Raw genomic sequence first — 1153433 nt, 5'->3', positions numbered from 1 at the left:
TTGATAAATTGTGATGACTACAAAATTACAGTACAGCAAAGATGAGGGTGGGCCCCGTTGTCAGACTGATTTAGGTTCAAACATACTCTCTAGCTGGGTGCTTTGGGCAAGCTCCTTAATTCTCTCTGTGCTTCTATTTCTTCAACCATAAGAAGGCATAAAATAAAAGTGTTTTCCTAAGTAAAGGAATTGGAAAAGTTACTGATGGATATTAAATATGCAATACGTTTTAGTTGCACATTGTATTATTAACAGTAGTAGTGGTGTTAGTATATAGTATATTAATTCTTCTTCTTATTTTTTAAATATTTACTTATTTGGCTGTGCCAAGTCTTAGTTGCAGCAAGCAGGATCTAGTTCCCTGACTAGGGATCGAACCTGGGCCCCCTGCATTGGGAGTGTGGAGTCTTAACTGCTGGACCACCAGAGGAGTGGGTCCCTACTTCTTATTATCAGTGTTTATACTTCTCTTCCCTGGACTAATTGTTCCTGTGGTGTTTAGGGTATATGGTATCCTACAATTGAGTTCATTTCAACTGAAGGTTAAGATTGGGTGGGTCCTTGAGACTGATGAAAATTGAGGGCAATCCAGAAGCGTGTGCTCACTATAGAAGCAGCCCTGGGAGAGATCTTCGCTACCCGACACGACTTTAGACATTTTTAGGCCATGCATACACACATTCATATATCCATTAGCCCAGTAAATTGTTACTGGGTGAGTTCTATGTACCAGCCTCCAAATTCATGATCGAGAAAGAACTCTTAAGTGGTAGAGGAATACTTGCCACTATCATTAGCATCTTCCATTACTTTTTGGCCTCTAATGGGAATGAGGAGACTTGTTGTTGGTTATAGGAAAGTGTCTATAAGAGGGTTTGTGTTTGGATTATAGGAAATGGGTTGTAACACCAGGCCTAGCTCAGAAAGGAATATTTTGTGCCACGATTGACCCAGAAGGAAGACATATCTTGATAGCACTATGCCACATATTTACAAACCAATTCAATTGATACAGAAAATAGACAAAATATTTTGTATATATTCCAAAGGCATTGACTTTGACTCTTTAGTCTATTGAAGTTATCCGGAGCGGTGATGCAAAGAATGCTGGGAAAATCTGCAGCACTACCAAACTGTAAATTTTTCTGAACTGCAACCTTATTTTTAATGTTTCTCCCACCCTCCCTTCCTCCCTTTCTACAAAGATATATACATGCTTAATCCCAGCGAGAAACTGGGATCAGAGCTTTCTACTCTACCACCTGCCATACGTCAGACACTGTTGAGCTCTTTGGGTGCCTGGTAACCCATGGGTGAAACATGATTACAAGAAACTACCATTTAGAGAATTGAACAGAAAAGGAGGATTTGGGTCTCCTTGAGTCCAAGTCTGTGAACGCATCCACTGCTTAAGAAGAAAGAGAAGGAAAAACGTCATAGAAGATGAATAGACAATTGCCTGGAATTCCCCCAAGAAAGAGTGAATATTTTTGCACCCTGGGCCTGTTGTAAGACTACCTGGGGTTACAGTTTATCATAAGTTTTGATTTCTGATGAGACAGTAAGTTATAAAAGTGGTCAGGGACTTCCCTAATGGTCCAGTGGTTAAGACTCTGCACTTCCACTGCAGGGAGCACAGGTTTGATCCCTGGTGGAGGCACTAAGATCCCACATGCTGGGGGTTGGGAACAAAGAGTTAAAAAAAAAAAAAGAAAGAAAAAAGTGGTTAGAGAGGGCTACTTAGTGAAGGCAGCAGCCTGTACCATTCTGCCCATAAAGCTGAATGATGTTGTGTTCCCTGCAAGACTCTGCAGACCCAGAAACTTTTTAAGGAGGTTTCCTGAGGAGGATATTTTAGAATACAAATTGCTAAGAGGCATTCCCTTTTCAGCTATCACCATTATCCAAGCTATAATCCTGGATGTGCAGCATCAGTTCTCCAAGGTGATAACTCTGAACAGGAGCTAAGAAAAAGAGGAGGGAGGGTAAAAGGAACTTGTAAGCTCACCAGGAGTTATGATACCATTCAAGTCACCGGTGAGAGGTGTATCTCAAAAATAAAGGGATGTCCAATATACTTCCCTTCCTTGTTCAAACATTGGAGCATGGCAAAAATGGCTAAGGTTTATTGTGTCACAAGAAGCAGTTTCTCTTAACTGTTTTTAAGTGGAGAGTACCCGAGTCACCTTCATGTTTGGATTTTCACATGTAGATCCTAACTAAAAAATAAATGACTAGAGAACCAACACATATTCTTTTGTACATTGTATTGATTGAAGATTTGTTAGATGCTGTTTAGAGTTTGAAAAAGGATGTGCGTCAAGAGGAAAAAGCTTTTATCAATACCTGTCTTTCTTTTCATTCAAGTATAGTTGATTTACAGTGCTGTGCTAGTCTCAGGTGCACAGCAAAGTTATTCAGTTGTACATGTATATTATATGTATTTATATATATTTTTTCTTCTTCTGATTCTTTTCCCAGATAGGTTATTACAAAATATTGAGTATAGTTGCCTTTACTGTACAGTAAGTTCTTGTTGTTTGTATATTTAGTATACAGTAGTGTGTATCTGTTAATCCCAAACTCCTAATTTATCCTCCCCCACCCCCTTTCCCCTTTGGCCACCCTAAATTTGTTTTCTAAGTCTGTGAGTCTATTTCTGTTTTGTAAATAATCTCACTTGTATAATTTTATATTAGATTCCACATGCAGTGATATCCTATGATATTTGTCTTTCTCTGTCTGACTTTACTTAGTATGATCATCTCTAGGTCCATCCACGTTGCTGCAAATGGCATAATTTCATTGTTTTTTTATGGTTGAGTCGTATTCCATTGTGTGGGTATATATATATATATATGTTCTTTATCCATTCCTATGTCGAATGGACAGGTTGTTTCCATATCTTGGCTATTGTAAATAGTGCTGCAATGAACATTGGGGTATCTTTTTGAATTACAGTTTCCTCTGGACATATGCCTAGGAATGGGATTGTTAGATCATACAGTAGCTGTATTTTTAGCTTTTTAAGGAGGTTCCTCCATACTGTTCTCCATAGTGGCTGTACCGATTCAGCTGCAGTGATCGAAACAGTATGGTACTGGCACAAAAATAGAAATATAAATCAATGGAACAGGGTAGAAAGCCCAGCAATAAACCCATACATCTATGGTCAATTAATCTATGACAAAGCAGGCAAGACTATACAGTGGAGAAAAGACAGTCTCTTCAATAAGTGGTGCTGGAAAATTGGACCGCTACATGTAAAAGAATGAAATTAGAATATTCTCTAATACTATACAAACAAAAATAAACTCAAAATGGATTAAAGACCTAAAGTAAGGCCAGATACTATAAAACTTCTAGAGGAAAACATAGGCAGAACACTGACATAAATCGCAGGAATATCTTTTTGGATCCATCTCCTAGAGTAATGGAAATAAAAACAAAACAAACAAATGGGACCTAATTAAACTTAAAAGCTTTTGCACAGCAAAGGAAACCATAAACAAAACGAAGAGACAACCTACAGAATGGGATAAAATATTTGCAAATGATGCAACTGACAAAAGATTAATCTCCAAAATATACAAACAGCTCTTGCAACTCAATATACCGGTCTTGATTCTCATCTAACTCAGAGAGCATCCCGTGTGCCTGGATCTATACTGCCAGCTGTGCTAGACTTGAGATGCCAAGGAGAGTTACTGTGACAATCCTGCCAGGAGAGCATATCTTGATACTGAGCCCACAGCCCCAAACTGTGTGAGCTGTCCCATTGTCCACTTATGCACACCTCATGTTTTTCTCCCTTTGGAGATCGCATTCTCAAGATATGCGAGAATATAATACCTGGTTGCAGGCCTTGGAACTTGGTTATCTTGTTGTTTGAATGTGACCACGCACACCTAAGCAGGATCAATCTGATTTTTTTTCTCTCTGTTCACTACAGTTCGTTTTTTTAAGTGGAAATAGCATTGAGCCTGTATTTCAGGGTTTGAACTTCTGTCTCACAGTGTTGTTGTAAGGAGCAAACAAAATAAAATATGGGGAAGATACTTAAAACTGTAAAGAAAAGGCAAATTCTGGGAAGATGACAGCCCCTTTGCTTTCAGTTATATTTCCAATCTGTCTTTCTCACATGAACCAAATGACTGCTAGGGTTGGAGGAAGCTGATTGTAAGTGAGGCTTTGGTTCTGCAGGAGTTATGGTGCGTCAAAGGAGTATGAAGCTTTTTGCCTTCACTGGTGGATAAGATCCTGAAGACCAGAATCAGAGGGAACTGCAATGAGGATCAGAAATGTCAAGTCTTGAGAAAACCATGACCCCACCTACGTGTGGGCGTGCTGATAGAAGGTCAGCATCTCTGTGTGTGGGACTGGTCTCATGGTGCTCGAGAGGCCAAGAAGAATTGACCGGTTGGATGGTCCTCCTTGCCCCTGAGGCTGAAAGAGGGAGAGCAGCCAGAGATGGGGCAAAGGATCCCTTGTGATGCCTTCAGAGACTCATGGCGTAGACAGCACTTAGTGCTCCACTGCTTACTGGGCTTCAGAAACTCCAGTAATTACACTTTAGACGCTATGGAAAACTAAAATGAAAGGTGCCCAGAAACTAGAAAGATGAAGCTCAGTGAGAACAACCCAGAAGGCACATCCAGTGAAATAAGAGACTAGAGGAGCCAAATAACAGATTGAATAACATAAAGCATTCAAGGCAATAGAAGAGTAAATTTTCTGGAGGTAAGAACAATTTCTGTACAGAAGTTTTGGGCTTAATTGAAGGAAAGGATGGTCAAAGTCGGGACTGAATTTGTAGTCCAGGAAATCAATTGGAATAAATATCTTAAAGCATAGAGCAAGAACACGAAGAAAGAGAAATTATGATGAGAGAGATAAGACACATGGAGGACAGACATCTAAATGCACAGAAAACTTAAGAAGAATATTTCTCTGAAAGGCCTGAGTTGCAGAATGAAAGAGCATATTTAGGTCCAGGGAGTACTGATGAAAAAAGACAGGTGCATAAGCACATGTGGAAATTCTGAGAACCTTCCTGTGGGAAAGTTCAAGTTACACATAGGGGAAAAGATTCATGCTGTTATGCTATTTCCAATCCACATACTGAAATCTAGGAAACAGTAGTACAGTTTCTAGAGACAACAGAGGATGTAAGACTTCAATCTGAGAATCTCTTACCCAGCAAACTGCTGAAAAAATATTTAATATCCATCAGCCATTCCTACTGTAATTAAGTAAAAAAGTATTAGAAGGAAACCAAATGTAATGAAAATCTATTTACCAAAAGATAATGGCAAATATTATCCTAAATGTTGAAACAATTACACTGAACATTAAAATAATTAAAGTCAGGATTAGATAGAAAAACCTTTTCATTATTCTTCTGCAATATTAATTTAGAGGTACAAGAAAAATGAAAGAACACTGAAAAAGAAAAGATAATGTTATGTTTTTGCCAAGATTGGATTGATATAACACTATCTCATCTGCCAAGATTTGACTGCAGGTCTAGAAACCCAAAGATTAAAAAGCCACTAAAACAAATAAGTGAATTTGGTAAGGTAACAAAAAGCACATTTTCTCTTTCTAGTAATTAGCATTTAGAAATGGTCTTGGAATATTTTCTTTATAATAGTGATAAAATCATATTAGGAATTAGCAGGAAAGACCCAGGACTTACATGAAGAAAATTATAAAAACTAATGTAAGGATGAAATCAAGAGCTAAATGGTAAAATATTATATTTTCTTGGATGATAAAAATAGAATAATATGAACATTTTAATTCATTCAAAACGGAATACACAAATGCATTTCAGATTAGCATTACAAGGTTATTTTGAGGAAATGTCCAAGTATACCAACACACATACATACACATTTTCACAAAAGCCATATGTGTATATGAAAATGTATATACAAAATATGCATATACACATACAAATGTACATACACATATAAGTACAAACACACTTGAATAGACACACGTATATACATATTAATAGGTACACGCATAAACAAGTGTACATACATATGTATTTCATGTATTAGGGATATATGTGTGTATATATGTGTACATTTTATATATATGAAAAGATATATGGAAAAGAAAGTGAGCTATCTTGCTTTCTGAGATACTAAATCATACTATAAAGTCACATTGCTATGATATTGACATAGGAATGGAAAGTAGATGCATGGAGCAAAATACACATTCCAGAAGTAGATCTTAATTATATATGAGAATATGTGACAAAGGCAATATTTTAATTTAGTGGGAAAGGATGAATTATTAATAAACTGTGCTGATTCAATGTTCTATGCATATGGAAGAAATGATATTAGACTCCTGTCTTATATTGTGTACAAAAATAAATTCCAAATGGATTAAATATCTTTTTTTTCTAAACAATTTGAGAGAAACTAAATGTCTTTTTACCCCTAAATACTTCAGTATGTATTTCCTAAAAACATTTGCAGTACAATCAAAATCAGGAAATTCCATTTGATAGCATATTGTTACCCCATAGTATTAGATAATCGCCAGTTGTTCCACTGATGTCTTATTAAGCAAAAGAGGAATAGTAATTTCCTTTTCTGGTTAAGGATTCATTTCAGGATATCATGTCACCCTTGACTGTCATGTCTTTTTAGTCTCCTTTAATCTGGAAGAGTTCCTCAGTCTTTCCTCAATTTTTGTAAAGTTCTTCAGCAGGATAGGCCAGTTATTTTGTAGGCTGTCCCTCAGTTTGGTTTACTTCCTCTAACTGAAGGCATCCTTAACCATGCTTTTGACTGATCTGTTATTTTCTATAGTTACTTTCAAGCAGTGGCCTATACACCGATTTGAGGGCTCTCAGTGGCAGAAATGGATGGAGCCCTGGGTCAGGGGCTTTCCTTTCAAGGCCACCTGAGGACAATCAGAAGACCTCCTGCTATCAGTCACAGCCAACACAAGAAAATCCATTATTTCCATATTACCTGGAAATCTTAGACTCCCTGTAGTCTTCTTAGATTCACATTGTTTATAAACAACTAGAAAAACTTTTGACCTCTTATTGGCCATAAAGGAAATTATTTTTGAGGCAACACCCTTGTGAAAACCTTAGTCAATGAGTCACAAAACCAAATTTTACACTCAGCTAAATCAGGCCCTCATGACAAATCCACCAAGAAAGGAAAAGTATCAATACTTTGCTTCATAATTCTTTTTAATTATGCTGTTTCTTTCTTGAATTGACAGGTAATAGTTGTCTTTGTTGCAAATACTAATGTTTTTTGGCCAGCTGGCAATATCCTTTGTTTTGCATAAACTTTTTTGGCTTTCTGCCCCTCTTCCAACACCTCAAAGATTTATGGAGCCAGATCTTCTACTGGTCTAAACCAGCCTTTCCTTTAATGGGTGTAATTTAATTTCCTGCCTGTTTCTTTGCACAAATGCCAACCTTGTAACATTCGTCAAAAGGGTTGTTGCCTGGTTGCTGTGAACTGGCTCACTGAAAAAAAGCACTGCCTTGGGAAACCAAAGCTCTGGGTTTTTCTGCAACTTTTCACTACTGTGGTTAGAGATCAGGACTGGTGATACTTCCTAGATAAGACCTTGTTTCCACTACTTTACTAGCATCTGACTTTGGGCAATTTAATTAATATCACTATGTCCGAACATTCTCACTTATCAGAAGGCAATAGCTATGTTACATATTTCATAGGTGCTTATATTAATGTGAAGAAGAAATTAAATAATGCTACATGCTGCATAGCATACATGTAACAACATTTAGTAAATGTTTTACTGAACCAAACTTGGGTCCACTTGCCCACACACAGTAAAGCCAATCTACTGACACCAGGTTGTGGTGAAGGAAAGTGCATCGTTTATTGCAGGGCACCAAGCAAGGAGTCCAGGCAGCTAGTGCTTAAAAGACCTGTACTACTGAGTGGCTTTTAGGGAAAGGTTTTTAAAGACAGGGTAAGGAAAATGGGCTAAGGGGGCATGATCATCTCACGGACATTCTTCTGGTTGGTTGGTGGTGAGGCTATAGGTAGTCAACATCCTCAGCCTTCTGGGTCCAAATGACCTGGGGCCTATGTGCTTGTGGGCAGCATACAGTTAACTTCTTCCACATGGTGGGGGTTTCAGTATCTGCAAAACTGCTCAAAGGACATGACTTCAGATATTATCTATAGCCCTTGAGGAGGAACTAAAGTTCTTTGACTTTGTTTAATGGCTGAACTATTATTATTTTGTCTTGCTTGGCTGTTTTCCTTTCTTTCTACATTTTTCTAACTTCTCTGATGAAATTTTCTCTCTGGAACTCAGGGAGAGTCTAGGAGGCAAAGGATTTTCTACAGACAAGAGGCAGGTGAAGGACCTGAGGGGGAGTGGTCTGTCCTGGGAAGGGCCTATAGGGTCCTGCCTAGTTACAAATCTTGATGATTTTTATGACTAGTTATTATGTCACTTGGGTAAATCATGTAAATGAATGTTTTGGGTATCAATTGATGTATAATAAACTACTCCAAACCTTCTGGTTTAAAACAAAAACAATTTTATTGTGCTCACAATCTGTAAGTCAAGAATTGAGCAGGACTTGACTGGGTATGGCAACCCCTGGTGTCACGCAGTCATTTGCAGCTGGTAGCTGGGATGGCCTTGGATAGTCCAAGAAAGCTTCACTTGTTTGGGGTCTCTCTTGTCTGGTGGCTTGGGAGGGACATCTGGAAGACTTGGTCCCTGTCTTCCATGAGTTCCAGGTCTTCCCAATATGATTTTTCTAGCAGGAGCATCATACTGCTTACATAGTAATTCAGAACTCTAGAGTGAGTGTTCTAAGAATCTGAAGAAGAGCTACAAAGCTTCTTGTAACGTAGTTTCAGACGTCACCAAGTGTAACTGTGTGCTGCATTCTGTCAGTTTCACAGGACTAGCTCATATTCAATGTGGAAAGGAACTACACCAGTGTATGACTACGAGGCATGGTTCATTGTGGGAGGTGGGGAGAGGGTGGTCGAGGTCGGATCTTGAAGACAAGCTACTGCAATGAATAGTAGTGTTTCTTCCAGGAGTATTCATTTATATCTGTGTGCAGACTAATGGTTATTCATTAGTTGGGTATGTGTCCAAGATGTTTTGTTGCAAAAATGCTTGAACAGAAGACTACAGGCTCATCACATGGGGTGGCTTGAAATTTTCTGAGACTGAGGTTTTGGGAAGGAGATTGGCTGGGGAGATCAGAGGAAAGTATAACTAGGAGCAGACTCCTCTTTAGAGGCAATATTTCCTAATGTTTCATTTCTTCTCATTGAAATTGTTTGAGGATTTGGGAATGTATTACTTGGTCATTGCTCCAACTACACGATGTTAAAAGCTACCCCTTAATCTCAGTGGCTTATAATAATAAACGTTTATTTTCTGCTCTCCTGTCTATAAGCCAGCTGTGGCTCTACTGGGCTTCGCTGAGATCATTTTGGGTGAGCTAAATTAGGATTCAGGCTTTGGGTGGGTCCAGGTGTGTCTCCTCACTCCGGAACCATGATAGAGTTCTGAACTTATGGTGAATTTCAGGAGCGCTAGAGGCTAAAGCAAAACATGCAAGCACACGTAAGACCTCGGTTCATGCCATGTCCACTTACTTTCCACTAGCCAAATCAAATCATGTGGGTAAGCCCAAAGTCAGCAGAGCTGGAAAGTCTATTCTACCCACAGGAAGGCCATGGGAAAAGGACTAATCGTGAACAGCTACTGTTCTTTACCATGGAGAGTGCAGGCATGGTAGAATACAGAGTCAGTTCCCTCAACACTCATATTATGCTGAAAGGATCTGCAGTTTTCCATTTGTAAGGCTCTACCTCCCACATAGTAGAATAGAGCATCACCTTCTGATAAATTTTTAGGAGTACTCAGAATTCACGCCAAAGCATTAGATTTTAATTATATAATATACAGAAATTACTACCCTATCTTAGAACTTCCTGTTATTTATATTCATACTGTGTTTATGAAACAGCAACACCATATTTAGCTATTGACAATGCATAAGGAATTGGGCTCTGCCCTGAGGAATTTATTTCAGTGCAATTCAAGCTGTTTAAATCAGGGTCAGGCTCTCAACTTTGAACAGACAGCTGTGGAGAGGAGATAAGCTTTTGAACATGCAGCAGAAATGGTGTTTATAGAGGGAATGAAAGTGGGAGAGATGATAGGCAACCGAGAAAAGGAGAGTTTATCCAAACTTGCAAAATGAATGGTAGGAGAGGAAAAAGACCAACAGTTCAGATGATGGAACAGACATAGGGGAGGCTCCAGCTCAGCTTTATCCTTTGCATTTTCAGAAATCCCAAGAAATTTAGACATTAACTGGATTTATCATTTGACAGACATACCTCTTGAAGTTTTGACTTCAGGTTTATCATGTCTCCATCTCATACTTGCTCTGTGCTGATAACACAGAGTAGTTCTCTTTGAGGATGGTGAATTTCTCTCATTCTCTGTGGGTATGTTGCTAATAGAAAGACTGATACCCTTCAGTGATTTTCTAACTCAAGGTAGCACTTGACCAGAGGCTAAAACAGTAACTTCTAAAATGTTATAATTTGAGGGTTCCCATAGGCATCTATGCCTTCAAAATAATTTCTGCAACTAAACTCACCATGTGCCTGATAATCCTAAATTACTTACTATCTGAGAGCTTCTCTGCTTTAAGGAATTAAATATAAGTAAGATGATGATGCCTCATAGATATATAGAGTAGCTCATTGGATGGACATATGCCAAGGGAAGTTCGATAGAAAGATCCAGGCTGGTAAAGACCCCCCTTGCTGCCATGAGCTGTCCACTCACTCTATACAACCCTCTCCAGCCTCTATAGGAGGTGTTTGTTTTTGGTTCTTCAGAATCCATGGACTTTTTCCAGCATAATGCCATCATTGTCTTTTGGTAAATGATCTTTCCCACATTGTGGGTAATATTTGGTGAGTCTGTAAACTGAGGTGCCCTGTTTGGCTCCACCTCTTTTGTGATGGTCTTTTGATGTGTCAACGTTACCCTACCGTCCCCAGTTATTTAATCAAATGCTAATCTCGGTGTTTCTGTGAACATCTTTTGCAGGTATTAGGGAAGTAGAAAATTAGTGGAATTTAAGTAAGGATTAGCTTCAATAATCTGGGTGGGCCTGATTCAATCAGTGGAAAGATCTAATAAGAAGAACTGAGGCTTCCCTCGGGAAGAAAACAATTCCGTATGTGGGCTGTAGCTTGGAACTGTGCCCAAGAGTTTCAGCCTGCCCTTCCTGATGGCTTAAAGAATCTGGATTTACCTAGCCAGCCCCCTCAATCATGTAAGCCAATTCTTTGCTATAAATCTCTTAATATATATCTCCTATTGGTTCTGCTTCTCTAGTTGAACCTCAGCTGATTCTGTACCTGCTTTCTCACAAATGAAACTAAAGGGATGCCCCCTAACCCTTAGTTTCCTTCTACCAGATCTTTGCTTTCACTGCCATAGTAGAGCCAGGGCTGGGCGTGAAGCTAAGCGTGGCCAGCTGGCAACTTTCACAGACTTTTCCTTGAGAATAACACAAAGGAATACAAACAAGACAAACAAAAACCCTGGCATTTTGAAGTCTTTTTCTTTCCAATGAAAGTGTCCTGACGAGATCCTCTGACCATTCCTTTTTACCTTATTTTTGCTCTATTTCCAATCCTGGTTCATAGCTATCATATTCTCTTAGTAAATTTTCCTTTTGCTTGGCCACAGTAAAAAAAATAGCTGACAAGCGCATTTGTGTCACTTGCCACAAGAACAAAAAACCTTAACTGATATAGCCTGCAAGCATTTTGACAGACAAAACTTGGATTCCTTGCAAAGCCGAGATCCTAGAATATATCCAAACAAACAGATAAACCCCTGCAATGCCCCATAATCAGATTGAATCTACTTTTTCTTTTGCTTTAAGGCATAGGGTGGGGAGTCTATTAAAATGTCAATGTTTTCTGGCAGGAGTAACACTTTATAAAGTTTTGTCATCCCATGCATTTTATTTTTATTTATTTTAGCTTATTATTTTATATTGGAATAGAGTTGATTAACAATGTTGTGTTAGTTTCAGGTGTGCAGCAAAGCTGTACATACACAGGCATCTATTCTTTTTCAAATTCTTTTTCCACTTAGATTGTTACATAGTATTGAGCAGCGTTCCCTGTGCTATACAATAGGTCCTTGTTTTTATCCATTTGAAATATAGCAACGAGCACATGTGGACACATGCATTATAGTTTAACTTAGCCTTTCCATGGAGCCAGGATGTATGGAAACTGACATGAAACAGGGAGACAGCATGTGAACTGTGATGAGAGGGTTGACAGGGAAAGGGCTGGAACATGAAGAAATCCATGAAAGATAGAACCTGTTGGAGGATGAGGGTGTGGGAGTAGGTAAGAGACAGGATGGAAGAATAAGGAAGGCTGGGGGAAGGGAATTGGGATTGCCGCACTGTTACAGTGACTAGCCAGGCTCACTCTACGTGGTAGGAAGGGTAATGGCCCCAAAGATGTCCATATCATAATCTCCAGAGCCTGTGAATATGCCAACCTTACAAGGCAAGAAGGAATTAGGTTAATAGTGGAATCAAGCTTGCTAATAAACTGACTTTAGTGTAGGGAGATTAAGCCTGGATTATCCAGCTGGGCCCAGTGTCATGAAATGGGTCTTTAAAAGTAGAAGAGGGAGACAGAAATGGAGCCAGCGTCAGAGGGATGCTATGGAAGGAAGACTCAACTAGCCATGAGCACAAAAGGGGGCTGTAAGCCAAGGAACGCAATGCGGTCTCAAGAAGCTTAAAAGGCAAGGGACCGGACTCTCCTCTAAACCTCCAAGAAGGAGTGCAGCCTTCAACACCTTAAGTGAACCCAGTATGACCTGCAGCAGTGTTCTGACCTACAGAGCTATAAGATAATTTGTGTTGTGTTAAGCCAAGAAGTTTGTGGATAATTTGTTATCGTAGCAAGAGAAAACTATTAGACTCTATAACCCATGAGTATAGTAGAAAGAATAAAGGATTTGAGCCATAAGACCTGGAGGTGGTCTGTACAGTAGGAAGGTACAGATCATTTCCCTCTCTACCATTTACTGGCAAGGTACTTAGTCTCTCTAAACTTCAATGTTCTTATCTCCAAAATGGGCAGAAGATGCCTGCCTTTCAGGTTTTTTTTCCCCTGTAAATTAGAGTTAATACAGGGCTTAGTTCTTAACATCTAACTGTCTTCCTGGCTCTGACTAAGGCTGGGATTCAGGAGGTGGCACCTGGGTCCACCAGGGAGCAAGGAATTGATTCCAGGAGGCAGGAAAATGTAGAACAAAGGGGAAACTGATGTTTGTAGGTTGCCAGGTCAATATGGGCTCAGGAAGAGAGCAGGTGACAAGAAACCCAAAGTGACGGGGCAGATAGGCAGTGACTGTCTTTGAGCAGGAAACCAGCAGTCTTGCCTGGTGGGATTGAGGGAATGAGTTCAAGAATGGAGGTGCTAGAGAGGGTTCCAGGGGCAAGAATGGCAGCAGGACCCAAGGACTGTGGAGGGGTCACTAAGGAGGCTAGATAGTTTAGACATCCAATGCTAATGCAGTAAATATAGATTCTAGCTATTATATTTTGAATATTTTTTCCCCTTCTTTCTCTTTTCCCATTACACATATGTTGATTTGTGTGTATGGGGTCCCATACTTCTTTGACACTTTTGATTTTTTGTCAAACATTTTCGTTCTTTTCTTCAGATCACATCATCTCTATTGATCTATTTTCAAATTTGCTGATTCTTCTGCCAACTGATTTTTACTGCTGAGCCCCTCCAGTAAATTGTTAATTTTGGTTCTGTATTTTTCCATCTGGCTTTTTTAGTATTGTTTATCTTTTCATTGACCATCTTTATTTGAAGAGACATTGTCACAATACCTTTATTTCTTTAGGCATGGTTTCATTTTGTTCTCAACATCATTTTAATAGCTGCTTTGACGTCTCTGGCTGCTGAGTCCATCTTCTGGGCCTGTTCAAAAGCAGATCTTGCTGTCTGCAATTTTTTTCCCTGTATATGGGTCACAGTTTTCTTTTTCTTTACATGTCTCATAATTTTTGGTTGAAAACTAGACATTTTAGATACTATATTGCAGCATCTCTGGATACCAATTGCCCCTCACCAGGAATTATTATTTTATTTGCTTATTTGTTTATTTGTTTGGTGACTTGGCTTTGGTTGTACCTGCCTGGAGTAAAGTGTCTGGTGGAGAGGTTTATACACAGAGCTATAAGAAGGGTATGTACGAGACTGAGTCAAAGACAATATTCTTACCAAGATTTAGTAGATTTTCACGAATGAATGTTTCTCCATTTGATGTATTCTCTTAGGACACTTTCTAGAGACTTTAAATGGTTAAAATTTTTTTTTTCCTCAGTTAAATTTTTATTTTGTTGGGTAGAGTTTTCACTGAGCTCCTTGTTCTGCCGTTCTGGAAGAGATGTTGGTCAAAGGGTACAAACTTTCAGTTATAAGATGAATAAGTTCTAGGGGTCTAATGTATAGCATGGTGACTAGAGTTAACAATACTGTAATGTATACTTGAAATTTGCTAAAAGAGTAGATTTTAAATGTTTTCACCACACACACACACTAAATGGCAACTGTGTGAGGTGACAGATGTGCTAACTTTGTTGTGCTGATTATTTCACAATGTATACATATGTCAAATCATGTTATGTACCTTAACTGGCAAATAATATTGTACAAACTTATACCTCATTAGAGCTGGGGGGGTGGGAAAGACCAATTCATTGCTGCATCAGTCATTGACCAGTAATGGAGACAGAAACCATACTAGTTATTTTAACAGAGAAAAGTTAATATAAATAATTGGCTAAATTCATGGTACCAAGTTCTCATGTGTAAGTCCATGCAGGATTCCTTTATTGTTGATGTCTATTGTAGTCAGTTGAACAGGGTCCCTCAAAGAGTATGTCCATGCCCTAGTCCTCAGAACCTGTGAATGTGATCTTAATTGGAAAAGGGGTCTTTGCAGATGTAATTAGGAATCTTGAGATATGACCATCCTGGGTTGTCCAATGGCAGGTGTCCCAAAGAGAAACAGAGAGGAGAGGACAGCTGGATGCAGCAGAGAGGGCCATGTGAAGAAGGAGACAGGCACTGGAGTACTGCAACCACAAGCCAACAACACCTGGTGCCACTGGGAGCTGGAGAGATAAGGAAGGATTCTCCTCTAGAGGCTTCGGAGAGATGTGGCTGTGGTGACACCTTGGTTTCCCACTTCTGATACCCAGAAGTGTGAGAGAATAAACTTCTGTTGCTATGAGCCACTAGTTTGTGGTAACTTCTTATGGCAGCTTTTGGAAGCAAGTATTTATGAGTACTTACATCTCATGATCACATTTTAGTGTACTTAATGTATATCTTTACAATCTGATGTCCATATGTTTTATGTGGATATACAGACACCCTTGATAAATGTCTAGGCTTATTAGCAATAAAAGAAATTCAAGTTTTAAATGGCTATAAAGCAACTAAATCTACCAATAAAATACCAATGTACTTTCAATGTGCCAGATCAATTCTGAGGGTAAATAATCTGTCCCAATTGCCCTAGAAGTCCACTTAGAAATTATTCTCCCAAACTTGGTTATTGTCACTGCATCTATTGTATTAGCAAAATAATAAAAATCATTCCACTGTTGACAAGAGAAGCGGGCATGAGCGTGTATTCCTGGAGGTGCTATAAATGGTCCCAATGGTTTTAGAAAGTAATTTGACAATATGAGGTAAGAGTCATAAAGATGGCACCATTTGCCTTGGTAATACTACTTTCAGGAATATGTTCCAGAGAAGAAGTATAAAAGCCAAAAAATTCTGTGAAGGCATTTCTATACCTAAACAAAATAAAACAAACAAAAATTCCTGGAATAGTTCAAAGGCCAGACTGTGGACTAGTAGCTAAACCCTCATTCATACAGTAAATTTTTATTTTACACTCTTCTGAGTACTAAGGATAACAGTATGTAAAGCAAAATCATATCCTCAAGAATTGTGTGTATATATATATCATATATGTATGTTTCTTTATAGCTCATAAAGTGCTTTTGATTGGGATTATCTCATTTAACATTTACAGTAATCCAGTGAGAAAGGGGGATGGCCCCTCAGTTTAAGATAAAGAAGCTAATTGTAGGAGAGGCCAAGTAATTTTCATAGCATTCTGCAATTAAGTAATGGACAGAAATTGGATGTAATCTGTTAACATTTTATGTTGTTTCTAACTAAACTATACTCACTTTAGGGCTTTTTATGTGTTTTTTTGGTCAAATAACCACATAGTCAGGGGGAAAAAGTAGTTAAAACCTAATCCATATTCTTTCCTGCAACAGAAAGCACTCTGAAGAGTGACAGGTTCAGTCTAGTGATGATTTTCAAGGGGGTGAGGAGTGTGTTTGTGCTGGGAGTTGATGGTGGGGTAAAGGGTAGCTGTGTTCTCCATGGGGACTTCTCGGAATTCCTAAGGAGTAGGTTTTTAATTTCGAATAGACTTCAGTTTGAAAAAATCTCTTCTGGTAATGTCTACACACTCTCATGAGGAGAGAGATTAAGACTATGCTCTGATAATGTTAAGAGTTAATAGGAACTGAGCACTTTGTGTGAGCTACTGTGAGGTAGGAAGCCAGGCAGACTAGCTCTGGAGCCAATGTTCATAAACCCTGCACTGACTGCCTCTTCTTCCCTGACCAAGTCAAGATGAATGGATTATTAAGCTAAATTTAGAAATCATATTGAGTAGAAAGGACAATCTGGAATAGAAAGTAGTAGATCTTGCAATGTGGCCTGTATGAGAGCAATGTCATAATTATATTATTGGAAATAGAATACTTCCAAAACAGCTGCAGCAAAAGTTGTGTTTTGTTGGAGTTAAGCACAGCTCTGTTGCAAGCTCCTTGGTGCCTTCATCCTGGTAGACCTCAAATCACCAACCTGTATGGTTTGGTGACTACTTTCTCATTTATTGATTACTTTGATCTTTGCTATTTTGGGTAACTGTATTTGGTTATTGGTTCACTCTTCAGCTGAATAAAATTAAAAATCATCAAAGAAAGGGAAACAAGCTTAATTAACATCCAAACTTACATGCATTATTACCTTATTTTTCTTCATGTACATATGAAATTTACTAGCGTTATTAATAGGATATTGGCCTATTTATAACCAAAGGGATGGGATCCCATGTTATCTAAATATAGTCCTGTGGTCAAGTATAAAGCTGCATACTACAGTATATCCTCAAATATCTCCTATACTCTGAAAGCCTATCTTTTTAAGCTTAGAATTTTAATTATGGGCGTTTCATACATTTTCTCCAGTCTTTGCTTCAAAATTTCACAGAAAATGCATGTCAGCCTTTCACTTTACCTTCCTCATGATAAAAAGGCAGAGTATTTTAGTAATTATCACCCTTCACCATGTAATTGGTTGTTTAGATAACCATAGTAGATGGAATAGTACATTTTGGTGTCCAGACAAGAGAGAAAACATAAAAGCTTCCAATGAGCTAATTGGTGTATATATGATTTTTGTCTAGCATGGAATGCTAGCAGCTTCCCTACATGGTTTGTGAACTACCATCACCTCATTTTATAATAAATGCAGCCGAGACAAAAAGGTGCAAGTGATTTGCTCATGGTCACCAAACATTAACTGCCATTTGGGGACTAGTTCCTCTAGGTCACCCGGTAAGCATATCATGAAGTTTTCTATTGAAAATAATCTAGAAATTGTTTCTAGATTGCATAAAATAAAAGCCCCTCGTCATCACTAGCAAGGGGAGTAGGATATTTGTGCTAGATTTGGAAGGATTAAGATTTACCTCTGAGATCACGGACATGAGAACAGACTGGTGGTTGCCAAGTGTGGGGGGGGGGGTGGGGGAGGGAAGGACTGGGAGGTTGGGGTTAGCAGATGCCAACTATTATATATAGGATGGATAAACAACAAGGTCCTACTGTATAGCACAGGGAACTATATTCAATATCCTGTGATAAACCATAATGGAAAAGGATATATATATAAAAGAATGTGTGAGTGTGTGTGTGTGTATGTGTGTGTATATAACTGAATCACTTTGCTGTAAAGCAGTAATTAACACAACATTGGAAATCAACTATACTTCAATAAAAAATACTGATAAAAAGATTTACCTCTGAGCAGAAGTTGGGTCACCTTAGTAGGCACATTGCCCAGTGGAGGAAAGTGAATACCCCAAACATAAACGTGACTTGATCCGCAAGAAAGACCTGCGTAAAGAGTTTTGCACAGGCAACCAGTAGCATCCAATCTATAGACATTTAATATCTTATACAGCTTAGATTGATGAGAATGTAGATGCAATAATAGGAAAGAAGACCCTAGGTGCTTCTATCTGCTACCTAACAAGGGTCCTAGTTAGTAGAGTATTCCATCCTGGATGGCTTAGTGTAAGTAGGCTACTCTTAGAATAGCATAACTTCCTCCAGAGAAGTAGGGTGATTTCCCTTAGGTGGAAATGGATTGTATTTGACATATTTAAAATAACATCTAACCTAATTTGTTAGGAATATGGCTTCACAGTTTTAATTTTCTTGCCAAAATAAAATTAAAAGAGGTGCTGCATGCTTCACAAATAGGGTGAGAATGCAACTTCTCAGAAGGGCTGCGGGAGGGTGACGTGACCAGGAATTGTGGTCCACAGAGGCACGATTTTCTGTTCCACATCCTTCCCTCACCCCCTTTGTTCTTTCCCTTGCCTCCTTTGTGTTTCTCCAAAATATGATAACAGAAACACTGGAAATTTGGAAGAGAGGAAAATTTCAGAACTACTTTGAAGGGGGAAATTACAGATGAATTCAATATATCTCTCACAGACCCATCTATTTATGAATTTCTAAGGCTGCCTTTGACAGACATGAGAACTGGTTTCTGCCTCCCTGTGTAAGGTAATGTGAGGCCCATAGTGGTGAGATCAAATAACTTCTGGGCCTTTAGAGATGATATCTTAGCATTGATGATCTAGTAAGTTGTAATAAAATAATCAGGAAATGATCAGTTTTGAGTAGTTATTAACTTTGTTTTTAATTTTTTTATTGAAGTATGGTTGATTTACAATTATGTGTTAATTTTTGCTGTACAGAAAAGTGACTTGGTTATATACATAAATACATTCTTTTTTATATTCTTTTCCATTATGGTTTACCCCAAGATACTGAATACAGTAGGACCTTGTTGTTTATCCATTCTATATGTAATAGTGTGCATCTACCAATCCCAAACTCCCAGTTACCTTTGTTTTGTTTTCTTAAATTGTATTTATTTTTTTATTTATTTGTTTATTTTTATTGGCTGTGTTGGGTCTTCATTGCTGCATACAGGCTTTCTCTAGTTGTGGCAAGTTGGGGCTACTCTTTGTTGTGGTGTGCAGGCTTCTCATTGTGGTGGCTTCTCTTGTTGCGGAGCATGGGCTCTAGGTGCGGGGGCTTCAGTAGTTGCAGCACACGGGCTCAATAGCTGTGGTTCACGGGCTCTAAAGCACAGGCTCTGTTGTGGTGCATGGGCTTAGTTGCTCCTCAGCATGTTGGATCTTCCTGGGGCAGGGATCGAACCCATGCCCCCTCCATTGGCAGGCAGATTCTTAACCACTGCACTACCAGGGAAGTCCCTACCTTTGTTTTTTTTGTTTTGTTTGTTTTTGTTTTTATAAATTTATTTATTTATTTATTGGCTGTGTTGGGTCTTCGTTGCTGCACGTGGGCTTTTTTTAGTTGCGGTGAGCGGCGGCTACTCTTTGTTGTGGTGCATGGGCTCCTCATTGCCATGGCTTCTCTTGTTGTGGAGCATAGGCTCTAGGCACGTGGGCTTCAGTAGTTGCAGCACATGGGCTCAATAGTTGTGGCTCACGGGCTCTAAAGCACAGGCTCTGTTGTGGTGCATGGGCTTAGTTGCTCCGTGGTATGTGGGATCTTCCTGGAGCAGGGATTGAACCTGTGTCCCCTGCATTGGCAGGTGGATTCTTAACCACTGCACCACCTAGGAAGCCCCCTACCTTTGTTTTTAATATAATTTATTGCATGCTTATATAAGTTGGTTTTTAGTATAGTTCATTTAACTGGCTCACAAATTTCCTCAAAATTTATGAGCTGGTATGAGCCAGCTCCGGTACACCACTGGATATATTATACACAGGGAGGCAGATTAGACCTGTTTCAGCCAAGGCCAGTGGTATAATTGCTTCTAGAGGATCTCCACTTCATTCGAGATTCTGCTGCTGAAATGAATTGGCATTCTAAATGTATGCCAGTTCTAATAGCTGGAGCCCATTCAGGTCTGCATGACCCCATGGTGACCCTGTCTTCCCATGGCTCTGAGTATCCTAAGTGATAATCAACCATAACTCAAGTCATAAAATTCCAGGACAGCTGACAATATCATACCCTACTTAACATGTGTAAAACTCCTCTGACCCCCAGCTGTACCCCTCAGTATTGTGGTCCAGCTTTGTGGGTCCTCAGTCATCATTTGATTCAAGCCCAAGCTTCTCTCTTCATGTAACAGTGAAAGCAGGAAGAGAGGTGAAGTCATTCGTTGGATTAAGGGAGATCAGAGATTACACACGGAACCATATTTTTTCTTAGCCTGATCTCAAAATAACTTTGTGGAAACTTATAAGACAAAATTGTTACTGGCAACCAGCTTAAAGAAAAAGGACTTCAGATTTTATCTCTTCATGCATCAGTTATCGTAGTTCTGTATCTTGGGCGACAAATTCAGAAGGTATCTTGAGATTTGACTTCTCATTATTTGATCTCTAAAGAAAGTCAGCATGACTCTTGTCTGCTTCCTGTTGAGCTTCTAATGTGTATAAATTGTGCAGATAATGGAGCATCACAGATGAGCTGGAGCACAAACTTGAAGTCAGCATGCGTAGTTTGGTAACAATATATGTACATGTGTGTGTGTGTGTATGTGTGTATACACACATACAATGGTTAGTAAAACCTAACCATTAGTTAGAAGGAAATTTGGCATGGTGGTTTATACTCAGGTCAAGGAGGAGCAGTGCTTCTAAAATAGAGCAGGACCCTATGGTCCTTGTCCCCCATGTCCTCTGCCTGCCTTTTGTCTGTGGAAAAACTTTAGCCATAGAATAAGTTTAATCAAAGAAGTGAGAAAATGCAGATACAAAGGAAAACAGTCAAAGGAGACCAAATAATAATAATGCAGTCATTAAGCAAAGTCAAGGCCCTTTAGTTCATCCTCAAGGGCTATAGATAATATTCTGAGCCATGTGCTGTGAGCTGTCTTATAGATACTGAAACCCCCACCAGGTGGAAGAAGTTAGCTAGTGATGACCAGACTGTAGCGGTGACATAAGCTGCCACAGTTCCGAGAATTGGCCTCAAAGAAATGGGAACAAACTGACCCTGGAACTAAAGACTAACTGCACCTAAATCAATCAAGATGATGCTGATCAGACCACTGATGACCCATTTCAACATGACTGTCAGAGCTGACTACTGTTTCTGCACATAGACCCTCCCTCCGTCTATAAAAACTCTTGCCCACTGATCGACAGTAGAGTTGGGGGAGTTGGCCTTTGGACAGGAATCCACCCTCCCCACCAGGTTGCTGGCATCTAAAATAAAGCAGACTTTCCTTTCCACCAACCTGGCCTCTTTATTGGCTTCTGAGTGGCAAGTAGCCAGACCCCCACTTGCGATTACACTTCCAAGGAGCCCTGGCTCTGTGGTCCACGTGCCTCTGTGTTCTGTGAGGAAGAGGGATGCACATACAATGACAAAAGTGTATCACAAGTCTCCAGGAAACCCTGTCACACCCTTAGAGGTTCACAGTGTGTTGAATAGTACCCGTCCCTGCCCCCCAACCAAGGATCTGCCTACCAGGTCCTGGAACCTGTGATTTGATGTTATTTGGAAAAAAGGGTCTTTGCAGATGTAATTATGTTAAAGATCTTGGGATGAGATCATCCTGGATTATCCAGATAGGTCCTAACAAATGTTTTGACAAGTAACACACAGGGGAGAGACCCACAAATAAGATGGCAGTGGTGACTGAAGTGATGCTCCAATCCAGTTACAAGCCAAGGAACAGTGGGAGCCACCGGAAGCTGGAAGTGGCCCGGAAGGACTCTTCCCAAGCGCCTTCGGGGAGGGAGCATGGCCCTGCTCATTCCTTGATTCTGGGCTTCTGGCCTCTCGACTGTTGTGAATCACCCAGTTTGTGGTAATCTGTTACTGTGATCCTAGGAGGCTAATACAAATAACAAAACTGAGTGACAAAACAAATGGCTCTGGGTTACGAGGGAACCATCCAGCTCTGCTATGGGATATCTTCTAAATACGGGCCACAAGAAGGGAGCACTAGCTTTTCACCTGGAGAAGGAGACAGTGGAAATTCAGAGACAAATAAGGATGCAGCTCTGTCTGCAGCGGTGGAAAATGTCAGCGCTTGAAAGGTACAGCCAGCTAAGTGTAGGTGGTGCTACGGTTGCCTGGCTTGGTTGGAGCTGCAGCAGTGTGATGTGCAGAGCCACTGCAGACATCAGAGGTGATGGCCGGCCAGAGCATTGGTGAGCTAGGCCAGGGCTGGGCTTATCTGTAAAACGTGCTCCTCCCTATGACAACCAAAACCACACCGCCAGGGGAATGGCCAGGGTTCTGCGTGTTACCAAGTAGAGACAATTGATCCAACTCACTTGGGAACAAAATATTAAAGTAAACTTCCTAGGACCTATATGTTGGAGGATTCAAAGGGATGATTGGGTCACATCTATTTTATTTAATGTTGAGTAGAAACAATCACGGTGCTACATTTTCCATGTTCCTATGGGGATAAACTATGAGGGTGAGTCAAAAATTATCCGCACTCTGGTTATATTAAAACTTCTGTTGGCTGCAAGGTCTTATCAGCACTTTCCGCAGGTGTGAACGTGTTACATCAGTTCATTTGTAACTGCGGTGCGAGCAAAAATGGATGCCCTACTTGTAATTTGCACAAAAGGAGAGCAGCGTGCAGTGATTCGTTTTTTGTGATCTGAGGGTGTACCTGGTACTGTTATTTGCCAAAGACTTTGTGCGCAGTGTGGAGCAAGTGTTTTGTTGCAAAGAAGTGTACATGAGTGGATACAGAAGTTCAAGGAATGTCACACAAGTGTTAGCCATCAAGAAGCAGCTGGTCTCCCATCCACATCCACGGCTGATGACAACATCGAGTGTACATGTGAAATGATTCTGTTGAATAGACGAGTGACAGTGGATTATGTAGCAAGTCATTTGCAAATCAGCATGACTCTGCCTATGCAATAATCCATGACAGCCTTTGGTTTTGAAAAGTTTGTGCTGAAGGCTAAACTTCAGGTTAAACCCAGAGGACTGCTGTCCAAGGGCGTTGTGATCTTGCATGACAATGCACGTCTGCACACCTCTGCCCACACTGTCGACACTCTGCAGAAACTTCACTTTGAGGGGTTAAAGCATCCTCCCTATAGTCCTGACCTTCCTCCATCGGACTTCCACCTGTTTGGTCCCCTGAAAGCAGCCCTACGAGGACGAAGATTCACTTCTGATGAAGAAGTGAAGACAGCGGTGCATTTGTGGCTCGCAGCTCTGCCTACAACATTTTTTAACTAGGGAATATGAAAGCTTGTTGACAGATGGACAAAGTGTATTGAAAAGCAAGGAGATTATGTTGAAAAATAATGTATTTGTCTTTTCTAAAAGTTAATTAAAATAAATTCTACAGCCAGAGTGCGGATAATTTTTGACTCACCCTCTTATTTATTACTACCATGTCTTTAGATTTCTGTTGCCCCTGTGGACAGAACCGCTATATTGGTACAGGTGCTAGGAACACATTTTCAAGGCAAAAAGCTGAAAATATCTCTGACAGTCATGTTGTGCCACTTTAAGCAGTAAATGACAGTCGGAGAGATAGTGTTTGGATGATAAAATGCTAGAAATTTCAAGTCATGATGGGAATGGGCGATTCAATCTAAACCATAACATTGGCATTGACCCAGAAAGCCCAGATGGTGGAGACAAGGCGTTAGCAGCTCCTATTTTCTTAGCTTTGGATAACTGAGACTAGAGAAAAACCAACAATGCATTTGTTGTTACCAAAATATAACTTTAGGAAAAATGAGTGCTATTAATTATATCTCTAATTAATGATACTCAGAGTGCTGTGGTTTCTCAGTGAGAAAGCACCTGGATTAAACATGGTACATTCACCACTCAGGGTTTATGGATTCAGAGCCGCATGAAGCTTGACGGGGGTCAAGGGCTATATGATTCAATCCCCTCATTGGATGTGGAAACTGAGGCAAGTGAAATATCATCCTAGGGATGGGTGCCTGAGGCTGGAATTGAACCCAGACCATTGAATTCCCATCTGCCGTCCTTCTCACCCAGCCATACTCTTCAAGGGCTCTTACCCAACACTGACTTCCCTCTGCTGACAGCATTGTCCTTGGACACTTCTGTAGCTCTGGCTGCTTATCATTGGTTTCAGCCTTTTCCCAGCTTCTTATCAGAGGCAAAGCTTTAATTGCCTCAATGCACAGTCAAGACAAGACCGGGCAGGGAACTCAATTCTTCAGTGTCCTCAGACATCATGAGCTGTCTTCCTCGGAGAATCTCCAGCTCCAAATCAGCCCCTTTCATTACAAACTTTCCTTTCTCTAGAATCATTTACCTAAGACTTAATTTAAACACCTTTTGGTCCTAAAACCCAAAACAAAATCAAAAAATAAACCCCACAAAGAAGGCTTTAAATAGAAGCCCACAGATTCTTTTCATAATAACTAATGCTAGGCAGGATCTGAATTTTCAGACACATTGTGGCAGAAAGCCTGGCGTATGCGGGGGATGTAGGATCTTGGAATTAAGAAGATGTTAATTCAAATCCCAAATCAACCACTCGGTCTGGGCTACAGTTTGTGTCAGTAAGCTGGGAAACATTTTTTTTCTCTAACAGGATAATGCAATGGAGTAATTAACTCTAATTTTCCTGTGGGTTCATCAACATAAAATGAGAGCGGGGTGGCGGGGGGGAGGAACGTTGGGCAGGAAAAAAATGTGGCCCTCACACCGTGGTTTCCATCTTTCTTTCTTTCCTGCAACTCCTGGGGCCAATAACAGCAGAAAGCCACTAAGGAGGTAATTTCTGGCCTGGGAGTAACATGAAGACACTCTTTCCTGTCTGATGATTTATATAGTTTGGGGGCCTGGGGACATCCCTGGCTCTCTTCCAATTATGTACATGCTCGCAGCCAGGGCCGAAACCAGGAGGATGCTCTTCAATGTTCATAATCCAAAGGGCTTTGGAATCCTGTTGCTTCCTCTTTGGGGATTTATCCCATCGTTCACTGCCAGAGCCAGACTCATGCTCTGCCTCCCAGCGATTACTCCAGGAATGTAAAAATTGGGAACCAGAAAAGATGATCAGAAGACGCTGGATTCCTGGCCAAGATTCAGCCGCAAATTTATTGGGAAAAATACAAGCCCAAAGGGCTGCCTGTGGGAGACTATTTTCCATTCATCAGTGGGACCTCATGGTTTCCACGAAGCACGTTACCCCTGGGAAATGGATGTGGGTGAAGAGGGTGGCTGGCATGGCGAATAACCCCTCTGATTTCCTTCTCAAAGTCTTCATGAACTTCCACGTTATCTATACAAACCCCAATGTTTTCATTCTAGAACTTGGGTAATAATTCCACACTCTACTTCCTACCTAGTAATCATTTATCTTAAACATATTTGACGGGTACTTCCTATGTGCCAGGGCATCTGTAACATCTGACTTCCGTGTTTCCAGTTACCATCCTATTGCCTCTATGCCTCTTTCAACATCATCACCATCAGCATCTAACATATCTAGTTAGCGCCTTCAGATCTGACTTTTGGTTCTGAACTCAGCCTCACTTCTTTGTTCAGTTAAACTCAGAGGTTTCAATCTCAGCTGGAGCCTGAACTCCCCAAACTTTAACCAATAGAGGAGTGAATTTTTGGTAACTCTGTGTATGGACACAAGCCAAACACATTAGAAATTCTTGTAACTGTGGTAGGTTTGAGATTCATTCAGAGCAAGTCAGCAGACTCCCTCTCTCCTTTCCTCTAATAAAATAAATCTCAGCTTTTAAATATTCTCTAGTATTTCTTCTGAAACCCCCATCTCTGCTTATAAGCAAGAAATACAGCAGCACCAGCACAGCAAAAACAATACATTGTAAGCTTGTTCATTAAAGGTATATTCATGTCTTCCAGGTTAAAATTGTTTCTTTTGGATAAACCTTGTTTCTTTCAGTTTAGGAGGCTTCATTTATAAGCTCAATTTCTTTTTGCATAACATCTAAGTCTTTCAAGACCTTTTTCTCTCTCCATTTTCTTTCCTTTTTTCTTATGTCACCGAAGTGTAGGAGAGATTTTACCCTACCTCACCCTGTGGGCTGTAGGGGCCTCTGGTTGAGGTATAGCTCACGTAAGCTGAGCCTTTCGGTGTTGGTATCTGACCCTGCTGCATCTTTAGATGTCAGGGTGTCAGGGCTGAATGAACACATGGCCTGAAGTTCACCATGACTGCACCTGGGGAACTTTGGCATCTTCCCCTGGTGCCTGGCTTCAGTCTCAGCAGGTGCTATGGACCCTCTTGTGACTTGAGTGCTTCACGTCCCTCCTGGTTCTGAGCTGCCCAGCTGTCAGCCTGGACTGTCGGAACCCCTTGCCCTGGACCACTGCGATCCTTCAGTAGGCACGCTGATTCTCAAATTTCCAGCTACCTCCTCCATCCTTTCCTACAGTCATGTGGGTACTTCTGAATCTTTACCATGCTCTGAGCAAGCAGTAGGGAAAGAGGGATGCAGTATTTCTGGACCATAATCTAGACACTTCATAAAAATTCCAATACGCAGCCAGAAACCACTATTCTATCAATTAGGGCATTCTTATCTCATCGAAGGACACAGAAATTAAGTTGTTAAGGAGTGCCACGAGGAAACCATTCTTTAAAGTCCTATTCAGTTTACTTGGTTAGGAAAGATGAAACATATTTGGCTCTGGTCACAGTTCCCCATGAAGGATGCTCTGTTCCATTCTCACAATGCGTGGGATGTGATAGAAAGGAAGCGGAACACCAACTTAATTTGCTCTTGGATTCTCCTTTGAGCTGTAAAAGATTTTTGTTGTTGAGCTTCTATCATCAGGAATCTGTTGCCTCTCTGAGCCCACGTTCAGGGCGTTAGGACACTGAGTTCCAGAGAAACAATGACTTTACCCTGGTCTTACCTTGTCGAGATTTCTCTCTATAATTAATTGTATCCTCCCAGAGATTCATATTTTTCCTTGCTCTGTGACAGGAACCACACATCCATCAAATTCTCCCCATTCTGTAGAAGAAAACTCTATGCTCAGACCTCCAAGCTTTGGTCTCAATGTATAAAAGCAAAGCTTTGGGATAGAGCAAAATATTTTTGTCTCTAAACAAAGCCTGGACTTTTCAACACTGTTCTCACACTCTGGACGCAAGAAAAAATTTTTTTGAAATTTAAAGCTGAACAATGATTTTTCTAGGCAGCATCTGACATCGCGCAGAAATGAAGTCATTAAATTGAAAGCCAGGGGCAACATGATTTATGCAGATTAAAAAAATCATTGTTTTATACATCTACAAATAGAATGCTCTATAAAGGGCAGGGATCGTGTTCTATTTCTGAATGCCTAGTGCCTAGCTCGGCATCTGCCCCACAGTACGCACACAACAAATGTGTCTTGGATGAAAGGATAGTCTCGTTAACTTCTATTCAGATTACTCTTTACAGCACCCCTCTGGATATCCTCGTTTATGTGAAATGCACTGGAGGAGGTATATGAATGAATGAAGTGTTCTGTACTGGACCTGAATGATGTGTCTCCCCATATTTACTCAGTCCCACCTAAGCCCATGTGCTTACACGGCTGTCACCTCACTCCCCACACAAGAATTCTTCATATATGGTACCTGAATAAGTGGTGTCAGCATCACCAGAGTTCCTGTAATAAATGCAAAATTTTATGCCTCTCCTAGACCTGCTAAATCAAAAATTCTGAAGTGAGGTCCAGCAATTTATGTTTTTAATAAGCCCTTTAGGTGATCTTGATGTGCACTGGAATTTGAGAACATAAATTCATCTAACACTTCCATCAAGCTCAGCTTCCCTACGGATGAGGACCAGGATTTATCAGGGCTTCCACGGAACCCTTATGGGAGGAGCCTCAGCCTTTCCCATATATAGGTTCTATTGGATCAGCTGCTCAGAGGTTCTGGCTTCCCAGAAAAACCAGGGAACACAACCCAAAAGTGTCCAGGGGGTTATGCCTTGTACAGATATCTACGTTGAGGTGATAATGACAGTCTATGTGAAAACTCAAGTCAATGAGCTTGCAGTTGACTTTAAGTCTCTGTGAGGGTGAACATATGGCTGAGACCAACCTCAGTGTTCAGACCTCAGTAGGACATGATTCTGAGATAGGGACTGTCTATCTGGCCTCCTGTCCTTCATGACCAAAGTCTTACTGCTTTCGTTCAAGTCGATACATTTCTGAAATACATCATTAACATCTTAAACCAAGGCTTTTTAAAGACAATAAGAGGACTTGGAGTAAAGTTTTAGGTGGAATGTATAAGGTAGCAGTTCCAGTAAGCATGATTGTAAATTATATACAAGAAACTCCTCCAACGTATAGTGTGATGCTGATGTTATTTTCAGTGCATTTTCCATAAAGACTTAGATATCTCTGTCCTGCTATTTTTCTCTTGTTCTGGTTTTCAGTCATTCAGTGAGTCTCTTCTAAGCCCCATCGGTTGCCAGTCCCAAGATGTCTGTGTTTGAATGGTTGCCCTCTTCATCCTAATGGCAGAGACCTTTCAGTTCTTTGTTAGCAGTGTTCAAAGTTCATGTTGATAATATAGCAACTTCATTAGCTGTATGTGCGCAGCTTTCTCCTTTGATTAATACCTACTATAAATTTCACTTCCGTTCTGTAATTTAAGGAAGTTTGCTTTTCTGATGGCTGCTTATCTGTTCCTCTGAGGACTTTCCTCTCTGAGGATTTTATCATAGCTTGTTCTTTGTCTATGTTCTCAGTGCTTGCAACTCTGAAATCCGTCCATCTGTGTTGAAAACCAGTGGTTTTTCCTTTGATGGAAAAACACTTTCCAATAGGATATGATTAAGAAAGGGCTTCTCTCTGCCTCCCTGCATAGAAATTATTTCTTGATAATTCTTAGGCTGTTGTCATATATTTCCCACCTTATGCATACATATATTGCCCACCTCATGTATACATACATTTTTGTTTAACTCTTCTTATGTATAATTATGTAAAATCACCGAGGAGTAATTTCATTAGTAACAAAGGAAGATATCTGCTGAAAACAGAACTGTAAAGAGGATTATGGGCCTTTAGCGGGAGAAAATATGAAGTAGCAGGTTTGGGTAGCAAGCCAAGCAATTCATGTGTGCTTGCTAAGAAGATCAAGGTCTGGGTTAAGATGAAATGACATGGATAGAATGGACTTTGGGTGCATGCTTTAATCAACCCATTTAGTAAAACTGTGATCCCTAGGAGCTGAGACCAAGACTCAGAAGTCAGATGCCTGGTGGAAGATATAGAGAATTCTGAAGATCATAGTGACTGAGTTGGTGCTTGTGGAGCACAGAATGGGGAAGAAGTTAGGGAGAGTTAAGAAGAGAACACTTGGGTAGGAGAGTTGACTGAGCAGAGGCCAAAGTGAGAATTAAAAATTAGCTCATGTTACCATAAACCCCTTCAAAACCCTTTGATGTTACCTTGTTACTACATATAGGCCGCTCAAACTTTAGAAAATCACTGCTGTTCAAAATTCCTAGTCTGTGCCACAGAGATTCTGATTAAGTATTAGTAAGGGCTGGCCCAGATGTTTCATGTTTATCTAGTAGCCCAAGTGATTTGCCCACATTATCAGAAATGTTGAACTTCAGGATAAAATCCAAATTCCTGACCATAAAAATCAGTGTCCTCTAGATTTTTCAAGGCTGTTTAAATATTTGTTCTTTTCTGTGAAGTAATTCTTGTTATCATTGAGATTGAACCTTTCCCTTTATAAAACGTTATATCCCACAACATTATGGTAGAGCTTTTGGAAAATAAGAGCAGCTAGTCAATTACATGTCTGTCCTCTTCTACAAGATAGTGATCAATGTAAAGACAGGGACTAGCACTTGCATGTGATTCCCCAATGCTCAACATGGTGCTTAGTATAGAATAAGCTCTCCAAAATCAGTTCTATCGTAACCCTTCTACACTGTTGGTGGGAATGTAAATTGGTGCAGCCACTATGGAGAATGGTATGGAGGTTCCTCAAACAACTAAAAATGGGACTTCTCTGATGGAGCAGTGGTTAAGAATCCACCTGCCAATGCAAGGGACATAGGTTCGAGCCCTGGTCTGGGAAGATCCCACATGCCATGGAGCAACTAAGCCCATGTGCCACAATTACTGAGCCTGCACTCTAGAGCCCAAAAGCTACAGCTACTGAACCTGTGTGCCACAACTACTGAAGCCTGCATGCCTAGAGCTCATGCTCCACAATAAGGGAAGCCACCACAATGAGAAGCCTGTACACTGAAACAAAGAGTAGCCCCTGCTTGCCACAACCAGAGAAAGCCCTCAAGCAGCAATGAAGACCCAACACAGTCAATAAATAAGTAAAATAAATAAATAAATTTATTTTTTAAAAATACTAAAAATAGAGCTACCATATGATCTAGCAATCCCAGTACTGGGCATATATGCAGAGAAAAATCATAATTTGACAAGATACATACACCCCAATGATCATAGCAGCACTATTCACGACAGACAAGACATGGAAGCAATCTGAGTGTCCAATCGACAGATGAATGGATAAAGAAGATGTGGTACACATATACAATGGAATACTACTCAACCATTAAAAAGAATGAGATAATGCAATTGGCAGCAACATGGATGGACCTGGAGATTATCATATTAAGTGAAATAAGTCAGAAAAATATCATATGATATCACTTATATGTGGAATCTAAAATATGATACAAATGAACATATTTACAAAACAGAAACAGACTCACAGACTTAAAAAACAAATTCATGGTTACCAATGGAGAAAGGGAAGGGGGAGGGATAAATTGGGAGCTTGGGACTGACATATACACACTACTGTATTTAAAATAGATAAAGACCTACTGTATAGCACTGGGAACTCTACTCAGTATTCTGTAATAATGTAAACAGGAAAAGATTTTGAAAACGAGTAGATATATATATGTCTATAAGTGAATCACTTTGCTGCACAGCAGAAATTAACACAACATTGTAAATCAACTATACTCCAACATAAAATAAAAATTAAAAAAAATCAGTTCTATTTTATCCATAAAGGCAGCCAAGTGAAGTTATTCCCATTGTTTTGGGGGAACAGATATTGCTAACTAATATGAAAAGATACAGTATCCCCCCCCCCCTCAAATCACCAAATTATACTGTGTTACCACCATTGCTTTCCTTTCTTATGATGCTGTTGTCTGGCTTTGGAATCAGGGTAATCTTGGCCTCACAAATTTAATTGGGAATTTAATTTTCTCTATTTTCTCAGAGTTTTTTTGGATTGGTATTATTTTCTACTTCAATGTTTGTTAGAATTCACCAGTGAAATCATCTGGGTCTTGAGTAATACAATATTCATTTTTCAAAACTAAGTTTTTAAATTATAAGACTATTCATATATTCTGTTTCTTCTTGAGTCAGTTTTAGTAATTTGTGTCTTTCTAAAAATTTCTCTATTTTATCTAATGTACTGTTATAAAGTTTTTCATGATATTCCCATTTAATCTTTTTTTTTAATTTAAATAAATTTATTTGCAGGAGAAAAACATCTGAACATCAGGTACAGTCTGATCCACAATGATCCAAGAGTCGTGACTCATCCTGGGAGGACTCTTACACAGTGTGCAGGAGAAAGTCCACGTGGAGCATCAGCTGAACATTTATCAGAATTCAAAAAGCCATCTAACCTGAGTATTACACAATACATAATGACCATGATACAATAATAAAAATACAATATCAAATACTCACTACTTTGTGAGCTACAGCTAAAATATAAACAATTAGGCTCTTTTTTAAAAAATGAAAAAAATATTTCTGTTATAGCTTTCTTTCAAGCATTTTCAGTTAGATACAGCTTTATATATTTTCACTCACAATAGACAGCAAAAGAATGCCTTCTTAAGTATCTGTAGACAAAATATATTACTCGTTTAAATGTCTGCGCTCTGAAGCATACTTTGCCAGGGATGAGTTAGATAAGAGTATGAAACTGTGCTGTGGCCAAATCTTGGCTGATGATCAAGACTTGGATACTTTTCCTATTTGTTTAAAAAAATTTACATCAGGGAAAAAAGAAGTGAGGACATAAAAAGTACCAACATTATTCTTTTTCGGTGAAGCAGTCTAATTCCAGAGAATGGGCTTTCCATTTTGAATTCAAAGTGTGTGGTCCCAAAGTTGAATTCTTTCCAGTCCAAGGAGCTGCCTGAGGCTGAGGCAACACACAGTGATGAAGCAAGTTGAGAGGAAAGTGTTAACTGAGCTACAGAGATGGTCACTGATAAAAACAAGTTCCTAGAGGTTCCCTGGCCCACACAGAGGCCAAGGGCAACCAGAACTATCAATACAAAAGACAAATGCACTCACTGAACTGCACACATAGAGCTTCTAGGAGGATTAACAGTTCTTGACATAGGTTCCTGGTTGGAGTTTACAATATCTGCCTTCACCACCCTCTGTGACTGTTCTATTTCTGCTTTGTTTAACTTGATTCCAAGGATTTCAGCAGCAACTTTCTGAAAACACAGGAAGACAGAGTCTCCTGTCTTTGCTGAGACAAAGTGGCTACTAAAACCATTTTCCTGGCAAAACCTTAAGTGTTTTTCAGGTTTTACAGTTCGCATATGCTCCAAATCAATTTTATTGCCCACCAAGGCAATCAGCGGCTGAGTTTCTGACTCCTCACTCACTTTCTTCACCACAGAATACCAATCTTCTAAATTCTCAAAGCTTTGATAATTTGTAATATCATATACCAAGAGGATTCCCTGAGCTCCATAGATATATTTATCCAACATCTTGCCTCCTATTGTCTGCCCTCCTATGTCCCAAACTTGAAGAGTAACATTCAAGTTTCCTGGCAACGTTATTCTTCTCAAAAAGAAATCCAGTCCTATAGTTTGTTTGTACTGCTTCGCAAAAGTTTCTTGAGCAAAATACATAGTTAAGGAGGTCTTCCCAGAGGTGCCATCCCCCAGCACGACGATTTTCAGTTGCCGGTCCTGGCTCTCCTCCTCAGAGTCCGACATGATGTCCCAGGAACCAGGCCCGCCTCCCCCCGCCACCCACTGCCCCCGCGAGGCAGAAGGAGGAAGGGAAGGAGGAGGTCTCTGGGGGCGGGGGAGAGGAGGAAAGGCGGCAGTGGGGGCAGCACCCCCCACACCGATGTCTCAGCGGCCGCTGGAGCTGTCCGGGGAGGATCACTCGCCGGGCGCCATCCCACCCACCTCCCCGCCCCCTCCCATTTAATCTTTTTAATTTCTCTATGTTCAACAGTGATATACCTTTTTTTATTCCTAATTTTGGTAATTTCTCTTTTTCTTGGTCAGTGTAGGTAACATTTTATTAATTTTGCTTTTCAGAGCACTAAATTTTGGTTTGATTTTCTTTATTGTTTTCTTTATTGTTTTCTCTTTTGTATCTTATTGATTTCTATTCTGATCTTTATTTTTTTATCTTGGCTTCGATTTTCTTTTCTCTTGGCTTCTTAAGAAGCAAATCTAGATTATATTCTTCCATTCTAAGTATTTAAAGATATAACATTACCTCTAAACACTGATTTAATTGCATCTCATAAACTTGTTTTTGTTCAGTTGTGTTTTATTTAGTTTGGCATTTTAAAACTTCCCTTGTGATTTATTCCTTGATATATTAGTAATTTACATCTATAGTTTCTAATTTCCAAATAGTTGAGGATTTCCCAGATTTCTTTCATTGTTGATTCATAATTTTATTCCATGTTAGTCAAAGAACATTCTTTGCATGATTTAAATCCTCTTTAAAAATATTGTGATTTGTTTTATTACCTAGTCTCTGGTCTACTCTAAAGAATATTCGATACAAGCTTGAAATAGTATGCATTATATGTTCTGCTGTGTTAGTGGAGGGTTCTGTGTATGTCAATTAGGTCAAGTTGATTGACAGTGGTACTCAAGTCTTCTGTAGCCTCAAGGATTTTTGTCTAGTTGTTCAGAGTAGGTGTTTTGTTTTTATTTTTGTTTTTTGAGTAGTAGCTCACAGAAATATCAATTAGACTGTTTTTCTATAGGAAACCAGGATCTCTATGATGATTCAGGATATAGCCTAATAGAAAAGGAAAGAAATCTTTGTTAAAAGTTAGCTAAACCTCACATAAAATTATAGTTGGATAAAAATAGCTTTTAAGTGGATCATTTTAAACTGACTTGTTAGTAAGGGCAACAAGATAATTTTGACTTTACGTAAAAGGGAAGTATTAATGTGTACATGTTACAGGCGTGCACCTTGTGATGTGTCCACTTGGCTGGTTATGTTAATCAAAGACTAATCTAGGTATTGCTGTAGTTAACATCTACAATCAGTTCACTGTAGCAAAGTGAACTTCACAATGTGGGTGGACCTCATCCAATTAGGTGAAGGTCTTTAGAGCAAAAGCAGAAGTTTCCCAGAGAAAAAGAACTTTTACCTCAAAACTACAGCATCACCTGCCTGAGTTTCCAGTCTGCCAGTCTGTCCCACAGATTTCAAACTTACTAGCTTCCACAATTACATGAGCCAATTTCTTAAAATAAATCTTTCTTTATGTTAGTGTATACACACACACACACAAATATAAGTATATGTATATTATGTGATACATAATATGTATATAAATAACACACTTATATATAATCTCCTATTCTGTTTCCCTGGAGAACCCTGACTGATACATTCGGACATTTCTTAGCTTTCTAGTCCCATGGTCCTATTATATTTTATTGAAGTATAATTTAATTATATTAAATGCATGCATTTTAAGTGTACAGCTTGATGAATTTTGACAAACTATACACTGGTATAATTATACCCCCATCAAGATACAGGCGTTTTACTCTTGAATGTGGCAGATGGTTAAAATAATAAAAATGCAACATATCAAAATTTATGGGATGCAACAAAAACAGCACTTGCAGGGTAATATAGCAGTGCAAAGGGGCATGGACACAGTATTGCCAGTCTTCCCATTAACTAATAAAAGTTTATTTGTCCACCTTTTTGAATCTGGGCTGGTCTTGAGTCTTACCCTAATAGAAGTGATGAAAGTGTGGGGTGAGTTCTGAAGCTTATTGCAACTTCTGCCTTCACGGTCTTGAAATCCTGAGACCACTGTGTTCTGCGGAAGCCTAGTCTAACCTACTGAGTGATGAAAGTGATGAAGGAGAAAAGGGAGGCAACCCAACTGATACCCAGACGGACTGCCAGGCACGTGAGTGAGGCTGTTTGAACTTTAGCCTTGGCAACCCTCTAGCTCAGGGGTTGGCAGACTTTCTCTGCAAACAGTCTGATAGTAAATACTTTAGCTTTAATGTCCCTCCACTAAACCTAATACTATGATGTGTTTTAAGTGCCTGTCCTAGATGCTCCAACAGATGCTGCTCGTATCTGTTGCTACTCTGTGCCCAGATAGGCACCCAGGAACCTCCTGTATTTCTTAGTGAATGGCGGGGTCCATGGGGCCAGTGATCATATTTCTTTTGTTTACAGTTGCACTCGAGTGTCTAGCATACTGCCTGGCAAATAGTCTTCAAACAATAAATGTTTGTGAATGAATGAATGAATCCTTTTTTAAAAAAGCTAAGGATGCTGTAGGGGAAAAATGTATTCACACTCTGATTCGTGAGATATTTAGAAAGAAATTTTTAAAACTTCTTAACTTGGCCTTTTGTTAGGTTATAAGGTTACGAAAGGAAAAAATTTTCTGCCTTTAAGAATGTTAAGAAGAAAATAGACCTATAAACAGACATTACAACTAGCAGTAACAAAAAATAGGAACACCACTAACCATCACGACTACCACGGCAACAACTATTGCTGAAATTGGTTTATCCAATTCAATAGACATAGAATTTGAATGGTACGAATAGAAAATGGCTTTATTTTCCTCCAAAAAGGCCTTCAAACACAATTCATTGAATCATATTTCCCAGTCGCTGAGTGATTTTTTTTTTTGTAGATCCCATAGCTACTAAAAATGCTTAAGGCAGTCAGAATAGAGTCCAATATGGATTTTAACTGCTAAATGAGAGATTTTTACTGCATTTTGTACTAGATGTCAATATTTCTAAAGTTCCACTCAACATAAATTTAGTGGGAAACCAACTAAAATATGAGTATACAAAGGTTTAAAAAAAAGTTAACCTGTGGTCAAGACAATGCAGAGTGTTACAATATGTGTGTGTACCTGTTGCCATGACAACAGAGAAATGGGATCACCCATCTGGACCTGGGTTGTGGTTAGCAATGATGCCTAATCTGACTCTTGAAGGTTACTAAGGAGAGAAGGTGTGAAGAGGCGTTGCCAGTATAAAAACACAGCCCAAAGGACTAAAATGTGACATAGCAGCTTCATGTGTGGATGCATGAATTTTTTTATTATTTAAGAAAGTGAAAAGAGAAAGTATAATAAAATTTTAGAGTTGGAAGAGATCCTACAGTTCACTTAGTGTAATTTTTCCATCCAACTCAAGAATTCTGACTCCAGCATCCTAGCATATTACTCCGTGTAGTGTGCTCCCTCTTGCTTCTCTATGTGTATGAATGCTACTGACATTCTAAAAACCACGTGAATCAGGTATGAAAAGAGAAACTTCAGTCCCAGAAAATATTGCTCAGGACTGTGCCTTCCTTTCTTTGGATTCCCTATGGTGCATAAAACTTTCCTGGGGGCAAAGTAGGTATTCACTCTATAGGAGCCTACTTTAAGACTGGCACCCTGAAAGCAGTTCAATATAAAAAGCCATCATTTCAGTGACTATATGGAATTCCAGCCTTGTTTAATTTTTCTAAAAATTGCTGATGCTGAAGGACACGCTAACTGAATGCACAAGTGAGTTCAGTGGTCAGGACCCTCTATAGCTTGTGTAAAGTGAAGAAATGCCATAGGCTTCTTATCAGGGTGGCTGTATCATGACTGGCTTTTAGTGCAAGTAATTCTTCCACCCTTAATCAGGGTAAAGGATCATTTCAAAGCAGGTACGTGCTCAAAGTGCAAGACACAACTAACAAATTATACAAAGAATCTCGTTGTACATACACTGAAATGCTGGCAAGTAGCTTAGAACTATGGAAATTTTAGAACTGAAAAGGTCTTTATGAAGTATTTATTCCAATTCTTTTTTTTATTACTGCTGAGGACACTACAGCTCAGAACATTTTATTCTTCCCTGAGGTTGTTCTAGGAGTTGGTTCATGTCATTAATTTTAGTAGTTAGCAGGCAGTCCTTCCAAATTGATCAAGCAGATAGGCCTAGTCACAACACAGATTTGAGTCAGTGCTTCCGTACACATAGAAAAATCCACTGTCCTTCATTAAAACAACAGAGGAAAAAAATAAACTTTGAAGGGCTCATGTTATCTAATTCTGAAATATTTGCCTATAAAATACATATGTTCTACCCAATAAATTTTATTGGTTTAATTCACACTATGTTTTGCAGGAAGAGGACCGAGGTGTTTTGAGAATGGTATCACCATTTTAAAAGAGAGGTTAAGAAATAAGGGAGCCTTTACAGATACCAGCATAAACAGATCTTAAGCAGTATAAAGCAATTTTCATTTTCGTTTCCTCATGAATCCACACCTCAAACTCAACAAAACTATGATACTACCATATATGTTTGAATATAATGATATCCTAAGCGTAAGGAAATTCACTCTATTCCAAGTGAGAGAGTAAAGGAGAGTTTCAAGCTAATTATATTTACTCATTCAATAAACATTTATTGAATGCCCAGTATATACCAACCACTGTCTGATGCACATAGTATCCAACAGCAAACAAAACATATAAATATATCTGCTCTCATGGAAATATAAATTTATAAAGTAATGTAGATGGACTCATTACGTTAGTACAATAGTGAGTCAAAAATTATCTGAGCCCTGGCTGTAGAATTTATTTTAATTAACCTTTGGAAAAGGCAAATACATCATTTTTTAACATAATCTCCTTGCTTTTCAATACACTTTATCTGTCAACAAGTTTTCATATTCCCTCATTAAAAAATGTTTTAGGCTGAGCTGCAAGCCACAAATGCTCTGCTGTCTTCACTTTATCAGAAGTGAATTTTTGTCCTCGTGGGACTGCTTTCAAGGGACCAAACTGGTGAAAGTCTGATGGAGAAAGATCAGGACTATAGGTGACCTTCTTTGCAACAAAACACTTTCTCCATATTGTGCACAAAGTCTTTGATAAATAACAGCACCAGGTACACCCTCAGAGCACAAAAAACGAATTGCTGCACACTGCTCTTCTTTCATGCAAATCACAAGTGGGGCATCCATTTTTGCTCGCACCGCAGTTACAAATGAACTGATATAACACATTCACACCTGCACAGCAGTGACTGGGGAGACAGTAGCCTTGAGTGGAAAGTGCTGATGAGACAGTGTGGCCAACAGAAGTTTTAATATAACCGGAGTGCAGATAATTTTTGACTCACCTTCATATAATACTTAATTTTCTTAGTAACACATGCATATTTAATATTACATACATTAATAGCAATTTTGAATATTCCTTTTTTCCAATCTCAAATTTCAAAAACAATTTTATTCCAACTTTTACATGCAATTTTTAAAGCAATTTTTAAAGTTAAAAAATCATTACATTCAACCAGCAGTTTTACAAAGTAAGAATATGGTTTTCATATTTTTTTTTACATTCCCTTGACTTATTTATTTTATAACTGGGAGTCTGTATCTCTTGACCCCATCACCCATTTCACTCATCCACCCCTGTCCCCAGCAGCCATCATTCTGTACTCTGTATCTCTGATTTTGGTCTTATTTTGTTTTGCTCTTTTTTTTTTATATTCCACATGTGAGTGAAATCATATAGTATTTGTCTTTTACTGACTTATTTTGCTCAGCATAATACTCTTTAGATTCACTCATTTGGTTCAGCAAGATTTAATTCTTTTTTATAACCAAGTAATATTCCCCTGTGTGTGTGTGTGTGTGTGTGTATAACACTTCTTTATCCATTCATCCATTAATTGACACAGATTGTTTCCATATTTTGGCTACTATAAATGATGCTATAATGAACATGTGGGAGTGGATACCTTTTTGAATTAGTGTTTTCATTCTATTTGGATAAATATCCAGAAGTAGAATTGCTGGACCATATGGTGGTTCTATTTTTAATTTTTTGAGGAACCTCCATTCTGTTTTCCATGGTGGCCACACAAATTTACATTCTCACCAACAGTATGCTAGGGTTCCCTTTTCTCCATATCTGTGCCAACATTTGTTATTTCTTGTCTTTTTGATAATAGCCATTCTAACAGGTATGAGGTGATATCTCATTGTGGCTTTGATTTGCATTTCCCAGATAATTAGTGATGTTAAGCATATTTTCATGTGTCTCTTGGCCATCTGTATGTCTTCTCTGGAAAAATATCTACTTAGATTCCCCTGTTCATTTTTTAATTGGATTGTTTGTGAGATCCTAGTTTTATGCTAGTGTTTTTTGAATTCTTTATGTATCTTGGATATTAATTCCTTATCAGATATATGATTTGCAAATATTTTATGCCATTCAATGGGTTTTCTTTTTATTTTGTTGACGGTTTCCTTTGCTGTGCAGATCTTTTTTAGTTTTATGTAACCCTGCTTGTTTGCTTTTGCTTTTGTTGCCTTTCCTTTTGTATACAGATTCAAAAATTCATTGTCATGACCTATGTCAAGTAGCTTACTGCTTATGTTTTCTTCTAGGAGTTTTATGGTATTAGGTCTTACATTCACTCTTTAATCCATTTTCAGTTGATTTTTATGTATGGTGTGAAAGAGTGATCTTGTTTTACTGTTTTGCATGTGGCCATCAACTTTTCTCAACAGTATTTATTAAGAGACAATCCATTCCCCACTGTATATTCTTGCCTCCTTTGTGGTAAATTAATTGACCATATATGAGTGGGTTTGTGGGTTCTCTATTCTGTTCCATTGATCTATGTATCTGTTTTTATGCCAGTACCATACTGTTTTGATTTCTATAGCTTTGGTGGTTCATACAAATTTTAGGATTGTGTTCTATTTCTGTAAAAAATGTTGTTGAAATTTTGATAGAGATTATGTTGAATGAATATATTCTTTCAGTAATATGGATATTTTACCAGTATTTATTCTTCCAATCCATGAGCACAGAATATTTTTCCATTTCATTATGTCTCCTTAAATTTCCTTCATCAATGACTTATAGTTTTCAGTGTACAGGTCTTTCACCTCCTTGGTTAAGTTTCTCCCTAGGAGGTTTTTGTTTTTGTTTTGTTTTGATTGTTTGTTTGATTCCATTTAAATGGGATTGTTTTTTTATTTTATCTTTCTGATAGTTAGCTGTTTGTGTACAGAAATACTATTGACTTTTGTATATTGATTTTGTACCCTACCACTTTACTGAATTTGCTTAGTTCTAACAGTTTTTGGTGGCATCTTTTAGGGGTTTCTATACATAAAATCATGTCATCTGCAAATAGTGACAGTTTTACTTCTTTTTTTTTTTTTCCAATTTGGATGACTTTTATTTCTTTTTCTTGCCTAATTGCTCTGTCAAGGATTACCAGTATTATGTTAAATAAAGGTTGGTGGAATGGGCATTCTTGTTTTGTTTCTGATCTTATAGGAAATGTTTCCACTTTTCATCAGTTAGAATGATATTAGCTGTGGGTTTGTCAAATATAGCCTATATTATGTTGAGGTACCTTCTCTCTATATCTGCCCACTTTGTTGAGAGTTTTTACCACAGATGGATGTTGAATTTTGTCAAATATTTTCCTGCATCTATCAACATGATCATGATTTTCACCCTTCATTTTGTTAATATGGTGTATCAGGTTGGTTGATTTGCATATGTTGAACAATTTTTGCATCTTTTGAGTAAATCCCACTTGATCATAGTGTGTGATGCTTTTAATGTATTGTTGAATTCAGTTTGCTAATATATTGTTGAGGATTTTTGCATCTATGTTCATTAGGGATATCAGCCTGTTAGTTTCTTTCTTTCGTGTGTGTGTGTGTGTGTGTGTGTGTCCTTATTTGCTTTTGGTATCAGGGTTATGTTGGCCTCATAAAACTTGTTGGGAAGCATTCACTCCTCTTCAATTTTTTGGAAAATTTTGAGAAGGATAGGTATCAAATATTTCAGGGTTTGGTAGAATTCACCAATGAAGCTATCTTGTCCTGAACTTTTGTTTGTTGGAAGGTTTATGATTATTGATTAAATTTCCTTACTAGTAGTTGATCTATTTAGATATTTTATTTTTTCTCAATTCAGTCTTGGAAGATTGTATAATTTTAAGAATTTGTCCATTTTTTTCTAGGTTGTCCAATTTGTTGGCATATAACTGTTCATAGTAGTCTTTTATGATCCTTTGTGTTTCTGTGGTATCACTTGTAACTTCTCTTTCATTTCTGATTTTTATTTGAGCCCTTTTCTTTTTTTTTTTTTTTTTTGGTGAGTCTAGCTAAAAGCTTGTCAATTTTGTTCATCTTTTCCAAGAACCAGCTTTTAGTTTCATTGATCTCTTCTATTGTATTTTTATTCTCTATTTCATTTATTACTGCTCTAATCTTTAGTATTTCCTTTCCTTCTGCTAACTTTGGGCTTTGTTTGTTCCTCCTTTTCTAGGTTCTTTAGGTGTAAAGTTTGATTACTTATTTGAGATTTTTCTTTTTTCTTGATGTCTACCTGTATTGCTATGAACTTTCCTCTTAGAACTACTCTTGCTGCATCTCATAGATTTTGGCATGTCATATTTCCATTTTTACTTGTCTCTAGATATTTTTTAATCTATTCTTTGATTTCTTTGTTCAACCAATGGTTGTTCAGTAGCATGTTGTTTAATCGCCACATATTGTAATTTTTTTCAGTTTTTTCTTGCAGCTAATTTCAAGTTTCATTGTGGGTGGTTAGCAAAAATACTTGATATGATTTCAGTCTTCTTAAATTTATTGAGATTTGTTTTGTGGCCTAACATGTGACCTATCCTGGAGAATGTTCCATGTTCACTTGAGAAAAATGGATATTCTGCTCCTTTTGAATGGACTGTTCTATATATATCTATTAAGTATATCTGATCTAATGTGTTACTTAATTGAGTGTTAAAGTCCCCTACTAGTATTGTATTTCTGTCAATTTCTTCCTCTAGATCTGTTAATATTTGCTTTATATATGTTGGAGCTCCTATAGTAGGTGGATATATATTTACAAATGTTGTATCTTCTTATTGGATTATTATTTCATGCACTTCTTTGTCTTTTATCATGGTCTGTGTTTTATGTGAGTCGATATGAGTATTGCTCATATCAGATATCAGTATTGCTACTGATATGAGTCTGATATGAGTACTGCTACTCCAGCTTTCTTTTTGTTTGGCCAGGTGGTAGCCAGCCAAAAATGGTCTTTCCAATTGTTACAGTTCTTTGGAGCCCCCAAACTCAAGCCCCTTTGGCCACCAGGGCCAGGTGATCAAGAGGCATCCTCTATGTGGTTTGCACATACCCACTAGCTACAGTAAGGCAGCTGGGGAGAAGCTTAGGTAAGGCACACCTGCCAGCTTTATCAAGGCAGCAGGAGAATGCCTTGACCACACACACCTACCAGCTTTAGCACACAGATTCTGTGTGCATGTGTCAGCTTTAGCAAGGGACCAGTAGAATGGTGTGACTTCTTGCGCTTGCTGGCCCTGGCCACAGAGTGGTTGAGTGCTGCAGCAGCTGGCCTTAGCAAGGCAGTGGGAGCATTCTGCATCTGTGTATAACCACCTGTGCTAGCAGGTAGAGGGGGAGTGCAATAATGTCATCCTCCAGCACTCTGTCTCCAGGGAGAGTCTCAACTGTCCCCTGCCCCACTAGCAGATTCTTTAAGATTAGCAAATGAACCTCCTTCACATAGACCAGGTGTTTTACAAACTGCTGTTTTTGCACTGGGTCCTGGAGAAATTGTGACCACAACAAGCCCTTTAAAAGGAGAATCTCAGTTCCCTACAGACCTCTGGGCCCCTTGGACATAAGCCCTAGTGGTTTTCTAAGCCATACTTAAGGAGGCCCCTTAGGAGGCCCATCTCTCTGGTGCAGGTCCCAAAAGTTGAAATGCATGATACAGGGCACAAAGCCCTCTCTCCTCTGGGAGAAGCTCAGACCTATGAGATCCCTCCCTATTGTGGGTCACCACATGGGAGTGGGGTTTTGTGAGTCCATGTATCTGCCTCTCCTACTCATCTCAGTGTGGTCCTTTTATCCTTTGTTGTACAGGAGCAGTAAAGCCTGACTTCAGTCCTTTTTCAGAGCATATTTTCCCATACACAGCTGTAGATTTGGTGTGTCTGTGGGAAACAGTGAGTTCAGGATCTTTCCATGCCACCATCCTGGACTGTCCTCTGGTTTTCACTTTTCTTTAAATTGAGATAATGATGCTATGCTACAAGAATCCACATGTATATCAGTATCATTATTATTTACCCATTTTTAATGTGAGTAGATATACATGGTTTCCACAAAGTAACTGTTTATTATTATAATACCTTTTAAAGTGATTGTTCAAAGAATTCTTTACAATTATATCCAATGAAGAAAACATACTACTAATTACTAATATTATAATTACTAAATTTATGCTAAATTTTAAAATCTTTTTTACTGATTCTGTCAAGTGACCTCTACAAACATTAAAATTACATCGATTGGTATTAATTTATGGCAATGAATCTTCCCCAAAGTTTTGTTCTTTAAAAATAAAGCAATTAAGAAAGTTTGCTCAAATATTATTACAACTTCATAAAGACCTACATAAAGATAACTCATCTGCTAGGGAAGAATTTTTGAGGAAAAATAATTCCCCCTATGTTTACATATACCTGGTAAAAATACCCATTGTTAGGATTTTACCTTCTCTGTGAATTTTCTATTTCTCCCACACTCTTTCTTTGGGACACTTTTTTTTTTACAAAAGAGATTTTAAAAGGTGATTCTTTGCTGGTTTCTATGGCTTTATTGTAATTCCCTTTGCTTCGTAGGGCAGTTTAGGACTATCTTCATCAGTCCATAGGTTGAGTCATCCCTTAAAACACTCAGACAGTTGGACGGGAAACTTCACTAGGCCTCCTTGTGCATTTGACAGAGAGATGGCTAGAGGCAAGAAGAGCCATGCAGCAGTGAGGACCTGGCTTATGTACAGTTGCTGGAGACACTGTTTTCAGTATAAAGCTGGCATAGGGTTGTTCCAGCAACAGATGTTTATGGAGCATCTACTGAGAATGACAGAATTTCTGAGCACTTTGAGTGTTCTGAGCTGAGTTGTTTGTTTGTTTGTTTTTAAGCTCCTCAGCATTGGCAAAAGCTCTTTCCATCTTTTTTTTTTTTTTAAGGATGTTAAAGCATGTAAGCTAAGTGTCCATCACAATGATAAGTTGTCTCAGGACTCAGTTCCAAAGCCAAAGTATGAATGACATTTTTTTGTGAACCATCAATATGATGATTTACCCATTATATGCGATGGAATTTGTCTTCAAACTGCTATTCTTTTTGACAGGTGACTTTGCTTGATTAACATATGGTTATAGCAAAATCCCATGATCAACACTGTCAAAATCAAACATCATAATATGTCTATGATTTGGAACACTCTAAATATGATTAATTTTGGAAGAGAATGGGGACATTGCTTTTGGAAATGTGTGCCTTCTGTTTTATCTCAATGTATTGGTGAACCGTAAATAACCATTGTCAAAATATATTGTCTTGTTGCTGAGATATTTTGACATCTGGCCCTTCTGCAAGAAAAATTTTGCACATATTTTCCTCCATAAATATATGTTGCTTAATGCACAAAAACATACAATTCTGTATTTCATATAGCTGTTAATGGCCCATTTTTAGAATTATGCAGATTTAGATGCATAATATAGAGTAAAAGTAACATTTTTTTTCTCCAAGTCATAAAACTGGTAAATTGTTTCCTAATTTGGCCTTCCTAGAATACCTTCCTTTGAACTGAGAAATGATATTCAAGGCTTCTTGTGAAAGTAAAATTATGAGTCAAAATGGTTTGCACAAATTAGATTTGTTTGTTTTGCATATTTTGAATTATCCTAGAAATAATCTTATATTATTCTCTCATAGTCTTTTGCAACAGAATCAAAAATAATGCCATAATTCAATAGAGCAATACAAGGTGACTGCAATCCCTATATAGTACATTACAACTTTGCCTCATATCAATTCACTAAAAAGACTAAACAAACTAAAATATTTAGGATTACAGGATATGTAATTAAAAATTATACTTCTTAGAGGGATGATGTCAGCAGATGAAGATTAGACAGCAGAAAAACGAGTGTTAAGTGAGCATTCTGAAATTATATTCATTCAACAGTGATCCCCTCAGGGTCCCCAAAAGACTCTCTGGTCAGTCTCGAGGAGAAACTTGAGGTTTATTTTCTAAACTCACAACCTGGGGCTATGATTAAACAAAACCTTTGCCAACACCCCAGTTGCCTGAGAACGAGCTCAGGGTCCTGTGGCTTTGACAGTTGGGCCCTGGTTTCCTTCTCTGATGTAGTGGTGAGTCAGACAGACCTGGGTTCAAATCTTGTGTCCTGCCCTACACTGCAATCAGAAATAATTTCTCTTCCCTCTCAATCCCCGCAACCATAGCACTCGTGTTTCTGTTGCAATGACATAACATCTTACCTTGCATTAAGGTATCCCAGGCCATATCTTGTTTCTCCTACCAGACTGCATTTGCTTTGAAGGGTAAGGATTGTGCCTTGTTTATTGTTGTGACTCCCAATACTGTTTAGTCTAGGACCTTCCACATGGTATGTACTCAATACATGTGGACACAAGGACACTAAGAAATAAAGGTGCCTTTTGAGAATTAAACAAAAAGAACAACAAAATTCAACAATCAACCAAACAGAGAAAAATGGTCATGCTACATAGTCTGTAGAAGTTATAGAAGGCTATGGAAATAGGAAATGGTGGTCAGATTGTATTGAGTTCTACCATGACGGCTTGGGTGTACAGAACAGCAACACAGCAGGTTAAGATGGTCCTTCCTCCTAAATCTTTTCTTTTTTAACCAGCTCCTGTACTTTGACTCCACAGTATCTAAGCAAGCTAATGTCTGATGCTTTGGGACTCCCATCAGGTCTGATGGTGACAGTCAGCGAGGTCTTAGCCACTCAAAGTGTGGCTCTTTCACCAGTGTCTTCAGTATCCCATGGGTGCTTGCTGGAAGTGAAGGCTTTCAGGTGCAATCACAGATCTACTGAGTCAGAATCTGTATCCCAACAATTTCCCCAGGTGGTTAGTTTGTGTATTAAAGTTTGAGAGGTACAGACCTCAGACATTTGTCCAAAATACTAATTCTGAGGCCCTCTCTCCCATAGATTCTGATGTACTGATGAGTTCCCACAAATTTATTTTGTTAGCATCAGTGATTTTTTTTTTTTTTTTACCATAAAGCAAATTTACAAAGGACCAAACTTTTTCAATCAGGGACAAAATGTTTTAAATGATGCCCTAACAAGTTTACTTCTCCTTAGGCAGTTCTGGATATTCTATTGGTAGAAGGGAAGGAATTAAGAAAAAGAACAAATATCTGTTATGGGCCTCTTGGGCCCACGTGGATATTTACAGTTGGGCTGGTCCATATTTCTGAGAAGTAAACCTGTGCTTAGGTGAAAACTTTTTTTTTTTTAAGTTTTAGCTCTTTTTGATGGAAATATTCTAACACTGCATTTTATGTTCCCTTACTTTGGCACTATAATTCATTCTTTAAGGATGATGTTATCAGTCTGACGTGTATATTTGTGCTATGATGTTATAAAACAGCATCCTGGGGCACCTCAGGTGTGTACTGATAGCTCATAAGGAATGAGCCACACGGGTGGAAAATCTATGGTATGTATATGGTGTGTGTGTGTGTGTATGTGTGTGTTTAACTTAATAGATGAATATATATTCACAAACAAAAATTCACATGTACACTTTGACATACTTGTGAGTGTACAGCACTAGAAAACACAAAATGGTTTTCTAAGTGATTGTTTTATCCAAAGCCTTGGAGCAAGGAGTGGCTTTCAAGCCAGTTTTTTCCTTTCAGATTCTAAAAGTATTTTAAAAACTATAAGGATAAATGTATTTAGTCAGACCTACTGCCAAAATAATGAACGATAGTCCTGAATCAAATACAGTATACATTTTCTTCCAGCACTTGCCACAGTGGGAATGATTTGTTTCAAAGCAATTCAGTGGCACTGAGGTGAATCGGAAGTTTGGTGACCCAGGGCCTTCCTGGGAAGGATGTTTGGAACTCAAAAGCAGTTAGTACAGAGAATATGCTGGAAGGTTTGCTCGTGTGAAAATAATGACCTGACAAACAAGACTATGTGCTGAAAATGAAGCCCTTTAAGCTCGGCAACAAAGGCTCCGTGGAATCAATGCCAAATTGTGACTGTAAACAGAATGTTTCCCTTCACGTCGTCCTCCGTGAAACATGTTTGTGTTCTCCAGCCTGCAGTTGTCATGTTGCCAGCGGTGGCCTCAGCATAATGTTAGGAGTCTTTTGTTTGAGTTTACAGTTTTGAATACTCATGATTTAAGGCTCTTGTTTCTTATAAAACACTTCCCCTTTTATCTATACCCGGTACCGTTTGTCTGTGTGATACAGTGTCCTCCTGCTAGAAAATATGATTTCATTGTTCTGTAATTGTCTTTCATATATACACCTTAATACTTCAACTCCTTTGAGTAGGGACCATATCACTTAAATCCCACATATTTTGCTTATGAAGCATTCAGTGTCACTTTATCTAGATGTAGCAAAATGGAGAGATGCCATTGGGCAGGTTAAAGTTCATCCTGCAAATGTAACTGCTGTATAATGTGAATGGAGTTAAGTGGTGGAGATACAGATAGATGTGATCCCTTTTCTTAGAAAGCTTTATTATTTTAATTGGACTATAGTTGATTTACATTGTTGCGTTAGTTCCTGGGGTACAGCAAAGTGATTCCGGTATATACATATATGTGTGTGTTCTTTTTCATATTCTTTTCCATTACGGTTTATTACAGGATATTTAGTATAGCTCCCTGTGCTCTACAGTAGGTCCTTGTTGTTTATCCATTTTATATGTAGTGGTGTGTGTCTGTTAATCCCAAACTTCTAATTTATCCATCCCCCGCTTTCCCCTTTGGTAACCACAAGTCTGTTCTCTGTGTCTGTGAGTCTGCTTCTATTTCATAGATAGGCTTATTTGTGTGATATTTTAGATTCCACATATGAGTGATATCATATGGTATTGGTCTGGAAAGCTTAAGCTAATGTTGGGATGGACAAGTAGGGAGACTACAGAGAGAAATATTCTGATGGAAGAAGGGGACGACCAGCTGAGAACTGGGAACAGAGGAACATTTCTAGAGGAAGTGCTCTCTAAGCAGGTCTCAGGGACAGAGGGAGGGAGAGAACAGAAGGCAGTGGGGATGGAGCCCATGGCCCAGGAAAGAGCATGCGTGGGGTCTCCTGTGTTGGAGGGAATGCATAAAGTTTAGGGACCCAAAGGAAGTGGACTGTGCTGGAGTGAGCATCCCAGTGTGTAACACCTGGCACTTGTATTGTGTTTAAATTTTACCAAGAGCTTTCTCACATGTTATCTAGCTTATGACTCACAACATCCTCAGCTGACGTAATGAGTAGGGTCCATAAGGATGAAGTAAGTTCTGGCTCGAAATTACAATTGAGCCTCAACCTTCTCATGCTGAGTCCACATTCTCTTCTATTGTGCATTTATGTGTTCTGATGTTGACAGTCAGTGTATATAAACCCTTAATCATCCTCAGAGTTTAGAGAAATCCAGTTCTTTCTTTAGCTGTGACCTACTTTATCTAAGGAAACACCTCTGTCTCTCTCCCTCTCCCTCTCTCTCTCTCTCTCTCTATATATATATATACATACATATATATATGATTGTTTTTTACAGAAAGAGTGTTTCCAGAGGCTTTGAGACATGCAAACCTCAGGGGGGCACCTGGGGAGGTTAATTAACTCAGAATTGACAATAATTAAAACTAAATGATAGGATGCTTTCTTGAACCGTAAATCTCACAGAAAAGTACCAATGTCAGGAAAGAGCAGCATTTTAGCAATTATTTAAGTGGGGAGCTCTTGCCCTAAGTATAATTTTAAAGAACTATCCGTTATAGAGCTTTATCTAGCAAATGATTTTGAACTCTCTTCAATTTCTTTTAAAAAGCACAGATTGAAACTACAGACAGATTACCTAAATGGAAAACGTCAGTCCTAACGTTTGAAAAATAATAGCTTAAGGCAGCGAAGCCAGCGGAAAATACAGAGGCCTTGAAACCCTTCTGCACATGTGACACAGGGAAATGACCTCTGAGCCTCAGTTTCCTGATCTGGAACAAAATCTATCAACTAAGGTTTTTGTGAGGCTCAAATGAGTAAAATAAATAATATTTTACATTCATATAAAATCTAGTCACTGAGTAATAATTTTTTGAATTTGTTCAGTTCTTCTTGAATTGCCCTGTATCTCCTTAAAAATATTAAAGAAAAATGACACTGTTGCTATCAAGGCATTTTGTGATATGTAAACTGTTATTGAAATCTATCTAGAACATGGCCTCACAAATGGAAGATACTAAAAAATTGTTAGGTGAATGAGTTTCCCATTAACTGAAAGGCAGATCGAAGATGTAGAAACGTAAAACATTAATTGGGAATGAGTGCTTCCTGGGGAAAAGAGTGAAGAGGAGAGCCCCTACCTAATTGTGAAAAGAAAAATCACCAAAAACTTGGAAACAAAACAAAAAGAAGAAGGCATATATTCTTAGTGCATTGTTTAACAAACCCAGCCAAAGATTATTTAATTTTCTAGGGAAATGAAGCTTTGTTTTACTGTCTACTGTTGATCATGGCCAGCCCAGACTCTTGTGAACTTACACGTTAACTTGTAGATTTGTGTCTCCCAGAGACACAGATTTCAGGTTCAGGTTCAAATGAATAGAGAACCACAATGGTTACAGTTTTATTGCCCAGTAGAACATTAACCTGTCCTTTCTCTAACTTAGCAAATCTATTTCAGCAGATTTTCTTGGACAGACTATATAAATCTGTTTCTCAAATGCTGTTTGAACCAGCTTTACCATCCTGCAGGTTCCCTCACTTGTGAATAAATAAATCTTTGACATATATATTCTACATTTGAGGAATGCCTTTAGCTTTTTGAAATTAAGCTTGACAATTTTAAAGAAAATTTACTTACAGTTGTGGGTTTTGTGGACTGAAAAAAAAACCCCACAACCTATAAGTTGAGAATTATATTTTATTTGGTGGACCTACTGAGGACTTAAGGCTGGGATACAGCCTCTCAGATAGCTCTGAGGGACTGCTCCAAAGAGCTAAGGGAGAAGCCAAGATATATACGAGTTTTCAAAAACAAAACAAAATAACAGGTAGTTGAAGATCAAAACCTTAATGGTAATTTTATAACCAACCCAGACATCTCAAGTAAATGAATTTAGCGCTTTTCTATATATGGGAATATGCAAGAGTCTGGGCATATTGAAATCATTCCTTAAATATTCACTTTAGCTATCTGGGGCCAGTATCCTGTTTTTCTCCATCCCGAATCCCCTCAGGGTGGCTGCAGAGGCTGATGGCTTGATGACCACAACATCTTTTGTTTACTGAAATGGTGGACATTCTTTGTCCACAGTTTCCAAGGACAGGGTGGGAAAAAGAGAAAAGACCATATTTAAAGTCTCAACTATTACACCCTCTTTCCTTCATGAGCAGGGTGAGTAAAGACAGGAAGCTTTGCCTTATTTGTGAAACTTCTTGGGTCTTATATACCCAGCAGAGTGAGGAAATTAAAAATTTCTATTAAAAGAAAAAGGTAACATACACAATTGCTTTGAGATAATAGTACAAACTAGGCAAGTGCGGATATAAGAATTGTCTTTTAAAATAACATACATATTCTAGTTATTATGTGTAAGGGGATGCCCTCTGGAGAGTTACCTTTTGCTTTTATTTGTCCATTTTGTTTTCCTTTGCTGTAGGGAAAGGGGCCAGAAAAATCCCTACCTAAAGGGAGTCAGGCGATTCTGGATGGAAGAGAATCCTGGAAGCATTTAGAATCCCTACTATTAGAGGTGGCCAGAAAGTCATTGCTCAGGAAGGAACAGTTACCTGATATTTCGAATACATAATGTCTGAAAGGAGAAGTCAAGGAGGAGACTGGGAGAAGGAAGGTGTATGTGGTCCTGGGCTCCGGATTTGTGGCTACGTGACTTCTAAGCTCACTCTTACCAAGAATTCTGCAGGAGACTGCAGCCGAAGCTGGGATGGTACGTAGAAAACCATCCAACATGGTGGACCTGTGTGAGTGGTGTTGTGTCAGAGCCCGTGGTTCCAACAGGAATTAAGGAATCAAAGCTCCACTTCGTTCCTGGCGCCATCTTTGAGACCAAGCACTGCTACTCTGTGGACAGTGCACCGCCTTGTGGTTGCAGAAGGAGATGCATCCAGATTCCTCGAATGGCCTTGTTTTTTAAGTGAGTGAGAATCTGGGGTCAGGAACTCCTTCTCTGGTCAGGCTTAGTATTAACAAGCACTGGGAAGATGATATGGGGAGTGCAGGGGAGGTTAGAGAAGTGTCCTTGTTTAATTTATTCTTTAAGAGGTCAGAATGTTGGGGATGAATGAAAAATTTTAAGATAATATAAAAATTTGTTCAAAACATAAAGGTATGAGTGTGTGTGTGTGCGTGTGTGTGTATGTGAGTGTGTCTACAGATTTCCAGGTAAAATGACTTGTAATAATATAAAGGGTAGCTCCTTGATCCAAGGACGTGTTTTATATTTATAACAATAATGTATTAGTATTAATTAGTATTAAAAGAGGAGCAAAACCTTTACATTTAACTTCAAAATCATATGAAAATATTAAGGCCCGTGTTAGTTTCCTATGACTACAAATTACCACCAAATGGGTGGCTTAAAGCAACACAAATGTATTTAGTATCTCACAGTGTTTGACATTAGAAGTCTGAAGTGGGTCTCCCTAGGCTAACATCAAGGTTTTGGCAGGACTGCATTCCTCTTAGAGGCTCCAGGGGAAAACCTGTTTCCCTCCTTGCCTTTTCCAGCCCCTAGCAGCTGTCTGTATTCCTCCGCTTGTGCCCCATCTTTAAAGCCACAGTGGCTGGTCTGGTCTTTCTCACTGTGCATCCTTCTGACACTGACCTTCTACCTCCCTCTTCCACACTTAAAAGGCCCTTGGGAACACATTGGGTCACCTGAATGATCCCAGGTAATCTCACGTATTAAGGTCAGCTGATTTATCAACCCTAGTTTATTTGCAACCTTGATTGTCTTCTGCCATGTGACATACACATGTCCTGGTTCTAGGCATTAAGATATGGACATCTTAACCTTGAAAACATGCTAAACAAAATATGCCAGACACAAGAGGACAAGTATTGTGTGATTCCACTTGTATGAAGTATCTAGAGTAGGCAAATTCATAGAGACAGAAAATAGATTAGAAGTTTAAGGGGGCTGGGGAGAGGGAGGAATAGGCAGTTATTGTTTAATAGGTACAGAACTTTGGTTTGGGATGATGAAAAAGTTTGGGAAATAGGTAGCAGTGATAGATACACAATATTGTGGTTGTAATAATGCCACTGAGTTGTACACGTGAAAGTGATTAAAATGGCTAGTTTTATGTTATATATATATCAAAATTTTTTAAATTTAATGTAATATACAGAAAGCATTGAATTATACACTTTAATGTGTGAATTGTATGTTACATAAATTTTATCTCAAAAAAAAAAAAGATATGGCGTCTTGGAATGGGGAGTATTATTCTTTCCACCACAGGTCCCAAAAGCAAGGGAAACAAGATAAAAGTCAGAGAAATATGGAAAACATTTCAGTGGATCAAAAGGTATATAAAAACCTTTAACTATATTGATTAATTTCATTGATTTTGTTTTTTTGTTAGTGCTTCATAAATGTTTGTAAAAATCCGTGATTATTACTGGGGTTTTTCAAGCCCAGTTCATTATGATTTGATATTATGGTAAGTTAATTTTGGACAGATTTTTAAGTAGTTAATTTTTTCTAGACAGAAATATCTTAATTGTCCTTTTAGTGATTATAAAATATTACCTTCTCTTTATAAAAATTGTATGAAGACCATATATATGTGAAAGTATAACTAATTTGTGTTTCTGTCATATAGAGACCAACTGCATTTTAGAATATCCTTCCAGGTATTTGATAAGCCAGTGTATAGCAATATTTGTTTGTTTAGATAAATGCAACCATCATTTTATCCATGCAATAAATATAGGTCTGCATCATAATTTTAAATTGCTTTTCCAAATTCCTTTGTATGATGTATCATTTAAATAACCTCTATTTAAGTGAGAGGGTAGCACTGACATATATACACTACCAAATGTAAACTAGAAGGCTAGCGGTAAGCTGCTGAATAGCATAGGGAGATCAACTTGATGACTGGTGATGACCTAGAGGAGTTGGATAGGGAGGGTGGGAGCGAGGCCCAAGAGGTAGGGGATATGCGGATATATGTATAAATACAGCTGATTCACTTTGTTGTACAGTGGAAACTGGCACAACATTGTAAAGCGGTTATACTCCAATAAAGATCTAAAGAAAAAAAAACCTCTTATTGCTGGACATTTCACACAATTCCCATTTTCTTTTTATAAAAAAACATACTGCATTTAAAAAACAATACTCTTATTAACATTTCTGTACACAGTTATTTCATACATTTCCTGTTGATTTCTTTAGGATAAATTCTAGAAGTCAGTTAAATAGTAACAGGTATCAATTTAGTTTATTTTTTTCTCAAAGATATAAATGAATAAAACAGCTAACAAGCCTGGAGAATAGAGCTCTTATTATAACAGTGGATAATTTAAAATAAACTGTACTGGAGACTAGTAAGAATGACTTTCGTATGTGAAGTTTGAATGTTTACTATTCATATAGTTGCATTGCACTCTAGTACAAATGGATTTTATTAATATGTTTAAAACTCACTTGCATTCTTTCCTTGGGAGTTCATGGATCCTGAGACTAATAGGCAGTGAGATCCTTGCCCAGGAATTAAAAATGAGCTGTAAGAGATTATTGTCCTTTATTTTGAAAAAGAAGGTGGAAATGTAGCTAAGGGCCAGCTGTATGTCTCAGGTCATTGAGATCACCTCCCTGGGCCTTGCTTGTCAAAGGATGGGACTGATTATTTCCTTCTGGATCTAATGTTCCTCCAGCCTTCAGTGTTCAGCACTAAATAAAATGACGTTTTGACATTGAAATTACTGGTTTACATTATTTATTTATGTATCCCCTTTACTTCCAAAAAGGCTTGTTGCAACTTAGAAGCAAAACTTGAATACAATAAGGCCAAGAATCACTATCTGACACAATTAAGTTACTCAAACTCTTGTGCATCAGTTTTATTGGTAGAAAGGGAATCTGGACCTTACATTACACAGCAGATTATATGAAATAAAAAATATAAAATATTCCCTGTACCACTCATGGTCTATAGGTTCCATCCCTATGCTCTCAAGTAAAAGAGGAAGAGTAGAGAAACATTGCAACAAAACTCTGGGTAAAGAACACTGCATAAAAATAGGCCCAGACTTCCCAGCGTCTAGAGCAAAGTGAAAAATACGGTGATAGATGTAGCTGACTCTGCCTGGTGGCAAAATTGAAAAGGGGACAGATAATGTTTTGATCATGACTTTGGAGTAGATCCCATCACAAGTGTCTTTATAAATGGCCTTAAATATCCTAATGTGCACCTATGATAACAATCCTGTAAATATGTTTTTCTTCAGTATAAAAGCCTCATTGCAGATTTTAAAGTTCAAAATATAGTATTTTCCAGGAGTAATGGAAAACTTTTAGAAGCATATTTATCTAAAATTTTGAGACTATCTGTAACCAATAAGTCCTGGCAAATTTCCTAGACCACTGACATTAATTTAATACATTTAAAGGTAAATTCTTATGAGTAAAGAATATTAAATAGGTTGATAACCTATGACCTACTATTTTGGCTCCTAAGAACCTAGTCTAAGGTTAAACCAAATACAAAACACAGAGAATAGCTTAAGGTGTTAAAATTTTTACTGCAGCTTTATTTTTATTAGGCAAACATTAGATTGGTCAACGCAAACCAAAAGTCCAATAACAGGTAATGGATAAATACAGATATATATATATATCTGACAAAATTAAAAAAAAATTTTAATTGTAGTAAAATACACATAATGAAAATTTCCATCTTAACCATTTTTGTGTGTACATTTTAGTAGTGTTAAGTACATTCACATTGTTGTGCAACAAATCTGTAGAACTTTTCCTGCAAAACTGAAACTCTAGATCCATTAAACAGCTCCCCATTTCTCTCTTTCCCCAGCTTCTGGCAACCACCTTTCTACTTTCTGTCTCTCTGAATTTTACTTCTGTGGGAGGTACCTCCTATGAGTAGAGTTGTACCATATTTGTCTTTTTGTGACAGGCTTATTTCACATTACGTACATAATGTACCTACTCAGGGTTCATCCACGTTGTATCACGTGTCAGAATTTCCTTCCATGTTAAGGCCAAGTAATACTCTGTTGCTTGTACACAGCACATTTTGTTTATCCATTCATCCACTGATAGAGTCTTAGGTTGCTTCCACCTTTTGTCTGTTGTGAATAGTGCTGCTGTGAACATGAGTGTACAAATATCTCTTCAAGACCCTGCTTTCAATTCTTTTGGGTATAGACTCAGAAGCGGACTTGCTGGATTGTGTGGTAAATCTACTTTTAATTGTTTAAGGAACTGCCATACTGTTTCCATAGTAGCTGCACCATTTTACATTTTCACTAACAGTGCACAAGAGATCCCATTTTTCTACATCCTTATCAACACTTGTTATTTTCTTTTTATGATGGTAGCTATCGTAATTGGTGTGGGGTAGATGCAACTGTGATTTTGATTTGCTTTTCCATAATTAGTGATATCAAGCACCTTTTCATGTGCTTATTGGCCATTGGATTTCTTTGGAGAAATGTCTATGCATGTGCTTTGCCAATTTTTTAATCAGGTTGTTTTTGTTGTTGAGTTGTAGGTGTTCTTTACTTACTTGGTGATTTTCAGATATGTAATTTGCAAATATTTTTTCCTACTATGCAGGTTGCCTTTTCACTCTGCTGATTGTGTCTTTTCATGCACAGAAGTTTTCAACTTTGATGTAGTCTAATCTACCCATTTTTACTTTTGTTGTTACCTGACATCATTTGTTACAGTTTCAGTGTTACTTTATGTGATGCAAAGTCTTTAAAATCCTGACCAAATTCAGGGCAGAGTTTCTTCCAAATTCCATTGTTATAGATCTATGACTGAACTATAATGCCAGGCCCACCAAGTTTCTTGTTCAGCTAAAAACTTCGTGGAGTTGGTGTCACCAAGCCTGTTTAATTTTCTAGTTTAGAGGAATATTAAATCACATCATCTGACACACTACTGTATATAAAACAGATAAAAAACAAGGACCTTCTGTATAGCACAGGGAACTATGCTTTTGCATTATAGGTATATTTAATAACCTATAATGCAAAAGAATCTGAAAAAGAATATATATATAAGAAAAAATATATATATATATACATAACTGAATCACTTTGCTGTACACCTGACACTAATACAACATTGTTAATCAATTATACTTCAAGTTTTTTAAAATAATAATATAAATTACATCATCTGATTATACAAAAATAGAATAAAAATTTTCCCATCAGCATGACATCTTATCTCAGTCACTGTACTGGCCTTCATTTGCTCCCATTGTCTTTTTCCTCTCTTTGGAGGAGGTTCTCCCTGTGGAATGGGACGATTTAATCTCATAGGAAGGTGGATTCATTATCTTTCATTCTTGATTCATGTTGACTCAAATCATCAGGCATTAATTTCACAAATAAAAGGTTTCATTGACTTCTGTGGGGAGGGGGTCAGTTTTGTGAGCCATGCATTGTTACCCATTTCAAACATAGTTTACTGCAAAGGAAATTCAAACACTGAAGAAAATCTACAAAAATAAAAATGAATTATGAAATAAGTATTTTCACTGTGCATATATGCTGTAGATGAGCTTTCTGTCTCATATGGAATGTGTCCTTAGGTAGCCATCTCTCAGCAATGATAAATGTGAGCTTTGATCAGTATTGCAATTCTAAGTTAGAAAAAGCTATAAATCTAGGGGTCACAAATGAAGCTGTCTTAAGGAAGATACCCTCAATATGATGTAAACATCAGCTTAAGAAATCTGCACACATAAAATATTTATAGTTTCAGATTCCTAAGTGAAAAGGTGATGTCTTTTGATTCTCCCCACATCCAACACAGCTTCTTAAAGAAGACACACACTTAGTCATTAAAAATGTAAATACTGTAAAGTATGTTCTGTAAAACACATGTAAATGCTGTAAAGCACACTAGAAACTGCAAATTCAGAAGAAATATCTTTAGGTCCTGAATTATATGGAAGTATCAATAGATTGAAAATATATTATTGGAAAAGCCAGGAGCAGGAAGAAAGGGCAAAGTTCTATTTGATTTTTTTACTTTGAATGTAAGTAATTCATGTTTTACTTCTCATTCAAAGGGGGGAAAATTATCATTTTATCCCTTAGGATTTCCTGTAGGTTGTAAAAAACAAACTACCAGAGTGTTAGAATGGACAGGAACCACAGAGCTCCTCCCCATTTCAGATGGGAACAGAGAGGCTGAGCCAAGAAGACTCGCCCTGGGTCCCACAGCCAGCTTGGCTTTGATCCACATCTCCCGCTGCCCCCTCCCTGGGTTTGTGGGCTTGGGGGGAATTCAGTCTGGGCACTGGGAACCCACTTTTCCACTTTCCAGCCTGTACTGAGGAGGGCAGAGGTGGAGATGACTCTATCTCTGATTCAAATGTTGTCTTTTCACTGCCTGTGTAGAACTGAGCTATTTTCATTTGTTCCCAATGTCCTTGATTTTAATGTAAAATGAATAATACCTTGAAAACTCTTTTATATTTTGGGTTTCCAGTCCACTCTAACTAGTATATACAAATCGTAATCATTCTCAAAGCATCTAAAGCTCTCCATGCTATCACAAAAATGGAGGCTGAGAGGCAGTTTAAATCTGTTTTTTTTTTTTTTTTTTTTGTGAGCAACTTATCGCATTACAAGTTGATTGTCAGGAACATTTCCGTAGCTAAGGTTAACTTTCTGGGCTGACCAACACAAAAATGGTTGATTGAAAAGTCAGTGCACGTGAGTTCAGCACTGGGCAGTCAGCAGGGTGGTCAAAGACACGGGAGTGTTTTTTCCAGGTTCAGATCGCATCTTGCCTGTGTGTGTGTGTGATCCTCAGTATTTGTAGTTTAAATACTGTTGGGCCCATAAGGCCACACAAACATTACCTGAGCCCCGAATGCCACCAAATCAGAGGCAAAACAGCTTGTCTAAAGATGTTAGAGTGAACCTTGATGTTTTTGGTGGCTTGGGAGGTTTGTAGAAGGTTGATGAGTGCCAATACATCTTGGAGTCTAACTCAGAATCCTAAGGAATGAATGAATGCACAGATGTACTGCTGTTTACGTTTCCTTGTAGTGAAAATACTGAGCAAAACCAGCAGTGCCTTGGGCTCAGAGAAGGTAGAGGGGGAAACACAAGTATCTTGTGAGTCATAGTTGAAATCCAGGAGCAGAATGTAATTTACTTCCTCACCTTTTCTGACCTTGTTGTTGGAGGTTGGTGGGTTGAGGTTGTTGGCCAGTGCACAGACTTGTTTCCTCAGGCTACAGGGCAATAAAACTCATTTCATCATCATCATTTGCACCACCAAAATCACCACTGCCACGCTGTCCCCAGACATCAGGGGTTTATTTGAGAACCCACTGAACTGGGCGCAGCATAAGCAGTGTGAGCTGGTAGAAAGGGCTTGTCTTTCTTTAGGCTCTGATGGCTGCACAACTGGCTAAAGTTGCAGTAGTCTAGTGTGACTGAATTGGGGGGGGTGCGGTGAGGCGACTGGAAGTGGGACCTCAGTCATTGTCTTCGTTGAAGAAAGACTTCAGCAAAGAGACCAAGACTATGAAACAGATAAAGGTTTATTAGAAGCAGAGTACATGTGGAAAAGCACATGGGTAAACTCAGAGTGAGTTGCGCCCAGTGGGGGTGGCTTAGATCGCTTAGATGGGGGCAGTCTTCGGGGTTGTCTCTGGCCAGTCATCTTGCTTGTGCCCATATTTGACCTGACAGAGGGTCCTTCCTGGGGGCACACACATCTCTCAGCCAGCATAGATTCCAGCACAGAGGTTTCCGGGAGGTTGGCAGGACCGTTATGGGCTGACATCTCTTTCTCCCTTTGACCTCTTCCCTAGACTGAGGACCTTCTTTGTGCATGTGTGGCCTGGGAAATCCCCTCGACTACAGCAATGAGAAAAATGTGTCGCTTTGTCTTTCACCCAGTCAGGACCAAAAGGCTCCTGCTAGTATTTTATCTTTCAGTGTCAGGCAGAGACTGGTTGCAGCGACTCAGCCTGGGGCCCATGGATCTCCGGCCTCATGACCATCTCCCACTAAACCAGACACACACACACACACACACACACACCCCATGTGGCCATTTAACAATCAGTTTCTCTGCACAGCCACTATCTATCAAGCACTCATAGACACTGAGCATATATACTGTTGAATGTTCTCATCACTGTTACTGCTTTCATAGAGCTCAGAGGATATAAACTAATAGTTTCGAAGTGATTAAACCATCTGAATTAGTGCAGTTCAGAAAGCATCCCCAAGGAGAAGACATTTGCACTGAGCCTGCAGGGCCTAGGGAGCTGTCCTGTGACTATCTGGGAGATGTCTTGTCATGAAGATGAGAACAAGGAAACAGCTCCAAAACAGGAATCAGCTTGAAGTGTTTGGGGGATATAAAAGCCAGGGTGGTAGGACTAATGGAAGCAAGTAAATGGGTGGAGGAAAGTGAAGTCAGAGAGGGTCAGAGGGGTGTGGTGGGGTTGGGCTTGTAGGGCGTAATGTGGATGAAAAATGTCACCTGCCGTATAGGAAATAAAGGATGTTGTGGCCATCAAGCCATCAGCCACTACAGCCACCCATGACTGCCCCTTGAGGGGATTCAGGATGGAGAAAAACAGGATACTGGCCCCAAATAGCTGAGGTGCATATCAAATGAACGAGCCAGACTCTTGCATCTTCCCTTGTATAGAAAAGCATGAAATTCATTAACTTGAGATGTCTGGTTTTCTTTAATTAATCTTTAAGTAATCTTTTGATGTTCCCATTATTAGGTTTTTGTTGCAAAAACTCCTATATATGCTGGCTTCTCCCTTACCTCTTCAGAGCAGTCCCTCAGAGCTGTCTGAGAGGCTGTGTCACAGGCTAAAGTTCTCAATAAGTCCACTGAATGAAACATAATTCTCAGCTTTTAGATTGTGAATTTTTTTCCCAGCTGACGATACTAAGGGAGGAAGACATTTCCCTCTACCCTTCTAGATTGCTCTGGCTGGTCTAAGAAATAAATTGCCATGAGATAGATTAACGAGAGAAAATCAAAGAAAGTTTAATAACATGCATACACGGGAAAGAAAACTGAGTAACTCACCAAAATGGCTGAAACCCTCGGCTTAAATAGCATCTTCAGCTAAAGACAAACGAGGATGTTGGGGGTAGTGGTTTGAGACTTCAAAGGGCTAGGAAGGCAATTCACACAGATGGAAAAGCAAATGTTTGCTGGATCAGCAGAGACAGTAGGGCACAGAGTTTCCCCCTTCACACCCAGGCCATATTCGTTGCAGAATATCTCTGGTGACAGCTCTGTTCCTGTAATAGGCCCTCTCTCTAAATTCTTCAGGAAGTTAGGGAGAGAGTCAAAGATTTTTCCTAAGTCTTTTGGGCCTCGATTGTTTATAGCTGGAAATAGTCTATGTTATAATTTTGGGGTGACAAATTTTTTTCCACTAAAAAATTCATTCTTGGCTCACCACTGGGGGGATAAAGCAAGGGAAGTGAGACAGGATTTGTGTTTTAGAACACTAAAGAAAAGATGGATTGTAAAGAGAATGCGAATGATTATTTCATGAGGGTAGGGCACTCATCGCTTATCTCCACTCTTAGAAGGTGCTCAATAAATATCTGTGGAATATACAGTGTGTGTGTGTGTGTGTGTGTGTTCCTATGACTGTTAAGATTTTTTTAGGCATCCTTTTTGCCTAGAGTTCCTCCATCTACTTGTTAATTTTCTCCTTAGAAGATAGCTTTATTTATTGGAAGTTTAACTTTTTTTTCCACAAGGAAATTGATTTTTTTTTTTTGGTTGCTATGTAGTCTGCATATTTTATACATACAAATCAGACCTCTCTGAAATTCGGGGCAAGCACCTGTGCTTTGTGTACTCTTCAATCTGCCCTAAACGATTTTTCATACCCGTCTTTCTTTTGTAAAACAAAGCAAAACTGTGCATCAAGTGACTTTTCCCTCACAAGAGCTGGATTTCCTTTTTTGTTAATTTAATAGCTTAGCCAATAGAAACATCCTTATCAATTCTTTACACATTCACCTCTATTGTATTTGCTCATTTTCCCTTTTACTGTTTTACTTGATTTTGTAACAGGGTGTTTAAATTGTGCTCCTTTGCCTTGTCTCACCTCTGTAGATATATTTCAGATTTCTAGAGAGGGCTATTTCTTCCTTCATTTGTATAACAAGGGTGCGTATTTCTTCATCAGCTCCTCTTAGGCCTGTCCGGGGCCATGACTACACATCTAGTGGGGAAACTTAAACATTTATAGAGATAAGAGGTCTAAACCCTCCTAAATACACACCTTTATCGTCTTCCCTGGAAGCATTTCAATGGCTCCTCAACTGACCTCACTGTCTGTAGTTTCTTCTCACTCCAATTATCTTCCACTTAAAGTCCTGACTTTCTTAAAACGCTGATTTGTGGATGTCATTTCCTCACTTAAAAACCTTTTCTGGATTCTTTATCTACAGAATAAACTTTAGTCACAAGAGTGCACAATTTGAGGTCCCTTACCATCTGACACAACCTACCATATCAGCTCATTACTTTTTCCCCACCACCTAGAGTCTGACCTTCCTCCACTATGTCCTACTTTCCTGATTGTGCCATGAAGCCTCATGCTTTTGTTTTCATTTATCTCTTCTTTGCTTTTTCATCACATCAAAATCCTACTCCTGCTTTACTTTTTATTTTTTTTAAATTTATTTTATTAAAGTATAGGTGATTTATAATGTGTTAATTCCTGATGTACAGCAAAGTGATTCAGTTATACATATATATACATTCTTTTTCATATTCTTTTCCATTATAGCTTATCACAGGATACTGACTATATTTCCCTGTGCTATACAGTAGGACCTTGTTGTTTATCCTTCTTATGTATAATAGTTTGCATCTGCTAATCCGAAACTCCCAGTCCATCCCTCTCCAACACCTTCTCCCGTGGCAACCACCAGTCTGTTCTCTATGTGTGTGAGTTTGTTTCATAGATAAGTTCATTTGTGTCATATTTTAGGTTCCACATATAAGCGATATCGTATGCTATTTGTCTTTCTCTGTCTGGCTTACTTTGCTTAGTATGATCATCGCTAGGTCCATTTATGTTGCTGCAAATGGTATTATTTCATTCTCTACTGTAGCTGAGTAGTATTCCATTGTATACCTGTACCACATCTTTATCCATCATCTTTATTGATTCATGGACATTTAGGTTGTTTCCACATCTTGGCTATTGTGAATAGAGCTTCTGTGAACATAGGGGTGCATGTATCTTTTTGAATTATAGTTTGTCTGGATGTGTGCCTAGGAGTGGGATTGCTGGATCATATGGCAGTTCTAAGTTTAGTTTTTTGAGGAACCTCTATACTATTTTCCATAGTGATTGCCGCAATTTACATTCCCACAACAGTGTAGGAGGGTTACCTTTTCTCCACACCCTCTCCAGCATTTGTTGTTTGTAGACTTTTTAATGATGGCCATTCTGGCTGGTATGACGTGGTACCTCATTGTAGTTTGATTTGTATTTCTCTAATAATTAGTGATGTTGAGCATCTTTTCATGTGCCTGTTCGTCACCTGTATGTCTTCTTTAGAGAAATGTCTGTTTAGGTCTTCTGCCCATTTTTTTGATTGGGTTGTTTGTTTTTTGTTGTAGACTTGTAGGAGCTGTTTGAATATTTTGGAAAATTAAGCCCTTGTTGGTCACATCATTTGCAGATATTTTCTCCCATTCTGTAGGTTGTCTTTTCATTTTGTTTATGGTTTCACTTGCTATACAAAAAGCTTGTAAGTTTGATTAGGTCCCATTTGAAAGAACATGCAGCATTTATTGCAGGACACTAAGTAAGGAATCCAGGGCAGCTAGTGCTCAAAACCCTGAACTCCCCAATGGTTTTGAGGGAAGAGTTTTTAATAGGCAAAATTTGGCGTGAGGGTTGTAGGGTGTGTGACTTCTGATTGGTTGGTAATGAAGTAACAGGACAGAGCTCCAGGATCTTGTGCTCAGCCTGAAGGTACCATCCTCCCCCTGGGTGGGGGGCCTTGATTCTGCAGAAGAGCTCAAAGATATTGTTATGCGCATCCCTTGGGAGGAACTAGGACCCTGTCCCTAGCCTGCACTGTTGTTTCTTGACTTCTCCCCTGTCTGCCCTGGTTAGCAACTGTTTAAATCTGCCCTTTGGAACTCAGGGAAGCTCAAGGAGGCTGAATGTAGCCTATTTCCTACAAACGAGAAAAGGGAGACACAGAAAGGGTCCTGCTCAGTTTCAATATTATCAGGTAGAGTTTATCCCACAATTACAAAGATGACCCACATTAAAAATTAATCTATTCATTAATATATAAAGGAAATATATATGATCACCAAAGTAGATACAGAAAATCATTTAGTATAATTCAATAATATACCTGTTAAAAGTCTCTTATCAAATTAGCAATAGACAGTGATTTCCATAATCTGATGCATGGTATATATCAATATCATAGTTAGTGGTCTAAATTTAGAATCAGAAACAATACAATGATACTGGCTATCACCTCTACTATTCAATCTATTGGTAATCACAGCCAATACAATAAGAGAAAAAATGAAAAGCTTATTTAAAAGAAAACGATACAATTATTATTATGTATACATAAAAAGGTCTACAACATAATCCAAGAAACTTACTAGTCAAGTTACTAGATAAAGAATCAATATACAAACTAGAATAATGTTCACATCTACCAAGAACAGCCAGTTCCAAAGAGTAATGAGGAAAATCAATTACAATAGCATCCAAATTGCAACATATCAAGGAACCAATCTGTTATATTCATAAGGCCTTTGCAAAGAAAATTTTAAAGTTTATTGAAAGATATATAAGAAGAGATAAGTGGAGAGATTAGTTGTGTTTATGAATGGAGTGACTTGATTTTGTCACTTTGTCAAGCTAATTTCACTTCAAGCTAATCTATAAACTCATTGTAATTCCAGTGAAGTTGTAACAGTGTTTGCACAAAACATGACAAAGTAATTTTAAAATTAACATGGATAGTGGAATTTCCTATAATAGATGAGATAATTCTTATGGAGAAAAACAGAAAGAAGAGAGAAGTGCTACCATAATAAAGTCATTTTTTGTAAAGATAAAGTGATTAATATAGTGCAGTGTCAGTTAAGTATTAACAAGATCAACAGAACATTATGTAGAAATGCACAACAGATCCAAGCATATGTGCCAAATTGCACAGAACAGAGGTGGCACACAAACCACTGCAGTGACGCTGATCTGGTGAAATGGTAATGGAAAATTTGGCTGGTTGCCTAGCGAAAATAAAATTAGGTCACTATTCAGCATCGTATAAAAAAATGATCATTATAATTTTTAAAACAAAAAGACTCCTCAATTTTCCAAAGGCAACATAGGAAAATATTTTATGATGAAGGTAGAAAGGATTTGTTAAAGAAAATACACAAAGCATATATTATAGGGGAAAATGTTGAAATTTTTGATCAATTTAATGTTTAAAATTCTGTTATAAAGTATCATAGACAAAGTTAAAAGTGAACATATAGACTAAAAAGTGATATCTGCAACATATCTAACAGGATGAGTTCAATTTTAAGAACATATAAAGAATACATATAACTTGATAACTAAAAGATGAACAGTTCAAGAGAAAAGTGGGCAAAGGACAGGACCAAGGCACCCAAATGACCATTGGACATCAGAGAAAATTCACCCTCACTAGCAGTCAGAGAAATGTGAATCAAGTCATAGATTCCCGTTAAATGAGCACAAAACCATTAAAATCCATCATTTTCCTTAGTCGTGGTGTTTATGTAACAAGTCCACAGAGTTTTGTCTACTGCACGAATCATTCTTTCCACTCTGTAAATTGTTTTTCTCCTAAACTCATGTGCAATTTTAATTAATAAGAACAGATTTAAAATGGACTTTGCTTGGTTGGTGCCTGTGGGAGACAGAATAATGGCCCATTGAAGATGTGCACATCCGAACCCCGGGGATCCGAGACTGTACTTCCGTACATGGTAGCAGGGACTTTGCAGATATGATGAAGGATCTTGAGATAGGATGTTATCTTGGATTTTCCTGGATTAACCTGAAGAGTCCTGACAAGAAGGAGACAGGAGGGATGCACAAAGAGTGGAGGTGATCTGAGGATGGTAGCAGGGGGAGGAAAGGCGATATGATGCCAGGAAAGGAGGACAGCCTCTAGAAGCTGGTAAATGTCAGGAAGGATCCTCCTGCCTCCCAGGGCCTCCAGGAGGAACGCAGCTCAGCTGACACCTCGATTTTAGCCCCCTGAGACTGATTTTGGACTTCTGTCTTTCAGAACTGCAAGATGAGGACTTCCCTGGAGGTCCAGGTGTTAAGACTCCGAGCTCCCAATGCAGGGGACCAAGGTTTGATCCCTGGTCAGGGAACTAGATTCTAAGTGCCACGACTGAAGATCCCACATTCCGCAACCAAACCCAGCATAGCCAAATAAATAAATATATATAAAAAATAGAGCTGCAAGGTCATATATTTGTGTTGTTTAAAACACTAAATTTATGATAACTTTTTACAGCAGCAGTAGGAAACGAATCCAACGACCTGTGTGGAGTATAGGATTTCTCTTCCACTGTCTTGTGAGATGATATCAGAACATTCCTGATCCATCTGAGACCTCCATGCAGTTCTCCCACCGCCTGTTCCCTAAGTGACTAGTGAGAAGGATCAGGTCACTACCAGAAATGCTGAGTGTCTCAGATGAAGTCAACCAAACATATGCTGCTTAGTTATTTCCCAGTGACTCATACCGTCAAGCAGTTTACCCCCACTGGCCTGCTTACATGATGTGTGTTCTTGGGCCATCATGAGAATTAATAAATAAAGATGCAAACCAGTCATCAGAGAGGTGAGAGCTATATTCTTCGCATCTGTAGAGCAGCAGTGGCCGTGGTGGCAAATACGAAAGAATTGTTACCTGTGTTTCATCAAGTTTATATTATTTCTGTTCATGTGAATAGGATGATGACATTTGGAAAGCACCCTGACATTCACAGCTGCAGTAACCTGTGTTCCCCCAGCCCAGCCTCTGCAAGTCGGGGCTCTGTTCAGAGGGAGAGGAGAGCTGAGGCCTGGCTTCAGTCTGTCCTTCAATAGCCGTTGATCTGTGAGTGACTGAAAGTGCCACATGGCCTGAGAATGAATGGCTGCAACTTGCAGTGTTCTTGCTAGCACACACTCTGTTCCTCTACATTGGAGGAGCCAGGCCAGCTCGATACAGCCGACTTAGTTTAACGTCTGTTTGTCTTCGTGTGGGTGGCTGCCTGTGTCTGCAGAAGGTGGTGCATTTGTGTATAGATACAGGCGTTCTCACGTAATCACGTGTGTTGATCACATAGGAGGGAGTAAAGAGACCGTCCCCCCCTGCCAAGGAGGACACAACCCCACAGTGGCCCACGGATAGGAAAGGTGTTTAATAGTAACTGCCACAGATGGGGAGAAAAAAAGAAGACCAGATAATAGTAAAATACCATTTGTTATTAACCAGTGGACACCCTGTGTTTTATCTAGGCATACTGAGCAGGCTAGATTTCTCTAGAATTTTTGGAAGAACAGGCTCTTGATAGGATCTAGGAAGCCTGCAATTTTCCTCATCAGATTCTAGCCAGCTATGATAACGTCCGTTCAAAATATGGTACAAGAAAATGTGATTAAAATTCCAAGTGGAAGGTCACAGTGTGAAAGACAGATTTGTAATTTATTTGAATCTCTTGGTTTGTTTTTAAGGGTAGGTGGTCCCTTGTTTTGCTCATTTTCCTAAAGTGATCAATGCCTGGAACTTCAAAGATAAGCTGGTCCTGGGAGATGAAGGTTCTACTCAGGAAAAGGAAAAGTTGTTTTGCCTCAGGTGCAAAAGTGCCCCAACCCACTCGCCAGGGAGCTGATTTCAGTATTTTGTGCTCCAAATGACATCCTCAGCTTTTGGCAAAACAAAGCAGTTTTTTTTTTCTTAGCAGCCCATAGCTGTAACATCCTGTTTTATTTATATCGGGCTGTATTTAATTCCTTTCATCCTTACTATTACTTTTGTTAGGTAGATAAGAAAATGGAGCCTTTAATAGGTTAAGAGATTTGCCCAAGGTCACAAATCTTGTAAATGCCAGAGCTAGCTCTTGAGCTGGTTTTTTTGGGAGCAGCTCATACTTTTTTTTTTTTTTTGAGAAAAATCTACAGAAGTTAGTTACACAGCATTTCCAAAAAATGATTCGAATCTATGTTTTATTATTTGATGTGCATGAATTTGTCTGTCTGATGAGAGGATTTATTAATCAACTTTTCTTAGATGTGTTTGGTGCATAATCATAATTTTAGTCTATAGGAATTGTAGTGATATAAAATCATGGTGGTCTAGTCGTTTGCGTGGGGCTTTTGGTATGCTTTCGTGTGTTTTGTGATTGTAGTTGTGCTTTTTTAAGCCACAAGAAGTTGTTAGCACTCAATTTCGGTTCCTCATTACCACTGGGTTTTGCTAAGCATCAGATAATAACCAAGAGATTGGAAACCTTACTTTAAAAATTCAAGCCTTTTATTAAACATTTTCCAGCACTTACATTTCAGCAGCCCTGGTGTATTCAAATTACAGTGGGTACTCAGCATGTTTTGCTTTTATTATTTTTCTCTGTGTTTATAATTATACCAAACCTCAATATATTTTGAATAATAACCTTTAAAAAGTTGTTGCAAAGGCACAAAGAGAAGAATGACAGAGATTTGCAGCAAAATAGCATTAATTTCAGGGTCCTTTTCATATGGTTCGTAACGGTCGCCAGGTTTAATCACAGCTATCCATCCCCAAGGAACTATTTGTTTTGAAACAATTTTAGACATGAAAGTTCCTTGACCCAAATGCTTGGCAGCCTGCAGTGGAGAAAAATGAGAATTATAGTTAGAAACAGTGTTGTCATATTTTTTAAGAAAAATTGCATATCCTATGAAGCCACCAAGAAGCACCTTCATAAAGATTGTAATTTGTACTTGTGTGTGTGTGTGTTCACGCTTTGTTGCCCATTTTCCCATGAACAGGTGTGAAGACCATGCCTTGCCAGCAGGAGCCTGGGTGATTCATTAGTTTCTCCTCACGCATGCAAGGGAGCTGTGTTTCACACCTGAGGTGCTTACGCTCTGACCCACTCACACCTGATGTAGGACAGGTGAAGCCGGCCTCAAAATAGCAAAAGGGAAGATGTATAGATATTTCCCCTGGCAGGTTAGGTGGCCTCTAGTACTTCTCCTGGGTTCAGGGGAAGGGTGCACTAAAAAGGTCAGGAGTTCATATCCAAACAAAGCTCTATTTGAATCCCAGGTCTTACAACTTAGTAGCTATATTCAACGGGGAAGGTTACTTAACCACTGTGAGCAACAGTTTTTTCATCCAGAAAATGCAGTTAACAGTACCTGCCTTGTAAGTACCTCATCCTTGTATGAATGAGAAACCATGATATACACAGTGTGTGGTGCATAGAAAGTGTTTGATACATGGAAACTGTTCGTATAGATGGTATTGCCTTTGACCTCTCTGTTAAATTGCAGTCATTCTGGACTGTGGCTGTTCTTTTATGTAAGGTGGAGCTAATGGGTCCAACTTGCTTGGGAATATTGCTTCCAGAAAAGCAGCATGTCCAGGGTACATGAGAAACAAATCTAGCCTCTTCTTACCCTATTGAGAAAAGATTTTTAAAAGGAGGTATAATTTACATGGAAGAAATTGCGCAAATCAAAAGTGTATACAGCTCAGTGGATATTTTTGTCTTTATCTTTTAATTGAAGTATAGTTGATTTACAACGTTGTGTTAGTTTCAGGTGTACAGCAAAGTGGTTCAGTTATACATATGTGTATATATATATATATCATACATAGTTATACGAGGGTGAGTCAAAAATTATCCGCACTCTGGCCGTAGAATTTATTCTAATTAACTTTTAGAAAAGACAAATACATCATTTTTTGACATAATCTCCTTGCTTTTTAATACACTTTGTCCATCTGTCAACAAGCTTTCATATTCCCTCATTTAAAAATGTTTTAGGCTGAGCTGCAAGCCACGAACGCACTGCTGTCTTCACTTCTTCATCAGAAGTGAACCTTCATCCTCGTAGGGCTGCTTTCAGGGGACCAAACAGGTGAAAACCCAATGGAGGAAGATATAGGGAGGATGCTTTTACACCTCAAAACGAAGTAACCAACAGCAGACTTAGGTTTCAAAAAGTTTGTGTGAGATGGGTACTGAAACAACTCACAGAAGAGCATATACAAAAGCATTTGGATATCTGCAAACAAAATTTGGACCGATACTCTAAGGAAGGTGAAAGTTTCTTTAAAAGAATCATTACTGGTGACGAGACATGGATTCCTCACTATGAGCCTGAGAGTAAACAGCAGAGTATGGAATGGAAACATCCTCAATCGCCAGCCAATGAAAAGTTCAGAAGTCCACCATCAGCTGGAAAAGTGATGCTTACAGTTTTCTAGGATTCTCGAGGGCCAGTATTGGAACATTATCAGGAAAATGTTTAACAATCAACAGTGCTCGTTACAGTGAGATGCTTATTGAAGAGCTGAAGCCTAAACTTTGGATTAAACGCAGAGGACTGCTATCCAAGGGCATTGTGATCTTGCATGACAATGCACTTCCGCACACTTCTGCTCACACTGTTGACACTGCAAAAACTTCATTGTGAGGTGTTAAAGCACCCTCCCTATAGTCCTCATCTTCCTCCATCGGGTTTTCACCTGTTTGGTCCCCTGAAAGCAGCCCTACGAGGTCGAAGATTCACTTCTGATGAAGAAATGAAGACAGCGGTGCATTTGTGGCTCGCAGCTCAGCCTAAAACATTTTTAAACGAGGGAATATGAAAGCTTGTTGACAGATAGACAAAGTGTATTGAAAAGCAAGGAGATTATGTTGAAAAATGATGTATTTGTCTTTTCTAAAAGTTAATTAAAATAAATTCTACAGCCAGAATGTGGATAATTTTTGACTCACCCTCATATATATATATATATATGTGTATATGTATATATGTAAATCTATACTTTTCCAGATTGTTTTCTATTACAGGTCATTGCAAGATATTGAGTAGAGTTCCCTGTGCTATACGGTAGGTCCTTGTTGGTTATCTATTTTAAAAATGGTTGTGTGTATATGGCAATCCCAAACTCCTAATTTATCCTCCCCCTCACCTTTCTCCTTTGATAACTATAAGTTTGTCTTAGATGTCTGAGTCTATTTCTGTTTTGTAAATAAGAGTTTATTTGTATCTTTTTTTTAGATTCCACGTATAAATGATATCATATGGTACTTGTCTTTCTCTGTCTGACTCACTTCACTTAGTGTGATAATATCCAGGTCCATCCGTGTTGCTGCAAATTGGCATTATTTTGTTCTTTTTTATGACTGAGTACTACTCCATTGTATATATGCACCACATCTTCTTTATCCGTTTCTCTGCTGATGGATATTTAGGTTGCTTCCATGTCTTGGCTATTGTGAATATTGGGGTGTATGTACTTTTTCTAATTAGAGTTTTGCCCAGGAGTGGGATCCCTGGATCATACTGTAACTCTATTTTTAGTTTTTTGAGGAATCTCCCTGCTGTTTTCCAAAGTGGCTGCACCAATTTACATTCCCACCAACAGCGTAGGAGGGTTCCTTTTTCTTCACACCCTCTCTAGAATTTATTGTTTGTAGACTTTTTGATGATGGCCATTCTGACTTGGGTGAGGTGATTTGCATTTCTGCTCGGTGGATATTTGCATATGTATGTACCTGTGTAATAACCACCCAGATCAAGGTATAGAATGTTTCCAGGCAGATTCCTCATGTCTCTTTCCAATCAGTGTCTCCCATCCTACCCAGAGTCACTATTCTAACTTTTGTAACAATAGATTGAGTCTGTTCTTGAACATTATACACAGATAATCATACACTATGTCTTTTGGGTCTGACTTTTTTTTTGCTCAACATAATGTTTTTGAGTTTACCCAGGTATCAGTACTTCATTTCTTTTTCCTCCTAATAGACATTTGGGTTGTTTTCAGCTCTCGGATATTGTGAACAAATCTACTGTCAACTTCTTTTACAAATCTTTTTGTGGACATATCCTCCCATTTCTCTTGAATATATACCCAGGATCAGAATTGCTGAGTCATAAGGGACGCATGTGTCAGCGAGCCGCAACTAAGGAGCCCTCGAGCCGCAACCAAGACCCGGCACAACCAAATGAATGAATGAATGAATAAATAAATAAATAAAAATAAAATAAAGTGCCAACCTGTTTTCCAAAGTGACTGTTCCAGCGTTCACTCCCACCAGCAGTGTCTGAGAGTTCTAGTGCCCTACTTCTTCCCTAAGACTTGCATTTTTCAATCTTTCTAATTTTAGCCATTTTTAAACATTGTGTGGTGGCATCGTACTGTGCATTTAGTTTGCATCTCCCTGAGTATTCACAAAATTGAGTATCTTGGTCATCCAGACAGCTTCTTTTGTGAGTTGCCTATTGCTAGAACCAAAGACTCATGGACAAATTGCACTTTTTGGGGGGCATAGGTGTTGTGGATGGGTAAGAGTTTCCCTTGAAAGTAATTAATTAAAAAATCAAATCAATACAAAAAGACTTTTATTTCCTAGATAAAGGCTAATTGGCTGTAAAGAACTATGGCTTCCTTTAAAAGAAAGTACCCAGGAGTCTCCTGCAGTTGGTTCCCAAAACGTCCCATAATAAGATGTTCCTTCTGCTCCCAGCCTGTGGGGACACAGACATCACTGGGGAAAGCTTTATCACTCGCCTCTGCTTTGTGCCTGGGGCTGGATGGCTGCTTGCACAGAGCAGATATGGTTAGGCACTTTAGCCGACGACAGCTAGAAGGGATCCGTCAGACAGATTCTCTGGAGTCTGTTGCTCCACTGCGGTGTTTAGAGGCCCTCAGGGTGACATCCGCTGAAAGGGAAGGTTTAAGCAGAAAATGTCTGGATAGTTCTTATTTGATGGCTGTTACTGAAAATGTACTTCAGGAAACAGAAAGTCATAAGCAGAAATGAACACATGGCTTACAGAATTGTAGGATTTTAATGTTAGAAGGGGCCCTAGAGATGACCCAGCCTAAACATCTCATTTTCTGATTGAGGAAAGGGAGGCTTAGTGAGATTCTGAACTTGCTGAAGTTTGCGATGCTAGTTAATGAAGGAAGAGGAGGAGCCAGACTTTGAACATTATTTATTAGAATTAGATTAGCCGGTGAGTAAAATTAAATCCCATGCAGGGAGATGGGGACACACACTTTGCCTCATTTAAAAGGTACTAATAACCCCAGGCACTTCTATCAATATTTATTGAATGAGTAATAACAGATTTCTCCTTCTGCCCCTGAGCTCCTGCAGGTGGGAATTTGCCCTGTTCTTCTCTTCCCCAGCACACACATAAAGCCTGGCAAGGGATCTGGGCCCCTCCTCCAAGGAAGAAAACTGCAAAAGCATGCAGCATCTCAGACACAGCAAGCACAATTGAAGAGCAAATCCTAGAATTACACCTGAAGAGTTCAAGGTCAGGCTAAGGAAGTTTGACCTGAAGTCGGTAAAAGCCAAGAGCCTTGATATACATCTCAATGTAATGAGTAAGACACTGCCTGCTGCAGGTAATGGAAATTGTAACAACATGTGACCCTTTATGATCTCATACAACAATAAGCGTGGGGGCAGGGACTTGCCAGGATTGGTTAATTTAGTGAATCAATGGCATCCATAAGGACCCAGACGTCTTTGGTCATTCCAGGGAAATCCTCAGGGGACTGGCTTGTCCTCTGAAGTGGACAGGGAGACATGCTACCCAGATGACCGTCCAAGGAAGGGCTTGATCCAGCTGTGAGAAGGGAGGTCAACAGGAGCCGCCAGCTGTCAGCGCCTTTAGAAACATTGTGCCTTGGTCAAAAAGAGCTGCCTCAGGTCATGCCCTTTCTTCAAGTGATTGAGTAAAGTGGGGGTGGAAAGATGCAACCCCAAACAGCACAACCTCTGTGGCTGATACGGGTCCAGAGCTCCCTGTGGGGTTGATTGAAGCTTTATTCAGCCTGCTTCACAGCAGAAGTTCTCCCTTGTTCTAATCCTGCTTCTTCCTACTTCCTCTCACAGGTGTTAACCCCTAATAAACACACTGCCCCCCAACCTGTGACTTTTTGTGTGTGTGCATACAGAGTTTTATGTATTATAAATTATTTTCTTAGGATAGATTCTCAGATGTAGAATTACTGGGATAAAGAGTATGCCATTTTAAAAGCTCTTTTTGTTTTTATGGCTTTATTGCATTATAATTGATGTACAAAAAAATTACACAAGTTTACTGTGTACATTTCGATGAGTTTGGATGAATGCATACACTCCTGATGTCATCACCACCATCAAGGTAATAAACATATCCATTACTCTCCAGAGATTCTGTGTGTCCCTTCACTTTTTGTGTATGTGTGTGTGGTTAGAACACTTAACATGAGATATACCCACTTAACAAATTTTTAAGTGCACAACATTGTACTGTTAACTACAGGCACCATGTTATAGAGGAGATCTCTGGAACTTACTAATCTTGTATAACTTTAACTTTATAACATTAAACAACTCCCCATTTACCCCTTCCCCATCTTCTCTGTTTCTGTAAATCTATTTTAGATATCTCATGGAAGTGGAATCATGTAGTTTTTGTACTTCTGTAACTGACTTCACATAATGTTTTTCAGGTTCATCCACGTTGTTAAAAATGTAGGATTTTCTTCTTTTTCTAAGGCTGAATAATAACCCAACCTCTGTCTTAACCTCTGCCTCTGGCATATCTAACCTGCCACAGCCTCTAAGCCACAGGTCTCCTTCCCAAGATTGCTGTCCCAATGGCAGGCGGCATAAGCAGACAATTTAAAGGTAGAAAAGAGAACACCCATCTCTTCTGTGCCATTTGAAGAATGAGGAAATCCCTCCCAGAACCACTCAACAGCTTTCCTCTCATTTGTATTGCCTGTAGTTGTGTTAGATGACGTTGCCAGAACCAGTGGCTTGGAAAGGTGAAGGGCGCCACCACGATTGGCTTGGACCAGTCAAGACTCACTCCTTTGGGTTTGGGTTGTGGCTGGGCTTCCTCTTAAGAACGAAACATACTGAGGACAATGAATGAAACTGAGGCTTTGGAAGAAAAAATTCAGGGAGTGGGTGAGAGGATGAGGATGGGGAGTAAGGCTAGCCTTGGTACACAATCAGCTGGGCCCGCCACATCAGGAGTCTTGGGGCCAGAAGTGACATGAGAGCCAGGAAAGGCAAAGGGAGGGGCAGTTTTATTGGAACATGCAAACCACATGGCCAGAAAAGCATGGACACAAAATAACTGACCAATAAATATTAATGAGAACAGGTTTTATGTTTTATCGGTCCCTTTTAAACTTTCTAAATCCCTTTTTTTTTTCACTGTAAAATCACACATACCACACTCTATTGCACATGTACAGATTTTAATAACGCCACTTCAGAATTTGCAGGTGAATAGTGCAGATACCTATGCACGTTTTCCCCTATTTGCCTGGTATGTATAAGCAACACATGCAAGCACATGGATCAAAATTATCCATTCAAGATTTCAAAATAGAAGTTGACATGCAAAAATAAATATAGCTATACTAATTTAAAATAAAGTATAGGACTTGACTTTCTTTTGATAAAACTCAATGTTCTTCTTCAATAACATTAATGAGACAACTGTGTGTAAAACAATAAGCAAAATAGCTGAATTTTTGTAGTTAAAATTAGAGAATATATTAAACTTACAGATTCCAACACCATGTTTAAAATGAATAACAGCATTGTCCATTTCACCCACATCATTAATTTGCCTACTTTTGATATATAAAATTGTTTGGTCTTTAGCATTAGTCTTCCTGAAAGGCAATGTGAATGAACATACATGCTCTAATCACTCTGCCTTCATTGATTTCTGCCTTCTTCCTTATTAGTTGCCTATCCATGGGTAGAATGAGAATGAATTCGGAAATAAATATAAGACCAAAGCTAAAAGGCATAGTGACAGTTTGCAAACATCCTACTGTGAGGTATGCCTGCAGATGTCTAACCCTAAGGTGGTTGGGTGACAAAGACCGGCTGCATCTATGTGCAACTGTCGCTGGTCACTGCTGTAACTCTACCCTTGCTCCACCAGTTGAGAAAGCATATAAAGATGCGAGAGTGTGAGAGTGATGTTATTTAAAGACTAATCTTGAATCAGTACTAGTTCATACAAACATCAATCTTCACAAATTTTATACTTTGACGACTATTGATTACACACTATTAGTGACATACCTCTCAATATTTATATAGGGATTGAGAGCTAAAGTTGTGATTAGAATGCAAAATAGTTTGTCTGGGGCACATCATGTTTTAGTTTAGTTTATTTTTTTTTTAATTCAGGTGAAATTCACCTAAGATAAACTTCAACCATTCTAAAGTGCACAATTTAGTGCCATTAGTTCATTTACGATGTTGTGAAACCACTGTCTCTATTAAATTCATTTTCCTTACCCGTAAGTTTTAGTGTGTTTTTGATCTGTTATGCTAAATTTTACGTCTTGTATTAGATGAAGGAGGGGAAGTATGCAGATACTGTTTAGGGATGTCACTTCAGTAGAAAGTGGGTATATCCATCCTCTAGGAAAGCGGAGGACTTGGAGAAAGGCCACCCCGTCACTCCACTTATTTGGCAAATTGATCATCACTATTAATCGATTGATTAATCTACATTGACTATTCAGACAACTGAAGTTAATATGTCTCAATACACACACACACACACACACACACCCCTACAGATATGTCTCCTGCTGCTACAATGTGGAGATATTAGCTCTGATAAGAGGAGTAGCAAGTAGCAAGAAGGATGGACATTTGTATGATTTGTATGCAGCCCTAACATAAAAGACTATTTTATTCTGTTGTGCTCTAGCCTCACAAAAATGGCTTCTCCATAGGTTAAGTTGCCAATCATTGATCCAGAATGACTGCTCACATATATGTATACACATATGAATATTACTTAGCCATAAAAAAAGAATGAAATATTGCTATTTTCAGCAACACAGCTGGACCTAGAGAATATTATACTTAGTGAAGTAAGTCAGAAAGAGAAAGACAAACATGATATCACTTATGGAATCTAAAAAATAATACAAATGAACCTACATACAAAACGGAAACAGACTCAGAGACGTAAAAAACAAACTTCTGGTTACCAAAGGGAAAAGGGGTGGGGGGAGGGACAAATGGGAGTATGGGATTGACAGATACAAACTACTGTACATAAAGTAATAAACAACAAGGATTTATTGCATAGCACAAGGAATTATATTCAATATCTTGTAATAACTTATAATGGAATATAATCCAAAAATATATATATAACTGAATCCCTTTGCTGTACACCTGAAACTAACACAATATTATAAATCAATTATACTTCAATAAAAAAAATGAGGACTCCATTATCTTTAAGAGGATGCAAAGGCAAGCAGCAGACAGAAGAATATATCCTAGACACATATGATTCACAATGTACTTATATCCAGAATATGTAAGTAACTCTTACAAATTAACAAGAAAAAGACAACTCAAAAGAATAATGGGCAAGAGACTTGAACAAAAGTTTGCAAAAGAGTATATCCAAATAACCAACAAATGTAAGATGTTCAATTAAAGTCAAATGAGATATCACTGAACACTTGCCAGGACAAGTTAAAAAAAAAAATACTACGTAGTGACAAGAAAGTGATGTAACTGGATTCTCATATGTTGCTTGGTGTAAAAACTGGTATTACTGTTTTGGAAAAACTATTTGGCAGTATCTTCAGAAGCTTAACATAGGGGACTTCCCTGCTGGTCTAGTGGATTAGGCTCCGTGCTCCCAATGCATGACGCCCGGGTTCGATCCCTGGTCAGAGAACTAGATCCCACATGCTGCAACTAAAGAAGTCTGCATGCCACAACAAAGATCCTACGTGCCACAACTAAGACCCAGAACAGCCTAAATAAATAAATATATTTTTTAAAAAGCTTAACATAGGAATATCTTATATCTAGCAATTCCACTCCTATATACCCATGAAAAATGTGTGCGTATGTTCACCACAGGACATGCACAAGAAAGTTCATTGTAGAATTATTCATAATAGTTAACTGGACATAATTAAATGTAATCAACAGCACACTGAATAAAAATTGTTATATTCACAACACGGAATACTATACAGAAATGAAAATGAATGAACTACTGTGTCAGGCAAAAGCTTGTACGAATTTTACTTACACAATAATCCAGGTACAAAAATATTCCATGCATACAAAGTTTAAAACACTCAAAAACCTACAATATCAGAAGGATAGTGGTTGCCATGGTGAAGGAATATGTGTAGTGAGTGGGGATACACCCAGCCAGTGGTTCTGGGTACCGATGGCTCAAATTCTTGAATTTGGTGGTGGTTACGTGGGTATGTTCATTTTATGGGATGTCATTTAGCTATATGTTTTTGATCAATACACTTTTCTTTTTGTATGCTATGCTTCAATAGAAGATTATTTTAAATTGTGGTTAATTGATCTTAACATTCATCATATATGTCTGCCTGGTACATAAGGAAGTGCATGTCTTGCTATCCTCTGTAATTTTCTCTATCTCTAGAATAATTCTTAATTTGAAAATAAAGACATAAAATAAACCATTAATAAGCAATCATTTTCTTGAAAGGATTGAGCCTTAGAGTACAGATATTCCTAGAAGGTGTCAGTGATCAATTAATTTGTTCAATTGATGAGTGAATTTAACAATTTAACCTAATCCTCCATTATCCTGCCCTGCTCATTGCCTCTATTACCCTGGTAAAAATATCCATCACATTAATTTTTGAGAATGTATGTATCTATATATGTACCTATATCAATATCCATATATTTTCCCCCATAAAGTTATATCCTCTGTGGTGTGTTTATGCTCAGGACTTCCTGGGAAATATATTATTCTCAGAGCCAAAGAAGATTCAGAGCTTATTAACTCTGCACCACCCCCCCAAGAGAGCGATCTAATAGTTAAGAATTAAAAGAACAATGTCAGGCCATAGGAAGATAACATTTGTTGCTTTTTCTTAAGATTATAAGGGATTTATTATTTATTATATAAAAGATAACCATCCGTATTCCCAGATATTCTACCAATCTTTTTTTTGATAGAATGATTTTTAAAGAAAAATAAGTAATTATGAAACAAAGCTGTGTTTCAATAGTCGTATAACCTGCTTTTTTTCACTTACCTCAGCGTGAACTTTTTCATAAAATTAAGCTATATTCGATGAAATTCCTTAGTCTAAGCTTTTAAAAGCTTTAGTCAAAAGGTACAAACTTCCAGTTTTAAGACAAATTAGTACTAGGAATGGAATGTACAGCATGATAAATACAATAAACAATGTTGTATGTTATATATTAAGTTAAGAGAATAAATCCTGAGTTCTCACCACAATGAAAAAAATTTTTTTCTTTAATTTTGTGTCTGTATGAGATGATGAATGTTCATTACATCTATTGCAATTATTTCATGATGTATGTCATTATGCTGTACACCTGAAACTTATGCAGTGTTGTCTGTCAATTATATCTCAAGAAAACTGGGAGAAAACATTTTTAAAAATATGACACCTGTATAGGATATCAAGGCAATATCATCCTCACCTTGCAGTCATTCACCTGGACTCATGCGTGTTTGTCTACTTGGGTGGCAGTGTAGAGTGTTGACTATTAAATTCTGTTTTCATTTTTCGTGTAAAATAGGCCTGACTCTAGAACAAAACTTGGATCTACACTCCATTTTATTTCCTTATTTATTTAAAAAAATTTTTTTATACTGGAACATAGTTGATTAGCAACGTTGTCTCAGGTGTACAGCAAAGTGATTCAGTTATACATATACATGCATCTATTCTTTTTCAAGTTTTTTTTCTCATTTAGGTTATTACAGAGTATCGAGCAGAGTTCCCTGTGCTGTATGGTACATCCTTGCTGGTTATTGGGATAGATTTGGAGTTTGGGATCTGCTCTATTTTTAAGAAATGCCCCTTAACTTCTGAAACACAAAGTGAAACTACTCAATCCAGAGGACTGGTGCCTCCTCTTAGAAGCTGCAGAACAAGTGACTCTCCAGGGAATCTCCTGTCTCACCAGCCAGGGGTTCTGTCCCATTTCTGTTTCCTAAATTACATTTTCCCCTCTGAACTCAGCGTAGTTTTTTCCCTTTCACCTCTCAACACATAAAAGTGTGATCAGAATTACTCTAAGATTTACATATATGGGTTTGGGAAAACTGAGCTCACTTCTTTCCAAAACTAACCACAGGAATCAACAGGATTCCAAGGCCCTTCTTTGTCTGTTTTTTTGCTTAGCTTCTCTATTTAAATTTTAGTTTAATTTTAGAAACCTTTAGAAATGCTGATTACATTCCTTACGCTTAGTTTGACAGGATGGATAAACTGTTTTATTAAAACCACATTATTTTACAGTTATAATAAACACACTTAAATTGTAATTTTCAGCCAGTTTGTGAGTCAACCCAAGGATCTTAATGTGCTACTTCAAAGTATATCATCTGCTTCAAAAGAAACTGTAAGTTGGCATCCCCCTGTGGTAAATGTACAAAAAGCTAGTTCAAGGACTGCAGCCAGGAAAGTTCATTGTGATCCAACCACAAAAAAAAAAAGAAAGAAAGAAAAAAGAAAAAGAAAATTATCTATGGGCTTACACTCTTAATATACTTGAATCCTCTTAATGGATTGAACCCAAAGGTACTCTAAATGAAAATAATCAGAAATTAAATACATATAAAGAAAGCTTTGGCCCAACATGTAGAATCCATAATAAGTCACCAGAACACAATGGAGTTGACCTACTATTATAGATTATATTATAGTTTATAATGCTCTCTGTAAGAAATGACGTGTATTTTTATAAGAAGTTAGAAATTCAAAATAATCTAAAATGCCACTATTCCTTTCTTGGCAAAGATGAGGTGTCTAAGTGAATTGCAGCAATTGGTTTTAGGGACTTCAAAGCTTCATATTGTCTACCGAATGCTTCATTATTAATGCCCTGATGTAGCTGGTAATGTTTAGTCTAATTGGATTTCAATGCTTATTATAAGAAATTTTCATTTGAGGTTCTTTTTGCAGCCTCACTGATAATATCCTAAATCACTAAAAGTTTGTCCTAAGAATCTTTGCCAAGAGATGAACATTGTCAGCTGAATAGTTGTATTAGCTCACCATGTCTATAATGGGATAGATCAGTAACTTTACTACTAATAAAGATCCTCATTTTTCCTAAGTATATAGACATTAGAGAGATCTGGTTTGTATTAATCATTGTGTCATAAGATGTTTATGTTAGACTTGTGTGGTTGGGATTGCTAGGAAATATATCTACCTACGTCTGTACAAGAAACGTCAATACCCTTAAGCCTACTCCACTAAGAGAAGAAAAAAGAGGGGGAACTGCTGGAAAAGTTTGTATGATTGGGGCAGAATCACAGTGTTCCACAACCTACAGTCATCATTCACAAGAAATGAACTTATATTTGCCTTCATCTATCATCTGTCTATCATCTATCTATCTATCTATCTATCTATCTATCTATCTATCATCTATCTATCTATCTATATCTATCATCTATCTATCATCTATCTCTATTTATCTCTATCCATCATCTATCTATATCTATCTATTATCTATCTCTATTTATTTATATCTATCTGTCTATCTATCATCTATCTATCTTCTTACACTATGGGCAAATCACTGTTCTAAGTGCTTCGAAATGTTAGCTGATGGGTGAGGAAGGGGCATTCATAATGGGGTAAACTCTGCTTTGTATTTATGGCTTTAAAAAAAGACCAATGGTAATAACATCATTAAACAAAATAAAACCCAGCTGTAGTCACCGCATCATGAATCATGAAAGGCAGGAAGATGTGAGTTTAGACCTGGGTAGAGAGTCAACCCAGGGTCAACCAATCTTGAAATAATTGGGAGGTCCAGCTTTCTGTGTATGAGCTTGATACATTGCTTGTGTCTGTCAAAGGACCAGAGAGTCTCAGAATAGCTGACCAGGAACAACTAGGGAAGTCAGGAATGAATGAAAGCTAAGTTTTGCTATTTGGCTATATTGATCAAATCTTCTTACAGCAAGACAGCTAGTTGGCCTTGGAATGGGAGAAAATATTTGCAAGTGAAGCAAATGACAAGGGATTAATCTCCAAAATATACAAATAGCTCATGCAGCTCAATATCAAAAAAACAATCAAAGCAATCCAAAAATGGGTGGAAGACCTAAATAGACTTTTCTCCAAAGAAGACATACAGATTGCCAACAAACACATAAAAAGACACTCAACATCACTTATCGTTAGAGAAATGCAAGTCAAAGCCACAATGAGGTATCACTTCACACTGGTCAGAATGGTCATCATCAAAAAATCTAGAAACAATAAATGCTGGAGAGGCTGTGGAGGAAAGGGAACCCTCCTACACTGTTGGTGGGAATGTAAATTGATACAGCCACTATGAAGAACAGTATGGAGGTTCCTTAAAAAACTAAACATGGAACTACCATATGACCCAGCAATCCCACTCCTGGGCATATACCCTGAGAAAACCATAATTCAAAAATATACATATACCACAATGTTCACTGCAGCATTATTTACAATAGCCAGGATATAGAGGCAATTGAAATGCCCACCAACAAATGAATGGATAAAGAAGATGTGGCACATATATACAATGGAATATTATTCAGCCATAAAATGGAACAAAATTGAGCTATTCATAGTGAGGTGGATGGACCTAGAGTCTGTAATACAGAGTGAAGTAAGTCAGAACGAGAAAAATAAATATGGTATGCTAACGCACATATATGGATTCTAGAAAAATGGTACTGATGAACTTAGTGGCAGGGCAGGAATAAAGATGCAGACCTAGAGAACGGACTTGAGGACACAGCAGGGGAAGGGGAGGCTGGGACATAGTGAGAGAGTAGCATTGACAAATACATACAACCAAATGTAAAATAGATAGCTAGTGGGAAGCTGCTGCATAACACAGGGAGATCAGCTTGGTGCTTTGTGACAACCTAAAGGGGTGGGATAGGGAGTGTGGGAGGGAGGCTCAAGAGGGTGGAGATGTAGGGATATATGTATACATATAGCTGATTCACTTTGCTGTACAGCAGAAACTAACACAACATTGTAAAGCAATCATACTCCAATAAAGATGTATTAAAAAAAAAGACAGCTAGTTGGAAAAGTAAGCATTTCATGCAACATTAGAAGTAAAATGCTCGACTCGTTAGGACTTATCTAGTGTTATGTGATCCCAAAAGAGAGACTGGTTAACTGGCTTCTGCTTACAGAAATTACTGAATTCTGTCACTTGAGTTGTTTATGTGCCCAAAGGTACCTACCGTGTTAACAACACTATATAAGTTGTATAAAAAATTACTCATTTCCATCACTGGACACCATGAAAAAAGAGAAAGCTAAAGAGTATGGAATTTCTTGAAAAGCTGTTTAAGTCAGTATTTTTAAAAAATTAAAGGATCTTACAGAAATCCAGAATTACAGAAGAAAAAGAAAATCTCTTCTTTCAACACCCATAGAATGTAGCAGAAATAATTCCTGCCTTGCAGGCTTTTTAGACTTCTGGAATATTAGATGTTAGATTTTATCCACTATCCTTCAGTTTGTTTTGGCCTCTAATTCTGCAGTATGGACAGATGTGACCAGCATACAAGAGATGACTGTTTTGGGGCCAGGACAAGGTGGAGTGCTGGCTGTTCTGGGCTGTGGCTTCACGGGGAACTAAGCATGCTGATTTCAGGACAGACAGGCTTAGTTCTGTTTCAGAAATTTACTGTTTCCCAGACTAGTGTGCTGTAAGTATTACCCTACTTTTTCCTTTCTCCTCTCACGTCCTTTGTCCTAAAATCATAAAGAATGTATCTGGAGACTCTTCTAACTACAACTGCTCAAGATGACAAGAGACTTAAGCCTTCCTGAGTTCCTTTGGTTCCTTATTTTTCAACTCTACAGAGGCGTACGGAGTTTAGAAATGGTTGGAAACAGAAAGAGCGTTATTAAAACAGGTGAGAGCAATCATGGATTTTTTGACACTGAGGGAAACAGGGGAAAAGTGTTTCTAGACCTTGGAATCACACATCCTTGATCTGAGAGGAGGAACCACAGGTGTTTTTAGGAGAATCCTGGTGCTCTTGCAGGAGCTGTGGGCCAGTACGCAGCGTAAGGTTCTATTATAGTCTATGAATTCTCATATGGCCATGTTTTTAACCTGGTGAATAGTCTCCTTTCCCTGTGGCTTTGGGTGAATTCCAGCTGCAAGCAAGAATACGGCCTCTCTTGATCCATGATTACAGGTTTGGGAGGCCACATTAGTATCCTGACAGGCAGTGGAAATTTGAAAAGACACTTTTAGTGTCCTGAAGGAAATTATGGGCTGACAGGAGAAATTTCCAGGCAAACAATCACAACGTGACATTATATGTAGCAATGGAGAAAGTGTGGATTCTGGAGGCAGCCTCGTAAAGAATGCAACTACTTCAGTTTGGGGAGCGTGAAAGGCGTAACTCAATAGTGACACTTGGCCTGAGTATTGAGGGATGAGTTTTCCAGGTAACAAAGAACAGAAAGGGAATAGAGCTGTTGAAATAATACCTTGGGAGAAAGGTATGCACAAAAGCAAGCAGGCTTTCCATTTTCATATGCCTTGGCTCTATTAGACCTTGAAATGTAAGAGCCCTCTTTGGTTATTTTCTTTTTTTCCCCCTTAATTTTAGTGAAATATAGTTGGTTTATAGTGTTGTGTTAATTTCTTCTGTATATCAAAGTGACTCAGTTTTATATACATACATATATATATATATATATATATATATATATAGATGCACACCTATATGCATATATTCTTTTTCATATTCTTTTCCATTACGGTAATTCTGTAAGTTGATGTATGTGAAGTGCGAAATGGAATTTGTGCTCAAAATTACCTAATCCATTCATGTTCAGGTATTTTTTTCACATTTTCCATTTGAGTGACCTCTGGAAAGTTTGGAAAACCAAAGAGAAAACAGTAGCAGGCTCCCCGAAGGATGAGTATTCATAGAAAAGAGTTCCCTTAGAGTAATTACTCAGGGAAATTAGGGGAAAAGTATGGGCTGGATGTCCATCATTTATTACTTAGAATCAAACCAAGTGTAATCTATGGATAATGCATGGAGACGCCTTTTAAAAGTGAAACCTTTTGCCCTAGTGATGCACACTTGCGACACCAGGGCCGGCTTGCGTGCTGCATCACTCAAAGCGTGGCTCGATGCCCCAAACTCAATTTCTATTGTGCAGTGCCCTCTAAAGCATGCTCTCTCTGAGACTCAGCTTGTTCTGGCAGAACTTGACCTTATCGAATTTTGCTTGATTTGCTCTTCCTTTTGGGTCTGATTAAAGTTTCCTACTCTTTTCAGCACCCATTTATTTCTGCTTCCAGCAAAGAGTTTGCTTAGTTAGCTCAGTTTGATTTCCCCTGTGGGTTTTCTTTAGTGCAGAAGCCCTTGCAGATAGAAATGTGGCCTCCTGAGCAGATAATAACAACAGCCCTTGGTAACTGACTCATGGTACCAACCCTTCAATAACTCTTCCTGTTTGCCAGACACTGTTCTAAATGCTTTCCTTGAATTGACTCAGTCATCTTCACAAAAACGAAGGAGGCCAGTATTATTATTATTCCCATATTGTAGATAAAGAAAGGGGGGTGCAGAGAGCATAAAGAGCTGGCCAACGCTCCAGAATTAGACAGTCGCAGAGTTCTGGTTCCACCCGAGTGGTCTGTGCTTCCAGCCGCTATCCTCTGCTGCCTGTCAATGTCAGCCAGGGACTGGATGTGAATTAGCCCTCCTCCTGCTGGCACCCTCCCTCTATGGAAGGTGGGTACTTTCATCTCAATTGACACATGGGAAAGCTGAGGTCCAAAAGGCTCACGTAACCAGCCGAGGTGCCTGGTAACTCGTAATTGACTGAGATGGCTTTCAATGGCTAGTGCCTCTAGCGTCAAAACCTTTGCTCTCAATCTGCATTTAACATCAAGTTTCTCCCCACGTTGTGATCCAAAGCTCAGATCCCAGACAAGGGGAGAGAAGATGAAGAGGAAAGTTAGAAATTTACACTCAGCTAAAAACAACTTCATGTTTGTTTTGCTTTTGTGAAATACGTTTGCTGCGCGTGGAGAAAAACAGAAAAACAGGATGACCTAAGAATTCAATGTAACTTTAAGATGTTTTGCTAAAAAATGGAATGTTCTGCACCTGCTCTTGTAAGTTTCTGTTTGGAAACTTCCATGCTCTGTAAACATGTGCACTATAAAAGTAAAGCTCACCCTGAACTCGCGGCCCAGAATTTTGGAGCATTAGCTCGTCTGGGGCCGCCGGATTAATAAACCTGAGATCTCCAACCCTCCGAGTGTGGTGCTTGGTTTCTCGACAGACCGATTTCTGCAACAAAGACACTGTGAATTCTACTCCAGCTGCTCAGTTAAAAAACATGGCTTAACATTCTAGAGGATGAAAATAAGACTTCTAGTAATAGGATCTTCTAGAAGGCTCCCTTCCTTCTAGAAAATGATCCATTATTTTCTTATATTAAACAGTTAGAGAGGGGTGACATAGGGTGCTGAGGAAGATATTTCTCCTCTGCATCCCCAGTGCCAAGCACAGTGCCTGGCATATACGACGTGTTCAATAAAACAGGGTGAAAGAATAGAAACTGCTCAGCACAGCACATGAATGGGAAAGAGGATTGTAGTAATATTTGTTGGCTCTCTTCTCCCCTCTACATTGCATGTTTAAGTTCATTACCCACAACTAATTCACAGAAAAAGAAAAATAACCATTTCAGCATCACTTTTCCCACAGCACAAAGCCCAAAGAGCTATTGATGAAGTTTTAAGTAGATCACCTTACCAAGCCTTACCAGGAGCATAACCATAGCTGAAATAAATATCTTGTTAGAACCACTGATTCTTACTAGGTCTAAAGTTTCATTTGGAAGCAGCATGGTTTCTTTTAAGCCCTAATGGTAAAGGCTAATTCTGTACAAATGAATGCTGCTCAAATTTGAATGTACAGAAGAATCACCTGGGAACTGGGAATCTTGTGAAAAGGCCAAGTCTGATTCCAGAGGTCTAGGGTGGGACCCAAGACTCTGCATTTCTTACAAGCTCCCAAATGACATTGATTCTATTGCTTCATGGACCACATTTTGGAACATCAAGGTCTTGACCACCATCAGTTAATTTCTCATGAAGTCTTTAAGTCTATGGAAAAGTGCTACAAAGTGAAGGCAAACCTCAGGGTTTCCTGCATTTGAGAAGGGCTTTTGTGCCCTCCCGGATAATATTCTGTTTGCATGGGGTTTGACCACATCAATATCATAATTGCTCATTACAGATCAAAATCCCCCTGGGAATGATGACAGATGGCTTGGAAACAATAAGTAGCCTCCCAATTCTTATCAGACCTTACACAGCCAACTCAGCCACAAAGAGGTCAAAGATAATCCTGTAATATTTTCATATCACACAGAGAATGAGTGTTACATAAGAAAAACGAATGCGTTATAAAGCGGTGGCTATTAAATCATGTCTGAGTCCATGTGCATTTATAATGCAATTTTCAACTTGTTTTCATGAATACTTCTCTGGCTATAAGCTAGCCAATTTTTTCTCCTAAATTTTCAGTGAGTCTTGGCATAGGATTGAAAATACAAATATTTGTAAACAGTAGCAATTCACAGAAATCCACTTGCATTTTTAATCCAAATAAATTGTATGTTGGGGTTTACCCAGTTTTAGTCACCATTTCCCTTGGGATTTCCCTTCCCATCGCAGATATACTGTGTCGCTATTGTGAACATTTTGTCACTTGACAAAGTGATGACAGTTTTTAGGAAATAATTCTAATGCACAGTGCCAAGCATTTTCTATTGCTTGAAATAGCTAGCAACATAAAATACTGACACAAAAAGTTATTTAACCATTGTTTAAAAAGAAATAGAAAATTTTCAGGGAAGTATATGGTCAAGATGTTTTGAAAAAGATACATGTAGATTTGAGTATGTGTGTCCCATAATTTCTTTTATAGTCTAACAATGACATTTTCTTCCCAAATGAGAATTTTAACAAAGAATTTGTTGCCAGATTTAACTAGAAAGACAATTAACCTCAGAAAAGGATCCAAAACGTTGGGTTCTTTCAAACCCAAAAGATCTCAAGTCACTAACGGCCTGAGGGAAAGACAAAAATCTGTTATATCAATAAAATTGCCAGGCCCAACTTTGAACTTTAAAGAAATTAGAAAAGAAAATGAAGCATGAAAATCAGCTCTCTCTTTTTCTTTCTTTCTCAGGAGTTACTTGATCTGATCCAAGAAATGTTTAAAGACTGCCTTACTTCAGAAATGAGAGATATCTAGAGAAACATACTACATGATGTTAAAACATCTGGTATTTACAGAGGTTTATTTTACCTAGGGCGTTGAAAAAACAACAAAACAAACAAACAAACAAACAAAAACCCATGTCCTGGCTTTCTAAGAAGAAACAGGGAATGACTGAGCAGTTTGAGAGATTGCCTGGCAGTCAAGAGGGGTCACATTTCTACTCCAGGTCATACTTGCCAAGAAGTAAAATAATTTTGATGAAATATGCATTTTACAGGATAGGCTAGGTTATGCTTTCAGAAACCATCTCTTCCCCCTCCAACTCCCCCTGAAAAAGTGCTTTAGCACAATACACACTGTTTTTCTGGGTGTCTGAGTGCCTCTCCAGGGAAATTCTGATGGAGACCCAGTAATTCCAAGCTGTCCTGCTCCCACGGCTCCTGCAAACAGCAAATGCCTCCAGGTTTCTGAGGGCAGAGAGGATGTGGAGAACCTCCCAGCAGCTCTGAATGTTTTCACCTGGATGTTACAAAATCATTTCTACCCACGTTTCTTTAGTTGAAAAAAATAGTATGGTCCATTTACCTTCAAAGGGCAGTGCAGTACAACTGTCTTGTGTGCTGGAAAGTAATCTCACTGCAAAGTTCTCTGTATTCATATATCTCCTGATTCATTCTTTTTTCCTTTCCACATGTCACTTTGTTGGCTTCTTAACCTCTCACCTACAAAATTCTTTTTTTTTAAAGAGTTTTATTGAGATATAATTGACATACAATAAACTGCAAATATTTAAGGTGCACACTTTGATATTTTTTCTTATTAGTCATCTCTTTTGTACATAACTTAAATATGTCAACCTAAATCTCCCAGTTCATCCCACCCCACCCCCCGACCCCACTTTCTGAAATTCTCTTCTTTCCCACCTCCTAGCTCTTGTCTATCTCATACACAGTCACAAAGCAAGTTTCCCTAAACCAAAGAGTTTCTGATTTGACCTCTGCTCCAAATCATCCATTATTTCCCTACTGGCCCATTTCTGAATGTGTCATGACGCTGCGGGGTTAAATGTGGTTGGGACCACACAGCTGGGATCACCAGTAGAGAAGCAGACATCCTAAACCAACCTCATCCACCATAGCTGAGAAAACCCTGCAGAGGAAGGTCCAGGAACAAGCTTAACCTGAGAGAGTAGAATGACAGACAGAATCTGTCATCCATCCAGACAAGCAGTGGGCATTGAAAAGGCCCAACCAAGAGAGACATGGGTCTCATTTCAGTTAAGCCAAGAATTTAGGCACATTGACTTTGCACACATTCATGCAGGCAGATCCAGCAGGAAGCAGAATCTCAAATAGAAAAGTGGGATCTAGGAGTAGACTCATCAGTGGACCATGCTGAAGGGTAAGGATCTATGCTGGAGCACAGAAGTACAGCAAGTTATGAAGATAGGAACTCATATTAGAGAAGTCAACTAGGACTTAGAGACACCCAGTCATCTATAAGGCACTAGCTTTTAAATCTTTCACTGCTACGTCAAATGAAATATTCAGAACCCTACTATAGAAGTTAGATGACAGTAGAGATGCTCTGGTTGAAGTCATTGTGGTCTCCACCCCTTCTCCCTATAGCCTAGCTATACCCCAAAAGTAATGTCTCCAACATCCCTAGGATTCCACCAACCAACTATAGAAAGCCTTAGTTGGAAGGAACATGGCAGATGTACAGGTGCCAAAGCAGAAAGTCAAACTTCAGAAGTATTAGCAGTAAGAGCACCTGAGCAGTTGCTCTGAGAGCCCTGTGTGACGAAACAGGTAGGCATCTGAACCCCATCGGACTGAAGCACATTAGGCCTAGATCTGGGAGCACAGGGAGCCTACAGAGAGGTGCTAAGGGACCCTGAATGTGTCTTCTGGTTTCCATGGAAGAAATGTCCCTATGATGATCAAAGACATTTGTGTTTTCTGGGTTTTTTTTTTTTTTTTTTTTGGATCCAAGACCATCACACATTTTCAAGAACTTTACTACCGAAGTGCTTTCTCTCTTACATCCCCAATGTCTTTCTCCACACAGAACCATTTTCTGCAAGCACATATGTTCTCTAGAGCAGTGATTCTCAAAGTGTGGTCAATCCGCAGTATCAGTATCACCTGGGAAAAACAGAATGCAAATTCTCGCGCTCCATCCCAGAACTATTGAGTCAGAAACTCTGGGGCCCAGCAATTGTTTGGGTTTTTTTTTGTTGTTGTTGTTGTTTTTAATGAGCCCATCAGATAATTCTTATGTAAGGTAAGGATTGAGAACCAGTACTCCAGTGACCCCACTTAAAAAACAAACAAACAAACAAAAATCCATACTTCACCTTGGCCCTTTATTCTCCTATAACCACTGTCCAGTCTTCTGTTCTCATCCACGATCAAACTCCTTAAACATCTTATCCACACTTGTCCTCACCTCCCACATAGCTTTTAATCGTCTTCAGTCCCTGCCATGCCATAGAAACTGTCCTTTTCAAGGTCACCCAGAATCTCAGTTCCAAGATCAGCAGGCACTTCTCTTTCCAAATCTAACTCAGTCTCTTGTCAGCATGTTTTGGTCAATCTCACCCTTTCTAGAGACATTTTACCATCTTGATTTCCACAACACCACCTTGTTCTTTTTGCTTTCTTTGCTGGCTTTTCCTTCTCTACATAATCTCTAAAGATGAATATTCTCTGCCAGTTCCTTTCCATCTGTCCACTCTCTCCTCTCTGGTGTTTTCGTCCAGTTTCATAGTTTAAATGTCGGCTCTACCTGATAACCCCAAATTTAGATCTCTAGTATGGGTTTCTCTGAGCTACAGATCTTCAAATTCAATATTTCTGCCTTTGTATCTTCAGTATCACATGTTTAAAACAGAAATACTAAATCACACCCCCTGATACACACAGCTTGGTCTCTCTGCTCCAACTTTCCTCATATCATTCCTTAGTACCACCATCACCCTCTACGTGCAAGCAAACACTTTGAAGCATTATCTTAAACTCCCTTTTCTTCTTCCCTCCTTCCACCCATGTGATTCAGTAGTAAATATTACTGATTTTATTGCTAAAATAGATCTCAAATTTGTGTATTTCTCCGTATGTCCACTGCTATCATCTTGGTCAGGACTCTCATGGTTTCTCATCAGCATAAAAGTTAGCTCCCTGGCCTCTCAACCTCCATTCTTGCTCTATGCAAATCCATTCCCTACACAGTACTGAGAAATCTTAAAATATAAATAAAAATCACACATTCATTCTTTGCTTAGAAGCCCAGATTTCTTTCTATGGGCAAAGGTCCTGACCTGATTGACCTCTTGCCAATCTGAAGTGTCATGGGTGACCCTCTCCTCTTTACTCCCTGTACCCTGATCATCTTCACCTTCAGACAGTATCGAAAACTCTCCCGGTTCTCTCCTGCCTCAGACTTTGACATTGCTTTTTTCTCACCTGGAGTGCTTTTACCCCAGCTCGTCCCATGGCTGCCTTCTTCTCGTGATTCAGCCAAAACGTCCCTCTCATTGGGACCAAGATAATCATGTCATCTAAAATAAATTCCCACCCATTCTTCTCTATCCCTGAATCCTATGAATGTCCTTCACAGCACTTAATACCATCTATAGTTATGTGATGTGTCTGTCTGTTTGTCTGCATGTCTCCCCACCAGAATAAACTTTCCATGAGGGCTGTGTGTATCATTTTTCATTATATTCTCAGGATCTAAATAAATCCTGCCAATCGATAAATATATTTTGAATAAGTCAACCAATGAATGAATACAGAGGCATGAAGAACAAACATAACACAGGTCTTGAAATGCATTGTTTTCAGGATAAAATTCCAAAGCCTGTCATTAAATAGCTCCTCCCACAGGAATCCTGTTTCCTTTCCTTCCTGTGTTTACTCGTGTCCCTCTTCTCTATGAAGATGTCTTTAAACTCTACCTTCTTCTAGCTCTAGTCACTTTCACACATCTTGCACGTATGCTATAGAATTGTTATTTATTTTGCATGGGTACATCTTATCCCAGCAACCCTCATTTATAGAGCAGCTTCCACAATCCCCCGGTGTATCTGAAGTTTCCAGTATGTATTGTAGTGATCTTGAGAGGAGTGATAGATCTTCAGAACCTCACAGCATTGAGCGGTGGCGGGGGGGAGGGGAGCTTTGCACATGGGATGCATTCAACAAATGACTGATGATTAATTGAATCCATCCTTGACATGTGTGGCTATTATCCAGTGGTATAAATCTTAGGGCAAGTGTTTGTTTTAAAAATCAAAATTGCCACTGCCAAATTTTTTTTGCTTCTGAAACTCAGTGTGATCCTATACTTTAAAAGGATTTCGAAAATCTCAGACAGATCTTCCTTTTAATCAAATATCTATTTACTTTCCAGGTCCATGTCCTGACTACCACTTACTAGGTGTAAGATCTTAAACAAGTTTCATAACAGCGTTTCACCTTAGTTGTATCATCTCTGAAATGTGTATATGCAGGGGATAGAACAATATCTACTTCACAGAATTGTTATGCTTTAAAATATGTTTGTTTCTTAGTATAGTTCCTGGCATAGAGTATTAGCATAGTATTATTTTTATTTTGAACATCTGCTATATGCCAGGCATTTGTGAGGAACAGGATACAATATAGTCTTTGACTAACAGCCGATTACAGTGTGTTGAATCTGCTGGTAACTGTACAGGTGATTCTCATCATGGACCACCTCCAGGTTGTGAAGACATTTACTCCTGTCTGCTGTCTAGTTCTTAGAGATGGTTAGGATGCCAACACCGTCACGACTATGTTCATCAATAAGTACATTTCTGTTGTCTTTGGGACGCTGCGGTAGAATTCATTGATCTGAATTAATCACCCTCCTTGCTTCCACACCCCTTCCATATAACTGTATTGCTCTCCCTCTCTGATACTGGCATGGCCATAGGAGTGGATTTAGCCATTTCTATATTAAAAGATGCTGTGTGAGTGAGTGGGTTTACTCTCTCTCACTCCTCTGCCGTGGCGAGACAGAATACTTAGGTGTGGTAGGTAGAACTGCCCCCATAGAGGTCCACACCCTAATCTCTGGAAGCCATGGAGATGTTTATGATACAAAAGATGTCGCAAGAAACAAGACTTATTACCTGACTTAACTGCTGTTCAATCCCCCAGAAATGTGACCTTGAACCCGTCAACCTGGAATTATTTGGTTATTCCTAGTGAGATGAGCCTCCCATTCCACTTAAGAAGGTGACCTTACTTGAAGCAACGCCTTCTTTGCTAATAATTTCCTTTTTCAATCCCCTTTCTGCCTTTAAAAACCATTCCTTTTCTACAGCTTAGGGGAGCTCCTTTCTATTGCTAGATGGGTTGCTGCCTGATTCATGAATTGTTGAATAAAGCCAATTTGACTTAAAAAAAAAAAAGATGTTGCAAGATTTTGTCATTAGGGTTACATACCTTACAATGGGAGAATTTCCTGGATTATCTGTGTGGGACCAATAAAGAAAGAGATTCTGCCAACAGCCTGAATGAGCTTCGGAACAGATTCTTCCGAGAGCCTTGCAATAGAACCTAGGTGGCTGGCCGCTTGATTTCAATGATGGGAAACTGGGAACAGAAAAAGCAGCTATGAAAACCCATACTTCCAACCCATGCGATTGTGAGATAAGAAATTTGTGTTGTTTTAAGATGTTAAGTTTGATAATAGAAAAGGAATACAATTTATGTCAGAGTGTTCTACCTATGGTTTCCTCTAAGAGTTTTATCGTGTCCGGCCTTACATTTAGGTTTTTCATCTGTTTTGAGTTTATTTTTGTGTATGGTGTTAGCGAATGTTCTAGTTTCATTCTTTTATATGTAGCTGCACCACTTATTGGAGAGACTGTCTTCTCTCCATTGTATATTCTCACCTCCTTTGTCATAGATTAATTGACCCAGGAACTTGAGAGAAACATACACAAACTACTATATATAAGATAGATAACCAACAAGAACCTACTGCATAGAACAGGGAACTCAATATTCTGTGATAACCTATATGAGAAAAGAGTCTGAAAAAGAATATATATGTATATGTATAACTGAATCACTTTGCTGTACACCTGAAACTAACACAACACTGGTAATCAACTATAATCCAATAAAATTTTCAAAAGAAGAAATACACAGGGCTCGGGTAGAACAGAGCTGAGCTGCCCCACCCTTCCCAGCAGAAGTCACTTATAGGAGTTGACAGCTAGCCAACCTAAGACAAGTGAATGTGCCCAGACAAGGTCACAGGACCCCAGCCAACCACCCTGACGAATGAGCAATATACAATCCTTACACGCCTCTGATGTGTTAACAGTTGTTTGTTAGGCACCATTGTTGTGGCAATGGATATCTGACATGGAGGACAAGGAACCGTTGGGCGGATGTTCTACTTTTTTCTTGTGAAATGCTCTCTAAGAACAGTGAGCAAAATCTCCCGCTGATTAGTTCTGAAGTTCAATCATGGAGCGAGATTCCAGTGTGGCTTCTGACAGAAATATCCTATTAAGGAAAGGAGATGGAAGAATTGGATTGTTTATCTGTAGTATTGATTAGATATTTATGAGAATTCTTTGCATTCAAGGGGAAATGGAAGTTACTAGAACTTCACTTCATATTCTATAAGCTCTTTTCTTTCTTCTTTAGCCCAAATGACCTTCACATTTCGGAAGGTTTGAATTCATAAAAAGGAAACAAAAATTACTAGCCAAACTGCTTCTTTGCCAAATGAGTAAGGAAACAAACAAAAACATCCAAATGAAGCAGTTGAATACTTAGACTTAAATGAGTGAGAAACTCTGCAGAGTTAAATAAAGCATAAAATGGATATTTCCACTAAGGCTATCTTAACTGAGGCAGCTATTTTTTTTTAAACAAAATTAATGTAATTCTGGCTCAATTTAGTTTTGTTTTATCCAGTCAGCAGAGTTAATTCTATGTCAATAAAAAAAGAAACTCAAGCTGTGTGAATCATTTTACACTCTATGTGAATTTCTGGAGGAAATACTGGAAACATATTTAAGTTGCACCCCAGGAACTGTGAGTACATTTCATTTTACATTAAAAAAATGTGTTGTTTGTGTTTTTGGAGAATAAAACAGAGCCAAAGAAAAAAACTTCTATAATTCAGCGCTGGGACACAGTAGGGTACCAACTGAAGAAATTCCCTTCCAGGCCCAGAACAAACATTTCCTAATGCATTGTTCTTCAAATCAATACCAGACTCAGCAAGGCTGGGGTTTGTGGCTGCCGCTTTCTCTCTCTAGTGGTTTAAGAGAAGTATCCACAGTGTTTTATGAATGAAGGAGATTTGGTTCCCAGTTGGGTGACAGCAGGGAAATTTTTGTGCAAGGCTCAGAGTGTTAGCTTTGACCCCCAGCGATGTTATCTGCTCTTAGAGTTGCAGGTGTTTACCATATAGGTAAATAATAACTGTTTAAGGAAACTGTGAAAGAGAAGGAAATAAACCAGCTACGTGATCTGTATACAGGGCAATTTCACCTCTGCAGTTGTCTCTAAAAAGAAGACAAAGCAATGAAATTGTATACACCATGTGCTTCGAGAAGATGAAATGGAAGCCAGCCAGTCATTTGCTTTACAGATTGTTTTAATTGATTCAAGTTTATCCTGGAGTGTATGTATGAGGAGATGGGGAAGCAGGAGATTTGAAGTCTGTTTAATCTATCTATGCTAGCGCAATTTTCCTCCATATTTTGAGAAGAATGGACCCACGCATTCCCAGGAAAAGATAACCTCATTGTTCTCTTCAAGCTGGAAAACAGAATTGGTATTAGAACATCAATTCTGTCAGCTGAAGGGGACTGGAACCTTGGCAGAAAAGTTGTGTGTGTGTGTGTGCGCGCGTGTTCCTTAGTAGAGAGACGTGAAGGAGGATTCATAAACACGGCTCATACTGCAGAACATATATTACCTGATGACGGAAAAGAAAAAATTCTTCAAATGCTACTACCCTGTGGTGTTTGTGCCTGTGGGGTCTGCTCCTACAGCTCCAGAGGTCTTATCTGCTAGAATCTCTGAATTTTTTAAAAATATGTTCCTCCGAAAGTACATGATTTATTTAATTGGAGAGTAGATTATATACTTTTGACAATATTATTTGCATTTTGAGTTTATTATTCATCGATTCATTGCATTTATGAGAGATTTGTTAAGGCATTGCTCTAATGTATTTGATATCTGGATGCAGACCATTTTTCCACTCCATTCACCCCTCCCTATTACAATAGCATTTTCAGTAATAATGGTGAAATAAAACAGGCAGACATACATAGACAGCGAAGTTTGCACTTACCAAACTAAAATGTTACACCTTGTAGTTTACATTCTGTTCCAGTTTTAAAACTTGAACATAAATAAAAACTCCAAGTGGTCATGTGGAATGATAGGATTGAACTAACCCAAGTTCCATTTCTTTGTTTTCACAATCATTATGTTATTACTGTTAATTTCAAATCTAACATTTAAATGCAGAAATCTTAGTACCCCGGGGGAGGTGGGGGAGATGTGAACTGTGCCTGAAGTGTGTTTGGATGATTCCTGACTGTATGAACTTTTGAAAAATTTTTTTATTTTTTAAAATTTATTTATATTTATTTATTTATTTACTGGCTGTGTTGGATCTTCATTGCTGCACACGGGCTTTCTCTATTTGTGGTGAGCAGGGGCTACTCTTCATTGCAGTGCACCGGCTTCTCATTGTGGTGGCTTCTCTTGTTGTAGAGCACAGGCTTTAGGCACAAGGGCTTCAGTAGTTGCAGCACACAGGCTCAATAGTTGTGGTTCATGGGCTCTAGAGCACACGCTCAGTAGTTGTGTCGCATGGGCTTAGTTGCTCCATGCCATGCAGGATCTTCCCAGAGCAGGGCTCGAACCCGTGTCCCCTGCATTGGCAGGCGGACTCTTAACCACTGCGCCACCTAGGAAGTCCCTGAACATTTAGAATGAACAGGCATAGCTGAGTCCACATATGTTGGAGGCTATGTGACCAAGAGTTCCCCAAATTAACTTCCATGTAGCATATAAGGCTTATTAAAATATCACAATAAAAATGTGCTAATTTGAAAGCATACACATGTGTATATTTATAGATTATATGTAAATATAACTACATAATTTATATCTGTGCTTATGTATATACATCTGTCTATCATCTATTCATTTGACGCTCAGCAGCAACTGTAGATTAGAATTTAAAGGAAAGATTTGGGGGGGGATGGAGTATTTTCCTGACATTGTTGAAAATTGCTGAAGTGTGGTGATAATAAAAAACAGAGAGCAATAGTTCCTTTTTTATTGTGGCAAAATAAACATAAAATTTATCATCTTAATGTTTTAAGCTTACAGTTCTTGGCATTAAGTACAACCACACTTTCGTGCAACCATCACTACCATCGATCTCCAGAAATTTTTTATCCTCCCAAACTGAAGCATTGTACCCATTAAACAATAATTCCCCTTCCCTCTCTCCCCACAGCCCTGGGCAATCATCATTCGATTTTCTGTCTCTGTGAATTTGACTATACCAGGTACCTCCATAAGTGGAATAATATAATACTTGTTCTTTTGTGTCTGGCTTATTTCACTTAGCAAAATGTCTTCAAGTTTTATCCATGTTGCATATGCATGTATCAGAATTTCATTCCTTTTTAAGGCTGAATAATATTCCATTGTAGTATATACCATAATTTGTTTATCCATTCATCTGCTGATGGATATTTGGGTTATTTCCACCTTGTGGCTATTGTGAAAATCCTGCTATGAACACTGTGGTGAAAATGTGTCCATAAAGCACCCCAATTTTTAGTTGGCTTTATTACCTTTAAATCTCCACAGATGCCCCTCAGTTATCATCTTCATCTGCCCAGCATCCCACACTTGGTACCCTACTGCATTGAGGCACTGTGATGTTGGAGAAAGAGAACTATTGTTGTAGGTAGGATTTTTGCATCAATTTTTACATCAACTCTGTGGCTGTGTGACTGTGAATTTCACTGTTTCCTCATTGCTAGAATAAGATTGCTTGATGAAGTCTCATGTACTATGCACTCCAGCTTATGATTCTATGAATTCAGGCAACTATAACATCAGTGGAACACAACTCTATTTTTAAAGCACTTTCACCTTTAAGCCTCTCTCTTAAACTTCACAATGATGCTGTGAGGTCGACTTTATGGTCATTTCCATCCTATGAGGACAGAGATGCTTTCTGGTTTTGTTTATTAACATCTCCCAAGACTAGAACACTGCCTGGTCTCATAGAAGGTTCACAATAATAATTTGCTATATAAATGAATTTTTCAGGTGACATAAATGGAATTCAGAAAAAATGAATTACATACCTTGAATTCTTTAAGTTAGTAAATAGTACATGTTCTGGAACCTTGTCTTCCAATTCCAATTTCTATGCAATTTTTATCATTCCATTTTGACAGATTGTCCTTCCAGCTGCAGGAACAAATATTTATGAGTGATGTGCCTTGCTGAGGACTTTCACATTCATTATCTCATTAATTTTTACAACCCCTTTGAAGTAGCAAGGATTGTTCCCATTTTATAGAGGAGGAAACTGAGCTCAGAGAGTGGGAGTGACTTGTCCAAATTGATAAGTGAGGAGCTGGGATTTAGACCCCAGTCTTCCAACTCTGAAAGGAGATTCTATAAATAAGTGATAAGAATTAGCAGACTCTGCTACTTGAATAAAATGAGTTTGAACTTAGTCTCCAAAGAATTGTAGGATAACTTTAGCAAAGTTTCAGAAACAGTAAAATAAGCAAGATTTGGGCAGGAAAAGAATGGGTCTAGCTGTTCAGAGGGGGCTTGTTGGGAAATAGTGACAAGGGAAACTGGACCTTCTCCAAAAGCATGGGGCTGATGCAGTAGGTATTGAAAGAAGGTCAGCATGGGAGATTTTTCTTTATTTCAGGGCAGATTTGTAGTTGCTATTTCATTCAGCTGCCTGTTACTCAGGTTTACAGAATGACATTCAATTCCATGAATTCATGCAGATGTAATCAGTCTCTGGCAAGCTATTCATACTAGCCAAATTATTAGAGAATGACTCATAAATTAGAGTTATTTTACAGTAGGAAATTTGCTACACCTGAGACCTGGTAGGATCTGAAAGGTGATGGGAACACAGTGGTAGCTGTGGTAGGGGGTTGGCGAGCTTCAATGCTAGGAGTTATTTTAGCTCAAGAGATAAAATAAAGCAAACGATTTCTTCCCACATATTAAATCACATCAAAGAGAGTTGATATCCTTTCTTGCTAAACTAAGCTGATGAAATGCTATTCTAAACTCTAGAACTAACTATCTAAAGACCTGAAGTTGGTTCTTTAGAAAGATCATCTCCTATAGCTGCTACAGGAAAAGCACTCTTCATTCTTACCATCTACACTCCTTTTTAACACCAGGATAACTTTCTCACTTGGACATAGTTTCTCATGTTACCATCTTGAAGTTGATAGCTGCAAAGCTGCTCCAGAGCCCTGGGTTGGGAGCTGAGACCCATACTTTGTCAATGATTAGACAGTGGACTTGAGCCAGGCACTTTGAGAAATAGGCATAAATTTCCTCATCCTTGTACAGAAGTGCTGGTGTAGTTGATAATAAAGATTCCATTCTGCTCCAGTGGACTGTAATATATTTAAAAACCACTAAGGGTACATATTTATTATTAAAGTGAGTTTTCCATAGTGGAGCTCTGCTGGTTTCTGACTGCTTATCTATTCACAGTCCCTGGGCTTAGCTAGATGAGGAAAAGAGACCTAAGGCAATTCCTTATGTAGATTTTTATAAGTCTTTGCTATGGATTGAATGTGTGTGTCCCCTACAAACTCATGTGTTGAAATCCTAACCCCCAAGGTGAGGATATTAGGAGGTAAGTCCTTTGGGAGGTGATTAGGTCATGAGGATGGAGCCCTCATGAATGGGATTAGCGCCCTTATAAAAGGGACCCCAGAGAGCTCTGGTGCCCTGTCCACCATGTGGGAACCCAGGGAGAAGACAGCCATCTATAAACTAGGAAGCAGGCTCTCACCAGACACTGAAATTTTGGACTTCACAGCTTTCAGAAGTTGTGAGAAATAAATGTTTAAACCACCCAGTCTATGGTATTTTTGTTATAGCCACTGGAACAGACTAAGACAGTCCTCTTTTTTTCAGTTTAACGACCTATTCCTATGTGGTTCCCAATCCACCCATTTCTTCTTCCTGAAGGTTAACCTAAGGCAGACTCTCTGGGGTTTTGAATGGTCTCTGTCTCCCACAACCCTCAGGGGCTCCTATGTATTCAAGGCTCTGCTAATAAGATGCCACTCCTCCTCCTGCTGCCCAGTTTCCCTGCCCTGGTGGGCAACCCTCCTCTGCTCTGTTTTTCCTCCTATTTTCATTGTCCTTGCTGGTTATATTTTTTTGAAATGTCTGTACTGTCATTTTCATGGGGTTTCAGGAAGTAATGGACATAAACACATGTATTCCATTTGCCAGTTTTAATCAGAGAAATCACCTTGTAATATTTGATTCAAGGGATGAAATGGAAAATTGGGAAAAAATTATTCTGGCAGCCATGTGTGAATAATGGAGAGGAATAGATCAGGAACCAGAGACAGTGAATCCAAGAAGGCTGTTTCCCTAAGGACTATGGAAAAGTATGAAATGGGGGTTTCCTGATGAGAACAGCTTGAATCAGAAAGTTATATTTGGAGGAAGAGTAAGTAGGGTGTAATAACTTTTAGGGTACTGAATATCCGTGGTCAAAGGGGAAAGAAATGGAAGAAAACACCATGATTTGGAGCTGGTTGAGTGCTGTTGATCAGAGTCAGGAAGACAGTGTTAAAATGGAGCTGGGTTTATATGAATTGCTGAAAAGTTTAACTCTGAAAGGAAAAAGCACTAGGGCAGGAATTAAAGGCACAAGATTTGAGAGAAGGATTTTACTTTTATTTTGAGGTGGGTGAGACCTGACCTGAGCATAAAAGCCATGAAGAGATTTAAGATGTTGGTGTGTGAGAGGAAGGGGTATTTGGTGGGAGGGCTCCTTGTTATGTCACCCAGAGCTCTTCCCAAAGCATGTACTTTAGTGATGCCATGAAGGCTGCTTTGCCTACAAGGTATTTTCTGAGTTTGATGGTTGCATGCTAACAATGGCCTGGATGCAAAAGCTGCTACAAATTATGAGTTTGGGATTAATATACATTGTGAGTTCAATGTATGGATACCAAGGGGGAAAGAGGTGGGGCGGGAGGAATTGGGAGATTGAGATTGACACATGTACACTATTGATACGATGTATGAAATAGACAACTGATGGGAACATACTATATAGCACAGGGAACTCTTTTTAATGCACTGTGGTGTCCTAAATAGGCGACAAATCCAAAAGGAAGGGGATATATGTATATGTATAGCTGATTCATTTTGTTGTGCAGTAGAAGCTAACACAACATTATGAAGCAACTGTACCCCAATAAAATTAATTTTAAAAAACTAAATTAAAAAATATATACATTGTGTATTGAGTTTTGGGGGGGCTGGCAGAATGAGGACTATAGCTCAGGAGACAGCATTTCAGATAGCTCTGAGAAACTGCTCCAAAGAAGTAGGGGGCGAGGTCAGTATATATGTGATTTTGGTGAAGGAGGAATACATGTAATCAAGCGAGTATACATATTTTTTTTTTAAAGAACTTTGTTTATTATTTTTTGCTGTGTTGGGTCTTCATTGCTGCATGCGGGCTTCCTCTAGTTGCAGAGAGTGGGGGCTATTCTTCATTGCTGTTCTTGGGCTTCTCATTGCAGTGGCTTCTCTTGGTGCAGAGAACAGGCTTTAGGCGCATGGCCTTCAGTAGTTGTGGCACAAGGGCTCAGTAGTTGTGGCTCGCGGGCTCTATAGCACAGGCTCAGTAGTTGTGGTGCACAGGCTTAGTTGTTCCACGACATGTGGGATCTTCCCGGACCAGGCATTGAACCCTCATCCCTTGCACTGGCATGGACTCCTAACTACTGAGTCACCAAGGAAGTCTCAAGCACACATTTTTTTTTTTAATTGATCGCTAAGATTTTTTTTTTATTATTTTTTTGGGGGTACACCAAGTTCAATCATCTGTTTTTATACACATATCCCCGTATTCCCTCCCTTCCTTGACTCCCCCCTCTTGAGTCCCCCTCACCCTCCCTGCCCCAGTCCTCTAAGGCATCTTCCATCCTTGAGTTGGACTCCCTTTGTTATACAACAACTTCCCACTGACTATCTATTTTACAGTTGATATATATATATGTCTGTGCTACTCTCGCTTCTTCTCAGTTTCCCCTTCACCCCCCGCCCCCTCCCATACCTCGAGTTCTCCAGTCCATTCGCTGTATCTGCGTCCTTGTTCTTGTCACTGAGTTCATCAGTACCATTTTTAAATTCCATATATGTGAGTTAGCATACAATATTTGTCCTTCTCTTTCTGACTTATTTCACTCTGTATGACAGATTGTAGTTATATCCACCTCATTACATATAGCTCCATCTCATCCCTTTTCATAGCTGAGTAATATTCCATTGTGTATATATGCCACATCTTCTTTATCCATTCATTTGTTGATGGGCATTTAGGTTGCTTCCATGTCCTGGCTATTGTAAATAGTGCTGCAATAAACATTATGGTACAAGTTTCTTTTGGGATTATGGTTTTCTTTGGGTATATGCCCAGGAGTGGGATTACTGGATCATATGGTAGTTCTATTTGTAGTTTTTTAAGGAACCTCCAAATTGTTTTCCATAGTGGCTGTACCAACTTACAGTCCCACCAACAGTGCAGGAGAGTTCCCTTTTCTCCACACCCTCTCCAACATTTGTGGTTTCCAGACTTTGTGATGATGACCATTCTGATTGGTGTGAGGTGATACCTCATTGTGGCTTTGACTTGCATTTCTCTGATGATTAGTGATGTTGAGTATCTTTTCATGTGTTTGTTGGCCATCTGTATGTCTTCTTTGGAGAAATGTCTGTTTAGGTCTTCTGCCCATTTGTGGATTGGGTTATTTGCTTTTTTGGTGTTAAGCTTCATGAGCTGCTTGTATATTTTGGAGGTTAATCCTTTGTCCGTTGTTTCATAGGCAATTATTTTTTCCCATTCTGAGGGTTGCCTTTTAGTCTTGTTTATGGTTTCTTTTGCTGTGCAAAAGCTTTTAAGTTTCATGAGGTCCCATTTGTTTATTCGTGATTTTATTTCCATGATTCTAGGAGGTGGGTCCAAAAGGATCTTGCTTTGATGTATGTCATAGAGTGTTCTGCCTATGTTTTCCTCTAGGAGTTTTATAGTGTCTGGCCTTACATGTAGGTCTTTAATCCATTTGGAGTTTCTTTTTGTGTATGGTGTTAGGAAGTGTTCTAATTTCATTCTTTTACATGTTGCTGTCCAATTTTCCCGGCACCACTTATTGAAGAGGCTGTCTTTTTTCCATTGTATACTCGTCAAGCACATATTTTTGAAGAAGGTTTCTGCTAGTCTCGTGAAGGTTACTGCTGGTCATGAGGAGCAGAGGTTACCATGAAGGATTTTAGTGCTTTTCTAGGTATGGGGAGATGCAACAATTGGGCTCATAAAATACTCTCCTGGAAATATCTAACTCTCTGAAGACCTGTTCTGCCAGTTTTTCCCAGAGCACAGAGGGCCTCATTCCTGGTCTCCACCCTGAGCTCCTTTCAGGGGGCCTTGAAGGTCAGCAGCTACAGTGGCTCATAATTTGATCCTTGCAGAGGTAGATGACAAGTGTCAATTTGTAGGTGACATATATATAAAATAGATAACCAACAAGGACCAACTGTATAGCACAGGGAATTCTACTCAACATTTTGTAATAACCTATACATATTCTTTTTCAGATTATTTTATATATATATATATATATATATATATATATGTCTGATTCACTTTGCTGTACACTTGAAACTAACACAACATTGTAAATTAACTCTTCTTCAATCAAAAAAAAAAGCTGTTGCAAACACTTGGAATCATCTCCCTTCTTCCTGACTGGTCACCTTTCGGTTTGCCAACAACCAGTATCTACTGATAAAATGATCAGAGCTACCTAACTAGATGCTTCCCACCAGTAGTTATTCATTATCTAACCTGCATTCCTTGCACTTTTCCTTTCCTCTGTATAGATTTTTGAGGGGACATTTAGTAGTTTTCCTTAATTCCTAATGAATCCAATTTCAGAATCTGAACCATGTGTAACATCTGCTAACTCACCCCTGGACACACTGGTTCTAAGGTTATAAGCTCCAACTGTGTGAAATCCCTGTCTTTTACCCTCTGAGTAGTTGACTGACTGCTCTCACTAGGTTTTTATGATTTAGCATCTGCATATATTTGACACTTCACTGTGTCTATATGTTTCATTCACATCTCAGGTCTTGCTTTATCATTTTAAAAACCACTTGGAAGCTTTTTTTAAAATTACAGCATTTTTGATGTGGTTACAGTTCCATTCTGCCTACTCCAGCTTCTGGGATTCATCTCTTGCCTTTTTTTCTGATCGCTGTGAAAGAATATCTTTCTCTTGAGGATGCGTTCTAACTTTAGAGGTGGATTTTTTTTTCTTGGCTGTGTCTCAGATGTGTCAGTGGGAGCAAGGTGTTTGGGGTAGTGTCATTCTTATTATTTTAGGATTCCTCACACTTTGCAGAATCTTGCTTTGTCAGCTGCTGCTGTGTGTATGTTCACAAGTGCAAAGTATAGGCAGGGTCAGAAAACTGGCACAAAAATTAAGAAATTATAACTTCCAAGTGGAGATTTTGGGAAACTTGGGACCCTCAAATAGGAAGTTACTTTTTGTGATCCTAGAGAGAAAAAATTGAGTACTGTGTATAGATTAGTAAAAGGTGTTTATGATGCTGAGAGGCAAGAGTGTACAGTTTGTGATGGAGAGGCTGGAAAGAAGGACAGAAAAAAAAAAAAAAACACATTTCAGCCAAGGAACTGATTCGGGACAATAAATTCAGAAAATATAGGAGAGTGTGTGTTGTGGTTTGAACTGAATAGATTATTAATACAGATAGAAGGTAGACGTGGTGAGTCAGAATCCACTAGCATGGGGTGAAATAGCTAGCGCATTGATTCATATACTGTTACTCTTTTTTTTCTTGGAATGTTAAAGAAATGAATGTGTTTTTATTGATGGGTAGTTACAGTTCGAGAATATTGAACTCTAGGCTGTTTATGTAAGGACAAAAAAGGGATATTAATATATTGTATTAAGAATATACCTGGTGTGATTGTGGAGCAAACCAAGAGTCTCCTGGAATACATTTTAAATGTGTATCATTAAAGGAATTTTGAAGTAAGCCTAAATGACCAGACCCATAGGGATTCATCATTTTCCAAGTTTTCTATCAGTGAAGAAGTCTTGAATTACATGTTTCTGAATGGACATGACATGTTGAGAAATGGCCCTATGAAGCAAAAAAATGTTATAAAGTAAAAATTCATTTTTCTCCTCCTTATGTTAAATCTGCAGATACATAATAGCAGTCAGAGTTTCTAATGACCATGAAGGAAAATGAATACTTACCTTAGGTTAATATACTGCAGCCGTGGCAGTTTAATCAGTCTTCCCATCCTCGGTTTGGAAAAAAGAAAATTAGCAATTTTTATTACATTCTCTGAAATATTGAAAATAAATTTTCTGACCCCTCTGCTTCCCTAGAAAACCACCTGGATATCTGAATTCCCAGACTTCTCCACATTGCACTGGATGGGGCAGGTGCTTTGAGAATGATATGGAATTTAAAGATGAAAATGAAGAATCTCTTCTTCTTCTGCATTTCTCATCATAACAGAGTTTTTAAGTGAAGTCTTTCAAACAGAAGCTCAGAAGAAATCCAGGTTGTTGGCTATGTTGTTGCTAAGAACTTGTAGTTTTCATTGTTTTTCTCTTAACCTAATTTTGAGAGTATGTATGTTCTGACAAGTTTTTGGAGTCCCTCGTTCTTCTTGACAGGTTCATGTTTATAAAGTATCCTGTCAGTTAAGCTAGAAGTACCAAAGAAAAGAGGTGGAGAAATCCTATTTTTGCCCGATAATAAAATTTCTCTGTTGGGTATATTAAGTTGAAAAAGGTAGAGGAAAGCCAGTAGATCAGAAATGAGATATACAATGAGGAATCAAGGGAAAGAAACCATCCAGTGTAACTTAAAAAGGAATTGGATTATCAAATGAAAGTCAGTGCCTGAAAGGATGTGGTTTAAAAAACTTCCTGCTATAGATAGACCCCTGAAATATCTTATTTTAGTCCTGCCATGATACAATGAGTACATAGGTATGTGGGTCTGTGTGTGGGTCTGTGTATGTGTTTAAAGTTATGAAACAGGTGGATAAAACAGGCTTGATTATAATGTAAGAAAGCCAAATAGTAATAGTATGTGATCTTTCAAGTGAAAAATTATTTTAAACCTGCAAATGGATAAAAGAATTATGCAAAAATTAGGCTTAATATAAGTACTCCAGAAGAAAGAAACTTGTAACACTTATAATTGAGGACGTATCTCCTTAGCTAAGTTTTAGTAGTGTAAATCAGTTAGGACAACTGTTTATAAATTTCTGCTTTTGATGCTAAGGCTATAGGTTTCACTTCCCACCTGGGCCAGATAGCTACAACACATGGACTGCATAGTAAAGAGGTTTGTAGCATGGCTCCATACTATAGCCAGATGTGAGCTCTGAGTAACCAAGATGTGGCCATTCTTGCACAAACAACCCAGAATGTCTGCCCTGCTGATGCATCCTGGCACAATAGAAGCTGTAGAGTATAGACAATGATGTTGCCATAACTTTTGAGTATAAGGTCCTGACTTTGGGTAGTAGTCCAGATAAAATTCCATTGCCATCTGCATATGATTTGGTCAAGAAATTACTTTCCACAAAGTCTATATAACTTGTAGCAGAAGCAGGCTTGCTAACCTTTGGTAAAACCCCATTCTGTAATCGGTGCTGCTTACTTGTACAATGTGTCTGGCAACTCCATCTGTCAATTGGAATTCAAATTATGCACATATGTCTCTCAATCTCTTATCAGCTCAGGAATGAGTCACTAAACCCCACTAAGGATCGAGAGCTATTGAAGCTTCCTGTACATTCAATGTATCCATACACCAAGATGCTTGGTATCAGTACCAGAGAATCACCAGTCTCTGAAAATCTAGTGTTAAACCCAGAGTCCTCAATAACTGCATTTTTACCATTCCAGTTATTGTGTAGATGTGTATTTGCAGAGTTTCAGATGATTTCATCTTCAACTTGCTGTTGAAAATGCCCGCTGTGGTTGGTAAAGTCCTTGTGAAGAGCCTGATTCTTCGTGCGGCTTCTCTGTCATTTGACCCTCTCTCATCTGGGCAATATCTCTATTTCACCTCTCTGATTTGGGGTGGGGGTAGCTTTGGGAAGCTTGAATTTTACCCAAGAAAAGACTCCAGATTGAACTACATGAATGACCCTGTACCTCCTGTCTCTTCCTGGCCCATCCCCTTTCCCGAATGGAAACATCAGTGCATCTCTCCAGGAGAAGCCCATGCTCTCAGCCAGGAGCTCTCAGTACCTTACTTAATCATCCCAACCTGGGTGGCATCCAGGTGTGTAAGGACCGTTCATTCACTTCCCTTTGTCTTTTCAGCAGCAAAGATGCCCAAAAGCCTTGTAAGGAAGCCTGTTTCTGGAAAAAAAAAAAATGGAAAAGAGATAGAAAAAAATAGTCATCCCTAATACTTGTAGTGTACTTTATGGCTTACAAGATTGATTTCTTGTGAGTTTCTCCACAGTGTTATGAAATTAACAGACAATTGTTGCCACTATTTTATTTAATAAAAATTCTAAGGCTCAGAGACCCAAATACATTAGTAAGTAATGAAAGCAAGAACTTTAAAGCCCATTTCTCCTTCCATGCTATCTTTATAAACTGTGTTTCCAAAGGTTTCTTCCCCAGGAAACTTCTTCTGTGACACCTGCCAGCTCCACTGATAGGAAATTGTCGTCACTTGAAGACAGGCGAAGAGCTGTTGCCCATAATCTTCTATTAGGGATCATGCAGGGCTGCAAAGGTGAGGGCTGCAATTACACCTCTGCAGGGATTTTCAAGTGTTAATTACCTCAATGTTCCTGAAGCCCTGAGTTATTGCTTAGCACAACTAAAGCTGTAGGGTGTAGAAAATTATGTTGCCATAAGTTTAAGAGTATAAGGTCCTATCTCTGGATAGTGATGCAGATAAAATCCCAGTGCAGTTGCTACATTGTATAGATTGTTAAGAAATTAGTTTCTATGTAGTGCAATTTTCTGTTTTTCTACTAGCAGCAGCAGAAAAATATCTATGATAAGTTTCTTAGGCTCCCAAAAAAGGATGTGGGTTGGGGAAAGGTAGGAGGGACGTGGAAAGAAAGTATATACATATTCCCCTATAATAAATAAATGCCTAGCAAGTAAATAAAGCCTTGAATATAAGCAATGACAAGAAGATCTCAGACTTACGACATAGACTTGGCTATGTCTGAGCATTTAAAAATCAAAATATTGCCAACTCTGTGCTTTGCCCTCCATTGTGGGACATAAAAGCAGGACCTTTCAATGAGACAGCTCAGTACAAAAAAGCTTCACTTGGTGCAGGGACTGATCATACAGAATGTATTCTAGGGAGTGGTCAACTCAAAGACATGATGGTCATTCATCTCAGGAATCTGAAACCCCAGAGAGCTTCATACTTCTTGTTACACTAGCTGATTTTTAAATTTTGTAGGTTTCTATGGACTAAAATGTGTCCCCTCTAAGTTCCTAAGTTAAATCCTAATGCTCAGTGTGATAGTATTGGGAGGTGGGGCTTTCGGGAGGGGATTAGGGTGGAGCCCTCATGAATGGGATTAGTGCCCTTATGAAAGAGATTTTAGAGAGTTCTCCTGCCCCTTCCATCATGTGAGAACACAGTGAAAAGATGGCCATCTATAAACCAGGAGCAGATCTTCACTAGACACAGGTGCCTTGATCTTGGACTTCTCTGCTTCCAGAACTGCAAGAAGTATGTCTGCTGTTCATAAGCCACCCAGTGTATTGTATTCTGTTCTAGTAGCCCAAACAGACTACGATTTGGGCTGATATTAACTGGTGAGCTTCATACCCAAATAAGAGAAAATTGTCCCTAAAATTATGATAAATGCACATTCATGTTTAGGTGTAAAGCTAACATAATACATTGGCCATATGTAGACATCAGTCATAATTATTGACCATCACCCATTCTTTGTGTTACGTCACTGTTCTCACTCACTACCTCATCCCTTATCTGGTATCTTCAACTATCACCTTGGTGAAGAGAATATTCAAAGAATGCAAAATGGGCTCTAGACAACTATCTCAGGCACCCACCCATGTGCTGTCAGCAGTGCTATTGGCTGATAGCTTAGCAAGGAAAGAGCAGCATTGAAATCAAATTGATTTTTTGAAATCACGAGTTATTCATTGGAAAATGGGGAATGAAGATAACCAGTGTCTTTATCTTTTATTAAGGTAGATAGTATCATTCTGTTCTAGAAATGGTTTGTTTGAAGATAACACCCCAGTAGTGGCTTAAGAACTATCTATTGGTTAGGAAAACAGGTGGCATAATCTTTCTTATTGTTGCCTTAGTAAAAGTAATTATTTGCTAAAAGGCTTGAGCACATTTTTCCCTTCGTTACTTATTTATCACCAAATGCTTTTCAAAATACTTCCACCGTGGCTTTTCATTTGATCCAAAGGGATGCTTTCCAGCTCTCAAAAGAACAGCAGTAACAACAAAAACCTTTCATAATAAAAAGATAAATAAATAAAATACTCTGGAAATAAAAGCACTACTCAATATAGCTGAAACTATCAAGAAGGAATAGGACTGCAAGCCCTCTGCCCCATGGGGTAGGACGGTTCTCTAGGTCAGGGCTGCTGTAATTCACAAATAGCTTTGTTTTAGACCCGAAGTACTGTACATGAGCTTTAAGTCATTTCATCATCAAAACAGCATCATTATCTTTATTTTACAGACAAAGAAACTGAGGCACAGAGACGTTAAGTAATTTGCCCAAGTTACATAACTCATAAGCTAGAATTTGAACCCAAGGACTCTGCCACAAGAGTCTGCTTGTTCACACGTAGCCTATCAACAGAATTTGGTTTGGAGTAGAGGGCAAATTCATCCTTGAAAAACGCAAATCAAATGCTGAAAATAGGCTTCTCACCTAATCTTTCTTTCCCAACCTCTCCTCTCTAAGCAGCATGGTTGAATGTTAATGAGCCTGTATTTATTCAACCGCAGCCAGTCACTTGGGGGTAATTAATCTGAGTTTTACACATCTAGCCTTTCTTTTAATGAGTAAACTCAGAGCAAAGCATGCTTCCACCAGTGGGTATTTGCTTCTACTTGTAGACGCAAATGAGCAGCATATATTTGGCTCCTGTTTTGCTGTTCTCGTTATTGGATTTGGTAGTAAAATGGAATGGGGAAATCGTTAATCAGAGTATAACAATTTGTTTTAGCAGCGGATTGTGGGAACCCTAACACCCATAGACAACTAAACCCATCAACAAAAGACAAACAGAGCCCATATTTGCACGACTGACACATAGGCCCTAGTCATTTCAAGGCAGTCAGTGGTGTTCAAATAGAAAACAGTCAGCAAGCCATGTTTGCTGTTTCTGGAACGACCAGCATAAATAATAAGAATAAAAACAGAACCACGTTGCTTTCCCAGAGCCCATCAATTTTGCTTCCCTTCTTACTTTTTACCATGCTTGAGGATTGGGGGCATCTTTGAATTTTGTTTCATGACATATCTGGTCGTAGTTCCCCCAGATTCTGCAAGTTCCTGAGATATTCTTAACATCCTTGGAGGTGTTGAAAGGAGATGAAGGTGGGAAGAATGCTCTGCTTCAGAGTATAAGACCTAAGAGTCATTTGGGCTACAAGATTGCTCAAGGGACTAGGGCTTGGGCTTAGGGAAGAGATGGGCTAAGCCTTTGACTAAGCTTGTGGAAAGATTTACACTGGAAGGCTCAGTGCTTCCAGCCCCTTTTGTGATGTGCTGTGTTTTGAGTCAGGGTGGACATATCAGAATCCCCTGGAGGTTAAATGTGTGTGTGTTTGACTGTGTGTGTGTACGTGTGTGTGTGTGTGTGTGTGTGTGTGTGTATTGGGTTGGCCAAAAAATTCATTTGGGTGTTTCCATAAAGATCTTACAAAAACCTAAGCAAACAACCCAATATTTTTGGCCAACCCAATATAGATAGATAGATGATCGATAGATAGATGACAGATAGATAGATGATAAGTAGATAGATGATAGATAGATAGATAGATGATAGACAGAAAAAGAAGGATGGATGGATGGATGGGAAAAAGAAAGATGGATGGGTGGATGGATGGATAGATAGATAGATGATAGATGATAGATAGATAGTGTGTGTGTGCTCGCGCACTCAGCTTTGCCTCCAACTCTCCGTCTTCAGCCTGCTTTTGGGAGACTGTGAGGGTGGCACTGAGTTTAGGGAGAGTCAGACCTGCCAGGGTGCTTGACTTTTATACTCTTGTTCTAATCCTTGCACATTACATGTAAAAGAATGCAACAGGTGAAAAAGAAAATGGCAAAAACTTTGGAGCCTGACAGCCGAAGGCTTGAACCACAGCTCAGGCATTTGCTGTCATCACGGGGCAAGCTTCTCTTCCTTTCTAAGTCTCATTTGTGAAATGGGATTGTCATCCTCTAATTTGCAATACTGTTGAGGGGATTTAAGAAGATTGCGTAGTTAAAGAACGAAGCCAGAGCCTGGTGTGTGGCAGTCATAAAATTAATGAAAACAAATATTAGCATTTTTAAGTTTTGCCCATTAAACTATCTCTATGAAGCAGTAATGTACCACATTGACTACTTTGACAGGATTAACTGAATAATTAACTCAAAGGACTGAACCTGATTGATTGTAACCAAATTTAACTAATTCCTCCCACCACAGACTAGAATTGTTTATTTGACTGGTAGTGATTTTTTTTTCTTTTTGTTTCTTATTGATTCAGCCTTGACACAGTACAAATATTCTGATAGTTACCAAGTCACAGGGGTATAGCAACATGCAAAAACCTGGTTTCAAAAAAGTGGCTGAAAGTTTTATTTCTCCATATGTTTTTATAAATAGTACACGTTAAGGAACCTTCTGAATAAGAAAAGGAGGACATATCCTGGGCAGTTTATAAGTCAATGTCAAGAACTAAACACAGGATAAACTCTGCCTCCTTGCCTTTGATCTCTCCTGAAGCAAACCAATGTAGGAAAATTGGCAAAAATTATGGAAAGAAATGCTTAGAAAAAGACAATGAGTGTATTTTTCCGCCCATGCAGGATTATTTGGAAATAGGAGATGTACTTCTCATTTGCAGCATGCATATGTGTTTTTAATTACAAAATAAAGATGGAAGCATATGAAACACTCAAAAAACTCGTTTATGAGTAACTCAAAAGGACCAGACAGGGGTGGTACATGTGTTACTGTCATTCACTGCATAGGTAATGACTGCTCCAAGTGGCAGCCTGTTAAGAAACATCTGCCTTCCGAACAGCCACCACGCTAAATTATGTTTGTGCCTTTGAGGATGTCTTCAGTGTCGATAAATAATATATGTGAAGACATTTTATGGATGAACTTGAAATATGTGGTATTCTTCACTTTTATTGGAAAGCCCCTCATTGTTGAAGAACATTTGATTCAATGTCTGCTTATCATCATTATCCTGTTTCTGATGTTAAAGTCTCAGCCCTAAAACCAGTTAAAACCATTTTTTATTAGCATGTCCTAAAAATAATTATTAAAAAAATTAATATTCAGCCTCCTCTAAATTCATTTTCTCAGTGCTTTTGTTGGTCTTTGAGAACTATTTTAATCTAAAGTTTAGAGCGTTACTTATCAAAATTTATAAAATGCTCAGAAAAAGCATCTCCAAAACCTTCTAACTATCATGTTGGTTGTGACTAGTGGGGGCTCACAATTAAACTGAAGTAGTACTCTGTGAACCAGGCAAGCTATTTTCCTTTATTCTTTGCTCTAAAGACTATACTAATAAATCTGTACATGAAGAGATTGTCTTAAACTCACTGCATTTGTCTATAACTTTGTTACCATTGTTAGGGCTCATATAGAATGCAAATGGATTTATTAAAAGCACATGCGTAAGAGTATTATGGTATCATGTATTATTTAATAATAGCTAAAGTTATTCCAGCTAGCATGGGAGAAATGTATATCTTGGAGAAACTCCCAGATGGGAATTTTATAAAGGGATGCTAGAGAAAAGAGGACCTGCCTGGGCTCAGGCAGAGACCATAGAGTAATTGATGGGAATACAGAGAAGGAGGGGGAAGGGTTTTCTTGCGTAGACCAAAACATGCTCTGAGACAGGAGCATGTGGGTGAGTCAAGGTGAAATGGGGAGGAGAGTTGAAAAGAGCTGCTTTTGAGGATGGGCTCTGTCTCTTACTGATTGTCTAAGTGTGGACAAGTAATTTAGTTCTACTGGCTCTCAGTTTATTTATTGATAAAGAAAGAAGATTTAATATGGTGATCTCCAACGCTCTTTCCTGTGCTACAGTTCCTATGATGTTATTCGAACATCCAAGGTGAAGTCACACCCTATCCTTGCTCTTGTGGTCTTGTTAAGACACAATCTGGGACTGTATCCTGACGCCCTCTTCTTCAGTTGCAGTGTGCATGTTGCCACTTGAATCGTTTGTTTCACGCTACCACTGCTCTGCATAATTTTCGAAGTGTTGTTTTCAAGGGCATTTATGGTCTTTAAGTGACCTTATTTCCCAGAGAATGTATTATTCAGATGTTAAAATCATCAAAATTACAGAATCATGGGATATTTGAGTGTAACGGGCCTTTGCAGGAAACTGTTGTTTAGGGTGATTATTTTTTTTTAATTGTTGATCAATACTTAGTCAATGTGATAAAAGCTCTGAAACAGAAATGGCTACACAAAGGATCACTGAGTTGAACATGGAAGTGTCAGTTTAGATACAATCTAGTAATTAAGCTGATTGCTAGTCATAATTGTCCTACTTTTAATATGAAATTTCTCCTATACTGTTAGAGAATATAATTTAAGGAAATAGTTTCTGTACATGTTTCTCTGTATGTTTAATGGGTGACTTTATCAAAACAAAGCAGTCAGGTTCATGTTTCTACATCCCTTCAGCTTCATCACCATCATCATCATCTAAACTAATACTGTTAGAGCCTTTTCTGTGTAATGATGTCTTGGATCAGCTTTCCCCAGAAATACTCTAAGATGAGCAGGAAGAGTCCTGTGCAGGAAGTTTATTGGGAAATGGTCTTGTGACAACACCTATAAGAGAATGACCAAAGCAGGATGAGACAGAAGGAGAAGCTGGGTTCGATGTCATCATAGGAGAGGTCTTTTTTGCTCCCAAAGGCAGATCTGGATCTGGCCTTTCAGATGTTGTCCTGAAATGATACAAGCGTGTCTTGACTGTGTGAGGTCTCCTTGATCAAGCATTAGATGTAGGAAACCCCCAGGAAGAGACAGCTTCCTGGCTGCAGGCAATTTCCAGAGAGTGACTCAATTGACAGCCAACACCAGTGCAGGGAAACACAGGTGCCTCAGACCAGACGAGAGGATCCCCACAATGAGGCACATAAGGGGCGTATGAGGTGTGTTTTATATAATCACAGCAATAACTCTATATGATTATCCCATTATTACCATGAGGAGATAGAGGCTTAGAGAACTAACTTGCTCAAGATCACAGAGCAGTATGTGGGTGTGGCCAGATGCTTAGATCTTTCTGACCAAAGTCTGCTCTTTTCCTTTTCTCTGTCTTCTAAGGATTTGGCCATCCAGATAAAGCCCACTGAAATCATCATGTAATCTTGAACCAGGGTTTATAATTTATTCCAAACTCATGACAAATACCATAGCAGATTTATACCAATATCAGATACAATTCCATCACCTTAAACTACTTCATTGTATCCATATGAGGGATCTGAAAAACTTGGCACATTATTTACACTAAGTAGTGGTCTTAACCTGTAAGGTAAATTATTTCACATCTAACATTCGGTTTGTGTGCCCATTTTGCTAAAATATTGTTCTTCTATTGAACTCCGTAACTCCTGAATATCATTGTCTGTAGATACACAAGTTGGGAAGGAGTGCTTGGGTAGATGGGGGGTGGAATTTGATGTAGAGTGTATGTAATATCTATCTCCTATTTTTAAAAGATAAGTCTCAATGTAACATATGTAAAATAACTTGATAAATACTAGCTGGCTCTCAGGTGTAATATGTAATTATGATGTATAAAAAGAAAAATTATGAGAGAGACAGTGTTTGAAAGTTGACCCTAGCCCAACTCTTCTTTTGATTGTGGGTAAAATCTTTAAATAAAATGACTTTTTTGTAAATAAGTTCATTTGTATCATTTTTTCAGATTCCATGTATAAGTGAAATCATATGATATTTGTCTTTCTCTGTCTGACTTATTTCACTTAATAGGATAGTGTCTTATTTACAAAACAGAAATAGACTCACAGACATAGAAAACAAACTTATGGTTACCAAAAGGGATGGGGGAGAGGAAGGGTAAATTAGGAGTTTGGGATTAATAGATACACACCACTACATATAAAAAAGAAAAACAACAAGGACCTACTGTATCACACAAGGAATGATATTCAATATCTTGTAATAATCTATAATGGAAAAGAACCTGAAAAAGAATATACAGGTATATCTGAATCACTTTGCTGTACCTCTGAAACTAACACAACATTACAAATTAAATACTTCAATTTTAAAAACAGTTAAAAAAAATTCTCCCCATCCCAAATGTGATGGTAGGCACAAAAGGAAAAAGAAATGACATTTTTAAGTTGTAATTTTCCTCCAGACATACGTTTTTCTAGTCTGTGTTGATGTGACTTCTACACAATTTGTTTTCATAACTAACATGTGTATGCCTAAATGACACCAAATAAATTAGCTTGCCTTTTAAATAAGTAATTGAAAAACCCTTTGGCTAATAGAGATAAAATTGTAAAAAGGAAGAATATTCAAATGTAATTTTATTATTTTTCTGTGTTCTCTACATACTGGCAATTAAGGATTTTGTCTGAGTTTTTTTTTACATTATGGAAAGCATTGTATTTCTTGTGTGTTCTCAATCTCTCCATTCTAGCCTCACTTAACCTACTGCATTAATTAGTATTCCTCTTCGGCAGAAAACTCAACTCAAGCCGGCTTAAACAAAAATGGAATTTATTGATCCAGGTAATGAAAAAATTGGCAATAGGTCTTGCCTGAGGCCAGGAAGTCAGGCAACTCTCAAGCTTCCTCTCCCCCTCTCACTTCTCTGGCTGTCTTGGTTGAATTGTCAGATTTGCCCATCCTCCCTGATGGCAAGATGGCTAAAGCAGTTTCAGCGTATAGCCTCTCTTGTCTGAGATAAGGAAAGCACACCTGCCTCTCTCCCCCTGGTCCCGCACAAGCAGCATTTACCCCTCATTTGCTCTGGACCCATCACTGTGGCCGGGTCAAGCCAGAACCAAATGCAACCAGGGGTAGAGTTGACAGCAGCCAGGCTCCAAAGATGTCTCCCCAGATGGGGTCAGAGGCAGCCCACTCTCAGAGTATAATTGGGATTTTTTCCCAAGGGACTATGAGGAAATAAATGCTAAATAGCTAAAATCCATGTACAGCCATCACTACTCCTTGAATCTATAAAGCTGACTTCTCAAAAAGTTACCAACAAACTTATAGCCTACATCATGTGATATTTTGTGTGCCTTATGGGTCTAAAATGAAAATAAAGGAAGCACAAAAACTAAGAAATAAACTCTTTCTAACAGTAAAATAAAGCTTCATGAGAGAGGAAATATATGCACAGAATAAGTCCTAGGTGCAGGTGTGAGTTAAATGCAAAGGCACTTTATTCACGAACGTAGAATTTCTGTGAACCTTGAGATACTGTTTTTATTGGGATGAGAAACTTCCCTTCAAGTTCACTGTCAGTGGATAATTTTGCAAACTGTCTTTTAATGTTGCAGGAAAGATGTGGAATTCCCCAATCAGTTTAGAAAGTGTTGATGGGTGGCAGCTTGTCAAGGTCACTCCTGTCAAATGGAAGAGTCATGTTTAAACATGAGTGCATTATTCTCAATATTCTCAATGTTTGATTTTTGTTGTGATTTTTAATAGTATTTGTGATTGTTCCTGGGGAGATGGAAAACATATATGCTACATACATATATATACATATATATGTGTATATATAGCAGATGACTCGTTCCATTAACCCTGCCAGAATATAATCTTCTAATCTAATACAAGTAACAGAACTGATGGGTCTCTTTGCCTAGCAAGTTTTCAGAATTTATACGTCCAGTTCATCTGAAAGTTACAAGGCTGACTATAATTGGTGGACTAGAAAAATAATTCTAAGCCTTATTCTAGAGTTTTGCGTAAACTGGTTACAGGAGTTTCCTGTTCATATCTTGAAGATTGCTTTCAAATAAGGCATCAGCTTATGAATAAACACATCACTGAATGTATACCTTTGTTGGGGTTAAGTGCCTTCCTCCTCTTCCAGTATCGAAATGGGTATCTTGCCACAGACAGGGGGTGGAGGGAAGCACAGGTTGCCAGAAAGTGTTGGTGGGGAAGGGATTACAGGAAAGAATCTGGATGTAAAACTGACCCCTGGGGTTAAGAAGCACTTAAGGGACAAATCCAGATGCGGGCAATTGAAAGATGTTCCACTAGGCAGGTCTGTGCCAAGACAATCAGCTCCAGGGAAGTGTTGGTGCCCAGTTTAGTCTAAGAAAGAAAGGAGCAGTAGGGTCACAAGACAATGAGAAGAAACACAGCAACAGTGGATTTAGAAGCACAAATTTAGAAGCAACATAGATGAACCTGGAGATTATCACACTATCATACTAAACGAAGTAAGACAAAGACAAATACCATATGATATCACTTATATGTTGGATCTAAAAAAATGATACAAATGAGTTTATTTACAAAACAGAAATAGAATCACAAACATAGAAAACAAACTTACGTTTACCAAAGGGGATGGGGGGGCAATAAATAGGAGTTTGGGATTGACAGATACACACTATTATATACAAAATAGATGATAAGGACCTGCTATATAGCACAGGAGAATTTATTCAATATTTTGTAATAATGTATAATGGAAAAGAATCTGAAAAAAGAATATATATAACTGAATCACTTTGCTGTACACCTGAAACGAACACAACATTGTAAGTTAATTATACTTCAAATTCAAAAGAAAAAAAGAGGCACCAATTTCCTCGGGGGTCCATGAAGGAAATCAGAGTCTGGGGCATGGTTGTCAGGAAGATAACTTCCACTCCTAAGCTTAGGAATGAGATTTCAGACTCAGGATATGTTAGCATGTATCCGGGACCTTAGTCCTGGAGGGATTAGAATTCAGGGGAGTTTTCTAGCCAGAGGCTTGGAGGAGAAGAATAGGACAGAAATACAGCAATCAGAAGAGGGTACAATTGGAAACTTAGTCTTAGAAATAAAGCAGAAATCAGGACTGGCTTCACAAAGTGTGGTCTGTGGTCCAGTAGCTCCAGCACCACTGGGAAGCTTGTTAGAAACGCAGCATTTGGGGCCTCCCCAAGATCAGCTGAATTAAAAATCTGTACTGTAACAAGATCTTCAGGTGTTCATTAAGGTTAGGGAGGTTCTAGGACCCAGGGCAAGGCTAGCAGACAGAAAGGTTGACCTTGTTGCTGGGTCTTTAAAGGCTGAGCTGTAGGGGCTCTGGTGTCTTAGAGCATCCTGTGCCCAGTTCTTTTCCTCCATCTTTTCATTTCATCTTTACATCCATTCTGTGAGATGGGCACACCCCTCATTTGTAAATCAAGGAACTGAGATCCGGAAGAGTTAACTAACTTGTTGTAGACTAAACTGCTTATAAGTTATGTAACCTGGATTTCTAAAACTCTTTTTATTATGGAAATTGTCAAGGACTCAAAAGTAGAGAGAATAATATAAAGAACCGTGTGTCCTCATCGCTTCAGTAATTGTCAACATTGTGCCACTTTGGTTTCATCTTCCCCCGTCACAACACATGTCCTCTCTTTCTCTTTTTTCCTCCCTTTGAGCCTTGATTGAATGTGGGCCTGGCTGACTCCAGAGACTGTGTTATTTCTACCACACTCATCACCTACTTGAATCGCGCTGATTGTTAGAAAGAACAGAGCCCAGAGCCAGAGTAACTGGAGCAAACAGGCAACAGGGAGAGGAGAATCAGACGGACCCAAAGACAGTTACCGAAAAGGGGTTCTTTTGCTAGTGCATCCCTCTGTAAGTGACAGATTTCTTGCTTCCAGAAGTAGTTCATTCCTCAGTCGATAAACATTTGAGAGCATCTTCAGTACACTGGGCGCTATGCCAAGGGTGACCCGGTGTGCAAGGCTTTGCATGGCATGACCCTCGCTCACCTCCCCAGCTCACCTCCCACCCTTGTGCTCACTCTCCAGGTCTCATTCACATGACGGACAGCTCCTCCAAGGTCATCTTGAAAGGTCACTACACGTGGTGTTTCTTCTGGAATATTTTGCACCTCATCATCCAATGTCAACTTCTCTTTTAAACCCCAACATACATCTTACTCAGAACAGCTTTCCCTGAGCATCTTCCCCCACACCCTCCCACTACCAGACACAAAGATGGACTAAGTTGTGCTTCATGCTATGAACTCACCATACAGAGTGTCACAGCCTGGAATCTGAGCTCTGATGAACAGTGACAGGTTTGTCTTTTTCTTCATGTTGCTACGGCCCCCGGAAGATCAGCTCTTCACAGGGACAGGACAGACAAGATGTATGAGCGTGCTTGGGTATTCCCATTCTTGCTTTTATCCACCCACAAAAGAGGATTCTGGCATTGTTGGCTCATTTTCTTCTCCTTTGCTGACCGCAACTTGGTGATACAGAATTCTTAGACAAATGGTGGGTTTCACAGGGAAATGGAAGGTACTTTTACAGGAAATTTTGGAGGAGCTGTGGAATGTGAGGAAAACGAAGAGTTGCTCCAACTTAATGATTGCTTACTAAATGTCTAATTCAATGCTGAAGTAATCAATATGCTAAATTAAATTAATGCTAAATTAAATTAATAAATTAATGCTATTCATTTGATTCTCACATCAATCCCATACAGTAACTATAATCACCCTGCAGTGAATTGAGTGTATCTTTACTGATAAAATGGCAATATATCTTTGCTTCCACCCACTTCTTACCAAAGCCTTTCTGGTTAAAACCTGATCTTCAAATGATGGAGGTATGGAAAAATAGTAGAAGAGGTTCTGGGAACAGATATTTAGGGAAAGTGGATTTCTGCTCAGATACTACAAGAATTCTGCATGGACACAGCTAGCCCTAGGTAGTAATCACAATATTGAGTATAGAGTGGATGCCAGCCATGCAGTGAGCTCCTGTATTGGCATAGAGGTTTGTACAGTATATAATTTAGGAAGATTGGATGATTAATTTTCAACTTAATTTTAGACAGGAAGTACCATGGTTCTTCAGTCCTAGAAATACCTTAGATACCTGTAAACAGTTCTGATGTTAGGATGAATCCCATATTATGTGCAAATGTACGGTGGCAAGTGTCCTCCCCTCACCCAGCCAAATAAACAAATACAAAAGCAAAACACCACTATTAACTTTGTGGTGAATTTTAAATTGATAGCATCCTAGAGTGGAAAAATAGCAACTTTTTCTAACCAACTTTAACATATCCCTGCTATGGATATAGAATGCTCAGGTTAGATGGGAGTAGAGGCCCACATCATAACAGTCATTGCTAGGCTGAGCCAATCTGTCCTTCAACAAGTACTTTAATCTTTCCTTGGAACTCCACTAAATCAAGACTTAAGATCTCAGTTATGAGCACAGAAACACCTTAAAGTAACCAAATTTTTATTCTTTTAGGCATGTCGTGAAGGGGACAGACAGTTCTTTAGTCAAGAACTAGAAACTGATGTCAAACCTATTTTTCTAAGTTCCTTTTATATAGTCGTGTGTATAATAAACTGCCTCACAGTTCTTGTTTCAAAGGGTAGGTGGGTCATTTTCAACATGTGCTATTGCCATCTTCAGAATTTTCCTCGCACATGTATCATTATGTATGACATATATGGGTTATATAGGATGCTGCCTGAATTGACTGGCTACTTCTTGGCAATTAGTCAATATGATGATGCCTAGATTTGGAAAGACATCTGACTGTGCTTTTTTATTGTATTTGGTTTTCAGAATAAAATGTCACTATCTTGTAAAAATTCCCTTCCTATAAAGTATTTCTGTTGGAATGACTGATCACGATAGTTACAAGCATTTGCAACTGATTTGAATGCTGTGAACATGCACACAGCTGCCGTGCTGTGTTCCCAGATCCACTGAGAACACAGAGAACAGGGTCAGTGCTACTAACTTGTTTCGTGTAGGCTTATCTTATGTGCGTGTGCACGGAAAGGAATTCGTGCAGATCCTACAAGTTCTTGTTGGTTTCTGGTTAGTTTTTGAGACTTCTGGAAACTCTGAATGAACGTGTCTGTATGCAGAGCAGAGTGACCAGACTTTAGTGTGACTCAAAAAAGGCTCCATTCCATTCAGACTGAAGTGTCCTTTAGAGATGATGGAGGTGAACCATCATGGGGTAGAGTTACTGAATGCATCCTTTTGACTTTGGAGTCTATTTTACCTGAACTGGCTGCACTTGCTACCCAGTCTTTAAAAATCTCTCAGGAATAGATTGGCATAAACCACCTCATAATACAGGCACCTGGTAATCTTATTCTAGGATATTCTTAGCAATCCAACACGACCCCATCTTCTGATATACCTTACCTATTTGTCTTAAATTTTGAACAGAAAAAACTGCGTGTTGTTAATGATGACAAGTCCTTGCTTGGTCTCTTGCCCACAAGGCTAACATGTCCCAAAAAGTCAGTTTCAGGGTGTATCTTACTAGTATGTATTTCTCAAATATATATATCATTTTGTTTTCCAGACCACTTCCAACTTTCCTCCTTCTCTCAGAAGAGAATACAGTCTTCTTTAAGAGAATGATTATCCCTAAGCAGAAGACATGATTGCCCCTGGGAACTGATTTGTCTGTGTGTAAGAGGGCTGGGATCCCCGTTACATAATAGGGTTTCTAGGGCTAGTTCCCCATTGATTTGCTTGGCCTGGAGCGAGTCTCCTAATAATCTCTTGTGGAAGTAGTTTCCTCAGTGGCAAATGGGAATTGCTATTCCCTCCATGGCTACTTAGCAACGATGGTGTAAGGAAAGATACACTGTTAGGTGGAAGTTATGAAAGTGCCTTGGAAAAGTTAAAATGCCTGCACAAATGTGAACTACTATTAATGAAAGAAGTTTTAAAAGTTCAGGTCATTTGCCTAACCGTTTCTCCAGGGCTAAGAATGCATTTTAAAATTACACTTGTAGCTTATTTCATAGGATCCTTTTAATCATCACATTAAAGGATTTCATTAGGGCTGTCACTATTAATTTTATAACAGCTCACTGTACCAGGTCAGCCTTTAAATTTTTGATTACCCCCTTTTGCCTAAAGACGGCTGGAGGAGTTTACAGTTCCTTCTTCCATATTCGTAAAGCACAGACCAAAGCATGTCAGAAAGTCACACACTTCATTAAAAGACTTCTATTGGGTCTAATACATCCTTATGATTTAATTACTGGAAGAAATTATGTGTGAATATTACATTTAGGGACTTATGCTTTTGTGCACAGCCTAAGTCTATGTCATCAAGTCAAACATATGGAAGTTTGTGCTAACTGATTTCCAAGATCCTTCACAGCTCAAAATTTGGTAAATAATTTGTGACTATGTAAGTTGGGTATTATTATTGTTATTATTATTTTAAGACAAAAATGCATACAATTTTAAACTATTTTCTTATTAACCCTTAACATGAATGGCTGACAGCTCCTAACAGATAACATTTTGAACAAAGGCACCAGATGTTTTAAGGGGTTCATTTTAAATACTATTCAGTCATGTATCAGTAGATAATTGGGAGGTCTCTTAAAAATTAAGTATGATAAAAATATGAGATTCTGATATATAAATCAATATACAAATCTATGTAGTTCATAATAGTTTTCATTAAAGCATCTTTAAGAAAGCATTCTATAACATGAAGCTGAGAGCTTGAATTAGATGTAATGAAAAGGCATGAGGTTCTATTAGAATTGTGTAATTCACATACCAAATATTTACATAAAAGTAAATACAAAGTTGCAAAACATATTTGTTTGATCCTCGAAGTCATCAACTTCAGAAAATTACTTACTGTAATATTTGCTATTATTCGAAGATTAAATTCCCAATTCTGAACATTCATCAGGAAACACATATTGGAACAATTTGAGAAACTTAATTCTTCCTCCTGAGAAGCAGCGATGAAGTAACATAACTGCCCCTTGAGGATTGTCAAAGCTTCCCTAGGACTGCCAGGGAGTTGATTCTTTTGTAAAACACCAGCACACAAACCTGGGAGAAGCCTTTTTCTCCCCCATTTTCACAGATTTTCACAACTCTGAACTACAGGTTAGTGAACTGTTCCTAAATGTCCTCACACTCCATTCCTGCCCCCCCAAAAAGGCAGCAATATTTTAAGTTCTATTAAAGAATATATGTTCTTCTGAGAGTATGTATTCCATCATGTTTCATCAAGCTTGCTTATGTGTAAGATGATTATTCTTCTCTTTAATTTCATAGTAGATGTTTTATGGAAGCTATTCAAGTGAGAAAAGTTGATGAAATTTTTTTCCTGTGGAGCCAGTATTATTATTACTGAAATATGTTTCCTAAGGTCTTTTTTCCTAATTCAAACTTTTTCCTTTGCCTCCATGCTTTTTAAAAAAAACATCTAACTGATGTATAATCCACATACAATCAGATTCACCCTTCCTAGCTGTCGACTGAAAAAAAATGCACAGTGTGAGAATTTTGAATTAAGTTTTATTTGGAGCAGAATGAGGACTATAGCCCTGGAGACAGCATCTCAGATAGCTCAGAGGAACTGCTCTGAAGAGGTAGGGGGGAAGGTCAGTGTTATATATGATTTTAGTCAAGCACACATTTTGGCAGAAGGTTGCTGCTATTCAGGAAGAGCAGATATCACTGTTAATGATTTTAGTGCTTTTTTAGATACAAGAAGATGCAAGAACTGGGCTCATAAAATCTTCTCCTGAAAATATCAAACTATCTGAAGACCTGTTCTGCCAGTTTTTTCTAGAGCACAGAGTGCCTCATTCCTGGTCTCCATCCTGAACTCCCTTCAGGGGGTGTTGAAGGCCAGCAGCTCAGTGGCTCATGATTTAATCCCTGTAGAGGTAGACAGGAAATGCCAATTTGTAGTTGTCATAGTGAACAGCTCAAGGAGTTTTCTCTCTTCCTTTTCTTTTATGCATTTCACTGCCAGCCATTGCTCTACCTCAAGGAACATGGGACCAAACACAAGCCCAGTATTTTTGTCTTTTCCCCAATACCACCACAACAAAGGGGATTGATTTTCTATCAATTAACAGTTGGTTTAGTTCCCGTCCTTCACCAAAGATTCTAAACAAACTTAAATAAAGGGTATGGTTGAGGCATCTGTCTTTAACTGAAACACTGTCAGAGGGATGGTCTTCCTTTCTTGCCGTTGATGGAAATGGGTTATCTCATCACATGTTCTGCTTCAAAACTATTCAGAGTGGAGAACTCTGGAGACATGCTTTGATCTGTGCTATCCTCAACTTTTACTGAAGACTTTCTACTTTAAAACACTTGATGCCCAGAGTATTACCACGATTGCATTAAATGCTTTAAAATTAGTCATTTAAAATTCATCATTAAGCCTTTATAGCAATCAGGTTCCATTACATTATGGTATGGTTACAATCAACCCCCAAATCTCAGTGACCAAACACCAAAAATCACTAATTTCTAACTCATGCTTTATGTCTATTAATGGAGTTCTATTCATTGTTAATTCACAGGAACCAGGGATGATGGAGTTTCCATCTCATGGATGCCTCTGTGATCACCTTGAGGGAGTAAAGGGGACGTGAAAACCCTGTGGTGGCTTTTAAAACGTCTCAGAAGTGACACATGTCACTTTCACTAATTGATTGAAAAGTCCAAGAACCATGCCTAACTTCAAGAGGGTCAAGAAAATACAGTCCCCCACCTCCCACCATGTGTCTGGAAAGAAGGTGAACCAAAAAATGTATAAAAAGTTTCTTAAAAGGCATGATAAAAACAAAGAATTAAAGGTATACAAATAGTCATCAGCTTATTATATTAGCTACACAGTATGATTCTGTTCATTTGAAAACTCTGATAGTCAAAAAAAAATACAATCAAAATTACAGCCTCAGTTCTGGAAAAGAAAGACACTTTTAAAGTGACGATATGTCCTATAGTGATTTTTTTCCCAGTGTGTTTTCTTGTTGCAGGCTTTGCTTAGCCAAAAATTTTTCTTGCCCTGTCCATGCTGTTTCCTTTCAATTACATGGTGATGAAGCTACTTGTACTGTAAGTTCTAGTCCATTATTGGGTACGTTACACAGCTGTGACTCGACTGTGAAGATGACAAACTGTTATTAACTTCCATAGCATATCTTTATTTTCTGATAGACTTGCCAGCAGCAGTTAGCTGTAACAGAAATTGCAACAGTAAGGATAGTGAAGGTGGTTCACAGGCACATAAAGTCACGAGGCAGCATCTGAGCGGCAGAGAAAGAAGAACCCCTGGGCCAGTTTACCAGAAAGAATGGGAGAGTGAGCTGTTTTGCAGATGCAGAAACCCCCACCAGGTGGAAGAAGTTAGCAGTATGCTTCCCACAAGCACATGGACCCCAGACTGGTTGGAACCAGAAGGTTGATGATGCTGGCACCCAATTACCTCACCACCAACCAATCAGAAGAATGTCTATGAGCTGATCACACACCCCACAACACCCATCCCTCATCCTGTCTTTAAAAACCTTTCCCTAAAAGCCTTTGGGAGTTTGGGGTCTTTTAAGCACTAGCTACCTGGAACCCTTGCTTGGCTCCTGCAATAAATGCTGCACTTTCCTTCAACACAACCAGGCGGCAGTAGATTCACTTATAGCACACAGGTAAGTGGACCCAAGTTTGGTTCAATAACAAAACTTTGCTAGGCAGGCAGGTTAGCACCCCATGGTGTCCTAGAACCTAACTTTGGTTTAAGGAAAAGCTTTGGCCAGAGGCCATTCATCATATGCCTTTTCCTTGTGCTGAAACTTACCCTGCAACTTGATATCCACTCATTCCAGCAACGGAGACATCTTTTAAAGCCTTACCTAAGAGACTTCTTTTAAGAATCACTGTCATCCCAGAGAAGACGAGGGGACTATTAATCTTCCTTTCTCTATAGAGAATAAACTTCAGCTATTTATCAGAAGACTACTCTCCAGTCAAATCCAATACAGTCACAATCTTTACTGACTCAATTTGGAAGACATTTATTGAGCATCTACATTGCACAACAGAGTGTTAATGCCTTAACTGGTTTTATCAGTTTGTTAAGTATTTATTAGAAATTTCTCATTTTACCAATTGAGAAATTTGAAGCCCAGATTTGGGACTGGGATGTATATGTCTTCTATCTTTATGAATTCAGGATTCCTACTTCTAGGGGCTGCTGCAGTAGTGATAGCCATGTTCTCAGGAACTCTGTGGATCTTCAAGAGGAGGAAAAGACAGGTGGACACATAATTATAATTGCAGAATACCTTGTATGTTGAATACAATATTAATTACCATTTGTGTAGTTCTTAATATGTCCAGGCATTAATTTAGGTACCAATTCCAAAAAATTCCTTTACTCTTCACAAAACCCATAAAAGACTGATGGAAACTAAGGATGAGAAATGTTAAATAACTTGCCCAATTTATTAGTCCAAGAATTAGATCTTAGGTGCGACTCCCAATTCAGGTACTTAGGTACTATGCTAAACTGTCTTAATAAACATTTTTGATAGGAAAGAGTACAAGGTAGGTAAAAATAAGAAATGCAGGGTAAAAGCCTCCAAAGGAAAGCTAAGTTCCCACAATCTGCTTTCAGCACTCTCCGTCCCCCGACTGTGGTCTGGTTTAATGATGGAGACAAAAGTATAAAAGGTATGAGAACACTGCCCAAGATAAATAACCTTCAGAACCTGGGTGTAACCAGGAATACATATGTTACATGTTGCTAGTGACTGACGTAGCTGGCCGTGGTATCCTTATTGATGGAAGAAGACAGCTGTTCAGCTTATGTTTTCTTTTATATAACTTAAATTGTGAATAAGACTTTCATTTTTTTTTAGTGAAATCTGAAAGATACGAGGAGAGTTCACCTTGGCCTTGCCTTTCCCATCTGCCCTTTGAGCCATCTGGATCTGGTGACACATCATTTCCTCTATCTTTATGTCCCAGTCCCAGCAGAGTCCCTGGCTTTCACTGCGGGTGACTAGATACACTCAGGGAACTTTCTTTGCTGGGTGAGTTTAGCCAGGTGTCCTGACTTTTAACCTGTATTTCTGTGCAGATCTGCAAAGAAGCCAGAGGTTGGCTCTAACTCCTGTTTAGGTTTCAGCACCATAGACCCAAACATGCCAAAGAAGTTATGAAAGACAGCATACATCTGAATATAGAAACTACCCAGTTCTGCCAGGATTGTGTAAAATCCTGAAATGCTTTTCATTCCTGTTGGAAATGAAAGTGTCAAAAGCCTTCTGGGCTCCATGTCAGTGGTGCTGATGCTCTGGGCTCAGCCATGAGCTACTGGGCATCACAACCCTTTGTGGGTTTCCATTCTCTGTCTCTTATCATCTAGTGATTAAGAGACTAGGAGTGAAGTTCAGGTGATGACTTTTTAGCTTAGGTTTGGGGACTTGAGCTGTTGAGGGAACATAAGAAATCATTTCCTGAAGAATAACTGTTGAAGCAACAATAGGCAGCTCCAAACTGGATATGTCACAATATCAAGAGGCTAGACAGGAAGTGGTGACCTAAGCACAGAACCAAAACTGGGTGAACATTTAGGAACCGTATCAACAAGCCTGAGCTGAGCTAACACACAGGGCCAGAGGAGAACTAGCTGACTGCAGTTTTGAGGCAAAGGCAAAAAGGCACTTTTCTGTGATTCCTGTATAATCTTGTACATGCACATCAGGTGTGTGTACATCAACATTCCAGGATAGACCTATCTGTCTTGACTAGCAGAAAAAAAATGAATGTCATGCTCTCTGAAGTGACAGTCAAGACAGACATCCTAGTTGCTGCATCCCCTGCAAAAGCCCCAGGATGTTATCCTTTAGCCAAACCCAAACTTTTCTCATGCACCCTTTTCCCATTCCTTTCCACCACTAATGGTAAACAGTTCACTAAATGAGCTTATGAGTTCAGACACACAAGAAAAAAGAGCCCAGCTTCCTTACATCAAAGCTATATATGTTGGTATCAGTAATTTTTTGACTAAATGCCAAGAAACCTGTCAGTACTTTTTTGACTCAATGCTGAGATTATTTGGGCAATACACACCTTAACAGAACCTAAAGAGTCATTGCAAAAATTAGGTTTTTGTACATAACTATACTTTTGGAATAGGCCCTACTTATTGCTGTTCAGTGAACATTAGGCCATGCAACCTAGAATTGGCAATTGCTGAAAGCTGGGCACCACTGGACCCCAGGGAGCCCAGGGCAGGGCTTCCTGGGGAAGCTGAGTCACCCTTCAATTGGTTATTGAGATGTACGATGCTGTATGGGCTCCTTCAGTGTCGCATGTTGATCACTGACACAGAGGATGGGAGAGCCGATACTGCAGTCAGATTCACAGTCCTAAGTGCCCTACAGCATTGTCTGCTCTTAGCACTAAGCACCACGCTTGGTGAAGTGTGTGGTCTACAGCCCAAGGAGCGCTGCATGCTCCCTCCTGAATGTCTCTGTAGTCTGAGAGTTCTGTTCGGGCTCAGGGGGTATGTGCTGGGATAGATCAGCACTGTTTGCCCAGGATGTGGGCAGGAAAGTGAAAATTCAGGAGCCCCTAAAAAGAATTTCCAGAGTTAAACAACAACTGCCAGTACTTCCCCTGAACTTGAACATTTGGGGCCTGGCATTAATGAAGTTGCAGAATACTTCTTGCCAAATTATAAATTTTTCAGCTGTAATATTGAACCAAATTTTAAGCATTGATCTTTAACATCTTTCTTCTACTCAAGAGAGTGGTTTGTAAACAAACCCTCCTTATCATAGCATGTTGCACTGAGTCCAGTAATTTGCTCCCTGTGATAGAGAAAGGATTTCCTTTTGATCCGTGACACTTGTTTCCTCTGAGTGTCAAGGGGGTACCATTCATTTCTGCCAAATGAAATGTGATAATTAAAATCTGTGGGATCTTGGCCTTTCTCTTAAGAATCTTAGAAATGTATCCTGTTGCCTCTTGGCCTCACCAGACCACAGCCTTGGCCAGGGTTAGAGCCACAGTGACAAGGAGACTTCTGTCTCTGCAGAAGGAACACCACAGTGGCTTCTGTATCCTGTTCCAGAATGGCATCTCTTAGCTCTCAGACTCTCACTTTTAAAGTATAATTTATATTGTTGACCTCTGAGCAAATGATAGCCTATGAGCCAAATCTTGTCCCTTGCCAGTTTTCATATGACCAAGAACTAAGTATAATTTTTACATTTTGATGATAGGGAATACTAAATTTGGACACAAAATAAATGATGTGTTCTCTTGGCCCATAAAGCCTAAAATATTTACTATCTGGCCCTTTACAGGAAAGAGTAGCAAATGTCTCATTTAAATGCGTGCATAATTAAATCAAAATAAATTTAAGTAACTTTGTGGCACACCTAGTTACTGTTTTTTTCCCCATAAATACTGGCTTATGAGATGAATGGAATGTGAAAATTTCTTTTTAGTAAAATTAAGTCAAAGAATTTCAAAATCAGAATCAGACTGGATAATTAAATGGCGGAGTAATTCTAAGAAGTGCATCACAAGAAAGTCATTTTTGTATTGGATTATGTCAGAGAGATGAATCTGAGAGAGGCTGGGACCTGGGACAAACATCTCCTTGAGCAACAAAGCACAAAGAAACTATAAGGGACTAAAAATAACTGCCTGCATGCACAATAGGGGTAAATTACAGACAACAAGATACAAAAAGAACAAAAACCGAACTGCCAGTTCTGAAGAGCCTGGAGCAAAAACAGTATACTGCACCTGTCCCCTGCACACAGCACCACCAAAGGGGTGGGCAGACCGCCTAAGCCACCCCTCCAGCCTGACCCCTGGACCCGCTCCTACCCTCACCCCCTATAAGGAACCAGCTTGCGCCACCTTGAGGGGTGAGTAAGGGAATCTGTTACTTGTTCTCACTCCCCCCTGCTGCAGCACGGGCCCCAGCAAAGCCTTACCTGAATTTCTTGTCTGGTCCCTTATCAATTTCTATTGGTTAAGGAAGGCCAAGAACCCTGGTCAGTAACAAATCCATCAATACAAATGACATAGTTAAAGCAACCTAGGATTCAGGTTGGTCAGAGGCATTCTTGAAATCCACCTAAAGATGAGCTGCTGGAATATATTGTAGGCTTGGGGTCAACCTTTCTAGCACACCTTTCAAACTTTAAAGTGAGCCCCAAATCCCTGGGAATTGCTAAAATGGTGATTCCGAAGAGACAGGTCTGGGGCTAGGCCTGAGATGCTACATGTCTTGCAAGGATGCGAGGCTGTTGCTCTGTGGTTTGTGAATCAAGAAGAAAGACTCTGGTAGCTTCCTTGCCTCAAAACTTCACTACTTTCCCCTTGAGCTGTAATGTAGCCTGACTGCAGAGGTAGTGCTTTGCCCTTGAAAGCCAAGATCATAAAAATCACAAAACACCTGGCCTAAGTTTTTGTTTTACTGACAACATTTTATAGCTTTGGCATTCCATCAATCAGAGGCTGGTATGGAAATCATAAAGAACAATCGCCTCAGACTGTGTACGTCGACCTGGAGGCAAAAGTGACAGTCTGATAGCTGTCCCTGTGAAATACAAATGCCGTCTATTAACAGGGCCGTGGAAATAGCCGACAAATGCTGATGAAGGAAAAAAAAAAAAAAGTAGTAATCTATAATAACCATAGATAACTCACATATTCTAACAGAAGCTAATTGTTATCAGGGTTATACTAAAATTCATCCTATCTGGGCCTGTAAGTACTGCTGTGCGCTGACTTTCCATGATGGGAAATAATACAAAATCATAAAGCTTTGGGCTTTAAGATTATTCTGACTTCTAAATTATGCATTATTGGTACTAAAAGTAGCTTGTAAATAAACTAACAGATTGAATTAACAACTTCCTTCTTGAGAATTGAGTCAGTCTTTTGACAGACATTTCTAACACTTCTTTTATAGGTTTAGATTTATTGATGGAGAGGGCTTCCCTCTGTCCCTTCCTTCCTCCCTTTGTTCCTCCTTCTTCCTTTCTCTTTTTCTTTTTTGCTTTCTTTCTTTTTTCTTTCTTCTTCTTCTTTTTTTTTTTTTTTTTTTTTTGCATAGATTTCCTGGTATTTAAGGCAGAAAGACCTTGCTATACCTTATATTTATGTAACTCACGGTGACAGAGGAAAAAAACAATTCAGTCTTTTTCTTCTTCCCTTTTTTTAGATCCACAGTCACATAAAGAAATGATTTGTGGAACCAAGAAGGATATGTCTATAAAGCAAACCAAGAAAAAAGAACTTGATGTTATTATTAATGAAGCAGGTGGCCCTCTTTTCAAAATCCCATTTTAGCTGGGCAGTGATTTGCAATGAAAGCTGACATGTTCATTTTTGCCAGCCTAACAAATCCAAGGCCTGCTGAAAGTCAAGGCAAAGGGAAAAAAAGCAAGAAAGCAAGCAAGAAAGAAAGAAAGCAAAAAAAAAGGGAAAATCCTTTAATAGGCCTGAGCTCTTATTGCAGAATTTTGGTTGTTTTCCCTTTAGAAAGCTAATTCTTAGCCCTATTTGTAACCACAATCTTGCTGATATGATGGTGATCAAACAGAGGCTATGCAGTTATTTCTAAGAATCTTCCCACAAACTAATGGTAAATCATTCTTAATTTGGGAGTGGGAAAGTTTGAGGCACTCTTCTCTCCACGGTTGTTTTGTAAGTTCTTTTTTTTTTTTTCCAGACAAAAATGTAATTGCTTGGAGTAATTTGTGCTCAAGATTTCTGGGTTAAGCTGTAAAATATTTAGCTGTCACAAAATAATAAACACATTTAGTCTATGAATTACGTGTCCTATCACACAGTCTCTCTACTTGGATTAAGTCATGTGACTAATCAGGGCACACAGGAGATAACTGACCTTTAAAAATAGTTTCACACTAGATCTGTCTGGGCTATAATTCTTTCTCCTTTTAACAGAACAGATTTTAATACTTATGAATATTTTAGAGTTCTGCTTAGATTTTTTTCCCCCTTCAGTGAAAGAGCTATTATGAAATTGAATTTTTTTTTTTCTTAACAAGCATGGTCCATGCACTGGCTGGAAACCCTCTTTTCTTGCTGGAGGCAGTCACACAGTAACTAATTCTAATTCATCTATTGGTAGGAAACATTTATAACATTAGACTCATCAAGAACACTTAAGTAATAAGAGTGTGTATCTGATTTGGGGATGAGATGCTAAGACCCTTGTCTAGTAGGACAGCTGCTTCCATGGCATCTGAGTGTGAGACTGACATTGAGGTAGTATTCTGATTTCCAGGAGACATACATAATTCTTTGGGGGAATTGTTTCATTTCCGTGTTTTAGAAAATCAGATGACACCCTAGACCCTTAACATGTTCTTTTACACTGTATTTTTAAAAATTAAGTGCTAGAAAATAACAAATGAGTGTTACGTCAGTTTATCCTGTAGAATGTGGTTGACTCAGACTTCCAGAGCCCAACTTAAAGAGGGAGGTCAAATTTATGAGTCAGCTAGTTTTATCATATGAAGCCTGTCATATGTACCAACATTTCAAATTAAAGATCTCCTGTATCTGTGAATTTGACTTGATGATAATTATTGCCCCTTGTTTCTATTTAATAACTTTTTCCAGAAATTAATGTTTCTATTCTCTATGGCTTTTCATAGGTAAACTGGTGCAGCCACTATGAAGAACAGTATGGAGATTCCTCAAAAAATTAAAAATAGAGTCGCCGTATGATTCAGCAATCCCACTCCTGGATATATCCCCAGACACAACTATAATTTGAAAAGATACATGCACCCTGTGTTCACAGAAGCACTATTCACAATAGCCAAGACATGGAAACAACATAAATGTCCATTGACAGATGAATGAATAAAGAAGATGTGGTATATGTGTGTGTGTGTGTGTGTGTGTGTGTGTGTGTATAGTGAAGTACTACTCAACCATAAAAAGAGTAAAATAACGCCATTTGTAGCAACATGGATAGACATAGAAATGATCATACTAAGTGTAGTAAGTCAGAAAGAGAAAGACAAATACCATATGATATCACTTCTACATGAAATCTAAAATATGACACAAATGAACTTATCTATGAAACAGAAACAGAGTCACAGACATAGAGAACAGAGTTGTGACTGCCAAGGGGAAAGGCTGTGGGGGAGGGATGGACTGGGAGTTTGGGATTAGCAGATGCAAACTCTTATATATATGTATAACTGAATCACCTTGCTGTATACCAGAAACTAACACAACATTGTAAATCACCTATACTTCAATAAAATAAATTTAAAAAAAGAAAAGAAACAATCACTCTTGAAAGGGAAATTATGTTGCTGATAGAAAATGTGTAGATAGGACATTCATTTATGGTGGCCTGGCAGTTCTAGAACCCACTTTTTTAAACCTGTGGATCCTGGATTCCTGCACTCACGTACGTAAACATGGGGACCTCAGTCTGCAGAGCTAGGGTTCCATCTAAAAGCTGTCATGCAAAGTAAAGATACGTAACCCCTAGTGAGGCAAAGATCCTCAACTTACTTTTCATTTCATCACCGTATCTTCTCTCCAAATAGTTACCACCTGATGCTCTGTTAATGGTGGGAAGAGTACCATTTTTGTAGTTTAATTATGAACTGAACTTTTGCACAGATTATTTTGTATGTGCTATAGCTGTTTCTAGAAGTGAGCCTGTCTCTTTAACACAATCCTAAATTCCCCAAGGGTCTGACCTGCCTTGTGCTCCTCTGTTTTCCTTATACTACCCTGAAGTATTTGTTTTATAATGTTAAATTATATTTTTGTGCACCTCCTTTTCTATACCAGGCTCACTCCTGATTTCAGCTGCTCCTAAATTAGCTCATGGAACAACCGACAATCTCTATAGAAGATATCATGGGCTCTAGCTAATGTTTACTGTTACTTGTCATTTACTCTCTTCTATGGAGTGAGTTTTCTCACTGTTTTCTTATTTCCAGAATTATGGTCTGCTAAAAATTTTACCTTCTGCATATGAACTTTTGCATGCTCCTAGGAAAAAGTGGCAGGCGGGTTTTACAGGTAAACATTATGAATGGAATTCAGTGCTTTGGAATTCAATTCCAATTGAATTCAATCCCCATGCCAGTTCTGGCATGAGAATCCCAGAGCGAGCAAACGGGTGTGCATTGGGTCCTCTGTTGTTCTTTGTCAATTACAGCATAGTTCTGATGGAAATCGACTCTTTAGCAAGACTCAGACACTGACCTAATAGGATCAAATGCCTAAGGAAAATTAATTCACCTGTAGGAAATGGTCTCGACCACTTACCTCTTTCTGTGATTTAAAGTGGGGCAATTGGAGAAATAAGGTGGAGAAAACATCATCTTCCTTGAAGAGCAATGACCCAATTACCATTACATTATCATAGCCTACTACAGTTTCTTAATACCGAATTAAATATACTTTATCTAATGATGTTTTTGAATCTAAAGATGGCATCTCATTTACTATTTAATACTTAAAGAAATACCAAAAGAATATGCGACTCAACACATAATTCTCTGACTTTTCTTTTTTTTTTTTTGCGTTTGTCGTGAAATGGGATGACTGTGTTCAGTTGTTCTAACCCTGGTGCAATGCCACATTATTTTCTTCCAAAGATATGCTTTTCTTATTCATCTACTCTTTCACATGCTGTTGCCAGCTGATGAAACTGCTGTTTAAAGGAGTCAATCTGAACTCCATTACTTCTGTAGCTTTGTACTTACAGAGCTCATAAATTAAGCTTCCTACTAGTTTGCATTCTTCTTGAAGCTGACCTCCACACACTTGAAGGAGAATCATTCGATCCTGTGGCTCCACAAACACATTTCTTCCCAGTTTGCCTGATGCTCAGAATAATAACAACTCTATTTGTGGCATCACCAGTACTAAGATGCTACTAAATTGCCGGCACTTTTCCCATTGTGACTGCCGACAGCTCCTAACTCCAGAACTAACAGTGAAGTGTATAAACAGGATTAAACAACCAAACCCTGCCATGTCAGAGAAGATACAGTTGTTTGGAAAACAAAGTAGTTCATGAAAAATGCCCATTTTAATGTGAACCATTTCAGAAATAGGCCCTAAATTGTTTAGAATATAGGCTATGATACAAATGCATATGAAAATTTCCTCTGGATAATTCTCAAGGATGAAAGATAAAAGAATAATTATAAAAAGATGATGAAATGGATAGCTTGTGATCAATGAATTTGATCAATGAACCTCATTCTGTTTAGAAAATACAACTTCCATTTTCATATTTGGGTAGGAAAACTTTTCTCCCCGACGAAACATCTAATATCTTACATTTGCTTTAGGATTCATGGCACATTTCTTTGTCCACCAGCTATTCTGAGAATAACGGACTCTTGCTTTCGTGGGCTGGTTTTGAACACAGTTGACCCTTAAACAGCATAGGTTTGAATTTCACAGGTCCACTTACATGCAGACATTTTCCAATAGTGAATACTACAGTGCTATAATAATAGTGTAAAATAGGAGTTATGATGTGCTATTTGCAGGCAAGGAAGCGAAGACTGAGAATCTTATGTAACTTGTATAAAATTTCACAGCCATTTAGTGATAGCACTGAAATTCCAGTCAACATGGTCTCACTTCATAGATAATTAATAGGGAACTCTACGCAGTGCTTTGTAATAACCTATATGGGAAAAAATCTGAAAAAGAATGGACATATATATATGTATAACTGATTCACTTTGCTATACACCTGAAATTAACATAACATTGTAAATTAAATATACTCCAATTAAAAAAAAAAAAGATTGTCTCACTTCAAAGCTTGTGGCCTAGCTTAATGCTTTTGAACTTGGAAATAAAATCAAATGATGAGATGGTTCACTCTTCTCCTTCTTGAAACTGAAATTCTGCTTTGCTTCATGAGTTCGAGTCCTCCCTTGGTAATTTGCTGTGTAGTCCAGACGCTCTAGACCTAGATTCTAAAATCATCACTGCTAAGTTTACCTTCTCATACATCTTGTTCAGGAGCTGGATTCCTTGCCCTTAATCCCCACCACGAGGGTCTTGCTGCCAAATTTCTTGAAGCTTCCAAGTTATGTATCCAAGTATCACTCTCTTCCCACATGGAATTCCAATGACTCTGTTCTGGTTATTCACTGGGAAGATGGTAAAAGTGGGAATATAGTATACTGCTTAGGAGCAAAGACTATAAGATCTTATTGTCAAGATTCAAAATTCAACCGTGACAATCCACTGCATAATGGGATAATAATATCCACATCAAAGAGTTTTTATGAGGCTATAAGAAGCTAATCGATGCAAAGAGATATGCAAAGCACCTGGCCCAGGTAATATGCCCAGTAAATGGGAAATAATGTTGTCGTTCCCCCTATTATTAGATCATTTCTTTAGACATCCATGTGCGGTCTTTCAGAAATAATAGTGTCAGCATGCCAAGCTGAGACTGGATCACAGAGACGTGTAAATGACTGAATCCTAGACACCCTGGGGATGTGTACTAAGGCATGCTTAGCTGTGTGCCAAAGTAAAACCAATTACTTTAATGTGTTTTTAAAATGTAATTTAATATTTTTTCTCCTTGGGAAAAAGATTTTATCCTTTCACTTTCTTTTCTTCTAAAACATGCTTGTTTTTCCTCTCTAAGTTACTTATACTCTTAGCAAGCTAAGGTAAACACAGGGAAATACTTAGGATGAGAAAATAAGAACCAATATTCAAATCCCAGGCACTTTACTTTCTTTACCCAATTTCATCCTCTTAGTAATGTTAAGAAGTTGATGTTGATGTTGGTGTTTACCCCCATTGTAAAGATGGAGAAAGCAAGGCCCAGAGAGAAGTAACTTTCTAATGAGTTATTTTTGTCCAACAGTGAAGCGTGTGTGTTCTGTCCTTATATCATTTTGCATACTACCATTCTAGAACATCCTTGCAAATACATTTAAGTGTTTCCAGACTCAGTCAGGAGGTGAAAAACATAATGTTTTTGCTACAAACACAGAGCCTTCATTCAGTGATGAGTTTCCTGGGCCCCTGACAATTGGTCATGAAAAGCCTTCTAATTAATTTTTTAAAAATTTTTATTGGAGTATAGTTGATTTACCATGTAGTGTTAGTTTCAGGTGTACAGCAAAGTGAATCAGTTAATCATATACATATATCCACTCTTTTTTAGATTCTTTTCCCATATAGGTCATTACGGAGTATTGAGTAGAGTTTTCTGTGTGATACATATTTAAAGGTTTTTTTGTCTGCTTATTTTGGTAATCTTTGAGTCTGGAATAATTCCAAAGTTACTGAACAGTTTCAAGAATAATTCAAAGAGATGTCAGCAGGATGGTGAACTAGGATGTCCCAATTCTCATCTCCCACTCTGCAAGAAAAAACAACTAAAACAATGAGTAAACAACTACATTACACTGAAAACAGCTGTGGGAGAGCTCTGGAGTACAATGAAGAACTTACAAGAACCCAAAGGAGCAAAAATAGAGAGAACAGCTACAGAGAAAAGTGAAAGAAGCATCGTGCCTGTGTCCCCCCATCCCCCAACCGGAAACAACTTGGCATTTGATGTGGTACATGTATATAATGGATTATTACTCAGCCATAGAAAGGAATGAAATAGTGCCATTTGCAGAGACATGGATGGACCTATAGACTGTCATACAGAGTAAAGTAAGTCAGAATGAGAAAAACAAAGATCATACAGTAATGCTTACATGTGGAATCTAGAAAAATGGTATAGATTAACCTATTTGCAAAGCAGAAATGGAGACACAGATATAGAGAACAAACACATGGATACCAAGGTGGGAAGGGGAGGTGGGATGAATTGGGAGATTGTGATTGACATATATACACTACTATGCGTAAAATAGATAACTAATGAGAACATGCTGTATAGCACAGGGAACTCTACTCAGCGTTCTGTGGTGACCTAAATGGGAAAGAAATCTAAAAAAGAGGGAATATGTCTTTATGCATAGCTGATTCACTTTGATGTACAGCAGAAACAAACACAACATTGTAAAGTATCTATACTCCAATAAAAATTAATTAAAAAAAAAGAGGGAGCCTCATGGTGTTCCTTCCCCACATGGGGGAAAAGGAGTTTAGCAGGACCCCAGAAGCACCCACTGTGGACACCATAGCTTTGACCACTGAGGATCCCCTAGTTCCCCTCATCACCTCGGTGATGATCCCAGCTGACAGAGTTGCCCAGAGTCCACACTGCTGCGCTCCCCTGGAGAAGGAGCCAGAACTGCACCACCACCCCCAGGACAAGAGCCACAATCCCCTCCCACCCCTACACAAATGTGCACATGCCCTGGACACCATATCTGCAGCCATTCTGCACGTGCCTGTGTTTTGGAGCCTAGTGTCACTGTCTGCATCCCTGTGTGCCTGACTGAGTGCCGAGATAGGTCTTCTTGCCTATGACTTCCAAACCCGTGAGGGTGGGAAAGAGGACAGGAGGACCTAGAAGCCTTCACTACCAAGCATCCCAACAGCTGTCCCTGTTGTCACAAACACCTTGACTACTAAGGACCCCCACAGTCTTGTCAACACTGCTCTCAGCTGGCAGAGCCTCAAAAGACGGTATGCTCTCCTTGGAGCTGGGCAGATGCTGTGTCCCACCAGAGCCAGAGCCACTGCACCTTAACCAGCAGTACCTTCGGACTAATGCATAGATGAAGGTCTTTCCACACTGAAGCTAGACTATAAAGTCTAGAAAGTTCACTGCTACCTCAAATGCACAGACATCAACACAAGGCTAAAAGAAACACAAAAAATTAAAGAAACATGACACTATCAAAGGAAGAAAATAATTTTCCTGTAATCAACTCCGAAAAGTCAGAAATAATTGTTTTCATAAACTCAGTAAGCTACAAGAGAACACAGAGAGACAACTCAATAAAATCAGAAAAAGTGTATGAACAAAATGAAAAGTTCTACCAAGAAATAAAAATCATAACAAAAGAACCAGAAATTCTCGACCTGAAGAGTACAGTGAATGGAAAGAGAAAATGCAATAACGAGCTTCAACAACATTCAAGCAGAAGAAGGAATCTGTGAACACGCAGTATAAAAAGTATTGTGTGAACACAATATGAAAAGAAGCAAACTTTGATAAGAACTCCAAGTATGTATGGGGGAGGGGAATAAAATGTAGTGGCTTTTTTTATGTGATTGAAGCTAAGTTTTTATCAACTTAAAATAGAAGGGTTAGCTATAAGATATTTCATGCAGGTCTGAAGCTAGTCATAAAGAAAAAACTTATTATAGACGAAAGAGAGAAGACTCAAAGCAAATCACGGTACAGAATGAAATAAGTCAGAAAGAGAAAAACAATCAAATAATATCAGTTGTGTGTGGAATCTAGAAAAATGGTGCAGATAAACTTATTTGCAAAGCAGGAATAGAGACAGAGATGTAGAGAGCAAGAGTATGGATACCAAGGAGAGAAGGGGAGGTGGGATGAATTGGGAGATTGGGATTGACATATATATGCTATTGATACCATGTATAAAGTATATAACTAATGAGAACCTGCTATACAGCACAGGGAACTCTACTAAATGGTCTGGAATAACCTATATGGGAAAAGAATCTAAGAAAGAGTGAATGTATGTATATGTATAACAGAATCACTTTGCTGTACACCCGAAACTAAGACAACATAGTAAGTCAACTATACTCCAATAAAAATTAACAAAAAAAGCAAAGCACTACAAAAATCATCCAATAATAAAGGAAGATAGAAAGAGAGGAAGAGAGGGAGGAAACAACTGCAAAACAGACAGAAATCAAATAGCGAAATGGCAATCGTAAGTCCTCATTTATCAGTAATTGCTTTAAAACATGGGTTAAACGCACCAATCAAAAGGGATAAAGTGGACAAAAAAAAAGAATTCCAACAATATGCTGCCTATGAGAGACTCACTTTAGATTTAACAATATACATAGGCTGAAAGTGAAGGATTGGAAAAGATAGTTCAAGCAAATGGTAACAAAAAGACACCAGGATTGTCTCTACTCATATTACACACAACAGACTTCAAGTCTAAAACTGGCTTCAGAGACAAGGAAATCTTTATATAACGATTTTCTAATTAACTCCACATTTCCTTCTATACTTATTAGTTGACATTCTAACTATGTGAAAAATATGGGTACCAGTTGGGACTCCTGAATTCTTCTTCTGTTCAATGGGTTATACTCTCTTACTGTCATTATTCATTTCGATTCTCAACATGTTTCATACGTGGCTGGTGGAGCTCCTTCGAGCTAACTTTTGGGTCTTTTGATGACATACCCTATCATTCTTCAAGCCTGTCTTCCTCTTTGGCTAACAATATACTTACGGTCCATCTTATTATTTTCCTGCATCATGCTTGGAACCAGCAACTCCCCTCTGGCTCCCTTTAGTAGAGAGTCGTATAGGAAACCACGATTTGGCCACTAGATCTGTACACATTTTAAAGTTCTCTTGAATGATGATAAAACCAGATCATGAAGGTTTGAGTGGCTTGTTCATAATGGCCAGATAACGAGACCAAAGGGGATAATGGGAAAATGCCTGGATGGGTCTTAAATCAGTCTTAATGTTTGGAGGAAAGAAATTCAACATGGAAACTTCCCAACATATAAATGTCTTATTTTTTTGTATGTTTTATAGGTACTTGTATGTACCTATATCATGGCCAAAGCTTTGAAACCTCAGATTCCCTGTTTTACTCCTGTCTGCTTACACAAGTCCTCCAGCAGCAATTCACTTCATTTTTCTGTGCTTCCTCATCTGTAAAGAGGAGATAATAAACCCTGGCCTCACAGAAGATAATAAACCCTGCTGTGAGCATCCAACTGTCTATCAAATCTCCTATTTACCAATCATATATCAATATCATGCATCTCTATCTATGTACCTGTAACTATCTGTCTCTATCTTTGGTCATATTCTTATTTGTATATCTTTTGATATGAGAAATGTTCAATTGATGGTTTTATAATAACATAATAATAATAGTGGATAACCAGCATTTGATATAACCATATAAGCAATACTCTTTTTCTCATGCTCTCCTTTTTAGAAAACATGACTGAATTGGCTCCTAAAAAAGAAAAACAGAAATCTGCATTTTATTTCAAAAGTTCTTAAGTATATTCTCCTCCATATTTTCTGAAAGTCTTTGGCACCTTTTTGTTACATTAGTAGAAGTACACCACGAGTAGAAATGCAAACACTTGGTTAAAAACGTATCTTCAAAAACAAGTACCGTATGCTAACACATACATATGGGATCTAGAAAACTGGTACTGATGAACAGAGTGGCAGAGCAGGAATAAAGATGCAGATGTAGAGAACAGACTAGAGGACACAGAGGGGGAAGGGGAATTAGGACTTAGTGAGAGAGTAGCATTGACATATATTCACTACCAAAGGTAAAATAGATAGTGGGAAGCTGCTGCATAACACAGGAAGATAAGCTGGGTCCTTTGTGATGAGCTGGAGGGGTGGGATGGGGAGGGTGGGAGGGAGGCTCAAAAGGAAGAGATAGGATATATGCATACGCATAGCTGAGTCATTTTCTTGTACAGCAGAAACTAGCACAATATTGCAAAGCAATTATACCCCAATAAAGCTGTATTAAAAAAAATTCCACACATTTTGCAAATCATATATATATATATATATATCTTCATACTAGCAAAAAATTGTCTGAATCAGTATTTCTAGAAACTTCTTAAATTAAAATTCAGTAGAAACAAAGCCATGTTGCCTTTAGTGGGGTTATAGAATTTCTTCTTTTGCTATGTAAGATTTTGTTTGAATCGCTTTAGAGTCTTCTCTCAGTGGTAGGTTCTCTGAACATTTGCAAACCGTTCTGGGTATTACTTAAGTATACTGCATGGGTTACGGGTACCAATACTTGAATCTGATTGCCCAGATTTGAATCCTGGCTCTAAAGTCACTTGATGTAACCTTGAGTACTTCACTTAACCTCTTATTCAGTTTCCTCATCTGTAAAACAGAGTAAGTAATTATATCTATCTCAAGATTTTTGTGAAGATTAAGTTAATATATGTAAAGCGCTTAAAATATAGGAAATACTCATTCCTGATAGTTACTATTAGTTCTAACTTATTTATTTAGAGAATTTTTGTTAGACAGAGAAGTAAAACTTTATGCTAATAGTAATGGCATTTGTATATATTTATAATATATTAATTTTATTTGAAATAAATACTGGATATTAACTCACAGAAATAAAATTGGGAACATTTTTTCCTCTTTTTCTGTGCTGGCTACAGGAACATTATGAATAAGAGAGAAAAGCAAATTTCTCCTGTATATTTTTGGATAAAAATTGAACTAATTCTGAGACTACTAGATCTCTTTGGATAATCAGTACCCAAGAAGAACTTCTGTGATGTCTTTGACTAACCTGCTTTTAATTATTCCAACTGTGAGACATTTCCCTACTCTATGAGTCAACATGTATTTGATGAATCAATGAAAGCCTCATGCAAAATATTTGTAAATATCAGAAAGTGCTGGATAAACACCCAATGTGACAGATACAATATAGCTAAATAGAATAAAAATTAGTGGGATTGATGTCAAAAGAGAAGGCAAAACTGCGACAGGATTAGTGTTTCTTATCAATGTTGTATAAAATTTATACATGCCTCATGCAAAATAAAGAACATAGCTTTTTTTCCTCCTCTTCTCAGCTTAAACAAAAGTGTCTGCTATTCACTTTATATTCAGGACATGAATTTTTGTACCTGGGAAAATCCATTACAGTGCCATAGTTGATTCTGTGAGAAGAGTACTAGTCACCTGAGATGAGAATGTGGATCAGGAATGCTTTTATGATGTTGGACAGATTATTTTCTTCCATTATCATACTCTTATATGTTCTGCGGTCTTGCTTTCTTAGCATCTGTGAGTAAATGTCAGTGGATATCCGTGGAACTTGTGGACAGTCTTTGTGCTATTTCCTATAGAAAGGGTCTCTTCTAGTGCCTGAAACTGACAGAAGTTACACGGTTCTCTAGCAAGGGATTATTTAAATAATGTTCCTATCAAATGTAGACTACCTAGAGTCAACGATTGAGCAACATTGAAAAATTATTTTAAATTTGCTTTATTAAAAGAAAATAATACTATGATATACTTAGCGTATGGAATTACATGTGGGGGGTCTTCTCTCTGTATTTTTAAAAATTAATATACTTTATGTTTTAAAGAAGTTTTAAGTTTTCAGAAAAATATGTGGAATGTACAGCAAATTCCCTTATACCCTTCATCCTCCCTCCCATTTTTCCTTATTAACATTTTGCAACAGTGTGATGCATTTGTTATAATTAATGAGCCAATATTGATACACTGTTAGTAACTAAAGCTCATAGTTTACATTTGGGTTCACTTTGTGTGGTACATTCTGTGGGTTTTAACAAATACATAATGGCATGTATCTACCAATATAGTATCATACAGAACAGTTTCACTGCCATAAAAATCCCCTGTGTTTTACATGTTCAATCCTCCCTCCTTCCCCATAAACTCCTGGAAACCACACTTCTACTGTCTATAGTTTTTCCTTTTCCAGGCTGTCATATAGTTGGAATCACACAGCACACAGCCTTTTCAGATTGGCTTCTTTCCCTTAGCAATAGATATTTAAGTGTCCTCAATGTCTTTTCATGGTTTGATATCTCATTTCCTTTTAGTGCTGATTAATATTCCGATATGTGGATATACCACAATTTGTGTATCCATTTACCTGTTGAAACAGATCTTGGTTGATCTCCAAGTTTTGGAAATTATTACTAAAGCTGCTATAAATATTCATGAGCAGGTTTTTGTGTGGACATAAGTTCTCACCTCCTCTGGGTTGATACCAAGGAGTGTGATTGCTGGATCATACGGTAAGAGTAGCTTTAGAAACCACCAAACTGTCCTCTAAAGTGACTGTACTGTTGTGCATTCCCACTAGCAATGAATGATGAGTTTTCATTCATCCACACCCTCGCCAGCATTTGGTGTTGTCAGTGTTCTGTATTTTGGCCATTCTAATAGGTGTGTAGGGGTTCCTCATTGTTGTGTCAATTTTCCTTTGTATTTTTTTTTTTTACAAAAAAATATTTTTTGCAAAAAATTATGAAAGGCAACAGTTTAATTCAGATGTCAATGAAGCAGCGTTATGTAAAAGCCATGTGTAGTGATGACCTACAGATATTGATACAAGACAATGCTAGCGGAGGAAAGTTATGAAAATAAACATCCCCCTAAATCTTGGTTCAATAGATATAAAAGGCTAGGGAAGGAGATAGTCTGATTTCAAAGAAGCTTAGTCTGAGATAAGGGGGATTTTTTAAATTGTTCTTTTGAGAGTCATTCACATTTAGTACATGGATGCTGAAATAGCTTGTGTGATGTTAACACCCGGTTCGTTTTAAATTTCTTATGGTCCTAATGTCATTCTCTTTTCATCAGAAAGTGTCACTGGAATTCAGAATAGATTTGAACAGACAAGTAGGAGACAGTAGCCAAATCATCAAACTGAGAAAACAACAAACCAAAACCTCCAATAAGACTGTTTAGAATTTTAATACCCAACAATTAGAGTAACAGAATACTGAATGACAGGAAACTTCTGCCTTCGGTTGGGTACTGCCTGGATCTGGAAAATTAAAACAAAGCAACTTGCTGCGAGTCAAAATGTTGGTGAAATCTGACTGGATAATCTCAGGCAGGACCGGGAATCCAGGCTCCTCTTGACCTGTTAATCATTGATGGGGGGAAAAAAAGGAAAAAACAAAAAACAGAACGAAACAAAAACCTGAAGTTAAGCTCCACTCACAGAATTTCTTTAAGGTAAAAGTTTGGAAATGATAATATAAATAGCTTAAAGTTAACCATCCCCATAACATTTTCTATACCCCTTCACATTAACCTTTAAAAATTTCCCTTTTTAGCATTTCCTGCATACATTTTCTGGGCAGTATTACCCACCAGGTCTTTAAGAATCAGGCACCAAACCTGTGCTGAAGGTCCTCTCTACTGAGCTCCAGACACATGTGGCTTTCATTCATTCATCAATCTGCTGATTGACTCATTGAGAAACTCATTCATGAACACGTCCAATTATGGTTCAGGCAGATCAATGTATCGACTACAAGGTCTTGCACAGTCTACTGTCTCTCGTCTCTCTAATCCTATTTTGCTTTTGTTTTTTTAATTTATTTTTTCATCTTTATTAGAGTATAATTGCTTTACGGTATTGTAAACAAATTGTAGTCTAGTATTGCTGTACAACGAAGTGAATCAGCTATATGTATATGTATATCCACCTAACCCCTCCCTCTTAAGCCTCCCTCCCACCCTCCCTATCCCACCCCTTTAGGTCATCACAAAGCATCTAGCTGGTCTTCCTGTGTTATGCAGCAGCTTCCCACTAGCCATCTATTTTACATTTGGTGGTGTGTATATGTCAATGCTACTCTCTCACTATGTCCCAGCTTCCCCTTCACCACTGCATCTTCAAGTCCGTTCTCTACATCTGCATCTCTATTCCTGCCCTGCCACTAGGTTCATCAGTACCATTTTTCTAGATTCCATGGGTATGTATAACAGTACCTACCACTTAGAGTCATAGACTCAGAGAATTAAATAAAACAATATTGATAACTTTTGTATTTGTATTGCTGCTGCTACTTCCTTAGCACAGAGTATCTTCATTTCTTTCCCGGACACTTACAATAGACATCGGATGAGTTTCTTTGCCTTTTGTCTACTTTTCCCACCTATATAGATTCTCTGCCTGTTGATACACAGTCTCCACGCTTTGAGGTGGTTGGATTGGGGTTAGGGAAGCAGAGGCCAAGAGACAAAGACAAAGTTCACCCATGGAGGTAGACAGGAGACACTGCAAAGGACCTGGATGAAAAATGTGCAGATCTAAGATGCTGCTCCTGCTCCAGAAGTGTGTAATAAGCCCTCTCACCCCAACGCACCCCTGCATGTACACATTAAGGAAACATGTAGTTGACCTATATTTGCCACCAAGGAAAGGAAATTGGAGGGAAGGGACCTTTGAAAATCGATAGTGTTTTCCTGAAAGGAAACTTTTAAGCTAAGAGAACACCATTTAATTGGGATAAGGTAGACATATCATTAATTGAAAGGCTTATGTTTCCCCGCTACTTAATAAAGCATTGAAAAGAAGATAAAGTTTAGTTAAGAAGATGAAAAGAAATACATTTTGTCTTCACTTTGAATGTAAAGCGTGTAACCCTGAAGCCCTAAAATATAGACACAGAGGGTCTTCTGGAATCATGGTCCTGCTCTTTTCTAGGTAGTGGAGCTTGGCTAAAAATCTCTTCTGACTGATAATTGTTTTTTTTTCTTTTAAATCTTTATCTTTTACTCACTATTTTATTAAAACTATATTATTAATAACTTTGAGGTCTAATGGTATGACGAGAGTTTCCCCTGATATTAGGTACAAAATTTCATAAGACCAACATAGGAGGAGACACGTATCTGTCTGCCGTTCAAGCTTCTCTAGGCAAGAAGACAGTGGTAAAATGCCTTCAAAATCTTTAGGGGAACGAAACATGACATGTTCCAGAGTCTGTCATTAACCAAATGGACATTCAAGTATGAAGGCAACAGTTTTGATCATGCAAAGCCTTCTCAAAGAAAGCAGATGATAAACTTCACCCACCCAAGGATGAATGAAGAAACTATGGCTACAGGACTTACGGTGGCCAAAGAACCCATTTAACTATAGGTCGAAGATTAAATAACGATATGGGAATTATGATAGGAGAAGAGAATTGTGAATGTTATAAACCTAGTCCCAGCATTAGCTCTATTTCCTGCCACATCCTAACCACACTCAAGGCTCTTCCCATACTAAAATTCTTGAAATCTGTTGTCATGGTCTTACCATGGAGCCTTTACACAAACCCTTTATTCTGCCTGGGAGAAGTTCACCCAGTCCCATCACTTGTCCATACCTATTCAGACACTCACTTTTTCCCTGTCCATCACCTATTCCTCCTAAGAGTTCAGCTTCATCATTTTCTTCAAGAGTTTACCCATCACTTTCCTCTTTTGTGTTCCTGTACTCTGTCACTCACCACACCTAACAAACTGCCTTAGAAATATCCTGTTTCTAGCCATTCTCCCTAGTCACTGTACTCTCTAAGATTGTTAGTTCTGTGCTTGCAGAAACAGGATTTGTTACACTCATTTCTTTTTAAATTCTCAGCATCTTTCACAGTGCCTAATGTATGGTAGACTCTCAATAAACAAATTGATGCATATCAAATTGTGAATATGGTTTTAAGTTCTTTTTACTTCTCCTTGTAATTACACACACACACACACATATACACACACAATGGACATACTGACTTTTTTTAATTGCTTAAAAAAAGGTGTATTTTTAAAATATTTATTTATTTATTTATTGGTTGCTTTGGGTCTTCATTGCTGGTATAGGCTTTCCGTAGCTGCGGAGAGCAGGGGCTACTCTTTGCTGTGGTGCATGGGATTCTCATTGCAGTGGCTTCTCCTGTTGCAGAGCATGGGCTCTAGGCCTGTGGGCTTAGTAGATGTGGCGCAGGGGCTTAGTTGCTCTGTGGCATGTAGGACCACCCGGCCCAGGGATCGAACCCATGTCCCCTGCATTGGCAGGCAGATTCTCAACCACTGAGCCACCAGGGAAGCCCGAGATGTATTTTTTTAAATGCAAGTAACACAATTCACAATCTGTTTTGACTTGCCCATATCAAGGTTTTAGGTAAAATCACTGAATACTTTTTGGGTCATTAAACTATGTCACTTCAAGTAATGGTTTTATACCATTGAAAGATTAATTTTAACACTTTGATTTGCAAAACAAACCATTAACTAAATTTATTATGAAACAGCAAACTTATTTAATCTGACCAGACACCATGCTGTCAGCAATTTGACAGTAATGATATTGTTTTCCTCCTAGTGACTGAAATTAACAATAGCAATCTGTTAAGTTAATGCTTGTGTGGATATTGTCAATAAGTAATTGAATAACTAACTTGGATAAATAAAAAGCAGATTTTGATATCAGGGCTACTGAACTGAAGAGTTCAGTCAGTTTGGCCAAATAAGCTACATTTCCAAACTAAATATGTGTGAAATAAATTTTATTTGTTGTTTTATTAAATAAATATATTTTAATGCATATTGAGAAAACATTACTTATGAGACCAGATTATTAAAATAAAAGATGAAATCATATTATAAATGATCATTTTCCAAATGACTCTTTCAGGAGGCAATAGTCATCTCTCTGAAATAGTTGTTACAAAAGTTTTCACTTGAAGAAACTCCTGGTGTTATATCTTAATCTGCTAAAATTCACTTTAATGAATTCTTTCTGAAATATGCAGTAATGCAGTTAAACATATTTTATCATCTCTTGAAGTCTAAAAACATGTGTGAAGAGACTAATACATCTTTCAGGGGCAGTTAATTGTCATTAGAAGTAAATTTAGATATAAGATTTCTCTTTTCTATTTCTCTCCCATTTTTCTTTCACTATAAAGAAAAAAGAAAACTAGCTTAAATGGCATGTGTTAAAAGTAAATAAGAGAACAATTTGCTTCAGATTGGAAGTATGATTTTCCAACCCAACGTTCTTATATATACCAACTGCACACCAAATTTGGACAAGAAATTGTTCTTTTGGGGGGCATTATCTCCTTGTATTGGGAAAAAAGGCATTAGACAATCAGTTATATTAGTCACTTAATCAATATTTAAATAAAGGCAATATGTCTTTAATTTAGTTTCATTTTGAGAAAAGTATACCAAAATCGAAGACATATTTTTAAGATAGAAACGTGTAAGTTTGTTTAAATGAGATATCCCCAAACTTTTCTCTCTTCTCTTGTAATTTGAACTGAGAATCAGGGGTTTCACCTGTATCATCGGGTATTCTAATCAAGTCCAAATGGACAAACAGCCTGGCGCTTAACTCTCCCATGGGGAGTATGTGTGATGTGGAAGAATAAATGGGTAATCTTTTCACGCCTGGGAGTAGATGAAACAGGACTAAAAGTGTAACTAAAAGTGTTCTACAACAAGATGGTCAAGATTCCACAATTTACAAGTTAATTGAAACCATGCACAGGTGCACCTTGATGCTGGGCTTTTTGAGTGAATTTAACAAGAATTAACCCCTACCTCTCCCCCTCCCCACCACCAAATGTGTAGCAGGGCAGCTATTTAACTGTGGATATCTATAAACAGTGAATCCTGCATGCCAGTGTCAGTGGAAATTTACATGACTAACACATGGGGTTATTTATTGACATTGCATATAATGGCTTCAGGAGATCTCTCAAGGAGAGACTTGCTTGGGGTTAGAAGGAATACTTTGGTAAGTCATTTGGGGTAGGAGGTGAAACTCCCGTAGAGCATGATCACTCAACAATAGGCAATCTTTGGAGGAGGAAGAGCTACTCGATGAAGTAGAGGGCACGTGTTTTGCTAGCCAGTGAGATGGATGTTGTATGGAAGCATGGGACCAAGTTGAAGCACAAGACACTAGAATGGCAGAGAAGGAGTATGGTAGGTGTCAGAGTATGTGCGAAAAAGACTTTGGATACCTTCCTTATCTGATGGTGACTACAGAGGTGGATTTGGTATGGGATTTGCTCTGTTCAGGTAAATTCTCTCCTATGTCTCTCTATGAAATCTGTGATAGCTTCTTCAGTACTCGGTCACGATTTTCTGCATGGATTGCGTGGAGGATTTGTGAAGAAGTGCTTCAAGGCTGGGGATAAATGTCAAAAGAATGCAAATGGAAACTGCTGGGTGTCTGGATCATACCTGCAGAGACAGTCTCGCTCAACAACAGGATTGTTGGCCATACAACATATCTTAGAGGGAAGTCTTTTTCTATCAGTAACTGTTCCGGGGGGCATATTCTACTTCTACCTATGCTTGCTACCTGCGTGCATGTATGTGTGTATGCACATAAATTTCTGTAAAACACACATATGCAATGTGTCTTGATTCTCTTACTCTTGACTAAGACAACCCATACTCTCTGAAAAAGAAAATCCTCCATCTTTATTTTTTTAAATTAATTAATTTATTTATTTTTGGTTGCGTTGGATCTTTGTCACTGCGTGCAGGCTTTCTCTAATTGGGGCTACTCTTCATTGAGATGGGCAGGCTCTCATTGTGGTGGCTTCTCTTGTTGCAGAGCACAGGCTCCAGGCTTCCGTAGTTGTGACTGGCAGGCTCTAGAGCACAGGCTCAGTAGTTGTGGTGCCCTGGCTTAGTTGCTCCATGGCATGTGGGATCTTCTGGGACCAGGGATCGAACCTGTGTCCCCTGCATTGACAGGTGGATTCTTAACCACTGCGCCACCAGGGAAGTCCAAAAAACACCTGCATATTTAAGTCCTTCAGATTTGTTCCTTTGGGTGGGCAAAAGGAACCAGAAATCAGAAACATCCTCCTCTTCTACTCAGCATATGAAAAATACGTATTACATGGAACCAGCGTTTAAACTTTAAAGATTCCTGACTCCACACACACTTTATATTTGAAAAGTCTGCTGCAATTTTGATTGGGATTGCATTGAATCTATAAATCAGATCAAGTAGAACTGATATCTTAATATTGAATCTTCTTTTTTTTGCTAATAAATAAATTTATTTTAAAAATAATTAAATAAATAAAGTGCGTATTGATATTTAAACAAGCCAACTTGAGAAGTCCATGCATTATACGATTCCAATTGTATGCTGTGTGGAAAAGATAAAACTCTAGGAACTCTAAAAGTTCATTTGTTGTCAGAGGCCCAGAGGCAGGCAAGGAGTGCTGAATAGATGAAGCACAGGGATTTTTGTTATTTAGAGTGATTAAACTATTCTGCATGATACTGTAATGGTGAATGCATGGCATAATGCATTTATCAAAACCCACAGAACTTGGACACTTAAGTTGCTTCCATATTTGGTTTATTGCAAATAGTTCTGCACACACACGCACAATGGAATATCATTCAGCCACAAAAAAGAATGAAATTCTGCCATTTGTGGCAACATGGTTGAACCTAGAGGAAGTTATTACAGGAGAATAATCTATTTTAGGAAAAATACTAAATCATAACACTGTACATCTGAAACTAATACTATAAATCAACTATATGTCAATAAAAATGACAGTAAAACAACACATGATACTTGGCGAAAAACAAAACAAACAAAAAATCCATAGGACTTTATAATACAGCTGTTTCTTTTAATTCTATGAGGTTTTATGTACTTTCATAGTTATGTACGTGTTCATAATTATTACATGTCCTATAAAAGAAGATGATAGAATACAAATCTGTCCGTAGTCATAAGAAATGTAATCTTATCAATCTGCAAAGGGTCTAGAGTCTAAAACTGGATGTTAAAAATATCCAGCTAGCACTAGTCTAAAAGGCACAAATGAAACATAATTATATTAAAAAGTTAAAAAAAGTTTTACCAGTTACTTAGTAACCAAAAGAAATCTGGCAAAGTGATAGTAATATCATATACTTTAGATAAACAGGTAATAATAGGGCTAAGACAAAGATCCCTACAAAAGTGATAAAAGAGATATTCTGAACTATTTTGAACACTATAATTTTACTGGGTTTTTGTGTCATTAAAAATTTGTGTGTTGAAAACCTAATCCCAATATGAGAGTATTTGGAGGTTGATTCTTTGGGAGGTAGTTAGGTCATGAGAGTGGAGCCCTCATGAATGGAATAAGTGACCTTATAAGAAGAGGCCAGAGAGCTAGCGACTTCAGTTTCTACCATATGAACATACAACCAGAAGACACCCCTCCCGGTAAACCAGGGAGAGGGCACTCACTTAATATTGAATCTTCTAACCCCTTCTCTTGTAATGTTTTACAGTTTTTAGTACATAGATCTTTCACATATTTTATCAGATTTATCTTTTAAATTGGAATTTTATTGTTTATTGCAATATACAAAAATAGTTCATCTTTTGTATTTAGTAGGTTTTTTTTGGCTGATTCCATCAGATTTTCTATATAGATGATCATACCTGTGAAGAAAGCCTGTTTTATGTTTTCTTTTCCAGTCTGGATGACTGTTCTTTTTTTCTCTTTTTATTTTCTTTATATTATTTTTATTTTTTATCTGAATATACTGGCTGGAACCTGTGATTCAATGTTGAATAGAAATAATGAATGCAGAAATTCTGTTGTGCCTGATCATAGGGGAAAACAGAGTTTTGTAGATTCCTTTTTCAGGCTGAGAAATTTTCTGTGCCTAGTTTACTGAGTTTTTTTTTTTTTTTTAATTAGAAATGGATTTTAGATTTTTGTGAAGTGCTTTTCCTGTGCCTGTAGAGATGATCACACATTTTGTGTTGATTTCTTTTATTTGTTTTAATTGAGTTTGTTAATATGGTAAATTACATTCATTGATTTCCAAATGTTAACTTAATGTGCATTCTTGGAATAAATACCCCTTGGTTAGGATATATTATACTTTTTATATATTGTTGCATTCAAAATGCTAATATTTTGGTTAGGATTCTTATGTCTGTGTTCAATAGCGATATTGGTCTACAGTTTTATTTCCAAAGTCTTTGATTTGGGTATCCGGGCAATGCTGGTCTTATAGGATACATTAGGAATTATCTTCTTCTCTTCAACTTTCTGGAAGAATTTGTATAGACTTCATAATATTTCTGCCTTAGATAAACAAGCAAAGACATATTAACCTGGAGTTGTATGTCAGAGAAGGTTTTTAAATTACAAATTGAATTTCTTTAATAGATATAGGGCTACTTAGGTTATCTATTTATCCTTGAAAGAGCATTTATAACTTGAATTTTTAAAAAATATGTCAAGTTTATGTAAGTTGTCAAATTTATGGGCATAGAATTGTTACTAATACTTATTATTCTTTTAATGTCTTTAGAATCTGAGAGATGTCACTTTTCTCATTTCAGTTACTCAAAACTTGTTCCTGACCTTTTTTTTTTTCTGATCAGTCTATCTAGAAGTTTATCAATGTTCCTGCTCTTCTTAAAGAACCAGCTTTTAATTTCATTGATTTTTCCCCCCTAGTGTTTTTCTGTTTTTTTACTTCATTGATTTCCATGTCAATATTTATTATTTTCTTTCTTCTGCTTACTCAGGGCCTCATTTGCTCTTATTTTTATAGTACCTTAAGGTAAATGAGGTCACTGGTCTGAGACTTTTTTCTCTGTGAACATAGGAATGTTTTGCTATGACATTTCTTCTATGTACAGCTTTAGTGGCATTCCACAAACTAACATATTGTGCTTTATTTTTATTCAGTTCAAAATATTTTCTAATTTGCCTTTTGACTACCTTTTTGACCTATTGATTATTTGAAGTGTGTTATTTAATTTCCAAATATTTTTATATTTTCCTGACAACTTTCTGTTATTGGTAACTCGCTTGTTCCATTTGGTCAAAGAACATGCCTTTTATGACTTGAACCATTTACAATTTATTGAGATTTGTGCAAAGATTCAGAATATGTTGGTAAATATTCCATGTGTACTTAAAAAGAATGTGTATTCTACTGTTCTCGGATTGAAAGTTTATTTAAAGTCAATTAGGTCAATTTGGTTGATAATGTTATTCAAGTTTAGTATAACTGCTGATGTTTTTCCTATTTATCCTACCAATTATGGAGTGTGAGTGTTGAAATAACTGACTAAGTGTGCATTTATTTACTCCATCTTGCAGTTCAATCCATTTGCTTCAAGTATTTTGAAGCTCTGCTCTAAGTACAAAAATATTCAGGATTGCTATGACCTTCTGATGAACTGATCTTCTAATATCTCTAGTAATACCCTTTGCTGCAAAATCTTATGTCTATAAACATAGCCACTCCAGCTTTCTTTTGACTAATGTTAGCATGGTGTTATAGATTGTTTTTTCTTTTTTCTATTAGTATTTTAAAATTGTTTCCCCACAGTCATCTTGTCATTGTTCTGATGACAGATCTGCTATCATCTCTGTCTCTTTCTCTGCACATAACATTGTTTTACTCTGGTTGTTTGTAAGATTTTCTCTTTGTCACTGGTCTTGAATAGTTCGATTATGATGTGTTTTTTAGTGTTTCCTTTGCTTGGGATATGCTGCACTCCTTAGATCTTCACATTTATAATTTTCATCAATTTTGAAAATTTTTCAGCCATTGTTTCCTCAAATATTTTTTCTGTCCTTCCTTTTCTTCTTGGTGGAAGCCCAATTACGTACACATGAACCTGCTTGAAGATTTAAAATGTTCTTTTTTCCCCCTGCTTCAATTTAAATAGTTTTATTATTATATTTCCAAATTCACTGCCGCTTTCTTCAGGAATGTTTAATCCACTGTTTATCCTCCTCAGTATATATTTTACCTCCAATATTGTCATTTGCACTTTTAGAAGTTCAATTTGTTGTTTAAAATATCTTGCATTTCTCTATTTAGTGCTTTGAGCATATGGAATACAACTGCAATGTTTAAATTTCCTTCTCAGTCAATTATAACATCTGTGACAAGACTGAGTCATTTTTATTTGATTATTTTCCTCATAATGGCCATGTTCTCCAGCTTTTTTGCATGCCTCTTCATCTTTGATTAGATGGCTGATGCCGTGAGTTTCACTTTGTTGAGTATTAAGTGTTTTTACATTCCTATAAATATCTGTGTGCTTTTTTCTGGGGTGAGTTAAATTACTTGGAAACAGTCTTACCCTTTCAGGTCTTGCTTTATGGTTTGTTAGGTGTATCTGAATTAATGCTCTGTCCAAAGCTCGTTATTTCCATTGCTGAGGCAAGACTTTCCTGAATGCACTACCCACCAGTGATGAGTTTTTCCAATCTGGCTGGTGGAAGCGGGAGCAGGCACTGTTCCTAGCCCTGTGTGAGTGCCAGACACTGTTCCTTTTAATCCTTCCAGATGATTCTTTTCCAGGCCTCCACTCATTTCCTCCCATACATGTGCTGATTAGTACTTTCTAAGTAGTCAAGTCTTTCAGCAGTCCCCTTCTGTGCAACGCACCTCTCTGGAACTCTAGCTGCCTTGGTTTCCCCAGACATGGAATTCCAGCTCTGTAACTCACTGAGATCTCCAGGTTCTGCCTGGTGCCCCGGCATTGGACCGCCACCGCCTTGGACCATCCTGAAGCTGGGGCGGTTACAGGACTCAATTTGTTGGTTTCTCATTTCTCAGGAAACACCATCCTTCAATATCTGAGATCTATTTTGAAAATCCTGTTTTCAAATATTTTAACCTTTTGTGGGGGGGTGTTTTAGATGAGACCATACATTGAGTTATTGTTAATCCATCTTTGTTGGAAACAGAAGGCCACATTTGGATTTTATATTTTAGATCTTTTATAGAGGTAGAGATAGTCTACAAAATAGACCTTACAGGATTGGTCAGGTGACGTGAGTGCTCCTGACATTATATAAGCTAAGAGTATAATAGGTTGGTTTATTAACCTTGAAAATCTACCCTTCCCCTCTGAAATCTTTATTAGATTGCATCCCACCCAAACCCACTGAGCTTGCCTGTGGCATGGTTTACTGATGTCACCAAAGGGATTAGAATGGGAAGGAATTTTCTTTCTTACTCTGTAGCCCTGGGAAGTTAGTTGGACCCCCTTTGTTCCTTTTGGGTAAATCATCAGATGCACTGCATTTTAACAGTCTTCAGAGTATATAGGGAAGAACCTTACATCAATCAAATACTCGTAAGACTCGCTGGATTCTCCTGAGTTTTATTCATTTATTTTGGGAGGTGCTTTGCTTTTTCTGTAAGCCCTTGGCCTCTAGGGAAACAAGTACTCATAGACCTCTCTCTTTCAGATACTTGAGATGGCACCATTCTAAGTATCCAGCCGTCAGTCATTAATAACATAACAAACAGGAATTTATTATTAACTAACAACAAAACAACAAAAACACTGTGGATTTTTTTTTTTTTTTTTTTGCTTATACCTATGTTCTTTTACAGCAATTTCCAGCCATGGCACTTTCCTAACTATTCTCATGTCAATAATCCAATAAATGTGTCCACTTCTACAAAATGTGGGAACAGGTACACATGCTTAGGGAGCGGGACCACACCCTCTATCACCTGGCATTCTATTGTCCCATTAAAGCAATTTTAGGGGACGTTCTGCTTCCAACATATAAAAACCTTCTAATTGTGTGTTATAACCTAAATGGTTATAATCTAATTTTCATTAATATTTTTGGTTTCATTGTTTCCTATTAGTAATTCAGGCTGCAGAAGATTTTATTCCTTAGTGTCTAAGCTATTTGATTTTATATCTTATCTGGGCAAAGAAAGTTGTTTGTACAGGTTTAAATTATATTTTCTCTTCTATGTTTTTACCATAACAAACCCCAAAAGCTTATGCTACATTCAAGATACCATATGTTAACTGTACTCTTAAAATATATTTCACATTTTCATTGCTTTTTAATGGGGGTCCTATTTTCCTATCAAATATATTCTGAAAGAATCATGATTAAGGGAAGTGTGTGGACACTTTTTCCCTATGAATATTAAATTTTAAATGGATTTATCTTTGAGGTTTTTAATATGTATTACAAATTTTATATGAATGGTAGATATCGAAAAACATCTTTCTTCTATCAAATTGTCTCTCCTTTAGAGGTTTTTATTTTCTTCCACAAGATTTCAGGAAGACTACCAAAGACTTTTTAATGAGAAGCAAGATTCAGATATTCTCAAGGGGGAGATGTAAAACAGTTTTAGCTATTAAAAGATAATATTAGAGTGAGCACAAATGCATAACCTGAAAAATGGATCAATTAGGAATCTACTGTATCTTAGGGAGCAGAAGCACTGAAATTAAAAAATTCAGACCAGGGCTATTAATATTATTAAATGAAGACAACTAACGCTGTGATACATTTTCATTTACTACTGTAATACCCAAGAGCCAACTGCAGGAACATCTAAGGTTAAAATGTTCATTTCCTCATGACTGCATGAATCCGCTAAAAGTCGCTTTAGTCGCAAAAGAGCTTCATCCTTTTGAAGAGTTGTTTTTTTTTGTTGTTGTTGTTAATTTTTATTTTATGTTGTAGTATAGTTGATTAACAATGTTGTGTTAGTTTCAGCTGTATGGCAGAGTGACTCAGTTATACATGTATATGTATCTATTCTTTTTCAAATTCTTTTCCCATTTAGGATATCACAGAATATTTGAGCAGAGTTCCCTGTGCTATATAATAGGTCCTTGTTGGTTATCTGTTTTAAATATAGCAGTGTATATATGTCAATCCCAAACTCCCAATCTATCTCTCCCCCACCCTTCCTCTCTGGTAACCATAAGTTCATTGAAGAGTTTTCTTGACCAGTTTAAAGCTTGAACCTCACTCTTGCAAGGCGGAGAGGATTTATGGACAGTTTGCTGGAGAGGAATAGAACCATCTTTTCTAAGTATTATCATTGGGATGCGATATCAGGATATCTATCATGAATATATATATATGTATGTATATATAGATGTGTGTATATATGTATATATGTACACATATATGTGTGTATGTGTGTATATACATGTGTGTGTATGTGCATATTTTTTCCTAAGAATTTATTAGCTTACGAGACATCATTAAACTTGACATCAGAAAATTCTATTAACTCTATTTTCCAAATAGATGGATCATCTGACCACTATTCATCATATCTAATATTCCCAAACCAATCCCAGCCATCACCATCTCTCCCTTGGGTTGTGCCAATCACATTCTAGCGGGCCTCCCTGCTGCGGACCTTGGCCCTTTGCAGTCTACTCTCAACAAAGAAGCCAGAGTGATCATTTTCAAGGTATGTCCGATAATGTCCCTCTTTGCTTAAACCTGCAATACCTCCCCATTTTACCCTGAATAAAAGCAAAGTTCCTTAGGATGACCCATATGTCTTTATTTGGTCTGTCATCCCATTACTGGTCTGCTTCTTCTAAAATCTCTTTCTCATCCTCATTTGATGCCACCCATGCTGGTTTCCTCGCTCTTTCATGCACCAGACGTGCTCCCATCTTGAGGCCTTTGCACTGGCTTTTCCTTCTCCCTGGGGCACTCTCCCCAAAGATCCTCACTGCTAGCACGTTCACCTTTTACATTTGAATTTTCGCTCAAATGTCCACCTTCCAGTGGAGATTTTCCTTTGCCACCCTATTTAAAATCACCTACCTTATCCCCTAGTACTTTAAATTCTGTCTCTTGAACTGCTTTTCAAAAATTTGCCATGGCGAATATGAGGTACCTAATTCATATTTGTTAAATGAATGAAGTGAATGCATTCATCGATCGTGGTGACACTGAAATCAATGTTTTGTATTTGGGAGAAGGCAAGCCAGGACAAAAGCTTTACTTTATATAGAGCAGATAGTTCTTTCTCTAAATCTAATTTCCACATACTGAGAGAGGAACTCCTTCATTAGCATCATTTTAACCAAATGCATTTATGAAAAATGAATGCTTTGGTTGGGCATCTCAGATGAGGTCATGCCTACACTGTATTTGTATTTGTAAGTAAGTAAATTTATTTCATTCACTGGGGCAGGTATGGAGTAATTAATAAAAAGTATATTTCCACATCTTACATCTAGTTTTAATTATTTATCTCTCCTTGGGTCAGGGTGTGAATTCTATTTCAGCTGACTTGAATGAGATGTCCTTCCAGTCTAGATGATCTAGAGAAAGTTTTAATATCATGTCTTCTCTAACTACTACTTTTGTGTAGAAATGTTGAATGCAATAGCTCCAAAGGAAATAAAAAATGGATTATATATAAGGTGCCTACTAACATGTTTCTTTTAGCCTATACATGTGTTTTAATTGAACTAGGTATCAGCATTAGAAATACATCTAAAGCTTTGTTTGACTATTATTTATTTGAATTGGTTTCTGTTGCTTGATTTTTTTTCCTAAAATGCTGTTTGATGCATAATGAAACCAGTGATTCCACGTTCATAAACTAATATTAAGTTTTAATTATATTTCCTGTGTAAAATAATTTTTAAAACAAACCTGATGTTTACTAGGATAGAACACTGATCCTATTCATCTAATCTGAAGGTTAGAAACGTTTCCCACTTGTAAAAATATTCACTGACTCTGAAGGTGAGTGAACCCATAATGTTTGTCTTATAAGGCTTATTAATACACGTTTAGCTTTCACGGCCCAAATCTGGGAAGGAGGGTGGAAGGGCCTGAAAACTATTGCCAGGATGCTCCTGAAGCCCATTTGGGAATTGCTTTATTTTTTTTTCTCCATTCCAAATTGTAATGGTGATTGCAGCATGCAGTCATATATGATAAGAAGGTACAAACAGTTTTTAGAAACCACACAGGTATGGTGGCACCTGATTCTAACTGGAAATACAACCGTGTGAACATGTGTGATTTTACTCTATCATCATTATTCTTGTTACAAGGGCATCTGGATATCATCATCATCTGGTTGGCGCATTCCAGGCTCTTACCTGAAGGGTCACCTTATCAGTAACGTTTCAGTGCCTCACAGGTCCTGTTCTCATTTGTTTGAATAGTAGGAATGTAGCTGAAAGTGGGGTCCAGCTCCTCGCCACTCAAAAGCCGATTAAGAGACAAGCCTGGTGGAAAGGAATGTTCGCTTTACTGGAGGCTGGCAACCTGGGATGGGGGGCAGGGTGCTGTCTACAGGCTGACTCCCCCCACTGACAACCAGTGGGCAAGAGCTGTTATAGGCAGAGGGAGGGGGTTACATGCAGACACAGCACAGGCAGCTCTGACAGTCATCTTGAAAATGGTCATGACACGTCATCTTGATTATTTTAAGTATAGCTAGTCTTTATTTCCAGCGCCGGTTTGTTCCCATTTCTTTGAGGCCAGTTCTTGGAATTGTGGCAGCTCATGTCATGGCTACAGTCTGGTTATCGTGTAGTTCCCTTCTTGCTCCTGGTGGGGGTTTCAGTATCTCCAGGACAGCTCACAATATTATCAGGGCTCAGAATATTATCTGCAGCCCTTGAGGAGCAACTAAATATCCTTGACTTTGCTTAATGACTAAACTATTATTATTTGGTCTCCTTTGATTGCTTTCCTTTGTTTCTGCATTTTATCACAAACTTATCCTTTGGCCAAAGTTTTTCTACAGACAAAAGGCAGGCTGAGGACATAGAGGGCAAGGACCATAGTGTCCTGCTCCATTTCAGGAATTCTAGTATTTTTGATGCTTTTATGAATTTTCATTTATTCAGCAGTTTTTTAGCATACACTCAATTTAGGTATCACCTAAAATAAAATTCTTCCGTGTTGTCCTCCACGGTTGGTCATAAGTAAGGTGACTTTTAGATGGTGATGGTCAGTAGAACTTTTTTGTGATGATAGGATGGTTTTATATCTGTATTGTCACATACGATAGCCCCTAGCCCCGTGTGGTTATTGAGTGCTTGAGATGTGGTTAGTGGGAACGAGGACCTGAACTTTTCATTTAAATTTAAACAAACTCAGTTTAAATGTAAATAACCAGATGTGGCTAGTGGCTGCCATATTGGATCTCTCAAGCCCCGATATTCTTGTCTCTACGGGGTTAACAAAACCTACGGGGTATTTGGACAAGCATGGCTGTGTGCTCTCTCCTTCAACACTTGAGCTCTCTGGGATTTGGGCCATTGTCTGTCTCCTTTTAAGCTTCTCTGTACCACTCATGCTAACACTAACTGTGGACCACCACTTGCTGCATTGTTACGGAGCATCTGAATCTCCAGGGCTGCACACGTACTATTGCTAATGCTTTTTTGACCCCTGGGGTGACCTTGGAGAACTTGGTCTCTGAACACCCACTGCCATTACTTAGTATTTATTGCTACCTCTTGTCTTCCTAAAGCTGTGGGATTTCTCTGGTCCACTTGGAGAGCTCTATCTCCAACCACTGAGGCAGATTCTATGGAAATGTTTAAAGGTATCTGCTATTTCACCCACCATGTCCCTAAAACCAAGAAGGAAACCAGTTGGATGAGTTGCATGCTGGGCTTCATTAAAAAAAATTACAAAATTTATTGAAAAGATGCACAAGGTGTTGCCTGAAGCCAGCTGTCCTCCACACTGATTCCTGAACACTGGACTTTATCCACACTTACTTGTTACACTAGTAACAAGTTACGTGAGTGTATAGCTGTCTTCATCCAAGCCGAAGTTGCTTATGGGTGGGAGGCCTGTCTTGACACCAAATTTAAAAGCTCCTTCTTCACTTCCCTTTTTCCTGTAGTTTGCTAGTAGAATAATGGATGTTTGTAGAAACAGGAACATAAATATGTGGGTTTTGTGAGGAGGAACTGGCTAGATTCTATGGTCTTGTGAGCTTTAACTGTGTACATGAGCTGTCGTGTCAGGTTTTTTGGGAGAGAATCTGTTCTTGAAGCTGAAGTGCTGACCTCTTTTCCTAGCCAACAAGAAAAATCAACAACAACCACCAATGACGATAAAAACATCTTTCCTACCCTGTATCGAGCCCCGGGAGAGGGTGGTCTCCCAGCCCTGCTGGCTGTGTTCCTGAGGGTTCAGCTCTTTCATTTCTACCACAGTTGCCCACTTTCCAAGGCTGCACAGAAGTTTGGTAGGAAAAGCTAGTTTGAAGCCTGGTTGTACTACCCTCATGTTGTACTTGGAATCACTTCCCTCAGAAACCCAGCTGCCTCTAATCCATGCTGTCAGATTTCCTCTTCATCCGCAGGGATTTTCCTTTTCAGGACCTCTGTGGTCCTCTGAGTGGCTGCCTTTGGTAACTAAGTCTCCCAAAGCCCCAATCAATCTGTTTGGATATGTCTGAATCTTAATTGTGGACAAAGTTCAAGAGCTTTCCCACAGGACTTGTGGGCCCCATATCAATCACTGCATCTCAACGGGGTTTAAATATTCCTGAATCTGTTGCAGAGCGCTGTCTGTTTAATGTATCCATCGACCTCTGACTGCAGTTGTATTTAACTCTACATAATAGGATGACAGGCTTGTCTGAATTTCACATTTAACTGAACCAAGATACTCCACTGATAAAATTTTAAAATAAAATCCAAGTTATACCCAAAACTTTAAAGTCAACATATGTCCCTGTCAAAACATAAATGTTTTCTTAAAAAAGATTATGATGTATCCTATGACTGCACACCCAATATATGTTCCTTCTTCTTGTGAAAAGGCAGTAGAGTGAAAGCAGGTACATCTCAAAGATGCTTTTACCTACCTTGACTTAATTCTCATGGAAACTCATTGAAATGCACAGGGATGAGGAGACTGGGATGCAGAGAGGTCAGGTGACTTCCTCGATTAAATTGTGTTAAAAATAAATTTTCCTAACGGAAAACGTACAAAAAAATCATTCCAAAGAAGGCAACTTTGTCTTTTGGGACTCATTAGCTTCTTATCCTGAACATAAAACTCCTAATTGGGTTTCTTTGTCATATTGTTGTTTAATGAGTTCCTTCATTTGCTTCTAAGACCCCTTCAGGAACGTTCTCATTGTACAGCTTGGAAGTCTGTTTTTTGTGTTTTGTTTTTGTTTTTGTTTTTTAATGGTGAAGTATTTTTTTTCTTCATTTTTTATTGAGAATTTAAAATAAAGGTAACAATAAACAGCTAGATCCTACTGTATAGCACAGGGAACTATATTCAATATCCTGTGTCAAACCATAATGGAAAAGAATATGAAAAAGAATGTGTGTATATATGTATAAGTGAATCACTTTGCTATACAGCAGAAACTAACACAAGATTGTAAATCAGCTACGCGTCAATAAAATTTAAAAAAGAAATGTACTTTTAAAAATATAAATTAAAAAAAAAGGTAACAAAAAAAGAGAACACAATTCTATGATATCAGGACTCAAATTGTTAGTTAAAAAACAGATCCCTGACAGTCCCTACCCCTTCAGCCTCAGAATATAATTGTCACATTTGTTCTGCCACTTATTTTTAACTTTATTGGGAAATATTGGTCTGACAGTGATTGCAAGAGGCAAATTCAAATTAAGTTCTGTTGAACTGCCTTTGTCCTTCATAGTTGTTGTGAACACAGACAAGACATGAGCCAGTGACAGAGCAAGCTTTGGGTCCCCACTCCTGTCTAGCTTTTCACCCTTGCAGTTCTGGAGGGCAGTGATGTCCTCCCCCCTTTAGCTCATTTGCAAACATGCTGGCTGCTGGTGACCAGTGCTGACTTGTTTTCTCAGGCCCTAAGGCATCAGCAATGCAGTGGAGAAAAGGGGGAGTGAAGAGCGTCCTTAAAACAGGTGGAAGAGTTTCTCTCCATCCTCCTGCCAGTTCCATCCCCTGCTCAGCCAGGCATCCTTAAAAGTGTGCCGCAGTAGGAGAAATACATGCAATAGACGCAGGTGGTTTTCCTTGCCATAGAAAGAGACTTGTAAAGTAATGGCATGCCATTAGCCTGTGACCGAAGTATGTGTGGGGGCCTGGGCTCATGTGGAGTATATTAAAATCACAAAAAATATAGATGGGAGGAAGGCCTGCTGGGACATTGGGAAGAGCATCAGAAGAGATGACAGCTTTGCCTCTGATTAGTGATGTGACCTTAGAAAAAAATCGCTTTATTTCTCCAAGTCACCATTCTTTATACTGTCAGATAAAGGGGAAAAAACTGGGTCTGATTGGCTCCCAGGACTTATATGTGGAAATCCTTTAAATGTGGAAGTCCTTTAAAGACGATAAAACACTGTAGAAAAATATTAAACTAATTACAGTCATATTTGGTGCATCTCATCTGGAGAACAAAGAGATATTGAGTGTGCAGTAGCCTTTATTTTAAAATCATCTTTTAATTTGAAGGAAAGTAAATTTAATATGATAGATTCTTCCAGGGAGTAAATTAGATCTTGAGAATTAATTGGGCATTTTGGAAGCTACATAAATTTGAACAGTAATTTCCTAGATGAGATTCTGGTGTCCTACTCAACTGGATGCAGCTTGTGAATTGGTCAACTTATGACCGAGTAATAATTTATGGATGAGAAAATCTGGTGCAATAATTCAAAATCTTAGTCAATTAGTCAGCAAAATGAGTGCAGTGCTCTTGAGGTGCTGAGGACTGCATTAGGCAGTAACTGAGCGCAAAAGTATAGAGTTTATATCTAATGAAAAAGACATTCTCTCAGAAAAGGTTTAAGTCGTTTAAAAAAAAAACCAGAAGAGGAAATGTCAACTGATTTAATGTTGAAGATATAAGGAAATAAGTAAAAATCAAGGTAAGCAGAGGCTTGTCAAAAAAAGCTTTTGAGAAATGCAAATAAAAACTACAATGAGGTATCACCTCACACCAGTCAGAATGGCCATCATCAAAAAGTCTACAAATAATAAATCCTGGAGAGGATGTGGAGAAAAGGGAACCCCCCTACACTGTTGGTAGGAATGTAAATTGGTTTGACCATTACAGAGAAAAGCATAGAGGTTCCTTAGGAAACTAAAAATTGAGTTACCATGTGATCTGCAATCCCACTCCTGGGTGTATATCCAGAGAAAACCATAATTAGAAAAGATACATACACCCCAATGTTCATTGCATCACTATTTACCACAGATAAGAAATGTAAGAAACCTAAATGTCCATCAACAGATGAATGGATAAAGAAGTTGTAGTACATATATACAAGGGAATATTACTCAGCCGTAAAAAAGAATGAAATGATGCCATTTGCAGCAACAGGGATGGAACTAGAGATTATCATACTAAGTAGAGTAAGTCAGACAGAGACAAATATCATATGATATCACTTATATGTGGAATTTAAAAAATGACATAAATGAACTTATTTACAAAACAGAAACAGACTCACAGACATAGAAAACAAACTTCTGGCTACCAAAGGGGAAAGGAGTGGCAGGGAGAGGGATAAATTAGGAGGTTGAGGTTAACATATACACACTACTACATATAAAATAGATAAACAACAAGGACCTGCTGTACAGAACAGGTAACTCTACTCAATATTCTGTAATAACCTATATGGGAAAAGAATTTGAAAAACAATGGAAATATATATCTGTATAACTGAATCACTTTGCTGTACACCTGAAACTAACACATTTTAAATCAACTATAATATAAAATAAAAATGAAATTTAAAAAAGCTTTTGAGGAGTAGCTTTTCAAAAAGATTGTATTCTTTGATCTGAACTGTTACCACAAAGCAAGTTCACATGTAAATGAGAACATTCCATACTTTGTGTGATTTTGGACATCTATTTATCCACTTTCTAAATACAAAATTATCAAAAAATCTAAATCTAAACCATATCAACTGTGATATCCTTAGCAAACATCTTTCCTTGAATTTTCCCCTTCTTTCATTGAAGGAGGACGAGTATTGGGTAAATTTTAAGTTGTACAAAATCCTTCCACAATGAAGCCTGAGGGTAATGTACATATCACAAGGAGTGGGGGAAAAAAAGACAACATTCCCTGGTTAAAGTTGCTTCCTACATGTAAGTTATTCACTTTTTGCTTTACTATACTTTTGTAAGCATAAGTATGTGTACTACCTAGGCAGCCTTTGGCTGAAACTGACAATTTTTTAGGAACTACCAATGGCAGTGAGGCAGTCTGTCCATCTGTCCTGCCACCCTTGGGGAGTGTCTGCTGTCCAGAGTATAGAGCAGTGAGCACCAGCACAGTAGTCATGGAGGTAGGTCCCAGGGTCCACAATGGTTAATTACATCCTGTGTCAGATGTAAGCTGAGTTCAAGTACAAAGTCTCACCCTCCTTATGTTCATCCACTTTGTACGACAGACAATGCCATTAACATCGACATTTGTGAAACAAAGGGAGTTCAACTCGAGGATGGATGATGCCTTAGAGGACTGGGACAGGGAGGGCGTGGGGGAGCCGAGAGAGGGAGGGAATACGGGAATATCTGTATAAATACAGATGATTGAACTTGGTGTACCTCAAAAAAATAATAAATAAATTTAAAAAAATAGATAGGTGAAGGAAGGAAGGAAGGAAAGAAGAGAGGGAGGGAGGGAGGGAGGAAGGAACGGATGAAAGGAGGGGGCAGAAGGGAGACAGCAAGAGAGAATATTAAAGCAAAAATGGCAAAATATTAACATTTGGGGAATCTGGATGAAGGGTACATGGGTATTCTTTGCATCAATCTTGGAACTTCCCTGTAAGTCTGAAATTATTTCAAAATAAAAAGTAAACTAAAAAAGAAAAAAGAAAACTTAAGGAGTTTTGCCATATTCTAAATGTGTATTCCAAGTGGTGTTTTGGAGTTCTGAAATAACCATACCTGCATTTCTGACCCATAGAAGCTGACCGAACGTTGGGATAATTTGTTATGCTGCAACAGATAACTAATACAGATATTAAGGGGCATCTCAGAATACTTCATTTTTTGCTCTTTACACTGATAAAATTTAGGATGAATTCATGACTATCATTTTACATTACTTTCATCAATTATGCCAAATATACACATGTGTGCTAACACTCCTTGGCACTCTTTTCAATATCCAAATCAGGTACAACTCAAAGAAAATAATTTTTATTTAAAAATGTCTGGATATGCTCCATAGAGTAAGGCTAGGTCCATATGATAATTGCTCTCTTGAAAAACATTCATTTTTTTCTATCATTTTTGGACAGATAACTTATATTTGTTTTACAAAAAATCTTAATTCTTTAGCTACTCTGCCATTCACTTCTGCATACTATATCTTTGATTTCCTTCGACCATGCTACCAAGCACCATTATCCTGCCTACTTAGACATAAAAAAGGGTGTCCAAAGACTTAATTCTCTTAACAGACTCACACAGCTAAGTGTTAGCAGAGAGAGGATCTGAACCCACATATAACTGGTTTTCAAGCATGTTAAACTATTTGTATTGCCCAAGGACATCATACTTTTGTGGCCTTTATAAAGCCCACATTAGCAGAGCATTCAAAATGGAGAGAATTTGGGGGACACGGGCTAGTGAATTTCCACATATAATTGATTCAACAGTGCCTTCTTTGATTAGAGGCTCAAAGTAGTTCTCAGTTTTATTCCTTTAAGTATCACATGTGCTATTAGATTTCAAGTAAATGAGTGCAAAGCCTGGATCCAGATAGAATCATGCAGGATTCCTTGTCTAACTAAAGTCCTCAGTTCTTCTGAGAGTAATTTTAAGAAATCTATTGACAGTTTCCTTCAGTGTGGCTGTTTTAATGGTAAAATGCTTGGTACTCTGAACTTTCTTCCCGATGTGAACTATTTTTTCCCCTCCTTTTGTGCTTCCCTTTGCTGTGATTAGTGAAATCTTCCCTGTGAAGAAGTTCTGCCTCAGAGTCATGACAACACCCAGCTACAGCATCATCTTGATCGTGGACACATTCAAGAACACACCCTGTATCCAATCACTTTGGTAAAGACCTTTTTTGAGAAAATACAGAAGTTGTGTTAAACACAGCATGGGCCAATATCCACATTACACACACAGTCTTATATATTCCAGAATCTCGTATTTTCAGAATTTATAAAATTTCTGTTGTTACCATGCAAATCATCAAATCACAAAATGTGATATGAAACTGCTGCTTTCTAAGAATTTTGAATGAAGTTTGAAAGGTCTGGTATCTGAAAGCACCCCTTCCTTATGCAGAGTCTGTATTTTTCCTTTTAGAAACTGTAAGGCAGGCTCAGGGCTGGTGTATCCGGTACATATGATAGAAGACATATTTCTAATGTTCTGATCTTTACTTTCCTTCCTTCAAGTATAAAGCACATTTTAGATGATCTGTTTGCAAGCTTGTTTATTGTCCGAGTGTAGTATAAGCTACTTTTAAAATCTGACTGGCGTATAAAGACACAGCCTTATTGCCTGGTGCTTTCTATGAAACAACAGAAATGCATTTATTTCAGTCAAGATGCATCACTAGACTGCTGCATTGTCAATTCCACATGCAAGATGAGCCTGTAGTTTATCAAGGATCCCTAAATTTCAGGGTTTATACAGATGGTATGACTGAGTACTAGCAAGATAAGATGAGAATTGTGGGTCCAGAGCCCTAATATTAATCACAAGAAAATCTTTATATTCAAACACAATGGGAAAACTGGGATGAATTCACACAGCCAAAAAGCTTACATCTACGTTCTCTCCCATTTTTTGATATTTTCTAAAGCTACAATGCCCTTTCTTACAAAATAAACTTTCTATTCTTACTTTCCCCTGCAGATAATCGCTTTAGAATATCTGTTATTAAAGTGACTACTCACTGATGTCTCATGAGACAGATAAGGGTTCTAAAAGATGAGAGGATTCTATGTACAATTTGAGGGAGGGGTTAAAAAGAATCTAAGTAAGCATGTTGTAAATATTTTTATTTTGGTATAAAGTTTTTAAGAGGATTTAGTTTTTTTTTAAGCATTATATCAGAAATGTCAATATGAATTTATCACCTTTAAAAATATTTTCTAGCTGTATTACTAAATGGACTTATAAGAGGTGTCACTTTTTAAAAAACTACCATTAATCATGTCGAACAACTTATTTGTATTCAGATTTTGGTCTCTAATACAGTCCTTTAACAAAAAGGAACTAGAGCTCCTTGTAACAGGGAATTCTGGATGACCCAGGACCTTCTTGTTTCCAGAGAGAAATATTTTTTTTAAAGTGGGGAGGATATTGTTAAAATGATGAAAAAGTCCGGTTAAAATGGATCCTACAGACGATGATACATCTTGAGCATCGTAAAGAAAACAATAATTCCTCAAAGCTCTGAGTCCTTAATATGGCTCAAAATGGGCAAATAATATGAGGCACTTTAAAGGGAAGGTGGTCATAAATTTCTAATAAGTTATCAAGAAAAAAGTTTATATTAAGCGGCTTGAACTGTGTGATGCTACGTTCAAGTCTGGCTAAATATCTGAAGTGAAAATTGCTTTGTGAAATTCCATAGCTTTCCATTGCACCTCATTATTAAAACAAAGCAATATCTCATATCCAGAGGTAGAGGAAGCTCCAACACCCATATCGCCAAGGCCCCCTGTTTCTTCTGTGTCATTAGGCCATGCACAGAGTTGGCCTCCCTAGAAGGCTGGTTGTCTCCTGATCCTAAGTGATCACAAGAACGGCTCCTAGCAGAAAGCAGGAGTTATCCCTGCTCTTCGATCTGCCTGGGAGCGTGTTAGTCCCAGGATAGCTTCCAGGTGGCCAGCAAGAGCCTCTACGTGTCTCTGCTCTGTTTGACTTAGATTCGTTAGGAAACCCCCTTGAATCTAAGGATGGGGGCAGATTCCTCCAGTTACATGGAATGGATTCCTGAAAGAAATCAGGTTCTATTAGAAATGAGGAGGGGTGAAAAGGAAGGGTGATGGGCAACTGTGATCCCTACCGGATGTAAAGTGTTGTAACACAAGTTTGCAGTACAAAAGGCTTGGGAGAGTCAAGTCACATTAAACGGCGATAGAGCTTGAAGGATAAGGTTGTAAAAATTATCATCAAAGGCACACTAATGATTATGTAAGATAAAAACTTAAGACCATCTAAGGGGTGTATGATGCATTATTTGCAGGAAAAACAAATACACAAACATGGACCTGGATAAACCAAGTATAAGGGTGTTAGCCCTCACATGCCAGCTCTACCCAAATTATCCTGGAACGTGTTTGCGGTCCCAGCTAACAGCTCTTTGATTTAACAGCCAAAAGTTTTAATTGTACCCTAGTCTTAAATTTTCTACTGATTAGACTTGGTTGAAATTGATACTGTTAGTTCTACTCTTCATGAGTATTAAGTGACTTAACAAACCCAGGGCAAGTAAGAAAGTAAGTATAGAGAGGATAAATAAATGAGCCCGATCTAATGTGATTCAACTACAATTATATTAATAATTTTTGTAAACGTTTCATAATCTGTGTTGATTTGTTTTTCTCTGCTTCTTACGGGGTTTGTCATTCCTAGGAAAACCATGATTCATACTGTAGGTGTTTGAATTGCTTAGGAAAATTGTGATTCACATTTAAATTATTTAAAGGAATTCAGTCAACTAAATATGATATTGGTTACCAATGCTTAGGGAACATAAAACTGTCAGCTTTATAAAGTAAAAATGAGTCTTTTTAATTTAAATTTCCAAATGACTAGATTTATGAGTAAAATGGGAACATTTGTGATTTGAGTGTACAGAATTTAAGGAAAATATTGTATTTATAGTGTTAAGAGAAATTAAGTGTAGGGCTTATAAAGATTATGCTCCACGCACCAAGTTCCCCTTCAAAGGGCACACAGGACCAGCTTTGGTGTGCTGTGAGCAAGGATGTGATCGGGGAAGGTGAAGGATGTATGCCTCCCCCAGGTGGTGAATATCATACCATCTCTGCAACTTAGGCCTTTGGATTTATCACCTGAAGGGATGAGGATTCTGGCTATGACTCTATGGTGGTGTAAATTATGGAATTCAGTAAAGCCCCTGAGTAAGATAAATATCCAAAAAAACACTTCCTCCCTTTTTATTATATATGTGGCGATAAGGTCAAAAGGAAGGAATTGGGAGGAGGCTGAAGACTATTTTTCAAAAACGGAGCTTCTAAAATCTTTCATGTCTTTTATTCACCTTTGCACCAGCGTTGTGTTTGGGTTCACAATGTGAATGTAAGAGATAATGTGTGGTTGAGAAATGAATCAAGTGTCTGTGAGTCATCTGACCTCTCCTTTCTCTCAATGGCCCCTGAATCATTAAGGGCTCCACGTTTGATGGATGAGTCCAGGAGGCCACAATGGCGGGTCCTGATACCAGTTCTTGCTGGCCTGACACTGTATCTATGTTCACAGCATCTATGTTCGTAGCAGGTTATGGGTTTTCCTTGTGGCGTTTAAAATTTATAGCAGATGCTGTTAGTAAAGAGATTATCTAGAATCCCACAAGGCTATCAAATAGCTTCTCTCTAGGGGAAGGGTAGATGGCAAATACAATGGTGATGTGATGGACAGACATTTGAAGGTTCTGCTCTAATAAAGGATGATCTTCTTAGCAATCACATGAGCTTAGAATGGACCAAAGGCCTTGAAGTAGTACTTAAAGTGGTTCCACTGCAGAGCTTAAGAAGGTTTTATACTGGCCCCAGCTCCGTTGAGTTTTAACATGATCCTTCCTCATTTACTGTAGGTATGATTATACTGCTAACCAGACCAACATGGGTTGTCAAGCTTTCACCAAAACAGTGTTTTTTTGGTTTTGGTTTTTTGTCTGTAGCAACATCAGAATTAATTCCTTCCTTTACCTCAAGCCCTACCAACCATGACAATACACATTTTATTTTAATGAAAGAAAAAGAGAAATTATCCACAGGAATGCCAAAATTCAGAAAGATTCCATATGAGTCACTCTGGTAGTTGCATAAACCTGCCAGTGGAAAGAATTAGGATGCTGAAAGCAAGTGAAAGAATGTGGAGGAGTAGGCTAGTTAGAACAATGCTTCTCAAACTTGAATGTGCGTCCGTGTCATCTGAGAAGTTCTCTTAAAATGCAAATACTGGGAATCGGCATTTTTCACAAGCTCCCAGGTGATATTTATATATAGTGTCTAAAGGGTGAGGTGAATTAGAACTTGGCTGAGGTCAAAAAAGACATGATTAGATATTACCTGGGGAATAGGTCACTGTAGCAGGAGACTCCAGGTACTGACCTCAGATGGGTAAATGGCAACTGGTTCAGGACATGGAATCTGGTGCCCCAAGGGAGTGGGTGGCTGTGGGCCAGACAAGACACTGGGAATCAGTGTTGGCCTGTAGGCCAGAGGAGAACAAGATCAATTTGATTAATACACCTTATTTTAGACTTAACTATAGGGAGGGGGTAAGAGCACAGTGGAATCCTCTACAAGTCTAACTTTGCTTATGTAGCTTCTAAAGCCCTTCTCCAAATTCAAGAATTTAAGGCCAGTCATTTGTGAGTCATTCCTGATAAAGGCAGAGACTATTTCTTTATCTATTATCTATCCCTCTACCTTTGTATCCATCCATCCATCTGTCTATCCATCATCCACCAGGAATTTTGTAAATGCTAGTTTCTTTGGATAGAATGCTCTTTCATTCACCTTTAATTTTTAAAAATTCTTAAAAAATTTTTATTTTGTATTGGACTACAGTTGATTTACAATGTTGTGTTAGTTTCAGGTGTACAGCAGAGTGTTCGGTTATACATATACCTATATCTATTCTTTTTCAAATTCTTTTCCCATTTAGGTTATTACGGAATAGTGAGCTGAGTTCCCTTTGCTATACAGTAGGTCCCTGTTGGTTATCTATTTTAAATATAGTAGTGTGTGTATGTTAATCCCAAACTCCCAATTTATCCTTCACTTTTTAAATGGCGTTTAGTTCTTAGTTTAAATGGCACGTTCCCTAACAGGCTTTATCTCTTCTCTCTTTAGGTTTCCCTGTCATTGTTTCTCATACTATCTCCTTAGTCTCCTTCTCAGTTCTTTGCTCCTTTCTGAGTTCCATTTTATTTAATCAATAAATATTTATTGCACTCCTGCTATATGGCAGGATTATCCTCAGTGCCAGAAATATAACACTGAGCTAAACAGAAAAAAAAAATTTGTTTTCAGTTCTAATAAGTGGTAGTAACCTTTTCTCTGTAGATTTCATTAAATTTTTCAATCATTTTTGATTGTTTAAATTATAAACCTATTAAGATAATAAACACTGTAAGTCTAAAGCCTATGAATGTCTTATTCATCCATATATCTACTATACATGTTGAATAATTTGATGATGAAAGTAGAATAATAGTGAGCAATGGGGCTAAAATTTTTCCGCAGAGGACAGATGATTTCACACAGAAACATTAGGAAGAATAAGGTTTTTCTTTAGTAGGAGATTTGTGATGTGATAGGAACAGGATTTCTTATTTTCAAGGCTAATGGTTGATTAGTGAAAACTATATTTGAGCAGAGTGAAAAATAAGAAAATATAGCAGGTGAAGAGGAAGAAAAAATCCAGTGCTCTAAAGAGAGGGAAGTTCTGGGGGCGGGGAAGAGAGCATGATATGTTCGTGGTTCTGAAACAAAATCAGTATGGCTGGTGCATTGAGTTCTAGGAAGGGAAAGCCTGGGACATAAAGAGAAGATAGAGCATAAAAACTATGTACAGATTCCAAACCTGATACATCATATTGAGAAATTCTGACTTTATCCTAAGGTCAATGGAGAGCAACTGAAGACTTCTAAATGGGGTGCTATAAGTTCAGACACATATTTTTTGATCACTGTAGGCATATATCCAGAGAAAACCATAATTCAAAAAGACACATGCACTCCAATGTTCATTGAAGTACTATTTACAATAGCCAGGACATGGAAGCAACCTAAATGTCCATCAACAGATAAATGGATAAAGAAGATGTGGTACATATATATAATGGAATATTACTCAGCTGTAAAAAGGAACGAAATTGGGACATTTGTAGAGACATGAATGGACATAGAGACTGTCATACAAAGCGAAGTAAGTCAGAAAGAGAAAAACAAATATCGTATGGTAACATACATGCGGAATCTAGAAAAATGGTACAGATCAACTGGTTTACAAGGCAGAAATAGAGACACAGATGTAGAGAACAAACATATGGGCACCAAGGGGGGAGGTGTGTGTGTGGGGGGGGTTGGGGTGGGATGAATTGGGAGATTGAGATTGCCATATATATATTACTAATAAGAAAGATATGAAATTGTACACTTTAAATATATGCAGTTTATTGTATGTCAATTACCTCAGTACAAGTTCTTAAAAAAAAAAAGACACTGGATACACTGAACAATGGATTGGAGAGATGCCCAACTGTAGACAACATTAAAGCCTATTGCAACAAATCTAGGCCAAATGTACTAAAAATTTATTAGAATGAATAAATGAGATCAGCAAGGTTATAGGATATAAGATCATTATACAAAAATTAAGTGTATTTCCACTAGCAATGAACAATTCAAAAATAAAGTTAAGAAAACAATTCTACTAACAGTAGCATCAAAGAATACTTAGGAATAAATTTAACTAAAAACATTTAAAATATCCTAAACACTATAAAATATTGCTGAAAGTAATTCCAAAAGTCCTAAATAAATGGAAAGATATTGCATATTTACATATTGGGAGACAGTATAATGAAGATGGTAGTACATCTCAAATTCATTTACAAGTTCAATACAGTCATTACAATCTGAGACAGTTTCTTTGCATACATTGGAGCTGAAACTAAAATTCATATAGAAATTCGAGGGACACAGAATAGCCCAAACAAACTTTTTTTTAAAGAACAGATTTGAAGGATTCACATTTTCTGATTTCAAAACTTAATAGAAAATTAGAGTAATCAAGACAGTGTGGAACTCGCATAAGCCCCCAAATAAACCATCACATTTATGATCTATTGGTTTTTGATGAGGATGCCAAGACAATTTAATGGGGCAAAAAATAGTCTTTTCAACAAATGGTGCCAAGGTTACTGGATATTCACATGCAGATGAATGAAGTTGGATGCCTTCCTGACACCATATACAAAAATTAACTCAAAATAAAATAAGGACTAAATGTAAAAGCTAAAACTCTAAAAGGCTTAGAAGAAAACATAGGTTTAAATCTTTTTGACCTTGGATTAGCGGTAGTTTCTTAATATAGCAGCAAAAGGACAGACAACAAAGAAAAGGATAAGTAAATTGGACTTTATCAAAATTTAAAACTTTTGTGCCTCAAAAGACCCCACCAAGAAAATGAAAAGACAGTCAACAGATTGAGAGAAAAATTGCAAATCATATCTCTGATAAGTGACTTGTATCTAGAATATATAAAGAAACTCTGACAAATAGATAATATATAGACAAAAAACCCTATGAAAATGGAGAAGGGTCTTGTGACTAGACATTTCTCCAAAGAAGATACACAATTAGCCAACAAGCACATGCAAAGATGCTCAATGTCACTATCCACTGAGAAAATGCAAATCAAAATTATGAGATACCAGTTTATATCCACTAGGATAGGTATAATCAAAAAGACCTGCGATCATAACTGTTGGTGAGTATATGGGGAAGTTGGAACCATTATACACTGCTGGTACAAATGTAATATTGTACAGCCATTATGGAAAGCGGTTCCTGAAAATGTTAAGCAAAAGAGCTGCCAGTGATATACCAATTCAATTTCTAGGTATACATTCAAGAGAAATGAAAAGATATGTCCACATGATAACTTGAAGGTGAATATTTATAGCAGCATTATTCATAACAGTCCCTAAAATGGAACCAATCCAAAGTTCCAGCAATTTACAAATGGGTAAATAAAATGTAGCATATCTATAAAATAAAAAATTATTTAGCAGTAAAAAAAAAAAGAGTATTGTAGTCGTATTGGTGCTGCAAGATATGTGAACTTTGAAAACATGATGCAAAGTGAAAGTACTCACAAACGATCACATATCGTTTGATTCCATTTATATGAAATGTCCAGAACAGGCAAATGTATGGAAATAGAAACTAGATTAGTGATTGCCTGGGGTTGAGTGTATGAGGAGGAAACGGAGAGTGTCTGCTAACCAAGTACGGGGTTTCTTTTGGGGATGAAGAAAATGTTCTACAATTGATTGTGGTGAGAGCAGCACAATTCTGTGAATATACTAAAACTCACTGACTTGTGCGCTTTAAATAGATGATTAGTATCGCATGTTAATTATATCTCAATAAAGCTGTTATATTAAAAAAGAAACTAGACAAAAGCTGCTACTGGCCTGGTCTGCTATGTTAACGGCAATGAGAATATATTCAGGGCATGTTTAGGAAAAGGATAAACTAGACTTAGATAAGAGGGAGAAGATAGTGCATTAGGGCAGATATTCCAAGAGCAGTAGCAAGCACGGGCTTGAACCTGAAAGAATGTTATTAGAGGAAGTACCTACGTAAGAGAAGATGGGGATGCAGCTGGCTAAGATGGGCAGAGCCAGCACATCGTGATGCAATTTGACAACCGCAAGTGAAGGAGAGAGAAAGTTAGGTGGAGGTGTCTAAGATCACCCTAGGGTCTAGTAAAGTTTCTGCAAAGAAGGTGGGGAGTCCTCAAGCTAAAGCTGGCTCTCTGAAGAGTCTCACAACTCCAGGAGTGGTTCTACCACGGCACCCCTGATACACACTATCATTGGCTCTTGAGAATGATGGGCTCAGGACAAACATGGGGATGGATTTCAAAGTGCATTGCCTGTAGTTCTCTTAGCATCACCTGTAGTTGGTGATCTGAGTGCATTTTCATGGTCACTGTGGATGATGTCAAGGATGACCACCCCCCCCACTCCCAGTTTTTCTCGCTTGAGTATCTGAGATATTTATTAGAATAGTGAATAGCTGGGAAGGAGCTGGTTCAGCTCCTGGGAAGATACTTGGGGACCAGAGGAGTTCAGGCTTGTACATCAGCAGTCCCCAACCTTTTTGGCATCAGGGACCGGTTTCATGGAAGACAAGTTTTCTGTGGACAGGGGCTGGGAGGGGTTATTCCGGTGGTAATGTGAGTGATGGGAAGTGATGGGGAGCGATGGGGAGTGGCAGATGAAGCTTCGCTCCCTGGCCCATAGCTCACCTCCTGCTCTGTGGCCCAGTTCCTGACAGGTTGTGGACCAGTATCCATGGCCCAGGGGTTGGGGACCCCTGCATCTGACTGAAGTCAATCCAAATAGGGGAATCAGAACTATGACATAGAAGTTACAAATATGGATCTAGGGCATCAGTGGTAAACAAATAAGCAATGTGGGTTGGAGATAAAGATTTGGGTAAAATGATCAAACAGGTGATAATTGTAGGTGTTAAGACTGCCATTACATAGAAAAGCACAAGACCAGGGTAATGGAGGGATTCCTGGGGAAGATGATTTCTGAGCTTGAAGGATGTGAAGGAGTTAGGCCAAAAGTGTTCAAAATGGAAGGAACGTCCAGTGTAAACGTGTACAGGCAGCACTGTACTTTCAAGGCTCTGTAAGTAACTCCTTTCGGTGAAGGTGCTTAAGGAAAAGTAGACAGAAATAACACTAGAGAAGTCAGTGGTGTCAGGCCACCAAAGGTTTCTAGCATCTCACTAGAATTTGGATTTTGAATGATTTCAGCTATAAGGCTGACAAAGAATATATGTTTTAGAAGCTCACACTGGCATTGGTGCTGACCTAGGAAACGTGTATTCTAGGAGGCTAAAGAGGCCTGGGGTTGCCCAAAATTATGATTAAAAACAAAACAAAACATAAATCTAGATTTTTCATGTGAGATTCCTAATTATAAAATTACAAGTCGCTCAAAGTCACAAACTCGTGCATTTTGTGCAGGTCAATTTTCTATGCTTTTCTTCAGTATTTTTTCTGGTAGGATGCAAGCCACAGCTGCCACCCTGCAGGCTCTGGAACCACAGTTCTGAGCATCACCATTGCTTTTGTGTGAGTGGAATGCAGTGTTATCTCTACACTCTGTCCCTCCCCTCATCCTGCTGCCCAGAAATCTACATGTTCCCTGCCTGCCTATCATGGATCACGTCCCTGCAGAAATATTTGTCTTTTTCTGAATTCTCACTCTCTGTTTCTCTTGCTGCAGGGTCCGTTGCTCATGGTCTTGAGCTGCTTCTAACCTCCCCTCTGTGCTCACTCTCTCTGAGACTTCTGATTTTTTACCCACCACCTCTGCTACTTCTAGTCCTGTCACTGTTTCAGTCTCTCTCCCTCACTTCTCTCATGCTGTGTCTGCATTTCTTTTTTTTCCTTCCTCTTCTCAGTCTCCCAGCAATCTGAGTTTTCATGCTGACCACCTTATGATGGGCAGTGGCAATGGTTCTGGACCTCCCGTAATTTCCAGTTGGTAAACGACTCACTCGTGGTATATAATGGGATGTTTTTAGCAAACCGTCTTTGCTTTGCAAGAAATAGAGCGTGGTTATTAAGAGTACACGCTCTGCAGTCTTGAATTCAGATCCTGTATCTACCACTTTCTAATTATTTAACTTGTACGTACTTTTATTTAAATCTTCATAGTTTCAATTTTCTCCACTTGCAAAAATGGGGATTTTTAAAAATTAATTAATTAATTTATGGCTGCATTGGGTTTTTGTTGCTGTGCGTGGGCTTTCTCTAGTTGTGGCGAGCAGGGGCTACTCTTCCTTGAGGTATGCGGGCTTCTCATTGCAGTGGCTGCTCTTGTGGAGCACTGGCTCTAGGCACGTGAGCTTCAGTAGTTGCGGTGCATGGGCTCAACAGTAGTGGCTCTTGGGCTCTAGAGTGCAAGCTCAGTATTTGTGGTGCACAGGCTTAGCTGCTCCGCGGCATGTGGGCTCTTCCCAGACCAGGTTTCGAACCCGCGTCACCTGCATTGGCAGGTGGATTCTTAACCACTGCACCACCAGGGAAGTCCCACAAATGGGGATGTTGATAATAATGGCCTTATATAGTTAGGGTGAGAACCAAGGAAATTAATCCTTGTAAAAGATTTATCAGAGTGTCTTGGAAAGGGATAAAGTTTCAATAAATGATAGTCTGTATTTTCATTATCAAAGATTTTCTTCTTTCCTCCCAATTATTGTAGTATATCTTCTCTCCCTTTTCTATTGTTTATTTTTTAGATTTAGAAACGTTCCAGCAGTTTGGAGGCACTAGGTAACTATTTAGGATACATATGATTTCCCTGCTTGTGCATTTTTTTTTGTTCTTTACGGGAAGGATATTGATGGGATTAATTTTAACTTATATAATATCTAGATTTGTTTAACAGCAAGCTGTGCTATAAACAGGTTTCCATGTAAAAAGGGATGTAGTATCCATAGTTCCTGAATGGTAGCCACAGATACTGTGGAGACGAAGTACAATTTAAAAAAGAAATAGACTGGGAATCAAGAAGCAGAGTTCTTGCCTTAGAGCGACCATTGTGTAGCTGTTGACCTTGGTCAGGTTCATCTTAACCTGGCTGAGTCTAGGTGGAGATTGGACCAAATCTATGTTTTTGTTCAGGGATACCTATATGCCAGGACTTTGGCGTGCTATGACTACAAGAGTTTAAACAAATCCAGAGTGTTATATGGGCACACCTTCTAGAGCACATTTTTACTCAAAGATTTTGGGAAAGACACATTACCTGAATAGTAATAGTAAGATAAATATATTACCAGATTTAAAAACAAAATATGAACTTCAAATAAATTTGGAATTAATGTTCCTTTGAATTAGTTCCTCAGATATTCTGGAGTACTTTTTAAACTTTTAGATATATTTGGATGGAGGAAATTTGAGAAGCCTCAAGCCTCTAGGGCTAAAATTCATTGATTTTACAATGCCTGTTTTTATCACTATCTGTCTTTGTACATCCTCAATAATGTCTTTCATCTATGATTCCTGGTTATCAAAAAATGAGTGTAATATTTCTTATTATCATTTATAAAATATATCCCTCTAAAATGGTTTAGTGTAAATTATATTTCAAAATTTAAAAATAAAATAAGCATTTATGATATATTACTTATATGCATTTTGTATTTCAGGACATTAAAGATGTGATATTATCTAGATGTGTTGCATCACTTCTTAAGACTCATTCCTTTCAGATGTTTTAAAATGCAATTAAACAAAACTTACTCATAAAAATAATAATTATCTTGACTATACCATTGTATACTTTTAATGATGAAATAGTACTCATTTTTCATTAATACTTTAGGGAAATACTAGTGTCATTATTTTCTATAATTGCAGCTTAAATTGTCAAATTTTGCTTTAAGCTATTAATAAACCAAGATAGGTGAACAATTATAATTTTCTTTTTTGAAGAGTATTTGAATGTTTATAGTCAATTCTCAGGAAAATTTATGCAGGTCAAATTCTGGACTCTGACCTTATCATCTACATTATTTTAATTACTTCTGGGATCAAAAGAAAATTTCCAGCACATTCCCATACAGTGAGTAACACTTTTATGTTCTTTGTAAACTGTCATACTGAACTGAATCTGTAGGAATATTGGTAAGGGTTTAAACTTCCACAGCTGTGGGAAGACATTCAGGAGCCTTTCTGAAACCTTGAAAATGTTAAAGTATGTGGGCCGAGCGATGGGATTCAGAATGTCCTGCTTGAGCAGTGGAAGAACTGAGGGTGTGGGGCGTGGAGACTAATATCACCCTGTTTGGCCCTGAAGGATGGCTGGTTAGCCAAAGACGGGTAAGATTCCTCAGAGGAGGAACAACCTAAGACAGCCACAGCCGCAGAGGGGCCAACAGGGGTGGTGCATAGAGCCTTCCTTGTATCACCCTGTTTGGCCCTAGAGGATGACTGGTTAGCCAGAGACGGGTAAGATTCCTCAAGGGAGGAACAACCTAAGACAGGCACAGTCGCAGAGGGGCCAACACGGGTGGGGCACAGACCCCTAATATCTGAGAGAGGTCTCCTGCCCCCAGGGCTGTTTTGCTCTCCACCCCCAGCTCAAATCCACACCTGCTCAACTCGGACCCAGGAAGTAAACAAAGATAATTGCCTCAGTCATGTGAGGCCTTTGATTGTTTATGAGTGTAACCTGAGAATGTTAGCCCACGAACTCAATAAAAGCAGCCTGGGATGAGTCAGCGGGGCTCTTGATCCGAGAGGTCTTGAGCCCCCCGGTCCCACTTTTCTCTTCAGTCTGTGTCTGTGTCTTCTTCAAGCTTGCGGCACCCGTCACTCACCTCGAGTCGCCGAGTTGTTCTCGGCACACAGCAATGTTTATCCTGTAAATTTGCTTTCTTTTCAAGTAGAAGATATCAGGATAATGATGGTAGCATCATTAAAAAATCATAAACAACTATGCAAAGAGTTGTATAGATAACACTAATTCTTTTGTTTTCAAAGAGATTAGTATTTTAGCCTGACTTAATTGTTTTATAAAATATACACCGGCATAGAGAGAACAAAAATTTAAGTCCTTACCCAGTGGCCATTTATATTAACAGTCACTGTTAATTTGGGAAAGATTATTTTCTGACCACAAAATTTACCTGACAAAATTTGTTAAACCATAACACAATTCTGAAGCCATCAATTTCTTCAAATATTATACTATTATTTTGTACCATCTCTGCAGACTCCACATGATGTTCGGGTCTTTATATGCAAAGTAGTACTTTGGGTACTTTTGGATATTTCAGTTCTACAAAAATGTCTTCTGAAGTATATAGATTATTGGTACACATTTTTGAGTAGATCTTTGTTTTATAAATCGCTACCTACCAGAATATAATATCTACCACTTAAGAGGTGAAGATGAAATGAGAAAATATATTTGTAATAAAATAATTTGTAACCTGGTGTGTGAGCATATAGTTATCTTTGTCTTAACCCTGCCCTAGGTCTATGTGTGCCTATGGGCACGAAGACGTAAACTTCAAGTTCTTAAAAATGTTTCCTGTGAAGTACACCAATTTTATTTTCATAAAATGTATTCTTACATGGTAAAGAAATAGTATACACACACACACACACACACACACACATACACACATATCACAAAGGACTTTCATGTATACAGTGCCTTCCTCTTCTGGTTAATAATTACATGCTTAAGAATGAGGATAGCACTTTATTTTTCCCCAGCAGTAAGTTTTTCTACATGACCTGGACACTTGAAAATTGGTGTTTCAATGTCAATATTTGAATGATTTGCCTATTTGTCTGAAAAATGTGGCTGGAGCATTTTAGTATGAACACACTGGTTTTGTGGATACGCTTATCTTTTTTATCTCCAACTGGGGTTTCTGATTGTTAAAAATACCAAAATGTTGATTTCCTAAACAGGAATCCATGGGAATATATGCATGTCTGTCAAGCTTTTAATACTTGTGTTGATTACTGATAGGCTCTTGAATCAACTGTTCCAATCTGAAAAATACTGGAAGGTAAGAAGATTAATTTTTACAAATAAGATAATATGCAGGCAGGCAGAACGTGATTGGAGATAAAGGTCAGTAGCCATCTGTTCCTCAGTCTTATTTAGAGGAGCAGAAGGTGTAGTATGTCATGCCCAAGCTGTTTTCAAATGCATCATAACAAAAAATGTGAAATCACTCAGGAGGTGAATCTTTTGAAATTTCACCTTGAAACAAATTGCTTCCTAAGATAAACAAAATAGTATGCTTAGTTTCTGCTAAGAATTTCTTCTACAGAATTTGAAAAGCTACATAGCTCCCTAATACAGATGTATGTACCCTAGGCTTTGTCTTGTGAAACCAATTATAGCAAACACAAAGATGAAGGAATAGAGGTTAGAACTCTGTATGGTAAATATGACACAGATTTGCCAGTGATTGGCTAGTTTCTCACTTAGAAAATCTGTCCCTCTGTTCTTTAAATGGGTTAATAATTTCATGATATTATTATCGTTATTATCACCTTTACTTGCTCTGGGTATACATGCATCTTTCCAGAATTTTTGTGAGGACTCATGTGGACAATAATTTTGAGCTCTGATAGCAGAAAGGCAACCTTACTAAAGGTTGTAGGTGGGTATGGGCACTTAGGCAATAAAACATGTAAACATGACAATTCTTTTTAGCTGCATCAACCCTTTTTGGTATTCCCACAGCCAATCTCAATTTTCTCTTTTTATAACAACTCAGTAAGGGGTTTTACCAGAGCAGACAAGCATGAAATTAATTTTCCATAGAAGTTTTACTGATGCTGGGAAACTTGCTGGTCAGTAATATTGGTATAAGTCCTATGCTGGCTTGGTTGTTTCATTTTCTTCTTTCTAATTTTATCAACATCAATTCTACAAACTATATACTCTGCAAAATCTTTAAGGGAAGGAACATAGGTATTTTTCATATATAATCTCTTAAATTTTAGCTAGATTTATAGTAGCACATCACTGCTTTTTCTTGCCAATAGCAAGATAACTTAATGATTTGTCTTGGTACTTGTGGCACGTGACTTACAGAAAGTTAGAAAGAAAATGCCCCATGCTCCACAGAGTAACTAAAGCCCCGAGACTCCTCTCAGTTTCAGCAGTGACAAGACTGTTTTAGAATGAGCAACACCTGGATATGTAAACTCTATCTTGGATAATTTCTTTCCCTATGTCCTTAAGCCTTAAACACCTCTGTTGCCTTGGCAATCTAATCGATATCTCTGTTGTAATTGTGGCTTCCAATTCTTTAGGAATTATGTCCTACCTATTTTAAGGATATAGATTTTTGATTCATAGAAATCATCATCCCTAATTCTATGCATATAAATTTTTTAGTTATTAGCTCCTCTCAATTCTCAATAGTAAAGCATGACACAATCTCGGGTATTGTATTGAGAGAAGTTTGCTCTTCAGCATACTGGTCTGGTGAGAAACTTCCAGAGACTGGTCATCCGGGCAGCTCTTTACTGCCTTGCTCTTCAGGTGACCTCCCTTATAAACCTCTGCCCAATGCATCACTTTCTTGTCTTGAAAAGCTCAGCTTGGTTCTCCCCTTTGCACCGGAGCATCACCAGGGCTGTGAGTTCCTGCTGAGTTTCTCATTCCCTGCTGGCAACATTTAAAGGAAAAAAATCCTCCCTTAGTTTCCGAGTCTAGTGTGTGTTTTGTAAATGGTGTTCCTGTGTGATTCCTGCGTTGTGTGAAGCTTTCACAGATGCAGCAAATCTCCTTACCTGCCCACTCCCCGCGAGAGGTAAATGGGGTATATTGTGTGATTTTTTTTGCTACTGATATATTTTGGGGAGCTGAGAGACTAGATGTGTAAGAAGAGAAAAGTCAGCTCCCAAAAAGGATGGTGACAAGTAGAAAGTGAGGGGGAAGCAGAACGTTTCCTGACCTCCAACCTCTCTGCCCCACCCTCTGCTGGGATTGGAATAGATTTGTATCTTTTAACACATTTTTATAGAACATTTATTAGGTGCTAGGCAAAATGCTCAGTGAAAGGGCTGCTAAACAAACAACAGGCTGTGGTCTTTATCTTCGAAGAGCCTGTGGGCACACTCAACAAATGTGCAGAGGCATTTAAGCCAAAAGTGGGAGACAATGTGAAGTTGTAATAGTAACCTTTACTGAATGTTAACTGCATCAGCTCATTAAATGCTGACAACTATCCCCTTGAGTAGGTACCTTTTTTTCTGCATTTTGTAAGGATGAAGCTGAAGATCAGGGAGGTTGAGTGACTTGCTGAGGAGTAGAGCTCTTAGGAGAAGAGCTGGGATTGGAACCAATGAAAATCTGGCTCAAGCATCAGTGCGCTTGACGGTTAGTACTGTAACTGCCCCTCCTCCCCACACCACGCAGAACAGCAGCATGTGTGTGTTCTTAAAGAAGAGGAACTGATTGATTCTGTCTGACTGAGCTGTAGAGAAGGATTCACCGTAGTGTGAGTGGAGTTTTGGAGAGTGAATAGAGTTCTCCCAAGAAGATGAGAAAAACAAAGGCGGATGGAGATGGTGGTGGTGGTGGTGGTGACATCTTCCAGGATGAGAAGCCGTGCGATGATTTTAGAAAGAATAAGAAGCAAATGAAGTTTGGCTGGTCTACATTACACACTTTAAGGACAGGAAGAAGCAGGGAATAAAGTTGAGGAGTGAAACGGGGCTGAGGTCTAAAGGGGCTTAGGAGCACTGCAAGAAGATTAGAATGTGGATTCTGGGGAGAGCATCATTTGGGGTCTAAACTCTGAAAACAGAAGAGGCTAAGCATTTCCATCAGGAAGAACTTAATTTCCACTGCTAATGGAGCAGCTGAAAGCCAAACAAAGGATAGTGAGATGACCGGGATCATCTCACAGCATCAATCACAGCAGAAGTCAGGAGTCCCCCAGGGCCTGGGCGCAAAGGAGGGTGGGGATGTTACTGAACCTCAGGATCCAGAATTGCTGGTGGCAACTGGATCCATTTGAGCTTGACCTGTCTGGGAAGGAACGCAGCTGTTGCCAGAGATGCTGCTGAGTCATTAGGACAAGGGATTGGGCAGGGGGTTGGGGGCAGGGGGAACAGTCCTCCACTTTCTGGTCAATGTCTCCCAAAGGACAAACAGCAGAAGTCTGGGAAACGCTTGTAAGCACTCAGCCCTCACCCCCTACCTGACAGAGAGAGGAGGGGAGGGAAGGCGTGAATCTGAGAGGGTAAGAGACCCAGATCAGCAAGATGGGAAGGGTTTCACTGCAGGATTGCATCACGGTGGACGTGCAGTTGGCTACAATCTGGAGTTTAGATGTAAGAAGACAGAACAGTGGAGTCGCAGAGGTCACCTGGAATGCTGTTGCATTTTGTAGGGCTTCATAAGGATTAGATTAAATTAGGGTCTGAAAGAATGAATGGCCCTCTCTCCTCATGACTGCACTGTGGGGAAAGATTACACAAACAAGACACAAAAGTCACTAACCCTAAGTGAAAAGACGATAAATATAATTGCATTCAAATTGAACATTCCATTTCTCAAAAGACAGTGTGAAAAAACTGCAAATGCAAGTTATAATCTGGGAGAAGATATTTCCAGCACATGACAACCAATGAGTCATTAATTTTGAGAATAACATTGCCACAAATCAGTAAAAAGATGAAAAACAACTAAATAGAAAAATGGGCAAAAGGCATGAACTTGCATGTCATAGAAGAGAAAATTTGAATGGCTAATAAACATGTAAAAAAATGCTCAATATCAGTAAACAGGGAAATGCAAATGAAAGCCACACTGTGATACAATTCACACAAAGCAGACGGACAAAATTTTAAAAGTCAGATGACACCAAGTGCAGCGAGGATGCTGAGAGAAGGAAACTCCTAATTCCTGATTCTAGGAGGCTACATGGGCATAACAACAGAGAAAAAGACTGTGGTATTACCGTGCACATGCCCGAAAAATATTCCTGTATATTGGAAACAACAGATCTGTAAAACAGTGACCATTGTTTGTAACTGTAAAGTTAAAAGCAGTAAAACAATAAAACAATCCCAAGCGATTTGAAGACCTATTCTTAGATGAACAATACATGTGTCATCTGCATATGATGTAATCAAATACAACAGGGAAAACGAGCTGGAATTCACCTGCAAACACGGTTGAATCTTGAAAATATAAAGTTGGATGTGTATGCTAATCACAGACATATATACCTGTATATAATACGTTATCATTTATAAAGTCCAAGCTATATAAATCAATATGCTGTGTACATATCTGTATGTGTGTGTGTGTGTGTGTATGTAACTATGGCAAAAAGTTGTATCCAAACCCTGTGGGAAGGAACATAGGATGCACTTCAGAATTTTCTGTTTCTTAAGATGCATGGTGGAAATATAGATGTCTGCTATAAAATTATCTCTTATTCTTTTGTACATCATAACAAAAGTGAGCTATAAAAATAAAGAAGGGTTAAAGCAGGAGTGACAATAGAATCAGTGTCATAGAGGACCAGGAGTAATAGGAAACTTGATATAAGAAGTCCCCTACATACAAACAAGTTCTGTTCCGAGAGTGGGTTTGTAAGTCCAATTTGTTTGTAAGTCCAACAAAGTTAGCCTAGGAACCCAACTAACACAATTGGCTATATGATACTGTACTGTAATAGGTTTATAATACTTTTCACACAAAAAACAAACACAAAAAATAAAGAAAACGTTTCTAATCGTACTCACGCCACCCTCGCAATTGTTTCCACTTTTGTTTTCATCGTTATTGCTTGACGCTTCTTAGCAGTATCACAGCTATATCACTGGATTTTATGCTTGCTTCTGGACATCCTAGTTTTAAAATAGAGATACTGTACTACTGTACTATATACAGTACTGTACAGTAAAGTATACAGAAGCACAACCACTTGCAGAGGATGCACGCATGTGACAATGTACGCCAGACATCAACTAACGTAGGTGATGGGACATGCGACACAGGTTCACATCTTTGAAAGTTCACAGCTTGAAGGTTCACATGTAGGGGACTCACTGTATCTTAGGGTGTTCCATGCTGACAGAGAGAGCAGTATTCTAGTCTATAAGAAAGCAATATTTTGCCTGCACTGAGTCATAAACTTCCCAATTAGAATATAAGGTTCTTGAGGAGAGGGATTACACCTTTCACCTTTTTATGTTCCTTTACATAGCAAAGCATAGGTGTATGTGTGTGATGTACAATGATGGTGTGCTGAAGGGGAGTTAATTAGACCCTCCTACCTGCCTCCTTTCCCATTTTGTGACTGTGGGGAAAAAAATCTTCCTAATGGATAGAAAGAAGATAGGAAAATTGTACTGGATCTCTTTTTAGATGGCTAACAAATAATTCACTCAGCTTCTTTGGATAACCAGTTTCCCTAATTGCTGAATGAAGAATTTGTACCTTCAAAAGTTTCTTTTCAGCTTTAAAATTCTAAAGTCCATGATGTTGCTATAGAGGAGGATTCATCATCTGCAGACCTTTCCATTTTTCTGTGCATAAATAGTTGTTTCTGTGCCTGAAATCCCTAGTTACGACTTGTCTTTTATGCATAACTGATGGCAGAGAATTTTTATTTTATGTGAAACACCTTATTTCTGATTGCTATAGATCAAAATGATGGGTCTGCCATAATTTCTCAGCTGTCAACTTGACTGTTTTTAGGACTCTGCATGTCCTTGAAGGGCTTCATGTACCTTATTGGTGTTGTACACAGAAAATAGAGAACGTATGGTCCTTGCTTAAGAGTTTAAGGCACTCGATTTTGGTTGGCATTTAAGCATTGACTTTGAAACCACATCATCAGTTGGCAAAGTTATTTTTTAAATGCATTTTATTGGAATCTTGCAGAAATAACCTACAAATCCAGTTCATTTTTTTGTTTCTGTTTGATGCCAAAAGGCAGCATGATCCAATAACTATATTTTTGTGCGTTCACATTGGTCTTCATTTCTAAATACCACTATCTATAATTTTTACCTTATCTATTTTAGGGATGTGATTTTGACATCTCTAATTGTTGCTGTAAGTCATAAGGATAAGCTTCCTCTTGCACAAATCTATTTTGTCTTTCAGAATATTTTCAAAAATATGCTAATTTAATAGTGAAATATATGTGTCCTAATGGGATATCAGCAGCATCAGTGTTAGGAGAGGGTCTTCATGCAAAGGAAACCATAAACAAAACGAAAAGACAACCTATGTACTGGAAGAAAATATTTGCAAATGATACTACCAACAAGGGATTAATTTCTAAAATACACAAACAGCTCATACAGCTTAATATCAAAACAAACAAACAACCCAATCAAAAAATGGGCAGAACACCTAAATAGACATTTCTCCAAAGAAGACACACAGATGGCCAACAGGCACATGAAAATATGCTCAACCTCACTAATTATTAGAGAAATGCAAATCAAAATTACAATGAGGTATCACCTCCCACCAGTCAGAATGGCCATCATCAAAAAGTCTACAAATAACAAATGCTGGAGAGGGTTTGGAGAAAAGGGAACCTTCCTCCATTGTTGGTGGGAATGTAAGTTGGTGCAGCCACTATGGATAACAGTATGGAGGGTCCTCAAAAAACTAAAAATAGAGCTACCATATGATCCAGCAAGCCCACTCCTGGACATATATCTGGACAAAATTATAATTCAAAAATATATATGCACCCAAATGTTCATAGCAGCACTATTTACAATAGCCAAGACAATGGAAACAACCTAAATGTCCATTAACAGAAGAATGAATAAAGAAGATGTGATACATAAACACAATGGAATATTACTCAGCCATAAAAAAGAATGAAATAATGCCATTTGCAGCAACATGGATGGACCTAGAGATTATCATACTAAGTCAGACAGAGAAAGACAAATATCATATGATATCACTTATATGTGGAATCTAAAGAAATGATACAAATGAACTTAATTACAAAACAGAAATAGACTCACAGACATAGAAAACAAACTTATGGATACCAAAGAGGATAGCGAGGGGAGAGGGGGAGGGATAAATTAAGAGTTTGGGATTAAGCAGATTACACACTACTGTATATAAAACAGATAAACAACAAGGCCTTACTGTGAGCACTGGGAACTGTATTCTATATTCAATATCTGATAATAACCTGTAATGGAAAAGAATCTGAAAAAGAATATATATGTTTGTATGTATGCATGTATAACCAAGCTGCTTTCTTTACACCTGAAACTAACACAACACTGTAAATTAACTATACTTCAATTTTAAAAAACAGTTAAAAGAAAAAGAAGAGGTACCTCATTAGCACAAAATACCACTGAGTGCAAGAGATTGTATGGATGGGATGCTGTTGCTATGGCTCCCGTGTGAGGCATTTAGTCGACCTCTTACATTTTGGGACTGCCAATCTCTATTCTTGCTTACCTCTTCTGTTAAGCTTAGGGTTTCTGTTCTTCACTGTCTTAATTTTAACCTTTACCCTTTATTTAGAAATTAGTACAACTATGTTCACCTCTTAGTTTCTTAATATGGAGTTCCTTTAACATTTGTGGGTGTGGTTCTGGAAGATTGGGTCCAGCATTTAGGATAGAGTCCATTTCCAGGTATGCATCTTCACATTATCTATTACACTTACATGATCCCAATATGGTAACTCTTGTTGTAGATATATTTCTTATTGGTAGTACATAATTCGCCTTTTTGTACGAAAACAAACACTTTTGCTTTGTTTTTACCAAAGATGTGTGCAGAATGGCCTGGCATTATTACTAGACCAGTGTACAGCCACGACAAATGATCAGAAGATTTATATGTGTGTTGTTTCAAAAAGCAGTTGTGATTAAGATCTATGAATGCATTCCTTCATTCAATGAACTTTCAATCAATATCAACCTTATGTCAGGCACTATGAGCATTTGAAAACTGGGAGTAGGAATAAACAAGTTGCCAAAACTATTCTCAGATTAGTCCAGGAGTCAGAAATAAAGATGTATTCTCGGTAGTCAGGGTTTTTACTCCAAAGTAAGTACATAGAAATGCTTAGGGAGAATCACTCTCATGGGACAATTTTCTAGAAGAAAAATATCAAGAAAAAGTCAAGTTAACCTAGGACAGATTCTCTAGTGTTTGAACTAGGTTCTACAAGAGGGATCATCTAAGTGGGAGCTGTGGAAAGGAAGCCATGGGAATATTAGCACTGCAGAAAGGAGAATTCAAAGACTTGGTTTCTTTACTGTGAGTCCCTAGAAGGGAATGAAGTACAGAACTGCACTTAACAGCTAAATGAGGAATTTACATTTTATTCCTTAAATTTTCAAAATTGTGGGGTTGCTTTAAATCCAGGTGATGGTAGTAAGAGTAAGGAGGATGGCTTCTGAAGTCATAGTACCTGGACTCACACCTCAAGTCCATGACCTTGAGCAAAGTATATGACTTCTTTACGTCTCAGTTTCTTTAAATGGGAGTAAAGGTCGTGCTCATCTCATAGGATCCTTGAGGTAGAAAATGAGATAATGCTTGTAAAGCACTTAATATAATGTCAAGGATAGAGAAATGTGCCTCAAGTGCTGGGCATTATTATTACCCATGATGTGATTTAATTTTAGTCAGAACATACAGTCTTAGACTTGGAAGAGACCCACTATAGGGATTCTCTCCGCTGTATTTCTGGGAAATGTTTATAAGATGATAGTGTGCTCACTACTTCATAAGCCTCTGCTTTCCTTTTGAATGGTTTTAATCATTCTTTCTCGTGGAGCCAACATCTGTGATGTCTAACTTGCACATATTGATTCTGCTTCGTGGAGCTTCATATAATATTTGAGCTTCCTTTCACATGGCAGACCTTCAAACACAGTCCTTAAAGACAGATATCTCATTCTCCATGTGTTTTCTCATTTCTGGGAAAAAATCTTCTAAATTGTTGGGTTGATGTCATAATCCTCCATTTTTATGAGGACGCTGTTGGCTAGCCAACTAAATGCCATTTCTCAACTCCTTTCTTCCTTACCTGCCTGCAATGTAAAGTTTGGAAAGCAGCTAAGGGTAGCCATGAGACCCAATTCTGGCCAATGAGATGTAAAGATAACTCAGCTGGAGACTTTTTAGGAAAGCATTTTGTTTCCTAGTAAAAGCAATCTTTGCAAGTGGCATTTCCCTTCGCCTGTTACATTCTTCCTTCCTGGCTGGAATGAGGATATGATGACTGGGGCAGCCATATTGCCACCTTGAGATGATGAGTCTAATAGAAAAATCCAGGAAACCAAGGCCACAGAAGTGGGATATTCTGGAAAAGCCTACAACAATGTTCAGCAGCTGAACCGGTGCTTACCACCAATTATCTCAATCTTTTCGTGCATCAAATAATAACTGTTTATATTCTTGAACCCAGTGACTCTCAAACTTTAGCATGCATCAGAATCTTATTAAAACACAGATTTCTGGGCTCTAATTCTGGAGCTTCTGATTCTGTAGGTCTGGGAAGGGGCTTGAGAATTTGCACTTCTAGGAAGTTCTCAGGTGATGCTACTGTGGTAATGGAGGTGGTGGGAGCACACTTTGAGAACTCTTGGTTTAAACCATGGTTCATTTGATTTTCATTTCTTTTGCAGCTTATGACCTCTGTTAATTAATAGAAGCAAAAATCACGATTTGATTTTGAATTGCTCTTAAAGTGTTTCATCAGCTTTCAAAACAGGACTTCTAAAACTCTTTTCCACTCTAGAGAGTTCTTATATCAGATTGCCACACTTTCATTCCAGCTAGCATAGTTACCTGAGTTGCTCTTCAGTGAATCAATCAGGCTATGGGACTTTTAGTGAGATTTTATTCTGTGCATAGCACTGTGGGAATTCAAGAAAGGGTGGGATACTGTCACTGACCCCAAGGAGTTTACAATCTAGACAGGAGGTGGCAGGCAAATATACAAGAGACATCACTTTCCATCCTTATCAGATATTACCATTTCCAAAGAGTTTTCGAATACATTAGCATAGTCAATACTTCAGATAATGTGAAGTAGATACATTATTATCCATTTTACAGAAAAACAAAAGTTCAATTGGTCAAGTAATGAATCTAAAGAAAGCCAGAACTAATAAAGAGTAAAATCAGATCTTGGAATTTAACTCCTAGTTCAATGCACAACACATCAGACAAATGCATGTAATTAACATTTACCATTTCCATCTCCTCCCTTTTCAGGGCAGTGTAGAAATAAAATTAGCTTTACTGTTTTGTAATACTTTGTGCTTATAAATTGCCTTTCATCCAGCTTAAATGACAACTGGCGGTTGGAAAATTATCTCTAAGAACCTCTTTTTAAAAGTAATTTTTCAAGTGATGAGAGGTGTTCAGGACTGCTGTGCACCACTGTAAATTTGCACTAAGGTGGCCAGTGGAGACTGAAATTCCAGACATGCCCTCCACCCCCCAGCCCAGCAAGATTACCTCCATCCACAAAAAGGAGGATATTTTTCATCAACTTCAGGGGAGAGGGAGTCAGACCTGCTAGCTACTCACAGTGCCATGAAAATTTCAAAATTTTCCCCCAGAGCCAGATGCCATTTGGAAGGAATATGTAGCAAGTAGAGAGTTTGAGAGGGAAATTAACCTCAAAGAAAATTTGAACTTTGAACTGACTGAATATTTACTCAAAAGAGACTATTTGAAACTAGAAGAGACTGAGTTAACTTCGATTTTAAATTTAAGTCTTCTTTTCTGCCCACCTCCCCCACATTCTAGAAGCAGGGATGGACACTCATCAACAATTTGTGGGATTTTAGGCAAATAGATGAGCTACTTCTTCGTGTCTGTTTTTACACATCTTAATTGCAGGGTATGAATTTTGATCTCATCACATATGTGAAATTTGCCATCTATTTCAAAGGGCAAGAATTAATCCTAGTAGGAATTTATACATGATACCACACAACAAGTAGAGAGTAAAGTATAAGTTCTTGCCCTGGAATTGCTTGCAATCTAAAACAGAGCAAACAAACATTGATCAAAACATTTTTGTTTTTTTTGTTTTTTTTTTGGCGCATGGGCTTAGTTGCTCCACGGCATGTGGGATCTTCCTGGAGCAGGGATCAAACCCCTGTCCTCTGCATTGGCAGGCGGATTCTTAACCACTGCACCACCTAGGAAGCCTGAAACATTTTTGATATAAGTAAAGCAATTCTGAATTCATTACACAGCTAGGGAATATTGTTCATTTGCACAATTAGATTGTGTGCAATCTTTTCCTTAATTATCTTTATTTTAGACATTTTAAAATTCATGAGATATAACAATAAATACAATAAAACTTTCCAGTTTTAAAGAATTTTAGTTAGTATACTATAAAAAAGTGTGGATTGAGAACGCTGTAGAGAAGAGATGTAAATAAGAACAACTGCTTTTTAAAAAATATGTTACTTTAGAAAAAAAGGAAAAAAATGTAAACAATCTCTATTCAGGGCTGGAATTCTAATTGAAGTAGGCTATTGCCTATATGGTATAATTTGCATAGGAATATTTTTTTCTCTTTTTGATTATTGAAATTCAACCATTAGTGATTCATTCTCTAGGTACAGGCATTGTGGTCTTTTTGTTGTAGGCCTTTTAAAATGCAAATGCACATGGAAGAGTGCAACCAAATCAGGTTCTTTACAATTTAGAGTGGTTGCAAATATCAGAGGGATTCTTTTCTCAGCATAGCAACATATATGTTTTTAAGTGTTTGGAGTGAAATTCACAAAGTAAGAGATTAAGAGCTGGAGAGGGAAGGCCAGTTTTCAGAAGAGTGAGTGGAGAGACATATGCTAAAAGCCAGTGTCCTGGACTTCACAGTTAAGGCTACAGCCATTCCTATTTTATTATTTTATTCCTATTTCATTATTCTATCCCTGCTAACTGCTATAACGACTACACCATCTCCTGAACTTAATAAAAGAGCACATTCCAATAGAATGTTTGGCTTGTGGTGACTGTCAGACCCTTGGACTTTGGACTCCTCCACTGTTCCTTTGTTTCAAATCTACAGATGACAAGGGGAGACAAAAGGAGTGAGCAGGTGTTTGCATGAAAATCCTAGAAGATTTTTGAGGCCAAGACTTGGGACCGGTGTTTTCTGTTGGTATTTCATCGGCCAAAAATAACAATAAGCCTTCTAGATGCCAGGGGTCTGGAAAAAATAGTTTTTCCATGTTCCCAGGAGGAAAAGTAGATGGTTTGGTAAACATACAACACTTCTTTTTTTTTTTTTTTTTTTTTTTTTTTTTTGCCATCATAAGCTTTCAAGGTTAGTAATAGGAATAACCATCTTAAAGGCAAAAAGGATTTAACATTTGAAGTAGAACAGACATTTCCTTGGCACTCAGTATGATTTCCCAGGTGGGAGAACGCCACTTAATAGTAATATATAACACTCCTCATCTATCAATCAGCACTGATTGAGTTCCTGTTATATCAAATATGTAAAATCATCACTGTGGTTAACCACTATTAACTACATACTGTGTTGCCTATAATAAAAAATACAATTAAGTACAGTAAATGTATTAGGAACTGTTTTATCTGGTGTGATCAGGAGCAATAGGTTAGTAAAAGTCAGTTAAAATAAAGCATATACATCTTAAACAGTTTGAAACTTAACACATGTGAATGCACCTTCATTCACCAACTATTTTACACAGGGCAATGATCTTCCTTTCAGTGTGGGTGTTCATTTTCACCTGTTCTGCATAACCCATGATGCATACCTACCTGGCACACACAGTATTGGTTTCCTGTCTAACAGCTACTCCCTTCTTCTATGCTGTCAAGAGTTTTTTTACCCTAGTTTCTTCCTCTTTGGGTGGATTGGGTGATTCTCTACCTTTTCTGCAAATGATGTTAGGTATATAACCCACCCCTGGTCAATGAAATACAAGAGAAAAAAATCTAGAGGGCTTCTTTGAAAGTCATCTTTGCTCTTAAAACGCAATGCACGAGTGATTCAAAAGTCCCTTTTGGTCCATTGGTTATTGACTTATAAGGATGAGATGCCTGGAACTGCTGCTGCCATCTTGATTCCCGGAAGGAAGGTTGTCAATAAAGTATTTAAATAGTTGGACAGAAAGGGGGAAATGAAATAGGATGCTTTGATTAAGTTGCTGTGTGAAACAACGCTGAAACTTTTCTACCTCGAGACTTCTGGCTAACTGAAATAATAATTCCACTATTCTTTTGCCTTTCAAGTAGAATTTCTGTTATTTTCAGCCAAAAACATCTTACTTAAAACTCCAGATTCCTAGTTTGAGTTTCTCTATCTTACAATGAGACATTAAAGACACTTATTATGACATTCCGTGGGAGCAGTCCCTCCAGATTGCTGTCATTTTTCAATCTTTTACAACTGTGTCACTGACATCTCATTCAAGAGCAGTTTTCTGGGTTTGTTTTTAAGCAATTCAGTTTTTTTTTAATTTGCAAAGCATCACATTTAATTTTCATAGGGGCAACATGTCTTTTTCACACTCGTATTTCATTGGCTTGTGAAATTTTTTCACTAAAATGCACAACTAAAACAGTTGACTCTTGAACAATGAGGAGATTAGGGACTGTGACCCTCCACAAAGTCGAGGGTCAATTACAGTTGGCCTTCCACATACGTAGTCCCTCCACCTTGCTGGTTTCTCAGTATCCGCTGTTCCCCATCTGTGGGTTCAACAAACCCCTGGATTCTGTAGTGCTGTAAGGCTCACTATGGAAAAAAGTCCACATATAAATAGACCCACACAGTTCAAACTTGTGTTGTTCAAGGGTCAACTGTAATTAAGTGTAACAAAACTGGCTGAACCCTAGTAAACAGTCAACACAATTCACAGGAATAGTAATTACAGGCCACACTAAAAAGTAGCCTTTGGTCAGTTGAGAGCTTTCGGAGATGGGGGCCTCTGACAGGGTTGGGGACTAAAGACTATTGATTAATCTATCAATCCCATTGATTGAATGACCATCAGTTAAGAGCTATGTATTAAGTTGAGTAATATGTAATTACCAATTTTATTTCTCAAAGTGGTCAAATATTGGCAATTGCATATGGTTCAACCTAAAAAAACATAAAGCACAGCCTTCAGTCTCTGGGAGTTTAAAATCCAATTAGAGAGCTAAGATCTACCCATGGAAAAAAAATCACCATGTCTATATGAGTGTTTCACTCATATTCTCTCGAATCCTCTTTACCAAGTTCATATTTGCACTTTCAGCCAGCACCTGTGGCTCCTTTTTGGAGGACTGTCCTTGGGCTACTTGAGTCAGTTTGCCCACCTATGCAGAGAGCTGGAAGTGCTTGGAAAATGTGCATCTTTTTGGGAAGCCAGGAAGAATGCTGAGTGATGGACATGGGATTAAGAAGACCCTGATCCCTGTCCAGAGCCACCCGCAGGATGAGGCTGAAGCCACCTTCTGCGGGACTTCGCCCAACATCACACACTTGCGTGGCTTCCTTGTCTTTCTTGCTTCTCCCACCCTATTACTGGTGTCTCCTGGAAAGTCGCCTTACTAAACTATCTGCACACAAGCCCTCCACTCAAGGTGTGCTTCTGGGAGACTTATCACAGGAATGGTAAGGGCAGATCTAGTGGTGTAGACAATGTGTGTTAGAAAGTTTCAGAGGCAGGGCTGTCACTGTGCTGAGTAGGAAAGGCTTTAGAACATAGCAGAAACTGTGGGTTTCATAGATACTCATCTTTTCAACAGATAGTAATGGAGCCACTACAATGTGCCAATACACAGTGACAGCAGTGGAGGGACTTGCTTGGCCAGTGGTTCTCAAACTGTGACCTCTGGACCAATAGAGGCAGCACCTGGGAATCTGTTAGAAATGCAAAATTTTTAAGCCCCACCCCATGCTTACGTTTTCAAAAACTCTGAGCTGGGGCCCAGTGGTCTGTGTTTTTACCATCCCTTGTGTGCTGAAGTTTGAAAACACTGTACCAGGGAAAGATCTGGTTTGAATCCTTGCTCTGCTGATTTTTACCTGGAGGTTACGGTGATGACACCTGCCTCTGGGTGCCAACTGGATGTTAATTTTCTGCCTTTGTGTTCCTCCATGTTGCTTTTTTTCCTTCCTATTTTCCTTCTCCTTTTCTCTTCTTCCTTCTCTACCTTTTCCTTCCCTTCCTCCCCTTTTTTCTTTCTTCATGTCTTTCCTTCCTGCCTGCCTGCCTGCCTGCCCGATGTTTTCAATCTGGCTATGAAAGATAGGTTGAATTTCACTAGGTGGAGAAAGAGGACTATACGTCCCAGGCACCAGGAGCAGCTTTCAAAGCACACCTGAGTCACAGGGAAGGGACCGTTTGACCACAGGGAAGTCATGGTGGACCGACAGGAATGGCAGGTTGGGATGAGGACATGGGGACTTCAGATGCTGAGCTGTGGTCTGAACTCGGTGGTGAAGACAGTGGCGACGCATGTGACATGGAGGGCTGGGAGTGACATGGAGACAAGCATGATCGGGGCAGATTTATCTGACACTAATCTACCTCAATTAGAGATAGAGCAAGATTTCTGGCTGGGAATTCAGTTAGTAAAGATTTATAAATCAATCCAGGCAATTAATGCAAGTAAGAGACGAATCAGCGTCCTGGTACTCTAACTATGAGGGAGATGTAGAAAAGAACCTGAGACCTATTGCAAGGGGAAAATCCACTTGGCTGGAGGTTAAGGTGAAAGAAAGTGATTAAAAATGCCTTTGAGATTCTAAGTCTGACAGAATGGGGATACTACTGTCAGCAGAAGAGGCGCCAATGGGAGGGGATGTTGTTGAAGGAGACGGAGTTTGAGGCAAGGTGGGGTGTATGGGTTCCCATATTCACCCTTTTAGACACCCAAGATAGCACTGTTCTCAAAAAACCAAAAATGGAAATTTCCATAATTCTCCCCGGGAAGACAGCTCGATGGGCAGGCTGAAATATACATAATTTATGCTTACATATTTAAGACAGCCTTCAGTCTCCACTAACTTATATAATGACACAGTAATCAGTACATTAGTTTGGGGAGAGATTTGTACTTAGATAGCAAAATAAAAATGTTTATATACCTCACACATTGTACTCATGTATGATTTTGTGTGTGTGTCTGCAAAACGTGTTGTTAATTGCAGCCACACCACTCCACACGGTTGCCTTGCATAGTTCAAGGCGGTTTCCCCCACAAGACTGGATGCACAACTGCTAAATTGTTGGTTTGCAAACTCACTCAGGAGTTCCCCAGGTGAAATCTGAAACGCGCCTCCATACAGGGAGGGCAGGGAGAGAGGAAGAAAGAGGCAACCTCCTCCAGACTGGGAGGTGGCACGTGTAATAAGCAAAAGACCGTACATGGGGGCTTGTCTGGGGTGCCACAGGATGAGTGGATTCTGCATCCACCTGCCAGAATCTTAAAGGTTTGTACAGAGAACTTCACTGGGTTGGGTCACGAGTTTGATCCAGATGGTTTCAACATCACCGTGCTCTTTCAAGGCTGCATCCTTGCAAATGGCTCCCACTGCAGGAAGGTTTGACAGGTATACATTTCAAGGACAGGGGAGGGGATGAGGAGCCTTTGATTTTGAGGGTCCAGCTCTGGTCAAGCAGTGGTCACATCCTCTCCATGACCTCCCCCTAAGTGAGTTCACTTCCTTGTCAGTCCCCTCTCTTTCTCTCAACTTCCCATCCATTGGTTTTAAAAGATCCAGGATACCCAGACACTCACAAATATGTTCTGTATGCACATGCATATGTCTTTCTTATTTAACATGTATTCAGAACCATTTTCTATTGACCATGGACCCCTCCTCAATATCCAAGCTCTAATTATTTGGAACTATTTCTTTTTCCTGTAATTTAATATAGATTTTCATTAGTCATTCCAGAGTTTTACTAGTGATGGAAAATGACTTTGAATTTTTGTTTGTTTTTTATGATGAAAAAATACACTAATCAGTGGCCCCTTTCTGATACCCTGTGAGGTTTTTTTCCTGGGGATTTTTTCTAACATCCTACTTCTATTAAAATAGACATTTGGAGGGGTTGAGGAATTCCACATCCAAATCAAGTGGAAGGGAATTTGTATTAACGATTTATTCTGAAAACCTGTTTAAAAACAATCTGATCTGATTCACTTTGGTGTACCTCAAAAGCTGGTACAAGAGTGTAAAGCAATTATATTCCAATAAAGAGCTTAAAAAAAAAGAAAAAAACAATCTGATCCACATATCAGCATGGTGCTGAGTCATTTGGTCACAGACAGTCTGGAAAGATTTTAGGAGACAGCGATCGTATTCTCTAGAGAGTTGGAGAAGAAGATTGCTTCAGGATACTCCAGAGGACATTTGCTCCAGGAGAAAAATGTGCTACAGGAACATTTGGAGCACAGATTCTCAAACCTGGGCGTGTATCAGCATCACCTGGAGGGCTTGTTAAAACAGACTGCATGAACCCTCACGTAGAATTTCTGCTTCAGTAGGTCAGGGGTGAAGCCAGAGAATCTGCATTTCTTATAAGTCCCCAGGTGCTGCTGGTGCTGGTCCAGGGACCACACTTTGAGAACTGCTGCCTCAGAGAAAAAACATCCTCCAGAAAGATGGGTTAGCGTAAGGCAGGAACTAGACACAGACATTTTTTCTTCCAATTTTTTTCAGTTTCAATTGTGCACATCTTAATTTTCCTAAAACACAACTTTGTTTGTACTCCTAATCTGCTCAAAATTTTCATTCTTCATTTCCTTCTAAGTACAGTCACAACAATTAAGCAGAAATTGAAAATCATCAGCAGTGTCCCGTACCTTTCCTTTACGTTCCTGACAGGCTGGTCCTTTTGCTGGCCCTCAAAAAATTCTGAGCCTTCATGCTCTACACATTTGTTCATCCTATTTGTTCTCCCTGGAGTACATTCTTATCCTCATCCTTTCTGTTTGCCTTTCAAAGTCCAGCCCATTCTTGAAGACTCAGCTAAATGCCTTCTCCTTCAATAAATGTTCTCAGATAAAATAATTTCTTACCCTAAACTTGTTACATAATTTTTTTTAACTTTGTTATTTTTATTTCGCAAAACACTTCATGTCCACCTATTGCAGTTAGGAAAAAAAAAAAAAAGCCTAAAATACTTTGATAGCACTTACTTCTGTGGCAGTCTTTCAAATCCTCAGATCTACCCTATGAGACAGATACTATCATTATATTCATTTTACAGACAATTTACCTCTGTATAGCTCACTGTACAGCTGGTCCTTGAACAAATTAGGGGTTAGGGAAGCCCACCCTCCAGGGAGTAGAAAATCCACATATCTGATAGCTGTCCCTCCACATATGTAGTTCTATATCCACGGATTCAACCAACAACAGATGGTGTAGTACTGTAAGTATTTACTACCAAAAAAAAATCCAAATATAAGTGGACCAGCGAAGTTCAAATCCGTGTTGTTCAAAGGTCAAGTGTACTTCTAAATTCAAGTATTCAAGTTACATGACATTGAACATGTGATTTCAATACATTTCTGTTCTCCCAAAGTACTCATCACGGTACTTTGCAAATAATACTGTTTATTAAAATAATTGTTACATTCAAGATAACCAGTCTTCTTTGCGTTGCTATTAAGCAGTAATGATTAAATATTCAAATACTTGAGAAGGTTAGTTCTACAGGCTTTTCTGTGAACTAAACTGTGATTACTGAAAGTAACTGGTTGATTCGAGGGTCCTTGGTTCTCTGTCCTCAGTTCAGGACGATTCTGAAGGGCCCATTTCGTCCAGAGCTCCCACGGAATGGAATGAAGCCTTTGTTGAGACTGCATTAAAGTTCAACTTCCCCAACCCAACCTGGCTTCCTTTAGTCTCTGTCAAGTCTTACTCTTAAGGAGCACAAAGATTTCCATGTCTCCAGTCTACTTCCTGAAAAACCCAACCCAAGACAAAAAAGGGTAGGACAGAAACGGATGACACTTACTAATTTTGTTTTACTTTTTTTAGAAGCAACATTATAGAGTGGAAATTACATATGATTTATAATCAGATTGGAGCTTATCTGGTATCATCTCAGGGAAGTTACGTAATCTCTCTGAGCCTGTTTTCTGATCTCCGAAGAGTGATTTTATTCAGATTAAGGACAATCCTACCAGAGAATGAGACAAAAAGCAGGTGCCCAGTACGTGGAGGCCTATGTCTGGGTAAAGTTAAATTACTAGAAGCTCTCAACATTGAGGGCACATCTTCTGAACCCCTCCCAGATGTGCTTGTTATTGATTACATTGTAATGCTAAGTCTTAATTTGTATTGAAGTTTCCTCTTAAAGAAACCACATGAATTCCAAGTTATCAGTGTTTCTGGGGTGAGATTTTCTTTTGAGTTTGAGAGGAGGGACAATTTTTCCAGCATGAGAGGCCGGGATTTGCACATCTTCGCCTCAGACAATGACAGTTATGTGACATCACTGACTCCTGCTTCTTGCCTGCTTCCAAAGCCAAGAGACTTGCTCTGTGTGCAGTCACAGCAACGGTGCTGACACGCTCTGCTGACAGCTCTGCTAGCCATCCTGGGCCCAGCTCTCTCTTTCTATGATCTGAGTTAATTGTTACGGCCTTGGCATTTTCTTATAAGCCACCATTTTGGAAAGTGTTGGGCTAAACATAAATTGATCTCCACGATTTTGAACTCTTGAATTTTCTCCCTGGCCGAAACCTCCTGATCTTGAATCTTTCCTGTAACTTACCTCACACTAAATATGATCTTCACTTGGATGACCTTAAATTCTCAATATCTCCCCCAAACCTCTATCCATCACTCACTTTTGTGTGTCCTTTATAGCATTTTCGGCTCCACCTCTATCTTCAGCTCTCATTCCATGAGTTGACCATTGACCCTAAACACTAAGCTCCCCTGTATTTAGTACTTAGCTATGTACCAGGCATTATGTTAAATGCTTTACAACAGGAGTCCACAAAGGGTGGTTCTCCAGACCAAGAGCATCAGCATTATTGCGAAACTTGTTCAGAGCACAAATGCCTGAAACCCGTCCCAAGATCTAATAAATCAGTAACTCTAAAGGTAGGGCTCAGCAACCTCTGTTTTGACAAGTCCCCCAGGTGATTCTGATGAGTGCTCTAGTTTGAGAACTACTATTTTGACAATGTCATCTTATTTTATTACAAAAGCTAAGACTGAAGGGTAAATAGTCTTATCCCAGTTTTATGATGAGGAAAGGAAAGCTCACAGAGGTAAGTTGTGCAAGATCTCACATGTTGCAGTTGGCAACGTGGCAAACCAAACCCAGGTCTGAAAGATCTGAGAGTCCCTTCTCTCAAGTTCAAATCTATGACATCTCTCACTTCTTTGATCCTTCATCATTTCTACTTTGTTGATTACTAAACGTGGGTCAACCCTGCTGCACGCTGTGTCTCTGTACTTCTGTCTTTGACTATTGCTGGAAGATTAACAAATAAAAACGCCAATCGTCTTCATTATAACACGTGTACGTTTTTACCCCTGAGGCAAGTTCGCACGTGGTGGGATCAGTTCGTGGTTTTTCTTCACACCTCTTGTGGATTCACCATGATATCCCTTTTAAAACTCATTCCAAATATTCTCTAGATACTTCTAGCTCACAGTGTTTTTTGTTTTTTTTTTTTTCTGATTGATCACAGGGTCTCAGTGGAAGGTTCATCTCTGTTTTCCTGGAGACATAGGGGCAAGCTAATGTGAGCTTTTCTCAGTTCCTGCCGCTGCACTTTAGAATCTTGGTACATTTTGTTCCCTCCTTTGTTCTTGCTTCTAAGGACCAGGTGACCCTTTCCTCTGCGGAGATTGATTACCTACACCAGTCGCTTCTCTTTTCAGGTATTGCTCAATCAATTCTTCCTCTCTGTCACCTGCGACTTCTCTCCCACACTTGTGACCCCTTAACCCCATCAACAAAGTTTGTTTGGACTTTCCTTTTGCTAAAGAGGAACAGCCTTCCTCAATTCTGTTACAACCCCTCTACAGCCAATCTCTCTTTTCAATCTTCAGTTGATAGATTATTCTTTAAAAATATTTGACTAACATTCTTCTTTCATTTCTTTGCTACTCACAATAGTGATACCTTTCTAGTATAACAATTCTCTTGAATGTAATCAATGAACTCTTTTAAACCCGGGTCCTTTTCCAAAACTAAAACAAAAGCTTTTCCAATGTGTATTAATGTTTCCCCTTTAATCTCTCTGCCCATCTGTTACCAGTATCCATCTCTGCTAGAAAGCTTTGTCCTGGTTTCGTTCCTACAACATTGAAATAACAGAACCCACTTAGCCATCTCTTCCCATCTTTTGGGTTGTGATTTGGTTGTACTCTTCTTTCTACTGAATTATTAATTTACTCATTCAATGAACACTTTTAGAGCCTGTGTGTCAAACACTATGTTAGGGGTTGAGGCTGCAACGGTGAAAGTGATACGTACGTATCTTCTGCCCTCTCAGATCCTACAGGTTAGTGCAAAAAAATATAAATGAGAAAACAGTGCACTATCTCAATCCTCACAATCGCTTTATGCAGAGCTCCAGCCATCACCTGTGTAACACCATGTGTTACAGCTGATGACACTGAGAAACAGGGAGGTCACAGAGCTCCAAGCTTCTGTCCTAAGCACTTTGTGTTTCTCTCTTCTACCTCACTAACTGCACATTCTCCCAACAATTTAACTCCATATACACACCCTGGGCTTTCAAACAGGGGAGTGAACACATCTTACCCAGAACGCATTTCCTCAGAGCAAGGCTTGAATTTCTAACTGTAGAGACATCCCTACCTGAAGATCTGCCTCAAACTGCTGACTAAAAATGTCCAAAGAGAACTCACTCACTGATAGCCTTTCCCAAATAAACATAAAAATAAAACCAAACAATTGGAGGTTCCCCTCTTGACGTCTCAGTTCTTAACGGTATCCCCATTTTTCTCATCCTCCAGACACAGAACCACAGAGTGATCTGGAATAAATCCCTCTTCGCCACATAATGGCTGCATCCTAAGTATGTTTTAGAAATGTCTCCTTTGAAACATCTTCGTATATCATTTCCCACAAGTGTGACCATTGGTTCTACCTCATGACCCCTGACCTATGGCTTCCACTGCCTCCTAAGTGCTTCCTACAGCTCCACCATCTTCTGACTTTAGGTCTTGTTCACTTGTTACATCAGATCGATCTTGCTACATTTCTGATCACAGTGGTCCCCTGCTCAACACTTTTGAAGTGAAGTACCAGCTGCTCAGGAGAGCAAGGCTAGACCCTGCCAACCTCCCAAACCAGTTCCTCTCCCTTCTCCCACGCACTGTATGTTCTGGGCCAAAGGGCTCAATACTTCCCACCCTTTCCTGCCTTCACTCTTTCACCTTAAATGTCCCTCCTTTTTACCTCTGCCTGGTTGGAATCATAGCACAAAGTTTTATCTAGAATGACCTCCCTTCCACGAAGTCTCTCCAGACCTCCTTGCCTTCTGAACTCTGTGGTAAGGTGTGTGGTGGTCTCCTCTGACACCACAGCCTGCCTAACACGGTCTGTATTGATAGCTTGTCAAACTGCTTTTTCAAAGCAGGAAATGTGTCAGATTCTGTTCACCCCCAGGAAAGACCTTTCGCATGGGAAAGGCTTATTTAACACTGGCTGAATTGAGATGGTGGGATGAGGGTTTAAATCCAGGTGGAAATATAATATGTAAAGAGTGAGCAGGTCAAACCAAGATAACAGTCATGCTCAGTTGAAACATGACCTATCCTTTGGTGCACTGGCTATATTTCTCTATTTATTTCCTTGTTTGTGGCATTTGCTCCTCTTGGTTTGCTTTACCTAGTAGCTTGATAAGTAATTTAAGTACTTGGTAGCACACGTTGCACAGCACTGCATATCTGGGAAAGTTAACAGCTGGCTTGGAGGAGGATTAGACTGCCCCTTGGAGGTTGTTACTTAGCATTTTCTTTCTAAATGACAGTGCACTTGTAGGGTGGTCACTGTTGGTTGTTTTTTAAAGCTTCTCTTGAGAACACACAGAGTGGTAAATCACCAGTCTTTCTCTACACTTTCATCTGCATTAGCATTCCTAATGATTTTATCAATAGTAATTATTAATGACAATAATGATAGCCGTGTATCCGTGGGGGCATTTTATCCTTTTGCACTGTGCTCATAAGTTATTTGGCCTCCGTTGCATCCTAAAACCCCATGACCAACACTGAGCGCCTTAGCGACCTGTTATTCCAGACCATCTTATAAATAGTGGCTCAGCTGATGTCAGAAAGCTGGTTTATTTTGTTTGTTCTTTGTGTTTCTCCATTTAAAATGTGGTCCTTGGCCCAAGAGCCTCTGACTCACAATTAGAAACGCAGAATCACAGGCCCCAATCCTAGACCTATAGGATCTGAATTTGAACTTTAGCAAGATCCCCGGGCGATTCCCCTGCACAATAAAGTTTGCGAAATACCCCTCTGGGTCCTAGACCAGGACAATCTAGGGTGTGTTCTCACCCCCAGGGTATTCTACCTCTTGGGAGAGAGGGGGAGGGAGAGGACCAGAAGATCTGGGAGGGAAGAAAAATCTCTGGTCCTTCAAGAGGGACGATCACTCAGGTTTTGTGGAGGTGGGGCTTCCCTGTACATTTGCAGTAGCTTCACCTCATCACTTTGTATCTGCACTGAGCTTGGAGGTGAACTGTTTTAAAAAAAAAAGAGAGAGAGGAGTGTGTCGGTGGGGTGGGGGGAGCGGTTGTCAGGTACCAGCACGCAACCCCGGAGGATAAAGGACCTGAGCACGGATGGAAAGCCTCTCCCGAGCCTCCTGGAGCAGCTCACAGGAGCTCATTCCCAATATCTCTAGTTTCTGAATGCATTTCTCTGCCTCGCGTTTCCCTTAACACCACGAGCCACTCACTCCGTGAAAGCCAGCTCCCGGGCCTCGCGCTTTCTTTCTTCCTTCTCCGCATCTCCCGCCCTCTCCCCCGGCCCCCGGCCCCTCCCTCGGCGCCGGCTCGCACCTCTCGCCAGCCTGGTGCACCTGAGCCGGGCGCGGGCGCGGGCCGCGTGTTGAGTGCCAGGGGCGCGCCGGCGGCGGAGAGAGGCGCGCTGACGGCCACCTCCAGCCCGCGCCCGGGGACCGCACGTCCAGCGTTCAGGGACAGTCCGCCGCCGCCGCCGCCGCCGAAGCTACGGGCGGGCAGCGGTGCACCCCGGGGACCGCCAGCCCCGGCGGCCGCTCCTCGCGATGCCAGGGCCGGGGCGCCGGGCGGCCGCCGGCAGGAAGATGAAGGGCTCGGCGGGAGGAAGGAGAGAAAAGCTGCTGGGCTCTCCGAAAGCTCAGCCCGGCCACGGTAAGTTGGGCGCAAAAGAGGTGGCTGGGCTCCGGTGGCGGAGTTGGCGGGGGTGCTGGGCACGGCGCTGGGGGTGCGCCCTGGCTGGATGCGAGGCGCGCGGGATGGGCATTGGCAAGGGCTGGACCCGGGACCTCCCGCCCCCTCGGGACCTCCCGCCCTCACGCTCTCCCCTCCCGCGTGCCCTGCTCCATCTGTCCGCACCCCTGCCTCTTGCCTCCTCTGCTCTGCGCCCAGCGGAGAGGTTGCGGGGCGGGAGTGGAGAGCACGGAGCTTCAGGGTCTTCGGACACAAAGGCTGCCGGAGACTAAGGGGTTGGGGAAGCATCGGAGGGGCGAAGGGGTCAGCCTGGCTCTGGGCATCGCAGTCGAGGGCTGGGCTACCGAGTCTGGACACCCCGCCGCCCGTCTCCTATTGGGTGTGTGCGGGGCGCGTTCCCTCCTCCGGAAACCGGGCGAAGTTGTTGGGATAAGAAAGCAGAGCGGGCCGCTTCCTGATTGTCTTTTCTTTTCATTTTCTTCCTTTCCCCGTGAGAAGCTATTGAGCTGTGGGAAGCTTCTCTCCAGGGGAATGATTTTGACTTTTAGGGTGGGGTTGGGGGGCTGAAGATAAACCAGCGCCACGGGGACCGGGTTAGAAGTGAGAGTGCAGGGTCTACCCTGCGACTTCTTGCATTTTGGGAGAAGTTGTGTGTGCAGATTGGGGTCCCGGGAAAACGGTGGCGCCCAATATGGTGTCACCCCTTGTGAAATGCCCAGTTCCTCATTTGTGCCCCTTACAATTCGGACTTGGCCGCCTCACGTGTTTCTGGAGGCTGTGTTTATGTCTGCTTTAGCCTGAGCTGCGGGTAAAGTGAGGAGTAATGAGCTGTTCCTGGGTGTTTGAGTGTTTCCAAATTCTGGAACCTTCAGCTGACTTCGGAAACTGTCCTACATTCTGTAGGTGTAACTGAGGACCCTCGAGCTGGCGCTTTTCTATTACACATTCCTGTGGTGCTTTCCGGAAATGTGATGGGGAAATTTCTCTCTCTTCTTTTTTATTTTTATTTTTATTTTTTTATCCCCGTATTCCCTCCCTCCCTCGACTCCCCCACCACCCTCCTTCGAGTCCCCCCCATCCTCCCCCTCCCAGTCCTCTAAGGCATCTTCTCTCTCTTCTTTTGAGGCAGTTTGCTAGTTGGTGGGTTAAACGTGGCTTTCTCGTGTCCACTTAATTCTGATTCACCCTGTCCCCTGCAATCAACTGAAGGGTGTCTCTTCCTCTGGGTTTTCATGCCACCCTTGCCCTGTGCTGGATAATTCAGTCACTATTCTCTGGTCTTTAAGCATGAAAGGCAAATATGGGTCACTTCAAATTATGTAGATTGATGCAGCGCGGCGTGGCTGGGGTTTGCTGAAATTTCCTCACGTTTCCTTCCAGATGTTCCTCAGAAATGAACTTGAGCCCTTTGGTCCTGGAGCTAAAATACAGATGGGGGAAGAGACAAATATCTTGAGTTAAGGTATTATCTTAGATTTAAATACATAAAGTTTAGAAGCTCTCTGGATTAGGAGAAAGTGACCTGAGCCAAAAGTTAGGGCTTTGGGACTATTTTTGCTCTATGACAAAGTGGCTGAAGGACCTTTGGGGTCACATAATAATAATAATTAATAATAATAATAATAATAATAATAACTAATATTTGCTTCCCACTCACTGCACACCAAGCAGGGCTTTATTGGCCCTGCAAATACTTAACAACCCCAGGAAGGCAGCACCTTTACGGAGATCTCCACTTTGTGGATGGGGAAAGGGAAGCTTCAGAGATGTTACATTTGGAAAAGTTGTGGGTCAGTATTTTGAAACCCCAGACTGCTGGACTCCAAAGTCAGTTCCGTTAACCACAACACGACCTCTTCGAGACTCATTTACAAAGTGGAAGGACACCCTCTCTAAATTCTAAATCCCATGAAAAGTTAGTACGGTGACGACAACATCACAGATTGATTCCTCCATAGCTATTTCAAAAGTGTTTTTAATGTAGCAGGAATGTGGAACCCCTGACTTGAAATCAACTGAAAATTGCCTGGCGTTTGTTTAATTCGGCCTGCCAGCTCTAGAGAGGGCTGAATGCTGAGGTCTTGGTGTTTACCTTGACAACGTTACTTCTTTGAGCCAGTTGTTAGAAATCAGTAATACAACTAAATATATTATAGCCCTGCTGTTAGAAGTATATAATTTATGACATCAAGCATACCTTTAAATGAATCTGTGGAGTTATGCTGAGGTCTACCTGGACACTCTCATATTTCAGCCAGCCTGTAATTAATGCTCAGATCTTACCAGGATGTTGAATTTCTGTTAAGAGGTGCTAGAAGCTTGTTTTTAAAAATTCCTCTTTATTTCCAGCAGTATTTCCAAAACAATTACACCCCCTGCTGTGATTTGCTATTTACTAGATGCATCAAAGGTTCAATATTGAAACATGTTTGCAATTCAACAAAACAGAGCATTTCATCTATAATAACAACTCTGGCTAAAAGATTCACATCTAAATTAGGGCTTATTTTATTTGAAATTTAATGAAGACGTGGAGTTTCTTATTGCATTGCAAAGTATATGCAGGTAGCTGAGTACACATCTTCCATTATTTTCTCATCATCTCCAACTTTATAAATTCATCCCTTGTGAGGTTCCTCAGGTAAGTTACATTGGTGCCTGCCTAAAGATTTTGAAAACGAAGAGCAAGAACAACAGATAAGATATATTTGTCAGGTTTCTTCACGAGCTGTTATTACGCTTGCTTGGGGAATAGTGATAAATCACAGATCTGAATTGCCTGCACATATGGAATTACCAAATAAAAGTGTATAATTCCATTGGGATGCTATGATATTAATATCTCAGAAGTGGGAGCAGCTTTGGGAAATAGAGAACCTTTGAGGAAGGTCTTTTACTATGTTTCATTGTATTGTACTTGCATGGTATCTTATTGTTTTCAAATAAAACTACATTTCTCTCTTCCAGTAAACTAATGGTTATTGCCATGGTTTCTCTTTTATTTTAGGATTAAATTGTGTTTTCTAGTAGTAACGTAACATTGCATGAAATATACATTTTTCTCTTTTGATATAGTTGAAGTCTTAAAAAACATATTTTGCCAACTGGAAACAGTACATTTCTGAATATGTAAGGGTTTTAGCAGGAGTATAAAAATAGCATAGTAATAACTTGCCTAGAGGTTTTGTTTACTTTTTGAAATAATGAGGTTGTTATAGAGGCTAAGATATTTAACCTTAGTAGTAAAATATTGAAACTAATTATAAACTTGAATTGTTGAATTGCAAAGTATTTTATGACGGTGGGAGTCATAAATGAGTTAACCTTATAATTACATGAACATATGTCCTCCCGTGTTTTACAATATTTTAAGTTCAATATTTGCACAGTGAGACTAATAGCTGTTTGATATTATTTGGTGATTTGAAAATCGGATATCTGAAAAGTGATTTAAATTCCATAAGCATCTGAGTCACACTGACATCACAGTTTGAAGAAACTAATATTGGGGAAGGATTTGTAATTTTGAATGTTTCAAGAGCTGAGAACTCAAGGTGGATGACAGTTCTTAGTTTTTGGACAAGGGCTCTAAAGTGAGAGTTTGAAGAAAATGAAGCCTGTGCGTTGACAGTCAAGCACTTAAATAGCCTCTTAGGAAACCTAGATCAGCGCAAATAGACTGCAAGCTGAAAATTCGCAAGTATAATTCATCTTTTGAACCAGTGGATAACGCATTGGAGATCAATTTTAAAATTCCAGTACATTAAAAATGTATTAATTTATATCTTCTAGGGCCTGCTAAAATTAGCAATCACTCCCCTTTCTGGAATAACCCAGCCTCAACTTAAAAAGAAATTTTGCCATGCGAAAGAAGTTTAAGGATATTAAGAGGCAGAGATGAATCAAATTCCTTCACCAAGTCTTTATTCCATTTTAAATGTGATTTTCATTCTATCTAGATAACTCTAGACCACTTTTAGCATTTTGTCTAGACTGAGGATGAGTTTTAAAGAGTATCTTACTTCTAACCTACTGAGGAACTAGGAGAGGATTCTAGACCACTTAATGGCCTGAATTACTTTGCCTGTAGTGTCATCCAAACAAGCAAGCCTGCAGCACTTCTAAACAGGTCCTTTAAATGAGGGGTTTATAGTGGAAGAGAGTTCTTATTTTCCTTCTGTATAGTTCTGTAGCCCATCTTTCAACAAGCAGTACCAGCCTTGGAATATCTTGAGTTTAGATCTGTCTGTCTCCAGGAGAGGAAAAATTATTGCTACAGTCCAGCCTTAAGGATGTACATTTGAGGATTTTCCTAAGGATTTCTCACAATGTGGGGTCAGATGTTCTCAATTTAGTTTTTTTGTGATCTTGTCGTGTTTTCTGTTTTTGTATCTAAGGAGTTATTCACTGCTCTTTTTATAATATAGTATTAAAAATTACCAGAGATTTCTTTCTCCTTGAACAATCTCTCATTTACCCTGATGAACTGAAAGAAAAATGAATGAATGTTTCTATGCTACTATCTTTACTTTCACTTAAACAGAAGAATACACACGAAACTGCAGAAGGCTTTGTGAAAAATTGAGATTTTTTTTAGAATGGCATTTTGTTGAAAACAATTTCTGAGAATTAGTATCCATGTACCAGATCTAACCAGATCCCCTAGAATTTAATAATAAAGATTTCAAGTGCTGGACTGAGTTCTCAGGTGGTTACATGTTTCACATTCATAATAAAATATGACATTAAAGTCACAGAGGCAAAATAGTCAGTTAACATGGTGTAACGTTTAAGAGCCGGAACTCAAGACCTAGAATTCCTGGGTTTATCTCCTTGTCTGTTCCTTAAAAGCTGTGAGAATTTCATGAACTTATTGTTTGCCTCTTTGCCTCAGGGTCCTCATCTATATAATGGTGATAGTAAACAATCGATCACATAAGTTGATTGAAGACTCCATAAGATATATATGGTGCTTTATGTATTTGAAGCACATATGAAGTGCTTCAAATAGTGTCTAATACAAAGTGAATACACTGTAGATGTTAACTGTTTTTGGGTATCATCATGCATTAGTTTCCTGTGGCTACAGAACCAAATTACCACAAACTTGGTGGCTTAAAACAGCAGAAATGTATTTTCTCACAGTTCTGCAGGTCAGAAGCCAGGAATTGGTATCACGGGGCTGAGATCAAGGTGTTGGCAAGGCTGTGCTCCATCAGGATGCTCGAGGAGAAAATCTGTACCTCTCCTCCTGCAGCTTCTGGTGGCTATTGGCATTCCGGGGTTAGTGGTCCTCTCACTGCCCTCTCTGTCTCTGTCTTCCGTTTGCCTTCTCCTCTGTGAGTCTAAACTCCCTCTGCTTTTCCTGAAGGACATCTGGGATTGCATTTAGGACCTATGCTGATAAACCAGGATAATTTCCCATTTAAGATCCTTAACAATCACATCTGCAAAGACCCTTTACCCCAAGAGGGTGACATTTACGGGTTCCAAGGATTAGGATCTGATGTAATTGAGGGAAATGCCTACTGTTTTGCCTACCACAATCCTCCCCCTCCTATTTTTATTTTTATTTTTTTATTTTTTTTAATTAATTTTATTTATTTATTATTTTTTTGGGGGTACACCAAGTTCAATCATCTGTTTTTATACACATATCCCCGTATTCCCTCCCTCCCTCGACTCCCCCCCCACCGTCCCAGCCCCCTCCTATTTTTAGATGGTGTAAATGTATGGTAAGATAGCAGAACAGACATAACTCGATTATGAAAAGTGCGGAAAGAACTAGAAATTTCATATATTTTTAAAAGTATATTGTCTTAATTTATGTTCAAATTTTGACCAGATTTTGGCTCACAGACTTCAGGGCAATTAATTATTTGCTGTTCATTGTACTTGAACATAATGCAGCCAATAACTATTTGATACATGGTTACCATGTGCTTATAGAATGCTGGTGCTGGGGATATTATTGATACCAACACTAGCAGGAAAACAAGACCCTGGGCTCCTGGAGTGTCTGTAACTGACCAGGACCCTACAGGGCCTTCCTGAGACTGATCCCTTCCCCATATCCTCTGCTGCAGCTCCTCTCGAAGTACCCACATCATAGTATCTCACGCATGTTTCCTGAGTTTTTCAGATGCTAAAAACTACCACCAAAGGGAAGAAATGAACTATGTGATGTTCCTGAGCAGTAGTCCCCAGACCTTCTGGTACCTAAGGGTCGATCACCATCAACCAATCAGAGAACTGAGCGTGATCTGATCACATCCTCTGGGATGCCCCTCCCTCACTGAGCCTTTAAAAATGCTTTGCTGAAACCCTTTGGGGAGTTTGGGGTGTTGGGGGCGTGAGCCACCCTTTCTCCTTGCTTGGTCCTGCAATAAACCTTTCTCTGCTCCAAACTCCGAAGGTTTGGTTTGTTTGGCCTCACTCAGCATCAGGCACAGGACTTGCTTTCAGTAGCATGTCTAGGGTATAAACAAGAGCTCTATTCCAGATAACTATTACCTTTTAATGAACACTTTTATTAAGTATGTTGGCTCTTTATGTTAGCCCTTGAAATTTTAGGAGCAAAGAATTACTATTAAAGTCACTTTGGAGATAAGGAACTGGGCCAAAGAATATCACACACACAGCCAGGAAGGGACGGATTTTGAACTCTGTTCCTGGTTGTGCTGTATGTGCCTGGAAATAAAAGGAAGAATCAGGAGCAAATTTAACAAAAGAAATAAAAGTAAACTTTTAGAAAGACAAACAGAATTTCATCAGCTACATGAGGTAATTAACTAGAAATATCAATTAATAAGGTGTTCTGGTTAATTGGACTTTTGGTTTAGCTGAGCATTAAGAACATTTCTTTGGAATTACTTTTTACATTTTTTAAAACAAGCATTAGTTAATTTTATGATCTTAGTGAATAAATACAATTTAATTATTTATTCTTTACCTTTTTTCAACATTTTAAAATTGTAGTAAAATCCACATAACGTGAAATTTACCATGTTAACCATTTTAAAGTGTGCAATTCAGTGGTGTTAAGTACATACATATAGTTGTGCAACCATCACCACCACCACACACCTCCAGTGCTACTTTCTTCTTGCAAAACTAAAACTCTATACCCAATTAAACCATAATTCCTCAGTCCCCTTTCTCTCTAGCCCCCAGTAACCACCATTCTGCTTTCTGTCTCTATGGTTTTGACAACTCTAATACTTTATCTAAGTGGGATAATACAGGATTTGTCTTTTTGTAACCAGCTTTTTTCACGTAGCATAATATGGTAAGGTTCATCTAGTAGCATATGTCAGAATTTCTTCCTTTTAAGGAAGCAAATATTCCATTGTGTGTATATATGTCACTTTGCAGGAAATATTCCATTATATTTCTATACTCCATTTTGCTTATCCATTCTTCTGTTGATGGACACTTGTGTTGCTTCCATGTTTAACCTGTTGTGAGTAAGGCTGCTGCATACAAGGGTGTACAAACATCTCTTTGAGGCTGCTTTCAGTCCTTTTGGAATATATCCAGAAGTGGAATTGCTGGATCATATGGTCTTTCTATTTTAAATTTTTTGAGGAACCACCATAATATTTTCCTCAGTGGCTCTACCATTTTACATCCCTTGTACACAAAGGTTCTAGTTTCTCCAAACCATGCCAACACTCACTTTCTGTTTTCTTTTTTCAATATAGTAGCCTATATTAAAGCCTATCAAGGGTGCGAGGTGGTGTCTCACTGTAGCTTTAATTTGCATTTCCCTGATGATTAGCGTGTTGAACATCTTTTCATGTGCTTATTGACCGTTTGTGTATCTTCTTTGGAGAAATGTGGGTTCAAGTCCTTTGCCTGTTTTTAAATTGTGTTGTTTACTTTATGGTTGTTGAGTTTTAGGAGTTCTCTATATATTCTGGATCTTAATACCTTATTGGGTATATTTGCAAATACTCCCCATACTGTATGTTGCCTTTTTACTCTGGTGATAGTGTGTTTTGATGGACAATTTAAAATTTTTTTCGAGAAAGTCCAATTTGTCTATTTTTTTCTTTTGTTGCCTGTGCCTTTGGTATCATATCACAGAAACCATTGCCTATTTTTTTTACCTTTTTTGTTAATGTGTTTAAGATGTTTTAAAAACAAAGTAAAACATTGCTAAATTAAATTAAAAAATAAAAGAGTAGCATGAGAATGAATAAACAATTACAGATTAAAATATGAATGACCTCCCAAGCATAATGTGGACCAAGAAAGCCAGAAGCCCCCCAAAGCAGGATTCCATTACGTAAAGTTCAAAATTAAGCAAAACTAACTTAATGACACATCATAGTTATTGGCGAGGGAGGGGCAAGGTGCTGAAAATATTGTTTCCTGATCTGGGTGGTGATTACATGGGTCTCTTCACTTGTAAAAATTCATCAGGTTGAGCATACAACTTATGCACTTCTCTATATTTGAATTATACTTCAAAAAAGTTAAAAATCAATTAGTCATTGAGAAGCTCACGATAAGAAGACGTTTCATTAAGAGTAGGAAAGGTAAATGCGGAAGTACTCCAGCCATGTTCTAAGGGAGTATCTACTGGGAAAACATAGTCCATAAATTTGACCATCAAACCCATAGAAGTAGATATCATCAGAACTCTATTGTTCAGAAAGGAAGACTATTCCTCCTACTGAGACTGAAGATGGAAAGGGAGCTTAATGGTGCTGTGAGTAACATCCTTGTTCTTTAAGTATCGGAGACTTTCATAGGAATCTTTCTTACAAAGTACTGAGCACTTTAGTTACTGGGATGCCTTCTGGTCTGGCTTAACTTAAAACATTTCAGTTTCCAGAAGGATGGGAGGACTATGTGCCCCTTAGACAATGCTTTACAAATTTTCCTCCTTTTAATGACGCTTTGGCCATGCTTGTTTGGTGGTGAGTCGAGCCCACTTACTTTGACAAATTCCCAATACCGATATTCTTTGTGATGAGTTGAAAGCTGGAGTCAACTGAAGGCTTTTGGGAACCTGAGAAAATGGATACCTTCCAGGAATGGTAAGGATATCTCTGGGGTAGGAGTAGTGGGCAAGTCGATATTTGCCTTAAGAATTAATGAGTAGGGTACAACAAATGAACTTGAATTTTTCTGGATAATTCAGTTCTTCACAGGTTGCCCTGAGCATCAAAAATTGGGATTAATATTAACAAACAAGGACCTACTGTATAGAAAAAAAAATCAAGATAATAATAGAAGTTATACCATAGATAATAATCCTGTTATGGTGGAGGCTGTGTTTTATCAATCTTTCTACTTCCTGCAATGCTTGTCAGTGCCTTGAACAAAACAGGTGTCCCAAAACATTTGTTGAATGAATAAACAATTACATTCTATTATGTGGTAGGCATAGAATGTGTAAAAAAATTGGGGTAAATAGCCTAAAATACTCTGAAAATTGCCTTGAATACAACACAACAATTTCTCAGATTTTGGTATGCTTTGTCATTTTCTCTCTCCTGAGTAAAGGAGACACAGCTCAGTTACTGGTTAACTGATGGCTTTCAGTAGGTTGAGTAAAGTTTTTTAGCATCTCATAAAGAAGAGTTTGACCTGAGGAAATTACTTTCAAAAGACCATTTTTCAGTTTTCATGAACTTTGGTGGACACTTGGTATTTATAAAAATTCCTTTCTAATTAGTGGCATGATTCTTATTTATTAATCATAATTATGTCTGATGCCAGCGTATCCTTCTTTGACTCTTCATAAATAAAAAATCAGAACAAGTTAACCTGAAGAGATGATACTGAGGGAAAAAAATAATTTTCTCTTTTAGATCATAAAGTAGAACATCTTCTTAATTTAAATTTTCAAAGTTGAAGAGAAACTGTTCAGAATTCTGAAGAAGTTAGAAGAAATAATTCCTTTCTTAAAAGAGTGCCTACTTTAACAAAGAGTAGAAGTTTTTCCTAATTAGGATAATTTAGCATACATAAGAAAATTTGAGAAAAATTAAATAATAATCAGGATAGAAAAGGCTGCCATTACAAGTGAAGGGGTTCACATTTCTATGTCCATTTAGAGCAAAAGGTATTTCATCTTTTTCTACTAATGCACATATTAAAATCTTGTATTGAAATAGTGTTTCACAGAACACAAGAATGACATGGGAAATTTCTCATTGATTTCTTCCCATAATTAGGTGAGTAGGTGTTACCATTAGCCTTATTTACAATTTTTTTTAAAGGTAAGGAAACGAAAGATCGTGTGATTTTGCAAGGCGTGATACCTTGCAGGTGATAGAGCGGAATTGTGAACTAACCATGTCTGACTCAAAGCCTGAGCTTCCCTGTACTACCCTGAAAAGCTTCCCTAATTTTTGCCACATATACAGGGAAATAGCTTCTGTTAAGTCTATCACACATTGGAATGATTTGCTGGAGGACAATGATAGTATATGAATGGAATGGAGATGGGAACAATCAATAAATGACAGTATTAAGGGAACACTAATGAAACTTTAATTTGAAAATTGCTCTGAAATGTACCCCAAGATAGGCTTTATAACCATACTCAGATTTGATGTGAAAATAAACTAATTTTATGCAAATGCTAAAGCGACTTTAACTGTTATTTTCTGTACCTGATGTGGTCCTTAAGGAAAATTGTCAGGCCCATTAATAAGTTTCTAAATTGATTAGGCTAATTTGGTACTCCAAAAGGCATCTTTCTATAAATTAATGCTGCCTATTACATCCTGATTACAGCAAATTGCTTGCTTGCCATGCCCAAGTTTCAAAGTTTTGTTTCTGTATTTTTGTGCTTTCCCAGCCACTGGCTTTCCATTTCGTCTTGCCACATGAGAACAATGAATCATCTTGTCCATTAAGCTGAGTTTGGAAATTCTGTGTTAGTCAATGAATTTGTTTTTACCCCACCCCTGCGATAATTTGAAACCTGGCAACTTAACTACTTTCCCAAATGTGTTCGTGATGCACAATCAGCTAGTTCTGTTTGGAGCAGCAAAGGGCCGCACTGGTTTTTTCTCCTTATACATCAAATGGACTATTTTAGTAATCGACACCGTGTGTTTCAGAATAGTAAAAGGTTTAAGATGATAACTGCTAGTGATCTCCAGAGGGGCAGCATAATCAAATAATATTAGAAGGCTCTCAGTTTTTCTAATCTGAAGGAAACAGATATGGGCCAGCTGAGTGATGATCCTGATTTTCAGCATCTCCCAGGAATACACAGTTATTCATCTCTATTTCATGAATTCCCACTCAAAGAGAGTCAAAACATTAAAGTTGAAGTGTTCTTTGTTTCTAACAGTGAGAGCACGAGGTGAACAGAGGGACACACAGCCAGACAAATGTATGCCAACGCAGTGGGCCTCTCACACCCCTACAGTAAACAGGGCAGACCATGGCATTGGTATTTGTTCCACTTTGAAAGGATTTTTGAGTTTTCATGTCATTGGTTTGTCATTAAAATAATAGCAATGAATCTTGGAAGCTGGCTTTCACTGAGGGGTCAATAAATAGAGTTTAATAAATGATGATGGTGGTAAGTTATAGAAATTTGGCAGACTGCCATAATGCGTATAGAGAACGTGGTGAGGTGTGACCTTCAGGAGACTGCCAAGCGCTGTGTAACACCTCTTGTGCCTGAATCCAGAACTGTGGAACTGATTCCGTGAATACGACTCTGTGTGTGTGTATGTGTGTGTATGTGATGTGTGTCTACAAACTACAGTCGTTTAGAAGGCATTGAAAGGCTACTCTGAGGATCGCTTGGCATACTTCTGTGGAAAATCATAAAAGGAGTTTGGTCTAGAAGAATAAAATGACCAAGCACGTGTTTTAAACAAAGAAATTATGCTCTTAAAATAGTCTAGCAAAGGTTTACTTGACTCTTGCTTTATTAGTTCCTGAAAGTGAAACAAGTTGTAAGACTTCAACTGTGAATGCTTTCCAAGATAACATTGGGAATGTCCCTAAAGAGGATATTGTTGAAGGTGGTCAAGTGCTATGACTTTAATAATCATGGCAATCCCAACCTCAGTTTTGTCATGTTGCTTGCACCTCTTCTTTTGCCTTCCATTCAAGTAAAAAAAGTGGTTCCATAAACAATTTTGAGAATTGAAATCTACTTTAAAAATACCTTTTTATTGAATGTGATGCTGCCTTTAATATATGTAGCTAATCCTCATTTATAACCCATGTAAACAGATAAGTCATATGGCCAAGCACCATAAATGATATTATACTGTCTCTCTAGGGCATCATCTCCTGTCATTTCTACTGGAATTCCTGCTGTCCTCTCAAACTGAGTTGATCATTTTGCTCCTAAATGCAGCTCCATTCTTTTGGACTTGACTCTTTTAATACCAATACTGTTCTCTCAAAATTTAACTATTTCTATACATTGAAACAGCAAATACCAGCCTTATACGTTGAAACAGCATATACTAACCTTAACTTCAGATGACTTGTAATGGTTGCTTTGTTGTCATAGATTAAGAACCATTGGAACCTAAAAAAAGGTCCTGGGACTTCCCTGGTGGCACAGTGGTTAAGAATCCGCCTGCCAATGCAGGGGACATGGGTTCGATCCCTGGTTCAGAAAGATCCCACATGCCATGGAGCAACTAAGCCCATGCACCACAACTATTGAGCCTGGGCTCTAGAGCCTGAAAGCCACAACTACTGAGCCTGCGTGCTGCAGCTACTGAAGCTCGAGCCTAGAGCCCATGCTCCACAATAAGAGAAGCCACAGCAATGAGAAGACCACACACTGTAACGAAAAGTAGCCTCTGCTCGCCGCATCTAAAGAAAGCCTGTGTGCAGCAATGAAGACCCAACCAAAATCAATGGTAAAAGAAAATCTTAAAAAAAAAAGTCCTGTAGTTAGTATCATTACATTTGTTTTTCATATCTCACTGCTGCTGAGACCAATACTAAATTCCATCAATATGCCCAAGGTAGCAGAACACCTGCAAATATTCAAGGAATATTTAGCTTCATTTTTGAGAAAAATGCAAAAGCTGTCTATTTTATTTTTCCTTCCTTTAAAAGGCTAATACCAGTGCATTTTAAAAGAGGTATTGAATTCCACAAGACAGAAAAATCTCTCGGAAGTCGCATAATAATACTTCTGTGTATGTTTTAAGTAAGTTAAATCAGTTCCAGCCTGCTTGTAGCATTACCCAATAAGAGAAGATTAAAAATGGCCACTTTAAGAAGTCATTCCACCATCATGTTTCTATTTTGTTCCCAATTTTTGAGTCAAAACGGCCAACCATAGTTTTAGATCTTTTTATCCAGGAAGTTAAAGCATCACATCTTTTGCCGAATGTTAGGAAGGGATCATCCGCTTGCATTTTCTGGGTCTGGACCTGGATTGTAACCAGCTGGTTTCGAGGATCATGCCATTGAGTCACTGAATTATATAGATGCTTCTAATAACTGAGGAGATGAGTGTTTGCTTTGCCATTTAAAATTTCATTCCAACCAGACATCCATTTTCCTTGCTGTTCAGGTATTCTTCCAGTTCCCAGTAGGTCCTTCCATAAAGACCATTCTAATTTGGTCCTGCATGTCAAGTATTTTGTCCAATGCCTGCTCTTACATTCAAAACATGATCTGGATTCAGCTTCTCAGATGAAATAAAGACCGTTAGACAAGCATATCTTCATATGTTCCTTCTTTCATTACCTGTCACAGCTTTATTTACAACCATCCAGATCACATCCCTATTGCAGAAGGATTGCTGTCCCAATGCCTGCTCACCTATTTTATGGTCACACTTCCTCCTGGTGCCTCTTAAACACTTCATCTATCACTCACCCTCTCTCTTAAACTTTTCTCTCTCTTTCGATCTGCTATCCCCCCAGACCTGTTCAACTCTCCTTTTTTAGGCAGCATAGCTTCCTTTGCACTGCTGTCCTAAATGTCTCCTTGAAATCATGGTCAAACTTTGGAAAGGGCAGCCTCCATGCTTTCTCTTCATTTTCTTACCTCAATCTGTCATGCTCTGAGACACTAATCAATGACTGCACATGAACTTTGTGTCAAATCCAAAGGTCTCTTTTCAGTATCGTTTCTTATTGAACATACTGAAATATTTGATGCTGCTAACTGTCCTTGTTTTTCATTCAGCAATGCTTTTTGAGTACCCAGTACTGTATAAGGTATAAATCTTGGAAATATGGATGTTTCAGCATTTTATTTTTAGGAACTCAAAGTTAACTGGGAAATGAGAAAAGAAACCATTTAGAATAGGGCATATCCAATGTGGTAGTGATTCAATCTATCTCCTAATATTTCTTCTCTTCTTTCCAATCATCTGGAAGGACTGCAGTTCTCCACCCCCTGAAGTTAGGTTATGACATGTTATTTGCTGTGGCTGAGAACATGTAACTGGAAGTGATGTCTCACTTTCTGACAGAAGACATTAAAAGCTGGTGTGTGGTTTGCTAGGTTCTCTCCCCCATCATGGAGACCATCGGTGTTTCAGATGGTATAGGCTTTGATAGCTGTGACCCTGAGCCAGTATACATTGGAATGGAGGGCCCACTGACCTAAGATGAACATATTGTATGAGCAAGAAGTAAGTTGTTGCTTCTCTGAGTCACTGAGATTTTAGGGTTTTGTTACTGCAGCACAACTGAGCATATCCTAACTGATACAGTGCTCTTTGGTAATATAAGGACTGTGAAAATATAGCTTTATGATTTCAAGCATTGATATCTGCACTTCCAAAGCTTCCTACTAAATTTTTAAAACTGGGTGTTCCAAAGTCACCTTAAAACTCACCATATTAAAAAAAGTTATTAAAAATATGAAAGTAATTGCTAGGCAATAAGTGATTGAATTTATCTGTCTTGCATCTAACTGAAAGGCAGTAGAGGTCTGTGAGGAAGTCAATTCACAACCAACAATATATATTTCTTAACATACTTGTTATTGTAATTCAGGGCGACTCCAAAGTTTGTATTTCCTCCTTTGCAAACTTCTTGAAATTTAAAAACATTTGAAGTCCACTTAGAGATTTGGGGATAATGATATGCTTTGGTCTATTTTTCTTCCTATGTGAAAGCTTCATTGTGTTAAGACTGGAAAAGTACTCTGTAATTATGTGTGTGAACTTCCTGATAATCTCAACGATGGAATTTTCTTTTTATGTGCTAATGCTTATTCCTGCACTTTTCATGTAATTAATATCTTCACAATAATATAGGTCCTATTATAACTTGCTATCTCACTTCCTATACATACTGAAGAGAGGGTATTGTCTGGATAGTAAATGTTTTGCTCACTTAATGGTGGACTCTGATTTTCTTACCACTGTTGCCTCTCTTTCTTGACATTTTATATCATTTTTCTCTCTTTTACATATTTTACCAAAGACTTACTTTGTAATATATATTATTATATATAAGTGAGGCTAACTTTGAATTGACTAGACTCAGAAATAATATCCCATTGGAATGGCCTTATTTCTGATTTGTGCTCATAGATGTCATATATTCCTCTGTCCCTACATATTAAGGAGTTAAGCCATAATAATTCCCTATCTGTCTATCTATCCATCTACTGATCTTTTTCCTATCCATCCATCCATCCATCCATCCATCCATCCATCCATCCAGCTAGCCAGCCAGCCATCCTTCTTTTCCTATCTATCTATCTATCTATCTATCTATCTATCTATCTATCTATCATCTATCTATCTATCTATCTATCTATCTATCTATCTATCTATCATCTGTCTATCTAATCACCTATCTTTCTATCTATCTATCTATCTATCTATCTATCTATCTATCTAATCTTATTTTGTTACTTGCTACCGTATCTTTAAATTTCCCTGGGCTCTTAGCTTTATAATCAGTTGGCAAACAGAATTCTAGCATAGAAGGCCTGCTGAATTCTCATTAAGAAAGTAGCTTCTGTGGCCACAAGGGAAGGACACCATTGTGTTTGGCCTCTTTTTTCTTCACCTCTTCTGCCTTCCCTTTCTGGTGCCCCACCTCCAAGTACCCCATATAAAACTCTTTCTTTGAGAAATAAAGGTGATCCTATAAGAAAAATCACACAAAAATAACACTCAAAGCAGCAATATATATAAAATTTTACATGCCATACTCATCAAACTATACCTCTTGTGCAGTTGCTGTTTCATGTGTGGACCATCTTACAAAGGCCCAATAGTCAAGGAAAACAGGACATGTATGATACTTTGGTTACATAGCATTTCATGGTTTTGGTCACTTGATTTCCATTTCCAGCTAGTCCTTGGGATGCAAAGTAATTAAATCTCAAACTGCTTAGAACATGCATCTGTGCTCACACAGATGCATGTGTTATACATCCACAAATTAAAAGTTTTTATTTGTCCACTATAATTTTTACATGTTTGTTTTTGGAAAAGAAGTCAGAAGTATTTGCAGCCTATATGCAGAAAAGATAAATACTGTTGAAAGGATAAGACAAGGCATTTACTGAGATGTGTCTATTTGTCGAAGTATAGTTTTTCATGTGTTGTAGCTTCTGTACTTTGTGATTTGGAAATATATTTTTCTTTTTCAACAGGCTCTATGGTTAAATTTGTGATATACACTTGTATACAGTGTATACTAAACATTTTTTATTCTCTCCTCAGGTTAAGGTCTTAATGAACATTCTTTTCTTATACTCTACAAAGGAGGCAAATTCATAATACATTTTAGCTTGCTTCATATTTGATTTTGATATTCTTGTGGTTTTTGAAAAGTTTTCCTTGAAATTTTCTTTATTTTTTAAATAGAGGATCTTTTTCTTCATCAGGTTGCTAATATTGTCCAGTTTTTCCTTAATTTGTTAGAATTCGTTTAATATTCCTTCTTTAAGTTTTCATGAAACTGATTTCTTGGTCTTGGTTGCTTGCTAGGGCTTTTAAACAGCTGCCACTCTGAGATTTTATTTCTTTTTTGTATTTTTATTTTCTATTCTATTTCTTATACCCCATATCATCATTTTCGTAGATCTTATTGTCATTTTACTGGAATATGCAACAAGTAACTATGTTAGAAAGGATGTTTATGATGTAAAATAGATCTGAGTCTTTGCAAGACTCGACAGCATATATCCAAAGTTTAAAAAATATGTTTGTCATTAGAACTATACTTCAATTAAAAAGAAAAAGAAAAATATGTATGTCATTAGAGATAGCAAGCATATGGGAATCTCTTCTGAAATGCATTTATTTAATGAAAATATTACAGTGCCTGTACAAACTTAATAATAAATTCACAGATGCAACTTTTTTGTAAGACAATTGGAAACTATATAGTGGACCTCAGAATACAACATGATAGGATACATGAGGTTGCTGCAATGTAGCTATTGACATTGAATTACATTTACTGTATTGTAAGGAAATAAAAGGAATCACAAACAAATGTAGATTAGTTTCTATTCAATTTTATAATTATATGTGTGTAATAAAAAGGGTATAGACAGTGCTGTTCAGTAGAATTTTTTGTAATGAGGGTAATGTATATTTGTTTTGTCCAATATGGTAGCCACTAATCACATGTGGCTACTGAACATTTGAAATGTTCTTAGTGTGACCAAGAAACTGAATTTTTAATTTTGTTAATTTAAATAACCACAATACCATATAGGACTGCATAGGTACAGAAGACTATTATATTCCAAGATGTTAGTGGTGATTGTTTAGAGAATCATTGATTATAGATTTTCCTTATTTGTTCTCATCTATAATTTTAAAGTGATGTTTATAATAAAAATAATGAAGGAAGTTTTATTTTGAATAAAACATGTCTGATGGATATTGTCATATTATCAAAACCATGGTATCTAAATCACTATGTAACATTTTAATAATATATTAAAGGGTGCTAATTTCCTTCATATCAACATTTCTGTCCTATTTCAGAATTAATTAAATTTTTAAAAGTGATTTGCCTCTGTCTCCTGGGTCAAATTTGTGGTTTTAAAGGACAGAAAAATATTTTTTCATAATAACAACAAAACTGCCAACATGTGTTAAGATTTAGTGCCAGGCACTGCCTTACATGTATTAACTCTTTTAATCATTATTGTACATATTTGAAATATGTACTAATACTTTCTCCATCTTACAGAAGAAGAAACTGAGGCCCAGAGAATTTAAATAGGTTGCCCAAGATCACTTAGCCAGAAAATAGGGGTGTGGGGGGAGAGAATCTGGCTTTCAAACCCAGGCAATATAAAAGCCCTATAATGAGCATAGCTGTTTCTCCACCCACGTTCAGCAGAGAGGGGCTAGTGAGAAGCAGGTGGGACATTAGATTTAAACGGAGTTATGGTTTGGCCAATTAAGAAAGAAGAAAAAGCAAGAGAAAGGTAGAGGAATTGAAAGTTCATGTGTGTTTGTGATTAGAGTGATTGTTCATGGAAATTATATTCAGTAAGATGGAAAAGGAGAACAGAAAGAAGTGGAACACAAAAATGTAAGTGGGGATAAAAAATTGTTTCCGTCCTAGTAGTAAAACATCTGAGCAGGAAAGGTAGGAGGTGGTAGTCAGCTAGTTAGAAGTCTGAGATCTGGGAGAGCGTTCACTTCTTTGCACAGTTAAGATTAGGGTATAAATGTGAGACTGTCTGGCTGAGCTAGGGTGGGAGAGTAAGATCCCTCCAGGGTAAAGGAGTGAGAGAACAAGGCTTTGCAAGGGCCATCTATGAGCAGCAAATCACGAAGAGTAGTTTTTACGAGAGTGGTTTTGGAGAGAGTGATCATGCCCTGGGAGGTGACATCTTGCAGTGGGTGACTGCAACAAGGAGGGGCATGGGTGCTACTGTCTGATGACATATGATGTTACAATGTGTTGCCATGTTCTAATGTTTATTGTAACAGTAGGATCTAGCAGGTAGTAGGCAACTGTACCAGGATGTCATGAGTTCCAATTGGGCGTATTTCCTGCACTTGGAGGGCTGGGGGTAGCTACCAAATAGCACAGAGACTGCAACTGTTACCGAGTCCAAGCTTGTACTGCTCAACATACAGCAGACCAATAAATCGAGAGATGAGGAGTTGGGGCAAGGAACAGCAACGTTATTTGGAAAGCCAGCAGACCAAGAAGATGATGGACAAGTGTTCCAAAGAACCATCTTCCCCGAATTAGAATTCAGGCTTCTTTTAAACTAAAAGGGGAGGTGATGTGGTTGGTTGTTGCAGACTTCTTGATGCTGGAATCCTTTGTTCTTGCAGCTGTCCATGTAGGTCCAGTCTCAATGTTCCTGTCCAACAAGACAAATATTATTCTCTGTCCTGCAACTTTTTATCTCTATATGAATAGAAAGTGTTATACCTTTAAAAGTCAGAAGCTTGAGAATGGGCTCTCCTGTATATCTCAGGCTTTGGGCAACATTCTTAATTTGCAGCAAAAGCAATAGAATACAAAAGTTAAAGTAAAAGAAACACCCATAACGGAGTCAAATTTGTTCTTCCCTATTGCACAACAATACATCGGGGAGGAGTGATTGGATCTTGTATGTAAGTCTCTGAGCCACTGACCTGGAGGAGAGCTTGATGCTGTTTGGGCATGGATATGGTCCAGGAGACCTGGTGGAACTCAGAGCAAGGTGTCGAGGTAACAGCCTGTGTCTCCATCACTGGTGTAGCACAGGTAAGCGCATCACCATGGAGAGAGGACCATCCACTGGGTGGGGCGATCCCAGCAGCAAGAGGCCCTGGCGGGGCTGAAGGCTGAGGGTTTATGTGAGACCAGACCACCACACCAGGAAATAGCTTGAGAGAGTGAGGGTGGGTGTCGCAAATGCTGCCCCCCCTTGGCTGCTCCCCACACAGAGGGCATCACAGGAAAGAATCTATAACTTCACTATTGGTTTGTGAGGTTTTTCAAATAAGCAACAAACAGTCACAGGAGAAGACAGCCAAATATCCAGGGGCAAGCACAACAGGAAACATCTTTTCTTCCTCTTCTTCCTTCCTACCTCATCTCCAGTGGAATAAGAAGCTTTCTGGGGGAAGAAAAATATTGTGACATCAGCTGAGGCCTCATGTCACTCCACACAAAACTCCAGAGCTTGGAACGAAGGAGGAAAGATTTTAACCAAATATGAGACCGAAATCTGAAAATGGGTCTGAGTGACTCGATGACTGAAAAGTACTCACACATCATAGGATTAGGCTGAAATGTTGTTAGGGGAGCCTGTTACCTAATGGAAAAGGAGACGTCAACAGAAAATATTTGGTAGCAGTTTTTAGAAAACTATGTCTGCCCCCCAGTTTTTACTGGCTGAATACCTGTGGAGTGAATGAATAACTGTGATTCGATAACAATTTGATGTTGCATCCTTAAGATCTGAAACATGGGTACATAAATCTTTAGTGACAGGAACTTTTATAGACCTGGATGATGGCTGTGTCCTCCGGAAGTCAAGATGAAGCTGCTCCTCTCAATATTTGTTAGGAAATAATTATGTTGCAGGAATCAAAGATGCGAAGAAAGCTTTTAATTTAGTATCCGAGAGTCTTAAGACAATGCTGCCATTTGGGCTGTGAATTACACTTCTCGCCTCGGAAAATGCAAGCCTCGGTCACACCATGTCATGTGCAGGGGTAGCGTCACATGTCGTTGTGAAAGTGGGGCCCTCACCACCTCAGTGGACACAGGCTCTGTCGCAAATGCTTAGCAATACTTTGGTGTACTCTGATCATGTACATAATTGAATATTTTCCTAAGCTTTTTAAATGAGGAATAAAAGGGACTTTCATCATAGATTTTTAAGCAGGAAGCTGGTAACTTTTGTCTTACTTCTTTTTCCTTCAGTTTTTATTTTACACAGGCCAGGAAAAGTAAGGATCATAAATTCCTACTTATTTGAAGTTATTACATATAGATTTCTCAGCCTTGCAGGGAGAAAGCAAGTCTGTGATATCCATTGTGCTGTGAAGGTTTCTTCCTGCTTCTGTGGAAAGGTCTGTGGCTGGATCAGAGAAGGAAACGTGCACAGATTCCTTTTATTTGGCTACATGAAAAATATAAGATAATGATACAGAATACATATAAAAGCCCCACATAAGGGTCAGGGAGAAGAGGACGAGTGATTCTTTCTCTTCCAGTTGGCACAAGCTTCATTCCATATTTGGAAGGAAAACTAGCTTAAACTTCCCACTCATACTTAACCTGATTTTTGAATTGCCTTTTTTTTTCTTTTTTGATAAGGAGGGAAGCAATTTAGATCGTTAAGCTATGAGTTCTGTGAATCCCATAATTGTACCATTACTTGGAGTCTATTTTGAAGATATGAATTGATCTTAAATGTGTCTTGTGCGGGTGGATATTTATTTAGTCTTAAACTACTACCATTTTTCACTGCTGGCTTGTTTGCATTGGATTTTCATCTTCCTCTCATTCTACAGAGTTCTTGAATGTATTTGTATTTGAAGCAACTTAGTTAAGGCAAACATACTACTTATACTGCAGCTTGGTATATAGGAATCTAATTCAGAGTTTTGAAATACAGCATCGAGGAAATATTAAAATATTTTCCAGCCAGTTTGGCCAACTGTTTTAGCAGTTATGCTTGCTAACTTTTAGTAATTATATTTCTTGTGTCTAGACATCTCTTGTCTTTGAACAAACTGCTCATTTCTGAAACGTGGAATCTTCCTATATTCTAAAAAAGAGTGGCCCAAGGACACACCATAGGTGAGCATTACCTCGTTGTGCTTTTTAGGTGAGGATTTTGGTAGAATCTCAGGGACTTTAAAATGCAGTGTATTCGTTTAGCTAAACTAAAGTTGCTATTTTTGTGCCAGATGAACAGTTCTGGATACTTTGCATTCCTCTTTTATAACCTGGGTGTTTATTTTATCAGGCTAATTGCTTTTTTTAATTAAACTTTTTGTTTTCAGATAATTGTAGCTACACATGCACTTGGAAGAAATAATTACCTTTTGCTGGTGCCAATATAGCATTGTGGGAAAGGGTAGGTGCTGAGTCAGAGAGAAGCAGGTCTGTTGAATCTGGTCTGACACCTGGTTGTGGGACCTTGTGCAGCCTCACAGAGAATGAAATATGAAAAATAAGTTAGACCTCTCAGCACAATTTCAGATACACTCAGGACGCAGAGCACAACAGCCACTCATTAAGCAGTGATTATTATTTACAGTATCTTTAAAGGGCTGTTGTGATGAATTCTAGGTTTGTTGTTGTTTGTTTGTTTTTTTTGTTTGTTTTTAACCACAGCAGAACACATCTCCCACATGGCACACACAATGGAAAATATCTAATATTTATACATTTAAAATAGGTGTTCTTTCAAGAAATGTATCCATTTCCATAAAGGAAGCTCTAATTACATATGAAAAAAACTCAAGACGCTTATCTTCTTTATAAGAGCTATTATCTCTAGGAATATTGTTACTTGAGTATATGGTTGTCTTCTCCCCTAAATTATAAGTTCTGTGGAGATAATGACTGAATAGTATTTTGCACAGTGTGTCCTCAACAAATATTAGCTGAATTAAGGTTTAGCCAAGGTTTGCCAAACCCGAGATCAGTCGCTTACACAAATAGATTTGTCTTGGGCTAGTGCTCTGAATGCTCATCGTTTGAACTTTGATTAATAATGAGGAGTATTTTTCCCGGTTGACATTTTACTAAGATTTCATCAACACTTGAGTTCAAGGGTATGTAAACACATGAGTAGTGCCACCTAAAGGGTTAGTTGCATGCACAAAAAATCACTGAGATATTTCCCAACTGTACACCTTTCTTTTCTTTTTTAAAAAAAATACTGAATTTCAAGCAAAAAGACACATAAATTAATGCAAAATATAGACACAATTATAAATAAAAATTGACATAAATGTGTTGAAACAGTTGTGTATGTGTGTTTCCTAGTCTCAACTGTAAGAAAAAAATAGTTTGCATATAAACAGCTTGGCCTTAAGTCATAGGTAAAATGTACTGGACATCCAGAACTTAAGCATTGTGAATTCACATGATGAGAGAGAATTTTTATCCAAAGCAATTGAACTGAACTCAAGTGTATACACTTTTGCTTAACATAGCCAAGTTTTATTTCACATGTTGCACAATTGCATTGTCTTTATTTTTGTCACTCTTGTTTGGTAATCTTTTGCCTCTCTCTTACAATGTCATGGGTGGTTACATCTTATATTATTAATTGGTTAAAGTGCTACTCCACAATTCAGAAAATTAAAAGAAAAATATAGCCATGCCTAGAAGTTTATAGAAATTTGTGGTTTTGAACCCATGATTCTCATCTTTATTTTATTCTCACAATAAGTGTGGTTAGATTAGACTGTAAATATTACTTTGGAAACTGCATAAGAACTCAGGTGTCCTCTTGACTTATGGTCCAATGAGTTGACTATCTTTTACCCATCCCTGGTCATGTATGGCTTCCATTTTTTAAGATGAGGGATGCAAGCAACAGTAAAACATTGGGTTTGGTCCCAGAAATGTCAAACGTCATAAAAGATGTTTTACAAAATATGTCCAGTTGGGTTATCTTGTTTGCTTCTCATCCTTGAAGGATAATAGCTCAGGGTAAGTCAGGTAAGAATGGTCGATGTCACCAGTGTACAATGATGCACTCAGAGGATGGCACTGCCACTAGAATGCCTAATTTCTAGCTCCACGTTGAGCAGTCTTTCTGCTAAATCACAGTTTTTCTAAACAGGCAATCCCAGCACCACTGTTTATTTGCACCGACAGTGAATACGGTGAATGGGTAACCAGGTAATTATCCTGGTTCAGCTTGAGGCTCTTCTACTGTTACCCTTGTTCAGTCCAAGAGCATTTGTTCACTCACTCCTTTATGGACCCCCTCCATTCTTTTTTTTTTTATATATAAATTTATTTATTTATTTATTTATTGGCTGCATTGGGTCTTCATTGCTGCACAAGGCCTTTCTCTAGTTGCGACGAGCAGGGGCTACTCTTCATTGCAGTGCATGGGCTTCTTATTGTGGTGGCTTCTCTTGTTGTGGAGCACAGGCTCTAGGTGCACGGGCTTCAATAGTTGCAGCACATGGGCTCAGTAGTTGCGGCTTGCTGGCTCTAGAGCTCAGGCTCAGTAGTTGTGGCGCACAGCCTTAGTTGCTCTATGGCATGTGGGATCTTCCCAGACCAGGGATCGAACCCGTGTCCCCTGCATTGGCAGTTGGATTCTTAACCACTGCGCCACCAGGGAAGTCCCTCTCTCCATTCTTGAAGCCTTTAATGCATGTTCTTGAACTCCATTTTTGTTCTCTGCCTACTGAGATTAGTTAATACTGTTTTTATGCCCTTGAGAAGTCTACAATATGGTGGAGGAGTCACAAACTTCTGAAGTTTAAGTTTAAGCTGAAAGTATTAACCTAAAAGAAGACTAATTAGATAAGTAAGATAGCAAGGTTGACTAATTGCTTGAGTCATACACATAACAATTAGCATTTACTCTGGTTGGAATCATTTGCTCTCAGATCAATACCAGAGTAAACAACTTCATGTAGTTATGGTGTGTGATGACCAGCTTTGTCTACATGCCTGTCTTAGTTTGCTAGGGCTACCATAACAAAGTACCATAGACTGAGTGGCTTAAACGACAGAAATTTATTTTCTCACGGTTCTAGAAGCAGAGATCTGAGATCAAGGTGTTGTCAGGGTTGGTCTCTGTGAGGCCTCTTTCCCTGGCTTGTAGATGTCGGCTTTCTCCCTGTGTCTTCACATGGTCTTCCCTCTGTGTCCTAATTTCCTTTCCTTAGAAGCTACACCAGTAATATTGAATTAGGGCCCACCCTCATGATCTCATTTTATCTTGATTACTTCTTAAGTGCCTCTTTCTCCTAATTTAATCATATTTTGAGGCAATGGGGCTTAAAGCTCCAACATAAGATTTTTTTTTTGAGGGGGAGTGATAACTTACCCCATAACAATGTCTTTCTAACAGTGACCTTATATTATTTTTTAAAAAGCCCATTAAACAACTTACTAGTTTGCCCGTTTTCTCCTATCTATGTAGGCTCCATAAAAAATATGCACCAGGTAAAGAGCATATCATATATTATTAATGCTCTCAGTGTAGACCTTATTTAGATTTCATACATGCTGCAGTTGTCACACCCAGAAATGGAGATACTGCAATTTTCTCTGGAATTTATTCTTATTTTAGGTAAAATGAGACACAGCAGTCACATTATAGGCAAGCTCTCGATTTGTACATTCCATTGTACCCAATCTAGTTATTTGAGTGGTGGGTGAGTTCACAAAAATAAGAAACTTAGAATTTTCTTTATATGCAAAATTTAAGTCTATAATCTGAGAGACTATATACTCTGATATGAATGTGGTTTTAGAAATATTTGTTTCTAAGGTTTTATGGACTTTCTTCCATTCTCATCCTTCTGTGAATTCTGTGCTTTTATGTCACACGTAAAATTACGTGGCCTCATCATCATTTGATAAACTTAGCAACGAGTTAACCTAACCTTTCTAATGATACCACCAAATACAACGATCAGTTTTCATTTGGCTTCCAACTCAGCTTTTGATTTTGTTGAGCAGTAGATGGTCTAAACTTCTACAGCTATGTCTGATTGATTTGAAACTGCAGCTTTTTCTAATGTCAGCTAGCCCTTCCTGAAACTGATTCAACTTCAACTTTACTTTTTCTTCTTGGAGGGCTGCTGATCAAATACAATTTATTATGGTGATTCTAGGAGAGACATTTTGACTTCAATTCAGAATTGCACAGATCAAAACTTGGGGAGATAAGTCTTTCTACCCTGAAGTGATTTGACCTAAAATAACTGTGTTCCAGTGCTACAATGATATAGTTTCCTGTAAATTGTAGTTTTTCCCAACCTATTTTTAAAAAATCTATGATAAATTTACTTAAATGCATCATTCAAACATGAGTGACTTTTTTAAAAAAATTATTGGAGTATAGTTGATTTACAATGATGTGTTAGTTTCAGGTATAAATCAAAGTGAATCAATTACACATATATAGTCATTGCTTTTTAGTTTCTTTTCCCAGATAGGTCATTACAGAGTACTGAGTAGAGTTCCCTGTGCTGTACAATAGGTCCTCATTAGTTAACTATTTTATATATAGTAGGATGTATATGTCAATCCCAATCTCCCAATTTATCCCTCCACCCCGCCCACTTTCTCCCCTGGTAACCATAGATTTGTTTTCTACATCTGTGACTCTATTTCTATTTTGTACATAAGTTCATTTGTACCATTTTTTTTTAGATTCCATATACAAGCAATGTGGAATCTATGCATATCTACATATCGTATATTTGTCTTTCTCTGTCTGACTTACTTCACTCAGTTTGACAATCTCTAGGCCCATCCATGTTGCTTCAAGTGGCTTTATTTCATTCTTTTTTTATGGCTGAGTAATATCCCATTGCATATATGTACCACGTCTTCTTTATCCATTCTTCCGTTGATGGACATTTAGGTTGCTTCCATGTCTTGGTTATTACAAATAGTGCTGCAGTGAACATTGGGGTGCATGTATCTTTTTGAATTATGGCTTTCTGTAGATATATGTCCAGGAATGGGGTTGCTGGATCATATGGTAGTTCTATTTTGAGGTTTTTAAGGAACCTCCATACGATTCTCTATAATGGTTGTACCAATTTACATTCCTGCCAACAGTGTAGGAGGGTTCCCTTTTCTCCACACCCTCTCCAGCATTTATTTTTTGTAGATTTTTGTTTTAATTAATTCATTATTTACTTATTTATTTTACTTATTGGCTGTGTTGGGTCTTCATTGCTGTGCACGGGCCTTCTCTAATTGAGGTGAGCAGGGGCTACTCTTTGTTGTTGTGTGTGGGCTTCTCAGTGCAGTGACTTCTCTTGTTGCAGAGCATGGGTTCTAGGTGTGCGGGCTCAGTAGTTGTGGCACACGGGCTCAGTAGTTGTGGTGCACAGGCTTAGTTGCTCTGCAGCATGTGGGATCTGCCAGGCCCAGGGATTGAGCCTGTGTCCCTTGCACTGGCAGGTGGATTCTTAACTACTGCACCACCAGGGAAGTGCCTGTTTGTACATTTTTTGATGATGGCCATTCTAACCAGTGTGAGGTGATACCTCATTGTAGCTTTGATTTGCATTTCTCTAATAATTAATGATGTTGGGTATATGAAGAAAAATATTGTGGACCAAACCACATGATTTTGCCCTGTAGCTAAAAATGAAATAGATTTTGGAAAGGGTAATAAAAAAATGCCAAGTAGTATATAATATACTCTGTCTCTCTTTTGTATCACTTTGCTTTTGGCAATATCTTACTAAGATAATAGAAATTTTACTCCCTTCTCAACATTATACTAGGTGGTATTAAAAGCCTCAAGTGGTCAATGCCTCAGGTGGCTACTTGGTTTTTGCATTGCCCCACTAGCATATTAATAACATCTGAGGGACCATAACCAGGGCAGAATGAGAAAGAGCATTATGATAGGGGATTGGAGCACTCTGTAGAAAAAAAAGGAAATTTCCTTTTTCTTTTTAAAGTAATAAAAAGTGTTGGGTAGAATTTGAAACTTACACATTGGAAAACTACCTGGTTGTCTTTATTTTCACCTGTAGTGTAAAATGCACTGGGTTCCTTTTGAGATGGGGTTAGAGAATGGGATTTTTTTAAAAATTTATTTTATTGAAATATAGTTGATTTACAATGTAATTTCTGCTGTATAGCAAAGTGATTCCATTTATATATATATACACACAGAGACACACACACATTCTTTTTCATATTTTTTCTATTATGGTTTACTACAGGAAATTGAATGTAGTTTCCTGTGCTATATGGTAGGACCTTGTTGTCTTCCAGAGAATGGGATTTTTAAAATAAGTATATAAAATGGCACCTAACTCTTAGAAGAGTTCCTAAAAGGTTTAAGAGGTGACTCTAAATGGTGGCTAAGTGTCAATGCCACTGCCTGGATTTAAATTATAGTTAAAATTTCATCACCTAGTGGATTTGGTTCATTGGACATATTTGTTTACACCCATTAAACCTCAGTTTTCTCCTCAGTATAATGGGATAATAATAATTTGTAACTCATAAAGGTGTTCTTGGGATAAAATAAGATAATGACTGTATTTGGTCCTTAGCAAATGCTCTATAAATGTAACTTGCTAGGTTTGGTATGAAAACCTTCAGAATAGAGTGAAGGAAGATATTTCTCGGTATAGTGCCTCAAATAAACCAGATTCTCTTTTCTTCTAACCAAGACTTAATTATTGCTATTTCAGCAAATATTTTTGGAAAAAGTAATGAGTATTTCTTTGAGGCAAAAAGTGGATGCTAGTCTTTTGAGCTGGAGAAAGTGGCAGACATGAATTTATAGAGAGCCTGGCTTATAAATTAGGTCATTCCATAAGCATAGAGGCTAATGGGAGTAGGAAATATGAAATAAATTCTGGTAGGCAAGAGGATGCCAAGGGAGGCAAGCAGGCATTCAATTTCCACTGCCAGCCCATTGCAGTTGGGTCCCTTGGGAAGCAGACTCTAGGAGGAGATTAGTGTGTGAGGGTTTACTAGGGTCCAACACGTGTAGGGGAAAGGAAGAAAGCAGGACTGGGATAAGGAAGAAGCTGGACTGTGAGGCAGTCAGACAAAGAGCTCAGCCAGACCACGAGCTTCTAGAACTGGGATGACCCCGTAGACATATGCCAAGTTGGTGCAGGAGTCCAACATTTCTATCGCCACATTGACCAGTCTTTGGATGCTAGCTGTCTTGGAGAGGGGACATGACCTTGGGCGAGGTGGCTCTCTTCACCTAAGCGAAATAACAAGAGGTATGACAGCTGCGTGTCAACCAGTAGCATTTGTAGAAGCTGAAAAATGAAATCCTTTAATCCTACAGGGGGATCTGAATGGTACAGCACAGAACCCACGACACAGCCACTCTCTCGTACATGATTGTTTTATTTCCCCCATATATAAGTAATATTAAGTATCTTTTTATTTATTTGGTTACAGTCTGTCTTTCCACGAGAATGAAAACCCCATGACAGTAGGAATGTGCCTGTCTTGTGTGTCTTCATTGGCTAAAATGATGCTTGGGACATTGTGGTCGCTTGAAATCATAAAAAGGGGTCCAAAACATTTGTTTAATGAAAGGATTTGAAGCCTTCATATTGTAAAAATAAGCATTTTACTTCATGTGTGATGAGGCAAGTAATTACATAGCTTTTAATCATTGGACAAATAGGTGCTTTTATTTTTGAAGTCCAAACAAGGAAATTTATTCTTATAAAGCTAATGGAGGAGAACTTTCTGCTCTGTAGCTAGTATGATCTAGTAATGAAATTACCTGGATAGTAAAATAATTGGGTTAATAGAGAAATACAACAAATGCAGTTTCATAATAAAAACAATAATGCCATCACTCATTATTAATATGGTTTGAATTTTTACTATGATTGCTGTTGTTGTTACTTTTATAGCTAATAATGCATCACATAGCCAGTTATCTTTTGAATACCACTGCGTGGGAAATGTTAAAATAGGACCTGTGGTGATCATAAACGATTACAACACCTTGTAGGAACTTAGAGCTAATGCTTTTCAAAATAAGGTCCCTGGACCACCATAATGGAATCATATGGAAACCATGTAAAAGTAGGAGTTATGGGCCCAAAGCATCTCACTAGGATAGGGCGGGCAACTACATTGTTCACAATTGCCCTAGATCACATTAATGCACAGTACAGTTTTGATCACTTGGTTAGTTGATGAATTGATGCATAGACCGTAAAGGAGAAAGAAGGGGAATATTATCAGTATTTATTCATTACCTGTTTTGTACCAGGACTATATTAGGTGTTACCTTCATTAATTTTTATTCATCCTAACTAAAAAAAGGCAGAAAGGTGGATACTATTCTCCTTGCTTTAAAAATGGGACTGAGCTCAGAGGAATTAGTAGCTCTGGCGTTAGAAGTGAGTGGAGAGAAAGTTCCAATCCATCTCTGACTCCAAAGCTCATTTGCATATAAATATTCAGCAAAACTTGATAGACAATGGTACTCATCTTCATAGGAATAGCATACGTTACGTGCAATAAGGTCACTGCAAAGAGAAATCTCTTTTTAGGCAAGGCGTCATGAGGAAGGAGAGCTGGGTTGGATCTTGAATAGGTGGAAAGTGGATAACAGGAGAGAATTAGAAAGAATCTTCTCAGTTATTCAGCTTAAAAAAAAAAGTAGAGGTGGTAAAATGGTGCACATGCTGTGTAATCTTGCAACTCAGTGTTTGGCCCATAGACCAGCAATATCGGCATCACCTGCAAGCTTGTTAGCACAGAATCTCAGGCCCCATCCCACATCTGCTGAGTCAGAACCTGCATTTCAACAAGACCCCTGGGTGATGCGTATTAAAGCTTGAGGAGCGCAGCGCTGAAGGACAGTAGTGGATTGATGTTGCTGGAACCAGAAGTACAAGTGAATTGTCAGCACATAGACATCTGAGCCAGACCCTGGAGTCCCTCTTCTTCAACACTAAGACATTAAGATTTTAACTGTCTAATACCCTATCAAAACCCTAAAACATAGAGATTAAATAAGTTGGAGAAAGTGGGAGAGAAAATGCTATTTATTGAGAAGACCATTTAAAGGAAGCGGCAGAAACAGTAATTACTAGGACTGTGGTTCTCAAAGTGTGATCCCAAGACCAGCAGCAGCATCACATGGAACTTGTTAAAATGCAGATTCCTGGGCCCCACCCACACCTACTGCATCAGAAACTGTAGGAGTGGGGCCCAGCAATCTGGGTTTTAACAATCCCACCCGATGATCTTGATACAGTCCATTCAAAACCAGTGTACTAGGGGCACTGAATGTGACATTATTTCCTAATGAGAAGAACAGTAGTAAAATATTCTAAGTATCATATTTAATGTTCTTCGATGCAAGCATAGGTGCTGACTTTAGTTAAGCTGCATCAGAATTTATTAGAAGTTAGCATTTGATTGAATACCTGGGGGGACAGTAGCCTCTCCAAGCTGACACAAAAAAACAGGGGAAGAAAAAAAATGTCCTCATAGGAGAGCTGCTATCTGTCAGAATATCTGTGAGGCATCAGATTAAGGTTATTTTAAAAAATTAAGAAATTCTCTTTTCATACCTTTCAATATATCATAACTTTTTTCTTGGGAAAATATGTAGGGACTCTAGATATTTCAGGCACAAAGGGAATTAATACAGAAAAAATAGAAGTTTTCAAAATAATTGGAAGGACTCAAAGAGAAAAATATCAGGAATAAATAGCTCCTAGTTCTTCAGGTTGCATGGCAGCAAAATGCAATCAAGAGGTCAGGAAACTACCACAGTTCACAAAGCCACAGTTGTTCTCAACCCCCAAGCAAAAAAAAGAAGAAAAAAAAGAGAGAGAGAGAATTTATTAGATTAGAAGGATATTGAGGAGCTTACAGAATCAATGAGATCACTGGGGAGTTATCTGAAGGAAATATACAGAAACCAAGGGTGTCAGAGGAACAGAGAATCTGGCCAAGGTCAAGTCACAGGTACAATCACCAGCATGCTTCACTGGTACTACCACAGACGCCGTTGCCAGTGGCCTTGTTCAGCTGCCCCAACAGGATCGTCTGTAACTACTTAGGTACCTGGTAGGTCTGTTTGTCCCTTCAGTTCCAAAGTCCTGGGCAGGAACCTGATTGGTGGAACTAAAGTCTCATGTTCAACTCTAGATCCAGAGGAAAAAGAGAGGATACATCTGGACCACTTTGGTTTTCGCAGTGAAAAATTCCCTAAAATGAGACAGTAGATATGCCAAAATAATTGCTGGGTTGTATTGTTGTTGTTTTGTTTTTCTGTTTAGTGAATGATTTTAAAGATGTGGAATTTTCCCTCCAACTTTATTGAGGTATAATTGACAAATACAAATTCTGTATACTTGAGGTGTACAGATTGATGTTCTGATATCCATTGTGAAATAATCCCCACAATTGAGCTAATTAACATATCTACCACTTCACATATTTACCATTTTCTTCTTTTTTTTGTGTGGTAAGAACACTGGAATTCTACCCATTTAGTAAATATCAAGTATACAGCACAATATTGTTAACTATATTCCGGTTGCTGAAACATTAGATCTCTAGAAATATTCACCTTGTGTGACTGAAACTTTGTACCCTTGATAAACATCTCCCCAGTTCCTCTTCCCCCCAGACAAATAAATAAAAGGTATCCAAATGCTAAAGGAAGAAATAAAAGTATCTCTGTGTTTCATATGACTTGATCATACATGTAGAAAACTCTAAAGACTTAAAAATACGTAAAACCAATACATTCAGTGAAGTTGTAGGATACAAATTCAGTATACGAAAATCATTTGTGTTTCTATACACAAACAGTAAACTATTCAAAAAGGAAATTAAGAAAACACTCCCATTTACAATAGCAACAAAAATAATGAAATACTCAAGAATAAACATAAACAAAGAAGCGAAAGACTTGTACTGATGGTTCTATTGATGGGTCATAGAATCACTTCTTTATACCAATGCTGTCAAATAGAAATACAGGGCAAGCTATGTGTATTTTAAATTTTCTATTTGCCACATTTAAAAAACAGTAAAAAGGGGTGGGAAAATGTTAATAGTTGATCAAATATATCTAAAAATGTATTATTGCAACGTATAACCCGTATAAAATTGTTAATGGTATATATGCCTTATTTTCTCATTATGTCTTTGAAATCAGGTGTATTTTGCACTGAATAGCACATTTCAACGTGGACTAGTCATATTTCAAGTTCTCAATAGCTATGTGGAGCTAGTTGCTACCATTAGACAGAAATTTTAGATTACTAGGTATCTTCTATTGTGATTTGGAATATTCAGGAGGCTTTTCAGACAGAAGTCTCTTGGACAAGTTCTTTACAAAAACATTTAGAGCATATGACTAAATTATAACCCAATGAAGACATTTATACAAGGGTTAGGGTGTTACATGTTCTATATTCTTTGTTGTTCATCTAACTTAATTCATGGAAAATCATGCTAGAGGATACAGGAGACTCAGCAGTTCAGCACTACTTCTCTTTTCCCTTTCTATTTTAAAGTCTCCAGCAACCCACATATAGGTTAAAATCTGTCCTGCTACAGAGATTTATTCTTCAGGTAGATGTCGTGGAATTCTATCACAAAGAAATGTGGAAATCATAGGTTATATATGAATCTCTAATGGACTTGTTCAGATAGAAGGAAAGGAAGACAATTCTACATGCAGGGATAAAAGTCTGGAGACTCAGATTCGTGAAGTTTACCAGCAAATAATCCATAGAATTTGATTGTGGGTATATAGGAGATATTGAAGCCAAAGGTAGGACTGAGGTAGCCTGAGTCATTGGTAAAATGAAATTATCAGTAGTATTAACTTATTTGATCTTTTAATTCATTCATTTTAGACAAAGGTTTATTAAGTGTTTACGATTTTAGAAGGATATTACCGTAATTAATAGTCATAGCTGAAATTTATGGAGTACTTACTATGTGTCTTAAATCAATATATGTGCTTTACACAAAATAGTGTTGTTTTAAGGGTTATATGGAATAATGAATGATAAGTGTAAGAACTCAGAGTATAACTTAGGAAGTTTGCTTCCATTGGCAGTTGTGAGTTTGATATTCATAATCGCAATGGTTTACAGCCTTTAAAAGATATGATTCTAGTTCTGTATAATGTTGACTTTTGTGGCAGTTACCTCTTCAAATGAATAGTAAAAGAGGAGGAAGAAAAAAATGCCACTTTGCCATCCAGATAATGGATATATATTTTTGGTTCATTTTGGGTGTATGGTGATGGTGGCACATCCAAATGTTGCTTTAGGGACTTCCCAGGTGGCGCAATGGTTAAGAATCTACCTGCCATTGCAGGGACATGGGTCCTGTCCCTGGTCTGGGAAGATCCCACATGCCTCAGAACAGCTAAGCCTGAGCACCACAATGATGGAGCCCAGGAGCCACAACTACTGATCCTGAGTGCTGCAACTACTGAAGTCTGCACGCCTAGAGCCCATGCTCCACAACAAGAGAAGCCACCACACTGAGAAGCCTGAACACAGCAACAAAGAGTGGCCCCCGCTTGCCCCAACTAGAGAAAGCCCGTACACAGCAACGAAGACCCAATGCAGACAAAAAAAAAAAAAAAATGTTGCTTTAACTCAGTGTGTTGAGGATATGGGGTTGACAAGTCATCAGAGGAGGACTTAGAGATTTATTGGTCAGCAAAGTTTTTCTGTAAAAGGCCAGATTGCAAATATTTGGGGCTTTCTGGGCTCTATGGTCTCTGTTGTGATGACTCAACATTGTCCTTGCAATAAAAGAAGCCATAGACTACATGGCATAGATGGGTATAATTGTGTTCCGGAACAAACTGACTTACAAAATCAGGTGGCCAGCCAGATGTGGCCTGCTGTTGTAGATAAGTGTTTCCATATTACTCAAATGAGTGAGTTTGAAGACAAATCAGTAATCATGAGGTTCAGTTTCATTTTTGTAGGTGATGAGAAAACAGAAGTGTAAAGAAAGTCAAAGACTTTCTCAAAATCATGAATCTTGCTAGAACTGGAAGGAGACACCATGTTTCCTCGAGTCTTATTCTAGGTCTCTAACCACTGTACCTTGATATTCTATTTTGAAAGACCTCAGTTGTCACCTTAGTGCTGGTAGGGTTACACAGTGTGACAGGCCATGGCCTGGACCTGCCATTGACCTGAGAACATGGGAGGAAATAGAATACGGAAGAGAAGTAAGTCTTGGTAGCACAGCAAAAATTCCCTACCACGATAATAGATCCACATGAAGGCCCATAGGGCTTCTCCCTTAGCCTAAGGGCATAAAAAACATGGCTCCAGATTCCTTTTTCCTGGTAGGTCCTTCATTCCATGTGGGTGCAATTGATCACTCACATTGGTAGCACATTTTGTGGATCTAGGGAGACCCTGGGAAGGTGAGACCTATCATGCCCTTGACTCTGCATCTCATGTCCTATTCACATTGTGTTTTTCAGTAGGAAACAACAGCAGATTTGACCTGGGTATAAATCTTCATTCGTTTCAGTTTTAGAGCCCAGACCTGCTCTTTCTAGAAGGTCTAACATAGCTCAAACATTTGTTGTCCAAGTAGCCATTTAACATGCTTGATTATAATTTATATTTAATTTAAATCCATCCTTCATAAGAATAATCTTGAGATAAGCAAAATTCTGAATGTCTCCCCAATCAGGTAGCGTTCTATTTCCATTCACAGATAGTATTTAAATTATAGTTTACTTTTTAAAATATAATTTTCAATGGAGCCCTGAAAATGACTGATTTTTATGAAGTAGAGAGGGAAGGAGTATTGGTATGACACTGATAAATCAACTTTGAGAAATGTTCCCAGAAAGAAGACACAAAGAGAGCAACAAATGGTGTCGAGAAGTGCTCGGAGAGCCAGGAGGAGAAACTCAGGGAACCAGAGATTCAGAGGGGAGAGTTAACCAAAAAAGGTCAATGTTGAAAAGTATCAGAAGTGGCAGAAATTTTCACTAGATTGACCTTTTTTGGTGATGTTTCACTACGCTAAGTCCAGAAACCAGTACACAGGTGTCTAGGGAGTGAGTGAACAGAGCAGGTGAGCATTCATTCCGGAAACCTGGGAAAGGAAAACGGATCTTAGGAGAGTGTAATGGATACACATCTTTCTTTTTTAGCGAGAGACATTTATTTGTATCTGAACACTAAATGAAAGGGGCCAGTAGAAAAGTGGCATATTCATACCTAACATGTATGGAGTATATTGGGAACTTTCAGCTCAAATTTCTATCTTACATGCTTTATTACATGTTTTGCTCGTAACAGCCCCTTGAGGGGAGAGATGTGGGTAAATAATCTTCAGGAATTCAGCACATACCATAGTAGAAGTCACAGAGTATGTATTTGATAAACATTAGTTAAGCTACAAAGAGCAGGCCCTGTTTACAAAGAAAGTGAGGGAATGATGTGGACCAGAGTGAGTTATACCAATATAACCATGACTAATTTCCAAGTATTCTAGCTCTGTGTGTTGGCTATTCCAATGTCTTTGTTTTGTGGCATTAAGCTTTTACAGTATTTAGTTACTGGGCTTCAGCAAAAGCTACTCAACTTTACAAATGATGGAAAGATGACAAAACAGGGATGGGCAGTTTCTTTTTTTAATTTAAAAAATATTTTATTTATTTATTTATTTATGGCTGCATTGGGTCTTCGTTGCTGTGCGTGGTCTTTCTCTAGTTGTGGTGAATGGGGGCTACTCTTCGCTGTAGTGCATGTGCTTCTCAGTGGTGGCTTCTTTTGTTGTGTAGCACAGGCTCTAGGCATGAGGGCTTCAGTAGTTGTGGCGTGTGGGCTCAGTAGTTGTGGTGCATGGGCTTAGCTGCTCTGTGGCATGTGGGATCTTCCTGGACCAGGGCTCGAATCTGTGTCTCCTGCATTGGCAGGCGAATTCTTAACCACTGGGAAGTCCCAGAAGGGGCAGTTTCTAAGCAAGGCAGCATACAGCAGCACGTACCTTATTATTTTTTTTATTGGAGTTTAGTTGATTTACAATGTTGTGTTAGTTTCAGGTGTACAGCAAAGTGATTCAGTTACATTTATATTTATATATGTATATTCTTTTCCAGATTCTTATCCCATTTAAGTTATTACAAAATATGAGTATATTTCCCTGTGCTATACAGTAATTCCTTGTCATTTTTCTATACACATACTTTAAAACACATAAAAATACTTAATGCATGTACGTGTGGGGGCACATATTTATGTGTGTCTATATATCTATCTGTATCTACACACATATTCAAACATTGCCAATATTTCTTTTTTAAAAGCCTGGTAAACATTGTTTTGCTGCCTACTATCTTTGTTTCCTTTACTTTCTTTTCCTATTGCTTCGTAATGAATTTCGGGACTAAAAATATTGCTACGTCTGTACTCTGAAAGCAGTTCTCAAAGTAGAAAAGACAAGTAACTAGAGCCATTTGTATGCAACTTATTCTTGAGTTAGCATCAATTTCCATTCACTCTACATTGATATTTCTGTAATTTCTATGTTTATCCGTTTAAAAATCACGTCTCACACTTCTTTCCATTCAGTGAAAGTTCAATCTGCATGTATACAGATTTTGAATTACTAAACTGCTGTGAAATTCTAAGTTATCAAAACTAAGAGATTTTCTCTTATTTATGTATGTCTCTCTTGGAATTACTAAACTGGAAATTTCTGTAGAAATCATATATTCACCAAAGTTTTTCTCAGAAAATAGAATGTTCAAAGTGTCACTTGCTTTCATCATATTTTATACTATATGTAAAATCAAGCATGCACTAATTGGTAATTACTTAAGATTATTATTTAAAAAGGACCTGCTACAGTCTTTTTGGTGTTAATAGTTAACTTTTGCCTGCCTTCTCCAGGTTTCCAACTTACTAGAAAAACATTTCAACCAAATTTGAGTAAGAAGTTTCCATGCTTTCAACATTTGATTAAAGGTTCTGAGACAAACGATGTGTGGGTGAGACAGAATTCCTATCTGCCGGCAGCTCCAACTCGTGTTTAGAAAGAGGCTGTGTCTTTTCTTTATTCAGTCAACTTGCTGTATGAAAAGTTATTTGGAAAGTCAGAGGATCTACTCGCTGCTTCCAAGAGGCCAGGTCACCTCTGAGTTCATGTTCATTATTAACTGGATGTGAACGTGTGATAGCTGTGGTCATTTCCAGGGCTCTCCTATCACGGTGTAGATATGAAGCTAGTGTGGGGCCATTCCTCTCCTGCCCTTTTGAAATGCTATGAATCTCTGCAAATATAAAAGGGAAGAAGAAGTTTGAGAAAATAGAATCTTTTCATTATTTCTGCTGCTTAATTTCCATCAGCATCGGTCTCATCTTAAAATCAACAAACTTTTTTTTTTTTTTTTTTTTGCTGAGCATGGGATCTTAGTTCCCCAATCAGAGCTCGAAGCCACGCCCCCTGCAGTGGAAACACAGAGTCTTAACCACTGGACCAGGACTTCCCTGGTGGCGCAGTGGTTAAGAATCCGCCTGCCAATGCAGAGGACACAGGTTCGATCCCTGGTCCAGGAAGATCCCACATGCCGCGGAACAGTTAAGCCTGTGCGCCACAACTACTGAAGTCCGTGTGCCTAGAGCCTGTGCTCCACAACAAGAGAAGCCACTGCTCTGAGAAGCCTGTCCACTGCAACGAAGAGTAGCCCTCCTTTGCCGCAGCTAAAGCTCGCTTCCAGCAAAGAAGACCTAACGCAACCAAAAAAAACCCAAAAGAAGGAATTGTCCCTGCCTTTGCTAAGCACGTTACCATGTAAATATATTAAAAACAAACAAACAACAACAACAAAAACATGGGACTACCAGGGAGATGCCCAAATCACCGCACATTTTAATGTCCATGTCACATCTGTCCACTTTTCTGTAACCATTGAGTGAATTGGTCATTGAGGGTAGGTTTGTAACACCAAGCAAGCATCTTAACTGTATTGGTTCTGATAAAATGTGGAACTACTCATTTTTACAATAAGCACAGCACATTAGGGAAAAAATGCCATGGAAAAAGTTAAGTTTTATTTCCAAATGTTGAAGTGCTTCAGAAAACATCATTAGAATGATTTACAAAGTGTTCCTAAATGTATAATTCTTAATGACTTTCCACTCTTTAGCAGCAAGCAAATGAATGGGCTTCTAAGATGCTTTATTTGAATTATTATAGGCAAAGAAAGCTACTAGGGGTGTTCATTAAAGGTGCATAAAATATCCCCTCCCCACTAACGCTAAGGGTTTTGCCACAGGAAAATAAAGCACTGTTTGCACAGTGGTTTCAAGGCTGTCACTCATCACCACTGTGTCGGTAATAAACCATTTTAGGCACACATGTTACTTCCTTTGAGCAGTCTGGTCCCACATATTCAAGCTTAGTGTTTCAAGATTACTAAACCACATTATGTTAAGATTTGGGGTAAAACATGGCTCTGTTTTTAGGAATGCTGTAATAAAATAGTTTCCTTTTCATAATAAGAATAATACAGAAAAAATTTTAGCCTAGTTTGGTATTTAACCTTACCAGTTGTAAATATGAACTTTGATACGTAGTGAAATACTTGATAATATGCTGTGGAAAATAGCCATCGTTATGTGATGAGATAAAAATACCGAATTTCCTCTCTAGGTCACCAGCTTAACTTTTGAAAATAGTAACTTTGAGATTTCTTCAGCAGGTCACATGTTGTATATAAATAACCTGTGTGTAATTGAGACCAAAAAAAAAAAAAGAAATCAGAAGGCACACAATGATTTAGAGTTGCTGCTGAATAAGTCAGTGCCAGAGAACTCTGATACAGTTGGATGGCTTTTTAGTTCCAATGGATAAAAACAAAATTAAGTTTGGTGTTATGCAAGTTTCAGTGCTATTTCACTTATTACCCTAGGAGGACAGCTCTACTTTACATATTTTACTTCAAGTTCTATGTTACATTATAATGGAGTATACCCTTTTAAAAAGGTTTAAATTTTTCTGGATTTTATTTAATTTCTTATTGTAGCTTTCCACTTCAAGTCAACAATTTTACTGTGTAAACCTTATCCAGTGAGGAGACAGACCCATTGGCTAGGTTCCTTTGCAGAGGAAGATTAGTTGTATGTATTCCTATGATTTAATTTAATCTAGGTCTGTAACTTAGTATTTAATCTGTAATAGTGCCAGCTAGTTTTTTAAATAGAATTGAATTGTTTTCGTGGACTCTCAATGCTAAGTACATATACATTTTAGAAAATTCAGAAAAGCCCAAAGTGAAAATATAAATTATCCAAAAATTCACCACTCAGATATACTTAGTAGTTTCATTTTGGCAGACAACACAAGGTTACTGCATTCCAGGTAAAATATGTGAAAAGAGATTGTATACACATTTACATAATAATATTTACTAAAGGTTCACCAATTAACAAATTTAAATCATTTTTAAAAATTTTCAAAGACATACATGTTTAATTGAAATCTGGAAAATGAAAGTAGAAAAAAATCTCCCTCAGAAATAACTACAACACACTTTTGGGTTCATTTTCTTATGGTTTTACTTCTACACATATGTTTATATATGTCAGTGCCCTCCAGTCAAAGACTCTCAGGAACACACCTGTGGTTGGACAAGTTGGGTTTATGACCTGGTGTAGTCAGGAAGAATATGTTACTTGGGGAACTGTTGAGTAAGACAGCATTAGAAAGGAGTAGAGAAGTGTATTAGAAAGGACTGACTATAGGGTTTAGGCTTTGGTTACATGATTTGGAGGAGGGTTTCAAGAATTAAGGCTTTGCTTTGAATTGGGTGCTGTCAGGAAGCAGAGCTACTTCTATGATTATCTTAAGAAATGTTTCTAGAAGGAGGGAAGACTAGACGGAGACCGATGCTATAATTGGTGAAGAAGCAACAGTCACTCACATAAGCCGGAATAGTGGGACGTTTGGCCATTTTTGTAGTTTGACACTATTGATAATTTGTCTGTGTTCAGACATTATGGAGTCACCATATTTTAGTTTGGAGCCATTCATAGTCTGGAACCCATGGTTGTTGAGCGGCCTCATACGATAATTGATGGTCTGTGAAATCACTTACATTCCACTGGAGAACAAGCCCTACCTGTGAGAGCCAGGTCAATGCGTAGCCATGCCAGGGCCCAGCTCCCAGATCACAGGGCTCTTTCTCATATATTATGCTCATATTTTATATTCAGTATAAAGCATAATCCCCTATGAGAGCAGGAAACTTTTTAAATTGCCAGTGTCTAGAAATCTGCCTGGCTCATAGAAGCTGCTTAATATTTGTTGACTGGATATATTGGTTATTTAAAAAAAATATGTGCTCACTATAGAAAATTTGATTAATGCAGAAAAGAATCATGAAGAAAATAAAACTTATGAGAATTCTACCTCCCACATGGTGGACTAGATAGTTCGGATCCATCCTCCTAGGACAAATATAAAACTGGAAAAAATCTAAGGGATTCAAGAATAATCAAAGAATGAAACAATTATGAAACCTGGAGCAAAAGAAAGCCCAGAGGAGCAAGTCTAGCCCTGGGACCCCTTTTCCTAAGAAACATTTGATGATTCCAAAAGAGAAAGCTGAGGAGATGAGAGGTAAACATAGCTTTAAACAAAAAAAAGGTGATTAGGGTAACAGCAATTGGAGTCCTAGAGCTTTTATTTGAGTCCTCAAGGACTAGACCCTCGAAGTAAAGGCAAATCCAAAATTGAGCAGTCTCCACGAGTGCTAAAGACCAGCTTTGAATCATCTCAGTCCCTGATTGGACTAAGGTGATCTAGGGTGGCTAGGACTCTTGCCACCAGCCAGAGATAAAAGTAAAGTCTCTCTGTAGAATGATAACATCCTAGACTTCAGATAATGGCTACAGTTTTCCATATCCAATGCTCTGCAGTCAATCTAAAAATAGCCAGACAATGTGAAGAAGAGCCAGGAGGAAACACAGCCAAGAGGAATCCAGATAATGTAATTATCAGGCACAACTCTAAAACAATTTAATCTATTTAAAGACGTAAAACATAAGGCTGTGAATTTTGGTTAACAGAAAATCATGAAAGAAATCCAAATAAAAATTCTAACTGATATTTATGATGCAATTAATGACTAAGAGCGATCAGACACTTGGGAGAGGAGAGTTAGTGAACTGGAAGATTGTTTAGAATGTATCCAGAATGAAGCACAAGAAGAGAAATGGATACCAAAGAGAGAAAAGAGAATAATAAATTTGTGAAATACAGTAAATAGGTCCAACAAATATGTAATTGGAGTCTTAGTGGGAAAGGGGTGACAGAATAGAGCAGAAGCAATATTTGAAGAAATAGTCACTAAGAATTTTCCAAAATTTATAAAATACGTTAAGCCATAGATTCAAGTAGCACTACAAAAATTAACCAGGAATTACAAAGGAAAACCCATAGATGCACGTTATAATAAACCTGCTAAAAAGCAAATATGAACACAAATACCTTAAAAGCAGCCAGAGTTAAAAAGATGACCTTTAAAGGAGTAATAATAAACTTTCACCTGACTTCTCAACAATGAAATTGAAAACAGTGAAATAACATCTTTAATATTGTGAAATAAACTAGAAATATATTCTTGAGAAGGTTTCGATTATTGTCAAATAATGACAGTTTTTAGACAAGAAGGTTGGGAGATTTCATCACCAGAACACTCACACTGAAAAGATACTAGGGATTGTTTTTCAGGCAGGAGTAAAATGATACTAGGTACAGGATCTTTGGAGATACAGGAGAATAAGCATGAAATAAAGGAGAAATGAACAACAGTGAGAAAAGTGTGAGTAAATTCAACTGACTTTTTATAATAATAATGTATTTAGGATTTCAATTATACACATAATTTAAAGATATGATTTGTCAAGAGAATGAGAACAGCCAAAATATTTGCAAAAGACGTATCTGATAAAGGACAGTTATCCAAAATATGCAAAGAACTCTTCAAACTCAACCGTTAAAAAAAATCAAACCATTCTATTAGAAAATGAGCTAAAGACCTTAATAGACACCGCACCAAGGAAGATATACAGGTGGCAAAACAGCTGTTCTACATCATGTGTCATCAATGAAATGCAAACTAAAACAATGAGATACACCTATGAGAATGTCCAGAATGCAGAACACTGACAACACCAAGTGCTGGCAAGCACGTGGAGCAACAGGAACTCTCACTCACTCCTGATGGAATTGTAAGATGGTGCAGCCACTTTGCATGACACTTGGGCAGTTTCTTACAAAACCAAACATACTCTTACCACGTGATCCAGCAATGGTGCTCCTTGGTGTCTACCCAAAGGAGTTGAAAACCTATGTCCACACAAAAACCTGCACAAGGATATTTATAACAACTTAATTCATAATTTCCAAAACTTGGAAGCAGCCAAGATGTCCTTCGGTAGGTGAATTGATGAGCAAACTGCTATTTTGGGGTAGATACCAAAGAGCATGATTATATACATATTTATATATAAATAATTTGGAATCTTAATGGAGTGTAAATGTTCTAAAGTCTTTTCATTCTTAGGCTTTGTTAAGTAAATAATACTTCACTAATCTCTACGATAGCCACTAATCACATAATAAAAAATATTGAACTATAGAGCCAGTAGAAGTGAAAATAAAATTATTAAAAAGAATGAATTTGGACTTCCTAGGTGGCACAGTGGGTAAGAATCCGCTTGCCAATTCAGAGGACACAGGTTCACGCCCTGCTCTGGGAAGATTCTACATGCCACAGAGCAGCTAAGCCCGTGTGCCACAACTGTTGAGCCTGTGCTCTAGAGCCCATGAGCCACAACTGTTGAGCCCATGTGCCGCAACTATTGAAGCCCATGCACCTACAATAAGAGAAACCACTACAATGAGGAGCCTGTGCACCACAATGAAGAGTAGCCCCTGCTCGCAGCAACTAGGGAAAGCCCGTGTGCAGCAACAAAGACTCAACACAGCCAATAAATAAATTAAATAAATACCTAAATATATTAATAAATAAATAAATAAAAAGAATGAATTCAAAGAAAGCAAGTAAAGGGGAAAAAAGTAACACAGGACAGGCAGAATAAATAGAAATTAATAGTTTTAAGGTTCCTTTAACACCAAATATATCGGTGATAACAATAAGTGTAAGATAACTAACTACCATAGTAAATAGAAATTGTCCATCTGCATTTACCTTAAATATATTGATGCAAAAAGTTTAAAAGTATGTGTAGAGTACCTATTGCAGACAAGATGAAATAAGCATTGTCTACTCTGCCCCTTCCACTGAAGGTAGCTGTAAAACCAGGGGAGAATAACTATTTGAGGACTATGAAAAGTCTCGTAGTGGACAGACTGGGGTAAGAGCAGAATTTCCTTCTCTCTAGGATCTATCAGGCTGCACCCAAGGCCATCTGAAACCTGGGTGTCTGCATCAGCACAGATGGAGAGAGTGCCAGGAGAAATCATCGGACTAGCACTGAGGAGTGTGGAAGGACAGGGTTCTCTTTTCAGTGACAGAATGGCTCCTGTTATCAAAATGCTCCAGTGAGTAAGACTGTAAAGTATTGAAATGAATGGAAATGTAGAAAGTCTCAGGAAAGAAAATAGAAGGTGTCTAAAGAGAACCGAATTGGAAATTTCAGAACTAAAGCATAAAATAACCAATTTAAAACTCTCTGGATGGGCTAAATATCAGAATGGAGGTGACAGAAGAAATTGTAAAGTAAAATTAAAGATAGATTGATAAGAATTATACAATTCAATTAACATTGAGAAAAAAATGAACAGACCATTAGGGATGTTTGGAACAATACAGAAAGTCTAATATTTATGTCATAAAAGTTCCAAGAGGAAAAGAGAGAGTACAGTGAAATACAAATGTGAAGAAATAATGGTGGAAAACAAACTAAATTTGGTGAATGGCTTAAACTTACATATGTAAGCAGCTGGGTAAAACGCAAACAGAAGAAATCCAAAGAAATCCATGCGCTTACGTACATACTGCTGGAAAGTAGAGGCAAAGAAAAATCTTAAAAGCAGCCAGAGAAAAACCTATTAGGGTATTATGATTCAAATTACAGTAAGTTCTGAATCAGAAATCAGGGAGTCGGAACGAAATGGCACATGTTTTAACAAATTGAAAGAAAAGACCTGCTGACCTAGAATTCTGTATCTAGCAAATATATCATACAAGAATGAAGGTGAAAGTGTATACAAATATTGAGTCATTACATTGTACACCTGAAATTAATATAATTTTACATGTCAGTTATACCTCAATAAAAAAGAGAATGAAGGTGAAATAGACATCCTTTTATGAAGATCGAAGAGAATCTGTTTCCAGCCGACAAAAGAACTGATAAAGGAAGTTCTTTCCATAGAAGGGGAATGTTATCAGAGAGAAACTACTTCTCTCATAGGCTGGTTAATTTCTCAGAAACCTCTAAATTCCTAGTCTGAATCCTATTCTTAGCCCTTTGTAGTAGTGAAATTGTTTTTCTCATTGTTTTTATTTCATAACTATTTGTTTCCATAGGGCTGAGTCAAATTCTCATCTTAGTTTTCCATATAAATTACATTCACAGTCTGAAAAATGAATGAAGTTCTTCTTTTTACCTTTAATTTACTTTGTAATTCTGCTATTGCATCTTTGGTCCCTTTCTAATCCATTTTTATCTTATGACTCTTCAATTTTTAAAATTCATTCTGTTATCTTTTAATGTCTGTTTTCCCCTTATTAACTTCAACTCATAATTTATAGCAGCCATGCCTTCTTTTTCCTTTGACTAACATCAAATAGTCTTCAAAAGATTTTGTTTCTATAGAAATCATTTTCTTAACTCATTTCTTCAATCCATTTTCAGGCTAATATTCCTTGTGTGTAGGAAAAAAAGTTCACATCAACCTACGAGGCCATACTAGATGAAAACCTGTTAGTCTCTGGGAACTGAAATACTTGATTTACAGATAAACTTGGCATTATACTTGTAGTTCTGAAATGGAATTTGCCTAGTCCTCAGATCAACTTGTAGTCATGGAGGCAAGTATTGGGGTCCTGGGCAAAAATAATCAACATATCCTGCGTATTAGTACAAGAAGGCGTAGATGGCTTTTTTAGTCAATAACGGATAAATACAACGGTAAAGATTAGAACAGATATATTTCAGCAGGAATGGATAGGACTACTAGCCTGATGACTAGTAAAATGTTAACAAATGGGTTAACTTGGTGAAGGTTTCATGAGTAATCACTGTGTTATTCTTTGCAGGCGTAAAATTTTTCAAGCTAATAAGTTCAAATAAAAATGTAATAATTGGTATTTAGAAAAACAAGGCCACAAACTTTAAATCAAGAGCACGGACCAGGAAGGGTCAGAAAATATTTTCTTTGTTTACTTTAGAAGTTACAGAATCCCAAATGATATGATTTTTGAATCTGATAATTGCAAATTTAGTCATTATATTACTATATTAATGATGTTCCTTTCTTAGGAGAATTTTGAAAAACTGAGGGGGATCAGTAGTGTTTCCTAGCAAACATATAGAGCAACATATTTTGATAGTGTTTGGCTGATACAAATTGCATTCTGAGTTCTAGATAAAAGTACCCTTCCCAAAGCTTATTCTTTCTCCTTTCTAGAGGCCATCTTCTAATCTGTTTTGGAAAGAGGTATGTCTGAAATTTTGTGATGTGATTGAAAACTCCATGAGTATTAATGACAAAACTGGTGCTTTACAGATATATTTTATATAACTTAAGTTCATGAAATAATAGTAGTAAGCTCTCATTCATGTTATAATTATATGTAGCTATTAATGAAAATATCTCATTATAAAGGTTTCTTTACTTCATTTACATTATATGCAGAACAGAGTTCTATAATCTATTTATATGAATTGCTAAAATAAAGGTAGGTTATTAAATGAATGTTTGAAAATAAACACGTCTCATAAATTATTTATTCTGATTAGTGAGTTTTCAGGACAGTCCTACATAAACACAGCTTGACGGCCACTCATACTGCATAACCTAAGTGAACCTTTTCATCATAAAGCCTGCCATGAACTAAAAAATAATAAATGACCAGCACTACTGAAGTCCAGAATAAACACATTGAAATATTTGTCATAGAGAGACTTAATGCATAGTTTGCTCTTAAATCAACTTATAGTAAAGTTGGCACACGGAGTTTAAGCTTCAATAAATCTTCTCTGCTGCAAATACAAAGCAGTGATAAATAAACACACTAAACCAAAGAAATGCTATTTATAGAGAGAGCAAATATACATATAACATGTGTAGCAACACAATAAGGTAAACATGACCACAGACCAGAAAAAGAAACAGACTTTGGGCCTTCTGACTTCTGCATCTAAATCTGGGAGTGGTTGTCTAGAGTTGAACCTATGGGGTTTTAGGGACAAAAAGTGCAGAGTGTAGGCAGGCTTGCTATCCAAAGCAAGAATTTGATTGGGCTCTCCATTTATTCAATAATTAATTCAATAAAGACTCAAGCCCCTATCATATGTCAGGCACTATTCTTGTGCAGGGTATACATTTGTGTAGACACATTATAGTGAAAAGAAGCTCATGGGCTAGCTAGGAGAACCAGGGTGAAAGGGAGAGGGGGAAGAGAACCTCGGGAAGAAAAATTGAGACATTTTAGCAGCTGATCTGTTCTATCCTAGCAGAAGAGGAGCTGTTGACTGATCCTATAAGACTTGAAATTCAGCTAAGGATCTCAGGGACGGAGACAAAGTCAAAACTGTTATAGGAATGAGGAAGTCACCAATGAATTAAACAGCCACAAATAAACTCCAGCCTAAATGATCTGCAAAACAAACTAACCTCAACAGTCAATACATGAATTCACTCCAGATAAAATTAATTTTATGGACCAGTCTGATGAAGATTTTACATTGACATGTTTGGTGGCTCAAATGGATAAATGCAGGCTTAATTTTCCTTGAAAATTAAAAGTGAAAGTAGGAAGTAAAAGCAGGCAGAAACAGTGTAAGAGTAGTTCCTATACAAATGAATTGATTAGAAATTTTGGAAGTAAAACACACTGTCATTGGGAAAAAAAAAGCTCAATAGGTGGAATAAATACTAAACTAAGCTTAATTTAGAGGAGAATCAGTCAATTTGCCATACAGATAGGGAGATAAACATACAAAAGAGCAGTTAAGAGACGCACAGGGTAGTTTAGGGTTTATAACCTGTGCTGACTAATGTGGTAACTCTTAGCCACTAGTGACTTGTGAGTGTTTGAAATGTGTCTAGGCCAAATTGAGATGTGCTGTAAGTGTAAAATACACACCAGATTCCAAGAAAGAATGTAAGATATCTTATTCCTATTAATTACGTGTTGAAACTATAATATTTTGGACATGTATAAAAGAGTATTATTAAAATTTACATTATTTCCTTTTACTTTGTAATGTGACTGCATAAGAAAAAAATTAAGCATGGCTTGCATTACGTTTTTAGTGGACAGTGTAGGTTTATATAATATTTACTCTTATCTAAGAGTTCCAGGAAACAACATCACAGGGAATGGTAGAGAAAATATTTGAAGAGCTGTTAGCAACATATTTTTCTACAGTTGAAAAAGAGATAGGTGCCATCACATCAATAGTGCATTTGGTAAGGTTCAAGATAAATAAGGTGAGGACATACTTAGGAACTTTACAATGAAATTGAAGAACCTCAATTATGCAGAGAATAATTTAAAAACTGCTAGATTGCACCCACAAGTTAACTATGAAATAACAGTTAGATTGACAGTAGATTACTCTGGAGGGCACAGACGATGGAATAACATTTAAATTAGTGAGCAAAAATAATAGTCAAAGCATTGTATCACACTACACCATTATTCACATATGAGGGAAGAATAAGGAAAAAGATACTGCCAAATAAACAACATCTAATTAGTTTACCATCCAGAGATCCCCCCTAAGAGTTCTGGAAGGATGTACATCAGCATGGGCAGTGGACCAGAGGAAGGCATGGTTTATGAGAAATAGCAAGTACAGAAAGTGATAAAATATGAGTAATTTTCATTCATTTTATTGAGATATATTTTACATATCACATGATATTCATTTCATAATGATTCAACATTTGTATAAATTGTGAAATGATCCCATCATAAGTCTAGATGACATCCATCACCACACATAGTATCATTTTTTTTTCTTGGGATGAGAATTGTTAAGATCTACTCTCTTAGCAACCTTTAAACATACAACACAGTGCTGTTAACGACAGTCACCGTGCTGCAAATGACATCTCCATGGCATCTATTTCAAAACTGGAAGTTGGCCTGGCTCTTCTTTATTAACTTTAAAAAAAAATTACAGAGCAGGTAAGGTTGAGTAAAAGCAATAAAGTGGGTCGGGCAGGTGTTCAGTGTATAGTTAGTGCATGCTAACACCCAGAGTATAGAAATACTGAATGCAGTTAAATACTGCATTAGACGCATGTAGAGCTAAGAATATGAATTCTAAAATTAATGATAATCCCTAAAAGAACAGACATGTAATATAGATTTTCCAAGGTAGAAAAGAAGGAAAAAGGATTACATAAATATGTATCAATCCGACAGAAGCGTGAAGTCAGGGAGGAAAAAACATGAGGTAGAGAAAATGGATGTAGTAGGCAAGAAACACAGAATTATAAAATATATATATTTTAAAGTCCAAATGGATCAGTAATCACATAGGATGTAAGTGTATGAAACACATTTAAAGTCAGAAATTATCAGGTGAAAAGGAACATAACCTACACCAAAGGCATTTGTAAAAGACTCAGATAATGGAAATCAAACAAACAAACAAAAGAAATAGAAAAGAAATGTATTTAGAAGAGTGGGACTTCCCTGGTGGCGCAGTGGTTAAGAATCTGCCTGACAGTGTAGGGCACAGGGTTCAATCCCTGGTCTGGGAAGATCCCACATGCCGTGGAGCAGCTAAGCCCATGCACCACAACTACTGAGCCTGCACTCTAGGACCCACGAGCCACAACTACTGAGCCTGCGTGCTGCAACTACTGAAGCCCGCATGCCTAGAGCCCGTGCTCCACAAGAGAAGCCACCACAAATGAGAAGCCCATGCACTGCAACTAGAGAAAGCCTGTGTGCAGCCAGGAAGACCCAACACAGCCAAAATAAGTAAATAAATAGTTTACAAAAATAAAATAAAAAAGAGTTTTCCCTTTAAAAAAAAAGTGCTCACCACATACTAGTAGTTCAATAAATGTTTCTTGCCTTTTCAGAGTTTTTTCCCAGATGATGGATGTTTTCATATTAAAGTGATTAGGTTCTTTATTTTATCCCTTAAACTGTTGAAACAGACAAAATGAAGAGAAATGCCTGAAGACAGCAATGTTCTTTTCTGTCCAAGGACAGCATTTACAAAGCATAGGGGCTAAGGCGGTACATCACTTCTGTGTAGCATCACTGAACTATGGCTTCTTTACCCCAGCCTCCAGTCCAGTTTAAACACACAGCAAATTGGATGGACCTAGAGATCATCCTACTAAGTGATGTGAGTCAGACAGAGAAAGACAAGTATCACGACATCACTCATATGTGGAATCTAATTCCAAAAAAATGATGCAAGTGAACTTATTTACAAAACAGAAACAGACTCACAGTTTTCGAAAACAAACCTGTGGTCACCAAAGGAGATACGTGGTGGGGAGGGATAAACTAGAAGTTTGGGGTTCGCGTGCGCACATGCTATATATAAAATAGATAACCAACAACCTGTGTGTATAGCCCAGGGAACTCTACTCAGTATTCTGTAATAACATATGTGGGTAGGGAATCTGAAAAAGAATGGATATATGTGTATTTATAACTGAATCACTTTGCTGTACAACTGAAACTAACACAACATTGTAAATCAACTCTACTCCAATTTAAAAAAAACAAAAACAAAACAACCACATCAGGTTCTCCCCATCTGCCAGGCAGCGGGCAGTCCGCCTCTGCGTGAGCAAAATTAGGCGTGCATACCTCCTCGTAGAGAAAAAAATTCTTCACTGGGTGGGTGGGTTTCCATGCAGATTTGTGTTTAGGCTTCAGGAAGTCCTTTGGAGTCCCTGAAATGGAGCACAAAAATGTGGCTCTGTGCGTTTTTCAGTGCTGGCCCATCACTGTCGCTGTGTTCTGAAAGGCGTGTACCACCACCCCAGGCCTGGGTAGCTAATGTGTGCCCGTAAGCTCCAAGAGGAAACTGGAGGCAAGCTTTCTTTTTTTTTTTTCCGTTGGTTTTCCCTACTGATAATTTAACTTAGGAAATTAGGTTTCTCCTTTTCCAATAATTGTCCTCTGAAAGATGCTTCTCTCCCCCACTCTCTGTGGGTAAAGCTGTCCTTACATTATTCAACTTGGGAGATTTAACACTCCCACAACCAGTTTTCAAATCGACTTTTGTGGCCCGTTCTCAATTAGACTTGCAAATTAGGGTGGATGAGTGATAAGAAGAAACTCTCAGATATTCTCCAAACTTCATTTTAGCCAATAATTTCTACACTTTCCTCATTCATTTTTTTTTTTTTTTACAAGAAGTTAAAATAGGTTTCAAAAATAAATCATCTGGATTTCACTTCCAGCTACAGTCCCTCTGGTCCCTATAAGTGAAGGTGTTAATGAGCCAAAGCAAAAGACCTGGAACCTTGTAAATGGTGCAGGCAGTTTACACATGAGGTACTTGCCTATTTTCTGGCACCCCAGCTGCTTTTATCAAGTTCCTTTCAGCTTTATGATAAATGCAGGCATAGGTATGAATATTAATAATATAAAATACTTCATGTGTTTTATTCTCCTGTTTCCTTTTTTCCTCAGGCACAATCTCCATAAAAGTTAAATAATAAAAACCAATGTGTAATGTTTCATTGGAATTTTATGATATTATTTTTATGTGATATGATAAAATCATATCATTATATGTGACTGCTTTTCTAATAAGCCCAAAGCTTGATTTTAGGTGGCCCTTTTGTATTTAGTAACCAAGCTGCCCTGAGATCAGCCCATCCTATGCAGCTTATCTCTGAGGAATAATTTCATATTATCTTTGAGAGTATAATACAGTTCATTACAAGCAGAGTTGTTTTTAGTGAGGACTCAGAGAGTAGGTTACCAAAATTTGAATCTCAACTCTACTGCTGCTTGTAACTAGTGTAACCTTGGGCAGTTGACTTGACTTTCCTAAGCCTCAATTTTCTAATCTCTAAAATGGGTGGTGGCGTCATAATCATCATCATTTGTAGGATTATTGTGAGGACAAAATGAGATAATTCATGTAACACCGTTAACACAGTCACTGGCTCCTTTTCAAGGAGGGAATATTTAATGAAAGATGTAATTTTCCCCTTAAGTAGCCAAGTAACATCAGTCCTTCCTTTTTCTCACTTTACGATAACAAATGCAATACTTTATCACTTTCCTCTTCTCGGATATCTCTGAGTATTCCTAAAGGATGTTTTCTTGATGCTATAAAACAGTAAGCATGTGCTGTGGACAACTGCATACAAACTAGGAAAGAATCTCAAATACTGATTCAGAGCCAGACACAAAAGATTACACACAGTCTCATCCCGTTTGTCCCTTGGATGGTACAGATAGTGATTGCAAGAGAGCAGAAGGGGAACCTCTGGGGTGCTGGGAGTATTCCATTTCTTAAACTGGGTGCTCCTTCCGTGGCTGTGTTTAGTCTGTGAAAATTTATCAAGCTGAACACTTATACACTGATCCATACACTTTTACAGGTGGATTTATTCATGGAATAGGCTAGAAACAGAAATGCTGTTGTTTGTTTTTATTATTTTTTTCTTTTTTAAAAACATTTTATTGGAGTACAGTTGATTTCCAATGTTGTGTTAGTTTCAGGTGTATAACAAGGTGATTCACTTTTACATATATATATATATATATCCATTCTTTTTCAGATTCTTTTCCCATATAGGTTATTACTGAATATTGAGTAGTGTTCCCTGTGCTGTACAGGAGGTTCTTGTTGGTTATCTATATTATATACAGTAGTGTGTGTATTTTAATCCCAAGCTCTTGCTGTTGTCTTTTGTTTCTGAAACCAGTCCATCTAAATATCTTGACCATCCATCTGGTACTGATGCTCCATTTTTGGCTGGTTTCTTCTTGCTTTTTTAACTTTCCCCTACTCTCTGGTCACCATAATCTAATCTATCTTGTGGATTCAGACTTCTCCCTTTAGTGTCCAAAGTGTAAAGGAGAACAGACTTTAATCAAACTTTCCTCGTGAATAACAGGAAAGAATTAAACCACATGCAGAAAAAACCTAGGAGACAGGTAAGAGCTCGATCCCAGGGCCACAGCCTCTGCACACGGCTCTTGGCTGGCTCTCTGGTGGCCCATGGAGTGACACTACCTGGAACCCAGGGACCCCTCCCCTTTCCCTGACCACAGGAGTTTCTTTCTTTCTTTTTTTTTTTTTTTTGGCCATGCCATGCAGCATGCGGGATCTTAGTTCCCAGGCCAGGGATCGAACCTGTGCCCCCTGCATTGGGAGTGCAGGGTTTTAACCACTGGACCACCAGGGAAGTCCCCGCAGGAGTTTCTTTGACAGAGCATTCTCTCCTCTAGCCAGGATTCTGAGCCCCTGAATTTCTCTAGGACCTGGGAAAAGGAGATTCCCCCTCACTTCTCAGACTCGTCTACTGCCAAATCAGCATAATCAATGCAGACAGGTAATTTGACCACGATAGACACACTCTCTCGTATAAGTCAGAGGAACAATCATGAGAGTCTAAGTATCCATGGCCTTTCCCTTGTCATGTGATGAATGGAGATATAGACCTAAGTCCAGATTCAAAGAGGCAAATTGGAGCCACGCACTTTGGGAACTAAGTGGAGAGGGACAAACAGAAGGGATGGGTCATGGGGGTGGACCTCCCTTTGCAGGTGGCAACTAGAGGCTGAGAAGAAGGGGAACCTGAGTGATGGGCTGTGTATGAGAATGAGATCGTGGAGCCACTGTGAGGGGTGGTGCTTTAGGGAAAGAGATGGATAATGAGGACTGTTGGGAAATTCTGCCCTGTGTTATGTGGTGAGTTTCCTCTGGATCACCTCTTGATGATGCGGAAAGCTCAGCTTCTCCGTATGCCAGTGCTGAATCAAATCCTGGAGACAGAGTTTTGTGTGAAATAGAAAAGAATAGCTTTATTACTTTGCCAGGCAACGGGGGGGAGGGGGGGTCACAGTGGGTTAATGCCCTGAAGACTGTGTGTCCTGCCCTGGAGGGGGTAAAGAGACGTTTTATAGCAATGGTTCAAAGAGGGCGTGGTCAGCTCATGGACATTCTTCTGATTGGTCGGTGGGGAGGTAAGTGGGCGTCAGCATCGTCAACCTCTGGTTCCAACCAATCTGGGGTCTACATCCTTGTGGGCAGCTTACAGCTAACTTCTCCCACCTGGTGGGGGTTTCAGTACTGTTCTGCAAAACAGCTCAAAGATGTTGTTATGTGTATCCCTTGAGGGGGAACCGGGACCCTGTCCCCAAGGCTGCACTGTTGTTTCTTGACTCCTCCTCCCTTGTCTTACATCCCCTCCCTTCCTTAATTAGCAACTGTTTGAATCTGCCCTTTGAAACTCAGGGAAGGTCATGGAGGCTGAATGAAGCCTATTTCTTGTAACCAAGAAACAGGGGACACAGGAAGGCTTTTGTGCCCTGGAGCCCCATAGGGCCCTTCTTGGTATCATCAACAGCATTTTCAGGTAAGAACTACTAGGCTTTAGAGAAAAAAAATGTGATTCTTTTTCGATCCCTCATGATACCAAGACTGGCCTTAAGAGAGGGTGAGATGGCCCAGTTTTATCAGATTACAAGTATCGATCCATATGTAAACATTTATAGCAAACTTTTCCAGAACTTGTCACTTAGGAGAGATTTTTTACTTTGTTCTTATATAACTGAAGTTCAGGGTCCTATTCCACCTGCCGCCTTTCCCCTCTAAAATAAGAACAAAGTTACATTCAAGACCTCGACATCTGTAAACATATTTAAAAGTGCTCAAGCTGGAGTTTCTAAATAGTTTATTTTTTCATCTCAAACTTTAACAAATTCTGAAACAATTTTCTAAAAAAACTCAAGACCAAAATTACTGGACTTCCTTTTCTTCAGAATTTATTATAGTAATAATTGTAATTAACAATTATATAGCTCTCTGTGGCATGCACTATTCTGAGAACTTTGCATTTTCACCTAGTTCATCCTCACAACAAATCTACAAAGTGGTTTTTTATCATTATAACTCATCTCCACTTTACTCCAGAAGAAACTGATGCACAGAAAGGTTAAGTGATTTGCCCAAGGTCACACAGCTGGTACATGGTAGAGGTCAGATTCAAACCCAGGCAGTTTGAGATCTCTGCTTTTAACTCACTATGTTTTACTGTCTCTAAAAGGACCACTTTGTCAATCTCAGCATAGATAATGGTGCTAAGAAATCAAAGGGGAGGCAGTATTGAAGGGGAGACACATATGATGAGTGGAGGTCAAGACATGCAGGGGGCAGTAAAAGATCTGTCTTTCCAAAACGTTCTTGCTATATCTTATATTTCCTTTTCCAAGTGCACTTTGGAATTAGCTTGTCAAATTCCATTAAAACATGCTGTTGGGGTTTTGATTGGGGTTTTACTGAATATATAGGTAATATGGGAAGAGCTGAAATCTTTAGAATTCTGAGACTACTCATAGGATCATGAGATTTTTTTTCATTTTATTTTCTTCTTTTGTGTTAGTCAGCAAATTTGTATATTTCTTCACCTGAGTTGTGCATATTTCTGTTATTTATTCCTGCCTTTATTTGTGTTGCTACTGTGAATGGACTTCCATTAGGTTATAAATCCTGTTCTTAGTACACAGAAGAGTCATTACCTTCTGTGTATTTATTTCACAAAGGGACACTTTACTGAAATATCTTATTAGCTCTAGACAGTTGGGGGCAGTGATTCATAGTCATCACTTAGCACATTGCCCGACTCATTATAAGGACACAATGAAGGTCAACTGCTGTAATTTTTATTATGAAACAACAGATTCAGCGTATTCTTTTGTGTATGATTTTGCATCGTTATGCATAAGTGATATTATTTTGTAGATTTTTCTGTTAGCTTTTCTCTTTAAAAATCTATTTTTTATCATCTTTAAGAATAAAAAGTATTTAGTGCTTCCTCCCTCGAAAAGAAGTAATTGACCATCTTTAGCTGAACTCCACATTCAGCCCCCCCCGCCCCCTCCCAGCTTTGTATTCTTGAAGTTTCACATGTTATAACCAAGTGGGTAAGCCTTGTGAGCAATCAGCTAGGGAGCAGGAGCTGAGGAGGGTGGGGGGAGCCTGGCAGGTCCAGTATTTCACCCACTTTCTGCTCTGTTCTTTAGTTGTGGCATGTGGGCTCTTACTTGCAGCATGAGGGATCTGGTTCCCTGGCCAGGGATTAAACCCAGGCCCCCTGCATTGGGAGCATGGAGTCTTACCCACTGGACCAGCAGGGAAGTCCCTACTTGTTTTCTTGAACCCTGTGGGGCCCTGTGACTATCAGAGATAATGGGAGGTTTTCTCAGTTATGAAGCAGGTGTATCTCTGTCACCAACAACAGAGAGCCCTGGTCAAGGGCTGGGAAGGGATACATCCCAGGAAAAACTTGACCCAAGGAAACCCGAGGGCCCTGACATGGGAATGATTGGTATTAACGCCAGATGTCTGTGCCAGTTCTTCTGTGAGCCATGAAGAGGCTGGGCACGTTTTTCCTGCCCCTAAGAGTTCAGGAGGACCAGGAACCCAGAGGATTTGTCTGCTGAGGCCTCTTGCACATCTCCTGGCCCTGAGGGTAGAGACTGCCTGCTTCCACCAGCTTTAGGAGGGTTGTCACCTACAGTCCTACAGGTCCCATCAGAGTAAAAAGTCCCTTTAAGGTGCCCCAGCAATGAGAAGGGAAGACAGGGCTGCTAGGGGAGGCAGGTGACAACCCGATTAAAAAGAATGAAACATTCTTAAGTGAAGACTATCTAGAGCTTAGAAAATATTTTTGAGCTTAATAATTCAGGAGAAAAGTTGAAGAAGAAAGCCACTGAATGATTGGGCAAATGAAAGGCCCAACACAAGATGGATAGCATGTGAGGAAGTACTTGTAAGAGACTTGGAGGATCATGTAACACAGTAGATGTTTTAGGCGAAGAATGGTATCCCAGTGGGACAGAAAAAAAATAGATGAAAGTGATGAAAATTAAATAATCAACTAACGCAAAGTAATAGCAGAGTGGGACGATTAAAAGGGCTGCTTTGGTGAGAAAAAGCTGGGAGAGACTGTAAAATTCCTCATGTCTGAAGTTAAGGGAGAAACCTTATAAAATTCTGCAAAGTCCAGTCAAGTTTTCCCAAAAAGTCAGACTTATTATGCTGCTTCTTTACAGTCTTGGGAGACACAGTAGAGTGAAATCCAGACTTTAGAGGGAAACGTCCTACAGTGAAGTAAGACTATATTCAGTCAAGGTATCCTTCCCCTATTTAGATGAAAGGAAACATTTGAGGATATAAATAATTCAAAGGATATATGCCATGTCCCTTTCTGAAGAAAGAGTTTAAGAAAAGACTATAAAAACAAACAACAGGTAGCACAAGTTAGGGAAAGAAGAGAGTAAAAAAATAGTGGCGAGAAATTGTATAGAGATATGGTAAAGATATATTGCCTGGAAATACATGGTATGTCACTGTGAGTGAAGGACTCTAGAAAAGATATATGATAACCAAGTTTAGTAATAGCTCAGACTTAGACGAACTAAATAATCTCAGGAAAAACAACCTATGCATTGGAAGAGGAAGAAAGTTTTCTAAAACTCTCATTTTATGGGGGGAATGTGAGGGGAATGAAGGTGAGGAAAATAAGTGATGAGTAACAGTGGGATAAACAGCTTGTATAAGTCGGAGAAATAACACTCTTAACAAATAACAAAGGAATAGCAGTTGTATCAAGAAACTCAGTAAGAGAAGGATAGCTATTAACAGAATGGAGACCATTACAGGGATAGAAAAGTCCTTTTTCTATAGATCTTCCATTTAGCAAGGGAACTAAAGAACAGTAAATTGTTAACACTAGGAAATGAAAGTAAAAGATATAATTAGGAAACAGCATTTGAAATAAGTAATAAAGTAAGTTGAAAGGAGTAAAATAAAGTCTCAAGTCATTGCATTAAATATAAATAGCCTGATTTCCTATGGAAAGGGTTAAAAATGAAAGGAATATGTGTTATTTACATGGAACATGCTTAAAATAAAATGGAAATGAAATGATAATAAATTGATGGCAAAGATACCAGAAAAGTGGCAAAAAACCCCCAAAACCCAAAAAGAGTGAAGGAAGGTCAGCAGTGTTAGTAAGAGAAAGGGTGAAATTTAGGGTTAAAAAAATCCAAACAGGATGAAATATGATGTTAAATAATGACAAAATTTGGATAATTTGTGAAACTTGTGAAAATCAGGAGCTTATACGCCAAATCATATGGCGTGATTTATTAATTATACTTTTCCATAAATTGATTTCTCTTGCTTTAATTTCAACAGAATGCTTCATTATATTATTATAATCAATTCTGTTGTGGTAAGAGACATAATCTAAACAATTAAAATAAATATCCTCAAAGTGTACAAAATTTCTATTCTCATCAAAAATAGAAATAAATGCAAATGTTAAAAAGTGAAAAATTAATTTATATATGATCATCATAGTTCTCTTCCTTTAAAAGTATTTACAATTATCTATTAAAATTAAAAGACAAAATCATAATATTCTTTAAGGAAAGCTGACATATAAAAATCAACTTTTGAAAATTTTGTTTTATTAACTATTTTAATAAAGTAAAACTTCTCATTCTAATATATCCTAGTATTCTGGGAATACTAGAGAAATGATCCTTTATGTAATAATTTGTTGCATTCATAGCAAGTGAGAGGAAGGATTTAGGACAGCTACTTATAAAAATCAGGAGCTTATGCACTAAATCACATGGCATGGTTTATTCATTATATCTTTCCATAAATTGATTTTTCTTGCTTTAATTTCAACAAAATAATTATATTATTATATTATAGTACCATTAGCGTACTAATCCCATTCATATCCTCTTTGAGCTTTAAAGCAGTATCCACCTCTGATATTAGCTGTAGAAGCACCCATACACCTCGATGACATTTAGAACAAGTTACTTTTAGTTTTGAGGACATAGGTTAGGAGAGGGGGAGAAATGTTTTCCCTGGGATGTTGGTGTGTAGACCATCAGATCCCATGTGAAGCACACATATACTCTTCCAAAAACATTTGAGTGCATGTGCTTTGTGGTATGAAAGGTCCTCCGAAACAGTCGCTTTTTGCCTGTGTTGAAGGCAGGTCTGATGATAAAATATGTAGAAATAATAAACAGGAAGGTAAATGTTTTCTGTTAAAATTTATGGGACCAGCAGGGGATGCACTCAAAGGAAAATGTATAAAATCTGTTAGACATTTAAATCACTTTAAGATCATCAATCTCCCTGATCTCCACATTATGGAAAGTTGTCTGCAATGTCAGCTTTGTGCTTGTCCTGGCCTTTTGATTCCCACTGTGTCCTTGTCCTTTTGAATTAGAGAATGTCGCTGATATTTTCAGAGGGCATCATCCAATGACTTCTTGGGAGCAGAGCTTTTCACAAGACGAGATTCTGAGTCAGGGTTCAGGAGTCACAAATCAGAGTTCACGAGCTCACGGAAATCTAGGGATCCCTGACGTTGTAAGAAAAAAATGTGCATTTGTGCTTAATTGCTAATTTTCTGAGTGGAAGATTTGGGGCTTCTTATCATATTCTCAAACAGATCTATGAAGGAAAATGCTACTGTAAGCCTCTGAGTGGTTTTTGTTGAGATATTCCTTGTTCCTGCCATTTGAAGTACCTGTTTTCTAGTGTCCACTGTGGTCATTTACCAACTCCCCACCCCCAATTTTTTTTTCTTTAATTAAAGTAATTTATCTTAATCTTGTCCAAATTTTGAATTCTAGCAAGTTCCTGTCATGAAAACCCACTTTAATATTGCATGTTATTCTACAGATGTTATTTGTTGTGACCTTTTTAGATATGAATATCCACTCAAAAGAGCTTTAAAAATCAGTACTTAATTAATGTTAATTTAATTGAGGAACATTCCAGATAATATTTAACACAAACTTTGTAAAGGTCTTTATTGATAGTAAAGATTAGGTTCAAATGTAGCTTTAGTCTTTTATATTTTCCACATCCCTTTCAAAAACGATTTATCATCTCCTGGTCTGCAGGCTTTTACAGTAGGCAGCTGCATGAGAGTAATAAACTTAGCTTTTGCATTGTGCTAATTTTTGGCATATTTTCTGAAATGGAACAATTTCTAAAAGCCTGCACTGCAGGCATTTTAGGTAACCTCTTTGGTCATTTATGGGGAAAATATTCGTGCTTTTAGAAAGCAAGGTATTCTACCTTTCTCAAAAAATGCATTCTGGAGAACTTAACCACTGAATATTTCTTCTCTGACTACAGCTACCAAATTTCCATTTCCCATATTTCTAATGATATTTCTCTTTATTCTCACCAGGGCCTCCAGTTCCCTAGTCATTGTCTCTTTTCATAGTACATCTTCATCTCATAGATTGTATGTATACTTCAACAATGTTCAGTCCAGTAGGCTACGATTCCTATCTCTCAAAAACGTGGGATTCCGGATCCTTTCCTTTTAGTTTTGTGTTGCTGATCCTCAATCTTGGATAATTCCCGCCACTGAATGTCTGTTTCTCTGCTTGCTGTTTCCAAAATATTGCTGAAAATGTCAGGCAGTGGGCCAGTTTATTCGCCCACCAATTCACTTAGTGCTAATTCATCTTGGCTCCCCTCTCCATCAGAAACACTTATACTCCACTTTAATTTTTCTCCTAGTTTCTTCTCCCCAACTCTAGCTCCATAATTTTCCATTTTCCTCAAGCCTCTGACCTAACTCTCTTCGTTCTGGAGACAACTTGTCTGATTCTTTATTAATTTATCAAGGTTATCTGAGGTTTGTGTTCTTCCTGGTTCTCCTTTCCACATCAGATTTTCCCTGCATCTTCATTCATTTTCTGTCTTGCCTTTTCTGTTTGATAAAGAATTTTATTTGGTTTCACTACGAGCTTGCTTTCCCCTTGGGCACTCAGTCCAATCTTTGTCTGCTTCCCTCTGTACCAGTCTGCCCCACCCCTGGCATTTTCAGTATTGTAACTTTCTCAGAATTCTTCCTTGCAGTTAAATAAATAATAACCAAAGTATACTGAATACTCCCATTGTACTGACACGCTACTGCACATTTTAATTATTTACTTTGATTATTAGGATACTTCTGTGTGGCAAATACTATTATTAGTTCCATTTATGGATGAGCAAACTGAATCTTACTGAGATATCAAAAATGGGACTCAAATCTACACCTGTAAGACTCCAGAGCAAATATTCTTAAGAATCAACTTCCTATACTGTCCCTCTTCTTTTTTTATTATCAAACTTATTGGGGGAAAAATCTACCTTTGGTTTCTTAAATGTTTTATTCTCAGTGTATTAATGTGTATAACACATTGACATAGACCTCCTTCATGTGAAGCTTTGTCTTAGCTCAGACTTCTGTGGTGTTTGACACTGTTGTCATTGAGACAGTGTATTCTATTTTGAAATTCCCTTCTCCCTAATATTGTGGCCTCCTCCAGTATTGTGATCTATTGACACCCCTCCTCTCATTCATCTTTCCTTGGTATTTTTTCTCTCCCCAGATATTATGTTCCCTAAGGTTCTGTCTCTGGGTTCTGTCTGCTCTGTAATCTATCTTCTGGGTATCTCATCCTCTCCCTAAGGTTTCAAATACCATCTATAGGTCAATGTCTCCCTATTGTAAACATTGACTTTGAAGTCTCTCTCAATAGCCAGATGCCAAATTCCAACTGCCTCATGGTCATCTCTAAGGGCAATCAATATATCCATAAAACAAATCATTAATTCTCTGAAGGCTTCATCCACTCAGCCTGACTTGTTTTCATCAAGGACATTGCCAGCTACTCATTTGGCTAAGAAGCTTTGGCCTCAACCTTTTCTTTATCCACCATAATCAACTGGTCATCAGATCCTATTGGTGCTGTTTCTGTGAGGTTCTGCTTCCTTCTCCTTTCCTTTATCTCTTGCCTGTGTCCCTGAGTTCACCATCTCTCTGTGAACATCACCTATCCCAATATCCTGGATTGCTTGCCTCTCATTTATTCAGTTCAGTCTTCGGCCCGGTAGCTTTGCATAAAGAGAGGAGGAGGAGAAGGTGGAGGAGGGAGAGGAGGAGGGGGAGGAGGAGGAGGAGGGGAAGATATGGTGAACCTAGATAGGGTGAAGCTTTGTTTTTTGTTTTTAACCCTTACTCTACATCAGTTAACCTTTCTCATGATCCTAGTTTTGTACATTTCCCTCTGTTACCCAGTCCTTCCAACACCTGTTTGTTTATGCAGCGCTGACTCCATTCTCACCTGGAGGAGAGCACGTGATCCAAGCCTGGCTAGTCAGCAAATGGCCATGACAATTGGTTTAGGTCACTCAGCTTCAACTAGAGCATGCTTTTTCCATGGGGGTGGTAGTGCCCCAAGCAGGTGAAAATGGGTTCTGATGAGAAAATCTTGAATATGACAGTGGTTTGTGGCCCTCCAGAGCTCAACCCTACTGTTCAACATTACCTGACAAAACTCTTGTTCCTTAGTTTCCTGAGAAGGGGACAGCTAGGAAAAACTATGATAGAAGTCTCTTTAGGGGAAAGATAATGAGAGAAGCTTGAGAAACAGTGAGCTATTGTGACTGAAAGAGGGAGGTACTTTTACTTCCTGCAGGCCAGGGATCTGAAAAAAAGGTCCAGGTTTGTATTTCTGCAGCCGTCTAATACCACAAAGCAATAGTATGTCTGAAAGCAGAGCCAGAATAAGGAAGCAAAACCCAGGATGAATGGGAGAGGCTTGGTCCTGACCACATCCTTGCACCTCTGAATTTAGCTTTTTCTCAAATAAAAACTAATGGGAGCCTTCTGAATTATGTAGGCAAATTTCTATTTTTGCTTATGCCATTGAGGTTATTTTTATTTTATTTTACTTTATTTTTTTAATTGAAGTTTAGTTGATTTACAATGTTGTGTTAGTTTCAGGTGTACAGAAAAGTGATTCAGTTACACATGTACCTAAATATATATATCTATATTTCAGATTCTTTTCCCTTACAGATTATTGTAAAATACTGAGTATAGTTCCCTGTGCTGTACAGTAGGTCCTTGTTGGTTGTCTATTTTGAATATTGCAGTGCGTATATGTTAATTCTAAACACCTAATTTATCCCTCTCCCCTCCTCTTTCCCCTTTGGTAACCATAAGTTTGTTTTCTGTGTCTGTGAATCTGTTATTGTATTTGTTTAATCACTGTCCACCTTAACAACCCTTAAGGATATTCTGACTCTGCCGGTGTTTATACATACTTCTCTACTACTCATCTTCTTTTTCAATTTTATCATGTTATACATTCGTACCTCATTGTCTTAGCTTGATTTTTGTTTCCTTAGCAATAATATTCTTGAGTTTCTACATTTTAAACTCCTCTTTTCAAGACATGTTAAATATGACATGTATACCATAGTCTTCAATGAATTTCTCCCACATCATACTGCAATAGAAATTTATCCATAGGTTAATAATCTTAGTATTTTTCGTGATGTATTTTTTAAAATTGTTGATCTGTCTACATCTTAGTGAGATGGTGAGATTTTGGAGTTTTTATGAACACTTTTATTCAATTTTGTATCTCCAGGTTCAAGTAGAGTGCTTCCAAAATAAGAACTGCTCAAGAAAATAGATTTAATTGCATTTTCACTAGCAAATTATGGTGCATATCTAATGTTCCCTCAATGTTTCTAAAGAGAAGAGGGAAGCTGATTATCAGAATAGTATCTACACAAATCAGAGAATTAAAACCTAACCTAAAGGAAAGACTCAGGATTCCATCAAGGATGAATTGAGTCCCTACACACTTAGGCACTTTTGCCATTTGAGTGCGTGGAGTGTGAGTGGGTGATGTGAAGACTTCCACCACAGTGGTCCAAAACGGTGGTCGATACTGAGAAAAGGATCATTGTAGGTCTCGTGTCCTCAAGGGATGTCCTGTTGCATAATGCATAAATCGAGGCTAATTTGTGTTGGAGCTAACATCCTTCGTCAGACTAAAGGCAAGTATGCCACTTGAGAAGATTGTAGGTGTATAGCACTGCTGTTGGGAATACTGATTTCATAACCTGCCAGGGATTATAATTGTAAAAATGGACACATTTCATTGTAGCAAAGCTGACTTTCTGAAGCTTTAAAAAGTACTAGATTTTTACCATATTATGAAACAGCAAGGCTTTAATATGGGCTTATTTTCCTCCTATCTTTTCATCATATCTTCAACCAGAATGTTTTTCCAGCTTTATTGAGATATAATTGACATTTAACATTGTGTAAATTTAAGGTGTAATATGTAATGATTTCATATATGTATTTATCACAAAAGGATTACCACACTAAGGTAATCCATCACCATACACAGTTCAGTTTTCTTTGGTGTGGCAAGCACTTTATAATTCTACATTTTTTTAAAAATAAATTTTATTTATTTATTTATCTATTGGCTGTGTTGGTCTTCATGGCTGCGCTCAGGCTTTCTCTAGTTGCAGCCAGCAGGGGCTACTCTTCATTGCAGTGCACTGGCTTCTCATTGCTGTGGCTTCTCTTGTTGCAGAGCATGGGCTCTAGGCACGAGGGCTTCAGTAGTTGTGGCATGTGAGCTCATTAGTTGTGGCTTCCAGGCTCAGTTGCTCTGTGGCATGTGGGATCTTCCTGGACCAGGGCTTGAACCCGTGTTCCCTGCATTATAAGGTGGATTCTTAACCACTGCTCCACCAGGGAAGCCCTCTACTCTTTTTTTGTCAGAATTAATATTGCAAGTTTCTACATGCACACGAAGTACAAATTCTGTGGACTGTAAATCTATACATTTGGGGTTTTTTTCCCTTGATTTTTCCATTTTTTCTCTGTCTTTGCCTACATTTAACTTAAAAACAAAATTTAAGTGAAAGAATAAACGGGTAGATATGTATTTACTATTCTTAAAAATAAAAATAAAAACAAAGGAAAACTTATCCTACCAGAAATAAAACACATTATGAACTTACATTTACTATTAAAGTGATTGAATGTTAGAAATATTAACATATAAAGCAACATAATACAGAGTTTTTAAACATCCTATGTCAGGGCGAGGAAAAAAATCACATTCACATAAAATCAAGTTATCTTTTTGTTTTTCACTATATGTAATTTTACTCAAGTTGAAGTAAAGTATTTAAAGTAAAATAAAAGTATTAATATTCATGTAATCACATATCTGGATACAGATACTTTCTAAGCATAAAATCATTGTATGATACGAGAAAGGAAATGACTGATAATTTTGACTTCACAGAATTTAACAACTCTTCAACATTAAAAATTTCATATATAAATAATTGTATCTAACTAATATGGCAAATAGAACAAAAACCTTTATATAAAAATTGTACTTCCAAATCAATAAGGAAACTGTTAATTAAAGTAGATGAACAACATTTACATAAGTCCAAAGAGGGGAGTAAAACTATGAAAGACTTGTTGAACTTCGAAAGTCTTGAAAGTGAAACAAAAGAAAACAGCATATATAACCTTCACTTGTAAATTTTGAGAACATTAGAGAAAATGTTCCTCATGGTGAGATTCAAAGGTAAATGTAGATTGTATGTAGGTAGACGCATACAATCGTTTTTCCTTTCAAGCAAGCAATTTGACAATAAATATCAAAATATTTAAAGTTGTTTATGTTTATTTTCTTTGAGTCGGTTATTCTGCTTCTAGGAATTTGCTATAAGCACTAATCATTGATGCAACTGTGGGTTAATTGCAGTAATATTTATAACAGCGAAAGCCTGGAATAGCACAAATATTCGAAATGTAATAGTGGATCAAATGTGTTATGTATGGAATAGCACAAAATATAAGCATTAAATTATGCTGTCAAAAATTGTAGTTATGTAACATTGATGAAGGTTACCAGGTAGAAGTCGCTTATCATGTGCCAGGCGCTATGCTAGAGACTTTGGTGTAATATCTCATATCATTTTCACAACCACCCAGGAAAGATACCTTTTCTGTTTTAAGCAGAGTAAAATGAAGCTCAGGGAAGTTAAATGACTTGCCTTTGTTCACACAGCAAGTAATTTATAAAGCCTGGATATAAATCCAGGAAATTGTCTCTGGAGCCCACTTTTAACTTCTGTACTACACTGTCACCAGAATGGTCGGTGATCACAATCTAATATGGTGAAAATAAACATGACACTGTACTTAATACAGTGTGAGATCCAGACAAGAAGTGTTTATTGGGGGTCTTAGTTCTCCTTGGATCAACCCCTATTCTGGTGCAAGTAACTCTGACCTCTCAGTGCGGTACTATTTGTTCAATTGAATGGGACATTAAGCCTCCAGGCCTTTACTGGGGATTGGCAGGGCTTCTCTTATTTATTTTGGGCCTTGGAATGCCTGTTCCTGCTGGGGTGTAAAATTCCACCCTATTGGCCATTGGTACCTTTTTCTCTTGGATATCAAGTTTGGTTTAAAATAAGGTGGTAGAAAGAATGGAAAGCTGAAGTGTGAAAAGAGTGAGTGTTGAAAGGCTAAAATAGATTAATCGATGACAAAGACAGAACAATACTCTTTCCAAAGACTGACTAACCTTTGAGATTTATCAAAAACAGGACATTTAATTAGGTCCTGTGACTTTGGTCAGCATAATTGTCAACTATTGCCATTGACCTTTTAATTATTTTAAAATACAAGAAAACCATCTAGATGCATTTTAGTTTATTCTAGACCTGGCCACAATTTATCTGGGAGCCTGTCTTTTACATTTAAACATTACTTGTATATTTTAACTCTTAAATAAAATGTATGTTTGACCTTATAATCATATTAATACTCTTTCTACAAACAGCCTAGACCAAAATAGTTTGATGTCCTTATTTTCACCTTCAGAAGTGAGAAACTAGGACAAGGTCAGGCCCTCTTAAATCCAAGAGGTGTTTTATTTATACTTGCTTTTCCCCTTCCTTTGGATGCTTTATTATAGGAAGGATTACCACATGAATAATTAAAGTTTTCAATGTACAGGGCAGAGATAAGTAAATAATTACAATCAGAAACTCATTTTTATTTAAAGTAAAAGCAGCTGCAGAGGAGAATTGAAGATGGTGCTGACTTTCTCAAGAAAGAACAGGTTCCTTCTACCTTCCCACATTTTAGCACACATTCGAAATGGTGAATTGCCTGGGGATTCACACAAGGGCTGCTTTTCCTTTTTCGTTTCAGATCCATTAGTAGAATATTTTGGCACCCTTAGAGCTGCGCTGTGTGGTTTTCTGGGTTATTATTTCCTTTCCGGCAGAATTTTAATACAAGTACAGAAAATGGAAAAATTATCTTTATAGCCTCCATTTTATTGCAGAAGCAATGCAAGGATTAATCAGTTTGCAGCTAGAAAAAATTCCCTAAATTATTAAGCAAACTTAAAATTTATTAATTTTCAATCTGCAGAAGGATTTTAGCTATCTTTGTTTTCTCTGTTGCTGAGAGAAAATTGGAAACTTACATGAAAAATTGATTCACTGCAAATTCATATCCTGCATGGTAGTATTTTTGTAAGCCCTGTTAAAATCCCTGTTTTGATTCTTCAGTGTGACCTCTTTTTGTCACTGTGCTGTATTTTTAGAACATTTGTAGTTTGTCTTGAGCTCCCCTCTTAATAAATTCCCATATCCATAAATTCCAGTCTCCATGCCTTTTTCCCATGCTGCCTGTGTTAGACCTCCTCATGTGTTTCTCTGTCCCATCTGAAAGTGCCCAGTGAGCAATGATCAAAGGTCAGGGACCTTTCTACCTTTTCCATCACTAAATTTCCCTCTTTTTTTCACTAGAAATTATTTAATGGAATTCAAGGCAATGGTGCCATCTTTCTCTCTTAAGAAAAGGCAAGTTGTAATTTAAAAATATTTTTTAATATTTTTTTGTTATAAGAATGTTTTAACAAAATAATTTATTTAGCAAGGATGACAAACTAAGCTCTTCATGGTTTGGAATTTACATGAAGAAAGTATAGAATATAAATGAAGGAAAGAAAAAAATGATCTCTTTTTTTTCTTAAACTGTAAAGTTTCATTCAGAGGAGTGACTAAATAACCTGAAATAGAGAATAAAAGTCAATTTGGAGTAAATTCTTTTCTAATATAATAATTATTTCAGCATTTTTTGCACCTAAAAGTAGATTTTCTTTGTGCTTTAAATAATGTGCACTCTTTTAGAAGTTGCAGGAACTCTTAAGGTCACCAGAGCGCTCTTTACTTACTATTTCAGTAGTTTAAACCATGCTACCTCCTGCTCTATTCTTCTGACCTAAAAGTAAAGGAAGCTTTAAAGAGGCCTAAAATATAGTATGGAATTTGATTACACATTGAAGAAAATCTGATTCAACTAGTTAAAAAATTAAGGGTTATTTTAATTTTGTTTGGCTTTAAAGAGCCTCACAGATGTTTGATAATATTCCCCTTAGAAACATATTCCCAGTTGGGGGATGTTATGAACCTTCCCTGCAAATAAGTAGCATTACTTCTTTGCATACGTGTCCTATGTATTTGCCTTAAGAGTTGCCTAGTTTAAATTACCTTAAGAAAACAAATTGTTTTAAAAAAGCAAAGAGAGTAAATTCTAGAGATGCTGAGAATATGACTTTTAAACAAATATCTCTAATCTCTAAATCAACACACACACACTTACACACACCCCATTTCTTGAGAAGCTGAAGAGTCCCCCACAGTCCATTTGTGTTATGATTTCCCCCAAAATACTGCATGTATTACATGCACGTGGTTGAAAGAACAGCACATGTCCACATCACACAGATACACACACACACACATACACAGCACTTATGTATTCTCCAAATAATCTCATCTTTTCCCATGTCTTCGATTCTCATTTCCAGATGGTTGACTTTTAACTGTTGCTGTCATGAGGTTTCCAAAATCTACATCTGTAGTCCAGTTGGGCTCCCCAAGTTTAATGCTGTGATCAAAAACTCTTTATTAGGACTTTCCTGGTGGTGCAGTGGTTAGGAATCTGCCTGCCAACGCAGGGGACACGGGTTCGATCCCTGTTCTGAAAAGGTCCCGCATGTCGTGAAGCAACTAAGGTGGTGTGCCACAACTACTGAACCTGCGCTCTAGAGCCTGCAAGCCAAAACTACTGAGCCCGAGTGCCACAACTACTGAAGCCTGTGCGCCTAGAGCCCGTGCTCGGCAAAGAGAAGCCTCCGCAATGAGAAGCCTGTGCACCGCAAAAAAGAGTAGCCCCAGCTCCCCGCAACTGGAGAAAGCCTGTGCGCAGTAATGGAGACCCAATGCAGCCGTTAAAAAAATAAATTAATTAATTAAATTAAAAAAAAAAACAACCCCCCCCCAAAAAAAAACTCTTTATTAGCTACATTTTTATGTTTAATACCTTTATTGTGGCATCGAAGGCTTTTTGTATTGTAGCTGCAATCTTTTATTACAGACTCATCTTCATTCTTCTTTCTTCTTCTGCCTGATTGAATTAAACCAACCCTCAAACCCAGCTCACTGCCTCAGGAGGACTTTCTCTGGCACTTAATTTATCTCTCACTTATTTTCCAGTTCCCCCCTTCAGGGCTCAGCTCCCATTCTCAGAAACCATAGGTCTATCCCTATAGTTTAAACCCTAGGCTCTAAAAGGGGTTTGGTTGTTTTATTTGACTTTCAGCCATCAGTGGGATATCATCTTTGCCTCCTTGGAGCTCTAATGCATATTTATACAGAACCTCTGACGACACTTCAAACGGACCTGTATTTGTTTCTGGCGTTGTGTTTTTCCCTGATCAAAGTGAAGATGCCTGGATTTCAGGGGTAGTTCTTATGAAATATAATATTTAACATTTTCTCATTGTCTTTGCATGTAAACTTGCTCTTCTCTATTTCTATAAATCCAGTAGGCTCAGCCTAGAAAGCTGAGGTCCATTCTTCCCTCATCCCGGCAGCCACTTATTAGCAAATCCCATCTCTCTGGTCATCTGAAATATCACTTGCCCAGTCACCTCGCACTGCAGCCACAGCAGACCAAGGAACATACCAAGGCTTTCCCTCCAGTTAAGCTGCTGATCCCCCACCTGCTGGAGCAGCTTCTAATCAGCCCAACATCAGTGTCCTCCTCCTCCCTCCATACGGATGGGCATCTTCTTCTTTCTTGGTTCTGAGGGTAGTTATTTCATGGAGCTATAGTTTCCGCTCTGTTATTTCAGAGACTTTAATGGACAGATAAAACTGAAGATAAGAAGACAGACCAGTCTTGGTAAATACAATAAGAATATCAACTTAATAATATGCCACTCTCCTGGAGGAACTTTGACATATAAAGTGTGTTCCAGGCCCTGAAACAAGACAGCAGGCACTGAAGAAAGAACTTTTTTTAAATGTGAGAAGGAGAAAAGGTGGCCACACTTTATCTCCATAAATAAAAGATACAGACTTATCACTTGCCAGAAAATGGGAAAAGAAGAGTTCTCTTTGCTAAATTCACGTACATGAAAATTGCTTTCAAATTTTAGATACAACACCAAAGGCACACTCTACGAAGAAATAATTGAGAAGCTGGACTTCATTAAAACTGAAAACTTGTGTTCTGCAAAAGACAATGCCAAGAGTATGAGAAGACAAGGCACAGACTGGAAGAAAATATTTGCAAAAGACATGTGTGATCAAGAACTGTTATCCAAGGTATACAAAGAACTTTAAAGACTCAACAATAAGAAAATAAATGACCTGATTAAAAAATGGTCCAAAGACCTTAGCAGACACCTCATCAAAGAAGATAGACAAATGACAAATAAGCGTAGGAAAAGAAGCTCCACGTACGATGTCATCAGAGAAATGCAAATTTAAACAATAATATCACTATACACCTGTTAGGATGGCCAGAATCCGGAACTCTGACAATGCCAAATGCTGGTTAGGATGTGGAGTAACAGGAATGCAAAACACAGCGTCCACTTTGGAAGACAGTTTGGCAGTTTCTTACAAAACTAAATATATTCTTACCATTTGACCCAGCAATCAAGCTCCTTGGTATCTATCCAAAGGAGTTGAAAACTTATGTCCACACAAACACCTGTACAGAGGTGTTTAGAGCATCTAAACATACTCATAAGTATCCAAACATGGAAGCAACCAAACTATCCTTTAGTACATGAATGTGTAAATAAATAAGCTGTGGTACATCCAGACAATGAAATATTATTTAGTGCTAAAAAGATATGAGCTATTAAGCTATGCAAGACATGAAGGAACCTTAAATACATATTAACCAAGTGAAAGAAGCCAGTCTGAAAAGTCTACATAATGTATGATTCCAACTTATGATAGTCTGGAAAAAAGCAAAAGTATTGAGATGGTAAAAAGTCCAGTGGTTGCCAGGGGTTGGAGAGGGGCATGAGGGAGAGCACAGAGGACTTTCAGGCCAGTAAAAATACTCTGGATGACATTGTAATGATGGATATATATCATAATGCATTTGTCCAAATCCATAGAATGTTCAACACCAAGATTGAACCCTGCGGTCAGTGTGGGTTCATCAGTTGTAACCAATGTCCCACTGTGGCAGGGGATGTTGACAATGGGGGAAGCTTTACCTGGGTGGGGGCAGGGAGTACATGGGAAATTTCTGTACCTTCTGCTCAATTTTGCTATGAATCTAAAACTGCTTTAAAAAAATAATGTCTTGAAACAATTCCTTAATGAGGTAACCAGGAGCAATTTATCTGTACTTCCTACTTTATTCTCATCCTCATCACTAAGTAAGAATAACTCAAATTAAGAAGGAGAAAATATGAAGGAGTGTTGGGGAACTCTGATGGTTAAAATTTCCTCACTCTACTTTTACAAGATTAAAAATTGCAGACTTTTTCAAAATTTTGCGGGGAGAATTTGTCCCCTCTAGAAAGAGATCTAGCTAACAGGAATAAGATAGAAATCCTTATTCATTGTCATGGAACCAGGCTAGAAAAATCGCTAAGGCAGGCAGTGAGTACTAAATATAATGTAGAAACTATATTTGAAAATTTCCCACCATTTTAAGATTCAAGAAAAGGATTGTTACAATACACAGAGGGACCGGTGACAAAACCAAAGAAAGGACACCTGCCCTATCTACTGGTATGGCAGTCATTGGTTGTTCTTGGATATTTTCAGTTCTCTACTCTTTCTAGGCAGGTGGTAGAATGTACTTCTAAGCCTCCTTGAAGTTAAGTGTGGTCACATGCCTTTGTTTAGGCCAATGACATGTAAGCAGGACATATGCATCTCTTCTGGGGACAAGTATCTAAGAGCTTGGTGCATCCATTCACCACATTTTCCTCCCTGTGGGATGATGCTTGGTGATGCTCCAGGAGGTGGAGGCTGCATGGGCCTGAGATTCCCTGTGATAATAACAGGAAGCCGAGCCTGGTGCTGACTGTCATGTGAACACGTGGTGTGAGCAAGGTGCTTACTGTATGAGAACCTGAGATAATTGGCAAACTCAAGAACTGTTAAGTCCAGTATTCAAGCAGAAATTAATGAATTGGAAGAAAAAAGAAAAAGGGGAAAAACTCTAGAACCTGTGAGACATTATCTGAAACAACAGCACAAAGGGTAGCATAACACTCTAGGAGCAGATAAGTGATACCATAGTTTAGGAGAAAAGAATATAATTATATGCTTATTTAGGAAACATATGCTCTGTGTTCTTAATAAAATGTAATAAACCAGTGATTCATGAATGAAGAAAATGCAAAGAAGAAAGTGATAAAAAAGATGAAGCTGCCAGAGATGAGAGCGGAGATACAAAGAGAGCTGGATGAGATAATGAAAATTCTTTGGAGATTAAAAATGCAAAAGGGAAATGGAAGTTTTTATTGGATATAATAATGAGCCAAATTGACACTATTATAGAAAAAGAGAAAAAATACTGCACTAGGGAGTCAATGCTTTCATTATAAAAAGAAAGATTGCAATAAGTAAACTAATGATTTTACTGAAACAAAGAAGGCTTAAATTTGATAACTGTTGGGGCAGATTTCAGTTGAAATACAGGGAAACAAAGAGTAGCAATGACAAATAAAATACCTAGCTACTTAAAAATCAAAACTAGTTCTTGCATGCCTAATTATGTAAAGAGAGAGAATAGGAAATATTCAAAATAACAAGGAAAATATTTTAGGCATAAATGTGAAAAAAAAGTTTGAAAAGAGAATCTTAAGTGTGGTTGGAAATCTCATTATGGTAATCATTGTTCAAGAAAAGATACATTATCAAAATTCGTGCCTGAAGAAGTAGTTAGCATGATTATATCACTAACCTTGAGAGATACTAAAAATTTATCAAAGAATTATCTCCATGAGAACCCTGGCCTTAGATGTATTCAAAGGTTATTTCAAAATTTCTGGCACGTAAAGAAAGAAAGTCTTTAGTGCATTTTACGATGTTCACACAGCATTGAAATTAATAGCAGAAAACTAACAGAAAAGAACATTGCACATCAATGTCATCGAAAATAAATGTATCCAGGAATCTTAAATAAAATGCAAATAACTTGAATTCACAGGATATAAATGAGGAACAAAATGAATTTGACTTTTAAAATATTATATCTATTAAATCACAAAGTATAATGTTTGTTACATTCAAAACACATTGCTGATAAAAAGTCATACTTAGTAAGAAAATGCATGATAGGAATATTCATTTGAGAAGAAAAGAAAAGCCTGCTCTTGGCATTTTTATTGAAGATTATACTTGAAGATCTATGCAACAAAAAGGAAATAGAAGTTAGTGGCAAAAAAATTGTAAAAGAGGAAACAAACTGATTTTTCATTGAGGTTATGTTTTCGACATTAAAAATGTACCATTAACTTACATAAAACATAAGAAGATAAAATCAATGGTTGAATTTAATTATTACCCATGGTTTAGAAGGTAAACTGTAAACTCTTCTGGGACAGAAAAGCTAAAAATACTGTATAGACTATGCTTTAAAAATCACTCTAGGGCATCCTAGGAGGCCCAGTGGTTAAGAATCCGCCTGCCAATTCAGGGGACACAGGTTTGATTCCTGCTCCAGGAAGATCCTACATGCCGTGGAGCAACTAAGCCTGTGCGCCACGACTATTGAGCCTGCGCTTTAGAGACCATGAGCCACAACTATTGAGCCCATGTGCCACAACTACTGAAGCCTACGTGCCTAGAGCCCATGCTCCACAACAAGAGAAGCCAAGGCAATAAGGAGCCCATGCACCACAACGAAGAATAGCCCCCACTCCCCACAACTGGAGAAAGCCCGCATGCAGCAACGAAGACCCAACACAGCCAATAAATAAATAAATTTATGTAAAAAATAAATAAAAATAATTAAAAATTACTCTAAATTTGTAGACAAACTGATCAAAGTCAAAGCAAATCATCATAAACTAAAATGGATGAGTCAAGGTAATTGAAAGAGCTGTAGAGCTAACAGCTGTCCTGGGCACATCAGCAGATCTGTGGTGGCTGGAACTTTTGCTTTCAGTGGGTATATGACGAGAGTAGGGGCAGGAGACAAAACCCGATCATGTGCAAGGTGGCCATGCTGAAAACTCGGCCTCTGTGCACTGGTGCTGAATCAAAGACAGAGTTTTGGGTGAAGAAGAAAAGCATGACTTCATTGCTTTGCCAGTCAAAGGGGGACACAGTGGGTTCGTGCCTCTCAAAAACTGTGTGTCGCAACCAGGGGAGATTTGGTGAGGAGTTTTATAGCAATGGTTCAAGGGAGGGGGTTGCTGATAAGGATCAGGGTGTGTGCAGGGCCTGTGCTCCCTTCATCTCTTCTCAGGTGGCCTCCTGAGGAGCTTCTCTGGTTATCAAACTGTGACCTTGTCTGGAATGCAGAATGCTAACATCTTCCATTTGTTGGGGGTTTTACTTCTGCAGGAGAGTTCAAAGATACTGTTATGTGTATCCCTTGGGGAGGATCCAGGACCCTGCCCCAAGGCGGCACTGTTGTATCTTGGCTGCTCCTCCCTTGTCTCTGCATCCCCTCCCTTCCCTGAGTAGCAACTGATGGAAAGGCTTCTGTGCCAAGGAGCCCCACAGGGTCCTGCTGGGTTTCACTGGGCGATCCCACTGGTAGTCCACATATACCAGTCTGCTGCAGGCAGTGCATGTAAGGAGGACTGGAGAAAGTGGCCATCACCCTAGCAACAAGCATGGCCAACGATCTTATTACTACTGAAGAAGGGAGTGAGTATGGCAGTTGTTCGTGTGTGGAACAAATCCTGACAACTATCAGAGAACTATTAGTGTGCATTAACCACGTTCTCTTAGAATACAATTCAATTAGCAATGGGAACAAGAAAGTTTACCTGTCACCTTTCAAATCTGGAAGAAAGAGAATTCATTAAAACTTTTCACCTTTTCATGAAAACCCATAAAACTAAGAGTAGAAGGAAACTTGTTATCATAGCTACTACAAGACATTTTTTTTTAAATATGTTATTTATTTTATTTTTTTAATTATTTGGTTGCACTGGGTCTTCGTTGTGGCAAGCGGGCTCCTTAGTTGTGGCAGGTGAACCCTCAGTTGTGGCATGCCAGTTTCATCTAGTTCCCTGATGAGGGATTGAACCCAGGCACCCTGCATGGGTAGCGTGGAGTCTAAGCACTGCACCACCCAGGAAGTCCCTACCAAGAGACATCTAACTAGTTCCCTTAGCTAGAAAAATAAGACAAAAGTGTAAATATTGCATTTAAAATAAAAACAGAAATAGTAAGTAACTGAGAATAAGTTTAAGGAAAGACATGTGAAGCCTTTATGGGCAAAATATTTGAACTATTTAGAAACATGTTAGAAAACATGTAAACCAGCAGGGATAGATAAATGGGCAAGGATACAATGGTAAGGACCTTAAATGTCTCCAGTCTACACCCTCAGTGTAATCCAATCAAAAGCCCAACAGACATGTGCTGTCTGAATTGAAAATTTCATTCCGAATGTTAATGGAAGAGCAAAGGACAAAAAAGTAGCCAGAACCATTTGGAAGGATAGACTAGGTGTGATCATAAAAAAGAGTATTGACTCTGGGGACAGAGTCAATTATACATCTCACAAGGGAGGATTCAGGACAATGAGTGTGAGCAGGGCAGTCCCAGAGGTTGGGAACGAATGGTGTGTTACAGAATTTTACTCCTAATTGATAGATATACAAACTAGAGTCACACTGAGAAACCAACTCGTGCACAGAAATTGGAATCAGAAATTTGAAACCTGTGGCAATATTAAGGGTTGGTGAGGATGTGGAGTAGTGGGACTTTTCCCCGGACACCTGGTAGTAGTGAGAATTGGGAAAGCAGTTTTGGGGATGAATTTGTCAAGAGAGAGTAAAATTGAAAATCTACATCCGTATGTTCTGTGACTGTGAATCAATTGTACAGTTTAGAAAAACTCCTCTACTACATGGACAAGGAGACATGAGCGACAGTGCTCACATCAGTGTTGTCTGTAAAATGTAGTCATGTAAACAACATCAATATCCACATTTAGGAGAATGAATGTGTAATAAATTGTGCACTCTGGATAATTAATGATATATATACAGTAGTGAAACAAATTGAAGAGTCTACCTGCATCAGCACAGCAAAGAATCTCAAAAACACAATATAGAGCAAAGAAAAGCAAATTGCAGAGAATACCGACCGCATGATACCCATTATGTATGTTTTAAAATGTACAAGAAAATAGTGTATCTGCTAAATAATATATATTTCTATATAATGCCAAGTTCATATGCAATGGTTTGAAATGATAAACCCTAAATTCATTATAATGGCATCATCTGGACACAGGGGTAAAGAGTAAGTTAGGGTAGAGGATTCAACTATATTTTCTATATTTCACATATTAAGCATATTGGTTAATGCATTGGGCTTTTTTTTCTTTATTGTACATCTAAATTTTTTACAACAGAAAATAATTTCTTTTTATTGGTATTCTAATAGAATGTTTTACTTGTGCTATTTGTCAGAGTATGGTTTGTTCAGTGTTACTTATACATTCCCCAGGCCCTGTCTGGAGTATAATCCACCTTTGGGTAGGAAATATTTCCAGCATTTGAGTTCCTGAGGCCCTGCAGTAGAGACCTAAAGAGTTATTCAGCCATAAAAAAGAATTAAATAATGCCGTTTGCAGCAACATGGATGGACCTAGAGATTATCATACTAAGTGAAGTCAGTCAGACAGAGACAAATATCATATGATATCACTTATATGTGGAATCTAAAAAAATGATAGAAATAAACTTATTTACACAACATAAATAGAGTCAGAGACATAAAAAACAATCTCATGGTTACCAAAGGGGAAAGGCAGGGAAGGGATAAATTAGGAGTCTGGGATTAACAAACACACACTACTGTATATAAAATAGATAAACAACAAGGCCCTACTGTATAGCACAGGGAACTGTATTCAATATCCTGAGATAAGCCATAATGCAGAAGAATATAAAAAAGAATGTGTATATGTATATATGTACAACTGAATCACTTTGCTGTACAGCAGAAATTAACACAACATTGTAAATCAACTATTCTTGAATTTAAATAAGTTATTTTGACAGTGGACTTGTTCAAGTCTGCTTTTTTGTTTTTTGTCAGCTCTTGTCGATATATTCAAGTTATAATCATCACATAGATGATAATCTTAAGAAAACACAGACATGTGCAGGTGTTAGTCATTTTATTGGTTATTAAAGTCACCATCAGCCTCGTTAATTTCCACAGACCCAGTGAACCCTGAAAGCAATTCGAGAAGAGATGCCGGTTCATTATTGATGGAAGCCTATTCTCCTCCCGACACAAGCTCACAAAATTTGAGTTATGGTGGAAACTGCTCTATAATATGTTTTAATCTAAAAAGGGCCTTGGCTCTGCCTATGTCCCCTCCGCCAAATCATGTGTTCTTAGAATTAAATGGAATCAAAAGAATGTTGCAAGTCTTTATTTGAGAACAGTCTAACATAATATAGTTGTAATTGCCTGGGTTTGGTGGAAAAATAAAATGAGAGGTCCTGAGTCCATGCCCAAATACTTTCAGGAAACTTTTAAATAGAGTTGAAAATGGATTTACTGTTTCTCAGAGCATTGTGTTGTTTTGATGCTTTAAAAATTGAATCCCCCAGATGGAAATGTGATCATTTACAATCTTTCGTTGTGTTTTGTGCCTAATTTTTTTTGTTTGTTTTGTTTAAATTTTAGGCATGCTCATTAGCGCTAGTCACAGAATTCAGCTGGAGAGGCACTGATGTAACACACTCAGGAGGCCACGGGGACAGTCACAGGGCTCCTTTCTCCTCACTCCCCATGTGCCTTTTTAAGTCCCTGTCAACTTCCCACCTCCACTACTTTGTTTAAATGATGCTTCGCACAGTGACCTTTAAGTCACCAAATCGGATGACCTTTCCCAAGCCTTTATTCTCCTTGACTGCTGTGTCTGAAAATCTGAACAACCTTCTAAAAAATTCCATCTTTAATAGCTTCCATGTTCCTTAACTTGAAATTATCTGACTACATTTTTTTAAAGCAAGGAAAAGTATATGCCTGTTTTAATAAATCAAGTGATAGAGACACATCTGGGAAGAAACTCAGAAATTCCCTCTTTCCAATCCTGTACCTCCACCAACCCATTCCCCAAAAGTGATCAATGTTAATAGGCTGGTAACTACTTAATGTCCTCTGTGCTCAAAGCGATTGAAACATATTTATAGATGCATAGGTTATTTTTTGGTTTGGTTTCCTTATCTATAAATATTGAACAAAAACACATATTGCACATTTAAACGTGCTTTTGAAATGCAAAGGCAATCATGTACCATGTGCTTCTAGATCTATAGATATAGATATACATATATATGAAAACTCATAAAACTGAGTAGAAGGAAACTTGCTGTCATAGCTACTATGAGACATTTAACTAGTTCCCTTAGCTAGAGAAATAAGACAAAGTGTAACTATTCTACTTAAAGTGAAAATAGAAATATTAAGTAACAAAGAACAAGTTTAATGAAAGACATGTGAAGCTTTTATGGACAAAATATTTGAACTATTTGAAAAGATGTCATTAAAGATGTAAACCAACAGGGATATATCTGTATTGATGTATAAGTATATATATATATATCCTTTTTAATATTATATGGTAAATATCCACTTGTACATTCTCATATGTGTGTTTCCTGTTTCAAAGAACGATATGAGAAGGGGAGAGGAACATTAGGTCACCCAGTGCCCCATTCCGCTTGACAATTCCAAGTTCATTAGCCAGTATTGCCCAGACAAAGATGAATTTCTGCTCCAGGTTTTGCAATTTGCAGAGCCCTCCTCTGGTCCTCCTCTGGCCATGCCCACAACCTCTGCAAGGTAAGAAGTTTGCAGATCAAGCAATTTGCCCTTTTAGAGCCCAGGTCTGTCCCTCTAGACTTTGCTCTGGGTACGCAGGATCCTGGAATCCCTCCAGGGTCTGTATGCACCTCTTCCCCAGGCCATCCTTCCAAAGGTAGGCTGTGCCAGAGATTGGCCAAAAGACAGCTTTTCTTGGCGGGGGAGGATGGATGGGGCGAACGGATCAGGGCTGTGTTATCTGGAGTGTGTAGACATACATGTGATGGGCCTTACTGGAGGGAGTTCAGGCTGGGAATAAAGGTGGGTGAGCCTAGTGTGGGAGCTGGGATCGGAAACCAGCTATCTCCCTATAGCAGCGTATTCTAGTGTAAAAACCTAAGAAATGCAGGAATTCTAAATTTGAACCTGGCCCTTCAGGCCCTTAGGAGATTATATTTAAGATCAGAGAATAGAAATATTTGAATAGTTTACTAGTTCACTATAGAACAGAAATACAAACTATACCATAAATGATTGGGGGGAGGGCTGTTAAAGGGCCCCCATTAATACTTGTGCCTCAGCATTAACGCCAATGGCTCTGCCAGTGTGAGGATGGTCCTGTCAATGCTTCCATGCAGATGGGTATTTTGGAGACCCTCTGTGGACTCTATGTCCCCGGATTTTCATTTCCGGACTATCTCCTCCCCTTAAACCCCTTGGCTTGCTTTCACCGATAGAACACAGCAGAGGTGGCACTCGGGGGAAGCCAGCCACCATGCCTGGGACCAGTGTGCTGGGGGAAAGGTCAAGATAGCTACCCAGAGAGGCCGCATGGGAGCTCCTGTGGCAGCCATGGAAGTGTGCCCCCTTTGAGAAGGAATGTTCCCTCAGTAAGGGGTGCAGGTAGCTGCGAGCCACTGGCTGAAGCTTCTTTGGGCTCCACCTCAGTGCTCAAGATGAGACCATGTTTTGGCCAGTCACAGCCCCCAGCCAATGGCGCGCAGAGCGGGAATGCTAGGTGCTGCCCACGGCTGCCCGCCATGACAAGCTTAGCTGTGGGGCCCCACGCTGCGTTGACAGAGGCGTTGTCAGCTCTGTACTGAAGTCAAGAGTTCTTCCTGCCCCATTCACTTTCCTACCTTCTTCTCTGCTAGAGCTGCCAAATCTGCATCCTGATCTGAAGGCATTCTCTGCTCAATCCGGCTTCCTCCCCCTTTAACTTCCATAGGGGAAAAGTCTCAGTCCTGCTCCCGCAAAACTACTTGCAATCTCCCTATCTCCCTGTCTTCTTCCTGGGGGACCCTACTGACATGGAAACCGAGACATCAGCCAGAAGCAAGAATCTAGGACTTGGGCCTTCCCTGGTTGTCCAGTGGTTAGGACTTTACCTTCTAGTGCAGGGGTTGCAGGTTCGATCCCTGGTCAAGAGCTAGGATCCCACATGCATCTTGGCCAAAAAACCAACTCATACAACAGAAGCAATATTGTAACAAATTCAATAAAGACTTTTAAAAAAAGAAGGTCCACATCAAAAAAAAATCTTAAAAATAACCCAAAAAACCTAGGACTCAAGTAGGTGACACTCATGGGATCATTTCCCACCAGCCCCCAGCCATTCAAATCTCCCCAGCTGAAGCCACAGAGAGCAGTGATGAGCAAGTTTTAACACAGTGGTTTGAGACCCATGTGTTTGGGGGATGGTTTGTAGTAGCAGATACAACTGAGACAGAAATTGTTACCCAGAGCGGGTGACATCCTAACAAAAAGCCTAAAACATATAGGTTAGCCTTGATTTGTAACCTTTAAATGTTTAGATATTTAGATATCTGGTATGTGGACCTCCATGTGTGCTTTCCCCCCAGGCTTAGCAAATGTTATAGCTGAGCCTGACATTGGTTCCTGTGAAACTTTGCTATCTCTTCTGTTCTCCTTTGCCTTGAATATTTTTGTGCACTTTCTCCCATTTCTTTTTCCATCTTCTAAATGTCAGTCTCCTTCAAAGATTACCCCTTGATCAGAAACTCCTTTGGGAGAGACCATAGGACAGGGGTGGTAGCCTCCTCTGATCACATCTTCCAAAGGTGGTGGTTTTCAGTGGTTACCATGAGGGTGATGGAAAATGTTAAATGAAAAATTGTTAAATGTGAGCCAGAAACAGCAGGAAGTTAGCTGTGTGATGTGCAAGGTAATCAAAAAAGGTGGTGCATTTTCTTTTCTGTTCAATTAGTTTTCTGTCTACCAAGGGTTCAGGTCCACCCCTTCGTCTGCTTCAGCCCTGGGATCATCGCACTGATGATAGAAACTTCCTTTATTAAGTTACAACACTTTCTTCTGACTGTTTTTATTGTGACTTTTTGGTGATTCAAGCCATACACAATATATGTCTAATTTGCTTTGCAAAAGTTTATTTTCCTGTATTTTATTTTCCTTTACTTCCGTATTTCTTCTATGGGGCCTGGAGACAGATCACAGCCTTTGGGCACAGGGAAGGTAGACTCAGTCACCAATTTCTCTCCCCAGTGTGTCACTGCTGCTTATCTGCTCTAAATCCCATGTGTTTGCTTCACACTTCAAACTTTTTCTAGAATACCACCTTTATTTTGTGCAAAAATTACACCCAAACATACTGGGGATGTTTTAAGGGCGATTTTGCTATAATGTACCCAGCCTCTGAAAGACTGCTGATTTTAGTTTAGGCATTTTTACAGCTTACTATTCAAGGGTGGAGAAAGAATTTATGGTTATCCATGGTGTGTAAGTCCAAACACATGTTGCTATTATTACCAGCATGATAACTTTTCCATTACTAGGAACACTGGAGTTTTCCCACTAATAATAATAGAAATTAATGGGCCGTAAGCAAACATTTTGAAACCAATTATCGTCCTATAGTGAAGATGTGTGTGAGTGTGTATATAAATAGATAGACAGAGATAGACAGTTATTCCTCTGGTCCTGTAATGGAAACCAGGTATCTAATTTTTCCACTCCTTTGGATTAATATGTTGAATGCTTCTTTCAAACACAAAGGATATCTAGTAGTGGTAATAGACTAAAACTTTACTATTTAGTAACTTGGTAATAAAAGCAAAAATGCCCCGAATTCATACTGTCTTGATAGTTTACTTACTTGTTTTGAATCCTTACAACAATCTAGAATTTTGTGTCAGCTTTTTTTTTTTTTTTTTTCAGTTGATAAACTAGAGACTTACGGATGTTATGTAGCTCAGTCATCAACACACAGCTGGTAATTGCCAGCACTAGTTATCAAATCCTGCTCCCTCTGATCCTGAATTTCATGTTTCCTTTTGTATGATTTATTTTAGCCTTGAAGTATTAAACTAAATCAATGTATCTATTTAGCTAGTCAGTTAGGCTCATGAAGAAATGGAAATATATTCATTAATAATAGAATAAGGAATAGGTTCACAAACAGGTTTTCCTACCAGGAGAGATCCTGATGGCAAATAGGATAAAAAGGTCACTCAATACTGGAGGCTGACCAAGGAGAGAAGAAATTGTCCAAAAAGGCACCAGTAGGAGTGTTAGTTGTGGGGAAGCTAAAACTGCATCCACCTCCTATTAGAGCTACTTTTCTAGGGTTTCTTGCCATGACTTTATTCTCATACCTACCCAGCAGAAGTACATAATATAGTATCAAGCTTACCTTTATGATGACTTCAAGGGATCTTGAGTATATGTAACCAACACTCTTCCTCCAAATACACAAGAGAATATTATAAATTAGGGGAAAAAGTACCAGTAAGTGCTACAGTCTAGGGAAGGATAGAATTACCAATGTCTGAAGGAAAAATTGCTCACTCAAAATTTAATATAGGTGAAATGAACAAATATTTAAAGAACACAGTTGAATCCTTAGACTGGCGTTTGTAAGCTTTAGCATTTGTTGGAAATATCTGGAACAGATTTCTGAGCCTCACCCTCAAGTTTTGTTTTTTGTTTTGTTTTTTAATTTTTAATTTAATTTTTATTTTATATTAGGGTATTAGTTGATTTACAATGTTGTGTTAGTTTCAGGTGTACAGCAAAGTGATTCAGTCATATATACACATATATCCATTCTTTTTCAGATTCTTTTCCTATACTGGTTATTACAGATTATTGAGTAGAGGTCCCTATGCTATACAGTAGGTCCTTCTTGATTATCTGTTTTATATAGAGTAGTATGTACGTGTCAGTCTCAAACTCTTAATTTATTCTTCCCCCACCTTTTCCATTTGGTAACCATAAGTTTGTTTTCTAAGTCTGTGAGTCTGTTTTGCTTTGTCAATGAGTTCATTTGTATCATTTTTTTCTAGATTCTATATATAAGTGAAATCATATGGTATTTGTCTTTCTCTGTGTGACTTACTTCACTTAGTATAATAATCTCTAGGTCCATTCATGTTGCTGCAAATGGCATTATTTCATTCTTTTTTATAGCTGAGTAATATTCCATTGTGTATATATCTCTATCTATCTATCTATCTATCTATCTATCTATCTATCTATCATCTATCATCTGTCTACCTATGTCACATCTTCTTTATCCATTCAAAAGCATATTGTAACTTACCAAGAAATGAAGAGAGAAAATAATGGAGGTGGTAGAAAGTATATTAGATACTGCAGACTTAGTCGGTTTGAAACTGTCTTAATCCATTTGGGCTGCTAGAACCAAAATACCATGGACTGGGTGGATTGAATAACATTTATTTCTAACAGTTCAGGGTCAAGGCACTGCCAGATTCAGTGTCTGGTGAGAGCCTACTTCCTGGTTCACAAAAGGCTGTCTTTTCTCTGTGACCTCACATGTCACAAGGGGCAAGGGAGCTTTCAGAGGCTCTTTGTAAGGGCACTCATCTCAATCATGGGGGCTCCACCCTCATGACCTAATCCCCTGCCACAGGCCCCATCTCCTAATGCCATCACATTGGAGGTTAGGATTTCAATGTATAAATTAGGGGGACACAAATATTTAGTCTATAGCAGAAACCAATGTTAGAAATTTACCCAAAACTCAAGGAAAAATCCAATATCTAATATTCTCAGGGAGATAACAGAACACAGAGTGATTATCTTGTGTGAAGATTAACCAATTCTTAATCCATCTTATAAATTCAGCACAATTAAGATACCAAAATCTGAGAACAATAATGAAGGAAAAGGAAATTCCTGACCAATTCTACATGTGAAAATTGAAATAAATATTACATATGTAAATAAAATATTAAAATTCAATTTTTGCATATTGAATAGTAGTGCACAAACAATAGGGTTAATTCTAAGAATGCAAACATTTTTTCAACATTACAAAATCTGTTATAAAGCATCCCATCGTTCAGTAAAAAGTATTCCTAATAAAGTGAAAAAAAGAGCAAAGATCCCATTATCACGAACTCCCCAATATTTAAAACAGCTCGAAATGTTCTTGGTAATGCAATAAGACAGTAAAAAGGTATAATCATTTTCACTACTGCAATGAATAGTATAAAACTATCATTATTTGCAAATAATATACTTAATCAACTAAAATCTATTGGAAATAAAGTTCAGTGGGATACTCAATTATAGAAGCTATATAGAGACAGTATTGATGTTTACATATGGTAGGATATAAAATTGAATAGAAAATTATTCCATTTAATAATATACTATTAAATTAATGCACCTTGAAATAAGATTATCAGGAAACATGTGGGACCCAAATGATTTTAAAAAACACACAAACAACTCAAAAGGGTAGATAATAAGCCTTGATGAAAATGTATAACAGTGTAAATTTTTTCTCCAATTCAGCGTACATTTTTAGCAAATTACAATGAACAGTTCAATATTTTCTTGAAGGAAGTTTTTCAAAATGAATTTGTTTTGTTTGAAGAAAAGAAATCAGATAATGGTGAAGACCATTTTGACAAAGAAGCATAAGGGTGAGTAGAAGGAGGGGAGGAAGTAAGGATTGCGTTAACAAAAATGTAATAAAGCTAAAATCATCAAAACATGGATAATCTGAATTCAGTAACAAAATATTGAGAATATAGAAGGAGGGTTTGGATAGCAGACTGAGTTCAAATTGTCATGGTCTGATATTTAATATGGTTGGGACTTTGTCACCTACAAACTTAGTTACATTTTATTTTTGTCCTTCCCCTTTCAACCTACCCACTGGGAATTGATTGAGGGTCTTCAGGTTGGTGTAACAGTCAGACATGGTTGATGCAACAGCAAAATTCTATATGCGTTGCCCAGACCTGAAATATCTATGGAACACTGCGAACAACACCCAGAGTTACTAGCAGATTTCTGGAAGAAACGTCAGTAGGAAATAGAAGAAGGAGAAGAAAGAAAATAAAGACAGGAGGAGGAAGTGCACAAAAGACAGAGAAGGGAGAAAAAGAAAAGAGGGGAAGGAATAATGAAGGGAAGGAAAAAAGGGAGGGAGTAAGAGAAAAAAAGGAGGCAGAAGAGAAGGAAGGAAGGAAGGGGGAAGGAGAAAAAAATAATAAAGTAAACTATCAATATGGAGAGAACTGTGCAGATGAATACCAGAAAAAAAGACCCTGGAAACTATTAGAGTTTAGAATATGATAGAGCTGCTATTGAAAAGAATAACTATGTAGAAAATGGAATATGCATAATTCATTATTATTGGGGAGACAGAGTTGGGTTATTTTTTCAAATTATATAGCCAAAATGGAAAATAATAAGTTTGTAAAACTTGGAAAATGTATGACAAAAATGAAAATCTTTTAGTGTATGAAGTCATATTTTATAAATTAAAGGGAAAAAATTAAAACACCCAATAGAAAAATTGGGCAAAGGTGATTAGTGCATGATTTGTGAAGGTTAAATATAGTCAGTATTCACATATATGAAAACTATTTAGGCTCAGTGGTAGTAAATGCAAAGTGAAGTATAAGTGAGTGATCATGTACTAACTTAGATTTTGGTAGGATGAAAGCATACAGAAATACACACCAATTTTGGTAAAGATGCAAGGAAATGGGCTTTCATGCATTCTTGCTATTGGTGTATTTCTGGAAGGCAGTTGGGAAAGGTATAAAAACTTCAACTTGATGTTATTTCTCCTTTAGAAACTTATACAAAGGCCACAGTTACCAGAGCAAACAAAAATATACATATCGATTAGTGGAAATGATTAAGAAAATCTTGACAAATCCATGAGATGCAGTGCTATAGAATCATTAAAAACTGTCAAAGATCTCAAGATATGAAATGCTCAGAACATATTTGTAAAGAGAATGGAAATATACTTTAAATTCTCACATGTGGTATGTGCTATAGTTTTATTTAGTATTCTGCACATTGCTATTTTCACTTAAGAATGCACCTTAGAAGTGTCTTCACTAATGATGAAGGCTTAATTAACTTTGCTTCTTTTTAGTTTGATACATCTTTGAAAAATCTTCTCAAAGCCAATGTAGGCGCTTGTCATGTTGGGTATGTCATGATGGGAATATGGGGCTGACCTGAGGCTGCTGGAAAGCCTATTGATGTTTCTCTGGTGCGAAGAAAGACTTAGAAGTATGTGCAGGTCACGTAGCAATACTGTTACTGACCGGAGTTCTTGGCCTCCTTAATCAATGGAAATTGATAAGTGGCTAGGCGAGGAATTCAGGCAAGGTTTTAAATTGGGGCCCTGATGCAGCAGTGGGGAAGAAGAACAAGTAACAGGTTTCCTTGCTCATTTGCTCCCTGATTGGTGGGGGTGAGCTGGTTCCTTATATGGGGTGAGGGTAGGGGTGTGTCCAGGGGTCAGGCGGGAGGGGTGGCTTAGGTGGTCTGCCCACCCCTTTGGTGGTATTGAGTGCAGGGGGCATGTCCAGTACCCATACCCTGCTTTTGGTCTTGGCTCTTCAGAAGTGGCAGTTGGGTTTTTGTCTTTTTGTATCTTATTGTCCGTAATTTGCCCCAACTGCATGTACACACAGTTATTTTTAGTCCCTTATAGTTTCTGTGTTTTTCGCTGCTGGAGGAGATATTTGTCCAGGTGCAGGCACTGCAGCAAAGGGTCCCAGGTCCCAGCCCATCTCAATATTATGTATTATGACTGTACCTTTAAAATTAGGTTAAATCAGCTTATCTCTGAGGCTCCTGATGACTGCAAAATTCTGTGATTCTCTTACATCTTCATCTTCTCCTAGCCCTTCTTGTGTTCTCCGTAGCACTGTGAACAAGAATGGTATAAAACAGAAGTGCTGCTACATGTCCCCTCGCACCTGGGAGGGACTAAGTGGCTTAGCTGATGGGACACACTTTCTCCCCTGAGCATCTGTTCAGCTGTATTGATCAGATAGCTGGTCTCTCACAGCTATCTGCCTGTGAATCCTTGTTCATTTCCTTTGTTGAGAATCTATATGTTCATAAAATTGCTCTCATAAGAGTCTTAGGAAAGAGTTTCAAAATTAGAAAGCCACTGTGTGGGGGATAGTGGGTAAGTTGTGGAATGTAATCTCGTGGCCAATTAAATGTATGACATTCAGCGTGAAAATTTTAAACTAGTGATTTTAACAGATCCCTTAAAGAACTTTAAAGTTAATAAAAACAGAAGCAATAAATATTCACTTTTTTTTTAATAAATGGAAGGGAATATTTTCATTTTTAAAATTTCATGCTTTGCTGATATAATATAAATTATGCATTGTATGAGATTATAAATAAGTTTCTAAAGATTTTTCTGTGGCTTTTTGAATAGGTAATACTGTCAGAAAAGAAAGAAAATGAAGACCTCTCCCTTTTTAATTCCCTTTGATTAGAGATTTTTCTGATATATTTATTGGTCAGGTGATTTCAATGTGCGTCCAAGGTTGAAAAACCCAAAAAAAGAGTTGCTTCTTAATTCTTCCTTCTAAGCCTCATGGTACTCCTGAAAATTCAATTGCATTCCCTAATAAAGTTCCAAATTGCTTGGAACCTCCAGTTAGCAAGAATTTTTCTACTCTCCTCTTTTATGACAGAGGTAAATCAGCAGAAAATAAGCATACGCGTGCACACACGTGTGTGTGTGTGTGTGTGTGTGTGTGTGTGTGTGTATGAAAATCAACTTTTCAGTTCTGCAACAGTTTATTGATACCAAATTTCTATACTTATTAGATCCACATTTTCAATGATCCCTGATGTTTACTTGTATAATACTGAGGGTGTACAAATACTGTCAATCAACAAAACAACAATCCCGATAAAAACTTCATTTATAGCGAACATATTCTTTTTTTTTAATTTATGTATGTATGTATGTATGTATTTATTTATTAGCTGTGTTGGGTCTTTGTTGCTGCACACGGGCTTTCTCTAGTTGTGGCGAGCAGGGGCTACTCTTCATTGTGGTGTGCAGGCTTCTCATTGCCGTGGCTTCTCTTGCTGTAGAGCACGGGCTCTAGGCACGTGGGCTTCAGTATTGTGGCACATGGGCTCAATAGTTGTGGCTTATGGGCTCTAGAGCGCAGGCTCAATAGTTGTGGCGCACGGGCTTATTTGCTCCGCGGCATATGGTATCTTCCTGGGGCAGGGATCGAACCCATGTCCCCTGCATTGGCAGGTGGATTCTTACCCACTGCGCAACCTAGGAAGTCCCGAATATATTCTTTTTGTGCATGAGAATCTACTGTTATATTTTGAAATGATGTTGATTGCGATGATTGAAACAAAATGAGTATTTCCAGAAAATGTAAGAATTCAAAGCTCCCCTTAATGTGAGTATTTTTTTAGGAACAAGATTTCGTTGTTTTGTTCATTATGCTTTGTACAAGAGTGCAGGTGTTAGTACTTTATACATCATAGAAGAATGAGGAAAATGTCAATTAGCTGATGTTAAAGTTAGACCCAAAATATGTCTGCCAGCTTTTATATGTAAGTTGATAAATAATAATGCTGAAAGTGCCCTACACATTATAAAAAATCAATACATTGAATAAAGATTAGAATGTTACCTGTACACTCCTGTAGCTTCTTGTTTCAAACCTTCTCTGCATGGCCTTACTTTATCTGTTTACAAAGGAGATGAATTTTAAAAGAAGTGCCCTGGGGAGGTATTAAGACCTATTTGATTCCTAGGTGACCGGGCCACCTGAATTTATGTGTAGCTTCTGTTTGCTGGAATGTGGTTTGCAATAAGATTTACAGCCAATACTTCTTTAAAGATTAAATGATGCTATTAATACTAGACATGTATTTTAGGGACATTGTCACTTGGATGAGAGCAAATTCCCATAAACTGACAATCCAATCTTTGCATGAAAGCAAAGCAAGTATCACTTTGCAATTAGAACCTTTCTTGCTACTCCATTCTCAGTTCTGCCATAGGGGAAACAGTGATATAAAATAAACCTTCAAATTTCAGATAAATCCAGTATTTTTCCATCAGCTAAATGGAAAATAGATGTTTTTCATTTGTGATAGTCAAGTGTCTCTACTTAGATACATGAAGTTGTAGACAGAGGGGGCAGGTTGGAGGATGAGATTTGGGTGAGTCTCTTATCATCTGAATAAGTGCTGCTTATTCAGAAGCGCTCACAAAGTAGTCTATTTGAAGATACCTTCTCTAAAGATACTAATCTTACTTTATCACCAAATTGATGATTCAGTTGGTTTGCCAAGGATACACGCCTCTAATCACTGTTGAAAAATTCCTTTTTCTATCTTTTGAGTTTGTGTGAGGCCAGTTTGCAAGGGATTATTCAGCAACATTTAACTCATTATTCAGCAACCTAAACATTTACTCTGTAACCTTTTCTCCTCTTCGCTTATTTTCCTCTGCATCTTGTTCCTTCCATATTCACTACTTTGTCAAATTTTTTTCCTGTCTGCCTTTTTCATGTAATAAAATATTCTTTTCTCTAAAATGATTTTGCTCTGTCAAAATAGACTCAGAAAAAAAGATTTTCTTTTTTAAGCCAACCAAATTCATATTCTTCTTCCCGGCCCTGACAGTCTTAAATTATGACTGAATTTTCTCTCATTTCTTTCCACAAGAATGAAAGATTCATAGAGTGAGAATGCTCTAGTGGAAAGTAGTTATGTATGGATAATGTAGTTGGTTCCCACTTGCTTTTTCTTTATTTCACATGTAATAAAAAGGTTTTTCAATTTTTGGCTGTGCCTTTGAGATTAAAATCAGCCATAGTGTCTAAAAGCTGTAAAAGGATCACTCTTTTTTGTGGATTGCCATACAATTTAGAATCGATGCATGGCAGGCAAAAGGTTTAGGGCTTTTAAAAGATGCCTGTGCTTATTGATAATCTTTGAGTAAAGAAGAGAATTCCTTTCACTGATGGATGTAAAATGGCAGTTGAAGTATCTTAGTGTCAGAGGAGGTCAGATGTTAATTTTCCCATCGTCCTAAAATTATAGGCAAGTATCCACCCATAATGAAGAGAAAGAGACACAGCATGAATGGACTCATTAAAGAGCATTAGACCCAGTTATGGGAACCCAACCATCACTTCCTACCCTCTGCCTAAAGATCTACATGAATTGGAGAGTCAGAAGAGACTGGAAATGTATGGGGTTGGCCAAAAAGTTCGTTCAGTTTTCCATAAGATGTTAACGCAAAAGCCCGAATGAACTTTTTGGCCAACCCAATGTTATTCCTGTTAAGATGTTTCTCTCTTCTTTTCTTGTGGGGGAAAAACTGGTATAAGATACCTTCCCATGGAATACAGGGAATCCAAGAGAAATCTGATCGTAGCTGACATTATTAAGTGCTCACACATTCTGTGCCAGGGAGTGGAAGTAAGCACATCACACTGACTGTGAACTCCTGTGAGGAAGGAGCTGCTATTATCCCAAATTTACAGATGAGGAAGCAGAGGAACAGAGAAATATCTTGCTCAACGTTGCACACAATGTCCCTTGTCAGATTCTGGCTTCAACCACAAATTTTTTGGATCCAGATGATTTACTCATCGGAAGTTATATGGCCTTTCACTATTTGCGATGTGGCTTGTGGTGAGAAAGGAAGACTAGGACATTGTTTCCAGATGGGAATCTGCTTACACATCAGACTTGTAGATATGTGCTCTGTGACTATTTACAAAGGAAAAAAAGAATTAGAAAGAAATATCAGAGAGGATGGCTCAGCACTGCATTTCCACTGCTTGTTATTGCGGGATACACTGTGTTCCAGGGCATTAAGTGGACACCATAGGAAGTCCACAGTCCAGGCTGGTATGTCTAATGACCTGCCGAAGACAGCTGCCTCTCAGGCAGGGGTTCCAGAGAGTCACAGCCATTGGGGATGCCTGTGCAGGGAGCAAGTGGAGGGAGGGTGTGGAGAAGTCACACACCCAGCCCATTTCCATTCCTGGTGCAGGAGAAGGACCCTGCAGGGCTTCTCAAAGAGCCCACAGGAGAGGGAGCGTTTTGGTTCCTGGCTAAAGGAGAGAATTGTGAACCAAGAGAAGATTATTATTGCATCTTTATTTTTTAATTTATTTTTATTAACATTATTTTATTATTTATTTTCATTTTATATTGGAGTGTAGTTGATTTACAATGTTGTGTTAGTTTCAGGTGTATAGCAAAATGCTTCAGTTATACATAACCTGTATCTATTCTTTTCCAAATAGTTTTCCCATTTAGGTCATTACAGAATATTAGGTAGAGTTCCCTGTGCTATACAGTAGGTCCTTGTTGGTTATCTATTTTATGGATAGCAGTGTATATATGTTCATCCCAAACCCCAATTTATCCCTCCCCGCTACCTCTACCCATTGGTAACCATAAATTATTTTTCGAAGTCTGATTCTGTGTCTGTTTCTGTTTTGTAAATAAATTCACTTGTATCATTTTTTTAAAAATTCTGCATATAAGCAATATCATATATGTGTTTTTCTCTGTTTGACTTACTTCAGTTAGTGTGATCATCTCTAGGTCCATCCATGTTGCTGCAAATGGCATTATTTCATTCTTTTTTTAGTGATTGAGTAATATTTCAATTGTACAATATATATGTGCCTCATCTTCTTTATCTATTCTTCTGTTGATGGACATTTAGGTTGCTTCCACGTCTTGGCTATTGTAATATCTGCAATGAACAGGGGTGCATGCATCCTTTCAAACCATGGTTTTCTCCAGATATATACCCAGGAGTGGGATTGTTGGATCATATATATAATTACATCTTTAAATGAAAATAAATTTTGTCATTTTCTCTGATCCTTTCTCAAACCCCACCCTCCGAAAGAACCAGAGGAGAAGCAGAAGGAGACTTGGAGGAAAACTGAAGAGCACAGATTTGCCTTCTGCAGCCTTTGGCCTTAGTAGAGGACTGGTTACTGCAAGAGTGTGAGGGGGAGAATTAGTGAACTAAATTGAGAAGGAGATCACAGTTTAAACTAGATGAGGGGAACTGGATTGTTCAGTACTTGAATTATTGGAAAGTCATTGGATCTGTCCAAGGTAATTTTAGGGTACAAAAAAGGGGAATGAACAGAATATGATTAGAAGTGGAAAAATGGAGAAAAACATTACAACCTTTCCTGAGGTATATCCCTAGCTTCAGAGACTTCAATAGATTAGCCACCTAAGACTCTCACTCCCTGTAGCAGATGAAGCAATACTGTCTTCAGATTAGAAACATAGTCACAAGAATGATGTACTCAGGACAATGCAAAATGGGAAGGTTTATGCATTTTCTATGACTGTGTTTTTTGATTTCCCTTTTGTGTGCTTAATGACTCCATTTATAACTGCATTAATTTCTTCTTTCCAATAGTATTTCATTGATATTATTGTAGGTCACAGGTATGTTTAACATGAATAGGATATGTTTGGTAATTCAAGGATACAGTGCAGAAAATGTAATTTAAGTAGATAATTATCACAAAATCTAAAGTAAGTGCAGAGGTGGAGACACATACAGTATTAGGGAGCGCAGTCAGGAGAAATCAGGAAGGCTTCCTGGAGGAGGTCTGGATTAAAATATTTAGAGGTACTATTCTTCATTTTCTGTACTTTATCCACACTGTGTTTTGAACACTTTTAGCCTTTAGCCTTACCTGGGCCTGCCCCCATGCCTCAACATCCTCACTCTTCCAGCATCTAACACCTAGGCATTCTTTAAGATTCAGCAAAAACATCATTTCTTCAGAATGAGGTAACCTGAGCTATACATCTAAAATTGCCTCCCTACTACTTCATCAGAGCCTGCTATTTCCTTCACACCTACCCATTAGTAACTTCTATGTTCATATTGATATTGTTTTTATATCCCAGGAAGTTAGAAGCTTCATGAGACTGAGAATCCTGTTTTCACTGTTGCACTTCTAGAATATTGTAGGTGCACAGTAAATATTTGCTGCACTAATTTGATTGGTATTATTTGGCAAATCATTCATCAGTGTGTGGTTATTTTGGCTTTTGACACTCATTTCTTCCCCCTGCTTTCATGAATTTGATGATTTTTTTTGTGTTCGTGAGCTTTTTAGGGCCAGTCTCAGTGGACCTGTTGTTTTTAACTACAGTTGTCCAAGCTGCAGGTCCTGGCTTTCCACAAAGATTCCTTTCTCTGTGTGGATTACATCCAGGGATTCTTCTAGGTTCAACCTCTTGGGGCTCCTTGAATCTACTCATTCTAAACCTTCTCTTTTTTAAAAAAAATTAATTAAATTTTTTTTTATTTCATACTGGAGTATAGTTGATTTATGATGCTGTGTTAGTTTCAGGTGTACAGCAATGTGAATCAGTTATATATACACATATGTCTGTTCTTTTTTCAGATTCTCTTCCCATATAGGTTATTACAGAGTATTGGGCAGAGTTCCCTGTGCTATACAGCAGGTCCTTGTTAGTTATCTATTTTATATATAGTAGTGAGTATATGTTAATCCCAGACTCCCAATTTATCTCCCCCCTTCCCCTTTGGTAACCATGTTTATTTTCTAAGTCTGTAAGTCTGTTTCTATTTTGTAAATAAGTTAATTTGTGTTATTTATTTTTAGATTCCACATATAATTGATACCAGATGATATTTGTCTTTCCTTGTCTCACTTCACTTAGTATGACAGTCTCTAGGTCCATGCATCTTGCTGCAAATGGCATTATTTCATGGACATTTAGGTTGCTTCTGTTGTCCTGGCTACTGAAATATTGCTGCAGTGAACATTGGTGTGCATGTATTTTTTCGAAGTATGGTTTTCTCCAGATATATCCCCAGGGGTGGGATTGCAGGATCATATCACACCTTCTCTTTATATTCATTTCTCTTTCTCCTCTGATTCTCTTGGACCCACAGCCCTGCCTCTACTCTCATCACTACTAACTTTGCTGTCCTCACATGCTCTCCTTCCCCCAGCTCTGACTTCACTTTATTTTTTACTTCTTTTTTGAGAAGATTTAAGATAGTTTTGATATGGAAAAAGTAAAATCTGTTGCTTAGAATTAGAATTTTGAGCTGTCTCATACTTTGTAAAGATAGAAAAAATAAGCACAAATAAATGCAATGCAATGAAATATGGCATTGTGTTTAAATAATTAGTGCTTCTATGTTCTATTTTTCATTACCAACTACGTAAAATAAAGTATTAAGTGAACACCTGGTTGAAATAACAGTGATTGCTTGTTATTTCTGATCATTGATTCATACAATGCATTTTCAGGTGCAGAGTCTGAGGACAGAAAAAGAGGCTAAAGTTTCACCCTTTATTATATGATGCCATTCTATATTTCTTGCCCCTGACATACTCATAGTGATAATATTTGGTTTTCATGGGACTACCAGCAAAGGCCAGTACTCTGGTTTAATGGACAGCAACAAAACAACAAAAAATGGAGATGCATTTGTGTCACCCATAGAGAAACACAGGGTAAAGATAGGGACAATCACAAATCTTTACTGTGATTTTTTTCCAACATTTCCCAGATGCATTTTCCCATTTGAGCCATAAAGTAGCACTTACATAAGCAAGGAGTGTACCACCATCATCAGTTTTAAAATATAATATTTGTCTTAATGTCCTTGATTGGCTCAATTGGGCTTACATGGCTGAAGAGTTGATAGAACTGGGTCTCAAATGTAGGTTTTATGATCGCCGGTCCAGGCCTGTGTCTGCTAAACTCTTCTACCCCTTTGTAAGGTCTTTATGCCAAGAAGAATATTGTCAAAGCATTCACTGAGTGTATAAATCATGAGTGGCTGCCACAAATTATAATGTCTAGGCAATTAAAGTACACACTAATAGGAGGATAAATCTTCCTAATTTAAATTTTGAACTTTCATGGAAGACATTGACTTTTTTTTTTTAAGCACTTTACTGGGGTATAATTGCTTTACATTGTTGTGCCAGTTTCTGCTGTACAACAGTGAATCGGCTGCGTTTATACATCTATCCCCATATCCCCTCCCTCCCACGACTCCTTCCCACCCTCCCTATCCCAAAACGTCTAAGTCCTCACCCATCATCCAGTCTATCTCCCTGTGTTATGCAGCAGCTTCCCACCAGCTATCTGCTTTACATTTGGTGGTGTATATATGTCAATGCTACTCTCTCAGTTTGTCCCAGCTTCCCCTTTGCCCTCTCCCAGCCCTGTGTCCTCAAGTCCGTTCTCTACATCTGCATGTTTATTCTTGCCCTGCCGCTGGGTTCATCGGTACCAGTTTTTTAGATTCCATGTATATGAGTTAGCAGACGGTATTTGTTTCTTTTTCTCTTTCTGGCTCCCTTCGCTGTTAGTGCTTCCTCCACTGATATCCCGGAAGCACGGAAATGCCTGTTACGAACAAAATTAAATTTATTCATGAAGCATCGATTTTTCTTTTTCTTTTCTTTTCTTTTTCTTGGGCAATGCCCATCATGACTGCCACCGTTTCCATTCTCTTAATTCTTGAAAGAAAATTAATACGTGGATTTATTGAAAGGTGCCCACATTGGCTTTCTGCCAGGAGAATCTTTTGATATCATGTAAGGCTATGGATTTTCTGTGATTTTCTAAAAATTTTTTGTTAGAGTATAGTTGATTTACAATGTTGTGTTAGTTTCGGGTGTACAGCAAAGTGAATCAGTTATACATGTACATGCATCCACTTTCTTTTTTTAGATTCTTGTTGCATATATACCATTACAGAGTATTGAGTAGAGGTCCCTGTGTGATTTTTTGTGATTTTTAAAGTTGATCAAAATATCATTATTGGGCTTCCCTGGTGGCACAGTGGTTAAGAATCTACCTGCCAGTGCAGGGGACATGGGTTTGAGCCCTGATCTGGGAAGATCCCACATGCCCCAGAGCAATTAAGCCCGTGAGCCACAACTACTGAAACCCAGGCGCCTAGAGCCCATGCTCTGCAACAAGAGAAGCCACTGCAATAAGAAGCCTATACATTGCAATGAAGAGTAGCCCTGGCTCTCTGCAACTACAGAAAGCCCGCACACAACAACCAAGACCCAAAGCAGCCAATAAATAAAAATAAATAAATAAATAAATAAATAAATAAATATTTTTAAAAAATAAAGTCAATCTTTAAAAAAAAATCATTATTGCTTTATCCCAGCCCCAAACATTCATACAGTCAAAGGGGAAATAGGATATTTTAGATAAGAGTATTCATCTGGCTTTTAACTTTTCGAAATGGCAAAAAAATGTCTACAACCCTAGGACTGGTAGAGAGATGTTGCATTCTTTTAACCTCGGCATAAGTGAACTGTATCTTAAAAATACCTCAATCGTACCTTGATAAATACAGTGTAAGCCTCAAAGAACCATTGTGCTCTGTAATTACCTTGATTAAAAAAGAATAAAAAAGGTTTCACAGCAATCAAAGGGCTCTCAGACTCTCCTGTGTTACTAAACAGTATCTCCCTGCTTCCAGCCTGCAGGTGTGGGTTGAAGTAGGGGACTAGTTATGCCCTCCTGACAGTCTTTGATTAATACCTTTTCATTTTCATTCTGCAAGAACTAATCAAAGTTTTAATTTGCTAATCAGGTTTCCTTTTGATTAATGCCATAGTAATTATTTAAGGAAATAGAATACAATGTTAAATGTCTCTTGCTGAAAGTATGCACTCACTGCTATATACTGTAGAGGAAGCTTTTCTCTTTGCTATATAGTCCCACTAGGTATTTGTGGGATAGAATATTCTCAGGTAATTAAGAAATGACAATAGCGTGATGATAAAACCCAGCTGACAAATGTGGCATATCTGATACTGATATTTAGATTAGTGATGATCGTGGGTTCATGGGATTCAGACTCAATAAGAGGACCTAGCAGGAAAGCTATCCACTGGGTTTGTCTTCTTCTCTAATGGTGTACACACTTGTTTTGTTTCCTTACCCAGTCAAATTTAGTTGTAATTTATTATGTTGATCATAAATGTTTTCCATTTTGTTTATATTTTCAGTAGCTCCATCATTCTGACATCTAGCTAAAATATTCTTGACAATTTCAGTATTTTAACAAAAGAGAATAAGAAAGACTTTAAAAAATTTTATTTTATATTGAACTATAGTTGATTAAAAATGTCTTGTTAGTTTCAGATATCCAGCAAAGTGATTCAGCTTTTTTTTCTTTTAATTTATTTATTTTTATTTATTGACTGTATTGCATCTTCATTGCTGCATCCGGGCCTTCTGTAGTTGCAGTGAGTGGGGGCCACTCTTAGTTGCTGTACGCAGGCTTCTCTTTGCGGTGGCTTCTCTTATTGCAGAGTGTGGCCTCCAGGTGCGTGGGCTTCAGTAGCTGTGGCATGTGGGCTCAGTAGTTGTGGCTCACAGGCTTAGTTGCTCCGTGGCATGTGAAATCTTCCTGCACTAGGAATCAAACTCGTGTCCTCTGCATTGGCAGGTGGATTCTTAACTGCTACCAGGGAAGCCCAGAGTGATTCAGTTATACATATACATATATTTATTCTTTTTCAGACTCTTTTCCCATACAGGTCATTACAGAATATAGAAAGAAGACTTTTAAAAATATGCAAATTAACTGTGTTCGAATACCAGCCAACATTTTCCTTTCTACTGGATGATTAAATAGAAAAGATTAAGTGTAGAGAGTTTCATTCATACAGAGTTCCATTTTTTTTTCAAATTTAGTACAACGGACATCTTTGGTATCATTGACTGGAGATATTATTTTCCTGTTCAGTCATTCATACTGTTAGAAAGCCAAAGGAATTTAACATCTTGATTGCAATGCACTCCTGGCCAACCTTGGTGAAACAGTCCACACATAATGAAGTTAAGATGGTGAGCCTTTAAAAATCATCAACGACTTATAAGAGCTTGAATTATCCATGCTTCCTTAGGGGCCTATACTGGACATTCTGTATAGTCTTTAATAAACTTATTGTCTCAATCATTATTTCCAGGCCTATAGTTTTCTACGAATCATTAATTTGTCTTCCATATAGGTTATTATGAGATAATACATTGTCCTCATGGTTCTATTGCAATGAAAAATGTCTTCTTCCATAATATCCATTTAAAAAGACAAAAAATTTGATTCTAGTTTTAGTATCTAGGAAGACAAAGACAAGAATACATTATCACATATTTTTTTTCTTTCTCATGTGTGCTAGTCTGATGGAGTGTAAATTTTATTGAGATGGAGGTGGAGAAATTGAATAAAAAAATCCATTTTAGGTGTGCATCTTCCAGGATAAGGGGATAAAGCTGAGGACACTCTTGAATTAGAATCAGTGAATCTGAGATATTTGTTAAAAAAATATTGTTTATAAGCTGACTAAACTCATTCTCTGATGAATATTACCCAAAAGCCAAGAATATACTTGGCCAGTGATAGCATTTATGGTGACCAATGTCTCTAACCTCTCCTTTTTCCTGTAGAAAAAAAACGTGTACTTAAGTGATAAACTATCCATTATCCATAGAACACCCTTCTGTCTCACCTGATTCTGACTCAGCTTGAGCTCTTCTGCAATTCTGTAAATTGTAGATAACCTATCCTGGCACAATAGAGGTTCTGCTGAATTCCTTCCTTATCCTGTGGAAAAGATAGTGTTGCCTCTATTTGCACATTCATTTCAAATTCCTCATCTATAAATGTGTCTTTCTCAGATTCTCTTTTAAACCACTCCTAATATCTTCTTGGTTCCCTTACTGATTGGCTGAAATAAAATTTTTAAACCAGATTCATTTTACATCTGTGTGAGAATCATGATTTTATCCTGTTTTGAAAATTATCTTTTATCATTTCTCTCTCCAGGACAGGTGTTATCTTCAGTACTGTTAGCATTTTGGACCAGATAATTCCTGTTGTGGGGGGCTGTTGTGTGCATTGTAGGATGTTTAGCAGCTTTCTGGCCTCTACCTGCTGGATACACGACCTCAGTTGTGGCAACTAGAGATGTCTCCAGGCCCTACCCAAGGTCCGCATTGAGAATATTTTAAATAACCCCTGGTTAGGAGCCCTGCTCTAGGGTAAAATATATATATGCCATAATTTCCTACAAAAAATCAATGCCCTCTGCTCATGTATTCATTTAACCAATGTTTATTGAGCAGCATAGACACACACACACACACACACACACACACACACACACACACACACACACAGAGTTGTCTGTGAATAAGACCAATCACAAATTTGCTTTTAGGAAACGCAGCTCATTCCATTTAGGATCATATACTCTTCATGCAGATTCTTGTTTACCTTTCGGTCCTTGAAAACATTCTTTGCTACTTTAGGAAATTTGTATTTTCATTGGTTGACATGTTTTTTCTTTTTATCTTCTCTCTTTCCTTGATTTTCTTCATTTATGAGTTAAATGATGACCCTAATCCTAGCATAAGAGTGAACTATATATCTAAGCAATGTCTGCGATAGATGTGTAAGTGAAAATAATCATCATTAATATGACCCTCGGTCCTCCCTGAAAATTCCTGGAAGCTGTCCATGGAGGCAGCCCACAAGTGAAGGATTAAGTGCAAAACTATATGAGCACTTAGAATATATTTTTGGATGTAGTGTGTTATTTGTGTTAGAAAAGATACAGATATTTAAGACTTGTCCAAGATACCATAGTTGAGCTTCCTGATGACAAAGCCAGATGAGGAAAAACATAATTCACCTCTGGTCCACAGAAAACAAATACACCAGATCCTCAAAACAATAAATTGTTAACAATTATCCCAAAAGGAAATACAAAACAATGTTTTGTGAGTAGAGGGTCATGGTGATGATATAGTGGTAGATACCAGAATATCCTACCTAAACTCAATCACTGGCTTTACAAGGGTGCTTCCATCAGTAAACAGCACAGGTCGCTGCACCCTGAGTACCCAAGGAACACACTTAGGCAGGGGTGGCAGTAAGGGTGGTGTAATCGTTAAGTCTTGGTCAGTAGGATATATTTGTTGAGTGTATGTTGAGTACTGTCTTAGGAGGTGGGGATATAGAATTAAATTCTAAGACAAATGCCCTACCCTCAAGGACCTTTAAGTCCCCAGGAGGGAAGAAACAAAGTTATAAGATGAAGGATAAGACAGTTTCAGTTACTGAAAATATAAAACAGGATAAAATGGTTAAGCCTGACTGGTGGTTTGGTGGGTGAAGCTAGGGAGAGCAGAGAGGCCTCTTGGAGGATAAACATTTGAAAAAAAGCTTACATGATGAGGAGGCAGCAGATTTGGAAGGTCTGGGGGGAAAGTCTTTGGAGATGAAAGATCAGGTGCATGATTTGAGATGGGAATGAAGTTGTGATTCAGGAAATGCAAACCTAGCATATGGCTGGGGGCATCTCACGGGCTTCAGGGGAAACTGGTGATGGATTTGGTGATGATTTGTAGGCTGGGGCCAGATGACTTAGGGCCTTGAAAGCTGTGGTAGGGAATCTCTGTTTTGTTTCAAGGGTAATTTCTTTTTCTCTATGCAGTCAGGTTTCTTTTCCTTGTTTTTGTCTTGAAACTATTTGTCTGAGAAGATCTTTGAAAACTTTGAAGGAAATGTTTGCATGATAAGAAGACCTTTTTGAATAAAAAGAAATGGCCCTGTAGAAGGATTGTGTGGAAAATGAACAGCAATTAGTCTTCTCCAATGTCTTTTTAAAATTTTACCTTTTCCTTTTTTTTCTCTTTCCTCCTCTTTCTTCCTTCCCTCCTGTAAAAGGAAGCTGTTATAGCAGTCACCTGCTGATAATAGCCCACAAGACAATGCTCAGTGTATTACTACGTTGGTTTCTAATACTTCAATCAGTGGGTATAAAGAAATGAGTGAGCAGGAGACTGACTAGATGGATAGGTGCCAGGATCTCTGGTTCAAGACGGGAACTGTCCCAGAAACAGTTTTGCAAGGATGTGGGGCCAAAGAGATTTGTTGGTTAAAGACATCTAAAAGTGTTACATGATAACACCAAGAATGCAAACTGTGAAGAAGCAGAACCAAACTCTTGGAGATTGAATGAGAAATGGGTCCAAGGTAAACACAATAAGATGTTGGTGTGATATGGGTTCTTGACTGCAGAAATTTCAAAGAGCATTTCTGGCTAGAAAAAGAAGACAGGAATATTATGTAAATGAACGCAATACATTTATTGAAAGGTGTTGACATTTAAAATAATTAAAATCGGGTTAAGATTCAATATGCCTTATTCAAGAGGTATATTTCATTGTTCAACTCAGTGGAAAAAATACCACAAACAATATTGGTTATTATTGCAGGTAATGCAGTAATAACCAAGGGTTTCATGTCCTATAACTTTATTGTTTCTATATGCTTCCTTACTGTGGCAACATAGTATTTAAATTTTATTATACATAGGCAGGTATTTATCTTACACTGTCATTCATTCTGTGTAACAATAATAACATAATTTAAGGAGTAGGCGCTCCTTTTTGATTTAAATATAGGTATAGCCAACAGGGAATAAGCTCACATAGACATTTGCAAGTATATTAAAAGAAAGAAACACAGAGAATTGAAAAGGTTGGGTAGTAGATTTTAACAGAGGAGGCGCAAACAGCCTTCTCAGTCTCAAAGTGCAGATCAAAAGCTGTACAGGAAAGCCCTGTTCCATAGCTTCAATTTTTGAAAACTCTAAGCTACTGTCCTAAAATCCCTCACTGTACAAATCCATTTAGGGGATTCAGAGAAATTGTGGATATTTTTACCAAGTGAAAGTAGAGCGATGAAGGGACCACTTGTGTGCCATTTGAGCTGTGAGTCAGAGAGGAGCTTTTATCCAGGGTTAAGAATAGAATGACATGAGACACAAAATAAGAATTCAGTGCTCTCTGCACCTTTGCTCCTCCATGTGGGGCTCACGGGTCAGCAGCTGGTGAGAGATGCAGACTCAGAACCCACCCGGACCTTCTGAGCTGGAATCTGCCCTTGACTGGTGCGTAGATGGGACACTGCAGCCACGTCCAGCCTGAGAGGCACTGCTACACTTACTAAGGGGAGTGAGGGATGAGTGGGCGGAGTGGCCAGCACAGGATAGGATAGTGATCACCAGATCCTAAGGAAGTGACCCAAGGGAGATTTGACACTGAAGGGTCATTAGGATTTGGGGTTATTTAGCCTTGAGCTTTAGACCAGGAGCAAGATGATCCTAGAACGTGGTGTTTCGAGGTCATATCAACAGTTTGGCACTTCCAAAAAGAAAAGAAAATATTCACTTGCATTTTCTTTTTGGAGACCTTAAAGAAACTGAGAACATCCTTCTCCCCACTTGGTCGTTATTCTGGTTTCACCCTGTGACCTGTGCCTCTTCTGGGAATATCTTTTTGTGTCTCAAATCGCCAGTGCTCTCTCCACCATCATTCAGTGTTCCTGACTTTCCGCACCCTCTAGAACGTGCTTCTGAAGTCACTGGATGGAGCCTGAAATTCCATGGCTGTATCCTAGTCCTGGCATTGAATTCCTTACAAGATATGTATTCATCCTTGCCCTCAAGACCCGTGATTGCTTTAGTCTTGATGTGTCTGCTTGCAGCACCTCACTGTCTAATCCTGCCTCCAACCTTCAGTTAACTCTTGGGGCCTGGTTGTCCTCGTGGCATAGCCACCACGGATGCCCTGTTCATTCTTCGACTCATGGATTCATTCAGACCCTTCTTCCCTCATTCATTTCACATTTCCCTGCTCTATGTCAGACAGTCACTTTGTGCTGGGAATCCAGGGATGAAGAAGCCTCAGGCATGGCTGTTGGAGAGCTTAAATGATTTAAGCACACAGGACCTTTATATACTAGCAGTGCACACACACCTATTGTTTTTTGTTTGTTTGTTTGTTTTGTTATTTACTGATGACAAGGGAAAGCTGGAAAATATGACTGGATCTTTTTCTCTCTTACGGGCTATATGTGTGAAAATGAACTTTTATCATAATAGATGATTGATATGACTTAGTTCTAACTATTTATTAGGGATGGTTCTGAGCAAATACCTGAATAAATTCATTTCATCCTCACGAAAACCCTGTTTGCACCCCCATTTTCCAGATAAGGAAGATGAGAAGACAGAGGTAAGTAGCTGGCATAGATCATGTAGCTGATAAGCAGAAGAGCTTGGATGCAGATGGAGGTGGTTTGGCATCAGAATCCTCACCTTATAAGATTCACTTTGAAGCACATTGTTACCTATAACATAAAGCACCTCTCAATATCTTTTTGGTAGATGACGGCAATACCTCCCTCATTTTACATTCCAGTACCACCCCTTTCTTCCCTACTGGAGGTCTAGAAGCTACAGCCAATGCCAATTTTATAAGTTTTTTTGGCCACTCTGTGCGGCTTGTGGGATCTTAGTTCCCAGACCGGGGATTAAACCTGGGCCTCTAGCATTGAAAGAGGCGAGTCTTAACCTCTGGACTGCCAGGGAAGTCCCCAAATTTATTTATAGATAAAATTTATTGGAACACAGCCATGCCCATGTATTTCCATTTTCCCCGTGGTTGCTTATGTGCAAAAATGACACGGGGTGAGTCATCGTGGCAGTGACCTCCCAACCCAAAAAGCCTAAAATATTTCTCATTTGGTTCGATGTAAAATATGCCAGCCTCTGTACAAACAAAAGTACAAACATCAACTCATAGCTTCTGTGTTACATAAAAAGATTGGAGCAATGATGCTTTCATGTACTGAAGATAACATTTGCTATGAAACCTAATGGAAGAAAATAAAGAAACCACATTTATTTGTCATATAATTTTAAAATGGCCTCTGTCAGAATTAGAAGATAAATAGTTGTATCTTTCAAGGAGTGCGGCTGGTTTTCGCCGTTGCTGAGTGCCGTGGTGATGGCTTCAGTGGTCCTGATGTTGGAAAACTGGGGCCGACATCCATGAAGTTGTGATAGTTACTGTTTCCTTCTTTTGTTGTTTTGTGTCCCCAAGATGAATAATACATTTTCGTTAGTAATTATTTAGCATAACCTGAAACCGCGAAATAAATTTGCATAGTAATTTGTCTCTCGTAGTACATACCTGCACTATAATTGGAAAAGAGGAGAGAGAATATTTGCCTTGTTTCAATTATTGGGATGCCAAGACTCGAAAAAACAAAATATTAGCAGATCAGGTTTGTTTGTTTTTTCACTACAAGTGGGTATACATTCAATATTTATCCTGTCCCATCAATGGTTTTTACTGCCTTCTATTTTGTTTCACATAAAATATGAAAAGTATATTTTACACCTGTATTTTTTACTAGTTTAATTACTTAGAGATTCATTTTTTTTTCAGTTTTGTATCTTTCTTTCTTTCTTTTTTTTTTTTTAACATACAATAAACTGCATATAGTTACAGTGTGCAGTTTGGTATCCCCATCTCCCAATTCATTCCCCCCCCCCAGAGATTAATTTGTTTTTAATAATTTAATAGATGAAATGAAAGTAGAGCATTTGATTGTGTATTGTGCTTCTAATCTGGGAGTGCATTTGGGGAAAGCAATGAATCATTTGTACAAAATCCTCTTATGTAACAAATAAAGTGTAATTAAAATAAAAATAATGGTGTTTTAATAAAGTTAAAAACAGTATTTTTTTCTTAATCATTCTGTTATTGCCCATCTGGGGTTGTGAGGCCGTCTTTCTTACTGAGAAATATTGATTTGAGTATTGGCCTTATTTTCACTGAAATTATAATTTTTGAAAGTGGAAAAATCAAATGTTTTCAAATAAGATTTATAATTACTGTTAATTTTGCAGATTTTTCTTTACCTACTGTTTCTTATGAAAAAAAATAGTATCTAAATATGCAGTTTTAAAAATCATACTCTTTGGTAAAATGTATAGAAAAAGTTTGGTTAGAATTAGGAATTGAGATTGATTCTTTTAGATGATGACAAAGAAAGAATCTGAGGACATAAACCTATATAACTTTTACTTAAAGTAGTTTAGACTATGTGTATCCTTTGAAATTTACCTATTTAGCTAATTCGAACACATAGTAACTACTTCTCAATACTTTTTCCCATGGAAGTTTGTTGCAAGTTCAGCTCTCTTTTTGAGTTCTCTGAAGAAAGCCATGACTTAGCTTAGTTCATTTATGAAGTATTTGAATAATTACATTGACTACTTTATGTTTTACAAATTAAAACTCAGAAGAAAGTAGCTTAATTTGCATTTTGCTTTAAATGATGCATGTAAGCCCTGGATGTTTAGAATATTGTGTCAAAGCATTGGGTATTATCGTTACTGTCATTATGTAACCTTGGTAGGAAAGTTTTTTTGTTTTGTTTTGCTTCGTTTTGTGAATGGGATGAAAGTGATGAATGACACTGTCTTTCCCAGAAAAGAGAAACTGACTCCACTTGGCATCTGTGCATCGTCATATACTCAGGAGCTTACTCCCTGATAATATTTGAACAGCCTTATCGAATAAAGTTGAGAGCAGTGGCTAAGGAGAGTGCTGCTTTGGGACATGAAATATAAATATGTATCAAATTATAGAAGTAGCACTTTGGTAGCTGGAAGGAAAAATTTCCATTGCATACTGCTTACCTGTCCTAACTGTTCAATTGAATCTTTGATTGGCAAACTTTCCTAAGATGGGTGCTCTTAAAATGGCCTGTTGAATTTCTAAATGTGCTTTCTCAGGATTCTCAGTTATCTTCCCAGGTATTTTTATTAATTAGAATCATCCTAGTAACCTCTTCAATATAATGCTTCAATGCAAGACGGCAGTCCTAGCCAATACACGGAAACAATTCTAATCCACACACGTCTTCTTAACCTCCTAAGCTCTAGTACCTAGGGAAAAAAAAGGAGTTAATTTTACTCTTACATTCTAATCAAGAGGAGGGCATTAAGAAGTATTATGAGCCTGAGTGAAGGTGAGTATCTGGCTTTTATTATTGTTTCCTGCAACGTGCACCATTTGGGAGAGAAGAGATGGTAAATACTGTGACTAAAGTATATCCCCAGACCCAGCTCTCTTCCAAGGAAAAGAAGCATTGCCATTCATTAAGGACCAGGGAAGAACATGTTTGTAAATTGTAGAATTATGAAGATATCAAATGTGCTGAGGGAAACCTGAGCCACTGACAGAAATCCAGAGCTGTGAGATTTATTTGAGTGATCTAAGCTAGCTCACTCATTTGGCAGATGGGAAAGCAGAGGCCAGGATGGGCTTTAAAGTTAGCTTGTTCAGAATAAGGGAACAGCGGAACAGAGGAAACAGCGTATTCAAATCAAAGGAAACAAGTTTTGGAGCTGTATAGAGCTGGGTTTGAATCGTAACTTACTTATTATCTGATGCCAAGGTAAATGGTTTAACCTCTGCGCGACCCTTTTCTCCACCTATAAAAATGGTACCTACTACACACAGTCCTAAAATGAGAAGGCACATGTGAAAACAGTGAAGTGCCTTATGTATTCTAGGTGCTGGGTCGGTGAAACTTTCCCTTCTTGCAGTGGCCCGAGAATGTTGATAAACAAGCCAGTCCTTTTTGATTGCATCTTCCTTTCATGCCCATAATTCTATCATTTGCTCAATTCAGACTGTTGACTCACAGGCCCTGTGTCATAATCCTTCTGTGACAAAAATTGATTTGATGGTGGTGTGTTAGGCTGTTGGTGACAAGGTCAATTGAGTTCTATTTGCTTTCCTCTCTAAGTAATCAACTCTTTTCCTCTGGTGGGTGGAGACCTTAAGAGACCTGGAGATTTTTAAATGTTTCTACTCTACAAATGTTTATTATTCAGATACAGAAGAGTTCCTTTAAACTCATTCGCCAATAATGTTTCACAAAAAGATTTTGTAATTTCACGATGAAAGCTTAAGCGTTTTCATTCGCTTAAAAAATGATTCCAACACTGACTCTTTTTATCCCTAAATATTCTAAGCTTAGACATTACCTCCTCTGAGAAGCCTTTGCTAATTATATTATCTGAATAGGTCACCCTGCAGTTCTCTGTCTTTGGCTGTAGTTTTTGTTTATCTTTCCACGGCAAATATCACAATTTGTATCTCCATTTGTTAAGGCTTGCTTCCTTCAATAGTCTGTATATTCCATGAGGATTGGGGTCAGGTCTCTTTCACTCACCATTCTCTCCAAAGCTCCTAGTTCTATTCGTGGCATATAAAATCCATGTTGAAAGAAAAAATATGTCCATTTTCTGAGGCGTTTGGAATAGAAGGTGACAAGGACAACCTGAGGTTACTGCAGACCTGGCTTGGAAGGGGCTCAGTGCAATTATTTGAATCCTTTTCTCTTCTCCTGGGATGGAGAGTGGAATTTTAGACACATTTTTTATAATGAATCTTTTTTTCTTTTCACTGCAGTGCAATTCATTGCTGAATATACCTTTCTCCATTAGGTCATTTAGCAAATAGTCATCAAGCAGACCAGTAGACCTTGGAATGCAATGGGGAAACCAGCATCAAACAAGTAAACATATACATGAATATATCACTACACCCGATGCTAAGTGTAATGAAGAAAGCAAATGGAAAACCTAATGTAAACTGTGGGGAGAAGAGTCTCTCAGAAGCTCTAAGGAAGAGACCTTAGAGTCTTCATCCCACCACGTCATCTGCACTTAACCACTCTGCTCTGACCCTGGTGGTCCTGGCACTCTCACCCCCACGTTACTGGGTGTAGATGCTGCCTCATCTATGCAGTATGAACACGGATCTGTCACTGACTCATTTTATTCACCTCTTCCAGTGGGACTGGTGTCCTGTCCTGAGTCCCTTCCCTTTTCCTTAGGATCCTGCCAACTTCCTCTCTGCCAATCCTTTATTCAAGGAGAAGCACAGTTTCCTGTTTAGCAACTGCTGGCTCACTTCCTGTTCCGGATTCACTGAGGAACACTTCCTCTCTCCTACCAGCCTCACATAGTCACACACTTTCTGGATTTCTGTGGGGAATTCGCCGACGTGCACGCAACTTGAATTTCAGTTGGAGTCAGATTCCTCCAGCCTTCTTCCCCTTTGAGTCTGTCTTCTTTCTCTCTCCCTCGTCCCTCCATTCTATTCCCTTCTGGGTTCCATATTTCTAGGTTCACCTTGCCAATGATTGATGATTGTGGAATATGACAACAAGACACATTTAGATTTTTTTAGCCTCTTCGGTCAGAGTTTCTCAACGTCAACACTATTGGCATTTTATGTCTATTAGCTCCGTGTTGTGGGGCTGTCCTGTGCACTGTCAGGTATTTAACAGCATGCCTGGCCAGCACCCACTAGGTGCCAGGCGTACCCCTCACTCAGTTGCAACAATCAAAAATGTGTCCAGACATTGCCACATGTCCTCTGGTGTCAGAAACTCCCCAGTTGAGAACCAAGGATACCAAGCTTTCAAGTAGCCAAGGATTATGTTACTTACTCATTTATTCTTTCCTTCACTCTTTCATATGCATTCAATACCTACTTGGTGTCAGAAGCTATTCAAGGCAATGGGATTATAACGATACTCAACACAGACAAAACTTTTGCCTTTATTAAGCTCACAGTTTTGTAGTGGGAGAATATAATCAGTATGAAAATATAATCAATATAAGCAATGTAGTCACTGCAGGAAAAGTACAATAAAGTAAACGAAAGAAAGCAAGGAGAAAGGACTATTTCAGAGGGAATGGTTGGAGACAGTCTCTCAGAGGAGAGAACTTTTGAGCAGCTTCATAAAAAAAGAGAAGTTGAGAGTTTTGTGAAGATCTTGGACAAAATCATTGCAGAAAGGAGGAAGTAGAAAGTGAAAAGTCTTCCTTAAGTGGGAACAAGTGCGCTGTGATTTAAACAGCAAGGCAGCCAGTATGGCTGGGGTGGAGGGAAGGACATCTGGGTGTGATGAAAATCATGGAAGAACTTTAAGCTGGGCAGTAATGGAATCTGTTTTCTAATCAGGAAGAGACATTCTGACTTCTCTGGACAGAACTGACCATAGTAAAGGAGCCAAGAATGGTCTTAAAGAGACCCATTATGAGGTTCCTGTGGGAGGATGAAAGAGAAGATGCTGCTTGGAAGTGGGTGCTAGTACTGGAGGAGGTCAGATGCTGTTGAATTAAGAGATGCTTTTTGAGGAAGGCCTGGCTGTACCTCCTGATGGATTGGATGTTGGATATAAGTAAAAGAAAGGCCCTAGAGGGACTCACAGGCTGCAAACCTAGGTGACTCTTGATGCCAATTTTTGAGATGGACAAGATTTTTTAAAAAATTTTATTGAAGTATAGTCGGCTTACAATGTTGTGTTAATTTCTGCTGTATAGCAAAGTGATTAATTCTACATATATATTCTTTCTCATATTCTTTTCCATTATAGTTTATTACAGGATATTGAATATAGTTCCCTGTGCTATACAGTAGGACCTTATTGTTTATCCATTCTATATATAATAGTTTGCATCTGCTCATCCCAAACTCCCAATCCATCCCTCCCCACCCCCTCCCTCTTGGCAACCACAAGTCTGTTCTCAGTGTCTGTGAGTCTATTTCTGTTTCATAGATATGTTCATTTGTGTCATATTTTAGATTCCACAAAGTGATGTCATATGATATTTGTCTTTCTCTGTCTGACTTATTTCACTTAGTATGATAATCTCTAGGTCCATCCATGTTGTTGCAAATGGCTTTATTTCATTCTTTGTTTTTATGGCTGAGTAATATTCCAGTGTATATATGTACTACTCTTCTTTATCCATTCATCTGTTGATGGACATTTGGGTTGTTTCCATGTCTTGGCTATTGTAAGAAATGGATAAGATTAAGAGAGGAGTATGCTGGAGGTGGACAGGTAAGAGCTCAGTTTTAGATATTTTAAATATGAAATGGGAATTAGTGGGGATGTTAACACAATTTTACCTCAATTACCTATTTTTATTCTCATGTCAAAGTGTGTAGAGGTAGTTGGTAAAACAATTTCTTTTTCTTTAATAAGGAAACAAAAACTGAGAAATCATGAGTAAAACAGGATTTGTGCTCAAAAATTTAGATTCTAAATTGAAACTTTGTAGTAGTATTTTTAGTCACAGCTGCCAAATAATTTTCTGTTGTTTTTAATGTTAAAACTGGAAAACAGAAAGCATTTGCTATGGTACTTTGCAGCAGATAGAAAATAAGTACAAATCTGAAACCAAAAACACATGTCTCTAAGGCACTTTTATCTTTTTAAAAAATCTCTATCTCTATTATTTTAAAATAAAGGATGAAATTTTGAAAAAAATATTTGAACAATCAGATTTACCACAACATAATTTGATCAACTTCTTCCCAATACCATTTTTTTTTCTTTTTTCTTGCCCATTCCTCTGTATGAGTTAGTTAACCCATGGATCACTTAGAAGATTTTTCTAAATGTTCCCCTCATAGTTAATGCCTGCAGGCCCCGGAGCCTCTAGCAATGCAGAGATCTCCTTCCTCATAATATCTCATTGTATTGCTACTAAAATCTCAATGTTTTCCATTCTGCCTTTGCTAGATCCTAGGCCAGGAAAAAAAAAAAAAAGATAACATTAAAAATAATATTTTGAAGATATATAACATTGAAAAAGCCACTATTTATGGCTTTCAGAATATTGTTTAAATGCTTTATGTGATTATACATCAGGATTTTTAAAAATGAAACATATTAATGGATCGATCTTTTCTATCAGTCAGGGTTCTTATAGGAAATAGGTGATACATTCAAATAGAGTAATTGAGGAGAATTTAATGAAAAGAGCAAGGTTAAGAAAAATCCACAAGGAGGGGGCTAAAAGCACTTTGCCACCCTAAGCCTGAGGGGAAGTCCAGGGATGGGTTTCCGAAACTCAGAGAGAACCCCTGTTGAAGAGGCCAGTAGATGGGCACGGTGGTCCGTGAATGCAGCAAACTTGAGACAACACAGCAGGGGCAGAGGAAGAGTTCAGTCTCACTATTGCCCATCCTCATGTCTCTTTGACACCCACCACCCCCCATACCCCTTTTCCCTGCATTTGCACAGTCCAGTCAAAAAACAAGAGGCCCATTGGGGCATATCAAAAAGGCCAAGCTTCCGGGCACAGAATAGGGTGGGGAGGGGTGAGGAGGGGTGGGGTGGGGTGGGGTGGGGCAAATTAAGCACACTCATTGACACTAATTTCATTTGGATTTTTTTGTTTTTGTTTTTGTTTTTGTTTTTTACAATATATTAGCTCCTGGAACACCTTTGATCAGACATCCTTCTCTGTCCCTCTGAAACTATTCTTAATGCTTACTGCACAGGCCTTACTAAGCTAACTTAACCACATCGTCTCAAATCAAATGCCACTCAATCCATCCGCATACCACTTTGCATTGTAAGCCCATGTCCAGAATGCACCCTTTTCTACCCAGTCTTTAAATGGGCTGTTGCAGTCTCTCTGGCTGTTTTCTCTCTCTTTTCTAACTACTTAATTATATCGCAAGATCTTGTCTTACCCCTTTACTGTACTTTGTTTTGTAGAAGTGTAGAAGAGCAGGGAGTTGGGGATAATATAGATATATAGGTAGGAAGGTAGGCAGGTAGATATATAGACAGATACATAATAATTCTGGGAGAAACACTGTTGGTTAAATTAATTTCAGTGCATTTCTTGTACATAGTCAAATAATTATCCTCATCTAAATAATATTAAAATGCCAATTTTAATTTTTTTCAGTTTTTGAAGGATTCCATGATAAATATATTTAATGTAATTGTGACATCATAGCATAATAACTAGTTTTCTTAAACATATTGCTTCACTAAAACTTATTTCCCTAGAAAAGTTGGTAAAAACACATTTCTTCCAAATTGAAAGTCTGGCTACAATTTTTGTTTGATAAATTTTACATTCAATGTTTAAAATTAAAACCATAACCAAAATTTATGGTTGAATTAGCATTTTTATATAGGGTAAAAGGAGGATATATTTATTACGTTAGGTAAAAATGCTTCCTTTCTGAGCACATGCAGATTTATAACCACTTTACTAATGAAGCCTTGTTTGGTATTAAATAGAAAACCTAAAATATCTAACTATTCAATTCATACTGATTTTATTCTTCTCAGAGGGGATTACAAAGTGATTTACAACCTGTCAGAATCAATTCTAATGTAATTTTAATTTATTGAATGCAATAATCACAACTTTTAATTAGAATATAATTTAATCTTTCTTAAAGTCTGTATTAGCACAAAAACCCTGAATGAAATGTGTTTGAGTAACTTACTACCTATAGTGGAGCATACTGAGAATAACCCAATTAATTGGGTTTTACATGATTAATTGTACACACTAGATGCCTATCTCTTTCACACACTGAATTCCTCTGTTTTCTTTATTTCCAATTTATATCACAACACTCCTTTTCTCTTTTATGTGGATTTTGAGGTTCCTGAAAGTAGGGAAGCACAAGGTTGGTAATTCTTTTTTTGAGAGCCTGAGAAAGACAAACTATTTTCATAATAAAACCATGATTTTTGTTTGCTTTTTTTCGCTGTGTTGACATTTCCTCTGGTGGTGAACAAAACAAGAGTGGTAAAAAATACCAGTGCTGAGCACAATGAAGCTGGTGGCCCCAGCTCTACTACTGGTTACTGGATTCTTCACACTGAGTGCAAACATTTTTTTTTTTTTAAGTTTACAGAAAAATTGAAGGGAAGATACAGAGATTTCCCATATACCTCCTGCCAGCACCTCCATAGGCACAGCCACCATCATCATCAACATTCTCCACCAGAGTGGGACATTGGTGATAATTAGCGAACCTTCATTGACTCATCATAATTACCCAAAGTCCATAGTTTACATGATGGTTCATTATTGGTTTTGTACATGTTATGAGTCTGGACACATGTGCAATGACATGTATGCATTATTATGGTATCAGACAGAGTATTTCATGGCCCTAAAAAATCCTCTGCTTTTATTTAAGAATTCCTCCTATGCAGCAGTAAAACATAGTATTTTCATTAAATCTTAGACCTTAAGTAGACACTTATTTATTATTCTAGTGATGAAAACAGGAAGTATGCATGAAGTACTCTTGCTACATTCTAAAATATGAATCCAACAGCCACCTTTGACAGAACATTTCTATTGCTGAATTTTTTTCTGAAATAATTGAGAAGTTTACAAAGAGATATATCCAATATTTATCCAGTCTTAAGAATAGAAAAAAGATATGCCCCAAATGCTAACTTAAAGAAAGTGTTTAGACAAATTATTTCATATCTATAGGATGAAACACATCCAGAAGTGAAACAATGATATACATCGCTATTTATTGATGTCTGCATTACATAAAAGGAGGAGAGAGTGTAGGTTTTAAAAAAATTAGCATTATAATATCCCATTTGTGGGAGAAAATGTTATATGAATATAAAATCAGTGTCAGCATTGATTGTGTAAGGGTGGTGGTGATTACAAAATTTGTTTTTGCTTATCAATACCTTCAAAAGTTTATATAATAAATGAAATTTACTTGTGTATTAACATGTAGAAGGAAATGGAAAAATAAATGACCTTAATATAAACACAGAAGAGATTTGCTAGGTCAAAGAAAATGCAGAGATGAAATACTCCTGGTAGAGATCGTCAAACACTTCAGAAAGCAGCTGTTAGTGGAAGGCACAAACAGCATGACACAAATGTCTTCTGCCTACACTTAGAGAAGAAATTAAATATGTACGTAGAGATTGGCCAGTTTAATAAGCAGATTATTCATTACTTCTTTAATTTGCATAATTATGATTGTTAGTAAGACGCAAACTTTCTTTTTTAATTAATTAATTAATTTATTTATTATTTTTTGGGGGGTACACCAAGTTCAATCATCTGTTTTTATACACATATCCCCGTATTCCCTCTCTCCCTTGACTCCCCCCCCACCCTCCCTCGAGTCCCCCCCACCCTCCCCTTCCCAGTCCTCTAAGGCATCTTCCATCCTCGAGTTGAACTCCCTTTGTTATACAACAACTTCCCACTGGCTATCTATTTTACAGTTGGTAGTATATATATGTCTGTGTAAAATATTTATTTCTCATTTCCATTCCTTTTTTTTTAAAGCTCTTTATTGGAAAATAATTGCTTTATACTCTTGTATCAGCTTTTGAGGTACACCAGAGTGAATCAGCTGTATTTATACATGTATCCCCATATCCCCTCCCTCCCGCGACTCCCTCCCATCCTCCCTATCCCACCCCTCTAAGTCATCACCAATTATCGAGTTGATCTCCCTGTGTTATACAGCAGCTTCCCACTAGCTATCTATTTTACAGTTGGTAGTGTATATATGTCTATGCTACTCTCTCACTTAATCTCAGCTTCCCCTTCGCCCCCCGCCCCTCCAACTCCTTGTCCTCCAGTCCATTCTCTGCATCTGCATCCTTATTCTTGCCCTGTCACTGGGTTCATCAGTACCGTATTTTTTTTTTTTTTTTTTTTTTTTTAGATTCCATATATATGAGTTAGCATACAGTATCTGTTTTTCTCTTTCTGGCTTACTTCACTCTGTATGACAGTCTCTAGGTCTATCCACCTCGTTACATATAGCTCCATTTCATTCCTTTTTATGGCCACATCTTCTTTATCCATTCATCTGTTGGTGGGCATTTAGGTTGCTTCCATGTCCTGGCTATTGTAAATAGTGCTGCCATTCCTTTTTAAATAAATTGTTTAGGTATGCTTCACATTGCATTTGCCTCTATAAGAGATTCTCTCTCACTCTCTCTAAGTGATCATAAGGGAACTTGGTACATTAAGGTCCTCAAATGCTTTTTAGATTATATATATATTAATATTTTTCCAGTTAATTATGTGGGTTTTGTTTATGGTGTTTTTTAAAACATACAGAAAAAAAATAGCTTTTAGGTAGTCATAACTACCAAAATTCCTTTTTTGTTTGTTTGTTTTTTTTGTTTTTTTGGCTTAGGAAAGGATTTTTTAAAATTTGGTGTGTTGGATGAGAGGGGAATCTCATTTTACTTTAATTTCCTAATAGTTAAACCAGTACAAATTGAATAATTTTTTTCCCTACCAGTTTGAAATGCTTCTCTTACCATGTTTATATCTGTTTCTAGATTTTCTCTCACATTCTGGCAGTCTCTTTGGCCACTCTTCTGGCAGTGCGGTACTGTTTCAGTAATTATTCTTCTAATGTGTTCACTCGTGCAGTATTTTCTTTGTTATTATTTTCTAGTTATTTTTTCAGATTAAACTTGAATGACTGACAGAAATCCCAAAATAATCTCATTTGCGACGTCAAACTAAATTGCATTAAACATATAAAATCTCAAATACAAGAAAACTGGAATCTTGTCATTGGTGAGTGTCCCCCTGTCATGGGAAAGTGAGAAGTCTTACCTTTAGGCAGATTTTTATTTATCACCCTCAGCACTATTCAAAGGAGAACTACTATTATTGTGCTGGTTGAAAACTCTCTAGTCTTTATATCTGAATATATGGCTGGCTAATGAGAAATGCTTTTATAACTTACAATTGCTAAGAGGTTGCAGTCAAAGTTGAAATTCAAAATCGGTGAACTGGTCAACATAATTGCTCTTCTGATTACCTCTAACTATGTGGTTTTAATGACAGTAAATTCTACAAGTGTTTTTTTTCCAGTATCTTTGTCCTAATTCCACTCCATCATGAAGATTCAACAATGATTTCCAACAACCTAATGAACAGCCCTTCACAGATGTCTCCTCAACACTGAAACTTAACATTTTCCTGTCCTCAAATGTGGTTTTTTTTGGTGTGTTTTTTATCTCGGTTACTGTCATCACAGTCTATCCATTCCTTCATGGTAGGAGATGAATATTTGTCCAGAATGCTTCCTTCTTCTTCATCTTCTCACATCCTGCCAATTATCAAATCCCCTTGTTCTTCAATCCAGGTTCACACTGGGCCACCACAATCATCTCCCTGAGAATAGATTGGGAGTTTGGGATTAACATGTACACACTGCTGTATTTAAAATGGATAACCAACAAGGACCTACTGTATAGCACAGGAACCTCTGCTCAATATTATGTAATAACCTAAATGGGAAAAGAACTTGGAAAAAAAATAGATACATGTATATGTATAACTAGATAACTTAGCTGTATACCTGAAACTAACACAATATTGTTAACCAACTATTGTCCAATATAAAATAAAAATTAAAAATAGAATGAAGTTTACTCTGTCATGCTGGGAGTTGAAACAATTATTTGTCTCAACTCCCAGCATGCCTAGAGATAAAACATAACCTCTTTAGTCTGGAGTAAGAGACATTTTTACAATTTTGGCCGCTATGCCTCTTAATTTTCATTTCTATCTTTTCAACTCAGAAATATACCTCTGCTTCAATCAACTTGTTCAACTTAATCAAACATGCCACACATTTTAGTATCTACATGCAAATGCTATTTCTTTTTCCTTTAATGCTCTTCTCCATTTTTATATCTCTATTGGATTCACATGAATCATTCTTAAATATCAAGGGCCAGCTTCTGCTGCTCTTCCTCAGCTACCCAGACAGTGTTAGTTATATGAGATAATATGTAAAGTACTTAGCACGATGCTTAGTTATATCTAATAATCACTAAATAAATGGTAATTACTTTTTTAAAAAATTTTATTGAAATATAGTTGACTTACAATGTTAGTTTCAGGTGTACAGTTGATTCAATTATACATATATATATATATATATAAATGTATATATTCTTTTTGTTACATTGTCTTCCATTATAGGTTATTACAAGGTATTGAGTAAAGTTCCCTGTGCTATATAGTAGGTCCTTGTTGGTCATCCATTTTAAATATAGTAGTGTGTATATTTTAATCCCAAACTCCTAATTTATCCCTCTCCCTCCCCTTCACTTTGGTAACCATGTTTGTTTTCTATGTAATTACCTTTAATAATACTGGCTTTCTTATCTTTGCTGCCATGGATTCTGTTTATACCTGTATCATGTCATTTGCTTTGTGATGTAATGATACACTTAAACACATCTATCCCACTGCAAGACTAGGATTTATAAGAAGGTATATCTGCATCTTAAGCTTCTTTCCATTGGGTTTATTTCCCCACAGCACAGTGACTACTTACTATTTTCTGATTAAATAAATGAATATCAAACAATTTTCAAATTGAGGAAAACTCAGTATATTGTTATCAAATCTAATCACCAGTGTTCTTCTCTCCAATTTACCTTTACAAGGGTACACTAAAACGTGCTAAGAAAGCATACCATTGTTTAAAGCTTCCTAAATTATTATTTTTTTAAAATTCTGAAGCGACTAATATCATAGTCTAAAGTTCACATTCAAATTGAGGAAAACAAAAGTCTTTAGTCTTGGAAATGTATCAGTCTCTCTTTTTTTCCTCCCTGAGTTCTTTATTCTCATTTTATTGATTTGAATTAGGTTGCATTTCAATTGCAGTTTTTAAATAACATTTATTGAATATTTTATAGGTGCCAGATACTAAGCTCAGCACTTTGCAAGCATTATTCATTGAGTGTTGGCCACAGTCCTATGAAGTAAATGTCACAAACTCTATTTTACCAGGAAGACATTGGATTTTAAAGGGGCCATGTGAATTTCCCGGGTCCATACAACATCCGAGTGATAAACATGGAACTAAACATGGTATTTACAGGATCCCAGGCCCAAACTCTGAGCCATTGTTCTATTCACTTCATTGTCTAAGTCAAAGGCACTTGTTCTCAAAGGAGACAGCATACGATTTTGCCCCTTGGGGGGCATTTAGCAATGTCTGGACACATTTTTGGTTCTTACAACTGCGAGGAGGGATGCTACTTACATCTAATGGGTAGAGGCCAGAAATTCTGATCTGGGACAGGATTGAGGCAGCCCTCCACAACCGAGTATTATCTGGTGCAAAATGTCAATAGTGCTGAAGTTGAGAAACCCTGGTCTAAGCTAAAGGCAGAGAAACTTCTAGATGTGAGGCAGAGACTCACTCAGGATATTCCCAAATAGAGAACTGGTTGGGGAAAGGGTTGCACACAACCAAGTTTTGAAGTATATGGTGCTTGACTTTGTTTTTTTTGTGGAATACATCTATTATCATAGCTCTATGTCTCTCATAGAACTTAAAACAAGAGATGCTCATCTTAAATTGTCCAGTGAAGAATGATTGCAGTTGACACTTCTGTGAGGTTGATAGTTAAGCAGGGATGCTAATTTTATGTATCTACTTCAAAATCTCAGGCTTTCAGAGCTAAATAATTGTGGTCTTGATTATTTCAGCAAACCAGATATCAGCTAAATCTTAAATGTGGTGAATTTTTCTTATCCTAAATTATGCTGAAATTACAAGTGGCTCAGTAGTCTAATGCATTTTGGGGGTTGGACGTTTTCATTTTGCTGAGACAAGAGTGGTTGATTACTTGGCCTTGCCCTGATCTCAAGATTGATGCACTGAGGGTCTTCCAATGGGCAAATGGGTATGGAAACCCATTTTGCTGAAGAGCTTGGTAGATTCTCAAACTTCAATTAGTGAAGTTCTTGATGGATTCTTGGATCCCATGGTTGAAGGTTTTCTTGGCAAGAAGGATTCAATTTAAGAACCACTGACATACCCACAGATTTGGTCTCACTCACTCTCTACTGACAGAACATTTTGCCTTTTGCTCAGTTGGTCACTGCTCTGTTTGTGCTGTATTCTTTAGATTTTTTTTTAAGTATAGTTGATTTATAATGTGTTCATTTCTGCTGTACAGCAAAGTGATTCAGTTATACATATATATATATATTCTTTTTCATATTCTTTTCCATTATGGTTTATCACAGGATTCTGAATATAGTTCCCTGTGCTGTACAGTAGGTCCTTGTTGTTTATCCATTCTCTATATAATAGCTTACATCTATGCAGTATTCTTTAAATATTTTGCAGCCAGGGCTGGCTTCGTGCATGCATGACCTTTCCAGCGGTACAGGGCCCCGTGCTTTGTTTAGTCCTTTCCTCATAAACTTGACATGCTTAACTTTGGAACCAGGAGCCCATATTTTCATTTTGCCCTGGGTTTCCAAATTGTATAGGATTCTTCTGCAGCACAAACACTTTGCTTACGTATTGTCAGGTTGAGCAGGCAGAGTATTGGGAGCAATATTCACATGCTTTCCTAATGAATCAGTTGAAAGCAAAATCATTCCAACCTGAAAGAATGGCATTTTTTTTTCTAGAAAAATAAAAAATGGAGGAGACGGGGAAGCCTAGCGAGGGAAATAACCATGAATATACTTGTCTGCAAAAAATCATCATTTCATAAAGCCATTTGCAACAACATGAATGGACCTAGAGGTGATCATACTAAGTGAAGTATGCCAGACAGAGAAAGACAAATATCATATGATACCACTTATATGTGGCATCTAAAAATATGGTACAAATAAACTTATTTACAACATAGGAAGAGACTCACAGACATAGAAAACAAACTTATAGTTACTAAAGGGGAAAAGGAGGTGGGGGAGGGATAAATCAGGAGATTGGGGTTAACATTTACACACTACTGTGTATAAAATAAACAACAGGGTCCTACTGTATAGCAAAGGGAACTATACTCAATATTTTGTAATAACCTATAAGGGAAGAGAATTGCTTTGGTATACACTTGAAACTAACACGATATTGTAAATCAACTATACTTCAATAAAAAAAAATCATCATTTCACTCAGTGTTTGTTGAAATCTGTATTGATAAATCTGTTTCAACACCCCTATTAAAATAAGAATAAAAAAATTAAAGGCTTTTTGCAATTAAAAAGAAAAACCAGGATCTAAGCCACTTAGAGAATACTAGAAATTTCTTTATAAAGATATTTTCATTGTTTTCATTGTATCTTATATGATTGTACCACACTGTACTTTGCTATATATAAATAACATTAAGGGAACTGCTTTATCACATCCTTGCCTTGTTCTTTCCCAAATGACAAATTCGAGAGTGAATAACTGTAAGTACTTAGAAAATAGCCTTCATTTAACTGTGCTGTATGACAGTCAAGATTTGTTTTTTGGCAGAAGTGAGTTTCCATTTTATGTACTTGCTTTGGGTAATGTGGGTAATAGAAAAAGTGTGGTGCCCAGTTAGCCTGGAAGGGGTGATCAATATCCTTGTAGGCACGTGATGGAGAGGCGTCTCTGCAGAATGGAAAAGCTGACATGGCATACACTCCCCTCTCATGTTTCAGGTGGACTCTTGTGGACCTAAATATAAATAGAAGCAATGCTATTTTAGCTTCCAACATTCAGAAGTTGAAGCTCAGCGTAATTTCAAATAATGCACACGTGCACATTTCTCTGAGCTTTGAAAGGGTTTGTCAAAAACTATTGCTGTTGCTCTTCAGTTATTTATGGATGTATCAATAGTATGTCAATCTCTATCCTTAGTAATTTCCAGCATAACAAATCAGCCTGCTGATTTCATCTGTACAGAAGAGTGAAGCGTAGTAGGATGCGCATTGCGTCCTCCTATTCACACACTTTGAAAACAATATTTCACATTATTAGATTCCTTAAATACAGATCAGAATTATGATGGTGGAATGCCCTGGGGGTTGAAAATTGTTAGCTCAATGCTTAGGAGACTCTCTTGCTCTCATGTATATGGTACTTCTTTTGAGTTTCTGAAAAGACATATAATGAAAATGTTTCCCTTTACTTAGTGCCTGTATGTTCAGGACACTATACTGACTGCTTTAAGTTTATTATCACAGTTGCTACTATGGAGAATGGGATTCTGATTATCTATTGTTATGTGAGAAGCCAACCCAACACTTACTGGCATAAAACAGCAGCCATTGTATTATGTTTATAGATTAGAAGTTTAGGGGATTCAGAATGGACATGGCTTGTCTGTTCCACAAGTCTGGGCTCTCAACTGGGGAGACTGGAATGACTGGGAGTGAATGGAATGTCTGGAGTAAAACTATCAGGGCAAGCAATCTTGAGAAACAAAGCTGGAGGAGTAATACTTCCTGATCTCAGACTATATTACAAAGTAGTTAACAAAACAGTATGGTACTGGCATAAAAACAGACATGTAGATCAATGGAATAAAATAATGAGCCTTGAAATAAACCCATCCATCTACAGTCAACTCATCTTTGACAAGGGCATCCAGCCTGCACTGGGGAAATGATCATCTCTTCAATAAAGGGTGCCAGGAAAAGTGTAAATCCACATGCAAAATAATGAAATTGGACCCTTCTCTTATGCCATACACAAAAATTAACTTGCAGTTGATTAAAGGGTTAAATATAAGACCTGAAACCATCAAACTCCTAGAAGAAAACAAGGGAAAAGCTTCTTAGCAATGTCTTTTTTTTTTTTTTTTTTTTTTTTGGGGGGGGGGGATGTGACACCAAAAGCATAGGCAACAAAAGCAAAAATAAACAAGTAGGGAGTACCTTGAACTAAAAATCTGCTGGGATATCTACTTCTAAATGGCTTCTCCACTTACATGGAGGTGGCTAGGTTGGAACATCAACCAGAGAATGTACAGACAACCTCCCCCTATAGCTTGGGCTCCTTTCCACCTGATGGATACCTTCTAAGAAGGAGCATCCAAGAGAGAAAGGTGTAGTTTCATGACCTTACTGACCTCACCTGAAGAGAAAAGCATCACTTCTACTGTGCTGGATTGGTCCCTTCAGTCACTGCCTAGCTTCAGGTGAGGAGACCTCGCTGCACCTTTTTATGGGAGGCCTGGCAAACAATCTGCAGCCTCTCTTGAAAACCTCTGCAGCTAGGAAGTAATTCCCATTGCAGAATTGAAGATGAGGAGACTGAAGGAGGTTGAACAATTTGCCCAAGTTCACAGAGCAACTAAATGACAAAACCAGAATCCAGATCCAAAAGCCTGGGTCTCCTGAAGAGTAGTTCCAGTCAGTTTAGAGAGGCTTTTATTTCTCCTTTATAATCTTGATCTTAATTGTCTATGTGTAATACTCATGAGATTTTCTTTCATGTTCGGTCTCCCCCTTTAGCACTTCATGAAAGGCTAAAAACTGTGTTCTTTTTCTTCCTTATGTCCCCAAAGCAGAAATTAAGAGCTCAATAAATATTTATTGAATGAAGGAAGGAATGAAAGTTTAATGTCATCAAGCTTGGTTAGGACTTAGACTGATTGGTCCTGGAGAGTTCGTGTGGTCATTATACCTTTTGCAGGTGATTGGTGATTGTTGGATTTCTCCTCCATTAGCAAAGTGAATGATTGACTAGAATAACCTTGATTACATTGGAATGCTAAATGTTGAGATTTGCCTGATTCTGGGAAACAGAATCTTCAGAGAGCAAGTCTGTGTAGTTAATGAACTATTGCATCAGCTTGATGGAGGACTACCAAACAGTGTTGTCACATTTTTTGTAGACTTAAAACTTTATTATATGCTTTTCGCTAACTTATTTGTCTAGAGTACACAGTCAAATTGTTGTTTTGTTGCATATGCTCTTGAATTCATGGGAACTCTGCCTTGCAAGTTTTCATATAAGAAAATTGTGAGAATTTTGATGTACAAATAGCAATGTGTTAAATATTGAAAAACAAATTATAGTCAGTTTAATTTGTGTGATTTTCAGGAATAACACTGGTTTCCAAAACAACTCTAACAAATCTTCATCAAAATATGCATGTTCAAGATCTCATACTTTTCATTAACGTAATTGTAGGTATAGGTTGGATGGAGCTTAAATTAGTCATCAGCAACAATTTTTCATATAATTCAAAAATCTAATTTGAATTTTGTTGTATTTATATGTTGAATATGCACATTTAAGTTTTTAGACTTAATTTAGGAAAAATATTTATTGTTTTCCAATTGGCCAAAAGATACTATTTTTTTCTACTAGTAAATCAGCTTAATATAGTAAAAAATTAGCACCCTAAAGGACATGGTTAACAAAAAGAAAAGGGGAAATAAAGCTGCATTTTTGATGGCCCAAGATAATTGAATGAAATAACCAATAGAGTTCAACTTCCTGATACCTAGAATTTTAATAGAAAAGGCAAATGGAACTCTGGGCGTGTATTAAGTAAAACTTTGTAAGTATATAAATGAAATTGTGTGTGTGTATAGTTTAAGTGTGTATGAAAATTGAACAATGTGAGTGCTGTGTATATGCATATAATTGACAAAAAGGTGCAGTGATATATGCTCCCAATATATCTAAACAGTTAGTTGGTTTTGAAAAAATTTTTTTGAGAAAAATATTTAAACCCAATAATTAGAATCACAGGATTTCTAAAGAAACATAGACATCATTTATCAGAAAAAGTGAAAAAAGCCTTGGGAATAGGAGTGTTTAAACAAATTGAGAGAATTAATTGGTAGAGTATCTCTCAAAGTCATTTCTGAAAGTGTATCCTTTTTTCAGAGCTTCATCATAGGATTAAAAACATGTAATACTCTTTTTCCCCCCGCTTTCATCACAGACTAGGGAAATGAATGCTCCTCAAAGTTTTCTCTCTGCTTGAATGATTTAGTATGCATGTCAGGCAATACAGATACCAACCTCAAATCCTAATATCATAAAGTTAACAACGCTCCGGAACTTTTCTGTTAGTTTTATAACAAACTTGGTCGTAGGATTTGGAAAGAGAGAAGATCTGTCTTTGAAGTTCATCCTTGTGGTTGAACTTATTTAGCTGCTCACTGAGTTTCCTTTGGCCCATGTGGCTGTGTGGTTTTTGAGGGCCACCTACAAGGAGTCACTTAATTCATGTTTTTTGGTATCGAGGAAGGTGTTTTTAACATCCAAGGTAAATCATCTTGGCTGTAGCAGGCAACATGCTTAAAAGCAGACAGAGGAAGTAAAAACACATTTAGTCTTTCTGTATGGAAGTCAAGAACTGAAAAATCATTTTGCTATTAGCCATAGAAAGGCACAGATCCTATTGAGAGAGATTCTGGAGAAGGACAGAGAGATTTGAAAAGAAATATATTTCATCTGTGTGAACCATTAAAATAACTGTGATCACATGCTTGAATAAAACTTTACATTTAAAACATTCTTTCATCATCCATGGTTTCATGGGTCTGATCCCAGCTTCTATTATGATGTTGAAATTCCCTGGCCAAATGTCATGTCAGTGAGTAAAAGTAGTGATGGACTGTCTCCTAACACTGTCACTGTCACTGAGATTGGTTGAGATGGAGACTTCTCCTTTCATAAAGAGCCCAGATTGAACCATGACACTTAAATCCAAACCACTTTGCAGATTTTCCTGGATATGATTTAGAGTGATTATTACTTGATTAAAGTGGTTCTTCGTGGCAACTTCAATCACATTTCCTTCCAATTTGTGGCAGACTCGGAAAGTTTATCATCCTTCTATTAAGGCAGGTGCAACTAAATATTTTCCACACAGAATGAAAAAAAATTTTTTTAAAGAGAAAATGGTCAATTTACTAAACCACTTTCCTCTCTGCAGTTTCATTAAACCCTTCAAAGTTGCTGTACGGTACCTATCCAGCTTCGTGCATGGTGAAGAGCTGCTAAATCTTAAACAAATTTGCCATTTAAAAATTAAAATGCTTTTGTTATACAACAATTTCAAAGGGAGTCCAACTCGAGGATGGAAGATGCCTTAGAGGACTGGGGCGGGGAGGGTGGGGGGGACTGGAGGAGGGGGGGAGTCAAGGAAGGGAGGGAATACGGGGATATGTGTATAAAAACAGATGATTGAACTTGGTGTACCCCCCAAAAAATAATAAATAAATAAATAAAAAATTAAAATGCTTTCACCAGGTGACTTTAAAATGCCAGGTAAGGAGAACAGAAGCAGACATGTGCTCTCTAATTTTTTCCTGATTTTTTTTTTTTTTTTTTTTGCTTATCCTGTCCTTGCAAAGTCAAAAAGCTGAGTCATATTGCACTGCTTCTAAATACTTGGGAACACACTGGTTTATATGGAATTTGCTGCAGTGAAACCAGCAGTCTGCTTCCCTTGGAAAGCAGAGATCACAGCTGGACTGGCCCCAGGACACTTGTGTCATGCGGAAGGAATGTTGAGGCCAGGATGCTGGTGAAAAAAATCAAGATAGAAATACCATCTCTCTGTTTACTGTGACACCTCCTTTAAGTGAAAATTTTATATCAAGAATAACCTAAAAGTTACTGAAATTAATCTATTTGTTATTTTGACTTTCTTCTCAAACTCTGGAACCTCACAGTTTCCTTGACTGCAATATGCAGTAGTGTGTCAGTCAGCTTAGCTGTTTAAATAACAGATATTTATTCTCACAATCTTGGAGGCTAGGAAGTCCAAGGTTAAGGTGCTGGCAGATCTGGGGTCTGGTGCAGGCTGCTTCCTGGCTTGTAGATGGCTGGCTTCTTTGTGTACCCTGTTACTGAGTCTAAGCACGTAGTGCTCACCACGTCAGGCCAATAATCGAGAGATGAGTTGGTGGGGCAAGGGATAGCGACTTTATTTGGAAAGCCAGCAAACTGAGAAGATGGTTGTCTAATGTCCCAAAGAACAGTCTTGCCTGAGTTAGAATTCAGGCTCCTTTTATACTAATAGGGGAGGGAGTCAAGTCAAGCACTTCCTGGTTCCCATCAGTCTCCAGAGGGAATGTGTTGATTTCTTTCTCCCTGCAGTCATTCACAGGTGAGCCTGGTCAGGATGTTTCCTGTGGGCTAAACAAAGGTGCTTTAGCTTCATGCTCATTACCTGGGAAGCAGGGTTCCCAGAGGTGGGCTGTTATGTATAATTTAAGTTTATAGGTAACATCCCTTTAGTGATTAACTTGTAATAGAATACAAAATGTTCTTCCCTATTACAGTGCTACATTCGGAGAGCAGATAGAGTGCGAGTAAATCATCATTTCCTTCTTTATCCCATCATGAGGGCTCCATCCTCATGACTTAATTACCTCCCAAAGTCCTCACCTCCTAATACCATCACATTAGGGGCTAAGATTTCAACATATGATTTGGGGCGGGGTGGGGGGCACTTAGTGCATAACACAGTATTTCTAGTTTGCCATTGAGTTCAAACTCATAGAACATAGATCTATTCACTTGGAAGTCATTTCCTCATTCCTTTGGCAATTTTGATGCAAGTGCAGACAACTTAAAAAAAATAAGGTAGACCATTTTGCATCTGGGATATGCCAAGGTCACAGTTCCTCAAGCATAAATTTTGGAAATCACAGCTGGTATTAGACCTTGGAAGACTCAATGATCTGATGTCTGTTTGGATACATGCCAGATCAAGTTGTATAGCGGAAGAGCTAAAAAAATTATCCAAAAAATTTTACCTAAAAAAATAGCTGCACCTAGCATGTTTTTAGTACCTGCTCTTACTCTTGAATATGCCTGTGAGGCATGAGATACCTGCATTTGGAAAGTTCCATGATATAGTAAATTCAGTGTATAGACTGTGAAGTTACAGAGTTGAGTCATTTGTATTTAAGGGATATTAAACACACTTTGAAACGCATCCTGTTTCAAACTTATCAGTTGTCCTTTGGGAAGTGGCGTGCCTGAAAGGGACATTAAGTATTAATCATTTTCAGCTTCTCTTTTTAGGTGTGATGATCCTGATTCAAAGTACTTAAGGGTTTCGCTTTGATTGGAGTATTTGTTAAGAGGCAAAAGATAAAGAAGTTCCACTGGCTGGAATGATGATGAGAATATAACTCATATTTATTATACTCTATTTCTCAGTTTTCGATATTTTCAATGTCTTTTCATGTTTAGTTGCCTGGTATTACTTTGCTTCAAAACTAAGGAAGGAATATCTCTTGAAACTCTCCAAGGACTAACACAATTTCAAGATAAATCACTTCACAAGTCTTAGGAAGTTATAACAAAGCAACACATTGTGGCAAACTGCAGGTATTCTAAACCCTGGAGCAAAAAGTTTAATAATGACTCTTTTTTTTTTTTTTTTTTTCCCTTAGGAAGGTGCTTGCACAAGGTACTAACACTTCTTGGAACTGTAGATTTTGTAGAGGCTTGTTTGCTAAGGGAAAATTAAAAAAAAAAATCTCAAGAGGTTTTACAGTCACTTTATTCTGGTGGAGGAGTGCTAAGTTAAGGAAGAGATTTACTAAATGAAAGATTGGCTGTTGTCATGGACGGTAAACTTGTAGTCATTATTGTAAGAAATATTTAATGGATAAATCCCAAAGGTACTCTTACCTTCTCCTGAGCTGAAGCCCCATATTTTCAGCTGTGGATCAAATGCCCCATTGGATGGAATTCTGAGCTCCAGGCATGCCATGCGCAAAGTCTGAACATCTTCTCTCAAACCTAAACCAAGTTTGTCACCTGATCTTCCCCTTCTTGGTAACAGTGCCATTGTTATCCAAGAGTTTGTGAGCCAGACGTACAGTGAGGCCAAACAAACCGAAATGTCAGAGTTGGAAGCAAAGAAAGGTTTGTGGCAGGGCCATGCAAGGAGATGGGTGGCTCACACCCCCAAAGAACCCCAAACTCCTCGAAAGGTTTCAGCAAAAAGCACTTTTGAAGGCAAGGTGAGGGAGGGGTGTGGTTGGTTGTTGCAAACTTCTTGGTGTCGGAATCCTTTGTTCTTGCAGATGTCCATGTATGTCGTCACCACGTTCCTGTAAACCTCCAGTAAAACAAATGTTATTCTCTGTTCTGCAACTTTTTATCTCTACGTGAATGGACTCTTAAAGGTCAGAGCCCTGAGAATAGGCTCTCCTGCATGTTTCAGGTTATAGGCAACGTTCTTTTACAGAAGGTGCAGAGCCTGCGTGACTAAGCACAGGAAAAGGAACAGATCTAATATGGAGTCATATTTGTTCTTGACTGTTACCAGGCTCAAAACCTAAGAGCTGCCTGTCCCACTTCCCTTTCAATCTATCCAGTTAGCCGCTATGCTTAGGCCTGTTCTTGCCTTTCAAATATTCTGGAACCTTTTGACCTTCATTCTCATTGCCCCAAAATAACTGGGACAAGAATTCATGTCATTTCCATCATAGTAGACAGATTTCTCTGTTTTCTGACTCAACCCACCTTTCCATACACACCTTTTAAGATCTCATTCTTTTGTTCAGAAATCTTCAATGACTCCCCATTGCTAAGGATATAACTATGCATTTTTAGTCTGGAATTCAGGGCCTGGTTACTTTCTTAGCATAATATCAAAATATTCAGATCTAACCCTTGACAACTCCCTGTTCCTCCCTTCAATATTCAGCTTTCGTGCTTCAGCATATTGTGTGGCCATGAGGTCTAGAGGCACAGGCAACATTTGGCATATTTGACCATGTTTGGTGACAACTTAACGCCTCTCTTTGATGGTCTACTGAGGGGAAGGTCACTTTGAGTGATTCAGACAGTTTGACACACCACCCAATTTTCATTGATGAGAGGCTCTTTGGATGATAATTTCCAAGACTGGATTGAATGATGTGGCCACAAAGAGTGGGCTGTTGGCCGGTCAGATCTGAAGGAAGCCTCTTGTTTACTTCCACACAGTAATGCTGTAGGCCCAAGTTTATCCACTGAAGAAATTCAGATCACAGATGCATATACTGGGACTGATGGAAATGTACTAACACACCTGTTACTGCAGTTTTCCATTGCACAGCAACGCACTATGCACATGGCTTATGAGGGACCGCGTATTGAGCATGGCATTGTTACTGACCAAGGTTCTTGGCCTCCTTAATGGATAGAAATTGGTAAGAGGTCAAACAAAAAATTCAGGCAAGGCTTTATTGGGGCCCCACTGCAGCAGTGGGGAGCAAAAACAAGCAACAGGTTCCCTTGCTTATTTCCTGAGGCTCGGTGGGGAGCTTGTTCCTTATATGGGCTGAGGATAGGGATGGGTTCAGGGGTTGGACTGGAGGAGTGGCTTAGGTGGTTGGCCCACCTCTTAGGTGGTATTGAGTGCAGGGAGCATGCACAGTACTCTGCTTTTACTCTCAACAGCCTGCTTTTGCTCCTGGATCTTCCAAAGTGGCAGTTGGGTTTTTTTGGTCTTTTTGTATCTTGTCCATAATTTGCCCCTACTGCACATACATGTAGTTATTCTTAGTCCTTTATAGTTCCCTTGTATTTTGCTGTCTGAGGAGACATTTGTCCAGGTGCAAGCACTGCAGGAAAGAGTCCCAGGTCCCAGCCTGTCTCAGGATGAATTGATTACATATTGTCATGTAACATAGATAAATCATCTTTACATATATTTTCTTAATTTCCCAGATATTTTGGCAACCCTGAAGAATGTTCTTTCCTTCTTACACAATTATCAAGTTTCTTTTTTTTTTTTTTCTCTATCTCCATGCTAGTTTCTTCTATGGCATCTTTCTTGGTAGCTCAGCCTGAAATGATTTGCTGAACCTACACAGAAATTATTGTTTTGTTTGTGGTGGAATATTTCTGAGTATTAATAAAGTGATGTCCTTCCTATCAACTTCAATTATTTTCTTCATTTGTACCCCCAAACAATCCCCACTCTGCGCCCTGCTTAGAGAATTAAGTGGAAGTCTTCAAGTACTTTTCCAGACAGTAAGTCATGGGAGAGGCACAGAATTTAAAGCACTTAATATAGAAAGGAATGGGTAGACATTTGGAACCTAAGTTTTCTTTTTCTCAAGACTGGCTAATAATCTGTGGGCTGGAGAAGGGAAAGAAGGGCATCATGTGGACAAAAGAGTAATTAGAAACTTCACTCAAGTTTTACCTCATGGCTGGCCCTCCTTTGAAAGTAGCTGGCTTGTTACCTACTGATCACAAGGACACGTGAGGCTGCTTTGTGCCTTAAGATTTTTCTCAGCAGCCTGTTCTTCGAGAACCTCCCTCTTCCAATGTCCAAGAACTCTAGTAGGACCCGTTTCAAACTGGCTGTAGGAAAGGAACAGTTATATATATTTTTTAAAGTTTTTTTTTTTATTTCCAACTGGCTGCAGACTGATACTTCATTATTAAGCAGAATAAAAAGGAATTTCTGGAAAAATGGAATGAATAATACAAAGGCATTAAAAAGTCAAGTCCAAAAATCTCAGAGTCAACAGTCATATTATTCTGTCACATCACTATAGAAGTTTTTAGGCAGTAACTTGCCACGTCCAAATTGATTTCACTTTGACAAGTTGTGTCCAGGCTGGCATTCTGCCGTGGAACACACTGCTCTAGGTAGTCCCTGAAGTCAAGTGTGGAGCGGGGACAATCAGAGGTGGTGAAGGACTGAAAACGCTCTCACCCAGCATGTGTCACTGCCTCCACATTGGGGAGTGGCTGGGCCCGTTCATAGTTCAGACAACTTGCCTGACTCCACGGCCAGGGAAATGCTGGTAGTGGCCCTGCAAGTGCTCTGCTCATTCATTTAACACTTAATTGTGAATTAATGGGCAGTTCATTTAATACTTCATCATGAATTAATCTCTTCTTAGGAGAATTATCATATACTGGTTTTAAAATTGTTTTAAAACTATTAATCTTTATTCTCCTCTGTTTTGACTTCATTTCCCCCTCAAAGATGTTAAGGTTCATGGGGTTCAACAGTAAATTTTATTTTTCTTTGCATTTCCCACATTTTCTAGTACAACGCCTTCCATAACTGCTGGAAATCATTTATTTGTTTAGATTAAGCAAAAAAGCCAATCAGTTCTGAAGAACACATAGCAAACTTTAAATTGTGCACATAAACTGTAATAGTCCTTCAGGTTATGTTTGGTATTCTGCATTGTCTTCTGCCTACCCAGGTACAGAATATTTATTTAGGCAAGTAAAGAAAAGTGCAGTCAAGAGGGACCTTGATTTTCTAAAGTTTAGTTTGTTTCCTCATCTGTAAAGTAAACATAAGAGCCCTTCTAGGTTATTTTGAAGGTTAAATAAAATACTAATTATAAAACACCTAAAATATGCTCTGCACACAGTCGTAGCCCAACAAGTACTAGTTGCCCTCTTCTCAGCAGTACTATTTTGAATATTTTGCTCTTACTGCAACCAGTATGCGATATAGGACTGTTAGTAAAATGACATTTTTTTCTTTTACATATTGATTACATCCACACAAATATAGTTACTTAATAGAAGAAAATAGTTCTTAAACTCTAAATTCTAGCTTTAAGGGAGAGACAAAACTACTTAATGGCGATGATAAAATACACTTCCTCCCTTTGTTTTTAGTGCCAGGTTTATGAGACTTTCCCTACACATATATTCCCCAAAGAAACTTGTATCCCTCAGGAAATCATCTGATGGAGATACAAATATCAATTTTGCCTTTGGGGACACCAGGAATGTGGACCGACATCTTCCCCAGAAGATTGTTAATGGTGACTTACATCATTAAGTTAGCCAAGATCTCAGACTCTTACGATGTAATTTCCCATTATGACTTACTCGTTTTTCATAAATAATGGAACTTGGCATCTTCACTTTAACCATACTGTGAATTTGCAATTCTCATTCAAGGCTATAGTAGTGACCGGGAAAAATGGGTGTGTTTGTTTTCATGTCTTAGCTTTAAATTTGCTCTTAGGAGCAAATAAAACACCAACTCAAGGATGTTAACTTCTTTTGTGTCATTTTCCTTTGTTTCTAATAGTTCCTTGTGTTTCAGTGTCACCCTTGAGTTTGCCAATTTATAGGTGGTGCTTTTAAGGCTAGAAAATAGAACGTATGAATGGGGCTTCTTAAGCAAGATAGATACTCATCTAGGTGTAGCCTAGGATATTTTTCACTCCTTTTAAACTGCCTAGTCCCAGGGTAAGTGTCTCTGTGTTCATGTTCTAACTGGACTCTGTATTCTAAACACTGAGAGCTCCTTTTCCTTCCAAATCTGTCATTGGCTCCAGCAACACAAACCAATCACTTTCAAGTCTACAACGATATCCCTTCTCTTATGTTTTTGAACTTTGACTTGCAAAGTTTCTTATCCTGTAAATTTTTTCTCCTTCAACTAACGACCCATGACTTATTCCTTTGGATGAGGAAGCAGCTCACTTTATAGGGGTTGGCAGAATCCAGAGGTTGGGGAAATTAGAGTTTAGCTGTTTGCATAGATTCATGCCATGGAAACATAAGATGATTATGTTTTAAACTGAGGAATAGCCTGTTTCTCTCTCAGTGCAGGGGACTAGCCCACGGCTTTAGGACATGGTACTACTCGCTATGCATTGATTACTTGCCCTGGTCTGTACGATCACTCACCTTATGAACTGTATTTTAAAATATATTTACACAGTGTACAGCTAAACTTTCAATCAGCTATATGAAGTGATTTCCTGACATTCTTGTGAACACACACTGCTCCTAGGAGAAATCCTGGATTTCTTTCTCTTTTAAATAGTATTTGGAAGTAATTTTAGATATATAGAATAGTTGTGTAGTCAGAACAGAAAGTTCCTGTGTATGTTCCTCCCAGTTTCTGATACGTGAACATCTTACATAACCTTGACACGTTTTTCAAACCTAAGGCATTAAAATTGGTATAGTACTATTAACTAAATTATAGGCTTTTTTCAGATCTTACTTATTTTTTTTCCAGTGATATCCTTTCATGTCCCAGGATCTAGTCCAGGATACTGTGTTGTATTTAATTGTGATGTCTCTTTAATCTCTTCCAATCTGTAAAAGTTCTTCCATCTTTCCTTGTTTTCATGACCTTGACATTTTTCAAGAGTACTGTTCAGGTGTTCTTGTAGACTGTCCCTTGTTTTGAGTTTGTTGTTTTCTCCTAATTATGCTGCAGTTATTGATTTGGGCAAAGAAGACCACAGAGGCCAAGTTGACTTTTAATGCCTTCATAGCAGGGTTTACATAATATCAGCATAACTTGTTATTGGTGATGTGAATCTTGGTCATCTGGTTAAGGTGGTGTTTGGCAGGTTCTGCACTGTAAGGTTACCCTTCCCTCCCCACTTTCATACTCTGTTCATTGGAGGTGAGTCGCTAAGTCCAGCTCACGTTCAAGGGTAGGAATATTAACCTCTACCTTCTGGAGCGAAACAACAAAGAATTTATAGACCAGTGTTAAAGACACCACAGTAATTACTATACTTTAAGGATTAGCAAATATTTCATTTCTTCTTAGAGTTTTGTCCACTGTTTTTTTTTCATTCACTCATGGCTTTTGCCTGCAGCAATTATCCCTATGGTGTTCCAATGGCATGATTTTCTATTTCTCTCATTCCTTTTGCATTTATTATTTGAAATTCTTCTTTAGAGAAGATCCAGCCCTTTTACATTTACTTATGAATTCAATCATTTATTGAGTATGGAAATATGGGTATTACTTTATTCTTTGAGTTATAGACAATGCTATCTTTATTAGTTTGTTGCTTAAATTAGTCTAGTTTTGGCCATTGAGAGATTTTTCACGTTGGCCTCTGTCCCCTTTTGGTGCAGCCCTATCCTTTTTTATTTGTTTGTTTAAGCACCTCCTTACTTTCTGACTATAAAATACCCCTTGCTATCCTATCTTTCCCCTGCCCTATCCCTAGAGTCAGCTATCTCTCTAAAGGGTCTGCTATGGACTAAATGTTGTGTCCCTCCAAAAACTCATATGGTGGAATCTAATCCCCAATGTGATGTTATTTGGAGGTGGGGCTTTTGGGAGAAAATTAGGTGATGAGAGTGGATCCCTCATGAATACAATATACACCCTTGTAAGAAGAGTTCAGAAAGCTAGCTTGTTGTCTTTCTTTGCTGTCTGTCTTCCCGTATGAGGATACATTGAGAAGTCAGCAGTCTACACCAGGAAGAGGCTCTTACCAGAACCAAATGCTGGCACCCTGATTTTGGATTTCCAGCCTCCAGCACTGTGAGAAAAAAAATTCTATTGTTTACAAGCCACCCAGGCTACGGTACTTTATTACAGTCCACACTCACTAAGACAGAGCCCCAGAACCCTTTATCAGAGAATGATACTTAGAAACCAAACTCTGGTGCTGGGTGTGCTGCAGTGTCATTGCTTTTCATCCTGCTCAGTGCATGGAGCTCAATTTCCTGAGCTAAAAAATATATTCATATATACTTGTGCACATGTGTGTATAACATCACTATTTATCTATTAAAGTAAGCATAATTTTATATTTATATATCTGAGTCTAGTTTAGCACCACAAGGTTCATTCCAGTCTTGCTTCTTGGCTTACTTGTGAGTTTTTTCTCTGACAGTGTGAAACATCCGTCCCGCTAACTACAATGTATATAATTATCTGTTCATCCCTAAACTACATGAAAAGCAGTTTCAGAATTACGAATCCATACAGTGTTTATGTATAATTCATTTTATGTTTAGCCTTACAGTGTTTGGTCAAGATACCATTTCCCAGAACAACTTAGATCTGCACCTTTTTCCCCACCCCCTACAGGGAGGTCAAGTTAGCCAATTGCAGTACATTTAGATACATTTTAAAAATCTGCATTCTGTTCTAGGATCCCCTGCCACTGCTTCATTTTGTTTTATAAAATTGCATATCAGATTCACTCTTTGTGGTGTACAGTTGTATGGGGTTTGACAAATTCATAGTCACATGTCCACCACCAGGATAGCATACAGAAAGTTTCCATCACCTTAAAAGTTCCTTGGTGTGGCCATTTTGTAGTCAACTCCCCTCTCCCAACTGCTGCCAACTACTGATCTGTTTTCACTGTAATTTTGCCTTTTTCAGAATGCCATGTAAGTGATTGCATGCAGCACCCTTTTGAGTTTGGCTTCTTTCATTTAGCAAAATGCATTTAAGATTCATCCATGTTGTTACATGAATAAATAGGAGAAGGATTGCTAGGTCATATGGTAAATACATGTCTAACTTTATTAAAAAAAATAAAACACCAAATTAGTTTTGAAAGCAGTTGTTCCAGCAATCCCACTACTGGGCATATACCCAGAGAAAACCATAATTCAAAAAGACACCTGCACCCCAATGTTCATTGCAGCACTATTTACAGTAGGCAGGTCATGGAAGTAACCTAAATGTCCATCAACAGATGAATGGATAAAGAAGATGTGGTGCATATATACAATGGAATATTATTCAGCTGTAAAAAGGAACAAAATTAGGACATTTGTAGAGACATGGATGGGCCTAGAGACTGTCATATAGAATGAAGTAACACAAAGCGAAAACAAATATTGTATAGTAACACATGTATGTGGAATCTGGAAAAATGGTACAGACCAACTGGCTTGCAAGGCAGAAATAGAGACACTGGTGTAGAGAACAAACATATGGACAAAAAACATATGGGAAAGAGGGGGCAGAGGTTGGGGTGGGATGAATCGGGAGATTGAGGTTGCCATACATTCATTACTAATAAGAAAAAAAATTAAATTGTACACTTTAAATATATGCAGTTTATTGTATGTCAATTATATCTCAATAAATGTCCCTAAAAAAAAAAAAGAAAAGAAATCAGTTGTGCCATTTTGCATTCCCATCAGAAATGAATGAGAGGCCTAGTTGTTCTGCAGTGTTGTCAGCATGTCATATTGTCAGTTTTTACTTGGTTGTTTTTAGCCATTCTAATAGGTGTGCAGTTGTATCTCATTGTGGTTTAAATTTGCATTTTCCTAAGAACTAATGATACCATGCTACTTTTTATATGCTTATTTGTCATTAATTTATTATCTTTGATGAAGTGTCTGTTCAGATCATTTCCATTTTTTAAAAATTTAAGTTGTCTGTTTTCTCGTTGTAGAGTTTTAAATGTTCTTTATGTGTTCTTCCTTTGCCTGCATAAAATTTGCAACTATTTTCTTGTAGTCTGTAGCTTATTTTCCATTCACTTAACAGTATCTTTCATAGAGCTGTTACAAAAAGGGTTTAATTCTGACAGAGTCTGATTTATCTTTTTTTTTCTTAGGGATCATGCTTTTGGTGTCTTATCTAAAAACACAAGGTCACAAAGACATTCTGTTTCCTCCTCAAAGTTCTGTATTTTTACATTTGACATGTAAGTCTATTTTTAATTTTCAGCTAATTTTTAAAATAAAATGCATGGAATGTGTTAGGGTTCATTTTCTTACCTATGGGTGTCTAGTTGTTCTAGACTATTTGTTGAAATGACTATCCTTTCTCCACTGAATTTATAGCTGTTTTGATATCTGAGAAACAGTCTCTTAACTACAGAGTAAATTGTTATGATTTCCATCCTAAGTTTAAACTTCTCCCTTAATGCAATCCACAAACAATATTCAACTTCTTAGGATGTAAATATTTAGACTATTTGTCTCTCTTCTTAAAAGAAGCTCTTTACAATAAATAGTACTGTGATAAAATAGGAGAATAAGTCTTATATTCAGAATATTTGAGTTATCTATACATTGTATCTGAGATTGCAAATGATGGACATTGCCTTGCAAAATAGATGTTAAGCACCATGAAGCTTTTTTCTAGAGAAAAAAAGATTGTCTTAAGTAGTCCCAACTTCAGCCTCAAATAACGTAAAACAATATAAAAGCATTCTTGCCTCCCTTCCAGGAAAGAATGGATGTGGAAGGTAGTATTTTTTCCCATGCCAAAGAAGCCAAGTGAATTCATTAAGGGCCAAAGGGCTGCAGCCTTAGAAACAATAAATCTCAAACCTAAAGCAGACAAATTCAAATGTCTACAAGTGTGTAAACACAACATGCAAAATAAATCTTATCCATGATTTGGAAACTGAGTTGGGAATGGAAAAACTGAATCATTCAGACAAGTGATAAGTCCAAGTAAAAAGGTGAACAAAGAGACTGTGAACAGATCAAATTCAAGAGATCACATCCAAGAGAGAACAGATAAGGAGATAAGAGAAATAAATTTGGAGTCAGGGAGGATGAGTGAGTGGGGACAATGCCCTCTAGAAATTGGTTTTATTTATAAGACCAAAGCCCTGCCAACTTCCCCACCATACTCAAGTTTTCTTTCACTTTCAGTGTTGTGGTTGGTTTTCTGAGAACACTTACTTTGGGGAAAGAGCAGTTGGGCTAGTTGAGTTTCTCAGAATACAACAAGGAGAGTTTATTTATTTAATCATCCAACAAACACCTACTGAGTATCTGCTACTTATGAGCTCCTCATTGGGTGTTCAGGATTCAAAATGCATAAATTTACTTAGTTGAACAGGCATTCCCAGATGGTCTAAAATATGTATAGGGTTAGTGGAATGTATTTATAATCTAATGAAAACAGTGGTTGAGGAAGCAAACTAATTATACTTCACTTTGATATACAATGATAGAAGCACACACTTAAAATGGAGGTACTACAGACAAGAAAATGATTAAATCTGTAGAGACAAAGTTAGGGGGGATTGGTCAAGGAAGGCTTCTGGGAGGAGGTGGCATGTGTGCTGATTGTTGATAGAATTCTCTCCCTACAGCTTCATAGTCTGGAGACAGATGATCTAGTATTTATTGTTTAGGTGTGGTAATAGGAGCATCCTCAGGAACTAAGTGGAAATTCAGAAGGATAAGGAAAAGAAGGAAGAGAAGGGAGAAGGTAGGGAAAGAGGGGAAGAGGGAGGGAGAGAAAAAGGAAGGAAAACAAGGGAGCAATTGAAAAGAAATACATTGCAATTTGAAAATTATTACTCCAGGTTTCTGGATTGTAGAAGATTTTGAATCTCTTCTTTATACTTTTCTATATTTTTCTCATTTTTTGGATAATGTGTATATTCAATTTTGAATTGGAACACTATTAAAATTAATTTCTTTAAAGTTCTGCCCAAAAATGTAAGAAAAGGCAGTAGAATCCTTTTAAGATAGCAGAGCAAAAGAGAATGCTTGTTTCTGCGATGGAACTCCTGGATAATTTTTGGAGCCTAACAGCAAGAAAGCAGTTGGTACTGTAATAGTTCCTTAAAAAAATCATTCATGAACCCACATGCACGAACTCTACTGCTACACATACAGCCATAAACTTTACGGCTATGCCAACCCTCAAACTCATTTTCATGATGAGGGAGATGATAGAAGAGTCTTTTTTTAATCTATTGAAATATTTGTTAAATTAGAGACTATGACTTGAGAGTTAAATAGAAATGATGCAATATGATTTAAATGGCTTTTAAAATTCCTCTCTAAAGGACTAGTGTTGACTGAGAAATTAAAAGGCAGTGAATGTTTCCACTTTGGAGTTCGGGAAGCCTGAAACTGGACAAGGTAAGTGTCATTCTGCAAATCACTTGGTATATATTGAAAATCAGGAAGTTTGCCAAACGCGTAACGCTGTGTAATTTGGGCCAGACATCATTGTTCAGGCTCAGGTTTTTTTCCTTTGGATCAGTCTTCCTTGTGCTTCTTGCTGATGTGTGTGTGTGTGTGTGTGTGTGTGTGTGTGTGTGTGTGTGTGTGTTTGATACACTATCTATACATTTGAAAGGGAACAAAATTATCTAGCAAGCAAAACAAAGTATCCTGAAAATACAGTGATTTGTGAATCTGCTATTTTCTCTTGTTTTGATACATTTTCCTGTTTTTTTTTCCTTTAAGTAAGTGTTAATGATGTGTTGCTTTATTTGTTGCATTTTTTCATCACAATGTATGGAAAGTAATCCTAGTAGCTTTTTTTTTTAACACAGACAAAAGTTAAGGCATGTGACATATATGTAAAGTTGAATATAGTAAACTGTGAAACTTTGAGTACAAGAGATGATTACAACAGGAAAATAAAATTATTCAAATTGTATAACCAAATGTACTTCTCAAATGACTTAAAGACATTAGAAGTAACTAGTTATAAACTTTTGCCATTTGGTGGGGAGGGTCCAAGTGCTTTATCATTTGAAGTCAAATGCCCTAGGTAAAATATCGATTGCAATGTTGTAAAGATCTAGATATTAATTAGTTATCATTTCATAAAACTGGAAACTCCAGAAGTGTATTGAGAAGAATGTAAATATTTGCCATCATTCTAATACTACTGTTAATGATTCTGCTTAATAGTTATTGAGGACTTAGCACCACCAGGCACTGTTTCACATAGTCTCCATGGACTATCTCATTTAATTCTTCCAATAACCTCACAAGCATAAAGTTACTATCATACACCTCATTTATAGGTTAGGAAACGGAAGCATGAAAATGAAGCCAGTTGCTTAAGATGGCTCAACTCAGTTGGTAAAGAAATTCAAATTGTAGGGAACTGAACTCCAGAGTCCCGGTAATTAACCATCATATGTATCTTGCCCCAGCTGCCACCACTCTTAAGGCCTTTCTATTCCCTTCCAAGTTTCTCTTTGCATACATACATTTATTTAAACAAGTGGCATTGTAATATATATGTACATATATATATATAATTTTGTTTGTAGTTTTATTTAACTTAATATTTATCCTGAAATCCTTTCCATGTTATTAAACAATCATTTAAAATATATCATTTTTAGAGTCTGTATTCTATCATATGGCTGAACCGCAATGTAAGTCATCATTCTAACTTAGGTAGGCATTTAGACAACTTCGTATTTTTGTTAATATATGTAACCCTGAATTTGTAATCCTTGTGCCTAAATCTTTGCTCACTTCTCTTATCGGTAAGGAATTACTTGGTTAAGAACAAAAGCATTTTTCAGTGAAGACCTTGCTGGCTTATTGTCAGATTGTCCTCTGGAATGAGTACGCTTTCCCCCCGGCAGCATGTAAGAATGTCTCTCCTGCAGCTTTGCCCCATCACCACATCTTCAACGCTTTTCAGTTCAATACATAGAAACTGGTTTACAATTTGGTTTACAATTTATAAAATATATTTGATGCTAGTGAGATATTATTTTATAGATTTTTTGGCTAATGCAGATCCTATTTTGCTTTTTAAGGTACATTTCTTTTTTCCCATTTTTCTATGCCCTGTTCATTCTTTCTGTTTTACATATAGTAAAACATCATATATTAATTATGTTCCAAATGCTTTTTTCCAGTTGCCATCAGACTTTTAATCTTTTTTTTTTTTGAAGTATAGTTAATTTACAATGTTGTGTTAGTTTCTGGTGTGTGACAAAATGATTTATATTCATATATATTCTTTTCCATTTTCTTTTCCATTGAGGTTTATCACAGGATATTGAGTATAGTCCTGTAGGACCTTGTTGTTTATCTGTTTTTTATATAGTAGTGTGTATCTGTTAATCCCAAACTCCTAATTTATCCCTCCCCTCCCCTTTCGCCTTTGGTAACCATACGTTTGTTTGCTGTCTGTGAGTTTGTTTCTGTTTTGCAAATTATTTCATTTGTGTCATATTTTAGAGTCCAGACTTTAAATTTTTTAATGGATTTTTGTTTTACAAAGTTTAAGTTGGATGAAGCTCTGTTCTCTATTCCTAAAAAAATTCATTTGTGCTGAAATTTTAAATGCACAGTGCCAGCCCAACGTTAAATTCTATCTTTAGGATTCTTCAACCCCCTCTTATAGCATCCTGCTTACTTCTTTGACAATCTGTCTCTTGTGTTGCTGTGAAAGCCCGTATCCTCACACTTCTCTCAGGACAAGCTCCCATGATAAAGTATAGATGGAACCATTCAACAGTCCCTCTTTAATGATGTTTGGCTTGTACCCGTCAATATGTGTCGCTCAGGTCACTGAATGTTTAGCAGGAACGACCAAAGAAACACTTTACATTACTGAAACCACAGAGAGCTGTCTTTGCGGTAGTAATTTTTTTTTCTTTCTTCAGATCTTTATTGGAGTATAATTGCTTTACAATGTCATGTTAGTTTCTGCTGTACAACAAAGTGAATCACCTGTGTTTATATATATATCCCCTCCCTCTTGAGCCTCCCTCCCATCCTCCCTATCCCACACCCCTAGGTCATCACCCATCATGGAGTAGATCTCCCTGTGTTATGCAGCAGCTTCCCACTAGCTATCTATTTTACATTTGGTAGTGTATATATGTCAGTGCTACTCTCTCACTTTGTCCCAGCTTCCCCTTCCCCCTTTGTCCTCAAGTCCGTTCTCTATGTCTGCATCTTTATTCTTGCCCCACCACTAAGTTTATCAGTACCTTTTTTTAAAGATATGCGTTAGCATACAGCATTTGTTTTTGCCTTTCTGACGTACTTCGCTCTATATGACAGACTCTATTTCCATCTCATGACAGATCTTGTTGAAATCTATTCTACTGTAAGCTCTTTAATGACCATCTACATAAACTCCTCAAAACTGAGGTCTTTAAATCAGTTATGATTTCCTATCCAGTGCTTGCATTTCACACTGTCCAGGTTTACAAGCTTCTGTGAGACCTCCTTCCTGTTTTTAATTGCTTCATACACTCTCATCTTCTCAGGTATTTAGGTATTCATTTGCTTTCTTGAAGCTGTGCCTTACATTTTGAGACAATTTTTTTTTTGTCCATGAAGAGAACCAATCTCTTCTGCAAATACATGACCTACATTTGATGAAACAAAACTTTATACGTATTTATCTAGAAATTACCAGCATTGATCCAACCCTGAGGTTCCAAGCATCCCGTTTTTGTGACTTTTCTCTAGTTTCCCAAGCAATTTTATCATAATTTGTATGTTCACCCATTCAACAAACTTTTAAAGAAATTTAGAAAATAATGAGGTAGAGGAACACTACAAAAAAGTCACAGGTATGATTAGCCTCAAATGGAACGAGATGCTTAGATAAGCACAGGAGAAGGAACTGTGACTCAGCTTGAGGAAGCAGGTGTTCAGATTTCTACTGCTGTTTAACAAAATATATTTAACAATGTATCGCAATCATCATTTTATTTTTTTCCTCACAATTTTTGGGTCAGGAATTGGAGAATGGCTTTGTTGGGCAGTTCTTTTGTGGCCCTGTGTGAAATTGTAGTCACCAGTTTGTTGGGGATAAGTCACCTGAAGCAGGTTCAACTACCTATTTGGGGGAGCCCAGCATAAAATGAAGGAGTGGGACTCCCCTTATCACAAAGAAGAAAAAAGTGCTGTGTTAAAGGTAAAAAAAAAAGCTTTCCATTCTTACACAGTCTCTCTCAACTTGTAATGGTTTATTTCATTTGCTATTTGAAGCCTAAGTAAAGAAAAAATTTAAATTTTTGATTATCGGCGTGAATTGTACCATTCATCTTTATATTACGCAATACTAGTATGAAATGCAAATATCAGAATATTTAACTCATGTGTGAATCATTGAAATTAAACACAGTGTTCAGGTCCATGTCAGCTCTCTTTTGTAGAGATATATTTCATAGTATATTCATTTAGGAGAATATGGCCTAAAAAATTAAAGCATATTCATTCAAATCACTACAATATACACTACCAAATGTAAAATAGATAGCTAGTGGGAAGCTGTTGCATAACACAGGGAGATCAACTCGATGATGGGTGATGACCTAGAGGGCTGGGATAGGGAGGGTGGGAGGGAGGCTCAAGAGGTAGGGGATACGGGGATATATGTATAAATACAGCTGATTTACTTTGTTGTACAGTGGAAACTGGCATACAGTATAAAGCAATTTTACACCAATAAAGTTCTGGAAAAAATTTAAAAAATCACTGCAATGCAGAGCAATGTATAATTGGCAAATATTTGGGATACACAAAATAATAACTTAGGAACACGTAGAAGACATATCCCTTAACCGACCATAAATACAATAATTCTAAAGGGGTTGACACCCTCTGTGTCATCAAGGTGTTGCTAGTCATCGCAAGACGTGTATAGGCTGAGATTATGGTAGGATACTTTTCCATCAAAGAGAAGAATAAAACAGAAGTTCAGGAGTGACAAAATCTAGGGCATTCTGAGGAATAGTGACTCTTTCAGACAGGATGAAATGTGTGATGTGGATTTGAAGATACAATTTTGCAATGAAACTGGGACATTTGTAGAGACATGGATGGATCTAGAGACTGTCATACAGAGTGAAGTGAGTCAGAAAGAGAAAGACAAATATCATATATTAACACATGCGGAATCTAGAAAAATGGTACAAATCAACCGGTTTGCAAGGCAGAAATAGAAACACAGATGTGGAGAACAAACATATGGACACCAAGGGGGGAAAGTGGGAAGAGTTGGGGGGGGAATGAATTGGGAGATTGGGATACCAAATTGTACACTCTAAACATATGCAGTTTATTGTATGTTAATTGTATCTCAATAAAAGTTCTTAAAAAAAGACATAAGATAAAATAGAAAAAAAAGAAAGAAAGAAAACAGCAAGTCCTAACTACTGGGGGAAAAATGAATTTTATAGGGCTACAGGGGAACACATTGCCATGGGCTCAGGATTTGAGACAGTCTTCGAAAGGCATTGGGGTGATCTTTCTGGTTTATTGAGCTGCTGAGTGGAACAACCACCACAGTGCATTTTAGGCAATAAATCTGATGGCAGTAAATAGAATGCATTGAGGAGATAAAGTTTAAAATGGGAGTTTTATAGGGAAGGAAACCAGTTGTATTGATAAGACAGCAGAAAAAGACCTGAGTGCAGATAGATGTAATGGAGATGGAGAGTAGAATCCAAATGTGAAAGTCAATACATATAATGCATTTACATACCTGGTAGATGTTCGGTGTGCATAGGTGCAGATAAAATTATTTTGAAATTTTTAATTTGAATGATTGAAAAATTGTCAGAGAAGTTAGGAGTAGTGGCTCGCTGTAGATTGGAGAGTGGATTTGTTTTCAAATACGTGAACCTGCAGGTGGAGCTGTAAGGGGCAGATTAGGACACAGGAGAGTGGAAAGTGTAATATTCTCACAAAGGAGAGAATAACTTTAGCTTTAGGAAATCATGGTAAATCATGAGCAAGTCAATGGATTTATTATATGTTTTAATTTAACTATAGTTGCTTTACATATGGTGTTAGTTTCAGATGTACAACTTCAGATTCTTTTCCATTATTGGTTATTACAAAATATTGAGTATGGTTGCCTGTGCTATACAGTAGGTCCTTGTCGGTTTATCTATTTTATATACAGTTCTGTATGTATGTTAATCCCAAACTCCTCATTTATCGCTCTCTACCCCTTTGCCCTTTAGTAACTCTGAGTTTGTTTTCTAGTCTATGAATAGGTTTATATTTTGTAAATAAGTTGATTTGTATTATTTGTGTTAGATTCCACATATACATGATATATTTTTCTTTCTCTGACTTACTTTACTTAGTAAAATAATCTCTAGGACCATCCATGTTGCTGCAAATGGCATTATTTCATTCATTTTTATGGCTGAATAATATTCCATTGTATATATGTACTACATCTTCTTTATCCATTCATCTGTCGATGGACATTTAGGTTGCTTCCATGTCTTGGCTATTGTGAATAGTGTTGCTATGAACATTGAGGTTTGAGGTGCATGTATCTTTTTGAATTAGAGTTTCCATCTTTTCCAGATACATGCCGGGAGTGGGATTGCTTGTCATATGGTAACTCCCTCTTTGGTTTTTTAAGGAAACTCCAGACTGCAGCCCATTTAACTGCTTCCAAATAACAGAATAAGAGTAGAGGAGAAAGATTTAGGGGAAGACACGTACAAGAAATATTCAAATAAGTAGGAGAGTAACTAAGCCATTTCAGGGTAGAAGTCAAAATAAGAGAAAATTTCAAGAAGGTAGAGACTCCTAGGACTGTATTTGTGACACTCACTGGAATAGTTTCAGTGAAGTGGGTTGTGCAGAACCCAGATGCTGTGGGAGTTATTAATCTAATTTTGAGGTTATATACACGATATTTTAAAAATCAACTTTCTTGAAGTATGAATTACATGCAGTCATATGCATCAGTTCTGTGTGCATTTCAGTGAGTTTTGATGAATTTATACATACCACCATAATCAAGATATAGAATATTTTCATTACTCCAAAAAAGTTCTCTTATGACCCTCTTAATTCAATTCCCTAATGTGTTGCCCTGGGCAACCACTGCTTGGCTTTTCTTCACTACAGATTACATTCTTTTTTTCTAGAATTTCTGTAAGTGTAGTCATATAGTACTAAAGGAGGTATTTTTTTTTTGTGCCTAGCTTTTTGTACTCAGTATGATTTTGAGATTGATTCACATTGTTGTATATGTCAATAATATGTTTTCTGTTATTGCTGAGTGTGTAGAATATGGTTTTGAGCAGTGTTATTAGTGAAGTTAGATACAGGCTATAAGAGAAAAATACAAACAGATTTTTTGCTTTTTTGTTTTGAGGTAGCAGAACTCTAACGGTGTTTACAAGTGAATAAAAGGGTTCGGTAGGGAAACTAAATAGATGATACTGGGCTTCCCCAGTGGAGCAGTGGTTAAGAATCTGTCTGCCAATTCAGAGGACATGGGTACAGTCCCTGACCCTGAAAGATCCCATATGCCGCAGAGCAACTAAGTCCATGCGCCACTGAGCCTGCGCTCTAGAGCCCGCGAGCCACAACTATTTAGCCCATGTGCCACAACTACTGAAGTCCATGAGCCTAGAGCCCGCGCTCTGCAACAATTGAAGCCACCGCAATGAGAAGCCCACGCACCAGAGCAAAGAGTAGCCCTCACTCTGTGCAACTAGAGAAAGCCTGCTTGCAGCCATGAAGATCCAATGCAGCCAATAAATAAGTAAATAAATAAAAAAATATTAAAAAATAAATGATACTAAAAAGGAAAGAATTTATTTTAAATAATCCCAGAGGATAAAAAAAATAAAATATTCAAGTTTTAAATAGGTAGATAAAATATTTTCAAAGGATCATGGGTTATAAGAGGGAAAAGGCCATAAGTAAGAGTACAAATGGGGAATTTACTTTTAGAATTGAACAAGCAAACAAAACCAAAATACAGGGGAAAAAAAGGTTTCTTTAACAAGACTGAAAAAGGTAAGAAGAGTGTCTAGTTAAAGTAAAAATTTCAGGATGTAAAGAATTTGTTGGGAATTGTGGAATAGAGAGAATATCATGGAGAAAATGTATATCAATGGCCTAATTTTTTTAATAAAATGAAGCCTTTTTCTGAGAGTGAGAAATGTAGAGTTTGAGTTAGAAATTTAAGGAAAAGGGATAATGCCATTTTATTCATATAGCACATGGAATCAGCTGGTGACTTCTTAGTATAATCAGCCCATTTCTTATTTATTCTAGCGACATTTGGAAAGTAGGGAGGTTATCATCACAGATGATCTTGTATTTGGGGATTGCACAATGAGTAGAGTATGAGGTCAAGAATGTGAAGGATGTCAGCGTGCCACAGGAAGCATCATTTAATACCTAATTTTGGCACCTAAATTGAGAGGGAGGAAAAGCCCAGGAAATTGATGGTTGATGAGAATAAGAAGGGAAATGGAGTGAGGGGAAAGGGAAAAACATGGAGAATTGGAAAACATCCAATTCATTGACTTGGGTGAATTGAATTGTCCGTAAGTTAGATACCAGTATGTCCTCTGTGAGATGGGTCCTTAGGCTGCTGATGCTTCCTGGTGATTGATGAAGTTTGACAGCCCTTTGGGTTAAGTGATTGGAACCACATATACTTTCTCAGAAAACTCAGTGCTGCCTTGCATTCTGTGTCCTCTCTTTTCTTTCTTTACTTTTTAAAATTTTTTATTGGAGTATAGTTGACTTATAATGTTGTATTAGTTTTAGGTGTATAGCAAAGTGAATCATACACACACACACACACACATATCCACTCTTATTTATATTCTTTTCCCATTTAGGCCATTACAGAGTATTGAGTACAGTTCCCTGTGCTATACAGTAGGTCCTTATTAGTTATCTATTTTATATATAATAGTGTGTATATGTCAATCCCAATCTTCCAATTTATCCTTCCCTCCCTTACTCCCTGGTAACCGTAGTTTGTTTTCTACATCTGTAACTCTATTTCTGTTTTGTAGATAAGTTCATCTGTACCCTTTTTTTTAGATTCCACATATAAGTGAGATCATGTGGTATTTGTCTTTCTCCGTCTGACTTACTTCACTTAGTATGATAATCTCTAGGTCCATCCATGTTGCTGCAGATGGCATTATTTCGTTCTTTTTTATGGCTGAGTACTATTCCATTGTACATATACCATGCCTTCTTTATCCATTCCTCTGGTGATGCATATGTCCTGGCTATTGTACGTGGTGCTGCCATGAAAATAAAAAAAAAATAAGCAAATGGCACCTCCATTGTCTTTAATTGGGGACTCCCAGAATGCCCTGTGATTCAGTGCTTCTCATGCCTTCTATATGCAGTCCTTGAAATTCCTGCTGTACCACCCGACCTTTATCCAGTGATGAATACTCTTAAGATGAACATTTACCATCATCAAAAAGTCTACAAAATTTTTGATGCTGGAGAGGATGTGGAGAAAAGGGAACTCTCTTACACTGTTGGTGGGAATGTAAATTGCTGCAACCACTATGGAGAACAGTATGGAGGTTTCTTTAAAAAAACTAAAAATAGAGCTACCATATGATCCAGCAATCCCACTCCTGGGCATATATCCAGAGAAACCCATAATTCAAAAAGATACCTGCACCTGAATGTTCATTGCAGCACTATTTACAAGAGCTGAGGCATGGAATCAACCTAAACGTACATCAGCAGAAGAACAGACAAAGAAGATGTAGTATATATATACAATGGAATATTAGTCAGCCATAAAAGACAATGAAACAATGCCATTTGCAGCAACATGGATGGACCTAGAGATTATCATACTAAGTGAAGTAAGTCAGACAAAGACAAATACCAGACATCTGGTATCACTTCTATGTGAAATCTAGAAAAAAAATGATGCAAATGAACTTATTTACAAAACAGGAACATACTCATAGACATGGAGAATGAATTTATGATTACCAAAGGGGAAAGGTGGTGGGGAGGGATAAATTAGGAAGCTGGGATTAACATGTACACACTGCTATATATAAAATAGATAATCAATGAGACCCTACTGTATAGCACAGGGAACTCTACTCAATATTCTGTAATAACTTATATGGGAAAAGAATCTGAAAAAGAATGGAGATATATATATATAAAATGGACTCAGCTGTACACCTGAAACTAACACAAGTCAAGTATATTCTAATATAAAATAAAAATTAAAGTAAATAAATAAATATAAGTAGGGAGAAAAAGATGAACATTGAAAAAAGTATGAGTTCTATACATTACCATCTGCATTACCTATATTAAAGCTCCTGGAGCTTTCCAATTTACAGATTCAATGCAATCCCGATCAAATTACCAATGGCATTTTTCACAGAACTAGAACAAGAAATTTTACAATTTGTATGGAAACGCAAAAGACCCCAAATAGCCAAAGCAATCTTGAGAAGGAAAGACGGAGTTGGTGGAATCAGGCTTCCTGACTTCAGGCTATACTACAAGGCTACAGTGATCAAGACAGTATGGTACTGGCACAAAAACAGAAATATAGATCAATGGAACAGGATAGAAAGCCCAGAGATAAACTATGGTCAACTAATCTATGCCAAAGGAGCCAAGGATATACATTGGAGAAAAGGCAGCCTCTTCAATAAGTGGTGCTGGGAAAACTGGACAGCTGCATGTAAAAGAATGAGATTAGAACACTCCCTAATGCCATACACAAAAATAAAGCTCCTGGAGCTTTCATGTACATATGAAGAATGAATAATGGTCTTATTAAATGCAGGTTCTGATTAATTGGGTCTGGGCTGGGGCCTGAGAGTCTATATTTCTAGGAAGCCATGAGAATATGCTGATGTGTTTGAATCACACAGTGAGTAGCAAGGGTCTAGCCTATACTTCTTCATCTTGGCCTTTGCAAGCAGAAATATGTCAAAGGAGACTGAGCTCAAAGATGTGATTAAACATGCGGGGAGATTGAATGGAGAGAATATTAAGGTCATTGGACTTGTCAGCATTGCACTACAAAACCAACACAGATGCTAACTTATGCCACTTAATAAAATGACAGATGATGAGGAAGAGGAAAAAGCAAGACAAGGGAAGAGGGTAAAAAATGTGATGAAAATAAAAATGTGACTGACAAGTACGTCGAGAGGATGCTATAAATCGATGACCTAGACTTCAAAAGAGGTAACTGCTGAAAGCTTGCCGCGGGAAAGAAAGTCATAGCAAAACACATCATAAACAAATGAAATTCATGTTCTGCTCCGTAACTTTAATAACAAATTGCCAAACAAACACAAAGTAATTATGCCTTGTGTTGCCCAGTTTACTGTTTTCACAAATTAGAAGTGTTTTCTCACCTATAGATAGGAGAAGAAAACAGCTGAGCTTTGGAAGATAATTTTTGAAAGCTGGATAAAACCATAATCTTCTAGGGATCAGGGGATCCTCAGCTATTTTCTGCTGAGCTCTCTTTGCTTGTGCTGTGTAGCTTTCTCCAATGTCATTCCTTTCCATTGTCTGTTTATGAGTCTAAGATTTCAGTGGCCTGTCATGCTGAGACCCCATGCTTCTAAGCACCTTGATCACTGCTGAGAGCTTGCTTATAATTTTTGTGCCCAGCTGTGGTAAAAGCAAATGCTCTTGAAAAAGGAATTGAGTGCTTTTTTCTTTCTATAGGATAAAACTTGGAAAAGGAACCATCAATATAAAATGAGCAGTATTTAGGTAACTTTTTTTTTTCACTTCTATTTCCTTGGAGAGATAAGATTCCTTTCCACGTATGGTTTCTTCCCCCATTGGATCCTGCAGTGAAGGTACAGTAACTGTGCATTTGAACGTCGTCTGCAGGGTTTTAATTTCAATGGGAATCAGTGGTAGGTCAAGGCAGAGGGAGTGGTTTCAAGAACCCTTCTCAAGCTCTTTCAGTTACAGTATAAGCTACTGAAAAGAGGTGTATGTGCAAAAGTGATTACAGTGAAACTAAACACACTGAATGTGTTGGCATCACAGGCAAAGATTATTCGATAGATATTAACAAGATCACATTTGTATTAGTCTCAAAGAAATGCTTCCTTACGTTTGAGATGAATGTGAAAATTTGCTATTATTCTGTCTTAGTTGGGGTACCATCAGAGTTAGACATGTGACAAGGATTTGAAGTTAAATAACTTCTTTGGGTGTTGAACCCAGCAAATACTGATGGAGAAATGGAAAAGTGGGGCAGAGAGGCAAACGCAGCCTTTGTGGCATGTTATCATGCAACTCCATGGTTGGCAAATATTACTTAAGACCTCTGAGGAAGCCCTGAAAGCTCACATCTCTCAGTGCTATCTCCCCAATTTCTAACCCACACTGAGGGGCAGGGGAACTTGGTATTTATATACCAGCTTCCATAAGCTATTAGTTGAAAGCTGCTTCCACCTGAGAGGGGAATTTACTTCTCTGGCCTGCCATATGGGTGCAGGGTGGGCTTGGGGTGCAAGAGAGACTCAGGCAAAGGAAAACACCAGCTGGTCCTTGGACATCAGGCTAGTGTACAGTGAAGGAGTAAGAGTGGAAGGATCCGAGTAGGGCACCAACAGCATCTATACCTGCTACATGCTATAATATCAAATTCCAGTTCATGTGTGTCATCTTTCCCTCCAAGCATATGCTACTCTACCAGAATTAGTTTTGAATGTAAGAAGGAAAGGAAAGGAAGCAGGTGATTACTATGTGGAGTCAGGAATTTAGAGATGTGAAAATGTGACAGAAACTTTCAGAATATAATTTTAGTTGTAATTGTAAATAGACATCCATTGTCAATTAGAAATCTATCACACATTTTTTTCTGGAGATTAAGATATACTAAGGAACATGGTATGTTTTCAGGGATCAGATATCCTGATGATTTCATTTATTCTTTGAGAACAATGACAGAGAAATGTTTATTCCAGTATGGTGATGAACAAAGTTTATAGCCCAAGTGTTGTAGCAGAAGTGCACTGGTGGCTTGCAGGGTGGGTCTCTGGTGCCCTGCTGTGGGTGAAGTGCTCAGTAGGTTGGGTTGGGCTGGTGACTTGGTAGGTCTTAAACCTACTGAGCAGATTGTCCCAAGCTTCACTTGTCTGTGGACAGATTAGGTTACTAGGAAGGCTTAACTTTGATTGGATCTTGCCATGACTTGCTTGCAGTGTTCTTCCACGTCTGTTTGCCTCTGCTGTAGTGTTTCTCTGGGTTCCCAGCTTGGGCCTCACTGTATCTCAGCTGTGTTCTCCATGAGTCTGCTACCACTCAGTTATCCTTTGCCGGTCACTGCAAAGCTTTGTTTAATTGAATTTGTAGGCTGTCTACCAGGGCTTCAGGTCAGAAAGGCAGTCAGCGCATTTGAAGATATACCAGTAGAGAGAGGTAGAATGGAGAATATATGCCTCAGTTAAAGATATTTTAGATATTTTAAACACTCACCCAAATAAAATATATACGTGGGTACGCTAAACTGGTCAGTGGCAGGTCTGTGACTATGACTCCAGTGAAGATTAAAAATATAAATAAATAAAAGCTCCAGTTTAATGATTTCTCTGTGATGATTGAAATAAGATTTCCCTTCTCTGAAATCTAACTAGATTGAATTTATTTATATCTATATCTTATTGTCTCATTATGAATACCCTTTCTCCTTTTTCTTTCGTGGAGGGTCAAGTTCATGACCAATTTATCAAAATAGGCCAGTCCCTTGCATATACTTGCAATAGGCAGGATTTTATTCATCTTTAAAATGCATCCCTCCTTTGTGCAACTGTTTGGGGGGTTATTATATCAACCAAGTATCAGGTGCTGGGGATAGGCAGTATATAATGTTGAGTAAAGAAAGCAAGGTCCTCATTCTAGTGAAGTTGGCTTATGGTAAAAAACAACAAAAAAAATCAATCAAACAGTAAAAATATTAGGACACTTCAGATTACATGAAATTATGTAGCATCTCTTACAATTTTACAAATAATAATGATTTTTCCAAAATCATTAAGCCATACACACTCAATTTAACATTCAAATTTTCCATCCACCTTATTTTCTATTGACACATTCCTAGACATCTTTGTTTCTTTGTCTTGTGCATTTGACATGTTTAAAATTATTAAAGTATATTTAGTGCTAAGCCCAGTGGCTGGCATGTAGTATGCTTTCCATAAACAGTATTTATTGTATTTAATATTAGATACATTATGTTCTGCCTGCTAGTGGTCAGCAACCCAGCCACATACTTTCCAATCATCCCTATTTAACCTTCATAACAATCCTATGATACAGCTACTATTATCATCCCCAGTTTACAGGTAAGGCATTCAAGGCACAGGAAAATTTAAAAATGTGTTCAATGCCACACAATTCAGCAAGTAAGTGTACACAAAGATTTGCTCCATTTCAGAGCCTGCATTCTTAAACACTATACCTAGTAGCTCTTATTAGGTCAGTTTGGCAGAAGCCATAACTACACCTATGAAAATTATCAGCAATTTCTACAACAAACAATCCAGATATAGAAAACATGAGGGGAAAAAAAGCACAGTATATTAAATTTCTCATTAGTTGTTTTATCTGCTGAACATTTATCATTAAAGCCTAAATATTTGCTTCAGAAAATTGAAGGAGGTCTAATAAGAAACCAGAGAAATGAAATACAATTTATTGTAAATCTTATATTCAAAACTTTAAATGATATTATACTAGAAATTATAAGTTGGTAAAACTAAACTCTTAATATCTTTTAAAAAATGGAAATAATGGTATATCTATGTTACCTAACTGAACTTGGATCTCTTCACTGGACATACAGCAAAGCCAATCTACTGATACCCAGTTGTAGTGAAGGAAAGCACAGTGTTTACTGCAGGGCCAAGCAAGGTGAATGGGCATCTCAAGCTCAAAAGACCCGAACTCCCTGATGGCTTTCAGGGAAAGGTTTTTAAAGACAATGTGAAAGAGAGGGTCACAGGGTGTGTGGTCAGCTCGTGCACAGGTCTCTGATTTGTTGATGGTGATGTAACTGGGTGATGTTTCAGGAATCTAAGTCATCAACCTTCTGGTTCCAACTGGTCTGGGCTCTATGTGCTGGTGGTCAGCATGCAGTTAACTTCTACTTGCTTGGGGTTTTAATATCTGCAAAACAACTTAAGGATATGACTTGGGATGTTACCTATAGCCCTTGAGAAGGAATGAAAGATCCTTGACTTTTTTTATGGCTGAAGTATTATTCTTTCCTCTTGCTTAATTGTTTTACTTTTGTTTCTGCATTTTCTCACCTCTCTGATTAAATTTGTTCTTTGGATCTTGGGGAGGGCATAAGAGGCTAAAGGTTTTCTACAGACAAGAGGCAGGAGATGCATTGTGAGTGGGCTTTGCCCCCAAGAAGGTCCCTGCAGGGTCCTGCTTGGTTTCAGCTGGGTGAACTGAATTTGGAAAAAGGATGATTGCATGAGGGGAAACTTCAGGGATAATTATCAGATGATTAAAAGAAAGCCACAGGAAATGGACAAAGTGTGCTCTATTACCTGAGTTATATATTATTAACAGTGAATATTTAGATGAGCACTATCAGCAAAAAAAAGGGCTTTAACAGTCTCAAAATTTTCATTCTTACTTTAAAAAAGTCTCCTGTTCTTATTTTGCTACTAATACAGAGCAATAATTCCATCCTCTAAATTTCTGAATATTCTAACTTGCCTAATAATAAATAAAAACTCACACATTACTTAGAGTTTTATAATTTACAAAAGCACTTTGACACATATTTTTTCATTTGGTTTTTACAGCAGCCATGTTTTGAATCCCATTTTATAGATGGAAATACTGAGGCTTAGAACAGTAACTGAGTTGCCCGAGTCCATATAGCTAATCCATTGCCCTGCCAATCTTTGGTTATGCAAGCCCAGTGCAATTCCAGCTATACTAAAAACCAAGTTCAAAATGAAGTTGCCCGTTGCACTTATTGTCATTGACCTTATAGACGTATATGAAGACATAACCTTTACCTTTGAGGACACTTAATTTGAATATATTTGACCTCATGATTTCTATATTTTTATGATAATTTTCTAAATAAGTAGACACAAATTCTGTTGACACACCAAGCTGCCACCCTGAATTTTTTCTTTTTTAAATTTGAGCCTGGCTGGTGAAGACTATGTGGCATTTATGGTCAGCAGAATTGAGGGTGGTTAATGAAATCTTTGGTATAAATAGTTCTGAAAAAGATCCTAGAAAACTTATGGTTTCTCTGTGCATTCATTGAAGGCACTGACATCCCTACTCAGTCATAGAGACATTTATTTCATGGCTATCTTATAGCCTTTGAAGAATAAAGAAGACAAAGCTTACACTGAATCCATCATACAAAGATGAATTTAATTTATATTTAAAGTCATTTTTTTTTTTTAGTCTTTACCCCAGCTTTTTGTGCATGTAGTCTGTAATTTATTTATTGTCAGCCATGCAGACTAAACACCATTGGGATGTCTCTAATGAGAAGTTAAAAAGAACAAATGAGTTGTCTTTTTTATTTTTTAAGCTCTTTATTGGAAAATAATTGCTTTACACGCTTGTACCAGCTTTTGAGGTACACCAAAGTGAATAAGCTATAATTATACATATATCCCCATATCCCCTTCCTCCCGTGACTCCCTCCTGCTCTCCTGTCCTGGCCCTCTAAGGCACCACCCATCATGGAGCTGATCTCCCTGTGTTATGCAGCAACTTCCCACTGGCTATCTATTTTACAGTTGGTAGTATATATATGTCTATGCTACTCTCCCACTTCGTCCCAGCTTCCCCTTCGCCCCCTGCCCCTCAGACTCCGTGTCCTCCAGTCCATTTTCTGCATCTGCATCCTTATTCTTGCCCTGCCACTGGGTCCATCAGTACCATTTTTTTTTTTTTTTAAGATTCTGTATATATGAGTTAGCATACAATATTTGTCTTTCTCTTTCTGGCTTACTTCACTCTGTATGACAGACTCTAGGTCTATCCACCTCATGACATATAGCTCCATTTCATTCCTTTTTGTGGCTGATTAATATTCCATTGTATATATGTGCCACATCTTCTTTATCCATTCATCTGTGGATGGGCATTTAGATTGCTTCCATGTCCTGGCTACTGTAAATAGTGCTGCAGTGAACATTATGGTATGTTTCTTTTTGCATTATGGTTTTCTCTGGGTATATGCCCAGTAGTGGGATTACTGGGTCATATGGTAGTTCTATTTTTAGTTTTTTAAGGAACCTCCAAACTGTTTTCCATAGTGGCTGTACCAACTTACATTCTCACCAACAGTGAAGGAGAGTTCCCTTTTCTCCACACCCTCTCCAGCATTTTCTCCAGCATTTACTGTTTCTACATTTTTCGATGATGGCCATTCTGACCGGTGTGGGATGATACCTCATTGTCGCTTTGACTTGCAATTCTCTAATGATTAGTGATGTTGAGCATCTTTTCATGTGTTTGTTGGCCATCTGTATGTCTTTTTTGGAGAAATGTCTATTTAGGTCTTCCCCCCATTTGTGGATTGGGTTATTTGCTTTTTTGGTATTAAGCTGCATGAGCTGCTTGTATATTTTGGAGATTAATCCTTTGGCCATTGCTTCGTTGGCAAGTATTTTCTCCCATTCTGAGGATTGTCTTCTTGTCTTGTTTATGGTTTCTTTCACTGTGCAAAAGCTTTTAAGTTTCATAAGGTCCCATTTGTTTATTCTTGATTTTATTTCCATGATTCTAGGAGGTGAGTCAAAAAGGATCTTGCTTTGACCTATGTCATAGAGTGTCTGCCTGTGTTTTCCTCTAGGAGTTTTATAGTGTCTGGACTTACATTTAGGTCTTTAATCCATTTGGAGTTTATTTTTGTGTATGGTGTTAGGAAGTGTTCTAACTTCATTCTTTTACATGTTGCTGTCCAATTTTCCGAGCACCACTTCTTGAAGAGGCTGTCTTTTTTCCATTGTATAGTCTTGCCTCCTTTGTCAAAGATAAGGTGTCCATATGTGTGTGGGTTTACCTCTGAGTTCTGTATTCTGTTCCATTGATCTTTCTTTCTATTTTTGTGCCAGCACCATACTGTCTTGATCACTGTGGCCTTGTAGTATAGTTTGAAGTCAAGAAGCCTAATTCTACCAACTCCATCTTTCCTTCTAAAGATTGCTTTGGCTATTCGGGGTCTTTTGCATTTCCATACACATCATAAGATTTCTTCTTCTAGTTCTGTGAAAAATGCTGTTGGTAATTTGATCGGGATTGTGTTGAATTTGTAAATTGCTTTGGGTAGTACTGTCATTTTCACAATGTTGATTCTTCCAGTCCAAGAACATGGTATGTCTCTCCATCTGTTTGTATCACCTTTGATTTCTTTCATCAGTGTCTTAGAGTTTTCTGCATACAGATCTTTTGCCTCCGTAGGCAGATTTATTCCTAGGTATTTTATTCTTTTTGTTGCAATGGTGAATGGGAGAGTTTCCTTAATTTCTCTTTCTGCTTTTTTGCTGTTAGTGTATAGGAGTGCAAGAGATTTCTGTGTATTAATTTTGTATCCTGCTACTTTACTAAATTCATCGATTAGTGCTAGCAGTTTTCTGGTAGAGTCTTTTGGGTTTTCTAAGTATAATATCATGTCATCTGCGAAGAGTGACAATTTTACTTCTTCTTTTCCAAATTGGATTCCTTTTATTTCATTTTCTTCTCTGGTTGCTGTGGCTAAAACTTCCAAATCTATGTTCAATAATATTGGTGAGAGTGGACACCCTTGTCTTGTTCCTATTCTTAGAGGGAATTCTTTCAGTTTCTCACCATTTAGAATAATGTTGGCTTTTGGTTTCTCATATACGGCTTTTATTATGTTGAGGTAATTTCCTTCTATGCCCATTTTCTGGAGAGTTTTTATCATAAATGGATGTTGAATTTTGTCAAAAGTGTTTTCCACACCTATTGAGATTATCGTATGGTTTTATCCTTCAATTTTTTGATATGATGTATCACATTGATTGATTTGCATATATTGAAGAATCCTTGCATCCCAGGGATAAACCCCACTTGATCATGGTGTATGATTTTTTTAATGTGCTGTTGGATTCTGTTAGCTAGTATTTTGTTGAGGATTTCTGCATCTATATTCATCAGTGATATTGGCCTGTCATTTTCTTTTTTTGTGACATCTTTGCCTGGTTTTGGTATCAGGGTGATGGTGGCCTTGTAGAATGAGTTTGGGAGTGTTCCTCCTTCTGCAATATTTTGGAAGAGTTTGAGAAGGATAGGTGTTAACTCTTCTCTAAATCTTTGATAGAATTTGCCTCTGACTCCATCTGGTCCTGGGCTTTTGTGTGTTGGGAGATTTTTAATCAGTGTCTCAATTTCTGTACTTGTGATTGGTCTGTTCATAGTTTCTGTTTCTTGCTGGTTCAGTCTTGGAAGATTGTATTTTTCTAAGAACTTATCCATTTCTTCCAGGTTATCCAATTGATTGGCATATAGTTGCTTGTAGTAGTCTCTCATGATCTTTTGTATTTCTGAGGTGTCCGTTGTTACTTCTCCTTTTTCATTTCTAATTCTGTTGATTTGCATCTTCTCCCTTTTTTTCCTGATGAGTCTGGATAATGGTTTATCAATTTTGTTTATCTTCTCATAGAACCAGCTTTTAGTTTCATTGATCTTTGCTATTGTTTCCTTCCTTTCTTTTTCATTTATTTCTGATCTGATTTTTATGATTTCTTTCTTTCTGCTCACTGTGGGGTTTCTTTGTTCTTCTTTCTCTAATTGTTTTAGGTGTAAGGTTAGGTTCTTTCTTTGATATTTTTCTTGTTTCTTGAGGTAGGACTGTATTGCTATAAACTTCCCTCTTCAAACTATTTTTGTTGCATCCCATAGGTTTTGGGTTGTTGTGTTTTTATTGTCATTTGTTTCTAGAAAGTTTTTATTTTCCTCTTTGATTTCTTTAGTGATTTGTTGGTTGTATAATAGTATATAGTTTAGCCTCCATGTATTTGTATTTTTTACAGGTTTTTCCCTGTAATTGATATCTAGTCTCATGGTGTTGTGGTCAGAGAAGATGTTTGATACGATTTCAATTTTGTTGAATTTACCAAGGCTTGAGTTATGACCCAAGATGTGATCTATCCTGGAAAATGTTCCGTGTGCACTTGAGAAGAAAGTGTAGTCTGTCATTTTTGGGTGAAATGTCCTATAAATATCAATTAAGTCGAGATGGTCTAATGTGTCATTTAAAGCTTGTGTGTCTTTATTTATTTTCTGTTTGCGTGATCTGTCCATTGATGTAAGTGGGGTGTTCAAGTCTCCTACCATTATTGTGTTACTGTTGATTTCCCCTTTTATGGCTGTTAGCATTTGCCTTATGTATTGAGGTGCTCCTATGTTGGGTGCATAGATATTTACAGTTGTTATATGTTCTTGAATGGATCCCTTGATCATTATGTAGTGTCCTTCCTTGTCTCTTGTAATAGTCTTTACTTTCAAGTCTAATTTGTCTGATATGAGTATTGCTACTCCAGCTTTCTTTTGACTTCCATTTGCATGGAATATCTTTTTCCATCCCTTTACTTTCAGTGTATATGTGTCCCTTGGTCTGAAATGGGTTTCTTGTAGGCAGCATATAGAAGGGTCTTGTTCTTGTATCCATTCAGCCTGTCTGTGTCTTTTTGTTGGAGCATTTAATCCATTTAAATTTAAGGTGATTATTGACATATGTGTTCCAATTACCATTTTCTTAATTGTTTTGGGTTTGTTTTTGTAGGTCTTTTCCTTCTCTTTTCCTTCTACTTAGAGAAGTTCCTTTAGCACTTGTTGTAAGGCTGGTTTGGTGGTGCTGAATTCTCTTCACTTTTGCTTGTCTGGAAAGCTTTTGATTTCTCCCTCAAATCTGGATGAGATTCTTGCTGGGTAGAGTATTCTTGGCTGTAGGTTTCTCTCTTTCAGGACTTTCAGTATATCCTGCCATTCCCTTCTGGCCTGCAGAGTTTCTGCAGAAAGATCAGCTGTTATCCTTATGGGTTTCCCCTTATATGTTATTTGTTGCTTTTCTCTTGCTGCTTTTAATATGTTTTCTTTGTGTTTAATTGTCATTAGTTTGATTAATATGTGCTTCAGTGTATTTCTCCTTGGGTTTATTTTGTGTGGGACTTTCTGCCCTTCTTGGACTTGATAAATGATTTCCTTTCCCATGTTGGGGAAGTTTTCCACTATACCCTCTTCAAATATTTTCTCAGACCCTTTTTTTTTTCTTCTTCTTCTTCTGGGATGCCTATGATTCGAATGTTGTTGTGCTTAATGTTGTCACCAAGGTCTCTGAGACTGTCTTCCATTCTTTTCATTCTTTTGTCTCTTTCCTGCTCTGTGGCAGTTATTTCCCGCATTCTGTCTTCCAACTCACTTATTCATTCTTCTGCCTCAGTTATTCTGCTGTTTATATCATCTAGAGTATTTTATTTTCGGTTATTTTGTTGTCCATTACTATTTGTTTACTCTTTAGTTCTTCTGACTCCTTATTAACTGTTTCTTGTATTTCCTCTATTTTGTTATCAAGATTTTGGATGATCTTTACATCATTACTCTGAATTCTTTTCCAGGCAATTTTCCTATTTCCTCTTCATTTGTTTGGTCTTGTGGGGTTTTTCCTGCTCCTTTGCCTGCATGGTGTTTCTTTGTTTTCTCATTTTTTCCAGTTTATAGGATTTGCTGTCTTCTTTCCCTATGCTGCCTCATAGCAATTCCTCTTGTTTCTGCCCTCTGCCTCCTGTGGTGGGGTTTGTCCAGTGTCTTGAATAGGCTTCCTGGTGGGGGGGGGTCTGGTGTCTGCTTTCTGGTATGTGGCTCTGTGTCTTTTCTCCCTGATGAGCAGGGCCATGTCAGGTGGTGTGTTTTAGGGTATCTGTGAGGTTAATATGACTTTAGGTAGTCTGCTGATGGGTGGGTTTGTGTTGCTGTCTTGCTTGTAGTTTGGTGTGAGGTGTCCAGCACTGGTAGTTAGGGAGAGTCAGATGAAGCCAAGTCTTAGACTCTGATACAGGGATCTGTAAGAGTTCTCTGCAGTTAATCTTCCCTGTGTCTGAGGACTCTCTAGTAGTCTAGCATCCTGGATTCAGTGCTCCCTCCCCAAAGCCTCTTAGTTGACTTCCGATGGAGTAGTCCAGACTTCAGAGGTTGTTTGTCCTGGCAATAAGGGGGTTTAAAGAAGACTGTCCAAGCCGCAGTCTAATGGCAGAGTGTTGAGTCAAACAAATACTAACTCAAGGAAACATACATGTATAAGACACACAAATACTGAATCCAATAGAACATAAGGCACTAGAAAGACCTGACAGAAGAACCCCAGTATGCCATCAGACAACCAAAGAGAAAACCAACAGAAATTCAAAACCAAAAAAAAAAAAAAAAACTAAAAAAAACAAAACGCACACAAACACAAATCCAGGGAGATTTTGAAAGGTAGGATCAAATATAATAAAGAGCAAGAGTACCACCAGACAGACTGAAGATTCTCAGAATGAAATCAGACAATTATACTTAGAACAAAGATAAAGACAAAACCTAATAATAAATACCAAAGCAGTGTGTCATCTGGAGAATAAAGCAAGGAAACAGAGCAGACCGATAATATTGCATATAAGTATATTAAGTTAAAATGAACTAAAAAAGGATAGAAGACAGGGCAACAGAAGAGCATAGTGTGACTGGAAAAATGAAAAGAAAAAGAAAGAAATAGAAATGTATAAAAGATAGAGATGAAAAGAAGGTAACAGTCAGCACTACAAAAAACTTAGCTAGAAATAGAAATATATAAAAAGGCTAAAAATAAAAAAAGAATAAAAAATAGAATAAAAAATGTTATAAAATGTGTAGATCCCTTAGGACTAAGATCTTAATTAATAAAATAAAAAACAAAGTCAAACAAACAAACAAACAAACAAAAAGTAGAACTGACCCCAGAATGGACCAGATGAATAGAATTAATAATAATATTTCTGTTTCCTTGGGGTCTCAGCTGTAAGTGTCCTTCTAAGTGTATTACTCTGTGCCCAGCAGAGCTTCCTTTCTTGTTCATCTGTAAGCACCAGTGTGTGGGGAGTGAGAGGGTACAGTAGTGTCTCCTTCCCTTGGGAATGAGTGAGCAGCGGTTCCTGCCTGGGTCACAGAGGCTTGGGCAGCTCAGGCCGAGAGAGCGACTCCAACTGTGGCTCCTCCCCCTTGCTACGACTCTGCCAGGCCACCCTGCCTGCGTCATGGTGGCTCAGTCAGCCGTGCTGGTGCCTGTTGCAGAGGGATGCTGGTGGCTCAGGTGTAAACAGAATGTCTCCAGAGCTGGGCCACTCTGCGGACTTTTGGCTCTCAGCTGCAGGCAGTATAGGCCAGCCCCGCCTGGGGGCCTTTGTTATCCCTGAGTGTGTTAGCCAGGCCCAGAAGTGTCCTTCTTTTGTCCGTCGCAGGCGCTGAGAGAGAGGCTACACCTGCGGCTCCTCCCCACTGCTTATGAGTCAGTGGTATGGAGCCACCACCATGGCTGCCCAGATTTCCGCTGTAGGCATTCTCCACTGTGGATTTCTTCCCTTCTGTCCTCTCAGTCCGTCTCCCCACTGCCAGCAATGTTTCTCATCCTGAACCAGTTCTCCAGTTCCCATGTTCCAGCTCCCAGACCCCCTGTTCAGCTGTGAACTGATGTCTCAGTCTGGACACGCTGAGCTGTGGTGCAGACCCTCTGTGTATTTCTCACTCTTTTCCGATTGTCACAGCTCAGCTGCTTCACCCTCTTTGAACAGTCCCAAATGCCTCCCTTCTGACCCAGGGAAATTCCCCGTTGGAGAAGGGGTTTCCCCGTCAGATAAGGGACATTTCCCCGAATTTGGCAATCTGTTTCATATTCCCCCGCCTTAGGGTGTGGGACCCATCCCTTTCCTTTCTTCTCCTCCTCTTTCTCCTTTTTTTCCCCCTCTGTCCTACCCAGTTATGGTGGGATCTCTGCAGTCCTTTCTGGTGTCTGAGGTTGTTTGCTGGTGTTCAGCTGGTTCTCTGTGAGAATTATTGCATCTTTTGGTGTATTCCTGATGCATCTGTGGAGAGGGATGCATTCCACGTCCTTCTACTTTGCTGCCATCTTTCTTCTCCATAACCTATTTTTGTTGTTAGAATCGAGAGGCCATATCTTTAAGCAGCAACTCTGAATATTGTATCAAATTACCATGGCTCTTATAGAAAAGAGTTTTGCACTGAGTGAAGGAGAGCAACTGTAAGTGCAAGTAGACAATAGCCAAACCTGTCTTTTTTATTAAAAAGATCAAATTACAGCTACAAAGAAATCTATTTTCTCATAAGCCCTGAAGTGATTAGAAATCTCAGTAAAATAAAGCAAAGTGAAATTAAACCATCATTTATCAAAATTGCCTCTGTGAATTTGAAAATTAGTGAATATTTTCAGTGTTCAGAACACTCAAAGCAATGCTTATCCGACTTTAATGTGTGTACACATTACCATATTTATGAATGAAATGTTGTGATGTTTGGGATTTGCTTAAAAAGAAATGAGAATGGAGGTGAGGAATGGGAGTGTAAATCCAATATGATTAGCCATGAATTGATAATTGCTGAAGCCAGACAATGAATACATAAAATTCCTCATAATTTTACTACTTCTATAAAATAAGTAAAAATAAGAAAAATGTTTATCATTGTAATATCCCATATATTCATTAAGTGCATATATGTGCATACATATTTATATGTGTGTGCATGTGTCTGTGGGGGTACATATGCATGTTTATTTTCCTGTGCTTGCATGTGTGTGTGTATACTATACAACATGGAAGTAATACATGTTTCTTCCAGCTAGAAAGCATGGTGAATAAATATTTTGGACCTGATTACATGCTATTGCTGCAGTGTTCTTGAAGAAATTAATCTACCATATCCAGAGATGAAAGGAGGCTTTTATTTTTATGTTCTCTAGAGATTATTTCAATTGTCTATGTGAGAATCAGTTTTTCCCTAAGGAAAAATGAAAAAAAATGCATTTTCCAAGTAATGTCTTTATGGAATATAAATACACCATACTTATGGTAGTGGGACAAAAATTATTAAAAATTAAATTCTGTGAACAACATGTCCACGTTTCTATGGTAGCATAGTAGAAATAATAGTTAGTGAAAATCATGAGGGTGGTGGTGGTTTGTGATGGGAAGGAGATGGTTAAGGACTTCAAGGCTTTAACATTGAATGAGTCCGTAAGAGTTTATATGATTGAGAGGTAACATAGAATTCCATAGAGAGGCAACCACACATGTGAACACCCAGAAGTATGAAGAATGATGGTGTATATGGAAAAATTCTAAGATTAATGTGACTTGGGAATAGTCTGTATATTACAAATATTTTTAAAAATCTAGAAAAGGAGAGAGATCCAGATGAACAAAGATTTTTACCTACAGGAGATTGGTTCTATTGATGGTACTGCATTGAAAGGCAATATTTCTAGTTGAGTTTGTAATATTTGCAATTGTTGCTATAAAATTCTGATTGAAATTGAAGAGATTACAGTCAGAGATAAATATTGGGAAATAATCCTACCTGGCCATGTCTAAATTAAGGCAGTGACAGTAGAGAATAAGTTGAAAGATAATTAGAATGTGGAACTAACCCATCACATTGAATATAGTGAGAAAAGAGGAAGAAGGTATTAAAACATTGACTCTTGGATTTCTAACTTGGGAAAAGTGCTAAGACTTCAGGCCCATAATCATTTATCTACAATTCCAAATCTGTAAATCTCTGAAACTGGAAAATGTTTTATGTTCATTACCAAAACTCATTTAGTGGAAAACCATTTCTTGAATTGATCCCAGACTACTCAAAAATCTTTATTCCACTTAGTATAAATATTCATACACTTGATGCAGAAATATTAATGTGTTTAATTATGAGTGATTTCCCTAAAAGAGCTGAGTGTTGTATAATACATAATGTATATACCTCTTTATCATTATAAAATCCTGAACATTCTGTATACTAAAATATCAAAATATCTGGTCCTAAAGATTTCTGATAGGAATTATGGATATATAGTACTATTCAATAGGATGTCGTTTATTAATAAGATGCCACCTAGTCTCTTAAAAGGTAAAATAGCTCTATAGAATTCAAGTGTGACCTTATTGGGCATTACTTGGAGAATAGATCTTAAAATGAATGACGTCAGCGCAAAACGATCAATGATTGAGTCACATGTAGACTAGGAAGAATATACTTTGAATTTTCCTATTTCTAGATGTCTGGTGTTTGGCTTGTTTGTATTCCCCTGACTAGAATACACACAAAAACATTGAAGAGGCAACTCTGAGGTAGAAATATAAAGACTAAAAATATTAGAGACAACTAGGAGAGCACCGAAAGAGTTCTCTGGTGAGTGCAGTGTTTCGGATTCGCCTTTGTAGGAATTGTCTACCAAATGTACTGCAAATTTTAAAGAACATATCTCTTCAGAGTCAGTTCCAGGATACATAAAACGGAAAAAAAAAATCTATCTCAGCTGAAAAAAGAGCTGCAGTAAGTACCAGCTCATTGCCATATATTTTGCTCGAGTTATGTAAGTTGATTTGCCTTGCTTGTAGCTTAAGCTTTAAGAATCTTCATTTGAAATGCCCCTCAGAAGAGGAATTATTAAATTATGATACCCTTGTTCCAGGTAATTTTCAGTAGTAAATAAATTACCTGGAAGAGTGAGGTCAATTTTTTTTTATAAAGCTCTTTATTGGAATATATTTGCTTTACACTCTTGTTCCAGTTTTTGAGGTACACCAAAGTGAATCAGCTGTATTTATACATGTATCCCCATATCCCCTCCCTCCCGTGACTCCCTCCCTCCTGTGACTCCCTGCCTCCCTCCCTGTCCTGGCCCTCTAAGGCATCTCACATCATCAAGTTGATCTCCTTTTGTTATACAGTAACTTCCCACTAGCTATCTATTTACAGCTGGTAGTGTAAATATGTCTATGCTACTCTCTCACTTCGTCCCAGCTTCCCCTTCGCCCCACACCCCAGCCCCGTGTCCTCAAGTCCATTCTCTACTTCTGTATCTCCACTCTTGCCCTGTTACTGGGTTCATCAATACCATTTCTTCAGATTCCATATATATGAGTTAGCACATGGTATTTGTTTTTCTCTTTCTGGCTTACTTCACTCTGTATGACAGTCTCTAAGTCTATCCACCTCATTACATATAGTTCAATTTCATTCCTTTTTATGGCTGAATAATATTCCATTGTATATGTGTGCCACATCTTCTTTATCCTTATAATGTATCAAAGAATAATTGTGCCATACAGAGTTGAACAGCCAAAGAAGATTTTATTCAAGACTATTGAAATAGATGTTTCAACTTGCTATTGAAACAAAAGGTAAGAGGGTTTTGAAGCCCTGGGATCATCTAGTGAAAATAGTCTGGAGCATATTGTGGGGAGAGATTGGTCAGTGTGACTAGGCCATCTGTGTTTGCTAACTGGTACTTGCCTAAGTTAGACTCCTACCATTCCATGCAGTCTTGGAGGTAGGGGTGCTATCTTTTTTTTTTTGTTTGCTTGAATTATTTTAAACTTTTAAATAATTCAGTTATAGTCATACAATATTATATGTTTCAGATGTACAGCATTGTGACTCACAATTTTTAAGTTATGCTCCATTTAATAGTAATTATCAAATATTGGCTATATTCCCTGTGTTGTATAATATATCTTTGTAACATTTATTTTATACATAGTAGTTAATACCTTTTTATCCCCTACCTCTATCTTGCCCCGCCCACCTTCCCTCTCCCTACTGATAACCTCTAGTTGATTTTCTATATCTGTGAGTGTGCTTCTTTTTGTTACAGTCACTCATTTGTTTTATTTTTTGGATTCCACAGATAGGGTGCTTTCTTGATGGTTACACTTTAAAGGGGACATGCTCTAAGAAAAGTGAGGTTGGGGACCTATAGGCAGGAAGAAACTTGTCTAAAATTTAGTTCAGGTGGGGAGAACATTAGTGTTGGTTATTGGGAATTATACTCAAGAGGTATTTTTTAGTGGAACAAAGTGAGGCTTCTAGTAATGGCTGACTAGACAATTCAGATGAGCCCTTGCTCTAAGGACAAACAGAAATCTGGACAAAAATCTATACTTAAAAAATCTTTTTGAAAGCAGTAGGAAACTAGAAGTCAATAAAAACAGGACGTTGAGAGCCAGCATCTAATATAGAAATATAAAATTTTAATCATTTGAAGAGTTAGAAGTGAAAAAGGAAAACAATGGAATAAATCATGGGAGAAAATATGGGCAAATATTAAATTTTGAAGTAGAGAGGACTTTTTAACATGGAAGCAATAAAATGTCATAATAAATTAATCACTTAAGGTTTGACTACTTAGATACAAAATGTTTCTGAACCATAAAAGTATAAAAATTAGGCAAGGGACAACTCTGAAAAGATATTTAAATAAACATAAAAGGTAACAATATTGCTGATATCTGAAAAGTTTTTGGAAATAAATATGAGCAAAACAGTCCAGTAAAAAAATAGGCAAATAATGTGAACAGGCAATGCACAAAATAAGAGCCATAAATGACAGAGAAGCAAGAAAAAAAAAAAAAAACAGATTCCCTTGAAATCAAATCTTTGCATATTAAAGCAAAATACCGCTTATCAATTTGGTCCCCATATACTGAACACTGAAGAAATATTGGTAATATTTTTACATTTATAGAGTATCTCAGTATTGCAAATTGGTGCACACTATTGGAAAACAGTTTGGGAAAATGATTCAGTCCTTGACCTAGTATTTTTTCTAAGACTGTATCCTTAGGAAATAACAAAAGTGGATGTACGAAGGTGAGTTAAAAATTACCCTCACTCTGGCTGTAAAATTTATTTTAAGTAACTTTTAGAAAAGACAAATACATAATTTTTCAACATAATTTCCTTACTTCTCAATACACTTTGTCCATTGGTCAACACGCTTTCGTATTCCCTCATTAAAAACTGTTTTAGGCTGAGCTGTGAGCCACAAATGCACTGCTGTCTTCACTTCTTCATCAGAAGTGAATCTTCTTCCCCCTAGGGCCGCTTTCTGGGGACCAAACAGGTGAAAGTCCCGTGGAGCAAGATCAGGAGTATAGGGAGGATGCTTTAACACCTCAAAACAAAGTTTCTTCAGAGTGTGGACAGTGTGTCAGAAATGTGTGGATGTGCATTGTCATGCAAGATCACAACGCCCTTGGATAGCAGTCCTCTGCGTTTAATCTGAAGTTTAGGCTGCAGCTCTTCAATAAACATCTCACTGTAACAAGCACTGTTGATTGTTGAACCTCTGAGCCATGGCTGATTTGCAAATGATTTGCCACATAATCCACTGTCACTTGTCTATTCAACAGAATCATTGCACGTGTACATTCAATGTTGTCATCAGACATGGACGTGGATGGCCATCTTGCTGCTTCTTGATGGTTAACACTTGTGCGACCTTCCTTGAACTTCTCTATCCATTCATGCAATTCATGCACAGTGCTTCGCGACAAAACACTTTCTCCATACTGCGCACTACAAAGTCTTTGGTAAATAACGGCACCAGGTACACCCTCAGACCACAAAAAATGAATCACTGCATGCTGCTCTTCTTTCATGCAGATCATAAGTGGGGCATCCATTTTTGCTCGCACCACAGTTACAAATGAACTGATGTAACACATTCACACCTGCACAGCAGTGATGGGGGAGACAATAGCCTTGAACGGAAAGTGCCGATAAGACAGTGTGGCCAACAGAAGTTTTAATATAACCTGAATGTGGATAATTTTTGACTCACCCTTGTATGTACATATGAAATAAACACCTAGTCAAGGAATTTTAAAATCAATTATGAAACATTTATTTTGTTTGGCTATTACATACTCAAAATATGAAATTGTGTTAAAACTGAAATGATGTTACTTACCCAGTATGAGCCTATGTATAAATAATAGAACATAAACCAAAATCGGTTTATTTAAATTTCCTTCCCTATACCATTTTTAATTTTCTTAATTTTTTTACAATAAGCATTCTAATGTTAAAGAATAGGTACTTAAAAATTCAACATTTTTCCCTTCTCTGTGGAGCTTTCAACATTCATTCATTCCCATGCCATTTTCTTCTTTCTCTGAAAATTTCTATAAATATTTATATATGAATATAATTGAATGAATATATACAAATATAACATACATTATGTATACACATATTATAAACATTATGTATGTGTATGTGTGTGTGTGTGCACGCGTGTATCTTGGAGATACTGCAGGTTTGGTTCCAGACAACCCCAATACAGCAAGGCACACGAGTTGTTTTGGTTTCCCAGTCCATAAAGAAATTATGTTTACACTACATTGTAGTCTATTAAGTATGCAATCAAAGTATGTCTTAAAAAATGAATATACCTTAATTAAACAATACTTTATTGCTAAAAATTGCTGTCATCTGAGCCTTTAGCAAGTCATAGTAGGTCACAGATCACTGATCCCAGATCACCATAGCAAATAAAATAATAATGAAAAAGTTTGAAATATTGCAGGAATTACCAATACGTGACACAGAGACATGAAGTGAGCACATGCTGTTGGAAAAGTGTTGCTAGACTTGCTCAATGCAGGGTTGCCACGACCCTTACTGTGTTAAAAATGCAGTATCTGTGAAGCACAATAAAGTGAAATGCAATAAAACGAGGCATGCCTGTATACACACACAGAGACAGACATATATAGACAGTCACAGACATAGATCTTCATTTATATCGATATTGATTGGATTACATTGCTCCTTGAATGAAGTCATGATTTTATGGCGTAAATATAAGTATCCATTAACATAGAACTGATTACTTTAGAATTTAGAATCAATACTCAGTAAATATATTCTTGTTCATTGGTTAGTAGAAAAGTGGGCCACGATAAATTCAAAGATTTATTGTCCTATGACAAAACTCCAATTCATCCAGAAAAGGCAAAGTAATTATCCCCTTTTTATGTCTATCTTAGTCTTGTTTTCTTCACAAGTTAAAAGAATTATGGAATGTCTGGTTTCATAGCATTAAAGCAATACTCACCTGACTCTCATCTGTCACTCTCATGTACTTTAGTACCTAAAATTGTTTCTGTCTGAAACCATTGATAATCATTTTGGGGTTGCAGTAGGAAGTTATTAAGCATTCCACAGGAGAAGAAAAAAGAATATACAAAAAAAAAGAAACAGACAGGTCTCCAGGTACCACAAAGCATTTTCAAATAGCTTGACTGATGGTCCTTTGGTAAACTACAGCACCTTCAATTCTATCAGTTTGGTGACTGTGTCTGTTTTGTTTACCATTTGACCTCAGTGCCTAGTACAGTGTCTGGGAAACAACAGTCAGTTCATAAATACTGCTCTTCAATGAATGAAATTTTGCAGACTACAGATGTTATGCCTGGATGAGACGGGATAAATGTTGACTTGTCATGTAAGATTATTTGAAATTCCATGTGGTCTCCATCTTTTTTTTTGGCTCTGGAGGTAGAGTTTCCCCCAGCTGCTGCTTCATAGCTACAGGATCACTTATCAACTCCCTTGGGTCACTGCCAATTGCCTTAACTTAAGCGGTACTCCAAAGAAGGGTCTCTCCCTTTGTTAAAGTTTTTGGGAGTTATAGTTGCACCCACAGTGAGCCTAAAATGAAAGCCAGTCCTCCACTTTGTAATACGCATATATGTGTGGTAGGGTTTTGATGCTCCTCTAAAAAAAAATGCATTTTCCCAGTGGTCAGATACACAGGTAAGACATCGAATTGATCCACCGTGGCTGAGCTACAGAGAGGAAACCCTGCCTGCACTGGTTGTCACATATTTAAAATGTCACTTCTTTTGAATGTCAATTTTTTATTCAAATATTTGAATATTTCCATCCTTGGTTGAGGACTTGCTATGGGCCAGGCACTGTTCTAGGCTCTGTGCACACCATTCCTTCATTTCATCATCATAGCAATGCTAAGCCCCAGGTTTCACTCTTACCTGTAATATATGAAAGACCAAGGGCGATCTCAGAGTTCCGTCAAAGCCATGTGGCTAGAAAATGGCCGAGTTAAGCCCAGGGCCCCTCAGATTTCACACCACGCTACTGCACACCAGGGTTTGGGCCACAGGGTAGCATGTGCTCCTGACCATCAGCAACCAGCATGCGACAGATAGCTTCACAAAGGTCACCAGATGTCGTACTTCCTTTGTTACATTTTCCTATCATTCAAGTCTATTCAGTATTTAAATACAGTAGATAACCATAACATAGACAGGTATATATGTTACAGGTAAAATACTCTCAAGAAAGCTATGTCCGAAGATGTCTCTAAGGTATGTGTCATTTAAAGTTAGGTGATTCATAAAAACTTAGCAGCTATGCCTGCCATGTCACCATGATGTTTTTTAACAAATATGCGAGAACTGACACTTCAGAAAACAAGTGTCATATTATGGTACAAACATTCCTGGAGATGGCTAAAAATGCCTAATGTGAACAGGGTGTTATCTAGATTTCAAAGCACTCTGAGTGGATTTCCCTGAGTATACTGAAATGGTAACATCAAGTCCCTATGATTGTGGATGAGGAAACTGAGGCTCAGAAGTCACAGAGTTCACAATTCCAGAGCTCGAGATGCAGTCATCTTATGTGGGGCCCCAATCCCAATCATCACATGATTGCAGGGACACAGCCATTCTTAAAAAAGTGTTTAAAGTTTAATTTTTGAAATTGTACTCAGAACCAATGTTCCTCAAAAAAAAAGCCCCACAATTTTTGAACTCTATCTCACATTGAATCAGAAAAGTCATGTATTTGATCTGGTTATTTACTTTTCACGCTGAAGTATAGTTAATTTACAATGTTATGTTAGTTTCAAGTGTACAGCAAAGTGTTACACACACACACACACATATAAATTCTTTTTCAGATTCTTTTCTGTTATAGGTTATTACAAGATACTGAGTAGAGTTCCCTGTAGTATACAGTAGGACCTTGATGTTTATTTTAAATATAGTAGTGTGTATCTGTTAATCCCAAACTCCTAATTTATCCCTCCCCCCTTTCCTCTTTGGTAACTGTAAGTTTATTTTCTATGTTTGTAGGTCAATTTCTGTTTTGTATATAAGTTCATTTGTATCTTTTCAAGATTCCACATATAAGCAATGTCGTATGACATTTGTCTTTCTCTGACTGGCTTATTTCACTTGGTGTGATGATCTCTAGATCCATCTATGTTGCTGCAAGTGGCATTATTTCATTCATTTGTTGATGGACATTTAGGTTGTTTCTATATCTTGGCTATTATGAATAGTGCTGCTGTGAACATTGGGATGCATGTATATTTTCTTGATTATCTACTTTAATAGAAAAAATTCCTGTAGCAATTGTTTTGGCCTTCTGACTTTGACCCTGTATCCTTTTTCTCCCCTCCCAGACTGTAAACTTCATGAGGGCAGGGACTCTAGAACCCATTTATTTCTCCTACAGAAGCTTACATGGTGTCTCCTTTGGATGGAGTAGGAGTGAAATAAACTTTTGTTGGGTGGCAACTTCAGGTGAACACATTAGAGTTTGTAATTGTTTGCTAGAACTGGCATAACAAAGTATCACAATTTGAGTGGTTAGACAACAGAAATTTATTGTCTCTCCTTTCTGGAGGCTAGAGGTTGGGGATTCAGGTGTTAGCAAGGTTGCTTCCAGTGAGAGCTGTGAAAAAGAATCTGTTTCGTGCTTCTTGCCTAGCTTCTGGCAGTTTGTTGGCAGTTTTTGACATCCCTGGACTTGTAGAAGCTTCACCCAGTTCTCTGCCTTCATCCTCACACTGTGTTCTCCCTGACTGTGTGCCTCTGTCCACAGTTCCTCTATGAGAATAAAATCATAACATCAGCCATAGTTGATTAGAGTCTGTGTTAATCATGTTTTTTTTTTTTTTTTTTTTTTCTTTTCTGTATTTTATGAGGACATCTTGGGGCATTGCTAATCCTGGAGAGAACACCCCCACCCCCACCTCCCTTTCCACATACACCCAGGGTTAGAGACAGTAAATGGCTTGCCTGCCAGCACATCTTTGATATGCGAACCAATCAATACAGAGCCCCCACCCTGAATCACCTCCTCTACCTGGCTTTTCCACACCAGGAGGTAATATTCTTCTGCTCTAATCATCCCAGGAGCAGGCATTGGACAACTAGGGGCAGCTTCTGTAGCCGAAATCTCAGCCTCTGTACACCAGTGCCAAACAGAAATACAGAGTTTTGGAGGAAAGAGACAGAGTAGCTTTATTTCTTTGCCAGGCAAAGAGGAGACACAGCAGGCTAGCGCCTCAGAAACTGTCGCCCCTTTTGGGGAGTGGGGAGAGGTCTTATAGTCAGGGCTCATAGTCTGGGGTAGGCGATGAGGATTAAAGTAGTGATGGACTTGCAGTCTTCTTTCTGTTGCAAAATTTCAAAATGGCCACAGCTGGTGTCAAGCAGCTCTTGGTAACTGGGTCTGGTCATCTCTGAGTTTATCGGCTGGTAACCTTCCCTCTGAAATGAAGAATGCTACAAGGGGATATGGGGGAAAGGATGCCAGGTGCAGGATATAATTCACATAGAGTCAGAGAGTGATTAAGGAATTGGCTTAAAAAAACAAAAGGAATTAGCTTTGTGAAGGACAAGTCTAGCTGCATGTAATACAGATTAGTAACAGAGTAAAACTAGGATCGCTTAGCTTTTATAGGCCTCTTTTTGCTGTCTGTATAGCCACTTACCCACTCCTCTGTTTTTCCCTGCTTGTTAGTAGGGGAAAAAAAAACCCATTTGCCATTTCTGCTGTAACACTGCTAGATCCCAAAGCCTGTTGCAATATTCAAACCAACCAATCCCAACGTGGTCATCCTGTTCCCCCTGCCTTGTGTGTTCCTTCCCACCAAACCACAATTAAGGCTCCATCTATGCTTCCTCCTTACTCTGTCTGCCTCCTGACTGACCCGGTGCTTCTCCCAGGGATTCCATGTGGTGTGCTGTACTGTACCTCCCATTTCTAGTGAACCATGAGAAATCGTCCCACATGACAGTCGTCTTCTGATTGGTTGACCTCAAGTCCCACCTACGGTAGTTCAGAGGCCCAGTCTATTCCAGTGTGACTTCCTCTTAACTAATTACCTCTGCAATGACCCTATTCCAAACAAGGTCACATTCTGTGGCCCTGGGAGTTAGGACTTCAACTGAAGAATGTTGGGAACACAATTCAATTCATAATAGAGGTCAGTTGCACGTATTTATTTGTAGATTTCTGTTGTAAAAAATTCTGAAAACTTTCTAACATAGGCCATTATAGAGCATATCATGTTAGGACAAATATATAGAGTATGAACGGGGGAGAAAAATCCAGGACTGGAAAGAGGGAGTGGAGAGTAGACTAAACATGGCAGAGGGCTGGAGGGATGATTTAAAGCCAGTTTCTATGTGAATGTTGAAGAATTTCTAATGATACTGCCTGTGCAATATTTGGTAAATTTTCTCCACCTAATTTCACCATCTCTGGTCTAATTTGTAGAGAGTAGTGTGTACTCTTATCGGGAATATTGCAATAGCTCTCTAACCGGCCTCTCCCGCTCTTTCAAATGCATTGTCTTAATGTCTGTCTTCCACTTTTAGATTAATACCCAGAGTTTAAGGTAATTCTAGCTGCTCCAACAGATGCATAGCAAAATCAAAGTGGTTTCAACAAAATTGAAGTTTAATTCTTATTTATGAAAATTCAAGGTAGATGCTTCTACGTGGCAGGTGCTTCTCATCCCTGTGGGTATTTTGTGGCTCACCTGTCTTCAGCTAGGGCTTGCAGATTAGCCACAGAAGACAGAAAAGAAGGAAGCAGCAGGATGGGGAGGCTTTTATGGGCCATCAGTCCTGGCGTTGCTGGAGTTCCAGTCAGTCTTCGTTGGCCAGACCTTAGTCAGGTGACCACATGGACTAGTGAAGGAGGCTGGGAAATGTCCACCATCTGTTGCCTTGAAGGAGAAAAGGGGTGGTGAGCTGCAAGCTGTGTCCACTGCACGATACTCAGTCTTTTCCATAATACAGTCCAGTCAGTTTTCCCATTCCCGCTGCACACTCATCCCCTCTGTGAACTCTGAGCCCCAATGAAATCTTGTTTAATCTCCACATATTTTCCTTGTGTTTTCACATCTGAGTAAATGCTCAAGGTTTCCTTCTACCTGAAACTCTTACATCCTCACTTCTAGGTCTCTATGAAGAATGTGACATCTTTAAAGACCTAGTTTCAGTATCGCTGCCATCATGAAATGTCCCCTCTACCTTTCCGGACTTAAGATGAGAGGACGTTCCCCCTTTTAGAGTCCCACAGCACTTTATCCTCAACGGCAGTGTTGTGGACGAGATAGCCGTGAAAATCAGATAAAAATTGTAAACTAAATGGATTTTTTTCTTTTTCTTTTTTTTGTTTTTTTTAAAGCTTTTTATTGGCAAAGTGAATCAGCTGCATTTATATGTATATCCCCATATCCCCTCCCTCCCTATGCCAGCCCCCTAAGTCATCACCCATCCTCCAGTTGATCTCCCTGTGTTATGCAGCTGCTTCCCACTAGCTATCTGTTTTACATTTGGTCGTGTATATATGTCAGTGCTACTAAATGAATGTTTATATTTATGGAACTGTGAACATTTTTACCATATTTTAAATCAAATTATCAAATTTGATACATATAAAAATACTCTTTTAATGTAAGAAGAAAATGATTCTGGCAAAAAGAGTGATCAAAGGTAGATTCTACTTAAATATCAAACCTGTTTCAGAAGAAATGATCTAACTTGAAGGGCTGGGGGTGTAAGTGATTTAGAGATAAAACGAGAAGAGGGAGTCAATCAGAAGGAATGTATTGATATTTTGCTTGAGACATAGAACATTGCAAGGTCATAGAAGCTGAACCGTCAGCCACTCCTCAGCACTGTGCGAGAGAAAGTTGCTCTGACCTACAGAGCTGTCCAATCTTCACCTATGGCAGATATTCCCTGAGTTTGATGGATTGGTTCTTAATAATAGAAAAATCTGACTCAAAAATCTAATTTCTCTTGCTCTAATTCCACAGTAACCAGGCAACTTTTGCTTTATAAATTGGCTTCCCATGTAAATCTGCCTGAGGATAGGAGGCTACTCAGGCCACAAAAATATAAGCAGTTGACATTTGGGATTTTAATCAGTGTCTTATGATTTGACTGGATATATGCTGAGGTGTCTCACCTCTGGTGTGCTGGTGAGATTGCCTTTTTTACTGAGTACCATAATCTGGTCCATGGGAAAAATTGTCTTCTGAAACCCTTGGAGTCATAGTGACTCCTAGTAAGTAATCTTTTCCAACATCGATGGCCTGAGGCTTCCCTATGGTGTTCATCACTTTCTACCTTGCGTCATAGTTGGAGAGGAATGGTGAAATAACTTTGCCATAGTAACTTTGAATATTGGATCTGACTGGTTCATCATGATAGCTGTGGTGCATACCCAGTGCTTTGTCAGTGACAGGTCATTAATTAATATTTTTTTTTTCCAATTAGGAGCCAACATGAATGCAAGATACACACAATATTCTACTTCCAGAAGGAAATTATATCTGGTCACGTGACAACCCAATCACCCTTTGCTTTAGAGCAACACACCTTAGCCCATGGAGCAGATATGGTCTGTGCTTGTTTTTGTCCTGCCCATGAGCTAAGGATGGTTTTAACATTTTCAACAGCTTGTAAATTCAAACAAACAAATAAAAAAAAACAAAAAAGCAAAAAAGAGAAGATATGAAACAGACAGTATATATCTCACAAAGCCTAAAAATATTTACAACCTAGCCTTTTATTGGAAATATTTCCCAACCCCTGTCTTAGATTACCAAGCCAAATGATGACATTATTTTGATTTACCAGTGTCATTTGACTAACTGCCCGTAATTATCTCTGTTCCTTGAGAAATGTTCTTTCCATATGAAAGAAATTTTCTGTAAAGAATGTGATTTGCAGGGCTTCCCTGGTGGTGCAGTGGTTAAGAATATGCCTGCCAATGCAGGGGACACAGGTTCGAGCCCTAGTCCAGGAAGATCCCATATGCCTCGGAACAACTAAGCCCATGTGCCACAACTACTGAGCCTGCGCTTTAGAGCCCACGGGCCACAACTACTGAGCCCACATGCCTCAACTACTGAAACCCGAGCCTAGAGCCCGTGCTCCACAAAAAGAAAAGCCACCGCTGTAAGAAGCCCGTGCATTGCAATGAAGAGGAGCCCCCGCTCTCCGCAACTACAGAAAGCCCAAGTGTAGCAATGAAGACCCAACGCAGCCAATAAATAAAAAATAAATAAAATTATAAAAAAACAAGAATGTGATTTGCAAACTTCTCCAGATTAACTTGCATTTTATTCAGCAGTGGCTGAAAAAAAAAATGATTTTAGTTAGAATATTACTCAGTACCTCCAAATAAATGCAATCTAACCATTATGTTTAAACAATCTTTCATTGGTTCCAAGTGAATACATTTTATGTTCTTTTCACCCTAGTTAATGTAATTAATTTGGGTGTGCATCTTAGCCTAGTAGCTTACAATTAAGTATTACTTAGTGGTTTATTTTCAGAAAGGCTATAAATAAGAGAACAATTTAGTGCTTTTAGTTTAAATAGTTCTATACTCACTACGACTATACTATTAGCTTTGCCCTAATTTTACTTTTATAATTATAAAAAACTAAGCATTACACATTACTTAACCCTAAGATGAGCTCTCATTTGTCTTTACATTTTCTCACCGAAATCATCTTTATACTGACATTAGGAATGGCCTTTTTGACTTATTTAAAATAGTCACTTGAAAGGGGAAAAATATTAAGGTTGATTTCTTTAATGATGAGGGAATAAAGCCTGACATTTTAGACATATTAGTTCTAAGAAAAGAGAATCTCTTAAGTGAAACATCACTAATGTGTTTCTGAAAGGTCAAGGATTTATTCCCTTGTAACAGGTGGATCAGAGCCACGTGTTCTGGGCTAATCAATTTCTTTTTTTCCTCCAATCTTCTTGATTTAAACATCATTACAGGAAGACATAAGCATATGGGAATGTAGCTAGATGGCGTGAAGAGATGGAGGCATAAAGTTTTGTGTTCTTTTCGTCCTTTTGTGGAGCAGGGATTGCTAGGTGGTGGAGGAGGGGCTGAGCAGTGGTAGGCAGTGGGATGATGCAGGTATTTGGTGGTCCAGCGCTTTCTTCTGCTCACCTTGTCTTCCTCTTCTGTGTTTTGCTGTCCGCTGAGAATAACTGAGCAAGAGCCTGCCAGGCCTGTTTTAAATTTGCAGAAGAAAATCGGGGTTTGTGGAGAAGCAAGGTAGATACAGCGATGCTGCAAAAACATTACTTCTCTGTTGCCTCCACGTCTTAGAAAATTGCCGGTTGTGTGGCTATAATCACCTCCTGTCTACGGAGGATTTGCAAGGAAGAGAAAATTGGAGAAGAATTCTAGATGGAACACATGGCTGAGGTATCTGCTGCCAGAGCCAGGGTTCATTTAGTTGAATTAAAAACACAAACTAGATTTAGAAAGGAAAAAGGGATGAAAGAATGTACTGGAAGTATACAGAATGATCTCAAAGACTCTGGCACAAGAAATTCTGTAAGGTCTCAAAAAAGGGGATACCCCCCAAATATAAGGCACTTAGGAGCCACAGAACCTTTCCTCCCTACTCCCAATCTCTGCCCCACTATCCTCCATCACCCTCCTGTTTTCCTGCCACCTCTCCTGATCTTTCTGCCCCAAAGCAGCAGTCTACTTTCTTTGTAGATCTGATTTCTCAATGTCGTGTACAGCAAGAACACACACAATGGCTCCTACTCTGTATCCCCTCCAAGGTCAACCACCCAAAGGAAGCACTCGTCTTGTCTCTGAATCTAAATTCCAGTCTTGTCTCTGAATCTAAATTATCCAGTTGCAGAGAATCAGATTGTCCTTGTTTGGGTTAGCTGCCCACAGGTGACACAAATGAACTGCAATCTCTGGGGTGAAGTTACAGTCACGTGACCGATTGACTAATGCAAGGGGGTTCAGGAAACCAGATTGTCTGAAAAAGTGGGAGACCAAGGTGAGAAAAGTGGCCAGTGACATTTATATGTTCAGGACATTTATTTGGTTGTCCAGTCATTGTGAACTTTGAGGAATATTCATTCATTTACCAAATGCTTTATCGAGCATCTGATACGTGCTAGAAATATAATGATGGATAACATATTGTTCTTTATTTTAAGGAATTTCTAATCTACTGAGACTGACAAACAACTCTGCAAACACTTTCATTCTATTTAAATCAGTTCTTCAGCTGGGTAAGCACAAGATGCCCATAAGAGGAGTTTGTGGAGAACTCAAAGATTTCCTGGAAAAGCAAGTGAGAGAGAAGCCATCTATTAAAAGATAAGTAGAAGTGAGCAAGATGGATAAAGTTGGGGAAAACCACATAGGGTGCTATAAAATTCAGGATCTGAGTCCATTTTTGTTGACGATCAGTTGTCAAAAAGAACAGTTTGTGAAAAAGCCAATTCACTAAAAAATCAATTTTCCAAACTTACCTATTATCAAAACTTGTTTTAAGGGATATCATCCTTTCAGTACCACTCATACGAATCCATGATGGTTGTGGATGCACACTTGGTGAGTTTTATAATTTTACTGAATTGATTCTTTGATGAAATTGATGTATAGTAAATTTTGTGTTTCAGTGCATTGACTTTGGGTGTATGGGCCTGCTTTCAAGTAAACAGGTCCGGAGGTGTGAAGGGACAAATTCTTGTTCCTTATGGCTAGAGCATTATGTCCAGAATATAAAGTGCGAATGGAGCAGAGGAAAATGGGTTGGCTGGGTGGGGCAGGGGGGAATTACCTTTTAGCAGCCTATTGTGTATTGACAGCAGTTAATTTCTGAAAAATATGCATAATAAAAATAAAATGCCAGATATTATATTTATATATATATTTTATGTCCATATTTGTTTCATTCCAGTGGATTGTAGGCTTCCTGAGTTCAAGAATCATATGTTTTCTTAACCTAAATTGGCCCTTTCTTGGTATTTTAAGATACACATACATTCTTCTCATGTAGCTTTATGGCTTCTTTGAGTGATCAGTAAATATGTTTTAACTGACTAAGCCTATATGCTCATTAATGTTGAGTATAATTAGACTTCTCTAAGTCCCAGTTAACTTGTGAATGCCTCTTTAGCTTCAGAGATATAAGTGTAGGATTATTATACACATTTTATTATTTTTCATGCTTTCTGGAATAGAAAAAAAATTCCTGTTAAAAAATTAGCTGCTTAAATTATTACTGTAAAAGCAAATGTGTTTAACATTTGAAGATACATATTACTGATTATTAAGGCAACTCTGTAAATAAATATTAAGCACAGCAGTGCAATTACCGCTCAATGATTCCCTCCACAGAATTTTTTCCTGGGGGTGGGCTGATACAAATGCTTCCACATTAGTGCTTTAGTTTCCTATGGATTTCTTTCACTCAAGACGTCTTAGTAGAGAGAGAAATATGACCCCAAATATAATACTCTTAATTGAATATAACACAACATAATTATGGACAAAGGAGTTGTCAAGGAATCTAGGATTTAAGATCAGAAATTATGTCCCATTTCTATGGTAAACATTTGACCTTTTGACATGAATATCTATACTTATACCCTCTCAATGGTGAGGCTGAATATATAATTGCCTTATAATTTCCATACATATATCCTGAGTTGACTTTTATGTGTATTTGTACCATTGCTCAGTTAGGGAAAAAAAGAAGAGAGAGAAATGATTGTTCTACTAAAGATTAAATCACAAATGAAAACCAAGTATATGAGTTTACTTAGAAGGATGATGGTAGGGCCAGCAGTAACGTGATTTTTTTTTTTTTTGCTAGAGTTCTCAAAAGTAAATGGAAAAAAAAGGAAGAAGATTATTTTAGGAATACTTATAATAAATAGTCATGGAAAACCAAAAAGAAAAAAAATTGCCAGTACACAGAAAAGAAAATGGTTTGCTTATAGTTCATGTTTTTATTTTCCCTCCCCAAACCTAATTTATTATAAAAATATACTAATAGCAATAACATAATACCAGATATAGAACAGAGGAATTTAAAAGCATTAATAATGAAATATATGCAATGCTTTTACAAAATATGAGAGCCTTCAAAGCGCTGGTAAACTCTAGATTTGAATCACCTCCTACTGTATTCACCAGTCTGTTTAATTAGCTTCTACTAGTAAGTTTATTTTAATGACTTATTTAACTTGTATTTATAGGACAAAACATGAGTGGGAGCCTTTGTGACATGTCTCTAAGAAGCTTTCTGTTTTGTAACTTTAAGCTTTTCAAGGGAATGTGTCATATCGGCTCTTGTTTTTGTAACTCTCCCAAGATGTATATAGCACAATGCTTTATTCACAGTGTGCCTTGAGTAAATATTACGGGCTGCCTGAATGGATCTGAGAAGCAGGATGCTTTTATGGCCTGCCCTTCTCCACTGTGGTACCATTGTCAATGACTCCAGGTGGCCATATCAAAGACCAAGATACTTAACATTTATGGTCTCATAAAGTGGGGATCACCTTGAAATCTGCAAGTGGAACTATAAACTGGCAACAAACATTACAGAACTGGCAACAGAGATTCCCTGATACCTCATCACCTGCTTCTCTGGAGCCTTTTCAGCTTTAAGGACCATGATTCAACTCTCCTCTTTCCTGGGTATTGCCAGCTTGTGCATTTTGGAAACCGCTGACCACTCGTCGTCCGATGGCTGACAACACCTGTCAGAAAGCTGTCATGCACAAGAGGCAACTTCAAGGCCCCAGAGCCCTCGCTGAAACTCGCCCTCACCCAGACACATCTTCCTGGGCGGCACCAGGAGATTATGTGACCATTTTCTGTCATCTCTTTGAAAAGTCCTTCCACCTGTTTCTGACACAAAGGAGACATGGCTGAATCTTCCCTAAAGATGCCCTACCAACTTTTTCCAAAGACCTTTCATGAGATTACAGTATCAGAAGCCAGGAATAATGCTTCCCATAAAGTCTATTGACAGGCTCTGCCGTGAGCTTTCTTCTGTGTTGTATTTTCAATTAGTTATTCTTCTATCAACCCAGTTAACTGTTCTTGTCTATATTAAATAACATAAAATAAAACTAGAAGGGAAGATATATCACCAGTCTGAAGTCATTCTAGGTTTCCAGCTTGCTGACTCGAATAGGAAAGAAAAACTTTTGATGCAAAAGTCATCAATAGAACATTTAGATGAATTTTGTAAAGCCTCATTTAATATCTCAATTTGTCTAACACAAGCCCACTTTGTTGTTGTTGTTTATTTGTGGGTTTTTGTTATGTTTTCTCTCCAGTTAGCAACTGATTTTCTTTATATTGAAGTTCAAAGGGGAACAGCAGAAATAATTCTATGTTGTCAAAATTATCAATTTAAGATGACTTTTATGTTTCTTTTATCAGGATAGCTGGTTTCGCTTTTTTCTTTTTCAGAAATAAGTAAAGACTATTTTTATGACTAGAAAAGTAAAAAAAAATAGTACTTGAATGTTATTTAAACTTTAAGAATTAAAACAGGAATGAAGCAAAATGTATTTTTTAAGCATCTTCTCTCAGTTGACTGTATCATCTTGCCAAGACTGAAATGGAATAAAAAATGAGTTGACCTCTTTCTATTCCTTCCCTAATCAATCTCCTCCTGAATAAAATCTCCAGGGCTGTGTGCTGTAAGGGCCATGGTGGTCAGTCATGGGTTCTGGAGGTTTCAGCTCCCTCCTTTGACAGCTTCTAGTTACATATGATCTTGACCATTCTATGACCTCCTGGTACACAGTCTCCACCTATGCAATCATAAAAACACTAGTACCTATTCCATAGGGTTTCATTGATGAGTAAGTGCAGCATGGCAGGGAATGTCTTAAAAACATTTCTCATATAAAATAAACATCCATAATGCTAAATATTCATTGTTACTGTAACTGAGTCTCTTTCCATAAAATTCCACATTTTATCCTGCTTCCTAATTAAACTATAATTTGTCAGTTCTGCCTACACATCAGATATTTGCATCTGTTTGGTTAAGTGTGTATTCATCCTCTGCAGTTCTTGGCCTTGCTGTTAACCATGCCTCATTTAAATCAGAACTCTGGTTTAGCTAATGAGCACCTACTGTATAGCACCGGGAACTCTACTCAGTGCTCTGTGGTGACCTAAATGGGAAGGAAATCTAAAAAAGAGGGGATATGTGTATATGTACAACTGATTCACTTACTGCACAGCAGAAACTAACACAACATTGTATAAAGCAAGTATTCTCCAACAAAAATTATTTTTTAAAAAACCTGTCTTCAGAAAATCTGCTTCACGTGCATGACTTCAGTTTTCCCACCTGAATAAAGAGGATGACAGCAGGACGTGGTTTCCAGGATAAGCATAGTTCCTGCCTATGTAGTAAGAATGTGGACATGCTAGTTCCCTTCCTTCCCTTTCTTGTGGTACATCATAGGCTTGTGTAGTAACGCTAAACTTGGAGTCCGCAAGTCTCATTCCTTGACTATATGGAAGCCGCCAATGGCTCTTTAAACTCTGACTATTTCCCTACCTAGCATCTTATTCCTTTGCCCCGACAAGCACTCCTTTTTGGATAGCTCTCGTGTCCAGCCGCGTGGTCAGTCAGTGTTGTTGCTGATGCTGCCTATTTAAGTATGCACTGAATAAAACATTCCAATCATGTTATTTATAACATCTGCATTTCCTTCCACACAGTTCTCTAGATGTAAAATGTAATTTACATTGGGCAGACAATTATAGCTCAGTGAAACAAAGGGAAAGAAAAGCTCAGGGGTGTGGGGGGCACTTCATGCCATAAGATGGCAAAAATAACGTGGAGATGGGATTGTGGGATTGTGTCTTTGGTTTGTTTGGTTGTTTTCCCCACAAATCAGAACTAAGGAATACTGGGAATTTAAGAAATGTCAGAAGGGAAGCAAGGTCAATGATTATGAGATGCATTGAAGAGCAGTAGATGGTGCGGAGTCCATAATTTTGCAGATGTTAAAGAAGACAGATTTAATGAAACTTACAGCAACAAGGAAGTTGCCACTCTGTCTTTCCTTCAATTAATATATAGCCTATGGACAATGTGGTAAATTTGAAAACCACCATTGTCTGTTTAAAGGAAATGGTGAAATCTAAATTAAGATAAGGAAGTTAATGATGGGGCAAGTTCTCTTATATGAAGACTGAGAAAAAGTTATTTGTTGAGTTGTTTACTTTTGTATTAAATGTATGCCTTACTGCTGTGCTTGCCTGCTGTGTACATATTTTAATAATAGCAATACAAGTATGTGGTTATTTGTTTAAATTTCGTGTTAGCATGACATACAAGAGAGAAAAACAATGTAAAGTTTCTAAAAGGAGATTTTAAACATGCCAAAGCCATATTTTTGTTGAAATAAACTTTCTTTTTATTTCCTTGCTTTACAAATACTTACCATTCAATAATACAGCAAAACCTTACTTCTCTCTCATTTTCAATACTTACTTTCTGAAAGCTTATTTACGCAAACAGGGACTCATCAATTGTCTCCTATGTATTCAAGACTTAGAGCTGTCTTTCACATTACGGTTAGTATCAGAACATCAGTTACCCTGAAGCTGTCTCTCATTGAACATCCTTTCACAAATCAAACTTCATATGTCTCTGCTGCAAATATCAGTAGTCCCCTCAACACCACACATTGAGAATACCATTGTCCTCTTCCTTCTAACTGTGAAATCAGTAGAAGTCCTTTTTCTATCTTTAAACTTTAAACTTTAATCTCACCTTTTAAACTTACCAGGTGAACTTGTCAGATCCAGGTATTAGGAGTTCTTCGTTCATTTTGGTTCCCTTTTCTGTATCATTGCTTAAATTTTCTCATCTCTTTATGATTCTATACAGAATTTCTGGATTTGTTCCCCAGTCTTTTAATTTGGATTCTTAAAACATTTTACTTTCTTTTACATTTTGTATATAAGTAATTCATGAATACATCCTTGTTGAATGGCAACACATACATGTAGAAGGTAGAAAGTAAAAGAGAATGTCCATTTCCAACTATGACGGAGTGGTTTGTATCAAGCCAACCCTTTTCTCTTCGAAGACAATTATGAAACATGACATAAAATAACAACAGACGGCTCTTCCAAATCTGAACACAACAAAGGAAGGCAAGATGCCAGAGAAAAGGAAATCAGAAAGAAGTGAGATGGATATTTTAAGCAGCTTTTGTTCATCAAGGCATTTCTCTAATCCTAAACCGCAGGGGTCATGAGTCACAAAGACTGAACAGAAAGAAAGTATAAAAAGGATGCAATTCTAAGAGGAGCTTCTGGGAGATGCACAGAACTGGAGAAACAAACACTGACTTCATGATCTGGGGGAAAAGCTGAGGGAGATTCCTCAACTTCCATCTGACACTCCAGAAGCCTCATGCCCTAGGATGAAGAACCAAAAGCCCAGACTCTAAACATCTCACTCTCTGATTGAATCAATATGCTCTGCCTTAATTCTAGCAGAAGGCCAGAAGAAAAGTAATCCTCTCTGGAGGAAGACAAATATCTTCTGCAACCCTTCTAAATTTTTATACACATTTCCCAACATTCAATAAAATTTTTCAAGCGAATCAGGAAAACTTGCCAAAATCCAAGAGAAAAAGTAGGGCTATTGACCAGAGATTATTCAAATATTGAAGATATAAAATATGACTGAAATTAATGTTGACAAAAATAATGATATGGTGTAGAATTTCACCAGAGGACTGGAATCTATAAAAATAAGTCAAACTCAAATTTCAGAATGGAAATACATAATCTTGAATTAAGAGCTCTGTAGGTAAATTGACCAACCAATTAGTCAAAACTGAACAGAGGTCTTTTGAACTATTATACATCTCAGTCGAAACATCTGGAATGAAGCAATGGTAGGGGGCAACAAAATTGTTAAAATACAGAAATAAAAAAAGATGGAGATACATGGTTCCTTGAGAAAAGTTCTCACGTTGGTATAAGTTCCAGAAGAAGAGGATAGAGTCTTGAGTAGAAATAATATAGATGAAAAACATAAGTTACTCATAGTGTTTGGGTTATAGATCTCTAAATAAATGTAAAATGTAGATCTATAAAACTTTTAGTAGAAAATATAAGAGAAACTCTCTATGAACTGGGTCAGGATAAGTGTTCTTATACATGCCGCCAGAAGCATAATCTATTGAAGAAAACACTGATAAATTCCATTTCATCAAAATTTAAAAGTTTTGGTCTGCAACCACCCTGTTAAGAGAATGAAAAGACGTGATACTTAGTGGGATACTTATGCAGAGCTCATATCGAACAGTTCTGTCTACATGGTATGAGGGCACAGTACAAACTAAAAATGCAGGGTCTCTTGTTCAAAAAGCAGGAAAATTGGGTCATTTAGTGTTCTAAAATGTAAAACTTGTCCCTAACTTTCAGTTTCTCTCTGAATCTTCATAGTATGTTTTAAAAAGATGATTTTTTAGAGCAGTTTTAGATTCATAGCAAAATTGTGAGGCAGGTGAAGAGATTTTCCATATGCTCACTGCCCCTCATGGGCATGGCCTTCCCTATTATCAGCACCACCTCACCTCCCCACCTAAGTGGTACACTTGTTATAATCTATGGACCAACACTGACACATCGTAATCACCCAAAGTCCTTAGGGTTCACTCTTGGTGTTGTACATTCTTTGGGTTTGGACAAATGTACAATGGCATGTATCCATCACACTGTATCACACAGAGTGTTTTCTGGCCCTGCTCTGCTTAGTTATCTCTCCACTCCCCCTCCAACTCCTGGCAATCACTGATATTTTTCCTGTCTCCATAATTCTGCCTTTATCCAGAGTGTCTTCTAGCTGGAATCACACAGTATGTAGCCTTCTCAGTTTGGCTGTTTTCACTTAGTAATAATATGCATCGAAGTTTCCTCCCTGTATTTTCATGAATTGATAGCTCATTTCCTGAGCTATTAACACTGAATAATATTCCATTATCTGGATGTAGCATTGTTTGTTTATTTACCCATTCACCTATTGAAGGGCATCTTGGTTGCTTCCAAGTTTTGGAAATCATGAGTAAAGCTGCTATAGATGTCCGTGTGCAGATTTTCGTGTGGATGTAAGTTTTCAACTCCTTTGGGTAGATACTAAGGAGCTTCATTGGTGGATTATATGGTAAGAGTGTGTTTAATTTTGTAAAACAAAACAAAACAAACAGAAGAAAACAACTGTCAAACGATCTTTCAATGGGGCTGGACCCTTTTGCATTCCCACCAGCAATGAATGAGAGTTCCTGTTGCTCCACATCCTCACTAGCATTGGGCATCGTCAGTGTTCGACATTCTGGCCATTCTAATAGCTAAATGGTGATGTCTCGTTGTTTGAATGTGCGTTTGCCTGATGACATGTGAGGTGGAGCTTCTTTTCATATGCGTATTTGTCATCTGTCTGTTTTCTTTGGTGTGGTGTCTGTTCAAGCCTTTGGATCATTTTTAAATCAGATTGTGTTCTGATTTTTGGGTTTTAAGGGTTCTTTGTGTGTGTGTATTTCTCTGTGTGTGTGTATATATATATATTTATCTTTCACTTCTTTTATCTATTTTAGCAGTAATTGAAGGACTTGTATATAAACAGTGGGGTAATTGACAATTGTCAGCACAAGTAGTCAGGCTTATCATTTTAGAAAAGGATATTGTGTTTCTGTATATTTTGGATAACAGTCTTTTTCAGAAGCGTCTCTTGCAAATATGTTCTCCCAGTCTGTGGTTTGTCTTTTCACTCTCTTGACTTGTCTTTCACAGAACAGTATTTTTTAATTTTAATGAAGTCTGGCTTATCAGTTATTTCTTTCATAAATCATGCCTTTGGCGTTGTAGCTAAAAATCATAAGGCGATTTTCATATATGTAGGTTTGACAGGGTGAAGAAGAGAGAGGCCTTCTTTTCCAGTTTGCTGGCAAGTGACACTTCTGAATCTCTTATTTATGAATATAAAGTGTGGTAAACTTTTCTCCTCCTTTTGGTTAAAAAAAAGCTCTTTCTTCAGCACCTTTTGTCCTGTTTCCGCACCTAGAACACACTCTATATATGAAAATTCCTCCAGGAGGATGGCATATTATTAAGTTGATATTCTTGTTTATTAAGGCTGATCTGTCTTCATATCTTCAGTTTTATCTGTTGATCAATATTTCTAAGATAATGGAGCAGAAACTCCAGCTCCATTAAATAACTACCCTTAGAAACAAGTAAGAAGAAGCTGCCTGTCTGTATGGAGGAAGGAGGAGGAAGAGGACACTGATGTTGGGCTGATTAGAAGCTGCTCAGGACTTCCCAGGTGGAGCAGTCATTAAGAATCCGCCTGTCAATGCATGGGACACGGGTTTGATTCCTGCCCCAGGAAGATCCGACATGCCGAGGAGCATCTAAGCCCATGCACCACAACTATGGAGCCTGCTCTCTAGAGCACATGAGCCATAACTATTGAGCCCATGTGCCGCAACTGTTGAAGCCTGCACGTGCCTAGAGCCCATGCTCTGCAACAACACATGCAACAAGAGAAGCCACCGCAATGAGAAACCTGCGCACCGCAAGGAAGAGTGGCCCCTGCTCACCACAACTAGAGAAAGCCTGTGTGCAGCAACGAGGACCCAATGCAACCAATAAATTAATTAATTAATTAATTAATTTTAAAAAAAGAAGCTTCTCCAGTAGGTCGGGGATCAGCAGCTTAACTGGAGGGAAAGCCTTGGTATGTCCCTTGGTCTGCTGTGGCTGCAGTGTGAGTGTAGTGGGCATAAAAATGGGATAAAAATCCTCTGAGCTCCACCTATTCATCCCCCCCGCCCCCCACTTTTATGGTGGTTTTTATTTGTTATAACGTCTTACACCCTCAGGGACTGACTGGGGTGCAGGCAGGGGAGTCAGTTTCTACTTTCCCACTCCCACCAACCCAACCTGTGACAGTGGGGTGACATTCAACAGATGGCAACCTCTGCTGGGGACCCAGATCAGGGACCAGTGAGAATCACAGAACACGCGGTGGCCCTGGGAGCCCAGAGCAAGGATGGCCTTCAGCACCCCCTGCCCAAGACACGCAGAGCGTGCGCCCAGCCAAGCCCAGCCCAGCCCAACCCAGCCCTGCCTGTGCCCGGGCCCCCACCGGGGTGGAGGGAAAATGCAGTCTTCTCCTGCCAACAGGATCCAGTGGCTGCTCTTGGCAGAGGGTGGTGGTGGCTGCAGGGTAGGGTCAAGGAGGGAAGTTGGGCGGGGCCTGGGACACGAAGAGCAGGGACCCACCCTGGGGAGACCCCAGGGTGGGCCTAAGCTGAAGTGCTAAGCCCCAGACATGCACTTCGTTATCATTTTCTGCTCATTTTAGTAGCAAAATTAAGGAAAAATGTAATACCTGATGCTGACAGGAGTTCAATGAAACTGACGTTCTCACACCTTCATTGTAGCGTAAAAATGGATATAATCATTTTGGAAGGCCATTTAACAATGTAGGTGAAAATCCTAAGTTGCTCATAACCTTTGCAACAATACTTACATCTCTGAGACTCTAAGGAAATTATTCAGAAGATACCAGTATTAAAAAAAGTAAGTGTACAAAGATTTTTATCCTGGACCTATTTAGAAAAGTGAAAAAACTGAAAGAGACTAAATGTGTAACAGAATATTGCACTTATTCTCAAAGTTCCATGGAACCCTCGTCCAAAAGCTTTGTGATAAAAGGGGCAAATAAATTAGGAAAATCCTGCATAGTATATTCCTCTTTTATAAAATCACAATAAAAATCTCTGTATTAAGGATTTTAAGATGTCTGTCCTGCTGGAAAGAACTCCACCTAGCTTTGTTTAACCCAGATTTTTTCAAATCAATTTGTTTTCAGATCTCATGTTTCCCATGTAGTGTCTGTTAATATCTCACATAATGAATTTTAGTAAAATGTGTTAGAATAATTGCATTAATATTTTAATCTTTCTTCTCTGTTTCAAAATTGGTATGAATATATTGTTTTATTATAGAAAAATACACAAGGAAAAAACAACTAAGCTCAAACTACTACCCTCAAAAAGTTCATACTCTGTTGGAGAGAGGAAGATATTTCTAATTAACAGAGGCTATATTCTAAAAGGGTTATGTTAGCCTTATGAATGAACTTCTAAAGGAGCAAAGTGATGGGAAGCTGAATTCTGCCTGGAGGGGAAGAGTTTGGAAGATGACATTAGATAAAGTAAAGGACTTCCTCAAACTGGTTGAGACGCAGACTATTCATAAGGACTCATTATTACTTTTCTAACAATTTACATTTGTGATAACTACTAATTTCTTGTCGAGATACTTATAAACAGTTCTCCTGCCTTATCTGAGATTAAACCCTCTTTAGATAAATGGAAATATGAACTACAGAGTCATAGTGATAAAACCTTAGGCTTTGGTACTAAGTAGAGCTTGTGTCTAAAACCCAGTTTTCTTTCTTGTACAACGTACCTAAGCACTCAGTTGTGATTTGACCATACTAATGACAACTTAGAAGAGTTGTTAAAGGATTAGAGAGAATTGTTAAGTCTCTCTAGGTGCCCAGTTCATTGGAGGTGTCACTGAACGGCAGCTATTATCAACAGCCCTATTAATACTCTTTAACTTGCAAGTGACCAAAAACCAAATCAAGTAACTGAGCAAGAAAAATAATAGGAAATTTATCAACACTTATAAATGGGAAGTTTCTGAGTAACTTAAAGAGTGGAAGGACAAGTTAAGTAAAGCAGGGCTCAAGGTTGAATTCTGCTAGAATTTTCTCTCCATTTCTGCTTCTCATTTCTTCATGACTCCACTAAACTTCAGTATTAGTTATCAATCTCTGTCCAACAGGTTATTCCAAACCTTAGCTGCATGAGACAATAAACATTTATTATCACACATATTTTCTGTAAGTTTGGAATGCAGAAGCACCTTTGCTGGATGATTCTGGGTCAGGGTTTCTCACGAGGCTGCAGTCAAGACATTGGTCATCTCTTGGCGGCCATTGGGGCTGGAGGATCCACTTACAAGGTGGTTCACACACCTGGCTGATGAGTTGGGGCTGGCTCTTGTCAGGAGGCCTCAGTTCCTTACCATAGTACCTCTTCCAAAGGCTGCTTGAGAGTCCTCACAATGTAACCACTGATTTCCCTCCAAACAGATGATCCAAGGGGGTGCAGGGCAGAGCCTTATGAACACACCTGAGGAGTGACACACCATCATTTCTCCAATATTTCCTTTGTGGGAAATATGTTAGCCTTATTCATTGTGGAGGGGAGTCCACAACAGCATGAACACCAGGAGGGGAGGATCATTGGGAACCATCTTGGAATCTGGCTGGCACAAATTCATTTTCTCAGGCTTTTGAAACATTTCTTCACTTAGAGGGACGTAATGCTATAACATCCAACTCTGACATCACAGTTTGTAAACTAGATAAAGAAAATCTCTCTTAGCATCTGAACATCAAATCTCACGGAAGTTCTCTGATTGTCCCAGTGTTGGGTCATATGTCCTCTTGTGGAAGAAGTCACCGTGATTTGGTAGCCCTGGGGTCATGGCCGTAACCCTGAGGTCAGGGGCAGGGATCTATGGTTGGTAGCCCTACTCGAAGCATGTAAGTGGGGGGAGAAGGAGAAGAATCAGATCTATCTTTTGAGGGTAGCTGGGCAAAAAATTTGCATCTTCTTTGCCCTTTTCATCCTACCAATGTCTATATGGGAGAAAGTTCTCTATGGGAAGAATCTTCCTTTGTTAAATGGATCTAGACATTGCCACTAATTTTTTTAGAGGTTGGCACTTCAGGGTAATTCTATAGGCATCAGTGGTAAGACATTGGTATATTTTTCTTGTATTTCTTATATAAAGTATGTTTTTTTAAAAGCTTGCATTACTAACACCTGGGCCTTTTTTCTCCTTCACTGAAATATTCTAAATTCTAGTCTTTATTTTAATTATATTTCTTTAGACTGTGCATCAAAAACATTTATTCAAGCAGAAATAGAGACACAGATGTAGAGAACAAACATATGGATACCAAGGGGGGAAGGGGGAAGGGAGGTGGGATGAATTAGGAGATTGGGATTCACATATATACACTACTGATGCTATGTGTAAAATAAGTATCTCATGAGAACATACTGTAGAGCACAGGGAACTCTACTTAATGCTCTGTGGTGACCTAAATGACAAGGAAATCCAAAAAAGAGGGGATATAGGTATATGTATAGCTGATTCACTTTGCTGAACAGTAGAAGCTAACACAACATTATAAAGCAACTATACTCCGATAAAAATTTTAAAAAAAATATTCACTAATTACTGTTTTGCCAGTACTACACATTTTATTAGTCTCTTGATTTTTTTGGAAAGTTTTATTTTTTGTCAGCTTAAAGGCTTAAAAACCAATAGAGAGCTGTATAAAAACCAAATGTTCATATTTTACCATAACATTCTCCAACTCTTGAATAACAATATGCTCGAGGGACACCTCTAAGTGATTATGTTAGACAAAATAGTCCTAAAAAGTCAATATAATACACTACTTAAAAATATACTTAACTAGACCAATAATAATTATCTAGCCCAATTAAGAATACAGAAGGTAATTTCTGCTTTACAATCCCTATGTTTATAAAGAAAATAAAGAGAACACTGCACTTAATTTTCTATGGTAAATCAACAATTGAAATAAAGATACTGCCAATTTCATTAAAATTGGGCATATTTCTTAGAGGTGAATCCCAAGGGTCTTGTAACTGGAGGAAAAGACTTGTTTGAATATGAGTTTTAGATATTTTTCAGGCATTTTAAAGTAAATTTTAGCATTTCATAGAACATCATTTTAAAATAGTAATTGTAAAGTGGTAGGTCATGCTGTTGTTATTTAAAACTAGCTTAAAAGACACCCCAAATTATAAGAATGGAAGCTATCTCTGTGAAGAGAAAAAAGTGCGTATCTATATCATATTTCTTATTTTGTATGGATGGACATGTTTAAAGGGTTGCAACTTCATGGAGAAATTGTAGAGGAGCATAAGGAAATTGCTAGCGATCAGTTTTATACATATATCAGCATTTAATTTTACCTCAGTAACAAGTTCCTCCAACTAGTTCTAGTGGGCCTGGTCCACACTGCTGTGGTACTGTTTATGTAACCTTGACCCCTTAGAGCTCATGATATTAGCAGTTCCTTACGGAACTTGTAGCTGCTAGGCGTTAGGGTCAGTGACTACAGCAAAACCCCAACACATGTATTGATATTTGGAGAAATTCCCTCTAGATACTGTTCATTTCTTTAAAATGAAATCAAGGTTACCAACATACGAACTAAAAAAGAAGTTAATCGGACTTCCCTGGTGGCGCAGTGGTTAAGAATCCACCTGCCAATGCAAGGTTTGATCCCTGGTCTGGGAAGATCCCACATGCTGCGGAGTAACTAAATCTGTGCGCCACAACTACTGAGCCTGTGCTCTAGAGCCTGCAAGCTACAACTATTGAGCCCACGCGCTGCAGCTATTGAAGCCTGCATGCCAAGAGCCCGTGCTCCACAAGAGAAGACGCTAAAATGAGAAGCCCATGCACCATAACAAAAGAGTAGCCCCCGCTCGCCACAACTAGAGAAAGCCCACGTGCAGCAACAAAGACTCAATGCAACCAATAAATAAATACATACTACATATTAAAAAATAAAAATAAAGCACTGATTTAAAAAAAAAAGTTAATAGCAGAAAAGAAATATGCTCAAAAAATCTATTTGCTCTACCTGGTAAATATAGCTACCATCGCAGAAGGCACAAGTCAGAATAAAATTAACACATGCTGAGGGATCTGAGCCCAGGGGATGGGACTTTTGTGAACAGAATGTCAGTCTGAGCTTTAAATGTCCCATCTTGTAGATTTGCTTTTCAACTTTGACTGTATTTGAATATTATTAATATATTTGCCCACAAGTAATTGTTTTAGAAATTACTCCTCGGCAGCCATATAAAGTCTCAAACTATGATGGTAACACTTACCAAGAATACTGTTTTTATTGCTTCATTACACCCACTGGGCCATTTTTTATTGTTGAATTTAATGGGTAAGTGTTCATTTTTCAAACACTGCAAACACATCAGGGTAAAAGTGTGTTAGAATTAGTAAAGAATAACAGATGATGTATGAGGGGTCGCATATACATAGCTCTGTAAGTAGAGCTCCCTTTCTAGGATATCCTAATATCATTTGGAAGGCAGTGTTTGTGCTTAGTGAACAACAGGACACTTTCCACAGGACATAAGACAGTGTAAAATCGGCCATGCAGGTCCCCTGTTTGTCTTTTAACTGCTGCTTTTGTAAATACTACATGAGACTACCTCGAGCTATTTAACTCTGGCTTATTGTCATCACTTAAAGAGAGACACAGAAGACAAGTCTAAAAATGTAATATTTCTGAGGGTGAGGAGGAGGAGGATAAAGACTTGTAGTCCTGTGATGCCTTTCTCCACATAATGTGAATCTATTTATTAAAGCAAATCTACAAACCTGTCCAGATCTGCCCAATATTATCACAACTCCCTCCCTCCATTTCTGTCTTTCTCTTTTGGGTCCCACTGTTCCTGATTCAAAAATCCCCTCAGTTTTAATTCCCCCATTTTTTATTGAAGTGTAGTTGATTTACAATGTTGTATTAGTTTCTGGTGTACAGCAAAGTGATTCAGTTAAATATATATAAGAATACATATACAATCATTAGAGACATGCAAGTCAAAGCGACAATGAGGTATCACCTCACACCAGTCAGAATGGCCATCATCAAAAAATCTAGAAACAATAAATGCTGGAGAGGGTGAGGAGAAAAGGGAATTCTCCTGCACTGTTGGTGAGAATGTACGTTGGTACAGCCACTATGGAAAACAGTTTGGAGGTTCCTTAAAAAACTAAAAATGGAACTACCATATGACCCAGCAATCCCACTACTGGGTATATACCTAGAGAAAACCAAAATCCAAAAAGAAACATGTACCATAATGTTTATTGCGGCACTGTTTACAATAGCCAGGATGTGGAAGTAACCTAAATGCCCATCCACAGATGAATGGATAAAGAAGATGTGGCACATATATACAATGCAATGTTACTCAGCCATAAAAAGGAATGAAACTGAGTTATTTGTAGTGAGGTGGATGGACCTAGAGTCTGTCATACAGAGCGAAGTAAGCCAGAAAGAGAAAAACAAATACCGTACACTGACTCATATATATGGAATCTAAAAAAAAATGGTACTGATGAACCCAGTGACAGGCCAAGAATAAAGATGCAGATGTAGAGAATGGACTTGAAGATACAGGATGCGGGGGAGCAAAGGGGAAGCTGGGACAAAGTGAGAGAGTAGCATTGACATATATACACTATCAAATGTAAAATAGATAGCTCATGGGAAGTTCCTGCATAACAGGGAGATAAACTCGATGATGGGTGATGACTTAGAGGGCCAGTATAGGGATGGTGGGAGGGAGTTGCAGGAGGGAGGGTATATGGGGATATATGTATAAATACAGCTGATTCACTTTGGTGTACCTCAAAAACTGGCATAACAGTGTAAAGCAATTATATTCCAATAAAGAACTTAAAAAAATAGAAAAAACAGTAAAAAAGAAAAGTATCTACAAGACAAAAAAAAGAAGAATGTATACACATAAGAATATACAAGGGTGAGTCAAAAATTATCTGCACTCTGGCTGTAGAATTTAATTAACTTTTAGAAAAGACAAATACTTCATTTTTCAACACAATCTCCTTGCTTTTCATCTGTCAACAAGCTTTCGTATTCCCTCATTAAAAAATGTCTTAGGCTGAACTGAGAGCCACGAATGCACCACTGTCTTCACTTCATCAGAAGGGAAACTTTGTCTTTGTAGGGCTTCTTTCAGGGGACCAAACAGGTGAAAGTCCGATGGAGCAAGATCAGGACTATAGGGAATCTGCTTTAACAACTCAAAACGAAGTAATCCATGACAGACTTAGGTTTCGAAAAAATTGTACTAGATGGATGCCACAATACCTCATGGAAGAGCATAAGCAGAGGCGTTTGGATATCTGAAAACAAAATTTGGACTGATACTCTAAGGAAGGTGAAAGTTTCTTAAAGAGTATCAATACTGATTATGAGACATGGATTCATCACTATGAGCCTGAGAGTAAATGTCAGAGTGTGGAATGGCTACATTCCCCAGTTGCTGAACAAGAAGAAGTTCAAAAGTCAACCATCAGCTGGAAAAATGATGCTGACAGTTTTCTGGGATTCTCAAGGGCCGGTATTGGAACATTATCAGGAAAAATGTTCAACAATCAACAGTGCTTGTTACAGTGAGATGTTTATTGAAGAGCTGAAGCCTAAACTTTGGATTAAACACAGAGGACTGCTATCCAAGGGCATTGTGATCTTGTATGACAATGTACGTCTGCACACTTGTGCTCACACTGTCAACACTGCAGAAAACTTGGTTTTGAGATGTTAAAGCATCCTCCCTATAGAGCTGATCTTGCTCCATTGGACTTTCACATGTTTGGTCCCCTGAAAGCAGGCCTACGAGGAAAAAGATTCACTTCTGATGAAGAAGTGAAGACAACGGTGAATTTGAGGCTTGCAACTCAGCCTAAAACATTTTTTAATGAGGGAATATGAAAGCTCATGACAGATGGACAAAGTGTATTGAAAAACAAGAATATTATATCATAAAATGATGTATTTGTCTTCTCTAAAGGTTAATTAAATTGTACAGCCAGAGTGCAGATAATTTTTGACTCACCCTTGTATATATAGCTTTTTTCAGATTCTTTTCATTATAGGTTATTACAAGATATTGAACATAGCCCTGTACTATACAGTAGGTCTTTGTTGTTTATTTTATATATAGTAGTGTGTATATGAACATCCCAACTCCTAATTCATCCCTATGTTTTCTCTTTGGTAGCCATGAGCTTGTTTTCTGTGTCTGTGAGTCTGTTTCTATTTTGTAAATAAGTTTATTTGTATCATTTTTTTTAGATTCCACATGTAAGTGATATCATGTGAATTCGTGTTTCTCTGTCTGACTTACATCACTTAGTATGATAATCTCTAGGTTCATCCATGTCGCTGCAAATGGATTATTCCATTATATTTTATGGCTGAGTAGTATTCCACTGTATATATGTACCACATCTTCTTTATCTGTTCAACTGTCGATGGACGTTTATGTATAACTTCCCTCTTTAAACAAAGTTTGAATATTATGAATTGACACTGGTCTAATAAATTAAATATTATTGTTATTTAGAATATCTAAATATTCCTCAAGAGAGCAGATTTATTCCCTCCTATTTCATTACAAACTCTATTCTCCCTACAAAATGAATTAAATTAAAAATCTGTGTAGAATTTTAAAAGTATGCATAGGTGAGTGTGTGTGTGTGTGTGTGTGTGTATTTAGGAAGAGAGAAGAGGAGGGAGAAATTAGTCACCACAGGAGAGCCTTCATATTTTAAAAATTGATTTTTGTAAATTAATTATATTCCTAAATAGTTCTAAACCACCCCAAGTGCTCCATTAGTTAGTATGAGCTTGAGAAATAGATATGTATTACCAGTTAATTGAAAAACATATGGTGTTGATTTGTTGATTAGTGCCTAGCTATCATATTTTAGTAGATCTCAATTAAGTAAATGACTGCAGTGCTTCCAGACTACAGGATGACAAAGTTTGCTGCTAGAAAAAGGTACTGAGCCAAGACATGAAGAAATTTCAGGAAAAAATGACCATATACTTTCTTAAGAATTTACACATGCATTTTCATGTATGAGGTGATTTTTAGGCTGAGAATCTCCTTGTTGGTTACAATCCAGATTGCAGATATCCTCAGACTCTGATTCTCGAGCCAGGACCTGAGTTCAAAACTCAGCTAGCCGTCAATTTCTTCATCTGTAAATTTGGGTTAATTATAGGATCTACCTCATTGTTTATGTTTTGAGGATTAGATGAATGAACATTTGTAAACTGTTTCAATAGTGCGTGGCACCTAATAGATACTGTAATAAATGCTTCTAAATTATTAGTTTTTTAGAAAACAAACAAAAAGCTTGACATTTTCATTCGTGTTATTCATTTCAAAAACAGTAAGTGTGAACACATTTCAAATATGAAATTGTTGCCCATTACTCTGGACACTGGTTATGAACAAGACTATGTTACGCATGTGGGGGTGTAGTCCATCCAGTAAGAGCATGAAATGAAGAGAGATGCCAGGATTTCAGCAGGAAATTACTACTGAGGACCAAGAACATATCAAGTTTCTATGATTAGCTCATTCTACCCTTGCAGACATATAAGTAAAGCCAGATCAAAGTCAAAAGGTCACTTGGTGGTCTTGTCATCAGAACAGGGAGCGTTGAATGAACCGGGAGTTTTAGGATATCAGGACATTGAAGCCTGCAGCATCTCCCTCACCAGGGATTGTCACACCAACAGCCAATTCTTGTCTACAGGGCTGGTATCCCCTGCACAGTGTTTTAATAAATCCAGGTCACACCACCTGGTGGATTCTTTCATGTGCTTTCTTGGTTGACCAATCCCTTGAAATCAATATTTCTTCATATATCTGGATGTCTTCGTTCAAGTCACTTGAAGTTTCCTCTGAACTTTTATTGGCCTGGGAACATTCTTTCTCTCCACTGGAACTTTGCAAAGCTCTTTTCTGACCAGTTATGCATTTATTTCAAAGTTTAATTCTTCAGAGGCTTTTCTTATTTTCAAGAGCCTGAAAAAGAAGCTTTTTCTAATGCCTATTTTTCTGAAAAAGAAGCGCTTTCTAATGCCTATTTAACATTGAGTAAACTTGCTTAATTAAGCAATAGGAATATAAAACCTACTTGAATTTTGAAATATTTAAAAGAATGTGACTGACCAGGAGAGTCTCAAATTATGCCTGTTCCCAATTTAGCAAAGTATTATTATTAAAAGTTGCGTTTAAACAAGTCAGCAGGAATTTGGTACTAATATACTCTTTCATGCCAGTTTCTTCCATTGTCCTGTCTTGATGCAAAAGATTCCATTCTCAGTAATAACTTGCTTTTTTGGACAGATTTCAGACACAGCATAGCTAACATCTCCCTTTCCAGTGGGCTTTTCCAAGGTGGGACAGGAATCCTTTCCCCAAAAAATGGAGCTCAGTGGTTTGCATCATATTTTCATATCTGCAAATTGTTTTGAGAAAAAGGATTGTTGATATGCATGCTTTTTGCACACAGAATTGTCTAGTCTGCACTAAGTCTGCAATAAAAATTGTTTAACTGATAAGCATCATTGAGTTAGAAATGAGTATGATACTGAGAATACTCTATATAAACATTTGTCTACTGTGCCATTTCATTTGGCTTAAATGTTCTCTTAGTATTCTGTTTCTCTCCTAGTTCGTTGTTGGTCTATACATCATTCCCCAAAATTCACGATTTTAAAGTTTCCACAGCTTTTTCCATTTTCATCCCTGGCACTTTGGATCAGAAAAAGTAGATCACTCTCTCATCTGGTAAATTATAGATTTAATGAACTGAGGTTGACAGTAAATAATTTTCAGTGTACAGCAACATATCTGCTGATTTCAGAATTTCTGGAAGGAAAGCAATGTTTTTTAAAGGAAAACATACCTCAAAAATTAGAATAAAGCCAGATAAAAGAAAGGACTTTTTTCTTTCTTTCTTTTTTTTTTAAATAGCCACATAGCAGTGCCATAAATGTTAAAATTGGAGATACATGGAATCACAAATCTATAAAATCTTGGAGTGTGAAGAGACTTTATGGCAATCTGGTCTCTGGTCTACTTTCACATTTTTGATTCTTGGGCCATCAAGGCTTTGCTTGAGTATTTCACTTCTGAGAGTTTAATCCTGAAATCTGTCAATAAAATGCAAGTCTTATCAATTAATATATTGCTGAAGATTTGAGATCTGGCATCATTTTAGAGCAAAAATTAAGTGAGAAAATGTCTGTGAAAATGGCTTATCAACCTTTAAAATCCAAACACGTATCAGATTTTAAAAATTATTCTAAGGGCAAAATGCCATGTTGCACCATCAATAATGGTAGCATCAACGTAAGTGTAAGATGTCACTTCCTCAACTAGGCTACAGTTTGTGGTATTAGAAGGGAACCTCCCTCATTTTGCAAGTAAGGAAACAGAGCCACAGGGGTGAAGGATTTTCTGGAGACCAAACACCTGGAAAATGTTAGGATTAACACACGTCGATGAGCCTTGCTCTTTATACGACTACTATAAATTCATGATCAGAACTCCTTCAAATAATCTTTGGATTTGCCAGAGAACCGGAGTTGATATTTAGATAAATTCTAAGTATTGAAAAGAGAAACTTAGAGTTTTTGTACCCCACATCTTTTAAACAAAACCTTAGCCTAATTAAAAATTAGAATGTCTTTTAAATAACATTTTTAATTTAAAAGCTAAATATAAAAATGTGAAATATGTACATTGTTGAAAACTGAGTTAAAATAAAAAACAACTACAAAGAAGGTGAAAACAATAATAATAGCCCTAAGACCCAATACTTTGCTGAATTCCATTTCAATTTAAAAGCAACATTTTAAGGGGGAATTATAGTTTATTTGCCTGCAAAACTATTTTTAAAGAAAATATATCAATGTGGAATACAAATATATTTTTATAAGAATTTTAATTTTAGGAAGATTCCTTGTTATTAAAACACCTCATTCTCTGGAGATCAAAGCACTTGAAAAGAGCAGAACCCATTCTCTTAACTTTAACAGGATTTAATTTTAACTACCCTGGATTAATGAAAATCAAAAAGCCAACCAAGACTAGCATTGACATATACACACTACCAAACGTAAAATAGATAGCTATTGGGAAGCTGCTGCATAACACAGGGAGATCAACTTGATGATGGGTGATGACTTAGAGCGCTGAGATAGGGAAGGTGGGAAGGAGTCACGGGAGGGAGGGGATATGGGGATATATGTATAAATACAGCAGATTCACTTTGTTGTACAGCAAACACTGGTACAACAGTGTAAAGCAATTACATTCCAATAAAGGGCTTAAAAAAAAAAGCCAACCGATAAGCTTCCTTTTTAAAGGAGTAAATACTGTGTCGCCTAAATTTTTCATGCTGTAGTTTAAACTCATGTATCATTGTTCTTTCATTAGTAGAAATAGACAGAATTTTCATTTTAATAGTAGTATTTTATTGGGTGGGCGAAAAGTTTCCTGCAGTTTTTTCCTTAAGATGGCTCTAGTAGCACTTAGTAGTCTTTAACTTTATTTGAAACGATTTTGTTAGAGCGTATGTGACAGCTGTCATATCAGCGTGCATTTAAAAAAAGACATCAAAATTGGTGAATTTCTATGTAGCCATTTTAACATTGAAGATGGAAGACAAAAAGCAATGTTTTTGGCATATTATGCTTTACTATTTTAAGAAAGGTAAAACACAACTGAAATGCACAAAAAGATTTGTGCAGTGTATGGAGAAGGTGCTGTGAATGACTGAATGTGTCACAGTGGTTTGTGAAGTTTCATGCTAGAGATTTCTCACTGGACGATGCTCCACGGTCAAGCAGACCAGTTGAAGTTGATAGTGATCAAATAGAGACATTAATAGAGAACAATCAATGTTATACCATGTGGGAGATAGCCGACACACTCAAAATGTCCAAATCAAGTGTTGAAAATCATCTGCACCAGCTTGGTTATGTGAATCGCTTTGATGTTTGAGTTCCACATAAGTCAAACCAAAGAAACCTTCTTGACCATATTTCTGCATGGGATTCTCTACTGAAACTAATGAAAACATCCCGTTTTTAAAACAAACTGTGACAGGTGACAAAAAGTGGATACTGCACAACAACGTGGAATGGAAGAGATCAAGAGATTGTGGAGCAAGTGAAATGAACCACCACCAACCACATCAAAGGCCGGTCTTCATTCAGAGAAGGTGATGTTTTGTATATAGTGAGATTGGAAGGGAGTCCTCTCTTATGAACTGCTTCCGGAAAACGGAACGATTAATTCCAACAGGTACTGCTCCTAACCAGACCAACTGAAAACAGTACTCTACGAAAAGCGTCCAGAATTAGTAAACTGAAAACACATAATCTTCCATCAGGAAAATGCAAGACTGCATGTTTCTTTGATGACCAGGCAAAAACTGTTACACATTGGCTGGGAAGTTCTGATTCATCTGCCGTATTCACCAGATATTGCACCTTCAGATTTCCATTTATTTCGGTCTTTACAAAATTCTCTTAATGGAAAAAATTTTAATTCCCTGGAAGACTGTAAAAGACACCTGAAACAGTTCTTTGCTCAAAAAAGATAAAATGTTTTGGGAAGATGGAATTATGAAGTTGCCTGAAAAATGGCAGAAGATAGTAGAATGAAAGGGTGAATACACAGTTCAATAAAGTTCTTGAAGAGTGTAAAGCAATTATATTCCAATAAAGAGCTTCAAAAAATAAAGTTCTTGGTGAAAATGAAAAGTGTGTCTTTTACTTTTACTTAAAAAACTGAAGGCACTTTTTGGCCCACTATATATATATATATATATATATATGTAAAGAATGTTATATATATATATATATATATATATATAAAGAATGTTATTAACTTTCTTCTTAGGCTTCTTTTTAGATCTAAGAAACTTAATTTCTTGTTGTTTAAATTTATAATCTACTGTCTACCATTTAATGATATTTCACGTTTCTTCTAAGACGTATCTTTCATGTATCTATTTGTTTAAATATGAATTTAAATATGAATACAATGTATTTGAGAAACAATTTGAGTATAAGGAAATCTTAACTAAACTCTTCTACATATAAAAAAAACCCTCTATTATATAGTTATTTTCTGTCTTAAATTTACCACCCTGTATTACTTTTTAATTTATAGTAACTGCTATAATTTAACAATGTCTTTTTAAATTTTGATTCTTTTCACAGGGTCTAGGATTAGTGAGTTCTGCAAACAAGTAACCATCTTCAAGCTTATAATTCAGGTGATAGAAAAATATGTTAAATGGTACTATAGTGAAAACTGCTTACTGCATAGTTCCTTTTCTTTCTTTTTTTTTCCTTTTTTTTCTTTTTCTTTTTTTTGGGGGGGGGATGGGTTTCTACTTTTCTCTAAGTCAAATCTGATATATTGGTCAATGTATCTAGTATCTAGTATAGAAAATGGCAAATCTGAACAACTGGGAAATTTGAACAATTCTTGGATTCCTACAGTGATGTGTTGAGGATGTGAAACCAAAGCCAGTCTTTGAAGGAAAGGATGTTGTCATTGATTAGTGATGTCTGGCAGGGATGTACATCAGGTGATCTAGATCTTCACGAGGGAAATCATTAATTTCTTTGTCTATCTGTTTTTTACTCTACTATGCTTTATATGTTTGAGGTTTGATACAGCTGAGATGTTTCAAACCATTTAAGAAAAAGAGACAAACCATTTTTAAAAAGCTTAGGTGGTAAGCTGTCGTGGAACTTTTCCTTGATGAACAAATAGATTTCCTTGGAAATTTGGGTCAATTCCCGATTTTACTATTAATACCGAAGAGTTCACTGGTGTATTAGGTTTTTTTAATTGCTGCATGACATTATACATTATCACAGCAAACTTAATGGCTAAAAAGAACACATCAGGAGTCCAGACATTGCTTATCTGGGCCCTCTGCCAGCTTGCAGCTGATGAACAAAAAGGGAAAAGTTAAACAAAATATCATCTAAGTGGCTAGTTAAAATGCTCTGACTCAAAGTGAGATTACTCAGTGACTTACTAGTTACTTTGTGTGGGTTTAAGAATTTTGGAGCAAAATGGCTCCAAAGAAAATACATCATCTGAGAGCTTAGGGCAAATAGGTATATGAAATACTGAATAAGAAAGCTGATGAAGGGAGGTTGTGGCAAAGCTATTAATTCTTTTAGTCTTCTAGAAATTGGTTACCAAGATATCTGCCTGAGCTCTGGTGTCATCTAAGTTTTGACTGCGGAAGGAAGCACTTCCTCACTCATAAGGCTGTTGGTAACATTCAGCTGCATGTGCTCAGTTCCTCCTTGGGTGTTGGCCAGAGACTGCCCTAAGCTCCCTGACAGGTGGTCTTCTCTGTAAGGAAGCTCATAACATGGCAGCTTGCTTTTTCAAAGCTAGTGATGGAGAGTCTCTCCTCACGAAATAGGCACTACAGTCTTATGTAACATAAGCCTCTGTAAGTACCTGCATCCCATCATCTATTCTATATTCTCTTTGTAGATGCAAGTTACAGGTTCTTCAGGGGAATGGACTCTGCAAAGATTTGACTACCACGAAGTGGAAATACTAGGGATCATCATACACTATGTCTGCCCCAGCTCGAATAAATACAGTTTTCACAGCGCTTTCTCTTGATATGAGAAGATATTCTCAAGCAGCCTAAGATGTTCTATACCATCAATAGTATCTGCTCTACTCCTCTGATACTGAGAGGGGGAAAAAATACAAAAGGAAACATGGAACTTAATTATGTTGTTCTTAAGAATGCTCATGGGAAAAACTGGATGCAGGTAATATCATGAGTAAATGTATATATGAGAAAAAGAGTAGGCAGGGACGAAAGCTGAAATCACTAAAATATCAAAATATATTTTAAGAAGACAGAGTCCATGAGAAAAAAAAAAAAAAAAAAGAAGAAGAAGAAGAAATCCTGGGGCTCTAGGCACCAAGAATGAGAGAGAAAGCAAAGCTGTTTCTTAAAAGAAGTGAACAACTTAGTCATTCACATGCTGAATTGGCAACCCCAAATATTAATCATAATAAGCATCACAGTTTTACTCTTCCTTGGCGGGTAACTGATTATCAAAAGTCTTTCCAAAGTCAGTATAGCCTAAATTTTCACCCTCTTCTCAAACTCCATGGAGAACTAGGATTTTGCTTGCGGGGTGTGTTAATATCCTAAGTGCCTACAAGAGTGCTAGACAGAAAAGATGCTTAAACTATGTCTGTCCAATCACTTTTCAGTGACTCCTTGATATAACTTTTCACCAGATATAAGCCAAAACAATCTCTCTCTAATTTAGGTCTTCAGAAGTTTTTCTGGGGCAAACTACTCTTATGTTTTATATAAGCTGTTTTAGTTGCAAAGTAGGGTACAGATGAAAGCAAAAAGAAACTTGGTGCATTCTGAAGGGAACAGGATTAATATTTAAAGTAGCTTTGGAAAAAATATGTCCTGAGAACGCAAGAGCTCATAATTCATTCTCAATATCCCTGCTAGGATGACAGGGACACTGGGTGGCAGAAATTCCAGGGGGTCATGTTTTGCCAAGCAGGCCCTGAGAACATGATCAATTCAAGAAGAGATTCTCCAAAATAAGAAAAACAACTATTTGCACCTTGTTTGTAGCAAATAATAATACAGTTTTTTTCTTCATAGGATTGGAAACTTTGAAAGATAACATCAATTACACTGAAATGTAAGATATATCTGATTATTGAATATAGGTTCTAATTGAAGAATGACCTTAAAAAAAAGAATTGCCTTTGTTTTTAAGATTAAACTATGAGCCCCTGTTTTTTCTCAAAGATATACTAGCCATGATTTTATGATGGGTCTCTTAAAGAGTAAGGTTAAAATTTTCTTTATCTGAGGTTTCAAAATAGAAATTCTGATTCTGAGTTTACAATATTAAAAGCGTGCAGCTTAAATAAGGGAAAGGAATACATTTAAAAGTTTCATTCTGTATTTATTCCTGCCACTCCTGGTTTAATTTTGTATGTGAATCTTTGACTATTTAGTAAGAGTTCCATCACCTTTTGAAAACTATAATCTTAGTGAGACTGACAAATTTGGTTTGATGCCATGATGTAATAAAAACTAGTTGAAATACCAACCTATTAATCTTGATTTGTCTCATGTAATTTTCCATAATATTATTTTCCTATTATAAAAGGTAGATATTACTAATTTAAATATCCTCATTTTTAAAGTTTCAAAATGGTATTTGTCAGGAGACTACATAAAACAACTACTGCTTATTAAAAAATTTGATAACTTATGATGATTGATTTAGTTTGTCAGCTTTTCTGTGATTTTCCTCCAATTTATCTGGACATTTTTGTAGGTATATTTTGGTGAGTTAACACAGAATTCATTAGATATACTGTATCTACATGCCACTAAAGCTGAATATTTTATATATCTATGTGTGTGTATGTATCACATATTTACAAAATCACACTAATGCTATTTTTATGCCTACTGTTATGGGAATCTCCTGATACTGTGGTTTTAATTTTTAATTCACACTGCACTCTAGTGGGGAGTGAGATCAATGCAAAATTTTTCTTACTTTCCTGGTATCGATACTTTATAGCATTAACTATGGATTATTTACACTTTTAAAAGTGAAGTGTGAAAGAGTGCTGTGATCTATAATTTTCTCAAAGATGAGATGGTATAAATATAATTTATATATACCATATAATATATATTTAGTATTTGACCATTATAGTGAAATATGATTTTTTTCTCTAATTTGTCTTAAAAATAGAGGAAAATTGACTAATGAAACATTTTGATTTCTCACAGCATATTTGGCATATATATATTTGTATTATATGCTAAATATGCTGTGAGAAATCAAAATGTTACATATATATACATATATATATTTATATGTGCATATGTGAACGTGATTTATACTATGTGAATCCTAATACAATGAAATATAAAATAAAAGTTAATCCCTCCTTTTTTCTAACAAGAAGACAAAAGAATGGCCAATTTTCTTCTCTAAGTTTGAAAAATGTGGATCAGATTTTAAAATATTGGTTTGTAACATTTCATTTTTCATTTTAATTTCCTGCAGCAAGTTTATTTAAACTCTGCAGAGACACCTTTGGCAATAATGTCTTTACCATTACTAGAACCACCTTGAAAATACCTAGCAGTTATATCATTTTTTTGCTAAATAATTTCAAATTAAATTAGTGCTTTTAAAATCCATTTATGGTGTTGTCTCTAGAAATTTTGTTCCAAGTAACCAGTATCCAATCACATAACAGTAGTACATATTTTTTTCACTCCAAAAATGCTTATTAAGGATCTCCACAGCCTTTTTCTAATTTTTAAGATCCCCTTTGAAAGGTTTCTTCAAAATGACTTCTTACAGTGGCAGTTGTGAGATCATAGCTTCATAAAAAATGACTAAATCTTTTACATTCTCTACCTTCATTTTATTGAGTCAGTTGAGAAAAGTTGCATAAGAAATACAAACTTTATAAGAATTTCTACAGATTATACAAAGTACAACTTCCCTTTGTTGAAATGGTATAGATTGATGTGTACTCCCCAAACATATTTTCATAATAAATTAATTGTGAAAGCTCTTAATATTAGACTCTATAAGGCATTCAATATCAGTAGATTCCTCTTTTCAGAGAGATAATTTTTGAGAAAAAATTTTGTCATGCATTTGGGCAATATTTGGACTTTGACTTTCATTTTCTCAAAGAAACTGACTTTGAAAGAAATAGGCAAAATTTATCACTTACCACCCTCTGTATAAATACTATTAAAACTCAAAGTATTAAAGTATCTTATCAAATGAACTTATAAATTGTATCTCTTACTAAATAGTTAGTTGCCATCTACCTAGTCATTTTTTTCACCTGTATCACCATGAAGTATCTATAGTTCGAGTTTTTATTTTATTTTCATCTGGATGAAAAATATTGTTAGATGTACTGTTAGACCAAGATTCCTCAGGGGGGTTTTTGTTTAGTATTGGTTCTGCCACCGTTTATGGAGCAAGCCTGTGCTAAATGTGTTCTACACTTATAAATCCCTATTTACCTCATTTAAAAATATTCAATAACAAGAGAAACCATTGCAAAAACAAGAAATTTTAGTTTACTTATGCTATTTACAGTTGTATGCCTTTATAGGTCATGTGTAAAATGCTTTTTAAAATATGGTTTGTTGTGCTCTAAACTGCCTGTTGGCCAATGTCATTTATTGTCATTTCATTGTCAGTACAAATTATGGTAGAACCTCAAGATTCTTGGAGATCTCGGAGCCTTGCCATTTTGACAAGGGAGCAAATCTGAGAACGAGGGATAAAACCAATCATGGGCAAAACAATGGAACCTGGCTTGCTAGTTTTGAAATAAAACATCAAAATTATGTGTAAGGAAAAGGGAACTCTCTTGTACTGTTGGTGGGAATGTAAATTGATACAGCCACTATGGAGAACAGTATGGAGGTTCCTTGCAAAACTAAAAATAGAGTTACCATATGACCCAGCAATCCCACTACTGGGCATATACCCAGAGAACACCATAATGCAAAAAGACACTTGCACCCCAATGTTCATTGCAACACCATTTACAATAGCAAGGACATGGAAGCAACCTAAATGTCCATCAACAGATGAATGGATAAAGAAGATGTGGTACATATATACACTGGAATATTACTCAGCTGTAAAAAGGAATGAAATTGGGACATTTGTAGACATGGATGGACCTAGAGACTGTCATGCAGAGTGAAGTGAGTCAGAAAGAGAAAAACAAATATCATATATTAACACATATATGCGGAATATAGAAAAATGGTACAAATCAACCGGTTTGCAAGGCAGAAATAGAGACACAGATGTAGAGAACAAACATATGGACACCAAGTGGGGAAAGCAGGGGCGTTGGGGGGGATGAGATGGGATTGCCATATATACATTACTAATAATAAAAAAAAAATTTTACACTTTAAATATATGCAGCTTATTGTATGTCAATTGTATCTTAATAAAAGTTCTTAAACAAAACAAAACAAAAAAATTATGTGTAAGGAAACTTTTCCATTCAATAAAATTGGGTTTGGTTTTTAGTTAATATGTACACCTTTAAACACTTTAAATTTTATATTAATGGTTGTTGATTGTTGTGATAGAGTTGAAATACTAAACAAAAATGAAGTTTATGGATTCTTCATTACATGGAAACTGGTTGAATAACACTGTGTGTGTGTGTATGTGTGTGTGTGTGAATAGCTCATCCTTCATCTTCATTGGAACCAATCGTTACTAGACACGAGGACACAGTGGAGGTGTGTTAGATTTTTGTTGAGTTGGCAGGTTAGTTATTTTGTTGGCAAAGTTGATTTAGATAAAATGACTTGAAGCTATGGTCCATATTGGATTTCCCACCCTTTCCCCTCTGCGTTGAATTTCCTTCCAAGTCACATGCAGGGCAGCTGGAGAATCCAGGGATGTGAGACCTGTACACTTTATGTTTGTATACAGCTACCAAGAAGGTAAGAGAATGTACTTCTCAGCCAACTTGAAGTACAGAGTCAAGATGGCAGGCCCCACGTGAGGCAGTGATCCTTCCCCTCACCCTGCCTGTACACGCTTTACTTTTCCTGCTGTGGAGATGCATGAGCAAAGGATGAAGAGAAGAGAAGCTTTCGTCTTCGTTCTTTCCCAGAGTACAGAAGCTCTAAAGAAATTTCTGTTGCATTGGTCAAGGAGAGAGAGAGAGAATCGTCCTCAACTAGTCCCTCACTTTTTGATTCAATTTAAATAAACTTGCTATTTTAGAATAGTTTTAGATTTGCAGAAAAGTTGCCAAGTTAGCAGAGTTCCACAAACCCCATCCACTTACTTTTCTCTACTATTGACAGATTACCTGGTGCATTTGTCACCAGCAATGAAATAGTAATGTTACTGAAACTCTATATTTGGACTTTATTAGGTTTTTTAAACCAATTGTTTTGTTCTTTTCCAGAATCTCATCTAGGATACCACATTTTTTTTTTCTATTTGTGCAGTCAGTTGTTTTTTTAAATTTAATTGAAATATATTCGATTTACAATATTGTGTTAATTTCAGGTGTACAGCAAAGTGATTCAGTTATACATACATATTACATATACATATATATAGACATATATAGATACAGATATATTCTATTTTGGATTCTTTTCCATTATAGATTATTACAAGATAATGAGTAGAGTTCCCTGTGCGCAATAGGTCCTTGTTGGTTATCTATTTTATATATAATAGTGTGTATATTTTAACCCCAAGCTCCTAATTTATCCTTCCTACTTCCTTTCTGCTTTGGTAACCATAAGTTTGTTTTCTGTGCAGGACACCACTTTTTATTTAGTCCTAATATTTCCTCAGGCTCCTCTGGGCTGTGATAATTTCTGTCTTTCCTTGTTTTTAATGACCTTGATGGTTTTCAGGAGAAATGGTCAAATCTCTTGTAGAATGTTCCGCATTTGGGGTTTGTCTGATGTTTTTCTCAGGGCTTGACTTGGGTTGTGTGTTTTTGTGAGAAGACCGCAGAGGTGAAAATAACTGTCTCAACACATCGTATCGAGGATACAGGTCATCAACATGACATATCGCTGTTGTTAGCCTTGGTTACACATCTTAGGCAGTGTTGGTCAGGTTTCTCCATTGTAGAGTGATTTTTTCTTCTCTTTCTATACTGCACTATTTGGAAGCAAGCCACCAGGCATATAGCCTACACTTAAGAGATAGGGAGTCAAGCTCCATCCCTCCCTGAGGGAAGAGCATCTCTTTAATTATTTGGAATACTCCTGTATAGGAGGTTTGTATCTTCTTCCCCATTTCCTTTTTTTTTTTAATCAGTATGTGCTCACTGATATGTATTTTATACTTTGGGTTATAATCCAATAATATATTTAGTTATTTAGCCATAGTTATGGAGAGCTCCTTCAGTTGGCTCTTGTGTCTATTCCCCAGCTTTTAGTTATTAATCAGTTGGGTTACACCAAACTTAGGGCCCACCAGGGATATGGCCTGTTAACCTGGGATGGGACAGGGAAGAGAAAATCAACACTTTTTAGGACAGTCTTGATACCAAAACCTGATGCTTTGGTACAAGTGATGATGGTTCAGTTTTTATCTCGGAAGCCTGTAAAGTGAGTCAGAGCAATGTACTAGAAATCAAATTCAAGAACCGTGTTGCTTCCTAGGAAAAAAATATTGTCTCCAGTGTTATTTTTCTCAAGTTATGCTCAGAGACATTGTTTAATATAGGTTGTTACAGGCAAGTTCTCAATAGATGCCGCCTTTGAATTATTTCTGTGAATCTGTAGGATTAAATTAAGCTCCACATCCACAAAATTAAAAAAAAAGATACATACAAACACCTGATTCCTACAATAATCATTCCCAGGATAATTCTAGTCCTTAAATCTTTTACATGATACACACTGGGGAATGTTACATAGTCTGGATCCAGTTGTTGTATTAAGCCACACACTTTCATTGCATCTTAGTGTTTCTGGGCATGGAGGTTTGGTGGGGGGAGAAAAGGATAAATTAATAAAATATTTTGGGTTTCAAGCCAGTTGCCAAGAGCCTGTGGATGATGACCTTAAATGTTTTCTCGATACAACTTAAATGAGCAAAATTTCCCTTTCAGCATTTAAATGATACTTAAACCATATCAGGGGTAAACATTGCTCAGACATATTGCTTCCCGCTTCAGAGAGTACCATTTGAAACACTGCAGTTTTCTTGCAAAATCTATACATGCTTTGTGATGTCACATCCCAGTTACAAGAATTAATTGGAGGGACTTCCTAGGTGGTGCAGTGGTTAAGAATCTGCCTGCCAATGCAGGGGACACAGGTTCAATTCCTGCTCCAGGAAGATCCCACATGCTGCGGAGCAACTAAGCCCATGAGCCACAACTATTGAGCCCATGTGCTGCAATTATTGAAGCCCACGCGCCTAGAGCCTGTGCTCCACAACAAGAGAAGCCACCACAATAAGCCCGTGCACCACAGTGAAAGCAGCCCCCGCCCTGTGTGCAGCAGGGAAGAGCCAACGCAGCCAATAAATAAATGTGTAAAAATAAATTAATTTAAAAAAAGAATTAATTTGAGATTCCCTTTTTCCCCACAGTTAATACCACATAGTTTATGAACATATCTTACTTTCTATTTCCTTTGATAAGAGTTTTTAACCTTGCCCCTCCCCCTCCCAATGCAAAATTAATTCTGACTCAGGTGGCATAGTTTTCATTTTCTTTCATGATCAGGGAACTCCTCACATGTAAGCAAATAAATCTTATAGCCTTGGAAGGAAATGTCTTCAGTATTTTCCCTGCTAAACTGTTGGCAGACATTCTTATTTTATAGGTCAAGGTGGAAATAATCAAGGAAGGAACTATTTCTTTCTAAACATATGCATATATTTTGCAAAAATGATGTGTCATGAGGGCTTGTATACTGGGACTGTCTGTGTAGTTTGGCTTAGTTCCGATAAACAAAAAACATTCATTCAGTAGGTTAGTACAAGCTCTTTTTTTGGCTTATTTCTTTCAAATATATTGATTTATCTTTTCATAATACATGTAATGAGTGGTTATTAGGTACAATTTTGAAAATATGGAAAAAATGAAGGGGGAGGAAAGCCAACGCTAAATCTCATCACTCAGAACCAACTACTACTAATATTTTTCTTAAGTCTTATTTGTGTTTTACATAGTTGGAAACATATTATATGTAAATTTGTATGTTGTTTTTCTTTTTTAAACTTGTATAGAAATAATTTTTCATGTTATAAAATTTTCCCAACCTGTTTTTATTGGCTATAGAATATCACAGTGATTAAATGCATCTTCATGTACTTAATCTTTTTCATTACTTAATGATATCTGAGACAAAAGGCTTTAAAAATACAAATTAACTCTGGAATAAAAAAGTTTTGAAACATTCTGAATACAATCTGTAGTATTATATCTAAATTTATTTATATGAAATAGGAAAAGCTAATAAATGTAGTTATATAGTTTCCTTTAACTAAAAATTATGTGATAATTTGACAAGGCCTATAAATTTTCTCTTAACTCTCAGCACTTAAATTGTATATTTAATATTATTCTATTAATGGCTACCTGAGTAAGAAAGATAGTTTCCTTTTTAAAAAGACGTTAGCATATTTTAAATAAATGAGTCCACCAGAAAGCATGAATTATATATTTAAAAGCTTTTACTCTCTTTGCAAATTGGATACTTCAATATCCTTTAAGAGATTCAAGTATTAGGTGTTTGGCTTGAGTTAATAGTTACATTATCTTTAAACTTTTACTGACAAACTAATCCTTATATGTTGTCAAAATTATTTTATTTGTTATCTCGTTTGTCTGATACCAAGTCCCGTGTTCATTGTCAGTAAGTTGCATAATGGCAGGACCACTCTTCTCTTGCTCATCAGCTTTTGTCCAGCACCAAGGAGAGTGCCTGCCATCCAGTAGGCGATTAATAAACACATGCTAAAATAACGAAATAATAATTGTTTTCCTCTGCCGATATTTCCAAAGACTACGAAAAGGTCTTTGAAGAATCTGGAAAAATGGAATGGAGAAATCATATCTAGACTGTAAAAATTATGCAGAGTCCTTTGTCCTGAAAGCACAGAAAAATTTTAGAAAGGAGCCAGTATTCTTTTAAGTGATTTATAAATAAACAGTAAAATATATATTGCAATAGTTACTTTAATTATTACCTTCTTAAGGTCAGAGATTCTGCAGTTGTCAGTTGCCCTTTTCTCTTAGATTTGAGCATACCAAGCTTATGTTTATCCAAAAATAATGTATTCCAAAATAATCCTTAGATCTGTCATACTTTCTTGCACCCTGATTATGAAGCTCTCTTGGGTATTCAGAGCCTCTTTTGTATTTGAGGTATAAAACATTTTTAGTTATTGAAACAATGGTAGCTTTTTTGCATGTGTAGGATGTGTCCATCCAAATGTAAGTGATTTTACTTAATTGGTAAGGAATATGAAAATAAGAGAATTTTATTCAATTGTTGAAATCAAAAAGGAAATATCTAATACATTAATACTTAGTAAAGAGCATGGCAAGAGCTTGTGATGTGAAGATAAATAAAACCAAATGCTGATCCCAAAGGTACCATTTATTAGGTGCATGACCCTAGGTGAGCTATTTAAGTTTTCTAAACCTTAGCTTCCTTAGTTATGAAACGGGAAAAACTATAGTTTTTCTCATTGTTTCTTTTTCTATTGTTATGATGGTTAAATAAGATAATATGTGTTAACCGTTGGTCATTTAACATGACATTTAACACAGTATTTGACATAGAAGAAGCATAGTGAAACATTTGCCATTTGTATCCCGTGAAAGATATAAAGATGTAATGTACAGAATGAAAGCAACCTACTAAAATGGGAGGAAATGGAAATTTTGAATTTGAGTGTCTAGGACAATGCTTATTTGCTACCTGATTTAATAATATGAAGGAATCCAGGAATCTTTTATTTTATCCTATTATTTTTTATATTTACTTACTGATTTTTATTGAAGTATAGTTGATTTATAATGTTGTGTTAGTTTCAGGCGTACAGCAAAGCACTGTTTATGTCAGAGTCTTTTTCAGATTCTTTTCTGTTATAGTTTGTCACAAGATATTGCACATAGTTCCCTGTGCTATACAGTAGGACCTTGTTGTTTATTTTGTATGTAGTAGTGTGTATCTGTTAATCCCAGACTCCTAATTTATCCCTCCGGCCATTTCTCTTTTGGTAACTAGATTGTTTTCTATGTCTGTGAGTCTTATTTCTGTTTTGTAAATAAGTTCATTTAGATCAGTTTTTAGATTATACCTATAAATGATATCATATGATATTTGTCTTTCTCTGTCTGACTGACTTAGTATGATAATCTGTAGGTCCATCCATGTTGCTGCAAATGGCAGTATTTCATTGTTGTTTATGGCTGAATAATATTCCATTGTATATGTATATATAGTGCTTCTAAACTGTTGGTGGAAGTGTAAATTGGTGCAGCTACTAAGGAGAACAGTATGAAGCTTCCTTTAAAAACAAAAAAATAGAGTTACCTTATAATCCAGCAATCCCACTCCTGGGCATATATCAAGAAAAGATCAAAACTCTATTTCAAAAAGGTACATCCCTAATGGTCATATGAATCCAGGAGTCTTGACTGGCTTGTTTATAACTTTCTTTGCCCCCCTAGATTCTGCATGTGCACAAGATGGAGAGAGTGAGGCTGAGTTTTTACCTGATGACTTTGAAGAAAAACCAGAACGAGAAAAGAAACATAACAATTTCACTTTGTGCAACGTGTGTAACATTCAGCTGAATTCGGCTGCTCAAGCCCAAATCCACTACAATGGCAAATCACATCAAAAGAGATTAAAACAGCTCACCAATGGAATGGTGAAAAATGACAGTGGTAAGTATTTCTAAAGATATAGTCTCAATTTTACATCATCAAGTTGTTTGTGTACCTGCAGATGTGGAAATAAAAGAATAGACTGATCTCTATTTTTAAAACCAGGAAAAACAGTAAATAAAAACTTTATCAGCATAGTACATTAAAATAAAGAATATCTCCCAGCTTTTTGAGAGAAAAGGGGAAATTTTGTTTGTCTCTGCTTAAATTTTAATAAATTTAAAATTTATGATCATGACCCACCGGGATGTTTAGGATGATTTGAAAAAGATGACAGATTTTCTTGATGTCTGACTTTAATATAGTTATTTGGAAATGGGCATTCTTTTACATTTTATATAAAACAATTTTTTTAATGTTCGTTTTGTGCGTGTTGGGGCTTCAATTGGTTAGTAACATTGCAATTCGTTTTAAAAAAATACCTATCTTTTCAAGTAGGTGATTTAACCAATAACATATGATCTATTAGTATGTACAGATTGTTTAAATTTGCTGGTGAAAATTCATGGTTTGTTTAATCACTTTAGACTGCTTTTTTTTTTTATTTATTTAATTGGCTGTGTTGGGTCTTCGTTGCTGCACATGGGCTTTCTCTAGTTGTGGTGAGTGGGGGCTACTCTTCGTTGTGGTGCGTAGGCTTCTCATTGAGGTGGCCTTTCTTGTTGCAGAGCATGGGCTCTAGGCACATGGGCTTCAGTAGTTGCAGCACATGGGCTCAATAGTTGTGGCTCACAGGCTCTAGAGCACAGGCTCAGTAGTTGTGGCACACAGGCTTAGTTGCTCCGCAGCATGTGGTATCTTCCTGGGGCAGGGCTTGAACCCATGTCCCCTGCATTGGCAGGTGGATTCTTACCCACCGCGCCACCTAGGAAGTCCTAGACTGCTTTTTAAAAGTATAAGTTGAATTTAGAAGTAAGCAGATTTTAAAAATAGCACATATATACTTTTGGAAAAAAATGAAAGGTTATTAGAAAAATCGTGGAGTGGTGAGGGAGGGAAAGGTGGAATACTGCTTCAGGATTTAGAAGAGCTGAAAAACAACAGCAATTCCAAAGAGTTACAGTATTGTGGTCTGGCTGGATGTTTCATGTTTCATCCATAAGATATATTTTATATAAATTTTAATGACATTTAAAAATGAGACTGAATTTTGATCTGTTCTAGTAATCGGGATTGAAGACAAATATAATTTTGTAATTTGCTTCAAGTCTACCATAATGAGAAGGGGAAAAACAGTATTTTTTAACTGGGAATTATTTCTATCTTGCTTTGTATGTTTTAGCATCAATGAGCTGGAATATTCTAACAGAAGGGACTCCTTATTTCTCTTTCTTTTTTATGACAAATAGTTAATCATGGATCTTATCAGTCAAAGAGATGTAAAAAAACAAAAATAGTCATCAGAAAGTAAAGAAGAACTACTAAATTCCATAGACCCAAGATGGACTTGTGAGGCAAATGTATTAATACTTATTAAGTCATGTTTAAAAATATGGATTTTACAGTCTCTGTTTTGAATCTCCTAAGGAAAATCTTTTCCCTATTGTTGACATTTAGGTAAAATCATCTTAAGTTACAGCATGATTCAATTTCAAGTTGATTTTCTTTAAGCTGGTGCTGAAGCAGAATCCGTCTCTGTACCCCAACACAGAATTAAATCTCGGAGACAGAGTTTTGGGTAAAGCAGAAAAGAATAGCTGTATTGCTTTACCAGGACAAGGGGACACAGTGGGCTAATGCCCTCAAGACTGTGTGTCTCAACTTGGAGGGGGTGGTGAGGAGTTTTATTTTTTATTTTTTTAAGAACTTTTATTGAGATATACTTGACATACAATAAATTGCAAATATTTAAAATGTGCAATTGGATACATTTTTTTCTTATTAGTAATGTATATATGGCAATCTCAACCTTCCAGTTCATAGGAATTTTATATTAATGGTTCAGAGAGGGTGTGGTCAGCTCAGGGACATTCTTCTGATTGGTTGGTGATGAGGTAAGTGGGCATCAGCATCATCAACCTTCTGGTTCCAACGGGTCTGGGGAGTAAGCTTGTGGGCAGCATGCAGTTAACTTCTCCCACTTTGGTCACAAAACAATGCCAAGGGAACAAAAAGTGAACCAGTATTTATCGTTCCAGGTGTTTTATATACATCATCTGTTGAACCCCAATCAACAGTTCTGCAAAGCAATGGTTATTGCATCTATTTTACAAATAAGTTAGCCAAGAATCAAAAGGAGTAAAAGACTTGCCAAATAACTCAGTTTATTTGTAAAGTTTTCCGTGTCTACGCTATCAGCAACACACTCATCTCCATGGTTGACTTACATTCTACGGTTAGCAAAATTATGCCATATATTTGGGTATTTTCTTATGTGATTGAGTTTATGTCATGTTTAAAGCACTTAACTTACATTATTACAATAAAACTGATGTTTCCTTAAATTTTCTTCACTAGCATAACTGCTGAGGATATTTTGTGCAGTGTAATTTATCACTGTATATTTTCTATTATTCTAGAAATACTTTTATGTTTGAAGATGAGGTGAGGTATAGAAGTGAAAGAAGGGTATTCTATAATTTAAAGTTGCTTAAATGTGTGGAATTTATCATATTCCAGGGATTCCATGCTTCATCCTTTCACAAAAACTATAAACCTAAGAAATTCCAACACAAACTGCAAAGGTCTTTGAATTTATATTTATGAGGACTGTAAATTTTGCAAATGATGATTATTTTCTGATGATAAAAATAGTGTCCTGTCTGAGCTGTTCATAAATGTACAAAAACGAAACAAAAATCAACAAGAGTCCTACAAAGGTAATTACTTCTAATCATTTTGTCACCATTCTACCAGGTATGCAAATAAATATGAATAAACAATATTGTATGTACAATATTACATGTGTTATGGCATAAGAGTGCTTATAGATGATCACCTTTTCATGACCGCATGTTTTTATACTACCATAAAGGAATTAATGCTGGAGTTGAGATTTCTGGCTGAATGTTGGGATTGCACTCACATTCGCCATTGTGCTTTCCAACGGTGCGATATATTCTGAAGTGGAAAAACCTTAACGTTATCATGAAGTGTAAAATGAAATGTGAAAATGAAGTATTGCAAGGGGTTTTATCAGAAAGCAGACATTTGAACATTAGAATAAGATGCTTCTTTTATTCATAAGAGCATTTTCAATACATATTAAAAAGGGTATAACTTTCAGGGTGTTTAAAGCGTCTGTGGCCAACTAATTTAATTCAGTTTCGGTGCTCACCGTGGTTAAGCTGTTGTTAACGCTTGTTGAAGGATTGAGTTGACCTATTGTGGCAGCTTTATTTTATACACAATGTCGTTGTCATATTTGAGTTATTTTATTAAGCCTGGTTTTCTAGTTTTGTTGGGCTGAAACTGCTCTAAAATAATTCAGTTTTATCTCACAGTATCCTAGACTCTTTGGGTGCTTATTGTTCTGTAGCACATAAATCTAGAGTATTGTCACCCTTATCTATCCTCTTAGCATTAAATGTTCTCTCATTTAACAGAGAAGCTAAATAAAATTTTACTTTCTAGCTTTCGCTGATCTATTCTCTTTTCTCTTCCATTGATTATCCCAGATGAGGGTTAAAAGCGTCAGTAGATTTTCAATTTACAAGATGTTCCTTCTCCTGCAACATTGGTAGTTAATAAAAACAAAGTAGCTTCATAGAATTTTCTGATGCCTCAAGCCTTGATATATATATGTAAATGAGATATATATATATTTCATTTACGTATAAGTTTGTCTCATCTTTTAATCTCTAAGTACCATTCATGCTTTTGTAGAACGTCAGTACACTAATTAGTATTTGCCAGTACATTTGTGGATTTTGAGATCATTTTATTTAGTAATGAAAACTGCTTTCTCAATCATATTGTGTCCATATTAGTATATGACATACTGCAATTTGGCAGTAAGGAATATTGCTTTGCCCATACTTCTGTCTTATTGACCACATCCTTTAGAAGGTTCAGCCAAGGGGAGGCGATAAAAAATGCTGATGCTAAATTGCCCAACATTATGTAATAAGATATTTTGTTCTTGTTTGAGTCTTCTAAGTTTCTTTTTATCCCTGAGGGATAAAAATATGGGAAGAAATAACAAATGCTGATTTTACCATGTTTGAATTTTGAGTAGGTATCTGGCTTTGGTTATTGATTATCTTTCTCCCTAAGAGAAAACACATTGATTATTCCCAAAGGGATAGATATCTAATCACTAGCTAGTTGTTTCACCTGGACTTAATATTAATTCCTTTGAAGGATACCATCTTTTTCAACACAGAGATTTCTTTATCTAGTCTATGGCCTGAAGAAACCCCTCTTTCCTGGGATAATGGTGAAGTTTTACAAACCGAGGTTTATAATCTAGGCTGACCCCTGTCTGGAGACCATGCCACTGTGTCCAAGAAAAGTGTACTCTGGTTCTTCATGACCACAGTTATCCAGAAAAATTAGATGAAATGACCATTAAGGGAAACTCAAAGAGAAAAAAGCATAAATTAAATGCATGCCTTTTGGTTTGAGGACAGAATTTATTTGAGGTAGAAGAGATTTCCAGTTGTGATGCCCTATGTGTATAATGGGGGTGTATATTTGGGAACATGTGAAGAATTGCAGGAATTGGGAGCTCGTAGCAATGGTGGTATAAACTGGGAGGGCAGAATAATTTTTATTTTGTCCATCTGAACTTCAGATCTGTTTAGCACGGGTAGAACGACCTCTTCTTTACTCACCTTTTGCCTTTTTCAGTCACTACCCCACTTCCAATAGCAACATCTTCCAGTCCTCGTGTCTCTCTATGTGCCAATCTTAGAAAAATAAACATCTTCCCACTTTTCTAAGTTTGAAAGTATGTCTTTTTCACCTTTCTTCTGTTTCCATTCTATTTCCCCTAAAAGTAATTTGCCCATGGTGACAGTGCTATTACGTAATAGAGACAGGATTACTTTAGGTATGAATTTAACTTTCCTGAAAAGGTTATTTTGCATTTGGAGGCCAATCCTTTCTAAATTTGCTTCATGGTTTCTATAGCCCCACCCCAGGTGGGTCATGCTTCAAATTTTGTACATGTTCCTCAAAAACACTAAGCAGTGCATGTGTGTGTGTGTGTGCACGCGTGTGTGTGTGTTTAAGATGGTACAATAGAGTAATCATTAAATAGACCTTTAAAATGTTAATTTTAAGTCTTTAAATAAGGGAGAAGTAAGTAATTTTCATAAATAGCAGCCCAGATATATATATTTCTTCTCCTTGTTTTCAAAATTGCAATGGCAGGACACACAGAAATTTGAGAACAAAAGTAAATAAATCCGTAACAGCATTGCACACTTGAGAAGAGTAAAATGGTGGGGGATATCTAGAAGATGTAAAGGAAATGGGATGAAAATGTGGTAAAACACGAAATCTAAACACAAAGAAGGAAACTTACAGAGGTAGGAAAAAAGGGCCCCATCACTTAGGTTTCCAACAAAATTTGAGAATATCTCTAAGGTTGGTCCGCGGTAGCCTTAAATGTAGGGCTCACTGTTTGATGGCCATCCTGATGAATTTACATGTATTGATTTGCAGTTAGAAGCTGGGACGTAACTGACCGGCTCAGCCTAATCCTAGAAAAGTGAGGAGCAAGTGGATGTGGGGATTACAAACCAAAAGGGTCGAAAGTGAATGGTTGGCTGGGGGTCAAGGATAAGAGAGATAGAGGAAATAGATGTGTCTGATATGAATTTTTAATTTGTTACCTTTGTAATATGTGCTGTAATTCCCTCTTATATCTCACCTCTGGAATCTTTAGTATAGACAACTTTGCTTACTGACATTTTATTTGAGGTTAGATTCCTTCTTGGGGACCGAAATGGTGCCAAGACTATATCCGGTTGAGGAAGATACCATCATGCAGATAGAGGGACAAAGGACATATTTTGTACGTGCTCCTCATTTGCAACCACCTGTATCAGGTACAAGGTTGAAGTCAAAGATAAGAGCAAGACATAGTAACTGGTTACTTGAAATTTGCCAACCTTGGGAGGAGAACATGCATGAACATCAATTTCAATTCAAGATGTTGCTTGAGAGAAGACAGGTATTGAAAAAACACATATGGTTTTATTTCAAGATTTTATTTCAGTGGCTCAGTAGAAGCACAGCAATACAGAGGATTGTGTGAACTCATCGATGAGTGAGAAGACTATGGTTTCGAAAGGAGAAGAATCAAAGCAGAATTAATAAAAGAATATTTAACTTCCTTAACACATTTTGAAAAACACTTGTGTATGCGATAGTAACTCTAATGGGTAATTAATATTTTCCAGTTCCAAAGAAGGTCTTCTAACAAAGACAATTGGTGCAAAGTATGTCACTAGCAGGAAGAATACAATAGTGAATACAGCCTGAATGAGGAATTAACAAGGTTCTTGATGAGAACCCTGTTTGTACCCTGTTTGTTTAGAATAGTGTGGTTGATGTTAAGAAATTGAACAGAGGAAAAGCTGAGTGGAGGGTAACAAAGCTGATAGTTTGACTTAGGTACAGATTCAATTTGTACTACTACGACCTGGGTTTTACCCTCACTGGTAGAATAGCTACAGTTGAGGGAGTTATAAAATAGGCAAAAGAAAGGGGAAAGTGGGAAGCCACCTTAAAATTTAATTCGTGTAGGAGTAAGAGAAAGGGTATCTTAAAGGGTTAATGAAGGTGTCAGAAATATAAACGATGGGTTACGTGTGTCATGTATTTAATATTTCCAGTCCTATTTCCAGTGCACTCCAATGGTGCCCCAGCCCAATGAAATTGCCAATTGTGCCAATGACTGATTGATGCCCTTGTCATATTTTCCGTAGTGTAGGGTTAAGAAATAAAAATTAGATGTTATATTGTTTTTCAATTCACATCTTCTTTCTCTAGAAAGAAGTCCATGTGTGCTGGGGCCTATCTAAGAATTGCTCTTTTCTTTGAAGACAATTTTATTGAGATATCTTTGATGGATAGAAGTTTTATATTTATGGTGTACAATTTGATGTTTTTGTGTATTGTATAAATGTGTGAAAAGGTTACCAGAATCAAGCTAAATAACTTATTCATCACTTCTACATAGTTATCCTGGTGTGTGTGTATGTATGTGTGTATGTGTGTGTGTGTGTGTGTGTGTGTGTGTTAAGATTTAATAAGAGCCATCTTCTTAGATGATTTCATGTGTGCAATATTGTTAATTATAGTCACCATGTTGTATCAGATGCCCAGAATTTATCCATCCCACATAACTAAACCTTTGTACTCTTTGACCAACATCTCTCCATCATTTCCTCCATCCCCCAGCCCCTAGCAACCACAATTCTACTCTCTGCTTTCATGAGTTCTACCTTTTTAGATTCTTCGTTATCAGTGAGATCTACAGTGTTTATCTTTCTGTGTCTGGCTTATTTCCCTTAGTGTTATATCCTCCAGCTTCATCCGTGTTGTCTTAAATATCAGGATTTTCTTCTTTTTCAAGGCAGAATAATTTCCTATTGTATATGTGTATGTGTGTATATACATACACACACAGCTGATACTTGAAACACGAGGGTGTTAGGGGTGCTGACCTCCCAGGAAGTTGAAAATCCTAACTAAATAACTAAAATAAATAACTAAAATCCTTGTATTACCCTCGATATCTGTGGTTCCATATCTGCAGATTCAACCAATTGTGGATCCTGTAGTACTATAGTATGTATTTATTGAAAAAGAAATCCACGTATAAGAGAATCCACTCAGTTCAAACCTGTTTTGTTCAAGGGTCAACTTATACACACACTCACACACACACACACACACACACACACACACACACACACACACACAGATGCCACATCTTCTTTATCTAGTCATCTGTGGACAGACACTTAAGATGTTTCCATATCTTGGCTGTTATGAATAATGCTTCAGTGAACAGGGGAGTGTAGGTATTTGTTTGAGATACTGACTTCATTTCCTTTGGATCTATACTCAGAGGTGGAATTGCTGGATTATAGAGTAGAGGAATCTAAAGAGACCCACATGGAGACCCATTATAATCAAATTGTTAAAAGTTAAGGAGAATTTTGAAAGCAGCAAGAGAAGAGTGACTTGTCATATACAAGGTTTGAACAGGAACCTTAAAGGCAGAAGAGCGTGGGATGGTATCTTCAGAATACTAAAAAGAAAAAAAAACCTCCATCCAAACCACTGAACCTGGAAAAAGTATCCTTCAAAAATTAAGGGGAGATAAAGGTATTCTTAGACAAATAAAAGCTGAAGGAGTTCATCACCGTTAGACCCTCCTTACAAGAAGTGCTAAAGAGAGCTCTTCACTTTGAGTCAGAAGGATTCATAAGAGAGCATAAGAAAGTATGAAACTTATTGCTAACAGTAACCTAGAGATAAAACCATTGTATTACCTTAGCAGAGGTGGGTAAGCACTTTTAATTCTAGTTTGAAAGTTGAAAGACAAAAGTGTTAAAAGTAACTGTAACTAAATTGTGTTAGTGGATAGCCACGTAAATAGATGTAAACTTCAAATAGCTCTTTCCCTTCAGTGCCCCCAGAGGGCTGACTTTCGTCCCTGTGAGATAAGCCTTCCCAGGAGGCTCAGTGTTCAGTGGAATTGTCTCCTGAGGGAGCCCAGCCCCAGATGCACTTTACACGTGATCAGCTAGGTCTGCATATTCACATGACTGGAGCACAGAGGATGCTAAAGCCTCTGCTAGTTATATTTTATTCACATTTTATTCCAGATGATCCTCTTTGCATATTAAATATATTTTAAAAACTAATATGTGGATTCACAGCAAGCTTGTTGAGGCATGTCTTCACCACTGGCTCTACCCTTGTGTAATTAAGTGTGTTATCAGACTAATTGGGTTAGCGGCCTGAAGGAAGAAATTAAAAATATTTATCTTTTACTTAATACTCAATACCTAATACTCAAAGATATGTCTTCTATGGAAAGAATTCCTATTCAGACCCTAGAGGAGAAGAAAATTAAGCATGAATTCTTACGATTAATTGTTGACTTAAGAAAATTTTTTTTTGCCTATTTCATATTTCTGGGGATGTTACTTCAAGCATCTAACACTTGATTTCTTTACATAAAATCCGGTATGAACATAACTCTTTTCTACTGAGGAATATTTATGTAAATAAAGCAATAAAATTATATGTATATGTGTGTATATAATAGACACACACACAAATAACTAACAATTACTGTCTAGCTTTGAGATGTGTGTAAGGCCCTGTTTGAACTTGTAGGAAGATGGAAATATGGCTCCTCTATAAGGAGAATATTCCTAAACCAAGACTAATTTTTCTATTGCTACTTTGTTTCCAGTTCCTTCTAATTATTTATGGCATTATGTTATTAATCTTACCTATTCGATAAGCTTCTTGAAGGAAGCAAATGAGGCAATGTACGTGAAAGTATTTCACCAATCCCTTTTTCATACAAAAATGTGAATTTTAATTAGTTTTTTTTCCCTCTGAAGTGACTCTGAGTTATTTGAACATAAAGGGCTCCAAGAATTTAAGAGGAATTTAATTCCATATTAAAACTTAGACTAAAAGTCAAGGGAATACACTGTGAGGATGTGTGAGATTTCTGGAATGTTTCTTACACACAGATTACCCATCACTCTGCAGTACTTAGCTCTGATACCATCAAAGCCAAAAGATGTAAGACTTAGGGATATCAAGGAGGAGAGGTGGGGCAAGTGTGTTGTCTTTTACACGTGACCTTAGATAGGAGGAGAAAATGAACAGTGACCACTGTGGGGAAGACAGGAGCACAGACAGAACCCCTAGAACTGCCCAGAAAAAGATGTAAAAGAGCCTGAAGAATTAGCCTGCATCTGAGATGTGGGCCCAGGTAGTGCAGTTGCCAGACACTTCTTTTTGGGGTCTCTCTGTTAGTGCTTCCAGTCAGAATCACCTGAATACTTGGTAAATCCAGTTCTTGGGAGCCTACCTCAAATTTCTTGAATCAGAAACGCGAAGGTTAGGCCAAGCAATCTGTGTCTTAATGAGTCCTTCAGGGCTTCTGTTGCAGGCCGCGTTTGAGAATCACTGACCTGTATAATAGATACCATCTCAGAAGCAATAATTTTAAGATTAAATAATGTAGGTAATGTGTTTATTGCAAACAGGCAGTAAACTTCAATAAAATAAGCCTTTAGCTATAACCATGGTTAGTCCTTGTTAAACACTGCAATCAGCCAGCAGAAAAGTCAAGGTTGGGAAACTAACATGTACAGTCATAGGTTTTAGGATGTATAGTGTCCTTAGAAAAATAGTTCAGAGACCCTCACATTTTGACCTACATACAAATCCCATGGGAACTGAGGAGGGCCTGAGATTCAATACTTATAATTAGCTCTTAGGTAATGACGTTTCTGTTGATCTTGTGACCACAGTGTGAGTAGCAAGGATCCGATCCACGGCCCCTTTTACTTCCATTTCACAGTTCTTTGCAGCCCCCAATGTCATCTGAAACAGAAGTTTGAGTATTCATAGAAAAGCCAAAGCACAGAAGGTGGGTAGCAAGTTGGGACTCTGGAGTTCATGGGCTCTACTCCCTTGAATTACAGCTTTTGTCCATCTGTCTTTAGGAAGCCATTCATCACTGCTCAAAAGAGAGAGCTGAGAAAGTAGCCATACATTACTGAAGTTTTATGGTCATTTTCTGTTAATTACATAGCTTCATAGGGAGACACATGGTACTGCTGGACTAGATAAAAAGTGAGACAAATGCATTCGACAAGGCGTATATAACCATCACCATGTAGGTCTTACTTTGCAGAGCCATCCAGAAGAGTCCAGCCCCTGCGTTGCTTAGGAAACCTCTCGTTTTAATTTTATTTTGCACATTAGAGCAGCTTCTTTTAGAAGCTAAACTTAGTTTTAACTGTTGACTCACATGTATAGATTCTTGGTGTGTGGCCACAAGGATGCCACACCGAGGGAGCGTTTTCAATAATTACGTTATGTTTAATTGCGGTCAGCCCATCCTTCTGCAGTTTGGAGGGTTTTCCAAGAAATGATTGAAAATGTGGTCTCCACTTTAAGAAAGGAAGCTTGGGGGTGTTGAGTAAGTGGTTGTGTCCGTTAAGCAACGCAGTTGAGTGTTTAAACGTGTGGTATGATAGACTACGAATAAAACAACTTAAGTGGAACCCATTTAAGCGTCAGACTTTTCACTGCTTCTGACTCTCTTCGTTTAGGGCTGGTGAATTTGTCCTTAATTGGATCTGATCCCTCCATCATGCATGGCTGAAGACAAATTTAAAAAGCACATATTTTTAACTCAGTAGTGTTTCCTTGAATTATATGGTTTTATAGGAAGGTTGTTACACAGATTTTACACAATCGGAATTCTATTCATGCACTTCTTAAAGTGGTATTGAATCATAAGAATAAGCTATCATCAAACTCCATTTTGTATAATAAGCAGTCCTAAAAACAATGATCAGAGAAATGAAATATTTCCTCGATGTTAGCCTCAGAAACATTGTTTTTAATGCCCATTCCTCGGGTCAGCCTTCTTCTGTGTTGAAGCCACCATTGCCAGCAGCTCTAGGCTTCCATTTTCCCAACTTCGTGTTCAGTAAAAAGAGATTTTCTCTTTCCCAGTTATTGCAGAAAAAGCCTCCTTTATCACTGAATTCTATGGCAAATGCAGGACTAGGGAAACTGGGTGGTAGGTTCTAGAGTCAATCCTGACTCTCTCACTGTGGAGGAGATATTTCTTGAGCAGAGTTGCCTTGAAAATGATGGTTATAAAGTCTCTCCAAGGTTTTACAGAAATTTAAAGGATAATAAACATCAACTGCGCTCTCGTATGGACCAAGAATAGAATCTCCTTTTCACAACATTTCTCAGGGAAAATCACATATTCTTTGCAAACTCAAAAAGGGCCCTTTGGCCTGTAATGGATTTTAAAAGTGTATCTAAGAAACATCAGGTTGTAGCCTCAGTTTTATTCCCTTGTGGGCAGGATTTGGCTGATTTTGAGGTTTCAAAATAATGTGAACGTTCGCTGAGAAAATTAATTTTTGAAAGTGGAAACATTTTATTGCCTGCTGTCCTTTTGTAAGTTTAGGTTTTAATATTTAGCACTTAGAAGGATTTTTTTTATGTTATAAAAGAACGCTCTACTAGTAGGTAGCCTTGGTTTGAAATTTCATATTATCCCTCACCAAAGAAAAAATAATTTTATCAAGATGTATCGCATACTGACCCCTTCAAAAATTCCATCCAAAACTCTTATTAAGAGTACCCAAGGGCTTCCCTGGTGGCGCAGTGGTTAAGAATCCACCTGCTAATGCAGGGGACACGGGTTCAAGGCCTGGTCCAGGAAGATCCCACATGGTGTGGAACAACTAAGCCCATGCACCACAACTACTGAGCCTGCGCCCTACAGCCTGCGAGCCACAACTATTGAGCATACGCACCGCAACTACTGAAGCCCAGGCTCCTAGAGCCCGTGCTCCACAATAAGCAAAGCCACCGCAATAAGAAGCCCGCACAGCAACAAAGACCTTAATGCAGCCAATAAATTAAAAATAAAATAAATTAATTAAAAAAAGAGTACTTGAATAATGAGTTTTTTTGTTGTTAGTGTAAACATTAGTTTACTTTCAATAACAGCCTTTCTTAGTTTCATTGTTGTCAATATGAGTTTATCTTAGAACGAGAACTTTTAAAAAACATATATTATTTGAAAATAAAGTTAATTTCATTTTATGGGATATCCTAAGAGGGGTATTGTAGCATTTTAAAGAATAATCATATATAAAAAAGTTTTTTAAAGACTTGATAGGAAATATGAGTTCCAAATAAAATTACATTCCTCATGAGTGAAATAGCTTTGAAGAAGTTTTCTTTTTATTAAAACACACACACACATAGCATCTATCTTATGTTATTTTGGGGGGTGAAGGGGCAATTAGATAGTTGCTCTCTGCTACTTCTGTATACTTATTATTGTTTTTATTAGGATGGTGCTGTATTATCAGAACTTTTAGTTGCAAATGTCAAAAACCAAACCAAAACAAAACTGAATTAACTTAAAAATCGAGTTTATTGGCTCTTTAATGAAAAGTTGTGAGTGGAGATCAGAGAGTGGACTATGCCTGGCTTTAAGCAGAGCCATGTTTAAAAGTACGGCCCCTGTTGTCACACTGTCCTGGTTTCATTACTCACTAACCCTGTGATATTTTGCTCACAATACTTAGTCCTTATTTAGCCTCAGTTTCCTCAACTGTGTAATGTGTATAATGCATTAATAGAATGAGACGTGATGTGTAGAGAGCATAGAGTATTACCATACATTTTCCATTTCCAAATCCCTACTCCTCAGGTGAGCTTTCCTCTGTATTGATGCCATTTTTACCAGGAGCTCTAGGCTTTCATTTTCCCAACTCTAAGGTCAGCAAAAGAAAGACGTTTTTCCTAGTTATTACAGCAAAATGTTCGGGATAACATTCACCAAACCAGTCGGGTTATGGTCAGTTCCTGCGGCCAGGAACCATAGGTCCTATTCTGATAAGTCAAGTGTGGGTCACATGCTTACCTAAAGAGCATCAACCCTACTCATTCTTAGAATGAGAAGGGGTGGTTTTCCAAGAAAAATTGAGGTCGTTTTACCAGAAGACATGGAATTAGACTTGGGAAGGCAAGGGCAATGGCTATTTATTTTTAAAGTTCGTTGATTTTAAAACATTGGCTACCTTCTTATGTTTGTTCTAAGTTCTTTGGTGTTTTTCTAATTACAAGCATTTATAGCATGGCAATAGGAATATTTAGTACTAAACCTTTATATGGTTTGTAAGATCGTAACTATAGCCCTAAATGCAATATAAAATTCACTAACAAGTAGCATGTAGCTTTTGGTTACCAAAATTTATGTCTCATCTGAAGGGCTTATTCTATATTTTTCTGTTTTATCTTGCATTAATAGTGAAAACAAAAGTCTCTTGAAAAAACAAACCACCACGAAAAAAAAAAAGACAAAAATTTTCACATAATATGCTTCAAAATTTAGAAGAAATTCCAGACATATTGGATGACATGTCCATTGACTTTATAAGATAATCATTGAAGTGTATTATTTTGATTTGCTCTGCAATCTAGTGTTTTAATAATGTAAATTGTTCTATGAAGATTTTTTTAAAGATGCACAGATTTTTAGCTTTACTGTCTCAGGAGAATCAGAATGTCAGAATCAACATGTTCAAAGGTAATCATAAAAAATACCTTGTGTAATGTGCTAATTCATTTATTCAACAAATATTACAGAGAACTCCTTTTTTTTTGGCCAGGCAAAACTCTTTGCTTTTAGGAGTTTATAACTCAGCAAGTAGATACAGACAATACAAATGGACAACATAAAAAAGTAAATTACGTTGTAATATTATAGTGCTAGTATAGCAAAATATGATATGGGGACTATGTGGATTTTATTTTAAGTGCTCAACTTGATTTATTTCAGTCTCAAGCTTTAGGACAAAGGGGAAAGAGATACAAAAAATGTTATTCTGTTCAACCTATGGTTGTAGCCTTTGGTTCACAAAAGGTAATGATATTAATGGAGAACACCTATGGAGTGCTCGTACTTTTAGCAGGCGTAATTAAGTCGTAGGAATAAAATCATTCTAACTGGAACTATTCATCAAATATTATTGTACAAGTAGGTTTCTATTAAATGAAACATTGTAGAAGTGTTAGGTCATATTGTATAAGTAAAAATGTGTCTTTCCTACTATTTTAGTAGACCAGATGATTCCCCCCTCAGGCTAATCAATCTTTCCTTTGAATGCTTACAGGACTCCCTTTTTCGTTGTGCGAGTTGCAGCCCACAGTTCCTCTGTTTAGGGTCGCATGTATGTGTCATAGTCATTAGTCCTGCAGATCACTGTTCCATTCTCCCTTCACTGAACTGTCAGGCAGGGGCTTTTATCATTGCACCCTTTTGCTCTAAGATCCGCAGTCACTCTGTCTGTTGTTTACTCCAGCTGGGACGGGGGAAACCATGCTCTTACTGCTTTATGGGGAAGAAAGTTTCCTTCTCTCTAATCTACAACTACCTGGAGGGTTTATCCCTCTCCAACTCCCATGTTAACTTGGACTTGTTAGTGGCCATTGTGGTCAGTGTCTATCGCACAGTGTTCCTTGTTGGGGAACCACTGGTCTCCAGACTCTGCTTTTAGACTCTTGAACACTCTGGATCATTATTACCTGATCGAAATGAAGAATGACTGAATCTTTATTCCTATATATGCGTTCTTCAGGTCTGAGCTCTTCTCTGCCCGCTCCATCCCCACTCAGTCAAGCCTAATTTCTGAAACTCAAAACCCAGAAATTGCATTTATTTATTCTTTGGGCTATCCCTTCCTGTAGACACAAATCTGAGGATGCCACATAAGAGGAGAGCTAGAATAGTGTTTCAAAACAGTATTCTGCCTTGTGTTTTTGACCAGCTTCCCAAACTAGGGACTGAGCTCCCTTTATAGGTGAAGAGTCTGTCTAGTGAGAAGAGAGAGATTGGGTAGTTCACAGGGCAGGGGCTTGAAGACAGGGGGACTTGCATTCAAATAAGTGTCTGCATGTAAGCTGTGTAGGCTTGGGCATTTTAATTTCTTAGACTCTGTGTGTTCAACATTAGATTCACACAATTATAGTTATAGTTTATGGTGGTTGTGAAGAGTAGAGAAAATATTTAAAGAATGAAATGCAATATTCACTCAGTTAAAATATGTTATAGTTACTAATATTAAAAGAAAATTTTCTAGTAATAGCTCAGGAGATCTATCTCTCTCTCTATATGTGTGTGTGTGTATATATATATATATATATATATATACACACACACACGTGTGTGTGTGTGTGTATCAACACTGCATTTTTAGTTATTTTTTTAATAAGGAAGTATTTACATTTCTCCCACTTATAGTTATTTTTTAAAATAACGATATGTTTACATTTCTAAACATTTTACATTTTTTATCAAGCAGTCAATTCAACTGAAATTTCATGAACCAAAGTTATAAATGATCATTGACTTTAATTATTTAAGCATAACCAAGTAGAATAACTATATTTTATTAATTTTCGAATCCTCTTCTTGTGGTTATTAACTTCTCTCCTTTTTTTTGCTTGAATGATATACATATGATAAAAACCCAGAAATTATTTTGAGTACTGTTGATATATGAAGTATTGGTGATACTAAGTAAGAATATCTTTAATTCACTATCATATTCACTAAAAATATAGATGCATGGTCCCTATTTTTGAAATCTTGGTTCTATAGTTATTCTTTGTGAAACTACAATTGCTCAATTTTAACTAAAAATTGAACCTTGTATAATTGTTAAAGTCCAAGCAGGGACTTCCTAGGTGGCTCAGTGGTTAAGAATCTGCCTGCCAATTCAGAGGACATGGGTTTGATCCCTTCTCTAGGAAGATCCCACATGCTGTGGAGCAGCTAAGCCCGTGTGCCACAACTATTGAGCCTGCTCTGTAGAGCCCGTGAGCCACAACTATTGAGCCCGTGTGCCACAACTACTGAAGCCGATGTGCCTAGAGCCCATGCTCCGCAGCAAGAGAAACCATGGCAATGAGGAGCCCGTGCACCACAATGGAGTGTCACCCTTGCTCGCCACAACTAGACAAAGCCTGTGTGTAGCAATGAAGACCTGACACAGCAAATAAATAAATAAATTAATTAATTAAAAAAAAGTCCAAGCAGATGTTTTTTATCATTCTCCCATAATTAAAAAAACTTATATAATGATGATCTACCAAGCAGTGTTTTACTTTTCAAATAGTCTTTCTGGAGGGAGGCTCAAGAGAGAGGGGATATGGGACTATATGTATAAATACAGCTGATTTGCTTTGATGTACAGCAGAAACTGACACAGCAGTGTAAAGCTGTTATACTCCAATAAAGATCAAAGAAAAAAGAAAGAAAAAAAAGTAGTCTTTCTATGAAATGCTAATGTTAGAAAAACATGAAGGATAAAATAACACTAAACATAACTGATCATATTTATTTTGGGTCCCTGTTATTAAAAAAAAGTCTTTTGAAAAAATTCCTGAGAAATTACTAATATTAAAAATTAAAAAAAAATTCATGAGTATGGTATTATTTGTAGAGAAGTGAAGAGTTTAGTAGCTAAAATATTATGTGAACTTAAGGGCCGAAAGTTTTACTGACCTGGAAGATAAATTCCAAATGAAATTCAATGACTAGACCATAACTTAAATAAAATTGTTTAATGATCTTGGATAAGAATTTTTGAGGAAGTAACATTAATCACACATATGGATGTTCATTACATTATTGTTAGTGTAAAAGCTTAATATGTCTAAAAACCCATAATGAGAGAAATTTTTAAAGACAAGTCACAGAAGAATGTGTATTATGTGATCCCAGTATACCAAAGAGAACAAATTATCTTCCAGTATGTGTGTGTAAAGGGGTAGAAATAGATCTGATGCACGCATAAGAAATAGTTCAGTTGCTGCTTTTGGGGAGCACAGAGGTTTGGGGTATGACAAAGATCTTTACTTTGTACTTATTGTTTTAACTTGCATGCATAATACACATGCATGATTTAATAGAATATGTCAAATGGAAATCTCTCTCCACACATATTTCATTATCAGCGTCATCATTCACGACCTGAGAGGAAACAAGTGACACACTCAAAAGGGTGGACAGTAAAAAGGGAAACCTTGGGCTGCTAATAGTGTGCGATTACCACTGCCATTCCCCAGGGAGTGAGGGCAGAGAGCTCTTTGGAACCCAGAGCAGGGAAAATCCTGTGAAGAAGGCTTTTGTGTGTGTGTGTGTGTGTGGCGGGGTGAAGGGTGGTGGTGGTGGATATTTTTGTATTCTTACAAATATTTTGTTTCAAGTTGGTTATAATTAATTTTTTAGATTTCTACGTTATAATACAGTATAGTTGATTAACAGTATTGTGTTAGCTTCAGGTGTACAGCAAAGCGATTCAGTTATACATATACATATATCTATTCTTTTTCAAGTTCTTTTCCAACTTAGTTTATTACAGAGTATCGAGCAGTGTTCCCTGCACTATACAGTAGGTCCTTGTTGGTTATCTATTTTATATATAGTAGTGTGTATAATGTCAGTCTCAAATTCCCACTCTATCCCTCCCCGACACCGACCCCTCCCCCAGTAACAATAAGTTTTTTCTCTAAGCTTGTGAGTCTGTTTCTATTTTGTAAATAAGTGCATTGTATCTGTTTTTTTATATTCTGCAAGTAAGTGATATCATATGATATTGTTCTTCCTTTGTCTGACTTCACTTCGTATGATACTCTCTAGGTCCAGCCATGTTGCTGCAAATGGCATTATTTCATTCTTTTTATGGCTGAATAGTATTCCATTGTATGTATGTACCACATCTTCTTTATCCATTCATCTGTTGATGGACATTTAGGTTGCTTCTGTGTCTTGGCTACTGTAAACAGTGCTGCAATGAACATTGTGGCACATGTATCCTTTCAGACTGTGGTTTTCTCTGTATATATACCCAGGAATGGGATTGCTGGATAGCATCGTGTCCTTAGGCCTGGAGACACAGTGAGACGTGTAACCCACAGGGTGGGAACTGGGAAATGAAACATCACAATGCTGTCAAGCTCAATGACCTCATTCATCTTTCCTGTTCCCATCTCCTTTGGGGGTTCACCATTGGCTGAAACTGCCAGGAAGCAAGGAAGGCCACTGATAAAGTCTTTACAGATGAGTTTCTCAGGTTGGAGACCACGATAGAGAGGGATGGAGAGAAGGACTACAGGATCAAACGCTATAAATAAAATTCAAATAAATTAATTAATTTTATATGTACATTTTATTCATAACTTCAGCATACCTGCCCCATTTTGTGGTTTGATTTGGTTTTCCACATTAGACTTTATTATATACCACCAATTTAAAGTTGGCCTTTCTCAGACTTTAAGGAAGATAGCTATGGCAATTTAAGCAAAAACAAAACAAAACAAAAAATAAGGAAACAAAAAAAAAAAGAAAAAAACAACCGAATCTGAAATGAAACCCAGAGCATCAAATTCATTATACATGTAAATAACCAATAAAAACCTAGTTAAAACAAAACAAAATTAGTGGAAACTTCTAATGAAAAAACAAAAGTTTGTTTAGTTAAAAAGCTAGTAAAAAGAACCCCAAAATAAAAACATTGCATGAAAACAAAACAAAAAGAGGACCAGAGAATTCCCACAATAATACTGTGGGCTAAACATTTTATCCAAAATAGAGACATCTTCTAGGGTAGGCTTGGTTGTTTTCCAGGTTTCCTTCAAACCCCAAGTCTTTTCATGCCTGAGAATTTTCAGTTGTTCTGAGTAAGCTGTCAACCTAATGATGCTTTTTAACTATCTGTAAAATTGACTGTCACCCAACCAGGAGTTACGTGGATAAATGCTGACATGCAGTCACCCAGTGTCTCATGACCTGTACATGTTTGAGAGGCAGTAAAATATCACAACATGAAGAGGACGGGCTTTGGGGATAAAGAGACCTGAATTTGACTTGGCTAATTGTGTTCTTGGTCAAGGTATTTATTTATTATGTCTAAGTCTTAGTTTACTCAACTATAAAAGTGGGAATGAATAACACCTTCTTGGGTCAGTATCAGTTCACTGAGACAGCACGTAATAAGTGTTGGTGCCTCATGTTTGTTCAACACAGGTAACATCTCTTCCCTTGATGTGTTGACCCTCCAGTCTTCCCCGGGCAATACTATCAGTTCTTAACCTGATCCTTGCCTCCAGGAGGTGAACAGCAGACCATAGCCTATTGCTGGCCTCACCAGAGAGGCTCTGGAGGTCTCAGATTCACCAGACTGAGTTGAGCATTTTCTACTTTCCATGACAATGCTCTCCTCCATTGGTGCAAGTAATTGAGAATTGGTCTCCTTAATCTCATAAAGTTCAACAAACTGAGAAAAATAGCTAGGATTCCTGCTCTGTCTTTAACCAAGATATAAACAAATCAAGGCTAAGAACAGGTGGGTGGGTAATGAATTCAAAGTATGTATTTTTAAATAATAAAATTATTCTTTTTCGGTGTCTTTTGGCTCTGTGAGTGAGATGATTTCAAGAGAAAGGAAATATATTCTTTCAGAACTAGTTGTGCCAGTGGAATTTTTTAAATGAGGAAATATTGCTTTGGGATTCTTCCTGTGCTACCTCAGGAAGTACTGTTGACTCTTTACATTTGTATATAAAGCATCCAAAGAAATTTTTTATTTCTTTGTGAAGTATTTTTTAAATTTCTTTAGGAGCTGTATAAACCTCTCTCATATTTTTAAATAATTAAATGTGTTGCTCTTTAAATAGTTGGCTTCTAAATATGTTTCAGTAAATCTTTTAATCTCTGAGTAATTATTGTACTCGAAATTGATCAGGACTTGAATCCCAGTGGCCTTGTATAATTTGTATTTAAGTTCAGCAATTATATGAGCTTCAGTGTACATTACTTCATATTAATCAAGGGTCAGCAGCCCCAAAATATGAATAATTAAAGAAATAGAGTATTGCGTCATTAGTTCTTGGATAAAAATGTAACCAAATCTAGTACACCCTTCTGCCTTTAGCCTTCAAGAAAATAATTTTAGAAATGGCAGTGTCCTGAGGGTATATATTGACTCAAATGCCCTGCAAATGTATCAACTTTATTTTATTTTTCCATATATATTTTAATTTTTTTGTTTTGAAGTAATTTAAGACAAAATAGTTGCAAAAATAGTACAGAGAATTTTTATGCACCTTTAACACAACTTTTCCCGATGATAATATCTTATACAACCATAGTACTTTATCAAACCTGGAAATTGGCATTGGTTTACTACTAGTCAACTACAGACTTATTTGGATTATACCGGTTTTTATATACACTTTTTTGTTGTTTTGCTTTACATAGTTCTGTGAAATTGTATTACTTGGATATATATACAGCTTGATAAAGAATTGTTCTATCACCATAAAGAAACTCCCAACCTACCTATAACGCTCATTCCTACTTCCCTTTCCCCAACCACTGATCTATTCTCCATTACTATAATTTTATTTTGAGAATGTTATATCAATGGAATAACATAGTATATAATCTTTTTAGATATTTTTTAAAATAGAAGCATTGTTGATTTACAGTGTTGTGCTAGTGTCAGGTATACAGCAAAGTAATTCAGACTTTTTCAGATTTTTTTTATGCAGCGTAAGGAATTTGAGATTGTGTGTTTCACTAACTGAGTTCTGTTTCAATAACCTATTCTCTTTTATTGCTGAATAGTATTCCACTGTGTTGGTGCACTCCTGTTTGTTTATTCTTTCACCAGTTGAAAGACATTTGGCTGTTACAAATGACGCTTCTATGAATATTCATGTACAGATTTTTGCATGGACATAATTTTTCAATTCTTGAAAAATTCTTGAGGATAAATACCCAGGAGTGCAAATGCTGAGCTGTTTGCTAGTACAGTTGACCCTTGAACAACAATGCTTTAAACTTCAAGGGTATGTATGTAGATTTTTTCAATAAATATACAGTTAGTCCTCCATTCCTATAATGCGGGTCCTTGGGTATGGAAGGCCCAGTGTAAGGGACTTGAGTATCCATGGAATCCTGTATCCATAGGGGTCCGAGAACCCATCCCCTGCAGATACTGAGGGATGATTGTAAATGTTTAATTTTATAGGAAACTGCTACATTAATTTCCAGAGTAGCTGTACCCATTACACATTCCAGCTAGCAACTCAAGAGAAATACAGTTTCCCCACATCCTCCACAGCACTTGATTGCACCTGTTAGTAATTTTTTTTTTTTTACTTTGTCCATCCTAGCAGGAGCATAGAAGCATTTCGTTGTGGCTCTTTCTTGCATTTCTCAAACAACAAGTGGTCCTCAGCATCTTTTTGCATGCTTGTTATCCATATATCCTCCTTGCTCAAATGTCTGTTCAAGTCTTTTGCCCATGTATTAATTAAAATTTTCCCATATGATGATTTTAGAGAGTTCTTTATGTATTCTGAAAATAGATCCTTTATTGAATATATCATTTGGAAATGTTTTCTCCCACTCCATGATTTTTTCATTACCTTAACAATGCGTTTCACTGAGAAAACGGTTTTAATTCTGATAACGTCCAGATTACACTTATTTTTCTTTTATCCTGGATTGTGCTTTTGGTGCCATGCCTAAGAACTCTTCACTAACTGTAAGTCACAAAGATTTTCTCCTATTTTTTTCTATTCATTAGAAAACATTTCTGTTCATTTCTATTCATAATATTTTGTAGTGTTATGCTTTGCGTTAAGAGTTTTGATCCATTTTCAGTTGATTTTTGCATAAGGTGTTAGATTGAGTTTGAGATTATTATCGTTATTATTTTGCCAATGGATGTCCAATTGTTCCAACACTATGAATTGAGCAGTTAACCTTTATTTTTTTTTAATCTTTATTGGAGTATAATTGCTTTACAGTATTGTGTCAGTTTCTGCTGTACAACAAAGTGAAAGAGCCACATGTATACATATATCCCCATATCCCCTGCCTCTTGAGGCTCTCTCCCAACTTCCCTATCCCACCCCTTTAAGTCCCACTACTGGGCATATACCTGGAAAAAACCATAATTCAAAAAGATTCATGTACCACAATGTTCATTGGTTACTTCCATGTCCTGGCATTATTTACAATAGCCAGGACATGGAAGTAACCTAAATGTCCATCGACAGATGAATGGATAAAGAAGATGTGGCACGTATATGTAATGGAATATTACTCTGCCGTAAAAAGGAATGAAATTGAGCTATTCGTCATGAGGTGGATGGACCTAGAGTCTGTCATACAGAGTGAAGTAAGCCAGAAAGAGAAAAAGAAATACCGTATGCTAACACATATATATGGAATCTAGAAAAATGGTACTGATGAACCTAGTGGCAGGGTAGGAATTGAGATGCAGATGTAGAGAATGGACTTGAGGACACCAGGGGCAGGGAAGCTGGGACATAGTGAGAGAGTAGCATGAACATATACACAGTACCAAATGTAAAATAGATGGCTAGTGGGAAGCTGCACCTTTGTCGAATATCAGTTGGCCGCCCTCTTGTGGGTCTACTTCTTGACTCTCTAGTTTGCTCTATTTTGATCTATGTTTGTACTCTTTTGCCAATACCACACTGTCCCAATCACTGTAGCTCTATAGTTGTCTTAGTATCACATAATGTAGTGACACAAATTTTATTCTTTTTCACAATAACTTTAGTGAAGATAGCTCATAAGTTCCTTTCCCTTTATATGGTAGAGTCAAGTTATCTGTATCTGCAAAAATCTTGCTAGGATTTTGATAGGAATGCTTTAAATCTATAGATCAACTTGGAGAGATTTGACATTTTTACTATGTTGAGTCTTCCATTCCATTCTATGGAACTACATCTTTATAGTTTTGTAACTGCAAGTGTGGTCCGGCTGCTCGCCACTCCAAAGGCAATAAAGAGGTCAGGTTGGCAGAAAGGAAAGTTTGCTTTATTTTGGATGCCAGCAACCGGGCAAGGGGGAGACTGGACTCCTGTCCAAAGGTCGTCTCCTCCCCCACCCCTGACAATCAGGGGGCAAGAGCTTTTGTAGACAGAGGGAGGGGGCTACATGCAAAAACAGCACAGTTAGCTCTGACAGTCATCTTGAAATTTATCATGAGGTGATCTGACCAGCATCATTAAGTACAGTTAGTCTTTATGTCCAGGGCTGGTTTGTTCCCATTTCTTTGAGGCCTATTCTCAGAACTGTGGCTGTTTATGTCATGGCTACAGCCTGCTCATCATGTTGTTAACTTCTTCCACCTGGTAGGGCTTTCAGTATCTATAAGACAGCTCATGGAATATGGCTCAGAATATTATCTGTAGCCTTTAAGGAGGAACTAAAGGTCCTTGACTTTGCTTAATGAATAAATTATTATTATTTGGTTGCCTTTGACTGTTTTCTCTTGTTTCTGCATTTTCTAACTTCTGTGATTAAAATCATCCTTTGGCTAAAGTTTTTTTCACAGACAAAAGTCAGGCAGAGGACAGGGAGGAGAAAGACCATAGGGTCCTGCCCTCTTCAGTTTCAGTACACAAATTCTGTATACATTTCATTAGATTTATACTTAATTGTTATAATTTTTGGAAATATTATAGACTGCATTTAAAATTTCTGTGTTCTTTTTTTTTTTTTGCTTGTATATAGAAATAAGATTGGTGTGTGTGTGTGTGTGTGTGTGTGTGTGTGTGTGTGTGTGTGTTGACTTTACTAAACTCTCTTATTAGTTCTAGGAGTCTTCTGGTGTATTACTTGCAAATTTCTATGTAGCTAATTATGTCATCTGCAGATAGGCAAGATCTCATTCTTCCTTTTGAATCCATATGCCTTTTATTTGTTTTTCTTGCTTTATTGCTCTGGCTAAGACTCACAGGATGATATTGAATAGGAATGGAAAGCATGACTACACAAATGTTTTCTTTCTGTTTAAGATTTTTAGTATGATTCTCTTATGATCAGACTTTGCATTATTTTTTAATTATTTTCCATTTGTTGAGGTTTGTTTTATAGACCAAGACATGGGCTCTCTTGACGAATGTTCCATGTGCACTTAAAAAGAATGTGTATTCTGCTGCTCTTTGGTGGTGTGTTCTGTAATTGTAAATTAGATTTTGTGGGCTTATGGTGTTGTTTAGATCTTCTTAATCTTCACTAGTTTTCTGTATAGTAGTTTTAGTGATTACTGAAAAGTTTTGAAGTCCCTAATGACATTTCTCCCTTCAATTCTGCCATTTTGTTTTACGTATATTGAAGCTACTGTTCAATGCATACACATCTAGCATTGTTATAGCTTCTTGATGACTTGACCTTTGGTGATTTTCTTTGTTCTGGATTCTACACTGTTTAATACTAATATGGCACTCCAGCTTTCATTGATCAGTGTTTATATGCAATTTCTTTCCTATCCTTTTTTTCTTTTTCCAGATTTAATGAGATATAATTGACATATAATATTCTGTTATTAATTATCATATTATTAATTGTAATATGTGATAATTTGGTACACATATATATTGCAAAATTATTATCACAAAAAGGTTAATTAACAATTTTATCATCTCATATAATTACTTTTTTTGTGTGTGGTGAGAACATTGAGGATCTACTCTCTTGGCAACTGTCATGTGTGTCATGGTGACCATAATCACCAAGCTGTATATTAGATCCTCAGAACTTATTCATCTTATAACTGGAAGCTTCAGCCTTTTAACCAGCATTTCCACATTTCCCCCATACTCCAGCCCCTGGCAACCATCACTGTACTCTCTATCTATGAGTCTGACTTTTTTAGAGTTTTCAATAAATAACTTAGACTAGTTAATCTCTTCTTTTTTTGTTTGTTTTTGTTTTTGTTTTTTTTAATTTAATTTTATTTTTTTTATTTATTTTTTTTGGGGGGGTACACCAGGTTCAATCATCTGTTTTTATACACATATCCCCATATTCCCTCCCTTCCTTGACTCCCCCCACCTCGAGTCCCCCCCACCCTCCCCGCCCCAGTCCTCTAAGGCATCTTCCATCCTCGAGTTGGGCTCCCTTTGTTATTCAACAACTTCCCACCGATTATTTTACAGTTGGTAGTATATATATGTCTGTGCTACTCTCTCGCTTCATCTCAGTTTCCCCTTCACCCCCCGCCCCCTCCCATACCTCGAGTTCTCCAGTCCATTCTCTGTATCTGCATCCTTGTTCTTGTCACTGAGTTCATCAGTACCATTTTTAGATTCCGTATATGTGAGTTAGCATACAATATTTGTCCTTCTCTTTCTGACTTACTTCACTCTGTATGACAGATTGTATTTCTCTCCACCTCATTACGTGTAGCTCCATCTCATCCCTTTTTATAGCTGAGTAATATTCCATTGTATATATATGCCACATCTTCTGTATCCATTCATTTGTTGATGGGCATTTAGGTTGCTTCCATGTCCTGGCTATTGTAAAGAGTGCTGCAATAAACATGATGGTACAAGTTTCTTTTGGGATTATGGATTTCTTTGGGTATATGCCCAGTAGTGGGAAGAAGACCTAAATAGACATTTCTCCAAAGAAGACATACAGATGGCCAACAAACACATGAAAAGATGCTCAACATCACTCATCATCAGAGAAATGCAAGTCAAAGCCACAATGAGGTATCACCTCACACCAGTCAGAATGGCCATCATCACAAAGTCTGGAAACCACAGATGTTGGAGAGGGTGTGGAGAAAAGGGAACTCTCCTGCACTGTTGGTGGGAATGTAAGTTGGTACAGCCACTATGGAAAACAGTTTGGAGGTTCCTTAAAAAACTACAAATAGAACTACCATATGACCCAGTAATCTCTTCTTTAAGTGTTGAAATATCTTTAGCATTTTATACAAAGTACTTTTTCTGGAATTTCAGAATAGGAAGAAATCACTACTAATTTATTATAAGTATTCTTTTACTGACTTTTAGATAAGTTACTATTAAAGACCTAATGGTACATTATTACATTTTTTTCAGTATTGATATTTCCAAGGTACTAAATCATTAGGCAATAAGTTTCTGCAGTGTCATTAAGTTAAAGACCATTTATTCATATTACTAATCAGTGATGTTTCTGCAATTCATCCACAGGAATGTTTTTACAAAACGTATTTAATGGAACACTGGTTGTATAGTATACTGAGGTGTATTTTGAAGTAAATTTGGATTAGTCTCTTGTGTTGATTTTACCATGTAGCCACTGAAATTTTCCCTCATCTTGTTCTTAGTTCTGTCCTTGTGTAGCTTAAATTACACAGTTTACCTTTATAATTACTCCCTTGTTTATACCTTAAACTGCTTTCCTCCTTTCTCACTTGGAGGATGAGACATTGACTCTAGTTCAAACACCTCTCTACTTCAAACCTGCACTCACACAGATGAAAGTATTTGACACACAGAGACCCACGCCGGCTTGTTTCATGATCGTTGACTTCCGGTGGGCTTCCGTTGCTGCCGAGGGGTCATATTGTGTTTCCCTGGTTTATTTCTTCTCCCGATCCACTTGATGGCTTTCATACTTTCCCTCATTCTTCAAACCCTCATGGCCTTCTCCCCATCTTTGTTCTCTGCTAATGAATTAGCTTCCTCTTTCACTATGAAAACAGAAGGGATCAGCCAAGAACTCCCATGAGCCTCCCCATAGCACCATCCTGCCCACCTGCATCTCTTCCCACTCTTCTCTGGATAAACATCCATTCTCTTGACTCCATCCCCCCTCCTGTTCTTTCCTGGTCCCAGTCTGCCCTGCATTCGTTCACTCCAATCTCTCCTAACACATCAGTTTTTCCTTCTCTGCTGGCTGTTTCCCATCACCATCCAAACATCCTATTATTCCTTCATCTTAAAATTATTCTCTTCACTTAATTTTCCCCTCACCCTTCAACCCCACTTATCTCTTTCCCTTTATAGAAAAGTTCCCTGGAAGAGCTATGTACACTAGCGATGGCTAGTTTCTCTTCCTGGTTTTTCCTTTGCAGCAGCTATTGTTTCCTTCACCATGTCACTAAAAATGTCCTTTTCAAGGTCACCAATGACTTCATGCTGGAAAACCTGAAGGTCAACTCTCAGTCTTCATCTTACCTGGCTTATTAGAAACAGATCACTCCCTTCTCATTGAAAGATGATCTTCACTAGCCTCTAATCTGCTTTTTCTCCTACCCTCCCAATCACATCTTCTCTGTTTGCTGGTTCCTCATGTCCCTGGCCTCTGTTAGAGGGCTATAAGGCTTAGCCCTTGTATCTATTGTTCTATCCATTTTATTTCCTTGACGATTTCATCCAATGTTCTAAGTGCTCTCTAAACACTGGTGATTCCCAAATTCTATTTCTTAGCCCGGATTTCTCCCCTGAACTCATATAGTCATATGAGACTCACAGAGCTGATTGTTACTTAATGCCTGTATTATATAATCAACCAATCAATCTCTCACATGTAGCATGTGGAAAACTGAGCTCCTAATCTTCCCCCTTTAAGATCTGCTGTTGTTATCTTTGTGACAATTTGGTGCTCTCTTCTTTTCCATCCCATTCTATTCCATTCCATCCCATTCCATTCTATTCTATTCTGTCTCATCTCATCCCATCATACCTATTCTATACTATTCTAATAACTCCCAACAATCTGTCTTCTATAGATCAGCCAGAGTGTTTCTATCAAACCAGAAGTCAGATTCTGTTCCTTCTGTGCTTAAAATTCTCCAGTATCTTTTTACTGCACTTGAAATAAAAGTAAAATCCACATAGTAGCCTTCAAAGTTCTATATAATCTGACTCCCTAACTCTTTCTTATCTCATTTCTTGCTCCTTTCCCTTTCACTTATAGCAGACCAGCCATACCAGCCTGCTTGCTCTTTCTCTGATTGCGAATTAAGCTTGATTTAACCCCAGGGCTTTTGCACTTGCTGTTGCCTCTGTTTAAGATACTTTGACCCAGAAAATTGCATGACTCATTTCCTTCCCAACTTAGCTCTTTACTGAAACATCATCATTTCACTAGACCTTTCTTGACACTTTGTGTGTCCACATTGTGACCCCTCCATACACATGCTTCCTTTTCCCCTTCCCTCCATAGGACTTATCATTCAACAAACCATTTATTGTGCTTATTTATTTTATTTATTTTCTCTCTTCCCCACTTGAATCTAAGCTCCATGAATGAAATCAGGGAGTATTGTCAGTTTAGTTTATTGCTGCATCTTCAGTACCTAGAGGACACTGACATATATTGGATGCTCAATGATATTTGGTGAGTGATTAGAGTGAATGACTACATTTTTCATGCAGGAAAATAATCCATTTGCTATAATTGTTATAACTTAATTAGAGAATACTACTGGGAAATGACATACACAACTATAGTTCCTCTGTAAAATTCAGAATCAATCATAGTAGAAAAAAAAATTCTTTAGGGTAAAAATCAAATCCTGTATAGGTCTTTAGGGATTACATTTTTCAGGTTATCTATCTCATTTTTCATTAAAAATACAGGTCACACCATTCAACAACTTCCTCTAAGTATTTTAAAGTCGATGAACAGGACGACCAGAGGTCTTTCTGCTGCTTGCTCTGCTTCTGTGCCCTGGAAATCCTTTGCTCACCAACTCAAGGCATTTTCCTTTCTCATCTGAACAGGTTCCCATTTTAAGATTCTTTAATCAATACATTTTCCCATTTACATCATATTAAGAGGCAATTTAAAAGTTTAATCAAAGACTTCAGCAATTGTTGCTGATTACACATGCTGAATTAAATCTGGGGGCTGCAGACTGTGAATTGATTCATGGATGAGGTCCTCAGGGGTAGGAAATGAAGGGAAGTAGGGTTTCTCTCCGTGCTGTGCGCGGGAGGAGTATTGATCTATTTGCCTTTGTGCTTCAGTGCTTGCCTGGTCAATTATTTACAGATCACTGAGACAGGGGATGTTCAGGAGCCAGTGAAAGAAGGGGGTTGAATTTCCTGTGCTTAGAGGTTGGCATTAATGATGAGGTTATAAAATGAAAGTACATTGTTTTAAAGAAACAGATACATCACAGTGAGGGGGCTTAATGAGGGTTTCTTTATTTTATTTTTATTTATAATTAACTTTTGTTGGAGTATACTTGATTTACAGTGTTGTGTTAGTTTCTGCTGTACAGCAAAGTAAGTCAGTTATACATATACATATATTCCTTCTTTTTTAGATTCCCTTCCCATATAGGGCATTTCAGAGTATTGAGTAGAATTCCCTGTGCAATACACTGGGTTCTTATTAGCTATCTCTTTTATAAATAGGAGTGGGTATATGTCAATCCCAATCTCCTAATTTATTCCTCCCCCCTCTTTCCCCCTTGGTAACCATAAGTTTGTTTTCTATATATGTGACTCAATTTCTGTTTTGTAAATAAGTTCATTTGTACCATTTTTTCAAGATTCCACATATAAGTGATATCATATGATATTTGTCTTTCTCTGTCTGACTTACTTCACTCAATATAACAGTCTCTAGGTCCATCCAATTTTTTTTAAATTTTATTTTACATAGTTCCCTGTGCTATACAAAAAAGGTCACTTTAAATAAAATAATCTTGATATAAAGCAATTATGTGCAAAAATTATGTGCAATTTTCAGTGGCCTTCCAGAATATGTCCCCATCAGAAGAAAAACACAAACTTGGTGATTCATTTTGGTTTATGGGTGTAAAAATAGATGGTCTCAAATTCCCTTCTACCTTTAAGAGTCATTGCTTCTAATATGGTACTCGTTTTGTAATAAGTATTTTTTGAGAGCCTGTTGGTTTCAAGTCCTACATAATGTCCTGGGCATGTAAAAAGTGAATAAGAAGGTATTTTAAAACTTCCTTTTTTTAGGAACTAATTATGAATATTAAATAAGATAAGCAATAGTACTGTGAACTAGATTATATTAGTATTCACAAAATATAGATGAAGTTAAGACAGCTTAGTTTTCTTTTGAATGATACGTGCTGTATCAGCCAGCTATTAAGAGGTGGAGATAGAATTCAAACCATGGTGGCCTGGATTCAGAGCTGGAACGTTTGTGTGCTGTGCTATAGGTTATGGGCTGAGTCGTACTCCCACCAATTCATATGTTGACACCCTAACCCCCAACGTGACTGTATTTGGAGACAGGGCCTTTAAAGAGGTGATTAAGGTTAAATGAGGTCGTTCAGGGCAGGGCCTCATCTGACAGGACTGATGCCTTCATAAGAGGAAGAGGCAACGGAGACGTGGCACAGGGAGCGAAGGCCATGTGAGGACACAGGGAGGAGGCGGCCATCTGCCAAGGAGGGCTGCCAGGGAAGAAGCCAGTCTCCAACACCTTGATCTTGAACTTCCAGCCTCCGGAAAGAACTGTGAGAAATACATTTCTATCAAGTCAACCCGTCTGTGATACTTTGTTATGGCAACCCTCGCCAACTAAGATGCTATACCTTTGTCCCAAGTGTCTGAAGTCCCTTTTTTAATTTGCCATAGTACCTTGTATGCAATAGATGTTGAATAAATATTCACTCATAGAGGCTCATCAAACACATCCTAGAACAGTTCAGCAGAGAGATCCCAACCTATCCTATGACAGCAAATCCATTGGATTGATAAAAAGCAGCCTAGTTTTGAATCCACCTCTGCGGGAGAGGCCCCAGCTTCGGATTTGCTTGGTGGCTGAAGGACTTATAAGAGGTCCCTGGAAGCAGACTAAATTACCAGAAGCTACTGAAGGAGACACAGTAGCTCAAGGGTGAGAAACAGATCTGAAAACGCAGTAGATGAGGAGCCTGCTGTGGAAGCAGAACTAATTAAAGAAATAGAGAACAGATCAATAAAATATGATTAACACAAAATTATTTGAGCGTGTGCATACACAAGCCTACTCCATGCCCTCAAAGAATTTCTAAATGAAACATGTTTTCAGCTGAAAATGGAAGCAAATTACTCTAGAATGAGTTCCAGTTCATATGCCAAGGAAGTATGATTTTTCTTAGAGCAGATGTGTTAAAATTAGTCATAAGTCAGTGCCTTCTTTTGTGTTTGTTTAGTATTTCTCCTGACGTAGTTTTACTGCAATGAAGATGTTGACTTGTATCCTTAATCCACGTTGAGTAACTGACTCGTTATTTATCTTATATTAAGTTCCAAGTAAATCCCTTCTGAAGGCAGAGCCAGTGGCAGAGTTCCTTTGGCAGGTGGCATTCCTGGCAGCCCACATGGACCTCTCATTGGTGGGTTCTGTAGCTCCTCTAGAACAGTTAATCTGGACTTGATTCTTCTCTTATATAAGAGAATTAATGTTCTGTTTTTTTTAGAATTAGATCATGCCTGAAGAAGCAATCCAAACAGCAGGTGACAGTTGCCTATATACACTAAACAACTAAAAGCATTTTCCATTTGGTTGACAATGTTATAAGACTCATGACTGTTTCTAAAAATGTTTCTCCAAAAAATAGCGGTGGAAAGTACATGTGGAATGCTCATATTTCTACATTTGGAATGAACCAAGAGACAGTGCTAAAATAGTGCTTACATCATGTTCTTAGGCCTGTGAAATTCTAAACCCGGAACTGTTACTATTAGAGGAGTATGTGCTAAGTCAGGTCAAGGATATTATGCTTCAGAGATACTGTACCTATCAGGGCTTTGCTTGCCTTAATGGTACATAAGCTGCACGTCTACTCCAGTACCAATGGGTTTTTTAACCTCCCGATGACATTATTGGAAAAAAAATGTTTAATTTCTTAATTCACAATACGAGAAGTCCCAGTGGCATCATTTACTTGTGTGCTCTCATTTAAAAATATTTTATGTATACAGCATCCTTTGGAGATGCACAGTCTACAACCTGTGCAACTGTATGTAGCCACCTCCCTCTCACCCCCTCCACCTCCATAACCACAGTCTTTTACTCTGAGCACCATGTTTGTATTACTACTTGTATTGCAATTTCCTAACAGTTGTTACCTCTTGCTCCATGAAGGAATTTATCAATTATGGCAAAACCATTTATTGTTTGGAGTGATTACCAACTTAAAGTCATTTGCTCTCTGCTAGTCATCTGAGATTACCAAGCTTGTGAAAATAATAGCATACTTTAGAATTATAGTTCATAATACCATAAGTAAAGCGTACCACATTTATTTTACTTTACAATGATTGAAAGTGCCTGTATCTAAATATTTGGTGACATTTATTATAAATCTAATATTCTTCATGCCTAAAACAACATTGATTTTTATTTCATGGTGGTACTGTTACTTGTCACAGGCTTCATTTAAACAAAATTCATTTTGTCGATCCTTTTTAGGTGGTGTATTTATTCTTCATGCTACTTATATAATATCCATGAGAGGGCAGTAGAGTACCTGGTTCAGATGTTACGAAATTGTGCCACATGAAATTCTTTTTTAAAAAGTCCCAAACTTCAAGTTACTATTCTGATTGCGTTAAAGGGATTGTCACCTTTGTCAGCTAAATGCTATTATATGGAAAGGTGAAACTTTTTTCTTAATTTCTTCTTTTATTGGCAATAGTGGACATCATCTCATATAAATATTTTTTATGTGTTAAAAATACTCAATGGTAATATTACTAGTAATCTTGATCAAGTTAGAGGTTTATGATCATTAAGTGTATTTATAAGTAAATATCTAAAATATTCAATGTGGGTCTTTTTTTTTAACTGAGAAAGTATCAAGTATTTGTAAAAATAATCCACTTGGATAAATTAGTGTGAATTCAGATGGCTTTTCTATTTGTCCTGTTACTTAGTAGTTTGATGCTAATTTTGGCTGAGCAAGAAGACTGTGCCTCATCCCTTCCTCCTAAGACCCGAGAGAGAGCATTTTCTTAATTTCAGGATCATCATTTGTGTAACCATCTCCCATATAAGTTAGCTCGTAGCTAATACTTCCACATATCAAGTTAACTCAGTTACAAGAAACCCGTTCTGCGGCCTGCTTATCTGGGAGGGACCATTATGAAGTTGTATCTCTCAAAGGATGGCTTATGAATGGTTACTAAGTTCCTATTAAATCTCCAGGAGAGCATAGACCTCATAATGAATGCATACCTCTACTTAATAATTTAAGACCTTTCCATGAGCTCCATATTGCTGGATTTTTCTGTTCATAACCATTTAGATATCATGGCATTGGACCTACCCAATGGGAACTCCTAAAGCCTAGCATCTTAGAGCCTGAGTTTGGAATCATCAACTTGAATTCTGGCCATGCTGCTGATGGAGAAGTGATCCTGGGTGATTTATATCACTTTTCTGAGCCTTTTCCCTGAGCTGTTGAAAGAAGATAATAATTTTGTCCATTATATAGGGTGGTTATGATGGGTAGATGATCTAGCACTTAATATAGGGACTAGCACACAGGAACAACTCAATAAATGCTTATATTTATTAGTTTTAGTGTTTCATATAGTTTCTGTAAAAGGGCTATTAGAAATAGCTTTATAGAACCTAATGTCCTATTTATAGAAAATATATTTTTGAGGATATAGTCACTATATTACTAGGCCCCATGGAAGAAATGTGTCTCTAATTTTAGCACTATCAGGCCTTAGGTTATGTTGGCAATTAATTGGCTTTATCTGATGATCACTTTGAATCAAATCTCTGTCATTGTTCTGTCTTTACGTTAGTTGTTAGAAAGCTTACATTCAAAATTTTGCCTCGTTTCTAGCAAATTTCATTTTGCTTAATTTTACCTCTCATATTTCTTTATGTCTATTCCTTTATACACTTTTCCCCCTTTTTTCTGTTTTCTTAATCCACTTCCATTACATTTTAATATGAATATTTTTGTAACAGGTCTTAAATTTCTTCTTGGACTAGTTATGAAGTGCAATCATCCATGCAGGAAATGAACAAATGAATTTGAGTAGTTCTTGAGCAGCAAACTTTCTAAGTTATTGAAAAGAAGGTGGTATACATTAACCACTGAATCTTTCATTCTGTGGGTTCTACTAATTATGACCTCAGTAAAAAGTATTATTTGACATTAAACACCAAACGTAGATATACAAGGAGGCTATATGTAACACATCTAGGAGATCATTCAGAGGAAAGCTTGTAATTTGAGAGACTGATTCTCTCAGCTCTCTCATTCTAAATATCTGTTTATTATAAAAATTCACTAGTTCACAAGGATTATCATTCTGTCCCAGCATGGTTGAAATCATATTCATGTGTAAATGCTAAATTCCCAATGCATGCATCCTTTATATGGACACAGGAAAATACAGAACTTAGTCTTGCTTCTGAGATAGGAAAGTTTACCCCAAATAGGCCCTTGTAACCATCCAGTTTTCATCTGGAAGTGGTCAGGACTGCAGCCTCAGAAAGTTTTAGACATGGAATCCGCTCGCTTTATGGTACCATCAAGATCATATGTTGTCAAACATCTGTGTTTCATAATTAGGAAAAAATAAATTTTAAGTTTTCTTCTGTAAGCCGGTATATAAAAGTGTGGGATTCTATAGAATCTTAATTATGTTTTAAACGATATAGAAATAGCATAAATTAAACAAAATATTAACAGTGGAAAAAAAGATCATATGTTGTGAAGATCATTTTATTTTGAAAAGGCAAAAGCCTCTTGCCTTAGGAGGTTGTAACCTTGCCTCTGGAGGTTTTTCCTGATAATTACTCAGATCACTCGTGTTTCAGAGGTCATATGACTAAAGCTGCCCTGCACCTATCTTTCCTTAAATTAGGAAAACTACAGCCAGATTACATTTGGAGCTTTGCAACAGAGTTTTCCCTCAGAGTTCTCATTGTGGTTGATAGAAGTGGCCCAGTCTCCTTAATTTTCTTTGATGTTATTGGCAACCTGTCACTAATTCTCTTTGTCCTTGTTAATGATGGCTGCCATAGAGCAGTAGCATCTCATCCTGTGAAATACATTGGCAATGCCTATTCTCCTTCCATTCACAACGAAGTGAAGGATGGGAGGCAGCAAATAACGTGGGCTCAGCTATCTGGGAGAATGTTTTAGGACATCTGAGGACACCGATGTTCCCTTTTTACCTTGTGCATAAACTTGATCTTTGTTCATTTTTTTACTGTATTATGATCACTGATTTCCAAGGTTTACCCATTTTACTGGAAACTCCATGAGGGTAGAGTCTGTTGCTTCCTTTTTACCTCTGCAGTGTTTAGCATTCTCCATGGACATTGCAAGTATTGTCAGTGCCCTGACCAAACCTGCTAGGTTCTCACCTTCCACCGATGACTTCCTGCTGCTGGCCCTACAGTGGCTTGCCTGATGGATTCTTCTGGCCATGGGACAAGAGCCTCAAGCAGTCTAGAGGTGCCAGAGGGTTAACACCCCAGTATGGGAGTGGGTAGGAAAATATCCCAGATTTCTTATCCCTTAGGTGGGAGAACTCTTAGGTTTGTTCTACTGTCTTCCAATGGCCACCAGTGGGATTGAGCCCAGGCTTCCTCAAATCAGTGATCTACTCATGAATGTACCTTCTGTTGGCTTCCTCTCTTTTCCTTTTTCTCTTCCCCAACCCCTTAGTGTTCCCTGGGATCACCTCCCAAATAAACTTGCCTTCAAGTCTCTGTTTCAGGATCTACTTCTGGGAAAACACAAAGTAAAACATTGTACATACCAGGACAACCAGATGTACTTGGTGAAGGATGGATGGATGGGTGGATGCTTGGAGTGGGGTGGGCGGATGCATGGGTAGATGAGTAGGTGTGGGTAAATTATGCCTTATTTTGGTTATCAAGTACAGTATTCTTTTTTGAAGAAAAATTTAACTAGGTAGTCGCCAATCGGCTAGGGTATCAGCCTAAACATTTTATTTTTCTTTCCTCAAAGTTATCTCTTTGCTTCATATAATATCAACATAAGGTAATTTAATAGCTAGGTAAACTGTCCTTTGTCACAATAACTGACAGGAGGAGAAACAAGCATTGTCTTTCCTGTGTGGAGAGACCAGTATAGCTATTTTGCACAGATATTTATTGAGAACTGATACTGCACTTTGAGTTGAATTCAGCGCAAAAGCTCAATCTGTCAAGATGTCACTTTCAACTATAAGCATAATCAATGCAATGTAATTGCTATGGTAAGAAGGGAAATCAGGTATTGATGAAGGGAAAAGGGTGTCCCTGTTATTTCCATATGTACTGTGTTTTATTTTTAAATTTTAAATGGAGTCATTTGTGAACACTTTCTCATTAAAAGGCACACACTATTTTGCAGTTTACAATAAGTCATGTGCTCTGTTATCTATGGATCATGGAAAATATTACTATTATCAAGTTAATGTTTTCAGAAAATCCTATAAAATAATTTCATCTGAACAAATTCCAATTGTTATATGTTCACTGTGAGTTAAAATGAAACATAACATTTTAGTGTAACATAAAGAGTACTTGCCCTGTTATACTTTAAAATAACCTTTTAATATTAAATTCTTGACACCATAGCTGCTGAATAGACTTGAACTTTAAGAACAACATAACATTGAAAATTTTGAGTTATTTTTTCAAGTGAGGTAAGAATATTAGCCGCATTTCTAGAAAAGCTTGTTTCATAATTTTACAGCCATTGTTTCTTCATCTCTCTGATACTATGTTATGATGGCTATAACACAACCCTACCACTTGATTCCAGAAATTTTGTAGCTTTTATGATTTTGTATTACTTAACAATACAATGTAATTATTCTGAGAGTTATTACTGAAGTTTTTATTTCCTTAGGTATTTGAAGGTTTTTTTATTCCCTTGTGTTTTTGCCACTTTCTCAACTGATGATTTTTTATTCATCCTGGTCCAAGCATTAAAATATAATTTGAAAAACTGAAAACGTTTATTGAGTCATGGTTTTCCCCTACCTTAGTACACAGAAGAGGAATATCAAATACATGAAATGAGTATTTATACTGGACTGCCGTGCCTGTGGCAGACATCAGTTATCAATCAGAGTGTTCATTCCTACAGAGAACAAACATTCTTAAAATTCTTCTCACTATATGTCTCCTGGAAGCTCCTACCAATGAGACTGGGTTGACAAAAGAGATTAATTCTATTTGCTATTTCAAATGTAGAAATAACCGAATATAATTGGTTAAAACTGCATATTTATGTGCAAATGTGTAAATTGTATATTCACATACATGTACATACATACATATATGGTCTGTGTATCACATATAACTACTCACCTTTTATATAAGAAAATATTTGAAGTCATAAATATTTATATTTCTGTCAATATAAATACTTATTGTTATGTAAATATCTATAGAAAATATTTTCTAGGGAGAAATAAATATGCAACAAATCGAAATAATTATTTTCACTTGGCCTCTAGCAGTAATTTGAAATTTACACAGTTTTACATTTTCAGCCAATTGCTCTAAACACTTGATTTTAAATGTTTATAAAGAATGTGATTCATGTTTTCTCATTTCCCTTGTTAAAGATGTATTACTTCATTTATAATACTGTTAATGATTATAACATTCACATCATCACATTCAGCACTTCTCAGCTGGAATATGTGAAGGGCAAATTATCACCTAACCAATGCCATGGCTGGGATTGGTGACTCTTGATCTGATGAATGGACTCTAGTATTTCCATTTAATTTTTTTGACCTAGATTAGCGCAATGGAACTGTGCACTTTCATCCTGGGCAGTAGATATGATCTCTATTGATATACTCATTCTTGAATAAGAGCCAAGTTTTTTTCACTCGCTTTAGCAGAGCAGGCTCTGAGTGACACTGCAGCAGTAGACACACTTTCTTTTGTATCTGGGCATCATGTGGTCAATCTCCCATCACCCCCGTCACCCACATCCCTGACCTGGACACACACTGCTCGTATTTGGCAATAAGACGAGACTTCTGATCTCCTGGCTCCTGGGTTGCCCCTCGTCTGCTTCAGTTGGCACAAACTTTACGACAGTAATGTTCCATACGTAAGAGCTTTCTCCTTTTTACTTATATGTACATATTCATCACAGACGTCTTTTTTTTCCAAGGTCTTCTATCATCATAGGTTAGCTGTGTCCATCAATTAATTTGAACCATGGTGTATATGATTAGTAATACTTCAATCTGATAGTACCTTGTCATCACCTTAACCAAAGGGATGAACAACTAGAGAAATTTGAACAATTACATGTAAAGCAGTGCAATTGAAGGTGATATTTTTAAGCACTACAACCTTTCCTAAAGTCTGTCAAAAGACTGCCTGCTTTCCCTATGTGCGCCAGCATTACCTGTTATCTTGATGTTAAATTATAGAGGCAGAGAGATTTAGAAATAGGAGTTAGCCAGTGATAAACCAATTCAGCGGTAACAAATAAGCAACACTTGAATTGCCAAAGCCCTTCCCCCGCTGCATTCTTACTTGCTAAGCCATGACATAGACTCACAACCTGTTTCAATACAGAGCACCAGGCAGCTTCCTCCAGCCCAGCATTATTGGCACTGATGTGAAAAATGGTTTGTCAGTCTGGGCCTAATCTACTCCCTCATTTTTACACACGAGACAAAAAGAAAGTAACGGGATTGACCAAGGCCACAGAGCTGGTTAGTTGAAGAAGAGAATAAAATTCCATACTTTCTAGGCCTCTTCACATTCACTACCATGGATGTTGTATCACTCTATCAGTGATTCATCTCTGGATTCACTCAAAAGGACTTGAACTTGGTAGAAAATTGCTTCTATATTTTTTCCCCATCGGAAAAGTGACAGTTCAGCCCCTGAGTAAAACAAAGCCTTAGCCCAGAATGGAACCTTCATGGCTTGACATTACATCAAACCTTTTGCCCTTTTCTTGAGAATGGAACTCATATCTCTTGATTCTCTGTGCGTAGCTTTCTCAATATGCCACCTAGGATCACTGGTCCAAACTGCAGCTATATATATCTAGCCCTTTTTTATTTATAAAGAGTAAACACAAAGTTAGATCTGCAATAGTGTGATATATTAATAAAAGTGCAATATATTAATAAAATAAAATATATTCATAGATGATTTATGTAAATTGATAACCATGAAAAATATAATTTTATCAACAAGAAAAAAAGAAGTGAGCAGTGTAATTAGTAAAGTCCTCAGCAACCACTGTCATTCTATTCATGTCCTCTAAAACTTCTGTGCCATGTAATATTTTTGTGCATTATTTCCTCTGGTTTCTGATGGTCAGAGGAAAATGATCAGTCTAAACATATGAATTACTGAAACGATTTCTTGTGGTTATCCATTAATTATTTTAATTTCCCAGACTATGAACTCAGAAATCATTGTACTTACTATTTATGCCAAAAAGAAACTTAATTTTGTAGTTAAGGTAATCAGATATAGGGCTGATACAGAATACCCTATTAATCAACAGCCTTAACCATTTCTCAGTTCAGGAAACTGCCACATTGGTGGCATTTACATGTTAATTTATTGGCTTTTAATGCATCATCTTGACTTTATTAGTATTCAGGTGAAGTAAAAGGGGCGTTTAAAGAAGTCTGAGTAATTTAGGTATATTATTGCAGCCAGCTTTTCTACTTTTTAATGACTGGGATGCCTTTGATGGAAGTAGACAAGCCATAATTAATACCGAAAATAGCGGGACTTCTCTGGTGGCACAGTGGTTAAGAATCTGTCTGCCAATGCAGGGGACACGAGTTTGATCCCTGGTCTGGAAAGATCCCACATGCTGCAGAGCAATTAAGCTTGTGTGCCACAACTACTGAGCCTGCGCTCGAGACCCCACGAGCCACAGCTACTGAGCTCACCCGCCGCAACTACTGAAAGCCCGGGAGCCTAGAGCCTGTGCTCCGCAACAAAAGAAGCCACTGCAATGAGAAGCCTGTGCACCACAACAAATTGTGGCCCCTCCCCTGCTCACTGTAACTAGAGAAAGCCTGTGCACAGCAACAAAGACCCAACACAGCCAAAAATAAATAAAATAAAAATTAAATAAATAAAAATTAAAAACAAAACCCAGAAAATGAACGTAACCTCTTCTGTGTGGTAGTATGCTCTCTGTCCTGGAAACCCAGACTGTGTCTCTATTCTTAATAAAACCAACAGAATAATGAGTTAAGTCCGTGTTTCACTGTTCAGATTTTCATGAGAGTCTTGAGCAAAAACATTTAGAAAATGGTCAGAAGAAATACAAGAGAAAACAGATAAAAGTTTGATCTTGATGCCTTCTACTTTTTAATGGGTTTCAGCCTACCATCTACTTACTACTGTAAGTCAAACAACAAAACCATGAGCTCAATTCACTGAATAACTAAAGGTAGATGTATAGGGAATCAGCAGTGGGTGAACAAAATGCCAAGATGGTAAATTAGGAAAAGGTCAAATAGTGTCTAATCCAACAGTTTGCAATCACTTCCATGTGGCTTTTTCAGTCTGAGCTTAATGACCTTTGCTGACTGCATCATTCTATGGGCTTCCCAGGAGTCTGCCGGACCCTGCAGTGGGGACCTCTTTCTGCCGTGTCCAATCCAGTGTCCTTTGCTTGATTACTACTCTGCTTGCTTCTGCTTGAGTTTACTAAATTGAAGCTCTCATACATATTTAGTAAATTTACATTTACCAAGTTCACAGTCAGGGCAGATTTCTACCTTCTAGATGTTCCTCTTCTTTTCTCAAGTTATTACTAAGTGAATAGAGATGTCTACAGACTCCTTTCCACATTCAGAAAGTGTAAAACAGTCTCCTGAGAGTATAAAACATCAACATGGAGCCCTGATATGTCACTGCCTTCGTGGATTAAATACTCATCCACTTAAGGCTAAATTCTTATAATAGTCTTAGTCCCAGTCTCTGAATGTACATGGTTTTAATCTGCTTTAACAGCCATACCAGAGGGGCCTTTCCCAAACCACCAATGACACCACACTCCAAAGCCCCAAAAGTCTTCAGCACATCACTTTTTAAAATCATCTATAGAGGGACTTCCCAGGTGGTCCAGTGGTTAAGACTCTAAGCTTCCACTGCAGGGGGCACGGGTTCCATCCCTGGTCAGAGAACTACGATCCCACATTTCATGCAGTGCAGCCCCCCAAAAAGACATCTATAAACTCCATTTTACATTGCTGGGCCTTACAGGCAAGACTCTCAGCTCATTCAGGCCTCTCCTGACAGCTGCATCCTCTGCTTTACTCCCCTTGATGGTAGCCCCCTACCTTGTGCTGCACCCGTAGTTCTCGACATTTTTCGTAAATCCGTCACCTTCACTTTTTCCACTGGGAAAAATCCTATTATTCGACCTCCAGCCACATCTATCTGACATATATCTATTCCTTTCCAAAATTTGGTTCAAAAATTATTTACTATAAAAAGTTTCTCTCCATTTCCCATAATGCCATCCTTAAATAGCTCAAGCTTTACTGTGTACACACTTCTGTCATGGTAGCCATGACACATTAGGGGCTTATATTACATGTCTGTACACAGGGCAATTTCTTCTACTTATTCTTATATGTCTAGATACCTGTAGTGCCTGGGACATACTAGAAGATTAAGAAATCATTACTGAGTGAATGAATGAATGTGTAGGGTTTGACCTCTGGCTGAGGCATCCTTCCGAAGGGGCCTGCCATCACCAAGAGTTCACTTTCATTATCTGTAACTTCAAGTCAAGTAGAGTTTCCTTCCCTGATGGGTACACCTTAAGGAAACAGTGGTATTATGGTAGGAGAAAAATAATAGCTACTATATGTTAAGTCTTTACCCCGTGTAAGCACTATTGCCTAATGTTTTCCATACCAACCCTGTTTAGACTTTATAACAACTTTGTGAAATAATTATATCCATTTCACAGCTGAGGGAACTGAGCCCAAAGTGGTGAAGGGACTTTCCTAAGGCCACTCTGATAATGCGTTGCAAAGCCTGAATTTGAACTCAAACTTGTCCAAATGCAGAAGGTTTATTCCTTTATACACAAGGCACTAACTTGGCCCTCATGTCATGGGGGCAGGGATGAAACAATGTGTCCCATCATTCAAATCTTCCTCTCTCTCCCCCCATCAAACTGTAGTTTCATTTCACCCATTTCTTTCCTCTTAAGAATTGTTGTGCCCTAACAGACCATGCAAAAGAAGCTCCATTATATGTAGAGCCTCTGTGTTGAAAAATTACCTCTTGGGAGAAAAGCACACACTTGACAGCTCTTCTGACCCAATCTGTGGATTAAAATGAAAGGGAAATTGCTACGGAAAATAAAGCAAGGTGAAAAAAAATATCTTCTGTGATTTAAGTTTGCTTATGGATGCAAACATACAAAATTTTGTATGTAAATATCTACATAAACCAACATTAATAAAATTATACTATATATGTATCTAAAATAACATACATTCATACAGTTGCCATCATGCAACATGTGCACAGAATAAAGGAGACTAGAGGAGGAATTAGATCAAAAAACCATTAGCAATTAGCTATGGATATTACTCAATAGTTTTATTGTAGATTGTTTTGCAATAAGCATATGTTGTTTTCATAATTTAAATAAAGTTATGAAGTGTATAGTCATTAGAAAAAGTCACCTAATGTTAGGTTCCTATTTGCATATATAGCATTTCATTGTTAACTGGCCCCATTCTATTTCAGAAAAATTAAGTATTTTTTAAAAGTTTGACAGTGAAATCAACTGTATCTCAATAAAAGAAAGATGGAAGGAGAGAGAGAAAGGAAGAGAAAGAAAGAAAGAAAGAAAGAAAGAAAGAAAGAAAGAAAGAAAGAAAGAAAGAGAGAAAGGAAAAACAATCCGACAATAAAGTATATTACAAAAAATTTTTAAAAGTTTAACAGTTTGTATTTTCATGTATAACCTCCACTTTCTATACATCAGTTCATTTTACAATCCCCACTCTCAGAAAGAATCTCCAAAGTTTAACAGAATTTTCTGTCAAGAGGGAAACTGTCTTTTAAAAACTGTAATTACACATTTAGCATAATTAGATAAGGTGGCCATATCAGATGAGGCTTCCTGGGAGCGCCTATGAGGGAGCAGTTTGAAGGGGAGCAGCCAGCATCCAGGACTGGATGGAGTGGAAAAAAGGTGAGCTGACCCCTCCAGTGAAGAAAGAAGTTCCAAATCATCAACTTAAGGGATCGTAGTGAATCGGAGTTGCATCTTTGTTGATATGGATCCAAACTGGTCAAGCTTCTCAGCTTTATGTAAAGAGAGTATTCTAGAGGCAGGTGGGCCATGGCGGCGATTTCAGGGAACTCCAGAAGACAGGGCAGCTGCAAGGATTTGGACCAACAAGCACTAAACAAGAGGGCAGGCCTTCTGCCAGCTGGGCTCAGGCCCAGGGCTAGGCTTGCAGGGCCTGCTACTGAACCAGGGAAGCAGGAACTGGTGAGAGAGAGATGCAAGTTGACTCATAGGGGCCTCAGAGCAGACACCCACAAACTAAACTCACACCAGGAGAGAGGACAGCAAACACTATCCAGACACTCCGAGAAATTTAAAGCAGAAGATCCTAAAATGCTGTCCATTCAGGTCCTCTCTGTTGTGTGGGGCAGAGCCTATGAGATGCAGATGTATATTCCCTGCAGCTGAACCTAGAACCAATCTCAGTTTCCTCATCTGTCAAATGGGAGAAATGATTGCCTTCAACACACACAATTGTCTGTGGAAGAATTAATGTGTTTTAAGTGCTAGGTTTGTTGTTAGGAAAACTTAGTTCTTTTTGATGACCTGTTCTCTTCTAACCTGATGTTTATACCAGTAGTTTTCAACTCTGGTAGCAAGCGAGGCTAGCCCATAGAATATTTTGTAGCTGCAGAAACCTGGACTCTACTCCAATCCTATTAAATTAGAATGTCTTGGACTGAAGGGTGAGGATCTCTAATTTTCATAGAATTCCAGGGGTGGTGTATCCTGTAAAGAATAACTAAGCATGTGATAGTGACACTGTTTCATTTACTAAAAATTATTTGTGATTATTTACAGTCACACGAACATTATTGATGATTACTTAAAGTAACACAACAGTAACAGATTTATGCTGTTAGCTCACTTCCCAGGTTTAAAGCTGAAATAACTAATAAATTATTCTCTGAAGAAAAAAGAAGAGGTGGTATATAGTAATCACTATGCTTCATTGTCTCAGGTGTGCTAAAATGAACTATTTGGTACTTGTACTCACAGTAGAGAAAAGTGTCATTCTAATGGTGCTGTTTCCTGATTCTGATACACAGAAGATCCTACTTTCTTCTGCCTATGAATGAATGAATGAGTGAATGAATGGACAGTGTCTCTGAATAGACAGAAAAAGTGAATACTTATCCTAGTTCCCAAATCTCTTTATAAAGGGGTTTCATTTCTTTTTATTGTGCCAACAGAGTTCAATTTCAAACATGTCAGCAGTTTTAATCTTCTGAATCCCTTTCATTCTCTAATAATACTGCGTTGGTGTAATGATGTCATGACACGCAGCAACAGATTTCAGTAAAACATGGGCCATTCTTCCGAACTCTCTTCAGGTACAGCAGCCGTCACTGGATTCCCTGGAGAAAATCTCCTTTTAGTTAATTCACTCAAGTTCATAGACTCTCTTTTTTTTTTGATTTCAGACTTTACACTTTCAGGCACTGTGCTTTGTGGCACAGAATATGATGCATGCTTGCTAGATGGTGCAATTCATCTCCCATAACAATTCTTTATTTTCTCATGCTTTTGATTGGAACCATTTTTCTTTCTAGTGTGGGCAGAAAGAGACTAACAACTTTGGGCTCATTTTTATGCCACTGTTTCATGTTGTAGTTTTTATGTAGAGTGTGCTAGAAATTCATAATTCTAAAAAATGAAGCAAGGGAAACACCACTAAGAAGTACACATCCCAACAGGAACTGCCTGCCAGACTCTGGGGGTTGTAAAGTATTGAATGAAACATTTACAGTCAGGGAAATAGAAGAAATGGCTGTGTTAAAAAAATGAGTCCAAGTATCATAATACTACCTGCAGAAGAACGGCATTATTCTTCCCCTAAAGCAGGGCGATGACAAGAATCAACAAAGTAGATTATAGTGAACAAGTAATAAAACATCTTCTTTTTTTTAAGCAGTCTTTGATAGCAGGAGGCACACTCAGTGAATTTTAGTGCACATGAAACCTGAGAGTGATGGCCCTCTACAGAGGATGCCATATGTAGGGAGAGGGAAGTTTTCTGCAGAGGCACTTGCCAGAATCCATCATGGCAGTGATGGCAACTGCATTGGCAGAAATGCATTTTCCATAAAAGCTGGACCAGTTTGTTTCCAAATTGAATAATACATGGATATCTTTTAAAGGAGAAAAGGAAAGACTCTCGCAGGCCTCCATCCATCCCCAAGGTAGGCAAATTATTTTTAGAGTGTGATTTTTATCTAATGTATTTTAATATTTTATATGTTTATTTATACATATATATTTTATGTATTATATATATGTATTGTTAGATATATAATTATAAGTGAAGAGCAAATCCCTATTGCTGCTAGATTTTATGTAACTAAAGTCAAAATTGATTTACATATTAAATTCAAATAAAATTTTAAAGCCATACAATTCAGGTTAATAGCATGTTAGTGTTTTCTCAAAATGTGATTACCCCTTCCAGTGTGAAATTACCCCTCACGACTACTCAAACAGCATAGTTCGCTGTTCTGACATGAACCGCACAAGGGCTGAATTCTCCTGCTCCTGGTTTCTGGTTGTAGTATCGTGAGATTTTTATCTCATCCGTGGTGTTGCCTGATCTTCCCATGGTACCAATGTGACCACAGGCACCAACCCAAACGTGGGCACTCAAGTTGCAAAACAAGATTCAGTTTTACTTTTGTGGATCACCCAGATGATCCAACATGTTCTGTTGGTTTCCAGATCATCAAAATGCAAAAATAAATTATCGAAGAGAATTTCTCGATACCCCGAGATCATGTCCTCAGACTCAATTTGGGAAACAAAGAGGTAGACTGAAAGCACAAGCTTATCAAAATCACCAAGTCATTCACATCACCTCTAGGGCAGCCCAGGGCAGTCTGGGAGTCTTGGGCACTAGGTGGGGCAAATACTTATTTTGTAATCATGTGATTTAATTTTTACTTTCCCCCCAATATTTATTGAATGCTTACTGTTCCAGTCAAAATGGTAGACACGGGTGAGCTAATGATAATTTAGATATGGCCCTTACCTTTAAGAAACTCAGAGTTTATCAGAAGTGACAAACACATATTTTGAAAAATGGTCCCAGGGCAAGGTATCAGTTCTATCACGTGACCACAGAAGTAAATACAAAGTGCTGTGAGCAAATATAGAAAAGCATGTGACTGGGTTTTTTTTCTTTGTTTTTTTAAATCTTAGAACTAGCCAGGGCTTGGAAAGCAATCAAAACATCCTCTTAGTTTAAAGATGATGCAACGTCTTTTCCTCTTCTCTTCATCCCAGGTTTCCTTTTGTCAGTGTATATGTTTCTCATCTCTACCTATACCGTGTTTGGCCACTGACACCAAGGAAGTTGCTAACTTTCTTAGGAGGTCTTCAGTACTCAAGAACCAGCCTCCTGTGGTTTTAAAATATATTTTGAGTAGACATAAACTACAGGATTCTTGACTCAAACTGCTAGGATTCAGATCTTACTCAACTGTCTGAGCAAACTTGGACACAGAGCTTCATTCTATTTTGGTCTCTTCACCTTTCAGATGGGAATAAAAATAACTGTCCTGCTTCATATAGTAATGAGAAGAATGAAATGGAATCATGAATGTAAAGCATTGAGCACAGTATCTGGCAAATATCCGGTGTTTCAGTAAACACTGGCAAGGGTTAGGAGTAACGGCAGCCCTCAATGGATAAAGGTATTCTCACGGGAAAAAATAACAGACAATTCAGTGGTCTTGACTACCATTCCTGGGGTATTTTGAGTTCTAAAGGAGAAGTGATCATGGTTGATGCTTTTCTTTCACATCAGGACTACACTTTCCCACATAAACAGTTTTTAAGTTTTATTCTATTTAGAAAAAAAACACTGATGTGGTGCATTAAAAAGGTCACAAGATACTAAATCCCATAAAACTTGATCTCTATAGAAGCTCAATTCGTCCACTTACTCATTCTGTTCCTCGGAGTAAATCATTTTGCCTTTCTAGGCTTCAGCTTACTCGTTTGTAAAATTTAGAAGTCTACCGTCACCAGATGATTTAAAGTGTGTACTTGGGTTCATTTTAAGATTTCCAAGATGTGGACTTTTTTTTTTTCTGATAATTGATTTCATCTTCTTTTGGGTCCATGATTTTTGGGCCACAAGAACACTGCTGACTTGGTATTATTTTTGCCAGAGAATCCTTTCCGTGGTTTGTAGCCGAACTGAAACTTTGCAAAACTTACATAGCCTTATTGTTTTTTATAGAAGCTATAGTTGTCAAAATTAAATGTGTCAGTTTCTATTCTGATGTTGCCAGTCTTTGCACTTTATAAATAGAACTCATAGGAAAATGGTTCAGTATGGGAGTAATAATATGCTATTTTTCAGTCGTTTAGATTAAATTTTAAACTCCATCTCTGCTGCTTACTACCAGGCTGACAGCAGACATGTTATTTCACCTCTTTGAGGACACTTAGCACACAGACTGGCGCATGGCACCTGCTCAGGGAACGGACATCCCTTTATTTTGCTTTTTTACCAGCATCTTACATACACACTCATGGAAGTCCAGATAGATAAATAGATCTCTTCATATAGTTTATTGTTTTGTACATTGCTATAAATTAAATCTTTTTATTCGTTACTTCATGGTAAATTTTGGTGCTTTTTAACTCCTAAATGCTTGTTGAGTACAGCTAAAAAAGACGGTAGATTATTGATTTTTCTACAAATTGTAGCCCAAATAGAACCTGATTACTTGTGAGCATTTGGATTCAAAAAAAAAAAATCTCATTTTCTCTAAGCTTCTATTAACATCAAGCTAATGCACTTCAGAAAGCATTGTATTGAATGCTTTTGGGGGTGGCCGATTTATAATAGGCCCCATGGATTGCATTGCAGACCTGAGTATATGCATTCCCTACAAGGTTGCCTGACTTCACATTTACCATTCTATTTATTCCTAAAATCTTTAGCACAACACTCAGAGTCTTATCATTTCTGACAATAGCTTAATGACTGACATTTCATATTGGAAAATTTTGATAAAGGACATTTACCAGACTCTCTGTTCTTTGACCTTGCATTTTAAGGATTCTACAACCAGACCCCTATCTGTTTATTCTTCTTCTCATAGTAGATCTCACCCATTGCCAGGTTGAATACTGGGCTTCCAGCTTTCCCACGGACCCCAGTCAGGACACCTTGACCTTCACTGGTATCTGGTACTGGATGTCCTTTCACTCCATCCATCTACTGGTATCCCTCCTATGCTTTAAGGTCCACTGCAAATCCAGTGTCTTCCATAAAGCCCAAGATGACTGCTTACCTTAGCATCTATTCTGTGTGGACACCTGAGGGTTTATTTCCATTTCTACTCAGGTTTATCACGTAAATTATTTTGTCAGTCCTTTTAAGCACCTGTCTTCTACTCCTACTTTTCCTATAAATCCCACTCTCTCTGGATAAATTCAGTCATTGCCAGGCAGTAAGGGCATAGGACCTACCTCTCAAAGGGAAGAACATCAAAGAATTGTGGACCTAATTGTAAAACCCCACAGATATCAATGTCTGTTATTTTCTTTTTCCAGTTAAGCCATCCTGTTCCGTGTCCCAGACAGCATGGACAGGGTGGAGTGGGGGGGGCGGAATGGCTAGAAGTATCCCTTCATTCTGACTGCCTTAAAAAGAGGAGATCGTGCAGTACAGGGATGTTTTCTTTTATGTATGTATTTATTTATTATTTTTATTTTGTATTGAAGTATAGTTGATTAGCAATGCTGTGTTAGTTTTAGGTGTACAGCAAGGTGATTCAGTTACACATATGCATGTATCTATTCTTTTTTGGATTCTCTTCCCATTTAGGTTATTACAGGGATGTTTTCTCAATTTTATTTTAGGCAAAGAGTCAGTGGCTTTAATGTCAAGGGGGCAGGGCATCAAAGAGGAACAAAATTTCTCCTCAATTCTTTTTGAGTGGTAAGTTCATTGTCTTTGTACTTGGGGAGCACTTGTCAACAGTATTCTGTGATAGGAAGAACTCTTTGTAGAATTCTCTAGGTCTCTTCCTTTTTTTTTTTTATCAGATTTTGGCTATAATTTGTCAGCTGTTATTTTTCTATTTTTATAAGAAATTTTATGATAATTCAAGAAGCCCATATTACTTCAATAGTAAATCTCAAAGATTCTTCAAATGTGTATTTTCTGGCCCGATATCAATTACCAGTTCTCAATTTATTCCTCCTTGAGGACTGGTTGAACTTCTGCATAAATTTTCTACCATCTACTCTATTTCCAATTCTCCACTTTCAAAACTAACCTCAAACTTTCAGCTTTTATTATTAAAGACGTCACATTATTTAGTCACTTAAAGAAGCATTCTCAAAATAAATTCCACACCAAGGGTCCAATGTGGCATTAGTATGTATAATATGGTGAATATCAGCTCCACGATTCAATAATTTTGAAATACAGTTTGCAGTATTTTTTAAATGAAAAATTGCCTATTTCTTTCATAATTAATTAGTGTTTAAAATTAATTTATAGTGAATTTTTATTGAACAGTAAGGATGTTAACTAATGCTAGGCAATGGACTCTTTTTTTTCTTTCAAAACCGAATAAAATAAATAATAGTTTTATTTTTAAAACAATTATTCAGCAGTGTTTAATTATTCAGAGTGTTTAATTTCATGCCATAGTTCTTCCTATGCTGGACTCTGCAAAAGTCAGAGAGAGGAGAAGATTCTGTGTATCAGAGCAGTATTTTTAGAGGAAGGAATTTCATCCAAGGCTCACAGTATCCAGAGTTCTGTACTGGTCAGGAGGTAGAGGAATAAATCTAGAGTCTTACCCTATAGAAGTGGGATATACTGTAGGATATATTCTCCAGAGTCAAACTAGGTAGAAAATATTTAAGAAAATCCTCAAAGGAAAGGTCAGTACCCATGTCATTTTATGAAAGAGAAAGAGAAAAAAATGATGGCGTGCGTGGGCGCGCGCACACACACACACACACACACACAACACATCCTTGAATAAAGAAACAAATGGATGTGGAGAAATAAGATACAGCGTGGTCCAGAAAAAAAACAAAATGATAAAATGAAAGTATTTGATTTCAATGTTGATTTCAAGGATTAAGAAAGAATTTCCAAGCATCTGGAAAGGGAAAGAGATAACGCCCTGGAAGACATGAAGGTGTGCCTTCAGGAACGAGTGTGCCAGTCAGCCATGGGACGTGTAGTAGATGAGAACCTACAATTACACCATCTTCAAGATCTGCCTGTGGCATTTGATCTGAAATCACATATTTCCTGGTGTGGAAATGTAAACTGCTGAGCATGGTAGGGATGCTTGGTTGTAGCTGTTTTCCCCCAGCCCAGGACTTGTCAGAGCTCTTCATTGGATGGCTGAGATGTTCTCAAAGCCATACCTCAGCCTGAGGCTCTTTCTTCCTTCCCCTCTCTTCATGGGTGTCAGACCTGTGTCTCTGAAAGAAGTTTTCCCTGCATACTTCTTATCTCCCTCTTCTCTTTCCCTCTTATAGAAGTTACCTCCAATAACTGTCTGGCACTTCTAGGTCTGTCTTGTTGTCTTTTTCTTGGGGGACTCATCTGATACAGTGCCTTTTTATTCCTATTAAGCAAGATTAAATACAGAAGGCAGTAGTGCAATGTCTACACATTTCTTCAATTTTAAAAAATGTAAAACTCAGAACAAAATACCTAGCCAAGTTATTTAAGTATAAAGGCAAGATACATGCATTCTCAAATATTCCAGAACTCAAAGAGCCATGAGACTTTTTGAAAAAAATGATACTACTTGCTATTGAAATGATTATGAATGAGGTAATTCTTAAAAAGGAAAATAATCAATAAAATTCTTGATGCCAGAATACAGTATAGTAATGACTATTAATGTAAAGAAAACAGATGTAACAGATACATATTTAAATATGAAGGAACTTGCAGAATTCAATAGCAATGTCTTTCATTTAAAAAATTGACAATAAAATCCAGTTTTTAACTCATTTTTTAAAAACTGAATGCATTAAACTGTTATTAGTTTAGAAATCAAGGTACTAGTTTCCCTGAGATAGGTATGACTAGTTAATGGGAAAAAAGCAAATAGGCTTGGAGGCATTTGGAGTGATAGTAAAAGTCCTCTTTCTTGATCTGGATAGGTTTGTATGGGTTTTCTTAGTTTATAAAACCTTAGTATTAGTATATGTGCACTTTTCTGTGTATATATTATACCTGCATATAAAATTTGATTAGAACCTATATTAATAATAGAACTAAAGCCTGAAGTTGTGGGAATTATAGAACATAATCCAAATGTTACTAAGCCTTGGGAAAAAACAAAAAACCAACCAAGCCATGAGTAACATGAGTAATAAAAATGGGAATTTGGAAAAGAGTAGGTAGCAGGACTTTCGGATTGTTTTCCATAATGGAGTGTCACGATATAATAGATGAGAATAAAATTTACTGTTAAAATCACAAAGCTTTTCAACCTCAACATTTTTCAAAATGTTTTTACTCATGAATGGACTTTTTAATAATATCCTGGGAAAGAAATGTTGATATTTATCTCAAGTTCAGTCATTCTATTTATTTTACTTTGATTTCTTTTACTTTTGGTGAACATCAAGTACAATAAATTTAATGTATTTTATTCAAATTGCATTTTTATCAAATTATTTATAATTCTGTATGTTTCTGACAGTAATATTTCCTAGATTGATGGCTAGGTTGATTTACATGTATTAAAAGAGTGTTTTCTGAGTTTTAAATGGTGGGTGGTTTGCTCTTTTTTAAAGAAGTACATTTCATTTTTATAAAGAATAGTAGAATAGTAAAGTCATTAGTCTTTAAACTCAGTAAATGATTCAGACACAATTTAATGACATTTTTCCAGGCGAATTTTTCTAATTTTATATTACGTGGGATAGATTGTATCACGTGGCTTCACTTCTCCCAGTGTCCACTCTCCTCATCATGTGACTTTACATCCTCCTCCCACTTGAGGGATGGGAAAGCTATGATCTGCCTGCCCCTAGACACTGGACTCAACTGTGTGACATGCTTTCAGCAGTACAGTGTTAACAGGTGTGACCCACTCAGACACATGATTTGAGCTTGTGCGTGAGTGTTGCCACGACTAGCAGAAGCTGCCAAACCCTCGGCTGACTCTAGACAAGAGAAAAATAAGTGCCTTTTTTTTTGGTTTCTTAATTTAATTAATTTATTTAAATTTTATTGGAGTATAGTTGATTTACAATGTTGTGTTAGTATCAGGTGTGGAACAAAGTGATTCACTTTTACATATACATATATTCATTATTTTCCAGATTCTTTTCTCATATAGGTTATCACAGAATACTGAGTAGAGTTCCCTGTGCTATACAGTAGGTCCTTGTTGGTTATCTATTTTATGTATAGTAGTGTGTATGTATTCATCCCAAGCTCCTGATTTATCCCTCTCCTCCACATTTCCCCTTTGGTAACCATAGGTTTGTATTTGAATATCTGTAAGTCTGTTTCTGTTTTGTAAATAAGTTCATTTGTATCACTTTTTAAAAATTAGGTTCCACTTATGAGTGATATTTGTCTTTCTCGGTCTGACTTACTTTACTTAGTATAATAATCTCTAGGTCCATCCATGTTGCTGCAAATGGCATTATTTCATTCTTTTTTTATGGCTGAGTAATAGTCCACTGTATATATGTACCACATCTTTATCCATTCATCTGTTGATGGACATTTAAGTTGCTTCTATGTCCTGGCTATTGTGAATAGTGCTGCAGTGAACATTGGGGTGCGTGTATCTTTTTGAATTATGGTTTTCTCTGGATATATGCCCAGTACTGGGATTGCTGGATCATATGGTAGCTCTATTTTTAGTTTTGTAAGGAACCTCCAAACTGTCCTCCATAATGGTTATACAGATTTACATTCCCACCAACAGTGTAGGAGGGTTCCCTTTTCTCCAGCATTTATTGTTTGTAGACATTTCGATGATGGCCATTCTGACCAGTATGTGAGATGGTACCTCATTGTAGTTTTGGTTTGCAGTGCTTATGTTTTATACCACTCAAGTTTTTGTTTGTTTATTATGCAGCATTGTTGGGGGCAATAATAGCCGATATGCTATGCTATTATGCATTTGTATTTATCAACTACATGTTAACATTTGACTCCTTTTTGGTTGGGGTAAATCGTTAAAATATGCCTGAATATATCAGACTAGAAAACGCTGGCCTGTTAGTCAAAGTCCAATTTCCTTGGGAAATGATACAGGCTCTTTGATGCCCATGACCTTTCTAATTTTCCAGCTTCACCTCCTATGTGACTTCCCAAGTGCTCTCCTTGCATATCCAAAATATGGTACATCCAGCACTTCAACGCTTTCTTCCACTATTATTTCTTCACTGTCTACTGATATCCTACTTGTTCTTCAGGACTTAGCTCAAACGGAACCTCATTCAGGGGTATCTGTACCTTTCCTACTCTTCCTAACAGAATCAGGCCATTTCTTTTCCTCAAAATTTCCAAACACATTTGACATTTCATTTGGAACCCTTATAATTACAATTTCGTATTTATTTTTGTTTTCACGTGAAATTTTTTTCTCACTAAAATGTAAGCATTTTGGAATACCAGGATTCTAAGATCATCTTGTGAACCCCTGGACCTTGGATAGAATGGACCCTTGATAACCCACAGAGAGTGGGTACATGAGTGAGTGAACAGATAAATAAATGAAGCCATGTTGAACAGCATTTTTATTCAGTTGTATTAACATTTTAATTACAGAAACAAGTGAAGACACACCTATGATTAAATATATAAAATTAAGTTATAAATTAGTAAAATTCAAGGTATTTACTACTTCTTTGCTGATTTTTCCTTCTGTTTCAAGTATTTGAAAAAGTAACTTGTACTTGATATCAGAGATAATGATATTTGGAAAGACAGGCAAATAACAAAGTGCTTTGATTCATGCTTCTCTAGCCAGGCAGCAATCAAGAAGGAGAGAGTAATATAATGTACTTTAATTCATATTTTCATGTACCTACAGATTTTCTCTGTAAGTTTCTCATGTTTGGCTTCTACAAAACAATGCCTCTGACAAATTTCCTTAAAATTCTATAGTCAGGGTTTTGCTCCATTTTTTAGGCTAAGAATAAGGATGCCCATAACTAATTGAACTTTGCAATATTCCTTATTTCCTTAAGATTCAATGTAGAGATGCCTTACAGAGTAGTCTTTGTACTTTTAATCTGTTCTTTCTCCCTGAAGAATACATTTTATTTGATGAACATAAAACTTCACTCTAATTGAAAACAAAACAAAAACAAACAAAACATGGAGTAATTAAATCTCTTCATTTAAAAAATACAGATTTTCTGTCTTTCTTTTTCCTGAACACACATTAAATTGGTATAAATAATATATTTTAAAGTGAATAATAAGCATTACAATTGCTTACATGAAATTAAAATACATTGTTCAAATGTTTTAAATGTTGATTTATATAGGAAGATAAAAAATAAGCCTATAAAAGTCAAAATGGTTTTGAATTCAGAAGTAGAAATTATACAAGGAAATTATCAAGATGTAATTTGATAAAATATTAACTAAGTCTGAGTTTTAAATTTACATTTAGCATGATTACCTGTGGAGACTTTTAGAGCATGACAAATTAGCCAGTTGGTAAAACAACAAATGTGTCAAAGATTGAAAATGATTTTGCAGAAGAAAAAATAAATAAGAAGCAATTAAAAAGCCTTCCTACCTTTCCCACTACAAAAGATTTTTTGATATGAAACTTCCAGTAATTTGAAATTTCTGTCAAATTAATTTAGTTTATCAGTCAAATGTTATATTTTATTAAATAAAATACTAAATATATATATATAGTATAACTATATATGTTCATAGGTATATATGCATATAATATTAAATTTGCCATTTCAAGCAAGGCACCAAGATGCAACAGAAGATGCATATACAAAAATGAGCTATCAGACCAAAATATGAACTTATCAAACTATTATATCTAGTTTCACTACCCTTGCACCCCTCATCCAATAATCCTAAACGAGACAAAAGAAATAAGAATGTCACAAGAATAACCAGAAATAAAAAAAGAAGACTTTTTGAGAGCAAGTTTTCTAAGAGTCACTAGAGTAATGTGAATTCCATCTTCTTCCTAAGGGGAGCTGTAGCGGGTGAAACTTCAGTTCTTGAAGACTTCTCAATTGACCCTGTGTTTATAATTAACATTGATGAGAGAATTTTTTACTTTTAAAATATCAGCCAATAAGTCAAGAGATGTAGTGGATTGCAAGATTTCTTCCTGGATTGAGAGAAAAATGAGCTTCCCCTGAAGTTTAAGAGATTATTGGTAGGCAAAGCTAAAGTTATATTTCAGTTATATCCCATTTGTTATGTTTGTTTAATCTTTCCTTCAGAATTACATGTATAAAATATTTCCTATTAATTTTAACAGATCTTTCCAAGATTTTGGTTTCACTAAACTCTTAATATGTTCAGTATTTTTATCAATAAATAGGGCCAAATTGAATGCACATTCTTCTCATACAGGCTTTTTTTGTAATACTAAGTTTTGATAGGTTTACTAATTTTAACTTTACTTAGGTAGTGTTCCAAATAATTATTTCATTATACCTAATTCACTTTAGATAATTTCAGGAATAGATGAAACAGTAAAGACCTTAAATGTAATGATTCAGAACTTGAAAAACAATGATTCCTGGGAGATTACGATTAAATCAGATCTTAGCTTACATGCTTTCTTTATTCCCTGACTAAAATATTGAAATTTTAAGAGGTATATGGGTTAGGATTCGGGAGAAGATGAAAACACACAGAAATCTGAACATCGGAAATTATTAGCTATGACAGGGGACTGGCTAGCAGTACATAAACAGTGAAGAGGATAGTAATAACATATACAGGAGTAGGACCACGGCCCTAGGACTTCACTAGTGCGCAATGGATGGAAAAGGATCTGGTAGATGCTCCCATGCCATAGACTAAGATGCAAACTTCACTGGAGAAGGCACAGTCATGACTATCTGGATGGCAGAGTTTTGTGAGGCTGCAGCGCTGCTTAAGGGGGTGCCAGCAGAAGCCGTCCACGAGAGATGTCCTGCCGGCGGTAGTCTGCCCTGAGGAGACTCCGGATAAGCACTTCCTGAATGCCTGGAGCTGGCCCTGCAAAGCTGTGGGCATAGCTGGAGCAGGACATTGCACAAATTGGAAGGGCTTCTGGGCCGCCTCAAGGAGCATACCAGGACCCAGAAGAGAAACCCATTCCTCCTCCAGTGTCCCTTAGTGCTGGCAAAGCTTAACATTGTGCCAGCTGGCAAAGGAGAAATGTTAACGGGGCCCAGCTCCACTGTGGTAGAGAAGGCAGTGAACTGTGGATTTGCCACTGTTGCTGGCATTTAGCAACTCACACAGTTAAATACCGAGTTTGGTTTTTAGTACTATCAGCCCTCCGGCTACAATAAATCAGATAATGTTTCCTGGCTCCTTAGGCTGTGACTGGAGCTGAGAGCTTGTTATTTTTATCCTGTAAGTGCTCAAGTGCACTTAGGAGAGTCTCTCCTACACCGTAGTCATTGTGTCATCATCATGCCGTAACGGTCAAGTGCAGGAGCCACCTGGGCTCTCAAGACACTTGCTTCAGTTGGCACTTGGTCACAGTCCACCACAGGTGCTGGTGTGATTAAGTGCGATTGCATTGCATGCCCTGGGCTCCTAGAATACTAAGTGCCATTAGCAGAGAGTTCAGTACTGCAATCAAGCCCGAGGCTGCAACTAAACTTTTCCCGAAGCCCATCTCTGCAGGTCTATCACCTGGGACCACTTCCAGGGCAGAACATCTCATAGTGATTTGAACAGGAAAGGCTTGATATAAAAACTATTGTTACAACAGAGGGTCAAGGTAATGGGAGAAAGGCTAGTAATGATTAATAAGGACTCTAAAAGATAAAGGAAGAACACATACAGGGAGCCCCCATTACCTCTTGGGTCCAGTGCAGCCAAGGAATCATCAGGAACTGGAAGAACCCCCTTTCCCAGGGCTGAAATTATAACCTCACTGGAGAGGGTGCATCTGAGGCTCACGGGAGAGCAAACGTTCACGGAGGTCCTGACCCCTTGGGGCAGTGGCGAGGGACGCTGCCCCCAGACAATTACTATATGCCGGTAGCCACCAGGAGCTTCTGGGAGTAGAAGCCAGGCGCTGCTTGTACTGCAAGAGCCTAGCCCAGAGTTCACCGGAACCAAGAAAATTTCCTCTTCTTGGGTCCCTTTAGCGCCCTCTGCTGACAAGGTTTAGCATCACGTCACTGACAAGTGACAAGTATTTAGAGGGTCCATCAACGTTATTACAGAATAGGCAATGCAGGGTGGATTTACAGTAGAAAGATAAAATTTGTTGGCTCTCACAGAACACTAATGATAGCCATTAGGATTATATTTGCAGATAACATGACCCAGCAAGTATGAACATATGCTCTAATATGACGTGGAGAATGTAGAAGACTGAGCCGTATTTTTTTTTTTTTTTTGAAGCTAAATGAGTGAAAAAATCTATATATTTGTATTGGAGCCATGTAGGAGCAATATAATAATAATAATAATAATAATAATAATAATAATAATAATAACAACAACAACAGCAGCAGCAACAATAGCAATAACACAAGAAGAGAGAGAGAATCTGAGGAAAACCACTTATTCAATGCACTGGTGGCCACCCAACATGACATTCTAGCAGATGTTTACAGAATAAAAGGAAAACATGGATAATCTGAACTTGGAATAAATTGATAGATTTTCCATTAATGTTACCTAAAGGAAGTTTCCAATAATTTATTCAGTTTCATTCTTATGTTTCATTTTGATAGAGGTGTCTGGCATGCCTTCTCTTTAAACATTGTAAATATAGTGATCTAGCAAATTAACTCATACAACAGTTAGTGGTATAAAGAAAATGTACATTGCTATTGGTTCTTTTGGCTGATCTAATCTTTCTCATGGTAACTACCCACTGGGTAAAGGAAAAATAGCACAATGCAAAGTTTTTTCTTTTACACTATAGTTCATTACAAGATATGGAATAGAGTTCCCTAGGCTTTATAGCAGGACTTTGCTATTTATTTTATACATAGTAGTTTGTATCTGCTAATCCCAAACTCCTGATTTACCCTTCCCCACGCTTCCACTTTGTTAACCATAAATTTGTTTCCTTTGTGAGTCTTTTTCTGTTTTGTAAATAAGTTCATTTGTATCCTTTTTAAGATTCCACATATAAGTGGTATCATATGATATCTGTCTTTCTCTGTCTGAGTTAGTTCACTTAGTATGATAATCTCTAGGTCTGTCCATGTTACTGCGAATGGCATTATTTCATTCTTTTTTTATGGTTGAGTAATATTCCATTATGTGTATATATATATATATATCACATCTTTATTCATTCATCTGAACATTTACATTGCTTCCATGTCTTGGCTACTGTAAACAGTGCTGCTATGAACATTGGGAGTGTATGTATCTTTTCGAATTAGAGTTTCCTCTGGATTTATGCCCAGGAATGGGATTGCTAGATCGTACCTTAGCTGTACTTTCAGTTTGTTAAGGAACCTCCATACTGTTCTCCATAGTGGCTGCACCAATTTACATTCCAACCCACAGTTTAGGAGGGTTCCCTTTTCTCCACACCCTCTCCAGAATTTATTATTTGTAGACTTTTTAATGATAGCCAACTGACAGGTGTGAGGTGATACCTCATAATACAATGTAAATTTTATAATTTATATCTTTAATGATATCTTTTTAAAATATCCTTTTAGATGAACTAGGCCTTTTCAATACAGTGCTCAGTCTCCTTGAGCCCTTCTGCCTTCCTTTGTTCTTCTCTTGATGGTTTCTAGGTGTAAAGCGAGGCAACTTAGTTACAGACAGGAAGAATGAATCTCAATTCTCACTGGTCACTGTTTTCTGAATTCTCATTGGAGCTTGCTGTGATGCTGTTTGGTTTTCTCCTTTCCCTGGTAAGGTTTCAGCTTGGGTGTTTTTGGTGAAGGGGTGATTTCACCACTGGAGCCCACAGTCCCAGACAAAACCTCCTCTTGAGACACCCACTGGTTCCTGTACGGCTCTACCTCTCCAGGCAGAGGGCAGGAGGGGACTCCTTCGGACCTCTTACCATTGGTGCCCATACTCATGCCCAGGAGCATTTTTAAGTCTCTTCCACAATCATTTCAGACCACAGGAAACTAGGAGCCACGCACATCTTTACTCTGGCACCGTGTTGGGTGGTGCAGAGCTGAGGTGGGACCTGAAAGTCTCCCAGCAACAGAGGAAGTGGTTCCCCAGACTCAGTGCTTTCAGGATGTTTCCAGTTCTGTCACCAATAAAGATCAGGATGGGAAATAAATTATCCAGAGTCCCCTGTGGTATCTCATATTTTGTCTTCCATCTTCCTCTCACAGAAACTTTGGATTGTCTCCTCCTTTACAGCCTATGTACATTGTACCCATGTTTACATGCCTGGTAGCCCAACATTATGGGCAAAAGGGTATTATTTTGAATTACAGATGGAGAACATCGATGATTTCTACCCTTCCTTCCATGCTTGATTCTAGTTTATTAAGTTAATTAAGTTTGTAAAATATTCTTATTCTAGACAAAGCCCTACTTCAGTATTAGCTACAGAATTCTCTTTTGAGTGTCAGAAGCTGATTATTTACATTCTTTCTTTTTGCATTCCTGCTGAAACCCCCCTAAACCTTTCCAGTCCAATCCACGCTACTGGCAGAATAGCAGGAGTGTTGATTAATAGGATATAGGAGAGAAAAGGGCCATTCATGTATTCAAAAACATTATCCCTCTGATACAGGCTTTTGGCTAATCACTCCTATTCTCTGCTATTTTTTTTTGTTATTTTCAAATTATCTCACTATTCTAGTTTCTTTTTTTCATTATTAATGTCATTAATTTCTAGCTCACTTACCTATTTTATAAATAGGGTTAAGTTTGGCCTCAAGTGACAAGACTCAAAATTAAACTAGTTTTTAAAATTGATATTTATTTCTGTCTCATGTGAAAGTAGGAGGTCCTTGGCTGGTATAATGGCTCAAAAATCACCAGGGATTCTCTCTTGTTGAAGCATCATCCTCAATAACTAAATCCTCCCTTGAGGTCCTACAGCTCCCTAGCTCCAGCCATCATGTTACATTTCAGAAAACAGGAGAGAAGCCAAGGAAGGAGAAAGCATCTCCCTTGCACTCCTGGAATTTGTACACCTCATTTTCACTTACTTCCTTTGGCTAGATCATAGACACATAACACAGCTATTTGCAAGAGGGACTGGGTACCGTAATCTTTTTTGTTTCTTCTGAGTACCCTTGTGTTTAGCTAAAACAATGAAGGGCTCAGGATAAATGGATACTGGCAGACAATTAGCACTCTCTGCTACATTGCATATTTTAAGGATGGTGGCCGTAGTAAGTGAGAAAAGAGTACATGGTTAATTTTGCTACCTTTCTTGAAATACAAGACATTATTTTCAAGAGTAATGTGTGATATTCAAATAAACATTGCTGTTCGGAGAATATCTCACAACATAGGCTCCTTTGATAAACATCCTCCAATCAGAACATTCCTAACTATAGTTCCAAACCATTTATTTGGCTTGTTAGATTAAACTATGAAAAGAAACAACCACAAAGCAAGTCACTGCCTTTGGGACTACTAAAGGGAGAAACAGAGAGTAGCTTTAAGAGAATGTCCTTGTGTTAGCTGTGGTAATACTATATGCTCTAATAAGTAAATCTAACAATTTCAATGGATCTGTAGAGGAATAGTTTGTGCTGAAGTAGTGGACGGCACCTTTTTTTCAAAGGGCCAGATAGTAAATATTTTAAGGTTTTCTGCCCCCATATAGTCTTTGTCACAGCTACTCAGCTCTGCTGTTTTAGTCTGAAAGCAACCGTGAGTAATACATGCATGAGTGGGTGTGCTTATATTTACTTATCAAAACAGGTAACTGTCAGGAGTTGGCCCTGACTTAATGTGGGTGTTTCTGGCCAACAAGAGGCTAAGATATGCAATCTTCTAGAACACCAGTCTGCTAGGAGAGCGCAGGCTCGCGGTGTGCTTAGTGGGAAGTGGAAACTGCTCTGGTGAATGGCTAGCTCATCTGTGCCTCAACCATTATTGTAACAACTCATAACTTTTACATTATTTCACAGTTTTAAAAGCATGTGCACGTATCTGTATGTTTCACTAGAAAGTTATGAATTAGAGAATTTGGATATGAATACAATGTTTTGTAGGAGATGGAGATTAAGTAGCTTGATCAAAGGAATGGCTGTTAAATGTGAGAATAAGAAGTTAAACTCATGTTCCCAAACCAGTCTGTAGCACACTACTTCCGGTATCTTAAATTAGAACCTGCAGGTGGATGGAATATAAGAAGACGGTAGGAAGAATTTTGTGCAAATAAATTAATAAGCTACCCTAAATTAACAATAAGCACTTAATAAAAATCATTGATTGAGCATCTTCTACATTTTAATTGGTAATGTAGATATAAAGGGATTTAGGGTATGCTTCTTAGTCTTCAGAGATTTATAATATAGTTGAAGATATATAATACATATATATTTTATATATACATATATAGATTGCATACCTATAATCTATACTTATTGATACATCTATATAAGCTAGAGCTATTATAGCTGTATAGGTGTATGCATACAAATATATAAAAATAACTGTGATAAACATATTGAGGGGCAAATAACTTACAGCTTTGAATTACATGATGAATTTCATCTTTCTTTAAAGTTTATAAGTTTCTATCAAGATACAGGGTGAACGCAGATCTTCATTTCTTAACTTGTTATTTATTGGTCATGGACATTGGGTTCTGTAAAGGCAAAAGTAGAATGAGTGTTCTCAGCACTAAAGCACCCGTGTCAGCTGCATGGATAACTGTATCAACTGTCTATTCATTAAAGTCCCCCGGGGTTGTGGACACACGGTCCTCACATCTTTGGAGCCATTAGGACCTACAGCATCAGTAACAGTCTAACTTGTGTGATAAAACAGAATGGGTTTTCAGGACCCATTAGCCGTAAAGAGATAGACAAGGAACATATATAACTTCCTAAGTAATTACGTGACAAACTACGATGGCAAAAACATCTTATGAAACGATCTCTGAACATTCTGCCTTCACTCACATAGCTATGGGTAGGCTGTCTGCCAGATAAGTACTTTATCAGCTTTGATATTCTTCCCGTATGCATATGTTTAAAATGAGTGCTCTGTGACTTTTTGATGCTATGATATTTTAGGACCCTAAATTTAAGCACATGCAAAGATTAGAATCAGCCTTGTACATTTCACACAAGTAACTTTTTAAAGCCCATTATTCCTAAGTCTTTATTTTCTCACTTGAAATACTATTTGCTGTAATTTTAAAAATCAAAGGCAAAAAACATCCTCCAAAGAGATGCTGATACAATAAAGGCATACAGTAATCTGGTTTCAGGTAACCTATGCTATCAATGAAGACTGAAATTATCTTCCTTAGGGCAATATCTCCCTATTGTAGTAGAATGCTGGCACTCCCAGTAATGAAAAACGCTCTTACCTGCCTTGCACAACTGTGAGGAACACTCATTACTAGTTGGTGATTACCAATAATTCACTTCTGAAATCTCTCCCATCCCAGTTTCCAAGCACAGCTCCTATTGAATTCTCACACTCAGGAATATTACAAAGACGGTCAAAAGAATGTTTCCTCATTAAATATCATTGTTAGTCAATTTGTACTCGGTTGGTAGTTTTATATTAAAATGTTTTAACCATATAATTTATTTGTTAGATTCTTATATGATGTTGTTGCAGTACCACTTTTTAGTCTGAAGGCTCTTTTATAAGATCAATGCATAATCTGATCAATTTTGTGAGTTGCTGTGACTATTTTTCTTTTATCAGCTCATTTCATTTTAATGGTGAAAGAAAAGGTCACAGCTATGTGTGTGCTGTGGCACTCAAGTTTAGGGTTGACTAAACTAGGTTACCACTAACCCTGCAGAACCGTGGCCATTGGGTTTATTCCTGTTTCTACAGATTTCTGCTCACGTATCTTGACTAATTTTGATTCCTCTTCTGTCTCCCACATCCTCCACTTAAGTTCTGGTTATTCTAAAGACAAGAGCTTTAGCTATTTAAAACTTACGATATGCATAAAGAATATTAGAGAATACACTTGAAATAAAGGAAAATAGGTTAATTCGCACATATCTTTTTGACACAATATGCTTTTTCAGAAATAACGTGATTGTGTTCAGATTTTTCGTCTCAAGATTCCACAGTTTCAGCTTTGTGGCTCTCATCCTTGCCTGTCTGTCCATATTATTTTGAAACCATACCCTATATACAAAATTTACTTCCTAATTCCTTCCTCAAATTTGTTCCATTTACTCCCACAACCTGCCACTGTTTATGATACAAGTTCCTGACAGCTGTGCCTGAGAAGTAGCTTGAAAATACACTGATTGCCCTCTCCTGTCACTATTAGAGATTTTTGTTTGAAGATAATGTCAACAAGGTGACCAGGCACTATTGCTTTTGTTGCCGACATTTCTTGCCTTGCTAAACACTGTGCCTTCTATGATTTTCTTTATAAAGTGCTGCAAAATCCTTATCTGTGAACTTGGAGACAAAACATCTCAGTACTGTATCCACTCATCTTTTGACAGGAAGAAAAGTAAGAAGTAAATAAGGGCACACATGCACTTGATGGTAGCCCTCACAGTTGGATTATTTTCTCAGTTTTTGAGCCCTGTCAACATCACGTATTATGATCACCAAATGATCACCCCTTGTGGTCACATTGCAAAACGTATGTCATCATTCAGGTTTTTGAGTTGTCAACATTTCCTAAAATATAGACACCAAGCTGCTGGAAACTCTTCCCATGATATAACAACCATATCAATTATAACTTTTGAAAGAGGTCTATGTCACAATTTCTTTTAAAGGGGATTTGCTAAACATTCTGGACGTGGCCGACCCAGCTGGACATCTCAGATAATGAGCCTGGGAAATTCTCCTATGATTGAAGCCGGCATGAAAAGGAATCCAGAGAAACGAAACTAGTGTTCCTAAATTTAAGGGCTATTTAAGATAGATCATCTTCAGTATTGAAGTCTAACAAGAAGACATGATCTTGTTTGGCCAAACCTATTTTTTTCTTTTGTCATAAACTTTCCTTTCCATGTAGTTGTTTCCCCTGCCCCACCCCTACCCCCCAGCCAGGATTCAGGTATCAGAAGTGGAGTTAGTGAACATTTTCTGTAGAAAAGGGTATCTTACTTGGAAAGTGAAGAAATAGCAACATATCACTAATGCATCTATTAACTGAGATGATGCTTTGGAAGACATTCTGTTCCCCCTGTTTCTTTTGTTTCTTTCTTTCTTTTTTTTTTTTTTTTTTTTGTCGTTAGCAATAGCTCCTAAGGCAGAAATTATGTAGGTGGCTAGGACTGCACTTTGAAATATCTGTGGAGAATTACTTTATGAAAGGATCACTCATACTAAACAAGACAAGAGCAGTTGTGTGAAAACAGAAAACAGAAAATGTCCATTTGATTCTTTGCATGAAGAAGCGTTAAATAGAAAGTTTTCTTTGTTTAGGTGTGAGACCCTCAGTGGGTCTTTGCTAAGACAAAAGATAGCCAACTTCTAGAGTAATCTGTTGACAAGGAACCTTCACTTTTTCAGTCATGGCTGAACTGGACAAATTCACTTTTAGCATAGATGGTGTATTCAGTTGACTACCAATATTGCACAATTTCAGTTTTATCTTCTCTAGGATTGTTTGAAAATTGTTCCACTTATAATACCATATATGCTCTTTTGAGGTTATGCTCAGGGAGAGGGCAGAGTTTAAGCAAAAATTTTAATGGGGATGGAATCTACTCCAAGTGAACTTATGTTTCATCCATGCAGCATACAATGATGAAGTAGAGAAGTAAAAGACTCTTACAGTTTTCACAGAAAGCAGACACTCGTTCTGAACTATAATGCATGAAGATGGTGATATCTGTGAGAATTACAAGAGGAAATGGGAAATACAGTTAGGTATTTGAATCTAAAACTCAGATAAAAATCTGGGGTAGATAAAAGGTTTTTACTTAGGTGCTTTTCAAATCCAAGGGAATGGATCAAAATTTCTTTGGAAAGAGTACGCCAGAAAGAAGAAAAACCCAGGATTAAGCCCTAGGGATCTCCAAGCTACAGCAGTTGGATAGAGAAAGACAGGCTCACCAGAGAGTGGTCATTCTGGAGGAGGAAACACAAGGGCATGGAGTATGACAAAATCCAAGAAAGAAGATTTGTTCAAGAGAGACAGGAAAAGTGTAGCGGGGATAATGAGGGCAGAGGAGCAACATTTGAGTTTGGCAACATCAAGTTCACTGGCAACTTTTGTCAGAGCACTTTGAATGGTGTTGAGAATAGAATTCAGGTACTTCCCTGGTTGTTCAGTGGTTAAGACTCTGCGCTTCCACTACAGGGGGCATGGGTTCCATCCCTGGTTGGGGAACTAAGATCCCACATGCTGCGTGGAGCAGCAGAAAAATAAATAATAAAATTCAGATTGGAGTGCAAGGAAGAGTGAGTGGGGGATGAGGAGAGAGCAGAGACTGTGTATGGTTTCAAATACATTGCATCTGGAGGGGAATCTTCAAAGAATCTGGAGGAGAAAAAAATTTAAGTGATTAGGGTATTCATATGTGTTGATGGGAATAGTCCAGTGGTAGGAATGAGGTTGACAATATAGGAGAGAGAAAGGCTTCAACTTGCAGTGGTTTCAACTCTGGTGTCATGCTAGAAATCACTTGGGAAGATTTTAAAAATATCGATGGTTGGGCCAATCCCAGACAAAGCTAACCAGAACCTCTGGGAGTGGGACCCTGGAATTGGTATTTTAAAAAATCCCCCACATAATTCAAACATGTAGTTAGTGTTGAGGGCCACTGATTGGTTTCTCAAATTTTTCAAGACTTCAGAATGACCCTCCAGAGCTTCTGATTCAATTCCTAAGTGATGCTAATGATGCTGTTCTGAGGACCACATTTTGAGACCATTGAACTAACAGAGCTTGTATACCTCATATAAAGATGTGAAAGGAAGGAGGTCCAGAGTACCAGCAGAAGGACCACCCTGGATAGTCAGAGGCTCCCTTCCCCCGTTATCACAGGAGGGGATGGTGATGGGAAAGGGATGGTTGATCTGAGATGGAAAGGTAAGGACAGGGCTATCTCAATGAAGTATATGTAAGGTAATCAGATGAGAGCTGGGTAGAGAATGGGAGTGTAACAGTTTGAAGAAAGAGGAAGGTTATTTTCTTATACTGTGTATATTAAACAAACTATAGAAATATAGTATCAATAGTAATACTAAGCAGTCCCAATTTGAGGTTTGAATCAGGAATTTAAAAGGGGGAAATAGTCTGCTTGTATAATTTTCACTTACAGCAGTCAGAAGTGACCAATATGTAAGATTCTTGTTCAACTACCATTTATTAGTAATCTGCTAGTATCAGGCAATGGACAAAATCCTTTTTGCTTAGATCCATCCATAGAAAAATTGAGAGTTGGCTTCTCTGCTAAGAGCTAGATGGTAGCAATGGATGAAATTATAGCTATTGAAACACTTCAAAGGCTGTTCATGGTGACTGTGTATCTAATTATTCTTGCATTGACATAATCAATGCCTTCATTCCATCTGATCATTGTAGGATCAGCTTGTCTTTGCCTTTTCTGTTTGGAGCAAATGGGCTGGCACAGGCAAACAAATCACACAGCTGTTGACACTTATTTCTGTAAATCCTTTGGGAATTTCACTCTAGATGTCTTCATCTTGTAGGTACACAGAAACAGAAAAAAATTATCCTAGAAAAAAATTAATGTCTACTACGTATTACTTAGGGTACCAGAATACTCAGGAACTAAATTTGAAGATCCCTGGAAACATTCAGGGAACACTAAATCAATGTACTTTAGGATAAGCAGAAAAAAATTAAAGTAACAGATTTTTAATAAGTATGTTCCTTTTAACACATAAGAATAAGCTGCACTTTTAAAGGCTGCAATCCATTTGTGAATTATATAAAATAACCTTGCTTGTAAAAAAGTTACTTCATGAAAGATAAATGTTTTGCTCATTAGAAATGGGTATATTAGGAGATGAGGTAAGAAAAAGACTCTGAAGCATCCCTTGGGTTTAGCTCTTGTGACATTGACAAGAGTTGCCTTTGACGTGGTGGAGGCAGAAACCCAATTGTCAAGGTTTGCGAAATGAGTGGACTAGAGGGCAGATCAAAACCCATCAATGGATCATGAAATCAGTTCAGAGTGCAGATAGTGGCATTTTGAAGTAGAATGAAATAAAATGAAAAAGGATGGGAATCAAGATGGCGGAGTAGGAGGTGTGCTCCCTCCCTCTTGCAAGAGCACTGGAATTACAACTAACTGCCAAACAACCATCAACAGAAAGACACTGGAACTCACCAAAAAAAAAACCACCCCACATCCAGAGACAAAGGAGAAACCGCAATGAGACAATAGGAGGGGCGCAATGGCATTAAAATCAAATCCCATAAATGCTGGGTGGGTGACTCACAAGCTGGAGAACAGTTATACCGCAGAAGTCCTGAGGGTTCTGAGCGCCACATCAGGCTTCCTAACCTGGCGGTCCAGCAACAGGAGGAGGAATCCCCAGAGAATCAGACTTTGAAAGCCAGTGGGATTTGATTGCAGGACCTCCACAGGACTGGGGGAAATGGAGACTCCACTCTTGGAGGGCACACAAAAAACTGTGCTCACCAGGACCCGGGGGAAGGAGCAGTGACCCCACAGGAGACTGAACCAGACCTACCTGCTGGTGTTAGAGGGTTGCCTGCAGAGGTGGGGGGCAGCTGTGGCTCACCGAGGAGACAGGGGCACTGACAGCAGGGGTTCTGAGAAGTGCTCATTGGCATCAGCCCATCCAGAGTCCACCATTAGGTCCACCAAAGAGCCTGTAAGCTCCAGGGCTGGGTCGCCTCAGGCCAAAGTACCACCAGGGTGGGAACACAACCCCACCCATTGGCAGACAAGCAGATTAAAGTGTCACTGAGCTCCACCCACCAAATTGGATTAAAGTTTTACTGAGCTCCACCCACTCAGCCCAACCCACCACCAGTCCCTCCCATCAGGAAGCACCCAGGAGCCTCCTAGATAGCTTCCTCCACAAGAGGGCAGACAGCAGAATCAAGCAGTATCAGCACTATTTCATCTTGTGGAACTGAAAATCACAGCCACAGGAAGACAGAGAAAATGAAAAGGCAAAAGACTTTGTACCAGATGAAGGGACAAGATAAAACACCAGAAAAACAACTAAACGAAGAGGAGATAGGCACTCTTCCAGAAAAAGAATTCAGAATAATGATGGTGAAGATGATCCAGGACTTTGAAAAAAGACTGGATGCAAAGATCAAAAAGTTGCAAGAAAAGTTTACCAAAGACCTAGATTAAAGAACAAACAAATAGAAATATGCAACACAATAACTGAAATGAAAATACACTAGAAGGAACCAATAGCAGATTAACTGAGGCAGAAGGGTGAATAAGTGACCTGGAAGACAGAATGGTGATCATCACTGATGTGGAAAAGAATAAAGAAAAAAGAATGAAAAGAACTGAAGACAGCCTAAGAGACCTCTGGGACAATGTTAAACACACCAACATTCGCATTATAGGGGTCCCAGAAGGAGAGGAGAGAGAGAAAGGACCCAAGAAAATACTGGAAGAGATTATAGTTGAAAACTTCCCTAACATGGGAAAGGAAATAGCTACCCAAGTCCAGGAAGTGCAGAGAGTCCCAGGAAGGATAAACCCAAGGAGAAACACGCCAAGACATACAGTAGTCAAACTGACAAAAATTAAAGGCAGAGAAAAGTTATTAAAAGCAACAAGGGAAAAATGACAAATAACATACAAGGGAACTCCCGTCAGGTTAACAGCTGATTTCTCAGCAGAAACTCTACAAGCCAGAAGAGAGTGGCACGATATATTTAAAGTGATGACCGAGAAGAACCTACAACCAAGAATACTCTACCCAGCAAGGATCTCATTCAGATTCGAGGGAGAAATCAAAAGCTTTACAGACAAGCAACAGCTAAGAGAATTCAGCACCACCAAATCGGCCTTACAACAAATGCTAAAGGAACTTCTCTAAGCAGGAAACATAAGAGAAGAAAAGGACCTACAAAAACAAACCCAAAACAATTAAGAACATGGTAATAGGAACATACATATCGATAATGACCTTGAATGTAAATGGACTAAATGCACCAACCAAAAGACACAGACTGGCTGAATGGATACAAAAACAAGACCCACATATATGCTGTCTCCAAGAGACCCACTTCAGACCTAGCGACACATACAGAGTGAAAGTGAGGGATTGGAAAAAGATATTCCATGCAACTGGAAATCAAAAGAAAGCTGGAGTAGCGATACTCATATCAGATAAAATAGACTTTAAAATAAAAAATATTACAAGACACAAGAAAGGACACTACATAAAGATTGAGGGATCAATCCAAGAAGAAGAGATAATGGTTATAAATATATATGCACCCAATATAGGAGCACCTCAATACATAAGGCAAATGCTAACAGCTATGAAAGAGGAAATCGACAGTAACACAATCATAGTGGGGGACTTTAACACCCCAGTGACACCAATGGACAGATCATCCAGACAGAAAATTAATAAGGAAACACAAGCTTTAAATGACACAATAAATCAGCTGGATTTAATAGATATCTATAGGACATTACATCCAAAAACAGCAGATTACACATTCTTCTCAAGTGCACATGGGACATTCTCCAGGATAGATCACATTTTGGGTCATAAATCAAGCCTTGGTAAATTCAAGAAAATTGAAATTGTATCAAGCATCTTTCCTGACCACAATGCTATGAGATTAGAAATCAATTACAGGAAAAACACTGTAAAAAACACAAACACATAGAGGCTAAACAATACGCTACTAAATAACCAAGAGATCACTGAAGAAATCAAATTAGAAATCAAAAAATACCTAGAGACAAATGACAATGAAAACACAATGATACAAAACCTATGGGATGCAGCAAAGGCAGTTCTAAGAGGGAAGTTTATAGTGATACAATCCTACATCAAGAAACAAGAAAAATCCCAAATAAACAATCTAACCTTACATCTAAAGAAACTAGAGAAAGAAGAGCAAACAAAACCCCAAGTTAGTAGACAGAGAGAAATCATAAAGATCAGAGCAGAAATAAATGAAATAGAGACAAAGAAAACAATAGCAAAAATCAATAAAACTAAAAGCTGGTTCTTTGAGAAGATAAATAAAATCGATAAACCTCTAGCAAGACTCATCAAGAAAAAAAGGGAGAGGACTCAAATCAATAAAATTAGAAAGGAAACAGGAGAAGTTACAACAGACACCACAGAAATAAAAAGCACCATAAGAGATTACTACAAGCAACTATATGCCAATAAAATGGACAACCTGGATGAAATGGACAGATTCTTAGAAAAGTATAACCTTCCAAGACTGAATCAAGAAGAAATAGAAAATATGAACAGACCAATCATGAGTAATGAAATTGAAACTGTGATTAAGAATCTCCCAACAAACAAAAGTCCAGGACCAGATGGATTCACAGGTGAATTCTATCAAACATTTAGAGACGAGCTAACACCCATCCTTCTCAACTCTTCCAAAAAATTGCTGAGGAAGGAACAATCCCAAACTCATTTTATGAAGCCACCATCACCCTGATACCAAAACCAGACAAAGATACTACCAAAAAACTATAGACCAATATCACTGATGAATTTAGATGCAAAAATCCTCAACAAAATACTAGCCAACAGAATTCAACAACACATTAAAAGGATCATACACCATGATCAAGTGGGGTTTATCCCTGGAATGCAAGGATTCTTCAATATACGCAAATCAATCAATGTGATACACCACATTAACAAACTGAAGGATAAAAACCACATGATCATCTCAATAGATGCAGAAAACGCTTTTGACAAAATTCAACACCAATTTATGATAAAAAACTCTCCAGAAGGTGGGCATAGAGGGAACGTACCTCAACATAATAAAGGCCATATATGACAAACCCACAGCAAACATCATTCTCAATGGTGAAAAACTGGAAGCATTCCCTCTACAATCAGGAACAAGGCAAGGATGTCCACTCTTGCCACTACTATTCAACATAGTTTTGGAAGTCCTTGCCACAGCAATCAGAGAAGAAAAAGAAATCAAAGGAATCCAAATTGGAAAAGAAGTCAAACTGTCACTGTTAGCAGATGACATGATACTATACATAGAAAATCCTATAGATGCCACCAGAAAACTACCTGAGCTAATCAACGAATTTGGTAAAGTTGCAGGATACAAAATTAACACACAGAAATCTCTTGCATTTCTATATACCAACAATGAAAGATCAGAAAGAGAAATTAAGGAAACAGTCCCATTCACCATTGCAACAGAAAGAATAAAATACCTAGGAACAAACCTAACCAAGGAGGTAAAAGACCTGTACTCAGAAATCTATAAGACACTAATGAAAGAAATCAAAGAAGACACAAACAGATGGAGGGACATACCATGTTCTTGGATTGGAAGAATCAACATTGTGAAAATGGCTATACTACTGAAAGCAATTTACAGATTCAATGCAATCCCGGTCAAATTACCAATGGCATTTTTCACAGAACTAGAACAAGAAATTTTATGATTTGTATGGAAATGCAAAAGACCCTGAATAGCCAAAGCAATCTTGAGAAGGAAAGACAGAGTTGGTGGAATCAGGCTTCCTGACTTCAGGCTATACTACAAGCCTACAGTGATCAAGACAGTATGGTACTGGCACAAAAACAGAAATATAGATCAGTGGAACAGGATAGAAAGCCCAGAGATAAACTATGGTCAACTAATCTATGACAAAGGAGGCAAGGATATACAATGGAGAAAAGGCAGCCTCTTCAATAAGTGGTGCTGGGAAAACTGGACAGCTACATGTAAAAGAATGAAATTAGAACACTGCCTAACACCATACACAAAACTAAACTCAAAATGGATTACAGACCTAAATGTAAGGCCAGACACTATAAAATTCCTGGAGGAAAACATAGGAAGAACATTCTTCGATGTAAATAACAGCAAGATCTTTTTTAATCCACCCCGTAGAATAATGGAAATAAAAACAAAAATAAATAAGTGGGACCTAATGAAACTTCAAAGCTTCTGCACAGCAAAGGAAACTATAAGCAAGATGAAAAGACAACCCTCAGAATGGGAGAAAATATTTGCAAATGAATCAACAGACAAAGGATTAATCTCCAAAATATATAAACAGTTCATCCAGCTCAACATCAAAAAATAAACAACCCAATAAAAAAATGGGCAGAAGACCTAAATAGGCATTTCTCCAAAGAAGACATACAGATGGCCAAGAAGCACCTGAAAAGCTGCTCAACATCACTAATTATTAGAGAAATGCAAATCAAAACTACAATGAGGTATCACCTCACACCGGTTAGAATGGGCATCATCAGAAAATTTACAAACAGTAAATGCTGGAGAGGGTGTGGAGAAAAAGGAACGCTCTTGCATTGCTGGTGGGAATGTAAATTGGTATAGCCACTATGGAAAACAGTATGGAAAACTAAAAATAGAACTACCATATGACCCAGCAATCCCACTACCTGACATATACCCAGAGAACATTATCATTCAAAAAGACACATGCACTCCAATGTTCATTGCAGCACTATTTACAATAGCCAGGACATGGAAACAACCTAAATGTCCATCAACAGATGAATGGATAAAGAAGATGTGGTACATACATGCAATGGAATATTACTCAGCTGTAAAAAGCAATGAAACTGGGACATTTGTAGAGACCTGGATGGACCTAGAGACTGTCATACAGAGTGAAGTGAGTCAGAAAGAGAAAAACAAATATTGTGTATTAACACATATATGTGGATTATAGAAAAATGGTACAAATCAACTGGTTTGCAAGGCAGAAATAGAGACACAGATGTAGAGAACAAACATATGGACACCAAGTGGAGAAAGTGGGGAGGGTTGGGGGAGGAACGAATTGGGAGACTGGGATACCAAATTGTACACTCTAAATATATGCAGTTTATTGTAAAAAATAAAAAAATAAAAAGTTAAAAAAAAAAAAAAAGAAATGGGTATATTGCCGTGGAGAAGTCAATGGGATTGGTATTTAACCTCTTTCTACATTTTTAATGACATTAAAAGGTGTGTTTCTGCCAATTCAGAGAGCTTCCAAATGTATCCTTTAATTCAGCAAACAGCTCACAATCCCTGCTGTAGAACCCCCCCCCCTTTTTTAATGCCCACCACCAACTTGAAAGGTAAGGAAGCTAATACAGGCATCCCCCGCTTTTTGAAAGTTCGCTTTCTTTAAACCATTTTGCTTTAATGAAGACTTACATGACTTTATTACATGTTTTTGTGAACTGAAAGAAACTCCAAGAGGATTTTTTGCTTTTAAAAAAGAAAAAAATGTTGAAAAGCAGAAATAGCATTCAGCTTTTGTTTTGCAGCAGCTGCCATAGAGGCAATGCCCCCACCTCCCTGCCACCGCCTCCCCACCCCCACCTCTAAGAGTGGCACTGCCTCCAAGTCCTTCCCCTTCCCCCAGAACTACACTCAGCATCTCAGCATCAAGGCACCATGGCTTTGAACTGTGTCTGTAAGCATCTATGCTTTATCTTATTTTATTTTGTGCATTTGTGAGCAAATGTGTCTTAAGGTCATGGCGTCTTCACTTTACGGCATTTCCAAGTAGGAAGGTTTCACTGGAACACGCTACTTTCAGATAGCGGGGAAACCTGTATTATGCTTCTTTTACAGGTGAAGAAAAATTAAAAGCCCAAACTATTGGCATAGTCTTGTAATTGCTGCCATAAATGGGACTAGGATCCATGCTTTTTTATTCTTTGCCAATGTGTTTCTCCCCAAGAAAGGTCATTGAGTATGGCTTTTTATACTCCTTAAAAATAAAGCAATTATTAAATTTCAGGAAAGGTTGAGTTTCTGGAAATTTAAACTCCTTATACCGTAAGGAGTAAAACATTAACAGCAGAGAAAGCACAGCATTTTACCCTTCTCACCCCAACCTCCTTCAGGGGAAATTAGGCTCATTTCTCCTCCCCTCTCTACCAACCTCCTCTTCACATAAAACTAGTTTTAAATTAATTTAGAAAATGAAAAGCAGGCACCAGAAGGAGAATATGATGGGATTTGTCTCCAAATTATCATTTTAATGAATAATTTGGGATGTAAAGATGACCAAAGTTCTGAATTTTGACAAGAACCTAGCTTTGTCTCCAGCAGGTGTATTCTAAAGGTGCTTTCAGCTTACCAAGTCCACGCATCTCTGCCTTGAGGGAAGCTGCTTTTTTTAATGACTGAAGATCTTTCTAGTTCCATGGTGAGCTGAGGTGCTTGGAGCTAGAAGTCTGCACTTCTGAAAAGAATAAAAGTGCCTTGAAACGTAATGAGAGGTGAGCCAGCTTCTGTGTGTACTGAGAGTAGAAGCTTTTAACTTGGCCAGTCTTCCAGGGAACTTCAATTAGAATCAAACAGCACAGCCTCAAGGGAAGCATCTGTATTCCAGGGCACTAGGAATCAAATCTAGATCTTTTCTTTTGTTCTTAGTTTCCTTCGTTCCTCTCCTCCACTCCACCCTTTCTCCAACCTTGAGTATTTTCTCTGTAATTTTGTCACTGAGTCCATACTGCTTGCTGAATGACAGGCCAGTAAATCAAGAGACATGGTTTTGGGTCAAGGAACAGTGATTTTATTCAGAAAGCCAGCAGATCGAGAAGATGGTGGACTAGTGTCCCAGAGAAACATCTTGCTTGGGTTTGGGTGCTAGTTTCTTTTATAGAGCAAAGAGGGGGAGGTGAAGAGGTAAAGTAAAAAAAGGCAATAAGTTGTTGAAGATATCAATATTTTCTGGTTTCTCTCAGCCTGAGGGGGGATGTGTGAATTTCTTTCCTCCTGCAGCCATTCACAGGTAGGCCTGGTCAGGATGTTTCCTGTGAGCTAAATAAAGGTATTTTAGCTTAATGTTCAAGCATGGGAGGCAGGGTTCGGGGAGATGGGCCATTATGTATAATTTAAGCTATAGGCAACATCCCTTTAGTGATTAACCTGTAGCAAAAGCAATAGAATACAAAGGTTAAAGTAAAAGAGGTGAATCCAATGTGGAGTCAGATCTGTTCTTCCCTGTTACATTTTCTACTTGTCTCACTTTTCTCGTCTCTGTCTTTCCCTCCATCCTTCCTCACCCTCTGTCCTTCCCTTCTTCTCCTCCACCCTTCCTTCCTTCCTGCCTTCAATCTAATTTCCACTCCTTGAACTTATTTAATTCAATTTTGCCTACTTTATATAACAGTATATCATAGATTTAAAAATCATTTACTTTTTAAAAAATTTTTACTCTGTAACTGAAGCCATAGAGCGAAATTTGAGAAGTATAATACTTTTTTCATGTATCAGCTTTTCAGCATGGAGCTGTTCTTGAGTTCTAGTGATCCTTGATGGCATTCTTCAGAGGATGCTTGGTTCTGCTTGAAGGAAGAGAATAAGCCTCTTATATGACCAAAATTTTGAGTAGTTTATTAAGATGGTCACATTCCTTGTTATTTTTCAATTCACAAGTAATGTCTAGGGTATATATATATTTGGCCCTCTGTATCCGTGTTTCTACCTCCAGCCAATCGCAGTGTGGAACCCATGAATACAGAGGACTGACGGTACCAGGCCATTTTATATAAGGGGCTTGAGCATCTGTGGATTTTGATATCTGGGGTGGGGGCGGGGTGGGATGGTCCTGGGACCAATTCCCTACAGATACTGAGGGATGCATGTAATGCCAAAATTTAGTCACAGTAGTCTGTTACACATGGCTTTTGCCCATGTTAGTTAAGGGATTTCCATGTGCGATTAAGAAATTCTACCCTTTCTCAGACCTCTTTACTGCAAGGTAGCTTCAGTTATTATCTATAACACTAAATTGGAATAAAAGAGTCTAACTTACGGCCCTATGATTTAGTTTCCCCAGTGCTTAAAGTCATCACTGCCACTAAGATGCAGAAATGAAAATAATAATATAATAATTTACCTTCCGTGGGCATTACGGGTATACATTATTGTCCTTCTCAAGTAAAAAATTTTACATCGTATTTTTCTTCTAAATTCGATAGAGTCCTACAGCTCACTTGATAAACTGAATCAGTTACTGAAGGAAGCCTTTGCAGGGCTGGTGCATTACAGGTTACTTCAAAGGAGTCTCAAGGAGGCCATCACCAAATGTACCACCAGGAAGTGGAAATGGCAGAGTGAAAACACCGTAAGCATGTGTATTCAGCATTTAACTGCACAGCCAGAAAGTAAAACTTAGATTTAGAGATTTTAGTTACCTTCTTTGAGTGTTGGCATAAAAGATAAGTTCCATACATCAGCTTCCTCATCTGTCAACCAAAGAGAATGTGAGCAAACTTAAAAGTAACCAGGGATATTTTCGAAGTACATTGAAATATTGAGCTAGTGTTTATTATCTGGAAAATGAGTGACATATAGAGGAATGGTAAAATTAACTTCAAATGTGGCTCCAGAGAATGGCGGGAGGACAGTGGTGGCAGATGTGCAGTGGGATTTAATAATTAATGTTATGATTGGGGGGCTAATGGCAGTGCTTTCCCTCAGTTACTCAGTCACCTCTAGTATGAAGCCGGATGAAATTTTTCTCAGATTTGCATCTAAACTACTGCTTCTTTGAGAGAAGGATGCAGCTGCCCACTGTTTAGATAGGTTGCCATCTGCCTCAAATATTCCTGAGATTCTGTGTTGGTAGGGGTTTGATTAAGATGATCTTGAGACATGAAGAATGGGATGGAAACAGAAATATTATTTATATGTCAAATATTATAGATTTAGTTCTTATGGTGAGTAAAAGAGGAGGTGAGTTTCAAAGCAGAAACATGCATTGTTTAAACCTGTGTGAGGCCAACATTCAGCATTCAGGATTGAGCTACTACGTGAATATCACCCTGCCTATCTCTTTCGGCAGTCTTCAGTCCATGGCCATTTTGTAGTCTATTCATAGATTTGGTAAATGAATAGGTAAAACATTTAAAATTTTGGCCATATGAAGGCATATGAAAAGAGAGCTTAATAAAAGTGATTGAATTGAATCCAGTTGAAATTGTAAGTTGTTACAAACAACATAATTGTTTTTTATTAATTTTTAATATATCATATACATAATATATATATCATTGAAATAGAGTTGATTTTCAATATTATATGAGTTTCAGGTGTACAGAATGTTGATTCAATATTTTACAGTTTATACTCCATTTAAAGTTATTACAAAGTAATGGCTCTATTCGCCTGTGCTGTGCAATATATCCTGTTGCTTATTTATTTTGTATTAATATATAGTAGTTCCTCTTAATCCCATACCCCTTTCATGCCCCTCTTATTTGCCTCCCCCCACTGGTATCCACCAGTTTGTTGTCTATATCTGTGAGTCTCTTTCTGTTTTGTTATATACATTCATTTCTTTCAATTTTTAGATTTCATGTGTAAGAGTATAGAGTATTTGTCTTTGTCTGAATTATTTCACTAAGTATAATACTCTCTGGGTTCATTCATGCTGTTTCAAATCAAAGAATTCATTTTTTATGGCTGAGTAATATTAGTGTGTGCGTGTGTGTACGCACTCATGTGTGCACGTTTAATATATAAAACATCATTATCCATTCATCTGTTGATGGGCACTTGGGTTGCTTCCATATCTTGGCTATTGTAAATAATGATGCTGTGAACATTGGGTGCATGTATCTTTTCAAATTAATGTTTTCTCTCTTCTTTTGGGGAGGGGGATATATATCCAGGAGTGGAATTGCTAGATCATATGGTAGTTTTATTATTAATTTTTTGAGGAACCTCCATTCTGTTTTCCACAGTGGCTATATTAATTTACATTCCCACTAACAGGGCACAAGGGTTCCCTTTTCTCTACATCCTTGACAACATTTGTTATTTGTAGACTTTTGATGGTAGCCATTCTGACAGTTGTGAGGTGATATCTCATTGTGGTTTTGATTTGCATTTCTCTGATGATTAGTGATGTTGAGCATCTTTTCATTGCCTATTGGCCATCTGTTTGTCTTCTGTTTTTTTAAAATAATTAACTTATTTTATTTTTGGCTGTGTTGGGTCTTCATTGCTGCATGCAGGCTTTCTCTAGTTCTGGCAAGTAGGGACTTCTCACTGTGGTGACTTCTTTTGTGGAGCACGGGTTCTAGGTGTGTGGGCTTCAGTAGTTGTGGTGAATGGGCTCAGTAGTTGTGGCTCAGGGGCTTAGTTGCTCCACAGCATGTGGGATCTTCCTGGACCAGGGATAGAACCCATGTCCCCTGCATTAGCAGGTGGATTCTTAACCACTGCACCACCAAAGAAGCCCCTGTATGTCTTCTTTGGAAAAATGTCTATTGAGGTTTTCTGCCCATTTTTAATTTTTAAATTTTTTACTTTTTCTTTTTTATGTTGAGTTGTATGAGCTGTTTGTATATTTTCTTTTGCATGTAACTTCCCAGTTTTCCCAGCACTGCTTATTGAAGAGACTGTCTTTTCTCCATTGTATATTTTTGCCTCCTCTTTTGCCTCTTTGTATGTTGTTGTATATTAAAATTGACCACAGGTTCTTGGGTTTATTTCTGAGCTCTCTATTCTGTTCCATTGAGCTATGTGTCTGTTTTTATGCCAGTACCATGCTGTTTTGATTACTGTGGCTTTGTAGCATAGTCTGAAGTCAGGAAGCATGATTCCTCCAGCTTTGTTCCTTTTTCTCAAGTTTGCTTTGGCAAATAAGGGTCTTTTGTGTTTCAGCGTACATCTTAGGATTATTTGTTCTAGTTCTCTGAAAAGTATCATGGGTAGTTATTAGGGTAGGCATTAAATATGTGGATTGCTTTCAGTGATATGTCCATTTTAGCAATATTAATTCTTCCAATCTGTCAACCCAGGATATCTTTCCTTTCTTTTTTTTTTTTTTTTTTTTGGTGTACAACAAAGTGAATCAGCTGTATTTATAAATATATCCCCATATCCTCACCCTCCTGTAACTCCCTCCCACTCTCCCTTCCATTTCTTTTTATCTTGTTCAGTTTTCTTCCTCAGTGTTTCATAGTTGTCAGAGTGTAGGTCTTTCACCTCCTTGGTTAAGTTTACTCCTAGGTATTTTATTCTCTTTGATACAGTTTTAATTGGATTTTCTCTATTTCTGATAGTTCAATATTAGTGTATAGAAAAGCAACACATTTCTATTTATTAATCTTGCATCACACAACTTTGCTTAATTCATTTATTAGTTCTAACAGTTTTTTGGTAGAGGCTTTAGGGTTTTCTGTATATAGTATCATGTCATCTGTAAATAGTGACAGTTTTACTTCTTCCTTTCAATTTGAATGCCTTTTGTCTCTTTTTTCTTGTCTAATTGCTCTGGCTAAGATATCCTATGCTATGTTAAATAGAAGTGTTGAGAGGTTACTTCCCTCGTGGTCCACTGGTTAAGAATCTGCCTTGCAAAGCAGGGGATGCTGGTTTGATCCCTGGTCAGGGAAATAAGATCCCACATGCTGTGGGGCAACTAAGCCCATGCACCACAACTAGAGAGCCCACATGCTGCAACTACAGACCCCACATGCTCTGGAGCCTGCATAACACAACTAGAAAGCCTACACACCACAACTGCTGAGCCTGTGCACTCTGGAGCCAGCGTGCCTCAGCAAAAGATCCTGTGTGCCGTAAGTACGACCCAATGCAGCAAAAAAAAAAAAAAAAGAAGTGTTATGAGTGGGCATCCTTGTCTTGTTACTGATTTTATAGGAAAGGCTTTCAGCATTTCACCTTGAGTATGATGTTATCTGTGGGTTTGTCATAAACGATCTTTATTTTATTGAGATATGTTCCCTCTGTACCAACTTTGATGAAGATTTTTATGTTGAATAGATATTGAATTTTGTCAAATGTTTACAAAAAGCATAATTGGAAGTGACCTTGTTTGTTAATGTTTATGCTTCTGTGATTTCCTGGATTACCTATAAACCTGGGGATTCTGTAATGATTTGCTTTGGTAACATCATTTATCTAGATTCCCTGGACCCTTATACCATTATAAATATTCTGATTTTACTTGAAAATTTTGTTTATTTTTTCATCATCTTTATTTGGTATTTTCTCATGCCATTTATCCTTGAGTGACTATAGGACTTCCTGTGACTAAAACAGCTATTTATCTATTTGAAAATAGTTTCATCCTCCTATGTCCCTTCATTATATTGTCCAAGGATGGGAGGAAACCTCATAGACATTCATTTCATTTTTCTAAGTTTAAATTTGAAATATTGAATAAAGTGCCCAACTAATGCCCTCTTATAAGTTATAACAGAAACAATTATCAATGTGTGTGCCACCCAATGACATGCTAAATGTAAAGTTTTAAAGTTTAGGAAAAGTGTATCTAGAAAGCAGTTACTTCACAGGCATCAGCTTCTCTGTAGGATGTATTGCTTGTCTTGTCTTTTTAGAAAAATAATTTCAGATGGTACCGTTTAAAAATAAATGAACCCCTTTCTTTTTCCAGAGCATAGACTGTGCTTTAAATGGATAAAACCACTGATTTTTCAAAAATGTGAATACTGTTTATAAAATATAAGTTAGCTTATCTTTAAAGTTCTAAGTGAAACATTTGTGGAAAATCATCAAACCAAGAAGGAAATTAATGTGTTTTCAATCCTAGCAAGGCACCATTATCAATGGGAGGACACAATACAGAACTCAGCCAATTTGTGACACAAAAATTAAAGCAATAAGCATAGCAGAACAGCAAAGTTTCATTTGCCCTAGCTTGTTCTTTTCTCTAAGTGCAGCCAAGAGTTTAGCACTCTGAAACCCATCCTGTATCAGACAGGAGCAACAGAAGAGCAAGAGGGGATATGGAGGGACAAAGGAAGGTACCTGCCCTTAGTTGGGGTTCCCTAGGCTGCTGGCTTGATCTGGGCTGTTTCAGGGGACACAGGAGGGAAAGAGGGCGATGTAGAGGAGCCCCAGTTTATCAACCCTGTGGCACCTAGAAAAGTGGTCTGGAATTCTGGGGTTTCATCTTCATGCCTCCTTAGGGGAAGATTATGGGAAGAGGGAGTCATTGTGGAGATATTTCACTTCTCCTTAAAGACCAAAAAATTCTAGTAGATTCCATTCTAAAACACTGGTATGTCTGTGCCATTTTTTTGTTTCAAACTTTTCTATGAACTTCAATATTCTAGAGTCAAATCCATCATGTTTAGCACACCGTTTTTGTTGTTTCTCTTACTTTCGTATCACCTACTTACTATATAATCTGTCCCCTTTGGGGTCTTGCCATGTCCTGAATATAATGTTTCTCCTCCCCCCACCCCAAGCTTGACAGTGGTTTTTGCCTACCCAATAAACAGCCTGATTTCCCCCCATATATTGCTTTCCTGCTATAAGAACCTTGATTTGTTGGCCAGTGGCTAGAGATCCTATGTTGTGAGGCTATGTAGACCCTTCTGCCGTATTCAAGAGATTATTCATATTAGCCTGAGTCACTGTGATCCCATTGTTCCTTTGACTCAATACTGACCAATGAGATATAATGAGAGGTCAGATGGGGAGAATTTGTTAAAACATTGGATTTTCTAACACAAGGGACACCTGCCGCTAACTTTGAACTTTATATCTTCTTACTAGTTGAACACAGATGTAATTTCTGGAGACATGGCTGCCCTCTTGTGACAATGAAACACCAAATATAAAAACAAGATTAAAGCTGAGGGTAATGGAGATTAAATTAGAGCCTGGGTACATAATAATATCTTGAAGTGTCTGTACCAATTCTGAGATACCTTCTTTTATATTTATTGCTAAGTTAGCTTTACATGCCATTTTGATCTAAGCTACTATTAACAGACTCTCTTACTTGTAGCTGGAAGCATTTCTTCATGGCTGTGCATTTGCCAACAGCTCTATAGCATCCTTCCTCACATACCAGTTGTAGAAATTCAATTATCTTAGTATAAGAGTTCAATTAGGGTTCAACTAGGAGTATGTGGAATGAAAATTTTATTATAGGAATTAAATCTTAAACATATATGCAAAAAGAAGATGCAAAAAGGATCAAAGAAAAATCACCAACCAGACAGGGTGTGAGCGAATGATATTGAACTGGTAGGAAACCAGGCACATCCAACTGCTAGAGTAGATCTTCCAAAGAATATAATGAAAGTTAGAGCTCAAGAATAAGTAAGGGATTGGGAGTGAGGGAGAAAATCGAGAATTATTTAGCTCTCAGATCAGTACACACAGATGTAAGTTCAAAGAGTTTCATCTTGTGTTTTAATGCCAAAGAGGGATCAGGATTTGTTGTATTACTAAAAGTGTAGAGCTGGAACTAAACTGCCAAAGAGTACTCTGATTCCTATGAAGAGGCAGTGTCATTAGTGCAAAAAAATGAGTAGAATTAGCACCAAGATATCTAGAAATTTTACAACTGTCTGAAACAGCCTCTAAAGCAACTATGCTTAAACTATTAAATAGATAAAATGGAGATAAGCCATAATTAAAGCAGACAACCTTGTTAAATTTGACAGATTTTACATTTTATGACATTTCAATTAATTTATATTTTTATTTCAATAGTCACAGAGGCCAGTGGTTGTTACTATATTAGAGACGTCTTAGATAATTTTGTATTCCTAATACATTTCTTTGCTTCTTTCATTTTTTTTCATTAAACATTTGCTGAAGTTCTCTTTTTTTTAAAGAACTTTTATTGAGATACAGTTGACACAATAAACTGCATATATTTAAAGTTGTACAATTTGATAATTTTTTTCTTATTAGTAATGTATATATGGCACTTCCAATCACCCAATTCATTTCTCCCCCAACCCTCCCCGCTTTCCCTACTTGATGTCCATATGTTTGTTCTCTACATCTGTGTCTCTATTTCTGTCTTGCAAACCAGTTGATTTGTACCATTTTTCTATATTCTGCATATATGTGTTAATATATAGATATTTGTTTTTCTCTTTCTGACTCACTTCACTCTGCATGACAGTCTCTAGGCCCATCCAGGTATCTAAAAATGTCCCAATTTCATTCCTTTTTACAGCTGAGTAATATTCCATTGTATATATATACCACATCTTCTTTATCCATTCATCTGTTGATGGACATTTAGGTTGTTTCCATGTCCTGGCTATTGTAAATAGTGCTGCAATGAACATTGGAGTGCATGTGTCTTTTTGAATTATGGTGTTCTCTGGGTATATGCCCGGGAGTGGGATTGCTGGGTCATATGGTAACTCTATTTTTAGTTTTGCAAGGAACCTCCATACTGTTCTCCATAGTGGCTGTATCAATTTACATTCCCACCAACAGTGCAAGAGGGTTCCCTTTTCTCCACACCCTCTCCAGCATTTACTGTTTGTAGATATTCTGATGATGCCCATTCTAACCAGTGTGAGGTGATACCTCACCGTAGTTTTGATTTGCATTTCTCTAATAATTAGTGATGTTGAGCAGCTTTTCATATGCCTCTTGGCCATCTGTATGTCTTCTTTGGAGAAATGTCTATTTAGATCTTCTGCCCATTTTTTGAATGGGTTGTTTGTTTTTTTTTTTTTTTTTGATATTGAGCTGGATGAACAATTTATATATTTGGAGATTAATCCTTTGTTGATTCGTTGGCAAATATTTTCTCCCATTCTGAGGGCTGTCTTTTCGTCTTGCTTATAGTTTCCTTTGCTGTGCAGAAGCTTTGAAGTTTCATTAGGTCCCTCTTATTTATTTTTGTCTTTATTTCCATTACTCTAGGGAGTGGATCAAAAACGATCTTGCTGTGATTTATGCTGAAGAGTGTTCTTCCTTTGTTTTCCTCTAGGAGTTGTATAGTGTCTGCCCTTACATGTAGGTCTTTAATCCATTTTGAGTTTATTTTTGTGTATGGTGTTAGGCAGTGTTCTTATTTCATTCTTTTCCATGTAGCTGTCCAGTTTTCCCAGCACCACTTATTGAAGAGGCTGCCTTTTCTCCATTGTATATCCTTGCCTCCTTTGTCATAGATTAGTTGAGCTTCTTTCATTTTTGTCATTTGAAGTTCTGGGAGAAAGACATCCTTCCCCATTAAAAAGTTGATTTGTTTACATAATAATAGACATCAAGTTTTGAAAATTGAAGTGCAGCATCTGAGGTTGACTCTCATATTATGAGTCATTAGAAAGAGAGAAAATGGCAAATGCACTTCTGTTTTGTTATAGCTCAAAAGAAGATTTTCTAAGGCTTTTCTGAAGCTGTTGCCAACCCAGAAACTATGTTCTACAAATCTGTAGTGACTTCATTATCTGCTACCTGTTATTGCCATGTTGAACTAAAATAAACTGTTGTGTTATGTGACCTGTAAAATGGTATTAAGCATTTTATTACTTGCTTGCTGTCAACTTGAAGGTAAGACAGTTATTAAAGATTACACAGAGAAGATTTAGAGGACTACAAATGTTATTTTACAGAGCTGACAGGTTGCCCTTAATGTTTCCAGTCATAAAAGACAAGGAACAGGATAAATCTGAAGCCAGTGTTATAAACTCAACAGGCAGTGTGATGAAGAGAACAGACACAAGCAATCTTCTTTTCCATATTCCCTTTCATTTTTCTAATGCCTATGCCGTTACTTTAACAGCTTATAACCGATGTAAATTGGAAAGCAGGAACATTAAAAGAGTAATTCCACTGAGGGAAAGAATGCCTCTTTGTAGTTGCATTAGATGCCCGAGTGTGATGTAGCCTTTCATCATCCATTGCTGAATTTATGGATATTAGAAAGTGGGGAAAGTACACAGGAGTGGGGCACTTGATTATAGGCATTCTTGATTGTGTGAAATTTATCATCCAGCAGAGGTGAAATTTATTTAGCGACCTGGATTGTTTCCAAAGAGATGTATTTTCAGTTCCTTGTTCATGTGACTATTATGCTCAATCTCAGGTCCTGAGCAACCAACTAGGAAACGATGAGGTAAACATAAATATCTAAGTGCACACCGCTTACCTTCTTAGGTGTTCCTCCCTACCTGCATTTCCCTTTCTGGTCTAGTTACTGCTCTCAACACAGCTGCACTGGTACTACAGCACCCCCGGGTGCACAGATAGGGAATCACCTCACCCAGCATCTTTTCAACCTCTTTTCCCCACCTTAGGAACACAGAAGACTATATCATTTTTGTCCTTTCTTTCATATTTGATTTTTCAAAACTATAATTGTCTCATAAATGGTCTATTTTTACTCCTACCTGGAAATATCTTTTAACTCTAGCCCAACATATTGAATGGGCTGAACATAACATGCCACAAAAACAGACTATTTTTTTCTCCCATCACTCCTTTCAACCTTCCTCTGTTAGCTCTCCTTTCCCTGGCACTGAAGGCATCTCAGCAAGATACACTAGCTCTCTTGTCACTTTCAATTATAAGAACAATCTTATTTTTTGATAATCCTCACTTTCAGGGATAAACAATCCTCAGGTGATCTGATTTTGAAATTGAGCCTTGAATATTATTCAGATTTCTCCCAGTCCACTTAGCTTGGGCATTTTAGACAAGGCTGTGATCTGTGTTTTATTTTTTATCTCTCTCCCTTCTGACTTTTCCAGAAACAACATAGCGAGCGTAGAAATTAGAAGAGAAAGGACAAAATGTCTTTTATTCCTGGTACAGTTTATGCCTGCTGGTCAGAATAGGTATTTTGTGTTGGTTCTCTCTTGCAGTGTGTTTTATGTTCTTTGGAAACAACCCTCTTTGCCAGATTTCTGGTCTTGGGAATTTGCCTAATTGGAGCAAAATATGCTCCAACTTCCCACTTGCTTAAGCTCCCCCCCCACTCCTTTCCTCAACCAATTGATCTGTTTGCTTTGCCGAAGCAAGCAAGCCCCTCCTGGGTGGAGGTTCCATCAGGTTGGCTCACACCTGGATGCTGTCACACACTCGCCTGGCACAGGGCACCCTCAGGCTTCCCTGCCACACCAACATCGGAGTGCAGACCATAAACTCTTGTTGCCCTACTCTTTACTCTGCCCTTGGAGAATGTTCCAGAGGCTTCCCACCTTCAGAACTTTCTGGAGAAGCAGACACCAGTCTTTACAGTCAAGCAGAGACAAGCTCTCCCAAGCACTCTGTAGACATGTGAGTCGGTTTGACTGTTTCTGCAGCTTTGCAGGCATCTATCTAGCTGGCGTCTGGGGTATTTATTTCACCCTCTTAAAGGTTCTCATTCTCTATCAGTGCTTCTTCTGGTAGATCTCTATGAGTAGGCAAGAGAAAAGCCAGATAATTTCCTTACTTATTAATTCCAGAACACTAAACTCCTCTTTTGTATATATTTAAGTTAACATTTCTATTTCTATTTCTATCGACTCTTGCTTTATATTATTTATGTTTGTATTATATTTGTACTTATTGAGTAAATATAGGATAAGGGCAGAAAGGCCAGTCTGGTCACCTCTTGGGGAAACTTGTGGGGTTTATCTGTCTCTCATGGTGCTTCCATCCATTGTTCTCATGTTTGGGGGCTTCAACCAGATTTCTGAGATATGGGGCAAGGCCATACAACATTATTATATGTCTTCTTTGCCCTGTCTTTTAAGATGACCCACTGCAAACATCAGAAAAGTCTCTTTCAGTACTTTTGCTTTCTGTGTTTACAATAAAAACAGAAACAATTATCAAATAATGAGGTTTTAAGACATGAAGCAAGAACTAAATGGTTTACAGGTATCCTCTCGTGATCACAGTAATTTTAAGAGGTAGGTCTTATATTCCCCATTCTGTGGCTGTGAAAGCTGGGAAAGGTTAACTATTTATTTAAGAATTTACAGACATTAAGTAGCTTAACTAGGATTTGAACTCACATTTCTAAGATTCTAAAGGCCACGACCTTAATTCGGACACTATACTGTCAAAACATGATCTGTGCATGCCTAGGTGAGTTACACTATTGATACACTAGCATTAAGATACATAAGACTATTGAAGAAAATTTTACATTAATCAACAAATGCTCTACCTTTTAATAGCTCTTGAAATTGTCCTTGAGTTACCGTGCAACTTATCTACAAAATCTCTGTCCCTCTGAGCTCATCGAATTAAAACTCCTGTTCCTTAAATAATAGCACTTAGGTTAGAAAACAGGCTCTTTCCACTCCCCTCTGAGGGGATTAACCCTACATTGTCTGAGGCACCCGAAATGACCTCCCTTAAGACTCCATGCTACATGTCCTCGCCACCCCTCTGTGCCTCAAGACCCACAACTAGACTCAAATCCCCACAGACCCCTGAAGGTGAGGTGCACCACTTTCTAAAATGTCACAACTTGAGTTCCCCGGGAAGCCGATTCTGGGATGGAGATTTGCTTATAGGAAGTTTCTTGGGGCATGCTCGCAGGATTAATAAATGTTAGAGGGAAAAATTGGGCTGTCCTACATCACAGCAAAGGCCTCAGCCACCCCAAGGGGAGCATTAGAGTGGGCCTGTCTCTTCACAGTTTCACTGATTTGGAGTGGGGAACTGGGCACTTAGCACCAGGTGAACCTGTCATTGGACACTGGTTGTCGCAGGAAAGGGGGTGTGATGTGGGCAGGGTAGCTGTCTTCAACTGAGCATAATTCCTGGACGAGGCTGAGCTCAGAGTTGTCAGCAGGTGCATGCCCAGCAGGTGGCCACAATTCCTTCAGCCTCCAAGGGACATCTGAGGACAGAATCCTCTACAAATATAGGTTCATTCTATTGTTATTTTCAATGTAATTACTTTGAGGGAATTTATAAGTTTTCATAGGCTTTAGTGGGCTTTCCAAGTATTATACTCTTTTTCCTAGAAGTTTTTATGAGAAAATCTATTTCAAATACACAGTTTATGCACTAAATTTTGTATCACGACACATTTAGAAATCAAGCTCTTTCTAACTGTGAGGTCTCACTCCATTTTTATCAATCTTTTAAGACAAGTGTAAACAAAATGTCATAATATGTTTGCAGGCCCCTCACTGAAGAAAAAAGTAAGTAAATAAAAATTAATTAGACAGTGTTCTAGGCATTGTGTACACATGATAAATTGTTTAATCTTCACAGTAAATCGGTGTGAAAAATATATCGTCCCCATTATTCAGATGAAGAAACTGAGGTTCAGAAAAGTTAAATAGTCAAAATTTCATATCAATGACTGATTCAGAAATTCCTTCTTTCAGTGAAAAAGGAATATTATATGTCTGTGTTAGTTATACACGATTGTATAAAAATCACCCCTATATTAATGGATAAATAATAAGCAGTTATCTTCTCATGTAATTTCAGTGGGTCATGGGAGTGGCTTAGTTGGGTGCTTCTGGCACAGAGTTCCTCATTAGGTTGGAGTCCAGATGTCCAAGGAACAATATGGAGGCTAGGATGGCTAAAATGTTGGAAGGGAGTGATAAGAAGTGAGGCTGCAATCATTGAAAGGCTTGACCAGGGCTGGAAGATCCACTTCACCTGTTGGCTGGAAGCCTCAGTTATTTGCTACATGGACGTGCCCGTGTAGCTGCTTCTGTGTCCTCATCTGATGCAGCAGGAGAAAGCTGCAGTGTCTTCAAGGACCTAGTCTCACCCGCTACACACCGTCTATTAGGGGCAGCAGGAATGGGCTGGACTTTGGGGGTGGGAGGCAGTTGAGTAATTTAAGAACTTGTAGACATATTTTAAAACCATCACAGTGTTAAATATGTCCAAGTAGCATATATGCTTTATTTTCAAAATTTTCATCACAAATGGGGCCCATTATAATTGAACCAACTTTTTTTTTTTTTTTTTATTGAAGTTGAGTTGACTTACAATGTTGTGTTAGTTTCTGGTGTACAGCAAAGTGATTCAGTTACATATTCTTTTTCATATTCTTTTCCATTATGGTTTATTACAGGATATTGAATATAGCTCCCTGTGCTATACAATAGGACCTTGTTTATCTGTTCTATTATGGTATTTTGTATCTGCTAATCCCAAACTCCTAATTTATCCCTCCCTCACCTGCTTTCTGTTTTGGTAACCGTGAGTTTGTTTTCTAAGTCTGTGAGTCTGTTTCTGTTTTGTAAATAATTTCACGTGTATTATGTTATAGATTCCACATATAAGTAATATTATATGGTATTTGTCTTTCTCTGTCTGACTGACTTCACTTAGTATGATAAACTCTAGTTGCATCCATGTTGCTGCAAATGGCATTATTTCATTCTTTTTTATTGTTGAGTAATATTCCATTGTGTGCGTGCATGTGTGTGTGCGTATCTCACATATTCTTTATGCATTTATCCGTTGATGGACTCTTAGGATGCTTCCATGTCTTGGCTATTGTGAATAGTGCTGCTATGAATGTAGGGGTGCATGTATATTTTCAATTTTCTTCACATACATGCCCAGAAGTGGGATTGCTGGATCACATGGCAACTCTGTTTTTAGTTTTCTAAGGAACCTCTATACTGTTTTCCATAGTGGCTGCACCAATTTTCATTCCCGTCAATGGTGTGTGAGGTTGAACTGATTTTCTTGATTGCTACAGGAAGCATACACTTTATAGGGCAATAATTTCTTAGTCATAAATATCGATTTTCTCATGTACAATGTTATGAAGTGGAGTGAATGTTAATTCTTTATGGTAATTTTGAATAGTCTAAGTAAAAGATGCCTTAATGAAGCAATAATGAAGCAATAAATATTTTCATATTTAAAATGACATTATTCATGAATGTATCCAGTGATTATTTATTGAGTCAGTGCTATCCACCAATACTGTTCTAGGTGCTAGAGATAAAGTAACAGACAAAACAAGGATCATGATATGCCTTCATATATCTTGCATTTTAGTGGCAGAGTTCAATAATAAGCAAGTAACCAGATGAATAAAAAACATAACCTAGATTGTGAGCTGTGAGTCAAGAGGTAATTGTCAGCTAAGGTAATAGCTGGTGGAGTGTCTGTGGGCAGGGACAGTGGTGGGATGTGGAGGGGGAAGAAAAAGGGAGGCATATTTTTGGTTACCAAAGGCCCCCGCCCCCCCATAGGCTAACACTTGATATGCTCAAGAAACAATATGGAGGCTAGCGTGGCTGAAATGTTGGAAGGGAGTGATAAGAAATGAGGTTGGAAATGTGTCCAGGGACCAGATCCCAAGAGTCTTAGAGTCTATAGGAATTAAAGACTTTGGGCTTTACTTTAAGTGTTATATAAGCCAAGAGAGGCTTGAGAACAAGAGAATGATATAGTCTAATGTACACTTTAAAGCCAGATTCTAGCTGCTTTTTAAAGAAGAAACTCTAGTAGGATAGAAGTTCAAGCAGGACTCCCAGCTGGGAGATGACCCAGAATCCAGAGATGACAGTGTCTTAGAATAGGTGGGATCAGGACAGGGGAAGGAAATGGTCAGACTCAGGTACATTCGTACAGGAAAGAGAGAAAGGGGTAAAGGGTAACCCAAAGGCTTGGACCTCATGGCACTATTCAGTTAATATATAAATGACTACTTTTCTCTATAATTTATGGTCACTGCTGAAATGTTTTCAGACATTGTTTTTCCCCTTGAAGAGATTTCAGAAAACAGCTTAGTTGGGGAAAACATTCTTTACAGCTACCAATTCATTAAATTAACTTTCCCCCTGTTACCCAAGCTATAGCTACATTAATACTGCACTCAGAAAATGAGAAATCAATAAAGCCGTTAAAAACCTATGATTATTAGTTCATATACATTTATATAAAAGCTATTTAATAGAAATATCACTAATTTTAATTTGGTATGAAATTTTTTATCAATTTTAATTTTTTTGATTACTTTCTTTATACTGTAGTAGCCAAAGTATTCTATGTCTGGTAATTAAGTAATGAAGCAATTAGAAATGAACCTCAAAACTCTCTTCTTTAATTAATAGTTACTATTTTTGTAAAATTTCTCAAGTGAGTTGCTTTTCTTATTAATCTCTTATTTTCTGATTGAGCAGTGCTAACCAAATAATAATCTACTATGTTATATCTAACTTAATTTAAATATTCCAGACTTTATTTCTTCAGACTCTAAGATCAGTAGTTTCCATGGATGTTAAAATGTTTTAAACAAGAATTAAAATGGATTCATTGTTCAAATAAGTTTTAGAAATATAAACAAAGTTTAAAAAATTTCCCAGAATTTTCAGTGCTCAGTATATTAATGTGCATTTTCTCTGTCCAAAAAGGAAGTACAATTTACATAATTAAAACTTTATTGACTAAGTAATGGTTTACTTTTCCCTTTAATAAAAGGCTTGCTTACCATTTCCCGTCATTAATATTCCTGTATTCACTTAGTTATGAAAAACAGAGTATATATTGATAGTACCTTGAAATTCACTTTGAATTTTTTCAGTATCATTCATTTTTTCAATAAATATTTGTTGAGCACCTATTATGGGTGCCTTTGGCCAGTGATACAGCAGTGAACAAAACTGACATAATCTCTGATATTGAGAATTTATATATGTCCTTCAAACTGACTCTTATCTTCATACCTGTTGGAAGAGAAAAAGACATTCCCAGAAACTGATGAATGGTTTTTAGGGAATACAGTTCCAGATTTTCAACTCTATACATAATCTTTCCTAAAATGAATGTACCTGAGAAAACTCTGGCAAGTGGTTGCAGCCCACCCCCTCTCCCCCAACCCCACAGACCTATCACAAAGGACATTTCTCTAGCTTTGCAAAAGAAAAGGATACCATTACCCATCTCTTCTCTTACTTCTCTTACTTCAGCGCCTTGTTTCACAGAGGAAAATCCTCCCAGCACCAACCCCAAGTTGCTGTTGCTGTTAAGAAAGCAAAATAACCCTAAATTTCAGTAAGATCTTTTTTGACCCACCTCCTAGAGTAATGAAAATAAAAATAAAAATCAACAAATGTTATGTTTAACAAATTAAACTGAAAAGCTTTTGCACAGCAAAGGAAGCCATAAACAAGGTGAAAAGACAACACTCAGAAAGGGAGAAAATATTTGCAAACAAAGCAACTGACAAGGGATTAATCTCCAAAATATACAAACAGCTCATGCAGCTCAATATCAAAAAAACAAACAACTCAGTCAAAAAATGGGCAGAAGACCTAAATAGACATTTCTCCAAAGAAGACATACAGATGGCCAACAAACACATGAAAAGATGCTCAACATCACTAATTATTAGAGAAATGCAAATCAAAACTACAGTGAGGTATCACCTCACACCGGTCAGAATGGCTATCATCAAAAGGCCTACAAACAATACATGCTGGAGAGGGTGGAGAAAAGGCAACCCTCTTGCACTGTTGGTGGGAATGTAAATTGATACAGCCACTATGGAGAACAGTATGGAGGTTCCTTAAAAAACTAAAAACAAAACTACCATATGACCCAGCAACCCCACTCCTGAGCATATACCCAGAGAAAACCATAATGCAAAAATGTATATGCACCCCAATGTTCATTGCAGCACTATTTACAATAGCCAGGACATGGAAACAACCTAAATGTCCATCAATAGAAGAATGGACGAAGAAGATGTGGCACATATATACAATGGAATACTACTCAGCCATAAAAAGGAATGAAATTGTGTCATTTGCAGAGACGTGGATGGACCTAGAGACTGTCATACAGAGTAAAGTGAGTCAGAAAGAGCAAAACAAATATCGTATATTAACACATATATGTGGAATCTAGAAAAATGGTATAGATGACCTTAGTTTCAAAGCAGAAATAGAGACATAGATGTAGAGAACAAATGTATAGATACCAAGGATGAAAGGGGAGGTACGATGAATTAGGAGATTGGGATTGACATATATACATCATTGATACTATGTGTAAAATAGATAACTGATGAGCACCTATTGTATAGCACAGGGAACTCCACCCACTGCTCTGTGGTGACCTAGATGGGAAGGAAGTCCAAAAAAGAGGGGATGTATGGATGAGTATGGATGATTCATTTTGCTGTATAGCAGAAACTGACACAGCAGTGGAAGGCAACTATAATCCAATTAAACAAAACAAAACAAAACAAAAAATAGAAAGCAAATAACCCTAATCTACTGGTTCTTGTTCACATCCCCAACTTCACACTCATACACACACCATGTCTGTTGTGTCTGTTGTTGTGTCTCCCTCTTCGTCTCCCTCCCTTCCTCCCCCTTTTCCTCCCACTCTTCCACACACACACACACACCTTTTACTTAAGTGAGAAGTTTTGTTGTTGTTCTACTAACTCTCAGTGCTGACCAGAAGGGCAGTCACCTCCAGGATTTCCAGAGTGCTATTGGGAGACCTGATTCCTGATAGGTTAGTTCCTAAGCCAGGTCAGCAAGTGACTTCCTGGCTGCATGGCTGTCCCCAAAGTGATATGTCACATGGATGTTCTTTTCCTTCTCCTCAAATCAGAGCTAGTAGGAGGTACGAGTGATTAAAATAAAACTCCTGTAAGCTCAACTACAGTCTTGGCTAATAAGTATCCCTGAAAGAGATGTTCAAAGGAAAAGGTTGGCTTTAAGGGGAGGTACCAAACTTTTTGCTCTGGAGGTGGACAGTGGTCCAACAATCACCTGGCAACAGTCATAGGGCAACCCTCAGGGCCTTAACCAAATATAGGAAACAAATTAAAAATGAAAGTTAAAATTTCAGGCTGGCTTTCAGAAGCTAATATAACATCATAAATTTGAAATAGTGTAGATTGTAATAAAAGTATTAAGAATCATTTAAAGTATTTAAAAAGGTAAAGAAAATACCTGGTAAATGTCCCTATATTTTACATGGCATCACTAAATTACTTAATTCTAAGAACTCTCAAATGAGTTCACAGTCCTGGAATATTCTTTGGCAGCACTCATTTGCCTGCACCCCACCATAAACTCCCTACCTCCCATGCCCTGTGACCAATCAGGGTTGGAATTGCACCCTCACTTTCTGGCACATCCATTTTCCAGTTCTGTGAAGAGGCCACAGTTGTGTGAGGAGTGGGGAGAGCCAAGCCCTTTCAGGAGTGTTGCTGCCTTAGCTTGAATCCTGGAGGCTTGGGTCCCAGGCAGCTGTTGGTAATCCAAGGCAGCTTGTTGGAAGGAGCTCATATCAAATTCTCTTCCCCATTTCTTATTCTTCAGTTATGCTTCATCGAGTCCTGTATCTTGAAATGAAAAGTGTGCTGATGAATACAGTTTTGTCCAACGAGAATGTGGATGATAGTGTGCTATATTGTTGAATTATCAAAAAGTGAATTACAGGAATTTTAAGAAACTATCTCTCTTTCAACCAAAGTACAATTTCTTCCTGCCCTCTGTCAGCTCCTGTAGCATTGTCTAAGGGTCCTGCATGATCCTTTGGAATTATTTAGTCTTGGTCTCTCTCTCTCCCTCCCTTTCTCCCTCCCTTCCTTCCTTCCTCCCTTCCTTGCTTCCCTTCTTCATTTATTTTCAATGATACTGCTTGACTGGAATAAACAAGAATATGGCCTAAATTCCTGGCATGGCAGAGGGAAACCATGAATTGTAATGATTTTTTCCACCAGTCTTTATTTCAGTGGATCTGATTATCTGCCAGTTTGGTGTTCCAGTGTGTGGAGGTCAGAAAAAGTAAATTGGGCTTAAAAAATGCTTTGGAGTAATTTGCATATGATTTTAAGTAATGAGATTGCAATATCAGTTGATATAATAAAAACAAAATACTGATTTCCCTATTCCAAGTCCTTTTCTGAAGCAATTTATAATGATGTGATCTAACATCATTTTGAATGCTTTACTGTGTTCCAGGAACAGTGCTAGTCACTTTAAAATGATTATCTGATTTACTGCATAGAAACTATCAGATAGGTATTATTCCTATTTTATTTCTATTTTAAGAAGAATAAGACATGGCTGGGAAGCAAATGTCTTTAAATATTGAACACCTATAACTATGAAATACACATTGGATTCCAAAAACTTGGCACCCCCCAAAAAGTAAAATATTTTATCAATATTTTATAGAGATTCCATGTTGAAATGATAGTGTTTTCAATATGATGGGTAAAATAAAATGTATAACTAAAGTTAGAAAAAATAAAAAATAAGCTGCTGTTGAGAGAATTGAATGAACTTGCCCAGGGTCACGCAGCTAGCGAATGGCTTAGCTAGAATTCAGATCAGGTCTATGTATCTCCAGAGCCTGAGATTTTACCACAGATATCTTGCACAGGGTCACACAGCAAATACTCAGATGTGGTTGGTTAAATTATTAGTTTCAGGATGTCATTTCTCGGTGTTTCACTTCACATCTCTGCCTTAGCTTCATGATAGATAGAGGATCCTTCCTCATTTGCCTTCTCATTCTGAGTGGCCATTGCCCATTCTGCCTGGGCTCTACCATGAGACCCACGGAGCTGATTTGAATGCAACCTTCAGGCTGCAGATGAGCCCAGCCAAAGCACCTGAGATCAGCTAATTCCAATCTATTCAAACCTGTGAGCTTAAGGAGACACGACAGTTGTTTTAACCCAATGAGGTGTTTTTTTTTTTTTTAATTGAAGTATAGTTGATTTACAATGTTGTGTTAGTTTCAGGTGTACAGCAAAGAGATTCAGTTATACAAATATATTTTTTCCAGATTTTTTCCCTTATGGGTTATCCTGAAATATTGAGTATAATTCCCTGTGCTATACAGTAGGTCCTTTTTGGTTATCTATCTTATATATAGTAGTGTGTATATGTTAATCCCAAACTCTAATTTATCCTTCCCCTCCTTCCCCTTTGGTAACCATAAGTTGATTTTCTATGTCTGTGGGTCTACTTCTGTTTTGTATATAAATTCATTTGTATCATTTTTTTTAGGTTCCACATATAAGTGATATATGGTATTTGTCTCTGTCTGGCTTACTTCGCTTAATGTGATCATCTCTAGGTCTATCCATGTTGCTGCAAATGGCATTATTTCATTCCTTTTATGGCTGCGTAATATTCAGTTGTACATATGTACCATGTCTTCTTTATCCATTCAGTCCACTGATTTTTGCTGTGGTTTGTTACACAGCATTATGATGGCAGTAGGTGATGTGTTGCAGAACAGGAATTTGAATTAAGATTTGCAAAATTCACTGGCTGAATTCAGTCTGTAGACTTGGGTTTTTTGTTTATGTTGTGGTTTTGTTGTTTTGGTCAGAATTATTTTAAACTTCTTTCTAATCTGGATGTCCTCAAGGTACCCTCAGTGTGCCATGGTTCCCAAAACTCAAACCAGTCCTACCTAGGGCTTCTGTCACCCACTTACATTCCCACCTACCTGGCCCTTGACAGATTTCAGCTTGTGGTCTTTGCCATAGTCTGTAATGGAGAGCCCCTAAGTTATCATCTGGTGTATATTTTGTCTCCTCCTTCATTTAAATTTAAATTTACTCTCTAGAGGTCTGTATCACATATTGAAGTCAGAAACCTGGATAGGTTGTGAAAGTGAGTAGGAAATAGTCACTGTTTTGGGTTTTTTTTACTTAGTTTATTTTATATAAATGTATATTATGTATTATATTACATTACACTATATTATATTACTTTGTAATGGATTAATAGAACTTTAGAATTTTATATAGACATATATTAAATATATGTAATATTCAATGGAATAATAGAATTTTAAATTAGATTTGACCTGAGAATATAAGGCATTAAAAACTGCTTAGTTTACTTGGAAAAATTATGTGGCTTATATCTGTTTAATGATTTAATCAAAAGTCAGAAGCCTTTACTATTGACATAGAGAAATCAGGTGAACTGCTAATTTATAGTTCAGTTACCAGTATAATGTATCCTTCAAATTCTTCACTTTTGGTCACATAAAAAGTAATATAAATCTTAGGGATTGTTCTGTGTTTATTCAAAGTGGATGTAATCAAATATTTATATATATTTTCCAATTACCTGTTGGATATATGCAATATAATCTATAGTAAAATTTTCCTTAGTTCAACTTTTCCTTTGTTTTTATGGGATAAGCCCTAAAACTTTTCCATAAAATAAATTACTTCTCCTAATACAATTTAATTTAGAGAATAACCTGTTGTTGACTATTTTACAATGTGCTCCAAAGAAAATACTGACCTGAGGACATCTCAATTCTATCCATCACAACTGGAATGTAACTTGTCTTGAATGAATTAATCAAGAGATGATGGATTTCTTAGACCTTAAAAGTACCTCATTCAGTAAATCTCAAGGTATTTGCCATCACTTATGTGAATGAAAATGAGAGAAGAAAATGCAAGAAGAAAGCATCACCGGAAGAAGAGCAGGAAATTGCTTTCCTTCCCTGATAGTTCTCTGAGTATTCCAGATAGCAAACTTGGATGAATTGGCTGGTGGGTTGTCCACTTTGAGTAAATGCGAATGAACTACCTTAAAAGGGATTTTAGTCAATGCACAATGTCCTTTTTATATGAACATACGTAGCAATGGGCTGTCAAGACATTGTTTTTAAGAGAATATCTCTATTGAGTATTCTAGAACAGAGAGAGAGAGAGTGAGGAATAATAGTCCTGAAAACATATGGTTAATGAAATTGCGGCCAAAGTGAGCAGTTTTAGAAAAGTTTGTCTGGTCTGCAAAAAATGCGTGTTGGTGCTTTGAATTGAAACCCTAAGTGAATATTTTCCTTTGACTTTTTCCTCTTAGTGGCCATTTGTTTATCCCACTTAGCAGATCCCCTGCTGGCCGCTCCACTGTCATTTTGGTTGGAACAGTTGTGCTGAGCTACGATCATCAATTTTCCTCCCAGTTGAATCTGCCAAGGCTGACAATTATTATACTAACAAGTGCTTGTTCAGTAATGTTCAGTCATTCAGATTGCCTTCCTCATTATTTTTCTTCCCTGGAGGCAGTTGATATGAACAGTCTCCAGCCCTTCACCTGGGGCTTAGAGATAGAGAAATTTGTTTAGATCTCAGTTATAATTCTATCTCTGATTAATGGCAAACAGATTTGAGTCCCATTTCTCAGGAGCAGCTGGGGTCCCAAGTAGCCACATATAGACAACCTGGATATGACTTCAGTGTCTCCAAGCTTCACTGGCTTGAGGGAAAGTTATAGAAACCAAAATTCAGAGGGGAAAAAATATAGAAGCAGGGTATTCTGAAAAAATTTTCAAAAGTGATTGCAGCACTTTATACATAAAAACTATTTTCAAATATCAACTTCTCTCAGCATTAGAAATGATCATGAAACTTGTAGAGAAGTTCCCACATTGTGGGGTGGGGTCAGAATGAAAAGCTCTTCGTGAAGAGCTGGTCTCTCTGAATCTCTAACTTTCCAGCACCTGGAATGGAAAATTGAAAGGGAGGTAGGAGCTTGTCGCTTTCGCTTCCCAGCTTGACAGTGGAAGGGTTCCAAACACTGTGGAAGATGAAATGTGGTTTTGTGTTCTGGATCACACCTGCTTCCCCATTTCTCAAAAACCCCTCTCCTTTAATTGCCTCTTTTTTTTTCTCTACTAGATTTCCGCGTGTGTGTCTGTGTGCGCGCGCCCTATATTAAATCACGCAAAGTGAACAGACTTTCCTTGCACCTTCTCCTCCCCCGCCCCCACCACCATTCGGCATCATACATCTAATCCCCTTTACAGTAAATCACGACAAGGAACTTTCTGCGTTTAGCATCTCTTTCCATCATCAAAAGGAATAGTTCATTTCCTCTCTGACTCTCATTCTTTACATTCAGCTGAAGTCCACATCTTTTATATTTTTAAAGACTATTTTTTTTAGAAGAACTTTAGGTTCATAGTGAAATTGAGAGGAAATTACATATTTCCCATATACTTCCTGCTCCTGCATATGCATTTGGGATATATAACCCCAAAGCTTTCTGCTTTGTCCTGTTTAAGCTAAATGACAGTGGCTTCTGTTCTCTGAGTGGCAAATATGTCAAGGAGATAATTGTAGGGCAGAGTCAGCCACAATGGACTCCTCAGTTTGAAGTTTTGTTCAGCTCTGGAATATTTCAAACTATAGCCTGTTAATAAGGTCCAGGAAATTGGAGAACCGCAACCAATCCTAGTTGTGAGAATTAGAATTTTAAGTTAGTCCCTTGATTTGGTGATTGCAAAGCTCAAGCCTCTTATATAATGTAGCATAAAAAAAAAAGAGAGAGAGAGATTGAATATTTGACACAAGTCTGTGATCTTTCAACGAATGAAACAAGTCAAATCTCAAACATGAGAGTTCATTTTGATTCTGAAGCTATACTAATGTCTAGATGTACTTTCTTAAATAGGGTCTTTACAGTAACTTCTAAGGATGCTTATATTGACTTGTGGAAAATGTCTTTTTTTTTAGTGAAAAGATTTAGACTTTTGATTCTTTAGAGGAGTGAAATGCTGGAAAACAGACTATGGCTCTTTTATGGGGTTTCCCAGCAGAGAAATGCATCACTAATGCTTCATAGCAGTGTCAAGAACTGGACCTGAATGACTCCACACTCAAGGGAATAGCCTGTTACAAAAAGATTACGCGAATCCCTTATAGTCTCTTTTGCTGTAGAATGATAATTTAAGACCCTCAACTAACTACATGTTTAGTAACACAAAAGAACAACTTCTTAAAAAAAAAAAAAAAAACCTCTCTTACACCTAGATAGCAACCCAACTGCATTGCAAAGAAAGTTAGGTACCCATGACCTACTAGATAGTAATAGTAATGACTAATTTGAACATACACAAATCTACACACCCTGTGGAAATTAATAATTTAATACAATAGCTCTAAATGCGTAGACCATTATCCTCATTTCCAGATGGAGAACTGAGGTTTGTAGAGAAGTAAATTGCCCACAGTCTCATAACTCTCAAACAGTGAAAGATGAGTTTGGGTCCAGCCAGAAGCATTCCTTCTAGAATGCCCAAGCTGGAAGTACCTAAGGCCAGTTCTTGCTCAGTGTTTTAATGCATTTGATAAATCTTTTGGTAGCACATCTGAGAGGTGGTTACCTAATTCCTGCTTAGCACCAACAAAGGTGAGAGAGTGGGGAGGGTCTCCATGTTTCTCTTCTTTAAAACACACTTCTTTTTCTTAATTTTTATTTTATATTGGAGTAGAGATGATTTACAATGTTGTGTTAGTTTCAGGTTACAGCAAAGTGATTCAGTTGTACATATATGTGTCTCTATTCTTTTTCAAATTCTTTTCTCATTTAGGTTATTACAAAATACTAAGCAGAGTTCTCTGTGGAATACAGTAGGTCCTTGTTGGTTATCTATTTTATATGTAGTAGTGTGTACATGTCAATTCCAATTTCCTAATTTATTTTTCACTTTATAAGTGCTTTTATTTTTTAATTTTTATTTTATATTGGAGTAGAGTTTAATAATGTTGTGTTAGTCTCAGGTGTACAGGAAAGGGATTCAGTTGTACATATACATGTCTCTATTCTTTTTCAAATTCTTTTCCCATTTAGGTTATTACAGAATACTGAGCAGAGTTCCCTGTGCGATACAGTAGGTCCTTGTTGGTTAATTATTTTATATATAGTATTATCAATCCCATGTCAATCTAAATCTCCCAATCTGTCCCTCCCTGAGTCACACTTCTCACTTCAATAAAACACTGAAATACAGCTGAAAGTTTATATTTACTGCTCTTAATTCTGCCACCAAAGAATATATTTTATTTCCCACATGGAAGTTCTTCAATACTGGAAGACGGATCCCATAACCTCATGAAAATGTTCATTTTCCCAGATAAATATTACTGTTTCTTCAACCTTTCCTCAAAGACTATGGCTTCTCATTCATAAATCTCAATTAATTGGACACCCACTTTTCAATCTCTTTCATAAAATGTGTGTTGAACACCTAAAATGATATTCCAGGTGTAATGTGGTAAGTGCAGCTGAATATAAATGTCTCTTGCTCTCTTGCTGTGAACCATGTATGTTGATTATTTCAGTCTGAGCCCATATTAAGTATCCAACTCACCCTGTTGGTTCACAGTGAACTTCATGTCATCTGAAAACCTCAAGGCCTTTTTAATATTAATAATACTGCAGTTAAGCTATGTCTTCCGCATTCTGTATTTTTGAAATTGTTTTGAATTTTGTTATTATCAGTTATCATGGTGTTTTTGCCTAATCTAACCGTCACTCACTGTTCTGTTAATCACAGCTTCCTGGTTTTCTTTGTGTATCACACTTCTCTAACTTGTGTGCATGTATTTATGAGGATTCATCTCCCTCCCTGGAGTGAGCATGGGATTTGAGCCAAGCCAGTCAGACACCACTGTCCTCAGGCTACAGTCCAGTAATGTGCAATTTCAGATCTGATGATATACAGTTCTACGTCATTTGTAGAGATGTTTCAAAGAGAGGTTTTCTCTTCTACCAGACCTGAACCTGAGAGACAAAATATCAACCCTCATAGTGACAGGGATCTTCTCAAGAATAAACATAGAGGAGAGCAGAGAAGAAATCTACAGAAGAGATCTCATCTGATGACATCTTTTGAGACCCTTCTTTCATTTTTATTTAATGTTCACCTCAAGAATAGTTACCCTAACCAGTAAATGCTATTCTGCTCTGCGAGAGCCTGTTTGAGTTGAATCTCTGCCTCTAGCGAGCAAGAGAGTTGGCTCATACACACATGGCTCAATGCAATAGTTATTGCCATTCAACATCATTTGCCTTCTCTAGTTTTTCCAGCCCATCAGTACTTTTGGATTCCTGATTATATCCTAGCTTTGCATCATCAGCAAATTTAATGTCTGTCTTCTCTGTGTTTCATCTTAGGATGTTGACACAAATCTGGAACATCAAATGGCAAACCTCCCAGTGTCTAATTAAGACCTTATTCCCGTAATTGTTTACCATGCCCCCAAAACATACCATATGAGACAATCTAGTCAGTGAATAATCTGCCCTACACAGCATTATTTTTTTGTATCAGCATATGCTTTACTTTTCATCATTTTAGAACATCAGGATAGCAAATCCCCATCACCCATCAAAACCATAGTATCTGGAGTCAGGCTATTGATATGCCAACACTAAATCTGCAACCTGTTGTTTGATCCTGGGCAAGTTAATTAGCCTCTCTGAGCTTCAGTTACCTTACCCAAGAAAATGAGGATGAGAATCAAACCTTCCTCAAAGGGCTGTAAGGATTAAATGTGAGTAACACCCATTGGTTCACAGTGGTTTAATACAGAGACCATTTACAAAGATGTGGGCAGCATGTAGGAGCACCATGAGGATAACGGTGGAGGTGATCACACCACAGGTTAAAACAGCAAGAGGAGGCGGCTGTTGCAAGAGCTCCGAAGTGCAGTCAGGTCAACACAGAAACCTTGAGAAGAGCAGTGACCATCAGTGGGAACCAGGATGGCTGCATAGCCAGCCTCAGGCAACCTCACAGGGAGGGAGCAGGAGGCCAAATCCCACCTTCCTCCTCCTCCTCCTCCTCTCTGATCTCCTTCCAGGAATCCCCAGTGGCTAAATCTGAATCCAGTTAAGCGCCAGAGGACAAGGAAGACAGTGATGTAGTCAATACAGATGAGTCTCGGGAAAGGATGGAAAAAAATGGAGAGTACTGAAGGAGCCAATGGAATACAGCAAAAGCTCAATTCCTAGAACAGTACACTCTAATAAAAATGTTTTTTTTAATCAAAATCATTTATTAACCTATTCATTTTCCCTAACAATCTTGGAATATAATTATCTTAGATTTGCAGAAAATTTAACATATAAAGTCCCCCTTTTATGTTATGTGTTAGGTTGAACCACATGAAATTGTCATTTTGTGAATCAAAGATACCTTACTGCCTATACTTTTATGTGATTCAAAATAATGTACTAAAGGTGAATCTTCTCTAGTCTGATGGGACAAGGATTTATGGTATACTTTGAATTAATGGAGAATGATAGAAAATTTGGCTGGAATGGTAGACTGGAGACAAGTAGATAAGGACATTGAATGCCATGGTCAGAAGTTCTAAACTTAGCGTATACTAGGTAAGAAGCTACTGAGGATGTTAAAACTAGGATGTGATGCTTGCAGGGTTAGGAAGATAACATTTTCTAGGGCTAGCATGCCATCTACCTCTGACAGTGAGCCCGCTTATTTCGTGTATCTTACATATTCTTTCTGTTGCTTGGATCATAGCCAAAGAGAACGTTTATATTGTTATTAATCATTTTAGAAGGCTCCATTCATGAATGACATCAGTCATATCGACATCCTTACAGGTTTTTAGCTACTTTAAGCAATAGCTTTCCACTTTGGGCTCAGTTCCATGCTCTGCATAGGCATCTTTTATAATCATTTTGTTAGTATTTCATTGTGAGAGCCCCAAACCTCTTTAGACCTCTACATAAGTTGCGAGGCATTTTCGAAATGAAAGGTAAGATAATTTGATTCTAATTTGGAGTCTCCTTTCATAGGATCATGCCTGATCATAAGTATCATAACTATCTTTCATATGATAGGCCCAATAATGATACTATCCATCACTGCAGTGTACATTTAAGAAACATGCTTAACTATAGAGTCTTGGGTGTATATTTCTTTGCTTAGCATGTAGGAATCTATGACAATAATCATTTAATATGAAGATCTGAAGTTCTTGATGTCCGAAGATGAACTATTTCTTTTTTGGCTATAACCAAAAGATTTAGAATGAAACTCCCCAAATAAGGCTAGTTTCACCAAACTTGCGATCGATTAAGCTGTCAGGAATGTAAATAGAGAATGTGTTTAGAACTCTGCATTAGTGGAATAAAGTTTACTTCAGTCTGTAGATTATGACAGTAATGACAGCAACTAACATTTGTCAACGGTAATTCTGCTCCAGGCTCCATCCCAGCTGTTCGACATGTATTATCTCATTTAATCTCCTTGAACAACTCTGTGAAACAGGTGCTACTCTTATCCCCGTTTTCATGATAAAGAAAAAATGGGTAGCAAGTCCAAGGGCAGGCAGACAGTAAGTGGGACAGCCAGGATTCTAAGGAAGGCCATTTGATTCCAGGGTTCATGAGTTTAGCCAATAATTTATAAAGTCTCCCCAGTAATTTAGGGAGCCTACCACTGACACATTTTGTCTCCTTTGGATGCTTGTTTTCAGTCGAGAAAACGTCTTCTTTCATGTGCATTCGTCATCCTGTTGTCTTTACAAATCCTTGTCGAGCACTTTACTCTTGGTTAGTGCTTAATAAGTACAGATGGAATTCAGTTTCCTATACCACACACCCCGATATTCATAGCACTACTGCTTTTTCTTCTCTCATTCAAATATTTCCCACTATTCCATCCTCCCTGGGTTTGTGATTTTCTCACAATACTTTTGTCGCTCGATGTAATTCTCTTGCTTTTCCTCCTAGATCATTTCAAATATAGAAGACATTCCAATTGTTACTCTCATCGGACCCAAACTTGGTGATCTCTGTGTGTCTCAGTTGACAGCATGTTTTAAAATATACTCATTTGGTCAATTAACTGTGCTCTGCTGTGGGGAAAATGATTCTTATCTGTATTCTTCCCCATTGTTTACTCCTGAGTACAACTGAATACTTTCTCCTCCATGAATCCGCTCCCTTTTACCCATGGTCCTCAATTGATTTAGTTCCTATCGTTTATCTGAATCCTTTTCTCTAACCCCCGAACATCATTAAATTTCATGCATGCTGTTTTAAATGCTCATGATGGAGGTGAGACTCCTGCCAGAACATACTCGTTTTCATGGTAGGCACCCGACCACTTGGTGGCAATGTATCTTTTGAATCCTAGGTGTCAAAGCCTAGGGAAGTGAATAGATTTTACTTTGACTCTTTACTTTCTATTTGTGCTTTTTCTCTTTTAGCTATACCTTTTCCCTTAGACCGTTCGTGTTCACTGTCCCTAATCATTCATCAGTGAGCCACCAGGACACTGCGTGTCTTTACTGCCTGGGACTCCTGACAAGAACCATAGCATTTCTGGATGCTAGAATTCTCTTCATTTTTCTGTGGAGTGGTCAGAATTTTGTAGCCTACATTCTGCGTCTTAGAATGAAACACAACCACTTGTTTCTTCCAGAAACTCCCCTTGAAAATAGCCCTGGTCCATTGCTTCTTTTATAAAGTCTCCTTGATTAGGTGGGAGTTTGGAAGAATGTTTCCTTTAGGCTAATCTGGCCACTTCTTTCTCCTTCTTTTTTTTGCCATATTTTCACTATTAGCACAACTTATCAAAGACGATTACTTTAACAAGTACTCATGGCCTAGCTCACAGTATTTTAAAACAAAGAACACTTGTAAAACTCAGTTGAAAACGTTGTTTTCAAGAAACCACTCTTTTTGTGCATGTTTGGTCATGCTCTGGGTTTAAATGATAAGTAATTGGTTTTTCTTTTTAACTGAAAGTGTATTATGCTTGGATTTAGTGCAGCATTTTGCTGAAAACAAAGGGCTAGGGGAGATTTTGCTGGATGAGCACTGGGAACCAGGCTGAATGGCTCTATATCTCATGAGAATTTAAATGGCATTATTTGGCCCTATGAAGACAGGGTTGGAAAGTTTTGTCAATTCTTCTAGTATTTCTTCTTAACTCTACTGGTTGTTTTGAATCTGATTGCTTTTTAATGGAGATCAGATTAAATGTTATAAGAGATTTAACACACTTCATCCAGAACATTTTCTGTTCGCTATACAGTTCATTGATACCCAGATGCAAGCTAACATTAAATTACTCAACGTTCAGTGATTTTCTTGCACAGACAGCAGTACATAAATTTGCAGTGTTGACTTTATGTGCAAGTCTTTCGGGTAACCTAAAAAACCATGTAAAATTATTAAGTGGTACCATTTTTAAAATTTTCCTATTAAACACATGTTTAAAAGTATTTGACATCTACATCCTGAAATACTTTCATACTAAAAGATAAATTCAACACATCTCTGCACTGATTTTAGAGATTTTTATTCAATTATTATATCAATTTCTTTTGCTGTGAATATCAAGGAAAGCTTTAAAATGTGCAATATTTTATTGCCCTGATTGTTGCTTTTACCACATTTAATGATACCTTTAAAAAAATACTTATTGATTTATTTTTAAAAACTTTTATTCAGATATAATTGACAATTGATTTATTTTTGAATTAAAACGTTTGTGATAATTACAGTCTTGAAAATAGCATGCCAGTAAGAAATCTGGTGTGAATTAGCATTTCATGATACTACTTATGAGATCATTTGATAGCTCTAACATCTATTTATTTATTTACATTTGTTGCACAATGTGTCAAATCTATGATACATATTTTTACAGTGTACTATCTTCAACTTGACTTCTTTCTCACTCATTTTAAATGTCTGTCAAAAATTTTATCCATGTAAATTCTCTCTTTGAGGTTCAATTCATGATAATTATGATAGAACTTTAATGTAATATATTATCCTGATAAGACGACCAACCATCTGCTTTGCCCAGGACTGTTAGGTTCTCTGGAAGCAGGGCTTTCAGTTTTAAAACTGGGACTACCTGCCCTAGGAAAATCATTCAGTTTGCTTGGACTCATGGGTTTCCCAGGATGCAGCATTTTTGTGTTAAAATGAGGAAAGTTCTAGGTGAACCAGGATAACTGGTGACCCTACAGCCTGATTATTACTCTAGTTTTAGTCATCGTACTTGGTATCAAAGTAAATATAAAGGTAATCTGGTGTAACCTAATACAAGCTGCTCAAATAAGTTTTACTGGGAATTGCTTTTATGTTTGTAATTTTTATGGTTTTAATTTCTTCTCAATCACAGACTGTTCAAGGAAGTTATTCCTGGTATAATCCCTTTGCTTTCCATGATGATAGCCATGGAGTGATTTTAGTTTGCATTTGGCTCTCAGGATGCATTCCTGCTGGTGGAGTAACACTTTGAACACTGACAGATAACATCTCCTTCTGCTGTGTACTTATGACTTCTGGGAAACTTGAGGTCGTTAAAAAATAGTCCATCCCCTTTCCTCCCAGGATTTCGCTGCTTCCCTGGGTCTTCAACACATCACACTGTTCCTCTTCCACTCTAGGACCTCACCCAGTGTAATTGCAATGTTCAGATAAGAACTCCATCTCTGGATTTCAACTCAGTCTTCCTCACTTGGTGCAGTGACTGAGAGCAAGGACTTCAGAACTGGGTGGTGTAGCTCAAACGTTGCTCCACTCTTTGCCAGACATGGGACATTGGACAAGTTACCTCACCTCTCTGTGCCTCTGTGTTACTGAACACAAGTTCATGTGCCTAACACACAGTGAGGCTATGCAAAGAGACAGGTTGCTTTCAGCAAAGCATTTTTAAAGGCAAGATGAGGGAGGGGCATGGTTGGTTGCTGCAAACTTCGTGGTGTGGGGATCGTTTGTTCTTGCAGCTGTCCACGTAGGTCAGGTCAGGGTGTTCCTGTAAACCTCCAATAAGACAAGTGTTATTATCTGTTCTGTAACTTTTTATATGAATGGAAACATTTTATACTGCTAAAGGTCAGCGCCTTGTGAATAGGCCATTCTATTTTTCAGGCTATAGGCAACATTCTTTTACAAAAGATGCAGAGACAGCACAACTAAGCACAGGCAACAGAGCACAAAGGGTGAAGTATAAGAAAGAGATTCAATATGGAGTCAGATTTGCTCTTCCCTAGTACATCTGTACTCTTCACCTGCTTAATTAGGGCAGTATCAGGACCTCTACTTCTTAGGGGCTATTGTGAAGATTCAAATTAATGCATCTAAAGCACTTAAGTCAATCCATCGTGTATAGTAGGTATTTGGTAAACATTGATATTATTACTTTTTTTTATCTGACCATTTGTAGTAAGTTCCCACTTGCCTGGGTGCCCTTACCCTCACCCCCTGATTTTACTAAATCGGTTAATTTGTAAGTTAATTTGGTAGATCTTTGTTAGCATCTAAGCATCTAGAACTAAGAGAATCACCTCCTTAATCAATTCTGAACAGTGTTTGGACCTTACATATACTGAGTCCTTTAATGAACCCAGTATCACTGGCCCCATCCAGCCAACTCGCCCCTGCCAGCTGCAGGGTACTCTTACAAATTCTTACTTAGGGCCTTTGTCTATAATAAAGTGTTCTTTTCAGCAATATGGGATTCATGACTCAACCTGCAGTGTATTGGAATCCATAACAGAATAAAGTAATTTCTCCTGAAATTCACTGAATTTGCATTTTGATATAAAATGCATTTCTTTCAAAGCATATTTAGAATGCCTTTTTGTTTGTTTCGATCAACTTCTCTTCATTTGCCTTTGGCCTGAATCAGCTTTGTAATTTATCTAAACATGCAAAGGGAAGAAACATTGTCAAAATGACTCCATTTTTTTCTCAGTGAAGATGGGTTTTGATGTAAAACTTTAATTTGAAAGGAGAAATCAGATGTCTTTTCTCAGTAGGATCCTTTTTAGTGTCCTATGCCGCTGGGCTTTCAAATGTTAATATAAAAGTGATATGTGCCTGATAATAACATTATGAGGATGTTCCTGCCAATACTGGTCTTTAAGTTTAAAGCATATGGTCTCTAAGTCTTCTGAGCTACTTGGTGGCACTAAAGGTAAATGAGTCCAAGTTGTTCCTGACCTGGCTCAGCTGCCACAGTGCTTCCTCCTGTTCTCACTTTTGTCTTATCCCTCACACTCTCTTTCTGCTACTCCTCTACCAGTGTTATTCCAATGTAACCATGTTAATTGAAAGGTTCATGATACCATGCCCTAGACAGAGCATGGGTAGGGAAGATAAAAGCAAGAAAAGCCTCAGCGAGGGGGGAAATGCTTGTAAAGAGCAGGCTGAAATACATGCTATTTTTGAGGTATAAAGAACTGTGTACTTTTATTTTCTCTTTATCTCCCTCCTCCAGACTCCCCATTTTCATCTTCAGTTCTTTGCCTCTTTCTTGATCCTCACAGTGTGATCCATTACTGCCTTCCATGTGAAACAAACAAACTGGCCACAGTGGCCTTTTGACCCTTAAGAAATATCCACTTTCTCTTCCTGGTAAGTATTTTGCATATGTTATTTGAGAGAATAGATGCTATTTCGGAATAGCAATTTTTTTTTAATTTTAAATGTTTTCATTGAAATTTTTCTTTTCCAATTTGTTTTCTATTCCTTTTTCATTCTTAAAAAATAATTTACTACATAATGTTGAGTTTGCTTAGAATTTATTATTTTCTTTCTAGAATCATAGATTTCTGACAAGATCCAGGGTATGCTGTCATGGTGTGCGTGCGGTTTATTTGCTGATTTTAGGAGTTTTTGATGTGTCATTTCTTTTTTATTGATTTTTGGGGGGGTTGTATTTGTTTTAGGTACAAAAAGCTGAGCTAAGATCGTAGAGTGATGTGTTACTTCTTGATGCTATTAGTTTTCTCTGAAGTTCTGAGATGCTAAGAGTAGAAAATTCATGGACTAACCCCAAGTTGAGAACATTGGAATTTGGGGAGGGCCTATTTAATAAAATTAATATCGAAGTCAACAAATCAATACAGAAATGGGAGTGCAAAATTAGCAATTCAATAATTAATGTGTGAAATGCTTGTGAGTTAAAAAAATAACAATAATAATAATGAATATTAATAGTAATAATGGCTAACATTCTTTAGAAGATTAACAATGTGCTAGTGTCTGTATTTTATGTACTTTATGTGGGTTATCTTACATAGATATTATAATAACCTGGTGAGTTGTATAGTTCTGGGTCCCTTATTTATAGATGAGAAAACTGAAGTGCAGAGAAATTAAGTTGCTTTAATTACAGAGCTAGTCAGTGACTAAAACCTTATTCACACTCACTTAGTTCTGCCTTCCAGTCTGGTGCTATTAACCAAACACAGAGTCCTTATTCTTAACTGCTCTCTGCCCCTGCATGTCATAGATAGGGAAACTGAGGCTAAGTGAGATTTCATGCATTTCATCACTTCACAGAACAAATTAGAGCGGGGTTTCCAGAACTTGTCTGTGCATTAGAACCAGCTGAGGATTCTTTTAAATATTCCAAGTGCAGTCCACACCCTTGACTAGTTAAATCACAATCTCAGGGAGAAGCACACAGGTATTAGTAATTTCAGGGGATGGGATTCCAATTTGCATGCAAATATGAGAAATACTGAGTTAGAGGAAATGCTTGAAAAGAGCCAAACTGTACTCATTCCTAAGCCATTTTTATTATGTTAGGCACCCCTGTTAGTTGTGGATTCACAAAAGAATCTTTCTGCTTTGACTCTTACTGAGTACTTAACTATGGACCTGGCACAGACCTGAGAACTTTACTTGGGTTAACTTAGTCCTCCCACAAAGTACATGAGAAAACTGAAACTGAGACAATTAAATCAACGTGTTCAAAGGCACAGACCGAGTTAGTGATGCAGACAGGATTCAAAACGCTAGTTGGCTTGACTTAGAACCCAAGACAGTGGAATCTGGGCATACTGTTGATTGTTTCTATTTTAAAATCACTTTTCTACGTTTCCATCCTTGAATACCTGGGAGCCTGTCTGTGTCGTGGGTTTCTGACATTTCTGTGTGCTGACCCTGCCTCCTCCCGAAGCTCTGAGGTTTGGAGCGTCCGCATTTAGCATGAGTCTGGTTGCTCCCATGTCGAGAGTCTTAATCATGCTAACTGCTGTGTTTAGAGCCTTATCTATATTTAGGTTCCAGCTGTTCTTGCTGATGAAACTGCTGGAGCAGAGACACTATCTCCATCTTGAGTTCCCCATGTGGTTCAACTGGAAAAAAAAAGAAAAAGAAAAAGAAAAAGAAAAAGAAATCTATGCATCCAGCATTGCCCCTCCCGCCTGGGTCTCCTTTTAGGGGAAACCTTGCTGGCTGTCCTCTTCTGTGATGGTTTTAACCCCCAGTCATAGCTGTGTAACTCTACACCTTATCCTATGTTGTGTGACAGATCATGGAGGAGTTGCACAGAATCCAGACTTTCCCAAGCACCCACGAGTGAACATTCTTAGAGAAGAGTGCAAATTAAAAATTTGCATTGCATTTTTGAAATTGTGTACATTTTGTTTGAAAATCAACAGTTGCTCATTTTAACTTAATTAGTGACAGTTACACGATACTTATGCAGTCATTTAATTACAAGTATTTCCTTTTGTTCATTTTCTATCACAGCACTGAGACATAGAAAATTCATACAAGCACATTGAACAAAGGAGTGAATTAGGTTTACTGAATCTAGAAGTAGTAGAGAGGGAAGCAAGGCCTGCTTCCTGGACCTATGACTTGTACAGTCACGTGGAGCTCCATGCTTAGAAGGCAGCTTAATGCTCTGCTTTCTATCTTGAAATTCTTATTAATTTGTAAAACGGGCCTCCCATTTTCACTTTTCACTGGTTGCCACAGAGTGTGTATAGGAGCACAGGCTCGTGTAGCTAGTCCTGCATGGAGGGTGTATGCAGAACTGTGAGGGGTACATAGACTCCTTTGTGAACATATTGGTCACACATACCTAAGAAATCTTTTGGTTATTGTAATGAGTGTAGAAATTAATACATAAATAAAAAGATACCCTTTCGAATTAAACTGAATAATCATGTTTTGTATATCCATGCCCACATTTCTCATGTATATAGTGGTGACTAATAAAACACAACTTCATTTAGTATCTTTACTGAATTCATAAATGCTAGATGTTTAGCCATTACTGTGTGAGGGGGGATCAGACATCTATTTTGACGTTAAAGTTGTCCTGGACATAATTGATGCCCTGTCCTGAACCTATCTGAATGAATTAAAATGAGTTTTCCCATCTCTGCCCATAGAGATAAAAATATGTGAAAATGAAACAGTAATTTGAAAAGTATACATATTTGAGCGTAAACAAATTCTTTCTCCAGAAACAAAGTGCAAATGCCTTGCTCTGGAGAGTTTCAGATCAGATACAGGTCCTGTGTGCTAGGGCCTCAGTTTATTACCCATCCGTGGATAGGAGACTGGAGTAGAGGCTCCTGCGTGAAGCCAGGACCCTACAGTGATAGTTCCTCCATAAAAAAGGAATTGTAATGACTCTATCCATGAAACTGGAAGGGGCAAGGAGGTTCTCTGTCTATCCGGACTGTAAGTGTGTGTGTGGGTAGAGAAGGGGGCTGTGGAAATTACACTTCCAGACCGGGGTTCAATAGGGAAAGAGTCCAAATTTACACAGCCTATGTATTGTGAATGTTATTTCAAAAATGAACACTTAAACTCCACCAGATTCTGTGAAAATAACTGATCACTCTGTGAAAGCAAAGGTCATGTATATATGGGCACCCCCCCCGCCCCACTCCAACCCAGTGCACACAGGATACTAATGGAATCTATCAAACTAAGGATAAGACATGATGGACACGTGAATAGATCACAAGGAGGGAGAGAAAGCAAACACAAGGAAGAGGAGGATTCACACTTGATAACCGGATAAAAGGGAATCCTCTCAAAGAAACTCTAAAGAATAATTTCTAAAATTATGAGAGTGATAGAGAACTAACGTATGTCACTGAAGAAGAAATGACAATGAGAGAATTAGAAACTAATCAGATATAATTACAAATGAAAAATATAGTAGAGGTATTGAAAACTCAATAGGTACATTAATAAGCAGATTTTGTAATTTTCAAGGAGGGATTCTTTGTGTGTTGGGAGGTACACAAGAGAAAATTACTAGAAAAGCTATAAAAATAAGACAATTATAAAAGGGAAGTGAATAGAAATGGAGTTTAGAGTGATAAAGCACAATCTGTGTGGTGATAGAATATCCAGAGTGAAATAGAAGGAAAAAGAGACAATAAAGGAAAAAGAAACTAACCAATGATTTTCTGAAATTATTTAAAGAAAGGCATATATCCTTAACAGGCAATAATTACGCATAGTTCTAAACAGAGTGATTGATAGTGCAAAACATCTTAAAAATAAAATCAAAAGGAAGAGAACATTTTAAAGGAAACCAGAAGAAAAAGATAGTTTACCTACAAAAAAAATTAATTTGATTAGTTGAATTCAGATCAAGTAGAAGTTAACAAAATATTATCTCAGAGTACTAATAGGAAATAAATATTGTAAAATTCTATACCCAGGCTAATATCATTTAATAGAAAATTTGAAATGAAGACAAGATAAAATCTGAATTTTCCATTCCTAGAACTCTGCTGAAACAAATATCAAAGTTGTAGTTCGGTAAGAAATAAGTTGAATCTGTAACAAACAAATTAAATGCAAGGAGAAATTCAGTACAAATATATAGGTGAACATATTAATAAATCCAAATATAGATGGTTCAACAATAAAAAACGTTTTAATTTGGGTAGAACAAGGCATGCTAAAATACTAGAAAGCCATAAAAATGAAAATGGGAGGAGACTTGTTATAAATTTAGACTTTTTTGCCAAGTTTGCAACTTAACAACTAAATGTAATTACTGAAAGCATTTAAAAAATAGTGGATTCGCTTACTGCAAATGAGTAACGAGGGGAAAGTTGAATAAATTAAAATATATGAATCTAATAGATTACCAGAAAGGGGAAAAAGGGAAAGAGGCAATGATAACACAAAAAAATGGTAGAAATAAACCTAAATCAATCACAGTAAATACAAACATATTAATTTTCCAGTTATAATACAGAAATTATTGACAAAATTAGATACAAAGAAGTAATAGAACTTTGATTTCTTTACAAGAGATATAGTGAAAATATTAACCACACAGAAAAGTTGAAACAGAACTGAGAAGAGATCTGCTAAACAAAAGACCACTGTACAGCAATACTAATATATGACAAAATGGACCTTCACAAAAGTATTACCCAAGATGAAGAGTTATTTCATCCTAAAAAGAAGCAATAATTCATTTTGTCTTCATGTAATCCCAAACTGATATACAGTTAACGACGTAGCCTAAAACTATGTACAACAAAAATTCACAGAAGAAAAATGAGCTTCAATTTTATCTGTGATGTTATTTCTGAAGACAATAATACCTGTAAAGTATATAACAAAATATTAACCTGTATTAAATCCGAATGGCAGATACACTGGATCTTTTACATTACTCTTTGGACTTTTAAATGTTCGAAAGATTTTCTAATAACATTTATAAAGTTTAGTGGCTTTTGCACGTTAAAGATAGGAAATTATTGTTCCAATTAAGTCATTTGAACTAAGGCAGAGTTTTGTGTATGTGTGTGTGTGTACATTTATGCATATATGAATAAATTTATGAATTCAATAAGCATTTATTAAATGCCTACTGTTTTCCAGCCATGAAGGCAGGTTAGGAGCTTGGCATGTAAAGATAAATGCCAGAAGGATGGGTTAGGTTATGCTGCAGAAACAACCTCAAAATCTCCAGCTCTTTAACACAAAAGGTTATTCTGAACTTATGCAAAGCCCATTGCAAGGTCACATGTCTCTCAGCCTGATATGGGTGAAAAGAACCTCTACAGTTTTTGGAACACAGCCTTTTGGTCTTTGCAGAAAAGAAAATGAGAAGATGAAAAATTACAAGGCAGTTCTTATATGTTCTCACTCCTGAATGTCATCAGTCATTCTTGTTTTCCATTGATGAAAGAAATTCAGATGGCCCTGCCTGAGTTCAAATAGACAGTGAAGTGGCAAGAAGGAAAAAATTAGAAAGGTCTGTTTAGTTTAATGTGCAAGAACAAAATTCTGCCATCGTGGAGCTAGCAGTTAAGTATAGTGTCTAGACCAAGATTTTGTAATCTCATCACTGTTGACATTTTGGACTGGATAATTCTTTGTTGGGGGGACAGTCTTCTCACTGTAGAATGTTTACAAGCATCCTTGGCCTCTACTCACTAAATGCCAGTGGCATCTCCCAGATATGACAACCCCAAATATCTCCAGACATTGTCGTGTTCCCTAAGTGGGGGGCAGGGGGAGAATTGTTTCAGATTGAGAAACACTGTTTTAAAAGAAATAAAAGAACTGTTTTGTAGAGTAGGTAGCAAATCTATGAGGTTTCATAATAAGAAGTAGCAGGTGCTGAAACTATAAATAAGTTTATCTCCAAAGTTACGTTGGTTCACCCATGACCTTTACAAAGCCCTTCTTAACAATATGAGAAACTCTCCCTTATCTTTCTGACTTGATCCCAAAAGGGTAACAATCATATGCTCCTATAGAAGGGCCATCATTTCTCATGTCAGTGGAAAAGATCCATTTTTCACAGGTACGTGGGCATGTCCATCAAGGTGCCAGTCAGAAAATGAAGGCTTGGAATGTTTCCTAGAACCCTGGCACAGACTCAAACATCAAAAACACAAGGGTGATTCAAGCAGGTCTTCATAGGGAAGCCAGGAGATGGAGATCAATTTCCAGAGGTAATGCGGCAAGAACATACGGGGACAGTGAAAACAGGAGAAAGACCTAGAGAACCAGGAGCTGGATGCTTTCTGCAGTTAAGCACTTGTCGCTGGAAACAAACAAGAAGTGTTGATGTTGGTGTTTGCTCCTGGATGAGTGTTCAGAGCTCAGATTTCCAGGCTGAGAGATGTAAGTACAAGGGTGCCTGACTGGATGAATGTGGAATGGAGCAGGACCTTACAGTCCTTCCCCCGCCCCCCTCGCCCACCGCCATGTCCTCTGCCTGCCTTTCATCTGTGGAAAAACTGTAGTCAAAGAATAAGTTTAATCAGAGAAATGTGAAAATGCAGAAACAAAGGAAAACAGTCAAAGGAGACCAAATAGTAATAGTTTAGTCATTAAGCATAGTCAAGAACTTTTAGTTTCTTCTCAATGTCTGTAGATAATATTCTGAACAATATCCAGTGAGCTGTCTTATAGATACTGAAACCCCCACCAGGTGGAAGACGTTAACAACCTGACAACCAGGCTGTAGCCAGGACATCAACTGCCACAATTCTGAGAACTGCCCTCAAAGAAATGGAAACAAACTGACCCTGGAACTGAAGACGAACTGTACCTAAAACAATCAAGATGACGCTGGTCAGACCACCGATGACCCATTTCAAGATGCCTGTCAGAGCTGCCTGTGCTGCTTCTGCATGGAGCCCCCTCTCTCTGTCTATGAAAGCTCTTGCCCCCTGGTTGTCAGGGGTGGGGAAGTCGGCCTTTGGACAGACATCCGTCCTCCTCCCCCGGTTGCCGGCATCCAAAATAAAGCAAACTGTCCTTTCCACCAACCTGGCCTCTTTATTGGCTTGTGAGTGGCGAGCTGCCAGACCCCACTGGGAAAACCAAGTTGATCAGAGGACTGGAAATGAATTCCAGTGAGCAGTGGGGCTATCTAAGGAGGTGGAGACAAAATTCTTCAGCATGATTGTTACAGAGAGAGAAAGGAAATAACCAGGTGAACATTGTGACAAACCTATATATTTTCTTTCCGGTTGCCTTCGGTGTCAACGATGAGTTTGTATCTTTGCGTGATGCCTTATGGAGCATAGGGAAGTAAAAGTTATAGTGCAATGTGTGTGCTTGCAATCTATTTAGGTGTTATCAATATTTATATGCTAATTTGTGGTATAATAAATTGATCTAGTGGTCCTATAAAATGGATCCACTGGCATTTTGTGTAATGCTTGACACTAAACCTATTTGCTTTAAAGCAAATCTTGTAATCGGCAAGGAAGTAATTATTTAGCATCTTTCTCTATAAATTATTTGCTTAAGTAAATAGCAAATAGACCCATCCTATGGCCACAGCTATGTTTAATGTTTATATAAAAGAATGATATATGTTTATTATAAACAATTCAAATGATAAAGACATATATAAAAAATAAGAATTCCATCTTCTTCTGCCTCTAATTCAATCCCGGGACCTTTGTAAGAGCCACTTTAAACTGTAAAAACTTTTCAGATTATTTTGTAGTCTTTACTTATAGGATTTTGTGTGTGTGTGTGTGTAAAGTCTATTTCCAAACAGTTAGTTTTGTCAACCATTTATTAATTTCTATTTTTATTGCACTCTGCATTTCTGTTTTGTGAATATTTACATAGAAAGTCCATTATTAACAAATTTATTAAGTTAATCACTATTCTCAGCAGCTTTGCTCATTATTTCTCGTATATCTGTCTTCATTTTTCCCTTCAATTCAGTTATCCAAAAGACCTATCATATGTCTTTTAAAAAGTTCCATGAATGGTAACTTTTCTGAGTATTATATTTATATATATAAAAATTTCTCTGGGGACTTCCCTGGCAGTCCAATGGTTAAGACTGCGTGCTTCTACTGCAGGGAACTTGTCCGGGAACTAAGATCCTACATGCCATGCAGTGCAGTGAAAAGAAATAATAAAATAAAATGTCAAAAAAATAAAAGCAACTTAAAAAATTCTCTTTTTGGAGGGTGCATGTACATTTCAGTTTCAAAACATCCTTAGCACATTTTACATATTGCTCTACTGGTCATTTATATTTTGTTTTGGTTTGTTTTATTAGCATGTCTTGTTGCAAATGAGTTTGGTTCATATTTTTTCCTAGGTATCCTCTTTCTTCTCTCTGGCAGCTCTAGGATTGTAGTGTTTATCCTTGAAGGTTGCATTCTCCAGGAGTGAGGGGTATGAGGATGTTTTGATACTTCTGTACTCTGTGTTCTGGAAGAATCCCTTTCCTTGCCTTAAACTGTTAGTGCACCGATTTAATCTGTTGCCAGTGGTAATTCTATACTTCTGTTGAGATTTCCTTTCTCTCTTTCTCCTACCCCCACCCTCCATTTTAAATTGCAGCAGCCATGCTTTTAATTTCGGAGCAAGGTAAATTGGGTTTTGGTTTTGAAATAACAGACCTATTTTTACTGCTGTGGTAGCATCTTGAAAATCTTTGAAGATACAAATTATACATTTATTTTTCTCCAAAATTTCTTCTCATTCTTAGCCCCATTTCTCAGGGTTACTCCTTGTTTTTGGAGTCTTTCTTGCCAATGATTTTCCTCAAGCGTTTGATGATTTGGGCAGTTTGCTTAGATATGTAAATAAGGGTTGTGATTGACCAAAGCTATTGATGGAGAGTTTTAACTCAGTTAAAAAAAGATCTGTGTGGTTAATTAGAGGATGCTGCTGTTAATCTGAGTCCACTTGTCTTATGTGTCTGTGACTGTAGAACATTTGTGTGCTAAGAGTGGCGTCTCCTCTGCCAGCCTGGGGTCCAGATGCAGGTCCAGATGCTCCTTGGGGTCTGACCCAGCTTCATCCTCTAGCCCCGTCATCCACTTTGTGTCTCCTAAGGGGAATGCCCACTTTATTTAGCAAGATGTACTTAAAGCTTTAGCCTGGCTGGATCTTCTCAGCTAATCAGCTCCTTTAGTTTTCTACCTGTCAACACACAGGTGATTTTGCTTCCAGTCCTACTACCTGAGCTATTGGAGCTATCTCAAGGGTCTATTGGGAAAATTCACTTTTTTTCAGTTATTTTTTGGGAGGCCCCAACACAGATATCGAACACATTAAAGTGTTCCCACATCAATAATAAATGCAAATATTTTAGCAGTACAAAAAAAATAAAATATTAATTTTAATAATTATGTGGCCTCAAGTAACTAATGTAATACTATTGGCTCTGGTTTCTCAGTAATCATCATACTAGGAGTTCTTGCAAGCTAAGAATATCTAACTTCTTTAACAAACATAGTGGAATTTTTATATATGCTGTGTATATTGAGATAGTTATTAAAATTTTTAAGTTCAGAGACATTTAAGCAAGTGTTTTTTGTTTTCATTTGAAGTTTGTACTTTATTTTGAAACCAATATGTGTTTTCAATCATCAAACAAATTTGTAGATCTTAAGCACTGATCCTCTTTTTAACATGTGCGGATTGCACATTTCTTCGCTCTTTTGGGTTTTACCTTCTGTTCGAGCTTATCTACTTTAAATCTTCCATGAATTCCTCAAATTTGTGTTCTGCTAATGCTCCTCCTCTGCTTTCCAGTGCTAATATTGATTTATTTTTAATTTTCAATTTTTTTTCTATTATTCTAATGGGAGTTGGGGAGAGAGAAAAAACTAAATACTGTTTTGAGTTGACAATCTATGACTAGGAGCCTGTAATCTCTTTTGATTGAGAAACACTGAATTTCCTACATACATTTTAAATAAATATAATCTATTGCCAGTACTTAAATGTAGACAGAAGCTGATTCCCAGTTCCTAAGAATTCTATGTCCAGCAGCTCATGGAGAATGTTCTTAACCCAATATTGTAACACGATGGGTGGACCCCTCTGGAGGAGCCAAAATGTATCCGAAGACCAGAATAAGTCATTGTACATTTTTGTTGAGTGAGAGTGAAAGTGTTGGCAGCTCTGGAAAGTGTCCCCCAGGCTGCTGTGTCACATCAGTATTGAAGTCTTATGGTAATTATTTTAACCTCTGGTGTCCTTGTTAGACTACAATCTAGGGGTCATAACTTATTCACTTTTATAATTCTTATTTGTGGGACATTTTCTGGAGCACATGCATTTCCTGGGAGAGAGAATTTAGGAGGGAAGTGAGGGACATAGGGAAGGGGAGGGAGACAGAGGGAGGGGGAGGGAGGGAGAGAAAGAGAGTTTATGAGCAATGTTTTATAACTGCAAATGCATATATGCATAGTTTATTCACTACTTTGGTTTTTGGTGTGAAAACAGATTTATAGAATATATTTAGTGTGTTATCTCCTTAGGAGTCACCAAATCTTCGAACATCGTTAATGGAACTAATACTTTGGATAATGTTCAGAAAGTGCAGTGCATTTCAAGCTTAGCTTGGTGAATGTGAAGACTTTAGAACAATAACCCCTAAGATGTCTAGGAGGAAGTGGGTCTTATACCCTTTCAAGAGCCTAGCGTTGAAAAAAGGTGCTTCTTCTCTCCAGAAAAAGGGAGTTCTTATTGTAGAAAGTTAATATCGATACAATTCACTGTTTGATAGTACCATGCACACATATTGATTATATTCTGTGTATCTTGAACTACAATATTTGAAAGAAATAGAAGAAGAAAGGAAGAGAGGGAGGAAGTAGAAGGCTGCTACCTGCTTGGATCCTTTTTAAAATGTTTTGTTTGTCCTGCAAGATAAAAAATGTTTTGTAGTAGCATAACCATAGTCTTGAAGACTTGAATTTCTGCTCTGCAACTTTTAGCAAAAGTGTGATTTTAGGTAAATTACTGTGTCCTTGTGTGTGTCAGTAACTCCCTCCTTGAAATGGAATCATAATCCTTTCCTACCTTCTACAAAGGATTGTTGTAAATGATTATTTTCTAAATTAGAGATTTTGTTATTACATCATTAGATGTTTACAGCCATGCTAGTTAATACAATCACTTCCCTAATTTACTATTATTTAGATTCCAAACATTTCCTCTGATCATCAAAGATTTTATTTTATGTGTCAACATTTAAAAGTTTCTAAGAAATATCAAATTGTAGTATTTTGTGAATTAAATCCCACGATAGTAAGAGTTGTTCTCTTCTTGTCTTGAGCTGACCCTTCCAAGCTCATCAGTGTGAAGAAATGTAGTCAGATGGGTAATAACCCAGTTTTGGGTTTGTTCTTGGGCAGTTTGCTTCTATTTTAATGATAGATATATTTGGAAAGCGATAATCAAACTCTGATGAAGTATAGACAGGAGTGTTTTATTTTAAGAATGAGTATAACGTTCTTCAATATTTCAGGTGCTTTAAAATAGCCATCTAGTCACACTTTGTATTTATCTCCATAAAAGGCTTTCTTGTTAGGGACGTTTTTGCTTACATATTCTTATTTTAGAAATAATAAATGGTGGAATTTACTCATAAATTACTGCCATTATATACAAAAATAAATCAAGCTCTGAGTATTTATTATGCTTCTGGGAACAATTTAGGGAAGATTCATTAACAAAACTTGTAGAAAGCCACGTATCATGTCTTCAATGAGTTATATTAGTAGTGAAACCTTTTCAAGTATGATCTGGTGAAATATCCTGTCTAGGATTCTGCCATGCACATTAAGTTCTAAATAGATAATATTTTCACTGGGGTGGGGGGGGGAGGGGTGGTGGTGGTGATAGAGGGACAGGAGAAAGGAAGGAATAAAAAGAAATCAGGCAAGACTTATTGAAATAGCTCTCCTTACATTATTTCCCCTGTTCCAAATGTAAACAACATCTGTCCAAATAATTATTCCTACAGAAGCACAGAAATTGTTCAGTTCTTTTGAGGAGATAGTGATGCACGTGGAAAAATGTCCAGCTGGCTTTCTCCTGCCTATATGGTCAGGTGAATTTGTAGAAGCCAGTTTGGCCCCCAAATGTTTTTGTAGTATTGGGTCCTTGGGAGCCTCATGTCCAGCTAGAGCCCATCAGAGAGTCTTAGATTGTGGATTTCTAGGCTTGAAATGTAGTTATCCCAACTACATCATATTGGGCTCCTAGTCTCTAGACTGACAAGGATGCAGGAATGAGCCTAAGCAGAGCAAACTCAATAGATGTCTTTTATCCTCTCAACAAACTCAAGGACTGGTTTAGAAGTGAACTGAAATAATGCTCCCTGATACTAATATTTCTTTCCTTGCTGAGACAGAGAGAATTTTGTTTGCAAATTATGAGTATGAAACTCCTGTGAATTTTGCTCTGCCCCAGATTTAACTTTCTAAATATTCTGAGTCTTGTGACATACGTGAACTGTATATTTATGGTGACAACAGCTAAAATGGCTCCCCACATTTTATTATTCTGCCTTCCATGTGCACACTGTTTTTTCGTACATGCTGATTTTTAAAATACATAATTGTTCTTCGTATTTTATTAATTGTAGTCTTCTAATCTTGAAATCTCTTAGAGGTTTTTTTTGCTTGTTGGTTTTCGTTTTGTTTGTTTGTTTTTATGCAATAAGCTACTAAGGGCAAACAAAGTTAGGAAGATGATTAGACTAATTGTGGGACTTTGATACCAAGTCAGAAGGGAATTTGTTCCTGCATTCTCCCCATTTGCCTTGTTTCCCTTTTATCTCCATTCTACTGTTATTTCTACTTATATCCTGTTCCTTTATCATTTCTTTTTTATTTTGCTTGTTTTGTAATATTTTGATGTTACACTACTTATAAAACTATAGATTCAATATAATAAAAATCTGTATTACCAAACTTAAGAAATAAGACATGACAGTGCAACCATTTGCAGCAACATGGATGGACCTAGAGATGATCATACTAAGTGAAGTAAGTCAGACAGAGAAAGACAAATATCATATGATATCATTTTTTCATGGAATCTAAAATATGATACAAATGAACTTATTTACAAAACGGAAACAGAGGGACTTCCCTGGTGGTGCAGTGGTGAAGAATCCACCTGCCAGTGCAGGGGACATGGGGTTGATCCCTGGTCTGGGAAGATCTCATATGCTGCGTAGCAACTAAACCCATGTGCCACAACTACTGAGCCTGTGCTCTAGAGCCCACGAGTTGCAACTACTGAAGCCTGCGCACCTAGAGCCTGCTCTCCAAAACAAGAGAAGCCACTGCAATGAGAAGCCTGTGCACCACAATAAAGAGTAGCCCCCGCTCAACGCAACTAGAAAAAGCCCACATGCGGCAGTGAAGACCCAACTCAGCCAATAAATAAATAAATAAATAAATTTATAAAAATGCAAAACAAAACAAAACAGAAACAGACTTAAAGACATAGAAAAAAAGCTTATGGTTACCAAAGGGGAAAGGGGAGAGGGAGGGATAAATTAGGAATCTGGGATTAACAAATACACACTACTGCATATAAAAAAGATAATCAATGAGAACCTACTGTATAGAGCAGGGAACTATTTTCAATACCTTATAATTACCTATAATGAAAAAGAATATGGAAAAAATATATGTATAACTGAATCACTTTGCTGTACACCTGAAACTAACACAACATTGTAAATCAGCTATACTTCAATTAAAAAAGAAAATAAAAACATAACAATACAGTTGATGACCCCTCAGTACCACTTTAAAATTCCCTGACTTGTTCAACTAGAAGTAACTGCTATCCAGATTTTGGCATTTAAAAATCCCATATTTTAGTATGTAATTTTATATTTAAATATTTGACATAACCTCCTGCAACTTAATTTCTCATTGACATTATTTTTTAAAGATTCCTTTATATCATATAATTCTCCATAGTATGGATATGCTACAATTTATTTGTTCATTCTCTGGTTAGTGGATGTGGATATTTACAATTTTTCCTATTCCAAACATTACTGGAATCAACATTTTCATATATATTTTACCACACCCTACACCCAATAATAGGATTTCTGGGTATTGCTTGGCTTAGGATACATTGGGTTTTTAATTTTAATTTTTATTTATTTTTGTTTTTTTCTTTAAAATTTTTATCTTAGTGTATAGTTGATTAACAATGTTGTGTTAGTTTCAGGTGTACAGCAAAGTGAATCAGTTATGCATATACATATATCCATTCTTTCTCAGATTCTTTTCCCATTTAAGTTATTACAGAATTTTGAGCAGAGTTGCCTGTGCTACACAGTGGGTTTTAAATAGATATTACAAAGTCTTCTCTAAAGCTGTTTGACCAAGTTGCCCTCCTAGTCTCCATGTATGAGAATTCGATTCCTTTACATTTTTCCTAATATTAGGATTTGCACAACTTTGTAATATTTTGATTTCTGTACTTCTTATTGTTTCTTATTTCCTTCCTTGCAACTTTTTAAAATGTATTTTGGTTTTAATTCTAGTCTCCTAGTTTAGGCGTCTCAATTTTCAGACTTTCTTCTTTTCTAACATAAGAATTTTAATTTACAATTTTTATCACGCACACTGATTTAGCTAATCATTACTTGTCTTGATTTGTGGTAGTTTTATAATTATTTGAGTTTAAGCATTTCCTGATTTTAAATCTTGTTACTCAAAGTGTGTGCAAAAATTTCCACACACCTTTTAGTTGTTTTTGTTGCATTTTCAGTTGTGTGGAACCTAAAAAATTGCTTTCCAGCTTGATTGCATTGTAGTTAAAAAAAGAAAGTCCATATGAAAGTGATTCCATCTGTTGAGCTTTGCTTTATGTTCTAGAAAGTATTTTCCCTAAAATCCAGACTAATAAAAGCAAGTTTCCTTGTCCTCTCCCTTTGTGTCCAAGTGGATATTTTTCCAGTCTACCTTATTTTGAAAGCATAGCATTCTGAAGACCTGAATTTTATGAGGAGTCTCAGTTCCAATATCCATCTAAATAAAGGCAGTTTTTGAAAAATAATGATACACCAACTAAATATCCATTAAAAAAAAAAAAAAACGGAACCCTACTTCACACCAAACACCAGAATGAACTCCAAATTCATCAAAGATTCAAATGTAAGGAGATAAACTATACAAAGAAGACTAGAGGAAAAGATAGCTCAGTTTCTTTATAAGCTGGATGTGGGAAAGCCTAAACAGGACTCAAAATTCAGATGTGATAAAGAAAAGATTGAAATATTTGACCCTATAAAATTATGAAAAGAAACTTTTTGTATGAAGAAAAAGAAAACTCTATAAACTAAAAATAACATAAATGACAAACTGGGAGAAAATGTCACATATCTATCTTATATATATACATATGTATGTATAATCACATGACAATTTATATATTTTTATCCGATAAAGGATGAATATCCCCAATATGTAAATTTGTAAAAAAAACAAAAATTGCTGAAAACCCAAGAGAAAAGTAGACAAAATATTGAGCAGTTCAGATTAAACATATACAAATGGGCCTTACACAATGATGATTATTAAATTTTCCTCTAAATTTAAAATGTAAACTAAAACTACACCAAACTCTTATTTCTTACCTATCAGATTGGCAAGAATTCAAGAGCTAGGAAGTACACTCCACTGATGAAACTGTGAAGAATTTCTGCTCTCATGCATTGCTGATAGGCATACACAACCCTTCTGGGGAAGAATGTGCAACATTTATCAAAACTGCAGAAGCACATTTCCTATTGAACCTGCAGGGGACGCCATTTGTCACTATATACACCGAGGATAAAAGCTCCGCATATGAAACAGCTCATACACAAGGTGGTCATTCAGTGTTGTTTGTAATAACAGAGTTTTGGAAATGACATAAATAAATATTCATAAGAGCCTGATTTGAATCAACTATGGTAGACTTACACAAAAGACATTATTCAATGATTAAAACTGAAGTCAAGCTCTATGAACATTTATGGAATGATTTCCAGAATACACTGATTAGTGAAAAAAGTCAAGATGTGGTAGAATGTTGCTAGTTTTGCCTAAAGAAGCGTAAGAATGATGGGCAGACAAGTAAGGACAATGGTTGTTAACAGGAGTGGGTGAAAAGAGGATAGAAGGGGTAGCGATGAGATGGAAACTATTATGGGTATACCTTTTGATTCAGTGTTTTTCTTAAACAACCTACCTTTTCAAAAGATAGCTAGTGAATTAGGATTAAAAAAAAAAAACTGAAATTGAGTCTAACTCTGTCTAATTGACACAAAAACAACTTCAGACTTCACCTGAGCTCAGGGTCTTGGTGCCTGCCTTGCAGAACTATTAAAACCCAGTCCACTATTTTTACCATCTCTGTGTGAGCACTGTACCAGTTTCTACTTACTGCCTTTTTTCTTTCCTTGATTTTTCTTGTTGTTTTTGGTATTATTAACTTAATTTACATATTTCAAAGGATGTTTATTATATTTTATCTAACGTTTTTGTGTTTTTGCAAAAGAGGTTTTTCAGCAAATTGAATTAGCTGTGTTGCCAAAAATAAAAGGCATTCTTTCTTGATGTCTTTTTATTTTCCTCTTCTTTACCTTCTGTCCCACTTCTCTCTTCATCCTATAAGTATCTTTTTAATGTTATTGACATTTTATTTCTCATTTTCCATCTGTGATTCAGCTTCCTTTCTCTCATGTCTATCCCTATTTAGCATTTGTTACTGTAGCCAATGAGAGATAATTAGCCGGTTGTTTTTACATAATCGTAAAAGATCATATAAAAAATCATCTCTGAAAATGTCTGTATTTGCCTAGAGTTATAAATTTGAAATAGTGTGTCATAAGCATTTCATAAGTAAAAATAAAAAAAAGAAAGAAACACAACCTCAATTATCTTGCGACTGCGAAACACCCAAACCATTTGCAATATACTTTTTTGAAGTGGATTATCAACAAGGATGCTGTTTTGCCTTATCACAGAAGCACCGCTTAGTTCTTTTCTCTCTTCTTCTCAAAAGTTAAGCTACACGTCAGTGTACCTAAATTGTGTTAATTTTGCCTCTGCTTTTTTAAAAAAATTGTACCTAAAGATCTAAGAATGATCTGAGCCCAGACCATCTTGCGGAATTAGAACCAGAGGGTGTGTCTCTTGGGCTGTATTAAATACATAAAAGTGCTATTCTTTTCCTTTACATTTACAGTTAAAGCTCAAAAAGGCACATTCAAGAGGGGGAAAAAAGCTTTGAAACTTTAAATATCTGTGAATAGTCAGTTGAGATAGACCCCCAAATAATGGCCTTTTGTGTATTTCCGTTTCTGCTTTTAAATACTCTAAGGCTCATTCCCATTTCTACAAATGTCTGTTGGAACAAAGACATGGGCATTTTCAGTAAAATAGAAGCACTTTGATATCTCACATTTAGTGTTCAAAAAATTGTCTAATGGCTCCTTCCTTATTTTAGATTTTCAGAGGGTCTTATAGTGGACCATTCCTTAAGTGGACGGCGGTGTGGGGGTGGCGGGAGGGGTTTGGAGGGGAAGAGTGTTGAACCTTGAATTGAAAATGCTGAAATTCACATTTTAGGCAAATGTATCATTTTCAAAGCTTAAGCAATTAGTTTAAGGAGTGGACTCTCGCTAACACACATTTACTTCCCAAGTGTGTTTTTAGCTCATTAATATAAATATATAATATATGAATAACTATCTTACTTCCCAAGTGTGTTTTTAGCTCATTAATATAAATATATAATATATGAATAACTATCTTCCTTCCCAAGTGTGTTTTTAGCTCATTAATATAAATATATAATATATGAATAACTATCCTTGAAGAAGAAACCTTATGAAAGGAAAGGGAACAGAGAGAGGATGTGACTCTGGCAGGCAAAAAGGAAAAGGAAAAAAAGCCAAAAAGAAAATAATATAATGTTTTTGGCAACACGATGTAAAACCTAAAGCATGACAACAAAATGCTACTAGCTTCTTTACACTGCTACTAGACCCTAAAGATCAATGAAGAATGGCTGATCTACTAAATATCTTAACTATTTCATTTCCAAACTTGACGTTCAGTTAATTTCCATATGTACAAGAATGATTCATGTGTTTGAGTTATTTCTTCCTGTTTTATTGAGTTAAAATTGAGATACAGCACTGTTTAAGTTTAAGGTGTACAACATAATGACTGGACTTACTATATTGTGACGTGATTACCACAATACGTTTAGTGAACATCCGTCATCTTACATAGGTACCAAAAAAAGAGTTGTGTTTTGTTTTGTTTTCTTGTGATGGTGTGTTTGCTTTTCTTAATTTCTCTCTCAGCTTTTCTCTCTTTCAAGTGGTCAGAGTTTTGTTCACTTGAAGTCCCAGTGATACCGACCAGGGTTCTTGGCCTTCCTGAATAGATAGAAATTGACTAGAGGCCAGACAAGAGATTCAGGCAAGGCTTTATCAGGGCCCCTGCTACAGAAGAGAGGAGAGAGAACAAAGAACAGCTTCCCTTGCTCATTTGCTCCCAGACAGGAGGTGAGCTGGTTCCTTACACGGGGTGATGGTAGAGGTGTGTCCAGGGCTCTGGCCGAGGGGCGGCTTAAGTGCTCTGCCCACCCGTTTGGTGGTGGTGTGTGCAGAGAGCATGGCAGCATCGTGTTTCTGCCCCAGCAACCCTGCTTTTGCTCCCGACTCTTCAGAAGTGGCATTTGGGTTTTTGGATGTTTTTGTCTATAATTTGCCCCAACTGCACATGCACGCAGTTATTCTTAGTCCCTTATGGTTTCTTTGTATTTTGTAGCTTGAGGAGATGTTTGTCCAGGTGCAAGCACTGCAGGAAAGGGCCCCAGGTCCCAGCCTGTCTCACCAGCAGGATAATTTAATTTGCTTTACCTTTTAAGGAGAGGGGCAAGTTGTATATTACAATAGAAGGATGTTAATAGGAATTCTTAACTTGGGATCTTTGGAGAGACTCCAGGAGCATTTTTGATGATGTTGTGGGTATTATTTGGTGTGTATGTGGGTGTGGGGGTGAGTGTAATAAGAAATTGTTTAAAAAATCACATCTTTATTTTCAGTGCCTCTAAGGGAAATATAGCATTCCTTCCAATTATGAGTATTGATGACAAGCCATATATTATTGGCAATTCCTGTGACTTTGTCACCAATAGACATAACAGGAATCTGTTGTTGCAGATATCTTGATGTAACGCTTATACTTATCACCACCTTGAAATAATGATCGTTATTAGACCTGCCAAAGAATCTGTTATTTACTGTGTCAATAAACAAGTGTATACATGACCATATCACATTTTAAAAATATTTTGATAATGGTATTTAAGTGTAGTTGCTTTGCTTTGTAATTATTTGTATTTTAATATTTTACCTAGATATTTAAAACCATCATTATTAGAAGTGCCAAAGGGTCCCACTGCATGTGTATACACACACACACACACACACACACACACACTCTGAAGAGTTTTTACATTAATTTATACAATTATATTAAAGTGGAAACTGTCTTTTGCAGTGCATGCTCCTTGGGAGAGAATAATACAGAATTCACTCCCCGGGTTCCCTGGGTTTAGATTTCTAAAAGGCCTTGCCAGACCTCCTAAGTCCAACCCACTGTTAACAAACATTCTCATTTTGAGTTTTATATTAGCAAGGCAGCCATACACATCAGTCAGGCTCCCTGAGATGCAGCATTTCTCTTGCGGTTTTGCTGTTGTTTTTCTCTATAAAAAGCCAAGGGCATTCCACTGCATTAAAATACCACATAGAAAAGATACTTTCTAAGGGTTTCACTGACAAACAGTTTCTATGAAATTAGCTCAGTATCTTCACTACTCTTGCTTCCGTCTGAAAGGACACCTAAGACAAAACAGTTTTTTCTTCTTTCTGCCGTGCCTGACATTGACATGAACAGGTTTAATACAATCTAAGTGCACGAAATGAGAATGTTGAATATTGCTGGTGGATTTCAATACTTTGTGAGTACAGTTCTTCAAAATGAGGAGAAACAATTTAGCCATCATCAACCTCCTTGAGCCTCCCATCTTCCATCAATATTCCCATCAAATTCTTTAACTTCATCGCATTATTAGAAGGCAGTAGCACAGTTTGTGGAGTCAGCCTGACTAATATTCAAATATGATTCTACCATTACTTTTGACCTTGAACCTAAGTAATATCTCTTACACTATTCTTGTTTATTAAATGAAAATTATAGCAGCTATACCACATGACTGTTTAAGGAGTCAATGAAATTATATATACATGTGTATATATATATGTATATATATGTGTGTGTGTGAATGAAATGTGTGTCAATGAAGCTATATATACATGGGTATATATATGTATATGTGTGTGTGTGTGTGTGTGTATCTTGCAAATATTCTGGCACAGAGCAAGTGTACACAGTGAGTGCAAGATAAAGACTAGACATTACTATTATAATTTCTAAATTCTTGACTCCAACCTCGTTCTCACTCAGGAACTAGAATTCTGCATTTCTAGCCACCAACTGAACAGAAGAATGAGAAAGTCTTAATGGCACTCAAACAAAATAAGCCTAACACTGAACTATTTTTTCCTCAAAAGCTCTCCTACTTCCCCATTTATGATAAGGGCATGAGCATTTTGACAAGGTTTTCAGGCTTGAAAGTTGGGAATAGTCTCCATTTATCGATCAAATATCTAATCAGTTGGTGAATGCTTTTGATGTAAAAAATTATGTAGGTCTGTATGCATGTAGTGATGTAAGAAACACCAACACTCACCAGCTAGAGATAAGTGGAACTCACATCCAGTCAAAGTAGGATTTACTTAACTTGGGAAGCCATACTCCAGGAAGATATCTTGGGAGTCTCAGTAAGACGGTGTGCGGAGGGGCTTTCACAGGGTTGGGATTGTGTTGCATGGTTCTCAGGAGGATCTGGGAACACAGCACCCAAGTCCAGAGTGGGTGTTGTCAAGGCGTGGGCCAGCACAGCTGTTGGGTGCCTAACTGTTGGGTGACTTCATGGAAGAGACAAGATGAATGAGACGGAGCTGCAATAGGCATCAGTATAGAGCAAAAATTACCTGAAAAGGAGGTGTTGTTAGTCATTCTGCAGCTGTGATATGACTTTGGGAGAAACACTGAAACCTTTTGTATGTGGTCTTATCAATGTCCCATTGGAAACATTATTATTTGTTCCCATAGGAACTTCACATTCTGATTACCAGCAAGGCTGATTTTTCTTTTCTCACATTACAGTACTTTTAGAACAAGATAATTCCACTATATCTTTATGCCATTTTTAAAGTATACCATAGAACCTAATCAAGGACATTATTGATGAACAATGAATAAGTCCATAATTTAGTCAGTGAAAAATTGGTTGAAATCCAGAGTCTGCATGTTTTTGAGGGAAGTGCTAATTCAATTTGTTTATGAGACTTTTCACTATCTGTTGGGTCCTAAAAATCCAACAAGCCATGAGAGCATGTGCTCTCTGGTAGCTCATAATCTGGAAGAGACAAGAGAGATGTAAACAGTAATTCCACTATGATGGATAAATGAGGACATAATGGCATGTGCGCAAACAACCTTTTTTTAGAAAAGTTGGGAAAAACTTCCCAAATATTGTAACAATTGGGACTTGGAGATTAATAAAATTCTGTTAAGGGAAAAGAAAAGTTTGAATGCAAGGAGAAGGCTGAGGGATAGAGATAGATATGAATGTTAAAAGTGTCATCCACATATTTTCTTTTCAATAAGTGATAATTTTCTCCCAAAGCACCCCAGTGGAAAATAAACTACAAATTAAATCAATAAGGGACTTTTGAAAAATCTGGCACATTGATAAGAAACTTTTTAAAATATATATATAGATAACATTCAAGATTGGCAAGGATGCAATGAAATGAACAAGCTCAAAAATTGCGAGAGGAAGAACAAATCGCTCCAACATTCCTGGTGGATGATTTGGCAATTTGCATGATAGGTTTTAGAAACGTTCAAATCCTTTGGCTTCCTGACTCCACTTCTTGGAGTTTATACAAAGAAACTATGTATACAAAGGCTTATACATGAAGATTTTTATTGCAAGTCATTTACAATAGCTAAGAGACTAGAAACAATCTAAACATTTGTCAGGACAAAAAAGGGTAAATATGTTATGGTACAGCTATGCACTAGAACGCTTTGCGGTCATTAGAAAACATGTTTGTTAAGAACGCTTAATGACACAGGCAATATGCTCATAATATCATAAGGACTTCAGTAGAGTATAATAACATGCAGTTTAGCCTCAGAGAGACCTAAGTTCTTGACATATCTTTGCTAACTATCCATATAGCCCGGAAAAAGTTACCTGTTATCTGAGCTTCAGCCCCTTCATCTATAAATAGGTAAAATAATAGTACTCACTCCATATGGTTGCTGTGAGCATTGACTGAAATGACATTTAAAGAGTTTAGTGCCTGACACTATGGTAAGGGCTGAATAAATGACATGATGGATGATGATGCTATTCTTTCAAATTGCTCTTTTTCTTCTGTCTCATAGAAACAGTTATACTGCCTCCTGCTGCTGTCAGCTGTTATTTGTATGTCTTCTATTATGTTTAATATGAACTTGTTTGGGTAATAGCCTTGCATGTCCTTATATGCTATGTGCAGAGCAAATAGTAAAGGCTTCAGGTACCCACAACTATTAGATACCTTCCAGAGGCTTTTCTGATCTTTGACTTTTGCTGGATATCTACCCTCTGTAAAATTAGGTATTATGTTATCTGGTAGGCAATATTATAGTACTGCTGGGTTGGGGTGGAAGTAAAAATAATAGCAAATAACCTATGTAATACTGAGTGCCAGGCATTACACCTTATACACAGGCTAACTCATTTAATTCTTATAGCAACTACATGCGATAGGACTGTTATTATTCTCATTCCACAGATGAGCTACTGGAGAGATGAGATCATTTGCCCAATATCACACAGATAATTAGTGGACAAGCCAGGATTCAAGCCCATGTGGTCTGGTCCTGGAATCCACAATTCATTAACACACTAAACTAGCTTCTAGGGAAACTGGACTGTAAAATCCATTTAGGCAGACCCTATATCAGACACATATACTACTAAAGCTCCACTTGCTACCACTGAGATTGATACAAAGTCACAAGTCAATAAATCTTGCTCAAAGCTTGACTGACTGTCCAAAGTGAAGAGGGTGGACATTGCACGTTCCAAAATCAGCCTGTTGCCAGCAGCACTTCTGATAATCATTCCACAGCTGCCCTTTACCTTCTGGGCTCTCAGGTCGAGCACCTATGTGGAGACAGCACCATAATACGGGTCCTCCTTGTAATAGCTGTCATGCTAGAGCATCCTTGTTTATAGTGGGACATTATGTGCCAGCTGTGTGGCCAATCATTTCTAAATCTTGGAAACAATCCACCTAAACCAATATGATGACTTACAAATGAGTTTTCTTATTTTCACTGTATAAATACTATAGTTTTATCTCCTCTTGCTCCAAATGTTTGCTAACAAAATAAATGTGGTTTTTGTCTCACTTCATACTTAGAAAATTCACGGCTTTGTGCTGGCATGTGGCTACAGATCTCAAAGCTGAGAGCATGATTTTGGCTCTTGTTTTCTGTTTGCTTGACTGAATAGTTTATTACAACTACAATTTTAAAATTCCTTAGAAGCATGAAACCGTCGTTGCCAGGAGTACAACTGCTTTCCATCTAAAATGCCAGCATTTCAGTGTGTCTTGCAACATTTTAATTACTTTGCTTATGGAACCAAACACATGCATAAAATATTGAAGGCAAAGGAAAGTCTCCCTCACCATAATTACGTTTTGCAAAGGCTTACTTACATTTTCATAATCATTCAAGTGTTTTTGTACAGGGAATTTTACATTTTAAATGGAAAATTATACCTCCATAAAAGCCACTGCAAATTAGCAGCTTTAATGTAGCATTCGAATTCTTGGTACAGTGTACTGTTGATTCTTCCATCAGATCACCCACTGGTTGTTTAGAAAGATAGATTTGCTGCAGCAGCCTGTTAACTTTGAGTTATTGCCAGAAGATTTGTTGTCCTTTAATGTAGCATTCTGTTTTCAAAGCAAGTCCAAGCTCTACAAACTATTTGTCAATAGTTTTAAGAAGCTCAGAATTTCCCCCTGTGGGTAGCAATAGTTGTTTCAGCTCATAATCTTTTGTTCCATGGAGGACTTAGAGATAGGCCTATATCTCTATAAAAAGAAAAGAAGGAAAATGTTCAATAAGATTCCTGAATGTACATTTGAGTCAATTGATAAATTTATATATTACCTCTGATATCAATGTGCCAGATAGAGTTACTATGTTTACACAAAAATATGATTTGTAATATATAAATTATATAAGTACAAATATGATTACTAAGAATTACATATTTATAGAATAGAATAGAATAGAAATACATATTAGCTCTTCAAATTAATGTTAAGGAATAGAAATGAGCAGAAATTAAAGATCAATTCTAATCTCAGTACCGAGAAAAAGGCACAGTTAACATTATAAGCTCTTAATAGGAAGTTAGGTAAGTTCATGCTCTGATAATATATAGAATGGAACATGATTTCTAACTTTAAATTTGTGAATAGTTCCTGTTGCTTCCAGTTAATCACTGGTATGAGAAGAAGTAAATACCACACTTGTTCCACTGTCACTAGATTCCCTAAGATGACAGAGTTGTTTAAATAGAAAACCAGGGATTTTAGCTTAGGGATTCTTTTCTCAAAGAAAATAAGCATCCAATAACAGTTATTCATATGTGACACATCCCTGCAAAATTGTTAAGAAAGATCATTGATGAAAACCCTTTAAGATAATAGCAGAATACTGCACTTGGGGTCAAAGTAAAATGCACCAATTTTTGTACCTTCCCATTTAAGATTTGTCTCAATTAAAGCTCAAAATGAGGAAGTATGAAATTGTTGTGATCTTGTGCTAGAAAGTTTACGCAGAAAGCTTTGCGCTAAATCAAGCACACACATGAAAGCTCCAGGGAGACTGGAAGAATAAATAAATTTTCACTCAACAGCTTGACATATACCATCAATAGAAATGGGGAAATGGCAAAGGTTGTGCCCGCAAAGATACTAAGTTATCAAGCAGCCAATTTTGTGTTACCTGGGCCAGCTAAGGCATTTAATGGGATTAAAATGAGGAGAGCATTCAAAGGTAATTAATTACATACTTACAGACTAGATGCTTTGTGTGTGTGTGTGTGTGTATGTGTGTGTGTGTGTGTAATGCAGAGAAAATATGATGTCCTAAGAACATTCACGCAGTGCTTTTAAGGATCTGAAGAAAATAACTTTCTGTAGGTAGGATTGTGTAAAAAAATTGAAGCATATTTCATCATTTATTCAAATATTTGTTCCAAACCCAAAATACCTTTGGAAAGAGAGAACTATCATCATTTGCTAATAATTATTTTTTTACATGTCTAAACCAAGAGGTAGTCTACAAGTAATCGGTTTCCAACTATTGCCTCAGAACATTATGTCAGAAAATAATGACTATATCGCCATGTGATTATAATTTGGAAAATGGCAAACACATTGAACAGATGCATCCTGGGAGACCAAAGTCCCATCTAAATCAGGAATGAAACCAGTTGGTAGAGCTCCTGTACACTAGGTTGAACCATATGGAATGGCTGTTTTGTGACCTACAAAAAGAGTAATTTCAGCTGGTTCACCCCAATAGTAGCTGTGTTTTGTAATATGACACTGCTCTTTACTTCAACATTACATTATTAGTTATCTATTGCTGGGTAATAAATTATCCTGAAATTTAATCATTTAAAACCAAATATGTTTATTATGTCACAATTTCTATGAGTCAGGAATTCAAAATTGGCTTTGTCGAGTGGTTCCAGTTCAAGATCTCTTACGAGGTTACGGTCAAGATATTGGCCAGGGTTGCAGTTATCTGAAAGCTTGACTGGAGCTAGTAGACCCATTTCCAAAGTGGCTTCCTTACATGCCTGGCCAGTTACTGTTGGTTGTTTTCAGGGGGTCTTAGCTCTTTGCCACAATGGCCTTTCTGCAAGGCTGCTTTAGTAGTGTCCCCACAATATGGCAGCTGGGTTAACCCAGAGCAAGACATCCAGGGGAAAGAAAAGAAGTCACAATGCTTCTTATGACCTGCTCTGGTGAATTCAGGCACCATAATTTCTACCATTTATTCATTAGAAATGAATCACTAAGTCCAGCCTGAAGTCAAGAAGGGGAGAATTAGGTTCTGCCTTTGAAAGCGAGGAGTATCAAAGAATATGTAGACCTATTTTTAAACCATCACAGTGGCAATGGTTATTCTCCATGCAAACATATATGATTGATACTCATAGGAGATTTCCAATACAAGTTCCTTTGTTCTAAGGCTTGACACACATTTTTCTACTCCAGTGCTCTCTGTCTCTGATTACGTATCTCCTCTTCATCTGGAATCTTCCTACAAAGACTTCACTCTTCTCTCTTTCTCTTCTAAGCATGTCTGCTGAGATGGAGCATCTGAAAAATAGTAGTTGTTTCAGGGGCCTAAGAGACAAGTATTATTGAACTTTCTAAATTAGAAAGTACACTTTTTACTGGAGGAGGGCAAGAGGTTTATTCCTTCAATATTTATTTCAAACCTCAAAATCGCACGTTTTGAAAAGAGCTACTCCAACATCTTGTTACAGGAAAACCTCCTTGTTGTTGACCAGAGTTAACAAAGTTGTTCAGTCTAGTTACTAATTAGCTGTCAAGTGTTGGGTAAGGAGTTCAGTCTCTAGACCTCAGGGTTCCTCACCTCTATGGTAGGAGTGTCTAAGGTGTTATTTAATAGTAAAAATATTATATGGTTATGATTAATAGTGATCTGTGGAATTAAATGTATATAGTGTAAGAACAGAGAATTTTGTTTTTATTTTTTTCCTTCTGGTTGGTGCAGTTGTACAGGGCAGTTACAAAATAAGTCTTGTACCCCATTTTTATAATTTTTGAACCTTGTCCAGAAAATTCTCCAGGCAAACGAATTATGAACTATGTATCATTTGGTCAAAGTGACCACTGGAAAAGAAGATCAGCATATACTAGAGGTAGTCAGGACTATTTTCTATTGTTCTCTGAGTCATCTTGTCCGATGGCAGGCTCTCGGAGCTAGTGAACCTGGATTCTTGGAAGCTGTATCCATAGCAAATAAGCTTTTAAACCTCAAGTTCTGATCTTGATATTAACTTGAAGCAAATGTGTTTTGTTTCTTCATAGATTGTATGCTCTTCCAGGCTATAGAAGAACTGAGGTCAGTTGTGCAGGATACTGTTGTTGTAATACTGAACACCTTAAGACAGCCTTTCACATGCCAGCTAGCCTCTCTGCCCAGGAAGGCTTTTTAAAGCGTTAATTTGCCAATTTGTGATTTTCTTACTGATTACACATGCAGGGAACCATCTAGAGGCATAATTAGTGGAAATGCCTTATACTCACAAAAGAGTAATCAGATAAAAAGGTATATGGAAAGTTTTACTAACATTCAGCCTGGTCTAGAGACAAAGGCAAAATCTCATTATAAACATATGTGTCAGGTCATAGACACAATCTCTAATCTCAGAGAAAATTTAGCATGAGTTTAAGTCACACCAGGACAAACACATTATACTGTTTGCCAATGATGGCATAGTTCCTGGGTTATTTTCCTCTCTCTTTTCAGGAAAAAAAAAAAATAAGAAAAGGAAAAGTATGTACTGTGTATAAAATACTGCAATATTAGCCCTAATTTAAATCCCGCTGATAACAGAAAACACATATTTCTTTACGACTTATTCTTTGACAGTTGCTTGAGTAGGGAATGCATATACATAACTAAGAAAGGGACCCTGCTTTCTAGGATATCAGCATCTAGAAACAAGAAAACCTATCAAAAGAGTATAAAGCAGTGAAAGAGGCTCCAAATATGTTTGGGACATCTTATGTCTGGAAATGATGAAACAAATAAACAAGCAAGCAAACCAAAAAAATACAGAAGAAAAAATAGTTTATGTCTTCATCTGGAAAAGAGGACTGGAAACACTTTGAATTATTGTTTGTTTGTAAATTCTATAGTGGTGACATTATTAATATCTGTTATTTCTGATTCTTGCCTTTGGCTACCTTAACTACTAAAGGCGGAAGAATTGGTGGATAGTTTGCTTGTTCTTCAGCAACATCCATTCTGCTCATTGCTTCAAAGATGTACATGGCTGTTGAGTAATCTTTCAGTTATACACACATCCCACATCCAACCTCCTATTTTCTCCCCCATTTTTGACATTCTCTCTGCTGATTAATTCTTCCCATTCCTTGAAAACCAAAAGTAATCAATGTCCAAAGGGACTTTATTAGCAGTGGGAAAATGTAAGTGACTGATATTATCCCACAAAACTTTATTTTTAACTTTAACATACTCCGGCTTTGTTTAAAATCTTTTTTTAATTGAAGTTTAGCATATATACACAAAATCACACAAATCGTAAGTATAAAATTCAGTGGATTTTCACAAAGCAAATATACTTGTTGCAAACCACCACTGAGTTAAGTAGTAGAATACTAACAGCACCCAGAGCAGCCCCAGTAAATTAATTCCTCTCTAACAATAATGATAATGGATTGATTCTACCCATTTTTGAATTGTGTGTAAATAGCATGATGTGGCCTGTACTATTTTGTATATTGCTTCTATTTTATCATAGTATGTTTGAGGGACTCATTGATGTTCTTGTGTGTAGCAGTGGTTCAATATTTCTCAATATTAAATAATCTTCATCATATGAACCTACCAAATTTTCCATTCTACTGTTGAGGGAAAATTTGAAATTATTATAAGTAATACAGATATGAACAATGTAGTAAATACATCGCATATAATACATCTCTTTTGCTTCTTCCTGTACTTTCCATCTGTTTTGCTCTCTGTGCTTTAGTCTAGATATTTTCTATTGATCCATCTTCCAGTTCACTCATCCTATCTTCACCTCTGTCCCATCTCTCATGATATGATTTTAGTTGTTTTATTTTTCAACTCAAAAGTTTTCATTTGCTCCTTTTCATATTTTCTGTTAAAATTCTCCATCTGGTCATCTATTTGCTTAAAGATATTGATTGCAGTTATTTAAAAATTTCATCTAACTGTATTTTTTGTGTCACTTTGTATTTCCTGGTTTTTTTTTTCCTTCTGGTTCTATTTCTTAATATTTTAAACAAGTTTGGTTTCACTGCCAGTCTTGCATATGAAAAATTTTAATGATTATTTACCCAATCCTCTGGCAGGTGAAAAAGAGACATATCACCTAAATCCAATCAGATCTTGAACTAACTTGGTGCTCCTTTGCAGTCTTGATAAAGTCCAGTTAACCTCTGGTTTACCCCCACACCTATGTTGTATCACTCCAGGAGTCACGATTAGAGCCTGGAGAGTTTATTAGTGCCATTCCTCTTTGGAGGTCTTGAAGCACAGTTTTGGTTTTCCTAGTACTACGGGAATGCTGAAAACTCCACGCTACCCTTTAGTCAACTTTGCTTCTTTTCATATGTTTTCTGCTTGGCTCCTTTGCATCTCTCCTAAATAGCTTAATCAGATAATGGCTCAGTGGGACAACAGGTCTTGAGTGCTAGTCACTTCTGTAACCCTCATTCATCATTAGAAATATGGTCAATCAAGTCCTAGATGCCTTGTCATACCAGAACTCCAAGTTTTGCTTCCCCAATCCTGTGAAATCATCAAAAACTCTTTCATGTTTTAAGACTCTCAGCAGCTTCTCTACCCATCTGAGTCACATCTTTGGTGTAAGTCAAGAATGTCCCAAGGAGAAAGCCAATATATAGAAAATTTAGCTCACCTTGATAACATTTCCTTCTTTCCAAGATCTTGCACTTCAAAACTGGCCATTTCAGCAGCTCTCTTTTTGTTTCAGATCCAGTGTTTAAAATTTTATCATTTTTTAAAATTTTTAGCAGGATTATTTGTCTCCTAGAAAATATCTGAGCATTGCTGGAAGTGGAAGTTCCAAGCTTTACTTTTTACTTAACGTATATTTTAGAATAAATAGTCACACGGTAATAAGATAAAGCTGTTGCCAACATTTAAGACAGTAAATTGGAGAGAAATGAATTGTCTTCACATTATGGACTTTAAAGGAATTTGAGTAAAATAGACCAGATGTGATTTCCTTGCCAAAGACTGAAATAGATCAAAAGAGGCCAGAAATGCCAAAACTAAAAACTTAAAATAATGACTATTACAGTACTTTCAGATTTTAGATGTTCACAAGTACCCATTTTTCACAAGTCAAAGATAAAAATTCTTTGGAGGACCTATGATGCATAGGACTTTTCACAAGTATTGGACCTTATTTTTTACCACCCTATAAACATTTTTATCTGTTTACATGCGTTCGTTTAGGTGTGTATCCATAGTTTTCTGTTCAAAAACACACTGGCAAACCCATACATTCACTTGTATATACTTGCACACTTTTATTATAAAACATCGGAAGGAAATCTGCTAGTTGACACCAATGGGTTTATGTGTGATACTATTCATTAGAGCCATTGAAAAATCAATATAATGAGTAGCTCTGATTAGGGAGTGTGTGCTGCATGTTATATATCTGACCCAGTCCATGAAATGCTGCAATAATTCAACTGAAAGCCACAGATGCATCTTTACTAACCTAAAGTTCTTCATTTCCCTGACTTGTTATTGGGAAACGAAGGTGAAGTCAGTTCCTTAGCTTTGAAATGTCAATATGCTTTTGAAATATGCTACAGATTGAGTTTGTTTTCCAAATAAAAACACCAGATTTAGAAGCTGTGACAAATGTCTAGGGATGCTCTTTAATTCATTCAAGTCAGTAATATAATTCTACCTAAAGTCGTGTACTATAAATTATTGATTTCATCAAATCCACCGAGGTAGAACTGTACTACTCAACATGGAGGAAATATAAAAGTGTAAGCCTCTATTTCTACCGCTGAAATGCTGCATGAGATTAGTAAAATTTACTCCAGAAAGGCAGATTCCATAAGAAGGAAAAAGGGAAAGCATACTTGTTGAAAAACTCTCTACCTTGTCTCCATCAAAGCACCTTTTGTTTTTACCTAATTTGAAACTGACAGAAAATTGGCAAGAATAGTGCAAGGACCACTCAGGTAGACTTAACCCAGATTCACTAATGATTTACATTTTTCCCATTTGCTTTCTTGTGATCCCTCCTTCTTGCAATCTCCCTCTCTTCCCTCCATGTTTTTGAGCCTTTTGAGGGTTGTTGGAACCATTTTGCTCCTCTACCCCTAGACACTTCAATGTGCCTTTCGTAAGAGAAAGGATATCCTCTTGCAACAGAACAGTTATCAAGATCGGGAAAGTTACTGTTGTTATACTATTACCAAATCCAGCGTTTGTACGCCAGTGTGTCGATGAATCCAGTGATGTCCTCCGTAGCCATTTATCCCCTATCCAGGATCCAATCTCGGGTCATGCACTGCATTCGTTTGCATGTTATTTTAGACTTTTATTGTGAAACAGTTCTGCAACCTTCCTTTATCTTTCTTTTCTTGACGTTTGTGAAGAGTACCAGCCAGTTATTCTGAAGAATATCCCTCAATTTGTATTTCTGGCCCAAAACTTGGTTACTTTCCTTATGCCCTGGTAGAATATGTCTAGAAAAATGTATCTGTCCTGTTCACTTGTGTTTCCTCATCTTTAGGACTGTGTCTTACTGTGTCTTGGTGCATAATAAGTGCTCAGTAATTAATTTTTGAATAAATGAGTGCTTACAGGTGGCATGTACTTTAGGCATATTATTTCATCTTGAATTCTTGCTATGACTTTTAAATCTGATTATCTTTAAACCCACATTGCAGGTAAGGAAACCTAGGATCAGAGACCGTAATGACCAAAATTATACAAGCTGTTAATGTGAAGTATTGAGATGGGAAGTAACATCTCTCTAGGTCAAAAACCACTTCACATTGTCCACACTCTCTTTTTCCTTCTTCTTCTTTCTTTTTTTTTAACATTTCAGTTTTGTTTGTTTGTTTTGTTTTTGCCACAGTATATGGCTTGTGGGATCTCAGTTCCCCAACCAGGGATTGAACCTGGGCCATGGCAGTGAAAGTGCCAACACTCTCTTTGAGTACAGATTTTTCCATCTTCTGAGCATACTCCTTCCCAGTTCTGGTGTCAACTTCAGAATTCATTATGCTGGAAATCTTTTAAGGGTTAACTGTAGCTGAGTGGAATGAAATAAACCTAAGGGTTAACATTATTTTTATCAGCTTGATACATGGACATGCTCATCTTCCTAAATTCAGTAGCTTCTAAGGATGTTTCAGTTTCACTTTGCTTGTCTCCAAATATAGTCCATGCTAAGAGAAGAAATTATCTTTGAACATGAAACAAGATATTCTGTTGCTTCAAAATCTTTGAAATTGGAGTTTCATCTTCTTTTCTTTTCCTTTCTTTTCTTTTCTTTCTTTCTTTCTTTCTTTTTTTTTTTTTTTGAAGGACCAACTGTAGAGCAAGTACTTAAGAAGAATTCTTGGAAGCAAATGTTTATGAAGAGCCCCAGGGATTTTTTTTTTCCATTTGTGAAAATGTTTTCACTTTGTTGCACATAGAATGATGTCAACTCCAGGTTTTAGTGGAGAAAAAATACAGAAAGATATAGAAAATTATGTTTCATATTTGAAAGTGTTTAAAGGTACTAATCTTGGTTATTTTATCCTGGCTAACAATACTTGGTTCATTTGTTACTCAAGATTACAAATTCATTTGTGGACCAAGTGGACTATTGTACAATATTGAATTGGAAGATTTAGATAAGAATGGTGATAATAACTCACAGTTATATACCATTTATTGTATTTCAGGCACTGCATTGAATGCCTTGTTCAATTTGATGGGTATGGCTTGTTTATTTAAAATCTCTCAAGAAATACGTGTCCTTTTTGCATTAATGCCTTTATGATACTTTGTATTCAGAATAATATGTGACATAACATTAATATTAGCAACCATTCTAAAATTGCTCAGCTTATTGTTTTTCTGCTCTGAATTTGTCCTTTCGTTTTTATCTGCATCATTGCCAGACTACCATTTTCATTTATACTTCATTACTTTTCATGTATATCTTTGGAATCCTGGATATACATACCTTTTTTAATTACCAAAGAGAAGAAATAGATAAAAACCTCATAAAGAGATCTTTTGTCTATGCACTGTGTTATACCTCAAAGGCAGATGAATGAAGATATTAGTTGAACACCAGGGGCATCAATTACAAAAAATAAAAAGTGTTTCTGGAAGTGGAATTCAGTATTTTGATTGGTATAGAATGTAGATTCTGCTTACAAAGTTTTATGTAAGTGATATTTTGCTCTGATTCTTAGGCAATAAGGATATTAATTTGGATACAGATGGGAAGCAGTGACTAGAAAAAGCAGTAGAAACTTTCCACTCCTAATCTTTTGTTTCCTTTTTTAAAATTAATTTTTATAGAGTATAGCTGCTTATGTTAGTTTCTTGCTGTACAGCAAAATGAATCAGTTATACATATACATATATCCACTCTTTTTAGATTCTTTTCCCATATAGGTCATTAAAGAGCGTTGAGTAGATTTCCCCGTGCTATACAATAGGTTCTTGTTAGTTATCTATTTTGTATATAGTAGTGTGTATATGTCAATCCCAGTCTCCTAATTCATCCCACTCCTCTTCCCGCTTGGTAACCATCTACATCTGTGACTCTATTTCTGCTTTGCGAATACGTTCTTCTCTACCATTTTCTAGATTCCACACATAAGCAATATTATGTGATATTTGTTTTTCTCTTTCTGACTTACTTCATTCTGTATGACCCCCCTTCCTGTCCTTAACTACTTTTCCACAAACTACAATGTCTAGATCGCTGATTGTAATCTGAAAAACTGTCTTGAGTACTGCTCACCCTCCTTCCTGCCCACAGCCTCCACCCCAACTCCAAACACACGGCACACAGAGCCAATGCCACCCCAGGTGTGAAAGGCGACCTCCTGACCAGATGATAAACCTCTTCTTCCAAATGATCACTGCAACTGAGTTATAAGTAGCACCGCCCAATTTGTTCAAGCTTTAACAACCAGAAAAGCAAATGAACATTTTAAAGGATTTCAAATCCTACTGAATCTCTTGGGAGATAACTATTGTGGCTGTTTTGGTTTTTTAAGCCAGGATGGGACTATTGAAGGAAAGATACTGCTTGGGGCAAGAGACTGCTGTTTAACAAAGAGTTGCCCAAAATATAATGTATAAAACACTAGTTGTAAGAGAAGATCTTGGAAAAAAATGTTTTGTGTTCAGATAATTAAAGAAATGGGTCATTATTCTACCTCCTTCACACATTAGACTACTAGTGACTCTAAGACATCTTGCAAAATCAAATTCAATTTAACTTTGTTTAATGAGACATTTCCCTGGTTCATATCAATATTCCTTCATCAGAAAGCACACTTTTAAAACCACAAAACTATGAGAATATATGCGAGGCAAAGAAGGTATAACACAATAAAACAAAATGATCATCAGACACACAAAAAAATACGTTTCGACAGAGGGCTGGATACATCACCAGCTAACAGGAATGGGTGGCAGCCAGTGTCAATACTGTCCCACATTTCCCTTCTAGGAGCTAAATTGTTGGATTCTATCTGAAAGAAATCAGTACTTCCAAGTTTTACTTTCTTAAAAAAAGAGATAAGGAACCCAGTTTTCTCTACCATTTATTTAAAATCCAGACTAAACCTCTTTCTCAACATCATGTTGCTTACCTTTGAAATCCCTGCTTATCTGCTTCCCTTTTTGTCTGCCACCAGGAGTTAATTGAATACATATCATCTCTTTCCAGCGATAGCCTCTTAAACAGTTTCTGCCTGTTTTTATGTTGCCCATCATCTGCCCTCCCCACTTCAGTAAAAAGGATCTTTGGGGGGGGGGGTGTTTGTTTGTTTTTTCAGTTTTCCAAAGAGTTTTTTTTTTCCACGAGCTTTTTTTTTCCACGTTCTTTTCCATTATGGTTTATTACAGAATATTGGATATAGTTCTCTGTGCTATACAGTACGACCTTGTTGTTCATCCATCCTATATATACTAGTTTTCATCTGCTAATCCCAAGCTCCCAATCCATCCCTCTCTGACCTCCCTCCCCCTTGGCAACCACTGTTCTCTATGTCTGTAAGTCTGTTTCTGTTTAGTAGATATGTTTATTTGTGTCATATTTTAGATTCTACATCTACGTGATATCATATATGATATTTGTCTTTCTCTGTCTGACTTACTCCACTTAGTATGATCATCTCTGGGTCCATCCATGTTGCTGCAAATAGCATTATTTCATACTTTTTTACGGCTGAGTAATATTGCATTGTGCATATGTACCACGTGTTCTTTGAGAAGGATCTTTGAAAGACACTCCTATGACCCTGTCTTACCCTGCTTTCCATTCTTTGATGTCTTCCTATTGCTTTAGGATTAAGACCCCATTCCCTAAGCTGGCTCACAGGACCCAGGGAGGTCTCCTGACAACCCAACCCACCTCTCTTCAGCGTGATCTGTGCTCTTACTCTCTTCCTTTTACTCTCATTCCTCATCTTTCAATTTTTCATAGGCGCAGGGTCCTCTTCATTTCAGAGTCCTGCAGATGTTGCTCCTCTTTTGAAGTTGCTCCCCATCCAGTCCACCATGCTCTCCCACTAATAATGGTTTTGTATATATTCTTCAGAATGAATGTCTCCAAGAAAACCTCTCCTGCCCCCTGCCATACGCAGTCACAGTACTGTCTGTTTCTACACTGTATTTGTCACAATTTTCATCTAATAACAAATTGGCTAACTCGTTATTGAATGCTTGTCTCTCTAAAATTAAAGAAAGACAGGGATAATGTTTTTCATCAGTAAATCCACAAGGCTTAGCCCTTGTGAATGAAGAACAAAAGCTTGAATGAATGGGTGGATAGATGGGCAGGCAGATGCATGGATGGATAACAGCTGGATAAATGGATGAGTAAATTAAAAAAAAAAATGAATGTATACATGCATGAATCCTCATTCTATAAAACAGATGAACATGCTTGCACTCTGAAAGATGACTGAAGTTTTTTATTATTGAATATGTTTGTTATTCAACAATAATTTCAAAGATGAGCTCTCTTTACCTCTCTTTATTCAATTCACTGAGAAATGTTATCTTTCTAGGCTTTAGAACTATCACCTGAAGCTCTCCTTTTTTTTCACTATTTTTATTTGTGTCTCTCTTGTATTCTAGTATAAGGAGGAGTTATCTTCTGTTGCTCTCACACAATTCGAGTTTCCATGCCACACTGAATTTGGAGTAACTTTTATGGGGGGTCATGAATATTTTTGTTTGTTTTTAATTATTACCCATTGTCTGGAAGTTGTAATCAGTACACTTCCAAATTACTAGGGAATCAATTATGCATCAATTGAAATATAAAAATGTAATGATATAACATATATAGCCCTACTTTAGACATCTAATAGTTCTATACAAATGAAAGGCATTATAATTCAAATGCCAAATACACTCATTTAATTTACCCTGTAGTTTCTTCTCCCAGAAAATTTTGCAGCGTTGGAAAGGAAGGAAATTTTTGCAAGGAAATTACAAAAAAATGCAAGGAAATTTTTGCAGCATTGCCATAAAATATTTCATTGTAATTGAACCAATTCTACAGTTATTTAGTGTTTATAGTAAACTGGCTTCTTTTTTTAAAGGATTTTTGACAGAATACCTGTTGTAAATCAAAAGAAAAAGAAAAAAACGTTAACTTAAAATTTTGTGACATGATATGAAACTGGTCAAATTAATGGCAGGAAAAATTATCCCTTAAGTAAGTTCTTGTTCGTTCATTCATTTAAAAACTAGTTACTAAGACCTTTGACATGTGGGCCCCACCTCTAGGGCCTGGCAAACCAGAAATGAATAAGAGGAGAAAATGCCCTTTGCCGAGCTCATGTCCACTCTGTAAGTCATGTGCTCCTTCTGGGTCTGATTCTCTATTTTGTCCTGGGGTGAGGGAAGCAGTTAGATAAGCTGCTTTTCAGGGTCCCCCTGTCCCAGGCTGCCACACTGGCCCAAGGCTCCTTTTCCCTGGGACCCATCATGGGGCCAGACCCCATCCTTCATGGGAGGAGACTGGGCAACACAGTCCCCTGTATCACACTGATGGGCTTTGAGTACTTCAACTCCTGTGACTCAAGTCAGGGAAAAATCCTTAGATGGTTGTTTCCAGGGCTCTGAACATATCCCATTGAAATGAGTGCCTTAATTACCTGCATTCTGAGCTGCAGGGGAAAGAGAGAGATTAAATTTTGACTCTCACTCTTTCATCAGAAACACTGTGATATTTTATAACTTTATGAATTATTTTCTCTTATCATTTTGGCCTGGCTGGTGGAAAAAAAATTTGAAGGAGCCATTACATGTCTTTAACTGCATTCAGCATGTTCATTTGTTGTTGACTCTTCATTTTGTCCTATTTGAAGTGTTTTTCCTATCTATTGGAAGCACTAAGCTTAATTCTGATTTGCTAATTTAAATACATTTCTGAGTGATGAAAAGCACAGAAAGTTCACATTGTTAAAATGAAATTTCCGACTTGGATGTCATGTGTTATTTGTGATACTGTAAGAGAAAAGGCATATATGTAGCTGTTGCAAAAATCACTTTAAAAGTGACTTTATTAACTACATGAAATAAAAACAGCAAATACTAGGAACCTATATTTTATGTTAGAATCTCAGTAGTTATCCTGTAATGTTGCATTATGAAATCTCAGGGCTTTAAAAGGAGAGCATTATGGTTTCCATTTTTTTTCCTCTTATAGAAAATGTAGCACAGTGTTTCATTTACCTTACATGGTTTCTTTTCCTTGGATTATTTATAATGAAAAAATATACTGCAGGTTGCTGTAGTAAGAGAGAAAAATAATATTGTAAATGTTCATGGTTTATATTTAGTGCATTTTCTGATTGCTAAACCCCAAGCCATTTCTCTCTGGCTTAATATTTATTTGGATTTGTATTTCAAATATGAAACTTTTGCAGTAATTTAGAAAAATAGGTTATACAGTTATATAAATTGCTAACAGACTCAACTTCTACCCTGAGATTACATTACAGGTGAAAATGTTCGTTTTCACTGACTGAGAGGAATTGATTTTTTATTAGGTATACAGCTCCTTGTCATTGACACTAATGGTAATAACAATAAAATAAGAGCTCTCATTTGTTAGTTATATTACACGTGCCCAGCAAGGTGACACTATATAAATAATGTCTCACTTGTTCTCACAGCAAATTTGTGGAGAAGCACTGTTATTCCCATTTTAGAGATGAAGGTACTGAGGTTTTGAGATATGAAATCTACACAAATGCCTACAATTGGAAAGCAATAACATTTGAGTTCTCATCTGTCTGTCAGCAGAGCCCATGTTCCTGACCTCTGTAGTCACAATCCAATGTCCCTAACTACAAAATATAGGTCTTCTGACTGTGATCAGCTAAGAAAGTGATTTTGCCAGTCATTTGTGCAAACTGGTATTCTTAGGTAAGGAAGATGAAATAGGATCCACAAGGCTTAGTTGCATTACTTTTGAAAACTACTAAGGAGAATTTTCGGAGAGGAGAGATAAGCCTTGTCCTTGTTCATTGTCCATTTCAATGAATTAGAACAGTTTTATTAAAGGAGGATGTCTCCATAGCGACCTGGCTCCCCCAACCTCCTTCTCCTCCTGTGTGCGTGAGTCTGTGCCTGAGTGCCGGTGTCGGAGTAGCCCTTGGGCATACCAGGGGTGATCTGGAAAATCAGGGTGCTGATTGAAAGCGAACTGTTTCATCAAGTACTGTCTGCTACCTGCATCCACAAACTGTTGGTCAGTTAGTACACTGAATGGAACTACTACGTTTATTATTGGGACATTTTATTTTACCAGTAATGTGATGGCGGTGAGGGCTGGGAGGAGTCCTATGGGCTACAGAATGGGGAATGGGAGTGGAAAATGCCAAAGCAAAGTATTGAGCAGGCAGAGTAAAATGCGTTGTCTGCTAGAAGCTTCTGGGCTGTGAGGGAAAATCCAGGTAGGAGGAAATGGGTGGAAATAAGGGGATGCCAGATGGTGATGGTCAGAGGCAGAGGGCTGGAGACCAACCCAGCTGTGATTCCCTAAGCCAAGCAGCACACCATTTCAACAATATCTTTTTGTTTGTTTGTTTGTTTTGATCATACCACGAGGCTGGTGGGATCTACGTTCCCCAATAGGAATCAATGCCCGCCCTGGCCGTGGAAGCGCTAAGTCCTAACCACTGGGCATCCAGGGAATTCGCCATGCATCATCCTCTGGGCCCTGCGCGAGCTTGTGCCATGTGAGTTTGTGGAGGTAGAAAAGAGCGTAATTTTACTTGGAAGATGGTTCAACAGGACTGCAACAGAGAGCTTTTCCTGCTCCAAGAACGTCCTCCTCTTCGTGGATGAGAGCTATAATAGCCCCCTAGGTTGCCATTGTTTATAAGGTAGGAAGATTCATGAAGCTTAGTAATGGGGTAGGACCTGGGGCTTTAGAACCAGGAAAAAATAAACTTGTCTTGGAGTCATTACCAGAACAACGTTGTCAAATAGGAGTGGGATTTTAAGGGAAGAGTAGCGTTGGTAACTACAATTACTGAATTAGGTCACTTGCAGCGTAAGGACAGCCTTAATGCAAGAAGCAATTAGAGTATCGAGGCTAAGGATACAGAATATCCGGAGATAATAAACCTTAAGTCAAGGTTGAATTGGATCACCCGTTGAGGAGAGACTGCAGATCACAGGATAAAATAGGACAGGTTGCTTTCTGTTTGAGGTGTGCTTTCATTGGAGTTCTGGCATTAGCCCCTGCAGCTGGGCATCCCTCTTTCTGAAAGCAACTCATTGCATGATTATTTTGAAAGAGGATACTTAGCATAACACCCCCTCAAATGCCCAGAATGCTGATCCACTCTTGCACATGTTTATTACAAGTGGAAGTTTCCTCCATCACTGGGAACAGGTTTCTCGGACATGTTAATTGCTTTAACTGTGCCACCCTGTTGGTCAGAAACTCTGTCCTAATTATTGAAAAGCTAAATAAAATGGAAAGTATTTTTAGGGTATCTTCGTAGTTATCTAAATGCTTTTAAATGGTTATATTTAGATCACTGTAGAGGGTCTCCCTCTCTTCCCCGCATCCAAACGTCATCATTTTTGAAATTTCCTCCATCTTCTTTTTATTACTATGATACAATTTAAAAGTGAGTAAGAATATCACACTTGTAAAACAAAGCCCAAATCACAGTTTCCTTCTACATCTAGGAAGTCAGCGTTTAGGAAGTGAGTAAGTCAAGCTGGATGAGCACACTGTTGTATCAATGTTTTAATTATCTTTCAGAAATATTATTCAACTGTGGTTTACATCCTTAATTCTCACCTGTAAGTTGGAAGAAGTTTGAACAAAATGTTGTTAACTGACAATAACAAAACTGAAAGATGTCTGAAGCCAGATGTAGTTTCAGATATTGGGGGAAAAATAGAAAAAAAACTCGAAAAATATTCCATGTGGGACCTAAATGCTTTTATAAATGTGCGGCAATGATTATTAAAAGATTTAAAGCTTTTGGACCCATTGATCTTTTCAGAGCTGCTATAATATTTTTCTTGAGCCCTGGCAATCTGCTGCCTACTTAACTATGACTATAAACTATTCCCACCATTCACTTTAATTTGTCTGTGACAGATAGGCACTAATAAAGGTCTGTGTTATTTAAATAAGTGGGATACTTCATCACTTCCTTTAAACAGTTTCTGCCACCCCTCATATCAGCACAGTGGACAAGTAACAAAATTAAATGAGTTGAGTCTCAGCTCTTTCATGTAGTCTGCACACCATCTGGTAGGTTTTCAAAGCTCTGATGTCTGTATTTTGACCGTGTTTGCTACTTGCTTTGATTTCAACAGAGAAAAATCAAAATATTCAACTTAAATAGTCTAATACTCCTTATTACCACAAACATTACTGCTTATTGACTTTTTAAATCAGCTCATTTAAATAAAAGCTTCAGTGGTTGGTTCAAGTGTGACGTTTTGGCTCTAACTAGTCAGTGCTGGGTCATGAATTCCAATGTTGACTCTTAGAAAAATAAAAGGTAATAAATGCATGGACAAGTCCTGAGGAATGCCACTTATTACTATTGTTGTTTTAATAAAGGCAATAAAGTACTATTAATAGAATCTGTTTCCTGTTGTGACCTTTTTTTTAATGGAATGGAATGTGCTTTAGTGAAAAATTAACCTGTTTCATAGTCATGCTGACAAAAAATGCATATTTATATGACAGCAAATGAAAGGGAAATATAAAATATTTAATATTGCATAATTTCTTAATTGCCACATGTTGCCAGAAATATATTTAATAATACAGTGCTGAAAAGAATTCCATTAAAGTCAGGAGTAGATCTGGATTTGCTATCAGTAATATTATTTAAAAGTATTCTAAATGTTCTAAACAATTCAATTAGGAAAGAGAGAAAATAAGTATAAATATTACAAAAAAGGAACACAAATTGAACAATAACCAAATATGCTTTGGTGATAACCAAAGCACTACTAAGGAACATTACAGATTCAATAAAATGACTGGTTGTAGAATAAATATTGAAAAACTGATGATATTCCCTATACATACTCCAAATAGGCTCAAGTATATTTTACAGAAAGATGGTACACTTCCTACTCTTGGTGGAGACCTGTCCTGTGGTATGACTGGAAGACTCCACCAGGTTTTCTTTTTTTTTCTTTTAATAAACTTTCAGGGTATGTATTACTTCTTCTTTTCTTTCTTTCTTCTTTTTTTTTTTGGGGGGGGGGGACTGTGTTGGGTCTTCATTGCTTGCAGGCTTCTCATTGTGGTGGCTTCGGCTTCTCTTGTTGTGGAGCATGTGCTCTAGGCACATGGGCTTCAATAGTTGCACCACTTGGGCTCAGTATTTGTGGCACACAGGCTTAGTTGCTCCCTGGCATGTGAGACCCTCCGGGACCAGGGATGGAGCCCACATCCCCTGCACTGGCAGGCAAACTCTCAACCACTGTGCCCCCAGGAAAGTCCCATCCACCAGGCTTTCTTATTCTACAAGTTCTGCCCTCTTGGCAGAAGTTTGGATGCTTCATCTCTGGGCCATGTTGGAACAGGAGACCAGGATGTGGCTCATGACTAGGGCTCAGGATGAATAAAGTTAGGTACTTAGCTACTAGTGAAAACCTCTAGAAGATATTGTCTTCTCTGAATTACAGAAGAATTAATTTTCTGTGTCATTCTTGGAGCACTTAGCATATGCTAGTACAGAACTAACCTGCAGTAGATATCTAAGACACCATCACTGGAAGAGTGGGTCCAGAATATTCGATTCTGTAAAATGTGAGTTAACAAAATGTCCAAGGTGAGCCTACACAGCTGGCTGACTAGGAATTTGGGAATAGATTGAAAATTTTAGACAAATCTAAGTTCTAATTTGGTTTAGCACCAATTAGGGATGCTTGTTTACCCTAACTTGAGTATTGCTAGAGATGATTATGGATCTAGTGGCTAGCTGGGGCTTCCTGGCCACCATCAGAGCCTTAAGGAATCACCTGTTTGGTTGGTACATATTGGCTAGATTTGGGGAGAAGGGTATAGGAGAATGCTGGAGATGAGAGGACTCGTCCTCCCTCTCCCCTTTTCTTCAGCAGAGTTACTTGCATTTCCATCCAGCCTTGTTCTCCCTTCCATCTTTTATCCCACACCCAGAAGAAAATAGGACTTTAAGCTGCCACCTCCTTTACCACCCTCTCCCTCCAGTCATTTTGAGAATAGGGTTAGGAAGAAGGATAAGAAGCCAGTCACTAACAGCAATGCATCCAAAAGTGTGTTATTGTGCCATGTGTGATGGGGAGAAGGAAGGATTTCATCTAGTCATTTTCCTTCGTTTGAGAAAAGAACTTGGCATAGATTTCCACAGTGACACTCCACTCATAGTGTCATCAAACACAGGTTCAGCAGCTCATAGCTCAAGAATCCAATACTGAGAAACAAATGTTGGGTAAAAGGAAAGATAGCTTTCTTGAGGAAGCCTGCAGACGTGGGGAGAAGGTGGACTCATGTCCCAAAGAACCAACTCCCAGTTGCCCATCAGGAAGAAGAGTTTTTAAAGGGGAGTTTCAGCAGTGCACAGAAGGGTGGGGACTACATGCAGAACAACACAGTCAGCTCCAAAAACCATCTTGAAATTGGTCACACAGTGGCCTGATCTGTGTCATCTTGATTGTTTTAGGTAGAGTTAATCTTCAGTTCCAGGGTTGGCTTGTTCCCATTTCATTGAGTCCAGTTCTTGGAATTGTGTAAGACAGAATAGTTTATGTCATGGCTACAGTCTGATCATCATGTAGTTAACTTCTTCCAGCTGGTGGGGGTTTCAGTATCAACAAAACAGCTCAAAGGATGTGTCTCAGGATATTATCTATAGCCCTTGAGGAGGAACTAAACAGCCTTGACTCTGTTTAGTGCCCAACACAATACTTTGTGTTGTCTGACTGCTTTCCTTTGTTTCTGCATTTTCTCATTTCTTTTTCTGGCAGAGGACATGATCTGTCCAGGGAAGGCCCCATAGCGTCCTGCTCCCTTATAGTATAGGACACGAAAACCTCACTTGATAATAATAAAATAGCTTGCATTTTCATGATGAAAAACAATTGTGTAAAGTCATGGTTCCCAAATTATATGCAAAGGTAGTTCAGAGCACTTTGGTAAACTCAAAGGGATGTCACCAGATATTTTAAATTTTTTTAAAGGCAACGCAACCTGTCAGACACTGCACATACCAGTTGATGGAGGCTGTTCTAGTTTCAATACTAGATCCCATAATCACTTTTTGTGATGTCATAGTTTTGCAAAACTTAGTTTTTGGTAGTTGCTGTGATTAAAAGTGAGTACAACACAAAAGTAAATGAGGAACAGGAAATGATCGTGAAGGTGTTCAACCAATCTTATCCCAAAGTTTGTGAAAATGTTTCAGACTTAGGCACGTGATCCCATTATTAAGTAATTGTAGTAATTTAAGAATGAAGTAAAAATAGTGTTTTGTTTTCATTAATATCTATTATTTAGTCATTTGGCTGCTAACTTGTTAGGACATAAATATGTAAGTTGTTTGGACCCAACTGCTTAATAAATAGGACTCACATATTTCTTTTGACTTGGGAATATCGTGTAAAAATTAATAAGACACTAAAAATACCACAAAATGAAAACGTTTTGAGTTGAGGAGTTACTCTAATTGTTCTTTAGATCCCTTGTGAGTCAATGAAATAACTGAGAAATCTCCATTATGAGAATGTATCAAAAACTGCAATTTTGAGCAAATGGATCCCTATGTAGTTACTTGAAGAAAAGAAAAAGCCAAAAAAAGAAAAAAAAAAGAAATGGTTTACTTAAAGACAAATTCCAACTGTTATGAGTCTGTCTGGGAGGAAGAAATTTTTCTCTACCTTCTAGGTTCTTCTAGCTGGTCTAAGAATTAAATTGACATGAAACAGATTAACTGGAGAAAAATCACACAACAATTTAATAATATATATCCCTGGAAGAGACCCAGAAAACTAACTCACCAAAATGGCTGAAAACCTTTACCTTAAATACCATCTTCTACTAAAGACAAAAGAGAATGTCCTGTTGGTAGTTTGGGACTTCAAAAGGGAGGAAGGAAATTGACATGAGATGGAGAAGCAAATGTTTGGTAAACAAAAGTTTTCTGGGACACAGAGAGGAATTTTAAGAAAGAGACTTTGCTCAGTTCCTCCCTGTCTGCACACCTGGTTCATACTGTAGTTACCTACGGTGACAGCTCCCTTCCTGGAGCAGGACCTCTGCTTACACTCTTTTAGACAGTTAAAGGGAAGGTCAGTGTTTCTTCCTGAGTCTTTTGGGTCTTGAATGTTTTCTGCTCAAATTAATCAGCGTGCAAAAAAAGACCTTTGGAGTGAAAAATTTTGTTCCTTTACAGGTCAAACATCACCCAATAAAAATGTGTTAGCATTGAATATTCAGCCTTTGAAATCTTCATGATAATCACAAGATCCTTGTCACAACAAATAAACTGAGGCACAGAGTTTTATTTACACAGCAAAGCAGTGAGAAGATAGTGACTCAAAATTCTGCATGTGTCCTGGTTTTATTATTTTCTATATGGTGAGGGAGGGTAGGTCTAATCCTGTAATTAAGTAAGCTAACCTTCAGTCTGACTTTTTACCTCAAGGAATTCAACTAGAAATAACTTAAGAGTAGACTTCTGTCCTTGTTTCACATTTGCAGCCAGTTCACAGTTGTTCATCATATTATAAATATGGTTCAGCAAAGCAAGTTCTAAAAGTTCTCATTTTAAAACAAATCTCCAGCAGAGTTTTGTTGCACACTATGCAGACTAAGTGCACCTTCGTTGTGTGTGTGTGTGTGTGCATGTTTACTGTTTTAATTGAAATCACTTGCTCTAATTTCCTCTAATTGCCAAATACTGCAGAGCTACCTTTGTGAAAGCGTAAATAAATTGCTCTCTCAGCCCCCATACTCATTTTAGTTAAATGAACATTTAACAATATGGATGGCTGGGCATATTATGTGCTAAAATTAAATGAAACTGCAAAAAATCCTCTGTATACCTTGGATGCTTAGAAAATACAGGATTTGTGGCAAATCAAAATTATGAGTTCCTGACATTTTCCTGGAAGCTGTATGATTTGAAAACATTCACTAATAACCAAAGCTATTTCATATATTGTATTTCAGCCATTTGGTGAAATATTTTAAAAAGTTTTACTTGGAGGTAACTATTTAATCTTACTGAAGTTATATTTCTTCAGGAGGCTTCAAGTATTTCATAATGAATACAGTCATGAAAAGTGGGTCTCAGGATCATGATGCTAGGAAAAATCAGAACAGAGCTCACATAGCCAGTCAATACCACTTTTTCGCAGATGTTTTACTGCCACTTGAAAACTAAACAGCTACCCATTGAGCTTGATGTGACTTCTGAGAGGAAAAAGTGTATATTCTGAACATCTAGTTGTTAATGCTGCTACTTGAAATGTGCACTTCCCACATGACCTTTACAAATGTTTTATTGCATTTCATTAGACAGAGATGGGCGTAAGGAGACACTTGAGGGAAATCCAGACAGCAGAGGAGATAGCATTGCAGGGTATTCAGGTTTGATAATTGTGGTAGTTTGTAACCCAGTGAAGAACATAAAGTTAGAAAATAAAGAAGCTGGCCACCCGTAATCTTAATTTTGTGCTTGTTGAATGTGTTCACTGGGTGGAGAGAAAAAGAATGTGTGTAAGGCACCATGGAAAATTTTTCTGGAGGTCTCAGAAATGAGCTCCTAGATCACTGACATGTTTCATGTGTCCTAGCAATTCTACCTCTAGCACCTAAACTTTTCCTTGACTTTAGTTTATCTATGGAAATGCAAGATAAACAGTTATGCTTATTTTTAGGACATTTTTGAAAACATCATAAAAGATGGTAAGAATTGTTACTGAACTCAGGTTTGCCTGCTCATGGATCAAAAATTCAATGCTCAAGAGACAAATGTTGGTTGGAAAAGGAAAGTTTGCTTTAATCAGGGAGGAGCCTACCTGGGGAGAAGGTGAACTCATGTCCCAAAACCAACTCTGAGGATTCTGCTGGGCCTCGAATGTTCTTAAAAGGGAAAAGGGGAAGAAGTCTCAGTTAATCATTAAAGTAGGGGGTCAGATTCTTCATCATTTTCCATTGCGTGCAGACCTGCTGACTTCTCCTGATCTTTCTTTGGATGCTTTCTTGTCCACATGGTCCATCTGCAAATTTGCTAAGGAAGGCACTGGGGTAGAGTTACTCATTCTTTAACTACTTCATTCTTCATTCTTACCCCCCTTTTAATCTAGGAAAGGAATCAACAGGTTAGGCAAGGCATTGTGTACATTTATTAAAGCTGAAATCAGGAGCTAGTTTAAATGTTACCTAGTAATCTCATTTTTTATAATCAAGGTCTGAGGGAGAAACAGAGATGGATAAACAGAAAAAGCGCAAAAGAGCTGCTTACAGAATCAGGTCCATTTTATTATCCTATTGTATTACAAAACCTTGATACCTATCTTCAAGATTTAATTTACACTTACATTGATTGTATCAATAATTATAAATAACATTTACTGAGTGATTCAGCCCAGGTTCTTGATTGGACAGTAAGTCATGGAATCAGAACTTGAACCCAAACCATTTGACCTTACAGCCCAAGTTTATTTTTTCCCACATTTCAACAATTGTGAAATCAGACTGTGTCTTAAAAGTAATGTAAATAATTTTACTTTATGCCATGTTTCTTAATGCCTTCCACCAATAAAGTGTGTTATTAAATTCATGATGTGTCTTTAAAATGTACAATGTCAGATCAAAGAAATGGGGAGTTAGAAATTAAAGCAAAGAACGGAAGGTCTTGGAGGTGGGGAAACTGCTAGGTAAGGGAACACAGATCAGTGAAAAGAATCACTGAGTATTTTGCTCCAAGGTCAAGTCAGGATTTGAGTCCTAGGAAGGAAGAAGGCACCATCGTCTTATGCTATCCAAGGACTGAAAGCAGCTTTCTGGGACAGGCAGGAAGAGATCACTGGTTGGTTAAAACAAGTTCGGTTCATTACTTTAAAAAAAATTTTCAGTTCAGTCCAATGAGGGTCCAGGATACTGAGGCCCCCCAGAGTTCAAGGTTTTTTAACAACCTCAGCTGGTTAGAACTAGTTTTGGGGAAGTAGAGCATTCAGTTTTGATATCTCATAGGCAAATGCTACAGAAGTAAAGTTTTTCTTTCTTTTCTTTTTACAAGAGATAAATAAGGACTATAAACCTTAAAGGGGTAAAAACCGTGCACTAGCCAAGAATTTGGGAAAGACATTATAGTAAAAAATAATTAAAATTCTGGAGGGCTTCTTTTAAGATATAATAAAAATAGGTCCAGTATAAAGATCCTCTGGGTACACCCACAGAGGAGCATATTTGTGGAAAGCAAATAGTAGCAATAGTGGCAGAAGCCCTAATTCAGACTGGAGGTGAGGGCCAGACTTGCAGGAGAAGGTCGTCATTTAGTTTAAAAGCTCTTCAACTATTTGCGATCAATAGCGTTCAAATATGGCCACACTAAACATAGGTACCCTGATAAAATGTATTAATATAATTAAGAAATGAGACGAGTCAAGCCAGTTTTGAAAAAGAAGAGCAACACAAATGGGTTGAAAGATCAGATGCTATAAAAAACACTAGTACACTAGTAATTATAATAGTGTGATACTGACAGAATAAGGTAGGTATTAAGTAGTGGAGTGTATTAGAAAGTTCAGAATCAGGCACAAATTTATATGAAAATTAATTATAATTTAACAGCAACATTTCAAATCAGTAGATAAAGAGTGCTTTTTTCAAATGGTATCAGGACAAAAACCTAATTATATTGAAAATTAAAAAGCAATAATTGGATATCCACTTTGTATGATATAATAAAATGAAACCTGTCTGAAATACTGGCTCAAAAGCAACAGATAACATAAGATTCTGAAGCTAAATATTGACAAATACATAATTCTGGCTTGGGAAAGGCTTTCTAAGCTAACGACTGAACTGGCAAAGGAAAAGATTGATAAACTTTGTGTAGCAGTAGAAACATAGATGATAGAAAGATGACAGATACATAAATAGATAATAGATAGTCACAAAGATATGTCATTAAGCCCCTCAAAATTCATGGAAATGGCCATCTGAAAATAATTTGAAAAATGCATGAAAAACCTCTTTTAATAATGGACTTGAGAACCTGGGGTGGAGGGCGAAGGGGAAGCCGGGACGAAGTGAGAAAGTAGCATTGACATATATACACTACCAAATATAAAACAGCTAGCTAGTGGGAAGCTGCTGCATAACACAGGGAGATCAACTCGATAACTGGTGATGACTTAGAGGGCTGGGATAGGGAGGGTGGGAAGGAGCCAAAGGAGGGAGGGGATATGGGGATATATGTATAAATACAGCTGATTCAGTTTGTTGTACAGCAGAAACTGGGACAACAGTGTAAAACAATTGTATTCCAATAAAGAGCTAAAAAATAAAAATAAATAAATTAAATAAATAATAAAAAGAATGAAAGTAAAACCACGTAAATTCATTAGAGAGTGGCCAATATAACGTAAATTTGCCAACATTTATAAACAAGCAATTCAAAAATACATTTAAATTATAAATGTAATATTTTTTATCTGTGTACTTGACATCACATGTAGAGTTATATGTAAAATATCCAGGCATTTTTTTTAAAAAGGTTGTGTACGAACTATTACAGTTTCATGAGGGCAAATTAAAATAGTCACATCACATTTGGCCCCAAAATTCCATTTTGCAAACTGTATGCTAAGGACTGAATCACAGATTTATAAAGATTTCTCAGGAATACGCAAACTGATGTTTTGTCAAGAGGGTCAAACTGGCAGTCGTATATCCAAGACAGACGATTATTTAAAGAATCATGATAGATTTTCCCATTGCAATTCCATATGGCCTCTTGAAAAATTGCTTTCAAGAAGGCTATTTACAAAGTCAAATATCATTCTTAACATAGTATAAGTTAAAAAAAACTTTTAGGGAATTCTATTTAAACTACATGTAAGAGAAAATAAAGAAAAATTCAAAGCAGGTCTTTTTAGAATATAACAAATGCAGCTTCGATTTTAGGATCCCTGGAAAGTAACAGGTGGGTATGTAGGCTGATTTATATATTGGTTTTCTCTGTACATAATGCAACACATTTGGTAGATATAAAAAATATTTTGTATATAGAAATAAGGTAAAACAACTAGTAAGCTATACATTATTCACTTTCTCCAATTGTTTCATTTTAAATAAAGGATGGAAATGGTTAAGTTAAAAGAGAAAAGTTGGAAAATTAAGAAACCAGTGCATCCTCTAAAGAAGAGATCCTAATTTTGTGGTTCACCAGTGTATGACTTTGGAGAAATATATAAATACATTTGGTGAACTGATCCATGAACTGAGCAGGGGTCAGCTCAGTCAGCTAATTTGCCATGCGACTATACACACTGCATTAAGTAACATTAAGAGATGATTACTGGGTTCAGCTTAAATTCATATTACTGTGAACTGATTTCTTAATTCTTGGAGAGCTATGAAATTGAGCAGCATCAAGCAGAATGTGGAATTTATCCTTATTAGTGTGAGTTCCTTAAAGAGGAAATGAAGCATAGTTACTAATGTTTCTGGAATAAACACAGAGTACCAGGTCATAAACTTGATATATCAGTGCACATATTTAAGTATCTTTTCTTCTAAGATATTTCACCAAGTTTAGCAATTTGACGATATAGGTTAATATGAGAATTCTAGTTAAGGATATGATGAAGATGGTATTATCAGTTAGGCCTGGGGTCATTGAGCAAACAATGTAATACTTCTACTACAAGTATAAAATATGATTTTGAAGATACATTTTTGCCATCATGTAAAATTCTTAGTTCAAGAAAACCAACATTTGTGCAAACTACTTTGTCATATCTTTGACATGAGCAAAATAATTTAATCTTGACAGTCTTCTAATTAGATATTATTTCTATTTTATACAAGTTGAAGTTAAGTTTTTAAATGAGTTGACAGTTCACACAGCTAATAAATAGAAGAACGAGGCTTAAAATTTTTTCTCTTCTGTGCAGAAACCACACAACTAACACGAACCTCCCCATAAACGTGTGCTGTACATACATGAACATCCACGTAGATTATAAAAAATTCTGTCGAGGTCCAGACAACATTGGAGAATAGAACTATATTAATAAATTCTGTTGAGTCAGATACCAGTTTCCTGTCGCAGCCAGTGCTTACTTAGCACAGGAAAATCTCTCTCTCTCTCTCTCTCTCTCCCCGTTAAACTGTACATATATGTACATTCATATACAGAGTCAGGGAATGTATGCATTCAGTATTTGAGAAATCTTAACATTAGTATGTATATTTTCTAAGAGTTTATCCATGCGTAAACTGAAAATAAACAAGAATTTCAAATTATTCATATCTATAGTACATTTGTAATATTTTCTGTATAAATAAGATTTCCCAAACTCACTATGAACTACTCAACTCTACTTAGCTGTAAAATAAAGATGAAGGTCTTGACCTTCAAAAGCTTCCATATGTATCTATATTCCTGTAATTCTGATTATCAGTGAGTTTACTTATTCTGAAAATAAATGTGTTCAGAAGATATAAAATAATAATCTGAATTGGACTTTCAAATAATTTCCTAGAAGTAGCTTGGAAGCCATCCCCCTACCTCACCCCATAAAGCTTAATGAGCATTTTCTCATCAAAGATGGGAGTTAAGAAATTTCACATTTCTAAATGATTCTGTAAACCCAGTTGTTCTCCCACTCTGCAGCTGAGCAGCTTTGAAAATACAATGTGCAAAGCTGCAGATTAACAGTACTTAGATGTCCGGGGTTGATGTAATTTCAGGCTGCTTGAATTAACTCTCTCTGACAAGCCCTCCCTTGCAAACCACCAGCAGCAAAGTGCCTCTTTGTCTACAGTTAGAAACCAGGCTCCGGTCTCTGGGAGTTTTCACATTGTTTCTAATATATTGGTGCTTGGACAAAGTCGAATCATCCCCGATGAAAGCCTGACTGCCCAAAGGGTATAAACCCAATTGCCAGTGGTTTATTCAGCTTTGACAGTTCTCAGTGTGATCCTAACAGCCTTTGGTAAAACAAGAAGGCAGGGGAAAAGCTCCAGAGACTTCCTTCTATTCATTTCTGTAATAGTTTTCTTGCCACAGGAGACTTAAGAAGATTTGTACAGCCTGCTCTCTTTTCATTAGCAGCAAGTGCAATGCTGTTGGGTGAGTTAATGTATAAGACTATAAAAAAGCAGAGTGCTATATATATGAATTTTTCTTCCATTTGAAAAAAAAAATCCTTTTACTTAAGTATGAAACAGCTGAAAACATAAAGAAATAGTAAATATACTTTTTTGTTTTCTAAATCATAGACTTAGTGTCTGGCTTCGTTCTGTTTGTTGAATGCAATATCATGGTTCACTGGGTTTTTGGTATGAACGTGTGAAAATTATCGTTATAGGACTGGCAAGAAAACCTGATTTTATTTTCAGCACAATCATAGTTCTTGTCATGGAATGTAACAATATTTAATGATTTCCTTGTATTTCCGTATGTGATAGAAGGCATCAGTATTTTCAAGCTTAGTTTGGTCATTACATTAAACCACCAGAACTAAATTACTGTTGGTGTAGCATCCTTATTTCCTTCTTTGCTAGAAAAAGTATATCTGGTTGGTAAAATCTCTGACTCTGGTTGAGAAAAATACACACGTTTATATTGGGTACAGCAGAGTGTACTAAACTATGAATGTATTTATATATTAAATACGTATATGAAGAAGATATTCCTTATAATTTTAATGGCTATATAATTTGTTGGTTACATGTTCTTCACTTCTCTTTTAGAATTTGTCTACATTTTATCATGTGGACTAATTTCTGAATTAAAGGAGTGATGAAATATTCTGAATATGTTATAAAGTCAGTAGATATATCATTTGTGTACTTGAAGTTATTACTGCACAAGTCATTAACACTTTAAAGTTCAATATTTGATAAATTGGAGCACAGAGAAAGAGACTAGCAAAACAGAATGAATCAAATAAAGAAGACTTACTAGTTTCTTTAAGATACTTTTTTTTTCCTTGTAGGATAGACAGAACCAAAATGTGGAATGGGTGGACTAAATTAATTCTTCCCTCATTTTTAGGTCTTTAGAAATAAAATACGAAATTCAGTGTAAAGTTAAGACTTTTTTTCTGGCTTCTCTGATACAATTTTTATTATTAGAAATATGCTTTTATGTGTAGTATTATGACGGATATAAGTATAAAGTATTGTCAAGAAGATTCCAAAAAAAAAAAAAAGAAGATTCCAATACAAACCTAGAGGGGTTAAGTTGTAAAGTCTCAGAAGGTGAAATAAATGATGACTTTAAAATAAGACAGATGAACTTGACATTCAGCTTTTGGTGAAATCCTCATTTTTTTAGAGAAGCAGCAGAACTGCATGTGTTATATACCTGTGATTAGAAACATCTCAAACAATGACTTGATTAAAGAACTGCAGATAGAAGTGCTCTTTCCTCTCTCTGCATCCTTAAATTTTTTTCCCCTGACAGTTTGTGATGGTGCGTTGACATTTTGAAATATCAAAGCAGAGAATAACCATTGATACAGCTGTCTGCTTTACCATGGTTCCTTATTATAGCAATCATGTTACCACGGGCCATACTTCTGTCAACAGCACTTCATCACAGACGCCCCAATTGCCCATATATGCATGGAAGCTTGGAGCACTGCCTGCCAAAGAGGTAATAAATCAAGGAGCAAATGATGTGGTTGCTTCTGCAGTGCTTAGATTTTCTTGTGTTCTCATGGCCATGTGCTCTGATCCAAAGTTAGTAAGTCCCTAAACAATGCGTTAGCTGGCAGATGCATCTCTGCATTCTGTTTGTATCATATTTTATAGGACAGACGGGTGACTCACTAGAAATTAGAATGTGGAGCAAATACTGGTGCACGCTTTTAGGAAAAGGATTTGAAACAATGGTTATTTGTTTATTCTTCTCTAACTGCTCAAAATAAGTATCATTTTATTTCAAATACAAGCTGCTTGAGTACCACATGGGCATGAATTATCTGAAAATGAGAATTTATTAGCATATCAGTATTTTTTTTAATTACCACATAAAATTGTTGACAAATTATCAGTTGCTTGAAACAACAGCAACACATCAAGTCACAGTGTTATTGTTTTGTATGCTTTTAGCTGTAATGTACACACGTGGATACTTAGGCACATGTTGTATACATTTTCTTTATTAAAGAAAGACAAAGTTTAATCAAGTAAAACTTTCCAAAACCAAAGAGGATAATTGTCTGCAACCTCATGATATCTAGTTATGCCACTTGGTAAAAGTACTTGAGTCTATAAAAGAGAAAGAACACGATCTTTTTTATTTCATATTTCTTCCCAATCACAAGGCTTAATGATTTAGTTGCCCCAAATTAATTGTAGAGTGAGGTGGGCCATAATATATAAAGTAAAAGTCATGGAATTAAAATTGGAAAAGCCTACAGAAAATATCCAGCCTAATCACTGCATTTTATAGACCGTTATTTTTTTTTCACTTGTTTTAGTTAAGCAGGAAACTCTATTATAGATGACACTTGATTCAGCTTTTTATATACAGATAACACTTCTTTATTTCCAAAGACATCACATTTTTGCCATAGAGTATGTTGCTTTTTTCATAAAAATGAGTTTTCCACAAAGTTGGCATCATCAAAATAATAACACAAGAGTTATATATGCAAGCTCACACAACTAAGAAAAATCAGAGCATGAGGACCCAGATATTTTGTTTCCTGAACCTTTTCTTTTAACCTCCACACAATAGAGACAGTATTCAGGTCATTTTATTTCATAGTTTGTTCTTGAAATAACATAAAGTAGGTACTTAAAAGGAAATATATCACAATTTTCCACTGGCAGAAATCACACTTTCAAAGACGATTCGTTTTTGTTTCTCATTGATTGTGATCAACAGGTTTGTTTCAAACCCTTTAGATTTAATGTTATTTTGTCTTTCAGCCATTGATAAAATACTAATTACTCAAAAGTGTTTGGATGGACCCTCTGTGAAGCATCTCTATTTGAAGTAAATTCTTATACAGTTGATAATATTTTTGCAGTATTCACCTAAATAGGAACTTTTCTGAATCATCTCCTTGTTGACATATATTTTATATAACATATTTTAACATGTGGTATTTGCTTCATCAAGAACAAATCCGTCTATTGGGATGTCCCTGGCCACCTTGTCGGAACTGTTCATACCCCTAACCCCACTCATATCCTCTAAGCCCGTGGCATTGGTGCTTCACAGCACTTAACTATAGCTTAAATTATATCACAAATTTATAACCTGACTGTTCTCTTTCTCCCTAACTAGAACATAAGTTCCTTGACTGCACATAGACTGTGTTGTTTTGTTTTCTGTTTGTTTTGCTGCACTACAATAAGAAAAGGGCATTTCCAGCATAAAATATAAGCCTTCTAACATGGATGTTGAATGAATTGATAACTAACCAAAGCTAATATTGTAAATAATATTTATTATGCTATAAAAATGGTGCTTTGCGTATACCATTTTCAATTTTCACATCAAACTTGTCAAGTAGTTATGATTTTCCCCATTTTCTACACTAAGACTCTGAGATTTATAGGGAGTAAGCAATTTGCCACTAAGTGGCTGAACTGGAGTCAAATCCATCTCTGTCTGCCTTCAAAACTTGTGAACACCCGTTTGCTACATCACGTTGTCTAATAATATATTGCACTTGAAACATTTGTCTTTCACACCTTGGAAAAAAAAGGAAGTGGAGGGGAGTAAAGAAATATTGGCAAAGAAAGGTCACAGTTCATGACTGACCAGGAACTTAGAAAAAAACATTAAAAAAAACGAGAATCTGCAAAGACCTAAAAGACAAAGGCCCCGGGGAAGAAAAGAGGAAAGGAAAGAATTGGAAACACATGAGGTAGGCACAGAGAAAATTCTTTCTACCTTTCAACTTTCCTACCACACTAGTCCCGAAGGGCTGGCCTTTCTCTTTCCTTAGGGCCACTTTTCAGCCTTCCATCCATCACTCCCTGTGTGGACTCTTCCTGTGTCAGATGAGTTTACTCGATGTCATCTGAACCAGAATGTGCTTTCCTTAAGCACATCTCTGAGCTCTGAGGCCTTCCCTTTTCATGATTCAAATGCTTTCCTTTCCTTTTCCAAAGTCTTCCTTCACTTCATCTAGTTTTCGAAGACTTCAGCCCATGAAGACTATTGTCCCCTGTAAAATCTCTTGACACCAGTTACTAGACACATCACATTCTGCTTTTAAGACATTTCTTATTTTACTAAATTTTTATGTAACTCTTGATTTCTTGACATTCATGTAAATTTTATTCTTTCCATATTGAAGTATAGTTGATTTACAATATTGTATTAGTTTCAGATGTACAGCAAAGTGATTCATTTATATACATTTTTTTCTGATTATTTTCCATTATAGGTTATAATAAGTTATTGGATATTGTTCCCTCTGTTACACAGTAAATCCTTTTTGCTGATCTAAATTTTATCCTTAATTATATAAGGACTCTATATTTAATTCCTTGTATATTTTACAATATCAAGGCATTCAATGAGGCTTGACCAAATGATTATTGTTTTTAAATAATGTTTACCTAATAAATTACTTACAGGTAATTTTGGTGAATGATTAATGTTTTAGTAAACAAGTACATGGTTTTTAAGAGGTCTAAAGTCTTCCTGGAGTTCTGTGGTAAAAAGCTTTAGAGTCACACTGAACTAAGTTTTAATGCAAAGTTCACTACTCTTTTTAAAAATATGTATTTTATATATAATAGTGTGTATATGTTAATCCCAAACTCCTAATTTAGCCCTTCCCACCTCCCTTCCCCTTTGGTAACCATGATTTGTTTTCTATGTCCGTGAGTCTATTTCTGTTTTGTAAATAAGTTCATTTGTATCATATTTTAGATTCCACATGTGTTATCATATATTTGTCTTTGTTTGACTTACTCCACTTAGTATGCTAATCTTTAGGTCCAACCATATTCCTGCAAGTGGCATTTATTCCATTACTTTTTATGGCTGAGTAATATTCTATTGTATATATGTGCCACATCTTCTTTATCCATTCATTTGTTGATGGACATTTAGGGTGCTTCCATGTCTTGACTATTGTAAATGTTGCTACTATGAACAATGGGATGCATGTATCTTTTCAACTGAGATGCTTTCTCTGGGTATATGCCCAGTAGTGGAATTTCTAGGTCATATGGTAGTTCTATTTTTAGTTTTTTAAGAAACCTCCATACTATTCTGCATAGTGACTGCACCAACTTACATTCCTATCAATAGTGAAAGAGTGTTCCCTTTCCTCCACACCCTCTCCATTCTGACTGGTGTGAGGTGATATCTCGTTGCAGTTTTGATTTGCATTTCTCTTATAATGTGATGTTGGCCATCTTTTCATGTGCCTGTCAGCCATCTGTATGTTGTTTTTGGAGAAATGTCTATTTAGGTCTTCTGCCCTTTTTTTGGGTTGTCGTTTTGGTTTTTTGTTTTGTTTTGTTTTGTTTTGCTTTTTTGATATTGAGCTCTATGTGCTATTGATATTTGTATATTTTGGAAATTAAGACCTTGTCGGTTGCAACATTTGCAAATATTTTCTTCCATTCTTTAGGCTGTCTTTTTATTTTGTTTATGAATTTCTTTGCTGTGCAAAAGCTTATAATTTGATTAGGTCCATTTGTTTATTTTTGTTTTTATTTATTTTACTTGGAAGACTGAGATAAGAAAACATTGATACAATTTATGTCAGAGAATGCTTTGCCTATGTTCTCTTCTAGGAGTTTTATGGTATCATGTCTTCTATTGAAGTCTTTAAGCCATTTTGAGTTTTTACTTTTGGGTATGATGTGAGAGAGTGTTCTAACTTCATTGGTTTACATGCAGCTGGCCAGCTTTCCCAATGCAACTTCTAAAGAGACTGTCTTTTCTCCATTGTATATTCTTGCCTCCTTTGTCAAGGATTAAAGCTTTCTCTACGCTTATCTGCTAAAGGGTCTTTAACGAGTCCCATGCTCTAAAACTCCCTTTCCTCTTCCATAATTCAGAGATAAGAATACCTGCTCGATAGTGTTGTTATTCAGTAAACAAATGTAGGGATTTCACCACTACTGTACCATGGCAATGACAGCCCAAAGTGACTATCCATTTCTCCTTGCCTTTACTGAGTGAATTTCTACTGCCTGTTCAGCTGACAGAGTGGAAAACCAGTTCAGTGAAAAGTCTGTCTCATCAGTATGACACCCAGCACTGCTAGAAACCAAAGTATATATGCCAAGAAGCACAAAATATGGGCCCTGGCCTGGGAGATATCACAGTCCAATTAGATGACTACCCAATGAACTTGAAATAACTTAAAGAAAATAAGTATACATTTCAAAATAATGACTCAAAGTAGAATGCAAATAATTGAGATGGACTGAAATTGGATAAAGAATGGTAAAAGAAGTGAGCTTGATCTTGGTTTGAGGTATGAAGGACTTTCTTTGTACTGCATAAAGGTAGAAAGATGGACATTTCAGATTGGGGTGTTGGGATGGACATTAATTTTCTGGCAAAGTGCACTTAAAACACAATGAGGAAAAGAAAACACAGTGAGGAATAAATGAGTTTAGTGTGTGTTATGGGTGAGGGGTATTGTGTGACTGACATGGCAGGTGTCTGACATAGTTGGAGAGGAAGAACATGCCAAATTATAGACATGCTTGAAATGTAAACAAAGGTTTATTGTGAGGTAGCAGAGAGTAGCTAAAGAAATCACTCAGTCATCTGGGACTGTGTGTGATGAATGAAGGTCCAACAAAGGACTACTTCATATGTGGGAGGTGGGCTGGCAATAATTGACTTGAAACATTCTGCCTGCTTTCCTTCTTTGGTCACTGCCCTCCTCACACTTGCAGTACAGGTACCTTGGACATTCTTTCAGGTTTGGACCTGATACACTTGGGTGATAACAGACAGACTGCCCTGAGGCACCCTCATCTGCCAGGCTCACCAGTGTCAGTGCATGAAAATTTTCTTGCTGTTCATTATTCAGAACTTGGCCTGATTGGGAGAAAGGCCTTGCCAGCTATGAAGTCAACACCTTCTTAAATGTCACAGTGAGTTCTTCAACTTAAATGAGTACATTTTAAAATAGTCAGTGGATAGGACTTCCTTGGCAGTCCAGTGATTAAGACTCTGTGCTTCCAATGCAGGGGGCATGGGTTCAATCCCTGGTCAGGGAACTAAGATCCCACATGCCACATGGCCAAAAAAAAAAAAAAGAAAACAGTGGATAAATGGAATTATATTAAAAAATGAAGCTGTCTATAATATTCTATGCATTGGGGTTTTGTTGTGCTGAGTATTCCTTGAAGCAAATAAAGGAACTTCGACTTTTTTACATGGAGATTTGACACTGTGTTAAGATTTTTGTAAATTATGTGTCTGGCATATGGAAAAGTTTGGACACTTGTGGCAAAGAGAGTTTTTTTTTTTTATAATATTGTTTTCTACTTGTTTTGTTAAGTCTTTGGTGAAAATATATATGTTTTAGAGACCACTTTAAGCTTTTTATACAGTTTATATTGAATATGTTTTAAGAGTGTTGGGATGATAAGAACTTAGAATATGTATAAAACAATGAAACTTAGTGATGAATATTACATTTATCATCTAAAGGAACCTACTAGTTTTCTTGTTAATATCAAACGGTAAGGACACTTACGGGAGAATTTTTCCATTAATTCCAAGAAAAAAGAACATAATAAAGTACAAATGTCCTTTGATGTTTTTATTTCTGAATGTAAATGTAAAGATAAATAAATTTTTGAATTCAAGCAACAGTGAAAAATTCAATATAGCTGAAGATGCTCCATCATCAATAACACAAAACATCTTTTACGTTTCTTGATTAGATTTTACAAAGACTTATTAGTGCGGCTAAAATACCTCTAGCATAAACAATTATTAATACAATGTCAAATAGGTCCTTGGGTGAACTCAATTACAGTGGCACAATAGGGCAAATAACTGTAAAAGTCACTGGCATTATTGTTCTCCGAAGGTCAAAGGCACTGGAGTGGAGAATGGTGAAATTAGATGACAGAGCAGAATAAGAGGCTGTGATTGAAGATGTTCTGGATCACAGACCTTTATTGTACTTTGATTTTTTTTAAAGCTTACTTTATTTGGGTCTTCCATCTGTGAAAAAAATTAGTGTATGCCGTACTATACTTTGATTGAAGTATTTGAACTTTTATGAACACTTTTTTTCTCCCATTTCAAGAAATACTTTTTCTTTCTTGTAGCACCCCAGCAGTGAGGCTAACTTCTATTAGTTATAATGTAAATCTCTCTGATCCAGAGCACTGCTTTTCTCTCTGCTTATTACAATGTTGCATTACAAACCTTTTGTATTCATAAATATTTCACATCCAAGAACCTAAACAGTTGAAATGTTAATAGGGTTTAACCACTTGGAAGAAGAGCGTTTAAGTGTGGCAATTCAACTATTACTAATCTTTGATTTCTAATCAAAGCCCAGGGAGTTTATAGATTTTGATTTCATTTTTCAATATAGCAAAATGGATAGCATTTCTTAGGTATTAACTTAGTTTTTTAGTTTGTAAAGTTTTAAAAATCTTGGATTTTAGTAAGGAGAGGAAACCTGGATCATTTATTTATTTACCTTGTGCCCAAAACTATGCTAATAACTGGGTATCCATTGCTGTAAAATGAGATAAAGTGCATGGCTTCATGAAGATTTCAGTCTAGTGGAGGAAACAGACATTCAACAAGCTAATGTGTTATGAGTAAATAATTACAAATTATGGTAAATGCTACGAAGGAAAACTTATGGGTTCCATGAGAAAGTAATAGGAGGTACCAGTTTAGATTGATTACCTCCCAGATAGGGCTAGTGACAGGGAGGGATTTATAGTATTGGCCAAAAGCTTTTCTACACAGAGCAGTGCTGGCATAGCCCAAAACATTCTACATCTCAACTAAGTTCTTTTTTACAAAGCTTCAGAATTTTTGGCCTCGTTATGCTAAAGTGATGATTGAAATAAGCCTTGAGTGTGTTATTCAAAAGTCACATTTTTCTTCTTTCTTTCAACTCTGTGCCGACTTCCCTGTCCCTCTCCTCTCCTCCCAAAGAAGATTCTTCTAGTTTCCCCCACTTGAAGCTCTGGAATCACCTTGAATCTCTTTTTATCTTGTCCTCCCTCTCTGGCCTCCTCACCCAAGTTACCTGAGTCATTCATTTCTCTAGCCCTTCAATGCCCTCCTCCAAATCACTCTGCTTCTTTCCACAAACTAGTCCTCAGGCATGGTTTCCAGCTGTCATTTCTCTCTCCAAGAACCTTCAGTGGCCCCTCTTCTTTTGCATTTAGACTGAACGCCTGAAACTCAACATTCAAGATCCTTTCACACCTGACTCAACTCAAATCAACCAAATTCTGTTGACACTATGTTGTGACAATTTCCAAAACATCACATGGTGTGGGCTCCTAGGACACTTATATGTCAGGGGCCAACAAGAGCAGCTACTCCTGTGAGGTGTGCCCAGCTGAAAAAAAGTGGTAAAGTAAAGCTGAGACTCCAGTGTTCAATCCACTCTGTGCTCTCCTTGGGCGGACCTCTTAGGGAACCTGAGTCAGCCCATGTAGTCTTCATTCTATGTGCTAAGAAAGGCCATTACCAAGCACACAAGCAACGTTTAGTCTGTCCAAGAAAGCAGACTGATAGGAAATTGTATGTGGTCAACAAAACTCTCCAGTGTACAGTTGTGAAATGAACTCTGAGGGGACAGGGCTGAAAACACCAGCAGATGTTAGAAACTGTGTCCTGTGACATGACTACCCAGGCTTAAATCCACTTTCTAGCTTTGTGACCTCTGCGAAGTACTTCATTTTATATCCAGTTCCTGGTTTCTTCATCATATGGGGTTAGTACCTAATCCTATGGTTATGCTGAGGAAGAAATGAGTTCATAAAATAATTAAAACAATGTGTGTTGCTTGGTAAGTGCTGTGTGTTTGCTGTATAAAATAAGTGAATTGGTGTTTTATTAAAATGGTATTCTCATGAAGATTATTTTAAGGCATGTGTAGGGCTAGAAATTGACGTATTAATCACGAACACCAACAGTGTATACGTTCCACCATCAGAGGGCAGATACTCCTCCCCCACCTTTTCCTTCTGAACAATTTATTACTAGATAATTGCACATTTAACTACATAAATCATCTATAAGGAGGACTTATTAGACATATCAGGTAAATTGATTGTGATGTCGGTTTAAGGACCATCCTTCATAATGACACTACAACTAGGAACAAAAATGTGCCAAATAGCATGCACAGTGAAGTAAAACGTTTCACTCAACTTCTTATTCACATCATTTAAGCCGTAGCTAATATTTGTGTAATCAGTCCTCTGTATTTAAGTGGAGACGAGAAATATTTGGTAAATAAAAAAGTGGAGGAACAATGTGCATAAACCAAATTAATTATATTTAACAGATTTGTTTACTCATTTGCTTGCAAAACAAGTGCATCTGTTAGTACAGCCAAACTGCCAACCAAAGCAGCCTTCCTCCAGGCTGAAATTGTTTAATTATCTCTTAACTGGAGCAATTTGGCCCCCAAATCTGAACTCTTTTACTGTATCACTGGGATTCCCTCATGCTGTGTTATCAATCTGGAGCCAAGTTTCGATCATGAATATGTTTTAATGTCTTTATGATGGAGTCAGTAAATAGTTTAGGTCTTAGGAGTTAAATCTACATCTATTCTCTGTGTATGTGATTACAAGAAGGGGTGATCTGGTTAAAAAAACCCTTTTCCAGATCTTTACCTGTTGCTGAATATTTAAGAATTTATTACAAATTTAAGCATAAATAATTGGTGGGTGCTAGTAACTTAAAAAGCAGCAACATAGATTTTTTTTTGGAACTCTGATAGTCTTTTAACAGTTATTTCTAACCAACTCTTAATTATTTGGAGGGAATACATAAAGCATAGAGAATATTTCAACCAAATACAGCCCCTGGTATTCCAGGTTTTGTATACTTTCCATAACTCTAAATACATTCCTATCAAAAAAGAAATATGACACAGCAATAATTGTTTTCAAATGATTTTCAAAATAAGAACAAACAAAACTAGTAACATTTGCCTCTCAGAGCTAAGAAAAAAATTATAGGATATGTTGAATATTGGTTCTTTTCTTTGTCTGAAAAACATACCCAGGTTTCTTTAATATTGAAAAACAACTTTCTCTCTAAATTTTCATTTCCAATACTTTTTCTGTCAAATTTAGTTTTATTATTACCAATGAATTACTAATAATTCTTTTTTTTTAGTGATGGAGGTAAAGTTTATTCCTTTAAACACTTCAACACGCCCTGCATAAATCTTAGGACAAGCAGAATCCACTGCAATTAGTATCTAGGGATAAACTTTCAGTGTTAAAAAAAATATTGAGCCCTTATTTGTTCCTTACAAACATAAAAATCAGCTATTATAATTAACATGGACACTCGAATAATATACCACTAGTGGGAATAAGAATTTTTTATAATCTTTTGGTTTTTTGGTGTTTCATTTTCTTTAACTGAAGTATAGTTGATTTATAATCTATTAGTTTCCGATGATAGTAATTAATTTAGAGCCATCAATACACTAGCCAACTTTGCAACATACCTTATATACACTGTCTCATTAAAAATTTCTGGCCATCCTACGATGTAAGTGGAATTAAAATTAACTCCTTTTTAGACTTGGAACAGAAGCTAAGGGAGCATCGGTGCTATATTTAAGAGACCAGGAATGAAAGTTGTACACATTTTACTGTTTTAGGCTTCTTTGACTTGACTGTGGAAATATTTTGACTTTCTCAATAAGATTTAATTTATTTGAAGATTCACTGATAGAGTGGGACCCATTTATCAGAGCTGTTTATCGATATTTGTCACATATAGCGAAATTAATAAAGGTTCTCCACCTCTTCTCCTCTCAAATAAAAAGTAAATACTATGTTTTTGTTTTCCCTGTTAAATACCAGGTTAGTCCCAATAGATACAAAACAGATCTAGTAGTTTTAGTCCGAGATACTAAGGAAATTATAGCTATGATGCATTGGCCTTTCAGTAAATGGGTAAAAATTCTATATATTAATATCTTCTTTAATTACTGTTGGTACCGACCAGGGTTCTTGGCCTCCTTAATCAATAGAAATTAATCAGAGGCCAGATGAGGAATCCAGGCAAGGCTTTATCGGGGCCCCTGCTGCAGCAGGAGGGAGTGAGAGCTAGTAGCAGGTTCTCTCCCTCCCTCACTCCCCAAGGGGTGGAGAGCTTGTTCCTTATATGGGGTGAGGGTAGGGATGTGTCCTGGGGGCAGGCCAGAGGGATGGCTTAGGTGGTCTGCCCACCCCTTTGGTGGTGTTGTGTGCAGGGGGCATGCAAAGTACCCTGCTTTTGCTCTGGGCTCTTCAGGAGTGGCAGTTGGGATTTTGGTCTTTTTGTATTTTGTGGTCCATAATTTGCCCCAACTGGGCATGGGTGCAGTTACTTTTAGTCTGTTATAGTTTCTTTGTATTTTGTTGCTAGCAGAAATGTTTGTCCAGGTGCAAGCCCTGCAGCAAAGGGCCCCAGGTCCCAGGTCCCAGCCTGTCTCAACTATCATTACTCCCATTATATATTTATAAACCAGCTCACTGTTACATGAGCTGCACCGTGAATTAAAGTACACGTGTTCAATAGCAAAATCTATACAAATTCAAAGAAATTTCTTTTGGGGGCAGAGAAGCAAAAAAAGCTGTCATGAATTTTTTCAATCCTTCAGGTCATAGATCAAGAAGACCACGGTGCAGAGGGAGAGAAGGAAAGCAACATAAAATATTTTTGGGTATTTAAGTTCCCAAGTCAAGGCAAGTGTCAATATTATAAGACCCAAATTGTCTTAATAGCACCTGCAGTAAGTGGCCAACAGGAATCAGTCCAGAGCTGAAGAAGTTCAGGAAGTTTCCCTTCATTTCCCTTGGGTTCAGAACCTGGTCTCCTGAGGGAAAGTTCTCCCAGCCTGGTTTGGAAAAAGCCATACGGCTGCTACAGTGCTGTGACCTACTGTCCATACTACCAATTTCAGAAAATACTTCACCAGAGGTCCAGGTAACCATCCACAAGTGTTTATTATTGTCATAGTCAATATAAAATAAAATCCTAACCAGGCCCCTGAAAAGGAGCCAGGATGCTTGTAAAATTGTTTTATATACTGTTTTTATTCTGCGGTATATTCTAGGGTAGATATGACTGTGTGTGGCTGATTTTAAGACATTGTTCACCTATTCTTTTTGAGAAACCAGAAAGTCAAGAAATAAGGTTTGGGATGGTTTTTGATTTTTTTTTTTTCAAGCTACTTAACTTTCTCAAGAAAAGAGTAATCCGGACTCCAACTCAATTGACTGTTAAAGCTGATGGCTCCCCTACCTAATCAGCCTCACAGAATAACTGCTCTCCAGATACTTGTCAAGGATTATAGCATCAACTCACTGCTATTCAACATTTAATCAAAAGCTAGGTAGAGAGAGAGAATACCTATGGCAGATAGCCTGAAGGAGATGCTGCCTGCAGCTTCAATGTAAAAAAAAAAAAAAAAATCCTGGTATTAAGCCACAATCAGAGTGCTGCATCATAACATGAAAACTTGCTTCCACTAATTTCATATTTCACTGTTTTCATAGCCCTAGATTTAGAAACATTAACAAAGCCAGCTAAATCTGGTATGGTAAGGATGACATTCAGGGTGTCGTTTCCTGTATCCCAAAGGGCCTTTTTCTCTTTTGCTTTGATCAACTCACACTCAACATTTTAACACCTTTATTGAGGTATCATTTACATATCATAAAATTCACACTCAAGTATTCAATCCCATGACGCTTTAGTACGTTTATGCAATTGTGCAAACATCAACACAGTGCAGTTTGAACATTTCCATCATCCCAAAATATCCCTCGTCTGTTGCAGTCAATTCCTGCTCGCACTCCCAGCCCAAGATAATGACTAATATGTTATCTGTCTCTATAGATTTTCATATAAATGAAGTCATACAATGCATGCACCTATCCATCCGGCATCTTTCAGCAGCACAGTGTTTTGGAGGTTCATCCAATCTGTAGCATATTTTTCTTTATTGCTGAATCATAGTCCACTGTATGCATAGAATAAAAGCATTTTGTTTGTCCATTCACCAGTTGATGGAAGTGTTGGATTGTTTCAACTTTGAGTTATTGCATACAATACTATGGCGTGCATTTGCTTTCACATCTTTGTGTGGACATATGTTTTGCATTTCTCTTAGCTAGATACGTAGGAATGCAATTGCTGGGCCATCTGATAACTTTAACTTTTTAAGCTGCCAAATGGTTTTCTAATGTGACTGTGTCATTTACATTCCCACCAGCTATGCGTGAAGCTTCTACTGCCTCTGCAATCTCTGCAGCACTTGTTGCTGTCTGTCTTTTTCTATTATAGCTGTTCTGTTGGGTGAAAAATCATCTCGTTGGAGTTTTAATTTGCCTCTCCCTAATTACTAATGATGTTAAGCATCCTTCATGTGGTTATTAATTAGCCATGTGTATATCTTCTTTTGATATTCAGATCCTTTGACCGTATTTTAAAATGGTTTGTCTTTTTATAATTGAGTTGTAATAGTTCTTTACATATTCTAGATACAAGTCCTTTACCAAACATGATTTATGTATAGTTTCTCCCCTCCTGTGGCTTGGCTTTTCATTATCTTAATGTGGTCATGTATAGCACAAATGTTTTATATTTTGATGAAGTCAAAATTATAATTTTTTAATTGATCGTGCTTCTTATGTTACATCAAAGAAATCTTTGCCTAGCCAAAAGTCCTGAAGATTTTCTCCTACATTTTCTGCTATATGTTTTGTGGTAAGAACCTTTAGGCCTGTGGTAAATTTGGGAGGTAGGGGTATGTGTGTATGTGTGTGTGTGTGTGTGTGTATGGTATGATGTAAGCATTAAAATTTATGCTTTGCATCTGGATATCTGATTTTCCTAGTACACATTTTGGAAAGATTATCCTTGGTCACACTGAATTGCCTTGGCGTCACTGCTGAAAATCAATTGGCTATAAATACAAGGATTAATTTCTGGTCTCAATTCTGTCTGCTGCCTCTCCTTATGCCAGCATCACACTGTCTGTATTAACAAGGCTAATCTCAAGTCTTCTGGCAGCATTTATGAGACTTTAATATTCATGTGCGTTATGCAATCTCCAAGAGGAAAGATGGGTATGGAAAGAAATAGTTTCCAAATTCTTTAACGAAGGCCATCGCTTCCCCACATACCGTTTTTTTTTTTCCCTTGAGAACCTTTTTTATGGAGATGCAATTACATACAAGAAATTGAGTCTTAAATGTACAGTTCAGTAAGTATTGGCAAATGCCTATATTCATATAGCCCACAGTAGAAGCAAGATTTAGAATATTCATTCTAGAAAGGGAGACAGATCCTTTTTATTTTCTTCAACGTTTTGCTTTATATTGGAGTACAGTTGATTAACAGCGTTGTGTTAGTTTCAGGGGTACAGCAAAGTGATTCGTTTATACATATACATGTATCTATTCATTTCTAAATTTGTTTTCATTTGGGTTGTTACATAATATTGATCAGAGTTCCCTGTGGTATACAGTAGGTCCTTGTTCATTATCCATTTTGAATATAGCAGTGTGTACATGTCAATCCCCAACTCCCTAACTATCCCTTTCTCCCACCCTTCCCCGCTGGTAAACATAAGTCCGTTCTCTAAGTCTGAGTCTGTTTTCGTTTTATAAGCTCATTTGTAACATTTCTTTTCAGTTTCTGCATATTTCTATTTCTGTATGTTAGTTCACTCAGTATGACAATCTCTAGGTCCAAGGAAAGCAGATTCTATGGGTCATTTTATTGGCTACACTGGGAGCACCATGCCTCTAGAGGCAGGTAATATTCTGGTCCAAATCTGGCTCTGCAGAGTCTCTCATAATCTTCAAGAGAATAACCATTTCTCTCAACAGTAGCTGTATAATTAATCACTTCTAGCTGTATGAAGTAAGGTTATCCTTGGTTTGTTAGAAAATCAGTATTTTTACGGGAAAGAGGAACCACTGGACCTGAGGACTTTGAGCTGATTCCATGACATTTGCGTGAAGAAGTGAGATATCCTTATAGTGTCTTCAGTGAATCCCACTTATGTATTCTTATACAGTTTAGTTGGAAAATTCAAGTGCTCATTACTAAAAGAGTGACATGGCATCAAAGGTTTAAGGCCCCTGGAATCAGAGTACCCATAATCTTGGGACTGAATAACAAACAATGCAATCAGAATGACTTTTGAAAATGGTCCATTCTTTCTCTTGGGCAAAAATGCAGATTAAGGACCATCTGTCAGAGCCCAGCTGATTTTGATTCTTTACCAGGGAAATGTCTATAGAAAAGTAGAGAAATTTCATATTTGTGTATTGTGTTATGTAGGGGTCTAAGAATATTTTCCAAGATGAATCATCGAATAGTTTTTTTTTAGTTTTATTTATTTTTTATTTGTTTTAATTTTTTTTAATTTTTAAAATTTTTATTGGAGTATAGTTGATTTACAGTGTTGTGTTAGTTTCAAGTGTAAAGCAAAATGAATCAGTTATACACATACATATATCCACGCTTTTTTTAGATTCTTTTCCTGTATAGGCCATTACAGAATACCAGGTAGAGTTCCCTGTACTATACAGTAGGTCCTTATTCGTTATGTATTCTATGTAGAGTAGTGTGTATGTGTCAATCCCAATCTTCCAATTTATCCCTCCCCTTCTTACCTGCCTTGTAACCATCCCTGTATCTCTATTTCTGTTTTGTAGATAAGTTCACTTGTAACCTTTTCTTAGATTCCACAAATTAGCTATATCATATGATATCTGTCTTTCTCTGTCTTACTTCACTTAGTATGAGAATCTCTAGGTCCATCCATGTTGCTGCCAATGGCATTATTTTGTTCTTTTTATGGCTGAGTAATATTCCATTGTATCTATGTACCACATCTTCTTTATCCATTCCTCTGTTAATGGACATTTAGGTTGCTTCCATGTCCTGGCTGTTGTAAGTAGTGCTGCAGTCTCTACCATAAGTGGTGCTGGGAAAACTGGGCAGCTACAGGTAAAGGAATGAAATTAGAACACACCCTAACACCATACACAGAAATAAACTCAAAGTGGATTAAAGACCTAAATGTAAGGCCAGGTACTATAAACCTTTTAGAGGAAAACAGGCAGAACATTCTCTGACATAAACTGCAGCAAGATCTTTTCTGACCCACCTCCTAGAATGATGAAAATAAAAACAAACAAATGGGACCTAATTAAACTTAAAACTTTGCACAGCAAAGGGAACCAGAAACAAAACGAAAAGACAACCCTCAGAATGGGAGAAAAGATTTGCAAACGAAGCAACCGGCAAGGGATTAATCTCTAAAATATACAAACAGCTCATGCAGCTCAATATCAAAAAACAAACAACCCAATCAAAAAATGGGCAGAAGATCTAAATAAATATTTCTCCAAAGAAGACATACAGATGGCTAAAAAGCACAGGAAAAGATGCTCAACATCACCAATTATTAGAGAAATGCAAATCAAAACTTCAGTGAGGTATCTGCTCACAACACTCAGAATGGCCATCATCAAAAAATCTACAAACAATAAATGCTGGATAGGGTGCGGAGAGAAGGGAACCCTCCTGCACTGTTGGTGGGAATGCAAATTGGTACAGCCACTATGGAAAACAGTATGGAGGTTCATTAAAAAACTGAAAATAAAGCTACCATATGACTCAGCAATCCCACTCCTGGGCATATATCTGGAAAAAACCATAATTCAAAATAATACGTGCACCCCAGTGTTCATTGCAGCACTATTTACAGTAGCCAGGACATGGAAGCAAACTAAATGTTGAATAGCTTTTTAAGCACTAATGAACATAGTATATTTCTGGGCTCCCCATTCTGTTCTACAACTGTTAATCTATTTTATACTAATACCAATGCTACATACTCTAAATTACTGTAACTTTACAATAACACATTGTCCGATAGGGCAAGTCTTTTCATTTTGTTCATCTGCAAAATTGTCTTGGTTATTATTTGCCCTTTTCTCTTCCATACAAATTTTATCATCATCCTCTCAAAGACCACACAATACCTTTTGAGATTTAGTTGACTGTTTATAGTTTAATTGTAAGGAAACTAACAATTTATGACATAGATTGCCCTTACTTATTTAGATCTTTTTCAATGTCTTTTAATATTGTTTTCTCTAAAAAAATCCTGCATAGTTTTTGTTATGGCTTCATAGATAGGTTCCTTATATTTAAATTGCTGTTGTAACGCTATCTTCCTTTTCTCATTTTATTTTCAACTCTTTACTGTTGTCATAGAGGAATAGATTGGTTTTTATATTGATCATGAATTGTTAAATATTGCTATTATTTTTAATAATGTATATAGATTCTTATGGTTTTCTAGAATACCTTGGCAAGCAGTGATATTTGTATTTTTTCTTTTGCAAACTTTTGGGCTTCTGGAGTCACTGTTCTTCCTGCTGTTATTGTCCCAATCAAGATGTTCCTATTGACCACACGTGTTGCTGGTGGGGATACTTGTGTCAGTGCTGATTTACAGGGAAGGTTTCCCCATTAAGTATGATGATTGTCTCAATGTTATCTTCAGTGATTACAAAAATGAGTATTTGGAAATAAATCTGAAATTGATTTTGTTTCTCAGGAAGTACCGTATTCATTTTTAATAATTCTATTTCCGAAGAGTTTGTCTATTTTTGGTACCTTAAGACGGAATAACCAAAATTATTTCCTCCCAAATGTTATGCTTACCTAAAAACCTGTTCCTTCCCCCCCTTGTTTTTCCTTTGGTTTCTCATTGATTCGCATCTACTCCTACTCTCCATGAGCAAATGGCAATAATGTCCAAGACTGATTGCCACTACCTGATATTCCTCTCCCAGAATAATTGTGCATGTGAGCACAAATTGCGACTTGAAAGGAAAAGAAGTATTAAACCTTAACACAGATTTTGTATACAAGTTCTCAAACTCACCTTTGACCAGTCATTTTTTTTTTTACTCTATGCAGCTTAAAATGGTAAAAGGAATTGTAAAAGAAATAAAAATTTGGGGGGTTTAGATTTTTATTTTGACATGAATTATTTGAATTTTATTTCAAATAGACATATCCTGAAAACACATTGGACCACTCATCAGTTAACTTTGAATACATACGAATAGATAAAAGCTATATTTTCTAATTTTAAAATTAATTTATGCCCAATCTAGAAAATTTGGAGGGAATAAAAAGTATAACCACTATAATGCAATAAAATCTATAACACTGAGAATCAGCTACTGTAGAGTTTTTGGTGCGTTCGCTCTCAGTCTTTTCTTCATGCTTACGAACAGGAAGCAAGTACATTTTGGTATACTGTTAAGGATGTTTCTAAATCAATACAGTATTTTTAATTGCTGCACAATACTCCACCAGATAGAGATTGACGAACAAGGATCTGCAGTCCAAATCCAGCTCACAGCCTGTTTTTTCACACAGCCCATCAGCAAAAGAAAAAAAAAAAAGAAAAGAAAAAGGGCAGATCTACACTTTTAAATATGTGCAAATATCCACATAAGAGTAATAGTATACTATTTTATGACATGAAAACGTAGGAAATTCAAAGTTGAGTTTCTGTAAGCAACGATTTGTTGGAACACAGTCGTGTTCCTTTGTTTCTGTGCTGTCTGTGGCTGCTTTGCCACCACCAGGGCAGAGGTGTGAACTCGTGACACAAACGGTTTGACTCCCAAAGACTGAACTATATTGTATCTCACACTTTACAGAAAAATTTGTCAACCCCTGATATAGGCTCACAGTACTTTACATAACCATCCCCATTTTGTTCAGCAGTGATTGGTTCCTATTTTTTAAAATTTATTTTATTGAAGTATAGTTGATTTACAACATTGTGTTAATTTCTGTTGTACAGCAAAGTGATACAGTTTTGTATACATATATGTGTATATATATATACATATATATATATTCTTTTTCACATCCTTTTCCATTATGGTTTATCACAGGATATTGAATATACTTCCCTGTGATATACAGGAGGACCTTGTTGTTTATTTATTCTATATATAGTAGTTTGCATCTGCTAATCCCAAACTCCCAATCCTTCCCCCTCTTACCCTCCCTCCCCTTAAGGAGGGGTTGCCAAGTTTCCTGTTTTTGATTATTCACAGATGATTCTGCTGTGCTCTCTCATCTTTCCATGCTTTTGTTGTAGGGGTACCCTCTGTCTAAAAACCCTCTCTCCCATTCTCTGCTTTAAGGTGAACTCCTTCTTATCCCTAAAGACACAGCCTTCGCCATATCAAGAGACAGTGTAAGCCCCTCAAGGTCCAATATTTCCCAAGGCTGTATATTTCACCCTGTCATCAACGGTGGCAATATTAGTAATGAGAAAAATGTATGCATATTGAACGTTTACTGTGTGCCCAAGGTTGTGCTGAATCCTTTACGTAAATATGTTATTTAACCCTCTGGACAACTTCGCAGGTTGTGTACAGTTATAATTATCATTTTATATGTTTGACCACTGACAGGCAAATTAATTCGCCCCTCATTACACAGCTAGTAAATAGAGGAGGAGCTCCTGGATGGCTAAGTCTGGCACCTAGGTTTGAACCTTTCAAAATGCATTATAATTCTAATTGCCTGTGTCTGCAGCTAGAGTACCCAGCTCCTTGATGCCAGGCAACATGCACATTACATCTTTTAACTGCTGGTGCCAAGCCTAGTTCCTGATAATGGTTGACCATCATCCATGCTTGCTGAATAATGAATGAATGAAGACTGAATCCTGACATTAGTCTTCAACATTCTTTAAATCCCTCGGCAATTTTTCAATGAAACGATCAAAGACAAGATATGAGGGACAACTGTTCAAACAGATGTTATTACAGAAGACCATGTTCCTGATACCTTTTAATACATTATGAAACCATCTGCTGGCAAGTGAAGAGATCTTTCAATTAAGGCTGTCTTTATTTGATAGGGGTAGGAAGGATTTGAATATTTCCTCTTAGATGTTGGGATCTAGGGCAAGCATTTGAAATAATCTTGGAGCTAATAAATAACAAAGGCTGGCCCTGAAGATAAAGACATTGATTAATATCACAAGCTCTCCCTGTCAAGAGTCATTGCTAGCTGGCAATTTAGCTTAAATGATTAAAAATTAAAGGGAGATAAAATGACTTAAACATCACACACTTCAGCCAATAAGAAGATAAACACACTATATTGTAGAATTATAAAATGATATTGGCATAAAGAAGAGAGGGAAAATATCAAAAGAAATGAATGGTTTTTTTAACCACAAACTATCTAATCCCCTATGTTATTATTTTATCTTTTGTGTCAGATATGCTGTTTACCTAAACTATTTTATATCAGTGTCAAAATGACAATTATGAATGTTTCACAAATAATTCTCCAATTTGAGGAATAAAACTATTTATATCATTCAGACAAACCACCTACAATTTTCTGAAATATCAAGGAAGGAAATTTTAGACTTACAAACTCCACTGAAAAAGTCACCAATTCTGAGTGCTGCATTCTTCAACAAAAGCACCAAAATAATAAAGACAATAATAACTTCCTACAATACTCAAATATCACACAATAAAGGGCTGAATAGACAAGTTGTTGTAGATTAGTATGAATTAAGTGAAGTTGCTTTGGCAGAGAATGTTTATTTGAAAAGACTAACAGTAAAGTGTTAAAATTAAAAATAAAGTGACAAAGAAGTATACATGCTATACTGGTAAAAACCATGTCTAAAGATCTATGACTGACTATACAGAAGCATATTATCAGCAGTTAAAATAGGTACTTTGGGATTTAGGCATGTCATTTTTGATCTTCTTTTTGCTTATTCTATTTTCTTAAGTCTGTAATAAGTATTATTTGTTTAAAGATGATATTTTAAACAAAAATACACAATTAAAACTATGCATCAGAAGCAGCCAAACACAAAATCAAAACCCAAGAGAAAATTAAGTAAACGATGTAGAAGATCAGCTTGAAGAGCTGACGAAAAATAAAATAAGAAATGATTCAAATACTACAAAAATATGTATGCAATATTCATTACTTAAGTTGATAACCTCTAGTCTCTAACTTTTAGGACTTCCCAAAATTCTAATTTTCTTAATCCTTGACTATAGTTTTCAAGTTCTGTTGCCTTCAAGTAGCAGAACATGACTTACAGAGTTCTTACCTTTTGTTGTATATTAAGCTTTGGTGTGGCCTGGAATACCTTCAATATTCATGGACATTTAGAAAGAATCAGTTCTGATATTAAAGTAAGAAATTTGAAAAACAAAGTCCAGTATATACCTGGGTGTTAGTGGTTATCTTTTTTGGTTTTAGGTTAGAATTTTATGGAGCCAGTTTAGCTTTTAAGCTGCCACTGGTCAGTAAAATAAGCTCAACATCACTAACTATTAGAAAAATGCAAATCAAAACTACAATGGGGTATCACCTCACACCGGTTAGAATGGGCATCATCAAAAAATTTACAAACAGTAAATGCTAGAGAGGGTGTGTAGAAAAGGGAACTTTCCTACACTGTAGGTGGGAATGTAAATTCGTACAGCCACTGTGGAAAACAGTATGGAGTTTCCTTAAGAAAGTAAAAATAGAGCTGCCATATGGCCCAGCAATCCACTTCTGGGCATATATCTGGAGAAAACCATAATCTGAAAGGATACATGCACCCCAGTGTTCGCTGTGGCACTATTTTACAATAGCCAAGACATGGAAGCATGTCCATTGACAGATCAATGGATAAAGAAGATGTGGTACATATATACAGTGGAATATTACTCAGCCAAAAAAATGACAGGATAATGCCATTTGCAGCAACATGGATGGACCTAGAGATTATCATACTGAGGGAAGTCAGACAAAGAAAGATAAATATCATATGATAGCACTTATATGTGGAATATAAAAAAAAAAGCTACAAATGAACTTATCTACAAAACAGAAGTAGAGTTGCAGATGCAGAAAATAAACTTATGGTTACCAGAGCATAAGAGAGGGGAGGGATAAATTGGGAGATTGGGATTGACATATACACACTACTATGTATAAAATAGATAACTAATAAGGACCTACTATATAGTACAGGGAACTCTACTCAATACTCTGTAATGGCCTATATGAGAAAAGAATCTAAAAAAGAGTGGGTATATGTATATGTATAACAATAACAGATTCATCTTGCTGTACACCTGAAACTAACACAACATTGCAAATCAACTATACCCCAACAAAAATTAACAATAAATACATAAATAAATTATAAAAAAGTAAATTAAATAAAACAACAGCAACAAAAATAAGAGCTATAGCCATGGTAGTTCCAGCAGGAAGATCTCATTTTTAAACCATCTCTTGATGTATATGTTGATACTCACACACTAGTGACAACATTTTTCCAGATAGCCCTCCATTTACCCTGAGTCCCATAAAAGGTAGGAGGTGTGAACAGTATCTTTGGTTTCTGCTGATTCAACCTACCCTGGCTATTCTACCTTCTTAAAGCTGTATTCAACTGGCCCCCTGGTTGTTTGTGTACAGGAATATATACCACTTTTGTTGTTTGTTTTGTCATCGTCTCCTTTTATGGTGGGAGGGAGGGGATTCATTTCATTTCTCTTGAATAAACCAATTGCTTTACTGTAACCACCAATGTAAACTACCAATACAGCCAGTACGTAGAAAGAAATTCAAAGCTGTTCTATGTTTATTCTTAGAATTTTTTTGCATGGTCTCCGCCCAGCAAATACCTGCAATAGTAATAATACCAATCTTAAACAAAGAAAAATAACCTCAAGCCAACATGCCTTTTGGGAAATGAAAAGCAGAGTGTCAGCGGTTCTACAGTGGGTGGAATTTTAATGACCTATAAACCTTTTTTCTGAGACTCTGAAGGTATTTATCTTATTCCCAAATAACTACAGTACTGTCAAGGCAACCACCCCGGGTCCCTGGGTGCTAAGAGAAATATGCCATATGAATGGAATGACAGAGAAATATGCAGGGTATTGAGAAGCATGCAACCATCTTTTTTGTTTTGTTTTTACTAATTCTTAAAGTAATTTTCACACTTTGGGTTTCTATTGATGATGGTTGTTTTGGCTCCCATGAACCAAGTCTCAGACTTCTCCCTGTGTTTGTGATATATGCACACAAACTAATTTTGAAATTACTTTTTATTGGCTTTTTCGCCTTTTTTTTTTTTTTTTTTTTAATGTTCAAAGCTATTTGTCCTAAGCCTCCGGGTAATTTATCACAACATTGTTAGATCTGGATAGCAACTCTTCGTGAAAGAAGGGCTTTATCTTCCTTTCAATACAAATGAAGCAAAGGGCATCTAAGATATTTTAAATAAACCTCTTTTGTTTTAGAGATGCTATAGACATAATTTTATATTTCACTTCTTTTTAGCAACAGTACACAGTTTTTAATTGTAACTTCCAACAGAATGGAGTGATGTAATGTAAATAGGTGCCTTTCATCATAATCTTCTGTTTCTAGAAATGTTCCTAATTTAAATAATTATGTATCTTGACTTCATGCCAATTAAGTTTGCTCATCTAGGGACTGAATTTTAATGAGGCCATTTGAATGAGTTTTCATTGATATGATCTTTTGTCCGGGACACAATCAAATGAGGAAAGGTTTAATCTCATATATTTTCGTTTCTTCAATATTTGAAAAATACAGATAAGACTCTTCTCCCCCCAGAAAACATCAAATAGAAGCACTGAAGAGAAGACCAGCTTAAACACACTCAGAGATCATTTACTTCCTAACACTTGAAGTCAGTGCGATTCAGCTCAAAATTATAAACTGTTCACCCACCTTCTTCAAGAAAATTAAAAAACACAATAGCTAAGTTTGGTCATGCTTGAATTAGTTAGCTAGTTTTAGAGAGGCTGTCCACAAAAATCTGGAGCTGGCTTCATTAAACAAAAAAGGAAGACCAGTGATTTAAAATGCTTCCAGTGTTAAACTGTGGGCTACATGTATCTCCCTGGGACTGGACAAAGCACAGTTCCCTGGAGGAAGAGGATTTTATTAACTGAATGCCTAACAGCTGCCTTGCAAGCATGAGCCTAGATAAACTAAACAAGCTGCAAATCTGTGCGCCCTGCATGAAAGGCCACATAATACAAGCTGATTACTTTACGGCTTGTATTAATGTGGCTGTGAATAAAAATAACCAACCAACAAATCCTTGCCTCATTTTAACTACTACTGATGAGGAAAAGTAAACAGATGGATCATTATGAGGTGTGGGTTTCTGATGAACTAGCATTGTGATCAAAGGCCACGGTGGGGAGGGAGCTGGGATTACTGATCCTCAGCAAGGAAGAGTTCTAATCTCTCTGGGGAAAGCCAAGTCTTTGGTACTTTCATCCCAAATTGATAGAAACACAGTAACCTTTGTATGAACAAAAGGAATGGCAAACGACTTTGGATTTAAGGTTTAATAAAGATTAGGCTTTTGATGCAGAAGCTTTCCAAAGACAAACAAAATAAATGAAATGATATGAGTACCTGTTTGGAGCAATTCACCTCTTCTACAGGAATATGAGAAGCCATGTCTTTAAGGATGGCAATAACACCTGGAATGTAGTTGTCATTTAGTAAATGCTTTTGAATGAATTAGCCATACAAAACACAGAAATTCATGCAGGTGGTTTTCTTCTAACATGAGTTCGCTAAATGAAATGTGCTGAATTTTTCTAGTGGGTTGCTTCATACAACAGCAGACTTGTAACCTGAGGAAACAGTTATGTATGTGGAAGACAGAGCTACAAGAATTGTATCGTGTAGGTCAAGTTACCAGTTATAGCTAAGACATATTGCAGCACTGCTTGGTGCCTCTCCTCACCCAGACCTCCCTTTTCCCGTGGCACCTACATCTGTGGTCATAAGGATTCATTCTCCTGGCGAGAAGGTAGAAAATTAATCACATTTGGAGGAACATGGACTCTTCAGCCAGAAGATTCCGTCTGGTTCAGTCACTTTTCCAGAGTATTTTTCTAGAAACCTGGTCCAGAGCGATTATCCACTGGTCCAAAAAAGTGAACGATTCACTTTTTCTTTTTTTTTTTAATCATCAGTGTAATTCTGCTTGTCTCAAAAAGCAGTAAGCTTGCCAGTACTATTTCGATTTCTTACACGTAGACACCTAGATAGTTTAAGATTTTTCTTGGTAGGGAGCCAAATGCTATTTCAGAGAAGTGTTCAAGAGTAAAGGGGCAAATAACAGACTAGGAATGCTGATTCACTTTATAACAGTTTTTTCTGAAGAGGCCCAAGGATAGCAGGGTTCCTGTTGGGATATTGTGGAATAGAATATAATTAATTGGATTTTTTTCTTATTTAAGTTCTAAAAGGGTGGAGGAAGTGCTAATGGTATCCGTTTCCTACTGATGCACAATTAGACAACTGTCTCCTGATTTTCGTGCACTAGGGAACGATCCCCTGGATTGCTTTGAATGGCATGTGACTCTTAATCAAAGCATGACTGTTTAGCTTCTTCTGCACATATTCAGATTTATCTGTACAACCAACAGGAAAAGCACTTTACCTTTTAACATCAAGAGGATATAAGATATTCAGGTATCTCTCTAGATACCGTAAGAGTTGTCTTAAAAATTGATGTCTACTGTTAACTCTCTAAAAGTCCACTAGAGAAATCTGTCAGTGAAGCAAAGCTAAGTTTCTTAGACCTACGGCAGCCAGGAAGTACATCACTTACAGCTAATAATGTCTCAGAACAGGAAATTAGGGCAGGCATTTAAGCAATGGTAAGACAAGGCTGGATAATTTTGACAGGTCCTGCAAAGCAGAGAAATGGGTTACTATGGACAGCAAAACAAGGGTCCTGAAGTGAGTCTTCATAGACAAACTGTGAGTCTTAATACATAAGCTCTTTAGTTGATTTATAGTCTTAGATTCCAGGAGCAAATATTCCTTGGAGCAAGAAACTAGGTTAATTTTGTTTAGTCCGAGTATTGTTTAACACACAGGTAAGACTTTATTTTGGCTTCAGTTCTCACTGATTTTATTTTCAGAGTCCTAAATCACTCTCAAGTTTATTTTTAGTTTGATATATTGATAAATGTTCATTTTACTGTCTTCTATGATTTCTAAGAAACTTTACAGAAGTGATCATATTGTAATTTTTTAGAAATCTCTTATAAAATACAATTCTCTCTGAATTGACATGATTTCCAGGTATGATAAATACCTACATATAAAGACACGGTAAGTCCATCCTCTCTCTCCAATTTTAATAGAATAACTTGTTGGCCAATAGTTAAATAGGGAAATATTTAATGACTTTTAATGGAAATAAAAACTGGACAATGCTAAGAGAGTCGATCTTAAGTGTTCTTACCACACACACACACACACACACAAAGTAATTTTGTGAATTATTGGAAATGTTAACTAACCCTTTTGTGGTTATCATTTCACAGTATATACTTGCGTCAAATCATCATGTTATACACCTCAAACTTACACAATGTCAGTTGTCAATTATTATATCTCAATAAAGCTGAAAAATAAGTAATTAAAATTCAGTCAAAATATAAAAAAAAAAACTATACAACTTCTGCAATGTAGCTTTTAGTTTTCAACAAGAAGTTAACATATTTGAGCATTTCCAATCTGTCGTGTTGAATGATTTGTGAGTAACGTTTTAGATCCTTTGATTCTCAAAAAAATGTTTATGAGGTTAATGTTAGGAATATACCATATTACCAACACAAAACCATAAGAATCTATGTAACTTTCCTGCCATCCTGTAGCTCATAGATGGCAAAGTAAGAACATGAACTTAAGTGTCCAGTCCCTCATAGCATGACCTGTCACAGTGAGCAGATTGTCACCATGAAACCAGTGATCTCCAAAACACTTTATATTTTCTTTGATTTCACTTAGGATCTTAACAATAAGCATCACTAACATTTCTTACAACATGTATAACCTGTAAGTATGAGAGCTAATGTGCTCACATAAAATCTTTTTTTTTTTTTTAATTTATTTAAAAATAGCAACTCTGTTAAGGTTGATCATTGCCTAAATATTTCCAGTTTTAGGAGGCATATTTACAAATTCAGTTGGAGTTTTAGAATGTTTCCAATATTATGTGTGAGATAGTTAAACTCTACTATTTTAAAAAACACTGAGATAATCCCTTTCTCCTCCTCAGTATCCTCCCCTAGCGCATAGCATAGTACAAACACACACATTTCACTCTTTTAAGAATTTTAGAAAATATGATGTAGTTCTTCAAATACTAATTAAAGACTATTATGTTTATTTTTTATTTCAAACCAATGTATATAAACACAGTCATCAAATATGATGAAATTCTACGAAATTTAATTTAAAGCCTATTTACTCTACATTCTGCAATTATGAGTCATATTTATTTTGTTCCTCAAATGCCATCATTTTATATTCAGGGCGTGTATGTAGTGTTCTGTGCATTCTCTCATGCTTTCTCCAGTAAAAGCCTTCTTTGCTTCCCCTCCCCAAGCCCGTGTCACTTCCCACATTTCCGCATTCAAATTTTGACCTGTCAGTCATATCTGTACATGAATATTATCGGATGTGAGATGCAGTGATTACTGGTCTCTGTGTTATTGGACTGCTGGTTAGACTTTAAAAATCTCTTAACTCATTGCACTAGAGCAGCTAGATATTATATTTTAATTAAAATTTTAATAATTTCCTGAAAGTAGTAAGTTCTTTTTTAGTATTTTTAGCAGCAAGCAGAGGAGATCCTATTTAAAAGAGTTTAAAGAAAGTGCAAAAACTCTCTGTATTTTGACATTTTAAAAGGTTGTTGAGCTGAGAAATTTCAAGATGCTTATTTTAACAGTTTTTAATAAGCCACTGTCTCTTACCTATTTCAGACATCTGGAAACTACATGAAACAGATGGAACCTATATGATAAACATATGGAACAGATATAATGCCTGGCAAATCTTATTATTTCCAACAATGACCTAAATGGCTGAATAAAACCTTAGTGCCACATAGCTCTTGGGTGGCAGAGCAGTCCTATTGGAGAGGGAGGGAAATAGGACAATGCTGGTTTAGGAAGAAGAAAGACAATTGGCAATGTGTGTGTGTGTGTTAAATATATGTTTAACCGATAACTAGTTGTCTCTATACACACTTTGAAATGCAGCAGTTACCTAAATAGTATTAGTATCTGAAAAGCAGTTTAGTACATTTTCTCCAGCCATCTTTAGTTTTGTGTGTTAATTGTCAATGGCTCAAAATCAATTTGTTGTAAATTTTTATCCCATATAAGATATGTATATTCTTATCCCATATATCCCAATGATGCATTATTTATAAAGATAGGTTTTTAATACTTTATGGTTTATAAGAGATTTGTCCCATATATATTCTCATGTTCTCCTTTTGCATAATATGGTGTCATCAGTGGTCCCCTTTGGCATTCAAAGAAACTGAAAGCTATTAAATTTTAGTAATTTTTTTAAAAAAGCATTTTGAGGATTGTGTTTGGAATGCGTCTTCCTACTCTACATACAGTGTTCTTTCACCCTGACAATAACCAGCAGACCTATGCTATCCTGCAGCATTTACCCATGGAAAATTGGGTAGAAATTATAGGACACTTCATTCAAAGCCTTGACCAGGTATATGCCAAGGAGTAGGATTGCTGGATCATATGGTGTTTCTATTTTCAGTTTTTTAAGGAACCTCCATACCGTTCTCCATGCTGGCTGCACCAATTTACATTCCCACCAACAGTGTAGGTGGGTTCCCTTTTCTCCACACCCTCTCCAGGATTTATTGTTTGTAGATTTTTTTGATGATGGCCATTCTGACTGGTGTGAGGTGATACTTCACTGTAGTTTTGATTTGCATTTCTCTAATAATTACTGATGTTGAGCATCTTTTCATATGCTTTTTGGCCATCTTCTTTGGAGAAATATCTATTTAGATCTTCCACTCATTTTTTGATTGGGTTATTATTTTTTTTAATATTGAGCTGCATGAGCTGTTTGTATATTTTAGAGATTAATCCCTTGTAGGTTGCCTCGTTTGCAAATATTTTCTCCCATTCTTAGGGTTGCCTTTTTGTTGTGTTTATGGTATAATTTGCTGTGCAAGAGCTTTTAAGTTTAATTAGGTCCCATTTGTTTATTTTCATTTTTATTTTCATTACTCTAGGAGGTGGATCAGCATAGATCTTGCTGTGATGTATGTCAAAGAGTGTTCTTCCTATGTTTTCCTCTAAGAGTATTATAGTGTCCGCCCTTACATTTAGGTCTTTAATCCATTTTGGATTTATTTTTGTGTATGGTGTTAGGAAGTGTTCTAATTTCATTCTTTTACATGTAGCTGTTCAGTTTTCACAGCACAAACTACCATGTGACCCAGCAATCCCACTCCTAGGCATATACCTGGAGAAAACCATAATTCAAAAATGTACATGCACCCCAATGTTCACTGCAGCACTATTTACAATAGCCAGGACATGGAAGCAACCTAAATGTCCATCAACAGAGGAATGAATAAAGAAAATGTGGTACATATATACAATGGAATATTAGCCATCAAAAAAAAAACAACAAAATAATGCCATTGGCAACAATATGGATGGCATATTGTCATACTGAGTGAAGTATGTCAGACACAGAAAGACAAATATCATACGATATTGCTTATATGTGGCATTTTTTTAAAAAAGGGTAAAAATGAACTTATTTACAAAACAAAAGTAGAGTCATGGATGTGGAAAACAAACTTATGGTTACCAGGGGATAAGGGAAATTGGGATTGACATATACACACTACTATATATAAAATAGGTAACTAGGGACTTCCTAGGTGGCACAGTGGTTAAGAATCCACCTGCCAAGGCAGGGGACATGGGTTTGATCCCTGCCCCAGGAAGATACCACATGCTGCAGAGCAGCTAAGCCCATGCACCACAACTATTGAGCCTGCGCTCTAGAACCCATGAGCCATAACTATTGAGCCCACATGCCGCAACTACTGAAGCCCGCATGCCTAGGGCCTGTGCTCCACCACAAGAGAAGCCACCACAATGAGGAGACCGCACGCCACAATAAAGTGTAGCTCCCACTCGCCACAACTAGAGAAAGCCAGTGTGCAGCAATAAAGACCCAACACAGCCAATAAATAAATAAATTAACTAATTAATTAATTTTAAAAAATAGGTAACTAATAAGGACCTACTGTATAGCACAGGGAGCTCTACTCAATACTCTGTAATGACCTAAATGGAAAAGAAACTTAAATTTTAAGAGTGGATATATGTATATGTATAACTGAATCACTTTGCTGTGTACTTGAAACTAACACAACATTGTAAATCAACTAGACTCCAATAAAAATTAAAAAAAAAAAAAAAGCCTTGCTTGGGGGATTCCAAGAATGAAATAGTTTGAATGCCCATCTATCAACCTTCTCTCTTTTTATATTTGACTATGGAACTCAATGTTCAGCTATATTTAGAGATAAAATGATCGTTGCAAAGATTTTGTTACCAGTAATGCCTCCCACCTGCATATAAGCCAAGAGGACAAGCTTTTCTAATGTTATTATCAGTAATATTCAATCCCTTTTCATTCCCACCTGATGTAATGGAAAATGAAATGTTGCCAAATTCTCAGAACATCAGAGTTATTTTGTGTTGTTAAACTGAATACTTGCTGCATACAAACAAAACAAAACAAAACAAAAAACTTGGGGGCAGGGGGAAGGTTGCAATTTGTGCGGTGACAGAATTCTGTCAAGTGGTTCCAAAAAATAAGTTGTGATTGCTTCCATATGCAATCCATATTCTATTCAGATGAACTTACATCTCACAGGACGTGGCCATTCTGTAGGAAAAGAAGTTATTTAAAGAAATGGAACATCTGTGTTTTCTATACTTGAACTATCAATGGGCAATTAACTCTTTGTTTAGACACTGAGACCTTGAGAGAAAAAAGGTAATTTAAATATTGGGAACTGCACTTTGGCTTTGTCTGAGCATATTTTAACAATACTAATGTGAGTTTTCTGTAACTTTTTAATAGGCTAAAAGATATGCTATTATTTACCATGTGAACTAGAGCTAGCCCATGGAAAACATAAGACCCGCATTCTGTAGTAATACAACCCTTTTTTAACGGCTGAGATTGTCATAACATTGACAGGTAGGTGCCGAGACCAGCTTGGGGACTCGAGGTGAGTGACGGGTGCCGCAAGCTTAAAGAAAACACAGACACAGATTTAAGAGAAAGATGGGACCGGGGGACTCAAGACCTCTAGGATCTAGAGCCTTGCTGATTGATCCCAGGTTGCTTTTATTGAGTTCTTGGCATAGCCTAAGGGTCTAACACTTCCAGTTTAGTCCCATAAACAAGGCTATCTTTGAAATGAACAAACAAAGGCCTCACATGACTGGGGCAATGATCTTTGTTTGCCTCCTGGGTCCGATTTGAGCAGGGTGTGGATCTGAGCAGGGTGCGGATTTGAGCTGGGCCTGGAGAGCAAAGCAGCCCTGGGGGCAGGAGACCTCTCTCAGAAGGATTAAGGGTCTGTGCCCCACCCCTGTTGGCCCCTCTGCGACTGTGCCTGTCTTAGATTGTTCCTCCCCTGAGGAATCTTACCCGTCTCTGGCTAACCAGCCATCCTCCAGGGCCAAACAGGGTGATATGAGGTGTGCAAGTGAGAAAGGGGCTGCGCCCCCAGAGAGGGTCAATTTTATGTTTCCACAGTAGCCTATGCCCCCATAGTCTCCACGCCCAGCACCCTTAGCTCCTCCACTGCTCAAGCAGGACATTCTGCATCCAGTCCCTCGGCCCACATACTTTAATTACTTTTAGTAACATTTTCAAGGTTTCAGAAAGACTTCTGAATGTCTTCCCACAGGTAGGTGTGTGTGTTTCTCAGGCAGATATTATTTTAAGGAGCTAAAATGACCCCTCACGATGTTAATAACCGGTATACTAAGAGCTACTAAATCTAGGTGGAGATGGGTTTGAGAACTTTGCCTATGCTCTTTCCTTGCCCTGGAATCTTTCCTGTGCCTCCAGAGTCTGGCCAAATCTGTCTCATTCACAAGCGCTGATTTACAGGTTGGGTCCTGCGTGGAGACCTTCTTCACTCTTTGGGTGGTTTCATCCACCCTTTGCTGTGTTCCAACAGCTGGGAACCAGCCTCAGTTTGAGACCTCAGCCTGTTACAATGTTTCTCGTCCTCCTCCCCTTCTGCAGATGATCTCTTTACAAACTGGGATTCTCAGCATGTATCCTCAAATGTTGACATTCACAGTAGGTGTCTGGAATTGTCTGTTAGAATAAATAAATGAATGATATACAACATAACACTATTTTCAACAGGAAACATGCATGCTTCTCAGGCATTATCAATAGGGCAGGCTCTTTCCTATTTCCAGGGCAACTTTGTATCCTGAGATGACAGCTTTCTTTTCCTCACAATTTTTCATAATCCACCCGTCTAATTTTCAACTCATTCACTTGCATCTTGGCCTTGTCTTTCTTTTCCTGTTTCTGAAAGTCTTTGTTTTCATAAAATACATTTAAAAAGTAAATAATTACTTTTCCCCCAGTTTTTATCAGTCATGTTTTAAACATACTTTTTCCTCTTTATGTTGAATATAATGTCCTCTGTTCTTTAAATGTTTCACCCTTTCACAGGCTCCTGTTGTTTTTATTTCCACTGTTTGTTTATCCTTTCATGAGAAAAGGTCTTTACGGGCCTGCTGTTTCTAGGCAAGTTTGTGGATTCCCCTTCCTTAGGTTCTATTAGGATTCCTGTCTCAGAGTGTAAGCTGGAGGGAAAAATGATAAGCACAGCCTGTAGCATCATCTTCTATTCCTGGGGATGATAGTCCTTTCGTATACTTTACTGAATTTTTTCTGATCTGACTAGTACACATTTATGATCAAAATTTCCATCGCAGTGCTGCTTGTAATGGTGAAAAAATGAAAACTACCTAAATTCCAATCTTAAGGAATTATTCACATAACACTGGTCAGCTCTACAATGAAATGCAGTTTAGTTATTTAAAAGTATACATATTGACATGGAAATATATTTTCTTATATGAAAAAAAGAGATTTCAAAGGGTATTAAAATGCCATATTTCGTAATAATTTATATCTATGTACTCTAGAGGTAAAAGTAAGAAGTGTACACCATGCTGTTAGCAGTGTTTATCTCTGAAGGGCAGATTATGGCTATTCTCTTTTTTTATCTTATTGCATATGTATATATATATGCAATATATTTATATATACACATGCATATAAATTTCATTGTCAGCTTTTTTATATATCTAATGAAAAGTAGAAGAAAAATTAAGGTTAAGAGACCACTGGGTTGCCTAAGGAGGTGGTGTGAGCTCTGACAAATGTTCTTGATGGCAAGTGGAAGGTGTATTTTCCAGCAGTCTGGTGCAAGGGGCCTAATTAGCTGAACTAGAGATTGATGTCAAATGGATCATGGGTTGATGCAGTGTGATGTGGCATCCCTCTAAAGAGAATGACTGCATTGCTAGCTCTTGAGCAGCGGGAAACAGGGAAGCAGAGCTCTAGAATTAATACAGATCTCAAGTTGACCTGCTGTGACCATTTTAGGTCCAGCTGCCCAGGGCTCAAAAGCCAATACTCAAGAGACAAGCATTGGTAGGAAGGAGAGGAGGCTGGCAACCAGGGAGAAGGTGGACTTGTGGGCAAAGGCCAAGTTCCCCCTGCCAATTAGGGAGCAAGAGCTTTTCAAAGGGAGTTTCCGAGGTGTATAGGCAGAGGGAGGGGGCTACACGCAGAACAGCACAGTCAGCTCTGACAGTCATCTTGAAATTGGTCATGCAGTGGTCTGATCAGTGTCATCTTGATTGTTTTAAGTATAGTTAATCTTCAGTTCCAGGGTCGGTGTGTTTCCATTTCCTTGAGGCCAGTTCTTGGAACTGTGTAAGATGGAGCAGCTTATGTCAGGGCTACAGCCTGGTCATCATGTCGTTCACTTCTTCCACCTGGTGGGGATTTCAGTATCTGCAAAATAGCTCTAAGGACATGGCTCAGAATATTATCTGTAGCCCTTGAGGAGGAACTAAAGTTCTTTGACTTTGTTTAATGGCTAAAGTATTATTATTTTGTCCTCTTTGACTGCTTTTTTTTTGCTTCTGCATTGTCTCGCTTCTCTGATTAAATTTATTCTTTGGCTACAGTTTTTCTACAGATAAAAGGCAGGCAGAGGACATGATGTGTGTGTGTATGGGGGGGTCTGTCCTTGGAAGGTCTCATAGGGTCCTACTCTGTTTCACTGCCAATGGACTTTGAAGGGTGCAGAGGCTAAAGACTGAAGACTGTAAATGCAGGGACTTAGGGATGTGTCCTCTCGATCCCACAGTAATATCTCTCAGCTGTTCAGACCGCTGGCAGCTGGGGGACAAGGTAGTGTGGCAGATACACAAGGGTTCAGGATGTGAGAACAATAATAGCCTCTGGAAGCCAAACCCAGTGAACAACTTTTAAACAGCCTAAGTTTCCGGCCAAACCTGTGGGTTTAGAGTCAAAGGTGGGCATGTGAATAAAGTGGTGCTGGCCCAGGGCTGTAGGAAAGGAGTCCACAGAAACCACAGAGAGCATACTGAGTGAAGGCAATGTTGCATCAGAAATCAGAAGTGAAAGAAGAGGGACTTCCCTGGTGGCGCAGTGGTTGAGAATCTGCCTGCCAATGCAGGGGACGTGGGTTCGATCCCTGGTCCGAGAAGATCCCACATGCCATGGAACAACTAAGCCCGTGTGCCACAACTACTGAAGCATGTGTGCTGAAAGTACTGAAGCCCGTGTGCCTAGAGCCTATACTCTGCAACAATAGAAGCCACCACAATGAGAAGCAGAAGCCCACGCACCACAGTGAAGAAGAATAGCCCCTGTTTGCTGCAACTAGAGAAAGGCTGAGAGCAGCAACAAAGACGCAAAATAGCCAAAACCCACACCAAACCAAACAAAAAGAAGTGAAAGAAGAAAGCAAGGTGAGAACTGGATCCAGCCCTGAAAGTTCTACAGTAAATGTTCTTCAGGTCATAGGTGGTGGTGAAAGCTGGGGGGGTGGGGTGGGCAAGGACGTGGGTCCTGTGATGTTCGTTTCTTTAAGGCTTTGCCCTCCCTCTAGAGAGCAGAGCTTAAACCAGCCAAGATAAAGCTCCACTGGGGTGCCACCATCTAAGAAACTGTAAGTCGAGGAGCAACACTGTGCAGTTTTCAGTGTTCACCTTCTGCCCATGATGGACCAGTCAACACTGGGCTTGCATGTACAGCAGCTCACAGGGGGTATGAAGCTGAGAAGGAGCCGGTAGTGACATTTCAGCAGATGGATGACAATACAAAATAAAGAAGGATGAACCAAATGACTTGAAGGAAATAACTTTTCTTGGGGAAATTCCAGCAGCCTTGCAAAAGCAATGGTCGTTTGTTGGATTATGAGAGCTGAGCCTGTGAAGGGGAGGTGATTTCCAAGGAGAAGGAAATACACGGACAGTGCTGCATCCCTTTATGGAGCTTGAATCTGTTTTCACATTTCTTTGCACGTTTTTGTCCCAAGTACCCATGTTTCATCGAACCCTCCAGTTACATGGCTCAGCCCTTTCATTTTAACTTTCTTTTCTTTTAAACAGCAATTTGCAGTTTCCATTTAACATATTGATCCTCTTGTTAAATATAATTTTCAAAAAGTAAAATCATGATTGTTCAGGCAGGTATAGGATGAACATGTGGAATCTTTTATTTCATTTAACTCATTCATTAATGACACAAAAAGTAAGATGTTATGACCAATTCAGAGGGCATTTGAAAAATTAGGTATATATAGACCTTTTAACAGAGAAATATTAGATTAAGATAATTTAATTAAATTTTTAAAAATTATAGGTAAGTGTCCAAAAGGCCATACATTTTGGAGTTATCTGTTTCTCAAAAAAAAATATTTGCACCTCTAGCAGATAAAAATAATTAATGTAACAAGTGAACAAGTAACTTTACTAATCTGAGACCTTTAATCAGTAATCAATGTGCTGAACTGAGTGTATTCCTATAGATAATCCTTGAGTGGTCTTTGCCTCTGAATGACATTGAAATGACGAGCTACCACTTTTGTACCTTGTATCCAAGTTTTTGATGATTTTTCTGATACTTTGGACTTCTATCATTTGTTTTCCTTACTTTACCGTTGAATCCTCCAGCCTCCTAGGGGTTTAGAGTCCCTGGGCAAATCCATTATTCTATCAGCTTTTCTTAGGTTGAGAAGTGTTCCCTGATTTGAAATTGAGAGAGATTGCCTGATGCTGACAAGTTAAAGTATGTGGATAAATGCAACCTTGGATAGAATTTAGCCATTACATGATAAGAGAAAGCCCTGCTGCTCTCTGTGAATATTTACCTCTAAAACATTAATCACAGCTTGGCTTAGACATGCAGAGTAACAGCTACATGAAATGTTTTGTTTTGCTTTGCTTTTGCTTTTACAAAAGCAATATAATCAAGACAGTTTAGTTATTTTTGTATTTTATGTTAAAATACTGGGCCATTCTCACACCCTGAGGGGGGAAACTGGTATTGATGATTAAGTTTCTTTGTAAATCTAAATTGTCTAATGTCCTAATTTCTGAAAGGTGTGATTATTTCCACAGAAGTCAAAGGTGGTTCAACTTCTTCCAATGAAAGACACTTTAGTGTAGATCTTTTGTTAAAATATTACTGAGGTGATGAACATACCTTCATTTCTTTTTTATTTTTCCCTCCTCAAAAATATTCCTTTTCTTTCTAATGTTATCCTGACAACCCCAACTTTTAGAACATTCTTTCCATCAAATCCAATCTACTGAAAAGAAATTAGTGTCTGCTCTGCTGCTCTGTGTCTCACTGAGATAACTAATTTTTTTTTTTCTCATTGTCTCATTAGCACCTTTACCTTTTCTCTAAATCTAGTATGACAAAAGAAAAGAAAGTTTTAGGTCATAATAAAAAGATAAAATTTTCAGTTAATAACGATAGAGCTTCTAATACATGAGCTAAGTATGATATCTGTTGTTCTGTGTCCTCGGTCATTATCTGGCCTAGCCCCTTCATTTTACAGAAGCAAAGTTAGAGATTGCTCCAGAGAGATGATAGGACTTTGCCAAGGTCACACAATCAAGGTGGTGTCTAGGACCATGTGTTGTCTCTTAGTATATACAATATTACATATTTAGGAAATTTGCCTTCCTAATGATACATCTCAGGTGTATTTTCAATAATCCCAGAGAAATGTGATACATTTTATTTTCCTGAAATAACAAGAAGATGCACTCTTCCTAGTTAATGTGCATATATGGGGATATAAATTTTGGAAACCACTGAGCATGCTAACACACTCTGATTGGTTTGATAAAGGAAAAAGCAAATTCCAAAGGCTCGTGTTGAGTGACAGCTTTTGTCTCTGAGTGTAAGATGTAGCTCCCAATAGAGCTTTAATTACCATCCCCAGTTTCTCACTAGGAAGTCCTTTTGCTCATGACTGCACAAGTCTTAAATGCTATATTTCATCTTTATTCATGTGCACCCAGAGCTGACTTCATGGTCTTTATTGCTTTTGCCGGAGAGACATGTGTTCATGGTCAACACAGACAGCTGTCATTTTTTAAATCATCTTTATTGAGGTATGATTTCCATACAATGAAACATACTCCTTTCAACTGTATGGTTCAGTGAATTTTGAGAAATGTTTACAACCACATAACCACCTCCACAATCAAATACAGAAAAATTCCATCGACCCATAAAGCTCTGGGACAGCCATCAATTTTGATTTTCATAGAAGGCTGGCTTAGACACTTGGCCTATTGCCTGCCTGAGATGGTGCTGTTAAGCCAGCCTCGCAGACTCTGAGGATCTTTTTAAAATAGAGCACAGGTGTGAATGTGACACAATAGACCTTGGGTCCTATTTTAAATGACTGAATCATTGCATCAAATATTGTATTTTGCCCCTGGCAGTGGTTCTTATTTGAAGTGAGCCCTCTCACGTACACATCTAATTCTGTGATGCTGTGTTTGAAAGAGGAGGAAGTGCCTTCCCAGATCCTTCTAATGATGAGTTTCTGCCCGAAGGCTAAAGAGCTGGTGCATATCACTAGTTATTAAAATGGATCATCCCTTTTTAGAAGATGACGATGGTTTGGTTTATCTTATGGTCTCAAGACCTCATGTCATGGTGTGACAGGTGCAATCACTTTATAGGTATAGGCTTGCAAAGCTAGCATGGCAAGGCTGTTTACTTACAAATCATCATGCCAGAAACTAAGTTACTCTTCCGCTAGGCCAGTGGTGAAGTTTGAGTCATGGTCTCAAAGGCTAAATAAACAGGCTTGTACTGATGAAGCTAATTAAAGGACAGATAGCATTATAATTCTATAAAAATAAAGCAGCTAGTTATCCCTATTAATAACTGTAGCACAAATCTTTTTTAAAAAATGTCATTTTCTCTGAGACACCTTTGCCTTGCTTCCTAGAAAATAAAACTATTAAACGTAAAAACGTATCGTAACCCAAGGAAAAATGATCTTCAGTGATATCATTCTATTGATTACTGAATAAGCGCCACTAATTCCTACTCCCAAACTCCATTCATTTCTGCTTCTTTTCATTTCTTTCTCATTGAAAATGATTTTATTCTCTAAAATGAGGAAGGAACAGAACATAAACTCAGATAACGGCATCTATTCCCATCAAATAAAAAGCTATTTCATGTTGAGTGATCAATAGTTTGAGTCCTCTATGAGTCGTTGTGACCTATACACAAAATTGTGTAGCCTTGAAAGTTTTGCACTAATTTAAAATGAACTTGGAATGAATAGAATAAAGTTTTGAAGGCAGATAGGTAATATGTACTTCTACTAACATTTTGACATGGAGAAAAGCAACTTTGGGTCTAACTATGTAGGTCCAGCGTTGGATTTGACTTGGACACCCTGCTACTGAAGGGTGGAACTTGAAGTTTAGAATAAAGCCTGTCCCCCAGTGGAGGATGGGGGAGACACCCTGCCTCTGACAGACACCTCTGAACATGCTGCCATTCTCTGAAGCTGACCCCGGCCAACAAACTACACGTGGCACTTTTAACACCAGCTGTAGGCTCATCGGGGCCTTCGTTCCTTCTGCAAAGATCCTTCGCCCATGATCTGTCTTCCTACCTTCCTTTTTACCTTTAAAATAGCCCATCCAGCTGGGCCTTTCTCTACTAACTTGTGTCCTAATGCTTTTCACTCTGACCACTTTCTACAAAGCTGTCTGTTGCGCAGTTTAATAAGCTGGGTGAGCACATATGCTTTCCAAAGCATATTTAGCTCCAACTAAATAGTGAGGGGATAAAATCCTGACTGTACCAGTCAACGGGTCACCTAACCATTCTAGACCATCCCATTACGTAACTATCACTTAATTGTCCTTAACCATCACTTCCTTTATCTGTGAGATGGAGATAATGATGTACCTTAAAGGAAGGCTGTGAAACTAAAGGGCAATATGTTTTTTTTATTTTATTTTATTTATTTAAATATTTATTTTTGACTGTGTTGGGTCTTCGTTGCTACGAGCGGGCTTTCTCTAGTTGCAGCGAGTGGGGGCTACTATTTGTTGTGGTGTGCGGGCTTCTCAGTGTGGTGGCTTCTCTTGTTGCGAAGCTCTGGCTCTAGGTGCGAGGGCTTCTGTAGCTGTGGCGCATGGGCTTACTTGCTCTGTGGCATGTGGGGTCTTCTGGGACCAGGTATCGAACCCACATCCCCTGCATTGGCAGGTGGATTCTTAACCACTGCACCACCAGGGAAGCCCAAGGGCAATATGTTTTTAAAGTTGGTAGCACAGGGCATGGCATCTGGGGTGCACGTAATCCATGCCAGCCACTGGTATCACTCTGCAATTATCTTCCCTGCACTGTTAGCACATTACTACCTAACATATATTCTGCCAGCTATTTAGTGTCCTTTTTGAGAGAACATACATGAGAGTTGTGAATATTCAGATCTGATTATCTTTTCCTGTCCAAATGCTTATTGCAGGGAGATAGTGAACAAATGATTATATTATCTTTTTTTTAATTTATAAGGTCTGATGTAACATCACTGCTTGCAACTTTTTAAATCTGTAAGTTGCCTGTTTAATATGTCTTTTAAAGTTTAAAAGGGTTTTCTATCCACTTTTAATTTCAATTGGATAACATTTTTATTGAGTTTTTTTTTTTCTGATTGTTATTTGTTGCTAGCTGGAATTCAAGAAGCGACGTTGACCTTATTCACATAAAGAAATATTTTAGTAATAAAAAAATCCATTTTAATTCCCACCTTTCACACTCTTCCAAACTTCAAGAGTAAACCATTGATACATTTAGTAATGAAGATTTTAATGTAAACCAGAGTTTAGGATTTGGAGGTAACGGTAGAAATTAAGAGCTAAATCAAGGTCGATAGGACCTTCCCACGGGGTCCTTAAACCCTAATAAAGTGACAAATCCCTCTTGCACAGATGATCATCAGTGGAGAATTTGTTTCTCCTTCTGGATTTTCTCCCCCTTTCTTTCCTCATATTAAAAAACACTGAAAGTTACTTTAAGAAAAGAAAATAGGAGATAAGTGGTTTATGGCTTTGAAGTCATGCAGACCTGGTTGTAAGAGTTCTATGACCTTGAACATATCCTCTTGATTTTATCATCTACAAATGGAATGGATAACAGGATTATATGGAGAATTAAATGGGATAATGCAGGCAATTTGCTTAGCACAGCACTTGCTACTCAATGAATGTTAGTCATTAATGACATGATGTTTATTATCACCATCCAAGGGCAACTCCAAAATTATAGTAGAAAGGCATATAGGAGAGAGTGAGAGAGAGCAAGAGAGAGTGAGCAAGAGAGAGAGATAGGTGTGCAGATCAAAGCATCATTGTGGCCCCTTACAAGATCAAGAAAGAATGTTGTCTTAAGAAGTTGTATTGTAGGAAAATGTTGCTTTTTATGATTAAGCAGGTATTTCTGCTGATGGGGAGGTTTGGTCCCTGCATAAGGCAGGTTCACAACACACAGTAGGCGGGAGAGAGGAAACCAAAGGGCAGAGAAAAAATTTTATGTTTAAATTTTTTTGTCTTGCCGTAAAGTATATATTTTATTTCATAGTACCTAAATATATCAACCACAACCTAATACCAGTGGGTTTTTTTTTTTCCAGTTTACTTTCTTGGTTTAGTTCCATATTATGTTTCATCTTGAGTGACTTGTCAGTTATTACTTTTCTATCTGTTGTTTGGTTATTTTTCCTTTACACCTCAATGAGAACTCATGAAGTATGCATATGACCCACTTTCTCGATATATTTAAATGAATGTTTTTCTAATATCGCTTCCTTTTTCTTTCAGTGTGTTGATACACAAAGGTATACCATCATCAGCACCAACATCATCATGATGCAATACCCAAAGTTTCTCGTTTTGCAGCTGGTTACCGTTCTTCCATAAATCTAGTAACTATCCATTTTATTTCCTGTTTGGTTCTTTCCGTAATTTGATTTGTCTTTCTTTTTTGATTCTGTCATCCTTCTGGAGTGAAATTGGCCAAGTGGCGTCAGGCGTGGGTCCAATTATTTTTCCCTGATCACCAATATCCAATGTTTCCTTTTTGTCAAAACATAATATATCTCATGGTCCTTTCCCCTGGCACGTCTTTGTTGGTTAGGTTGAACATTTTCTCATCAGCAACGTGCATTTCTTGTTTTGTAAATATCCTGTTCAGTCCCCTGGTGCAGTTTTTCAAATGTTATATCTGAGCAAAGGGCTGGGAGAAGAGCCTTACCAGTAGCCCAACCCTTTAAGTTCAACTGCTTCACCTGTTAATTGAGGCTGTGACGTTCTACTTAGAACTTCAACGGGTGTGTTTTTTTCTTTAATAGTGTTCAAACGTTACTATGTTTTAAACACAACCTTCACTTTTTTGATTTTCCGTTATGCAGAACCAGTACCATGAGGGGTGCAGCAAGTGATTTCAGTGGGAAATTTGGTTACAGAGGAGTCCAATTTCACCAAATATAAAATAATGTACCTTTAGTTAGTTGCCTGTTTTACCAGTGAGAAAGCAGAAACCCTGAGAGGTTAAGGTAGTTGCCCAGTGTCACAATGTGATGAACGCTTGTTCCTGATCTCCGGGGTCCTATCTAATACGAAGGTTCTCAACATATTGTATAGGGCCCAACAGCTAAACATCACCTGGAAACTTGTTAGAAAAGCAAATTTTGAGCCTCCCCCTCAGAACTACTGAGTCATTATGTCTGGGATTGGGGTCCAGCAATCTGGGTTTAACAAGCCCTCCAGGTAACTCTGATGTGTTCTAAAGTTTGAGAACCACTTATCGAATAGATTCTTTTCCCTTGTAGAACAGGCTATTGATTTATTGCTAAAGAAAATGATTTTTTTCACTTACCGAAACACCAACTAAGCAAGGAGCTGAGGGAAATCATGAGACCTGGTTTCTCAACCTTGTCACTATTGATATTTCGGGCCTGATAATTTTTTTGTTGTGATTGGTTGTCCGGTGCATTGTAGGATGTATGCCTGCCCTCTATTCACTAGATTCTGGTTACACCCCCCATACACACCAACCTGCCCCCAAGTGGTGACAACTGGAAATGTTTCTGGGCAGTGGCTGTTATCCCCTGGGGGTCAAAACCCCCCTTCTCCTGGTGGGAATCACTGCCCTAGAGGAAGAGGCATATGTGTTCTAATCTGAGCATCGTCATCTCATTCCTGATGGGATTAGAGCCATGGGACTTAGTTCGGTCAATGAGACCCGAGGAGACGTCTTTTGAGAGGTTCCCAGAAAGGCTTTCCCATCTAGTGCAGCTGGAGATGCACAGAAGTCAGGTGTCCTTTCTTCCATCTCTTTGGATGTTATCTTTTGCATCTGGGGTGCTTGGAGTTGTGGCAGCCCCCACACCATGGGCGGAATGCCTGTAAGATCAGAGGGAACTTGACAGACCTGAGCTCCTACATCAGTTAGTCCCGAAAACAACCACCATCAGGCCCCCTGTTACGTGATAAAAATCACCTATTGTTTTTGCCATCGGTAGTTGGTTTGTGTTACTTGGCGCTAAAATATCCTAAATGATGTATGCTCTGCTTTTGGAGAGATTGCAATTACAAATTCCAAACTATGCAGAAAAGATAATCTGGAAGTAGTTTAGGCATGAACAACATTTTCTTATGCATTTATGGATGAAGTTTGTCTTCCAATAGCAATGAAAATGAAACTCTCCAGAAATCACATTCAGATATCTATATTAGGAAAATTCCATTACCATGAGCTATTTGAGTAGAAACGAGTGCCATTAGGCTAGATCTCAGGGGGGTGTTTATTAGTGAATATGTGCCCAGGTGTCTTTGCTGTTCAGTGATAATGACATTTTTTTGTGGGACTGCACAGCATTGAAATGTAACTTTGCTCTTCATTGCTCATTGTTGCCTGTTTTAGTTTTAAAATAATTGGCCTCAAAAGTAATACTTAAATACTAGAGGAATGGAAAGTTGTACATTTTGGTGCATATACTTCACAGTCTAAAACTTCAGTGAACAAGAATGTCATTCCAGTGCTTCTGCTTTAGCCGTCTATGTTCTGAAAAGAAACTTTAGGTGGGTGAAAATGAGGAGTAAGTTTTGGTTGATACGAAGACAGAAGCTAGATGGTAGATGGTATAGCTTCTTTAAAACTAGCAAGTAATAGCAACAAAAACGTTAAAAATCCATGGTGGATTTATATATATATATATATATTTATTTATTTATTTGTTGGCTGTGTTGGGTCTTCATTGCTGCATGTGGGCTTTCTCTAGTTGCAGCGAATGGGGGCTACTACTCATTGCGGTGCACAGGCTTCTCACCATGGTGGCTTCTCTTTTTGCAGAGCACGGGCTCTAGGCATGCAGGCTTCAGTAGTTGTGGTACTTAGGCTCAGTAGTTGTGGCTCACAGGCTCTAGAGAGCAGGCTCAGTAGTTGTGGTGCACAGGCTTAGTTGCTCTGTAACATGTGGGATCCTCCCGGCCCAGGGATTGAACCCTTGTCCCCTACGTTGGCAGGCGGATTCCTAATCGCTGCACCACCAGGGAAGTCCCCCATGTTGGATTTTGATTACGATTTAGCTCACGCCCTTACTGCACACCCAGCGATCAGATTCAACTCTCAGATCTAGTTAAATTAACATGATGGTCACAGATGAAGTGGTACACACATAATTCCAAATTGAGAATCTCTGGTTCATATTCATTTCTCCTGCTCAGTCACAATCCTACCTCAATATTCTGGAAACTAGGACGTAAGTTATAAAGTTAGCCACAACCAGCCTACCTTATATACAATAATAAGGGGAAGGGAGGTAGGAAAATGATAATTAACTAGCATATGTCAATAAATACATGACACAGGAGGGAGGAAAATTAGGATAGCTGCTACAGTCCTGATTTCTGAACGTGAAACTATAAATACTCAAAAGAATCACATTGGATCACCTGGGTTCAATATATCTTTTTCTTTCCTAAGTGTGGTTAAACACTCTATTTTCAGTTGCTAATCAACACCCAGGCAATGTATCAATCCCCTTTTGCCTTCCTTTCAATAGCATGAGTCATCTCCAATGACCATGTGGCTGTCCCAAGAGAACCATTGTTATATTCATTAGTCTAAGCATTCTTATTCAGGTATTTTTAAAACCTCTAAACCAGCAAAGCTGAAAGTGGCAAGTGTACGGAAGCCTCTATGTAATCAGTCAAAGTCTTGCCTTCTGTGCCCTTGGATGGTCATGGCAAGAGCTGTTTCATGACTCCTTTTTATGGATACCAGTACTCCACTCTCTGATGATAGCTGTTTCCTTACTGTCTATCAACCCGATCATTAGAAAACTCATCCCAGTGTATTGTTCCCTTAAGATTCCGCTGCTTTCAATGACTCCTAATACTTCATGTATTGGTCAACATCCTTAGTTGCAGACAGCAGATTCACCTCTGTCTAGATTAAACAGAAATTTATTAAGAATGCATTGGAAAGGGGAATCTAGGATGAAGTGAGCGAGTAGCACAGACATATACACACTACACACTGTAAAATAGGTAGCTAGTGGGAAGTTGATGTATGATAAAGGGAGATCAACTAGATGATGGGTGATGTCTTAGAGGGCCAGGTCAGGGAGGGCGAGAGGGAGTTGCAGGAGGGAGGGGGTATGAGGATGTATGTATAAATACAGCTGAGTCACTTTGGTGTACCTCAAAAGCTGGTACAAGAGCGTAAAACAATTATTTTCCAATAAAGAGCTTGGGGAAAAAAATAAATAAATTGAATAAAAATGTAAAAAAAAAAAAAAAGAATGCATTGGAGACATAAAAGAAACCGACTCTAGGGTGTCAAGACCTTTTTCTTATTTCACGTCACTCACCTCCCCAACCCTCACCACTCCCATGAAGGAACTACTGTCTCGGTCACAATCATGCATTATTGATCACATCAGAAGACTGCTACACAATTGTTGGCTTTAAAACCGCTCAGCCTCTACCCCAATCAAGGGGCCCCCAAAGGGCACCTGCTTCCATAGCCCTTGGTTTCGAAGACATGCTGTCTGTTCGTATCTCAGTTTAAAATCAGAGTTTCCCACAGATGACATCTGATTGTAGAACCCAACCCACATGTCTGTGTCTTAGTATTAGGGGAGGCTGTGAAAAGTAGATTTTGTGTTTTTTTCATTCTGCTTTGGGAAGATGTCATCTACACTGTGAGGACCATCAAATTATGGCGTTTGGGGGTCAGCCATGAGTGACATATATCCAAGCACTGGTGCTTAGCAAAGATCGGCTGTTGTCTGCTCAAGCTTCACATGTTTGTAGAATAAACCACTCAGGAGCTAGAACCGCAGGCTTCCCAAGCTTCCCTTTTCCTGATTTCCATCAACTTTCTAGTAGATGCAAAATGTCACAGAATTTGTTTTATCCACATGCAAACAGAGATATCTCAGGAACATTATAGATTCCCAGTGTCAAAGAGAGGATCCCTTAATCATGCCCCCAATTTAATTTTAATATGGTCCAAATAACTCTTTCTCTTGTTAATGTAATTGTCATTGATGATATTACATACATTTCCAATGACATAATTTTTAATTTTAGAAATTCTACAGATTGGATATTAGTTTGAATGTAATGTAAAACAGACTTCTATGAGACACATTTTCCTTTCTCTGCCATAACCTAAAATCTTAACATCCCTTGATTCTGTCTGCTTATTTCCATCCTGCAATCTCTGGCATTCACTTCCTTCTTACCACTTGTTTGTTTTTCCTAAAAATGGCCGAACTGAATTCCCTGAACTTATTCACTCTCTGTTCCAATCTGCCCATCACATCACCGCTACACTTCTCTTTTTCCACATGGAAATCTGTCCATCCCACTCCCTTTTTAAAAACACTTCAGTTGTTCATCTATATCAAGAAAGTATCTTCCAGTTACATCATGGGAATCCTATGTCCTCTGTATTCTGATCTGCATCTTCCTGTAAGTCTTAGCTCTTACGAGTTACCAAGCGACTTCTCTAATCAGTCAAACAGAAATACTTAATTTTCCCTATATTCTCAACTATCGTATACATCTGGGTCTTTGAACAAGCTGTTTGTTCTCTTTGCCTGGAATGTCCTCCCTTCCAAACCACATATCCATTGAGAAGCATTCCCTTTTCTCCCTGCCTGGGATTATTCACTTCCTGCCTGGAGTCTCCGCTCCACTCTGTACATGCCAGGCCGTGGTTGTCGCTGTTTATACACATCTGTGTCACCCCTTTAAATTGAGCTTCTAGAGAGACATTGCTTCATATCTTGAATCTCCAGAGGGTGGAAAGATGCCTGGCATGTGTTAGTATTTTAAGCTCTGTCATTTTTTGTTAAATTAATAAACAGAGGAACAGTTTATGACTACCTGCTCACCTGATACTTACCATTCCAAGATTTCAACTCAAAGATTTTGAAACGATGACTGATCATTGCTTAAATTAGCTTAGTGGTTTAAAATGACCATTTCAAGAGATTTGTGGATGCTAAATTAGCCACTGGAGGGAGCCCATATACCATGGATTTAGAGAATTATTACCATTCACAAGCTATATTTTTAAAAATAATTCTAAAGTAGAACCTTATGTTTAAAATAAAGTGAGTTTGGCAGTTCTAAAGTAATAACTGAACTACTCGGTAATCCTAAAAGAAATCAGATAAACTTCTGCATTTGTTTTTACCAAAAAGACACATTATGATATAGAAAAGGGAGAGAACAAATGAGAAATAAGAAATCCAAAACTCATGGGTGTTTTGGGGCTGGAAACATTGGTTCAACAACTTTTCTATGCATTTAAAAGCAGTATAATCTTTCAACTTATTTATTAAAAGCATGTTTTCCAAGCCATAATATTGGATGAATAGACCAACTATGACATACTAGTTCTTAAGACATTACTAATGATATTTGGAATGGTTCATTATTAGCTTAGCGGCCTAAATTTTTTCATTTTAATTAATTATTATGGATATAAAGCTGTTGTCTTTTTTGTTATATTGTTCCAATGGAAATAAATCAGAAATTATCTAGATTAAGGCAATTTTAAAATATGATTTGACATACATGAATATAAGTTCAAAAATGTTAGAGGTTTTAAGAAATGTGAAACATATGTCTAATTGCCTAGAGACACACATACGAATATTCTACCATTGGAGCTTTCAGAACTAAGTCCAGAACTAAGTCCAGCTGAAAGTTTCAAATATGTTAAAAAGTTGCTTTTGTAAATTATCTGAGGCAGTGATTATCTTTAGATTTATCTACAGCCTGTACAATCAAAATAATTTTTTTTGGATGATAAAATTAAAAAAATAAATTCAGTCTCAAGTCTTATTGAAAATCTGCATGGAGTAGAAACTGATGATTACTTAACACAGGTTCTAAAACTTATAACAGTGGCTTTGATAAAATGTAGAAAGTCTCTTTATTAATTCTTTAAGTTCTAGACCTAAAAACTGGAATTCTAATTGTTCTCAACTCTCAATATCAAATTTCTTTTTATAAAGCAACTTTCAACCTTCGGGACATCACTGATGCTCTCTCTCTGGGCACATTATAATTTCAGATGGAATTCCCAAGATAACTAATTTGAATGCGCTCGGTGGAAAAATTTTCAAGGAGCTAAATTATCTGAGGCCCCATTAAAACATTTAAAGGGTTTTATATTTCACATAAATGCTAAGTTATTTATTGTTTAGCCTTTTAAAATGTTATTCATGGAGATCATGACTCACTGGTGTATATCTCATGTGTCAGCTCCCAGACCACGGTCCAGCACAGTAAAACAGGTTGATGACTTGGGTACCGATTAAGAGTCAGTTGGCTGGCTGCCGTAATGCAAGACACCTTTTTTGTTTGTTGGTATTTTTACCAGCATTTTAAATTTTGTGCCAGATCTCCCTCGCTTCCATAGATATGCAATTCACATTTGGAATGAGGTATCTCTGTGATAAAAGCAGATGTGGATGAGATACAGTGTCAATTGAATTTGCTCTGTCTCATGTTCAAGGTGGTTCTAAATCTACCAATATTTTTCCATTTCACCACATGAAATGATCACCATCATTTTTGATGAGAAATTTGAGGCTCCCAGAGGTTACTTACCCAAGGTCAAACAAGGAGTGTTAGAGCCTGCATTCAGGCTAGGCCTGTATGCCTCTAAATTCCATTCTCTGCTCCGTTCCAGTGTTTTTCATTCTTTTATGATTGGAATCTCTTCTAAAAGCACATTTTACAGAAGACCACACGTAGATACACACAATGAAAACATTTTCAAAAAGTACGTATCTTTATAACGTATAATTATCTGATCTTTTGCATTCGATTCTACTCTATTTCATCTTGTAAGGCATGAGATACTAAATTGATTTCATGATCCACAAGTTGGTCACAACCTGTAGTTAGAAAAACACTGATTTCCACTTCTAGACTTTATCTTGCCGTGCAAATAAATACTTTTTGGAAATTAACTTCAGAGGGTCATGGACCCTCGAGGTAAAAAGGAGTAGGAAAGATGATGGAAAGAATCAGTGTCTTTTAAATTAAATAAAACTTACATTTAAAATCCATTAAAGACCTATGTTTAGCTCCTTAGAATAGAAATGGGGCTTGTGGAAGAAAACCAATACACCTTAATCTTGATATGTCTTCAAGTGTATTTTGAAAGTTGTGCTTATATTGACATTACCAAAGTAAGTCAGTAAAGATAATAATGGTTTTAAATCTAATGAGAGCAAGGCACAAATAAGTCTATGTGGTGAAGCAATACTGAGTGAAGGATAGGAGTGCATTTTGAGAATGCTTTTTCTGGATTGCTACATCCTTAGAGATTCCTTGAGGAATGTATTTGGCAACCCCGAAGCAGTCATTTACTATTGTTTTCCCCCTGAGGTTTCTATGCTGAACCAGCATATCCCTGACGCTGTAGGTTTTCAAGGCTGTAAACTCCAGGGTCTGAGAAATTCAGGCAGGCATCGCTCTCACTCTCTAAAAACTTAGCTTCTTCTATTTCCATTCTTAAAATAAAGTGCCCTCCTATGTGTTTTAATTTCCACTACTTTTAGTCATATTTTCATTCAGAAGGCCTCCTACCCCATGAAACAGGTATCGGTACTTAATTTTTAAAGTAAATTTCAGTCGCCCTTGAAATGAATAGATACCACATATGCTACAGTTGAATTGAAATGGATATTTTGCATATATATTTGGAGACCGGTATCTCTGTTGCTGTTGATAGTATTCTTTTGATTTAGTATGCTGTGATCAGCTTCGATCTCGATTTCAAAAGGCAATTAAGCCAAAAGAGTGGACCTTTGCTAAATCACATCAATGACAGATAATCCTCCTGTGAATTGCTGAATTTGGGGAATTAGTATAAATTTAAAGTTAACAGAAACTTACTGTGTCTTCAGAATTTTACACATATACCATTTCGCAATACTGATAGTAGAATACAACCTCATTAATTTGTATCTCAGATAATTAGGACATTTCAAGGCCTCTCAACTTGGTTTCGAACTGATTCAGCCACTTGGGTAGAACATTAACTGGATATTTGCTGTTGCTATGAAGTCATAGAATGCATTTTTCAGTGAACATTTATGTTTTCTCTGTGCTAGATTCTGTTCTAAGCACTAGATACCTATAAGTGAAACAGACAAAAGCCATGCTTGTATCATTTACCTTCTAGTTTAAAAGAAAGGTAATAAACAACCACATAATACAGTGTCTGGTCATGATAAGGACTTTCAGGAAAAATAAGGTAAGGGGTTGAAACAGGAAAGGAGAGGAGGTATTTTAATCAGGGTGCTTGGGGAGACCCTCCTGAGGAAAGGATATTTGAACCAGTCATACCCTTTCTTAGAATTTGTGTTTCAAGGTCTCGGAATGGATTTTTCTCTTCCTTCCCTACCCACGTCTCCAATTCACTGCCCTGTGCTTTCTGTGCAGGAGAGTTAGAATACCATACACTTAATGCCGGCAAAGGGCTTGCCCTTAGAGTTTCCTAATCGGAGATTTCCATTTAATGTTCATCGTTGCCTACGAACAAGGCTGAAGAACTTTCTCCGGAAACTGCCTAAGATGATAGGATTAAATAAGAGACCACTAATGTTTGGCAGGCTTTCGATTTTAACTGCATACTGGCCCCATTGATGCCTAATTTTTATTCTTTGAAGACAATTAGATTTTTGTTTCGGAATGGACTTTTTATTTGACTTACGAGCATACCTTGATGGACCGTTCCGTGTTTGGTTAGTTTTGGTTTTGTTTTTAATGGAAGGTTGCAACAAGTGCCATTTAAACCATGTTTTTCGTTCCCACCTTGACAAGTACAGCTACTGTGACTGGTGGTCAACAGTAAGTGCAGATATTGATTAATAATTATAGAAGAATGAGGGAAGAGACAAATCAAGCCAGTGTTATGAACAGGTATTCACTGAGGACTCCCTGAGGCAGCTGTGGCAGACGGGCCTTAATGTGACCTCCAACTATTCTTTTCTCCGGGTGTCCTCACCATGGAGTAAGCCCTTCCACTGGGGTGTGACTAGGACCTGTGACTTGCTCCTAACAGTAGAATGTGACTAAGGAAGTGAGCTGTCACTCTTGGGAATATATTATATTCTCTAAGACTCTATCTTGGCAGAATGAAGCTAGAGATTCCCCTTATGGGCTTGATGAAGTAAGTGGCCATGCTGGGGAGGGCTGTGTGGTTAAAGAGCTCTGGGTGGTCTCTAGGACCAGTGGGAGGCCAGGGCTCCAGGCCATGCATCCTCAAGGAAGTGAATTCTGCAAACAGCTTGCTTGAGCTTGGAAGTGGCTTCTTCCCCAGTTGAGCCTCCAGATGAGAATGCATCCCAGCCAACATCTTGATTGCAGCCTTCTGAGACCCCAAGCAGAAGATTCAGTAGGCACACCTGGACTCTGGACCCATGGACACACTGAGGTAATAAACATGGGCAGTTTCAAGCAGCTAAGGCTTTGGTAATTTGTTGTAATAACAATAAACTAATAAAAACATACTGAGGGACTTCCCTGATGGTCCAGTGGTTAAGAATCTGCCATACAATACAGGGGACATGGGTTTGATCCCTGATCAGGGAACTAAGATCCCACATGCTTTGAGGAAACTAAGCCCACGCACTGCAACTACTGAGCCTGTGCCGTGCTCTGGAGCACATATGGCACAACTAGAGAGAAGCCCCAGTGAAGAGCATGCACACTGCAACAAAAGATCCCACATGCCACAGCGGAGATCCCACACATCCAAAAATAAATAAGTAAATATTTTTTTTTAAAAACATACTGAACTTCTTCACATCCTTTTACCCCAACCACCCACCAAACTTCCAAACCTGAAAAGTGGTGATGATGATGATGAGAACCTTAACACTGAAAACAGAATGGTAATAATAATAAAAATATCGACTATTAATTGAGTGCCTACTGTGTGCCAAGGAATAGAACAAATCAATGCTTTCCTCTATTATTTTATTTATTTTTCAGAAAACTTTGTAAAGAAAGTATTTGTTTAACCACTTTTTAGAAAGTCTACAAACTGGATGCATGATGAGTGTCAGAGACAAAATTCATACCTATATCTGTTCAACTGCAGGTTGGTTTGCAGCTCTGCTCTGCTGCTTCAACAGTTCACTTTCTCTTCTCCCCCATTCAAACACTTAAGTGCTTCTGGGGACAAAAACTAAACAGGAAGACAAAAATCACACAACCAGTGTGGTTTGAGGCCACTGCAAGTTCATGGTTGCTCTTCTCTTTTGGCCTCTGGATACCAAGGGTCAATCTTGATTTTGCTTTCCCTTCCTTGTTACTCTTCCAGTCAGCAACTCTCCTGCTGCTCCCCGCCCCCTCCTCCGCCTCTATCCCTCTTCTCCTCTAAGATGACAGCAAACGATGTTTTTTAGATTTGCTTGTAACCCGCCAACTTTTCTTATGCTCACCTGAGCCTGTCACCATTCTTTCTTCCCTACTTCTACCTAGTCTTAAAGATTGTTTTTTCCTAGTTTGAGGCTTATCTATGAACTTTAAATCCTTTCTTTTCTGCTACATATCAATTATTCCCTCTCTTGCTTACGTAATCTGTATATTCAAAATTCAGAACTCGCTAGGTATTAGGGGTTGACTCTGTCCCCCCACCCCCAAAAATACATTGGTGATCTAACCCCCAGCACATCAGAATGTGACCTTATTTGGAGATAGAGTCTTTAAAGAGGTAATCAAGTTAAAATGAAGTCATTATGGTGGGCCCTAATCCAACATGACTCGTGTCTTTATTATAAAAGGGGAAAACAAGCTTATGGTTAGCAAAAGGAGGGGGTATTAGAAGTTTGGGATTAACATATACACACTACTATATATGAAATAGATAAGCAACAAGTTCCTACTGTATAGCACGGGGAACTCTATTCACTATCTTGTAATAACCTATAATACAAAAGAATCTAAAAAAGTGTATGTATAGAATATATATACTTTTATATAAAAGTATTTATACATAAAAAACTGAATCACTTTGCTGTACACCTGGAACTAAGACAACATTGTAAATCAACTATATTTCAATAAAATTTTTTTAAAAACCAAACAAAAAAAAAACAAACCCCGAAAAACAAAAACCAATAAAGGGGGGTAGGATTCAGACACACACACACAGAGTTGCCACACGAGAATTGTCCTACTACACACCAGAGTATCCCCACAAGAGCTAGGAGAGAGGCCTGGAACAGATCTTTCCCTGGTGTCCTCAGAGGACACCTGGATCGCAGACTTCTAGCCTCCAGAACTGTGAGACAGTAAACGTCTGTTGTTTTAGCCACTCAGTTTGTGGCACTTTGTTATAGCAGCCCTGGGAAATGCACACACAAGGTGACATGAGAAAAAAAAAAAATCTTCATTCTTTACCCCATACCCACTTGCTCTTCTGTACATTTCCACTTGGAGCCTCTCCCTTTCTCCCCCGAGAATTTCTCTTCCCAGTAGAGGTAAGTTAAGAACCAAGTCCTATTTGATTGTCGGCATTGTAAAATGCGTTTCTGTTGGCCTGGCAGACATGACAAGCTGTCTCTTGCTTTTGTGCGGGCGCGAGGGTAGGACAGTAAACGTCCACGACCTGAGTGGTGAGAGTTCTGATTCACGCCAGGCTGTCTGGCCTCACTTCCGTCGTCTTGCTGCTGAGGGTTGCTTGACTTTCCAGATGCGCCTTTCCACCTGATCCACGGGAAACATGCCTTTCACCCAGTATTCGCGGGGCTGCAGGTATTTCACACACTCTGCTTGGTGCCTCAGCTACTGGCGTCTCTGTAGGCTGCTTTCAGTGTCAGGTACTTGTCTACTGGGTCCCCTCTGCTGCTCTTATCAAGGTCTCCGAGACGTGTGCTTACTGTGTCTCTCACCCAATATCAAGGGGACTCTCGCTATCTACTCCCGTGGAAGAAATCATCTGTTTCCTAAGTTACTCTAGGCCCCCAGCCTCTTTTACTGGCATGGGAGGGGAGGGGAGTGTTATTTTTCCGACCCCATCCTGCAAGTGCTTCTTTATGAACAGGTACTTAGCTGAGGTGGGCGATCAGGTAAGAGCCGCAGACCTGACCCTCTGCCCCCGCCGTGGTACCCCCAACTTAGGGAACTGGCATCTCACTTTAGGAAAACTCACCCGCTATTATTTTGCTATCAGTTTGAGGTCTTGGATGATATTGAAAACAAGTCCAGTTTTAACATCCTGTTATCATTGATATTCAGCCTCCACCTTACCCACCTGCCCTTGCGTGTTATTTCATTTTCCATTTCAGCCAACCTTCCTGAAAAAAAGTAGTTAGACATGTTGTTTCCATTGTTCTCCACTTACTCCTCAGCTCTATCTTCTGGTTCCACAGCAACACTAAGTGTTTTGAAGAAATTATTACTAAACTCTTGTTTGCTTTATCAGTACTGATCACTCTGTGGCCTTTTTGAGCCTCAGTGAACCACTGTGAACATCCGCTTCCTTCTAAAACTTTCCCCCCCGTGTTCTCTGTCCCCTTATCTTCTCTCCCCTCTTATCTTCTCCCTCTCCTTCCAAAAGCTCTTCTTCCTCTATCCTTCATTAAATGTTTGTGGTCCGCAGGTTTCTTTCTTGACACCTTTTTATTTTTCTCTCTTTTGACAATCTAACCCAAAATAAAAGTTATTTTCTTTAATCACTTCCAAACCTAAGGGTCCACACTGGCTCACTTTCTTCAGTTCCAGATTGTTATTTTACTACATAACATTTTTGAAGTTAGACAATTTTGAACTATTATTAGTGATACAAAAATTTTACAACCTAGACAATGGAGGAAGAATTACCTGGAATGAAAGACATTGAGGAGATGATCTCTCCAAACAGAGAAGGAATTATTACTGAGTTTGAATAATGGGAAAAGATGAAGGGGAAGTAAATTCTTAACCATTTCATCATTTTGTTTTAAGAGCAATTTTATTCTTTGTGATATAATTTTCTTCACTAAATGCCTGTTATTTTATAATATATTAATATGCTTTCGGTTGAAATATGTCATCCATCTGGAAGCATTCTATTATAATTTTTTAAAAGCAACAATTTAAATCATCTTACCAATTTATTCTTTATGCTTTTTTTCCCTCTCTTCAATTCCTTACATTGTCCTCAGTGATAAAGCAAAAGGACTAAGCACCTTAGAAGTATCTTCTCTATACATTGGTTATTTAGAAATCATCAGAGCCCAGACCAAGTTTTAACCGCTTTGTTAGGTGATTTAAAACATAATTTTGCTGTTCCCTTTGCTGAATGTTGTTATTCGTATTACCTATTTTATTTTTGCTCTTATCACACTGTTTTGCCCCTAAACAATTTGCAGGAGGGCAAATACCATCTCTGTTGTCACTTTTTGTCTCCTCAACATGCAGCAGCAGATATATAACTGCTACAAAAATGTTTCCTAGAAACTTAAACAAAATTCTTTTTTATGTTTATTTCTAAAGCATTTATCAATCTGCTCGACTTCTAAGACTTTATGGTTTCAGCTGTTTCTGTTGGGTTTTGCTCTTCCAAATTCTCCATCCACAAGTATTGTCTCTTCATTTCACAAAATCATTTTTATAACGTATGCCATTAAACATCACAGTTATGTTTCCTTGAATGATTTCCAAAATGTTAGAATCAATTATTGGTAGTAAATAGCTAAAGGGCACACTCAGAAACAAATTCTGATATGTAAGACTAAATCCACAGAAGTTAAATATCTTTCATGACATTTCAATACATGAAAGAGATTGTCACTCCACAGTTGAGAATCTACAAACTACAACAACCCAAGTTAAACTATTGTCCTCGTAAAAGTTTCCCCAAATATGGTTTCTATGTGAGCCCCCCAGAGGGCAGGGACCATTTCTTTCCTCCAGTGGGGAGCACAGTGGAGCAACTTGAAACATCCACAGTAAAAAAAAAAAATCAATAAATGCCGCATCCAGAGGGACATCCTTGGAGAGGTGAGGAGGAGAAGGAACCCTTGCCAAGTCTTTTGAAAAAGTCTGGCATGGAATTGGGTGACAGACGTTCTAGCCAGGTGGCCCACACATACGAATGAAAGGCTATGCTGGAAGGGGACCCGTAGGGACACTGTGGATCCAATCATGACCACAGCTCAAGATTAAGTTCATGCCATTATGTAGGAAGAACTCTTAAAAAATACCTACACAACTCATTGTTAGATTTGCTTATTCAGGGCCAGTGCTAATCATGCATTTGAACTCAGATCTTATCAACTATGGTCTTTGCCAAATGTAAACCAGAGGGAATTCCATAAATATATATCAGCTGTCCATGTTTCTATTTCTTTGTATAGAGGCATGCTCATTTGATACAGACAAGGAAGCATTCTATGATTTAGCAAGACTAGGCTCACAATTGGAAACATTGCTGTGGTTTTTCTGAGCCATCGATCACACTTCCACCAGAGGCCCTATTTCTTCAGGAAGGATAAAGGCCAGAGCTAATCACAGGGACATCATGAGAAAGAGTGATGCTCAGAAAAGAGGGTAAAAGGATGCCAAATGCAGGCAGCTCCCTTCAAAAGGGTGCTCAGCTCTGCATAAGGTTTCTTCCTCTTTCCTCCATGCATTTCAATCCCACCCAGACCCAGCTACTATATCTATAACTGTGGTGCAGTGAATTGAATGTGGCCCCACATGTACCATGACTGCTGGGAGGGAGGAACTTCATCCATCCTCCAGCCGTGCCTTTGAAGTAGAAGCAGGAAGCAGAACAGTATGATGAAATAGGGGGACAACCAGAGAATACAAGTGGCAGTCAGTATGTGCTGGTTGATCTTTAAATGGCACTTCAAGGAGAAATAAACGTGTATATATGTATGTGATGGTTAGTTTTATGTGTCTTGTCTGGGCCATGTCAGCCAGGTAGTTCATCATTTTTCTGGGTATTTCTTTGGAGATGTGTTTTGGATGAGATGATCGTTTAAATCAGTAGACTCTGAGTAAAGCAGGTTACCCTCTGTAATGTGGAAAGGCCTCATTCAATTAGTTGAAGGCCTCATTCAATTAGTTAACAGAAACAAAGACAGAGCTTCCCAAGCAAGGAGGAATCCTGCCAGCCTGCTTCTTTTGGACTCTTCCTTTGGTCTCCAGGCTACCCACCTGCTGTGCAGATTTTGGGCTCACCAAGCCTCCACACTCATGTAAACTAATTCTTTACAGTCTCAATCTCTCTCTCTCTCTCTCTTTCTCCTCTAACAATCAACAATCAAAGAAACCAATCCTCAACTTGTAGTGTTTGCTGATGTCCATGGTGTACATTTCCCCTTGATTTCAAGCTGGCCCTGGAATTGGAGAGAGATGTGCAGGACCACACCATTGTATGTTATTTGCACTATGCAGACACAATACACATCGACAACCTCAAGACAGTGGACACTAGTAAAATGTAGTAAAACAATTAAGAAACAATGAGTTCCAACCATTTATTACCTTTTCTTTTAATATCATTTAATTGTAAGCATCTCTAATCTAATTTTTGATAGTGGCTATGTAGAACAACTGGAATGCAAAAATTCCTGAAAATTTAAAAGTTAGCTCTTGTGAACCAGTACTAGCTGGTTCCAATACACCACAAGCCAGAAATAAGAACCAGCTTAATATCCAGGTCAAGGCCATGAAACTATTCCAGGGGATAACTATGGGTTAGAAACAGAGATATAAAATGAAGACATTAGAAGGGAAACTCGGATACCAATAGCAATAAAGGATTTTTTTTGCTTTTGGCAAAGCTACTTTCAGAGTCATATACTGATTTTCAAGACACACTCTGCACCAAATACCTGATAATTTCAGTTTAGCAACGTTCTGGGTCTGAAAAGATTTTTCTGACATGACAAGATAATATAATTTTCATGGAAAACACTATTTCTATGGGAAAATAAATCTCAGGGTCCAAACAAACAACTTCAAAATGTTGTTTTTAGAACACTGTGCTCATAATTTATAGACTGCCTGTACATATACAAATGACTGCGTCAGTTTTGCACGGGTAAATTGTATTTTGCCCAAGTAATACTAAATAGAATGTATGGTAGTGGTTATACTAAGTGTTTAATTTAGCAATCTTAATTTTTTTTTCTTGCAAAATGGTAACAAGCAGTGAGGTGACCAGCCCTCAGTCTTCCTTACTCCTCTGCATCATGACCTTGTGTCCAGTGTTACACACCAACATTAGCAGTCTCGGCATTCTTCCATTAACATGCACTAAGGATACCATTAAATGCTACATGAATTGATTCCCTTTGAAAGACAAGAAATTTGACTGCTTAGCTATGCTTTCCTGCTGAGGATAGGGAAATGGATGAGATGGTATAGAATGTCTCAATCTGAGATCAATTGTTCTTACCTGTGGTTCAGCCTACATTAACTGCTGAGAGCACCTCAAAGATGGTGCTACAAATGCATTGCTTCAATAAACTATTGCGTTTTCCATATATATAAATTCTACCTTTATAGGTGCAACAGTTGATGAAATACAATCAAGACGAAATGACCTTCATTTTTGTAGTCCATATGCTTAATTTTGCTCTGCAGAAAGCATCAGGTATCACCACAACCCATTTCTCATCATTTCCAGTAAATTTATTTAAACTGGCACCATTTCAGGTTTCAGGAATCTTGGCAAAGTCTGCTAAACTGTATGTGTTCCTTCATATCATTAAATTTCATGAGTGAAAAATAAATGGTAGAATCATATAATCATAATTTTTTTTAGTATCTGAATGTATACTATAAAACCTCATGGTCAGGTAAAACCTTCTTGTTTTATAGATGGGAAAATGAAGATTTAAAGTACGCAAGTGACCTGGTCAATTTGACTAGGTACTGTCTCATTAGAAAAAAAAATAATTTTCCTTTTTATGGAGGAAAAAAGGAGTTTGTTAGTATATTTTTTTAACTTTTTATTTTATATTGGAGTATTGTTGATTTACAATGTTGTATTAGTTTCAGGTGTACAGCAAAGTGATTCAGTTACACATATACATGTATCTATTCTTTTTCAGATTCTTCTCCCATTTAGGTTGTTACATAATGTTGAGTTGTGTTCCCTGTGCTATACAGTAGGTCCTTGTTGCTTATTTTTATATATGGGAGTATATACACGTCAATCCCAAAGTCAATTAATGTATTTTTAAAGATAAATTATTTTAAATGATGCTAATACATGTTTCTAACTTTAAAATTAATTTGACTTTTCTCCCATGGATTAATTCTTGTAGAACAAAAGATAATAAAATAAAAAAAAGTAGAGTTCTTGATGGGAAGACAAACTGCTAAGGCATTGTCATAAATCTAGACAAAGGGGTGAGATAATGATCTTTTATACATACAAACTAACCCGTAAATGATGTATGGTGTTTTCTCATGACATTTTTTAATGTGGAAGAAGACAAAGCATAAATCTATCACCTCTAAATAACCATAAATACTATTTTTTTCAGAAGAATCTTAAAATGAGTATTTTGTTAAATAATGAGAACTGCTCAATTGTACTCCAGAGTAAATATTCTAAATGTCAACACTATAAGCATGGCTTTCCTAATCACTTTTTACCTTCACCTAAAGGCTTCTGCACACTTTTTTGAGGACAAAAATGGAGAAACTGGGAAGGTTTCCAAGTAGCTGTGCTTTTATTTAAAAAGTCCACATAATTAGTTAAGCAAAACACACTGTTGCAACTGCTCATGTACTTGGTCTAATAAAAATTAAAAACAAAATTATTACTAACTCCATGATATAGAGCAATGCTTCTCAGACTTTAATATATGAGAATCAGGGGATCTTGTTAGAGTGCAAATCCTGATTTACGAATTCTGGAATGGGGCCAGAGCTTCTGCAGGTCTAACAAGCCCACAGGTGAGGCTGATGCTCTGACCCTGACCACATATGAAGTAGCAAAATCCCTCGCTTATAGTCATCTTTAGGCTTCTGGAGCCTTGAAAGAAGGCTGGGGTGGAAAGCCACACGCCCATTTGAAGCACTTTCCATGGCTTGATTTACATGCCATTTGCATACCCCTCACATTTTTACATTTTTAAAGATTATTCATTAGGTTTATTTTATTTATTTACTTATTTTTGCCTGCACCACACAATTTGCAGGGTCTTAGTTCCCTGACCAGGGATCAAACCCGGACCCTGGCCGTGAAAGCACCATGTCCTAACCACTGGACCGCGAGGAAATTCCCTGTTTATTGTCTTTATTACTGCCAATTTGGCCAGAGCAAAGTAGACTGGGAATATGGGAAAGGGTTTGCTTGCCTATTTCTACTTTGTTTCCCTTGAAAGTTGAAAACATTAAAAAGGAAGACAGACTGTCCACTCACATCCCCTCTGTCCATTTTAAGAGCAAAGGGATCTGATTATGAAACCAATTAAATGCTCCTGTATTCATGCATTCTCTGATGCTGAAGTCTGTAAGCAAATTTCCAAATGAGGATCCTCTGGGGCCCTTTTAAATGTAGCACCCAGTAGCTCAGAGACAGCTCTTTGTATTATGTTTAGTGATTCCTAAACCATGTGGCTATTTTTTCATTGGAGTGCTTCTGTGTGTTACAGCAGCTGTGAGCCAAGTGTTGTATTTAGAGAGTGTGTGAAGGACTTGATACTTCAGTTAATAAATTCATCTTAATAGCTTCCTGCCTCTGAAGCAAGGTTGGTTTACAGCCGATCAGCTGACGCACAGAAGCCTGCACCGTTTCAAGATCACAGTCCTGCTCTTCATAGGAGGTGTTAATGATGACATAACTTTGCTTAATGCTAAACAACTAGATTAAGAACAGAGACAAGAAGCATCTGTAAAGGTAGCGGGAAGCGAGCATCTAACCCCAGAGATGGCCATAAACAGGACCGTGCACGGCCTCTCCTGAGCACACATTCTGTCATTCAGATGACACTGCAGTTTGGCAGAAAATCAGTCACAGAAACCAACACGTTGGAGTCAACAGGACTAAACTCCTTGTGCTGAAAGAATATGACAAACAGAATTTTTTCCCCCATTTATGATTTTTTTGATCCAACAAGAGATAAACTATTATATCATTTGATTTTTGTTAGAGTCATTTGTGACAAGCAAAATGTCACTGTTGACGTGTTTTACACATTTGAGAGGACTTAGAATGATGACAGATAACAGGGCCTCCTGTTTTGATTCTGGTAGTATATCACAGGAGAACAACCCTCCAAATCGACAAAGTTCTTTATACAGAATAACTTTACGGTGTGTGTGAACCTAAATAAATATGGTATTCTAAAGAATTCTCCGCCTAACACAGAGAGGCACTTCAAAGGAGTTTAAGAAATAACTGCTTTAATATATAGCTGCAAATAACTTACTGATCTTAGGAACAAAATGCTATGTAACAGATTTGCTATATTATAGCTAAAATATTTAAATCTCCAAAAAACAAATAGAAGAGTATCCATGGCCCAGTAATTACAATTCTTGGTATCTATTTAAACAATTTGTTTAAATGAGAACATTGAAATGTTCATTATAAGGCTGTTTATAATCATGTAAACATGGAAATCACTTACACGTCCATTTATGTAATGCAATATTGTACAGCAGTTAAAAGGAATTTAATAAGTTAAAAGGACCCCGTGCAAAAACTGTTATTGGACCATGAAAGCAAAATAGAAATATTTGCACAGTGTGATACATTCTTCTGTAAAAACACACAGAATACTCTGTATTGTCTATTTTATACATATTAATGCCTTCTTCATACTGATGGGATATACATGAAACATAGTGGTGGCTTCTTACGAAATGGTCTTGTTCAAATGGCCCTTGAATCATATCCAAATGGGTCCATGAGACAACATCTCAGCATCTCATAGTAATTAAGAACTGAGTCTGGAACAGGATTGTTTACATTTGAATCACAGCTCTGCTATTTACTAGATAGGTCACATTGAATAAGTTACTTAAGATCTCCTTTTGCTTCAGTTTCCTTGAATATGAGATGGGACTAAATACAGTACCTCCTTTAGAAAGTTTCTTAGAAGATGACATCAGTTGCCATATTTTACTGAACCTAAGATTTTATTGATTCTAAGATGTGCTATTAACTTCAAAGATACCAAAATGGGGAAAGATGAACATCTTAAAATGGAAAAATATACTTAAAGCATTTATAAGAAGCACTTTCTATATGTTGCTTTTCATTATATTCTGCAATCTTCATTTATTGCTGTTATAATTAAATTCCATAAAATAAAGAAAAGGCGGATAGACTTTAATGAGTCTATCTATGACTTCAAAAGTAGGTTTATTTTGGGAAACCATGAAACAGGCCACAACTACCTCCATTAAATAGCTCCACAAGCAGGGACACCAATGCCTCCGCTCTAAAAATCAGGCGGCATTAGCGGAGTTAATTTTCTTAGGTTCATCCATTGCAAATCCCAATGCCAACAGCATCTGACACGGCAGCTCATGCATTCCACTGCAGGCCCCTTAAGAAAATCAGCTTTATTAACTAGGTACTAAAAATAGTTTATAATCCAGAGCAAACAAGAACTGTTACACAGCACAGCTGTGTTTTCCTTGAACCATTTCGGAGGCTCTCCAGAATCAATTATCACTAGCAGTCTATTGTGCCTTCTAGTTCTAGGGAAAGGTCAGGTTAAATTAATTAACTTTCAATAACTATCAAAGTCTGCGACGCCACTGTCATCCTTCTAATCTAACACGTTTCTGGGAATGTGTGTGCTACCTAGAATCACAGGTTCAGAGAATGGGTCATAGATTGAGGGCATCTGCTCTTGAATTGAGTTCCTTAGTAGATCACAATTCTGAGCCACTGTGCTTTTGAGACTCGATTGCAGGCTGCAATAGATATTTGGGTACAGAGTTTGCTGGGTTGCTTCTCAGCTTCACAGAGGGTAGTTATTATAATACTTATTCCTATGCAAACAGAACATCCAAAATGACCTCGCTTATGGAATCTGAGTGCTCTAGTGTCCCACAAGATAAGCCTTGCCTTCTTGCTGTACAGGTCACACAGGACAGGATAACAAACCTGATCCCATGGCATCTAAACCTCCCAGAAGTCCACAGTCATGGTGTTTTATTGCAAATGCAAACGGATCGTAGAAATTAAACTGAGCTTTAATTGTGTTAACAGTTGCTCTGAATCCTTCCTTAGAGTGGGGAAAGTGTGGGAAAAATTGCTCCTCTGGTTGATGGGGAAAGGCATAATGTAAACAATGATTCTTTGGAAGATTAGCAATCCTGAAGAAAGCAATTAGAGAAAGGAAGAACATTAAGACAAAAGCTAATGCTTAGTAGCTTGCAGCAGGATGTAGCTGTGCAGAATTTTATTTCCACATTAGATGGAATGCTTTCAGAGCTTTTGGTACTACAAAACAGGGAAATTGAGTTTCCAGTGATTCCAAATGATACCAAGAATTTCACGAAATACGAGAAAACCTTTCAAACTCCTAATGTTCTTTTCTACCCATGACTCACTGTAGAACAGCTATTTTGTTCTTCGTGTATACCCAGCTGCACACAATGCCTGGGGCATAGGAGGTGTTCAATAAATGTAATAAGTGGTACTTAATTGAAAGGATAAATGAATGAGAAAGATAACTCTTAGTAGAAAGAATAAAGATATACTTTACTCTTTCATTTTTCTTGAAGACCAATGCTTGATTAATTTGTATTGATAGATGAAACTTATTTAGGTGTCCAGGGGCTCTTCAGTGGTCCATAGTAAATTACTTTGTCTATCCCATTTCGTGCAGCCAGCAGGGGACAATCACTGTGCTGTGTCCCTAGAAAATAGTAACAGAACAAAGAGGAGGGATCACCAAATTTAAAATAAAAAGTTTTACCACTAACAAGATATGCATTTTGGCAAATCACATACATTTTCTGCCCCTCGGTTTTTTTGCTTTTTTCACGTGCATAAGATAAAAACAGTATGTATTCTTGATATCTCAGCATAAATTGAATACTATGTTATGTGTGAAAATGTTTTGAAAGACTATGAAACAACACTTAAACCATGTATGATGAAGAATCTGCTTTCTTTTCTTGGTTTTTCATTTCCAGTCCATGGAGAATGGATACTTTTAAATCTCCACGTTTTCATGTCTGAGGAACGTTAAGTGGATGTCAGGGTTTTAAGTGTTTTCTTTCAGTTTCAATCCTTATCTTATTCTAGAACAGTAGGAAATGATTAGCTAACTGGCCAGGGTCTTCCAGGATTTACTCTTTGAGCAGTGATGCTATTATTGTCTGTGCAAATGGATAATGACAATGATGACAGGATAGTACAACAGTGATGATGACATTGCTGCTGGTACTCAGAGTGGACCCAGAGTTGGGGACTAAAGGCTGGACCAGATTTGAGCTGGTTGATGGGGAAGGGAGAAGGCAATGCATGTATGAGGAAGACTGAGCAAAGGTGAGATGTGAATCATAGGGTGCCATCAAGACCATTTCACAATGGAGCAGATCAAATATCAGCAGAAAATAAGATTGGAAAGTGAGATCTCGAAGGACCTGGGGGTTTTAGCAGGTGAGCAACAGGCTTCAAGGGGTATTGAGAGATGCTAGGTTTGGCAACTTCAGAAGGGATACATTGAAGCAAGGATACGGGTTAATATTCAAGCTGTGAAGTGAAAAGAGTCTAAACCAGAGTGACTAAAGTGGGATCACTAAGGAATGAACAGATGCGAGAAGGATAATGAAGGAAGAAATGATGGAAAAGCTGTGATCTCTCTGGAGGATGAGGACAAGAAAAGATTGAAAGGTTATGCAACCGTGAAACCACGGTTTACTTCATGGGTAGAAATAAGTAATAAACATGGTATATTTCATTAGTAGAAATATATGGAGCAGGATAATATATGTGAGAAAAAGCAAATGACTCTGCCACTTGCTAGCTGTGTGCCTTTGGATCGTTCAACTTTAGGAGATTAGTTCATCAGTAAACTAAGTGTAAAAACGTATGCCTCATGGGCTCACTGTGACTTTGAGTGTTACAACATATGTAATATGCATAACATAGGTAAAGTACACATGTGTTGCATGAACACACAAATGCACACATTTCTGCGTTCATAAACCACAGAATTATCTTTCCATCATCTAGCTGTTGACCTAGATATATGTACTTTTTCATTCCAGAATATATTTAAAGTTATCAAGATCCATTAGATATGAATACAGAAAATTTTAAAAGAGGGGATGAGACCAAATTGTGTGATGCGGTGACCTTGATTTGACCTGGATCTGTGTTCTCCTTTTACACAAATCTACTGGTAGAACATAGCAGTAACAATTGTGTCATCCTGTCCTTAATGCACAGGATAGCCATTCAACTGTAAATAGAAGTGAAAACTGTTCTGTGGGCATCCTCTGTTATCAATATCGACAATATCATCTGTATACCTTCAGTATTCTGAATAATATGGATCCAATTACATCTTTAGAGAAACTGTGTTATCAAGGAAGGATGGTCATGGCTGTAGAATTTGCTAAAGATAGACTATGTTTAGTGATGCTTCTACTCCTTCAAAGCTTTAGATTTGCGAGCTCTGCACACTCTTCCTCTCAGGCCATTTTGCTACCCACCGAAAGCAACCACTTCATCATGGCCTCAGGGGCTGGTTAGTAATGCTTCACTGTGGCATGGGAACCATTCTAAGTGTACAAGGGTGGTATGGAAAATCATGTAATTAGATGAATTCTAGATTAAGTGCTGTAATTTTTAAACTCCTGTCCCTATGGATGTGTTATTGCATAAGACCAATATATTCTTATTTGCTTATCTACAATGCCATCAGTATTTTCAATTCAATAGACTTTCATGCTTTCACAAAAACATATATATTGAATTCTAGTCATGCGTGATGTCAAGAATATACATGTAATGAAAGATAATTCTTGCCCTCACAGAGTTTACAACCTAGGATAGCAGACACTACAGGAAAATGCAGCTTCAAACACAGTTATATCAAAATAAACCTTGTTAAGGCTGTATTGGGAAAGGCCATTCTCTCCAAATATATTTAATCATGCAACAATACCAGTAAATTTATATATTGTTTTTATTATGTGCACATCTATGTATTTGTAACATAAATAATCTCCCACTCTGATAACAATGTACATAAACATCTTCAAAGGCAGACATTAAATAGGATGATGTAAAAAAGCATTTTAATGTATGTGTTGTATTTATGTTATATAAGAAAAATATTTTATCAAAAAATTACCATTAATGAAAATGATGGCATAATTTCAAAATCTATGCCTAAGTTTAGTTTAAAAAATACTTGGTTGCAATTGCTACTTTAATCAAATTAAATATCTCACAAAGATACATAGATCTAATAGAAGATATAAATTTACTAGATTACTAATCATGATACTTATTCACTTCTTCACACATTGATCTGTTCGACAAGTATTTGTTGAGTACCTACTACATGGAAGGCATTGTTTAAAATTATGAGATTAGAGCAAGGAATACAACAGGCAAAGGCATTGCCCTCAAGGATGGGAAAGAAAGAGCAGACATAAGGACTACTCTAAAAAATAGTGTGCCAGTGAATGCTAATATGTAGCTCACAGTGGGAAAAAGTGGTATATATATTCGTGGTATATAGGTATAATCATAGTATGTATGTATGAATATGCAGTTAACCCTTGAAAAACATAGGTTTGAACTGCAAGGGTCCACTAATATGTGGGTTTTCAATAAATACATACTATGCTACTACATGTTTCATAGTTGGTTGAATCCACAGATGTGTAACCACGGATGTGGAGGGACAACTGTTCAGTTATAACGGGGATTTTAGGCAGCTTGGAGGATAGACACCCTTAACTCCCTGTGCTGTCCAAGGGTCAATGATATAACAGTGTGTGTGTGTGCGTGTGTATGTGTGCATGAACCTTTAATGTATAAGTAAATCTTTATATATAAATCATTTAGCAATATATAAAACTAAAAGATTTTTAATGGGGTTATTAGCAGCCATTTTTAAGTTGACAATAATTAATAGAAAAATTTTAATTAGTAGACTTTACTTTCTTGAAGTTTTAGATTTGTAAACCATTGAGCAGATAGTACAGCAAACCCCCAAAAATATCCTCCTCCTACACACACACACAGTTTCCCCTATTATTCACACATTGTATCAATATAATACTTTGTTACAGCTAATGAGCCAATTACTATTAACTGACGTCCACAGTGTACATTAAGGTTCGCTCTGTGACCCACAGTTCTATGGCTGTTGACAAATACATGACATGTATCCACCACTACAGTATCACATACATGGTTTCATCACCTTAAAATTCCTTGCGCTTCACTTATTCATCTATCCTCACCTACCTGTGAATTCGAGTGACCACTTTTCTTTTCACTGCATTTACAGTTTTTGCCTTTTTTCAAAGAATGCCATATAGTCTGTATTATACAATATGTAGAATTTTCAGACTGGCTTCTTTCACTTAGCAATATGCATGTATGTTTCCTCTATATTTTTAATGGCTTCATGGCTCATTTCTTTTATTTACTGAGTAATATTCCATTGTATGGGTACACCACAGTTGAAGAATTCACCTCTTGAAGGACATCTTTGTTAGTCATAGATTTTTGGAGTTATTAATAAAGCTGTGTACAGTTTTTTAATGGACATAAGTTTTCAATTAAACTGGGCCAATTCAACTGGAATTCAATTACATTCCAATAGGACTGTAATTACTGGATCATATGGCAAAGACTATTTAGCTTTGTAAGAAACTACCAAATTTTGTTACAATGTGACTGTAGTATTCCACATTCCCACCAGCAATGAATACTTTTTTTTTGGGGGGGGGGGACGGGGTACACCAAGTTCAATCATCTGTTTTTATACACATATCCCCGTATTCCCTCCCTCCCTCAACTCCCCCCCCTCGAGTCCCCCCCACCCTCCCTGCCCCAGTCCTCTAGGGCATCTTCCATCCTCGAGTTGGACTCCCTTTGTTATACAACCACTTCCCACTGACTATCAATTTTTCAGTTGGTAGTATATATATGTCTGTACTACTCTCTCACTTCATCTCAGCTTCCCCTTCACCCCCTGCCCCCTCCCAAACCTCGAGTTCTCCAGTCCATTCTCTGTATCTGCATCCTTGTTCTTGTCACTGAGTTCATCAGTACCATTTTTAGATTCCGTATATGTGAGTTAGCATACAATATTTGTCTTTCTCTTTCTGACTTACTTCACTCTGTATGACAGACTGTAGTTCTATCCACCTCATTACATATAGCTCCATTTCATCCCTTTTTATAGCTGAGTAATATTCCATTGTATATATATGCCGCATCTTCTGTATCCATTCATTTGTTGATGGGCATTTCGGTTGCTTCCATGTCCTGGCTATTGTAAATAGTGCTGCAATAAACATGATGGTACAAGTTTCTTTTGGGATTATGGTTTTCTTTGGGTATATGCCCAGTAATGGGATTACTGGATCATATGGTAGTTCTATTTGTAGTTTTTTAAGGAACCTCCAAATTGTTTTCCATAGTAGCTGTACCAACCTACATTCCCACCAACAGTGCAGAAGAGTTCCCTTTTCTCCACACCCTCTCCAACATTTGTGGTTTCCAGATTTTGTGATGATGGCCATTCTGATAGGTGTGAGATGATACCTCATTGTGGCTTTGACTTGCATTTCTCTGATGATTAGTGATGTTGAGCATCTTTTCATGTGTTTGTTGGCCATCTGTATGTCTTCTTTGGAGAAATGTCTATTTAGGTCTTCCACCCATTTGTGGATTGGGTTATTTGCTTTTTTGGTGTGAAGCTGCATGAGCTGCTTGTATATTTTGGAGGTTAATCCTTTGTCCGTTGTTTCATAGGCAATTATTTTTTCCCATTCTGAGGGTTGCCTTTTAGTCTTGTTTATGGTTTCTTTTGCTGTGCAAAAGCTTTTAAGTTTCATGAGGTCCCATTTGTTTATTCTTGATTTTATTTCCATGATTCTAGGAGGTGGGTCCAAAAGGATCTTGCTTTGATGGATGTCATAGAGTGTTCTGCCTATGTTTTCCTCCAGGAGTTTGATAGTGTCTGGCCTTACATGTAGGTCTTTAATCCATTTTGACTTTATTTTTGTGTATGGTGTTAGGAAGTGTTCTAATTTCATTCTTTGACATGTTGCTGTCCAATATTCCCAGCACCACTTATTGAAGAGGCTGTCTTTTTTCCATTGTATACTCGTGCTTCCTTTGTCAAAGATAAGGTGCCCATATGTGTTTGGGCTTACTTCTGAGTTCTCTATTCTATTCCATTGATCTTCCTTTCTCTTTTTGTGCCAGTACCATACTGTCTTGATCACTATGGCCTTGTAGTATAGTTTGAAGTCAGGAAGCCTGATTCCACCAACTCCATTTTTCCTTCTCAAGATTGCTTTGGCTATTCGGGGTCTTTTGCGTTTCCATACAAATCATAAGATTTCTTGCTCTAGTTCTATGAAAAATGCCATTGGTAATTTGATCGGGATTGCATTGAATCTGTAAATTGCTTTGGGTAGTACAGTCATTTTCACGATGTTGATTCTTCCAATCCAGGAACATGGTATGTCCCTCCATCTGTTTGTGTTGTCTTTGATTTCTTTCATCAATGTCTTCAAGTTTTCTGCATACAGATCTTTTGCCTCCTTAGGCAGGTTTATTCCTAGGTATTTTATTCTTTTTGTTGCAATGGTGAATGGGAGAGTTTCCTGAATTTCTCTTTCTGCTCTTCCATTGTTAGTGTATAGGAATGCAAGAGATTTCTGTGCATTAATTTTGTATCCTGCTACTTGACTAAACTCATCAATTAGTGCTAGCAGTTTTCTGGTAGAGTCTTTAGGGTTTTCTATATATAATATGTCATCTGCAAAGAGTGACAATTTGACTTCTTCTTTTCCAATTTGGATTCCTTTGATTTCTTTTTCTTCTCTGATTGCTGTGGCTAAAACTTCCAAAACTATGTTGAATAATAGTGGTAAGAGTGGACACCCTTGTCTTGTTCCTGTTCTTAGAGGGAATTCTTCCAGTTTTTCCCCATTGAGAACGATGTTGGCTTTTGGTTTTTCATATATGGCTTTTATTATGTTGAGGTAATTTCCTTCTATGCCCATTTTCTGGAGAGCTTTTATCATAAATGGATGTTGAACTTTGTCAAAAGCTTTTTCTGCATCTATTGAAATGATCATATGGTTTTTATCCTTCAATTTGTTGATATGATGTATCACGTTGATTGATTTGCGTATATTGAAGAATCCTTGCATCCCAGGGATAAACCCCACTTGATCATGGTGTATGATTTTTTTAATGTGCTGTTGCAGTCTGTTAGCTAGTATTTTGTTGAGGATTTTTGCATCTATATTCATCAGTGATATTGGTCTGTAGTTTTCTTTTCTTGTGACATCTTTGCCTGGTTTTGGTATCAGGGTGATGGTGGCCTCATAGAATGAGTTTGGGAGTGCTCCACCTTCTGCAATATTTTGGAAGAGTTTGAGAAGGATAGGTGTTAACTCTTCTCGAAATGTTTGATAGAATTCGCCCGTGAACCCATCTGGTCCTGGGCTTTTGTGTGTTGGGAGATTTTTAATCACTGCCTCAATTTCTGTACTTGTGATTGGTCTGTTCATGGTTTCTATTTCTTCCTGGTTCAGTCTTGGAAGATTGTATTTTTCTAAGAATGTATCCATTTCTTCCAGGTTATCCAATTGATTGGCATATAGTTGCTTGTAGTAGTCTCTCATGATGTTTTGTATTTCTGAGGTGTCTGTTGTTACTTCTCCTTTTTCATTTCTAATTCTGTTGATTTGCATCTTCTCCCTTTTTTTCTTGATGAGTCTGGCTAATGGTTTATCAATTTTGTTAATCTTCTCAAAGAACCAGCTTTTAGTTTTATTTATTTTTGCTATGGTTTCTTTCCTTTCTTTTTCATTTATTTCTGCTCTGATCTTTATGATTTCTTTCCTTCTGCTCACTTTGGGGTTTCTTTGTTCTTCTTTCTCTAGTTGTTTTAGGTGTAAGGTTAGGTTGTTTATTCGATCATTTTCTTGTTTCTTAAGGTAGGACTGTATTGCTCTAAACTTCCCTCTTAGAACTGCTTTTGCTGCGTCCCATAGGTTTTGGGTTGTTGTGTTTTCATTGTCATTTGTTTCTAGATATTTTTTGATTTCCTCTTTGATTTCTTTAGTGATTCCCTGGTTGTTTAAGAGTGAATTGTTTAGCCTCCATGTGTTTGTCTTTTTTGCAGTTTTTTTCCTGTAATTGATACTTAGTCTCATGGCGTTGTGGTCTGAGAAGATGCTTGATATGATTTCAATTTTCTTGAATTTGTTGAGGTTTGATTTGTGACCCAAGATGTGATCTATCCTGGAAAATGTTCCGTGTGCACTTGAGAAGAAAGTGCAGTCTGTCGTTTTTGGATGGAATGTCCTATAGTTATCAATTAAGTCGAGATGGTCTAATGTGTCATTTAAAGCTTGTGTGTCTTTATTTATTTTCTGTTTGGATGATCTGTCCATTGATGTAAGTGGGGTGTTCAAGTCTCCCACTATTATTGTGTTCCTGTCGATGTCCCCTTTTATAGCTGTTAGCATTTGCCTTATGTATTGAGGTGCTCCTATATTGGGGGCATAGATGTTTACCATTGTGATATGTTCTTCTTGAATGGATCCCTTGATCATTATGTAGTGTCCTTCCTTGTCTCTTGTAATAGTCTTTACTTTCAAGTCTAATTTGTCTGATATGAGTATTGCTACTCCAGCTTTCTTTCGACTTCCATTTGCATGGAATATCTTTTTCCATCCCTTTACTTTCAGTCTATATGTATCCCTTGGTCTGAAGTGGGTTTCTTGTAGGCAGCATATAGAAGGGTCTTGTTTTTGTATCCATTCAGCCAGTCTGTGTCTTTTGGTTGGAGCATTGAATCCATTTACATTTAAAGTGATTTTTGAGATGTGTGTTCCAATTACCATTTTCTTAATTGTTTTGTGTTTGTATTTGTAGGTGTTTTCCTTTTCTTGTGTTTCCTATTTAGAGAAGTTCCTTTATCACTTGTTGTAAGGCTGGTTTGGTGGTGCTGAATTCTCTTCACTTTTGCTTGTCTGGAAAGCTTTTGATTTCTCCCTCAAATCTGAATGAGATTCTTGCTGGGTAGAGTATTCTTGGCTGTAGGTTTCTCTCTTTCAGGACTTTCAGTATATCCTGCCATTCCCTTCTGGCCTGCAGAGTTTCTGTAGAAAGGTCAGCTGTTATCCTGATGGGTTTTCCCTTATATGTTGTTTGTTGCTTTTCTCTTGCTGCTTTTAATATTTTTTCTTTGTGTTGAATTGTCGTTAGTTTGATTAATATGTGTCTTGGTGTATTTCTCCTTGGGTTTATTCTGTATGGGACTCTCTGTGCTTCTTGGACTTGGTGAATTATTTCCTTTCCCATGTTGGGGAAGTTTTCCACTAGAACCTCTTCAAATATTTTCTCAGACCCTTTCTTGTTTTCTTCTTCTCCTGGGATGCCTATAATTCGAATGTTGGTACACTTCATGTTATCACTGAGGTCTCTGAGACTGTCTTCTAATCTTTTTATTCTTTTTTCTTTTTCCTGCTCTGTGGTGTTTATTTCCCCCATTCTATCTTCCAACTCACTTATTCGTTCTTCTGCCTCAGTCATTCTGCTGGTTATAGCATCTAGAGTATTTTTAATTTCAGTTATTTTGTTATCCATTGATGTTTGTTTTTCTGAGTTCTTATGAACTGTTTCTTGTACTTTCTCTATTTTGTTATTGAGATTTTGTATCATTTTTACTATCATTACTCTAAATTCTTTTTCAGGCATTTTTCCTATTTCCTCCTCATTTATTTGGTCTTGTGGGGTTTTTTCCTGCTCCTTTGCCTGCATGGTGTTTCTTTGTTTCCTCATGGTTGTCCAAACTTTTGGGGTTGCTTGTCCTGGCGATAGAGGTGTTTATAGAAGACTGTCCAAGCCTCAGACTAATGTCCAAGTATTGGATTAAACAAATATTAAGTTGGTTATGTCGGGCTCCTTGTGGTCCTTTCTGGTGTCCGAGGCCGTCTGCTGGTGTTCAGCTGGTTCTCCGTGGGAATTATTGCGTCCTTCCGTGCATTCCCAATGCATCTGTGGAGAGGGATGCATTCCATGTCCCTCTACTTCGCCGCCATCTTTTTTCTCCTCCAGCAATGAATTCTTGTTGCTTCACATTCTCACTGGCATTTGGTATTGTCAGATTTTGGGATTTTTAGCTATGATAATAGGTGTGTAGTGGTATCTTGCTGTTTGTTTGTTTGTTTTTTAATAAACTTTATTTATTTATTTACTCATTGGCTGTGTTGGGTCTTTGTTGCTGCACACGGGTTTTCTTTATTTGCAGTGAGCAGGGGCTACTCTTCGCTGTGGTGCGCGGGCTCCTCTTTGCCGTGGCTTCTCTTGTTATGGAGCACGGGCTCTAGGTGCGTGGGCTTCAGTAGTTGTGGAACATGAGCTCAATAGTTGTGGCTTACAGGCTCTAAAACTCAGGCTCAATAGTTGTGGCGCACGGGCTTAGTTGCTCTGTGGCATGTGGGATCTTCCCGGAGTAGGGATTGAGCCCATGTCTTCTGCATTGGCAGGTGGATTCTCAACCACTGCGCCACCTAGGAAGCCCTCACTGTGGTTTTAATTTGCAGTTACCTAATGACGTGATATTCAGTGCTTTTCATACACTTATGTAACATCTGTCTACCTTCTCTATTGGGATATCTGTTCAGATCTTTGTCCATTTTTAATCAGGTTGTGTGTTTTCTTATTGTTGAATTTTAAAAGTTCTTTGTGTATTTGGATACAAATCCTTTAGCTGATAGGTGCTTTGCAAATATCTTCTCCCAGTTTGTGGCTTGTCTTTTAATTCTCTCAATAGTATATTTTAAGCAGCAGACATGTTTAATTTTAACAAGGTCCAATTATTTTTTCTTTCATTAATTATGCTTTTGGTACCTAAAATTTAATCTCCAAATCTACAATCACCTACATTTTCTCCTATGTTATCTTTGGTGGCACGGCCAAGGAGGGAAGGAAGGAAGGAAGGAAGAAATGACATCTTATCAATTTTGAGTCTTCCTGTAAATGAACATGAAATATCTCTCCAAATATGTAGATATTCTTTCTTTTCTTTCATCAGATCCTGTAGTTTTATACTTCTGTATTTCTTTGGTGGTGTTGTTCTTGTTGCTAATGTAAATGGTACTGTGTTTTAATTTAAAATTCCAACTGCTACTTGCTGGTGTATAGGAAAGCTAATGACTTTTGTATCAATATATTACCCTTGTATCCTGTAACCTTAGTGTAATTGCTAAGTAGTTCTAAGAATTTGTTGTTGTTTTCTTTTGTTTGTGTCAATTCCTTGGGACTTTCTACATATACAGTTATGTCATCTGCAAATTAAGACAGCTTTGTTTCTTCCCTCCCAATTTGTATACATTTTATTTCCTTTTCTTGTCTCATTGCATTAGCTAGGCTTCCTAGTACTTACCAATTGAATAGAAGTGGGAAAAAGGGATATACTTGCCCTATTCCTGGTCTTAGTGGAAAGGCTACCCATTAAACTTACCATCCTTTCTCACCATTAAGTCTGCTGTTAACTGCATGGTTTGTTTTTTCATAGATTTTATCAAGTTGAGGAAGTTCCTCTCTATTTCTAGTTTGTTGAGAGTTTTTATGAATGTATGTTATATTTTTTCAAATGCTTTTCTGCATTTTTTGATATGATCATGTGATTTTTTTTCTATGGCCTGCTGATGCAATAGATAATATACATTGATTTTGAATGTCAAACCAGCCTTGTATACCTGGACCAAATCTGATTTGGTCATGACATACAATTCTCTTTACACATTGTTGGATTCAATTTGCTAATTTTTGGAGAATTTTTGCAGCTAATTTTATATGAGATGTTTATCTGTTGTTTTTCTTTCTTATAATGTCTTTGGTTTTGGTGTTAGGAAAATGTTTATCATATAGAATGAATTAAGATTTTTCCTTCTGTTTCTATTCTTCAGAAGAAATTATAGAGAACTGGAAGTGTTTCTTTCTTAAATGTTTGGTAGACTTCACCAGTGAACTCCTCTGAGCATGGTGCTTTCTTTTTGGAAAGTTAATTATTTATTCAATTTCTTTAATTTATATAGCCTTGGTTAGCTGATCCATTTCTCTTTGTGGAAGTTTTGGTCATGTATGTCTATCAGTAAATTGGTACGTTTCATCTAAGTTATCAAATCTGTGGTCACAGCGTTGTTCATCCTATTCCTTTATTTTTACCTTAATCTCTGTGGGATCCATAGTGACAACCCTCTTTTACTTCTGATAGTAGTAATTTTTGTCTTCTCTCTTTTTTTCCTGATTAGCCTGACTAGAGGTTCATCAGTTTTACCAATGTTTTCCAAGAACAAAATTTCAGTTTTGCTGATTTTCTTTATTGATTACCTGTTTTCAATATCATTGATTTTTCTTCTAATGTTTATTGTTTCTTTTTTTCTCCTTGATTTAGGGTTACATTGCCTTTCCTTCCTAGTTTCCTATGGTGGAAGATTAGATTATTAAATTTGGATTTTTCTTCTTTTCTAATATATGCATTCAGTGCTATAAATTTCCCTCTGAGCACTCCTTTTGCTGTATCTCACATTGTGATCAATTTATTTTTATTTATTTCACAATTTAATTTTTTCCCTTAAGACTTCTTGTTCTTTGACCCATGTGTTGTTTAGAAGCATGTGACTTAATCCTCAACTATTTTAAGATTTTTCATCTGTGTTCCTGCTATTGATATCTAGTTTAATTCCATTTTGGTCTGAAAGCATGCTTTATATGATGTTTATTCACTTAAGTTTGGTTAAGCTGTGTTTTATAGCCCAAAATATGGTTTCTTGGTGAATATTCCACAAGAACTTGAGAATAGTGTGTACTCTACTGTTATAGGGTGAAGTATCTTCTAAATATCAGTTAGACCCAATTGAATGATGGTGCTGTTCTGTTACTCACTGATTTCTGTCTGCTGGATCTGTCAATCACTTATAGAGGAGAGTTCATGTCTCCAACTATAATAGTGGGTGATTCTGTTTCTCCTTGAAGTTTTAACAGTTTTTGTCTCACATATTTTGATGCTCTGTTGTTAGTCACATAAACATGAAGGGTTGCTATTTCTTCTTGGAGGGTTGACCCTTTTATCATAATGTAACACCCCTGATAATTTTTTGCTCTGAAGTCTGCTCTGTCTGAAGCTAATAAAGGTATTTCAGCTTTCTTTTGATTAGTGTTGGTATGGTATATGTTTCTACATCCCTTTACTTTTAATTTTTCAGTGTCTTTATATTTAAAATGGTTTTATTGAAGACAAAATATAATTGGGTCTTCCTTTATCCACTGACAGTTTTTATCTTTTAATTTGTCTATTTAGGTGATGTGCATTCAAAGTAGCTATAGTTTACTGATGTAGTTGGATTATGTCTACCATATTTGTAACATTTTTTCTGTTCATTGAATTTGTTCTTTTTTTATTTTGTGCCTCCCACTCTTTTCTGACTTTTCTGGCTTTAACTGAGCCTTCTATATCATCTTATATGATATCCTCTCTTTGCTTATCAATTACACTTCATTTTACAATTTCTTCCTGCAATACACATATACATTAAAAATAAATCCAAGTCCACTTTCAAGTAACACTATACCATTTCACAGTAGTGTAAGTACGTATAACATTCCCAGATCTTCCCTCTAATCTCAGATAACACAGCTATTATTTATTTCAGTTATTCTTAAGCAAAACTCACCAAATACATTCTTACTGTTATTACTCTGAACAAATTATTATCTGTTAGAGTAACTGAGAATAAGTAATTTATTTTACTTTCATTTATTCCTTTTCTAATACTCTTCCTTTCTTCATGTAGATCTGAATTTCTGACCTATATCATTTTCCTTCAATCTGAAGAACTTCTTTTAACATTTCTTGAATGGCATGTGTGTTAGCAAAAAAACTCCTTTAGGGACTTCCCTGGTAGTGCAGTGGTTAAGAACCCACCTGCCAATGCAGGGGACACAGTCTCAATCCCTGGTCTGGGAAGATCCCACATGCCACAGAGCAACTAAGCCTGTGTGCCACAACTACTGAGCCCATGTGCCACAACTACTGAAGTCGACGCACCTAGAGCCCATGCTCCACAACAAGAGAAACTACTATGATGAGAAGCTACCACGATGAGAAGCCCAGGCATGGCAAAGAAGATTAGCCCCTACTTGCTGCAAGTAGAGAAAGCCCACATGCAGAAAGGAAGACACAAATGCAGCCAAAAGTAAATAAATAAATAAATAAATAAATAAATAAATAAATAAATAAAAATAATTTTTAAAATTCTTTTAGTTTTTGTTTGTTTCTGCATATATTTTGAAAGATTATTTCAGTATACAAAAGTCTATGTTGGATTTTCTTGTTTTATTTCAACACTTAAAATTTTTACTCCCCACTTTTCTTGCTTATGTGAGGTTTATGATGAGAATCCAATGAAATAATTATCTGTTCCTCTGCAAGTAAGGTGTACTCTCCACCCCAGGTTCTTCAGTATTTTCTTTGTCTTTAATTTTTTGTAGATCGAACATGGTATACCTAAAGGCAATTTTCCCCCCTTTTTTTTTTGCTAAATATGCTGCTTGGTGTTTTCTGAGCTTCCTAGATCTATATTTTGGTGTTTTTCATTAATTTTGGAAAATGCCTAGCTATTATTAATTCAAATATTTTTTATTCTTCGTTCTTTCTTCTCCTTCTGTTATTTGCATTATATATATGACCTTTTGTAATTTTTCCATGGTTTTTGGATATTCCACCCCCTTTTTTCATTCCCTTTTTTCTCTTCATATTTGACATTAGCAATTTCTGACACATCTTTCAGTTTGCCCATCCTACTTACAATCCCTGTACAGGTATTCTTATTTTCTGTTTTTTCTTTCTAACAGATTTTTAACTCTGTCTCAGAGTTTTCATTCACTGCTCACATTATCCACCTACGCTTGCATGTTGTCTGCTCTTCCAAGTATAACCCTTAAGATATTAACCATAATTTTTTAAATTCCCTGTATGATAATTCCAAAATAGGTGTTATATATGAATCTGGCTCTGACACTTGCTTTGTTACTTCAGACTGTTTTTTTCTCCTGTCTTTTAATGTTTTGTAATTTTTTTCTTGAAACCTGCACATGATGTTTCTGGTTGTAGTTACTGAGGTAATGAGGCATTTAGTGTGAGGTTTTATGTTCCTTTGGCTAAAAGCTGAACTATGTTTAATATTTGCCATAGCTGTGGGCTTCATTTCCTTTTTTTTTTTTTTTTCCTTTCTATCTTCAGGTTCCCTAAGTACTCCTTCTTAAATAGAGTGTGTATCTTGCAGCTCTTCCCTTGTACTTCCCTGTTATGCTGAAGCCCAGTTGATATAGTGTGTAATATGGGGAAGGAGAAGCATTCTTTAATCTTCTGATTAAATCTGTTTTTTTAATTGTCCTGAGTCCCTGGGCTGTGACCTTCAGAAGAATTCCTTAGCCCTTTTATTTTTCCTTCTGTTGGGTGGAACAGGAAGGCTAGAGTGGCCTGGAGTTATCTTATTCTCACTTTCTCTAGCCAGATAAGGCCCTGATATAATAACTAGAATGGTAGTTGTTTTTACTGGAGAATACCCTAAGAGTATTTCAAAGTTGATATTTTTCACTTCCATCTACCTAACACAAGAATAGATTTTTCTCCAATCTTCATTTTTTTGAGAACCCAATGAAATTCTTAGAAGTAAAACTCATGAGTATGGGAGTTCTCTCTTAAGACTCAGTCCCCCAAACTCTTTAACTTCCTAACTAGTCCACACTAAGCCTCCAGCAATTCATCAAATTACCATTTATATGCTCTTTTATCAGTTAATGGTTGTAGGACACCTTCAGATAAGGTGTCCTCAGGTGTCAGTCTCTGTATTTACCTGTCTCTCTAGATTTAAGGGTGGTGGTTTTCCCTATAACCTAAATTCTGAGGTGGACCTAAGAAAAGTCATTGAGTTTCAGTTTGCTCAGCTTTTTTCTTATTGTGAGGTTGGGGGTGATGACTTCCAGGATTTTCACCTGTTGGAGCTGATGTCAGACATCAATCTGTTAAGTTTTATCTTTCCACACGTGGCTACACTGCTACTCTTGTACAGATTTTGAGTATAATTACCCATTCAATAATAATGGTGAAGCATCCATATATCTTAAAAAAAAGTATCAATATTGTATATTAACCAAGTTATTGTACACGTTATGGAAAAAGGTTTTTGGTTTATTAATGTTGTCTGTCATTTTGTTAGCAAGTCCTATGACAACATCAAGAGTTTCATCAAAATTTGGAGAGTTTATTTGAAGTACCATGAATGTGAATGCAGCTTCCATCGTGTGAATGATATTTATTTGGGGAGCCCTTGGCACTCTTCAATGAGAAAATACTGTATACCTTCAAAGGGATAGACAGTCACCCTCCAGATATACATACATCCTCTAGCTCTGTTTCTCAAAGTGGGCTCTCTGGAACAGCAGCAGCATCTGTGAACTTGTTAGAAATACAGACTAAGGGCCCCACTTGTTGAACCAGAATCTCTAGAGGTGTGGCCCAAGATTTTGTTTTTGGCAGGTGTTTCAATTGATTCCAACATGCGCTAAAGTTTGAAACCAGTAACTGTATATTGAACAAGATGTTCATGAGGCAAATGATTCTCTACAAAATAAGATACCACAGAAAAATATATCATTGGTTGTAAATACAAACCCCATGTTGCAAGTTTTAAAGTCAGACATAGGTTTATAATAGTACTAGTGTTATCTGAAAACTGGGTTCACCTCTTGGTGGGTGTCAAGCCAGTAGACACAACCAAGTCAAAGACTGGGAGAAGGAAGGAGTTATTATTACTTGCAGCAAGTAAGAAGAACATTGGGGCTCTTCCCCAGAGCAGTGTCTCTTGAACAGCAAAATTGGGGAAGTTTTAAGCTAAAGGTACATACATATTCATGAGGGAGCTTGAGCACAGGAGAATGCAGCATAGAACTGGGGCAAAGGCAGACAGAGTCCAAGCTGTAGTTGATGGAAGTCAGGAGGGTCAAGCTCATCACTCCATTTTCCATCTGGGTGGGGGCCTTAGTTCCTGCAGGACTCAAAGATACATTATTATATATAACCCTGAGGAACCAGGACCCTGCCCCAAGGCTGCATTGTTTTTTGCCTTCTCCTCCCTTGTTTCTGCATCCATCCCTTAAAATCATTAATTACTGAGACCTTTTCAAGGGCAAGCATCATGGCCAGGCTTAGATCACAAAATGGCTTAGGCCAAAATGGATTCTCTAACATCAAGAAAGCGATTCCTGGTTCTCTTTCTCTGGAGACCCACGAACCTATCTGCTTACACTACTTTTTACATGAATCACATATACAGACACTTTGTAGTTTTATTTAACTGTGCTAGCAGTAAGAATGTATGTCTTTAATGGTAAATTAATTTATTTACTGGATAGAAAGACACTCACAGCTTGAAGCCAGTCTCACTGTTACCATGATGAAACCAGAGCTGGGTTTTGCCCTTTGTTCTAGGACTAACATCTAAATAAAGGGATATTTTAGGGAGGGATTACTAAGTCTCTGATTATCCTGCCCAGCATGCATGGGTATTTTAATTTATATCTGATGAAAAGGGTAAGAGTATTCACCCATGCTTGTTGAAAATTGTGATTTGGTCAGGAATGATGCTGAAAGCTCAACCTCTGTGCACTGGTGCTGAATCAAATCTTAGAGATGGGTATCGGGTGAAGCAGAAAATAATAGCTTTATTACTTTGCCAGGCAAAGGGGGACACAGCAGGCTCCTGCCTCAAAAACTATGTGTCCCAACCCAGAAGGATTTGATGAGGAGTTTTACAGCAATGGTTTAAGGGTGGGATTGTGGATAAGATTGCAGGTGTATGCAGGGCCTCCTCTCCTCTAATCTGGTCTCAGGTAATCTTCTTGATGAGCTACTCTTGTTCCTTTAATGTAGCCTCATGTGGTCTTTCTCTGGTATGAAGAATACTGACATCTTAAAGAGCTTAAAGATATTGTTATATGTATCCCTTGAGATGGAACCAGGACCTTGCCCCAAGGCTGCACTATTGTTTCCTGGCTACCCTTCCCTTGTCTCTGCATCCCTTCCCTTCCTGGATTGATAACTGCTTGAATCTGCCCTTTGGAACTCAGGGCAGGTCATGGAGGCTGGAGTCAATTCCCTACAAACAAGAAATGGGAACAGAAATCCTTCCTTGCCCAGGAGCCCCACAGAGTCCTGCTCAGTTTCAGGAAGACTATAAACTTCCTATGTGGGGAAAACATTACCAAAATATTTAGCTCTCTACTACTGAAATGTTCTTTAAATTTGCAACTGTGAATTATTTAGGGAATATTTTTGGACTGACTGTTCAAATTTAAAGTTGGGGATGTATATTCTGTACACTTGACTTTGTTTTAATTCCACAACAGCATATAAAAGGAATGTCTTTTTTGTTTTATCATCTATACTTACCTTCTTTTACCAATTTTGAGCTATCTGTTTTCATCTACGGTAAAGAAAAATTTGCCCTAATACTAAGTTTCAAGAAGCCCACAACTACTTTATTGAACAGCTTTTAACACTGTTCTGGCAAGAAATGTATTTAAATAATGTGTTAGATTGGTTCTGATGCTGAAAACTCAGCCTCTGTGCACTGGTGCCAAATCGCACCTCACAGACAGAGTTTGGGGTGAAGTAGAAAACAGTAGCTTTATTGCTTTGCCAGGCAAAGGGGGAACACAGCAGGCTCCTGCCCTCAAAAACTATGTGTTCCAACCCAGGAGGATTTGATGAGGGGCTTTATAACAATGGTTCAAGGGTGCGGTTCCTGGTAAGATTAGGCTGTGTGCAGTGCCTGCCCTCACTCAATCTCTTCTCAGGTGGTCTTTCTCCTAATCTTGATGAGCTTCTCTGGTCCCTTTAATCTTGCCTCGGGTGGTTTCTCAGCTGCTCCTCCCTTGATTAGCAACTGTTTGAATCTGCCCTTTGGAACTCAGGGAAGGTCATGGAGACTGGAGTCTTGCCTACAAGAAAAGGGGGACAAAAAGGCTTCCATGCCCAGGAGCCCCACTGGGTCCTCCTCGGTTTCACTTCTAGGCTTAATTTTCTGTTTTATGGTAAGAATCTAATCTGAACTCAAATTAGGTGACATTAATAAATTACTATGATGCATAAAATATTTATTTTTCTTCTTATATAGTATTAAAAGCTAAGAATATTATGCAATCTCTTTCACTTAAGAGTGCATCTGAACTGCATCATTAATACTTCTTAAGCCTGTATTTATGTCAATTATTCATTATTAACTTCTCAGAATATAGCTAATGGCACTTGTTCAAGTTAGTGGATTTTGCTGACCTTCAAATCTGACAAAATCAGGCTTGCTCTTCAAATGTAATACACACTCCTACTTTGGAAAAGACACCTTTGTGGGAGGTGGGGATGTCACCTCTTGATGAGATATTTGAAGTGAAGGTTTGTGATAGTTTCTATGGACATTATAGTTAATAACAATAACTATAATAATAATGAAAAATAAGTTGATGACTACGTGTTAAGGAAGTTGACAATAGAATGTGTGCATATTGCCTCTGGAAATGGTTTCGAGTCTCATCTGAATGTTATACTCTTTGACAATGCACCTCTGCCCTGTCAAAATATACCTACCCGTTAGCACGGGAATGATAGTCTTTAAATGAGACGATCAAGTCATCTCTTTCTGTTGCCTTAATCTATGTGCTAATGAGTTTGTATAATGTTGTTTCTGGGCCTTTCAAAGCATTGTTATGCAGCACATAACTTTTGTAGGAGGGAAAACAAGCACTTTCAATTTAAAAAATATAACAATAAACTCCCACTGAAACAGAGATAACATGAATCTTGTTTTTTTCATAATTCTTGCGAGCGGATGTGGCATTTTAATGTTTCATGTTTTAGGTAATCTGTGTACTCTGAGAGAACCTAAATTTTCACCTCTGAGCATAAAGTTTTATTCAGAAAGGCATGGTTTGCCTCGAGTGCCCATGTAACAGATGGATAACATGTCCACAGTGAAATAAGATGGGAGTTAAATAAAGTATCACTATGATTGAGAATACTATGCTCTATTTAGGTAAAACTACACCATCTCCATCCTCTATTAACCTATTCAGATGCTGGGAAAATAGTTTTACTTGCCATCTGATTCACATGTGTGAAATGATGTGCTTTACCTCACCATGATACATTAAATAACACATTTTGGATGAATGGCAGTATATTTAGAATTAATTTAAATGGCAACACAAGACAGAATGTCTAATAAAGTTACCAAGCAATTCCTGAAAACGGCAACATGGCTCATTTAAAAGGAATGGTAAGAAGAAGGAAAATGATGAGGAGGAAGAGAAACAGGGAATAAATATATTGTTAATATACTGAAATAACAAAAATACACTGAAGGCCATTTTTTTCAATGTGGATGGAAGATTAGTGTGTGCATGATGGGTTTCTAATTGTTGTTACTGTTCCCATTCCTGTTAGTAGATTGTTTCTGCTGTATTGAATCCCATATGCTTTGGAGCAGGTATGTACCTAATTGTCTTTTGTCCCAGGAATAATCACTTGCAGAAGACATACCCCCTCCTTCATCTATTCACGGTTACCACAAACGTCTCCACCCCATGCATCATACAGTTCTACCTTAAGAGTTCTAAGATATCTATGTTGACTCTACACATTTTTTTTTTCAATCAACTGTTTTTATACACATATCCCCGTATTCCCTCCCTTCCTTGACGCCCCCCCCTCAAGTCCCCCCCACCCTCCCTGTCCCAGTCCTCTAAGGCATCTTCCATCCTCGAGTTGGACTCCCTTTGTTATACAACAACTTCCCACTGACTATTTTACAGTTGGTAGTATATATATGTCTGTGCTACTCTCTCGCTTCTTCTCAGTTTCCCCTTCACCCCGCCGCCCCCTCCCATACCTCGAGTTCTCCAGTCCATTCTCTGTATCTGCTTCCTTGTTCTTGTCACTGAGTTCATCAGTACCATTTTTAGATTCCATATATGTGAGTTAGCATACAATATTTGTCCTTCTCTTTCTGACTTACTTCACTCTGTATGACAGATTGTAGTTCTATCCACCTCATTACATATAGCTCCATCTCATCCCTTTTTATAGCTGAGTAATATTCCATTGTATATATATGCCACATCTTCTTTATCCATTCATCTGTTGATGGGCATTTCGGTTGCTTCCATGTCCTGGCTATTGTAAATAGTGCTGCAATAAACATTATGGTACAAGTTTCTTTTGGGATTATGGTTTTCTTTGGGTATATGCCCAGAAATGGGATTACTGGATCATATGGTAGTTCTATTTGTAGTTTTTGAAGGAACCTCCAAATTGTTTTCCATAGTGGCTGTACCAACTTACAGTCCCACCAACAGTGCAGGAGAGTTCCCTTTTCTCCACACCCTCTCCAACATTTGTTGTTTCCAGATTTTATGATGATGGCCATTCTGATTGGTGTGAGGTGATACCTCATTGTGGCTTTGACTTGCATTTCTCTGATGATTAGTGATGTTGAGCATCTTTTCATGTGTTTGTTGGCCATCTGTATGTCTTCTTTGGAGAAATGTCTATTTAGGTCTTCTGCCCATTTGTGGATTGGGTTATTTGCTTTTTTGGTATGAAGCTGCATGAGCTGCTTGTATATTTTGGAGGTTAATCCTTTGTCCGTTGTTTCATAGGCAATTATTTTTTCCCATTCTGAGGGTTGCCTTTTAGTCTTGTTTATGGTTTCTTTTGCTGTGCAAAAGCTTTTAAGTTTCATGAGGTCCCATTCGTTTATTCTTGATTTTATTTCCATGATTCTAGGGAGGTGGGTCAAAAAGGATGTTGCTTTGATGTATGTCAAGACTCTACACATTTTGACATAGTTTGTTTTAGATAATACAATGTCAAGACTTGAAGGTCTTTAACCCTATTGATTGATTGCTGGGCAATGGTTACAGCTCTTTGACCTAAAACTCTATTATACTGTAAACCATGATAGCCATGTGATAATAAATCATGACATTGCTTCTTGCGTAAACACAAACTTTTTAGCCCTATTGATCGGTCCTTCCATAGAGTGTGAGTCTTTATATTACATTATGCAATTTTCTTCCTTACTTTTAATTCCCTTGACTAGCTATGTTTTTATACAGTAGAGAATACTTTTGAAACTAGGCCCCTGGAATATCTTTCTGTTGTTTAGAGAGTATGTTAATGCATTTCCTACTTAATATCTTAAATTAAAGAAGCAAAATAAGCAAAATATCCTTTTTTCTTTTTGTTTGTTTGTATTCTGCCAGTAGCCTAGCAAAATTCTGGGCAAAGTAGACATTTAGTAGTAGGTCAATATATTGAGTGAAACGGAATGGAGTGGAGTGGAGTGGAATTCTAGTGAAAGCTGATCTCTAGCTTCTCTGAAATACATAGCCTCCTATTCTCTTCAATCAATTTATGGTAATTTATGAGCATTGCATTTCCCAGCTCAAATTCTAGGTTTCCTGGAAAGAATCATGCCGTATTCTCCTGAATCCCACAGTGGCACCAGAACTATACCTTGAACGTGATAAGCATTTAATGCCTGTTAAATACATTGATAAACATATGTGGCAAGTCAGTATCCGATAGCTGACTTGAACAGTAATGTACATATGCTCACATAAATGTTTCACTGCTGTGCAGTAACTCTCCCTTCTGGCCAGTAGCTGGAACCAAGAATTGCCCCATAAAGTCCCAGTTTACAAGAACCTTACAATATTGGACCTAATAATAACATAAGCACATTTGTCTCTGAGCAGATAACCAGGAAAGAATGTGTGGGGAGGAGTTCCTTATTACAGATAATTCATGTCAAGAAGTTGCCTCTTTTGGTTCCAACAAAATAATAATCAGAAATAGGGAGGGGAAAATTGAAGTAAGTGTGAAATGAAGTAGAAATAAAACCCTTGTTTGGAGTGGCTAGGTACTCACTTTCTGCTATGAATTCTTTACCTATAAAATTATAGAATTATCACGAACAGGGGTCTACAAATTATGCCCCATGTGCCAAAGCTCGCCTGCTGCCTATTTTATAAATAAAATGTATTGGTACACAACCACACTCACATATGTAAACTGTCTCGGTATGCTTCACTATAGCAGCACAGTTGAAAATTTGCAACAGAGATTGCATAGCTCAAAAGCTTAAAATATTCTCTGAATCTACAGAAAAAATGTACCAACTACTTGTCATAAGAATCAAATGAAATAATGTGTGTTCATTGCTTAATAGAGTCTGGCACATAGTATATCTTTAACAATCATTATAAACATGTTATGTATGTATGTATATAGATATACATATATATATACCAGAAGTTTAACACATATATGTAATATTAGAAGTTTAGAAAATATTTCCTAATATTCGTTACAGTCTGGTTTTGTACTAGATTAAGTTCATTGTTTAAGGCTGTAGTATTTAAATACACAGGTTTTTATTTTAAATTAATTTATTTTAAATTAATTAAATAAAACTTAAAGTTCAGGCACTTAGGTGCACAAGCCAAACTTTCAGTGCTCAAAAGCCACATGTGGCTGGTGGCTACTTATTGGACAGAGCAGATATAGAAAATTTCTGTCAACTCAGAAAGTTCCATTGGCCAGCTCTGTTCTAAGCTCTCAAAACTAACTAAAAAAGTCTGTTGAGATTTTTTTTCCTATTGAAATTTAGTTCCTCTTGGCATTATGTGAGGGATTTCAAAGCATTGCAATAAACTAATAAAATAGCATGACTTATTTTAAAAAAGACATTGAAATATATGCCTTTCCAGTGGAACATTTACAAATACCTAAAAACTAGAGATTTAAACGTACATAGAGAAAATACCAATACATGATCGAGAGCTACTGGTCTCTTTCTGAAAGAGAGAGGTTGGTTGCGCTATGATTATAGTCCTCCTGGGTAGACAGCGATAGGGTGCACGTTGGAATACAGACCCTGACGCAGCTGTTCTCAAGCGTGATGCTTGGTCTCACCTTTGGCCACACCCAGGAATCACCTGGAGCTCTAGTGAGGCCTGCCTTCTACCCCAGAGATTCTGACTTAATTGGCTTGGGGTACAGCCAGGGCATCAGGACTTTTAATAGCTCCCCGGTTGTTTCTCATAGGTAGCAAAGTTTTAGAATCACTGATGTAGAATCTGGGGCCCCGAACCTACAGATGTGAGGCCCAGGTATTCATATTTTTTTTAAATACTCTGATGATTCTGATGATCGATTTAAAGTATGTGATGGTAAAAGCATAGTAGCAAATTCTATGAATCTTTGTTACAATGGGGAAAAATAAGAATCAAAAGAGAACCGCTAGCTACTGTGTACACCAAATAAAAACAGGGTCTTCTCGAGCAGTGGATCTGGAAGGGTGGTTACCAGGATCAGAACCTCTTAGAAATGCAGGGTCGTGGGTGGCACATCAGGCCCTACTGAATCAGAAGCTCTTTCAACAAGCCTGCCAGTGGTGGAGTCTGACACCAGCCCCAGTTTGAGAACCAGTACCTCAGATGCAAAGTGGTGTACTCAGGATGCCTGAACAGTATTTTACTTTTAAATCCCGGATTATAAAATCAAAATAAAACTATTTCTATATTGCTATCATTTTAAACTTAAAAATGTGTATATTTACATGCACACACACTAATACAGACTAATATTATACCAGCATATTATACTTATACATGATAATATAATCTAGTATCATTTCCCAAGCTAGGGTTTAGTCATTTGAAGCCCAATGATGTAAATTTTGGGAGTGTCCTCTGTACTGTCAGAGCATCTGGTAGCTCAAACAGGATAAATTATAGCTCTAAGCTTAAAATGAAATATTTATTTTTGCACTTAAAATGTTCTTGGTGGTATTGAAGTAGTCAAGTGTACACATTTGAATAAAATGACAAGATCAATTATGCAATATTTGAATTTCAGGTACCGTGGTATTAAGCAAAGTCATTTTAATGGGAAAGAAATTCAGTCTTTGTAAGTGAAAGCTCAAGTTTTTCCCCAAAGTAAGTTCCTCAAACTGTAAGCTTCTAATTTCCCAGTGTACCCAGTAGTGTTCAGCTCTCTACCCGACATTAGCAAGTTCTCAATACAAATATTCTGCGTCATTTCTAAAAGATTATTTTGTAATATTCAAGATCATAAATGAACAGTATCATCAAGGAAGATTTGAAGATTCTGCTTTAATGAACTGAAAGCAAGGTTAGTGTTTGTCGCACTGTATCCATTGGATCCATTAGGATACGCTAATAATAAAATATTCTCTAGGAAAGGTAAATGACCTTGTTAATCGCTTAGCAAAATTTGTTTTCTCCTTGCACAGATAATGCAAAAGCACATTCAGTCAGACCTATGTCCAATAAATCACAAATTCTAAACTAGCATGGAATGAGTTTCTGAGGTCTCGCTGTGTATTGATTCCATCCATTTATAAGTTTGTATAGCAGATTCATGGTATTTCTTAAGGGCTCTGGAAGCCCATAATGTGTAGCAAATACTCCAATTACTTGCATTTCTATCTAATCTTATAAACAATGACTTGAAGAAAAACAACTGTATTATACCAAATGAAAGTAGATAGAGCAAGGGGTGGGCTCTGCTGAAAGTAAAAAATGCCCTCCCTTGGCCCCCGAGTATTTGCTGCAAAAGAGAAGAAAAGCATTGTTCTGCAAAGGTAGGACAGCTCCTCCAGGCCTTACTAATCACCTTAACAATGTTTGACTACTTGGTCAGTAGCACTATTAACTCTGAAGGCTTCATTTCACATATCGCTTGTATTTACTTGACCTACATTTCTGAGTTATTGGCTTAATAAAGAATGATATGTTATGAGGACATTTTTTAGGCTTGAATACCAAGCTTCTTCGTGAGAAGATACAATGAACAGAATTAAACATGGTGACAGAAGAGAATAAATAATAGAATGGAAAGCTTTATAGTTATCTTCAGACACACCCACAGCCAAAAGACTAATTTTAGAGTCTTAACTGTAATAATAAACCTGCGTAGTCCTTTAGCAAATGATAATAGAACTGGATTCTTTTACTAGTATTTATAACAGTCATTTAATGAGCAGTCACGATGTGCTATTCACAATGCTCGCTTTAAATATGTTAGCCTGTTTGATCTTCAAAAGTATATATTTTATCCATCATTGAAAAATAGTGAGACTGAGACTCGTGAGGATTAAGCAACTTTTCCAGCCACTCAGCTAGAATTAGAGGAGCAAGGACTCAGAAAGACAAGGCAAACAGTCCACATCATAGATGATGGAATTTCTGCTCAGAGAATTTGTAACTGTCTTAAGCCTTTTTATCTGATGCATTCCCTTTCTATCATAAATGGGATTTATATGAAGAGCATGCTTACCTGGCCAACCCATTAGACCTCATGATAAGGGTCAAATATCATGTACCTTTCCTTTAAAGATCTGGGTTGTTGAACTCTAGGTTTTCAAAATAGCAACAAAAGGACTGGTTGAGAACTAAACTATGAAAGAAAAGTAGTGTGTGTGTGTGTGTGTGTGTGTGTGTGTGTGTGTGTGTGTGTTAGCGCACACATGCACACACACATGAGCAAATTATATACACAACACATGTATTGCTGAGTCATAGTCATTGTCTAGATCTCCTGTATTCATTGTGAGGGTCCTGTTTCTTTGCTACAAAATGTATGGTCCAGGAACCAGCAGCATGGGCATCATTTGGTAGCTCCTTGGAAAGGTAGAACCTCCCCCAGACACTATGAATCAGCATCTGCATTTTGAACAAGATTTCCAGGTGATTCACACACACGTGGTATTTGAGAAACACTGTTAACTCACTATGTTCATATCCTATTGATGTCTGGATCCAGCTGCCCACTTCCTTGAGTCCACACAGATACACTTTGTTACTTTCTCAGCTGGTAAGGTGAGTCCAGTCTGAAATTCTGGACTTCCTGCATCAATCATACTGATATATATTGACTGTCTTCCTTTGCAAGTCCTTGTCGTGTTCTGAGTTACATCCTTGCTGAACTACTGTCTTCCAGGATTCAGTAGAACCTCCTGAGCTTCTTACCTTACCTCCACTATTTTTTTAAGCTCTTTATTGGAATATAATTGCTTTACACGGTTGTGCCAGTTTTTGCTGTACATCAAAGTGAATCAGCTGTATTTATACACATATCCCCATATCCACTCCCTCCCCCCCTCCCTATCCCAGCCCTCTAAGTCATCACCCATCATGGAGTTGATCTCCCTGTGTTATGCAGCAACTTCCCACTAGCTATCTATTTTACAGTTGGTAGTGTATATATGTCAGTGCCCCTCTCTTACTTCGTCCCAGCTTCCCCTTCAGCGCCCCCACCCCATGTCCTCAAGTCCATTCTCTACATCTGCATCTTTATTCTTGCCCTGTCACTGGGTACATCAGTACCATTTTTTTAGATTCCATATATATGAGTTAGCATACGGTATTTGTTTTTCTCTTTCTGGCTTACTTCATTCTGTATGACAGTCTCTAGGTCCATCCACCTCACTATAAATAACTCAATTTCATTCCTTTTTATGGCTGAGTAATATTCCATTGTATAAATGAGCCACATCTTCTTTATCCATTCATCTGTTGATGGGCATTTAGGCTGCTTCCATGCCCTGGCTATTGTAAATAGTGCTTCAATTAACATTGTGGTACATGTTTCCTTTTGGATTATTTACCTCCACTATTAAATTTTCCCAACTCTTGCATTAAATGCTATTTGGTTAAACACTGTTTTGCTCTGGGAAACAAGTTTAAAGCCTACAATTTGATGACTATTCTATGTGTATTCAATATGAATACTCTTTTTATTTCTCATAGCCAAGAATGTTACTCAAAGAATGCAAAGGTTTAATATGAGCATTTTGACATTTGTTAACTTATTCATCCATCCAAACATTTAACCAATAATGAGCATCATGAGGTCTAGAAAAGAGAAGACATATTATAAAATATAATCAAATGCTGACATTTATCTTAAAAAGAATGTCAACAATTTTGAACATTTTGTTTGATAAAATTGAAAGAAAAAGGACATGTCATGAAGTATAGAAAGAAAAGAAATTAAACTACCAGTGTATTGTTATACTTCTAACTCAATATCAGTAAGTTATTTTGCTTAGATATCAGCTCTAATGTGGTTTCCCAACATGATTTTATGCTACTGGCATCTAGCATTTTGAGGACAGTGGACTCTGAATATTTATGTGTGTGTTTTCAAATATGGATACCTCTTTGCAAGCATATTATTTGCATATATTTTCACATATTTGTCCATAAAATGAGATAAAGTCAGGGAAGGAAGGGAAAGTGGATTTTTCAGACTCAACTAAGTGGAGTGGAGCGTATTGAGAGGATGACATTAGTCTATCTTCATTAGGCTCCAGAAATTCTGGAAACAACCGAGACCAGTTGTAATTGAACTAATAGTTGAGTTCGACTTGAAGTCAGGTGTGTCTTAGGTCATCAGAGCTGTCGTCACAGCACTGTCGAATCTGTAGTAGCACATGTGACAAGGCCCATGCAAATAGGAACAGGACCTATAGAGGGAGGCACAGATGCTTTCCTGCACACTTCATCTGGGCTGCAGCGTGTTGTTCTCCAAGGTCTTTTGGTTCCTTCTACTTATTACCTCTCTTTAGCCTCAGTCCTTGTGCTGGAATTCCATACACACAGCACAATGAGAGTGAGAGAAGGCAACTTCTCATTAAAATGTGCCGTATCATGAGTCAATGGTAGAAGTTACCTGTGGCCTCCTCATCAAAGTATTGGCATATCTTTGGCCCGCAGCAATGAAAAAGGAAAATATTTTTTCTGTTCCTGTCACTCATTTTCCAGTCTCATAATCCTAATGCTGGAGAAGGATCTCAAATGGGTCCACATTTTGGGCTGATTTGTATCACTTTGATCATGTTTTTGGTATGAAATCTGTTGTATTTACTGCATATTTTTAGGCCTTTAACCTGAATTTGCTAATAAATAGACATCCTCCCTCTAGGACACAGAATTCGTCAATAATTCTTCCCTGGTGAAGCTATTTCTGTGTCTAACTACTTGAGTGCAGAACTGTGAGTTAAGACATTCTACCACATTTTAAACTCTTTTTTTTAAACAGCAATTAAATATCAATATAGAAAAGTATTCACATGCCTAATCTAAGTGAGATACTTGGGTGTTTGTCCTAGTACTTATCTACCTTTCCGTATGTTTGAAAAACTTTATAATCTAAATATATAAATTACACTTATAAAACAATAAAAAGATTATTTAGGTCATATAACCAGATGGTTTAGTTTTAGAGTTGCTTTAATTTAACCATGCCATGTGTCTTCAAGGCACGGCATGGCTTTCCTGATGTGTGATAACCTCTTTTTCTTCGAGCTGCTAGAACTTTTCTTCCTGTCTCACTGTTCCCTGGATTATGTAGGAGGTACTCAGGGAGTTCTATGGGTTGATAAGCACAGGTTACCTCAACTAACGACTGTGGCAAGGGGATTGGATGGTCTTGATAGTGTTAGACATAAAAGATCCTAAATTCACCCATTTCATAAAACGAGAGAAGGAGAGGATTTTGAGGAGATAACACGCATTCACTACCTTCTCCTGTTCTACTGAAGCCACATCCACATACGGCTATTGGATAGATTCTCCCACCATGGGCCATCTGGCTTTCCCAGCAAGAGTTTGGAAAACAATGCTGCCGGGTCAGTGATTTTGGTGTAAAGCTCTTTCAAATCAATTATAATTGGTCACATTCTCCCCAGACTCATTTTAATTAATTGCATTTATCTAAATGTCCACTCCACACATGAGAAAGAGTTTACCTGTCTTCCAGGTCCTGTTATAAATGTCACCAAAGTACAGCACATTGAGTGATACACCTGAAGGCAATTAGATAAGTGTGTTTTCATAAGCAGCGACCAATGCCCCTAAATGAAAATTTTCATTTACTTTTGAACACAGAAAAATTGCAATTATTCTAAATTTTGCAGTTTATGATGGCAGACTCTGTTGATACAGTTGAAACACCTGTACTGTGGTGTGACAAAAAAAAAAAAATAGAGCTTATTTTGAAAGCAGTCTGTTTCCTTGGGTTTCACAGATGTATCAGAGCTGGTTCTGTGAATAGGCTAGTGAGCTGGTCAACCTCATTGGCTTGGCTGCATGAACTCAAATATTTTAGTTTGACCTTGAGCTGACAGTTTAAACTCTGCTCTTTGCCTGCTCCATGCTGTGTATTTTAAGCCTTGTAAGACATGGAGGTATCTTAATCAAACCTTTACCATAAATCAGCCATGAAAATAATACTGGCAGATGTGCCTAGAGACTAAAAGAAATCAAGTCAACTAAATGAGAATCAAGCAGTGAATCTAAAGGGATGTTATTACATTCTGCCCCTTTTCATTTGGTTTGACAGGAATATCCGAATAGAGACTGAGAAAAGTTGCCAGAGACAGATGTTCAAATTCCCTTAGGCTGGCCTTCCCTGGAGCAGCTGAAAGCTGTTGCGATGGAATTGCCTTGGGTACCAATGGCTGAAATTAATATATGATTTTGAGGCAGAAGTTAGAGAAAATATTTGTGAGCCTGGCATTGGAAACTATTAAGATTTTATTAAACCTGACGATGGAAATGTTAAATCTAATACAGAAAGGGTGCTTGATCTGTCCCCAGGAGCACTTTGATGTTGACAATGTAAATGTCTCCCTTCTTAATTGATGTTGATGGGAGAAAATCTGTACTCGTCCAGTTGATGAAAGCAGCCAGGAATTTATTAGGGGAATAATCAACTTACAAAAGTAGGCAATATTGTATGCTTTTAAAGATTGAACTTGCCTGGTAAAAATCTTAATTAATCTGTAAAAGTATATTTTACATCAGGGGTTGTCAAACTGCAGCCTGCAGACGAACTCCATTTGACACCTGTCCTTGTAAATACAGTTTAATTGGGACATGGTTCCACCCTTTGTTTACACATGGCAGATTTTGCATTGTAAGGACAGAGTTGGGTATTTGTAATGAAGATTATGTCACCACAGAGCCTAAAAAATTTAGTATCTGGCGCTTTACAGAAAAAGAACGCTGAAGCTTGGTCAATAGCAACCTCTTTCAGAAAGACAAATACCATGTGATACCGCTTATATCTGAAACCTAAGATATGACACAAATGAATGTATCTAAGAAACAGAAACAGACTCACAGAGAACAGACTTGTGGTTGCCAAGGGGTGGGGCAGGGATGGACTGGGAGTTTGGGATTAGCAGATGCAAACTAGTATATATATGATGGGTAAACACAAGGTCCCACTGTATAACACAGGGAACTATATTCAGTATCCTGGGAGAAACCATAATGGGAAAGAATATGAAAAATAATGTATATATATGTACAAGTGAATCATTACTGTATAGCAGAAATTAACACAGCATTGCCAATAAACTATACTTCAATAAAATAAATTTTTAAAATAACCTCTTTCAGAAATACTTCCTTTTGCAGAAAAGAATGCCCTTCTGTAGTTGTTAATGTGCTATTTCAATATTCATAATGATTAATATTCATTTCATATTTTTTTACCCAGAAGCAAGCCTATTTGTAAAGTTTCTGAGTCCCAAAAAAGTGGGTGCCAAGTTTTCTTCTTTTCTCTTCTTTTCTGAGTTTTGATACTTTTTCAAGTCAAACTCTGTCTAAAATGATTTCCCCATTTCAGCAGGCTGCGGAGCGTGACATCCGCCGTGTCCCAGGGAAGTGTGGCATACATAATGTATGAATCTTCGGGAAGATCTGAGCCCTTGAATACGCAATTACACTTTGGGCTTAAAATGGAAAGCGCCACGTTTGGAAGCAACTCGAAGTTTCCCAAAATATTTGTTTGCAGTTTTAATTTCAATAATTAACATACGGATTAAAACATTTTTCTTATCTTCCAGTTCCAGCAGTGAGGTCAGCACCTCATAGCTACAGGGGGAAAAAAAAATACCTTTAGAGCTTCCAGAGTCAGAGCCAGCAATAATGTTGTTTCAGAGGCAGGCGCCCTGCAGGGAGAGCTCCACAGGCCGCTGAATAGATGGGCCTGCACCTTGACGTGGCCTGAGATTGCTGTTTCATCTCTTTTTTCCTGAATGCCCTATTCAGTGGGCCTCTAAGGAGAGCAAAGGAAGGAAAAGTAGGATGTTCTTTTCATCTCCATGACCATAAAGTGAACAACTCTATTCCTCCCTTTATGTTGATCTACCCTTTTCTATTTCTTTCTTTCTAAACCCAGCCACTTAAGAGGAAAGATCAGTCCACACATGCACAGCCCCTGACCCTCCAACTTCTGGGCTTTCCAGGGGCTGTGTTTGCCCCTAACTTTCTTCCAGAAGCAAAAGGAAACCTACAAACAGAGTATAAAGTGCAGTTTTGCTGAGAGAAGTTCTTTGAGCTTCCTGGATCGCTTGGAACAGAAAGGCTCACTTGTTGCTTTGTGATTTTCATCTCTTACCTGTGTTTCCTCACTATTTACAGAAATCATCAATTCTAGGTCCAGGCGGTATTGCTACTGAAAAGAATCCCTTCCTCAAACCTCGATAGGAAAGTTGAGGTTTACCTTTTCTTCCGTATCGTACGCAGGGGTGATGGCTGTGATGTCTGCTATTCTGGATTTCTGATAGCCAGTCAGTTCCTGGATCTCTTGACATAAAGTAGAGCTCACGAAAAGTGGGGTAGAGGATCAAGGAGAACAGGAACCACGTGGCATTCAGAGCGTGGCCCTGTTGTTGGATCGGTGGTCACCGTGAAGCCCTCTGCTTTGCCTGTGTGCCAGAGGGGCACCATGACAGGAAGCTGGGTTAATGAGGCAATCCATGAATGCCACCCAGTTAAGAGGAGGACTTAGAACTATGACACTGGGGGACATGTATATCTACCTATTCGTGTGAACATTTTAACGTGACCAAAGTGTCCACTGTGTAAATAACCCTTCCTCAGTGGCTCACATTAGAACATTTGAAGCTGACACCTTACCTGAACCCCTCTCAGACTTGCCTCGTCTGAGTTTTATTTGGATTTTATGCCCTTGGCATTTAAAAAAAATTATCAAGGTATAGTTGATTTACAATGTTTCAAGTGTACAGCAAAAGGATTCAATTTCATATATTTTATATACATATGTGTATATATATATTTTTTTTTCTTTTTCAGATTCTTTTCCATTATTGGTTATTACAAAGTATTGTATGTAATTCCCTGTGTTATACAGTAGGTCTTGAGGTCCTTTGCTTATCTATTTTTTATATAGTAGTATATATTCATTAATCCCAAATTCCCAATTTATTCCTCCCCCTCCCCTTTCCCCTTTGGTAACCGTAAGTTTGTTTTTCTACGTCTGTGGATCTATTTCTGTTTTGTAGATAAATTCATTTATATATTTTTTTAGATTCCACATATAAATGATATCATATGATATTTGTCGTTCTCTGTCTAACTTCCCTTAGTATGATCATCTCTAGGTCCATCTATGTTGCTGCAAATGGCAAAATTTCATTCTTTTTAATGTCTGAGTACTATTTCTTTATATATATGTACCATATTTTCTTTATCCATTCCTCTGTCAGTGGACATTTAGGTTGCTTCCATGTCTTGGCTTTCGTAAATAGGGCTGCTGTGAACATTGGGAGGCATGTATCTTTTTGAATTAGAGTTTGAACTAGAAACTCCATTTTTAGTTTTTTAAGGAACCTCTATGCCCTTGGCATTTTTTAAGTTCTCTGAGATAAGCAATCATTTGGATTTAATTTCTAGGTTTCTTTTAAAATCATATTTTAAGGCCACTGGCTTGCGTTTGTTCCATGGCTCTATGTTAAGTTTCTACATGCTGGTTGTTTTCCACTTACCTCTCAGATCCATTCCCGTCCTTCTCTGCCTGGTGCTATGCCCTCGGAGGTGGACCTCTGGCCTGAATTGCTGGGCTCCATTGACCTTGGCTTTCCATGACTTGGCCAGTAGATGATGTCAGCAGGAGACTCAAGGCAGGAGAGGACAGAGGTCAGCGCACGTGTGCCCTGCTCCCTCCTGCTTCCCGCTGTGTGACTGGGGCCGTTCCCTTTCCCACCAGGACTGCAACTCCTGCCAGGCCATCCGCGCCATGGCTTCAGCTCTCCTAGAGCCCCTGGACCTCTTTAGCCTCCCTGCTTCCTCTTGGGGCCTCAGGATTATAAGTACTTCTCATGGTTGCTGATTCTGGGTGCTCCAAATCCCTTGTCAATTTCCTCTCACAACTCCCTTCAACGTGATTGTATTCTACTTTAAAAGTTGTTTTGTTTCTTCATATATAATTTGCCTTGGATTTATTGTGCACGGTTTATTTAGTTCTATGTTTTCATGTATTATCAAGAGCAAATTTGATAAGTACATGTGAATAACCTCCAGCAAATGAGTTTTATAACAAAATTGTACTAAACTATTTCCTAAAGTTTAAAAAAAAAAAAACCAACCCAGGCAGCCTTCCCCCGGAAGGTTTGGTGACTCTAGATAACCCTGTATTCTCAAAATAAATAAATAAATAAATAAATAAATAAATAAATAAATAAAAACCATCAAAACTTGCTATTTGAGTCAAATTCTATTTTCTGCTGGGACCTGAACCATACAACTTACTATGTGCTAGGAACTGAAACAGATCTGGGGATACAGAGTGAGCAAGACCTCAAAGAACCCTGCCCTCATGTCATCATTCTTTAATAGGGGAAAACAACAATAAAGACATAGAAGTAGACAAATAACTAAATATACAATATGTCAGTGGTGCTATGAAAGGATGTAAAAAAGGATCAAGGAAAGAGGGAGAGCTGCTAAGGGATGAGATCAGGTTCTTAGAGTTTTAAATATAGCGATAAGCAAAGGTCTCAGTGAGAAACGGACATGTTAATTGTATTTCTGCTATAAATGGTACTCTTCTTAGGTGGTGTCAGGTAGAATGTGTGAAGACTACCTACTTCCCTTAGTCCCATTTAGAATTTCTCCCTTGAGTTTTATTTTGATTTTATGTCTGTGATTTTTGTTTTTAAGATTTCTGCTATAGTCAGTTGGAATCTATTTCTAACCTTCCTCTGAAACCATCTTTTAAGAACATTGCCTCGCATTTGTTCAAAATCTTTTTACCTTGAGCATCTGTGAGCACACTGTTCCTCATCTGTCTTCACAGAGGTACAAGGGCAAGAGGAGAAATTTGCAATAATCTGGGCAAAAGATGATGGTGGCTTGGACTGGGTGGCAATGGTGGAAGGGACGAGACATGGTCAGATCCTGAATTTATTCTGAATGTGGAGCCAACAGAATTCCTGATGAATTTATATGTGGTGTGTGAAAAAAATATTAGGAGAAAAAACTCCTCCAAGACGTCTTGCCTGAGCAGTTGAAAGGATGGCACAGACTGTAATTAGAGCAGATTTTGAAAGGAAGAGCTGGAGTTTCCCACTGACTTTGATATTCAAGTGGAGATGCCCCAAAGGTAATTGAGTTTGATGTTCACAGAAGGGGTCCAAAAAGAAGATAAAAAATTGAGAATGTTACTTAAAACCAAGGAACTAAATGACAGGGAGAACGAAGGCCTGTAGAGAAGTAGACGGGTCCATGGAAATAACCCTGGGTACTCCAATGTCTAAAATTCAGTTATTGAAACACAGCCATCAGAAAAGGCTGCGAAGAAATAATCAATGAGAGAGGAAGAAAACTAGGAGAGTTTGATGTCAACCACAGCTATAAAATACCTTGTTTGAATAATTTCTCTTGGAGATTGTAGCAAGAAAAAATTTACCCGTGATGAGCATTTTGTAACTTCTACTCTTCCACTTATGCTTCAACTAGTAGGACTCTTAAAACCAGATTTTACACACACACACACACACACATGCACACTCTCTCTATATGTACATACATAAACATAAACATATACATACACACATATACTATAATTCACATAATATAGTCTATGTATGTGTATATGAAGATAGCTTGATTTCATCCAGTCCTTTGTTTGCTGATATATTTTTATTAGCTATCTCTTCTGAAAATCTTTGGCAAAATGTAAATAAACTGAATTAACATCACTGTATATTAGAGTTCTCACTACAACTCATTATTAGAAAGGCTCAAACATGATCTAGATCAGCTCATAGGCCTTCAAGCATATTTACATTCAATAGAAGTCTACAAAAGTTATCACTTCAAGTTTACTCTAAAAACAAGTTCTCATTCTCTATGCCTTGCACAAAAGGTTAAGAAAAAGTCTTTGGGGAGAGACTAAATGGCAGTTTTGAAAGTAGAAGGGCCTCCAGGTCTATATTGGCCTATAATTCATTTGGATGACTTTTGCTGCTATGTGTGGGAAGGCAGAAAACTAGAAAAGGTGTTTTCAATGGACTTTGATTAATGCAGTGATTCTAATTTTCTACAAACATAGGAAAGAAATGAAATCCAGACTCACAGGATTAAAGCACTAGAAATGACAGGGAAGGCCTTAGTTCCACAGAGGGCAAATGACACTGAGCCTATAGTACCTTATCTTCATGAAAAAAGGGCCACTTCTGAGAGTCTGTGGAGAGCATGCATCTTATTATATACCACGCTGTGATTAATCCCCTGGGTGGTGAAGACGCAATCTCAGCTTGAGCAGGGCGGTGTGCAATGCCAAAGAGTGCAATTTTTCATCAACTAAAAGATTACGGAAGGAAAACAAGTTATTCTAAGCCACTATGTAAGGACTAGATTGCAAGCAAATTCTTAGAAAAAATAACAATATTGTAAGTTACTTTCCAGGATAGGTATGGGACTGGGTTCGGGAAGTGGTAATATGGCTATTGACAACAGCATCGCTCATTTATTAAAAGGCTTAGAATACTCAAAACTCTGTAATGGCCTATAAAAAAGAGTGGATATGTGTATACATATAATTGACACTTTGCTGTACACCTGAAACTAACACAACATTGTAAATCAATTATACTCCAATAAAATTTTAAAATAAAATAAATTGCAAACTAAAAAAAAAAAGATCTAGAAGCTGTTGAGAAAGTCTCAGCGAAAACTCTGCTGGAGTTTGCACATGGCAAAAATCATGGTGTCTCCAACAGTTGCCTTATAGAGGGCTTACCTCTGAAACAAAATGGATATTGCAATGTATTCAGTATCATTTCGGGAGCTATTTTCCCCTTCCCTCTGTTTCTCACTCCACTGGCAAGGAGTAAATTGCCAAATGAGTTGCCAAGGAATGATTTGATGAGGTTATACGATGAGTAGTGTTTAAAAGAAAATTAGAAAGTAAGCTTGGAAACGATATGGCAACATGCCTAAAATTTACTTATTCTGCCCAGCTTCCCCTTCAGCTTCTGCTGCGGTCTTCAGGGACAGATGAGCTGTACGGATGCAGTGGTCTCTCTTACTTTGGTCCAGGCATATGGGGAAGAGGACAGTCACATCAGGCTGTCAAGGAGGGAGGACGCTGGATGTGATTGCCAGCCAATTAAGTCTTCCGGCACAGAGTAGGCACCTAATGTTTGTTGATGAATATATAGATCTGATTAATGAATGATTACAGTTTTCAGTTTACTCCTCAACTCTGTTATCATTTCTTAGTTTGCCCATATCACTTCTTTGCCCAATAACATTAATTCACTCTGTTATTAGGTCACTCATCCAGTTAGTGGATCAGTTATTTAATCTATCAACCAGCAAATACTCATTGACTGCCAGTTAAATACTAAGAGTTGTGCAGGTTCTGGGAATAGAATGGAAAAGCCATAGTCACAATTTAAGGGATTCTTGGTAGGTCAGGGAATCAGAGAAGTAAATAGTAATTCTCAACAACAAAGAAAGATGCTGGTACAGGTACAGAAAAAGGTCAGAAGAGCAGGACCTGGTACGTAATTTCAGGACCCAGTGCAAGATGAAAATGTATGTTCCCTTGTTGAAAAATTAAGAATTTCAAGTTGGCTATAGCAGAGTGTTAATCAAGTACAAAGTCTTTCCAGGCATGGGACTCTGTGCTGCCTCTGAGGTTGCGTGCCCATGAAGCAGTCCCTGCAAAAGAGGATTCTCTGATTGTGTAGAATATTTCTGGAAGGTTTTTGAAAGAAGTGCTAAAGGAGCTCTCTTTTTAGAGAGGGCTTGGAGTTTGCTTGGTAAAGTTGGGGTAGGATGTAAATAAATAAAGAGATGGACCTTTTACATTTCTTTTCAACTGTAAAGAGGCAAAAGTTGTGGCCAGGAAATAATTGGTTCAAAAGTTGATTGAGAAAGAAAATAAAGTGGTCAGACTTGAATACAGAAAAGTAGATAAGGAGCAGGTCAAGACTGCCCTTGTGGCCATACTAAGGAATGTGGATATATTCCCTCTATTATATCGAGGTAATTTACCACAAAATGGACAAATCTTAAGTGCACATTACTGTGACTTTTTATATTGTATATAACACTTTTACCACCACCTACATACGCGTATAGAATACTTTGTCATCCTAGATTGTTCCTTTGTGTTTCTTTCCAGTCAATAGCCCAATCCCTCATCATCACTCTTGTGATCTCTATCCTTTTCCTTTGTTTGACCTTCCTTAAATTCATGTAAATGGGATTATATAGTACATACTCTTCCTTTTGTTTTGCAGCTTTAGATTTTAATGAATGACTTCACAGCCAATTTTTCAATTAATCCTCACAGCAATACTGTGAAGAAATTATTTTTGGTCCTTCTTTTTAGGGAGGAGGGAATTAAAACTCATAGTTACAAAATAACATGTCACGTCATGTCACACAGCTTAACAAGTAATAAAATCAAGGCTCCATTCTTCCAACTCTAGACTAAATTTCCCTTCCACTTTTCTTTTTCTTTTTTCTTTTACAACTGCCTACTTGGGCACTTATAACTGAAAAAGCAACATAACAGAACTCAAAAAGCAGGACTGCAAATGTTGAAAAATTAAATTTTAAAACACTTGAAAATTTTAGCTTTTTCATTACCAATGATAATGGCTTTTATTATCATCATTACACAAATTATGAAAGTGGATTTGGCTTACCAAATGTATGATTTCTGAGCTAATAGAGATGGCCACCTTTTTTCTTCAAAACAATATTTTTAAACCACCAAAAAGAAAAGAGATAGTTAAAAAAAAATTCAGATGTAGTCTTCTAGACATTTTTTTTTTTTAACTCTCCTTTCACTGAAATAAAACTGTAGGAATTTCTTACCAACAAGAAAAATTTCATCTCCTTAAGTGGGTAAGTCTGTATAACTTCAGTGACATCTAATTTTAACATACTTGCTAGGTTTTAAAAACATTAGTCTGAGTATATCTTTTTGTTGTTTGGTTTTATCACAAAGCACTTTCAATTTCTTTGGAAGTACGATTTTTAAAATGTGTGCAGAACTTTAATTGGCTTTGACCACTGGGGAAGGAAATTAAGAAATAGATACAAACGAATTTTGCGTTAGTATGTGGTGGGAACAAATACAAGAAATTAAAGCTAAATTCAGGGGTCCCCTAATATCTCTGAACATGGATATTTAACTTATTTTCCTCATGGGATTATCTCATCATATTTCGTGATGACTTTATCAGGGGCTTGAGGGGGGAATATTTTCTCTTTGGATACAATTTCCTTCAGGTCTTATCTTTCAATATCCTAACCTCTGCTCTAATCCCTTTTCCATTAAGGTTCGATTATTTCACACTGACCTTGATCCCTTGAAAGAGTTCCTCAGTTCATAACTTCTCATCTCATCCACCATTTGATTCTTAGTCAATTCTTAGTAATTATAGCACCCTCTTGTCCTAAATACCTGGGTAGAAATAATAGAACCTACTGCTCAGCTCAAGACACTAATTACCACCTAATCTTACCCTATTCAGAATCGCAACATTTCTTCAGAATTCTTCTGAGAAAATCATCCCCTCTATAATCAACCATTTAGTATGATATTCATTTTGTTTCTGACATTGATGTCTCAAAAGCAAAAGCAGTGTAGAAATCAATAAAGCTACAGGTCTAGAGGTGACAGTTTTCAAACGAATACTGTCTATTACCGTCACTTAGGGAAGCTCTTTTATGAAGAAGACCTAGGAGCAGTGTTGGAAATGTCCTAAGGGAAACTACTATGCAATTAACTGAACTTGCTGAAATTTCTACCTTCTCTGCATTGTCCTGCAGTCAAAGTTTCCTTAGAGATGTACAGCCAAATGAGAGACATACGACATATGGTGTACATCCTATAGCTTTAGGAAACAATAAATTCACGTTGGGAAATCAAGCAATTTTTTGGTGTTCAGCAACGCCGAAATGTCTTTTAAACACGAATGCCTGTGGAAATGACTTCATATTCATTGATTGGCTCACCCACCAATTCATAAAGTGCGTTTTGAGAGTCTACCAGGCACAGTTCTAGGCAATGGAGAGAAATGAAAATAAAATACAGGGAAGGTTTTGATTGTGCTGTCATAAAACATATTAGAAGAGGGAAACGGGCAACAGTGACAAATGGTGGGAAGTGCAACGGAGCAATAAGACAAGGAGTGTCTACTGGGACTGCTGGAGGTTGTGTGAATAACCAGCGGACAAAGGCACATGTAGGAATGAACTTGATATGTTTGAGAAACAGGAGAGTGTGTCTATCTGGAACCCAGAAATGGGGAGAAGGGTCAAGTGAGAGAGGAGAGAGTGGCCGGCTTCAGAGTTGAGGAGGTTGCACTTTATTCTAATGGCAGTGGGCACATATAGGAGGGTTTTGAAGGAATAGCGATGGAGAAATTTTTTAACCTGATTTTCATTGCCAAAAATATAACTTAGGCTCGCTGCTGTCGGGAGTGGATTGCAGGAGCCATGTGGTACTGATGAAAAGCTGTGTGGGCACTGGTCTTCAGCCAGGGATGCTACCCCCGGGGGGAGTCATTCTAAATGGTACCTGCTGCATGAATTATTACAAGGAAATCAGTTTACAACTCTTCAGCTTTCAGATGTGCTCTTCTCCAAAACTGACCTTCCTGAAAGTATTCTATGCATGTTCTACTTTCTTACCTCCCCATTCAAAATTTATAAAAGAAAGTTTCACCTCTTATCCATCTGACATGGTGTCTAGCCCTGGTAAAACTCTTTAGGACACCAGACTGCGGGAAGGATTAGAAATATTGGGTTTGGTACTGAAAACGTGAATGATCTAGTCATGGAATAACATATCCTTTTGCAAATCAGGTGATTCTCAATTCTTCATTTTAACAAGATTGTTGAAAACAATTTTTGGTACGTCACAATTGCTGGTGTATAGAGAGCTCCAATAATTCGGTAATATTGCTGTAACAAAAATTCCACTGTTCATTTACTTGTGCAAGTGAATAGAATACTTAGTGCTGACAGCTATAAATACATAAAAAATAGAAAGACCATTGATGCTGAACCCTGTATCATTGTTAATATTTGTAAAATTTATTTTATGTTCCTTCAATCAGCTGTTAATAATAATCACAAGAGATTTTTAACGCATGGAGTTTTATTATCACAAGAAATTATCCTTTTTGCTTTTTATGCTGCTTAGCATTGCTTTAGGTGAACATGCCACAAATTATTTATCCATTAGCTGTTTAAACATACGTGGAAGATTTCTAGTTTTTAGTATTTTAAATAAAGGTTCTATGAACATTCAGATACAAGTGTTTTTGTGGCAAAGTGTTTTCATTTCTCTTGCGTTAAATACGTAGGAGTGGAATCTCTGAGTCATATGTTAAATGTATAATTAACTTTAAAATAAGCTGCCAAACCAAAGTGGTTGTGCATTTTACACTCTTACCAGCCAAGTGTTACAGTTCTGGCTGATCTACATCCAGTAATTCTCGATGCTTTTTAGAATTTTTCATTTTAGCCATTCTAGTTGAGTGGTGCCAGTATCTCATTGCAATTTTAATTGCATTTTCATGATGGCTACTGATATTGATAATCTCTTCATGTGGTATCTGTATACCTTCTTTTGTGAAGTATGTGTTCAAATATTTTATCATTTTCTAAAATGGGTCATTTTTCTTTTTATTGTTGAGTTGTAAGTTTCTTTATAAATTTTGGATAAAAGTTCTTTTTAGGTATATGTATTAGAAATATTTTCTTCCACTCTGTGACTTGCTTTCCATTTTCTTAAGGAGAAATTTTGAAAACCAGACAATTTAAAATAAAATCCAATTTATCTTTTTTTTTCTTCTATCTAAGGAATCTTTGCCTAACCAAAAGACATAAAAATATCTCTCCCGTTTTCCTCTAGAAATTTTGTAAATTTTTTTAAGCATAGGTCTTTGATACATTTAAGTTTAATTTTGTGCATGGTGCAAAGTAGGCATCAAGGCCGATGTTTTCCCCCTATTTTTCCTATTGAGTAACATTGGCATATTGAAATTTAATTGATCATTTGTGTGTCGGTCTGTTTCTACACTCTCCACTTGCACCCATTAACCTATATATCTACATTTTTTGTCCAAATACCACATTTTCTTCATCAATGTAGCTTTACAATATGTGTAAGTCCCTCAACTTTGTTCTGATTTTTCAAAAATTTTTCATTAATCGGTGTTCTTTGCATCTCTACATAATTTTTAGAAATAGATTGTCAATTTCTACAAGGAAGTATGCATGGATTTTGAATGTGGTAGTATTGAATGTACAGATCACTTCTAGGAGAATTTCATTTGAACAATACTGAGTCTTCTAATCCATGAACATGATATAGCTCCCTATTTATTTTGGTTTCTTTAGTATTTATGAGAAATATTTTATTCTTTTCAACATGCAGGTCTTGTGTATCTTTGTTAAATTTATCCCATTGGATTTTAAGCTTTTTAATGCCTTGAAATGGTAGTTTTAAAATGATTGTCATACAGAGTGAAGTGAGTCAGAAAGAGAAAAACAAATATCATATATTAACACATATATGCGGACTATAGAAAAATGGTAAAAATCAACCCGTTTGCAAGGCAGAAATAGAGACACAGATGTAAAGAACAAACATATGGATACCAAGTGGGGAAAGCGGGGAGGGTTGGGGGGGAATGAATTGGGAGACTGGGATACCAAATTGTACACTCTAAATATATGCAGTTTATTGTCTGTTAAAAAATTTTTTTAAAAAAAGATTGTTCATCATATATAGAAATATAATTCTTTTTATATTGATCTTACATCTTCTAATATTGCTAAACTGCCTCTTTCTTGTATGTTTCCAGTATACTTGAAATGAGCGTATATTCCACACTTGTTGATAGGTTTGTACAAATGTCTTTAAGGGAATTTTAGTAATTCTAGTCTTAATCGTAATGTTTATCATCACGAATGTCCATCTTTATCTCTGGTAATATTACTTGCCAAAAATACTTATCTGATACTATTATAGTCACTGCAACTTTCTCATGTTTATTAGCTTTTCCATCATATGCCTTTTATCTTCTTCAGTCTTTACATTTAAAGTGCTACTTTTTAAGTACTGTTCTTACAGTAGCTGCATTTTATGTGGTATATTTAGACAATTTGCATTACTCTGATATCTGGATTTAAGTCTACCACTTTGCTTTTGGTTTTCTCTTTGTTTCATTTCTTCTTTGTTCCTTTTCTACTATTTTTATTTTTGTAATTTTTGGAGTATCTGTTAGTATTTCACTTTATATCCTCTATTGCCTGACAGGCTAAACTTTTATGTTTAATTTTGTGGGTTTCACTCTAGAATTTAGAATTTTTACTTTTAAATGGTCACAACCTACCTTCACATAATTTCATACCATTTGATCTAATGAGAAACTGGTGGTATTATTATCTTTGTTTCTTTATATTTAATATACTTTTAATAGTTGTTCTATATTCTTTTAATTATCTGTTTTCAACAATTTTCTTATAATGCATCTTGGTGTTCTATTTGGTTTATTTATTTTTCTCAGGTTCTTTGAGCTTCTTAGATATGTGGTTCCATGTTTCTCATCAAATCTGAAACATCTTTTGGCTACTATTTTCTTAAATTACTTGTCTTTCCTCCTTTCTGAAACTCCAGTTACATCTATGCTGGGAATTTTGATCTTGTCCCACAAGTTCCTGAGTATTTCTTTTTTATTTCAACTTTTTTCACCTCTCTTCTTCTGTTCAAATAGCACATTAGGCCCTTTCATCAAGTTCACAAATCTTTTCTTTAGTTCCTAACCAGCTGCCAGGCCCATTCAGTAAAGTTTTCATTTCACACATTGTCTTTTTCGCCACTACAATTTCATTTTGTTCACTTTTTATAGTTTCTATTTATCTTTTCATTTTGTTCACGTTTTCCTTTAACTCTTTAACATAGTAATAATGAAAACTATTTTTAAATCCTTATCCTCTAATTAGCTTTTTTAACTTCTATGTTTGTTTCTATTGGCTAGTTATAGGTTGTATTTTACTACTTCTTTACATGTTAATTATTTTTTATTGGATCTTGGATATTTGAATGATACATTGTTGTTTATGTGGATTTTGTTACTTTCCTCTAGGGAATATTACATTCTGTTCTGGTAAACAATGCATCTATTATACTTTCAGGTCGGTGTTTTCATTTTTAGCATGTTTTAAAGTTTTTGTTGTTTTTTTGTTTTTTGTTTTGTTCTTAAGGGTAGATGAAGAATAGCCTTTATTGTAGGGCCAGTTTATCCTTCCTTTTAAGGAATGGCCTTTCTGGAATCTCAGCTGAGCATCTTGAGTGTTCAGCAAGGTCTCTTTACTTTGGCTGGTGAGAACTTTTTTTTTTTTAAGCTCTTTATTGGAATATAATTGCTTTACACGGTTGTGCCAGTTTTTTTCTGAACATCAAAGTGAATCAGCTGTATTTATACATATATCCCCATATCCCCTCCCTCCTGTGACTCCCTCCCCTGCTCCCTATCCCAGCCCTCTAAGTCATCACCCATCATGGAGTTGATCTCCCTGTGTTATGCAGCAACTTCCCACTAGCTATCTATTTTACATTTGGTGATGTATATAGGTCAATGCTACTCTCTCACTTCATCCCAGCTTCCCCATATCTTCAAGTCCATTCTCTACATCTCCATCTTTATTCTTGCCCTGTTACTGGGTTCATCAGAACCATTATTTTTAGATTTCATATATATGAGTTAGCATATGGTATTTGTTTTTCTCTTTCTGGCTTACTTCATTCTGTATAACAGTCTCTAGTTCCATCCACCTCACTACAAATAACTCAGTTTCATTCCTCTTTATGGCTGAGTAATATTCCATTGTATATATGTGCCACATCTTCTTTATCCATTCATCTGTTGATGGGCATTTAGGTTGCTTCCATGTCCTGGCTATTGTAAATAGGGCTGCAATGAATATTGTGGTACATTTTTCTTTTTGGATTATGGTTTTCTCAGGGTATATGCCTAAGAGTGGGATTGCTGGGTCATATGGTAGTTCCAGTTTTAGTTTTTTAAGGAAACTCCGTACTGTTTTCCATAGTGGATGTACCAATTTACATTCCCACCAGCAGTGCAGGAGGTTTCCCTTTTCTGGTGAGAACTTTAAAATTTTCCAACCATGTTGTGAAATCTGTCAGTTTCCTAAATTTTAGCTCCCCATACTTGTTCTACCTCCTAGTCATCCTTTACCCTGTTTTGTGAATTCTTACCTTAATGCTATGTTTCTGTGCAGTGTTAGAAAATAACTATTTTTTAAGAATTCTCTGATTCTCTAGTTCTTTATGAAAGAGTCTGGAGTAAATTATTCTGTTGTGTGGAGAAGCTTGATATCATGACTATCAAAGTTTTATATTTATCATCCATTGAACCTTTGAAGAATAGATGTAACAGATTATTTTTACATGCCAATGTTTATAAGCAATCACAAATTACCATCCTTTGCAACTGTTTAAGCTCATAATAAAAAAATTTAGATCTCCATTTAATATTATGCAAAGAGAACAAACATAGATTTCTTGAATCTATGTAAACAAAAAATTTAGAAGACATCTGTATTAGGAGATGTTAGAGCAGTTCAGGCAAAAAATGATGGGTGATGTTAGTGGTGAAGATGGAAATGGTATGAGTTTAACACATAGTTTGGAAATGCAACTTCCATTTAGAGCATAAATGGAAGAAAATAATTAGGAGAACTATTGTTTCATTATTTTAATATCCCATTTTAGGATTTGTGCTGCATATTTTATCCTTTAAGTACAAAATTTAAAAAAAAAGGTGTTGGAGAAAGGGCAATTTGGGTATTTAGATTTCATATTCTCTTGTGTTACAAAAGAAATAGAAAGTCATGTTATTAATAATTTGTAAACATTTAAACACATAATTCAAAAAATAGGTAATAATATTTAACTATTAGCTCACTCTTTAGCATTAATTTACAATTCTCTTTCTCATCATACAAGAAGTTGCACTATTTTACTGAATATGTAAAATGCATAGAGTTAGATATTCTGAAAAGAAATTACTTTGCTATTGATGCTTTTAAGACTTACAATATGTAAAAATAGTAAAATATGTTGAATTTAAAAATCCACATCGAACAGGTACATGCATATGTATAATTCCCAAGTACCAAAAATATAGGCAACTGATATCATGTAGAGTTTGAGTCTGTTATAAAATGCAGACATGATGAGAGTGATTATAGACAAGTATTTTTACACTGTTAATAAAACCTTAAGACAAGAGTCGTAAATGAGTTTATAATGAAAATTTTCATGGAGGATAATGTTGATGTCTCTGCAATAATGGCTATATTTTAAAATAGAAAAACATGATCTCTATTCACCAAGAATATGTGATGTCTCTTGGCATTTTTAGAGTCCATTTCAGGCCAGAGAAAATGATCATAATTTTGCTAAATGCAATATTATTAGTTATGTTCTGTTTTCTGATGGAAAAAAAGAAGCTATATGATGATAAAGAGAGCTTTGAAATTTCTAGGCTAACCAACTAGTCCGTTTTCAAGGTTTCTAACTTATTTAGTGATTGAATGTATGTGACTTTGGAACATTTTTATCCAGCTACTCTAGAGCTTAATTAAAATACAATACTCTGAGTAACCAGTGTGGAAACAGATCCTTAAAATAAGGTAGCAACATCTTGTTGGTATTTTAAATGCAAATCCCTACTGATAAGTCCAAAAGAAATCCACTTTACATTGACTTCAATGCTTTAAAAAATTTTTTTTCCCCATGAGATTTTATGGGCAATAACTAGAATTCAAAAAAGAAAAAAAATAACATTTAAAATGATACTTGAAAAACCATTTGAAAGGTCTTTTCATCTTTTAAATGTCAAATAATTATTCTCAAATTTATTTTTATGTCAGATAAGGTCATGGAGAAAAGCAGCCAAAAAGAAAACAAAGCTAATGTCAATTGATTTTTGTTTGCTGTTAAGCAGGACTGATCTGGATCAGAACCATTCATGACTGTAATAATCTGTCCAGATCTCTCATATTCACATTGGACACAGGGATCAGGAAAGCCTGATGTATAAGCATCTCTCAGAAGGCATAATCAAATAGACTTCTAGTCCAAGACTCCTACTTCACACGTGGCAGGGATTTCCCCCTAGAATCCAAATCCAATGCGTGAGAAATGTGTCTTTGCTTTTACTGCAGGATTCTAATAGTTGTGCACAAATATAAGGAAAAACTGTAGAAGGAAGAGAGAAGTCAGGTGAAAATTTATTCATTATGTAGGACCACAAGGTGAATCAAACTGTATGGCAACTCTAAGAATCAAATTCAGCCTTTAGTAGAATTTCCCTAAATTTCACCTGCCAGAGTCCATTTTCTTTATCCTCTCCACTATTTACATGGACCAATGTTTTTAAAAAGCTAATCTTTGCTTTTTCATTTTCTTAACAGTTCCTTTTGAAGAAACAAACTTTTAACTTTTACGAAGTCCATTATATTAAATTTTTCTATAGTTTGTGCTTTCTGTATTCTATTTAAAAAATCTTTGCCTAATCTTATGTCACTAATATCTTCTCCTATTTTATATTACAGAAGTTTTATATATCTCTTACCTTTAAACCTATAATTCTTTGTCAGTGTTTGTGTATGGTGTGATGTAAGGGTTGAGTTTCATTTTTATTATATATATATATAATAAATATATATATATATTTACACAGTTACTCCAGCACCATTAGTTGAAATGATTATCTTTTATCTGTTGAATTGCCTTGGCACCTTGACAAAAATTAATTGGCCATGTATGTATGGGTGTATTTTAGAATTGTTTATAATGTTCCAGTCATCCATGTGTCTATTTCAACCCAGTATCACAGTGTCTTTATTTCTATAGCTTTACAATAATCCTGAAACCGTGAAATATGAGTCCTATGACATTATTTTTCTTTTTTACCAATTGTTTTGATTATGCTAGGTCCTTTCCACTTATATATGATATATCTATTTTAATTTATATGTTATATATTACTGTATTTATATATTAATTCATATATATATATCTTGTATGTCTAAAAATGCCTACTGGGATGTTAATTTGGGTTGTTTTGAGTCTATAGGGTATTGCGAGGAGAATTGACATCTTAACAATTTTGAGTCTTATCTCCAGAGGCAAGTAGATCTCTTTATTAACTTATGTATTAAAAATATTCTCTCAAAAACATTTTGTAGCTTTTAGTGTATGGGTATTGTGTATATTTTGTTAATTTTATACATAATTATTTTTAATTATAACCTTAGTAAATGATAGTTTTTGCATTATTACCAATTTATTTGTTCATATTCATAGACAGAAATGTAACTGATTATTGTACGTCAACAAAATCCTACAATTTTGCTAAATTCTCTTATTAGTTCTAGGAGTTTATTTAAATAATTCTTTAGTGTTTTCTACATAGGTGATCAGATTATCTTAGAATGAAAACAGTATTACTCATTTCCTCCCAATCTATATGGCATGAAAGGTGCCTTTCAGCCTTTCACAACTTCATAATAAGAAGGCAAACAACCCATTTAAAAAATGAGCAAACTATTTGAGCAGACATTTTAATGGATATATGAATGGCTAGTTACATAAAAAATGTTCAATGTCATTAATCTCTAGGTATAAACAAATTATAAAATTATGAGATAAAAATCAGATACCATTATCCACACTCTAGAATAATTATAATTAAGAAAATGATAATACAAAGCATTTGCAAATATGTGGAGCAACCAGAACTCTCATATATTGCTTCTGGAATTGTAAAGATGTACAGTCACTTCAATTTTTTTGTTCCTTCTGAGTTTAAACTTATACTTATTATATGGCACAGCAATATCACTTTTGGTCATTTAAGAGAAGTGAATACCTGTGTCTACACAAAATTTTGTATATTTGTATATTCATAAAAGTCATATTCATAATAATACTAATTTGGAAATGACCCAAACATCTAATGGATTAAAAAAAACAAATATCTAATGGATAAAAAAATTTAGTATATTCTTTCAATGGAATTGTATTCAGTCATAAAAAAGTACAAACAATGCATACTTGGAACAACATGAGTGACTATCAAAAGCATTACACTGAGCGAAAGAATTCAGACACAGTAAAAGTGAACTGTGTATTATTCTGTTTATAATGAAATTATAGACAGAAATGGCAAAATAGGAGTCATAGAAAACAAATCACTTGTCTATCTTTGCTTTTGTTGCTTGTGCTATTCATATTATATTCAAGAAATCTTTGCCAAGACCAGTGTCCTGAAGATTTTTGCCTATGATTTTTTCTAAGTGTTTTATAGTTTCAACCCGTATGTCTAAGTCTTTATTTGTGATTTGATTTTTGTGTATAGTGTTAAGATGAGGGTCCAATTTCATTATTTTGAGAGTAGATACACAGTTTTCCCAACACTATTTGTTGAAGGACTATCCTTTTCCTGTTGTGTATTCGTCACATACTTGTTGAAGATCAGTTGACTGTGTATGCATGGATTTATTTCTGAACTCTATTCTGTTCCATTTGTCTACATATTTTTCTTTCTGCCATTATAATGTTTAGATTATTGTAGCTTTGTAATATGTTTTGAAGTCATAAAGTATAAGGCCTTTAGCTGTGTTCTTTCTCAAGATTGTTTTCACTCCTCAGGATCTTTTGTGATTCCATAGAAATTTTAAGATTTTTTTTTTTGTAAAAAAAATGCTGCTGATGTTTTGATAAAAATAACATTGAATCTGTAGGTAGCTTTGGGTAGTGTGAACAAATTAACAATATTAACTATACTAAGTCTTCCAATCCATGAACACAGCATATCTTTCCATTTGGTTGCATCTTTAATTTCTTTCAAAAAGTATTTTGGAAAAAAATTTATTTTATATTTTTCAATGCATGAGTGTTTCATATCCATAAGTTTATTTCTAAGTATTTTATTCTCTTTATGCTATTGTACATGAGAGTTTTTTCTTGATTTCATTTTCAGATAGTTTGTTTTTAGTGCATAGAACACAAATGATTTCTGTATGTGGATCTTGTATACTGCAATTTTACTGAATTCTTTTATTAGTCTAACAGAGGTTTGTGTATGTGTGTGTGATTGTGGAGTCCTTAGGGTTTTCTCTATATAAGAGCATGTCATATGCAAAAAGAAATAATTTTTTTTCTTTCTCTCTGATTTGGATGCCTTTTATTTATTTTTCTTGCCTAATTACTCATGCTAGGACTTCCAATACTATGTTGAATACAAGTACCAGCAATGAACATCCTTGCATTTTTCCTCATCTTAGAGGAAAAGTTTTGTTTTTCACCATTGAGTATGATATTAGTTGTGGGCTTTTTAAACATGACTTTTATCATATTGAAGTCATTTTCCTCTAATCTTAGTTTGTTAAGAGTTTCATTAAGAAAAGATGTTGAACAATATCAAATGACTTTTCTGCATCTCAAGATGATCATGTGATTATTCTCGTCTCTATTTATTATATCTCTGATCTTCATTATTTTCTACCAAAGGCTCTAAAAATCCCACTTCTGTGTATCTTTCCAAAACTGTATAGTTTCCAAAAGGAACACTCCCATGTTCATTGCAGCTCTATTCACAATAGTCCAGATGCAGAAGCAATCTAAATGCCTATCAACAGATGAACGGATAAAGAAAATGTGGTACATACATACAATACAATATAATTCAGCTTTAAAAAAAAGAAATCTTTCAATATCTGACAGAATGGATGAACCTTGAAGACATTATGCTAAGTGAAATAAGCCCATCACAGAAAGACTGCAAGATTCCATGTATATGAGTTATCTAAAACAGTCAAACTCATGGGAGCAGAGAATATAGTAGTGATTGCCAGAGACTGAGGGGAGGGGAAAGGGGGGGTTCATAATCAATAGGCATGAAGCTTCAGTGATGCAAGATAAGTAAATTCTAGAGATCTGCTATATAACATTATGTTTACAGTCTGTAATATACACTTAAGAACCTGGTGAGAGGATATATCTCATGTTAAGTCTTCTTATCAAAATGAAATGAAGATAAAGAAAGGAAAAATAGTCATTGGTTGTCAAGGCCAAGGGTAGGAAAGAAGACTGACTGCAAAGGAGCAATAGGGAACTTACTCTGGGTGATAGAAATGTTCTATATCTTCAGTCCCCAACCTTTTTTGGCACCAGGGACTGGTTTTGTGGAAGACAATATTTCCATGGACTGGGGGGGGGGGGTGGGTAGTGCAGGTGGGGTATGGTTCAGGCAGTAATGGGAGCTATGGGGAGCAGCAGATGAAGCTGGGCTTGCTGGCCCGCCGTTCACCTCCTGCTGTGTGGCCCAGTTCCTAACAGCTGGTCTGCGGCGCAGGGGTTGGGGACCTCTGTTCTATATCATGACTGGAGTGGTACTTATAAGACTTTATGCATTTAACAAAACTCATAACATATACACTTAAAATGAGTGAATTTTATTGTCTGTGTCAATAAAGAATACTTCAATAAAATTGACACTTACAAACCCAAATGAGGGGGAAAACTGCAAAAGTATAACTATATTCAAACTATATTCATTATGTAACGCTTTCTTTTTTCCTTGTTATCTAAAATATGTTGAGCTTAAGAAAGATCCAGATCAGTATAAAACAGTTAAATTATTAAAATGTTTGCTATCATTCCTATTGGAAGCAAGAGAGATGCAATATTTTACTTAATCAACTCAGCATTATCAATGGATACCTTTATTATTTCATTGTTTTTTTGAAATTGTGATTATAAGTCATAGATGTCTTCTTACCTGACTCTCAATCCCCTAAAAGCCAAAGAACCTCAGCAGCAACTGTTTTGAATATAGATAATGGAATGCCTCCAAAAAACTAAAAAACCCTTCGCATGTATAGCTTTTTTATTCTTTCAGGGTCTCTGGGAAATGAGTCATAAAAATATAAATTCTCCCACGTTTCTACTGGTGAAATTAGCTTTAGCGGGTGGATTTCCAGAGGTGAAATCTTTGGCAGCTGATGTGAGATTAGAATTTATAATTAGCTTCATCTGAAAAGTTGAGATTGGAGCCTATAAGAGAAAGGAATCTGGATAGGGCTTGAGATCTGGGTTCTGGCTTTTGCTTTACATTCAGTTAGTCATATGATCTTTAAGTCATAAGTCCATAGGGTTGTGAAAACCAAGTACAGCCATAATAGCCATCAATATGATGGGTTTCTATCAGGACAGCCGCTATTTCAGTGTGCAGTGTGTGTGGCTTTGAGATGTGATTGGGATACCACTCAGCCACTCCTTGGTGCCTTTCCATTCTTATTCTCCCAACTTGAAGTGTGTGTTGGGGATGGATAAGGCCTGGTAGTCAGACTCTGGACCCAGAGAAATCTCAGTCACTCTCCATTCTCTTAGATCTCCCCTACATCACAAGGGTACTCTTGCTGCTTCTTGCCCTTCCAAAAACATGTCATAAATTTCTCAATGATTTCCTGCAAGGGAAAGCCTGCTTCAGCTTTCCACCACGGCAGAAAGCCCTAAAGCAATACATTGCAAACTTGCTACCTGTTTGAATTCAAAGACAAAAGTCCAAGAGACCATAGACAATTTAATGTCAGTAATTTTCTCACTATACTGGTTTATGCGAAAGTGCTTTTTAGATCTGGAAAACCCTACCCGAACATGAGAAACATTTTTTTTAAGTTCTTTATTGGAATATAATTGCTCTACACTGTTGTGCTAGTTTCTGCTGTACAACAGTGAATCAGCTGTATTTATACATATATCCCCATATCCCCTCCCTCCCATGACTCCCTCCCACCCTCCCTATCCCAGCCCTCTAAGTCATCACCCATCATGGAGTTGATCTCCCTGTGTAATGCAGCTGCTTCCCACTAGCTATCTATTTTACAGTTGGTAGTGTATATATGTCAGTAAATAATTTGGGTATTCCTTCTTCTAGGATTGGGCAGAAATGTACGGGTGAAAAGCTATAGGATGTCTTAATTAGACTGAAGGCTTTAGAGATCTCCAAAACTGAGAATCACTTCTCAAATACTTTTCCCAGATCCTCCACTCTACCATCCTTGGCCTATTTGCCCAGCTGCACAGTTTTAACTAGGAAGCCATTCCCTAACAAAGAGCAATGTGCAGTTTTTCTCCCAACTCCCATGGCCCGGGTTGAAGCGGCCTACATGTTCATTCTGACTTTGGAGCAGAATTTTTCTCTCTGTGTTCCTAGTGGGCTCCCCAGAAATCAGAACTGCAGTAGAGCTGTCAGCTCTGGCATGCTTTGGCGACTTTATGCATTGTATAGCATTATTTCATGGTCATTATCAATACAATTAATTAATTTTTGCTCTGGTGGTCTGTTTTTGTGTGAATCTTCAGATATTTGCCTATATTCCGGTATATTTTCTTAACCTGACATTGATGTAGAAATTGCAGTCAAGCTCTCCTTTCAAAGTCAAAGATGCTGATTCTTAGGAGCACTCTATTAACCACAAAAATCTTATCTCTAACAATCAAGTCTTTTAAGCCCTCCCACTGATCATCCTGGTGTTATAATATGGCAAATGCGGCTGAGGTTATTCGGTGTCTTTTCAGGGGGCATATTTATACATCAGAAGGCACTTACAGGACTGTAAAAAAAATGGCCTTCCTTGGGAGAGACTGTAATGCTAAAAGCTTTACTGAATTAATGGAAACTGGCATGGTTGTTCATTTCACCTTTCTAAAATTTGACTCTGAACAGAGTTATTTTTGCTTAGAAAGATCTCCATATCAGTTCAGAGAGTAGATTTCCCAACCGAACAGGAATTTACAGAGGAAGGAGTAGAAGATGGAGAAGAAAGACAGACTATCACAGCACTGTTTGTAGGAGTTACCATGTACTTGGTGCTTTTATGCATGAATTTAGGCCACAACCAAAATTATCATCCCTATTATATTCCTTTACACCAGAAGTCACATCCGTGCGGAAAATATTGCCACTAAGCAAATTTAAATCTCCACACTCTGTTTCCGCTCTATTTTTAATCTCAGGAAGCTCTATTCTATTACAGACAGAAAAAGTGCAGCATATATATGCAACCCGTGATCTGACATTCATAGAACTAGACTGGAGAGTAAATAACTAATAAAGGCTCCAACTGTGTTAACTCAGTGATTCTCTGGGAGAAAGGAGTTGCAAAGTCACATGAAAGCCTGTGTCAGAGATTAGCAAATTCTGTTTCTTTTTCATTGTTGTTTTTTGCCTCTGCTCGTGGTTTAGCAGTACATCAACATGTGTTTTAAAGCAGGGGTCCCCAACCCCCGGGTCACAGATGGGTACAGTCCATGGCCTGTTAGGAACTGGGCCGCACAGCAGGAGGTGAGCAGCTGGCAAGCAAGTGATGCTTCATCTGTATTTACAGCCGCTCCCCATCGCTCGCGTTACCGCCTGAGCGCCACCTCCTGTCAGCATTATGGTGAGTTGCATAATTATTTCATTATATATTACAATGTAATAATAATAGAAATAAAGTGCGCAATAAGTGTAATGCACTTGAATCATCCCGAAATCATTCCCCACCCTCCTGGTCCATGGAAAAATTGTCTTCCACGAAACCGGTCCCTGGTGCCAAAAAGGTTGAGGACCACTGTTTTAAAGTGTCAGAGGGCTTCCTAGGTGGCGCAGTGGTTGAGAATCTGCCTGCCAATGCAGGGGACACGGGTTCGATCCCTGCTGCAGGAAGATCCCACATGCCGCGGAGCAACTGAGCTCGTGCACCACAACTGTTGAGCCTGTGCTCTAAAGCCCGTGAGCCACAACTGTTGAGCCCATGTGCTGCAACTACTGAAGCCCACATGCCTAGAGCCCATGCTCCACAGCAAGACAAGCCACGGCAATGAGAGGCCCATGCACCACAACGAAGAGTAGCCCTCACTCACCGCAACTAAAAGAAAGCCCCCACACAGCAACAAAGACCCAACACAGCCAATAAAATAAATAAATAAATTTATTAAAAAAAAGAAAGTGTCAGAAATACAGTAATGCTGTGAGTGAAACCAATATCTGTAAAACCAATTCTAAAGTCCATCAGGATCTCTTAAATTATCTCAGGGTAGTCACAGGGGTGCTGTACGCTGATGTTTGTGCGTGAGGCTGAACAAGGCAGCTCTGTAAAATTACAGTAAAATTGATCCTTTTTGCCTTTCAAAGCTTAATGAAAATACCAGCTCCAAGTAGAAGGTGAACAATTTAGCGAACAACTTTGCTGATTGTGACTAATTCCTCATAGACCTCAACATTTCAGACTTTTAGCATCTTTCACTGAGATGAATTTTTAAAATGATACGACGGCCCTGAAAAAGTGGACTGAAAGTTCACCATGCAGAATTTAACATCTTATATTGTGTGGTAACTTTTCATTTTTAAAGGGTTTTCCCGTTTGATTTTGTGAGTAGGGTAAGCTTTATTACCCACCCCTCCCCCCACTTCAGGCAAATTCAGCATCCAGGTTGCCAACCAAAAATGCCAGGAAAGCCAAGAAAGCATCATCCAGAACGTCCCATCAGCTGGTGAAGTAGAATAAAGTAAGTCCCAACTCAAGATGAATTCCCTTTAGCAAGAACACTTTTCAGAAACTGCATGTTGAGAAGTGAAACAAAACTACAACAAAAAAGCAAAACAAAAAACCCCCCTCTCTTTTCTAAAAAACATTTACCTTATATTGGAATATATTTGATTAACAATGCTGTGTTAGTGTCAGGTGTACAGCAAAGTGATTCAGTTACACATACACATCTATCTATGGTTTTCAGATTCTTTTCCCATTTAGGTTATTACAGAATATTGAGTAGAGTTCCCTGTGCTATAGAGTAACTCCCTGTTGGTTATCTCTTTAAATATAGTAGTGTGTATATGTCAATCCCAAACAAAACCCTCCTCTCTTGACTCAAGTTTCCTCATCTGTAAAACAAGAATAATGAATCTTAGCCTCTCATGGTTCTTTTCAGATTACAATCAGATAACACAGTGAAAATGCTATAACATGTACCTGTTTCTCCAAATCCCCAGTCTCTGGCCTCCTGTTATGCTGAGTATTATCTCTCTAAATTCCAACACAATTCCCAGAACAATGATCTGTACTTCCTGTGTAATGCATTTCTTTCAGTACTGTATCATATTTATTTATGAGTATATCTTACCTCGCTAACTGCTGGAGTTCATTCCTGCACAGTCCATGTCTGTTTCCAGTTTGTCCCCCAGCAAGAAGCATAGTGCTATGAATGGAGTTGGTTCTCACTAGGGCAAAAGTTAGAATGAATATGATCCTTGAATCTTGGAGGGACCAGTCCTCCTGTCTCCACTGCGGACCCTTGGGATTGTTTCTGCTTGTCAAAGGGTATATCAGATAACTCTTTCATTAAGAAATCACCAGCCACTGGGATTTATTTCCTTTGCAAAATTGCCAATTCTTTGATTATTCCTCTTTACCACAGTCTGACTTTAGTGTGTGTCCACTACTAGGGAACTTCTTGGTTTTCCCTGCAGTGCCTAGTACAATGCCCTGTATATTTTAAGGGTTCAATCAATTTTAGTTGAATTAACAAATTACTATTGTCAATTGTTACCACCCTTGAGTCAGACTCTACTTCTCACTTGCTTGGGTCACAAAATGTAAGAAATATAAATGGCTTTGTATCCTCGAACCTGCTTTTCCAAAAGAGACAATAGTCTGGTGTTTTTCCTGGGCTGAAACATAGCCTCAGGGGTAACTCAAATGGCCAGGATAACTCCTGGGCCACTAATGCCACATTGGTGACCTTTCTGACTAGGCCTATTTTAAGACCCCCAGCAAAGGGCACAGGGATAAAGGAACTGAGGCTGATCTCCCGAGCACTTCTACCTGCTGGTTCTGAAACCCTCTTACCCACACCCAAGAGCTCAGTATCTTTACCCCATCTTTCTAACTGTTCAGAGCTCCACACAGGGATGGTCCTATTCAGCTTGTTCTGAAATAGGACCATGATCATTCTCTAGCAATTATCCGGGAACTACTTTCTAGGATAAACCACAGCTTCCAATAAAAGCCAACCCAGCTTCTAAAGAAATTGGTCTTAAAAGCTTTTACTCTAAACTATTTCGAACAAGGACCAAGCATCCTTCGGAAAATAGAATGCAGTGCAATTTGAAAGGGAATAGATTTTCCGAAGTGCCCCAACCATGTCTGGCAGAATACCATTTATTTGACATTGATGGGGAGGACCATAATGTTCTTGTTTTGAATCCTGTCTTTAGAAATGGCCTTATCAAAATAATCCTCTTGCATCAGCTTAACCGCTGTTTGACAGCAGATCAAATGTGGAAGTAACCAAAGCTGAAGAGTACTTTACTTCTGCACCATTTTGGCATTCAACATATGATGGATTGACTATGGGGCTGAATTAAGCAAGAAAAGACTTTCATTCCACTTTCAAAGTTTTGCCATTGTAAAACAACCCTTTGGATGTAAATTCACATCCTCAGACTAATAATATACAAGCAACCATTCCAAAGACCTAATTACAGCATCAATATAAAGAAGCATCACCACAATCATCCACCAAGGCTCCAAAGAGGTTGACCAAATTGAGCTTGAACTTGTCTTTTGTGCCTACCAGTCACTGCCTGGCTTTTCAAAAATGGGTCCAATTCAATTCAAGCTGCTGAAAATAATGTGGGGGGAAATTCACAAAAGCAAGACGAATCAGATCTGATAAGGATCAGACTTTGGGATGAAATTTATTCTCCTTTCTGTTTCACTCTGTCTCCCAACTCCCTATTTGCACATGCATCCAAAATGAGTGGTATTCCAGATTCCAGTCCTGTCGTTCCAGAGAGAGGTTATGTCGTCAGCCTGGGGGTAGAACAAAGTAGAAGGGAGTCCCAGCTGACTTCTACTGGTGAGAAAGGTTATTTATTTAATTATTATTCATATCAAAACCATTTATCTCTCTGTGTTTTTTTTTAATCTGACAGAGGATATATTTTTTTTTTGAGGATATATATTTTTAAGGTGTACGGAATATCTAAATTTTAGAAATAGTGAAAGTATTAGAGTAATTTTTCAATTGATATTTGTGTATCATCAAGGTATGGGATAGTTTCTCGAAGAAGATCAGAAACTGGAAAATGTATAAAAGCAAAGAAAAATGCATAGGAATTTACAAAAATTAAAAAGAATATTATAACAAAATACATCATAAAGGAAGTCAACAAAGGCAAAGTCATTATACAAAAGTTGAAAGACACAACCCAAAACCTATGGGATGCAGCAAAAGCAGTTCTAAGAGGGAAATTTATAGCAATACAGTCCTACCTTAAGAAACAAGAAAATGATCGAATAAACAACCTAACCTTACACCTAAAACAACTAGAGAAAGAAGAACAAAGAAACCCCAAAGTGAGCAGAAGGAAAGAAATCATAAAGATCAGAGCAGAAATAAATGAAAAAGAAAGGAAAGAAACCATAAGAAAAATCAATAAAATTAAAAGTTGGTTCTTTGAGAAGATTAACAAAATTGATAAACCATTAGCCAGACTCATCAAGAAAAAAAGGGAGAAGATGCAAATCAACAGAATTAGAAATGAAAAAGGAGAAGTCACAACAGACACCTCAGAAATACAAAACATCATGAGAGACTACTACAAGCAACTATATGCCAATCAATTGGATAACCTGGAAGAAATGGATACATTCTTAGAAACATACAATCTTCCAAGACTGAACCAGGAAGAAATAGAAACCATGAACAGACCAATCACAAGTACGGAAATTGAGGCAATGATTAAAACTCTCCCAACACACAAAAGCCCAGGACCAGATGGGTTCACGGGCGAATTCTATCAAACATTTCGAGAAGAGTTAACACCTATCCTTCTCAAACTCTTCCAAAATATTGCAGAAGGCGGAGCACTCCCAAACTCATTCTACGAGGCCACCATCACCCTGATACCAAAACCAGGCAAAGATGTCACAAAAAAAGAAAACTACAGACCAATATCACTGATGAATATAGATGCAAAAATCCTCAACAAAATACTAGCTAACAGACTGCAACAGCACATTAAAAAAATCATACACCATGATCAAGTGGGGTTTATCCCTGGGATGCAAGGATTCTTCAATATACGCAAATCAATCAACGTGATACATCATATCAACAAATTGAAGGATAAAAACCATATGATCATTTCAATAGATGCAGAAAAAGCTTTTGACAAAGTTCAACATCCATTTATGATAAAAGCTCTCCAGAATATGGGCATAGAAGGAAATTACCTCAACATAATAAAAGCCATATATGAAAAACCAAAAGCCAACATCGTTCTCAATGGGGAAAAACTGGAAGAATTCCCTCTAAGAACAGGAACAAGACAAGGGTGTCCACTCTCACCACTATTATTCAACATAGTTTTGGAAGTTTTAGCCACAGCAATCAGAGAAGAAAAAGAAATCAAAGGAATACAAATTGGAAAAGAAGAAGTAAATTGTCCCTCTTTGCAGATGACATGATATTATATATAGAAAACCCTAAAGACTCTACCAGAAAACTGCTAGCACTAATTGATGAGTTTAGTCAAGTAGCAGGATACAAAATTAATGCACAGAAATCTCTTGCATTCCTATACACTAACAACGGAAGAGCAGAAAGAGAAATTAAGGAAACTCTCCCATTCACCATTGCAACAAGAAGAATAAAATACCTAGGAATAAACCTGCCTAAGGAGGCAAAAGATCTGTATGCAGAAAACTTTAAGACATTGCTGAAAGAAATCAAAGATGACACAAACAGATGGAGGGACATACCATGTTCCTGGATTGGAAGAATCAACATCGTGAAAATGACTGTACTACCCAAAGCAATTTACAGATTCAATGCAATCCCGATCAAATTACCAATGGCATTTTTCACAGAACTAGAGCAAGAAATCTTACGATTTGTATGGAAACGCAAAAGACCCCGAATAGCCAAAGCAATCTTGAGAAGGAAAAATGGAGTTGGTGGAATCAGGCTTCCTGACTTCAAACTATACTACAAGGCCATAGTGATCAAGACAGTATGGTACTGGCACAAAAAGAGAAAGGAAGATCAATGGAATAGAATAGAGAACTCAGAAGTAAGCCCAAACACATATGGGCACCTTATCTTTGACAAAGGAGGCACGAGTATACAATGGAAAAAAGACAGCCTCTTCAATAAGTGGTGCTGGGAAAATTGGACAGCAACATGTCAAAGAATGAAATTAGAACACTTCCTAACACCATACACAAAAATAAACTCCAAATGGATTAAAGACCTACATGTAAGGCCAGACACTATCAAACTCCTTGAGGAAAACATAGGCAGAACACTCTATGACATCCATCAAAGCAAGATCCTTTTGGACCCACCTCCTAGAATCATGGAAATCAAATCAAGAATAAACTAATGGGACCTCATGAAACTTAAAAGCTTTTGCACAGCAAAAGAAACCATAAACAAGACTAAAAGGCAACCCTCAGAATGGGAAAAAATAATTGCCTATGAAACAACGGACAAAGGATTAACCTCCAAAATATACAAGCAGCTCATGAAGCTTAACACCAAAAAAGCAAATAACCCAATCCACAAATGGGCAGAAGACCTAAATAGACATTTCTCCAAAGAAGACATACAGATGGCCAACAAACACATGAAAAGATGCTCAACATCACTAATCATCAGAGAAATGCAAGTCAAAGCCACAATGAGGTATCACCTCACACCAATCAGAATGGCCATCATCACAAAGTCTGGAAACCACAAATGTTGGAGAGGCTGTGGAGAAAAGGGAACTCTCCTGCACTGTTGGTGGGACTGTAAGTTGGTACAGCCACTATGGAAAACAATTTGGAGGTTCCTTAAAAAACTACAAATAGAACTACCATATGATCCAGTAATCCCACTCCTGGGCATATATCCAAAGAAAACCATAATCCCAAAAGAAACATGTACCATAATGTTTATTGCAGCACTCTTTACAATAGCCAGGACATGGAAGCAACCTAAATGCCCATCAACAAATGAATGGATACAGAAGATGTGGCATATATATACAATGGAATATTACTCAGCTATAAAAAGGGATGAGATGGAGCTATATGTAATGAGGTGGATAGAACTACAATCTGTCATACATAGTGAAGTAAGTCAGAAAGAGAAGGACAAATATTGTATGCTAACTCACATATACGGAATCTAAAAATGGTACTGATGAACTCAGTGACAAGAACAAGGATGCAGATACAGAGAATGGACTGGAGAACTCGAGGTATGGGAGGGGGCGGGGGGTGAAGGGGAAGCTGAGACGAAGCGAGAGAGTAGCACAGACATATATATACTACCAACTGTAAAATAATCAGTGGGAAGTTGTATAACAAAGGGAGTCCAACTCGAAGATGGAAGATGCCTTAGAGGACTGGGGCAGGGAGGGTGGTGGGGACTTGAGGGGGGGGGCGTCAAGGAAGGGAGGGAATATGGGGATATGTGTATAAAAACAGATGATTGAACCTGATGTACCCCCCCAAAAAACAAAATAAATAAATAAAATTAAATTAAAAAAAAAAAAGTTGAAAGACAAACTGGAGGAAAAGTGCATAATTTGAATGAAAAAAGATTAATAACATAAGTAGCCAAAAGAACCCCTCAAGGACTTCCTAGGTGGTGCAATGGTTAAGAATCCACCTGCCAGTGCAGGGGACACGGGTTCGATCCCTGCCCCAGGAAGATCCCACATGCCACGGAGCAACAAAGCCCGTGCGCCACAACTACTGAGCCTGTGCTCTAGAGCCTGTGAGCCACAACTATTGAGCCCATGTGCTGCAACTACTGAAGCCCACACACCTAGAGCCTGTGCTCCGCAACAAGAGAAACCACAACAATGAGGAGTCCACGCACCACAATGAAGAGTAGCCCCCGCTCACGGCAACTAGGGAAAGCCCGTGTGCAGCAATGAAGACCAAACACAGCCAATAAAAAATAAATACATAAATTAATTAATTAATTAATTTAAAAAAAAAAGAACTCCTAAAAATGACAAGAAAAACTGTGGAAAATGTTCAGTGGATTTAAATAGGATAATCACAGAAAAGAAAATTTTCAACCTCATCGGTGGTCAGGATAGTACAAATTACAATGAAGAGTTATTACTGTGCTTATAAAATTAGCAAAAATTATTAAGATTTGTAACCTATACAGCTAGGTGAGAAAATAAATCGATACAGTAGTCTGGCATTTTTTAAAAAATGTAATATCCTCCAGTTCAACAATATCAGATTTGGGAATTGACCTTGGGAGAAATCAAGCACCTCAGCCAGCAGTTATACATAAATGAATGTTTACGGCCACACTGTTTGTAGTAGCAAAACCCTGGAGGTAATCTGAATTCGCCAGCAGAGAAATGGTTGACTAAATATGTGGGATTCCTATGTAGCTAGTCCTAGGATTCCCATGTAGCTACTGAAAAGAGTAAATTAGGGCTGTTATCCCTGATCTGTAGGCTGTACATTGATGTGTGGTGGAAAACACAAGCTGCCTAGTAACAGGAAGAGATGGTACCATCCTTGCTCTTGAATGTACTTGCCTCCTTGCCTTTGACTTACTTTTCCTCTCTTCCTTGCAAGCCATCATCTATCTTGTCTAATTCTGACATTTTAAAAATATTCAGCAGGAGCCTCAGCTTATCAGGAAAGTTAAATTGGTTGGCCCAGGTGTGCTATGTGTCCATCACCTGGGCTGCCGAGTTATCCTGAATAGACCTCAGCCACAGCCACTTATTCAGCTCTTGGTTTCTTGTAGACCACGAACTCTTTGAAAAGAGGGACTATATATTATCTTAGCATCTCCAGCATGTATGTAGATGTAATATCTGACATAAGGGGTGATTTATCAAACTTTGTTGAATAGATGAAAAAGTAGTGGGTCCAATCACATTCCTCAAATTAATATCTAAATAAGTAATGGTAGAGTATCAGAATTGGATGGAACATCACCGAATGCTGAAGAGTATCATCTGCTAGTACTTTCTTGCTTAAGCAAGAGCTTAAAAGAGCTGGAAATCCCCAATGCATTTGTGAATGAGCATTGGCTGAAGACAAAACTTTTCTTGAAAGTTCCCAAAGTTGCTCTTAAAGGACAAAACTTTCAGGATTTCGTATACAGTGATTCATACACTTGCTAAAGTTTGAGCACTACCTACTAAAGGGCCGTGCTTACACATCAGCACACATGAGAAAAGTATAAAAAAAAGGAATGAGATATCCATATGAAGATGTCTGGGAACAGAGAGTACACTGCCTTCTATGTACTGATCAAATTCTTCACCCCGACCTCTGATAGATGGAAAAGTGAAAGTGATCCCAGTGGCCTGTGGCATTTCTCCATTCTGTTTTAATTTTAGGTCTTTGAAGTCTTAATTTGTTTTACCTTGTTTGTTTTTATGAGGGTTAACTGAGCCGCATCTTCCTAAATGTCCGTGACCAATTTGCAGAAAAAGCCTTAGAGCTTCGTGATTAAGAGACCGGCTTTTGGAGTTAGAAAGACCAAGGATAGCATCTTGGCTTTGCATTTAATGGCCATCTGACCTTGAATAAGGTGACCTAATCCCTTTAGCTTCAATTGCCTTGTCCATACACTCGGAATTAGAATAATAGAAAGTCCCTCATTGACTGTTAAGCATGGATAGAAAAGATATGAAAAGTGCTTAGCAGGTTCCTATGCTTATTATTTAGCCCATGTTTTTGTTAGTTTTCTGAGCAAATTCCATCAGCTTGAAAAATCACGTTTACTCACAGCTTATCTCTGAAATCAATCAGGATGAATCTTACAATTGGTTCACCTTATAGTTACTGAGTGGGATATAAATCAGGATGCAACTTACAATAAATGGCATCTCAGGTTTGAAGAAACAGGTTATTATTAGTACTGTTGACAGGTTTCTGGGTGGGGCTGACTTGAGCATCGGGTCATGACGGCTAGGGTCAGTTTGCCATCCTGCAGCAGTACCGTCCTTTGTTCCATCTCTCCTCCCCATCACTCAAACTGTGGAAACTCAGAGCTCCAGTGGTTTTCCTGTGACCTTTGAAACATGTTTGAAAATGTGTTTTCTGATATCATATAAAGAGCTGGTGTGATGTTCTCGACAAAGATCTGAACTGAACTAAAAACACTCTAATGAGGAAGGCTGGTCACTTTATTACTGACTCGTGCTTAATTAAGTTCACTAGGACAATTCTGGGAGCTCTTTGTGACCCACAGTTCCAACTGTGACCATGACCAAAGCAATCCCATGTTCTCTGTTTCTACAATCTCTACCATGTATGGCTTCCTTTCTCCCCAGTTCTTCAAGTACCTGTCCGGAAGCCTTTCCCTGACATGATTGAGGTTTCCGCTAGCATTTCCTTTGTGCTAATCCTCTGCATTGTCTCAGAAGGTGGTCTTTCTGAGTTTTGCTTATTACCAAAATGACAAGAATCAAGACAAACCAATTTTATGACAACATCTAGTCTTGCAAATGGTCTTCAGGTATGTTCCTCTTGAAGGCTCATCGCAAAGCTTTGTTAACTGTGCAATTAAATTGTTTCTCTTAATATGGCAGTTATAAAAATCAAAATGATTCAACATAAAAGGCATAATTTGCACCCAGAGCTTCCACAAGCCCTGAGATAATTGTGATATGGTAGATTGTTCGGTGGCCACAGATTACCTGTTGAATCTAGGCTGGTATTCTGACTTGCTTTGAACAATAGAATGTGTAGAACGTGGAAGCATGTCATGAAAATTCTGGAACTTGCGCTTCAAGAGGCTTTGCAGCTTCCACCTGGGCTCACCTGGAATGCTTCCCTGAGCCTGCCCCACCGTGAAGAAGCCTGGGATGGGGAGAGAGAGACCTAGCCACCCCAGCCATCCCAGGTACACCCAGGCCGCTATTCACCCACCAGCTGAACACAGTGACACGAGTGAGTTCAGGAGAGACCAGCAGAAGAACCCCACAGCCAACTTGCCATATTGTAGACATCATAAATTGTTGTTGTTTGAAGACATTACATTTAGAGTTGTTTTTACACTCCAGTAGGTGACTTAAAGCCTTTGGCTTCTAATAGCTAGAACATATGTCTCTAAATTAGAGACTGAAAGAAGGCCTGCAGGAAGAAATCTGACAATAAAACATGAAAAAAACTTCACTTCAGTTTTTGAATTTTTGTTTCTGTCATCTAGTGTTTGTGAAATAGAAAGACTTTATAGAGCTATAAAGATGAATACTGTGAATTTTTATACCCATTTCATAAAATTATGACAATGTGCTTTTCAGACAAGTTTCATGTCCATATATAAGATTTCTCTTATTGCAACGTACAAAAGTGATGTGATCAACTCAAAAAGTGGGAAGTGGAAGAATCTTAGAATAAGTTGGGTGATGCTTCCTGGTTTTGACCATCTAAGATATTTGAGATGGGGTAGATCTAGAACAGGGTCAGCAAACTATGGCCCAGGGGCCAAATCTGCCCATCATAAGTTTTTATATACCTGTGAGCTAAGAATATTTTTTCCTCTACAGTTTTTTTTAGATGGTTGAAAGACAAAATAATCATAATATTTCATGATATGTGGAAATTATATACAATTCAGATTTCAGTGTCCATAAGTAAAGTTTTATGGGGACCCAGCAATGCGCCTTCATTTACATATTGTCTAAGGCTACATGTTCGCTGTAACAGCAGAGTTGAGTAGATAGGATGGAGGTTGTATGAAAAATCTAAAAGGTTTCCTATCTGGCTCTTTACAGAATAGGTTTGCCAACTCTTGGTCTAGAATGCAGATCTGAGCATTTTCTTTTTAGGTTGCTGTCATGTGTTACATTCCATGAATCCATACATAAACACACCCAGCTGACTTTCCCCACCTCATCCTCACAGTCCTCACAGCTTGTTGGTCTAATATGGAGAAGTGTAAAGGTGATTAAGTCCTAAAATTGGCTAGGGGAAGAGATGAGGGTGGGGAGAGAGAGCAAGAGAGCAGTAAATCACAGAGTTGGGTGATAAAAATTGAAGAAGTGACTTGAAAAACATCTTCTATGTGTTTTTCTCTTGGTACTTCTTCTACATACTGTTTTTGTTTATGGATCAGAGCTTCCTTTTTTCTTTTAATACCATTTACAATAGCTTCTTTTTTTTATGAGTTTGACTATTTATTTATTTATTATACATTTTTATTGGAGTATAATGAGCTGGAATAGTAAACAACTAACAACATTAGCCTTAAAGAATAAGTTTTTCTTTCCTATTAGTTTCCATCATCAGCAATTAAAAGTTATTCAAAAGATCTTATTTTTGCAGTGTCATTGACAGTAGATCAATAAATACATAAACAAAAAGACTAGACACATCTTTCCTTACCTGCCTGGCCTTCCCAGGCTCCAAACTCCCTCTTCCCACCCTAACTTAAAAGGTGCTCCCAAAGCATCCTTTGAGTTATTTTAAAGTCATATTCAGAATCCATTCATATACTTTGCTTCTACAACAGTCTAAGTTATTATGGAATGTAATCTCAGGATACCAAAGAGATACTGAAAGACACATTTGGTTTGAGGAACAATCATTGTTAGACCTGGAAGAATTTTTAGTTGTTTTCTGGAAATGACACACCATTACTTGCAATGGAAGAAGAGAAAATAAGTCTTCTCTCCCTGTAACAATATAGTTTCAAGTATAATTTCTGGTTACCAAGAACCTTTCCAAATAACAAATAAAACCTTCCCTCTTCTGGGCTACATGCCTCTTTCCGCATGTTCTGTTTTTTGGGTTTTTTTTGGGGGGGGGGGTGGGATTAGCTTTTCCTATTAGACTATATGCTATTATTTATTACTTGTGTATTTTACCTTAGTAAATATATGTATTGCTTTAGGTATTTTTTTGAAGATAGTTTTGCTTTGATCTGCCCTCCAAATCACATTGTGTTTACCGCATTCCTGAGAGGCCTAAGAGTCATTCAGCAGGGAGTATTTACCCAACTGGAGAATTTTGGAGGAAACATGTTATCATAACAACTTACTGTTCAAAGCAAATTTTACAATGAAAGGAAGAGGAACCACTTGCTATATAGCCACACAGAATCTATTTAGCACTAAGAACTACATCTCTTGTTGCCTCTTTTCCCCCAAACCCAGGCAAATATGCAAGCTCTAGATATTCTCACTACATTTTATCTTTACTTCTTAGCTGTTGAGAATCTTTGTTTTCTGGTCAGATCTCATGTATGACACTACCTTGATTAGATTTGAATTTAAATAATAGCTAAATTTCAGCAAAGGAGTGTTTATGTAAAGCCTTGACTCTCTGTGAGTGAACAAGTAGATTTATATAGGGCCATTTGTTTAACATTTCCTAGGCCAGTCTATCACTCAGGATATATGAAAGTAACAGAAAGTATAATACAAAATTGCCTTTTAAAAAAATGAACCTCTTTATTGGCTTGCTTAGCTGGGGACACAAATATAGGGTGAAGCTCAGTGTTGGCTAATTCAAAAGATCAGTGCTGGAATCAACTGTCTCTCCATTCTGTAGTTCAAACCACTACCTTCCTCCCAAAATGCCAGAGGATGGCACAAGTAGCACTCTTCCTTATTCACACTGTGTAGAAGAAAGAGAACTCTCCTACTTTCTTTCCCAGGTAAACAAAAAAGAACTTTCTAAAATCCCTCAACAAATAGGTCCTTTGTGTCCCATCGCTCATATCGTGATGTATCCATTCCCTAGCCAATCCTTTGTACAGCGGATGGAGGTTGGTACTTGGACTTGAAGCTCAAGATGAAGAGATGAAGTCAGCTCTCAGCCTCATGGTCTGTGTGCCTATTTGAACATAACTAGGTTACTTCAGAAAGAAAGAGAAGGAAATAGATGTGTGGTAACTAAACAGCAGTATCCACTTTCGGCAGCCATATGTGTATGAAATACAGTAAGGCTGATGTTATAGAAGAACTGTATCCCCTTTTCTTTACTGGCTTCTTTTTATTCTGTTGTTATAACTAACAAAGATCACAAATAGATAAAAGATTTTGTGTGTATTAATTTCATTCCCACCACTAAAGTAATTCTCTTGTAAAATGACTTTTTCTTTCTTTTTTTTAATTGAAGTATAGTTGATTTACATAGTTGATTTACAAAGTCGTGTTAATTACTGCTGTACAGCAAAGTAACTCAGTTATACATATATAAACATATTTTTCATAGTCTTTTCCATTATGGTTTAGCACAGGATATTGAATACAGTTCCTTGTGCTATGCAGTAGGACCTTGTTGTTTATCCATTCTCTGGATATCAGTTTGCATCTGCTAATCCCAAACTCCCAATCCATCCTTCTCCCACCCTCCTCCCCCTTGGCAACCACCAGTCTGATCTCTATGTCTGTGAGTCTGTTTCTGTTTCATAGATAGGTTCATTTGTGTCATATTTTAGATTTCACATTTAAGTGATATCATAAGCTACTTGTCTTTCTCTTTCTGACTTACTTCACTTAGTGTGATAGTCTGTAGTTGAATCCATGTTGCTGCAAATGGCATTATTTCATTCACTTTTTATGGATGAGTACTATTCCATACATGTACCACATCTTCTTTATCCACTCATTTGCCGATGGGCATTTCGGTTGTTGCCATGTCCTGGCTATTGTGAATAGTGCTGCTATGAACATAGGGATGCATGTATCTTTTTGAATTAGAGTTTTGTCTGGATATATGCCCAGGAGTGGGATTGCTGGATCATATGGCAGCTCTATTTTTGTTTTTTAAGGAAACTCTATGCTGTTTTCCATAGTGGCTGCACCAACTTACATTCCCACCAACAGTATAGGAGGGTTCCCTTTTCTCCACACTCTCTCCAGTATTTATTTATAGACAAAAATGATTTTTTCTTATTTGTGGTTGAATTCCACTAAAATAACTATCTTTTACATAATTTTTATAATGATTGCTGGCTAGGTTGTGCAACCATGACCACAATCAATTTTAGAATATTTTCATCATTCCTTACCCATTAGCAATCACTTCCCATTCGCCCCGAACCTAGGCTACCACTAATCTACTTTCTGTCTATAGATTTGCCTATTCTGGACGTTTAATACAAATGACATACAATCTGTCTTTTGGGGTCTTTTTGTCCCATTGACAAATTTTGTTAAAATATACATGATATAAAATTTACCATTTTAGCCACTTTTAAGTGTACAGTTCAATGACATTAAGTACGTTCAGATGTTGTGCATCACCACCATCATCCATCTCCAGAGCTTTTTCATCTTCCCAAACTGAAACTCTGTACCCAGTCAACAAGAAATCCCTTTTCCCCTCCAACCAGCCCTTCTCAGCCCCCATTCTACTTTCTGTCTCTCTGAATTTGTCTATTCTAGATGCCTCACATAAGTGGAAGCATCCTGCATTTGTCCTTTTGTGTCTGGTTCATCCATGTTGTAGTACGTATTCAAGATTCATTCCTTTTTATCACCAAATAATATTCCATTATATAAATATACCATATTTTGTTTATCTCTTCATCATTTGATGGCATTTGTCTTGTTTCAACCTTTTGGCTATATGAACAGTGCTGCTGCGAGAATTTATGTACAGGCTTCTGTGTGGACATAGTTTTTCATGTCCCTGGGGTGTATATACCTAGGAGGAGAATTGCTGGGTTGTATAGCTTTTATCTTTGACGTATTCCTTTAAGATAAGAATCGCAAAGACATTATTGAGTCAAAGGATAAGAAGCTTTTTACAGCGTGCCCCTTGATATCTATTGCCCATTTTCCCCCCAAAGAGTTCTTAAATAGTTCTTCAATAATGTGATAATCTGGTTTCACTGTAACCTTCCCAGCAGTGGGTATTATTTTTTCTAAAGTGTGTGTTAAAGAGTAAGAATTTAAATTTGTTATTTTAACGTGTGTTTTTTTTTTTTTAAATTATTAGCTGCTCTTCCTTCTAAGACTAGACCCTGAGATGGAAAAACCAGTTAATATCTGAGCCTTACTCTGATGGGTTGCTTTTGACTCCCACAAATGCCCTTCAGTACCACAAATGCTGTGATGGTGGCAAAGAGCGTTCCTCCTTATCCAGTTCTGAAGGACTACTCTTTGCAGGAGTGGGTCAAAGCATTGTGGCCTTACTGAGCATGGCAGGTGCGAGCCTTGGGGCACATTGGGGAGTGTTTCTCCAGGTTTGGAATTTTGTAATTGTTCTTTTTTTAAACTGACATGTAGTCAACATACGATATTATGTGAATCTACTCAAAACCACTGAATCATATACTTAAATGGGTGAATTGCATGGTATCTGAATTATACCTCAATAAAGGTGTTGAAAAAAAGGGGAAAAGTGACACATGTTCAATAAAATATTATTAAAAATTCTTAAAATTTCTCAAATATGAAGGAGAAAGTCATGGCTAAGTAAATTATGGTAATTTTATGGTAACTCAACTAAATATTATGTAGCCATTATAAGTAACCATTACTAAAACCCTATGGAAACATTTTGCAATGGTGTAAAAGGACACAAGACACAAAATTGTTTTTAAAAAAAAAAGCATATGGATAATGCCTGGAAGAGAAATGGAAAAAAGTGAAAACAATCAACATGTTGAAGTATTTGGCTCAGAGGCAAATCTTTAATTTTTTTCTATTATTATTGTTTTATAAAGAAAGAAAGGGGATATTGTTCTGACTGCAAAAGGCTAAGAAATAAAATGGCAAACCCGTAACTAAGAAAAAAGACTACTGGCTAGTAGAATAGAATATTCTAATTATTCTATTCAAACGTGTACCATTATTGCATGCTTCTTATGGTCTGGGCTTATCACTCAAACACAAATAAAGTGATTAAAAATCACTCTGTTTAAATGTTGGCTTAAAACTACCTTCTAAGCCAGTGATTAAATAGAAGGTAGATAGTGTTTTCCCATTTCACAAATTAGTCACCTAACAACCAGGAAGATGAAGTGGTTTGCCTGCAGTCATCCATTTACTACATTGCACAGCTCAGAGTTTCTAAGTGTTTGGCTCCTAAGTCCTGACTTTATATACTATTTTGTTTGCGGGAGCCATTGTGACAAATGACTATAAACTGAGGGGCTTAAGACAAACAGAAATATATTCTCCGCAGTTACGGAGGCCAGGAATCCAAAATCAGGGTATCTACAGGGCCACACTCTTTCTCCAGGCTCAACAGCACGATCCATCCCTTGCCTCTCTCAGCTTTGGTGGTTGCAGGCATTCCTCTGCTTGTGGCCACATCTCTCCCTGCTCCATCTCCACTGTTCTCTCCACTGTGTATAGAGTTGAACCTCCTCTCTTCTCTATTATAAGGGTACAGGTGACTGCATTTAGAGCTCACCTGGATGATCCAGAAAAAACTCCTCCTCCCAAGATCCTTAATTTAATGACACCTTTTGCCACGTAAGGTGATATTCACTCTTTTGTTGTATAAGATAATAATCACGGGTTCCAGAAAGTAGGATATGGACATATCTTTGGGACCATCTTTCAGCCAACTAAACATACCAGGCGAAAAGCCTGATTAAAAGAAAGTTCGATGGTATAGGATTCCTGTCTCTGTTAATCTCTGCTGAGTTCCTAGTATCCAACACAACATGATGTTTGCTGAAGTACATGCTCAATAAACACTTGTTAAATGGATAAATGGATAAATACTTCAGCATATGGGAGCAGAAAGTGTCCTGATACTCGTAGGATATGCCCTACCTTGGAAAAGAAGCTGTGGGTGAAAGCATGGCTGAGGAAGTGAGATTTATTTTCTATAAGATATTCAAATATTCTCATAAAAAATTTTTGACCACAAGGATGTCCTTAAGTGAAGTCAGAGTCAGAGTAGCTAATGCATGAATTTTCTTCTGTTATGACTGAGAAACAGAAGATGATACAAAAGGGAGCAGAGGAACTCATTGGATCAAATCATCAAGTTTGCAAGGATCTGAAATGTTATCTAGTCCAAGTTCACACCCAGGGACAAACGATCACACTTAGGAAACACTGAGACCTTCCATTTAAATGCTTCAGTCCTGAGGATCACACCGCCTGACTGATCAGCCCATTTTATCTTTGGACCGATCCAGAAGGGTGGAGGTGAATTAATACGAAGCTTCGAATATGTGTGATTTATTACACAGGTGTTGTCTGGGGCAGCTACAAGTTCAGTCTTGGGAGACTGTCCTAGCAAAGCAAGAGCAGCTTCCCATTTTGTAACTTTCTATGAACATGAGAGGTTATGGCTTTTCTGATCCATGATAATGCTAGGCGCTCTATTACATGTAAGGTAATTTCTGCTCAGACGTAGGGACCAAGCACCAGTGATTTTCAAATTATTGGTTGAAAACAATGTTTATTTTCTATCCTAAAACCCTGACAGTATGTGAATGAGTCTAACATAGAAAATACTAAAAGGCAAACAACATTATAGAGATGAGTTGATTTGCGGTAAGATTTGTGGCATTAAAGAAAACTGCTGTAATTATTTTTTGTATTTTTATTAAATCATTTTTAAATGAAAGTAGACGAAGAAAAAAGAATTGAACAAGACATGTGGTTTATTAACACATGCAGCATTGTAAAATTTAATTAAAAAATTCAAATATATAGGCTTGAAGGAGAAAAGACTGAAATAAGCAAAAGATAAATTATTTAACAACACTGTCTAGAAAATTTATTGGATTGATTCTAATGTTTTTATAAGTAAATCAGGAAAGAGATATCCTTGCTAGTTCAAGGGATAGTGCATTTTAATGTCAAAATGTTTATATTTTAAAAGCCCATTTCTCACCCCATTTCTCATAAGATGTTTAAACATGAGCATGTGCATATAAGCTTCTTTTAATATCTTCAAACTGTATGTTATTTTGGCATGAGCACAAAGTTATGCAATATTAAATATATTACCAAGATAAGATAGTTGAAATTCTTCGTGGTGAAACCCACCATAAAAATCCGGAATTGATTGGATTCAGTTGTCTGACTGCAGTGTTGGAACTGTGGCCCGTGCAGGAATCTTGTGCAGATTTACATCCCACAGCAGGAAAAGAAACCTTCTTCTCTATGGTTAAAACAGTGGGACAGTTCTTTCAGCTCTGTGTTCCGAGAGGTTGTGTTTAGGAACTGAGTTGCATTGATTTGAACCAGATTGGATCTCAGTAAATATTTTCTGAATAAATGAGTAGCTAAATGGTTGGGGTGGCAGGGGGTGACCTCTGAATTGAGTGTAGAAAGGTCTGGGTTTATGTTCAAACAGTACCATTAGCTTGGAACAAAGCTGAGGGTTTTTTTTTTATCTCTAGTCTAGGGTTCATTCATCAAGAACAATTCGTCAGAGAATCAATTAACTATAAAATGGCTCAAGCAATATTGCAAAAATACAAATATATAACATTTTTGAGTACCTACTCTGTCTCTGCCACCTGACTTTGTATATATTTTCTTTTATACCATAGTATCCGTGTGAGGTGTGATTTCTGCTCCTCCCTGCCACAGGTGAGGTTAATCAGAGAAGATTCCTGGAACAGTTAAAATTTGAAGAAAATAATAAAACATAAGAGAAAGGGCATTCCAGGTAGCAAAGGAGAGGAAATTTTTAAGCAAAATGTTTTTACACAGGTATTGAATTGTGCCTCGAAAAACAACCTCCAGTGTTGATTTGTTTTGAAAAGAAATGTCAAGAAAACATTTCCTTTCATGCTTAGATCCAGTCTCCAGCCTCACTGTGTACATAAATTCTGAAGTCCTGGAATCTGACTCCTTTAGTTTTATAAAATTTTACTCTTGAAACTCAAATACTAGTTCTTTTTATTTGACAGAATATTTTATACATCAGCTTTTAATGCCAATTTTGACACAGCCTCCTCCAAATGAACTTGGGTGAATAAATGAGACCAATTGCATGAATACTGCGCTCCAGATACAGTCCAGGGTTTCTGTCTACTCCAGGGAAATAGCAAATATGGACATGCGTCTTTTTTTCCCCTCCAGGAGTACAAGGTCTCTTTGTACACTGCAAGCAAAATTTCCAGACACAAATATTTGCTAAGGAAAAGAAATCACCAACATGGAACACCTACTTAAAATTTGACAAGCACATTCCACAACTGCTAATAAAGATACTGTGAGCAGGATGTTGGCTGGAGTCTACCTCATCCTGGACAGACGGGGGCAGGGCAGTGAAGAAGGAAAGCAAACAGACACTGAGTAAGAATGGCTAAGCTAATAGAGTTTTGGCTACAGAATCAATTTGACATCAAAGGACCGTCAGTACAAGTTGTATGTAGAGGCATTTCCCAGTGTAGCCAAGAAAATATCAACTAAGATGATTGCAAGTAGCTTTATATCAAAGGAATATAAGTGTAAAGTCTAGAATACCCCAGAGATGGTGACAGCTATCTCAACACTACTAAAACAACAGATCAATCCAATCAATTCAGCGAAACAGCTGGTCAACTCAGTTAAACAAATATCAGTCAAATCAACTGCCAGACCCAATTAACTAGCAAACAATCCCCAAATACTCATGCCTGTTATGTATGTACATAGCAGACACAGTGGAAGTTTGGTGCATGTAAAGATTGTATTTTTGCTAGAGTAATTAGAGGCTTAAATGCAAATCTTTTGGAAGATATTTTATACATTTCAATAACTTCTCAGCATCTTCTCCAAGACTCTGTGGCATCCTACCTGGGCTCCTGAAACTTCTCCTCCCTACCAGGCTCTCACTGCCACCAGCTTGACCCTGTATTACCCACAATTTTAATAAACAGCCAAAGTGGTCTTCTCAAAGGATAAATATATCCTTTGAGATATATTATATGATACCTTCCCATTGATTAAAATTTTCCTTTGCTTCACCTTCTGGTATGGATAAAATTCAAGCTTTTCCACCACGACCTATGAGACCTATCTGATCAGGGCACAGCCTTTCTTTCTGTCTCCTGATGCTACAATGCCCTTTTTCTGTCCTAAAACACCCACGCTTGTTACTAATGCTGGGTATTTGCACTTGCTGTTTCTTCCCCCTGGAAAGCTCTTTTATTTCCCTCTCATCATTTAGATCTGAAGTCTCCTATCTCAGAGGCTTTCTCTGACCTTCTCAGAAAAAACAGCCACTTCCTTCCTACCAATTACACACTCTTCTATTGCCCTTTTAAATTTTTTCACAGTACATATTCAGTGTGAAATTATTTCTTGACTTGGTTGCACATTTATTGGCTTCCCCTTAGAAGGTAAGCTTCATTAGAGCAGGTACATGGTGTGGGAGACAGAATAATGTCCCACCCCCCTCAAAGATGTCAACATCCTAGTCTTCAGAAACTATAAATATATTCCCTTACATGGCAAAGGGGCCTTTAAAGATATGATTACATTAGGATCTTGAAATGAGAAGCATTTTCTGGATTATCCGGGTGGACCCAGTATAATCACAAGAGGGAGGTACGAGGGTCAAGTCAGGAAGAGGAGTTGTAAGGAGAGAGCCAGTGGTTGGAGTGATGTGCTTTGCCAATGGAGAAAGAGGCCATGAGCTAAAGAATGCAGGTGGCCCCTGGAAGCCCCTAAAGGCAAAGAAATGATATTCCCCTTCTGTCTGCAGAAAGAGCTCACACCTTGAGAGCACCTTGAACTTAGTCCAGTGAAACTAATTTCAGACTTCTGACTTCTGTAACTATAACAAATGTGTATTGTTGTGGTTATTGTTAGGGCAGCAACATGAAACTAAGTACGTGTTTGCTTTGCTCCATGCTGAGTCCATCCTGTCCAAACCTGTCTAACGCATAGTAAATAGTCAATAAATATTTGTAAAACAAATGAATGGTAAACCACATGCCGAAACTTCCTTATGGGAAGATGTGAATGCCAAAGTGGTTTAGACTGTAATGTATAAGTAAGATTGTAGCTACAGGTTCCAGTTATTTTAAAAAGCTATAACCACCTCCCTCCCCATTCTCTTTTGGTTATTTCTCTTGGTGGGCAACAAAACATAGTAAAATAAGTAAAATATATGTTGATTGTATCATTCAGAATACATTTAAAATAGGACCCCTGCCAACCTCAAGGTCTACTGAATGCTGCCTATGAACTCTTGTCTGACTGTTTCCTTGGAACTGACCCACAGAGATGAGCATGTCAGGATGCATATACGTGACTATATGGATACAAACTCCTCAGCACAGATGAACATACTGGCTTAAAGGAAATATTCTGTGTAGGAGATATGGCTCTGATTTTTAGAACTTATAACCAACACTGGCATGCATGGAGTTGTCCCTTTGTGAAATACATAGTGTTTATTATGTTTCCGATTAGTTTCTTGACATGATATTCCCATGAGCTTAGTTGTAAGTACAGGGTAGGAAAAAATGTAATCAGAAGAAAATGCATAAACTGCAAGTCGTTATTCTTGATATCCAATACAACTGACTCATAATGGCATTTATCCAGGTAAATAAGCTGAAGATTGATGTTGAGCCCTTACTAATGCTCCTTGAATATTAGAGAAACACAGACTATGAATTCAGTGTGTTTCTTCCTGCACTATGTATTTAACTAGTGAAAGGCAAACTTCAAAAGGATCCGAAATTGCATTTGAATGAAGAGCCAAATGTCATGCACATTTCGAAGACTTCTTTTCTAGAGTTGTAACTCCTGGGAGAATTCATCTTTTTTTGTAATCTGTCCTCCTTCTGCATTCCAAGAGTACTTGTAATGCTTCAAAATAGAGACACTCCAAGTATAGTAATATAAAGAGGCTGGGGGTATAATCACGGATCTCCTTCCTATAGGAGATCTGGATGAAGTATAAACTATTTAGTATGTGAATTTAGTTCAACAAGTGATTTTATGGATCTAGTGTAGCATGTGGCATTCTGAGACATGAGTAAACTTAAACCTACCGTATAATGGGTGCTGCTCACCCACAAGTGCCTGGTTGATCTCTTAAAAATATGTGAAGAAATCCCTGTAAGCCTCTGAAAGGCTTAAAATTATCCAATTAAATATATTTATACACACACACACTCATATAGGTATAATATACATGTGTGTATGAGTCTATGCATAGTTTGCAAAGATGATTTAAAGATGTGTTACTATAAAATAAATGATATCCAGGGAGGATGCTGTATTGATTTCAAATCGTTTCCTGAAGGACGGCCCATCCTTGAGTCTGGTGTGGCTTAAGAGTATGGATGGTGGTAATAGAAGCTAACAAGAATTGAGTACCTACTGTGTGCCCATGTTCAAAGCATGTTTCATGTATTACCTAATGTTATCCCCACAATAACCATAAGAGAGGAGTGTTATTGGAATCCCTACTTTAGAGACAGCAAACAGGGGCACAGAGAGATGGAGCTGATGAAAGCTGTGCAGTTGAGCGTGCAGCAGCGCCAAGCTCTGCACTCAGGCCCTTTGCCTTGAAGCCCCCTCTGGTCACTGTTTCATCAGGTACATCCAGAAGAGGACCTTGAGACCACCTACACCCTTGTCCTGCAGGAGAGTTTCTGCCTGTTTCCTGATTCTTTAACAATCCTCCCATTTCTTATCTGTTTATACTAATTGCAGAGAATTCCCCAGTTTTCTTTCTGCAGTTGTTTAATGGTCAGCAGAGTCTTCATTACGTATAAAACCTTAACTCTGTAAAATTCTGAAACTTAAGGAGTGCATCCCCACCCCCGTTATAGTTTGTGTTCTGCAATAGCTATGTAGACCTCCAACCTGTCTTATTGCTTTGGCTGTTTGAACAGTGACAGAAGTTTCCTAGGTCACCCACACTTTCTGAAGAAAGGGAAGAACTTCCAAGTGAACTGCTGCCTGGACCTCTGTCCCCACCCCTACCACTGTTTAGACACCAGTAACTATATGGTTTTCTGTGTGCTTTATCAACTACTTCTTCCGACTAGAGCCACCTCAGGGAATTTTACCAGTAATGTTAAGTTACTGGCACTGAACTGGCTGCTCTGCTGGAAACATAAGTACTAACACATGACCCAGCCCAAGTCTTTGGATGACTCATAATCAGGTCTGGGATTGCAGTAGACACTGTTGGTTACCTACGCACAAGCCAGTCTCCCTTCCATCTTCTTATTGGTAGAGTCAGCTTTCCCTGGTAGAGACTACAGAGGCCAGATATTTATCTTCCTAGCTTCATTTGCTCCTGGAAGTGATCATGTGACCTACGTCTGGTCCAAGTAACAGAAGGCATTCTGCTGGCGAGTTTATGGGGAAAATGAACCTCCGCGATTTAAAAGAGAGAAATGGACAAGATGATCTCATGCTCCTTTTTCCACTGTCCTTGCCTTCTGTCCCGCTAAGTGTGGCCCTGTGAAAATTTGGTGTTTGAATTGCTGCAGCCATTTGTGGCAGGCTGGAGTTGGGTGGGGGTGGGAGAGCAGACAGTGCAAATGAACTGAGGAATGCAGAGAGAAAATAGTCTGGATCTTTCATGAGGTGGGTAAGCCACTGGAAAACCTAATCCCAGAGAAAACCCTGGGATAACCTAACTCTATACTTTTTGTTATTTCCAAATAATCTGAAATCTTTAGCCAATTTTAGTTTAATAAAAGCAATATGACTGATATGGGGAGACAGACCAGAAATACTGGAAGTAGTTTGAGAAGAATACAAAGTGGTGTATATTCAGGTGGCAAACTAGTTCTGGCAATACATGCTGTAGGTAAGAAAAGAAAGGATACAGGAGTTTGATGCAAGCTTCATGGAGCTCCCGGAGTTTCATTCAAGTTGCTTTTGACATTCCACTTAAAAATACTTTTCATTTTAGAACATACTTTAGGGAAAAAATCATGTTGTTTTCTTGTTTGCATTGATGTATGCATTCATTAAATATTGGCAGGGGAAAAGAAGATGTAAATATTAGAAGAAAAAATGTGTTGATGAATGACCTAGGTGGTACTGATACTTACAAACTTTGAAAACAATCTCAAATAGACAGTTGGATCAATATTTAAATGACATAGGAGTCTCTGTTACTATCGTAAAATCCAAATATATTAATTTTCTAAAAAGCACTTATGCATAACGTTGTCAATGCAACTAATTTTGTTTGAAATGCCACATTATCATATTATAGTTACAATCAGCATTGTTGTGCAGAAGGATCATGTCTGCCATTTTCTTTTTTTTTTTTCTTTTTCTTTTTTTTAGTTTAAATGTATTTTTTTATTGGAATGTAATTGCTTTACACTCTTGTACCAGCTTTGGGGTACACCAAAGTGAATCAGCTGTATTTATACACATATCCCCATATTCCCTCCCTCCCTCGACTCCCCCCCACCCTCCCCATCCTGGAGCTCTAAGGCATCACCCATCATCAAGTTGATCTCCTCTGCCATTTTCTTAGAGTGTAAAAACAGCCACTGAGTCTCAGTTGACAATATTAAACAATTTCTGATTTTTCCTTAAATTCTCTAAATTATTTATTAAGGTATTAAAGTGTTCCATTTTCATCCATTGCTAATTTTTTTCACATACTGGAGCATCTGCATTAGTAACACCACCAAGTGGAATCATTACTTTCATTTTACTTTCTACTCAGTCTTACTACCATTCCGTATCAAGTTCTTAAAAGACAATTGAGGCTATACATATAACTACATAACTATATATATATAGTATATATATATACACATTGTAATACAGATGTAATATATAACTATATGTTATTTTATACACAGACACACACACACATACACACACACACGAGTGATCAGGAGCTATAGGACCAGGTGAGGCATATATATAGACATCTGTGTGTATGAATGTATGTATATGTACATATATACACATACATGGCTATGTTTATGATCTTTGGCTTAAAGAAGACAATTTTATTTTTTTTGAGTCTGTGTATCAATGATTTTCATAGATATGCGTGTTCTTACCCATGTATTTAGACGCACGTATGTTTTTCATAAAAACACCACTGCTGTGTAGTCTTTTGAATAAAAATTCTCCAAGGCATAGATATTTTGTTTGGTATTCCAAGTTAATTCAAACCATGTGAGGGGTGAGCCCTTGCTGTTTTGCTCAGAAGTCCCAAGGCCTCGGGTGACGCCCTGTACTGTGATATAATGAATTTTGAAAGAAGTTGTGTTTTAATTAGTCACCTTTTGTCATCTCCTTTCAGTTTTAGGTTTGCACAGATGGCCATGCTGTGTTTGGGGAACTGACAGAAATGCACCCTTTTGCATGACTAAAACATGCAGCCTATACCCCAAATGCTTTTCTTCACAATTGCATTTTGCTTTCATGCATCATTAAATAGCATAATAATTGAATGGTTTCTCAATAAAGTGACAACTTTACCTCAGGTTTGATGTACAGGTCTGTGCAATCCATTACCATAAATTGAGTTTTGTAAACCTAAGCAGAAGAGACCCCTTGGGAGTTACAGAGGCAGAATGATTTTTTTTTTCTTATCTGCAACCTTATCCCGTAATGTGGCCCAATCAGCTTGGATCGTATGTTGGTATTCCATGCTCCGTTTGCATTTACTGGTGTGTTCTTTGGAAAACATACCCTCTGTGGTTAAGGATTTTTCTGCTCTGATATTGCTATTGAATTTTGTTTCACTCGTTGAGTTTTCTGGTTCACTTCTGGGATATTGCTATTGACTGTGTGCAGAATTATCTCCTTGGGCCAGAAAATTCATCTGAACATAGCAACGCTTGACTGCATCCCCAGAGAAAGCCTGTAAAGTCTGACAAAAAGAGAAGTGAATTAAAACAAAACGTGTTTATATGCTATATACACATAGTGGGTGGTGTGTGTGGGGGGGTAGGTGGGGCCACGTAGGTGTGAGACAAGTCATGAATGCAAGTCGAATACATCAATGTTTAGGGTATAGATAAGAATTTCCGTCATCTAAAAAAGTATCACGCTGAAGATTGGGCTACAATGATGTAAGTCTAAAGTTGCCCCAAATGGTATGTTACTAATTGGTATAACATCAGGTTTGGTATGAATAAGCAACTACATAACCAATGATGTTCAAAATCTACCTACTTTCTAATTATACAGGCTTTGAAGGTTTTTACGCAAGGTATCATTAATGCCCCCAAATATACATAATGTGTGTATGCAGTATGACAATCAATCAGAAGGACACCTGTGTATCCACTCTGCAGCTTAAAAAGTAGAAAATCACAATATCTTTGAAGTCTCTTGTGTTACACTTTTAGATTGCAAATGCCTTGTCTTGCTCCCTCCCCAGACAACTAGTCTCCTGAATTGTGAGTGATCCATTTCCTTTCTTTTGTTTATATCTTTATAACATATGCACATATCTATAAACAATATTTTATGCAGCGTTGCCTGCTTGCTTTTGATCTTTCTGTATGTGCAAGATTCCACAGGCATTCTTTTGTCACTTCTTTTTTCCTTCAATATTATGTTTTTGAGATTCACGGGTGTTGATGTATGTCACTGTAGTTCCTTCCAGTTCTTGCTCTTTTCCGATCTACAGGTGCACTACAATTCCTTAAGCCATTTTACTGGAGCTATCCCTTTGGCTTGTTTCCAGAGTTTACTCTGTTAATAATGCCACTGTCAGTTTTCTTGTACAGGTCATCCTTTGTACCTTCACACAAATTTCTATAGATGAGATACCTGGGAACAGAATCACTGGGTTATAGGATACATGCATCTTTAGATTTTCTAGGTAATGACAAATTGTTTTGAAGAACAGTACAAATTTACATGCCCACCAGCAAAGTATGAGGATGACTGTTAATTCACCATCACTTATGTTTAGCTAACTTTTAAATTTTTGGCAACCTGGTGAGTGTGCAACTTTGTATTTTTAATTTGCATTTTTCTGATTACCAATGAAGCTGAACGTCTTTGCCCACACATGATGATAATTTGTTGTTTTTTTTATTCTCCGAGATGCTCATTCAAACTTTCTGCCAAATTTTCCATTGGGCTTATCAGCATTCTTATCTTAGTTCTGATTTTAAAGTGAATAAATTTTATATTTCACTATTAAATATGATGTTTGATGCATATTTTTAAAATTCTAAGTCCCCTTTGTTGGTAGAAAGAGCTTCCTTCAACTTTTAATAAGTTAAAGTTATTAATTTTCACGAAAGCCTATTTTAAAATTGTCAAATGCTTAATAAGTCTTCAATATTAGGATGAACATGTGAATTTTTCACTTGAACTAACCTTGCTCTTTTGAGATAAAACCAACTTATTTATGATAATTTACATTTTTAAGTACTCTACTGAATTTTACTTACTCATTCCTTGTTGAAGATTTTTTCATCTTAGCTTATGAGTAAGACTGTCCTGTAATATAAATGCCTTCTACTATCCTTGTCTCATAAAATTACTTAGAATTTTTCCCAGTAAGATCTTATGTAAGAGTAGAATTTATGTAAAATTGCAATTACCTACTTATTGAAGTTTGCTAAGCATCTCTGAGAAACCATCTGTGCCACTGAAATATTTTAAATTATTGATTCATATAGTTCGTTATTGTCAGTTTATTGAGGTTTTTAATTTTTTCTGGAGTCATCCCTAATACCATTCATTTGTACTATGCTTGGAAAGAATGTACATTCTACAGTTTTGAAGTAAAGCATTATAAATGTGTCCATTAGATAAAGGATATTAAATATCTTATTCATACATTCTATTTTTTACTGGTCTTTATGTGCTTTATCTATTATTACTAAAATGTACATTTATATAACAGCTCTGTGTTATGGTAATTCATTGGTTTCTTCTTGTATTTGTTTCAAATTTTGATTTCTAATTTTTAATTTGTTATTTTATATTATATAATTTGTTTCTTCCTGAGGAATTGTCTGCAATTGTGTAGGACGTTTTACTCTCTAGTGATCGTTTTTCTGTGTAGCATAATTTTTCTTATGTCAATATAACAACACCAGATTTTCTTTATATTTAGTATTTGTCTGGTATATATTTTTCCATTACTTTACTTTCAGACTTTGCATGTTATCTTGTCAGCTTTGAGTCTCTGTTAAAAAGCATATAACTATTTCTTTTCCAATCTTGTCTGATAATCTTTGTCTTTTAATTCTAGAGTTTAGTTTGTTTCCATCAGTTGTGATTATTGATATATTTGCATTCATTTCACTTCTTATCATGTGCTTTTTATTTATTCTGCTTCTTTTATTTTTCTGCTCTTTTGTGCCTTTTTTCTTGCTCTTTTTCTCTATTTTATTTCTACTTTTTTGGTGGCTACTTGAGAAACATTTAACAGCATATTTATTATAACCAAGTATAAATTTGAATTTTGCCATTCCAAAGAAACATAAGCCCTTTAGAACTTATTCATGTCCGTCACCTCCTAATAGCTTATACGCAGTTTTCTACCATAACTTCAGTTCAGTTTTGTTTTATTTTCAATGTGAAAAATTAAATAGATTTGTTATTGTTTAATGTAATGTTGGTTTTGATTCATCCCTATGTTCTCATTTTCTTTGTCCTTTACTCCATCTTTAATCTCCCTCCTTCCTTCTGACATCTTCTTCAGCCTGAAATTACTTTTTCTATTAATATAGAATCTTAAAAAATATACACTGAAAAGAAGAGATAGTATAACAAACACTCATTACCCAGCTCCCACAATATGAACATATGTCCTGATAGAGGCCATATGTTTTATTTCAGTGTTATACCTCTCCCATCTCCTCACTACCCCATATTCCCTAATGAGTTGTTTCAAGCAAGTCCTAGGTATTATATTTTTAATCTAAGAAAAATTCAAAAGATATCTCTAAGAGATATTTAAATATAAAAAATAATCCATTAACACCATCTAATATCCAGCTAGTGTTCAAATTTCCTCCAGTTGAACCAGTAATATATTTTGACAGTTGATTATTTAAATCAAATTTCAAGCAAGGTCAAAACATGGCATTTAGTTGATAGGTCTCTTTTATCTGTAAGAGTTTTCCCTCTCTACTTTTTTTTTTAATTAAAGGGACCAGATTGTTCTTTCTGTAAAATTTTCCTATTCTCAGTTTGAGTGATTACGTTCCTTTGATGGCATTTAACTTGCTCCTCTGTGCCCTGTGTATCTTACAAACTAGTAATTATACCTATAGACTTCATGAGGTTCAGGGCTGATTTTTTTTTCTTTTGACAAAAATATTTGGTAGGTGGTTCTGTGTACTTTCTACTGCATTCTATCAGAAGATACAAATGTCTCATTATCTCTTTTTCCATGATGTTAGAATTGATCAGTGGGTTTTTGTTTGTTACCCTCATGCATTCATTGTACATTTCATTATCAGTGAACCTTTTTCTAGATAATTTGGTAATAATTGATCATTGCCTGGGTACATAATTTCATTAGAGTTTGCAAAATGGTGATGTTCTATATTTATTTCTGCATTAATTAGCTAGAATTCCTTGACTAAGAGGTACCTTTCCTTATCAATTGTTTGGTTTCCTGTGGTACAATTTACACAGCAAAGGCAGAATAAATGCTAGATGCTTTTCTTCCCTTATGAGTTTTCAGAATTATTAATTGGGGCCATATATTAGCAACCTGTAAGTATGGTTGAGTTCTGTTCTGTTTTGTTGTTTTTATTGAGGTCTCCCATTTTCAGGTATTTTGTATACACTCAATAAGTTCCCGTCATTACCTTTCTTGTTAAAATTGTCCCCTCTTGAGAAGTGGGAGTCCCTTTTATTGACTCTGGGTTCTTTCGGAAAGACCTTAATAGTCTTCAACAGCTTTCTTGCTTCTAATATGAAAATACATTCTGGTCTCATCTTGAACAGTTCCTCTCCAGTCCTGAGAACCTGCAGTTTTCCCAAGAAGTCCTGGTTTTTCTATGTAGGACGTGCTTTTTTTTTTTTTTAAGACCACAGTCTCAGTGATCAGGGTGTTCATTACTACTGTAGTTGTCATTGCTTCCAGGATTTTTCATGGTATGAACTAAGAAACAGCATTTTGCTAAATCAAAGAAAATAAGTTTATAGTGGTATTTTCAATTCAGATTTAAGATGTCAGGTTATTTGTGTTAACTTCTTTGAGTTTTGCAATCGTGTCCCTTTTTCATCTGCTTTCTCCTGTGTGGAAAATGTGGTACTAAAGACCTTCACGTAATCACTTATTTCATGCTAACTTATATAATAATATGATTACCATTTAAATTATCTTTATAATTTATTTTATCCCTTGAATATATTCACCAGGAATGTATGTTCAAAGTCCTCTGTTTAAATTCACTCAAATAAATCATCTCAGGCTAGTTAAGTGTCCAGCCTGACACAGAGCTAGTTTCCTTTGATTCATTTTGTTTAAGAATTATGTAAAACATTGATGTGGATCCAAAGCCAAAATTTAAAACAAAGGGTATTCAGAGAATCCAGCTTCAACCTCTGTTCTCTCAACTGTGTTCCATTCCTTCCCCATAGGTAACCAATTTCTTTAGTTTTGGTGTACATTTTCATTGTTTAATATAAATACATATGTGAGTATGAGTGTAGTATGTATATATGCACACACACACATACATACATTTTTTAAAATAAAAGGTAGCATCTTTCTTTTTATCATGAATAGTGAATCCTTTTTCCACATCTGTTGATACAACTATATAGTCTTCATCTTTAGATTGGTTTTTAAATATTGCACTTGCCTTGCATTCCTGCAATAAATCTCACTTGATCAGGGTGTATTTTTCTTCATATGTATTGCTGAATTTGCTAATGTTTTGTTGAAGATTTTCTGTCAATGTTCATGGAAGATACTGATTTGTATTTTTTTTTTGGTATTGTCTTTGTCGGTTTTGGTATCAGGAAATGCTGGTCTCATAAAATGAATTGAGAAATGTTCCCTTCTCTTCTATTTTCTGGAAGAGATTGTGTAAAATGGGAGTTATTTCTTCCTGACATGTTTGGGAGAATTCTCCAGGGAAATAATCTGTGCATCTGTGTCTAGATATTTTGTTTCAGAAAGGTTTTTTTTAACTATGATTTTAATTTCCTTTTTAGTTATAGCTCTGGTCTGCTTTTCTATTGGTTTACTATTTATTCCTTCTGTGTTTTTTGTTCTTTTCTTCCTTGTCTCCTTGTTCATATTTTCATATTCAGTCAATTTATCTTCAGTGTTTTCGAGTATATATCTTCACCTAGTGGTTTTAGTGGTTGCGCTAGGGGTTACATACATTTCTAAGTATCACAACTTCTGGTCTTGTTTCCATAATTTATCACAGCAAGGTGAATGTAACAATCTTACCAGTCTTGAGGTCCCTCTTCCTCTCCCACCTTTATAATAAAATTGCATTAAATATTACTTGTGCACACCGTGAAAACCACATCAGACAATGTTAAAATTTTTGCTTTCAATCATCAAATGTAATTTTTTTTAAAATTTTTTTTTTAAATTATTTATTTATTTTATTGGCTGTGTTGAGTCTTTTTTGCTGTGTGCGGGCCTTCTTTTTAGTTGCGGTGAGCAGGGGCTACTCTTCGGTGTGGTGTGCAGGCTCCTCATTGCCGTGGCTTCTCTTGTTGCAGAGCACGGGCTCTAGGCACATGGGCTTCAGTAGTTGCAGCACATGGGCTCAACAGTTGTGGCGCACAGGGTCTAAAGCGCAGCCTCAGTAGTTGTGGCTCACGGGCTTAGTTGCTCCGTGGCATGTGGGATCTTCCTGGAGCAGGAATCGAACCTGTGTCTCCTGCATTGGCAGACGGATTCTCAACCACTGCGCCACCTAGGAAGCCCCATCAAATGTAATTTTTAAATCCAAAGTGGATAAGAACAGCCTGTTATATTTACCCGGATATTTACCATCTCTGTTGCTCTTTATTCCTGAAAAGTTCCTGAATTTTGATTTCTTTTTCTTTGTGCAGATTTTGATGTTTCCTTTTTTTTTTTTTTCCTCCAAGGGCATTTGTAATAGCTTGCTGGAGCATTTTATGATAGCTGCTTTAAGGTCTTCATTAGATAATTCCAACATGTGAGTCATCATGACACTTGGCATCCTTTGATGATCTTTCATCATTCCAGTTGAGATTTTCCTAATTCTAGACGTGGTGAGCAATTTTGCATTGTATCCTGGACATTTTAGGATATGAGACTCTGGTTTCTATTTAAGTCAAGTATTCGAGCATGCAGGCAACCCCTTGAAGTTTAGAATGCATGTCCTGGCTGTCTTTGTGGGCTGTGGTTCAAATAGCAATCTCATTTTTAAAGCCTTTGAAGTACTATTTATTCTAGCCTGTCTACTTGTGTGCTAATCTGGGACCAATTTGAGACCTGGGCAGCATTATACACCAATGTTCAGTTCTTAAGGCTTTTGCTGTTTTGATTCTGGTTGGTTTCTTTCAGGAGCTGCTCCAGGGTGTGCCCTGGGACTTCCCACACTGATTTAAAGCCTTGCTTCATCCAGATCATCCTTTTCCATCATCCTTCCCCCACTCTCTAGTTGGAAGAGTCAGGCACTGTCCTTAGCGTAGGGCAGGAGAGGAAGAGTCGACAGCACTCCATGGGATGTCTCTGTAGCCACGATGCTGACAAAGGGAAAGGAAGGTATCGCTTATGGTAGTGCAGGGTGAAGACAGTCAGCCAGGTGCTCTCCTCACAGTCTCCACAATTGCCATGCCCAGAGCGGGGTGTGATGGATGCCAGTCACACAGCCAGTCACAGGATGGGTATGGTTAATGCACAGCTGCCCACCTTCTAGGAGGCCACAACACAGAGCAGGGAGTGGGGGGGTCCTGGCTTCTGGTATTTGCCCGGAGTAGGGCAAGTATATTCAAAAGGGTTTTATGTCTCAGGTCCTTTTGTAAAGAGAATGTGTTTATAATGGGATGACTTTTTTTTTTAAACAAGTTTGCCTGTATTTTTATTTAATTCAATCCTTCAAGCAGCCTCAACTTTTTTTTTTTTCATGTATTTGAATAATTCCAATACTCCTTTGTTTATACTGTGTCGCTTTTATTTCACATGCAAGGCGAGTGTATAGATGAGCATTTAATTTCCTAAGGTAGAGAACTAGACTTCTTTTTTTTTTTTTTTACGTAGAGCTCCCTTGCTTTTATTCCCCTTACCCAGAGAGGTAATGTCTTACAGAGTCTAAAAGCCCAGACTATGGAGCCAAATTGGCTCAGTTAAAAAATCTCAGATCTGCTACTTAGTTCCTGTGCCATTTGGTTAAGTCACTTAAATTCCCTGTGTCTCAGTTTCCTCATTCATAAAATGGAAATAATAAAAGTCGTATCTCCTAGGTTCTGTGAGTACCAGGGGAAGAACTAGTCTTCTTAATAAATGCTTTAACTTTGAGTTCTTGCCTTTATCCTTATCATTTAAAGTATCTGAGAAACACTCTCATGGTTTCCATGCATTTTGTTATCCTATACATATTTTTTAAAAGATTAATACTGATGATTGCATATGTATGTATGACATATACACATACACATGTACATATACACATATGTAAAATATAGCTGACATACATATTAATCCAGTCACATTAAATGTATTAAAATATACATTCACCACCTTATCTTTGACACTTGGCATGTCCAAGTCTTCATAACACATAATTTTTGCATATATCATATACTATGTTCTTTCACACATATGATAATATTTTCATCAATTATGTAATTTTCACATTTTCCTACTGTGTGAACTTTATTTTCTTAATTATTTGCCCGTTTTTCATTTCTAAAACTTTTCGTTTTCTATAAGTATTTTCCCTCACTCGTAAAAATGGATTAATATATCCATATGAATTGTTTCTTTTGGAAGGCAACCTAGTAGGTCGTAGCAAAACCCACTTCAGAAAATGTACATTAAAATTGATGACTGATAACATCTTCCATCTTCGTGGTGAAATCCAACATCTGATAAAGCTTTTGCATCTGAAGCTGATGGGAAATCTTATATTTTCTTATAAGTCAAGGGAAGACAGGATTGTGTGTTTGGCATACACTGGCCATCACGATTGACTTTCTAGGCAATGAGACTATCAGGAGGAGCTCTGGAACAGACAATTTGGAAAGAACAGATTTAAAAATCAATTTAAAGCGTTTCTATATTATATGTAAGAAATTACTTTCTATTTCTTATCAGCACAATGCAGCTCCTGTCTGTGGACAGTCGGAACTTTCTGACAGCGTTAAGAGACATGCTGAGACAAAGTGAACAGCTTTTTGGTATTCTCGACTCAGGACTTAGCAAAGTCAAGACGACCCTATTAATAGCTTTAATCCCCGTGGTCAAATCTTCCAAAACTTTTTCCTAATCATGGATTTCTACCCATAATTTCATCATGTCCTGGGTTAATAAGACACTAGCCAATGTCTACAAAACTATACCAGTGACAAGAAAATTTAGGAAAACAGAAGACCTATTTTTACCATGTGAGGCAGCCTGTCATAAAGAGCGGAGAATATTATCAGTGAGCTCCCTGTTCCTTCTGAAAAAAATGATAATTAATATTTCTAATATATTCAGAAGACTTCTTCAATTTGTTCCAAGACTGTCTCATATTTTCAGGAAAAGTTACTAAATGGACCGATTTCAGCTTTAGGTGAAACAAAGCTGGTGCAGGGACCATAATCCATGATGTCAGTAGGCACTCAAATTGTCCTGACTTTGTACTTCACCATCCTTAGGCAAGCCACCCTCCTCAGATATTTGGTCTGAAGATCAAGAGCTACTTTATCTCCAAACATCAACTAAACAGTCTGCGTAACAAGAGGAAGCGTGAAGGGTAGTGAAAAAGGACAAACCAAGTAGACCTTTTCTACTGTAAAGGGAAATACACCCCAAACAGAAACTTCTGCTTAGGTTTAATTGATTGTCTCTGTGTCACACGGGCAGCCCTAACTTCAAGGTGGGCTGGGAAATACTGACACCTCAGCTTAATTGCAGTTCTATTTGTAGAAAGGGCGTTGGAGGGCTAGAGACAGGAAATTCAGCCAAAACCTGTGCCACTGTGTTCAATATGACATATTTGAATTTCTTCCATATTAGGACCTCAGGAGATCTGTAACTGTCTTTCCTTATTACAACAGGTGTGCTTCTCTGTGTGTGTGCGTGTGTGTGTACCTATAAGAAAAAGTAGGAAACGCACCTATGCAACAAGTCATATATGTAACAACAACAAAAAAGGAAAATGTCATCACTGTGGATCATGCATCGAAATATTTGATTGGCAGATTATTTTGTTGTCCTTTTCTTCCTAACCCTGCATTTGGCATCCTAGCTCTTGATCATTTCATTGTAGTATTGGGGAGGAAGGGTAAAAATAAAATCTATGCTGAGCTACTCTCTTTTGAGACACATTTGGCCATTCGTGAGGTTAGACTTAAAGTAAGATTTGAATTTTGGGCACAGTACAAATGTCTAGGAAATCATTTTCTTCTGTAAGCTTAGTTTATATCCTAAAAATAATGCAGATTTCGACTTTAGGGTAAGAGATGTGGTAACTGTGACCATGTAGTGTTTATTATGACTTTGTCTATCTAGGGGAGCAAATTTGTGTCCACAGATTATCAGGGAAATGGATTGACTTTGGAATCCAGCTACTGATATTTGACTTAGTCTATATTCTTACTTTATTTTAATAAAATAACTATGGGAGATTAATCTGGGCCTTATTTTCAGGATCACACATGAAGGTTAAGTACATAACTTTTGTAAGAACTGTGAGAGCATCTCAAAGACTTTCCTCAAGCCTTCCTCAGAAGTGGGGCCTTGTCAGAAATCGATGTATTTAGAGATCACATTGAAAAGCAGATGTTGGCATTCTGAAAAGCTTAAGAAAAAATATAAACAGCTTGTTTTGTTAAAAATATAACAAAGAAAGTAACAAATATTCTAAGGAACATTTTCCCCATGATTCCATTCCACTAATACTAAACAATTATTTAAATATATTTTAAGTATGATGTGTTATTGGCATGGTAAGAATTTGTTCCTAACACCTACGAATAAAATGAGGATATAGTCCCTATTGTATTTATTAACTCAATACCAATTTTTAAGTGATAAGAATGAAATGAAATTGAAGTGAAATGAAATGAAATGAAAATTGAAATGAAATGAAATGAAATGAAAGAAACTCTACAGCCAGGCTATATGATTCATGTTATCTGTTCCTGGTTTTCTTTTTACTTTTAATTTTGGCAAGTCAAACCATCATTAGAATGTCCACAAACTCTTCTAATTTTTTCAAGGTGAATGGGTGGAGCAAACTCGGGTAACTGTGTGCTTTCATCATGTCACAAACCAATATATTCTAAATCTACACTGAACACAGTGGCCACTGAACACTTAAAGAGTGGTAAGTCCAAATAGAGACGTGCACCAGGTGCAAATCAGACTCGTAAGACTTTATTCAAAAAAGGAATGCAAAATATCTCAATACTTTTTCTATTATTTACATGTTAACATTACAATGCTTTGGATATATTGAGTTATCTAAACCATACTATTAAAGTTAATTTCCACTATCTTTACTTTTTAAAATGAGGCTTCTACCAAAATTGAAAATTACACATATAATTGCATTATCTTTTTATGGACAGTACTATTCTAAATTCTTGATTTCCTCATTCTTTTTTCTGGTTTCCCACAATAGTGCAGACTCTGAAATGGGCTAGGTTCACATCAGGAAAATAGGAGGGAGGCTGGCATTGATTTCAGAAAAAGCACACAAATTTCCATTCTGGAGGTAAATGAATGGTTTCCAAACTTGGCTCTTACTGTAAAAATTACTGCTGATGCTCTGAACATACAGATTCTAAGCTTTCTCTCCTTGAGAGTATTATTTCAGATCAAGGGGGAAGATTCCAGAATTTGTATTTTTAACAACAAGCTTCAGGTAAGTCTTCTGACTAGGAAGGTTGGGAGGCCATTAACATAGGGAGATTAAAAACACAAATTTTTATGAGTCAATTTAAAAATGAAATTTCATTACTGTGAAATGACACAGATTTGCACTGACAACGAAATCTGTACAAAATTAAGCATGTGTGGTTTAGAGAAAGAAATTCTGGAATGACATTCGGCTCTATTCTCCTATAAAAATAGCACTAGCTTCATGTATACTTTTATTATGACCTCAGGAAACCATAAAACAAGCTCTTTCTAGTCCATATCATTTCTCCCAGTCCTAATTAACTAGTATAAAATGGTAGTATTATATTTAATGGAGAGAGTAGATTTTGGTAAGTTGGCACTCTCGGAGGGCTTTCTAGTGATGCTGATCCTACTTTGGAAAGGAAGCAAGCAAGGCTCCTGACAAATCGGTGTTGGATCCTTATCAGCAAGAGTGTTACTGGCACCTGTGTCCTAACAGTCTTTTTTCAGGTACTACATGCAAACGGAGCCTAAATTTGTGTAACAAACAGAAGAAACGGGAAGGAGGGAGGAAACAGGAGGGAGGGAGGAAGGAAGGAAGGAAGGAAGGAAGGAAAGAAGGAAGGAAGGAAAGAAGGAAGGAAGGAAGGAAAGAAGGCAAGCCCCACTTGAGTACCAGAAAAATAAGCAAGATTTTCTGTGTGGCTAATATACACGTCAATTTCACCAGGCAAGTGAGAACAACGATACATGCAATACTGTTTATTCAATGCTATGGACTTATAGACGTATTTTATGGTTTCCAAAGCATATTGGAAGTGACGTCTCCCAGATTCCCATCTTGTGGTCTATGGGAGGTAAATAGAGGCAACACAGTAGGCATTTCAGCCACATGCTAATTATCCAGGGAAAATGTGTCATCTTCTATGAGACCCCGTGTTCCCTAGCAGCTGCCTATTCTTTCCCCATGTCTACACTATGGGCCGTTTCACAGCTCATCAGCATCTACACTTGAAAGATGGGAGGGGATAAAGAGAAATCCAGTCTTGTCAGCACTACTATAATTCTGACAATTCCAAGCAAAGTTGTGGCAGGGAGGAATCCAAGAGGTGGGATGGTCCAAGCTTGCTCACCTTATTCATTGTATAAATGACAGCACTGGTCTCCAGCAGAGCCATGGGTCTCGGTCACATGGGCAGAGACAAAGCTCTGAATGGCAGGGTGGTCTTTTGTTATTTCTCCCAATCATAAATGGGCTGTTTGACTCAGATTGAATAGACACTATTAATTTGTGGATTTCATACCTATAACCATGAATCATGGAAAATCAGCAGTACTAACTTTCAGAGTCTGGTTTATATGTGGGTCCACACAGTGAAAACTGCCAGGAACCGGATTTGATACCTAAACATCCACATTTATACCCAAATTGACAATAAATTTACACATGCCACTTATACAAGCACACAATCTTGCCTCTTTCTTTGTCTCCCTCTTGTGAGCACACACATGCATGAGGGCACACACACCACGCATCTAATTTGAATTAATCTAATTTAGATCATCACCTAATTTTTCAACACCTTTCAACAGACTACCTGCTCTTCTGTTATCTGCATCTGGTACTGCTTTTCCACATCATTCATGTAAATTGGAAGAGATGGTTCAAGGAGCAAAAGGCTGATGATTTGAGTCCTCTTCTAAACAGCTTGAAAGTTTAAACCCCCTTAGAGACATGAGCCACCCTCACGAGCATCAGACAGGTCCTTCCACTCTACCTCCAGGGGTCAATAGGAATCAAATTTTTGCTTCTGTCCAAAGTGGCACTTGCTTTAGCTACACATTTTCCCCTTTGTATAAAAAATAAACAAATAAAAGGCGGGAAAACCTAGTAATTATTAGTGTCTTAATATCTGATGTCTTATTTGCTTGACTTCTTGTGTATAGAAGACTCTAAGGTGCATCTTGCCTGGAGTTTGAGTTGCCTGGAAGCAGTCTTCCAGCCTTCTCAAATAATGAGAAAAAATGTCTGTGTTTCCAAACCGCTTGACTTATTTGTTATTTTGCAGTGCGATTTCTAAATATGTTGCCATATACCTGACAGAATACCTTGAGCACTGTCATATATGGTTAAAAGAATAAGCTAAAATACCATGCCTAGGAGTCAGACCCAAAAAAACACAGATAAAACATTAGTGACTATAAAATACAATGTTGGAAATCTTGGATCTAGACTCTAGCCAGCAATATCCAATGGAAATTTCTGCGATGATAAAAATGTCCTTTATTCCTTCTCTCCAATATGGTAGCCAGGAGTCATACGTGGTCCTTGAGCACTTGAAACGTGACTCTTGCAAGTGAGGAATTTGTCTCCTTTAAATATGAATTTATTTACATTGAAATAGCCACATGTGACTGGTGGCTACCATGGTGGATGACATCGCTCTATCTTGACTTTTCTAGAGACACTTGTGTTTTGAACTTTAATTTCTCAAAGAAGAAATTATGACAATTATTAAATTTTCATCCTTAAGAGTGATTTTTCCGAGCCACATTCTTTTTAATTATCAAGTGATAGAAGTAAATAGGATAGGAGAGTGGAAACAATAAACAGAGAATCTCGTTGAACTAAGATCCACCTTCATCATTTACAGTATTGGACAAATTAATCAATGTCTCTGATCCTCAGTTTCCTCATCTGTAAAATTAAGTAAATGATGTAAATGAAAATTAAAAACAGTTTAAGTTAAGCAAAATAGGAAGAATCTGAAGACAAGAGAGACTAAAATGAATTATGCAGGGATGAACAGCTCAGAAGGGGAAGGAGGGATTCAAACTCTTGTCTTCTGATTGTACACGTGTACTTTTCACACATTGGGCAAGGCTTGACAAATGGAAAAGAAACATCCCTCCCTCTACTTCTGAATCATCTCTTTTTCATTGTCATTCTGCATACCCTGGAGAAATTTAAGTACTTCCTTGTGATAGATTTACTTAATTTTTCACCTGATTAATTCCTTAAAAACCTTCCTCTCCACTGCTAACTGCCATCGCCACATGTGTGTTCACTTTAATTACAACTTGCAAATAAAGACCTAGTTAGCCTTTTCAAATCGAGATGGCAACGCCATTTCATCATGTAAGAAAACAAAACACTCATGGAGGACAATAATTGTGAACATTACACATGTGGTGTAAAAAATTCTGTTTACTAAGACTGTCATGTCAAACATTTTAATTTAGTCATAATTGTATCCAAGCTGTTGCATTGTGGGTAAAAAAATGTGCAGGAGTTTTCCTTTGCCCTGTGATGGTGCTAGTTTTTCAACTGAAGTAATTTACACCTTTATAAAATTCCTTATATGAATTGAGATACTTTGGTTTTTGATGAGTTGGGATGAGTGGAGATACTTCTAGCAAAACCGCCTTCATTGTCTAAGCCTGAAATGAAATTCTACAGAACTTGACCGTATTTGTGTTGAGGCTGAAGAATACTGAATTTCTCATTCTCAAATGACAACAGCACAGATGCTGAGTGCAGTTCCAAAATGAATGATGACTGATTATCCCCAGGGATAAAGCATTTTCCCCACCCACTAGCATACTTTCCAAGACTCATGGGATAAATGGTTCCCTGCAAACTCTACCTTATAGCGAGATATTCAAAAACTTCTTGAATGTGTCCAATTTCAGGAAGCCTAAAACATGGTGAAGCCTGAGAAAAAAATGCTTTTGTTTTTTGATGTGCTTGTCTAGACAAGTTACATTTTATTTGAATTATGACAGGGTTGGTATGTATCTTTTATGTACTAGAACACACATGGACATTGCCTGAATTGTTTTCACATCTGTTTTATATAGTTTTAAAAAAAAATAGATTTTCCTTATTGTAAAATTAAGCTGAAAGCGGAAACATTTTCAAAGGCTATTTTGTTATGGAATATTTAAGCTTTATGCTGAGTTCTGGAACCATAATTGGTTTGCACAGTTATTAAAGCATCCTGGTTTTAAATAGCAGTGACTGTATCTACAGAAACAAACAAACAAACAAACAAAAAACGCTGCCTAGACAATTTTCTAGAAGACTGTTAAGAAATGAAAGTCTGGGAAGGAAATGAAAAGCTAAGGAAGATGGTTATAGGGACACTCGTGGCAGATTAGTTTTACTATTTGGAGTGCCCATCCCCCTCCCTCACACTGGGTGGTTTGCTTTTTTTTTCTTCTTCTTTTTTTAATTAATTTTTATTGGAGTATAGTTGTTTTACAATGTTGTGTTAGTTTCAGGTGTACAGCAAAGATTCAGTTATACATATTCATATATCCACTCTTTTTTAGATTCTTTGTCCATATGGGCCATTACAGAGTATTGAGTAGAGTTCCCTGTGCTGTACAGTAGGTCCTTATCTGTTATCTATTTTATATATAGTAGTGTGTATATGTCGATCCCAATTTCCCAATTTATGCCTCCCTGCTTTCCCCCTTTGTAACCATAAGTTTGTTTTCTACATCCATGACTCTATTTCTGTTTTGTAGATAGGTTCATCTGTATCATTTTTCATTGATTCCACATATAAGTGATATAATATGATATTTGTCTTTGTCTGACTGACTTCACTGAGGATGATCCTCTCTAGGTCCATTCGTGTTGCTGCAGGTTGCATTATTTCATTCTCTTTTATGGCTAATATTCCATCTTGTTTATATACCACATCTTCTTTATCCATTCCTCTGTTAATGGATGTTTAGTTTGCTTCCATGTCTTGGCTACTTTAAGTAGTGCTGCAATGAACATTGGGATGCAGGTGTCTTTTTGAATTATGGTGTTCTCTGGGTATATGCCCAGCAGTGGGATTGCTGGGTCATATGGTAACTCTGTTTTTAGTTTTTTAAGGAACTTCCATGCTCTTCTCCACAGTGGCTGTACCCATTTACATTCCCACCAACAATGTAGGCGGGTTCCCTTTCCCTACACCCTTTCCAGCATTTATTGTTTGTAGATTTTTTGATGATGGTTTGCTTCTAAGATGCTATCTGTATCTGTGGTTCCCTTTGGAAGACTGTTCTTAGATAGAAAGCTGGAGTGCCTAAGAGGTTTATGGCCCATAGTGGGGACTTTATCAAGGACCTATGCTGAGACTAGAGGAACCCTGACAAAATCAAAACTCCAAAGCTCCCTGCAGAATCAACATTGCCTGAATCCCTCCCCCCTTTCCTGTACAGCTTCCCTAACTCCCTTCCTTGTTTCTTAGGGGAGCACTTCCCAATCACTTGCATACAAATCCTTGCAAACTTAACTTTGCTTACATCTGTTGTTTTCAGAGCATTTCATGAACATGATGTTATTCACCTGTCCAATGGGCAGGTGAGCATTTTTATCCTAATATTAGAGGGGAGGAAACAAAGACTCAGAGATTAAGTGACTTGCCTGGGAAAAGATGCCTTCTCACAGATGGCAAGATGGCACTGCCAGGACAATATTCTTGTTGAGTATGTTTCTACCTCTGGAGTAGGAAAATCATCATCTGATGCAGTTAGTCTGTGTGAATCCCTCTGCTGTCTCCCATGGACATGTAGTTTAGGTTGTACTTGCTATGCTTTATCCACCAGAATGGATCCACTCTGCAAATAAAGTAATTTTTCTGCAAGACAAGATGCTAGTTCAAGTGTTTTATATTGTTTTATTTGGCAATATCTATTATATAAACATTGCTTTGACTCCATGCTTTTGAGAGGGCTCAGGACCTTCTGCTCCAGGGGTCTTAGCAAAGAGAAAAAAAAAAATAAGTTGTCTTGGAAACAATAACGGGAAGTCTCTTCCAAAGGAGTGAGTCCATTTCCCTATGGAAAAAATGACGGATTGGATTTATCAAAGAAATGACTCCATCACCATGACGGATGCTCAAAGCCCTTCTTACTCTCTGCTCTTGTTGGAAAAAATATTTTGTGTATGTTGATCCTTTGTAAGTATAAACTCCTGGACGATATTGGAATTGCAATCTATATTAGATAATAGGTATCATTTTCATGAGCCATAAATTAGATTTTTATTCACAATTCCTTTGTTTTCAAGGAAATGTATCCATTAGATGATTCTGTAGCCTGTGACTGCCTAGTGTGTGACCTAGTTTGAGAAAACCATCCAGTCTCTTATAAAAGTTAAAAATTATATTCCTTCCCTTTTATGGAGAGAGGCACATTTTCTTAATTGTTTGCTTTCCTCTTAGTGTTTATGAGACAGACATTAATTCCTTATAGTTGATTTATCTTCTAAATCACTCAAGCTGCAATACCTCTAAGATAATAATAGTAACAATTTTCTGTAGCTCCCAATTTTGAACTGGCAAATTATCTGTTCTCCTTCTCTAAGCCGCAGCAGCTGCATGGACTGCTGGATCCCATTTCACTCCAATGTGGTCTTCCTGTTAAATAAAGTGGTGGCTTTGCCACGATAGATTCATAATGCAAGTGCTTTGGCCAAAGAGAGAAAGGAAACAGTGTCTCAGTTAAGTTCCAACTATGTTAGGTAGAAGTTTAAAATTAAAAATAGATAAATAAAAAGGAAAAAGAGTGAATTTGTAATTTAAAAAGCTCTCAACCAAAAAAAAGTACAGAACCAGATGGTTTCACTAGTGAATTTTACCAAACATATAAAAATGAATTAACACTAAAACTCTTCAGGAAATCGAGGAGGGAGAATACTTCCTAACTTACTCTATGAGGCCAGCATTATCCTGATACCAAAGCCAGATAAAGACATCAAAATAAAACTATAGACAAATAGCCATTTTTAATATTGATGCAAAAATCATCAAGAAAATGCTAGCAAGCTGAATCCAGCAGCCTATAAGAGTACTATAAATCAGGATCACATGGGATTTATTCAAACAATGCAAGGGTAATTCAACATATGAAATCAATCAATGTAATACACCACATTAATAGAATGAATGGAAAAAAACACAAGATCATCTCAAGTGATGCAGAAAAACCATTTGACAAAATCCAATACCATTTCATGATTAAAAACAAAAACAAAACACTCAAACTAGGGACAGACTCCAACTTCCTCAATATGGTAAAGGCATTTATGAAAAACCCACAGTTAATAGTATACTCCGTGGTGAAAGAAGAAAGCTTTCCTCCTGTGATCATGTATAAGACAAGGATGCTAATATTGGAAGTTCTAGAAAGCAATTGGGCAAGAAAAAGAAATAAAAGGCATAGATGTTGGAAATGAAGAAGTAAAACTATCTCTATTTGCAGACAACATGATCTTATTTATAGAAAATCCTAACGAATCCAAAAGAATCTATAAAACAAACACAGTTAATAAATGAATTGCAAAAAGTTGTAGGATACAGGATCAATGTGCAAAAATCAATTGTATTCTATAGTCTAGCAACAAACAAATAATATGAAAAAGGAAATTAAGAAAAACAGTTCCATTTATGATAGCATTAAAAAATACTTAGGAATAAATTTAACCAAAGAGGTGTGTAACTTGTATAGTGAAAACTACAAAACATTGCTGATAATAGTTAAAGAAGACCTAAACAAATGGAAAGACAACCCATGTTCATAGATTTAAATACTTAATATTTTTAAGATGGCAACACTTACCCAAAGCAATCTACAAATTCAGTGCAATCCCTATCAAAAACTCAATGGATATTTTTGCATAAATGGACAAGCTGATCCTAAAATTCATATGTAATTGCAAGGCAACTCGAATAACCAAAAGAATCTTGAAAAAGAAAAAGAAATTGGAGTATTCCCACTTCACAATTTCAAAACTTATGACAAAGCTACAATAACCAAAACAATATGTCACAGGCAAGAGGATAGACATATAGATAAATGGATTAGAATTGAGAATCTAGACATAAACCCATAACTCTTTGATCAATTGATTTTCAACAAAGTTACTGTACCATTCTATTGGAAAAGAATAATCTCTTCAACAAATATTTCTGGGACAACTAGATATGGAACATGCAAAAAAAAAAAAAAAAAAAAGAACTGGACACCTATTTCACACCATACATAAAAACTAACTTCAAATGGAACAGAGGCCTAAGTGAAAGTGTTAAACTCTTGGTAGAAAACATGGGGGTAAATCTTCATGGAATTTGGCAATGAATTCTTAGATAAGACTCCAAAAGAGGAAGGAAGAAAAGAAAAATAAATTTTATAAAATTAACTTTATCAAAATTAAACATTTTATGCATCAAAGGACACTGTCAAGAGAATGGAAAGACAACCTTCAGTATGGGAGAAAATGTCTGCAAATCAGATATCTGCTAAGGATCTGGTATCCAGAATATATAAAGAACTCTTACAATTCAAAAAGACAAACAACTCAAGTGAAAAATGGCCAATAGACTTCTTTTTTGGACATTTCCCTAAAGAAGATGTAAAAATGACTAAAAAGTGCGTGGAAAGATATCAGTATCACTAGAATTAAGGAAATGTAAATCAAACCCATAGTGATAGGCCACTTTACATCCCCTGGAATGGTATACTACAACTAATAATTTTTTTAAAAAATCTGAAATAACAAGTGTTGATGAGGGTATCATGAAATTGGAACACTCACATATTGCTGGTAGGGATGTAAAATGGTCTAGCCACCTTGGAAAATAATTTGCCAGTTACTATATGATCCAGAAATTCCACTCCTAGGTAAGACTCAAAAGAATTAATAAAATTTTCAAACAACTTGTACAGGAATGTTCATAGCAATTTGTGTTTTTAATGGGAACAATCTAGCTATCAACTGTCAGAAACCAGACACAAAAGATCACATATTATGTGATTCCATTTATACAAAAATATATCCAGAAGTAAATCCTTGGAAACAGAAAGCAGATTAGTGGCTGCCGGGGGCCAAGGGGAGTGGGGAATGGGTAGTGACTGCTTAATGGGAATGGGCTTTCCCTTTGGGGTGATGAAAATGCTTTGGAACTGGATGGAGGTGATTGTTGCACAACCTTGGGAATGTGCTAAATTCCACTGACCTGTATACTTTAAAATGGTTAATTTTGTGTTATGAAAATTTTACTTGATAAAAATAATAGTATATCACACAAAATCAAAGACTCCCAAGGTCCCCACCCCCTGGTGTGCATGACTTGTATGATCCCCTCCCCTTGAGTGGTAATGTTTCCAGGAAGTGAAAGGACCTTGGTCCTTATCTTCTTTGAAGAAAGAATTTGACAGAGACCAAGATTGCAAAGCAAGCACAGCGTTTATTAGAAGCACAGTACTTGTGGGAGAGCACATGGGTGAACTCACAGGGTGATCTGCACCTTATAGGGGTAGCTGAGGTTGTTAATATGGGGCTAGTCTTCCAGGGTTTAGATGAGGATGACTCTCTTTTTCCCTTCCTTTTGATCATGTCATCTGCAATCCCTTATTCGGGTTTCCATCAATCTCCATTCTGAATCTTTCCTGTGAGCACCTAAGTGAAACCCACTGTGCTGGAGGAGGTGTCAAAACCGCAGTGCTAAGGGTATTATAACGTGGCCAAGGTTACTGGAGGATGAGTTGAGACCCCTTCTGTGCATGTGTCGAACGGGGAAATCCTCTCAACCACAAAAATGAGGAGGCTGCAGTGAGTTGCCTTGTCTTTCATCCAGTCTGGGTGCATTCTTCCCTTCGGTAGTTTATCTCAAAGGGTCAGCATGAGACTGGCTGCAGCAGCTTAACCCAAGGCCTGTCTAGCTCCTACTTCAGTAACAGAACCTGTCAATTTGATGTAGTAACACCCATGGTTAGGTCACCTTATGTGGCAAAGGCAAAGAATTTTGCAGATGTAATTAAAGTCCCTAATGACTTAATTTTGAGTTCACGAAAGGGAGATGATCCTGGGTGGGCCAAACCTAATCACGTGACCCGTTCAAAAAGACAAGCTGCTGTTGCAGATGCTCTCCTGCTGGCTGTGCAGACAGAAGCTGCCCTGTTGTGAGGGGAAGAGGCCAGGTGGTAGGGACCTGAGGATGATCTGAAGAAGCTGAGAGTGGTCCCTGATCTAGACTTAGCAACAAAACGGGGACCTCATTGTGCAGACTAAGTAAATTCTTCCCACAATCAGTTGGCTTGGAAGAGGATCCTAAGCCTGAGCAATGTGCCTACTTCAGCCTAGGGAGGCCTTGAGCAGAGGAACCAACTAACCTGTTCCCGGGGTCCTGTCCATGTAACTCTGAGCTAATGACTTTGTGTCACTTTTAAGCTACTTAGCTTGTGGTCCTTCATCACCAGCGATAGAAAATGAAGATGGGTAGGACCAAGGTTCTCTAAGACACTCTGACTCTGTGAAAGCTCCAGAGGACTAGGGAAATCTACCAAGACTTGATTTAAAAACAACAGCAATAGCAACACTGCTGATTAGAGTATTTGCATTCAGATGCCAAGAGAAGAAAGAAAGTGCTGTCTGGGCTTTGCTGTGATGCTATTGCTCTAAATCTACTTCTATTTGAGTGGATGACCACAGACTCCTAGGTCTTTCAAATATGTCTTAAATACTTCTACTGGTCTCTGTAGCTAACTACCAGCTTTGGCATTCCAGGTCTTAAATATTAATAATCATAGTCTTTAATTTTTGTTAAAAAGCTATTTTCTATTTGCCACTGAGCACGGCTTTCCACTGGCATACTGTCTGAGGGTTGTCCTTCACCAGATTTGAGTGCCTGTAATTTGAATAAGTGAAAGATGGGGAAAAGGTTTTTATGTTGTTGTTGTTTTAACTATGTTTGCCAAGTAGCCAAAGTCAGAATTTCTTTCCCCCAATTCACTGCGTGTTGGCACCTGTGAGTATCTTGTTCCCTGCCTTATTTTTCCCCCACTGGGAGACATCCTGATTTTCCTCTTTCATGAACATAATGCAATTATTTGGGCTTCTCTTTCCCGTTTCAGGAAAACCAAGCAAAAGAATTTTTTTTTTTTAATTTCTTTCAGCTTGTGTTTTATCCTTGGTGACATCAAGAGGCCATTGTCTCCCTCACTGTCAATTATCTTCAGACTCAGCCTTCCTCATGACACAGCTACCTCGCCACCAAAGTAGAACAGACGCTAATGACCACGTGCTCTGCCCTCAGCCAAGTGTCTGGCAGTGGCCACTCATAAAACCATCTGTCACCGGGGTGAGGCCACAGCCTGCCACTGCTGTAATTTGGGGAGGCACAGATTTTTCCAGGCTTCTCTTTTATTAGAGGGCCAATGAGGCCCCTGAGGTCTACAGCAACTGTGAACATAATTACATGAAAGACTTTGATGGCTTTTCCATTCGCACTGGGTGATCTTAGAGCAGGCTAATACTGTGGTCGAATAACCGAACCTGGAGGGTGAGCTGAGGACAAGCAGGGCTGGAACACTCCAACGGAAGCACTGGGTTCTTGATGTATTTTACACTTTTTTGTTTTGTTTTAATGAAGCGTCCTAAAGGAATCATTAGATATAATACTCAATACAGTGGATACTGGACCAACAAACTGAGCCTTAGTGAAAAAGGCAGAGGAGGGAATGGACATGAGATGGGCACTCACAGTTGTCAGCACTATATAATCATTATTTCACGTAATTGTCATGCTTACATTATGTGCTATGTGACATTAATTCTCGGTCTTCATATAAGCTCAGAGAGGTTGACGGTGCTATGTAAGATCACACAGTAGTGGTAAGGGGCAGAACTGGGACTCGAGTCCAGGCTTCTTTTATTCCAGACCCTTTGCCTTTTCTATTACACCCCCAAAGTGAGCAGCGGCAGCAGCTTCAAAGGTTACTATTCTTTAAATGTTATCATTCAATTGAGCCATTCTCCCCACCATTCTCATCTACCACGCTCAGGGTTCTGAGAGAGAAAAGATAAGGAAAATGCTTTCACCTGATTTGTAAGGCTTCTGCGCTGAATCCCAGTTGCTCCCTCCACGTGGTGGTCTGAGCCGAACAACCTAGAAGTTGTCCTTCCTTTAAACTTGAGCCAAAATTTCTCAATCTGCTCTCCATTTTCTTTCCACTGAGTGGCAGTCTGGCACCCCTAGCTCACAAGAGGAGAGATGGCTCAGAACCCAGAACCCAGACACCCTCAGGAACGTCCAGAGGGTCCCAATGGTCTCAACCAGGGGTCCCCAACCCCTGGGCCGTGGACTGGTTCTGGTCCATGGCTTGTTAGGAACCAGGCAGCACAGCAGAAGGTGAGCTTCCGGCGAGCTAGTGAAACTTCATCTGCTGCTCCCCATCGCTCCCCATCACTCCCATTACCACCTGAACTATCCCCTCAACCCCACCCCCCACCCTGGGTCCATGGAAAAATTGCCTTCCATGAAACCGGTCCCTGGTGCCAAAAAGGTTGGGAACCGCTGATCTAAACCTCACCCGGTTCACCTTTCAATGTAAGTTCTCTTGAGTTTAAAACTTTGCATTTCTTCGCACTTTCTTCTCCTCCCCTTATCCCTCTTTCCCTAATCTGCCAAGTTGCAGCAGGTGGCAGAGAGTGGGAAGGAGAAGATAAGGTCCTTTCCTCTGTCACCCAAAGAAACATTGTTCCCCAAATATATTCTCAATTGATTTTCTTGGTTATACTGTCAGCAGCAGTGTTTGTTTGTTTGCTTTACTATTCCTTGCCATTCTTCCTTCTCTTTCCACATCTTCCATGTCATGTCTCGATTGCATTATTTTCTAGGACTTCTGCCTTTAGAGCAGATGTGATCTGTTGTAGGGGGAGTAGCCAGTAAAGCCTACATAATTTTCCTCCCTGCTTTTACTCCATCTCCATGAGGTATTACAGAGAAATAGATATGCCACTTCCCAAAAGACAATTTTGCTGATAAAAAGAAGATCTAGAAATCTACAGCTTGCCCTGACAGTGATTCTGTGACCTCATAATAATAGATGTCAACTCTTTGTGGATTTCAGCATCTTCAAGCTGTTTCTGAACTTCCCACGGGATGTTGTGTTTATTTTATGACATGTCTATCTTTCGCTAGGCAGTGAGCTCCATGAGCATGGAATTATTTATTTTTATTTTTATTTTATATTGGACTAGAGTTGATTAATAATGTTGTTCATTTCAGGTGTACAGCAAGTGACTCAGAATTATTTTGAACACATTTCTAAAGTATAACATCTCCCATCACTTTGCAACTTGACTTGTGCAAAACCTCAGCATGTCCTGTACAATCCGTGAGCCTGTTTCCTTACCTGAAGGAGATCAGCCTTATGAAGTGGTTTGTGCTTTACAGAGAGATCTTTGTCTGGTAACATGTGTGCACATCACCTGGCCATCTTGTCAAAACACAGAAACTGATTCACTGGGACTAGAGAAAGCCTGAGCATCTGCATTTCTCTCCAGCTTTCAGGTGATGCCGCGGCTGCTGGTCTGAGGATCACACTGTGAAAGCAGAGAATCTATTATTCTTTCTTCCCTCCTGTGAAATGGGCTGTCAACAGCCCTCACCACTCACATAGGAAGAGTTGCACAGTTTATAAAATGTTCTTACAGTTACCTCATCGGATTCTCATCACAGGCTGTGGAGGAGACAGGACATTTATTATCTTCACAGTTTACTAAATGAGGAACCCAAAGCAAAGAGCGTCTTGGTGGCCTGTCATGTCTTGTGAGCAGCAGAGACAACGCAAACACTTGTTCTTTGGGTCCCTCATCTGATATGCTTCCTGCTATATCACACTGGCGTTCAATCCTTTATAGTCCTATCAACCTTTAGAATATTATACAAGTGAACACGTGTAGAAGCTGTTGTGGCCGTGGGCTCTGAAGTTTTAGATGAACGTGAACCATCCACCTCCCAGACAATTGGGTGTAAGATGTATAAATTATGCAAGCATGTCTTCCTGGGGAAGGTCCATAGCTTTAATCAGAACCTCTAAACGGTCAGCGAACAACCAAAAAGTTTGAGTGCTGGTCAGAGATTAGTTAAAATGTACAAAGGAAAGAGAATTTAGGCCATTTTTTTAAACAAAGAAATCAACCATTTGGCATCAAATAGCTATGCTTCTCACGAAAGCTTGTCTTTTCATCTAAAGAATCTGTATATTGGGGGTTTTTTTTAAGAACTTTTATTGAGATATAATTGTCATACAGTAAACTGCATATATTTAAAGTGTACAATTTGATATTTTTTCTTTTATTAGTAATGTATATATGGCAATCCCAATCTCCCAATTCATCCCACCCCAACCCACTTTCCCCCTGGACAGAGTGAATAGGTCAGAAAGAGAAAAACAAATATCGTATAATAACACACATATGCAGAATATAGAAAAATGGTACAGATCAACCAGTTTGCAAGGCAGAAATAGAGACACAGATGTAGAGAACAAACAAACAGGTATTGAGTTTTGCTCAGCTTGGGGATTTGGGGGTTCCACCTTTGAAAAGTGAGCAGGATGAGAATTGCCTAAGAGGGACGTGGGCCTTTGGCCATGTGTGTACATTTCCTATATCTGGGCACCTACTTGGATCCCCACCATTCCCCGAGGCCAAGAAGGTCCTTAGCAGTTCAGAGATCTTCTAGACCAGGGTTTGGCTCACTCTTTCTATAAAAGGCTAGCTAGTGAATATTTTAGGCTTTGCTTGCCAGGTGGTGTTGGTGTAAGTACTCAGTGGTGCCACTGTAGCCTGAAAGCAGCCATAGACTATAAACCAACAAAACAGGTATGGCTGTGTTTGGATAGCTGGCTGATTTGGCCAGAGGGCTGAAATATGTTGGCACTTTCCCCTTTACAGAGGTTTGTAAAGACAAATGTTTACTTACCTAGGAGCAGAGAGTGGTTGTCATAACTTCGTACATCCCTATGTTCTTCTTTTAATAGAGGGTGCAAAGTGCTCTACAGACCAAAACAAACAAACAAACAAAAACAAACAAGCAAACAAAAAACATGTCTTTTTCATTGAATATTAAAGTCTGGAGGGATGTCAGAGTTTATCTGAGCCATCACTTATTTTGCAGATATCGAAAGTTAAGGCCCAGAGAAGCAAATTATTCAAAACAATACACCTTATGAAAAAAACTTAAATTTTTGAGTCTCTATCTTTTGATGATCAAACCTCTCTTACAGAAAAGACCAAAAGGAATATGCAAACGATTGAGGTCCAACCCAATATATAGACTGTGAGTTGGTAATACTTAAAATTTTGTAAACTTTGCTTTAGTTTTCATTCGGATGCAGGATGTTAGAAATTATTAAATAATGAAAACCATTAGCATCGCTAATGTTTTGTAAAATATCCCCTGGGGACACCATAAGCATTAGCAGAGTTCCAGATTTTTGTCCCTAAAACAGGATGGGAAATTGAAGGAGCCTGATCTCTTCCTTGGGAAGGTAGTGTCTTTTAAAACTTTCAGCTGAAAACCCTTAATTTCAGGGGCCAATTATCTGTCATGCAGACATTTCTGCAATACCTCCCACATCTGTCGCTATTTCTCTTGGGTAAATGTTTGCCATTCTCGCCTGTCTATTTCACAGCCGCTGCACGCCTATGCCTTTCTTAATTTGAGCCCCTGAAGGAATGTTTGTTGTTAAAAATGAACCTATATGAAATTAAAACAATGTACAGAATTGGAAGCAAAGTAATTGTTCTACCTCGTCATATTATAGAAAAGACATTAAAAAATTAAAAAAGAACCTTCTATTGTGTTCCTTTTACATACCTAAGAAAAGGACAGAAAACATTCAATAAAGCTGATAAATTCTGTGTTGACCTTTATAAAGGCATTTACTCTCCATGAAAAGTACTTGTGATTTTTAGAGCTAAATGGTAAATGGAGAACGAAGTTGTTTGTCATTCTGAAATGGTGCTATCCTTGGCTTGAGTGCCCCTGGTTCTGTGAATATCTTCATAGTGGCTCATAGCGTTGTGTTGTTTTGTTTTGTTTCCTTAGCCCTTGTTTTCACATATCTGGTAGCGTAGGGAGCAGCAAGAAATAATAAACAGGCCTAAAACACAAGTGAAAACCTTATCTTCCCCACCCCCACCCATCATCCAAGCTGTCACAATTTCACTTTCTATAATCTACAATCTTTATAGAGAAAAAAATTAATTTCAATAGCGGGGGAATGCCTTAAGAAAAATCAGAGCAGATGCTGAAATCACGTATTGGAGAGAGAAAAGTCAAGCATAAGAAGGACCTAGTCTGCCAAGGTTTAAATAGCAACTGGTGCTTCTACAGCAACAATTTTCTTTGAGAAAATCTACCATATGCTTTGTATGAAGTCCATCTGCAAATGTAATGCCCAGATGCTTACAATCCTATTCCAGAAAAGTTACACTCTGGCTGAATGTCTTCTGTGCCCTAGAGAATTGATAAAGGAATGCCGTTTTCTCCTCTTCCGTCTTTTTTCTTTTTGGTGATTTTTTTTTTCATTTTAAAATTAATAGAAAGATAAGTGTAGAAAAATTGTAAACTCAAAAAAAAAAAAAAAAAACCTGTAAAAAAGACAGCAATCACTCCAAATCTCACTCCCAATCTTAAAACCAACAGATAACTATTAGTTTTACGTAAAGATGATCATAATTCCTTTCCACCTTTGTATAACTTGATAGATTGTTCCATTCTTCTTCACAACCATCTATTTTAATAGTGTCATGATAAGGATTGGTATTTAATTTATCTTTATGAAAATAAAACATATATGCATAAGGTAAAAAAAAATCGGAGTGTTAAAGAGTTTTGAAGGAAAATATGAATTTTCCCCCTGAGATTTCTTCCTGAGAGGCCAACACTGTTAGCATAAAATAAGCAGTCTGTTTTCCCAAAATTAGTCTGTGGGCCCACAAGCATAAAGACGTGTGTGTACACAAAGGGAATCACAAAATACATGTGTTCTCTACATCTTAATCCTTTTTACCTAACATTTACTGGAGATCTTTTCATATACATCTGTCTCAGCCTAGTAACGGCTTCAAAATATTTCATTTTAAGATCTGACTGTACCTTCAATTTCCCACTGAAGAGCTTTGAATCCCTTTACCCCATCCTCTTGCCATACTCTAACACTGACAAATTAAAAGAAGCCAAGAAGTCATAAACATGGAGGTCATAGAATATTCATTAATTATGTCCAAAATCTCTTACAGGAGCTGTGATAAAGGTAATAAAAATGCACTAATCCTGCTAAATACATTTAAGCCTTTTGGATCTTTGTTTAGTATTTAATTGAATGTCTCGTTTTGCATTATTTATTTATTTTTAACATAAACATGCAAATCCAGAATCTTCTAACGACAGGCAAATAACACTGTGTTCTGACCTTGTCAATCAGTGATTTCTACCTTTATGCTTCAGGGAGATTTATTTGCAGTAAGGCAGGTAAAAGTATCTATTAAGTTTTAAAAAATTATTATTCATTTATATGTTTAACAAATGAACCTGTGCCCATACTTTGAAAGTCTCACAGAGCTATAAGATTTAGAGCAACAACTAGACCAATATTCTGTCCTAGCTTTCCCCATTCCCAAGTTCTGTTGATCAGAACCTACCGCTTTCAATTCTCCTACGTATCTCTTCTACTTGTTTTTTTTTTTAACCAGTAACAGGAAGTTTATTATTTGGGGTTGATTTATAATTTTAGACAGTACGTCTTGAATTTTGCAATTGGAATGTGTGTGGCACAACCCCGTCTCCCACCCTCCAGTGATAATTGTATTATGGATTTAATTAATTCAGTATTTTGTGTTTTCTTTATTATGCCTGTGGACATATTCTTCGTGGAGAAGCCAAATAATGGAATACAATTACTTTTACTAAATTGTCTACTTTCTTTTTGTTTTTCCTGGAGTTAAACATGGTTTGAATTATTTCACTTGCTTCGAGCTTTAGGCATGCCATTCTTTCTCCCACACCTTTCAATAGCGTGTGGCCCAGTCTGTCACAGTCTCTCTCTGATCCCTTCTTCTTTTATTCCTCCTTCCTTATACCCTCTGACTTCCTGCCTTAAACTAGACCAGCAGCCCTCAGGTCTTCTGTGTGGCTGTTTTTTCACCACGTCGGTCATCACCTTGGAAATTTCCAGACTTCTAGCAGGTGTTGGATCCCAATTCCTAGCTCCTGGATTCCACGCTTTATCTAGCATGAGTGTGGCCTCCTTAAAATGAAGTACCTCCTGCTGTGAACAGAAGGGGTGGAGAAGAGGTTATTGTTCGGAAAACTTAGTGCCTTAAAAATGTTTTATTCTGTCCTCACGCTACGTGATGCGTTTCTAGTGAATATCCTCTTTCCACTTTGTTTTAATTTAACTTGGGCCCTCTCTCTCGACACATGTTCTTCTATGTAGGATGTATATATATATATATTTATATATATATATTTATATGTATGTGTGTGTCTGTGTATCTGTATTTATATGTATATATGCTTATATAAAATATGTATACATATATACACACATGTGTATATATTTTATAATTTTTCATCCTTAATTTTATTTCTGGATCTCCTGTTAGGCACATAGCAGATTGTGTAGATTGATATTCTAATTTTGCTATCATTTCTTTCTCACTTTCCATCTAATTGTCTTTATTTCTATTTTTTGGAAGATATTCTTAACTTTACCTTTTAATGTTTCTACTGAATATGTGATCACTCCTATCATAATTTTAATTTTCTAGCACTCTTCTTATCTGATTGCCCCTTTTCAAGGCATCCTTTTTTTTCTTGTATGGTGCAATATTGACACCTACTTCTTTGAGGTTATTAACTATTTTTTTCTGTATCTTATTTATTTATTTGTTTATTGGCTGCATTTGGTCTTCATTGATGCACACGGGCTTTCTCTAGTTGCGATGAGCAGGGGCTACTCTTCATTGTGGTGTGTGGGCTCCTCTTTGTGGTGGCTTCTCGTTGCGGAGCATGGGCTCTAGGTGCATGGGCTTCAGCAGTTGTGGCACATTTGTCTCAATAGTTGTGGCTTGCAGGCTTTAGAGCGCAGTCTCAGTAGTTGTGGGGCTGGGGCTTAGTTGCTCTGCGGCATGTGGGATCTTCCTGGACCAGGGCTGGAACCCGTGTCCCCTGCATTGGCAGGCAGATTCTTAACCACTGCACCACCTAGGAAATCCCTTAGCTATTTTTTGTTTTTTAAAAATATCCCTTCTGCTCCTAGTCTTGCCTCTCTTTCTTTGAATTTTATCCTTGGTCTCTGCCTTTCATAATGGAGGGTCTCCTCAAATATGTCGTGATCTTTCTGCTCGTTCATATTTAAGAATGAGGTGTTAGAAAGGTGATAGCAGAGCTGGTGGGCTGGTGACCTTCACTGGGGTGATTGAGTGGAAAGCTGACTTTTTCTTGGTAGCTTTCAAAATAGCCTCTAAATGGCATTTTTCTGGGATCTTTCTGCTTCTTCTGAGAAGGCGCTTCTAATGCCCCACAGGGCAGGGGTGTGGGGTAGGTGTAGGTAGTGTCTGCATGCCCAGCAGGAGCAGAGGCCTGGGGGGGGCGGTGTTCCCATTACTGCATACTTATGTTTTTATTTTAGCTTCTCCCTCTCTGTGCCTCTCGTCCCCACTTAGTGAGTCTTTGAAGTCTCCTTTCTTCTGCAAAAATTAAAGGAGAAAATGTCCTCTGCTTGTACCCTCCCCTTCAGAGGAACCTCACTGCTCCAATTCCCAAGGCTTTCGAAGGTTCTGGAAGTTCAGCAAGCTGATCTCTCATCAGTATCTCCTGTGGATACTTAATTTTAGCTTCCACCGCTTTGCTCGATCATGTATTTTCCCTCCATGCTCTCTTTATCTTCCAAAAATGAATTGACATCATTTATACAGTGTTGTTTCCGTGCATTTCTTTGCCCTTATGATTTATACTTTTCTTTTTCCTTGCTGTCATTTAAGTGTGGTTTCAGGCAAGAACGAAGATAAACACATATGTTCAATCCACTATGTTTTATCATCAAGTTTAAATAAATGTAAAATTTTCTTTCTCTTTTATTTTGGTTGCGCAAGTCCTGAAATAACATAATGGGTTACTTCACGTGGGACTCAGGAAAATATATTTGGAGGTTTAGCTTGGGAGTTTGTTTCTGGTTTAAAAGATAAGGTTCATTTATACAGGAAAAAAAAATCTGTTCATTTCATTCATTAGCATACGTCCACAGACACCACAAAGCTTAATGCTAAAAAAAAAAAAAAAAAAAAAAGACTTCCATGCAACTTGGTTTTACGAATCACCAAACAGAAAAGTATAAACGGCATTATTATTCTGTCACCACTGAGGCTGTACTGTTCCAGATCGTAGTTTTTGCACAATGGGAGGTATTTGAGAGTTGTTTTTCCTCCCCTGATGGACCAGCATAGATTGATTCAGAGATAATGTACTGAGGAAGACAGGTTATGTGGTTTCAGGGCGCTGAGAATGCAAGCACAATTTCTGATTAAATCCTTTTGAATAATTCTTGCTGGAGGCGCTATATCCCATTTCCTGTGAATTGTATATATTTGAAATCTCAAATATGCCAAAGCAAATAATGAAGATAAAAAAAAAAAAAAAGATAAAAACAAAACAAAAACTGACTTCCCGGGAGAAGTAGTGTACTTTCAAGCTGTGCTTGGCTTTCTTGGACTGAGACTGTCAGAAACATCTCTGGCCAGACCATTAGCTGCACACAGCGCCCAGGACATGGTGGCCTGTCCTTCCCTGGTACAGTCACCAGGGCAACACTTAGCATTCAGAGCAACTTGTAAAGTTCTTCATGAGGAATCCTGGGAAAGGAGAGTCAGAAAGAGCTGCATTTGTGTCCTAGATCTACCATTTATACTTGTGATGTTGAGCAGGTTAGGAACCTCTGTGACCCTCTTCCTTAGAATAATAAAGGTATCAATGCTGTAGAAAGATTTTATAAAGGTGACACGAAGTCGTGTGTGTGTGTGTGTGAGTGTGTACATTCACATAGTACTTAAAAGTGGACTATTTGAGGGACTTCCCTGGCGGTCCAGTGGTTAAGACTCCAAGCTTCCAACACAGGGGGTGTCGGTCAGGGAACTAAGATCCCACATGCCGTGGGGCAAGCCCCCCCCAAAAAAGTGGACTATTTGAAATTTCTTTATAGCCTCCATTAATCTGAAATCTATATATTAAATAACCATATTGAAGCCATGTAGGATAGAGGTGCCATCACCTTAGAAACTCCCAGTGCCAGCAAAATGGTTAGTGTGATTATGCTGGTATTTTTGAAATGTGACACCCAAAGAGAGATCTTTAGGTAAGTGGCCCACACTGAGAGTTAGCTAGGAAGAGATATTTCCATTTTTAAGAATAGCCATCCAATGGCAGATTATAGTTTTCCTTTTAAATATTTGGATTTTGAAGCCATAATGACATTCTTCCTCTCTATAGGCTGATTTTGGAATTTTTATTCTTGGCAGAATTTGCTCCCAGTAGCTCGGTCCTAATACCCATAGTGCACGAAATGACAAACTTCTTACAGGAGACTGATAAGCCCGTGCCTGAGAGGACCAGGCTGCCGCAGAATTCGCCTGGCAACGCTGATAAAGAGGCAGTGCCGTCTCTGAGGTCTGATGGAAAGCGGGGAAAAGAAAAAGAAAAAATCACTGCCACAATTTGCTTTCTGGAAGACTTGCCTACATGCTGTATTTTTAGTTTTGTCAGAGGAAGTGGGTGTCGATCAAGATATTTTAGGAAAGGCTTAACTTTCCCCAGCTATATTGTGAGCTTTTGAATGTTTCCTGATTCACAAAAATATCGCCGCATTCGTAAGGGAAAAGATCAGTTGGCTTTGTCCAGGGCTGCTATTTTATATTTTATTTTATTTTATTTTATTTTATTTTATTTTATTTTATTTTATTTTATTTTGTTTTATTTTGTTTACTTTTGCGAAGAGCATCTTTTAGCTGGTGCCTTTGCACAATGGAGCCTGCACTGTGGGAACAAGGTTGGAGAAATTGCTGGTTCAAGTGAAGGGAGAGAGATGCACTTTCCAGGCGCTCAGTGCTTGTACATTAAACTGTGCTGTAGAGTCTGAGATGTTTGCAGGTGCTTTCTTAGATTCCTCCTCTAGATGGACATTCTACATACAATGAGGCTTCTCTGGAAATGCTTTTGCCAAATGGTCACGTGTAGTAATATCTAAGTATCTTGCTAAGAAAAGGTGATTTTCCCTTCTACTGGGACAATTTTCTTTTTTTCCTTTTTTTGTCAGTTTTATTTTATTTATTTTTTATATATCTTTATTGCAGTATAATTGCTTTACAATGTTGTATTAGTTTCTGCTGTACAACAAAGAGAATCAGCTATATGTATACATATATCCCCATATCCCCTCCCTCTTGAGCCTCCCTTCCACCTTTCTTATCCCACTCCCCGTAGCCCACCCCTCTAGGTCTTAACAAAGCACCAAGCTGATCTCCCTGTGCGATACAGCAGCTTCTACTGGGACAATTTTCAGGGACCTTCTCTTTTCAGTCACTTCTCTTTCCACTGTTCTGATGGAATGCTTGAGAATCTCTGGGAGAGTTTAATTTTGAATATAATTTAATAAAAGCCCTGTTTGAACTAAACTCTTTATGCATAAAACTTTGAGTAAAGGCTTTTTCATTACCTATCCAGGTCCTTCATATGTCAGTTTATTTTCAATATCCATCTATTCACAACACCAGAATATTGCAATACATGAGTGTTCCTAAATAAAATTTTTCAGTGGAACATGATATTCTCCTCCTAGGATGATCTTGAAATACTGAGCTAAAGATCAGGAGGAATAGTGATCAGTTACTAATCATGAAGATCAAACAAAACAGCAGAGCTATGAGAAGGAAATGCAGGTGAGGCGGGAATGTTTTAGAGAAGTCATGCTTCGCCAAGTCTGAATGCAATTAGAACTGCATAACAAATTTTCCGGTAGGTAGACCTAATTATCCAGGATGTGAAGTTAAATCAAGCTCCTGTCCCACTTTCCTTCTTATCCTGTGTTCAGACACACTTTAACCTACATATTCATTATTTAATGCATTTTATCATCCTCACCCATAGAGTAATGGTAGGGAACTACCATTTACCAAATACTTATTGTATAATATATGTAACAGACCATGTTTTCTAAAAGTATTGTCTTCTTTAATTGTCCCAACAATCCTAAGAAGAATGAGTTATATTCATCATGTATATTATAATACATGTTTTATTTATAAAGAAATAACTTCAGAGAGGTTGCGTAACCTGCTCAAGGTCAAACAGCAAATCTAGAGAGGCTTAAAGGTAATGACAGCTTGGGAAAAAAAAGATACAAATTAAATTCATCCTCTACCCATAGTATGAAAATTAAAATGATCAGAGTCTAGATGAATAGGTCCTGAATTAGAAGCTCATTTGTCTTAAGTCAGCTGGTGACCTTGAACGAACCTCTTAATCTCTCCAAGCCTCAGTTTCCTCACTTTAAAAAGATGTATTTAAAGTCTCTTATCCCTAAATTTTCTCCAGGTGACAAATCATTTCTCTCAGTTCCATGGTGCTCTCCACCTGGCAGTCAGCACTAAGTGTTGCCCAGGTGCAGGAATACAGACAGGCACACACGCATGGCTCTTGTAGGCGGAGCTGTGGACCTCCGTGAAAACCAGGGCAGTGTCTTCTCGGAATGAATGATGTTAATGGTACATTAGATGAGATGATGAGACAGCTTCAGGTTTTGATCCAAGTCCTGAAATGAGGCCCTTTTCATCAAAGAGAAGGCTCAGAGAGTGTAGGGTAAATGGTGCACATGAGTCTTCCCCCAGCGGAGATGAGAGAAAGTTCAGAAAATGAGGTGACTATTTTATTAATAGAGGCAATTTTCATCAGTTTGAGGAGTGATGAAAGTTGCTAGTCAATCTATCCCCATGTAGTCCTTTCAGCTCTCACTTTATTGCAAAAGGGTTTGTTTTTTTGGTGTGTTCTTTTTTTGTTTTAATTTTTTTCTGGGTCAAATGCCATTGCTGGGGACATTTCAATTGCCGTTGCTGGGGACGTCAATTATTTGGTTCATTTTGACCTGCGGGCTGGAGATCTGCTTGTAAGAAATTTTCACAGATAAACAACAAGGTCCTACTATACAGCACAGGGAATTATATTCAGTATCCTATGATAAACCATAAGGGAAACGAATATATTAAAAAAGTACATATATGTATACCTGAATTGCTTTGCTGTTCAGCAGAAATCAACACAAATTGTAAATCAACTGTACTTCAATGTTCAAAAATCCAGAAAAAAAAGCAGTTTTCTGTGTCGGTCTGGTAAAAGAAGGAGCCTCTAAAACCCATGCTGCTTCGATTCTGTAACCTTTGATGTTCTGAGTTTAGGTGTCATAATAATAACAGAACGCAGGTGTCTGTTCAAGGTGCCTGGCTTGCGTCGTTAAGAACAGCGAGGAACCCTTAGTCATTCTCTAGCCTGAATTTAGACGAGGGGTTATTAGAGCTGAGACTCGTGAAACATTTGTCTCAAATCGCTTGTAAAGGAGCCACTATTCAAAAAGGTTTCTATAAAGAATTATTAATTTTCTAAAAATATCTTATATCTCATGGACACTCAAGACCTTAACAGTCCTTGGCACAGCCTTTATTACCTTTAGTATTTGCTGCTCATCATTTGCTTCCTGGTGAAGTCTACAGGGAGTTGAAATAAATTAGGAATCTGTGGCACATTGTAGGCGTGGTCTCCATTTTAGAGAGAGGCTGCCCATCCTATTTAGGCAAAAGGGCGTTCGGTTTCTACCTTCCAGTCCATCTGACAACGTTTTCTCTGAAAATGCACAGTTGTTTTGTTTTCTTTCTCTTGCTGAAGTCCATTCTTTTCCTTCTTCTTTACCAGTACCTACCCTATTCCCAGACTTGGTTTTGGTAGTTAGTGTTACTATCTGAATATTGTGATTAGTCACCTGATGGAGAAAATTCCAGAAATTATTTTCTCAGGTGAAAGTTGGAGAAAAAAAGTTTATTTGAGGACAAGGCAGTAGCTCCCTGGGGGTCTGTGGATTACTCTATTAAAATGTTAGATCACTAATGCTGCATCTGTGGACATCTGAAGGTCTCTGTGTCTTTTTTTTTTTTTTTTTTTTTTTTTATTTATTTATTTATTTATTTATTTATTTATTTTTAATTAGGTAATTATTTTTTTTTTTTTTGGGGGGTACACCAGGTTCAATCAACTGTTTTTATACACATATCCCCATATTCCCTCCCTTCCTTGACGCCCCCCCCTCGAGTCCCCCCCATCCTCCCTGCCCCAGTCCTCTAAGGCATCTTCCATCCTCGAGTTGGACTCCCTTTGTTATACAACAACTTCCCACTGACTATTTTACAGTTGGTAGTATATATATGTCTGTACTACTCTCCCGCTTCTTCTCAGTTTCCCCTTCACCCCCCGCCCCCTCCCATACCTCGAGTTCTCCAGTCCATTCCCTGTATCTGCTTCCCTGTTCTTGTCACTGAGTTCATCAGTACCATTTTTAGATTCCGTATATGTGAGTTAGCATACAATATTTGTCTTTCTCTTTCTGACTTACTTCACTCTGTATGACAGATTGTAGTTCTATCCACCTCATTACATATAGCTCCATCTCATCCCTTTTTATAGCTGAGTAATATTCCATTGTATATATATGCCACATCTTCTGTATCCATTCATTTGTTGATGGGCATTTAGGTTGCTTCCATGTCCTGGCTATTGTAAAGAGTGCTGCAATAAACATGATGGTACAAGTTTCTTTTGGGATTATGGTTTTCTTTGGGTATATGCCCAGGAGTGGGATTACTGGATCATATGGTAGTTCTATTTGTAGTTTTTTAAGGAACCTCCAAATTGTTTTCCATAGTGGCTGTACCAACTTACAGTCCCACCAACAGTGCAGGAGAGTTCCCTTTTCTCCACACCCTCTCCAACATTTGTTGTTTCCAGACTTTGTGATGATGGCCATTCTGATTGGTGTGAGGTGATACCTCATTGTGGCTTTGACTTGCATTTCTCTGATGATGAGTGATGTTGAGCATCTTTTCATGTGTTTGTTGGCCATCTGTATGTCTTCTTTGGAGAAATGTCTATTTAGGTCTTCTGCCCATTTGTGGATTGGGTTATTTGCTTTTTTGGTATGAAGCTGCATGAGCTGCTTGTATATTTTGGAGGTTAATCCTTTGTCCGTTGTTTCATAGGCAATTATTTTTTCCCATTCTGAGGGTTGCCTTTTAGTCTTGTTTATGGTTTCTTTTGCTGTGCAAAAGCTTTTCAGTTTCATGAGGTCCCATTCATTTATTCTTGATTTTATTTCCATGATTCTAGGAGGTGGGTCAAAAAGGATGTTGCTTTGATGTATGTCAAAGAGTGTTCTGCCTATGTTTTCCTCTAGGAGTTTGATAGTGTCTGGCCTTACATGTAGGTCTTTAATCCATTTGGAGTTTATTTTTGTGTATGGAGTTAGGAAGTGTTCTAATTTCATTCTTTTACATGTTGCTGTCCAATTTTCCCAGCACCACTTATTGAAGAGGCTGTCTTTTTTCCATTGTATACTCGTGCCTCCTTTGTCAAAGATAAGGTGCCCATATGTGTTTGGGCTTACTTCTGAGTTCTCTATTCTGTTCCATTGATCTTCCTTTCTATTTTTGTGCCAGTACCATACTGTCTTGATCACTATGGCCTTGTAGTATAGTTTGAAGTCAGGAAGCCTGATTCCACCAACTCCATTTTTCCTTCTCAAGATTGCTTTGGCTATTCGGGATCTTTTGCGTTTCCATACAAATCGTAAGATTTCTTGCTCTAGTTCTGTGAAAAATGCCATTGGTAATCTGATCGGGATTGCATTAAATCTGTAAATTGCTTTGGGTAGTACAGTCATTTTCACGATGTTGATTCTTCCAATCCAGGAACATGGTATATCCCTCCATCTGTTTATGTCATCTTTGATTTCTTTCATCAATGTCTTAAAGTTTTCTGCATACAGATCTTTTGCCTCCTTAGGCAGGTTTATTCCTAGGTATTTTATTCTTTTGGTTGCAATGGTGAATGGGAGAGTTTCCTTAATTTCTCTTTCTGCTCTTCCGTTGTTAGTGTATAGGAATGCAAGAGATTTCTGTGCATTAATTTTGTATCCTGCTACTTGACTAAACTCATCAATGAGTGCTAGCAGTTTTCTGGTAGAGTCTTTAGGGTTTTCTATATATAGTATCATGTAATCTGCAAAGAGTGATAATTTTACTTCTTCTTTTCCAATTTGGATTCCTTTAATTTCTTTTTCTTCTCTGATTGCTGTGGCTAACACTTCCAAAACTATGTTGAATAACAGTGGTGAGAGTGGACACCCTTGTCTTGTTCCTGTTCTTAGAGGGAATTCTTCCAGTTTTTCTCCATTGAGAACAATGTTGGCTTTTGGTTTGTCATATATGGCTTTTATGATGTTGAGGTAATTTCCTTCTATGCCCATTTTCTGGAGAGCTTTTATCATAAATGGATGTTGAACTTTGTCAAAAGCTTTTTCTGCATCTATTGAAATGATCATATGGTTTTTATCCTTCAATTTGTTGATATGATGTATCACGTTGATTGATTTGCGTATATTGAAGAATCCTTGCATCCCAGGGATAAACCCCACTTGATCGTGGTGTATGATTTTTTTAATGTGCTGTTGCAGTCTGTTAGCTAGTATTTTGTTGAGGATTTTTGCATCTATATTCATCAGTGATATTGGTCTGTAGTTTTCTTTTTTTGTGACATCTTTGCCTGGTTTTGGTATCAGGGTGATGGTAGCCTCATAGAATGAGTTTGGGAGTGCTCCGCCTTCTGCAATATTTTGGAAGAGTTTGAGAAGGATAGGTGTTAACTCTTCTCGAAATGTTTGATAGAATTCGCCTGTGAATCCATCTGGTCCTGGGCTTTTGTGTGTTGGGAGATTTTTAATCACTGCCTCAATTTCTGTACTTGTGATTGCTCTGTTCATGGTTTCTATTTCTTCCTGGTTCAGTCTTGGAAGATTATATTTTTCTCAGAATGTATCCATTTCTTCCAGGTTATCCAATTGATTAGCATATAGTTGCTTGTAGTAGTCTCTCATGATCTTTTGTATTTCTGAGGTGTCCGTTGTGACTTCTCCTTTTTCATTTCTAATTCTGTTGATTTGCATCTTCTCCTTTTTTTTCTTGATGAGTCTGGCTAATGGTTTATCAATTTTGTTAATCTTCTCAAAGAATCAGCTTTTAGTTTTATTTATTTTTCTTATGGTTTCTTTCCTTTCTTTTTCATTTATTTCTGCTCTGATCTTTATGATTTCTTTCCTTCTGCTCACTTTGGGGTTTCTTTGTTCTTCTTTCTCTAGTTGTTTGAGGTGTAAGGTTAGGTTGTTTATTCGATCATTTTCTTGTTTCTTAAGGTAGGACTGTATTGCTATAAACTTCCCTCTTAGAACTGCTTTTGCTGCGTCCCATAGGTTTTGGGTTGTTGTGTTTTCGTTGTCATTTGTTTCTAGATACTTTTTGATTTCCTCTTTGATTTCTGTAGTGATTCCTTGGTTGTTTAAGAGTGAATTGTTTAGCCTCCATGTGTTTGTATTTTTTGCAGTTTTTTTCCTGTAATTGATATCTAGTCTCATGGCGTTGTGGTCTGAGAAGATGCTTGATATGATTTCAATTTTCTTGAATTTGCTGAGGTTTGATTTGTGACCCAAGATGTGATCTATCCTGGAAAATGTTCCGTGTGCACTTGAGAAGAACGTGTAGTCTGTCGTTTTTGGATGGAATGTCCTATAAATATCAATGAAGTCGAGATGGTCTAATGTGTCATTTAAAGCTTGTGTGTCTTTATTTATTTTCTGTTTGGATGATCTGTCCATTGATGTAAGTGGGGTGTTCAAGTCTCCCACTATAATTGTGTTACTGTCGATGTCCCCTTTTATAGCTGTTAGCATTTGCCTTATGTATTGAGGTGCTCCTATATTGGGGGCATAGATATTTACCATTGTGATATGTTCTTCTTGGATAGATCCCTTGATCATTATGTAGTGCCCTTCCTTGTCTCTTTTAATAGTCTTTACTTTCAAGTCTAATTTGTCTGATATGAGTATTGCTACTCCAGCTTTCTTTTGACTTCCATTTGCATGGAATATCTTTTTCCATCCCTTCACTTTCAATCTATATGTATCCCTTGGTCTGAAGTGGGTTTCTTGTAGGCAGCATATAGAAGGGTCTTGTTTTTGTATCCATTCAGCCAGTCTGTGTCTTTTGGTTGGAGCATTTAATCCATTGACATTTAAAGTGATTATTGACATGTGTGTTCCAATTACCATTTTCTTAATTGTTTTGGGTTTGTATTTGTAGGTGTTTTCCTTTTCTTGTGTTTCCTACTTAGAGAAGTTCCTTTAGCACTTGTTGTAAGGCTGGTTTGGTGGTGCTGAATTCTCTTAACTTTTGCTTGTCTGGAAAGCTTTTGATTTCTCCCTCAAATCTGAATGAGATTCTTGCTGGGTAAAGTATTCTTGGCTGTAGGTTTCTCTCTTTCAGGACTTTCAGTATATCCTGCCATTCCCTTCTGGCCTGCAGAGTTTCTGTAGAAAGGTCAGCTGTTATCCTGATGGGTTTTCCCTTATATGTTGTTTGTTGCTTTTCTCTTGCTGCTTTTAATATTTTTTCTTTGTGTTGAATTGTCGTTAGTTTGATTAATATGTGTCTTGGTGTATTTCTCCTTGGGTTTATTCTGTATGGGACTCTCTGTGCTTCTTGGACTTGGTTCATTATTTCCTTTCCCATGTTGGGGAAGTTTTCCACTAGAACCTCTTCAAATATTTTCACAGACCCTTTCTTGTTTTCTTCTTCTTCTGGGATGCCTATAATTCGAATGTTGGTACGTTTAAGGTTATCACTGAGGTCTCTGAGGCTGTCTTCTAGTCTTTTTATTTTTTTATCTTTTTCCTGCTCTGTGGCGTTTATTTCTTCCATTCTATCTTCCAACTCACTTATTCGTTCTTCTGCCTCAGTCATTCTGCTGGTTAGAGCATCTAGAGTATTTTTAATTTCAGTTATTTTGTTATCCATTGCTGTTTGTTTTTCTGAGTTCTTATGAACTGTTTCTTGTACTTTCTCTAATTTGTTATCGAGATTTTGTATCATTTTTACTATCATTACTCTAAATTCTTTTTCAGGCATTTTTCCTATTTCCTCCTCATTTATTTGGTCTTGTGGGTTTTTTTCCTGCTCCTTTGCCTGCATGGTGTTTCTTTGTTTCCTCATGGTTGTCCAAGCTTTTGGGGTTGCTTGTCCGGCTATGTCAGGTTCTCCGCAGCCCTTTCCGGTGTCCGAGGCCGTCTGCTGGTGTTCAGCTGGTTCTCTGTTGGAATGACTGTGTCCTTCCGTGCATTCCCAATGCATCTGTGGAGAGGGATGCACTCCACGTCTCTCTACTTCGCCGCCATCTTTTTCTCCTTCTCTCTCTGTGTCTTAATAGCACTTCCTTGTGTGAATTTCTATTGGTCTCTAACGTAGCTTAAGTATTGAAAGAAAAGGTAAATACTCAGCAAATTCACTCTTCGAATTTAAAAAGAGAACTTATACATATTTTCAGAAAATAAAGAATACCAATAAACAGTATACATGTATATTATATCCATATATAAAAAAATAGTGAGATGGAAGAATACACCGGCTGCCATAGAAACAAAAATAGGTGAGGAAGAGAGTGACACGTGAGAGGAAAACTCAGTAAACTGTGACATGAGTCCCCTAGCAGGCACTGCAGTGGTAGTAGGCATTCTGTCTAGTAGCCTCTGGCCATGAGCTCTCTACTAAGCTGCTACTGTGCGTTGAAAGGAGTGAAATTTGTCTCATAGGACTTTTCGGAAGACTGAAATAGTTAATAGAAGTGACGTGTTTAGAATAGTGCCTGGTGCATGGTAAGTGCTGTGTGGTTTTTGTTATTAGTGTTTTTGTTGGTGCTCCAGAAGAGTTCTTCTCTCCTATCCAGATGGTTGTGTGTGCATGTGTGCTAATCATGAATATACTAAATACTGCCAAGTCACTTTCACACACAATAGGAAATCCCACCCTTCTTTATTCTGCTCAGTTAGCAAGGCAGGCTTGTAAGACAATGCCTGGAAATTACATGGGGAACCAGGTTTCTTCTGAGTCTGGTTTTTCTTTTTTAATGTAGATTTAATTTTTAGACTAAGTCTAAGGAAATATTTAGTGAAAGCAACCAAAACAGAATAAAACATTATTTTGAGTCACTGAGTTAGTAGATCCTTGTCCTTTCCAACAGAATATAGAATCTGCTCAATCTAAGGCCATGCTCAAAACTAACATAAACATGTCTAGATATCTAGATATTTGAGACTTTGCGGTTATATTCCACTTACTCTTTTGTCGTAGATTTCTTGGCTGTACTATGTTAAATGAACACACATATGTAACATGGGTGTTATTCACTCAGGCATTGTGAACTCCCTACCCCTTTCTTTTTCTCCAAGGTAGAAATGAGTCAGAAAAATCTTTTTTTTAATGTTCAGCAATAGCTATTGTATAAACTCAATGTGCTAAGTTCACTAATTACAATAGCTGTTTAATTGCCTTTTTATTATATTCACAATAGAATTAAATATTATGCTTTAGGCCATATGATTTATAGAAAGGCAATCATCACCCCCTTTTAATTTTTTTCCTCACATTTTTGAAAAGCTTTAAGAAAAAGTAAGTCTCTTTCTCCATATGGGCTGTGTAGACGTGTTTCTGAATACAAACCTTTGAACCATTTGGGGCTTATGATCATTGAGACAGAAAGCAATTTGATTTGTATAATCTGCTCAATTTTTTAAAATTGAAGTGTAGTTGATTTACAATGTTATGTTAGTTTTGGGTGTACAGCAAAGTGATTCAGTTATACATATACATGTAGCCACTCTTCTTCAACTTCTTTTCCCATTTAGGTTATTATAGATTATTGAGCAGAATTCCCTGTGCTATACAGTACGTCCTTGTTGGTTATCTATTTTATATATCATAGTGTGTACATGTTAATCCCAAACTCCTAATCTATCCCTCCCCGAGCTTTCCCCTTTGGTAACCATAATTTTGTTTTCTATGTCTGTGAGTCTTTATGTTTTATGAATGTTTATTTGTATCATTTTTTAGATGCCACATATAAGTGATATCACATGATACTTGTCTCTGTCTGACTTACTTCACTTAGTATGATAAAATTTCTGGGTCCATCCATGTTGCTGCAAATGGCATTATTTCATTCTTTTTTATGGCTGAGTGATATTCCATTGTATAAATAGAACACATCTTCTTCATCCATTCATCTGTCGATGGCTATTTATGTTTCTTCCATGTCCTGGCTATTGTAAATAGTGCTGCTATGAACATTGGGGTGCATGTGTCTTTTCAAAGTATGGTTTTCTTTGGGTATATGCCCAGGAGTGTGGTTGCGGGCTTATATGATAGCTCTCTTTGTTTCACACAGAATAGAGTATTTTGAATGTTTCTGTCCTGAAACACGCAGTGGTGCTTAAAGACCCTGATGCTGATGGCTTTGTCACTGGTGCTGAGAAAGTAACACGTGAGGGTGTTTAATCCGCAGGCCATGGTCCATGTCCCAGCCGTAATTGTTGTTGATTTTTTCTGCTCCAGACTAAAATGGTATATACCTCTGGCCATGTCAGCCATCGGATCCCCACTTTCTGAATGTTGCTAAAAGAATCTTTTCCAACCTGGTTCTACGTGGGGAAGATTGAGTTCTGCCTAAGGAAACAAGCTAGATTTGTTGTCCTTAGAAAAGCAAGGATATTAATAGGACCTGGTCCACATATAGTAATGTTCCAGACCATGTGCCAGACAGTCATTTTGTTTTATTAAAATAGTCTTTTCATCACAGTATTTTTCCTTGAATTTGCTGACTGTTTATAAAACACTTAGCCACAAGTGGCTTATTGATTTTGGTAAAAACTGATTCACACCATGGACAATAGAGAGTTTGGATTTGATTTTTAAATTTTATTTTTAATTAAATTATAAAAACAATCCTCTTTTTTATTGTGAGAAGTCAGAAACATTAATGAAGACATGAAATGTGATTTTTCTGCTTCATTTGAGAGAGGTGTACATATTTGTTTTCGTGATTGTAGATTTGCTTGTCATGAGCCATGCCCTGAATCAAAATTGTTTCTCTGCATCTTTCAAGAGCTGGCAGTGATAGCTTGCCTGATTGACTGCAGAGAGCTTCAGTGTTTAGATCACCCCGTGAGATGAAAAGGAAATGGAAAGGCTTGCTTGATTTCTGAACTCAACCATCTGGTGATCCCTCAACCCTTGCTCAGGTTCTCTGCATCTGTGTATGTAGGGAAAGGGTGAAGTAGTTGGGAGGAGCTTTGAAGAGGGATGGCTAGGTGTGTTGAGGGGAAAAAAAGGATATTTGTAGTGAGAAATGCCTCTTTAAAAGCCCGTAAATAGAAATGCTTCCAGCGGATATTACTCAGCCATCAAAAAGAATGAAATAATGCCATTTGCAGCAACATGGATGGACGTAGAGATTATCGTACTAAGTGAAGTAAGTCAGACAAAGACAAATACCATATGATATCACTTATATGTATAATGTAAAATGTGATACAAATGAGCCTATCTATGAAGCAAAAACAGACTCACGGACATAGAGAATAGACTTGTGGTTGCCAAAGGGAGAGAGAGGTAGGGGAGGGAAGGAATGGGAGTTTGGGATTAGCAGACCCAAACTAATATATATAGAACAGGTAAGCAACAAGGTCCTACTGTATAGCACAGGGAACTATATTCTATATCCTATGGCAAACCATAATGGAAAAGAATATGAGAAAGAATATATACGTGTGTGTGTGTGCGCGCATGTGTGTGTGTGTGTAACTGAGTCACTTTGCTGTACAGAAGAAATTAACACAACATTGTAAGTCAACTACAATAAAATTTAAAAAGAAAAAAACGAAATGCTTCCAGTGGGAGGCATATCTCAGGAGCCGTAAACAAGAAACTGAGAGAAGTGGACATCACCATTCCTAAATGAGGAGCACTGATTGTGTTTCTTCCTAACTGAGGAGCTTTTTTAATTTTTTAATTTTTGCTGTAAGTCATAAGTGGCTAAAATTTCTAAAGATAATTTATTCGTCTGTTATTGCTGCTTAACGAACCATCCCATTGACTTAAAACAGCAGTGACTTATTGTCTTTATTCTTGGACACTGCCCATTGGCTGGGGTTCAGCTGATCTCGGCGTGGCTCAGCTGGCCGGGTTGGCTTCAGGTTGTGATCGCTGGGCAGCCCTGCTTCTTATTGTGGGTGTTAAACCCACTGAGTCATCTCTGTTCCACACGTCTCTTATTCTCCTTGGACCAGCAAGCTTGCTGGGGTAGTTTTTCATTTGTTTGTTTGTTTGTTTGTTTTAATTTTTATTGGAGTATGGTTGATTTACAATGTTGTGTTAGTTTCAGGGGTACAGCAAAGTGAATCAGTTATATTGAATACATATACAAATATCCACTGTTTTTTAGATTCTTTTCCCACATAGACCATTAGAGAGTATTGAGTAGAGTTTCTTGTGCTATACCGTGGGTCCTTATTATTTATCCATTTTATATATAGTTGTGTGTATATGTCAATCTCATAGTGATACCAGAGGCATAAGAGAGCTAGGCTCAAATATACCACAGTTCATCTTATTAATCGAAATCGATCACTCTGCCAAGTCCAGTAGAAGACAGGGGTTGAAATCTACCATGCCTGTTAGAGGGAAGAAAAACAGAGTTACATGGCAAAGGGCACGGATATGGGAAAGGGTAAAATTTGGGGGCCAATGATGCAATCTACACCGGGAGATCTGTATGGGTAACGTCACAGATGTCATAATGAAGCTAAACATGGAGTCCACCAAATGTCTCAAATGATTCTTCTTTCCCTGCTTGATTATTTTGAAAGCCGTTCTTCCCTAGGCTCAGGATACTCTCTGTTCAGAAGTTGACTGATGAATGTCCACTTCTGTGGTGCTGGGATAACCCACAAAAAGGGTGCTCTGCGCATCTCTGCTCACCATCTTGCCCCAACGGGGGGGAAAAGAGAGAGACATTGGGGAGGATATGGACTGGAGGGAAGGAACTATGCAAATTTTGCAAATACTTAGTAAAGAAAGTAAATTCAGGCCAATGTGATGAAAATGAGTTCCTGACAAAGATCATAAAAGGGTTTGGAGTCAGAATGGATTTATCAAAATGCAAATATTTCAAACAAAACAGAATGTTGCAATTGCATACTGAAGCTGTTCCCTCAAAGCCTACTGGGGACATTTTCTAGTTTACATAATGTAATTAAAGTCAAGCCTGATGAATTCAAATTTATCCCAAAGACATTATTGGCAACATGATCCCATGTGGTGAAAAGACTGAGGAAGTAGCATGTTTGGGGGCCAAGGGAGAATTAGAAAATTATATCTAAAGCTCACAGCAATTGTTTGCAAGGATTCCTCTGCAGCTCTGTTCAGCAGTGATGGGAAGGGAACTGGAAAGCCTTCTGAATCTGGTCTTTCAAATCCAATTGCATTCATCGACAGAAGAAAAAAACCTTAAGTATCTGCCCAAAAAGGTAGCAAACATGGCTTTCTCGTGCAGTTCTCATGGCTGTAAGGGATAATGTTTCTTTTTGCTTTGTATAATTATGATTTGTAAATATTTTCATACTTTAGATTTACTTTCCCTTTTATGGTAATTTCTGATGCTCCATTTAGAAATTATATTTCCAGGAGTTCAAATTAAGCTTGTTATTTCAGTTACATGTACATTACATCAAATTCCTTAGGTAAGGTAAAATGCTAAACAACAATTTAAAAAAATGAGCAAGGGATAAGAAAAGAAATTCACACATACACAGGTACACACAATTTTTTTTCATAGAAAATATTAACCTATCTTAATAAAAGAAAAATAAATGCAAATAACAATGAAATGCCAGTCATTTTTTATGGGATGGATACATACAGACACATACACCCAAGCAGACACACACCCACAGATGTTCCCTTTTTAAAGAGAGTAGTCAGTGCTGGTGATGGTGGAGTGAAAATAGACACATACAGTGCTGAAGGGATTGTAAATCAGTGCAATCCGTTTGAGAACAGTATTGAACACTACGTACTGAAATTCTTTGCAGCTATTTTACCTTTTAACCCAGTAATTACATTTCTAGGACTTTATTTAAGGAAACAATGAATAATAAGCACGAAAACTAATGGAAGAGGATGTCCATTGCCATTCCATTTACAGTAATGAAAACTTGGAAACCATATAACTGTCCAAAAATAGAAGAATAGTTAAATACCTATGCACACTCATGACAGGGGATATTGTTCAACAATTAAAATTATATTTTGCAGAATCTAATGACATGAGGAAGATGTTGATTAGTATATTAAACAAAATTTCAGGACACAAAGAAATACTATAAAATATTTAATATGTATACAATATAAGCTATAGTGAGAACAAGCTATAAAGTTGACTAGCTGAAAGGAGATAGTACTCGATATTCGTGTGTGGGATTATGAATACTTCTTTTCTCTCTACTTTTTCCTGAATTTTCCAAATTCTTTCACAGAAGCATGTCAAAACTGTATAATTAATGAAGTATTACTTTTTAAAAATGAGCTCTAGAAAGAAATATACATTATTTTTGCTTAAATAATCCAAAAATATACTATAGAATCACATTTTTGCATCAAATGATTCATTATTCCCCTGTCATTAAGAACCTCAAGTATTTCAGTATAAAAGTTTAATTTCTGGAGATAACAAAACAGCGAACATGTAGGGAGGAAGAAAAGGTGCACAAATAACCAAAACAGTCATGATAAAACTGTAGAAGATTTAAATTTGGAAATTAGGTAACATACAAGGTCCCACTTGCTGGAGGCCATAGGCAGAGGTACAAACTTCTGATAGATACAAATAGGTTCCTTGAGAGTTTAGAATATTTTAGAGATAATAGAGCCATGAAAGCAATTTGTATGCTCCCCCCGCCCCCCGGTTATTTTTTTAAGTAATAAGAAGCAGTCTGCCTTTACCCTAACCTTCAGATGACCTTGGGAAGTAGCGGGTGTTGCAGGCCCCAATATTGAACACTCTATGCTGATTTAAGGAACCAGTCCCAATTCTTCCTGCAAATACTAGGCAACCCTGCACGAAAGAGTTAATATAAAAGGAAACACAAGTGAAACAGAAGCCAATGATACATGTGAGAGCCATTCCTTAGCCAGAGGAATTTACTCAACCTTCCATGAACACGTCACGCTTTTGACTATTTCCTGCTTCTTGAATCACCCCTCATGTGATGACACTGGCCCGCACCCCCTTGCAACAGCCAACTGTGCACACCTCTTCCGAAGCTCTGTCGGTTGTATTGATGCCATGAAATTGGTGTTTTGGTGGGAGTGTTTAGACCATGGAGATTGACTAATGCTTCAAATCAGGGCTTTGTTTCACTTGAGAGTCAGTTGTTACACACTTCCCAGCACACCCCCTGGCCTCCATCTGTCCCCTCCATTTGAGATCCTTTGTTCAACTGTCTATGTCATCTTTATTTCCTTGTTTCAAAGGTACCACGAAGATCTTAACCAAATCTGTTAACTCTCCCGCTTCACTGGGCATCTTCAAAGTTCCCCAAGGGCCCATATCAATGACAGGTCCTGGACTGGAAACATCAAAATCCTACATGATTCCTAATCATATCCACTTCATCAGTCCTACCAGCACCAGCGTCATCTGTCCAGCTAGTCAGCAAAATCTCTCCAATATTTCCATATCAATCCACTCTGCTCCAGCTCTGCACCTAGCAGAATATCTTTCCTGGGAATTGCTATTTCTTTTTCATGAGACTTTGCGCTTTGTGAGACCATGGAATTGAGTCCCTACTCCCTAGATCCCCTTTCTTGCTTCCATCAGAGGGTCCCCTTGGCTTCTCTTTTTAAAGGTGTTACTTCTTGTTGACCCCCATTTTTAACAGAGAAACTCACTTGAGGGAGGAGAAGACTAGAGAAGCCTGAAGTGACCAGGCATGGAAGCACAAAATAGTAAATTTCTTTTTCATGTTCATGTAACTTTTAAATTTACAGAAATTAACATGATGTTATTAAGATGATGGATAGTAATGATGAGAGCAGCTATTTATTAAGCACCTATATAAGCCAACTATTCAAAAACGTAAAGCAACATAGGGATTATCACCGCTGTTTTACAGATGTTGAGATGGAATCTCCAAAGGTTAACTTTCACGCGGTCACGCAAGCTGTTGAGGGGCAATGCTTGGATGGAATCCTAGGTCAGGATTGCTCCAAAGCCGTGCTCTTTCTACTATAATATTCTGTCTTTCAAAAGCCTGAGTGGCCCATCGTCCCTGGTTTTGTAACAATCTTGCTTCAAGTCTGTTAGAAGTTTTAAGATTTATTTTGATTTTTATTTTCTAACTGTGTCATATAGCTAACTCTAACTTTCAACCTCATATTTACCCAATCTACTTCTTTTATTGTGTGTATGTGTGTGCTTAGCATTTTTTTTCCCATTTCTCTTTTCTTTGGAATATGATTTAATAAAAGACACAGTTCTTAAGTCTAAAGTTGAACTAGTTTGGCAAATGTACCCGTGTGACCCCCACTTTAATGAAGACATATAAAATTTCTACACCTGAACACTATAAAACCAGATTTGGGAATAAAGCAATTTATAGGACTTTTGTAGTTACATAATGATAAATAAGTACCTCAAATTTGGCAGTATCTGTCCAGCCCTGCTCAGATGAGTGGGACTCTAAATTTTAATGACATAAGTGTCAAGGACATAAGATGGAAGTCTTGCTGAGGAGCACCCCGTGGCCTGGATAAACCTTTAAGTCTTCCCATCTCCCTATGCTCTGATGTTATCTAACTAATATTTCTTTTCTTCAGACTAAATAACATGAGGAAATGGAGAAGGTCTTACACAGGGAACAATGGGACATTAGTCATTGGAAAATGAAGTTTCCTGTCTTGACGATAAATTACTATTTTGGTATAAATGAAGCAAAACAACAAACACAACAAAAATTGTCATGGCAAAAATTCCATTTTCAAATATGTCTTTACCATCTTTTCCAGAGATTCATCAGAGAAAATATACAGCTGCCCAGCCACATGGTCAACAGTGACTCTTCCTCTTGTGTTCCTTCATTCACTCCTTCCTACATATATTCATTCACTCATCTAACAAACATTGATTTCAAACTCACTGTGGACACTGCTGTGGGAGCCAGGAGCACAGATATGAGTGAGATAAACGTAGAGGCAAAAACTCTGCCCTCGGGCAATGCACCTTCCAGTGAGGGAGGACACACAAGCATAGGTGCGCCTGTGATCAGAGCATCAAGAAAATTGGGTTCAGGTTGAAACTGATGGAAAAAGATGCAAGGCGCCATATCTTCTTTGGAAAAAGGGTAGTCAAGGAAGACTTTCTTTAGAATTTCTTTCCGTAAGGTGACCTTACCTGCTATGGGCAAACCTGTTAATTGTACCTTGATTCTGCTTCTTTAAATAAAGAGGAAATAAAAAGTAGCAAGAAAAAAAATAGTACTTTAGTTTAAGAGTAAGGTCTTATTAATTAACACCTTCCTTGTTTGTATATTTAATCATAGTATATCACTCTTTTCTAAATGCTCAATTCTGGTTATAAAATGGGTCATGACTCTGTCTTCAAGAAGATCCTTCATCTTTGCCCATAACCAGAATGTATGCACAGGTCACATGGCATAAGTGGCCCTGGGGGTTCTCTCATTAGCCCCCTAAGGGGCTCCATAGTCCACTAAGTTATCTCCCACTAAGACCCTTTATTACATAGAGCAAGGCTAGAAATGGAGACAAGTCCTGTTTGTATAATTCTCTCCTGCTTAGAATGTGCTTATGTGGGTAGTTAGAACTAACTGTAATAATGTGCAAATTCAAGTATTCTTTTCATCGTTGGCTAGATTTTATGATAAGGTGCTAGTCTATTGGATATGCAATGGGAGGTCAGAGTAATATAAAATTATGATTTACACTTCGTGTTTAACCCAGCGTTATAGGGTTCAGTTTTTTCATTATTAAAATGCTCCAAAAGAAAGGTGATATGTCTATTATCCAAATATTTACAACTATAATATCATATACTCCCATCACTGTCTACAAGCTTTTCTTCCTCCTCTCTTTCTGTCTCTTCCCCCCCTCCCCCCATTCTACCCTCTTTCTGCATTCACCATCCATCCACACATCCATCCACCCACCCATTTAACAGGTATGTATTAGATACTTACCGTGAACCACACACTAGAGCCTGGAGGTACAGTAGCCAGTTCACTGTAGCATCTGCCTTCAGGAGCCTTACAGTCTTGTGAAGACAAGTGTCAGGCGGTTACAACAAATGCATCATCACCAAGGCGAGTGTGCTGAAGACGCACGCGGGAGGTTTATCAGCAGAGTCATGAGATGCTCTGGAAGAAGTGATGTCTTGAGCTTGGAGGTAAAGAATGTGTGAAATTTGTCAGATCCAGGAGGGAGTTGAGCTAAAAAGGTAAATCTGTTTTGTAGGATAGTTATACAAACCTAAGACACCTGTAGCCTCAGCCTTGTTTAAAGGTGGCTAACTGTTCTAGTATTCCTCTAGGAACTGTGATTTCTGTAAGGCTCGCCCCGATCATATTTGCTACCAAATTCCATTTCATTTTAGGCTTAGACAGAAGTAGCTGGGGTGTGCATATGTGTGTGTGGGGGGGGGGCGGTGTTTGTACACAGGCTGTATAGCCACGTTTCATGAACAACAACAAAAAAGATTGGAGGGGAGAAGATCTTATATTTGATAGCTACATTAAATATGGTCATTGAGGCCACAACTTGAGTCAAGCATTGGATTAGATAAGATTTATATTAATAGAACCTCATTTGGCTGTCCTCTTTACCTATGGCCACAAATCCTTTCAAGTACATTGGTTCAACTCCAGACAATTTTTCTAGTAAATACAATTTTTACTATGTGTTCTTGACTTCAAGGATCTCCAATACTTTATCCTGCCTTCTAACTCGTTTTATCCTTTCATTCCACTTTTACTCCATTTAACATACCTTCTTTCAAATTCCATCTCTTCTCACTGACTCATCTTGACGTTACTATTTATTTATCTGTTGTCCTTCATCCTCTAATGGGCTTTCCATAGTGGTTTAATAAGACTTTCTCTGTTTTCCTGCAGGATCTCCCTGAGATTTGCATTTTATAGCAAATCTGGTAGATCTATTGTGAACCATGAGAGATTGAGATAACAGAAATCAATGAATCCACGTTACTCATGGCCAAAAATGTGCCACACCCTTATCTTTTGCTAAAACAGAAACTCACCTCTGGAAAGGGTGCTGATCGTGCCTCAATACATGGACCAAAGTCATGATTTGGGTTCTACTCCTTCAGTAAGCATGTCACTCATCCACAATATATAGGAGGTCATCTAGTTGACAAAGTTCAATGTTCTTCTTCACTCTAGTAATAAAAGAGGTTTGATTATCAGGAAAACAATACACAAAAGCACAAGGAAAACAGGCTACCTATCAACGCTAGGAGTCAAAAGCCTTTACTCTTATTGTTTACATGTACATCTTCACAAAATGTTAGTGGAAAACAAAGGTTGGAAGAGAATAGCTCTTTCATCTGGAGACCAAGAAGCCATTGTCATTTTTTTCTAGAAACCATTCTTATCCTCCCATAGCTACTCTTAGTTCACTTCCTGAAAACCCTGGATTCCCTCCAGCATGACTGTTGCTTTCCTTCTTCCCTAGACTACCGTCTTTCCCTTCTTCATGATGCTGCCATCTTGTGTTCTCTTCTTTAGGAGAAATAGTCAAAAGGCTAGGGTACAAAACTTGACCCTGATGTTGCCTAGTGTCAGTCTACAGAATCCCTTCCAATTAACTAAGGGAGTAATAAGAGATATTACTATTGGAGGAACAGAGACTGATTAAAGTTGCCTCAGGGAGAAAAATGAAATTATTGGAAAGGTGCACAGAGAATAAACCATTGAATAACCAAATCCTACCCTATAAGAATGAGCCTCTCTTTCCATCCAACATAGAGCTTGCCTGCTCTCTTTCTGTCTCTCTGCCTCTTGCCCTCTTTTATGCCTTCCATGGCTTATTCATCTCGCACAGGACTCCATAAAACCTGAGTTTATATGACCTCCTAGTTCCAGGGTCCATCACCAATTGACAAGTTCCTTCTCCATCTCTTAGTTTATGTTTTCAAGAACAAACATGATTGTCTCAGTTCATCTTTTCAAGCTGAGACATACAAGTCACAGGTCCCAGGAAATCCTATTCAGAGGCCAACGTAATTAAATCAATCATGTCCAGGGGTGAGGAAGGCCTGCATATTTCATATGGAAAAGGAATTTCCCCAGAGAGGAGGATGGCTTGGCAATGACCCTGAAATATGTCCAAGTTCCTTATATTTCCCATCAAGATTGATGCCTGGCTTATATTGCTAGGAAAGTTAAGACAGTGAAATCTCACATACTCACATTACACATATATAGTGCATAGCTGCTATATATACATAACATTTAGGAAATGCCTGCCTCTATTTCTCAGAAATAAATGCAATAACCAGCTGATCTTTTGAAAATGCTATTTTGATTAGAAAGACACTCATTTTTATAACTTTATAGAAGAAATAAGACATTCCTGGCCACTGCAAATATGTAGGACTTCATTTCCTTGAGGCCACCGTAGGTAAGGACAGTCTCAGAATATGCTTTAGTGCTTGAGGATCTTCAAAGACAGGGTCACCCATAATGTGAGAGATGTTATTTAGGAAATTTGCAGGCAGGAGAGAAGCAAACAATGTTACAAATTTGGCTTGTGAGCCAGAAATGTAGAATTATACTACAACTAGCAAATAAACATAAAAACTTATGGTATATGCCTCAAGTTATCACTTTTCCTATTTTCTTCCATGAATCACATATACATATAAACATCACACATATGCAATAGGTAATTATATTACAGACTCCCATCTAGCCAACACACTGACTCCATCATTTGAAGGCTACTCTGGGTCGATTGTCAAACAATCAACTGTTCAGTTGTGTTCAATGTTCAGCTTCCATGACAGCTGAAAAAGCTGACTTACCCTGGAACTGGTTGAATTGGTGATTCCCAACTAGACAAGCCCAGCCATGCAAAACATCTCTTTCTTTTCCTTGTCGACTACATTTCATTGGATGACATGTAGACAGAAAATCTTAGTAAGGAAAAGCAGGGCTTATGTCAGAGATGTAGGGCATTTCTTCATATGCTTATTTCAGAGTCACATGGTTATATGAGCGCTTTATTTCCACAGAATACTTAGTAGGTAACTATGCTAGTACCTTTCGAATCAATAACCATACAGCCCATTACTTTCCTGATTAAATCCTTTGTGGTTTCCTACATCCTTGCTGCAGGGTCCCGATTGCCTTCAAGGCGCCTGCCTTCCCTCATCTGTACCACTTTCCCCCTGCCTCTCTTAGCTCCTGTCCCCATGCTCCTTTTTCTTCTGGGCCTTTGCACATGCTGTTAATTATGTCTAGGATACTCATCTTCTATTTTCATCTAATTTGAAATTAGCCACACTCTTCAACTTAGATGCCACATTCTTTTTTTTTTTTTTTTTTAATATTTATTTATTTGGTTGCACCGGGTCTTAGTGGTGGCAGGTGGGCTCCTTAGTTTCGACTCACCAGCTCCTTAGTTGAGGCTCACCTGAGTTGTGGCATTTGAACTCTTATTTGTGGCATGCATGTGGGATCTTAGTTCCCTGACCAGGGATCAAACCCGGGCCCCCTACATTGGGAGTGGGGAGTCTTAACCATTGGACCACCAAGGAAGTCCCTGATGTCACATTCTCAAGAGTCTTCTCTAATCTTCCTGACTGCCACTTTTCCTCCCTTTCTGCCCATCAGAGGTTCAGAGGGCCTTATTGTTGATAGTTTCTTTAGGGTAGACTCTCCACACCTATTTCTGCCTTACAAGTTTTTCTAAGGTGAAATATTTTTTGTTTTTGTTTTTTTTCCCTCCAGAAAGACTGGTCTGGTTATTTAACTAATGCAACATTACTTTAAAAGATTATGTGATGTATATTTTAGATACTAAAGAGCATGATAAATTACTCAGTTTAAAAGGATTTCCCAGGAAATTTTATACTTCAAAATTGTGCAAGTTCCTTAAAGCTAATGGATTTTTTCATGCTCAAATTAATTAGAGTCATTTTCTCCGCTAGTGTTTTTCTCTTTTTATTGAAGGTGAAGAGAAAACTTTCCATTCCATAGAAAGAGACTTTTATTTTCTTTTCAAGTAATGACACCTTCTAGAAAAGATAAAATGCTGAGTGATTACCTTTGTTGAAAAGAAAGAGGAGAGCATCATGATTGAGTATCTCCTGGCAGAGCTGACAGCTCTGAGCCATCACTATTACTCAGACAGAGTACACGGACCAGGGCATTCATTTAAATTCTGGGCTTTTCTTTCTTCACATTAATTCCCAAATCAACAAGTGCCTCAAGAAAAGGTGAGTTTTCTTTCTCAATTGTCCAGCAATTTCAAGGGCTTCTTGGGGAGTCTGCATACTCTCTTCTTTGGAAAATTAGTCTTGTTTTGCCTTTAGGTCCTTGGGACTTAAATTTATACCACCAGGTATTTATTGGGTACCTCCTCCTCGATAGTGTCACAGGATGGGTTCTCTGGGAAACAGACAGAGATGAAGGTTAGCAGGCAGGATGTTTATCTGGGAGCACTCTGGGTCGGCACTGTGGAAGAGGAATTGGACTGGAGAGAAACAGAAGTTGAGCTGTGATGCAAGTCCAAAGACAGCTTTGGAGGCTCTAGTGCTGAAATGACCTAACTTGACCAAATCGTCCCTAATTGGTCTGAGATGCCCAGGTCTTTTATTTCCACATTGAACACTGATCTCCACAGAGGGGAGAAACATTGGCAATGCAGCTCCCAGCAGTTGAGAAAATACCTGAAGGGGCTGGCAGGTGAAAGCCTTCTGTCTACAGCACTCCTAGCAGCTGAGCAACAATTCTCATTTTAGGGAGATCTGGGAGGTGTGTCATGGGCAGACATTGTAAGAACACTCAGTGACAATAAAATAAATGAGACATGTTAATCTTCCAAAGGAGATTTCACGTTATAAACAGGGAGACACATCTAGGAACTTTATCAAGGGATAAATAACATTTCTCTTGAGGCATGAAAAAGGTAGCCGCTAATTATGACCTTGGCAACCATCCTAAAGAAGGCTTATCCTTGCTGGTCAATTAATGACTCAGTGATCAAACTGTGCAGTACTTTGTGTGTTTTGGATTTTTAAAGTTTTTTTTTATTATTATGCATTATATCAAATCTACCAGTGCAGTAGTGGAGACTAAGGGTTTATGTTGTTTTTATATGTTGTAATATTGCTTCAGATAAATCTCTCCTATAAGCCAAAACCAAACCCAAACAAATAAAAAAGAAATCAAGGGTGACAGATATCAAAAACATATGGTTACCAAAGGGGAAACATGATGGGGGAGGGATAACTCAGGAACTTGGGATTAATATACACACAACTACTATATATAAGATAGATAACCAATAGAGGACCTACTACTAATAAAAAGAACCTTCTGTACAGCACAGGGAACTTTACTCAATATTCTGTGACAACCTATATGAGAAAAGAATCTGGGAAAGAATGGATATATGTATATGTATAACGGAATCACTTTGCTGTACACCTGAAACTAACGCAACACTGTACATCAACCATAAACCAATGAAATTTTTTTAAAAAGTTCTCATTACAACAAAAAAGAAGATTCTGTAACTATATACAGTAACAGATATTAACTAGACTTATTGTGGTGATCATTTCACAAAATACACAAACATCAAATCATTATGTTGTACACCTGGAGCTAATATAATGTTATGTCAATGATATCACACACACACACACACAAAAAAACCTTTTAAAAAAAGGATGAGTAGCATTTCAGTAGGTTAAAAAAGTATGAAGAAGGGCCTGCCAGCCTGAGGGAGATCCCAGACAGAGAGGAATATGAGTTGGTAGATGAAGGTAGAAATTTAATCATGAGACAGAAAGAGAAGAGAGAGTGGTGGAAGGGAAGGATAGATAGAACTGCTGAATGCAGTAGCAGAGACCCTTGAATAAAATCCTAAAGATATCGGAAAATGCAAAAGAAGGGGAAAAGAAAGTGTTGTTTCAATCATAATTTTAAAACAACGCAACTTCAAATTGAAGTTACGCGAAAGATTTTATCAAGTAGGTCATGTTTTAGTCATAGAAAGTAAAAACTAGGAGGGAGAAATGGAAGAATCTAGCAACATTGTGTTCGAATTCCCTGATGGCTTAGATCAATTGAAGCTAAGTGATGGGCACTGGTTGACACAGACGGTTCAATCCTCAAATGCTCTAACAGTCTCTATAAACAGACATGTAGCTCATCCTGTGCAGTTGTGTTACTTTCCTCACGTCTGTCCAGAGACTCTTGCGTTGCTCACCCTCACTCACTCCCACTCCATCATTTCACACATTAAGAAACCAAGACCCAAAGGGATACAAACCTCTTCCAGGCCCTGTGTTTATGTTTGTCTCAGATGTACTCTGGATCATATTGTCATCATTTTAATTAATCTTGTACAGAAGTCTCATTGTTACAACTAGGCTACAAAGTTGCATTATGCATCTATTGATATGCAAAAAAAATCACAAACTTAGAAGCTTAAAATGATAATAAATGTTATCTCTCACATTGGCTGTGGGTCAGGAATTTGGGAGTTTCTTGGTTACGTGGTTCTGACTTGGGGTCTTTCATGAGTTGCATTTATAATGTTGGTTACAGCTGCAAGTATCTGAAGGCTTGACCCAGGTTGAGAATCCAGTTCCAAGGTGGCTTACTCATGTGCCTGACCAGTTGATGCTGGATTTTGGCTGGAAGTCTCAGTCCCTCACTGTGTGTACCTTTCATAGGGTTAAGTGAGTGTCTTTACAGCATGCTGCAAATCCCTTCTCCTAGAGGATGTGATCCAAGAGAGAGAAACCAAAGCCACTTTGCCTTTTATGACCTAACCTTGAAAGTCACACTTGGTCATGTCAACAGTATCCTATTGGTTGATCAGGTCAGCCCTATCCAAAATGGGAATGGGTCACACAAGAGTGTGAATACTGGGAAACAAGAATCACTGGAGACAGTTTTGGAAGCTGGCTCCACACATGAAGAAAGAGACCACATTACTGGTATTTTTTCATCAGAGCCCACCACAGAGCTATTGGCTGAGGAATTGGTGGGCTCCTTTTCTAGTTCTCGGAGGCTATCTCACAGGATTGAGGTGACTTTCATACGGTCAAAATGTGGTGACATTTTACAAAATCATTCCAATTTCTTTTTAGTAAATTAAACTATGGTCAGCATTGAAAAAACAATGCAAAAAATCATATAAGTAACATTATACTTAAAATATAAACATATTAAACCAACCTTTCAAAAATATGAATCACAGAGAGGGCCGACACTATCATTGACTGATCACTTACTTTATGCTGCCAGTTAAATCCAGCTTTCATCTAATCTGCTTACCAGTGGGCAGTGAAAATCTAGATTTCTTATGCATCATACTCTATACTGTAGTTAGTACAGTTCATGATAATGGGTTAAGCATCACTAGTCACGAAAAGAATAGAAAGAAAAACATGACCTTTTATTTCAAATAACTATTTTGTGTATCGATTTTAAAGCAGTTTCTCAGCTGGGGACAGAATGGGTATTTTTTTTTCCTGTGATTTTATAATCTCAAATAGGAAACGTGAGGGTTACTTCCATATTAGAGTAGCAGCAATAATGTCTGTCTGCATCAAAGCTCCCTACCTCAAAGGTGAGTCTTTGTTTACCTTTTGAAAATCCTTTTCCAAGAGGCTGTGGGTCGCCTTTTCCAATACGGTGAAGTCCAGTTGATCAGATAGCAGCAAAACTAATGAAAAGCATCATGGAAGTGACAGCAAGATTAATTAAGTTCCTCCAGCCGTATTCACGTATGGCTGTGCAGAGTTCCTTTGGGTACTGCCGCAGTTAAATGGTATTCATGGTGACAAATACTATAGATTTCCAGAACTGACACTTTTGAGTCAAGGGTAAAAAATCACATTCAGTCATTTTATCCACCTAAAGGATCAGAGATGAGCCCTTAGGATTGTTACTATGTTTGAGCAAAGTCAAGATTGAAATTGAGATATAATTAAAAGAATGTTGAAACTGTGATATTTTGTTTTCCGAGTATACATTTCCTTCATGCGTTTTAGACATTTTGACAGAGGGAGCCAAACAAATTTCCATCTACTGTATTTGACTCGAGGCATGGAATTATGTGCACTTGGAAACACTTTCAATTACTTTGTGAATTCTTGCAACGTTGGGGCACACGGCACTGTCTCTCTGCTCACTCTCTATAGTTATTATCACGGTGTATATAAAAATGGAATGTCCATGACCTAAAGCAGCCAAATTTACTCGAGCTGTACTCAATTTATCTTGAAAGATCTTTTTTTTTTTTTAAAGCAAAAGAAGAAATTGAATATGATGTTGTTTTCTTCTTCCATTTGGTTTACAAGCACCTTTGTTGTAGGGCTGGGTGGGGAGAGGGCTGATCCTCAAATTGCTGCCCAGAAACCATAAATGAATTTTATTTTATGAAAAATTGGAAACCTCTGGAGTGTAGATCTTTCACCCTGCTATACAAGATGTATTAACTCATGTTAGAGTGTCACCAGATATCTTGGGAGGCATATTATTGCATTTCTGTCCTTGGAAACACTTTGAGGTTCGTTCACATCTGCACTCAGTAAACACTTTCTGCGTGATGTGTCAAATAAAATTCAGACCCTTTAATCTGGGATGTGAGAACACATCCAACATGGACTCTGTGTTTTCTTCTGCAACTTCACCTCGCATGAAAATCTTTCATGAAACTTCCTCTTGAATGCTCTTATTTGTTCTTTGTCTCCCAGACCTACCATTCACAAGTCCACCCTTGCTTTATGTCAGTGTTTTCTGCAGTTTATCAATCTGGGTCAATAATAAAAATTGAGCTCAAGGGCCACTTCTTCTCTGCAGCTTTCCAGGTTTGCCTTGAAGCCATTGTAATTTCGTATGTTACCAAGCCCTTACATACATGTCCTAGATTATTCATTTGTCATTTACTTTATACTACCTTTGTTTTTACTTATATTTTTTGTGTGAATGATTCATCTCCTTAAATAAGACACCAAATGCTTTGAGGAGCAGAGTAGTAGCTTAAATATTTGAGTTCAGTGCCTTGTTATATAGGATCCTCACTTCTTTTTTTGCCAGTAATGATAATAGTTATAATAATTTAACTTCCTATGAGTGAAGCACCAAACTAGGTGGTCTGGGACTACCAAACCTGTGATGTGGTGTCCATCGATTTTTGAAGAAAATATCTCCATAGATATAAAGCAAGAGGCCAGTCAACTTTATAAAAAAAAAAAAACTGGATAAAAGTATATACATGTTCCTGAAGGGCTTTGGAGGGGAAAAAAGAAAATAAGAAAGGGAGACGTGGCGGAGCTAATCTGAGAGTCTTCAGAAAGGGAGCTTGTGATGCTTCCTGTTATAAGGGAATAAGGACCATCAATCAGTCAGGACAAATGTGCTGGTAAAAGGCACCTGTAAGAGCAGCTGAGGTTTGATTAGCTTTCCCCAAATCTTTCTCTGCCTAAACTCTCTGTTCTTGACTCTGGTAATACTTGGCTCCTGTATTGAATTCCTGACCTGCTCTACCCACAACATTTCTGATTTGTCTTTTGCCTGATGGCTGATGAGCACTCTGGTTCCTGGCGGCCTCTCCTTCAAGCTTTGGGATGCTCTCTCCATCCTAAGATTGCTCTTGATGTTTTTTCCTTGTCTATGTAGTTCTGACACTCATCTCCAATCACAGCAAAGGCTGCTGCTTCCTAAGTCAGAGATGTTAATGGCACGTCCCTGTCAGTAACCCAATTTGCCATGTCCTTGGCGTGCACTTCTGCTATATTCTGACGTATGTTAAAATACTAAAGGAATTGATATCTATCTATTTTTCCCATGACTCCAAAGAGCCTTCATTCTACTTCCATGATATTGATAACTGGGCCAGTTATTGAAATGCAATCTAATAAATACTGTAATAAAGTTATGCAAACAATATTTGGGAGCACATTAGGGGAACATGTGAGTCAGACACAAGCCCAGAGAAGACTTCTTAGAAAACAAAATATCTGAGCAGTTTTGGGTGGCGAATACAATTATCTAGACAAATAAAGGTGAATAGAAAAGGGCATTCCTGGTAGAATATAACTATATTCTCTGTAGAATAAGGACAGTGCATCAAATGGAAGACTTTTGAGATATTTATTTATTCATTCAAATAAACAATAAATCAATAAAATAAATATGTATTGCAGGTCTCCTACTGTTGAGACACTTTCTGAGGGACTGGATACAGCATGAACATAGGCAAATATGCCCCTGTCCTCATGTCCATTCTATTGAGGTAAAGAAGCAATAACCAATGAATGAATAAGATGAAAGAAGTTTTAAGTCTTCCTCCGCATGAGACAAAGCTGGAAGAGGTTCCAAATCCTACTGGATAAGTTAAGCTATGGAAACCCTAAGAATGTAAGCGCCATGTAGACAGAGTCTGTAATTTCATCAATGTTCCTTCAGCGCCTAAAACAGTGCTTGGCACGTGAGTACCCGATAATTATTTTTTGAATGAATAAACATGACGAAGCCACAGCCAGGTTCAAGGTAAGAATTCTAAGAGGGTTTTCAATGCCAGTTAGTAAATCTTATAAAAAAGCCTCTGTTAACTGACCACATATAAAAGGGATTTATTAGATGATGTCTCCGAAGTTAGGGAAATTCAGATATGTAGAATTTTAAGATGTTATAGTATTTATAGATTTTTTCCTCTTATCACAATATTAGCAGTTCTTTTCCTGTAGGCTATTAATTATCCAGATTAAGGTCCCTAGGCATTTAATTTCAATGGAAGCATCAAGTAGGAATCAAGGAATAAAAATGAGTTATGAGTGTGTAGTCATGTCTACATTAAGAAATTCTGATCAAAACTCTGTACAGATTAATTGCTCTTGTCATTTGTTCTCCTATAGATAAAATTACTTATTTCTCCACCTTTCAACCTGTTTTGACATTGGGTGGAGGTATATTAGATGGAGGCAAACTCAGGCTTAAAATAAATAGCCTTCCATCAACTGTCATTCATATGTCAACAAATATTCATTCAACAGGTTATTGTGCTTTCAACAAATATTCAATCACCAAATATCGACATAGTTGGTCTCTTGCACTTATAATTCCCCAGGGCTCAGCATTGACCCTATTCTACTTTTCCACCTATATTCCCTTGAAGGTTTCACCTGGTTTCATGGATTTAATCACCATCTACAAAATTATGATTGTATTTTTTATTGGAAAATACAACTTTATTTGTTTATTGGTTTTTTTCTCTCCTTTTTTAATTGAAGTATAGTTGATTTATAATGTTGTGTTAGTTTCAGGTACACAGTAAGGTGATTCAGTTATAAATATATATGTATACATATATACATATATATATATATTCTTTTTCAGATTCTTTTCCCTTATAGGTTATTAAAAAATATTGAATATGGTTCCCTCTGCTATAGAGTAGGTCCTTGTTTGTTATCTATTTTATAGAGAATATTGTGTGTTATATTAATCACAAACCCCTAATTTGGTAACCTTAAGTTTGTTTCTATATCTGTAGGTCTATTTCTGTTTTGTATATAAGTTCATTTTAAATGCTGGAGAGGGTGTGGAGGAAAAGGAACCCTCCTACACTGTTGGTGGGAATGTAAATTGGTACAGCCACTAAGGAGAACAGTATGCAGGTTCCTTAAAAAACTAAAAATAGAGTTACCATATGATCCAGCAATCCCACTCCTGGGCATATGTCCAAAGAAAACCATAATTGGGAAAGATACATGCACCCCAATGTTCACTGCAGCACTATTTACAATAGCTGAGACATGGAAGCAACCTAAATGTCCATTGACAAATGAATGGATAAAGATACGGTGTGTATATATATATATATATATATATATATGATAGAATATTAGCCATAAAAGAGAATGGAATAATGCCACTTACGGCAACATGGATGGACCTAGAGATTATCATACTAAATGAAGTAAGTCAGACAGAGAAAGACCAATATCATATGATATCACTCGTGTGGAATCCAATAAAAAACAAAGTACAAATGATGACTTTAAATATGAAGCTCAAGCATCTCTTCGGAACTCCATACACATATAGCCCAACTGCAAGGGAACGTTTCCACTTGAATTTATAATAGGACTCAAACTAAATATGCCCCACATTGACTACCTCCTACCCCTGACCCAAACATGTTTTTCCACAGTATTCTTATCAGTTAGTGGAAATTTCACCTTCCAATCGCTCAGTCCCCAAATTTCAAATAATCTACTACTCTTTTTTTTTTCTCTTCCATCACTTTCCCAATTCATCAAGAAGTCCTATTGACCCCTTTTGTCATATGTATAGATTCCAATCACTTTTTATTATCTCCACTGCTCCTACCCTGGTCCAAGCCACCATTTCTTTTCTAGATTATTACAAAGCCTTCCTAAATGGTCACCTTGCATTTTCTTTTGCTCCCTTTGATCCATTCTCCATACATCAGCCATAGTGAACCTGTTAAAATATGTCAAATTATGCTACTCCAAAGGCATTCTGCACAAGTCAGAATAAAAGTCTAAATCCTTATGATGTGGCCTACCAAAGATCTACTGAATTAGGTTCCACGTGACCTATTTGACTTCAACTGTGAATATCCTCCTTAGTACCTACTTCTGCTCTAGCACATTAGCCTTCCTTCTCTTCCTGGTAACCCTCAGGGATGACACCCATTGCCCTTCGCACTTTCTGCAGTGTTCTTTAACCATCACCTAGTAAAATGCATGGCACAAAGTAGACATTCAAAAGATACTGAATTTATTCAGTAAATATGGAATGAATGAATAGCTAAATAATGAATCCATTCATTATTCGTACTAGTTGGGAATTTAAAATAAAAAAGAGCACCCGCTTTCATTTGGGAGATGGACAAGTAAAGGGAAATCCCCATACTATGTTTAAGGGCTAAAGCACAAATTAGATAATATGCTATCTGAAAAAAACAAAAAAAAAGGTGTAGTACCTCATTCACTCCTAAGGTTAGGAAAGTTTCTCAGAAGAAATAATACTTGAACAGAGATCTGAAGGTTGAATACCAACTGTTCAGGTAAAGACAGCAGGGAAGAGGAGTATATTCTTTAGGGGAACTGCAGTCCTGCGATGGGGCTGGAGTGAAGCCTGTGGAGGATAGAGCATTCACAAGTGGAAAAGTAATCAGGGGCTTGTTGTGAAAGACCTTATATACCCCGGTAGGTGAAATAGACAATGAAGAGTCTGGAGCAAGGGAGTGACTTGATCACATCTCTTTTAAAAAGATAATAGATCTAATATGGAGAATGGGTTGGCCTTGGGCAAGCCTGGAATAAGGAACCTTGGATAAAATTTTATTGCTGAGATATAAGGAAGAGATGAAAATGGAAAAAACGAAGACTCAGAGGAAGGCAACACAAACAGACTCTGCTAAGTCAGTGCTAAATGACTGCTGCATTCAGCTATGAGAAGTTGACAGGACAAGCAAGCTCACAAACTGTGGTCTGCAGGACCACCTGGCATCTGTATTGCACGGAATTTAAGAACAGCTGCTGCTAAGCATGGACACACTCAATTTGTGTAAACACTTTGCATCAAACACCATCAGCCTCAAAGAATGGACTGCAGGCACATAGAAAAGTATGATGTTTTATATACAGTAAGTTTGTACTTAGTTATGTTCATTCATTCATTCATTTACAAATGTTTATTGAGTAGCAACAAATGCCAGATACCCTTGTAAGAATGGTGGAGACAACAGTGAACAACAAGAAAAATCCCTGCCCTCGTGGAGATGATATTCTGATGGAGAGAGATCGAAATACACAGATGTCCACAGTAGTGGGTCAAATGGTGATAAACGTTACGGAGACTAAGAGAAGAGCGAAGGGTTAAGAAAAGCCTAGGGAGGGATGAAAGGCAGTCTGAACAGTAAGAAGGGAGAGCAGGAATGACTACCCTGACAAACCTTTGAACAAGACTTGAAGGACACACGGGATCCAGGCAGGCAGCTCTCTGGATATTTGAGCAGAGAGAAAATTTGCGTCTTCCCATAATGTTTTCACTCCAAATACATGACTGGTTTTAGGGCATCTTTGTTTTATTAGTGAAAGGTATATTTCTATCTGGCAAGTGGTGACCTGATTCCCCTTCAGAATCTCTCAGCTTCTCAGACCTTCTGAAAGACAGAGAAAAGCCAGGGGAGTGAATGAGATCCTTCCCTGGAAGCTTCCATGGTCATCTCCTGGGGGTGACATATGGGCGCGTCTCTCAGGTATGGCTGGCATGTCCACAACCCCACGTCTAGCCAGCCTCAGCTGTGCCTTCATTTAGATATTACTTTGTTTTGAAATTAAAATAGTTGCAGTTTTTCTTTATAAATATAATATATACACATAAAGTAATTTTAGAAGAAACAATAATGTGTACAATTAAAATAAAAATCACTTATGTTCCAACCAGAAATAAGCAACTTTTCTATCAGAGGTCTTGACATTCCAGATAACCCTGAATTGGAGGAGGGTGGGGCGCACATGTTTAAATAAAGCAGATACCGTCCTTTTTTTGTTTGAACAGAATTCCATTGTATGAATGTAACACTCAGTTGCTCCTTGGATGCCATACTATTTCAGAGGCATCAGGCTGCTCTTTCAGACCCAGCAGAGGCTGGAATGTTCTAGTACCAAATGCTCTCTGCCTTTATTTTCATGACTACATATATATGTGTGTATATATATATATATATAATTTTTATATATATATAATTTTTAGGGGGGGACATGCAGTGACTTAATTTGATTGGGGGAGATCTTTACCAGAGACATTATAAATGGGAAATTTAGAATTTATATGTTTGAATAAAGAGCTCTGCTGGGGACTCGAACATAAATAAGACAACTCTTCTGTACTGACATTTCTGACATCATTGAGAAAGTTGTCCAATGTCTCTGAGCCTCAGGTTTTTGTAATTATAATGTACACCTTTCTAGATCTGTTTGTTAGAAAGATGACATAAGTGAAAAGACCTTGTGACTGCAGAAGGCCATGCAAATTCAAGAGTGTTATTAATTATTAAGAGAGTCCTTTAGTATCTTAAATCTCCTGTTTTACATGCAACTCTAAGGGCTTACACCTAACTACAGGAAGTCAAGAGGACCAAAAACTCTAACATTAAACTACAGCGCCCCCTAGCCCATGTAGGCCGTCAAGACAGCTAGTGAGCTTCATGAATAAGCTCTACCACAGATGGTTCTTTTGCCTGAGGGAAAGGCCATTAATTGTACTTTTGGATGATGTCCATCTGTCCAAAAGGAAAAACACTTATGTGTTTTCTTCAGGGTTTTCCTGTAACATTCTTCTCAGTTTTCATTTAAAAATAGGAGTAAAAAAAGTAAATATTCTTTACTATTGACGTTTTCTTCTTCAAAATTGCTTTCAATGAAGACTATTTCTAAAAGAGCATCACCAGATTTGTCCTAAGACTCACTGTAATGTTTCTGATTTATATATGATTATCTGTTTGCATTCACCAAATTCTTTATAATCCACGCAAGATTGCAGAGCAAGCCGTTACGAGCTTCAGTCGCCCCTAATTCCAATGTGCATTAAACCCACCAACAGACACAGAATTGTGCAAGGAAATATTCCATGGAATATTTTAATATCACAATGTAGAAATACTCACTACCATGGCTTATCAAAGCTCTTATTAAAAATATATCAATTGCTTTCTTCCAAGGCTACAATTCTTTATCTTCGGTTCTTTTTGTCTTTTTATTTATTTTTTTCTTTTTTATATTGTTTTCCATTATGGTTTATCAATATCTTCAGTTCTTAGTTTGATACATTTTTGTAGAAATGTTTAAGTTTAAATGGTCCAGTAGGTAAGTTGGGTCCCAAAGAGATGAGTCCTTATGAAACGGAACTTGCTCTGTGGGTTTATTTTCAATTCAGAGCATTTAAGTATTAATCAGTACAGCTTTCAGGGATTTCTTTCTAACATCCTTTTCTATGTAAGATAAGGACTGCAATTCATTAGACCATTGGAGGAGCCAGAGGCTTTGCTAAGCTTTGCCTTTCTTTATTGTTCATCTCAAATTTAATGGGAGTGCGTGTGTGTATCTATATTATACTAGTGACCAGAGTTGAATTATGATACAGTCTCAGTTATCTTTCAGGCTAAAATGTCTGTCCCCTTTAGGGGTCAGGGATCATTTCAGCCTCAGTGTCCTTTCTGCTACCAACTCAGGGAGGCAGCGACTGTGATCGCGTGAAAGTGGGAGGTGACTTTTATCACCAGTTATTTTTCTTTATATTTCTCTATCAACCTAGCTCAGAAAATGCTCAAGAAATAAAAACAACTCTTCATCAGCTGCTGGGTTTCTGTGATCTGCTCACTTCTCAGTGGAAACCTCTATTACCCTAGCCATGGTCCCTTGAGTCTTTTAGGTAAAAACATCACAGACAACAACCAACCCTCAAGCCCAAGCAAAGAGAATGCAGGCACAACGCACCACTCCTCTTCCCACTGCCTCTAAACTTGGGTGGGGAGGCTCAGTTCGGGCGGGGATGCTGCTATTCGCGGGAGGGGCCGGATAAAATTGTGTCTAATTACACGTTAATGGCAGAACTCGCCTTAACCCTGTCCCCTCCCGCCCCCTGGTGAATTTCCCCCGCGCGCGCCTCTGTGGCTCCGGAGACCCTTCTCTCTTTAAGAGAGCCTCCCGCGCCCCTCACTCCGCCCCCTCCCAGGTCTGTGGGCTCGTCAACGCTTCCCGAGCACCATGGTTGGTCCAGGCAGGCAATCGGAGCACCTCCCGGAGCAGCGGCGAACCGGGGGTGGGGTGGGGTGGAGTGGGGTGGGGGTGTCTGTTTGTAGTACTCTCAGTCCTGATGTCACAGGCGCGGCAAGGGCATCGCAAGGAGGAGTCGGATTACAGTAAGGATGGGCAGTGCAGCAGGCAGCCCGAGCGCACGCTCCAGCCGCCGGGGACCGTAGCCCGGGAGAGGCGGCCCGCGAGGCGCTCATCCCGCGGAGGCGGCGTCCTGCTCGGCGCCCCTCTCCACGCCGGGGACGTTTCCGCCGAATGTAGCATGAAACGGCTCGGCTCTGCGCGGCAGCCTTGGGTGCGAGCTGATGCTGAAGACGCCGCGGTGGGGTTCCGGCTGTCTGCTTAATGAGAAACATAATGTATTTTGGTGAGTGTTCACGCGGGTGATGTCATGCTGGGGGTGCCCGGCTCTGCATCAGGGCAGACAAGCCCTTTCGAAAATCTCGGAGAGCCTGGAGAATATATTCCAGTAAACCTACCTCCAGTTGGCAACTGGGAGACCCAGCTGGTGCAGCCCTGGGACCTTCCTTTGTGCGACAGTCCGGGCTGTCTATTCGTCGTAGAGGAGTTGAAGTTGGAAAAGAGAAGAGACGGGGGTGGGGGGGCTGGGGCTGGGGGTGGCTAAACTTTGCCTTGATATGTGTGCCTGAAGTTGATTTTTTTAGCTAGGTGAGGAAGGAAAAATGGTGCGGCGTGGGAAAGTCATGGGCAAACTCAATGGAATGTAAAACAAAGTTCTGTACTGTGGATGTTGTGGGAGCTTAGTCAATATCCACGGTTCATTAAGCATTTTGGTTTTTGCCTAATTCTGAGGCAGAAAGGGAAAACATTCTTTCGCGTGCGGTGCTTGAGCAGCTGAGAACACCCTTCCTTCCACAGCATCCCGGTTTTCCATCTAGCTAGAGCAGCCTGGCACAAAATGCATTTTATTTTAAACCTTTAGAGGTCTCGGAGCTGTTAAATATTTGTGCAGTTTAGTTGCGTGCCATGGTGGAAACCTCCCTTAGGTTTTCTGCGGAGCTGCCTGCCTTTCCAGAAAACATGTTGAGGCTTCGATCTGGGCTCTCTGTGGAGCAATGTAAGTGGGCTGGGAGCTGCACATTTGCACTGTAACGCTGCAACTTACTGCTAGAGGAGAAGGCAAAACCCTTCCCTAAATAGGAAGCCAAGGATTAAACGGAATATCCTTTCCTCCTCCCTGAAGTTATGCTTTCCTTCTGTAAGTTTCATCCCGCGTCATCACCTCAGGGCATCTATCTGATATTAAAAGGTTTGTGAGAGCAGCTGAAGAGGGGGCCAGGGGAGGATTCCAAGATGCAAATGCTCTGAGTGATTAGCTGACTTGCTTGAAATGTGAAAGCCAGAGTCAGTTTTCAATTAAAGAGGTATTCAGATAAACTTGCGTTGGGGCAGTATTAATTTCTTGGGTGTTTATTTCTGTGCGCACTATTTGCTTTGTTTTGTTTGCTCGAGCCTTTGAAACATTTTCAAAAGTATGCAAAAGCTGAACGCTTTTTAGTTGTCGTGACAGCAGTTTTGATTTCCCTATAGTCTGTGTCATATTAGGAAAGAAGTCTTAAAAGTAACTGAAATTGATTTGAAAGAAAGGCTCCTTATTTCATAGACAAATTTATGCAGAATCTAGAGTTAAAACTCTTTCCGGGGGTAGTGATAGAGGTGGTAAGCGTGTTTATTGGCAATTCATAAAATAGCAAGTGCTTATCGTGAATATGTTTTTGATACATGCAAAAGCTTGTGAAAATAACATGTCTTTTGGACAGAATAACATTTTAGCACCTGTAATGGTATTTGAGGGGTGGAAAGGAAGATTATAATTTTAGCTTAAGTTTTCAGCCTCTTGCAGCAATGCCTAAGGTGATGGTGGTGAGGATGTAGCGTTAACCAGGGCAGTGGTGTGGTGTAAAAGCGTGGGTCCAGAGGCCATCGTGCTGTACTGGATTTTCCTGTGTCTCTTGGAGAAACGTTCACTGGGCTAGCTCGTATTATTAACTGCACGCTAGTCCAGCCGTCTTGTAAAGCAGGGTGATTCACAGGGCAATTAGTTTCAGTGTGTAATGCAAGTTTTTAATAGCACACATTGAAATGTGATGTCCTGCTTCAGATGAAACTATATTCTTTTAAAGGCAAGGCTAAAGTTGCCCTCTGTGTCATGAGCACAGTTCGGTCTTACCGTATCTGGCATGAGGTATGGTTTTCTATTCTCGGAGGAATCGTGTATATTTAGGAATGCTGTTTCTTTCAGGTTCTGTTATGCAGCCCCTCGCTCAAGCTGTTTGACATCCAGAACTCTGGGAGCCCACCTGTCTCTCATAAAATGTGTGGTCCACGATCTAGGGTCAGAATTGACAATACGACCCAGGCGTGTTAAGGTTCAACAGCATTTTAATGTTGCAGATCCTTAAGAGTATGTATGTGTGTGTCTGTATGTAAGGCACATATGCGTATTATGTGTGTGTAGCTATTTCAGGGAATTTTTCAAAACTGTGCTTTCACTTTGCAGTTTGGTTGCCCGCGACTTTCTTCTTCTTTTGAACCGCGAAGGGTTTATCAAGTCAGGGAGAACAGGGATAAAAGGAAAGCAGGGCTGGATACTTGGGCTTTTCTGGTGATGTGTGAGATTGGGGTAGAGGTGTCAGAAGTCTTTTATTTCTTTCCCCAGCAGGGAGTGATGAAGAGCTCGGTGATGCTCTAATACCCGGTGAACTGATATGCAAGCAGGATATTTACTTCCCTTGTAAATAATCTACTTTGTCAGTTTTGCTCCCCCGCCACCCCCTTTCCAGTGTAACTGAAGACTCATTGGCTGGACAGACTGGCCCAGCCTCTGCTTCTCTGTAGACGCCCCCTTCCCCTTAGGGGCTTGATACTGGGATCCTGTCCTTTCTCAGTCGGAGTCAGCTGTGTGTGTGCAAGTTGGTGGAATATGCCAGTTCTCCAGAATAGCTCGTGTTTAGAGTGCGCTGTCTCAGACTTACAAGACTAATGGACCCTTTTAATGACTTAAGGCTCACTCTTATCTCCTATTGAAATCGTAGTGCAGTTTTTCAATAATTGTTCGTTTGCACTTACTGTGCAGCGATTTAAGAGCTTGCTGTTTGTCACCCTGGATACTTTTGTTACTTATTCTATCGATCGTGCATTCATTACTTGGAGTTAAGAATCAGGTTCACACAGGAGAAAGAAGAGAGAAAAAATCCCAGTCAGCAACTTGATTGGGATTTACTGTAAAAGCAAATGAAAATCATAAAGACTTCTGAAGTTCCCCTCCCCAGCCCCAGGAATATTTGACATAATTGAAAATGACATGTGCCAAAGATGAAGAGCCCTTAATAATTGATCCGGAAATAGAGAATTTCCCGGCGGTCCAGTGGTTAGGACTCCATGCCGAGCGCCCAGTAGGGGAACTAAGAAACCACATGCGAGGGGGGAAAAACGTAGTATTATTATGATCTTCAGTTTGCAAATGAGACCTACAGATAATAAATAAGCAAATAAATTAAAAAAAATAGTTGATCCGCAAATAAAAACAAGCGGCTGAGAGACTTCTCCCTGAATGAAGGCAGAGGTCCTGGTTGGCTGTCAGTACGGCAGACCTGCCCTGTGCCACCCGGTTACAGTTGGGTCAGGGGACAGCTGGTATGTAGGGCAGGTGCATCCCAGCAGAAGGTTGTAACCGTGTACAGTCTCCAATATATCTGAATCATCTTCCCCTTCCATCTGGCCGCACACATTTCTCCACTGCTGGAATGATGAGTGGCTGCCCTGGTCCTGCCAACTTCACAAATTGCCCATGGTTGGCCGGAGAGGTGCCGTGTAGCAACCCTTTGCCATCAGGAGAGAAAATGGGAGCCTGATGGCACCAAGGAAATTCCATGTGGCTGAAAATCAACCAGATGGAGATTCTGGTGAGCTTATAGCCAGGCGGGGAGCTGGTTCCCTGAGGATCCTGCTGCGAGAAGAAAGGATACACCTTAAACAAATGAGCAGAATTTAAGAGACAAATATTAGAGCTCACCCTAAATGCTACTATTCATGGCATATTCATTAAACCCAGAGAAAAGGGGGAGCAAAATTTAGAAAGTGTGAATGAACCATTCAAGTGCAGCATGGTGTTAATTGTGGATCAGCTGTCTTCCTTAAAATGCCTTGGAAACACAAGAAAAAGACTTAGCAGTGTGCCTATCATAACAAGAACTACTTGATAGAGGAAGCTTTTAATACAACTGCTAGAAAAAACACCTCGTAGGAAAATTCTAGACCAGCAGCCTATTCCCCTGCCTATAATAGACACGTTTGTACATTGTCATAGGAAGGACTTTGTTTTTCCCCTGGGATGTTTAGAACATTCTCAAGTCAGCATTTACACTTTTTGGTTGTGGCTGGGCCATCAAATTTCACCTCTAAAGCAGTATGTTAGAAAAACAGGCGGCAAGGTTATGAGGAAGGAAATGAGCGGAAAACAGCAGGCAGCAGAGAAAAACATTCCTCTTTTTGTGTGTGTTTTCAGTGGAAACATTTAACTCATCCTAATTAGTTTGTACGGAGTGATCTGTTATGGGGAATTAGGTCCACTTGAGTCGCTCAGGCACTCTGGGCGAGTTTCTATTTCCCCAAGGTTGCCAGCAGGAGAGAATAATTCAGGAAGGAATTTCTTAGTCCAGGTTACCCTTTTTAAGATATGAGATCATTACCATTGTGTGTTATTACAAATGAATCTAAATGACATGTGATCAATTACTACCTAACAGGGATGGAGGACGTGACAGGTGAATATTGTCTGAAAGCATCAGATGCAGGAAAATGAAATCTAAGAGAACCCCCTCGAGACATTTCCCTTTCTGATTCATGTCAATTTCTCATTTTCAGGAACCAAATTCCAAGGATGATCAAGATGTCAGTAACATGGATTCTTTATTAGGACACTTAAATTTTGAGCTGAGTTTTTTTCTTTTCTTTTCTTTTTTTTTTAAGGACCTTCTTAGTTGCTATAATTATATGGAAATGAGATGGGTTTACTTAAGGGATAAGTTCCAAAATTCATGAGATAATGACGACGTGCAAAGTTACCCATTTGTGGGTGGCATAATTGTTCCAAAAACAAATGAAAAATTTAAATTAGTGGTTTCTGACTTCCACTGTAGAATATTTGGTCACAGCTGCTTTTGACTGAAATCTCCCTTGATAAGACCAGATGTGTTGGCTAGTGTGTGTGTGTGTCTGTGTATGTGTGTGTGCTACACTGGATCCTCAAATAGTGCCTTGTTATATAAATACCCAACTATTATTTCTCATTCACATCTTTTGTATATTCCTAAATCTTGTCACATCGTTTGAAAGGTAAAACTGTATTGATTTAATGAGATGGATATGATACTATATTTTGAGCACAGCTGGTTTTCAAGTTTATCAACCATTCTATACCTTAGAGGTTTTTAAAGTCAAATCATAAGGATAATTTTCAAGGCTTTTCCTTCTTAAGAAAGAGTGATGCTTGTACAAGCAGAAAACTATTTCGACTTTGACCTTGAGAAAGAGCTGTTTCCATTTGCATTACGCTATGAAAAACGTCAAAAAACAACAAAGGTCATAGTCACAGCCCTCGCTCTGTGTGTGTCTCTCTTTAAAGTCATTACATATCATTTCCCACAAATGATTAGTTTTGCAACAGAATTTCACACATGATTGGTGGCATTAAGAGAAAATACAGCATAAGAGGTGGCTAGAAATATACCAAAGCTTAAAGTGGTTGAGATCATGCTTGAACCAAATTGCTAGGGTTGAAAATAGGAAGACGCTTTGCTCTGTTGCCGCGTTAAAATCAAATCGTTATAAAGCAGCTGGAAGTCGGCCTTCTTTGAATGTGAACTCCAGTTTTGCACAGCCTTTGAAATTGAACGCATTTCCCTGAAACCCTCTGGGTTCTGACACCTGAAATGCGCATGAACTTGTATCAGAGCACTGAATGAACCCCTTCTTCTTCTTAACCTTTCAGTTTTCTTTTTTTCCCTGCCCACTTGCAATAATCACTTTTCTATAAGTAGGGAGGAAGGGAAAGAGTAACCTGGCCAAGGTCAGAGGGGAAATGGGCAGTAGCATCAGTTCGTGCCCTGAGCAATGCTCTCTGCCCCAAAGCACCGCGGTGCCTGCTGGAAGGTGAGGACTAGGGGGCAGGGATGGGGCTGGGGGCTGAGAGTTCTTTCAGTGCCTGAGTGTTGCTGAATCTGTGTCCTCAGCCCAGTGCCAGGCAATAGGCACTTACCAATAAGTGTTGAATGTGCAGGATGGAACATGGGTGCTAGAGATCAGAGAGGAAGGGAATCCAGTTTCTTAGTGGATCCAGAAGGCTGACGTGCCCTCGCAAAGCTGGTGTATGTGTGTTGACAAGAGAAACGTACCTCTTTGCTCCTAAAACAGTAGCTGCTTTTTTTTGTGTGTGTGCGCTTTTCTTTTTTTTTTTTCAAAATGTCATTGTAAGGATTCATCCTTAGTTATTAGATCTTTAAATAAGTGTAAGGAATGTCACAACCTTTTGCTCTGTTTCTGTTTACTTCTTTCTTCATAGGACTCTGCAGTGTAAAAAGGAGAGGGACAAAGCTATAGCATATTGAGACTAATGTTTGAAAATGTCGGAAGAACCCATAAAATCATCAGATAAGATGGTAGAATTGCACTTTGTGTCAGTCCCCCTGGTCACAGTGTCAGTTTTCAGCCAAACTTCGCTTCCGTGTCTTTCCCCCACGTGTTGGCATTTTCTGTGTCTTTCCCCCAGATGTTGGCATTTTTTTGTGTCTTTACCCCAGATGTTGGCATTCTCTGGTCATGAGGCTGGGATAGGCAGGAATCGCTTTGTATGCCAGTAGCCAGAAGGGCCCAGCAAGGCCACCAATTTCAAAAGTTGCCATTTGTTGAGACTGGGCAACATGGAGTTAATCCGACTGCTGTTTGCAAGGCTTTTGTAAAATTGTTCTTCACACTTACCTTTTTCATATTCATGCATTTTGCTGATGAAGGGAAGCACTTGTGGTGGATTGCTCTGAGGATAAAAATGCAATAATGAATGTAAACTACTTTGATAAACATGATCCTTGTAGAGCAGTTTATAATTTTTTAAAATGCATCTACACTATGCTTTTTGTTATGCTTAAAATGACCTATTGCAGGAGGCAGACAAAATAAAATTATTCCTATTTTTAGATGAGGAAGCTGAGCCTCAGATGGCTGAAACAACTTTTTCAAGGTCACACAGCTAGTAAACGTTAAGGCCAATTCTCCAGTTCAGTGCCGTTGAGGCTTATTTCAGGGCCCTTTACTGTTTATAGCAGAGCATAGGGGGATATTTTTATGAATGGAAGATTATTTGTAATAATAATGCTAGAAAGAATATTCCAGCTGATAGCTAAAAAAATGAATACAAATGATTGTGGTCTAAGACGTATTCATGTTTTGCCTTTGTGGACTCACAATTGATAACAGAAGTCTGACTCTAATTCATACTTTATTTTGCCTTGTTTTTTTACATCAAATAATCAAAAAAAAGTCTAATTAAAAGGCATGAATCAGCCTCGGGCAGGACCCTGGCTTTTTCTACTGCCTCAGTTTTTCCAAAGTATTGTTAGATATTAAGGCTTGTATTAATTATGTGTTACATATACCTGCTGTTTCACTATTTAACTCAATGCTTGTAAAAATAACACAAGTCATTTGTGCTACAAACTTTGATATTTACAATGACCTTATCTCCAGTATTTGTTCAAGATTGAGTCCAGCCTGGTCTTTATTCCACGACTGAAAAAGTGAAAATGACCCACGTTAGGATCTCAGCTGTTCCACTTGTTGACTCTGTATTCTTGGGCAAGTCACCTCACAATTTGATATCTGTTTTTTTTCTCTTGTTTTTTGTCTTTTTCTGTGAAAGGAGAATAATGGTAATATGTTTCCCCCAGTTCTCTTTTGAGGACTAAAATATACAAGGCATATAAAACTGCCAAGCCCCAGGAAGTCCATGGTGAGCCGTCAGTAAAATTTGATTCTTTCTTGATTTTTCCCTCTATATCCAACCCAGTATACAAATTTTTCAAAGTCATGATATCTTTTTGGGGTCAAACCAGAAAATAGGAACCATGTCAACTAACTCACAAGCAAGGACTTTAATGCAGGTCATTTGTTATGTGGGTGATGGAGGAGCTGAGAAGCTCCGTGATGGATGGGGAGGCAGCCCAGAGATTAGTAATAGAAAGGAACTGGTAGTTGTAAGATGGAGAGACGAGAGAGATGTGGTCCTGGGGACCAGGACCCAGGGCCTCCTGGTAGGAGCTGGAACCGTGGCAGGCCTCAGACACTGAAGATGGAAGGACTCAGCCTCAGGCACAGGGGTAGAGGGAGAAATACCCTGACTTCTCCCTTTTACCCACCCTCTAGTGCATTGCCTCTGCCTCTCATTGGTGGAATCCAACCGGAGGGCAACCGACAAGGCAGCCTGCACATCCTGCACATGTCAGCACCTGGGCGGTCCAAGGAAAGTTTGAGAGACAGATCTCAGAGCAAACTGGCCAAGGATCTGGAGGGAGATCTTACACTTGATAGAAGCAGCACTTTATCTCAGTTACCAATGAGAGGCTTGCTTGGGGAGATGCAGGTAGGCGGGAAAGGTATATACGTGAAGAGCTTTCAGCAGCTCCTCACTGGTCCTGCCTATTCAAGTTCCTACTTTGCCACTTTCTGGTAGCGTGGCATTGGACACATTAGTGGAGTTCTCTCTGTGTTAATTTTTCCCTTTATACAATGGGTTCAAGGGTCTGTCTGACAGAGAGATTCAATCAGAGGTTGAAATAAACTTCATAATCTGCAAAGCACCATAGGAATGGGCCTTGGTATGACGATGTGGAAACCAAGTGCATTCGAAAGAGAAGAGTGGATTTTGAAAACATAACAATTTGTAAATATATATTCAGCAATACGGCGTAGCATCCCCGCAGAGGTATCTGAGTGCACTGAGAAAGGAAGCATTTGGTTACCTCCTCAAACAGCCCCTGGTACTTTGGGCTTAGATGTACCGCCCAGACCACTTCTAATCTGTCTTTTGTCGTTATCCCGTAACGAAGGGAAGTGGCAGAAGCAGAGGCAGGAGAGAGAAATGAGTAGCGCGGGAAACCTCCATAAAGACTCCATGCCCCACAGTCCTTCCTGCCCAAGACTCTAATTGGCACAGACACATTGAAAGCTGAGGGAGTTTACTGATAGTTGCTGGGGAAGGGAAGAGGGATTTGGTATCGATTTTTGTCTGTCCTTCCACGTGTTGCTCGACTTTTAAACACTGATTTCTCTGGCTGACTGGCCGTGCTATTAAAAAGAAAGAAATGAAGGCAAAACATTCTGTCCTTCCTGGATGGAATTATTAGCATCTCTCTCAAAGCCTGCTTCTAAAGCCCCGCGACGGTTTATACCTTATGGTACCCTTGTTATGAGGCAACACGGAGGTAACGGACAGGGAGTGATGCCCTTGCCATGCTCACTCCAGAAGCGACGTGATCACCTCCACGTGCTTCCTCTCGCTGCCCCAGGAATCGCAGGCTGTAACTTACAGGGCTATGGGATTCTCAAGAGCCATGTCTTAAGGATGCTCTATCAGTTAAATGGTGCATTAGACGTAGATGGCTTAAGATTTTTCTTTTTCTTAAAAAAAAAAAAAAGTTATGTGAGATCCCGAATACTAAACTTTCTGGTAAATTAGTTCTTTATTTGGCTCTGTTGCCTGTTTTTTTCCTAACTGTAAAATGCTTAATGAGGGAGTTCCCTCATGGCCTCGTGGTTAGGATTCCGAACTTTCACTGCCATGGCCCTGGTTCAGTCCCTGGTTAGGGAACTGAGATCCTGCAAGCTGTGCAGCACCGCCAAAATAAATAAAATAAAATAAAATAAAATAAAATAAAATAAAATAAAATAAAATAAAATAAAATAAAATAAAAAACAAAATACTTAACAAGTAAGAACATTACCATGAGAAGCCCAAGCTACGGACTTCACGGTCCTCTTGGTTTCCTTGGAGAATGCCGCGGCACCCGTTTGTGGAGAGCAGTGCTGGTGCTGACAGGTGACGTGCACCACTGACAGAGGAGGGAATTTAGCAGAGCCGGGATGCCTGTTTCTGTGCCAGGTGCTGGCACGAGTTACGGCATCGGCACCTCAGCACCTTGAGAGGAAGGCCAGTGGGTCTAAATCCTGGCTACACAAAGGCATCCCCTGGTGAGCTCTGAAATGATGCTACCGTCAAGGCCCCACAGCAGTCTGGTTAAATCCCCGTCTCCGGGCTGGAGCCCAGGAATCTGCATTTCTTTGAAAATGCCTCAGTTGATTGTGAACGATGGCCAGACTGAGAACCACCGAGGTGGATGCTTTTCACCACTGTACAGTGTGCACCCTGCACCCCAGGAGCCCCCAGCTTGCTGGGTCACCCAGGCAGCGAGTCAGGACTCCAGCCCAGGTCGGTCTGTGTCCCAATCTTACGTTCTCTCCCCTCAGCACATGGCTTTCGTTGAAGGAAATCAGTCCACGGCATGAAGTCTGGACCTGGTTTCAAGCTGCTCTGTGCTGCTTCCTGCCCCCCCCCGCCCCGCTTCTGCCCCAGTTTATAGACTGGAAGTCCCTGGGGATGAGCCCCCTCCCCTCTTCTCGGGACCCTTTATAGAGCTGGCTCCCAAAAGAGAATCATGCTACGCTAGTTGGTTCAGGATCACAGTGGGATGGTTCTGGAAAGGATTTTAGAACTGTGCTTCTCAAAATTTAATGTTCGTACAAATGCCCCTCGAGGGTCGTATTAGAACACAGATCTTGATTCAGCAGGTCTGGGGTGTGCCTGGGATTCTGTCTTTCAATGAGCTTCCTAGAGATGTCAGGGGTGCTGGTGCACGGACCACACTTTAAGTAGCGAGTCTTTAGCGCTCATTTAGCTGAGCTGTGGCTTTCTGCTGACATGGAAAGTCAGGTCTAAGTCTCCAACCTAGTTCCTCTGTTTCTATTGTGCGAGATGCTGAATGGTCCACAGTTAGAGTTCCACTTAGGGTGACCAACCATCTCACTTTTGCCTGAGACTGAGGGGTTCCCCAGGACGTGGGACTTTGGGTGCTGACATGAAGGACATCTCACACAGACTGGAATGAATTGTTCACCCTAGTTCCAGTAGCTCAAGTTCAAATCCTAGCTTCAACACTCAAGACCCAGCTCCCCACGGAGAACTCAGGCAAGTGACTCGCTTTCTTTGAGCCTCCATTTCCCTCTCTGTGAAATACGAGTAATAAATGAAACTTCCTAGAATAATTATAAGGATTGAATTAGATGGGCCTGCTGTCACTATATTCATTCTGACTAAATATTGACTTGACTCACCCCTCCCCTCTATCACTGAAAAGAAGCAACACCCCAAAGGTCAAGTGTAAGTGGTCATGGATCATCTTTATTGGACCATCTTTGTACAGAGAGGGCAGCTTGTAAATTACCTCGTGCCCTCAGATACAATGGGCAAGCCGGGGTGAAGGCATTCTTCATTCAGAGTGCAGTTGGCCTACCCCAAATATCAATACTAATGATTTTTGTTTGTTGTTTAAGGGGAGAAAGGCCTGGCTAAGGCTTGGCCACCTTGGGACATTGCGAACTGGCCCCTTGTGTTCCTGTTGACCTTGTTTTATCCATTAGTGTTTCTCTGAGCGTTGTAACAGCTTACAAGGGCAGCTGCAGCTAATGACTGTTCTTCCATCCCCAGACCCATCCTTCTTTTAACAATCGATAGCCTTAAAACAACAGGCACACACGCAGACAAGGCAGCTTCCACGGCAATGCCCCATGCTCAGTTGGCCTCATCTTGGGTGAAGGAGGTGGGCTTTGCCCGTCCTTACCTGGGAAAGCCAGTTCACTCAGCTGTCAAATGCCACCCGTTAATCAGAGCACTTCGTCTGCCAAATATGTGACGATTATGTGTGATTCTAAGTGCACGTTTGTTTTCTTACGATGACTAGTAAGTAGGGCTGCTCCAGGCAGCAAATTATTCCACAGTAGGGGTTACCGGGCCTGAACTGCTGCCGACTAGCATTTTAGACAAGAAAACAAATGAACAGCAAAGCAGAAGCTATTGTTGCTTTTTTCTAGCACAAAATGTGATGGCAAAAAGGGTCCAACACCGTTGCACTTTCACTGATGCTCCTTTTAAAGGCAGACATTGGGAGATTTTTGTCTCTGGTCCCATCTCTGCTTGCCGTGGTCAGAGCCTCTGCCGTTCTGACATATGGCCTTCGATGTGTGGAGTCAAAATCTCCACTTCGTAGACAGGCGGACAGAGGCCATGTATCTGCTCCAGCCACAACTTACAAGCCAAGCCTCGACTGAGGGGTGTGAATTTGGAAGCATGGCCCCAAGGCTCAGCTTCCGAATCAGTGAACTGAGAGACTGGTAACTCCTCAGGCAGCACTCTAACTACTAAAAATAGCTGAGGTTTATTAAGTGCTTGGTCCCTGCCAGCCACTGTCCTCAGAGGATGGGCTCAGCCACTCCTCCTAACAGCCTTGTTGGAAGGATGATCCGTGCGCCTGGTGTGCAGATGAGGAAACACAAGTCCAGAGAGGTGAAGCAAGAAGGGGTCCGTAAGTGGTCAGGCTGGGTCAGACCTGTGATGTCAGGTGGCCTAGCACAAGCTGCCCGGCCACATGGTTTGGTGTGACCTTGAGTAAAACTCAGCCTCTGAAAGCCAGAGCTGGGGAGCACATTCTCAATATGCATAGCGATTGTGGGTTTTTGAAACAGGCAACATGCTAACGTATGAACCAACACAGAAGCAGAGTACATCTCAACGTGCACACCAAACAGCCACCTGCTGGTGGGGCCTGAGGCTGAGAGCAGGGAAAGATTCCAGCTCCCTTCCAGAAAGTCTGCACAAGGGTAGGAGATAGCAGGTCTTATTCATGGAACAGGCAATGCTTCAAAATCAAGCCTTCCACATGATGCAAAGGGCAGTGATAGCTGGCCTCCCTGTGCAGGAGCTGTGCCGCGGGGCCTGGCCTGTGTGTGTGTTCCTGACACAGCGACCACGACTCTCTTCCAAATGCAACAGTTGTTTCCTTTCTCACTGGCTGCTTCCTGCGCACACACAATGTGCCAGATGTAGGGCGATCTCTTCTTATCAGGTAATAACCCCAACTTTTTTGAGGGGCTCCATAGAACACTAGGAACTGAGGGAGACCGTGACATCTTTCTATACCCTCAATAAAACATTTTCTATTTTTTGAAAAGGTAATACATGTACAGTTTTTGAAGTAGAATATTGTAGAAAGGCAAAGAGTGAAAATGAAATCTTCTACCCCCCCCCAGTGCACTTTGTTCATTGGAGAGACGAAATTCTGCAGAAGGGGAGGGCGTGGATGAAGGTGATTCAGTTAAAAGATAAATACATCCCGGTGTCATGTGCAGCGTGGTGACTGTGGCTAACAACGTTGTATATTCGAGCGTTCCGGGAAAGTACATCTTAAAAGTTCTCATCACAAGAAAAGAATTGCAGCTATGTGAGGTGATAGATTTTAACAAGACTGACTGCAGTGATCATTTTTCAGTATAAACACACATCAAAACATTATGTTGTACATCTTCAACTTATACCATGTTATAGGTCAATTATATCTGAATAAAACTGCAAAAATAAGCTCTATGAAAGTGTGTGTGTATACATCCCCCTCTTGTTTTTACAAGGAATGGAAGCATATCATGTCCCTATTTTACATATTGCTTTATTCAGCATATAATGATGTTTCTAATTTTTTTTTAATTTTATGGCTATGTAATTTTCTTTTAAGTTTTCCAACTATAGTTTACACTTTATTGGGTTTTTTTGACATGCAATAAACTGCATATATTTAAAGTGTCTGATTTGATATTTTTTCTTATTAGTCATCTGTTTTATACATATTAATGTATATATGGCAATCCCAATCTCCCAATGCATCTCACTGTGGCTACGTAATTTTCTAATGCAGGAACACCTTGGGATTTATTTTACTGGCCCTTTTAAAAGAAAAGTAAGTTCTTTTCATTCTTTCACTAATAAAAACAATGAATATCATTGAACACACATAATTCTTTGTGTACATGTTCACGTATATCCATAAAGTAAATTTATAGAAGTGGAATTTAGGGGGTAAGGCATATTTAATTCTCATGGGTATTGCCAGAGTGTCCCATGGAAATTCTTTATTGATCAATTTCTGCATCTATTTCTATCATCAAAGAATAGAATAGCTGCTTTCAAACTGATAAACTCTTTATGTGAAAACTGCCTTGCAGATTTCTCAGAGCATAAATTCTCAAAGTGGAACAAAATGAGTGCCTTCCTGTTTTTTCATCTTTGCTCTCCCCTCCCCAGTCTATTTCTCCACTTACTTCCATTGTGCTATTTCCATATGGATATTGGTTTCAGTAATCAAAAAAGCAGTGGTGCCGTCAAATTGAAAGATACCCTGAGCTTTCAGACTGGGAGTGAATGCAGCAGAAGGAATAGATCTTGTAAGGGAGGCTCTGCCATCCCGTCTCAAAACTACACTGTTGATCCTTGAAAGAGCTCTAGTTCAGTTAGATTTAAAGCCAACTATGGTTGGAAGTTTCATTTTCTTTGGAGCCTGTGGGCATTAAAAGGTAAAAGCACATTTGCATAATTCCACATTACAGTGGTTTTATTCTTCTATTCCTAACTCCATGTTCTTCTTACTTTTTCAGCATCACAACTTAGAAAACATTAGACCTAGAAATAATCTAGAATGTCTATTGCTTGTCTCTATGGTAAAAATGCCATATTTATTGAAGACCCCAAATCTCTAAGCAGTAATGATGATCACCGTTTATTGAGCTCTTGAGCTCTTTACAAGCATCAATTCATTTACTCCCTAAGGGAATGATAGTGTTGTAATGAACTAGATGTCATTCTCTCTACTTTATGAAGGAAGAAAGATGCCCTTAAAGGTTAAATTTCTTGCCCAAGATTAAATAGATTGAAAATGGCAGCCATAGGATTCAAATCCAAGACCTCCTGACTGGACATCTCGTGTGCCAGCTGTTGACACCATCCTTTGGTATTTTCTGTCCAACACGCTACTCCTGGACCACTTCTGTAGAATCTTGGTAGGAGGGGACATGTCTATAAAGTGCAGCTTCTCACTTTCCTGGTCTGTACTATTGAAGTGTTAAGAACAATTGCCTCCACCCTTGGTAAACTATAAATAGTACTAAGAGCCCTACCCTAAAGGAAGGGCTCTGAAGAGGGAGGGGGACTGGTCATCTTTTCTATCTTCTGTCTCCTATGTTACCTGCTGTCTCCTTGAACCATCCTAGCAGTCCCCAATGCTGTCCAAGCAACAGAATTAAGTGAAGTCAATCAGTAAATCATTGCACTTTATGATATGCCAATTAGGAGTGCTGTGTAGAATTCACTCTCTGGTGTCCTAACTTACATTTCCCTCTGTTCCTTGAGCATCTAAAGTTCTCTCCCATCGTAGAGATCATACAAGCCTTGTGTAATATAGATCAGAAGAACCTGCTATCTGGATGGCATCTTGCGATCTCGTCTGACACCTGACATCTTTATCTTTATAGGTGGAAAAAGAGAAGTTAGTGGATTTAATTATTTGGCCCAAAGACAGAGTCAGTAGTGAGTGGTGGAGCTGGGCTGCCTAGAATCCAGGTCTGCTGACTCCTTCCCAGGACCATTTGTCCTCCTCAGGGTGTCAGGGGGATGCTTATTGTCGTATTATTTCTTCACGACAAAAGTATGAAATGAATGTTCTCATTTTATAGATGAGGAAACTGACATTGTTACTTGGCTGATGTTATAAACAAAGTGTGGGGGCCAGGAGTGAATGCAGGCTCAGAGCTTTCTCCTCTTCCTCTCTGCCTCCTGGGTCAGGGCTCCTGTCTGCCATCCTGTGCTTTGGGTTTACACGTGGGGGGATCCCTGCATTTCTCAGCCTCTAAATGAATTCAAAGATCCTTCCCAGCCCTACGATTTTCTGATCCTACAATGGCTGTGGGGCTAAAGGGTGGGACTCTTTGGAGCAATAAATCGCTGCAGCCTGCAGGAGCCCAGAAGCAGATCAAGCCCCCCTCATCCCGCTCCTCACTTTCAGCCACACACAGCGTTCATCTCTGTGTGAACTGCTGAAAATCATCCCTTCTTGGTTTCCTGACCTGACTCTTAGCTTCCAGCTCAGCCAACGCTCTGCTAGCACAGGGCTCAGCTGCAGACCTGAGAGCCCCCAACACCCACCCACACACACACACATATTCACACACACACACACATATTCATACACACACACACACACTCTCTCTCTCTCAGATGCCCCCAGAAATTCTTATTTCCTCATATACAGCTTCCAAACTTCTTATGCAGGTGGACAGGATGATCCAGGTTCTGGCCCCAATTTACCATGCAGTTTCATGTTTACAAAACTCCCCTTCTCTCATCCCAAGTTCGGGCTCTGCAGGACCGCTCCCAGTTTCCTAACCCTTCTGAGACTTGGCCTCAAGTTCTCCTTCTTACCTGACGTGTAGTTTGCTTTTGCCTCTGTGTCTCTGAAAATTTAACCATTCATTGTTTCTTCACTCTTATGTTTTTCTGTCCTTTAAACATTTTATGTAAAAACATAATCTTGCGAATTCTTCAAGAAGGACTCCTGCCAATGTGCCGCCTTTTCTTAAAGACCATCTAATACTTCATAAGAGGAGTAAACACCCTTTCTCTGAAATTCCATGTGTGGTGTTTCCCCAACTTGTCTGAGCAAACACCTGGAGAGTTATAAGAGGTCTATGTTTCCTATTTCCCACCCTAGATTTACTGAGTCAGACAATCCAGGAAAAGAGACCAGGGATCAGTATTTTCAAGTTCCCCCAATTTAATATTGTAAGATTGTTGGCTCTTCGTAGAGAAACCCCGAAATATAATGCAATAGTGCATAAGATACTAATAGGATTTAACTGTGAATGAGACAAAATGACACAACAATTTATCTGAAATAAGCAACATTAGCAAACAATTCAGGAAATTATGAAAAAGGAGTGATCTGACAAGAGACACTTATCCTAAAGTGTATCATACAACCATAGTAATTAAATAATTTGGTCCTGAATAATAGACAGGCAATAAAATACAGATGAGAACATCTAGAAGTAAACCTCAATACTTATGTATATGGGGGTATAAGTTATGATAAAAATAACATTTCAATTCATTGTTGAAAACAGGAACTATTAAATCAGTGGTTTGGGTACCACTGGGTAAACATTTAGACAGATAAATAAACTAGATTCCTATTCCACTTTTTACACCAAAATAAATTATAGATTGAACAAAGGTCCAAACATAAAAACTAAAGCCATATATTTATGGAAGGAAGCCCGGGTGAATAAATTTATACTCTCATAATGGAAAGGGCCTTTGTAATCAGGACACAGACCCAAACTATAAAGGAGAGAAATGATAAATCTAACTGTGTAATAGTAATAACTTGTGTTTGGGAAAAATAATTCAAAAGCTAAGTAAAAAAACAAATGACACATTTGGAAAACAATATTTAAACACCACTGTCAGCTAAATGGCCAATTTCTTTAATTAACAAACAGCTTGTAAGAATCAATCAAGAAAACAAAAACAACTCAAAAGAAAAATGAATATAAGCAGACATGTTACAAATAAAGAAAAATATATTGCCAGTGAGAATACAAAACTACACGCATTTTCATTCATCATTAGAGACATATAAGTAAAAATAATGGGATATATAGTCATTCACTTAGGAGATTGGTAAATTTTTAAAAGTTGGGTATGGCAAAAGCCACTCTTACATGCAGTTGTGTGCAAGGAAATACATTTTTAGCAAACGCTGTACAGGGTGCTTTGATGATACTTATACATGCTTATTTTTTTTTTTTTATAGCAAGTACTCTTTGCCCTAACAAGCTTGTTACTAGGAATATACTGTATGTTCCCAAAAGGTCACTTGCGCATATGATTAAAGATGTTAAATGCAAAATTTTTAAAGCTCAAACTGGAAACAACAAAATGAACATCAGTAGGGAACCCATTAAATAGAATTATGGTACATTCCAAATGTTGGAAGAGAGTGCAGCTGTGAAAAAAAGAAGTACATCTTTATGTTGTGACGTGGAAAAAACATCTCAAATGTCACAGCAGTGAAAACAAAGCTCAGGAGGGTAACGAGAAATCCGCAAAGAAATCCCTTTGGGAGTGAACACATGAGAGAGTTCTTTGATAGCTGTGCTAATGTAACCATATTCATTTCCAAAAGTAAATATAAGAAATCATTAGCAGTCGTTACCTTTGAGAGGGACTTAGGCTTTTTAAGTCACTTTGTGCAGATAGAATGTTCCACTAGGCCAGGGATGTGTGTCTGTCTGTTTCACTGCTCTGCCCAGCAGTCAGAGGTGCCCCGTAGCTGTACATGAGGTGACCGGTTTGCTTTGCTTTTCTCATTAAGGATTGTCTGTCACTGCCCTGTGAGCCGCTTTTTGGTGTTCTCTGGCTTGTATTCCTTTGCACTGACAAAAATAAGAACTGTATTAATTTAAAATGATGGTGAATTTCCTGTTAAAGCTCCCCAGGAGGTGCTGTGCTCAGCCAGAGCTGGGAAATGCTGTCGTGTGTCACCTGTCCCCGGAGGGACTGTGTGTGTGGCGGGAATGTGCTGTTTTGAGGCCTCTGTAGGTAGAGGCGTCTCTGGCATAGCGCGGGGAAGGGATTTAATCCCATGTTCTGCTGTTAGGCTGCCTCTGGTGCCTGTTAGCAGAATGACTCTGGCCAAACCTCCGTATGTGCATCTCGGCTTCCTCACCGGGTGGTTCTTAAATGAGATAATGTGTGTACTGTGTATCACGCAATCTTCTCGATATTCCATGGTAGCGGCAGGAGTGATACAGCCAGGAACTGATGACTGAGTGAGCGAAGAACCGACAAGTGAATGCCCGGAGCTCCTGCCTTGTGATGGGAGGCCACCTGCAGGCCGAGCGTGCCAGCATCTCAGTAGCTCTGGGGGGAGTTAATGAAATGTCACCTGGTGATTTACTCCAAACTGAATAGGCAGCCAATCCCCTTTTCCTGCAAGGTGATCTCGGGCTCGATTTGCTGTCCTGAGCCCTGTCACCTGGTACCGAAGGTCTGGGTTCTTGCAGGGTCGGGGGGAGGGGGCGGTCATCTCTCAGGCTCGTGAAATTGTTTCCCCTTTATAGCTCTGGCTTTCTGAGCTGTTGCTGTCCTTCCAAACCCCCCTTGGTTTTCACTGGATGCCAGATTTCCCACCCAGTGAATTGACAGCCTGATTCAGGACTGCGTTCTGAGAGATTACAGAACCCAGCCTGGGAAGATCGCTGGGAGAGCCCAAGACTTTATCTGTAAAAGACTCACAGGGAGATAGAAGCCTCCATCTCATTGGAGTTCTCAGAAGTGACAAGATCTCAGGTGTCCTAAGTCACACCACCTTCCGCTGTGGGTGGAAATGACAGTTTTATCCTCAAAGACGGTGGTGTGGGCAGATAATCCGTTTTCACTGAGGGCTATGAAGTAAGTGTTGCCTCTTCTTCATCTTAAAATAGCTTGAATGAAGGCCTGTTAGCCAATGACTAGCAAACCATTATGTAAATAATGATACAAATTATGGTTACCAAAGGGGAAAGGTTGGGGGACGGCTGGATTGGGAGTTTGGGATTGACATGTTCACACTGCTATACTTAAAATAGATAATCAACACGGACCTACTGTAGAGCACAGGGAACTCTACTCAATACTCTGTAATGACCTAAACGGGAAAATAATTTGAAAAAAAAAAAAGATACATGTGTATGTATAACTGGATCACTTTGCTGTACACCTGAAACTAACACAACATTGTAAATCAACTATACTCAATATAAAATGATTTTTTTTTAATTTAAAAAAGAAAAGAAAAAAAATTACGCCCTAATGAAAAATTCTTTTTTAGGGTTTTATTGCTTTTAAAGTCTCCTTGTTTATAAGTCTTTACACCTCACAGTGGAAGGCATACTTGAATACTTATTACTTGGGTTTTTGCTGTCCGTGAGACCAGAAGGTGAATCATTACCAGGAGGGTGACTCTGCGTGGAGCGGGGGCCGGGTGGGGGGCGGGGCGGTGGGCGCTGTGTGGAATTTCCACGTCTGCATGCAGAACAGGGGCCGTGCAGAGGGCTAGTGATGGGCGTAGGCAGTGGGGCATCACCACTTGGTTAGAAGGTCCTTCACTACATGCTGAGGGCTGCTATATCCCAGGCATTGTTCTAGACACTGTGGGTAAATCAGTGAACAAAACAAAGATGCCTGCCCCTGAAGAATGTCCATTTTCTGGGAAGGAGACAGACATTAAATAACAAACAAAATAAACTGTATAGTAAGGTAAAATATAGTAAACGCTTTGGGTGGGAAATGTAGTTCAGAAAAATCTGGAAAAGCACGGGAGGGGAGGGGTGGGCTAGCGCGCTGTTCCAGGGGGTAGGGGAGGCTCCTGGTGAAGCTCACATCCGAGCCAAGGTTTGAATGACTTAGAACTCTTCTCTGCCACCAACTAGCTGAGTCAGTTGGGCAGGACCCCTGACCACACTGAGGCTGCGTTTCCTTGCCTGTGAAGTGGCAAAAATATATAGCTTACTGTTGAGATGTAAAAAGGCAAACCTTGATAAAGCAACAGACCTATAGTAGGTCCTCAGAAAGCTGTAGGGTTTTTATTACTTGTTTTATTATTACACATTCAGGTGGTCTACACGTCTGTTTAAAAAAGGTAAGGAATATAGTATTTAACTGAATGTATTTTTTTTAAGTGGATACCTGTCCTGGGATGGGGTCACACAAGCCTTGAGCTTCTGTGACCTGGTAATACCTTGGATTTTTTCTTCTCTGTAAACTGAGCCTGGGAAAGAAAATGCCAGCTTACTGGTTGGGTAGGCACCTGGTTTTGTCTTTCTTTCACCTTACATAGTATGGGGGAAACCACCTGGATCCTGACCTGGGCAGGGTGATGTAAGGCTTCAGGATCAGAAGGCAACCCATAGCTGGTGGGCAGAAGGTGACCCAGGACCACATGGGCTCGGGAAACTATTCCAGGACAGCCAGCTCAGCGGACCACTGTCCAAAGGGACAGCAAGTTCACAAAGCTGTGTAGATGGCCAAGAGGAAGACAGGAAAATCTGATGAATGAGGACAGCACTGTAGATTTGGAAGCAGTTAGGGCTACTTACAGGTTTTAAGACCTTTGTTCAGTGCCAGTGGGCTGCAAGATTGGTTTGAAACCTGGAGAAAAGGATCTAGTCTCTTTGGTGTGGAGGTTGGCCAGAGAATCTAGGTCACATCAGGGAACAGGAGGCAGAAGGAATTTGAAGTGTGAGGCCTGGGACCCTGCCGGGCCCCAGGAGAGGGTGGGAAATCAAAGCTGCATCTCAGAGGCCACAGTGGCCCCAGGCCTCCCTCTGGATTAACTGGGAACAGGACAGAATCCTAAATTCTTTCAGCAGGAGGGGACCAGGGGCTTCAGAATCCAGGCTCTGGTCTGTCAGGCAGCCCTGGGTGCCATTGCGTTTCCTGTTGGGAGAAACAAAAAAAGAAAAGCAAGAGGAACAGAGAGGGCCTGAGTACAGATAGCTGAAAGCATTGTGTTTCAAGGGTAAATGGGAGAGGGAGAAAGAGACTATCGTACAATATAGACACCACATAAAATATGTAATTGTACACACACTATGGTGTCTAAGGAAGAGTTTGCATCCAGAGCTGCTTTGCTAGACCACAGGGTCTGCTAGAAACATTACCTTTACTGGGGGCGGCCATCGACTTACATTACTTGTCCCCTTTAGGGACCAGATACCATCCCTGCAGCCCTGTTATTTGTTTGCAAATATCTTTAGAAAATGGGACACTATTACAGTTTAGACATAAAATGCCAGGCTGGCTTCCAAATTCCGTGCTGATCTTTATAAAATACAGTTGAGAGGCTTTGTGTACTGAGAAACACATCTTTTCTATAAAGTATAACAGTTCGCTTACATAACTTAAAATAGTCTGAATTTAATATTACTATAATTGCTAAGGGATTTAAGGATCAGAAGTATTTTCAAATAAATTAGGTACTCTCCAAAATAGGATTTTCTTGTCCTTGTTTTGATTATAAAACCTCAAAGAAACTCAAGTTCCAAGAATATTATTTCTTTATATTTGAAGATGGAGATTTTCCTGTTTTTGTAGAGTCTTTTTGAGGCTATGCCAACGTTTGGTACTCTCTTCTCTGCATGATTTTTTTTTATAACCATGGGAAGGATGCTTCAGACCATTGAGAGACAGAGTAGGTCTACAGACTTTCTTCCTATGCAGTGAAATGTCCAACTGTGTTCAGATCTCACCCACCTGGCTTCAACCCTCTGGTTGATCTTAAATTCTTTGATTGGTCCTGGTTTTGGAACAGGTAGAGTGTGCCCATGGCTGAGACTGGTCAGGAATTTCTAGGCAACCAGTCAAGCAAAGAAGAAGGGAAGGTGGATATACCCCTTTCCAGGAGTAAAGACCACAGTGTTTTATTTACACTTAAACTCTGCTCATTAGAAAAGATTCTCTTCCAGCTTTCTCTTGAAAATGATAGGTATGCTTAAAAACAAAAGAAGGAATCCTAAGCAAAGTGTGCCCTTCAGCAGATGGGCATATGCTATTCACGTCCCCTCCATTGTGAAGTTTGTCTCACGGGAAAAAGGTGTACCTAATTGCCTAGTTGCCATCAGGGATCTTTCGTCACCATTTGGAAATCTTCCTGAAGATCTCTTCTTCCTTCCTCACCCCCACCCCGACATAGAAGGTCTTCAAACGGGATGCCACAAGATTCATGGGGCATATACAGTTGACATATCCTGTCAGAAATATGAGCTAAAATTACAGCTATACAGAAGCAAAGGGACCCTGATGATTTCTCCAGGTCAGTGTTCTAGAACTGGGGTGTGCAGTGGAGCCCAGAGGCTCTGCAGACTTGAAGGGCTTGTGAACTGCAGACCATTGGGCCCCACCCCCTGAGCTGCTCATTCAGCACATCTCAGGTAGCATCTAAGAGTATGCATGTCTCACTGGTGCCAAGGTGAGGCTGATACTGCTGGCTTAAGGAAAATGCTTTAAACCTCCATTCTAGGCCAGTGGTTCCCAACCTTAGCCGCACATACGAGTCTCTGGGGGCAGTTTTTAAAATCCCACCGCTCAAGCCACACCTCTGACCAATTTAAATTAGATTCTCTAGAGGTGAGAACTAGACTTCACTCTTTTTTGTCAAGATCCCCAGATGATCTCAGTGTGCAGCTAAGTTTGAAAACCACTATTCTAGGTCCATCATCCTTTTTGCTTTTTTTTTTTTTTCCATGTAGGCCGAGAGCAGGGAAATCTTTCAGGGTCATCCAGCCAGTTAAGAGAGATGGTTCTCAATGTCTAGACCAGGGCACTGTTACTTCGGGACACTTCTTTATCGAGATGCCGGGATTTAAAATTTAGCATCAAGTACATAACATGACTTTTGCATAAGTCTACTGGGATATTGTTGAAGTGCAGATTCTGATTTAGCAGGTCTGGGGTGGAGTCTGAGAGTCTGCATTTCTAACAAGCCTCCAGGTTTGGTCCATACAGCTGGTTCACAGATTATGCTTTGAGGAGTGAGGTTGAAATATACCTTTGCCTGGGCTTTATCAGTATTCCCATTAAAAATGTAATAGAAACCATGACCCCAAATACAAGGTTATAGCTACTACAAGGAAAATTGGCATATTGTAGGCAACGCTATTAGACCAACTTATAGCCATGTAAAATTTGAGAGGCTTTTGAGTAATTTTTCTTCCTTCATTTTCTGGGCTAGAATTTTAATAGTTTAAAAGTATTTTTTAACTTTCTGCCAAAAATACAGTTTAAAGAGAAGACAAAATTAAAGTTGAGTAATTTGAAGACAGCCTGAATCCACACTGCTGATTGTTTTAAAATTGATTCAGTTATATTTTGCAGTTCTGTCTGAACGTTCTCCAGTTATGTTGGGAAGGAAATAATTTAATTGTTTTAGTTTTCTCTTTTATGATGTCATATTTAAGGGAAGGTAGTGTATGCAGCATCCTGGTTACAATTGTGGCCTCTGGAATCAGAATATCTGGATTCAAATCCAGGCTTTTCCACTAAAAAGCTAAGTTATGAGCACAATACTTAATCTTGATGAGGTTCAGTTTTCTCATCTGTAAAATGGAGATAATAATGGTACCTGCATCATAGAGTGTTTTGAGAGGATCTAATAAGGCAGTACACGGAACGTTCTTAGCAAATATCCAGACACTTAGTAAATGCTTAGATAAGTACTGGATCTCATTGAGATTCTACCTTATTGAGTGGTGGCCACAGCTGGCTGAAGAATGTGGACACCAGTGGTTCCCAGGACTCAGTCCTCTGACTTGGCTGTCAAGAATGTCCCTGGAAAGATTTCCAGGAGACCAAATAAGAACTGTATTCATATCAACCCCAGGGGATCCAATTGCAGAGTGGCGTTATCTAGGGAAGAGCCCTGGAAGGGATGCTCTGGAGCAAACTTGGACCAGCATTCCAGGAAAGCTCCCTGTGAACTGGCCCCAGACTGCCTTGCGGTGGAGGGTATCATGTGGGTTCATCTGCGGGGGACATCATAGGGTGAGCAAACTTTTTGGCCCAGTGATTCCAAAGATATGATTCTAGCACCAAGAGCAACTGAATCTCTTGAGAAGATGTTGGAAATGCAGATTTTCTGCCTCCACCTGAGATGGACTGAATTTGAAACTCTGGCATAAGACCCAACCATCTGGGGCTTAAGGAGTCCTCCAGGTGCCTCTAATGCAGCTGAAAATTTGTGAAGCGCTGCTGTGGGCATAAGCAACCCTAAAGGGCTTTAACTGGAGGCGTGATAAAATGGGGCTTTATATTTTGGAACAATTATGTTGGCAGAATAATGGAGCATTGATTATAATCTCTGCATCAGGACTGCAGAGAGATCCTGGAAGTTATCACAAGAGATTTGACAATTTCACATAGCTTCACATATCGTCTGCGAGTTTGAAAATTCCAGAGGGGCTCAGAATATTCTCATGTGTATCCATTGTACCTTCCTTTGAATGTACCAAAAGATTTTATGGTTAAAAAAGGCAAAATCCATTTAACAGCATAACTGCGTTTATAAGAACTTTTTGCCATGGTAGCTGAAGGTAAAACATTTATTCATTCAGTATTTAATAAGGATTGGCTACGTGCTGGAAACTTTTCTAAGCACTGGAGGCAGAACAATGAACAAAGAGAAAAAAACAATCCCCTACCCTGGTGAACTTACTTTCTAGTGGGGATATAGTGATATAGGTGAAATAAGTAAAATGATTCTTCTGATATATAGGAATAAAATTTTAAATGTTGAAGTGTAGTTGACTTACAATGGTGTGACAATTTCTGCTATATAGCAAAGTGATTCAGTTATTCATATATGTGTACATTCTTTTTTATATTCTTTTCCATTATGATTTATTACTGGATATTGAATATAGTTCCCTGTGCTATACAGTAGGACCTTGTTGTTTATCCATTCAATATATAATAGTTTGCATCTTCTAATCCCAAACTCCCAATCCATCTCTCTCCCATCCCCCTCTTCCTCAGCAACCACAAGTTTGTTCTCTATATTTGTGAGTCTGTTCCTGTTTCACAGATAAGTTCATTTGTGTCGTATTCTAGCTTCCACATATAAGCAATATCATATGGTGTTTGTCCTTCTCTGTTTGACTTCACTTAGTATGACAGTCTTTAGGTCCATCCATGTTGCTGGCAGATGGTATTACTTCATTCATTTTAGGAATAAATTTTTAAGTAAAAACATAAAGGAAGAGTAAGGAGACATATTGGAGAATCAGGGGAGAGTTCAATGAAAAGGTGAACTTTGAGGAACATATTTAGGAAGCTGAGGAATCACGCCAGCCAGGTATATGGGCAAAAGTCATCCCAGGTATAGGTAACAGAATGTAAGAGGCCTGAGGGAGAACTGCCCTGACATGTAAGAGGCATAACATGGAGGCCAGTGTGGCTGGAGTGGTGTGAGAGGGGTAGGGAGGACTTCCAATGGTGTGAGAGGGGATGGACTTCCAGTGGTGAGGGTAGTCCTGGTGGGAATCACATAGGGAGATAACAGTGTGATTATAGGGGATTTTAAGATATTTTACCACCCTTGATTTCACTCTAAGATGGGAAGTTATCGACAGTTTCTGAGGAGAAGGTGTTTGTTTCAATAGTATCATTCTGGCTGCTGTGCTGAGAATAATCTGAATGTGAGCAAGTATGGAAGCAAGGGAATCCACTAGGAAGCTATCCAGATATTTCAGTTGAGGTATCATAACGCACTAGGCAAGGTTGGTAACTGCAGAGGTGGTGGGGAAATATCTATTTAAAACTAGAGTTGACAGGATTTGCTGAGGGGGTGGCTGTGGGATATTGAGGGTTATTGAAAGTTTGGGGACTTGAGCAACAGAAGGATGAAGCTTCTGTTTCCTGAGATGGATATGATGTTGAAAGGAGCAGATTTGCAGGGAAAATAGTAGGGATTTAGATTTGGACCTGTAAGACTTGAAATGCCTGTGAGATATTCAGTGGAAACATGGAAAAGGCAGCTAGATGTACTGAGGGCAAAATCTAGTGTTAAAGTCTGGGCTAGAGATGTAAATGTGGAGTTGTCAACATACAGATGATGTTTAAAACATGAGACAAAGAGATTACCAGTAAATACCATGCTAATGGAAATTCAGTTCGTTATAAGGACCAGACTCTGAGGGTTTTCAACATTTAGGGGCCATGGTGATGAGGCAGAACCAAAAAACGGTGAATAAGAAGGAAAGGTCAGAGCCTGCAAAGAAAACCAATACCTAAAATCCAAAGAGGAGTGTTCTGTAGGTCAAGTGATAGGAGGACTGGACATTGTCTCTAGGGGTCTTAGGAGGAGGAGTTTCCATAACATGGTATGAGCAAAGGCTTGGTTGAAGTGGGATTAAGAGAGCATAGGAACAGGATTTTGGACATAGCAATTATAGACAACCATCTCAAGAAGCTTTGCGGTAAAGGGAAGGAGAGAATTGCGTTAGGTTTCTTTTTGTTTGTTTGTTTTTGAAGACAGAAGAAATCATAACATGTGAAAATTAAGCAGACTGATAGAGTAGGGAGGGAAATTTGATGATGTGGAAGAGCGAGCGGTGGTGAAGGAGTGATGTCTGTGTACAGACTTTGGGGATCAAGAAGAGGGATTGGCCTCAGCTGGGATTCAGTTCATTCCTAGAAAGCAGGGGTGGTACAAGAAGTAGGCTTGGATGAGACTATGATAACGTATGGTATTTATCCCTTGTTGCTTCCGTTTTCTCAGCGAAGTGTAAAGCCAGGCCATTGGCTCAGAGGTGGGTTGGGGAAGAGGTATTGGAAGTTTCAAGAGGAAAGAGAAAAAATAAAACACTTGTCTGGGAGAGAAGGAGAGTGAAAGGTCATTTGGTTACTGGGCACCATGAAGGGCCCACTTGATACTGAAATGATCCTGGGTTTAAATTGAGAACAGTCATTATAGACATATAATTTCTTCTCCTGCCCAATTCAGCTGCGTGAGCACAGGCGCACAGGCAGGCAAAGATTTAGATTTAAACAGGGTTTCATTTAGTCAAGGGGATAAAAAAGCTAGAAAGGGCTAGGGAGTTGAGGATGCAGACAAGAAGGTTATAATGATTAAAGGGAGTAAAGACAGAAAAGCATGAATAGGGTGAAGGACTGAAAAGGTGGAAGGATCAGCAGATTCCTGGGCAATCATGGGATGAAAGATTGAGTTGGTGTAATAAGAGTGACCTGCAAATAAGGAAGGACAGGATATTTGAAACTGAGATTATGGTGACATTGCAGTTATTGTAAATGACAAGGTCTAGCCTATGACTGTGGGAAGGAGTGGCTGAGGAAGAGTGGAAAACAGGATTACTGGAGAAGAGGAGGCCAAAGAGCAGAACCTCCAGGGAAGTGGAAATATTGGCTGTGTGTATCTTGAAATCATCACAAGGTGCATCAAAAATAGTGTAGGGGATGGGACTTCCCTGGTGGTGCAGTGGTTAAGAATCCACCTGCCAATGCAGGGGACACGGGTTTGATCCCTGCCCCAGGAAGATCCCACATGCCACAGAGCAAGTAAGCCTGTGTGCCACAACTACTGAGCCTGCTCTCTAGAGCCATGAGCCACAACTACTGAAGCCCATGTGCCTAGAGCCCATGCTCCCCAACAATGGAAGCCACTGCAATGAGAAACCTATGCACCTCAACAAAGAGTAGCCCCCGCTCACCACAACTAGAGAAAGCCTGCATGCAGCAACAAAGACCCAACACAGCCAATAAATTAAAAAAAAAAAAGTATATAAAAAAATAGTGTAGGGGACAGTGATGAACAAGTGCTGAAACCATCAAGAAAAGAAGAAGCGAGACAGAGCAGGACCCTGTGGGGCTCCTGGGCATGGGAGCCTTTCTGTGTCCCCCGTTTCTTGTTTGTAGGGAATAGACTTCAGCCTCCGTGACCTTCCCTGAGTCCCAAAGGACAGGTTCAAACAGCTGCTAATCAGGGAAGGGAGGAGATGCAGAGACAAGGGAGCAGCAGCCAAGAAACAGTATTGCAGCCTTGGGGCAAGGTCCTGGTTCCCCCTCAAGGGATACATGTAGCAATATCTTTGAGCTCTCCTGAATAACTAAAACTCCCGCCAAATGGAAGATGTTAGCATTCTTCATTCCAGAGAAGATCACAGTTTGATAACCTTGAGAACCAGATAAGCTCATCAGAAGATGACCGGAGGCCAGATTAAAGGAGTGCAGGCCCTGCACACATCCTGATCCTTATCGGGAATCCTACCCTTGAACCACTGCTATAAAACTCCTCACCAAATTCCCCTGGGTTGGGATACACAGTTTTGAGGGCGTGAGCCAACTGTGTCCCCTTTTGCTTGGCAAAGCAATAATGCTATTCTTTTTTACTTCACCCAAAACTCTGTCTCCTAGATTCAACTCAGCATCCATGCACAGGGGCTGAGTTTTCAGCATCAGAGTCACGCCCTGGGGTCAGTGGTAATAGAAACCATGGTCATGACAGTGTTTGCTGTGAATGATTGTGACACTTTGAAACTGGGGATGCAGAGGGAGAATGCCCTGGGGATGGCGGTAAGGAGAACATGTCCCCTGCCTCCACGCCCATGAGTGCAAGGAAGTGGGAGGAGAAAATACCCACCACACATGAGGACACAGGGGAAGGGGTGCCCTCAGTGCCAAGACCATGAAGGGCAACATTACAAAAGAGGTCTTCAGGAGCACACGGAGTGTGCTAGTAGACTCTGGGGTGTGGACAAGTGGAGATCTATAGAGGGGCCAGCTTTTCTCTAGAATGGGACTTCCTTGTACTCTGCTTGGGGCATCCATGGGGCATTTGGAAAGGGATTTTTCCTCCACATGTGTAGATTTGCCCTTGGTGTCTGGCAAGGGAATAGAGGCACCATCTTTCTTTATGCACCTGGGTACTCTCTTGGCTCTCTCCACTGGAGGCCCCAAGGTTGATCGGGTTAGCATGGTGGGGAAAGGAAAGGAAATTGTTTTTATCTGGAGAAGTGATCCTTATATTTAAGAAAGCTGGCACCACTGGTAAATGGAAAGCAGAGTGTGTGCATGTGTATTTGTGCGTGTAGTGGGTTGAGACTAAAAGTGTTAAAGCCATTTAGGAGTTCATCGCAGTATTTCAGGAGACAAATAGAGATCGAATTAATTCACTGCCAGTAGAGACTGAGAGAATATGATGGATTCAAGGAATAAATTAATCCTGATTGAGTAAAGAAAACTCTATTTGCTCAGAGTAGATAAAGGCAGCTAACAAGTCTTATGTATTTAGACAATGGTAAAATCCATGTTTTTAAGAGCTTATATATTTGCAAGCCTAAATAATCTTCATGTGCACTATTCTCATTTCCTTCTGCATGAAATTCTCACATTGGATACCAATGTGCATAGAAGTTTCTCAAAATCAAAGTTTTATTTAATAGAATTTTGCAAGGATATCCAAATTACTGAGAAATCTTTTCCTTTAATCTGTCCTTTTCTGTTGTTTAAAATAATATTATTTCCTGGTGATAGAAACCAAGCAAACATGAATATGTGACAGACTGTAGAAAGTATAGGTAGAGGGCTTCCTAGGTGGCACAGTGGTTAAGAATCTGCCTGCCAATGCAGGGGACATGGGTTCGATCCCTGCTCCAGGAAGATCCCACATGCCACGGAGCAACTTAGCCCGTGTGACACAACTATTGAGCCTGCGCATTAGAGCCTGTGAGCCGCAACCATTGAGCCCATGTGCTGCAACTACTGAAGCCCACATGCCTAGAGCCTGTGCTCCACAACAAGAGAAGCCACAGCAATGAGGAGCCTGCACACCACAACGAAGAGTAGCCCACACTCACCGCAACTAAAAGAAAGCCCACGCACAGCAAAACAGATCCAACACAGCCAATAAAATAAATAAATAAATTTATTAAAAAAAAAAAGAAAGAAAGTATAGGTAGAAATATAGGGATGAGAGTGATCTTCCTCATAAAGAAGTAACAAAGGAAGAGATGGTGAGCTCAACTGGCCAAAGGATTGTGCTGGGCCAGTGGGTGAGATTCTCACTGGAGGACACCTTGCCTTAAGCGGTAGAGATCCTGCTCCATAACGTGGGCATCCCATTCTGCAGTGATGCCTTGGAAGCAAGGGAGAGAGGCCAGGATTGCAGAGATACATAGTGATTTGCAAGACAGAAGGGCATCTTAGGGCAGAGTGAACAGAGGTGCAAAGATGTGAAAGAACATAGCAAGTTCCAGGAGTCAGTACTAGTCCATTGTCCCGAAGAGTAGTGACTGTGTGGTAGATGGTTGCAGAGAGGCCAGAAATGGTGGCAGGGCCTTTAAAAAAGGTCTCAAATGCTCCATCAATGAAAGGGTTGTATAGCATTGTTGTAATAGGTTATAGGAAATTATGGAATGGTTTTAATTAGCAAACTGACCTTCATATATGTCATTGTAGTATTTTAAGATGGCAGTTATGATGCTGAAAACTCGGCCTCTGTGCAATGGTGCCAAATCGAATCTTTTCTTTTTTTTCTTCAGATCTTTATTGGAGTATAATAGCTTTACAATGTTGTGTTAGTTTCTGTTGTGCAACAAAGTGAATCAGCCACATTTATACATATATCCCCATATCTCCTCCCTCTTGAGCCTCCCTCCCAACCGAATTGAATCTTGGAGACAGAGTTTTGGATGAGGTAGAAAAGAATAACTTTACTGCTTTGCCAGGCAAAGAGGGGCACACAGATTTGAGAGGATGTGGAGACAAGGGCGGAGCAGTCAGGAAACAATAGTGCAGCCTCGGGGCAGGGTCCTAGTTCCCCCTTAAGGGATACACATAATATCTTTGAGTTCTTCTGTAGAACTAAAACCCCCAACAAATGGGAGATGTTAACTACTTGATGACGCATTCTTCATTCCAGAGAGCAGATCACAGTTTGATAACCTCCAGAACCAGAGAAGCCCATCCGAAGACCACCTGAAGCCAGATTAAAGGGGTGCAGGCCCTGCACACACCCTGATCCCTATCAGCACCCCTGCTCTTGAACCACTGCTATAAAACTCCTCAGCAAATCCCCCTGGGATGGGACACACAGTTTTTGAGGGCATTAGCCTGCTGTGTCCCCCTTTGCTGGCAAAGCAATGAAGCTGCTTGTTTCTACTTCACCCAAAACTCTGTCTCTGAGATTTGATTGGCACCGGTGCACAGAGGCTGAGTTTTTGGCATCAGTTATTTGGTCTATAATTCTACATATTTCTTCATTCCTAGTGATATGGGAAAGGTAGAAAAATGGGTTTGCCAGATGGAGTTCCAGTACCAGGGCTGTTGTCCATCTCTCTGAGTCTCAATTCTCTCTCCCAGCTCTTGGAGGGGATGGGGGTGGGCCTTGGAGATTGCTGTTTATTTTCCTTTTAAGATCTTTGGAAATGCATATGTCCTTAAAGCTACATATAAACACCCAGATTGCATGGATATGTTTTAAAATTTGAAAAGGCAGAATGAATGAGGTTTTTTTTAAAGGAAGATTCTGTTCCTCTTCTCCATATGATAGCTACGTATGATAGCATGTTGGTGGTATATGGTTTATTGATGATAGAATTGCCCTATAATTACTGTCATAAACAACAATAAAAAAAGTGTTAAAATGAGTTAGAGGTGAATTTCCAGATATCCTAACCATGTCTCCCATCTTTCCAAACTTATTAATAGAAGATAAGAAATTATGAAATCATTATAGAGGAAGAGAATTATACATTTGATTTCTAGAAAAACTAGAGGGATGGGGAAGTTAGGCCCAGGAGGGTTCAGTTACCCAAGGACAAAAGTCACATAGCTATGGTAGAGGACCAAATAAGGGAAAATCAGAGAAGCTTTAGATTAGCAAATACAGTTTGAATATTTTGGTTCCTGAGGAATGAGTGACTTTTAGGAGGATTTCTAAACATCAGGCTGTGAAAGGATTAACCAGCCTCACTCGTGGAGCAGTGAGTTTCTCCACCTTCCAGGTGAGACTAAATCACTGCTTGGCGGAACTATTATAGAGGACATGGTCAAGCATCATGGTTCAGAGACCTTCAGTGTCACTGCTAACACTGGGTGTCTGCAGAAGTAGCACAATCCCTTCTTTACTCGAGCGGTCATTTAATAAGCCCTGCCACAAACGTGCCTGGGTGTAGGGAACAGTGAAGATCAAACTGGGGAAATGGAAGGACTGTGCGATGCCAGTTCACAGATGCAGTGCCTGGGCCTTCCCTGGTGGTCCAGTGGTTAAGACTGTGCTTCCAGTCCCAAAGAGAAAAACAAATATCATGTGTTAACACATATATGCAGAATATAGAAAAATGGTACAAATCAACCTGTTTGCAAGGCAGAAATAGAGACACAGATGTAGAGAACAAACATATGGACACCAAGTGGGGAAAGTGTGTAGGTGGGGGGGTGGGGTGGGGAGGAATGAATTGGGAGATTGCGGTTGCCATATATACATTACTAATAAGAAAAAAATATCAAATTGTACACTTTAAATATATGCAGTTTATTGTATGTCAATTGTATCTCAATAAAAGTTCTTAAAGAAGAAAAAAATAAGACTCTGTGCTTCCAATCCAGGGGGCACGGTTTCCATCCCTGGTCGGAGAACTAAGATCCCACGTTCCCCGTGACGTGAAGAAAAAAGAAACAAACAAACAAAACAGTGAACAGCAACAAAAAAGCAGTGCCTGTTAGGCTCTCTCCACCAATGTGTGCTGTGGAGCTGAAGATCCAATCAGCAGAGTATGGAGGCTTAGGACAAAGTGTCAGGAGATAGAAAAACGTCAGAGTATCTCCTAGGAACTCACAAACGGCATCCAGCCTGACCTTGTTGTTGGGCTGCACCCTACAGGTGTTCAAGACCTGTACTTGCCCAATCTGGGGACCAAAGAAAGAGCCTGGAGTCAGCGACAGAGACATCAGTGGTGTAATGGAAGAGGGAGCTTACGTGTCTACAGCAAGGTCCTGAGCCGCACACTACCATGTGCCGTGAACAGTGAGGTGGGCCAGCGCAGCAGTCTTTGCTGCCTGGGGAAGGCGAGGTTACCAGTTATAGTGGGAATTTACAGCTGGTTGGCTCATCAATTACCAAGGAAAGTGGCAGAGGGACATGCCTCTCCCCACCCTTTTGATAAACTCTCAAGGTGATGTTCTGATCTAAAGATTAGAACCATCAGTAGCTGGGGGCAAGTACGGAGGCATTTACTGATTAGGCTCTAAGATAGCCATATCACCCTGCATCTGTTTCAGCAGATCACTGGGTCTGGCAGACCCAATTATTACAAAATAAAGTATTATTATTTTTACTTTAAGATTTCATTTATCGCCTTAGTGTACAGTTCTGTAGGTTTAGAAAATGCAGAGTCATGTAACCACCACCACAATCAAAATACAGAACTTTTGTATTTTCACCCCCAATGTCCCCATGCCTCCTAGTAGGAAATACCTACTTCCATCCCCAGATCCTGGAAGCACTCATGGATTTCTGTCCCTGTAGTTTTGTCTTTTCTGGAATTTCATATAAATGAAACTGTAGAGTATGTGGTCTTTTGAGACAGACTCCTTTCACTCAGCCTAAAGCCTTTGAGATTCACCCACGTGGTTTTGTGTATCAGTAACTTGTTCTAATTTACTTACTTTTATTTAACTCTTATTTTACCTATAATGTTGCATGTGCAGGTGTGCTACAGTTTGTCGATCTATTGTCGATCTATCACTTATTGGAGGACGATTTTGCTTCCAGTTTTGATGATTACAAACAACTGCACTGTATACATTCAGAAATAGAGGGAAAATACTCAGCAGTGGGAGAGCTGGGTCATATAGTAAGTGTATACTTAGCTTTGTAGGAAACTGGGAAAAAATGTTTACTTTAAAAATAATTATTTAAAAAATATGTATGGTAGTTTCTCCCATTTGTGAATTTCCTTTTGTTAAGTCTCATCTATGAAGGTTTTCTCTTTATACAACTTTGAGTTTTTATCATGCAAGAGTTACTTCTGTTGAAAAAAATTAGGAAATGAGAAGCTGCTGTTTGGGAAATAAACAAAGAAGGTAAAGAACTAGATGAGATTTGTTTCAAGCAAGCCTAGGGAGGGGTGTAATAGTTGTCTGAGACAGCCCCTGCTTCTTAAGAGGATGGTAAGTGAGCTGAGGGTTAGAGGGGCTTTCTGGAAACTCACAGGGACCAAGATGCTGGTGAGAAGGAGATGCTGATGCTCTGGGTCATAAAATCATAAAGGTGTTGAACATTTGGTAGGACACATAGTGAACAATGTAACTGCCTTTTGGTGTATTTACTTGCTTTGTGAAAGTAAAATGAATTTATGTGCATCCTTACTTAAGGTGTGTGAGATCCTGAAGGAGATTGGAAATGAAATTAAACAGTTGGGTAGCCATTACCATAATGTAAAATGTGTGCTGTGTAACTGACAGGCATTGTATCTGTGGTCGGGCATATTTTAAGAAATATCAAAGGAAGTATTGGGCCTGCAAGAGGTTTAATCACAACTTTAATCCCAGTCTACCCATATGGTCTCAAGTCTGACTGTGGATTCTTCTACCACAGAAGCCTTAGAAACAAACCTTGCCTTCAAGGAAAAATTGTTTTATAATATATAAGTCCTAGTAAGGTCATCAGGATTAAATATTGCTCTGTGTGTGTGTGTGTGTGTGTGTGTGTGTGTGTGTGTAACCCACTCCAGATGTTTTAATCATTGGCTTAATTAAACAAGGTGATTGTAAAAAGAACAAAAAGCCGATATAAGCTATTGACACAAATCAGTTGAAATTCTTATACAATTAAATGTATTTTTTGGTAATAGCTGGAGATGAAATATAAATGTTAGGATTGAAGGGACTCAGACCATACTCTAATAAAATAATTTTGAACACTTAATACCAGAAAAATCAATGGAAAAATAAAAAGACGAAATGAAAAGGAGGGAGTAAAATCATCTTTTTAATTCCAAGTAATGGGAAATAATAATATCACATTGATTTCCATACTCTGGGACTTGGAATAAGCAATTTCTTAAAGAAAATTGATAAAATATGAAGGTAACTTAAATGTCAACAGGTGAGAGGAAGCTATGGGCTTGGTTGGAACATTCAGGAATCCCAAATTACATGGGGAGGTGATAGCAGTTAAGAGCAGTAGCATTAAGCTAGAGAAACCTGAGTTTCCCTGGGTTCCAATCCTATTTCTGCCGATTATGATGATATGCCGTCTTGGTTAAGTTATTCTACCTTCCCCCAACTGCTTCCTCGTAGGGCTGTTGCAAGCAGCACGTGAGCTTGCAAAGCTCTCAGCTCAGTACCTAGAACATGGTACCTTTCCTATTTACTGCTGCTGCCTGTATCACTAGTAGTAACCAAAATTAATCCAGAGTGCCTTTGTTTTTTGTTTTTGTTTTTCCTTTTTTCCTTATAATCACCAGTAATTTTAAGCTGATACTCTGGAGCTTTGGCCTCATATTAGAACTCGTCATGGAGTTTGGGAGCTAAGGGGAAGTCCAGCTGTTCCTTGGACAGATGTGGAAATTGACTCACAGAAGGGTTGTTACTTTCCAAGGTTCCATATGTGTTTAGCACCAGCGCCAGTACTAAAACCCAGCTGTCTGTTCCCAGCACAAAGCTCCTCCACATCACCTTGAAATAAGTGAGTTCAGGTCATTTAAGTCCAGACACACACACACACATAATCCTACTCACTCATTTCTCATCTTTTAACATTTTAAAGAGCAGATCTCTCATCTTCTACAATTTGTGTTTTTTCAGGTCTCTGAGGGCTGATTAGGGACCAGGAATTACTAATCGGAAACATTAACTAAGACACAGTTAAAGAGAGCAGTATGTTCTCAAATGATCTCACCTTCAGAAGGAATTTATAGCTCTACTCAGCTCGGCCATGCCCTTTCCAAATGCTTCTTTCCCAGGGGAGCCCATGGCAGGTTTTGCCCATATTAGCATACACTCCCCTAATCTGCAGCTTCCCCCCCCCCCCCCCAGAGCATTTAGGGGATTAAATGTTTTCTATGTGTAGAGATCTTTCCCTTTCAAGATTTTAACAAAGAAGCTTGCAGTGTCCTTAAGGTGGCATCGTGATAATGGTGGCGTCTTAAAGTTGATCTGCATGGACAATTGCTTCATATTTAAAGACTCCTTGGAATGATCCTAACATTTCAGAATTAAACAGCACTTACTGCACCATGAAATATAAATGAAAGCTTGACTTCCTACTACACCAGAGGACTGTAAACAGTCCCACACCTGTGCACAATTTATAGTAAGTCAAGCATTTGGAATTTCGTTTCATGTTGAATATTTTAAGCGACTTTAATAAAGATGATGTGATTTGTAAGTCACATAATGAAGCCAATCTAAATAGGAATTATTAAAAAGAATAATAACTGTTTAACCAAGCATCTCTCTCTCCCCGGCAGTGTGATCGAAATCATCAGATTTCTCCATTTTTCTTTAAATAATAGCAAACACTCTTGGCAGGTAAGCCCCACTCAAGTTTGAATCACATTTGTGTTTTGTTATAGGAAAGCTACTGAAAGCCTTTGAACTTAAACTTCATCAAAATTTCCAAATTGTCTCTGGATACATCTATGCACACTGAGGAATGCAGGCTGAGGCAGACCCTTGAAGGAGGAGGGGAAAAAAAATAAACTGACAGTTCTCTAAACGTGATTTTGTCTCTGGTGTTAGAATCTATATGAACATCTATCATCTATCTATCTACCTATCTATCTAATTTGTCTGTCTATCCACCATCTATCTAAATGCCCCTCCCCCAGAAATGGACTACTGGGGAAGTGACCCTCTGTTACCCTAGCAACTGCCTTCATGGCACGTGGTACGTACAAAGCAATAGGTTTCTGGGTATTGGTCATGTTATAATTAACTCTGACATATGAAAAGATTAGAAACTGGAATAAACCCTACTAGCCCTTGATCACTTCTGGACTTCTATAAAGCTAATAGACATCAATTTAAAAGCGTGCTCCTCAACCCCAATTTCTGCCTCTAGTCAAGGTGCCAACAATAGCTTAGAAAAGAGTCATAAGATCATCTTTCGTGTATGTTCAAGTCATAAATAGGCTGTGACTCAGGCAACATGAATCCCTGGCCTTACTGTAATTTCTTTAAAAAAACATACACCTTTTTGTAGGAATATGTGGTCTTTCATTGACCCCAGTGTAAGAAGTTATAGGTGAACTATCAAAAGCTGGTTGTTTTTAAAGGGATGGATTGTATGGTGTGGGGACTCATATCTTGATCAAACTGTTAGGGGAGAAAAAAAGGAATAAAGCTGATTGCATGACAAAGAACTTTTTGATAAGTCAAAGTGTGATTGTGTAAGGTTGTATGGCCTTGTGGACATCTGTTGTTTTTGTCCTGTGGGGAAAGTAAGGTGATGTTTCAGTCATTGCTAGTGCTGTCACCACTGAGTAACTATTTTAATAAGGACAAGTCATGTGGAAGTGAGTTAGACCCTTGTAGGAGGCAAAGCAGTGCATCAGAGGTTCCGTGGGGTGCAGGATGGTAAATTTCCATTTCCCAACCCCACCTCCACCATCACTGGTGACTGAGCTCATCTGGGCACAGGTCCCAGGCTGAGGCTTTGGCAACCAGGGCTTGGTGTGGGAGTGGCAGAAAGCAAACCGTTGAGTACTGCTGGGCAGGAAGTGTAGGACCGTCTAGAGAGTCAAACCCGATCGTGTGAGTAGAAGAGCCAGGTCCACATCTAGTGCGAAGGGTCTGGACCCCAGGAGAGGCACGACAGAGCAGGTGGGGCGGGGCTGGTAGGTGCTGCTTCCAGCTCTGCCCTTACATGACCTCTGGAAAGTCTCTGATTCTCCCACCTGAATTTCCTCAGCAGTACAATGAAGATATTGGCAAAATGACTTCTGACTCTCACATTCTATGCGCCCTCCTTGCCCACGTAGGAAGGAGAACCATGTTACAAACAAATCGAAGGTCGTGGGATCCTGGAAATCACTGAATTTTTAGCACAGGAAAATTCACTTTTAAGGTTCAAATTAAGTTCTAATTAGTGGTTTTTGTTTCATACTCTTTGTGTCTTCTAAGAGAGAACTTTTAATAATATAAATATAGGAGGCTTTGCGGCTCCTTTTTAATCTACATTAAGAAATTACTTTGGATGTCTTTAAAGGCGATCCCGAACCCAGGTGCTGGTGTTTGTTAAAGTGTGCCCTCTTTTATGGAGGCATTTGATAGGGAAGTGATGGGGGTGGGGTTCTCACACTGATAGCCTCCTGGCTGCATCCCACTTGCAGACATTTCACTTGAGTCCCATCCTATTTCATAATATTTTAAATTCACTGCCACCTTTAAAGTGGGGAAGATTTAACATAGGAAAATCAAGAATTTTGGCTTTTCTTGAAATATGGGAAGATCTGGTAGCACTAAGCCTCCATTCTCAAGTAATAATAATGTTTGGGGTTGAGAATCAGCTGCCGCTTCTAGATGGCTCAGACTCTGAGGTGACCATGGTTACCTCCAAGCCCTAGGAGACCCCTTCTTGGAAATGCGTGAACTGGTCAGCATGCCACTGTAGTGGCCACTGTGGTTGGGTACTAGAGTGAAGCCACACCTCATTCAGATAAGCATTTATTAAGCACCTACGCTGTCCAACATTGTGTGAAAAACATGAGATTATTTGTTCTTTCGTTAATGCAACAGATATTTATCGAGGGCCTGCTTTGTATCAGGGACTGTTCTAGGTACTAGGGATACTGTGATGAACAAAATATGATTTCATGGGTTATACTTTAGTGAAAGAAACATAATAAATAAAGAAGCAAATAAATATTATTAGATGTCCATAAAAATTATGAAATAAAGTAGGGAAAGAGGATAAAGAGTGAAGAGTGACCCTTAGGAGGAAGACAGGTAACCCAGTGATGACAGTCAGTTGTGCTCAGGACTGCTGGAGATACACAGAGTGTATGCAAAGTACACATGAAGTAGGGCTCTTCATCCAGAGTCTTTTGTGTTGGCTTTCACAGGAAATTGCACCTGAGTAGAATCTCGCAGACCAGAGGGGAACATTGATGTGTGACTGAGCAGGCAAACCAGCCACAAACTGAATTTTAAAAGCAGTGCCGTGTCACCTCAAAAATAAGACAAGTTTGGTCCCAGGGAACTTATGTGGGATCAGAAACCCTAGGAAACTCTATTCTCATTTCCAAATACAGGCATTTTTTCTTTTACAGCTGAGTATTGCTTTTAATTTAACTGCACGCAGAGAAGGGGCATGCAGTTTCTTTTCAGTGTTTGTGGCTGGTAAGGGACCTCAGTGGGTAGAGTCATGGGCAAGCAGGCGTGGGCGCCAGTGACAGGTGGCACAGAGTCTGCAGGGAAGTCGGCATGTGCAGTGACCCGAAAGGTGCACCTTTGCAGCACGAGAGTATGTGGTTTAGGGAAGGAAGTGGTGAGAGCTGGCCATGCAGGAGCAGCAGTTAATTACTGTGAACGTGGCTGGGCTCGGTTTAAGCCCAAAATCAGAAAGAGGAGGAGCCACAAATAACAAATGTAGCCAACTTACCAGCCTAGAGGTCAGCCTTTTGGACCAACAGGGAAAAGAACCGTCTTCATTGGTGTCACTACACAGAGGAGGATGTATGTCCTAGATTTTTGCACGAGGGGATGCACAGCATAAGCCACTTTTATAAGCTTTTGCAATAACTGCTTTTTCATTTAAATTGTTTATTTTACACATACTTAGTTATTGACAGTCAGGGATTCAGCAAGAAATGGCACACTGTTATTGAGAAGAATTTAGTATTTACAAAGGCTGGGTAGGATTTAAGGAAACCAACTAAACTGTGCAGTCCCTGAACAAGGAGAAGAATGGGCATCTTTGACCTATGGGGAGAGTGGTGCCTCATAGGAGGTTTGGTAGAAGGACGTGGACCACGAGTGGAGACCCACCAGGGAATAACACCCCTAAACTTAAATTCATTCTGCCTTCAGATCACTTGTGACTCCCCAATGACCAAAGCCACCAGAAGCTAGACGGCAAAGGAGCCCATGGATACAGTCCACATAGGTTAGTGTTTCAGGGCACAGCACAGCCTGGAGAATGCTAAAGAGGACACGTGAGGGGCAAGGACCAAATGTTCAGATCACTTATTGACGGTATTTTTTCTTTAAATCTGAAGGGCATCCTTTTCAACGAAAGGCATTACAGGCAGTTGCAACAGAGATGAACTAGAATTGCTTTGGATCTCTCCCCTGTATGTTTCAATGATGAAATTAGCATGTGTATATCCCTTGAGGATTCCAATGTGATTTTTCTTGTATTATATAATTTTTTTAAGTTCTTTATTGGAATATAATTGTTTTACACTGTTGTGCCACTTTTTGCTGTACAACAAAGTCAATCAGCTGTATTTATACTTATATCCCCATATCCCCTCCCTCCACAACTCCTTCCCACCCTCCCTATCCCAGCCCTCTAAGTCATCACCCATCATCGAGTTGATCTACCTGTGTGCATTATATACTTTAAATAACTTTCTAAAGCTTCACATCAATTCTGTACAGAAGACAGAGCCAAAATTCTTATTCACCTTTTCCCTTCATTCTATCAATACATACCAGTAAATGAAGCTCAGAAAGGCCAAGTGAGTTAATGCAAGTCACAAGGTCACAAAGCTTGTCAGAGCCAGAGGGCACTCAGATCTTCTGTTAGTCCAGCTGGTTTTCCATAATCCCTTAAAGATAGTTAATCCTGGCTGCTCCCTCTTGGGAAAAGAGTACTTAAAAATTACTGACTTTTAAAGTTAATCAGATGGTATAAATTGCAGATCTTTAAATATCAGTCCAGGCTTTTGGGCCTGAGTAATCATTAGAGCGAAAGTTTACTCCTTTACTAGGTGTCAGGCTCTTTTTAGTGGTGTAGCATCAGTTATTCCATTTCTTTCTGTCTTTGCCCTCAGTCTGGAATGCCTCTGCCCCAGAACCCACAGGGCTCCCTCCCTCAGTTCCTCGTGGTCCGGACTACTTTCTGCTCCCTCAGTCCCAAATCTGGCCCCCATCACTCCCTAGCCCAGAGGGAATAGAAGTATAACATGAGTCACAAATGCAAGCCACATATGTAATTTAAAATTTTCTGGTAGTCACATTTTAAAAAAGCAAAAAGAAACAAGTAAAATTTAATATATATACTGCTTTATTTAATTTCATATACCTCAAATATTATCATTTCAACCTAATTAATATAAAAGATTCAGGAGATATTTGATCTGCCCCTTTTCATATGAAGTGTTCAAAATCTGGTACTTAGGTTTAGGGTAGCTGTGGTAAATACACTGGATTTACACTTGGAGCACATCCCAAATTGGACCAGCCATGTTTTAAGGGCTCAGTAACCAAGTAGGATTAGTGGCTCCCATATTGGACAGGGCAGCTCTATGCCCTTTACCCCACTTTACTTTTTTACGTTTTTTTTTTTTTTTATTGTTATCATCAGGTTCAGCCAAAAGCAAATGAGTTTCTTGGAACAGATCACAAAACTTACTACTGTCAGAGCTAAAGATGGAGCTCAGCCTATCCCCTTTGGCATATTGTATATGGATTGACTGTCTTTCTTCCTGTGATTATAAGCTTTTTAAGGGCATGAAAATACATAGAAAGGTATCTCACCCAAAGTAAGCACTCAGATCTTTGTTGGATGAAGAGCAATCTTACGCAGCAGGTGCAGCTTTGACCTCCCCCATTTGCAAGAGGAGGAGCAGCGGCAGCACATGGAGATGTCCCCTCCTCGGGCCGCATGGCTAGTGAGTGGATTTCCATCCAGGCGGCCGGCTCTTCCAGAGCACATGCGTATTGTCAGCTGTTCTTCTGACCTGAAAACATACACAAACACATTCATGAGAATGTTTATACTGTCACTTTCTAATGCATTTCTCATCATTTGACTTTGTTTCAAATCATATTAAAACAAAGAAAGGAGTATTAACAAGACACAAGCTGATGAACAAAAGGATAACTTCGGGTCCTTTAGAGCTATCCAGAGAGGACTCGTTCCCTTCCAGTTCAGGTAATTTAAGCTCAACTGATTTACAGGGAAGCTGACTAAGGGGTAGATTTTTCCCATGGTAAAGCACTGTTTGGCAGAAGCTAAGTTCTCATGATTCTGTGGGCTGATTCTCTGGAAATGCATTGCGTGGGCTTGATAGACAATGATCAATTGTTTTAAGAGCTGCAATTTGATGGATGTGGGCAGGTTATGTGGACATACCGTTATGCTGATTAGACCAGCAAGCCTATTATTAGTTGATTAAGTGGTTTAAGAGAGAAATGTTTAAGTGATGGCTGAATTTACTGTCTCCGTTTTACTCATGTGGGCCAGCTTCTACATGACCCTATGTAATGGCTGTGTGTTGTCGCAATACAATGAATAAGGTGACAACAACCAATATGTGTTGTGTTTCCTGTGCCAGGTATGTCAGGGCCCAGGGATTATCTCAAGCACGCTCAGGTAGGAGAGTTTACAGTCTCCATTTCACAGATAAAGTAACTGAGGCCAGGAGATATCCCCAATCCCCCAAGGTCATACACCAGCTGCATATCAGAGCTCTGACTTACAGGATCCGAATCCAGAGTCCATGGTCAACCTTCCTGCCTGCCCTCTCCCCCAACATGTCAAGCATCCAGACTTCTGCCTCTCTACTCTGTGAAGGCCCTTCAAAGGAGGTGCACTCCAGTGGCCTTGGAGCCAGACAGAACCAGGTTCATTCCCATTCAAGTGCTTTTTTGCTTGTTTATTTCAGTTAGACTCAGTGAAGTTAAATAAGCAGCTTGACCTTGCACAGTTAGTAAGATGTCGATCTCAAGTTGCTTCATTCAGATTCATCACAGGAAGCTTTCTAAGCCACCCTTTCACTGTCTTATGTTCAAACGCCCGAGTCCATCTTTTTTCTAGATGTACACAAATGAGCACTCTACTCATGGTAGTTATGACTTCTCTCTTTTTTTTTTTTTCCAAATTATCTTCCTCTTCAAGTGTAGGATGTTCCAAGACCCAAAAATTCTCCCCTAGTGCCCAGATCTGGCTGTTAAGACCAGTTTCCTACTTATTACTGTAGGAAATTGGGAACATGGTTTACCCACTGAGAACTTCATTCCCTTTATTTGTAAAATGGGGCTATGATACCACTAGCACTATTATGATGAAAAGTTGTATATCCAAGTTGCTTAGCACAAGGTCTCGTGTTGACAAGACACCTTAATGGCAATTATCTCTCTAATTACAAAGTACTTCAGAAGAATAAGATGCTGTTCTAATTTATACCACATGTTTTCACCCCAACAAAAGGTAGCAGCGATTAGAATTAAAAGGGAGGGCATTTTAAAGGAATAAAGTGTAGTATCTCCATGGACTCTGTATAGAATATGTGTGTGTGTGTGTGTGTGTGTGTGTGTGTGTAATAGCAGCTGCAGTTTGATTACAAGGAGAAAATTATGAGGAGGGCTGTCAGATCTCATGTTTCTGGGCACAGCTTGATGAGTGGCCGAGGTCAAGAACAAATCCTCTCTATGGCAATGTAAGGCGTGGTGAGGAATATTTGATGCTTTTTATACTTTCCATGGAAGCGTCTGGCATTATTTGAGGCATAGGCCTGGCATTAGCTGGATGGGCTGTTGGTTGGTTCTACTTAAACTGTAATACATACTGTGTCCTGCAGCAATGCTTGCTTAAAATCACATGTGGCTGCAACCTTTGGCCTAAAAAGTGCTGCATAGGGTGATCTCTTGCTGATGACACACATTTTGCAACCTAGACTGCTTCCCGTGGGTATCACCATCCACTGTGGATCAGCTTCACTTTCACTCAGCTCTTGAGAATCACCTGTCTCCAGAGGCATTCGAGATTAATTTAAAAGGGAAAAGAAAAGCAATTTCTGAAAGCTACTTTAGAAGAGAAAAAATAACCGCATTAGGCTGCTCTTCTTTTGATGTCCTTTTGGATGACCGACTCTCGGCTTTAGCATCTCACTCATGTATTCCGGGAGGTGATATGATGCCAGTGTTTGTAACGATGGTGATGATGGCGATGATGACCATGAAGTCCATTTATGCGTGACTCCTGTGTTCCAGGCACTTCATATGCCCCATATCTAATCTTCAAATGATAATGTACTCCTTTTACAGAGAAGTTAAATGATTTATTAAGCGCAAAAGCAATTCTTCAGTGGAGCTAGGATCCAAGGCCAAGTCAGCCTCACTTTAAAAGCCAAGCTTATCCTTCAACCCTTCCTCCTTTTTTCTCGTCTTTTTCTCCTTATTTTCTTTCCCTCCCTTCCCTTTGAAAACGTCTTTTTTTGCTTGTTTGTTTTAATTAGACTTAGTGAAATTAAATAACCAGCTTGACCCTGCACAGTTAGTAAGATGTAGATCTCAAGTTGCTTCATTGAGATCCATCACAAGAAGCTTTCTCAGTCACCCTCTTTCATTGTCATTTGTCTAAATACCCAAGAGTCCATCTTTTTCTAAACATACACAGATGAGCACTCAATGCACCATAGTTATGACTTCTCTCTTTTTTTTTTCCAAATTATCTTCCTCTGTCAAGTGTGTGGTGTTCTAACACCGAAGAATTCTCCCCTAGTGCCCAGATCTGGCTGTTAAGATCAGTTAGCATTCTGGAAGGGCTGAGAGAAAGCAGATTCAGGCCACTTGGAGAAGTAACACCTCCTAATCAGAGCTTGTATTGTTTTACTCTTGAGTATGTATCCAAGTTTCAGGGTTTCCCCCATGAGCCCTTATCCTATCAGAAGGCACTCTTTAAAAGGTTCTACTGAAAAGATTTCCTAAAGTTATATAATATCAATAATTTTGACTCTATAGCTCCTACTCCTCTCTGGCTAGATGATACGTCATTTTCTCTTATGTTTCAAATTCATAAACTTTTTTTTTTGCTTTTGTTGATTGGCACAAATCTGTGAGAAATGTTTTTAAAAACCCAAAAATTGTTATTACGGAGATCGTTAGTTCTAATATTTCTAAAACCTCTCTACACAGGGCATATACTTTTTTTTTAGCTTATGAGCTTTAGCCTAACCCTTCTTGGTATCTCTTCTTTACGGATGAGGAAAACTGAATCCCAGGGAGGTCAGGTGACTTGCCCAAGGTCACAGATCTTGTAAATGACAGAGCCACGCTTATGACGTAGCATTCTGACTGTAAGTTTGAGATCCCCCCAGAAAGGAGACCCCGAGACAATAGTCTGCACTGTAAGTAGTTTATTTTGGGAAGGAATCTCAGGGAACAAGATCAGGGGACTGGGAGGAGTAAAACAAAGGCAGGGTATCAAGCTGATCACTTCTACAGGCAACCAGGCCCTCTGAGTCGCTGTATACAGTAGCCTCCGAAATTTCCATTCAAGAAACTGAAAGAAGGAGACCGTCCACCAGCTCTCAATTCCCTTTAGGTGGCGACATGGGATAAATCCCCTATAAATCCCAATCATCAAATGTGTGTGAACTCAGCCTCTCATAAGCATCCCTCACTGAGGTATCAGAAAAACTCTGGGGAAGAAAGCAAGAGATACCCATTGTCACTGAGGCAAGGAGTTGTCTGGTTACAGCTGTGTGAAGCTACTTGCCACAGCTACAGCCGGAGGAGAAAATGGCTAAGAGGTTATGAGGAGGTCGCAAGAAATATCCACTATATATGGTTTTTACTCTATTTAGCATATCGCTATATTCACAGCAGCACTAACCACATAGCCAGGACATCTCCATCAATGGATGAATGGATAAAGAAGATGTGATACATATATACCATGGAATACTACTCAGCCATAAAAAGTGTCATTTGCAGCAACATGGATGGACCTAGGTATTATCATACTAAGTGAAGTAAGTCAGAAAGAGAAAGACAAATACCGTGTAATATCACTTATATGTGTAATATAAAATATGACACAAACGAACTTATCTACAAAACAGAAACAGACTCACAGACATAGAGAGCAGACTTGTGGTTGCCAAGGGGGAGAGAGGATGGGGGGAGGATGAATTAGGAGTTTGGGATGAGCAGATGCAAACTATTATATAGAGAATGGATAAACAAGGTCCTACTGTACAGCACAGGGAACTATATTCAATATCTTCTGATAAACCATAATGGGAAAGAATATGAAAAATAATATGTATTATATATATGTATAACTGAGTCACTTTGCTGTACAGCAGAAATGAACACAATGTAGTAAATCAACTATCCTTCAATAAAATAAAATTTTAAAAAATAATTAATGAAAATGTAAAAAATAAATTTAAAAGAAATTAGAAGTATTGATTGCCTTCAAGATGTTCGCATTGTCTTGGAAGAGGATGGCAGATGTTCAGATAACAAACGGTACTAAAATTCTGAGGCAGTAGCATCCATAACAGGAGCTCAGAGAAAGACGGTTACTCTGAGGCAGGTGGGAGTTGGAGTGGCCTGGGAGATTCGGGGAAAAAAAGGTAGCTTAGGACCTGGGCTGAGCAAGAGTTTGTCAGAAGGAGGAGCGGATAAAAGGAGCTTCTAAGGAGAACGTGGGGGGAAGAATGGAGGCATTCACTCTGCAGGAAGATGGACATCCTGTAACTTGTGGCATCCTGTGCGGAGTGAAGTGAGGGCATCATTGGCAGATGAGGCTGGAAGAGGATGCTGGTGCTGGATTGTGAAAGCACAGAATGACTGGCAGTGAGTAGGAGAGGAGGAGAAGAGACACTTAAGACATCATTCATGACCTTTTTAAAAAAATTTTATTGGAATATAGTTGATTTACAGGGTTGTGTTAGTCTCAGGTGTACAGCCAGAAAAGTGAATCAGCTATATGTATACATGTATCCACTCTTTTTTAGATTATTTTCCCAAATAGGTCATTACAGAGTATTGAGTAGAGTTCCCTGTGCTGTACAGTAGATCCTTATTAATTATATATGCATCCATTGACAGAGGAATGGATAAAGAAGATATGGTATTGATACATATCTACAATAGAATACTACTCAGCCATAAAAGATGCCATTGGCAGCAACATGGATGCAACGAGAGATTATCACACTGAGTGAAGTAAGTCAGAGAGAGAAAGACATTCATGAGCTTCGATGACCAGATTGGGGAGAATTGGGGAAATACATTGAAAGAGAGAAGTCAGTTCTGTTTAGGATTGAACAGAATTGAGTATGATTTTAGAAAGGAGTGGGTGGGGAGGAAGAAGGGCAGCTTGACTGAGGGTGGAATACTGATGAAGTATCATCTCCAGAGACGTGGACGTATGTGGGCTAGAGCCGGAGGGTTGTGATGGGGAAAGCCAGAGATGTGAAGGCTGAGGTCTTTACCTCTGGTTGTCCTATCCACTTAGCAGTTGTGTTAACCTTGCTAACCCTCAGGGTATTCATATAAAAGCAACCTAAAAATAGATACCACAGATAGGTTTTATGAGAGGAAACAACCCACATGTCCATTGATGAATGAATGGATAATTACGTGTGGTGTACCCATTCAATGGATTATTATTCAGCCTTGAAAAGGAATGAAATTCTGATATCTGTTACAACATGGATGAACCTGGAAGACATGATGCTAAGTGAAATAGGCTGGACATAAAAGTATAACTATTGTGTGATTCCACTTAGCCCAGATGCCTAGAATAGTCAATTTCATGGCAACAGAAAGTAGAACAGTAGTTACCACGGGCTGGGAGGAGACGGGAAATGGGGAGTTATTGTTTCACGGGTGTGGAGTTTCTGTTTGGGAGGATGAAAGTTCTGGGGATGGATTGTGGTGACGGTTACATGACAGTATGAACGTACTTAACGCCAATGAACTGTACACTTAACATGGTAAATTCTGTGTTATGTATATTTTACCACAATAAAAAAAAATTCAAATGTTGTGAAAAGTAAGGCAGACAGTCCATAAGAATAAGATAGTTTCATAGCAATGATGGTCAGAATTATCGATAGATAGGCATCAAGATCTTGGAGAGTGTAGGATAGAAGAGAAGGGAGATGCTGGGGTGACCAGGGGAGGGCGAGACACCTCTTCTCAGAGGAAAGAAGGGAGGAAAAGGTGGGCACACGTTTGAGTCCATTTGAAGCAGAGGGGGTGTAAGGAACTCCTCCCTGGTGGGTCTCATCTCTTGGTGAAGGAGTGTGAAGGTTGAAGGTGAGGTTGAGGGCACAGAAAGTTACAGAGCTGCGCGGACCAGCTTCTGTGGGTGGGAAAGGAAGCAGACTGGGGAAGAAAGAAGGAATTGCCAAGTCACAGAGAGCAAGCAGCTGAGGTTGGATAGAAGAACCGCCCCCGACCCCTCGTACTCCCCCCCCCCTTTTCCCCCCCCCCCCCCTCTGCCATTTTTCAAGCCGCAACCCAGAAACAACCTGGAGAAACAGGAAGTTGGATTGATTCAGGGTATGGCATCAGTGAGACAGTTGTGGTCAAGAGTAAAAGAGGTGAGGGAATCGAAGATGCTCTTGAGAACACAATTTAATTGGTTGGCGGTGTGGTTCAGGCTGGAGAGGGAAGAAGGCAAAGAGGGAGATGGTAGGAAACTGAGAGGAGTCCTGGAAGCATTCGAGGGACCAGAGATTTTTAAAAAGGGGAAGTTACATGGACTGTGATGAGAGGTCAGAATGCCAGGGTTCAAGAGTCGTTTCAGATACAGACCAGGTAAGTGCCCAGGCTGAAGACAGGTGGGTGTGAATGAAGTAGAGCCATGGTTCTCAAACATTGTGTGCATCAGAGTTACCTGAGGTTCTTTTTTTTTTATTTCTAATTTTATTTTATTTTATTTTATTTATTTTTATTGAAATATAGTTTATGTATAATGTTGCGTTAGCTTCAAGTGTACAGCACAGTGATTCCGTTATAGATAGGTAGATGATAGATAGATGATAGATAGATAGAGAGGTCTATCTATCTTTCTTTTTCAGATTCTTTTCCCGTATAGGTTATTATAAAATATTGAATAGAGTTCCCTGTGCTATACAGTAGGTCCTTATTGGTTACCTATTTTATACATAGTAGAATATATATGTTAATCCTAAGCTACTGATATATCCCTCCCCCCTTTTCCCCTTTGGTAACCATAAGTTTGTTTTCTATGTGTGTGGGTCTATTTATAATTTGAAAATATACATGCACCACAATGTTCATTGCAGCACTATAGCAACCTAAGTGTCCATCAACAGAGGAATGGATAAAGGTGTGGCATGCACACACACACACACACACAGACACACACACACACAATGGAATATTACTCAGCCATTAAAAAGAATGAAATAATGCCATTTTAAGCAATATGGATGGACCTAGAGATTCTCATGCTAAGTGAAGTAAGTCAAACAAAGAAACACAAATGCCGTATGATATCACTTATAAGTGGAATCTTAAAAAAAATGATACAAATGAACTTATTTATCTGAGGTTCTTTAAAACATGGTTTGCTGGGCCCAACACTCAGACTTTCTGATTCCAAGGGTCTGGGGTGAGACCAGCGACTTTGCCTTTTTAACAAGTTCCCGTTTGATGGTGATACTGCTGGCCTGGAGACTGCACCTTGAGAAGAACCATTGGAGAAGACCCTATGGTTGTGGGTAGAATGGAATTTTCCAGCGTAGGTGTTATATATGGCATAGGGTGAAGGAGGGATGCTCTGTCCTGGTGCTGAAGTTTCTGAAGAACATGAGGAAATGACCTGAAGCTCTGACCAGTTTACCATCCACGGGACCTTACATAGTGTCCCCACCTTCATGTGGCACTGAGTCTGCCACCTCACGTACCCGAATGACCCCTAGACAAGGCTATATTGAGTTATGTGTAATCCCAGATGGTTTAATGATTTAGTGTCCTTGCAAATCAATATTGTTTGACTTTTGGGTATACACATGTATATGTATATATACATATGCATTTATAAATATATAAAGAAATATATATTTATGTATCCATATAGATTTGTAAAGACACAAATTAATATACCCATACATTTGTAAATATATAAATAATATATCCCTATATATTTATTTTATATTACAATTATAATATTTAGTGAGGAAAAATTTTTTAAATGATCTTTCTACTAAAAAATTAAACTTTCATATGTATATAAATTGCACACAAATTTTATGCCTAGAATAAAGGATTTTTTGCATGTACTTTATATATTCGGTATGTTTAATCTTTAGTCTTTCCATCACTCGATAATGTTTAGTGGATCATCCTCATTAAGACAGCTGTAAGTCTCTTTCAAAATATGTGTAAAAGTTCTCTTATTCAGTTCTTTCATGTTGGTAAATGTTTTCCACTGAAAAAAAAGGCACTTCTTTTTCTTCCTTCCTTTTTTTTTTTTTTGCAATTTTTTGACCAACTTTTCGGAAGGCATATTAAAGATGTTCACATTCAGATTTTTAAAATCATGAAAATAATCCCCTCTTTCCCAGTCAGCAGCACTGGGCATGCATTATTCAGACTTAGAATTTCAGCTAATGATGTCTAGCACTTTCAGGCAACTGTGAACTCACTGATCTCAGAATTGGTGACAAGATCTGTCATTCCACACTTGGACAGGGCATATGTGACCCCTGTTCATTGGAAGTAAGTTAGTGAGGAAGAGGTAGCATTTTCAGTTTCTCCTGGCATTAGACAGATGTTCTGGGCTTCCTTGGAAATTCTCAGTACCCCCATTTTCTAGACCCTCAGCTTCCTGCACTGTCACCCACCATCAGAGTCAAGGAACTCACTCTGCCTGGGTCCTCACGTTCTCCATCTGGTGAATCCAGTAGCCAGTCTAGGACGGCCAGTCCCTCCTTCTAGGCTAAGAATAAATGGCTAGTGTAGCCAGTGTTAAGCTCTAGGTTTCTGGCTTTCCAGCTTTCCTGAAACTTCTAGCCTTGGGTTGAAGTGCTGCACTTCTTGAAAAGTCGAACATGGTTTCCCCCAAGGAGGTCCGATGATGCCCCTGGAGGCACGGGGAGTTAACTTCCAGTGGGCACACTTAGGACGATAGAGAAGAGGAGGAAGAAGGGTGCCAAACTCCCTTTCCGCCCCCTCTGTCTCATGGGCTCTTCCAAGGTGCAGTTTCTCTGAAAAGCCTGCTGGGAGACATCACACGTGGCCCAGGGGAGCAGGCGGTGTCTCCTCACAGCTTGTCATGAAGCAGTGGCCATATGTCACCTCCCATCACTTGTCCTTCTGCCCTCCTCACATCCCTGTTCCTCAGTCTCACTGCCCTGCCCAGACACCTCTCAAATAAAGCATTAACACCTAACCCTTGTCTTAGGCTCTCTTTCCTAAGGAACCAGGTCTGAAGCATCACTCAAGTCCACTTATCTTTCATTGCATCTGTAAACAGTCCTATTTAGAATCCAGTATAAACTGCTATAACATCCCCAATGTAACCCAAAGATATTTCAGGGTGGTGGTTCTCACACTAAGGTCCCCAAATCAGTAGCATCAGCATCACCTGAGAAATTCTTAGAGATGCAGATTCTCAGGTGGAGGGGCCCAGAAATGTCTGTTTCTGAAGCCCTCCAGGTGATTCTGATCAAGTTTGAGAATCGCCGCTTTAGAGCTTATTGATGGATGCTACCTGTCTGGTGTCCCCTTGATTAGAAACTTCGACAAGGAGCAGCAAGCAGGTTCTCAAAGATTGACACCTACGAACTCAGTGCATATGGAATCTAAACTACATGTCTAATTACTAACGTGTAGTGGAGTCTACACTGGATTTCCAGTGACTGTTATATTTATAGCTGCTTTTCAAGTCTACCCTTTCTAGGTTGCTGAGAGGGACTGGCCAATGTGCAGTTTGATTGGTAAGCATGGGAGGAAAGGCAAAATGACCATTTTGAGCAAGAATTCATGGAGCTATTTTAACTTCAGCAGGGTTTATGCTACCCCATGACAGAGTACACCTTTCCAGAGACTAAATACTAGTGAATCATTAAATTTGGTGGTGTTGTCTTCTGGACAGCGCTAGATAAATCCAGCAAAAGTCTCTCTCTGGGGACTCTACTTTTGTAGATAGTGTGGTATTAGAACACAGTCGGTTTGGCATAGCAGCTTTGAGATTCAGTTGTTCAGTCTTTAAATGTGATAGGATCTTTGTGCTTCTAGAAGGCGGAGGCAGGCCAGATGATTGTAAATATTTGGACGTCCAAAAAATCTTTGCATGTGGAGATTGTGCAGTCTCAGCGGTGGGGTTGGGTAAGATTTGTGCATCCAAGTTCCCTTTCATTGTCATGGAGAATATCTTTCTTAGCTTACTTGTTTAAGAAGACAACAGTCTTCTTGGCTAAGGACATCTCTCTGTAGGTACTGAAGTGAGTTGTTGGGAAAACAAGCACGTTATATAATAATAACTTCATAGGGTACACATACTGTTTTTAGATACCGTGGTGTGCTCTTAATTGATTTTCTAAACATATGGTTACAGTATGAAGCTATTGAGTGGGAACTGAGAAATTTCTCTGTCATTTTAAAAATTGTATGACTTGGTTTTTAGTTTTCACTTTGCATTTCTAGAGGTATTAATTAAATATTAGGATATTAACTGAATATTAGAATGTCATCAGGTGACAGTAGTTATGGATTTTAGAATTCATGGATTTTAGAAACAGTTTCTTGATACACATGTACTACGGAAGTAGAGACATTGCTAAAGACAAGGCAGCTGAGACTTGGAAAGAATGCAGTTAATGTCTAGCTGTGATAAAGACTTGTTTTGCAAGTTTTATTATATAAAGATAATTAATGAATAATGTCATTATGTGTTTCATGGTACGCCTTGTCTCCTCCCCCTGATTTACGGATTGCCTTTTTATCTTGTTTTGTTTGAAATGACTTATTTATGATTGTAAAATTATTTTATGTCAGCTCTATTTATAAATGGCAAAAATTGGATTATCGATATATATAAATACCCAATGATGAGGCCTTGGTTAAATCATTTATGGTATATTCCTAAAAGAAAGCCCTTCTCAGAATTTTTTTTTTATTTTTTTATTTTAATTTTATTTATTATTTTTGGGGGGGTACACCAAGTTCAATCATCTGTTTTTATACACATATCCCCGTATTCCCTCCCTCCCTTGACCTTCTCAGAATTTAAAATGAGATTTTAGAAATATATTTGCTAAAATGTGCAATTATTCTTAATAGAGAAAAGGCAGTTTGAAATGATTCTGTTTTTGTAAACTAATGGGTTTGACCCCCCCCCTCAAATAATACATTTTAAAAAGGAGCAAAATAGTAGAGATGCCAAAATAACAGAGGTGACTTCTGGAAGTGATTTTTTAAAACTTTTCTATTCTTCACTTACTTATATTGTCTCTCTTTTTCACAGTGAACACAAGCCTTCATTAAGCTGTTTATTGCTCAATTGGAACAAATCAAAGTTGTACATGATCATTGATGAACCATTGTTTTGCCTTTTTGTGTTGAAGTCCTGTGCATGTCAAAGTACATTTTGCTTTACTCGAAAAAACATGTCGCAGGTCGTAGATGATAGTTTTGCTATCTATTGCTCCATAGCAAACCAACACCCAGACCAACTGGCCACAACAATAACCGTGTGTCTCATGATGCTTTGGGTTTGGGCACTGCCTCTGCTTGTTATGTCTGGCTGAGTCACCTAGCAGCCTTTATAGGTCTCCTGGGCTGGAAGGTCCAAGGTGACCTTACTCCCCTATCTGGAGGTTGATGCCGGCTGTTGACTGTGGACCCCGGTTCTCCTCTTTATGGCACTTCTTTCTTCATTAGATTAGACTGACTTCCTTTCCTACTGGTCTGTGGGCAGGCTTACCAGAGAGCAAGGGGCAAGAGAGGAAGACCTCTGGAGGCCCAGACCCTGGAACACACATGGCATCACTCCTGCCGTGTTCTACTGGGAAAGCAGACCGTCAGGCCAGAGGTAACTCATGGGCAAGGACAAGTCTCCTCTTTATGATGGGAAGACCAGAAAATGTGCCACAAGGGATGACCAAAATGCCAAAGGCAGAATCCCATAGTTATCCATCGAAAGTGTTTTGCGGCTTTCACGTCTTGAGACTATAAGTAATTCCAGTGTTATATTAAAACATTATTATTAAAACTAAAAAGTATTAAATGTTCATGTAAGTGTCAAGTCAGTATTTGTTATTTTTATATGCATTATTTAATCAATAGAGTAACTCTAAGGGTAGGTACTACTACTTTTCCAATTTTTCAGAGAAAGGACATTAGATTAAGAAATATTAACTATGCTGCCTAGGTCACAGCTGGTTAATGATAGGAATAAGGTGGAAATTCAGAGTCTGACTCCAAAGCCTTGATTTCTTAACTTCTATGCCTAGCATGCCACATGCGGCCACTAGCCATTTGTTGGTATTGAAGACTGAACAATGGCTAGTGTGCCATGAGTTTAAAACATAAACCAGTTTATGAAGACTTAGCAGAGAAAACAAGAGTGTAAATTCGCTCATTTTTTTTAGATTGCTTATACATTGAAATGCTCTTTTATGTATAAAATAAAATTATTAAATTAATTTCACCTGTTTCTCTTTACTTTTTTTCGTGTGGCTGCTAGGAACTTTAAAATTATATATGTGACTCACATCTGAGTTCACCTTATATTGCATCTCGCCAGTGTTGCTATATACTCTGATGCTTTTTTTAAAATTTTTATCTTATATTGGAGTAGGGTCAATTTACAATGTTGTGTTAGTTTCAGGTGTACAGCAAAGTGATTCAGTTATACATATACGTGTATCTATCTTTATCAAGTTCTTGTCCCGTTTAGGTTATTACAGACTATTGAGCAGAGTTCCCTATGCTACACAGTAGGTCCTTGCCGGTATACACTGATGCTTTTCATATTTTCTCATAGCACCTACCAATCCTGAGTTTTTCAATTACATGGCTAGAACTATACTTAATTTCAAAGTGTAATATTTCAATCTCTTTATACCAATGTATAATCTGCACTTGCCAAAAATAATTAGAGCAACCTTGAAAGCCAAACACAACAATAATTTGGTGTTACATTAGTGAAGAGACTTTGAAATAAACTATCACAAACTGAGTACACATTTTTGCACGTGATCATATTTACCACTACCAAATCACTTGGTGTTTTTAAAAAGTTACTTTCCTCATTTTCCTTGTGTTTCCATTTCTTTTTCTGTATTATTTGCCTTTAATTATTCTTATGTGGGTCACAGGAAAGACTAGAACATTTTGATTTGCCTTTTTTATCCTTTATCTGCAAGGAAACCCAGGCTGGACATCGGTGCCAGCCAAGGCACCTGCCTGCCAGTTTTCACGGGTGTCCTCTTTCTCCTTTCTTGGTTGACCCATTCTCCCTGCTCTGATCGTCTCAGTTGAGGAATTATTGCCCCAGGAATCCACCTGTCTTGCTGCCATGCTTGGCTTTACTGCTTTACTGGTTCCTTGGCCAGAACCTCAGGGTGGCTGATCCCTCGTACCGCTAGCACTTCATTTTCTAAATTAAGAGAAGCAAGATGTGTTGTTCCATGCAAGAAAGGATTTCCAGAAATCTTGTGTCATTAGTAATTCAGTGATGCCAGTGGCTAATTTCGTCATTTAATGGGTTTCTACTTGGTCTTTTTCTGAGCTGTGCTATTTGGAGCGCTTGAAATCTGGCTGGAGTGCTTGGTTTAAACATCAGGTGAAAGCAGCTCTTTGGAGCCAAATACGTCCTCTTGTTGGAGCAAAATTGCATGTGCCAGCTGGTCTGTTGGGTTTGTAAAGTTCATTACGCACGAGGTTAGAGAAATTCAGCTGGAAAAACTGAAGAGAGATGCAGAAATTTGAAAATCAGATGCTCTCTGCCACTTCTGCCGTCTTTTATGAACTGCTAGGCTGTGCCGTGTTGTGTGTTTGTTTCTTTTTGTTAAGCTTAAATATTTTGAAAGCGCACTTAGATTTCAAGAGTGGGTTGAATTCTTGTTACCAAGGCAAATAATGTTTCCAAATAGCCAGCAGCCATAAAATCTTCAGTGACTGCCGCTTCTTAGCTTTTCTTAAATATTAAAACAAAAAAAGTCTATTTTTTTTAACCCTCAACAAGAAGGAAACTATCGAATATCTCTCTTGCTGAGACAAAACAGGAAGGTAATTGTGTAAGAAAATAAAGTTTAACACCTTTTTATTTTGCAGTATTTCTTTTTTTTAATACATCTTTATTGGCGTATAATTTGCAGTATTTCTTAGCGTTAGTAGGAGATGTCCCTTCCATCACATACAAATTAAAAAACGTTTTGCCAACACCCACTGAATTCTTTGGGAAGCTTATAGACCCCTTCTAGCTGGCACTGTACCTGCTCTAAAGCATGAGCTTAAAAATTAGAATTTTCCAAATTGCCATGCAAGTTTGCTGAACTAGCAGAATGCATCCCCGTCATTTATTTCCTAAGCTGCACTCCCCTCTTCGTTTAAAATGAAGTCATCCTTTTGGACGAAATTAATTGTTAATTTTTTTTCCAAGTAGGCTCTTGAAAAATGTGACAGTCTTAAGTAGCTAAGATGTTCAGAATAAAAAATAGGAAATTCTTTGGAAATCTGTTTGCAACCTAGCTTTGCTCTGATTAATAACCCTTGCAAATGTGTGCTTATTATACCATAAACATGACCTTTATAAGAACATTAGAAAAGTCAAACTATGGATATGCCATGTCAGAAACTTTTTAAATGTCAGAAAATGTAATGCTTTTAAATTAATAGGATGTTATAATACTTAACTGTTGAGGGTATTTTTGAACTTTTTATGAATTGGGGGCTTATTAAAGATTCTTAAAGGGGTTCTATCATTGAAATAGTTGGGTTTGGCTCAAATTAGGTGCTAAAGAATGTAAAGCTCCTTGGAAAGAAGAAACTATTAACTATTTTTAGGTTTAGTATGGCTATGCTTGCCAAATATAGAAGCTACTTCTTACCTCAGTTTCTTTGAGCCCCTAACCAGAAGAGGAAAGTGAGTGGTCAGAGAATGTTTTAATTCAAAGAGAGATGTTTCCAGAACACGGTGCTTTGGGGAGCATGTGTGTGGAGGGGGCAGTGAGTAGAGCAGAGCACTGGGGGTTGTGGAAATTAGTTATGTCAGACAGTGGATATATAACCTGCTCAACTGGGGAGGTTTTGGTCAGGACACACACTGCACACAGTGGTAGATTTTTTTTTTTTAAGCTCTTTATTGGAATATATTTGCTTTACACTCTTGTACCAGCTTTTGAGGTACACCAAAGTCAATCAGCAGTATTTATACATATATCCCCATATCCCCTCCCTCCCGCGACTCCCTCCCCCACTCCCTGTCCTGGCCCTCTAAGGCATCTCCCATCATCAAGTTGATCTCCTTTTGTTATACAGCAACTTCCCACTAGCTATCTATTTTACAGCTGGTAGTATAAATATGTCTATGCTACTCTCTCACTTCGTCCCAGCTTCCCCTTCACCCCCCACCCCAGCCCCGTGTCCTCAAGTCCATTCTCTACTTCTGTATCTCCACTCTTGCCTGTCACTGGGTTCATCAGTACCATTTCTTCAGATTCCATATATATGTGTTAGTATACAGTATTTGTTTTTCTCTTTCTGGCTTATGTCACTCTGTATGACAGACTCTAGGTCTATCCACCCCATGACAAAATGCCCATCAACAGACGAATGGATAAAGAAGATGTGGCACATATATACAATGGAATATTACTCAGCCATAAAAAGTGGTAGATTTTTTACATAGTAACATTTATCAGAAACTCAGAGGCTGAAAACATGTATTTATTTCATTAGTTGGTCTGAAGTCCAGCACTTGTGTGGCTGTGTCCTCTGCTCAGGGCATCATAAGGCTGAAATCAAGATGTTGGCTGGATTGAGTTCTCATCTGGAGGCTCTGGGGGAAAAATCTGTTTCCAAGATCATTCTTGTTACAGAATTCAGTGTCTGTGGTTGTAGGACTGAGGTCTCAATTTCCTTGTCACTGTCAGCCTGGGGTTACTCTTACTTAGCTCCTCAACAGCTGGCCTCCAACAGCGCACTGGATCCTTTTGATGCTTTTGTGACCAGCAGGAGAATGTTCTTTGCTTTTAAATTCCACATGTGATTAGCTCAGGCCCGTTTTAATAATCTCCCAGTTTTGAGGTCATTATCATGCAGCATAATCTAATCACAGGAGTAATAACCACCAAATTCACAGTCTTGAGGATGATGCCTGATGTGTACACAGGGAGGCAGGAAATCTTAGAGACCATCTTAGAATTTTTCTCACCTGGACCTTGGGCTTCTCATTTCTGTGCTCTGGCCTCCAGATTCTCAATGTGTGGTCCCTGGACCAACAGCATCAGCATTACCTGGCAATTAGTAAGAAATGCAAATGAGGAGGCCTTATTCAAGACTCAGTCAGAAACTCTAGGTAGTGACAGGCCTCAGCGGTCTGTGTTTAGCAAATCCTCCAGATATTTCTGACGTTTACTGAAGTTTGAGAAGCAACACTTTAGGCCAGGGGTCAGCAAGTACCAGACAGCTAAATCTGGCTTGATGACTGTTTTGGTAAATAAAGTTTTATTGAAACATAGTCATGCCTCTTTGTTTACACATTGTCTGTGACTGCTTCCACACTGCTGTGGTGGGGTTGCAGTACAGACTATATGGCCCACGAAGCCCAAAATATTTATTCTTTGGCCCTTTCCTTAAAAAAGTTTGCCTATCCCTGTTCAGGAGATAGATGACTTGATTGCCTAAGTCCCATCCAGTTCTAACTTGTTCTGATTTTGCACATCTTCCCGTGGGAATTCACAAAATTGCAGGAGATTTAGGGACTCATTCTCCTAAAAAGGATTAACCCTTGATAGTCATTCCTATTAGAGGGCCTGAGAGTGTGTCATTTCCTTCAGACATGATTGCAACTGAAATAACTCTTTTATCCTTCCTCTGCACTTTTAGTCCTCGGTCTGCTTTTTATGTCTTAAGCGAAAATGGAGAACATCTGTTCACCATGTTTCCTATATTACTTTGCAAATAGTTGAAGCCTATTAAGTCACACTGAGTCTCTTCCCTTCAGGCAAACATTACCAATACCTTTCACTTTCCCCATTCCTTCTTTTTTCCTATTTGCCCACCCTTTAATATGTCTGTCTCTCTACTTCGGATATTTACTAGGCTGTGTATATCTTTTAGAAGTTATTAGACACTGAATATTCTTAGCCACTCTTCTGGCTGCTATTAGAACAAAACAACAAATAAACCCTCTAAGAGTACAGGTCTCAGCTCTTTATTTTAAGAGTTCTATGTAATTGTATATCTTCTGAACTTACCTTGGCTTGAAGTTCATTGAATGTGGCCTACATCCTTTATTTTACATCCCTTTCTCTCCAAAAGCAGTCCAACAATCAGACTTAATGCAGTTAATTCTTATTTTCTGAGGCTGGACTCAATGATGTCAAACATTTGGCTTAATGGAGGTTTTCATTGGCATGTGATACTTTTATTTGGCCAACCGATTGGTTCAACATACTCCAAGTATACAACTCTAATTTTATAATCCTTTTCTCATTTCTATTTTAGAAAATCAGTCATCAGTGAAATCTCTGCTTTCTCTTTCTTTCCTTCAATCACATTAAGTTTGATCCTCACTCTTGATATTTTCTGATGTGCGACACTAATCATGTACATGATTGCTTTTTGTTTGGTTGCTTCATTTCAACTTTTGGCATGTTTGGTCTGGAGTCTTCCAGAAAACATGTTTTTGTGTGTGTCTTCCAAATATATGCAGAGCTGTTGCGCTATCCCCTTGTGTATCCTTTCTTCCACTTTATCTGTGATGTACATTGTGCTCTTGGTATTATGGGTTTCTTTGAGGAACAGCCAGCTTTCCTAAGCTTGCCCCTTGAGGTTTGCCCTGCCATTTCCTTTAGCAGATTAAAGGCTGCTTATTTCAAATGTCTCATTGCTGCAATAATCACTTTTAACTTACCAATTCTGCAGCCTTTACCTTTCCAGAAACATAATGAATAACATAATTTGTTCCACGCCAATCAGATTGGCATCCCATGTGCCAAAAATGTTTTACTCATAGAATATAGTCACATAAGATTTCTGAACATGTGACTTATTTAATATAAAAATAACATGCTTTGTGAGGAGATTTACCTTACCGTATTCTTCTGTGCTATCAGGGAAGACCTTCAGATATTTCATAACAGTAAAATCCTCTGAAATGTGATGGAAGGGTCTTAGTTCTTTGCAAACAGTTCTCCTATGGTTATATCTATAAATGGAATTTATCAATCAGTTGAGACCCAACCCAGACTAGCTAAATGAAAATGTAACCAAGTACAATTGAAAATGGAAGAAGAAATTAAGAAAAGAAATAGAATCTGGCTGTCTGTGGGGAAGAGGGACTGTAAGCTTATGAGCTGGTATATAAGAACAGAGAAGAAAGGATGTTTTTGTGTAGAACTGTGTAGCGTTCATGATTTGGCTAGAGGTATTTGAAAAAAAGAGCCAACTAAAATTTTGGCTAGACTGATTGAATTCTTCAGCTACAGGCAAGACTGCCATAAACAATTATTATCAAGTTGTCCCCAGTGTCAATATGCTGTCTTAAACTTTGTCTGCCTGGAATAGTGGGTAAAAATGGAGCAAATGGATGAGGAAGTCACTCATAAAATTGAGTGATCTTGATTCTAGTCCGTGTGAATAACAGAACATATCACATTTTGAAAAAAAAGTCTGTCGTCATATCTGATAGTTAATTAAACATCACATATGCATCTTTATGAAAGGAGGTGGTTCCAAATTATGTGAAAATATGAAGGCGAGCCCAGATTGAGGCCAACCAGTGTCTAGTTAGAAGCTCATTTGCTTTTGTTAATATATGCTAATATAAACAAATTGCATTTGTTTTTACTTCATGGTTCAGATAAATATTTCATTTTGTTAAACAAGAGAAACCATTATTCCAAAGGGGACACTGAAGAGAATAGGAATGGAAAAAAAAATGTTTTGCTTACTCCCTCGCTGTTGCTTTTGTTTTTATGTTTACTTAAAGGGCTTGGGATCATTTTTACTTTTATTGAAACTTACCCAGTGTATTCAAGAGAGTGTGCAACTAATAAATACTTGATGAATGTTTGTGAGAGAGAATGAATGAGCTAAGAAGTAAATCTGAGAGGAAAGAGAAATGAGGGGCAGAAAAAGAGAAGAGGGGACTGAGCAGGTCAACAATTGAGAACAATGAAAAGGGGATGAATGCGAATTAGTCTGTGTCCACTTTCCCACTGACCAAAAATAATATTAAATGTTTCCGTCACAGATTCTGAGTCAGCTATTATGTTTCGAGCATCCCCTGTGAATTAGATACTGAGCTGGTCTCCATTCCATACAATAGTTTGTCAGATAATGTCATGTACTTGATTGGTTATTTTCTAATTTAAAAGCTAGAAACTCTTCTGTGAGTTACCATGAGTCCTTTTAAGAGTGAGTATGATCATGTAGGCTACCTTTGGGGGGCCATTTCCCTGTTGTTTACAGTGACAGTTTTGTCTAGGTCAAGTGACTTATCTGCATATCTGATTTGGATATGATTATTTCCCTAGGTTATTGTCCCCTCTGTCATTTCTTCCTTATCTCCTTCCTTTTTATCTTTCTCTCACTTTTAAATAGTTTCCTTTCCCTACCATCACAATGCTCAGACACTGAAAATAGGCAGCAACGAATATTTCATATTCTTAATAGGACTCAACCAAATAGTGTCAAGGAAATTAAATATAGTTTGCCATTTCCACTTATTCTCTTTGGATTAGCCTTCAAAGAAACAATGTCTCATTTACCCATTCATTTATTTATTCATGCACTCAAGAACACCTGAGTGCCATGGGGAAAATATTAAAAAAAAAAAAGAATGTATATGTACATATGTATACAACATAGAAATGAACTACACTTTAATAAAAAGAAAAAGGACACCTGAGTGCCTTTGTAAGGCGTCATGGAAAAAAATTAAGGTAATACAGATGTGGATACTCCCCTTCAAAAACTTTTAGGCCGGAACCAAATAACTTTACTACTAAACCAAAGGTAAGACCCATGATAGATATAATGATTAATTATTTAAATAATAATGACTTTAACAAAATCAAATTTAATAAAATGTCACATAACAACTTATTTCCTATCATTTTGCTAAATAATAATGAATAAAAGAGGCACTAAGAATAGTTACTATAATTAAGCATGTCCTCTATTAAATATTTCTCCATGTAATCCTTACAGAAATCCTATAATTTGGGTGTTATTTTCCTTAATTTATAGAAGACGAAACTAAAAAGCTGTGAAGTTCCTTAGGACATGAAAATGTTGGAATTTGGATTCAGATTTCTGATAACAGAGCTTGTTCTCATCACCACGTAAAACATTCTGTGGAAGTTTGCAAAAGAGAAAACTGATTATGGTGCTAAATGGATGGGGTGGGGGGAGGTGGGGGGAGGAGGAGCTGGGAGAAGTGGCATTTCCACTAATCCTTGAAGGACAGGGAGGAGTTAAAGAAAAGACACAAATTTAAAAAAATTAAAAGTATTTTCCTTAGCTTAGGTATATGAGGTTGCTGCTAAATAGTATGAATAGGCAAGACAAGGTCATAATGACATTGATGACACAGAGGTGGATAGTGAGCTCTTGCAAGGCGTGATGACTTTGAAAAGGCAGGACAGATAGGAATTGTTCAGGAAAATGCAGGGCCAATTTCAGAAAAGCCGTTCCTTGCAGACTTTCTCTCCTCTCTCAGCAGGCTTTCCTGCTCAAAGCAATTTGACTCACTCTGTTGTGTTCTTCCTTTGGGATTAATGTCCTTTCAAAAGCACAAAATAATCTTTACAATTTAAGGCAAACAAGCCCGTGAATTTGAAAGGACTAACTCGAATTCTTTGTGACTGTGATCAGAGCTCCTTCTCAGGTTCCTTTTTAGGGGTACTGTTTTCCACGGGACTTTTGGGGTTCACATGGGTAAGGTGGGTCCTCAGGCTTCTACTCTCTAAGACAGATCAGTGAGGAAGTATGGCGATAAGGGGGCTGTATATTCTTGAGATGGTTAATCACACCTGGGTCCTCACATCCAAGTCATGAGGGGATCTCACAAAACATGTTAACTGTGTCAATACTCACTGATTCGGAAAGCTAAGGAATGGGGATCTCCTACTTGCTAAGGAGCAAGTGAAAATCTCCAAGTATTCTCATAACCTGGGCAGTAAAGTCCTTTCACCAGATTCCACCCAAAAGAAGGCATAACACTTTTCCCAATGGCTTGGTATAAGGAAACCATTGTTTACAAAGGATTTCCATACCTCTTCTAACCTGACTGATGAGTATAAAAGTAGAGTTTAGGATGCCCTAATATTACCACGTTTAGATCATTTTGAGTATATATGATGGGGATAGCAAACGCTGATGAACTGGATTAGACATCACTGGTATGGTGTGTTATAGAAGGATTTTGAGACCAACTAGAAATATGATTGACTGGCAACATATGCCCTGAGTAATAGAAAAGATAGCAATATCATAGCTTTCTATCCTTGGCTTACAGGGACAATGGATAGTATACGTTTTTTTTTTACAAACAGCAGGAGTATTGAAATCAGTCAACCTTTGTTTGCATCTCTACTTTGAATCTGCTGCTATAAAGTACTTAATCTTATACAGCTTCAATTTCCACCACTAAACTAAATTACTAAGAACAAATGGAACTGTTGTGAAAATTAAAATCACATATATAATAATATGTATATATACACGAAATGCTCAAAAATTGATAGTGGTTGTTATTATTTTAGTAGTTATTATTTGAGTAGTTACCATTATTATTTGAAATTATTAATTCAGTCTATATGGTCCACAATGTACCAGCAGTGTACAATTTAATTACTGGAATATTTTACTCTTATTTCTATATTAAATTTTTCTCCTAGAAACTTATTTAGGCTTGTGCTATTCTGGACACCCCAATTCTAAGTAACAATAAGAGAATGAGCTTCTAGGAAATTTGCGGTCAAAGAACAATTGGAGACAATTTCTGTGATGTCCTACATCAGTCAGTTAATTCTGGCTCAGTCTGAGTGGAGTAAAATGGATGGGAATCAGTAGCCCAAGTCAGGATGTATATATGCCTCATGGCAAGTCAAGAACTATATATTGTAGGAAGCAATTCACAGGAAGGTGAGAACTTGATCACCCAGAAGAACCTGTGTTCTCTTATGTACCTCGGCCTCTGATCTTGACCTTCTGATCGGTGTCTGGTGTTCTCTGAGCTCAGGCTCCCTCCAGAAGGCTGTCTCAGATTTATGTTTTGACACTAGTCATCTCTACCAGCGTGTCTCCCAGCAGGGACAGCTCCCACTGATTATTTGCTTCTCCTTCATTTTAGATTCACGTTAATCCTTGTACTAACAGCAGTAGTTTATGATGTCTTTTATTTATCACAATATAGATGTCCCTTTTCATTATGTGTTACATTCTAGGGATGGCTCCGTAACCTTGGTATGATGACTTTCTCCTGCCTGAGGCTATAAGCAATTTCTGGGTTTTTTGTTTTTGTTTTCCTTTTTTGCTTTTTGTCCCCCCTGCATTTGTAAATCCTGTATCTGCTGACTCCAGGTTATTTGCATATGGAAACCTGAGTCCTTTCCTCAGAGGCAATTGCCACTTTCATCAATTCCTCTTTCAGATTGGTGGGATTCCCAGTTTGGTAGGTATTTGAGGGGTGGAATATAATCAAAGAATAAGGGCTTTGAAATCAGATATTTCTTGTTTCTAATTCTTCTTAGCTCTACCCCTTAACAAGGCAGTTTATCTTCGGAAAAATGACCTCACTAAGCCTCCGTTTCTTTACCTGTAAAATGAGAACAAGGATATCTTCATTGTTTACATAAATAATCGATGTAAAGCCATCTAGCACAGAACATAGGCTATAATAAGTGCTCCCAGTGACAGAACTTATAAAAATAATATATGGTTACGTGTATCTTCTTGCTTGCAATCACTTACAAGCATTTTATTTCTCTTCTATTTTAAAGCCAGTCATTGTCAGGATACCACAATGACTACGGTTCCATTAGTGACTGATTTTACATCTTTTCCAAGGACCAAATGTTTCAGAATTAAAAGAAAACATAAAGTTAGGTTTGTTTTACACAAAACCTGCCAGAAGAAACAATCACATTGAGGCCTAGACTAAACAGAGCACATGTTAGCTCCACAGGGAATGTTCTTGAGGAAATTGAAATTAGAATTTCTTTTTGCTGTTATAGAGTTTGTAAGAATGTTCACCAAAGCAATGGAAACCAGAATTCACAGTTCCTAAATCTCAGAAGTTAATGGATGCTGCCAGTGGGATATGCTAAATATAAGCCTCTTAAGGTAGCAAAAAAGTCATCTTCCTTGTTCTCAATACATTTTCTTTAATTTGATGATAGTAATGGTGACATAGTCTTTTTTCCCCCATGGTTATTTCTCAGTGTTACCCAGTGCTAACTGCAGTGATATTTCCTAGAAATTTTGTACCAAGGGTATTTGAAAGAAAATTCAATTGAAATATGGAAAAAAAAATCACAGTGAAACGTTGAGTGAAAACATTCACAATAAGTGAATGCTCTAGGAGATATTACCATTAAGCTCAGTGGAATTAATTATGATGGGTATAAATTTAGTTTCTACATTATCCTTCTGAGATACATAGACAGTGAAAGGGCGAACCGAACAAATAACAGGTGCATTCAAATAGAATAAAAATCTGATACCTTTGGTTGAACATATGTGTCCTAGTCTGTTTGGGCTGTGCTAACAGAATACCACAGACTGGATGGCGTATGATCACCAGCCGTTCATTTCTCACAGCTCTGGAGGCTGGGAAGTCCAAGATTAAGGCACTGGTAGATTTGGTATCTGGTGAGAGCCTGCTTCCTCGTTCATAGATGGCCACTCTCATAATGGAAAGGGGAAGGGATTGTTCTGGGGCTTCATGTTTTCTAGGCTTAATTGCTAGTTGAAATTTGCCATTGCAAAAGTGAGTTATACTAATTATTCTAGATTGAATGTGTTCCTTTCCATAACTTGAAAACGTATTTAACCATATGTATAGGATCCTAATTTATTTTCCCTTCCCAGCCAAGTTGTTTAAAATAATTTTCCCTACTAGACTCCATTCTGAATCCCTCTTCCATTCCTGACCTCCATGCCTTTTTTTGGCATGTATCTATTTTTATTTTTGTTGTGTAAATACCTCGGGGATTGCAGGATCTTATAGTAAGTGAATATTTCACTTTATAAGAAATTGCCAAATTTTTCCAAAATGCTATATTATTTTTCATTTCTGCCACCAAGTATGAAATTTCCAGTTGTTCTGTATCCTTGTCAACACTTGGTATTTTTTTTTTAACTTTAGCCATCCTAATAGGTGACAGTAATATCGTGTGTTTCTAATTTGTATTTCCCCAGTGATGTTGAGCATATTTTCATTTGCATATTTGCCATTGGTATTTATTTTTTGTGAAATATCTCTTCAAAATTTTTTCCTATTTTTAATTGAGTTGATATCTCATTGTTGAGCTATGAGTTCTTTATATATTCCAGATACAAGCCTTTGTCAGATATGTGTTGCATATATACTTTTCTTGTCAGTAACTTGCCCTTTCTTTTATTTTTTTAATGCTGTCTTTCTCAGGGTAGGAAGCTTTAATTTTGATACACATTCAACCCTCTCTATTCATGGGTTTTGTATCTGCAGATTCAGCTAACTGTGGATGGAAAATATTTTTGAAAATCCCAGAAAATTCCAGAAAGCAAAATTTCAATTTGCTGGGCACAGGTGATTCTTTATATAGCTTTTACATTGTATTTACAACTATTTATATAGCATTTATGTTGTATTAGGTATTATAAGTGATCTAGAAATGATTTAAAGTATACGGGAGGATGTGTGTAGGTTATAAGCAAATACTATGCTATTTTATATAAGGGACCTGAGCATCCTCAGATTTTGGTATCCAGGGGGTCCTGGAACCAAATAACTCATAAAGGTCAGCAAAGATCTCGACAACATTAAATCTCACAGAAGCTGCCATCGTACTCACTCCCTCCATGGCAGCCTTAGACAGTGCTGAGTGCTTCTTCCCTTTGCAAGCAAGCTCTCCCTCTTGCCTTTGCGGCGTCGTTCTCCCCATCTCCGTCTTGTTCTTTTCCAGTCCATCTCAGTCTTCTTCACTGGGCTAAGGAGCCTCCAGGTTCAGGCTTAGGCCCTGGTCTCTCTGTTGTACTTTCCCAAAGAAATCTTTTTCCTGTCTGTAATTTCAGTTCCTACCTGGTGACTCTCGACTGTTTCCTCAAAGTGAAGTCCGCCCAGAGCTGTCTTCTAAGTGCTAGTACCAGTTACCCAATAGCTGTATTTTCACTTACCCTTCAACCTCACGATGTCCGAAACTTAGCTTGTCTTCTTCTCTTAGACTTGCTCTTCCTTAGGTGTTCTCTCCCTCACCATCTACATCTTGAGGACGCTTTAGGGAGATAAACAAAGGTGTTCCCAAAGTTGCGTGTTGCTTACCTAACTCACCTTGATGGTGCTGGGAAAACAACACGAAGCCATTTAAGCTCAGGAGATGTTTCATGAATACCTTAGGTCACATTGGATGCCTACACAGATTGGCAAGTGCTTGGAGAGGAAGCGAAGAATATATCACAGTCATATCCTGTGGAAAAAACGTGGGGAAAGATATTTATCAGGCTCTGGAGAAACTGCGAACTGTACACCCAGCTGCGCTGGCATAGAAAATGCATGTAGGCAAGTGCCAATTGAAAGGGACAGATCTTGGAAGAAACAAAACCATGTCACAAGATGACAACATCTTTTTTTTTTCTTTTTAAAGGGCAGTATGAGTAAAGCCTGGATATTATGAACAGAATTACCCCTTGGGGTAAGTCAGAGGTAGTTAGGAAGCTTTAACTGCCTACCTTAGCTGGCTTTGAACACTTGGCTGTTAGTGAGACTAGATTGTGACACACTTTGGTGAAATAAATCTCTGTGGTCGCACTCTCAGGAATGATCAGGTATTAACAAACATCCATGTGCCCCAGGACTGGCCGCTTTTGCATCTTTGATTTGAAGATGTGGTATCATTTTCTACCCAAAGCACTCCTGATTCATTCATATTGATTTTAGCATTAAATTTTTTAAGTCAGTTTGACCTTTGAGGATTATCATCTTTGGTTGCACGTGAAGATTCATAGACTGGCCATTGTCTTCTCGGGAATGGAGGACTATTTCTTTCTGGCACGATCCCAGCAGGGTCTGCCTTCTGACAATGGCCATGTTTGGGTCTGGGAAAGCTGTCCTCCTCCACTCCAAAAGGAGATGGACCCAGGAGAAAGCAAAAGTTCTCTTCTATCAGTAATACATTCTGGAACAGACTGTATCAGGCACCTTATCTCTAAATTGCTCCTCACTGGAGATCTTCGGTTTTGCATTGAAGCTATAAAGTCTAATAGAACCGTCTGCCGTGACGGGGTAAATATTTTTTTAACTGCACTATACAGTAAGGTAGCCTCTGTCCACACGTGGCTGTAAAGCACTTGAAATGAGGTTGGTGTGACTGAGAAGCTGAATGTTTAATTTTGCTTAATTCCAATTTAAAATAACCGCCCATGGCTAAAGACTACCTTATGGGACAGCTCAGCACTAGAGCACCTTTTTGATTAGTTCCAAGTGACTTTGTGGAATGAAGTCTTGGGAAATTCCTCTTGAGGAAAATTTCACATTTTTTTTACATTCATTGGTGCGGACGTGAGAGGAAGTTTCCAGGCAGAACTTTTTGATTGCCTGTGAGGAGGTCCTTGTCCTGACTTATGCACTGTTTTACAGAGGTGCTGAAGTGCAGAGGGATTTTATAGGATTAAATGTGTAAAACTCCTTACTCTAGTGCTCTTGGCAGAGCCTTCATAGTGTCTCCTAGGCACCAGAAATTGTCATGAAAGTTGGGTAAACAAGTGAGAGATTCCACTTTTCTTCTAGTGAAGACTTGACTCATGATATTGGCGACTAGATAATAGTATTTTTTTAAATATTTTTTTAAGTCATTTTATTTTTTATTTATTGGCTACATTGGGTCTTCGTTGCTGCTTGTGGACTTTCTGTAGCTGCGGAGAGAGCGGGAGCTACCTTCATTGCAGTGTACAGGCTTCTTATTGCGGTGGCTTCTCTTGCTGTGGAGCACAGGCTCTAGATGCAAGGGCTTCAGTAGTTGCAGCACGTGGGCTCAACAGTTGTGGCTCGCAGGGTCTAGAGCGCAGGCTCAGTAGTTGTGGTGCACCGGCTTAGTTGCTCCACAGCATGTGGGATATTTCCGGACCAGGGCTTGCACTCATGTCCCCTGCTTTGGCAGGCGGATTCTTAACCACTGCACCACCAGGGAAGCCTGATAATAGCAGTATTTTGATTTTGGTCCCAGTGTTCAATGACATTGACAGAGAAAACATTAGTCCATTTTTCTTAGCTTCCTTCCAAAATGAGCTTTGAAGTGATTTACTGGAATATTTATTTATTTGTTTGTTTATATTTTTTCACATTCTTTCCATTATGTTTTATTACATGATATTGAATATAGTTCCCTGTGCTATACAGCAGGACTTTGTTATTTATCCATTTTATATATGACTCCCACTCTATCCCTCCCTTCCCCCCCCCCTTGTCCACCACAAGTCTGTTCTCTGTCTGAGTCTGTTTCTGTTTTGTAAACATGTTCATTTGTGTCATATATGAGATTCCATGTATAAGTGATATCACATGGTATTTGTCTTTGTCTGACTTACTTTGCTTAGTATGATCATCTCTAGGTCCATCCATGTTGCTGCAAATGGAAAGGATTATTTCATCCTTTTTTATGGCAGAGTAATATTCCATTGGATTTACTAGAAAATTTAAATACTACAACTTAAAATGAATAATTAAAGAATTTATACAAGTAAAAACGGATCCCTCACATGGGCTTTCTTTCATAGGTAAAGTACGAGTCAGTTGACTTGGGCAAATGTTTCTGTACCATCGTCTCCAAATTAGTGTTCCACTTGCGCTGACTCACTCCCCTCTCACCTCATTCCTCTCTGTGGTCACGGACAGAATAGATGAGGCAGCAGTCATCACCCTGCGTGGCTTAGTTCTGCCAACTGCCCCTGTGGACCAGACCCTGCTTTAATATTTGAGTTGATCTTCCAAGTGCCAGTCACTTTAGGCCAACAAGGACCTTTATCCTCAGGTAGAAGGTAGTGGATCAATTTTCCAAATATTAATGGGTGAATCAACAATCCAAAACAGAGGAGAAATGAAAGCAGTAAAAGAAAATTTATGACCAAGTCACACGAAATTCAAATTTTATCTCAAAATGTGTTTCTAGTTGTATCTTTCAGTTGGGAACAACATTTAAACAAAGATAGGAACTGAATGGGAGTTTGGATCACTGAGGTTGAAGAAACAGGATAAACATACAGTTTTCCTAGTAGGGAGTAAAAAATAATCTCAACCACAAATCACCCATTGTAATCCCCAGCCAACAACCTTGAGTCTTTGAGAGGCAGCCACATAAGGGAATACAACAAATGCTTGTTTGTTTTGCTGATTTGGCAATAAACTGGAGGGCTTTTGAAACATTTGATATGGTAGCTGTGTCTTTCTGGATACTTTCTCAAATATAGAGCAGGACCAGCATCTTCTCATGCAGATAAATATTGGTAATAAATACTGAATATTCCTTTATCGTCTTCTATACAAGGAATGTGTCTACTCCTTTTATTTTATTTTATTTTATTTTATCTTATTTTATTTTTTTGAGCAGTAATACAATTTTCTCACAAGATTTCTGAGTTAGTGGATTCCTTTCTGGCTTCGACGGAGCTGGCTTGCCTTGTATGACAAAATTGACTTTGTAGAATGTTCTTTCTTGTTGTCATTTTGTTTGTTTTCTTGATTTAATTTAAAAGCTGTTTTCATCAGTACATCGTGACTTGTTCAGGTTACTCAGGTTTACGTCAAACGCCATTTTTCACCTGTGTGGTTTTAGGTGAGATGTATTTTAGGTGATAGCTTTGGCTTCTGAGTTTGTAAACTGGGTATTATAATAGATACCTGGCAGAATTATTGTGTATTTTAAAGGAATTAAAGGTGTAACAGGGCCTGGTTCATACCAATCACTCAGGAGATTTACAAAACTTAGCTTTTTTCTCAGCATTCCCTCCCATCCCCCCTGGGTGGCCAGCTTCACTAACAACAGCATTGCAGGGCCACTGTTTTATGTCAAATTAAGTTCTGCCCTTGTGCCCCAAACCCGTCTTTCCTTTTCTACTTCCTATCCGTAGTATCAGATCTAATTCTTTTATGTCCTCTATCACCTAGACCCCAGAAATTCTGTCGTACCCCTTGCTCCCCCAGTGCACGTGACAAATTCTAACTGAAGTAGTTGGGATTAGATGTGAGTCATGTTCTGCATTTATCAAATTAATTGCTTTGCAAGTAACTACTTAGGACTTGATGTTACGTAAAATGTTCTCGATATGTTTTCCTATTAGGTATAAATATTCTGAGCAGTTTAGCAGTTTAAGTCTCACTCTTGACACTATTGAAACGTATGTATATATTTCAATACAGATTAGCAAGTATATACATATATACCTTGTAGTGAAAGAAAAAGATATGACAGAAATTATTTCTCCCATCAGGAAATCAGGGATTTCTTCTGCTTTCTATAAATGTAGATATTATATATATATATATATATATACGCATATACATATATGTATATATGTAATAATAATGTTTTAACAATAAATAATATATTACAAATATATTGTTTTTTAATGAGTCACATTTCTACAACATACACTGCCATGAATCCTCAACAGCAGCACACCTTAATCTTTTTTCTTTTTATATTGGAGCATAGTTTATTAACAATGTTGTATTAGTTTCAGGTGTACAGCAAAGATATATGTATAGATACATGTATCTCTTCTTTTTCAAATTATTTTTCCATTTAGGTTGTTACATAATATTGAGCAGAGTACAATGAATAACCAACCCCTATCATTTTGAACTTTGGTTTTGTCATTTGGAGAAGTGAATGATTAAGTAGTAGATTAAGCTGTCAGACAGGACATCTGTGACTGTTTGATGCACCCTGAATGGATCAAGTGCAGAAGTTCAAGGTTAAAAGTGTTGTATTATGCAAAGAACACTACTCCACTCTCAAGGAGTATTTCAAAATATTGATTTACACAGTAACCTCTTATTGTGAAGTCTCTTCTTCTGCAAGGGTCAAAATAAAAGTGAAGAATAGGCAGGTGCTTTTAAAATTATCTTGATTGACCTCTTTCAGGGAGCCCAGATTTATATCTGGACCAACCTTATGTCTGGAACAGCTCTTTTGGAATTTATTGGATTCATTGAAAAAAAAAAATACACCTCACTAATCACCAACTGGCTGGTCACTCTGCTAGGCACTTTATGTACGTTATCTGTAATACGATAGCTTCAACCAACAATCACTGCTTTAGAATTCCTATTTATCTGTATAAATTATTAAAACAAATATTTCCAAATTTACATTTTAATTAGATTTTCAAAAATGCAAACTTTTGAAGCGACTGTGTCTTACTTTCTCAGATAGTATTAAATATTCTATGAACAAATAGGTTATTCTGGTATTTTTTTCAAATTCACAAATTCACACTTTTGTGAATACACAGCTATCTTGTGAATAAACCAAAGTAATATTTAATATGTTTGCTCTGTAGTTCAGTTGTAAATTCTAAATGTGAATATAAACTAACAAAACCAAACTTCAAAAAGAGACAGAGAGGAGTTTTGTAAGTTTAGATCACTTATTTTATCGTATTTACCTTATTTACTTTCATTATTCAATACCTTACTCAGTATATCTGTAATAACTAATCTCTACTTAATAATTGTTTTTTTAATTTGGAAACTTAAATGGCATATAAGAAATTTGGTATAGAGAGATATTAACTGCTCTGAAATGTGAATAATTTGTTGAGGTTTAATTTTTTAAAACTGCATAAGTTAAAATTGCATAGGGTATGAAATATGTAGTACTGGATGTCGGCAGTTTCACATACAAAGGGCATGAATTTGTATTTTTTCAGTTACCACCCTATGGAAGCTTCAAAATGCTTTCCTCAAATTAAGAACAGCAATATTTCCAGAAGTGTGACATTGTGATAAATGAAGCAATACTGTCAGTAAATGGTAACAACAGAACAACTCTTTTTGCCTATAGTCCTGTCTAAAAATTCATTATATATTTTGATGTTAATTATCATCAAAACAATTTTATAATAAAGAAAATAATAAACATATATTCATGTTCTAAATGTAATACATTCTATTAAAAATGAAAGAATGACATAGCTATTTTCTCAAGGCGCATATTTCAGTCTACTTTACGGATGAAACATGTTATGTTTTCCAGTGTTGATTTTACACTATTTGCCAATAATATTCTTACCCCTGAGCATACACAGATTGAGACAAATAAAATATTTCATAACTTATCCTAATTTTAAAAGCAGAAATGTTAGTCACAGATAATTTTTAGGAGATAGCCTCAATCTTGTGCCTCTCTATAGATTTGGAGGGAATTACCTATTTTAGAATAAAGCAATTCAGCATTTCACTCAATTGCTCCACTCTGGTGTCATAGGTCAAGTTCTTCTGGAAGTGGATTCTTTACTGGGGAACATCTCCCTGTGAGGAGTGAGGAATGCAGATTTGGGCAAAGGGAGAAGCTGAACTGTGATGCAGCCACAACAGAGGCCTCCGTCTATCCTAGATTCTTTGAGGAGCTCTGGAGCTGAAATAGAGCTTGAGTCTCCCTGCCTTGAGGCAAGGGGAAGAAGCCTTTAATTAAACCCTTGCATTAATCCGTGACTGCATGGGGCTACCAGTCCCTCCGCTGGGGAGCTTGACCTTGGGTGAGGCAGTTTCCTTTGACCTCTTCAATTCTTGAAGTGGATCTCAGGGGAAAGTCATCTTGGGGGACCCCCAGCAGTTGGGGGAGGGTGCACCTCAGTCTGGAAGGGGGCTGTAGGGAGCACACCACAGCATCCACTGGTCCTAGATTTGCCTAGCAAGTGGCCAAAGAATGTGTGGTCACTTGTTCTCTGTTTCCCAAGGATCTTTGATGTTTCTCTCTTCAAAGAGGTAGGGAGGGATGAAAAATAGAATCCCCAGTGTCCCCCCAGCTTTATGACTCTTTTTTGATGTTTTTAATCCCTTAGGTACGGAACCCCAGTGGAAACACTGAGAGAGGGCCCTGAACTGTTATGTATAATGAAATGTAAAAGAAATATATATCTCAGAGGAAGAGAGGTAGGGATTAATTTTCCCTGGCAATAGAATCAACCTATATTTATTCTTTGTTTCTCCTATTGTGGTGGATAAAAAGAAAGACGCTTGAGCTTTTCCAGAACCTCTTTGGATATCCTGAACCAGAAGGGGACTTATAAATGAAATAATGCCAGAATATGTTCCTGCTAAATTGCATTCTTGTAATTATAAGAATGGAATGTTTCTGTGGAAACAAGATAAACAGCTAAAGAGTTTATCAGCTTATTTTTTTCTCTCCATGATTTTATGTTAGCCCTTACCTGATTTCTGAGGTTTTCAGGTCAAACAAGGTAATGGATGTATATGAATGAATATATTTTGCAGAGCATGGCCTGTGACACAGATGATAATAATTTAAGATGATTTATTTAAAACTCACTATTATTGGTGGACATGTTAAATCACACCACTGATTCCAATCAAAATTTTACTTCTGCGTTTTCTAAAGAGGCACCAACCAAAATTTTATTTTGCTTCCTTAACTTTTCATCAAAAGTGAAATTGGTAGCAATACTAAACTCATGACAGGTCTATCACCAAAGCGTTATGCATGCCATCTCTAAAAAAGTATACCATCAGGTGAACAATAAAGCAAGTTTATGGTGTGCTCTGGTAAATGGAGACTTGTCATATTTTGCTTTTATCTCTGTTTGTTTTAACATTGGCCCTCCAGTTCCTGACTCGTACCACTTTTTATTTTTATTGGTTTGCTGATTCTAACTGGCTGTGGTTGGCCTTGTTGAAGAATGTTTCAAGAGGGAAGTAAAAAGAGTGGGAGAAATACTGTTTTTGTTAATTTGGCTCCAGCTGATTTTATACCTAGAGCCAGGAGAGCTAATGGTTTTTGGGTATGGTTCATTAAATCTTGTGCTGATGGCTTCTGTTATAGGTATTGTCACTTACCTTGTTAGTAGATCCTCTGGTCCAATAGGGTTGGATTTAGCATCGGGGAGTCAGTTTTTAAATATTTACCTTTGTTCAGGTAAGTGATGAAGGGCAAGATGCAATTGACCAGAACTGATCGTGAGATTTGTAAAGATAATTTGCACGGGATCTCACTCTACTTTGATTTAAAAACAAGATGGCAGGCAGGGACATGGCCCAGACAGGAGCTTTTCTTCTCTTTTCTGTCTCCTAGAATTCTTTTCCACAAGAAAGGAAAAATCCCAGTACATTTTGTTTTCCTAATGCTTCTTGGATCCTCACCAGCAGGTTTTTACAGTCTGTTGCTTGCCTCTCAGATTAGAAGAATGCTGGCGTATTTTAACAGTTTCCTAGGATTCAAACAGCCTTTAATTAACAGCAAATTGATGCTTTGGAATGTTACCAAAGTATGAGAGACGTAGCAGGGAGGTGGGCTCCTCTCAGCTTCTGATAGCAGCGGAATCCTAGAACAGGGGGCAAAGGTGCGACTGCCTTGCAAATAGCCTTTGCCCACTGGTATGCGAAGGAGGGGTCTGTGTTGCCACCGTATTTCCATTGCCTGCTCATTGGTGACCTTCTAAATTCCGCCCACTCGTGCCTGGGAAGGCAGGAGGCAGGTAGTCTTGAATGTTTAAAGCCACGGGGTGCTGAATAGCTCAGGGATCCCATGATCTGTAGCTGGATTTGCTGGTTTTAATCCTCCCGTTGCCAGGGCAGTAAGGTTCAGCTGCCTGTGTCTGCGGTTAAGTTTCTTTTCCGTGCCAGGTTCATGTCATCTTCCTGCCAGAGTTCTGGATGTGGTGGAAAAGAGCAGTTCTGTAAAAGAATCACTCAGACTGGATGCATATTTTGAGCAGAAGTTGGTTTTCAAAGAGGGATGGAGGCGCACTGGAGGGGTTTCCCCTTTGAATCGAGGGATCTTGGTTACAGATTTGTTGCTGACTCAATCCAGAGCTCTAGGCAGGAGGAGAAGGATGGATTGGGGAGTATGAAATGTTTGAAATGTTAACAATTACTTACATAACCAGATAGTTATAATCCAGGAGGGAAAAGGAGCAGCTCAACCAGCTTCCTCTGCTTCACAGCACATCTGCTCGTTGGCCGGTTCCCAGTTGAGGTCAATACGCTCCATGTCTTGTTTTTTCCAGTGACCCATAAAGCTGGCCTTGTGGTCTCAAAAGAGACCTTGGTGTTTGTGTGTTGTGTGTTGTACATGCACCATGTCCCTGATCGCTCCCTTTGTTCTCCTCTGTGCAGGTGGTACATGCCAGAGCCCCGCTCTCCCAGCCCTGGTCCGTCCACCAGCCCCTCCTTTGCAACCATCGCTGGATATTAAACCGTTTCTTCCCTTTCCTCTTGACACTGCGGCCGCAGTCAACCTCTTCCCCAATTTTAATGCGGTAAGTTCCATGCCGTCTGCATATGCCAGGGCGGTAGGTACTGGAAAACCTTAAGGGCCAGGGGTGAGCTGGTCACTACCTCTCTTTTACTGTATGCTTTACTCCATAGCTGTTCTGAAAGCACAAAGAGGTTAGTTGTCTGCCTGGTTGTATAAGGTCCCCAGAGCCAGGCTCCTTCAAGGGAAAATGACAAGAGATTCAATCTGATTGGCTTGATCATGAATTCATATCTCCCTGTTAGTATCTTTCTAGGCAACACTAACCATTTTTTTTTAGTTTCTTTTCCGTACCAAGTTCAATTTAATTGAAATGTAACGAACGTGTTAGAGAGCATCTGAATTCAAGTAGATGTCTAAAAACTTAAACATGTGTTTCTTCTCTCTAGGCCTTCTACTTTAATTTTCAAATCTGTTATTTCTTTTCTGATTTAATAAAGAGGACCCTGATTAACACACCAGAGATACATTCCACGTATAGAGCCCATTTTCCCTCTTAACTTAAAACAACTTAGGGTTCTGATACCAAGACTTTTCATTTTTTTACTTCCTGCTCAGGCAGGAAGTTCCTCAGTTTCAGTTTTTCTTAAATGACCTTGTTTGGGGGGCTTTGCCAACAACTTTCTGAAACACAGGTTCAATACTTACTTGCCTCTGTTTTCACTCAAGCGTGTCTTTATAAGTTGACAGGTTCCTCATACTCATCACCACCTTTTTTGTGTGTAAGTAGTGAGAATATTCTTAGGCTGGAAATAGAAATAAGGGTTGAAAAGGTTAGAAGCCAGTAAGTGATTTTTTTTCTAATAGCATCTGATTCAGCTTTCAACTGTTGTTATAATGCAGGGCTGAGTTTATCAATGACAGGACATGTCAACACACCCAAGGCAAAGGGGATTAAGATGCAAGGTCTCTGAATGCCCAGTGAGCTAGATAGTACAGATTTCTTATTGCAACATCTTACCCCCATGATGGATTAAAAATAATTCTGCCCACAATTAGACCATTCTCCTTCAGGAGACAAACGTGGGTCTTATTTTCTTAATGATGCTTTGTCTCGGGGACTCTGGACCTGCCAAGGAGATGGTACAGTTATGCGCTAGCCTTTACTGAAGGACAAGGGAGGAGGGCAGTGATAGCTTTGCTTTTGGGAGCGTTACATATTTTCCATAGGAATCTTATTTGTAAATTGATGGAATATAAATAGAGCAGCATAAAGATCATATTTCCAAAGAAGAAGTTTCTAATTCTAGGTATTTCAATAAGAATAGAGGAAAAAAGTGCTCAGAATCAAATTTCCTGATTCTTAAATGACCGCACTAAAGTCCCTGGGCTTCCTCTCTCTGAGCTCCTTGCATGCTCCACTATTAAGTGGCTTCTTGGCACTGTCTTGCTTCCCAGCCACCTGGAGATGACCCATCAAGGTGCTTTACCTGGCCTCTGAGACTACTTGGCCTCCTGTCACTCACGCCTCGTATCAGCTTTAGAAAAGCTGAGGTACAATTCCTGGAAGGCTATAAAAGGCTGGGTTTTAAACGTTTGATTTGCCCTTGGGGAACCATTGAAAGCAAAATGATTAATCTGATTGACAGTGAGTATTATTTGTCATAACACAAAGATGAGTGATGTATTGAGCTATAGGACACTGAGCAAATCTCTTTATGCTCTTTGCTGTTGCTTCCTCATCTTTAAAATAAAAGGGGTGGACCTGATCATCGCTTCCTTTGGGGTTATACCATTCAAAATATTTGAGCTTTTGTGGGCAAAGACAGCATTGCGTGGTGGTCAAGTTGGACTCTGAGCTAGACTTACTGGGTTCAAGTCTCAGGGCAGCTACTCACCATCATCATGAACTTGGGTAAGTCACCTAATCCCTATGTATCTCAATACCTTTGTAAAATGGGACTCATATTTAATTAACCTCCTTCATAGGCTTGTGGTCATGATTATGTGGGTTAAATCACTTAGAACAGTGCTCAGCGTATAACAAGCACTGTTTGAGTGACATGTGTTATGTTCATATATAGTTTGTAAATCTTTATTTTGAATCTGTAAATTCATTGACTAGCTGATTGCCGAAGTTTTACTTGATTCTTTTTCTTCTATGATCAGTTTGGACTTGTGTTGGTATTTGTCCCATTTAAACTGAGAGATCCTCTGTTGCTACACCTATTGCTTATTTCCTTTCAGTGCTGGTCAAGCTGCAGCCAGTCACGGATTAAGCCAGTCTTTGTTTGCAACTGAGTGCAATGGTTGCAAAGCCCCAAATCTGGTAGTTTTGGGTAGAGAATTAAGGTATAGAGCATCTCTTTAAGTAACAGCCCTAGTTCTTGATTTTGTAGCAGTTGTGATTCTCTATCCACAGCTTCAGGGTTATTAAACGTAACATTTTATTGCTGTGAGTTAATTTTATTTCTGGCTCAAAAGTCCACTCCATTAGTCTGTGGGGAAATGAAATTTAATTGTTTCAGGATGTGCTAAGGCTCTAGAATCTAACAGATTCTCCACCCAACTTGTGGTAGGAGACATCCTCTGTCCATTGTCTTGTGTCCACATAAGCAATCGTGGTATGGTGCGCCTCTAGTGAGCATGGCCTTTTACGCCCAACTCTTGACTTTGGACACACAAATTTGCGGCTTAAGTGGCCCCTTCTGCCTAGATGTGTCACACTGCTATTACCTCTTTGCTACCCCACAGTCTTCTTTGGTCTGACCTTTTGAAACAAAGTCCATGGTGATCAGAGACTTTTCCTGTTATATTTCTTCTCTGAGGATATGAGCATAGAATCATCTCTCTATTTGGGGTACAGCGTGGCAGAATAGTAAAGGAAAAAAATTTCAGTATATACATGTAAAAATACATATGTGGATATCTGTGATTATTATCCTTAAATAAGAGTATAAACCATTAGGTTCAGATGTGGGTCAGGAAGAATCATGAAACATCTGTTAAAAAAAAAAAGAAGCACTGTTAGGAGAGAAAGAAAAACAGATGTAGGATGTGACCTGGGCTACGGATATTTAAAGGACATTTCCCTTGACCTGGGGATGTTGTATCTCTGGTTGTTTCAGTAGCTTTCAGACAACAGGAATTTTCCTTGAATTCCTCATGTCTCCCTACTCTATCCTTCAATCTCTTCATTGAAGTTTCAGTGTTTAGGACCATTCTTATCTCAGTGATCCCATTCTGCGCATACATTTCTTGAAAGGAGCCAATCCTGGAAGTAGGTAAATGATATTTAGTAAAGAAATATTTCTTTCCTAAGGAGTGTGAGCTTGGTCCATTCAGTCAACTGCCAGCTATCAAACATCTACCATGTGCTAGGAATGGTGATAACAAAATTTATGTTATGACCTCTGCCATGAAATAATTTAGTTTATAAAGGGGAAGCTGGACAAATAAAGAAATATTTGTAAACATGGATACTTTTATAGAGAATGGTGTGTAGGATAGAATGGCCACTCAAGGACAGGAGTGAAAGACTGTCATTATGGTTGTCTTAGTGAGGGTTTGGTGAAAAAAATAGCGACTATTCTAGGCGTGCAAACAGGAAGGGAATTAATAGAAGGATTTAGATGCTTACAAAACATTTGGAGATGCTGGGCAAACAAAGGTCAGAGAAGGCCGTTGCTAGCTCTTGGTTTTTCTGCTTGCTTCCATGGAGTCAGGAAGTTGCAGAAATCCAGGATGCCCAGTAATCCCAGTTACTTTCAGCCAAATCCCATGATTTTGCATTTTTTAATGATAACAGTAGATTATAATCCATAGAATGAAAAATGAATCCATGATTCCACACAGATATAATTAAACAGAGAAAAGGTAAAGCTTTTACTTCCAATAGAAAGCCAATGAATAATTGTTAAGAGGAAAAATCAAAATTAAAAATTACATTTGGCAAACATTGAAGTTATTCAGCCAAGGGACATCGATGGGTAATAAACATAGTAGATGAAAGCAGGATAAGGAACAGTATACTTACACAGCCTCCAGATATTTCCACACAAATACTTATTAATTACAACAAAAAAAGGAATTTTACAGTGGAGACACCTAGCAGGCACCATCTTGCTCACATGATCAGTGTTATCATCTGTAATTTGACAAATAAAGATCATGTGCCACCCAGTAGGACATGATGATAAGACATCATCACTAATGTGATATCCCAAAGATGTGTATCCCAAATCTTTAGTGGGCTCTTAGGCTGAACATTGCTGGAAGAGCTCTGTGAGAACATAAACCTCAGCTTCCTGTCCTTGGGATGTAAGGGGGGGCACACAAAAGGGGAAGCAGTGCTGAGGTACCAACTGAAGCCTTGATATGATGGCAGAATGGAAAGGGCTTTGTGGAATCAGAAAAGCGAAAGGTTTCTGCAATCGTGGGCAAAAATCTAAGTCCGTTGGAGCCCCAGTGTCCTGTTCCATAAGAGAAAAGTGACTAACTATCTCTTCAGTTTGTTATCAGAGGGGTAGGTGAGTTTTAAAATGCCGGAGCTGGAAGCAGACAATGGACTTGGATTAGACCTCAGGATATTGTTTAGACGAGTGCTAAGCTGTAAAAAATGACTATACTCCCAGACAATTCTCTCCAAGGGTCTCAGAGTTGCCTTTTTGTTTTTCATTTTTCTAACATATTTTCTTCATATTCTGCTCAGTAGTCACGACAATAATGAACATTCAGAATGTCACTGAAAATGTACAAGTTTAGGAGGGTGTTTTGATGGGGGCTGACAGTGACCCTTCCTCCCTGCTCCCCTCCCATGACTGTATTTCTTGATGGCATAAAGATTAAATGAGTAAGCTCGACCTAGTGCACCTGCATATGCCAGATACTCAGCGAATACTGAGTCTCGTCTCTTCCAGAAGATGCACAAGGAAGTTCAAGGAGGTCATGCAGAGGGCAAAGAGGCAGAAAGGTGTGCAAATGCGGGAGATGACTGTTTTGCTTTTCAGTTTGCTCTGGCTAATATTCTTTAACAGGAAAAAAACAAGTAAATTAGCATACAGATTTTCACTCTGTGCTGTTCCTCTTTGTAATATGATTTCATTATCAGAAAAGGAGCAAGTGGGGAGGAAGAAAGGGGGAAAAGAGAGAGGCTGAGAGAGATCAAATCCTAGCATCTGACACTAGTTCTCGTTTCTCAAAAACACTGACCCTACAGACAACCAGCCCTATAAACTTGAATATGGGTTTAGTTTGGGTTCAGAAGTTTTATCGGCTGGGGGACAGGAACGTGAACTTGATGTGTTTTATAGGAGTGCTTCTCATACTTTGGGATGCATGTAAAGAAGCAAGGGAATCGCGTTAAAATGTAGATTCTGATTTGATAGTTCAGGGATAGGGCCTGAGATTTTGAACATATGTAGGTAGAGAGGGGGCAAGCCAGGAGAATGACCACATACACTGGACACTTCTTAAACACTTCTGCAGAGTATCTCTTCATTCACTCAGCAGATATTTATTGAGGGCCTACTGTGTGCTGGGCCCTTAAGATTCAACAGCAAAACTAACAGGGTAAGTCTCTGCCATTGTGGAACTTGCTTTCTGATGTTTGTGTGGTGGGGCGTTGGGGACATTTGAAGTTCTGGAAACTGCAGCACGATCCTTCTCTGGTTGCATTTTAGCTCCCAAAAATACTAGGAGCCTAGCTTGTCGGGTGACATTGTTCAGGACTTTGGTTACAGCTGCTATTTATTAAATGCTTATTGTGGACCATGTATCTGAAATAATTCCTTGCATTCCAACTGGTTAAAAGCAAATTTCTTTCATGAAATCTTTAAGCTTTTATGTATGTCCCAATGTCAAAATTGTTGGTGAGAAAAATACAGGAATGAGTTTTTCATTCATTTACTCCTTCAATGATTTCTTCATTCTACAAATTTTTGAGTCTCACTGGAATAATTCCATAGATTGAAAAATGGGCCTCCTAAAAATAGCTCCATTGAAAGCGTCTGTTGTGAGGATAGTACTAATAAGTATAATAGAGAGTATGAGGAAGGAGAAGAGGTAATTCATCCCTTACTCACTGCTTCACTCTCTGGGCATTTGCTAAGCACCGAACATGCGTCTGACACTCTAGTAGACCTGGAAATACAAGAACAAAATTGGAAAGAAGAAGGGAGAGGATCAGGGAAGGAGGAGGAGGAAGAACAGGAGGAGTGGGAGGAATGGTCTCTGTAACTATGGCATCAACCTTGTTGACCTGTCACTGTTTAAAATACTCTTTTATCAGCAGGTGGTAAAACATCTAGATATAAAAACGCTACATTAGACAATAAGCTCTATGCAAGCATTTTGTGGGGGAAAGGGGGGGGGTAGTTAAAACGTTCTGTAAAGAACTCAGCAATTAAATCCTTAAATAAAATCCTTTGAAAATAAGTGCTACCTGAGGTCAAAGGAAGGAGAGATGACTTGGAGGTGGCCAAGGAAAGCTATATGGTAAAGGTTAAGGTTTCATTTGTGATCTGTAATCAATTCCATATTTATCTTGTTCATGAAGTCATAGAGCCTGGAATATCACAAAGACAATACAAGTCTTTTTTTTTTATTGAAATGTAGTTGATTCACAATATTGTGTTATTTTCTGGTAAACAGCAAAGTGACTCAGCTACACCCCCCCCACACACACACGTATGTATATATATACATACACACATATATTTGTATATATATATACATATTTTTTCATATTATTTTCCTTTATGGCTTATTACAGGATATTGAATATAGTTCCCTGTGTCATGCAGTGGGACCTTGTTGTTTATCTATTTTATATATAGTAGTGTGTGTCTGCTAATCCCAAACTCCTAATTTATTCCTCCTCCACCCCCTTTCCCCCTTGATAATCGTAAGTTTGTTTTCTATGTCCATCAGCACACATTTCTTGAATAAATGAGTGGAGGGTAGATGGGTGCATGATAGATAGAAAGATAGGTAGATGATAGATAGATAGATAGATAGATAGATAGATAGATAGATAGACAGATGATAGATAGATAGGAAAATGCATGACAGATAACTGATAGAGGAGAAATAGTCATTGCAGTTGTATCATATGAAACATAATTGGAGGAAATGTCTCAATGAAAATTTAAAAAATCTAAGTACTCACTGCTTCATGTGTTAGATTATTTCTATCTAACTGAAGATGTTAATTTAAGCAATTATTAGGAAACATAAGGGAACATATAGTACAAGCCATCCCATTAATATGCATTCATAATTTTATGTTGTTTCATGTATTTATTTACTCCCATTATATAAAAAAGACTGTGATGTAAAAAGCCCAGTGATTGCCTATGGAATGTACTCTAAAATCAGTCCTTTGTATTTTCATTAACTATTTCACGAGAATCCGGAAGGATTGTCACCATAAAAATGTTGGTGAGGCACTTTAGGACTCTAAAAGGACAGATTTAAATATGCTTAATATACAGAGATTGTCCTACAGGTTAAATATGCATTTATAATATTAGAGGTGAATGACCAAAACACAGAACTCAAAATAGAAAATTTCAAGTTCAGTGTTTTGTTATCCTCGGATATATAGCCTCCAGGATCCTTATTTCCTTCATCTTTAAAATGGAAAGACTACATATTCACTGGCACATTTTGTCTCCTTTCCTTTCAAAAAGTAGTCTTTGCTTTTGCTCGCCCCTGTGTCTCTGTACTTTGTTACCTGCTCCAGCTATAGAGATCCCTCCCCTCCCTCAGCCAGGGTTGGAGTTATGGAAGCAGTGTGAATCACACCACCATTTGTTTGGTTCAGAGAAATATCACTTAAATTCAGTTTACACGTTAATAACCGTTCGTATGAAGTTTTTACAACTGCTGCTGTCACTAAAATAGGTAGGAAGCCAAGGGGAAATTATGGGTAGAAAGATACACCTGCCTTTCTTAGTCACAGCTGGCAAAAGGTGTGGAAATTTTGCAGGTGAAAAATGCCGTAGTAAATATGGTATTGATTGCTAAGTTCCTTGTCCTTTGAAGACAAATGTAGAAGATTTCTAGCCAGTTCTGTGCGTTAAGTGCGCCATATTTGTACAGCAAAAGCATCTTAGGAAACATCTAGTTATTAAATCTTTCATTATATATCTTCATGCTAAAACATATATAAGCATGTTGCTAAGCCCTACACCTTCCTGTGAACCAAAAATTGTAAAAGTCAAGCCTACTTAGAAGAACCCTCAGACACAAAATGACTTCAATACAGGATATCTAGGCTTGAAAATAAAAGGCTAAACAATTGCACACAACAGAGATATTTTTCTGTTTTCATGCTTGTGTACTCTTTGACCAGGTAACCTATTTTCCTATTATTCGAAATGTGATAAGAACTAAAAGTTTCCGCTACTGCTCTTCCCTTGCCACACAGTTCTCTCTTCTATGACAATCCGTGTGTTCATTGGCTTTTTTATCTACCCTTCCAGTGATATTTTGAGGTTACGAGCGTGTTCCTCGCATTAAAGATTGAGGCATAATACACACTACATATTTATTTTCCTGTATCAGTCCATCTAATCATAATGAGTTGAAGCTTTGCTTTTGCAAAAATATGTATTGGACCTGTTTGCTTAGTCTGACTTTTTACTAACTGTGATCCTGGGCAAATAAGGGGACCTGAATAAGAGACTATCTAAGCTCCTAGCTTATTATGGGATCCAGCAGCTCTTTGGGAGGTTCCCTGCTCCACACTTTTGACATTTTAAAAATGAAAGAAACATTTTAGAGTTAATTTGTGTCTGCTGCAAATCACTTATTTTATAGATAAGCCTAGAATGATGCAGAGATTTCCAGTTTCATGGCTCGTAAGTGGCAGAGCTAAAAGAAAACGGAGACCCCTGATGCCTGTTTCTCATGAGGATGCTAATCATTGAATCACAGCATTTTGGGTTGAATTGTGTACCCCCAAAATTCATAACCTGCGGTGCCTCAGAAATGTGACCTTATTTGGAAAAAGGGTTTTTGAAGATGTAATTCGTTAAGACGAGGTCATTAGAGTGAGTCCTAATCCATTATGGCTGGTATTCTTATAGAAAGGGGAAATTTGAAGATAGAGAAATCACAGAGGGAAGATGATGTGAAGAGACACAGGGAGAACACCTTCTACAAGCCAAGAAGAGAGGCCTAGAATAGATCCTGCCCCCACAGACCTCAGAAGGACCCAACCCTGTTGGCAGGTTGATTTTGGACTTCTAGCCTCTGGAACTGTGAGACAATGCATTTCTGTTGTTGGAGACACCCAGTACATGATACTTTGCTATGCCTACCCAAGCAAGAAAGGATTCTTAGAGCCATCTGGTCTACCCACCTACACTTGCATTCTAATGTTTCTGACAACTTGTAATCCAGCTTTTTATTTAACTGTCTCCAGTGATGAGGGACCCTCCACCTTTGGTCACCTACACTGTAAAGAAGTTCTCTACTGGAGCCACTACAGGCTCCCTGTAACTTCTCTAAACCAAGGAAGAAGATAAAACACAATATATTGCTTTTTTTATAAAAAAAATATTTATTGATCACAAACTAAATGACAAGGGCTATTAAGGAAAGCAATTTTACACCCACCTTTTAAAAAATCCAATTTGATAAGAGCCTTACAGATTATAGGTGCTGTCTGGATAACATAGGTAAGGGAAACCCAAAGGTGTGAAGTAAAATAACTTGCCCCAAATTACACAAGTAGTGAATCACCGAATCATGGCTAGATTAGGTGCAGTGATCCAAGCCCAGTGCAACTTCATCCAGAACAAGGCTCTCTTGCCTGCAAAGAGTTGTGGTTTCTTTTTTTTTTTAATTTTTCTTTTATATTGGAGTATAATTGATTTACAATGTTGTGTTAGTTTCAGGTTCACAGCAAAGTGATTCAGTTACACATATACATATATCTATTCTTTTTTCAGATGCTTTTCCCATATAGGTTATTACAGAGTATTGAATAGAGCTCCCTGTGCTAAAGGCTAGGTCCTTATTTATCTTATTTTATATGTAGTAGTGTGTGTATGTTAATCACAACCTCCTAATTTATCCACCCCCCCTTTCCCCTGTGGTAACCATACATTTGTTTCTAAACCTGTAGGTCTGTTTGTTTTGTGAATAAGTTCATTTGTTTCATTTTTTAGTTGTAGTTTCTTTAATTAGCTGTCAGAGCCTTGGTATGCATTATAAGCTAATTAACTAAATAATCTGTAATTCCTTAGAAGGCATAACACCTTAGAAGGCATAAGCTATTTCTTAAATAATATCCTGGCCATGATTGGACAGTTATGAAAAGGAACCTCTAGAGCTTCTGTGGGCTGTGGATAGTGTCACCCTCACAAGCATTCATGTTGTGTATGGCCAGTCATTGTTAGGGGAATAAGTAACCTTAAGTGGTAATAAACTTAAGAATCTATTCCTATCCTAGTAACAATTTAAGACTCAAGACCCATCTGCACACATAAGGAAAAATACTAAACTTAGCATCTAAAATGTCTGAGTTCTGTGTCTAATACTTTATCTATGACAAAAGCCTGAGTCCTCATTTTCTCATCTATGAAATTAAAGTAATCATATCGACCACATAGGAGTATCTAAAGGTGTTAAAGACTGAAGGGTGTTACAGAAACGGTAGGCATTAAGGAAGTCTATTGAATTCTGAACTCTGGGCTCTGGTGTTGGGACCCTAATGGGCATCTTTTACAACCTCCCAAAGGTGAGTCCTTTGCCCCTTAAATGTTGAGAATCACTGAATTCCACCTGTTACCAAAATTGGTGGGAAAATCCATTTTCACAATGAAGTACAGATGAAATGGTAACCTTCTCAGACTGCCTTTTGAGGAAAGTTGCACACCGTCCCAACCCGAATGTAAAGAACAATGTTAGTGCTGTTTCTCATGACTCTTTGTCAAAGGAATGAGAACATTTTGCCAGCAGACTGTTTGGTTTTATGACTCAGTGCTTCTCAAAGTGTGGTTCTCAGACCTGCATGCACTTGTCCAAGAACTGATTCCAGGTCTGCAATGAGATAAGCGCTGAGATTGCGGGTGAGCAGGATTTAGAAGCTTTTATAGCAATGTAGGAGAGCAAATTGATATCTGTTGAAGCTAGTAAAGAATTATGACTTATATTTTGTATATCTTTGTCATTTTGTTTTTTCTGGTAATTCATTTTTGTTATATTTCATAAGAGTTTTGGCTTAGATTTATGGGGGAATGCTGGTCCTTTAGCAGAGAGAGTGGGAAGCAGTGCTCTCTTACTGTTAAGGTTTCAGAGTTCCATCTACACATCGAAAGTGAAGGGATTTTGAAGCAGTTATTAAATTTAGGTGAGTTGCATGGTAAATGGTGGAGGAAGCCGCAAATACAGTTTGACTCAAATTCCTTTAGCTTTACCCAGTTTCCCTGATCCTGGTGAGGTGTGGCAATGGCAGATGGCTCCCTCTGAAACTCGTAAATCAAGACACTAGCAGAGACAAAAGTAGGATCATTTGCATTTTGCCTGTCTCTGAAGCACAGCCCTTTATGACACATTTTATCCTGAGTTTGTGCAAATAACAAGGCAGTAAAATTAGTAGTTAATTCTTGAACACTCTAAAATGGAATTTACTTCAAGGACCTCGCTGAGGGAGTTTAAAGAACTGAAAAAAAAAAAAAAAAGGAAAATTTAAGTGACAATATATAGGGATAAGATACTTCATTGTTTTGATGTCTAAATCCAAATTATTTTTTTAAATAGAGACTAGAATTAATAGTCCAGTAGTACAATAAGTTGGGAACATTTTTTAAACCAGTTTTTCAAAAGCCATCACACAGTAAAACAGTTTTACCAAACATTCTTGTGTTCTTTAGAACAGCTATGTATACCTACTGTTTTAGTGCTTCTGTGACTTCTGTCACCTGCTACATTGAAAAGCAACAACCCCTGGTTTTCTAGGAACATGAGATAGGAAAGATAGACAGGAGAGGTAAACAGCCCTTTCGGCACTTTCTACATTTATAGAATTTATACGCTCAAATAGATGGGGCTTGTGTGTGATGGGCTATGTGGGGAGACTGGCCTTTTTTTTTATTAATTCTATCTGGGGTTTTTTTGTTTGTTTTATTTATTTATTATTTTTGGGGGGTACACCAGGTTCAATCATCTGTTTTTATACACATATCCCCATATTCCCTCCCTCCCTCGACTCCCCCCCACCCTCCCCGTCCCAGTCCTCTAAGGCGTCATCCATCCTCGAGTTGAACTCCCTTTGTTATACAGCAACTTCCCACTGGCTATCTATTTTACAGTTGGTAGTATATATATGTCTATGCTACTCTCTCACTTCATGTGTGTGATGGGCTATGTGGGGAGACTGGCCTTTTTTTCTTTTTTAATAATTCTATCTGTTTTTTAAAGTAAAAAAAATCAGAAAATACTAACTATATTTTCAGAGTCAACTTAATTTTAATTTAATTAGCTCTTGGACTACCTATCAAGTCCTATTGACATACTCTGGGTTTGAAATCCTGGTTTGGAATAAAGCAGAGAAATAAAATAGAATGATTTTGAGCTCAGAGTTTGTTTGCTTTTAGTTCTACTTACCTAAAATCATAGTAAAAATTCATAATTGTGAAGAAAAAAACATATACACAAGTGTATAGGGGTAGTTATGTTTATGCATGTATCCATGCTTTTTACTTTGGATCAAGGTTTAAAATAATGCAAGTGTGTAGAAAACTCTTGCATAGGTGTTTCATGAAGCTTAATTCAAAGATGTTCACTGCAGCAATTTTTAAAAATTTATTTTATTGAAGTACAGTTGATTGACAGTGTTGTGTTAATTTCTGCTGCATAGCAAAGTGATTCAGGTATACAAATATACATTCTTTTTCATATTCTTTCCCATTATGGTTTATCAAGCAATGTTTTTATTAGCCAAAAAACCCCTCAAATACATAACAACTAATATGATTATCAAAGGAAAAATAGATACATACATTGAGATCTATTTTGAAATGTACCCTAAGAGACATTTGAAATGAGAGAATTGTGTTTATGTAGAAATATCATAAAAGTGTAACGTTGGGTGGGGAAGAAACACCGGCTGCAAAATGTGTACGGAATTTTAGAATATATGTGTGTGTGTGTATTTTTAAATCACGTGGCACTGAGGGAAAGAGAGACTGAGATTGAGTATCAGTATATAACAACCTGGGCTGGAAGGTCACGCCTCAAGTCTTAGTTTGCTGATGACTCTGAGGAGTGAGTGAGTGACGGAAGGCCTGGTGAGAGGAACAAAGGACACGTCACCACGTCTGTAGTGTTCAAGTTTTCTCATTTAAAAAAGACATATCTGCAACAAAAATAGAGTTGATAACATGTACCTTTTCATTCTTGGTAATCAGCACATAATTATTATAGTATTCTATGTATTTTGTATATTAAAAAAACTTTTCAAATCTTGTAAGTTGCAAATATCTTTAGCAAAATACTTAATTGCAACATGTGCTACCTATAATATATGATCATTAAGGGCTCAGCTGATAATACTTAGGTGTGCTCCCTGGTTTGTATTTTCTGATCAATATGACCCCAGCTCTGAGATGTCTATTTCACACTTAGCATTTGGCTTGCTGAAAGGCCTTGTAGATTTAGATTACTATTTAGATTAATAGGTGGGAAGTCCAATGCATTGATTCTTGTTACCTTCTACTATTAGATGCGATTACAAAGTCAGTCAGAAAACATGTTGACCAAGCTTAGCAACTTACTCCTGAAATCCAGTTGCAAATTTAATTATTATAGATATTATCATTTAAACACTTGTACATTCAGCAAAGGTCAAGGAGGGTAGTAAAATTTCTGGTTTGTGTTATTAATACCGATTATAATGGAATTTGATTGAGATAGTGCTAGGTGATGTCAAGTTTCATAACATAGTAGGGATGGTATTTTAGAGTCATGGGCAAAGTAATATCACTGTTTAGACACTGCCTTTTGAGTATTTCTCAGAAGTGCTCAACTTTATTTACGCATCCTTAGAGCAAATTTGTCCAGCCAGCAAATTAAAATGCCAAGTTAATACTATTTTCTGTTGAAAGCTCTGTGTTTTTCAAGGACTTGCTGTACTTTTTAGATAACCACTGGGTTCTGAATATTAGGAAAATTTTTATTGTAGAAGCAAGGATCATTGAATTTACTATACCATATCTGTCATATTATTCCTTAATGAGGTTAAAAAGTCCAATTTAAATTTAAAGTTGGGGCTTCCCTGGTGGCGCAGTGGTTAAGAATCCTCCTGCCAATGCAGGGTTCATGGGTTTGAGCCCTGGTCTGGGAAGATCCCACATGCCTTGGAGCAACTAAGCTCGTGTGCCACAACTACTGAGACTGTGCTCTAGAGCTCACGAGTCACAACTATTGAGCCCATGTGCCACAACTACTGAAGCCAGTGTGCCTAGAGCCCATGCTCCACAACAGGAGAAGCCACCGCACCACGCAACAGTAGCCCCTGCTCTCGGCAACTAGAGAAAGCCCGCGTGCAGCAACGAAGACCCAACGCAGCCAAATAAATAAATAAATTTATAAAAAATAAGAATAAATATAAATTTAAAATTGATTGACTGGACTTGTCTATATGTTTAACCATTATTCTAAACAATTTTAGTAATAACTTGTAGAAATCTCTCCTTACCAATAAATTAAAAAAAAAAAAAAAAAATCCAGGCTGCTGTGCTTCCAAATACAAGAACCAGAGCACCGTTTCCTCCACACAATAGTTTAGTGATCACAAATATACTATATGGTACATCTGAAGAATATATTCAGTTTTAGCTTAATGAAAATAATGAAAATATCATAAGCTAGAACATAAATCTTATATGCTTTTAGCCTCAGAATTTTGCTTCACTTTTTTCTTTAAAAAAAATGTCAGAGAAGAGACTGGTGGTTGCCAAGGGGCAGGGGGTTAGGGGAGGGATGGAGTGGGAGGTTGGGGTTAGCAGATGTAAGCTTTTATATATAGAATGGATACACAATAAGATCCTACTGTACAGCACAGAGAACTATATTCAATATCCTGTAAAAAAACCATAATGGAAAAGATTATATATCTATATATAAGAATGTATATATATAAATGTATAACTAAATCACTTTGCTATATGGCAGTAATTAACAACATTGTAAATAAACTATACTTCAATAAAAAATGTCAAGATAATTGTATGCGTCTGAAAAATATATTTCTGGCAAAAATAAAAACGCAAAAGCTAGCATACACCTTAAAAAGGAAAACAACCCACATCAACTTCAACAAACTTGGAATCTGTTGATCACTTTTTCAAGTGTCAAATGATGACTTTCACTCTTTTCAAAGTCAAATGTACTCTTCTCAGCAACCTTTGGTTTGTTCAAAATGAGGAGGAAATACTCCACACCTCATGCTATATTCCTAGGTTTCTAATTTCATTGAAAAGTGTTGGGAATCTGACAGGAGAACATGCAGAACAATGAAGCCTGAATTGCTCTCAGAATTCTTTTGAAAGCATGATCCATTGTGTTTTTTACCCTACATAGCGTATCCCTCACTGATGCCTATGAGCTGTTGGAAGGAATTTTTTTAAATGTGTGTCTTAAGGACTTTCATGCCTGATAAAGAAAAATACATGAATGTAACTACTTCTTTCTCCTCTGCTTATTGTGCTGTCTGCGCTACCTGGTTTAGAAGGCTCCTGCGGTAGTTGGCAGGGAGAGAGGCATTAGCTTGACTCTTAATAGAGCCAAGTAAACCAAAAAGAACATCCTGAAAAAATACTCACTGCAGGAGCAAAGAAAAATGTTCCAAGCTGAGTTTTGGCTCCTGAAATCATTTCTGGGATTTAAAGTTGACAACACATGGAATTTGTTTATATTTAATATACAGTGCCATAGGTGTGTGGAAATGTTGATTACATATGTAATGCCTCATATTCTACTTTTGTTTTGGCCACCCTGCCTACACCTTCAGTTTTTGAAATACTAAGACTCCAGGATGCTTCCCTGCCCCTCACATCTTTGAATCTTCTTGCCAACTTCAGTGTTTGACTGTAAATATGGTAATTAGTACTGTGATAGCTGTCTGACTCCATATTTAGTACCTCGGCTTGTTTCAATAGAGGCTGTTTTCTAACTTTCTATGGATGTATTGGCTGGTTGGTAGCCATTATTTTTAACTGATGTTGACGACTCGTATTTTTTTAGTAGATGATGTGGAAGAGTACGTGGCTCTAGATTTCTCTCATGTCCTGAGCATATCTGCGCTATTTTCTTCTTTTTCTTATTTTTTTAAGAATGACATAAACAAAAATGTTGACGTGAAGTGGTCTAAAAAATACCATTATAATAAAAACCTGTATTTTATTTATACCCATTTAAAAAAATTGTCTTTATGTGGAACACTGATGTGTAAGGGCTTGACCTAAGGAATTCTGCTTCACAGTTATTAATGTAAGTTTCATAATTGTGAGCTTTGCTCTCATAAATGTTGGCTCTTTATAATGTGAGTATTAAGTAGAAGTTAACTTTGGGAAATAAAAGAAATATTGATAAATATATAAATGCATTTCTCAGCTTGATTGCTAGCAGGTAATATTGAACCACAGATTATATGAACTAGCAGGGAATGCATATAAACTGAAAACTTCAGTAATAATTAGTCTCATTTAAAGTGTTTAGGACATAAGGATTCCACTGTTGATTTACATTTTAAAATATAAAATGTTCCTATTATTGCCGTCAAAGTAGGCATTACTTGTTTGTTGGAATTAACATTTTTCATGGTATACTTCAAGAGCATGGCAACTTCTTACCTCTTTGCAACTTTTTATTCATTCCTTAATTCAGTAAATATTGTTACTGTCAAATTTCTAGACAAGACCCAGTCTTTCTCTTCAGTGATCTTAGAGTCTTAACCCAGGGAACCTGAAAAAGTATTTTAATTTATGAGTCCATAAGCATTTATTTATTATGTGGTTAATATAACTCTCAGAGACCCAAATAAGATATAATTAATAAATGTTTGTGGAACATTTAGAATAAATGAAGAATAAATCTCATAATTTAGATGAGGAAGCGGGCACAAGAAACCAACACATTTTATGTAATTTTAATAGTAAATTCGATACTACTAATTTGAAAGATTGATTCCTTTTAATGAATCAATTGGCTTTTATTTGGACAAAGTAAAAGAATTGGAAAAAAAATTCCATCCTATCTCATTGTCTTTTAGCTAACTTGCATTTATGATAAAAGAGCTATATCCAGTTTTGCATTCAACATAAATTAATTAAACTTGGTCTTTGAGCTGTTTAAAACACTCAATAACAGGTACTAGAGCTTTAAATATTTTCTAGTTCTGAAGAGTTGCTTTGCCAAGATTCCTCCTCGTATAAATGGAAACTCTCAGGGAACAGGTTTCCTTCATTACATCCTCAGAAAGGACATTTAGCATCACCTTCGTTAAGATAGCTTTCAACGTGGTTAGAAACTTTGCCCTTCCTAGGCAAGTCCAGCAAAATTTCATGATGTCAGCCCACTAACTAGTTTCTGGGGGCATGAATTCATGACCACTCCCTTCAAGTCCTCCAAGAGTACAGTGAGTCTATGTTATATTATAAACTGCAGGACCTAACACCCTCTGGTGACATCCCAATAGACTCCTTTTCTTCCAGAACATCCTTCCTACTTGCCTTGTAACCTTGTCGTGCCCACAATTAAGCAGTATATGTGCACATACTTTTAAGCGATAAGGAAATATGTAATGTGATACACGCTATTATTATTCTCATTATTGTTATATATATAATATGGGAGCAGTGCTCTCGAACAGCCGTATGCAATTAAACCCAAGTATGCACTTCTAGCAAAGTCACAGGTAAAGCTGGTGCTGCCCGACCGTGAGTCACACATGGAGGAGCAAGACTTAGAGCTTCAGTCGATGGGTTTTGGGTCAGAGTCTAAGGTTTGGATTCTAGATTCACTACTTACTAAATATGTAATGTTGGGAAAGTTACTTGGTGTCCCTATGCCTCAGTTTCCTCATCTGTGAAATGGAAGTAATATGAGTAATCACCTCATGAGTTATGTGTGGGTTAAATGAGATATCACATATATCTTACTTCCTGGAACACAGACGACCTCAAGGATACCATACTGGTTTTGGATAGTTGTGAGAGTGGCAGTGACTGTTGCTCTTTTGTTATTTCTTAATAGGTCTTTTCCAGTTCTCTTGTCACATCCCTTAAATCTGTTGAAGTCCTGTTATGGGACATTTTGATTAGGTAATCATAAAAGATGTGTACAACTCACACAGAGTATAATTGGCAGTGGTTCCATCTTTATTTGTATCAATGTTTATAGAAAACTAAAACCCTAAGCAAGATCGTGATTCCCTGCTTTTTCTGCCCACCTTGATTTGTGTAAGCAGCAATTTGCACAGCAGTTCTGCAAGAAATAACTGCCTATAGGTCTCAGCAGCTCCAGACCGCCCATTTCTCTCTGGAGTCTCACAGTCCTTCAGGTTCTTTGCATGCAAAGCATTCTCATAAAGGAGATTAAATGAAGTGCTTTCCAGATTTGTCAAGCCTTAATGAGAAAAAGTGCTTTAAAATAATTTTTAATAAAGCATCTTAAGTAACAATTTAATCAGTTGAAGTTTACACCGTTTTTCTTAATAGCATTCAGATGAAAAAGATCAATGATTATCTTATTCTGCTCAGCCTATAAAACTGGTAATGGATGACATATAATATCATAGCGCATAAAATCAACAGTTAACTGTAGGCAGTTGTTAACCTGTTTTTTTTAAGCTACTTTTAAAATGAAAAGTGATGTACTTTAAGAAATTATTTGGTTCAACTAGTCAAGAATATAAAGCAAGAAGCACATTTTACCACCACAATTAATTCTATGGGTAAAAGAAACAGACTTATAGATAATGAAAATGGAACAAAATCATTGTTTTAGGAATTCAGCTGTGTTAATGGGTATTATATAACTAGCTGTATTACCTGATATTCTTTAGAACTTAAAACGCTCTTGAAAAATAAGCATTTGTTGCATCTGTGGAAGTAAGTAAATGGAAGGAAGGAAGGAAAGGGGAGGGAAGGAAATAAGAAAGAAGAAAAAAGGAAGGAAGGGAATTAGAAAGGAAGGAAAAAAAGACCAATTCATCATTACCATTTACCGCATTCTGCCAAAGACATGTAGGTCTGGAGGTGATTTACAGTAAGATAACAAGAAGACTTTCATGTTGAGGTTTTGTGTTGTTTTTATTACATGTTACTCAGGCAATCCCTTTAAAAGATTAGTACTTAGAAAATGACTGTAATTTACTTAAGAAACATATCAGAATTTGTTTAACGAGAATTATTCTGGACATATAGATTGTTCATAAATATGATATTGAGACATTTAGATCTGTCTATACCTGCTGATTTCCTTGACCATTCTGTTTTGCTTAGAAATGAGAGACTACATATGTCATTAAGAAAATAATTACTGATGAAAAAGATCAGGGTAATGTAGGATAAATGACAGACCACAGAATCACTTTGGACGGGCTTTCATTCCATCCAGCCCCGACTTCAGCAAGCCAGGGAATCAGACAGAGGCACTGGGCAGCGCTGCCGTTATACACAAAAGCCCAGAACCTTCCCTTGCTTTCTGTGTGTGACCCATGTGCTAAAGCTGTTGGCTCTGAATGCTGGTGGAAAACATTCCAGATGAAATACGGAAAGAAAGTCAATGAAGTGGCCTGTACAGGCCTCCGATGGTGGAAAAGCAAAGAAAGTTCATTTCGTTCTTTTAACTGCCTCTGAAATAGATGGAGACTATAGACTTGTCAGAACTATCAGATTTTCTCTAGATTTGACAAGTTCTCCAAATTCACTGTTCTGTGTGTTTCCCACAGCCCTGCTCAACACACAGTAGACACCAGCTTACTATTGGCTGAATGAATCAGTCTCAGGTACCACTGAGTATAGGCTGGCTGGTAAGTCCTTTTGCAAACTTGCGGCTTACCTTTGAAGGTAAAGATCTGGTTCACATCAAAGCATTGCCATAAATGCAGGTGTGGTTGTTGGTCCATTTAGTTCACCTCCCTGAGCTGCTAATTCGTCATGTATGAAATAAGGATAGAGTGCCTAGCACAGTAGGATGAAAAACCCCTGATCCAAAAATGGTTTATACCGCAGTACTGAGCGATGCTTAGTGCTCAGTGAACAGCACTTTCCTCCCTCCTTCCTTTTCTTCAGCAAAGCAAATCCACGATGGCCTTTACTTCTCTGGCTTATTTCCACATCCCCAAAGCATACAGCCCTCTTCCTCAATTTTTGGAAAGAAAAACCATGTAAAAATTTTCCTTGAATTTTTCCTTCTTAAAAAACATAATGTGGTCCTGTGGCCACTGGCAGCCACTCTCCTTTTAGGTCTTTTCTCAGTCTGTGTACACTAGGACCCTCTGCGTTTAAACAAGATGCTCATTTAAACCCAGTTCTTGGAATTAGCAGCCCTTTGAGGTAGAAGACAAATTTGAGATTCACCTATATTGAATTGTAAACTAATCAAATGCAGAAATTAAAACCCTTGCTGGTGAAAGAGACAGTTTTTTAAAAAATTTTCTACTGTATAGAAGTATAGTTGACTGACAATGTTGTGTTAGTTTCAGGTGTACAGCAAAGTGATTCAGTTTATATATATATGTGTATGTGTATATACATATATTATTTTCCAGATTCTTTTCCATTATAGGTTATCACAAGATATTGAGTATAGTTCCCTGTGCTATACAGTAGGTCCTTGTTGATTATATATTTTACATAGAGTAGTGTGTATATGTTAATCCTAAACTCCTACTTTATCCCTGCCCCCCCATCTTTCCACTTGGGTAACCATAAGTTTGTTTTCTACCTGTGTGGATCTACTTCTGTTTTGTAAATAAGTTCATTTGTATCATTTTTTTAGATTCATTAACGCACAGTTTTTCTCTGTACCTAATGCTAAGCATGGACCTAGAAAAGCTAACCATGACAAGGGACCCAGCAGCTATGATTTTGAGCTGAGCGGGGAAAGCCGGGTACTAGGAATGAACTCACTCAGTCGACTCCCCTTCTTTCTATCTTTTTTCTCCTCTACGCAGGGACTGTTGGCATGAAATTTGGTGACGGAGAAGGTGGCTGGCTGCCTCAGAAGTAGGTGGGGACTGCAGGGAACTTCAGCTTCTCCAGGAACTCATATGTCACACACCCTTCTGTAATTGACTAACTGACTAGCTAATTGACTAGCTCTGTTTTTCTTGGATTCCCAGCGCAGCTCTGAATCCCTCAACAAGGCCTGCCAGCAGAGTTGAAGATTCATCTTTCATTTCTAAGGTCTGTTGTCACTCTCAAAATGAAGGGTGTACAGCAGGAATAAGACCTCTGAGATTGTTCTGTTCTTTTATCCTTTCTGTCAGTTGCTAGTGTAGTTAAGATCCCCCACTAGTAGGGTTGGAGACAGAGGGTAATAACTAGCAGAGGGTAGTTATTCTGGAGCTACAAGTGTTGCAGTGTCACACCAAACCTTCCTTCCTGTGCCTCTTCACGCAAAGCCCCAGCTGCCTGTGTGACCTCACCACCTGTACCATCTCCCGGTTAATAGCTGTTTATTTTATGAGCAGCTCTCACACCCTCGGCTGCAATTTGATTTGGACAACAGTTAACTAGTGACTGTGCCTTTGACGGCACAGCTGTTGCCAGTTCTCCTACTGCCCTTGGGGGCAAGAGCCTAGGCGATTCTGCAGTTTGGAATTCACAAAACTTTCTCAGGTAGCGCTGCCTCAGAGCCACGCTGAGCTTTCTGACTTAGAGAACCCCAGGGCCTCTTACTGACTGCTTATTCTCACAGGTAGTTTTGTCCTTTTCAGATGCGAAAGTTATGCTTCTTCTCGGATACCCACTTTTCTTTTGTGTGTTTATAATAAGATGTGTGTAGGGAGTGATCATCAGAAAAGCTACCGTCTTTGAGAGCCACCTATAAACTAGATCCCAACTGTGTATTTCATTTAGGGGGAGATAAGAACACAATTTTATCTTTAAAAAGTGCTGTGGTCACTTTCATACAACGGGGAACTTAGTTCCATCTCGGAGAAGTGTGATTTACAAGTTTTAATCCATAAGGCTATGATATGTGCAGGAAACTTTACATTTTTTTAAAAAACTGAACTTAGCATCTGTAGGTCTACTTTGTTTTAATGCACTTAGCAGATACTGCATTTTTTTTTTTTTTTTGCAAATTGGAGGCTTGTTGAAACCCTGTTTTGAGCAAGTCTCTGGTCACCATTTTTCCAAAAGCATTTGCTCACTCTGTGTCTCTGTGTCACATTTTGGTAATTCTCACAATATTTCAAATCCTCCACCAGCAAAAAGATTATGAGTCACTGAAGGCTCAGAAGATGGTTAGTGTTTCTTAGTAATAAAGTATCTTTGACTTAAGGTATGCACATTATTCTTCTAGGTAAAAGGCTATTGCACATGTCATAGGCTACAGTATAGTGTAAATGTAACTTTTTTATGCATTGGGAAACAAAAAAATTGGTGTGAATCACTTTATCTGCTTTTTTCCACAGTGGTCTGGAAGCACACCAGAAATGCCTGTATTTTGAACTTTCATTCCGTATGCAATACAATTTTAGCTAATTCAGAGTCTTCCTCTCTACTTTCCTGAATTATATTTATATTCTAGGTGCTCTGAAAATGTCAGGGGCAGGAGACACCTGGTTCTTTGTCCTTTTCTGTCCAGATTGGCAAGAGGAGGGATGCACTCTAGTCTCTTCCATGAGATTTTTGGTTGTCCAGCCACTAAAATTGCTATTGTAGCTCTTTGTTCTAAAGCATCCTTGTCCAGTTGAACTTTCCATGGTGTTCTGTATCTGCTCTGAGTGGGTAGTCACGATCCTCATGTGGCTATTGAGAATTTGAATGTGGTTGATGCAACTGAGTGCCTCAGCATTTCATTGTATTTAATTTTAATTTATTTGTACTTCAAGAGCCACACATGGCTAGAGACTAGTGTATTGAACAGTACAGTTCGAAAACATGGGGTCTCTGCATGTCACTTCGATTCCAGCGATTTCTACACACTGTGAAGGATCTTAAAATAAATTCAGTCCTTTCTCCATGACATGCTAGATCTTTGGAAGATTGGAGGGGCTCCCTAAGCCTGTGATAGCTTCATTGCTCCTCTGTGTGTATAAGAAGCCATTCTACTGAATGGTGCGTCACTGGACCATTCTGGAATTCTGTGAGGTTGACTCCCTCATTTGCTTAGTTAGGTCCCTTCTACCCTCCGTGAAGATGTGTGTCATGCTCCTGCACCATGGAGGGCATGAGGAATCTTTGGGCTCTGGCTGTGTCACTGGCCCTGGTCTCGGGTGGCTTCAGCCTGCAGCATCTTGGAGCCGGATTTCAGTTCCCTGACCAGAGATTGAAGTCAGGCCATGGCAGTGAGAGCGTTAATTCTAGCCAGCTGACCACAAGGGCCAGTGGCCAGTGACAGGACCTGGCTTGCCTGCTTTGTAGAAATAAATTTCAACAAAGAGATAAAAAGTAGTGAAACAAGTAAAGTGTTTATTAGAGGGAAAAGAGTATGTATGAACAAGCACACAAGGGCGGCCCAGAGAGTTGCACCCTGGCGGAAGTTTGAATCATTTTTATGGGGCATTTCTTCCAGGTTTTCTTTGGCCCGTCATCTTGCTTTGCCTGGTTTTGAGTCCATACTTAGTATATCTCAGGGCCCTCCCCTGTGTGCACGCACATCTCTTAGCCAAGGTGGATTCTAGCGAAGAGGGCTATGGGTAGGTTGACATCACTTACTATGGGGTGGCGTCCCCTCCATTTTTGGCCCCCAAGGAGCCGTTCTTTCTGTGCATGTGTAGTCAAGAAGGTCTGCTTGACCTTGAGAATGAGAAATATGTGGTCTCTTTATCTCTTATCTGGGCAGGAGTCAGCTCCTCTCTGCCCCTGTCGTTACCTTATCTTTGTGTATCTGCCCACAAGGGATGGACTCCAGCTGTTCAGCCTGGGGCCCATCTATCTTCTGCCTCAGAGAGGCTTGGAGTTGGGGGGTGAGGGTGGTCTCCTTTTCTCTCCTTTCCCTAAAAAGCCCATGGTGGTCCTGTCATCTTGCCACTCAGCTTGACTTTTACTATTTACCAACCAACACTAAGTTTTTGTCTTCTCTGAGCCTCTGCTGCCTTCCTCAGCCCAGAGAACATTCCTATTCTTTGAAGTGAGGAAAAAGGCTCTTATTGGAGCATGTATTTTTCTCCTTCTGTCTTTTGATGGTGGCTACTCTATATACTGTGACCTTTAGAGCTCATGCTTTTAAGTTCAAGAGCCCAGCTCTTAGAATTCAAAAACATTAGCTTTTAAAAATAAACTGCATTTTCTCTGCTTTGTCTTTCTTTTGATCATGTTAAAATATACATAATATAAAATTTACCATTTAAACCATTCCAAGTGTATTACGTGGCATTGAGTACATTCACATTGTTGTACAACCATCACCACCAGACACCTCCAGAAATGTTTTATCTTGCAAATCTGAAACTGTACTCATTAAATAGCAACTCCCTTCCCCGCTTCTCTTCCAGTGCATGGCAACCACAGTTCTACTTTCTGTCTCTATGACTTTGAATACTCTCGGTACCTCATATAAATGGAATCATACAATGTTTTCCTTTCGTATCCAGCTTGTTTCACTTAGGCTGTCTTCAGGGTTCATCTGTATTGTAAGCATGTGTCAGAATTTCCTTCCTTTTAAAGCTGGAATGATATTCCATTATATGCAGATACCACATTTTGTTTGTCCATTCACCCATCGATGGGTGTGTGTGTTATTTCTACCTGTGGCTATTGTGATTAATGCTGTTATGACCATAGGTATGCAAATAACTGTTCAAGTTTCAGCTTTTAAATCTATTGAGTATATACCCAGAAGTTTCTGCTTTCTCTTAGCTGGTGAATGCTACTGATTAAATTGGGATTAGAGTGAAAATATCTCAGAGCTCATCTTGACTTACAAAGAGACTTTCAGGAGAATTTTAAGAGGAGAGCTTCTTTGTTCTGCATAGTAAAATGAAAAGAATTTTACAGTGTCTGTTTGTAGAAAGTGGGAGATGTGTGGAAACATAGAAGGGAGAGATACAATAATGGTTTGGAAAGAAAGGAGTCAGTGCATGGCAGGAGGACTAGAAACAGAGGGATATGACCCATGCATTTCCTAGTGATAGTGCTGCAGAAACTGATCCCACGAGAAACTAAGCACCACACTCAGAGAGTTGGAGAACTCAGGTTTATTGAGCTGGTGGACCCAGACGAGCTAATGCTCCAAAAATTCTGGGCCCCGTTTCGGACCAGTTTTCTCCTTTTATAGATTAAAACATATAGCTACAGTTGGTATTAGCTGATTGGTTACACAGTTTCTATAAATTACAGGTGGTTACAGAACGCAGGGGTTGCTAAGGGTTACAGGACCCAGGTGTTGCTAGGGGTTACAGGATGCAGGAGTTCAGACAAAGGCGAGCAGAGGCAGGAACAATACATTTTATACTTATCCAATCATTTCTATGTAATTATTAACAGGCAGGGTTCACATAACAGGCCTCAAACTATAGATTTCAAATCTTCCTCATCAATAGGAAATCATATAAACAATATTATTATTATTATTGATAATAATTATAATTATTTTTTTCTTTTTTCTCTTCTTCCTCCTCTATCTCCCTCTCCTGCTCACCTTCTACTCCAACTTGGCTGGTATTATGCTTCCTTCCTCATGCTAAAGTTTACTTTAGGTACCCCTTAGTTGTTCATAACACTCTCCCAAGCACAAGAGCTCTGGGAAAACTGAGGGTGAAGGATCGTTTCCAGAGTGGACAAAAGCAAACTAATGAGATAAGGATGCTAAATGCAAGAGCTGATGGGAGAGTAGCTACAGCAAAGACACGTTTAGGAAAACTATAAATCTACTTCCAACTGTTGGAGAAATTGCTGAGAATTCCGGGCATCGAACTGTCAAAAGTTCATAAACAACAGAAGTAAAACCAATGAATCACTGAAGTAATAATCAGTAAAATTTTATGATGTACACCAAAAAGACAGTTTGCAAACCAGGAGCCCTCAAACCAAAACATGAAGTGGGGCTCAAGAGTATATTGTTAGAAAGCAGCTTATTCTATAGTGAGAAAGTAGTGGCTGTTTATTCTTCACAGTGATTGGTTATAGTATTCAAAGTTTCTTAAAAGATAGGAAATTGGTTACCGGTTACCTGGTATCATTGGTTTCGGGAAAGAGTTAAACTTTGCTTATGATTTCCAGTGGCGTGAACAAAAAATGAGTCAGGGCAGGTTAGTGTTGCAAAATAAGCTAAATGAAACTTTATTGGTGTGGCTCAACTGGTTTGTCTGCTCAGGGAATTTTCAAGGTTGGTCTTTGTTTGGTTTTGATCTTAACACCAGCAAGACACTCCTGCTTATGAGTGAGTGGACTGAAAGACTGAATGACTTGGTGCCATCCAGATTTGACCATCTCTGTGACACATGCAGTTAGGACAGTTTTGTGTAGCTAAATTATCCCCATTTTATAAAACGATATGAGACACAAAGGCAGTAATTAATTTACTTATGTTCATAAAGCTAGAAATGGACAGACACGTGCTTCAGGCCACCGTTTTCCGACTGGATGCTCGAAAGGTACCTTTGGAGTAACTGAAGCAGAGACATCAAATATGGCATCTTATCCAATCCCCATGTGTACGTGTATTTATAACAAAAATATTTAGACGTCAATCTGTGATTGTCTTTTTTGTGTGTGGACATACATACCACTATTGTTTAGCCCATTAAGACTCTAGAATCCTATAAATGGTATAGATGCTGAATTTAAGGTCCAGAGTAATTAGGTGATTTACCTGTGCTTAGTCACTATGCCAGAAGAGAAGCCGGTAGAAGCTGAGACTCAGCAAACTATAGCCTGTGAGCCGAATCCAGTGGGCCACCTATTTTATAAATAAAGTTTTATTGGAACACAGTCAATAAAACTTGTCTCTGGCTGCTTTCATGCTGCAACAGCAGAGTTCAGTCGTTGAGACAGACAGACAGAGACCCTATGGCCTGCAAAGCCTGAAATATTTACTCCCTGGCTCTTTACAGAGAAAGTTAGTCAATCCTGGTCTAGACTGAGTCACATTTTATGGGGTTGCCTAAAAAGTTCGTTTGGATTTTTCCATAAGATGTTGGTTCTTATGGAACTAACTAATAGTTCTCTTCACATTAGCATATATTAGGTATCGCTTCACAGGGCTCTCAGTTCTCCATGCAATAAGTTTACAGACCACTGAATCAAGCTGGCACTGCTGTGAAACTCTTACACTTACTGTGTTGGAGTGACTTTGACCCTGTGGTCAAGAAAACAGAAGGGGCCAACCTACCATGACCTTTGTCACAAAGAAGCTCTAACTTCCTGTAAGGGGTCTTCTCAGAGCTTATAAAACAGCAGGGAAATCCTGTAAACATTAGAGTTATCACACCATCTCACCTCTTCTTTCACATAAGGTAGGGCGCAAAGCTGTTGAGGTCTCACGTGTGCCATTGCATGTACCAAAGAACATATTTAGAAAAACTTCTGGATGGTTGTTATAGGTATTTAGTTGGTAGCGCTAGATCATAAGAGGCACTTTCACCTTTAATAGCCATTGTGCTTCTTAGTGTCTCAAGAAAAAGTTATAATAGGTTTGGAAAATAGTAAGCATATGAATTTCAAGAGTGGTGAATCTGAGATGGGCCATTATTTGGAGATGGATATTAGAAACATGGTTACACAGAGTGGGACCCACTTTCACACTTTTTTTGTATGTGTTTGCAACTACCATGGCTCAGTCAGAAAGTGGAAAAAAGGCAGAAAGAAAAAACTATCATGATGAATTACTGTGATAATCTCAAACACTCTGTGTGTGTGTGTGTGTGTGTGTATTTCAACTCTAAGGCTCCCTTTCCACCATGTTAATTGCAACACTTATGTGAATTAGAAACATTGGGAGGACCAGTATGAGACTGGCAAAACTTCCATGGTGCAGAGTGGATTTCAAGCTTATTTTGCTCTCAAAGATTATGAAAAATAGAATAAGTTAAAACTTTAAACAAGGAGGAAAAGAATTCCACTTTAAAAATCCAAGATAATTTAGAGTTAACAGTTTAAATGTTCTTAAACTATTGGGAAAGAGAAATAATACAGAAAGATCATCTGAAAGACTTAAAGTATATTTGAACAGTTCATTATATAATAAAACTAAATCTGAGATGTTTGGTCTCAATTTTCTTTTTTCTAAACTATAATAGTGTGGTGAAGGAAATTCTCTTCAGGAGACTCATATGATGAACTTTTTTAAAATAAAAAATCTATATCTAATACAAATAATTACACTTTGTCAAAAATTTTTTAAAGCAGAGCAGGTCAGTCACACAATTGTTTTTCATGTTGAATTGTATAATTAGGAGTTCACTGAAATGAGGATATCTGGCATTAGAAGTGTTGGGATAACCAAAGATTAATATTCATGGGAGTATAAGGTAGGATAGCAAAACACTGGATAAAAGCCAAGTGTCTACCAATGAAGAAATATTTAAGTTATGGTAGATCAGTAAAACGGAATTTTATATCATCATAAAAAATAATGGCTTGAAAGAATCTTTAATGACATAGGGAAAGGCTCATAATATTTTAATTTATAAAGTAGAATGTAAAATTGCTTTTTCAATATTTCCCTAATTTAAAAAAAAATCCATTAGCACATCTATTTATTTATTTAATGTATTTATTGATTCATTCAGTAGACACTGATTGGGTCCCTACTATGTAGCATATTTTGTTATTGCTCTAGTGATCATATGGCTTGCATTTTAGTGGTGAGAGGCAAATAATAAATAAGCAAGTGATATATAAAGTATGTCAGAAGGTGCTAAGTGATCCGGAAAAAAATAAAGCAGAGATGGTAGGGACAGCAGGAGTGGTGGGTTTTGTGTTGTTGAAGGACTTAAGTATGAAAATGACATATATAACAATTATATGAATTACTCTTGAATAATTAGAAAAATTGCAATTGCTTCTGTCCAGGTTCTCAGATTCTAATGAATCACAGAGTAGTAGTTGGGTTAGATGGAAATATGAGGTCTACTCCTCTTGAAGCTGGAATATGTCTGTGTGTGTGTGTGTGTGTGTGTGTGTGTGTGTGTGTGTGTGTGTGTGTGTGTCTGTCTGTCTGTCTGTCTGTCTTCATCTGGTGAATTTAAGAAACTGCCTCTTGTAATGCCTGTCTGAATTGCAATTTCTTTGTGGTTTCATACCAATGAATACACGTGTATGCTTCAGCCGTTGAGGAAATTTCTCTAGGTAAAAGGTTTCTCTGTGATTGCCATTGGGTCGTTTCTTGTCAAGTTCAAGTACAAGCTTCTGTTTCACTATACATTTGTCAGAAATCTGAGGATTGCGAGAAGTAAATAAAGATTTCAATAAAGTATAATTAAAATAGCTTTCTAGACACAAAGTACCTCTTATTGAATTGGAATACATCAGGAATGGTTCAGGATCTGAGACCTTACACTGCTTGCAAGGTAAGAAGTAAGTGTATGTACCATAGTTTTATAGATGCTGGTAGGTGACATGAGACGCCTAGGTCAGAGACAAATTACTTATTACTGACAGCTCATCAGGCACCAGGAGCTTCACGTTCCCATTAGTTTTCTTTGCCTGCCAAGTCCACAGGGTGATGCCAGGGAGGGTTCAGGGTGATACTACACACAGTGGGTTTGTGTTACAGCTGAGGAACCCTGAGCTAGCAAAATCACAATCTTTTAAAGGATACTCTTAGCAAACCTGCCCAATCTTGGCCCCAGAGAAAGGCATTATCTTTGTTGTACTGGTCAGGAAAAAATATCTGTCCTCTGCCCAGAGGAAGACACTAACTTCCAAGGCTGTTTGCTATACAAACATCCTTGAAATGTAGTCCAGAAAGCTGTCAAGCCCCTTTGCTCTGAAGTGCAGAAACACAAGTTCTTGGAGAATTTTCTCCCAAACAAATGTTCCATGTTAAAATTTTTGGGAGTTATTTGTATTTTCATAAATTGTGTTTGCTCTAGTTTGTTTATATTTGTTAGTACATTTAAGAAAAATGCAGGTGAAAATTTCTCTGTCCATATGTGTACAGTATAACGTCATGAGCAATATTATTTTGTTTTTACTGCTATGTTTCTTTAATTTCCTCTGATTATTATTTAGAATGTTGTGGATGACTTGTTCAATAACAGATAAGGATAGAAGAGTACAGGAACAAAGGCATCAGGGCTAAATTTTAGATTCCATTTAGATCCAGAGTCAGTAGTAGAGATTTTGGATTTGTGGAAATAATCAGGAGTTTCCTAAAAGTTTATTTATTTCCTCCTTTAACAAAGAAGCAATTTCCTCTGAGGTTCACCATGAGAGTCATCTAAAATCTGGAATCTAGGTGTTGTGGCAACAGATGTTGGGAAGGAGAAGCAAGAGAATGAGAAGGGAAAACTGAACCACTTGGAGACAGGACATTCTTTAAACTCTGCAACGAACGTTCCTTGGCAGATATAGACCATGTGGGTGCATACACAGAGTCAGGTACCAACGGTCGGGCAGTATTTAAGACTGTGGACCCTGGATCAAGATCGCCTGAGCTAAAATCCCATCCCAGCCACACTAGTGGCTATGTGGTTTGGGACAAGTCACTTAAATCTACTGTGCCTCAACTTTTCCATCTACATAAAAGGCATATTAATATAACTGGTAGAATTGTTGTGATGATTCAAATAGCTAATACATACCAATCACTTTCACCAGAGCCAGGCACCTGGTGGGCACTTGATCCATTTTGACTAAAATAATATCATCTAACTGTTTATGAATTTTTTTCTTAGAACACAATGACATTTTCTGAATCTGTTGAGCCCAGCTTGCTCACCATTGTATTTTTAGGCAACCACGATGTCTCATATAAAGTAGGTGCTTGATCGTGTATTTATTGAATAGGTGAATAAAACAAATTTTAAAATTAAAATCCTGAAACAATCTACAGGGACATAAAGAAAGGCTGTGATAATGTTCTGTACATGTGTGTGCGTGTATGGGTTTCTATTTGAACAGAGAGCTGCTTTGACTTTTAGAAAAGTGCCTCTTGATAGCACAATTAGTCCTGAAGAACAAAACCATGAGTTGTCCCCATTGAAATCCTAAGCTAATTAACACAAGTTACCTTGATGTGTATGACTAAACTCATTTTTTTGACTCACATTTTAAATTGCATTTCTTCTAAGTGACAGTTCTCTTCTCTCTGCAAAATGAAATCTAAAGGAAAAATTTTGCAATCCAAAAAAAAAAAAAAAGGGTAAGCCTGAACTCCTACTGAAGGAAACTATCAGGCTTGAGAACACTGGTTAATTTATATATAATTTGAGTAGCTAGATACTTGTGTACTTTTTAAGAAGCCATCGCAACCACATAAGATATATGCAATTTACTGAAATATTATGTAATTGGAAACACTAGAAGGATGTTTCTTAGCCTTTATGTCCTTCTTAAGTAAGTATGTCGTATATTCATCTTTTTATTGACTGGAAAATGATAATTAAAATGTGGTAAGTACCTCTCAAATTTAATACTGAAAATATAAGTTTAAAAAATAACAGAGATGTGTAGCATACAGTGCTATTTAGAGCTTGAAGATCACAGATTTCCTTTATGGCTGATTTTATGGTTTGTTTTTATTATGAAAAGGAAAAGCCATCTTTTCCTTTTATTTGCTCTATTTGGCCACCGGTACCACTGGATTAAAACATTAACAAAGTATATAAGATCCTAGATTCATTAGGTTTATCAATGTGTTATGAATAATGCAATATATACATTCATGAGAGGTTAGAGTTGGGAGAAAGGTACAGTGTTATGAAATGTTTTATACTTCATTGTAAATTTTCAGTGCACTAGAGTCATTACAAGAACACAATTCTCAAACCTCTGCTTTCAGCATGTTATTGAATTTCTTGATTATCTAAATAACTTAAGAAGTGATTTCAGGTTTCTTCAGTGAAGTCATGGCATCCAGAACTAATATTCAGCTTGAAAGTAGTAATTTGGCTCAATAGCTGAAATCAGATAAATATATTAAAGGTTTTTTTTTCCTGCCCTACCTCTTTACTTTTTGTTGTTTGATTTTTTGACATTTGCACATCTACTCCAGTTTAAAGATTAGTCATTCTGACACCCACACTCATGCAACTTTACATAATTCCAGTGCTATATATAGCCAGCTCTTATTCCAGGTAACTGAATAATCGTGAAATAGAGTAAAATAAAGATAAAATAATAAGGGTAAAATAATAGAATAAAATAAAAACTGCTACACTTCTAATGATTTCATTTTAATTTCACTTCCATATGATGTGGGACCAAAATGAATGAATTTCTTTTTTTTCCCTCTGCCTTTACATACCAGCTTGTTAGCTAGATAATTAATAACTTTTCTGTTAAGTCTCACAAATACACTGAATTTTAGATTTTTTCTTCACTATGTTTCAATTTCAACTAATGGTTAAAAACTCCATTTTAATAGCATCATAGATTTGTTCAAAATAAATATATTAGAGAAGATATATAAGAATAACTTTCCTATATATTAATTCATCAAATAAATAAAATAGATATAATGCAAATGCCTCAGTTATTCAGATTATTATATTTAACTAAGATACATGAAAAGATAATTTCTCAGAAATTCAAACTGCTTGATGACCATGTAACTTGAGTCCAATTTTCATGCCAAACGATGGTTTCTATTTTGTTTTCCCAAATTTGTGACATTCGATCCAACAGAGATGATGTATGCTCCACTACAAATTAGGGGGAGGCAACAGTCCGCGTCAACGGTATCTGAAAATAGATTTGTTATGTCTCCTTTCTTTGGTTTCTTTTAATAAGCAATACACTCTGTGGTCCAACTCAGATCGTGCAATATTGTTCAGTCTCCCAAAGCAAAACGCTGTTACATTGCCTTCTTTTCCCCTTAACTCCGTTCTTTTGGAAATTAACTTAATGTATTTCATGCAGAATTGTTTTGAATTGACAAAAATCAGCATGAGAAGTAAGTAAAATTTTCATATATTTCCCAAGGGTTTCAACTAATGGTATCAACTCAGTAAATGAACACATTAAGAAAGCCAGTCTCAGATTGGCTACTCTTAATTAAAATTTACCAGTTTTCATTAGCTCACCAGCATGCCCCACCCCTTTTCCAGGATTGGTTTTCTACATGCTACTTACCTAAATCTGACATCATGTTACCTATTTGTTTAATATCTATCTCTCCGCCACTAGATATAAGCTTTCTGAGGGTAGGAATGTTACAGTTTTCCCCCATTTTATAATGGATTGTCTCTCCGACCACTAAGTTGTAATCTCTGTGACAACGGGGATTTTTACTTTTGTTCATCACCATGTCGCTGATGGCTAGAATAGTGCCTGGCACATGTTAGCGATTCCATCCATGATGGCTAAATGGGGGAACAACCATAAACAGACATACACATAGTATATGCTTTTGTACATTGGAATTTTACATAAGCGCCAAATTAATAAGGCTCCGCCTCTGGGATTTTGAAGCTTTAAAGGAAAAGCTTTTAGTTCCAGTACCATGATGAGAACACATCCTTAAAATCTTTACCCTGGTGCTTATCAGAAACATCTGCTTATTTTACACCAAGTTCTGGCATTAGGAAGCTTCCTCTCCCTATCTCAGCTGTCCTTGGCACCTTCTTTTACTTGAGTCAAAGGACTACCCTGTTTGGATTTCTCTTCATCACATTATTTTCATCACCTGCTAGTTATGTGGACTTGGCCAATTACTTCATCTCTTTAAAAAATCTCTTAGCCCATCTTTAAAATAGAGGAACTCAATAGGAACTATTGAGTACCTAGTTCATAGGGTGCGTGAGAGAATTAAAACGCTACATCGTAATAAATAGATTTTATTAATTAAATTTTATTAATTAGGTTATCATTTATTAACTAGATTTTATTAATCTATTAATAGGTGCTCAATAGATTTTAGTGACGGAGATTGTGATGGAGGTTATGATGATAATGAAAAGGAACTTGAAGTCCACATTTCTGAGGAGAGCAATGATTAAAAAGTCATTGGGGACTTCCCTGGTGGTCCAGTGGTTAGGACTCCACTGCCAAGGGCACAGATTCAATCCCTGGTCAGGGAAATAAGATCCCTCAAGCTGCACGGGAAAAAACAAACAAAGTCATCATATATCCAAACTCGAATGTACTTTTGAGTTTGTTTAGCTGTGTCTCCCTGTTTTGTAGATGAGCAAAGGAGCAAAGTGAAGCTGAAAGAGATGAAATCACATGCCTAAAGTGTATGTACTGTGTGACACTGAGATACAGGTGGTGTTTCAAAAATGCAGTTAAACTTTCGAAAAGGAGTTGGAAGAAATCTTGATTTCAAATGCTGGGTCCATCCTTTACGAGCTGGATAATTATGGGAAATTTTCTTTAGTGTTATGATCTTCACTTCCCTCCTCTGTCAAATGGTCATGATGATAATAAAACCTACATTGTGGGATATTTGGGAGGGTGCACTGAAGAAAAGTACACAGAGGACGCTTTCTCCAAGGGTCTTCCCAGAGGAAACACCATAAATACGATATCTGATCACATCCTGGCAGCAGGTATTGTGATGGGTTTCCTCACCCTTCTTTGTCAGAGACCAGTGAAATGATGTCAGAAAACAGTGCCATCAAAGCAGTTCTAGGGTGAGCCAAGACAATGTGTTCCGCTTTCGCCTCTTTCTGTTTAACCATGAGTAGACTTTCAGAAGCTAGGTGATTCTGTGCTGTGTATCGCGTCTTAGATTCTAGAAGCTAAATGCCTACAGAGCTTAAAATAGTCACCCACCTGGGACTCTAGAACATGTATATCTTCTTAGTTTTTCTTCTGTTTTAAGAAATGAACTTTCCTACCTGGTAAGAGAAGAAGCCTGGAGAAAAACAAGTGTAAATCAGAAGTCGATTTTCATTCGGTGCTGCGTGGGGAGGGACCACCAGCTGGACGAGTATCTGTAGGGCCCTCAGCCTCCACCCTGAGGTCACAGCAGGCCTGGCCGGCAGGGGCCGGATGAAGAAATCTGCACATCTGCCCCTTGTGGTTCTCGTGCCCATCGCAAAGGGCTTTCACAGCCCACAACTTTCAGTAAGTCTGCAGGAAGAGGAGAAATACTGCCCAATACAAAAGTTTCATTTTCCCCAGAGTTCACAGGGAACAGATCACAAGGAAAAGAGTAGTTAGTCTAATCCTCTACATTGTAACCCAACAGTTAGTGTTTGTTAATTATAATATACTGTGTTGATTAGGTGTGTTTTCTTTAAAAAAGAATGTGTCCTGCCCTTAATAAATACCTCCCAACAAAATATGAGTGGCAAGCTGCAAACAGTCATAAAATCATGGCGTTAGAAGGTCACATGGGAAATGAGATGTGCTTACGTACGGTCTCCAGCACATGCTAAGTATTGGGGAAGTGTAGCTATTGCTGTTATTGTTATTTAATAATACTCCACTTCTGATTTGTGTGTTCAGATTCCATGGCTCCCCCTCACACTTACTAAGGGAGAATTTTCAGAGAGGTTCCAGGGAATCTGTACAGTGAAGATCTCAGGTTATTCCCACTCTGGCAGCCAGTCACCATGGCACAGAATGGAATTGACTAACTTCTGACAAACTTACCTGTCTTTCGCAGAAGACAAAGGCTTGGAGATGCTAAGCAACTGCCTTTTCTCATTTTATTTTATTGACTTTTGCTTTTATCTAGGCCGTCCCTAGGAGCCACCTCACATCCTTTCTCTCCAAAAATATCCTTTCGGAAATGAGTAAAAATGACTTGCCCAAGGTGACATAGCCAGGTGGTGGCAGATCTGGGAATCCATCCTCCTTTTTTACCCCAATGCCAGTTCGTGCTTCCTCTGGTGAACTCCACAGCCTGCCTTAGTTAATGTCACTCCCACAGCAGCAGAGATGTTGCTTGTGAGCAGTTAAACTGGATCCCATCTGATGATAAAATGCCACTTGAAGCCCTGGTGTCAGAGTGAAGGGCTTTTGTAACAGCCTCAACCCAGCTCCAGGTTCTCTAAATGCACTGCCACTTCACCTGCTTTCTAAACGTCTAACAGTAGCAACCTGTCCTGCCCAAGCCTTGTCCATAGCCTTAGGGCTGAATGGGAAAAGCGTCGAGCTGGTGGGAAGAATGGTGTTTCAGGTCAAGGCTCAATTTTGCCTTGTAAATCACAAACAGAAAGATTATTTATATACCCCTTCTTGTTGCAGAACAGATTTGCAGAGAAAACATTTGACATTTTTGGTCTGCACTGTTTATTGTCTGCACAACAAAATTTAAAATAAACTCTTTAAAGCAGATTATATTTGTGGTATAAATCAAAATCTCCCAATATTGTGGCTTGATTCAAAAGTAGTTAGAAGACTAGCAGGCCTATTTCTACATAACTGGCTGGAACAGTGTTATGTTAATAGGTCTTTTCTTTCAGCTTCAAAGGCATAGACACCTCAGGGGTGATGCTTGCTCCAGAGACACGCATTTTGATGTGTTATTTCATGGGAAAACTATGTCTGCCTCGGACTACTGTGCATCGCCTAAGGCAGCAGTTTTTAACCCTTTTTTTTCTCTTTCATATTTTGACTTCCTCTGTATCTATTCTGTTGTTGTAATTTGCACAGCTAAGTAGCCCTGATAAACAAAGAAGGTGTGGAGAATTTCGGTAATTGGGTGGGACAGTGAGAAAAACACTTGATCTATCGCTGATTCTCACAGCATCTTTTGTCTTGTAAACCCTCAGCTTCCCTCATGAAATATGACACTGAATAAAAGTCATTTTTTTTTAAAGTTCAGGACCCAGTGTAAATTGGAACATTGGGGAAACAGGGTATAGAGATGGGCTCAACTTCCTTAGTGGCTTTCCCACAGTACAGGGGTTCCTAGACTTGACCTTCACAAGCCAGCAATAATTCAGACACCCACATGCATATTTTTGAGCTAACCTAACGTTGCCAGTATTTAATTTCTCTAAGTAAGTCAGGATATTAAAATGAACAAATTAGCATATACTATCAGTGTCATTTTATTTAAAAACAGATATTTTAAAGCCAAAAGACATAACCTCAGAGGAAAAAAATAATCCTGTAATTGTAGTTATTTAGTTTTATGGGGGGAAAAAGTTCTCTAAACTTCCCTAATATTTTATTGCAAAGCACTGAAAATCGCCTCATTGATAGGCACTGAATCCTTAGGTAGGTGACATTTACTTTTTTTCCTTAAGTCCCTCAATATCCACCTCTATTAAATGGACCGGTCAGGACCACATCTATGGGCACTGAGGCATACAAATAGCATCCAGCCTTGGCCCCTGGCTCGGAGATCCATTTGGATCACTGCCGGTTTACAAATTCTAAAGCATTTGTTTGCCTCTCTTTCTCCCTGGCTCTGTCTCCCCGTTCTGCCTCTAAGTATTTGCCTTAGATTTCTCATATTGGCACCCATCCTGGACTCACTTTTCAGGCTCCCCTTGACACTTCCTGTCACATTCAGGCACTGGTACCCAAGGTGAGGGATACTTCCCCTACCTGCCCAGCCTCCCCAGCAGCGGAGGGAGTATTGCAGTGGCCAAGGTCGCCACAAGGTGGCGGTAGCGATTGTGGTCCTCAGCGCTTTATCCTGGCTGATCCACTGGGGATTCTACTTCCTGTGGGATAGGACCATCCCACAAGGAGAGATAGGGAAAGTCACAGATCAGAACCAATCTGGCCTCCGGAGATGATATTTCATCCATGTCAATAAATAAGCCACTTTATTACTCAAGCTCACTGACCGTCACTCTCCCCACCTGGGTTACATGTGTACATCATGTGGGCTTTTTGAGACAACCAAGATGACGCAAAAGATATGGTTCCTGGCACCGAGACCATGCTGATTCCTTTTCCACTTCCTCACCCTATTCCGGTCACCTATCTTTTTCATTTCTTCTAGGTATTCGTCCAACTAGAAAGTAGCATTATCACGTTTTCACCCAAAGGACACAAGTGAAGGGCAGTTAGGTGGGTCTGTTCTCCTGTCTGTGCCTCTGAAATATCTTGGGCTGGTGAGTCTGAACCCCATATGCCTTGTAGGTCTGTGCAGCCCGCAGGAGCTCTGAGCTCAGGTCACCCGAGGTTTAGTTCTATGTATGCAACCTGGGCTGATGCATTTAACCTTCCCCAATTCCAGTTTCTTCATCTGTAAGATGAGAATTGTATCCTTTGGCTCACAGAGTGGCTCTGAAAATTAAATGAAGATGAAATGTGGAAAGTACCTGACCAAGAGTATGATTTATGTAAAATGGAAGCTTTAAGAAATCTGAAAGGACAGAGGGTTTGGTGACCTCAGATTGCTGTGACTACCTTGTCAGCGCTGCCCATTAGAACTTAATGTGATGATGAAAGTGTCCTGTTTTTATCCAGTGTGGTAGCCACTCACCACTTGTGACCATTGAACACGGGAAATGTGACTAGTGAGATTGAGGAACTGAATTTTTGGTTTTAATGAATTTAAATTTTAATAAATTTAAATTCAAGTAGACATTTAACCAGTCTCTATGGTATTGGACAGCACAAGAATAGAAACTGTGACTTTTTTGTGTCTCATTCACTCAGTCATCAAAATGGACAAATATAAGTTCTTCACACTTTGCTATCTGCGAAGGGCTAAATTTGGGGTCAAGACTTTCTCCTCATGTAGTCAAGTAACATTGTTCTCTTACCTTGTTCAAATGTAGTGAATATATGCATGTTTCTATAGCCATCAGTGAAGGAAGGGGACAATGTTGCTATGTGTTCTTGTTTGAAGACTAGCTTCAGAAAAGGATTCAGTGGATGACTTTGTTCCTGAAGTCCTGAAAGCTTTACCATCCCTGGTTTAGAAGCTCTCCATTTGAGCATGTCCTACAGAATTCTCATGAAGTCCTTCCTGCTTGTCCCTTGCTTGGATCATTTCCTCTTCTGACTCTCAACAGAAAGGGCAAAACATGTAATACGCTTGCCATCTGCAAGAATGTGAACCTTGCGAAGACTTAGAAAGATCTCTTACCATGATTTTTATTATTTTTTTTTTTTTGGCCACACCTCATGGCATGAGGGATCTTAGTTCTCCAACCAGGGATCGAACCCATGCCCCCTGCATTGGAAGCACAGAGTCTTAACCACTGGACTACCAGGGAAGTCCTCTCTTACCCTGAATTTGGAATCACTAGGAAACATTTTCTTTACTTCTTATTTATTAAGCTAATTAGATTATATCTGTATTACTTGATTTGACTATTGGGGTCTACCATCAAAATATTTTTAAATCACTTTTGTTCTGTCTTGTTACATTATAATCTTAATTTATTCATCCTTAAAATTTGATCAAAGAAAGTCTTTGAGAGACAGGCAACAGGTACATCATGAAAATATTCATGAGTGAATAAATGCCTACAAAGTCTAATCTTTAAGGAATCTTAATCCTTCCTTTCAAAGCCTACGTGTTTGGCGGGTTTGGCAGGTCACTCTAAGGAAAAGGAAATTTTTACCTCTACCTTTTAATGGATTTAAACTTGCCTTCAACTCGGAAATAGGAAAAAGTCTGGAGACTGCAGAGCAGATTCTAGTTGAAATAAGATGTTCTTCCCTCACCTTCTAGAATTCAGATCACAGCTGGGTCATGGTTTTCCTGGAATACTCAGAACTACCCCTGCATGAGGCTCAAGCTGGGTCCTCTGAGGCTGGTGGGCCAGAGCTGGGGAGTGGTGGTTTCCTTCCTGAGTACTGGGTGGGGACTCAAGGTTTCTCTGGCAGTGGTTGAGCCAACAGTTTCCTAGCTGCTTGGATTTACACCAGCTTAATTCTTGCCAGCAGTCATTATGAGGCCTCAGAGTATGACTATTTCCCAGATGTCTGTTATTTTAAAATAAGTTGAAGCTTTTCCAATCCCAGTCATGTATCTTTCTCATCTCTTATAGGTATCTGCCTGATTAGAAGGTAGCATTGTCATTTTTATTGCAGCATTTTTTGAAAAGAAAAAAAAAAGAATTATTCCCTTTAATGCCAATTTTTCACATTGGACTAATTTTGTAGGTCACCCAGAAAGCAGATATATGGCAGGGTAATCCTCCGTACAAGGAAAAGCTGGGCTCCTTTCTGAGGCTTTTGGCCAACCTGGGAATCTCCAAAAGCAACCCAAACTGTAATTTCCAAAACTGGGTTGTGATGGCAATAAAAAGCAATTTTATGAACAGAGGCGTCTCTTAAAATAGAGCCGTCGGTTTTCATCAAATAAATAATGTTGATTGGTTGCACATGAAGTGGGAATAAGAAACTAAACTGAATCCTAGAACATCTTCTTCCTGTATCTTGCTCCATCTTGACAAGATGCATGGTTCAATCCGTTTCTGTCTCTGAAAAAACAGACTAACAAACCAACCACCATAAAGCACCACAGGGCTCTTCCTCCTTTTTCTCAATGTACCCTGATGATTTTAACTTATTTCAGCTTGTCTCTACAAACCCATCGACATGCATAAATCAGTACTAATTTATGTCAGAGTTGTACTGCTTTACTTTTGCAGCAAGGAGAATGTGCAGCTCAGATCATCTTGACACTCTGAATGGAGAAAAATGGTTTAAAATTAGGATCATCGGGCTGTGTGTTACAGAAAGAGGCAAAAAGCAAAACGGCTGTGGCACTTGCAATCATACCATCTACTGTAGTGATATTTTAAGAACCACGTGCAAAGTCATTTTCTTCTTGAAACTTGTGACTGATATGTAATAAAAGTGTTATGAAGGCAAAACTATTTTATGATCTATGATAAAATAACAGGAATTGTATTTATTAAATAGATTCTGGGCTCTATGTTAAATTCTAGGCTCTACATTAAATAGATTCTAGGTACTATACTTAATTTCCAGGCGTACATTTTTTGTCTGGATCCTTACAGCCCCCGAGTAGAGTGTGTGCTGTGTCGTCTCTGTGTACAGATGAGGAAACTGGGAACCAAAACTACACAGCCAGTGAAGACCAAAGCCCTGACGTGAAGGAGTGAAATGTAAAGTCGGAGTCTCTGTTCTCAAACACAGGCTATACTGCCTCTAACTTTAAAAAATGGTAGTCCTAGTTAAGAACATTATTTGATCATTACTTGTTGCAGTGACAAGTTGGAAAAGAAAGGTGAATAAACATTTTCATTTGGGAGCAAGATTTTTAAATCATGATTTCCCTTTACCATTACATTTTGCTTGGGGCATCCACCTAAATCATTCTGAAAGGACAGATGAATTAGTTTAAAGATGAGAGTATAAGTTAAAATGAGCCTTGGCTGTAAGAAGTGTAGCCATCGTCGAGGCAAGTGAGGATTAGGCAGACTACAATATTTATTATACATTAAAAAGCAAAATAATAATTATGTCCAAGAGAGATGTAAAATAAGACCTCTTGAGCTGTATAGATGGATTGAATTCAGCATAAAATAAGTTGACTGTATGTGTATGTGTGTATATATGTATATATACACACACACACACGTATATATTTAATAAAACAACAGCAACAAACGAAACAGGACACCCCACAGACTTGCCCCTAGCGTATGCAAAGCCTGGGCCAATTTTGCTTGATGGGGTTCCTGTCTATAAAACAAGTTGATTACACAATGTTACAAAATCCATGGGCCTGTAGGAGGTATAGTGATCTGTTGGGGAAAAATTAGAATAATGGATGGAAAAGAGCTACTTATGTATTTATTTATTGTCCAGTAAAGTGCAGATGAAACTTCTTTGTAACACCCAGACACCATCGTGTCCTGTTCTCTGTTGTCCAATGCACCATTCCTGGTTTCATATCTCCCACTGGAAGGAGGGAACAGCTTTGTTATTACAGTGCCAGGGCTCTCCAGAGCTGGGTTGTATTGAAAGAGAGGAGATCCTCTTCTGCTTTTCCCAAACACCATTTATTTAAGGGCTGTTGAGTTGTTACTGGTGAGTTGCCTTATCCATCCTGTTCCGGGTGAAGGTTGACCCCCAAAACCCTCTCCGAGGTCTTTACTGTGCTTCCCCCTTGAGGGTAACCAGAAATGCAAGTCTTCCTGAGTTTCCAAGAAACTGTGAAGTTCGGATCATCCTTTTTTTTTTTTCTTTTATTTATTTTTTATTGGAGTATAGTTGATTTACAATGTGTGTTAGTTTCAGGTTTATAGAAAAGTGATTCAGTTTTATATATATATATATATATATATATATATATAGAACATATATATGTTCTATATATATATATATGTTCTTTTTCAGATTCATTTCCATCATAGGTTACTATAAAATATTGAGTTCCCTATGCTATACACTAGGTCCTTGCTGTTTATCTGTTTTATATATAGCAGTGTGTATATGTTAACCCCAAATTCCTAATTTATCCCTCCCCTCCTTGACTTTCAAATTAGTGAAATCCATCAAACTTTTCTCTTCTGGCCTTTCCTTTTTGCATTTTGTTAAATAGAGCTTTCCCCAATCAAGGTTATAAAGAGATTCACCTACATTTCCTTCTGGCTTTATAGTTTTCTCTAGTTTTAAATCTATCTTCTAGCTTTCTAGCTTTACCTATTATATTTAGATATTTCATGAATCTGGAATTTTTAACATTTTAATCGTGTGCGTGCAGATCATTCTTTTGGGGTGATATTAAATATACTGTTTGAAATTCTCTAGCATAAATGCAGAATCTTTTCCGCTGTGTTCTGAACAATTCAGAGGGTGATCAGTACCTTTTTAAATGTGATCTCTTCCTATGGGGACCGCATCCCTGCCTGCCACAAGGCTGCCAGCCCTGAGGGTAGAGGCCTAATTAAGGGAAGGAGGGGGAAGCAGTTACATTCGGGAACAAATGTCCACCCTCATCAGGCAGGACGGGGACAGCAGGAGGTGGGAGACAGTGGAGGCCAGTGACTGGCAGGATCAGCCTGGAAAGTCAGCTAGGAAGTAGGAGGGTGGTGCGGTGGTGGGGGAGAGGTGGCCTTCCTGGGTATCTGTGGTGGGGGGTGCACAGGTTCAAGTTCAAGAGGGCTGCAGACCTGGAAGGTCAGAACATGCAGGGGAGACCTGCAGGGCCCACACAGGCAACTCAGGCAGTGTCCATGGTGGATGTGGTAGCCCAGCAGCCTAAACACGCCCCGTGTTCCATGTGAGTGGTCGCCTCAAATCAGATGTGAGCATCACGGGTGCCTAAGCTCCTTGCAAGAAGCAGTGCACAGGGCAGCAGGAGGACCTCAGGCTGCCCCCCTGGACCCCGCAGCCACAGATGTCCTGGGGACCTCAGAGGCTGGCCCGTCCCCTGGTCCAAGAGCCACATTGATTCTGGTCCCAGCCCAGAGACCCTGGTCTACTGGGCCTGCACTGATTATGCAGCTGTCTCTTGCTAGCCATACAGATGGACTGAATTCAACACAGAGAAGCTATTCACATTTATGAACCCTTTCCCATCTGTAATCTCACACAAAGCCTTGGACAGCTCAATACCTCCTTAGGAGAAAGGAAGGGCATATGCTACTTGTTACCTCCTTTGGGTGGATGGAAAATCTAACTTCAAGACTTCTGTCCTAGTGAGAGACAAACCTACAGTTTCAACCTTGACCTTTTTGTTCAATATTTAGGACTCAGCTTCTTCCATCACTTCTTAAAAATGTGCCTTTCCACATCTTTTTTGTCCATTCCTCTGTTGATGAACACTTAGGCTGCTTCTGGGTCTTGGCTGTTGTAAATAGTGCTTCCGTGAACCCTGGGGTACCTGTGTCTTTTCAAATTATCTCTTCATCTTTTCTGGATATACGCTCAGAAGTTGGATTGCTGGATCATAAGGATTTACTGTATAGCACAGGAAAATATTCAATGTCTTTTAATAAACTATAGTGGAAAAGTATAAAAAAAAGAATATAGATGGGTACATATATATGTATAACTGAATTAATCTGCTGTACACCTGAAACTAACACAATATTGTAAATCAACTAGAATTCAGATTTTAAAATGTGCCTTTCCTCTGCTTTGTGAGGGTCAGTATAAACCTATCTGAAAAAAGCAAGTCCCAGAGATCTGGGAAGTTTACAAACAAATGATGTCTCAGACTGATGTCAACTGTTTGGTGTCAAGGCAAATTCGGGATATTGTAAATTCGAGGTCAAATGCTATTGACCTTGTTTTCTTTAGATAGTGTTCTTTTTGAATGTCTTCCTCCTCAATTACTTTTCTCCTTTTAAAATGATTCATCTTTTATCTATGGAAAGACCTAAGGGAGATTTTATTACATCAGAGTCTCAATTTGTGAGTAATAAAAAATGAGTGGAAACTCTCTGTGTCTCCTGTAAAAGAAATGGCATCCTTTATTAGCAAACTGAATCTCTTCTGGATTGTAAAGTGACAAAGCACTTGCTTCTGGCTAAGGAAATAAAAGCAAAAAAAAAAAAAGAAAGAAAAAAGAATTAGAAACCAGAAGAGTAATAATGCATCTCCCCTGTGTGCTAAGGACCAAACAAAACACACACACATGCGCGCGCACACACACACACACACACACACACACACACACGCAGCGGTAAAGGGTTGGAAGGAACACTTCAAATTAATACAGTAACAGAGGACATAAAATTAGCAATCAAATGGAAGCTTTTTGTGATGAGAGCAGCAAACGTGCTTGAGCACTTCCGAGGAGAACGTGCTGCATTCATGTCTCGAACTTTGCTAATTTAATTTTCCCTTTTTACAGCTCTCTGGTCTCTGCTCTTGCATTATTAGCTGGAGTCGACATTTCCCACTTAAAGGTCGTCCTTAGTGGTGATCATTTGCTGCTGTGTAAAACAAACAATTCGCACACACACACACACACATTTTTTTACCTGATGACAGGGCAAATTGGCGCTCTCTTTGTCAACTACAAATTTTGCCCTAAATAAAACATTACTCTCAGCGCTCACACTGTGTATCTTCTAAGTCTACATCTTGCTCATGGCATCCCTGCATGTGAACACCTTGCAGAGTCATCTCTAGTCGCCACTGCTCGCCCTGCCTTGAATGACTCTTCTTAAGCTTTGACTGTAGCTCCTACTCAGGTATGTTTTATTTTTTCCCCACCGCAAACTATTCTTTACAGAAGAATGTTAATTAGTAACTGATAGATATAAAGATTGCCAGCGACAGCCCATTAATTCCATTTACTTTAATAGGACTTCAGACTTAGCTAGCAGTACAGCTGTATTCAGACTGGATTATAAATGTAATTTTTTGCATCATTAACTTCCTTGATTAATCTTAGACAGCAGATGCATAATTATCAGGGGGAAGAAGCCACCCAGTATTTGCAGCGAGGAGGTCCCCTTCCCAAGTTGTGCTTTTGTCGCCGCTTTATTAACATCACGGTAAGTAAGTCGCACAGGTTTTTAATAAGGAATCGATTGCTTCGCATTGCTTAATGGTAAACCCATGCTAGGCATTTACTGCTTCAGAAAATAAGTAATAGGTGTGTGTGTACACGTGCACAGCACACGGGCATACCTACTGTATTTGATTTGTGATGAGTTCAACTAAAGGATGTGTGTAGTAATGACACCCATTAGTAGTTTGCATTTGTAGATTTCCAGTTTGGAACTTAGCCTCTCTAGCCAGTTCTGCCTCTTGAGCCCTTTGTGGAAAACTGCCTTCTCCTGTGACATGGCCGGGGTGAAATACACTGCCAGGCATTATATCACAGCCACCAGTGTTCCTGTTGGTGTATGCATCAGAGTTCAGCACGTTGGGCAAAACCCGAAACACGCAATCAAATAAACGAAGGGTATTCAAATGGAAACCCGGTGGGCTGAGATGAAAATACTTTGCTTGCCATTCTGTGCAATCTGGTGCTGAAAGGCAGCCCTAGGCACTGAAAGAAAAATGCCCTGGCATAGGGGGAGCCTGAGCCTAAGTCTGCACTCAGTGACTGCTTTGAATGAGACTAATTATTGGCTTTTTAGTATAAAATGGCACTTTGTTAGCACAAAGTTTCCTGCTAGGGAAAGTAGAAAAAGTCTCACCCCAATCTCCTGTCTATTCACTGAAAAGAGCCACTAGGAAGGGACTGAGGAGGTGGGGGGAGAGGGGAAGAGGTTTTAAAAATTGGCAGAAAGAGGACTCTTCTGTAGAGGCAGGACGTTTCATTTGAATAACAATCAGCCCCATTTTAGCCATTGTTCCTCTGTTTGGAACACAAGACGTGAGAGACCTGGTGCCTAGATCTTTTCTGGCCTCAATTTAATATACAAAGTAGTCAGAGATCTCTGATTGCTTTTGTTTTCAAACATAAACTTCTCCGTGCTGTATTTCTGATGTACTCTTTGTTGCCTTCTAAAATTCTTTTCCCTTACCCTGAAATATGTGCAAATGTTCTGTTAACAGGCTCTTGAATACTTACAGTGCTAATTCAGATGGGCTTTCAGTCAAGTTACACATACCTTTGTTAATATCATGCCCCGAAGACAGACGCCTGGCTGGTACCCAGAAAGGGTGCTGACTCCACATACATGAAGCAATCGCCACCCCTGTTCTTTCTCAGGTACAACAAGGGCAAATTGCTAGGGATTTCACTTACTAGGATTCCAGTCTCCTCTTTGTCGAATTAATGCAGTTTCCAGAATTGCCTTATCAATTAAGTTCAGAACATCGTGGGACCTTCCCCATCATTACCCCCTGGTAGGTCTGGCCTGAGAACATTAAAGCTGCTGCCGATTTTGCAGCCCTTACTGCCATTCTCCAATGAAGTCTCTTTTACAGCATTGAGTGTGTTGAGCGGGAGAAACATGTGATCCGTGTTTTATCAATGTTGTTTTGGCTGATAATGGAGGATAAGTTTAGAAAGGAAGACCACAGGTATTACAAAACCAAATAGAATTTGTTTGCCCTTGCTCAATGCAAAGACCAGATAGGGAGGCAACGGGCTTGGCAGAGAGAAAAACGCTTTATTGCAAGGAGACAGGGGGCCACATTCAAATCTGTCTTCCCAGCAGCAAGGTGAGGTTGTTACCGAACTCAGGTCCAGCTGCTTGCCGCTGGAAAACCGATACCCTAGACAGAGGCAGATGTTGGTAGAAGTTGCTTTTAATCAGAATGCCAGCAATCGGGGAAGGTGGTGGACTAATGTCCCCCAACAACCACTCCTGAAGATTCTGCTCGGCCATGAACGTTTTTAGAGGGAAAAGGCAAGTAATCTCAGTTACTCATGGAGATGGGGGCAGAATCGTCACCATCCCCCACTGTGTGCAGGCTTGTCGACACCTTCTGATCTTTCTGTAGATGCTGTCTTGTTCACACGGTTTGTTACGGAAGGGGAAGCTAGGGAAGAGATCTGGGCATCAGTTCATTACTTATTCTTCATTTCTACTTCTGTGATCTGTGGAAAGAACCAAGAGATTAGGCAAGGTATGGTATGATCAATAGATTTGAAAGGTGTGCTTGGGCCAGAGATGCATAGAGCACGGGGGTGGCTGGTTTAAGGTTAGTGACAAAACCAAAGGTGCCCCCTGCAGAGAGCTCTTTCCTACCAAAAGCTGTTTGCAAGGTGACTATTTAAGGGTTAGGGTTTGGAGCTGTGAAGAATGGAGAAAAGTGGTTGGTTACAAAGTGTAAGGAAGTGTTATACACAAGTGCGAGTAGGCTTCGTGGCTCTACATGGGGCAGGGGAGCTGGTATGAAGTATGCACTGGAATTTCCGGCTGTATGCACTGGAATTTCTGGCTGTGACGACACTAGGCTGCCCATCTGACAGCTCAGTCCATGCTGCACAGGCTTCAGTTCACCATACTGGTTTTATCTGGTTTCAGCCGGTTTTGTCATGTTTCAAGCAGAGGGTATTTCAACAAGCTGCCTTCTCATCAGTTATCCTGTAAGGCAAACTCAAGCTCTGCTCAATATTCTGTAATAACCTAAATGGGGAAAGAATTTGAACAAGAATAGATACATGTGTGTGTATATACATATATAACTATCACTTTGCTGTGCACCTGAAACTAACACAACATTGTAAATCAACTATAGGCGAATACAGAATAATTTTTATGAATTTTTTAAAATTAAAAAATAAATAAAATTTAAAGAAAAAGAGAGAAGAAAAAGAATTTCGAAGGTATTGGTTTCTTTAACCCTCTGGGACATGGCTTCACAGGCCTGCCAGGTTGGATCTAAATATGCCTGTACTTATGTATGTATACACATATGCTCACAGACACATAAAGGCCAGAAGATAGGTTTAAATTTCAAGTCTTCTTGACCAAATTGCTTATATGAGGTTGACTTCTGTTCTTTTCCTGGTGAACATTTTCCTTATTTAAGATTATTGTCCTTGCTACTATTTCCCAATTTATACGTAAAGGACCTAAAGTGTATTGATTTTCTATGATGTGATTTTATAGTAAAAAGAATGTTTGTTGCTCATTTACTGTGTCATCACTGGGATATAAAGATGATTCAGACTCTTTGACGTACCCAAGTCGTGCTGAATAAGATACTCTATTAGTTTACGAGGGCTGCCATGGCGGGTGGGGGGGCTTAAAAAAACAGCAGCAATGCATTCTCTCATGGTTCTGGAGGCTGGAGGTCCAAAATCAGGTATCAGCAGGGTGGGTTTCCTCTGAAGGCTCTCGAGAAGAGTCCTTCCTTGTCTCTCTCTAGCTTCGCTGGCTCTCAGAAATCCTCGCCCTTCCCTGGTTGGCAGCCACCTCCCTCCAATCTCTGCATCCATCTGTGTGCTCTTCTCCCGTGTGTCCAGGTGGGAAATCTCCACTGCCTCTATCTTATACAATAGGAGCTGTTTTTAATTTGCTTTGTGGTAAAACTGGTTAGAGGTAAAGGACAGAGACACATTTGTGCTTTGCAAGATTGACTCTGCTCTGTTTTGTAGCGGTCATTTGAGGAATACAAGAATTTTCTGCTCTAATTATTTAGCATTGAGGGCCTACTTGGATGATCCAGGGAAATCTTATCTCAAAATATTTAACTTTATTACGTGACAAAAACCCGTTTCCCCAATAAGGTAACATTTAGTCTCTTGCTATATATAAAGGAATATTTGCAGGTGTCAGGGATTCGGACATGGACGTATCTTTTGCGAGGCCACCCTTCAACTCACATCCTAGGAGAAAGGAACCATTGTGCCAGGAATCTAGGCTTCCGTTCACAATGAGAGGTGTGCCATTTGTTCATTCAGAATTACGTTGCCACAGATGGAGAACTGCAAGGGACTGTAAGGATTTGTGTAGCCCAGAAAATGTATTTATTCCTGGCTGCACACAACATCTTAAGAGTGCAGGAGGGAGAGAAGGCCAGTTGGCTGGTCCCCGGTCCCACTGCTTTTCTTTCCGCCATGTTACCTTTCTCAAAACTCTTACCAAGGACACTTGATCTAAGTGCTTTGTAAGAGAGGTTGATATACATCAGAGCACAGCAGGGCTAGAAAAGACCTTAGCAGTACGACAGGATGGCTAAGAGCATATACTCCTGGGTTGAATCTGCTTCTCACTCACTTGCTGTTTTGACTGGGCAAGATTGGTAACTTTGCCATGCCTGGAGTTTCTATTGAGACATCTGTAGAGCAAAGGTGATAAAAGTACCTTTCTCATTAGCAGTTATACAATACAAGAAGCCCCCTACATATGAACCTTCAAGTTGTGAACTTTCAAAGATGTGAACATGTGTTTGCATGTCCAATCACATAAGTTAGTTCAGGTGTCTGGTGTACATTGTCATGTGTGTGCATCATCTACAAGTGGTTGTGCTTTTGTGTACTTTACTGTACAATACTGTATAGAGTACAGTAGTACAGTACCTTTATTTCAAGTCCAGGATGTCCGAAAGCAAGCATAAAAGCAGCAGTGATGTAAGTGGTACATACTGTTGTATGTACAGTACTGTAAGGTACCGAACTGTAAGATTAAAAATGTTTTCTTTATTTTTTGTATTAGTTTTTCATGTATTATTTGTGTGAAAAGAATTATAAACTATTACAGTACAGTACTATACAGCCGATTGTGTTAGTTGGGTACCTAGGCTAACTTTGTTGACTTATGAACAAATTGGACTTATGATTGCACTCTTGAGATGGAACTCGCTAACAGGTAGGGGACTTACTGTATTCATTTTGTTGTAATTCACTGAGTCGTACGTTCTGTATTGTGCACTTTTCCATATGTGTTACACTTCCAACAGTAAAGGTTAAAGATGGGTAAAAAAGAAAGAAAAAAAGTACGTTTCTCTTGGAGTTGTTCTGAGGATCACGTGAACTAATCCACATAAAGCTCAGGCAAGTGTCTGGGCCACAAGGGCACTCCGGAATATTAGCTGTCATTAGCAAGTATCTCATCCAAATGCCTCGCTTTGTAGGTGTGCATAGGAGGTCATAAGAATTGTGCTTGGTCAAGGACACACAGCTATTTAATAACAAAGCTGGTCTCAAACCCAGCTCTCTGGAGCCTAGTTAGTTCAATTGTGTACCCTTCACACATGTGTGTACCTCAGGTTCTTGCTAGAAAATTTTCATGGAGAACTTAGCTTATTGGTTTCAGCACATGAGCATTGAGACAGCTTACTCTCAACTTTATTAAGTAGAAATGAAAATTTGGTATCCTCAGAGGCTAGAGAAACCAGAATTCTCTATTACTCGACATATTTGGACTGTGAACGTAGAAATTGTTATTGATGACACAAGTTTCAAGGACAGAGAGGATGTTGCTGAAATCCAGGCTTTTACAAAGAAGGAAAATATCTGGTTTGTATTTTTAAAAGATGCAGTAGGGGCAAAATCAATGTTCTGATGATTTAGTCAGATGGGGTACCTTCTGAACTTTTGAGGGCTTTCAAAAAATAATCAGCAAAGAGAAAGTAACAATTTGGATATTGCTTCAATAAAGAACTCTATTGCAAATTCATAAGTCATGACAATGAACATTTTCTTTCATAACATGTTGAAATTCCAGCTTCAAAGTGACCTGTGGTGGTAATTTCTGTCTTGTTTATCAAAAGCCTACAAATATCATGAAAATTATTTTATTCTACACTGTTAGACACCAGATTTGAGTCACACACACACACACACACACACACACACACACACACACACACACACACGTGCACACGTATATTTCCAGGGCTGTTCACTGTTGTTTGGAGACATTTTAACAAACTGTTTACTAAATGTAACAAGCAGTAAGAGAGAAGTTTTTTAATATTTAAGTGGTAAAACTAATTAGATTAAAGGATTTGTGATCTGCGAGACTAAAGGTGCCCTGTTTTGTAGAGGTCATTTTTAGGAATACAAGTGTGTTTTGCTGTGATAATTACTTAGCATAAGAGTAGAAGGTTCCCCCAGCTTCCTTTAAAAACTCTCTTGCAAGGAAATTGATTTTCTGGCGGAAGGTACTGAAGGGTATCTTTAGCATCAGTGGAGAAGCAGCTAATTTAGCCCTATCAGTGAGTCAGATGTCTGTATATTCCCAACAGTAAACAAGAATTAAGTCATTCCTTGCTCTGCTTCTGTTCCCCAGTATTCCTTTGCAAAAAAATAGCATGAATGTGCCCCCTGCCCTGCATTCTCAAATCACCTGATACTGTGGGTGCTCACTCCTTCAACTGACCTTTATTTTCATCACATCGTGCACATTATGCGATTACTATGAGATTTCCTTTTCTCAGTTGTCTTTTGTTCACTTTTTTAGTATTAAGGGGAGGATAGTCTTCAGGTGATTTTTATTTTTTAAATTCTAATAGATTTCATCTTATTTAAATAGAGCAAACTTGATGCCTGATTATAATTTTTCTTTTCCTGTTTTCCATGCATTAATTCTAGTCCTTAATTTTTCTATTCATTAATTCTGATTAGCCTTTCAGAAAGTTATCTGTTCAAATTCTAGGTAAATAAAACTGCTCAGATTCCTGAAGCCGGGAGTTGGGATTAGCTTGTTATGCCTTTTCCTCTTTCACTGAATAATGAGGTCTTTTGAAATTGATCAGTTTTTTTTGCATCTCTCTCAACACACACACACACACACACACACACACACACACACACACATGCCCCATGTTCTAGACAGTTATCCTCTCCAGAGATTAGATGGAGAAGACTTTATTATAATATGGTCTGGCCACCTGAAACCCTAACTATCCAAAGGCTTCTAAGTGGAAAATGAAAGATGAAGCAAAAGGAAAACTGCAAAAACAATGAAAACTCTAGTGTTTTGAAGTTTGAAAAAAAAAGGTCGAGGACATGGCTAGACGGCAAGATCAATAAAGTTAGAGGAGGAGAGCAGGAAACAGAAGCTACGTGAAATAAAATCAAGCTCTTGCTATGTGACTTCTAGTTCACATTTTAATAAGGAGTCTACAGATTTGAATAGAGTTCTGGGAGATATGTCCTCCTGTTCACCAAACGCGTGTTCTGCCTTCCATCGTGTGAGCTTTTGCTGGGAGGCATCTACCCAGGGGTATTAATTGTCCAGCTTTTCACATGAGTACAGCCCCATATCTGAGTTCCGATGAAGGAATGGGACTGGATTTGATAATCCTGTACTTTGGGCCTGGCTGATAAAAAGTCACCCAATGTTATTTCTCTTCATATTCCTTTCCACTTCTGTGTGATTGGGATCAAGAGAACCCCCAGGATAACTGTTTTGGATTAAATTGTACCCCCTCATTCATGTGTTGAAGCCTTAATCCCCAGTACCTCTGTATCTGGAGACAGGGCCTTTAAAGAGGTAATTAGGCTAACAGGAGGGCATTAGGGTGGGCATCCTGACTGGCATCCTTGTAAGGAGAGGAGATTAGGACATAGAAAGACAGCAGAGCTGCAGGCATACAGAGGAAAAGCCAGTCAGGACACAGCAAGAAGGCGGCCAACGGCAAGCTGAAGGAGAGAGGTCTCAGGAGAAACCAAACCTGCCACCGCCTTAATCTTAGACTCCCAGCCTCCAGAAGTGAGAGAAGTCAAATTTCTGTTGTTTAAGCCACCCAGTCTGCAGCATTTATTTTCTGGCAGCCCTAGGAGACTGATGGAGTGATCTTGGAAGCCACATGGTGAGGTTGGCAGTAGCTCTGTCGTCCAGGGTCCCTGAGGGACCACATGGATGTGAGGCTCACTTCCAACCTGCTCACCCTCCCCACGTTGCTTTGGGCACAAGAATGAAACCTTCCCTGTATTTGAGACATTCTTATATTTGGGGACTAATTGTTAGAGCAGTTTACCTCTCCCAGCTAGTAGAGGTAGTTTCTTCACACAGTAACCTTAGGATGTAGGGCAGGGATTTAGGGCTGAAATAACCATGGGTGTGGCCTGAGGAGGAGATGAGGACCAGGGGTGTCCATTTCCTAAGAAGCAGGTGTCTAGGATTCATCCACAGGCTTAGCAGCAGTTTTCAACCCCAGTGTTCTCTCTCTGCTCTGCCTGGTAATATAGGTCTGCCTGTTTACTGCTTCCAGAGTTCAAAGAGCCATTTAATGAAGTAAAAAGCATAAGTTTATGTCATTACAACAATGGAAAGCTCATTAAGGGTCTTCTTGACCAAACTTCCTGTAATGATGAGATGTCTTCTGTGTCATCAGTAACACAGAGAGAAACATAACAGACATGTTTAGATCTCAATATGAACCAATTCTAAGAAGCCTGGCACTGGACTTCCCTGGTGGTGCAGTGGTTAAGAATCCGCCTGCCAATACAGGGGACACGGGTCCGAGCCCTGGTCCGGGAAGATCCCACATGCTGCGGAGCAACTAAGCCCCTGTGCCACAACTACTGAGCCCACATGCTGCAACTACTGAAGGCTGCGTGCCTAGAGCCCAATGCTCTGCAACAAGAGAAGCCACCGCAATGAGAAGCCCACTCACTGCAATGAAGAGGAGCCCCCGCTGTCCGCAGCCACAGAAAGCCTGCGCGCAGCAACGAAGACCCAACACAGCCAAAAATAAATAAATAAATTTATTTAAAAAACAAAATAAAAAATAAAAAGCCTGGCACTGAAGTTGTGTGTGCCATAGAGGAAAATGAGGCGTGAAATGTATGAAGCCAGATACAAGTCTATAGAAAATACCTCTAAATGTTTTAGCCCAACTGTAAAAGAAACAATAGAAATGTCCCAGATTTGGCAACAATCCTAAAAATGCACCTTATATTGCCGTTGGAGAATTGTTTTGAAGCTGAAGGAGAAACCGTTCAAAAATTATTTTTTTAATTATTTTTATATTTTTATTTTTAAAATTGTACTAGAGTGTTGTTGATTAACAATGTTGTGTCAGTTTCAGGTGTACAGCAAAGTGATTCAGTTATACCTATACAAGTATCTATACTTTTTCAAATTCTTTTCGCACTTAGGTTATTCCAGAATGTTGAGTAGAGTTCCCTGTGCTATGCAGTAGGTCCTTGTTGGTTATCTATTTTAAATAGAGCAGTGGTACATGTCAATCCCAAACTGCCACCTTGTCCCTCCCCACATCCTTCCCCTTTGGTAACCATAAGTTTGTATTTTAAGTCTTTGAGTCTGTTTCTGTTTTGCAAATTAAAAAATTATTGTTTTTTAAAATCAGTCAACCATACCACAGGAAAAACTCATCTTGTTTCTTGAATCTCTTCACTGAAGATTATAACATCATTGCCATGTGAAGAGGTAATCAAAGAATATGTATCCAAAAGATGTCGAGGGGAAGAAAGTGTTATCAAGTAGGTTAACTTCAAAACGTATTTTTTTCTGAATTTTATAATGTTTGTGGTATCAGTTTTTTTTTTTTTAATTTGGAGTTTGTTGTACACTTCGTCATTATAAAAAATATTCCTTTTCTAATCTAATTTTGTATTCGTACATGTGTTCTTTTTCTTAAAAATACTCACCAAAATGGTGTAAACTTCCACTTGAGGCCCCACAAAAGCTGAATCTGCCCCAATGATAAGCCTTGGCTTGAACTCTCTTTGTGACAAGGGCCCTCCACCCACATCCAAGGCTTTCCTTCTGTTTCTATTCTCTTGTTACTGTTGTTATTTTTTCCTTATTTGCTTTTATTTAAGCATGCTTCAGAGTTGTTATCTGCAATACAGAGAGCATGCTCTTAGGTTCTCTGATGAAAGGAGATTTTGCATGAGGACATTTGCTTTTTGATCATTACTCAAAGCTAAGTAGGTCCAAGATTGGATTTGTTTATCTATGACTGTGATAAATCCTTACATTTAGAGTGTGTTATTTTCATGGATATATTAATTAACTTGATACCATAGCTGCTTTGTGAAAACAGAGCAGAGGGGCTTGACACCATTTTTACAGAGACTTGGACTGCAGAATCTCAATCAGTTGACTTGGACACGTGGCTGGTTAACAATACAGCCAGATGCAGGTTGGATGCCTTTTGAGTCCCAGGTCAATGGTTTCTCTTTCAAAATGCTGTGACATTGAATCTGACTTCCCATTGTTTTTATATATCTATGACCAGTATAAGAGCTCAATTCCATGGCAATTTGATAACTGAATAAATGAATGAATTCCACCATGACACATTACGTGTGTGTGCCTAGGTCTATGCGCACGCACACACAGACACACACAGACACACACACGGGGGTAAGTCAAAAATTATCCGCACCCTGGCTGTAGAATTTATTTTGATTAACTTTTAGAAAAGTCAAATACACCACTTTTCCACATAATCTCCTTGCTTTTCAATACATTTTTCCATCTGCCAACAAGCTTTCGTATTCTCTCATTTAAAAATGTTTTAGGCTGAGCTGTGAGCCACGAATGCACCTCTGTCTTCACTTCTTCATCAGAAGTGAATCTTTGTCCTCATAGGTCTGTTTTCAGGGGACCAAACAGGTAAACGTGCGATGGAGCAAGATCAGGACTATAGGGAGGATGCTTTAACACTTCAAAACGCAGTAATCCACGACAGACTTAGGTTTCGAAAAGTTTGTGCGAGATGGGTACCGAAACAACTCAAGGAAGAGCATAAACAGAAGCTTTTGGATATCTGCAAACAAAATTTGGATCAATATTCTAAGCAAGGTAAAAGTTCCTTAAAGAGAATCATTACTGTTTATGAGACAGGGATTCATCACTACGAGCCTGAGAGTAAATGGCAGAGTATGGAATGGAAACATCCTCAATCACCAACCAAGAAAAAGTTCAAAAGTCAACCAGCAGCTGGAAAATTGATGCTTGCAGTTTTCTGGGATTCTCAAGGGCCAGTATTGGAACATTATCAGGAGAAGGGTTCAACAATCAACAGTGCTCATTACAGAGAGATGCTTATTGAAGAGCTGAGGCCTAAACTTCAAATTAAACACGGAGGACTGCTATCCAAGTGCATTGTGATCTTGCATGACAATGCACATCCTCACACTTCTGCCCACACTGTCGACACACTGCAAAACTTCATTTTGAGGTGTTAAAGCATCCACCCTATGTCCTGATCTTGCTCCATCAGACATTCACCAGTTCGGGTTGATCCCCTGAAAGCAGCCCTACAAGGACAAAGATTCACTTCTGATGAAGTGAAGACAGCAGTGCATTCGTGGCTCAACTTAAAACATTTTTAAATGAGGGAATAAGAAAGCTTGTTGGCATATGGACCAAGTGTGTTGATAAGCAAGGAGATGATGTGGAAAAATGATGTATTTGCCTTTTCTAAAAGTTAATTAAAATAAATTCTACAGCCAGAGTACGGATAATTTCTGACTCACCCTCGTATATATACATATATATATATTTAACTAGATATTTCCTATATTTGTCCAACTTGACAAGTCTTTGGTTTGAATTCCATATTGAAAGTTATATGTGTCTCTGATTCTTAGTTTCTTAATCTGAAATCAGAGTTAATAATGACTATTTCAGAGAGTTTCTGAAGGTTAAATGAAGTAATATCCATGAACTGCCTAGAACAATGGTAACTTATAGGAGATGCTCAATAGATGTGAATTTTCTTCATTTTCCCATCCACTGTTACCAAAGACATCTCTCCAACTCTAGCCGTTATAGAAGTATTGTGGGCCATGACAAACAAAAGAATAGGGGTGAATTTGGACAGACCCATCTGTCCTTCTAGGCAGGGTTCTCAAGTATCATGTCGTGGTGATGGTGAAACATCATGCTGCCCTCAGATACTTTTCTCTCCATCTCCATCTGCCAAGCAAGACTGAACTTGGTGTCACTGTTGCAGAAAGCAGTGGATGATTTATTGGCCTTTTGACCATGTGAGTGCATAGAATTGTAGCAACTCATTATAAACGCAGTACCTACTTATTTGGGGAAACATAGATTTAAAGCAATTTCATTTATAATATCTTTATATCATAGGGTTATAGGGTAATATTTTTCACACACATTTTTAGCCTTTCAAAGTATACTTATATACGTCATGCCGTTTAACCATCACAAAAAGCCAGAAATGCTTTTATTTATCATTTCTGTCTTACAGAAGGAAAGAGTACAGTGAAGATCAGAGAGATCATGATTTTTGTCCCACTCACACAGCTAGTGAACATCAGGTCTGAGACTGGCATTGAACTTGCCATGCGTAGTTTGTTTTTCTTTTTCCCATAAAGAGGAGCATAGTGGAGGCAGATTGCCTGGATTTGGAGCATAGCTCTGCATCTTCACATCTCTCATGTTAAGCCTCAGCAACCCCTTCTATAAAACAGGAAATAATAATATATACCTCTGTGGCAGTCAGACCCTAGGGTGGCTCTCATGAGCCCCACCTTGTGGGCAGGACCTATGTTGTACTCCCATCCAGCAGAATATGGCAAAGGTGACATATGTGTACATAATTACGTTACATATGATTGAAACACCAGTCTTGTAAGGTTTCCTCTCCTACTGGCTTTGAAGAAGCATGTTGCCATGTTGTGAGTTGCTTCTAGACACATCCCCCGACAAGGAACCTGGGGCAGCCTTAGGCCAACAGCCAGCAAGAAAATGAGGCCCAGTTCAACCACCCGCAAGAACTGAATGCAGCCAACAACCAAGTGAGTCAAGAAGCCGATCCATCTCCATCTGAGCCCCAGATGAGACTGCATCCCAGGCTGACACCTTGATTAAACAGCCCTGCAGAGGACCCAACTAAGCTGAGAGATAATAAATGCATGCTGTGTTAAGCCACTAAATGTGTAATTAAATTTGCATCCTTCTGCAGATAACTAATTCACCCTAATAGAGCTATTATGAGATTAAATCTGATCATAGATATAAAGGCACATTGTAACAACTCAATAAAAGTTAGTATCACCATCATGCTTTATTCATTGAGCCAGTGATGTAATGAGAGTTTTTGAGTCATATCCTGATATTTATATTCTTATCTAGTTGGCTGTATAGTTGGCTGTGTGATGCCTGTCCAATCTCGTAGAAGCTTATGATGATGCCTTTATGAAGACATATTCTTATGTTTCTGCATACATTTATATGTATACATTTTCTGTAGATATGACTACTGCCTAAATTGCCTCTATAATTTTAGGGTCTTTTAAATGAAGCAAGCCTCAACAATATTTAAAGAAAGTAATTCGCAGGGACTTCTTGGGTGGTCCAGTGGTTAAGACGCTGCACTTCCAAAGCAGGGGGCATAGGTTTGATCCCTGGTTGGGGAACTAAGATCCCGCATGCTGTGCAGTGCAGCCAAAAATAAATAAGTAACTAAAGAAAATAAAATAAGGCACTAAAAAATGAAGAAATTAATTCTGGTGTGTTCACTTATTAATCAAGACATTTTGATTACAAACAACAGAAACTCAAGTTAGATTAGCAAAAGAAAAGTTTAAGAAAAATGGGGAATTTAATAGTCTTGTAATTGGGAGTGGTATGAGTAAAGCTGGGGACAGATGAAAAGGAGAATTCAAATACTATCAGGCCTGTCTTTTCATCCTTCTTGGCCTCTCATATCTGTTTCTCTCTGTACGTAGGTTTCATTTGTCTTTGTATTGCTTTGGAAATGGCTGCAAGTCAATCTAGCTTATATAGTAATAGTTCCAAGACCAGGATGTCAAGAACACATCCTCTCTTAGCTTCTTCTTGAAAAGAATCCCAGAGATGAATATTACTGGCACCCCTAAGGTTCTATTCTGACATTTCAAACCAATGAATATGAACACAGTGGGCCAAGGTACTCTTAGAGGCTGAGAATAGTTCATGGAACTACTGCTCTTCCTGAGGGGGTGGAACTGTTCCCAAAAGAAGGGTGGGAAGACGTGCTAACTAGACAAAACAGTGGTGTCTGGAGTTTATTTAGCAACATTTTTCTCAAGTGCCTAGAATTTAAATATTTACTACTGGAAAACCTGATTTGGATAGCGTTCTCCATAAATGAGCCATTTGGCTTGCTAATAGGTAATTATGAAGCAGAAATTGACTCTACACTTTTGAGCACTTTTTTCTTCCTTATTTTAATTAGGGATTCTGGAATGAAAAGCCCAGAGATTGAAATCTGAAAACAATTAATGGTAATTCTATCTATAGCTGACCCTAATTATTTAGCTCAATTGGCTGGAGCTGTGTGTTAATGAGGCCGCTGTGGTGGGCAAATCCCTGGGTGGACCAGAAGGTTTTACTCATTGTGGAATATGGATTCTACTCTGATTCTAACCTCCTTCTGAAAACACCATCTTTGGGATGTGGGACAAAGCGAGTGAAATGATTTAGCACGAGTCTGTTTAGCACAGCTGGGAAAACAGCACCATAGCTACTCCTCACCAAAGTGGTTGGTAGTCGTTTACATTCAGGAAAGACGGCTCGGTCATTTTCATATGCGGTGCCTGATTACATCCCAAAGTTGCTGGACGTATCACTGACAAAATGTTTAGGAAGATTCCCCAACCCCCCCCTTCCCTGCCCCGTTTCAGTGAAGTCTCATCATCCCAAGTCATTCTGAGGAGAATGAATGAAGCTTATAAGAAATTTAAACAAAGATAAAGTAATAACTGTACCTGTTAAAACAATGACTGTGCCAGACATTGAGTTTATTGCACAGCTGGATTTGGAACTGCTTTCAATTGTAGATGGGATTGTGACATTTCTACCTGAAAGCAAAAATGAAACTTGGTCTAGAGAGTCAGAGAGGGGAGAGTAACTGTGGATATGATCAGCGATTTATAACAAGAAAAACGACTGACATTTTTTGAGCTCTTTTTTGGGTCACAGTGGCAACTGATATCCACATGTTAATTTATTTTCATAACAACCTTTTCAGGTACATCATTTTATTCTCCATATTCTACAGCAAAAGAAGCAGAGGCAGAATAGGGACAAGTTGCTTTATGTGACCCATGTGCAAAGGTTTGAACCTAGGCATTTTGAGTTCAGAACCCACAATTTTAACCACTATCTGCTAGTTCTACATTTTCAATTATCTGTCACCCCACTAATGCTTGTGATGTACTAACAGCAACATCCAAAATTCATGTTCAAAATGATATTCCTAAAAGACACACCTAATTGTCAGAAAAATTTATAGTTTTGCATATGGGTCACTTGGTTGCAAGTAGCACAATCGTATTCAAACTTGCGTATCTAAATTAAAGGAGGAGGTAATTTAGTGGAAGAATAAACGGCCATCTCATGGAACTCAAATGCAGGATGAACAGTCAAGCCTCTTAAAGGGATGAGACCAGACAGCCATCGAGCGCCTGGATTACTCTCTCTCTCTCTCTCTCTCTCTCTCTCCAGCTAAGTGGCCTCTCATCTATGTTTCTCTCTGGTGAGACATAGATGCTTTTTCTCTCTGTCTCTATAGCCAGATTCATTTTTTTCTCCGTCTCTATAGCCAGCTCAATCTGGTCGTACGTGCACATGGCCTCCAGCTCACGCTCCCACATGATGTTTCCATTTAAGCATCAACAGAACTTAAACCAGTATCTCCAAGAACCAAATATAAATTCATAGAAGGAATGGGATTTGACCAGAGAGGTGCTGTCCCTTTAAGGTCTAGAGGATGGGAAGGTTTTCCAAGAAGATGTAAGAATTGGAAAGAAATGATTGGCAGAGGACATCCTTTGGCCTCATCAACACAATTATGTATCCTCTGTGGATCAGTGTGATAAGGGTATTGACTGTAGAGTACCAGAGAAACGGAAATAGTGTATACTTTTTATATAGGAAGGGTTAGGTTCAAATTTGCAGTTCTTTACTTATTAGCTGTGCTAGCTTAGGTTAATTTTATTAATGTCAATATGCTTCAATTTTGTCACCTATTAAATACCTCCTCCAGTTGTTGGAAAATTCCGTAAACTATTAATGCAAATGTAAACAATAAATAAATGTTCATCATTCTTTACTGTAGATTAATCAGTTTTATATTAGAAGATTATATTTGTGTGTATATGTCTGTATACATTTCTTTGTGTATGTTGTATGTATTTAAGATACTATCCATTATTGTGTATTCCATCAATTTTAAGAATAATTTTGGGGAGAACAAAACACAGCTGGGAAGTTAATTTTGATTAATGTAAATAAATTATCTGCTCTGTAAATGCATCAGAATTAAGGAACTGTTTTAATTAAAGATTACATTCTTCGACTTTGCCTGATAGTATATGATTTGCTATAAGTGTACAAGAGAGGGCGAGAGATACCCCTCCACCCTGATGGAAGAAACAGATGTAAGAACTTCAACCATTTGCAGGAGAATTGATCAGAAGAAAATAGTTTTGACCCTTAAGTAACATTTCCTTTTGAAAGCTAGCAGCCTTCTGCCTCTGACAAGGAGGTTAAATCCTAATTATCTCCACAGAGAGAGATGGTAGGGATGTTCTGACAATGGGGTGGAAAGGTCCAAGAGTGGAATTTATTTAATAGAAGCCACAGCCACTGTCTTGCAGCTGCTTCCTCTAATCAGAATCTTTTGTTTTCCAGTTCAGGTCCCCCTGTGAAGGAGCCCACAGGATGGGACACAATTTGTCTGTTCTGGGAGTTGGGAGCTCTGCCCCTTTTCCATTTTGCTCTTAATAGTTTTGCAGCTTGGGAGCCAATTTACTTCTCCACCCCCTCGGTTTCTTCATCTATTTCAGATGCCTTCCAGAGCCACCTCTGGATCTAAAATGTATTATTGATGTTCCACTTTTACATAAAATGTATTTCATATACACTGAGGATAACAATAGGAAAAACATCTGCTCAAAAGTGTTTCACAGGAGAGAATTAATCAAAGGACGATGCTCAGAGGTGAGGGCAATGCTGAATGAACCAACCCAGAAATGGCATCATGACCACACCCGGCTGAAGGGCCGTGGTGAAGAAGTCATGCTGCTGGAGCCTGGGGGAGCCAGACTGGACAGAGGGCAGCAGGGCTTCCGCTCAGGTCACAAAGAGAAGCAGTCACCGTCAGGGTGGTGTGAACCTTCGGAGAATGCTGTGGAAGATGGACTCTACCTCTCTCGCCGCCTTCCCTCTGTTCTCATGTTGGTGCCTCCACAGGCCAAACACAACTAGAAGTCAGGTGGAAGGGATGCAAATGTTGGAGTCCATAGAGTGAGCCCCTCAGGGAAGAGAGGAGGTAAGAGAAGGTCAGGGACTTGATAGAGGTGCCTGAAAGACAGGAACCAGTCTAGTCTGCACATTCTAGAGTGTACATTATGCGGTTTTCCTCTACATGGTATACATGAGTCATTTTGCATTTGATTCATCCAATGTCAGATAGTGCTGAGTGGAGTAGGCTGTTTTTACGGCATGTCTACGTTCAATTATTTTACAAAATCATTAAGGATCATAGTAACAATCTTTCAATTTCTTCATCTGTAACTTTGCAATTAATGATAATCCCTAACTCACCCAATGATAATAATGATTAAGTGAAATAAAAATAACAATTAGTCTTCACATGAACCCTGCGGTGCTTCTCATGATCATTTTACAGATGACGAAACTGAGGCATGGAGAGTGATAAAGCCATGGGAGTGAGTCAGACAAAAATGCTGAAAGGCATCTGCAGAGGGAATGATCTCTTTACTGTGATCAGGAAAAGCTTCATAACCTAGGTTGTCTATCACTACCATTCTTCTGTCCCCTCTGTTTGCACATCACCTCTGATCAGCACATTTAAAATTCCTTCATATCTGTGGCCAGGCATTTAGAAAATTCAGTGATAACCTTGCAGTGAGTCACATCTTTGCCTTATTTTTCTCACTCAATTTAAGCCCAAGCGGACCCCAACTGTCTTTTCTCCACTGTCCTTAGGCTGCAGTGCCTACCTGGAGATACTACCGAACATCAGTATTGGGTCCAATACAAACCCTTCATCGTTGCATCTGACCCCTCAAGGGGGCTCAGCTATCCTTATGTTTCGTCCTTCCTAACGCCCTGTCTGTTCCTGAAAATTAAATGTCCCCAACACTCACACTGCCCCGACCAGTGATCGTCTCACTTGTAAGTGACTTGCAGCCTTCATACTCTGAGGAAAAAGGAATGCCTTTTGTTTCCACTGTGACGTGTTAAGACCAAGATTAATTTCCACATACGTTCCCTCTTCGCTTCAGAATCTTTCAGTGGCTTTGCCCATTTTCTCAGGCTCCTTGCTTGTGTCACATACACTCACAGCTACCCTCTTCATGTGTGTATTTGATTTTACCCATCACTAATGTGTGGGCAGCAATTGTTACCAAGTCCAAGCTCATACTGCTCACCGCAGGACAGGGCAATAAATCGAGAGATGAGTTGTTGAGGCAAGGAACAGCAAGTTTATTCAGGAAACCAGCAGACCAAGATGGTGGACTACTGTCCGAAAGAACCATCTTACCTGAGTTAGAATTCAGGCTTCTTTTATACTAAAAGGGGAGGAGGTGTGGTTAGTTGTTGCAAACTTGGTGTCAGAATCCTTTGTTCTTGCAGCTGTCCATGTAGGTCATGTCAGGATGGTCCTGTAAACTTGTAACAAGACAAATGTTATTCTCTGTTCTGTAACTTTTTATCTCTATATAAATAGAAAACTGTTATCCCCTTAAAGGTCAGAGCCTTGAGAATTGGCTCTTTTGTATATTTCAGGCTCTAGGCAACATTCTTAACTTGTAGCAAAAGCAATGGAATGCAAAGGTTAAAGCAAAAGGAACAGATCCGGTATGGATCTTCACTATGGCACCATGTGCCATCAATCACTGTCCTCTAACATCGTTTCCACCCTCCCAGTACACTCCTCTACGTTGGCGAATATTCCATTATCTTCCCTGTCTAAACAAATGCTAAATATTTTTTAAATTAACCAAATTTTCAATAGGTTTTAATATGTTTTCTTCAAGCTGTTCCCATTTCTCCCCTTCCCTTTGCACGTTTCTGTAGTTTCTTACACCAAGTGACCTGATTTCTTTACCACCTGCACAGGGCTCAAACTCTTACAACCTAGTTTATTTCCACTTTACTAATTACTAATTAATTTCTCTAAGTCTATCTGTTAATCACCAGAATCACTTTAATTCTCAGGCCTCACCTTATTTCACCTCCTTGGTTCATGATGTGAACCACCTATTTCTTCCTTTGTCCTTAGATTCTAGAACGCAAAACACTCTTACTTTTCTTTCTTGTTTCTCCCTTCTTTGCTGAATACCCTTTTCCATTTCCCAAACTAGATATCCTTCTCAGCATAGCACCGTCAGGCTAATTTTCATGAGTAAGTGAAATTCCTAAACTCTGATCATATCACTTCACTTAAGGCAAAAACAAATCCAAAAAAAAGAAAAAAACCAACAAAAAACCCAAGCAAATAGAAAACTTTCAGCAACATAGTAATCCAAACAAATGGAAGGTAAGGCTTCATTCTGGTGGTCAATTTCATTTACCTTTCAAGTCCAGATCACTTTCTTAGCAGTCCTACCTCTGTCCTTCTACACACAGAGAAACTCGCTGTTATCAACATAGACCTCCATTTTTAAAACTTTCCCTGTATAGAATTTACTTCCTCTTCTGATGGCATCTGTATCCTTCAGGTGAGGCTTAGCTCTAGTAGCAAAGACTTCCAAATTTCAGTGATTTTACACAGGGAAAGTTTATTTTTCATTCTTGAGGATTCACGTGGCACAACAGAGCTACTGTTCTGAACTACTGTTCTCCCTGAAGTTATTCAGCAATGTTTTCCACCAGCTCAACACAAGTCTTTCTCTATGATGGGATCAGATTACACAAGGGCTCTCAGCTGCATTTCTACACGCATTTCATGGGCTGGAGTGACTCTGGTGGCCATGCCTCACTGCCACGTGCTGGGACTGTAGTCCACTCTGCACAGAAGCTGTCTACCATCTTTGCCTATTGAAATACTGCCTACCCTTCAAAGCCTCTATTAAATATCACTATCTCATTTCATCTTTCTCCAATATTCATATCACCTTCCCATCAACTATGTAAATATCCACAGGCTTAAAAAACTTTCTTTCCTTTCTCTTTTAATTTTTATTAGAGTAATTTACAATGTTGTGTTAGTTTCTGCTGTACAGCAAAGTGAAACAGTGATATATATACATATATCCACTCTTTTTTTAGAGTCTTTTCCCATATAGGTCATTACAGATTATTGAGTAGTGTTCTCTGTGCTATATAGTAGGTCCTTATTAGTTATCTATTTTATGTATAGTATTAAAAGTTTAATAAATATGGAGATACATGTATAAGTACAGCTGATTCACTTTGTTGTACAGTCAAAACTGGCACAGCAGTGTAAAGCAATTATACTCCAATAAAGATCTGAAGGAAAAAAAAAAGCGAGAGAGAGAAAAAAAGGAGGGGGAAAGGGAAAAAAAAGAAAAAATAGAAAAAGAACTATCAATATGATAAGTGTGTGTGGTTAAAAAGTTCAAACATGGGAGAATAAATGATGAAAAATAAAGACCGATCCCTACCCACACCTCCCCCAATCTCACTTCGTAGAGAAAATTGATCACTAGCTGTACTTTTTGATATACTTTGATGATTTTAATGCATATAAAGGCATATTTATATGAATATTTTATACAAATGGAATCATATTAGACATATTGTTCTGTACATTACCATTTTCACATTTTGTTTGAGTTTTCTTCTACATTAGCTCATAGAGAACTAGCTCATTCTTTTTCACACATAAAATAGTATCTGTATTGATACAATACAACTTATGTCATGTCATCCTATAAATGAACACTTATTTTACCAGTTTTGGACTCTTACAAAAACTGCCAGTTATCGTTAATGAACATAAAAAAAATTGAACACATACAGGATATATTTATGAGAAATTACTAGAAGCAAAATTGCTGGTTCTGAGGGGACAGGTATTTTTTACTGGAAAGACAGTGCCAAATCCTCTCCCCTCAAAATAAAACAAAACTGTAGAACTGATTTACATCCCTACCAACTATGTGCAAAAATGTTTTTTTCTTACCCTCTTACCAACTGTAGGAATTATCAACCTTTCGTCACAATTAAATGGTATACTTCTTGAAGAGAGACCATTCATTATCCATTTTTTGGTCTCCTCTCTTGCTTGAGACATAGACAGTATTCAGTGTTTTATTTGATTTCTTTTTATTTTTGTAATTGAATGTGAAAGCATTTAAGCTGGACGCTGAAGCATAGGAGGTTTGAGATAGTTAAAATCCTGGTATCCAAAGAGCCATCAAAGACAGGAGCTGCAGGGGGTAAGCCGGGTTTATCTCAGCAGTAAACAGATCTCTTTGCAGGAGTAAGGGTAGTAGAGGACGAGTAGTGGAGGAGAAGGGTATGATCATTTTTCTGAGGCCCTTGAATGTGCGCTAACGAGTTCTATTTTAATACTTTAGAAAAAGCAATAAACAGGGAAGCAGGAGACCTAAGTTCTGTTCCTGGTTTTACTCCTAACTGACCCTGGGCTGGCATTTGTGCCTCTAGTACTGTACTGCCTTGTCTCTGAAATGAGGAGTTCCATTTATCCATCCATTTTTTCCCATCAATATGGTCCTCCCGCCAAGGTGTGCTAGACCGTTATTAGTAGCTCTGGGTACAACAATGAATAAGGTAGCCTGGCTTCTAATTCTTTCTGAACACAAAGTATCATGGAGAACAGGGACCAAATGAAGAGATCATTATAAAAACATGGACGTTCTCCAAATGGAGACGCGTAAGGATTCCGGGCACCATTGGTGGAAGCACCTCATCACCCAGTATGCACTGGTCTGCTCAAGCTTTCTGGAGGATGGCACAGGTGCAATTGTCCTAGGGGTCAAATGCGACTTGCAGGTCACTAATAACTGCAGTTACCTGGTATGGCAGGGAGCGCAGCATCTTTGGATGCTTGCGAGCAAAAATGATGCCATCATTCCTAACGTTCTACAAATAATTAGCATTACCATTTGCTTTCTTTAACTAGTTTCACATTTAGCAACTTTATAAAAGTGAAGCGTTTGCTCTAATCCAGACTTGTGAGTACCAGTCAATGTTGCTTTTTTAGAGATTTTTATTTACAAAGGAGGCCAGATGCTTTTCTTAACTCCCCAGTCCTCATCCCCAGGGGTTTTCTCTATTCTAGGAGAGCAGCCTCCAAACTTATATGTTACTTTTTACTCTTGAGGTTTCCTTGTAACACTTTGTGCTGATCAATGGGAAGTATTCAGGCTAATGAATTTGCACAAATGGCCTCATTAGCTGGAGTTTTTATCTTTCTGGAGGTTTGGAATGTTTTACTTTATTCATGCAAATGAGTCAGCAGGAAGAATCAGATCCCTCTTGGCCTGTGGTTTATCTTCTGTTTTCTAAAGTGAAAAATCTTTTGGGTTCACATTGAGGAACTGATCTCAAATGCACACTTTCTAAATAACTTGATTATTTAGCCAGTGTAATATATGGATGTAGCTTCATTTTGTAAAGTTGTTTGTGGGTTTTCAAATAATAATTATTTTAATTGTTATCAGTGTTATTCACATACATGGTAAAGTAATAATGATAAAATCTCCAAAGTAATAACAACAATAAAAGTAATAAGTATTCTGTCGGCTTCTACTGCAACTTTCTATATTCAGGAAAATCTCAGGATTTTCTTTTTTTCTCAAACCTCCATTACTTAGATGTGGACTCTATAGGATTAATCTTTCATTTTCTTATCTTTTCATCTATTGTTCATACCTTTGGCTTGTTTTTGTTTTTTATTTTTATTTTTGAGAATATTTTCTCTAGTTTATCTTTAAAATTTTTGACGTTTTGCATGTATACATCCTTATTTGTAATTTCTCAGGGATTTTTTTTTTTTTTGCATTTAAATATTCCTTTTTAACAGCATCTTCTAATTTAATGCATGCATGTATTCTGTCATCTATCATGGAAATTAAATGTTTTTCTGTTCCCTGCACTGCTCTTATTTCCTCTGCATTTTGTGTGTGTGTGTGTGTGTGTTTTGTTTTTGTTCAGGGCTCTGTCTTCCATGTTGGAAGGTTTTCTCAAATGTCTCATGATATCGTCTTTAAATTCATTTTCAAGAGTAAATCATGAAAAGGCTAATTTGATGCCCTGTGTGAATGGGGGTGGTAGGATCAGCAATGTAGGGTGATGAGACTAAATTATTTTTTGTTGTAAGACTCTAGCATAACTCTTATTCTGAAACTTTTGGATGTTATTGGGAGGCACCATTTAATCTTCTCTCTGGTGGCTGTAACAGATTTCTCATTTCTGCATTGCTGTCCAGTAGAACTGTCTATTCTGTGATGCCAGGCATGTCCTACACCTGGCCTGTCTGGTACAGTGGTCACGAGCCACTGTTCAGTTCTTGGAAGGTAGCTACTGCAGTTGAGGAACTGGGTTTTTATTTTATTCAGTTTTATTTATTAAATTTCCATAGCCACATCTGGCTAGTAGACACCACATTTGACAACACAGTTCTAGATGTTGGGAGGAAGAAACAGATTGGGAAATTTCAGCTATTTTACTGACCTTTACTAGACTCCAGTTTAGTTAATTATTTCCCTCCAAATGACTACTGGGGCCTATATCTTCTGGTCTTGAGCATTTCCAGAAAATATACCTCTTACTTTCTGTGGTGATAGATCAAGAGTCAGCATGAAATAGGAAATGAATGTGGGACCTGCAGGTGTAACCGTTCCTTATACAGTACCCACTGCTTTTAAAGCCCCAAGTGTCACCCCCAAGGGACTTGGTGTCCCCAGTACTGATGCTCACTGCCACTCTGAGGGGTAAATCAGATTGATTTCTTGCTGTTGTTGTTATCCTCTCTCTTGAAGTCTAAACCTCATCTTATTTTGCTTTGTTCCATATTTGTGGTCTAGGGCTGTAAATATCCCCTGTTGATTCTAGTTCTTGTGTTCCTTGAATTGTTTCAGGTGATAAAGGAGAAAGGGACAGAACTATATTTATCCCCCATCTTATGATACAGTTGTTGCACCTTCCATTTGAATTTGTTTTGATTCTATAAGAAAATGCTTTGTGATTTGACTTTCATCAAATATACAGTTTAGAAATTGTGCCAACCACCGTAGAAATTCGAATTTCTTTAGATTTTAATATCTCTAGCCTTAAAAACTTGATCATTTATTGATCAAATGATCAATTCCTATGCAATATGTTGCATAGGAATTTATAGTATCAGTCCAGAGCTATCCAAAAACAATCCATATTGTGTTGGAAAATCTTATTTAATGACTTATTTACACTTTTTCTTTAAAAAAAGCAATAAAATAAATAATTGATACATCTAGCATATTTTTATTACTAGATGTATTATAGTTATTATAGTTATTATAATAATTTAGTTTATTATGAAACTGATATTTTTAAGTTTTGCATTGAAAATAAAAATAAGGTATACTGGATTCACTAATTCGTCCTTTTAAAAATCGGTATATTATATGAATGATTTTGTCAGTTGATTTTATATAACTGATAGTAATCAATACAATTGATTATATCATCTTAAAGAAAAAAATCACAATCAGGTTAGAAGGCCTTATTTGGATATTTTTAAAATTGGAAAAAGGCATGGGTATATACCAAAATAGAAATGTTTCACTGTTCAACATCAAAAAATCTGAGGACTACTATTTTCTTTCAAGTTATGTACTTTGGGGGCAGCCTTAGATGTTTGTTCTACATACACTGTGACTGTAAGTAAATACCCTCTCCGAGCATCATTTTTCCCACTTGTAAAACAGGAATAATAACCCCAAACCTCATATTTGTACAGTGGGTCAGCAGTGCAGTCAGCACATTCTCGTGCAGGGGAGATACCCTAGTTAACCTGGAGAAGCTGTCTCCTGTGCAGACCTTGGAGGAAATGCTTAGGCAACTCTGGAAAACCTTTACTTTTAAAAATGTAAAATGCCAACTTCACATTTAATGTTTTTTTTTTTGGTGGTTGTTGTTAGTAAACTTGCACATTCACTAACTATGTGTTGGGTATTTGGTATTTGCAAGTACTATGCTTATCCCGTACAGAACCTTTCCACAGTCCTTTCTCAATTTCTCATTCTCACATCTGCAGTTAACAACATTTCAAACCAGGTCTATAAAATGGCTTGCCCTCCGTTTGCTATAAGAGGGCTGGATGTTTGTCTGTAATGGGAACCAGCATTTATTTAATTTTGACCTCCTGTAGAAAAGTTGATTCATGGCCTCAGATTCACATGAAAAAATAGTTGAAGTTCAATTAGAAATCACTACCTTTCCTAGGGAAATTCTCTTCAGCCACTTTTATAAACACACCATTGGGAATAGTTTTGCACATGGTGGGTAGACTCAGGGACACTTCATTCAGGTCAGTCATGGAAAGAATCCCTATTTAAGATTTTTCTGAACGTTAGACAGCATAGTCAACTTGTCTGGAATCATTGAAGACCTTGAATAAATAATACATAGTTTTGAAATTGAACAGATCCGTATTTGCCTTAGAAGCCACAGAAACTCTGCCGAAACTGGGTGTGTTATATCAGAAATTCGTATTCATCTTTCAAGTTCCCAAATATTTATTTACGTTACCTAAGTCACACTACCTAGTCTGTGCTTTAAACTAAGGCACATAAATTCATATAGTCATAAATTCACTAAGGGCATAAATAGATGCTTGAGGTTTTGTTTGTTCTTCCAGGATCCAAGTCAATGGAAATTGAGACTCCAGTTTTGTGTCTGTTGGGCAGAAATCCCACTTTCTTCAGTTTTGAGCAATGATATAGCTCACTGTCATTAAATCCAATTATAGAATTTGGTCCAGTTATATTGTGTATTCACATTGAAGTGACCCAATTGGGAATATGTTATACAGTAATTGCCAGCTCTTTCTCCTAAATTTCCTTCTTAATGACCAAGCTTAAAATGCTTCTATGTTTTCTAAAATTATTATTGTGGATTTATCTCCCATTAAGCTAAAAGCTACATGTCTGTGGTTCTCTACTATTGTCTGTCCTTACCTTTTTGAAAAATTATTTTAAATATAGAATTTCAAAGTAATTTAGAAATGAGATGTATGTATGTATAGTTCTATGTATATAAAATATTAAGCTAAATATATCCTTATAGATATTAACTTTGAAAAGGATGAAAAAATTGGCACTTATTTCCAAGTCTGATTTCTCTAAGACTCTCATGGTTATCTTTGATCATAAATAATTCAGGGTCTTATGAATTATTATAAATGTATTTGCTAAAAGGTGTTCTAGAAAGCAATAGTTTTGTTGTTTTTTTTTTAAGATGGCATGTGCATCAGTAGATATCTTGCTAATCCCACTTAATTCTTCTTTTTTGCATTCTCAGACATTCTTCCAGTTCACCTTTTGTTTTTCATCATTCATTAAATGTTGCCTGGACCATTGTACACACATATCTTACTTTCTGTGTCTTCTTTTTTCCTTATTCAACCATCTCTCCAGAGGAATGTTGGATTAAACTTTCTAAAGACTGTCTATGATGCCATGTCCTACCCATTCAAAAACATATTGAGAACATATATTTGGTGACCTTATCTTAAAACAACCAGCTCCAGATAAATCACAAAAGGCTCAGGTGGCTGAAAAAGGTTTGCTACCTCTATTCCTTTTCCATTCTATCCATTTTTACATGCTGTTGACTTGTCTGATGTGCCTTTCACCAATCCTTTCATTTTCATGGTCCTACCCAACTCTCAAATCCAAGCTTCAAAGCCACGTTCCAATGAAAATCTTCCTTCTTCACTCCTATAGAAATTGTTCTTTCTCCCTTCCAAACTCCTATGTCATTTTATTTGTATGTTGTTTGTTACTCTGTATGCATTCTGTTTATAAGTTTTCTGGGAATAGATATGATATCTCATTTTTCTTTACACACTCATTTTTCATAACACAATGTCTAGCTCACATAAGTTGACTACAGATGCAGGAATTTTGCTGTTTCTTTTTTTACAGTTGACCCCAATTTTATTTTATTTTATTTTTTTAATGAAGTATAGTTGGTTTACAATGTTGTGTTAGCTTCAGGTGTAGAGCAAACTGATTCATTTATACATATATATGTAAATATATATTCTTTTTCAGATTCTTTTCCCCCAAAGGTTATTAAAAATTTTTGAGTATAGTTGCCTGTGCTCCACAGTAGGTCCTTGTTGATTATCTATTTTATATATAGTAGTCTGTATCCGTTAATCCCAAACTCCTAATTTATCCCTCTCCACCCTTTGCTATCTCCTCTGGTAACCATAAGCTTGTCTTCTATGTCTGTGAGTCTATTTCTGTTTTGTAAATAAGTTTATTTGTATCATATTTTAGATTCCACATATAAATGATATCATATGATATTTGTCTTTCTTCTTCTATTTAATAAATATCAATGTGGTGTGAATTGCAGGAGTTCACAAGACAACACTACTTGAAGGTATTCTCTATGAATGTTCCCAAAGAAAAGAAAATGAAGGCACTAATAATTAGGTTATAAATTACAACTAGTTGACTAAACCTTGAACTGAAACATAGCTTTATTTTTAAAGCAAGCCTTAATTAAAATAATTAATTAATTAAAATACCTTGTTTTTAGGTCAGTTGTCAAAATCTTTTTCAAATCTCTGAGGACACCAACTAATGGCTTTCATATTATATAGCATCAAGATTGCTGGCATAATCTGACACCTAGAAAAACACAGGGAAAACTAGCATAGCTAGTGTAAAAGTAAAACTTGCAATGCCCCAGAGTATATTAGCAAAGGACTAATTCTTGGACTGAATTAGTAGTTTCCAGATCCAGAAGTGGGAAGAAAAGTCAGAAAGTATGTCACAAAGCTATACGCTGTTTTTCCATCTATCATTAACTTTCACTGCATCTCTTACCTATGAAGAGAAAAGCAAAGGTGAGGGTGGCAAGGACCTCCTCGAGATCACTTCTGATTATATTATACCCCAGGCTTCTATTTCCTCATAGCATCACCTGAGAAAAATCAAAGGATGCTTGACGAATGAAAAAGCTACCTTTTTATTGCATCATCCATCTTGTGAACGAGATCAAGAGTCTCCAAAAAAAAGTAAGGTACCCTCTTATGAGGCATCCCAGCTCTGTAAACTGAATAGTGTGGTTTGTGACTTTTAAATATTTGCTTTGTAATTTTATTTATCCTCTTAATTTTGTTAGAAAATTACTAGTGTCTGTCAGTAAATTATTCTCAAACTAAATTCTCACTCCCCTTCTTGCACTTGCTAAAATGGAACTCAGAACCACTTTGAATAACTTTCTTTCCTGTGTCATCTTTGTTTGTTTGTTTGTTTTTAATGAAAAGATGATGGAGAGTTCTATGAACTTTCGCACCTAAATATTGATTATGTTTCAGTCAAAGTTCACCAATGGCTGGTTCTTATGACCGGAAAAATAAAAATTCCTTCACATTGTGAAAGTGCATTGATAGCTGTGCCTCTAGATGGATGTTTTTAGAAGAGACTCAATGCCAAGTCAGGTATCGTGCATGTTTTTGGTGGAAACCACTTCAGGATGAAGGATTGGAGGCTGTTGTTTCACACAGTAATGGAAGATCCCTTCATGCTCATTTTCTTTACTTTGTTGTTCTTGGGCTAGAAAGTTTATGTTTGAAGACAGGTTAGTTTGCTTCACCAAGAGAGTTTTGTCATTATTTCTCCTGCTCAATAATCACCTTGGTTGGAAAAGAATGATTCAGCTGAGAAACTCTGTCAGGAGGAAGGGCTGTCTTTGGGTGGATCGCATTGAGCATAGCGTCCAGGAATAGAAGAGAAGACTGAAGAAATTGGTGTCTGGAGGTGGTCTGGAAGTCAATATTGCTCATGTAGTAGGTACCCCCTTTTTCCTGTTTACATATATATGGCTTCCTGGCACCAGTTGTGCTAAAGGGAAGACCTGTTCATGAATAATAGGGCTTGGAGGATAAAGCAAAGAGCTGAACAAAGGTGAGAAGTCTCATTGCTAAGAGGACTCCAAAGATTGACCACTACGGGCCTGGAACAACCAAGACCAAGCTTACAGGTGAGCTGTATTCTTGTCCCTGGGAGAAATGGTGGGTGGGATCCGAATATGGGGCTGTCTGATAGAACTGCCAAAGCCCCCTGGGGTCTGTCAGCAGTGATAAGTGAGCTTCGTGGGGTATCTCTTCACATTCCAAGTTCTATTATGACAAATGTATCTTTTTTAAGCCTGGGTTAGAGAGTGTCACAACTACTTAACTATTTCATATTGGTTATGCAAGGTTAGAGCATTTAATAACTGTTGGTTTTACCTATGGTAACAAATGAGTAGTTCAGTTGTGTACTGTATTGATTGACCATGTGATACATAGGTGTGTGTATATGTCCGTGCATTTTTTTAAATGTGTGTGTAATTATCATTATAGTTCAGTAGCTAATTTTAAAGGGCAGTCATGATATCCTAGGTCGTGTATTTATTTTACATCTTTTTATGGGTCATGGCTAGGAGATTTGAATGACATTATAAATGAACATAGGAGTAAACAAAATGAAATGTTTTAAGATAATTTGTTGGGCATAGGACAAGACAGAGGGGATCCTCCAATTTAGGACTGGCTTATGGTTTTCTCCAACTTTTCTGTGTGCCAGATTGAACATTAAGCTTAAAATTTCCAGTTACTCTGTCATGGCTGTTTAGAGGGCTTGAGGTGGAAATCATCCCTTATCCACCCAGATCCCCCCATCCCCTTGACTTTCTCTGTGCATGACCTGGATTTGGCATGCTTTGGCTTCCTACACTCTGAGCCTTTGACTCTTCTTCATAAGAGAACCGTTGGGGTACTAGAGCCCAGGCAGAGAACCAGAAGGCTTTTGAAGTTTAAGATGCCCTTGGTAGGTCCTTAGCAATGATGGACAGATGTGGCAATATGCAAGCCTATCTCCTTTACCTTGCATCAGGACACACTGTGGCAAAGCCTGTGCTCCAGACACTCTCCTAGGATCAGGCTGAAGTCATTCTCTACTGGCGGGGCCTTAAATCACACTATTGATTGTCTCCTTTCCTTTCTCTGTCCTGCTTGCCCTGCAAGTTTACTGGTCTCTCCTAGGAGCATGTCTTTAGAAATCACTTGTACAGGATAATCTTCATCTCAGAATCTGCTTCTAGGAAGACAAACCTAAGACAGGTCTTTTCTAAAAGAAAGTTGCACAACCTTTATCCGTTAGCTAGCTCTGTTCCATTTGTCATTCTACACTTTGATGAGGATGCTACAATCACTGGAAATCAGAGGACAGATCCACACTGCAAGATACCTGAGTGATCTCGGCAGTTCTGGTGTGAAGTATTACATTGAAACCCATGTGGTTTTCATTGATAAAAGAACAACTTTTGAGCATTGCTGAAATGAACCCACCCCATCAGGCAAAAGCCCTGTCTGCTAGAGTTGCTTCTTATCTTCCGTTACCAGTGTTCTTCTGGGACAGCAACTCTTGTCAAAAGCTGTCTGTGTTCCGTCTCCTTGGAATGATACTGCTTTAACTGTTTCACCTCTACCCCCTGCATGTTAAGTGCTCAAGTGGGAAGCCAGGATTTAGACGGTAAGCAGCATCAGGGGTAGGTCTTCATGGTGGGATAAACCCATCAGAAAGACTCTTGGCTCTGGCCAGTGCCCTGGCATTTTGTTTTCTTCTTTTAAAACTCTTTTTTTTTTCCTGCAGTTTTCTGGGACTAGCTTATTTTTGGCCTCTCTCTTTTCATTGCCAATAAGCGCAGATCACATTTTCTTTCCTATTTTGCACTGTGACTTTAAACAAAGCATATGATTTATTTCTAGAGACCCAGAAGCAAAAATAAGCTCTGTTCAAGTTTTTAAAATACATTGTACATGTGTACATGTGTATGTGTGTACATATTTTTGGCATGAGGTGGGGATTGTGTTTAGAAGGAAAGATTTACTACGAATACTAAAAGCAGGGAATGGCAAAAAGGGCATTCTGCTTTACTTAGGACCGCTTCCCAGTCCTTTTTTTTTTTTTTTTCCAGTTAAACTCATTTAAAAAGATGGAACTTTGTTCACAAAGGATAGAATAAGAGTCATTTACATTCCAGAAGTTGTTTTGGATGTTTGGCCCAGAGCTGGTCTTGTTCAAGGGTGAAGAGAGCAAGACAAAAGATTTGTCTGGGAAGTGAGGTGAGGGAAGAGGAGCCAGAATCTTTGTTAAGATCATCGCTGAGGGTGCCAAGGGAGGTGGGAAGGATGGAGAAAAGGCAGACCCTTGGTTTCCCCATCCCAACACTAGACCATGGGTCCTTCCTTTAAAGGGAGATAACCATTTCAAAATGAGAAGTGCAATTGGGTCAAGAGATCTCAAGAAGGACTAGTTGGGAATAACTAGAACAAAGGAGAGAGCGGACACATACCACCCGCAGCTGGAGGAGGAGGCATTGTGTGACCTGGGGCTACCATCCTCTGGTGGCTTTAGATGTGTGTGTGACAGTCTGAGGTCAGGCAGGGATCTGCCGGGCGTGGTGTCATTTCACAGCCAGCCAGCAGCTTGCTGTGCAGCCCTATTTCAGCCCTGGTTGTTCCTCAGCCAGTGTGGGGGATAGAGCACATTTAGAAAAGGGCCTGGCTAGAGATCCACCTTTTCGTTTGATTTAGATCAATGAATGGCTTTATGCTCTGGAATGCTTTTCCCTCATGGAAGTGTTGTGCTTTGATTGACAGATTCTAACTGCTTTCTACTTAGAAGAAAATGGAATAGGTTTTATTGTTGAAAGGTACCTGTTGCTGGGATTCAAAATCTTAAAATAGAGGTTGCCATTCCTTTCACATCTGAAAGATCTGATTTGAGAACAGGATTTTGAGCAAACTAATAAAGCTTTACTGCAGAGAGGTTTTTTTTTTATGTTTCCCCCCCCAAAGCAGACAAGTATACATAATGCAATAATTGTTTGTTTTTTCAATTTTTGTTTTTTTGCCACGAAGACAAACATGAGAAAGAAGGAAGGCTTTATGAGAAAAGAGAAACCCTATTATAGAGGACACAATGAAAAGAGGGAGATACAAGACACATTAACATATGGCCATCTACCGCAATCATCAGCTTGCTTCTCTAGATGTTTATTTTTCATTTTAAAAGTAGCATCCTTTCATAAGGACACTAAATTGTAATAGATAAATAAGCCATCATATTAGAACACGGATGGAATAGTGGAGAATGGTATCATTTAAGGGAAGGGCAGAAGAGCAGGATCTTGTCATAGAATTTATAGAGAAGTCACAATAGTGTGGAAATCTAAGCAGGAAATCTACATGAAGGTTTCATTTGTCTCAGATAAGCCAAGAAAACTGCAAATAATCATAAGTGGTAATTATGAGAATTTCTTATGTGCCAGAAAACATACTGATTGAGTCCTTTTCAAATATACTCTCCCTTGATCTTCCACAATATACCTATGTGTCAGCTGTTATTATCTTAATTATAAATACTCAGGCTTAAAGAGGTGAATTAACTTGTGTCACATCTCACCACTAGTCAGAGTTGAGAGGCTTGAGCTGCTGGTAAAGGTAAACAGTAATAATCAAAAGAGCTAAGAATTCAGATGTTTGGTTGATCTATGATGAGAATTTTATTTAAAAAATGTAATGGCAGTATAGTGGGTTAGAAAGGCAGGAGAGCCATTGATATGAAAGGTTTTAGTCTAGGTATTGGAGAAAGGATTACAGCCAGTAAGAACTAGGGTTCCAGGGTTTTGAAGGAATACGTGAAGGGAAAAAAAAAAGAGTAAACTCAGAGAAGCTTGTGACCAGAGTGAATGGATGCATTTAAGATTTGAGATGACTTAGAGGGCTGGGATAGGGAGGGTGGGAAGAAGTCACAGGAGGGAGAAAATATGGGGATATATGTATAAATACAGCTGATTCACTTTGTTGTACAGCAGAAACTGGCACAACAATGTAAAGCAATTATATTCCAATAAAGAGCTAAAAAAAAATATAAAGATTTGAGAGACAGTGAAGATCCTGGTAAACCAAGGTTTAAGGTCTAACCCTAAGAGTAAGTGAATACTCACTAAATTAATTCCGTGTGTGTTTTTCTCTATATAAGGACTGTAAGCTAATTTATGTTCATATTAGCCTTCATATGGTTGGCTTTTAAAACTAAACATTGATTATCATAGTATTTAATCAGATAATCAACCCATTAAAGGTAACTCTGGGTAAACAATGATTTTAGAAACCTATTAAGTTTCTTTCACTTCATGCTATTTCGGTAACCATTCAGTGATTCCTCCTTTGCCCCAAGAGATAGTTAGGAACAAACAGACCCTTCATTTCCTTTTGGTTAAGTAAAAGAGAACATTGTTTCACCAGTGACTCTGCCTCCTCAGTGAAGAAATTTACCATGTGGAAATTCAGTTTATTACCATGTAATTCAAAAAGGATGTGAACAGACTCAAGAAATTTTTCATACTTATTTTTCTGAGTTGCCGCCATGCCTAGCATGGGATGTTAAGATGCTGGGTACACATTTAAATTTTAATGTACTTCTGAAAAGTATAGTCAGTTGAGATTCATTTGAATATTTTGTGTTTAGTTTTTCTTCTTGATCAGATAGAGAGCTTTACAGAGTTTCAAAGGGGCTCCAACGCACTATTGCTGCCTCTCTCCATCCCCATGTGAAGAAAACGGACACGTAGAAGGAGGAAAAACTGCCTCCACTTCATTAATTTTAATTCCCTTAATTTCCTGGTAGTACGAGTCATTTTTTAGTGATTCTCCAGCGTAAAAATTCAGTAGATAAAAGCAACATAATTCCCTTTTACGGTGCATTTTTGAAGGTTCCTTGTAAACATTCTTCCATAAAACTCTCTTTTGCTTTTTTAGTGAAACATTTGATACCTAGAAATATATTGCTATAGTATATAAATTGTAAAGCATAATATAATGTAAACATCATGTACGTCCTATTCAGCTTCAGAAATTGAACATTTTAACTTTTAAAACAATTTCTTCTTTCTCCTTGCCTTCCGATCAGAGGTTATCAGTATAAAAAATGTTTCATTCACTATTCCCAAGTTTTACTTTATTGTTTCAGCCCCTAAGGATGTGCTCTTAAATAAAGGATGATTTAGTTCTGCTTGGTTTTTGGCATCACCAAAATCTTATATATATGTATCTCCTCTGTTATTTATTTCTCCAATCAGAGATTGGAGAATCTCCAGTCCGAGATTCATGCCTGCTGGCACCTTTAGCTTTACTTCAGTTCTTATCTTGCCGTATGGCTGATGCAGTTATGAGTAGACCATAGGGCATAGGTAGGTTATTCTACTGCAGATGGGTGTCTGGGTCCATGTTTCTGCTGTTGTAAAGTCTGCTCCTCTTAACTCTCTTGCACATACCTATTTGTGTACGGACACAGGTGTTTTACTGCTATGCATGGAAAGCTGGGTCCTATAGTTCTAGGGTCTTATCTTCAGCAGAAGTTCTCCAAAAATGGTACCAGTTTTTACTCCCACCTGAGTGCATAAGAATTTTTTTTGTACATTTTTAAAAATTTATGTCTTCTTGGATGAAAATTAGAATCCGAAAGTAATTTTGTGTTTTCAAAACTGTTCCTGAATACTAACAGAATTGATCAACTTTTTATATATTTATTGGCTATTTATTTTTCTTTCTCTGTGAAATGTCCATTTTCTGTTAGGTTATGATTGTTTCTTAATTAATATTAATCCTTTGTAAGATTTGTGATGTCTTTCTGCTGTCTTTACAGTGACTTTTGATGAACAAATGTTCTTAGTTTCAAAGTTATTTGAATTTGTCTTGACTTAAGAGAAAACATATTTTCCTATCTTAAGGCCATAAAAATATGTCTTCTTGCCTTTCACAGTTAAGTCTGTCATCTACAGGAGATTAGATTTTGTGTATATTGTGAGGTAGAAATCCAGTTTCATTTTTTTCCCGTAAAGGTAAACAAATGTCCCAGCTCATTCATTGATCTGTCCTTTCTTTCTCCAGCACATGACAAAGACAGCCTGCCGCAGGTACGCTCCCTCTTGAGGGTCTTTGCCCTTGCTTTGCCCTCTGACTGAAGTGCCCCACCCTCCAGTGGCTACGTGTTCCTTTCCTCACCTCCTTCAGGCTTTTTCTCTCATGCCACTCACTCTTCAGTGAAACCACATCCATTTCCATTTAAAAACCGACACCTCCCCAAACATATTCAGTCCCTCTTCCCTGCTTTATTTTTCTCCATCACTTTTATGTCTATTTGAATTTGTTTATCTTGTCTTATTCATTTCATTGTGTATCCCCTGCCCTCCGCCCCCGCCCCCACACGCACTATAACAGAAGCACAATGCAGAGAAAGGATTTCTTCTGTTTTGTTTACTGTGGGAACCCCAGCACCTAGAAAATGCCTGGCACTTAATCAGCACCCAGTAGTACATGTTGAGTGAGTGAACGAAGGAGCACATTACATTTTGAAAATGGAGCTGTTCATGGGATTTTGGACTGTTTCATTGGTCTGTTTCTTTTTCTCTGGGTGAGGACCCTTGTCTTCATCTACAATTTACTGTAAGGCTTGATGTCTGATACGCCATGGTCTCTCCTTGTTCTCATTCTTTAAGAGCAGTTTGTTTATTCCTGATAATTTCCTCTCGCAAGCCAACTTTAGAATCACCCCATCATGTCCATGAAAAACCTCACAGCTATTTGATTCACACTGCATTGACTCTGTAGTTTGCTTTGGAAAAAGCAGAGACATTTTTATTATTTCATAGCTTTCTATCCATAAATATGATATATCTCATTTATTTAGTTCTTCTTTAATGTATTTTTAATGTATTTGAATAAAGTGTCTCCATAAGGTCTTGCACCGTTTGATAAATTTTTATTATTCTTGCAGACACAGTTATTCATATATTCTTCAATTAAATCAGGACATCCATATCTTTAACTAAACGTTGACACTATGCCTTCTAAAAATTAAATCATAAAATATCATGGATTTTTGAATAAAGGTAAAACTTTGAAAGAAGCTAGTCCTTGTAATTCGTCAGAAAATTTCCATTTAGCTAAGAGATGATAATCTAAAAAGAAGAACCTAATTAAAATTACTAAGAAGGCTTAAGGAGAAGAAACACTCTGCTCTTAACTTGCAACTTTTCTCCCACTACGAAGCCTTATATGACCCATCCCTAGCATAATTCATTAGTTTCTCCCTTGTGTTTCTAACAATGACCCTGTTTTACAGCAATTATCATAATACTGTCTTGCGCTGTGATTATCTTTACATACATCTCTCTTCCTCACTGGACTGCACATTCATTGAGACAAGGGACTTTATCTTGTCTTTGTATCAGCAGTCACTGTACCTGCTATGTAGCATATAGGCACTAGAAGCTTCTAGGCATTAATACTGGCATCTAAAGGAGATAAGAGACTCTACTCTCAGGAGAGTCTTCAAAAGTTGCATAGAAATCAGCCTGTACGATAATTCCTTCCTTCTAGATCCTCTCTCCCTAGATACTGGTGTTCCTATTTCTCCCCCAAGTCTCATCTCTTCTGGCTCCTTTTTGGAGATCTTTTCCCTCTGCCTTCCCCAGAAACATCAGTACTCCCCAAGAAATCTCTTCCAACTTTACTCGAAAGTCTATTCTATGTCATCCACTCCTGTGTCTTCAATTACACCAAGAATTATTAAGTTTGTAACTTCAACACTGCATGTACTATTAAACTTCTATGACTTATTTCTAACGTCCTACATATCTGCTACGTATCTCATACAAAACCTGCTGTTAGAACATACAGTTTTTAAAATTTTGATTTGATATTGGAGTATAGTTGATTTATAATGTTGTGTTAGTTTCTGCTGTACAGCAAAGTGAATCAGTTATACATATATTATATATATACCTATTCTTTTTCAGATTCTTTCCCATATATTTTATTACATAGTATTGAGCAGAGTTCCCTGTGCTATACAGTAGGTCCATGTTGATTATCTATTTTATATATAGTAGTGTGTATATGTCAGTCTCAATCTCCTAATTTATCCACCCCCCCCCCCCACCTTTTCCCTTTGGTAACCATAAGTTTATTTTCTGTCTGTGAGTCTGTTTCTATTTTGCAGGTAAGTTCATTTGTATCATTTTTTTTGATTCCACATACAATTTAATACCTTCCCAATAACGAATTCATTAATTCCCCTCCCACATATACTCCTACACACACACCTTTCTGAAATTTGTCATTGTTTTCTATATTCATGGAATGCTTAGTGTTGTCACTATCCATTCAGTTACTCAAATGAAAAGAATCAGTCTTCTTTGGGCCTTATTTTGAACAGATGATGCTGAGTTAAAAGCCTGTCTCCTCAAACTCTCCCTAATTGCTCCCTCACTCTCCCGATTGCTAGTCGCTGAATTATGACTTGTATTTTTCAGGTGGACTCCTGCAACAGCCCCCTGATTTGTCTTCCTGACTCCAGATTGATTTTCTCCCTTCAAGTTCTTGTCTAAGTTATTTTTCTAAAGATAGAAATATAGTTACATATCCTCATGAATTGGATGTTTTCTTATAGCTTAACATTGGTCAAAGGACGAAAGTCCAAATTCATCAACACAGCACACGTATCATGTACATGCCCCAATTTCCCTTGCCATTTTCATCTCTTCCACTCACACTCTTCTCCTTTCACACCTAAAGTTTAAATGTTTACTGACAACATCACATTCTTTTATATCTTTACATGGGCTGTTTCTGTTATAACTGTCATTTCCATCCAAATAATTCCTACTCATTGAGCCCAAATAGGGTAATTTACATGACATCTTCTGGGACCCTCCCACTCTGAGTGAATGTCTCCTCTCCTCTGCTACCCTGGCACGTTGCTCAGATCTTTATTTTAACACTCGCTAATCTGAGTTAAAATTTATGTAAGTTTCTCTAACTGTATTCTATGTTCCTTTCTGGAGACAGGAACTATTTGTCTTGCATTGTTGTATCTGCTCCAGGAGTTAGATTACATTTAGTTAGATCACATTCAGACAAACATCTAGGGAGACCCAGAAAACATCTCTGGCCCCTCCCGAAAGACATCCTTCCCTGTCCTTGACACAGATCAAATGCCACCCACTTTGCAAGCCTACACATTCAAGTTCTTCCTTAAACCTTATCATACTGATCAACCTTCCTAATTTGTCTTTAATCCATTGCTTTCAATTTGTTGTCATATTAACTAATCTCTCAACAATTAATATGGAATATTTTAAGTGATCCTGTGTCTCAGGCATCATCTCATCAACCCTGGAGAAACAACATAGGAGCTATTATTTCTCCCACTTGTTTGCCTGTAAATATCTGGAGAATGGTAGTGTCTGGAAACCACAGTAACGTTATGGGCCCTGAACATGTCTGGCTCTATTTCAAGTGCTTCACATGTATTATCTCATTTAATCCTCCCAGTACTCTTTCCCAAGGTCAAAAGATTAGTAGGTGACCATTCTGGAATGTGAATCCAAGTCCATCCACCACAAGATTTGTATTCCAGGATATTTTATTGTTTTAGAACCAGTTTCATCTCCATTTTCCAATGCTCAGCTCTCCCCTTCATACCCTTTTTGAACCCTGTGTTGTCTATATTGTATTCCTCTGTGGATTTATATGATAAAGAGCAAATGGTTACAGGAACTCTTGCCAAGCTGTATCACGCAGTGCATGGTCTCTTCCTGTTTATGGTTTTGGAATTGTTTGAAATTCAGCTTAGGAGTCTGACACTTGATCTGTCGTGGGTTTTTCTTAAGAGTTAACATTTCAGTCCTAGAGGCGCTAAGGCAGCCATATTTTTTTTTTCCTTTCTTTCCTTTTTTTTTTTTCTGGATAATTAGCAGAAGTATTTAACATTAGTAATTTTCTTCATTGTGATTGCTTTTCTTATGTTTGCTTTTCTTTAGCCAAGAATTCTTTACTAAATGCAATTATTTTCAAGAAATATCTGGAGAACTGGTTTAGGAAGTGCACTTAAAATGCAAATAAATTCAGCAACAGAGGAAGGATGAAAATGTAGTTTTTCACTGTCACGTATTAGTTTCATGATGGAAGGAATTACATATTCTAAGCTGAGGAAATCAACATCCACTGAGTCCCCCAAATATTTCATAGGAAGTAACATGATTCTAAATCATGTTCTTGATGTTAAAATATTATTTTTAGAAATGTATTTATTTTAAATGGAATAGCTTTTCTGATTAAATATAAACAATAATAATCCTTTACCTGCAAACTGTAATTTATTGATAGCAAAGATCAGGTATTTTGGACTAATGTATATTTTTAGGAACCAAGGTCCCTTTTATTCAGAATGTTTTTCAAAACACATTTAGATTAAAACTTCTAGTTTTTATTTCAAAATGGGACAGAGATCTTACAAATACAATGTATTTTCTCTCAAGATTTCCTTGAAATAAATCTAAAGAAATACAAAAATAAGAGGTAGCTACAAAAGAACAGAATTGTTTTGGGTCACCATAGATGGAAGTTTAAACATCTCTGGAAGCCAGATGATAAAAAGGAAGTGCATAGAAAAAGAAAGGAGAGAAAAGTATGAAGTCAGAACCTTGGGGAAGGTCTGGAATTAGGGTCTGCAGATACCATGTTGAGTGAGTAAAGCAGACAGATGGGAATTAAAACATGAGGATTTATTGAAAAAAGGAAAATGTGTTTTAAATTAAGATAAAAACACATTTTTATAGAAAAGGAAAGGCAAAAATGAACAATAGAAATGTATCCTTTATATATGTAGCAGTCAAAAATAATAGAATTTCAAGCAACCAGTGGGTAATAAAAAAGTAGAAGCTACTTTGCCTGAAGCTAGAACATTCTCTTTGAATGGGCCAAGTTTTGTAGCATTGGAACCATAGAAAATGTAATCTAATCCTATCATGTTACCTGGTCAGCAGACAAAAATACTGATGAAGTCAAAACAATGATAATGTTGTTTATTAGCTTTTCAATTTTAGACTCATCCTTGAACAAAGCCTAGAAGGATGGGTAGTAGAGTACAAAACATTTCAGTTAGAAAATTTTGAACATTTAAAAGCATAAGGGTAGTTGAGAGAATCTGGAAGTTGGAAACTGAGGAAGAAAAGTTGTTCGAAAACGAGTAACTTCAAGCAGGGAATTTGAGATCTTGACTCAATTAATGGAACCAAACGTAACTATGGAAACATATTATGCACAGTTGTAAAATAATAATAGAATATTCAACTTAGAAAAATTTGGAAATGTTTGTAGAAGAGTATGTAAAGAAAGACAAAGTGTGATAGTGTATATGTGTTCAATTCTCATCTTTATTAGTGCCTAGAGATATATTAGCATGTTATTTAGAGCCATGATGTCATCTGGCAGAAAATAATAATAATAATAATAATAGTCACTTCATTTCAAGCATTTACCTCTGGGCTGAAGCTCTTTTGTACTATTTGGTTTGTTACCATGTGTGCATTATTTCATAAAAATAAACAAAAATAGAAAAGAAATTGTAACACAATATTCTGAGAGTCCCTCTGGAAGAGGACTTGAATTGCATGTGAATTACAAAATGTACTAGTGGGCGTTCCAACTAACACAATAACCTCTTAAATCAGTGGTTCTCAACGTGCTTGCTTCTGGGAATCCAGCTGAGATTTGCAACCCCCTTCGGGTTATGTGAATAGAGATTTAAGTGGTTACAGTTTATATTTTATATTTTACAGTAAACCACCAGTCCTCCAACCACACTGTATTTGGGGTTTTTCAAAAATTTATACAAGTGTTTTTATATGGTAGACACCAGAAATGTTTAAAATACAACCAAATGCAACTATACCTTTATGATGAAAGAGGTCCTTAGGTACTGGGTTTCCTTTACTTTGTGGTTCAGATGGATTTGATCTGAAGTATTTCTGGGAGGACATGATAGCCTCAGCTTCATCCTTCCTTGACCTTCACAATTGAGAACATCTTTGCTGACCACTTGACTATCACTATATCTGATTCAAACTTTTAACTACAGTTCAACTCCACAGTGGTTCCTTTAAGTCCTTAAAAAAGGTCAGGAAGTGAAAAACAGGCAGAGTCCAGAAAGAGGTAGAGGGAAGTTAAACAGTTTAACACTCTGAAGATTAAAAATAACCTAGTGTCATTTATTAGCAAGCAAGTCAATTGTTAGAAATACTTTAAAATATCCCTTGTTTATTTCAAGTTGTTCCTGCTTAGTTTTCTTCATCTGTTTTTTTTTTTTTTTTTTTTTTTTTTTTTGTCTTTTTAATGTGTATGTGTTTCTGCCTGTGGGTTGCCAATTTCCAAGAATCCCAAATTCAGGTCCAGTTTTTAAGTTGATTTCAGAAGTTTGTTGAGCTCCTACACATGTTTGAGAGTCAGTGTGATATGTAGGAAGAACATTGGTTTTTAACAAACCTGGGTTTAAATCTTGGAGCTGCAAATCATTTATCCTGGCTATTCCTCAGTTTTCAGTTCTGTAAAACAAGGATACTACCACATCCTTTACAGAATTCTTTGGCTAAAAATTATTGTTGGTGGCAAAGAAGACACTGGTTTCCTGGAAACATCTGATGAAAACATCTTAGTCACAGGAAGTTGAGTCTGTAACCAAAGTTTTGACCAATACTTCTTAGCCATCCCCCATGGAGCCTTTTAAACTTTGAACTAATTTGCCTTGTGTTGGGGATCTCAGTCCATACGTTTAACAAGCTCTCCAGATGATTCCTGGTGTACAGCCAGTGTTGAGAATGATTGCCTTAAACATGTAGCATGCATTTTAAAAGAGATTATTACTTTTATTTTTTAAACATGCAGTTTATTTTGAATATTTACATCATGACCTCTAAACACAGTCAGCCTCAGATGACAACGCAAATTTTCTACACAATTGAACTGCGTGGCTTTAACCAAGAATTATATCTTGAGCCACCCTTTTCTCTCTCTTTTTTAAAATAAATTTATTTATTTATTTGCTGCATTGGTTCTTTGTTGCTGCTGTGCGGGTGCTCTCTAGTTGCGGCGAGCCGGGGCGGCTCTTCATTGCAATGCTCAGGCTTCTCATTGCGGTGGCTTCTCTTGTTATGCAGCATGGGCTCTAGGCACATGGGCTTCGGTAGTTGCGGTGCACGGGCTTAGTTGCCCTGAGGCATGTGGGATCTTCCCAGACCAGGGCTTGAATTGGCAGGCAGATTCTTAACCATTGTACCATCAGGGAAGCCCCCTTTTCTTTTTAGAATGACTGACAGCAGCTGGGGTGGCTGCTCTCACATAGCTAATGACTTTCTTCAACAATAAACCTTTCTTGAGCATTTTCTGTGTTCAGGCACTTGTTTCTCAAAGATGAATAAAACTGACCACATCTTTTGCAGTTATGAGCGGGGAGAACTGTAAGCAGAATATCTGGGTGGTGGATAGTCTATGACATGACATTAGAATGTACAGGGTGTTGTGAAGACTGGGAGGAGGAGTATTTAGCTCCACTTACTAAGAGACCAAAGGGGCTCGTCTTGGAAAAAGAACATTAGGTGGGATGGGCAGGAATTGCACATGTAATAAGTAATAAAGATTGGAAAAAGGAGAGAGCCTTATAAAAAATCAGGAGGCAATAAACCACACCAGGTTCTGCAAGAAACTGCCAGCAGACATGTATTACTGGAGCAGAATATCGGAGGCTAGGGTGAACGGAAATGAATCCAGAGACATGGGCCTGGGCTGGTTCATGGAAGGCAGTGTTTGCCAACATGATATGCACTTAAAGGCTTGCATGCCACATCACTGGCTAAGAAAAATAGGTATATGGGCCCCCTATAGGGGGTGGGGGAAATGTGTGTGTACATTAGTGAACAAATGCTTCAGTGCAAGGAGAAGCAGAATAATTCAAGAAACTGTCAAGTCTAGCCCAAACACAGAACAAAAGATATTGAATTCTGCCGAATTGAAAAGAGTGAGAGATTTTATGTAGGGAATTGGTGGGAAAATACTGGTACATAAATTGGTATGTAAATAATACGCATGCATGTGTATACACACACAGACATATGCATGGACATATATGTGTCTTTGCATTTTTGAACAAAACATAAAGACAAGTAAGGATATTCTTACATGCTTAATTCCATATACACGTGTTATCTTGGGATTTTCATGCTAGAAGAGGTCTTATAAATTAGCTATTGAGATGGAATTTGTTTAAAAAGAACCATCCCACACATCATTGTACTTTTTCAAAGGCATTAAAGGTTGATTTTTACAAAGAAACAAAGAAGCAAAAGAGCAAGAAAAAAAGGCGCAATACAGGTACCCCCAAATTTATGTCTTTTCTAATGTAACCAAACAATTGAAATCAGGATAACTGTTCACGTAGCTCATACCAATGTGCCATGGTTTAATTTTTCTACAGACTTTGTAACTTGCATTTTGTGACATTTCAAAAGTATCTCATCTAAATTACTTGCGGGCTCCCTAGTAAAGATCTGCTTCTTTCGATTCCATGAGCCTCATCTCTATCTATATTTCAAGTTCTTAAACCTAAATTTCTTCTTCCCAGACTCTTGGGGATCACAAGACTCTTTGAGGCTAAACTTGATCATGGTAGGGAGAAAGCAGGCATGGAATGGTCTCAGTGATCCATTGATGGTTCAAACTTGCCCTTTTAGACACTAAAACAAGAAAGCTGATTTTGAATTTGACTTTTCCTTTAATCAGGAAGTCCAAAATTAGTGCCTAAGTAAAATTTCACAGTGGTTTGTGGATTTTTAGATTGCCTATTCCATTTCTTATGGGTTGAAACGTGTCCCCCCCAAAAAAGGTATGTTATAGTCCTAACCCCCAATACATCAGAATGTGAGCTCATTTGGAAATAGTCGCTTTACAGAGATAATCAACTTAAAATGAGTTCTGTAGAGTGGTCCCTAATCCCATATGACTGGTATCCTTATAAGAATGGGAAATTGGGATACAGAGATAGACATACACAGGAAGCATGTGACGTGAAGATGGAAGATTAGCATGGTGGGTCTATAAGCTAAGGGTTGCCAAAGAGTTCTGACAAAATACCAGAAGCTAGGGATAGGCAGGAAAAATTCTCCTTACAGATTTCAGAGGAACTAAGTATGGTTTGCCAACATCTTGATTTTGAACTTCTAGCCTCCAAGATTATGAGATAATGAATTTCTGTTGCTTTAAGCCACTGAGTTGGTGGTCCTTCTTATAGCAGCCCTAGAAAACTTATACATGGTTCAGATATTAAAAAGGGGGTATTAAAAAGCCAATCAACGTAGTACTTTCACATTCTAATTCTTTCAAGCCAGAGCATAATCCATCCAGCCATCCATCCATCTGTCCATCCATCCAACCATCTTTCCATCCATCCAACCATCTTTCCATCCATCCATGCATGCATCCATCCATCCATCTGTCCATCCACCCATCTATCTAATAGCACCGTAATTTTGAAAAAAACAAAGGCATTTAACAACAGAAAAGAAGAAAGGACATAATTTTAGATTAAGAGATAATCCTTTCAATTCAGCCATCCATGATTTATGTACAAAAGTATTGTGTCCTTACCTTCTTTTCACCTCAGAATACGGCAAGTTTCAACACCTGGCCCACATTTCAGTGACCTGCTGAGGACCCAAATGTGTTTGTGGACTTCTGATAGAGCTGGTAATTTGAATGGATTTCTGGAATTTATCCTCCAGCTCAGTCTACAATGCCATGCTTTCTGGGGCATTCTTTGTAAATGAAATCCCAGCTCTGGATTTGTTGGGTTTAATTACTTACACCTTATTTGGAGACCAAGTCTGACCAACCAATGAGTAACTTGACTTCTTGCTCAGGCAGGCCCCATAGGCATTCATTGTCTTCCAAAGAGATTTTGCCATTTAAGTCCACCAGAAACGGGATTCTGATTAAAGCATTTGAGTCCGATTTCGTCCCTGTAATGCTGATAATGAGGTTTCTAAAATGTCTTCTCTCCAGGGTGATATTAGTGTGATCAGGCAACAATCATCCCTCTCAAGGAATCTTAATATTCTTTTGGCCAGAAAAAAAATTTCATTGTAGCAAAAGGAAGCCCATCAATAGAATGAAATCATCTTCTTTCCTTTCTTTTTTTCTCTGACTTTTTCCCCCTCTCCTGGTATACCTTTTCTCATTGATAAAGTGAGATATTTCAATAAAATTTAAACATATACTGAGTGCTCACTGGGTTCAGGGAAAGTAATGAGAACACACAGGGATGAGAGCATGGGTGAAACATAGCCCCTACCCTACCCACTGAAAATACCACATATAGATGGCTTCTAAAGATGAGCCAGGATTAAACTTCCATGACTGAGACATTGTGTTGGTAACAATTCCACATATCCACTTAAAAATCAAGGAACTATGCTTAATATCTTGTGATAGTCTATAAAGGAAAAGAATCTGAAAAAGAAAAAAAATATATATATATATAGTCTTTACGGTCTTCTGTCACGGCTAGTTTTTCTAGGTCCACGCTCAGCATTAGATACATAGGAAAACTGTATATTAATGATTTGAAAATAAATGATACAAATGAATTTATTTACAAAGCAGAAATAGACCCATAGACGCAGAAAACAAACAACGGTTACCAAAGGGGAAGGGGGGAGGGATAAACTAGGAGTTTGGGATGAACAGATACACACTACTATATATAAAATAGATAACCAACAAGGATCTACGGTATAGCACAGTGAATTATACTCAATATTTTATAATAACCTATAATGAAAAAGGATCTGAGAAAGAATATATGTATATATATATGAATAGCTTTGCTGTACTCCTGAAACTAACACAACGTTGTAAATCAAATATATGTCAAAAAATTTTTTTAATTAAAGAAAAAGAAAAAAAACTCTTGGAGTGCAGCTATCTGTGGGCATTCCATGATAGCGCTGCAACACATTGGTTAAATGCAATTTGCTGGAGCACATAAATGATTCTAAAAAAATAATGTCTTAAGATCCCCTCAAGCTCATCCATCCTTTACTTTGAACTTTCCATGTTTCACTTTATTAGCCTACTCATAGAACATTAGTGAAAATAGCCATGGCAGAAAGCTACTGACAGTGAAATGTCTCTTCCATTTGGACATGTCCTGAGTACTTGGAGAGCATCCAAATGCCTTTGCTCATTTAAGTTCAAGCATTGGTTTTCTGAGCAAAGTCAGCTTCTCCTGAACTGATCAGAACAGTGTCTATTAGGCTTTGTCTAGGGAGATGCCTGGTGGAAAAATGGTCTGATGATGGCACATAAAGTATAAAGAGAACTTATCAACCGTTGCCTCATTGCTTAGATGACACCATGTCTATAAATGAATTCATAAATGAATATATGTAAATTCTGCTTGGTGGCTGCCAGCTGTAGCTTCTGCTCCGAGCCTCCATATTCCGATAATATCATGGAGGCATTTATCCATATGCTTTTGCTTCTAGTAAACTCTCTTCACCCCTCATGCCTAATGTTCCCTTGTGAATCCAGGTTTTCTCACCACGGTTGTTAACACCGTCCCGAGACTGATGCTAAGTTTTGATATTGGGCTTTAATAATATTCAATTTATTTGGCAACTCACCAGTCATGTGCTGAGCTCTGGCCCAAGTGGGAGCCACTATGCTAATTCCTGGGTACAAAGAACAAAATGACTCAGCCTCTGCCTTGACTTTTCCCTCTTTTGGGTGAGACAAAAGAGACAAGCGAGCCCTTCAGATGGTGCAATGGAGTGTCCTGCAGGATGAGTTGGAGGACCTAACCCATTTGAAGGAGGTCAACTAAGAATTTGGGAAAAAGAGATGAGTTCTGATTGGAGTCCTGAAAAGTAGGTAGGCATTAGCCAGGGTAAGATGAGCCAGGAAACACGGAGAAAGAGTTTTCAAGGCAGAGGAAGAGGAATGTGCAAAAGACTTGAAGGTAAAAGAAAGCTTGGTGGGTTGAAAAATTGGCTGTGCCTTTAATGTACTTATGTGACTTAGACATGTTGTATTTCCTACTTAAATGTATCAAGTTAGCAGATTTGGGCTTGGCCTGATTAATGAGACTGATGGGGAGAGCCTACCTCTAGTTGAATAAATTCCTTTGTTAAATGAACTCTTATGTGTCCTTTGCTATTTGACAAAATCAAAGACACCATGAGACTTCACGTGTGACATCCCCCCAACCCTATTCAGAGCTGTGTCCTGGTCTTGAGTGATTGGCATTCCTGTCAAAGTCCCTACCAACCCAAATCTCATAGAAAAGAGAAGTGCGGAAAATGCTCTGTGTCTAGATGGGGATGGTGATACCATGAGGGTAGGCACATATTTAAAAAAATCAACTAATGATACACTTAAGATGTATGCACTTTTTTGGGCATGTAAATTATATGTCCATTTTAAAATGTTTTAGAAAAAGGACAAAAGTTGCAAATATTTTCTAATGGATACACCTGTTGGACGAGTGCAATTATTAGAAGTTTTTAAATTAGCGTTTTCTAAGGTGTCGATATAAGTCATAGAAACACAAATTTTACTAGTTCATAGTTGATATAATAAGTTACTCAGTGTCGCTTAATATTACAGGGTCACAAACATCCAGGACAATGGATACCACAAAGCTTTATTGTAGTCACGGATGGAGGCAGGGGAAAGAGTGGGAAGCTGTGGGTATTAGTTGGCTCTGCTACTTGTTACTTTTGTGATATTAGGAAAAGGCACAGTGAGAGCTCCTCAGGAAGCTATTCAGATAGAAATGATGCTTATAAACACAGACACACAAGAAGTGCCTGTAAGTGTAACCTTTAGCAGTATTGTTACTGGCCGTTGTTACCTAGGAATACCAGCTGAAAGAGACAACTTTTATATTTCTGGACTTCTAAACTTTCTGGCATTTAAGTTCTTATTTTTATTTAAAAACTGAAAGCCACAATACTAACAGGAACAGAAAGAGAGGAGGTCTCTTGGAGCAGGAAATGTAAACTCAGGGTTAAGCCTCATCCTCTCTGAAAACACAAGAGCGCCCTAGGAAAGTGAATCTAGGGGAAGAACTGTGGCTGGCTTACCTGAGACTGGCCCTGGTCACTCATTTACAAATCAATTTAGCAGAAAGCCCAGAGGGGAGATGAGGGAAAAGCTAGGCCTGGGAGAGAAATGCAAAGATCTTTAAACCTGAAATGAAGGAAAACATATTCATTTGGCTTTAAATAAGGCTATAGGCTGAGTTTGAAATTGGATTTTACTCTAGAGTTTGGGTAAGCATATCAATGGCTAGTGTATCATTCTTTGCTTTTGTTTGTTGGTTTGGGGAGGGTTGGATGATGTGTTTAGAAAATTTTAGCTTTAAAAATGTCCCTTTAGAAATTAAATAAATGCCTTAAAATACCATGTAGCTTTTACCATTTCTTTTCAGTTTTAACCCAGGGCTGCATGGATCCAGTGAAATGTCTGGCTCTGATTTCTGTGTATTACATGTTTAGTTTAGTGACATTCCTTTTGAATGAAGGTGTTACGTTTAATTCATATTCATATAATAATTTTACTTTACCAGATCAATATTTCTTAAACTGTATGCGCTGAACAAAGATTCTAAATTTAAAAACAAAACAAAAACAAAAAACAACAAAAGCTTTGGTTATGTTATTTTAGAAATAATTTATTTAAAGCAGATGTTTCTGTTGTGAGACATCTCAGAGAATTTAATTCTTGATATGCACTTTGAATGTCCAGGCTGTGGTACCTAGATTTCCTACAACTTATTTGACCCAAGAACTCCTTTTTTCTTTTCTGCACACATTGGCATTTCTTGAGACTGATCTCATAGACAAATTCTTATAATATGTGTACACACAATAAGGGATGATTATTTTGACAGATCAGACCTGGTTCATGGGGTGAAAACCAACATACATGACTTTCTTTTTGAACAAAATATTTGATTATAATGGTAAATAATGGTGTGTTTGGGCAAAATGATCAAAGTGGCTGTATGTGTATCCCGAGTGACAGTAGATGCTACTTTTAGTTACAGACCATGTGGTATCGTTTAATTAACTATTTAACAACAGAACTGGTTATTATTTAGATTTTGCCCTTTTATAATTCCTTGTTGTAAATGGTTTTACATATAGTTATAGACGTATATTTTAAGAAGGTGACTGTGACTTATGTTCGTTAATAAAGGCATTAAACTTTTGTCCTTTTGTTGTACTAGGTTCCTAAAATAATAAAAAATAATTACCTTTGGTGGTGTAACTATAGTTGTAAAAGCCATCATTAAAATATAATTCGATTGTGTTTTTTTTTAAGTATATTGGGAAATAAAATGGTCTCTAAAGAAGTGTATATTACTTTGCATTTTGAAGCTTGATTTTTTAGCCACAGTGATCAGAACAACATTCAATTCAAACAAAACAAATCTAGAGAATATGCCACATTTGCATGAAGTGTCTATTCCAAAATACTTCCTACTCTTTTTTGGACTGAATGTGGTTACTGAAAGTTTCTAGTGTTACTGAAAGACCAAAATAATATGCTACTTGCAAAATATGATAATAAGTCAACACTGTGTATTTTCAGAGAGCATCTTTAATATAAATCTGTAATTGATTTTTTAGTTCAAAGTATCATTATAAGGGGGCTTCAGTATTCCTAAATGGAATATAGGCATGGTTCACCTGATCCCCAATAGAAATGGACCCTGTTTGTGCAGATGGAACAGATGCCATAGAACATGATGAGGCAGCTACCTCTAAAACAGCACCTCTTTCAGCTTTTCATTTTTCTTTTGCTGTTGGCTGAAAGGGAAGTTATCTCCCAGTGTTCTCTGTGTTGTCATAGAAGCATTGTGATGGCATTTTTAGAGTCCTTTAAGAGTGATCCTGGGAAGCAGAAAGTGGGCTATCGAAGCATCCCAGCTTCCTCATCTGCGTGGCTCTTGGCTTTCTCAAGTTCTGTGCATTGTTCATTTTGGTTCTGAGGAAATAGAGGTGAGGTGGCGTTGAGCGAAGTTTGATTTAACTGGGGTGGGGGTGCTGGGCAGTGTATATAGAGAAGAATCCTGTACCATGCCCTATGACTTTTCACACTATTACCCTAGAGCAGGATGAAGCTAAGGTAAAGAAACTGTAATTTTACATTAATTTTTAATGTTTGGATTAAGATACTGAACTGAATTTAGGAATGAGCTTAGATTATATATTAAGATTTGAAAAGGTTCTAGAGTTTACTGGCAACAACTCACATATCCATCAACTAGCAAATTAAATAAACACATGGGGGTGTATCTATACAAAGGAATACCACTCAGCAATAAGAAGGAATAAGCTACTGAGACGTGCAACGACATGGGTGACTCTTGAAAGCATCACACGCAACGAAAATGCCAGACTCAAAAGATCACATAGTACATGAGTCCGCGTGTATGAACTTTGAGAAAAAGGAAAAATGTAGTGACAGAAAGCAGAGCAGTAATTTCAGAGGCTGGGGTGGGAGGCAGGAACTGACCACAGAGGGGCAGGAGGGAAATGTCCGGGTAATGAAAATATCCTATATGATTATTAAAACTGTATCTATTTGTCACATCTCATCAAAGTGCACACTTCACACTGGTGAATTTTACTGTATGTAAATTGTACTTAAATAAAACTGGTTAAAAAGAAATTATGGTAGAATTCACTTGTGGGGGAATTTGTTAATTCCTAAAAGTGACCAGAAAAAGTATGGTGCAGCTGAGCTTCATCCAGAATCTGGGATTAACATGAGAAAAAGTTTAAAGTGATGATGGAAGATAAAAATGAGAACCCATGAGTTCATCTGATCATAACTATTCAGTATATAAATCACCTAGCCTAGCACTTGCTTAGCACACAGAGCCGCTTAATGAATGCTTTGTGCTATTATTTTTCTTGTCAATGCTGTTATTGTTATTTTTTTATATAAATTTATTTATTTATTTGTTTATTTATTGCCTGTGTTGGGTCTTCATTGGTGCACACGGGCTTGCTGTAGTTGTGGTGAGTGCGGGCTACTCTTAGTTGTGGTGCACGGGCTTCTCATTGCGGTGGCTTCTCTTGTTGCGGAGCATGGCCTCTAGGTGTGTGGGCTTCAGTAGTTGCGTCACATGGGCTTAATAGTTGTGGCTCATGGGCTCTAGAGCACAGGCTTAGTAATTATGGCGCACGGGCTTAGTTGCTCCGCGGCATGTGGGAATCTTTCTGGAGCAGGGCTCGAGCCCATGTCCCCTGCATTGGCAGGCAGATTCTTAACCACTGCGCCACCAGGGAAGTCCCCTGTTATTGTTATTATTTAGCACAGTGCATTAAGAGTTCCTAGACAACCTTATAGGATTTGTGAATATAGACAGAACCTTTTTCCTACCTACCAGTGAGGAGAGCCTATGAGTTAACTGGTTCCGATGATTTGAAATACACAAAAGGAAGTGGAATTTATCAAGAACTGATTTAGGCTAATTAATGAACGATTATGTATCATAGAAGCTGAATATTAGAGCATCATTTCCCAGACACATTCTTAGCTTTTGTGTGTATGTCAAATCTTTTCTGAGCTAGCTCAACCCATTGTGAAGACCCATAAGAACATTGTATCTGATGAGTTAGGCATTCCAAAGTCTTTGGGCATTCAACAGAAGCAATGGCTGTATGTACACCATTGAATCACTTTGAAATGTTTTTTGGCCATGTGAGAAATGGGAAGCGTGACAGCAAAGACCATAGGAGTGTGAGGCTCGTTTTAACCTTAATCATCACATGGGCACAAAAGAGAAAATATAATAGACAACATTTATTGACTTCTTAATGTGCCCGGCACTGTAATTTCAAAAATTATGTTTAAACTTCATCACAGCCCTAAGAGGTAGATGCAGATGAGAAAAGAGGTTGCACAGGTATTAAGAAGCAGATCAAAATTTGTATCTAATGGTTGGGAACCACGGATGTGGACCCTGGGACAGAGCTTGGTGAGGAGACATTAAATTTTATCAGAGCTGGGTTGCTAACATTATGTTTTGGGTGTCCCTTGTCCTGTCCTGGGAATGGGGTGAAGAGAGATAACTGACATCTGGCCAAAACCCTCTGAACCTCAAGTCATAAGTCCATAGGATAGCAGTATATATTAGGTGACCAGTAAATCATTGTTGAAAGACTCCATAGCTCCATATGTTTGAATTCTTGGGAAGCAAGATTTGTGTGCAGGCAACCCTTGCTTTTCCAAAGTTCTCTTTGTGTCACTTCACTTTGACCAAAGACCTATTTTCGCTAATCAAAGAAAGTCCAAAGAGGATTTTCATTTTACACAGAAAGGCTAACAGCGAAAACAGTGTTCAGTCTTTGTTTTTACAACAGCCCTTATAGAGGCAGCATGAACTCAGAGCAGCAAGGTTGGCATCTCTAAGCTCCATCCCATCCCCGGGGAACTACACTCAGCATCTCAGGATCCAGCTGCCATGGCTTTGAACTGTGTCTGTGAGCATCTGTGCTTTATCTCCATTTACTTTGTGCAGCCGTTAGCAAGATGTGTCCTAAAGTAGTGGCTTCTACTTTCGATAGCAGGGGAAATCTGTCCTCTATTCTTAAGGCAGAAAAGATACCAAACATAGCCTAAGGTTAATTATGCATAATGGGGCTTAAGTTATTTTCACAGCCGCATGTCTCACTAAGTCTATTTTGAAGTCCATTTGGGGCAATGGCGTAGACTTACTTCTGTGTAAGGTTTCTGGCATTCACAATAACTTGAGTTTTGATAAACCTTTAATTATATTTGAGGATTATCAAACTGAGACAATTGTTGATCCTAAATGAGAAAAACGGTTAGCACGCAGACTCTAATGGGTACATTTATCATTTCCTTATCATACTGTGCTTCAGGCTTATTGCTGTCTATTTTCCGAGAAAGTAGAAATGCTGTTTCTTAGAATAAAAATATTCTTTATAATGTGAGCAGTAGATTGAAGCTGTACAGATTGGTTCTTTAATGAAATAGGCAACATTCCAATGGAACTGACAAGCTTTATTTCTATTTGTTGTATTTTTTTTCTCATTACAGATGGACCCGATTCAGAAAGCTGTAATAAATCATACTTTCGGGGTTCCTCTTCCTCATCGAAGAAAGCAAATCATATCATGCAACATTTGCCAGTTGAGATTTAATTCCGATGTAAGTTTATCATTTAGTATTCACTGAAAAAAATGTATTCTGCTGTTCTAATCTTGCAGAAGAGATTTCTTAAACATTTCTTCTCCAATAACTGAGCATGTCAAAATTCAAAGAGAACATTTAACTCCTTATGTGCTTTAATTTTGGAGTTGATTCTATTATGTTTGGTTGTTTTCTATAGAAAAATCACACCTAAACAAACTGGTATACTTTCACTTTAATGGTATTTTTTAGTCTCTTGGGAATGCTAAATTTATATAACACACTTTGCCTTTGGGGAATAGTCAAAATTTAGGATTAATGATGTTTTCAGTAAATCACATCTCTGAAATAAGGTAGGTCCCAGATTATATTTCAAGGCCAAGAATTTAGCTTTGTAAATTCTCTTCTCCTGCTTCGGTGGTCCCCAATTCCAGATCAGCTCTGGTGACTTTAATTGTATTTGTGTTAGAGTCACTGACCTAGAAGTATTAGCATTTTAACAGGGCATTCGAAAGACCTCAAAGGACCCCAGCCCCTGATGAATAAAAGTTAAGTGGAGAACACGACAGGAGGGAGACAGCGTAGACCTGACACTTTGCAAGTTATTCGCAGAGAGAGATCCATATCTTTCATACCTTTTCTAAGGGCCAGTGTGGACTCTGGATTCATCACAGAAGCTAATTTTGCTTGTGGTCCATATTGGAAAATACTGCCGCCCCTCCCCAGCCTACTTTGGGCTGGAGTTGGTCCTGAGATACAGAAAAGAAAAGGAATGTGGTTTGGAAGGAGTAAAAATTGAACATCTTGTTGACACTGTTGGCAGACAGAGGACCCCGCCTTATCACAATGGCCCCTCCAGGGTGCCATGGTCTTGCCCTAAGCTGATATGCTGTATGGAGATGAACAAACAGATCTGGAGTCTAGAGAATGTTAGGCCTTCCAGAATTTAATCACCCTAGGCAAGTGCGTCCCTTAGGTGATCTGATGATGAGGGTTACATAGGAGATAATCAGGCACAGGAAATAGATGTGGCGTAAAGAGAGTGGCTTTTTTCCTTCTGTAAGAACATTTCATTCTGTATAAGGATTGCTACTGTCTTATGAACTCATACCTACTAGTGTATTCATCAGATAACTTTATAACATTCCTTCCATTGACTTAAAAAGTGAAGATTGCCTGCATAGCACCTGCCTGCATAGCATGGTATTTGCTACTGTAAAAAGAATACACTAAACATACAGCGTGTTATATGAAGGGGTGATATTTGGTTTTGGGTTTTGTTTTCTTGTTTGTTTTTGAATACTCAGCACCTTGATTTGATTTGAATTTTAAGGAAATTACTATAGTTTAATTTATTATAAATATTTCAAGTGATGAATGTTATATAATAATCTCTTCCAGATGGTGTATAAAAAGGAGGTTTCCTGGCTTGCAAATAAGAGTTCTGAACTCAATAGTTGCAATTTTGATCATTTTTAAATACTCGGCAAACAATCGTATAGCTCCATAATTGTTGTGTGTCCTTCTGTATTCCTTTTCTTCTTAAATCATGTTGATATTTCACTTTGGAACTGATTAGACAAATGTTGCACAAGTCTCTCAGGAGTCATGGTTCCAGCTCCTTACATCTAATGGGGGCTGTTTCAAATATCAATCCTTCTGCCAACAATTTCACTGTTAATGTTTTTGTCTACATTAAGAAAACTTCCTGTAAACTGAAGCCTCACGGAGAGACTTCAAGCTCATTGAACCCAATCTCCCACTAAATGTAAGAAAACCATCTGTTACATTGAGACTAGGTCTTTGGGTTGGTTATCCCCAGTGATGGGTAATTCACCACTTCAAGATGGTTGGTCCTTTATTTTCTTGAGTGTTTCTACTAATCCTGTAGATGGATATCAGAGTCATATTTAAAAACTTTAGAAATTTTGTTAGGTATGCTTTAGGAAACACATGAGATATTTCCTTACATGATTATAAACATAAAGAACATCATATAAAATAAAGAAGATTCGCATACTTCTTTTCTAAACTGTAATCTTATTTTACTTTCTTAGTAAGAGAGAATAAAAACTGTATTTGTATTCATTAGCTAATGAATTTTCAAGGTGATGCAGGATTCTCTATGTATTTATTAGGGAAATTACTTCTCATTCTTACAACTTTGCTTTTGAGTTTCACAAAAAGGAAAATGGCCAAGATATTTGGAGAACTGAAGTGTCAATCTCGGTCATAATTAAACAGTTGCAGGCTTGACCACTCATTAGATGGTTACTGTGTTAATCTTTTATTGTTGCTGTAACAGATGACCACACATTTTGTGGTTTAAGACAGCACACCTCTATTATTTTATGGTTCTGGAGGCGAGAGGTGAGAAATGGGTCTCACACAGCAGAAAGCAAGGTGTTAGTAGGGTGATCCTTCAGGGACTCTGGGGGTGATTTCAGTTCCTTGCATTTCTTTTTCTTTTTCTTTTTTAGTATTTATTTATTTGGCTGCATCCGGTCTTAGTTGCAGCATGCGGGATCTTTAGTTGTGGCACGCATGCTCTTAGTTGCAGTATGCATGCAGGATCTAGTTCCCTGACTAGGGATTGAACTCAGGCCCCCTGCATTGGGAGCGCAGAGTCTTAACCATTGGACCACCAGGAAAGTTCCCTTGCTTTTTTTTTCTAGCTTCTAGAGGCTGCCCTCTTGCGCCTCCCATCCTCAAGGCAACAAGGCCGGTTGAGTTCTCATATGGAATTGCTATGACTCTCACTCTTCTGCATCCGCCTTCCACATTTAAGGACCTTTGTGATCATCATGGACCCACCTGGATAATCCAGGATAACTTTTCTATTTTAAATTTAGCTGTTTAGCAACCCATTTTCATCTGCTAATTAAATCCCCTTTGTCACGTAATGTAATGTATCCATTCTTTCCAGGGATTAGGACTTAAGTATCATTATCCTGCCTACCATAGATGCTCATTTGGATGTTTGATGTAGATTTGAGCTGAATTTCATGACAACCTGAATTTATCAGATAATTACCTAGTCTAGTTTTTTGGTCTGTATAAACTTGGACACATGACTTCAGTGCCCTTACATTTTTCCTTGTCTTGAACCTTGATATAAATTCACTATGCAGTGCAAATTTTTTAAATTGCAGCTTTTTTTTTTTTAAATAGGAAGACCCAATGTAACTGAGTTTATAAATGACATAGCAACATATTAACTATGATTTACAAACAAAATATAATTATTGTAAAATTGAAATACGGGAGTAGAAACTCCTTTAGAGACTTTAAAAATGTCTCTGAGCAGTATTATGTCAATAAAGGGGAACTAATGTGCTGAAAACATAAGATTTGTTTATTTATTAACGGGTCATATCTATAAATACTAATTCCGTGAAATATTTAATAGTGAATGCCAAAATCAGTTGGATTTATCATCCATTCATTCACATATAAAATAGAAAGAAAATACATATGTACGTATATATATTTATATATAGATCATTTTATTCCCCAAAAGCCTTAAATCCCAATACAACTGCCTGTTTGCTTTTTCCAGGTAAACCTGGAATTTATCTTCCTATTTCCATTCTTAAACCTAGAATCTGAAAAAGTAACACTGTAATTCACTTGTATGCTTGGTTGAATCCTCTATCACTTGGGAAAGTATTTTTGCCTTATGAACCTTTTTACATTTCAAAGCTTCTTCCCCGTCCATTGAAAATAATAGCTTGTAGTTCCTTTCATCTCTGCATCATGAAAATTCAATTTCCTTTCCCTTCAAGCTTTTATTTATTTTTTTAACCCTTCATATTACAAAGTCTGCAGTTTGGTGTTACGCCATACCTGTTTCCTGTACAGTACATTTTCCATTTTCAGCCCTGCAGATATCTTTCTAAGTGACACATTATATTGCATGCACTTTAAATCAGATTGCCTACTCCTGGTGCAGGCTTTTTCTTTGAAAAAAAAAATTCTTTCGACTTTTATGTGAAACACACATGGGGTTATGCAAAAAGCTTCCAATTAAAGAATGAAAGGTTGTAATTTGTCCAATTATTTTATCAGCATCTTAAAATAAGCATAAATTACCGTTGGCCTGGACTAGTTAGTAAGTGTGCCTTTGAAAGACAAGTTACAGGAAGGCCAGCATGGATGTAAGAATATTTTTTTTTTTTTTTTTTTTTAACTTTACACAGCACGTTTAAAAAAAGACACATTTATTCAGCGTCATGATCAGACTATTACATTTAGCAATCAACAGCATGGGTGCAAAAAAAAAAAAAAAAAAAAAATCTACATTAAAACCCTTTGTTGGAATGCTTTACACTTTCCACAAAACAGAAACTAAAATAACCTGTTATACAATTAGTCACAAATACAGTCCTCGAGTTTTTTTGCCCATACACATGAGTATTGTCTAAAACATGTCTTCTTTGTAGCAGCTAGGCCCTGCCACCACTGTGCTTGGCTGAGTTCACAAATCTGTTGTAACCTGTAGCTTCCCTGTCACTTCTCTGGCTCTCCTCTCCTGCTAAGCTTTGTTTCCTGGCAGTAATTAAAACCTTCTGCCGCTGCCATAGCTACTGCTGCTGCTGGAACCGCCATAGCCACCTTGGTTTCGTGGTTTGGCAAAGTATTGGCCTCCACCGCCATAGGGGCCAGAGCTTCTGCCTCCAAAGTTCCCTCCTTTCATGGGTCCAAAATTTGAAGATTGATTGTTGTAATTGCCAAAATCATTGTAGCTTCCACCACCTCCAAAATTGCTTCCATCATTACCAAATCCATTATAGCCATCCCCACTGCCACCATATCCACCACCACCGCGGCTGTCACCAAAGCCACCTCGACCACTGAAGTTTCCTCCACGACCAAAGTTGTCATTCCCACCAAAACCACCTCCACGACCACCACCAAAGTTTCCAGAACCACTTCGACCTCTCTGACTCGATGAAGCACTAGCCATCTCTTGCTTAGATAGGGCTTTCCTTACTTCACAGTTGTGGCCATTCACAGTATGGTACTTCTGAATGACAATCTTGTCTACGGAGTCATGGTCATCAAAGGTTACGAAAGCAAAGCCTCTCTTTTTGCCACTGCCTCGGTCAGTCATGATTTCAATCACTTCAATTTTCCCATACTGTTCAAAATAATCTCTTAAGTGATGTTCCTCAGTGTCTTCTTTAATGCCACCGACAAAAATCTTTTTCACAGTTAAGTGGGCACCAGGTCTTTGAGAATCTTCTCTTGAGACGGCCCTCTTTGGTTCCACAACTCTTCCATCCACCTTGTGTGGCCTTGCATTCATGGCCGCATCCACCTCCTCCACAGTGGCATAGGTGACAAACCCGAAGCCTCTGGAGCGCTTCGTGTTTGGATCCCTCATTACCACACAGTCTGTGAGCGTTCCCCATTGCTCAAAATGGCTCCTCAGACTCTCATCGGTTGTTTCAAAGCTCAAACCTCCGATGAAGAGCTTCCGCAGCTGTTCGGGCTCTTTGGGAGACTCTGACTTGGACATGACGGCAGTGGAGGGGGGAGACGTCAACGATGCTTACTCGGCGGTGTCCACGGGCAGAAAGCTGGATGTAAGAATATTAAGTGAGGTAGGGAATGATTAATTACTCAATGACTGTTTATAGAGTAGGAAATAAGATCTCAGGCTCCAAAACTGAGGAATCATAAAATTGTAGTTTAAGCATCACTTTGGTTAATGTCCCCAAAATAGCATTTCATGATATGTTAAAGACAGAAGACAACGTTTGCTAATTTCACAGTGGAAACTGAGGTGTAGAGGGTATAGGAGGCTTATACCAGGCCACCTGGCCAGAGGCTGGCCACACAGCATTGGTGTCCACTTCCAGGCTGTTTTTGCCTCACCTGGTCCAGGTAGGGCAGCAAGTTCATCCAGAGATCCAGCAGCTGCTACAACAATGGCATGGATGGCATCTTGTGTGTTTCCTGCCCAGTCCAGCTGTCCCAGAGAGAGGGCCCGTGGACTCCTTCCACAGTGGAACTAACCTGGGGCAGTCAGAACCGCTGTAGGCCAGTCATCCTCACTGCAGACTAGGCTCCCCAACAAGGACTGGCGAGTCCTCCCAAAAGGGCATCAGTCCTGTTCACTCACACAATTCAGTCATAAACAAGGTGGAAAATTAAATATGAACGCAAACTACTGAACTATAATACAGGAACAACAAATCCTGTGTGACTCAGGATGGCCAAGCATTAATTACTTCAGGGGACCAGAGGGAAAGCAACCTCATTAGAAGATAACATTAATTACAGATCTCAGACCCCTCCAGAGGGAATCCTTGGGATTATCACCAATATAATTGATATTTACACTTTCCAATGGTATTATAAAATAGAAATCATTATTTTCTGTGCTTTAGAACCCAGAAGTGTAGTGAAACTAAGTAATAAATCTGAATTTAATTCATATCTCTGTCAAAACTTCCATAACCAAATACGGCAATATAATGATGAAGATGTTAATAGGAACATTTTTTTCCTAGTAAATGACCAAACTTAGACAATTACACTTTCTTTAACATCCTATCTTAACACATAGCTTTTAAATATTTAAATCAATATTATTTGTGAGGGCTGAAATTTAAAGGAAATGCTTCTTAGATGGAGGGAAAAACAAAAAGTAATGGTGGTTGTATTGGCGTTGAAGAGCTGTTCTTTTACTTCCTCTACTTCATTTTCCAAATTTCATTTATAAGCATGCTTAGGTTTTATAGAGGGAAAAGGATGGTTGCATCTACTATCCTGTTATGGTTTTCAAAGTGCATGTTTTATCCCAAATTAAAAATTATATTTTGAAAGTCTCAGGTGCAATTTTCTAAGTATTTCTTGCCTATTTCTGGCAGTGTCTTCCGTCTAAGACATGCCCAGGAAAGTTCACAGATATTATTGTTGCCTCATTCAGATTTTAGCATTTTATTGCATATCCTAGGAGAAAGGTTAATACAAAGCTATGCATGGGGGCTACACATCTAACCCCACACCTGAAAACAGCATCCAGAGAAGCCGCATGAAATGGCAGGATAAACATCCGATCAGCAATCTGATAGCCTGTCGTCTAGATTTTTCTCTCAATTGACTGTGTATCCTTGGGCTCTTCATTGAACTTACAGGTTCCACAATCATCTCATGTAAAAGGACAAACCATTCCTTACAGCTACGTTGTAAGGATAATAAAATACAACATGTAGGCAATTAGGTTATAAACTCTATAGCGAATGAAACGGAAAGGTCGTTTTTACTTTCTGGGATAATCAGTGAAGTTACAATTGTTTCATTCTTCAAATGTTAAATTACTTCTTAAGAAATATAGAAGTATGAAAATATCTCTTTTTTAAAAGAAAGTACTTATAGGGATCTCCTCTGCTGAAAGCATCTTTGTGTATCTTAGTGTATCTTTGTGTTAAGATGCTGAGGTACCCACTCCTAGTAAATCTTTACATTTTACCTTTTAAAAACGGCAGGAACCACTTGTCTCTGGCAGAGCTACCTTTATTAAAAACTCTCAACCTCTTTAAGTCTGTTGTTGCTGCTGCTGAGTCCCAAAGGATCTTCAGAAGAACCCAGTTATAAATTAAATTTTCAGGCAACTTTGAAACATCTCTTTCGTAAGAGTGTGTCCTCTGCGTCTCCAGGACTCACGGAGCTATTTAGAGCATTGGCCTGAGCATTGTGGCTTTCCCACTGGGTGCTTTTTCTTCTTCAAAAGCAGGTCTAGGACAGGGCCATTCAGCTTCCCTACCAGAGGAGGTACATCTGGGACCTGATGAGCTCAGGTGAGGCTGCCAGGTCACCTCTGTGTGAGGAGCTCGCTCTGAGTGTGCATTTGGGCCGTTTCATCCCTTGGTTTCACTGGCTTCTACTTCTTGAATAGAGCCTGAGGCTCTGTCAGAAATTCTCAGAAAACAAAACTTGAACAGAAAGACCAAACAAGAAATATTGAGTCTGACTGTTCGAGATTTCAGGAGAAAATGAGCCGGTCAAGAGCACAGGAATCTACTTAAGCAGTGTGTTTCTTTGGCAGGCTTTTAAAAATAGAACTTCAATACTGGGACATTTCAGGACTTTACATTGACTTTGACATTCCAGAATTTCATCTGTGGATAAAATGAAGGGCAGGGGACTGAGAAAAAGAGAAATCATTGTCAAAGAGTCCATATTTCTCTGGGCTTCTTTTCTTCATAAACAAGGAAAAACAAATTAATACAATTCACTTTTTCTATTAAATTCTCCTAGACATGGAAAATTTGACTTTGAAAGTCTAGATAGAGAAAGTTGATTTTAGCTATGACAAGTAGATGTGTACAATAAGCTCCAATAATCAAAGAGATATTTGCATTTCTGTGGAATGCTGTGAGCCCCTCAGAAAACTGTTGTAAGTTAGGACCTAGAGATGCCTAAGAAATCATTCTGTCCATTTTATAGATTGTACAGATGGAAAAAGCAAAGGCCAGAATATTGAGTTGACTTTTTCAAGGTCTCTAAGCTGTTGAAACAGATAAAAGGACTGAAAAACAGGCTCTTAAATCCCAGATGAATGTTTTTTACCTCTCATATCAAGTGCCATCTCCTAAAGGATATTTATTTGAGACTTGCATTAGTGCCAGCCGACAGTTTTCAGCTAAGACAACTGGTCACTTAAGTTCTACACACAGTGTAGGAGTTAATCAAGGTTGATACCAGTAGCAAACTCATTGCTAAATTGCCAGTAGTACAGATCGCTAGAACCTAGAAACATATCTCAAAATTGAGAACTACCTCAAGGGCTATACTATTGTAGTAAGTTTTGAAGCGGGTGGCTGCGGGGAGGCAGAGGGAGAGGCAAAAGGGAATCTATGCGAAGTCTGTTTCATCAAATGCCACCTATTGAATGCAGAGTTTGAGAGGAGGGTTAAGCATGGGCGAAGCATCAGAGGACAGGATGTGATGGGGAGGATTGAACATGGTGAGCAAGAGGTATGATTCCAATTAAATGAGCTAAAATTGTCCATGTGTCCCCAAAGATGAGACAGGAAACCTATTAATGTTAGGAAAACTTTACAAGTCTTACGTATCATCAGTAGATGTTGGATAAATAAGTGGGTGAAGTGCTCAAGACCAGAAACATTTTTCTTTATTGCCATAACAAGAAAATGAAGGTAGAAACAGGATTCTCTAAGATGGTCTAAGTTGCATTTAGAATAACCACTACCTTTTGATAAGGAATGGAATTTTAGGTTGCCTTCCCCAGTGCCTGATTCCTCTAGAAAGCAGGATTCATATCTTAAGCAACTGGTTTCCTAAAACCTGAGAAATGGAAATTCACATGACTTGAAGAGGAAATGAATACCTGCAATTTAGATGTGAGCACAGCCTGGAAGCTGGTTCTTGTGATTTGGAAAGCTTGCCTTGTAACAACCTCTGAATTTTAGGTTATTTGCAAAAAGAAGAAATCAGCATAGTCCAAATTTCCCCATTTTAGCTTTATGATTATACGCCGAAGATTCGGGAGCACACCAGCCACCTCATCACTTTCTGACTGATGAAGTCTTTCTTAGCCATGGAATAAAATCCTTGAAGTAGCCCAGTGGCCCAGAAATTACTTGATGTACATATCTCGTATAAATGTCATCAGTTGTTTTGTATCTCTTTCTACGACCACATACATTTCTTAAGGTATTTCAAAGTCCTAAAGCACTTGTAGAAACTAAAAGTAGCAACTGCATTAATAATTGCCAATAATAGAAAGTCTCAAAAATCAAATTTTTTCATCCCTTTCCATTCACTGTCGTCGCTGTTTATCAGGCCTCTTGCCCTTTTTATTATATTTCGCTGAAGTTTATTTCAGCTTTTCATAAATCATCAGTTTCGCCATAGCCCTGGAAACATAGGACAGTTGAGGGGCGGAGGGGCAAAGGGATTGGAGAGAAAGGTAATTCCCATGACTTTGTTCTCCTGTCATTTGGGGTTTTATGGTGTTTGTATCCTCTCTCTCCTTTTACAGTTGCTATTTGTTGTTATCTTTTCTGCTGTCCTATTCTCTGTAATAATTAACTAAAGGAATTGTGATGAAATATACTTACTTTTCTTCAGTGTCCCCATGGCCACAGATCTCTCTATAGATGAAATGAACCTACCCATTCATTTTACCTTCTTCCTGCTACGTTTCTTAGGATGGCTCATCAAGGAATGACGGTTTGGGTTTATCATGAGTTTAAAGGAGAATGACATTGTACCACTATTGCACACTATATTTGGGTTGCATTACTAGAATATGATGTTAGAACCAGAACTTGAAAAGAGGGGTACATTTCTTCATAGCCTATGGATCTTTGCAGAATCCAGCTACTGTACTATTTTAGAACACTGTACTTGACACCCTGCATCCTGGCCCGAATTCACCTTTTTCAAGCCTGCCAAACCTCATTTTCAATGCAGAATACTGCCTCTGGGATCCGTTGTCTCTGTCCAAATGTATGTTTTGATGTAAATTGAATCTGATCGTGATAAAGGTTGCAGTCCTTTGGGGAACCCCTTCCTTTTGTGGAGGGAGCTGTGGAAGGCAAGTGGAGGGAGCTGTGGAAGGCAAGTGGAGGTGTGCTCTGCTGTGAAAGTTTAATTTTCTGTGTCCACGTGTGATTCCACGTGTGAGAGGCGGAGGGATAACTTTTAAGAATCACACACATAACACTGAGAGTATGTGGTTTACTTTTTATTGCGGCTCCATGTACTTTTAAAATTCTGTGCCTAGAAGTCTCTGAAGATGGATGTGTAACAAACATCTTCTTATCAGGTTTATTGGGACATCAGGTCCATCAGTACAACTTTAAGCCTGATCTTAGATTCCTTTATAACGAGGTTGCAGGAGGTAGTCTCTGAGCAGGTTTTATCCATTTCCCAAGCAGAGGCTTATTTTCTCTGCATCAGCGAACTTGTCATGATAATCAACTTTTTTGTCCCAGCCATCAATCACTCTTGATTACAGCTGGGGAGAAGTTCTGTTCTGTTGATCAGCTCATCAGTGCACATAATATTACACCTGGACGCCAGTGCAAATCATCCCTCCAAAGGAAAAACATTTTCCTTCAGGACTTTTGTCGATAGTTTTATCATTTACATTTGGGTCTCATTGAGTTGTCATAGCTTCTTTGATTCAATCTGCTCCCTCATATAAAAGATGCTCCCAAAATAGTGCTCAAAGTCTGGTTGATAATTTGTACAGTATTGTTCTTATTATGGTGCTTTGGTGTTCTTTATTCCAAAGAGTAGTTTATGGTCTATTGTTTCCTTATTTTCATATTAACATTTTCCCATTCTTAATGCAGTTATGGTGGAAATTAAAATCATACGAGTGATAATTCAATGAATATTCAGTGCTGCTGTAAAAAATAGTTTAGCATATGTTTTACTAGAATGTTTGCAAGTCTAATTTTGTTGATTTGCAATGGTTTCCTAAGTTAGATATTTTTTTGTTTTATGTTTTGGCTTGGGGTAGGGAATATTTATCTTTAATTTTCAATTTATTTTAAGTAACGCTAACTAACCATCTTCATGGTTTAAAAAGACATTGAGAAGTAAATGTTTTTAAATCAGTTGCTCAGAGTCAGCATAAGTCTTAGCTGTGTCTGTAATATATGGGGGTTTTTTTGGTTAAAGTATAGTTGATTTACAAAGTTGTGTTCATTTCTGCTGTACAGCAAAGTGATTCAGCTATACATGTATATACATTCTTTTTTTAAAAAAAGATTTATTTATTTATTTATTTGGTTGTGCTGGGTCTTAGTTGTGGCATGCGGGATCTTAATTTAGTTGTGGCAAACTGTGTTATATTCCATTATGGTTTATCACAGGATTTTGAACATAGTTCCCTGCGCTATACTGCAGGACCTTGTTATTTATCCATCCTATATATAATAGTTTGCATCTGCTAATCCCAGACTCCCGACCCATCCCTCCCCCACCCCACCCCTCTTGGCAACCACAAATCTGTTCTCTATTGTAATATGTGTTCTATGCAGCAAAAGGAATTCTTATTTCTTTAAGCCAACCCATATATCTTAAAACAATACCATTTTCAGAGCAGTACTAGAGCAATGATAGAACTGTTTCATGGTAAAATATTTATTGCTTTCATGAAGTATTTAAAATAAATATCCAATTAAATAAACATTTAATATGTCCTTTGTGTATTCCACAAAGATACTCTTTTTCTTTCTTGTATTTTGTTGTATTTATTATTTTATAAAATCCAGAACATAATTTAGAGAAGCATGAAAGATATTTTAACTTTTAGAGTACACGATTATAAAGAAAACTGCATAGAATATGGATGTGCAGAATAATATGTATTTAATTAGAAATCATGCCTTTTCATCAAAAGGTTGAATTAGCAAAACCTAAAATTTCTTCTATGGCTGGACTTCCTAGGATAATGATGTATCAATATTTCTATTTTTAATATATTATCTTATTTTTTTGTTGGGAATCATGATTTCTTTTTCCTTTTTCTTTTAAATTTTTGTTGAAATATAGTTAATTTACAGTGTTGTGTTAGTTTCTGCTGTACAGGAAAGTGATTCAGTTACACATATATATATTTCTCTTTCTACATTTTACTCAATGATAGATTATTACGAGATATTATAAATTTCTATTTTTGAGTGAAATAGGACAACAGAGATTGCTATTTTCCTTTGATGCCAACATTTAGATATTATTAGTTCTTACTTTAATCTATGAAACAGAACAAGCAAATGGCATCAATTAATGAGAAAGCAATCCATGTAGAAACATGTAAACCACACAACACTGAATGGGATTTAGTTTTGTAAAGCTGAGCTGAAAGCTCAGCTGGTTCACTGCTCCATCTGTGGTCTCGAGTCTTCCCAGGATGTGAGCAGATCAGCTTTGTCAAGGGGTGCTCTGTCCTCATGCAGGCTAACAATTCACATCATATTCTGCTGCACCCACTCTTGCTGCTCCTTAATGGCAGTCAGCAGACTGGATCTCACCATGAAGAGTCAAAATACTGTAGTTATCTCTTCTTGGCCCAGAGAGTCTAGTCAAATAGCTTGCCACAAGAAACTTGTCCTCTTAGCCAGCCATATGATTTTTATACTTTTAAACAGTAGCCACAGTTTATGACCTAATGCCTAACTTTACAAATCAGCCCAACGTAAGTGGCCATGCTTGTATACTCATAAACCACTCAGGTTGTCTGAAAAATGCATTACCATTTATTGGAGACTGATATGGTGTGACAGATCTTTATTTTAAATAAATAACTCAAGGAAGAGTTCCCTCTCTCTCTCTCCCTCCCTCCATTTTTTCTCCTGTGGAGATGTTTACTTACATTGTAATTCTGTTAGCAACTTACCTGTGGGTAGAGAATGTGATGCAGATTTTGGGAAGTCACACATTTGTGGTCGGATCCAGTTACTAATATTTTGACCTTGTCATTTCCTCTAACTTGAAACATGTTACCAATCTTTAAACTGAGAAAAGGCTAAGAATTAAAACTCAGTGGAAACAGATTTGATCATAGGTCTTTCATGTAGAGAATCCAGTTTCTTTTGTTTTTAAACAAACTCCTAGACCACTGGAAAACCTTGAAAGAGTGAAAGTTAACATAGTCCTACCTCATGAAGAGATGGATTCTCTACAAAAGCTTTATCAATTCTAGTTCATGGAAGAATGGCTTCAGTCTCTGCAGGTGATGTAGGGGAGTAAGTTATCTATATAGATTTTAAGGTAATGTCCATATTCTTATTTCCAGCTGAAATCTCTTCTTCCACTTCATACTCCTGTATCAACTTCCGTATCAAGTGACTACTCAGTGTGGTCACTTGATGAGCAACTAGATACCTCAAATCTAAAATGTTTAAAGGCCATAGTTCACTCACCCAAACCTGCTTCCCAAGACAGCATCTCTCCGATAATAGCAACTCCATCTTTCTGGTTCATGAAAGATGAAAATATTGGGATCATCCTTTCTTCCTATCTCACATTCTATGTCCAGTACTACATACATCATGTGAGTTCTACCTCCAAAATATATCCAGCCGTAAAAAAGAATGAAATGATGCTATCTGCAGAACATGGATGGACCTAGATATTATCACACTAAGTGAAGTAATAAGTCAGACAAAGAAAGACAAATATCATATGATATCGCTTACATGTGGAATTAAGAAAAAAATGATACAAATGAACTTATTTACAAAACAGAAATAGATCCACAGACATAGAAACAAAGTTATGGTTACCAAAAGGGAAAGGGGGGTCTAAATTAGGAGTTTAGGATTTACATATACACACTACTATATATAAAATAGATAACCAACAAGGACCTACTGTACAGGGGACTATACTCAATATCTTATAATGATGTGTGTGTGTGTGTGTGTGTGTGTGTACACATTTATATGCGTATAACTGAATCATTTTGCTGTATACCTGAAGTTTCACACACTAACACAACATTGTAAATCAACTATACTTCAACTAAAACAAACAAACAAACAAAGTATATCCAGAATCCACCACCTTCCTGCTACCACCTTCCTGCTACCACTCTGGTCTTAGACACCATCATCGCTCATCTCTTATCTGGAATATTAGTCATTCTCTCTGCTTCTACTCATCATTTTTAAAAAGTGAGTTGAGATTAGGTGGCTTTTCTGTTACAAACCCTCCAGGGGTGGTGCATTTCATTTAGACTGAAAGGCAGAACCCTTAGATTAGCTACACAGCCTCTGACATGTGACCTCTAGCTGCTTTCCTGACCATCTCCTCCCACTGCCTCCTCTGCAGCCACGTGGGCCTCCTTTGAGGGGTGAGGTCTAGGGTGAGGCAAGCAAGGCACATGCAGAATTTAAGTAGGGGGGGAAGAAACTCAGTCACCAGGACAAATAATAAACGCAGTATGAAAAAGTCAAAATCGGCACACTGTGGCCCACGGGTTGGCCGCCTGTTTTCGTAAATAAATTTTTATTGGAACCGGGTGGATGGGGCAGGGATGGATTTCTTTATTTTGTAGAGGACTTTAATAAGTTTACAAAATGTTGCATTAAAATAGTATTCATCTTCATTACTGAGTCTTTTAGGATCCCCTTATATTTTTCTCCTGAGTCAGGTATTTCACTCACCCCAAACTAGGTGCAGCCCTGACCCTGTCTCAAATACACCAGGCTCGCTCCCACCTCTAGGCCTTTGCATGGACCCTAACCTCTGCCTGGAACACTCTTTTCTCAGATTTCTACATTGTCTGTTTCTTCAAGCTTTGCCCCAACTCACCACCTCGTGATGCTGACTTTGACCACTACATTTAGGATCTTAACACCTATCATTCCCCCTCTCCTTACCTGGTGGTTTTTCTCCTAAGAACTAATTACCTTATAATTTATGACATAAATTACTGATTTATTACGTTTATTGTCTATTGTCAATTAGACTGTAAGTACTATGCAGGCAAAGATTTTTACCTGTTTGTTTCACTGTTTTGTCCAGGTACTTAGAGCAGTACTTATATATTGTGCTTGATACATATTTATTGGGTGCATAAGTTAATGAATAAATGAATATCATGATGCTTACCAGTTATATATATCTAAACTTTATTTCACCCAAGCTTGGTAATATCTTAGCCCTCTTCCAATTTGTCTTCCTTGTCTTTCCTCCTCAAATCACAGAAGCCAACACCCCATGACAAGAAATGGAGACATTCTTAGAAGAGATGGAAGAAGATACCCTTGCCCCAGTTCATCCTTGATAAATGAGTAACCTTCCTCCTGTGAGCTTACTTAATTTTCTGACATCACAGCATTTAGTCTGTCCATGGACCTTGGATAGTTTCACAGTATCATAGTATCTTAACACCAAACATGTTGTTGGGATCCTCCATCTGTACTGCAAAAGCAAATAAGATGAATACCCAGTTATGCAAGCTTCCATATGTTGACTAGAGCAATAGTAAAATGAAAGAGAAGTGCACTGGATTTCCAGATAGGGTGTCACTGTTGGGTCACAAGAAAATGTAGGATGACCAAGGGCTTTGGCAGTGCTTAATCTTGGAGAACAGAGGGGGATATCTGTTACCATAGTCAATCCAGCCTGTGCTTCCTGTCGTGACTGTGAGGAATCCGGTCTACTTTTCTGATCCCAATGGAAGCCCCACCTCTTTTACCACAGACTCACGGAGATCAGTAATACAGACAGCTGTGTATCTAAGTGAACTCACTGATGGGATGGGGTCAGGGAAAAAGAACCACAAATAGTCATGAGGAGCATCACCTTTTTTCTATTGTGCATGTTGACTTGTGTGGAACAGAAAGCACATGAGAAAATATCTAGTTAGAAGCACATCATGGGTTACAAGAGTTTCTGGTCTGCTACTCAAAGTTGAATTACTTATAGACAAGTGTTTCTCCATTACATACCATGCCAAACTGAAAGACCAATCACAAAAAACCCCAATATGGATATGTCTTCCCTTTTCTAATTCTCTACTCCTTAGAGCAATTTCCCATTATTCTTCTTCTAGTAGTTCTTGGATTGGAAGTTCCAGCATCTTCATTCTCCATGCCTAACAAAACAAGAACAGGTAGAGATGTACATTCTTCTATTGCATTTACTCTGACAGTTGCCATCAGATGAGATCGTCATAGATATTGCCCAGGCTGAGGTTTCTTCAGTGACCCGATGGAAAAATAAGAACCTTCCTCACGACCAGGACTGAAGTATTTTTTTAAGATTCTGTTGGACTGAAGGCATGAGAATCAAAGCCATGGAATGATTCCACGAACGCTTCATTCTAGAACAGGAGCCCCCAGCCTTTTTGGCAGCAGGGACTGGTTTCCTGGAAAACGGCTTTTCCACGGATGGCGGTGCGTCGGGGGGTGGGGGGTGGGGGGTGGTTCAAGAGGTAACGCAAGCAATGGGAAGTGATGGGAAACAGCAGACAAAGCTTCGGTCTCTCTCTTCGCCCTCTTGCTCACCTCCTGCTGTGTGTCCCAGTTCCTAACAAGCCACAGACCGCTACCGTTCCACAGCCGGGGTCTGGGGACCCCTGTTTTAGAAGGTCACTGTTAGCTGGCAAGGAAAGGAATAAAAAGAAAAAAGGACTGTATCAACTCTGATAATTCATATCTAGAGTAACGGGATTCTATAGGCAGAATCAGTGACAGCGACGGATTTTTCCACTCTCTTGTTACATCCAGTTGCCTTATCCGATAGATGATTTAGCCTAAAGTAGTGGAGTCCCACGTACTAAGAAGACATTAGCTAAAACTTAGTCTCCACATCTGTCTTCTGATCTCAATTTTACTTATGTGGAAAAGACAATTGAGGCAGATTTTAAACACGTGGACCCTTTTTCCACTGGACTCCAAAGCCCCCCTCTTGCTCCAAAGCAGACAAATAAAGACAAATGGTAGCTAAATATTTCTTCCACTGTAATAGTAGAGGGCATTAGGGGTGTCTTTCATGAACTATTGCTTCAAAAGCCATCCATCACTGGAACAGTTTTCCCGTAGATTAAGGACCAGATTTGCATTCTAAATTAGTTCTTCCAACAGCTGCTGTAAGATAACTTGGCTGTAAGTTAGGAGTTTGCATTTGATTCTCTGCCAGGGAAGATCATAAAATTCAGCTTGGAAAGAGAATTTAGGAAAAGAGGTCTCCTCAGCCCAGCTGTGCTTATTGGAGTGAGCGGCATGTGTCAAGCTCTACCCCAGCTCTCTCTCCTATCAGCTCACAAGGGATTGCTGCTGAGGAAATCTGAGTTTAGTTCCGGCTTCTCTGTGACAGAGCTGACCCGCCTTTAGCTGAAGAATGGAGGGAGGATTATATTAAGCCTGTGGTAGTAAACATCTTTGGGTGTTGCTGGAGCAATCTGTTCAAATCTTTGGATGATCCCTTGAGAAATCACCAAGACCCAAGTGTCAGTTTTGCACCTGGTCCACTGTGGAAGTTCAGATGACAAAGGAGTTATTTTCCAGGTTACTAACTGCTCCCACTTCATGAATGGAAAGTCTAACAGATTTGGATCAGGCTAATCCCGTTTCAGTGCTTATTAGTTGTATAATTTTAGACAAGATTTTTTACTGTCTATGAATGTCAGATTCTTGCCTGTACAGTGAAGATGCTAACACGACAATATAAGATGTCTCAGAGGATCAAAGGGAGTATTATAAGCAAAGGAGCAGATTCATAGTAGGTATTTAGAGTTAATTTTTTTCCTTCTTATATCTGATATTGGCATAAAGGTAGTCGTGTTTTTCATACTCAGTCTTTTTTCAGAATCACAAGTTATATGTCTGCGGAAAGGATTGCTAGGTGTCCAATTCTTTGCTTGGTCTTCCTCAATTAGATAATTGATGTTAATTATGCTCTGCCAGTGTGTATTCTATCCTTTTGGTCAGTCCTTTCTTCTGGTAAAGCTTTGAACATGCATAGTCATTACGTTATTTTTTTAAACTATAGGTAGGTGATATCAATTAATTCTGGGAGCAGTTTGTAGCTTAACTCAGGAACTGACAAGTTGATTCTGGGTTTTCTCTCACTTTCTAATCCTAAACCACAGGATCTTGTGTAATAAATGCATGTTTGACCTAACATTTTTAGAAAATGGTACCCAGTGAATTGCTGTTCAGGTATCAGACAGTTGGCATTTTTGAGTCACAGAGGTGGATAATAGATGCACGTCTGTAATTATTAATAAATGTGCATGCCATTGGTAGATTCACGAAAGGTTTACTGCTAGAGGATTGGTGGAACAAACTACAGTTTAAACGCTTAGTGCACCAAAGTGTACCACAAAGAGAACTGGCCTTTATTTTCACATACGAGACAGCATGAGCAAAGAAAACCAGGCATTTTCCAACTGATGAGCAATGGCCTGGTACTCATGGTCTTCTAAGCGGGGAAAAGTTTCCTGTGTCAGCAATTCATGCGACAGGCCAGTGATGAAGTGACTTCCTCCGCTCATGTGAAATGGGGAAGTGCTTATTTCTTAGTCCATTGGGAAGATTTAGAGCTTCAGTGTCCCGGGCGAGGGCCACCTGTTCTCATTCACTGTAGGTTTGGTATTTCATCAGTAATTTCAGGGACCTGTGATGGCTTGTGGCCTTGTTTGTTACTGTAGCTTTATGCATAACTGGCCAATTTATGGCGTTGATTACATCCATCTTTGCAGAATACAGACTCAGGGTTTGAGTCACAAGATCTTTAACCCTCCAATTTCTGGACCTGTGGGTGCCAGTTGCACTAACTCTCGGGAAGTCAGAGGTTAGAGATATTTTGGAGTGCCAGATAATGAATTGTACAGGGTATTTGTCTCTGTAAAATGCTTTGATTTACTACCTTAAGTGTGCTCTTGAATACACAGTACCTAGAATTCTTTCTGGCCATCGTAGGCATTCAATAAGCATTGAATGAATTTAGTATGTGCTAGAATGAATTGGTGAAGGATAAACAGAACTGTAAAGAAGAAAATGATCCTGGAAGTTGTTGGATGTGTTTCTGTTTGGAATATTTATTCAGAATATTGTTCTGTGGACCACTGACAGGTAGAAACTTTTGTACAATTGCTGCCTACATTTGTTTCAGATATGGGGTATAGATGATTTCATTTCAAAAGTATTTTTCATTAGACTTGGAGCTAATTCCTATTGGAGTTGTAGCCAGGAGGAAGCCAAAATGTTCCATTTTTAAGAATATCTTAAAATCGAATTATCAGAAATCTATATTTAGCTAAATGTGATGTGGAATAGACTGAAATTTTTGCAACATGTACAATACTGTTCATCAGTCTGTGTTCTCCTTCCTACGTATGTCTTTTCATGCCCACCTTCCCAGTGCTGACATATTAGGATAGGCATAGGAAACTGCTGGTTTTATAGGTCAAAAATGGCCAAATGCCAGCAATTTAGTATGAGTCATACATACGTACATGCAAATTCACGTTGGTTATTCTAACAGCAATCCAGTGTGGGAGAAACACTTCATCTGAAAGCAGATTGCTCTTTTTTGCTGATTTTTTAAAAAGAATGGAACTCTAGAAATCTCCTAAAAGCCTCATAACCTGCACCAAGGTCGGTCTGTATATCATAATCATTACAGTGTCCTGAGCAGTAACAGATATAACGATCATGTATTGAGAAATTAATGTTTTTAAATTCAGTCTCCTTTCATCCTTACGATGCTAAGCTCACCAAGGACAAGAAATGAGTCTGTTTTTTTCACCACTAGCCCTAGATTTAGCCCAGGGTTGACTCCATGGTATGGATTCTCACAACATTTGATGCAAGAATGAATGAACAAATCATCAAGGATTGTTACTTCAACTTCACTAATGAGAAGCTCAAGCTCTGGCTGTATAAATTCCCTGCACCTTCAAGAGGTGGGGCTAGGATTGGAACCAGCTCTTCTGACCAGAGTCCATACATTTCACTAAATATAATGCTTCCCTTCAGCCACCACAAAAGGGAAGATACATCTTGTGGCAGTTTGCACTCCAGTTTTGTTTCCTGTTTCCTTGAAAGGTCTTGGGGAAATGTGACCCACATCTGAATTACAGAGAAAATGAGAGAGTGAGAGTTGTAACTAAGTGTGATGTTAGTCTAGCCAACATTTAATTAAAAAAAACAAAGCACCAAAACAAAACCATTGTTTACTTTCCCACCAACGATCAAAAGAAAAAGCAAATCTGAAATGTGACTTTTTTATGTAACTTTAACAAGAGCTAGAATATTAGATGAAGAAAAAGGAATGTTTCTGAAACACTACATATCTTGTTCCCTGTTTCTTTAAAATATACTATGACAGTGGCAGCTAAGGTTTTAAATGGAAAGGTACCTCTGACAACATCCCTTTTCCCTATCTCTTCCCTTTGAGGGTCCCAAAGAAAGTCCTCAAGTCCCATCTAAAGAGAGATCCACAAGCATCTGTGGGCAGGAAGACGAAGAAGCTGAGGATCATTTTCTCACATCCTCCCCTCCTAGCTTGTAGCCCAGCAGCTCCTCTTTATTCTTTGTTACCTGCAAGGAAGAAAGATTTCTTTGTAAGCACTTTTAAGAGCATAGCTATGCCCATAAAATTAGGTTGGGAAGATCCAGCCTCTTGTATTAAGGAAATCTACACTAGTTGCTATGCATGTTCACAAATTTTTTACCTCTCCTCTCTAGGCATCTATTAATCCATAAAGTCATATGCTGGTCCCTTTGGATGGGACTCAGGAATTCCTTCCTCCCCAACATCTTCTTCGTTTCCTCTTTTCCTGTGCTCTCAGTCTTTAACCCCCGGCAAGCTCTTCTCCTTGCACTTCGCCAGAGCTGACTGTTGGTCATGTGCTCACCTCCTGCCATCCTGTTTTCCCTTAGGAGTAACTGTAGCAGGAAAGGACAACTTCAGATCTTGCATCCCCTGGGCTCTGGAAGGACACTTAGACTCCTCAAGTTCCTTAGAATGAAATGCCCAGAAATAAACTTTGTTTGCTCATACTGAGGGTCTATTTTAGTATAACCCTTGTAAGTTATCCTGAAACATTCTTAACATCTCTTTTTCTTTTTTTTTTTTAAGCTCTTTATTGGAATATATTTGCTTTACACTCTTGTATCAGTTTTTGAGGTACACCAAAGTGAATCAGCTGTATTTATACATATATCCCCATACCCCCTCCCTCCGATGACACCCTCCCCCACTCCCTGTCCTGGCCCTCTAAGGCATCTCCCATCATCAAGTTGATCTCCTTTTGTTATACAGCAACTTCCCACAAGCTGTCTATTTTACAGTTGGTAGTGTAAATATGTCTATGCTAAGACTATTGATACAGCTTTCTCCTTTTAGCGTAGCTGATTGGGGAGCATTAGTGGAGTTTCCCAAAAGGAGATGAGTCTGAGAATTGGACAGGGAAAAAGCTAACCCTTCCACAAAAGGGTTGCAATGTGATACAGAGTAAGTAAATGAAAGACAAGAGTGGAGATTCCAGAACATCTCATTCAAATTTAGTCTTTGTTCAAAGCACTGAAATTTTACTCTTTAAATTTGATTCTCAGGAAGTAAAAAATAGCCTTTCCTATCATAATTTTTGCAGATGAAGAAGCTGAGGTTTGGAGAATAGTCACTTGTCTGAGGTCATACATTCCATGTGTGGGAAGCCAAAATTTAAATGCAAACTTAGTTCCATTCCATTTTACTTAGAATAAGACATATGCCTAATGTTTAGCTCGTAAATCTGGGGTCATGATCTTCTGGGTTGTATTAGAATTGTACAATGATTTATGGGTTTTTTGCATTTACATACCTATTTCCTATTTCTCATCTTCTTCACTTGAAGTTAATGAAAAATGAATGGATGTTTACAAAAGGGAATTAAAATCCATAGGTGAAATTCAGGTAAGATTGAAAAGAAGAATCACAAGATGATCTTTGGTGTTTCCTGAAAAGGTTTTTCTTTTCAGGCATGAGTAAATTATTTTAATTTTTAAGCTTTCTAAGTGTGTGGTGAGAAAGGGCAGCCAGGAAAAATGAAGAAACATAAGGGGCTGTCGATCTGAAGGGATCCTAGGAAAAGGTAGTACTTATATTTGAAGTGCATGATATTAAAATCTTGAGTAGTATCACCAGTCATTTGTGGGTCTCTTTAGGAAAGAGCAGGGTCTTTTGATGTATTCTGTCGAAGTCAAATGGGATATCAGAAACCAAAATTCTGTTGCACTGTGGTAAGAAGACATTACCTGACTTTGATGAGAAAACCCTTGAGTTTTAGTTCTGCCTTTGGATTCAGGTAGAGGATTTGGGGAAAACAAGTATGCCAGCCATACCAGGAAAATAGTGATCTAGTAAGAATTGACAAGGAATTGTAGAGAAAGGGCACCTTAGGTCTGTTCAGATCTGTGTCTCAGCACCTCCCCTAGCTGTTTCATTACCCCAGGCTATCCAAAGAAGCCGCAAGAAAGACAAGTTACATTATTACGTCTTTTAACATCATGAAACTGTAGATTTTCAGAGCACTTTGGTGCTTCATTTAGGCAAATATAAGCTAAAAAATAAAATTTGCAGGCTTAATTAATTGTGTCTGTCTACTCACATGCCCTTTCTTTTTTACATTGGCCAAGAAGTCGCTGTTTAAAGGAGGTTTAAAGTATAATAAGAAGATAGATGCATTCATTAGTTTAATGGAACTCTGGCCATTGTGTAGATCAATCAAAAGTTGTACAACAGCTCTAATCATAGATAATTAAATGTTGCTTATGCAGCATCCAAAATATGTGTCCTTCATCCATTGGCACATCTCTTCCCAGTGGTGATTCAGGAATCCAGGATCTTCCATCTTGTGGTTTTAACATCTTTAATGTGGAGTTTCCAAAGTGGCTATGCTTATCTGAATCAAACAGGCAGAAAGGGAAGGAGCCTGGAAAACTGTGTTTGGGAAGTTTAGTAACCCAGCTGGACATACTGCAAGCTCACTTGCACTCATCATTTGACACTCAGACACACAGCCACTTAAGTTTAAGAGAAGTGCCGTCCAGCTGTGGACCAAAGAGGAATAAACATCCCTGACATCATGACCCAGAAACTGGCTAGCATAGTACAAAAATTATTCTGTCTAGTTTCTGTGTTGAAAGAGGATCATAGAAGAGAGTGGGAAATCTTTATCAGAAAGGTACTTCTTTTTTATCTTTTTTCTTCTTCCTGGATCTATTTTTTCACTTTGCTAAATATCTGCCTTGAAGGCAGAAATATTTGAAAAATTCTCTCTGGTATCATGGAGGGATCAGGAGTCTTTGAGACAGAAAGACCTGGTTTCACATCTTTCCTTTGGGGTTTACTCCTTATGGACCTTGGGCAATCACTTAAACTTATGAACCCCAGTTTCCTTGTCTGTGAAGTGGACACAATAAAATCTAACTTTGAGGGAAACTGCAAACCTTACATAAAATTTTTGGCTAATATTTGGTAGCTATTTTTATCATTATTAGGGCACCTAATTGTTCTTGGCTCCTCATCTGAAAGTCATTGGAAAGGGTTTGTATTAGTTATGTTAACTCTAAGCTGCTGTAACAAATAGACCCTAAACTAGACAGACTTAGAAAACATAGATGCTTATTTCTCTTTTATGTGATCTCTGCAGTGAGCATTTCTCATTGCCACCAGAGCTGTTCCACGTGGTTTTGATGTTTTAGCCAGTGATAGCCATTGCAGACACAGGATACTGAATACCAGAGAGTAGCCAACTTAAAATATTAACCTATGCAGGAGAGCCTAAAGTTAATATTCCTGTGGGTAATTATGATCCAATTCTTTTTTTAGTCTTTATTTAACAGTTTATTTTCACAGTAACTAATAAATCATTTCATTCAGTAACCTGGTTATAACCTTTTGTACCATTGCTCTATTTTAGGGATAGGGAACAGTTCATACTGGTGGTGAAGGGATTTATGTTGGGTGTATGAATAAAGTTAGGAGCCTATTTGGGAGCCTTGCTTTCACTTTTCTAGCTTGTTGCTTACTGTACCAGCTACATCACCTCTTCCTCAGAGCGGAAGTCCTCATGAGAATGTGAACTCCCAAGTCTTCATCATATGTAGAAATGTTGAAGATACATTAATAAGTGAATAAGGCATATAACTGTTATATGTTATATAACAGTAAAGAGTGTGATCTCATTTTTGGTATGATAATATATAATTATCATTCAGCAAATAGATATTGAGTACCTTCTGTATATTGAATGATAGAAACAGATTCCTGAAAGTCTGAAAGCAGTAAATACAAGATAACTTGTTTATAGGTTATTCTACAGTATTTCTTCTCTTTATTTAAGCTTTTCAGGTTTTCTACTTCATGGAATTTTTTTTAAGTGAAAGTATTTTAAGATAACTCATTGATGTTATTAAAATCATAACTCATCTTTGAGCTTTTGCAAATGATAGAATCAAAACGCAGGTCTGTTTCCAGATATCCACTTCGAATAAGGAAACATGTATTAGTAGAATTAAATAAGAAAATAGTGCCCAGTTCAGACTGATAGTGTCAGGAAGTTGAAGTTTGCGTCTGGAGTCCACCTAAATTGGCAGCTCCGTGACCAAACATTCAGATCCATTGTTTATTCCAGACCTTTCGAAAATCCATTGTTCCAATTAATTAAGCATTAAATTATCCTGTTCTATATCACAATCACCAACAATACACATGTCGCAAAATCCAATGGGCACTTCTATTCTTTCCTTTTCCCTGACGTGGCAGCAGCAGTCAATAGTGATAACCATTCCCTTCCAGAAGCTCTTATTTCTCTTGACTTTCATGATACCAGATTCTTTAGGTTTTTGTCCTATTTCCATGGCCGCATCTTCTTCATCTCCTTTTCTTGCTCCACTTCTGCATGCCTATCTGTATATTGGAATGCCCTACAGCATAAACATGTTGAATACATACATATTTAAATGAACAGATAAATAAGCACATCAGTAAATCTAATCTTTAACCCAAAGGTGTGACATTCATAGTGTAAGTGTCAGGAAATCTGAGCACAGTCAGCAGGGGAAGTCATCCCTTTGAAGTTTGCTTGTAGGACTCACCCTGCAAAGGTGGAAACACTTCTTTGAATAAACAACCTCAAAGAACAGGAGCTCCACAAATCCTGGTGGAAAACCTGAATTGGGGGATAATTTTGCAAATTCCATGCTTGATTTTTCTCTTGGTTTCCATGCAGCTTGAATCACTGAATCATTCTTGAAGTCCTTTTGTTGTTTTAACACATTAAATTAGCTCATTACAGCTGAATATGTAGTGGAAAATAGCATCTGTTTACACTGTAATAATATAAAAATTACTTACCAGTAACAGAATAAAGAGCAATTTGCAAAAGCTAATCATATTTGTGCACTTGTCTGCAAAAAATAAATTGTTAATATATGCCCAAGGGGGGAAATCACTTGCTGGTTTAAGTGGTAGGAGCAGTGACATTAACAAGCACCACTTAGACAACTATATATTTAGGACTGGATCCCAAATGTCCCAGCTTGTCATGAAAATGTAGATGTTTATTAATTTTGTTAACTTACTTTGATGTTGGAAATTCAAACACTTTAGAGATTCAGATCCTCTCATAGAAAATCCAGTGGTCTAGAAATTTCTCCATATTTGCCAAGTCAAAATTTTAATTACCCTTATTAAAGAAAAACTTTCTATTTTACTTTTTTTTAGTGCTAATTGCAAATACTATGGGAAAAACACATATCAAATGCAGTTCCTGTTTTGACCTCCTGCCCCAAACCATTGAAATTAAAAGTCTGTTTAAACATTAAAAAGTAACATTTGTAAAAATGGTTTTAGTAATTCACTATCTTGCAGCTTTTTGTGTTTTTTTTTGTTCCTTCACATGTAGAAATCAGAGAGTGCATCAAATTTATAATTGTTGAAACTTTTAAGTATCACATTTATAAAATTTTTAATACATTTTAATAAATAAAAATGAGTATAGAAAGACCCTTTCTCTTTTCATCATAACTGAGACAGATGGCATATTCGAAAGTAAGATTAGTTTATTTTCCTTATATTAATCAGGGGGAGAGAAGAAAATCTGTGAAGTTAGTCTTTAAATTCCCCTTTCTAGAAGCCAGGATGAAACCTATTCAACTAACATAGTCTCACTTCAGACGTGATAATAACATTCATTAAAACACAGCCTTCTACATTTAGTCAGCCTTTGATTAGGGCTCCCACCCTGCCTTCCTGCTTTTGACCTACCCTTTAATAAGGTTCCCGGAAATGGCTAATTCCACACACTGTAATTTTAACTCAGAGAGAAGAACTGGGTTCTGCCAGGTTTGGATGCCACCTTATTGTAGCTAGCAGTAGTCAGACTTTATCAATCCTCATTTTACTGCTCTACTGAGAAAACCTTGGTCCTTATGAATCTAGCTTCTAGAGACCAAATGCTGAGGTATGATATTTCATGTAACAAAGAGAAATGTGTCCTGGGGAATTGTGTCTGAAACCGCAGAAATGTGTTTTGGATGGCTCTGAGGAGTTCCAGTTCTTTCTGTCTCAGGGCGGAAAGAATTCAGTGAGAGGCATAGTGATAAATAAGAAGGGGTTTATTAAAATAAGATGCTTGTGAGGCTTACACGTGTGTGTGCAAAGGGGTACTGCCCAGAGAACTTAGTGGGCTATGGTTTTATAATCAGAGGAAAAGTGGGGAGGGGGAGAAAACCACCTCCTTCCTCATTCTTGAGTAGATGTCAAGCTTTCATGTCAGGTGGGGGAGTTTTCTTGTCCCTACATGGTCAAACCAGGACTGTCATGGAGAAATGGAAATGAGCAAAAAGGCAGTAATGTATACTAAAATATGGTAAATCATCTTGTTTCAGTATAACGTTACCCTTTTCTTATATTTTTGTTTTTAGGGCATGTAGAGGAGCTTATGCTAGGAGTCATTAACTTACTGACCTCACTGGGCAGGATGTGGGTCTCATTCCATCATTGTTTTATTGTTTTGGGGCATGTCTCATGCTTCTGTTGCATGGTTTTGTGGCTAAGCAAGCCTGCTTGGTTTGTGGCTATGTAAACCTGCTTTTTTGAGTGATCTTTAACGTACAGGGTCTCCTATACTTTCTTCTGTACTTATGATCTTTCAGTAGGCTTCAATCACCTACTTTGTCCCTTTATCTGTCCCTATCGCTTTGTTTCTAGTTAACTCACTTTGGTATGAGGATGAAAAGGGAATGATTCACTCTGTGGCTGAAACTTGAAGATTTTAAGCACTTTCAGAAATGACTTTAAAAAAAAAAAGCTGAGTGATGAAGTATACTCTAGCTCAATGAAAAATTTGAAAATCTGTTATTGCACACACTGTCAGTTGGAGTCTTGGTTCATTCATTCAAGTGCTGCAGCTGATTAAGGATTGTGTTTCAGTGGTTAAACAGGAAAAAATCTTTTATTTGCCTTTCAAATGGCATTTCCCAACGGCTTCAGTTACCATCTGTTGTGAAGTCCCCAGTTTAGCTACAGCCCAGACTTCATCTCTAATCTCCAGACCATATAGCTAACTGCAGAGAGCACATTTTATTTAGATGTTTTAAAGACTCCTCAAACTCAACGTATCCCAACCCAGCTCACGCTCTTCCCCCAGACATCTGGGCTTCTTTGAATATCAGTAATTCTAGGAAATGGAACCTCTGTCATGTGTTTACAAGCAGAAGCCACTGAAGCATCTTTGCAACCTCCCCTCAAAATTCACCATGCATGCTTGACGTTTTTCACTTACATGTTAATCACACCTGTGCACTCTCTGTCTCTCTCTACTTTCACTGCCATCATCCAGTTCTTGGGTGTGGTCATCTCTTCCTGAACCACCACAAAAATAGTAGAACCCTTTGCCCTTCCTCACTCTTGCTCTCCCCCTCCCATGCACTCTCTTTGTTCTTGCCAAAGTGATCCCATAAAAATGCAAACGTTTATATTTCTGTATTTCTTAAGATCTTTTAGCAGCCTTCCCTTTGAACAGCGAGTAAAAAACATAACCCTGAACCATATCTACCGGGCTCTCTGTGCCAGAGCTGACTGATGCCCAAAGATTCTCCCTGATACCTGAAGGCTTCACATTTTGGAATATAACCAAACCCTTTGTTTAGCAAATCAGCATTAATTTATTGGACCCGGTATTCAAAGAATTGAAGTAGGTAGAACCTCAGATAGAATGATGCTAATAGGAGTACCTAAAACATGGTCTTGCGATAAACTATGAGTAAAATTATATGAATTAATGACCACAGAAATTGACAACTTTTTTTAAATTAATGAGCTTAATATCTGTTTAGTCTTACTTATGTTCTATGCAAGGTGGGCCACGGTGAAGTCACATAATGGGATTGTTTTCCATTGTCCGCTTCCATTTGGATTGAGGAGTTACACATGTGGTGTCTGGAGCACAAGCCCTTTTTGCCTTTCCTATATGGTTGAGCTGCTCTCACTTTCAGGATCTCAGTCTCCTCATCTATAAGGTGCGCTTAATAACTGTAATTCCCGTGTAGGTCTTTGTAAGGCATCAGTGAGAATATTCACGTATAGCCTTTAGCACACCGCATGGCCCAGAGAAGCACTCCAGAAATGCCTCAGACTAACATCTTCTGGGTAGAAGACCAGCAGGCCGCCTCAATGCATTTATGACACACTGAACTCTTCCTCTCAGCATCACCCTGAGGAAAAACCCTCTGGCCAGAATGCTCCCAACAATTACTGAATGGACTTGAGGGATACTGTGATCTCAGCACCTGTTTGTGGAAATTTTCTCTAAACACTAAATTCTTGGGATTAGCACTCTTTCTTGCAAACACAACTCATCTATAGTGTGATCAATCAGGAAGCAGAAACACAATTGTATTAATGCCATAGGGATAGATTTTGGTGTACCAAGGAGTCAGACGTTTTTACATGTCTGGATAAATCAGCCTTCTGGGGTCATTGCCACTGTGTCTTCCTCGCTTACCCTTCTTCTAAAGTTAATCGAAGGCCAGTGCCATTTCCTTCTGCAACTTCGGTAAATGAAAGTTGAAAGCGACAACAACAAAAACAAATGCTTTTTTCTGCCCACCAAATATTTTTCCTAAGTCCAGGAAGAAACTCTAATTTGAGAAGTTGGATGGAGTTCCCCAGGTTTTGCCAGTAAAATGTTTTACTTCACTCTTTGGTCAGAAGGGGGTCCCGAGATCAGGTCAGTTTGGCTGAGCTTCTCATATTTAAAAGCATTTTCTTTTCCTTTTTTTCCTAGAACCACGATTTCCACAGAAATACAATTCTGTTTCCCAATTTGCATCCATTTCCAGAGTTCTAACTTAGGTACTGAATTGACTTATACAAATGAACATTAGTTTTCCTTTCTTTTGACAAAAATCAGCATTTATTCTCATTATTGAGCCCCTATTCTATCCCAAGAAGCCTTAGGTACTTTGCCATAACTTATCTCATTGAGTTGGGTGAGGGCTTTGCCAATTTTTCTAATGGTTGTTGTTTTTCCCCTCCTAATTTTCTTGATATTTTTTTTTCTTTTTTCTTTATTTTTTTAAGCTCTTTATTGGAATATAATTGCTTTACACTCTTGTACTAGCTTACGAGGTACAGCAAAGTGAATCAGCTGTATTTATACACATGTCCCCATATGCCCTCCCTCCCGCGACTCTCCCCCCACCCTCCCCATCCTGGCCCTCTAAGGCATCATCCATCGAGTTGATCTCCCTTTATTATACAGCAACTTCTCACTGGCTATCTATTTTACAGTTGGTAGTATATATATGTCTATGCTACTCTCTCACTTCGTCCCAGTTTCCCCTTCGCCTCCCGCCCCCCCAACCTCGTGTTCTCCAGTCCATTCTCTGCATCTGCATCCTTATTCTTGCCCTGTCACTGGGTTCATCAGTACCATTTTGTTTGTTTGTTTGTTTTTAGATTCCGTATATATGAGTTAGCATACAGTATTTGTTTTTCTCTTTCTGGCTTACTTTGCTCTGTATGACAGACTCTAGGTCTATCCACCTTATTACATATAGCTCCATTTCATTCCTTTTTATAGCTGAGTAATATTCCATTGTATATATATGCCACATCTTCTTTATCCATTCATTTGTTGATGGGCATTTAGGTTGCTTCCGTGTTCTGGCTATTGATACTTTTTATGGAACGTAGAGCTTAACCCCTTTGCAATAGGACTTGCAAGCTTGTTTTGCATTTTTTTCCTAATCTTTGGAGTTTGTCTATGGTATTTTTTATAGAGAAATGTATAAACGTAGTGGAATTTATCAGTCCACCTCATTCTCCACTCTGTCCGCATAACTGCAAAAGCGTTTGGCCACTCTTCAGTGAGTCCTTTGTGATGGATGAGCAGAAAAAGGACTGGGATACTACTGTGCTCTGCCCATCAGTGTCGAGGTTCTTGAGGTTATTTATGGTGCCAATCCCGTCTCTTCCCAGTGCACCCTAAGTGCTTCAGAAAACTGCTATGGTACTTAACCTAGACAAAACATCTGCTCAACCATATACCATTATTTTGTGAATTCCACAAATCTCATTTACAATTACATATTTCAGAGGGGATTTTTGAAACAAATCCATTAAAAAAACAATCAGAACAATTCTCGGATTCATGAATTAGATTTGAGAAATTCTATAAAACTGTGGAGGGGAGGCCTTCCTTGATATATGGAGAAGTAGGGAATTTAATGATTTTCCCCTAATGGAAGGTGCTCTTTTTCAGCAAGTGCAGGGTATAGATTATTATGTGGATTTGTAGGGAGAAAAATGGGTCAATCATGTCATAGTTAATTTCTCTATATTGTTTTAGAGCATAAAAAATTCCATTTGGAAACTTTAATAATAGTGCTAATAGAGAAAGAGCGTTCTCCACATACTGAAAATGTCTCTGTGTATATTTAAGAAAATGTGGACTTTTAGAAAAATCTTAAAATGAAAAATCACCAGAAACATTCATTGCACTTCCCAGATTTAAAAAAAAAAACTTGTCATTCATCAACATTTTTAAAAAGTGAAACAATCTCCATTTTATTCCTTGTCGCATCCCATGCAAAGAGGGCTCCCACAAATAGTACAATTTGCAGTTGATGCTAAGCTTCTCTCTGAGAAAAAATAATAGTTTGTGTTTGTGCCAGATGCTTTTCCAACATTAAGTGCTATAAAAATTCCCTGAAGTGTGTTCAACAGATAAGGCAAAGTGCCAGGGAACGGCAGAGAATTAAGTTGAACCCTGTTCACATACAGAATCCATTGAGACACCATATGCATATTTCCATTTTAAAATCAAAATGTGAAATTAATTCAACGTGCATTTAATAGGCGCCTATTTAGAGATCTCTGCTAGGTCCATGGGACAAAATGATGAGGTCTTTCTCTCTCTGTTGAGGAATTTACTCTCCATCAGAAGAAACAGACATTTAACCCTTGTTATGGCAGTGACGTCAGCGCTATAAGGAGTCTCACCTTGTACCCAAGACTACATGGAGGAGGTGACCTGTGATGAACCAGGCAGGTGAAGGTACTCCAGGCAGAGAGAGAAGGCTTTGAAAATGATTTCTTCTTGTCGTATTTTCCTTAAGAGAATAAAAGGGAGGGCTTTCCCTCATTTATCTACACTGCAGGCAGTTCTTCTTGCTAGAGAGCAGACATCATGACTGGGGTGGCTGCATAGGTAGGTTTCTTGGAGGAGGAGCTTGGGGATGATTTAGAGGAAGCGTGCAGGTCACACCAGGAAATAAACTTTTTCTCTGCTTCTGATACCAACACCTTTGACAGCCTGACCCTCGGACATGATTAGATTCAACATGTCTGATTCCCCCCACACTTTCAAATGGTACGTGACAGTCACGCACTGAGTGGAGCATTCAGCCATGGACATGGTGAAGGGATATTGTATGCTGGTTGAGTAGTTAGACATGGTGGTTTTTCTGATTTCTTTCAGTTTCATGCAAGAAATTTTTGTGATTTTATCAGTAGAGCTAAAACTCATTTGAGGTTTCTGCTTTACAGAAATTTCCCTAAAAGACTGAGCAAACTTCACCAGAACCAAATGTTCCTTTCAGCTCTATTAGATCTGAGACAGGCTGGGACCTGGGGCCTGGGACCCTTTGCTGCAGGGCTTGCACCTGGACAAACATCTCCTCCAGCAACAAAATACAAAGAAACTATAAGGGACTGAAAACAACTGCATGCATGTGCAGTTGGGCAAATGGTGGACAACAAGATACAAAGATACCAAAAAAAAAGAAAAAAGAAAGCCAACTGCCACATCTGAAGAGCTGGGAGAAAAAGCAGGGGGTTGGGAGCAAAAACAGGGTACTGTGCACGCCCCCTGCACACAACACCATGAAAGGAGTGGGCGGACAACCTAAGCCAGCCCTCTGGCCATACCCCTGGATCACCGCCCCCCAACCTCACCCCATGTGAGGAACAAGCTCGCCCCACCTTGCAGAGTGAGCAAGGGCACCTGTTACTTGTTTCACTCCCTCCTGCTGCAGCAGGGACCCCAATAAAGCCCTGCATGCATTTCTTGTCGGCCTGTTATCAGTTGTATTGATTGGGGAAGACCAAGAACCCTGGTTGGTATCAGATCATGAGTACCAGCTTCCAAAGCCCACTGTCAGCCAGTGTCCTCTAATCAGGACCCCACCATTAGAGGTCACAGACTCAGCTGTATGTATTCCAGACATATAAGAACAGTGGTTTCACAACAGGAGCCAGGCTAAAAACTCAAATTAGCCTCTCTTACTCAAATAAGTGCTATTTTATCATCCATATTAGATACTTGAAAACATTAAGTACTTAATATTTAAAACTCATGATGTTTCTCGATGAGTTGAGAAGCTTTGAAAAAGATGAGTGAGTCCATCTAGATTACTTTTTTTACAACCACTTAGTGACAAGGTATTTTTGTTGCTTATAAAATAACAGTTAGAGTTACCTAATGTATCTGAGAAACTGTAACATGCGTCTCTTCTTTTTCTCTATGTTTATTTAGAATTTGTTTTTTCAGTGACTAGTGGTACTGTATAAAAATGACTCTACTCTTGTGGTATTACATTTTTTTTCTATTTTCTATTCCTGTAGCAGTTACTTTTCATTTCTGTATTGAAGAGTGCAGAAGACAGGAACACATTTAAATTAAGGCATCAGTCATTTGAGCGCAGAGAGAACACTCTTAATTGAATCATGTTTTTTACTTTGGGACTCAATGCAAGTGAATTTTCATATTTATTCACATTGTAGTCATCTACCTACATGTTAGCTGCACAATCACAAATTAAAATACATTGTTAAATATTCTTTATGGGACATGTAATTAAGGAATAAAAATATCTGTCTCATGTCATTTTCCCCATTGAGTAAGAGAATTTGAAAAGTATATGTCTTCACATCAGTAAGGAAAATATATAATACTAAGCTGTTCTATCTTTAAATTTCTTCTTCAAATATTTTGTTACGCGGAGTAACAGGGAAGGCAGTCTCTTACTGAAGTTGTTTTTATTTGTCTGCTGGCTAGGAGTTTCCTTCAATTAAACCAGCCTTAAGTAGATAAAGAAAGAACTTAGCCATGGCTAACACTGAATCAATTCATGCAAATATAGTAATGAATTAGATACTTGTTACAGTGAGGTTTTAAGAGTTATGACACAGGGCTTTGGTTTTGCTTTTTTTTAATAGACTAGCACTTCCCCCAGCTCCCCCTCCCCCTCCACAAATGGACCATAGAAAAGCATTCAACACAGAGGTACAAATAATGGGGTCAGAGGTCATGCTACAACAATAATTAGCTTGGCGAGAAAAGGTAAAATGTAGAAAGAGAATCACAAGCGCTTGGAAAGCACTTCTGTGGGGTTTGAGAGTTACAAAACTTCCAAGATTGATCTGCTATTTTGCATTTATTCTTCTTGGATAGAAGTTCCCCAATTCCCTATGTTATCTGAGCTATTTTTTACTTCTTTTCATGGCTCGTTTTTTAAGGAAAGAAACTTTGGATTATTTTTCTTGCGTAATACACATTACTCACAGTTAGACATTTGTAAAGGTTCAATCTGCAAATGACTATATGTTAATCTTTAAAAACCTAGACATTGGCTACTTATACAAGAAGGGGCCATCTTTGGAGAAAATTCAGTAATATTGAAGATGGGTGGTTCTGAAACTTCCATATGCTTCAGGAGCATCTGGAAAGCTTGTAAAACACAGATTGCTGAGCCTCATAGCCATAGTTTCTGATTCAGTGGGTCTGGGAAAGAAGTTGAGAATTTGCATTCCTTTTTTTTTCAAGTTCACTGAATATCATCTTATTGCTTTTTTTAAATTGAAGTATAATTGATTTACAATATTGTGCTAGTTTCATGTGTATAACACAGTGATTTATTGTTTTTTTCCAGATTATATTCCATTATAGGTTAGTATAAGATGTTGGGTACAGTGCTTTGCATTTCTAACCAGTTCTCAGCTGCCACTGCTGCCACAGATCTGGGGACAACACTTTGAGAACTAATGCTTCATATGAGTGGTAAATGAAACTAAGAGTTGATAATACCCAAATTAAGATAGAATCATTAGACACCTTCTATTAACATATACAGAAGTGATATTCAAAATATTTAACAAGCCACTGAACAGTAAGAATACATACTGGTCTTAATCCATGTGGCCAGATCTGTGCACAGAGCCTCAACATTAGATTTGAGTGAGTATATGCAGCATAAAAACAACGGTACAGAGATAAATACAAATTACAAACTTTTTTTCCAGGAGTGATTTTTTTCAATAGTTTTCAAAATAAAAATCTAAAGTAAGTGTTTTAGAGTTTAGGATACTATATTGTCTTATCATTTCATTTTTTTTATCTCCAAAACAATAAGTTAAAGTTTTGAAATCAGATAATTTTCTTAAAAAATAAAAAAGAAGAATTCCTCTGTTCAAGTATTATATCTTCTCTCCCCAGAGAAGATGGTAACTTCTTTCATAACCACTCTTTATTTTTCTGATGTTACATTTTAGGAGGATAATGTTCATTTTTAGGAAAATTTAATGTGATAAAATGAAATGATAGCAGAAATTAACGAAAATGACCTTGTTCTTTTTGAAATCATGTGTTCATGACAATGAATTGGCTATCGTAACCAGATATATATGCTTAGAGTAAACTTCCTACTTTTTAAAAAGCATATTAAGACACTGTATGCAAAAGACATGTAGAGTAAAATTGTACAAGGTATCGGTGCTAATGGAATAAGAGGATACATGAAAATTAAATTTGCAGTGAGTTTCACAGAATAATAGTGATTTATAACAAAGCCTCTTATTTAGATAAGCAGAATAGATGTGTGTATATGTGTGTGTGTGTTTCAAAATGATGAAACTCCTCTCCTGAATGCTAGCCATTTAACGATTACTTTTATCTACTTCGGAACTTCAGCTGCACTTAAACTGGAAGCCTTTCGAAATGCTACAGACAAAATTTGAAGACTGAGAAGTCTGACTGGCTGCTGATGACTAGAATGTGGTGATGACATTTAAAGTGGCGTCACTCTCTTCTGCAGGAATTTGTGTGCATATCTTTGATGTCCGCACTTGCCTCTGGGGTGACACTTGTTAGATTTCATGGTATCATGTGCTAGTTCAAGGTTGGCAGTGGTGATTTTTATTACACAATACCCCAATATTCCACGTATGATCTAAAAGGAACTTGTTGAAACCAGTGTTTTCTTGTTCACTGTGTACTTTGATCACCTAATTCTCTTTGAGTTTTAAAATACAGAATTCTGACATGTTCAGTGATGAAGTAGTATACTTATTTAACCTTGAACTCATTCCTGTGGAAAATAATTATTTGCTTATGTTGGATGGTTCCCAGGTTTCTGGGGATGACTTGACTCAGAGACTGGCTAATAAATAATAGGAGACAATCTCAGAGGGAAAATGGCATACTTCATACACCCAGCACCTCTCTGCCCAAAAGAAAAGCAGATGAGGCCCAAAGATACAGGTCTGGTCAACTACTGCTTTATTAAAAATCTCCCAGCAGGATTCCTTCTTAGGCTGTGGCTTTGTCTGCAGTCACAGAAAGATTAGATGTGGCTGCAACATCTATCCATTCCAGTGAAGTGGGCTAACGGGATGAGGAGAGCTGGCTGGGATTTCTTCCTTTACACAAGGAGCATGGCTTTATGCAACACACCTGTATCAAGGTGGGCCAAGACTTAAGGGGGCTTGCAGCAACGTGGATGGACCTGGAGATGATCATACTAAGTGAAGTAAGTCAGACAGAGAACGACAAATATTGTATGATATCTCTTATATGTGGAATCTAAAATACGACACAAATGAACTTATCTATAACAGAAAAAGAATCACAGACATAGAGAACAGACTGGTAGTTGCCAAGAGAGAGGAGGGGTGGGGGAAGGAAGGATTGGGAGTTTGGGATTAGCCGATGCAAACTATTGTATAGAGAATGGATAAACAACAAGATCCTACCGTACAGCACAGGCAACCATACTCAATATCCCAGGACGAACCATAATGGAAAAGAATATAAACAAAAGTTAAGGGAACAATATATATAGATAGAAAAATTAATACCAGTGTAACCCAAGAGCAGTCCAATAAATTCTACAGATATAAAGGTCAATGACAAAGAAAACTGACAATATCCAGAAGGATTATCCGTCTGCATTCCATTTCTGACTTGTATATCCACTCCTGCCCCCAACACACACACACCCTACCCCATCACAATCTCATTGATCTCCTCTACCCTATGCTAGTGTCATCATTTCCCCCGAAATTCTACATGTCTTGGTCTCTCCATAGCATTTTGTACCTTCATACCATTCAACTCTTTTTTTTCTAATTTATGGGAGGCTCAGTTGCCTCGTTTTTAATAGCAGATTTTTAAAATTAAGATAATTATCGTCAGGATGCTTTGGGACTAGTATTCAGTTAACAAGTGAGTATGCATTTTATCTTCTTTTGCTTTCTTTTGCTTTTTGATGTACCAGGGATCTCAATTGGGAGCCCACCAACTGCTGGTAATTTGTTCACCCGCTTTCCCCCACAACTCCCTGAGCCTTTTCACTTGTTGGAAGCATTGGCTTAGCTGTATCTGTGCAGAGAGTGGGGTTTTTTGTTTTGTTTTTGTTTTTGTTTTGGATGTAACTACTTTCTTAACTTGCAGGATTCTTTTGCAGTAACTGTCTCAGTTTTCACAATAGGGACATTCACCTGGCCCTGTGGTGTATTAAAACAAAGTCTTATCTGATTTGAAATACCACTGAGAATATAGATTTGCCAGGAACCTTAAAATGTACATTAAGATGTACCTTTTGAAGGTTATATGTGGGGATAGCACTGTTCATCTCAATGCTATATTTTAATATGTATTATATATAAAATATTCACTTCTATACCAGGAGTAGCAGACGAACTTTGCTCTAAGGGAAATTACGTCATCAGCTGTCTAGAGAAGATGACCAACTATACATTGTGAACTTAATTGAATATAGAATCTTGCCCTCCAAAGGTATATCCAAAGGATTTGATTTGTTAAAAAGAACTAGGCAGGAGAAAAACAGAACGCAAGTCCATCCATCAAAATAATATTATCCATGTAGAACTAAACCAATCCAGTCTATCACTGGTTCCTCAATTAACTATAGCAAGTCTTAACTTCATATTTTGACTCACACTATGTCTTTTGATGTTATGTGTTGTTGGAAAACTGATGCATGAGTGTCCTTTCTGTTCAAACTGTTCCTAATATACAATTTCCTTGTCCAGTGTTCTTTCAATAAGGGTACCTAGTCCTTTGAGGATACCTGTCAGAATGATGCAAATAAAGGTGTGGATTATTTATTTATCTATTTATAAAAAGCTATTATACTGCAACACCCTACCTATCACAGTTGCTGTGACGAAGAGGACAATGTGACTGTTATTTTTCTGGCAGAATGGAACATTGAGTTTAAATACGTCATGGGAAGCGATGCATAGATACTATACAGGCTTAGTCCTCCACTGAGATCTCTTCCTTGTGAGATGGAAATTTTAAAGGTTTTGAGCTGGAAAACCTTCAGATCTAAGATTCTCCCTTCCCACTTCCACCTCATCCTAAGCCACAAAGGCTTCCCCCCCGCCACCACCACCAATAAATTAACATTAATAAATATATATTTCTTTAAGATGATTTTCTATCTCCATTAATGTCTCTCCAGTACCAAAAATAAGGTTAAGAATATACAAACTTGGGAAAATATATATTACTATTTATAAAAATCTCAGAAAGCACAGGCAAAAGAATTGCACTGGCCCCATGAAGTACTGAAAACACATTGGATCCTCCTGGCAATGGACCAGGGCACAAAAGACCCACGTGTTGAAAGAATGCCCCCACCTTGAACTTCTCAGATTACCCTCTGTGGGAAGCAAAGAGAAAGAAAGAATTGTAAAATTGCCCAGCTTCCATATACTCTACTCTACGTGGACTTCGGCAGTGCTTTTGATTTTGAACTCTCACGCTTCCATCTCATCCTCCGGGGTGCCCGTTTCCCTTGTTATCAGTGCATTTTTCCTGGTAGACACCTGTTGGGTCCTGTGTTAATAAGACACATTGGAGAAGGAGAAAACACATTTCCCAAGCTGAGAAGGTGAGAGCTACTCATTCTAGGGCCCTTGTTAATCTTTGGGAGGCCAACATCTTCTGTGACAGAATAAAGGCAATATGGTTGTAAATTCTTACTTTTTTTCCCCATTCCACAAAGAAAACGTTGTTGATATGTTAGCGTTCAGCCACATTTCTCTGAAGAGAGGCAATAGAATATTCCTTCCTTCCATGTAGAGGTTTTAGAACTTGATTCCTGTTGCTTTGTAGCATCATTCTAAATACAACCCCACCGTTTGGCCACGGCCAGAATTAGCTTGAATGGTACCTATTATTGAAAGGGAGTCTGTATTTGCAGTAATACAGAGAATGCCAGTTTAGAAATGAGCCTGATTGCATGGTTCATTTTGTTCTCCTTTGTAGAGCCAGGCTGCGGCCCACTACAAAGGCACGAAACATGCCAAGAAGCTCAAAGCACTGGAAGCCATGAAAAATAAGCAGAAATCTGTCACTGCCAAGGACAGCGCAAAGACTACCTTCACCTCCATCACTACCAATACCATCAATACCAGCTCTGACAAAACAGGTTAAGCGATGCTCTTTGTTGTGTTGTCGTCCTCATCCTTGTCGTTCGGGGGCTCTTTCCCTTGTCTAACCGTGTCTGTTACTGGTGTTCCTGCCGCCTCGATCCGCGCTTGGTCCATCTTTCTGTGCAGTGGTAATGCTTCTCCCTCATTTTTCCAACACCCTTGAGCAATGGCGATTGTCACTAGTAATAATGCAGATTTTGCGTTGGAAACAGTCCTCTGGCTGTCTTAGAGGAACACAAGGGTCAGAAAGGCATTTAAAGGCCATAACCCTTTTGGAGATGTGAACCTTTTCAGTGTGTACCGTTTGCATCTTGTATGCAAGCACCTTAGCCTGTAACTGCATGGCAGATTTGACTTAACTCTGAGTACACAGCAGAGTATGTCAAATGAATCGAGAAGGCCCCCAGAAGGGCATTATTACTGACAGGGCTTATTCTCATAAATCCCAAACATTGCATTGTTTTAAGTAGCAGCTGTGTGAATCTGGGCTTGTTATGGCTGGGTAACCTTCCCTCTGCATACACAGGTAAGTGTTATTGATACCAATTATTCTTTTTAACAGTCTTCACAGTGAAATAATGGCCTCTGCATGGTCCCTTGGGATAGCTCTTCAAACACCTAGTTTACTCACGGCAAGGGAAGCCGGTGGGGTTTCCATAAGCTGGCATTTTAAAATATAACACCACTGGTCCTCAACACTTAAGTAAAAGGAAATCCTGTGTGATTCACAGAGGTGCCTTTAAGAAATCACTTTCTAAGAACACAAGGGCTGGTACATGTCAGTTGCTTTCCAGTCCCTACAAATAGCAATGGGCAGGAAGCATTTATATTGTCATTAATGGTAATGTCTTAAATAGAAGAGAATCTTCTGGCCATGGCTGATGAAAATATAAAATCAACAGTGAACCAACACAACGAATTAAAGCAACTTTATGACATGCGGTACACCCATGAGGCATACACATAGTTCTCAAAGGATCTGGAGAGATGCTTGCTGCTGTGTGAATCTGGAATAGATGGCAATGTTCTCTCCCAGTTCCCATGATGTATTTTATATACTTCATCTGAGTGTTACTGGTAGGTGCATCCTCCCTCCTCCCTGAGGACCCCGTGTTCTCTCTGAGGCTGAGTACATCAGCCTCTTGTCATCTTTGTACCCTGGCACCTGGTCTGATATGGGGTGGGTGTTGAGTAAAATGTCTGTTGGCTGCATTTTCTCTCACCCCTTTGATTCTCTGATTCATCCAGTTTTGTGTCACAACATATAAAGGGGAAAAAGAAAAAAACACTTGTCCTGTTCATTTCTTTGGTATCCAGAGCAAGAGCTGAATTATACCATCATATTAATTCCGATGTAAAACCTTGTAAGGAACACATTCCTCTTTTCTCCATTAATTGAAAATTCACTGCCTTATTTTGGGAGCTGTAGGGAAAATGAACAGTCATGAAGCAGGTGAGTATAATTTATGCCCCCAGATATTGGGGCACAAATTGGGGTCCCTAAAGCCATGCTCGGCATAAAGACGTATAGTTCATTTGCAAAAAGGTAGTAGGTAGGAAGAATAAAGATGTAAAAGGTTTGCTATAAAGAGATGAGTTTGATTTAAAGTTTTTGCTTGTTCTCAAACTTTTCTACTCCTAGACATTTTAATCAGTAATGGCTGTTTGGGTTACCTTGATTTCTCTTTAAAATGCAAAAAAAATCCCTGTTACAGTAAGAATGCACATCATTAAGTATATATATATACACATATACACACACACACACACACATATATGTTTATATATACACATATATAATTATGTACATACACACATATATATGATTATATATATATATATACACATATATTTACACATACATGGTAGGTAAAGCTGCTGACTGGGCTTGAGAAAGGTTCCCTTGTGTGTCATCTCTGTTACATAAATGAGTTATGGATACATACCTCCATCCCTCACCTGAGCGACTACAGTGGGAAGGCTCTGTCCTCTTGGAGGATGAATGGAAACTAGTTTGGACTGGGTGGTGGGAGAGAGCCTACATAAAGTAGATTCCCAGTAGAGATGCCAGACTCACCCAGTGGTTGGAATGGTGTTGAAATGGTGCAGTGCCCTTTCTAGCTGGAGCTAGAGAAAATTCCAGAATGACAGAGGGATAATAAAGACTGCAAAGTTAGCACAAATATCTTAAAGCCAAAGGAAGGAATTGAGGGGCATCTGGAAGGGCGTTGGCTCCCGGATCCATGGGGACCTCTCTATCTGCAAAGAAACAGATCGTACAGGTTGAAAGGCTAAGGATTCCAGCACACTCACCAGATGCTTTAAGCCAAATTCTCTCCTTATCTGGGATTTCTGCAAAACTACCTATGAGAGTAGCCCAAGAAAGCTCCTGGAATTTCATGGACTCTTAGCCCATTTGTATTGCAATATGAACCTGGGACATCTATGCTGACAAATTGGAGTTTTCTCAAAGCTATTCCTTGTCCTATTTATTACTGCCTGTGTCCTATACTGATTGGGAAGGAGTACAACTCTGAAAACAGGCTGGGTCTCTGAGCTACTTTCTTAGAACAGTTAAATACTTGGAGGCAGAAAGAGAGAGAGAGTAGACTCTGAAATCGAAGACCATGTATTTTTTAATAATAAAAAATTGTAAACTTTCTGCTTAATGTACAAAGTTGTTTTGTGATTTGTGGACTTATCTATGCATAAAAGGTATAGGTACATTAAATCACTTTCACTAAGTTTACCAAATTGTTCTTAATAAGAATTTTATCTATATATATATACACACACACCAATTGCTTTTAAAAATGCTTGAGTATACAGTGATTTGATAGACAAGAATCTTAAGAGAAGGTTAGGCAATAATAGTTAAAAGAAAAAGAAAAAGAAAAGCAAGAAGTGGTATGGACTTGAATTTAAAAATTACTTTGAAGGTTTTCCTGGGATTCTCTAAAATAAAAAAAAAAAATGAAATACTCATAAAAAACAAATTCTCATTCCAAATCCACTCATAAAAAGAGAATTTAGACAAACAATTCCTTTGAAATCCCTAAATCATGTATTATGGGTTTTAATTGCTGCCTTAGGCTAACAAATATGTCTTGACCCATGGGCTAAGCTCTTAGTCACTAACTTCACCATCCTGGAATTCTCTTCTGTCCCTTGCATCAGTCTGCATGCTGGAGGGGTGAGCAGTAGACAGCCATTCAGTGCTCAACCACCCGCTGCTCCCAGAAAGCCTCGTTCCCCTACCGCTAGGCAAGAAGACACTCCCGAACATTAATACATAAATTTTGCTCTTACAATCTAATGGGGAGGGTTAGGTTGGTACATTTACACAAAGAAAGATTTACAGGCAAAAGTAATATTTTAAAAAACATTTCAAACTCTCAAAATTGTTGGTATGGGAGGATGACTGCTATTCATTACAGAGTATTTCATGGAGCAAACATTTCCGAAGGTGACCAGAATAATTTTCTCTGATCTAGCAAGGCTTTTTTTTTTTTTTTTTTTTTAATTTTTTAAATTGAAGTATAGTTTATTTACAATGTGTTAATTTCAGGTGTATAGCAAAGTGATTTATTTACATACATATACACATACATACATATACATTTATGTGTATATATGTATTCTTTTTCAAATTCTTTTCCATTATAGGTTATTACAAGATATTGAATGTAGTTCCCTGTGCTATACAGTAGGTCCTTCTTGTTTATCTGTTTTACATACAGCAGTGTATCTGTTAATCCCAAACTCCTAATTTATCCCTCCCCTCTTTTTTTTTTAATGCAAGTTTTGTATACAGAAAAAGTAATGACAAAAATTTAAAAAATATGCTTAAAGTAACTTGGCAAATATAACTCAATTGACTTTTCTTTTTTCTATGAAATGAAAAATTCACAATTGTTGGATTAAGTCTTGTGCGAAGTCACCCTCTGGTCTCTTTTACTTTCCCTTTCTGGACAACTTTATTCATTCCCATGATTTATCTGTTAGTTTATGCTAGGTGAATCTGCAGTAATAAACAACCGCCAACTCCTGGTGGCTTTTACAACCAGTAATTATTTCTCTCACACCCTACATAGAACGGTGGGGTTTTTTTTTTTCCCCTTGTTACTTTAACTCAGGGGCCAGGCTAATGAAGCAGTCACTAGCTGGGCATCACCAATTCTATGCAAGAGGAGAAGAAAAGGAGGCCATGAATCAATAGGCTTCTAAAGCTTTTTAATGCAAGTGATGTATGACTTTCCTCTCACTTTCCTCAGCTTGTCACATGGTCAAGCCTGATTATAAAGGGCAGGGAAGAGCAGTCTCCTTCAGGGAAGGGAGGCCGATGTTCATCTGCAAGGATGCCCCACATCCCGCATGGCTCCCACCATCCCTGTGTTAGAGTCTCAGCATCCACATCTCCAGCCTTCTTCTCCTAAAACCTGGCCTGATTTACGTGGCTTATTGGTTCCTCACTTGGATGGTTCGTCAGCACCTCTATTTTGCAGGTTCAAAACTAAAAAAATAAGCCTAACTTTGACTATCCTCCCCAACTTTCTCTCCATCTCTGTCTTTCCAAGTCCTGCAGCTCATAGACCTGATACCTTCTAGCTGTCTTAGCCTCTTCTCCCTACCTCGGTCCACACATCTGTTCAGTGGTTGGAACCCACTCCCCTCACATTCCCAGAAACATCTTTCACTCTTGCACACACGGTTTCTACCCATATCCTGGCCTCAGGGGTCTCTGTTTTACCCCTACCATTGCCTTAGCCTCCACGCAAGTTCAATTGCCTCCATTCTGACCCCTTGACAGCCATATCCTTCATTCTACTGCCCATTTATACTAGACAGTGTATGAGTCACAGCATTGACCCACTCAGAAACTTTCATTGTACCTTTATGCTGGACCTCAAGGTCTCCTGCCTTTCCAAACTTTTCTTCTGTTGTACATCTGCAATATTCTCCACTAGAGACACAATCCCCTTGCATCTTTGTTTCTTATATGGTTCTTCTAAATTTCTCCCTTAAAAGTGTATCACTTTTCTCTTCTTCCTCCTGCCTATGAAGTCCCATGAGAATCCATACCTTCCTAACTACCCTATCCTATTCTTGTTCAAATATAATTTTTATGTCTTTACCTTTTTCTGTGGCACGTGGCATGTACTTGCATAAGTACATACTTGCATAATCCTTTTTATTTATCTTATTTTCTTTTACAGAAAAGATAAGTAGTTTTAAAACTTGAAGCAATTAGTTTTGCACTTTTGTTCTTGAATCAAAGCAAACCTTTAGACTTTTTTATTTGTGAATACCTGATTCTATGAAAGAACAATGGTTCTCATTAATCCACAGAAAACTGACATCTTACTCATCAGATTTCAGAGTTGCAGGTTTTCATAAAGGTCTTCAAGTCTAACCCCTAAAGTTTGTTGTTAGTTTGCTTCTTTCGAGATTCTCCAGTTACACAGGTAAAGAAGACTTGACATTTCTAATGTCCCTTCCGGGACTATCAATCAGGAGTTAATTAGCCTATTGAGATTGCAGATTTACGTAAGATATCTACTTGGTAAGATCTGAGAACATTTCTCCCTGGTTCTATTACATAATTCTCTCGTCTCAGCAAATTGCAAATGTAGTCATTAGATAAAGCTATTATGTTACAAGTTAAATTTGCACTTTTCACTCTTACCATTCAGTCTTCTTCATAGCAATTTTCCCCTCTCTTTTTCTTTTTGGAAATTTAAATTATCATCCAGGGATGTTGTACTCACCTGACCCAAAGGTGCCAAAAGTGAAATACTTTTGAATCTATTGTTGAAAAGGTCTGTGAATGCAAAGGAGCATTTATTTACTCTGAATTAATAATTGATTCTAAGTGTTTATTGGAATTCGGATTATTTATAATTAGAGTGATAGAGACTTTTCTAATGATAAAGAAGAGATCCAATGTAAAGTGATATCCGCCGACTACAAATAAATACATTAGGAAACAAAGCCTCTTTGGGAATGTCAGTCAATTTTACAAGGTCACAGAGTCTGGGGTCTCTCCTTTCCTAAGCATTATCCTCTCAAGACAGCTGTTTACATCAGGCCCAGTGCCAGGCAGAACTAGGCACACACTTTTGTTTTTCCTTTACATTTAAGTAGAAGCTAAATCATGAGACTGATGATGTGGAAGTAAAAGCAGTAGATGAGTAATTTGTAAAGAAAAGCCAGTCCAATGTCATTTAGAAAATAGACACATAGTTTTCAGTGGAGGACAAGTGGAAATTAGCTTCTTTTCTGTTTTCATAAGGAAGATGGGAGAAGTTTGCTTTCCCTGACAAAAGCTTCAAACAAAGGTCCCAAGTGTTGAAAACTATAACAGAATACAAGCTGGATTTGACATCAGAAAGCCATGCATCTTTGAAATTGTGTTATTTGTATTTACAGTATAGTATGGAATATATCAGGTGGTATTTTATTATATAAATATTTTACACACATATTTATTGATATGCAAGATTCTGTCTTTAATACCTGTTCCTGAAATACCCCGCTATACCAGCGGTAGTGCACATTTTCTTTAAGAAGAGAAGTACATGCTTTTGTGGCTTATGAAGCCATAGCTCTGTTGACCTTTCAGAGGCAATACAGTCATTTGAAAAGGGACACATTTCTATCAGCCCTTACAGATCTGGTGTACAAACGCCCCTCTCGGTGGAGTGGAAATTGTGCTAGCTCCTGGGATCTTTCTTTTCTTACCCGTTCTCCCAAACAAAGACTCCCTGAGACAATCACTACTGCAATAAAGGACCCCATTGCAAGCATCTTGGCGCAGGAGTTGAAGCACCGTTGTGAGACCACTGATGCCGTAAGTGTTTTTTCTTTTCTTAGCACTGGCTCATGACATGCTTCAGATTGGTCAAAGAAAGAGCCTTTATCAAGTGTTCCCTGCTCAAGATGTGTGATAAGTACCAACAGCGTGTGCAGGTAGCAGATCTCTAGAGAGATTAAAAAAGAGAAGGAAAATTGAGAAAGGAAACACACATACACACAAATTCCTGATGCTGATTTGAACATTGTGGTCCCAGGATTCTTGTGTATGAATCAGTGATGACAAATCACACATTAGGGGTGATGTGGAAATCGCAAACAATATTCTATCTTGTTCTTTTTTGTGCCTGAGGAAATCAAGATGAATGGTATTGTGCTGATAAAAGCTTTGACCCAGGTACATTACATAAACCGACTCCTTGAATCACAGAATTTCATGAAAAATTCTTCTTCTGGATAGGAACATGTTGTTTTCCTAAACATAATGAATGAGTGAAGCAGCATGTACCTAAATTTCCTAAAAAACCTGTCATCTATCCATGGTCAGGGGCTGGGGTATGCTGTGCATGATAGGAGCAGAATTAGGACTAAATTGACCAGCTAGACATAATTTATGTTATGGTTCAAAGCAACAGGGTCCCTGATTTGCGTGTGTGTATGTGTGTTTATCTGTACACACTTTGTGTATGTGACTGTCTTTCTTTACCAGAAATATCAAATCTGTAAAATAAATAATAAGCTGAACACCTAACCAGTGTCTATGAAATACCAGACATCTGGGTGAATTTTAAAAACTAAATTAAAACTCCTGGTGGCTTTGTCTACAGCTGTCACACTTCTGGAAACATCTGTGTCTATGTGTGCTGTTTGTGTGTGTTTGTTTAATTAATGAAGAGTTTTCCCCCCTATTTTTATGTTCTTCTTAGTTATTGAGTGGACATAAGCTTATATAATGATAAAATATTTCAACTGCAAAATAATAATCCTTCATGTTAGACTCAACTAAAAAAAAAAAGTTCAACAGCGATCAAATATAGCAGAACATGAAGTGAGCACCTGTAAAAAAAACACGTGGACCCTTAGAGAACTTTGTCTCCAAAGTGGAAAAGTGAAGGGAGTGATGTCTAATGGTAACAGACATGAAACAAATGTGAAACAAAACATGTTAAGAGCACATTTCCTACAGTTGGGATCCATAAAGCATCTACTGAATTCTTGTAAAACACAAACTGAAACAGATATTTAAGTTAAAAATTACCCTTGCACTTATGTTCAATGAATTCCAAACTCTTAAACACAGCATCAGAGCTTTATTGTGGTCTGACCCTTGCCAACCATTTCTGTCAGTCCTTCACATCTCTCCTGAACTCCAGCACAACAAAATTATCTGAGGATCCAGCGCAAGGTGTATATGTTCTTTTGTTTGGAAAACTCCTCCCTTGTACCTCACCTCATCCCATGTATCTTCTACCGACGCACAGAGGATGCACATGTTGTGGGCCAGTAATACGTGATGCATGCACACAAATGTGTGCAAATAGCTTCATGTTCTCTGCTGATACATAGTTCCAGGCTTCTGTGTAAGCTCTGTCCTTGTACCTTTTGAAATTGTGTATCCTACTTGTCAGCCGCATCAAATTTTCACCTCCTTGATGGAGCCTACATCTTTATCCCATACATTTTTATCCCATACATCTTTATCCCAGCCACTAGCAGTTTTACATTAAAGCTGTCAATAAACAGTGCTGTATTACATTTTCAGGAATAACACCTAAGGAGTGTTTTAACAGTAAAAACTAACACAATCCCAAAATATATAGTACTAATTTCAATGCCTATAGTCCATACATTTTACTAATTGAACTCTATTACATTTAACTACTTTATAATACAAATCACAGGAATTAACCAGTGTAGCTCAGAATTTGAATGTGCAACCTTTGGGTTGAACATTTCCCAGAGACAGCATAAAATTAAGTTGCTATTTTAATTATCATAATTGCATTCAGATTCATCATTAAATTACCCTGCTACTTCAGTTTCTAATGAGAGTGAAGAACATTTTAAAAAGCTCTATTGAGTTAGATTGACTATGTACTAACCAAGTTGTGTCACTGGTATCGGGTTAAATTTGAGGGCAGAGAGCAAATTTAACTCAGTGGGGTAGAGTCTGTGGTCACTGGTGTCGGGTTAAATTTGAGGGCAGAGAACAAATTTAACTCAGTGGGGTAGAGTCTATGCCATGTGGCCCGTATGCAGCCTTTGCTTTGCTTTTGCTGTGACCCAGTTTGTGGGCAGCCTTGACAGCATTTTACATTTAACATGATTGCTCAAGTCAATCACCCTCAGACTAACAGTGGGTGCCTGGCCAAACTCCAGGGTGAAGGTCAAGATGCAGAATGTGTAGCAGTTAGGATACTTACCCATTTGGGCTTTATCTTATTTTTGGCCCAGATTACTGTTTCCTTGCCAGCTTTCTGATAGAATTAAGTAAAACCAGAAAAGAATAATGCATTTCTTTCATGCTGCTTAGGAAGTAGAAGAATTTACGGAAAACAAAACCTCTCCCTTCCTTCTCTGAAATGGTCAGAGATTTGAGCATCTGACTCTTGAACTCTAGACTATTTATTTGTTCTTGTATCCACCCATTCATTCACACCCATTCATTCCTATTCAAATACTTTTGCAATATTTAAGATCCTGCAGGGATGCAAAGTATGGTGCAGAATAGGAGTTCTACTCTCAGGGTGTCTCCAGTCAGGTTGGGAAAACAAGAAATAAACCCAAAATATAATCCAGGGTAGGAAATGATTCTTCAGGAGAAAACAGCAGATATACGGCCATGAAAGTCCAGAGCAAATGGAATGACCCTTTCATAGGAGGGAGGTAGAGGGTTCACTGATATTAGTAACCACATGTGCTAAACTTAATGTCAAGGTAGGCATTCCCTAAAATAACTACTTAGATGAAATGTTTCACTTAAACATTTAGGGCATACTCAGTATTTCTTCCTCTCCTCTAGTGGATTCACTTTAGTGAAGGAGCAAGAAGAAAAGGCTAAAACAAAGCTGTCTAGAAATTCTATGTTAGAGGCTAGTGAAGGTTATGAGAGACTCTAACTCTTAATTTGCAGGTAAAGAAACCAGGTTCTGGGCGAAATAACTTGACTGAGGTCAACACGTTTGTAAGCGGCAGAGCTGGTATTTGAACTGAGTTCTGATTCTTTCCTCCTTGTGGTCTTCTCTTAGGCAGCAAAGCCCTTAATCCTCTCATAGTTCTTGTAGGCACTACTCCATTGGGATTGCAACTTGCCTTTCACCTTGACTGTTAAATCACCCAGGACAGTTCCTCTTATTTTGCAAAACCCTCGAACACCCCTAAGAGTGCTGCTGAAATATTTGCCTTTGCATATCAGACCTTGGACCTGTGAAAAGATTCCAATGTGAGTCTGCCCACGTTTAAGCGCATCCCATCTTTATTGTGATTTTCACCTGTGTGGAGGCTCCTAAGAGAAGAGGAAGGTAAGGGCCAGAGCTTTTTGTTTGTCTCCATTTTTTAATGAAAACCATGCTGTTATTTTTATTATTTTGCCAGACAGAAAAAGCTTCATGTGTATTGAAAATTAACATCTTTGATCCTTCTATGTAAGATTTATAGTAGTTAATTTAGAAGCTGCAAGTGAAACCATCTCAAACCTAGTGTTTCTGTATTTGTTGATTTTGTAATGCTATCTAGACAATACAGAATTCTCTAAAAGAACAAAACTCAGGCCTTAGGTACAACAGGGAAAAAAATAATCTGGGGTTTTATGGCAGTCAAATGTTAATTTTTCTAAATGAATATACAAAATTATCAAATAAAGATACCACAAGTCTGCCTACAGGGGAAGGGATTAGAGTCTGGCAGGACATATTATCCTCTAGGAATTTCCAATTTGGAAAGTGCTTTAATTCTTTCAGGTAACTAAGGTGATATTTAGTGCAGTAATTTTGGTAATTGAAAATCCAGTAACTTAGAAAGGATTAATTCAGGGCCCATAAATGCATCCTTCTTCCTATGTTACTAAGATATTTTAGATCAGTATATAGTGGTATTTAAAAATAAGGTAAGGTAATACAGTCTAAAGTTCAGGGTCATAAATAGTTTGCTCTATAAATGTGGCAATTTCCTAAACAGGAGAAACAGTGTACTTTTTATTTATATAGCTTTTAAAATTTCAATATGTCATCATATAAATTTGCAAGTTATTGTCATTCCCATTTTAAGGAATTTTCTTGGCAAAAGACTGTTAGTATCAGAAGTGAGACAGAAATCTTATTTATCTTCCCATTAGTGGAAACATTTCATAAATCTCCCATTTGCCAAATATTTGGAAAAATATTTTAGTGATATTGGGTTTGTCTTTTTGTTATTTCCAGGTACTAGTATGTGTTAACTTTTGTGCCCTAGGAAGGGGGGAAGGTAATCGTCACCCTGAAAGGTGAATTGATCTTAAAAAGAGTTTTGAAACAGTAGGTGAAAACCAATTTCTTACTTCAAAGAAATCTAAGATTCTAACCCGATTATATGTCTTTGTATTAAAACCCACAAATCTAATAGCTGTGGTTGGAACACCCATAGAATAGTTCACTTGTCCTGGCTGTCAAATTCATCGAGTATTCCTGTCCACTCTTATTTCCTTTATTCAAAAGGGTGAAGGTGACATCTTCCATCAAACTTGCAGTTAATGGGGGAGGGTAAGATAGTTTTTTTGGGGGGGTTGTATCTTTCAGAAATTTAATTTTTTATAATGCAAAGAGGAATGAAGGAAAGAAACCAAGTGGGATTTGATTTACAAAGTACTTTTTTTAGGTAGAACACATGTAGAATCCATAAAGATGGCCCATTCAACTTGTGGGTATTTTATCATGAGATTGACTTAATTTAGATGTTAGTTTTTAAGAATATTTGATTTTCCTTAAAAACCTCCGAAAGTCTTTGCTTTATCTTCATCAAAATTCTACCCGATGGGGACTTCCCTGGTGGTCCAGTGGTAAAGAATCCACCCTCCAATGCAAGGGATGTGGGTTCAATCCCAGGTGGGGGAACTAAGATCCCACATATGGCGGGGCAACTAAGCCCACGCACCGCAGCTACAGAGCCCACATGACCTTGAGCCTATGCGCCACAACTAGAGAAGAGAAAACCACACGCCACAACCACATGCCACAACTAAAGAGAAGTCCGCATGGGCACACCGCAAGGAAGATCCCTCGTTCCCCAGCTAAGACCTGATGCGGCCAAAAAAAACCACTTTTTAAAAATAAATAAATAAATTCCACCAAATGTAAATTTCTGCACAGCCAGGAGTTGCCAGTTTTATCAGTTGTCTTCTTATTCCAGAAAGAAAAATAAAACATTTACTATAATATGCCCTACTCCCGGGTTTGGTCAATGTGCAGATTTACTTTTGGGTACCTCTACTCATACTCAATCTGGCATTAGTGTTATGAAAACCACATGTATGGGTGTTTAGAATCTCTGTGGTGTGTTTTAATTTAATGAAAGCTTTACCCAAATGGTTGAGTATATATGTGTAGCTTTGCCTGGAGTGTGCAAATTAACATAAAGTTTTACATAGCTGGATAGGATACACATATATTAGGTTACAAAATGGTGAATACTCACTGTCAAAAGTAAAAAAAACAAAAACTAAAACCCAGAAAAGTCAGCCATTTGTCTATCAGAGTTCAACAAACGTTTTCTGTAAGGTGTCCAGATATTAAGTATTTTAGCCTTTGTAGGTCATGCAATCTCTGTCACAGCTCTGACCCTGTCACGTGAAAGCAGCCATTGGCAATATGTAAATACATGAGCTGTGCTCCAATAGAACTTTATTTACTCAAATATACCAGAGGTTGGATTTGGCCCATGGGCCATACTTTGCCAATCCCTGGTCTAGATGCCTCCGAACATTCAGCTATTTAATATTTTTTCCAATGATCTGTGCATGCAAAATAAACCGCTCAAAACTTGGTGGTGGGGGAAAAAAAATAATTGTCATTTATGATCAGTATCTCTCGTGATGATGCCTATCTTACTGGTAGTATTAATATTATGTTATGAAAATCTCTCATGATTCTGAGGTTAAGTAGGCAGTTTTTGCTTGGATGGAGGGGTGACGGGGGGCTGTCTCCTGTGCAGTTACAGTCAGAAGGCAGCTTGTGATGAAATCATCTCCAGACCTTCTTCACTCACAGGTCAGGCTGTTCATGATGCTGCCTTTTGGTTGGACCCTCAGTGGGGGCTGTCTGCCAGAGCACCTACTGGTGGTCTTTCCACATGTCCAGGCTCCTAACAGAACGGCATCTGGGTTCCGAAAAGACAGCTGGGCTGAAACTCTATTTCCTTTTATGACCGAGCCTCTAATTTCCCAATATCCTTTCTCTGAACTTACTCTATTGGTTGATTCGGGCACCAGAGGAGATGGCCAAGACGATATCCAATGATGGGTGGCAGAGTCATGATGTCAGCTGGTCACGTGAGATGGGAGTTCTTGCTCTGGCCACCTTCGTGCAATGAAACTGCCAGAGTGATATTTCACTCCAGTCTGTTCTGCTCTGCGCTGTTTGAACAGCAGCCATAGGAGAGGCAGGACAGGATGTGGAGATCAAGGGAGAAATTGGAGGCATAAAACCAAGAACATACTGATCGTGGTGACAAAGGTAAGTAGGTGCTAAACCCAAGTTAGTATAAAGCTCAAAACACCAGAGCCCTGTGTTGAAGGAAAAGAATTTTAGGAATGTATGTAAAAGATGAATGCATAGCCTCCTGTTTTCAGCAGAAGGTTGTGAATCCAATCCAGATCGACAGGGAAGGGCATCAGGAAGAGGCCTCCATGACCAGAAAAGCAAGAGATGCCCTTGACTTGGAGGCCATTGTCTGACCGGACTGGAAGCTCCATAGCTCCATGACCACCTGGAAGTTGCTGGAACCCAGGACAGCCCGTAGCATAGAGTGAGGCACACAGACGGCTGTTCCTAGGTGGGAAGAGAGAGCCAGGTTTAGATGGTACCGCTGAACCCTGGCAGGTGTCCCCAAAGCAAAAATCTCACCAAGATGACTGAATCAGCTGGTTGCTTTGACATCACGATTCCAAAAATAGATGAAACAGCCCATCTGGGAAGTTCAAGAATGAGGCAAGGCTTTCAGACTCCATCCCCTAACTTCTCTCATTTTTGTGCTCAATCAGCCGTTCTCAGTGTTAGAGCCCCCGGAAGGGTCTTTCCAAGTGTGCACCTTGGTGTGCGAGCCCCAAGACATCTGTTGTGCCATTTTAAGCCTCCCTCCCCTGTCCCCGGCTGTCTCTATCTGTGGACCAAATGTGCCTATTTCTTGCTCTATTGATTTAATAGCCCCAGGAAAAGTTGATAATGCAATTGTGGAGGTTCTGTCTGAGTGGAACGTCTCGAGTTTCATCTTCAGCCTTTCTCTGGGGCTCCTTGGACCCTCTGGATTGTAGGTTCTGCTCTATTCCAGCTGCTTTAGGTGTAGAACCTATTGAAATTAATCTCTTGTGTGTGTGTGTGTTACTGTCCCTCTATCAGCAGCAAGAAAAAAATTGCCTTATTGTTTAGCAGTGTTTTAACAGGTTTCAGTCCATTAAAAGCAAAAGAAAGCATTAAATAGCATTCCTCAGCTTTTAACCGGTGAGCTTTCATCTTTATTAATAGACTCCAACTGCAAATGTGCCTGTTCCATGCTAGAGCTTTAGGCCGACTCTAGCTGCAACAGTCCTCTGGGACTAGAAATCCAATTCTAAGTTCTACCTTCAGGTAATGCTTTTGGACTGCTTTGGAGAGATTAAACAAATCAGTGGCACAACTTTCCTTCCAGAGAGCTGAAGCTGACTGGATTTAATCATGCTCTAAAAACCCTGGCCTAAGAAAACAGCCAGGACTGAAGTAGCAAACTACCCAGCAGGCCCAATGGCAGTCTCCCTATTGTCCTGTTTCCAAAGGGCTGTGACACTGAATGCACAGAATGTTGAGACTCAGGATAGTGGAAGGGATACATCTGAATTCTTCTAGAGAAAGTCCAATGCACTAGAACAAGATTGAGAGTTTCACCTTGGTGGTAATAGGGCAGAAGATTCCATACTAGATATGTAGAGGCATACAGGCAGGAGAAAAGCTAAATCAATATTAGCTCCCTGTGGAACTGGCATGATTCTTCCTCTTTCATAATGAGTCATGTTTCCCTTTTTGCCTTGACTGCTAGGAAGATTAGAACAAACTTGATGGACAACTGTAATCTTCCTGAAGTTAACGGAAGGGAAGAGGAAGAGGTTGATCAAGCACAAGAAGAGAAAAAGACATAAAACTTTAACTCTGTGCCATAGAGTTTTAAAAAATCCTAAAGAGACTAATCAGCCTGGAGAGGTTGTTGTGATGTGAATATGTAAATTCAATGTTAAAGTACGTTTTCCCTCTCCCCTTTTTTTAAAATTTATTTATTTATTTATTTATTTGTTTATTGGCTGCTTTGGGTCTTTGTTGCTGCGTCCAGGCTTTTTCCAGTTGTGGTAAGTGGGGGCTACTTTTCATTGCAGTGCACGGGCTTCTCATTGTGGTGGCTTCTGTTGTTGCAGAGCACGGGCTCTAGGTGCTCAGGCTCCGGTAGTTGTGGCACACGGGCTCAACAGTTGTGGCTCTCGGGCTCTAGAGCTCAGGCTCAGTAGTTGTGGAGTACGGGCTTAGGTGATCCTCAGCATGTGGAATCTTCCTGGCCCAGGGACCAAATCTGAGTCCCCTGCACTGGCAGGTGGATACTTAACGACTGCGCCACCAGGGAAGTCCTTCCTCCCCTTTTTAACTTAGAATGGAGGAAGCTTTTAAGGAACACTGACTTAGTTTTAGCAAATAATGAAATTGCATTTTTATGGCACATTTAATTATATTTAATCAATAATTACATTATTAATTATGTAATAAAAACAATTAGCATAGACATCTCTAGCACTTACTATGAGTCAAATACTCTAATGTTTTGCATAGATTGGCTTATTTAATTCACACAACAGCTCGAGAAATGTTTTGATCTTATTCTCATTTTGTGAATAACAATAGCAAGGATCAGAGAGGTTAAATACTTACCCAGAGTCACATAGCTGGCAATGACAAAACCAGGACTGGAATCCAGCACATCTTCTCCAGAGCCTTGGTTCTGAGCACAAGGTATGTTGCCCCTGCAGTGTAAGGTTGTGATTCAACTATGTTTCACTAAGCATATTATTTGATACTCTTTCCTCTATCAAGTTTTCTCCATATTATTACTCCATAATATAATAATATTAATATAATATATAGTGTTATTTTAATATATTACATTATATTATATCACTATACTAACAATATAGTAATATTACTATATTACTATATTAATGTTGTTCTGTGTGTGCATATTATATAGTATATATGTGTGTGTGATCATGCTTGGAAGTGTCAATAAAGGTATAGGATTGACAGTGAGGAAGGTGATAATGTTGTTAGATCTTCTGCTGTGATATTAGGTGAAATTTGGAATTTTGCAGTAGAGACATAGCTCACTAAACCCCCATGTCTTCCCCCTCATGTTCAAATCCCTTTTGCATTTATGTTGGGGCCGTGTAATTCACTGTAGCTAATGTGATTATGAACAAAAGCATAGATTGTGAACCACTCCATTTACAGAGAAAGACACCTAGCATATAGGACCAGAGTGGTGTTGAAGGGCCACATGTTTTGTCAAAGGTGAAAGAGTTAAAAAGAATGCCGGAGATATTTGTTCTGGAAAAGTATTGAGGGTAAGACGTTAGCTGTTTTCAAATGTCTGGTGTGTCACCATGCAGAAGAATGAAAACAACCTTGTTCTGTATGGCATGAAGGTATACAACCAGGGCTACTTAGTAACAAGTAAAGAGGAACTCACTAGTTTCAATGAAAAAAGAAATTCATTTTGATACCCTGTTATGGGCTCTCTATCACACTTGTCAATAATTTATTTCTTGTGCGGTTTTGTTTCTTGTCTGCTGCCTCCAATAGAGGAGGTATTCCTTAAGAGTGGGAATAAGTCTGTCTTGTCCATGACTGTTCTCCTAGCACCTTGCGTAGTCTTGGCTCATTAAGAAAAAGCACAGTGTCAATAGTCATCCAATGAATGAAGGAAGGAAGGAATGAACAAACAAAGGAGCTTTCTATTGGATAGAACATTCCAGATATTTTACTGACCGTGGAGGAATTCTGCTGCAGGCCATGTGACTAGCTGTTAGGAATGTTTTGGAGCAAGCTCTTCATTGTGGGTCTGCTAGACATGAAGCAGTATTCCAATGCCCAGATCCTCTGATGTTTATCTCCTTTTTTTGAGCTATGTGATAGGTAAAGCCTTTTGCTTTTTACTCCTCAGCAGATAGGAAATCCAGTCAAGATGTTTGTTGCTGCAAAACCACAGAGAAAGGTTGCATGCATTTTTTTAAAGCCCTACCTGCTTGTGAGGACATTTATCATCTTTTGATAACATGTCATCATCTTCAGAGAAACGGACAGCACGTATTTTGTAATCAGGACTGGTGTGAGCCTTTATCAGGGATCATCGTCAACTAGGTGTCTCTGAAAAGAGTGTGTTTGAAAGGGTGTACTTGCATTTATGACACTTGGGTCCGTTCCTCCTTATGGAGCTGTAAATTAATGCACCTGTACCACCTCGTCTCAAGTTGGGTGCTCCCGTATATGCATGGCCAGACTTCGATCACCGGTCAGATTAGCCTCATTATTCACCGAGCATCCCTCCTACTCAGCAGTCACTGGCTGGATTTGTGACTCTCTAGATAAAGTCTTTTAATCTCTCTGCTAAGTCAGTTTCCAGAAAGGACAGGTTCTGAATTGGCAGCTATGAAAATCAGCAGCCACTTAACGCCTAACACAGGATACTGTGTCAGGTAGGTGTTTTAGGACCTAAGAAAATTCACCACCATCAAGGAGACTTCAGTCTTGTTTAGTAGATAAAACTGAAGTGGAAATACTACGATGTTCGCCTAAAGGTCCACACAAAAAGGGTGGGTATAGACATTTGGTAGAAGGAGTAAAGGCAAAGGGTTGGATTGGAAAAAGTATTTGGAATCAGACTCTAGGTTCCTAAGCTCTGCTGTATCATTTAATTTTCTTCCTCTATCAAATAATAAGTTGTAGTAAAGGTGATCAATGATTCAGTTAAGACGCCTATCACAATGCCTGGCACATACTAGGTACCCTGAAATGGTGGGAAGGTTACCATGGTTACTGTTTACTGTTGTGATCATTGTAATTGCTATCATGGACCCACTCCTCTGTGAGTCTCACAAATGGAAAAAACAGGAGTGGTATTAAAAGGAAACCTGGAGGAAGCTGATAGGCAGCAAAATCAGAAATGACAGTATAGCCAAGAGTGCCGAGGCATCCACGCCGTTGCTTTGTCACAAAGGTGAGTGCACGTCAGCGATGCCAAATGTACATTTGCCTCCATGAGCTGGTGGTTCAGGACAGTTCAAGTTCTTTCCTCATGTCGGCTCCAATGTTTAGTAAAGCTTGCCCTTTGTGGTGACATGGATATATCTTTAATGCCCACAATGTGGCCTGTGTCCAGCTTTAACAAATAAGGAAGGCTTGTAGATCAGTATCAGCGTTTTTTAGAAGGGATCTCCCTGAGTTTTCCTTCTATATGTTCCAGCCTGTGCGCTAGAGCAGCCTGCAACCTGGAACTGCCAATGGATGCCAGCATGACATCCGAAGGACAGCCGCTCTTTCTAGCCCTCTTGTAGGCTTGGAAGACAGTAGCCCTGTAGGATAGAGCCCTTTTGCCTATGCACACTGTACTCCAGGCAAAAAGGACAAAGAGCTGGGCCTCTACCCCTCCCCACTGGGCCCTTCAGAACCTGGGGCAGGGGTGGGGGGGGTCCTACTGACTATCTGTGTCAGCGCTGTTGCAAGCAGACCCAGTATCCTCTCCACCAGATACCTGGCCAGCCCCACCCCGTGAAGATGGATCTGGGTGGACCCTTTAAATATTCTTTCTTTACCAGCTGGCCGGATGTTAAGCTTTGTCAGCAGAGGGCACTGGAGAGACACTGCAGGAGGAAGGGGTCTTTCTTCCTGGTCTTGGGTACTCACTGGCCAGACTCCGGCGGTGTGGACAGCTTTTCCATAGACACCCAGCTCTGGCAGTACACACAGCCAGCAACGTCTCCCAATACACCAAATGGCAGTTGTGTACCTTTTTGTCTCCAGTTAGGTTCTTCTCCGTGAGTAGACTTCTCTGATGCCTAGAGGGTGGATTTCCAGCAAGTACCACCAGGGAGGCCCCACAGCAACCTCTCAACCTTTCCCTGAACCATGGCCACACCCTCTCCAACAAGGTCTGAAGCTCAGGCCTGGGGGAGGGGGCTCTTCCTCAGGCGCAGGACCTTAGCCCTAGGGGCGGTGGCTGCTCCTTACATCTGGTCCTATATCATTTAGAGGTCTCTTTACTTCTTATTAGGCAATCATCATTAAGCAAGAGCCTCCTACAGTTAGTAGTAAACTTTTTTCCAGTTTTTTTTCCTCTGTGCTATAAGTAGGTTCTCACTATTTACCTATTTTATACATAATATTATATATATGTCAATCCCAATCTCCCAATTTATCCCACTCCTCGTTTCCCCTCTTGGTGTCCATACATTTGTTCTCTACATCTGTGTCTCTATTTCTGCTTTGCACATTCAAAGTACTGTGTAGTTTCTCTCTCCTGATTGGACCCTGACTAATAAAGACTGACACCAAACGCAAGACCCATTAACACAAAAATGGATAAAACAGCTTTCATCAATATTAAAACCTTTGTTCTGTGGCAGACAAACCTCAGTCTGGGGGAAAATATTTTCAATTCACACATCTGACAAAGACCCTGTATCCAGAATGTAGAAAGAACACGTTAAACTCAGTTGTAAGAAGGCAAACATCCCAATTAGACAGTGGGCCAATGCTTGAGCAGATATTTCACCAAAGACTGCACAGGTGGTCAATAAGCACATGAGAAAATATTCGACATCACTAGCTATTAGGGAAATGCAAGTTAAAACCATGCTAAGATCCACTGCACACTTACTAGAATAGCTACAATGAAAGAAATAACAAAATCTGACAGTCCCATTTACCAATGAAGAATTCCAGTTGCTGGGGGGAATGCGAACTGGTTCAGCCATCAGGCAGGGCAGTTGGTGGTTTCTTATAAAGGAAAATCATACTGGCCACTTGACCCAGCAGTCTTATTATTCCTGGATATTTACCTCCCAGAACAGAAAACCTCTGTTCACTTGAAAACCAGGATACAAATCTTTACAGAATTTCTATTAATGCTCACCAAATACTGAAAATAACCCAATGTCCTTCACTGGCCAAATGGATTAGCAAACTATGGTACACTGATACCATGGAATGCTACTCAACAATGAGAAGAAATAAACTATTGTTGTGTGTTTCAGCTTGGGTGGATCTCAAGGGCATCCCTGTGAGTGAATAAAACCAACCTCGAAAGATTCCGTACTTTATTGTTTCATGTATGTAGCATTGTCCGAATTAGACTCTGCAGTAGTTTTTAGGATTTAGAGTTGGAGAGAGTCTGTGATGGCAGTGGGGTAGCATGAGGAAGTTTCTTTGGAGTGATATTCTCTTTCCTGACTGTGACGGTGGTTACCAGAATATATACAGGCAATAACATTTCAAAGAAATATGCACTAAAAAAGTTCATCTGTTAAAACTAGTAAAATCTGAATAAGATCTGTAGTTTAGTTAATAGTATGATCCAGGGTCAATTTTCTGATTTTGATACATTTGCTATGGTTATCTAAAATGTTATCATTGGAGGAATCTGGATGAAGCCTACACGGAAACTCTCTCTATACTAACTTCGCAGTTTCTCTATTGGTCTAAAAATATGTGAAAGAAAAATGAAGCACACAGACAACCACAGCAATAACAGCAAAGCCAGAAATAAGCTGCAGGGTACAATGGTAGAAGGAGAGGGCTAAGACGGGGGTACCAGCCCCAGGGATTACTCTAAGCCATACTCTTGAGTCTCTGAGTTAATTAACTTAGTTTGAGGCCCAGGAATTGACACTTTAAAAAATTTTTACAGATAATGGTACTGATTAGGGAGGTGGGGGAAATGCTGATTTAAAGGCATTCTAAGGCAAGCGTTAGCTTTGCCTAGGAAGGAGTAGTTTCCTTAGTTCCCTGGGTCTGTGATATTGGTGGTGCTGCTAATGTTTGTCTGAACTTTTTTTAGTTTATTTTTAATTGAAATATAGTTGCTGTACAATATTATGTAAGTTTTAGGTGTATAATAGAGTGGTTCACAATTTTTAAAGGTTATGCTCCATTTTTTAGTTATTATAAAATATGGGCTATATTCCCTATGTTGTACAGTATATCCTTGTAGCTTATTTTGTACTTAAAAGTTTGTAGCTCTTACTCCCCTACCGCTCTCTTGCCCCTCCCCCCTTCGCTCTCCCCACTGGTAACCACTAGCTTGTTCTCTACATCTGTGAGACTGCTTCTGTTTGTTCACGAGTTTCTTGTATTTTTTAGATTCCACATATAAGTAATCTCATACAGTGAACTTTAATTGGTCCTGAGCAAGGATGCACAAGCTTTTTCTATAAAGGATCAGATGAGAACATTTTAGGCTCTGCAGGCCATGTGGTCCCTGTCATGGCTACTCAATTCTGCCATTGTTATGAATGCAATCATAGATTATACATAAAAGAACGGTTGTGCCCGTGTTCTATTTACAAAAGCAGACAGTAGACCAGAGGTAGACACTGACTGAGGGGATCAGGTGGATAACACACGGAGTGGGCATCAGCCATGGGATGGTCCTAGCCCATGGGTTTTTGCAATCCTGCTCAGAAAAAATGGCTCCAGACTTAAAGACCCATTGGCTCTTGTCAAACCATGCTTAGTGCATTGCACTTAGTTCTGGTCTCCTCACTTTAAAGAAAGTGTACGAAATTGTTCAAAGCCAGTACAGATCACCCAGGATGGTGAAGGGTCTGGAAAGCACACCATGAGAGAAGTACTGGCAGCAACTGGACCAGAAGAAAATGCTAAGAATGATACAGGGTCTGAACACTTTGCTGTTTGAAAGAGAGATTATGAAGTTTATGACTTGAAAAAAAGAATTAAGGTTGTTTATTCATTTATCCAACAACTATATATATATACACTTACCACATTCATGTACTATTTTAGGCCCAATAAATAAATAGTGGTTGCTCCTTGTCCATGGGGGTACCAGGTTCTCAATGGATGTCTGAAACTACAGCTACTATCAAACCCTATATATACTATGTTTTCTCCTTAGACATTCATACCTATGATAAAGTTCAGTTTATAAATTAGGCACATCAAGTGATTAACAACTAATAATAAAATAGGACAATTATAATCCTACAGTAAATAATAACAGGACGATTTTAATAATACAATGATAAATAATAATAATAATAAAAGGTGCGTGAATATACTCTCTCTGTCTCTCAAAATATCTTATTGTACAAATTTCATGCCTTTTTCTCCTTCACTAAGCACTCATCCCACACTGTGGCCATAATTTTTGCCGTCAGAGGTGCAACAGCAAAACTAGCAGGCATTTCTTTTTCCTTTTTCCCCATTTCACAGATAGAAGATTTATTCTTATTGTAGATCTTAGCAACCTCAGGATACATTTTTTTTTCCCTTTCTTATTAAGAACTATCACCTTTTCACTTAAAGGAATCACTTTAAGGCTTCTCTGTGGCATATTGAAATTGCCAGCATCATTACTCCTGTACTTTGGGGGTCATTATTAAGTAAAATAAGGGTTACTTGAACACAAGCAGTGTAATACCATGACCGTCCATCCGATAACTGAGAAGCTGCTACGTGACTAACAGTGGACAGAGGGATGGTTGGAGTCCCAGGAGGGACAGAGCAGATTGGCACATTTTATTACCCTACTCAGGATGATGCACAGTTTAAAACTTACGAATTGTTGATTTCTAGTATTTTCCATTTAATATTTTTGGACCGTGGTTGACTGTAGGTAACGAAGGCTGCAGAAAGCAAAACCGTGGGTAAGGGGAACTACTGTCCTAGCTAACCAGACAGTGGAATGAGGCTGCAGAAAGATGAATTTCAATTCTGTAAGGCAGGCTGCTCTAAAACTGTAAAGCTATCTGCAAGTGGAGCCAGCTACCTCGGGAGGTGATTTCTTGGTGTTTGGAGTCATGCAAAAACAATCCAGCACATAGAATAAGCTGCCCCAGGGCATTTCAGTGGGGAGTGCATGTGGGCCAGGGGTTTTCAGTCTCCTCTCTGGACCCCAGGTTCTCACTGGGCTCCATAAAGGACCGGGGGGAGTTGGGAACTCCAGATTCCTCATTCCAGTTTCAACCTCTGTGCTCGTCTATTGACAGTTGGACTTCTGCATAATTTTTTTCTGAAGAAAGAGTCCATTTTCTAAAAATATATTTCAAAACCGCTGAGATAGTAATTGCCATAAATATCCTGTGAGAGTCTATTATTTTATCAAAGTAGGCAGTAGCAAGTGGAGCCCTTCAAAATTAGAATACATGATCAGATATCTGTAGATTTTTAAGAGACAGTGTATAGGAATCTGAAACGTTACATTCTCCGTAAGGAATAATACTTACTTTTGGAGTTTCAATAGTGTCTTATTTTTACTTTTCCTTGGACCTTGCCTTTTAGTTCTATATCCGCAGTTTATATTTTGTCTCATTTATTACATCACATCCCTTTTGTGTTCAATTTTTTATAATCTGTACATTCTGATATGTAATATGTTACTTCTGTTCCTACAATTCAACAAACTTCTGTCCAGGTCCCCATTTTTATGACAATAGGAATCTTAATTGTATCCCTTTTGAGTAGCCTTTGTCACTCAGTGATTCCTCAGCCAGTGTCTGAGATAACTTTGGGTTATCCATCACCTCTCACTCTGCCTAGCCTGGAATAGGCTCAAGAAATCAATTCATAAGTTTAGAAACTCTTGAAGATAAAAATCAATATTTAAGGATTATTTTATGTTATCAGTAAACTCAAAATGTGCTTTCAATTTTCTGTAATAACCTAAATGGGGAAAGAATTTGATGTTTATCATATGTTACTACCCCTGTATATGGCTGTTTTAATATGGGAAAATTATATTAATACAAAGTGTATTTAAAAAGCAGATATTTCCAATCTCTGGTAGCTGGAGATTTTATTTCCATTTTTAAGTAGAAGACCAGAAGGAATAATCTGTGTGTTTAAATAGCAATAATTACCATAGATTCTGCTTGCATTAATACTGTCTGAGTACATTATGAAGCATTTGTCATAGCTAATGAATTTCTGTGAAATCAAGTAATATTAGAAGGGGGCTTTTGTAATGAATATTAATGTGAGAGACAGCCATAAGTAAAGCAAATTATAGAGGCAGGTAAGTGTAGAATTAGCTGCAACTGCAAAGTAGCCTTTCATTACAAATTAAGTTCTTCTGATATTAATAAAAATGGAAGGTTCTACCTAGAGAACCTTCATCAGAATTCTGCTGAACACTGATAGGAGTTTATTAATACCATTCTAGTCCCCTTAATTATAACTCAAAAGCTTTAAATCAGTGCAAGAATATGTGCATGTCTTAATTTTTTATTCTTGCCCTTAAATAAAATCGTCTTTTACAGAAATCTGCTCTTTAGTGAAGTTAATTTATTTTTAGTCCAAAGTTAGTTCCAGATGCATATGTTTAGAGAATAAATTAAGTAAATAGAGTACTTTGTGTTCATTGAAGCTAGATGCTGTATAAATAAGAGATCATTAACACATCATTATATGTGTTAATTACACGTGCCACATTATGGATCAGATCTGAGAAGGAAAATTTCCACAAAAGTTACATAAAGCCAAGGTAAATTTCTCAAGTGGTATCCTAGATGAAATTATACAGAGAAAGGTGCATATCTTGCCTGAATATTGAACTGAATTAATTTACAGCTCTAGAGTCTTCTAAAGGTTTTCCATTGAGGGTGTAATACCAATATTTCTAGGCTACCAGTTTGAGTATAAAAACATTAACTTCATAATGTGTGTTTTGATCTGAAATAGTTACTATCCTCATCCACTGTTTATAAGAAATGTATGGCTGTCACTTTATCCTGTCATATACTTTTTATTATTACTACTGTTTTAATTATACATGGTGCAATCGCATTATATACATTTTATAAGATTTATATGACCCAAAAGGTATAAAACTTCCTATAATCCCCTTTTCCTCAAAATTTTCCTTCTGCCAAATTTTAATAAAAGTAAAGAGAAGAAATAAGGTCCCTCTCTTTCTGTCCCTTTAGTCAATCTGTTTTCTGTTTTACCTGGGACAGTGTTTTTGTACTAAAGATATTCACAAACCTGAATAAAAGGAAATGTCCTTTCTCTCTTTCAGAAACAATATCCACGCCCAGGAGGGAATAATCCTACTGCAAATATTTGGTTCTCTCTGTATGAGACAGCTCAGGCTAAGTTATGCGATGGTAATAGACGGCCCCCAAATCTCATGGGCTTACAAAACAAAGATGTGTTCTTTGCTATGACTCTGCTAAATATGCCTTCATTTTGGACGTAGTTTCATGCAGCAGGTGTATGTGGGCATTGCTTGTCTTACATACAGGGAAAAAGAAAGAAATGGGAGGCACACATTATCTCTTAAATCATCTGCTCGGTGGTAAGCATGGGTCACTTTCACTCATCTTTTCAGGGAAAGGCCAAAGTTAGTTACATGATGAGTCCTAATGTCAGTAGAGCACAGGCATATACAATCCTCTGGTAGGGAAGGGGTCTTTGGAGAAAGGGTTTGGATATTGTCAGCAATGGAGATATCATCCATGCAGTAAATATTTCTGTATACAATACATATGTTAGAACATTTAATATGTGCTAAGATCTATGTTGGGGTTTCAGCTTGAATAGTGAATAACATAGACATACTTTCTTCTTTCATTGATATTACATTGCTTGAAATTTTATGTTACTTTCATAGAGACTACAAATACTCCTTTTTGTAAGAAATTCTCATCAGGGAGAGGGAGCAGGAAATGAGCCCAGGACATTTTCATACACATCCCTGGCAATTCTGATCAATTCTGGAAGGTGCCTCCTCCAACCCCATTGGAATAGCAGAGAAAGTCACTGTCATGCATAGATTTGTGTCTTTTAAAAATGTGGTGTCTTTGCATCATAGGGCAGAAAGTGAGTGGCCATGCACTTATACTGACTGGTTTTATAATAGTTTCTGAGCTTGAGGCTCCATGAGAGGTGTAAAGTTTAAAGGAAATATTTGCTTGGAAATAGGTTTTGTTTTTCTTTTTGTTTTAAACAAAAAGGAGCTGTATTGGCTGACAATCCTGAAAAGTGCAGGAGTAACAGCTTCAGGCATACACAGATCAAGGTGCATAGAAATATCTTTTCTCTGTATTTCTGCTTTTCTTCATGTTGGCTTTTTTAAGTTCAGGTTCTTCCTTCATGGGGTCTCGTCACAACTATAATTCCAGTGAAAGGAGTACACAGCCTCCTCAGTGATCCAGCAAACACTCTTAGAGCGTGAGGATTCAGATATCACCGCTGCAAGGGTTTGTGTCCCTCATTCTGGACATGGGTTTTTGAGATGTCAGAGAAAAAACCAGCCTGGTGAAAGTAGCCATGAACAAAACCAGGGGTGCAGGAATGAATATGATGTTGGTCCATAGGGAGTTAGACTGCCAGGGTTGGAATAAGGAAGGTGAAACTCCAACAGGAAAGGGCAGACACAGTAGATTAATGACTCAGGGCTTGATATTAGGAGACCAATCTGACCACTGGTAGGATATTTTGGCGCCAGCAGTGACTTGAAGAAGAAGATATGTTAGGGAGATCTTTGTGAAGTTGTAACTGATGATGCATTCGCTGCCCAGAACCTGTGGGTGTTAACAGGTCAGGAAAGGAAGGGGTGAGCTGGCGTGGCATGGACGTCTGCTGATTTGGTCTAGCAGACATAGGAAAGGAAGGGATAGCAGTGCCTTAAAGACTGACTGGGAGGGTCTTAAAAGAACAGTGGGTGGTTACAAGAGTGATCACTGTGATGCATGACAGTGATTCAGGAATAGCTCTGGGATCTTTAAGCGGTGGGACCAGAGTGAGGGTTGTGGATGTGGGTGAGTCTCTGCCTACAGGAGTACAGTCACCCTGAAATCTCTTCCATGGGTGAGAAAGGTCAGGAGTCTCCTGTAACTAGTTTTTTGGGGGAAGCATTATGGTTTAGCCTGAGTGAAAGATGAAAGGAGATAAGAAATAAGTTTTGGATTAGGGCATTTTTTCTTCGATTGAGGAGAAATCTTCTATTTTAATTATGGCCGAAGTTCAGTTTCTATAATCTGAAAAGGGTAGCCACTCTCACCTAAAACAGTTATATTTTATATGCCACAAATGCAAAATGAGTACATAAAAAATAGATATATATGTATGTATAACTGAATCACTTTTTGTACACCTGAAACTAACACAACACTGTGAATCAACTATACTTCAACTAAAAAGAAAAGAATTTAATATGCTTCACCTTCTGAAAAAAAAATAGAGTATAGGCTTCCTTCCAGCACACATGCCCACAAGCACATACACCCACCTTGAGCATAAGCTTTATAAGGACCTGTTTCAAACAAATACATGGGGTGTCTTCTACTGTAAGAAAGAGAAAATTGAGTTCAGTGTCATTAAAAAACCTTTCAATCTGTATGTGAATGGAGTGGAGGAATATAAGGAATATATTAGAATATATTCTAATTTTTAGAATATTAAGTAAATAATAAATTTGACAGTTGTCCCATTGAAAGCAGTCTCCTTTTATTATTTGTTTATTATTCTATGCGTTGTTGCATCTGTTTTAGGGGCTGAGTGAACATTGAAATAAAGCTTGTTCTTCCTTCACGGAGACAATCTTTAAATCATGCTTGAGATCACAACTAAAGTGGATTTAATTCTGTCTTTAAAAATCTAGGTTTCAAAAGAATAAAGAAACCACACACACTATCATAGCTCAGAGCTTCTCTGCCCAAACAAATTTCAGTTGTTTAAATGTCTAACACTGCAGCTCAGAGTTGAGGAATGTTTACAGAGCTGTGTTCAAATAATCGGGCATATTTAACTGTGCTCTATCTCTTAATCCATATGACCAACCATTGCTGAGAAAGCAACAACGGTTATGAATTTGTTGATGACTACTAGGCATACAAAATGAATATACACAGGAGCTGTATCTAAAAGATGAGGTCTTTTCCATGCATAATACACTGGAAATGATTTTATATCAGGCCATAAAAACCAAGAGAAAAGAAATGGATTTTCCTAAGCATGCCAATGGAGTCTACTTTAAACTCAAAATTTAAGTAGCTATAAAATATAATCTATTTCCCGGTCTTAAATTTGATCTGCACTAATAGAGGTATGCATTGATTGTTTCCTTAGGAGACTGAAAGAGTTAATGGGTCTGACATTTTAAATGTGTGTGTCTTTAACAGCAGAATGGAACACTTTGGCTCATTAGAAAAATAAAGATGTTTTGAAAATTTGCACAATTTTAGAATGTTGGGTAGGGAGGGAATTTCCTCTTGGTTCTTTTTAATATTTGAGCGGTCAGGCTAAATAAGGGCTTTGGATCTTAAGAAAAGAGAAATCTTTTGTTTTAGTAGCAGTGGCAGATTTAAAAACAGGTATCAAATCCCTAATTTCTTGAAAACAAAAGCTGAACAAAAACGCCATGAGATATTTTAAATAAATTTATATTCTTATTTTATATATGACATTATTCACCTAAACATCAAAAACAGGAGTTGACTCCTCAGATTTGAAATAGATGCCTTCAGACATGTTGTTATAGAACACCTATATATTTTAATAAAAAAAGTCTAATATGCATCTCTAATATAAACATCTAATCTAATATAAATATCAATTCAAATACTAGTAAGGATAAATGGAATAACACAGAAAGATGTTTGCCTCCCCCAACCAACATTTTTTGGTATTTGTTCTTTTAAGTTTCTTCTTACCCCAGTAACATTTTATCACTCTGTTTACCCTATGAAAAATAAATAACATATCAGGGATTTAGCTGTAAAACAAAATTTTTTCTTAATTCATCCTGTATTTTCTATTTAAGCAGCTAGGGAAGAGTCCTTATCATTTGCATCAAATCTGTCTGGTCAAAATTAAAATATTAAACTATTTAAGAAAATGTGTTAGGAGAAATGTAATCATTAATATGAGAAATTTATCATTTATGCATGATGTTTATTGTAAAGACCTAGATCTGGGTTTCAAGCTATTTAAAATCATTTTGGATTTTGAGAACAGCACAGCTTGTGAGAGAGCTTTGATTCGAAAATATTCTGTACATTTTAAAGTTTAAGTATCCAAAAAGGTTATTCAATTTTCCCTCGTAGGATTTAAAAATAAGAAATGTATTTCTAACCTCAAAAATTAAATGGGAGAAATTTCAGAACTATGGCAGTTTGAGCTACAAGAGAATGGTGTAAGGAAAAGGATCATTTTTGTGTATCTGATTATACGGCACCTAGAATCACCTCTAAACAACATCAATCGACCTTGGGAGAGTGATTTAACCTTCAAGGACCTCGCGTTACTCTCAGATGGAAGGACAGAATAAGAGCAGTTCATTTACCATACTCAAAGTGCAGAGACCTTGCTAGGTGCTGGGGAGATAGGATAGTACAGAGACGCAGGCTCCATCCTCTGATTTTCACCTTCTCCAGGAGCTGTACTATGGTTTGCCTGCGTGCTGTAGTCAGGGAGAACTTCCACAGCCAGTCTGGGTAGAGATCACCCTCTTGGCTTCCCGACTAAGTCATGGTCAAATGAAAAGTAATGAAAGAAAAATGGGCTGATGGAAAAGTTGGACAACACCTAGAAGCAACATAAATTTACATCTTAAATACTTGGGCCAGGCACTCTCCAAGGTACTAGGTACACATTGCATCGTACACATTGTAAGTAGCAGAATGTATAGTTTAGTGCCTGTACTTTTATGATTAAAGAAGTTATATAGATGTAGGTATATCTCACATATGGGATAGAAAGTATCTGATATTTTATGATATGTTTATATTTTATAGTTTATGTTAACTACTACTAAATTACTAAGCAGAGTGTTTAATAGGAAAAAATCAGAGACTATCTAAATTAGGTTGGTTAGCCAAGGAAAGTATCTTTGAGGAGCTAAAATTTACATCAAGCAGGGAAATACAAGGAGCCCAAAGAACACCAACCTAATCAAGGAAGAAAGTATGTGCATAGACCTTAAAACAAGAAAAAGTTTGGCATCTTAGAGAAACTGACAATAAATATGTCGTTTGGGGTCAAACAGTAGGATCTGGAATTCACCTTAGCATGTTTTAGTAGAAAGGATAAAATGGATTACAGGCTCACTAGGAAAGCTAAAGAAACAACCTTGAGAATCAAGCTGTAGAATCGCACAGCAAGGGATCACTTCTAGTATCAGGGAGACACCACATTCAGGAACACATAGGAAACTTCCCACAGGAAAACTAGACCCTTCCTTGACACTACTTGTATCAATACAGAAGTGTTGTCTAACTCCCTTCTTCCAACCTTCGGCAGACTAATGGGTAGAAACTAAACTATAGCCAGGACCCATGTGGGAGTATATCTGGGACCACAGAGTTTGTAGCTCTCAGCCTCTGGCATAGATGCTGAGGCGGACCACACAACCTCTACAGAAGAAAAGAGGAAGATGTACAGTCAGGCAGGAAACATCATACTGGGATTTTTATAAGCCATAATCAGTGGCTGGACTTTTGAGACCAATGGGAAGCCATTGGAGAGTTTTAAGTAAGACATCTTTTTTATGTTTCAGAAATGTTTACTTTCATTGTAGTGCAGGGAATGGATTAGAAATCAGGAGTGGAATCAGAAAGACGAGTTGAAGGCGATTACACCAGTGTAGGCAAGAAGTGACAGTGACTTAGAAGAGTGTGGAGACAGAAGTGGTGGGTGGCTGGAAGAAGAGGAATTGTTGATGGATTGGTGGTGAGAGATGAGAGAGCAAGAACAACCCAGATTCAGATGTAAGCAGTTGGTTGCACGGTGGTGCCCTTTGCGCCTGAGACTCGGATTTCCTAAAAGGAGTCATCACTTGCTCTTCGGGGTTCCATACTACACGGCTTGCGCCTACATCACTTGCTCCCTCTTATACCCCCTTGCATTGCAGAGGGGTGAAGTTCTTGTCTGCTTCTTTTTCTTAGTTGTAAACTCTTCAAGAAGAGAGATTTCTTGTCATCCTTTGTAAAAATTTACTTTTGTATTCCCCTAAAGTGCCTAGCAGAATCCCTATGTCAGCAAAGGTTAAAACAGAATTAAATGTTTCAACCTTTGGCAGCATGGTTGTATTATAAACATAAGGAATTATCACTTTAGAAGCTTCTGGAAACTTCAACTTGAGAATTCATCAAAGAGTATAACAGGATAAAATTTCAAAACTCAGGTTACACAGTTTTGAACTTATTTCTAGATGAAAATAGTACTAATTAGTCCTCACATAATTTCTCCCTAAATTAAGGAAAGAAATTTAGCAAATTTTAGCATTTTCTTTTCTGAACCTATGTATGTAATGAAATGGGAAGAAAGAATTTTGTTTCCCTCCAACATGAATGGAAAAAATATAACCAGTCAACAATAATCGATTTCTTTTGTCTCTGAGATTCTCATGCATGAAGATATTCAGAAAGACCCTGTAAATATACTCAGAAAGAAATCATTTTTCCAATTGTATCAAAACCAAAGAGTCTTAAGGGAAATGTTACATACTGTGGGGCTATTTCGAATAAGATGAAACTGATTATAATAAAAATATTTTGATGTTTTAACTCAAGGGTGAGAAATGTTCTCTGTACTTCATCCTCTAGGAAGTTTTGATCATTAGAAGATTTCCTATAGTAGATTAATTAACAGAGAAATATTTCCACCATAAATGTAAGAGGCTGACATTTTGTTGCAGAGAATTGAGTTTGCTTATTTGCTCTGGGCTCTTTACTGAGTGTATCAGATGCTTTAGGGGTTATGTATTAGCGGAACCTCTGTGGTATCAGTAGACTATGGCTTTGAACTTTGTTCGTGAAAGTAATATCCTTGTATGAATAGATCCTACCAAATAATGATAAGAAAACAAGCCCCAGGAAAGCAGGGAGGATTGGGGGGGGGATGAATTGGGAGATTGGGATTGCCATATATACGTTACTAATAAGAAAAAAAAAACAAATTGTACACTCTAAAGAGATGCAGTTTATTGTAAGTTAACTGTATCTCAATAAAAGTTCTTAAAAAAAAGAAAAGAAAACAAGCCCCAGTATAAGTGGACCAATTTTCCCAGCACTACTCACTTCCTAACCCCATACACAAAAGTAAACTCAAAATGGATTAAAGACCTAAATGTAAGGCCAGACACTATAAAACTCTTATAGGAAAACATAGGCAGAACACTCTATGAAATAAGTCAAAGCAAGATCCTTTTTGACCCACCTCCTAGAATAATGGAAATAAAATCAAGAATAAACAAATTGGATCTAATGAAACTTAAAAGCTTTTGCACAGCAAAAGAAACCATAAATAAGACAAGAAGACTACCCTCAGAATGGGAGAAAATATTTGCCAATGAAGCAACTGACGAAGGATTAATCTCCAAAATCTACAAGCAACTTATGCAGCTTAATATCAAAAAAGCAAATAACCCAATCCACAAATGGGCGGAAGACCTAAGTAGACATTTCTCCAAAGAAGGCATGCATATGGCCAACAAACACATGAGTGGACCAGAGAATGAAAGCAAGAGAGTTATAACACGAGACCTGACATCTAACTCTAAAATTTAATGAGTTTATGGGCCACTAGCCTCTCTTGCCATTAACTAAGAATTGGCTATAGAATATGGGTTGGATTTCACTACACACTTTAGTCTACTGTCAGATCCTGATGGCCACATGGTGCTGGAATATAATTGCAAACTTCTCAAAGTGTGTCCCATGTATATAGAGGTGGACTTGGACCCAGTGGTGGCTGGAGGTTGGGAGTGACCATGCAAAAACAATTGCACACAAAAAAGTAGTTGACTCCAGGCTCTTTCCTTAGCATTTTGCCACATCCTGTATTTTTTCAGCTCCATTGTCAGTCCTGAAGAATGCTTCTTCTGTCTGCGGGAGCAGTTTTCAGATTGTAGGTCTGGCTCAGTTTAGATCTGTGGTGTGAAAATAAAGAACATTCCCTGATAAAATGGCAGCAAGATCATTTGTTTTTGCTCTCTTAGGAAAGTTAAAGACAGAAATCATATTACGTACTTATAATACTTAATTTGGCCCTTTAAAAATATATGTTCATGCCACCAATTTATTTTGAATGATGCCTTTTGATACTAATTGTATAAAACAATATTTTAACATTTTAGAAAGATTTATTTGGGAATGGATATTGTGTTTTCCTAGTCATTTTATACTCTGACAGTTTAATAGAAATCTGAAGATAAGGTAGGCAGAATACACCCACCCCCATCACATTTTAAAACAATACTAGTGACTTTGGGCGGAGAATTCTAAATCTGGGCAGCTGCCTACTTTCCCCAAGCTACCTAGATAATTACTTAGTATCAAGCATGTTTTTAATATAAAGGCCTTTAAAAATGCTCTTAATTCTTTAGTTCTATCAGCAAATGTTTGTTGAAAAGTTGGCGTGCACAGTGCTGTACTAGGCAAGGCAGGAAAATAGAAAAGAAGTGTGTGAGATATCCCTTACTGTGATTATGCAATGAACTTGTATTTTCAAGGGGGGGAGAAAGTGCTATAAGTGCCTAATAGGACACACAGCAAGCAAAGTGCTGAGAGAAAAGCAGTTCTACTAAGTTGATATGACTTCCATTTTATCCAACTTTAAAATCAACGCATTCCATTAGTAGCTATATTCTTAGTCCTCTTACCCATCAATTTTTTCTTAATGCACCTGCTTTGTGGAGTACTTTGCAAGAAGTAAGAGATTGCACTGGATCTCTACTATTAAACGTCAAGACCACAAAACAATTACTGACTATTTTTTCTCTTTAAGTCTTCTTTGTAGGGTTGTTTAATACCTTGAGTTCCATTTTAATAATTCTTTCTTGAGCTTTAAGTGGCCATGCCTATGCCAATTTATTTGTTACACTAAAATAAAGAAAAGAAAACTTAAAAACCTTTCTCAAGTAATTGAACTTCCATCAGCCCGTATAGCTATTTTAAAAAGAGAGAATGGAACTTGAACATCAGTGGAATAACTTATAATGAAAACAAGCTAGAAAACTTTTCCCATCAGGTGAACTAAGTCTGCTTTTATCTGATAGATGTCTAATTTATATTAATTTTTATAGTTGAAAAAAATTCCACTTATTTTGACCATCTCTATATTTCTTAAATTGCCTTTGAAAAAAGCTGTTTAAGAAGAAGGGCTAGTATAATGGCTTATATTTTGGCCACCAAAAGAAAGTAACATATACTCAAATGTGTTCGGCAAGGCACAAGGTCAGCTGGATGTGAACTCTAACCTAGGCTGGTTATGAGAGGGCTCAGGATGGCAATGACTTTGCTGAAGTCACAGTGTGCCATGATTATTTTCCAAGTGGAAAGCACAAAAGTCTATGTCCTGCTCCCATGTTCGATTTACAATATTAGAATCAGTCTGAATGAAGAAATTTCAATTGCTTTATGTTTTGTTGAGGCATATCTTGTATATAATCAAATGCACAGATTATAAATTAGTTTAGATGAATCCGTTCACCAGCGTAACCATCACCCTAGTCAAAATATAGGACCTTGTATAGCACAGGGAACTCCACTCAATATTCTGTAATAACCTATATGGGAAAACAATCTGAAAAAGAATGGATATATGTATGTGTATGACTGAATCACTCTCCTGTAGACATAAAACTAACACAACGTTGTTAATCAACCAAACGCCAATATAAAATAAAAAATTAAATTAAAAGAAAGATATAGAACCTTTCCACCACCTCAGAAAGTTCACTCATGCCCATCCAGCCAATCACCTCCCCACTCAGAGGCAACCACTGATATGCTTTCTGTCACTGTAGACTAGCCTTGCCTTTTCTAGAATGCGATATATGTGGAATCATATTACGTACTCTTGCGCCTCGTGGGTTTTTTCGTGTGCAACACAGGGATTTGAGGTTCACCCATGTTGTTTTCATATCGGTTAATTTCTTTTTATTGCCGAATAGAGCCCCGTTTTATGAATATACCACCAACTATTCATTGACCTGCTGATGGCTATTTGGGTTACTTCCCTGAGCGCTTTTGTGCACCAAGCTGCTGGAAACATTTCTATGTACTTTTTTGTGTGTTTGGACATGTTTTTCTTTTCCTTGGTAAATACTTAAAATATAATTGTTATCTTCAAGGAGAGGAGTATATTTCAGTTCATAAGAAATTGCCAAACTTTTTTTCCCGAAGAGATTGTATCATTTTACAGCCCATAGACAATAGGCATTTGCCCCATATTCTTGCCAATAAGTGAAATTGTTATTCTTTGAAATGTTAGTTTTTTCTAAGGGGGTGTGATAGGATTTCTCATTGTGGTTAATACTTCCATGCTAGAGACGCAGAAGCTGTAGTTTAGAAATGTTAACTCGTTCAAATTCACACCACACACAAGTGTTCAGACCAGCATCTCCAATGTGCTTTTCACTACTGTGCATACTCTCACAGGTAGAATTTCTGGGCCCTGAAGTATGTGGCACCCAAATGATTCTCAGCTAGTAACTGATGGATAGCATGGGTTTGCTGGGGCAGAAACACAATGTAATGAATTACCAGGGAAATCCCCCCAAACCGTATCACTTGGCCAGGACAAAGCTCTTTTGGTGAACTGAAATTAGAAGTTTTGCTAGCACTGCCATTTCTCTTGTTTGCAGGTCAGACTCATTGGGAGATGCTTAAGATTGGCAAAAAATGCCTTATACTATTTTTGAGAGCTGTCTTGTTCCCCCAGTACTATAAAATCTGTATGCATTAGTAATAATACCTCAAAGAAACTTATCTCTTTCAACTTGAGTCTTTTAACTTATGTGCACTTAGAATTTTGGAACACTGCTTTCGCAAACAAACAAACAAAAAACAACTTATTATCCACAAAAGTTTCTAAAGCCTTAACAACATCACAGCTACAGCACCCACAAAAACAAATGGTTCTTGTTTTTCATATTTTGGAAACGCTGTCAAGTTCATGCATCAGGAAAGTCAGTGTAATGTATTCAAGGTTTGACAGAGAATTTTACTCACTTAAGTTTCCTTCTTAGTTATGCTTTCACATTATTAATGAACACATTGATGAAGCAGCAATGATGAAATAAGCTCTTTACCGCCATCAGTATCTGGTCTGGATAAGGGTATAAATGCTAGGGTAGGGCCAGTGACACAAGAACCTGGGGAGTTGATAAGAAATTCCTGGTCATTGGTAAGTAGCTTGGTGTAGTCAAGAGAACTAGACCAGTGTTTAGAAGAACTGGGTTCAGTTCCAGAGCCTGCTTCTTCCCCTCTTCCACTACCCCCCTCCCCCCAACCCCCCACAGTGTCCTGGGCGAGTGGTCTCGTCTCTTTGGACCAGTGTGCTCCCATTTATCAAATGGTGAGACAGTAATAGATACTCTCCCAAGTTTCCAGTCCTCTGAATTCTTCTGTACTTGCTTATCAAGGCCAATAACTCATGGAGACCTAGGGCAGGGGGAAAAAGACGTGTGTCATCAGGAAAAAACGTGAGTTATGGGAGATGGAACCAGGTTTTCATTAATTTAACTCATTTTTTGTGCCTAATAAGTGCCTTGAGGAGGAATCACAAGACATAATGGAGAAGATGAATGTGCTACCATTTATTATAGGGCTTTCAGACTCGTGAGGAACGCAGCTACTTGGTAGGCAGGAAATTGAGATGTAGATGTTGAAATTCATGACTGTTAGTCTCAGCATGCTGGAGGGGTTGACAGTTCATTTTAGGAGATCCCCTAAGGTTTCCTGGATAAATAAGTTTCTTAGCTGAGAGATAAATATTACCCAGATGTGGAGGAGAATGATGTTAAAGGCAAAGGTGACATAACGTTTGAGGCGTCGAGATAAGAATGATTTTCAAGGAAATGAGAGTTCAATATGACTAGAGCCAAGCGAATAATACAGAGGAGTGGGCAAGGGGAGAGCTGAGTCTAGGAAGGTCAGCAGGGACCAGAGCCTTAAGGACCTTATAAGCCATGTCAAAGTCTGTGGATTTGGTCTGCCAAAATATTGAGCAAATGAACATATCATAAGGTATAAACTGAGAATGGATTTGCATATTAGAATGGATCGGGGTGATGTCACGGAAGATAGGCAGACATCATTTACAGGGCTATTTCAGGGGTGTAGGTGAGAAATAACAGTACTCTGAGTTTTGCTATCAAAATAGATGGACATAATAAAATTTATAAAAATATTTCACAAATCAGTGTACAGAAGTTATTCGTAATTTAACAATAAGAATTAATAATTAAAAAATAGGTGGAGATAACAAAATTTCAAGATCATCGCAAACCTGAGTAGCCGTGCCTGGCAGGAATTTATGCAAAAGAACATCTCTCTTCATGCCTGAGAGAAGGGTCAGCCTGCAGGCAGTAAGCCTTGGTTCTGTGCCAAATCCTACCCCCAGTCTGCAGCTTACATCTAAGTCTTCTATTCATTGCAAATATAAAATGGGTGATCAAGAAACAGATTGCACAAGTGTTACAGTATCCACGCAGGTGGACTTTTCATGGCTTACTTTTCACAGGAAAGGAAGAAGCGGGGTCAGAACAGAAAACAAGACACCCTGAGATTCACACAGATGTGAGACAAGGGTGCCAAGAAAAATAAGTAACTCCAGCACATTCCTGGAGAAATTATTTGAGAATTCAGGCTTAAGCCCTGGTGATAATTAGCAGCTTTGGCTTCTGAATCATTCATTCTCTTACGGCTTTTCCTAGACTTAAAGATATTTTGTCTTGTGTTAGCTACCCTTGCCAGATGATGGAAGGCTGGGGCCTTCTTGGGAGTGGGGAGGGGCTTGCAAAAGTGTGGATGGGAAGAGAGAGGCCCATTAGATCCATGCCTGCAGGAAATATTTCAATACATGATTCTTCCCATTTGGAAAAGAGAAAGTACTTCCAACTAACAGATTATATAGGATGTTGGTAGACAAATTCATAGCACCTTACATCACCACGGTTCTGAATAAAAAACATTCAGTGAAGGGAAAATCTTTGACAATTCGTATGTTTTTCATTCAACCCTTAAAGGGTTGGATAAAAATATAACCTAAAAGCAAAAGAAATTGGGAAGACTCTAGATATAAATGTAGTTGCCTACATGGAAATACAATTTAGGTTTTCCAGGCGCGCAAGGGGACAGTGAAAACATATATGCCAAAAATATTTAATAGAAAATGTCCCCTAAAAAGAGAGATGGCTGGAAATCTGTTAAACACAGGACGTGGAGTACTGGGGTATAAAGTCTTTCTGTGAAGATGACTAAGTATTTAATGAGAAAGAAATTTATAGCTTCTTACTCTGTAGCGGCCTTTGGCCAGCAGTGGGGTCACATGACAGCCTCATAAATTTGCTTGGGTCTCTCAGCCTGCACACCACTGAAGCAGCAGAGTGGCCGAGGGAGGAGTGGTAAGCAGGTGTCTCATCTTCTCATGGGCTACATTTCTGCAAACATTGTCATGTGCTACACATCTGCTGTGATTTTTTTCCTCTTAATCCAGAAATGATTGCAGAAATAGTATTCGTGCAGAAATGGTATGTGAATGTGTGTGTGTGTGTGTGTGTGTGTTTACTTTCGGGTGACTGTAAATAATTGAGTATACATGTCTGTGTTTTTCACAAACAAGGGTTTCTGGAGGCTGTGAGTTGAAAACATGGCATAAACATATTAACTTGGGACTGCCGTTTCTAACAGCTGTGGTTTTAAAACTGCAATTCTAGAGCCTATTCTATTTGGAGAAGAGTTAACTGCTGTTGTTTCTGAAGCCAATACAATGTTGCAGAGGGATAAAAAGCAATAAGCATTTGAATGTTTGAGGTTCCCTGGGCTGACATACATGTGCATGTTTAGTGCTTGTGCCTACAAGGGAGGGAAACAGAAACACAGAGAGAGACAGCATGGGAATATATATATATATGTATATATATAGTTTTTTATATATATAATGTATTTATTAGCATTAAGATTTATCTGCTTCAAGTTAGTAGACTCATTTACAAGAAGGCTTTTGGTTTTCCATTTGAGAATATAAGATTACATAATTAACAAAAACAGTATACATGTATAATGTGTTATTCTACCTTAACTGTCTAGTCCGTGATTATAAAGTTATTTTGAAATCTCTGATTACTTTCTCAAAAGTCTGCTTCATGTGTTTGAAGCATTATCAAATGCCCTGAGAATACTGTAATCTAAACAATTAGCTTTAGGAAGAGATTTAAATGGATTGAAGACTTATCGTGACCTTTGCTTACTTTGGGTTAAGCAAGGGTTGTATACAGCATTGACGGTCCACGGAACCCACCCCAGTTCGTTGCTTTGTTTCCATTGCTTCATTCACGCGTGTGCTGAGGCCTCCTTCACATAAGACAGTGCGGGACATAAACTCTGATTCGTGTTGCCTGTGAAGCAGCAGGCGCTAAGCCGCTCTCCCAAGAGCACGCTGTATGATGGTAGCAATCTGGGAAGAAAATTGCCAACGTTTAACCGTATCTGTAATTTTGGATTTCATCTAGTAGGGCCTGTCACTGAAAAATGAGGTAGCTCAGGTCTGCAGAGGTTTCTCTTGATTCCCAGATGTCTGGGCTGTAGGGTCACCACCTGGAAATGGGCGTCTTTTTCATATCTGTCAGCATCTGTGCAGAAGTCAGTGAGCTTGGAGGCCTGGTGAGAACACTAGGGAGCTGTTGTGAAGCCAAGTCTTCAAGGTCAGCGTCAAGGAGCTGCATTTCCTGGCTGCACTTCCCAGGCCTCCAAGCTCTGAGGGCCCTCGGGACTGCCCTGGCTCTAGTGCGCATGCTCCGTGAGCACCTCGGAGGTGCTGCTTCCTGTGCCTGCCTTGCCAGGCGCTCCCAGTACCATCATTATTGTAACTAAATTGTATTTTTTTGTAACTGTGAAAGCAGTAACGTGGATATGTATTTCAATACAGAACAAAAGATTCTATCAATCACTACTGTTTCCCTCTAGTCTTCTTCTAAAAATATATGGGATGCGTTTTTTTATAAAATTGTGATTACATATACTGTTTTACAATCTTGGTAGATTATTGAATATTTTATGCTCTTCTTTTTATTTTATTCTTTGTATATTTACTATTTTAATTACCTAGACTAATAAAATTGTATGTATTTACTATTAATATCATTATAGCTTAGTCTATTTATTTTGTTTTTCTAGTCTGTGTGTTTATTTTTCATCAGTTATTTTAAAAATTGTTTTACTTGGTGTTGCCTGACTATCTTTTTAGCTGACCATGTAAAGCATTATATTATATTATATTATTATTATATATAAATATATGTTACATATAAGTATATGTAATTATATATCATATATTGATACATAATATATTATACATTACATATAATCATCATACATTTATGTAGTTTTAATATATGTAAATATAATTATTATATATAATTATTATAATTTAATATCATTATAAGGTAGTCTTACATAATTCAAACTTTATAGCATTTAAAATTCATTTTAATTTATTTTGTCTCTTGCCTCTATTATGTTTTTATCCTTAGCCTCCTAAAAATTGCTGTTTACTTCTAGCATAAGGTTACATGTATTTTAATGTCTCCTTTACCCTTAAAACAATATTTCACTACTTATCTATTTACTATCTACCTATATATCTATCTATTCTTCAAATTTGTGTTTCTTCTCATGACTTAATTGCAAACCAGTGTCACAGGGGTCAGGACCAGCTGTTAAGTAAATCTGTCTCTTCCAGTTAGTTTCATGACAACTGCTCTAGGTACTCATTGTACATGTTTTCCTCTGCAGACTAAATCATGACTCACAAAATGATAGCCTAGGAAAAGAATAAGAGATTAAATTCGAAGTATAATGTTATGCTTAGATTTGAATATAACGATTCCAACCACCAAGCCACTATGGGAAGATCTAGAATTTCTAGTCTAAGGGATTTATTGTTGTTGTTGTTGGGTTTGGGTTATGGTTAGGGTTAGGATTAGAAATGTTTTAAGGGACCAAAAATTAGCTCACTCATAAAATATTTATTAAGCAACTACTATACATCAGGTTCCTACTTTTATCTATTTTACTAAGAACTAGAAAGTTACGGGGAGTTTCTAATCCCGATGTTAAGTGTTCAGAGGTTAAAAATACTTTAATAGGGCTGCAGATGATTTCTGTCCCGGTTTGCACCAGTAAGGAAATTACTGGACATTTGCAACTGACGAGGGAACACCCTCTCAGAAGAGCATCCCATTTCTTTCCATGAACATTTGAAATGTACAAGTTGATAGTGTGTGATTTCAATTGGCTAGAGGCCTACTTAGTTGCTGTGCAAATTTGAAAGCAATTAAGTTACTATTTAACATTTGACCCAACATGAATATTTTGAATTTATAACGTTTTTACCAGAGTCGCTTTCTTAAATTTTCTTCTTCAAAATTCTCTTCTTCAAAACTTAACGAAATTAAAACTTCAAAGAGACATTTTAAATTTAAAAATTCCATATATCATTTAAAATGTGAAGACCAAAGAGAAAAAACTAAAACTGAAAGGTGATTCTTAAAGATGAGAGACAGAAGATCTCCTTCCATTTTACATGCTTCTCTCACCTCAACTCCCTAAAATACCACACGTGATGGGAGAGGTCCACCGTGGTCTTAGAGCTGCAGTTCAGAGCTTGTGTCTTTAGGTGAGCTAGGGCAAGTCTTCAAACTTTTGTTTCCACATTTTAGAAGAAGCAAAAATAGTGCTGCTCTGATTTCAAAGAATTTTTCAAGAATGAATGGGGTGAAAGCATTTGGCAAACTGTATAGCAATAAACAAGCCTTAGATATTATTAATGTAATCAATTTAATGTACTTTTTCATGGCAGAAGAATGAGTCTTGAGTCTTTCAAGATTTAGCTTACAGATCCAGTTGGCCTTATTCATTGCCCTTTTCTTTAGAGAGTTCTACATCATGACTCTGTATCAAATTAGAAAACCATCAATTTTAGAGATGATGGCTGCTCTAATAGGTACCTTTGTTGCATCTTCTTTCCTTAATATATTGCCTTTTTTTTTTTTTTCCACACTGTGTGCCTCATGGATCCTAGTTCCCTGACCAGGGATTGAACCCAGGCACTTGGCAGTGAGAGCACCAAGTCCTAATCACTGGAGGCCAGGGAATTCCCTGAAATATTACTTCTTACACACACAACACAAAGACCACACATGTAAACACCTGTGTGTTTGTTAAAGGACCCATTTGTTATAGCTTCCCTACAAGATAATACACAAGGATTTAATTTCAAAGCTTCAAGCAATGTAGTATTTTCAGGAAGAATCCATTTCTTTACTCTTTTTGTCCCCAGTGGAGTACACAATTTAAAAGCTTGTTGTTAAAGCTTTATGCTAAATATAATCTGGTGTAAGCCAAGTTAAATGCTAAATACCACCAACTGCTTTCTGGGTCCGTACACTATGTCTCACATGATCTGATATCTACATAATAGTTATGCAGAGCATTGGACTGAGGCATCTGAATATCAGACAGATGGAAACCAGCACCTCCACATCTACTTCAGTCATTCATGCAAGCTAGGACGTGCGACACTAAACTACTAGAAAGGGAAAGGACGGTGTTCCCAAAAGAGCATCTGAGCGTGAACCTGAGGTCAGGCCTGAGTCTCTCGAGAATCTTTATGAAACAGCATCAGCAGAAACATGGATGCAAAAGAGCAAGCTTAACATTCAGAGCAAGTGGACTGAAAATTCAGAAAATTTGACAGGTGGTTTAGCAGCAGCCAATAATCTTAGTGATGTGGGCCAGTGCTTGTTGTAGCCTAGCTTGTGAGGCAACACTAGTGTTACTGAAAGTGGGGTCCAGCTCCTCGCTGCTCAAAAGTCAATAAAGAGGCAAGGTTGGTGGCAAGGAAAGTTGGCTTTATTTTGGAGGCCGGCAACCGGGAGGGTTGGGGAGGTGGACTTCTGTCCAAAGGCTGACTCCCTCACACTGACAATCAGTGGGAAAGAGATTTTATAGACAGAGGGAGGGGGCTACATGCAGAAACAGCACAGGCAGCTCTGACAGTCGTCTTGAAATTGGTCATCAGTGGTCTGACCAGCATCATCTTGATTGTCCTAGGTGCAGTTAACCTTCAGTTCCAGGGTCAGTTCCCATTTCCTTGAGGTCAGTTCTCGGAATTGTGGCCGCTTAAGTCATGGCTACAGCCCAGTCATCATGTAGTTAACTTCTTCCACCTGGTGGGGGTTTCAGTATCTGTAAGACGGCTCACAGGGTACGGCTCAGAATGTTGCCTCTAGCCCTTGAGGAGGAACTAAAGGTCCTTGACTTTGCTTAATGACTATGTTATTAATTAAACTTGTTGGACTGTTTTCCTTTGTTTCTGCATTTTCTCATTTCTCTGATTAAGCTTATTCCCTGGCTAAAGTTTTTCCACAGACAAAAGGCAGGAGGAGGACATGGGGGGCAAGGACCATAGGGTCCTGCTCCGTGTCGCTAGGGGATGTTGTAAGTGGTCAGCCCGAGACCTAGCACAGACTCTTCAGTCCGCAGACTTATAGAGTGGAGTCCCATCTTCCACAGAAACTGGGCTCTAAAGCCTTCACCTAAGGTGAAAATCCGGTGTCATCAGAGTTACCCTGGAACATACCTTAAAAAGGTGGCGGTTTGGTCTAGACATTCAATGTCTCTTGAATGTCCAACCTGTTCCATTTTCATGAAGCAATACAATAGATTATGGTACATCGGGTGAACGGTAGATGAGAGAGGTGGTTTGTGCTTATGGGCTATATTGTTTAAACATGAAATATACTTGCATGGTGGAATGCTCTCTGGATGGGGATTGAGAACTCATTGAGAGGAAAACAGATCCTAACCATCAGCCTTGTGCTTTTTGCAAACCATTGTCCACTCATTGACTTTGTGATGGCCCACTCCACTTCAATCATTGGTAAACCCACACTTCATTTCTAAAGTATTGTGTCACTCCACCCTCACCCTCCATCCCTGTAGAGCAGAGATGTCAAGCAGATAAAAGCAACACTAGATTCAATCATTTATCCAGCCAGTCAAATAAGAAGTACTTAAATGAAGCACTTCCCATGTGCCCTTGGGAGGTGGAGAGTCAGGGGAGATTTTTATTTATTTTTTCAATTTTTATTGGAGTATAGTTGATTTACAGGGTTGTGTTAATTTCAGGTGTACAGCAAAGTGAATTAGTTATACATATACATGTATCTACTCTTTTTTTAGGTTCTCTTCCCATAGAAGCCATTACAGAGTATTGAGTAGCGTTCCCTGTGCTATACAGTAGGTCCTTATTAGTTATCTATTTTATATATAGTAGTGTGTATATGCCAATCCCAATCTCCCAGTTTATCCCTTCCCCCTCTTTGCCCCCTGGTAACCATAATTTAAAAAATAATTATAATAACATGATTAGTACCAAAGTAGGAATATGGACAAGGTGTTGTATGCTTATGGAGAAAGAATCAGTGATTTCTACGGTGACGTTTGTACTGACCGTAGGGTGCACACAAAGCTAGCAAAGATCATAGTGCTTGGGGCATTAGGATAGCTTGACGGGATAGTCTGTGGGTGAGGAGCTGGAGTTGTAACTCAAAAGCTCTCAAGGGCCAGACTGGCATATTCTACAGAGTTTGGACTTTGCTCTACAACACTTTTAGCAGAGTATCTTATCGTTGTCTTAGGAGGATCTTTGTGGCTTGAGATGTGTGATAACTACCATCCCATTTACATGCTTTAACTTATAAGGCTCAACCTCCCCAAAGAGCAGCCTGGAGGCAGAAGTAACATGGGGTCCAGCCCCTCTTGATATTTCTGAAATCTACCACTGCACCCACATAAGAGCTGGTGTAACCTGCACTCCACTCTCATCTTTCCAGCTGGCAAGAGTCAGCATTTGGTCCTGCTTCCTCATAGTAAACCAGAAACAGAGCCAAAATTTTCACAGCTGATTACTTTTTAAAAGTTTTTAAATTTTTTATTTTTAAAAAAATTTATTGGAGTATAGTTGATTTAAGATGTGTTAGTTTCTGGTGTACAGCAAAGTGAATCAGTTATACATAAAAATAACTGATTTTGGTTTTTTAGCATCTTTTCCCATATAGGTCATTACAGAGTATTGAGAAGGGTTCCCAATGCTGTACAGTAGGTCCTTATTATTTTAAAAGATACCTGCTTTATTGAAATATAATTCACGTACCATACAATTCACCCATTGAAAATGTACAATTTGATGGTTTTTAGTGTGTCCACAGAGTTGCGCACTCATCACCTCAATCAATTTTAGACCCTCCAAAGAAACCCCATACATATTCATGGTCAATCTCCTTTATCCCAAAACCCCTCTCCCCTGGCAACCACTGGCATACTTCCTGTCTCTGTAGATTTGCCTATGCTGGATAGTTCATAAAAATGGGATCCCATAACATCTGGTATTTTGTGACTGATTTCTTTTCCCTAAGATAATGTTTTCAGGTTCATTCACAATGTGACTTGTATCATGATTTCATTCCTCTGTTACACAGATAGATCAGATTTTATTTTTACCTTCAACAGTTGATGTACGTTTGGATTTTCTACTTTAGGGGTATTATGAATAATGCTGCTTTGAACATTTGTGTCCAAGTTTTGGTATGGACACACGTTTTCCTTTCTCTTTGGTGTGTGTGGAATGGGGTAGGATGGGGATTGCTGGGTCACAGGGTAACTCTACGTTTAACCTTTAGAGGCACTGGATCAAAATGTTTTCCAAAGTGGCTGCATCAACTTATTGGCTTTTATGTTTGAGACTATTTATTCTCAGCTACCAGGTCACAAATTGCTTGCAAAAGTTCCCTAGTTTGATACTCTAGCAGGTAGGATCCTCATAGAATAATCTAACTGAAAAAAATAAAATCAGCATGGGTTTTTAATCAATAATGGTGCTTCTGTGGAAAACATAAACATGAAATGGACAAACATAAAGTAGGATTATTAACTCATCCTAATAGTATGTATAAAATGCATTTAATTTTAGAACAAGATGTAAAGAACCATAATACTTAGTAAAATAAAACTTTTTCTTCCTATTTTTACAAAATAGGTTTTAAAGAGAGAGCCTCAGTCTGTTTCTGAATGTTGAGTCATATTTCCTAGATTTTACACAGCTACTTGAAGACTGAGAGTTCAGATTTTCCTACAGTCATTTTTTTCTTGCATTACTAGCATTTATCTTAATCTCTTTTTCAGCTGTTTATAGTTCAGTTTCTGTTGTTGCTGCTGCTTTTTTTCTCCCAAGAGTCTCAGAAACTTTAATTTCTGGACCATCATCATCCCTTTCTTTCTGGCCAGCAGAAAGGGGTGAAAAAAAAATGTGGCAATACTGTCTTGATATGATTTCTGCATAACTTCTCAAATGCAGAAAACAATTTTTCACATATACCCTAATTTAGCTGTTGGCCTTTGATAACAGAAGAGATAGTGAAGGACACTTGTGTATAATTCTCAAGTTAACCTATTAATCACTTCTTAGAAACTATGGCTCTTACAGCTAAGTTTTTATAAACATCTGTTTTTCAAAGCATCATATTATTTTAGAGCTGGAAGGGACTTCAGAAATCGTGTAGCAAGATCCCTCATTTTAAAAAAATCATAACCACATTTTTAAAATCCCTTAATTAAATCACACGGACTAAAGAAAGCAGAAATTTTAGAGATTAAAACATGATTTCCACATAAATGCAATCACCCACTGATGCTGGGTCTTTCTCTGCCTCCTTTTATCATTTATTCTTCCTTTCCAAGCATCATTTTATTTCCTGAGTGGTTTCATTTGTTCATTTATTTATTCAAGAAATATTTATCAGGAATCTGTTGTGTTTCAGGTACAATTCTAGATGCTAAAAATCAGCAAAGAACAAAACTACTAAAAACACTTGCCCTCATAGAGTGTACATTCCACTGGGGTGAGAGGAATGATAAACAACAACCCTTAGGTTGTTATGTATTTCATAGCATATTTGGATGTGATAAATCCTATGGAGAAAAGCAAAGCAGGGAAGAGAAAGAGGAATTGCAGGCATGGGAGGAGGGATATAATTTTATCCAGGGTAGTAAGACAAAGCTTCACTGAGAAGGTGATACAGACTTGAAGATGGAGAGGGGATGATTTATCTGGGGAAGAGTATTCTGAGTATGTGGAAAAGCAAACTCAAAGTTTCTGATGTGCGATCATCCTTGAGCTTCTTGAAGAAGAACAAGAGGGCCATCACAGTGTGGTTGTTACAGAGGGAACAGAATGGAAGATAGTAGAAGATAAAGTCAGATAGATGGTGGAGGACCAGACCACACAGGACCTTCTGGCCATTGCAAGGACATCAGTTGGCTTAAAATCTTTTTTCTATAGAGATCACATGACAAAATGCACTGTTTTAAAGTGTACAATCTAGAGATCTTTCATACATTCAAAGTGTTGTGCAATCATTACAGTTATCAAATTTCAGAATATTTCCATCACCACCAGAAGAAACCCTGGATCTCCTAATTCCACTTTTCTCCCATTCCCTGGAAACCTCTAATCTACTTTCTGTCTCTATGGATTTGGCTATTCTTGTAAATGGACTCATACAATATGTGGTCTGTGACCAACTTCTTTCACTTAGCATAATGCTTTCAGGATTCATTCATATTGTAGCATATATCATTACTTCATTTCTTTACATGGCTGAATAACATTCCATTGCAAGGACGTACCACATTTGTGTATCCATTCATTAGCTAATAGACATTTGGGTTGTTTCCATCTTTTGGTTATTATGAAGTGCTGCTATGAGCATTCATTTACAAGTTTGTGCATAAAAATGTGGTTTTTTTTCATTTATCTTGGATATATACTTAAGAAGTGGAATTGCTGAGTCATATGTTATCTCTATGTTTAACTTTTTGGGAAACTACCAGTTTTTTCCAAAGCCACTGCACCATTTTATATTTCTACCAGCAATTTTTCAGGATTCCAATCTCTTCACAACCTTGCTAACACATATTTTTTTTTAATTTAACTTTTTATCATTATTATAGCCTTCTGATGGTTGTGAAATGATATCTCATTTTGGTTTTTATCTGCATTTCTCTAATGACTAATGATGTGAACTGTCTTTTCAAGCCTTTATTGGCCATTTGCATCTTAGGTGGAGACATGGCTATTCAAATCACTTGCCCCCCTTTTAATTGGGCTGTTTGTCTTTTCTATCGTTGAGTTGTAGGAGTTCTTTATATGTTCTGAACAATAGACTCTTATCAGATCATTGATTTGCCAATATTTTCTCCCATTCTGTGGATTGTTTTATCACTTTTTTGATAGTGTCTTTGACACATAAAAGTTTTTTATTTTGATGAAGTCCAGCTTATCTATTTTTTGATTCTTTTGCTTTTAATATCACTTTAAGAAATCATTGCTTAATCCAAGGTCGCAAATCTTTACAGCTCTGTTTCTTTATAGGAGCTCCTACATTTATGTTGTTGATCTGTTTTGACTGGCATATGGTATGAGGCAGGGATCCAACTTCATTCTTTTGCGTGTGGATATCTATTTGTTCCAGGACCATTTGTTGAAGAGACTATTGTTTCCCCTTTGAATGGTCTTATTACCCTTGTCAAAATTACTCGTCCATAGACACATGGGTTTATTTCTGAGTTTTATTTCTTTGATCTATGTATCTGTCTATCCTTATGCCACACTGTTTTGATTACTGTAACTTTTTAGTAAGTTTTCAAATCAGAAGATATGAGTACACCTACACATTCTTCTTTTTTCAGTATTGAAAAGCATTATTGGGATCTCTTCATTTCTACATGAACTTTTGCTCAGCTTGTCAATTTCTGAAGGAGAAGAAAAAAGCCATTGGGAATTTGAAAGATTTTGCATTTAAGCTGTAAATCACTTCTGGGAGTATTACCTACTTAGCAATATTAAGTCTTCCAATCCATGAATAAAAGAATCTTTCCATGTTTAGTTATTTTTAAATTTCCTTCAGCAATGTTTTATAGTTGTCAGTATACAAGTCTTGCACTTTATTGGTTACCCTTATTCCTAAATATTTTATTCTTTTCATGTCATGCTAAATAATTTCTTTTTTAAATTTTGTTTTCACGCTGTTCATTGCTAGTGTATAAAAACACAACTGACTTTTGTACATTGTTCTTGCATTCTGTAACTTTGTTGAACTAACTCACTAGATCTTTTTTTCTTGGTAGATTTTTTGGGGGTTTTCTGTATATAAGATCATGCCACCTGAGAAGAAAGATAGTTTTATTTCTTGCTTTACTAGCCAGATATCTTTTATTTCTTTTTCTTGTTTAATAGTCCTAGCTAGGATTTTCAGGACAACCTGGAATAGCAATAGCAAGAGAGACATCCTTGTCTTGCCCCTGATCTAAGGGAGAAAGTGTTCAGCTGGACATTGGATTTTACTTGGGGTGAAATAAGGAGCCATTGTGGTAGTTTGAGGAGAAGAGTGATGGTATCTAACCCCTATTTTAAAAGGATATCTTTGTATTTTTTATGTTTTAAATGATTATAATTTCTAAAAGTAAGCCTAGAAACCTTAGTAACTATGTTAAGTTGGTATTAAAATGTAACACAGTTCATTAAATTTGAATAATATAGTAATATTACCACACAAAAATGTTAATATATGCCTCTACACTAAATACTATAAAATTAGTTCTAAATTAAATATATAGCATGTCCTAGTCATACATATTGTCTTAGCAATAATATTTTTGTAGAAATAAAAAATTACTACTACATGCTTCTGCAATGTCCTATTGATATTATGTAATTTTTTTTACACTTAGCTCTTGATGATAAAGATTTTTTTTGCAGGTGGCAACAATAAACTCTAAAAAATCTTGACACTGATCATGGCCTTCCTAATTAATAGCTACATGATTCTAGTAAGTGGCATTATATCAATAAGCCAGTTTTCTCTTTTATAAAATAGGAATTCTAATGTCTACCTTCCTGAGGATAAAAAAGAAGACTACAAAATGTATTTGAAAACTAATAAGGACCAAACAAATGTAGGGCATTATTATTGTGTCTTTTAAGGTTTCTTTGTCACACATTCATTTAATTTTGTAATTATTTAGGTTTACATTTGAGAAAGTGCACTGTTATACCAGAAAGCTGATTCCTCTAATGGTAATGATATTTAGAATAAGCACCTGTAAAACTAGACAGCTAGATTGTTGGACTAACTAGAGAGAGCCACTCTGTATCATGCAAAGTTTAAAATAGCAAAAAATAATGAGACATAAAAGTAGTTGAAGAGGCAATCTTTATCTCAATTTGAGTGATACATTATCTGTCATTTTGGCTATATTGTATAACATATATCTTGCAAAATCACCTGTAGACTTCTTTGGCATTTACCGTTCATGTGCGTGTTTCAGTGATATTCACATCAGAATTCATAAATCATCATATCTGGTGGCACCTTTCCGTTAGCATCTCAGAAATCTTAACAGGCTATATCCTTCAATAGAAATGGAACATCTGTGATGATGGGAACTTCAAAGATCGAAAGGGAAGAATTTCATCCAAATTCTATGGGTTGGTTTATCATATTGATCCATCCAGACAGATTGATAAAAATATCCTTAAGAGAAGAAGCTCACAAAAGTTTCTTCCTTATAAAATCTGTAATTTGGAAGGGCAAATAAGACGGCTCTCTTGCTTTTCTCTCTTGCTTCTTCTCTTTCTAGTTCTCTCTTATTTTGCCAAAAACAGAGTTAATCAGCAAATACAACTAATTTCTATCTCATTCAGATCTATTCAACTTAAATTAATTAAACTTCCAGTCTGAAGAAACATTTATCAACCCAGATTGAGAAGTCAGGCAGTGAAGAGACTTCTCCTGGCTTTGGAATTGAACACAATTCTACAAGTCACAGTGGGATTTTTCTGAAGTGTGAAGTAAAAAGCAAATGACTTCTGATATTATGGCATGGCGATGCTGAAAGTGCAAAAATCACGTGTTGAGCAAAAATAAAATCGTGTGAAAATAAAATCCATTATTTTTTCAATATCTAAGCACATTCTTTAAGAATTCCCCCAGCACTTAGAATTATCTGTCTGCTTAAATACCTAGGTGAATTTATTTGGGGCTTCCATTTTGGTAAAGAGCATTGTATTTTTACAAAGCTGGGCCTAAGCAATGATGTTCCCTGGATGAGCTTCTGAGAAAAGATGATGTAGATCATACAACTGAACGCTGTGAGTCTGTCCAGTCCTCAGTCACTTCCCCCTCCCCACCCCGCTGACCTGGAAAGTTTTTAAAGTTTAAAGTTTTACTTTCTCTAGAAATGCCCTCAAAGAGTGATGGCTTACAGGAGCAAATTAAAATCTCAAAGGAAGACATAGGTACATACATGTATTATTTTAATTATTTATACCGTTATTTCTGAAGAGGTTGGAAGTAGGCGAGTTGAATGAAAGAGGAGGAAATAAAGGAGTTTGAGTCCAGCCCTGTGCTTCCTGTCTGTTCATCCCAGTGTGATCCAGGGGTGTGAGGCTCCAAAACCAGACCCACAGCCCACATCTCTTCCTCTGCCTCTCCTGCCCTTGCAGGTGGTGGCCATGAGTACTCTTTCCTCAATAAAACCATGACAGGGCTGTCCAAGAGGTAAGGCCATTATGTTAAAAATAACCTGACAAGGTCACCACGTTGTCTGCCTGCCATGGTCTTAAGCCACGTCCTCAGATACCCCAGAGCTGCTTCTTCTCACCCAGCTTGCCTTCTGGCTCCGACTTCTCTCTCCAGCCCTGTGAATTGGCTGTCGGGACCTGGCTCTGATCTTGACTGCTTAGCAACAGGCTTCCCAGAGCCAGGCGTCAATGAGGTGCCTGCCTTGCACACTCTCTGTCCATCCAGACTTTTGACTCCGGACTGCTCACGTTGTTGGCCTGCCATCCTCCCTAGCAAGAGGAGGCTGCCAGCGAGGACGTGAGTGAAGCCAGTCACGTGTTGCAGTAGGCTTTTGCATTTCTAGAGAAACTTTTTCAAAAGAATCCAGTGTTGATTTAAAACAGGTTTACCGAAAACAGGACACATTAATAGAGAAAACCTCTCTCCCAAGAAAATTAACTTTAAAAAAGTGATCTATAAAACAAAAGTGTTTACCCAGAGTACTGGCTTTTAATTTAAATTTTACAGTTGGGTTTGAGTTCAAAATAATAGAAATAGTGACTATTAAAAACAGATAAATTAGGTATTTGGGATTAACATATACACACTACTATATATATAATAGATAACCAACAACAAGGATCTACTGTATAGCAGAGGGAACTCTACTCAGTATTCTGTAATAACCTATATGGGAAAAGAATCTGAAAAAGAATGGATATATGCATATGTATAACTGAATCGCTTTGCTGTATACTTGAAACTAACACAATATTGTAAATAAACTATAATCCAATATAAAATAAAAATTAAATTTGAAAAAAGCTATGCAAATGTATATTCTAAATAAAATAATGACCTCGATCCTTAAAAATTATATTTTTAAATTATTTTACCGAAATTAATGATTACATTTCAGAACTTCTGTTAATATCAAACTGTCTCTAATATAGCGTTCTGATTTGACTCATGAAATGAGATCCCAAAGGGTAAAATGAAATAGAAATGCCATAATCCTTTGAGAGGTCAGGTCACTTGAGACTAGATTTCTATCCCTTTGTAGCTATAAAAATACTTAGCATTCTGCAGGAGCAGAATTACCATACGGGCTAACCATCAGAGATAATAAAAATTTATTTTTAAATTAATTTTTCCACAGTGTATTCTTTATTAGCACAGCTCTACCTTAAAGATACATTTATCTTGAAGTATTGAATTCAATCTTAGTTGATTGAGCTGACCAATAATGTCTTTTTTCTTTTTTCGTAAGTATATTTTCAGAATAAGTTATTTGGATTTGAAGCTGTTGAAATAAAGTCAAAATAGCTAGTCTCTTCAGCGAGGCCTAAGGAAAATCCAAATAGTTATTCTGCATCATTTAGACAAAGGAAAGATTGACATATTTTTTTTTTAGTGTTTCAATTAGCGTTTTGGTGAAATGGTGATAAAATTACAATCAACGTATTCTCAAAGACAGAAAGAAAATTTCACAGTATATGGTGACTTTTTGTGCAAGAGGCAGTCTGCTGTAGCTTGGAATTTCTGAAAGAGTGTGATAGTTTATGAGATTATAATAGGAGAGACAATTTTATGTCTGGAATTTCATGAGAATCTGGCTTATATGGTTTCTGTAGCTAAAAAAGAGAATATTGGAAATAGGTCTGTTGGCTTTGCTGTGAAGAGAGGCATTTGCTCCAGAATTTTATTATTTCCAAGCAGTTCTATTAATATTTCAGCAGCCAACCTTTCAGGAAATAATAAGTAGAATTCTAATTTCTCCTGTTCATTTTGATGTGTACATTTTCCCTAATTTTGACGTGTCCTCTGACTCTTAAACATCTTTTTGGCTGAGATATATGAACACTACATGGAAACAACTTCTTCAAGGAGAAAAATTTCTTCAAAAAGGGATTGTATTATATGACGACCTCCCTTCTTGCTCCTCTTCCTGCAGAGGGCAAAATAACAATAAATTGTTGTTCTGGGTGAAATAATTTACGTAGTTTGAGTCTTGAGACAACACGGTTTATAGTTTAAATGGAATACTTAGCAGTTGTCAAAAACTTATTCAAAATATCTATGTATAATATATTTTCTCAATTTTTTAAAAGTCCTCTCTTCTATATTTCTCTCATCTTTGCCAACCATTTCGCATAATTTGTCCAGTAGAACTTACTCCCTGAAAACTTCTGGTCCTCTGAAATTTGAAAAAAAAAAAAAAAAAGTGTGCTAAATGCCTGAGTGTGGCAAATGCCTATGAGTTTCATTGTTGTTATCTTTCTGGTGGTTAAAATGTTTTCTTCATAGTCAGTCTATGAAACTCTAAAATAGTAATGAAAACTAAGTAACTTAGACATAGAATAAAATGTCCCAGACTAGATGGGTTAATGTTCTAAATTATATCCCCACTAAATATTTTATCATTGTGCCATCCACAATGAGAGCTTGTTTTCTTATCTTCGAGACAGCTCTACGGTACAAAAAAATTTGAAGAGCTGACAGTTATTTCTTCCATTTAATTACATGGGCTGCCTAACAGGACTGTGCAGTGAGGATCTGTATGCTAGATGATTTGGTGTAACTATCTCCACGTTCTCAATGCTCCACATGCTCTAAATTCACTGGTGAGGAAGCAGGTTCTCCCTCACTCTGTGTTCAGTTTCAATTAGTAAAAGCTTTCAAAATTCATGATTTATCATGTTCTGATTCTAAGTAGTTAGATATTATAGATTTAAGCACACAAGGCAAACCCTCACTTTAAACCTACAGCACATGACCAGAAGGAAGAAGATTATTGCTATATATATATATATATATATAACAGATAAACTATCAAATGCAGTCACTGAAAAATCATGCCTTGACTTTTTGCCAGATTGAAAACTTTTCAATACACAGGTCTCCTCATTAATGAAATGGGAAATGTCACTGTGGCATGTAGCATTTTTTTTCCCTGAAGAAGACTCTTGAAAGAGGGGAACTACCATTCATAGATTTGGAAAGATTTTTTTTTTTCCTTCTGCCTTACTAAGGAAAAAAAAAAAATCTCTATTAGAAACCCGAAAAAGCAGCTTCCTATGGCTTTTAGTGGCATCCAAGTCATTTAAAATAGCTTTGGAATAAATTGATTTTCTTTTTGTCTTCCTGTTTCCCTTTTGTAATGTTTATCAAAAAGTTCACAGATTCTGTCAAAACTCATCCCTTCTTCTTGGTGCTTATCAATTATATCCCAGTGGTCGAACCCACTCAATCAACTCTCCCAAGGCCTAGTGGTCGTACGTTTCAAGTAACTTAGCTTTCTTTGTTGTCATTTTTTATTTTTTTGTTTTAATTTAATTTATATTTTATATTGGAGTATAATAGATTTACAATGTTGTGTTAGTTTCAAGTGTGCAGCGAAGCGATTCAGTTATACATATGCATATACATATATCCATCCTTTTTCAGATTCTTTTCCATTATAGGTTATTACAAAATATTGAACATAGCTCCCTGTGCTATACAGTAGGTCCTTGTTGGTTGTCTATTTTGTGTATAGTCGTGTGTACCTGTTAATCCCAGACTCCCAGTCTATCCCTCCCCACCTCCTTCCTCCCTTGGTAACCATAAGCTTGTTTTCTAAGTCTGTGAGTCTGTTTCTGTTTTGTAAATACGTTCATTTGTATCATTTTTATTTAGATTCCACATATAAGTGATGTCAGATGGTATGTGTTCGAGTAACTTAGTTTTGAATTAATTTACTTTGGATTAATTTATGTTCAGAAGGGATGAAGTATGCATTCTGTGAGTGGTGCAGGACACAAACTTCCTTGGAAACACACAGGTTCTAAGTTAGGAAGAGAAGACTGTGTCTTACAAAAGAGCCCCTGGTTTAAAGGCTAAATGGCAGGTTAATTAAGCCCCATAGTTTTTTTTTCTCTGTCTCAAGGATCTGAATGTGTCTCCATCCTCCCTCATTTATGATCACATCTATCTCCAAAAATGTATCTTCCAATAGAGATAGTTACTGCTTGTTCAGGTGTCTAAAATATTTTTTAAGAGTTGTTCTCTAATTTATTCCAAATTCCCTCTTAGGGTTGTCAACTTGTCCTGACTTGCAAGGGACTTTCCCTGAAAATATGAAAAGTCCCACATCTCAGAAACTCCCTTAGTCATAGGCAAAACAGGACCTTGCTCACCCAATCCCTGTTTCCCTTTTTTTTACATTCTTGACTTTCTATTTAAACATCATTGTAGCTCTAAACCAGAAACTAGTTGACAGGCCTGTCAGTGGTGATTCCTGAAGTGTCTTTCTCAGCCCAGCAGCAGCAACAACACCAGGGTATCTGTTAGAAATGCGAATATTCAGGCCCCAACCCAGACCTAGGAACCATAAACTCTAAGGGCAGCCCTAGGCAATCTGTGTTTGATTAAACCTCCAGGTGGTTCAATGTGTATTAACGTTTTGGGACCACTAGTTTACAGGAACAGGATGATTTTTGATTCACAAAAGTTTCCAACATCTTGGCTCCATCTTTGTTGGATGCTGTGAGAGCCAAAAGAGCACAGAGAGAAAACAGAGGGGAAAAAAATTATAAGGTAAAAATGATTTGGGTTGAAAACTTAGGTTAGCAGGTCAGAGATTTGCCGTTTTATATCATTGTACCAATGTTCAGTCTAGTGCCTTGTGGGGATATGACCTCACCTTTTGAAAGAAAGGCAAATACCCAACAGTACAAATTTGTTGACAGCACCTCTATATTTATCAATTACCAAATATCTAGCAAGATTTGTTAAGGTGTGTATGGAGTATATTAAATATAAGCTATAGGAGTAGGGAATGCAATCCCCATTGACTTTAAGACACTAAGGCTGCAAGGCGGTAAGATCTTGATAGAGATATCATGTTGAGGTGACACTGGGATATTAGGCCAGAATCCCTTACACACAGCTGACAAGACATGTCGGGCTCCTGCCCTAGTACAAGTCTCTCCTTGTGGACTTGAAAGAAAGAAATGAGGGGAAATTATCTGGTAAAGAAAAAAATAATGCTCTGCAATAAGAGAAGCCACTGCAATGAGGAGCCCGTGTACCACAATGAAGTGTAGCTGCTGCTCGCAGCAACTAGAGAAAGCCCGCGTGCAGCAACAAAGACCCAATAAAATTAATTAATTAATTAATTAATTAATTAATTTAAAAAAAAGAGAAAGAAAAGAAGAAGACTGACTCTCACCAGCTTTCTCTCCCTAGAATAGAGAGCTTGCCTTCTGAGGGCGAGCCTCAGGCCAGCCGTAAGCCCAGAGTCTTGGAACCACTGTGAAAATGAGCTGTGTTTGGGGCACAGACACAGTGTACCAAGAGCACCTTTCAAAATCGCAGCCCACAGCCCACAGAGAAGATTGTGGTCCAACAGGAGCTCACACACACACTCACACACACACACACAGCTGCTAACACTTAAAATTTGGAAATTGTGCGTGAAACTTTGTGACTTCACCAAAATAAGAATCAAAGCATCTGGTGAAACTGGGCACGTACCAGTGGCTGACTAGAAGGGTACAGTGAACTCCCCCATTTGTGTGGAGTTACGTGCTCTCCAGTTCACCACAGTGAGTAACTCTATCAGCGTCAATTGCCCGGCTTCACTCTTTTACATTTTCTGCCTTTTCCTGATGGGGGTGAGGGTGGGGGTGGTGGGGTGGGGTGACTACTGCCTAGATTTATGCTTGCTTTTACTTGGTGAAATCCCAGTTTAAACTCATGCAACAGCCTAAATGGGAAAAGAATTTGAAAAAGAATAGATACATGTATATGTATAACTGAATCACGTTGCTGTGCCCCTGAAATTAACACAACATTGTTAATCAACTATACCCCAATATAAAATCAAACGTTTAAAAAATAGATAAATAAATAAATAAACTAGAGATGTCCATTTTGAGGTCAAGGACATCTGGGGTTTGAAGATATAACGTAGGTCTCAGTTTCTGTGGGCCAACCGTTGGGCCACACCTAACTCCCAGGGACCTAGGTAATTCCTGCTGAGTCCTCTGTGCTTCCGGAGCCTCCGACCTCCCTCCTGCTTGGCCTGGTCCTCCTGCCTTCTCTCCTTCACATTAGCCCCACTCTGCTACCTGTCCCAAGTCAAGCATCCTTTGATCAGGCTCTGTCCACCACCTCCTTCTGAGGGCTACTGCAATCATTTGCTAACCTGGAAACCTGATTTTCTAACCTTCTTACCCTCAAATTTTTGTCAATGATAGCTATAGCCTAAATTCCTGATAAATGTTCCTATAAAATGAAAGTAATCTAACATTAACCTCTTAAATCACATGATCCTTTTAAAAAACATGGTCATTCCCTGTGAAACTACTTGGTCCTGACTTCAAGAGGAAAATCCAGAACTTGAATCACCTATTTCTTTCAACAGACTCTGTCTCAGATACTTTTCAGGAGAATAATTTATGTTCTAATCTGTACCTGGTGTACACAGCACAAAGTGAGTTCAGCAGATCATTCACCAGGATCACTGTGTCTGAATGTACTCGATGTAATTGCCTCAAACAGATTTTAGGTTGCGCAGCTCCAGGAAAGCATCTCAAAAGTTGCAGTTAGGTATTTTTTGTTTTGTAATTTTTTGAAATTGCTTGCCTTTCGATAATTTCTGATGTGCAAAAGGCATGGGAACTCTAGTTCAAATGATGTAAAGGTAGAAAGAATTACTCACCTGATCCCTTACGTGAATAATTAATCAGTGGATTACTTATTTAATCAGTGGGTCACTTTTTGCATGGCCCTTCCAAGTAATAGACCATTGGAGGTGTGATAAAGTTAGAGTCCGAAGTAGAAGTATTTTTCCAGTATTTTCTGGCGGTGCCTCTTCCTGCTTGATCTCCTCAAAGGGAGCAAATCCATTGTTCCCTCCCGTCTTGTGATATTGGAGCCCTGTCACTCTGGTACACGAATGACATTGTGTTTCCCTTTTTAAAAAACTTTATTGGAGTGTAGTTGATTTACAGTGTTGTGTTAGTTTCAGATGTATAGCACAGTGATTCCGTTATACATATACATATATTCATTCTTTCTCAGATTCTTTTCTTACATAGGTTATTACAGAATATTGAGCAGAGTTCCCTGTGCTGTACAGTAGGTCCGTGTTGGTTACCCATCTTATATACAATGGTGCGTGTGCTTATCCCAAGCTCCTCATTTATCCCTCCCCTGTCCACGTTTCCCCTTTGGTAACCATAAGTTTGTTTCCTATATCTGTAAGTCTGTTTCCTTTTTGTAAATAAGTTCATTTTGTAAATAAACTAGATTCCACATTTAAGTGATATCATTTGATATTTGTCTTTCCTTGCCTGGCTTACTTCACAGTATGATCATCTCCAGGTTCATCCATGTTGCGCAAATGGCATTATTTCGTTCATTTTTATGGCTGAGTATATTGTGTTTACTTTTTAATCTCCAGTGATTAACACAGAGTCTGACACATGAGAGTTCAGTTAGGCCCACCCCAAACGTTTCAGGGCCAAGACAAGAGTTCAAATGGAGACCACGCACCGTACAGCTGAGATGTTTACAAGCTGTACCTCAGGCTTCCCTGGCGTACCCACAGCCTGTACCCAGGGATGGCTTTTGTGACCTGAAGGTCAAGGAATCTCCCCACCTGGGTCAGCCCTGAGCCCTACTGAGTGGTAATGAAGCTCTGCAGGGACAGGACAGAAGCTTTGCCCCAAGCCAGCCCTTTGGGTGGCAACCGGACCCACCCAAATCAGGCAGCCCACTGGGGGAAGCAGCCTTTCTCCCCAACCTCATTTGTGGACTCAGGACTTCCAGGCAGTTGGAAGCGTTTCCTGTATCACCGTAGCAGAGGGAATATTTTGCGGGGACTTTGTCTGCCTAAACATACATCTTGGTGATGTGAGGTGATTTAGTGATTGGAAACAAACCTCTTCCTCTGGTTTCCAGATAGGGGCTGTGATCTCCTTTTGCTTCTCAACACACATAGACACACACGCACACACATAGATACACTATCATAAATATCTACACACAGAGGCACACACAAACCTCTGAACTTTCAGACACGATACTCTGGCCTTTGGGGCACCCAGTCCAGCTCTCACTTCCCTTTCTAATTAAAATTTCCATTCGCTCAGCTGGTTATCAGACTCTCTAAAAAGGGTTTTTATAAGACAAAAATAGACTTTTGTTTCAGTGGCTTGTGTTACGTGTGGCCCCCAAAAGTACAGAGCCCAGTGCAGGGGCCATTCCTTCCTGTGTCTAAGAGAGTGGTACTATGCCCAGTCCATGTTGGTTATATTGGATGAAATCCAGAGGAAAGAAACCACCAGTAATGATTTCTAAAAACAGGATTTTTTTTTGTCACGAAGCACCTTTTCATACTTCAGAATGTCAGCATATTTAAGAGGAAGCAGCTGTTCTCCTCACTTGCTAGCAAGCCTGGTTGAGACTTCAATTCACATAGAAGAAGGAAATAAATTGTATATCATTCTGAGTCTTCAGTACCGTAAGAAAACATGATGAGCATCTTTGGGTCATAGTATTAATTTCTGTTACCTGGGAGGAAACAAATAACTCACCTCTGGTTCTCCCACTTGGGTTATGAGGTCTGTAACTAGCAGAATAAATTTCTTACCTGGACCATGTAACTTGGCTGTTTTATTTTATTATCTAGAATTCAAATTGTTGATTATTTTCTGGAATCCTTTCTTATGCTTTATGAATTTTTTTAAAAAGTATTTACAGTGTTTTTATACAAGAATGAGGGCCAAAATGGGCCCTTCTGAATACTGACAAGTTTCCCCTCATTCTCCACTACAGCCCCATTCCACAGAGTATTAGCAATCTGTTTTGATGCCAAAGCCAAATAGTCACAGTTACAATAATGAATATTTGCTCCAGGGCACTGGCAGAAAAACTGCACAGAAATGCAAACCCAATCATCTCAAACCTTTCCTTCCCACTGAAATGCACCCATTATTTTCTACTCCCTGTCACAGCTATTGTTCCTAGGAGGTCATTGGTTGAGTAGTTCAAAGAAATCTGAATCCGCCTCTGGGAAACATTAAAGAAAGTGAATCATTATTCTAGTTCTGCATCTTTTGGGAAAAAAAAATACATAAGAAAAAGGTTGCAATAAGGAAGGCCTGTGGGTTACTCTTATCATTTTGCAGGAGAGGTTGTTTGAAAGCTGTAGGATTTTCTTTTCTCCCCTTGTCCTAACTGGACTCCGGCAACTTAATACATTGGCATAAATGGGTGATTGGACATACATGATTGACTCTAGCTCCAGCCATGTTTAGTTTCTTTAAAATCAAATTTTTGAGATGCTATCTTCCAGCATTCATAATAAATCATGACCAATTGGAATTAACTGAAAGGGATATAATCGGTTCTTTGATGAAAAAGATCAAAATTTTCACAATAAAAAATAAATGAAGAGCACGTATTTCTGAGCCAGACTGTCTGAGTTCAAATCACTGCACTACAGCTGGCAGCTCTGGCATTGAGCAAGTTCCCAAATCTCTCCACACCTCAGTTTCTTCTCTAAGATAGGGACAAAATGGTATGCCCATCTTAGTTTTTTTTAATTGAAATATGGTTGATTTACAGTGTTGTGTTAGTTTCGGGTATACAACAAAGTGATTCAGTTATATACATACATATATTTATCTATCATCTATCCATCTATCATGTATCTATCTATCATTTATCTATCTACCTACCTATCTATCTATCTATCATCTATCTATATTCTTAGATAATTTTACATTATAGGTTATTGCAAGATATTGAATATATTTCCCTGTGCTATAGGTCCTTGTTTATTTAATATGCAGTAGTGTGTATCTATTAATCCCAAACTCCCAATTTATTCTTTTAGTCTTTTATGAGCATTGAATGAGTTAATACCTATATAAATGCTTTAAAATTGCTTCTACCATCATTAGCTATAATTGTGGATTTTATCCATCATTCATTTATTCATTCATTGCTTTCTTTCAATAAATATTTATTGAATGCCTTTTCATGTCAAGTATAAGTGCAAGGATGTAGCAATGGACAAAACTGATGAAGGATTGTTAAGTTTATTGTTATTATTCCAAGTCTTTATGGGATGTCTCATGAACCACTCAGCGCATAACAGACATCTGTTAGCCTTTTTATCTCCGGTGGCTTAACGTAGAGCCTAGCACAAGAGAGTAGCTCAATACATGTCGATGGAGTGAAGTTCAAATACATGAGTCACTGCAACATAGAATAACAATTTGGAACTGCAGTGAGGATTTGGAATTGGGAGATGCAATGTCAAGTCCCAGTTTTACTACAATTTCCTAGTCTAAAAACCCAAAAAGCTATATACTGTGAAACCACTAAGATCCCTTCTGACTATGATTCTACAAAGTAACTGAAATGATGCACTGTTTGTTGACTGGTTATAATTCTATTTTTCTTAAAATTAATAAACTTTTAGTTTTAGGCTAGCTTTAAGTCTGCAGAAAAGTTACAAGAACACTATAGAAGATTCCCGTGCATGCTCTCAGTTTCCCTTATTATTAGCATCTCACATTACTATGGTGTATTTGTCAAAGCTAATGAACCAATATTGATACATTATTACTTCCTAGAGTCCATACTTCATTCAGATTTTCTAAGTTTTTACCTAATGTTCTTTTTTTTTTTTTTGATGGGGGGTGGTGTTTTCTTTTTATGTTTTTAATTATATAAGTTTCAGGTATATAGCATTATAATTCAACATCTGTATACACTACAAAGATGATCACCAACATAAACCTGGTTACCACCCATCACCATATAGTTGACCCCCTTTACCCATTTTGCCAACCCCCACCCCCCCTTCCCCTCTGGTAACAACTAGTCTAATCTCTGAGTTTGGTTTGGTTTTGTTTGTTCCTCTGTTCTGTTTTTTTAGATTCCACATGGGAGTGAAATCTTATGGTATTTGTCTTTCTTCATATGACTTTCAATTAGCATAATAGCTTCAATCCATCCATGTTGTCACAAATGGCAGGATTTCATCCTTTTTATGGCTAAATAGTATTCTATAGTGTGTATGTACCACATCTTTTTTTTTCACATCTTTTTTTTATTTAATTTTTTATTTTATATTGGAGTCTAGTTGATTTACAATGTTGTGTTAGTTTCCTTATGTTTTATTTTTTGTTTATTTTGTTTCTTGTTTTGTTTTGCCCCAGGATCCCAACCAAGATACCACATTATATTTAGTAATCCTGTCTCCATAGACTTGTCTGGACTGTGACAGTTTTTCAGACTTTTCTTGTTTTGATGACCTTAACATTTTTGAGGACTATTGGTCAGGAGTTTTGTAAAATGTCCTTAAATGTAGGTTTGTTTATGCTTTTCTCATGGTTAGAAAGAGGTTAAGAGTTTGGGCAGGAAGATCACAGAAGTAATTCTCATCACATCCTAGCAAGAGTACATGCTATTAACATGATCAATGATATAAAATTTTATTTTAGTGACTGGATAGGTGTTATGAATAATTGGTAATATATATAATATAATTCCTTAGTATACCATACTAAGGAAAATCTATTTGCTGTATGTAATTTTCCATGCAATGTGCAGTGATCCCTTGGTATCCACATGGGATTGGTTCCAGAACCCCTGCAGATATCAAAATCTATGGATGCTCAAGTCCCCTATATAAAATGACAGTATTTGCATATAACATACACACATCCTCCTATTTACTTTAAATAATCTCTGAACTAGTTACAATACTTAACACAATGTAAATGTTATGCAAATAGTTGCAAATACAATGTAAATGCTATGTAAATAGTTGCCTACCCACAGCAAATTCAAATTTTGTTTTTTGGAAGTTTCTGAGATTTTTAAAAAAATATTTTCCATCCCTCGTTGGTTGAATCCACAGATGCAGAAACCCCAGATACCAAGGTCCAACTAAATAAAACAGTTGATTCTCTTGTGGCATAATCTTAAAATATATTTACTTTAAAAAAAGTCCTCTGTACTACTGGCAAATGAAAAATAAGTGAAAAATTAATGCCTTGTCATAAATTAATGGTACTCTTACCTTTGTGGACTCAATATCTACATATTAAATTTAAAGTGAAAAATATAACTGTATTTCTTTCAAACTTACCACAAGCTTGAAAAAAACCACAGATCTTTGTTCAACTAGGTGGTCTAAAAGATGCAACAAAGAAGCTCCGGAAGTTAAGCATTTTGATACTAATTACCCTAAGCCTATCTCATGCAAGGGACTTGCCTTAAGAAATATTAATACTTCACTAAGCTCTGGGCATAGACGGTCTGGAGTCTCTAATCTTTGGCCTCCTTGGTATAAATGTGCATTATCCTCTGGGATTAGGAAAGACACTAATGTAGCCGTCACAGAGATTGGAAGATCCATGGTTATGTTTATTCTATACTTTCGTTACAAATTTCACAATAAATAGAGATGTTCGCTTAAGATTACTATAATTTATACTATGCACAATTTTCAGATTAAGACATAAAATAAACAGTGTCAATCCAGAGGAAAGTTGTTAGAAATAGGGTGTTCCTAGGGATAGCCTTACTTAGATTTAAATGAAATAAATACCTCTGGCTCCAGCATGTGGTCATATTAAGTGTAATTATACCTGTCTTTAGGGTTGTCACTTGCCATAGAACAGATCATACAAGCAGCTGAGTGGTTTTAGCCCACTACTGTTTGTGATCTTACTATGGACGTCCGCAGTCATAGCCAAGAGCATCTTTTCACAACATTTTTTCCCCAAATCTTTAATCTCTTAATTCCATGAAACAGTTTGTCCTGATTCACCATATACTACTTGTGTAACCTTTGGAAATTTCCTTAACTTTTGAAATTTCTTCATATGCAAAAGTATGTGTGAAGGTTAAATGAAATTACGTATACAAAAGGTTTAACACATGAATAGGCCATTTGCTATTTATTCACAGACACTCATGCACATGCTTTCCAAGAATAAGGTCTGGTTTGCTGGGAGCAATGAATGCCTACTGGACCATCTGAAGTTGGTTGTTGTGTTTTATGCTGTATCTAGAGTCATAGAGATATTTTCTGGCTATTACCTGATATTTTAATGTTGGTACCTTAGTAGGCAAGTAAACACTAATCAAGAAGTGGGCCTTTCAGTACTTGAGGAAATAAATGTATTCTGCTATCAAAATTCGGTGTTACAGTAATTTTCTTTATTTTTCTCTAGTCATGACACTATGACTTTTTTTCTAACATGGTTGAAGGATACTCTCCATGACACTGCAGGACACTTACTTAATGGTCTTACAGCTAAATAAGTGATTAAATGTATATGAAGTGTCATGTAAAGGGAAGATCCAGATGAATTGTTTTATACAATAGCCCTCAAAATCCTATAATGGAAAAGAATCTGAAAAAGAATATATATATGTGTGTATATACATATATATACATATATACACACATATATAAGTATATATATAAATATATATTATATACACATACACCACATATATATACACATGTATGTACACATATATGTATGTATACATATACATATGTATATGTATAACTGAATCACTTTGCTGTACACCTGAAACACTGTAAATCAACTATATTTGAATAAAATTTTTAAATGAAAATTAAGTACTTAATTACTATTAAGAAAAGAGCCCATTTCTCTTAGGATTGACTAGTGTTTCTGATGCTAATTTGGGAAAGAAGCCATAACCAATCTCATCCCTATCCCCACCTCTCTCTGGATCAAAGGGAAAATTCAAGTTAAAAGGCATCATGATAACATAAACTAACAAGAAGTAAGCATTCACGGGGACAACGCTTCACTGCAGGTAGACCACTGTCCTTTACAGCCCCTGCCCACTCCATTAATCGTGGACTTTTCGGTGTGGTATTGGATGGTGACCACAGCAGCCTGTGGGATGAGAAACAATCCCAAGAGCACCTGTGGGTGGAGAGACAGCCTGGGAATATTTTGTAAATTTATTTATTTATTTATTTATTTATTATTTATTTTATTGGCTGTGTTGGGTCTTTTTTGCTGTGCGCGGGCTTTCTTTTTAGTTGCAGTGAGTGGGGGCTACTCTTCGTTGTGGTGCACGGGCTCCTCATTGCCGTGGCTTCTCTTGTTGTGGAGCACGGGCTCTAGGTGCGTGGGCTTCAGTAGTTGCAGCACATGGGCTCAATAGCTGTGGCTCCCGGACTCTAAAGTGCAGTCTCAATAGTTGTGGTGCACAGGCTTCGTTGCTCCGCGGCATGTGGGATCTTCCTGGAGCAGGGATCAAACCCGTGTTCCCTGCATTGGCAGGCAGATTCTCAACCACGGCACCACCTAGGAAGCCCTGGGAATATTTTGAATGAGAGGTTAAGAACTAGCCAGCCGGGAGGCAGCAAAAAGTAATATAAAAATAGAAAGCATAGGGCAGAGAGCTCATTTGCAATTCATTGTTGACTGTGGCAGACATTGCTGACATCATGTTAACTAGCTTATTTGGGTTGGGAGCTGTGTACACCCAAGTGAAGTTAGGACAAGGTAGTCTCGCTTTAGAGGTTGACCGCTCCAAATTAGAATCAGACTTCAAGAGCCAGAAGGGTCATAGGGTTACAGTTCATCAACACTTTCCTGGTCATCAAACTCTTGAAAGCTGTAACATTAACACAGTGTGACCAGTCTGAAAAGAGTGGCCATTGATGCTTGAATACTTTTGTGTCACAAGCTCCCTGAACACAGCCTGGTGCAGAGCATGCATTTAATTAATATGCCAGATTAGAATCTGTTTTATTTGTATACGAATAATTTTTGTGCTTGTAGAATGTACAACTCTTTGTAAATAAGGCAGTGATTTTCTCAACCTTTGATCTGGACAAAGCAATATGACATCAGGGTTCTTTTTTTTTTTTTTTCTCTATATTTTGCACAAGCCTACACAGGAGCATCAGTACCTATTTTACATATTTTTTTAATTAAAGAAAGAGATGTAGAAGGAAAAAGAGACTAAAGAAAAATGAAAATATCTTAGAAGCATTTAATTCTCCATTTTATTTTTTTTAAAGCCATTCTTGTAGAAATATACAAAGCACGATGCACTGTAAAGATTATTTTACTAAGGCCATATGTTAACAAGAGAAATTTGTGAGTATGCTTATTTACCCCATGGAAAAATGTTAAAACCTACCTGTATATATTTTCTAGAATTGTCCAAATGTGTTATATCAATAGACAAAACTATAAGTGGTCATCCATGTACATTTCCTCAGGAGATGCCTGACGCATAGTTGGCATGCAGCAGTTACTAGCTGCTCTTATCGTTAGCAGGATATAATATTAGAGATACATTTTCAAATAGGGAAAGATAATACCACTGTTTTTGCCTTTTCTTCTGTGCTATTTTGACTGCAGACAGTACCACAGGGACACCAGCAATATCAACGACGGCAACTGTGGAAACTCGCAAAAGCAGTGTTATGACAACTGAGATCACCTCTAAAGTGGAGAAAAGCCCCACGACAGCCACTGGCAATAGCTCATGTCCTTCCACAGAGACTGAGGAAGAAAAGGCAAAACGGCTTCTTTACTGTTCGCTATGCAAGGTTGCTGTCAACTCCGCCTCACAGCTGGAGGCACACAACAGTGGTGAGATGCAGCGATTTCGTTTCTGTCTCAACAGCTCTGCAATTATCTTCCTCTGAATAGATTAGATCTTTTGCAGCAGGGGACAGAGGGGTGGCGGGAAAACTAGCAATTATTACATGGAATTCATTAACCATTAAAAAGTAAAATGACAAGCAAAGTGTCATTTACATGGGGGCAAGGAAGGGTTTCCAGGGCTCCCGTGCCATGCTGTGTATGTGTTTGTGTGCAGGGATGTGTATTTGTGTTTTATAAACATTAGGAGAGACAGTAAAATATAGTTCTAAAGTATCTGCTGTGCATTTATATGATTTCTAGATTGCTATGTTACTTCCACACATTTCCTTCTAAATGAAATTTTCTAAAGTTGCATCAATAATATAGTTGCAAAATTCAGTTGTGTAACTCCATGGACTTTTGGTTAAAAACCTCTCTATTATGGTTTTCATGGCAAATAATGTTGTTTGGGCTAAATCTAGATGAGCTGAACAATTAAACATAAGAAAATGCCTCTTCTAGGCGGCCACTAAGGTATGATGTCTACATGTAATATTTTATTTATTCTTTCTGACAACCTAAAGATACTATTCCTCTGTTTTGACTGTGACTCAGAGAACACACATGACCAGTTAGGTGACAGAGCCATTCTTCAAACCCAGGTCTCTCTAACTAACACTAAGCTTTAATATAGCATAACAGAAAATACTCTTAAGCCAGGATGGAATGCTCTCCCGATATGTTTTGATTCCATCTACCTGCCCTTTCTATAGATCTATGTTTACATCTTTATCTATATTTAAACATGTTACACAGCTATATCTAAACCTATCTAACTAGATATAGAGTGTATTTATCTATATAGATTTATATAAATGTTTTATTTTTTTAAGTTTTTGTTTTTGTTTGTATTTATTTATTTATTTATTTATTTATTTATTTATGTCCTGCCTGAGATTTTAGCCAGCCTTTTGGCCCCACATCAGCTTCTCTCTAAAAGACCGGGTTCATTGCCAGGACTCTGTCAGCAATTACAATAGAAAAAGACTCATTTGTGAGTCATACCCTGAGTTAATAGCACAGCTGTGTGTTGATGGAGTCATTGACCAATCATTGTGCTGCAAGAGTAATATTCAAGTATTGATTTCAAGACTCTAAGGGAGTAATTGCAGAAGGAGGGCAATTCCTTCCGCACACATCCTCCTCCTGCAGGCAACATGAGTTGTAGTCACAGAGAGTTCATAAGTTCAGGGGCTGGGAAACACAGAATAGCATCTGGGCCCAAGTCAGAATGTATACCATTCAGATGCGCCCCTTGTTTACTCCCGAGAAGACGTTCTTCCTGGGTGCAAGATCGTTGGGAGAGCGTGGGTATCACCGCAAGTCCATTTACTTCTCAAGAATTCTGGATCATTCTGCATAGTGCCAGAGAAGCACATTGATTTTGAGGGGGGATCCGTTTTGATAGATAAACCATACTCTTTGCAGCCAGAGTTAATTTATCAAGAATTTGGATGTCCTTCTCGAATTCTGATCAGAAACATCTGATTAAGAGGCAAAAAAGGAATGACTCATTTGCTTATGTCACATTAGGTCAACATTTTCCATATTCCTATTGTATGGTCATCTCTGTGTCATGTGTCAGAATTGCCCTTGGAGCTTTAAAAACATATACATACACACACATAGATATTCATATATTTTATGTGAATGTAAAAACAATCCATATATTTATATATATAAATTCATTTATATTTATTTATATATATTTCTATATATACATATATTTCTATGTATAGATATGTATCCAGGGATTCTGATCCATTATATATCAAGGGCCTGGGAAGCTATAGTGTTTGGCAAAAGAAAATAAACCAAAACAAAAAAGCTGACAAGTGTTTTGCAGGCAGAGCCGAGAACTAGTGTAACCGTCTCATATGGGAGTGTGGTTGTCACCCTTATTTTCATCCCCTTCTAGAGGTGTCCCCTGCGAGGCTTCAGCCCAGTGGGGGTACTGCAGCCACTCCCCTTCCCTCTAAGGTGCTGCCTGGGGCTCTTGGTCCCTGTATTTCCCTTCCTGCATCAGAGATCCTCCCCTTGTGGTGTGATATGGGGAAATCCATGCAGTGATTGTAGAGGGTGAGGCTCTACACATGTCCCTCTCCTGTCAGGAGTAGGAGTGGTCCATGCAGGACTCATTGTAGGATTATTGTGACGGGTTTTAGTTTGGGTTCCATGAGAAGCAGACTCTGAGACAAGAATGTGAGGGCACATAGCTTTTAGGGGAGATGAAGGGACCAGGTTAGTGGAGTGGGAGAAGGAGACAAGGAAGGGAAGGTGGCCAGCACAGGGTGCATCACTCAGCCAGCTACCAACGTGGGCAACCTGGACCTCACCCACCAAAGCCAGTCCACTGCCCGGCTCACGCTCCTTTACACTTAAAACCTTCAAGTGGTCACATGGAATGACAGAACTGGAGTAACTCAAATTTTACAATCACACTGCTGTCATTGTTCATTTATGATGTGCTATTTACAGGAAAAATAGGTAGTACCACGGGGCATGAATTGCAGCCTCTGTGAGCGCAAAGGATTTGGAACTGCTGTGAAATGACTAGTGAAACTAAAGCTTGTAGCTGAATTTGTGTGTTTCTGGGGCTGCCTTAGAGTAGAGATTTCTACAAACTAATTTCCGTGGAGCAGATGAAGTGCTAATTTAATATGTAATAAGTCTCAATAGTAACCACCTCCATTGTTTAGAATATAGACCAATGAAATATATTTCAGGGAGGAGTCCTTATCACTGACATTATTTAGAGTTACCAGGTCATGGTCCTGGTGGAAAGCAGACCCCCTTTTAATAGTCTTTTTAATCATTGTTCTCTAATTCTCTTTAAGAACCCCCTTCCTAGCTGCACATAGAGCAGACCACAATTTCCACCCCACCCACTGCCTCCTTCACTCACCCCCACCCCATCAAGATAACTTTAAAAGACTTCTCCAATTTCTTCTTAGAGCCAGGTATGAGGAAAACTGTTAAGATTGGACTGTGTTTTTCAGGGAACCAAGTTTGAATATCAGTTTTGCTCAGAAGCACCAGGCTGCGTCTTGGGGAGATGTGTCCTTTGCATTTAAATGATAATTCTAAGTGTTTTTCTTTTTTATCCTTTTAGAAACACATCATAGACATGGAATAAGATATGTAGCGCTGATTAGAGAGTTACGCCCTTATGGTCTGTTCATGGGAAGCCAACCACCTTCAAAATGTGTTTTTCTCTTTATCTTGGAAGATGCATTTCTTAAAAAATTTTATTGGAGTATAGATGATTCACAATGTTGTGTTCGTTTCAGGTGTACAGCAAAGTGACTCAGCTATATATATATATATATTCATTCTATATATATATATTCATCATGAATATATATATATTCATTCTTTTTCATCCTCCTTTCCCACATAGGTTGTTACAGGGTATGGAGTAGAGTTCCCTGTGCGATACAGTTGCTCCTTTTTGGTTATCTGTTTTAAATACAGCAGTGTGTACATGTCAGTCTCAATCTCCTAATGGATCCCTCCCCACCACATTTCCCCTTTGGTAACCATAAGTTTGTTTTCAAAATCTGTGAGTCTGTTTCTGTTTTGTAGATAAGTACACTCGTATCATTTTTAAAAATTAAATTCTGCATATGAATGATATCATATGATATTTGTCTTTCTCTGTCTGACTTACATTACGTGATTCACAAAACAGTCTAAGAATGCTTGAAACATCTTAAGAGGACATACTCTTTTCAAGAGATCTGGCAGCCTCCTTTTATTTGTGTGTTATGAACATAGATATTATAAAAGATATCTTTTGTCTTTTTCTTTAAAGAAACCCCCCCAAACACCCTATTAGGTAATGCTTTTCTTAGCTATTTTTGATGATTTTTCTCTACATAATTGAAATAAACTTTGAAATAGTTTATAATTAGCCCTCCTAACTAATTGGGGCAGATTTTCTGGTAATGACTTAAAGTGGTAACATTTGATCATTTTCACTAAGCTCATTCCAGCATTTCCGTCCCTACACAGAGCTTATTCTGTCCCTCACTAAGTTTTAATATATAGAAAAGACATGTTATCAAAGGATGGACTTGACTACATTTCAAAATGCTTAGGGATTTCTAAATTTTTGCCTAAACACAAAAGCAATGTAAAGAAGGAGAAAGAGAAGATTGACTAAAATTTCTTGAGTATGTGGGTGTGCAAAAAATTATCCTTAAGACAAAAAATGTATCTAATACAACACTTCAATAGAGCAGATAGTTCTTTTTTTCTATAGCTAAAGACATTGAGTCACAAGTAAGTTAACAGTACACAGCTGGTGGAGGCAAACTCTGACTTACACCATTTCAGAGCCTGAGCTCATAACTCTCTTTACAGATATTTGTTTGCTAATATTAATTTCTTATACTTTATTAATATCTAATACTTTGCTAATCTTCACTGATCATCTACCATGTGTTGGGCCCTGAGAATGCAAATTTGAACAAAACCCTGCAGTTGCCTTCAAAAAGCCCGGGTCTAGTTTGTACCTCCATGTTCAGGAAGAGAATATGTAAAGATGTGTTTCATCCAGAGATCTGTCATTTCATGTTCAAGTGAAAAACTCATTTAATCCAGTCAGCGGCTGTCCATGTTCAGGATCTTATTATTATTATGGCCCAAAGAGTATCTGCCAGTCCTCTTCAGCATCTTCTAGGGTAATGGTAAAACTTCAGTTGGTTGGAAAATACATATAGAGACACTTCCTATCACAAGTCTGCTGTTGTGCCTTCTTTAAACTTTCTACAGATGAGTTAAAAACCAATTCAGCCCCATGGTCCTTCCTAGAGTACGTCCCCTACATATGAACAAGTTCTGCTCCAAGAGCATGCTTATTTGTAAGTCCAATTTCTCCATAAATCCAACAAAGTCAACCGCGGTACCCAACTAACACAATCGGCTCTATAGTACTGTACTGTAACAGGTTTATAATACTTTTCACAGAAATGATACACAAAGTAAACGTTTTTAATCTTACAGTACAGTACCTTGAAAAGTACAGTAGTGCAGTCCAACGGCTGTCCTACAGGGGCTGGCATCGAGTGGACAAGCAAGAAGAGGTACTGACTGGGGGAGGGAGAGGAGGTGGGAAATGGTAGAGCTGAAGGATGGTCAGCAACAGGAGACGGAGGGCGAGCTGCAGTTTCACTCACACCCCACGTGGACGGCACAGGTTCTGGTTCCTTGCTGGATTCAATTCTACCTACCCTCTTGAAAAAACGATCCAGTGATGTCTGGGAGATAGTTCTTTTTTTTTCATCCTAGGTCACACGGTAGCCCTGGATTGCATTCTGAACCTCCGTGTGCCATCCTACATCCGGGTCTGTGCCCCAAAAACTAACAGTGCCTCCTCAAATGAAAAAAATCCCCTTGCCATTTCCTACGTCGTGAATCTTTTCGGTTCTTCAGTTACTTCTTCCTCTTGTCTCTCTTTGTCCTTTCTCTGGGCCTCCAATTCCATCGGGTCTTCATTAGTAAGCTCCTTGTGGGAGTTTGGTGTTATAAGAATGAGTGATGTCTACCATCTTCTCACCTCGCTCCACTCTCTCAATTATTTTCATTTTTGTTGCCATTGTTATCGCTTGGTGCTTCTTAGCAGTACCGGCTACATCACCACTGCTTTTACACTTGCTTCTGGACATCCTGGGCTTGAAATAAAGATAGTGTACTACTGAACTGTATACAGTACTGTAAAGTACACAAAAGCACTTGTAGAGGATTCACGCACATGACAATATATGCCGGACACGTGAACTAACTTATGTGATTGGATATGTAAACACATTTGCATCTTTGAAAGTTTGTAACTTAGCAGTTTGTATGTAGGGAACGTACTGTATTTTGCATGTTCACGCAGGGCATACTTGAGTACGAGAGCTGTACTGTCTAATATGGTAACCACTAGTCTTAGGTGACTATTTAAATTTATTACCAATTCAGTTGCAGTTTCAGTAACTTCATATCAAGTGCTCAAGGGTGTCTGTGACTAAAGGCCACCATATTGGCATGTACAGATGGAGAACATTTCCATCGCTAGAAAAGCTTCTATCAGACAGTGTACTGGAAATACGATTCATAAGTAATGTACTTAGGGGATTGCAATATGGGTGATTTGGGATACATTACCTAATAAAAGAATTTTATGTAGGTGTGAGCATTCAGCGTTTAGTTATTTCATGTTTGGTAACATCTCATGGATACACAGCCCGAATGAGTGACTACTTCAGAGTTGTGTCAAGATGCATTTTCTCACTTGTACTTTTATGTGCTCTTCTTTTTAAGAGTGGTTTCATGCTCAAACCAAGTAGAATGTTCAACCTACATTATTTTTCCTACTTGAGCCCATTATAAAGTCACTGATATTTAAAACATTTCAGAAAGTTTACACATGAGACTGTGTCCCTACTGAGGGCATACAACTTGAAGGTGAAAAGTAGGCAGGCTTTTGCTTTTCACCTTATACTTGTCTGTGCTCTTTGAATTTTCTAACAAGAGTAAGTGTTACTTTCATTTAAAAAAGTAAAACTAAACCAGTTACACAAAAAGTAAAGAAAGCCACTGCTTTCATAAGTACCTAAGACAACATTGTATCTGTTATACTCTAAGAATTTCTCCATTTATTGAATGTTTATTATGTGAAAACCTTTTGGCTAGGCTCTCTTGAGTAATGGGTATAAAAGCAATGTGGCATTTTTCCATGCTCTTAAGGGCTTTGTTTCTAAGGAGATGAGACAGGTGCACAAAAGGATTGTTAAATGCATGTCTAAAGCAGCAAGGGAAAGCCTCCTTGTTCCCTGTAGTCCATCATTATGGATAAAAGAGACTTTCTGGATGCCTGAAAATTCTCCATCATGGAGATGGATTCCCCATCATAGATCCCCTTGTTTATCTCCTCATGAAGCCCAGCCAGTGCTCCGCCCACTGGCCCCCAGGGTCGGCAGAGCTTTCCCGAGTTGTCTTTGGACACCCGGTCCATCTCCACAAGTGCTGTGTGACTTGGCTCGCATCCTGTTCCCACTTCATAACTCTTCCTCGGAGGCCTTTCTGATGCTAAAAGCAAAGTTCTCCTTTCCTCTATTTTAGGCTCTTGTTTTCCTTGTCTCTACTTTCACCTCTGCAATTTGGACTTGTAATGCATTACTGATGAATCAGAAAATTACTCTGGACCAGGGAGCTAACAGAAATAGCACATTTTTTTACTCACTTGGGGTATTCCCTTGGTCACCTGATACCACGGATGCCATTCTAGCTGCATAATGTTTGTTGATATGCTGACAAAGTAAACCAAAATTTTCCTGTCAAAGACAAAATGAAATTAAGATTAACATGGAAAATATATAGTATATAGGAGGTCAGGGTAATAAAAGGTTAACTTGACATTTAGAGGATGAAAAAAAGAGAGAGAACATGGAGGCTTTTGATGCCAATTATACAGTTCAGGTGTGGAGATTCAAGATGACTCTTTTTCCTTAGGACACACAAGCTTTGGACTGTAATGCCATTATACTGAATGTTATAAATTAACACATCAAAAAACACCTTTGCACTTTGCTCTTTGTATGGAGATTGACCACCTTCCTGCGCAGGTATCTGTAAGCTGAATCATCGTGAATTTGCCAGTGAGAAGGTATAAACTATCACTGGCAGTCATGCGGGTTTGCTAAGGATCTAGTCTAACGCCACTACATCTCATCTCATGGGCATTCTAGAAAATTGAACTTTTAGGTATTGAAATTTATTTTAGAGAAGAGTGAATTTTGCAGACTCTACCAGGATACATTTCCCAATAAAATGAATCCCTCTGAAACTCCCTTTGTACTGTTTAGACAGTCAATTTGGTAGCTTGAATCGAGGCTTTAAAATAGTTTGTCCCTATTATACTCCTTATGAAAATCTATCCTAAAGAAACAACCTTAGGATAGATTTTAAAAGACTAACGAGTAGGATGTTCATTACAAAATAATTACATAGGGGAAAAAAGAAAATAATACAAATGTCTAATATTAGATAAGTGGTTAAATATATAGCATTCATGTATTATAAGCCTATGCTGTCATTAAAAATCATGTGCATTTTTAAAAGTATATATAATTCCAGGGAAAGTTCTATTACAAAGTTGCTTTATCTCAGTTATCCAAACTTTTGTAAAATACACATACACAAATAGAAAATAAAAGACTGTACATGATGACCACCATTAATATTTTGATATGCCTCTCCTTGGTGGAATTATGGTTATTTTTTCCATTTTAAAGAAATTTCCCCAATTTTCCTAATGAATGATTGATGTAATTTTAAAAAGCCCTTTGCCAGTTTTCCTGCTCATCTATCTCTCCTTTACACCAGTACCTAACCTAAAAGCCATCTAAAAAAAGGGAAGTTGTAAAGATGATGGGGAATTAAAGGGAAGGCTAGCCTCTGTTCACTCCGCACCACATATTATTTTGATTTTTTCAGATACAGTGTCTTGACCTAAGGCCATCAAAAACAAACAAATGAGAAAAGCAAACAAAATCAGTATTTCTAGGAGCATTATGACTTGCTGGATTTAAACTGTGGTTGGAGAATGGTTTCACATTTCGGGAATCATGGAAGCTTCAAATGAAGGTCGTTGGCAGTGTCAGCCTTTTAAAAGGGATGGGAAGAAAATAGTCCGTTTAAAGTACAAAAGCAGCTTTGTGAGGGCCCTGCTGTGCAATCACAGGGGGCCCCTAGAGCCTTTCAAGATATTTACACATACATGTTGAAACTGGAGGTGATCAAATTGGCCATCACAAAGCCACTGCCTTCCATAGGAGCATCCTGGTTCTGGCTACTCTGCTGAGCAGAAAAGAGCATTACCAGAAAAAAAGGGGAAGGGGGATCTGAAAGAATGAAATTAAAATATGAATTTAGAAAAGATTACATTAACAAAATAGAAAAATTAAAGGTGCTATGAGAGATTTCCCGTGTAACTGGAATTCAGCTCGCTCAGACATCCTTAGTGGATTTCAAGCTACATCCCCATAGCTCTAGGGACTTAGTTAGAAATGCACTTTCTACCTGCCAGTAACTTCAAATAGTGTTTGCTTTGTGAGCTGGGCTTAACCTTTAACCTTAACTTAACCTTTCTGAGTCTCAGTTTGTTGTCTCTAAAATGGGCATGATAATAGCACCTAACTCATAGGGTGGCTGTGAGCAGGTAAATAATTTATCACAATACGTGCAGTGTTTAAAAAATAAGTATGAGTTCTCCTAATAATCACTATTTTTAGATTATTCGTGCACATTTGATCTCTCAAAATGTAAATGTTTGAAAATTAAGAGTACAATCGTCCCTTAATTGTAGCTGTACTTGGAGGAAATGCAGCTACCTTTACAGTCTATTCAAACTTTAAGATCTTATAAAACAATCTAATAGTTATTTAACTGTGACTGACAAGCTGCTACTAGATGCAGTAGGTTACATTGCACAAAAATTCCACTCTATTTGACAATGAATAGTAACCCCAGAGTCAAAGCTATTAGCTGAAGTTTTTCACCCAGTCTTGGCACAGTTTTAACCATATGTGTTTGGGTGGGAGTGTGTGTGTGTGTGTGTGTGTGTGTGTGTAAGGCATGCATGAGTGGATATATATTTTTTAAATTATTTTGTGGGTGGGGGGAGGTGCTGCGTTGGGTCTTTCTTGCTGTGTGCAGGCTTTCTCTAGTTGGGGCGAGTGGGAGCTACTCTTTGCTTGGGCTTCTCATTGTGGTGGCTTCTCTTGTTGCAGAGCATGGGCTCTAGGCGTGTGGGCTTCAGTAGTTGTAGCACGTGGGCTTCAGTAGTTGTGGCTTTCAGGCTCTAGAGAGCAGGCTCAGTAGTTGTGGCCCACAGGTTTAGTTGCTCCATGGCATGTGGGATCTGCCCAGAGCAGGGATTGAACGCACATCCCCTGCATTGACAGGCGGCTTCTTAACCACTGCACCACCAGGGAAGTCCCGAGTGGATATATTTAACTTTCCTATCTTTACTAGCTTTTGTGGAGAGACCACACTGAAATGATAATGCTGAAATAAAAATGCTCTGATTTTTCTAAGAGGTTGGGTATTCCTCCAATGTTCACATATCTTCTGTTTCTTTTCTTTCCCTAGGGACAGGACATAGCTGGGTCATAGCTTGCCAGATATGTTATGGGGCAAGTTTTGTTTTCTGGACCTTTACCTACTGTTGCTAAACCCCTACTATTGGGAGCAAATCTTATGAATTTCTTCTCCTCCCCCTAACCCATCTGACACTCAATCCTGAGGCAAGCCACCCAGGCCTGACATTTTTTTCCTCCCAGGCAATATAAAGTACTTCCGTATCAGTGAATAGGTAGAAACGGTTTTCTGATCCATTCTGGTTGCAGCTATCAGACGCTGGCTCAAATCACATAAGATATTAACCAGAGTAAGTCAAGAGGCCATCAAGAAAGTCAGGATGAGAATGTGTCTCCTACTGACTGCTGCTCAGACATTCCTAAGCCACACTGACCCCAGGAATGCTTCTCAGTTGGACTATACAGGTTGCATGGGAAAAAAAATATTTTGATAAAATTACCTGTTTGGATAGAGAAGGTTGGATAATCCTCTACTCACACAGTGACACAAAAGCTTCTAATCTGTGGGAAGATGGCATAAATGAAAAAGCGCAAAATAATGTGTGTATATGTATGCGTGTGTATATATATATACTCACTCATTCATACATTCATTGTATATGTATGTGTGTATGTGTACATGTATTGCTCCCCAGAACATTGCTTGCCCTGCTCTCATTTATGGCATCTTCATACAAAGTAGAAAGCTTTGGGTCACTATATTGCAGGGGACATAGGTGAGAGAGAACCCAGGGGCAGCCTCACTGCCACCACCACCACCTGGTGGTCCCTGACTCGGTATTTCAGCCCTCCAGTCTTCTCACAAGATAGTGACTTCTTTCGCGTTCCTTAATATGTTGAGATGTGAACATTTTCATCGCTGTGCATAAGAATATGAGATTCAAAGTTGGGAATCTAAGCTGTGAACATATGCGTTTTTTAAATATTGGACTCAGTAGCGTTAGCATCATTTTGCAAGAGAGAAACTTATGGCTCTAAACCTGTTTCATGCATTCATTGCCTCTTATTGACCACGCTGCTGAGGGACAGCAAGCTGGAAAGCCCTCAACATCTTTTCTTCACTGATATAGAATGGTTCTGAGAGGCTGGTCCAAGAACCAGAAGTTAAGAATCTCTTTTTTACTATGCCTCCAGAACTGATAACAATCTAATAAATACAATTAATATGGTGAAACCACTAAATCAGAATTTAAAAAAACTAGAATGGCAGAAAGGGCATGAATGATTACAAGAGAAAACTTCATAGCAAAAACACATGGCTAAATGAGAAAAGTAAAGAATACTTATCAATTCCAAGAAGAAGGAAATTGTGAGCAAAATTTTTGAGAGAAATTTGCCATCCTGAATTTTAATGTTTTAAAAAAAGCAAATATTGATAAGTAGAGTGACATTAGTTACGTGGGACGGTGCAAAGATGTGGCTGCTTTAATAAAAGAAAGCATTTCTTTAGAGTGTATCCGCTTAGCTAGTGAATTCCCCCATTTTTCAGTCATTTGTTTACATACAAAATTGACACGTACATACTACTGTGTTTAAAATAGACAACCAACAAGGACCTACTGTATATATAGCACAGGAAATTCTGCTCAATATTCTGTAATAAATTAAATGGGAAAAGAATTTGAAAAAGAATAGATATATGTGTAACTGAATCACTGTGCTGTACACCTGAAACTAACACAACCTTGTTAATCAGCTATGCTCCAATATAAAATAAAATTTTTTTCAAAGTTAGGAAAATTGGGCTAATAAAAAAAGAAATTTCATAGCCACTCAGTTTGAATTTTACTGTTCTAATAGGGCTTTTTTTTTCCCCCAGAATCATCTAGCTGTCTATACCATTACTCTCCCTCTCTGAACCTAAACCACATAGCCAGAAAGGCTTGTTTGTATTCTGTTTAGAAAGTGGGTATTTAATTAGTGCCACTTCTGTAAACACACCATGTTTAAACTGATTACATTTGTTTCAGTTCACCTCCAACTATACCTGTAGCAACTAAATCACTCTTCCTCATCAGCTATCATGTACGTCTTATTAACATTAAGAGGAAAAGAAACAAAGTCACACCCATTTAACTTCACCTTAGGACTTTTGAGTTTAGTGCCTGTATTGATGGTACTTATTTGTAACAGGGGACGTTATAAAAAAGAAGAGTAATTAAGTAATGTTATATAAGGTGGTCAGAGCACATTGTTATAGTTTTCTATGTCATAAGCATATTTCAAGCGTAATCCTTGGAAGAACTGCAGTCAAACTCAGCATCACATCATGTTGTGTTATTGTATCATTTCTTGGAGAGGATTACTAGCTAAGATTTTCCTCCTCTTTTTTCTTTCTTTTTTTCTAAATATTCCCGGCAGGTACTAAGCACAAAACGATGCTAGAAGCTCGGAATGGAAGTGGGACTATCAAAGCCTTCCCTAGGGTAGGTGTGAAAGGCAAAGGACCAGTGAATAAGGGGAATACAGGCCTGCAAAACAAAACGTTTCACTGTGAAATCTGTGATGTGCATGTCAACTCGGAAACACAACTTAAACAGGTAGGCGGTACCCATTCTGAAGTGAAAACAGATGGGGGTGACCCTTATAAGCAGAATGTGTACTTCCTCTGTTCCCTTTCTTTTCTGTTTTTCTCTCCCATCCATCCATCCATCCATCCATCCATCCATCCATCCATCCATCCATGCATCCATGCATCCATCCATCTATCCACTTAGCTTCTTATTTACTCTCCTTATTTATTTATGCATATTTTGGTGCTTAAACGTATACTGAAATGTAATGGCTCCTAAGATCTTTCCGAAATCATCTGAAGTGAGTCTGTGCTATTCTTATATATGAAGAGTGGGAGGAAAAGGAGTAGTAGATCTTTTCTTTACCAGGTTTCCCACTCAAAAGTGTTGATTTTCTTTAAAGGTCAAATTGTGATGTTCCATTTTTACTTGTTTAGATATTTACATGCTACCACTAATTTTATACTGTGCTCTTCTTTTATTTTACATCCTTTATTACATGGTGGTGTACTGTATTTCTAAATCCTGCAGCCACCTGCTAACGGGATGACTAATCTTGTTGCTTTCACTTTTACTCTGAATAGCCTTCCGAAGAGATCAGTTCTACGTTGCTAGTTGAGGTCCCAGCCCTCATACTGTGTTGTGTCTTATATGCATCTGTACATTCTTGCACTGATTTTTATGCACCTTAGTTATTTATCTTTAGAATTTAAGGGGTTGACATTTGGCTGTACAAATGTGAGGGTAAATATTAGTATGGAAATAAATTCATGCCTGCCTGGCCATCTTTGTTTATTTGCGCATAAAATTCCTTCAGACATTTCTTTCCTTTGTAAATGTCCCTAAAACAAAATCTGGGCGGTGATAAGGAGAAAGGCTGGCACAAAGAAGATCCCGCTGTTTGTTAAAAATAGACTAAAAGGGCTAGCATAAATGTATCTCTCCTCAAGGCACCAGCATCCAAGGACAAACATGCATGCTTTTTTATTTTTGTCTTTCTGCAACTTGCATGAAATAATTAATGACCTTCCCCAGGTTAACACAATATTTATGAGGGGTTTGGGGGATGATTTTCTTTTAAAGCTGTCATTTTTAATTGCTTTTAATAGCACATTAGCAGTAGAAGGCACAAAGACAGAGCTGCTGGGAAGCCCCCGAAACCGAAATACAGTCCTTACAACAAACTGCAGAAGGCAACACATCCGCTGGGGGTAAGTGTCCTTTTTGCTTGCCAATAGAGAGTAGCCTTTCATGTCCCGCAGTCTGCTCCTGAACTTGTTTTTTTCTTTTTTTTTTGTCAGTTACTAAGTGAGATAAACAGAAGATACCCAAGTAAAGACAAACAATTTATTTGAAAGTCCAACCGCTACACCCCCAACAGAATCACTGGTTTCATGAGTCATTTGGGTGTTTTGTCACCATTCACCAAAGTCCCACATCTTATCTTTTTAGTTGGGCTCAGGTTTACAATACAGCATGGGGATGGGAGGAAAACCAAACTCTTTTGAGTCAGGTAGGTAATCACATGAAATCTGGAGTTGAGGTTCGTGGATATTCTTAGGAAAGGTCCATGAAAAACCAGTTCTTGCATCTCCTTTCTAAGATCTTCAAGAGACAAAGCATCGGTATTGTTGATTCCCTCAACAGTTTTGGATTTTGAATAACACAATCTGGAAGGCATGACTCATTTTTCAAAAATTGCTCACCTAAGGACACTATCTAAGCATCCTTTCCCACCTAAGGCCTGGGAAATACTTCCTGACATGCTGTCTTGCCGTTACCCCAAATGTGCTTTTTAGATTGGTAAACATATTAGTACTGGAGTCCTGACCTAGAATTTTTGTAGAGTTTTAGGGGAAATCTGTAAACTTCCTGACATCTTAAGCTAATTATTTATAAGCATATGCTTTTTTTCTGGTTGAAATGACGATAGCTTACATCTGAGAGACCCAGGGCTCTGCATGGTTAAGCTGTAATAAACCATAACTGTGTATATAAAAAAAATTAAGATGAAGAACAATTGATCTACAGTATGTGCTGAATTATGCATTTTGAAATCTGTTTTCTTCAAAATAGATCTTATTAATAATCAGTGCTCTTGTGTGCTGCTGACACGTGAGAATACAGTTAAAGGAAAACTGCAATCATCTATTACGAGACCTCAGAATGAGTTGCCCCAATTAATTTAGTAGCATCACCCATTTTTATGCAAATAAAGTCACTTTACTCTTTTGCACAGAATCAGTTTTAGCTGCATTGAGAGGCTGTGAATTCTGCACGGAGCTGATATTTCAGCACCACTAGTCATAACCTGAGTGCTATTTCTGACCCACATAGATGCAGCTTTCAACAATCAAGTGAATGGTTTTTAAATAAACAGAGAAGTCAGATTGTGTTACTGTTAGCTTCCAAAACCTCCCGCTTAACTATTACTGTTATTGTTTCCATAAATGGGACCATTTCCTTCCAGAGAACAGCCCTCTTACTAATGCTGCTAGTCAGAGAATGAACTGATTTTGTAGAGGAGGTTTCAGAGAATGTTGCTACCAATGAAAGCAAAACATGTCACACTTTTGGGAGAGAGAATTTTTCTTTGCTTCTTTAGTGAAAGTGGGATTTTCTTATTTTTATGTCTCTTGATTGGTACCTCACACCTTGTTATACTCCTCACGTAACATACCTGCATAGTCTTATAGTAACTGACAGCATTAATAATCTCTCTTTAAAAATGTCTATTCCCAGGACTTCCCTGGTGGGCCAGTGGTTAAGACTCTGTGCTTCCACTGCAGGGGGCTTGCGTTTGATCCTGGTCAGGAAACTAAGATCCCGCATGCCGAGTGGCCAAAAAAATAAAATAAAATAAAATAAAAAATAAAAACAAAAATAAATTTTAAAAAATGTTTATTCCCTTCTAATTAAAATGTGTGTAAAGAGTGGGGTAAAAAAATTTACTGTTGTTTTTCAAGATGAATACTTTCCTCAGGAAGTATATTTACCACAAAAAATAAAATAAAGTACTTTCCTGGAGTACTTTTCTGGAGGACTTTTCAGCATCCTAGCTCAAGCCATTTTCTGGGATCTTCCAGTTCTTCCAAAAGGAAAGATGTTCTACACTTTCCACTATTTTCTTAAATTTATGTTATTGAAGCATATTTGATTTACAAAGTTGTGTTACTTTCTGCTGTATAGCAAAGCGATTCAGTTATGTATATGTGTGTGTGTGTGTGTATATATATATATATTCTTTTTCATGTTCTTTTCCATTATGGTTTATCCCACGATACTGAATATAGTTTCCCACATCCCGTAATTTTTATTGTCAGTTCCCAGGTGTGAGTTTATCTTTGTAATTTTTGACTGTTATATTTTAAAAGCTCCTCACCATTATGGATTCTCAGTGTAGACTCCAAGACTTTTGTTCATCTACTCTTTTGCTTTCTCTCCTTTGCAGGTAAAATTAGTATTTTCAAAAGAACCTTCAAAGCCATTGGCTCCACGAATTCTACCAAACCCGCTGGCAGCCGCGGCGGCTGCTGCAGCAGTAGCAGTGAATTCCCCCTTCAGCCTCCGCACTGCTCCAGCGGCCACACTGTTCCAGACTTCTGCACTTCCTTCAGCCCTCCTGCGGCCAGCTCCTGGACCCATTCGGACCGCCCACACTCCTGTCCTGTTTGCTCCTTACTGAATTCTGAATGGGAGTAACTGTACTGCAATAATTTTTCAAAAAACACAAAACAAAAAGAGAACTATGCAGTGTTTATTTATAGTTTAAAGTATATCTGAAGAGCCAGGACTTTTGATAGTGAATTGAAAAGATTATTAAAAAAAAAAAAAAAAAAAGGGCGGTTTGGGGGCGGGAGGGAGGGGTGGTATTTTCTCCAAATTAAAGCATTCCTCTTGAACATTGAGTGTTTTAGAAGTGATCTCCAGCATTGACTTGTAGTGGTATCTAGAACTTCTGAAGCCTTTGTGACTGCTTTTGGGCACTTGTTTTATCCCCCGCATTGTCTTTCCTGCTTTATGAGACAACTATACATTGTCTAAGGGCATTAACTGGTTCCAATGTATATATAATAATTTACTCTGTAGATTAAAATAATACAAAAAAAAAGGGAAAAAAAAAACCACAAAAAGCAAAAGCAACACTGTGAATAGTAGTACCCGTGCTGGTCCTCTTGCTATGACAGCAATTCCTGGGTATTTATCCCAACAAAAGTAGATACAGTAGATGTCTTGTAAAAACAATAGTGCTGTGTCTCAGTCTATCCACTAGGTTTTCAAGAACTGCAAAAGGTAGAACGAACAACTATCTCATGCCAGTAAGCAGTCAAAAAATAAACAATACCAGATGGTGTGGGGAAGGTCCCTGGTTCACCATCTCCCATCCTACCCAGCTTGGAGATGACTTTAAGTTCAGAACAATAGAACAGGGCTAAGCATAGAAGAGGGAGAGATTAATAAAAATAGTTTCTTACAACGTACTTTCCCCCACCCTGAAGCAGTGTTGCTGGAAACAGGAAGTGTTTGTAAGGCACCTATATCTGAAAACAGGTAAATCCATGCATCGTGGGTGTTCAGAAAGAAATCAGTGCAGCTATTCTGTTTCAAGGATGAAGGACGATCCTAACCTAGCATGATGATGCAAAGTGAAGATTTTTTGTGTTACTATATATCCAATAAAAGCAAAGAATATTGCACCTCTGCAATATCCCCTTTATATCATACCAGTAGGTTGTCTCTGAGGCAAAGTTTTCTGCTTTGACTATGATGGTAGACATTCGCTATTGTTGTGGGGTTTTTTGTTGGTTTTTTTTTTTTTTTTTTAGATTTCCTACTGCCATGATATAAACAATTAATATATATTTAAATATTAGAAAAACAAGAAAAATGAATCTGCATTAATTTCAGACCAAGGATATAGAGGTAAAAAAATATTGGTAAGATGCTCTTGACCATCATTTCTCTAGTGGAGTTGTGAAATACTGACAGCCTTCAATATTCACCATGAGGCTGAAAGGAGTTGATGTTTTACCTTTAAAACAAGATGTATCAGGGGTATATATAAATATATGTATATTGTATATATGTTAGAAAGATTAAGAGAATAACTTATAAAAAGAAAATCTATATAAAATAATTATATAACCATCCCATGTTACATGTTATCATTAAGTTGGTAACAAATGGCATAAAAATAGCTGTGCCTTTAATGTGTGATAAAGGCTATTTGCTTTTTCCCATAGAAAGCTAACATATCCCTGTCATTATGATGGGGTTCGATGCAGCCAGTCTGTTGCATTAATAAGAATAATGACACTCAAACTTAGAACAATGAAAACATGTACAAATCCACCCTACCAGATTTAGGTTTAGAGAAAAAAAAATATTTTTGGAAAGGTTTTGTAAAGACTATTTAAAAATATAGGGAAAGGCTGGGTATGGCCTTCCTGAAACTGCTCTTATCTAAACTGTCGTAGACTTTTGAGAGGTCTAAAGACTCAAGGTGAAACCATTTGAGAGATGGGTATTTAGCATTTGTCATTTTATATTTAAGAAACACCCATTGTGTGCTTGGTGCTCAACATTAAACATGGTCTTTGGAGTTCTTCTCCATCATCTAGCTAAAGACATTTGTCATATAAACATATCTTTAAAGCAGTTGACTTTATATATCTTTTGTTAAACAACCAACTGAAAGAAAAATGGAAGGAAGGGAGGGAGGGAGGAAGGAAGGGAGGAAGGAGAAGAAAAAGTATTCCATCAGTCTTTGGTAAAAGGAATCTCAAACCGTACATCTGCCTAACATGTTGGTTAGAATTGAAATTTGTTTTTGAGAGTATCTGGAGATATTGCATGTGCCAGCATCTCTACTTTCTGGTCTTAGCAAGTGTTTCCTTTTTTCACCTGCAGACTCTGCTAGTTCAGCCAGGTAGAGAGCTAGCTCATGAGTTTTGTTGTTTGGGGCTGTCTATATCCATGTGACCAGCTTCCGACCATTTTGAACTTTAGTTTCTTCTTTCTGCTTTGTCAAATATTTTCATCGTTCACTATAAGTCAGCCTGAATCCCTATCCAACAACCTTTACACCTCTAAAGCCTAAGTTGGAGAACTTAGTGTTAATTAATGCAATCTTACTACAATGTGCTTTCACTGTTCTTCCCCATTGTCACCAAAGTGAATGAGTCAGTCCACTAGAAGTCAGGGCCTGTGGGATACAAGAGTCCTGGATCATAGGCATTACTAACTTTAATGATTTGCTGGGAAACAAACAAATCAGCCATATTTTCTCCATCAGCCATATGAGAAACCTCAGAAATACCTAAACCCCTTCTGCCTCACTTCACTATGGAACCATTTCTGTTTCAATGGTCTCTAAAATTGGAGTTGTGTAATCATCAGTTGTCTTTTACTCACTACCTAATAAAGGATGAAGCCTGACCATGGAACTTGTGGATTCTCTGTGAATTGTTTCCCCACATTCCATGTATTTATCAAAACCAGATCCACATCTATTATCGTTCAGACCACTCTAAAGCTCTATCGTTTCCCTTAGGGAACTTTTTTTCATGAATAAAGATCATAATTCAGATTGGTCAGCAGTGGTGCTCTCAGTATCCCCAAGGTGGGGTCTGACTTTATGGTTATACATTCCTTCTCACGCATCATACCCATGGCAAGGAAGTGACAGACAAAGCATCTCCGGGTTCATTTGAAACAAATATAGATGCATTGCAAGAGTCAAATGCCTCTGGAAAAAGCATTGTTGCACCTCATGCAGATTATCCAGACAAATGGAAGCAGTCATTGGGAAGGCATTGTATTTCTCTTCTGAGAAAGCAGGTGATTACAAGTGACAAATCGCTCCTTTCACTGGTCCTGAACTTTGAAGAGTGGTTGTTCTGTACACATAACCAAATACAGTTGACTTTGAGCAATTTATACCATCACTGCCTCATCTCAAAGGATTGCAATCTTCAGGTACCGTTGGGTTTCCATTCATCTCTTGCAATAATAATTCATTGCCATTATCATCAGAGATATAATTTGGTTTTTTGAAAGGTGCTACATATTTTGCTGCCAAGAAACTATTTAGCTAAGAAAGCGTTTATACTCACTTGGAAATTGAAAGAGCAGGAAATCACAACAAAAGGAGTAAAAATGAAAAGGTTAAAAAAACTAACGGTATTCAAAGTTTATTGTGGATGTGCTTATGTATGTGTTTAAGGTACAGAACCACTCCACAGTAGATATGGGCATTAAATTTCACTTATGATTAATAGTTTAAGTTAATATTTGTCTCCACACCCGTAGAATGTTTCAAGTTTCCTGAAGAAATCAGATCGCAAAGCTAAAAAATGTCTCAAGTTATTTCTAGAGACCTGTTCCTTCAAATCTGAATTGGTCTAAAGAACTACCTTTCTGTACATTAGCACAGACAACATTGTATTAGTAACTCTTTGTACACAGGAAAGCATCCTAAAGGGGTAAGAAAGAAGTCAGAGTTTATTGTAGATGTTGTCTTTGCCCAGTAGGGTAACTTATAAATAGTCAACGAATGCTTTGTCTTTACTTTTTTCATCAGCAATGTGAGTGAGAGTAAAGGCTGAACTGCTTAACTATTTCTGCATTAAAAAACCTCTTTTCTCACCCCCTCAAAACTGCTTTCTTGTAGTGAACCATACAGCTACTCAAATATTTGCATTTGCTCAGAAAAGCATTCTATATTCTTTTCCCTCCTGAGGATACATCACATAGTAGGTCGTTCATCTGATCAATCAGAATGTAGCCCCCGCCAACAATTATCAGAGGAGTTGCTAATTACATTAGAATTATAACAAAGTTGTTTAGGATATACCACATCTGTCTTCTCAGTCTGAAACATAACGCAATGTCTCCTGCCTACGAACGAGTTCCATTCCAAGAGCACGTTCGTAAGTCCAATTTGTTTGTAAGTTCAACAAAATTAGCCTTGGCATCCAACTAGCACAATCAGCTACATAGTACTGTACTGTAATAGTTTATAATACTTTTCACACAAATAATACACTTGCTTCCAAACATCCTGGGCTTGAAATAAAGATACTATACTACCGTACTCTACACAGTACTGTAAAGTACACGAAAGCACAGCCACTTGTAGAGGATACACACACGTGACAATGTACACCAGACACATGAACTAACTTATGTGATTGGACATGAGAAAGTTTGCAACTTGAAGGTTCAGATGTAGGGGACTTACTGTAAATTCTGAACGAAACCAACCCAAATAAAAGCAATAGAGAATTGACAGTGACGATGTGAAGGGAGCAGCTGATATTTGAATGCCTCATCCTTGTTCTTTGTGTTGTGCTGTCTACCTTCAATAGCAAGAGGCCCCATCTGAGCCATTATTAATCCTGTCCTGGGTTTGCATGTGTTTTAGCTAATGGCCACCTTATTCAGACCACTTCCTCCAGAGCCAAAGTCATACCTCCTTGTTACTGACACAGCAAGAACTTTTTGGACTGAGTCCTGACAGTGAATGTTTTACAAACTGATAGTTGTTGGTTTTCATTAAAAGAGCAGATGTATTTCTGGAGCATCTTTTCTGATCTTTCTAAGGAATCTTCAATAATGACAGTGGTTACTATCAGAAAGTGAAATGGATCACGTAAGTGGCAAGTCTCTATTGCCTACTTCCTTGTACTGAGCGGGGTATCAGAGCTTCCAGTGAAAGATGGATATGTTGATATATCATCCTTATGTGCCCTACAAGGTTGTTACTTCCAGAAATGGACTTATAGCTTACCAGAATTACAAATGGTGATGAAAGACAGGTTCTACACTGGAAAAACCTCATATGTGCTACTTGATTAGAAGTCCATGCAGGTTACAAAAGGTCACAGAGTTTAAAGACTTCCCTGGTGTGTCATCAATGCTTAGATATGAAAGGACCAAGAACTGCCTTCAATCTAATCATCGTCTTCTCCCTCTTCTCAGTGATGGAAAGCCATCCTTCCTAGATGATTGACTTTAGAAATTGCTGAAATATGAAGTCAAATCTGATGATTAATATAGATGACCAAGTTGAGAATGGGGTCAATAGAGAATGAGGTCGTGTTCTCTTCGTGACTGACAGGTCAGTTCTAAAAGCAATTTCTAAAGAGTAGAGCTAAAATGATTTGTGAACAAAATTATAACTAAACATATACCTGTACAGTGGCCAGGTCATAAGTCACTACATCTATATCTATATGGATCTGAATAGAGATAGAGATATATGCATTTTTTAAAATGTGAACCTTAATACCTCTTTTACTTGTTATCATTTTTCAAAATCTTTTTTTAATGATTAGTTTTGTTTTACTTTAAGAAGAGGAACTCTAATTTCACACTTGGGAATCCTAAACATTTTAGGGCATTGGAGAGGTTGACAAGCAGATATAATATCACTGTACTATGCTCTCTAGCAAGGCTCTTCTGCTACCAGTTTGTATCGCTTCATACAAGCTACTGATTTTGACTATAAGAGTTGAACACATCAAATCTTCCAATTCAGGTAGTATCACGACATGGTAAAACAAGGCTAAAGAAAACTGGCAAAGAGGGAATCCTTTATTTGGGGCCCAGATTGCATTTTTTTCCAGGAAACACATTTTTTTGTTTTAAAAGTCACTCTGCTATTTGATTGTTCAAATCTAGTGAGACATGGATCCATTGAGAAATGATGTTATGAAGCTTTTAAGCCATGGAGAGAGCATATGGAATTTTATTAACCACAAGTAACAGTGTGGGTATCATTGGCTATTTGTCAGCTCAATTTAAAACACATTACTGTATCATTTCAGCACAGGATGCTAGGGCTGGAGGAGGCTCATATTGGATAAAGACCCCCCACCAAATGCTTTGTGTCTCTTGTTGACTGAGCTAATATTATTAGAGCAAGAAAAGAAACAAACTTCTCAAAGTTTTAAAAAGTTTAGTTTTCATGAAATAGTCAAGAAGAATTTCATTGGATGCCATCTGTTTTTTAAAGGGATTATGGAAATATGTGTGGAAGTGTTGGATATTGGGGAAAATCTTATGGCCAAGGGATCTGGGCACAAAACTTACCATCACAGAACCAGCTTCCACACAAATTATCTATGAGGAAACTGGACCAACTCAGTAATTTAATGATTCTCTTCTGGAAAAAAAATAGGAATAAAAATGAAATTACTTTATAGAAATGTGCTTTTAAAAAGGGTGTATTTAGTGAAAGCAAGTCATTTGCCTTTTCAAATTGGTTCCAAAATCTAAGCCTAATTCCTCTAAATTTCAATAAAATTGTTTTAAAATGCATCTTGTACTTAACAGTGTTCACATTCCTACATCCTATTTGAAATGGAACTGATCTGATGCCAAATCAACGTCAAACGTAGCTATATTAGATACTCAATTTTGTTCTGAAAAAAAAACTTGATGGATTTTTTTCAAGAAATATTGCCTTATACACACATGGAGCTATGTGCTAAGAACATTGCTTTGCTTTGCTTTTTAAAAAATTTTTATTTTATATTTGAGTATAGTTAATTAACAACATTGTGTTAGTTTCAGGTGTACAGCAAAGTGATTCAGTTATACATATACATGTATCTATTCTTTTTTCAAATTCTATTCCCATTTAGGTTGTTACATAATATTGAGCAGTGTTCCCTGTGCTATACAGTAGAACCTTGTTGGTTATCTATCTTAAACATAGCAGTGTGTGCATGTCAATCCCAAACTCCCTAAATATCCCTCCCCCCGCCCGTCCCCCCGGTAACCATAAGTTTGTTCTCTAAGTCTGTGAGTGAAACATTGCTTTTCTTGGGAAATTTGTTAGTCCTATTTTTTTAATTTCTTTTATAAGTTTAAATCTTTTGTCAGTTCAACTAAAGCTTCTTTGTGTAATATAGTCAAACATTTCTGCAAGTAATATTTACTTTACTGGAATTTTGCAACTAATTTTAAATTATCTCCTTAGGGTAGTTAATCAAAGGAAAATCTAGTACTAACCAATGTATGTTGAGATATTCAATTCTCACAAAAACTAAAGACTTGGCTATTTTTATTTTTTTTAATTTTTATTGAAGTATAGTTGATTTACAATGTTGTGTTACTTTCAGGTGCACTGCAATGTGATTGAATTATGCATATGTATATATCTTTTTTTTTTCAAATTCTTTTTCCTTATAGGTTATTACAAAATATTGAGTATAGTTCCCTGTTTGGCTATTTTTAAATGGTGATTCTTAACAATAGAACTACAAAGAGACCCCATCAAACGAACTGAGTGATGACTCTGTGGCTATTTACTGACAGAAGCCAATTTCAGCCTCAGTCCCAAGATCTAAAAATAGCCTAATTCACATGCATTCAGTGACCACAAATTAAAGGGTGTATTTGTTTTTGACAACCAGACTTCTGATGGGAACCTCTGGCATTAACATTTTTAAAAACTGAATAAAATTTTCAAATTTTAAACAATAGGCTACGGTTTGCCCTACATGTCTGTAACCCTGCAAAAGCAAACAAAAAAAGAAGCAAAACAAAACCAAACCAAAAAAAAACTGCTTAAGGGAAAAAAAATTCTGTGATTTTTCTCCCCTTCTATTCTCATAGCTTGGAGAATACAAGCAGGGCTTTGTCCAACATCAACCGCTTGGCAAAAGGTTTCGTAAGTTTTACCTGATAACAATAAAAATATCTCATATTCAAGAGAGCATTTTCACAAATATTGAAGAGGTACAGTGCATGTGGCTAGCCTGATTTTATGAAAAAAGGAGAAAGAAAGAATGGAACCAAGGATTAGAGAAATTGACTTGCTAGTCACACAGAGGTCTCTGATTCATCATTCAGCAATAATAATGCTTCACTGGGGTAGAACTACTGGGGTAGAGCTGCTTCATCTGCTCACCTTGGGAGCACGGCTTGAGCTACAGAAGCCAAAATGCCCAGGTTGCAAATTTGTGCCACCTTCTCAGCCCACATGTTCAGTAAATGGCTTTGCTCTTTTCACCTTGCCAAATCATGCTGAATAACCTTTAGTCAAAGGTTCTAGATGTCCCCAGGTGGACTTGGACAGTTGGGATGGAATTTTTTGCATGTGTTTTACATTTTGATAGCTGAATGATTATTTTTGTTGTTATTATTTATTTTAATTGCAGACCCAAAGCTCCTTGTGTGCCAGTAAAGTCATAAATTTAAAATAATAATAGTAATCAGAACAATTCACATCACTTATCATGCCATTTTTCCAAGTCATAGAATAAAATCCTCTCATATGCCAATAATTTCCGCATTATGAAATGAAGCTGCTATCAATTTTATTGACTCAGAAATGTAAAAAATAACACATTCTATCCTGACTCTGGTCCTGTACTAAGTCAACGTTGCATCTGTGAACAAATTAATCTCTTTTTTTAAAAATCAGGAATTCTTTAAGAAGAACACGTCCGTTTCAATAAAAGAAAGACACTAGAGTTATTTTGATATGATGAAAACTCCCTCGTTCCTTTAGCAGCTCTAGAAACATCCGTAGCCACTGTCTTCTCTCTCTTTGACAATTTCAAAGTTGTTCAGGTAAAAAAAAAAAAAAAAGTTGTTCAGGTAAATGTAACGTTACTGGGGATTTCAGGAAATTGGTTTATTTATGTCTTTATTATTCACTTAGTTCATGAGGTAAAGATGGTTGCTTATTTTTCTCTCATCCATAAATAACCCACAGGCCATATATCCAATTTGGGAAATAAATTTCTTCTTAATTTAAGTTTGAAGGCTCTTTGGAAGAGGATCCTTAGAACAAATTAAGTTTGTAAATGACCTGTTCTACTTTACTTTGTAACATCTTCCCATGCCAAGAAGTACAGAAAAACTATACAACCCAATTGTTCCAAGTGCCAACTAAGACATTTAGTGACTCACAGAACATGTGTCTCATGACTGTTTCTCAAAAGAAATGTGTTGTTTGATGGGGAAAAATAAGTAAGATATTGTGTGTTTATTCATCTCTGAAGGACACTGTTCCATGGCCCTTGTTAAAAAGACAGGAGTTCTCATCTTTAACCACTTAGTACATTTCAATTAAGTGTAAGGCATTTTATTTATAACTTTGAAACCCAGTGGTTGGCCATGGCTGAAATAACATTTCAGTGCAAACGAGAGGTTTCAATTTCAAGATAATAATCCATGTTTCCATTGGGCAAAAAAGGGTTTTGTTTGTTGGTTGGTTGGTTTGTTTTGCCTGAACATTTTTTTAAACAAATATTAATTAGCTCCAAAATATCTTTAAAAAAAGAAAGAGGATTTTTTTCAATTCACAAATTCTGATTTCTCTTGAAAAAATCAGTAGAATCTGAGAGCCCCGGTGCTGCATTCCCACTGGGCCGCTATTGACTGCTCTTGAACTGACAACCCCCTTTGGACAAAGGAGGGAAGTGCGATTTATTATGATCTATACTCAGGGGCCCCAGTAGCTGCTTCCTGCCAGGCCCCTGCAATCACTGTGTTTGCAAACCCCAGCACATCTAATTGGTTCTCATCTACCACATACTCTTCTGCTAGCGAATCTGCAGGGTCTTCTGCATCCCTGTACCCTCCCCCCAATCACTGTTGCTGGGTTCATCTTTGTAATGCTTTTGAGTCTCGTTTTGTATAGGCAGTTTCATAAGGGGCAATGTTTTGCCAACATCAATTTCAGTCCAGCCTCCCTTCACCAGGATATGACCTATGAGAAATTAAGGACTGGAGTGTTCCTGGGATTTCTTGGAGTGGACACTGAGGAACGATTTGATTCAGGCAGCGGGTGACTGTATTCAAAAAGAGATTCTGTCATTTTCTTTGCATTTTCCTTCAGGAGAGTTTGGCTTCAGCTAATAGCAGAAATTGTATTTCAGGAAGAAATAAGAAGCATCGTACACACACACACACAAATCCTTCTCTCTTCAATTCTTCTTCAAGTTAAACGTGACGAAAAATTCAGAGATAGTCATGTTTCTGAACGTATCTTTGCTCAACTTTCCCCCAAATACCTGGAAGCTGCCAGATTATTAGCTTGAAAAAAATCCATACAAAAGGATTTTTATTAGCAACGTTTGAAATAACCCTCCTTCTTTCCCATATCTGGGAACAGCATTCAAAACACAGAATTAGCCATAGCAAAATATCTACCCTTACTATCTGTGCGGACAATAAACTGACACACTGACATCGATTAACACCCGTGATTTTTAGATTGCTAATTATCTAATACCAAAGGGCTCTTTCATGTTGTTTTGCTTAGAAATAGAACACCACGGCTGATCATAAGTTTCTGTTGAATATTCCAAGCTAGGAGCCTAAGCCAAAGCTAGATTTGGAATCTTGACTAACGTACAACTTCACATTTTTCAAAGTGTGTAATCCAGGCATTGTGAACAATTTCTGGCCAAGTCCTAGGAAACTGCTCATAGTCTTTCTAAACATAGCCTGGGAATTGTTATGCTGAAGCTAAAACCAAATGTCAGCTAAGGTCTGATGCTGGGGAAAACAATTAGAACAGTACTGATTTACCCTCTTGTTAAAGAGTTCACCTTCAAGTGCTAATTATTAGTTGATCATGTTTTATTCATTAATTGGAATTATTTTCAAGAATGTCAGAGCATTTCAGGTGGGCTGGGTTATGATGGGGAAGACTACACAAACGTAGCCTCTGCAAATTTGTGATGTATTTGGCTAAAGATGTAGGACTCCATGGAAGCAAAATGCTTTACAGGGGAGGACAAAATAAAACCTCTTTTGCCCACTGTTTTCTTTCCTCTGGATTCTCTCTATGTGAGAAGTGGGAGAGGCAGAGCACAACTGCCAGCCACACTGGTACAGATATGGTTCTGCCAGATTTGTGAACGAAAGCCCAGGTTATGCTAACTTACTGCCATTCTGTACTTTAGGTATATTAATTTCCTAGGGCTTTTGAAACAAATGACCATAAACTTTGATGGCTTAAAACAGCTGAAAGTCATTCTCTCCCACTTCTGGAGGCTAGACGTCCAAAGTCAAGGTGTTAGCAGGATAGGTTTCTTCTTTGGGGCTCAGTGGCAACATCCGTTCTATGCCTTCTCCTAGTTTTCTGGTGTCACCTGAAGTCCTTGACTGTAGATACAATGCAGAATCCCATCTTTGTCTTTGTTTTCACATTGGGGTTCTCCTTGTGTGTCTTCACATCACCTTCTACAGGACTGTGTTTCTTCTCCTTTTCTCATAAGGACACCAATCACGTTGGATTTAGAACCTCATCTGAGCTAATTACATCTACCAAGATCCTATTTCCAGATAGGGTTACATTCTCAGGTGCTAGAGATAAGGCTTCAACATACCTGTTTGGGGAGACAGATCAATCCCCTTTTGTCTCACTTCACCTTTCCCAGGGAACTTACACATACAATCTGTACCCTTACTTTTAATGGGTTATTTACAATTTTAGGAATTTCCTAGTTCTTGAGCCCAACCAGCATCATCAAGGCTCTGCCTTTATCATTGAAGTCTGAGGTACAGGCAAGCAGAATAGGACCCCCCAACTATCTTTTCCCCAACTTTTCTATTTCTCGAACATTCTGCCTATTGCTGTTCACAACCCTTCCTGTTGTTTTTGGCTGGGCCCCCCAGAAGCAGAGCCTGAAATGGGACGCTCATGAAGGTTGTTTTTTTCAGAGGGTGCACTCTCAGGGGAGAAGCAATGAAGGACCATCCACCTCACTACAAATAAATCAATTTCATTCATTTTTATGGCTGAGTAATATTCCATTGTATATATATGCCACATCTTTATCCATTCATCTGTAGATGGACATTTGGGTTGCTTCCATGTCCTGGCTATTGTAAATAGTGCTGCAATGAACATTGTGGTACATGTATCGCAGGGAGATCAACTCGACACTTGGTGATGACCTAGAGGGGTGCAATAGGGAGGGTGGGAAGGAGGCTCAAGAGGGAGGGGATATGGGGATATATGTATAAATACAGCTGATTCACTTTGTTGTACAGTGGAAACTAGCACAACATTGTAAAGCAATTATACTCCAATCAAGATCTAAAGAAAAAGAAAGAAAGAAAGAGAGAGAGAAAGAAAGAAAGAAGAAAGAAAGAGGAAAGAAAGAAAAAGAAAGAAAGAAAGAAAGAAAGAGGAAAGAAAGAAAGAAAAAGGAAGAAAGATAGAAAGAGAAAGAAAGAAAGAGAAAGAAAGAAAGAAAGAAAGAAAGAAAGAAAGAAAGAAAGAAAGAAAGAAAGAAAGAGAAAGAAAGAGAAGGAAAGAAAGGAAAGGAATGAAGGAGGTAGGATAGGGCCCGAGAAAAAAGCTAAGGACTAAATTCAGACTGGTTTCATGAGACGCTCCGAATATTTTTAACACTTCTTTAAACTATTATTTGATCAATAATATAATCTAAGGGTAATGTATTAAAAGAGACAAGGTATGGTCAGAAAAAAATGCTGAACTGAGGAAAAAAAGAGATGACTAACATCAGTTCTTGGGACCATTGGCAAGTCATGGAGTATCTTTGGGTGAGCTGATTAGTAATCCTTGTTTGCTTGAAACACTTCCAATTAACACCTGCTGCACTGGTGAAATTAATAGTGCCCCATTTCAAGCTCAAAAAATGCCCTGGTTTGGTTGACAAATTGTATGGAGAGTTTATTTTTGACTCTCCCTTTCCCAATTTACAAAATGAGTGAGTTGAAATAGATGACATATGGGGACACTTCCAATAATAAAATTTTCTGTGTGGTACTTTCTATTAAAACATGTTACTTTTTGAGGGACTCTACTTGGGAAAGAGACAGAATGTTTCCTTCAAAATAGTAGTTGATAATTTACCTTATAAAAAAGTTATTACATTTTTCATTTGTCCATCCTTTTCATGCCCTATCCATCCTTCCATCCCCATCCATCCATTCATATATTCTTTATTAGTGTGCAGTTATAATATACCCTTACTATATCAGATAAGTGAGGGGAATATAACTAAAACATGTTCAGCGAGAGTCTCCATACCAAAGGCTTTGCTTTTTTTTAAAAAAAATTCACCTTATCAGTGATCACAGGGGTGAAGTATTACTATCCACATATGACAAATGTAAAATAAATAAGACCAGAGACATGGAGCAGCTGCGCCAACATAAACAGTGAGTGAGCTATGCAGACAATAGTTACATCAAGAATTCCCACGCCTAATTTTTTTCTACCATACAATGCAAAAATTTTAATCAGGCTCTTTCATGGAGGGAATAACAAAATTTCATAGAATCTAGCTAAAGGATAGAAATCGTTTGTAGCACAGGTGAAGGGCACAGTTGTTAATTAAATCGGTTGAGGAATAATAATGTTGACGGTGGTCACAATGACTGTGAGATGATGGTGCTGATGACTGAGCTTATTTCAGATTCAGGGCACTTCACTGTTTGTTTGCCATCTTTCCTTTTGCAGAACAGTGATCTAAGACGTTTACATCAAAGAGCAAAATCTATGCCCAGTCATCCACCCTTCCACTGCTCTTGGTAATACCTGTTGTATTCAGGTCACAGGTTGCTTTTATTTAGGCTTCGGTGTGTTGTAGTTGCTTTAATACAATGATAAGATTGATGTTAGAAGGGTCATCAATTACTCAGCATCAAGGAGAGGACCTGTTGGACGAACGAATTCTTTATCAGCAGTTGGAAATCATGAAACCCCAGACTTCCAGACAAGGGATTTCCCTGCCCCCTTTATATATGAGTGAGGGCTCCAACCAACGCTGTTGAAATGTATGACAGGGAATGGACATCTTAAATATGGTAGAAAAATTTACAAGGCCAAATTTGCCTTCCAATTTCCTGCACAAGAATACATGCCTATCTTAGGATCTAACACAGCGATCTCCAAAATTTGGGCACCAGGGACTGGTTTTGTGGAAGACAATTTTTCCACGGATGAGGGGCGAGGGGATGGTTTCAGGATGATTCAAACACTTTATATTTATTGTGCACTTTATTTCCACTATTATTACATTGTAATATATGATGAAATAATTATGCAGCTCAGCATCATGCGGAATCAGTGGAAGCTCTGAGCTTGCTTTCCTGCCACTAGATGGTCCCATCTGGGGATGATGGGACCACCTCAGCTCCACCTCAGATCATCAGGCCTTAGATTCTCATAGGGGGCACACAACCTAGATCCCTCCCATGCCCAGTTCACAGTAGGGTTCATGCTCCTGTGAGAATCTAATGCTGCCGCTGATCTAACAGGAGGCAGAGCTCAGGCAGTGATGCAAGCCATGGGGAGCGGCTGTGAATACAGATGAAGATTCCCTCACTTGCCAGCCACTTACCTGTTCCTGTGTGGCCCGGTTCCTAACAGGTCACAAACTGGTACTGGTCCGGGGGTTGGGGACCCCTGATCTAAAGACATACGAATCAAAAGATCATTTCTGTAATTCTTTACAGTTTTTGGAGCATTTAAAACAAATAGTATTAACTATTAAACAACTGAAGATGCCCTTGAGCAGTGTTTGTCCAAGTATGGTACATAGACCACCCCTGCCAGAACCACCAGGAAAGCTCGTTGTGTTAACTAGAGAGTCAGAAGGCAATGCTTTTGTTGTTTCCATCTCTCCTGATGATTCTTATGTACCCGAAACCCCTGTTTAAGAGATACAAGTTCTGACATCTTTTAGGAGCCTTTCTTCACATCTTTGGCATCATACACATCTTTGGAATGCTATTGCCACTAGGGTTGGGCTTTTCTTCACAAAAGATATTTTTCCGTTTTGGCATAAATCTTCTGTAACAAATAGCACATTATTTAGGCCAAAAATGCATGATTTTGGAATTTGCTATTCATTTATGCCACGCCTCTTCCATAGATAAAACAAACAAGTGGGAATATGTGTATGTACTTTTTACTTTCTGTGATGACTTCATAATTCTCTGTAATAAAGAGCAGATAAATTATTTCATACATATAAGCATTATGCAGATGGGCCAGAATAAAAATGGGAGGATTTAGATACGAGTTGCCATGATCATATAGTGGAGGCAGCTTCTGGAGAGTTTACATGTTCCAGCTCACTGGCTTCCACTGCAAGTACAAAGCACACACAAAGTATTTCGAGCTGCAAATCCAAATGGCAGCTGGGTGCCTAACACTATGTACCCCGACTGCCACCCACCATGCCTGAGAGTCTTGCAACTTGAGGTGCCAGCAGATAACAAACAATCAAAGGACACCATTCACTGGGGTGAGACTCTGAAGCCTTCTGATCCAACCACCACACATATTTTGGACTTGCATGTATGTTTCTGTAAGTCCTTTCCATGACGTTTAACTTGATAAGGTTGGGTATATTCTGTTCTGGGAACGTGGACTAGTTCCTGCCAGACATCTGTTTCGCAGGGAGGGAACTTCATATCATTGCTACCTTAATGAACTTGCCCCACAATTATGCTATTTACTAACTGCATGAGCTTGAACCAATTACTGGATTACTCTGTGCTGTTTCCCTCCGTGTTAAATGGGCATAAGAATAGTTTATCTACATCCTAGTGCTCTTGTGTCAGTTAGCTAACGTGACATAGGTAAAGTACTGGATTCAGCACCTGACACATAATAAGCACTATATAAATATTACCATTATTAGTAGTAGTATTATCCCTCAGGATGTCTTGTGCAAACAAGCAAGAGTTCTTTGCTCACAACTGGTATTTTCAGGGAACAACAGCAATTTTATGCTCCCGATTGTGTGTATGTGTATGTGTGTGTGTGTGTGTGTGTGAATGTATGATAAATCATCTATTGGTTCGAACTTTAGTGTTATGGGAAACATGTCTGTGCCTGCATTTGTGTGTGCTGGGAGATCTTCAATTATTTTTATATAGAAACAAAAAATATGTTTTGAAGTGAAGATAGGTTCTTAGGTCTAGAAATAATAAGAGCTACCATTTATTGGGCACTTATAATTGACCAGACCCTTTCTATACATAATCTTGTTTCATTTTTATAAAAATCCTTTGAGCTAAGCTTTATTAGGCCCAATTTATAAAAAAGATAGTTCATGGTGTCAGAAGTTAAGCAATCAGACCAAATAGCGAGTAAATGCTCCAGTAGATATTTAAGCCCGTCTTGTTTCTTTTTCTTTTCTTTTTTCAATGATTTTTCATTTATTTTCAGAGTTGTACAACTATCACCATAATCTAATTTTAGAACATTTTTCACCATCGTGCCTTTTTTCTTTAAAACCAATTGCTCTTTTCACTCTATTTAATCATCCTAAATTAATGAATGTTTAATTAGTGAGCTTTAAAGGTAGTGATGCCAAGATTTCTAATAGGTCTTATCATTTAGTTTGGCCATCCACCCATCCAACAAATATTTCTTGAACAAACAGTTTGCTAAGCAACTGGGACTTAAAAAAAAATTTAAGACCTAGCATCTGCCTTGAGAATTTCACACTTTAGGAAGTAAATGGACATGCAGATGAATAAATGTAGATTATGCTAGGGAAGTACACAAAATGCCATGAGAACCAAAAGAGAGGTACCTAACTTCTAGGTGGAAGAAGAGGCAGGAGGTCAGGAAGGGCTTCAGGATTAGAGCATTTCAGAAAGTTGAAAGAGGAGCTGAAATTAGTCTAGAGCCAAACAGGAAGGGATTCCATGATCTTTCTAAAGAATGAAGTTCTGGTCTACAGAGGCTGGGCGAGTATTTTTCAGACAGCTAGGGACATTTAATAAGAGGACATTTTGGCTTATGTTAGATCCACCATAGACTGTAGAAGAGAGAAGTGGGGGAGGATGAGGGGGTGAGTGAAAATGGAACTGTTTGGCATTTCAATAGAGGTTACTTGGAACTGATTTCATCGTTTCAATTGCATAACTGCAAAATTCAGTTGCATAATTATGTGTGTAAAAAGTTATTTAATGTTCTATCTTGTATTTTTTCTGTCACTCCACTGCACCATCCCCTTTTCTCAGCAAACTGCAAGACTCTTGAGAGGAGCACAATATGAATCACCTGGAAATGAAATCAGGACAATTCCTTAGCCAAGTCAGTGTTCTAGCGGCGAATTCGGAAATGACATCTGACAGAGATTTATCCTATTAAATCAAACTCTTATCCCTGACATTGTTTCTCCTGTAACTCCAGAGATTTTTGAAAAACAATGTTTTACCATCCCCTGAAAACCAAAGCATTTTCCACTTGTGAAAATAATTTACAGAGAGGGAAGAGAGTTTGTGTGGTTTTTAGATTCAACACAGGAAGAACTGAACATCAATAGCTATTCAGATGGAGAGGCAAGATCCTGAAATCTCTCCTCAGTGAATACAGTTATTTGGAGAACCATTTATTTATTAAAAATGTGCATGTTGCTATGATACAAATTTGCAACAGGCACAGAACTTTGCTAAAGTTGCTGATTCCTGGAGGGTGGTGCATGGTGGATGAATGGTACCCTGGGCCACCAAGCCAGAACCTGCTGTTCCCTGCCGGGGGCAGAGTAAAGTTTGGACATCGTGCCCCTCTCCTGGTGGCCAAGAGGCATACAGAACTGACTCCTCTCAGAGAATTGGCAGACAAATCCCCAGGTTCAATAGATGCCCCCGATTACAATTTTCCATCATAAGAAAAACCTTGATCCTTATGTACATCTGCATTTGTTAAATTTTAGACAGACTTTTGGTTAAACACATTGTGAACCATCTGTTTGCTTTAAGTTACATATATTTGTTTTGTGCATTTTCCCTAGAGTATCTTTAGTAAAATGACTTGTGAGGTAAAGTTAGTGAAGCAAGGCAACTGCGGTGGATAAGGAGTGATGAGGAGCCTTAGATGGTAGGAAAGAGAACAGTCTCATGGTTCAGTGATGTGTGTCAGCTATTAATAACACAAACTAAGATCAAGGGGTTAAAGTTTCACGGACACAGTTTGGCTTCACCTTGAAACATGCTTTCTAACTGATAATGTTATCTGAAAATCAAGAGTCAGGGTGCCAGAGGCTGGGAAAGCAGGCTTTGGAGATGTAATGCCTGGGTTAGAATCCTGGCTCAGCTGCTACTCACCCTGTATCCTTAGGAAAATTATATCACCCTCTGTGTCTCATCTTTCTTATTTGTAAAACAAGGATAATCTTAGTGCAGAAAGCACAGAATGACTAAGGGGATCAGGTGAGATAATGTATGTGAATTGCTTAGCACTTTGCCCAGGATACAAGAACAACAAAAACAACTTACAATCTAGTTGCCTCATGTGTGCAGTCAGAGTCCCAAGAGTTATGTGTGTATGACCTCATCCTATTCTCACAATAACCCTGTGTTATAGGGAATCTTAAGATTTTCCACCTTAGAAATGAGAAAACTAAGCTGTTAAGTGAGGTACAGAGGCCCAAGTTCTCGCAAGGGTAGAATAAGGATTCTAACCCCGGCAGTGACTCCAGAGCCCATGGTTAAAACCACTGATCATGTTCTGGGTTTCAGAATGTGCCTGGCACATTGCAAGCATTATGTCAATAGTAGCTATTCTTTCTCTTATTATTAAAGATGGAGTAGATGCCTTGGAAGGCAGGGACCTGGAACAACTCAGAGTTTGGTTCATCACCCTCAAAGAATTCGGGATGATGAATGACTACATTTGTAGAAAATTATTAGCTGGCCTGAAATGACCCTTTCAGCTCTGCATTGGCTTTAGAACAAGCTGATGTGGATTAAAATCCTGATTTGTGGAATCTAGAAAAATGATATAGATGATTTTATTTGCAAAGCAGAAATAGAGACACACATGTAGAGAACAAACATATGGATACTGAGGGGGAAAAGAAGGGTGGGATGAATTGGGAGATTGGGATTGACATATATACATTATTGATGCTATGTGTAAAATAGATAACTAATGAGAACCTACTGTATAGCACAGGGAAGTCTACTCAGTGCTCTGTGGTGTCCTAGATGGGAAGGAAATCCAAAAAAGAGGGGATATATGTGTATGTATAGCTGATTCATTTTGCTGTACAGTGGAAACTAACACAACATTGTAAAGCAACTATACTGCAATAAAAATTAATTTTAAAAAATCCTGATTCTGCCACTTTCTGTTTCTGTGACCCTGGACAAGATGTTTAACATCTGTGAAAACCTCAGTTGCCTGTAAAATCACGAGAGTAATATTCGTACTGTAAGGATTCAATGGAAATCATGTGCATAAAATTTCGTACACTGGAGGTACTTGGTAGGTAGCAATAATTTCTAATATTATCAGAATATTTATACTGATTACTTTGTTACTTCTTCAATCTGTTTTATTCTCTAGTCTCACCTCTTTATGTTGGACTACTTAATGTCTTAGAGGAGAAACATTTTTCAGATGGTTCTGCTACTCTGTCAAGGGAAAAGACAGAATTGGGTACCCAAGATTAAAGGAAGATGGAAAAAACTAGAAGGAACCATTGGAAGTGGAGGAAGTGGTGTTGAAAACAAAGAAGAGGCAGGGTATAGGAAATCTGTGTGGCTGACTTGTCATTTTAGCCTAAATCTGGTGCCACTGCTAAGCATAGTTAATTCTGAAGATGAATGAAAGCAATGGCTGTCCATCAGTCACTGCAAAAGCCCATATGTCCCCAGCAATGATGACAAGAGGGGATGGCCCCACATGGTCAAGCAGGCTCACTAGACCTAGTTTCACCTCCAGAGGCAATGACTCTAAGCCCGCCCCAGGCACCCCTGACTCCACTTCGGAAGAATCATGGTGAGTTCTGCACTGGCTTCTGAGATGGAGCTGTGATATTTACTCAGAAAACAAAGAGGGTATCCTAACAGAGATGAATGACCATGATGGAACTAATCTACCTCCAAATGCAATGTATTTAGGTAAACATATTGGGTTCAAATTACACATTTAACTCTTCAAGCATGGCCCCAAACTCATATTTTTTTATAAAAACATTTACCTGTATCCTGAATAATTTAATGTCCTTTTTGTAGGAGGAAAGAAGAAATTATTAACAGATATATTTTATTTTGAAAGGTTTCTATCCCTTCACAGGTTTCAGGCTATGCAAAGGGAGGAAGGTGGGAGGAGGGCATTCTAGGGAGGACTGAGTATCACAAAGAGAATGAAATGGAAGCAGAAAATTCAGGCTCCATGTGCTTCTCACACTATAGTTAGGCTGTCACTAATGTGGCTATTAACTTTTCATGTTCAGATTTATTATGCTGTCATTATAGCACTTTTCTTTGCTGATGTATCAAACCACTATTACATATTTGTTGGCATCTCATCTATTTAAGGGAAACAAGTGATTACCCGTTGCCAAGGAGACTAATAAGGAGTGTGCAAGCAAAGGACTGCAGAGTTCTTGTTGGAAGATAACAAGTTGCTGGTATTTTATTTTCGATTAAATCATAAGCTACCTCATTGTTTGAAGAAAAATCATCTTCTTCCTCCCATTAAAAAAAAAAGAAAGAAAAACTAGAGCACTTATTCAAAGGGTAAGGCTAAAGACTTTTTAAAATGAAATAGATGAACATGATAGACCAAAAATATTTTGACAAATAATAACTTCCAATAAGGTTCCCTAGAAAGAAAATTAATTTCTGGGATATTTGAAAGTTTTCTTCTCCATTGGAGAACTATGAAACCAAAATATGGTCCAAGTGTTTCTTAAAAAAAAAAAAAGACACAAGGTTTTGGATATGAATTGTAGATTTCCATAGACTCTGCGACAATGTTTCAAGAAAGTCAGGTGGGCTTTAAAGTTGGGCAGATCTGGGTATTGTTTCTCAATCTCATTTGGCTGTCAACCTCGCCCAAATTGCTTGTCTTCTTGTGTTCTTTCCCTGGCTTATAAAATAGAGAAACGACATGCACCACAAGCATAGTTGCGATGATTAAATGAGATAACATTTATTAATCACTTAAAATATGTAATTTCCATTTACCACCCAGTAGTTCAAGTCATTATTCATTGAACTCAAGGCTTCATTGAATATCTGCATTTACTTAGGGATACAAATATGAAGAAGACATGGCTCAGTATCGAAACTCAGGACTGTTACAGCAGTCTAGTGATTTAGGAAATAAAAATATAATTTCAATACTATGTTCTCAGTATGATTGCGAGTGTATGTGTTGGGGTAAGGTTAACTACTGTAACAGATAAATCTCTAAGTCTTAGCAGTTTAACACTTGTTATTAATTATTTCAACATATATGTTCCTAATGGTTAGGCTGATGGGCTTCCCATGTTCACTTAGGACCCAGGATCCTTTCATCTGGTGATTCCATCTTCTTCTGAAGACATCTGCTTAATCTTCAGTGTGGCAGGCAGACAGGATGGAGGATTACCCTGAAGAGGTTCTCCAAAGCCAGACCTGGAAGAGTCACATGTCACTTGTGCTTGAATTCTATTGGCTAGAAATCAATTACAAAGCCACACTTACCTGCAAGGGAGACTGGGAAAGGCCAGCTAGCTTTGAGCCCAAGAAGACGGAAGTGGTCTATGATCATCTGAACAGCCTCCACAACCCAGAATTAAGCAAAGATACGAAGGAAACACAAAACAGGACCACAAACTCCAATCTAAGGTGGGTGGTGAAGAGGGCATGAGAAAAGCCTTCCTGGAAGGAAGGATCATTGAGTTTTGTTGAAAAATAAGTAAGCACCATCTGGGTAACAAAGGACATGAGACGGTGTTTGTGGTGGTGGAAACAATTCAAGTAAAGGCTCAGCAGTGGAAACAATATGCGTAAAGGCTTAGAATAAGTAAAATAATAGAATGAACACCATAGTATAAGCAGGATACCATGGGCAGTTCAGTATTACTGGAGCAAATGTGAGATGGAGTGTGACAGGTAATGAGGAAGGGGTGGAAAAATAGTAATAGTAATAATAATAATAACAATATAACTGCTAGTATTTATTGACCACTTATTAAACACCAGGCCCTGTTCTAAGCATTTTGCATGTATTAGCTAATTTGATTCTTAGCAATCCCATGAGGCAAGCATCATTATCCACATGACATGGGTGATCAAACTGAGATTCAAACCCAGGCTATGAGCTCCAAATCCTAACCTTCTAAGCATTTGAGCACTTCTAGCAGAAGATCCTAAGTAGATCATATTGGTCATGGGTAACTTATTGAACCACGTTGAGCAGGGACAGGAGTTACACCAGGAAACCTGCATCTAGGTCTTTAGCTCACTCTGGTGGTTCGTGGAGGTGAATTAGTACAGTGGTTCTCAAATCTGAATGTGCACTGGACTCTTTTTCACCCAGGAATATCAGTTCTAAGAATATGTTCCAAAAATGTACTATCAAAAGTATGAAAAGAATGATCAAGATAACCCATTGCACCACTATTTTATATTATTATTTTACTAATACTGAAATACTGCAAATAACCCCCAAACATTAATATGTAACAGTTAAACTGCGCTGTATTCACACAATGGAGAATTATGTAGCTGGAAAAAGGAATGAGCAATATGGCCAAATACTACTATATCTCAGGATATATAATTACATGAAAAACCAAGGTGGAGTAAATTCTATATGGAGTGCTACTATTCATTTAAGAAATTATATAAATTACAGAAAAATATTAAATGTCTATAGAGAAAGGGCACATAGGGTGGAAGAAACAGGAAAAACAGTGTTCATAAAAATACCTTTTTCTGTAGTTATTAACGTGTTATCAAGATATAATTGACATCCAATACACTGTATATATTTAAATGTACAATTTACTAAGTTTTGACATGTATACATTCATTAAACCATCACCATAATCATGGTAGTAGTTTTCCATCATTCTCCAAAGTTTCATTTGTAATTTCTACCCCCTCCCCTCCCCAAATACCCTTCACATCTCCACAGGACCACCTCTAATATGCTTTCTGTCATTATAGATTTTTTAATTTTCTAGAATTTTATTTAAGTGGAAACACACAATATGTACTCTTGTTTTGTCTGGCTTTTCTCACTCAGGATAATTGTTTTGTGATCCATTTACATTGTTTCATAGATTAGTAAGTCTTTTTATTTCTGGGTAGTATTGGATTGGATTGTCATTGGCATACCAGTTTATTTAATGATTCACTGATTGATGGATATTTGGGTTGCTTCAAGTTTTTGGCTACAGCAAATGAAGTTAGTATAAACATTTGTTCACGTTGTATTGATATACGGTTTCATTTATGTTTTACTTTTTAAGAAATTGCCAAACTGGTTTTCAAAGTAGTTGTACCACCAGCGGTTTTTGAGAGTTTCTAATTTCTCTGCATTCTCAGCACTTCTATGGTGATATATAGCATTGTCAGTTCTTTGAACTTCAGCAATTCTAATAGATGGGTAATATCTTATTGTGGTTTAATTATCTTGTTCTAAAGACTAATGATGTAAGAATTTTGTGTATTTTTTTTCGTAACATTCTGGAACCCTTAGCACTGGTATTTGTTGTTGTTTTTTAATTTTTATTGGAGTATAGTTGCTTTACAATGTTGTGTTAGTTTCTGCTGTACAGCAAAGTGAATGTTACACCTATACATATATCCCTTCTTTTTTTGGACTTCCTTCCCATTTAGGTCACCACAGAGCACTGAGTAGAGTTCCCTGTGCTGTACAGTAGGTTCTCATTAGTTATCTATGTTATACTTAGTAGTGTATATGTGTCAATCCCAATCTTCCAATTCCACCCCTACTTCCCCCTCAGTATCCATTACCAAGTTTAAGTTTGTTAAATGTGTATTAAGTTTGTATTAAATTTATTAAGTTCATTATTAAGTTTGTTCTCTACATCTGTGTCTCTGTTTCTGCTTTGCAAATAAGTTCATCTGCACCATTTTTCTAGGTTCCACAAATAAGCTATATTGTATGATATTTGTTTTTCTCTTTCTTACTTCCTTCACTCCGTATGACAATCTCTAGGTCTATCCACGCCTTGCAAATGGCACTATTTTGTTCCTTTGAATGGCTGAAAAATATTCCATTGTATATGTTACCCATATATCTTCCTGGTGAAAGGTGAAGTGTGCCTTCAAATATTTTGCCCCTTGCAATGTTGTAATTTATAAGAAAAATATACATTTGGTCATTTAGAAGACCAAAATACATTTCTCATATATATTTGGTCCCCCTTCACAGCTCCAGGCTCAGAGCTCCTAGAACCCTTGGAATTTCCTAAGTGTGGAAAGTGATAAAATGTGTCTTTTGTTATATTAATGAGGAGATTTTTAGAAAGCACCAGAGAATGAGGGTTGTTTGCCAGTAAGGCAGACCACGTGATTAGGCAGTTGGAACTTTCAGACCCACCCCCGACCTCCAGGGAGGAAGGAGGGGCTAGAGATTAAATCAGTCAACAATGGCCAATGATTTAATCAACCATGCCTAAGTAATGACACCTCCATACATACCCCAAGGAATTGGTTCAGAGAGCTTCTGGTTTGGTGAACACCTGGAGTTTGGGGGATAATGGTCCTCTCCAAGAGGACAAGCAAGCTCCGTGCCCTCTCCCCATGCCTTGCTCTAGGCATCTGGCAGTTCCCAACTTATATCCTTTTATAATAAACAGGTGATCTAGTAAGTACAATGTTTCTCTGAGTTCTGTGAGATGCTCTAGCAAATTAATCAAACCCAAAAAGGGTATCATGGGAACCAGTAGGTCAGAAGGACAGGTAACAACTTGGACTTGTGACAGGCATCTGGACTCCAAGGTGGAGGTCACTGGAACTTCCTGTCTATAGCCGATGGGGTCAGAAGCACCTGGGCTTGTAACTGACCTCTGCAATAAGGGTGGGTGAGTGGTCTGGTAGACTGAACCCTCTCCCTGTGGAATCTAATGCTATTTCCAGGTAGATCTTGTTGGAATTGAGTTGAATTCTTGGACATCCAACTGGTGCCAGATTTGCTTGTTGGAACGTGTGGAAAACCAACCCCCATTCACAGGTTGAAATTGGGTCCAAGAACTCAAAAGCATCCCCTCACCCTGCCACCCCTTTTGACTGAGTTGTTTCTTTTCTTATTATTGAGGTCTAAAGAATATTTATATATTCTGGAATCAAATCCTTTATCAGATATTTGCTTTGCAAAGACTGTTTTTTTCCCAATCTATGGCCTTTCTTTTCATGCTCTTAACAATGTCATTCAAAAAGCAGAAGTTCTTAATTTTAATGATTTCTAATTTATTCATTTTTTTCTTATATGCATCACGTTTTTGATGTCAAATCTAAGTAATCTTTGCCTACCCATGGTCACAAAATTTTTCTCTTGTATTTCTTACAGAAGTGTTATAGCTTTAAGTGTAAAATGTCGATCTTTGAAGCAAATGTGTAAATTTTTGTATATAGTGCAAGATATGAATCCAAAAGGTTTTGTTTGTTTGTTTGTTACAGTCAAATGTTTCAGTAGTATTTGTTGAAAATATGGTAAATTCCCCCATGTAATTATCCTTGCACACTTACTGAAGATCAGTTGACTATGTGTGGGTCTATTTCTGGGCTATATATTCTGTTTCATTGCCCTATTCATTGATCTTGGTGTCAGTATCATACCATTTTCATTACTGTAGTTTTATATTGCCTTAACATCTGGTAGTTTTAGTTCTCCAACTTTGATCATTTAAAAAGCTCTTTGCATTTCCATATGGATTTTAAATTCAGCTTGCTAATTTCTACAAAACATTCTGCTGGAGTTTGATTGAAATTATGTTGAATCTATAACTAAATTGGGGGAGAATTGGTATGAAGCCAGTGTTTCACTCCATTTACTTTGGTTTTCTTTAATTTCTCTCAGCAATGTTTGGAAGTTTTCAGCTACAGTCTTTCATATTTTTGTCAAAATTATCCTCATGCACATATTTCATATTTTATGTTATTTGAAATTGAATCTTTAAATATAAATATCTGATTATTTGTAGTCAATATAAATAGAACTGATTTCTTATACTCATATTATTTCCTAAGATTTGGATAAGCTTCACTCATTAGTTGTAATACTTCTTTTAAGATGCTGTTAGATTTTCTACATAGACAAAATTGATCATTTTGCTTCTTTCCTTCCTGTCTGAACTTTTTTTTCTTGTATCATTCCACTACAAGAAACTCCAGAACAAGCTTAACAGAAAGATTGCTTCCAGTTTGGGGCAATTACAAATTTATTATTTCTTATTTTAGAGGAAAACTATTTAGTATTTCATGATTAAATATAATATTAACTGAAGGTTTTTTTTTCTTTTGTAAATGCCTTTTATTAGGTTGAGAAAGTTCCCTCTTCTTCTCAGTTTGTGCAGAATATTTATCATGAATAGATATTTCATTTTATCAAATGCTTGTTCTGAATCTATTGAGATGATATAGTTTTCCTTTTATAGCATGGCAATATGGTGAATTATGTTTATTGATTTTCGAATGTTAAACCAACTTTGCTTTCCTGGGATAAATCTTACTTGGTAATGATGTATCATCTTTTTTTTTTTTTTTTAATTTATTATTTTTTTGGGGGTACACCAAGTTCAATCATCTGTTTTTATACACATATTCCCGTATTCCCTCCCTCCTTCGACTCCCCCCCACCCTCCCTGTCCCAGTCCTCTAAGGCATCTTCCATCCTCAAGTTGGACTCCCTTTGTTATACAACAACTTCCCACTGGCTCTCTATTTTACAGTTGGTAGTATATATATGTCTGTGCTACTCTCTCACTTCGTCTCAGCTTCCCCTTCACCCCCCGCCCCCCCCAAACTTTGAGTTCTCTAGTCCATTCTCTGCATCTGCATCCTTGTTCGTATCATCTTTTTATATATTGTTTGAACTCAATATTTTGTTAAGAATTTTTGCATCTAGTTTAATGGGTAATTTTGGTCTATAGTTTATTTTTCTTATAACATCTTTGGTATCTGGTTTTTGTATGTTTGGTTTTTGCATTAGACTCATTCCTTTCTCATAGAATGAAGTGGGAAGTATACCTTCCTCTTGAATTATCTGGAAACTTTTATAAAATGAGTATTATTTATTCCTTAAGTGTTTGGTAAAATTCTGAAGCAAAGCCATTTAACCTTGGAGTTTTCTTTGTGGGAAGAATTTTAAATGCAAGTTCAATTTCATTAATAGATGTGAGACTATTCATGTTACCTAATTCTTTTCCAATGAGCTTTAGAAGTTTATGTCTTTAAGGAATTTGCTCATTTCACCTAGTTATCAAATATATTAGCATGAAATGGTTTCTATTATTCATTTATTACCTTTTTAATATCCACACAACATGTTTTGATGGTATCTCATATTTGATATTTACAGTGTATCTCTCTTTTTTCATGATTAATCTAGCCAACATTGATCAGTTTTATTGATCTCAAGTGATTTCATTGATTTTACTCTTTTATTTTTCCTAATTTCTATTGATTTCTGCTCTGACCTTTATTATTTCCATCTCTGTTTACTTTGTTTTGTTGTTGTTGTTGTTGTTGTTTAAAGGTGGAAGCAGAGCTCTTTGATTTGAGACTTTTTTTTTCCTAACATGAGCTTTAGTGCTATATATCTCTCTTTCAGTACCCTATTAACTGTATCCCAAACATTATGATATATTGTTTTTGTATTTTTACTCAGTTCAAAATACTTTCTAATTTCCCTTGTAACTTCTTTTTAGACCATGGACTATTTAACTATTTAGAAGTGTGTTGTTTAAGTTCAAAATATATATGGATTTCCTAAGTATCCTTGTGTTGTTGATATCTAAATAAATTCCATTTTGATTAGAGAGCATACTTTGTATTATTAGAAAATTTTAAATGAACTAGCATTTGTTTTATGGCTAAAACTATCATCTAGTTTGTTGAGAGGCCTATGTGCACTTGAAAAGAATATGTATCTGCTGGTTTTGGTTGGAGTGCTCAATAAATGTCAATTAGGGCGAAGTGATTGATAGTCTTGTTCAGCTGCCCTGTATCTTTGCTGAGTTTCTGTTTACTTCTATTAATTATTGAAAGAGGCTTGTTAAAATCTCTCATGATAATGATGGATGTGCCTATTTCTTTTCTCAGGTCTGTCAGTTTTTGCTTTATCTATTTTTAAGCTCTGTTGTAAAGTAAAAAAAAGAAAAACAAGATTGTTACTCTCCTCAGAGAAGTGGCCCCTTGGTCATGAAATGACTCTTTATCCACCATAATGTTCTTTGCTCTAAGATCTACTTTGTTTGTTATTAACAGAGCCACTCACTTTTTATTATTATTATTGTGGTGCATTTTCCATCCTTTATTTTTAATCTATTTGTGTTTTTATTTTTAAAGTGGGTCTCTTCTAGGCAGCATAGAGTTGAGTATCTTTTTTTTTTTTTTTGCAAGAGTCTGGCTTTTTTCTTAAAGAAGGCTGAAGAATCATTCACAAAATGGACTTGAAGTTAAACATCACTTTTTATATGTTTTCTATGTTGTTTTCATGTTTTGGTTATCAACAGCAAATGCTTTCCCCTTACCTTCACTATTTTCGGTTTCACTGCCCCACAAAACAGCCTGTTGGCCCCTTCGTCCTCCCTGTCATTTCAGTGCTTGTGTGTACCAGGTGCTCCCGTGGTGAGGAGGAGAGTGCAGGGAAATGGGATGGGTGATAAGGCTACGTTTCAGGGAGCATCTGTGGTGTGCACCCCATTACTTCTCGTTGCCTTTAAGTTAGTGCTGCTGGGGCAGATCAAGCACTTTAACTGCAGAGTTTGCTGGCGTGGGAAATCCAGATCTTCATGGAGCTGTGCTGCCTGGGTGTATTTGCCTCTAGGCATACAAACATGAAACAACATCTCTCCAGAGGTCCCTTCTCCATGGTAATCAGCTTAAAAATTAAAAAGCCTATCTGGCCTCATGATTCATTACTTGCCCCCCCACCCCCATTTTCCCACACTCCATTTTCTTTCTTTCCTTTCTTTTTTTTTTTTTTATACTTTTTGTTTTATGTTGGAGTATAGTTGATTAACAATGTTATGTTAGTTTCAGGTGTACAACAAAGCGATTCAGTTAGACATATACATGTATCTATTCTTTTTCAAATTCTTTTCCATTTAGGTTGTTACATAATATTGAGCAGAGTTCCCTGTGCTATGCAGTAGGTTCTTGTTGATTATCTATTTTAAATATAGCAGTGAGTATTATTCTTTTATCCAAGCCCACATTCTCTGCTTTTTAATTGAGTGTTTGAGGTATTTACACTTAATGTGAGTATAGTATGGTTCTGTTTACATTCATGACTTTGTTACTTAATTTCTGTATGTTTCTATTTTTCTTCCCTTTCATCTTCCATAGCTGCCTTGAAAAACTTCGATAATGAAGGGATGTTTGATGATATTAAGACGTTCCTGACGACCTGTTATCAGGAGAGTTAATACAGTTGCAGTTATATGATAAACAAGATTTCTTAATTTTTAGAGCTACATAGTGAAATATTTGTGACTGAAATGATAGAATAGATGAGATTTTCTTCAAAATAATCTGAGAAGGTTAAGTAGGTGGGTCTACAGATGAAAAAATATTGGTTGTAAATTAATAAAAGTGATCGGTACCTGGGGTTTGTTATACTATCCTATCTTATTTGCATTTGACGTTTTCCATAATAAACATTTTTTTAAACAAGAAAATCCAAATCAGATTTTAAGACTTATTTTACACCAGTCATATCTAGAATAAACTCTTTGTGCAAATCCCATCACAAATAACTTGCACATAATGGGAGGGAACTTGATATATCTTAGTTGCTGTTGTCAATATCACTAACAGATCTGAAATCCTGTGTTAGGACTCTGTGCAAGACACATTTCATTGACTTATAAAGCAGTGGGAAATTGAAACTGAATCTACCCACTAGTAGAAGTTAGGAAGTTGTGACTTCTTTCTTAAGGGCACAACCCTCAATAAGTTGCTAGGGAGATATGTTAAATAAACTCTCAGGCATTCAGTCCTGGAGTTTCCTATGGCTCTACATCTAACATCTTAATGCTTTCCCACCTGGACTTTTTTATTTTATTTTATTTTTTGTCTTTTCCAGCAAGTGCCTCTCTCATTCTTGGCTCAATTCCTCTGTTGTGCAACCCAGTAATATTATAAGGAAATAAATTACATTCTCATAGCTGACTGTCAACTATTTTTAGTATCCCAAAGCAGATAGAATACCCCAGGGAATATTCTACCCAAAACAACAAATGAAAACTCAATATGCTTAGTCTGACAAATAATTAGTTTTCCCAATTATGATTTTATTTACATTAAAAACCTAGAAATGCATAGAAATAAACATTTAATTATATAATTAAATTTTCTTTAATAATCATAAGATTTACATTTGTTTATTGTGCACTAAAGATTTTTATACAGGTTTTATAGATAGTCCTAATTCTTAGAGTGATGGTAGAGATTCTTATCTGAATTTTATGCATGGAAAAAAAACCCTGAAATTCTAAAGAAGTTTTTAAACATGCCCAAAGTCTCAAAACCAAGTGAATGGAAGGTCCACAAACTCGTCTGAAGCCTATCACGTTGCCAAAACCACAATTCTTCAGTGAGGACAGCAAAATTATTATGTATTAAAATATACCATAATATATTATGTATATATTAAAACTGTTTATAGACTATTTAGGGTCTTCATACATTAAAGGCTGAATTTTGCTGCCTGATAGAAAAAATATATACACATAAGGAAACACATTCATATGTTATACATAAAAGGAACTAATAATGAAAAAATAAAATAATTTTAAAAAGTGATTTGTTTCTTTCCTTCTAACAATATCCACATAGACATGTGACTAGTAGGTGTGGATTATTACTTTAGTTTATTGTAATATTTGATATGTACGTGGTTTGAGGATATGTCACAATATCTTCAATATCCCCAGGTGGTAGATACTCTCTGATCTATATTATTCATATGATATCTTGTTACTGAAAAGAATATATTTATGACTCCCAGGAAAACTAATGGGATAAAAGCAGATTGCCAATCCTCCCCCCACCCCCCACACCTTATAGCAACTGGCCAAAATAATTAAAACAAAAATGTTGGAGAAAATTCATTTAATAGTTACTCTACCTAAGGAATGATTCAAACCTTTTATTACAAATCCAGAGGAATTTTTTGCTGTATATAGAACTGATTAGATTGTTTTGAAAGTAAACATCAAGGGTCAAAACATGGTTTTTCCTCCAAGGGTATGATAAGTTATTGCCACAATTGCATAATTTGAGCAAAACATAATAAAATCCCATAATTCAAACACATGTGCTGAAAGAGTCTAGAGAACCAAAGAGGCAACTATTTTGAGTTCCCTTTCTGGCCACATGCTCACAATACTTAAGTGCCTCTTCTGAGTCAGGCACTGTTTTGAGGCACTGATAATGTCCCATGATCAAGGCAGACAGAGCCTAGGCTCCAGCAGATCTCCTTACATTTCAGAGAGGAGAAAGAAAAAAGGGAAATAAACCAACAGATTGGTAAGCTAGAATGCCAGGTAGTGATCATTCAATGACTAGAAATGACATAGTTGAAGAAGGTAGAAGGGAGAGAAAAATCTTACAGAAGGGGGTACTGAGGAAGGAGTCTCTGAGGAAGCCACCCTTCAGAATGGCTGAATGAATAAAATGAGTAGTAACCCATGTAAATATTAAAAGCGAGAAAATTCCAAGAGCAGCAAGTGCAAAGGCCCTAAGACTAGAATATGATTGACATAGTTATAGGATTCAATAGTATGTCAAGCTTGTATTTACAGAGTTAGAAGAGAAACTGTAACTGGGAAGTTTTCTATAATTTATATTTCTTAGTAGCGAGTTGTACCAGTTCCTTCTAACGTTAGGGGTAACATCTTCTAAATCTGAGACAACATGGTCTACAAGTTAGGAGAAACCAGAGGAAATAGGGACAAAGCAAATTAGTGTCATTTCATGCTTCCAACCTAATAGCTGAAGAAGTATCCTCATGGAGGAAATAAGTGTAGGTCTTTACCAAACCTAATGTCAAGACATCACAAAAGTGTTTTTGAAACCAACATATTACCAACATGGCTGGCCCATGATGGTGATGGGGACAAGTTTCAGAAAAGGAAAAACAATCTAATGTATTTAAAAAACATGACACAACCCAACTGTATGCTGTCTATAAGAAACTCACTTCAACCATAGGTAGGTTAAAAATAAAAGGCTGGAAGATGGTATATCAGGTACCAACATTTTTCAAAGGAAATCAGCGGTGACTATATTAACATTAAATAATGTAGTCTTTACAGCGAAGAAAATAAAAAGAGGAAAAGAAGCACATTATACAACAACAAAAGGCCAGTCCACCATGCAGCAACAGCAACCCTAAGTGTGTATGCACCAAACAACAGAACTTCAAATGTGTGAAGCAAAAACTGACAGAAGTAGAAAGAGAAATAGAAAAATCCCAAATTTTAATTGCAGATTTAACACCCCTCTCACGACAATTGACAGAACACCTAAACAGGTAATCAACAAGGTATAAAAGAACTCAAAACCATCAACCAAAAGGATTTAAATTACATTTTGTAAAAGGCTCTACTCAACAACAGCAGAATATACATTCTTTCCAAGTGCCCATGGAGCATGTACCAAGATAGGCTGTATCCTGCACCAAAACACAAATTGAAATGTCTTATAATCATAAAAATTATGTTATTTGAGTACATTGGGATCAAAGTAGAAAGAAATAACAGAAATATAGATGGAAATTCTCTACATACTTGGAAACTAAATAACACACTTCTAAATAATTTTTGAGTCAAAGAGGAAGACTCAAGGAAAATTAAAAAATACATTGAACTTGAATAAGAACAAAAATACAACAAAAAATTTGTGGATATAACTGTAGCAGTGTTGAGAGAGAAATATACAGTGTTAAATTTTACATTACAAAAGAGGAAAAGCCTCAAATTAGTAATGTAAGCTCAGACCTCAGAGACCTAGGAAAAAAGAGAAAAATAATTCCAGTGATTAGAAGGAAGAAAATAATGAAGATAAGAGCAGAAATCAAGGAAATTGAAAACAGACAAAAACAGTAGATAAACACCAATGAAACAAAGGTCTTCTCTTTGAAATAATAAAATTGTTAGCAAGACTGAAAAAAATGAGAGAGGGGAAACACAAACTACTAATATTAGAAATGAAACATGAAATATCACTACAGGCTATACAGACATCAGAATGATAACAAAGGAATACTACTAACAATTCCACACCCATAAATTTGACAACTTAAAGAAAATGGACCAATTTCTCAAAAAATACAAAATACTACAACTCATACAACATGAAATAGATAATTTGAAATACCTACAACTATTTAGAAAATTAAATTTGTAATTAATAAATTTCCCCAAAGAAAATCTTCAAGTCCAGATGGTTTCATTGAAGAATTCTACCAAATGTTTAAAAAATTAACAATTCTTTGCAATCTTTTCCAGAATATTAAAATGGAGGGAAAATTTCCTAATTCATTCTCCAAAGTTAATATTACCCCGATACCAAAAAAACAGACAAAGATAGTACGGAAAGAAAGAAAGAAAGAAAGAAAGGAAGGAAGAAAGGAAGGAAGAAAGAAAGGAAGAAAGAACACACCAATATCCCTTTTGAATAGAGATGTAAAAATTCTTAACAAAATATTAACAAGTAGAATTCAGCATTCAGCATTATGAAAATAATTTATATCATGCCCAAGTGGGACAAGAAAATGGAACAAAATGACAAAAATAAGACACTAAGTAGGTCATGAAATAATTGAGTAGAGCCAATGTAATCAATAACTGCAAACACACACAATGTTAGTTTACAGTATAAAATAAAATCCATTCTTGAGCTGTCTATAAGAGACTAATAAAAAATCTGTTTAACAAGGTATACAAACAGGATGAGCAAAAGTATAACACTGAATTGTAAAAAAAAAAAAAGTTACTGGGATCCCTATTAATATTAGATTAAAAGTTTCAGTTTTAAAAAATTAAAGAACCCCTAGCAGAAAGTTTATATGGAAGATATCATAATCATAAACATTTAGGCACCATGCAATCAAATATATAAAGCAAAAAAATTTAAGCATAGCAATTAATTAAAAGAAACATGTTAAATTTGGATGACTTTGATATCTTTATTAGTCCTGGATTATTCAAAGTACTAAAACTTAGTCCTCCAAGTAAAGGATCTATTAGTGAAAGTCCAGAGCTAGGATTCAGACCTCTTTTTTCGATGATATTATTATTACTGACCATTCCTCACCCCTCACTGTGTGTGTGTGTGTGTGTGTGTGTGTGTGTGTGTGAGAGAGAGAGAGAGAGAGAGAGACAGTGTATGTGTCTGTTTCCTCCTCTTTCTCCTGTTCTGTCACATTTTCTTTCTCCACCATTAGGTTCTGCATTGCTGTATTTTGGCTTTGGCTCTCTGCAAGCAGCTATATGTTTACATCATCCGCACAAATAGGAATACAAATACAAAGAGATCTTATCTTTCCTAATAATTCTAGCAAGTACATGAAAGCATGTGGCTGTGTTTGCCTGTTGTGAGTCAACTGAACTGTGATGCAATCTCTGTGACCAGATAGCGGATGTTCTGATTGCCTGGGGCCTCAGTAGGTTCAACTGCATTCAAACCACATGGACAGGGTGGTTCACATGGGAAAATTAAGGTATTAGTTCCAAAGAGAAAAAAGACGCTGGGAAGGAACAAGCAAGTTTGGCCCACTATAAGGATTCGAATGATACAATTAATAAGGTTAACCTTACAGATATAGACACCAGAATGTCATCAAGTTTCACTCTCCTTAGGTGCAATTAAGGTCATATTAATAGGTGAACCATGTTTTTGCTAGCTTGCAGCTCCCACCTTTATAGTAATCTATTATCTACCATAATGCCCTGCCCCCACCCACGCAAGTTCTTTAAGCTTTCTTATTTCTTCTAATGGTTCTAGGTGTCTGTAGAGGTCTCACATGTTCACAGGTAATTTTTAACCTATTGCTATTTCTGCTTCCTTAACTATGTACATGCCTTCTTTTGTCATTCTGGTTGGGTGATGCTCTAGACTCTGTGCCTCACCTGTGATCAACCTCCTGCTCAATACCAACCTGTCCTCTGCAACCTGTTCTTATCATTTCCTCTGAGTCACAGAGCTTACACATGCATCTTCCTGATTTTCATCCTGGGGCACTGCTGGTATGTAGAATATATATTCTCTTGTCCACCCATTTTCAACCATGTGTATAAACCCCTTTCCTCTATTCTCTGCAGTACTGCAGAAGGCTGATAATGTTGAATGGATTTCGTTAAAGAATGAGTGATGTATCATTGTGGGCTTAGATAACTTGGATAGCTTGGCATTTCATCATGGGGCCTACTATAGATGCTTTCTTGACTGGCTCCAAGGCTATTATTGCCTTGAGCTCCCAAGTTGCCTTAAAAAAGCCTATATACTTCTTAGAGTGAAGGTTAAATAGGGTTACCACATTTTAGAAAGCCAGCCTAGGACAAAGCCATATCAGACAAAAATATTATAATAATAGAATATATATTAAGTAATTGTCCATATATTAAATAATGTAAGACAACATACAAATATTAAAAATAGGTATTTGAAATTCTGTATTCCTCTTTGTTATCTAACTTTCTGTTACATACGTGCTATTATTTTTTTTTCAAGCTCTTTATTGGAAAATAATTGCTTTACACTCTTGTGCCAGCTTTTGAGGTACACCAAAGTGAATCAGCTGTATTTATACACATATCCCCATATCCCCTCCCTCCCGCGACTCCCTCCCACCCTCCTTGTCCTAGCCCTCTAAGGCATCACCCATCATCAAGTTGATCTCCCTTTGTTATACATCAACTTCCCACTAGCTATCTATTTTACAGTTGGTAATGTAAATATGTCTATGCTACTCTCTCACTTCATCCTAGCTTCCCCTTTGCCATCCCCCCCAACCCCGTGTCCTCCAGTCCACTCTCTGCATCTGCATCCTTATTCTTGCCCTGTCACTGGGCTCATCAGTACCTTTACATGCTATTATTTAAGCATGACAACAATAGGACTGGTAACAGTGGCAATTAACAGTAATTAACTGTAGGACTAATTAAATAAACAATATGTGTGAAAACTATAACAATAATTTTATGTTCCTTTCTGTCCTTTGATTCAGCACTTTAACTTTTAAAATTCTTTATTGGATATTTATATTTTACAAGTTTTATTGTTGTGTATTTCAAAGATATAGAACTTCAAGAACTTTTAAAAAGAGAACATAAATATAACTAATTGAACCAATATTACCTATATTTAATTTAAAAATAATGACTGTTTTTTTCTATTCCATGATAGAATAGAATACTTTTACTCCGTCTATTTTCTTTTTTCAGTAATACTTCTCTGAACTTTTTGCCTTTAGGATATCCTTTTATTCTCTTATGTAGTGGCAAAATTAAATATAGTTAAAGGTAAAATTCACACTGACTTGCAGTTTTGCTCTTACCAAAGCTACACTACATTGATTCTTGGTACTAGTCTAATATGATAATATCAAACTAAATACCTTTTCAACAAAAGCATGAGGGCGTAGAGTAATTAGGATTTTACTTACCAGCAATAGCAGCCCTTTTCATTTGCAGGATTAATTTTCAGTTTTCCAACAAAGTCATCCAGAGACTGCTGGTTTCTGGTCTGACATGTAGAGATGAGGAAGTTGTGATTTCTGTCCTTAAAATAAGAAAAAGGCCCAACAAACTGAAAATCTCCAACTCTTCCTTGACCGATCAAAGAACTGAGGTTATACGTTACGACCCTACCCTAATATTGAAGAGAGAGTTGACTAAAGGGATTCACAGTTTACTTGGAGTAGAAGCACACAATTGAAGTTGGTACCAGCAGAAACACTTAAAGGATAATTGCTGGAGGTTTAGCCCTGACCAGCTGAAGAGTTAAAAGCTCCAGGGGCACCAGTTCTGGGGGGAGTCTCCACACTTTTGTGAGTTTCATGTGCAAGAGTCCACTAGGTTCTTAGGGTAAAGATCAGAAGACAATCCCTTCAGACTTTTGGAATTGGGGGTAGGGGCAAGGAATTAGCAATTCTGAAGTAAGCTCACAACATTCTATTCTCCTTAACAAAAGTCTATCCTCAAAGGCAATTATTTGATCAGAGTCTGAGGGACTTATGTTTTATCTGAGCCTAATTGATCTGGAGGAAGTAAAATACCCAACTGATGTCCCCTCTAGCCTTACTGTCTCATCTAAGAGGATAAAAATAAAGACAGAGAAGCATTTGTGAAGGTCACAACCTAGAGACACAGGCTCACTAGAAGACTGAGACATAATTGTAAGACTATAGAATGCTTCTCCTTCTCCCACAACTTACCACTACATATCTATCTGGGCTTTTGTATAATAACAGAAGATTATAACTGAAAAAACTGCAAACCTCAGGCCCTATTTAAGGTATCTTCAGGGCAATTTAAAGTCAACAGTAGGAGATCAAAAACAGACTCTAGAAATTTTAGCTTCTGAAACTCACAGCTAGAGAAGACAGTAAAAATAACCTATGGCTAGCATCATACTTAATTGTATGAAACTAGATGCTTTCTTCCTAAAATTAGAAACAAAGCAAGGATGTCTCTTCTCATCATGCCTACTCAACACTGTACAGAACGTTGTAACTAATGTAATAAGACAAGAAAAAGAAATAAAAGGTAAACAGACTGGGAAGGAAGAAATAAAATTGTCTTTGTTCACAAATATCATGATTGTCTATGTAGAATATCCCAAATACTCAAAAACTACAACAAAAACTCATGGAAAAAACCAGTGATTATAGCAAGGATGCAGGATACAAGTTTAAACACAAAATCCAATTCTTTCATATATATGAGCAATGAACAATTGGAAGTTGAAATAAAAAACACAGCACCACTTACGTTAGCATCCCCAAAATTAAGTATTTAGATGTGAATCTAACAAAAGATGTAAAGAGCTATAGGAATAAAACTATGAAACTGTTGTAAAAGAAATCAAAGAAGAAGTAAATAAATGGAGAGATACTCCATGTTTATGTGTAGGAAGACTCAATATTATTAAGATGTCCATCATTTCCAGCTTAATCTATAGATTCATCACAACCCTAGTCCAAATCCCAGGAAGCTATTTTGTGGAAATCAGCAAACTTATTCAAAAGAACATAGGTAAAAGCAAAAGACTCATAATAGCCAATGTAGTATCTAAGAAGAACAAAATTGGAGGACTGATACTATTGGAGTTTACTTACTACAAAATTACAGTAATCATGATAGTGTGGTGTTGATGAAAGAATAAAAAAAAAAGACCAATGGAACAGACTAGTGAGCCCAGGAATATACCCACACAAAAGCAGTCAACTAACATTTAGCAGAGGCAATGATGATTCAATGGAAAGTGGACAATCTTTTCAATAAGTGATACTGAAACAACCAGACATGCACATGCAAAAAAAAAAAAAAAAAAAAAAAAAAAAAGGAAAAAAAAGAATCTAGACACATACCTTACACCCTTCATGAAAATTAACTCAAAATACATCATAGATCTAAGTGTAGAATGAAAAGTTATAACATTTCCAGAAGATAACACAGGAACAAATTTAGGTGACCTTGGGTTAGGCAATGAGTTTTCAGATATAACACCAAAAGCACAATCAATGAAGAAAAAATTGGTAAGTGGAACATTGTTGAAATTAAAAACTCTGTGATGACACTGTTAAGAGAATGAAAAGATGAGTTACTGATTGTAAGGAGATATTTTATCAGATAAAGGGCTTGCATCCAAAATATGTGACAAACTCAAAATTCAACAACAAAGAGGAACTTCTGTGGTGACACAGAGGTTAAGAATCTGCCTGCCAATGCAGGGGACACAGGTTTGATCCCTGGCCTGGGAGGATCCCACATGCTGTGGAGCAACAAAGCCTGTATGCCACAACTACTGAGCCTGCACTCTAGAGCCTGTGAGCCACAACTAATGAGCCCATGTGCCACAACTACTGAAGCCCATGTGCCCTAGAGCCCATGCTCTACAACAAGAGAAGCCACTGCAATAAAAAGCCCATGCACCACAAATGAAGAATAGCTCCCACTTGCCGCAAGTAGAGAAAGCCCACGTGTAGCAAGGAAGACCCAAAGCAGCCAAGAAAGAAAGAAAGAAAGAAAGAAAGAAAGAAAGAAAGAAAGAAAGAAAGAAAGGAAGGAATTTATATGAAACACACACACACACACACACACACACACACAACCAATAAAGAAACAAGCTCAACAAAGTGGTATAGAGAGAACATACCTCAACATGATAAAGGCCATATATGACAAACCCACAGCTAACATCATACTCAATAGTGAAAAGTCTAAAGCATTTCCTCTAAGATCAGGAAAAAGATACTTCTATTCAACATATTCTTGTCTAGAGTATTCAACATAGAAAGTAGTATTCAACATAGAAAGTCCTAGCCACAGCAATAAGGTAAGAAAAAGAAGAAGAAAAGCAATCCAAATTGGAAAGAAGGGAGTAAAACTGTCACTACTTGCAGATGACATGTTATCATATAAACAAAACCCTAAAAACTCTACCAACAAAGTATCAGAACTAATAAATGAATTGAGTACAGTGCAGGATAAAAAATCAATATACAGAAATCGGTTGCACTAATTTGCACTAAATTTCTACACACTAATAATGTACTATCAAAGAGAAATTAAGAAAACAGTCTCATTTATGATTGCATCAAAAAATAAAAGCTCTAGGAATAAATTTAACCAAGGAGGTGAAAGACCTGTACCCTGAAAGCTATAAGAAATCGATGAGAGAAATTGAAGACAACTCAAATAAATGAAAAGAAATGCCATGATCATGGATTAGAAGAATTAATATTGTTAAAATGTCTATTTTAACAATGCAACTTCTATCAAAATTCCAATAACATTTTTCACAGAACTAGAACAAATAATTCTAAAATTTGTAGGAAGCCATAGAAGATTCTGAATATCCAAAGTAATCTTGAGAAAAAGGAACAAAGTTGGAGGTATCACATGCCCTAATTTCAAACTATACTACAAAGCTAGCATAATTAAAACAGTATGACACTGGCACAAAAACAGAGAAGAAGGGCAATAGAAAAGAATAGAGCCCAGAAGTAAACTCAAACTTACATTGTCAACTTATCTATAATACAACAAAGGAGGCAAGAACATAAAATGGGAAAAGACAATCTCTTCAATAAATGGTATTGGGAAAACTGGATAACCACATGCAAAATAATGAAAGTAGATCACTCATATCACATATAAAAATAAACTCAAAATGGATTAAAGACTTAAATGTAAGACCTGAAACCATAAAAATCCTAGTAAAAAACTTAGTAAGGTCTTTGACATGGGTCTTAGCAATATATTTTTTGGATATGTCTCCTCAGGCAAAAGCAACAAAAGCAAAAATAAACAAATGGGACTATATCAAACTAAAAAGCTTCTGCACAGCAAAGGAAACCATCAACCAAAAGAAAAAGCAACCTACAGAATGAGAGAAGGCATTTGCAAATGGCATGTCCAGCAAGGGGTTAATATCCAAAATATATAAGAACTCATACAATTTAAAAAACAAACAACCCAATTGAAAAATAGGCAGAGGACCTGAATAGACATTTTTCCAAAGAAGGCATACAGATGGCCAATAGGCACATGGAAAGATGCTCAATATCACTAATCATCAGGGAAATGCAAATCAAAACCATGAGATATCACCTTACGCCTGTCAGAATGGCTATTATCAAAAACACAACAAATGAAAACCATGGGAATGTAGATTGGTACAGCCACTGTGGAAAACTATATAGAAGTTCCTCAAAAAATTAAAAATTCAGCAATTCTACTTCCAGGTATTTATTCAGAGAAAATAACAATGCTAATTCAAAAAGATATATGCACCCCAAAGTTTATTGCAGGATTATTTACAATAACCAAGATATGGAAGCAATCTCAGTATCCATTGATAGATGGATGGTGTGTATGTATATATGTGTGTGTGTATATATATATATATACACCTACCTTACACACATACACACAGAATATTACTCAGTCATAAAAAAGAATGGAATCTTGCCATTTGTGACGACATGGATGGACCTAGATGGTATTGTGTTAAGTGAGATAAGTCAAACAGAGAAAGACAAATGCCTCATTATTTCACTTATAAGTAGAATCTAAAAAACAAAACATAGAAACAAACATAACAAACAGAAACAGACACATAGATACAAAGAACAGACAAGTGGCTGCCAAAAGGGAGGGGGATGAGAGGATGGGTGAATAGTTGAAGGGGATTAAGAGGTGCAAACTTCCAATTATAGGGTAAGTCATGGACATATAATGTATCGCGTAGGGAATACAGTCGATAATATTGCAATAACTTTGTATGGTAACAGATGGCAACTACACATTGTGATCATTTCGTAACGTACAAAAATATCAAATCACTGCGCAGTACACCTGAAACTAATATAATATTGTTAAGTCAATTATACTTCAACAAAAAAAGAAACAAAAAGCCCAATTATAAAGTGTACAAAATATTTGAAGCTCAACAAAGATGTACAGATGGCAAATAAGCATATGAGAAGAGGCTCAGTGTCATATGTCATTAAGGAACTGCTAATTAAAACAACAATGAGATACAACTACATCCCTTTCATAACGGCTACAATAAAATACACAATAATGTCATCCACTTTGTATCCATATGCTTGTTTTGGTAGATGAGCTGCTTGTCAGGCAGGTCTTTTGCCACGATAAAATCGCCATATAGACTAGCCATGTCTAGAATATCCATCATTTTCAGGTATTCAGAAGTTCAATGGATTTCATCATAATTCAAATTTATTCAAGACAATGGTTTTAATACACAAAGATAATTTAAACCTGTGAAACCAAAATTGGATTCCAAATTTTAAAGTACTGCTTTAGTAAAGATACTGAGAAAGTCCTATTAAACTTGGCTTCCCTTTTCTGTAGACATACTTTTGAATTTCCATAAAATGAGTCATGTTTTTCATTTTCATGAATTTGTGTTGCAACCTACACATAGCATCAAAAGATCCATGTGCAGTCAGTTTATCCTTTTCTCTACTCATTATGGCCCTCCGAAGATCATCAAACAGTTTTAGAGAAACAGCATATGTTTCTTTCTTATTGTAACTCTTTTCCCATTTTTTATCTTCAATATATTTCTAAATTGGAGAACATTTTTCTTGTCCCAAACTTTGAAAATATGACTTTACAATAGGCCAACATTTTAATATCTTTCCTATGGCTGACATCACTGAGAACCATTCTCTAGACACATGAAAGGCTATCACCTTTTATTTCAATAAATCTAAAATACCATTAAGTACTTCTTAATATTTTGAGGAAACTGAAAAGTGATAAAAAAAATAACTCATTACAAAATCCTCACTGCCACAGATAAGCAAATCACATCCCTTTTTAGCATGGTTGTGTAAAAGTTTACAGAAAATTTAACAAGGTAAAATCTTTTCATTTTCTTTTGTAAGAAGTTTATAAACTGAATGGAATTTTCCAAAACTTGTGTTTGCTCTATTGGCCAAATCTGCAGATTGATGAGTAGAGTTTAGAGGGTATTTGGACAGGATATCAATAATATTTTATTTTATTTCAAACTACCTTCTTCAAATCAAAGTACCTAATAGCTAGGGATAACATTTTCATTGGTTTGTTTTTTCTATGATTCAGCTTATCACTTGAGATACTGTAGAAAGTATGATCATTGATAAGATCTGACAGAACAATCTGTACACTGTAAGGAGCCAAGAGATTTTCAAAATTTCTCCTTTTGTTTACCCAGAAGACATTTTAGTTTCAATCTGAGAAACTAAGAAATGTAACTTAACTCATTTTCATAGAATAAGAAAGGTAGCTATATGATATTGTCCAGAGTTTACTGAGTTACTGTGTGGTACTGTCTTAGCCTCCACTGCATTCAGCCAAGTTGGGGTGGGGGAGGGGCTCTCTTGCAATTGCACACCCTTGTCAATCTAGGTATAGAGGTAAACTGGGGCAAGCTCAAATTACTAGAAATTGAGTTTCTCCAGGAATAGCAGAGGAATTGTAATTCGGGAAATGCAAATTGCAGCAAGCTACAGGTGAGTCTGGTGAGGGTTTGGAGTGGGTTGTATTTATGGGCAGGGAGTGCAAAGACAGGGTGGGGCTGGGGATGTCCAGCCAAGGATCCTTGCAGTAAGTTACTTGGCTTGAGGATGCGGAGGGAATCTTGCAGATGTTCCTGGGTCAGGAGATCAATTCCAGTTTTCTGTAAATCTTGCGTTTAGGGGAAATAAGTCTCCCAGTTCTTAAGGTGCCCCCCTCCCCCACTCCACTTTCCTCTGGGCACTTGTGTGGGATTCTCCATTTCATACCCTCTGGTTCCATTTTAGATTCAAATCCTTTCACATCCTAGATTATAGCCTGCAGAGTCACAAGCAAATGTAAGTTTCTGATATGACCTTCCCAATGGCCTTTGTGATCAAGTCTCCCCCTTCTCCCAGAGCCCTCTCTTGTGTGCTCCTTAGATAAGATTCGCATGGAACTTGCTAAAGTTCCAGTTTTTTGGTTTGAATTGACCCATCTAGCCTTAGCCTCCATACCCCAAAGCATCCCACCCAGTATCCCTAATAAAGGCATAATTCCCACCCAGGCCCTGGAGCTCCCTCTGCCTGCACCCTGCCTCCACGTCCCCATGTGGCCCCTCAAGTCATGCCGCATACTTCTTCCAGGACCTGTGAGTCTTAAGCTCCTCTATTTCACTTTCCCTTGCAGTCTTTTGTTGAACTGAGGCCCACCATCCAACAGTAGACCAGAGGCTCTGCTTACCAAATGTTAATTTGACAAAGTCACAGTAGATACCTGTGTTCATTTGTGAGGAATGCCGAGCTAATTCAGTGGTTGCTTTTGTATTGAGAATCTATAAATTCTGGGGAGGTGAAAAAGCTTTTAATTGGTTTAGAAGGACTTGCATATCTCATCCCAAACTTGTGAGATTCGGTCTCCTTCTCCATCCAGCTCATTTCCAAAATCTTTGCAGCATGTTATTTAATATGCTCTGTTTTGATCCTTTTCCTTCTTCATTCAGTTGTATTTCCACCTGTTATTAACACAGGAACTTAGGCTTCCTTTTGGTGTTATCTGGGTCATGCTAGCATTGGAACTGGAATCGTTCTCACCTGCATTATTTAAACTCTTAGAAAACATGATCACAATATTTACAATGTTAAAAATTAAATTTGCATTATCTTGATAAAAAAAGCACAGCAGTTAATCCACAGACAAAGTCAAAGACGACTGTTAAAACTCATCATTACAATACACTTAAGCTTTATTTTTATATTGTTACATTGTTTAGGCCTTACAGCCACAAATACCCCAATATTTGCATTTCTTTTATGGACTTGGCTTTATGTTTGCATAAATAAATGTTTCATTCCAGGCGTTTTGTGATATTTGATAAACTATATGCCCAAAGTTGTCCTCAAATCTTCAACTCTTGCAAAATGAAAACAGCTCACATCTTTGAATGCCCATTCCTTCAGTTTCTACTATTCCAATGAATAGTTCCAGTTTTCAGTCAGGAGTGAGGTTCCCTATTCTCTATTTACTCTGCAAACTGAAAATACACCAGGCAATTCTGTAGGTGGCAAACTATTAGATATAGTATAGTTGGGATTAACCTGATCCTACCTAATGCATTTATAATCCAATGATGTCACAACAAAATGGAAATACAGGGCCCAAGGGTATTAATGAAACATAATAACTGTGGGATAATTTCATGTCAATCAATCAGATGGAAAGAAAGAAAAGAGACATATAACAGTTAGCTTCAGATTAAATAATTAAACTGCAGAGGACCTCAGACAACTCTCTCTGAGTTTGTATGAGCAGGAACAAGTTTTTAAATTCCCTCCGTGGAATAGTAATGAGAATTTCAAAGGTTCCTTCTGGCTAAATATATTTTACATAAATACATAATGCAAAAGCTGAAGTCAAAGGCAGGTACACTCTAGTGATATTCAAAGGCCAAATTATGTGGCATTTCAAAATCTATAAATATATACAAGGCAACTTCTCTCTCTTTCTACTTTTCCTTTCTTTCTTCTCTTATCTTTTACTCTCCCTTTCTTCCATCCTTCCTTCTTTTAGTGCTCAAATAAAAATGATCCCTTTATAGGGCAGCAGGGAAAAGCTGTCTGATTTTTTTCACTCAGTAACTTTGGAACCCAATCCAATCTATGAAAGTCAAGTTGGGGGTTCCTTTATTGATCTACATTGGATGGTCCTATAGGCTGTCTTGTGTGTGCTTCAACCACCTCCACATCATAGTGTTTACTGGTCCTCCAGATTGGTTTGCAGACAAGGAATCATTTTCAGGATCTATAGGGCAGGAGTATGAGAATCCCTTAGAATAGGGAGATGGGCAACTCAGGCCACCTTGTGAGGTCCCTGAGAATTGTGTGTCTCATCTGCAACTCTGACAACACTTAGTGCATGGCACAGCAGTCCCCCAATACAAATTTGTGGAATCAAAATAAATCCCAATACAAGAAAAAAAACCATATGTACAAGGTACATAGTAGGATTCAATAAACGTATGTTGACTCTAAAGGAGGAAAGAGCAATGGGTTTTGCTGAAGCTGGGTGGGCTTTGGTCAATTATTTCTCTGCCTATTATCACAGGAGACTATAGGATACTTCCTTTGGAGACCTATAGCCAAAATATAGTTCAGTCATCTTGGAAATCCAAAAGGGTCAGAAAGATCTTAGTTTTAAATGATATACTTAAAAAATATAGAGGAGCATTTAAGAATATTCTGGACGCTGGAGCCAATAGAGCATGGATATTCCGTACAGCATTGGAAGATTTGGTTGGTGTCAGGAATGGTTTCCCCATTATTTGAAGGTGATTTCTATTTATTGCAAAAGGAAAGTACTGTGTGATAAAGTTATTATTACCATTTCATATGTGAGAAAATTGGGACTCAATGTTCTTACCTATGATCTCAACATTATGGTAAGAACTAAGAGTAGAACTCAATGCTGTTTTTCTCCTGAAGCATGCAGTCTTAGCATTATACAGCCTTTTGGTCTAATTTAATTTTTTTCTTTTTCTTCTGGTCTGAATTTGACTTTATCTGGCTATCAGGTTTTGCAATCACCACTTTCATATATTTCTCCTTTGCCTTTGTCCTTCCCCTTATTTTTAGCCCCTTGAATGACTATATTTTAGGCATTCTCTTGCATGCACATCGAGGTAGATTTTGCTTTCTGAGCCAATCTGAATTACCCCTCCTTTAAAAGATGAATTAGACCTATAGACATCTTGTGACTGATACGTTTGGGATCAACTGTATCATTATTCCACGATTACTGTGTGTATTATATTATATTTACTGTGTTTCTTTCTGCATTTGGTGTGTCTTCTCCACTTTAAAACTTTCTTTTGGCATTTATAAAATGTGAGATTTGGCTTTTGCTGTTGTTTGTTCTAGAGGTAACTTCATTTTTACATTTTTAAAAGTGCCCTTAATATTCCTTTCTTGTACTTTTTACTCACCTATTACTGCCTGGCCAGTCTTCGTTGATATTCCTACCCAATAATCTGTAACATTCTACTTTCTTCCTCTCTCTCATATTCTCCCATTTTTTAGTTTCATTCTCTTTATTTTACCAGAGCATATAATATGTACATATTATTCTTCTACTTTTTGCTTTTGACTCTGTTATAAAATTAAATATATGAGACACTCACTATTGGTCTATTGGCCAAAATTTCCCCAGGCATCTCTTGCTTGGTTCAAGCTCATCTCTAGTAGACTCCACAGGGAGAACACATGTGTGCAGCGTTCTCTGAGGGCTTGCATGTTTAAAATTGTTTTCCAAGAGCCTTGGTACTTAATAGAGAAATCTTTCATTCACTTTTTCTTTAATTTGTTTTTAGGAAATGCTGCTCTGTTGTGCCTTGATTTGTATGTTGTTTTGGAGACTCTGATGCCTGTGTAATTATCTTGTCCTTCTAAGTTATTTCATCATTTTGCCTGAAAACACTGAGGATATATTTACCATTGAATTCCAATCATTTTACTAACATATACTTCAAAATTTATTCTTGCCCGTCCGTATTTATAGTAAGTTGGTGGAAACTTTCAGGTTTCCTACTGCCTCTAGAAATTTTTCTTGGATCATAGTTTTACACATCTGTTTTGTTCAAATGTTTTCATCTTCTTTTTTTAGCATGTATCATGGTGCCTTTTCCCTTTTTTCCATTTCGACCATTTTCTCTCCGACACTTTTTTAACATTTTCATCTCATTTTCATTCTCTTGTCTGTTTATAATGTTTCTTATTTAATTTTCTTTTACATTAATTATCTTATAGTTTCTTATTAACTATAAGATAATAAAACTGTGTTGTTTCAAGTCATTATGTTTCTGGTAATTTGTTACAGAAACCATATCTAATTAATACAGTGATGTATTGGTTTATTAAATTTTTTGGTTGACTTTCAGTGGAAAATTTTCATTATCTTATATGGTTTGTTTTCATTACCTAAAATGTTTAATTCTTAAAGTTGTTTTGTATAGAAGCGGTCTGCTTTTTTCTACTACTAATTATTTTGTGGACAGAGTTTAGTGTTTAACTTTGAATTTTTAAATATTTAAATATGACTTTTGATCCAACCTTTTGATTCTTTCAGGGACTTTAATTATATGTATTTTTTACCTTCTGTAGTTATCCTAACATGGGTTTCATATGCCACAGTTATCATTCTTCATTCCTGCCATAATGTTATTCAGAAAATGATTTTATCATTTATTTCTTTTTCTCCTCTTGCTCCCATGTTTCTTCTCCAACTTCACCTTCTTTTTCCTTCATCAGTTCCACAAGTTCATTTCTCTTTCTCACTGTGTAATACTGTGATGGTGCTTACAGAGTATGAAATTTCACAAGGCAAATAATAAAGAGTTGTTACTTGACAAATGCAAATTGGTTTCATTGAGATGCTATTAGGTGATTTCTCCTTTAAATATACCAAATTGTTCTAATCTGGCACTTCAGCTTATACCATCTGTTCTAAAATGTCTGCTTACCTATTTCTGCCCAAATGCTGTCATTTGGTGTTGTGGTAAATTCAGACATATCCGAGTTTGAGTCTGATCTTCAACACTTTTTACGTAAGGAATCTTGCTTGATTGCTTCAACCTCTCTCAATGTCAGTTTTCTCATTTCCAAAAAAGGAGATAATGATATCCATGGGGTTGTTTAATAATGCCCCAAAGCACTTGAATATGAAATAGTAGCGATGTCAACTTCACTGGAGATTTCATGAAGATTAAGTGAAATAATACAGCTAAAGCACTTACCAAAGTGCTTTCCACACTGATCTCTGACTCCACCTGACTTACAAGAGTCCATCTTTTGCAAAAAGTTGTCCAGGCACAACCTGAGCTCAATCTGGTTTTAAAACTTGGTCCATTACTGAGTTGAGTAGGTGCCATAGGATACAAATAGCTACTATCGTTTATAACCTAAACAAGGGGAATTATATTCTAGACTAAAAGAAAATGATTGAAATACGTGTGATATATTTATATATATATATTATTGTATATATTATATATGCTAATATACAATATATACTTAAATTTAAAAAATATATATTTTATGTATGACATAGAAATATTTATTACCTCACCCATTGCATCTTATTATCCTTGTTACTCTTCTCTATAGCATGGAACTAAAAGTCCATTTACAAAATTGCAGTTTAAAAGGAAGCATGCAGCCCTACCATAAACCCCAGAAACAAACATATGTACACCAGTTGCATGGTGTCCATGTGTTTGGATTTTGGAGATGAAAATTAGGAGCTGTTATTCCTTTTCCTTGCTGCAGTAATGTCTGATTGATAACTTCCTTTGAAGAAGCTCTTCAGGTCTACAGAGTACAATATTTCAGTATCCACAACAACCTTGGGCTGAACACATTGTTATTCTTCTTTTGCACATAACAGAAAAGAGGCTCAGAAAGGTTAAGTGGCTTGCCTTGTAGGAGTGGGAGAGAACCTGTGTCTTCTGGGACTTAGCCCAGTGCATTTTCCATTACTCAGTGGGATTCGTGGCTGGAGGTTACCTTGTCCCTTCAGGAGCTTTGAAGGTTCTTCTAATCAGGGTGTTCCTAGCATGGGACAGTCTTATCAAAAGATTCATGCTCTACGAGGTTACTATATACAGCCACAAAGACAAATAGAAGTAAAGCAGAGAAGTAGGTTGGGGAGATGGGTACAAAGGTCAGGTGATCACAGAGTAAAATTAGTGAAATTAAGTTGACATAAGCCAGGAAGGAAATTCCTCATTTACTTCCTTTCTCATCACCATGTGTCTTTATTCTCTCCCACATTCTCCTCCTGCACTCACAACCTCCTACCTCTTTCTTCTAATACTGCCCTGGATGCTCATTTAAACTGAAATGGCATGGTGCTTTCCAGCTTCTCATTTTAAGATTCTCCATGGTAGCCTGCAACCATGGTTACATTTTTCCATCTATGTTTCCCTCTTCTATACTACCCCAGGAATATCTGAAATATGATAATCTATTGGAATAGGTCATGGTTGAAGCATCAGAGAAGTAGGTTTACAAAACTAGTGTTTAGTTGAAAATAAAACAGAAGAAATTCTCTTTTAAATTTATTCTGCAAAAGTGTTACAGGCACACCTCAGAGAGATTGTGGGTTTGATTCCAGACCACCTCAAGAAAGCAAATACTACAGTAAAGGGAGTCACATGAATTTTTTGTTTTCCAAGTGCATATGAAAGTTATGTTTATACTATACTGTAGTCTATTAAGTGTGCAAGAGTATTAGGTCTAAAAAAAGTAGATACGTTAATGAAAAATCTCCTATTGCTAAAAATTGCAAACCATCATCTGAAACTTCAATGAGTCATAATCTTTGTGCTGGTGGAGGGTCTGGCCTCAGTGTTGATGGCTGCTGAGTAATGAGGGTGGTGGGTACTGAAGGTTGGGGTGGCCGTGGAAATTTCTAAATTGAAGTGGCAATGAAGTTTGCCACATCAATTAACTATTTCTTTTACAAACGATTTCTCTGTAGCATGCAGTGCTGTTTGACAACATTTTAACCTGTAATAAAACTTGTTTCAAAATTGAAGTCATTCCTCTCAAATCCTGCCACTGCTTTATCAAATAGGATTATGTTATATTCTAAATCTTTTGTTGTCATTTCAATCATCTTCACAGCATCTTCACCAGGAGTAGATTTCATCTCAAGAAACCACTTTCTCTTCTCATCCATAAGAAGCAACTTCTCATCCCTTAGAGTTTTATCCTGAGATTTCAGCAATTCAATCACATCATCAGGCTCCACTTCTAATTCTAGTTCTCTTGCTATTTGTACCACATCTGCAGTTACCTCCTCCAGTGAAGTCTGTAACCCCTCAAAGTCATCCATGAGGGCTGGAATCAATTTCTTCCAAACTCCTGTTATTGTAGACATTTTGACATCTTCCCATGAATCACAAGTGCTTTAAAATGGCAGTGAATCCTTTGCAGAAGGCTTTCAATTTGCTTTACCCAGATCCATCAGAGGAATCACAGTTATAGCATCACAAAATATATTTCTTAAATAATAAGGCTTGAACGTCTAAATGATTCCTTGATCCATGGGCTGCAGAATGGATATTGTGTTAGCAGGCATGAAAGCAATATTAACGTTGTCATACCTGTTCATTACTCCATCAGAGCTCTTGGGTGACTAGGTGCATTGTCAATGAGAAGTAATATTTTGAAAGGAATCTTCTTTTTCAGAGCAGTCGGTCTCAAGAGTGGGTTTGAAATAATCAGTAATCATGTTGTAAACAGACTTGTTATCATCCAGGCTTTGTTTCACTTATAGAGCATTATAAATGTATCATAATTCTTAAGGGTCCTAGGATTTTCAGAATGGTAAATGAACACTGGCTTCAACTTAAAGTCACCAGCTGCATTAAGCCCTAACAAGAGAGTCAGCCTGTCCTTTGAAGCTTTGAAGCCAGGCATTGACTTCTCCTCTTTAGCTATGAAAGTCCTAGATGGCATCTTCTTCCAATAGAAGCCTGTGTCTCCATTGAAAATTTATTGTTTAGTGCAGTCACCTTTGTTAATCATCTTAGCTAGATCTTCCGGATAACTGGCTGCAACTTCTGTATCAGCACCTGCTTCTTGCCCTTGCACTCTGGTGTCACAGAGATGGCTTCTTTCCTTAGACCTCATGAACCAACCCCTGCTAGCTTCACACTTTTCTTCTGCAGCTTCCTCACCTCTCTCAGCCTTCACAGACTTGAAGAGTTAGGGCCTTGCTCTGGATTAGGCTTTGGTTTAAGGAAATGTGGTGACTGGTTTGATCTATCCAGACCACTAAAACTTTCTCTGTATCAGCAATAAGGCTGTTGTGCTTTCTTACTATCCTTGTGTTCACTTGAGTCACACTTTTAATTTCCTTCAAGAGCTTTTTCTTTTCATTTATAACCTGGCTAGTTGTTTGGTGCAAGAGGCCTACCTTTCAGCCTATCTGGGCTGTTGACAGGCCTTCATCATGAAGCTTAACCATTTTTAGCTTTTAATGTAAAGTGAGAGACGTATGACTTTTCCTGTCACTTGAACACTTAGAGGCCGTTGTAGGGTTATTCATTGGTCTAATTTTTTTTTTTTTTAATATGGAACGCTTCACAAATTTGCGTGTCATCCTCACACAGGGGCCATGCTAATCTTCTCTGTATTTTTCCAATTTTAGTATGTGTGCTGCCGAAGCGAGCACTGGTCTAATTTTAATATTGTTGTGTCTCAGGGAATAGGGATGCCAAGGAGAGGGAGAGAAATGGGGGAATGGCCATCAGTGGAGAAGTCAGAACACACATAACATTTAAGTTAGCCGTCTTACATGGGCACAGTTCATGGTGCCCCAAAACAATTTCAATAGTAACATGCAAGATCACTGGTCACAGATCACCATAACAAATATAGTAGTAAAGACAAAGTTTGAAATATTGTGACAATTACCAAAATGTGATACAGAGACATGAAGTGAGCAAATGTCATTGGAAAAATGGTGCCAATAGACTTTCTTGATACAGAGTTGCCAGAAACCTTCAATTTGTAAAAACCACAATATCTATGAAGCACGATAAAGCAAAGAGCAATAAAAGGAGGTATGCTTGTATATTAGAGCATAGAGCTAGAATAATTCAGCTGCTTAAGCACACTCTTTTGAGATATAGCCATTTGTATACATCTTAGTTTGCCTTGGAAATTAATTTCATTGTAAGAAAAATGAAACAAATTTCAATTTAAACTTTTTCTTGTCAAAGCAATTGGGGAATCTACCCAATACAGTTATACCCAGGAAATCTGATGATGTAGTTCAAATGCTTGAGAGCTAATGGGATGATGATGTAGTTTCTAATCTGAGTTTGAAGACCTGAGAATTGGGATCATCAAGGGCAGATTGATGTTCTAGCTCCTGCAGGCAGCCCGAGAATGAACTAAACCTTCCTTCGCCTTTTAGTTCTACTCAGGCCCTCAAATGATTGGGTGATGCCCACCCACATTGAGGAGGGGATCTCTGCTTTACTCACTCCACCAATTGAAATGCTAATCTCTTCTGGAAACACCGTTGTAGACACACCCAGAAATAATGTTTAACAAGCTATCTGGGTATGCTGTAGCCCAGTCAAATTGACACATAAAATCAATCATCACTATGGTTGTTGTGGAATTTCATTTGTTTGTTTCGCACTTTAAGTAACAACATTTATAAAAATACTATCTTGGATTTGTACAATCATAAGTATGAGCACATAACTCTCCCTCTCCCAGGAATTAATATCAAGACAGACTTGCATATCATTTTATCTCCTCATTTTATCCTCTCAACCACCATCTAATGTAGAAATCCCAGTCTATTTCTGGGTGAACTGAGACTCAGAAGATTTGTGATTTGCCCAAAGTCTTATATTAGGACAGAGAAGGAAGAAAGTAAGTGAGATTTTGCTGTGGGGCTACTGTTCATATTGATGATTTCTTTGGAAGTCCCAGCATGTGTTTACCAAGTGGCTGCACATTTAGAGACAGCAAGTCCTTTCAAGCTGGTAGGGGGATAAAGCAAGATTTTCCACACAATTACACGCATCTTAATTGAAACTATTATTCACTAAGGGTGGAGTAGTGGCTGATGTGATCACAGCCAGGATAAGGAATGGAAGGAGTGGCCTTCCTGACATCAGCGGAGACTTTACAGATCTTGCACAGTAGATGTGCAAATTCTGCCCAAACAGATAGTTGATGGAGGAATTAAAATATCATGGCCCTCATGTTCCGCTGCAGACAAAATATAGTCAATAGGATGTGGACCTAAATTTGAGAATTAAAAAGAAGCAAATCGCTAAAGATTTCTAAAGGTCTTGCAGTACATGGAAGTCACGGTCAGTTTAAATGGTATGCTATATACCAGCAAATGCATATTAATGATATTACTGTGCAAATACAGTCAGCTGTGGATTGTGAATCCTATTCTCTAAATAGAAAAACAAATTTTTTATCTGGTGAATTATCATTTTTACAAAAGAACCAAACTTACACTTTTCCACACCATTTTCTGTTCTTGAGAATTTTCACTGACCCCATAGAAATGGCATGACACTGACATTTAAAATTAACAAATAGGAAATAACTTCATTCATGCCATATTATTTTGTATTGATAAATATTACTTATTATATCCA

At 37.8% G+C, this 1153433-nt stretch overlaps 3 protein-coding genes and 1 non-coding gene across 5 annotated transcripts; 1 reads left to right on the top strand and 3 right to left on the bottom strand.

Moving 5' to 3' along the window:
- Positions 1 to 32255: 32255 nt before the first annotated feature.
- On the bottom strand, positions 32256 to 33521 carry LOC130855668 (ras-related protein Rab-28-like). Its single transcript, XM_057739550.1, has one exon. The coding sequence runs from the start codon at positions 33517 to 33519 to the stop codon at positions 32854 to 32856; it is 666 nt and encodes a 221-aa protein (XP_057595533.1). The 5' UTR covers positions 33520 to 33521; the 3' UTR covers positions 32256 to 32853.
- A 173988-nt stretch (positions 33522 to 207509) lies between these two features.
- ZNF385D (zinc finger protein 385D) lies at positions 207510 to 1099395 on the top strand. Of its 2 annotated transcripts, XM_057738317.1 has the most exons (9): positions 207510 to 207804; positions 422500 to 422718; positions 876621 to 876763; positions 975402 to 975512; positions 1015069 to 1015231; positions 1082609 to 1082842; positions 1095406 to 1095584; positions 1096667 to 1096768; positions 1099009 to 1099387. In XM_057738317.1, the coding sequence occupies exons 1-9, from the start codon at positions 207699 to 207701 to the stop codon at positions 1099240 to 1099242; spliced, it is 1491 nt and encodes a 496-aa protein (XP_057594300.1). In that variant the 5' UTR covers positions 207510 to 207698; the 3' UTR covers positions 1099243 to 1099387. The 2 variants fall into 2 exon arrangements, with proteins under 2 accessions (XP_057594300.1, XP_057594301.1); XM_057738318.1 differs by lacking the exons at positions 207510 to 207804; positions 422500 to 422718 and adding an exon at positions 799305 to 799591 and having other exon boundaries at positions 1099009 to 1099395.
- LOC130855187 (heterogeneous nuclear ribonucleoprotein A1-like) lies at positions 979698 to 981070 on the bottom strand. The gene has a single exon (XM_057738319.1). It carries the CDS (start codon positions 981013 to 981015, stop codon positions 980053 to 980055), a length of 963 nt encoding a protein of 320 aa, XP_057594302.1. The 5' UTR covers positions 981016 to 981070; the 3' UTR covers positions 979698 to 980052.
- Positions 1099396 to 1151363: 51968 nt separating the features above from the next.
- LOC130856168 (U6 spliceosomal RNA) lies at positions 1151364 to 1151470 on the bottom strand. The gene has a single exon (XR_009054464.1). It is a non-coding gene; the product is annotated as a U6 spliceosomal RNA (small nuclear RNA).
- Between the last annotated feature and the right edge of the window lie 1963 nt (positions 1151471 to 1153433).

This window comes from Hippopotamus amphibius, chromosome 6, assembly GCF_030028045.1.
Source record: "Hippopotamus amphibius kiboko isolate mHipAmp2 chromosome 6, mHipAmp2.hap2, whole genome shotgun sequence".
NCBI lineage: Eukaryota > Metazoa > Chordata > Mammalia > Artiodactyla > Hippopotamidae > Hippopotamus > Hippopotamus amphibius.
This window is presented reverse-complemented; position numbering and strand designations above follow the sequence as displayed.

Bases quoted from the DNA above. Each gene is read 5' to 3' on its own strand.
- LOC130855668 (XM_057739550.1), bottom strand. From the start codon at position 33,519: ATGTCGGACTCTGAGGAGGAGAGCCAGGACCGGCAACTGAAAATCGTC.
- ZNF385D (XM_057738317.1), top strand. From the start codon at position 207,699: ATGCCAGGGCCGGGGCGCCGGGCGGCCGCCGGCAGGAAGATGAAGGGC. The intron at 207,805-422,499 runs GTAAGTTGGGCG...TTGCCCCCCTAG, and splicing joins GAAAGCTCAGCCCGGCCACG to ATTCTGCATGTGCACAAGAT. The intron at 422,719-876,620 runs GTAAGTATTTCT...TCCTCTGTGCAG, and splicing joins AATGGTGAAAAATGACAGTG to GTGGTACATGCCAGAGCCCC.
- LOC130855187 (XM_057738319.1), bottom strand. From the start codon at position 981,015: ATGTCCAAGTCAGAGTCTCCCAAAGAGCCCGAACAGCTGCGGAAGCTC.